The 956,622-nt window shown below is 35.7% G+C and overlaps 2 protein-coding genes and 1 long non-coding RNA gene across 4 annotated transcripts; 1 reads left to right on the top strand and 2 right to left on the bottom strand.

Moving 5' to 3' along the window:
• Positions 1-14,243: 14,243 nt before the first annotated feature.
• Positions 14,244-677,548, bottom strand: LOC145680822 (gamma-aminobutyric acid receptor subunit alpha-6-like). The gene is made up of 8 exons (XM_081751910.1): positions 676,326-677,548; positions 226,377-226,444; positions 119,361-119,584; positions 78,277-78,359; positions 74,683-74,820; positions 63,599-63,751; positions 35,637-35,857; positions 14,244-17,556 (listed from the first exon to the last, which is right to left on the bottom strand). The coding sequence occupies exons 1-8, from the start codon at positions 676,525-676,527 to the stop codon at positions 16,996-16,998; spliced, it is 1,650 nt and encodes a 549-aa protein (XP_081608036.1). The 5' UTR covers positions 676,528-677,548; the 3' UTR covers positions 14,244-16,995.
• Positions 677,549-678,507: 959 nt separating this feature from the next.
• LOC145681538 (uncharacterized) lies at positions 678,508-944,457 on the top strand. Of its 2 annotated transcripts, none has more exons than XR_014130804.1 (2): positions 678,508-678,644; positions 944,331-944,457. XR_014130804.1 is itself a non-coding variant. In XM_081753181.1 (2 exons), exons 1-2 carry the CDS (start codon positions 921,337-921,339, stop codon positions 944,378-944,380), a joined length of 561 nt encoding a protein of 186 aa, XP_081609307.1. In that variant the 5' UTR covers positions 920,800-921,336; the 3' UTR covers positions 944,381-944,457. The 2 variants fall into 2 exon arrangements, 1 of the variants encoding a protein (XP_081609307.1); XM_081753181.1 differs by lacking the exon at positions 678,508-678,644 and adding an exon at positions 920,800-921,847.
• Positions 845,798-851,262, bottom strand: LOC145681537 (uncharacterized). Its single transcript, XR_014130803.1, has 3 exons — positions 851,031-851,262; positions 848,310-848,648; positions 845,798-845,974 (listed from the first exon to the last, which is right to left on the bottom strand). It is a non-coding gene; the product is annotated as an uncharacterized LOC145681537 (long non-coding RNA).
• Positions 944,458-956,622: the final 12,165 nt, after the last annotated feature.

Below are 956,622 nucleotides of genomic sequence, written 5' to 3' on the forward strand. Positions count from 1 at the left end.
ATGTGTTTGAAAATAATTCGCTTGGATTCATCGTCCTCAAGTCAGTATAAACACTGCAATTACGTAATATTTATCCACGTGTGGGTATCTTTATTATTAGCATAAGCGGTACTTCAATGATCCCAACTTTGAGGTCATTTTCCTCGTGGTCCCAGAGATGGATATGATTAAAAATGATCTTATTTGATTTAATATTCTAAACTAATATAAAACAGTGTAATTAAAAGTGAATAGAAGTGTGCATAATGTTTTCTAGTGGAATGATAGTTTGTTTCTTGAGAAACCATTTCTAATCCGTGCACGAGACTTTTTCTTAGAAATGAGACTTCGATTTTTTTATTAATTGGAAGGTAGAAAAGTGCAAAAGTTTGTATAAAGCGGAAGGGTATACAAAATTGTTATTTGTCTTATACACGAAAATGGTTAAATTCCGATTCTGAGAAACGATTGTCTCGAAGCACAGAAAAGAAAATACAGGGTGTAACGGAATACATGTTACGGCGTCTGCAAAATGATTCTACATATGAAAACACAGAAAAAGGTCTATGTAAATCTTGGTTAAATACGACGTTGTAACCGAGTTATGAACTGCAGCAAATGTTGGAAAATGACATGTGACATTGGATTGTGGACAAAGGAGAGATGCGCCTAGAAGCAGTTCTAAACATTTTGGAGGAAGTAATACCTGATTGACAAAAGCAGAATGGTAGAGACGTGAAGCAAGGATTTGTACGAAGAGTGCATAGGGTTCCGATGTTTGTCTGTAGTGACCTGGGCAGACTTAAGGGAACACAAAAGCAGATAACGGGGAATCATGCATGTACCGGATTGATCAGTGACCGGACCAGCGTTGCAACAGAAGGCAAGGAGCATGTACTTCCTCTCGCGGCTGAAACGAATAATGCAATCTGGAACGACGGTTTACTTGAGGAGACTGGAAACTCCAGAAAGGTGTGAACACTCATCAGAATGGAGAATTTTTATCTCAGACAAGCGTCGTTAATATCAATGGACAAAGAGACATTTCGAGCATACTACAGTACAACCAGCATCACATCTAAGGATAATAGAAAGAAAGTTCTTACCTGCAAACAAAATAAATAAAGCACGTGCTAAAATTGGCCTCCATGAACCATAAACCACGGTGGAAAGGCTGCATTTCAAGAGCTCAGATTTACCTCATCTCCTCATACAGTTTATATGTACCCTTTTAACTGGAAGTGATACGCAAACTTTCGGAAATTATCCCATGAAAAGGGGGAGAACACGGATGAATCTTATGGCTGGAGGTCACCACCACTTTCGACAACACAATCATACATTGATGTTTCCAATTCAAATATTTGTGAATATGAAGATGGCCCGTAAGTTTGAGCAGAGTTATTAATTCTGTACTGCTTGTGAGATATTTGATTGTTATACCTAGAAGCACCTGTTTTGACATCAACCATGGTCCACTTGATACAGCTGAACAAACATCTTGAGCTAAAAATTTGGCGATGCAGCTAAAACGATAGATGTAAACTAAATAAGGAGATGAGGTAATGCAGGAGCTATTGGAATGTAGCATTTTAGCCATGGCCGCTTGTCGATGGTGATTAATAACAGCTCGCAGTGACAATAAAGCTGATCCAGTAACCTAAACACAAGTCTTCAACAAATTTATCTTTAGGTATGTTTCTTGCATAAACAATTTCACCTCGGCGACCTGATAAAATAACAAACTGTAGCGTATGTGCTTCAGCAACTTCTCCTTGAATCCAAACATTTTGTATTCCTGATTAATACTGACTGGCTCTTCTTCTTGAATATACATAAGATATTTTTCCCAAATAGAACTTGACACTTCTACATTGTACTCTTTCATTACGTGCGCTGGACATATGCACAAATCTGTATAAAACCTTTCTCGTGTGCCATGTGGGCATTTGTTTGAATGTTTGAATTTTACTAGGTTTGTGTCTAGTCACTTCTTAAATAGTCTTTACTGTACAAGTTGCAGTACCTCATTTCGGCTGTTATGAGATCCACTTGTCGAATTTGTAACAGTAGCGATTCATATTTCTTTCGAATAGCTGCTCCTTTAATGGCACATTCAGCAATTCTACACATATCACCAGAGATTCCCATGAAACATTCTTCCTTTTTTTTCGTGATCCCCACTTTAGCTCTACTGCTGCTCGTTAAACAGGATATCTACCAGATTGTCGTCCAGTAGTACGCTTCAAATATGAATTATCCACTAAGAGTGTACAATTTTCCGCCCCACATGATTCAGCAGACTGACTTAGTAGTCGTGGTAATTTTGTAAAACTTTGGTAGTCCCAGCAATAGGTCGTGTTTGTTTGTGTCGTATCCTGTAGGAATTTGGATGCAAATTGATGTTAGGCGGTGCAGCTTTGCAGTGCCACTCTCTTGCAGTAATTCTTTGACCTGAAAGTTTTTTTTGTGGAAGTCTTTTTCGATGAAATTTCTTCTCATGTCAGCTTTGTTTTATGTGTAGCGTATTACACAGATTTTTCGATTTTTCACAACAGCAATCCCTTTTCTTATTGCAAGTGTCATCTGCCTGATTGGCTTCTTTTTGTTAGCATTCCTCTTCAGAGTAACTGAGAAAACCTGGATCACATTGAGAATATGCTATTATCAACTTACAAACAGACTAGAACACAGAGATTGTTTGATATTATATCAATTAAAAAACTACATATTACATACTATATTAAGTGCGATTATCTGTGTTCATATGGAATAAAAATACATGCACTATGCAATAATTTCGAGGGTTTTGTTTTTTCATAACTTCACATGCCAGCAGACATCTTTTGAAGTTATATTCAATGTAGAATACCAGAACAACAAGTATTTTCAAAATATCATAATGTAACCACACAACACTAAAATTATTGCTTTGAAATATTTTCTATTGTATTTACCTGACCAGCGAACGAGTGCGGGCGGCCGGTTTTGGAACTAAAATGCAAGCAGCAGTGTTTCTAACCGGATTATTTGTAATCAATCTATCACAGTTCTTTTTGTCCTGTTCGTAATAAACCAATTTACGCATATACTCAAGTCAAGGGCAGAAACAGGGCGGGGAGGGGCGATCGGGGCGATTTCCCCCCAGAATAGGATATTTTTTATTTTAAAAATAAAACCTAAGAATTTTCGCCTTTGTATTATAAATGTAAAATAAAACCTAAAAAGATAGGCCTTACTTTTTTTTGTTTTACGTTGCAGAAGTCAAATAATAAGTTGCAAGAAATTACTTACATTGGCGTTCTTGCTAAAAAGAATGGCCACCTTCAAAATCGCAGGGGGCCATTTCTGTTCTAGAAATTGCAGACAATAGCTACTTCTCCTTTTCTAAAGTTATTTTACTTTTTTTTTTTTTGCAATAAACTCTCAACTTGATTTGACTTTGAACGGCCACCCCCCAAACATTAAGCCTGTATCCGCCCTTGGTTCAAGTTAAGACAAACAGTTCCAAAGTTATTGAAGTTATTTGCAGAACATCTTAAGTAACAAGCAAAAAAATATCTACAACAAAAAATATAACTCTATATTAACTTCCGAACAAACTAACGAGAGCAGCGTTTTACAGGTTGCTCCTGTTTTATAATGACATCGAATAAAACGTAATCAGTTTTTATATAATATTTTTAATACACGGTAGAAGCTCACTGAATTGTCAATTGTGCTATGTTGTTCTTAAATTGGTAATTTCCATTCATATATCACTATTCACAATACATCTGCATTACTGCGGGAATGGTTCACTACAATCACGTAACTTACGGCGTTCTTTATTAAGCTGAAAGAGATTAGACTATGCATAACATCTAAACTGCAACTTTTAAAAACCGTTGGATACACTACAGAGTAAAACTCTCCGCTCCCCTGCCTCACCGCGCTTGCCAAGAAACTGATGTAAACACAACAGCAGCGTCATCATTCCAAAACCGCACTGCTATCCTGGTCAGGTAATACCATAGACAAACAAACCAGAAAACCTTCATGGGGAGATTTCTCGGTACTGAGAATCTGTCAAAATACAATAAATAAGAAAATCAACTAGAATAATTTATATAACTTCCCTTCGATAGAAAAATAAAACGGAACATTGACACAAAGTCATACTCGTACTTCTATGAAAATCGATTATTATGAACCCTGTGAAAACTATAAAAACATATTTCCTCTGCTGCTACTTGATGGATCAATAATGAAAATTCTCAGTTTAAGTTGAATGTAAAATAAGACACATAAATAAATTTTATTATTCACCTAGTTTGCAGTTTTGCCACTTAATAACTAAAAGAATCGAGAGAAGGGACATTTTAAGGAAAATTTTCTTAAATATCCCTAAATTATTTTTCCTTTGTTCGCAGAAATGTCCCGTTTATTACGTAAACTGAAAGCCTACACTCTTACAAATCGATCGAGGTATAACTTGTTCTAGTATTGCACTGACGATCTGATCTATGGTCAATTAAAGTGGTTACACCGATGTATGCAAAAATACACGGGGGCTAAGGGGCTTAAGGGCCCCAGGACCCAGATGTTGCACTTATATGTTGACCGGTGTCGTCCCACTTGCGACATTCCTATTAGCGACAGAAACTGTTAACTGTCCTATGAGCGACCGATTCGATCTATTAACTGCTCTATGAGTCACCGATTTGTTCATACTAAGATAATGGAAGAAGACAAGGTTCTCTCTTCTTTAACTTGTTTCATGCTAATGCGATTTAGAACCTAACAAAATGTACTATGAAAAATTTCGCTCTACTTGAATTTAATACGTGAGACTACTCTCATTACACTAACAATATTTTCTACGTTTTTCCTAAATATCTTTGAATTACTTTCTATGAATACATTGACTATATCAAGGGGAAAACTAACTAAATATTTAGAGTAGCTCCGCCTTTGTGTATGATTCTAATATAATATTAAAAATTTCATGTTAAAATGATGCGGAGCATAAGTTTAGATTGAATAGGTTTTTTGCATAAGAAATAAATCAGAAAGAGGTAGGGGCGCCCGAAGAAAATTTTCTAGGGAGGGGCATCGTGATGGTTGCTGTACCATGTCTGGTATATCTGGTATTTAATATACGTGGTTTGCTATATTACGTATACATTTTAGTGAGCCAGGGGGGTGATCCCTGCCTTCCCATCGGGCGCCCATGGAAAGAGGGTGTTCACCACTTGAGGATATCAAAGAAATCTTTAAAAAAATGTATTCGAAGAAATTATTACACAAGTTACAAATCCTTCGCAGGACTTAACAGTTCGTCTAGTTATAAGGGATTACTCGTATTTCAGATTGCTATACGACAAGCTTTTATGTATAAGTCAAAACAAGGAAGGAAGGCAAATTAAGCAATTAGTTTACGTTTTAGTAGCTTACAATAGGGAGGAAGTAGTTTAAAGAGTTTGTTTACCTTTTGGATTGTTTAGAGTGAACTGCATTGTAATTGGTGAGATTGGTTGAGAATAGCCAATCAGATGTAAAGGATCTCAAAAGCTGTCTTTTATCATTGACATTTTTTTTTTCATTTTATTCAGTGTCTTTGGAAGTCTAAAAAGTAGATAGTTAGCGAAACTGTTACACGTTTAAGTTTTTCAAAATAAAATATATTACTGTGCTTAGTGAGTAATTAGATTTGAATCAAATTAAGTACAGAAAACAGAGCTTTTGAAGAAACGGGATATTACAACTGGATTTTCAATAATGACATAAGAATATACTTTTCATGGAAATGACCCTGTTGTCTCGCTAGGTTATTTGATATGTTTTATGTCAAATCTAACTCAAAATTAAAATAAGTTTTATTTGCACTCACTGTAGAGGGAAAATATATTTGATGAACTGTATTACTGGCACGTACATTTTTCGTAGCAAGGTTGTTCGGGCGCTAATAACACCAGAGGCAAACATATTTCACGAGAGGGAAACATATCATCTTCCATCATCTCAATGTAAATGAATCGGTCGCTCGTAGGACAGATAACAGTTCCTGTCGCTAATAGGACTGTCGCTTCTGGGACTAATTCATGTTGACCAACAACTGTTTTTTGAATAATGACCCTAAGGAACACGACTAATATAGTGGCGAAAATTCCCCAAGGGGAGGGAGTTATAACTCTCTTGGCCCACGGTCTATATGTGTCAATTGAAAAATCTCACGTTTTCAACCAAAGTAAGTTCACTGCATCTAAGAGGTTTGAACCGTAAATCCTCAATTATTAAATATTTTTCAAGCGAGCAACGTCGTCGGCAATTCAAAACCTGCTATGTGCATTTTTATAAATTTCTCAGGAGAAACGAAAAACAGTATCCTGGTTAGATTTTTCGCTTTACAAAAGTGATGTTATAAGTAATATTTGATGCTGAACGTATCTTGATACTTTCTCAAGCAATAATAAATTAGAGAGTCTAAAAGAGTCTAAAAGCTGCACCAGATAGTACTTTATCTCGAAATGGCCGAAAATGTCACATAGCAGGTTTTGAATTGCCGACGACGAAGCGTTTAAATTAACCTCTTCATTCTTTACTGAATTCATCCTAAGCAATGTAAGAGAAATTATTTCTCAAAGAAATTATACTCAAAGTTGTATCAAAATCGAATAATGTTTACAAGAGTTATTAAGAGAAATTGTTCTCTCATCATTAATGATGCATGTATACAAACTTTTCATGGGGCCTCGTCATGCGAAGCGATGAGGCTAAAAGGTCTGGGTCTATTTTCATGCTGAGCTCCGTGGCTAAGCGGTTAGGTGTGTGAGGCCCGGCTTCGAATCCTGACTTGAGCTCATGTGGTTCGGATTCCACGTTAATCTGTAGGTCCCTTCTCATGTAGCCTCGCTGCTGAAAGGGACGTTAAACTCAAAATCAACTCAACTTTATTTTCATGTTCTAATCATCCTTTGATCTATATAGGCTTTGTCTACAGTTTCAATCGCGATACAGTTTCCGGACTCGCTGGTGGTCGATGGAAATCTACTATGATCAGTGGACGTCTGCTACATATTCAAGGAAACGTACAACCATCCCTGCTGGTATGTGAATTCAGTGTTTTGTTTCTGTTATGTACAAAAAATTAAAGAAAAACGATAATTAAAAGTACGACCCATCTCACTAAACATTCTGCTTCAATTTCATAAACTAAGTTATGTTGTACTGCAGTTATTAATGAAACACTTTCTTGTGAAATACAAACAAAACTATAAGGCATTTTCGGACAGCTTTAGCGAAAGAAAACTAATCCCCGAAAGTAAAATACCAATTGTAGATTTTTCCATAATAAATAACTCATATCATAGGTAAGGTTACTAACGAAATATTTGTAAAACAATATCAAAATCGCATGTGGTATTTGACAAAATTGTTTAACAATACTCACTCCAATAATAAACTGCCCCTTGTGGATATTTTCGTGGAAGTGATTTAAGCAACGTTATAAGAATAATAATAAAATATGTACAGAATATTTACGAAATATGGCCAAAATAACCCCAGTTGTTTTTGAGAAAATAATCTGAAAACAAACTCATTCTGAAGAGTGAACTACCCTTCGTGATTTCTTTCCGTAAGGAATAATTTAGACAATGTTATGAAGTTATTAATGATTTGTTATTTATGAAATATCAAGAGAATGGCTTCTGTTGATTCTAAAAAAATGTCCGATAAAATCTTGCCTCAAGAACAAACTATCCTCATATATATTTTAAAAGACAAATGAGTTACGGAATATTGCTCAAAATGCTAACGAAGTATGTGTTTAGGAAATATGAACAAAATCTCCTGAGTCACTTTTGAGAAAATCATTTGAAAGGAAACTCACCTCAAGAATATATTATCCTTCTCAGAGAAATTACTTACACTGCATAATGGGGTTGTTTTTGTAAAATTGTTTTATGAAATATAAAGAAAATCGTTAGAGCCGACTTTTGAGAAAATTATTATTTTTAATTTTTTTTCCATTAAGTATACTGCCCTTATTATTAGGTGTAGGAAAAAAATTCAAAAAGGAAGAAACAAACTTGGAGATTTACATATGAACCTTTAAGTTTAAAATGTGGTTGAGATACGTTGAACGGTATGGCCTCTAGGTGAGTGTACGTCAGGACAAATGGGCGAACAGAAGGCCAGATGTCGAAAAATAACTTTCTCTATATTTACGGGCTATTAAATTTGTAAATCCGTTGAAATATCAAATTCGTTTTTTATGACCACCATACTTTCTTCTTGTCTTTCCTCGCTCGAAAGTAAAAATGGAAACGTAGAAAAATAGAAATATTTAAAAAACTATTCCACACACTTGTTTGTAAATTTGAGTAAGGGAACATCGAATTGTTTCTAAAATATACATCTTTTATCGTTTGTTATTTCATCTTTCGAGACCATGTATTTTTATCCACAGGAATGAAATTCTGTTGTACTTGCTTTTCATCTTGACTACATCGGTCCACACTGACTACGATTGAATGCTAGAATAGTATTGGTACTGATTTGAGCTCCCCGGAGCGTTGTTGCGGCGATCGCATAGAATTTTAATTTTTAAAGCATGACTAGCGTCGAATACCCGCTTCACTGGGTTGAAATGAGAAAAATTAGTAATATGTTCCGTTAGTCAGTTATTTTTTTACTGTTACTGAAGCTCTCTCTGAAATCGGTTCGTTTCGATCATTTTATATATCTTCCTCGTCTCCCTCCTCCTAGTTGCGGGGCTGAATTTAGATTTAAACAGCATGGAAAGTGATACTGTTCATGTCAGCGACCTCGAAAACTATGGATTCGGCACTAATATTGGACATTTTCAATCATTTTTAAATATCTCCACCCTCCACCTCTCCTACGTTGCTCCGTCAAAGTCAAATGATAAAAGGCATATCAGGTCCGAACCTTATCTATGTTGAAAATTTGATCGAGATCGGTCGGGTGGTTCAAGAGGTATGACGTCACAAAAATAGTCACTTTCAATTTTATATATTAGATTTAAGCAGCTTATTTTTAAGATAAAAATTCTTAATTTCTAGATGTTAATGAAACCGACCCTCAACCTCCGGCAGAAGTTGTGTAAAGGAGAAGGTTTGCGATTCTTGTAATACAATGGTTTGTAATTAAAGGAAAGGATAACATTATTGTGAATATAGAATTACATTGAGGGCCTGTTCGCTGTTGTAATAAACAAAATTACTACATACCCAGGAGACACGTTAAGGATATCTGAAAACCACAAAGGTGCACTTATTAGCAAGAACAAGTAACAAACAAACAGTGGAACCACCCAAATTAGAGAGTATATTTATTATCACTTCGCATTTTCGCAGAACCTCATAGTTCATTGAATGTTAGTCACATAATAATTTTGTCTATGGAATCTCCTAAATGAAACTAAAAGCATTAAGTTCGAGCTTGTCAAACAACATATCGAAAAGTAGCTTGACCAAAAATAACAAGTTAGAATAATGTTTCTAACTCAGTCAGTGATTCTTTCTTTGTCTTCTAATTCTTCCGGAACTTGTGATGGTTGAATCACAAGTCGCATCTACAAGATCACAGACACTGAACTTACCACACATCTGGATCTTGGGTAAATATTTTCCTTTAACTTACAAATGTTCTGTATCAATACCGCTCATTAACTGTTTACACTAATTCCATGCTAATACTTTGAATTAATACCGTCCAATCTTGCCTATCCCTCTTTTTCTCCCAACGATCTTCTACATCCCTCAAAATATACAGATTCTTCTTAGTCTATGTTCCAAATACTTTCTCTTTCTTTTCAAATCATATTTGAAATTCTTATTTTCTGCTCTGCTATTCCGAACATTTCATATAATTCAGTCGATTCTCTAACTGTTCTCAGCATCTATCTTTTGAACTTTGTTCACTTCTTTTTTGTCGCTTTTTTTGTTCGTACAGTACAATAGTTAACAGGAAGTATTTTATGATTCTTTTCCTTAAATATTTAAGATGTATTCAAAGTTCCGCACAATATAGTTTTCTTATTAATATGGACTAGTTCGCCGTTCCTAACCTTTCTTTATTTCATGTTCGCACTTGGCGTCACACTAATAATCCACATCACTTGTATATACAATATATACTAATCACCTGTGTTTTATACTTTCCTACTCCTTGTATTTTATATCGATTCTTCTATCCATCAATATTGAGGAATAACTCTAAATTTCAAACGTATCGGAAAACATTTCTTTACCTGATTAAACGGGATAATCTGTGATATTCGGGATTGCGAAAGATAGTAAGCATTATCTTCAGTAGACAAAGCGTTAAAAAATACGTTTTAATACGAGAGCAGATCTAAATAAAAGTTCACTGTTGGTCAAAATTTGTACTCTGACATTTGATTGAGTTTTCTTCACACAGATTTTTTTCTTAATTTCACCCGACAATAACATTAATTGCCGGACAGAAGGCTATTACAACTAACAAATATCTTTTACATGTAATACAAGCAACTTAGCAGAATAAACGTCTGCTCTCAGGCATTTACTTTCTAACATCATACTTATTCAAAAGAGGCTGAACAAGGTAAAATATTTTATTCATTTTATCGCTTTCTTTCCATCTTATAACCTAAGTGACTAAAGGTTAAACTGTAATTATAATTATTACAAATCAAATTTCTAATACATTTCTTTGATTAAGTTCTGGTACTCATCTAAATCGGTAAATGAATAAGTTTGTTGTACGAATATATAAGAAATATGAAATTTCTCATCAATAGCTTAAATTGTATGGACGTATGCGATAATTATTCTGAGAATGCTGATTCATATATATTAAATTAACATTTAAAATAACGAATTGATATTTTATCACTTTAGGTAAATTAGAGGACGTTTTAAAATCACATTTTAAAATTAGTGTTTTTATGAATTACAAACTTGTAACAAATAATATACCTATATATTTTTAAATATCAATTCTTATGATTGTTTCTATTTAGGTTTATATATTAGAGAAAAGCTCCTGGGTTAATATACTTTGTCCAGGCAATAAGTTTGATTCCATTTAAGCAATTAAAATAATAGTTGTTGAAAAACTAGCTGTACATGTTTACACGCATATACAGGTCATACGGAAAAGAATGATGCTGTTTCGAAAATAAATATTTCTTACCCTACACAGACACAACATAAACGGGTTAAATTTTTCATGAATTAATCATCTGGTATTCACTCTAGATCACGTGTAGTTCCAGTACGTAATGTAAGATAACCAAGTTCCTGGAAGACATAGCCAATAGTGATAAACAAACTCTTCATTTAATAAATCCCAAATATAGATTTAGCGAACGCGGTGGCCAAGGAAGGCGATTAATGTATCCGTTTCAGCACCTCGACTGAGAGCTGTATAAAAATACAATGAAAAGCATATTCATCTTGAGAAAATAAACACAGTTCAGTTTAGTTCTATAATGGAACCACCATTGGTATTCACCTGGTGTGACATCAGTTCTCCAAAGCGTGTAGCTTTGAGTCGTCAGACAATCCTATGCCAAGTCTACTCCAGCAAAAAGAAATAACCTTTTATCTCTCGTGGAGCACCACACAATAAACGATGACTTACCGAAAGTTACACTAGTATTTAATTGTGAAAATGGACATTGTTTATGGCCACTTTGCCACTAGGGTCATTTGTTCAAAGACGGCCAGTTGTTAAAGACAGCCTACATGCAACGCTGTGTTTCGCAGCGCCGCGAAATTTGGAGCTAACAATTCCTGTTCCAACACAGAGTAAGACTTTCTGAAATTGGATGACATTAGCGACATGTTGCTAAAAGGAAACATCCTGCTGCACAATAATAAATACAAAGGAAAGTGATACTATCCAAATTGCTGATATAACTCTCTACTTAATGAAAAGAAGTGAATCTATAGTTATATAGAAGTCAGGTGTATAGGAGTATTAGAGGAGGTGTCGAGCATCCAGTGCTGCTTCCTGGTTTGAATGCAATAACATACAAGCGTGTCCCTTGTTGGTTTCCCTGCATGATAGTAGTTGGAGTAATGCGGCCCCTTCTGTGCATAAGAATGTGGGGTAAGACGGCCTCATAAATATTGTTATGGTAGTCGTGAATTTAGATTAATAAATATATGTCTTACAATGATATGCAGTACAAGAGTAACAAGGTTCGCCTCTGTGTTCCATTTTCATGAATGCACATAACATAAGCAGGTAATTAGCTGTCAATAGATGGTTTAGTCGGGATCATGCACAGGCGATTACAAACAAAATTATCTCAATTAATGTAAGTCGTACTTTTGTATTGTGGGAACTGTATTTTTGCTGTATTTTGTGTTGCCGAAATGAACAGTCAAGAAAGGAAGACACTCAGGTTCAAAAGAGTTGTGAAAATGGAGGGAAAGGGATATCAAAGAAACGTAGTACAAATCATTGTTATAAGTGTGGCGATTATTATTAGAATGCAATTGATGGGAAGGATTGCTTAAAGAGTAACGACTACAAGGATTGGTTCCATGACGACTGTTTTGGGCGAGATAGAGTCCAGGTTGGAATATGAGCTGTTTATGGTGATTAGGGATGGTTTGTAGTGGGCATACGGAATATGGAATACACATGGCGAAGTTTTATTTTTCACTTATTTATTATTCACTTATTTTTATATTTCACTAATTTTTTACGTATATCGGAGAGTACAATTTAAGGGGATCTTTAGGCAACCAACTTTTTAACGGTAGGCTAACTTTGACACTTGTTTTTAAAAACGGCCTTTTTTCCACTGCCTCTTATTTTGATTTATTGTGCAGACAGGATACCTGGTCAGTGGACAAATCCTGTATTTTCTCATAACCTAAATAACGATAGTGTTAATCATTAAACTACTTTTCTTCGAAATTTATTTTTTCTAGTTATTCAGGAACAAAGCCTTTAGGGATGCTGTCTTTGAACAAATGGCCCTAAGATGAAACGTAGTTTCAACGAAGAAACGTCTTTGTTTGTTTGTTTATTTATTTGCATTTTCAACTAAATGTCCTCGCAAAAATAACGCCATTTCACTTTCTCTGCTCATACAAAGATCTGCACCAAATACACCTCATGCACAGTTTTTAAATAAAGCCGAATCATCGTCTCTTTGCCATGTCTGATTTTTTCCTTACTCCAGCGGCTCAATGACCAGGATTTTTCTGAAACGCCCATTATACTGTTTTAATTTTATCATAAACACGCGACAGAGCAATATTCTTGCGTTTACACAAACACCTTATTTCCATAAACTGCTGATACTGCCTGGTTTGATGCATCTTTATTAAACATTACACGAAACTCACGCTGGAATATAATCACAGACCTCAAAACGAAGTATAAAAAAATTGTCTTGGAAACTGATTCCGTGACCCCGCCGTGAGAACCACAAGCGAACTGCTGGTAGTGCCTGATAAACTTGGAGAGTAGTAACTGCTGGTGGTGTGGACATCGGCTGGTACGATGAGTAATGTGTCATTAACTTTCTACAATTTATTATTGTTTTGTGTACGTGATAAATGTATTCTTAATGTTTGAGGTTATGTCATGAGTGTCTCTCTCTCTGTATATACTGTATAATTATTTGAGTTCGATAATATATTATTTTAGTTCAATGCTACATCAAAGTTCTGTAAGTTTAAAAATAATCAATTATCTACATCTAGAATTAATCTATTGAGTAAAATCTTTTAAAAAAGTACACAGTGCATTCTATCAAGTTTTAGCGATATAAAGTATTAATAATTGTGAAGTCGCTCTCAAAAATCTAACATCCTCTGTTATTATTCCGAGAAGATACTTCTGTTTGCATAGCCTTACCTTAAATTACTAAGCTCGTTATGCCACTTGTTGTAAGCTCATAAATCGAATTATTTTACCTATAGGCTACCCAAGAAGTATTTTCAGTCTTTAGTAAGGGTGAAAATTACAATAATTTTCTTCATAAACACTACGCGTGTAAAACAGTATAACATCGATTGAAAAAGTAATTGTACCTGCTGTAATTATCTTGCTCTATGTTGCAGACTTAATAACGAACTTTGACTATACAATAACAAACAACAACTTTGCACTATGTAAGTGAATATTTAAGCATAATACAACATGCTTTGTGCTTCGATAAAAAATGATTGCATGCTTACAAAGGTAAGAAAATAAGGAAACGCAATACATTAATAAAAAAATAAAAAAATTGTTTAACAATTCATAGAGTTTTATAGTATTTATCTTTCGTCTGAACAGAAACACAAATGAAATAACAAAGCGAACGTAAACAAAGTTTCAACACAAATAATTACAAACATTTTTTTCAGCACTGACATTTTGAAAGTATTTAACAAAATAGAGGCATAAAACAAACTAATATCTTTAAGACCAAAATTGAATGTAGTACCTTTCTTACTGTTCGAGATGAAATTACATGCAAATGAGATTATGTAAATACTTATATTAAACTTAAAAAGAAACGTTTACTGTCCAGGATTTGTACACAAAGCCATGTTGCTATTTACATATATTCTTAGTAAAATATCAAGTAACTGTTACCAGTTTTCTGTGTACAAATCACAGTGCTTACATCTGATTTTATATTTATATATTTTAGTTTTAGTGAAATTAAGGCTCAGGTAATTTCGCAATTTTGTACACCATATACTTATCATATGGTAAAAAAAGGAATTATTCTAATCAAACAAAATCTGTGTTGATGATCCACTTCATGTTAAGTATCTCCACTATGCAGCTCTTAGTAAGACGAAACCGTCTAATATTGAATGGAATCTAATAAAAATATAGTTTCATCTTGATAGTCTCTAAATCATTAAATTCACAGATCGCCCCAGGATCTTGTTCTACAGAGTAACTTCAGAAAACTGCAGCTGGTATTTGAAATATTAATCATTTGATATTATTTGACTTCAATCATTAATAATGCAACAAGCAATATGAATTATATATTTCTTTTATTTCATAGTTTTATTTGCTTACCATAGTTTTCGTGAAGAATTGTTTTATTGTAAATCTTTATTTTTGCAATAGAAGGTGTAAACCAAATTTTCATGTACTCATCTTGAAAATGATAGTACGTCATACGTCATTTTCGCATTTTTGAAACAAAGTTCAAAATAGTACATTTAAACAAATTCCTCTTGAGAAAATCATATAAATACAATTTTGTTCTGATTTACCTTTACTTATACTATTTGTATCTTGTGATTTAAGTTATATCTCCAGTGAAGTATCACACAGGGAATTTACAATACATTACATATTAAGATAAATTTTATTGACTTCTGAGAAAGAATACATTCTTTTTTCGTATATGACTAGTGTCAATGCATTATTAACATGCACTAATTCCTATCCTGTACTTTTTCTGACCATTCTTGTTCACTTCTATAAAAATTATAAGCATTCTACATTTTTGAACAAAGTGCTTGACTCTGGAACTAATATTCTGCCTTCTATTACTTTTATATTTCTTCTCGTTAGAATAGTATTAAGTTTTCGTAGAATAAATTTTAATTTGGAACTTCACTCAACTAAATATTTGTAAATTACGTTCGAATATTGCAGTATCTTAAGTTAAGAGATGCACTTTATAAAATAAATAATAAAGTTGTCATTAAAAACATCGAAAATTGTATGTAAAAGAATAATACGTTCGATATAATTTACTTATAAAATGTCTAGGTACAAGCGCATGCAATGAAGAAGTATGTGTTATAATACGATACGTTTTCATTGTACTTTTTTAGTTATGAGAACGTAGCGATATTCTAAATCTAAAAGGAACCGATATTCGGATTATCTTAATTAGCGTATTTAGTATATTTCCTGTATATTTAATAGAATATCTCATTATATTTTTGTTGCATTACTATAGTTGAATCATTAATAATTCAACCACCACACTGTCTATGCTGAATCTCATTCAAAAATATTACCCTAAAAATCACGTTTAAGAATGTGCGCATACTCTTGATTTCGAATCTCAGTAAAAGTACAAAGATCTACATCCTGTATATAACTCTATCTAGAGAATGATGTTTATATTCTCGCTTAAACTTTATATCCTAGGTTCAATTCTGACACTGTGAAATCATGACCGAGGCTTCCTCCAAGGATTTTTCTTAGTCTCATCAGAAGAATACGTGATGACATATTTACGCATATCATATTTGACCAATTTCTTCCATTGTTAATATTTACGTTGAAATATAGGTTTACCAGATGTTTGTGGAACTTGGTTATTAAATAGGTCTTGTATAAAATTTATTATGAAAAGACGTGATAAAACAACATTCGCATTATGTAATTATGAAGTGAATTCAATATTTCTTATAGACCTGATGTTAAGAGTCGAAGTCATGCATTGTTTTAAAGTATAAAGAAAAACAGGCTACATTACAATATTGGTCTTAAAAAGGTTTGGATTTATGATGTATAAGTAAAAACAAGCACCTTGTTCCTTCACTTACTGGCACATGGTTATCACCATATCTCGGTACAGAGAAGCTTCTAGGTGGATATTCTACAAATGTTTCGAATGTGATGTAAAAACTCATCTTGCATCATCAGTTGTATTGTGATTTTTTTAAATGGGAGATAACACAGTTTTATGTCTTATTCGTGCAAAGCATTTTTTTGTATGCAAAAAAGTGAATATTTTTTCCTTCCTTCAACGGAAATCGTAGATAGTCTTGGAATATAATTTACAGAAGTTCACAATGCTTTTTGCAGCAAGAATGGAAACAAGAAACAAGAAACAGTATGCTTATTTGACCAACACTTCAGCACATTAATATGCCACAAGACACGGATTTCTACTGTTGTTCATTCCAAAGATGTCGTTGGTTAAGCATTGGATTTCGTTACGATATTGGTATTACTACATTCAGTGCCACCAACTGTAGAGTCCTTACCGTTGTTTTCCTTGGTTGTAATGTTCTCTTCATCTTCTCGTCATAACAACACTGACCCTTTCGCAGCATCCAATGCTTTCGCTTTCGCAAGTGCTGAAGGTTCTGGAGGGAATTCGTCCGTAATATAATACAAATAAAGTATCCAGTAAATTGTAAGTAGCATCGAGAACATAATGGGGAAACATCTTCGAGCATAAATGTCGATTTTCGAAAATTTAGGGGAATCCGCATCTTTAATTCGAATTTCACCTGGTTGATTGAGATATTTAACACACTTTTTCGTTTTCTGCCATAGAAGAGCAGGACCTATTAATACTCTTCTCCATGTCTCTTGTAGTTTATTTTCTTCGGCTGTTTTTCTCCTTCCAGTCTCTACGTCGTCGATGTCATCTTCTAAATATGCAGCTACTTCCTCCTCCTCTTCATCGTCCTCTTCTTCCTCATCTTCTTCACCTTCTATAACTTCTTTGGCATCGGTAACTTCTACAGTGATGGCTACGATATCGCTAGTGGCCATTTCTTCCGTTACTCCAGAGACAACGGACGCCGGGGATGTCAGTTCTGATTGGACCTTTTCTGGTTCTTTTATTGGTGGTGGTGGCTGGAAAATAATACAAGAAATATTATCAGTTGAGTTGTCTAATATATCTATGTATACGATTGATTAAACAAATACTTAATACTTGAATCACATGTACACGATACAATCATTTTTTCTTTGATGATTTAATTCATGTATCTTTTTAGTTTATATTTAAGTAAAATTTACAATCAATTACCCATTCCTCTCTAAGAAATAATTACTTTCAATATATTTTTATGTACACTACTTTCGATCATAATAAAGAAGTATTTCATTTCTAATAGTAGCAATGTACGTTAAATGTATCAAAGTTAAAGCTGAGTATTAAACATAATTAAAAGTTCAGAATTTTACTCGCTACGTTAACAATCCATTCTAAATATAACTACCAGTTTAGCTTCAATAGCCATCATGATGTCAAACCAACGAAAATCAATCATGTGAAAATACATACATTAATGACATATAAAAACATTATAGTGGCACATAGTATTCATTCGAAAGCGTACCAACATGTTTAAAAAAATAATGCCCAACAACAACGCTAGACATTACGGTGGAGCGTTTTGCACTTTTGTTGGAAATTCGATGACGGCTAGTGCGGAAAAGGTGCCATTAGTGGCACCGACCTTACTGATTTTTTAATTTTTTTTGACAACGCCTTACCCTGTCCCAACGGACTTAAAGTTTTTAAGTGTTGGTTAGGCAACACGCACAACATCAATGACAGAAAAGCTACATGTGGTTGTTTTTAGCGTTACCTGATGGCTATAATACAATTATTCTATTTAAAGAAACTTGTAGCAATACCAGTAAATAATTTTAAAATGTTTATGAGTCAAAGTGTAGCCATATTAGTTCAGTTATTGGAATTAATGTCCAAATTTTGTTTGGAATGCCACGCTAACGATTATTATAGGCATAGCTCTTGATTTAACACGATTTGTTTTTGGCAACTCTTTGCTTGTTATGTACACCGGCAGCAAATGCCATCTATCGGTAGGCTACACAAATTCGTGGTTGCTTACATTGGCCACACTCTTCGAGCGTCGTCGCAACGTCCGGCTCCGTCCAGAAGATTCGCGCACCTCCCGCTCGCCTCGTTGAATCCAGAACCTACGCCGACGTTTCTAGAATATTCTCGCTCGAAGTTCGGCGGTGGTATAAATATTGCGTACTTCGTCCAACCAATCCAACAGGCCAGTTTATTGCAGCTTAAGCTTAAACGGTTTTAGTTCGCTACTTTTTTTGTTAAGACAGAGAGTTTGTGCACTATACCTAAAGTTACCGTCTTCTTAGTGCGATACGATTCAGAAACATTTTGTATACTTTGGTTTCCAAGTTCGGAAGCAATGGAAAGCAAGATGAAGAAAAAGCCTCACAGCAGACCAACGAGGGAAAGTGTGAAACGAGGCTTATTTGGAACTCCAAGTGAAATGAGTGAAGTGCAGTTACCCACGTACGCTGACGTTATGCAACATGATCATTGGTTTCGAAGTGGTTTAAGTGGTGACGCAAGTGTAACTAAATTACCAGTGACTGACATTTGTGAACTAGTTGGACAAAGAGTTTCAGAGTTTCAGCACGTTCTTCTTTCAAATCTTGTGCAAAATTCTGAACGTCACCTCTTAATTCGGACAGTTAATTAGAATCAAATTTATTTTCTATTTTTAAATTCGGTTTCTTATTACTCGTCATTGACATTTCACTTTCCTCTTCATTCGAATTTCTCGCATTTTGATTTTTTCCCTACTGATATTGTTTATCATCAGCATCACTAATCGAGTCCGTTCTTTTATTCCCTAAAAGTGGCAATATTTTATTCTATAAACTAACCCATTCGGGTTCCCACTAACAATAAGATCCGATGACTCAAGGTTCAAATATAACTTGCTATCTTGCAGAACGCTGATAATTATTAAATTTTCAATTTATTTATCCTATCGACGTCAATTCCTCAGTCTAGGACTCTCCGCATTCTAGAATTGAATTCTTCTTCCTTCATGTATAACCTTACAAACATCTATATCGACTTCAGCAACTAGTTCTCTGCGCCGAATGGAGAATATCCAAGTCTAATCATCAGTACCGTCATCCCCAGTGTTCAGTTACACTTCTTAAAATTATGGTACTAAGTTGATAGTCTTCACGGAAACTATCTGGATTCATCTTCCTTCTTGAAGGCTGGATTCAACTTCATATCCTGGATTTGGGTTGTCAAACTTGATACGCCACTCTCTCGTCGTCACCACTGCCATTTAGTCACGTGATCTTCTTTTGATGCATCTTTTGTCATTATAAGTGGACTTTCTTCAAAGCAACAGAAGACGAAGAGTGAGGTAAGTAGTCAAATCAACGCAACGGAAAAAATAGAACACGTCACACTACGTGAACGCGGAAGCACTCACGAAGGCGACGTGAACGGCCCGAGTAGACAGCTTAGGATGACATCCCAAGCAAGAACATACAAACAAACGCTTCCAGATACGGAAGGGGGGAGTCTGTACCCAAGGAATCGAACATAGAATAATCAGAATATGCCTAGATACAAGTATAATATTACAATGCCCAACAAACAGTTCACAATTCAAGTTATTACTACAACTGTAAGCCTAAAAGAAAACAAATCAGCACAAAACATATTTATACATAATACATATATAAACTAACATGCACATATTTGATCAAGAAACATATTTTCTGCTTTTTACATATTAATCTTATTTCCTTTTCCTTCAGAATGTAGCTGTTTTCCAATGATCCATCCAAATTATAATGTAACTGGACGACGGTCTAATTCAAGTTGATATATTCTTAGATGTTTTATGCATGTATCTCCAGGTATATGTTAATGTTATTAATAATTGGATTTTTAAATACAGTTTATTATCTTAATGTGGAATACTAGGTGTTCCCACTGCTATGCTAAACGCTACTTAAATAGTGTGGCGTTGCCAGATAGTGTCGAGTGTTTACTGATGCCAGATAATAAAGGAAGTATCATGGAATTCTGCTTAGATACTTACTAGAGAAATTAGTTTTCGACCCTTACCGCAATTCCGCTTCTCGAACTGCAACGCTAGAACGCAGGAATTTTCTTATTGTGACTACTACAGTAAACGTACAAATTTGACAACAACGCACTATGGCGTTCTGCGCAAGTTTCGTCTCAAAATCTATTTTCTTAAATGTAAATTAATATTTAAATAAAATATGAAACATAACACGAAAAACGGTCAATACAATATATCTATTTCGTAATAAGATCGTTACTTTAAAATACTTTACCCATACAAATAAACATTTCGTAAAACTGATCACTTCTAGTAAGATTTTACACAAGTGCCAACTTGTATGCTCATTATAAAACGAATCAAATATATTCTTTTATTTGTTACATTTTTGGATATCAGGAAACACAACCAAATGAATCAGTGTCTTGTGCTGTAGCTGAAACATTACTCTATCTTATAATACAATATTTATAATGTGTAACGTTTCATTGCGCAGTAGTTAAGGCAATGAGCTAAAATATGTACTGACTTCCGGGTAGTGATCCACCTTAAGGTATTCCATAGTTAACTTTTTTGTGTGTGTTGACTATCCTGAAAATTATTCCTAATTGCAATAAGAAATATGTGGATAAACAGTACTCTTTTGCACCTTTTAGTTTCTTAGGCGTATTTCGAGCTTTTATAACTTTACTTCTTTATATTTGTATTTAATTAAATATTTTATCTTTCCTAAAATGAAATATACTTTGTACTATTCTATCAATAACAAATGTGCATTTATTTTTCTTATTTCTTCTTTAATTCAATTTCTCGACGTTTCTGTATTCTTCACATGTATAACATACTTGCAATACGCCTAGTTCCACATTTCAATAAACCTTGTAATCAAAATCATTCTACGGATTTTAATTTCTCAAACATGATTATTAATATTAGACTTACATATATCCCATATCCTAGTAAAATATTCATAACTTTCTGTAGCATCAACAGTCCAGATACTCCTAAATCTTGTAAACAGCCATCAGATATCACAAAAGCAGATAACATTGTTTCCACTAGAAATTTTGATTATGCTTCAACAGTTTTAGTACATAAAGATGGTCATCGCAAATTGCGTGTGAGAACCCGGAGTGGGTTCACTAATTAACACTGCATAGTTTTAACCGTCATATTTCTGATAATTATCAATCTAAATAATACCATTTAACTTCCATTCTTTAAGCTTCTCTTTTCACTTAGGAACCATTTGTTTTTTTAGTATATAAGATGACTTCCTTTTCTTTTCACGAAGAAATTTAGAGGTGCAGATATTGTACCATTTAGCCAATATATGCTTTGCGTTGAAATGCAAAATAAAATTAACGACAAATTATTGAATAATTAATTGAATGAATAAGAACAACAAAATCATGAGAATAATGAATAAATAAACGATCAGAATTTGGAATGCCATCACATAACGTGTGGGGCTTACAAAGGAAAAACATATCAGTCGACAAGGACAAGAAGAAACACTTCGTGCAGGTTTTGTTACACACGCGAAAAGTCTCTTTTTGATATTTCGTCTTGCAAATGTAAAACCGCCGAAGATTGCAACTGTGAGAGGACACGCAAGATTCCAAATCGAGAATTCAAGTTTCTGTTGGACCAGAGAACATCACGGAAAATGAGCATTGGTAACATTGACGTCCGAACAAGCAAATCTCTGTCAAAGATGTTTTCCCGTAAAGTGAACAGATTTAAGGGACAGACAACCAAGAAAGACGCTGGAAGTGTTGAAGCGAGTCCATCAACTAGTGGGATTAGGCATAGGCAGGCCAAAGATACTAGCGTTGTCATGGGGAATCCAGCGAAGCTGTTGAATCGGGAAGCACGTCAGGATCTGACTTCGAGGCACGACCAAGAAGGAAACATAGCGTAAAGCGCATCTGTCTTCAAAATACAGCGGAGGCAGCGTTTAGAACTGGAGCTTCAGACAGACACGTTGCTTTGATCTCTTTGCAGGACGCGAGACTCATAACGTCAGAGGACAAAAATCTTGTTGTTGACAGATCTAAGGTACGAAGAGGAAAAGATAAACTGGGTGAGAAGATCCAGAAAGAAAAGGCTCACCTAGGCCGGTCGATTACAAATATCTACTTCGAGGGAAAAATTGCTGCAATTCTTGTGGAAGAAAAAATTAACGGCAAACTACGAAGACGAGAGATTTCAGAAAAGCATATCACAGTTCTGTCGGAGCCCGGTCCAGAATACTTGGGTCATGCTACACTTAAGTCAGGCACTGGCAAGGGTATTGCCGACTTTATATTGGAGCTTTTAGAGAACAACCAGTACGACGTTACATGTCTTGAGCAAGTCGGCTGCAATGGTGAAGCCACGAACACAGGATGGGATAACGGCGTGATAAGTCAGATACAAAGATCATTAGGAAAGGAACTGCAGCATCTCATTTGCCTTCTTCATACCAACGAGTTGCCATTTCGACACCTGGTTACCGAATTGGATAGTGGGACGACAGGACACAACACTTTGTCCGGCCCCATCGGAAAGAAATTAAAGGATTTTGAACGTTCACCGATCGTTTCCTTTACACCAATTCCCGTTGAGTGGGTGTATGAAATGAAAAAAACAGATGATTTAATCAGCGACCAGAATTATCGCTTTGAAATTTGTAAGGCTGTTGCTACAGGAATGTGTACTACCGATCTAGCAAACAGAAAACCAGGACCATTATCATATTCACGATGGCTTACATTGGCCTGTAGGATGCTTCGCCACTACATCAGTACTGATGAACCTAGTTCAAGGTTGTGTCTACTTTCCCAGTACATTGTTAAAGTATACGCTCCCGTCTGGTTTTCAATGCGGGGAAATCCTTCTTGCGAAATGGGCGCCGTGCATCTGTTTAGCATAGTTAAGCTATCACGTTTTCTGCCAGAAAATCTACAACACATAGTTCATTCTGTTCTACAAACAAACGGATACTACGCTCATCATGAAAACCTGCTGATAGCGATGACAGCAGATGAAAATCCGCATATTCGAACGATAGGCTGGAGAAGGATAAAAAAGGGCCCCATCAGAAGACTTCGAGATCAAGCTGCCCACGTGACTTCATTGTTCCGAAGTTAAATTTTACAGCTGAAAATTACTACGACATGATTAATTGTTCTAAATGTCTAACAGAGCCGCCAATCACATGAAACATAACGGATCAGCAGCTTGAAAAAAACATCCGAACTTCAGCTACTCTAACAACAACATTTCCTTGCCATAGTCAAGCTGTGGAACGCACAGTGAAGCTGGTGTCCGAGGCAGCGTCAAGAAAGTGCGGCCAGAACGCAAGAGATATCAACGTTAGAGCCGAACTTTAGTCTAGAACAAGAATGCCTCGCTTCAAGACCAAGAAGAACTACGTGATCTAAGGTCAAATGTCAACGTATGCCTCCTAGGTGGATGGGTGGGTGGGCGGAGTTCGATGTGCAACTACCTCCCCGTGGTGAGTTCTGGGTTATTTTGCGTACAGTGCAAAATAAGCGAAGAGTTGTACAAAGAAAATCGTGTTATATCAAGGCTTATACCTATAATCATCGTTAATGCGGCATTCCAAACAAAATCTGGACATTAATGCCAATAACTGAGCTAATATGGCTGTACTTTGACTCATGGTCATTTTAAAATTATTTACTGGCATTGCTACAAGTTTCTTTTAATTAAATAATTGTATTATAGCCATCAGGTAACTCTAAAAACGACCAGAAGTAGCTTTTCTGTCATTGGTGTTGTGCGTGTTGCCTAACCAAACACATAAAAACTTTAAGTCAATTGGGGCAGGGTAAGGGGTTGTCGAAAAAATAATAATAATAATAAAAAAACAGTAAGGTCGGTGCCACTAATGGCACCTTTTCCGCACTAGTCGTCATCGAATTTCCAACAAAAGTGCAAAATGCTCCACCCTACTAGACATAATGTGAATAATCCAAAATGAATGGGTATCCATGAAAAAGGTTCGCAAATGACTTTCCAATGATTCTTTAAAACTACCCAGATGGCTATAAATCAGTATCTTAAGGTATAACGCTCATCTTTGTTTGGGGAGGAAGAACATAGAAATATGGATGTTTTTAGAAATCATTAATATTACCAGGAGCCAGGGGCGGATCCAGGGGGGCGATCGGGGCGATCGCCCCCCCCCCCAGAAGAGGCAACTTTCTTATTTTACGTATATAAATAAAACCCATCCCAAAGTTTGGAGCCCTTAAAAGTAGCAGTATGACAACCCACCGCCCCCCCTCAGAAGTCGGTCCTGGATCCGCCTCTGCCAGGAGCAATGATTGTTTTCCAGTGTTCTGCGCACTTCAACCAAACAGTATTACAACTTCAAATATAGTTCTTGGCTTTGTCGTAATTACTTCACATGATAACATCTCAGTTTTAGATTTTATTGATTGTGATCATGACCTGATCCAATTAAATTTACACTAACAGGAACAACTAAGGGAAGCCGCACTATTTCTAAAATAAATTATTTATTTATTAACTTGTGGATTGGGAACGTACCGAATCTTCGAGATTAATAATATATTCAGATACTTAAAGTATCTAGAAAATGCAAAAGAAATAAATAAGGCGAGAGATAAAATTATTAAATTTTAAGAACTGTCTCTATTGCAGATAACAGGTTAATTGATGACAGATATCCAACTAATATGCACTTTGCACATTATATTTATTTATTTTTCTGTTTTTTCTCTTTTTTTTAAACTTTTATTTCCAAACTATCCTACGCTAACAGTTGATTTGAATCGGTTAATAGGAATAGTACAAGTTCCATATTTTCCCTTAACTCTCTACTAAAATTAGAAATGTTTGAAATTAACCATTTTCAGTTTTAACGTTGATCAATATAGAGAAAAAGCGGTGATAGATAGCGATAGCTGGCTTTTTGAAACCGTATCAACATCCCAAGAATAGATTCTGTCTCCATTTTTATCTCGCTACTGATATCGGAAGTCCTAAAACACACACTATATTTTCCAGTTTCAATATTAATCAACATACAGCTAAAACGATAAAAGATAGCGAGAAACATTTTCTTTATTTGATTCAGCGTCTCAAGAATGCGTTATGTCTCTTCCCTTAATCCTCTATTCAAACCGAAAATGATAGAACACAATCTTGTCCTGTTTAAACGATAATCGTCATAAGTAATAAACTTTAATATATATCGCTTGAGGAGGTTTCCAGCAAACGATTGTATCTGATCGCGCTTACATTGCTGAAAACTCTTAAACTTAAAAAAATGAACTTTCCACAAGCCATCCCTAAGTCTCATTTATAGTCTTCAAAATAAGCCAAATCAGTTTTTGCTTAAAAAAAATGTATATTCTGATTGTTTATATACATAAATTTCGTGATTGTATCATACACATTTCAAAAGAATTACGAAATATGAACAAAACATTTTTGAATCTCACTACCCACTCTTCCGAAAGGAATTTATCAAATCTTTCTCTTACTATAGTTTAGCATATAAAAGTAACATTTGTAATTAAATTTGTAATTTGTAATTTCCAAAATCTCATGAATAACAAACAAACAAACAAAAAAGGTTTAACTTACTATTCGTTTCTCTTAAATATTGAAAAATAAAGTATTCTGTCTCACTCGCAACCTAGATTCTGAGGAGTTCATATGTTCAAGATGTCAGAGACGTAACAGTTTAAGAAATTTTGTAAATAACATAATTAGAACAGATTTCCTTTATCCCTTAGCACTTCTATTCAACTAAACGCACTCTTATTTACAACCTAGAGTTTAAGGTGAACATGTGTTCAAAGTTTCAAGTTTCTGTGGCTAAAGGTTGCAAAGATCTGGCGATGAGTAGAAAAATGAATAGGTAAGTACAAGGCTATTTACTCTTTTATACAGAAAACATACACGATAAAACTCTATCTGTATCGAAATCAGAAAATAAAAAGATACATTTAAAAACTTCTTGAAACATGAAACGAAATCATTCAGTTTTACGTCCGATGGTTATGCCGGCTACGGTAAAAGAGACAGTGGTGATGAGAAATGAATATAATGATGGAATGAATAAAGTGGGAGGAAACGGGAGAACCTCGAGAAATGCTACGTACACTGTGTTTATCCACCACAGAGTCCCCTTGGCACAAGCTGGGATCGAACCAGGGACTCCAAAAACAGAGGTGAACGCTCTACCACTGAGCCACTGTGGCCTTTTGAAACGTAAAATATCAATCCTTGAAATTACAGCTTCATGCTATGTTAAATTTAAATAATTAGAATTTTTGAAATATATATTCAGCTAATTCTAAGGCCGTATTTCATCAGTTTCAAAAATATACTGTCTTTTTTCTCTATTCTCATATGCGTATTGTAAGACAATCCGACGACTTTATTTGTATTTAAAAAGCTATCACCATTATGTCAATCCTTACTCATCAATAGCTGACTTCCATCTCCAACTCACATCTAGATGATCCTTTCTATTTCACACCATTCCATAACAGCCTGCAAATTTCTACCCTTCTTATCATCAATAGTCTTTATATATCTCTGGTCATAGAGAAGGCATAACCTTCTTCGGCCCGCCCATCTTTGATGGGAATGAAAGACATGTGAAAAAAAAAAGCTATTTTAGAGAAACAGTTATTTCTCTAAACAAAGTATAACATTCGTTCATAATTACCCAGTTATCCGGAATTTTGTATGTTCAAGATTACGTCCACGACTAATTAGTCCGGAAATTGGGGTAACATTGTATTGCATTAAGAAAAGGTAAATCACATATTTTAGGACTGTGCCTGATCGTATAAATTTGATACCAGCCTGGATTCATTTCAAGAGTCTGCATTTCTGAATAATTTAACCTACTAGCCTTCATTAAAAGAACTTAACCTCTCTAATATTACATAGGTAGAGGTCGTTCTTTGGCAAGAAATAAATTAATTCAATTAGGATAATTTACATTATAAATGATAAGAAGTTGAAAATAATTACAACTTATACTACAAAGATTCCATTTTGGGGATTAAAATTAATAACCTTAAAGAAATTTATAGCGAAAAATTCAGATTTCATATCAGAACTTCATTTTTAGGGATCAGTTTTCCAGTAATTTGAACAAATGAATATGTATTTGTAACAAATACAATTGGTTTGAGTAAATAGTGAACAACTTAAGTCTGCATTTGAGGCATTTTGCCATGACTATTCAGACACTGTAGGATGATACACTCAAAGCCACAATGAGAAAGCATTGATTTCTACGATCGTAAATTGCTTTATTTGGATTCTTTGGAGATGGAAATTCAGTGTAAATATATATACAAAGGGTTTATATTAATTTCCTTTTGCGTGTTTATATTCAGTATCTCTGTAAATAAGTGATGTTAGTACAGTAGTTTAAAAATGTGCAGCGGGAAAATCTTATATTTTGTGTACATATACATCTTGCTTCCTTCCCATGAATCTAGGTTTAATTTGTAAAGGCTGTGTGTCCAATAGCCAAAAGGTTTACATGTCCTGTTAACAAATTTGCTCGTCAATCAGATGCTAAAATAAGGTATATATGTTGGTCCTTAGATTCGACAACTTATACAAAATGGAAGTTTGAAGCACACCTAACAGACAAAGGGAAATGAGCATATAGGTATATTGCAATAAAGTAGCAGTAACAAAAAAACTTATTTGGAAGTAGAAGGAATCCTAAATACAAGGAATTAATGAACGAAGTGATGAAAGTGTTTTAAGATTTATGATGCTACATGTCCTTAAGAGTACAGTTCAGGGAATCAAATCTTTGCTTCTTTCCAGAAAGTTGCAGTGATGAACCATATGATCACAAAATTTAACTAATGCATAACTACTATGGAGAAACAGTATGAATGGAAATTGATGCTCACAGTTTTAGCAAATATTGCTGAACTATATTTCGGGACAAGAAGGATACTCATTATCAGAGGACATAAGACACTTTGCTTATATTTTGTTTATTCCTTGTATAAAAGTAACCAAAAAGTTCTGTAGATTTTTCACCCACCACCTTCGAACATCGATATGCTATCTAAGACCTACCAGGAACATTGAAATAGTTCCTATCAGCATCAGCGACCTTCTGCCAACGCTCTGGAAAGTGATGGATTCCATAGCAGTAGAAGTAGGTGTTTCCTTCAGCGAAGAAAATATCAAGTGAATTTTGCACCTCTACGAGAGATTTGAACTGGCGTTCTCTAAGGTAATCTTCCAAGGAAGAAATGGAACAGGTGATAATCAGACGGTGCAATGTCCGACGAGTATGGTGTATGCAATAGCATTTCCTATCCAATCCGTAGAATGGTGTTCCGCGTCATCCTCGCCACTTGGGGCTTAGCGTTGTCCTGTAACAGGAAGACCCCTTTGCGATTCAAAAGTGATGCATCCAGAGTTTTGAGTTTTTCTTGAACATGGCTCAACTGCTGATTTAACGCAGTTGTATTAATGCTCCGACCAGCTAGTAGCAGTTTCCGATGCATGATGCCGCGAGTAGTTCACCAAACATAGTTCTGGTTCTGGTTCAGTGCTGGTTTCGGCTGTTTGAGTCCGGTTCATAGGATGCTAACCAATGATGATGCACCGTGGAGCTTCGTACAGGGCCCACTTCTTATCACATGTCAACACCCTGTCCAGAAATGTCTCCTTCCTAAGTCGAGACAGCAAAGAAACACAAGTGTCTGCTCGTGTTGCCCTCTGGCTCGGAGTCAAATCATGTGGGACCCATCGACCCAACTTATAGTGCTTCCGAAGTTGATGGAGGTGCTGCCAAATAGTTTCTCCACTCACACTGAGTTGTAGTCCTAGTTCATCATATGTCTGGCCATTGTTGGCCTCAATTGCTGCCTGAAGATCTTCATTTTCTACATGTGTTGGTCTTCCGGCACGTGGTGCGTCTTAGAGTGTTTCGTCCCTGTCCTTAAACTTGTCGAACCACCACTGCACTGTCCGCGTAGTCACGACATCCTCACCAAAGGCCTAGCATATCTTTCACCCCGCTGCTGAGGCTTTTGACCCCAGTTTGAACTCGTACACTATACACGCCCTTATGATGCTTTGTGGAGGTCCCATGTTCACTCTGTCCTTACACAAATTCACGGTGAAACTGAACTCCCACAACCAGGTAGTATGTTTGACATACCCACACCAGCAATTTACCGTCGCCTTATCTCCATTCGCATTCAACTCATGGTGTGTGTGTGTCAATTGAACACAGACCTCCACAAAAAGCGACGGAACTTTCTTGGTTACTTTATAGTTCTGAATAATGTTATACCATTCTTATATCTCGAAAAAGATAAAGAAATTTGTGATATCTTTAATGCATCATTCAATCTTCATTATCACTCTATTCATTAACTGATATTGAATTTTAATACTCGCTAGAACAACTACACATTGGAGTGCACAAGAAACTGCGATTCTTACATTTCCATTTCAAACTTACATACTCAAGTTTCTGACAGTTACACATAGTAATCTCTGAACAAAACTTGGAAATATCTTCGAGTGTTTTCAAAATTGGCTTCAGAATTTGGTCCTCCAAGTACCTTTCGGAGTCTTCTGGCCTTGGTGGATCGATCTCATACTTATCAGCGTTTCCCAATTTGCTGTTTGGTAATGGAATCTCATTATATGTTGTTATGAGCATCACTTGTTACAGGTAATCTCACCAGCCTGCATTTTGTTAAAAGTAGGAGCCTAGCGTCATCACAGTTCTTCACAATAATCTTGAGAAGCTTTGTGAAAAACAGTTTTTCAGATTCAAAAGCGTTTGCTGATAATGGAATATGTTCTAGGTAAAATAAAAGGTTACAGCTTTCTGAGTAAGTAGACAGTTCTTGATCTTTGATGTTCCAACTGGATATGACGTTATATCGCATCCAAGTGGAGCGTGATAAGCCATTACCTCTATTCTTATTCTTACATAACTAGTGGAAAAGCTTATGAACTAAAATAAACCTTCTTGTCTTTGAAATCCCGCCATCATGTACAATTCTTTACAAGAAATTTTATAATAATGCTGTATCAACAGAAGGAATACATCGGTGTCTCTACCCATCACAAGAATTCTTTCTAAATTGTGATTCATAGCATGAAGTATCACTCTAGAATTTGCTTCTTCATGCTTTCCTTCAAGATTTTGAACATCTACCTAAAAGTTTGGCTTAACAGTCTTCTGATCTTCAAAACTAAGGAAACAACAACGAAGTGTTCTGAAGGCAATAACTCCAGTAATGAATTATCTACTTATGGTCTACTTACTCAGAAAACTGTGACCTTTCACTTTCCCTAGGACAGATTCCTTTATCAGCAAAAGCTTTAGAATCTGCAGAACTGTTTTTCACAAAGCTCCTCAAGGTTAATGTGAAGACATGTGATGAAGCTAGGCTGCTACTTTTAGGAAAATGCAGCCTGGAGAAATTACCTTCAACTAGTGATGCTTTGAAACAACATATAAAGAGATCCATCTCATAACAAACAGCAAATTGGGAAACACTTGTAAGTGTGAGATCTATCTACCAAGGTCAGAAGACTCCGGACGATACTTGGAGAACCAAATTCTGAAGCCAATTTTGAAAACACTCGAAGATATTTCCAAGTTTTGTTTAGAGATTACCATGTGTAACTGTCAGAAACTTGAGTGTGTAAGTTTGAAGTGGAAATGTAAGAATCGCAGTTTCTTTTGTACTCCAATCTGTAGTTGTCCGAGCAAGTATTAAAATTCAATATCAGTTAATGAACAGAGTGATGAAGAAGACTGAATGATGCATTAAAGATATCACAAATTTCTTTATCTTTTTCGAGATATAAGAGTGGCATAACATTATTGAAAACTAATGCTAGAAATCAAATAGTTTGTTCTCTTATATAGAGATTTCTTAAGCATGTGGTGTCCTTCTATTACGTTTTTTATTATAGATTTATTGTGTTATATAAATCAATAAAATGTTAGAAAAAATGAGAAGGGGCTTTGAAGAATATGGGATGAAAATAAATGTTAGAAAGACAAAAGCCATGGTGATTGGAACAAAGGGGTCTGTGTCAAATATAAAAGTAGGAGGGGAGAAAATAGAACAAGTGAATAGTTTTCGATACCTGGGTAGTGTTCTTAGTAATGACATGAAATTCGAACGTGAAATAAAAGCAAGGATAGGAATGGCGAAAGAAGCCTTTAAAAGAAAGAAAAGTCTGTTTTGTGGGACCTTGAACAAAGAGATGAGAAAAAGACTCATAAAATGCTTCGTGTGGAGTGTTGTGCTGTATGGGGCGGAAACGTGGACATTGCGTAAGGGTGACGAAAATCGACTGGAAGCCTTCGAAATGTGGGTATGGAGAAGAATGGAAAGAGTTAGTTGGGTCGAGCGGAAAACGAATGAGAGAGTGTTAGAAATGGTGGGTGAGAAAAGAACACTTTTAGATATTATTAGGAAGAGGAAGAGAAACTGGATGGGACATTGCCTAAGAAGAGATTGCATCATGAGGGACGTCCTAGAGGGTATGGTGTCGGGAAAGAGAGGGAGGGGGCGAAGGAGACTACAATTAATGGACGATATTAAAACAGAAAGATCATACGCGAAGACGAAAAGGTTAGCGGAGGACCGTGGAGCATGGAAGCTTCACAGCTGCGGCAAGTGACCTGCCAATAAAGGCAGAATACCTATGATGATGTGTTATAGCAACTGTATACAATCTTAATAACAGGCAAGTGCTCCTTCTGTAAATAACATTTAACAGTTTAAAAACAGATTATTTATAAAGTATGTTAGGCATATCTTATTTCATGTTTTTTTCTTACCGTCAGAGTAAGTATTAAGAGGGAAAAGTGTTAATATATAAAAAAGTGGAATGCAAATTGTTCATGATTCTCTGTTGAAGGCAATTTTGAAATCTGGTTCCTGCTCTATTTCGGTCAGTACCATTGTAGTACATAAATCGAAGGACTTGCAGCAAAAACAGACCTTGTGAAAACAAGATTATTTCAGAAAAATTAATAGAAAGCTGCATGCCTGTGCATCTTTTAGAAGATATCAGGGACACGTATAAAGAAACAGATTTGCAGAGTTTCCCTTAGTGTGTACTAGAGGAAACTCTCTTTTTATTCTTCAGAGAAATTTTGTGTTTTGACAAGGGTTATTTTCCGAAAAGCCTCTCAATTGATATTAAAAATGGATATTTTTAATTAGATTATAGACAGACGTAATAATCATAATTATATACGTGTAGGAAGACAAGATTATATATATATATATATATATATATATATATATATATATATATATATATATATATATATATATATATATATATATATATATATATATATATATATATATATATATATATAGTCATCAGCTGCTAATATCTACCGATAACTCTTAGAACGCGCCATGATTAGTTTCGCACACGGCAGAATAAATTTAAAACTGATAAATTTAAAACTGAATGTTTCCAAAGTACAGCAAATCAAAATAAAATTCAAGAAAAAATCAAATCAAATAATTATATTATGTTTATAAATAGTTATTTCACTAACGGTTTTAATGATTAAGAAATAATTCCTCTAGAAAAGACAGCCCATATTTCAATTAAAACCTAGTTGAAAATAAAATAATCATTCCAACAAAGTACTTGCGATTATATTTTTTTAAGTGTATTATTTTATATTATTGGAATGTAGATCCAGTAGACCAACCATGAACGTAACACTGATATGTTCAAAATAGGATTCTAATATGTTTAATCCACCCCTGAGGGTGTGGATTTGGTTAAAAGTGACTTTCCGATTTAAAGTTTAAATATTATTTTTAATTTGTAACTGATATAATTTTTTCCTACCTAAACTTTGAATGACACCCTCTTTGTGTGCTGGTGCAGCTCTGTAAGTGAAATAAGCACTCTCTCAACACTATTTCTGTACCGAGTCCCACATTTCAGTTGAGATACTGACCCCCACATTGAGAACTCTATATCATTGACACATCACTGACCTCAATATCATAGTTATTTGTTTCGCACCTTCTTTCGTATTTAATTTTTCAACGCCTTTGGGAATGTGGTTATAATAGTTTTAAAAATGAAGTTATCTCCTTAAATTGCCTTCCATTGCTTTTAGAACTCCCATTCTCTCGTCTTTGCTACGCTGTCACTAGTTTATTCTAGAAGTCTTTTTCCTTTATTGGACCATCCCAAAGGAGACAAAAAATAAGACTGCTCCATCTACTAGTGAACCATCTGGTCGCTCTATCAAATTAGTTATCTCCACTTCGTCAGTGCAATAGACACAGACGAAGAGTTGAAAAAAAGACTTCCTCGAGAACGATGAGGTATACGAACCTCTTTTCTCTGCTTTCAGTTTCAGAGTCTTTCTTTTGCATTTTATTTCAACTAGTAACAGAAAATTATAGACAATTTCTTCCCCAGAATTTACTTTATGAATAATTAGGTCAAGATATAAAAAAAAACATCCTCCAAATCTTGCACTTTTAACGAAGTTTTAATGACATTAACACAAAGACCAAAGAGTATTCAACTAAAATGCTTTTTAAAGAGAAGAGTTTGGATGAACTCTTTTTGTGGACACTGTTTTTGATGTTAAAATTTATTAAACGTAATATAATTTCTCGTATGAATGTTACGTAACATTTTTCATACAAAACCTTCATGGTCTTTTGTCCGTTTCTTTGCAACGAATGAGACAAATAGATAGAAGATCAATACATAACTTTCGAAATGTAATTTCCATCGTGATCAAACGTTTTATTGCCCATATATTTCTGGTTTGTTGAATAATACTGTATATCTGATTTCCTTCAGTTGCTGACTGAATCGTTTTAATAAACAGTAATTTTACAGACTGAGAAGAATCGTAAAGTAAAAGTAATCACATTACAAGTGTTTTGAAAGTTCGTGATATGTTTAAAAATGTTGAATGATGAGTTCTTTATTGTTTGTTTGCAACAATGAACTTGATCTTGTATTTATATGATAGATAAATCGAAAGTTCAAGAATGTCAGTATTTGATTTGATTTTGAGTTTTACGTCAGCAGTCTATATGAGACGTGGAACTACTGGTTAACGTGGAATTCGAACTATATGGGTTCTCGCCGAGAATTAAACCCGGGTCTTCCACACCAAAGGAGCGTATGCTAACCGCTTATCCACGAGTTTCCAATTTCAGTATTTGTTTTGTTTCCGTTTTAGGTAGATGCTTTTTAAATAGTATTCGTTGAACCAATACACTGTTTGATTTCTCAGATTAGTCTCTGTGACAATTCAATTATCCGTACAATTTATAATCAAATCTTGTCATAGACTATAATTGTTCACAATATAGCTAATCAGTTCGGCAGAGGGAGCCATAGTGTTCACATCATGTTACTGTAGTGCTGTGTGGAGGAAAGGGATCAAGTGGGATTTCTTGATATTTACACTACATACAAGTACACACATCCATATCTTCTTTATACTTTTTCTTTTATTATACATTTCTCACTTTTCTCCAACTTTTCTGTCCCGTCCCTCTAGGAAACTTACCCTCTTTCACTGTTCAACTCCTTTACTGATTTTGACTTTATTCTGATTTTGACATTTTAGTCAATTTTCGATTATGACATTTCTCTTTCCTATTTATGACTTGACTCTACCCCTTACTCTTACATTTCATATCTGTTATTTGTAATCAGTATAATATTTCAGGCAATACGACATTTTGATATGCCAGTGGCTCCCATACTCTAGCCCATAATATGATTAATCTATTTAACATAAAATAATATAGTTCATAACTATTTTTATATTTGGGCTATTTTTAAATAATTTGTTATCCGTCCCCATACTTTTTAATTTTCAATACACTTTTTATACATCAAACTTGTATACTATTGTATAATTACACATTTGTGGCACGTTGGGAATTCATATCAGGTGCACAATGTCATTAATGGCGATAGTAAATAAATGAATATAGTTACCTTATAAACAGCTACTATGATTTGACTATTTTGCTTAAACCCTCTTACCTCCACCTTTTCTGCTTCCTTCTTTTTGGCGTCGATAGCCTTTCTGAGATCGTTGGACATTTTGTCGATGAAATTGATGGCTGCGTACTCCACCATGACGGCGAACACGAAGGAAAAGCACAGGATGACGAACCAATCAAGTGCTGTGGCGTACGAGACTTTGGGCATCTGGGAACGACCACCAAAGCCCATAGTCGTCATTGACAATACGGTTGTCACACCTAGAATAATAAAGACAAAAGAACATTGAAAGTAACCTGGATAATTTTCAAATAACAATAATAATAAGAAATAAACTGTTCTAGTTTCTGCACTTGAGGTGCTCTTGCCACCAGACGGCGCTAGAATGTTGTTCCGTACATTGAGTCATGATGACTTAATTTCTGCTTTTCGTGAGTCAAAATTCTTTGTTTCTTGAATCAATCATTTCACAAATACAATTGACTTATAGCAGATATTAGAAAAAACAGAACATAATTAGCATGCACAGGAAAAACAAGTTCGATAAGTTTTTGTGAGCAAGAGAACATCAACAAATAAAAATACATTATGTTGTTCCAGAAATAATGATGTATATTCAATTAGCCTTTTATGTGTAAAAGATGGGAGATTAATTTAACAAAATATATATGTTCCTGGTATTATTATTAGCACTAACTTGCATTTATAAAGAAACGAAAGTCACAAGAAAAATAATAAAACATTTGAGTTAAGAAGAAAATGCTATCATACAGAAATCTATATATATATACACACACGAGGGATACTGCAATTAGCACTATTAACTTCTCAAACGGATAATAAAATTACAAGTTACGAAGCGGTGGAAATGTCCAGAGTTGTAGTAATTGACGATACAATCCGTATAATGCACCAGAGTCCCGTGACGAAGGAGTTCGGTTCCCGCCGTTTAAAGATCTATGACTTACTATTACGCTTAAATTACTCCGTTATTCATTTTGTGTATATAAGATTTGTACATTATAAAGCATCATATTAGTAGCAAACTTGTGCTTTATTTGCTCCTCCCCTAAGTTATTAAAGTACAAATACGTAATGTTCCAAAAGTACAAATCATTTTTAGGACTAAAATATTTCCTATTGTACAGTCAGCAACAAAAGTTCTTTCTGTTTGATAAAATTAGTTTCATTAATAACTTAAGAATGGAAGGAAAATTTGAGTGCAATTTTCAGTACATTAAAAAGACTGTAATTTTCTGTGCGTTCAAGCCATACCTCTGTTATTCCCAAAATAAACTTTACCAAACGACGTCGCTAGCTGTACAATACGTAATATTTTGGGAGAAGCTAGCTTAAGTTAATTACTTGAATGTTGAATAGCAAACAAGTCCCGGAAACGATGACAAAATCAATCAACAACATTTCATTGTGAACTTCATATGTAATATGCCTTTAAGTCGAAAGATCTAGTAGGTAGACTTGTTTTGTTTTAACGTTATTATCCGTTCATGGTCACCAGAAAAAGAAAGCAAGCAATTATTGTTGCAAGGGACCCCGAGAAGAGAAGTCCCTATAGAATCAACTGGGGAACAATCTGGAGGATGTTAACGAACTATACCGACAAACTGTAAGAGGTGATTCCTCACATCAAAATAAGAGAAAAGTTTCATATGGACTTATGGCTCCATGTTTTCTTGTGTTCAGAATAACGTGTGATACAATGTGTTTCGTCATGGTATAATTCACGTTTTCTCCACTTATACGCGTGAAAGAAAAGATCCCAGGATGCGTTTTCCCGAGTACGAGAGACCGTGCTGCTGACTATCCCTAACACTTCCGACATTGCGCCAAATGATTTCCTGTTCACTGCTATCAAGGCTATCATTTGCCTATTTTGGACCAATCATAACGTTAGAGCATATCTCAAAATTCGGTTGATTGCATGTCTGGAAATTTCACCCTACAGGGAATACTCTGTACACCAATTTAATATTAATGAAATACGTATTTTTGGATTGTGTATGCGTGACTTCCTTTACGCTGATAAAGACCACCATCCACAGTCTCTTGAATTCGAAATAGGGCCTCTTGAAATTTAGCTTTTTCGCGATTTTCGGCAGCCCTATCTCTGAAACTATGCACTTTCCCCACAGGTCTATATGAACCTTATTTTGATGTACGGTACAGTTCATTAACACGTTGCATATAAATCAATTCATGGGGGAGCTATTATGGATTCTGGTAAGGAGATCAAGCTTCAATTCTTACATTTCCAAAATAACTTACTGATTGGAGAACCCAACAAATACCCTTTTGCAAAAGGACCAATCCACGGATTTCGAGCCCTTAGTTCTTTAATTCTTGGTTACCAACAATTTTGTTACTGAATCTTATTGACAAAAGGGAACTCTGATAGAAGAAGACATTTTCCTCGTGAGCGATTTTTTCTTACTCTTAGTTTCTACAAAATCATGCCTCTCTGAAGAATGATGTACAATCCACGGAAGCAAGGCTATTTTCACATCTTTATTGAAGGGATCAAGGATAAATCAGCTACAATAGCTATAATATGATCGATTGTCGTCATTGCAATTACTCTCTAGTTCTTTATATGTATACTTGCTTGCTCGGTCTTTTTGTCTTTTGTTACACGCAAATATGAAGAAATGAAAAACAATTCCTGGGTTACGTTCTACAGATATAGCTTGCAGGTTGCAGGAGATGGGTGATTAAAGAAGTGAATAATTTTGAAAGAATCACTAGAACAATTGCTAGGGTTATCATGATACTATTTTTAAACATTACGTTACATCCAAATTTAAATATACTCAGAAAAATCCGTTATCCGGACAGAGGTATACTGTACAAATATACGGGCTCCATATGTCTACTACGGAATTCTGTACAGAGTATGCTTTATCCATATGCTACATAGTACTATCTTTTTCTCATTTAGATGTTATAACATGTCGCTGCAGGATATCTAACATTTAACAGTCTTCTGTATATTACATACTTCAACTTTATGTTATATACGTCCATCTGTATGTGAGATTTTTCACCGCCTGTATACAGTTATTTCTTTCACATGGAATTAAGTATAGATGGAACATTTATACGGGAAGTATTATAAAGGAAGCATACGTTTATAGTTATTATGCGTTTGCTGCAGGATTCTCCTACGTCAAGTCCAAAAAACTACAGGATTTATGCATGTAACCTGCGTTTTTACGTATGCCACACACGTTTTTTTTTCCTCCGTGTGTACACAGATTATTTTGGCTCACATTGGCCAAATGGTAGAGCTCTCACCTCTAGTGGTAGGTAGAGCACTCACGAAGTACAGCACTCTCATCTACTACAAGCGGTCCATGATTCGATCCCTGGCTACATGAAATTGTAGTCTAAATACCATATTCGTGTGTTGTCTCACGATTCTCTTCCGTTTCCTTCCACATTTTCATTCCATACATCTCCTTTGAACTCAAGGACAAAATCGTTGGAAGTAAAACTAAAAGATTTCATCTCATTTTTATCTGTCTCACTGAATTAATTATAACTGTAGAGTAAAAATTATCAGCTGTGTATCTCTTTAAAATTAAAGTATCCTTCCTCCAAAATAATTAATCTTTCTTGTCTAAAAATACAAGTTCAGAAATTGCAAAATTTCATTTACTTACAATTTCCTTCCCAATGATACAAACAGAAGAGGGTTTTAAAGTATCCCATAGTTGTCAATACTGATGTTATATTTATAGTAACAAAACGAAAGCAAGAAAACAGACGAAGAAAACAGCAAAACCATTAAGAAAAACGTACTCCACAATTGAGTTACATAATTATATTCTTGGATGGAGTCAGTACTTCCCACGCCATTTGAATATGCCATTTATTTTCGGTTTGATGTCTTGTGAAAGAAAAAAAATCTGACGTAAAAATAAAAGTAGATAAATGTGAATTTTGGTGATTCTTTGCCAACTTTTTTGGCTCAAATATCGTTCTGGATGAGGTGCGGGATATTCCCATCATCTTTGCTCAGTGTTGCCTTTAAAGGTGTGTAATTTGTTGATGATTTTCTTTTCACACAGAAAATACACTTAGTTACACCTAGGTACAGTCTTGTTCAAAAGTGAATTAGCACTTATAATATTTCTAATATTCAAAATGTTTGAAGGAAATTATCAAATTTATCAATATACAGTATGTCAGAAAAGTAACGGAACTTTTCATTTACAGATAACCACTAGCTCCATCTATTGAAGCAAACATATCATCCGAAAATTAAATATCTGCTCGACTAAACGAGACCACAATCATGAGAACCGATTAACGGAGTGTCAAGTTATTGCAAGAAAAGTGAATGTATCTGGTGTCCGTTTGTCACAAAAACAAGATGGAGCAAAGAGCCAATATTAAATTTTGTTTGAAGCTAGGTAAAACACTTACATAAACATTGGAAGTGATAAGGCAAGTGTATGGTGATGAGTGCTTATTTCGTACATTTGTGTTGGAGTGGTGGGACGATTGTGAGTCCTTGGAAGACGATCCAAAGCCAGATAGTCCGAAAAACAAAAATAGCGATGAGTTTGTGGAACAAGAGCGTGAAATGATCGCTCACGATGCGAATTCGACTGTGAGATGGATGGCGGAGGAATTAAATACGACGAAAGACCTCATTCACGAAATTATAACAAAGGACTTAAAGAAACGGAAATGTCTGCACTGGATTTGTTCCGCACACCTTAACTGACGATCAAAACCTTTCTCGCGTTGAACGTTGAAAGAACCCGATTAAAACAGCTAGATAGAACAGAACATCTTTGAAATCGATAGTAACTAGTGACGAAGAGAATCGTCCGAGTATCGAGCATCAGGCAGTTGATCGGTATGCTTCCACATTCTTCATATTCTCCTGATTTATCGCCCTGAGATTATTTCCAATTCCAAAAATAAAAAAAAATGCTCCTGAAAGGAACATTTTATGATAATGTTACACACGTCCACTCTACCGTAACGAGGGTCATTGAGGCGATTCCGGAAAAGGACATTAAAAACTGTATTCTAGCATTAGCTAAATGTCCCAGCAGTGTATTGCTGCAGAAGGGGTGTATATTGAACAAAAAAATTACAGTTGGTAAATTACCTAATTAATTTTGTTTAATTTAAAACGTTCCCTTATTCTTCCTACATATATGTATAGTGTGTGTATTAAGATTATATTTATGCAATAAAACTACCTTACTTATCATTCTTAATTTAATATTTCTATTTTAAAACATCAATATCCGAAGAACAATTTAATCGTATTTCTTCTTGTTTATCAAGTCAAAATCGGCATACCTAAGAATCATAATAAAACTTGAATCAAACGTTAGTACCTATGTTAGTGCTAGTTAGTGCTCCTAGTACGGAATATTATTAACAATTTAAATTAAGTCTGGTTTTAAGTCAAGTCAAAATCGACCCTTTTACAAAGATGATTCGGCTAAAATGAAAATGTGGTCATTCGTTGGTGCCATGTAAGTGCTACAACCACAATGTTACTGCTCCTACGTCGAAAAGTTATTAACAAGTTAAAGTGGGATTCTAGTTTGCAGTCAAGGCAAAATCGCCACATTTATAAATAATCTTTGCAGAAAACAAAAAGACTGTCAATGGTTACATTAGTGCTCATTAGTGCTAGAAGCACAACGATAGTAATAACTTGGAACACTAACGTTGAGCTCGTAGCACTAATCAGTACTAACATAACGCTAAAGACTTACAACCTTTTTATTCTTCACAAAATTGTTTTGCAAAAGTAGCGATTTTAGCTTGAAATTAAGCCAGAACACTTACTTTAATTTGGTTATAATTTTTCGTACTTAGAAATATTAACTGGTCCTTGTAAGGGTATCCAGATCTAACGTAGCACTAGTGATTAACATTATTTTCGCTGATCACAAGGTTATGTTGTAGAAATAGTGATTTTAGCATGACGTCAAGCCAGAATCACACTTTAATTTGATAAAATAATATCGTACAAAGATGAAGTATCTTTGTGCTCATACTACTAAATAGCAATGAGAGTATCACTAACGATTGACATTTTTGTTCTCCTCAAAGTTATTTTGTTTAAGTCACATATCTAGATTAACGGTATGGCACATTAATTTATTGATTCATTTAAGTACATAGGAGCACTAACCTGCACCAATTTAGCACTAACGATTGGCACTCATTTTCCCCCCACAAAGTTATTCTGTCAAAGTGGAGGTTCTAGCTTATATCGAGCTCGTATCAAGCTGCAATTGCCACTTTTATTTATTATTAGCTTTCCGTACGTAGGAGAGCTAATGTTGTGCTTGTAGCACTAATCAACAGTAAGATACCACTAATGATTGACACGCTCCTCGTTAGATAAACAATGTTTAGCAAATATGTTAGTGCTCCTAGTACGGAATATTATTAACAATTTAAATTAAGTCTGGTTTTAAGTCAAGTCAAAATCGACCCTTTTACAAAGATGATTCGGCTAAAATGAAAATGTGGTCATTCGTTGGTGCCATGTCAGTGCTACAACCACAATGTTACTGCTCCTACGTCGAAAAGTTATTAACAAGTTAAAGTGGGATTCTATTGTGTTTTTCAGATGTAAAGCATCACGGGCAGTAGCCAATGCTGTGCGATATTCCGCGCGGTGTTGCCGGATTTCGGACTCCCCTTTCCCTTCTCGCTCTTCCTCTAGTTGAGATTATTACACATACATTGGCAACATTATTCACAATGTAAATATACTATTCCAGCAAACTCAAAGATTTTGGCTGTGTATCCTAGAAGTATATATAGCAACTGAATAACCTACCTATTAACTTATTCCAGTGGAACTGCTAAACGTTCGTCTTCAACACTACTTTCACTATCATCTATGTCAATTAATATTTCGCCATTGTCTGAATCTGACTCTTGTAAATTTTTTATTATGAGTTCCAAAAATTGTAAACACAAAAAATAATTCTTCGAGCTTCACTTCGTAGCACTTTTTTTTTTTTTAAAGAAAATTCCGCACTTGTACTCGGTTTCCTTAAAGACATTGTCAACTATGATTTTGGAGAACAAATGAACTACCACGAAAGAAAGCAACATAGACACTGATAAATTCTGTTTATGCTAGAAGAGAAGTTGCGTTCCTACACACACAATCAGCTCCTTTGCTTCCATGTCTGTTCCTATAATAACATACTCTTATACTTGATGTAGGTCTCTCAACAACAATCCATCTGATTCGTAAGCAACACGATATGGTCGAGTTTGTTTTGGGTTACAATAATTTATGACACCACTCAGACGCCTGGTGCTTTTGCATCCCTGCTAGAGGAGTAAAGAAGGAGTACGTAATTGGCCACACATACGTAAGGTATTGAAACGAAGAAAAAAAAATCATACTGCGTTTCTTCTGTCGAATAAGGAAGAATCTTGCATGAAGGCAATTTCAAAACAATATTACGAATGTCCCATACCTTCTGTTCTTCCACATGAGCTCCCGCCGGGAATCGAATATATATATATATATATATATATATATATATATATATATATATATATATATATATATATATACAGTGAAACCTCTCTAAAGCGGACAGCCGTGGGGAATCAAAAATTGTCTGCTACAGAGAGGTGTCCGCCTTAGAGAGGTTTCAATATTTTCTTACGTAAATTAAGAAACAAGGTAATATGCAATTAGAAAAAAATATTTTTGCATGAATCACGTATTTATGAATATTACCAAAATTTTACTGTACCTGCATTATCTTGCGTCATCCAATTCCCTATGTTCGATGCACATGGGAATAAGATGTTATAGTTCTCTGCACTTTACATTTATCGCTACTTACTACGTTTTCGGTGTGTTGCTTTAATTTGTGAGTTAATTGCAGTCCAGTAATGACTTTTTTTAAAGACAATATGCGTACCCGTGGTCAAAAATACCAAACTTGTCTTCTGCTTGGTTAGAGATTCCAGCGGGACAGTAGAATGATGTGTCATTCCAAACAGTGGGCAACTGTCAATCCGTTTTGTTTCTGAAGCAGGTTGGGTGGGAGTGGAATGCAAGCAAAGGATATAAGGGTGTTGTGAAACAGAGACCCTTCCTCTGGGTTGCTGAACAGACAGTTGAGGAGATAAAATGTCACACTCACATGTTCTTCCTTGGTGACATACATATGAATTACTAAAAGTGTATTTTTACTGCACTTTCCAACTTGTTTCTAGAGAAAGTGTCCGTAATACGGAGGTAAATAATACCTATAAAAGACAAGAAAGACTGTCCGTGTCCGTACTAGAGAGTGTTCGCTTTAGAGAGGTTTGCCAATATGTTTTTTTCCTATTACAGTGTTTGGGGATTACAAAATATGTCCGTTATGGGAGGTGTCCGGTTTATAAAGGTGTCCGTTAGTAGAGGTTTCACTGTATATATATATATATATATATATATATATATATATATATATATATATATAATATGAATCAAATTGCAGAGGCTTGTTATTTAATTCGATCGCTTACTATTCTCAAGGGTGTAGAAACGGGGGAAAAGAGGGCCTTGACTTTCCAAACTATTTCCAGCCCCGAAATGAGGTTCATCTAGTATATGTTTAGTAAACTTATTTAATAGTTAATGCAAATTAGGAACGTTTATAATAAAATACGATTTTTAAAAAAAGAAAACATCATCAATACAGTTTCTGTACCTAATTACAAGGACGCTGATTTCTCTGTAAATTGGGGGGGGGTGCATTCAGATGCAGAAAGCATATATGATGATTTTAAGACAAATTGCATTCAAATTAACGCTAATATTGCACATTTACAAATAAAATGAGGGGCCCTCGCTCCCTCAGTCCCCCCAGGATCTCTCACTACTATATTATTGCATAATAATATCTGAGTTGATATTTTTTCGAGTTTTCCCCCTTTAGTATTTTAACCTACATAAACACAAAGTCGGATAAACAGACTGCTAGAAACAGCATTTGTTTTCTTATGAATAGCTTATTGATTTATCTCTTACAATCCGCTTTTCAACTTCAGTACTGTCAAGATCCGTCTTTTGTTAAGGTAGCATCGAGAAAACATAATATGTGTATAGTATACATGGTGAGTTAAAATGCTTTCATATTCTGAAATAGGTCATTTGTTCTGCTTTTAATGTGTGAAAAGCTTTCCTCCCCCTGAAAGTAATGTTCTCCTAGAACAACGTGTTGGTTACACCCCTGATTATCCTTTAATAAAAGTTGAGTTCCATTTCCAAATCGAAGAAAAATCCACTGGAAATTAGACGGGACTCAACGCTCGTTTTACTAATTGTTTTATATGGAAACCTTTCAAAGCGTGTATCATGACAGCCAGTTGTCATAAAAAGATGTAGTTTTCACGTATGTGTTCGTAATTCTTTCCTCTACTTCGTAAAGTGAGCAGTTAATGTGCTAATACAATATTTCTAATAAGCGCCTCTGCTATTGTCAAGATTCGCAGTAGCGCGAGAAGTCAGCGTGCAGAACTGCTTGTCGCGAATTGTCAACACCGCTCAAAGCCAATTGGACGCCGCGTAAAGCCAACTCAAGGCCATGCCGCTTCTCATCTGAAATCTGCTTTAGTTTGCAGTCAAGGCAAAATCGCCACATTTATAAATAATCTTTGCAGAAAACAAAAAGACTGTCAATGGTTACATTAGTGCTCATTAGTGCTAGAAGCACAACGATAGTAATAACTATCTTTACGTTGGAACACTAACGTTGAGCTCGTAGCACTAATCAGTACTAACATAACGCTAAAGACTTACAACCTTTTTATTCTTCACAAAATTGTTTTGCAAAAGTAGCGATTTTAGCTTGAAATTAAGCCAGAACACTTACTTTAATTTGGTTATAATTTTTCGTACTTAGAAATATTAACTGGTCCTTGTAAGGGTATCCAGATCTAACGTAGCACTAGTGATTAACATTATTTTCGCTGATCACAAGGTTATGTTGTAGAAATAGTGATTTTAGCATGACGTCAAGCCAGAATCACACTTTAATTTGATAAAATAATATCGTACAAAGATGAAGTATCTTTGTGCTCATACTACTAAATAGCAATGAGAGTATCACTAACGATTGACATTTTTGTTCTCCTCAAAGTTATTTTGTTTAAGTCACATATCTAGATTAACGGTATGGCACATTAATTTATTGATTCATTTAAGTACATAGGAGCACTAACCTGCACCAATTTAGCACTAACGATTGGCACTCATTTTCCCCCCACAAAGTTATTCTGTCAAAGTGGAGGTTCTAGCTTATATCGAGCTCGTATCAAGCTGCAATTGCCACTTTTATTTATTATTAGCTTTCCGTACGTAGGAGAGCTAATGTTGTGCTTGTAGCACTAATCAACAGTAAGATACCACTAATGATTGACACGCTCCTCGTTAGATAAACAATGTTTAGCAAATATGTTTTAACTTTTACGTGAAACCAGAATCGCCACTTTAATAATTTATTAATAACTTTATGTACAGTCACGAACATTAATAAATGGAGGTTGGAGCCATAGGAAATAATGGTTTCAGCCTCCATTTATTAATGTTCGTGACTGTACGTAGAAGTACTAACGCTTAGCCTGTAGCACTAGCACAGGTGTGGCGATTTTGACTTGATAATCATTACATCTTCAGGCGTACTCTTATCCGATCTACGTTAAATTTAGATTTACCCTAGTGGTAAACCTTGACCCTTTTAGTATTTATGTGATACAATTGCTTGCACAAAACTTTAGTTCCAGAGTTATTTGCCATCAAAGTTATACATTATTGGACTTAGTCAAATATGTGGGAAAAAAAATATTTGCTACGTAAAACCAAAATACGCGGAACAAACCTACTAAATGTTGGTCTGAACTATAAAAATGTAAATAAATGATGAAACAATTCATTACCTGTATAGGAAATGCAGTATTACCTCATAATAAAGTCTTGTTTTAAAACAAATTAATGAAGGGTAGATTTTTTCCTTACAAGTGAAATTTACCAATACTTTAATTTGTTTTGAAGTTTTACACAAATTGTGCTACTCATAAACGAGTAGCACGGGAAAGAATATTTACTTTACAGAATCCAGTTTACAATTTGACTATATTATATTGTGAAATTTAAAATTTCATTTATATTTGTATTGATTTACCAGAGTGCTCTGTTCGAAGGTAGGATCTAATCTATTTATTTAACGTCGTACATGAGACCAACAAGACAGTTGAACAGACCAACAAGATAAGAACTGATTATTTCTCGCTTGATTCCATGTGCGGTCCCACACAAAACGTTTAGTGCCATGTGTAGAATATGGTAGGAAGTTATTGTATCCTAGATAAATCTCGCTTGATTCCATGTGCGGTCCCACACAAAACGTTTAGTGCCATGTGTAGAATATGGTAGGAAGTTATTGTATCCTAGATAAATATGAAACATTTTGGACATTTTCGAAAAGAATGAATGAAATCATACATTTTGGTGTCTGAAACATCAACTCAAGTAATTCGTGAAAACACAATTTCTTATAATTGCCTAAGGAGTAAAAAATACAGCATATCTTCAACTTTGATAACGAAATATGAAAACGGGAAGGCGTGTGTGCTGCACAAGTACTATGTTTCAACACTATATATACAGAAGCTTTTGAATATAAAGTGAGCTTGCTTATGTGAATTTTACCTCAACTGTAGGGGGCATAGTGCGTTCTGAAGATGAAACAAAAAAGAAGGTAGCTATTCACCTTATAAATGTGTTTCTAATTTTAGGTCACAAAGAAAGTGATTTTTGTAGTTTTTCTATGATCAATACTTTTGTCTCGTTTTTGACTTGTTTCTGAGCAAGAGTATGAAATATAATTTCAAGGTGTATGGTGTATGGCTGTCTTTTTTGTCTTACACCCCAGAATCCATTACACTCTAGTTACAGGAGCAACCTCACTGTTTTCTAAACCTTGATTTAGGCAGTATAAAAAATCAGTGCTAATGCAACACACCCAATTTTCCTATTTCTTAAAAGTTTGTTCTCAAAGATGAAGAAATGCTGTATTTTTCACTTATTGTGCAATAGTAAGAAATGGTATCTTTTCACAAACTATATTTTGATTTTCATGATTTAAACGCCTGAATTTGTGATTTTGTTATTATTTTCGAAACTTTCAAATAATGTGTGACAAAAAACGTTTTTAATATTTATTTACGTCCACAATCTCTTTCTACCATAACATACACGTGGTCGTAAATTTTTCCTCTGTAAACATGTAAAGTAACAAAGATAGTCAACTCCTAGATTCAAAAGGCCTTATGCAGAATCGTTTTGACGTATGATTAACGTCAAACTAAAAGCCTGACTACTGCAGGAAACATGTGTTAGTCCAACTCTTTAGTATGGCACTAATCTCGCGTGAGAACAACTCTGCATAAAGCCCAAACACTCTAACTTGGTAGGTATTCTTTAGAAATGAAATCCTTTACAATTGACAATACATACAATTTAGTAAATCGTGCAGCAAAGACTTTTTCTATACTTCGAAATACTCTTTTAGAATTTAGGGTGCTGTTATCTCAGCAAATTCTGTGGGGTATAGTCGAACAGTGTGACGCATTAGGTTGACGATCGTAAGACAAAATTCAATGGAGGTTTGAGCCAGTCTTAAGAGTATGAGTGTTTTTTCTAACTGCCCTCGAATTTTCAGTGTTCGTGTCCTTAATTCTTATAGTATTATAGTAAATCAAAAAGGTCTTATAGTTACGGTACTTAGAAGAAGGAACAAATATCCCAGCTGGTGAATTAATAAAAAGTAGTAGAATACTTACCTCTAGTATTAGAGGTTCCTGGTTCGGTCTCAGGCCATGCAAATTCGTAGTAGACAGCATTGTATCCATGAATCTTCCAATTTCCTCCCACATTGTCATTATACCAATGATTTTATAATCATTAATTTTCATGAACCATTCGTCTCCTTTAGCATACGAGGCACAATCCTGGGGCGTGAAACTGAAGATTTCGTTACTTTCGCTCTTTTACAACTTATATGAAACAAAATGATATATTTAGCTCACAGTTATGACTTTACACTAAAGTTGACGATTATGAAATACTAGACAAGTGTATGGTAAACAGATCCATTAGTGGAATGAAGACAGTAGGAAGAACCGTATGCACCACAAGAAAGCTCACAAATACAATTTTCGCTGTACACTCACGTGGCCTGGTATCGAATCAGGGTTCACTACATCAAAATTAGCGCAAATCACTATAACGACTACTGGGAATTTTTATTCAAATGCGAGAGGCAAAAAGTGAAGATTAAAAGTAAAAGTAAACAATGTACTATATGCTATAAGACACATTATAAAATGTTACGTTAATTTTACTTGAGAATCTGCTAGTTTAGAAGTATACTATCTGTAAAGTAACAGACGGACAAGTAATATTTCTGTGCGTAAGTAGGCTGAACTGGTTTTCACTATCAGCCATCCGCTTTCCTCTTGTGGCTGTCCCTCGGTGCTGCATGGAGGCTCATGCAAATAATACGTGTATATAATGGTTTCACCAATTCAGGATCCCGCCAAATGTTAAGTCCGCTTCGTCGTACGTTTCCTCCAAACAGAAGATGAACGTCCAGCGGATATATACAACGTACTTGTAACCAAGTATAGAAACACTATGAGTCGAAACATCTTGCTTAACATAACTTCTATGACGATAAAGATATCAAGAACGAAGTTGAATTGTGATATCAGTAACAGGCGCTAGAAATGTATGACTGCTGGAAACAGAAACTAATACTATGATTTAAGAAGTGTTCGGAGAATAGCGGCAAATTCGTCGAAAAACAACCAAAAACAACCATTGTACGACACTAAATATGTTGTAGTAGACATTTTGTTAAAGACTAATTTTTTGAATGACTATTAGCCGCTGTAACCTTACTCTCCGGTCCTTCGAAATGATGAAGACGGCATTTCGGTAGGAGGTAGAATGATTAGGTGTATACGATTTAAAGATGATATGGCGCATGTTCCAAAATAGGAAAAGAAAATTAATAAGATGTTAGAAAACTTGAGGAGGGGCTGTGAAAAATATGAGATGCAAATAAATATTAGAAAGACAAAAGTCATGATGATTGTAACGTAGCTGTCAGTGTCAAATATAAAATTAGGAGGGAAGAAAATAGAACAAGTGGATAGTATTCGATCCCTGGGTAGTGTTCTTAGTAATGACATGAAGTGAAAAGTGAAATAAAAGCAAGGATAGGAATGTCGAAAGAAGCTTCAGGAGGAAAGTCTGTTTTGTGCTACCTTGAATAAAGAGTAGAGAAAAAGATTAATAAAATTCTTCGTGTGGAGTGTTGTACTGCATGGGGCGGAAACATGGATATTAATCAAAAGTGATGGAAAACGAATAGAAGCTTTTAAAATGTGGATGTGGAGAAGAATGGAAAGAATTAGTTGGGTCGAGAGAAAAACGAATGAGAGGGTGTTAGAAATGGTGGGGAAGAAAAGGACGCTCTTAGATATAATTGAGAAGAGAGAGAGAGAAACTGGTTGGGACATTGGTAAGAAGAAATTGTATCATGAGGGACGTGCTAGAGGGTACGGTGGCAGGAAAGAGAGAAAAGGGCCGAAGGGAGCTTCAATTAATGAACGATATAAAAGCAGAGAGATCATACGTGAAGACAAAGTGGTTAGCGGAGGACCGTGGAGCATGGAAGCTTCTCAGCTGCGGCAAGTGATCTGCCAATAAGGGCAGAATACGAATGATGATGATGAGGAGGAGAAGAATCACAGATTGATATTCTCTCTTGAGATTCTCTAATTTTTTCTCTGTAATATACATGAAGAAACACAAATGGATGAAGAACAAAAAGCGAACATTTTAAAATCTTTTTACGAAATACACTCAAGTTATAACACCTCCATTTTTCCCAGGACTAATAACATATAGTAGAAACGTACTGTTTGCAATGGTGCCAACCTGGAAAATTATAAAATCCCATCTCTAAAGTCAAAAAGTCCCATTTTGCTTTTGAATTTCCCACGTTATACTTATTACAAAGATAATAATAATAATAATAAAATGTGAAATAAAACTGTTCAATCTTCCACGAATATAAAATAGGTTGTGAATAAGTATTCCTTGATTGAAAACAAGTATTGTTTGTTGTCAAAAATGGAGTATATCCATCATACCTTTGTTCTATCGCCTGACATTAAGCATAATGTTACTAGAAAAACTTCATTTTCTACATATTTTATGAGGAAATTTTTCTAAGTTGATTGTTTCTCGTTTGATAATTTTCTTTCTTTCTTTTATTTGTTTCACGTTTTATATTTTTCTTTCATTCCTTCATTCGTTTGTTCATTATTTTAGTTTACCAAAGCACAATTTTTGTTCCTTTGTGCTCGATTTTCGGCTACCACCCACTCCACAAATCACTTCTTTAGTAGCATCAATTTTTTTTTTTTAGATAAAAACGTCCTGCTTTTCGGATGGAAATCACCTCGGGGTATGGCCATGCGGTCCATTTGTCCATTCGGTGCGGTGCATGCGGTGCGGTCGTCGCACGGTGGCCTGGCAGCAGTCCCATTACGCAGAGGTGTATTGGTGCATGTCAGAGTGCGGTGCGGCGTTTAAATGTGCAGATGTTGTCAGACGTGCTAATGGTGACTGTGTGTTGAAAATGGCTCAAAGAACACATATTGATGGATTTATGAGGGGTAGAATAATAGGGCGACTGGAGGCTGGTCATACACAGCAGGTCGTAGCACGGGCCCTCCGTGTACCACAAAGTGTGATCCCAAGATTATGGCAACGATTCCAGTAGACAGGAAACGTGTCCAGGCGCTACAGTACGGGACGCCCAAAGTGTACAACACCGCAAGAAGACCGATATCTCACCATCAGTGTCCGCAGACGGCCACGGAGTACAGCAGGTAGCCTTGCTCGGGACCTTGCCACAGCCACTGGAACAGTTGTCTCCCAACACACAGTCTACAGACGACTGAACAGACATGGTGTATTCGCCCGGAGACCTGCGAGGTGCATTGCACTGACCTCTGTTCACAGGACAGCCCGTAAAGCCTGGTGTCAAGAACACAGTACATGATCAATGGAACAGTGGTCCCAGGTTATGTTCACGGACGAGTCCAGGTATAGTCTGAACAGTGATTCTCGCCGGGTTACCATCTGGCGTGAACCAGGAACCAGATACCAACCCCATAATATCCTTGAAAGGGACCTGTATGGAGGTAGTGGTTTGATGGTGTGGGGTGGGATTATGATTGGTTCACGTACACCCCTGCATGTCTTTGACAGAGGAACTGCAACGGGTCAGGTGTATCGGGACGTCATTTTGCATCAGTATGTTCGCCTTTTCAGGGGTGCAGTGGGTCCCACCTTCCTCCTGATGGATGATAACGCACTGCCCCAACGAGCTGCCATCGTGGAGGACTACCATGAAACAGAAGATATCAGGCGAATGGAGTGGCCTGCCTGTTTTCCAGACCTAAACTCCATCGAGCATGTCTGGGATGCTCTCGATCGACGTATTGCTGCACGTCTTCAAACCTCTAGGACACTTCAGGAACTCCGACGGCATTTGTGCAAGAATGGGAGGCTATACCCCAGCAGCTCCTCGACCACCTGATCCAGAGTATACCAAGCCGTTGTGCAGCCTGTGTACGTGTGCATGGTGATCATATCCCATATTGATGTCGGGGTACATGCGCAGGGAACAGTGGCGTTTTGTAGCATATGTATTTCTCAACTTATCACCAATTCCGTGGATACCGTGGATATCATCAATACCGTGGTACCGATATGTTTCGTTTGTTCGTATGTTGTGTTCACTATGTGCCTATGCTATTAGCGCCAGTTTTGTTTAGTGCCACGTTGTGCAGTACCGCAATCTGCAATTATCCTTAATTTTTGAGCATGAGTGTATATATATATATATATATCGGGTATTCTAAAAATGACACACGCGGACCGCAGAGCACAATTTTACAAATCAAAATAAACCTATATCAGTGGCAACCAACTAAGGTCAAGGCAGCTGTGGAGACAGTAAAGGCGACCCCGTGAAGAGTGAAGACTAATTGAGGATGTCAATATTTAATACAGTCGTGCTTGAATACAGTCGTGAGTAGAAATTTGGCAGCATAGAGAGAATGTTTTCTTTTTCATATGTGTATGAATGAATGAGAGAGTTGGAGACGTATTTCAGAAAAAGGGCGTTAATTAGGGAGGGGTGAGATTTTAAATGGATTGCAAACCCTCTCATTAGGCAAAGGCATTGTAGGAGAACATACGGGACGAAACCCTTGTCTTTCTTCACTTCCCCTTCCATCTATCACCTACGCCTTTGATTGCTTAAATAGTGGTTAGCACCCGTCTTACTAAAAGGTTTTTGAGGGAGAGTATTTCGATGGTTTCGGCGCAAAATAAATCATCCCGAAAAAAAAATACATCTATTTTGAATCGAACTGGAGTATGTTCACGATCAAATTGTCGAACCTGTTTGTACTTTGTAGTGTTGGGTGTTTGTGTGTGTGTTCAGGTTTTTGTTGTTTATTGGAATATGATTGCTGTAATTGCATAACTAAGTGTCTTTCCCTGATGTACGTGAAGTGACAACGAATTCTGTAACGTTTCTGTTGAGTAAGCCGTTATCAAAAGGAACTTTAGAAGCAAAGCTACTTGTGAAAAAGTAATTATAACACAAGTAATTAGAGGTCTGAAACGAAACTTTACAAGGAAGTTTAATGTCAACTTGTACGAACAGCGTAAGTGGTTATGTAGATGTGAAATTTAAAATACTTTTTTTGTTTTCAGTGTTTGTTGTTCGGGGCGGGGGAAGACGCATGGAGTAAAAAAAAGTGTTGTGGATATCCATCATCTGCACAACAAAATAAAATAAAACATGAAAATTCGTCAGCTCACATAAAACACGTTAATCTCACTGTATTGGGAAATGTGAATATTGCTGCTCAACTAGATGCTGGTTGCAGGCGGTCCATTGAGAATCACAATCAAAAAGTGATGCAAAATAGATACATGCTCAATATAATGATCAATTGCATTCGGTTTTATGGCATCTTCGAACTGGCTTTAAGAAGACATGATGAAACAGACTCTTCTTCAAATCAGGCGTATTTAGTGGATTAATTAATTTTAGTGTTGAACTTGACAGCGTTCTCAAGAGTCATGTAGAAAACCCAACAATATTTAAAGGTACGTCAAAAATCATACAAAATAAGCTTCTTCATTGCATGCTACAAGTATACCATGAAGAAATCGCTATTATGCTTTATATTAACTATTATTATTATTATTATTATTATTATTATTATTATTATTATTATTATTATTATTATTATTATTATTATTATTATTATTATATTTATTACTATTATTAAATTATTATTTATAGTACTATTAGTAACAATGAAAAAACGAGGCCATATATTGTGCACCACCTAAAATTCAAAGCACTAGCCGCCACTGACTTGTATACCTTTCGGGTCTTAGTATGGAGACGAGAATTGAACTATGTGACAACGTCGCAGATAAAAAACCATAGATTAGATCTACCAGTCAGTCAAATAATTACGTCGATTTTTGCCAGATGACAGTTAAAGTCAATAGACATTGACACTACTACTAATTATTAGCACTACATTTGATATAAGTGTTTGATGGATTTGTAGAGCAATGCTAATGGTTCCAAGTTAATATGCGATGTTGCCACATAGTGAAATTTTGATTCCCCATAGCGGCTGAAGAAGGCCTCGGAAGGCATTCCATCATACAACATTTCACTTTATTTTGACCTGTAGAATAGTGTGCTGTGGTCCGTGGGCGCTATTTTTAGAACACCCAACATATACATATATACGAAAAATTCCGTGTCGTCAATTTCGATGAAAATTCCCTTTATCTCTTTAGAAAAAAATAATGTCACAAAATCTTACAAAATGGGATATTTCCCACGGGTTGACATCACTGAGTGTTTTTTTGTTTAGATACGCAAGCACTCGTTATGAATGCTTGACAGAGATAGAAACACTGTACAGCACACAAAACTCTAGCGAAGAGGTGAGAGTGGTGACTGTTTTGATACCTACGATACTCGTAAAATGTTGACGTTTTAATTATAAGAACAGCGTGTAATCATTCGTGTTCTCCATTTGCGTGATGCGACACCGCTTGAAAGTCATTGCCAGTTGAGTGAGACATGTAATGATGGTTTTCATGGATGTCTCTAATGTGCGTTCGTGGATGTGACAGTTCAAAAAAGGCAGAACGTCGTGAGACAACAAACCAAAACAATTTCGTTCTCTCACAAGCCGGTCTGACAACGAACTAGTGAAGAAAGTTGTTTTAGGGGATCGCCGAATTAGTGTATAACACATCGCCTCCAAAGTTGCCATTTCCGTGGGATCTGTGCACACAATCCTGCATAAAGACCTGAAAATGCAATACATGTCGTCCAGGTGGATGTCACGAATGCTTACGGACTACAAGGTTGCGCGCGTGGAATGTTGTTAGGCAATGCTGACCCGCGATGTCGCAATGAATAGGACTTTGTTTTTATAAATTCTGACAATGGATGAGACATGGATGCCATTTTTGATTCTAAAACGGACCGGCAGTCTGCTCAATGGAAGCACACAAATTCAGAACTATTTTTTAAAAAATCAGGTAAGCACCGGTGCTGAGAAAATGATGGTGGCCATATTCTGGGACAGTAATGGAGTAATCCTTAATCATTGCCTTCCAAAGGACACTACGGTGACAGGTGCATCTTACAAAATATTTTGAAGAAAAACTCCTTCCAGCGTTGCGTAGAAAACAGCTGTACGTAAGGCTTCTACCAACACAACACATCAGTGCATCGAGCGAACGTGACGAAGCAGTTTCTTAGTGACAACAAATTCGAAGTTATTTCTCATGCTAGCGACTTTTGGCTATTCGCAATGATGAAAGACAATCTCCGTGGTCCCATATTCACTAGTCGTGCCGCTATTGTATCAGCGATTTTCCAATTGTCTAAACAGATTACTAAAGAAGCTTTTCCTGCAGCAATGAAATCATGGCGTTGACGCTGTGAAAAATGTGCACGATTGCAGTGAGGTTACGTCGAGAAGTGACACAAGTTTTATAGTTTTTGTGTATTAGTTAGTGAAAAAAAATGGAGGTATGAAAAACGGAATTCATCTCGTACTCACTGATAAAATGAAGAAAGTTTTGCACTTTCGCCACAGTGTTTTTGTTGTAAAGATGCGAATTAAAGAGCATTCATGGTTTTCCTGTTTAAATTAAATGGCACTTACTTGACGTAATATTGTAGAAATTCCACACAACAGTACCAATAAAAGTTTTATTCATCTTAAAATAGAATGTTTGAAGATGTTATTCGACATGTAATTTATGCTTTCCTTGTTTTAAATGCCTGATATATATCTTCTAAAAATAAAATACATCAAACTAACAGAAAGCTGGATTTTGTGTAGTTTTTTGAGCCCACAAGCGAAAGTGTTAAAGGAGATGGAAGATCAATGAAACTAAATAATTATGAAATAAATGTTGGAAAGATAATGTGGGAGGAAATGAGAGAACTCCAAGAAAATCCATGGATACGATGTTTTCCACAACACAAAGCAAAGGCCTGTTATCGTAGCAGGGAACCCTAGCACCATTGGTGAGCAATCTATTACTTTATTTTTAAATTGCCCAAACCGTGAAATTAGTCTCAATGGTCTGGTACTGACCCTTGATTGTTTTCTACTTATTCAAGTACGACAGACACGAACACTGAAACTTGGGGACAATTCAAAAAGCCCATCCTCTTTAGAGGGACCTTAATAGGGTCTGTTGAACGCCTTAGAACTCTTGGTTACAAAATATCGATTGTTACTATCCCCCATCCAGTTAATGTATCATTATTAGTTATAGAAAACAAGAATTTTACGAAATCTAAAAATGGATCAAAATATTGCGTTCTTGGTGAATAATTAGTTTTTGAATCAGGGGCCGCAAAATTTTTGGACGGCCACTAAATCGAGTTTTAGCACATTATACTGATAGTGAAAGTTAAGTGACAGTTTGGTTTTGACTACATTGTATGTAGTTCTCCAAATATAAGGCGTACAAGAAAATTTTTGATTAAATGAAATATATTGGATCTTCGATCAGGGACAATAAAATATTTCAACGTCGTATTTTGTACTGAATAAGCATATCATACGAAGTTAATTGATAATTTGGGTTTGGCTACACTGTATATAGTTCTCCAGATATAAGGCGTACAAGAAAATTTATGATTGAAATGTATTCTTTTGATCAATTAATAGAATGATGTCATTGTGTGTACGTAAATACTCGTATACCCTCGTTTTTCATCCCATTTACTTGAAGAGTTCAATACGTATGCTATCTGTGTGAAGAAATCTGATTCTGTTCTTGTAACAGTCTCCTAAGAGAATACATATAACAAGCTGCACACTTTGGATGGTCTTAACTTAATCAAATTAGATCGTGGGAGATCCTCTTATTGTTTTTCTTTTCCAAGAAATACATCTTTGCTGTAATTCCATAGACATTAAATCCTTTCTCTGTTATCTTTCCAAATTAAAGCTCTTTCATATTAACTCCTTCTGTAGTAGCAACAATGACACAACCATCTTTTGAAAGCAAAGTGCTTGTCCATCAAAAGTGGATCTTTATTTCCATATTGAGTGGAGTTCTCAGAAATTCGGAAATTGTTTAAACAAATCTAAACTTAGAAGTGCAGCGAATATCTTGCAGCTTAGATCTCGTAACTTTCAGTAATTATAAAAAGGATTGAAAAAAACACATGTTTAAAAGAATCAAACTGAATATATAACTCCAGAACACGTCATAATGTACTGGTAATTCTACTTAAAACTGTGACTCTGGTTATTTATCTTTTCATACAGTGCAATTACCCTGAATATCATGGGACCAATTATATGAGTCATAGTAAAGGGTTTAATTGAGGTTTTCACAATAAAATAATAAACTCCGATTTAATATCTCTCAAAATAATATTGAAGCCAGATAATTGCACTTTTTACGCGAAAGAAGTCTCTTCCAGCGTAAAGTCTAGCTGTCTCTCTTTCGTAACTTCTCTCCAGAAATACCACCCATAAGTACTCACTAGAAATGAGATATAATATTTGTATGAAACTTTTCTTTAGGGAATGTGATCACCATGTAGACTTGTTTAATGGCTAGTGTGTTTAAAAAAAAGGAAGAATCGTCCACTGTTTGATATAAAATAGTGTATGCATGCTACTTTGTTCTTAATGTTCCTGTTACAACACGCGCGTGTAACGGTATATTGTATATTTCTTTTATTTTAATATATGGACACTCTTTTTTACAATTTTTAATAGAACTTATAAATTGTGTTTAAAAAATTAAATTAAAGGAAGTTAGAATGCAAGTTTTATAACAAAATAAAAGTCATGGAAAGATAGAATATTTTACACCTTGGGGAATCATCAAACAGTGATGACTAATTTCAAATTCATCGCGGAGCAGGACAAAATAAGAATTAACTTGGGGCTATTTTTCATTTCCTCTCTCCATGCTGAGGCCAGGGTCTTCTGAGTGTGCGTAAGTTATATACTTTTTTAAACTTTAGTTCTACTCTTTGTACTTTGTTAATTGTTTCATGTGTCTACGCCAATTAGTGCCTAGAGTACGAACATTTGGAAGTAACTAGATACATGAAATTTGTATTTTTCTAAAACCAAATGGCCTGTACCAATGGCCTTGTCTTTCAGAATAGACTTGGTGACCAAAAGGTTAAGGAAACACTTTAACAGTTAAAAATCAACTCTCGATTCAGGTATATTATTATTATTGCCACGTACACACTTCCTGTTATGCTTGTAATTATAAAGAGAGCAATTCATATATTATTAAGTTTTATTAGCGAGCCGGATGAAACATATTCGCGGGCTGCCATTTGACGAACAATAATCTAAAACAATCATAATGTTCTGGTACCTAAACGTATAACAAAATTACAATTCATACAAGAGAGCTAACCTGATGAAATGCAACAGACCTGAACAGATCCAGGCACCACAAACGCGCGTAGGATAAGTCCGATAGAGATGCCCGCCCTGGGTGAGACGAACCAGGGCTATAATTTGTAAACTATCCACCAGAGTGCAGCGTAAATATTGGTGTAGTGCCATGGCGGATATATGCTAGCCACAGTGCTTCTCTGAAGCAGAAGTTCACACATTTCTTCAGTAAACGAAAGTTCTCATTTCAGGCAAGTCAAAACTATTTTACCACATTTTTATGAAAGCAATATTCAACGTTCTTGATGTAGAATTTTTCGGTTTTGTGTTTTACTAGTGCATTTCATCATAAAAGAATGTATTAATGAAAACAATGAAGTTTCCTGTCTTCAAAAACTACAACAAGTAAACTACATTTCTTACCTTTCCTTCTTGGAATGGATGAACCTTTGCCATTGTAGGAGAGACGGACTATATCAGCTTACAGGGAAACAGGAAGAGAAGGATTATGTGCACAAAATCAATCACAAGAAACAAGAAGATAATTTCGATCATATCTTCATCCAGCGATGATGTACGCTGACGGTGATGATATGCAGGAGTATGATGAAAACGAGTGGTTGGATGCGGTGAAAATTATAATAAAACAAAAAAAGAAGACGACGGGACACAGTGTATTACGTATCAACACTGGTTACATGATGGCTGTTCGAAATATGAGAATGTTTACAATTTGTATGGCAAAGTTTTCAAATGTACAAAATAAGATCAAATGTAGTGTACAATGTAATTACTGGCATTCATTTTTCTTAAAACATGCAACTTATGTATTCTTGTCATTTTCACATATTTCTTTTCTAGAATCCACGGTAGAAAGAAAGTTCATTTTTAGATTTTCTGTAATTAATCAATATTAGATTTCAGTAAGAACTTGGCAGCTATATAATATATATTTTATTAATATAATGTATTTAAAGACAAAACTGTTCCAATTTATTTATTTATTTATTTATTTATTTATTGTTTGGGTTCTGCATATGGTTCAGCACTCCCACAGTGCACGGTCTATATAACCCATAGTACAATGGGATAGATGGATGTCATCCATTTTTTTCAAGCTTAAATTTCGGGTAGAAATATGCCTTTTTTGATTCTAGAAACTTTTAGCTATGGTTACAGAAAGTCCTTTCTTGGATTTCTGTAGAGAAACATGCTCTACATGCATCATTATTCGAGCTATAGGAAGAAGAAAAAAGTGGTCCACCTCTACGTGACTTGCTATACATGTTCGAACGAGTATCTTAGGTGAAGGACAAATGAAAAGAAATTATATTAAGGCGAGAAATTAAGAGTTTAATAAGAAACAACTCCAAGTAGTCAATACTTATTCCTGCAAGAAAATGGAGAAATTGGAGTTTGAGGTAGATGCTGACCATCAACACGGCATGTGATAATTACTGACAGATTCACAAGTCTCGCAATTACAGGTGTAATGATCACAAAGATTATTAATGAGGTCAGCTCAAAGAAGTTTCCACTCGTGTTGAAAGACAATAAGGAGCTCTGGAATAATCCCTGCAGACGGCTGTTTAGCCATAATTCACCTTCTCTAAGCAGCCCATGTATGTTCTATGAACTATAAGTTCGATCACACTCCATGCCCTGAATATATTAACTCTTGTAGGAAATATTTCAGAGCGTTTACTGGATGATATCGTGTGTTATGATCCATGAAAGCTAATGATGTACCCATTGTACCCATTCATTCTTCTTTTTCTTCATTGTAATTTTATTCTAACGATTCACCTTTACGTATTATTTACTTATTACGTTATTCAACTTTCTTATTTTAAAACTTATCTTACTAGTATTAAATTCAAAGTATAGTAGAATCTCGCAAACTAGACCTGATGTGGACTGGAGGGGTACCGAGTCACCGAGAACGTCGAGTTTTGCAGTGTAAGGTATGAGTAATTCACAATTCATAATATTTTACTATATATTACACTAATTAAATTTGAAGCACAATATAGTACACAGAAAAATACTACATACTCCAAAATAATTGTTAGAAGTTATTGAAAAACACATAGAACTGAAAAATGTCTAGTTCTTTGTTGAAGAACTTTCGCTCTCATTTCGTGTGTGTGGTAATTGACAACGGCTACCTGACTTCATTCAGTCATTTCTTTACTGAGAGGTAGGATAAGTTCGATTGGAATTTCCACGAAAGGAACAAAATTCGTTAAATAGTTCCAAAAAATTAGTGTCAAAAGGAAATAGACAAAATTTACAAAAACTCGAAAGCCGTGACGAATTGTTGAATAGAACACAAAACATGCGTATGTTCATAGGCATAAATATGTACTGCAAAAACAATAATACAATAATTAAAATACGCTTATACTGTTTTCACCGTATAGCCGATGGTAAACGTTATTCAATCTAGTTGTTAATACACCACCACATCATTTCAAAGTTAATGTTCTGCTCGATCAGCAGAAATCATACTCATCTTAGATATTCAAGTACTTATCATATACCAATATATGTTTTTCTATACTATTGCTGTACATATTTGCCGCCTAGTTATTCAAATATGCATGCGTGCTTCAATGTTTATAGCGAATATGTTGAAAAATAGATTCAGTACCATAAATCCTCTGTACAAATCATTTTTTGTTTGTGCTTTGTGTTATTAAAATGTTCCTTTTTCGTGGATGCACTCATGACACGGTAACTGACAGCTCATGCAGAATGAAATTTGCTTATAAACAATGCCCTGAAACGTTTGATGAAAGCACATGATCTCGGTTTACTGTTAAGCTATATCTTAAAAGCATATTTGCGTGATAATTCAGTAGAAATTTTTCTACAACTCATTTCCAACTTGGTGCTGTGTAATCCTTCTCACCTCCTTAGTATACCAGGAAAATCAGGCAAATACACAAAACAGCAGGTTGAGGAATTTAACAATTAAATCAGTAATGATAGGGACTACACTCATTTCCAAATAGATATCTCAGACAATACTGATTTCTCAGACAGATACAGAGGTGATTTCATTCTCTGTAAACTATACGGAATAGTATTCCTCACTAGACTAGTACGTTTTCAAGTTCAAGACAAAACGAGATTTATTTAGAGTCTTGTGGGCAACACAAGTTCATCCAAGTATTAACTAACCAACTCTATGGTCTGTGATACCCGGAGATTCAATGCCGCTTTCACAAAAGCTCTCCATTTACCTCTGTCCTCAGCCAAATGAATCAAGTTTCTACATTGTAATCCTATTTCTGTGAGATCCATTTTAATATTGTCTTCGCATCTGCGCATAGGTTTTCCTAATGGTCGTTTTCTGATTGAACTTCCAGTTAAGACTTTGAAAGCTTTCCTATCTTCTTCTATCCTGACTACATGACCTGCCCATCTGAACCTCCTAGACTTGATGATCCTAATAATGTTTGACAAACCGTATAAATTATGTAGTTTCTCGTTATGAAGTTTCCGCCATTCCCCATTCCCGTTCCTCTTGGGGTCCGAATGTTCGCCCCAATATCTCCTTTTCAAATAATTTCAGTCTATGTTCTTCCCTCAAAGTAAGCGAGCATGTTTCGCAACCATACAGAATAACAGGGATGATTATCGTTTTATATATTTTAAGTTTCAAATTCCTTGACAGAATTCGTGACGACAAGAGATTTTGAAAGTAATAACAAGAATTTCCTGCTTTTAGTTGACATTTAATTTCTTCGTGGATATAGCTTTCGTCTGTTAATATTAATCCTACATATTTGAAAGTATTTGCTTTATCAAAAGTATTATTCGATATTTTGACGCATCCATACTTTGCCGTATTACGATCCCTACGAACTTCAATGTGTTTAGTTTTCTCCGCATTTACTTCTAAACCCATCTCCCTGCAAGCGTTTAGTAAGACCTCTGCATTTTTTCTATTGTTCATCCATCATACAGTATTAAATTTTCATCATCAGCATACACCATAACCTGGTGAATACCATTCAACTATAAGCCCTGGTTGTTATCTTTGACTTTCCTTATATCATATACTAGGACAAAGTTGAATAATAATGGCGACAACGCATCTCCTTGTATCATGCAAGTATTACATCTCAAACATCTAAGTTTTTCGTCATTCATAGGTTAAAAATTATAAGATATTTGCATGAACACAATGAAGTTCAAAGATATGCAAGTTATTACACAATATATTACAGTAATAAATATGATTTAAATGTTGTTATATCGCATCCTTCATGAACTTCTCTGGAAGCTGATGGATTCTGATAACTTCTAGGCGAAATGGAGAAAGAAAACATCAAGCATAAATGTACATAAATTTACAAAACCTGACGTTAAAACTTTCGAGACGAGACTAGAAAATCCTTGTATCCTAGGTAACATTAACATTGGGGGTGGGAGAGCACGTGGCGTTGAGGAAAAGCAGTGGTGATAGGCAGGATAACGTAGTCGAAGATTTGTTCTCGCTATACTACCTGTGCAACTTTCTCTACGTGTAAACTGTCCACACTTGCTTATTTCATGTTCTGTAACTAGTACTACTTCTTTCTTTGCTCTGTGAGTTCTCTTTCAATCACTTTCATTCTTCCAATATTCTATTAAGTCATTAGCCAATTGGAAACGACTGTTTTGACATCATCAAATTAATATTCGAAATAGATCCAAATTCAGATCTTAGAATCACATTTATTCATGGTACTCGCACTATTTAAACACAAATCTTTCTAATATAGGAGTCATGTATTTTGAAATGAAAGACGCTTTGAATATATATTGACAGCAACAGATTATAATGATTGTATAGAAAGAAACAAAAAAGACTGCTACAATGCTTCCATACTTACCTAATGAAACTCTAGCTGGCACAGCATCAGGATCTATCCAGAAACTGACCCACGAACAGCTAACAATCAACCCACACGGAATATACACTTGCAACATGAAGTAACCGGTGTGTCTCTTTAGGTGAAATTTCACTGTGATTGTTGAGACAGTTTCTACACGAGGAAGAAGAAGAAAAGAATGAGAGAGCAAATAAATATAATACCTCAAATCTATAACTTCTTAATACAGTATTTCAAAACTATTTTGAGACTTACGTACAAAACATTAGGCATAATTTATTTCATATTTTGTGAGTATGTTCATTCATGGCAGTCCACAAGATGGAAAAAAGGTGGAACAATTTCTCTCGTGTTTCCCTCTGGCACATGGAGTTTCTGGTTTCATTTAAGATCCCATCAAGTAGAGTTTGTGGTGAAGACATACTGTGAACGTTGATTCTCTCGTTTCTTCCCACTCCCCACATTCCACCATTGATCTCATCATTAACGTCTGCTTTAGCCTTGATGCACAATCGTGGGACATTAAATTTAACAAAAAAATCTCCCATTGATTCTCGAGGAGGGACCAGTTTCTTCCAAAAACATTATAGAATAGTTGGTTCACATACACTTACTTTAAATAATATAGCATTATAGTATATTTACTGTAGTTCTTAAACTTATACAATGTACAAAAATAATAATTATTTTACATGAAGTATTATGCGCGCACATGCATCAAGGTGTATGTGACTGTACTTCTGTATCTGTCATTTCCTCATCCTTGTAAAAAAAAAAAAAAAAAAAAAAAAAAAGAAAAGAAAAAAAAATGGTCTTACCTGGTCATATTTAAAGATATAAGAACACTCAAGTTTGCGAAACAGAATAATACTATTTATCATAATTACATTACCAAACACACACAACAGTTTTAATAGTTTTAAGCTGAAGCAGTTGTTCATTCAAACTACAATGTACAAGTAAAAGATTAGCCACAACATATATTCCCTACTCTGTAATGAGAAACTCGCCTATTGAATTTATATATATATATATATATATATATATATATATATATATATATATATATATATATATATATATATATATATATATATATATATATACTATGTGATTAAAAGTATCCGGACCACCTGGCTGAAAATGACTTACAAGTTTGTAGCGCCCCCATCGGTACTGCTGGAACTCAATATGGTGTTGGCCCACCCTTAGCCTTGATGACAGCTTCCACTCTCGCAGGCATACTTTCAATCAGGTGCTGGAAGATTTCTTGGGAAATGGCAGCCCATTCTTCACGGAGTGGTGAACTGAGGAGAGGTATCGATGTAGGTTGGCGGGACCTGGCACGAAGTCAGCATTTCAAAACATCCCAAAGGTGTTCTATAGGATTCAAGTCAGGACTCTGTGCAGGTCAGTCCATTACAGGAATGTTATGGTCGTGTGACCACTCCGCCACAGGCCGTGCAGTATGAACAGGTGGTTGATCGTGTTGAAAGATGCAATCGCCATCCCCGAATTGCTCTTCAACAGTGGCAAGCAAGAAGGTGCTTAAAACATCAATGTAGGCCTGCGCTGTGAGAGTGCCACGCAAAACAATAAGGGGTATAAGCCCCTCCAAGAGAAACACGACCACACCATAACATCACCACCTCCGAATTTTAGAATTGACACTACACACGCTGACAGATGACGTTCACCGGGCATTCGCAATGCCCACACCCTGCCATTGGATCGCCACATTGTATACCGTGATTCGTCACTCCACACAACGTTTTTCCACTGTTCAATCTTCCAATGTTTACGCTCCTTACAGCAAGCGATTTACCTGCGTGATGTGTGGCTTATATGCAGCCGCTCGACTATGAAATCAAAGTTTTCTCACCTCACGCCTAATTGTCATAGTACTTGGAGTAGATCCTGATGCAGTTTGGAATTCCTGTGTGATGGTCTGGATAGATGTCTGCCTATTACACTTTACGACCCTCTTCAACTGTCGGCGGTCTCTGTCAGTCAACAGACGATGTTGGCCTGTATGCTTTTGTGCTGCCCCTTCACGTTCCCACTCCATTATCACATCAGACACAGTGGACCTAGGGATGTTTAGGAGTGGGAAAATTTCGCGTACAGACTTCTGACACAAGTGACATTCAATCATCTGACCACACTCGAAGTCCGTGAGTTCCGCAGAGCGCCCCATTCTGCTTTCTCATGTTGTCTAATGACTACTGAGGTCGCTGATAATGAGTACCTGGCAGTAGGTGGCAGCACAATGCACTCAATATGAAAAACGTGTTTTTGAGGGAGGGTGTCTGGATACTTTTGATCACATAGTATATATATAATACCTCAAGCAGTATATACATATATATCAAGCAGTTGTTTACAGTGTAAACACGATAAACGATACCGTATACCTTAGGCTTGATGCATTATCATGGGTGGTTAACAGTCACAAAAAAAAAGCATAAGTGAAACCCTTACTGAAACAGCTTCGCTGTGGTGCCGATGTATATGTGAATCATAAACTTTATTCACATCCAACGGTGTATCTAACCTTAATAGCGAACAGTGGAAATGCAGAAAATGTGCGCCTGCCTTTCTATTCCTACCTCCGCCACTGCATTAATATTGTTTCAGTTCTATCTTCTCCTACCTACTTTCCGTTAACATGTGTGTAAATTTACTATAGTGAAAAACTTGTATTACTCCTAATATTTCATTCAGTTTACCGTATGTTTTTACAAGGTTCAAACATTTAAAATAGTTTAAGATAGTTCAACATCATTTCACGTTAGAATACGATTATCATATTTTTCATTCACAAGTGTTATTTACAATATTATTTTTATTGCCTTAACTAGTGAAAACTTGTCCTCAAAGGCTTTTACAACTATTTCCCCTCCCAACATTGAATAGAAAAAGTTTGACTAGCCTGTCTTGATTCTTGCTTCCGCTTAAATAAGAAATTATTTGCTTCTGATTTGCTGAATTTACTTTCACAAGCTGACATAATGAACAACTTTATTTTGGGTGGCAATTGGCAGATTCCTAACATTGGGGAATTCACATATCCATACTTCACGATGAACTCGGGATGTTTCTTAGATCTTGAAAACTTTGCAGCACAAATCGAGAGCATCGTACATCTTAAAACGTCGTGGTGGTTGTATTATATTATTATTGAAAGTAGAATTATAAATAGTATATTATAGACTGTTGCTCTTTTTTTGTCGTAAAGGAAAGATAATTAAGTACATGGTGTTAAAAAAAAATCTCATTCTGTTAGGAATTTTAGCCAATAGAACATGCATAAAGAAAATCAGGCACATTTACTACTTGATCCTGGATAAGGACTAAATAAATGCATTGCGGAACCACATTACAGAAAAGCTTAAAAATATTTTTAACTCGGTTGTGCTTTGAAAAGGGAACAGAATGACGTTTTGATATACATAGTTTCTATTCACGATGCAAAAAAAAAAAAAAAAAAAAAAACTAATTCGGTGTATTTCCAGCAAAACCCAAATAAATTTTGAGGACATTATCATTTGCAAACATCTTCAGCTAAAGACCGTTAAGGGGGGATGTCTGTGTTTGGGGTCGATTTTTACAAAGTATCATTTTCAGAATCTACGGTCTATGAAGGTTCATTGCCGGAAGTTTCATGTTCGTATGACATCAGGTTCCCTTCGAGAAATGCTAATTATTGTGTAGTTCCGTTGTATTTTCAGGCTTAAATATATCTATTTTCAGTTTTCAGTTTGTTTGATCATCCCATTCTTCTGTAATGACGTAGTAAATATATTTTTTGTTTGTCGTTCCGAAAAAGAATACACACTTCATTTTGCTTACTGTTATTTCTGCGTTCACAGTTCTTTGTTTTCCTTATTAGTTTGTGTTAGTAAACTTAGCCAATAATAAGTAAATGTATCCTGAGTGCCAAAGAAATTGATAGCTTACAGGTGTATTATGGGAAAGCAATCAGGGAAAACGATGGCAATCTTTAGAAAATGGAGAAAGCAGTGTGGGCAACTTACTGTTATACACTCTGTAAAGAAAAAATAGCGACACCTCAATTCTCAAACTAACTTACACAGAAAACCATAATTGCAGCCCGTTAGAAGAGGAATAGAAGAAAATGAAGAGTGGGATAGTTCATTTGCATTATCTGTGACACCTGTGGTGTACGACATCACTTGCCAATTGTTTGTGTATCTGTAATATTTTCGCTAGATGGCACTGAGTGCGTCTCGTAAATTATTGTAGTGAGACTTCTGCAGTGCATTTCTGATGTGTATGCTGAGGTAAATAGCATTTTATGATTGTTCTTTGCTTTCTCACTGTTTGGAAAGTGTCAAGTGGTAATATTGTTGTTGTGCAGCGTTGTTTTTGTGTGATATTGTTGCTACATGTGGACTGTAAACAAGAAGGATGGGTAAGAAATCTGACTTGTTGCCATGTGAACAAGACATAATTCTTGCTTTGCACAGCTAAGGCAAATCTCTAAGGGAGGTAGATGGAATAGTAAAAATCCATCATTCGGCGCCAGGAAGAATAATTCACAAGCGTCAACAGTATGAAAGAAAAAAGAAAGCATCACCCAGAGCAGATCGCTAAATGAAATCAATAGCACTGCAGATTTAAGGAATGATTTCCCCAAAAATCGCTTCTGTAATTTGACATAATCTTGGAATTGCAGTTACTCGTACAACTTTATTCTCTTGACTGCGTAAAGAGGATATTACGAAGAAGAAAACGCGTAGAAAGTCGAAATTGACAAAAACACAGAGGACTTCAACATTTTGTGAGTCCATATGCAACTTGGACTTATGACAACTGGAAGCACGTCGTTTTCATCGTTGAAAAGAAGTTTAGAATAGAGGGAAACGATGGTGGAGTGAAGTTGTGGATACGAACGAGCAAGGAACTTGACAAGGATTTTGTTTAAGAGATACAAATTCAGTTACTGAGTGATGGTATGGGCTTCGTTCACCGCTAAAGATGTCAGAACGATGGATATATATGTGAAGGATCGTTTAATGCACGAAAATATCTTCAAATTCTGGTACGCAAAGTTTTTACAACAGCTAAAGATGACTTTTCTGAAGAAAATATGCATTACTTCCTTTCCCAGGATGATAATGCTTCATGTCATCGACAGAAAATCGTTAATACATGGTTCAAGAATATGACTATTTAGAACCTTATGTGGCCTCCGAACTCACCTGACATGAATCCAATTGAAAATTTGGGTCGATATGAGAAAAAGATTCAATAGATAACTATCTCGAATAAAATGAAATCCAAGGAACAGATAATCCGGGTGTGATTCCGTGAAATCAAGGTTGCGTTTTACAATAGCCTTGTTACCAAAGGACCCCGATGATTCGTTGCACTGCAGAAAGCCCATGGTGCACATACAAAATATAGTTTGCTGTATTGTACTTCCCGATGTTCGTACACAATATATCTTACCCTTAAGAAGTTCCATTTCTTGTTTTCTGCTATTGTTGTTGATCTTTTTCACTTTTATGTATAACTCTTCCTATAAACGATTTTGCTCAAAACACACATAGCTACTTATATATGCATATAAATTCACTAAATTCATGTCAAAAGCCTGAAAGTGTGGCGCAAGTATTAAGAATGAACTGCTCATTGGGAATATGCAATGTAGTATTATCAGGAAGTCATGTAAAAAATCATATTGGTTAATGTATGTTGCGAAAACCATATCAGAGCAAGTGTCGCTATTTTTTCTTTACAGAGTGTAAATGTTCAACTGACGAGAAAGCAACGCATATGCTTTGTCCCAAAGGAGAGTTTTCCTGGAGTAGGTATAACAGATATCAAGGAACCTAAAAACATTACAAACGTAAGCACTCGTTGCCTGCTGCAGTGATGGATGCTATCAAACCTATCTACAGAGCTCTTGAGGATCCCCCTTTACGGAAAAATGTTTGCATATGAAAACACAGAACCCCAATGAAAGTTGCAATGTAGTGATATAGCAATGATGTCCAAAAACTACATTTGTGAGTTCTAAAATCGTACAAATTACTGTGTATGATGCTGTTTTGTGTTTTAATAGCGGACGTGAATCAAGAAACGCTATTCTGGAAAAGATGGGAATTTCAAGCCGTGAATACAGCTGGAAAGAACTGCGAGACATGGACAGAAAACGTATAACAAAATCTGAGTTAGGAGTCCTGAAGCCTATCAAGGGATCAAGAATGAAGGAAACAACGTATAGAAAGGGTGAAGAAAACACAGCCGAAGACGAAGAATATAGTTCTGAATGTTGTGATGCCTCTTATTGCTGAAAATCCATTGTAAATTTTAAACTTGTAGTTTCTCAAAATTTCATTTTTGGACATACATGTACCATTTTCTCACAAACTGTGAACGATAAAGTAATCAAATTTTGCACAAATTTTACTTATATGTACCTCAATTTACTGAACTAGAAATATTGCGTAGTCCCTTTATTTTTCTCAATTACTCTTTGGTGAAGATAAAAAAAAATAGATCATTAATATTCTTCGAATTTAAAAAAAATAATTATTGGATTTGTAAGTAACCTAGAAAAATAATCCTAGTTCAGTAGCAAAACGAATCCCTTCAGTAGTTTCCAAGAAAAAGGTACAAACACTTTTAGGGCTGTGCTAAAAATTTGAGTTTATGCCATATGCGTAAAACGCAAAATAGAGGTACAAAAATTAACATAGAGATGCTGAACTTCTATACACATCTACCGACCAAAAATTAAACTTCTGCAAACAATAGCAAAGCATGGGTTGGCAAATTTCTCGTAAGCAGCCAAAACACGGACAAAGCTCCAAACAACGTTGAGTCACTGTGAAATGATAACATAAGAGAATCACCCAGAAAGGCTTTGTTGCAAAATCTATTTTTGTTTTCGCTTCGATTTTAATGTAGGTTTCAGTTTCAGTTCCAGAAATAGAACCGATGCTCTCAGACAATCAATTTCTGTTTCGGGAACTAAAATAATATTCTCGAAAATTGATTTTAACACCGACACTGAAACTGTTTATAATTAGAAAATATTTTTTTTTTTTTAAGAAAAGATCTTATTAGAAAATATAATTTCATATTTTTAAATAAAGAATTTTCTGTGAAATACTTTTTTGCTTTATTAATCTTTAAAAAAATGAAGTTTTATATAGCTACACTATATTATTACGGGACAAACCTTCCTCTTTCATAGACCCTCCCATATACGATTACGAATTTTCTTCTCCCAACTCTACATTTCAATAATCTCATTATAACGGAGATAATATTCTCAATTCAAACGTATTAACAGTGAAAATACGTTCTACAACTTGAAAATATATCTTAAATACAGCACAGTGGATAGAAAATCCCATTCGTAAAATCTCTTGGTCATAAATCAATTGCCTGGTGAATAGTGATGTGAGGTGGAAAATTTTCCGCGGAAAAGTTTCCGGAAAATTTTCCGTTATATTTTTCCGGAAAATTTTCCGTTCTAAAAAAATATCAGTAATCAAGTAATAATTCCTCAGTAATCATGAAATTGATTGAATTCATGTATAGAAATGTTAAAAAATGAAAGATCGTTTAAAGAATCTGAAAGTTTTCATGCCTCAGACAATTTTCAGTACTATGTAGGAACAAGTTAAACAATTTTTCATGAATCGAAATATTTTCTGCCTTATATGGAAAAATTGAAGAACTTTTTATGAGTCGGAAAGTTTTCATCATTTTGAAACAAGAAGTAAAACAACTTTTTTGTGAATCGGAAAGTTTTATTGCTCTGTAGAAACAAGTGAGAGGAATTTTCATAGATCGGAAAATTTTCATCACGATGTACAAACAAGTGGAAAACACTTTTCATAGACCTGACAATTTTCGATATTATGTATAGTGATGTTAGGTGGAAAATTTTTCACTATATTTAACTACACATAGAGCTACAAAATTGAATTTCAGTAGAGAAAAGTTAGTCAGTAGCAAATTATAATTTTCCAGTTAGCTTTCGGGAACCGGAAAATTTTCTATTTCAAGTTGGGAAATAAAATTTTAGTGTTTCTCTCTCTCTCTCTCTCTTGCTCTGCGAGCTCCTTCGTTGCTAAGCGTTTAGCATACGCGTATTTGGCATGGAAAACCTGGCTTCGATTTCCAGCGGGAGCTCATGTAGTTCGTATTCCACGTTAATCAGTTGGTACCGTTTAATATAGTCTCGCTGTTGAAAGGGACGTTAAACTCAAAATCAACTCAATTCAACTACTCTCTCTCTCTCTCTCTCTCTCTCTCTCTGTGTGTGTGTGTGTCTGTGTGTATGCAAAGTGCAGAGAACATACGTCGAGTTCGTACAGTACAAATATCCCATTCTATTATTTAAAATTTCAATTTATTAAAAGTCATGAATATTTTCCGATTCATAAAAACATACTCCACTTATTCATTCGATTCATGAAAAATTGTTCCACTTGTTCCTACATAGTACTGAAATTGTCTAAACCATGAACATTTTCAGATTCTTGAACGATCTTTCACTTTTTAACACTTCTATATATGAATTCAATCGATTTTATGAAAACTGACGAATTGTTACTTGATCACTGATATTTGTTAAGAACGAAAAATTTTCCGGAAAAATATAGAAGAAAATTTTCCACTTCACATCTCAACTAAACAACGTTGTAGTAATAAGTGGAGTATGTTTTTATGACTCGGAAAATTTTCCGGAAAATTTTCATTGTACAGGACAGACAATTTTTCGATTCATGAAAAAATGTTCTACTCGTTCCTACATAGTACTGAAAATTGTCTAAGCCATGAAAATTTTCAGATTCTTTAAACGATCTTTCACTTTTTAACATTTCTATACATGAACTCAGTCAGTTTTATGAATATTGATGAATTGTTACTTAATCACTGATATTTGTTAAGAACGGAAAATTTTCAGGAAAAATATACAAGAAAATTTTCCACTTCACATCTCAACTAAACAACGTTGTAGTAATAAGTGGAGTATGCTTTTATGAATCGGAAAATTTTCCGGAAAATTTTCATTGTACAGGACAGACAATTTTTCGATTCATGAAAAATTGTTCCACTAGTTCCTACATCGTACTGAAAATTGACTGAGCCATGAAAATTTTCAGATTCTTAAAACGATCTTTCACTTTTTAACGTTTATATATATGAATTCAATCAATTTTATGAATACTGACGAATTGTTACTTAATCACTGATATTTGTTAACAACGGAAAATTTTCCGGAAAAATATAGAAGAAAATTTTCCACCTCACATCTCGACTAATCAAGGATATAGGAATAAGTGGAGTATGTTTCTATGAATCGGAAAATTTCCGGAAAATTTTCATCACTGCTGGTGAATAATCACCCACAATAATTGTAAGCTCGTTTGATGCAGCATGGAGTTTCGGAACAACAGTTCAATTCTTAGGAAAAAAATTAAAAAATTGCTTTATGAATGGGTTACCTCAAAAGATGAAGAAATTCTGCCAGTGATGAGTCAGTAATTTAACCGAAAGATGAATTGAGGTTGTAGCTAACGACGGACAATATGTTAAATAAACATTTTTCTAATTTAATAAATAAACCAACGTATTTCACCTGTCGAAAGGTCTCACACGTCATATGCATACAGCTAATAAATTACTTTATGATGCAGAATAATAACAAAAACTTGTCAGGATAAGATTAAAGTATTGTGCAGGAAAGCTCAAACACCCCATGTCCTAAGCTACATTATTTCAAACAACCATGCATATTACGACATGTACGGCTACTTTATGTACATGAAAGAAAATACTGTACCCATCATTCTCCTGTCTGCGCATGAAACGTTAAATAAAAGAAAATTGTTAACCTTTGTACTTGTAATTTGTTTCTTTTCTTTACAATAATATTCAAGACATCATTAGCATAGTAAATTCATAAGTATAATAGATATATATATATATATATCACAAGCCAAGAAAAAATTACCCAAACATATGTTACGTGTTAACTAACTATTGCCTGAAGAATCCAAAGATTCATTACTCTTGAAGAAAAAAAATGTTGGCGCCACTAAACAGGTTAATTTAGAAAGTCATACACAATTGAACTTTGCAATGCTTCAAGTTATTAAAAAACCCGATTGTAATACTTGTAGATTGAATTAAAAGGTGTAATACAATATTAATTCAAGTTAAAACACAAATAATAATAATTAAAAAGTGTATAATTTTGCAAATGAGATTTTATTATTATTATTAATATTTTTACTATTTTTTCAACAATCCAATTTGATAGATATTGTTTTTACATATTAATACATACTTGTATATAGGGAGAGAGAGAGAAGAGAAAGAAATTGAAGAATGAAGGGTACGCGAATAGTCGGTGTGTTTGCAATATGTAAGAAGATAAATAATGATATGTTGTCAGGAATTACAGTAATACCCTTGTATACATATGCTTTGGGAATAAGTCCAACTTGATATACATTCTGTTTAGACAAAATATTTTGCTTGGTATACAATTTTTGTTTGGAATACAATTCGCGTATTATAGTTTTAATGGGTCAAAATGAGTCACAACATGAGCCTCTACATTTCCGCATCACTCCAACAAACCCAAACAAGCCATATCATCATTGTATGGAATGGTTACACAATGTCACATTCTCCGAAACATACTGAGGAGAAGGCAGAAGCAAAGTTCTTTGGACATTTTCTTTCAGTAAAATTCAAACCCGGTGAGCCTCAACCAGGTTCAAATAGGGAAAAAGAGACAAAAGAGAATAGAACACAAGAATTTCAGATTTCTGAAGTTTTATTCGAAGCGGATTCTCCTTACAAATAATAGCATCACCTTCTCCTTCCTTCTCAGCACCACCTTAGTAGGCATTCGGCACCTTCTAGTTGCCAATTCGTTCATTATTATTGCCGTTTCATTTACCCTCGGAATATAATCGTGGGACGTTAAATAAAGTTTATTATTTGTCTGCTATTTTTTTCTTAATTTGATCTTGAGTTGAAAAATGTTTAAATAAAAAGTAAAATGCATGTGCATGGATTCTTACCTCGTCTATTTTTCATTTTTTTCTGTTCTTTTGTGGCTATGTTAATCATATCGTACTGTGCTAAACTAACTCCTTCCTCTGTAGCTACTGGTCTATCACCTTTCCACCTGTATATCACATCGTCAGTGTTGTAACCATCTGCAAATAAAGAAATGCATGGAAGTAAATAGAATATTGCAGATGTCAAGGTTGTATTCAGTAAGTCTCTGGAAACGTTTCGCCAGTTACAATAAAGTAATTGTTGTGAACAAACCTTCGTCCCACAGCATGCTGTAGGTTAGTATGAGGGTTTATTGAAAGATCTAATTGTTCTCATTCCACAAAAATATTATTTTGTGTATTTAACTTGCCATACCAACTACCCCAAACTGCATACCATGTTTTATGCAATTGTTCCAGTACTTGGTTATGCACAACAAACTTCACAGGGAACAACATCTATTAGCGCCAGACAGGTAAGTGACGCACTGAGATATTTGTCATTTTTATAAAAGATTCTCATTGTGTCCCTTTTCATTCTACAGCCAACATTACAAATACCTTATACAAGTTTGTATAACATTCCATGATACCATAATGCACGCGTGACTTTCTCCTCTTGATGAAATATCTGAATTGATTAGAATAAGTCAACAGTCACTAAAAGTGAGTGAGAGATTAGATTGGTCCTATCAGTTGAATACGGATGACTAATAAAAATCGGTCTTTTAAAATATCATACGAATGGTACGCTGTAAAAAATCGTTGTGTTATTTGGTTAGATGGTTAGAACAACTCACTCTTCATTTGGAGTTGTGTGTCAAATTCCGGTGGTTGAAATGACACACAACCTGTGTGTTAAATTAACACAAGTGTAGAATCTTCGGTGTTGTTTTCTGCGTGATTGCCAAATATGTTGAGCATCTAATTATAAAGGCTTATGAATTGAAGCTACAGACGAACATAGAAAGAAATACTTAAACAAATCCAGATATACGCAAAATTTCAACATGCAAACCGTGCGATGTGTTTGCAATTGTTTTACATGATGTTTCTGAAGAAATGCGTCAACAGCGAGAAACAACATAGTGTGCAACTTCTACACTGCACTAGAGCTCACCAGTCAAAACCGGGGACTGTGCTTCAAAAATGGTGGAAAACAAGTAGAATCACGATATGGCGGCAAACATATTATAAAGATATAGGTAAGAGTTTCCTATCATTCTTGAACAAGATGTTGGTGAAGGTTGTATTTCGCACCATCAAGAAATAATTCACAATAAATGTTGGGAAGGACGACAAAAATTTTTATGAAGATTTTTCTATATGAAGTGTTCTGTAGTTTACTATTCCTATTTTACAATCTTCGGTAAGCGTAAGCATGCACACCACATGGTTTTCCAACACAGAAAAATGGTTACATCAACACCGCACACGAAGTTATTTCAACACCAAAATACCTGTAGTAGTAACACAGAAGTGGAGTCGAACTAACACCAAAAACAGTGTAAATCGGTTGGTCTGACCTTGAATATTAACACAGGGAGCGTTGAATTAACAGCAAAACGGTGTTACTTACACGGCTTTGACCTTGAATTATGACACAGATTGTGTGTTGAAACAATAATAAAATGATGTTGAAGTAACACAGGGACTGTGTTATATTGACACTTGACATGGTGTAATATTGACACAAAGTAATTAACACACTAAACACTGTGTTACTTTTTTCATGTTGGTGCAACACCGCCACAAGTAACACTCAACACTTTTTTCCCCATTACCGACCCTGACATGATGTCGAATCAACACGGAAAATACTAACACAGATCCAAATTTAACAACGCTCAACACCGGTTGTGTGTTAAAGACGTAACACCCCCTGTGTTAAACACTAACAGCGCGAGGTCTGTGTTAAACTAACACCGCATAGTGGTAGTCACGCTGGAACCACTGCTCTGTGTTAAAATTGAGTTCAATTAACACAACAATTTTTTACTGTGTAGCAATTAACTTATGTGTTTGGATAGAAACGGGATATTTGGAGTCTTAAATAATTCTTGGAGAGATTGAGATTTAAATCCAGGGTAAACTGGGACATCTGACAGACTTACGTATGGGTCGTTGCTATTTGATGCTTGTTTTTCGGTAATATTTTTTTGAATGCAGGATTAAGACGATTAGAAATACGTTATCATCATTTTAGTTGCTTATTTGTTAATATTACTCATTGATTAAAAAAGCAAATCAAAATGATGATTACGTATTCCTAATCGTCTTAATCCTGCATTCAAAAAGATATTACCGAAAAACAAGCAAACAATCATCAAAAAGCAAAGGTAAGGTTGTCAGATGTCCAAATTTACCCTGGATTTAAAACCTCAATCTCTCCAAGAATTATTTAGGACTCCAAATACCCCGGTACCTATTCAAAAACATAAGTTAATTGCTACCATTCGTAGTTATTGATACCTTATCAAATTATAAACAGCTCTCCCAAGGGAGAGAAAAGTTCTAAACTTTCCATGTTGCCAACCAACCTATGGTTGAAGTGAACAAGAAGTTATTGATAGAACAAGAGCAGCTTACTTTATTTCACAATGTAAAACTGTAGACTTCCAAACTAAGCGAATTCTGTTCTGATAATATAAGTAGTACATTTATGACTTTAAATTTCAATTGAGGGATAAGATTAAACATAAAACCCGTTTCTAAGACGATTAATACTAAACCGGAATTTTTAGTTGATGTCTACGACTTCTTGTATCAATAGAGGAATAAAGTTAGACATGACATATTCGTGTCATACGGAATCCATGTAAAGGAAACTCCTTATCTTTGTCAATTCCATATTCCACTATGTTAGTGAGTGCTGAAACACAGAATATGATTACATTTTACCACTTTCGGGTTGAGTATGAGGATTAACGGATAGAGTAGAATTTAGTCTTAGAACACTGAATCAAATACAAAACACGACATGTCGATATATATTATAGATTTCGCTTTTATACCAGTCGATAGATAGATATACTCCGTCACACATACATTGCAGTCTTTAAGACCTCCAATGGTTATACAAAGCATAGTTAGGAGGTACAAAACGAAGGGGGAATACGTTTTAGCACCGATTGTGCCTCAATGATAATCACTTATGACTTTTAAATAAATGTTGTACTACCTAAGTATATAATCATATTAATTAGTTAAATTAAGTTAAAATATTACGTCTTTTTAAAGGAAATCTGACAATATTTACAAAGTATTTGCGTGAGAATCTGTACAACTCTAGTTTTCTCGTTGAGTTGTATTGCATAAAATCAAACGCACCAATTACATTTTAAAAGTTTGAAATTTAGTTCATTTCCGATATTGAGGCAGTTGGATGGATCCTTACATTACTGAATTACATGTAATTCTGAAGGGGAGTTGAAGCCAGTTCTTTGCACCCAAGACAAGAAAACTGATGTTTTGGCTAGCGGCGAATAGCTGAATTACAAAATACAAATTCTACTGTTTACTCGAAAGTATGCTAAACCTGTAAATACTACCTTTATGAATGTTTATGTATTTTACAATAATACACTAAGGAAGAAGATACTACAATATACTTACAGCTACCGATTTCTAGTGGGCACGTCTGAGAGTCCAATGGAAACTTCCTTAGGTGCATGGGACAGCTAGCCTTTATTGTTAACCTGCAGAGAAAATTTTTATCATGAGTTTTTTCTCATAATTACTTCATTATTATATTGTCAAAAAGTACATGTATCTTGGGTATAAAATGAATTCGATCTATCTATCTATCTATCTATCTATCTATCTATCTATCTATCTATCTATATATATATATATATATATATATATATATATATATATATATATATATATATATATATATTCAAGTACTTTTGTTACATAGTTCAAAGCTATTATTCTTAAAATTATAGTATAATTTTCTTGATTTACTCAAATATCAAATTTTACCATTAAATGAAATACCAGTCGCAGCGGAAAACAATTCTTAAAATACATTTTTCTTTTAATTTACTTATACAAACTGGCACAAATACTATTTGGCAAACAACTAAACGTACTCCTCTTTTTGAGTCTGGTATCCTTGCATCGAATCGTACGGAGAATATGAGAATTAAATCAGTCAAATCTGTAGTTTGTTGGAGAGAGACAATGTCAGCCTGTAGTACACGCTTAAGAGAGAGAGAACTTTTAAATATAAATTATGCGTATTAGAGATAAGTAACAACATAAAAGCTATACGAGAAAATCTATGAACTAAAAAAAAAAAAAGTTGCAGAATATTAGAACTAGTGACACATTCGAAATGACGTCGCTTATAATGACGTCTGTAAGAAAACCTTCAGGGGGGAAGTGGTCATGGACTGATGACTAAGGCAAGAGAATCCAAAGAACCGCTGTTCGAATTCTTAAGAGAAACATTCTGTTCTATTATAATTTTTGTTGTGCTTGATAGGCGATGACAAACACTTTAATATTTTACGCTAAAGTCAGATAGGCGTTGCTAGGGTTATCGACGATAGAATTGTGAGATGAAAATTAACTTTGTATGATCACAAATACGGTAAAACGTAAGTTTGTATCCTATCGTGTGGAATTCTCAAAATATTTCGAGTCGGTTGCACCAAACTTTTGCAAGAATGGATGTTTTGTTTTTAATTTTATGTTTGTTTAATCATCGTTTGATTAGGTATGATTAACAATTTCCAACATTTGATCAGCTTTACTAACATACATGTAAACTATATTTAGTATATTTACTACACGCTAACCCCTCTTTACGACTCATTCGAAATTACTCGATGCTAATCGTCTGATCTTTGTTTGATCAACAATTTCCAACTGTCTGATCTTTGTTTGATCAACTATACTAACAGAGCTATAAAGGTTAGAAAAGAGCGGGCCAGCTTCCCCAATACCAACGATTCGACTCTATATCAATTGTTTGATCAGGTGTGATTAACAACTTTTAGCGTTTGATCAGCTTTACTAACATAAATAAAAGCAGGTTTCTAGTAGGAAAGCAAATTACAAGCTAGCCTGCCTTTACGCCAGATTTGAAATGTTTGACCCTTGTTTGATCAGACTTGATCAACAATTTCCAATGTTTGATCAACTTTACTAGCAGAGCTATAAAGGTAAGAAGAATTGGTCTAGCTCCGTACACCTTCGATTTGCCTCTTTATTATGTCAATCGTTTAATCATCATTTGATCAGATATGATCAACAATTTTTAAAGTTTGAACGCTTTTTTAACATAAATATAAACTATGTTTAGTAGGGGGGATAACTACAACCTCAGCGATGTTCCAGGTCGAAGGCATTGATAGATTTAGTATAAGAATTAAGTAAAATCTTTCAGTTTAACGACTCTTATGCCCTTTAGGCTAAGGGAGAGAATGATTAAGGCAAGTGAATGATAATGGAAGAATTGTTGGAATGATAATATGGGGGTACTCCGAGAAAACCCACTGACACGATATTGTTCACCACAAACCTAATTGTCCGGGGATCGAATCAGGGAACACACGCAGCAGAGGTAAGTGCACTACCACTGCGCCAGGGTGCCCCCAGATTTATATATATATATATATATATATATATATATATATATATATATATATATGTGTGTGTGTGTGTGTGTGTGTGTGTGTGTGTGTGTGTATTATACAATAATACATATATATAAATACTTATCGGCAGAAGTTCTCGGCTTCACACGCAAAGAATAATATTTATGCAAAATCTTTAAAAGTAAAGAGATGCTTGAAATATATAAGGCTGACAATGTCTTCTGCATTGTCTTTATATTACAGTGGTGCAAACTGTTATAAATTATATATAGGAAATTGATGCATAAAAATGCTTCGGCTGCTATTCGATGTTGTTGATTCAGTTTTTTCAGTTATTTTATGATCAAGAAATTAACAAAAAAATGATTACATCTTTATCTCATGTTAGTTTTACATACACACGTTGCCTCCCTTTACCTCATTACTGGGAAACAAATATCTATAGAGGAGAGGGTGCAAATGTGGAAACCTAGTTTGTATTTCATTTGTAAAAAAGTAGTGAATCGTTAATTTAACCTGGAAAATTGCCTCAAAATGTCTTAGAATGTTAGAAATATGGGACCATAATTCACAAGTGCAAAAACCATATACGTAAAAAATAAAAAAAATATTTTACACATGTACTAGCATATTTCGATTTTTTTAAAAATTAGGGTAATGTGGAAACACCCTAAAATTACAGTAAATCAATGTGTAGACACATAATGGTTGTTTCCACACCGGCACACTAAGAGTGACTCCAGTCCTCACATAATTGACATTGAATCCATAGTTCACTACGCATATGTTTCGAAAATGGATTCCCATAAAATATGCACAGAATGTCTTTTTCGGTGGGCTCTTCTACTCCAACTGGAAACGAGACTGCAGAGTTTAGTTTGTTTCTTTTTTTTTTAATTGCAGGAGGAACTTTGGGCATTTTTCTAGTTTTGTTACCGCCTGCAAGCGGCTTCTGTTTAGGTCTAGTCGTACTCTTACGGTTAGATAAGGATTCTTCGAGCTGTTTTTTGTACGGAGACGATGTCAAAACAGCGCAAGAACTCGGCTTACGATCTCTATTCGGAGTCTTCCTCTTCAAAAAGGGTATTTTCATTATTTCTTATGGTGACACACAAACTTTTGAAGAGGTGCTCGGTACTCTGGGATCCTCTGAAGAGGTGCTTGGTGCGCTGGGACCCTCTGAAGAGGTACTTGGTACGCTGGGACTTTGTAATAAAAATCGTGGAGAAAATTATTTGCCTTTTTACCGCCTCTTTGTCAGTTTCCACTTTGCTTTACTCCTAAGCCTTACCTCTCCGCCCTTCCCTCACTTAGGCCAAGAATAAAAAGTATCTAACATATACTTGTATGATTCAAATGTGTGTTATATTCAATAAATTATTTACTAATAATAAAACAATGCAATGGACTTTAGGGTGAGGGAAATGTGGAAACGTTTCCACATTTCCCTCATCCACATGTTTCCAAGTTACCCGCACTGTAGTCAAATTGGATTGTACGAGTTAAGTTAAAAACACGTTTGCTTGTGATTGATTGAAAGCCACCAATACCTTCCCAATAACTCCCTTTCACAATACTCTGATATGTATTACACTACATCTATGATACTTTAGACTTAACACTACTACATACTTACCTCCAAAAACTTCACGAAAATGTGTAAACAACAATCGACGCACCACCATTAACTACACTGGCCGACCGCTTCATAGCGTTTTGTCGTGACGAATGGGGACGAGGGTGATTGTTTACGGCAATCGCCGAAAGGGTAAAGCTCTCTGCACTCAACATACTTTACGTTTCCACATTACCCTCACGTTTCCACATTTGCACCCTTTCCTCTATTAATTATTTGAAATAAATGAGAAGAGAATTGGTACTCTCTAACCTTCTGCACAGATTTTCTTTCGGGGAAGAGATTGTTATTTGTCCATCCTCGTAGCATACAGAATTTCGATCTATTTTAGTTTTCTAGAAATATTCAAATCAAATGTTTCTCTTAGGAGGTGGCAATATTGCATTGTTGCTTTGTAAAGCATTGTTTCTTAGAACTTGTTGAACAAAAGCTGATCTTTCGGCTAGGAAAAAATGTTAATATTAAATAGAGGGGAGCTGGTGTAAGTTAACCCGCTTTTTAATAACAAGTGAATTTCGTTTCACAGTGTGAAATTACAGTAGATTTCCAAATTCGCTACCACCTTAATTTGTTTCTTCTAGGATGACAAAAGTTGAGAACGGAAATTGTTATTTGAGCTACTTAAAGTTTGAATAGAGGTTTAAGGAAGGATGACCTACTGGTCGTAAGCTGAATCGATTGCAAAAACCTATTTTGCGATATGTCTCACAGTTTTAGCTCTACAGAAATCAATATTCGAACCCCGAAGTAGTAGTAAATTTCAACCACTTCCGGTGTTGGTGGAATGTTGCGGGTTGTGATTGTATGCTCTCTGGAGACACCAATCGATTGCAGGAAACCTGTTGTGTCAATCTATTACCAGTTTTATGCAATAAATTATGAAGCTGGAAATGGCTAATTTGAACCACTTCCGGTTTGAATAGGTAGTTAATGTTGAACATGGAACCTATTCTTGCGATAATGAATCGATTACAAGAAACCTATCTCTTTTTCAATTTTGCTCTGGGAAAATTAGTATTGAAATTGGAAGTAAAAATAAATTTGAAGCACTTCTGGACTTAGTTAACTTTGTGGATTGTTCCTCTTTGTTTCCTTTAACGCTAAATTGTTTGCAAAAATCTACTTCGTGCTATGTTACCGTTTTTGTTCGACAGCGATAAATGCCGAAACCAGAAAAAGGCTCATTTGAATCACTTCCAGTTTGAATAGAATGTTAACGGAGGAGATAAAACCTATTCTTGGGACGCTAAATCAGTTGAAAAAAAATCTAGATATCTCTTACCGGTTTAGCTCCGATGCAAAAAAGACTACTAACGACATGCGTGGTCAAGTGCTCGCCCGACGGATCTGGGGAGGACTGTGTCCCCCCCCCTACTTCAACGGTTTACAACTGCGCAAGAGGGTTGATGAAATGATGATGTATCGATTGAAAAGGAAAAAAATGATATTAAATTGAGAGTATGGGGCATTGATCAAGCGTCAGAAATACCTGATCAAATCTGATTAAACAAAGAAATAACGATTGTCGTTGTCGAATGTTTAAGCCACTGGATGTAGTAGACTGACACCTACTTTTACTGGCTTATATCTAGGCAAGAGGAGCCAATAAAACATTGAAAAATATTTGATAAAATCTCATGAAACATTGATGTATATGGTAACAAGAAAGAAAAAAAATAACGTTTAATAGAAGAATTGGCGGGATGGCTGGTGTGCATCAGTGACATGAGTTGAGACAGAATTCTCTTTATGAAATACGAGACTAAGTAGATCACTTCCAACAGAAAATGTACTCTTCTAGACAAGACAGATCTCTCACATCATTTCGAGTCGAGACAAAAAAAAAAAAAAAAAAATCTTGGCGGCAAACCTAGATTCAACACTTCACATTCTACGTTTGGCCAGATTTATTCAACAATTTACAGCGTTTGATCGACCTTGCTGACAGAAATATATTCTGGTTTTAGTAACGAGGCTTAAGAACATGTTACCTCTATCAATAATTTGATCAGAGTCATTCGATGAGCACCTAAGCAGGAAATATCAGGGAATATCAGATATTTTTTAGATTTAATCAATGATTTACAGCATTTGATCGATTTAATAGACATAAATGTAGGCTATCTTTAGAAAAGAGCTAAGTACACGCCAGCAGTTATTTCCCCTCTCGTTACGTTAAGTTCATCTATTCTCAATATCAATCGATTGGTGTTCGGTCAATCAGATTGGTCAACGATTTCCGGCGATTCATTGTCTGGTTTGATAAATATAGACTATAGTTAGTCTCCTTACTAAATATACGCGTAGCTAATATTAACATAAGCAAAGTTGATCTAACGTTAAAAATTATTGATCATAGCTGATCAAACGATGAACAAACAATTGTCATAATAAAGATTGAATTGGAGGTGTAGGGAAGCTAGCTCCCCCTTTTCTAGCCTTTATAGCTCTGTTAATAGATGAATATAGTTGTTCTCGGGCAATTAGAACAGTGAATTCTACGTCGTCCAACGTTTCGAGAACCGACATTATTCTCGTCTTCAAAATAAAGTATATTTTTCAGTTCTTCTTTCTGTTGATAGAGTTGATCAAATATTGGAAATTGTTGATCAAAGCTGATCAGACGAACATCAAACGATTAGCATTAAGAAATTTCAAATCTGACTTAAAGGAGAGGTAGCGTGTAGTTAGTCCCCATTACTAAATACAGACAGAGCTTATATTTACGTGATTAAAGCTGATCAAACGTTAGCAATTGTTTACACACGGAGAAATATGCATAATCCAGTCGGCATGTAAATGCTGTTTTTACCAGGTTACGCGTGTCACCCCATTAAGTAATGTTGTTTCATCCGTAGTACGATCTACACCACCGTCCAGCGAAAATTTTGTATTTTGGGACCACCATTTCAAATCTAGAATTAAGGCCATACCCAATCTGACGGTGGTAACTTATGTATATAATGTTGTTACCACCTTCCTACGACTGTCCCCTCTTGCTTCTTTATAAATCTGTGACCCCTTACCTTACGAGAGTAATACTCGTAAGCTGTCATATCATTCTATGAGTAGGAAAGAGAGGAAAGATGTTTTTAACACGAAATCTAGACGCCGAACTCCAGACTTGGCATGGTGTTCCCATCTGCTGTACTTTTATACATGAAATTACATTACTTAAAGAACGCACCCGCGTAAATGCGATGTATTCACACTGAAATCCTAGTCCTTTTTTTCTCAGTGCAATAACTGCTTAAACGATGTTTAAACGGTTGACATAATAAAGACTCGAATCAGAGTCGTAGAGGAGTTAGCCCCCTTTCTTAACCATAATATCTCTGTTAGTGAAATTGTTCAAACTTTGGAAATGGTTGGTAATACTTGATTAAACGATAATCAAATCATTGACAGGAAAATAATTTTAAATTTAGCGGGAGGGGGAAGGCTAATTGCACGCAGGTTAGAATATCCCTTCGCTCGCTTCAGTTATGCTGTACGATTGTATTGTTGTACAAGGAATATACAACTAAATTATAAGGTTTGAGGTTACCTGCAAAATGAAACTGCGAGATAGAATAAAGAAGTTACAACCCTTAAACATATACTGTAAAAGACGGAAGAGTTTTGTATAATATATGACGTATATATCCACATGCAAATCATTAAATGCTCAAATAATGTCCAAAAGAAAGCTCCCTTCACGAACGTACTCCGCAGAATGCCAGATGCTATTCAATTATTACTTTTTCGAAGATAATAGACACTTAATTATTATGCTGCAGACCAGTGGTCGAAAAATAGCTGCACCCGGACCCGATCCAGCCTACGAATAAAAATGTAACAATATATGCTTGGCCACTTTTCTTAAAACATCATGCGTAAGAAGGAAAGGATAGCTGACCATTATGAATGTACCTCGATGACTACCAAGACCATTCTGGAAAGTAAGGCCGTTTGCACCAGGATAATTTTAGAAAATGACAGATTTCATAAAGCTACTTTCAAATGTCTATAGCTCAGGTTATAATAGACCTAAATAACATGCAACAAGAGGCAGGATATACGCAGAATCAAATAACAATTTAGAAGATTTATGAGTTATGCACATTTGGTAAAGCGTTGCTCCAGAGAGGGGGGCAACAGAAATGGAAAATATCTCCCAAGTGTGATTCTAACTTTTCCTTGCACACAATTTAGAATTTGCCAACACTGTTGTGGATACTAGCCTTATAATAGTGCTCTAGAAGAAATTCTCTGTTATATCGGAGGAAAGTGAAGGTCATGAAATCTGGGCAATTCTTCGTAGACGGTACTAGCGCCACCAGTCGCCGGAGCTCAAATTAGCGTAATGTTACCAATCTTTGTCAGTAACTAGTTAGTTTTCTTACAACAGAGAAGATATATGCAATGTTATTTTGATTCTACTGCTTGGTGGAAGTTATACTATACATCATTTGTGGGTATTAGGTATAGTTTTCTTTTAATATTCAGATTTTGAAATAGAAATAGATATTGCAGTACACTGAGGATAGTTATCCCAATATAACACGCCATTGATTTCAACTTATTCATTAACTTAAAGCTACTAAAGTAGCATTATCTATCACAATATGGGGTCTCAGCCTGTAATTAAGTTTCGTGAGCTATCTTTCCGAAACTAAATAGAATAAACCTGCTACAATATATTCTTTAAATACTGATAGAGGTTCCAGTTCTTCAATTGAGTGAGTTTCCGATTTCCTTCCACACTGCATTATACCACTTAGACTGCTTTAAGGAAACAATGACCGTACCTCCTGTTACGAACGAAGATAAAAGCAGTGAAAAGAAACAAAATAAAACAAATTCTAAGGTCACGCAATCGTATGGGTTACACGCTCTGAGCAAGAAGGTACTGCTAATGGATTATGCATTTAGGCTTTTTCTCCACATTATGGCAAATTTGCATATATAGACGCAAAAATATACGCAACTGTGGTAACCCAATAAAAAACAATGACGAAACTGTATCTTGTTCTTTCCAAAGCTTTTACTCACTAACACAAACTTTAATGTTATGCGTGTTCCAGGAAAAGACGTTCGCCGTGAGTAATTTTATCTTTAAGTCACTCCACACAAATAAATAAAAACGCTTGAAATTCAATGTCTATATTACGAGTCTTGTTATGACTTCTTAGAATCACTCATACGTTATTTATTTATTTATTTATTTATTTCGACTTTTTAATGTTCAGGTTAAGTCTGTAAGCATCTAAACATGATAGAAAATTTTAAAACAATAGCTTTACAAAACAGATCAGGAAGTAAAAATATCAAATTTTATATAAATCGTGATGTAATAGATGCTCCAATCTTTACTTACTCTCACAGACAACTATTATAGTGTTTATGATAAATATAGTATAGTATATACGTACATATTATATAATGACTTTTAATATTATAGGCTATAGTTATATGTTGTCCTAACTTAATTGACGAGCTGCTCTATTACCTTTTCTGGCCCTGTGTACATTTAAACTTGCTTCGTTAACAATGTTCTTTGTTGGGGCCGCGGTGGCTCAGTGGTAGAGCGTTCACCTCTGGTGCATGGGGTCCTGGGTTCAAACCCTGCTCCCGCCAAGTGAACTTTGTGGTGGACAAGCACCGTGGTGTGCGTGGGTTTCCTCGGGGTTCTCCCACTTTCTTCATTCCACCATTTCTCATAATCACCGTCTCCTTTAGACTATCCGGCATAACCGTGGGACGTAAAAGTCAAAAATTTCATTTCATTTTTCAATGTTCTTTGTAAATTAGTCTTTTAAAAGATGTTACAAAACTTCAATCCAGTATTTAGGTTCGCGAAGCATTTAAATTGTGACATGTTGAATGAACTTCGAGAAATAAGTAGATCAATGGAGATTAATTGCAAGGTGGTAATTAATACGTGATCTTGGGTTCCTATCATGTAAGCATATATTTTAATCGCGCTAGACCCTAGCCATAAGAACTAAATACACGTTTCTGGTTGGTTAGAGTTATCCGTTTCTCGCCAAGAAGCATATATATAGCAGAAATCAAAAGCCATATGTTGTCGGCCCTCGTGCTATGGAGCGGGTTCGTAATGATAAGTAGTTTTGGCGTGGGTTCAAACCCGGCTCAAAGTTATTTTTTTAAATTTTTTTTCAAAAAATTCATAACATTTTTTCATTAAAAGGAGAAGAAACTAATACTCATTTTCGCTTGTACGTAATATATAATGCATAAATTCTGCAAACACAAAATTATTGATGAAAAATGATTTACTTACGTTACGATACATAGCTTAGCGAGTGCCAGCGAGGGAAGGAAATTAGAAGCCCCGCAGGGCTCGTTTTGTTCGACATTGACCCCGATGATAATACGTCACACTCGGGTGGTCCAACTTCGACGTAAATCTAACCTCACATGCTTCCTTGTAACCAACTTAAAACATGTGGCTAGGGTCAAGCGCGAAAAAATATGTCATTGTAATCTCTTAAAATCAAGGTGTATTTATTAGAAGTTAAGAATATTTCGTAGAAGAAAGTGTTTATAGACCAGTACCAATAAGTGTAACTTATGCTATTTTTACAATTTTCACCCATTGTAACTTTTCGAAGAATGGGATTACATGATCAGAGAATATGTAAATAAAAAAATAAAATGTATGCAAGCATTTTGCACCCTGTGCAAATACTTTTGTAAATGTATATCGGCTTCAGTTAAGGCGGTGTCACAATACTTCAGATATGCAACTATTAGAGTTTGGACGTATAGTTAACAACATTTTTAACTTACCGGGAGAGTGAAGAATTCCAAATGCCTTTTAACACGATATATTGATTTGACCAAACCAAGTTAAATATTTGTTAAATACAAAGCCAAGATTTTCTTACATACAAAAGGATGATAAGTCTATTTTGTATAAAGTTATATTGGGAAGAAGTGAAGCACCTAATAATGTAGCCATGCGTTTGGAAGCAAGATTTCGATTTGGCTGAATTTACATTTAGACAACTATCTAGTGACCATTTAGTCAAATTTTATACGTGTGCCTATTTGCCTTGGTGAAAAAGATAGATACAATTAAACATCTTCCTCATACATGAGATACCTAGAATATTTCAGTGATCGTAGTAAGTCGTTAATATGAAGACAGAAAAGAAGGGGTCCTAAAGCACTATCTTGTTGGACACTGCAAGGAAGATTTCGCTGACCAGAAATTAAGTTGAGAACTACCACATACTGTTAATCAGTCACATAAATACTTTGTATCGATTTAGCAACTGAAAAGAAAGACCTAATTTTTTGTAGAAGTTTGCACAGCAAAATGTCGTACGTCCGCTACTGCACTCGACAATTCCTGAACGACATCGATTTTTTTTTTGGGGGGGGGGGGATAGACAACTCTGCCAAGTTCGTTAATAGAGTGACTTCGCGATTAACGTGATTTTAACGTCGGCTATTATATAATATCCCATTTAAGATATGCAATATAACATTTCTTGACTCCTATGCAACCTGCACAGTAGGAAAGAAATGTTGGTTGCCTATGCTAAGAGGAAAAATACAAAAATGTCTATTTACATCCCCTATCTCACACATGAAATCGTGTGATCCTCATTACTATCCTTAGTAGAGTTTATTTGTCTCGTACCTCAAATTCATACAAATTAATGAGTAAATATCAGAAACACATGTCTCACTAGAACATTTCGAAGTATTTGATTTTCATTATGAATTTGTCATTGCATAATTTTCTCGTGTGAGATTATTTTTTTTTTAAAACAAAAAATCTATTTTACGATAAACTTCGAACAAGTCTATTCAGTAAAGCTTTAGGAAAACAATGTTCAATAAAGACTTAATTTACGAGTTTTGAGTTTAAGTATCTGTGTTTTAAGTTCTTATGCTGCACCGAAGTTTTAAGGGACATAACTTATTACTAAACTTGAATCAGGTGTAGTTGACAGATGCCAACATCAACATTCAGAATCAAGTTTTTCAGTATAGCCATTTCCCACCAGTTTATCTCTCATGTAAGAGAACTGAATTACAGGACCTCGTAAAGGATCTACTTGGAGAAATATAATCTACCATTTTACCTCTGCTATACTCATTACGGCACAAACTGCATTGGCTTTGTGTATTTAGTAAAACTTTCGTTAGTTTGGTAGTTTTTCTGCTATTCAGTAGGTTTCGTCGTTAGAAACCCTATGGAGAAAAGATGTTGTCCACCAGTGTATTGTAATAATCTCTGTGGGCTTGAAAATAACCAAGTAGCAATACAAAAGTCACTAACTTCATTTTGTCAATGAACTAAACTTCACCCTTGTCACCAACGGTGTTTAAGACATTGTTAAATCCATATATTTAAATCCAATTTTGTTTAGTTTAATCTCTATGAAAGGTATGAAAAATTAAAAGAAAATATAGTTTTTATCACACTTTTTCCCGAAGGTCTGAGTCCCTAGCACTTGGCCTTTTTCTTTTACCTGTATTACAAATCCTAATTTTGTGTCAAATTTCAAACTTCCATTTCCATGTCTACATGAAGCTTCAATTGTGGGTCAAGTGACGTAACAAAACGTAATTTGCCGCTTGTCCCATAATTTTTCTCCTTGGAAGATTAAATTTCGGAACTTTTTTTATTCTTAACTCTTTGTCAGATTCTACAATTGTGCCGACTTTCAAATTTCTATGTCTATAGGAAATACCCTATAGGTTTTCGATCAAGTGACTTTCAACTTTCTATGTCTACAAGAAATACCTCACAGGTTTTCGATGAAGTGACGTGGCTATATAAGTTACATGTAATTCTCACCTTTGCCACTTATTATTATTATTATTATTATTTTTACTTGGAGGGGCCAGTTGTTGGAATTTTCCTTTCACTTGTTTTACAAATCCTATAGATCCTAATTGTGCCAAATTTCAAATCACCATTTTCATCTTCATGTCTGCAGATAATACCCCATGTGTTTTGATATTAGTGAGTGAGTATTCATTTTTCATTTTTTTTTTTAACTTTTCAATACACTCTGTCTTGTAAACCGACTCAATCAATTTTCATTGCATTATCTTTATGGAAAACGAAATTATGAATGTCCCCCCAAAAAGTGAAGATTATAAAGTCCGCAGGGGGCCAAATAGGCAAATCTGGGTGTGTTTAAGGACTGTGACTCTCTTCGGCCAAAGAAGGGCCACGGTAGGTCAGTGGTAGAGCGTTCACCTCTGGTGCATGGGGTCCTTCGTTCGATCCCAGCTCGCGCCAAGTGAGCATTGTGGCGGACAAACACCGTGGTGCGTGGGTTTTCTCGGGATTCTCCCACTTTCTTCATTCCACCATTTCATTCGTTTCTCATCATCACCGCCTCCTTTAACCTAGCCGAAATAAGCGTAGGACGTAAAACTTAAAGATTTCATTTCTCTTTGGCCAAAAACTAACCCATAAGAAAAGCGATATGAGCTGGACCCGAGTTACGCTGCAATGTTTTTGTTGCTCCTTCATTGGTTCCAGTGAAGCAGCTTACGTGTGTAGTTCACATTCTCCTTACTTTAGCTGCTCACATGTCTATCGGCACGAGGGTCGTTTTCTAGGGAGTCACGGCCATTCTTAAAGGCGGAAACGATTCTAACACTTTGCTTTGTATAAGACAATCATATCTATACGCATTCTGTGTCATGTTGTACGTTTCAGTAATCGTGGTTTTACAGTATTTAAGACAAAGCTTGATTGCAGTACGTTACTCCATTCTCTCAGCACTGACAACGAATAAAGAAATAGGAGTAAAGAAAATGACGGCAGTTCTGAACAGAATTCTAGTGGACGACTTTCCTCGGGTGTTCCAGAGCCTCTTGGACCTGTCGTGCGAGTGTGTGGTATATATCTAAATATGTAAAGAAAAAATGTTTCTCAAAGAAATGTATGTAAAAAAACTAACCTGGTAATATATATATATATATATATATATATATATATATATATATATATATATATATATATATATATATATATATATATATATATATACATTGTGTAACATAAAGATCGGGACAGTAAAATATCTGGAAAAATACATTTGGGATTCAAAAACCGCGAAACACACATCCAATGTTTCAAAAGATCTATTCAACTAACATAAAATGAAGTTGCCCCCTCCCTAACAGGGGAGGGTGGGAAACTTTATAATTTTAAATAGAAACGCGCTATTTTTATTGCAGATTAGGTTTCTGCGACCAAAAATAAGCAACTTTTGCTGAAAATACTTTTTCGTTATCTTTCTAGATGGCACTCTAATCGCAAAAAAAATGAATATCATCGTACCGACCTCTCGTAACTTTCCGACCTAGAATATTTGCGAAATGACAAAAAATTGGACAACTTTGGTTACGCAAAAACGTACCCATGTCAGAGGCATATACAATTCTGTGAACAACAAATGGCCCCAGGGGCCAACTTGAAAATTTCAAATAGAAACCCCCTATTTTTATTGCAGATTCTGGTTCTGCGACCGAAACTAAGCGACTTTTACTTGAAGCACTTCTTCGTTATTCTACTAGATGGCTCTATAATCGCAGAAAATGAATATCGTACCGACGTCCCCTAACTTTGAGATCTGAAATATTTCCGAAATGACAAAAAAATATAGTAAATCTAGTTACGCAAGAATGTACCCATGTCAGGGGCCGGTAAAATTCTGTGAACAACAACTGGCTCCAAGGGTCCCATCATAGGGCCCCAGGGGCCAACTTGAAAATTTCAAATGGAAACCCGTATTTTTATTGCAGATTCTGATTCTTGTGATTGAAAATAAACAACTTTTACTTGAAGCATTTTTCTTTATTCTACTAGATGGCGCTGTAATAACAAAAAATGAATATCATCGTACGTACGTACGGCAAATCACCTGACTTGTGAGACGGATGATACCTCGAGAAATACTTTTCTACTTTAATACTCGTCCAATAATTTTAAAAGATCTATTCAACTAATATAAAATGAAGTTGCCTTCATCTCCCCAAAATTTCAAATAGAAACCCTCTACCTTAAGGCTGATTTGGATTCTATTACCGAAAATACGCAACTTTTACTTTAAATTTTTTACCGCAATAATAATAATAATAATAATAATAATAATAATAATAATAATAATAATAATAATAATAATAATAATAATAATAATAATAATAATTTAATTATATCATTGTACGTCACCTGAGGTTGTGTAGTATAATATTTTATAAATACCTAATTATCTTTCAATTCTTCTTTAAAAAAAACAACTTTCTTTTCATATGAAGCTACCTAGCCTACTTATCGATTCAGCCCTTTCAGATAATACTCACTGTATATATATATACTACACATAAAATTTAGAATAATCTCTATATATATACGTACTTCATAGTTTAATATCTAGGGTTATTTTTAACTGAAGTGTCTTGTTCCCGAATTCAGGGATTTTTTTTATTTTAAAGAACAAAACACCATTATTTTGATTATCCTTTTATATCTAAGATAGATAAACGGATTAGAAGTTTTCGTAGTAGCAGACGCAGATTTATTCCTTCAGAGTCTTTACTACAAACTCTGAAGTGTTTCTATCAGTATAGGCCCTCACTCTGAGCCAGTACACACACTTAACGTGAATTCTCTAATTATCTAAAATTCCTTAAAATGTTGGTGGGTCCTGTGGCATAAGTTTTTTTGCTGTCCTCACTGTTTTGTGACAGTTCATCTTAGCCTTAAATTTAAAAGCAATTCTCTCATTAGAAGAAAGGCTTGACCTAACTACACAGAATCCTCAAATACAAGAACATTGTGTTTGGGATGCCTAGCTAAAACTCTTTATGAGGATATAGGTGAGGAGAAGTTAAAAAACAGTCTCTCATTATGAAACAAGAAAAATGGCCCTTAACCCTTTCACTGTGGAAGGCGACGGAAAGAAATTTCCCTAACCTGCGAATGTCGAATATAGTCGACGTGTTAAAATTTGTCTGTATCTTGGTTTTGTTTTAGTTAACTATAGTCGCCAAAGATTTTCTGTGTGATTTCTATTGTTTATCGAAAACAATAGAACACAAAAAATTGAACGGAACAACTTCGGCGACTATTCTCGACAAAGCCAAGATACGGACAAACAAATTTTAACCTGTCGACTATAGTCGACATTCGCATGTTAAGGAAATTTTCTTTCTGTCGACAAAAGTCGACTTCCTCTGTGAAAGGGTTAAAGGAAGTCGTTCCCTATTCATCGGTCTCTCACTAATGAGACCCGAAAACTTCACCCTTTTACAAGGGGCAATCCCTATCACACGTTGTCAGGAAAACAAAATTGTACAACATATAAACGATATTCAAGGTCTGAGAAAGAAATTCTCAACCCTAAAAAAAGATCAAACCCGAAACCATTTGAATTTAAGAAAATTTTTACAAATCCTAACCAAAGGTTTAACAAACCATCACCTTAAAAAAATCTCACCTATCTATTTAAACATAATTCCTAGCAGGGGAAGAAACTTATGAAAATCGAAAAATCCTAAAACTTAAACAAAAAGATAACATATTACATTATTTACTATGTGTTCTATCTCCCTGCTTGGCCTTCCGCAAGACCACCTAGCTAGCAAGTTTTCACTGCATAGCCGTGATAAAAAAAAAAAAGAAGTCCCTGTAGCGGACTTGAAACGAAATTTTTTCATCCACGTTAACCCAGGTACGAAGGCCTTATGTAGCCAAGTAATCGAATGGTTTCTGAAAGAACAACCCTGACCAAGAGAACAGGGATCGCTTATATATGAATCGGGAGACACGTTGCAGAATCTGAATACGAAAAGTTCCCTAGTCAAAAGAAAGAAAAGATCGTTAAGTTTGAAAACAAGATAACTACCTCACCTCTTATATTTTCCGTTTCTGTGCAACACAGTGGACTAAAACTACAGCTTCTAATGGACCAGTGTTTCTATCTATATTTAAAACTAAAAGATTCATTTCATCTATATGAGAAATAATGCTTAAAAAATGAATATAGATTTTGCATAAAATATCCATAAATACAAGTATATGTATATATACAGGTATATATGTATATTAATCTGAAGGCTATATATTTGAATATTTCATATATATATATATATATATATATATATATATATATATATATATATATATATCATATAAAATTACACATTATAAAAAATCATTATTAATATAAATCAAGTAAGTGGCGTAAAAATGTCCACTTACAATTGATAAATGAAAAGCTGCTTCAAGAACTGGACATGCAGTGTGATGTTGCTAAGACTTTCAAACAAATAAAGTTATTAACATGTTTGTAATAATATTCTTCAAAAACTGAGATTTTTCTGTGAAATTGTGGACACTATGAAAGTTGATTAACGCCAGCTCTCCGATAAGACATGAAGTTTCAATTAATAATCGGACATAGTGTCAAAAGACAATTGAGTTATTCATTTTGTAATATGCCATTACAGTCTAATGAGATTATGTTTTTAATAGGAGGGTGCCCGAAATTTTTTGCACCGACTGTACTTGACGTTTAACAAAAAATTTCTGGCTGTTCATATAATTCGTAATTTTATTTGTTATTCTATTTCAAATTAACATGGAAAACTGTAAAAAATTCATTAGGAATTATAGTTTTGGGGAATCAATATCTTTATTTATATTTTAAATTAGTTATAAGTTTTGTATATGGATGTGTAAATGGATTATTACAATTCTTACGGTGTCAGTGCTATCTGAAAACATAGGTCCACTATTGGACGGAACTTTCCAGATCAAATAACCAATCTAAAATTCGACAGAATTTTCAGGACCACCCTTCACCTCTCTTTTAGATACCTAGGTCCTTCTAAAATCTAGTTTGATCCAGATTTTACCAAATTTTATTCGCTTCAAAGCCCCACCGCCAAAATGCTTAGTTTTGATTGGCTGACAAACCCACGCTATGATATTAGGGCGCAATTATTCCATTCCACGCCGGAAAGTGCTACTGAAGACACTGGTTTTGTTCGTCTAGCTTAAAAAAGTCGAGAGGAGTGAGAGAAACTACAAATAAAGGTAATATTGTGATGTTATTAACGTCTAGAAAATCACTGGAAGTCTGAGGAGCCATAAACTGTTAAATTTCCTAGTCAAAACTGGACAAAAAAGTAAAGATAGGAAGCATAATTTAGTAACGCCATGTTGAGCAGCTATAGTTAATAGTGGACAGGTTTGTGAAGTGCATCAGTTCGCGAGTTATTCTTAGGGATCCACAAATAGTTTCGGAAAGTGGTGTTTTCCCCTTAATATACTTTATCCTTAAAATTATTCCTTTCTAGTTACGTAAGACCTGCCCCACTACCGTTTGTGTTCGTGTATATAGTGGATGTGATTTCTTTTTGTATTTATTCATTCGTAACATGGCGGTATTTAATTTCTTTGTAGTTAAGATAGGTAGAATAATGCACGTGTAAATTACAGTAAGGGCTCCTATCTGACTCCCAAATTGGGAGTACGGCTTCCAGCGGGATGAGTTGAACATTTAGTTTGTTTCCGGGTTCCTGCCCCTTCAGGGCAGGGGTCCTATTGTTAGCTAATACTTCGATATGTCCCCTCAGGGCATTGATTAAACAGGTTGAGTAAAGAATGTGATTTAGTAAATATAAGGGCCAGTTGGTCCTGTTCCTTTCTTTCCCTTTCGAGCCGATTTAAAATGGTAAAATATGAATGTTTTCTGTGTATATTTATTAGTATAACATGTATTAATGATAGTGATGATTGGTGTGTATTGGCATGATGTGTCTTGTACTTTAAGTAGTATGTGTATATTTGTAATGTAGTATCAGTGGTAGTGGTAGTTAAGTGATGAAAGAGTGTGTGATATAATTAAATATGGATAGTGTAGTATTTACTATGTGATAATTTTCCATTATTCCGTCATTAAGTGAACTCATACGCAATATTTAATAGTGAACGTAATATAGTACAATAATTCCGTGTACAAGGTCACATTCAGTTGTTCAAGGGTTGATTATATCGTCGCTAGCCCTAGTGTCAAAAGTCAGTACTAACCGCCATTCTTCTGTCGAGGTGCTTAGTGATTTAGATTTCATGAAATTGACCTTTCTTTCCGAAATAAAACCTAGAAGGTATAATTCACAGCCCATATGAATGTACAGTTAGGTCAAGTGACCCAAAATTAATATACTCTGAAAAATTTCAACATTCTGCATAGTCTAGAAATCTAAATATTTAAATAAATAAACAATACGTAAATTTTTAACAGAAGTCGGGCGATATGATGCTAGTTCTTCGCTTTGAAATTATATTAAATGTCCATTTTTTCTTCGTGGCTGCAGAAGTTTATTGTTGCTGCAGAATTTCATAAACATTAAACATTATCGCAGATAATTCTATTTTCAGTGAACATACGTAGGATTTTTTTTCTTTCTTCTTAATAAAGCTACCGAGTATTACATAGTATTGTGTGTGTGGTGAAAGAGTCTTGAGTTCGAGTGAGGTTGTCGTGCGGTGATCGGAATGGGAAATGTTTGTAGTGATTATAGGTTTTAAAGTGTTATGATGAAATGTGTATATAGGCTGGGCGTAGATAGAGGAAACAGGGTGTTTGTAGAATATAGCGTCGTAGCAAATGAAAAGAATGATATGAATATAATATGAATATGAATATGAATATGAATATAAAGTATATGAATATTGTAGTAAATGAATATAGAATACAGGACACCCATATAGTTAAATATATATAGTAGCCCAGTGAATACTTCGCCGCGTGTTGATATATAGATATTAAATAGATACGTGTAACTACAAACATCTCAAGTTCTGACCCCTGCACCATGATATCACGCGGACCGGAGGGCGATATATAGTCGGACTATGGTAATGCTTTGTAGTTTTATGTGTTATAATAATAATCAACCATAGTAATACCATCTGATAGAATGGGTAGCATCATATAATCGCTGACTAGACATATTGAATGATAAATTATGAAAAGACAATAGTAGTTATACAACAGGGCTGTAGTGAATTATATTTTCTGGTCGGTTTTAAAAATAGAATGTACCACTCCGTGAGATTTTTTTTTCTTCACGTTACCTACTCATGCTAGCTTACAATGTTCATGTAGGCGACGGTTCTGATAGGGTTACAGAATCAAAACAAAAAATTAATTATTGAAATTTATTCCCGTACCCGGGCCTCGACCCCATTCCCCTTGAATATTTTCGTTTTCTTTTCTTAGTTTTCAAACTAGATAGTGATGGAAATTAATCGATGCCTCAGAATTTAGCGCATTCTGCGAAGGGGAGCTATCGGTGAAATTTGGCAATAGAAATCACCGATCCAAAATTCAGTTTATTTAATATTTTTTATTATTTTGGCAAATCGTTAGTTAGGGATATCTTAGATAATACTTTTACTCTAGTTTCATTACTGTCCTAGAACCTTCTTAGTTCTTCTGAGGGGTCGAGTATATTTTTTTTTACTTAGAGATTTCAAAATTGGGGACGCAGTTACCTGGTCCCTTCCCCCTCTCCTTTTATCCTGCTGGTCTGGGCCGGATACGGGGATCGGATTTCAATCTTACAAGCAAATTCTTGTGGGATTGGAATCTGATGGACACAGAACTTGCATCCTTGGCAGCAGGGCGCCCCTTTGAGTTTACGTATTTAAGTAAACCACCCTCTTTCGGCATATGTGAATATTTTTGGCTATGAGTTGTTATATATTTAAATTCGATCACTCTTCTGTGTAGTGAGTAGTACTTCAATCTTTCTCCTTTCGTTGTCGCCGCTTTCTCTCCCTTGTCTCTTCCTTCTTACTTTGAGATTTTTTTTTAATTTCAACCTTCCCCCCCCCAAGATTTTGAACTTGTTGCTTACGATTTATTTAACGTACAACTTTGATCTGAAATTACCAGCTGAGACGTTGCAAGACACGATTCATGAATGGAGTAGATAATGATTGGGTCCTCCATCACATTTTGACCTATCGCCGAAATGAATAACGACTTCATATTTGACGACACTTCGATTGCGTTCTTTCACCGTCGCCCCTTTAAGTTTTTTTTTTATCCATTGGTCACTTTCTTTTCTGTGTTGGTTTTCGATTACTTTGTAGTTAACTTGGGCCCAAAAATTGTACTTTGGTTTATCTAGTTATATCTTTAGAAATGCTCTGTGTTACGTGCCTGCCTCACAAAGTTTTTTTTCATTATTTAAGCACGAATTGAATATATAAAAGTGAAAAATTTATAGATGCGCGGTATCAGGTAGAAAAGCGATTTTCTTTTTCATATGTAATGTCGGAAGTCATTTGTTTTGGGACAATGTTTGCAACCTTGTAAAAAATTTTATTATTGGGGTGATTAATTTAAATGTGTGCGCATTTATTGAATATAAATATATATATATAGAGAGAGAGAGAAATGAATACGTCGAAATGTATATGTACTTAATATGTGAATATGATTTTAAAGTAAAAGTATGATATTAAATGTATTATGAATATATGTAAGAGCGCTCGTGTCTGTCCCCCTAAACGTGTATTGGTTGCTATAGTTTGCCAGTGAGTTTTCCGACGAATGTGAGAATGTAGATTTTGTCATGAATACCGCCGTGCACTTAAGTAATTTTCCTTTTCTTTTGAATAAATGTAAATGATACCTTATGTAATTCTGTAATGGCATGTATTGGAAAGTAACGGCTGGTCTAAACGTAACCCACATCATAACGAATATTATCCCTGAACTACCAACCAAAAACCATTGTGGAAAGTGCACCTTGAATCCTTCTCACCTTCATATGTATCCTGTGACTTGACCAGTTTTTTTTTTATTTTTATCCTCGATTTAAACTTTCATACTCCGTACACCTGTGGAAGATCATTTTAAATCCGAACCATGTATAAATATATACGAAAGTGATCTTAAGGAAAGGCCTCATGACGTGTCCCAGTGTTGCATAAATAACTTAAAACTATTCAATTAATAAGTTTGGAAATGGACCGTCTAAGAGGAGAAACATCCTCTAGCGATAGTGATTTTTCGAAATCCCTGGATGGGTATAAAGCGTCGCAGTGTGCGATTGCAGATATAAACTGTCAAAAGTTATAAACCAAGTATAGACGACGAATGGTTTTGTAAACAGATAGATATATATATATAGAGAGAGAGATATATATAAACACGAACGAAGTTAAATGGAGCGAAATGTTCTGGACACTACGAGTAGTGCGTGATCTGTGATTGGATCGCTCAAAATTATTAATATTTTATCGCCCAATGTGAGGTAGAGACTCATATAAGTTCTAATACACCAAAAGTTTTTTTTCCTTTACTTTTTGTCCTTATTTTTTTTAAAAAAGTGAAATAAGTGTCTCCTTTGCGTATGTCGCAAATCATAATTTTGCTTTAGCATGCCTAAGATACAATATATGTAATTATTTTTATTTGTCAAGATGATTGGATATATAAAAATTTACTAAAATATAACTCTATGTATTTTATTAATATATAACCAAGAACTTGTGCTTTTAAGATTTTCCTTGTAATTATTTTTCTTTTTTTTCACTATGAATGTAATAAACTATTTGTATCTTTGTAGTTAGTTGGTTTCCTTTAAACATATATACACTGTCCTGAGTGAGTGAGCGTGTGAATGCATGATAGATTTAATTTAAGTAATTTGTGTGATATCATTTGTCATATTAACATCTGTAATATATGTGTCATGTTTTGACATATGTGTTAAGGTAAATAACCTAGGTCATGAAGGACCGTCACTAACGGTTTAAATCGGCTCGAGGAGTGAAGCAAAAATAGCAGGATGAGCCTAAATACGACATCTTTCTTCCAGGAAGTTGGGACTTTTATTGATGCGATACATAAATTTATATTGAGTTGATAAGTTTGATTTTTTTTTCTTGGCTAATTCATATGTGTGGTCGATCCTAGAGAACAGAGTTCAGATGCTGGATGGTTATCAATCACCGGTTAGAATAACAGTACAAAGAATTAAATTTCACTTTTCTCATTTCCAGGTCTAGGTCTGGGCAACCCCATGATTGTGGTGCCTGGAGCTAGGTCTGGGTGGTATGAGGGAACATGTGTCTATTCCGAAGCATTCCAAAATTGATTAGTCGTTAATAACATTTAGAATGATTCATCTTTCAACGACTTTCTCGACTTCTTACTATATTTCCGGAATTATCCAGTAATCTGTTTCTCATTAAAATGCCCTATTTCTTTTCTTTCTTCTTTACCTACCTCCTTCTTTTACCCTTCTACTTTCTTCTCTTTCTTTTCTATTTCTGAATGAAAGAAAACGGAGTCATGACAGAGTAGTCGCTATTTGCACGGTCAATAAGTTGTTTCGATGAGTTTTCTTCGGGAGTCCGATATGGAGTAATTAACGATAACAAGAAAGTTTATTGAAATTTACTGTATTGGAAAATAATCATGACTTCAATTAGTAGATGATGTTTCGTAAATCGTCCTCGTTAAAGAGAATTAATTTTAGCGACTACATTACATTGCGCCTTATTATCTTCGTTTACTATATATATATATATATATTTTTTTTACGTTTTCTTTCAATTTTGGCTAACCGTGACAGGATCTGTTGCCCTAGAAACGGCGGTTTCTATGGCAACGGACAGTAGTTTTCTTTCAATTTTTGTCATGTTTATGCAGATATTATAATGACGATTTGATTTGAATATAGACCATGTGATTTTACCTGATAGGTGAAAGTAAAAATGGAGACGTAATGCTGATCAGTGAATCTATTAAAGTTTAAAATGAAACTATCAGTTTGTTGTTACGGTTATGTAGAAGTGGATAATTACGATTTTATTTGAAACTGCATGCAATTCCATCTGAGAAAATTGAAAGTAAATGTGAACATTTATAGTTGATCAGGGGCCGCGGTGGCTCAGTGGTAGAGCGTTCACCTCTGGTGCTTGGGGTCCCGAGTTCGATCCCAGCCCCGCCAAGTGAACTTTGTGATGGACAAACACCGTGTGCGTGGGTTTCCTCGGGGTTCTCCCGTTTCCTCCCACTTTCTTCATTCCACCATTTAATTCATTAATCATCATCACCGTCTCCTTTAGCCTAACCGGCATAATCGTGGGACGTAAAACTCAAAGATTTCATTTCATTTTTGTATAGTTGATCAATAGATCAATTAGTCATTAGAAAAGAGAGCAAATGTGCTCTTATAAACTTAGTGGAACAAATAACATTTGACCAGGAAACATGGGTATCTGTCATTCTTATTGCATGTTCTGTAAATACTTATCGTTGATCGTAAATTACGGTCCAGTAACGTAAAAGCTATTAGATGTTGGTAGCAGTAATCATTGTTACAGAAAACCCCTGAACACTCAAGATGTATTGCAACTGGTTTGTATTAATGCTCTCAAAGTAAAGTTCTAACGCTCTCGATAATACGAGGATGGGGCAATCGCGAAAGGTTATGTGCAGAAGTAAGGGTAATATTTAACGAAAAAATTTCGCGTTCCACACAATCCCATTTCGAGATCTACTGTGGAGTACATCGTAAGACGCGTCGAGAAAACGGTAACTATAAAAGAGTGTAATACTCCTGGTCGACCGAAATCGGCGACAAACAGCTTGATGTTGCAGTTATTTGTTGAAAATATTCACCTTAGCATTCATTAAGCTGCTGAGCAAGATGAGATTAGTTACATGTCTGCGAAAAGAATGTTGAAAAAATAAAGTTCCACCCATACAAAATTAATGTCATCAGCTGAATGAAAATGTATTTTTTTCTTTCTTTATCGCCGTGTAGAATTTTCTAAAGATATGATGAAACAAATCAATGATGATCATCCTTTTCTTACCACCATTGTATTTTATGATGAAGCTAAGTTCTACCTAACCGGTTATGATTTGACAGCAATCTCATTGGTCCCTTCAAACACACTCTAAATCCTGAAAAGTTAAATATCTGGGAAGAAGTGCTAAATAATACAATAACTGTTTCCTTTTTTTAAATGACAATTTGATTTTTGAAGTGTGTGAGGACATGCTTCGAAATCAAGTAGTTCCATCAATGGGAGACACTGTAGAATACAATTTTCCTCACAGATGGTTCCAGCAAGATGGTGCAGGACTGGACTACAGTGTAAATATGCAGCAATTTCCTAAACAATGGAATGGCAGAAGAGGCAAGGTTGAGTGGCTCGCTCGTTCTCTGTTTACCTGATTTGTCGCCACTAGACTACTTTTCCTGGGTTCATCTAAAAATCCGAGTATACCAAACAATGCCAATTACTTTGGATAATCTTCGTCAAAGGGTTATTGATGAAGTTGCACTTAATGAACTGGACATCATCAGGAATGCAGTATTTGTGTTTTACCAACGAATTGGTCACTGTCAGACCAAGAAAGGTGGGCAGTTTGAGCACATGCTGTGAAACATCAGTTACATTTTGTTCATCTGCAAATTGTATACAACCAAGTCGTGAGAGGGAAGGGGAGTCACGATAATCAAGTTCTCCGCGATAAACGGGAAGACAGTACGTGGCTGGTAAAGCTGATATGTAGTTACTGATATAGCTGATGTAGCTGATATGTATGTTAGGCATTCCCCAGCTAGCCTAACAGTAAATTAAGATAGCAGGAAACGAAGACAGGACAACGTTCTCTACTCTCGAATTTCATGTGAAACGGAATGTAGTTAGTGTTCAACAAAGTTAGGGTTATGTTAAATCCCAATGTATCAGTCACACCTCCCTAACAATTTAACTGAACTAAAAACGCATTTAAAAAGCAAGTGGATCTACTGACTCTAGGATGTAGGAAAGAGTATGCCAAGACTTAGACTATCAGACTGATGTATGTTGAATAACAAATAACACTCATCTTGAGCATCTTTGACAAGGAACATAACACACATAAGTTTATATATATATATATAAAAAACTATTTGAGTTTTCTCTCGTTTAACATAAGCTACATGTCATTGTGAGTAAATAAACGTGAGTTATTAAACCTGTAAAATCGAAAAGATCATTACAATACCCCTGTATATCAATTAGGTTTCCTTGTGCTTTATCCACGTTTTGTAAATTTGTTCTCCTATGAAATCTCCTTCGTCATGTGTGCTTTTTCGTACTGTAGTGTGAAATTGTGATTTTACTTCATTTGTCCGTGTCACGTGATATTTAACGAACATATTGGTCTACTTGACATTTACAATTCAGGCAATATGTGTCTTGTTGTAAAGCACAAACGCTTTCCTTTCCATATCGCAATGGTTTACAATGGTCGCATTGAAATGAAATGAAAGCATTTTGTTTTATACTAAGCCTCTTTAAAATATTGGTAACGTATTCCGTGCTTTTTAATTGCACGTGTATTTCTCGAAATATTTAGGATATTATCAATCCCAGGTAAAGTACATGATATTTCTTTTTTTTTTGTTTTTTTTTTGTTTTTTTTTATTACAGCGCCATCTAGGTGAATAACGAAAAGTACTTCAAATAAAATATCCGTATTTTCGGTCGCAAAATCAGAATATGTGATAAAAATAGGGGGTTTCCATCTGAAATTTTCAAGTTGGCCCCTGGGACCCTATTATGGGGCCCTTGGGGGCACTTGTTCACAAACTTTTATAGGCCTCTGACATGGGTACATTCCTACGTCACTAGATTTGGTACATTTTTTGTCACTTCGGAAATATTTTAGGCCGCAAAGTTAGGGGACGTCGGGTCGGTACACTGTTAAAAATCGTTGTATTATTTCAACGACATGCCTATGTGTTAACACGATTGTGTTAAAATATAACACAAACAAGTGGTTAGAACAACACACTCTTCATTTGGAGTTGTGTGTCAAATGCCGGTAGTTGAAATGACACACAACCTGTTGTGTTAAATTAACACAAGTGTAGAATCTTCGGTGTTATTTTCTGCGTGATTGCCAAATATGTTAGGCATCTAATTATGAAGGCTTATGAGTTGAAGCTACAGACAAACACAGTAGAAAGAAATACTTAAACAAATCCAGGTACACGCAAAATTTCATCTCCCACATTTGATGCATTTATTGCTTCTTTTTCTAAGCGATTGTGTACTAGAAGCAACAAACACATCAACTTTATTAGATGGCAACTGTCGCCGATCATTTGAAAGTGAATATGGAAGAACTATAAAATAAAGTAAATAGACAGTCGTCATTTTGTTATAAAATTAGGTCTACATGGCGAGCAGATTTTATCTTATCCCGAACGGTTATCGTTGAATATACTCGGCTTAAAGGAGCACTCTGATTAGCCAAATTCAAAAGACCTCAACAATTTATCCCTCTACAAGCGACGTTTTATTCATCGCTTCCGTGGCCAAGTCGGAAGAGCACGCGGCTAGTAATCGAAAGGTTGGTTGTTCGTGCCCTCCTCCCGCCACTGAGGTAAATCTTGTTTACTTGTTTAAAGTGTTGTTTTAGACTCAGCATAATGTAAATACATTACACATATAGGCGATTTAGCATATTTTGAGGGAGTAATTTTGTGGTTCATTAACGCTTACGGCACAGCTCAACACCGGTTGTGTTAAAGAGGTAACACACCCCCTGTGTTAAACGCCAACACCGCGGGGTATGTGTTGAACTAACACCGTATAGTGGTAAAAAATGAAATGAAATCTTTAAGTTTAACGTCCCACGGTTATGCCGGTTAGGCTAAAGGGGACGGTGATAATGAGAAATGAGTGAAATGGTGGAATGAAGAAAGTGGGAGGAAACGGGAGGACCCCGAGAAAACCGACGCACACGGTGTTTATCCACCACAAAGTTTACTTGGCGGGGGCTGGGATCGAACCCGCATAGTGGTAGTCACGCTGGAACCACTGTCTTGTGTTAAAATTGAGTTGAATTAACACAACCATTTTTTACTGTGTAGAATGATATTCATTTTTGCGATTACAGCGCCATCTAGTAGAATAACGAAAATGTGCTTTTAGTAAACGTTTCTTAGTTTCGGTCGCAGAATCAGAATCTGCAATAAAATAGTAGGTTTCCATTTGAAATTTTTCAAGTTGGCACCTGAGGCTCTATGATAGGACCCCTGGGGGCACTTGTTCTTCACAGAATTGTATAGGTCTCTGATATGGGTACGTTCTTGCGTAACTAGATTTGTCACATTTTTTGTTATTTATGAAATATTTCAGGTCGCAAAGTTAGGAGACGTCAGTACGATGATATTCATTTTTTGCGATTACAGCACCATCTAGAAAGATAACGGAAAAAATACTTCCAATAAAAGTTGCTTATTTGTGGTCGCAGAACTCGAATCTGCTATAAAAATAGGGGGGTTCTTTTTAAATTTTAAAGCTACCCCTCCTCTCCCCGTTGGGGAGGGGGAGGGCAACTTCATTTTATGTTAGTTGAAAGGTTGTTTTTGAAATATTGGATACGCGTTTTGCGGTTTTTGAATCTCACGTGTATTTCTCAAGATGTTTCGATTATTATCAGCCTCACGTGACGTAGATCATATTAACACTTTTTTGCGATTATACCGCCATCTACAAAGATAATTATAAAGTACTTTCAGTAAAAGTTACATTCTTTTGGTCGCAGAATCCAAATCTGCAATAAAAATAGTGGGTTTCTATTTAAAATTTTAAAGTTGCCCCCTCCTTCTCCCGTTGTGGAGGAGGAGGACAACTTCATTTTATGTTAGTTGAACAGATCTTTTTAAAATATTGGACACTTCTTTCGCGGTTTTTGAATCTCAAGTGTATTTCTCAAGATATCCTACTATCCCGACCTTTTTGTTACACACTATATATATATATATATATATATATATATATATATATATATATATATATATATATATATATACAGTGTGTTAAGTGATTCTTCATATTAAAATAAGAGAAAAAGTCCATATGGTCCTATGACGAAAAGTGGATAGTTTCAGAGCTAGGGCTGTGCAAAGTCGCGAATAAACTAAACTTCAATAGGCCCCATTTCGAATTCCAGAAACTGTGGATGGTGGTTCTTATCAGCGTAAAGCAAGCCACGCACGCACAATCCAAAAGTGCATATTTCATCAATTGTTAATAGGTATAGAGGGTATTCCCTACAGAGTGTTTTAAATAGAGTTTTCAGTATAGAGAGTGTTTTCAGATATGTTTTCAATAGAGTTTTCAGATATACCCTGATTTCAAGAAGGGTCCAAAGTAGGCAGAAGGTAAACCTTGCCAACAATGAACATCCAATGCTTCGGAGGGAATTCGGGTGTGTTAGAAACCGGCAGCTCCATGGTTTATTCTGTTTGAAATAATGTGTTATGCGATGTATTTCGTCACGGTATATTTCACGTTTTCTTCACTTATAATCGTGAAAGAAAACATTCCAGCATGCAGTTTCCCGAGTACGAGAGACCATGATGCTGACGGTCCTTAACACTTCCGACATTGCGCTCAATGATTCCGTGTTCACTGCTATCAAGGCTTATCGTTTGTATAGTTTGGACCAATCATAATAGCAGAACATATCTCAAAATTCGGTTGATGGCATCTCTAGGAATTTCACCCTGCAGGGAATACTCTGTATACCTATTGAATATTAATGAAATGTGCATTTTTTGACAGCGTATGTATGACCTACTTCACGCTGATAAGAACTACCATCCACAGTTTCTCAAATTCGAAATAGGGCCTGTTGAAATTTGGCTTCTTCCCGATTTTAGAGAACCCTAGCTCTCTGAAACTATGCACTTTTTCCCACAGGTCATATGAATTTTTCGAATTTCTCTCTTATTTTGTTGTGAGGTATCACCTCTTACAGTTCGTCGCTATAGTTCATTAACACCCTGTATATATATATATATATATATATATATATATATATATATATATATATATATATATATATATATATATATATATATATATATATATATGTGTGTGTGTGTGTGTGTGTGTGTGTGTGAAATCGTTAGGTGTATGTTTTGAAGATTGACCCAAAACTTATTGAATGAACTGAGTATGTCATCCACGGGGGCCAGCATTGGAAGCAAGGAGTCAACTTTGGAAGGAGTGTTCGTTCTTCGAAATATATTTGATCTTCGTGTATGCAGAAGGAATATTAGGAATATTATGTAATTTAAATAAATGTATTTTCTTTGTTTTTATATGAACATTTACGTCCAAGTGTATATGGCTCAAGGTGTATGTCCATTCGAGACTGTGTTTGTCCCCATTGGAAAAAAATCTAGGAGGGTTTGAATGTACGTATATATATGGAATCGTTAGGTGTATGTTTTAAAGATTGACCCAAAACTTATTGAATGAACTGAGTATGTCATCCACGGGGGCCAGCATTGGAAGCAAGGAGTCAACTTTCGAAGGAGAGTTCGTTCTTCGAAACATATCTGATCTTCGTGTATGCAGAAGGAAGATTATGTAATGTGCATAAATGCATTTTCTTCGTTTGATATGAACATTTACATCCAAGTGTATACGGCTCAAGGTGTATGTACATTGGAGACTGTGCTTGTCCCCATTGTAAAAAGATCTAGGAGTGTTTGAATACATCTATGTACACTCATGTCCAAAATTATTGTCGCATGTCTATAAATATGTTGTTGTAGGAATATATTTTTATAACGAATTCGTTTGGTATTTCTTATAATGTTAGTATGTGTATAATCGGAAAAGACATGTATATGGCAAATTTCAGGTCAAAAGAGCAGTAAATAAGAACAATAAAACGAAAATAAATGTTTCTTGTTCATTTAGCAACATTTTATTTTACTCATTCTAATTTTCGTATTTACAATTCTTTTCCTATGAAATTTACCACAAATATACATTTCCTGATTATACACATAGTAGCAGTATTAAAAGTACCCTGCAAATTCATTATCAAATTATATTCTAACAAGAATACAGTTATAGATATGCGACAATAATTTTGGACTTGAGTGTACGTCTGCCACTTAATAAATAAATAATTTTCCATGTTAATCACATATTTTATCTTACATCTGTAGAAGCATGTATATAACTTGTTCTACAGTATAGAAAGAGTTGCTTAAACATAGAAAAGTAAGAATATGAAATTAAAAGATGGAAAATTTGGTATTGGTTTGTACGAGAAATAAATACTTCTTCCTGATCAATTATCATACCTTCCAATACCCCCAACAGATATATAGACAGGATAACAAAATGAAATCTACTTTAAAAAGATATTCTTTCTTAATAAATTTTCTCGATGTATTTGGCAAAGTAGAAATTTAACTGTTTTTTATCTTTATTTAGCGCTAGTAAGTTACAAATATTCTAATTCTTGTTTCCAGTTTTTTGGGTTGATGATCCATAATCGAAGGAAGTGTTACTTTCAGTAAATCCATATAAGTTATGATGGTTCAGCGATTTAGTTCAAGAGTTCACGACGCAAATGTTATTACTGGTGAGTGTTAAGGTACAGGAAACACTTAAATCAATTTAGAGTAGAATATTTAGGAGTTATGTATGATTGGAAGCTTCAAATGGATCACGTAATCTTATTGAGATTTACCTGGTCTTTTCTTCGCTCATATCTTTATGAGGACACAGTGATTCAATAGTAGAGTACACTTTTGGTATGACTGAGCACATTCCTCATCACAACACAGGGTAGCCATAGCCAGGTCTGTGGTAGCAAGTTGCACCCAAGACATTTGTTGAGGGACACAATTTCTCATTCAAACTGACACAATAGAACTTTAACTGTGCCATAATAGCGTCACAACCAACTGTAGTCTCCTGTACTATTTTTCTTGTGGGAGCCACAAAATGGTTCCCAAACATTGGGGGAAGAACAACACTGTGTTTGAATATGTGAGTTTCTAGAGGACAACGAAAAGTCCGTTTGTTTTCTTGGAGTTCTCCCGCTTTCTTCCACATTGTCATACCACTAATTATTTCATAATGGTTAATTTTGATTATTCATCAAGTCTCCTTTAGCATACGTGTGGGACGTTAAATTAAAAGATTTCATTTTTCTCTAGTACACAACCATGCAAATTGCCCTGTGCTGATATTCATTTTTATGAAACAATCTAAATGTTAGAATGTCATAAGTTTGGCTTTCATATATTTCTTCGACTTATATAATATCTTGACAAAAGAAATAAAGAATAATGTAGAGAATATAAGGACACGTTCCTCTGAACCTGCGTTCCGTCCGATAAAACGAAATTGTCTTAGTAGCAAACCATTTCCCTCAAATAAGTACGTAGAATCTAAATCTATTATAGTGTTGTTCTCATGTGAATATCTTCTCCCACGTATAAACATATTATATAGGTTAATTTCTAAATTTTAGCAGAGAATCATGAGAGGGGAAAAAACTGAAAAAGGAGAAATTTGTGATTTCTATGATTGATTTATTTTTTACTCTGTTTTTAATTACTTTCCGCTGAGCGACCAACAAAATTATGAAAAATGTTCTTGTCTTCCTGTTCTCTTTCTCGGTGGGATATTTCTATTATTAAATAAACCATCCTCTTGTTACACGATGAAACCGTTCCAATTTTTTTTTCTACAAAGGCATTATATTTAATTATGCTCGAAAACCGTAGAAAAAGCACTGGCATAAAGGTTAGTTTACTTGACGTTTCTTTCTTACACAAGGATAAATGAACAAATGACTCAGAAAATCTTAATTTGATTTTGTTTGTTAAGTAAGGTTATGATTTTCTAAAGAACATATTCTCGTTGCTTCTAGTTGTTTGGACTTCCAAAACTATGGGACTGTACATTCAGCGACAAAAGTTTTTTTTCTGTTTGATGAAATTAGTTTCGTAAATAACTGTAGAAAGGAAGGACAATTTGAGTAAAGTTTGCAGTAAATTGAAAAAGAATGTAATTTTTCTGTAAGTTTCAGCCATACTACTGTTGTACACTCATGTCTAAAATGATTGTCGTATATCTATAACTGTCTTCTTGTAAGAATATAATTTGATAAAATGATTTTGCAGGGTACTTTTAATACTAATACTGTGTGTATAATCGGGAAATGTATATTTGTGGTAAATTTCATAGAAAAAGAATTATAAATACGAAAATTAGAATGATCAGTGGCGTATTTAGGGGGGGCTTCCGGGCTTAAGCCCCCCCGAAATCTTACTTACTATAGTAAAGTATATGAAATATCTTGCAGAATTTTCACATTTTCAGGCAAAGTCCCCCCCCCCCGAAAGTTAGCAAAGCCCCTCCCGAAATAAAATCGTAAATACGCCACTGAGAATGAGTAAAACAAAATGTTGCTAAATGGACAAGAAAGTTTTATTTTCATTTTATTGATCTTATTTACTGCTCGTTTGGCATGAAATTTGCCACTTACATATCTTTGCCGATTATACACATACTAACATTATAAGAAATACCGGGCGAATTTGTTATCAAATGATATTCCTGCAACAACATATTTATAGACATTCGACAATAATTTTGGACATGAATGTACATTCCAGCCATACTACCATTATTCCCAAATAAATTATACCAAACGGAAAGAGTTTTAGTCACTGATTGTACACGTATGAGAAGATTTATAGAACGAATTTATCGTCCCTCCGTTTCTCGGCAGATGACAAGAGACATCAAAGAAAGGTTTTCGATATGGATTCAGTGCATCAATCTTTCAGTTGAACGTTCCACTATTATACCCATTAGGCTAAGGAAGACAATGATGAAAGTAAATGAATGATGACGGAAGAATTGGTGAAATGAGAAAGTAGACGGAAACGGGAGTACCCCGAGAAAACCCACGAGCACGATATTGTCCAACACAATTTTTTTGGCTGGAGATCGAACCACGGACCCTTACTCATCAGAGGTTCTACCACTGAGCCACCGTGGTATATTAAGTATATCCAAATATATTCTGTCTTGGTCCTTATATCTCTATTTAGACAGGAAATACTTGAAACATACTGCCACTTGTGGTTCTTATATTGATCCTCGTAGAGAAAAAATAAAATAAAATAAAAACGAAAACGTAGAGGAAGCAGGTCAAAACTCCCACACTCAGAAAATGTCAAAATGTCCACACAAACGGTCATAGCTCCCACACAAATGGATAAATCTCCCAAATTCACGAATGGTCATCTCAGCCAAAACTCCCACACACATAAAATGTCAAAACGCCCACACAATCGGTCATAACTCCCACACAAATGGACAAATCTCCCAAATGCGCGAACGGTCAAAACTCCCACAGCCATAACTCTCAGACAGGTAAGCGGTCATAACCCCCAACGGTCATAACTCCAACACAAATTAACAAAATTCCCACACATAGCGACGGTCACAATCCCCACATAAATGGAAAAATTCCCACACAAATGAACAAAACTCCCACATGCAGAAATTGTCACAACCGCCACACAATTGGACAAAACCCCCACACAATGGGACAAATCCCCCACACTTTGAAATGATCCTCTTTTCACGTCTTGTAAATTTCATACGCTGAAATAATTTAGAAAAGTCAAAAAAAAAAAAAAAAAACGCTTATGATCCAAAGTGGAGAAGATGATAAGTGGACAAATCCCCTTGTACTTCTTTTTATTATTTTCAGCGTGTGAAACTTACGTGCTACCATGATCATTTCAAAGTGTGGGAAGTTTGTCCGATTGTATGGGAGTTTTGTCCATTTGTGTGGCGGTTGTGACAGTTTCTGCGTGTAAGAGTTTTGTCCATTTGTGTGGGAGATTTGTCCATTTATGTGGGGATTATGTGTGGGTGTTATGACCGATTCTGTGGGCATTTTGACATTTCTTCAGTCTCGAAGTTTTGGTTGTGGGAGTTTTGACCTAGGCCCAACGTAGATAGCGAAGAGAAGCAACAAAATCGTAATTCATTGTTTCTCACTTAAAAAAAGAAAAGAAAAAAGAAAAAAAGAATTTTTCGCTCTTTATTTCGTTCTTGGATTGATAACACCTTAATAAAACACTTACATAATCATTTTGCGAGAACAGTGCAAAATTAGGAAATATTACCTACGTAAGAGAAAGGCGGTCTGTTAAAATTTCATTGATAGGGTTCACACTTCATCTATTCACCTTCTATTTGATGGAAAAGTAAGCTTTGAGAGTCACATATGAGTTAGGACAACGTTACAGTTTAAGAGCAGACGCTGACTAAAACATTGTTCTGCAACGAGCTCTCCCCGTTCTCGCAGCACTTAAACTCCTTTAAATCCCTTTAAACTTCAAAACGTGTCAAATGATCTGGACCTGTTTGAAACGAACTTAAAAAGTTCATCACTGAATTCTCTATTCCGATGTCTATGTCTATGTCTATGTCTATGTCTATGTCTATGTCTGTGTGTGTGTGTGTGTGTGTGTGTCTGTGTGTGTGTGTCTGTCTGTTATTTACGAATTTTTCAATTTTGAGCCGTCCATTCGATAAAGCATCAAAAATTATCTCGAAGAAGTGATGGAATTTTTCGCGTCACTTACCATTTCAGAGAAATTGGCCAAAAAAAGTTATGATTTCGGGAGATTTAAGGAGCCATATCTCGGTAACCGTAACTAATAGAGAGATAATATTGGTATTGCTCAGTAAATAAGAGTATGGTGAACATTTTGGTACCACATAATAACCGGTGTCCACTGGTCAACTGGCCACCGTCCCCCAGATATTGGCCAAAAGGTTCCGATTTCGGGAGAATTAAGCAGCCATATCTTGGGAAACGTAAGTCATAAAGACATTATATTGGTGTTGATCAATAACTAACCGAGCCTTCATATTCAGTCACTGCAGGGGCGCAACTCGGTGGTGCAACTGCTTGTGAAGCATTGCTATAAATTGCTGCGTTCGTACGAGGTAACTGCAGTTGCTGTCACTAAAACGGTTGCCGTCACCGACCGCTCTCGCATCCAACTGTCTCAAACAACTCACAGTGTCCGTCACTCGAGGAAAAGCATTGCTTTAAATTGTAGCCTTCGTACGGGAACTCTGCAGTGACGGTCACAGGACAAGGTTGCCAGTGTATCTCGATGCCAATGTATGTATATGTTGTAAAAAAAAAAAAAAAAGGCGCTGATCAGACGAAACATGCACACTTGATCTTTCCGTGCCTGCCCTAGTCGCGGGTTTACTACCCCTCCCCGATGGGGGAAATTTTTAACACAATAGAAAATAATAATGAAAAACTTATTTTATGCATACCTTTATTTTGTTTTAGTATACATTTTAATGAATTTTCATTTTACATATGTTGTGAAGAAAGACTTTAATTACTATAAATTCACGACCTTTTCTTGTTGTTTGAAATAGTTACAGAGAATGATGAGTTTTACAATATGCGTTGGCGCAATAATGAAATAAATTCGTTTTGAATTTTCACCCGTAATAGTTCGAATATTCCAACACTAAAAATTTCATTAAAGGGAATAAAATAATCGGATTGTTGAACTTTATCTAGATTTGTACTTTGACAAGATGTTGAGGAGCACATGCACAGAGGGTTGCGAGGGAAGTGCAGTACACCATAATTACCCGCCTCTTCGCTACTGTCTACTGCAAGTAGAACGTTAAAATTCTATTTAGCTTCGACGACCAATGATTAACGCCAATAGACTTGCTAAATCAATTATTATTTGGAGACTACTTTACTTCTGTTATTATTATTATTATTATTATTATTATTATTATTAATAATAATAATAATAATAATAATAATAATAATAATAATAATAATAATAATAATAATAATAATAATGTAATACTCTTGCACTTTTCTTCGTCTTGCTAATTAAATTTTCATTCAAAGTGCTCCCCTCAAAACGTTTCGCCCCTAGACTCGGGCCAAGTGGTAAATCCAACTCTGCCTAGTCGTCTATTATGTTCTGTTCTTTGGGTATTATTCATTTATATTAATCCCCAGATTAGCAGCCACCCCTTATGCCAAATGAATCATTTCCGGATACGTTTATAACTATTATTATTATCACGTAACGGGACTTATAATATTGTATTCTTAGTCCTTCCGTCCGTTACTCCGACGATAACTCTTGCATAAATGCCAAATGGTTATATTCTGTTTTTGCAATAGATATGTGGAGCGATTATGGTATCTCATCCGAGTTGGTTAATGGAGACGATTAATCAACCGGACGTGGTAAAAATCAACCATTTCCGGTTTTAACGTTGCCATTATAGAGCGAAAGCCATAATAGATAGCGAAAAGGGGTTTTCTCAAATCGATTAAGTGTTCCAAGAATATATTCCATGTCCATCCTTAATACTGTATTAAAACCGGAAGTGGTAGAAATCCAGCACGACTTCCGGTTTCAATATTAATCCATAGAAAGAAAACCGATAAGAGAGCAAGTTCGATTTCCTTGAAATCGACTTAGCGTTCTAAGAATAGTTCGCATTTTCTCTTTTAACACTTTATTCAAATCGGCAGTGGCAGAAATCAACCATTTCCGCTTTCAGTGTTGATCGCCATAGAATAAAAATGATGATAGATAGCGAAAAGTGTTTTGTAATCAATTTAGCATTTCAAATATACGTGCTATCTCCCCTCTTAACCCTCTATTTAAACCAGAAATAGCATAAATCAACTACTTCCGGTTTAAACATTGATTACTATAAGGTAAAAACAGTAATAGGTAGGGAGAAACGGTTTTCTGTAATCAATTGTGTCCCAAGAATAATATTCCATCTCGACTCTAATCTGTTTACTAAAACCAAACCTGGTACACATGTACCATTTTTGGTTTCCAGACTAATTTGAAAAAAAATATTGGCGCGCTCCTCTTTATTGTCTTTACAAAATTACTTATTATTATTATTATTATTATTATTATTATTATTATTATTATTATTATTATTATTATTATTATTATTATTATTATTATTATTATTATTATTAAATCATTAGGGGAAGAAGTAAAGGACGGATATATGTTGTTCACAAAACCAAATATATATTGATGGGATTCTTTGTGGCTAAGTGCTTAGAACTTTGCTGCCCTTGCAGGAGTCGGGTTCGATTTCCGGTGGCAGGTACTGTGGTTTGTAGATCTACGTCCCATAGGTGTTGAAATGAAGTTGAACTCTAAGTAATAAAAATGAAAAATGAAATGAAATCTGTAAGTTTTACGTCCCACGGTTATGCCGGTTAGGCTAAAGAAGACGGTAATGATGAGAAATGAATGAAATGGTGGAATAAAGAAGGTGGGAGGAAACGGGAGAACCCCGAGAAAACCCACGAGCACGCTGTTTGTCCAACACAAAGTCCACACGGCGTGAGCTGGGATCGAACTAGGGACCACAAGCACCGGAGTAAGTAATAAAAATATATAAACAAAAATATTGGTAAGTGGAAGAGTATTACCTGCGCCTAACAAAAAAATACAAATTGAGAAATTAATGATACAGGCCAGTTTGCAATCTCGTTGATAGCATAGGATGCACAGACTTTCTTTTTTTCCCTCTATGTTTCTTCTTTTTGAGTAGCAAAATAAGAAGAAGTGCTAGCTTACTATTAACTGCCATTTCTCAAAGTGGAATATCTTGAGACGGTGGAAATGCTTCTATGAACTATATGAATCGGACAGTCGCCGAATGGACACTGAAATCTCGAACCATGAATGGTTGTATGTGTGTTTCTGCGTATTCCATGTATTTCTGTGTGTCCTGGCAAAACCACTCATAACTTGGGCAATAAAAAGGGGGGGGGGGGACAGAAAATAACAAGAGGCCTTGGTATCTGCTGTCGGTTGCTTGTCTTTTCACAAGCAGTGGCGCAACTCAATGACGCCACTCAGTGACCGCGAACGAAGGGGACCTAAGAGGATGATGAACGTTTTGGTACCAAATAGTAACCGATGGCCACTGATTAACTATCTACTGGCCACCGTTCAACAGATATTGGACAAAAGAGTTCCGATTTCAGGAGATTTAAGCAGCCATACTTCCGGAACCGTAAGTTATAGGGAGATGATATTGTTGTTGCTCAATACCTAATGAGGATGGTGAACATTTTGATACCAAATAGTAGGCGATGACCACTGGTTATGTCTGCATTTTCAGTATATGCAGCGTGTTTCAAAACAACACCGACAAGGTTTGTGAGGTGATTCCTGACGCCAAGATAAAACAAAAAATATAGACCAACCCACGAATGCTTCCTTTGGGAGTTATAGGCTGCCGAAAACATGAAAAAAATGAACTTTATACGTCCATAGCTCCAAAAGTATAGAACCTACAGTAGTCGGGTCAAGACTTCACTTAGGAAATAATATGTGCCCTATCCAAAAATCAATGTTTCAGAATCCTAATTTACTCACGAAGCAATTTTTATAGAGGGAGTTTGGCTACGGTCATATAATTTGAAATACCCTCCAAGTGTCTCTATAAAAAGGATTACGGAAGTACCGCAGGATTCTGAAACATGGATATTTTGATCACCTAAGTGAAGTCTTGGCCCGACTACGGTAGGTCCGATAGTTTTGGAGCTATGGACCTTGAAAGTTCATATTTTTATGTTTTCGGCAGCCTATAACTCCGAAAGGAAGCATTTGTGCACCCAGGATGGTCTATACTTTTTGTCTTATCTTGGTGTCAGGAATCACCTCCCAAAGGTTGTCGGTGTTGTTTAGAAACACCCTGTATATACGGTGATCAAAAGTGGCAGCTCAATATAGCTAATTCAATAGATCCCCTAATACTCAGGTTCCAAATATGTAACTGTACGTGTATTGCGTATCTATTGAATTTAACCACATAAATTTAATATACAATTTCATATAAATTTCGAGAAAAATTAATTCTTTCTAAGTTCGTTCTGAAAATGTTCTTTGAGCATTCTCAGCTAGTTTTATACTGTATATACTAGCAGACGTGACCTGGTTCGCACGGGAAAACTAATATTTATACAAGATATTTTAAAATAAAGAAGTACGTGAAACATACATTGAGAAAAAATTGTAGATGGCATATTTAAAAAGATAGGTTACATGCGTAATTCCTGTAGTTTTGGACTTAACGTACAGCAGACGTATAACTGAAAACGCGTGTTTTATTATACTTTCTATATAAGTGTTCCATCTATACGTACTTTCTGTATGAAACAATGTAGGCGGTTAGGATCTCACATACAAATGGACGTATACAACATATAACTTAGCTGACGAAGGTAACATAAGTATATGCATGTGATATACATAAAACTGTTAGATGTCAGACATTCTGCAACCTCATGATGTAACATCTAAAGGCAGTGCCTATGTAGCATACGGATAACGTATGCTCGGTACTGATTACTATAGTAAGCAAGAGGATACCGTATATTTGTACGATATACCGCTGTCCGGAGAAAGGTTTTTTTCTCTGTGTACGACGACGAGCAATGTTTTCGGCATTTCCCTATCAATTCTCGGACCTGCTGACCTTCCCATTCTTCGCAAGCGAAGAAGAATGTAATGCAAAACAATTTAAAGATCTGAAAAGTATGCAAGTTGGAACAAAAGGAAAAAGTTAGTGTGGATTACTTCACAGGTATTGTGGTTCATTGTGCGTACAGGTACTTTACAATTGTTGCATAAGTTTTGACCTTCAATTCGCCATTGAGCCGAAAATCGGAAAACAGCTTCGAGCTGCTAAAGATTTATCCGTATACAAAAAATTCGTTGTTTAGGTGAATCTATACAAAAATTTAATGACACAGACACGCATTATTATATATTAGCTTTCGGCTATCTGGGAAATCCTGCAGATCTCCTCATTTGCTCGGCCTACGACCTCTTACCTAATATTTCAGGCTCTGTTTCCTTCTTCGTACTGCAAGAATACGTTTATGGCACTAATCCTTTGCGAAAACTTTAAAGGTCTTTCTTCTTTAGAATACACGTTTCAACCAAGATGAAATTATAAATACCCATGTCGGCTCAAGTGCTATGTTCGAGAATTCATTTCAAATGGTTTACCCGTTTTACCCTGATGATGATAGTGACAAATTTGAAGCAATTTTTAATTATATATATATATATATATATATATATATATATATATATATATATATATATATATATATATATTTATAATAAATGCTGACAACTTTGTATCGATAAAAAGACAGAGTTGGTTGAGAAATAGACACATTTTAGTTCCTTTTATTTCCTTGTTCTTGGAAAGTTGAACGAAACGGCACATACTTTTCTTGTTCATTACTTTTTTTTTCAAATTTAAGAATGAGAATGCATAAATACAAATCCACATATTAAAGCTCAATTCTGTGCCACAATGAATTTTGTCGGTAGACCGGGATATAACTTCACGGGACGTATGCGAATACTGGCCCAAACACTGTTTCATTTGATAAAGAAAACATCTACAATTGGCAAAAGTTTTTACGCTAAGCTAAACCTGTCCAGTTACTTACCTCATGGAATATGTGAGTACTCCATCAGTGTTTATCCTGACAAACTTGTTTGGAACGGTGATACTGTGAAGGTAGGATTTCTTCCCGTTAACAAAATAGGTGTCAGGTTTCCACACTTTCTCCAGGAATAACCAGTTCATGGAAAGTTCTTTGAGGCCACTGTCATTAAACTTCAGTCGAGTGTCCACCCACTGCTGGCGAAAGTAGCAATCCATTGCGTAAGTCTGCAACGAAACAATATAAATACGCGTAAAGTTTCTTCAAAAAGAGTGTATACATTGTAATAATTAATATAAGTAAAATCAAATGCATTATGCTAATGGAAATAAGTAGACGGGACAGGCTTTCCATCTGTAATATTTTCCATAAGTAGAAGCTTTGCTTTGTATACACTTAAACAGGAACAAACTACAAGGTCTGTATGATAAGTAATGAGACTCGCCGCGCCGCGGCGCGCGTGTCGCTGGAGCGGGTTTGTCGGTGATGGAGGATGTAGGGGGGGGTCCGAGCAAAGCAACGCACCGCGCGTCAGTTGGCTCCGAGCCTTAGTGGAGCGCGGACAAGCCTTGGACAAAGCCCTTGTGAACATTCTTGTCAGGGCGGAAAATCAACAAACATGGAGGGTTCCATCGAACAGCGTTATGCGATCAAATTTTGCGTTCGCCTGGGGAAAACGGCTACTCAGACGCTTTCTCTCATCACGGAGGCCTACAAAGAGGAAGCCCTATCCAAAGCCCAGGTGTTTCGTTGGCACAGTGCGTTCCGGAACGGCCGGGAAAGCGTTGAGGATCTGGAGAGGGCTGGACGCCCGACAACAGTGACTACGGACGAAACTGTGGCAAAAGTGAGGGATCTCCTGAACTCAGACCGTCGATTATCGTTGAGATTGATTGCTGATGAACTCGATATGAACCACACAACAGTGCACAAGATTGTGACGGAACAATTGGGAATGAGAAAAATCTGTGCGAAACTGGTGCCGCGAGTGTTGACTGACGAACAAAAGCAACGACGTGTTGATTGTTGTCAGGAACTGTTGAACCTCATGAACAGTGACCCTAACTTTGAAGATGACGTCATAACAGGTGACGAGTCGTGGGTGTTCCAGTACGACCCTGAAACGAAACGTCAAAGCGCGGAGTGGCACACTCCTGCGTCCCCGCGCCCCAAGAAGGCCAGAATGTCGAAGTCAAAGGTGAAAACAATGTTGATTGTTTTTTTTGACAATGTGGGGGTGGTCCACAAGGAGTTTGTACCCCAAGGACAAGCCGTCAACGCCGCCTTCTACAAACAAGTCCTTGAGAGACTGCACAGGAGCGTCAAGCGGAAAAGACCGGCGATCGCTAGCCGGTGGAAGTTGCATCACGACAATGCCCCTGCCCACACCGCCTTCTTAGTGACCTCCTTTTTGACCCGGATTGGGGTGGAAGTCCTTCCACAACCACCCTACAGCCCAGATGTGAGCCCGGCCGACTTCTTCCTCTTCCCGAAGCTGAAGCCACGCTTGAAAGGAACCCGTTTTGCAGACGTCACAGCCATCCAAGCAGCCGTGACCACATTTCTAAAGGACATGCCGGCTGCTGACTTCCAGGGGGCGTTTGCAGCGTGGAAACATCGATTGCAGAAGTGCATCGACGCAAGAGGAGAGTACTTCGAAAGCTTTTAAGTCCCTGTACAGATCAGATCAATAAAACAATGTTTCCAGACCTGGTCTCATTACTTATCATACAAACCCTGTATTTGCTGAGCAAAACAATATATTCACATAAAAAACTACATACGTGTTAGTTGGCAAAACTGTAACACGTATGTAGTTTTTTATGTGAATATATTGTTTTGCTCAGCAAATAGTTTGTTTGTGTTTAAGGCTTTCCATAAGACACTGTTGCACTGCTCATAATATCGCTGGACCAGAGGTGAGGTTCTTTCAATTTTCAATAGTATGAAGCCACGCCTCCTCCCCTATTCCAATATACTAGTTACGCCAATGATTACAATATAAGTAAAACAGAGAATAACAAGCATTTTTTCTAGTAGTGCATGCATCACTATTAGAACTCTGTATGACATTGTTAGAAGTACGTATATCATCGTTAGAAGATCCACCCAACAATTGACTCAACCTGGTACTTGACTGTATGAATTTGTTAATATCCAGTAAATAAATAAATAAACAGTATCATCTAGCAAAATAAAACTTATCGACCGCTATTACCAAAGAACAACTTACGTTTTCGCCATACAAATACATATTAAGACTATTAAGACAAGGATATGCTAGATATCCGAAACAGTTACAAATTATAATTTAAAATAAAGTAAAGTTTTAAGCTTTGGTCAGTGTCTCTTTTGTTAAAACAAATACATATATCTCTTTTGTCTCAAAATGAGGAAGACGTCGTTGACTCTCGTCAGCGATCGTGAACTGACGAATATTTCTGGATAAAAGGAACAGGAATACACCGCGGAAGTCATTAATCTCCACAAACTGATAATCACCTCCACAATCTAGAATGCCTGGGCTCTGAGAGCTCCTTTATCCTTACCATTCTCTAGGACACCTGGTCTCTACAAACACCTCACCACTTCTCTAGGACGCCTGGTCTCTGAGAGATACCTACTTACACATTGGCAGCAAAAGTCTTGATTCCTATCGCCCTAATACACTTGGTCATTAGGCTCCAACAAATTCACACCAGCAAACCACCAAGATATCTAGAGGAACTTATACTTTATCTGTAATATTTGTTACTGCTGTAATATACCTAGGTATAAGAAGAAACTGTTATAATAAGACATGATTGGGAATAATCCAAATAACCATATACCATCTTTCAGTTCATAAATTTATAATACGCACGAGATTTACATTCAAAAATGTCAATTTGTTCATCTTGACGTTATCTATCGATGGATCCATCTTTGCTCAAAATGAAATTTATCAAGTTCTTCAAAATGTGGGACTAAAACTTAATTAAATGTGCTAGTACTCTCATGTTGCTAGTTTCTTCATGAAAAGCTTGATGAGAATGTACCTCAAGATCAGTTCCATCTTAATAGATCTATTGTGATTATCATAAAGTATCAAGTTTCAGATTCAAAAAATGTTGTTTCACGATTTTCTCGAGAACTACTCATGAGGATTTAGACTTAATAATATCATTTTGCTCAGCTGAAGTAGATCTCTCGATTTACGACTTTTGTCGTTGACGTACTATTATAGATGTATCGTCTAGTTATTAGTATCTCGTAGTGGGACTTAAATATTGTAATGTTAGTATAATCTTTCATAATAAGAGGTGTATGGTTTTTGCTGTATAATATATTTTCCCTTTTACTATAAACATGAAATCGGTACTAGGGTGGTTCGAAAAAATATTTTTTCTATTTCCGGAATGCTATAGTGCGCAAAAGATGCTGTTGGTATAGACTTTTATTTATATATCTTCCGGTTCCGCATCGCCGTTGAAATTTGAAAAATCCGGTTAAAACAATAAATTTTCAATATTTTTTTTCTAAAAGGACTGAGGAATATAAGATGATGACCCTATATAGCTTAAAGGTTTCTTCAAGTATGTAAAAACAACTTTAAAATAAATAAACTATATTTATATAGTAATCTTCTGGTTGCGCATCGCTGTCAAAAATTTTCAAAATTTGCGAATTTGGCAAAATTTGAGTGTTTAACATTTTTTTTTCATTTTCTTATAACAAGTAAGAGAAGGACGCTACTCACACGAGGGGATGGCTGCACTTGGAATTCCACTACCCAATCAGCCATTCAATGATTAGTTTTTTTCTTTCTACAATTGTACAGAGTATTTACAAATTTATAATTTCACATTCGTCCCTTACAAATTTCCATTTTTCCCTTTATTTTTGTCCATTACTAATGACTTTAAACTCTGATTTATGCGAGGGCAGCGGTGGCATAGTGATAGAGCGTTAATTTCTTGTGTATGAGGTTCTTGGTTGGATCCCAGATCGCACCAAGTGAGTTTTGTGGTGGAGAAGCACCGTGAGCGTGCGTTTTTCGGGATTCTCCCACTTTCTTCATTCTTCCGTTTCATTCATTTCTCATCGTCATCGTTTCCTTTAGTCTACCCGGCATAACCGTGAGACGTAAACCTTAAAACATTCCGTTTTCTCTGATTTATGCGAAAATGTAGGCATGGATGATCTTGACAATAGTGTAGCTCTGATGAAGCCGTCTCTAACACTGTGTCCACACAGTATACCGGAAGCTTCCGTCACAAGCTTAACGCATCTTGCGACAGTATGAGTATGACATGGGAACTTCTTGAAATTCATAATTAACCTAGTGTCTGCTAAGAAACGACCGTATTTCGTTATTAGTCAATAGTCTTAGCAAAGGAGGAGAAGTAAGATTAGTAGTATCCCATTGTATTATTTCGATGTAATCTTTAGCTACAAAGTTCATGTTTGGTGGCAAAAATGTCTAATAGGATTTTTCAAAAGCTGCTTTCTTTGCCTTCAAAAGTCGTCTGTACCTAAGCTCTCGAATGTCGTTTTTGTTATCAATGACCATCGCCAAAAGTAAATTTTCGGGGTGAGCAAAGTAAGCATTCCGTTCTATAACGGGGTCTACAACTTATTTCAGTTCTTCTGGCAATATACTGCGTTTTCTGGATGGTTTCGTAAACATGTTGTAAACTTCGGTCAAATTGTAGCTCAACTTAATGGCATACCACATAGGCATACATAACTTTAAGATGAAGGTGACAATTTGCCTCATCTGAAGGACTTTCCACACCAATGTATAGCCGCAGAACTCTATTAGCTGTAGTGAGCCATCTTAAATGTGACAAAGGGCCAGAGTCACAAACTGAAAAGTCTTCAAAGCAGTGTCCTAACTGGATAACATTTGATATGTCCAGTAAATACAATTGGTCTTTGCTGAGTATCTGCTGTCTACTTTAGGAATCACACAATTGATAGGTCCAAATTCAATAACTAGTAGAGTGTGTGGACACAGTGCTAGAGACGGCTTCATCAGAGCTACACTATTGACAAGATCATCCATGCCTACATTTTCGCAGAAATCAGAAAATATGGAAAATGGAATCTTTAAGATTTACATCCCACGTTTATGCCGGCTAGGCTGAAGAAGGCGGTTATGATGAGAAATGAATGAAATGGTGGAATGAGGAAAGTGGGAGGAAACGGGAAAAAACCGAGAAAACTCACAGGGTTCTCACGTGCACAAAGACAAACGTGGAACATATCTTCTCAATTATAAGTTGATAGGCTTATAATAAGTGAGATTTGCAGTTGCGAAAGAATAATAAAACTTAATTTTTATTTTAAGTAGAATTTTGTTTTGACATTTGCACACAGTAAAAATGGTTGTGTTAATTCAACTCAATTTTAACACAGGGAGTGGTTCCAGCGTGACTACCACTATGCGGTGTTAGTTCAACACATATCCCGCGGTATTGGCGTTTAACAAATGGGGTGTGTTACCTCTTTAACACACAACCAGTGTTGAGCCCTGCCGTAAGCGTTAATGAACCACGAAATTACTCCCCCAAACTATGTGAAATCGCCTATATTCGTAATGCGTTTATATTATGCTGAGTCTAAAAAAACACTTTAAACAAGTAAAGAAAATGTACTCCAGTGGCCGGGGGGGGGGGGGACGAACAACTAACCTTTCAATTACTAGCCACGTGTTCTTCCGACTTGGCCACGGAGGCGATGAAGAAAACATCGCTTGTAAATGGATAAATTGTTGTGGTCTTTTGAATTTGGCTAATCAGAGTGCTCTTTTAAGCCGCGTATATTCGGCGATAACCGTTCCGGATAAGATAAAATCTGCTCACCATGTAGACCTAATTTTATAACAAAATGACTACTGTCTATATACTTTATTTTATAGTTCTTCCATATTCACTTTCAAATGATGGCGCCAGTTGCCATCTAATAAAGTTGATGCGTTTGTTGCTTCTAGTACACAATCGCTTAGAAAAAGAAGCAATAAATGCATCAAATGTGGGAGATGAATTTAGAACACCTAAATGACACATGCCAGCACATCTTGTGCTGTTAGGGTTTCTTCAGAAACATTATGTAAAACAATTGAAAACACATCGCGCGGTTTGCATTTTTAAATTTTGTGTATACCTGGATTTTTTAAAGTATTTCTTTCTACTGTGTTTGTATGTAGCTTCAATTCATAAGCTTTTATAATTAGATGTCCAACATATTTGGCAATCACGCATAAAACAACACCGAAGATTCTACACTTGTGTTAATTTAACACACAGGCTGTGAGTCATTTCAACTACCGGCATTTGACACACAACTCCAAATGGAGTTGTTCTAACCACTTGTTTGTGTTATATTTTAACACAATCGTGTTAACACATAGGCATGTCGTTGAAATAACACAACGTTTTTACAGTGTAGGAATATACTTCCTTACAACTGCTAAAATAGCAACCCTATATTAAATATTCCACTTATATATTTTGTAACAGATTTATTGTTAATATTATCACATGCATAATTTAAGTAAGTTACATTCTTGTCACCCCATTACTATATAAATTTTGGTCGAAGTAAAACGATAAAATCTCATGTTGACTCAAGTATTAACTGCGTTCAAAATTTCATTTTAAACGGTTCAATCGTTTCTTGACTCTAGCATTGTTTCTGACTCTTGGCTTTATGGATATTAAATAGGACATTAAAATATAGAAATTGCCCTCTTTCCCATTTAGAAATGAAATTTTTGAAAACGTTGCCATAGGTGGCAACTTATTTTTAATAACAAGTTTTAACAAGTTTATATAGTGAGTTTTGTCTGCCAAATTTGAGGAGCTAGTGAGATATTGTATTTTCCTCGAAGATTTTGAACATCTTCCACCCTCAGGACATTCTGTTCAATAAAAGTGAATGATAAATAGCCGATCTGAGAATAGTGATGTTTCGAAAAATTAAGTTAAAGTGGTGCAACCGTTTCTCTATGATGTGTGATACGTCAATTTGAATGTGAAGAAACAAGTTATACGAATTACTTCTGCCCCTTTTTAACGCGAAAGTTTTTAGCAAGGATGGGATAAATATTCACTTATTTTAATGATGATCTTATTCGAAGTTCAATTGAGCTAATTCGAAATTCTCCTGCAATATTTAACTTTTGACATTAAATTTTGAAGCCCGTCTCCAACTAAGAATATGGATTTTGCAAAAAAGTAACATGATAAAAATCCGGCCCAAGCTATGTATAAATTTTAAAAAAATGGCACATCTTCCCTTAGGAAACGTATACAAGTAACAAATAAATTATTACACTTTTAACAAAGATTAGTAATTTTAAAGGTTCTTCTCATCGTATTTTTATGTTTATTTTCAATAGTAAATAGAGTAATTTGCTGAAGAACTTTAAAGAAAATAAATTACAGAAGTCTTCATCTACTTCCCGTAAAAGAAAATTATTTCGTGAGTTTAGCTTAAAAAAACAAAATTTTAACTCGGCTTATACGCAACAAAATTTATTTAAATTTTGGTTTAGTTTCTGTTGTAGTATATTCTAACTTAAGATATCTTTGTTGTGCCATGAAAATGTTTACATTGACATTGTAAGTAAAAGCAGAGTCCACGGGAAAAAAGGGGGATGTCCATTTATACTAGTTTTTAAGGAAATGATTTTTTAAAAGTTCAAAACATTTTATTTCTTAAACTAATCGTGGAAAAGGCTTCAGATTTGGTTTACGAGTTGCTTATTATATTAGAAACTAGCTTGCAAAATCTTATGTTCAACGTATATTATTGTACGGAAAATAATACAAAGAAACCGACATGATGTTGGTTTGTAATGCGGAAAAAGGAGTCTATTGCAGGCAAAACAAAGGAAGAAAGAGGCAAAATTATAAATTATAATTTATAATAAATATAAATTATAAACAATATTATTAAAAATAGATTGGTTTCTTACTTTGTCCTTTTAATTCTGCTTTACTCCGCTAATTACTTCTTTGGTAGTTCCATATAGAAGCTTTGAGCATCTGGGCTGCACAAAACATTCAAAGATTGCAGATCCTACCATTTTTCTCCCGAAATAGTCAACTTCAGTTTAAAATAAAGAAAAAGATCTTGTAAATCACACCAATAATTATCGTGTTGATCATAGCATCCTATCCCAACCTGTTCTCAACCGGTTAAACCTAGTACTTTATTGTATATACAACGAACATTTTGGAAATGTACTTTCATCCTCGAATCAGTATCAAGTATGAGAGGGTGGGGCTAAGAGAACAAGTAGGGTACATAGGTTCATTGACTTCGTTGACCTGATAGTCAACGTCGTATAAACGACTATCTGACATTGCTTACGGAAAGGTGCAGTTGCTTAAGCAAGTTTGATGACATTAGAATGTGAAGAATCAGGCTTTGATTCAAGAGGGATATATTTTTAACTTATTTAGTACATAATAATTCATTGAATATACCTGTATTGCGCGCATGTCCGTGACAGAACAAGATAGTATGAAATTCTAAATTTTGCCCAAAGTGGACACCCCCCGCTTCCCCCTGGACTTTTCAAATGTGATTTTGGTTTGATTGTTGAAATCTCCAGCTTTCTTAGAAATAAATACCAGTTTCCTCTGAACCTCCTACGCAAAATATACTGTAGGTCAGATGAATCATATCTTTTATGACAGAAAACATAATATTTTCAGATATTCCTGCTTTTACTCTGCTGATATCGATATATGTATTTTGCATAAATTTCTCCCTATTTTCATTCCACAAAAGATACCCTAACAAAGCAATGTTTCGGGACCACTCAAATTGGCAGCGAAACAATTAACAAATTGCATAAAGCAGATGGTTAACCACTGTAGTCTGTTTGTAGTTATGGTATTTTCCCTACTTCCATCGGTTTTTAAATCGTTCTCTTTACATATACAAGTAAGGTATCAAATTTGAGACTTAAAATTAACGTAATTTCCTGTACTGTAGCTATGTTGTTTATCTACAACAATATTTTCATGTACAGACCGCGATATTATCGTTCAATTACCACCTTTGATTGTCGCAAAAATATAAGGAAACTAATGAAGACCTAATTTGAATTCATAGGAATCTAGGGTCACTTTTTCCGACTTAGTCTCTGTCAGTTTAGGCTTTTGTGAACAGAAGTATACAAAGGACAACTTGAACAGTGATTTGACAGCATACTCTAAGATCAGTCGAAGGTGTCCATGAACTTACAGTACAATTGGACAGAATTTAAAACTTTACCACTCCACCTCCGCTTACGATACTCTGTTGTTTTTTCCTCAGAAAAGTTGAGGCAAATGTGACTTGTAGCAAGTGGCAGCACATCACATACTTATTTTTTTCCAACTAAAGCTGAAGTGCAGGCAATTTGGCACTGCACCTTATTCTTATTCATTCTCTTTCGTTTTCAAGCTCTAGAACTCTCTTTATAATTGACAACACTTGCTCGCTCGTTTTCAACTCGGACAGGAAAAACGAGCTCAATGTGTAACTCTTATATGATCCATGGTACCTGGACCAAAGAACTCCCCCCAAATGCGTTTTGGAACCAGATAGTCAACTTGGTGGCGCCAAATATGGGCGGAGGGTCGTGACATAACATTTTTCTTGAGACAATTTTCAAAATTTTCCCCCCGCCCTTATCTTTCAAGATGTCAGGTTGAAATTTTGCATACACATTGTGGGAACATCCCTGTTTATCATTTTTTGGAATCTCTACGTCAACCCGCGCCCGGACCCGGGCCTGATGGGCTCAAAGTTTTCAAAAAGAGGATTTTTGGGAAAATTTCCCGATTTTCTCCTATTTTCCCGTTTCTGGTATATGACATGGGCATGCGAATGGTATCCTTTGAAAGGTTGATTTATTCTGAAGACATTGGAGTATTAACCACGATCTAGCAACAAATAGTCTTGTTTTAGGAATTTTTTACATCACGTCGTATATATATATATATATATAAAGTCACCTTTAGATTTTAAAAAATCCCGCCCTTAGCTTTGAAGATTTCACATTGAAATTTTGCACACGTATTGGGTATCTAACTAGAAATTTTTCTAATGATTTTCAGATCCGTATGTCAAACCAGACCCTTATTTTCAAACATTTTCGAAAAAGGGATTTTACCGGAACATTTCCCGGATTTTCCCCAATTTCCAGTTTCTGATGTATGATACGGACAAAGGATTCATACAGTCAGAAAGGCTGTTCTATTGTGAAAGAAACGAGGTATGAACAATAATCCTACGATAAATAGCAATGAAGCACCACCTGCTTAACTGAAAGTATAAAATTTACCTAAAAAAGTAAGGATCTTTCAAGGGGTAATATATTTTTCAGAAAGTCTCGTTTCCTGACGTCCTAAGAAGGTTCGGGAGCGTCCTGGGTAGTTCTGGTAGTTATATCTGGGTCTCCAATGGGACAACTTTAGAAAAGATTTTGATGTGAAGAATTCGATTGCTTCTAATATGTTATATTTCTACAGTTGCATAGATAATGTTAAAGTGTTCCTAGGCGTTCCTTTATCTTTCGTATTTTGTGTCTTTCAACTGGTTAGAATTTCACGCCTCTTTATAGTATCGAGGCTATATGAGAGGTGGACCTAGAGTTTAGAGCGGAATCCCAATCAACATAACATATTCAAAGGGCCAGTGACACATCCATAAGGTGTCTGGGCCACAACAACCGATTTTGATAAAACTTGGTAAACTAATAGGACACCTTGCAAAACTAATTAATGTAACTAGCAGAAATTTGTCGAAAAAGATGTAGTTTCTGAGATACAGTCGATTCATTAAAGATTACATTTGTCGTGATATCTCAAGAACGGCTCAACCGAGACCAAGCAAACTTTGCGAGCCATAATAGATATATGATAGCTTTAAAACGTAATTAAAACGAATTGTCTGCAAGTAATTGTGCGCATTCGCATATCTCGAAAACGTGAAGACTGCGATATATTTTTCTCTTGCTTAGTTTGAACTACATGACGAATATAACATAATGCAAGAAAAAAATAGACTCAAAGGTGAGAATTTTCAAGCCACTGAGGTGAGATGTTGGGTGTGGTCTGCCCCCGATATCACCCTCTAGTTACGGCACTCTGTCTGGTTTCTCAGTTATACATTTCAATTACACCTCTGTAAAAGTCATATAGTTAACGTTAATAGTCGCCATATTCGAATCATAGTGATATCAAGTGCTGTAAGTTATCAATGTTGCACAACAGTGACACAGTATTAAGAGAGCGTAAGGATAAACTATCAGGCCTATGGTCGCGGTCAATTGGAACGCATCAGTGGGATGCAGGCATTTATGCTTCAAAGAAACTTGTCAAAATCATAGGCCATATGGCTACATACATATTGTAATGACTTTGGTAGAGTCAATAATGGAGCGAGATTTATCCAATTCACCAATTTATTATAAAATTTGTTAAATACAAAACGTCTTTGATTACAGGGCGGTGTAGGTGAATTTGATCAGTTGGACGACTGATGCTGGGTCCCTTGGTGTCCTCCTTTTATCCATCCTCTTCGGGTTCTTCCGTGAGGTCCGTCTTCTTTCGGCAGTCCTCGGAGTCTGTCGTGTCGGCTTCTTGTCTGCTAGGCTGTTTACAATCAATGGCACGTGTTGTGTTGACATGTGCTCTTGTCGTGATGTGGGGATCCTTATACCCCCACACTGAAAAAAAATAATCTGGAAGATTATTTTGAAGAGAAACACATAAGGTAACTGCACCATAACACTGGCACACTTAAGATATTGTTTAGACACTAGAACACACTATGAACACTATAAAATATTGAAAAAATTACTCTTAGAACACTTGTTGCGAAATATACATATAAATGTAATAACACTTTTAGTTCTGTCCCAGCTAAACAGGATGAAAGCAGTTTATTGTTTCCCTCAAAGTGGACAGAAGTGTCATCACTGTGATGAATAAATATATGCCAGCTCATGAATGGTCGGTGTCTATGTTTATATCACATTCGGTACTGGTAGTCTATATCTGTTAAGTCGCACTTTAGGAGTAGTAGGTGTTGATTGGTTAAGTTTTGTTTTGTATCGGGACGTATGAAAGATGAGGCACGAAGAGATTATTATTAGAACTAATGAAAGGAGAATAAGCGGTTATTGAATTGGGAAACTTTTCTTTTAAAAAAGAAAAAATTGAGAATGTGAATTTTGGTCACTCTGTATAATATTATCAAGAGCCTGATTTTATGAACATCCTGTATAAGGAGAAAAAGTGACGTAATAAACATTCATGTACTTCGTATTAAAGAAACGATGCTAGAAACAAGAAAGCATTGTATTTCAACCTTGCAAGGATTAATGACTTTTGAAACTGAAAAAGAAAGAGAAAAAATGTTGATCTTACAGTTTGCGAGTAGAACGGAAACACTAATGTAGCGAAGTTAAATAACAGAATGAGATAGAGCTTATAATTGAAATAAAGAAGTGCAGATTAATGTCAGTGCATCTTTTTTTCGTTTCTTCTATTGTTGGTTCCTCTTCTGTTCCCGGTGAGTACGTGGAATTTTGTTAAATTCTTCTTCTCAGATTTGTGCCTCTTTCTCCTTAATTTTGTGTTTGGTCTTCATAGAATGGTTTTAAACGTCCATCGCAATTTCCTGAATTCTGTGCTTGAATTTAGATGGTAATTCGTCTCGATATACATTTGAATTAAGCTTCTCCAAGATTCGTGCCGGGCCTTCAGAGTGAACGGTAAAATGTTCAGGTAAACCGATCTTTCTTGTGGGATAAAATACCAAAACAAGGTCCCCTGGATTATAAGTTGTCTGTCTATGGTGCTTATCGTAAAACTGCTTTTCTTTGTCATACACCTGTTCCAGGTTACTCGTACTTTCTTCCTGATGGTCGCTAGTTTACCTCTGTCAATTTGTATTGTTGCCTTGATTCGAGCGTACATTTTGTAGGGATTCTACGTTCGTAACCAAATAGTAAGAAGCTTTCTGAATATTTGGTCCCTCCTTGTACGTACACTGAGAAAAAAATGTATGTGGCGTACTTAAAAATATAGGTTACATATGTAATTCCTGTAGTTTTGGACTTAACATGCAGCAGACATATAACTGAAAACACATGTTTTATAATACTTTCTGTATAAGTGTTTCATCTATACGTACATTCCGTAACAATGTAGGCGGTCAGGAACTCACGTACAAATGGACATATATATATAACATATAGCTGACGAAGGTAACATAAGTATATGCATGTGATATATGTTAAATGTTAAATGTTATACATCCTGCAACGGCATGATGTAACATGTAAGGGCAGTGCCTATGTAGCATACGGATAACGTATGCTCCGTACTGATTTCTATAGTAAGCAAGAGGATATTGTATATTTGTACAATATACCACAAATTTCTCTCTGAGTAAGTATTGATGTAAAAAATAACATGCAGCAACCATCTTTCCCAGACTTTATGGTGTTCTTGTACGAAAAACATAAGACAATTCTGTATAATTTTATTCGTCTTTGTACTACTAGTCCGATGGAAGCATGATTATATGGAGGTGAGTACTTATATACGAAATCGTACTTCTGTGCTAAATTTTGTAAACGAGTCGCTCCATGTACTGCATGTCGGTCCCAATACAGCGTTGTGAATGCTCCAAATTTGAGGATAATATCATATTCCAAAAATGTCTCTATATTTTCCGCGTTTATGGCGTCTACTCTTTTTGCGATCACATATCGTGTGGCTAGTTCCGTGGCTAGTAGTATGTACTTATTTCTTCCTTCTCTACTTGGAAAAGACCCTAGTTCGTCATATATCCATGTTGTTGCTATCTCTCAAACCGGATGATGTAGTAGTACGGCCTGCTTCTTTTGGCATTCCTCGCACGTACGTATTTTGTGAGCAAGATAATTTTTAGATACGACATATAAAATTTCTTGATGGCGGTTTTTAACTATTTTGAAAATCCAAAATGTGGATTGGTCGTCTGGCGATGGAGGTTGTGAACCACAAATTGGCTAACGACTTCGGTATACATAGAAGATATAGTAAGCCATAATCAGGGTGGTTTTGTTTTCTATATAATATGCCGTTTTTGAGACAAAAAATCTTGATTTGACAGTGGAGATCTTGTCCGGTTTCTTCCCTTCTAAAACAGAAATGATGTCTTTGTAATTGTCATCTTTACGCTGTTCTCTTGCGATGTTTGGTAAAAGCTCGTTATCTCCTGCTTCTTTAATATTAACTTGAAGCCTATTTGATTTAAAAGCATGGTAGTCTTCACCCTTTTCTTCGTTATTTTCTTCTTTCTTATCTTCTTTCTTAATATCTTGGGTTTGTTCGAGCCTACTGATTATGTCTGATGGATGCTTGGACCCAGGTAGATACTGTATATCAAAATCATAGTCAGTTAAGAATAGTTTATATCTTGTATATTTTCCGACTTTGTCAGGCTGTGTGTTCATCGTCGCTATACACTTTGCGTCTACGTAGAGATTAAATTTTCTATTTAGTAAAAAGTAGCGAAATTTGAGCAATGTGTATATGAGAGCGTACAACTCTTTTTGCTATATGCTTGCCTTACATTAGCCTCCTAGAACAATAGCCAACCACCTTCTCAATGTCAGCTTTTGAGTCATAGCAAGCAAGTACTCCTCCTTCCTGTTTGACGACTATCGCTATAGACGCGGAATTTCAGCGAGTCGTCAAAATGAGCGAGTGATGGGGCGTTTAATGTCTTCTTTTAATTGTTCAAAGAGAACCTCATGCTTCTCCGTCCATTTAAATTTAGAATTCGAAGTTACTAATTGCTAGAAAGGCTCAATTTTTATCGTAAAGTCTTTGATGTGCGCCCTAAGGTATGAACATAGTCCGATAAAGCTTTTGAGAATCCGCTTAGTAGTCGGTCTCTTTAAATTTCGTGTCTTCTTGGCTATCTTTGGAGATATTTTAATGGATTCCTCACTAACAAGTTGTCTTAATACGTTATGTTCCTGGTAGCCAATGAGTGTCTTCTTGGGTGATGCCCGAAAATTGTGTTTCCTAAGCTTCTGAAATAATAATTCTAAATCCTGCAGGTGCTGAGGAAAATTATATAAACTGGTGACAAGGTCGTCTACAAAACGTGTAATTCTATCGGGTAGTCCTTCCAAAATTATCCTCGTGGCCACATTGAGACTTTGGGAACTTGTTTTATGCCCCATTGTGTATCTCAAAAATTCATGCGATTTTCTGGTATGATTGAGCTTGAAAGTCATGTATTTGCGGCTCTTGGGATGCAACAAAATTTGGAAGTATGAGTTCGAGAGGTCGACAGTTGTTATGAAGGTTTTCCCCTTTATAGAGTTTAGAACGTCCTCTGTTGTTTGAAATAGTACCGATAAATACTTGGTGCCGCTATTACACTTCTGTAGATTGACAACAATCCGAAATTCTTGTTTGTAATCTTTTTGAGCACCAGAAGTGGAGAAGAAAATTCGTTATTGTCTGTAGGCCTGATTATGTTTGCCTTCATAAGGTCTTGTGTCTCTTTATCTACCTGATTTCTAATGTGTAATGGAATAGTTGGGGAACGGTCGTTGACTACGGCAGACTTAGAAATCCTAATTGTATGCTATGTATCCCCTAAAATATATGATGTCATCAGGGGCATACGTAAAAACGTCTCTATATTTAAATAATAAGTCATAAACTGCTTGTTTTTGCTTTCTGTCCAGCTCGGGGTTAACGTCAAAAAGCTCTTTATTAAAGAGTGTTTTTCTGTATTTTAGGCGTTCATCCGTTTCCTCTTTTGTCTTAAACTGATAGGTTTTTTCCAAAAAAATTCGTTCTTCTAAGGCGTTCAAAGGGATTTCATGCCCCTCCTCAAGAACCGCCACTGTTGTATTCCTTTTTAAAGTGACGCTATTACTATTGAGATTTGAAATTAAAATTGTCATTTTGTTTGCTTCTATCTTCTGATCGAGGGCAATTAACCTGTTTCTCGCGTATTCCAGGAAGCAATGATACATACAGGAATTCTTTGTCAGCTATTTTTTTCTTTCCTACCACTTGTATGAATGTATGAGAACGTGGAGGTAAAGGTATTTGCTTAGTCACGTATAAACAATTGTGGTCTTTCTGCGATACTATCTGAGTCGTGAAAGCTGACAGCGTACTTTCTTTGTTCTCAACTGGTAGCTGTTGTTTCCATGGACGTTTAAAGAAGACGATTGCATTCTTGTTTAAATCGATGGTGGAATGCGAACGTTGGAGAAAGCCAATTCCTATAATTGTCGACATTGTATTGTCAATTACTTTAAAGTAATGAGTAAATATTGTTTGACCTATTTTAAATTTTAATAATGCTATTTGGTTCAAACGAATATTATTTCCAAAAATTCCTTTTACTATTGTCTGAAATGGAATTACTGTCCCAGGGGGTACGGCGTCGGCTGGCCAGAGGGACACCGTCCTCCCTGTATCAATTATCGTATTCTGAGGGCCTGATTTAGTTTTAATTGTTAAATGCGACCTGTTATTTTCGTCCTCTAATGCAATGTTTTCCCGTCTTTCTGCCAATTGTCCTGATTGTTCTTTTATTACAGGAATTTGGTAATTTTTGCCAGTTTCTATTTGCTATCCCTGTTCCGAGTGATGATAACTGTCGGCCCCCTTGTCAAGTGGCTGCCTTATGCGTTTTATGACGGTTGTAGCATACAGATGCACCGTGCCCTTGCTTCCGGCATATCGCTCACACCAAAATTTGATCTTCCATGGGTGTAGCCTACTGATTGTTCCCAGCTTGTCCCTGTTTGTTATTATTGTTATTCCTCCTTCTGTTTCTCGGTTTCTATGCTTTGATTAGTTTCTGTAGCTCGTCTGCCATTTTATTGACCAAAGGAGAGAGGTCATTTTGTGGAGGATTTTGATCGGGGCAGGGAACGGTCTTTGGTTCTTGATTTGAGGTTTGAATTTCTTGACGGTTGGGTTGAGAGATCGCTGTCGAAGGATTTATTTGTTGTTGATATGCAGGTGCATAACTGTTCATTGGTTGTGTGACTGGTTGTGTTTGTATAGGATAGGTGTGGTGATATAACTTTGTCCAGGATATATTATCTTTGGTTCGGTTGGTAAGCCATACGATATATTCTGCGGGTTAGGTATATGATTCTGGCCGTATAACATGTGTAATTTTTGTGATAGCACTGCATGCTCTCTTTTTCTTAGAAGGTCATTGGCGGTTTCCAAAGTGTTTAATTTAGTCTGTAGAGCTTCTACCGTTGCAAAACTTTCTAATGCTATCTTATTAAGGAAATCCCTCTGCAATCCCAATGATAAATGATGAATCTTTTGTTCTTCAGGCGCATCCGGTATTAACTGCCTTATTGTTCGAAACTTACGTAAAAAGTATGAGTCTGTGGACTCATCCATTCCCTGTTAAACCTCGAACAATTCCTGTTCTGCTTTATACGATGGGACCTTTGGCCTACATACTACTACTAACTTATATTTTAAATCGGCATAGAACATCTTATCAAATTGATTTTTGTTTTTAAGCTGTAACACGAGATATAGTGCTGTGTCTTGTAAATATATTGGTAGAATTTCCTTCTTCTTGGCCAGTGACCATGAATGCATGGTTGCCATATGCTCGAATAGCATAAAAAATTATGTCCGCGTCTTCATGCACCTCTCCCGCATACTTCATTAAATGTGGCATATTAAGGATATATTAGATACACCCTATGTTATATTTGTGTTATTCTCTTCTGATCTGTATGTTTGTTTACCTGATCTAGTTTCCGACATAAATCACACTTAAGGAAAGTAACAGTAAAAAAGGGACGGAGGGAGTTTACATAAATTTTAGTTGAATTTTGATAGCAAAACTTAGATAAATTTTGATACTGATCTTGTGCCTGTTAAAATGTTAATAAAAAGAGCGTCCCGTACAAACTTCGGTGCCTATCACCATGTAATGACTTTGGTAGAGTCAATTATGGACCAAGATTTATCTTCTTCACCAATTTATTATAAAATTTGTTAAATACAAAATGTCTTTGATTACAAAGAGTCAAATAGTGTTTTTTGTTATATCCAGATGATAGGAAATAGGTGTTTGCACGTTTCCCCTTCTCTCAAGGAAGTCTCCAAGGCACTTGCCGGTTCTGGTGAGTCTTGAAGGATAGCCCCCTCAGCTCAAGGCAGCTTCGCGAGGCTTGGTTGTAGTAAGGATCCCTAGTCAAGTGCAAGCTCGAGTAAGGACAGGTGTACCTCTAGTCCAGTGCAACCTCAGGGCGGTGTAGGTGATTTGATCAGTTAGATGACTGATGCTGGGTCCCTCGGTGGTCCTTCTTTTATCCATCCTCTTCGGGTTCTTCCGTGACGTCCGTCTTCTTTTGACGTTCCTCTGTGTTTGTCGTGTCGGTTTCTTGTCTGCTAGGCAGTTTACAATTAATAGCACGTGTGGTGTTGACATGTGCTCTTGTCGTGAAGTGAGGTTCCTTATAATATAGTTAGTGTAGCCAAGAGACCAGACCTTTCGGGTTGTCTCAACTCGTCGCGTGGAAGTGTCGTTGCAAAAGGTATAGCCTGGTTCCAATTAGGAATGGGCAAAGCCGGTTTTTTATAAAAACCGGAAACCGGCTTCTACAAACAGCGACAGTTTGGTTTCCTCCAAAAACCGGTCTGGCTTGTCACCAAAACCTGTTCGGTTTTCACCGAAACCGGGTCCGTTTTCTCCAAAACCGGTTCATTTTTTCACCGAAACCGGGCTCAGTTTTCTCTAAAATCCGGTTCGGGTTTTCACCGAAACTGGTTTCTGTGAAAACTTTGGAAAACAAAACTATTTCTGTGGAAACGGAATCGACTTTAACACTATTCTGCTCAACACTATTCTGCTAAGAAATAGAACCAATTTTGAGATAAAACCGAGAGAAAGAATTTTCAGAAATAGAACCGGTCTGAAGAAAACCGAAACCGGATCCGGTAAAAAATAGAACCTGCTTTGGAGAAAACGGATAACCGGTTTCGGTGAAAACCAAACCGATTTCTGTTAAAACTTGTTTCGGTGGAAAATCGGTTTTTAGAAACTTTTCAAAACCCGGTTTCAGTTTCCTAAAACCGAAAAACGAGAACCGGTATTTTTGACTACCACTAGTTCTAATACATCGCGACTATAGGCCTGATAGTTTATCCTTACGCTCTCTTAATATTGTGTTACTGTTGTGCAACATTGATGTCTCACAGTACTTGATATCACCACGACTCGAATATGGCGACTATTAACGTTGACTGTATGACTTTTACAGAGATGTAATTGAAATGTATAACTGAGAAGCCAGACAGAGTGCCGTAACTAGAGGGTGATATCCGGGGGCAGACAACCCCCAACATCTCACCTCAGTGGCTTGAAAATGCTCACCTTTGAGTCGTTTTTTCTTGCATTATGTTATACTCGTCATGTAGTTCAAACTAAGCAAGAGAAAAATATATCGCAGTTTTCACGTTTTCGATATATGTGCATGCGCACAATTATTTGCGCATTATGCGCAGTTGTGCGCAAGTACAGACAATTCGTTTTAGTTTCGTTTTAAAGCTAACATGTATTTACTATGGCTCAGAAAGTTTGCTTGATCTCGGTGGAGCCTTTCTCGAAATATGATGACAAATGTAATCTTTAATTAATGGACTGTATCTCAGAAACTACAGCTTTTTCGACAAATTCCTGCTAGTTACATTAGTTTTGCAAGGTGTCGTATGTCTACCAAGTTTCATCAAAATCGGTTGTTGTGGCCCAGACACCTTATGGATGTGTCACAGGCCCTATCAAGCCTGTTCTACTGGGAATCGAATCTAGAAGCCCGTGCACCATAGCTGTGCGTGCTAGCCACTACCGATGAGCTTGTGTGTTCTTCGAATAGGCGTTTCAACATACAGTATAATCCAAACGGTATTAAAATAAATCAACTTCACAATTTATTTATACTTCTTTTCTCTTTCAGTTTATTTATCATAGTTATTTTAAGGGAATTACTTATATGCCTTCTTTTCGTAACGTCTTATTTGTTTGGTGCGTTATTTACAGTACATTAAAATTAAAACAAATATCTTGTCACACTATATCTTTACCTTCACTATTGCTTGCAGAAAATCCCAAATTCAATGGATGCATGTAATATTTCTGTTTTGATTATCTTCGTTCGCTACAACATTTACAGTCAATATTTTCATTAGACATTAACTTGACATATAATCTTAATTTGCTATAAATTTCTAAATTTGATGCTTTGTATAAATAAGGTTCATGGTTCACACATTTCTCTTTAATGTATGCGTTGCTTTTTTTTTTACAATGTGGACATCTTTACTGCACGACCGTTTCTATTTTTCTTTCTTTGGGTTTTCTGCCGTTTTTATCCAACGATTGAAAAATGTGTTTAGTGTTCACTAACCTTATTTTCTCAGTCTATTGTGCTTAGTTATTTGATTGAAGTAAATCCCCAAGAGAGCTTGCTCGTGTGTACATTGTCAACGCAAGTACTTTTAGTCCAGAAAAACCGGGTTCGATTCCCGATATCGGGCTACCACCCATTTCCGATTTAGGAAAAATATCCCACTTCTGGTGTGGCTCAGTTGGAACTTTCAAATGTTCCGATATCCATTATTATAGAGGAGATTGCCCCAGTGCCGGACACTTAAGCTTTTCTATTATTTCTCAAAATTCTCTCAGCAAATGAAAACAAAAGTTACAGTAAACATAAAGAATAAAATGAATAATAATATACTTTAAAATAAAGTTCAAGTCTCCTTTATTTCCTCAGTTATTTATGGGTTTCGAAAGGTGACATTAATGATGATATTAAAAAACTGTTCCCAGTATCGGACAAATAAATCTTTGTGTAACAGCAGTAAGTAGGATAAATTTACCGAGTCCAGTTAGTTGCATTGTAAGTCAAAGAAGGAATACATTCTCAGTCATGGTTTGTAATGTCACATACAAATAAGCCACACTATCGCTTTCAGCACATGCAATGTGAGCCCAACCACGACAGATGCAACATTGGATCCAGCCCTCTTCAAATGTCTCCCCACAGATGAGGCACGTAGTCCCCTTGCATTTCTTTTCTTCATCTTCATATTTGTTTTCTTCATTTTTGTCCTTTCCAATGTCATTTCGGAACTGGATTTTTCTTTTGGGAAATACCTGTGCTATCCGGTATGAATTTTTTTTCCTGTTTTAAGTTGGTCACAAGGAAGCTGGTGAGGTTAGATTTTCATCGAAGTTGAACTACCCGAGTGTGACGTATCATCATGGGGGTCAAGATGGACAAAACGAGCCTTGCAAGTCTTGTAACTATCTTCGCTCGCTAACGCTCGCTCAGCTATGTTTCCTAACCTAAGTAAATCACCTTTTTTACCAATGAAATTGTGTGTGCTAAGCCTTTTCCCTCTTAATGCCTCTGGCACCTACCCCTCTCTATCTCCCAACTACCTCCAACAACCCGTCGCTTGGCTAGGGCCCCACTTCTTGCTCTCCTGTTGGTTTATAACGTCATTGTTTATAAGGGCTGCGTCCGGTACTGGGAACGCTATGCTGTCCGGCATTGGGACCACATCCAACATACGAAACATAATGCACCTCTTAAAACCTAGCAAATTATTCATTTAAATAACATTGCCATTCTGCTGTCTACATATACAAAATCTTTACTAACAACAAGAAACTTGTTTAACTTAACTCAATTAACCACACACAAGAATCCAAAATTAATTTTGCAACACGCTGATAGAGCAACAAACACTTTACAGCGATTAACTATGTACTGATTTGAGCCAGTGTGAACACGCCGTGCCAATTCCGGTGTTTTGTCTTCCTCTTATTGTGGATGACCACCAAATGTTGTCATCTAGCGTGGGAATGCCCTAACCACGTGGGAATGTCCAGTATTGGAGCAATCTCCCAGCGTTAAAGCATTGGATTGCGTTAACTATTTCTGTTTTTTACTTTACTGGTATTTTGGTAATAGCACAACATAGTATATTTAGACGTATACATAGAACACTATATAAATTGACCATGGAATCTCTCGTGATTATATGGTTATCGAGGGAATCTACGTCACGAGAGACCTGGGTTCAATTACCGATGGGAGCTCATGTCAAATTTCAAGTTAAGTTGTAGGCCGACGTCTCGTATAGCCTCGTTGTAGAAAGACGCTAAATTCTAATGCATTCATGTATTAAATTGGAATATTTTTAATCAAATATTATATTATTAGTGTACGAGGTCTATATGATTTGAATTGTATCATTTCGTTTTGGCAATTACATAGATGTGAATCGCTTTTCGTTATAGATACTTATATTTAATTATAAAAAAAAACTGCTCACCCAATTAGCTTTATGAAATATCGCTACATCTTGCTTTGGAAAGGTACCTATTTCATATAGTCTCAGAGCTAAACAGAATATTAAACCCATTAATCAATAAAATTACTAAACGCAACTGCATATTCTAGTTTTCACAAAAGAAAGTAATTGTTTCTTTTTATTTTCGAATAACGACAATAAAGAAAAAAGCATGGTGAAAGTGAAAAAGATCGAATTCGAGATTTCAACAGATTTACATACCGAAAAAGTTGTTTTCTTATGTCTGGCTGTCTGATCGTCCCTTCCGCATCATATACACTCATTCAGAATTCGTATTGTTCAATGTATCAGCATCAAATTTCAGACTTAAGTATTTTATAAAGTACTCCAAGCTTTTTTCTTTCTTTTCTTTTCCTCTCTTTTTTTTTTTTTTTTTTTTTTTTGTATTTTCTTCTACCCTCAAAATATGGGCAGTTTATAGAGATGAAAGTAATAAGAAAGCGATCTTCTCAAAATGGTTGAACGCTTTTGTTTAGTGTTTTCATAAATCAATATTTCATGAATAAGCCTATAATGTAGCTTCTCTTTAAAAAAGAAAAAAACTAGATGATATTTTTAATACAAGAGGTGGGTATTTTACGGACAATTTTACTTAGGTAATTTCACTCATGCTTGAAAATTAAGGGACAGTTCCAAAAATGAGATTTGTAGTTGGGTGTGCTTTTGTCTCAGACGAGGATGTTTCAAAATTTATTTAGTATCACCTGTCTTCAACATTCATTGATGCAATAGTAGTAGTTAAACTTGTTATCGATAATGAAAATATGTATAATCGAAAAGACCTTCAGCTTTCGCTGTATCATGTGCTTATCTGCTTCGACTTATAAAGTCGTTTTATAAGCTTCCAGAGTGTCTTTAATAAACACACCACAATATAAGATAATCTGGAGATACGGGTATGAAATCAGCTACAGCAACAAAACTGTGTCGTCGTTTTTGATGGGTGCCGGGGCACATTGGCATTCGGGGAAATGGACGTTGTGACACAAGGATCAAGAATGCTTCATTGGTAATGTTGCTATGGAGAACTATCTCCTGCTCCATAGCTATTTCGTCCAACGAATTCGTTCTCACGGGTAAATACATTGGAATCAAACAAAAAATGAACTTCACATTGTGAAACTTATTTTGAGCAATAGACATACGTTATCGCTTACTAGTCGCCGAGGAGAAGTAATCTTGGCTCTACTGTGTATCAGACACCCTTATTTTATGCATTCATTTTTAGTGCATGACATTAACTGTACGTATTTTGAAGGCTGTATCATCCAACTGAGCATTCGGAACATATTATTAGAATGTCCAGAATATTCAAACCTCAAAGAATGTTTAGAATTAGGTAATGATATTAGTCAGGTCTTGATAGATTAGCTTAGCTTAAGTGACATTACTCTTTCACTTATTTTAGAAACTGAAATAGTCAACGTTATTTGAGTTTTCAGTTCTAGATTTTAACTCTTATGGTTTATCATTGTTTCCATTTTCGAATCATTTCCTGTCATATATTTTGTCATATATGTTCATCCTTTTGGGCCTCTGTTTTTAATTCTTGGAGATTTATTAGTTGTAATCTCAGCTTGTAGAACATGTATGAGCTATGAACTTGTTTAGATCTTTCATTTGAGACATTAAAATGTATAACACGTGCTGCCCATTAGCCTTATTGTGGCGGAGACAAGTAGAAGTACCATTAAACACAAAACAAATGAAACCAAAATCAGTGAATAACATTGAGATGGTGGTAGATCTTCATATACACAATATACATTTCAAATATGAGAAGAGTGTGTATTGGGCTTTGCTTCTAGAGCTATGGGTCATCATATTTTGAGATTTAGTTTGCTCAAATTTTAGCTAAAAAAAATAATCTCTAATGCTGTTCAGAACAAAAGTACTTAGGAATAAATATGTTCTTAAATTTTAATTGGGGTCATGAGAAAGTAAATTATGTTAGGATTAATTCCTATGTTGGAAATACAGTGAGTGCTTATAAAATAAATATTTTATTTTGTAAAAATTCAGTGAAGGGAAATTTCTTTTCCGCAATTAGAGTAATCTACTGTTTATAAATGTAAGAATAAAGATTGTGATTATTATTAGTATTTCCCCTCAAGGTTTCTCTACCCAATAACCACAATGCACAGAATGATTTCTTGGATATCAAAGACACCTTATTTGGAAATTCAGATTCCCCTTATTTTCCGAAAACAGGGCTTACTATCGGATTACCTACAGAAGTTTACTAGAAGTAACGTGATAAAAATTCAGCCCAAGCTATGTACTTCAAAAATTGGCATAGCTCCCATTAGGAAACGTATAGAAGTAACAAATAAGGTATTTTATATATATATATATATATATATTTACAAAGATTCGTAATTTTAAAGGTTTTCATCGTGTTTGTATGTTTATTTTAAATAGTAATTACAGATAATTTGCTGAAGGAAATAAAGAAAATAAATTACAGAAGCCTGCATGTACTTCATTTCATGAGGCCACAGGCCTGTAGCCAGCCCAAAAATGTAGGGGGGGTGGCTGAAGTTAGGGGGGTGATCCAACCATAGTATAGTTCATCACTGTATTATAGTTCATTAGCAAGCCTGCCGTGAAAATTTTAGGGAGCCAGCGAAAATTTAGGGGGGGCCCAGTCCCCCTAGACCCCCTTGGATACGGGCCTGTGAGGCCAGCTTATGAAACGAAAAAAGTAACTAAGTTTATACGAAGCAAATTTATTCAAATTTTAGTTTTATTTTTTGCTGTAGTTTATTCTAACGTAAGGTAACTTCATTGTGTCATGAAAGTTTTAACACCGACATTAAAAGTAAGGATGATCTCGCTTTGGTTGTTGAAACTTCCAACCCTTTTAGAAAGAAATACCAGTTTCCTCTGAATCTCCTATGCATAAGGCAGGTCAGATAAACTACATGTTTTGTACAGTCCGCGGCATAAAATTTGTTACAAAAATTCTAAGTCCAAATGAATAACAAACTCTCGCCCAGTTTTCTTATGCATTCCCGCAATACATGTATCAATCGATTAGTTGCTTCTTGTATTTATTCCAACAACCTCCCCGTCCTCCACCTCTCCTTGTCTAAAGCAGTGTGTGTGACGTAGTACACTCTTTCCATTCAGCTGAAAAAGAAACAGGAATCAAGTTTACAACGTTATAGCTTTAAAACAGTCTTTTCCATTCGTTTGTTCTGAAATATTTTTAAGAGCCTAAATTAAAGGAAGGTCACACAATCTTCCCAGAGCTTCATAAGTATATTTAGTTTCATTCTTTTCTTTCTTTAAAGAGTGCAAGCTAGTAAGATGCTCCCTAAGAAATCTATGGAAATTGCCAAGAGCTCTAAAATATCTACGGACAGAAACGAGTTTTATTCAATGATTCATTGAATTTCTTTTCAGTAAGTGCAAGCAAATGTTTCAGGGGCGTCATTTGGGCAGGACAGGAGGGTGTAATTCCCTCTCTCTTGAGCTTCATAAATACGTATTTTTTGATCAAATGTATAGTAATACACTAATAAACAGTGAAAATCTTATGTCGCCGGAGAATCTCTTTCTTCCCCCCCCCCCTTCCCGAATAAAGTCTAAAAGGCACTGGTTTTAACAACAAACCTATAGAGTTACGATAGCACATTGCTAAAGAGCTTACATTTGGTTTCAAGAGTCGAAGGTTTGATCTCAAGCCATATGACTTCCTGGGTAACATTGAGAGAGAGAGACAGAGAGGGATGATTTGTATACAGAGATTTAGAATTGGGGAAAATGATCGGACAGCATTCGTATTATGACGAAAATTCTGATTTTGTGAAAGATAAGAAGGGAAGTTTTCGAACTGCGAGGATCACATTAGGCAGTTGTCGAATTAATGTGGAGAACTCTTTTTAGAGCATCAGATGATTACGAAAGGAGAGAAAGATCTTCAGAACTGAGGAATTAAGATTTTAAAAAATCTGGTTTCGGCGACAGGTTTCGAACCATGACTTTATCCATTCTGCTACGGAGGATTCTATTACTCATTCACATATGTTTCCCTTAGCTGCGTTGAAAGCTACCTTAAGGGGATATTTCAAAAGTTGACTCGGTAGATGCGCCGTTCAGATAGGACGTAAACCTCTTGTAACTTAGTTACAATGTGCAAAATGAACTTCCTCTTCTTCAGGACACTTTTTAAAGCTTTAAAATTTGTTACTATTGTTTTAATTAAGTGACATTTGATAGAACCATCTGATAAAGTAGTGCCAAGCCCTGTGCGTCATTGTCTGTTAGGTGAATGGTTAATGTAAGTTACTTTTACGTGGATGGTCCGAGCTTCCAATCAAGACCATTCTTATTGATTATTTGATTTGAGCTACGCTCATACTGTATATTCCACAAGTTCAAGTTTGAAGTAATGTAGTCACAGCTAGTTTAATTCGAAATAATTTTCCAATATTATATTTGTTACTAAATTTACATGGCACTCCTCACTTGTTTGTAGCTCTGCATAAATGCAAAATTGTTTTAAAAGTATATTTTACTTTCAAGTATTATTGATTTTTTAAATTATCCTTCAAATTTATTTTATAATTATTTTCTATTTCTTAATTATAACATATTTTCTATTTATATTGTATTCTATGTTACACGTTTATTATTTACATTTTATGTCTTACCTTTGAAGAAGAGCTTTTGACAATTTAGAGCAGCAGGGACATACACAGGATGCAGGCCTTGGTAATCCAGAGCTTTTGCCCCCACGAAATCACTACTTTTTTGTTTGTATATATATATCTAATTTTATAGATGGTGATAGCAGGGGCGGATCCAGGGGAGTGTGTTTGGGGTGATCGCATCCCCCAGAATTGGGGAACATTTTATACTTTTTATTTAAAAAAAAACATATCCTAAGTGTTTTCCATCTTTGTATTATAAACGTAAATTAAAGCCTAAAGTAGTTTGGGGTGTGTTTGGGGTGTTTGGGGTGATAGCATATCCCAGAATAGGGAACATTTTATACTTTTTATTTTAAAAATAAAATATATCCTAAGTGTTTTCCATCTTTGTATTATAAACGTAAATTAAAACCTAAAGTAGAAAACTAGGCCTTACTTTCTTAAGAAAGTTAATTCTACAGAAGAGCTCTTTCTCATTTTCTATTTTTTCTTTTCTTTCTTTTCTTTTCTTTCTTTTCTTTTCTTTTCTTTCTTTTTCTTTTCTTTTTTTGCAATCCGCTCTTACCTTGATTTGACTTCGAACGACCGCCCCTCCCAAACAATCATCCTGGATCCGCCCCTGGATGATAGACATTTTAGTAAAATATGCCCTCAATCGCTGAAATAAATTTCCTGTCAAGCTTTCGATCGCTGAAATAAATTTCTGTCTACGGCCCTGCAAAACAGTGACGATTTTAGGGAGTGATCAGTTAGTAATGCCTCCCTAGGCAACGACACTTCCCCAGAAGTCATATCTCCGATAATTCAGAATGTGATTTGTGCATTATCACTTTTCACTCTCAGTGTCTTGAAACGCACCAAAAAGGAACTGTTCTGAAGTATTTACTGGTTCTCCCTATGACCCCATTTCAATATGGCCAACCTTGGACATATACACATCTGAAATATCACCTTTTATGTCAGTGATCCCGAAAACTATCCATTCGACACAAATATAGGATATTTTCGATTCTTTATTCCTGTCACCCTCCCATTGTCAACTCAAAGCCAACCAAGGCTTATTTTGGACTTACGCAGCATCCACAGTGTCACTTTTCATCTTTGCACATGAATTCGACACTAATTTCGTTCGTATTTGACTACTTTTACATGTCACCTTCACCTCTTGGTAGGGATTTTTTCAGGATTATAATTACATATTTTTTCTTTAACTTATTACGTATCAATTTTTATATCAAATTTTCCAGTCTTTATTTAATTCATCTTCCGGTGTAATACAATGAACATTTGCATAGCGACGTCAGTCGGACGAAAGTACTATATTCCATTGTTACTCTAATATACATAGGTATTTGTTCATATATTTATAAATTGTTTACTAAGTAAAAATTTATGGCGGTCCACATTATGTGTCATATAATAGACCGTACGAAGGCGGACATAGCAGAAGGCGTATTGCAAATATCCTTGGTGATAAAAAGTAGGGGTCTTCTTCACTAGATTCGAACCACTGTTACAGGCGGTTTTGGTTTACATAGCAAGCATAATACCACTCGGCCACCAAGTCTCGCACGTTAACCTCTTTATTAATGCAGAACATACTGAAACACTTACATTCACTGGTGTCGCGTAATGTACAGGGTGTCCGAGAGTCTTTCCCTGATTACAGAAATTGATAACTCAGGCTAGAAATAAGATAGAAATATGAAACTGGTGTTGAATTGTTTACAAACTATAAAAGTTTTGGTCACATCAGTACACTTCCACATGAGTACCCTTGGTAGCACGTAGCACATCTAGGCGATATTCAATTTCCATCCACACATTAGCCAACATCACTGGAGGGATCGATGCAACGACTGTGGTTATTCGTTGCTGCAGGGTTTCAAGATCTGGTACACGTGTTCGGTAGACCTCATCCTTGACATAACATCCTTGCCATCTGTAATTCACGTGAGGCCCTGCGCACCGATTTCTTAGGACTTCTCAGAAAAGACTGCCGCACAGCCTCCACCGTGTCTGCTGAGGTTCTTGGTCGACCAGACCTCGGAAGGTCATCAACCGACCCTGTGTTCTTTAACTTCTCATACCAGGCTTTAATGCTCTTGACATCAGGTGGAGTCCTCCCAAATGTTGTCTGGAACTGTCTCTGCACCGTGGTTGGTGATCGTGTCTCATGATACCACAGGACACACTGCCTTCTCCTGGTTGGTTGGCATGGCTTCTTGGGCTTCTTACTTACGTACTACAAACCTAAAACAAAAAAATTGAGACTTGGTAAAACAGAACAAACCTAACACAGACAAAAACTTTTATAGTTTGTAAACAATTCAACACCAGTTTCATATTTCTATCTTATTTCTAGCCTGAGTTATCAATTTCTGTAATCAGAGAAGGACTTCTCGGACACCCTGTATTTCATAAAATTTTGTTAATAAGTGGGGCGAATTAGGTAGCCCTCGAGAGGGCTGATGGTGTTGTGGGCGAGCATTTTTTAATAGTGTGTATAGTCCCCTTGCGACTCGATTACAGCTGCCATACGCCGTCTCATTGAATCCACCAGGCGAGAGATATAGCGTTGGGTGCAATAGATCGACCACGCATCTTCAACACGCTCTCAAAGATCATTAGATGTTCGTGGAGGATTGTTCGACCAGGTTTCCCGCAATGTTCTTGCAACAGAGGCCCACATATTTTCAATAGGGTTCAGATCTGCTCCATGAGGAACGCAGTCAACTATTTCGACATCAGGTTGCCTCTGCAACCATGTCTGAAACACATTTGAATTATGTATCGAGCTATTGTCCTGTTGCAAATATAATATGCCGTCACCTACATGAGCTTTTATTTCCGGAAGCGTTTCATCCAGATGTTCCACATACTTGTGGGCGTTTAGGCGACCAGGAATCCTGTAGATTCCTCCGAAATTTGCAGCCTTGCATATCCATGCCCAACAGTGGACAGTTACATATCCCATTCGACCAGAACGGGAAAAGTATTCAGAGGCATACCTTTTTCCAGGGGGGCGGTAAACACGCTTCGGCCCGAAGTTTGCACTGGAAAATATTTTTTCGTCTGTGAAAACGACCTCGTCCCACACTTGCAATATTTAACTGTGCAAACGCCAGACAGTCAACCATGTGGTCTTCTGTTAGTCGCTCCTTAACAGCTGCCCTGTATGATCTCAAACCAAATGATTTGAGTCGACGACGGACAGTCGTAACATCGCCTGGGAAATTGGTTTCCTCTCGTAACTGTCGGGCAGACATGAAAGGGTGCTCACGGCATTGGGCAATTATACTCTGGTCTTCTTCGGCAGAGGAAACTCTTTGTCGCACACTTCCTCTTTTACGTCTTACATCTCCTGTTTCCTCATATCTCCTCCACCACTTCCGTGCTGTAGCACGGTTAACGCCATATCTCGCGCCTGCCTCGCTATAGTTCATGCCCGCATGCTCAATTAAAGCAATCACGCTGCTTTTAACAGAAGCTTCGTAGTGAGCCATTTTCACACCAGAAGCAAAATGATAGCTTTGCTTAGGTGTTTGAACGGAACGTGCTTCATGTGACGTCACGTAACAAGGCAGAGTTTCCTCTCATTGCTGTAGACGATATCGTACGCCCTCTGCTGGGTGTTTCGTGACGGAAAAAGTGCTTTTAAGCAGTTCATGGCGACCGCTTTGAAATCAAATGTAAAGTATGAGAATTAAATGTGTCATATCTGTAGTTTGGTGTAGAGACAAAACAAAATTGGAAACCAAAGGTTTAAGAACAACTCAGATTATTAATATAAAACAAGTCAAAGATTATTAACTTGTACTATCATACAAGAAATGCGAGAATTTTGAAACAAAGAAAAATAACTTAGAAATTTGCAACTGAAGACAAAAAAAAACTAACTTAAACACACTAAAGGGTATGAGTAGGGGGATTAATGGGGACGTCAGCAATGAGGCTATATGTTCCCGTCTCGATTAACACGAGGGATGGATTTTACCATTTCACTTTGACGGAATAACGTAGAGGATGGAGAGGAGGGGGAAGATACATAACAGCTATAAATATAGAAAAAAAAGTGACAATGTTCGGCGATGAATAACTCTTGAACTACCCGATCGTTCTCAATAACATTTTGAACATAGATGAAATTCGAACCTGGGAAGCTTTTTGTTATTTCATTTTGATATTAGAACTTGCGAAAGAGGAGGGGAAGGTAATTATATGAAAATGAATAAAACTTAATAACTCTTGACCAATCCGACTGATCCCAATCAATCAAACATTCAATATAGATAAGATTCGGACCTGGGATGTTTTCATTTTTTGCCTTGACGGCACAATGTAGGGGTGGGGAAGGGGGACTACGTAAAAAAATAAAAATAAAAATGCTATCTTGGTGACTTCATCACGCTTAAACCACCGAACTGATCTTAATCAAATTATCAACATAGATGAGGTTCGGACCTGGGGTGGTTTTTATCATATCCGTTTGATGGTAGAACATAGGATAGGAGGAGGGGAGGGGAGATATCTATAAAAATGAATAAAACTTAACAACTCTTGAACCACCTGACCGATCTCGATCTAATTTTCAACATAGACGACGTTCGGGCCTAGAAACTTTTGTCGTAATATTTTCACTTTGACGGTAGAACATAGGAGAGGATAAGAGAAGGGGCAATTAATATATAAACATAAATAGAGCAACTCTTGAACCATCCAACAGATTTCGATCAAATTTTCAACGTACATGACATTCGGGCCTGGGATAATTTTTGTCATACCGTGCCCCCAACATGGAGAGGGGAGAGGGATACATAAAATCATCGAAAATGACCAATATCAAAGAGTGCTTTAGTAATAGTAAAACCATAACATATTACTATTTTTCTTTAATTTAGCCCAGCGAAATCGGGGTGCGACTTAGATTCGAGGACGTCTTAAGTTCGAGTAGTTATCGAGAAATAATTAAAGATATTAACGTGTTATTGAATTACTTTGCTAATAATAATAATAATAATAATAATAATAATAATAATAATAATAATAATAATAATAATAATAATAATAATAATAATAATAATAATAATAAAAATAATAATAATACTAATTATTATTATTATTATTAGTAGTAGTAGTAGTATTAGTATTAGTATTGGTATTATTATTATTATTATTGAAGATTTGATCATTCAAATATTGAAAGATCAAAATATTCAAATACCTTAAGACAATTAAACGTGTGTCATCGCCGACTAATGATCACCAAAAATTCTAAATTTAAACAAAATATTTACACATTGTTCCGACTTGAGAACCTCCAGATTATTAGCTAGCGCCTTGAGCACAGATACACGCTCTATATGCGCTAAATGGTATGTTTTAGTATGTTTAAATTAGATTTCCTTGCCTCCAGTTACAAAATTCTAAGTTAGTATTTTTCGTTCTTTCAAAATTTCTTTCGATTTTTTTAAATCATATAAGTCAATAATCTTTGGCATAGTTTATATTAATAACGTGATTGTTCTTAAACCTTTCGTTCGCTATTTGGTTTCTTCTCCACACCAAACTACAGATATGATACGTTTAATTCTCATACTTGTCATTTGGTGTCAAAGCAGTCACCATTATCTGGTAAAGCAATTTTGTTCGCCACGATTCATGAGTTTTGTAACAAAACACGTCAAGAAATGAGTTAAATGAAGGCTGCAAGAGTTTATATCAAAGTTGAGTATTGTGAGCTAGTGACACGCATGTAATAACGTCTCGTATTTGAAAATAATGTTAGCTACTTTTAATTCACTAACTGGTATTAGATTTAATTCAAGCTTAAAGAATTGGAATGAACAAACTCAGTGTAGCTTAAAGAAAGAAAACGTAAGAAGAACGGACGAGATTCGAACCCTGGACCACCAGTACAAAAACCCTGTTCACTAACCCCTCACCTAACAAGCCATAAACTTCTATAAGTTTTAAATTTGCAAGCAAATGATACCATTATACGTTTGTGCAATCAATGTTTTGCTGTTTTCCTCTTCAAGAACGTAACATGTTTACGACGATTCGTTTCGTTTTCCATTAGAGCTGCTAGAGAGATGATTTGTGTTTGAGTATAGGATCTTTTGATTCCTTTAACCGACAGTTCTAGCAAATACAACTCAATTGAAACAGCTGAAAAAAAAAGAGTACTGTCTTAGAAAGTATTCCTAAAAGGAAGAAACTCCATCGTGCACCCTGAACAGTGACGGGAGTGCGTTGAGCGAGGCCAACGGCAAAATAGGGTCCATTGAAGATTCGTAACTCCACTTTGAAGGGTTTTAATTAATTTCACACTTTTTCCTCAATGTCTGAAATGTAACTACTTAGCCGTAGATGAAAAGGAAGTTGTGAAGGAGCTATAGACTGTGAAGTCTACCGAAAAAATTTATCACGTCCTTGCACCAACTATTTCCAGCAAAAGGGAATAAGTACATCAGACCTAAGTTTTCAGAAACGCTAAAAAACCTTCCCTAGGCGTATTTGTATTGGTTTCAACACGTGTATAACTGATTAATTGTAGCAAAAGAACTGACAAACTCTAAGACAAGAAGAAGAATCTTGTATTGTAGCACTGCAGTTGGTGAGAAAAGCTTAAAAGTGGAAAAAATATTTTTATGTACTTATTCCCTTTTTCCAATCAGTGGTTCAATTATGAGCCTATATTTTTGAGGTGTTAAAAATAATAATAAGAAGAAGAAAACTTATTAACTGGTAGGTTACGCTGGACTCTTAATTGTGTATATGGAATAATGGAACGTGGGGTTATACAGAGGATTTTGGATTTCTGTTGGCGATCAATTAATCTTTACCCTAGTAGGGAATACTGGTTGGTCCGGATTTCGAACAGTAATGAAGATCGAGATTGATTGAAATTTCAACTTAGAATGAAATAAATAAAAATCTAATCTTATACAACTCTCATTGATAGTAGTGTTCCGTATTTGTTTAGACGCCTATTCTTTTATAACTTTACCTATGGTGCATGGAGTTGTTGGTTAGATCCCAGCTCGCGCTTTATTATGAACAAACTTTATTATGAACAAACTTTATTATGAATGAACTTTATTATGGACAAACACCGTGTGCATGAGTTTTCTCGGGTTTCTCCAGTTTCCTCCCACTTTCTTCATTAAACGATTTCATTCGTTTCTCACCATCACTGTCTCCATTAGCGTAGTCGGCATAACGTGGGTCGTAAAACTTAAATATTTCGTTTCGTTTTTCTTTTATAACTGTATCTCACTTTTCCTGTGACGAGAGCATCATCTAAGCGAGTATTCAGTGAATTATACCACTATATTCATAGCACAATAGTACAGAATGAAGTTTAGCTCTTTGGCAATCTCCAGCATGCAGAGCAAAAAAAGCCAATACATTGATATTGAAACAGTAGTTAACGAATTCCTATGCGAAAAAGATCACCCGATCTGTTGTGTTTCAGATGATAATTTATAATTATACTTAGTTGATTGAAATTTCTCCATAGTTGTGGGGGCGAGATACTGAAAAAATCCCTACCAAGAGGTGAAGGTGACATGTAAAAGTAGTCAAATACGAACGAAATTAGTGTCGAATTCATGTGCAAAGATGAAAAGTGACACTGTGGATGCTGCGTAAGTCCAAAATAAGCCTTGGTTGGCTTCGAGTTGACAATGGGAGGGTGACAGGAATAAAGAATCGAAAATATCCTATATTTGTGTCGAATGGATAGTTTTCGGGATCACTGACATAAAAGGTGATATTTCAGATGTGTATATGTCCAAGGTTGGCCATATTGAAATGGGGTCATAGGGAGAACCAGTGAATACTTCAGAACAATTCCTTTTTGGTGCGTTTCAAGACACTGAGAGTGAAAAGTGATAATGCACAAATCACATTCTGAATTATCGGAGATATGACTTCTGGGGAAGTGTCGTTGCTCCAGGGAGGCATTAATAACTGATCACTCCCTAAAATCGTCACTGTTTTGCAGGGCCGTAGACAGAAATTTATTTCAGCGATCGAAAGCTTGACAGGAAATTTATTTCAGCGATTGAGGGCATATTTTACTAAAATGTCTATCATCCAGGGGCGGATACAGGATGATTGTTTGGGAGGGGCGGTCGTTCGAAGTTAAATCAAGGTAAGAGCGGATTGCAAAAAAAGAAAAGAAAAAGAAAGAAAAGAAAAGAAAAGAAAGAAAAGAAAAAATAGAAAATGAGAAAGAGCTCTTCTGTAGAATTAACTTTCTTAAGAAAGTAAGGCCTATCTACTTTAGGTATTAATTTACGTTTATAATACAAAGATGGAAAACACTTAGGATATGTTTTATTTTTAAAATAAAAAGTATAAAATGTTCCCTATTCTGGGATATACTATCACCCCAAACACCCCAAACACACCCCCAAACTACTTTAGGTTTTAATTTACGTTTATAATACAAAGATGAAAAATACTTATGATGTTTTATTTTTAAAATAAAAAGTATAAAAAGTTCCCTATTCTGGGATATGCGATCACCCTGGATCCGCCCCTGCTATCACCATCTATAAAATTAGATATATATATACAAACAAAAAAGTAGTGATTTCGTGGGGGCAAAAGCTCTGGATTGCCAAGGCCTGCATCCTGTGTATGTCCCTGCTGCTCTGAATTGTCAAAAGCTCCTCTTCAAAGGTAAGACATAAAATGTAAATAATAAACGTGTAACATAGAATACAATATAAATAGAAAATATGTTATAATTAAGAAATAGAAAATAATTATAAAATAAATTTGAAGGACAATTTAAAAAAATCAATTATACTTGAAAGTAAAATATACTTGTAAAACAATTTTGCATTTATGCAGGGCTACAAACAAGTGAGGAGTGCCATGTAAATTTAGTAACAAATATAATATTGGAAAATTATTTCGAATTAAACTAGCTGTGACTACATTACTTCAAACTTGAACTTGTGGAATATACAGTATGAGCGTAGCTCAAATCAAATAATCAATAAGAATGGTCTTGATTGGAAGCTCGGACCATCCACGTAAAAGTAACTTACATTAACCATTCACCTAACAGACAATGACGCACAGGGCTTGGCACTACTTTATCAGATGGTTCTATCAAATGTCACTTAATTAAAACAATAGTAACAAATTTTAAAGCTTTAAAAAGTGTCCTGAAGAAGAGGAAGTTCATTTTGCACATTGTAACTAAGTTACAAGAGGTTTACGTCCTATCTGAACGGCGCATCTACCGAGTCAACTTTTGAAATATCCCCTTAAGGTAGCTTTCAACGCAGCTAAGGGAAACATATGTGAATGAGTAATAGAATCCTCCGTAGCAGAATGGATAAAGTCATGGTTCGAAACCTGTCGCCGAAACCAGATTTTTTAAAATCTTAATTCCTCAGTTCTGAAGATCTTTCTCTCCTTTCGTAATCATCTGATGCTCTAAAAAGAGTTCTCCACATTAATTCGACAACTGCCTAATGTGATCCTCGCAGTTCGAAAACTTCCCTTCTTATCTTTCACAAAATCAGAATTTTCGTCATAATACGAATGCTGTCCGATCATTTTTTCCCCAATTCTAAATCTGTGTATACAAATCATCCCTCTCTGTCTCCATACTTGAATCCCCCCCTCTCTCTCTCTCAATGTCACCCAGGAAGTCATATGGCTTGAGATCAAACCTTCGACTCTTGAAACCAAATGTAAGCTCTTTAGCAATGTGCTATCGTAACTCTATAGGTTTGTTGTTAAAACCAGTGCCTTTTAGACTTTATTCGGGGGGGGGGGGGAGGAAGAGATTCTCCGGCGACATAAGATTTTCACTGTTTATTAGTGTATTACTATACATTTGATCAAAAAATACGTATTTATGAAGCTCAAGAGAGGGGGAATTACACCCTCCTGTCCTGCCCAAATGACGCCCCTGAAACATTTGCTTGCACTTACTGAAAAGAAATGAAATGAATCATTGAATAAAACTCGTTTCTGTCCGTAGATATTTTAGAGCTCTTGGCAATTTCCATAGATTTCTTAGGGAGCATCTTACTAGCTTGCACTCTTTAAAGAAAGAAAAGATTGAAACTAAAGATATTTATGAAGCTCTGGGAAGATTGTGTGACTTTCCTTTAATTTAGGCTCTTAAAAATATTTCAGAACAAACGAATGGAAAAGACTGTTTTAAAGCTATAACGTTGTAAACTTGATTCCTGTTTCTTTTTCAGCTGAATGGAAAGAGTGTACTACGTCACACACACTGCTTTAGACAAGGAGAGGTGGAGGACGGAGAGGAGTTGGAATAAATACTAGAAGCAACTAATCGATTGATACATATATTGCGGGAATGCATAAGAAAACTGGGCGAGAGTTTGTTATTCATTTGGACTTAGAATTTTTGTAACAAATTTTATCCCGCGGACTGTACCAGAAAACAGCAGAATGTTTCCAAATTTTCTTGCTTTTATCCTCTTTATATCGAAGTTTTTCATAGAATTCTCCCTAGTTTTGACTTGAAGAAAGGAAAGGAATGCGTTTCGGGGACTCGCATATTGGCAGTGAAACAATTAATAAACAGTTCTAGTAGTTCCCGTAAAATAAATGATTACTTACAGCACATTATAACACGTGCTAACACAATTTAGTGACAATTTTCATCTTCACGATCGGTTAAGGAATACATCCGAACTTAATTAATGCATGTAATATTTCTGTTTTGATTATCTTTGTTCGGTGCAACATTTGCAGTCAATATGTTCATTAGATATTAACTTTGCACATAATCATAATTTGTTGTAAATTTCTAAATTTTATCGTTTATATAAATTACTTCCGTAGTTTACATATTTCTCTTTAATGTATGCATTGCAAATTTTGTACAAGGTGGACATCTTTCCTACACACCCGTTTCTATTTTTATTTAAACTAGGGATTTGTTCTGGTGCTTTCACCCAACGATTGGAAAATAAGTGTTATTTGCTCCGTTATTTGATTGAAATTAATCGCTAAAACAGCGCTTGATCGTGCATACGTGGTTAGCGCAAGTATTTGCAGTCGAGAAAAACCGGGTTTGAGTCCCGGAGTATTGTTCCCACCCATCCCGATTTTGTCAGGGTATCCTGGTTTCGAAAAAATGTCCCATATCCGACGTGGATCTCTCGGAACGTTCAAATGTTCCGATATCCATTATTGTAGCATTAAAGCATTGGATTGTGTTAACCATTTCTGTTTTTTACTTTGCAGGTAATTTAGTAGTAATACAATATAGTCTATTTAGACTTATACATAGGATGCTATTTACATTGATCATGAGATCCCTTGTTGTTATATGGTTAGAGAGCGAGTCTACGGCAAAAGAAACTCGGGTTCAATTTCCGGCGGCAGCTCATGTGGTTCGGATTCCACGTTAAGTTGTAGTCCACTTCTCATATAACCTTGCTGCTGAAAGATACCGGTATAGCAAACTCTATTGCATTCATTCATTCATTTTTTTTAAAAAAAATTAAACAATACATTATGAATGTATAGGACCTATATAATTTGAATTGTATCAGTTTCCTTTTGTCCATTACATAAATATGAATCATTCTTTACTAGAAATACTACTTGTGTCTAGTTATTATGAAAAAAGGACTGCTCACTTCATTAGCTTCATGAAATGTCGCTACATCTTGTTTTGGAAAGGTCCTAACTTTCTCCCGGTAGGAGCTCATTTGACTCGGACCTTACGTTAAGCTGTAGGCGTCAATCTCATATAGCCTCAGAGCTTGAAAGGCTACTAAGCCAATTTACCAACAACATTACTAAAGGAAACTAACTCAAGTAATTTCTTCTTTTTATTTTCGAATAACGATAATAAAGAAGGCATGATGAAAGTGAAAAAGATCGAATTCGAGATTTCAACAGATTTACATACCGAAAAAGTTGTTTTCTTATATCTGGCCGTCTGATCGTTCGTTCGACATCATATACACTCATTCAGAATCCGTATTGTTCAATGTATCTTGCACCAAATTTTAGACTTAAGTATCTTATAAAGTACTCCAAGCTTTTCTTTTCCTTTCTTTTTCTTTTTGTATTTTCTTCCTACCCTCAAAATATGGGCAGTTTATAGAGAAAAAAGTAATAAGAAAGCGATCTTCTCCAATGGCTGAACGGTTTTATTTATTTTCATAAATCAATACTTCATGAATAAGCCTATAATGTAGTTTCTCTGGAAAAAATCCAGATGACATGTTTACTCTAAGAAGTGGGTAATTTGCGGACAATTTTACTTAGGTAATTTTGCTCATGCTTCATAAATAAGGCATCTTTCACACTACACGCCGCGCCGTGTGTACAAAATTCGTGCCGTGAAACATGGCTTTTATCGTGAACATCACGGCACCTTTTTTGCCAGGCAAAATGATTTGTCGTTTCTACGATAGAGACAGCATGGATGATCAAGATAGGTTATTATATTTGTAGTGGTTCTACTTAAAATCTAAAAGCCGAAGGCACAGAGGAAGAAAATGGGTTCATTTCTTAAATATTCAAAGACATGTAGCTGGTGCATTTATGCTATCATTTAGTGACTTAAGAAGTGATGAAACGAAGTTTTTAAAAACTATTTAAGTATATCGATAGCAAACTTTGATGAGTTTCTAGAGAAAATAAAAGGATAAATTTTAAGGCAAAATACTCACTTAAGACATGGCATTTCACCGACTGAAAGAATTGCCGTGCCTGAGATAAGTAGTTGGAAATTCTACGTTTCAAAAATGTTTGATGTTCATATTTACACATTTGTATCCGATTGTAGCTTGGTTTTGAAAATATATATCCCAAGTAATATTATATCAAATTTAATTTTAAAAAACAGGATTTAAATCACATTCTTCAAAGTATTAATAATATAAGATTCAACTAAATGCTATAATATACTTTTCTTAATTCTTGCTTAATTTGTGCAAAGAATAAATGCAAAACAAAATACGTATTGTACTTCATCAAAAGAAAATTACCAATTCAATCTGAGAACCATACTCAAATAATCAGTATGGCCATCATATGAATGAACATCATTATTTCTGCATACTATAAATTACAAATATTTCTAGTTTATCCTAGGTGAACATCTAGAAACGATTGCTACATCTGTACTACTGGATCCACTGCCCCTTTCACTCTGTTCTCTGAATACCTCCATGGTAAATTATCAATAGCAATTGCAAAAATCTTCATATTTACTTACCGTATTTGTTTATCTCACTCTTGCTCAAATTCTCAAAATTGATTTCAATGTGGTGCAAACCTCCCTTCGTGTAGCTTTTGTTTAGTTCTTGGACTTGTATGAATCCAAAGATTTGTCGCACAGCATGTGCCATTCCTCCACTAAACTAACTAATATTTCTATATCTATATCTTCCATGGAATAATTTCTTAAGATAGCCAAAAACAACTCCTTCTAGCGCCTTTCAATAAACTAGCAGAGTTTTGTCAGGCGCACGCCGTCTAGTCTGCAGAGAACCATAAGCGACAATAGTAATCAACCCGCCGTGTACGGCGCGTCACCGCGTCGCCTCTTAAAGAGCGCCGCGCCATGATGTTTACTTTACAGCGGCCGCCTGTGGCGAACGCTATGGCAGGATAATCTGAAAAGCTTCATATATACTAATGGTAACCAAATAAGCATGGCGCCGTGCCGGAAGCGGCATGCGGCAAACGCTACATAATTTGAAAGGGGGATAGTTCATTAAATATCCCACAATATGACATAGGTCATTTTACATTAGAAAGTTCACAAGGAGAAGTTTGCTCTTTAATGCAGGTAAGAGTTTTTTGGAGTTTTCTTATTAACTGTTCAGTTTATGTGGTCCTTATTTGATAAATAAATCTCTCATTAGCAGAACAATAATATAGCAACAATTATTTTACATGAAGAGAGCCTAAAAGGTGTAGTTTACTCTTCGGAGGGTGAATTCTTTGTGAACGATTTTCTCAGAAATGAGATAGGCAATTGAGTTCATATTTTATACAAATAAATGTTTCATCAACATCCCTACAATACGACATACATAACTTCTCATTTTAAAAAATGCACAAGTATAGTTTACAATTTGGGATGAATATTTGTCGGTCACCTAAAGTAGTGTTTCCAGTGTTATTTTTTCATCGTCAACAGTATTCTGTCACAGATCAATGCTTTTCCATCAGGTTCCCTTCATGTTAACGATCTTATTTATTAAGTTTACAGATACCTTCAGAGTATCACTTCGCAGCTTCAACTTACATTTAATTGTCTTATTCGCTCTAAGAAGACAGGTGTAACCGCTTTCCGTAGTCTGTCCTCCGTTGTTATGCCAACGAGTATTTTCCGGAGACCTGGACTTACCTGGGTAAGACGTTGAAGGACATCTCCTAAAAGGGATTACTAAATCGTTTCCGAATTGCCCACCGGTCTCAATAATAAGATAAGCATTAAGCGCCAAGAGGTTCGGATCTTGCGTCTCGGAAACCTCACGGACGATCAGACGGATTCAGACCACAACGCACACAAACATTATTCATACATACGACAAAAACACAGTGGGTTAAACAACATTATGCTTATTTATTAAAATAATATGAGAAAAAATAACGGAAAGAAACAATCACAACACTCAACACTGAATAGGTATAATTATTTTCATTAATAAAATCACTCTTTGCTTTTTCACTACACTATAGCCCTTTATCACTTTTATATATCGGTACAAAATATTATAATAATGATTCCACTAGATATACTTTTCTCACACCATTAATGCACTTGGGGGATTAGTACTGGGGAAATGTCGCCGGGATATTCCCACAAAGAAATATAGTTGCTGCTCCAAAAAATCCTCAAGAGTCGACATCAGCTTCCGCAAAAATATGTAGTCTGCAAAGTGGAATGATAATGTTGGAGGGAGCGTTTATAACTAGTACGCACAATGTGTGTGAACTTGGGACTTCACTGGTTGGGGTTATCTATAACTAAGTCGTTGACTGGCTAATAACGTATACCCCTTATCACAAAATTATACTAGATGCCCGATGCAACATGCGTGGTTGCTACCTCGAAACGTGGAGTAACACTCCTCGAACTCAGAGGTTCGAGATACAAGTTGTACTGATCAACTGATCAATGTTGGCAGTTCATTCTCAAAAACACTCAGGTTAAATCACTTGTATGTACATGTAAATAGAATATAAAAAAGAATTAATGTTAATTTTAGTCCACTGGTCACGACGCACGATACATTGCGATAACTTGCGCCTGGGAACGTTTAGATAACGAACTGGTAAAGCGATGTGGCTGGCGTCGCTCTGGTGTTTGAACGTCTGGTTTGCTTTAAATCACAGTATTTCCATAAATGATTGGAAGATACACTTAATTCAGTTCCAAATAACCATAGAACATACTCTTCACATATTAATAAGTCAGGGAGAAACACTGAGAAGCTTCGTCGCTCACTAAAATGTTCTCACCACAAAATATCGTTATATATATATGAATAAACGATAAAGACTTCTTTGTCCTGTTGCGTGGGAAGAAAAACCGTTCCCATCGAAGAAAAAACTTATTTGAGTCACAGAATAAAGTATAAATCGAAAAATTCAGATCGTCCACAAAAAATACTTCTATAGCCTGGTGACGGTTATACAGATTCTCTGGCAAAGAAAAAAAACAATATGTACCGTACACTTCTGTCACAAACTTGCCTTGCTGATCCCGACTTTTGTCTCGTTGATATTCATCCCTTATGCGTAGAAAATTACGATTTTGGGGTTGACTTTTAATCGCCGCTTACCGTCGACACCACATAAGTTAGCCTTAGGTGTACAATTGGACAACTTTTATCTTAACGATTATTGATGTGAAGAGCTCGATTGCTTGCAACATATTATATATCTACAGTTGCACCGATAATGAGAAAGTGTTCCTAGATGTCCGTTATCTTTCGCGCTTTCTGTCATTCGATTAGTTGGTTGGAGCTTCACGTCCTTTTTCTGCACCAAGGATATATGAGAGATGAACATACGGTTTAGAGCGGAATCCCAACCACAATAACACGTTCAAATTTCAAGGCTGTTCTACCGGGAATCGAATCTAGAACCCCATGAGTACTAGCCACTAGACCAGCCCGGAACAACTTTTGTAATCTTCGAGTAGGCGTATCAACATATAGTACAATCCAACCCGTATTATAATCAATCGACTTCAGAATTTACTTCTTTCCATATTCCAGCTTATTTATCATAGCTATTTTGAGATAATTATTTGTAACCTTCCGTTTATTATTCTAACAGTTCAAAGTAACGTACGAATGTTCAAAATCGTTACTTACAGCACATCAGAATCCAATACGAATATATGGGCTCTATTTCTTTATTTACACTATTGCTTAAAGAATTACCCGAATCTAATGGATGCCAACATTTACAATCAATATTTCCATTAGAGATTAACTTAACACATAATGTGCTGTAAATATCTAAATTTTATGATTTATATAAATTACTTTCGTGGTTTATATATTTATCTTTCGTGTATACATTGCAAATTTTGCACAGGATAGACATCTTTACTACATATTCGTCTCTATTTTTCTTTATCTGTTGCTTTCATTGAACGATTGAAAAATAAGTGTTAAGTGTAAACTAAGCTTATTTCCTCCCTCTGTTGTGCTTGGTTGTTTGATTGAAGCAAATCCCTAGAAGAGAACTTGCTTATTGAGTTGAGTTGAATTTGAGTTTAACGTCCCGTTCAGCAGCGGTGCTATACGAGATGTGGACCTATTGATTAACGTGGAATCTTATATTGGCCTATATCGTGGAGGAGACAAGCAGTCTCTACTTTGAAGTCCCCATTAAGCGTAAAGACCTTCACGTGCACACTATACATTTGAAAAATGTGATATTATGGTGTGCTGGACTTTGGGTGATCATATTGTTAGATTAAATTTAGTTAAATTGTAGTGCAAAAAATCCCTAATGCTATTTAGAACAAAAAGACTTAGAACAAATCTGTTTCTAAATTTTAATTTGGGCCATGAGAAAGTAAATGATGCTAGGATTGATTAATATGTTGGAAGTACTTATAAAACAGATAGTTCTTTTTCTAAAAAGTCAGTAAAGGACAATTTCTCTTTCGCGATAGAGTAACCTACTATTTATAAATATAATAGTGTGACATTTTCTCAATTAATACTGAAACCGGAAGTGATAGTAGATTTCTTTGACTTCTGGTTTCAGTGGGACAATTAGAGAAGAATTAAAACGTATTCTTGGGATGCTTAATCCTTTGCAGGAAACCACTTCTTCTATCGATTATCGTTTTTGCTCTGAACTGATCAAGGTTAAAACTGGAGATTGTTGATTTCTAGTAGGGATTGCCAAAATTTTGGGAATCAGAAATTTCATTTTCCAGATGTCGGAAAAATTTCGATGTCGGAAAAATTCCGGAATCCAGAAAAATCCAGAATTCGGAAAATTCCGGAATTCAGAAAAAAATCCAAAATTCGGAAAATTTTCGGAATTTTTCCGAAATCGGAATATTTTTAAATCCTGGAACTTTGTGAATTCCGGGCATTTTTCCTACATCGGATTTTTTCCGAAATCTGCAATTGTTGCGAAATCGGAATTTTTCCGATATCGGAAGTATTCCGGAATTTTTTTCCCGATTTTACTTTCCAAAATCCGGAAAGTAAAAATTCCAGAATTGGTCATCCCTATTGTCTACCACTTTTAGAGGATAGTTCATTTCCATTAACAAAGTCAATTCATAACTTTTGATTTTCTGCATCTCGGCCGAAGCTGATGATGATCCACCAAGTACTTCTTTGTATTCCGAACAGACGAACGGATGAATCACAGACACATAGAGTAGTTATATAAAGGAGTTTTGGTAAAACAAGCTATTTTAAAAAAATATCGAAGAAATATGTAAAAAATTGCGATGTTCTGAGATTTTAATAAATTGAGTCTTTAATGAAGAAAAGTGCATTGGTATATTACATAGGTATGGATTCTTATAATTATGATTAACTGTGCTCTAAAAATCCATTTTGGAAAACTTAAAATTTTAAGCCTCACACTAAGAAATAAAACTATGTGGCATACGTAAAAACGTAGGTTACATGCATAAATTATGTAGATTTTGGACTTAAACGTTCGACCCTATGTAACATCGTGCAACAAATGTATAATTGAAACCGTATGTTTTATACCTACTTTCCGTATAAGTGTTCCGAATCAACGTACTTTCCGTAAGAAAGAACTATGTAGGCGGTCAGGATCTCACAAGCTAATGGACGTATGCAACACATAGCTGACGTATGTAACTTAACGTATACGTATGTAATACACGGAAGACTGCTAGATGTCAGCCATTTCGTAGGCATGATGTAACATCTAAGCTGGAAAACGGCGGTACGAATTTGACAATATGTATAAATATATGCTTCTTCCATATTCCCGGAGTAAACTTAAGGATTCTGTATATTTGTACAATATACTGCTGTCCTTATAACGGATTTTCACCAGTAATAACAATTATGTCTTGAAGGCTGTGAGAGATGCATGATTACCGAAAGTGTATGACTATCAAATCAATTGGTGGAGGGAGAAAACGGGAGAACCCACAGAGATGATGTTGTCCACCACAAAACCAGCTGGTCAGAAACCAGAAACCTCATACAACAGGAAAAAGCACTCTACCACTGAGACATTGTTTCAGTAATATTTTTTAAATTTATCTTTCACTCATTCAATATAAACTTTTTTTTTCTCTTTTTAGCGTTTGTGATTCTCAAAATCAAATGCATATCGCTACTAAACACAGTAATAATACATTCGAAGCACGTGAATTTGACTTGACTATGAAGTATAATTATATTCGCAGAAAATGTAAGAACAGGAACACATTTGCTGTAGAAATACTTGTCTTAATATTCCTATAATAATACGTTTTATATTATTCCGAGAATTATGACAAGTCTTGGCTACATTAGGGAAATGGTTTGAACAAGATTATAGAAAGTAGACACGAAGCGAGGGAAAAGAGTAAAGGTTGAAAGGAGATTTGTGAAGTTTAATTAAGCAAGAAGTTGACACACTTAGCTGATCTCCTCAAAATAGCTCATTTGTTCCAACGAACACGACATTATTATTCTAGAAGCGTACTTGATACAGAAGAGATTAAATACTGTGTTAAAGACGATGTTTTCTTTCACAAACGGAGCCACAGAATATAAAGGCAAGGGGTTAACAAAGGTATCACAGACTACTAAACTTAGCACTGTCTAAAACTCTCTTGTTTAGAAGTATTCCTTGGTTATGTGGGCCAGCACAGAGTTGCGTATCCATGTTTATAGTTAACCCAGCCAAAGACACAAAGGAAATTCTCTCTGAAACGACTAATTTGTTTACTTTAATCGTACAAAGTACTTGAATAATCGACCGTTCTATATAAAAAGAAAGTGGTAACGGGCTTTCCGCATTCCGGAATATAAAGTTCTTTGATTTTAGCAAAATTTTGTCGATGTTTATTATCAGTGCTCACTACATTCAGTTAATGCTTAATAGACAAACATACAGCGACGAAGCTAGGGAGTGCCAAAGGAATGGATGCTCTCCTACTGGTATCGTCCGTCTCGTGACTTGTTTCCCCAGAGAGGACACGATGGCGCAGTGGTAGAACGCTTTCTTCTGGTACGTGGGGCCTTTGGTTCGATCCCCAGCCAAGTACGTTTTGTGGAAGACAACATCGTATCCGTGGGTTTTCTAGGGATACTACCTTCCTTCCCACTTTCTGGTTCCACCAATTCTTCCATCTTCGCTTGTTTTAATCATTGTCACCCTTAGCCTAAACTGCATAATCGTGGGACGTTAAACTGAAATATTTCACTTCATTTTCATTTGTTTCCTCAGACATGATGTTTAATGCAGGTCAACTATTATTTTCGTTCTATATACAAAAAATAAGTGTCCTTCTGTCTCTACTCTTCCGCCTGCACCTCAAAAAACTTAAAGCTGGCGTCGTGACTACTAACATCAAATCTCAAATTAATGTTATATAGGTTCCCTTTGTGTATTTTTCCTTTATGTTTGTCCTCAATAACCATTAATGATATTAATACACTGTGTAACATTAGTGTGGTTCTCAGTCCTTCCCTCTAAAATGATTCCATATCAGACAAAAGTAACCCATGAGAAAAAATAGCTCACTTGAGTGAGTCGTTCATATATAAGTATACCTAGGTTAGGGTTTCTCAACCTGAGGATCGCGACTCATAGAGGTGGCGAGAGGGTTTTATAAGGGTCGCGAAGATAAGTGGAAGAGATAAATATAATTAGAATCTAATACCGGAAAATATTTTTAAATATTATTTTGAATTTTGTTCCGATAGGCATATTTTTATTTTCATACGTACTGTTAAGAATAACAAAAAGTAAGTTTAATAAACATTTTCAACAAGTGCAGAGTTGTTTAGAAAGCAATTTAAATGAAAGAGATACGATATGAAACAAATGAAAACTGTATATTGAAATACCAGAAAAATACAAATGCAACAAAATCTGCATAGTAAAATTGAAAAGACTAATCCGCAATAGCTGTATTGCGTTTGTTGATAAATCAACAATGGACAAATTATTCTGTCGGCAATAAAAGAGCAGTGGAGGATCTAGCCGGGGGGGGGCAAGGCCCTCCAGTTTTTTGAGTGACGAAAATAATTTAAGTTATTATTTATATATGTTTTGGAAGTTTATAGTAAACTCATGATATACCTATCATAGTCTGGGGTCTGGTTGCCCCCCTTCCAGTTTTTACCTTCTAGATCCGCCACTGTAAAAGAGATGTTTTTTGTTTAAGATCCTTTGTTTTCTTTACAGAATTGTACAGGTATGTATCTGAACGAATAGTCTTTTTTTCAGCAAGTTGGACACAAAGAAAGTAGATTTTTGGTATGGAATTTTATTTGTTCCCTAAATTTTAAGTGGAAACAAGTTGCTTTCGATAGTTTTTTTAGTGATACTGAATACATACACAATAGTGTACCAAATTCACAACAATATAAGGTAACTTAAAGTGGCAGCCTCTCGAAAATTAAAATACTCAATAACCTTTTTAACAATTGTCCAACCTTTCTAACCAAAATTAGAAATCACTTTATTTCTTTTATCATATGACCCAAAATTAAGGGAGTTACAAAATTTTAAAATTTTCAAACGGGCTCCATTTTGAAACAGTATGACGGATCGGATTCGATATTTGTAATATGAATGAACTGACCAAAGGATCTATCCAGTTTGCGGTAAGCACCAGAGTTTGTCACGTGATCAGGTCAAAAGTCACGTTGCGTGTTAAATCATGTCTGGAGATTCGAAACCAAGATGTAAGATTTTCAAGCATGTAAATTCCGAGTGGGGCGTCCTCGGTAATTCGAAGAATATGTAGATACTTTATCATTATTATTGATTTTACTCAAACAACTTGACTTTTGACAATGTTATATCCATATTTATCTTATGTACTGCACATCGTTTTTTAAGCTCTTCATTATGTCTTTGCAATAAGCTTTCAATTAGGTATCTCACTATATTTCATTTTCTTAACTGATTTTCCATTGACTTCAATGTTCATGATTCGTGATTTTTATGACTCTATGTTCCATCCATTTTAGAACAATTTCTTTTTCGAATGTAAAATCTACATAGTCTGTTCTATGTTTAAGCTGATTTTCATCCATCTCCCTCCTCAGGTGTTTGAGATAGATGGAGGAATTATTTGTTCTTCATTGATTTTCCATTAACATTAATGTTAATGTTTCGTGCTGTTGACTATGTTCCATATATTTTAGGACAATTTGCTTTTGAAGTATTGAATCTACATAATCTCTTCTATAACTAAGCTGAATTTCAGTCACTTTCCTGTTGTTTTTTTATGTAAATGAGGAAATTGTTTTCATTGATTTTAGATTGGCATTAATGTTAATGTTGCGTTTTTTTTTACTATGTTCCATCCATTTTAGGGCAATTTGTTTTCGGAATATAAAATTTAAATAGTCTCCTCTATATTTAAACTGAATTTCAGCCATCTTTTTATTATAGTTTTTGAGATATGTGAACGATTTCATTATTTCACTGATTTTCCATTGACTTTAACTGTGATTTTTTGACTATATTCCGTCCACTTTAGGACAATTTCTTTTTTGAGTGTGGAATCTACATAGTCTGCTCTATATTTAAGCTGATTTTCGGCAATCTCTCTCTTTAGGTTTTCTTACATAAGTGGAGGAATTATTTGAGGACCGTTTTTTCAGAATTCGATAGAGCAAATTTTGAGAAACGGATATATATATATATGGAATAGGTATGCTTTTTATGCTACCGATCGAGCAGTCAAATCAGAATTGGCCAATCTCGAAATGTGTTGTGTGAATAGAATACTAAATCATGAACATTTTGTTAGTACTCGATAGAGGTTATGTACGGTGTAATAACAACAAATGCAATACCTGTAAAAAAAAAAAAATGTTTTGTGCTGTATCGAGTTTTGAAAAAACGCTCCTCATTTGTTTTCATTGCTTTTCCATTGACATTAATGTTAATGTTTCGTGCTTTTTGACTAGAGTGGGTGAGGGTGAGGTGCCTATGCGTTGAAGATGCCTACAAATGGCAGGGGAATGTGTGCAGCTGAGAGAGGATTGTATGTCTGTTACTTTGCCAAAACCATAAGGTGATTGCAGTACTGTGTGAAGGAAGAGGAAAATAAAGTGTTGTAATTACCCTTTACTATAGATAAAATTAGTTGATGAGTGCACATAAGTCGTGCTTAATAAGTGGCTATTAAAGTTATTATTTTGAAACTGGGCAGGAAATATGAAGACAGGTTATGCCATGAACTAATATGAGTCAAGTGCAGTTGGAGGCACATGGCGTGTAGATAAGGGATTAGGCATCCTGAATCGCAGAATGGGATAGATGCCTAAAATAGTGCGATGCAAGATGCCTATAATGTTTGAGTTGCATGCTGTAGTACAAGATGCCCAGGGCAGCAGAAAATGGAAGAGAAATATGTAGATACCTGCAGATTGATAAAAATGTAAAAGCTAAGACATTTGCTTTTCTCGTTCGATATACACGATTGTACTGCTGTCATAGTGACTAAATATGCCCCCTTTTTGTCATTGCAGATAATTCCATGGATATATCAACGAATGTTTCAACGAGCGGAGTGGTCGGAAGAAAGCTTACAATTCGCAGTAGAACAAATACATACAGGAGGGTTGAATGCATTTCAGACATCACAATTCTACCAAATTCCGTCGATGCCGATGAAACAGTCCCCAGATGAACGCACGTGTAGAACACATTGTTGGTGTTAAAGGGTCTCCAAAGAACCAAGTTACGTCTGAAAAAAAGGTGAAACCATATCTGTCTTCATATAGTGCAGAGTAGAAGATGTCTGCACTATACATCCATTTTTACATCCATTTTTAAAGGTAAGAACAAAAAGCAAGAGTAGGCGAACTCTATGCCCAATGGTGCAACCATAATAACGTATCAGAAATCTGCGTACGTCAATTCTGACATTTTCATGACCTGGTTACAGTAGCACTTTATTTCACGTAGACCTGCGCAGACCGGGAAGGTATTACTCATTTTTGACGGCCACGCTTCCCACTGTACAAGCCCAGATATGCTCAAAAAATAAAGAAACTTCCCTTCTACTAGTGCTGAAGTTTAGCCGCAGTCGGGACCTTCTCGCCTTCGTCAGAACGGAAGAAGAACTACAAACATACTTAGGTCTACGAAGATATTGCCTGACCAGTTTTCACGTGAAGATATGCCAACAAACTCTGCTTCTCCTGACCGATCTTCGACCAATGTAGAGTTGACCGCTGCAATTCAAACGTCTCCGCAAGTATCTTTCAATGATATTTGTCCTGTATCAGTTCCCGTGCCAAGAAACGTCCGATGTAAATGATAGGCGTCTGTATCGAATTTGGATGTTCCAAACACGTCTGCGAAGCAATTTTCCAGAAAAACACCAACACCAGGGAAAGAAGGAAAAGTACTTATGCTATACAATCGGATAACTATTGCAGTGTTTGTGAGTTGTATTATTTTGATCCAGATAGTCCTAAAGTGGACTGGATAAGGTGAATTTCCTATCAGAAATGGTTTCATGCTACATGTTCTGAAGACCCTGCTAAGTGCTCAGTTGTTTGTAATCGTACAGGCTAAGGAAATCTTAGATCCTACTTGTTTTTGCTTACAGTTAACCTGTACTCATGTCACACTATGTTCCCAAATAATACACTACATTACGTTTACAAGTGCCTATTTGTACGTTATAGTTTTCTGAACATTTCTAGAACATTTCTAACGGTTTAACATTTCTGACATTGTATTCATTCTCTAAATGTTTATTGTACTTTCTGGTATTGCCTTAATGTTTACTTAATATAATATAACTGTATAAAAATCACTTTGTTTTCGTAGTAAAGGTACGATTTTCTTTATGTTCGATGACTTTTCTTACAGTGTGTTGACTGTTGTATTATTTATACGTATTCCATATAGTTTATTTGTGTACATTGGACTAGCAAGGAAACTGATTCAAGTGTTACACGAAATTGTGGACGAGTTCATGCACAAACGAAGTACTTTTGTGTACAATTAAACCCATTAGAGGAAAAAACCCTCAATCTCAACCGTTCCGGTGATATAGGGGAATAAGGGGAAGGCTGGTACTCCGGTATTTTGCAAATTTTTGAATATGTAGCGTTAGTAGTAGTGTAAAAGAGTCTTTTAAAAATGAATAATTCCCTCCATCCAGGAAACTGTAATAATACGTCGCCTTAGACATGAGGGTTACAAAACCGAAGAGTCTATAAAAAATTCTAGGGGAAGAATGTTTTGGACTGGGAAGGCGAAAATACTGGAGTTACATTGTTGACCGAAATAGGCGTGTCAGGTATCTATTTTCAAGTTTCTTGGTACGCTGAATCGAATATGTGATTTCACATTTAGCAAAGACAAACATTTTTAAGTGGGTGTACTTTAAATAAATTATTTAAACAGATCTTTTTGATAAAGTTTATGATTTAAAATTATTGTTCAAAGCTTTTGTATTTTAATAAGCTTTCTCCAAAATCAATGTAAATGAATCGTACTGTCGCTTTGGGTAAAAAACCTCGCGGACCAAAACCTCGCCTCCCAAAACCTCGCGTCCCAAAACTCTCGCCGGGCCGAAACCTCGACTGGCCAAAACCTCGCCGCCCAGAACCTCGAGGGACAAAATCTCGCCTGGCCAAAACCTCACCACCCAAAACCTCGCGTGCCAAAATCTTGCCGGGCCAAAAGCTCGTCTTCCAAAACCTCGCGCCACAAAATATCGCCATACCCAAAATCTCGCCTGACCAAAACCTCGTTGTAATGATCTCGCGACACAGAATCTCGCCTGGTCTAAATTAAACGAGACGTAGTGTCGCCTGGGAAGAAATGTCGTCAGGATAAAACCTCTTCACGACGATTTCTTCAATGTAGAATGTTCTATATATTACTATATGTAAATATTTAGTAATAACACATAATTGCATATATATATATAAACATTAAATGACTATGTTACATTATACAATTATGACTTCTTGAGTCATCCTACCGATCTTAATCAAATTTTCAACATAGATGAGGTTCGAGCCTAGAAGGTCTTTTATAATTTCACTTTGTCGGCACAACAAAAGGGGAGGGGAGTGGAATATATATATATATATATATATATATATATATATATACAGAGCCGTAGCTAGAGATTTCGGCGCCCGGAGCGAAGTAAAATTCGGCGCCCCTACTCTCACCACACCAAGCTCTTCCTTCCTTTTTTCTTTTACTTATAAGAAAAGCAGCAGATATTGTTATACTACACTGAATTTTTATTAAGCTACAGGCGAGATTTTGGCCCACGAGGTTTTGGAGGCGAGGTTTTGGCCACACGTTGTTTTGGGTGGCGAGGTTTTGGCCCGGCGAGATTTTGTCCCGCGAGGTTTTAGGCGGCGAGGTTTTGGCCACGCGAGATCTTGGGCGGCGAGGTTTTGGCCACGCGAGGTTTTGGCCGGCGAGATTTTGGGCGGCGATGTTTCGGCCGCGAGATTTTGTCCGTATCCCGTGGTGCTGCCATCTTTGAAGTTCTTTTAGACTATATGTTTATGGCCAGTCTTTTCGCCAATGAGATCTCGGAAACTACAGGATCTAGAAAGACGACGTTTTCACTGATCGATTGCAAATTTTGCGTAGATTGTTCAGTTTTAATTGAATATTTTAAAAACATGGCCCTTATTTCTTTATTGCATTTCTACGGGTACTCAGGAAGTGTTGAAATAAAAAAACTAAAGCATCATATCCTACGCATTATACATTCCAACACCATATAATTGTATATTAGGGTTGTATATGTCTCAGGCGTTTGTTTTATGGACAAATAATAATGAAAAAGGAAGGATAACCATTTCTCCAGTCTAAGATGAATCTTTATTTTTTGAGCGTTTTGCGCAACGAACATCACTGACATAATTAATTGTGTGTGTAATGTATTTGTTTATTACATACTGCATGCAAGAAGAAAGAAAACACTGGTCATACATGAATTAGAAACTCCAATTGGAAGTCGGTTCAAATCTTGCAAACGGTGCAAGATATTGAGACAAAATAATCGAAAAAATCTCTCCTTTATGATACCCCTTGCCCACTTTTTTTAAAAATCAAGACGTCTTTCACTTGTGTCTGTAAAGGGACATGTACAGATGTTGCGAGGAATGAGAAGGAGATTTATGTCATATACGAGCGATGTGCTGTGTAGAGAGCGCAGGTTCAGCTAGTTGTTTATTAATATATTAGTACAAAACGTAAGTCTTAACGTCGGTGCTGCTCTTGTCTCCCATCAAGCGAAATCTGAAATGACACCGCTGGTTATAACATACATCTAATATTACCAATGGGGATTTTCCTCATACCCCTTGTAATTCGCACACCGTTCACAGATATAGAAACAAAGCGTCAGGAACATTTTTATTTACACATCGACTGTGGTAACCATAACATAACTCGTGATATCAATATCTTTATGGACATATGGTGAATTAATATTTTATTTGCAGTTACAAATGGCTACTTTATTGGTTAAAGCAAAAACTTGACTCGATCGGGAATCGAACCCGGGATCTTTTGCATGTGAAGTGTAGATACTCCTCACTCTTCCACGCCATCACTTGATAACTTAACGCGTCGTATCATATATGTGGAAGCTAGAAACTTTAAGACGCTTTTTGTCCGTTATTTCTGGCTATCGCGCTCTCCCAGTTTGTAACATTAACACTTTAAATATGCATTACTACCTTGCGAAATATGGCCCTGAAGTTCATTTACCAAAGTCTGCTTTCCTGTTGTTAGAATATCGAGCATATGTTTCCTTTACATAATAAATGCCTTATTAACTGACGTGTGCAAATGAATGGGTACTGAAACTACGATTATTCAATTCTTTTATAGAGACCTACTATATTTATTTTTAATTCTCATTTTATCATCCCACTCCTACTCCCTAAGCTCCATTTGTCATATATTTGGTGCGCGAGACCTTTGGTACAATCCCAGCTCACACCAAGTGAACTTTGTTGTCGACAAACACCTTGTACATCGATTCTCCCGTTTCTTCCACTTTCTTAATCACATTTCATTCACTATCATCATCGTCATTGCCTCTCTTAATCTCGGGGCATAACTACGGAATATTAAACTGAAAAATGACATGTGCAGAGATACCTAGTTTTATTCTTCTTTATGAAGGATGGATGACAAGCAATATCATGCTAACGGTTTATTGCAATGGAAAAGTCCTTGAATGTTGTAAAAATAATATAATTTTAAAATAAGTTTACATGAATAAAAAATTATATTACTGAACGAAACATGAGAGCCAACTCCGGAGGTGTTCTGGTGTTCAAGCACCTCGTAGAATTTTTGTGGGGTTCTCAGCATACTGCAAAAAAGAAAAAAAGGAAAAGAAAATAAAAGAACTAAGAAAGTAAGTTCTAAACCCTGGCATAATTCATAAAGTGACACTCAGTGCACAATGAATTCAAATCAACTTTTGATTATTTTGGTGACATTCTATATTTAAGATCTTTACAATAAGCTCCTTTCAGTGCTTGAGAGATTCATGTCCAGGTATTGTAAATAGCTCTTATTACAATAGAAAACAGTGCTCATTTTTGTACAAGTATATATGCAAACTTTGTCATTTTTTCTGATAGTTTTGATAATTAAACATGAATCCCTTGTGTTCTGAATACCCCAAATGATATAGTAAGGGCCAAGATTTTCATAAGGTGAACAAAAGAATATAAAATTTGAGCTGAGATTTAAGTAGGGATGGAAAAATCTGTAATTGTGATGCTGAAGATAAAAAGACAGAAAAATCATTTTCACTGTATTTTTCCTCAACAAAGTGGCGGTTACTTTAAACGGCATTTTGAACTATAAAAATTTTTTACTCATCTTTTATCACAAACAGCAGGCGTTGAGAATGTCGTGGCGAGAACTAAGGTCGGGGTTAGAATCTTACAATATCCCTAGTTACACAGCCACACTCTCATCCAGGAATACATATTGTATTTTCCACTGCGAAAAAAAGTAACTATAACAAATACGAAAAATTCTATTGATTCAAAAATAACCAAAATTCCAATTTTAAGAGGGCAAATTTCCAGAATTATCTATGGAAGGACCTTCCTATAAGCTGAGTGGTACCGTACCCCGAGGTTCTCGGTCTTGAACAGTTAATTAAATAACCCCTACTGATTTATAAAACACGGATCTTCTGCATCGAAATATTAATGAAGTTTTGCACTTTTTGGTCCTGTTTCCCTGAAAGTAATACTACCGTAAATACGCGCGTAATTTTCGCCCTCGCATAATTTTCGCATCCCAATTTTGAAGGGCATTTTCTGTATATTTTATTTTCCTCGCGTAATTTGCGCACGCGAGGATTTGACAGTGATTTGTAAGAAACCACATGACTTTTTAATCAATTTTTTAATGTTATTTTTCTACAAATTTAGAATTAGTTGTTGTTGTCAATTCTTGGTATAAAGAAAATGTGTACCGGTATTTTCGTGTTATTTTGACTGGGAAAAAATTAGATGATGTTCACTGATGTGGCTATTTTTTTTTCGCATAATTTTCGCACCCTTGTTTGAAAACAACCTTTTTCCTCAAAAAAAGTGCGAAAATTACGCGAGTAAATACGGTATTCTAGAAATATCGTAGAAATAATAAAAAAATGTTTTCTTCAATTGCACTTTTTTCATTTCTACTATTATGCATGACATGATAATTATTTCACTACCGGCACTACAAGTATTACAAATGCATTTCATTGTTATGACGTTAAGTAAGTTAGTAACAGAAGACTTACTTTGTATCAATCCTCTGCGTAAGTTGTTTAACACACATCATATCAATAAATTACTCTAGTTGTGACTTTTCTTAGACCATGATATAACGCTACCTATGCTAAGAGATATCGTTAGTATCAACGTCTATCAGCAACCTATTCTGCAATCTTGAAAGGATTAGGCAATGAAAAACGCCGAAACAGACGATCTGCCAATCAACATGTTCGACATAATCCCCAGAAACCCTCAATATCACTGTTATGAAATATATAATTTCCATTTACTTTGCACCTATCAGCTATAACTTCACCTGGCAATAATCGATGTAATTACTTAATGAATTCCTATAGTAACTGCTAATGTTACAAAGTTAATCTACAGTGTTGTCACATAGTAAATTTTCAGTTCTCTGTAGCGGCTGAAGGAGTCCACGGAGGCTATTTCATCATGTAGCATTTTCGCTTTCTTTTGACCTATAGAATAGTGCTCTGTGGTCCGTGGGGGCCATTTCTAGAACTCGCGATATATATATATATATATATATATATATATATATATATATACAAGTGTCTTAAATTGAAATTTCTTCTTCTGAAACAATAAAGCGGTTTAAATTTTGTTGCTTACATTTATTTTAAAATTCTTACGTTAAGTTCAAAAATACGATAGAATATGGAATTGTTTTTGCACTTTTTTCAGAACAAACGTACATAATTACAATGTTAATTTGATAGTTTCAATGTTAATGTACTAACGATGATGCTAATGGAATAACTAACAACATAATTGTTCAGAGAACAATTATTAATTATAATAAACTCTCAAAAGAAGTATACAACGATATTGTATATCTATGCGATAAATTACTTCCATTTTCTTGTAGTTATCTTGGGCAACGGCGCTTAAAAGTGCACAATTGTTTTTGATAAGAAGAAGAAAAAGATAATAATATAATATGTTGTTGATTTTATATTAATAATCAGATAGTGTGAGTTGTTAAATAGAAGATAGTTATTTTGCTTGGTTGCTATGACATCATAATAATAATTATTAATAAAGAACAGAATAAAAGGTAATAGTGATGCAAGTGACGTGTCTGATTTAATGTAATTTGATCGTGTTGACATATTTTAAAAATTACACGAACTGTGGGCTGAATGTAACATGTAAAAATATAATAAGTAATCGTTACATTTTAGATGGTGGTTTACCGACTGGGATTAGCTTGAAATTAGTTTGAAGTTAAGTAAAGCAGTCTCATCATTGCGTTCAACACGGAGTACACTTTGCTCAGAAGTGGAAAAAGTTTATAGAAACATAAAAATGAGTGTTTCAGGCAATGAAAATATAAATGAGGAAGGTGATGATGTTGAGCTACCAGGTACGAACTCATCAACGAACGTGGCTGATCTTATAAGACAGCTTGGTGAGAAAATATCACAGTAACAACAAAAAATGGATACGAAGCTGGAGCAAATGACACAACAACTAGCACAACAGATTAATGCTAAGTTTGAGCAAATAACTAATCAAACTGACACTAAAATGGATAGTAAGTTGGAGCAAATAAACCAACAAATACATTTGAAATTAGAACAAACAGATTATAAGATGGAACAGATTTTACATCGATTTACTGATGTACAAAGTTCGGCAGAAGTGGTAGAAGCTTTAGTTAATGAGCATACTAATCAGGTCAGGAAATTGCAAGAAGAAGTAAATGCGATCAAAGAGAAGTATAGTACAGCAAATGGTGATCGAGTTCTGGCTGTCAACGTTGAACCTATTTCATATGAATCCAGAGTAGCAGTGGAAGATAGTAATTCATCCGTAGGATATTCAGACAAGGACGATAGTGAAGTTAGTATAGAAAGAAATGGGAGAAGAAATCATTCATCTCACCGCCAGAAAACATTCCCGTAAGTTCCAAACATAGTAAGCATACTAGTAAAACTACTCATTTTCGGTTTAGTGAAATTAGGCTACATCTCTAACAAAATTTAGTGGAAAGACAGATGACATCCCGGCCAGTACATTCTTAGAAAAGTTCGAGGAAAATATGATTTAATAGGAGTAGACAGATTTAAATTTTTGAAACTTCTGTCGCATGTTTTATTACCACCGTGTTCCGTATAGTTCAAAGCAATCAGAAGTAATTTACGTAATTATTTAGATTTTAAAAATGCCTTACTTTCTAATTTTGAAAACGATTTCATGTTGGCCAATCGCCTTAGTTCGAAATAGACATTATAACCCAAAATTGGATAAGAGCCTCACTGATTTTGTATCTGTAATAATGCATTGATGTTAATTAATCATACCAACAAGAATCAAGAGTAATAGCATCAATCCGAATCTTGTTACCTTTTAAGTTGGAACAAATGCTGGTTTCTGCACAATTCGTTAATTTCAATCACCTTATTATGATAGTGCAAAATTTGAAAGTCAATCTATGTTACAGGCTAATAGCAATCGGAATCAAGCCAATACTAATCGTAATCAAGTTAGTTATGTACCTATTAGCAACTTTAGTACCAGGGAAGAAAGTGATTTTAATGCGAGAAATAATGTGAGATTCCATTGTAACGAGACTAGAACTGAACCCAATTTTACCGGTAATAAAACCGATCCAATTTTAGGAGAAACAGGATAAATAATCGCTGTTATTCTTATTATTCGTTTGATTCCTAAATGTATTACGATTATTGTTATACATTTAGGAATCAAGCGTATAATAAGTTTAACTTTCCACAAAATGGATTTCATAATAGATCCATAGGTGGCAGAAATTCTCAAAAAGAAATCAGAATACCGTTGAAGCAAATGATAGGCAGAACTGTATACAAGGTTGTGGCATGCAATGTAACTTAACCGAATTCTTTGGCAATGTAACTTAAGCTAATGTTGTGGCGTCCGAGAAAATATGTTCATTGATTTTTGTTTTATTTCACTTTAAATACCGTAATGATTTCATTTGTTATTCGTACTTTGAATTCTATACAGATAATATAAAAGATGGATGCTAAGTTTCAGCACGTTGTGGTATAAACACGAATATTGCATATCAAAGTTAGGTTAATTATGCCCGAATAAATAAAACATATTATACTGTATTCTAACCCACATAAAATTTGCTAGTTCTTGATATAATAATTTCTTTATTTGTATTATTTTGTTATATTAATGCAGTCTTGTTTTGTTTCACTTTGAATATTGTTATATAATTCCTTTGCAATTCGTATTTTCTCTGAATTCATTGCAATTTACATTTATGCATCGATACAAATATTGTTTATCAAAGCTATGTTAATTATGCTCAAATGGAAGGAATACATTGCGTAATATGTCAATGTACTTTTGTTTAATGATTTAATGAGCTCCGACGATATTGAATTAAAAAATCTATTTTTGCACCAAAATAATTAACAAGTTGGTCGTATTTTTTGAATAAGTCCTCTTCGACGATAATTTATGTAGTTAAAATGTAATTGATTATTAAATAAATGTAAGATTATTATGAAGATAAAACGAAATTAATATATATGTATTATAATTTATATTTGTGAGGGCTATTCGGAAAGTAAGGTAACCATATATGTAACGTTCCAGAATTCTTTCTTAAATTGTAACCAATTAAAGAAGTCTTCGTCGGGCGCCATTTATACAACGATATTGTATATCTATGCGATAAATTACTTCCATTTTCTTGTAGTTATCTTGGGCAATGGCGCTTAAAAGTGCACAATTGTTTTTGTTAAGAAGAAGAAGATAATAATATAATATGTTGTTGATTTTATATTGATAATCAGATAGTGTGAGTTGTTAAATAGAATATAGTTATTTTGCTTGGTTGCTATGACAACATAATAATTATTAATAAAGAACTGAGAATAAAAGGTAATAGTGATACAAGTGACTTGTCTGATTTAATACAATTTGATCGTGTTGACATATGAAAATTACACGAACTGTGGGCTGAATATAACGTGTAAAAATGTGATAAGTTAATAGTTACAAGTAGTTTCACTAAAACAAACTAAGATTTTAAAAGTAAAACACGTACACAAATATATAACTCCTTAATCACTTTGCCACTATCCATTATACAGTGAAATTTGAGAAAACACAACATATCTTCTTTAAGAAATTGTCTATCATTACACATAGAATTAGAAAAAACAAAAGTTCTCATTTCATCTATATATCAGAAGTTTTCATGAATGTGAAAAAAAATCGGTAAATAGTTGGAGTCTTACTATTTTTGAGCCCCACTGTACTTGCTTTTAAGCTACAACATAAGAGAGACATCTGTTGTTAGCATATTTGACCTTCAAGGCTAGTAGCCAACGATGTCTGAATATGTAGCATGCCTTTGCAATTACAATGTGTATTCGCTTTGTTGTTGTTGTTGTTGTTGTTGTTGTTTCTTTCTTTAATTTTTGACTATGATTTGGGCTATATTTAGATGGAACAAAACTAGAATTTTTCACATTTTTAAGAGTCATTCAGGACATTAAAAAGTATACTAGTTTACTATTTGAAGAATATTATCTGATCGAACATGATCGTAATGCATAATAAGGAAATACTTGAGTGAAGTCCAAAATATGTAAAATTAAAAAATTAAATCCTAATTAGAAACTGTTCCTAATTACATATGCCTTGCTTCCCAATGAATTCATTGTCTCTGCAACAAAAGATAAAGGGCAAGTCGCAGAGAATACTATTTATGACAAAGGACAACAATTCACCAGTGCTATACAAGCAAATATATTGCTTGTGATTGCTTGCAATACACATGGTTGCCAAGATTTCAAGATATTTTTGTATTACTGCTCTGACTTTAGTTTTCATTTGAAACACTTTAGTGCACTAATACAGCTAAGAACTAACAAGGCGAAAGAAAATGAAAAAAGCTTTGATCTTTCATCTCTAATTGAGGAATGGTTTTCTCTTGATAGAATAATTAATTTTCAATGTTCAAATGCTGTTCGAATCACATTCAACTGCGCTAATAATTCAATTAATGCCTTCTCTTGTTTCTTTCAATGCTCTTGTTTCTTCAGTAATACCTCATTATGAAAAATCTTATATCTATATCTATCACCATATCTATCACCATCATTTATATCTATCATCATAAGTATTCTGCCATTATTGGCAGGTCATTTGCCGCAACTGAGAATCTTCTATGCTCCGCGGTCTTCTCTCCGTCTTCACGTATGATTATCCTGTTTTGACATTGTCAATCAATTGCAGCCTCCTTCAAGGGCGCCCATCCGGGGGGCAAGGTGGGGCACTTGCCCCCTAGAGGAAATTGTACTTCAGAATATCGAAAATCTAATAGAATTTTCATATTAGTTACAGCAAAATTTCAAACTATTTTTGAAACGTCTTTTAAACTTTCCCCCTCTTGTAAACCACAACATGGGCGCCCTTGACCTCCTTCGCATCTCCCTTTCTTTCCTGCCACGTTTCTCATAATACTGCTCCTTCTTAGCCAATGTCCCAACTAGTCTCTCTTTCTCTTCTTAATAATATCTAACACTGTTCTTTTCTCTATCACCATTTTTAATACCCTCTCATTCGTTCCCCGTTCGACTTAACTAATTCTTTCCATTCTTCTCCACATACACATTTTAAAGCTTCCAAACGTTTTCCATCATTTTTGAGTAGAGTCCATGTTTCTGCCCCATACAATAAAATAAGAAGCATTTTACGAGCGTATTTCTTAGCTCTTTATTCAAGGTTTCACAAAACAGACTTTTTCTTTTTCCTAAAGGCTTCTTTCGGCATACCTATCTTTGGTTTTATTTCACGTTCACACTTCATATTATCACTAATAATACTCACCTGGTATCAAATCTAGTGATCTAGTCTATTTTCTTCCTCACATTTTTATGTCTTATGATAGCAGAAGGTTAGTATATATCTGGTGGCCACCTCAAAAAGGGTTTCCTACATAATAAAAAAAAAATGTCCCCTACAAAACTTATTTGCTTTTTTATGCTATTTTATGATACATGAAAGGGTACTTCCAACTAGAAGTTTTTGAGTGACTTTGCAGTGTCCCATGATAGAAGACCGTGTGTGAAAAATAGTACCCTCGATTCAATGTATTCTGCAACAATGTTATATCTCATGTTTTGTTTCATCTTCTTATATTCAGCTATTTATGATTTATGAACACTAGATGTTTTATCTAACTGTGCATTTTAATGAAAGCTATTCCACAAACTCAGCCCCACATAAAAAAATCCTACAAAAGTTGTTTGTTTCTTCATGACCTTTTCAATGATAAGTCAAATGACACTTTCTGATTCAAAATTTTCGAGTGACTCACCAGTGCCTCATACTAGGAAACCCTGTGAGGAAAATGATATCTTCCACTTAATGTGTCCAGTAACATTTTTCTATTTCACTTTTTGATTCATAGAGAGAGATAAAATACTATAGAAATGTACGAGTTTCTAACAACTTATTATCGACTTAAAAAAAAGTATCTTCAAAATAGCTGAGCAAAATAAGTACCTTCCATGGCTTTTCTCGCCTTATATAATTTAGCACCTTTTCCCTACAATTTGTTGCTGTGACCCCAAATATCATAACCACGTTAACAAATCTCGTTACTAGCAAACTATCCAGACGCGTAATCCGTCAACAGCCTGCATAACATAGTGGTCCGGCGGAATTACATAAACTCAAGGCAAATTGTCCCCTGGAACGAAGTGACAAAACTAATCTTATGGGTTCAAAACGACCCTTAAAAAGTTTAATAGAAAAATAAGGGAAATACTTTTTGGAAATTTGAATGAAAACTGGAAAATCTACAGAAAATTTGAAATCAACCAGCAAAACCGGCAAGATTCTTGAGTTTGTGGTTTCTGAGATCTCGATGTCGAAAGAATTTCTACAAACGTATTATTTTAATATATAAACTAGCTGAACCTGCGCTCTCTACACAGTGCATCTTCACATATGATATGAGTCTCCTTGTCATTCCTCACAAGATCTGTACATATTCCTTTACAGACACAAGTGAATGAAGTCTTGATAAAAATCGGCAAAGGGTTTTTTTTATAAAGGGGATATATTTTCGATTATCTTTTTAATATCTTGCACCGTTTGCAGAATTTGAACCTACTTTCGGTTGGAGTTTCTAATTCATGTATGGTCCATGTTTCCTTTCTTCTTGCATACAGTATGTAATAAGTAAATACATTACACACAAAATTCATTAAAAATTCAGTGATATATGGTGTTCATTTGGTAAAACACTCCTAATAAAGATAAAGACTGTAGAAATGATTATCCTTCGTTTTTCATTATAATTTTTCCATGAAACAAACGTCGGAAAGATATACTAACCCAGTATACAAATGTGTGATGTTGGAGTGTATAACTCGTAGGATATGATGCTTTACTTTTTAAAATTTCAATACTACCCCTAAAAATGTAATAAAGAAATAATGGCCTTTTAAAATATTCAATTAGGAATGCACAATCTATACAAAATTTGCAATCGATAAGTGAAAATGGCATCTTTCTAGAGCTTGTGGTTTCCGAGATATCCTTGTCAAAAGACTTGGCCACATACATATAAACGTCCATAAATATATAAACTTTTTTTGATCACAAACATAATCCTCGCATTTCAATATATAGATAGCCTCACTGCTGACTTGTTTCGGACTTTTTGGTTTGGTTTTGCAACTCTTTCAGCAAAGAGGCTATATACAAAGGCTGTAAATACAAATCAATCACTCATTGACTATCGTGCTCCTGCTTTTTTCTCTCTTTATTCTTAAGTAGATAAATGTCCGATCTTCACACGGAGAGAATACGTTTGTGGAAAGATTTAAGTTCTTTTCCCCCTTCCTAGAATACACGTTTCATCGAAAGTGCAGTGATAGTGACAAAGTGCCCGTTGTAATCTTTAAATTAAGCATGATATATACTATTAGATATTATCAATATCATTAAAATGTTTTTACAGGCTATTTTCATACTGAGCAACGAAACGATATTTGTCACTTTTCTGTTTTTGCAATATTTTCCTCGAGTACAGCGTATCGCGCCTTGTTCAAAGTTTCGGGAGTTCGAGACAAGGTTTGCGGCTGTCTTCTCATGTATTGTAAGCGTGGTACCAGGTCGATTGTCTTTCAATCTGTGGAAAGCCCATTCTGCTCATATTAATGAGCCAGTTTGCTAACCATTCTTCTTCTTTCTGTGTTAGGTATAGTTCTGGACCCATTCTCCACTCTTCGGGACTGCAAGCATGAAGTTTATCCATCAGCGTTACCCGAGAAATTCCATAGATTGTTGATGCCTTTAGTAATGAGCGCTTTTTTTTTTCGACAAGCCTTCAGACCTTTTTGTAGATCGTCGTTTAAATAAGCTGACAGTTTTAGCTTAGGCCTACTCAGACTCATTATCTCTGAAACAAAATAGGACAATTCTTAAGGACATGGAAGGAAAGCAGGCGTATTGCAGACGTAAGCTGATAGTAGCTATTCCGCTAACAATATTTGAATGCAGTTCCACGACGAAGCGAAAATGGCGTAATTCAATATTAAACGAATTAGACCAAATATAATATAATTATTATTCAAATGAAATGTCATAAACTAATAGTGCCGTTAATTTTGCATGAAAATCTTGGGGAACTTCGTTAATATTCAGTTACTTGAATTTGAATTTTTTTATGGCGATTAGGCATCTTAGATTCCGGTTAGGATAGAGTGGGAGAGAGGATGTTGAAAAGTAGACGGCCAGGACATATTTTGTAGGTACCATGCCAGCCTTTGCCTGGTGTGACAGGAAAAGCCCTGAAAAAACTGTAAGGATAGTCATCCAGTGGGATCGAAACTAGGGCCGCCCGAATGCTAAGCCAACGCTCTACCACTTTTTTTTTTAAGTTCGTCTCAACCGAGACATTCAACCTAAAGGCTCTTCGTGCCAATTTGGCGTAATCTAGTCACGACAGGGCCACGAACACTGAAATATCGAGGATAGTTAAAAACGCCCTTGACCTTCAGGGGAATTCAAACACTCAGTGGATTGCCGCGTCATGATCCTAAGCCAAATGCCCGAGACCACTACCGTTGAGCCACGGCCATTCGCTGAATATTTAGTTACTAACAGTAAGATTCACCAGATGCTTATACAAATGTAAATTGATTACTGAATTAATGCTTGAATCAAGGAATTCTGCGAGAAAATACAAACGAAAAGAATGGTCGGATACTTTTAAAAAAAAAGAAAAAAAAACATCTCGACCAGTACAAATGTATTACGAAAAGTAGTGGTCGAACAATAGTAAATGGTTTTGTGCACCATTATAACTTTAAAATTGGTAACTAGGAACTCATTTCATGCAGATGAATCAAAAGTTACTCGTTATTGACGTTTATACAATTTTTCAGTGCTCGACCACCCTGCGCTTGAGCACTAATTAACAAAGAATATATCATAAGTCATTGTCCGACCACTACATTTTATCGATTTATTCTTTAAATCTTACAGTTATCGCTAAAAGTTTTATTACAAAAATGTGCTCTACAGTTCCATGCAACAGAATAATATGTGCATTTTTTTACCTTGTATGATAAAACTACGAAAAAGAACGAAAAATAGAGTACTGTCGTTCCCACTTGCAACAGATTAAAGCTGTCGGAAACTCAGTGCGTCTTCCGTAGGCATACATTTGATTGACTATTACCGAATGCATGTGCAATATATTTGGACAGTATCTTTGCGATTGATTCACAATAAGCTGCAATTCAATTATAAAGGAAAATCATGTTATATATATATTAAAATAAGCCTAATACACGGTTTTAAAATGAAAAGTGATCGGCAACTAGGGGGTGGTCGAAGACTGGCACAACCACCTAGTTTGGAAGTCTTAGTTTCTCATTAACAAATGATGTTACTTGTTACAGGCATTAACGACAGTTTTCAGTGGCCTAAAAAGTTCGTTTCTCTCTATTTCTCTCGTAAACCACGCATACAAATCTACTCTCAAGCACGTCATTTGTTCATCTTGATGTGAACTATGGACTAATATACGTGTTATTTTTGTACAAGGGCGCCCACCAGGGGGGGCAAGGTGGGCGCTCATCCCCACTTTAGAGGAAATCGTGCTTCGGAAGATCGAAAACCCAATAGTTATTTTAGAATAGTTACCTCAAATTTGAGACTACATTTGAAATGTCGCTTATACTTGCCTCCCCCCCTTGGAAGCCACAACATGGATGCCCTTGTTTTTGGGGGAGCAACAGGATTGCGCACACTATAGATCCCGAATTGCGTACAAATCTCTGTTGGTCTTTCTGAACACAGATTTTTGCCCAACGTTGCCACAATGGTAGATTTAAAAGATGTGCGCAAAGAAGATTTTCCTTCAGACTAGGATAGAAACAGAAATTAGAAATAAAATTCATATTATATTGAGGATTAACTAAATATAATTTGGTCAGTAGATACAAGAAGTCATGATACCTCCAAATTTACAATCCAAATGTTAAAATTTTCTTGTCTCTTAATCTGAATCCCTTTGGAGTTCTAGTACCTATTTTTAGGTACTAAAGTAGCGTCTTCATTAGGCCTATTTTTGTTAGTCCTATTTTCATTATTTTTGGACGGGCTTATTTTCGCACCTAGAAGATTGAAATTTTGTACAAATATTCAATCCACCGAGTACTATGTATTGGCTCTCTGCGTTAGCACAAGGTTGATCCAGAAAGGCAAGAAAGTAAATAAAATTGATTTTGTGGTTTAAAAATGCCTTTTTTCGCGATTTTCCCGCCTGAGATACATGATGGAGACATGTAAAGGGTCTGTCTGAAAGGCAGTTTTATTCTCAAGATAATAAAGGGCGAACTATGATTCTAGGGTAAATAGGGATGTCTCAGGAAATGTTCTGCCTGAGATCAGATATTTTTCAGTAATCTGGGGCATTGTGGGGATTATTGATATTTTTCCCGCCCTGACTGTTCAAGATAAAAGCTTGAAATTTTGTACAGGCATTTAGTATACCCCTTAGTGTTTTCCAGTTGAGTTTTAGGTCTGTGCATTAACACAGTGGGGGTCCAGAGGCGCTCAATTTTTTTAAAAAAGAAATATTTTCAAAGAAAAATCCCGATTTCTCTCAAAATTTCCCGCCTCAGGGACATGATAAGGAGATGTGAATGGTGTAGCCGCTTGACTGAAAGTCTCTAATTTACCTTAAAAAGCCGGAATCTATAAGGGTTAAGCATTTCATACTGCTTCAAGAGATCACCTGATAAAAAATCTGGACTAAGTGAATAGAATTATTAATTGTAATGTTTGTGAAATGTTTCCGCCCTATTTTCGTTCTAGTAGCTACTGAGGGTTCTGGATCCCATATTCTAGATGGGAACCTAAATAAAACAAAGCAAACATTTACGATGACATTCTTAATATTATTAATAATAATAATACAGTGGTGCCCACCCCCCTCATGACCATGACGCACTCCCCCTCAATTGCCTATCCGTAGGTGTTCTTCCATGAAAAAAAAATCTTTTCGATTAATTTTTACACCCTCTCAAACATATTTATATAGATTTTTACCCCCCCCACATATTTCAATGACGCAGTTTGCGTCATAGCCCCCCTTGTGGGCACCCCTGAATAATAATAATAGTAATATAGTATACATACTTCCCAGGAGCTCCTCCGTGGCTAAGCGGTTAGCGTACGCGCCTTTGGCGTGGGAGGCCCGGGTTCGATTCTCGGCGGGAGCTCATGTGGTTCGGATTCCACGTTAATCAGTAGGTCCACGTCTCATATAGCCTCGCTGCTGAACGGGACGTAAAACTCAAAATCAACTCAACATACTTCCCACTACTAGCCAAGTTTTATGGAAAAATTGAAAATTGAAAAAGTGAATAATTTTCTCCATTGTCGTAAAGTTTTGCTTTGGTAAATTTAGTGAGGTCTATCGTTAACGTCTGGTCATATAATAGGATACTTGTTACAGTAATATGTGCGATACAATAAACTTAAATTACAATATTATTAGTGTAATACAACGATATGAGTAAACTACTTCCTCATACTAATTACACTGCATTCCAATATAATCCTTGCAAAATTACACGATTTACTTATTAATAATATGGAATCTGTCAATATATATCTTAAATAACCTTCCTAAATATAGTTAGAATATATTATTAGAAACAGTATGATGTAGCTACCTGCTAGTTTTATTACATACACTACGACTATGCCCAGTAAATGCTACCTAATGTTACTCGCACAAGTTAGGACGATAATCTTAGCTTCTTCATTTATAAATAGTAACTTTTCTCCATCATAACTGAACTCAACTTCTCTTTCAATCACTTACTGAAGCAGCCTCTGTAATATTTCTCGGAAAAACTGGTGTGAGATCTTTTTTTTTTTTTTTTTTTCGAATGCAGTATATAGCTACTCTATCCTTATGTGTTAATTCCTCTGTATTTTCTAAATTATTAATAGCTCAATCCTAGCAATTTTATTCGGCCCTTGGTTCGGGTAGTCCGCTGTTGTTTTCTTACAGATTTACATAACAGAAGAGAAAATATTTTCCATCTGACAACATTGCTTAATTTTTCTGTGCGCAATCCTGTACATAATGACAGCTTGTCAATGACTTATCAGATAAAGCTGATAAAACTGGAAAAGTGTGCGCAATCTCATTGCAGCCGTTTTTGGGTAACACTTATTATAAAACTAGTTAAAGAAAACATAGAGTTAAAGAGCTAATCGTCATTTAAGAATATATTGTAAGCCATGCAGTGTATTGACGCTAGTGTCATATTGAAGACCTTGCTGAAAGTATCTCAGTATACTTCCGTGTCTGATACTTTAGTATTAGAGCTTACTTGGTGGCGTGCTTGTTGCACAGCATCAATTTTTAAGATTACAAAAAGACATCTCGGTAACTACATAATATGAGGCTTTTCACCTACTCGTCTCATTTTGATTCGTTCAATGAGATTTTTCGATTGGTATGTGTGTTTCATATTGGGATATTAATTTTTCGTTAAACACTAACTAATATTGTTAAAATTTGACTTGTATATGAAGCAAATATCTACTACTTTACTTTGTAACTGCATCTGAGCAAAAGTAGTAAAATAAAAATTAATGAAAGACTTTTATGAAATGGGTCCTCATTTAGATAGCGAGCAGGTCACCTTTAATATTCTGTCCTGTGATAATAATTTTTATTTGCTTTCCCTTTCGTCAAAGATTTAACTGTAAACCTAATATAATCGTATAATGACCATTAGAAAGACCTATACGCAGATGGAAGGACAATATTAAGGTGGATCTCTGAGAAGTAAAATTTGGATCCAGCTAGCTAAGGACAGAATCCAACGGAGAGCTTTTTTGGACGCAGTTTTGAACCTCCGGGTTCTACAAGCTAAAGAGGTAATTATTTAGTTTCCATTCATCAATTTGAGAAAATAAATACCAAATGTTGTGGTATAGAAATATGTACGTATTGTCTTAATTTAGTCTCTATTGAAAACAAAAAGACGTAATTTTTAGGGTGTGTTTTTATGGTTACCAGTATTTCACAGAGAATGTGTTCTATCTGTGTCATAGAAAACTTCTGATATTAGTTAATGCTACCTATCATTTTTGGCAAATGAACCGCAATTATCTTCCAAGTAATACTTAGATAGAAATTGTGACTTCCTTATATTTTTGCGTGAACTAAAAGGTAACTTTAAATATTTCGTTCAATAGTGGCAAATACGATCTTTAACATTTGTTCTTGGAATTGCTTTAAGACTGTACTTTAGTAGATTGAAGTCGAGAAGATGCTCGGTGCAATCAAATAATTTCTGGCGGTTGGACCAACTCCGTCATCCATTACCCCGAAACGACTTTGCACTAATCAGTTTATTTCAAACCGGCAGCTTTTTCAATTATACACAACGTTAAGCATTTGCATCTGTCAGATGATGACGCAGACAACCTTATGATGACGTAATAGTTGATGCTGTGGGCAAGACTCATCTTGATTTGGTGGGAGAAGACTTTTAAATTCCATACTTTTAAAGGTATTTATAAACTTATTTTGATAAAAAAAATATTATTATTTTACATATTTTTTATTAGAAAACTAAAACAATTTTTATACACAAAATGTTTTGTGCTAATTGCTAATAAACCGATACATGCAAATGCTAGTAATTCTCTTTCTTCTTTAAAATTTCTATTGCATATGTCCATTGAAAAAAAAAGTACGATTCAGTCATACTTTTGAATTAAAGGCTGAGAAATTGGTTTTAAAGTGTAATGTCAGGATTACCTTCTAAAGTCCAGTTTCAAAGAACGTTGATGTCACTCTAAGATGAGGGATTTGTTCTAACGACGTTTTGACTGTTACTTATATTTACGAACTGACAATACATTTACCAATTCAAAGTTTTAATAACTAAATAAAGACTTTAAATAACTTATTCATGTATAGATGAAAATATTGTCGAGATTGAATATATTAAATATATTTGAAGAATGAGAGTACAATGGTTCTGTGGTGTAATTGAGGAGTTTGTGGTGAAACCCCTTGGGAGGTTCGAGTACCCCTGAAGAGATTTTAACTGTTCTCGATGTTCTTTTCCTATGCCTCTGTCTCTGTCGTTTCTAGTAAAAATGAAGACTATAAAGGAAAAGAAAATAAAGGTAGGAAAGAGTATTAAAAAGAATATTGACAAAAAAACTCACTTCTGACGCGTAAGCCCCTGATTCGATCCTAGAAACGAAAAATGAAATTGTTGAGTTTTACGTCGTACGATTATGTCGTGTGGACTAAAGAAGACGGTGATAATGAAAAATGAAGAAAGTAGGGGGAAACGGAAGAACCCAGAGAAAACCCACGCACACGGTGGTTGTCCACCACAAAATCCACTTGGTGCGAGCTTTGATCGAATCACGAACACAACGCACCAGAGGTAAACGCTCTACCACTAAGCCACCACGACCCTGGTTCGATCCTAGAGCATGAGTTTGTAGTCAACACCTTTTGTCCGTGATTTTTCATGTAATTCTTACGTTTCACTCCTACATTCTCATTTTATTAATTCCTTTCGTAATCATTTATTTTCATTGATCATCCGTATTCTCTGGCCTACATCATGGGACGTGAAGTCAAAATATTTCATATTTCACATACAATGAAAGAAATATTTTTACACAATGTTTGTCGTAGTCTCTAGTTATTTTCATCGCATTTTGTCGTGATACAGCCAGCCCTACTGGACGGATTCCCTAGCAGAATGCACGCACTTTATTTTCCTTATACGTACGTTATTTCTGTCTAATCGATATTGACCATTTAATTGGTGCTTCTTATTAATGCCCTAACAATAATGACCACTATGTTTAAACGTCATTAGAGCTCATAGCTGATTATTTCGTGTTTTCTTAAGTGATGTACAGTAGTGTTGACAAAAAGGATAAAAGTTAGAAAAGTAACAGAGTCTACAGGATTTTAATAAGTTAACCTATTTTATATAGATTAAGTAATTTGCATCTTTCTACATAAAAAAAAGCAAAATGAAGCACAAAATTATGTATTAGTGACTATCAGAAACTGCGATATTCAGTAGCTTCAAATATGGACAATATATTTGTTTTATGTGTAGAACGAATGAAAACTAATTTCAATTAAATATCTAAAATTAGGAAGACGTCGGTTGAAATCGGAAAATTAATTACTCATAGAAATAGGCGAGAAGAGATCAAATTGGAATAGCTAAAGTTGTACAAGTAAGATCATGTATTTAAACCTCAAATTAAAAGTAAATAAACAAACATTTGAACGTTATCGAAACTCATTTTCCAAATAAAGAAAACGAAGGGAAATCAATGTATTATAATTTCGAAAAAAATGTATTGTTAATATTAATTTTGATACTCTGGTTCGGTATTAATTTTGTTGTTTATCACTTGAAGAACGTGTTTCGAATTTCAAAGTTTTGGAAGAGAAAACATAGTTTTCCTGTTACAAAGCGTTTGTCTTTATTCCTGGAGCTTTTTATCGAAAACGAAACGTCAAAATTCTTGAGTTTCATATCCCACACTTATGGAATGTAGGCTATGATGATAAATGAATGAATTGGTGGAATGAAGAAAGTAGGAGGGAACGGGAGAACCCCGAGAAAACCCACACACACGGCGTTTGTTCACCAGAAAGTTCCCTTGGCATGAGCTGGGATCGAATCAGGGACCCCGCTCACAAGATTGACCCATTTTTGACTGATTTTGATTAGATGCGGGGGAGGGGTCTAAATGGACATAGAGACAGCTCACTTTCACGACACTTCGCGGTAGAAACTCATGCAATTTGAATCCAGGAGCCATTTCAGATTTTACTTTGGAGGGAATGTGTGCAAAGTCCTAGATTGTCATTTTTTCATTCTTGTATTACTATCTTATGAATTAAAAATATACAAATGTCAAACTCAGAGAGAAATCGCTCCTCCCTGGAGCCCCAAATGACGACCCCCTATGGGATTTCACGTTAACTTGCAGGTCCACGTCTCACATTGCCTTGTTACTGAAAGGGGAAATAGACTCTACTAGAACAGTACATTGTATATTTATAATTTTGGGCCATAAAATATTCTAAATTTGTACTAGGCTGGCTGATTATAATATCTGAAGAAGAGAAGGAAAATAGATATAAAGTTAATGTTAATATATAAAGATATTCAAATGTTTAAAAAATAATGAGACTTTGGAACGTCGTTGTCAGGACAACCAGGTATAAATAAATGGAATCAAAAAAGGACGGAGTGTGTATTATTTAATGGCTCAAATTTATTACAAAAAGAACCTGTGATATATAATCGTTGAATATGGTGCCGGAAACCCGAGGAAAAGTAATTGTATCGTTTTCGAAGCATGATAAAAAGCGATCAAGATTGAGCCATATATTAATTGCACTTTTTAAAGAAGTGGTCGAATTATATATAGGAACATTATGAATGTTACCGATAATGGAACAATGGACAACCAAGTAATAAATTCATCCGACAACATGTTGGAAGCTGTAAAAGAAATATCACGGCAACTCATAGACCAATCACAGCAAATCAAAGAACAGGCTCAGGACAAATTTGAACAGTTTGCTAAGGTGAGCAGCAATTGGAAAGGTTGGATTAAAAGATGAATCAGCAAGCTCAACATTTTGATGAGCGATTAGAGCAATTGCTACATCGTAATGATGACTTACAACAGCAATTGCAACAAATGAACCAACAAATTGCAGTCAAATTCGAACATTATGATGAGGAAATGAGCAAAATAGTTCGAAGATGCACTGAGATTCAAGATTCTGTGGATATTATCGAGACTGTTGTAGAAGAACACGACAACCGAATTAAAAGATTGCAAAATGAATTGAACTTCATTAAAGAAAAGCGTATTCAAGAAGGTGCAGTGCAAGATGGTGGGCACATGAATCCTGTACATCCCACATCTATCGGTTGGGAATCTACACGTCATCCCAGAACAATTCTTGAAGGTAACCAATCCTCGAGTTGTAGTGAAGATGGTACAGAAGGAGAAAGAAGAGTGAGGCGATCATCTCATCAGAAGCGGGCCCGTCACAGGTATTTAAGGGTTAATACAAGTAAATCTTTGCGATTTAGTGAAGTGAAATCATTTACAAAATTTAGTAGTGTACCGGAAGACATAACTGCGAGGGAATTTCTCGAAAAATTCGAGGACGAGTGCGAACTAATGGGCGTAGATGAATCTCAATATTTGAAGTTACTGCCCCATGTATTATTGCCACCATGTCTAACTTGGTTCAAGGCCATTAGGAATAATCTTCGTACGTATTCCGACTTTAAAAACGCATTGCTTTCTAATTACGAAAACGACTTTGTGATAGCAAATAGAGACGCGTTGTTAAGATCGAAACCCTTCAATCCCAAGTTACATAGAAATATTACAGAATTTGTGATTTCTACATTTAACGAGTTAAGAGCGTTAAATCCGGGTCATCCAGAATCACAAATCATCGCTTCTATCCGGATATTATTGCCTTTTAGATTACAACAGCTACTAATGTCTGCGCAATGTGTTAATTTTTACCATCTGATAATGTTCGTCCAGAATTATGAAAGTCAATTTGTAGTACAAAACTGTAATAGAGAACAAGACAGGGGTCAAGGCAATTCTGGTCGTAATCATAAACAACAAGTTCCAATTCGCAACTTAAGTATACAACCAAAAAATACTTTTAAAAGCAGGATAAACTATTACAATGCTACCGGTAATCAGGCGCAGCCGAATCGTGGAAACGTAAACAGGAATTTTAGAAATAATAACCGTAATTTCAGCAGGAACAACAATCGTCGCTCATTTATACAAAATCGAGGTACAGATGGCAAAAATTACATTGATAGGAGATTTACAGATGGCAATAATTACACACATAGGAATCCGAGTGCTGTAACAATCTGTAATCGCCAAGAAAGTACCCAAGAATGTGGAATACAATGTAATCTAATTGAAGCTATGAGACACCGTGACTTGGGATAGATTGCGTTGATGTGAAATGGATTGAATTTGCGTCGAGAAAAATGAAAATATTTTATGGATATGTGAGTCGGTTTATTGTATTTTACTTTATGTTATTTAATCTTGAGTTCATGTCTATGATCGCAGTTACTCAAATTATGTCTACATATGCCTTAATGTTATGTGTTTTCTTTGATATTTGTATTATCAATCTCATTATTCGTGTTCCATGTTATTCAAGTATATTTAAAAGCATCTTTGTAATGCGAGGATATATATTGAAGTTAATAAGTTTTGTTGTCTATAAGGAATTTGTTGGTCATGTAACTTAGATTGGAGTTACGGCGTCTGAGGGGACCGTACTCAATTGATTTTGCTTCAAATATCATTATGATTTCATTCGTTATTCGTATCTTATTTGAGCTCTATGATGTTAAAAAGACGTTAATTATTATGTTATGTCCTGATTATTATCGATATTTCAATCTTAATTTATATTTTGTTTAACTACATCTTATATTCGATCATGTTGTGTTCAAAGAACAACTATATGAATTTAACATTCATCTTTTTCAAAACCTTCTTCATGATGCCCAAGTAAATAATTCTTATCTTGTAACAAGCATTTAATAGACCCGAAAAAGGACTTAAAACCAAATAACTTGCAAATTAAATTTCGTATGTGCCTTATGGTCGTTGAAATGTATAAATAAATGAAAATGATGATAAAGTTTAGAATAAATATGATAATAATATTGTTATAAAATTAAATGTGATATATATGTATATTTATATGAATTGTAATTTTCATGTATACGAGGTGCATTCGAAAACTCAAATGATTAACATGTAAAAGTAAAAGATCCAGAATTCTTTTTCTTTTTTGAAGTTAATGAATAAAAAGAAAAGTCCGTCGGGCGTCATGATATACAACAGTACATTGTATATTTGTAATTTTGGGCCATAAAATATTCTAAATTTGTACTAGGCTGGCTGATTATAATATCAGAAGAAGAGAAGGAAAATAGATATAAAGTTAATGTTAATATATAAAGATATTCAAGTGTTTAAAAAATAATGAGACTTTGGAATGTCGTTGTCAGGACAACCAGGTATAAATAAATGGAATCAAAAGGGGACGGAGTGTGTATTATTTAATGGCTCAAATTTATTACAAAAAGAACCAGTGATTTAATCGTTGTACTACTTAGTGAACAATGTAAAGACGAGATATATTAAACTTTTGTTATGAAGGAAACCCTAACAGAACTGTAACATGCTGCTATTCACTTTTAACTGACTTCCAGAAAACAGGTTTTGAATTCAACATATAGGCCTATATAATTTTTAATACATAAAAGTTTCAATACAATCGTAATTTTCAAAAGGCCATATACCAATCTTGTGTATCGTGGGACATAAAACTTAAAAATTTACAAAATATTATGCTGTAAGTTTCTAGCTAAAGCGGTTTGGCCTGGGCGTTGGTCAATCAGTTACTTTAAGTAATTTTCTCAGTCAACAATCTTTGGCCACTTTTTAACCTTGATATAAAATATTAATATTGCATTTAATACACACTTATAAGGTTATAGAGTATGTACTGGCAATTGCCAAAAGAGTAATCGCAATTATCTCGACAATTATCGCTGGTAGGAATTGTCATATACACTGAACCGTTTCAAATGAGTTTTGGAGTGTAATTAGCATTTGGTTCGAGCCGGGCTTATATCAGGTCACTTTTATAAAAAAATACATATCCTAAGGATGGAAAGGAGGTTCAAAATTTATTTTAATGAGCCTTTTAACAGTTTAAAACAGGGATGCAAATAAGAAACAAAAATTTTACTAGCCCAAGGAAAAATCTACTAGCCCAAATCTCACATCCCAATCGTCATTTTTTATAGTCTTTACTGTTTAAAAACTCACCTACACCGATGAACCATTCGCTCCGGACGAGTGGTTATTTGCATCCCTGGTTTAAAGTCAGTTTTTCTTTTCTTTGCAAATAATTGACTCGGGTAGAGATAGGATGCAATTATTTAATTTATAGTCTCCTTAAATGTGGAAAACGGTTTGAAATATGTTTTTCAAACATTTTCTACAAATATATTCTTCCTGTGAAATACTTCTCGAAGATAAACTCATTTTTATAATTTTAGTGAATGACGTAAAGACAATGAAGAATATAAAAAAAATGTAGAAAGTGTGCCTAGTGTGATGTCTAGAAATCGCTATTACGTGAACTAATTATTGTTGTCAAGCACTGTTGGTAGGTTTCGTTAAGAAAATTTCCCTCAACTGATCCAAAATTTTCCCTTTTCTTATAACATTTTCCCTAGTTCGTTGACTGTGCAATTCCTATGACAGAAATTATGTGGTAAGATTAATTTAGCTATATTAAAGGAAGTGCCAATCACATTTGTTTTATTCATCTGCTTTCTGCTTCTATTTTTCTTACTTTTTCCTTCGCTTTTTTGTACAAGAAATACACACAAATATACCTAGCTACACTGAGAAAACAAATGTAGGTGGCGTACTTAAAAAGATAGGTTACATACGTAATTCCTGTAGTTTTTGGACTTAACGTACAGCAGACGTATAACTGAAAACGAATGTTTTATAATACTTTCTGTATAAGTGTTCCATCTATAGGTACTTTCCGTATGAAACAATGTAAGGCGGTCAGGATCTCACATACAAATGGACGTATATAACATATAGCTGAGGAATGTAACATAAGTATATGCATGTGATATACGGAAAACTGTTAGATGTCAGACATCTTGCAACGGCATGATGTAATATATAAGGACAGTGCCTATGTAGCATACGGATAACGTATGCTCCGCACTGATTTCTATAGTAAGCAAGAAGATACCGTATGTACAATATGACGCTATCCGGAGAACGGATTTTTCTCTGTGTAACAATGACCTCAAATTAGGCTACTTTGGACACGAACACACATACACAAACTATTGCTATTGTGTTTGTTTATTTATGAAGCACAAAGAAGAATTTAAGCATTTATACCGGTCAATCAGTCACCTTGAGAAGTTCTCTGGATTTTCACATTTTATCGAAAAATTACCTTTACCACTCTTTGCTAAATTTACCTACGGAATTTTCCTAGATTAGAGACATTTTCCCCAAATTATGAACACTGTTTTCAAGTCTCTCTGTATAGTATATAAATTTGGATACCTAACCATTATGACGTAATAAGCTCCACACCCAAATATGTGGTCAATATAAGAAAAGATCTGAAAACTGTTAGGTAGTTTAATTAAACGTCATGTATCTGCTTTTTCGTTACAATTTTGTTAGTCTTATAGAGTGCGCTGGTGATGATTTTTTACATGCTGTATTTTGTTTGCGAGAAACTAATAATAAAACAGTTTCATTTATAGAGGGAAATTAAGGACATAAACATGCATATACATACCCGAACAATACGTTAGTTATAATGAAAAACTTTTCTAAAGTTTAAAATAAATTATGTTTTTCTTTATTATTAAGACGTGGAAATTGTTTATCAACCATCCTTACTTTGAAACACTTTTCACTCTGGCCATAGAGACGGCATAACCGTCTGCGGCCCGCCCATCGTGTGATGGGAATGAAAGACTTGTGAAAAAAAAAAATGAAACACTAAGAGTTGTAACGTAATTTTTTTATAAAGTTAATCACGTACGGTGTCGAGTAAGAATATTCACACAAATAATTAAGTATAAGTTCAGCTAATTGATACTGAAATTCGTGGTTTAATATTACGCAAGAATAATCTTTATAGCCACTAAGAATCAATTCATGTGGTTCTCTCAAATAAAATACTAAATTTTAATATTCACTGTGCAACTGTAATAAACTTTTCTAGAAAAGATAATCCTATCAACATTAAATTACATTCAATCTAATTAAGTCCTGAAAGTGGAACTGTGAAAAATTATTCTTCAGATACAAAAAAAAAAAAAAAAAAAAAACGAACTATTACATAGAAGCAATAGAACTCCAATAGTCGTGGTCACTGAATAACAAGAGTTGCTTATTGTATTTCGCTGCCAGAATAAGTTGTATATAATTCAATTAAATATAAAATAATATCTGCTTACTCGATAATCCATAGGGGGAGCGGTGGCTCAGTAAAAGAGCGTTCACCTCCGGTGCTTGGGGTCTCTGGCGCGATCCTAGATCGCGCTTGTGGACTTTGTGGTGGACAAACATTGTGCTCGTGGGTTTTCTCGGGGTTCTCCCGTTTCCTCCCACTTTCTTCATTCCACCATTTCACTCATCTCTCATCATCACCGTCTCCTTTAGGCTACCCGGCATAAGCGTGGGACGTAAAACTTAAAGATTACATTGCATTTCATTTCGATAATCCATAGTGGCCCCGCGCAACGTACTCGCTAAGGCTCTCGCCTTCAGTACGGTTCGATTACCGATGGAGTCACTCGGTCGAAAAAGTGTAAAAAACTTTCTCAGGCCAGCCATTCTGAATGAGGTTTTCCTGGCCTTTCCTCATCACACCAGGCAAATGCCGGCGTGGTACCTAACTTATAGTTTCCAGGCCCGCATCCTTCCCTTACCCCGGACAGTGTGCTCACCGAGGGACGTCATCCCTCAAACGTGACGGGCTAAATGGCCTTAGATGTCGAAAGCCCAAAAATCTAAATCCTCGGATATCCATAGCATTGAGTAATATAAATAATTTAACAGGAACGACTAATGCTTCGCTTGAAAATTTTCACATGAGCTCCAACAAGGTGTTGCTTATACTTCAGGACCAGACTACTATTTTGTCAAACTTTAAGATCAAACTATACCGTTCCAAACACCAGTCTTCTGAAGTTAATACAGATTTAACTGATACTAGTTATTAGTATTTCAAGCGAAGAAACTTATTCAAAATCATTATATGCCTTTGTGGCCATTTTTAATGAACCAACATCTCACACCAGGCACTTGCACAGTTTTCCGACATAGAGAAAGAACATCCCTTCACTTCTGTCATTCAAAGACATCTACCTTTCTGGTCAGGTAACTCAGGAAACGTAAGTTAATAGTTACATAAAATTGCGCTATAAACTCTGGGCGCTAGTAGTAACTTTTTTTAAACAAAGAAAACTACCGGTAATTTCTTTAACATGTTACAGATTCTAACTCTTTTTCGAAATTTAGTGACTAACTGAAAAGACAAAGAAGAATATAAAAAATGTAGAAAATGAACCAGCTAGTGTCTACTAAATGCTATGAAACTAATTTCAAGTTATTCGTATCTTCATTTGTAAGCAAATCAATTTCCTTATTTTTTTTATTCCGTGATATTTTCATAATTAAGGGATACGCTTATTATTAGGTCTGAATTTACCTTATTCCCACTAGATACGGGCCTAGGGGTGCAACGTTCTTAGGAGTGAATATTGAACGAATAAGCAAGATGGACAATTTTACGAAACTTAAATAATAGTAACAATAAAGCATGATTAAAGTTAGAGTAAATGCCCGACAATAGACCTAATAATTCCTGGCTTCGATTGTTATTGATGGTTGAAATTGACATGAATTTTGCAGTAACCAGTTGCGTAGAGGCAGGCGCGTGCTACTCAGCGGAAATAGGACGCACGGTTACGGCATTATCTTCCGAGAGGTTTGCCTCATATCAAACCAGTTTGAGCATCGGAGATGGTACGTCCCCTGCTTTTGACCCGTTTTAATTCCCTATTCCGCAGGGACGAGTGCGTTGAAACTCATAGTGCTTGTAGAGCTCAATGTGTAATTTCACTTCCATAAAACCTCAACGGAGGGTTCCCCCCTCTTTCGGGCGATGTATAAAAAATATGTCAAAAATATGTTTGCCTTATGGGCATTACCGTTGTATTGTTGACCCATTTTTGAACATGTTCCCGCTGAGCTATAGTCACCATTTTTTATATGTGAAGGTCTTAGGACACGACCTCTTTCCACACAAAATTGTATGTGCGCAACACAAACGGGAAAATTGGGCACTTTTGGAACATTTTCTTTGTACACAAATGTTGAAACAAAAGTTATTATTATTATTATTATTATTATTATTATTATTATTATTATTATTATTATTATTATTATTATTATTATTATTATTATTATTATTTACTTTCTATTGAGTTAAAATGTTGTATATCAGAGTCGAAGGCGGCAAAACATTAAATCCGGCCCTGCATACTGTATTATGCTGATATCATAAAGACTAACAATTAAGTTCGCGAACTCGTCACCGTATGTGAATGAGGGCAGCACTATACAAACAGTTTTGTATTTTTCAAAAAGTCTATCATTTCACTGTCTCACAGCAGTTTTTGCGTTGACCCGTGACAATTTCCTGCTGAGTGTCGAGCACACTGTAAAAAATGAGGTGTTGAAACAACACAAAATGACTACCACTTTAGCGTGTTACTTGTGTGTTAATTCAGCACCAAGACATCGCTTTCCGATCATATCATAAATAACTAGTTACTACCTAAGAGAATTTGCATTGGTATTTATTGTTTAATATGAGCAAAGCTTTACAAAATATTTTTGGCACTTATGCCAAGTAACGAATAATGTTTTATGTTTTCTATAATCGGTCACAATAATATTGTTGTAAACCTGTGAATCATCTGACAACAGTTACACAGATAGCTGTGCTTCTATATGAACATAAGATGGCAGAACTGTTGCCTATGTAACTGTTCTGAGACGATTCACAGGTTTACAACAATATTATTGTCACCGATTACAGAAAACATAAAACATTATTCGTTACTTGGCATAAGTGCCAAATATAATTTGCAAAGCTTTGCTCATACTAAACGATAAATACCAATGCAAATCCTCTCAGGTAGTACCTAGTTATTAATGATATGCTCGGAAAGCGATGCGGTGGTGCTGAAATATGAACAACTCTTAGACCAACGACATTAAAATGCAATCAACTTTTCTATCTATGAAGAACTTACCCGAAGAAAGGGCAAAACCCTTTAAACGGGATGACGGACCAAAAAAAAAAAAAGTGCTGCTGAATTAACACACAAGTAAGACGCTAAAGTGGTAGTCATTTTGTGTTGTTTCAACACCTCATTTTTTACAATATATATTTTCCTACAACCTGAAATTCTAACTCTGTAAAAACCTATATTTCAAAAAGGTAGAATGCTAGAAAAACATTGATAATAATCTATACTCTATTCTATTAGATAAAAAAAAAATAAATGGGTGACTCATCGCTGCCCAGTACGAACTACTATAGGTAGAAGCGTGAAATTTGAATAGAGAATTAATTTCATGCCGAAAGTAAGCGATAAGGAAATATTTTTTTGAAAGTACCGTATGTGTCTTATATCAATTTTACCTGTTTGTATGAACACAGAGCACTTTCTTTAATGTATGTGGCAAGAATTTTTAACAAGACTACATCAAAGATCCATTGCAAGCATTCTTTACTGAGATAATGTCTGATTGTAATATTGCATACTCTTATGAACAATTATCATAAGAATAACAAAATATTTTACCTCTTGACAAAATTTGTGAAAGGTCACTGGAAATTTTATTGGCTGGCTTTCCCTTCAGGAGCAATTAATCTTATAAAAGCAGCTTAAAAGGAAAACTTGCAGTTGAGCAGTCACTCAGTCATAACTTTTATAGATAGATTCAAGGGCAAAAGTGGGTCTGAAAAGGTAGGGGGACGGTAAGTAGCGACATGACGTCACACCGTCCCCCTGCATACATTTTCCCATTGTAATTTTTTAGAAACTGGAGGAAAGCCGTACATAATTTTTGGAGGTGGGGGACGATGTCCCCCGTGTTCCCCCTCACTTTCACCATTGGACAGATTGTGTGAGTAATGAAGCAACAGTATCATTTCAAGTTAAAATTTTAAGCATCAAATGACAACGTGCTTGGATTGCTTGGCTTTTGATAATTGTTTGTCAATGAATTCATCCAAAATTATTTGACTCCCGTTGTGTAACTCAAAGTAAAATACAGTATACAACATTGAAACTATATCATAATGCAGTGCATTTCGCGATACGCAGTAATGTTTTCAGATTTTACCCCGGGAAATTTCAAAGATAAGAAGGGTTGAAAAGTACAGCAAAAATTCTGGTATTGACATTGAAAGCACGGTCGGAGATATGACTCCAGGGAAATTTTAAAACTGCAAGAGAGGCCACTCAATGAAACTATCTCTTGCTGATACGTAGATGTATCGACACACCTACAGCTGACACTGAGTGAATGCAACTGCCATCTATTGACTAAAATTGAAATTGAACAAACTCCATGGCTCTGGATAAGTAGCTTAACAAATAAAACACAGTTCTGACCAGAGCAGATGAAATATATTAAAAACTATACTTACAATGTGTTACAGTTTCAAGGACCTAACGTCCTCTTCATCAGACACAAACACTCTGAATTGAAATTGAGAAACTGAATAAAAATTGAAATTATATGGACAAATCTGTTAACGACGACTGAATACATTTGTATATAACGTGAAAATTCACCTGCATTATTATTACCTGACCAGCGAACGAGTGCGGGCGGCCGGTTTTGGAACTAAAATGCAAGCAGCAGTGTTTCTAACCGGATTACTTGTAATAAATCTATCACAGTTCTTTTTGTCCTGTTCGTAATAAACCACTTCACGCATATGCTCAAGTCAGGGGCAGATCCAGGTGTCGGGGCGATAGGGACGATCGGGGCAATTGCCCTTCCCCTTCCCAGAATAGGATATTTTTTTATTTTAAAAATAAAATCTATGAATTTTCACCTTTGTATTATAGATGTAAAATAAAACCTAAAATAGGTAGTCCTTACTTTTTTTGTTTTATGTTGCAGAAGTCAAATAAAGCAATAAATTGCAACAAATTACTTACATTGGCGTTCTTGCTATATATAAAAAAAAACGTCCAACTTCGAAATCGCAGGTGGCCATTTCCGTTCTAGAAATTGCAGACAATAGCTACTTCTCCTTTTCTAAAGTTGTTTTACTTTTTTTTTTCAATACACTCTTACTTTGATTTGACTTCGAACGACCGGTCCCCAAACATTCAGCCTGGATCCGCCCCTGGCTCAAGTTAAGACAAACAGTTTCAAAATTTATTGAAATTATTTGCAGAATATCATAAGTAACAAGAAAAGAAACAACTACAACAAAAATACACCCTCCATATTAACTTGCGAACAAACTAGCGAGCAGCCTTTTACAGGCTGCTTCTGTTTTATAATGACATCGAATAAAACGTAATCAATGTTTGTACAATCTGCTTAATACACGGTAGAAGCTCACTAAATTGTCAATTGTACTATGTTATTCTTAAATTGGTAATTTACATTCATATATTCATTTACATTCATATAATTTACATTCACAATACATTTGCATTACTGCAGAAATGGTTCACTACAACCACGTAACTTACGGTGTTCTTTATTAAGCAGAAAGAGATTAGGCTATGCATAACATCCAAACTGCAACTTTTAAAAACCGTTGGATACATTGCAGAGTGAAACTCTCCGCTCCCCTGCCCTGGAACTGATGTAAACACAACAGCAGCGCCATCCTCCCAAAACCGCACTGCTATTCTGGTCAGGTAATACAAGAATTAATGGTTGTGCTGAATGAATATGTGACTAGATAAATTAAAAATTTCCATAATTAATATTACCACAAACTATGTATAAAATGACAATATGAATATTTTTTGTAGAAGACATTCGAGTCTAATTATAAACTCTAGTAAAGACGGTAAAGGGGATCACACAAAGTTCACATTATCCATGAATGTGATATGGATAGCCATCGTTACCTATGAAGATGGTTATTAACTATTAACGAAGTCAAGTGAGAGAATTGCCCTAGCTACCTATTGCAAAAAAAAAAAAAAAAAAAAAAAAACAGAATTCTAAAATTAGCTTTCGTCGAAGAGTTATGGTGTGGAGTGACGGACGGACGTACAACAATAAAATGTTATAAATTCCAGTGCATAATCTCAATAAACAAGATAGCGAGATAGTACTGCTTCGAAGCATCAGTACTTAAATATAGTTTGGTACTCTAAAGCACATTTTGTAATGTCTCTTCAAGCTATACACCACGGCTATAAGTAAATTGAAATAGCTATCTTTTTTATTTAGTTTCTTTTTGCTTGCTTGTTTTGTGACCTTATGCACAACCAAGATTGTGAAGGATAAGACACTTAGCATTAACGTGGGGTCAGGCACGCACCTAAAAATTTTGGTTTGGAGCAGGATCGTCATTTCAGATTTTGCTTGGGGAGGGGACCAAGACCCCGTGATGTAAGTATAAATAAAATTTCACGTTTTTCGCCGATTTACTACTATACTATTGATAAAATATATATAAACCTCAAACTCAGGGGGGAAATATCCCCCTGCCCACCCATGAATGACGCCCCTGATTGGGAGGGTCCAAGCCTTGGAAGATCCAATACTGCGAGCCGCTACGTCTATGTAGTATTAAACAAGTATTATTCTGCATCCAAAAGAGGATTTAAATAATTGTAAACTACTTTCACATATAATTTCAGGGGAAAAATGATAGAACTAGATTATTTTTATAAGAAAAAGATTACACTTAAAGTGTAAGATTAAATTTTTTTTGTTACATTAATCATTTCCCTGTTAAGCAAGTATAGTTTTATTGAGACAGTGTACAAATCTATGTTCATTTAGAAAGTTTTCAGGGGATTAAGATACAGTGTATCCCATATGGTATCCCCCCTGTTGCCTTCAAATTAGATTTGCTTACTCACATAAATAGAATAATTAATGTATTATTTAAATAAAATGCAAATTTTCGGAACCTCCCGTCTTTCAAGAAAAGAGATTTCATAAAGAGTGTTCAAAATTTCTATCATAGAATACTAACAACTTTTCACGAGAAAGCAAAAAGTGGTATCATACGTTTCAAACAAGGGAATGAGTTTTCATTGTTCACATAACATAGATTTATTATAACGCAGTAAGCACTTATTTCATGATGTAGTGACTGCTATAGAAACATTTTTTCGCTTCCAGAGACCACCTGCAGAATAGAAAGTTCATTAAATACTCTAAGGAGACTAAAAGCTTGCTTTTGGCCAAAGGTGAAAGGAAGAAAGACTCAGGGCTACATCTTATACCAGTTTTCGCAAAATTTTGTGGATTGGAACGCAACACAAAAGCTGTAACAAGTTATTGTAAGTGCAATCCCAATTATAGCAAACTAAAACGCACATTTTGGCTTGCGTTTTAGTTTGCGATAATCGGGATAGCACGTGAGTAGGCAAACCCATACGGAATGGAATTAGTGGACTATTTATGTTAAACACTTGAGCTTTAACTTCAGGATGAGATCCTTACAGCTAGATCTCAAACTTCAATCACTATAGCCCAAGAGAGGATCCAGGATGGACTTTGGCGGGGGCCAGTGGGTTGTAATACTGCTACTTAGAGTTACATGAGTTACATTTAAGAGCTCCAAACGCTGGGATGGGTTTTATTTATATATAAAATAAGAAAGTTTCCTCTTCTAGGGGAGGCGATGGCCCCGATCACCCCCTGGATCCGCCCCTGCCATAACGAATATTTCATCCCAATTCCTACATTCATTTCCAACTAGCAAGGTTGTGTGCGGAGTTTTAAATCATTCCGTACCTTCTTAGAATTAACCATTTACAGATAGTAATTGGACGGACAGGAGTTTCATTTATCTCGTTGTGAGTCTTGTTTAACCTTCTTAAACCAAATATTATTTCTTAAAAGAGAAACAGTAGAGAGGATGGAAAAATGTTTATATCATCATCATCAGACGTCTCTCTTTCCAGATTATGAGTGCTATCATGGTTTGTGACTAGAGACATCAATAATATTCGCTCTTCAATATACGCGTGATGTTTGTATTCCTATTCTTTTTCCATAGTACAGTAATCAAAATCTCGGATTTACTAGAAAAAGTGAAGAATAACACCTCAGATTTCTACGTACTCTCTTTGTAGACGTAAAACTTCCCTCGTTCACACAACAATGAAAAATGCTGTACTAGTCTTTTTCTTGGATGTCCTTCGGTTTCCTTATCACTGCCGCTTTGATGGCCTCCACGTCTTGAGGGGAAGTTTCTACTTGGGTAATATGAAATAGTTATTAGAACTAAATCGGGCGAGTATATTGGGTAATTGATGCCAATAACCTATTTTTGGCCGAAAACACATTGACAATGTTACAGTTGTGTGATAGGGCGCTATCGTTGAGAAATCATTGCCAGAATACGTTAATTATGGCTTGACAAGGATCATTCGTTGGACCAGTCACTTCTTGAACTCTAGAAAGAAGTTAACTTTGATGTCTAACATTCTTGAACAAACTCACAGTAAAGGAGACTTTTAGCATCAAAAAAAGTCAATCAACAAAGACTTGACCCACGACTTCTGCAGGCAAGCATTACCTGATCTTGGCTTCCTTGGACTGACTCACGCCGACACAAAAGTGTTTTGGTAAGAGAATTGAAGCCCTTCGATGTGTAACGAATTGAATATGTCGTTAAAATTGACTTTCACAGGTTTGTCCTTAACATGCCGCCCTGATCGTTTCTAAATATCTGCACTCAGACGAGAACTCACTAAATAATGTGTTACGTAGCATGACTAACATGTAACACGTGCATGAAACGCCAAAATGCAACGTTTCAAAAATGTAACAAAACACCTTTATCCTCTAAGCCTTCAATTGTACTTCAAAAACCCATGTTTCATCTCTGCTGTCATGGCTTGATACTAGTTGCGTATATTCTTCAATATACAGAGCGTGTCTCACAACACAGGCGCATAGTTTTACTTTCAACAACTCTTGATAGCGTTATTATTTCCACTGCTCAACTGTAGGTTTCATTGTGTTGAATTTCGCTTTAGACACTTAACAGACATGTGTGGTCGCAATTCTACTGTACTGTCGTTCATGTAATAAACAAGACGTTAAAAAATAATCCGGTATTTTTTTTAAACATTATGCAAAGTTAATTCTTGTTTTTCTGCAATATTATTTTTAAACAGTTAAAATCCCATAACTCTTCTTGTATATTCCATTGCTGTCAGATTTTAGATTTATCATAAAAAATGGAAATTCTAACAAGTAACGTGTTTATACAAACAATTTGTTTTCAAGAGTACATCTTCTTGAATCTGTAAGAACGTAAAATGACATAAAGTGTTTTCTGTACTATGAAAATATTAAAAAGAGCAACAAAAAAAACTCGTCACTGGTTATAAGTGAAGGTATTTGATAAGTTGATGTAACAGGCAACGCTAAGATATCAATAGAATTAATGAAATGTTATATAATTAAATGCATAGTATATCATCAATACAATGACATCGGAAGTAAAATTTCTTTGGGTATATAGCTATGAGCAAATGTTATATGTAACACGACGTACAAGTAGTTGTTGAAATGAATTGCTATGTATTTTGCATTACTCTTTGTTTAAGAGTGATTGATAAATTGGATGTTACAAAAGTCAACTTAACTTGCGGATACACAACTCGCTTATGTTTTGGAGTTATTACACATATTTCGTTTATATTTTCAAAATAATTACAAAACAATGGAAAATGTCAAAAAATCACAGTACATTAGTTGATAATAAAATTAAAGGTGCGAGCTACCGCACTAAACTCTTTTTCTCTCCAATTTGTTAAACTAAATCACATTATGCTGCCATTATTAATGAAACGTTTATTTGTGAAACAATAACAAAATTAACATTAAGGGCGTTTTCCGGAAACTTAGTCCCGAGAAAACTTACCTTCAAAACTAAAATACTTGTGGATATTTTCATAATAAGTAATTTACACAACATTATACGTTATTAATGACATATGAAGTAAATTTTTCACCTTTCAGTAAACTAACCTTATATTTTTGATCAAAAGATGCAATATATTTCAATCAAAAATTTTCTTGTACACCTTATATCTGGAGAACTACTAATAGTGTAGCCAAACTCAAACTACGGTATCACTTAACTTAGTATGATGTGCTTATTCCGTTAAAAAAAAAAAAAAAAAAAAAAAAAAAAAAACTCGATTTAGGGACAGCACAAAAATTTTGTGATCCTTGATCCAAAAATTAATTATTGGCCAAGATCGCAATCTTTTGAACCTTTCTTTTCTTTCTTTGTTTTTTCTTTTTCTTTTTTTTAGTTTCCTGAAAGTCTTGTTGGGCTAGGAGGAAAATCCGAATTCCTTCCTAAAGCATCTTATAAAAAAGAATCTTAAGTTTAAAATTGGATATGGATACGTTGAACGGTATACTCTCTGAGTGAGTGAACATGTTTACATAGGGTCGAACAGACGAACACATAACCAAAAATTACTTTTTCGCCACGTAGAAGCCATGAAATGTACAAATTCGTTGAAATCTCCAATTCAATTTGTTTTTCAGGATCACCACACGTTCTTCTCTTCTATCGTCGCTTGAAACTAGAAAATGATAAATTTGGAGTTCTAAGATATGGAATAGGAAACAAACACGTGCTTTGAAACAAAGTAGGTTAGCGTAGGCCTATTTCAGGAATTGTTTGAATGCCGGACAATTTGACCTATCTCACTTATTGAAGTACGATGGCTCAGTGGTAGAGAGCTCCCCTCTGGTACGAGGTTTTCTGTTCCAGTCAATGCCGTGTGAGTTTATAGTGGGTAACGCCGTGTTCGTGGGTTTTCTGTTTCTTCCTGCATTCTTATTTCACAATGGTTTTATAATCATTCACTTTCTTTAAACATCTTTGAGGGCCGCAGTGGCTCAATGGTTGCCGATGGGTGTAGCCGAGCGGTCTGAGGCGTTAGGCTAATGATCGTGAGGTGAAGCCCATTGTGGGTTCGAGTCCCTCTGTAGTAGCAAGGGTGGAATTTTAACTGTCCTCGATGTTTCTGTGTTCGTGTCCCTGTCGTGTCTAGTAGTCCTGAAAAAGTGGTTGAAGTAGAAAATAACTCAAGAAGTTTTTTTTTAAAAAAATAGTAGAATGCTCACCTCTGGTGTTTGGGGTCTCGGGTTCGATACCAGTCCCCGTCAAGTGAACTTTGTGGTGGACAAACACCGTGTGCGTGGGTTTCCTCGGGGTTCTCCCACTTTCTTCATTCCACCATTTCATTCATTACTTATCATCACCGTCTCTTTTAGCCTAACCGGCATAAACGTGGGACGTAAAACTCAAAGATTTCATTTTTTAAAACATCTTTCTTCTTTAGTCTAAAGGGAATTATCATGGGTCATTAAATTAAAAGTTTTATTCTTTTCTTTTACATTATTTATGGCTCAATAACAACTGGCCAAATATATATATATATATATATATATATATATATATATATATATAGCGATAATAAATACCTAAAATAGATTAACTATCTAGGTTCATAGGATTTGCCAATGGACAGTACCATCTTAATAAATAAATAACGGAGTTAATGGAATGAATCACGATTTGTTCGAGAATGAATTAAATTCTTCTTCTGGTGACTCATTCCTATGTGGATTGTTTCTTAACATAGCATGAATCACTTTTTTTTTAAAAAAAAAAAAGAAAAGTCACTAATTACCAGTTTGTATCAACGAATTGATTTGTGTTACTTTGTTTTTACACCTGCATAACATGCCGAACGGAATATGATCATGACCGTCCATTCATTCGTTACACATCACTTACACCAACTTTGCAAGTTTGTTTACTGCTCTTCAATATTATCATCGTAAATTTCAACCTTCTCCCTTCCTTCCATTTTGTCCTTTCTGATATAGTATATCTTGTCTAATCAGTCACTTCCTTCTTAAATAAATTTAACCACCTAAGGCCCTGTTTATAACTATGTCCACCCTTGTTCAAAAGTATCTTGATGCCTACATATACAGTTTAATAGAGAAAAGGTATAAGAGTTAAAGCTTGCTCAGTTTTATGGAATCATCATCATCATAGGTATTCTGTCCTTACTGGCAGGTCACTTGCAGCAGCTGAGAAGCTTTCATGCTCCACGGTCCTCCACTAACCTCTTCGTCTTAACGTATGATCTTTCTGTTTTTATATCATCCATTAATTGTAGTCTCCTTCGCCCTCTGTCTCTCTTTCCCGCCACCATACCCTCTATGACGTCCCTCATGATACAATTTCTTCTTAGGCAATGTCCCAACCAGTTTCTCTTCCTCTTCTTAACAATATCTAATGGAAATAGAATCGAATAATAAGCAACTTCCTCAACAGTTTCTTTTAAAGGTAAAGTTTGTTCATTTATCTTCTCTTAAAAAAAGAAAGAACAGCCGAGATTGACTGAACCATGATATCTTCATTAGAGCTGGAAAAAGCATAGAAATTCAACAAACCCACGATACCTGAATTAACAAGAAAGAGTTGCAATAGAAGAAGAAAGGACAGAGAGCAAAGTCTGTGAGCAACTTTGATTCTCCACACTCACATGCAGTCGCTTTCCACCGTTCTTTCTCATAATATACTCATATCTATCCGTTAGTACTGACCTGTTCTTTTCGTAGCATCCTTACCGTTACTTTTATTACAAATTCTACTTTCCTCTCTCTTTAAAAACCTATAGTTCTCGAGGTGCTTTCGTTCAGTCACATTTTTTGGCCTTTTTATCAATCTTTTTTTTTCATCTAATATTCTTAACGATTAGTGCTCAATTTTTAAATAGCCATAATGAAATAAATAAAACTTTTGCTATTCCATGTATGTTTCGTTTTGTTCGTGCTGATGTTTCAAAAGGTAGTGCTTGCCTTTATTGCCCGTGAAAGAGGTGATAAAAACAGTCAAAATCTTTTGAAATGTCAGATCAAATAGAATTAAACACTGATATCATATCAAAAATTTTATTTATCTAATCAGAAATATTGGTCTGAAAATTATATTGAATGCGTATTTCTAATAGTAATTTTACTTTTGTAGTGGATTCTACTATACGAATCACATAATTTTCAAACTATATATAGCGGGAGACCCGGGTTTGATTCCCTGTGGGAGCTCATGTGGTTCGCATTCCACGTTAATCAGTAGGTCCACGTCTCATATAGCCTCGCTGCTGAACGTGACGTTAATCCCAAAATCAACTCAACTCAACTCATCAAACTATATATAATGAAACTTTTATTCTCTTCCCTTCGATAAAAATATCATCTTGACAATAAAGGCTCCTTCGAATGTCAATTTCCTGAGTATGCTTTCTTCTATTATACTAACACTATTCCTTATTCTGCCTGTCTGTCCGACAGTTTAAAGTCCCAAGATTATGTCCGTTAGGCTAAGGGACGCTGATAGTTGAGACAAGTGAATGATGTTACAAGAATTGGTGGAATGAGAATGTCGGAGAAAACAAAAACCCCCGAGAAAATCTATGGAAACGATGTTGTCCACTACAAACACACTTGATCGAGGGTCGAACCAGTATCTCGCCCACCAGAGAAAAGCGCTCTACTACTGACGTACTGTTCGCCCCTCTTCCTTGTTAGTACATACTAGCAGCGTTCACCCCGCTTCGCTGCGGTCACCCCGGAACGCAATAAACTTTGTTACTTAGATAATTTTTACTTTTTCGCTTTCAAGTGATATGATAAAAACCATAGAAGATTGCACTAATGTTAACATTATATCGCCTGTCATTTATGTTAACCCGCCCCGCTTCGCTGCGGTCACCCCAACCCGCCCCGCTTCGCTGCGGTCATCCCGGAACGCAATAAACTTTGTTACTTAGATAATTTTTACTTTTTCGCTTTCAAGTGATTTATAGCGCCTGTCAGTTATGTTAACCCGCCGAGTCACAGGGTCATGCGGGTTGCATATAAATACGTTTATTTTTATACCTATGATGAACTAATAACAAAGGATTTGTACGTATGGACACCTGAATGGTCAATTATCTCAAGACACTGGTAATTGAAAATTAAAGTGATATGATAAAAAACATCTAGGGTCCACATCCTAACAACCCCCCAAAAATGAAAGAAATCGGTTCAGCCGTATTAGCGTGATGAGCGGACAAAGGATTTTTTGTACGTATTGACACCTGATTGGTCAATTATCTCAAGACACTGGTAATTGAAAATTAAAGTGATATGATAAAAACCATCTAGGGTCCAAATCCTAACAACCCCCCAAAAATGAAAGAAATCGGTTCAGCCGTATTAGCGTGATGAGCGGACAAAGGATTTTGTGCGTTCTCTTTTATATATATAGATATTGTATATTTGGTGTGTTTCTCACACTTCCATTCCACCTCAATCTTCTACATGGCTATAATTAAGTTATTCCAGTTAAGTCTATGAAATTCCTTTTTTTTAAAATGACCGAACAATTCTTTACATTTAAACAAAGCTGTCAAAGAACTATTTTGTTGACTGATTTAATTCTCTCCAAAAATTCAGAAATCTCTAGAATATTACGTCTCTTTTCTAGCTATAGGCATCAGGGTATTTTCTGAGAGGATGAGGTATGCTATGCATTCCATTTTTACCAATAAGTTTTAGTAGATTTTCGAAGAATTTCTTTCAGATTTATTTTATTTGCAATAAAGTAAATAAAATAAATGGATGGTCTTTAGAATCTCACACTTTGTGTCTATATAGCAATGTGTATACGAGTATCCCTAAAGTTCTCTCGTAAAATTATTATTATTATTATTATTATTATTATTATTATTATTATTATTATTATTATTATTATTATTATTATTATTATTATTATTATTATTATTATTATTATTGCTTATACGAGTATTCATAGTCCTCCTTCGGGGTTAAACGGTTAGTGTACGCCTTTGTGCTTGGGAGACCCGGATTCGATTTCTGGCGGGAACTCATGTCGTTCGGATTCCACGTTAAGCTATAGGTTCACATCTCATATAGCATCGTTGCTGAAAGGGACATTAAACTAAAAATCAAATCAAGTCAAACAAGTATTAGTAGAAATTCAATATATACATAATCATAGTCAAATGTTCTCTGTTCACTGGTGGATGAAGGTTTTTCCAACTCTTCTAAAGTGCTATCTAATCTATATAGGTTTCTTCTAACTGCTTCTTGGTTTCATCATTGCACCTTTCATGAAGACGTTTCCGAAGTCGCTTTCTATTTCTTAGAATCCAGTAAAGAATTGCTTTTATTCATGATTATTGTTCCTTCTTGCAATGTATCCACCCAATACCACTTAAATACCTTTTTTTTTTAAATGAAAATATCAGTCAGATCTTTCATCTATCCAATCCATGTCATTTGCCGATAATTCCTAAGATACATACTCGTATTTCCATATACTTTGTTGAATAGTTTACAGACAGTGAATGTTTGCTTTTGTTAGCGGCTACGTTTCCAATCGATTTGGTAAAATAGGCAGAATACATTTATTGATAATTTTACGGTTTAACGAATTGACATTTGAATTTTCAATATAAAGATGTTCCTTCCGAATGCACTCCAGCCTAATTTAGTGCGTCTGTTAATTTCTTCTTTAATCTTGCCGCCTATGAATATCTTTCCTCGAGTTGGGTTATTAAGTTACAGTCGACTAATCTAGAGATCAAAGATAATGTAAGAGTTGTTTATTATTATTATTATATATTTATTTTGCATGTGAAGTTCCTCTCTTCCTGTTCAAAGTAAAACTCATTCTGTGGTTTCCAGGTGCTTTCTATATTTCATTTCTTTTTTTGTAAGTCGCACTGACAATGATTGCAATAAACATTTATTTCCCTATCAATCAATAATATGATTTCCGTTTACTTGACCACTTGAAGAACTGTTGTTATCTTGCCCATCTATTTAGATCAATTTGGCATATGGATGAGCTTTCTTTTAGTCCAGAGTTCGCTCTACAATACTTCCTATTACTTGTCATATAAAAGTGCATTCATAAAAGTGGTGACTATAGAGAAGAGAACATTTTGGTTTTAGAAGAATGAGAAAGTAAACAGAAAAGTAGAGATTGTCGAAGGTGCTATTCGTAGAAACTTAATAACGCTTCATAACAAGACTAATAACCAAATTAGGAGTAGCGATACAAGGAATTCATATGGTTAATCCTTTCCACTAGCAGTATAATCATAGTATGTTATCTGCGCAAACAAAAAAACATAGGACTAATATAATTGGTTGACAGGATACTGAAAATATCGAATCATTTACGTGAATGCAAAATGAATCATTTTCCACTAATAAATTACTTCGTTCATCAGAAGGACATAAAGTATTTTAAAACAGTGGTCAGTTGATATAAGGTATTGCTTATTGTTGCTTATTTTGACCACCAAACGCAAATATCAATTGTACACTGACTATACAATCCGTGCTAAATGCTAAAATGAAAATGTTCAGTAAAAAGCCCAGATTTTACTTCAGAACTGATGGCACAAAGGCCCACGCGCATTTTTCTGACGATTATTTGAACTATTTCCACAGTGAATACTAGATAGCCCATTTTTCACTGAGCAGTGTTCGGCACATGGCCCACATTTTGACATTAAACCGAACTTTTTCCATTTTTGGCACTTAGCATGGATTTTACTTTCAGTCTACAATTGTGGCGTTATCAAATGGCTGGTAAATTTTAGGGCGATAAACGATACCTCCGATACATTGACTACTAGTGGCGGCTTTTAAGGGAAGTAAAATCAGTAAAAGGTTAAGATTTATCTCCTCAAATTAAGAAAATAAAAGTTGATGCAGTTCTATTTTGATGGATTTTTTGATCCAGTTTGGTAATTACAAAAAGGATTGGCGTACCTGTATTTAAAGTAATCCATTTTATAGAGTCAAATTAAAAACTGAGGCAGCGGTGGCTCAGTGGTAGAGTGTTCACCTCTGGTGCATGGGATCCTTGGTTAAATTTCAACTCATGCCAGGTGAACTTTGTGGTTCACAAACACCGTGTACGTGAGTTTTCTCGGGGTTCTCCCGTTTCCTCCCACTTTCCTCATTGCATAATTTCCTTCATTTCTCATCATCACCGTCTCCTTTAGCCCAGCCGATATAATCATGGAACGAAAAACTTGAAGATTCAAATTAAAAACTACGTATATGTCCAACCCAGCAATTAATTAATAACCCCTCTTGAAAACGATATTCTACTATTTGATTATAAACCACACCTATCTTCAGACAAACTAAGCTTTAAAAAGATCGTAAAATAGAATAGATAAGTGAAACCACACACACACATACAAGTAGGAGTTTTCCAATTCCTGACGTTCCACCAGAAATTACAATTCTAGCATCAGCGTGACTGATAATCGGAAGCAAGTTTTGTTCAAGTTAACCATAAATTCTATGAAGGAAATCAATAATCTGTGTATGGAATGAGTAAACATCTACTATTCAGACTGGAACTCTTCATTAAAATTTAAAGGAAAAAAAAGTAAGAGGAAAAACTAAAAGCTAGTTAGTGAACATCATTATCTAATGCTAGTAATGTGAATGACATTCCATTGTATACATTCCTGTTCTCTATCTAGCCAACTAACAAAACAAGATCTGATTAACCGCTGTCTCAGCTCATAAAATTTCTATTCGCCTCGCGCTCGCCATTGAAGACTTTATTTTTGGCCATCATCATCGCGAAACGTGAAATCCATTAGTCAAGCGCTGTCATCTATTGTGTAATGGAGAAACTAGCAATATCCACAATGATATAACTTCTTGCATCTTTGATCAACGCTTTTAGGGAAATCAATACAAGGTTAATGCTCGACTCCCAATATACGGCTTCTGCTGGATCGTGTGTTGCGTTAGAGGTTTTAATTGGTTGTACTTCCAGCCAGATGCTTCATGAATTAATTTGATAAAACTGCTGTACACTAATATCACAACCAATTCTAATGAGTGCTACTTTCTACTTTTTTTTTTTTTTTTCATTTGCCATGGGATATTTTTGTCGTCAGGTGGATCTGCTACAAGCGTGAAAAAGCACCTGAAATGTCAGTGGCATAGTGTTAGTTTGGTAATTTCAGCTCATCACTCTTTCACTCTTCAGTTCAGAGGGATAACAGAATAATGAATACGAGAAAATATTGAACTGTAATTGAGTATTTTTTTCAACGGCAAAATACTCACAATAGCTAAAACACACATTTTTAAACAAGAAAATTCCTTTAGTTTTTGGCGTAGAAGCAGAAATGGAAATTTTTGGAATTCAGACACCTATCCCAACATGACATATCCGATACCCATGGGGTGGAATTTGTGCAACTGTGCTCTAAACCATCAACGTACGGCTGTGATGACCTCACCGTCGCTACGGAAGCATTTACCATAAGGAGTTTCTCTTAATACTCTGTCTTGATGAAAGTTGGTGGCGCCAGATCTAGACTACACGCTGGACCCATCAGTATTTTTCAATTCTTAAACTTTGCGACACTGTTACTGATTAAAAGAGGGGCTCCATATCTAAGAAAATTAATGATCTTCTTCAAAGAGTGCGTGGGACGTTTTCGGTGCGAAGTAGCTCGTATGGCATAATATGCAGCATCTAATGAGTAAAACTTTTTCAGCACACAGAATTGTCTTAATAATTGCTTAGGCATGCATGAGTTTGTGTATTTACATACTGAAGTGCAATCAAACATCCACGAGTTATCATCAGTAAGAGTGCAGTCGAGAAATGTGTTTTAACCGTCCTCACACCTAAGGAAATACTCAACATGGCATGCCATCCAATTCCCCATGTGTAGCTATAGGTTAGAGCTGTCTGGGGACCCACCTGACAGTTTGTGATACCCAACAGCTTCATTGATGCTGTATAGCCCTGTACTGCACAATTTACTCGCCAATGTTTGCATTGAAGGCCGTCGGATCTATTTAATCATTTCATCTCTGCGTCAACATTCGCCTGTGTGTGTGAGATATGCGTATCCGTCCGGAACATGTTTCGTCGAACACATGAGCCCTACTTTGAATTTGAAACACCTATCCCATACGTTTGTGAATATCATATACGTTCTACCATACGATGCACAAAACTCAGGATAGATTTCGAAAGGTTTCTATCCTTTTGACCACAGAAACCTGACCAATTTCTGCAGCTCCACCTGTTTGAACATTTCAAGCCGAAGCTACCCGTATTTTAAAACAGCTCTCGTGTATAGTGAGCTAAGTATAAACATATGCCACCTTATGTAGAGATGAAATATATATACGATTTTCCAACGATAACATTCATAAAAAGATATTAGATTTTTTTTGCTATAAGAATATACAATCTTTTAGATTTCTCAATTATCTCGACTACTCTTCGATTTAAAAGTTAGTCAAGAATAAGGGGTATTAATTTTCATTATCTTCAAAATATGCTGCATGACAAATTTCGTAACAATTCTGAGCTTTTCATTCGCATAGGGAAAATTTTCTCTGAGACTTACAAGTAGAACTTTCAGTTCAGGGTTGAGATATCAAAAGGTAATAGATTAGTTTTTTTTTTTTTTTTTTTTTTTTTTAATATTATATGTGTGTAGTCCTCTTGTTATTTAACTTCCAACCTTACTCTGGTGTATTCTAAATTGTTAATTATTCTTTCATTTGTAGCTATGTTTTTTTTTCTACGAAATTCCGACTTGGTTCTAGTCTTTCAAACTAGTGATAAAGTAGCCCCCGATTTTAGTTTTTAATTATAGTTTGGTAACGTTTTAATTATTTTTTGGCACTTTTCACAACGCACTAACTTTAAGCTCTAAAAATGCAACTTTAATTTAAATTTTATGTCTCACTTGCTTTCAACATTTAAGTGATATAGTGAGGATGAACACGTCTACCTTCAAGTTCATCCTTAAGCCATAGATTAGGTTAGTTTATTAACTTTGAGAACACCACATTATCAAACTTTAACCAGTCCTGCATTAACGCGTTAACTTCACGTTTTCCAAAATACGTGACTGACTATTCCATTTCTTTCTTCTTTTATCCTTTTCCTCATTATGTCTGTTGCTTCTTTCTGTATACAAACAACATTTACAAACCCTATTCGTTTCTGTCATAGAGTAACATATAGTACAGCTGTAATGACGAAAAATATTATGTAAAGTTCTAGTCACGTGTGCTGCTTAACATTTAAATGCGGAATATCCGTGAGTAGAAATAAATTAATCTACTCTTCTTAAGGTAGAATATTAACTTTCTTTGGTAATGTAAGAGAAAACACAAAAATTCTGAGAATTACCTTGAGAACTTAGTTTTAAAAAGTTATTTCAAAATATTTGGTCTAGGAATTAATTCGTGCGGGTGGACAAGAGATGGCGCAACGAACGGAGCGTCCCACAGTTCCGTGTATCCACACATGTGTTGCAAACCCCTGTCATCTCGTATCGTTCGTAGTATAGGGCAGTGGATTAAAGCGTCAACAACACCAGTTTGTAGTTAAGTGAACATGGCGCAATTTGTGCCTGATAAAGTGTTTTTGCGGGGTGTCCTGCTGCATTACTTTAACATGCAGAAAAGTGCAACTGAAAGTCATCGTATTTTGGTGGAAGTGTATGGTGACCATGCTCTAGCTGAGCGAACGTGTCAGAAGTGGTTTGCACGGTTTAGAAGTGGTGATTTCGGCTTGGCAGACCAAGAGCGAGCTGGACAGCCAAAAAAATTTCAAGACGAGGAATTGACAGCATTGCTCGAGCAGGATTCGTGTCAAACACAGGAACAACTTGCAGCAGCATTAGGCGTTGATCAAACAACAGTCTCCAAACGCTTGAAAGCCATGGGAATGATTCAAAAGATGTCACATTGGGTTCCACATGAATTGAAAGACAGAGACGTTGAAAGACGAAAAACCATTTGCGAATTGCTGCTTCAACGACAGAGCAGAAAGGGGTTTCTGCATCGAATTATTACGGGTGATGAGAAGTTGATCCATTACGAGAACCCTAAACGAAAAAAGGCCTGGGTGAAACCAGGTGAACCAGGTCCATCACAACCAAAACGAGATATTCACTGTGCAAAGGTTATGCTGTGCATATGGTGGGATATGAAAGGTGTGGTGTACTATGAGCTGCTGCAACCGGGTGAAACTATGAATGGAGAACGTTATCGACGACAATTAATGCGTTTGAAGCAAGCTCTGGCCAGAACACGACCAGAATGGGAGAACAGACATGATAAACTTATTGTTCAACATGATAACGCTCGCCCACATGTCGCAAAACCGGTCAAAACCTATTTAGAAAATGTCGGATGGGAAGTTTTATCCCACCCGCCGTATTCACCAGACGTTGCTCCTTCGGACTACTACTTGTTCGATTGCATGAACAACGATTTGATTGGACAGCGGTTTACTTCTTCAGAAGATATCGAAACATGGGTCTCTGACTGGATCGCTTCCAAGGATGAGGACTTCTTTCGCCACGGAATCCGTACTTTGCCTGACAGATGGGCGAAAGTGGTGGCTAGCGATGGACAATATTTTTCTTAAGGTATTTATGTATTTTGTGTTTGTACTACAGCTTCAATGTGTGCGTACCAACCGCACGAATTAATTCCTAGACCAAATAGCTAAAGAGTTTATCTGATTAAGCACTCAACATAACTCCAGAGGAGATAGATATCCAACATCTACTTTCGGTGATGTGCAAGAGTAATCAAACGTGCAAACTCCGCTACATTTAAGAAATTCAAGATATACGTTATTATTATAAAATTTCCATTACTGTTGCGGCAATAAAGTTAGAACCCAATAGAGCCTTATTTTTACCATGATGGGAATATTATGGGATCCGTATTTAACTTTACTAATTTTGACTAGCCTTAGTGTGTGCTTTCTTTAGTGTTTTGCGGTGGGGTTTCTGCAGTTTATTACAATGTTCGGAACGCGCTTGTATGTTCCTCAAACAGGTGGCGATTGAAGGCCAATTGGACTTCCTGGTTCACTGACACTGGGGAAAGATGCGTATAATACATGGAGACAATACACCTTCTTTCAAGGCAAGTCTGATTCTAGCAGGGCCGTGCCGTCGGGGAGCGAGCGGGGCGACGGCCTCGGGCGCCGAAGTAAGGGGGCGAAAAAATCGGGATAGAAAAGGAAAAAAGATATGAAAAATTATTTGGAATATACGTATGGGGGCGACGTCGTGTAGTCTCGCCCCGGGTGCTGATTTTCCACGGCAGCACATTGTATCCTAGTACCGTAATTTTGTTATGTAGCAGCGACATTTCTAATTTTGCTTAAGGTACCAAGATTAGGCCTATCCGCAAATAAAGTTCATTCATTTTACGCTTTTCATTAGTAGGCCTATATTACTGTACCAATTAATAAAAACTATGTATATTAAATTCAAGACAACAATTTTTACCTTCCCTTTGTGCCTGTCCTTTCCCAAGTGATGAATCTGTGTTACGAGTAAAAGGAAACAATTCCAGAAGTTCGAGGATATGCATAATGTGATTATTCTTTTCAAAAATTGTTGTCCTTCGTCATGAAATATGATAATGTATTTTCAGTAGAACAGTTGTTGCAATATCTGCAGGTTGTCATATCAAAGGACAAAGAGAAAAGTTCAATACGCAAATAAAATAGTGATTTGCTCACTTTTGCTATATCGTGTATTATAAAAATAATATTTATTAATATCACTGTGCGTGCGTTACCCCAAACGATAAATCTTGAACGAAAGATTGTGAATCGAATCAATATCTTAACATGTTTACGGATAAAGATGTCTTTAACGCCAGTTATACTGTACTTATCCTATTTTCTACTATTGAATCAAAGGTGGTGGAAGTTATCCATTGTGCTGTTAGATGGCAGCAAACATCTTCCAAACGAATTTGAAATATCTAGTGCGTGATCTCTTCTACTGCCTCTCATGGTTCACTTTTACTTAACACCCAAAGGTAATGATTTAGATAAACTCACATCTATAGGGTTTCTTTCCATAAATGCATCCATTTTTAATTATTACAAATTTCTCTTATGACAATCTCAGCAAATATACACTATATATATATATTGCTTTACAATGAGAAGTATTACCTGAAAAATGAGAAAAGAATAAATATTATAAACGAAAGTTGTCTTAAATCGTCAATTTCTTTGTGATGACATCTTGACCCCATAAAAAACAATATTTCTACACAGTCTCGAGAATTGCACTACCGAAGAGCACGGGTGATATTCTGCAAAGAAGTAAAAATTAGAAACTATACCCGAAAAGAAGTAGATGCAACATCACCCACGACGGAATACACAGGGTCCGGTCCCCTCCCCCACAAAAAAGCTTCCTAATTCAACATGGTGTCCCGACAAAACGTACCAGCGACAAAACGTACCACTTGAATTTTCGCGACAAAACGTACCACTTTTGATGACCTGTCATAAATGACAACCTGTCATGGATTAATTAAAGCATTTCTGATATTTATTCCACGACAAAACGTACCACTTATATAAATTACAACCTGTCTTGGACTAATTAAAACATTTCGGATATTTAATCCGCGACAAAACGTACCACTTCAAGCATTTTTTTTTCAGCGTGTTCACAGATTATTCTCCAGATCGAACAAATTTCTCTTAAAGGTTCTGTACGTGACAAATGTAACATTAAACACGTTTATCAGCGAGTAAGAGAACACGAGTCTTCCAAGATACATTAGACCAATGTGAATGCTTACATATCTAACAAAAGAGAACATAATGTTAAGAAACTACTTCCTCATGAACAGGTAAAACAACGGCAGTATAAGGTTGAGAACAGACAGGTAATGTATCGAGTTGTCAAAGTGCAGAAACTCATTGGTAAAAGAGGGCTCATTTACAGAGGAAATGTAGCAGCCTATAAACTGAAAGACACAGCTATAGATCATGGAAACCTTTTGGATATTATTCCTTTCTTAAGCAAATTTGATCTTTCGCTTAAAAGTAATTTAGATAAGGCCACCGAGATGAGTCATATACGAGGAAGTAAGCAGGATAGTGGTCGCATAACTTTTACTAAACACGGTGAATTTTGTTTTGAATGCTATCAACACACTTATCAGAGGAGATACTTCGAAAGAAGTCTCTCAAGTTTCAATATTTTCTGTTCTATTAGACACTACTCAAGATATAGTAGTTTCAGGCCAGTGCTCTGTTGTTTTACGGTATGTTGTTAAAATGGTTGTTAAACAAAGTATTGTTGTCATTGTAAAATGCATATCTACCACAGGCCAGTGTCTTTGCGGTTTACTGCTGGAAATTCTGCAGAAGTTGAACCTTGATATTAAGAAGTGTATTGGAAATTCAACCGATGGCTCAAGTAACATGCAAGGACAATATTCGGATTTTTTCAATTCACCTATGATCGGTGACACTGTGATTCAGTTGATTTTAAGTTTAACGGCCCTTTTAGCAGCGAGGCTATATGAGACGGGACATACTGATTTACGGGAAATCAAAAGCACATGAGCTCCCGCCAAGAATCGAACCCAGGTCTCCCACGACAAAGGCGCATACGCTAACCGCTTAACAAGTAAGAGACTCAGTTATACGTGTGGTGTTACGCTCATATACTCAATCATGTCATATGTGATCTGACAAAAAATTGCATTGATTCTGTGTCATTGTTCTGCTGAATGACTGTGCGATATTTATGCGTGAGTCTTATCAGCGAATGGACATTTGGAAGATCATATGTTAACAAAGGCGTCTTATAGTTATTGCGGAAACAAGATGGTAGAAAACAGACTGTTTTTCAGAAAAAGTTTGTTCATTTTTTGAACCCAGAAAGTGCTTTGTATATAGAGTTGACCATAATAATTAAGAAAATTGCTTCTACAGAAAATATCAAACCAAAAGTTTGGTGTAAAGCGAAAGGATATATAAAAGATCTCAAGTTCAAAACAACTCGGACAGCACAAATGTTCCTTAAGATATTTCAAGTGACGACCTCTATGTCAAACTATCTCCAAATAGAGGGTGCTGCTAGTGTAGTCCTATCGGATGGTGCAGACTACTCTGTTCCAAGTGAAAGAGTAGAGAGATGATTTTGAATCCGTTAAGAATGCAGCATTAAGCTTTGCAGAATGGGCCAATAACAAATTTGAAGACTTAGAACGTGATTTCTTTCCTTTTTTTTCTATTGACCTGTCGACAATTCGTCTTCAGAGGTGGACAAAGATTTTCCTGTGAATATGAATATGAAGCTGCTTCTATCCAATGACCAGGTACTGTATCGAAGCATTCAACACAATATTGGACATGGTAGTTTCGAGTATTTCTTCGAGTAGTCTCGAGTAGTCGTGAGTATTTCTAAGATTCAAGAAGCAATGTACTTTGTGGATTATTTGGACCCTCGACACTTCAACCAAGTAACAGAACTTCCAGACGTGCCTTTTGATAAACTTACATATTTTCTGAAAAACTTCAGTAAAGAAGTTTCCAAGGATAATATAAATGTATTCTCTTGGACTTTTGAAGGACGTGGATATCCTTGAAAGTCAGTCTTGATGACGAGCACAACCAAGAAAAAATGACTGTCCTGATGGTGCAAGTGATTCAGAATTAGGAGAAAATACATTTGTTTACAAGGAAAGCGAATGCAAAACGTGTTGCAAAATTGTCCAATGTGTTGCTTTTTAATTTGGCAGAATTGTAAATTTTGCAGTAATACTTATCCAGGCTTCCAGCATACAAATTTTTATTGACTTTGCCCGTAACTCAGGTAACATGTAAAAGAAATTTTTCAAAACTTAAATAAACTGAAATACATTAAAAATAGGCTAACGAGTACCATGTCTCAGGAACATTGAAAACATTTATGTTGATGTCTTTTGAAAAAAGATTTATTAAAAAATATTTCGAATGCAAAAGTGATAGATACAGTAGCATCAAAAACTAGTACCCTAAAACATCTGCTAATTTTGTAATATAGTATACGTTCTCCTTGAACTTCATATAATATTTTGAACAATTCAGAATAATATACTGATGAAAGAATATCATGTTTTAATTGTCAATTGTTAATACTATTGACTTACTGTAGAAAGAAAACTGTGCAACTTGATTTGTGACATTGAGATACTGGTGGTGGTGGGAGAAAGCGCTCGCGACCCTCTAATAATACCTATCCGTCCCTGGTCCAAAGCCTGGATAAAGTGTGATGGAAATCAGCAAATATTAAAATATTGCATATGCATGATTCTTGCTGGTATTGGCCTGGCGAGAATCTTGCAGGTATGGTCTTGGTGTTGCGGGAATCTTGAAGGCATGGTCTTAGTCTTAGCCTTAGTCTTAGTCTTGGTCTTGCATCGGTACTTTTCTCACCACCAATCTGTTCAACTTTTAACCTTATTTTGGCCGATATATATACACTTATATGCTGTCCTATCAAGTGGTACGTTTTGTCGCCTGTCATTATTTGATGGCTGATTGGAAGACTCTTCGCAAGTAGCCCTCCAGGCAAGTGGTACGTTTTGTCGCTTGTCATTATTTAAAGTGTTTTTAGAAAACCCTTCACAAGCATCCCTCAGGGTAAGTGGTACGTTTTGTCGGTGGTACGTTTTGTCGCTAGTACGTTTTGTCGCGTATTCATTCAACATACATTTGAACGAAGGGTAGTATTTCAAAATCTTACCTTTTCAAATATAAAGGAAGGAACAATAATTCTGCAGACAGGAAAGTAGTTTAATATGTGATAACTCGTCACCTATACCAGATAATAATTAGGTTAAATACATGGTAAGTTATTAAATATTTTAACTTTTTTCTCCTTTAAGGAATTGTATTTCTTTTTTCATTTCTGGAAAAGAAAGATTTTGAGATACGACCCTTAATGATTTGTACACTTTCTCAATAAAACTGTACTTGTTTAACAGGGAAATGGTCGACGGAGCATGAAAATTTGATCTGTACTCTTTTTCTTATAACAGTAGCCTAGTTCTATCGTTTCTTTTTTTGAAAATATAGGTGGAAGTATTTTACAGTTATTTATCGTCTTTTCGGGCGCATAATAATACCCCTTAAGTACTACATAGATGTAGTTTTTGTATTGGACCCCTCCCAACAAAAATTTCTGGGTGCGCGTCTGGACATAACTGAATGTTTCCTTTTAACTTTGAATTTAGCTAAAGAGAATTGTACTACTAATCACAAAATAAATTGTACGTAGTAAACATGTTGTCAATATTATAACATAAATTCCTTACTATATATGTTATATTTCTTAGTGAAATAGCTACCCTGTGCTTAGGAATACAGCTCTACAATGTTGTGAAATCCATCGCTAGAGGTTTCCTTTCATGTTCTCACACTTTCATCGAATGCTAAGGAAACACTGCCAGGTAAGGTTCCAATTTGTTTTCCAATACAGAGACGTTATGTATTGAAATGAATTATAAGTGTGATACTTCATCAGTGGCGTATTTATCGGGCACAAGCCTCCTCGAAATAAATTTGTTATATGCACATCTTCATTAAAATTTATCGGCACCCAAAAGGAAAAAAAATATAAGTGCTTATTCACATGTTGTGCACAGCCCCTCCGAAACAAAATCCTAAATACGCCACTGTGCTTCATTATGAATGGACTATTTTTCTCATCTCAGTGACTTTAAGCTTCGTCATAACTTCAATTTCATTTTTATTCTTCACTCTCTTTCAACATTTAAATAATATAGTCGGTATCGATATGATTCTATTGTTGAAATAAGAGTAGCAAGTCGATTAGAAACCATATATGAAGTACTACCTTATTACTTCACAAGTTCTGATCGTATTTATTTTTTTTAATTTACGTATTTCTGACTTATATTGAGGTTTCCTTCCATACCAAGAATGAGCGTACAGTAACAAAAGTTTCTAAAAAAATTGTAAATGTTCCGAAAAATGGATAATCGTAGACTTACCTCGTCTGTTTCAGATATTGGTCCCAAGCTCTTTATGAAAATGTTCACCGTTACAGTAACAGGAGGACCTGAAAGAGAAACAGAAGATGTAAGCAAGGATACATGATACCATGGAATGATCGGAACATTATTTTTCATAAAGAAAAATGTACAGAAACAGATATACATAATCAACTGTAATGTTATGTTTCAGGTCTTCTTTACTTCTCCACTCAATACACACTTCCTGAATTTTAATGAATGCCTTATACAAAATAAATCATAACATCAATACTAGAAAGTAAGTTTATGTATGAGATGCTATTAAATATACTAACAACTATGTCCATAGGTTTTATCATAGATAAAAGAATATTCGAGACCCAGTTTCTGACGTCATAATTGTCAATTTCTTCAATATTTGAAAGGTCTAGAAAATATGCATTAGAATAATTAACAGGGGTGTTTCAAAACAACACCGACAACGTTTGGGAGGTGATTCCTGCCATCAAGATAAGGCAAAAAATTATAGACCAACGTGGGTGCAGAAATCCGTTATTTGGGAGTTATACGCTGAAGAAAACATGAAAAATGAACTTTAAAAGTCCATAGCTCCAATACTATGGGGCCTACCGTATGGGTCAAGACTTCACTTAGGAACTAATATGTGCTCTATACAAAAATACATGTTTCAGAATTATGTGGTACTTACATAACAGTTTTTAAGGAGGGAGTTTGTCTATGAGCATATAATTTGAAGTACTCACAAACTACCTCTATAAAAATTGTTATCGAAGTACGGTACCGCAGGATTCTGAAACATATATATTTGGATAGTTCATACACAAGTTCCTAAGTGAAGTCTTGACCCAACTATGGTAGGTCCCATAGTTTTAGAGCTATGGATTTTTAAAGTTCATTGTTTCATGTTTTCGACAGCCTATAATTCCGAAATAACGGATTTTTGCACCCAGGTTGGTCTATACTTTCTGTCTTACCTTGGTGTCAGGAAGCACCTCCTAAACGTTGTCGGTGTGTTTTGAAACACCCTGTATAAATAAATACGAAAGTAACGATGTTTGAGGGCTAATTCTTGCTAGTTTGATGCACCGATTTTGATGATTTTTTGCTACATGAGTGTACCTTGGCTTATTAACTTACGTTTTTATCACATATTAGGCAAGGAGATAGAACGCGTAATGTAAAAATAAGTAAAAATGACCTATTATAGTATTCAATCCATAGTTTTCTGGATCGCTGGAATGAATAGTGACACTATTGATGCTGTTTAAGTCCGAGTTTGTAGATGAAGGTGAGAAAGGATGAGTGGAGGGGATCGGAAGGAGTGACATTATTTTTTTTTAATCATTACGTGTTCATTAAAATTCGTATCCCAAGTGGGAAGGGGGTTCGTGTACCTTCTCCCCGTGGAAAGAATGGGTATAACGGGATATTATGTTTAATTTAAAGATTATTAGTTCCAATCTTAAGTGATTAGCAAATGAAGGTACACAATAGTAAGATACTTGTGTACAGAATATATCGATTATTAGTGTTTAAAATAAAAGTAAGTTTATGAGGCTCAAACTGACACTGGGAAAGCGGGCAACTGGGTCACTATCTGCACTTTCGTTGAATGCAGGTATAAAGGAGGGTTCAAATACGTTCCATAAATCTATTTCCCCATACAAAGATCGGGGATTTCAGATTGTTATTGTATACAATTTTATTTATTATTATTGTTACTAATTTAAGAAGAAAACGTGATGTAACTAAGATACAATAAACTCGAGGATCGTTATTTTCCTATTTCTTATACAACCAAAACGACAGAGTTGTACGTTATGGCTATATAGCTACAAGGATAAAAAGGATAAATGTTAAATCGAGTAAAACATCTACGGATGCACAATAGTCAAGGGTAGACGCTGTCTCATATCGAAAATGTGTAGTGAAAGTGATGATCGTCTCCAAAAATATATACGTTTCTATTGGAAGAGTTCTGTCTCGTCTCATTTCGTGTGCAACTGTAGATGCATATGCAATTCCTGTGGTTGATCAATGCTACTTAATCACAGCAACTATTGAGTAGCAACGAGTAGTACCTGTTAAGTAGCATCGTGTAACCCCGTGTCGTAAGGTAACTTTTGCAATTAATTCCTCGCAGCTCCAGGACTTGAATATTTATAATATTTACGAATAGCTGGGCTGTGGGCATGAAACTGCAAGTCTTATGACCAAGTCGCTCCTAACAATAGTATTGTAGACATATCGTGTGCGTCCAAATAATCGCTTGAAGTTTTTCTTACCCGAGCATTCCTTTGCTTCCTGTTAAAGCATTCTGCAAAATGATTAATCAGATATCTTTCGAAGTGGATTGGCTGTTCATTATTTCTTTCTCTCACCTCTTATTTTATTTATTTTATTTTATCTTGTGCGAAATCGGGTAGCTTAAATATGAAGCGTTTTAAGACACAAATAGCAAAAATCGAAAGGAACAAACTACATTGAAAGAAAATTGGAATGATTCTGTATCAAGTATATGGCTGGATAGAAACTCAGATTACCTATATGTGACACAATATATTGGTACTTAGCATTCTCATGTGATGGCTCTTTCGACTTTTACTCATAGTATGAGACGCATGTAAAAGAAAAGAAGTGAAAAGTGTTTACGATTGAGCACGCGGAGGAGCATGCCCTAGTACTCTGTGCTTGCAACAGATAGAATCGTCCTAACGGAATTGCGTATGTACGAGTAGCAAGGTGAAATGGCTACCGTAATACAAAATCCTGTCAAATGTAAAGTAAGACCTGTCATACGATTTCTAAACGCCAAAGAACAGAATACAACTGGCATAAATAGGAAACTGTGTGCTATTTACGGTCCGAAGGCAAAGGTGTTCAAATGTTTATGACGATAAGCTAGCGTAAGGCTGGTCGCATTCAAGCAGAACGTCTGGTAGAACGCATTAACCAAAAAGTGCGATCCAATCGCCATCTCACAATAACTGAACTCACTGAAACTTTCCAGAAGTGTCTGTGAAAACAGTGAATCGAATTGTGACGGACAATCTGGATTATCACAAATTGTGTGCAAAGTGGGTAACAAAAAATGCTCACAGACGCTCCAAAATACTAATGGATGACAACTGCACGTGATTTCTTGGTCTGCTGGAAAAAGGATGAGGATTACCCCTTTCCTCACATAGTGGCAGGGGACAAAACCTGGATTTCGACGCCACTGGAGAGTCGAAGCAGCAATCAATTCAACGACAGCACTCTGGCTCTCCTAAAGTGAAGAAATTAAAGCAAACACATAGTTGCTCATACTGTTGAGAAAATTTAAAGAATTCGATAAGAGCTATTCAATCATCCCTCTTACAGCCTCGACCTTGCTCCAACGATTGATTTCTTTTCTTTACCTGAAAACGTAGCTTAGATCAAAGCGTTCCCACGTCAGTGAAATGCTCAAGATATCAGTTCTGGATTGGCTATACTCTCAGGTGGCAGGTTTTTACACAATGATTATACGTAAGCTCCTGCTACGCTACCAGAAATATAGCCAAGCTATGTACTTGGATATCAATTGCAATAAAATTTTTTCTATCAGTCTCTTGTTTTTGTTCAAAAATATAGGTCCTTTTTAGGCATGCGTCTCGTGTGTACAAATTATTACAAATTAAATGTATATGTTTACACAAATTTCTACATTAAAGACAGTAAATTGGAAGGAAATAACCTTACACACAAAATCACTCTTTATTTTATGTAAATATACGTATGTAAAGTAACAGATACTTTTCTATGAGTATTTATTTCTTGATTTTTTGGTTTTCCAAGAATATTTTAATTAAATTTTAACATCAATATACATAATAACCCTGATACTTTTTCCTAATTTTCGAATTTGAATTTAGTTTTTTCTTTTCCCCTCGTCTATTTTCTTCTCTTTTAAGAGTCATTTTCCTCCTCGATGTGGTTTCTTTCTTTTATGTCCTTGATTACATGTACACGTCCTGCAATATAATGTTTTATTTATAAAATGTTGTACTGTCTTTTAACAGTCATGAAGTTACATCGTGTGATATCGCCATCGTTTCTATTTTCTTGCTACTTACCTTACTCATTCAATCACAGCAGATTTGAAATATACAGTATATAATCCAACTTTCTTTAGAACTCCTATCATCAATTCCAAGCTCACTTAACCAACAGCTTTTCTAAATCAAACGTATGCCTCCCTCCTTTTCTTATATATCTTTCACCGTTTACTCTTAGTATACTAAATTTATTTCTGCAGACTTTATCCTTCGTAAATCTGAATTGTTCGAAATCAACTTCTTCATTTGTTCTTCTAATGCGCTCGTTTTTCGAGAGTTTTATTATGAGCTGGCTTACTCTCAGTAAGGTGAGTGTGAGATGAGTTTCATTTCAAATTACCCGAGTTTGAGCGCGAAACCGCGCTCAATTCAGAATTCGATTATTTTAAAGTCAAATGGTAATCTCTACGTGTGAGATTGCCGTTTCCCGACCTCTAGAAAGACGTTAATAGAAATCTGCTTACAATGACGATAAGAAGAAACGTATGAATTTAAAGACTAGTAAATCGAAACGGCAAGAAACTTCTTTTCCATTCACGGTGAATCTTTCTGCCGGAGTTTCTTATGTTAAACTTAGCTGGCCATAGTTTCAAACAATAACGTGGTGGTAAAACCGTACTGATGCTTCCTTATTGTATTCATCATTAAATTAAAATGAATTTAAGTTCTAGAAAAAAAAAACAGTTCAGAATGCTCCAAAAGCATTGCCAGAACGAACATAGAAAGAATGGAGAGATGGAGCGGGAAGGATAACTGTCATTGTTCCTAGATGAAAAGTAAATCTTCTTATCCGTACCTTCTCTTTCTCGCAAAAAATAGCAAAATATCATCTCTCTATGACTTACAGTTCTCGAGATATGGCTGCTTAAATATCTAGATATTCGAACTTTTTGGCCAATATGTGGGGAACGGTGGCTAGTTGGCCTGTAGGCAGTTAGTCAGTGGCCACCGGTTACTATTTGGTACCAAAATGTTCACCATTGTCTTAGATATTGATAAACACCAACATGATCTCTGTGTGACTTAAGGTTCCCGAGATGGCTCCTTAAATCTCCCGAAATCGGTACTATCTTTCGGCCAATATCACGGAAACGGTAAGTCATAGAAAGATCATATTGGTGTTAATCAATCCCTAATGGGATGTGAAACATTTTCGTACTGATATTAATTGATGGTCACTGGCCAACTGACCATTGGACAAGCCAGTGGCCAGTTGGACAGTGGCCACCGGTTACTTTTTGGTACCAAAATATTTACCATCCTCTTAAGTATTGATCAACATCAATATCATTTCTCTACAACTTATGGTTCCTGAGCTATGGCTTCCTAAATATCTAGAAATTGGCCATTTTTTGGCCAATATCTCGGGAACGGTAAGTCATAGAGAGACGATATTGGTGTTAATCAATACCTAAGAGGATGGTAACATTTTGGTACCGATATTAATTATTGACCATTGACTAATTGACCATTAGCCAAACGAGTGGCCAGTTGGACAGTGACCACCGGTTGCTATTTGGTACACTCCGCATCAAAAAAATTGCGACACCTAACGCCTTGCAGTTAGGCCACCCAATATACCCCTTCTTATCCCATAATTGTGTCTGGTAAAAACATCCCCTCTCACTCCTCCTTTCGTCTCTCCCATACTAAAATCAGCAAAAAAGATGAGTGCAATTTTCATTTCAAAATATACATATATTAGTATACACAAAATGAAACAATCAAACCGAGACGAAACAAGATTCATAAGATAATGTAGGGAGAGACTTAAACACACACAGAATGAACAGTTGAAAGCGATGTATGCCTTTTAGACAGACATACAGAACTGAGGTAGAGAGAGAAAAGGGGAGAGAAGAAGAAGAAGAAAAACTGAACACAGATAAAAATAAGGAATTTAAAAGTATTTTAAAAAAGAACCTAACATTATAAAGTTCCGTTTCCAGAAATCCAACAGGAATATATAAGTAAGTTTAGATTATATATTTCTTCAGGACTATTCGAATACATAGAAAATACAGGAAACAATTATTAAGTCACTTTCAAAATGAATACCAAACTTGGAGGTCGAATTAAATACTCAATTTCCTGTGAAATTCTAGAGCTCTGAAACATATAGAATAGTGTCAGTAGTTTAACACACGTGATTTGTTTCACGTGTTTCGGTAGCAAATTTGGTGGTGTTCATTGAACGTACTGATACGAAATACATTATAATAAACCCAGTAATACCTCCATTCCGGACTACTAATACAAACTCAACAAAAATAAAAAAAAAGAAGAAGGAAACAAAGAAAAGGATAAATGAATGAGTGCTATTTTACTGCTAATATCTATTAGAAAGAGTCAATATTAGAAGTCCAAACTGCATCATAATGAAAAGTTATAATACTGCTAATATAAATAAAATCTTCTCTTGAATCAGCAGAAAAGGGACCATTTTCTAGTCATCTCTGAAGATTTATCAGTTCTGAACATCCAGTCTCGATTTCACCTATTGTGAATATAACTTTCTAATTCGAACAGATAGAACGAACGCGCCAGAGCTTAAGTGGACCATTGCATCAGTTGGGTGATGTGGATTGGTTATAGACCGACATTGCGTCGAAGATTCGAACCCGTACTGACCCAGTGATTCGATTGAGACACAGTAACCTGGAGGACAAAGAACAGATTTACGAGAGAGAGAAGCAATAAGAGAGAGAGAGAGAGAGAGAGAGAAGTAATAAATAGGAGACGAAGATAAAGATGACTAGACAGAGAGAAAGACGAATTTATAAATGAACACTACTTATCATTATACTGTATGACAAGGAACGCATACACTCTTTACTCGTATTCTCACAAGTGATGCTTTGTAAGTTCTCCAACGGGAGATCAATCTCTGTTTGTAGCCATTATTTTATGAGGAAAAGAATTTACTTGATGGGGAATCGAACCGAGATCTTCCAGTTGCAAATCCAGCACGCTACCGCTACTCCACAGATTACTGTACCCAAAACATGTTTAACAAATGGTTTAGTGTTTCTTTCTAAGACCAATAATATGAAAAGTGGATACTTGAATGGGTTCGATCGTCCTAGTAATTCCTGTAAATGTTGTTTGCTCATCCCCAACCAACATTCGTAAATTGTTTCCATCGTGATACAGGTGTGTGCATCCTTCTTCTTAACGATTCCTCATTTACTATGAAAAGTCAATCTTCGATTCCTCACGATCGCTTTGTGAAAAAACAGAGGTTGGCCTGAAGAAGGTTTGAACCTATGTTGCCTAGCTACAATACTCATGAGTCCCACACGTTACCCCTACGCTATATTGGCAACTCAAAACATAAGGAAAATATTACTAAGTTCAGCCGTGATGTTTGGAACGAACTAGTTTCTTTCTGTAATGCTATTTACACCACAGTACACGCCGAAATTCATTTATTCGACGACCTGGAGACAAGATAGTGCCCACTAATAAATCAAATAACATACAATCCAGGAAAAATTTCAGAAATAATAACAAGTTACGCATTAATTTCCCAACGCACATTCAAAAGTACGTTCATAATAATAATAATAATAATAATAATAATAATAATAATAATAATAATAATAATAATAATTAATAATAATAATAATAATAATAAAATCATAGCCATACTTTATCAGAATTTCAGGCTTAGTCAATAAACGAATTCAACGTGGTCTCTATTCGAAGCTCTATTTAATCGAATCCGATAGAAAGACAAAGAGAAACTTCGAGAACAGGTAAAAGAAAAATGTTACCTTGGTGGGATTAGAAGTAACTTTTAGGAGTTCTTTACAATTTACAAACAAATGCCTTAGACAGTTTTTTTCTTTTCTTTAACTTTACTGATTCACCGAACGTATTTGAGTAACTTGTCTCTATTTTCTACTCGGCTATATACGTTTTCAATCATTTCCGTTAATCTTGAACGACAGGAACACGAATACTAAAACATCTAAGAAAATTAAAATTCCAAACTCCCCCGCCGGGAATCGAACCCGGGACCCCGTACACCTTAAGTACACGTGCTAGCCACTAGACCAGCGGGGAAAGCAAGTGAAATGCATTTTGTAGTATCTGAAGTTTATACCTATTTCATCGTGCTGTAATAATGTTTACCGTATTCGTTACTTTGAGGAATGATATATGTTATTCATATAGGTTCCATTACATATTCGTCCGTAAATATTATATAAATTATCAGAATTATTCATGATCTTCCATGGAAATTCACTGGCGCATGCACAGTAGACAGTGTAATTGAAAGGTGAGTTTAACAGATATTATATATTTCGCCGACATTATTTAATAGCTATGTAGAAGAGATAGCAAAAATGAGTTTTCATAATGAAGATGGAATTTCGGTAGGAGATAGAATGATGAGGTGGATACGGTTTGGGGTTGATATCATTGTTGTTGCAGAATCTAAAAAGAAAATTAATAAAATGTAGAAAACTTGAGAAAGGCTTCTGAAGAATATGGGATGAAAATAAATGTTAGAAAGACAAAATCCATGGTGATTGAAACGAAGCGATCGGTGTCAAATATAGAAGTAGGAGCGGAAAAAACAAACAGGTGACTAGTTTTTGATGTCTGAGTAGTATTATTATTGATATGACATGCGAACATGAAATAAAAGCAAGGATAGAAATGGCGGAAGAAGCCTTTAGGATGAAGAAAATACTAGTTTGTGGGGCCTTAGAGTTGAAGAAAAGACTCATAAAATGCTTCGTGTACTGTATTTCACTGTATTTATAGGACAGAAACATGGACATTACGCAGAAATGATGAGAAACAATTGGAGGCTTTCGAAATATGTGCGTGGAGAAGAATGGAGAGAAATAGCTGGGTCGAGAGGAAAACGAATGAGAGGGTTGGAAATGAAAGGAGAAAAATATTATTAAGAAGAGGAAGAGAAACTGGTTGGAATATTGGTTAAGAAGGAACTGTATCATGAGGGATGTGCTAGAGGGTATGGTGGCAGGAAAGAGAGGGAGGGGACGAATTAGACTATATAGAAACATAGTTAGGCTATTGGCGATATCAAAACAAAAAAATCGTATGCGAAGATGGAGAGGTTAACAGAAGATTGTGGAACATGGCAGCTTCTCAGCTGCGGTAAGTGACCCGCTGGTAATGTCGGAATACTTCTGATATAATGATGCTGATGATGCACAGTAAAAACAGAAAGATCCACTTTACTGTCATTGCTAACACGAACCACAATGAAAATTTCTACAAGTTGTTAAAATGCCTAGCTCTAAAGGCTGTAGAGAACTATCTGTTAGTCTGCGAGGAGAAATTATAGTCGAGTAAAAGTGGAAAAAACTCTCTTTCAGATCGCTTGGGTTTTGGGCTGTGACGAAAAAGCAGTGAAGAAATTGTTTTAGCGGTATGAGAAATAATAATAATAATAATAATAATAATAATAATAATAATAATAATAATAATAATAATAATAATAATAATAATAATAATAATAATAATAATAATAATAATAATAATGATAATAATAATAATAATTTATTTCACAATTCATTTCTGCCAGCAGCTTTCGTCCCCTTACTCCCACTTCATGCTTACTCAGGAGGAAGCTGCGCGTCCCCAGGTTGGGAACCACTACTTTCCATTAAGGAATTCTGATAGCCTGTTAGAAATTTGCATTCTGACTAATATCAGTAAACTGCATTCTTCTGCTTCTACTGCGCATGCACCAGTGAATTTCCATGGAAGATCATGATTAATTCTGATAATTTATATAATATTTACGAACGAATATGTAATAGAACCTATATGAAAAGCATATATCATTCCTCAAAGTAACGAATACGGTAAACATTATTACAGCAGGATGAAATAGGTGTAAACTTCAGATATTACAAAATGCATTTCACTTGCTTTCCCCGCTGGTCTAGTGGCTAGCACGTGTGCCTAAGGTGTATGGGGTCCCAGGTTCGATTCCCAGTGGGGGTGTTTTTGAATTTTAATTTTCTTAGATGTTTTTATATTCGTGTTCCTGTCGTTCAAGATTAACGGAAATGATTGAAAACGTATATAGCCGAGTAGAAAATAGAGAGAAGTTACTCAGATACGTTCGGTGAAGCAGTAAAGTTAAAGAAAAGAAAAAACTGTCTAAGGCATTTGTTTGTAAATTGTAAAGAACTCCTAAAAGTTACTTCTAATCCCACCAAGGTAACATTTTTCTTTTACCTGTTCTCGAAGTTTCTCTTTGTATTTCTATCGGATTCGATTGAATAAAGCTTCGAATAGAGACCACGTTGAATTCGTTTATTGACTAAGCCTGAAATTCTGATAAAAGTATGGCTATGATTTTATTATTATTATTATTATTATTATTATTATTATTATTATTATTATTATTATTATTATTATTATTATTAATTATTATTAATTATTATTATTATTATTATTATTATTATTATTATTATTATTATTATTATTATTATTATTATTATTATTATTATTATGAACGTACTTTTGAATGTGCGTTGGGAAATTAATGCGTAACTTTTTATTATTTCTGAAATTTTTCCTGGATTGTATGTTATTTAATTTATTAGTGGGCACTATCTTGTCTCCAGGTCGTCGAATAAATGAATTTCGGCGTGTACTGTGGTGTAAATAGCATTACAGAAAGAAACTAGTTCGTTCCAAACATCACGGCTGAACTTAGTAATATTTTCCTTATATTTTGAGCTGCCAAGATAGCGTAGGGGTAACGTGTGGGACTCGTGAGTAGTGCAGCCAGGCAAAATAGGTTCAAACCTTCTTCAGGCCAACCTCTGTTTTTTCACAAAGCGATCGTGAGGAATCGAAGATTGACTTTTCATAGTAAATGAGGAATCGTTAAGAAGGAGGATGCACACACCTGTATCACTATGGAGACAATTTACGAATGTTGGTTGGGGATGAGCAAACAACGTTTACAGGAATTACTAGGACGGATCGAACCCATTCAAGTATCCACTTTTCCTATTATTGGTCTTAGAAAGAAACACTAAACCATTTGTTAAACATGTTTTGGGTACAGTAATCTGTGGAGTAGCGGTAGCGTGCTGGATTTGCAACTGGAAGATCTCGGTTCGATTCCCCATCAAGTAAATTCTTTTCCTCATAAAATAATGGCTACAAACAGAGATTGATCTCCCGTTGGAGAACTTACAAAGCATCACTTGTGAGAATACGAGTAAAGAGTGTATGCGTTCCTTGTCATACAGTATAATGATAAGTAGTGTTCATTTATAAATTCGTCTTTCTCTCTGTGTCTAGTCATCTTTATCTTCTTCTCCTATTTATTACTTCTCTCTCTCTCTTATTGCTTCTCTCTCTCGTAAATCTGTTCTTTGTCCTCCAGGTTACTGTGTCTCGATCGAATCACTGGGTCAGTACGGGTTCGAATCTTCGACGCAGTGTTGGTCCATAATCAATCCACATCACCCAACTGATGCAATGGTCCACTTAAGCTCTGGCGCGTTCATTCTATCTGTTCGAATTAGAAAGTTATATTCACAATAGGTGAAATCGAGACTGGATATTCAGAACTGATAAATTTTCAGAGATGACTAGAAAATGGTCCCTTTTCTGCTGATTCAAGAGAAGATTTTATTTATATTAGTTTGACAAAAAGTTCGTTTCCATCCTATAATTCAATGTATTTTATTCACGTTTTCAATGTGAAACATGCAAGGTCTGTTACGTTTATAAAGAACATCTAATTTTTGTTTTCAAAATTTGTAACTTTTCATTATGATACAGTTTGGACTTCTAATATTGACTCTTTCTAATAGATATTAGCAGTAAAATAGCACTCATTCATTTATCCTTTTCTTTGTTTCCTTCTTCTTTTTTTTTATTTTTGTTGAGTTTGTATTAGTAGTCCGTAATGGAGGTATTACTGGGTTTATTATAATGTATTTCATATGAGTACGTTCAATGAACACTACCGAATTTGCTACCGAAACACGTGAAACAAATCACGTGTGTTAAACTACTGACATTATTCTATATGTTTCAGAGCTCTACAGTTTCACAGGAAATTGAGTATTTAATTTGACCTCCAAGTTTGGTATTCATTTTGAAAGTGACTTAATAATTGTTTCCTGTATTTTCTATGTATTCGAATAGTCCTGAAGAAATATATAATCTAAACTTACTTATATATTCCTGTTGGATTTCTGGAAACGGAACTTTATAATGTTAGGTTCTTTTTTAAAATACTTTTAAATTCCTTATTTTTATCTGTGTTCAGTTTTTCTTCTTCTTCTTCTCTCCCCTTTTCTCTCTCTATCTCAGTTCTGTATGTCTATCTAAAAGGCATACATCGCTTTCAACTGTTCATTCTGTGTGTGTTTAAGTCTCTTCCTACATTATCTTATGAATCTTGTTTCGTCTCGGTTTGATTGTTTCATTTTGTGTATACTAATATATGTATATTTTGAAATAGGAATTGCACTCATCTTTTTTGCTGATTTTAGTATGGGAGAGATGAAAGGAGGAGTGAGAGGGGATGTTTTTACCAGACACAATTATGGGATAAGAAGGAGTATATTGGGTGGCCTAACTGCAAGGCGTTAGGTGTCGCAATTTTTTTGATGCGGAGTGTACCAAAATATTTACCATCCTTCTAGATATTGATCAACACCAATATGATCTCTCTTTGACTTACGGTTCCCGAGATTTGGCTCCTTAAATCTCTAAAAGTCGGCCATTTTTTGGCCAATATCTCGGGAACAGTAAGAGTGGCGCGAAAAATGTAATCACTTTCTCTGATAGTTTTTGATACTCTATCGAATGCAGGGATCAAAATTGAAAAATCGCAAATATCAGACAGACAGACAGACATACAGACATAGAGAATTTAGTAACGAACTTTTTAAGTTCGTTGAATACAAAGAAGTAAGTAGCTTTTCTAAGAGGTCAGAGATATATTGATTAGTAAGAAGAAGCATATACATAAGAACATTTCTAGGAAATTATGCCCAGAACTGCTCAAAATATGACTGATCTAGCCAAAACTTCAAATTAAAAAACTATTGTACTTAGAACAAAGATGATATATTGATTATACATTCTTATCCAAAATACATTAAACGATAAAATTCACTATGATTATTTCTGGATAAAGATCCCCATTTAAACAGTCTTATTCAAAATCACAAGGTACAAACAGTATTGTATTCTGTTACAATAGAGCCATAATCATAACTTAGTGTACGGTTCCTATTCTAGAGTCTGTAATTTTAGATCACCAATTGGTGACATTTACAATAACATTTTGTGGAAATAAAAGGAAATTTTGAAGCAGGCGATGACATTTATTTATATCATCCTTCCTTGTTTAGTGCCTTTGGTATCAAAGTATTGCTTTCGAGTTCGGGTGGTATAGAACACCAAGCGCATTAAAGCGATTCATATTCCACTACTTGAAATTGTGTTTTCCCCCTATATATCTTCGTTGCTCACAAAGGGCATAAATACTGATCAGTTAATAGAAGTTGTAATCAGAGAATGCTGACGTTCTATTATCCTCAATAAAAAAAACGGTAAGAACAATCAGGAGCTTGAAGGTAAAATAATTGAATAATAGTAAAAATGTGGACAGAAAAAAGAAATAAAAGATATTTTAATTGTGGATGTCCACTTCATACTACAAAGTTGAAAAAGAAATAGAAGAAGTTTACGAAGAAAGGAGAAGCTTCAGGTCTGAATCACGTAGCCAGATCAGAGAATTTGGTCGGCAGTTTCCTCCCACAGACCTAATTTGTAAAAACAGAAAACATAAATATAACAGAAGCTTAGTTGTCATATAGACAATTAAGGTAATACATCTAAACAAAGAAATAAATGAAAACAAGTAACTACCGAAAAGTCAAATGCCTATAGCCAAGCTAAAATAGTTCTGGCTTCACTACTACGTTCAAAAATTTTGAAACATATAGAAATACATACATGAGTGGAATGAAATTTGAACAATAGATTCGTTATATAACTACATAGAAATTAATACAATTTTAGAGCTGTACAACACACCTAACGTAAATGTACTAAATTAGTATCTCTTGAAGCCTCTATATACTTCAATCAGAGCTGTATACGCACTCAAATGGCTTTGGGTATGTTCCTAAGGAATCACCTGCTATGCTACTTGAACGTGAATCCACAAAACGTCGACACGGTCTGCTGAAGGCCATGACAAGTGAGGTGCCGACCAACCATCCAAAATACTTTTGAAGGGCGATTCTTTAGGTGACCGTGCAGGCAATTGAAGCATTGGTACCCGATATTCAACGAGAAAGGCTAGTACATTTTTGTATGCATGTGGCTGGGCGTAGTACTGCTGAAACAAAGTGTTCCGAGTAGTTGTCGGAAGGTATGTTCTCAGCCTTTAGAAGTGACCTAGTGTAGTGATTACTGAAGAGGTTATCTTTGATACGTAGCAAACAAGATCACGTGTTGTATCTAATGTCTCCCAGCACTTTCTCACCTGACTTCCACAGCGCATTCTAGCTGACCGTGTTCGCAACAATAACGTCTAACATATACGTATATGACCACTACTACACGAAAATTAAAGCGAGATTCGTCCAGAAACACGAACGTCGCCACTCAGCGTCCATTTTACCCTGAAGCGTTTGTGGTCCTGAATGAATGGAAGCCAATGCAATGTTAGTATATGGCGCTAGTCCAGCGTCCAGCAGATGCCATCGAATCTTCAACGCAAAAAGTCCACATTTCTTACAATGATCCAGTGTCATACTTAATTTGTCAACGACGCTGTTCAGTAGGTCAAACACATACTAATAAGATGCCTGCTTTATCACATGGCGTAGTCACATTGTGCAGTCCACTGTTCGATCCTTGCTTTGTAAGTTCTCTTGCACACACGCATTACAGTTATGGCTCACTCTTGTATGGATGCATATATGGTGGTTACGTTTATACCGTCTATATAATTTCTACCTTATTATTATTATTGCAGATTTGCTGCTTGTATCAATGAGTTTCTCAGACATTATTCTTTCTTTGTTAAGTAACTTCTTAACCTAAAACTTCCATCTGTATGCTTGATTGTTCCCAATCTGTAGTACGTATACATATATATAAAAGAACGTGTATGCTTTGTGTTTATTATCAGCTTTTTGCATAGAGGAATCATCTCAAGCCACTACATTTTGTACACAGATAGAGCTTTACCCGATTTAATCATGTACAAGGCCGCTTTTTCGATTTTCGACTAGAGGTGGAACCGGGCAATCATATATTCTGCAAAAACAAAAAAAAAAAAAAAAAAAGTTTTCAAATTAGAAAACCCAAACTACTCTATTGTGTTGCAGGTAACATTCTGTTCAGTTGCCGCGAAGAAGGAAAACTTCTGCTAGCAGTTAATATATTTAGTTAGTAAATCATTAGATAGTTTCGTTTGTAATTTTCCTGATGTTGAGCGTCAAGTTTAACGTAGCTCAAATAATACAGAATTGAGCATGAGTTGAGTGCGATCGTTTTAAACATCTTAAGTTTGACCGCGAGTTAAATAACTTTTTACACTCTTAGGTTGAGCTGAGCTGAAGTTCGTTTCAAAAGTGAGCGTTTACAACTCTGTTTAGTTCTCACAGCTCTCTGCGTTTTGTTTTCTTAGTCAATGACATCATTATTGCCTTCAGAAAATATTTTGGTCATTCTTTCGTTTGATATATTTCATTGCACAATTGGAACAGTTCTTAGTTCCCTTTGTCCCCGTATATTCGTAAAGATTTTAATTAATATAGTCTATAACTATTCTGTTGTATTCCTCGACTCAGATATTGTATTTTTTAACTCCTCATGAAGTATTTTAAATCATTTATTGTCTTCCACTATTACTTTTTCTACTTCAACATCTGCGCCATGTAGTGTGTCCTTACTGTTATTCTCAACGCGTGTATTAGGCCTACATCAATATAACAGGAAATTGGAACTTATAGTATTAAAATTATTTTTTGACCACTTAATATTCGGGTTGCCAACTTTGAAAATAGAAATACCAGACATCCTCCTGGAATACTATATTCTTAGAATTGTGACATCATCATCACTCGTCAAAAATGTGAACAATCTGAAAGTGGCATAATAAAACATCCTCTGTCACGAGAAATCAATTAATACGATTGTATATAATGCCAGATAGGCTTATTTTTTCAAATTTACACTTTATTTTTAGAAATCATTTAATGGCTAATTAAAAAAACTCCAAAAATGGCAAGAGTTTCATAAAATATATTAATTTAAGGCTATATTTAAGGCTAAAAACATTTCGTATATATGTATGGCTAAATGGCTCTCCAAACATGATAGATTTAGCCAAAAGTAGGCCAAATTGGCATGCCAGCCCATATTCAACTAAATGTACTAGCCATGGAACTAAAAAAATCTGAATAGAACAGAGAATAAGACTAGTGAAAGGAGAAATTACCGGACAAATTAACGTTTGGTTTTGAGCTCGTACCGGACACTGGACAAGGAGGTCAAAAACCGAACTATCCGGTAAAATATCGGACGGTTGGCAACCCTACTTAATATGTTAAAAAAATCTTTAGCAGTCGTACAGAATTTAGAGGTGTGAACAAATCTGTAAACTTTAATAATTGAAGCTTATTTTTAATAAGTCCCTGATTGAGGAAGATGTTAGATTTACACGCTAAAAGTGTGTTTACTTATTTGTTTCTCAATTTTGACACACACACATTCTACACAAAAACTCTTTTTGTCAGAAGTATTGATAGGTATAGGAACAATATAGGAAATGATGGGTATAAAATTAGAATCGAGATGCAGGTAAAATTGAGGCTGATAACGTACGATGAATGGTGAATTCAACTGTCACTATTTGCAAAACTTTTTTTTTTCTAATCTTTATGATGTGAAAACAGTTCATCACGTTGTATTCTAAACTTTGATCTTAGTTGTCCTTGGCTGTAACAATGATAGAGATAAAAAAAAAAAAGGAACAACAGCAGTTGATCGTCAACTGTGCAGAATAACGAATACAAGCAAGTCTTTTGTTTTCTCCTCATCTGTTGAGTTTTGCTGAAACAAAAGAATAAAACGTATTCACCTCCGAAAAAAAAGTATGCCCAAAGGACGCATAAATATCTTTGGACAGAAATTTTCTTACAAAATGACCATAGAACAATTCTTTTTTTTTCTGATAACTGATACAATATGTGACCCTAAAACATGAAAACAACAAAACGCTGTTAGCTTCGGTTGATTCTATGGGAGTGATGAATGACATTTTAGAGTTTGGAGCTCTTTCATAAAAAAAAAAAAAGCCTCCAGCGTTTTATATTATATTTCATGTGCTATATATATGACGAAAACCTCTTGGATATAGTAGGCAATATAAATATATCAATATTAAAAAAATAAATATTAAATTTATGTAAAATAAAATTTATACCTATTAATTTTTCGTCTTCTACACCCAGAGAATATTCTTCATAATATATTGTATTTTGTGAACATGTTTTATTGTGAAAGTAAAATTATACATTTATCGAATTGCTCCTTCCCTCCGGATTTTCTGTTTCGCAGAATGTCATTAATCCAAAGACATGTTTACTACGATCCTTGCCTTACATATACAAAATACGTCCCATATCGACTCATGTGGAAAATTTTTTTTATTTATTTTCCAATTGATTTATTCCCAAAGTCCAAACTCAGGAGAAACGTTATTTTTATTTATACTCGAATAATAACATGGGGAAAAGAATGTTTGAAAGGAAGTCTATAAGGTTTTATATTTTAAATGTACCATTAAGATTTTAACTTGGTGAAAATGAGAAACATTTACCGAAGTCTCAATTAGAAGGCTAAAGGATTCGAACTGGGGACCTATTGATTACTAAGTAACACTCATTTCCCTTCAAAGACCTTCGTCCAAGCAATAAATAGGAAAAATTCTTAAACTAAGAAACCGGATTTTTACTTTCGCTAGGAGAGAAATAAACATAGTGATCGCGAAATAATCGAATTGGAAATTTAAACGAATTTACTCATTTGGTAGTCCTGCATGAGGAAAAAATTATTACTGAATGTCTGCCTGGCAGTTTGTTCCTATGTAAAAATGTTCACTTGCCTAGAAGACATATTTTTAAACGTATCCAAAGCAAATTTTAAATGTAAGACTTTTATGAGGTTTTCTAGGTACGTTTCTCAATTTTCTTCCTATTTTCAAATTAAAGATGGCTTACCGAAGACAGGAAATGATAATTGTATCGAAAACTGCTCTAACAATTTTGTTTACATTTCTACTAACCTCTTTCCACTAACGATACACATTGCTGAATGTCTGAGACATCGCAACATTGTTTTTTTTAAATTTTTATTATAAATAATAATAATAATAATAATAATAATAATAATAATAATAATAATAATAATAATAATAATAATAATATAATAGTGAAACCAATAATGACTCTTATTGACTCTTTATAGCACTGAGCATTATGGCTACCGCTGTAGGTATTGACTGGTGTAGTCTGTCTAGATTTTAAATAAATATTATTAAATTCTTCATGATTCTTAAATTCTAAAATTTCGCGACACACCTTTGGAGACTGCGTGACATTTACCAGTATGTCGCGACACATCAGTTGAGAATCACTGCCTTATACTCTGTTACATGTAGTTCTTTTCTGGGGGAAATCCAGGAGGGGTAGAGCATCCTTCTCTCAGAAACAACCTGGGCGATTTTGTTTATATTTTACAATTAAATATTGCATTACTAACAAAATGATATGGCATACTTGTTTGTCCTGATAATATACTTAAGCGATAATTTGATTTCTTAGGCGGATAATGAGTTTCTTTCTAGGAATTTTCTCAGAAATGTCTAGACCCTTTGGTTCAAATTCCATTAATAAATGATTCATTAATAACTCCACAATGGAGGATAAGTCAATTCTCATGCAACAATGGACAAGGAGTAGTTTGCTTTTGGGCTTCATTATATTTCCAAACGTCTTTTTCTTGAAAATTACTCAGGCAATTTTCTTCAAATTTCATAAAGAAAAGTTTGATTAATAACGTATAATGTTTCGTAAATTACTCCTTATAAAAATATCCATAAGGTGTAGTTTACTTTTCGTGTTTTCTTCGGACGTAGTTTTCAGAAAACGTCTTATTATTTTGTTAGTGTCTTTTAAATATATCTTTCAGTAACAACTGCAACATAACGTGATTTAGTGTAAGAAATTGGAGCGAGGAAATTTAGTGCGATGGCCTGTACCTTATATTTCTCTTGAAGGAAGGGTAGGTTAAGAGTCGTTGGTGGGATAACAGAAGTTCTGTTGTATACTTGTTTCTAGACCAGAGAATTCGTTTTCTTCTGTCGAAATAAATTTTCCTAGTATCCCTTGATTTCATCTCTGCCATGCACATGAGAAAAGAAAAATATATTTAGGTTGAGTTGTTTTCAGAAATCAGATAGTTCTATTGAGAGATACTGATTAATTGCGTTGGAAATACATAAATTTGTTTTCCACTGTAACTCTATAGGAACCGTTATTTTAAATTCCTTCAGGGACGCATAGTTTTAAAACTGAATTATTATTATGTTGCAACACATAGAGTGATTTATTTGACAAATTAAAGTCAAATAATGGTTATAAACTACATTTTCTCTCCGACTAGATTTTGTACTCCTCAATGGAACGATCAGCTGTGTTTATATGCCACTTTCATCTTGAAAGAGTTAATGTGTAGATATGCCTCGTATGTGCCTTATTTGTCTGTGTACGACTGGTAGTACTGGAGTATTAAGCAACAAACATACGAACGAATAAACTAAATATGTCAAATATTACACTAAATCTAAATAAAAGTTAAGCTATTGCAACTGTGACCTTGGTTGCTAAGAACTGTGAACGGCCACAATAACACTAGGGAACAAATTTTAACTTTGTATTTGGTACAAGATAGTTAAAATCTGTTCGTTATTGAATCGCTTCCGTTGATTTCAAATTTGATTTCAGTTTCTTTCCATCGCGTTTAATTTTTGAGCAACACACACGAATTTTAGTTTTCAAACATTAGAAAAAAGTAAATGGGTGTTTGATCTGTTGTTCTCACATAAATTATTAAACGGTAAAATTAGCTGTTCGGAATTGAAGCCCTCATTGCATAACATCTCAAGTCCATTAATTTTCTTCATATTTTGCGTTTTTGGTTTTTTATGTTAGCATCTATGTTTTAAGGGCTATTTACTTACATAATACGTAAATCACAATCAAAAACTTTTTCAAAAGTACAAAATAATTTCAGCTAAACAGAATAGCAGGCCAAGTATAATCTTCTTTTTTGTCTTTCTTCTAAAATCACAAATGTACTCCAGTGGACTTGGGATGTTCTGCAATTCAGGTCTTCAATTAGTTTCAGAAATATTATTACGTATCCCAATAGGCAAGACTAGAAAACACTGGGGCATTCTATTGTAGAAAAGCAAGAACTAACATATTACATAAGTATCCTCTATGGAAAATGTGTGCTTCATATAACGAAATAATTAGATTTTATGTAGTAGATGTATTTAGTATGTCCGAAAACAGGTTTAAAACAATTGACAGTCAATAACTTCTGCATAATTAAACAACGTATATTTGTGTTTGTATAATAGTGTGTGATAGATAATTATTTACACGACACTATAGATAACTGGGCATTAAGCCTTCTGTGTTGTCCTTATGAAATACATGTAAATAAATAAATTTTATTTAGCCGTGCCCTGATCATTATTAAAATATCTGATTTAATATTATTTTTAAATTCCTTTACCAACATAATCTGAATTCTTTGAATTTTGTTGATTTGTCGTCCCGGCGCCCCGTCCACGCGACGGCCCTGAGTGTAATTCCTCGATTAAAATTACATCAAATCACGCGAAATATCTAGGTATTATTGAGAGATAGTTCTAAAATGTAAAAACAACAACAACAACAACAAAAAAAAAAAGAATCCGAAACAAACACAGTTAATATTACAAAAGGATAAATAATGGTTAAACTAATGTTAATCAGTTATAATAGCCAATCTCTAATATAGTAACAAGTATTCCACGAGTTAATATTAGAACTACTGTGCTACTGTTACAAGTATGTGTGTCACAATAAAGTGTCAACAATTGATACAATGTAGTAATACTTAATAGTGTTTTGTTGTTACATATCCAGTCCATAAATAAAATAAATAAATAACCTGCACTAGCAGGAAAAAGTATGTATTACTGGATGCCATCGAATGGTATGCATTTTAGCCGCACAAAAATTCGTATTTCAAATTTCTGGGAAAGCATGCATGAAAATTTATCCTCAAGAATTCTATTTTGTTGAATTCGCTTTGTACAGTGAGCGACAACGATTCTTTCCCTTTCGGAAAATTTATTTCGGAAATAACGGTTGTATGGTTGATATTTTGGGGATAGCAGTGGTGCTAACGTACAGAAAATTAAATTCTTTTTAATTTTCTGAAAACTGTACTCAAACTGTTCTTCTATTCAGAGATTATTTACAAAACTAATTTCACGATTCATGTACAAAGGGTCCCGGGTTCAATTCCCGCCCGAGTCCTTTCTTGTTTAGTTTCTTGCTTCAACCAATAAAATAGCCACTTATAACTACAATTAAAATATTAATTCACCATATGATTATAACAAATGAAACAATAGAAATGTTCAATTCAATTGTAAAATCTTTCAATGTTTCATGTTATCTAGTAACAAAATAAAATCTATTCCGTAAATATATTGATATCACGAGTTATATTATGCTAACCAAAGTCGTTGGTAAAAAATGTTGTTGTTAGTGTGAGAATTACAAGGAGGATGAGGGGAAAATCCCCTTTGATGATACTGAATGTTGCTATAACCAAAGGATTTTTCTCTCTCATTTCCTTGTAATTCGCATACTGTTAACAGATTTGGACACGAAGCGTCAAGATTTTTTTTTTTAACACAATGACTGTGGTAAGCATAATTTAACTCGTGATATCAATATATTTACGGAATAGATTTTCTTTTGTTGCTAGTTAACATGAAACATTGAAAGATTTTACAATTTATTTGAACATTTCTATTATTTTATTTATTATCAACATACGGTGAATTAATATTTTACTTCTAGTCAGGTACGTAGCCTCGATTTCGTAAAGGGGGTATGTGACATGAAATATTATGGTCGTCACACCAGGGGCTCGATCACTCTAAACTATTTTACTGACAACATATATTGGTTCCTTTAGCCAGGACTTCGTAATGGAGGCGTGACATGAAATACTGTGGTTATTACACCAGAAGCTCGAACAATCTAAATTATTTAACCGGCAATATATATTGGTTTTTTAGGACAATAAAATGAGGATATGTTAGTAAGTATTTTAATAACAAACTATGAAGAAATCTCGAATAAAAGAATAAAAAAGTACTGAAAAAGATTTTACAACATTTACGTTCCTTCCTTTGTTCATTCAAATATAACGATTTTCCTTCCATTATGACCTCAACTGTTATAAAAAGTACAAATCCACTATTATAGAAGGTACATATTCAATAATGTCTTGTAAAATATTTTTCAATATCTGCGTTCTTTTCTCTGCTGAATCGAATGTTAACAGAACTTTCTTTCTACATAACATTTTGTTTTTATTATTCCGTCAACTACTGTCTGTTCCAAATAACTGGTAAAAGAAACAGTAGAAAACTTTTTCTGAAATAACATGTTTGAAACTACAGAGAAGCGATGACGAAAAATTATAATAAAAAATGTCCACACTATTACAGAACGGCACCACGCTTTCAAATGCTTGAAATTTCCCTGACTAGTAGCAGTAGTTCTTAGAATTCCATAACTTTTCTAGAAATTTCAAATTCCCTGATTTTTCCAGGATATTCCACTCATTCGCCATCATGTATTGCACGTAATACAAATCTCCTCATAAGAAAAAGCAACCAAAATCTTGCTGTAACTTTTTATTTTTACCACTGATTCTTTTTTCTTGTTTCTTTTGTTTCATCCTTCCTTAATTGTTTTCATTTCTGGTTTCGAAGGGGGGTCCGGACCCCCTGGATCCGATCTTGACTACATGCCTGCTTCTAGTTATAAATGATTATTTTACTTGTTAAGGCAAAATAATAATAATAATAATAATAATAATAATAATAATAATAATAATAATAATAATAATAATAATAATAATAATAATAATAATAAAACAAAATAGCTAACACTTGCTGGTATCAAACCCGGGACCTTTTACACGGGAGATACACATGCTTCTCACTCTGCGATGCCGTCACTTGTTAACTTTACTCGTCGTATGACATATATGGAGGATAGAAAATTTTAAGACGCTTTTTCTCCGCTATTTTTTGGCTATTTCGCTTTCTCAGTTTGGAATCTTAACACTTCAAATGTGCACTACCACCTCGCGAAAATTTGCGCCGAAGTTCATTTACCAAAGTGAGCTTTCTCCTTGTTAGACTATTGACAATTTATTTTAATTTTAAATCAAGTACCCCACTTTTGCTTCTGCATAGAGGTTAAATGATAAAATTTGTATTATAAATAGCTTCTTTTAAATAGTTTTATTGGAGAATCAAAGATGGTGTAATAATTGTAACTTTCAATTCAAATGTACGGGGTGTAAAACTTTTAAAAAAGCGTAATTTTTAATCAATAAATATTACTTACAACAGACTAGTGAATCAGTGTAAAAACTTCTTAACTTGGAACAAATTAATGTAATATAAGAAATAATCCTTTCAAATCCTCAAGATATATAAATTTATGTCGGTGTTCATCTAAAGTGAGCGTCATTACGAGAAAAGAAAATATTGTGAGTTTAAAATACTGGTGTTTCTTGTGCATATCTTTTCAAGCTAGTGTGCATAAGTTTATTACTTGTATTTTCCCGCCGAGAGAACCCAGCGCTCAACCCAACGATCGATAAATGAAGAAATTAAGAAATGTCATCTTGAATTATGTTGATAAATATGTATTCCGTTTACAGTGTTTAATAAATATAGTGTTGATAAATATGTATTCTACAACATTTATAACATAAGGTTTTACCGTGATACGTGCGTGAAGTTAGGTAATGTTTAATGTTGTATTCATTGTTGAATTTATTGTATTTCAACATATATCAAATATGTACTTTTCCCACAAAAAAGAAAAAACAGCAGCAGCAAAAATTAAGGCAAGTTGATTTTTCTTTACCACACAGTAATACGAGTTCTCGTGGGACTTGTAATGAAATTACACTTGTATTCATTTCAAGCTCTCCTGCTATTGTCGAAAAATTCAGCGCCGCCATCTATCGTATACAGTCACTAATTTTAACTGTAAAATTGTTATTTCTATGTCAACAGCTCGTTATTCTGCACCAAAAATAATACACCTTTACATATAATTAATTTGTACTTGAGTCCCTAGTTAGCATGTGTATTTTAAGTTAGCAAGATATATTAACACAATAACGTTTTGTTATTCTCAAGATATTTATTGAATCTTTATAATGACTCTTTCCATTTAGATGCTCACGCTCGTATTTCCTAGAAATGTGGGACTTAAGGAAATTATCTCGTATGCAATAAAGAGAATCAATAATAACGTTGGTGTTATTATAGAAACTTGCCTTAACGTTTGTTTATTTTCGTTTCTATTTTATGTATTTTTCATTATCTGTCAAATTTTTACCACTTTTAACCACTTCAAACTAGTGTTACCACAACACAACAAAATAACAAAATGAGTGTTTCTTATTTACGCCTTATACCACACGATTATTATTATTATTACGAAAATTCCACGAAGACAACGAAGACTTGTATTTTAAGTGTGTTCCTTATTCCTCCTACACCAGACAGTTGAACATTTTCCTTTTTATCACTGTCCACTTTCTCAAGACTTCCTTTCTATCGACGTGGTTTTACTCAAGATTCTCCCGTTTCCTCCATCATTATACCAACTTCTTGATACTTCAAATTCAAGAATTATCAGTCTACTTCAGCCTAACGGCAACAATTTCTGCTGGAGTGTAAAGTCCCACGAATATGCTACGAAGCTCAGAGAGACGTTTTGATGATAATGAGCGAAAATGGTGTAATGAAGGAAGAGATAATTCTGAGAAAACATACATAACAGTGTTTACTCTCACACAACTCTCTTGGTAGAGCTAATCAAACTAGGGAGTCCATGCATCGGAGGCGAGTTCTAGGTGTTCTCCCATTTTTTCCTTACTTTCTTCATTCCACTATCTTATTCATTCTTATCATCATTGTCTCCTTTAGCCTACCCGACACAACTGTGGGGCGCGTTCATCACTGAGTCATTGCGGTCCAATATGTTTACTTATCTGCCATAAACAAGTTACCTACATGAGAGAAACACCGTGTGCATGGGCTTTTCCAGGATTCTCCAGTTTGCTCCCACAAGAGATGTACTCAGGAATTTATTTCATAGGGGGGGTCCAAGTTAAATACCAAGACAATTTGTATTAAAATATATAAAATTGCTTCTAGGGAGAGTGAAGAAACCCAGGACTCACCCTCCCTACCTTCCGCTTTCTTCATTACGACAGGGGCATGCGGCAGTTTCTGCCTCTCATAAATATGCTGAAACTCCACTGTTAAGGACACAATTCTCATAGAAAACAAGGTCAAAAACCCGTATTCATGAAAAAACTGCCAAGCAAAGTCAGTCCACATTTTCATCACTCCATTATTACCCATCTCTATCACTGTCTTCCTCAGCCTTGGAGCACAATTTTGGGATTTTAAATTTAAAATAAAATGAAATATTTGAGTTTTACGTCCTACAATTGTGACGGGTAGGCTAAAGGAGACGATGATAACAAGAATGAATGAGATAGTGGAATAAAGAAAGTGGGAAGAAATGGGAGAAACCCACCCTAGAAAACCCACGCACCCTTTGTTTATCCACCACAAAACCCATTTGCTGCGAGCTTGGAACGAACCAAGAATCTCAAGCACCAGGGGTGAAGGCTCAACCACTGCAGCCCCTACGTTAAATTAAGAACAAATGTGTACAGTACACGCACTGTGCGAATTGACGGGGGATAACAGGAATTTTCCCCTCTGAGAAAAAGTCATGCCCCTGGCAGGGATAATCTTTCAAATTTTCTATATATGGTATATATTTTCAATATGTGATGACTGGATTCTTATATGGGTGAAATTCATTCTTCCTAGAACAAGACATTGGTTTATGTTTTAGAATATTACTATTTTTATTAGTGTTGGTGTGGTAGTACAGTGATAGAGTGTGACCTATGATTTGATTCTAATCCTAGGTAATCATTACACTCCCCCTGAGAAAAATGTTCAATTCGCACACTGACTATATTCCACAAAGGCCGGTGTATGTCATTAAAACGATTACCGCTGAGGAATGCAGGAGGCACCAATCTATGCTAGTGATCAGTTCAAAGTAGCTCTGAATTACAATTCCATAATAATAAATTTTCACACTTTTTAAACGCTGTTCCTAACTACACAGATGACTTATGTGTTCTATGTTTCCGTACATAAGTATTAAACTTTTATTATACTTCTGTGTACCTAAATATTAATTGTTATTATTATTATTATTATTATTATTATTATTATTATTATTATTATTATTATTTAAAATAAATTTACCATATTTTAATATATTTTTAACCCTTACTTGTTTACACAATAAACACCAACAGCCTGAAACTTATTTATCGATCGAATTACACATTTTAATTCCTAACCTCAAATTTCTGGATAAATCTTTACTTCTTCGCCTTCTTCTTCTTTAAAAGAAGGCATGTGCATTAAACTGAAGTAGTCTCTGCGCTATATGGTGGAGAGTTATTGTATCGCTTTAGGCATCGCTGGGCTTGAGGTTTCTTGACATCGTTCAGACGTCTTAAAAGTTAGGACCAAAAAAAAATGCTATAATTGTTATAACCAATAGCCAAAAATGTAAAATGCAACAAAAATGAAAGTGGAGACCAATGAGTAAGGTCATCCAAACCCCTACTAGTGAGCCTTGACTCACTTCTAATATCGAAGCAAAAAAATACCAAAATTAAATATTATGTTATTATCAATGCTAAATTATGGATATCAAACAAGATTTTATTACTACAAATAACAGGTAGATTTCGTTGTGAGTCAGGTCACAGCAAGCATAGCAAAACCTTTCCGGCGAATCGTGATTAACCTTTATCCTCGAAGCGCATTGAGTCCAAAATGAGGCAATTATGTGATACGTAAAGCCAACTAAGAATCCAACATATTATTCTTATTGGAGATCTCTTTGATAAATTTTGTTGTGAGTCAGCCCACAGGAAGACAATCACAAACCCTTTTTAATGAGACACGACTCACCTCTATCTTCGAAGTGCATCGATTAAAAAGTGAGGCATAACATGTAACATATAATTCCCTCATTTTGAAATCGATGCTCTTCAAAGATAGATGTAAGTGATGTCTCGTTAAAAAGTGCCTAAGATGGTCTTCCTATCGGCTGACTCACAACAACATTTACCGGAGAGTTTTCTAGTAATAAAAATATGTTGAAATCCTCGTTGCCTTTACGTAGTACATAATTGCCTCATTTTGGAATCATTGCGTTTCGAAGACAGAGGTGAGTTATGTCTCATTAAAAAGGGTTTGTGATTGTCTTCCTGTGGGTTGAGTCACAAGAAAATTTATCGAAGAAATTTCTAATAATGAAATAACGTTGATTTCACAATTGGCTTTATGTAGCACATAATTGCCTCATTTTGGAATTGATGCGCTTCGAAGATAGAGGCGGGTAATGTCTCTTTAAAAAGTGTTTGAGATGGTCTCTCTGTGGGATGACTCACAACAAAATTTATCAATTGAGATTTTTAGTAATAAAAATATGTTGGACACTATATGACTTTACGTAGCACATAATTGCCCCATTTTGGAATTGATGCGCTTCGAAGATAAAGGTGAGTCACGACTCGCCGGGAAGGTTTTGCTATGTACTTGTGACCAGGCTCACAATGGAATCTACCAAATTTATTTGTAGTAATAAAGGCATTTTTCTCATTTCTGAGCAAGTAAACTCTTCACAGAAGTGTGCCTTCTAGATCAGTGGAAAGAGCTATTTTATTATTATTATTATTATTATTATTATTATTATTATTATTATTATTATTATTATTATTATTATTATTATTATTATTATTATTATTATTATTATTATTATTAATGGTAACTGAAACGAAGGGGTCGGTGTCAAATATAGAAGTAGGAAGGAAGAAAATAGAACAGGCGCCTATCTTTCGATATGTGGGTAGTATTATTAGTGATGATGCGAAGTGTGAAAGGGAAATAAAAGCAAGAATAGGAAGGGGGGGAAACTTTTAAGAGGAAGAAAATACTATTTTTTACGACTCTGAATTTGAGAGAAAAACCTCATAGTGAATAGGTCAGAAACATATACATTACGCAAAAATAAAGAAAAACGACTGGAAACTTTAAAAATGTGTGGTGGGGGAGAATGGAAAGAATTAACTAGGTCGAGCGGAAAACTAATGAGAAAGTCTTACTAGTTACAAATAGTGGTGTAACAAAGAACAATTATAGATATTATTAGGGAGAGGAAGAAAAAACTGGTTGGAACGTTGGCTAAGAAGAAACTGTATCATGAGGGATATGTTAGAGAGTATGGTGACAGGAAAGAGAGGGAGAAGGCGAAGGAGACTACAATTAATGGATGATATCAAAACAAAATGATCGTACGTGAAGACGAAGAGGCTATCGGAAGACCGTGGAGCATGATACTCTTTCATTTGTGGCAAATGACCCGCCAATAATGGCAGAATACTTATTATTATTATTATTATTATTATTATTATTATTATTATTATTATTATTATTATTATTATTATTATTATTATTATTATTATTATTATAGTTAAAAATTATGCTATGCATATATGTCGGGAGGCTTATAGAAGGGCTTTGTCTGTTCGTCTGTTAACAGGTATCAGAGCAGAAACAGTAAGAAATATCGAGAAGCGTTTATTTGCAATCGATTCAGAATTCGAAGAGTAGGTTCTATCTCCTCCATTAACCCGCTTTTCCTAATGGAAGTGGTTCAAAATAGCCATTTCTGGTTTCAACATTTATCGCCATAGAACGAAAACTGTAAGAGATAATAAGAATTTTCTTTTTCGAACGATTTAGAGTTCCAAGACAATATAAAAAATCACTACCAACAACGTTGTACCAAAAGATTTAGTATTACTTCCGTTTTCAAAAGTGATTTCTACAGAACAGAAATGATAAGACATATCTAAATGCGGGTTTCTACATCCGATTTACTGTTCCAAGAATAGGTCCATTTCTCCTCCGTCATCCCTCTATTCAAACCGGAAGTAATTAAAAGGAACCACTGTTAGTATCAACTTTTAACGCCATACGAAACAATAGTATTAGATGATGACAAGCAGTTTTCTGCAAACGATTCAAGGTGTCAAGACAACATAACATCACAACCCAGAACACTCAACTAAAATCGGATGTGGTTGTAATTTACTACTTTTTTCCGGTTCCAAATTGATTTTCATAGAGCTAAAACGGTACGAGATATCCAGATACGTTTTCTTGCAATTGATTCAGCTGATGAAGGATTGATTCCACTTTCTCCTCTAATGATGTATTCAAACCGCAAGTGGGAGCTGCGGTGGCTCAGTAGTAGAGCGTTCACCTCTGGTGCTTGGGGTCCCGGGTTCAATCCCAGCCCCCGGCAAGTGATCTTTGTGGTGGACAAACACCGTGTGCGTGGGTTTTCTCGAGGTTCTCCCGTTTCCTCCCATTTTCTTCATTTTACCATTTCATTCATTACTCATAATCGCCGTCTCCTTTAGCCTAACCGGCATAACCGTGGGACGTAAAACTCAAAGATTTCATTTCATTTCATTTTTCAAACCGCAAGTCCTCAAACTAGCCATTCCCGCTTTCAATATTCATTACCATAAAATATAAAATGGTAACATACGGTGTACATCGGTTATCTGGAATCGATTCACGATATCAAGAACATATTGTAATTTACTATTGCAGGTTTCTTTTAAAATCTATTCAGCTTCTCAAAGCTTTCCAAACGTAGGTTCTATCTCCTCCCTTAATCCTTTGTTGAATCCGAAAGTGGTTAAAATTGATCATTTCTAGTTTCAAAATGTATTACCATACAAGAAGAATAGTAATAGATAGCGACAAGGTATATTTTTCTACAATCGATTCAGGGTGTCAAGAGAACATACCATTACAAACCGTAACAATCTACCAAAATCGGAAGTGTTTGAAATTTACTACTATTTCCGCTTTCAATATTGGTTTCCGTTGAGCTGAAACGTTATAAGATATATCGAGATGTAGATTATTGTAATCGATTCAGGTTTCCAAGAGTGGGTTCTATCTCCTTTAAAGATATATTCAAATCAGAATTGGTTCAAGTTAACAATTTCCGGTTTCAAACTTTATCGCTATTGAACAAAATCAGTAAGTAAACAGTAATGGCTTTTTGATATGGATTCAGCGTTAGCTAGGTATTATGTCCTATCTATAGGGTCACGGTGGCTCAGTGGTAGAGCGTTCACCTCTGGTACTTGGGGTCCCGGGTTCGCTCCCATCTCCCGCCAAGTGAACTTTGTGGTGGACAAACACCGTGTGCGTGGGTTTTCTCGGGGGTTTCCCGTTTCCTCCCACTTTCTTCATTCCACAAGTTCATTCATTACTCATCATCATCGTCTTCTTTAGCCCAACCAGCATAAGCGTGGGACGTAAAACTCAAAGATTTCATTTCAGTTCATTTTATATGTCCTATCTCTGATTTTATTAATCTATTGCAACTAGTAGTTATAGATGTACTACTTCAAGTTTGAGTATTGAATTCTCATAGTTTGGAAGTCTACTGTAGTTTCACACTGTGAAACAAAATTCGCTCATTATTATTATTATTATTATTATTATTATTATTATTATTATTATTATTATTATTATTATTATTATTATTATTATTAGTAGTAGTAGTAGTAGTAGTAGTAGTAGTAGTAGTAGTAGTAGTAATTTTGAAACAAATATTTAATTTTATCCAGTTTATAAGTGTGGTTAAACCACAGTTTTGTCGCTTCACGATTAGACAAGTTTTACTGATTATAGTGCCTCAATTAAATAGTGAACATAAATTTAACCTATACGTATATATTCCCAAATACATATTCCCAGTTTTTTTTATTTTTGTAATTGTACCCTTCAAATATTCTCTTTATACACCATGTAACACAAAGACAATGGTAATAGGAGAAAAGATGATTAATAACCGCTCAGGCGAAAAACAGTTTGTCGGGCCATATCCATTCTGAAACTATAATTTCACGAAGCTTAATTTAACCATATGTCTATCACTGGCTTCAAGATTTACCTTCTGGTAGATGCTACTATACAAGGATAATATTTCAATTGTTCTGTTGAAGTAAACTATACAAGAAAACTGAAATAAATAGGGCGTGAAGACTGAGTCACTTTTCTGGTAACTCTTTTTTTTTAAAAAAAAAAAAAAAAGAATAATACTAATTAAGAAGTGCTGACTACAAAAGAAAGTAACGAAGGAGACAAATCGATATTGGTTTCTAATTCGTTGACAAAGAAGTAGAGACATTTGAAGAATGGACAGTTTCTGCTTCTAGAGGTTACCGTCACGTCGAAGACATAACTTCTGCGCCTCAGAACTTCTGACGGAATAGAAGTAAAAATTGTTTTTGGCTAGAATTAAGTGAAAATAAAAATATACGTAGAAACTAAGTGATTTAAGCAGATGGACAAAAGAAAAAGAAAAAAAACCGTATTTTTTCATAAAACAGAAGTTTCTGTCTTTTTCTGACCTTGTTAGAAGAACGAGAAAGTTAATTTTGTGGTTCATTTATTTTCTTCAATGGACGGCTTTTACTTTTATTTTTGTCAATAAATAACGCTGTCTGAAGATGTCGCATCAAGGTTGCTCAAACTGATTGAATCCATTTCTTTTCTTTATTTAAACTTAGAGTGCCGTTAGAATCTAACATAAGTTTTAAGTGATGAAATACAGTTTCTAAATGTAGAGTATGTATGTTTTAAATACAGAACAAAGAATTATTACATTACTGAAACCAGCTCTTTAAAAATAACTAATATGGGGAAGAACATTTGAGATTTCTCAATTCCATTTCTCGCAAACTGTTACAGTGTGTCAACGGCAAGGGTATCGATCCAGGGGCGCCGGAAGCCTCATGCCATCCAATGTTCATGTGGGCTCCATGTATTTTTATGAATATTTATTGTTATATGTATCTTTTATCAATATACAATATTTGGCATAATTTACTAGGTAAATTCAATTTGTCTTAAAATTCTCATATATGCCTTCTTAGACCCTTGTCTGCAACCAAACACACATCTAAATGCCCCCCCCCAAATTTTCAGAGAAATCGGGGCCCTTTGTCGAAGATAATGAAACAGCTGCAATTGTGGTCTTCATTACCTTTTGAATGATCTATAATGACTTCTATAAATAATTTAAGTGGGAATTAGGAATTAAATTTAGGGATCCTAAGATAATGAGACCTTCACAGATTATAGAGGAAGAGCCGCGACTTTCCGCCAAAATTACTCCATTAAAACTAAACACCATCGATGTCAAATATTTATAAACGTATAAATATATGTATTTCGCACTAATATTTTTAACACCATCACACGATTAAGAGATGTGTTTCTTTCTGTGTTTTGATTGGTTGTTTTTTGTCTCCCTCCTTGTATATATAGTGTCCGTTACATGTCTTTACCTTAGATCGACCTAGATGATTTTAGCTGCCCTGTTGCTTAAATATGTCACAAGATAACATTTCATCCCTCTTCCATCATCAACAACATTAGATAATTCCTTGTGTGAGAAAATCAAATATTTCAGTGTTACGTCTCACGGTCATGCTGACTAGGCTAAAGGAGACGGTGATGGTGAGAAATGAAGGGAAAGGTGGAATGAATAAAGTGAGAGGAAACGGAAGAACCCCAAGAAAACCCACGAAAATCCCTGGTGAGAGTATACTATCACAAACTGACAATATCCTCATACTAAATGGGTGTATTACTATTAAATTACAAAAAACGAGGTAAATTGCAGATAAAAGAAAACAAAAACGTGAGAATGTTGAGGATAATGATGTGCAAAAGACACATACGAATTACATGTGCTATTGGTCAAATTAAATGAATGCAATAAAGAATTAATTACAGGAGGAATAAGTTGTTGTAACTAACTACCTAGGTAATTTTATTGAGTTTGCTTTACCAAAACTTATTTTTATATATACCATACACCCTATCTGTTCGTGTGTCCGTTATTCCAAGAAACATAATAATAATAATAATAATAATAATAATAATAATAATAATAATAATAATAATAATAATAAATATTGACTGTTGACTATCTTAAAATATCGCATTGACGTAATATCACACCAAAGAGAGGCCAAAAGGTGTCCCAGAAAGCAATCCCTGGCTTTCAAAAAATAAGTCTGTATGGTACTGTAAAAAAAAATTGTAATCTGTTTGTAAAAAAATTTTGTTTGTTATAAGATTTAGTATACTGTTATATATAATTTCTAAATAAAAATTTATTTTATCACTTACAGTACGTACTACTTATCTAATAACGGTTGATCTCGTAACTAATAATAGTTATCGTAACTAACTTAACTTACACTACTCTACCCTACCTTACTGATCGCTACCCTAATCTTCCTGGATTCTTCAGTACCCTATTCTACAAATGAGAGGAAGGACCGAAGTTGAGCATAGTTTGTAGACATATATTATGTAAGAAAATGTAGCTGTTCCCCTCAAACTCACTCTTGGTTGAAAATGTCACGTGATTTTTTTTCTTCAATATCTGGATCCCAGATATAATATATTATCCATATTTGAGTCCATTTCATTTTGCGTTCTGCTTCACTTTTCAGCAGCGTGCCGGATCTCGGTTTCATGGAGCCCTAAGCTATTAAAAAGGGCCCTTTATACGTCAAGCTTTCTTTTTCAGCGAAAAAATACTGCCGTTTCTTTAGGTTTGAATACCGGTATATGTTATATAATAATTTATGGACCGAATGGATATCTAAATGGAAACAAGCGCCCATCACAAGCAGGCCTAGAAACGAGTCTTCATTATAAGCGGAACTGGAAAACAGGGGCCTCATTTCAAGTGGGGTTGAGAAATAGAGCCCTATTACTTGCTTTATAAAAGCCTAGTACATAACATACAAAACATCATTGCTGTATATGCGTTTTATCTTATTTGCTTTCTCTTGTTTGGAAATTACATTACAATCAGTTTTTTTTTGTTTTGGGCCCACAAGCGAGTGGGGCCCTAAGCTATAGCTTGTTTAGCTTATACGTAAATCCGGCACTGAGCGAGGTTATATGACACAAAACGTATTAGTAAAACAAAACTGTGCTCCCCTATATGTTCTGTGAAATATAAGAAATGTAGCTTCCTTTTCAGTATTTAATACGGATTTTTGTTTTATTTCCAAGGATATGTCTCTATTTGTCCACCAGCATTAGGACATATTCACCTTCCCGAGGAGTGAAGTTCTTCGCTCGTTTTCTTTCCATATCTAGCAACAAGAGCTACCACATGGGACGCGAATCAGTTTTCGGTTGCTACACGAACGTTTTAGCCAATCAAACGTATGGTATTTAGTGATGTCATGTGGTAAACGTCATAGTTTTGCAACTTTCTATTATTCGTGGATAAGTTAAGGGGGCAGACTGCTAAATATTTTTCAAAAGCTGACAATTTTTCTTTTGCCAATTTTTCGTAAGTGAAAAGAGATAATGAAATGTAACTTGCCTCAATAATAGCTAATGTTATTATACAGCCGAAAATACGAATCGGAACAATTTTCAGCTTTGCCATCCATAGAAATTACAGTGTGACCAGAATTTGAATTACCCAAAAATCTAGGTTATGGTAGCGACTAGAGAAATGGAACTCAACGGCAATTGATGACTTATCATGCTGTCTGTGTTCCTTGTTAATTACTTTTTAAATAATATTATTCCACTGTTTATTAAAAATTATTTATTTCGTACTCTTTATTACAAAATAAATACAAATATTATTTAAATAGTAGTTAACGAGAAACACAGGCCGCATGATAAGTCATCAATTCCCGTTCAGTTCATTTCTCTAGTCGCTACCATAACCTAGATTTTTGGGTAATTCAAATTCTGGTCACACTGTAATTTCTATGGATGGCGAAACTGAAAATTGTTCCGATTCGTATTTTCGGCTGTAGAATAACATTAACTATTATTGAGGTAAGTTACATTTCATTATTTCTTTTCAGTTACGAAAAACTGGCAAAAGAAAAATTGTTAGCTTTTGAAAAATATTTAGTAGTCTGCCTCCTTAATCGTTTCTCACTAACTGTTGGTGCAACGATCTAAGGTTCTTATCAAAAAGTAAAAATAATGAACAGATTATTTTATCCGATCTATAATCCTAGATTGGTGCAACTAAGTAGTAGAGTATTAATCTCTTAAATCTTTAGTTTCATTCTACATAGACAAATATTTCATCACTCGTACGCAAGAAAAGGGCTATAGATGAAAGTGAATGATAGAAAAGAATTTGATGAATGAAAAGAGTAGGAGGAAACTGAAATAGCCTTCAGAAAATACACAGACCAAAGCAGGGATAAAAGTGGATCTGATAAGGTACGGGGACGCATGACGTCACGCCGTCTCCCGTGCCTATCTTTGCCTATTGTATTTTTTAGAAAGTGGGGGGACGCGACATATATTTTCTGGAAGTGGGGGGACGGCGTCCACTGCGTTCCCCCGCACTTTTAGCCCTGAGCCAAAGTTATTCAATAAAAAACTGATAAGCTTGGCATCGAATCAACAACTATTTGCAACAGAGATTAGAATTTTGCAAATGAACCGACTTGGTAGCTTCTGTTACATTTAGACTGTTACGGCAAACAACATTCTTATTCGGCTAAATCACATATACTCTTGTTCGTGTCACAAAATCATTGTACAGCAAAAGAAAAAAATGAGAACGACAGTTGTAGTATTATAATGGCTGAAATCTTCCTTCCGTTCTTAAGAGCATTCGTTCTAAAATTGCACCAATTATGCTTTTAGTAGACAAAAGTATTAATACTTAAGGAAAAGGAATTCAGCAAGAAGTTGAAACTCTGTCGTTGATCTTGACGTTTCCGTGTTATGGTGTCTCTTTCTATTCTACGCCCTTTTCTTTTTCTCCCAGCAGAGGTCTCTGTTGATTAATGGCAGTCTATTGCTTTCGCATCACCCAATAGAGGCTGAGAAACCGCGCTGATGGAGGGGTTCCTTAGAATTGTTGTACGCCAACAAAGCTTTGCACTAGATGTTCAAGCTGTGAGGTCAATTTTAAACCCAGTCATTTTTCACACCCTGAGTCGTGCCACATCGTACAAACAGCCTATTCTCTCTTTCGCTTTTCCCCTTATGCTCCACAACAAGCATCAATTGTGTGTTTGTTTGTGTGTGTGTGTCTTTGAAAGCTGATTCATTAAAGATTAAAACTTTTCATCAGAAATTTCACTAACATTCACTATTATAAACTTTATTAATATCATTCATGGAGCATTGAAATTCAAACAATTCCTGTCATTACAAGGACATTAGAGGAAGTTTTTCTTCTACTTTATTTTCAAGAAAGTCAAAACGTATTTAGTACTTTCATCGCCGTTAGCCATTAAATTAGTTTTTGTGTATCGTATCATGAACCAACTTAGCAGCTTGTTTTTGTTCTGCTTACATGGGTGGTCTTCAGTCGTATAATGTAATTTTGTTCTTAATATTTAGGTAAATTTGTCATTCACTTATTTTTGACTACCATTCTTGATACCTTGTTTCTTTTGAAGAGATATGCTTCTCTTCTCAACACATAATTATGATAGAATATAGTAGGAAGTAATCCTATAAAGTAAGATTCAGTAATCAGGACGACCGTTGGTATTACAAAAGTTCCTAAAGTATAATTACACAATATTATTATTTTTTGTCGTATTCAATTAAGGATTAAGTGGAATTGAGTCTAACATTAACTCATAGGGTCTGGCGTTTTAATACTAATGACTGTACAGGGAAATCGTATTAAAAAATTACAATTTTATCGCGAAAAGCTAAGGGGGAAACCTTACTTAATGTCTCAATTCTTCGTATCTTCGTGCCTACAAGAATTATAGCATTATGTAGTTTTCTTTACTTTTTGGATCTCTCGAGTAGTCGTCAGTTGGTTTACTGGGCACTGGGCAGGTTGCTGGACGGCTTGCAAGCTTCCTTCCACTTGTTCCAATGTCGCAGGAGCTGGTTGTACGGGATGCTCCTGAAATGTTCCTTTCCAATCGTCCGCAAAAGACACAGCTTTCTCTGATGCAGAATACAGAAGTCCTAAGGGCCTCGAATTACATGTGTGCAGAAGGGTCCTTGTGGTTTTGTCGTTGAGCGCAGGAGTCTCCAAAAGTTAGGTAACAATATTTCCAGCTCTTGAATGCTCTAGAGTCCCATTTCCTTCGCACTCATCTCTTCATCAGCACCAGGACAGTGGTGCATATTTCTTCAAGAACTACTGCGTGGTCTGTGGTTTGAGTAGCTCGGTTGGTTGCCAAGTGAAACGCTGAGTTCATGATGGCTGTCAGAGATTGGATTACTGAATGTATTTCTGTTGGCGTTCCGATTGGTAGCCTAGGGTTCACCATCTCGACTAGGAATATCCTGTAGGTATATCTTTCTGTTTCTTTCAGCTGCGGTAGTTATTAAGTTGGTATGTATTACAGGTTGCTATTATGAATAGTACTGTAATATGATGTGGTTATAAGCAACAAAGATATCATTGTTTGTAGTAGCTAGCCGTGAATGGCTAGCACCCTCTTAAAGTGTTAAGCCCTCTCATATGGAAGAGTAGTTGATATATTGATGATATGAGGGATTGAGAGAGAGGCTAAGGGATGATTTTAGTGTACTAGTGGATCATTAGGTGTTCTCCATGCTATGCTAAACGCTGCTTGTATAGCGTGGCGTTGCCAGATACTGTTCAGTGTTTACTTCTGCCAGATAATAAACAAAGTTATTATGGATAATTACTGGACAAATTAATGTTCGACCCTTACCGGAATTCAGGGCTAAGTTTCGCTTCTCGAACTGCAAAGCTTAAATCCAGGAATTTTCTTATTGTGACTATCACAGTAAACGTACAAATTTGGCAACAAACGCATTATGGCGTTCTACGCAAGTTTCTTCTCAAAATTTCTCTCCTTAAATGTAAATTAATATTTAAATAAAATATGAAACATAACACGAGAAACGGTCAAACAATAGATTTATAAATGATTTGTAAATCATCTAAAAACTAATCTACAACAAATATAAAACAAATCGGTAAGAATAGTGAAGTATCAAAATTGAACAAATGATTATAATGTACAAATGAAATTTTGCTTGTGGGCAAAACCATCCTAATCACAATCAGCCAGGTCTGAACCAAAATATCTAGCAAGGAATATTTGAAAGGAAAACTTACGTTATTCCAGGAGGAAAAACCATGGTGGTGGTGACTGTTGATGAGCTCTATGAGGAAGTTAACCAATATCCAAAGGACGAAGGAATAGAGAGAAATAACCCGTGATTTGCAAGCTCAGTATTTATATACGTATATAACAAGACTACGCATTTTCACTTTTCATTTCTATGCATCACTTGTTGTTCACCTTTCTATATTCCTGTCCGCTTTATTTTTACATACTCTAGTTTGTGGCTATGAATTATTTTTTATGAAATTTTAATTTTTTTATTACAAATCATTGTTCAAAATTATCACACAGTGATGTTATACATGACACTAATAATGATAAAGTAGCATGTTCGATATACTAATGAAGGGAAATGTACTGACAAAATCCCATACTTCATCTTCAGTTCGCGCAAACGCCTTAATAGAAAAAATATTATCAGCAATATATTTTAAAGATTAGGATAAGAAGGAACTGTATCATGAGGGACGTGTTAAAGAGTATGATGGTAGCAAAAAAGGGGGAGGAGACGAAAGAAACTACAATTGATGCACAAGTATCAAAACAGAAAAATGTACGTGAAGACTAAGGGGTTAGCTGAAGGCCGTGGAGTCCGTACAGAATTCCTGGAATTATGTTAAGTTAGTATCAAATGATGCCTGTGGTAACCACGTCATACATTTTCTTTTAACCAGAAACCACAGTGATTCTGTACCAACGTGTTTATGGTGTTGTCGGAAAAATGACAAAAGGCCATTGAACAAAAATGGCTAACATGTGGTTTCACAATATTATAAAGGTAACCAAGGAAGTTCCGACGTTTTTTTCAACCACAACATTCGAACATCGATATGTCATCTAAGACGTAACTGGAAGATCAAAAAGAGTACTCATCAGCATCGACTGCCTTCTGCCAACGTTTCGGAAGGCCATGGATTCCATCGCGGTAGAACTTCGTGGGAAGTGAAGCAAAGAAGGGATCAAGTGCATTTTTCACATCTACTAGGGATTTGACCTGGCGTCCTCTAAGGTGATTGTCCAAGAAATGGAACAGGTGAAAATCGGACGGTGCAATGTACACAGAGTATGGAGGATGTAATAGTGTTTCCCATTCAAGGCGTAGAATGATGTCCCTTATCATCATGGCCACATTGGGCTTAGCGTTATCCTGTAACAGAAGGACCTCTTTGCGATTCAGAAGTGCTGGCTCCAGAGTTTTGAGATTGTTTTTTTTTTTTTTTTTTAACATGGCTCAACTGCTGACAGTACACAGTCGTATTTATGCTCTGATCAACTGGTAGCAGTTCCCGAAGCACGATACCGCGAACACTCCAGCAAACACAAGGGAGGACCTTCTTCTGATGCAGTGCTGGTTTTGGCTGTTTTCGAACCGGTTCATGGAATTCTAACCAATGATGACGGCGCCGTCGAGCTTCATACAGGACCCACCTTTAATCACGTGTCAACATTGTGTACAGAAATTACTCCTTCCTCAGACAGCAAACAAACACAGGTGTCTGCTCACTTTGTCTTCTGGCACGGAGTCAAATCATATGAGCCCACTGCCTAACTTGTAGTGACTTAGTGTGTCCCAAGTTGACTGAGGTGCTGGTGAATGATTTGTCCATTCACACTGAATTGTAGTCCCAGTTCCTCACATGTTTGGCCACTGTTCGCCTCAATTGCTGCCTGGAGATTTTCATTTTGTAAATGTGTTGGTCTTCCAGAACGTGTTGTGTCTTCGAGTGTTTCATCACCGTCCTTAAACTTGTTAAATCACAGTTACACTGTCCAGGTAGTCACGACATCCTCACCAAAGGCCTGGTAACCTTCCATCCCGCTGCAGCGGCATTTGACCTCTGTTTGAACTCGTACCCCCGTGTGCAAAGTGCCGCCAACTATCATTAGTCCGCCGTAGCCTTTTGGCGAATAGCAGCTAAAGTGAAGGAAAAATTACTGCCTGCATCGATCCGCTTTCGGTTCAAAGCGGAAGTGAAGTTGCTGTCGTCGTCGTAATGTTAGATGGCAGTTGTTTTTCAGGCGGTTTAGAGAGTTTTCGACTAATGACCGCTAAATGATGATGAGAACTCAATAATGTTCGCTGAGAACTGTTCTGCCACTTGTTGTTCTCTTCTGTTTTTCTACGTGGTAGGACATAAAAGCAACAGGTGGAAGCACAGCAACTCGTATAACTGTTGTCAAACAGTTCATAGACTTACAGAACTATTTTCGTGACCGTTTATAGCAGAACATGTTAAGTTATTCGTTACTTGGCCAAAATGCCAAATATACTGCGTGAAGATTTGCTCGTTGCAAACAATGAAATCCTATTAAAAATTCTCACTGACAACTACTAGTTACTTCTCATATGCTTGGAAGGCCATGTCTTTGGTTTTAAATTAACATAGAATTATCCTAGAGTGGTACCAGAATGTAAATACCAATGCAATATGTTGGCAAAATTGAGAGTAGAGAATTAACGGCGGCAGAGAAGAGTCCATATGGAGGGTTAATGGCGGTACTGGTGGTTTCAATCCGGTATTAGCGGTTTAGACGAGGAGAAACGGCGGATGCCGCCTTATTACCGCCATGGCGATAAAATTGCGGCATTCGTGTAATTTCGTAACGTTACCGCCACGTTAAGCCGCCATCGGCCCGCAAAAAATTCGACGGCAGACTGCCGCGGTTCGCGGTCGGTCCGACTATGTCTTGCACATGGGGACAGCATACATGCCCTTATGACGCTCTGTGGAGGTCCCATGTCCTTACGCAAGTTCGCGGTGTAACTGAACTGCCACAACCAGGTAGTATGTTGGATATACCCACAACAACAACTGGCCTTTGCCTTATCTCCATTCGCATTCAACTCACGGTGTAAGGGTCTATTGAACACAGACCTCCACAAAAGCGACAGAATTTTCTTGGTTACCTTTACAGTTTCAAATCACAACAAATGTTTTCTCAATTTTACCTCCAAAGGTCTTCAACCTGTTCTACGTTTTAGACAATCTGACAGTTTCATATTTTGGTTGTCAATATTTCGCATATTGATTGATTAATTTGTAGTATAATATCCATAAAACCTACCGTAACTAAACTAGGCTCTATCTAATTAAGTAGTTTTATGTATAGGACACGTAAACTGTAAATGTTATGCCTTTGTTTCACAAGTACTTCAAAAACAAAATAAACTCTGATAAAGACAGGAAAGAGCATCACGTAACATATAGGTATACATATGGGATATCGATATCCACTATTAAAGTCGTCGTTACCCGTAAAGACGTTAACGATATATTTCATTAACGAACCCGGTCACCATAATCTCTCTACTAATTATTGGAAAAACGGAATTCAAAAGTTCGTTTACATGTGTGGGATATAGCCTATACATTGCAATCGTTAAAGTTGACGTTATTACGTTAACAGATTGTCACCATTAAAAAAAAAACTCGCCCAAAACAATCGTTCTAACTTTTCTATTGCAAAAACAAAATTCAAAAATTTGGTTACATTTATGGGATGGGTTGACACTTTAAATTTTCCCGTTATCCCTTAATTTGTTAACGGATTCACTCCATTAACAAATTCGATCGAGGTAGTTGCTCTAGCAAAGTTTTACAAGAAAGAGAGTTTATAAAAATTGGTTAGGTGTTTTGGATATGGTTCATACATAGACACCGTTATAGCCACCATCATCCATTAATATGTTAAGAGTTTGATTTCATTAACGAAGGCGATCCAGCGCATTGCGGTTGCAAGAAACAAAATTTTATAAAATCGCTTACATGTTACCCCTTAACACATTAACGAATTGACTCTATTAATGAAATTGATAGAGATAATAGCTTTAACTATATGTTGCCAAAAAAAAAAAAAAAAAAAAAACAGAATTAAAAAATTCGCTCACATGCATTAGATATGAAATATAGATAGTTACCGTCAAATTGGCCGTTACTTAATAAATTGTTAACGGATTGATTTCGTTGACGAACTCGACCGAAGTAAATGCTTTATTTATTACATAAAAAAGAAACGAATTTTTTAAAAAGATTCACATCCGTTCAAGAGTTATCGTGTAGGGTAACGGACGAACAGATGAACTAACAACATAATCTTGTGTCTCACTGCATGATCTCAATAAGTGAGTTGTGCTTTATAATGTAAAGCTACGGTATACTTCCGAACTAATATTTAAGCTAAAAGTGGTAAATCTATCATTTCCAAACTAAGTTTGAAACTAAAGTTTGTTTCAGGCAACCTGATAAGAAACTTCCCTGCCTCTCACCACTTAAAAAAGCAGAAGAGAAAAGTAAGTCGTTGACCTTCACAGCTTTTCTAATAAACATAATCGTCTAAACTCTAAATTCGTACGTCAATTCTCTTGCACCTGATGTTGAGAAAGGACTGATGTTCCATTTAGCTATCAACCCCGAATAACAAACAATTACTTTTTTTAAAAAAAAATTGTCTTGTAGAAAAGTATTACATTTTATTTATGTACTAAAGTTTACCCTACCGTAAGACATTTTATTGTCTTAACCAATATTGAACAATTAAAATCAATAAGAGCTCAATGTACCCAATTTTGTATGAATATGAAAGTTGATCCCTAACACGAATACAAGAACGGGAACTGCGGGGTTTCGAAAATGGAATTTTGATTAAAATACTTGGAGCGAAAGAGACAAATATTCAGGTGAATTAAAATGTTATACCTAAGTACAAGCTTTTATTTCACAACAACTACAGGCCACCAAGTATTATAGAAATAGCAAAGTTAATACGTGTAGGATAAGCACGACACATTGCTATTATGGGAAATATGCACTAAATCACCAAGCCCTATTCAAAAATCCTAGGAAAATGAGACTATTAGCTGAACGAAGTAGAAGGCTTCCGGACAATGTAAGGCAGGATCTTTGAAGGATGGTTGATAACAAATATGAAAAATTGACTTTTCGCACATTGAAATCTAATGGAAATGTTTGCTACGATGGATCTTTGAGCTCTTTAAGCCAAAGCGTTCGTTGTTTTTGTATAATTGAACGAACTCGTATTTATCATCACTCTTTCTGTCTTATACAATAATCAACTCTTGTTACAACATTAGACTATCTGCAAGCCACAACCGTCTCTCTCTTGCAAGTTAATTACTGCAAATGATTATTCCTATTAATTCAGACCGATAATCTTTCTAAGACAATAAGAAGTGATTTTTCCCCTTCTTCTGCAAGACAGGCTCGGTAAACAAACATTGTTGTTGGAACACTATTATCAGTGTATGTGTAGAGTATATAGTTCTTTGGGCGCGCGGTGGCTCAGTGGTAGAGCGTTCACCTCCGGTGCTTGGGGTCCCAGGTTTGATCCCAGCTCGCGCCGTGTGGACTTTGTGGTGGACAAGTACCGTGCTCGTGGGTTTTCTCGGGGTTCTCCCGTTTCCTCCCACTTTCTTCATTCAACCATTTCACTCATTTCTCACCATAGTCTCCTTTAGCCTAACCGGCATAATCGTGGGACGTTAAACTTAAAGATTTCATTTCATTTCTATATAGTTCTTTTTCTTCTTGCTCCTTTTAACGTAAGAACATCTGTTTACAAGAGAAGAAACACGAAGTGTTTTTTTGTTATTTCAGGTTCTATTGTTATCATCTTAATGCTCTAATAATTTACCCATGCATATTGTACTTGGTTTTCGATTTTATATTAAATTATTGTATCAATAAGTAAATACCTATTCAATTACCAACCCTGCTATCCCTTGCCATCCCAACATTATGTCACAACCCCGATTGCCAAAAGAAGGAAAATAAACAATACAACTGTTCAATAAAATTTCCATTGTAATAACACATGTGTTACTTATTACAGTAATATAGGTAAATGTAATTAAGTGTTTTAAAATACGTAGTGTTATTATGAAAGTTGTAATGTGTTAGTTAGACATATTTAGATACACACTTAACTCCGTGTGCGCGGGCTGATAGTAGAAGACGAACACCAACATTCACTGTAGTTAAGCGTGATGGGGGGGAACTTCTTTTTCCTATCGGGTCATGTGAAACAGATTACAGAAATGGTAGATCTATCACTTCCGAACTAATTTTCAATTTATAAATGGTATATCTATCACTTCCGAACTAATTTTCAATTTATAAGTGGTATATCTATCACTTCCGAACTAATTTTAGAACTAGAAGTTTTAGATGTAACACTTTTGTACTAATGTGTCAAACTAGAAGTGTTGATATATCAACTTTGAACTAAGTTTGAAACTAGCAGTGATACATCTATCAGTTGTGCTCGCCATGCAGGGATTAAGTTAGTGATGAACTTGCTTTTGAGATGCTGAACTCATAAATACACTTTTCGCTACTTATTATCATTTCATCAGTTTTGAAACTGGAAATGGTTGATATATATCACTTCCTATTTAAATAGGGAGATAGATTGGAGATAACAACCAGAGGTGGAAATGGAATTCCAGAACTAAGGGAACAGCCACTAGTAGATACAGTCTGATCAAAGAATAAAAGCTCAAGGGGAAGATGTCGTGAGTAAACTTTCGTGGGCGACCGATTAAAGAGTTCAATTAATCATTTCAAAGAAACTATCACCATGCTATTCATACTTTTTTCAATATACCATTAAAATGACGAGTCATTACTGAAATTTTGTATATACAATTATGTCATTTTCAGAGTATTCAAAAACCACCTATTCCTGAATTTAGATTGTTTTATGATCCTAATTTTGTTGAGAATCAGCGTCCTCATGTTCTAAGAGGTAACAAAACAGAGAATAAGACGAGTCCTTGATGTGCCCTTATCTGCGTGTGGTTCTAATTAGTTTTCCTTTCTTCTTTTTCTTACTTTCTTTCTCGGGCTTTTACTAAGGACACGCTGTCCCCCCTTATTTTTATCTCAAAACTGTTCTTGAGTTGCTGAATCTAGATCTACAAACTATTTCACGTTACAATTCTCATTAGATATGCTGATAGACGATAAAACCAGAAATTGTTGATTTCTACAGAACTATAGAAATTCCAATTTCAATACAGGATTAAGAAAAGAGATGTCGCTAATCATTGAGATAGTGAATCTGCATCTTAAGACTACTTCTCCCTTTCTTTCCATGTTTATTTGATACCTGTTAATAGAAAGACAGACATACATAGCCATTCTATGAGGCTTTCCATATTTATGCATGTCATAATTAATTTTCGAGTCTAGTAATCATAATTTAGTAATCAGTGACGTTGCATGACAGACATCTTATTATTTGATAATTATAAATTAATGAAAAGAAATGTCCAGATTCAACAACATACTGATATAAATAACCGTAGACTGAAGTTAAACTGTTATTGGCCAGTAATTTACTATATGCTGAAAATGCAAAATGAAATCTGAGTTTTACGTCCCATGATTATACCGTCTACGCTAAAGAAGACGGTGATGATGAGAAATGAATGAATCATGGAATGAAGAAAGTAGAAGGAAACGGGAGAATCTCGACAAAACCCACGCACACGGTGTTAGTCCACCACAATGTTCACTTGGTGAGAACTGGGATCAAACCAGGGATCCCACGCAACAAAGGTGAACGCTCTACCACTGAGCCACTGCAATACCTTTCAAACTGCAAAGTTACATAGCATTCTATTGTAATGCTTAAGATTCATCTTTCTAATATTATTGAGGATTAATGTAAATTATTATAGACGATAATCTTCATGCTATTATGTATGTTCAAAAATTTACAGTAAATAATGAATAGTTAATATTAAAGTACTTGTGTTGTTCTAAATTGTAAAGTTAACGGGGCGTGTAAGATAATCTCCTGTTCTTCTCTAGACCAGGAAAGGATTAACTAAATGATAATTAATTTATAAAGAAGCACTCTCTCTCACACTTTCTGTCTCTCTCTCTCTCTCTCTCTCTCTTTTGGAGAGATTTAGTAGACCGTTGTCCAGCACAGGTTAGAAAAATTTCATTCACGTAAGCGAAACCAAAACGGACTAGTTGAAACTTTCCTGTTTGGTTCCAGATGCTTAAACAAGATTAATCCTGCTTTCTTGACTATCAAGATCGCCTCAAATATTAATGTTAAAAAAGTAAGACAGATAACGAAAAGGAAGAAAAGAATAACAAACAGAAAGTGTATTGAATATTGTTAATATAATAGCTACAGGTCACAAATTGATTCGTGTTATTTTAAGCATTTATTTCTTGTTTCCGTTACATAAATCGTCTTGTTAGGCTCATCCCTCATTCTTTTTAAAAAAATTTAGTGAATAGTTTATAGACAAAAAAAAGAATGTCATAAATGTAGCAACTGAGCTAGACAATATTTAAAAATGCTATTAAATCAACTGTTTCCAGACCCTAGATTAGCAGTTCATGCCGTAATACTTGCTGGACATTCAAATTTAAAGACTAAATGAAAGAACCTGCAAATAATTATTAGCTTTATTATATCATTTTGTGTTTGCTATCTAGTTCACATTCTAATTTTTTCTATTCTTCAGTGTCTTTGAATTATTCATTCAATTTTAAAAATACAGGAGTGAGTTAACGCAAGAGAATTAATGTTTAATTCTCAATAGTTTTGTAGTAAAAAATTCACAGAATGTAATGTTACGCTTCATTCACCAGCTTAAACTTCTACACATATTTTCAACAGTTAGTTGTGCAGTACTTATAACTTTTCAAGGTTAAAACCGAGGCAGGCAGACAGTCGATAATACGTTTGTAATCTGAATTCTTCGGGTTCCAAACGAACCTAAAAAGACACATAACTGAGTTTTTTCGTGAGATTTTTGATGGTTATATATTTTCTAAATAACATGCCGTTATAGATTTTCACTTACATTCCTATCTTTTAAGTTCTTACTGTTGATAGTTGTTCACAGTGCTGTTTTAATTTATTCAAGAGATATATTAAACTATTAGATTCACTTGAAAAGAATTAACCATTACTACACATCCAGGAACATTTTCACACATATTTTTTTAAACTAGAAAATAAACTTACAACCAGCAGTATTTGATATTTTTCTTTAGTAGTCCTGTGGCATAAGTCTGCCACTGTCCGTATCGTTCGGTTTGATACCAGAGCGTTTAGCTACGTACAAAATGTAAGCATTTAGAGCTACTATATCAAACATGTTTAAGAAATGGCATTGGCTAATACTTTGTCTGTGTTTTAGTTGTGTGCGTTTTCACTAGTTCGTCTATTACTGTATTTTAGGTTGGTGCAAGTGAAATGTCGCTTTGAAGTCTGATAGGAAACTCACCTCAGCAGTACTAAACAAGGGTGGACTAAGGATGAGAGTTTAGCATCACAAACTTTATACATTTACAGCAAACACACTGGATCACCCAGACAATTAAAAGATATTGCCTTGTAGAACAGGTTGTGCACCATGGAGAACACACAATTGTGAGTAATTTTTGTTTCAAAATTAAAACTGAGACATCCTGCACATCAAGTCACCTAAAAACTTTACAGTATATGTGGACCAGAAATAATGAATGAACGCGCCATTTGCAATTAGTTTATCAAATTTAGTTCCAGTAACACAGTCTTTCAAATGAGCTACCCTGGAATCTTGGACGGACCAAAATCATGCTCCGATGGAATCCTCAGGAATATAGTAGTACACCCTGTAGAAAGTGTTCCTGTCATTAGAGACAAGTTATACATGTACTACAACACTTTCGTTGGGTGGCTTCATTCAGTCTGCAATGTGAAAAAGTTGGTCTCATGGGGTCCCACTTCATCGGCGAAGAAGAATAACTGTCTGGAAGTGTGTAATTCTATCAGTACAAGGAATGGCCGGATTTAAATTTTGATGGCAAATGAATCTGCTACAAAAATCGCGTTATTGCTGATATGGTGGTCTATGGTGGTATTGATACATAATGTCTTTCTCTATCGAGACAAAATTACCACTCCAAACCGTTACAGTGCTGAACTTCATGATACGTACCGGAATTGTTCCCAGAAGCAACCAAGAATGTTCAAAAGACATTGTGTCGTCATGTTGCAGGACAATACATTGGCAAATATCACTTATTAAAGGACGTTACACAGCCTGCCTGGAAGCGGAACGTGAGGTTGAGGACTTATTCGCATCGCAGACTCCAGTCTTTTTTCTCCAATCGTTGGATGAGCCAAGTTTCACGCAAAGCTTGATCGCAAATCTTTGATCTAACTAGCACTGCATTTTCCCTTGCACAAGATCAAAAAGCAACCCTCACGGACAGGCCCGTCCACACTCTCCGGATCCTCGGAACACACTGAGCAAACTCGGTTTCCCCACTACCACTTTCAAACCGGTTAGACCGCGTTCCGACATACAGTCACGTCACAATAAATTCACTGACATTACTTTAAGGACAGACCTTGTATGTATGTATATAGTTAGATAGATAAGTTGCGTACACATAAACTGTTTTAAAGCAATCTGCAATTCTGAGTTAGGAAACATAAATGTATGTGTTTTTATTAATTTGTTCACATTATTCACTATATGAGCTTTGTTCTTTCTAGTTCGTAGAGATCAATTCCAAGAAATTAAATTCTACCAGGGTATAAAGTTTCCTTCCAGCAATGTACTGCACACTACACATGCGCTATGATCTGCCACAACAATTTGCTTTACTTCAAATTGCAGATAGTTGATTATCAAAGTGAAATGATAAAAAAAAAACACATCGACACAGGTGCTTACAACTATGGTCACAAATTCATTACAAACGGTTCAATTGTTTTGTCGTGGAAAGACAACATCCAGTACAAGGTTGTAAAAAATAAAATTACAGAAGTGCTGGTTAAGAAAGAGTCTAGAATGCAGTTTTACGCCCGATTCTTATGCAACCAACATCACTCGTTGTTTGTCGAGGTTGCATACCAAACAGGTTTTGAGTAGTTCCATTGCAATTTAAAAACACTTTTATGATGTATAGTAATCTCAACTTCTGAACTAACAAAGTGTAGTAATAAAAACCCAGCTCGGCCCAATTGCTAACTATGTTCAGACATTCTATTGTCATGAAAAACGACTACAATAACTATTTCATTTTTACATACGAGGTTCGTCAGGATGTAAAGCTAAAAATAAGAAATAAAATAGAAATGTTAATTAGTTAGATTTGAACTTATCGTCCTGTTCATCAGCAAGGCTATATAAAACGTGAACCTACAGCTTAACATTGAATCTGAATCACATGAGCTGTGACCGGAATCAAACTCGAGTCTCCCACGGCAAAGGCGCGCATATTGTCCACATAGCCACAAGAAATGTATTGGATACACTGGTATACAGGGTGTTTCTTCATGTAACTCTTACCCCTGTCCAAACATTTGTTCAAACAACTAACAAGTTTCTGTATCCCAAAATCGTAAAATAATAATAATAATAATAATAATAATGTGGCGCCTGCATCTGGAACTATGATGTAATTTGTTCCCGGATCTCGTCGTCATACTCAAATTATTTTCCATCGATATAATTTTTTTTAGCTACACTCATATCCAAAATTATTGTCGTGTGCCTATACATATGTTGTTCTAGGAATATAATTTTCATAACGAATTCGCCCGGTATTTCTTATAAGGTTAGTATGTGTATAATCGACAAAGACATGTATGTGGCAAATTTCATGTCAAAAGAGCAGTAAATAAGAACAATAAAACGAAAATAAAACTTTCTTGTCCATTTAGCAACATTTTGTTTTATTCATTCTAATTTTCGTATTTATAATTCTTTTCCTGTGAAATTTACCACGAATATACATTTCTCGATTATACACATAGTATCAGTATTAAAAGTACCTTGCAAAATCATTTCAAATTATATTCTTACAAGAAGACAGTTGTAGACACGTGACAATCATTTTGGACATGACTGTACATGATGTTCCATAAAGAATGATCGTACTCTTTATTGCTGTTTTGAGGCAAAACGTTTCTAAGTCCAATTTCGGGAATCTTCGCAAAAAAGTAAACCAGGTTCGAACCTCCAAGCCAACCTTTGCAATCGGGAAAAGTTGTGTAGATGTGTTTTTCTTCTTTTAAATATAATAAGGCTTGTTACTAAGTGTAGAAAAAAAGTAACATCGATTGAAATACTTAATGATACAAAATTTCGAAACTGAGTATTAATGTCAGCACGTGATTGTTTTTCATTTAGCTTTCCATACGTAAAAGAACATTTAATTATGTAAATGAACCTTACCAACGAAAACAAAAGCAGAGAACACAGTTCTCGCATCGATAGCAGAGTTAAAAAGAGAAAGGAGAAAGAAAGGCACAGAATTTCCAACGGATAAGAATGGCATTGTTTGGAACTTCAGTTAAGTATATATCGTTAGAAGGAAATTGTCCATAGTGGTCGTGTTAGCTCAGTGGTAAACAGTGAGACTTCAAATCGTAAGGTTGTGAGTTCGTCCCCGTTTGGCTCAAAAGCTTTTGGTATGAAATTCTATTTTCCTAAATGTATGAAAATTATATAAAATAATTACAATAAAATAAATCACTTATATATATATATATATATATATATATATATATATATATATAATCATTCCGGGACATAAGTAATTATTATGTTTAAAATGTAACATCTGAGATGTGGGAGATGTTAACACAATGTCCGTATATTATATGTGAATATTAAATACAAGTTAAGAAAATCGTATAATAGCAATAAATAAGTTGTGCAGTGTATTTATCTGCAGTTATTTGTCATACGGAGGTTCCTTCTCAATATTCTCATTACAGCAAGTGATTTACGTTCTTCAAAGGTAAAGAGAATATCCGGGTATAAACAGAAATTATACAAACTCGAATATTGTTTCCAGACAAAACTCACGAACATCAAAATAAATATAAACAGGAAATCTATTAACAGAAAGTCATGTCTAACAGACTTATTTATACTTCTGAAAGAAAGTTGAAAAGAATTTCTTTCCAAAGAGCTTCAGTTCAATACTCTGCAATGATTTTGTACTGTATATTGAAGTGGTCTCTTTCTCTCCCTCTTATATATATATATATATATATATATATATATATATATATATATATATATATTTGTGTGTGTGTGTGTGTGTGTGTGTGTGTGTATGCATGTATGGTCCATCATAATTCTAGCATGACTAGATAAATTTTAAACAAACTTTCTACATATAGAACTTACAGTCTAAAAAAGTGTACTGTTGGAGTAAGCTAGTGCGGAATTGAAGGGATATATAGGCCTATAGTAAAAGCGATCGATAACAGTGTCGAATCCATAGTTCTTCTTGTCACAGATATTAATAATTACAATCCCGATAGCGTTACAATCCAAATTCAACTCCCATCGTAAAGCTCCTTTGTGGCTAAGGCGTACACGCTTTCGTCGTAGGACACCCAGGTTCGGCTCCCAGCGGGAGCTCATGTGGTTCGGATTCTACGTTAATTAGTAGGTCCACGTCCCATATAGCCTCACTGCTGATAGAGACGTTAAATTCAAAATCAACTCAATCGATTCAAACCCCATCGTTATGGCAGGCAATAAAGGATGAAAAAGAAAATGTCTCAAGTGACTGATATTAGTATCTAATCTATAATTTGCGTTCGTCAAACTATTACAATCGCATTGCATTTAATGCCACGTTTTGGTATGACCAAAAATGTCACCTGGATTTTGAATTTACACGGGCAACATCGAATGCGTTCCTCACACAGCTCTAAATATTTTAATGTATATATAAGTGTATATTCTAGCGAAACTCCGGAACGTTTCCGGCAACCTTTAACAAACGTCGGAGACATATTACTTTCAATCTAAGAAAACAATATAGTGGTAGTCAGATTCCTCCCATTGTGGTCATAAACCCCATTAGCACCCTGAAGGGGTGTGTGAAATTATGACTTTTAAAAGTAATTGAAAATGACCAATGTTAGTGTCGAATCCATAGCTTTCTAATCCATATCTAGTTAATTGGGAAAGTTCTGATGACGTTTAAGTTCAACTTTCAGTAGGGGTAACATCCCCTAGCACATCTAATAAGTAGAGTCGAAGGGACTAACATATACAATGATTCAAAACGCGTGATATTACTGTCGAGTCCATAGTTTCGGGATCACCGTGATAAATAGCAACACTTCTGAGCGAACATATCAGCTGGATTTTGAATTTACAGGGGCAGCATCGCAGGCGTTGCTCGCACAACGCTAAATATTTTGATGTTTCTGTATAAATGTATATTCCAGCGTAACTCCGGAATATCTGGGGACAACCTTTAACAAAAGTCGGAGACATATTACTTTCAATCTAAGAAAATAATATTCTGGTAGTATGATACCCAAGTTAGGGAAATTTTGAGGAGTGACATGAAAAAATAGTGTAAAACGACTGATCGTAGAGTGTTATCCATAGTTTTCTAGGTTGTTGAAATGAATAGTGGTGCACTCAATAGCGTGTACATCCAAATTCATCACCATCTTCACAGGATGAGAGGTTGGGAGATATGACCAATAAAATGTAAGAAAAAAAATACTTAAATATTTGTCGAATTCATAGTTTTTGTGGTCGGGAAAGCGTTTCTAATAACTTTGGAATGTAGTCTGTATCCACTTCAAGATGAGCTTTTTAATCGTATCAATTTCTCACTTTGAGATGAAATGGCCATTTTAACTAGTATATGAATCAAGCCGACCTTAGCAATCGAGAAAAAAATGTGTAGATGTATGTTTCGTCTTTTAAATGTTATAAGATTGTTAAAATCAAATGGAGTTGGTGGATTGGTCAAATGGGTCAAGAATTGTGAGTTAGTCAGTGGATCGCGGTTCAACAAGACGTGACCCATTGCGAAACATCACTCATCGTGAAACACACTGACCCACTGACTAACCGACCCATTCTATTCAGTGCCTTGTAGACAGCATCTTCTGAACACTGATGAGTTTTTCTAAGTTTTACTTTAAAAACCTCCAATTTCCTTCTTTGCATCTAATGAAAAAAGAAGTTCAGACACTTTTGGATTTTAATATTTGTAATTGTAACAATAGCAATAAAACTTGCTACTTAGCTTTTGAGATGCAGCCTGTGAGTTTTCAGAGGTAGTAAGTAGTGGAAAAAATGTTTTATTACAAGTATAACCTGTTTAGTCATTAGAGAGGATGGCGTTTATCATGAGTCAGAGTGGATTTAGTGTGACGAAGTTGGTCGGAGTCGGAGTTAGTCACAATGGTTCAGGTTGGTTTATGATTGGTAGTGGGTCAGACCGGGTCACGGTGGGTCAATGGGTCACATTGAGTGGTGAGTTATTGTGGGTCACGGTGGGTCGTGGGTCAATGTGCCGTGAGTCACGATGTGTGGTGTGCCAGTGTGTTGTGTTTCAAGGTTTCATTGACCCACGCCATCGCTGGTTAATATTATAATAAAGAGGAGAGGCTCTGAAGGTGCACTTCGGCGATTTTGCTCAAATTTGGCACATGGATAGTACCCCACCAGACAGCAATAAATCTGCAACGGTTCACGGTACAACCTTATAGAACTCGAGATAGGGGGATTCGTTTGATTTATTAATAAGACGTCAATAATTTATCCTTCTACAAGCGAGGTTTCCTTCATCGTTTCCGTGGAGAAGTCGGAAGAATACGTGGCTATCCAGTTCGCCTGAGTATTCGTAGAGACAGTATGTCCTGTGTTGTTCTCGGTTTGGTGCTGATTCTTCAAGTGGTGATTGTTTTTTTTTCTTTTCTTGTCAGTTTTTGCTGTGCTTTATATCTTTCAGCAAGTGAGCTTATGATATGATTTAGGTGATTTTTCCCAATTTTTGTTGAGTGCAATGCAAGATTACGACTGAATAAGATAGCCTGTATTAGGCTTAACACAGTTCGCATTAGTTTTCAAAGTGTTTCAAAAGTCCCCAATTCGATTTCGCTCCACGAGTGGATACGAACCATTTTTGAACTTTCACAAGATACAGTTCTCAGTATCGAACTCGATTTTCCACGTAAACTGTTATATATCAAATTAATTACGCAACACCTGTGTGAAAAGATTATTAATAAATTTGACAATAAAGTAACGTGTATAGATAGGGAAGACACTTACAACTTCCCGCTTGACGCGGCTTCTCATACAATTAAATTGGTACATACCTTTGGAAATTACTGATACCCACGTGAAAGAGGTGCTTCAAGTTTATGGTGAAATTCTTAGAATTAGTGACGAACTTTATACTAACGGTCATTACTATAAAGTACGTACTGGCCACAAAGTGGTGAAAATGATTCTTAAAATGAATATTCTTTCCTATGTTACTCTTAATTTTCTTCGCTGTTGGGTGACGTATCCTGGACATACAAAAATTTGTGCGAGAGACAAAAATGTAAGAGACAACATAGTAACATTTCAGCACATTATTTAATTTGAATTATGTAAATTATGATTTAATAAATGTCTTTATATTAGTAAATTATACGTACATCTATTTTTAAATTTCAATTAAAATTACTTTTTTGTCGGTAGTAACATAAATAAAGATTTTTTTAGAATTTTTGTAATCAGTGATCATGAAATTAATAAATGAGAGAAATAAATGGCATAAGAAAAATCGTACTCATAATAAGTTGACGTTTGATGCGTATAGTAGCTCTTCCATCTGAGCTAGTTGCTAGTGGCCGTGGCCTTGGTGCACGTGTTCCTGGATTCGATTTCCAATTGAAAATCATTGAAAATTGATCACATCCCAGTGGATTAGATTTCATTTTGAACTGTAAGGTTGACACCTTATTTAGACCCGATGTGAAAACGAACGCTTAACTTCAATAAATAAAAAAGCGTAAATTAGTAGAATTTGTCGAAATAGCAAGCGTAAATCACTTTTCGTACACTCAAAGTGAATTATAGGCATTGCACCGCAGCGTACAGCTCATTAGAGTTGTTTTTACTGAGAAACAAATGTGACAACAAACAGTTCAGTGAATATGTGTTACCTTAAAATGTTCATACCTAAATAGTAAAGAAGAAAAAAGCATTTCTCCAAGGTTAATATTTTAATACTTATTGCTAAGTTACCTCTTAATAATTCTTACTTTATTCTTACTTTATCAAGATGACTCATAATGAATCGAATGGAATCGAATAGAATCTAACAGCTCCACATGACTGCAAATGGCATGTCTATAGTTGGTATTTATTTTGCAGACAACCATTAAGGGCCGCATCTGACGCACTTGGACAGAACTAACGTAGCCGCAAATAACACTGCACCATCCCTTGTTACTTTACCATTGTCCTAGACTGTTGATAGCAAGAATAAATTAATAAACCTCATTCGTACATTTTGCGTATACATCGAAAAATGTCCACACATTCTCCACTCAAAATTCTCAATAACACATTCAGTCATGGGGACAGTTACAAAGTATACCCTAACAGTACCACGGTATATATTTAATCGAGTCCATTAATAACATTACATTCATCTAAACTTAATTATAATAGGAAATCTTTAACTATTTGTTATTTATTATGATAGATAACAATAGCACTATCCTATTTATAAACGGCAAGCCTCTTAGTGCTTTACGCTAATTCCTAATTCTGAAGAGCCACGCTAATATATATCACTATCTGTGTGATCACTTCCGGGTTAAATGTTAATAGATGTCGCTAACGTGTTGGCAATTTGTCGATTTAAAATTCTTGTAAGGACTTAATTGCAATATATAGCTATTTTATTTCAGTTTAATTATTTAGATGCGAACTATGAAGGATAATTTGAAATATTAAATACGAGGGACATTCAATAAGTAAAGAGACAAATTGCTATAGCTCAATAAAGATTTATTTCAATCTTTCAAAACTAAGGCTATTTTTCAATATAATCCCCTTTTACAGTTATGCATTTGTCCCATCTTTCTTGCAGCTTCCTAATTCCCTTGGCGAAGAAATCTTTCGATTTACCCCGAAGCCACCTTTGCACCGCTGCCTTAACTTCCTCATTGTTAGCAAATCTTTTTCCACGCAGGGCGTCTTTGAGTGGTCCAAACAGGTAAAAATCAGATGGGGCGAGGTCTGGGCTGTAGGCAGGATGAGGTAAGACCTCCCAACCCAATTCTTGAAGCTTATCTCGGGTCAGCTGGGCTGTATGAGGGCGGGCGTTATCGTGCTGAAGAATGACTCCTTTTGACAAGAGTCCACGGCGTTTGCTCCTGATAGCTGGTTTAACTTTGTGTTCTAGCATCTCAGAATAGTATAGGCTATTGATAGTTCGCTGATCTTCAAGGAAATCGCAATAGATTGGACCCTGTGAGTCCCAAAAGATGGTCAGCAGCACTTTACCAGCGGAAGGTTGAACCTTGAATTTTTTGCGAACTGGAGAGCTAGTGTGTTTCCACTCCATACTCTGTCTTTTGGTCTCAGGGTCGTAGTGATGGATCCAGGCCTCGTCGCAAGTCACTATTCTTTCAAAAAAAGCGTCTCCTTCAATCAAACTTCGTTGCGTTAAGGCTTGACAAATGGAAAGCCTTGATTCTTTATGAGCGTCAGTAAACTGTCTGGGAACCCATCTGGCACACGTTTTTCTGTACTTTAAAATGTTCCTAATGACATTGTGAACAGTTCCAACACTTACTTGAACTTCCTCAGCTATCATTTCAACAGTAATTCTTCTGTTATCACGAATAAGTCCGTCAATCCTCGACTCCAACGAAGAACTAGAAACTTCCACTGGACTTCCACATCGGGATTCATCACCTACACTTGTTCGGCCACTTTTAAACCGATCAACCCACTTGTACACATTCGCACGGTTCATACAACTGTCTCAACATTCGAGAAAAAATTTCACTTGGTTTTACACCTCTGCGACTAAAAACCTAATGACTGAGCGCTGTTCTTCTAAGGTGCAATCTTCTAGAGGACTTGCCATGATGAATTGATATTTTTGAAGTTATGTTGACATAAATTTACGAAACAGCAAATCAGAGCATATCCCAAGGTTGCCAGCTAACACCCCAGAAACAAAAAAAATTGATTAGTGTTAAAAATATAGACTTTGTCTCTTTACTTATTGAATGATCCTCGTAGTTGAGATGTTTAACGTATTATGATAAATGAAGTGTTTATTGGTCATTGTGTTTCTTTGTGTTGGAGTCATAATACAAAAATAGACTGTAGTCACTATGGTAGTCCTAAATAACTTAACTGTCTTGTGCAATAGTATCATTTGCCATCCTTCCTTCCCTAGCCACGATTTTAAGTATGTTACTCTATCATAATTTTAGTAATTATTGTCAGTAAAACCATACAATTTAATGAATAGTAATATTAAACTATGAATAAGAAGAATTGTAATATCGGTATATGATTGAACATTGCCCTATTATATATGAAACTAGTATCACTATCTGCAGTTCCTTCACGTACATCTAACAAGGTACATTTGCGAAGTGTTTCCTCGAGTTTCGTGTAAAATTGATTGAAATGCAAAGTTCTCCGCGGCCCAATGTGAATTGTACTGATTTTAGCTTCCCATAACGGCAATTTGCTTATTTATGGGCCTTCATATATCCGGAATTCAATCACACAATACTATAACGTTCAGATATAAAATTGCTTTTAATTTATTTAGACATAACTGTAGTGAATGTGGGCATATGCAAAACAAATTTGGTCAAGTATTGCTTCTCTGACACATGTTACCCATCCTGGCCACCATCTTGGATCCGCCATATTGGATTCAACTTTCGGTTTGGAATAGAGGCAAGTGATACATCAAATTCATGTACAATTTTCTCGGAAATTCACTGGTATAGTGAACTTTACAATAGCTTTTACCGGTTCCGAATAGTTTCTACTTCCGTAACAGTGGAATTTCTCCAATTAACAGAGCTTGACTTGATTTTTTCTTTATTTCTGGTGGACAAGTGACGGAGGATTGAAAAGAAAGAGGAAAAAAGGATCGTTAAAAAAATACAAATACATTTTTCAGAAACAAAGGACTATGAGCGTGGTGGAGATGCAAATGCAATGAAATTAAATCTTTAAGTTTTACGTCCCACAGTTATACTGTCATGATGAGAAATCAATGAAATGGTAGAATGAAGAAAATGGGAGGAGACGGAACAACTCCAACAAAACCCACACACACGGTGTTTTTCCACCACAAAACTCACTTCGGCAAGCTGGGATTGCAGCTAGAACCCCATGCACCAGCTCTAGAGGTGAAAGCTCTACCACTGATCCACCGCGGCCTTGGAGATGCAAATGAATTTGAGTTACTTTCACTAGGGCCAAGGAAATGTTTGCAATATTTTGAGCCTGTTTTTAATTTACCTGGATAAAGTTATGTACCAAGCATTTTGTTATTTTGCTGTAACTGTGCCTGGAGAATATAGCAATGGTTTTGTTTCTAATTTCGTAAATGAAATGTAACATACGCAGTGTTTCTTTCAGAAAAAAAATGTTATGGAAGGGGGGGCACACGTAGTATACGGAGGGGCACATATTATTTTCATGCGGTCTCGGTATAACTTAGCAGCTTCTTTTCTAAAGTTATGTAAAAATGTCAATATTGTTATTTCTTGTCCACGAAAATACTGAAGTGTATGATCCCAATCATCACCATAAAGTTAAAATATTTATTCATGGCCTGTAAAAGTTTCCTTTTTTCAGTTCAAAAAATCTAATTGGCAAATACAGTAGAAATGTATTAATAATATTAAATACAATAGACATTTATAAAAGGTTTACATTATAACTTCGTCCGTATGACAAAAAATCACTTCGTAGTTTGTTTTTAATCATTAAAGAAGACGTATTCTTCTCATCTTTGCTTTGGCGTATGAATTGATTACCTCATTGATAAAATTCGAATTTGGCACTTCTTCACCCTCAATGCTGATCAACATACAGTGCTTCAAGTTTTCTTTTGCCATACGGGATCGCAATTTTGTTAATATCCTGTTCATTGTGCTGAAAGACCTTTCAACACTGGTTGTTGATATAGGTACACACATGACCGATTCACATATTTTACGAGGGCTAGTCAAGAAAGACTTGGACTGATTTTTTTTCTAGGCTATTTATTATTACTCAGCAACAGGCACATGGTCCTTTCCAAAGTAGTCCCCGCCCATTTGAATGCACTTTTTCATTCGAGTCTTCCAGTCCTCAAACACGTGTCGCAGGCCATTCTTTGAGAGGTCCTTCAAAACCGCCTCCGATGCCTTCAGAACCTCGGAATTATCGGAGAAGCGGCGTCCACGCAGTCTGGATTTTAGGGCAGGGGATAGAAAAAAGTCGCACGGTGCGGTAGGCGTCTCCACCATCCTCAAACCTTTGCAACAGCTCCCTGCAAGTCTCCACTTGAACGGCCTTCTGCTCTGGTGTCAGGAGTCGCGGAATCCATCGCGCACACACTCGGGTCATGTGGAGGTGGTCATGCAAAATTTTGAAGGCACTGCCATGAGATATGCGTAGTGCGGCTGCCAGATCGTCGATACTGATGCGGCGATCTTCTCTAACAATGACTGCTGCCGTGTTAATGTTCACCTCAGTAACAGCTGACGTTGATACACCTGGTCCACCAGCTTTCGTGATTGTCATTCGGCCCTCTTTAAACTCTTTGAACCACCAGAACACGGTACTTCGTGGCAGAGCGTCATCTTTGTAGGCTGCTCTCAACATTCCTAGAGTTTCTGTTGCACTTTTCCCCAGGCGATAGCAGAACCGTATAGCTGCAAATTGTTCATCTCGTAATGACTCCATTTCTTCTACAGGCGACTTCTAGAGGCGGCGCAGAACATCACCTGCAATAAAAAGTCGTGGTTACCAAACATGCAATGATTCCTTAACAACATTTTATATATATGCACAGCAAGACCCACCCTACTTGTATGCCAAACTATGAAGCTCCAGCGTTAACAGAACTGCCGGGAAAAAAATCAGTCCAAGTCTTTCTTGACTTGCCCTCGTATGTAGATTTTCATAACCAATTTTCACTTCAAGTACTTTTGGAAGAACGGGGTCTATATCCAAACAAGCACTTTCAGTGCTCTTCATCAGTGACCGAAGGAAAAATTGAAATGACTTTATATCTGTCCATAACGGTTCCATATCAACATCGACGAAATAGTTGCACAGTTTCTTTACATCATCTACACACTTGATACTTAAAAACATGCCTATGTTTTCGAAGTAGGATGCACTTTCCATTAGGCCAAGGACGCGGTCGTTGAATCTATTTGATATCTCTTCGACAACCTGCAACACATAACTCTTCAGGTCCTTAAGCGTTTTCTCAGGATCTTCGTCTTCCACAAAATTCTTCGAAAATTCTTCAGGCTTTTCCATGACCTCCAAAATCATAGTCCTCAAATCGCTATTGGTGCTACAACATTCATCCGCTATCTTCGTAAGATGTTCTTTAGTGGCATCGATCATAGACATCAGAGATGAAAATGACAAGGTTGCATTTTGAAGCTGCTTACTCAAGTGAGACAACGCACTTAGTAATGCATCCATAACACAAAGTGTGATAACAAAGCTTTTGTTGGTTATTTCGCCTAAAATTCCTCCCGCAAGTGACGCAAAATAAACCCCTTCTTTGTGAATATGCTCAAGAGCCAACAAAATTCCCGAGAAGCACCTTTTCACTGCATTCAAAATTCTATAGTGACTTAGCCACCGTACTTCAATGCATTCAGGTACTTTTAATATAGGATCGTTTATGATTGCCTGAATTTCATGCAGAATGTTTTCCCGCTTAGGTGATCTACTAAACAGATTGTATATATCTTTCAATGTATGGAAAAAAATTTAACTTTGGGATTCTTGTTTCTGCACGTAGCAGCAGCAAGTGACAGCACATGAGCTCTGCAGTGAATATACGGTATATCTCTGCCAGCTTTTGTTGACAGAATCCTGCGAACACCAGAACTGTTGCCAGAAAAGTTAGACGCACCATCGAAACTAAACGCTATGAGATTTTCGTATTTCAAATTGTGATTTTTCATTTCAGTGTCTATAGCATTAGCAATGATATCGGCTTTGCAATCAGGTATGGTCACCAGCGCCAAAAATGTTTCAACCGGAGCACTGTCCTCTACATATCGCAAACACATGCTAAGGGCCATTTTATTATTTATTGATGTACTTTCATCAGCCATTATCGAAAACTTTTTATCCCTGATTTTTTGAGTCACTTTAGAACGTAGGACTTCACCAACACAACTCAACAATTCGGAAGCAGTGTTGTCACTGCAGTAGTTAGAGCGTTCACTTTGTTCATTTTTCCACGTTTCTAGTTCTGGACTACACTGTACAAGCAAATTATTCAGTAGTGCCTCATATTTTGTTGTATGTGGCACTTCTTCTTTAACCAAGAAGTACAATCCACGAACAAGCATTCCCAGCGATTGGCGGTTTCGATCTTTTTCGGCTTCACTTTGACGAAGAACTTGAGAGTACACAGGGTTATTTTTTACTTGCATTCGCAGCCTGTCCATCACAAGGCTTGCAATGTGCGCTTTTGAATGATTATGCTTTTCCAGTTTTCCGTCTTTTCCTAATGCATTTTTATATGCTATGAATGGATGAGTCACAAAGACACCTCCCGTTTTCCGCTGCACATTAGGGTCATTCTTCATATATCGTTCACAATATTTACAAAAGGCACCTCCACGTACTTTGTCCTCGTACAGCCACTCACACTGTTGTTCCCACTGTTTATTATACAAACGCTTTTTCTCAACAGAACAAAGGTTTTGCTCATTTATATTTGCCCTATCCGCTGCACACTTTGAAATACATTTTGCCTGCTCAACATCAATACTTACATCCTTCTCTTGTTCTAGCCCGTTTGCATTTCCCTTACACTTACTTTTATCTGGCGTATTATCACTTAGACTTGTACAGTCAGTCGACAAGGAATTCGATGGGCCAGGGTCCACAGAAGCTTCAAGCTTAATGTCCAACTTTTTTTCCTTTATAACAAAATTCAAGATAGATGTTTGACTTTCGTTTTTCCTTTTATTGTTAGAAGACATACTAAACAAATCACTCACCTGTAAACAAGACACACTAATTGAAAGCACAAAACTATAATCGCCAATATTAACCTGAACAGAATAACTTACATGTGTTATTCGTTTCAGATATACGTACAACACGACGTTCAATTGTTACTCTTCCGTTCAAGGTTGGCAGTTACAGACACAAGATACCACCTAATCGCTAAATATGAAAAAGAAAACAACTATCGGCACGAGCTTTAGAACACCTTGGTAAAGTAGCAAGATTAAAACCGTTTATTTATCTGTTTATTGTCTTCTGAAAATATTTGTTTCCCACTGCTGGTACTATTCTATTTATTATATTATAGATGTATTACTTTGATCTCTCCGGGGGGGCATTCTCGGAGCTCCGGGGGGCAGTGCCCCCCAAAAAAACATGTCTGGAAGAAACACTGAACATACGTAATTATTAAAATTTATTTTATGACTAACAGCATAATAAAATACGATTGACGTAGAAGTTTCGCTTAAAACTAGGTTATATAAATGTACGCTCAGCAGTAACTATTCTTTATGTATCCAAATTAGTAATAACTGAGTGTTATAGAAACAATAGCAAAATCCATAATTACGAAAATACAGAAGAATAGATTTCCCCGTTCGTATTTTGCAAATATGGAAGTAACCAGCAGGGAGTGCGTCTGCTTGTGAGCACACGTCTTTAATAATATCATCGACGATGTACCGCTGCTATCATCAATAAATGTTTTTGTAGGACAAAAAAATATGATTCGGAAAGGAAGACGAACTTGGTCGTTGATATTAAAAGTTACTATCAACATCCGACAAACTGACAAAAATCATAAGATATTTTGTATTAAAGATTATTGCAAAGAGAATTCAATTTACCACATCTGTCCCAACATTTAAAGAATGGAGATATTAACTCATGAAAATAAGTTCAGTTCGTATGGGATTAGTCGTATTACAGGAATATTATGCCAGTGCTAGCACATAGGCAGTCATGATAGTATAGGCAATTCCTTTTTTGTTGTTTCTCTTACTACCAAATTCTTCAGATTCTTGAACATTTCTTCGTATCGCCACATTGAGAAAATTAATTAGTTATTCTATGATCAAAGTTAAGTTTCCCGCCTTAAGCAGTTCGGCTGGAACAGAATCAACGTTTCCAGATGTGTGATAGTTTAATATTTAAAAGCTGTGAACAATTGTTTCTCAATCAGGAGCTCTGCAATGTCTGGTTCATGGTTCTTTAGTACGCTTTCCATGTATATATTATTCATGTCATTTAAACATCACCTCCACAGTCACCTTAACGTTTCCGTCAGCTAGGATGACTTTGTTCCCACCTGGTACTCTAATGAATGTCATCGTTTACTCATCTTTCTAAGTGTACGTAAGCCATTGTACCGTCATTATTTACTTTCTTTCCCTTTGCTTTAAATATTTTCCTCTGCTCACACACTTTTTTCACATTATAAAAGATATTTGCAATATAGCTCAGTCAATAAAGATTCTGTGTCGGGATTACCGGTACTTAGTAAAACGCTGAATTTTTGAAGAGCGCGACCACAATAAAAGATGCATTTTCTGAAAATTTTCACCCCTCCCGTCTTGCTTTCCCCTCTGCTTATGTCATATATATGACATTCTCTTCAGAATAAAATATGCTTTCAAATGATATTATGCACATGTTTGCATGATGTACGTAAGAAGAGAAACTTGGAATAAAATAGGAGACTTTCCCTTAAAAAATCCCTTTTTTGAAATTTGGTACCCTTTGGTGCGGCTCCGGCTCCAGCTATCTGAATACAATACACGTTCAAAGATATTATAGCCTATAAGTAATGCGTATGTCAAGTTTTATTGGAATATCTAGAATATTTACGAGGGAAAAATATTTATCAATCGTGTTTGGCAATACAAATGAAATACTTTCTGAGAATCGAATTTAGTAACAGCACTCTTATCCTTGTAATATACCACAAAAATTGAATTAAATTGAATTGAAAATGTCTTTATTCATAAAGCAAGGTTTAGTTGTAATCATGAGTCAAAATATAACAAACAATACGAAATAAATCTTGTAGCTTTAAAATATATACATACATTGTTAATATGCACATAAGTTAATATTTTATTTATAACGGTTGTATGCAATGTTTTATACTACTATATTTTATTAATTTGTTATTTATATTGTTATTGTTCATTAATTTTGCCAGTTTTGATTCGGGTAATTATTCCCAACCCTTAAATCAGGACCGTTCCGTTGTCCACCACACAGAGGTTCACGGTATCCTGCACTGGCAACAATCCTTAGGTACTTAGTCCAAAATAATGTAACTTATACTGCTATAACACCATCATGAACCATCAACCCAAAACACACTGAGCATACATCAAATATTCTATTCTTACAATATTGAAAAATATATACATACTTACATTTTGTACAATTGATATTTACATGTTGACTCATGAGAGTTACTTCACCTCTCAGTCCAATCTGTTTTTTTTTTAAAAAGCTACACTGTTCACACTCATCATCATCAAGGTTGATAACTTCGCCGTAGGCAGGAAAATTTTTGCAGAAAAGTCTATTACAATATCCACATGTGGCGAAACAATGTAGCCGTACTTTTCTACATCTACAATAATTGGTACAAGATTATTTACAGCTGCAAGAGACGAGGGAAGATCATCAGATGGAAAGGGTTCTTCGCACTGGTGTCAAAGCTTTCCTTTCACATATTACATCTTCCATCCCTACACTGTGACATCCATTTTGTTTCCAAGCCATGCCTGTACTTGTAAACAGACTCGACATAAATGCTCATGTGCAGCCTCAGTTGTCGGAGACTGCTTACGAGATCAACATTTGATCTTAGCTTCGATTTTTTGGTCAGCCTTTTAAAATGAAATAGCGACCTTTGTTAAGGTTAGAATGTCGGTACATTCTATGCAGAGTTAGAATACAGTGTTCTCTATTGAATCTCAAGCTTTCAAAACACCATCATGGCTAAACACCAAAGCTTATGATTGGATTTCTTTTGCGACTATATCGTTTCCATGGCTTAATTTTTTTCTTAGACGAAACAAACACAATGCGTCACAATTTGTTATGGCATAATCAAAGAACAAGAGAATCCTTTTATCATCTAGCTTCTGAATCAATTTGAAGATGTAGTAAATTTTAGGAGTGATTTTCCAATTTTCTATTTGCAAAAATAAATAGATTGGTTATCAGATACAAGCACTATAAGAAAATCAGTACATATGCCAATCAGTATTACATTTGATTTTGTTATCAGTTTTTCAATACCCATTTTCACATTGAAAACATCAATATCTTCGACAATTAGTGTTTTAATACTTTAAAGCTCTGAAGAAACAAAAAATGTGAGATTATTCTTGTTCCTTTTGTTCCCTAAAATGTTTTCTTCTGTAGCCTTTCGTTTGGTGTTTTCATCAAAAGTAGTTAAAACGATTTTGCTGATCGAATTTATTCCTATTGCTTGGTCTTCAGGATAACCGTTAGAAACGACAGTGACATTTCTTCGGTATGTATTTACAAGGTAGTTACTATAATTTTGAATAATATTATCTTCAGTACAGTCTTTCAGGCAAGGAACATAATGAATAAAAATATCCTCCATCAACCGCTACAACTGGTTTTGTTTCTGCTTTGATCAGCTGCAAAATTCAATCCTGAGGTGATTGTTGGCCTATAACTAGGGTCAAGATTGATGAATGGTACAGCCATAATAGACGTGGTTGGACACTGTTTCGAATTTCTCAGTATGCTAGTCATAAATTACTTCATTCTGGCTGCGATTTTAATCCAACAAGCCCTGTAAGGTTGAAGGGAAATAGGGATTGTGAAGATTGGGCCTTACGGAATCTTACTTGTTTAGTTCACTTAAGTTTCCAATGACCATTGAAGAAAGACTGGTATTTCTATTTTCTATTGAATATTAGTTTTCCCAAATTGTATCAGTGTTAATAAAGGATTATATTGGAATTCTCTTAACTGCTATCTGAGTAGTGGCACAGGTGTCTAGTAGTTCGCATATTTATACCAACATTATTAAACACATGCTGGAGAAACCCATCTGAATAAATATCTACGGAGCCGGCGTTAATGAGCGATGTTGTAGATTGTAGTTTCATGGTAAGATATCTATTCTCCCACTGATGACAATATATTTATGAGAAGTTTTGAACCGTATAATTGATGTAGGCTTAGAGCAAGGTATGTCTGTGTTTATGACAGAAACGATCTAAATTTTACATCAGATACAAGAGTGTGATTTATAAAAACGCACTCTTTGAATTTTCTCGGATTTACTTGAAGTTTTGTTGTTTTTTTTTTTTTTAAATTTGTGATGTAAAAATGTCAAAACCTAATGGAATAAGACTTTTGTCGTCTGATTTGATTGTATTTAAGTCTGGGCAGTTACTTCAGTCACAGCTCATTTTCTGTATATCTTCCCTTATGATAGAAGCCACAGCTAAATTGATTCTCTTTCCTTCAGAGTCAATGACACTATTTTTATACCATGGTCTGCAATTTTATGAACATTGTCTGACAGTACATTTTTCTCTGAGAAACATTTGTGATAGTGGACTTTAATAATACTCTTGCTTTGTAACTCTTCATTACCACGGGGGCGCGGTGGCTCAGTGGTAGAGCGTTCACCTCCGGTGCTTAAGTCCCTGGTACGATCCCAGCTCGCGCCGTGTGGACTTTGTGGTGGACAAAGACCGTGCTCGTGGGTTTCCTCGGGGTTCTCCCGTTTCCTCCCACATTCTTCATTCTACCATTTCACTAATTTCTCATAATCACTGTCTCTTTTAGCCTCACCGGCATAACCGCGGGACGAAAACTCAAAGATTTCATTTCATTTTTCTTCATTACCATTGCCTTTTGTTTGAATACTAGTTCCACGAATAGAATGTTCATCATTATTTTTACAACTACAGTGTCTTCGTTAAGTAATATTATTCAGGTAGCCTGGAATAATTTGAAAATACTACATTCTTAGCAATTTTATATATTACAAAGCTAAATTTCATTGATCAAAATGATATTGAAATTCAAGATTAAAATTTGGAACATAATAAGATTAAAATAAATTAAACTTTGTTTACTTTATTAACTACGTTAAGTGGTGTAGAAAAGAAATATTAATACGACCAGCTCCAAAATGATTAAATATTGTGTAATTACAAAACGTTATAAAGAGTTTTTTATGTATATAATGAATCACATTTGAGGTTTTTCCTAGGCATATTACATAACATATTTTACACTAAGTATCTTGAAGTTGACTGTGAATAATCATATAGTGATTAAACCTTCGCTACTTTGTTATTGAACCTAACGTAAATTTGTATTTTTTGTAACAATGATAAAAAAAAACTAATTTGATCATGAGCATGCAAATCAAAGTTATATTCTCGGCAAAGGTAAGAAATCAGAATAGAAAAGCCATACTCCATACTAATTTATATCTACATTTCAAACTGTAAACCTTAAATTTTATACTAAAAGATGAAAAAAGGCCTACTAGACACTAATTAAGTACTTCTCACTTCCACTGCACAAAATCCCTAGCACATTCGAAGTTCATAAATCTCCCACTAAAACTGACACATGAAAGTAGACAGTATCAAATCCGTGGTGAAGACAGCTGGATCATAAATATGTACAGTATGTCTGAGTAGCAACACAGCATGGCTTGGCGGTCTGGCAGGATGACTCACCCACGCTTGCAGTTACCGTATTTGCTAAGAACTCTTTGGACATTGTTCCCATTCCTACAAACCTATCAATGAGTACATCACGCCAAAGGCGGATCCAGGACCGACTTCTGGGGGAGGCGATGGGTTGTCATACTGCTACTTAGAGCTACTTTTAAGAGCTTCAAACTCCGGGATGGGTTTTATTTATATATATAAAATAAGAAAGTTTCCACTTCTGGGTTGGCGTTCACCCCAATCGCTCCCCTTGGATCCGCCACTGCATCACGCTAAAGCTAAGAAAGTAGGGTAAAAATTTAACTGAAACATTCTGTTGGAAGATTATCAGGGTTTTAGTAATAATAACAAAAACGTTGAACAAGGAATTTATTACAATGGAGTTATACATACTTACTTTAGCTAAAATCATATACGGACCTAATTTAAAGAGCGTAATATGAGGAACTATTGTAGATGTAAAGAATCATATTGATACGAGTTAGCTTAATCGAGTTATTGACACTTCAATGTACGCACGTAAAGTTTGCATGTTTAGGACCATGATGGTGAGGGAGAAGGCAAGAAGAGAAGGGTTGGGGACTTTTAAGGAAATAGTTCACTTATGATGTAAGAACTGGCAAATTTTAAGCTTTTGACTAATTAGACCCGACACAATCCTTCCTTTTCTCTATTGAGTGAACTATATATCAAGATATGAATATTTTAAGTTCGGAAAGGAGATTTAGATAGAGATCTTGACGATGAACTGCATATGTTAAAAATGACCAAAAATGAACTTAATTTCTTCTGCACTGAACGCATTTCCGGTGAAGAACGCTTTACGTTTGTCCATCTTGACTTATCCTGATCTTTACTCCATGGGTGATCAATTGTTCCAAAATTTCTTGAGAAAACCCCCTCAATTCTACTGCTCCTTCAAACCAATATATCCGAATGACCCTGATTTCCAACAACCATTCCTATCTTGTACTAAAAACTCATTTACAATCTAAATTTTGTATATGTTACATTGAAAATACAAAATTCAGTCATTTGAAAAAATAATGTTTGAAAATAATGTCTTATTGAGAAGTATTTTAGTAAATAGAGTAAAATATATATTTTATTATCACTACTCTTAAGAAATCTATGTGCAAAACTTTCAACTTTCCACAAAAGCAGAAAACGTGCCATCTCGTAATTTTTGTTTCCGTATTACGAACAAAAGTAAGAATTCATATACAGGAACAGAAAGTCAGCTGTAACATGGAGAAATAGGGGGGAGGGTCCGCGACATGAAATACTATGGTTCTTAAACCAGGGGCTCGATCATTCTATTTTATTGGCAACGTATATTAGTTCATTTAGCCAGGATTACATAATGGGTTGGGAACATGATATGAAATATTGTGGTTATCACACCAGGGGCTCGATGAATCTAAAATATTTTACTGGCAACATATAGGTGTATATTGGTTTGTTAGGGCAATGAAATGAGGATATGTGAGTAAGTATTTTAATAACAAACTACGAAGAAATCTTGATTAAAAGAATATAAAAAAAGTACGGTATTGAAAAAGATTTTACAAAGATTCCTTCCTCTGTTCATTGAAATACAGTAGGACGTCGATACACACGATATTACAGAAACACACTATGTTTTCGAAATTTTGAAATTTCCCTGAATATTAGCAGAAATTATGAGAATTCTGAACTTTTCTAGAAATTTCAAATTCCCTGACTTTTCCAGGATATCCTGCTCATTCGCCACCATGTATTGCAAGTAATTCGGCTAATGCGTTCCTCGTAAGGCTGGAGTGGAGCGGAAACAATGAGAAAGGCGTATGTTGACAACGCTGTGTTCAAGTTACGTATCATTGGCTACTAATTATTTAACTTGTCATTTGGAACAGACAGTAAAACACACGTCAATAACTTTCTCATTCTGTCTAACGAACATCCTTTCTCGTTTCCTTTTGTTTCATTCTTCCCTATTTTTTTATTTCTGGTTTCGAAGGGGAGGTCCGGACCCCTTCGGCTACGTGCCTGTACTAATTACAGTTCCATGTTTGTAGAAGTAACTTCTATTATAGCAGTTTAATCTGTAACTTCTATAACAGCAGTTAGCATATTAGGATAATCCCCTCGCCCCTACCAACTTCAGTAATAGAACCTCTCATGGTATCACCGACAGAGACGGGTAAAATATATATTTCTTATTGAATCCGTTTTCATTTTTTGCCTAATTTTCTAGGTACGATGATGACTGTTTCCTTCTATCTGTTGCATTTTTTGTCTTCCAAGAGCATGTAATATTTTAAATCCACGAGCATCATTGTTCTGCTCCGTATCCTCTGTATTGTTTCTATAAAGAGAGCATAAGTACTTTGACCACTGTCCTGATATGTATGAGCACCAGTAGATTCTTTTGAACATTCAAAATATTTGATTTGTTTAGATGACGTTCCTAACGTATGTAGTTCATACCAAATTGTATACGTAATGCTACGAAAAGTACGTATATATATACACACACACAGGACAACCCCGGAAGAAAAAATCATAGAGGTGAGTAGAAGGATCTCGACAACTTCAAATTAGAAAATTTTTTTTAAACGAATTTTTACATACTTTGCATTCTTAGGTTTGGGCATTTTATAAAATATCTAGACACAGTGTCTAATCTTTATGTTTCACACTTTGCCGTGAAATTTCGGTCAAGATAAACAAAACTTTTCTGTATTGTATACAATGTCAAATTTTATATAATGTCTATGCTTTATACAATTTTTACAGAAACATTTAACTGCTAACTAATGTCTCATTGCCTCGCCTCTCCAAAATTTCAAGCATATCTTTTGTTTAATGATTCTCCTTCATGGCTACTAGTGCTTTTCTCTGCCGTTTTTGTCTTACTATTACAAATATTCCTACGTACATATTTCGTTAAATTCCCTGTTAGTCTTACTTTTACCGTCTTTTTCGTCTATAAATCATGTTCATCAAAACTTAAAATCAATAAAAGACTCTACTCTGGTATTTTTCCCATTCTTAAGTCTGCCGACATTAATTTTTTTCATTTCATTTATGAATTTTCTTGTAATTCCCGTTCCACCAGAAAATTGCACAATATATAACTTCTTTCCTCTTCGAGTCCATAGATCGAGACTATACACCGAATTAAATAAAAATAACGGTTATTGTCACAACTTGAAACAGTTGTAAAAGCGAAAGCCAAAATATTCGTTGTTCCCAAAACTTCATTTTTCCATCTATGTTCAAGCTAAGGTATTGAAAAGTAGAAGTATCTAGTTTCACGTCCCGTAGTTATCCCCTTTAACCTAAAGAAGGCTATTGATTTTTTAAATAATTGAATAAAATGAAAAGATTGGTGTAATGTAAATGTGGGAGGAAACGAGAGAACTCGAGCAAACAAACATACACGGCGTTGTTCACTACTAACTCACATCGCCTTGGATTAATCCATAACCCTTCACATCAGAGATTAGCGCTCTACCACTGAGTCATGGTGTCCTTCCTGAAATCCAAGTCTCTGTTTCAGAACATAAATGAATTGCAAAATTTAAGTACGAACGTATACACTTAACCTTTAAAAAAATCTTGACTTATTGAGCGATAGCTGGTCAAATGATGGAGTGAGGACTTCTGATCTGGGTTATAGGAATTCTAATTCCTTTATTGGCTTCCAGCTTGATATTGTCCGTGTCGGTAGCTTAGCGGGTTCCCAAGGTCACTAAGGTCCTGATGCTCATTCATTATATTTTCATCCTGATGATTTTCCGCCTAGGGATGCCATTCCTTCGCCTGATGATAGACATACACAACAATTACCTAACAACCCATGTGTTTATGCCCTGCTCTTTAAATGATCTCTATCCAAAGAAGAGATAGTAGGAAGAGTGAGAAGATTTCGTCCCGGTAAAACAAAAACTGAAGGTGCAGTATACCTTTAAAGTTGAAAATACGGGTGAAATATTTTTATCGCTACTATTTTCTGTATGTTATGAATCTTATTTAGTCAGTAATTAAGTCAATTTCGAGCATATGTTCAGGAAGCTTGTTGACTACCCTTTTGTAGTTGGTGTACGATCAAGTAGGTGCTGCCCACTGGCGAGATATCTGGCAGAAACTTTTATTGCTATGTAGTGGGGTAAGGTGACGCAGTTTAGGGTGGGACAGATAACGCACATTTCTTTAAAAAAAATCGTCGTAACTTGAGTAAACCTTGCCACAATGAGATATTCCCTATTTCAGTTCTAAAACTAAATTCTCTAGCTGCCCTAAGCTTCTATCACCCACAAAATTATGTATTCAAAAATACATTAGGGCTATGTGGATACATGTGAGTAATGTGTGAAAAAAACACAAAAGATAATATAAAAATATGAATTGGCAATAAGGATAACTGTTTTGTTGTTTAACTCTAGAAAGCCTGAGCTATTTTGCAACCAGTGCTCTCAATCGTGTCAGGTCAGTTTGGGTTGAAAGTCGACTCCAACATTGCTATTTTTCAGCAACTGTCTAACATTGGCAATGTTTTAAATTGAACTTCTGGAAACGATTTCGAAAACTTTCTGGTGGTGTTTTTCCTTTATGTGTGTTTATTTTCGTACTTGGTGTACTTTAGGCGATGAATGAAAGACTCGTAGCTACTTTCTTTTGTAAAATGAGGGGAGCACACATGCGTTCAAACGAATAAATAAAAAAAAGTGCATTGAAAATATAGCTACTGAAAGAGATACATTATTACAGTGGCGGATTCAGGGGACGATCGAGGCGCTTGCTCCCCCCCAGAAGAGGAAACTTTCTTATTATATATATATATAAACCACTCCAGAGATTGAAGCTCTTAAAAGTAGCTCTAAGTAGCAGTATGACAACCCCCCACCCCCAGTCGTCGGTCCTGGATCCACCCCTGCATTATTATAGAAACAAAATTTCCTGTCAAAGAGTGTAGTCATATGAGTTCCTTTGAAATGTTGGACTTCGTCATGAACAATGATATTACCATCCTTTGTATTTCATGTCATGCAACCCAGCCTTTGGACCGCTTCCTTTAAGCCTTTGAAGACCTATTTCTACTGTTTCAGGCTTGTCAATCTTGGATATTAAAGATTCCTAACAAAAAAAAAAAAAAAAAAAATACACGTGATCTGTTTGGCGGACTACTTTGTCGTGAATGGGAACCAGCAGAAAGTACAGCCAATTGACTTACCACTTTTAAAGCTACTAGAATATTCCTTTAAATAGATCATCTACTCCCAACCATGCGTTTTCAATTTCCGACATATCACAAGTTGAGACTCAACAGATACAACATCCAAGCCACGCTGCAACATCATATTCTAACGTATCTCCAGTTACTACAGAATCCACAGGACATTTTCCAATACCACAACCGAGCACATCTCGTGATACTACCGAAGCCCTTAATTATCATTCAACAGAACATGGCACTTCCAGCTATACCGCAGGGTAAAACAACATCACTGCAATGACTGCGCACAAGGTGAATGAGTTAATTTCTCCAATTTCTAGTGTTCCCAGACCGAACACATCCAAAAGAAAACAAACTGTTGATATTCTCACCCAAGGAGATTTCATTGTAAAGAAGAAATTGAAGTATGATGCACTGAAGAAGAACCTACAACGTTCCAAGCAGACGACCGGCACAAGACGCCGAATAATCTCCTCCTCCTCTTCTTTTTAAACGTCCACATCTTCGTTTCCCATGTATGGCGGTGACAGTTCTATTGGTGACAACGAAAATGAATGTTTTATGTGCCTAGAACTGTATGTAGAAACAACATCCACCAGACTGGATATAATGTGTTATGTGCGCAAGGTGGCTACAAGAAACATGCTCAGTGTACTCAGATAGCTTGTGGACCAATAGTAAACAAGAAAGTACGAGCTGCCAGGAAGAATATGTAGGGTAATAAACATTTTCTTTCTTTGACATTCTCTCTGCGTCACCTGGATGGGACAGATGACTAAAATCGTCACTTTTATTTGGATGCTTAATATTGTTAAGTGGTTGTCAATAACCTAGTTAATGTGCATTTCTGTTATTCATTAATGATTGAAATTACATTTAATATGTTTCTGAAGTACATAAAAACAAAAATATTTATTTTTTTCCGTTTGTTTTAAAAAGTGCGCCAACTGTCCCACCCTTACCCTATATATAATATATTATAAGGTACTATTTGTAGGGGGTTTCATATTTATTACATATTATAATATAGCATGGTCAGTGGCGTATTTGGGGGGGCTTCCGGGCTTAACCCCCCCGAAATCTTAATTACTATAGTAAAGTATATGAAATATCTTGCAGAATTTTCACATTTCCAGGCAAATCCCCCCCCCCGAAAGTTAGCTAAGCCCTCCCCGAAACAAAATCGTAAATACGCCACTGAGCATGGTAAAACTCATTACAAAGAAACCGTTACTTTATTGCAGATAACTTCATAAACAGTAACGCAATTTACATTCAGAAATACAAATTATCAATTTGCGTTTCTAAGGTGACGATATAGTGATTCTAAAATGATAAGAGTGAAAGCTGGAGCGAATAATAATACCATTAATGTCATTGGTGTTCTTTGTTCCCTTGTTTCCTTGTACCTTTTTTTAAACAATCTTTCTTCACATATTTCATGCTTAGAAATTCACACTGAACGAACTTGTCAAAAAGATAAGTCTTGACAAGACTTTTATTAGCAATGGAAAGAATACGTAGTTGTACTTTTAGTGTAAAAATAGAAGTAACGTTGTTAATAACAGAAATACGACTTCCAAAAAAAAATAAAGGAAACAAAAGTGTTATCGTGACTTACACATTTGATTTTTATAGCTTCTGTGTTGGTACCGAATAGCTTAATTTGTCATATCTCCTTCCCCTACCTAATTCAATTCGTTTGTCCTTTGTAGAGAGACAGCTTTCAAAGAAACTTGCACTGTAAATAATAGGGTAGATGCGTGCATAAGGTGTTTTTGAGAATTTTTTTTTGTATTCTATCTTAAGATCGTCGCCTTACAAATATGACTTCCGTTTCCATTTTTATTTTGTATACATACACAAAAGATGTCAGGTGATCACTAATAGATTGCCATTGCCTATTTCTTCTTTTCTCAGCATTTTGAACAAGGAATCAATCATTTCGTGCTAGAAAAAAGAATTGTGAAACAAAGAGAAACACGTGACGGCCTGGTACCGTGAAATATTATTTGTTTTCAGATAATTAGTATAGTAAACTCGTAGCAATTCTAGAAACAACTGTTAATAATATTTTAATAGTAATACAGTTTTACTCAGAGGCATTGTTTATAATTCTTTATTCGTGTCCCTTTTTTCATGTATAGCAACGTTTCCTAGTATATGAGCTTATGTGTGTAATATATTTTTATTACGATTATTTATGGATTTCCACATTTTGCTATGCGTAAATATTAGAAGTCTCATGCTGAGAATGGTCATGTCTGCCAATTAAGAGGTATCACCCGAAACAAACTATAAGAAATGCTGAGAAGTTGAATTTAGAATCGATTCAACGTCCCAAGAATAGCTTTAATCTATAACCTTAATCTTTTATTTAAACCTGACGTGCTGGAAATGTACCATTTCAATGTTGGTTTAATATGTATCAACGTTGATCGCTACAGATTAAAAGCGGTAATAGATAGCGAAATGCGGTTTTCCGCATGTGATTAACCGAAGTGATGTAATACTAAAATTTTTGTTAGATATACAATCGACCGTTTTGAAATATCTTTCTATCTTTGTATATATATAGGGTGTCTTACCTAACTTTGGGACCTGAAATATTTCCGAAATGATAAAAAAAAAAATGTGACAAATCTAGTTACGCAGCAAATCTGAATGTACCCATGTCAGGGGCCTATAAAATTCTGTGAACAACAAGTGCCACCAAGGATTCCATCATAGGATCCCAGGGGCCAACTTGAAAATTTCATATGGGAATCCAATGTTTTTACCGCAATTCTGATCCTGCGATTAAAAATAAGCAACTTTTACTTGAAACATTTTTCTTCTACTAGATGATTCTGTAATCGCAAATATATATATACCTATATATATATATTGTTACACAGTTGTGCCTCGAAGTCCTAAGCCGGACCCAAATTATGGGGCGAGACGCCCGCGCTTTTCAAATTGTGTGTGTAGTAAGGGAAAGAGAGATAGGGAGAACGGAGTCAGTCGAGGGTCAGATTGAATTAGTGACCTGATGCCTCATTGACACCAATCCACACGCATGTAATAGTGGTATGACCCTGGCTTTGATTTTACTCAGATCACAGAGCTGGGTCCTAGATGCAATATTTAGGGAATACCACGAAAGCAATAAATACATGAAATCTATTATGTAGTTAGAGTTAGGTGTAAAATAAAAATGTAAAAATAAATGTAAAATAGGAATTACAATCCCGGCGTGATAGAGAAAAAAATCATAGAAAAACCTAGAAGTCTTAACCACTATTGAGCATGCGCGTGAAGAAGTCTCTCCCATGCTCGATGAGGCTCGTGACGTCGCCTTCGAGCTACGTCAAAACTGGCAGAAATGCGTGGGACGAAACGCCTTTATAAACGAGGCTTGTTCGCCGCTCCGGTTGATTCTACGGACGACAGTCGACGAGTGTGTGTGCTCCTTAACTACGGCCGCTCGATTTAACACCAGGTATGTGATTATTTTTCTAAGTTCCCCCTCTAACTTGGGAAGAGCACTTAGAGATTTGTAGTCGTACTTTGAAAATGTTTAGTGACGAAAATGAAGTTCTTATAGCTCGAGAGCAAATTCCCTATTCGAGAACTAACACTTTTTCCTTTGGGCCAATGCAAGTTGCGGTGTACGAAGTTCACACTTTACTATTGTCAATAACTCGCGGTTTAGCATAAAAACCTTCTAGCACCCATTGAGTATTATAGGGGTTGTGCTCCCACTTAAGTGATGTAGTAAACTTCCAAGTTGTAATTCCAAGTAACCGATTTATGTTAAATTCATCTGTATTCTTATTTTTTTTTTAATAAAACGAAAAGTGGAATGATCTCTTTAATTTAGTCAAGCTAACCCTGCAACCTAGATTCAGCTCACAGTCTTCATGTGTTACCTGGGTTTCGATTCCTAGTACCAAGCTCTACCACTAATAGTGCGCTTTCTCATCATCTTCGAACCAGTGAGCTAAAGACGTTTTTCGAGACCGAGGCTAAAAGGGAGTTGGACTCCGAACCAACTTTGTAATACTGGGTGGAGAGTGAAGAAGTGATCTCAACTACGATATCACAAAAGAAAGTGTACACAATTGCTACGCCAATCTCAGAACCAAAACATCACATCATAACATTTTATGGTGTTCGGTGTTCGCCGGGTAACCAACTGTGTGTTCTTGAATCACTAAACAAATGTCTGGTGCTCATTCACTTTATAGGGGAACCAACTATCTCAGTTGTCCAAAAACGCGATTTTAGCAAATCGGGAGTGATTTTTTTTTACCGAAGAGCGTTCAATTGATAAAAGTGAAAAGTGTACGCAAAGTTTTCTTTTGACTAGTCAAGTGGGTTATCTGTAATATGTAAAGTCAGTAAAGTTCAGTGGCGTACGTAGCGTAGGCGGTGTTCAGCCTATGACTCTGATATACAAATATAATTTTTTCTGCTTTAAATAGTGCGTTTCACAAGTAGTAAAGTGGCGACGAAAAATTTTTATTCTCAACTTCTCTCGCTTTAAGTTGTTATAAGTCAGCGGAACAGTTGCTAGGTTCCGCAGAACAAGACTCAGTTCACCTCACGACGTTTTTCTTGTGTAGTAATGGAAATGGAAAAACCGGGACGCGAGTGTTAATACAGAATTCAGCTCTTGTCTCATGTACTTGCAAAACTTTAAGTCTGCTTATGCTTCTGCTCGCTTTGGTAAGGTCACAGTCAGTTTTATCTCTGGTCAACAGAACCTCCCGTATTACGGGATGAAAGTTCGACTAGTTTGTCCGGCGATAAGTGGCTAATACCTTTACCACTTATTTGGGGAGGATCACAGGCAGTTTTATCTCTAGACAGCAGAACCGCCCGTGCTACGGGATGAAAGTTCGACTAGTCTGTCCGGCGATAAGTGTCTAAAATCCTTTCCCATGCAAAGCTTGGGGGTCACAGGTATCTTATTCTTTAGGTCCAGCAGGGCCCCTCTGTAATAGGGGTGCAAGCCCGACGGCTGCCTGGGAATAACTGCCTAAAACTCACCTTTATGCAAATGCAATATCAAAAATCAAAATGCAGGTACATGAACCAATGGTTGGATGATCGAAGTCCCCCTTGTGAATTTAAAAACAAAATAGTTTAAAAAAAATTGAAGTTTAAAAAAAAAGAAAAAAGAAAACAAGTCAAAGAATCGAAGTAAAAAGTAAACTCATCCTAAGTGAGCAAATAAGCATTATCTGTTATAAACAGCTGTCTAGTCACTTTCCGTTTCCCGTTCTAAAAAGTAAGGCAAAATTTAAAAAGAAAGGGAAGTTGAGTATTTCAAGTTCAAAGGAAGCTAAATAAAGATACTGAAATAATAATAAGTCGCCTAATACGTAAAACAATTTGACGTAGCATTTCCGAGGGAAGTAGCTATCAGTGATTAAATTTTTACCATATCAGAGGAAATAGGTTGATTACCCACTGCCCTGGTTTAGGAGGCCACTGACTTGAAAGAAAAACAGATTTATTGTCAAAATGAGTTTCGCGCAGAAAATAAAAGAAAAGCTATTAGATTTAGGGCAATCTCATTGTCCTAAGACGCCCACGGGCAAGCACCGTTATATTTTAGATCGGTGGAATAATTACTATTGTATTGAGTGCAATAAAATAAAAGTACACGGGCATTCTCCTCCTGAATTTGGCCGTTGGAAAAATAATCCATTACCGAGATACTTGGATACCTGGAGTCAGCCCAGATATCGTGAACCAACGACCGCTAGTTCGCAAGCTCCAGAAGCTCCGGCGAGTGGCTGCGATCTAACGCCGCTGGCCGCGTCTAGCCCTATCCCGACTAGAAATGATATAGAAATACAAAGTGCTGGTTCAAGTGAAAAACCAATGCCAGCTCCTAGGACGATATATGTAAATTCAGATACGGACGAGACCCCACCGGGGGTAGATCCGAAAACTCTAGTGAATGATGTAAATTTAAAAGATGAACTAGAGATAGCCGAACTAATAACTGCAGGTCAGGAATGGCCTCAAGCAACAATTGAGATAGAAACAACAGCAGGTGTAATACCTGATGTCCCCTCGAACCAAAGTCCCCTAGATAATAATAAGTTAGCTGATAAGGAAAATAGAATAAGTGACTTAGTGTTAAGTGTAGAAAATAAAGATATTGGTGTATCCAAAAGCCCAGATAGCCCAGTAGCGCTATATTTTCCTATAAAATACGAACCGTCAGATCCTAGAACGCCGTTAGAAATGCAAAGACCCACCTTTCAATCTTTTTACGATGGTAGTAGTGATGAAACTGTTTATGCTGAGATCGGTCCTAGAACTATGTATGCTAACTTAGATACTGAATCACGAACCTCAGTGAGTAAAGAGCCAATCTACGAAAATATTGGTCTCGAACCCAAGGCAATCACGAATAAAGAGCCAATTTATACAAATATCGGAACCGAACCAAGGAAAATGAAAATTGAGAACCCTGACGAGAATAATGAAAATGAATCGCGCTCTTTGTCACAATCTAACGATAAAGCGTTAATAGACCAGATTAAGCATTCATTACAAACAGAACTGTCTCCAGCAGTAGGAAACTTAATTCGACCTTTAACTAAACAACTTCGGAACAAGAAAGTACAGGTCACAGTTGTTCGTCGCCAAGGTGACGAAGAAGAGAAATTAGGTATTTTATTTCAAGCGGACCCCTCAGCCCCCTTTGAAGATTTATTACCTGAGGAAAATGTAGTTGGAAATTTTGATATGGAAGTACAGACCGACGTTTTTCAAAAGAAAGATGTTAGTGTTCAGACCGAATATAAGTTTCCTAAAATGATCCGGATTGATACAGACCGTGAACTTAAGGTTCTTCGGACAACAGCTACCCAAACTAACCCTTTCATGTTTGAAGATAGCCTTACCCTCCAAGAGAAACTGCAATATTTGGACAGTATAGATAACATACTCAGTGTAGTTAGTAAAGTTAGGTGGTCAAACGGCGATATTAGTAGTGCAGATTCAGATGGGGGTGAGTCGTTGAAAGACGATTGGTTAGGTTACGAACTACAGAAATTACAAAACGAAGAAATAGCGAAATTACAAAACGACAAACCGGAGTCTCCTCCTGCGTCATCCCTGGAGGATGAGTCAAACCCTTCGTGGAACTCCGACGGAGAACTCCGATACGACCACTGGGATCCTCCCACGGTTTCTACTCCCCGAGCAGCGAACCAAGACCCTCCCACAGAGCACGCTGACCAGAGAAGTGACCTCGTTGCCCCTGCTCCAATTGAGAGTAGGTTAGGCGAAGAGAAGAAAAGTGATGATGCTTTTCCCTCAGTTTGCTCTGACCACCAGAAGCAAATTGAAGAGGAAGAAAAAGAAAATAACGATTCCTGGTCTGAGAGTAGAATAAACGAAAACATTGGTAAAATCTTTGATTACGCGGAATTTGGTGAGTCAGTAATTTGTTTAGATGAAGTAGAAAATAGAGACGATTCCTCAACCTCTCCAACCCAAAGTGAATCCAACAAACAAACTGATAGTGTTAAGAATATTGGTTTACAACCTTCAGCTAGTGCTAGTTCTAAATTTAGTTCCTATAATGACCCTAGTGAATCACCTGCGACTAAAGAAATGAAAAAGTACCAACAAGAGGAAAAGTTAAATCCCTTACAGATAGTGTTTATTTCGCCACCTAGTAGCGTAGTTACACCCATGGCCCCCATGGAGAAATTAGAGTTTAGCGAAGGGGAAAAGACAGAAAAATCAGTATTCAGCGAACAAGATAGATCTTATACCTCAGAATTTAGTTCAGAACAAACCTCCGAGTTAGAAAATAGAAGTGTAACTGATACCGACTATAGGTCCGTTTCTGAAAACTTCAACACCTCGGCTTCTTTAGACAGGTCCTTAGATCTGAAAGATGAGCCCGTTTCACATTCTTCAAGTGACGATAAGACCTCTGACAAGCAAAAATCAAATTTTTCGTCCTTTTTAAAAGTAGATCCTGAGGATAAGCCTCACATAAATTTAAAATCTGAGCAAGAAATTAAAACTAGTCCGGTTACCGAGCCATCAATACCATATAGTTTTGAGAAACCTAAATTTACGGATACAGTAGTAACAGGCAAAGTTAGCAATCCTCCTCCCGAGGGTGACAATCAAAATTCTACTATTAGTGCTAAACCACAAGCCTTTAAGATCTATCCAAATGTTGAAATTCCCTCCTTCTCTGGTAATAGACACGAGTGTGTGGAACTTTTCCTGCAAGAATATGAATTAGTGGCTAGCATATACGAATGGTCAACCCTAGAAATAGTAAATTATCTTCCTTACTGTCTAACAGGGGAAGCTTTCTCCTTCTATTTAGTAGACCTAGCAAACATTTTACCTTTAAACTATAGCGAGATGAAGGAAAAACTTAAAAAGGCTTTCCCTAGTATTGAGTATACTGCAAGATTAGAATATGACGTTGATACAAGAAAACAACAACCCAATGAAAGTACCTTAGCGTTTATTTATAAGTTAATAAAGGATTTGAAATTCTTACGAGGTTGGGTTAATGAAAGTGAATTGATGAGTAAACTTAGAATGAGTTTGTTGCCAGACATCCTAAATAAGCTGATGCTTGAAGTGGATGATTGCGATAATCTCGAACAGTGCCTACAATATCTTAGAAAATTTCACACAGCACAAAGGTTAGTTAGTCAGAGGAATGGTTATGACGTAATATGGGAAAATGATCGCTCGGACTGGTCATGCATTAAAGAACAACACCAACCTGGATTTGTACAGATTAGTTCCTGTTACTCAGACGAAGTAGTAGCAGAACCGGGTTACAAAACGTATAGGAACAATCACCAAAATACCTATGGCCTTGGCCATGGGCAGGCACAGCTTTGTACAGTCAAGATAAAAGTAGGAGACCGCTGGACGCACGCACTTATAGATTCTGGCTCTGAAATTTCGATAGCTTCAAAAACCCTCTTACCCCCAAGATTCCCACTAACTGAAAGACTGAAGGGTTATGTGAAGCTTCGCGGCGTCGGTGCTCAGCCCACAGATTACATTCCTGTGGTGAGAATAGCGTGTTGTTTCAAGGATCACTTGAAAACAACCAAACGAAGATTTCTAGACGTAGCTATAGTTGACCCACAGTTTTGCGCCTATGACGTTATTTTGGGGATAGATTTTTTGCACAAGTATGTCACAACCATTCATTCTAAATATATGGAACTAGCAGATAAAGACGGGAATCATGTCGAAGATCTCTGGTTTACAATCCCAAAAAGTACATATGGGAATCGTCATGGTGTGATTCATACCCTAGACTTAAAACATGTTAAACGGTACCCACCATCAGTAGGAAAAAGATCGCTTAGCGATTCCCAATCAAGACAGAACGATAATGCTAGACAAACGGCTTTCTCTATCCCCCCTCATACAAACAAACCAATAAATAGGAAACGGAACCTCCCACTTAGGAGTAAGGATCCGTCTCCAGAATTGGTCACCGGAAATCACATAAACCCCGTTGTTAGTGTACCTGAGAAGAGACAACAACTCCCTGTTGAAGAAATTACGTCCCGCGTATTCGTGTGTTCCAGGGAAACTACAAAATTTCCCTCGGAGCCTACGAATAAAACGAATAGAATAGTCAATAGACGTAGGAAAGCGAGACGTAACCGAACTAAGAAAAGCAAGGTGTCTTCCAGTGCTCCTGAGCTGGAACTTACCAATTCGCCTGACTTAGAGACAGAGGAAAAGAACCTATCCAACTTTGACCCTCAGCCAGGCCCTAGTGGAACTTTGGCAGTTAGTCCTACAGAAAGTTCGAGTACAGAAATTATTCCGAGAAAGAAAAAGAATGCGCCTTATGCGACAAGATATAACAAAAAGAACCAACAGTCTGTAAAGCCACCCCTGGCCTCACAGGCGCCAGATGAGCCTGTAGAGGACCAATCAAATAGCGGACATTTAAAAACATTAGAAAAACAATTGATAACGCAAGGAAGTGTAAATGATCCCGCAACTCTCCCTGACCTAGAGAGTTCTGCTCAGGATCATAGTCAGAAAAAGGTCGTGCCAAACCCCTTGGGGCTGAGCGACGAACTTTTGGATATCTATCCGGACACTACCTATAAAGTACACCTTCCAGCAAATGTCCGCGTGCCGTCCAAGGCTGCATATGACATAGTAATCACCGCACCAACCGGGAACGTGCATATTTGGGAATTTTTACCGTCCAAAGGAATTCGATATTGGCACTCCTGTTTGATCCCAAGAGGTCCAGTTTTTACAGACAAGGGAAATATCACTCTGACTATTTTTAATAGTTCAGATCGAACCAGATCTTTGTCTAAAAATCTTTATTTAGGGAAACTTGTTCCCCAGGACGAGTCCTTAAATGACAAGACGGATAATAACGTACAGGCCGTTAATCAGATCATACACCTTACTAACAAAGATGAAACAGAGGACGTGGAAGTCCCTGAGCAACCCCAGAAAGTCCCCCAAACTAAGAAAGAATTAGCTCAAGTACTAAATATTGGCCCAAACTTAAACCCCGAAGAAAGAAACCAATTACTGGACTTATTGATGGAATTTAGGGATGTTGTAGCTTGGGACAAGTCTCGTCTGACTGCGGCTACCGATAAATTTATGTGCCCCTTAGAGGTCATTACAGATATACCTGTTTCTCACCCCCCATATAGAGAGACACCAAAACAGAGAGAGATAGTCGCGGCAGAGATCCAAAGAATGCTAGACAGCAATATTATCCGAGAAAGTCAAAGCCCATATTCTGCACCAATTGTGATAGTAGCTAAAAAAGATGGCTCCCCGCGCATATGTACAGATTTCAGGGCTCTAAATAGGATATTAAGGCCCAATTATACGCCAGTGCCGCGTATAGATGATATATTAGCATTTCTGAATGGTACCAAATACATAAATACGCTGGATATGCAAAATGGTTACAACCAATTATTAATCCGTCCGTGTGATATAGAGAAGACTGCATTCATCTGCAGCCGTGGAAAATTCGAATTTTTGAGACTACCATTCGGCCTAAGCACGGCCCCGGCCCTTTTTCAAAATATGATGAATGTTATATTTGGTGACATCATGTGGAAGTATGTAATTTGTTATTTAGACGATTTGGTTTGTCCTAGTCCTTCTTTCCCTGATTTAATAGAAAGAACGAGAATTATTTTATCTCGACTCCGGGAGGCCAACTTAAAACTCAACCCTAAGAAATGTTACTTTGGTTACGAAGAAGCATCGGTGCTTGGTCACATCGTCGGTAGACGAGGAATTTGTGTAGATCCCGCAAAAACGGAAGCTATAGCCAAGGTACCATACCCTACAACAGTTAAAGACATACGTAGTTTTATTGGACTTTGTTCCTTCTACAGAGCTTTTGTTCAAGGGTTTTCTACTATTGCAAAACCACTCATTTCGTTGACTAAAAAGAACGCCAAATTCGAATTCGGAGAAACTGAGAAACAAGCATGGGATACTTTGAAATCTTGTCTTACCTCTGCTCCGGTCCTTGCCCACTTTGATCCGAATCAGGACGCCATAGTTTATTCGGATGCTTGTCGAGACGGAATAGGTGGATATGTCGCACAAATTAAAGAAGATAACCAAGAACACCCAATAGCATATTTTTCGAAATCATTGTCTCCAGCGGAGCTCAACTACTCCACGGTTGAGCTTGAAGCGCTAGGAGTTACTAAGACAATTTTGCATTTCCACTTTCTATTGGCAGACCGTCCCTTTATTGTGCGGACCGATGCTCACGGCATATGTTACCTCAGAAATAATAAAATGCTAAATTCCCGTTTCATGCGTTGGGCAATTCGTTTGCAGCCCTATGAATTTACGATTCAACACGTCAAGGGCCGCAATAACGTGACCGCCGACTTTTTGTCAAGATGTTCGCTAAAGGATGAATTACCCTCCAAATTTGGTCAAGAAGAAGATTGTGCAGAGGTGTGCAACCTAGTGTTATGTCCCAAAATAGATATCAAAACAATGCAAAAAGAGGACGATAAAATTAGAGAACTAATACAGAAGAAGAAAGATAACCCCACTGATCGTGCTCTAAAACCCTATGTTGTAGTTGACGATGTGTTATATCGAGTCATGAACAAAGATAAGAAACTAGTGATACCAGAAAAGGCTATCCCCGACATATTACAAGAGGCTCATTCGTCTCCGCTATGTGGAGGCCATACGGGATTTTCTCGCACTTACTCTAAAGTAAACGAACGTTACTATTTTCCGAACATGGGGAAAATAGTTAAGGAATACGTACGCTCTTGTGACGAATGTCAGAGGGTGAACATCCCCCGAGAAAAGAAACAAGGTTTTCTTCACCCTTTACCTGTAAAAGAGGAATTATTTTCCCGCTGGAGTTTGGATATTATTGGCCCGCTACATAGTAGCGCAGGCTACAGCTATATCCTGGTTATGATAGAATATCTCAGCCATTTCGCAATATTAGTACCGCTACGAAATATTAAAGCCCCGACAGTGGCTAGGGCCATGTTGGACGAGTTAATCACGCGTTTTGGCCCCCCTAAAGAGGTACTGACGGATAGAGGAAGTAATCTTTTATCAACGATAATGGCCGAATTGAATGACTTATTTGACATTAAGCATGTTCGAACCGCAGCATTTAAACCGTCAACGAACGGACTGTGTGAACAATTCAACTCTGTCATTGCAAGTTTCCTTACTAAGTACACGGCTAAACAGCCTACTAAGTGGGCGGAATATGTCCGCTTGTGTGCATATGCTTATAATATATCAACCTCCCCTATTAGGAAATATTCCCCATATGAGATTGTCTTTGGTCAAAAGGCAAGATTTCCCACCCAGTTGGACACCCAGTATCAATTCACGAAAATACAGGAACATCAGAAACAACTAAAGTTAATCCGTAAATTAGCCCAGAAGGCTATGACACATGCACAGCAGCAGACTAAATTACGCGTTGATCGCACTAGACAACCTATTAAATTAAAGGTTGGTGACTTAGTATTGTGTAGAGATTATTTACCTAAGAAGGATATTTCTCCAAAGTTGACACCCAAGTATATGGGACCATATTACTTAAGGAGTATTTCTCCCACAAATGCTTGTAAAATCGAATTAGTAGCAAACCCTAACCACACTCAGATTGTAACTATTGAAAGATTGAAGAAGTATTTCCCCCGAGACAACTCACGCGAGCTGGAAGATTCTAGCGATAGTGAGGACGATGAATGTTAAGCGTAACATATAGGTCGCTCATGAGATTTAGTCGCATGAACTTAGACAAATTTTAAAAAAAAGGAGGAACAAACTTGGCATATATTAATTTGTGAGTATGTCAAATATCTCATACATCGTATAGACCTCTAAAAAGTGGAGTACCCGTAGTTACGCATGACCTCTGGCATACCGGAACATTTGCATACAAGGCTATAAATAGAGCCTGAAAGGAATACATTGTGAAATTGAAAACAAACAAAAAGTTATAATATACTCCTCATCACTCAGAAACAAAAAGTTACTTCCTGGAATCCATTCTCCTCTCCCCTCGACGCTGTAAAAGGCATTAGTGGGCCATGAGTAATAGGCAATCATCTTAGTCAGCGGCGCTAAAAATTGATTTGAGGAGCAAATAAGTCATCTTTAGAATCAGGGAAAAAGTTAGACGCGTCACAGAAAAAGTTATGTCGAATTGATACCGAAATGAATGTTTTGCCAACATATTGGGATAAGTATTTTTTTTTGCTCTTTGTGTGAATGTGGCCGGCCACGAATGAGTTACCCTTCTTCTTCTCCTATAGGACTCCCAATATGCTGCCAAACACAGAGAACCTATAAGGAAAATAAATGTTGACATAACTGGAAAGTAAAATATTATTAGTAGCTACTAACATCAATACGTACAGGTGTAACGCCTTGAATATGTAACTCCAACTTTAGATATACGTCGTTGCAGCTGCAGGTTCCTCATTCCCAGTATAGGATTCCATCCGTTGCCGCCGCCCGATTATTTCATTTCTCTCTTACGAGAAATCCGCCGCTCTCCCTCTTCGTGTCTAGGAAAGCGTTAACCTAGAAAATAAAGCAAAGTCAATATTGCCTGTTCTGGGTTGTTCCGCTACAAACTTATGCCTACTTATGATACACGCGTGCTTACGGATTGCTTTCTTAAAAAAAAAAGAAGAGGAAAGCTGGATTCCCCCCACCAGACATTTACATAGGTTACTCCACACAATGCCTACCCCATTTGTTTTTCCTTGAGCAATTATCATTTTTATTTTATTTTTTTTCCGCGTAGTTCGGGCGGGAAGTATATTGGTTAAATTAAAAATAAAATAAAATAAAATAAAATAAAATAAAATAAAATAAATTAATGTAGAAAACGAACTATGGAGAAATACGCTTTAGTCGCTGACATGTTGTTCTCTGCTGCTGTTATTACTGCTGCTATTCATAGATATGAGTGAAATTTTCCTGCGACCCTTTCTGGGTGAACACAAGTGACCGTTTTGCTGTTGTAAGGATGGCCAATCTATTGGCAAACTACGGCAATGTACTAGCATACTGCGCATATTGTACATAATGCGTGTACAATTATATGTGTATCGATCATTTTACTTATAATGTACATCATTTTAAAAGAATGTAAATAGCTACTTGTGTACTATACTTTGCTACATTTAGTCAGTAAGATTACATTACCTTTTAGTTATGTTCAGTTCATGTTGAATTATGATCAAGTATTAACAGTGATGCTCATTCTAGAATAATGTTTTCAGTTATGTTTATCAAAATACTAGATAGTATCATATTGTATCATTATTTCATTGTGGCAAGATAAGCTTAAGTTAGTGTTAAGGCTACCATATGTATTTCGTAAGAATATTGGGAATAGATTGATCCCCCCCCCATTTTTTGGGTATTGGGCTAGACCCCGCTCATTGTACCTAACTTGATTATATTACTATCACCATGTTATGTAAAGTCACGGTTACAAAATGGACATCATTGTGGGCTATAGTAACATCCTAGATGTTGCTCTACCACTACACCACTATACTCGTGTTTTTCAATCATCCTTGTGTAACTGCCTTCATTCAAGTTAAAATCTTGGCTTGAATTGAATTAAAAGGCACACCACGCTGATAGTACCATGCAGAGTGGTATTAAATCACGTTATCATTGGTACATTAAAATAATAATAATAATAATAATAATAATAATAATAATAATAATAATAATAATAATAATAATAATAATAATAATAATAATAATAAAACATTGGAAGCGAATCAGTACGTGTACATCATTTCATAATTAGGTTCGATACTCGAATAATAGAGATTTCCATAAATTAAAGGACACATATTAAGGATACACGAGCTCTGTCAACTTGTTTTAAATAAATTTGGTATAAACTAACTTAATTCTATTCAGAAGTACACTTATGATTATGCCCGTCAAAAGATTTAAACCTACAATTCAGAAGACTTTCAAAATTCGGTGGCCCCCTCAATAAGCGGCCCTGTTTAATAGGTGGAAAACACTGCTTCACAACAGCGCATGGCGCACACGAACTTTAGGATATAAATATATGAACGTGACAGTATTTAAAATTTTAAGTGAAATAAAATGTCAAAATAAACAAACAAAAGGGTAATCTTTAAAAACTAAAAGTTAATCGAATAGCATTTTGATTTGATGCAAAATTCTTAAAATGTTCACGGATACTTCCTTAACACTTGTATTTCATTCTGCGTTAAAACTAACAGCAAATCTCCTCTTATCGGGTGACGGAAGTGAGTTCAGCTGTTAACAAGGACTCAGGATGTTGTTGCGTGTAGCTTCTATACACACCAACATTTATGACGGGAAAATAGATAAACAAGAAAATAGGGAAATGACGTCACAACGAAATGAATAATAATAATAAGGTTGCCTCATAAATCATCACGATTGGGATAAACCATAGTCTCAGATAAACAATTGATTCCTAGCGATTCCTGGTTCGATCCCCTAATGGATCATTTCTTTTATCCTATATTTAAATTATCGCTCCTCACGAGCGCAAGTTTATATTCGAAGTGATTATGTGAAAGTGAGTGGAATCAAATACTTTCAATAAAAAGTTAGTTTACCACATATCATCACAACCTACACTAGAGGTCCCGAGTTCGAGACCCGGAATAGTCCTGTCAAACTTAATATTGTGGTAAAAATGGTCTCAATTACCGGTGATTATTGGCAGTTACGCAATTGTATCTAACGTTGAAAGGAAACAGATAAGTCGGAGATCGAGCCCCGACTCACGCACTTTATGTAGGAGTGACACCCACTAAACAACGTTTTTGTTTCACCTTAGGGAATCACTTACTAAAATCACAAGTAAAGCAACACGCACTTCTGATAATCACTGTTACATTGTAACTTTGGTCACTCTCTTTCATTATGATTTTTTGTTTTTCTCAAATAATTCAGTAGTAATAAAAATTAGTATGGGATGCTCCCAGGATATGAACTGTGATTTCGTTGCACTCGGGTTAGCACTCAACTAAGTTAACATTCACTAGTAAAATGAATTGATAATTTGACGTGAAGACATTGGAAACACATGCTTCAAAAATAATACACTAACAATTCAGGGAGATAGTACTTACCCCGTACCAAGAAACCTCCCCTATTGTCTCTGGAGACGTGAGTCTTCCCTTCTCCTTCTTTTACGTTCTCCGAGCAACAGATGATACGAATACTCCAACAAGCTGAAAAAATATGAACCACAAAGTTAAGATCTTATTTAAACTCGTTGATTATCATACTTAATAATTAACACAGTGCAATAATTGGCATCATACTTAATAGTTAGAAATTAAACAAAGGAAACTACTAGGTAAATCTAGTCACGCCCTAACTGCCAAGTTCGTTAATTGTCGGCTCATAAGAAGCCGGGACACTACACTCAACTTCAGGTCCCCGCGTCCAATCTATAATGCTGTGTGTGGGTGTGAGAATTTTTTGTTTCAGGTTTTTCCTTTCAGAAGCCTAAAAGCAGAACCTGCCCAGGTAAAAGCAGTAACAGGACCTACGCCTCGGAAATAACTGAGTATTCATTTTCCTTTTTATATTTTTGTTAAAAGATAGTTATTTTTAATCACTTGATTGTCAATTCACTTTGACAAGGGAATTTGACATTTTTCTTTATTATTCTTACTAAGCTACCTACAAAGGGTTGCAAATATAATGAACAAATCACAATGTGCACAAGATAAGACTGCCTCCTCTGAGGGCCTCAATTGTCAATAATTAACGTTATAGAGCTCAAAACCCTACAATATTATTTCAAGAAATCTGTAACAATTGAGACAACACATTATCAAAGATTTAGCGAGACACTATAAAAAAAAATGCCCGTTAACTGAGAATTTCTCAAGTGCTGGATTGCCCTATTGTGAGATACGTCTTATCTTGAACACACAGAGGTAGTAATGTGTAAAAATAGAAATGACTAACGATTAGGAAGTAATACACGATTCAAATTCATATTAGTCTGATTGATATAATTGGAATTTTCAATAAAGTGTAAACAATGTAATAAAGTGTAAAACTAGCCATGAATTTCAAGTATGAAACACTTATAAAAAAAAAAATTATAATCGCTTGCTTGAGTTTGTGTCAAAATTTTAGTTAAAACTGATTGATATAAATTTTGAAGATACTTTGGAACTAATTATTTTAACTGGCATATTTGTAGAAGTATAATTAGATCTAATTAAATCTTGTTGAATCTCAACTCTGTTTAATAGTTCCGTGGTATACGAAGTAACCTAAATTCAAATCTCACAATCTTTGTTATAGTTTAAAAAAAATAAAGAAAAGGTAGATAATACTAACATTTCAAGGTATAAAAGATGGTATACAATAGACTCCTTGTACTCATGCATGAAAATTTGAACGACTGACCACTTCTTAGTCTCTAAATGAGGAAAACAATGCAAAAATACTTATCTGACAATGTCAAGAAGTCCCTGGTCGGAAGCCGGCGTCTGTAACAGTATACTAGCTGTATTCTCTCAGTTGCGATGCAAAACCTTTTTTCCCCTCTCTCTCCGAACATTTGTCAGCTGAGCTGATAATTTACAAGCCACTTATCATTATGCCAAGCTATATAATTAGCTCATTTCCGCCACGCTGGCCAAATCCAAACTTCCTTTAAACACTCTGGTCCTCAACCTGCCTACATCTGAAAACAAAATATACGGCCAATGTATGTCAATATGGCCATTACGTCCTGACGTTTTCATAACAAACCAGGTATTGCCCATCTTGTAAAGTACCTTGGAATTACTCACCATATGATTCATCAACCAATAATCATTACAGTAAGTGGAAAGAATATTTAACAATTCAGTTTCCTCCATCATTATCATTCCACTCACAAAGAAACAAACCGAGTTAGGTACATCAATCAATTTGAGAAGAACTTGTCTTACCGTGATGTTGTTTTTGATCTTCATCCACAGTCACTGCTTGAACACAAGAGGCATCCTAACAATAATGTGTGGTCAGCGCACATACACTTAATTCTAGGCTTCCGGTTTAGTTGTTCAATGGTACAAAATTGATTCTTGTGATATTACTACAATCACATACAATATTAAAACAGGTTTCTATACCTAGATTCTGACGATGTGTGGTCAGCACATTCAGGACATCTGACTGAAAAACATTCTATATTCGACTCTCATTTTCGAATAGCCTCATTTTTGGGTAACCTCTGCAGGTTCCATTGATTACTATATATTGATTATTATATCTTTCTTAGATTTGATGTGTGGTCAGCCCCGTTAAAAAATATATATAATGAACCATTGCAAAAGGGATTCGGTGGACATCTTATATAAACAAGTACTTCGCATAAGCCAAGGTTATTATGTAACGCATTAATGATTATGTAGTCTAATAGCCTCTTTGATTGCAGATATATATCCATTGCCTACCCAGTGTGATGTCTAGAGTAAGGCCCCTCCCTGGTATCTGGAGGTACCCAAGGATCCAGATCGCCGCCTGACGGCCCCATCCAGGGCTGATCCAGAGATACGATATGGAAATTGATTATTATTATTATTATTCAATCCATCACTGTTATTAGAGGACAACAGTGACCAAAAAAACTTCCATCCGGATACAAAACTTTCTCTGTGCCGTAAGAATTATAAACTTCTACTGTGACAAGAAAATCTCTTTTATCTACGGACAGACTCCCATTGACTTACCTCAGTTCATTGTTTACAGGTGAAAAACTCTTCTCGTATCAGCACAAACACAAAATTTGGACAAGTGATAAGACTCAAAACTAAAAGGAATAAAAAAACTCCTTCAAATCAGCGTTGTGAAAAATCATAAGAAGATTGTAAGCCAGGTTCAGAGACTTTAAAACTTTCTCAATATATGAAACAACCAAATTTCATTGTAATAACCACGATCTAACGTACCAAAAAAAAAAAAAAACATGGAAAGTTATTGTTTAAATTTAAAATTAAATTTCTATTGGTGGTCATGTAAAAGCACAGGTTTGTTTTTAGACATTTAAAGAAGCCTATATGTGAGTATAGTAATCGAGTTTGCACATTTTCGTTCCACAATGTTAAAGACCATAAGTTTTGGAACCCTCTGTATAGCTATCTTTTGGCAAACACCGAAGCGAAAAAGACAAGGAAGTAATTTATTAAATTATCCATTGCACGTTGTATTTAACTGTGCTCAACAACAGTTCACCGTGACGTCATCATATAGAGTTATTCTCCGCATAACTAAATCCCTTACACTAGGCATTTAAGATTTAAAAACAGAAAAGTTCACCACAACGGAAACCGAGGCCGGTTACCAGTCAAGGCTAGTAGAATTAAAAGAAAGAACGGAACATACTTCCGGTGTGTTTTAAAAACATAGCAACCGTAGCTTATGTTGTGGTTAACTTTTGCGTTTAAAATCTATCCTATAAATCAACGAGATCCACTAACATGATGAAACATGATGTAACTTGACTTCGTAAAATTTCCTTTGTAACCGCAAAGAAATCCCTTTCGATTTCGGTGTGTATATTAAAAAAAAAAGAAAAGGAGACATAAAATATGTTAATATTATTAATAATAATAAGAATAGGAATACTAACAATACTAACCTATAAACCCCCCCTAACATTCCCCTATTATTATAAAGAAATGTTATGTAGTCCCCTGTAAAAACATGTACTCTGGTATAGCAAATGTAACTGCATCCCTGATTATTAGACTTTGTATCTGTTATTACCATAGGCCATTAGGGCATAAGCTAACACACTAACCATAGGGTCAGTATTTTAACCATTCAGACTCCCCCTCTGCTAACAGAACCACTCATGGAAAAAGAAAGCTAAAGTAATGGCATATAAATCTCTAGGTGCGCTAAATCGCACCAATCATTTGTAATGTCGGTATATTGTCAGTATACGTAAAAGTAATCAATGTGTATAGTGTATTGCATACCACACAGGATGAGAGAAACCAAATCGAGGTCGAAATAGCAATCAAGCTGAGTAGAAGTTTAGAAAAACACATGTACATACTATGATTACCCTGTATAGAACAAACCTATACAGTAAGTTTGTAATATATTACATTTATTGCATTATCAATGTAAAGAGCAATAACTAATAATGTGAGATTCATTCTTCGATAACATTAAAATGAGTTTTAATATATTATGCGTATAGACGCACTTAAAACCTTTATTAAGCATTAAGCCACTGTTTTAATCGCTAGTTGTTAATTACTCAAGTTATTTTACCTATGCGATTTAATCATTTAATATGCAATCGCTTCTATGTTGCAAATAAATATATTACCAGATATGTAATGGAGTACTCAATTACTTTCAATACATTACAGGTTATAAAATCTTCACTTGATTCTGGAAAGTAGAGTATAGCCTATGATTTATGAAGTATCACTGGTATATTGACACAACATAAGAAATGTTGTTCACAAACTGTAAGGCACAACCCCGCAATAATTTAAAATTGGTTTCAGGCAACACAATTGAGTGTCCTAGTCTAGATCATTGCATGTTTTTCCCATTTGGTTTATACTATAAACAATGAGAACTACTCTTGTAATTTTATCGTTCATCACAGTCAAAAGTTAAAGCGCTTCACGCTATTCTTGTTTAAGTGTATTTAATGTTAAATTTCTTTCATTTATAATTGAATAAAATTAGTAGCCTGAGACAATCACATTTGACACGTATATCTATAATTGTACTCAGTACAGCAAAGACAATTGTATTTAAAAAAAAATCAGTAAACTCACAAAATCTAAATTTTCTTTGTAATACTAGAAGTTGTACTCATAATCGGTTCGAAGTCATGCTTAATAATATGGTTAGGACTTGGCTTAAAATATATATATATATATATATATATATATATATATATATATATATATATATATATATATATATATATATATATATATATATATATATACCATTGTGAGTTCATGCAAAACCTGTTGGTAGATATAAGCTAGAAGGAATCCATGATTGTAAGGTTTCATCCTACATAGTTTTAATCTACTAGTTTGTTAATGGAATTGAGCAACATTTATACGTACTATAGTTAGTTAAGACACATGAAATCTTACAATCCCGATCTCTTGCAGTTTAGTCGTGCATAATCTCCCAATCCCTCACGAAAGCTTGTTTGTAGTTTCTTAGCGCCTGACGTAAGGCCAGTTCTATATTAACCCTTTAACTCCCAGCAACTTGCCTTGGACAACCGTTTCTGTACTTGAATATAAATGCCAGAAAGATAACTTTCGACATTTTTTTTTGTTTATTTTTTTTTTACCGAGGTCGGCGGATAACTGTTACACAGTTGTGCCTCGAAGTCCTAAGCCGGACCCAAATTATGGGGCGAGACGCCCGCGCTTTTCAAATTGTGTGTGTAGTAAGGGAAAGAGAGATAGGGAGAACGGAGTCAGTCGAGGGTCAGATTGAATTAGTGACCTGATGCCTCATTGACACCAATCCACACGCATGTAATAGTGGTATGACCCTGGCTTTGATTTTACTCAGATCACAGAGCTGGGTCCTAGATGCAATATTTAGGGAATACCACGAAAGCAATAAATACATGAACTCTATTATGTAGTTAGAGTTAGGTGTAAAATAAAAATGTAAAAATAAATGTAAAATAGGAATTACAATCCCGGCGTGATAGAGAAAAAAATCATAGAAAAACCTAGAAGTCTTAACCACTATTGAGCATGCGCGTGAAGAAGTCTCTCCCATGCTCGATGAGGCTCGTGACGTCGCCTTCGAGCTACGTCAAAACTGGCAGAAATGCGTGGGACGAAACGCCTTTATAAACGAGGCTTGTTCGCCGCTCCGGTTGATTCTACGGACGACAGTCGACGAGTGTGTGTGCTCCTTAACTACGGCCGCTCGATTTAACACCAGGTATGTGATTATTTTTCTAAGTTCCCCCTCTAACTTGGGAAGAGCACTTAGAGATTTGTAGTCGTACTTTGAAAATGTTTAGTGACGAAAATGAAGTTCTTATAGCTCGAGAGCAAATTCCCTATTCGAGAACTAACACTTTTTCCTTTGGGCCAATGCAAGTTGCGGTGTACGAAGTTCACACTTTACTATTGTCAATAACTCGCGGTTTAGCATAAAAACCTTCTAGCACCCATTGAGTATTATAGGGGTTGTGCTCCCACTTAAGTGATGTAGTAAACTTCCAAGTTGTAATTCCAAGTAACCGATTTATGTTAAATTCATCTGTATTCTTATTTTTTTTTTAATAAAACGAAAAGTGGAATGATCTCTTTAATTTAGTCAAGCTAACCCTGCAACCTAGATTCAGCTCACAGTCTTCATGTGTTACCTGGGTTTCGATTCCTATATATATAGACCCAATATATATATATATATATATATATATATATATATATATATATATATATATATATATATATATATATATAATCGTACGCACGTACGTCACGTGAGGTTGGGGATACCTCGAGAAATACCTTGCAATTTTAAAACTTCTCTAATAATTTTAAAAAATCTATTCAACTAACATAAAATGAAGTTGCCTTCATCTCCCCAAAATTTCAAATAGAAACCCTCTATCGTAAGGCTGATTCAGATTCTGCGACCGAAAATACGCAACTTTTTACTTTAAGGATTTTTTTTTCATTATCCTGCTAGATAACATACAAAAAGTAATAATAATAATAATAATAATAATATCATTGTACGTCAACTGAGGTTGATAAATGAAAAGCTGGTTCAAGAACTGGACACATTGTGTGAGGTTCGTGCTAAGAGTTGCAAACAAATAAAGTTATAAACATATTTGTAATAATATTCTTCAAGAACTGAGATTTTTCTGTGAGATTGTGGACACTATGAAAGTTGATTAACGCCAGCTCTCCGTTGGGTCATAAAGTTTCAATTAATAATCTGATATAGTTACTTATTTTTGTCATGTTTATGTAGATATGTATAATTACAATTTGACTTGAATATAGAGCATGTGATTTTTACAGTCGCGTGAAGTTGGCCCAACCACATCGTAGAAATACAATAAAATTTATGTCAAGATTTAGTGCTTAATTAGTGCTAATTAGTGCTCAAGACCGCAGAATTAGTGCTCAATTGGTTTTCGAGATATATTGATTATTAAGATGGTTGGGCCAACTTCACGCTTTCTAAAAGTTGTTTCAAAATTCAAATTAAACGGTATAGGTAATTAGTGCTTAATTAGTGCTCGTCATCCCACATGGTCCCAGAATTAGTGCTCAATAAATAAGGGTATACGGGGCATATGTATTTTTGGGGTAAATGTGAGTTGGCCCAACCACTTCGAAAGAAATCAAAATTTTTCATGTCACGAATTAGTGCTTAATTAGTGCTTTCAATCCCGCATGGTCCCAGAATTAGTGCTCAATTTATTCTCGAGATATATTGATTATTAAGATGGTTGGGCCAACTTCACGCTTTCTAAAAGTTGTTTCAAAATTCAAATTAAACGGTATAGGTAATTAGTGCTTAATTAGTGCTCGTCATCCCACATGGTCCCAGAATTAGTGCTCAATAAATAAGGGTATACGGGGCATATGTATTTTTGGGGTAAATGTGAGTTGGCCCAACCACTTCGAAAGAAATCAAAAATTTTCATGTCACGAATTAGTGCTTAATTAGTGCTTTCAATCCCGCATGGTCCCAGAATTAGTGCTCAATTTATTCTCGAGATATATTGATTATTAAGATGGTTGGGCCAACTTCACGCTTTCTAAAAGTTGTTTCAAAATTCAAATTAAACGGTATAGGTAATTAGTGCTTAATTAGTGCTCGTCATCCCACATGGTCCCAGAATTAGTGCTCAATAAATAAGGGTATACGGGGCATATGTATTTTTGGGGTAAATGTGAGTTGGCCCAACCACTTCGAAAGAAATCAAAAATTTTCATGTCACGAATTAGTGCTTAATTAGTGCTTTCAATCCCGCATGGTCCCAGAATTAGTGCTCAATTGGTTTTCGAGATATATTGATTATTAAGATGGTTGGGCCAACTTCACGCTTTCTAAAAGTTGTTTCAAAATTCAAATTAAACGGTATAGGTAATTAGTGCTTAATTAGTGCTCGTCATCCCACATGGTCCCAGAATTAGTGCTCAATAAATAAGGGTATACGGGGCATATGTATTTTTGGGGTAAATGTGAGTTGGCCCAACCACTTCGAAAGAAATCAAAAATTTTCATGTCACGAATTAGTGCTTAATTAGTGCTTTCAATCCCGCATGGTCCCAGAATTAGTGCTCAATTTATTCTCGAGATATATTGATTATTAAGATGGTTGGGCCAACTTCACGCTTTCTAAAAGTTGTTTCAAAATTCAAATTAAACGGTATAGGTAATTAGTGCTTAATTAGTGCTCGTCATCCCACATGGTCCCAGAATTAGTGCTCAATAAATAAGGGTTTACGGGGCATACGTATTTTTGGGGTAAATGTGAGTTGGCCCAACCACTTCGAAAAAAATCAAAAATTTTCATGTCACGAATTAGTGCTTAATTAGTGCTTTCAATCCCGCATGGTCCCAGAATTAGTGCTCAATTTATTCTCGAGATATATTGATTATTAAGATGGTTGGGCCAACTTCACGCTTTCTAAAAGTTGTTTCAAAATTCAAATTAAACGGTATAGGTAATTAGTGCTTAATTAGTGCTCGTCATCCCACATGGTCCCAGAATTAGTGCTCAATAAATAAGGGTATACGGGGCATATGTATTTTTGGGGTAAAGTTGAGTTGGCCCAACCACTTCGAAAGAAATCAAAAATTTTCTTGTCACGAATTAGTGCTTAATTAGTGCTTTCAATCCCGCATGGTCCCAGAATTAGTGCTCAATTTATTCTCGAGATATATTGATTATTAAGATGGTTGGGCCAACTTCACGCTTTCTAAAAGTTGTTTCAAAATTCAAATTAAACGGTATAGGTAATTAGTGCTTAATTAGTGCTCGTCATCCCACATGGTCCCAGAATTAGTGCTCAATAAATAAGGGTATACGGGGCATATGTATTTTTGGGGTAAATGTGAGTTGGCCCAACCACTTCGAAAGAAATCAAAAATTTTCATGTCACGAATTAGTGCTTAATTAGTGCTTTCAATCCCGCATGGTCCCAGAATTAGTGCTCAATTTATTCTCGAGATATATTGATTATTAAAATGGTTGGGCCAACTTCACGCTTTCTAAAAGTTGTTTCAAAATTCAAATTAAACGGTATAGGTAATTAGTGCTTAATTAGTGCTCGTCATCCCACATGGTCCCAGAATTAGTGCTCAATAAATAAGGGTATACGGGGCATATGTATTTTTGGGGTAAATGTGAGTTGGCCCAACCACTTCGAAAGAAATCAAAATTTTTCATGTCACGAATTAGTGCTTAATTAGTGCTTTCAATCCCGCATGGTCCCAGAATTAGTGCTCAATTGGTTTTCGAGATATATTGATTATTAAGATGGTTGGGCCAACTTCACGCTTTCTAAAAGTTGTTTCAAATTTCAAATTAAACGGTATAGGTAATTAGTGCTTAATTAGTGCTCGTCATCCCACATGGTCCCAGAATTAGTGCTCAATAAATAAGGGTATACGGGGCATATGTATTTTTGGGGTAAATGTGAGTTGGCCCAACCACTTCGAAAGAAATCAAAATTTTTCATGTCACGAATTAGTGCTTAATTAGTGCTTTCAATCCCGCATGGTCCCAGAATTAGTGCTCAATTTATTCTCGAGATATATTGATTATTAAGATGGTTGGGCCAACTTCACGCTTTCTAAAAGTTGTTTCAAAATTCAAATTAAACGGTATAGGTAATTAGTGCTTAATTAGTGCTCGTCATCCCACATGGTCCCAGAATTAGTGCTCAATAAATAAGGGTATACGGGGCATATGTATTTTTGGGGTAAATGTGAGTTGGCCCAACCACTTCGAAAGAAATCAAAAATTTTCATGTCACGAATTAGTGCTTAATTAGTGCTTTCAATCCCGCATGGTCCCAGAATTAGTGCTCAATTCATTCTCGAGATATATTGATTATTAAGATGGTTGGGCCAAATTCACGCTTTCTAAAAGTTGTTTCAAAATTCAAATTAAACGGTATAGGTAATTAGTGCTCGTCATCCCACATGGTCCCAGAATTAGTGCTCAATAAATAAGGGTATACGGGGCATATGTATTTTTGGGGTAAATGTGAGTTGGCCCAACCACTTCGAAAGAAATCAAAAATTTTCATGTCACGAATTAGTGCTTAATTAGTGCTTTCAATCCCGCATGGTCCCAGAATTAGTGCTCAATTTATTCTCGAGATATATTGATTATTAAGATGGTTGGGCCAACTTCACGCTTTCTAAAAGTTGTTTCAAAATTCAAATTAAACGGTATAGGTAATTAGTGCTTAATTAGTGCTCGTCATCCCACATGGTCCCAGAATTAGTGCTCAATAAATAAGGGTATACGGGGCATATGTATTTTTGGGGTAAATGTGAGTTGGCCCAACCACTTCGAAAAAAATCAAAAATTTTCATGTCACGAATTAGTGCTTAATTAGTGCTTTCAATCCCGCATGGTCCCAGAATTAGTGCTCAATTTATTCTCGAGATATATTGATTATTAAGATGGTTGGGCCAACTTCACGCTTTCTAAAAGTTGTTTCAAAATTCAATTTAAACGATATAGGTAATTAGTGCTTAATTGCATACGGAGCATATGTATTTTTGGGGAAAATATGAATTGGCCCAACCACTTCGAAAGAAATCAAAAATTTTCATGTCACGAATTAGTGATTAATTAGTGCTCTTCATGCCACATGGTCTCAGAATTAGTGCTCAATTTATTCTGGAGATATATTGATTATTAAGATGATTGGTCCAACTTCACTCTTTCTAAAGATTGTTTCAAAATTCACAGAATAGGTAGTTGGCTTAATTAGTGCTCTTCATCACACATGGTCGAGAATTAGTGCTCAATAAATAAAGGCATACGGACGATATTTAGAATTGGGTTATAATTGAAGTTTCTTAATTAAGCTATACTTATTCCTATAGAAAATATTCCTAAACATATAGAAAATATTTTTGTAACCTAGAGATTTTTTCATACGTTTCAATTGTAGTATCTCTTTTCTTATAAAAAACATGTACCCATAGATGATGTACTGCGACCTTTCTCCGTCCTCGCAGTGCAGTTGACCCTTTCCCTCGCGGGGAAATTTATTCATTGCCCTCACTCTGTTTGGGGTACGGAAACTTGTCTTCGTCCTTGCGTATTCTCCTCCTCGCAGTGGCCCTCACGCTCGTTCACCCTCCCCCTCGCGAAGGGAGTTGTCTGGGGCCCTTCCTCGCCCATGTCCTTGTGTTGGGAATTTGTCCTCTCGCTTGTGCAATCTCGCCCTCCCTCTCGAAGCTTGTCCTCGCCCTCGTGTACCCCCGCACTCGCGTCATTGTGGGCAAAGAAATTTGAGGGTGAGGATGGTCTCAAGGGGGTCACCCTTGCGAAAATGAACACCTCTGCATGAAGTTACATATTTTTTTATATAAAAATTTGGGTACCAACACTTAAAAATAACTTATTGTCTTTAGGATTTTATAATAACACCGACTCAATGCTAAATATAGTGCCTCGTGTATTTGACCCGAAAACTTTGAACCCCTCCCAACAAAATTTTTGGGTGTGGGCCTGGATTTAGGGCTATGCGTTTGACGCCTGTAAGAAAACGTGTCACTTCTAATAGAAGTGCCTACAATAAGAATCGGATAGTTCGACTTAATACGTGAGGATAGTTAATAACAATGAGCAACAGCCTTTGGTGCGGGATGCTCGGGTTCGATTCCCGGCGGGAACTTATGTGGTTCGGATTCAACGTTAAGCTATATGTCCACGTCTCATATAGTCTTGCTGCTGAAAGTGACGCTAAACTCAAATCAAACTAGAAACAATTATCAACATCGGCACCTTTGCTATCTTAGTCAGCGTTTTTCAGCTCAAGAATGTACTATTGAATCAAAAGCAGTTTAACGACATTTTATCTTCATTTAATTTTTTCTCCCCCTCCCCTGCAAAAACAATTACGTCTGCCAACAGTTCACTTACAATTGCATTAGAAATAGTATTTTATTCTGATTACAGTTGCATTCTGTTATGCATTTGCAGCATAAGAATCATCACCATTTGACATCTAAACGCTAATTAGTTTTTAAGTATGAGGTATTTGGAAAGGAAAAGGACTCCATGACTTACATTAAGTAAAACAATATTGTTCCTACATGCTTCCATTGCTCCAACAATTGGATTTGGTTTTGCTATGTTTCTTTATTTGAAACGCTTAAAACGCTAACAGTATTGAAAAATGAATACAACATTATCAGAATTTTGCTTAATTTTCAGCTTACAGTAAAAAGGATGAAAGGAAAATTACTATAATATGATGTCTGACAGTGGAAGAAAATGAAAAGAAAAATAGACACTAGAGACTAGTAGAAAAAAATAGATTTTTATAACATAATAGGATATATGAACGATCATAACTTATACAGTAAGTGAAATATTAGCAGTGCAATAGCACTAGAAAAAAACTCCCTAATATTGGTTATATTTTATGTTACCAGACATACTTCAGAATGCAAATGTTCCAATTCTTATAATACCGTACAATAAATTTTCATAAAACGAAGTACCGGTAGGTCTTCATTATTCTACATAAAAGCTTACCCAAATTCATGTTATAATTCAGTATCTAATAACGAAAATTAATTATAAAAGTAATAAAAATGATTATTTTTTTTATAATACAGTGTTCTCTTCTTTCTTGCCTCGACCATAGATTGGTGGGTAACATGGAAATTTTAAAACTTTTCTCTCCCTTACGAGAGCTTTTTTAATACTTTGATAAGGTCGTAACTGTATCTAGATTCCTTGCTCTTCCTCGTTTTCCTTTTTCCTTTCGCACTATCCACAGGATGATCCAATCGAATTGCCTAATAAGATGGCCAAGCATATTGTTTCTTCTTTTTCCTATTATCTTCATGATCTGTCGTCCTTCATTAAGTTCCTTTAGTACGTCTTCACACACACAATAATACAGTACCACAAATAAAACAGTCTTAATCATACTTGCATTTTGTTTGTTTACAGATGATTAGACAAAAATTTACATAAAACATTTTACCCCAGAACTAGCCCTCCGTTATAAAGGTAGGTTCGCGCAACGCCACTGAACGATGGGGTGTATTGCACCCCATCACCTCAAATAGCTTTGGCTATATTTTTAGCACATTTCTAATGAGTTGGGATATAATATTGCTATTATATGATTTTACTATTATATTATTGACTGTTTTTGCTTTTTTGCTTTCCTACCCGTGGAGTCATCTAGTAGTTACAACTATAAGTCATACACCCCATCTTTACGACGGAGAGTTAGGAAAATGTTAAATTATCATATTTCATTCTCCAAAGTCACCAATTTAAAACATGTAACTTTAGAAAGACAGACAATACACTCCAAGGGCGCACTTACGGAGGGTCTACCGGGTCCGGACCTCCCCCAAACTTCGGAACTTAATATATACAATATGTAGGAAAGGTAACGGAACTTTTTCTTTACAGATAACCACTAACTCCATCTATTGAAGCAACTTATCTGCTCAACAAAACTGCAATCATGAGAACCGATTAACAGTGTCAAGTTATAGCAAGAAAAGTGAGTGTATCTGGTATCACCTTGTTACAAAAACACGATGGAGCAAAAAGCCAATATTAAATTTTGTTTCAAGCTACGTAAATCATTTACACAAATATTGGAAATGATGAAACAAGTGTATGGCGATCAGTGTTTATCTCGTATACGTGTGTTCGAGAGGTATACGCGATTTTGGGACGGTCGTGAGTCCTTGTAAGACGTCCTAAAATCAGGCAGACCGGAAAACAAATATCTGGTGGAACAAGTGCGAGAAATGATCGTATACGATGCGAATTTGGCTGTGAGATGGATGGCGGAGGAATTAAATACAACAAAAGACATGGTTCACGAAATTTTACCAAAGGGTTTAAAGAAACGAAAAGTCTGTGCTCGATTTGTTCCGCACACCTTAATTGCTCGCGTTGAACATTGCAAGGACCTGATTAAAACAGCCGGATGGAACAGAACATTCCTAAAATCGATTGTAACTGCTGACGATACTTCATGCTTCAAGTACGACTCGCAAATAAAACTTTTAAGTGCTACTTGGAAGTCCCCAAGTCGTCCGAATGTGAAAAAAAAATTGCGTTTTCAAAAGTCACGTGAGAAGACAATGTTGATTTATTTTTTGGACGCATGTCAAGTTAGACCAACCACCAACACTAAAACGACCGGAACATATATCAGAATTATGGGCTATTTATGGGCTAATTAGTTGCTCTAATCCCAATTTTTGGGCTCCTACTGTTTAGCGAGAAATCGAATTCAAAATGGGCAAGTCTAGCTTGATATCAAGCTAGAACCCCCCATATGGTTACAATGGTCCGATCGAAAAAATTAAAACGCTAGAATTATGGGCTAATTATTGCTCTAATTACGAGTTTGGGGGTGTTACCGTTTAGCAGGAATTATTCATTAAGTTGTGGGATTCGGCTTAACTTCTAGCTACAAACTCACTGCTATAATACTCCGATCAAAAAATTAAAATGTCGGAATTATGGGTTATTTGTGTGCTGGTTAGTTACTCTATTGTCGATTTTGGTTCTTCTATCGTTCGCAAGAAATCTCATGCAAGATTGGTATTGATTTCTAGATAATATGGGATGATAATTTCAAAGTTGCAGTGTGGAAACGTCGATGTCTATTAACTGAAAATTGATTTATTTGCATTCTCAGCGAATGCAAATATATATCTCTACTAGTAAATCCATGAATTGTCTTTTCACGTTTTTATGTTCATTATATTCATTATGAATAAAGTAGGAGGAAATGGGAGAGCCCCGATAAAACCTAAACACATGGTGTTTGTCAACCACAAAGATCACTTGGCGCGATCTGGGATCGAACCAGGGATCACACGCACAATCGGTAAACGCTCTATCTCTGTGCTACTGTGCCCCCAGCAACGGCGAAGAAGCATTTCTTTTGCACAAAAAATTTATTTAAAAAATAATGGTATTTCACTAGATAAATTCTATGTATACACACTACTTACTTGCAAACATAATGAAGATAAACACGTGAAAAAAGAATTCATAGATTTACTAGTAGAGATATAGATTTACATTTGCGGAGAGTGCAAATAAATCAATTTTCAGTTAATAAACATCGATGTTTTCTAACTGCAACTTTGAAAGTATCATACCACCTTATTTAAAAATCAATATCAATCTTGCATGAGATTTCTTGCTAACGATAGAAGAAAAAAACTCGACATTAGAGCAACAATTTAGCATGCAAATAACCCATAATTCCGACGTTTTGATTCTTTTCATCGGAGTATTATAGTATAAAGAATTCCTGCTAAAAGGTAGCAGCCCCAAACTCGGAATTGCAGCATCAAATAGCCCATAAATAGCCCATACATCTGGCGTTTGAATTTTTTCGATCGGACCATTGTAACCGTAACAGTATGGGTGGTTCTAGCTTGATGTCGAGCAAGACTCGCTCATTTTGATTCCGATTTCCCACTGAAGAGTAGGAGCCCAAAAATTCGATCTTAGAGCAACTAACTAGCCCATAAATAGCCCATAATTCTGGCGTTTGAATTTTTTCACTCGGACCATTGTAACCATATGGGGGTTCTAGCTTGATATCAACCTAGACTCGTCCATTTTGAATTCGATTTCCCACTAAACAGTAGGAGCCCAAAAATTGGGATTAGAGCAACTAATTAGCCCATAAATAGCCCATAATACTGGCGTTTGAACTTTTTCGATCAGACCATTGTAACCATATGGTGGATTCTAGCTTGATATCAAGCAAGACTCGCCCATTTTGAATCCGATTTCCCACTAAACAGTAGGAGCCCAAAAATTGGGATTAGAGCAATTAATTAGCCCATAATTCTGGCGTTTGATTTTTTCGATCGGACCATTGTAACCATATGGGGGTCCTAGCTTGATATCAAGCTAGACTCGCCCATTTTGAATCCGATTTCCCACTAAACAGTAGGAGCCCAAAAATTGGGATTAGAGCAACTAATTAGCCCATAAATAGCCCATAATTCTGGCGTTTGAATTTTTTCGATCGGACCATTGTAACCATATGGTGGATTCTAGCTTGATATCAAGCTAGACTCGCCCATTTTGAATCCGATTTCCCACTAAACAGTAGGAGCCCAAAAATTGGGATTAGAGCAACTAATTAGCCCATAAATAGCCCATAATTCTGGCGTTTGAATTTTTTCGATCGGACCGTTGTAACCATATGGTGGATTCTAGCTTGATATCAAGCAAGACTCGCCCATTTTGAATCCGATTTCCCACTAAACAGTAGAAGCCCAAAAATTGGAATTAGAGCAATTAATTAGCCCATAATTCTGGCGTTTGATTTTTTCGATCGGACCATTGTAATCATATGGTGGATTCTAGCTTGATATCAAGCAAGACTCGCCCATTTTTAATCCGATTTCCCGCTAAACAGTAGGAGCCCAAAAATTGGGACTAGAGCAACTAATTAGCCCATAATTAGCCCATAATTCTGAGATATGTTCCGGTCGTTTTAGTGTTGGTGGTTGGTCTAACTTGACACGCGTATTTTTTTTTTAGATCTACGGTGGCTCATTGTTAGAATGTTTACCTCTGATGCATGGGGCCTCGGTTCAAACCCTGCTTTCGCCAAGTGAACTTTGTGGTGGACAAACACCATGTGCGTGGGTTTCCTCATTGTTCTCCCGTTTCCTTCCACTTTCTTCATTTCACCGTTTCATACATTTCTCATCATCATCGTCTCCTTTAGTCTAACCGGCATAAACGTGGGACGTAAAACTCAAAAATTTCATTTCATTTTTTCATTTTTATTTATTTTTATGATTCCGAAGGTATTATGCTTCGGAAATTCGTTCCACATTGTCAAACCGTTAATGGTAATATTATCTGGGTGTTATGGAGCGTTTGTGGAAGCAAATCGTTCGCGTAAGGTCCGAGTGTCAAGCGTCAGGCAGTTGGTCTTTATTGTACGACAATGCACCATGTCACAGAACCGTCGCAGTTCGTGACTTTGCTTCTGCATCCTCCGTATTCGCTTGATTTATCACTGTGTGATTATTCCTTATTCCCAAAATTAAAATTGGCCATAAAATGAACCTTTTATGACAATGTTACACACTCCCAGTCTGCCGTGACGACGGTCATTGAGGCGCTTCCAATAAAGGACATTAAAAACTATGCTAGCATTGGTTGAACGTGCTCAGCGGTGTATTGATGCGGAAGGGATGTATTTTGAATTGAAAAAGTACAATTGGTAAAATACTTAATTCATTTTGTTTAATTTAAAAAGTTACGTTATTTTTCCAACATACTGTGTACATTTGCACCCTTTCTTAATAAAATTATACATGCTTAGCAGATAAATCCTTGATATAGGCTAAAGATTTGACCTTACTCATCATCTGTACTATTTCTCTTCTGATAAAAACAATATAATTTTATAATTTTTCATGAAAGTATAGCTGTTAGTATTTAAATATTATTTATATTTTTGTTTTCCGCTGTTGAATAATACCCATTAGATACTAGATATACATAGTGACTTGTATTATCGAAACCTTCCCAACAAAAATTTCCGTGTTATGCTACACAGTTGTGAGCAACACAAATTTTAACAACATTTACTTTTAGAACAACATCATAAGAATAAAAGTGAAACAACCAGACAAATATAAAATGTATCAAGCTGTGATGAACCGAACTCAGAAGCTCCCGACGTGCAGAGCTATGGAATACCTCCTCTCCTTTCGAGCCAAACCTCTGTCTGGCCGTGTTCAGCTATCAAATATACCAAGATTTAAAGAATATTTAGTTGTAGTGGGACATCTTCAAATTTGAATTTTACCTACCTCAGCATTTTGTCTATTATTTGTACATTTTCGTACAACCAAGAAAAAATGTACCATTCAAATAAACAAAGGAGGCTCATTAAAAAATTTGAGCCACTTCGATCAAACGTAGTGCAACATCTTCAAATTCGAATTTTAACTAGCTCAAAACTTTGTCCATTTTTTGGATATTTTTGTACAAGCAAAAAAATGTACTATTCAGATAACAAAGGAAGCTCTCTTAAAAATTTGAACCACTTCGATCAAATGTAGTGCGACATTTTCAAACTCGAATTTTAACTAGCTCAGAATTTTTTCCAACTTTTGTACCTTTTTGTACCACCAAGAAAAAAATGTACCATTCAAATAAACGAAAAGGTGTCTCATTTTAAGATTTTGGGGTTGCATTTAGTTGTAGTGCAACATCTTCAAATTCAAATTTCACTAGTTCATAATTTTGTACAATTTGTGTACAATTAACAAAAAAATTTGTAACATTCAAGTTAACAAAGGAGGCTTATTACAAAATTTGGGCTATTTCGATCACCTATAGTGTGATCTCTTCAAATTCGAATTTTAACTAGCTCAGAAGTTTGTCCAATCTTTGTACCTTTTCGTACCATCAAGAAAAAAAAACTGTACCATTCTAATAAATGAGGGAGGACTATTTCAAAATATTCGCCACTTCGATCACCTTCTTTGCAACGCCTTCAAATTCGAAATTTTACTAGCCCAAAATTTTGCACTATTTTTGTACCTCTTCGTTCCACGAAAAACAAAATGATACCATTCAAGTAAACGAGGAAGGGCCATTTCAAAATTTGTGGGTGAATTTAGTTGTAGTGCGACATTTTCAAATTCTAAATTTAACTAGCTTAGAATTTTGTACTATTCCTGTAGCTTCTTGTACCACCAAGAAAAAAACTGTTCCATTTACATAAACGAAGGGAGGCCAATCCAAAACTTTTTGAGTACATTTAGTTGTAGTATGACATCTGAAACATGAATTTTGACTGGCTCAGAACTTTTTACTATTATTTTGTCTACGGAGCCCCTACAGGAAATGTTAGAAAATTTGATTCTTATCACGGAAAGTAGGATAAAATACTGAAAAGTACCTTAATATCAGGAAATAATTGATAAGTTTTTGATAGGAAATGTAGGCGTTCTCGAAAATTTAGGAAATGTATACATCATTAAAAATTCAAAATTTTGGCCACTTCGATCATTTTCAGTGCGACGTCTTCAAAATCGAACTTTTAGTAGACCAGAATTTTGTACTATTTTTGTAACTTTTCGTTTCACGAAGAAACAAATTCGAATTTGAAGATGTCGCACTAGAACTAAATGCAGTCCAAATTTTGAAATGGCCCTCCCACCTTTCTTTGAATGGCACAATTGTTATGCTTGCTACAAAAAGGTACAAAATCAGTACAAAGATATGAGCTAGTTAAAATTCAAATTTGAAGATGTCGCACTACAACTAAATCGGCCCTAAAAATTTTGAAATGGCTGTCCCTCGTTTATTTGAATGGTATCATTTTGTCTCTTCGTGGAATGAAAAGGCACAAAAATAGTACAAAATTCTAACCAAGTAAAATTTCGAAGTTGAAGACGTTGCACTGAAAGTGATCGAAGTGGCCAATATTTAGAAATAGTCCTCCCTCGTTTATTTGAATGATACAAAATCTTTTCTTTTTGGTACAAAAAGATACAAAAACAACAAAATTCTGAGCTACTTAAATCCAAATTTGAAGATGTCGCATTATTACTAAATGCACACCGAGATTCATCCCCCAGACGATGAACTACTTGCCCTACAAATCATTTAGATTCTGTCAGTAGCCATCAAGAAATAAATCTAGAGTGAAACTATAAATTCTCGTATGTAAAGTGAAGTGTAAATTATTTTGATGCTTCATAAAACATGACAACTTGCATAAACAACTTAAAAATCAATACTTTAAACAAAGCTATTACGATTACCTCATTATTTGAGCAAAGCACCTCGGCCCAAATCAGTACTACATCCTAACAACAGTGGGGTTAATTTTACGTAAATCCAAACCATAAATATGCCAGATAAACTCTTACTTCCTGAGCACTAATTCTAAGGAAGTTAAATGAAGACTTCTAAAAAAAAATACTAAATCCTGAGAAAAACTTACATTATTTTTTCCAAAATTGGCTGGGTAACATACCCATATGTCGAAACTATAAAAATGCCCTCCAAGCCTTTATTTGTTAAGATCTAACTCTCGGTCTATCTGGGACAAAAAGCACTAATTATACATTAACACCTGCCGTGCAAAATTTTAATTTTCTTGTAACTGGTTCAGTCAACTTCAAATTTACCCCAAATATAAATGTGACACTTATGACCTCATTTATAGAACACAAATTATGGTACAATGCGGGATTGAAAGCACAAATTAGGCACTAAAACCTGACGCGAAAATTTTTCACTTTCTTCTAAGCGGATGGCCAAATTTTACATTCACCCCAAACGTACATATAAGCAGTATACCGGTACCCTTCTTCATTGAGCATTCTGGAATAATGTGGGATTCAAAACACTAATCAAACAAATACTCTTAACGTGAAAATTTCCATTTTCTTGTAAGTGCTTAGGACAACGTCATATATACCCCCAAAATAAATATGTCGCATATGTACTTGCTTATTAAACAAAAAGCCTGGGACCTCGCGGGATTGACAGCAAAAATCAGGTACTAATTGCTGACATGAGAAATTTTTATTCTCTTCTAACAGTAAGTAGTTGGGCAAAATTCACATTTACAACAAACGTACATATGCCCCGTGTACACACATTTATTTAGCACTAAATCTGGGACCATGTAGGATGAAGAGCACTAATTACTTAGCAAGTATAATTTTACCTTTGAAACAACTTTTAGAAAGCGTGAAGTTGGCCCAACCATCTTAATAATCAATATATCTCGAGAATAAATTGACAACTAATGCTGAGACCATGCGGGATTGAAAGCACTAATTAAGCACTAATTCGTAACATGAAAATTTTTGATTTCTTTCGAAGTGGTTGGGCCAACTCACATTTACCCCAAAAATACATATGCCCCGTATACCCTTATTTATTGAGCACTAATTCTGGGACCATGTGGGATGACGAGCACTAATTAAGCACTAATTACCTATACCGTTTAATTTGAATTTTGAAACAACTTTTAGAAAGCGTGAAGTTGGCCCAACCATCTTAATAATCAATATATCTCGAGAATAAATTGAGCACTAATTCTGGGACCATGCGGGATTGAAAGCACTAATTAAGCACTAATTCGTGACATGAAAATTTTTGATTTCTTTCGAAGTGGTTGGGCCACTCACATTTACCCCAAAAATACATATGTCCCGTATACCCTTATTTATTGAGCACTAATTCTGGGACCATGTGGGATGACGAGCACTAATTAAGCACTAATTACCTATACCGTTTAATTTGAATTTTGAAACAACTTTTAGAAAGCGTGAAGTTGGCCCAACCATCTTAATAATCAATATATCTCGAGAATAAATTGAGCACTAATTCTGAGACCATGCGGGATTGAAAGCACTAATTAAGCACTAATTCGTGACATGAAAATTTTTGATTTCTTTCGAAGTGGTTGGGCCAACTCACATTTACCCCAAAAATACATATGCCCCGTATACCCTTATTTATTGAGCACTAATTCTGGGACCATGTGGGATGACGAGCACTAATTAAGCACTAATTACCTATACCGTTTAATTTGAATTTTGAAACAACTTTTAGAAAGCGTGAAGTTGGCCCAACCATCTTAATAATCAATATATCTCGAGAATAAATTGAGCACTAATTCTGGGACCATGCGGGATTGAAAGCACTAATTAAGCACTAATTCGTGACATGAAAATTTTTGATTTCTTTCGAAGTGGTTGGGCCACTCACATTTACCCCAAAAATACATATGTCCCGTATACCCTTATTTATTGAGCACTAATTCTGGGACCATGTGGGATGACGAGCACTAATTAAGCACTAATTACCTATACCGTTTAATTTGAATTTTGAAACAACTTTTAGAAAGCGTGAAGTTGGCCCAACCATCTTAATAATCAATATATCTCGAGAATAAATTGAGCACTAATTCTGGGACCATGCGGGATTGAAAGCACTAATTAAGCACTAATTCGTGACATGAAAATTTTTGATTTCTTTCGAAGTGGTTGGGCCAACTCACATTTACCCCAAAAATACATATGCCCCATATACCCTTATTTATTGAGCACTAATTCCGGGACCATGTGGGATGACGAGCACTAATTAAGCACTAATTACCTATACCGTTTAATTTGAATTTTGAAACAACTTTTAGAAAGCGTGAAGTTGGCCCAACCATCTTAATAATCAATATATCTCGAGAATAAATTGAGCACTAATTCTGGGACCATGCGGGATTGAAAGCACTAATTAAGCACTAATTCGTGACATGAAAATTTTTGATTTCTTTCGAAGTGGTTGGGCCACTCACATTTACCCCAAAAATACATATGCCCCGTATACCCTTATTTATTGAGCACTAATTCTGGGACCATGTGGGATGACGAGCACTAATTAAGCACTAATTACCTATACCGTTTAATTTGAATTTTGAAACAACTTTTAGAAAGCGTGAAGTTGGCCCAACCATCTTAATAATCAATATATCTCGAGAATAAATTGAGCACTAATTCTGGGACCATGCGGGATTGAAAGCACTAATTAAGCACTAATTCGCGACATGAAAATTTTTTATTTCTTTCGAAGTGGTTGGGCCAACTCACATTTACCCCAAAAATACATATGCCCCGTATACCCTTATTTATTGAGCACTAATTCTGGGACCATGTGGGATGACGAGCACTAATTAAGCACTAATTACCTATACCGTTTAATTTGAATTTTGAAACAACTTTTAGAAAGCGTGAAGTTGGCCCAACCATCTTAATAATCAATATATCTCGAGAATAAATTGAGCACTAATTCTGGGACCATGCGGGATTGAAAGCACTAATTAAGCACTAATTCGTGACATGAAAATTTTTGATTTCTTTCGAAGTGGTTGGGCCAACTCACATTTACCCCAAAAATACATATGCCCCGTATACCCTTATTTATTGAGCACTAATTCTGGGACCATGTGGGATGACGAGCACTAATTAAGCACTAATTACCTATACCGTTTATTTTGAATTTTGAAACAACTTTTAGAAAGCGTGAAGTTGGCCCAACCATCTTAATAATCAATATATCTCGAGAATGAATTGAGCACTAATTCTGGGACCATGTGGGATTGAAAGCACTAATTAAGCACTAATTCGTGACATGAAAATTTTTGATTTCTTTCGAAGTGGTTGGGCCAACTCACATTTACCCCAAAAATACATATGCCCCGTATACCCTTATTTATTGAGCACTAATTCTGTGACCATGTGGGATGTCGAGCACTAATTAAGCACTAATTATCTATACCGTTTAATTTGAATTTTGAAACAACTTTTAGAAAGCGTGAAGTTGGCCCAACCATCTTAATAATCAATATATTTCGAGAATAAATTGAGCACTAATTCTGGGACCATGCGGGATTGAAAGCACTAATTAAGCACTAATTCGTGACATGAAAATTTTTGATTTCTTTCGAAGTGGTTGGGCCAACTCACATTTACCCCAAAAATACATATGCCCCGTATACCCTTATTTATTGAGCACTAATTCTGGGACCATGTGGGATGACGAGCACTAATCAAGCACTAATTACCTATACCGTTTAACTTGAATTTTGAAACAACTTTTAGAAAGCGTGAAGTTGGCCCAACCATCTTAATAATCAATATATCTCGAGAATAAATTGAGCACTAATTCTGGGACCATGCGGGATTGAAAGCACTAATTAAGCACTAATTCGTGACATGAAAATTTTTGATTTCTTTCGAAGTGGTTGGGCCAACTCACATTTACCCCAAAAATACATATGCCCCGTATACCCTTATTTATTGAGCACTAATTCTGGGACCATGTGGGATGACGAGCACTAATTAAGCACTAATTACCTATACCGTTTAATTTGAATTTTTAACAACTTTTAGAAAGCGTGAAGTTGGCCCAACCATCTTAATAATCAATATATCTCGAGAATAAATTGAGCACTAATTCTGGGACCATGCGGGATTGAAAGCACTAATTAAGCACTAATTCGTGACATGAAAATTTTTGATTTCTTTCGAAGTGGTTGGGCCAACTCACATTTACCCCAAAAATACATATGCCCCGTATACCCTTATTTATTGAGCACTAATTCTGGGACCATGTGGGATGACGAGCACTAATTAAGCACTAATTACCTATACCGTTTAATTTGAATTTTGAAACAACTTTTAGAAAGCGTGAAGTTGGCCCAACCATCTTAATAATCAATATATCTCGAGAATAAATTGAGCACTAATTCTGGGACCATGCGGGATTGAAAGCACTAATTAAGCACTAATTCGTGACATGAAAATTTTTGATTTCTTTCGAAGTGGTTGGGCCAACTCACATTTACCCCAAAAATACATATGCCCCGTATACCCTTATTTATTGAGCACTAATTCTGGGACCATGTGGGATGACGAGCACTAATTAAGCACTAATTACCTATACCGTTTAATTTGAATTTTGAAACAACTTTTAGAAAGCGTGAAGTTGGCCCAACCATCTTAATAATCAATATATCTCGAGAATAAATTGAGCACTAATTCTGGGACCATGCGGGATTGAAAGCACTAATTAAGCACTAATTCGTGACATGAAAATTTTTGATTTCTTTCGAAGTGGTTGGGCCAACTCACATTTACCCCAAAAATACATATTCCCCGTATACCCTTATTTATTGAGCACTAATTCTGGGACCATGTGGGATGACGAGCACTAATTAAGCACTAATTATTTATACCGTTTAATTTGAATTTTGAAACAACTTTTAGAAAGCGTGAAGTTGGCCCAACCATCTTAATAATCAATATATCTCGAGAATAAATTGAGCACTAATTCTGGGACAATGCGGGATTGAAAGCATTAATTAAGCACTAATTCGTGACATGAAAATTTTTGATTTCTTTCGAAGTTGTTGGGCCAACTCACATTTACCCCAAAAATACATATGCCCCGTATACCCTTATTTATTGAGCACTAATTCTGGGACCATGTGGGATGACGAGCACTAATTAAGCACTAATTACCTATACCGTTTAATTTGAATTTTGAAACAACTTTTAGAAAGCGTGAAGTTGGCCCAACCATCTTAATAATCAATATATCTCGAGAATAAATTGAGCACTAATTCTGGGACCATGCGGGATTGAAAGCACTAATTAAGCACTAATTCGTGACATGAAAATTTTTGATTTCTTTCGAAGTGGTTGGGCCAACTCACATTTACCCCAAAAATACATATGCCCCGTATACCCTTATTTATTGAGCACTAATTCTGGGACCATGTGGGATGACGAGCACTAATTAAGCAGTAATTACCTATACCGTTTAATTTGAATTTTTAACAACTTTTAGAAAGCGTGAAGTTGGCCCAACCATCTTAATAATCAATATATCTCGAGAATAAATTGAGCACTAATTCTGGGACCATGCGGGATTGAAAGCACTAATTAAGCACTAATTCGTGACATGAAAATTTTTGATTTCTTTCGAAGTGGTTGGGCCAACTCACATTTACCCCAAAAATACATATGCCCCGTATACCCTTATTTATTGAGCACTAATTCTGGGACCATGTGGGATGACGAGCACTAATTAAGCACTAATTATCTATACCGTTTAATTTGAATTTTGAAACAACTTTTAGAAAGCGTGAAGTTGGCCCAACCATCTTAATAATCAATATATCTCGAGAATAAATTGAGCACTAATTCTGGGACAATGCGGGATTGAAAGCATTAATTAAGCACTAATTCGTGACATGAAAATTTTTGATTTCTTTCGAAGTTGTTGGGCCAACTCACATTTACCCCAAAAATACATATGCCCCGTATACCCTTATTTATTGAGCACTAATTCTGGGACCATGTGGGATGACGAGCACTAATTAAGCACTAATTACCTATACCGTTTAATTTGAATTTTGAAACAACTTTTAGAAAGCGTGAAGTTGGCCCAACCATCTTAATAATCAATATATCTCGAGAATAAATTGAGCACTAATTCTGGGACCATGCGGGATTGAAAGCACTAATTAAGCACTAATTCGTGACATGAAAATTTTTGATTTCTTTCGAAGTGGTTGGGCCAACTCACATTTACCCCAAAAATACATATGCCCCGTATACCCTTATTTATTGAGCACTAATTCTGGGACCATGTGGGATGACGAGCACTAATTAAGCACTAATTACCTATACCGTTTAATTTGAATTTTGAAACAACTTTTAGAAAGCGTGAAGTTGGCCCAACCATCTTAATAATCAATATATCTCGAGAATAAGTTCAGCACTAATTCTGGGACCATGCGGGATTGAAAGCACTAATTAAGCACTAATTCGTGACATGAAAATTTTTGATTTCTTTCGAAGTGGTTGGGCCAACTCACATTTACCCCAAAAATACATATGCCCCGTATACCCTTATTTATTGAGCACTAATTCTGGGACCATGTGAAATGACGAGCACTAATTAAGCACTAATTACCTATACCGTTTATTTTGAATTTTGAAACAACTTTTAGAAAGCGTGAAGTTGGCCCAACCATCTTAATAATCAATATATCTCGAGAATGAATTGAGCACTAATTCTGGGACCATGTGGGATTGAAAGCACTAATTAAGCACTAATTCGTGACATGAAAATTTTTGATTTCTTTCGAAGTGGTTGGGCCAACTCACATTTACCCCAAAAATACATATTCCCCGTATACCCTTATTTATTGAGCACTAATTCTGTGACCATGTGGGATGACGAGCACTAATTAAGCACTAATTATTTATACCGTTTAATTTGAATTTTGAAACAACTTTTAGAAAGCGTGAAGTTGGCCCAACCATCTTAATAATCAATATATCTCGAGAATAAATTGAGCACTAATTCTGGGACAATGCGGGATTGAAAGCATTAATTAAGCACTAATTCGTGACATGAAAATTTTTGATTTCTTTCGAAGTTGTTGGGCCAACTCACATTTACCCCAAAAATACATATGCCCCGTATACCCTTATTTATTGAGCACTAATTCTGGGACCATGTGGGATGACGAGCACTAATTAAGCACTAATTACCTATACCGTTTAATTTGAATTTTGAAACAACTTTTAGAAAGCGTGAAGTTGGCCCAACCATCTTAATAATCAATATATCTCGAGAATAAATTGAGCACTAATTCTGGGACCATGCGGGATTGAAAGCACTAATTAAGCACTAATTCGTGACATGAAAATTTTTGATTTCTTTCGAAGTGGTTGGGCCAACTCACATTTACCCCAAAAATACATATGCCCCGTATACCCTTATTTATTGAGCACTAATTCTGGGACCATGTGGGATGACGAGCACTAATTAAGCACTAATTACCTATACCGTTTAATTTGAATTTTTAACAAATTTTAGAAAGCGTGAAGTTGGCCCAACCATCTTAATAATCAATATATCTCGAGAATAAATTGAGCACTAATTCTGGGACCATGCGGGATTGAAAGCACTAATTAAGCACTAATTCGTGACATGAAAATTTTTGATTTCTTTCGAAGTGGTTGGGCCAACTCACATTTACCCCAAAAATACATATGCCCCGTATACCCTTATTTATTGAGCACTAATTCTGGGACCATGTGGGATGACGAGCACTAATTAAGCACTAATTATCTATACCGTTTAATTTGAATTTTGAAACAACTTTTAGAAAGCGTGAAGTTGGCCCAACCATCTTAATAATCAATATATCTCGAGAATAAATTGAGCACTAATTCTGGGACAATGCGGGATTGAAAGCATTAATTAACCACTAATTCGTGACATGAAAATTTTTGATTTCTTTCGAAGTTGTTGGGCCAACTCACATTTACCCCAAAAATACATATGCCCCGTATACCCTTATTTATTGAGCACTAATTCTGGGACCATGTGGGATGACGAGCACTAATTAAGCACTAATTACCTATACCGTTTAATTTGAATTTTGAAACAACTTTTAGAAAGCGTGAAGTTGGCCCAACCATCTTAATAATCAATATATCTCGAGAATAAATTGAGCACTAATTCTGGGACCATGCGGGATTGAAAGCACTAATTAAGCACTAATTCGTAACATGAAAATTTTTGATTTCTTTCGAAGTGGTTGGGCCAACTCACATTTACCCCAAAAATACATATTCCCCGTATACCCTTATTTATTGAGCACTAATTCTGGGACCATGTGGGATGACGAGCACTAATTAAGCACTAATTACCTATACCGTTTAATTTGAATTTTGAAACAACTTTTAGAAAGCGTGAAGTTGGCCCAACCATCTTAATAATCAATATATCTCGAGAATAAATTGAGCACTAATTCTGGGACCATGCGGGATTGAAAGCACTAATTAAGCACTAATTCGTGACATGAAAATTTTTGATTTCTTTCGAAGTGGTTGGGCCAACTCACATTTACCCCAAAAATACATATGCCCCGTATACCCTTATTTATTGAGCACTAATTCTGTGACCATGTGGGATGACGAGCACTAATTAAGCACTAATTATCTATACCGTTTAATTTGAATTTCGAAACAACTTTTAGAAAGCGTGAAGTTGGCCCAACCATCTTAATAATCAATATATCTCGAGAATAAATTGAGCACTAATTCTGGGACCATGCGGGATTGAAAGCATTAATTAAGCACTAATTCGTGACATGAAAATTTTTGATTTCTTTCGAAGTTGTTGGGCCAACTCACATTTACCCCAAAAATACATATGCCCCGTATACCCTTATTTATTGAGCACTAATTCTGGGACCATGTGGGATGACGAGCACTAATTAAGCACTAATTACCTATACCGTTTAATTTGAATTTTGAAACAACTTTTAGAAAGCGTGAAGTTGGCCCAACCATCTTAATAATCAATATATCTCGAGAATAAATTGAGCACTAATTCTGGGACCATGCGGGATTGAAAGCACTAATTAAGCACTAATTCGTGACATGAAAATTTTTGATTTCTTTCGAAGTGGTTGGGCCAACTCACATTTACCCCAAAAATACATATGCCCCGTATACCCTTATTTTTTGAGCACTAATTCTGGGACCATGTGGGATGACGAGCACTAATTAAGCACTAATTACCTATACCGTTTAATTTGAATTTTGAAACAACTTTTAGAAAGCGTGAAGTTGGCCCAACCATCTTAATAATCAATATATCTCGAGAATAAATTGAGCACTAATTCTGGGACCATGCGGGATTGAAAGCACTAATTAAGCACTAATTCGTGACATGAAAATTTTTGATTTCTTTCGAAGTGGTTGGGCCAACTCACATTTACCCCAAAAATACATATGCCCCGTATACCCTTATTTATTGAGCACTAATTCTGGGACCATGTGAGATGACGAGCACTAATTAAGCACTAATTACCTATACCGTTTATTTTGAATTTTGAAACAACTTTTAGAAAGCGTGAAGTTGGCCCAACCATCTTAATAATCAATATATCTCAAGAATGAATTGAGCACTAATTCTGGGACCATGTGGGATTGAAAGCACTAATTAAGCACTAATTCGTGACATGAAAATTTTTGATTTCTTTCGAAGTGGTTGGGCCAACTCACATTTACCCCAAAAATACATATTCCCCGTATACCCTTATTTATTGAGCACTAATTCTGTGACCATGTGGGATGACGAGCACTAATTAAGCACTAATTATCTATACCGTTTAATTTGAATTTTGAAACAACTTTTAGAAAGCGTGAAGTTGGCCCAACCATCTTAATAATCAATATATCTCGAGAATAAATTGAGCACTAATTCTGGGACAATGCGGGATTGAAAGCATTAATTAAGCACTAATTCGTGACATGAAAATTTTTGATTTCTTTCGAAGTTGTTGGGCCAACTCACATTTACCCCAAAAATACATATGCCCCGTATACCCTTATTTATTGAGCACTAATTCTGGGACCATGTGGGATGACGAGCACTAATTAAGCACTAATTACCTATACCGTTTAATTTGAATTTTGAAACAACTTTTAGAAAGCGTGAAGTTGGCCCAACCATCTTAATAATCAATATATCTCGAGAATAAATTGAGCACTAATTCTGGGACCATGCGGGATTGAAAGCACTAATTCAGCACTAATTCGTGACATGAAAAATTTTGATTTCTTTCGAAGTGGTTGGGCCAACTCACATTTACCCCAAAAATACATATGCCCCGTATACCCTTATTTATTGAGCACTAATTCTGGGACCATGTGGGATGACGAGCACTAATTAAGCACTAATTACCTATACCGTTTAATTTGAATTTTGAAACAACTTTTAGAAAGCGTGAAGTTGGCCCAACCATCTTAATAATCAATATATCTCGAGAATAAATTGAGCACTAATTCTGGGACCATGCGGGATTGAAAGCACTAATTAAGCACTAATTCGTGACATGAAAATTTTTGATTTCTTTCGAAGTGGTTGGGCCAACTCACATTTACCCCAAAAATACATATGCCCCGTATACCCTTATTTATTGAGCACTAATTCTGGGACCATGTGGGATGACGAGCACTAATTAAGCACTAATTACCTATACCGTTTATTTTGAATTTTGAAACAACTTTTAGAAAGCGTGAAGTTGGCCCAACCATCTTAATAATCAATATATCTCGAGAATAAATTGAGCACTAATTCTGGGACCATGCAGGATTGAAAGCACTAATTAAGCACTAATTCGTGACATGAAAATTTTTGATTTCTTTCGAAGTGGTTGGGCCAACTCACATTTACCCCAAAAATACATATGCCCCGTATACCCTTATTTATTGAGCACTAATTCTGGGACCATGTGGGATGACGAGCACTAATTAAGCACTAATTACCTATACCGTTTATTTTGAATTTTGAAACAACTTTTAGAAAGCGTGAAGTTGGCCCAACCATCTTAATAATCAATATATCTCGAGAATAAATTGAGCACTAATTCTGGGACCATGCGGGATTGAAAGCACTAATTAAGCACTAATTCGTGACATGAAAATTTTTGATTTCTTTCGAAGTTGTTGGGCCAACTCACATTTACCCCAAAAATACATATGCCCCATATACCCTTATTTATTGAGCACTAATTCTGGGACCATGTGGGATGACGAGCACTAATTAAGCACTAATTATTTATACCGTTTAATTTGAATTTTGAAACAACTTTTAGAAAGCGTGAAGTTGGCCCAACCATCTTAATAATCAATATATCTCGAGAATAAATTGAGCACTAATTCTGGGACCATGCGGGATTGAAAGCACTAATTAAGCACTAATTCGTGACATGAAAATTTTTGATTTCTTTCGAAGTGGTTGGGCCAACTCACATTTACCCCAAAAATACATATGCCCCGTATACCCTTATTTATTGAGCACTAATTCTGGGACCATGTGGGATGACGAGCACTAATTAAGCACTAATTACCTATACCGTTTAATTTGAATTTTGAAACAACTTTTAGAAAGCGTGAAGTTGGCCCAACCATCTTAATAATCAATATATCTCGAGAATAAATTGAGCACTAATTCTGGGACCATGCGGGATTGAAAGCACTAATTAAGCACTAATTCGTGACATGAAAATTTTTGATTTCTTTCGAAGTGGTTGGGCCAACTCACATTTACCCCAAAAATACATATGCCCCGTATACCCTTATTTATTGAGCACTAATTCTGGGACCATGTGGGATGACGAGCACTAATTAAGCACTAATTACCTATACCGTTTAATTTGAATTTTGAAACAACTTTTAGAAAGCGTGAAGTTGGCCCAACCATCTTAATAATCAATATATCTCGAGAATAAATTGAGCACTAATTCTGGGACCATGCGGGATTGAAAGCACTAATTAAGCACTAATTCGTGACATGAAAATTTTTGATTTCTTTCGAAGTGGTTGGGCCAACTCACATTTACCCCAAAAATACATATGCCCCGTATACCCTTATTTATTGAGCACTAATTCTGGGACCATGTGGGATGACGAGCACTAATTAAGCACTAATTACCTATACCGTTTAATTTGAATTTTGAAACAACTTTTAGAAAGCGTGAAGTTGGCCCAACCATCTTAATAATCAATATATCTCGAAAACCAATTGAGCACTAATTCTGCTGTTTTGAGCACTAATTAGCACTAATTAAGCACTAAATCTTGACATTATATTTTTTATATTTCTACGATGTGGTTGGGCCAACTTCACGCGACTGATTTTTACCTGAGAGGTAAGAATGAAAGTGAACACGTAACGTTAATCGACGGATCTATTCAAGTTAAAAGAAAATTACCATTTTGTTTTTATGGTTATGTAGATGTGCATAATTACGATTTGATTCGAAACTGCATGTAATTCCATCTGGGAAGTGAAAGTAAATGTGAACATGTTAAGTTGATTGGTATATCAATTAGTCATTAGGAAAAAAAGATAACAAATTTGCTCTTATAAAATTAGTGGAATAAATAACATTTGACCAGAAGACATACGTATTCGTCAACCCTATGACATATTCTGTAAATACTTACCATTGATTGTAAATTATCGTAGTAACGTAGAAGCCATTAGATATTGGTAGCAGTAATCACTGTTACAGAAAATCTCTGAACACTCATGGTGTATTTCAACTGTATTTCAGCTGGTTTGCATTAGAGCTCTCAAAGTCAAGTTCTAACGCTCTCGATGATAAGAAGATGGGGCAATCGGGAAAATCATGTGCTGAAGTAAGAGTAATATTTAACGAAAAAAAATGGCGTTCCACAATCCCATTTCGAGATCTACTGTCGAGTGCATCGTAAGACGTGTCGAGAAAACGGTAACTATAAAAGAGTATAAGTTTCCTGCTCGACCGAAATCGGCGACAAACAGCTTGATGTTGCAGTCATTTATTCAAATACTCATCTTAGGGTTCATAAAGCTGCTAAACAACATGAGATTAGTCACATACCTGTGAAAAGAATGTTGAAGAAAATAAAGCTCCACCCATACAAAATTCATCTGATATACCAGCTGAATGAAGATAGTAAGACTTTGATCGCCGTATAGAATCAATGGTGATCCTACTTTTCTTACCAGCATTGTGTTCTCTGATGAAACCACGTTCCACCTAACCGGTCACAGTAAGACATAATTGAAGGTTTTGATTTGACAGTACTCTCATTAGTCTTTTCAAACACACTCTATATCCTGAAAAGTGAATATCTGAGCGGTAGTGCTAAATAATTCAATAACTGTCACCTTTTTTATTAATGACAATTTGATTTCTGAACTGTATGACAAGATGCTTCAAAATCAATTAGTTCCAGTAATGAGAGATACTGTAGAAGACAATTTTGCGCACACATAGTTCCAGAAAGATGGTGCAGGACCGCACTACAATGTAAATACTCTTTGTATGCAGCAATTTCTAATACATCATTTTCTAAATACCGAATTTCAGAAGAGGCGAGATTAAGTGGCCCGCTCGTGTTCTGTTCCCCTGATTTATCGCTACTAGACTACTTTTTCTGGGTTTATCTAAAAATCTGTGTTTACCAAATAATGCGAACCACTTTGGATAATCTTTGTCAAAGACCTATTGATGAAGTTACACTTATTGAATTGGACGTCACAGGAATGCAGTATTTGTCTTTTACCATCGAATTGCTCACTGTCAGACCAAGAAAGGTGTGCAGTTTGAGTACGTGCTGTGAAACATCAGTTATACTTTGTTCATCTGCCAATTTTAGACCGGTAAGACAGTATGTGGCTGGTAAAGCTGATGTGTAGTTACGCATCCCGCAGCTAGGATAATAGTAAATCAAGATAGCAGAAAACGAAGACAGGACAATATTCTTTATTCTTGAATTTCATGTGAAACGGAATGTCGTTAGTGTTCAACGAAGTTTGAGTTATGTTAAATCTAAGTGTATCAGTCACCCTAACCTAACAATTTAACTGAACTTTGAGAACGCATTTAAGAAGCAAGTTGATCTACTGACCCTGTGATGTAGAAAAGAATGTGCCAAGAATTAGACTATCAGACTGATGTAAGTTGAATTCCAAATGGCACTCATCTTGAGCATTTGTGGCAAGAAATATAATACACAAGCGTTTATAAAGAAAAACAATTTTTTTGAGTTTTCTCTCATTTAACATATGCTTCACGTCATTGTAACTAAATAAACGTGAGTTATTAACCTGTGAAATCGAGAAGATTATTTACAATAACCCTGAATACCAATTAAGTTTCTTTGTGCTTTATTCACGTTTTGTAAATTTGTTCTCCTGTGAAATCTCCTTCGTCATTTGTGCTTTTTCATACCAGTGTAAAATAATGGCGGGGACGGTATTATGGCTGGGCAGCAACCGCCCACACCAACAGAACTAGAGTAACGAAGGTAACATCGTATACTTCAAAAGCAATAGATATTACTTTGGATTGTATGTAAAAGGTTCTAGGACTCTGTTTAACTCTTCAATGAACAATGATTTTAAGACAGATACTTGTAGTAATATAATGATGCCAAAACTCGTTATTAACCTTTAAATTACGCGGGCTTTAAATTCCAGCACCTCGTGAACTACGAAGCCATTTAAACCGATTCGTAGGGTTGGAAAAAATGTAAAAATAATCACTCGTAATTGCCCCAGACACATGAAACAAAAAAAATCTTTTGTTACTTAATAACTCTACTTGAATTTCAGTTATTGATATATACGTGATTTTTATTGTTTTATTAGTATTGTTGTTTTTGGAAAGAAAACTAAAATTTCTCCCCCATCCCTCCTCAAATATACTAATAGGAGGAATATGTGCTTATTATTCTTTGAAGTCCATTATTTGACATCACAATCCATGTAAACCTTCCTTTCTAATTCCAATTTTTACTCCAGGAGAAAATAACACGAGAAAAATAAAACTTACATGGTATATCCAGTTTCAAAGGGAAATTTCCCCATCATTCCCAGATAATTCACAAATTGCTGTGGACCAATAAAGTTAGCACGGCTTGAATTGCTAATATTGTTTCCCCTCGCATGGTGTAAACATGATTGGTAGCTTGTTCTATTGGACATGAGTATAGGTGACTTGCTTTTATTCGAGCTCATTTAATTACACATCGTATTTTGTTTCTCCATTAGCAGTAAAGGCTGCTCGCGTTAATCCAAACCCACCGAAATCCGAACCCTGCGCTTGTCCAAATGACATTTAGCTGGCGGGGTTGATATTTTTAGACTGGTTGCTCAAACGGAAACAGTTGTTGTGAATTATTGGATTAGATCAGGTCACTTTTCTTGAATACAAGACTGTTTCAAATGACTTTTGAAAGAAAACACGTTTGTCCGTTGCCATAGAAACCGGCGTTTCCAGGGCAACAGATCCTGTCACGGTTAGCCAATATTGAAAGAAAACCGTTAAAAAAAATATAGTAAACGAAGAAAAGCAAGCGCAATGTAATGAAGAGGAGTCGCTACAAATTAATTTTCTTTAACGAGGACGATTACGAAAGATCACTTACTGATTGAAATCCAGATTATTTTCCAATAGAGTAACTTCCAATAAACCTTTTGTTATTGTTAATTATTCCATATCGGACTCCCGAAGAAAACTCATCGAAACAACTTATTGACCGTGCCAATAGCGACTACTCTCAATCATGACTCCGTTTTCTTTCATTTAGAAATAGGAGAGAAAGAGAAGAAAGTAGAAGGGTGAAAGAAGGAGGTAGGAAAAGAAGAAAGAAAAGAAATAGGGTATTTTAATAAGAAACAGATTACTGGATAATTCCGGAAATATAGTAAAAGGTCGGGAAAGTCGTTGAAAGATGAATCATTCTAAATGTTATTAACGACTAATCAATTTTGGAATGCTTCGGAATAGACACATGTTCCCTCATACCACCCAGACCTAGCTCCAGGCACCACGATCATGGGGTTGCCCAGACCTAGACCTGGAAATGAGAAAAGTGAAATTTAATTCTTTGTAATGTTATTCCAACCGGTGATTGATAACTATCCAGCATCTGAACTCTGTCCTCTAGGATCGACCACACATATGAATTAGCCAAGAAAAAAAAAAAAACAAACAAACTTATAAACTCAATATAAATTTATGTGTCGTATCAATCGAAGTCTCAACTTCCTGGAAGAAAGATGTCGTATTTAGGCTTATCCTGCTAATTTTGCTTCACTCCTCGAGCCGATTTAAACCGTTAGTGACGGTCCTTCATGACCTAGGTTATTTACCTTAACACATATATTAAAACATGACACATATATTACAGATGTTAATATGACAAATGATATCACTAGAATTGCTTATATTAAATCTATCATGCATTCACTCGCTCACTCACTCAGGACAGTGTATATATGGTTAAAGGAAACCAACTAACTACAAGGGTACAAATAGTTTATTACATTCATAGTGAAAAAGGAAAGACAAACATATAATTATGAAGAAAATATTAAAAGCACAAGTTCTTGGTTATATATTAATAGAGTACATAGTATTATATTTTAGTAATTTTTTTATATATTCAATCATATTGACAAATGAAAAAGAAAGAAAAAAAATAATTACACGTATCATATCTTAGGCATGCTAAAGCAAAATGATGATTTGCGACATACGCAAAAAAAAAACTTATTTCACTTAAAAAAAATTGGACAAAGAGGAAAGAAAAAAAAAACTTTTTGGTGTATTAGAACTTATATGAGTCTCTACCTCACGTCGAGATATTAAAATATTAATAATTTCGAGCGTCCAAATCACAACTCACGCACTAGTCGTAGTGTCCAAAACGTTTCGCTCCATTTAACTTAATTTGTGTCTATACATATATATATATCTATATATATATATATCTAGTGGTGTACGAAAAAAAAACATTCATCGACTATATTTGGTTTATAACTCTTAACAGATTGTATCTGCAATCGCACACTGCTACGTTTATATCCATCTAGGGATTTCGAGAAAATCACTTCCACTAGAGGAAGTTTCTCCTCTTAGACGGTCTATTTCCAAATTTATTAATCGAATAATTTCAAGTTATTTATCCAACACTGGGACACTTCACGAGACCTTTCATTAGGATCACTTTCGTATATGTTTATACATGGTTCGGATTTAAAAAAAAAAATGATCTTCCACAGGTGTACGGAGTATGATGGTTCAAATTGAGGATAAAAAAAAAACTGGTCAAGTCACAGGATACGTATGAAGGTGAGACGGATTCAAGGTACACTTTCCACAATGGTTTTAGGTTAATTGCTCAGGGATAATATTTGTTATGATGTGGGTTACGTTTAGACCTGCCGATATTTTTTCAATGCATGCCATTATATAATTACAGAGGTTATCACTTACATTGATTCAGAAGAAAAGGAAAATTACTTAAGTGCACGGCGGTATTCTTAACAAAATCTACATTCTTAAATTCGTCGGAAGACTTCTGGTAAACTATAGCAACCAATACACGTCTAGGGGGACAGACACGAGCGCTCTTACATATATTCATAATACATTTAATATCATACTTTTACTTTAACATCATATTCACATACTAATTACACATACATTTCGAAGTATTTATTTCTCTCTCTATATATATATATTTATAATCAATGCGCACACATTTAAATTAATCATCCCCAACAATAAAATTTTACAAGGTTGCAACATTGTCCAAGAAAACAAATGACTTCCAACATTACATTTGGAAACAAATTAAATTTTATCTGATACCGCGCGTCTATAAATTTTTAACTTTTATATAATCAATTCGTGTTTAAATCATGAAGAAAAAAAAACTTTGTGAGGCAGGCACGTAACACAGAGCATTTCTAGATATAACTAGGTAAATCAAAATACAATTTCTGGGCCCAGGTTAACTACAAGGTAATTGAAAACCAAAACAGAAAGGAAAGTGACCAACGGATTACAAAAAAAAAACTTTTGAGGAACGACGGTGAAAGAACGTAATCGAAGTGTCGTCAAATACTAAGTCTTTGTTCATTTCAGCGATAGGTCAAAATGTGATGGAGGACCCAATCATTATCTACTCCATTCATGAATCGTGTCTTGCAACGTCTCAGCTGGTAATTTCAGATCAGAGTTGTACGTTAAATAAATCGTAAGTAACAAGTTCGAAATCTTGGGGGGGGGGGAAGGTTGAAAAAATTAAAAAAACTTGAAGAAATGAAGACAGAGAGAGAGATAGAGAAGAAGGAAGACTAAGAATAGGGGCGCCAAAGACTTAAGTGAGAAATAACTAACGCTACAAAGTTAGAAGTCGAATTTCGCTCTCAACAAAATCCATAGCCAAAATATTCTTAACATGCCAAAAAGGGTTCGGCTTACCAAATAAATAGCCGATAAAACTGTCTGCGAAGATGAGACAAGTCTGTGTCCACAATGGGATTTTCGGAAAGACAAAGGCTTTAGGGAAATCCCACCACTCACCGTATCCGGTCAACACCCTTGCAGACCCCGAAATCCTCCGGAAGGTTAGAGACGGCGTTAATTTAGGATTTCAAAAGAAAAAAAATCATCCGACCTCTTGGAAACTAGAAGATTCCAGAATAGTAATGAAATTAGAGTAATAGCTAAGATATCCCTAATTAGTGATTTGCCAAAATAAAAAAAAATTAAATAAACTGAATTTTGGATCGGTGATTTCTATTGCCAAACTTCACCGATAGCTACCCTGCGCAGACACGCCACAGTCTGGGATGTCGTTAATTTCCCTCGTCTAATTAAACTAAGAAAAGAAATGAAAATACTTAAAGGGACTAGGGGTCGACATCCGGGTACGCGAAAATAAATTTCAATAACTAATTGTTTTGATTCTGTAACCCTATCAGAGCCGTCGCCTCCATGAACATTGTAAGCTAGCCTGAGTAGGTAACGTGAAGGAAAAAAAAAATCTCACGGAGCAGGATATTCTATTTAAAAAAAAACGACCAGAAAATATAATTCACTACAGCCCTGTTGTATAACTGCTACTGTCTTTTCATAATTTATTATTCAATATGTCTAGTCAGCGATTATATGATGCTACCCATTCTATCAGATGGTATTACTATGGTTGATTATTATTATAACACATTAAACTACAAAGTATTACCATAGTCCGACTATATATCGCCCTCCGGTCCGCGTGATATTATGGTGCAGGGGTCAGAACCTGAGATGTTTGTAGTTACCCGTATCTATTCAATATCTATATATCAACACGCGGCGAAGTATTCACTGGGCTACTATATATTTAACTATATGGGTGTCCTATATTCTATATTCATTTATTACAATATTCATACACTTTATATTCATATTCACATTAATATTCATTTGCCACGACGGTATATTCTACAAACACCCTGTTTCCTCTATCTACGCCCAGCCTATTTACACATTTCATCATAATACTTTAAAATCTATAATCACTACAAACATTTCCCGCTCCGATCACCGCACGACAACCTCACTCGAACCCAAGACTCCTTCACACACACACAATACTATGTAATACCTGGTAGCTTTATTAAGAAGAAAGAAAAAAAATCCTACGTATGTTCACTGAAAATAGAATTATCCGCGATAATATTTAATGTTTACGAAATTTCTGCAGCAACAATTGACTTCTGCAGCCACGAAGAAAAATGAACATCTAATATAATTCCAAAGCGAAGAACTAGCATCATATCGCCCGACTTCTGTTAAAAATTTACGTATTGTTTATTTACTTAAATATCTCGATTTCTAGACTATGCAGAATGTTGAAACTTTCAGAATATATTAAGTTTGGATCACTTGACCTAACTGTACATTCATATGGGCTGTGAATTATACCTTCTAGGTTTTATTTCGGAAAGAAAGGTCAATTTCATGAAATCTAAATCACTAAGAACCTCGACAGAAGAATGGCGGTTAGTACTGACTTTTGACACTAGGGCTAGCGACGATATAATCAACCCTTGAACAACTGAATGTGACCTTGTACACGGAATTATTATACTATATTACGTTCACTTAATGACGGAGTAATAAAAATTTATCGCATAGTAAATACTACACTGTCCGTATTTAATTATCTCACACACTCTTTCATCACTTAACTACCACAATTACTACTACTACATTACAAATATACACATACTACTTAAACTACAAGACACATCATGCCAATACACACCAATCGTCACTATCATTAATACATATTATACTAATAAATATACACAGAAAACATTCATATTTTACCATTTTAAATCGGCTCGAAAGGAAAAGGAAAGAAAGGGACAGGGCCAACTGGCCCTTGTTTCACTGAATCACATTCTTAAGTGTTTAATCAACGCCCCCGAGGGGACGTATCGAAGTATTAGCTAACAATAGGACCCCTGCCCTGAAGGGGCAGGAACCCGGAAACAAACTAAATGTTTAACTCATCCCGCTGGAAGCCGTACTCCCAATTTGGGAGTCAGATAGGAGCCCTTACTGATAATTCACACGTGCATTGTGATCACTATCTTAACTACAAAGAAATTAAATACCGCCATGTTATTACTAAATAAGTACAAAAGAAATCACATTTACTACATACACGAACACAATCGGCAGTGGGGCAGGCCTAACGTAACTCTAAAAGGAGTAATTTTCAGGATGAGAATATTTTAAGGGAGAAACACTACTCTTCCGAAACTGTTTATAGATTTTTTTCTTTCTAAGAACAACTAGCAAACTTATGCACTTCACAGAACCTGTCCACCACTAATTATATCAGCAAAACATGGCGTTACCGAGTTGACTTCCTATTTCTGCTCTACAGTCCGGTTTTTTACTATAAAATTTGGCAAATTTATGGCTCCTTAGCTTCCAGAGATTTTCTATACGTTAATAACGTCACAATATTACCTTTATTTTTAGTTTCTCTCAGTCCTTTCGACTTTTAAGTTAGACGAACAAAAACCAGTGTCTTCAGTAGCACTTTCCGGCGTGGAATGGAATAATTGCGCCCTAATATCATAGCGTGGGTTTATCAGCCAATCAAGACTAAGGATTTTGGCGGTGGGGCTTTGAAACGAATAAAATTTGGTAAAATCTGGATTAAACTAGATTTTAGAAGGATCTAGGTATCTAAAAGAGAGGTGAAGGGTGGTCCTGAAAATTCTGTCGAATTTTAGATTGGTTATTTGATCTGGAAAGTTCCGTCCAATAGTGGATCTATATTTTCGGATAGCACTGACACCGTAAGAATTGTAATAATCCATTTACATATACATATGCAAGACTTATAACTAATTTAAAATATAAATAAAGATATTGATTCCCAAAACTATCATTCCCAATGAATTTTTTAAGTTTTTCCATGTTAATTTGAAATAGAATAACAAATAAAATTACGAATTATATGAACAGCCAGAAATTTTTTGTTAAACGTCAAGTACAGTCGGTGCAAAAAATTTCGGGCACCCTCCTATTAAGAACATAATATCATTAGACTGTAATGGCATATTACACTTTTGAATACTTAACTACATATACGGTACTGTACATTTTCTAGATTAGAACTAAACCTTGACAAATATTCGTTTGTAACTGGATTTGTGGCTTTTGAGCACTCCCTTTTTTCGCCAAACAATTTAATAACCCGAACAGCTCAAGCAAATATTCGGATTAACGCGTGCTCCCTGCTGTAGTTATCAAAGATTACACGGTCTGCAACCAAAAAGCTGTTTGCATAAGTTTAGCTGATTTTTACGCTTCTGGATGCACCGAAGTCGAAAATGACCCCCGTTTCTTCCTCTGACGTCAAGTGTTTGAACAATCGAAATGTAACGTGGTCAAACAGCTAGCTGGAAATCGCTAAACTGCAAATGCATCACACGAAAATAAACATGAACATGGAAGAATAAATGTATTTTTGCTCTCCGAAACATGAAAATACATGTATATTGCTCCGGATGGGGATCATTGACACATGTCGTAATATGTTATGAGTGAGAGTACGAGATTACAAAGAAAAAAAACAATAAATCTGTTCATGAAACGGATTTAATAAGATAACATCTTAGATTTGTAAAACGTTAGGAGGTAGTTCTGATTACACTGTTTGTTGCTCAAATACTACGAGTACGCGAGTACACGGGTTTTTGTTGGCTCTATTAGAAAACTCATATCTGACAAAGACTTCATCAGTTCAATGGTTCCAACTCAAAAAGAGGTTTGGGTTGCCTTTACTATGGTCATCAAAACGTTTTTGGGAAACCGAAAGGACCCACAGTACAAGGAAATGGTGTAAAAATATTGCATGCGTTCCAAAAGCTTGGTTGTTCCATGAGCTCAAAGGTCCATTTTCTCAACTGCCACCTTGACTACTTTCCTGACAATGTGGGAGCAGTGAGTGAAGAGCAGGGGAAGCGTTTCCATCAAGATATCAAAGAAATGGAACAACGGTATCAGGGAAACTTTAGTGTTACGATGATGGCAGATTACTGTTGGATGTTGTTTAGGGATCTTCCGGCAGCCACCTACAAAAGGACAAGCTCCAAATGAAGTTTGACCTTTAAGAAAAGACGATTTCACAAGCAATCTGATTGAGGGTGATATTACTTTTTTGTATTCACGTATTTGTATTCACGAGTGTGCGTATTTCTGTATATTAATTTGTTACGCTGTTAATGGTGTTTCTGTAAATCGCATATTTGTGTTCATTTTTTGTGTTTTGTTTTTGTTCACCCGTTTGTTCGAAATCCAGGCGTCCCAGGACAAAACGGTTTCATTCCTGGATTCAGCGCACACCAACACATACGAATTAGTTAACTAAACCGAAACAGCTTAGCATTGTTTTATTTTTGCAGACCTGTGTTATTACTGGTCCACATTTTGTCCGCACAGTTACCATGAAAATAAAGAAATGCGACATAATGTTACTCCTATTGATCTTCCACTGTTCCGGGTGAGTTCCGGATTCGATTCCCAGTGGGAACACAAGTGATTTGGATCCTACTCTAGGTCCCGTTCTTAGGACGTTATCATCGTTCCATGCAAGGCTATGACAAGCCATCATAGGTTCACTTTGCCCAGGAACTTTCGGGTCAAAGATCGACCTTCGGGTAGGACACTAATCGGTCATCGCGTCCTTTGTATATTGCTGAGGTGTCGTCAGTGATACTATACAGAAAATTACTACTTGTAATGTACTATCTTCGTATGGTATTCAATATATGGTATTATTTATGGCATTTAGTAACTTCTGAACCAATAACGAAATATTTTTTTACCCGTTTATCTTAGGTTGCAGCTTGTGCTAACACTTGCTGAGATGAGTAATGAAAATCGCAGTCGCTATTCTGAAGCAAGACGTCTATTGAGTGAAGTTAATTTTCAGTTTGTGTTCCAACTCTACTTGTTCACACTTTTTGTTGGAAAATTGAAAAGATTGTCAGATTATCTACAAAATAAGGAGAGCACATTGGTTGATCTGTTTTAGTTAAAAAAGGGTGTACTGTATTATTTTACTGAAATCCGAAACACATTCGAGGAGTTCGAAAAAATTTGGAAGGAGTCTTTGAGTCTTGCTGAAAATAACGGTATATCTCTAACGGGTCCAATGTCCAAAACACGATCACTGTCCCATCATTTATGTCAGTATATCATGACTGAGCAAGTATCGTTGAGGAAGAAAATATCCAATCCCAAGAAGACTACAAACTTAGGATATTCCTTCCTGTACTTGACAGAATACTTGCAGAAATAAATAGACGTTTTACAGAAAATACAGATATTCTATGTGGGATAAGCAGTCTTCATCCTAAAAGTAAACACTTCCTCTCATTTGAGAAAATTGAACCACTTACACTTCATTATGGATGTGATGTCGATAGTGTAGAACTGGAACTGAAACTTCTCTCGAAAGATTTGAAACGTTATGAGGAGGAAAAGCAATGCAAAATTACCTACGTTTCTCAGTTTACTGAAGTAATGGATCGTTTCAAAATTGCTCAAAATGAAATTCACAAATTAGCCGTAACTGTTGTCACCACTCCTGTATCTAGTTCACCATATGAGCGTTCTTTTTCGTGTTCTAGACGGGTTAAAATATATCTAAGAAGTCACATGGCAAACGGTCGCCTAAGCGATCTTTATTTCCTTTCAGTATAAAGAAAACTTGTAACAAATATTCCTGTAAAGGATGTGGTAAACGCATTCGATGCTGGACATAAAAATCCAGGCATTGCTCTTCATTAAGGTGCAGGTATAAAAATTTATTGTAAGCTTGGATCATGATGAAGTTTTGTTAATTGCTATTTACTTCTTTATCCAATTTTTTTTCTAACTTGAGTTTCAGTTTCAAAGATATCTGTGTAAGTTATGATCAAACAGTCATGCTGTCGAATTTCCCTATTCTTTTAGTAACATTGGTCTTTCATGTTGCATATAAAGATCACGTCAAAAAATCTTGTTTTCCTTTATCTACTTATTGTGTATTTTATGTTATTAACGAAAAGTAGAATATTACCTGTTAATCTGTGTAATTGAATCTTCTTTTATATCTATGCATTCATGTGCATTCTTGGAGAGAGAGGAGGTAACGCTGTCTTGAACTTCATCGACTATACAGTACACTCCGTTATTATTGTTTTAAAAAACTGGAAATAGAGGTAGTGTGTCCGACACGCGGAATTCGGTAGGTCGAGCATATAGCCACGAACTCCCGCAGCCCATCCTAAGTCCTGTATTTCTTCAGTTCCACCAAGCGAATGCCAGAATTGTACCTTGTGTAAGGTCAAGATAGATGTTTTCCACATCCTCCCCTATTTCGGTCTGAGTTTTAGCTAACTAAAGAGTATAAAAAATGAAACTTAATTATCGTCAAAAACATGTCTACATTGTCCAGTTCTCATTTTCATTGTCCGCCCACGCAGAAACTAGGTCCGCCTCTTTCCGCCCACCCCATTAAGCGTTTCTGACGCCGTCCTTGAATAATGGTTTTACTTAATCTGTGTCACGTGATATTTAAGGAACATATTTGTTCATTTTACGTATACAATTTAAGGGAAGATGTTTCTTGTTGTAAAGAACGAAAACGTTCCTTTCCATATCGTAATGGTTTAACACAGTCGTATTGAAATGTAAATGAAAGCATGTAATATTGCACACATATTTCGTCCTTTTTAATTGCACCTGTATTTCTCGAGATATTTAGTTCATTATCAATCCTAGGTAACGTACATGATATTTCTTTTTGTGTGTGTGTGTGATTTCAGCGCCATCTAGGTAATAACGAAAAGTACTTTAAATAAAATTTGCGTACTTTCGGTCACAGAATCAGAATCTGCAACAAAAATAGGGGGTTTCCATTTGAAATTTTCAAGTTGTCCCTGGGGCCCTATGATGAGACCATTGGGGGCACTTGTTCACAGAATTTTATAGACCTCTGACATGGGTACATTCTTGCGTAACTAGATTTGTCACATTTTTATTATTTCAGAAATATTTCAGATACCAGGTAGCAAAGTTGGGTGAGATACCCTATATATATATATATATATATATATATATATATATATATATATATATATATATATATATATATATATATATATATATATATATATATATATATATATATATATATATATATAGGGTGGCCCATTTTAATTTTTCCACGGAAATATATCGAAAAAGGTGGAACATAAATGAATTGAACAAAAACAAAAATAGGAAATACCATGGAGCAAATTGAATGGTGATGCCGCGGTGCCCCCAGGGCCGCTCTTCAAGGGGGCTCGGGGCCCAACTTTAAAATTTTAAATGAAAACATGGGGCAAGTGACACCTCGTTCGATAGATCTTTAAAAATAAAAGGCGATGTGGCAAAATATTTTTCATATCGGTCACCGAATTCAAAATGGCCGCCAAGATATCTTACCTGTATCAGATTAACGTCAAGTAGCACTAATATAAAAATGGTTGAACATAAATGAACCAATGAAAAGCTCAAATAGGAAAGCCATGAGGGCACATCGAATGATGTCGCGGTTCCCCACAGGGCCCCGTTCAAGGGGCCCAGGACCATACTTTAAAATTTTAAGTGGAAACATGGGGCGAGTGATACCTCGTTTGATAGATCTTCAAACACTAAACAGAGTTGTGACGAAAGATTGTTCATATGGGTCACCGTATTCAAAATGGCCGCTAAGACATGACGCCTATATCAGATTAAGCGTCTAGTGGCACTAATATGAAAGCGGTTAGAGACAAATGAACAGAACAAAATGTGAGACAGAAAAATAACATAAAGCACGTCGAATGATGTTGTGGTGACCCCTGGGTCCCCTTTCATGGGGGCCCAGGGCCCAACTTAAAATTTTCAATGAAAACACATAGGTCAAGTGATATATTGTTCGACAGATCTTTAAAAACTAAAAGGTGTTGTGGCAAAAGATTTTTCATATCGGTCACCGTATTCAAAATGGCTGCCAAGACATAGTGCCTGTATGAGATAAAACGTCCAGCACCACTAATATGAAAACGGTTGGAGATAAATGAACAGGATAAAACTCGTACAGGAAATCACAGATGGTATTTATCATTCCACGCCTCGAGAATAATCCAACGGAGAAAAAGATTATTAAAGTATAAGTGACATATCAAATGAGAACCCCACTTTTACCTGCAATAGGTATGGTTTGTCTGAAACACTTGGGTGTACAAGTGACTGGTACTGTAATGAACCAATATCTTACAGACGACTTTTGAGCAAAACCAACGTTTGTAAACGTTGTTCTAAAATTGCATTGTTCGGCAAATTCGTTTCGGATTTCAGTTGATTCATTTATGCACAAATCATTGCCTGCAATCAAAATGGAAGGTACCATTTAACAAATGGTAGGTACCATTTTAGCCCCCACCGTCATGGGGGTTCAGAGGGAGGAATAATCGAAAACAGACGATATTAGTGTCGAAGGAACAGTTTCCAGGATGACTGAGATGAATAGTGACAGATTCAATGCCGTTTCAAGTTCAAGTTCAGCCGTTATCGACATAGAGTGGCATATAGAAATAATCAAATTAATGTTTAAATGGGAATAATAAGGACCAACACAGTTTGTGTTTCACGCTTTGCAAATCGAGAGCTTCTGAGTTCGGTTCACAGACTGTCCCTCAGCTTCTACTCTTTCCAACTGCCGTATTTTTAAAGTCCGTACGTGTTTCACCCACTCCACTTAATACATTTACAGTATATTGACGATTATCGGAATAGGAGATAGCGAGAACTGGTGTTTTGCAATCAAGCGTTCTAATAATAGGTACCATTTTCAATCTCAGCAATCGTTATTCAACCGGTTAACGTTGATCGCTAAACTGCAAAAACAGTAATACACAGCTGTAGCCCAATCCCCTTTCTTGCTTTCTAGGCTAAATATCAAAAAACGTTAAAACACGATACACTGGTTTAACATTTGAAATGAGAAGTCGAAATAACAACTTTCATATCTCTAACTTTGAGCAAATCCTGAGATATATACATAATTATAATAATTGCAATCCCCATTCCTTTTCTTCCATTCTAGGTCAAACATTAAAAATACTCACATCCGTATATTATTTAGTACAAAAAAAAATATTACCTGCACATTTTTGCACAAACGATGTATAAACGATCGCGACAATTTGTGGTTCAATCGAACATGGTGGGGATACCACTTAGACAGCTCCCATGTGTGTTCGTTCTGTCGACGCCCCTGATAGCGTAGAAACAAAACTTTCGACTTTGCATTACTGTACAAAGGATGAACAAAAAATTGAGATAATTTTCTTTTGAATCGGACGTGGGGAGGGGTTACCAATTAGGCAGCATATACTTTGTTATCGTTTTGGCGGCACCCCTAATTGTGTGCAAAAGAAAATTACGCCTGCACATTTCTGTACAAAGACGTACAAACAAGTGCGACAGTTTGTCATTGAATTCGACATGGTGGAAGGTCTACCATTTAGGCAGCCCCCAGTTTGTTTTCGTTCTGGCGGCGCCCCTAATTGTGAAAAACGAAACTTTTGCCTGCACATTTCTGTACAAACGATGTACAAACGATTGAGACCATTTCCGATTGAATCTGAAAAGGTAGGGGCTACCATTTAGACAGCCCCCCACTTTGTTTTCGTTCTGGTGGCGCCCCTAATTGTTTACAAACAAAAATTTCGCCTGCACATTTCTGTACAAACGATGTACAAACGATTGAGACCATTTCCGATTCAATCTGAAAAGGTGAGGGGCTGCCTAAATGGTAGCCCCCCACTTTGGTTTCGCTCTGGCGGCGCCCCTAATTGTGTACAAACGAAAATTTCGCCTGTACATTTTTATACAAACGATGTACAAACGACTGAGACCATTTCCGATTGAATCTGAAAAGCTGGGGGCTGTCTAAATGGTAGCTCCCCGCTTTGTTTTCGTTCTGGCGGCGCCCCTAATTGTGTACAAACGAAAATTTCGCCTGCACATTTCTGTACAAACGATGTACAAACGATTGAGACCATTTCCGATTGAATCTGAAAAGGTGGGGGGCTACCATTTAGACAGCCCCCCACTTTGTTTTCGTTCTGGCGGCGCCCCTAATTGTGTACAAACGAAAATTTCGCCTGCACATTTCTGTACAAACGATGTACAAACGATTGAGACCATTTCCGATTGAATCTGAAAAGGTGGGGGGCTACCATTTAGACAGCCCCCCACTTTGTTTTCGTTCTGGCGGCGCCCCTAATTGTGTACAAACGAAAATTTCGCCTGCACATTTCTGTACAAACGATGTACAAACGATTGAGACCATTTCCGATTGAATCTGAAAAGGTGGGGGGGCTACCATTTAGAAAGCCCCCCCACTTTGTTTTCGTTCTGGCGGTGCCCCTAATTGTGTACAAACGAAAATTTCGCCTGCACATTTCTGTACAAACGATGTACAAACGATTGAGACCATTTCCGATTAAATCTGAAAAGGTGGGGGGACTGTCTAAATGGACGTGCAACGCAAAGCTTAATATTTTATACGATGTTATGATAAATACAAAGATAAGTTATAATATTTCTACACTTCAAACAGCAAGCACGTGTAAACGCCATGATCGGGTATAGATACAAAGTAAGATTGGAGCAGCAGGTAGTGTGGCAAGCGGATTATTTAAGTTACAAGATACATTCGCGAAGTATTCCCTGGGGATTCGTGTAAAATTGATTCAAATTGACTCCGCGGTCCAATGTCTATTGTGCTAATTTTAGCGGCCCATACCAGTAATTTACATATTTATGAGCCTTCATAAATCCGAAATTTAATCATACACTACTATAACGCTCGGACATAAAATTGGTTTTAATTTATTTAGATGTAATTGAACATGAATTTGTACAGATGCAAAACAAATTGGATCAAGTACTACTTCTCTGACATATGTTACCCACCAAGGCCGCCATCATGGATCCGACGTATTGGATTCAACTTTGTTTTTCAAATGGGAATGGATGCAAGTGATACATCAAATTCATGTATAATTTTCTCGGAAATTCACTGGTGTAGTAAACTCTACTGTAACTTGTACTGTTTGGAAGGTATTGCATGTTAAATGTCAGGCACTTCACGAATATTGAACCAAATAGAATGTTGTGCAGGGCCCGGTGTGTATATGTAATCTTTTATTTTTTCTATCGTTGACGAAGTATTCTCTGAACGTACATAAATACTGACACACAGACGTCAATGCCGAAATGCTATTTCTTCACCCAAATCTGGATTTACATTAGGCAGTGGCGTATTTAGGGGGGAGCTTCCAGGCTAAAGCCCCCCCGAAATCTTACTTACTATAGTAAAGTATATGAAATATCTTGTAGAATTTTCACATTTTCAGGTAAAGACCCCCCGAAACAAAATGGTAAATACGCCACTGACATTAGACATTCTCATCGTAATGCAATACTTCTTTGTTATAGCATAACATGGAAGTACAGGGTGATTTTTTAAAATCTCACGGATTTCATTTGGGTCTAGAATTTCTAACTGAAGTCCGATTTTCGGTTCGGTTTGTGGCAAATGATGAAAGAAGAATGGGAGATTTAAGGGACTGTGTTTCACTGGTTACACCGAGGAATAATAATAAATCCGGGGTAATATCGACCATGCCTCAAGATAAACAGCAAATATTCGCCAGAGTACCTTCCAATTGGAATAAGGTTTTGGATTTTTGAAGCGAAATTGTAGAATACAAATGAAGAGTTAGTTTTTTAACATGTTGGATAGCTATAGACGGTTTCTTGCGACAAACGATGGAGAGATTTCTTGGGCGATGACTGACATCTTCCCTAAAACCCGCCTGCAGGGTCCGATGCTTCCCTGTCACTCAGAAGCGACCACGTTTCTTACAATTTATTCGCTAGCGACCATATTATCTTCCTGTCTGGGGCAGAACGTGAGGCAAATTTATTTCTAAATGCCCTTTGCGTAGCAACAACAAATTCCGTTCTTCAAAAACTTATAACAATAAACTCATGTTCGTCCAAAGAGTACACTATTCTCACCGTGTCCTGATCACACTCACACAGTAGCACTGAACTGTACACTATAATTCCCAATATAACGGTCCAGTTTCCTGTTTCTTATTGACCTTGGCAAGTTTGCCACCCAACGAAGAAAACTCAAATCTTCACACCGCACTGCACCTCATTCCAATTGTAAGGTACACTGGCGAAAATTTGTCGTTTTTCTTTAGGTGCGTCCGATATTACCTCGGATGAATTTTAACCAGTAAACATAGTTCCGTAAATCTCCCAACCTTCCTTGATCATTTGCCACAAACCACATGAAAATTGGACTTTGGTTAGAAATTCTAGACCCAAATGAAATTCGTGAGTTTAAAAAATCACCCTTTAGTAACAACTAGTCATAGAAATGTAATAAGATTATGACACTAATGTTATAAAGAGTTTGTTTATACCTACAGTATTTTTCCAGTCAGAAATTGTTTTGATTTGTCAACACCAAAAACGTAAGCGTTACTGATATTATTCTGCAATGTCTATTCGCCTCGAGGGATTTAACATGAAATACCTTCCGAACAATACAAACTACGATAAAATTAATTTTACATGAATTTAATGTATTACTTGCACCTATTCCCATTTGCAAAACTGAAAGTTGAGTCCGAAATGTCGGATCCAAGATGGCGGCCAGGAGTTGAGTTGATTTTGAGTTTAACGTCCCGTTCCGCAGCGAGGCTATATGAGACGTAGACCTACAGATTAACGTGGAATCCGAACCACATGAGCTCCCGCCGGGAATCGAACCAGGGTTTCCCACGCCAACGGCGCGTGCGCTAATTGCTTAGCACGAAGGAGCTCTAGATGAGGGCCAGAGTGGATAACATGCATCAGAGAGGCAGTATTTGATTCAATTAGGGAACGAGGTGGCTCCGTGGTAGAGCGTTCACCTCCGGTGCTTGGGGTCTCTAGTTCGATCCCAGCTCGCGCCGTGTGGACTTTGTGGTGGACAAACACCGTGCTCGTGGGTTTTCTCGGGGTTCTCCCGTTTCCTCCCACTTTCTTCATTACACCATTTTCACTCATCTCTCATCATCACCGCCTCCTTTAGCCTAACTGGCATAATCGTGGGACGTAAAACTTTAAGATGTCATTTCATTTTTGATTCAATTAGTTTTGTATTTGCCCAGATTCATGTCCAGTTACCTCTAAAGAAACTAAAAGGGATTTTGTGTCCGAGCGTTATAGTAGTGTATGATTGAACTCCGGATATATGAAGGCCCGTAAATATGCAAATTACCGGCATGGGCCGCTAAGATTAGCACGATACACATCGGGCCGCTGAGAACTTTGCGTTTGAATCAATTTTACACGAATCCCGAGGGGACACTTCGCGCAAGTACCTTTACAGAGGTCGCTGTGTGTAGTGGCAGTAAGGAATAGTGTTCAAGAACGTCTGATACCTGAACTGGTACTGTATGAGTTCAAACTTGGACATAATGGTGTTATAGCATCCCGAACATTTGTCATGCGAAAGGGAAAGGTGCAATGAAACACAGTACAGCAACTCTTTGGTTTCAGAAATGTCCTTCAGGTTGTAAAAATGTCAAAGCTCAGCCTAGGTCAGGCCAGTCAAGGGTAATGAATTCTGAGAGCATATGACATGGTATTGAAGAAAATCTATGCATCAGTACACGACGATTGTCAAACAAACCGGACATGTCTCAGTCCACTACAGCATGTCACCTCCACGAAGTCGGGAAAAGCGTTAGGAGCTGCCGTGTTGTGCCACATGAACTATCAGCTCAAGAACTGACAAGGAACCCCTTGAGTGCGAGGTGGCAAGTGCAATCTCTAGTAAGACTCATTTGAGAATGTAGTATGGACAATGATGACATGAAAAATATTAGCTGCTAATAACTCACTATATGCATCAGGAAAGCGACAGAAAATATATGTCCGGGAGATGCAGAGACCAACCTTCTATGGAATATATGTATTAAAATTCACAAAATGGGCATCGTCAATATTCACGAAATGTTCAAACCATTAACTTGCACCATGAACAACGAATGAAAAATGACACATCACAAATGTTCGCACCATCAAGATCAGCTAGTATCCAGTTTTAAAGAGTGCATATAGAATCATATTGGTGTAACGAGCCATCACATGCCATCGGTTCTCATCTCCCCGTTACAACAAATATGATTCTTAGAATGCAATTAAGTAAGCTAATAATTGCTTTCAAGACCTTATAATACAGCTAAGTGAGTATCCGAAACAATCACGAATCCAGAGGGGGCAAAAGGAACGAGTGTCTCCGGTAGTGACGTCTCCTTTCCCGACTGCCCCCTTAAACATGTTATAATGTAGCTGAAACTAATATAGAACTATCATTTTTAGTATATATAAAAATAACTCTCTGTCAAGAAGTCTGTGTTCCTCCGCTTTCGCCCCTCTCCCAAGATATTAAGGCTGGTATCGTCACTGATCTAACAATTGTGCCGTCATAAACTATGCTACCAGATTTTCAGACCATAAGAAAGAATACTGGAAACTTTTTTTTTAAAGTTTGCCTACCTAATAGTTTGCTGATCTAGTAGGTCTGTTTCAGTAGCGTATCTTGGAATGTTTTCAGGGTGCAGCAAGGAAGCCACTAAAAATCTTGAATGGAAATCTTGACACAAATACATACACATACATACATACAAACACACATACTCGCATTAATTGTCAACAGTACAGACCCAAGTCTACAGCTCGTCCCCTTCGAATGTCACCAAACGCGCAGTATTACTTTCCTGGATGTGAGTGTGGACTTTGAAACACGCTGTGGAAATTCTCGCTTCAACCATGATGTTTTACGCACCTTGTTGTCGAAGGGTATCCATTTTCATTACTTGTCATCAAACGCTTTAGAAATGGATCGAGTTCGCTATGTTTTAGTTAAGAATTGCAGATGGAAATTCGAACGAGCAAGTCTTTTTAAGTCAGATCATAAGACACCCAAAGGTCGAACTCATTTTTGTAGCTAACTTTATCCAATGTTTAATATTGTTTGGTTATTGGCGATGTCATGACTGCTTAGATGTCGGTGTTGCCTGATTTTTGCCAGAATATCATGCACTTTTTGTGTGATTAGTCACCACAGTGAGAAGCAATTTTGACATCGAAATTTTCAGAACGAAAGCGTCTGTAAGATTTTTTTCTGTTGCTTTTAGTGACGTATCTTGCCCATAAACATCACAAGTTTCTTCACGGGTCTGCGTAGCGTTTTCGCCTTTATCGAAATAAAATTGTAAAATGTAGTACACGTTTGCAGAAAGTTATGTACCTTATGTATCAATATAAGAATTCCAACACTTTTCGCAAGTCTACTACCTTAACTGTCAGCTGTTAAATTACGTTAGGCGTCAACTGCTGTGATTCATATACCCAGAGAATTAGGGTACTAACTTCATCTCGTGCACAAAAGACACAGTAGCTTTTTAAATGAGCTGCACTCTTGTTACATTAAAACAGCGTTCAAATAATATGTTGTATTTTCACTCTTATTGCTCCAAATTGGAAGTGATAGAAACCTACCATTTGATGTTTGAACACTGCTCGCCATTGAGCAAAACGATACGGTGCTTATGCATTCTAAAAGAGATAAGAAAAAAGGAATACTTTTGAAAGGATCGTTTTCCAATAAGTAGATCGATGTTCTCCACAGCATTGCCCCTATACGAATATAAAGTAGTACATTGCACACTTGATGATTTTAAAGTATGACAACAGAGAAAGTAGCATACTTCAGTTATGCATTTTCTTACAATAGCAAATAATGGATTATGCACAACACAATAATAATGAATTTCATCCTTTTAGCAATGAAAATATTATTTGACAAGCAATTCGTCAGTAACATATTAATAACATTAAAGTTACTAGATGTCTCTATAATCACTTACCAAATTTCTGACACCGTAGCTGTTAAAAATGAACAGAAATAATTATCTTACAGAAGTTTTGTAAACTAAACAATAATGTGATGAAGAAGATGTACAACGACAAATAATTATTGTAGTCTTCACTTAAATAATGAAATAGTTATAGTTGCTCGCAGAGTTTTTTGTTGTTTAGTATATCACTATGGGATTTCATACTAGACTTGCTGTCTTTCTCCTACATTTTCTCTAACGACCTATTGATAAAGCACATATACAGGAAAATAAGAAGAAGGAAGGTTAAAGAAGATTACAAAGTCCTCGAAAACATGAGTTCTCACCACCAACTACAATATACCACCGAAATCAAGAAGAAAACTGAGGCAAACAAGGTAGTTATTCTCTACCTTCCAATTGATACCAGCATTAAAGACATCGCAACAGCACTCAAGGATAAGGATTACCCAATATTCTCCGTTTCACAAATGCGAACCCAGAATCGTAAAGGCAGGAAAGGAAACGTTCCAAACAACTATTCTTGATTACATTGAACAAGACTTTACATGCCATCAGATCTTCAAAGTAGATTTATTACTACACATGGAAGTTCACATAGAACCATTACAAAAGAAACATTACGTTCAATGTTTCAAATACCAAAGATTTGGGCATTTGGTAGCAATTTCAATCGGTGCATTAAATGCGTCTGCTCTTATTGGAAATATCAATGTGAAAAGAAGACCAGAGACACACCAACGAAATGTGTCGACAGGTGCTTCTCTTGCTAATTATTCAGGATGTCCGCGAATACAACAAATTCTACAAGCAAAAAGGAAAAAAAAAAAAAACACTAGCAAGCACAATTCTCATAGGGATATTCAGCATCTCTTCAAGACATCACTGCTACATCCACTTCAAGACCTGAGCCCACGATATCACACACTATCAAAGCTTCAGTACCGAAGATTTTTTCTGATGATAACTCATTCTCTGAAAATATTAAAGTACTTCTTCAGCTTCTGAAGGATTTAAATCTGACCAACATAGTACAGACGCTACACACCCGTACGCCAATCTTGAGAGCCACCCCAGGTCTGCTCACCAAATTCACTATCCTCACGGATTCTTCTCTGAACTATTACCGCAGTCAAGAAGCCTTTCCAGCATTTCAGCACTCCAGCACTTAAGCGCTTGATTGCATGTTGTAGCAAGCATTTTTCTTATTTTATTTGCATTGTTCTGAATTTTTGTAATCTTGTATTGTAAACAGCCAAAATCAATCAAATAAATCCTGTTACCCATCTTCTAGTGAAAACTTCAAACAAGTTAATCAGGGGCGTCATATAGAGGGCAGGGAGGGGCATTTGCCCCCACACCCCCTGAGTTTGAGATTTATATAGATTTTATCAATAGAATAGTAGTAAGTCAGTGAAAAACGCGAAATTTTACATATATCAAGGGGTCTTGCCCTTCCTTCCCAAGCCAAATCTGAAATGACGCTACTAAAGTTAATACTCATAGTTGAAGAGAGGGCGTTACGCTCTGTGGCCCGCGCATCTTCAAATGGGAATGAAATTGTACTTAAGAAAAAGTAAATTTGTTGTGTTTAATATTAAATTATTATTACGTTGGTTTGTATTGTTCGTTTACAATATAATCCAATAAACCTCAATAATATAAAGTATTATTACCAGGACTACCCAGGATTTATTTTCGAAGGGGCCACCACAAAAATACATATAATTTATTTATTTCCATCTAAAAGTGTATTAATTTTCTTTAAAGTTAGAATTGTTCGGACCTCCCCTCTGCGTATACCAGAATTAAATAATTAATAATAATAATAATAAATAATAATAAATAATAATATTTTGTAGCCCTCTTGAGTTCCCACACCATTCTCCCACGGTTGGGATCTCGCTGGAACACCTCTATTCGATTTTGGGCGCAACTGGTCCGAATACTGTCTTCTCAGGACAGATTTCTGGTCCCTTTTTGGTGGAACTTATGCTTATGAAAAAGTCATCAAGCGATAGTGCAATGTTGGAAGAAAAGGGAACCTGATGATGCACAAGCGTGCCGCTTAGCCATGAAAGTTTTTATCAAATGTGAAAAATGAACATCACGAACTTTGTTGATATATAGCTGAAAATGCGTACCGTACCGTATTAAAAAAGTGAGAGATGTTATTTTTGATATGGATTCAGCGATGCAAGGATAAATTCCAATAAACCCTGATCTCTCTATTAAACACTCTAGTAGACTCTATCTCCGCCCTTATTGTATCACACTAGTGAGCTTATTAATCTGTCCGTCCTTCCGTTACTCCAACTGATAACTCCTGAACGAAAGCGTATTTTTGAATTCTGTTTTTTTTTTTTTTTTGCAATAGGTAGCTAGAGCAGTGGTTCTCAACCTTTTTTGACGGATGACACACTTTACTGTACTCCTATGAAATCATGACACACTTGTTTAATTTTTAATTAAAATGATATAAATTATTAAAGTCAGTGGCGTACGCAGAGTTTCATCAAAGGCGAATCAATATATATACAAAAACAATATGAAATTAAGTCGTCTTTAGTAGTCTTTAGTAGTCTTGATATGACCTATTTACTCATCCTTTCGAAGTTCAATATTCGGTGTGGAAGCTTTTTCTGTGTCATCCGTGGCTTTTAAAAGGATCTGATCGGGATTGATTGTTAATATAGGCGCAGGCATCTGTGCTGATTTCAGGTTTCTTGTTCAGTTCGGTGGCTTATTGTAGTTGGATGTAAGAACAAATGTTTTCGAGGACTTTGTAAATCTTCTTTAAGCTTCCTCCTTCTTCCTGTTTTCCTGTATACGTGCGTCGTTAGTAAGCCGTTGAAGAAAATTTAACAGAAAAATCAACAGAAAAAACTAAATATTGGCGACACACCTTATGAGATTACGCGATACACCAATGTGCCGCGACATAGCAGATGAGAACCATTGAGCTAAAGAAATTATCTCTGTCAAGCTTGTTAATGGAATCAATCCGTTAACACCTTTAGGGGTAACGGTGACTTTAACGATGCTATTCATATCCATTTTTTTGGTATTAAAACAAAGGTACTAAAAGTTAGTCTACATATGCTATTAGATAGCAGCAAAAAATTTGCAGCTGTTGAGATCTACCGGATGAAGTTGAAACTTCGCGTAATCCTTTTTACTTTCAATCAGAGTTTATTCTTTCTTTACTACAATCAGAAATGATACAAGCTTTGTTCTGCTTACAGTTTCTATTCTGATTTCAAATGGAGCAAACACTGTACGATAGCGAGGAATGCTTTTGATATGAATTAGGTGTCCAATAAAGAGATAAAGTGGATAAGTGGGTCGTATCTAAAGTGGGTCAAGATTTGTGAGTGCATCAGTGGGTCCTGGGTCATCAGGACGTGATCCATTCTGACCCACTACAACCCAGCGACCCACTCTGCTCAGTGCATTGTAGACACCATTTTCTGAACACTGGTAAATTTGTCTACGTTTTACTTTCAAGGTCTCAATTTGTCTTCCTTTTTCATTTGTTTTTATTTAGTTGTTATTGTATTACTAGTTACTTACTATTATATACTTACCTGAGATGAATATATCTAAATGAAAATACAACTTCAGGCATTTTTGAATATTGACATTTGTACTTCTAATAGTGCCAATAGGATTTACTACTTAGCTTTCGATATACAGTCGAATTTTACACTGTGTTTTCCCTTTACGTTGGTCTACTTTATCTTGATTTGAGACTTTCAAATTTCATCCTATTTTCCACCGAAAAGTATCTCAAATTCAACAGAGAAATAATTATAGACCCCTATTTGATAATTAAATTGAAATTCATTGTAATAAGGACCTGTTAAACACTTTACCATTTTCAGTCGTGAAAGTGAGATCCAACGGTATTGTAACAGAGCGGCGCTTGAGCGATTGAGCGTAGAAATTCAAATTCGTATTAGTAATAAACCCCACAGCCTTGTCTCATTACAAGTATAAACTCTTTAGTCAGTGGAGAGGAGGCGTGGGTCATGGGTAAGAGTTGATTATGATAGATTTTGGTAGGTCAGAGTCTCACGGTGGGTTGTGAGTTATGGTGGGTCATTCGCCCAGTGACTCGTGGATGAAGTTTTCATTGACCCATGACATCTCTGCAATGAACTGGTTTCATCTGCAATATTATCCCCGTACATAGCAATTGAAACTTACAAATCTACAACTTCCGGTTTCACAAAGTCCAGTAAAATCAATTTATTTACTTCACATTGCATACAAATATTTTGAAGTAACTGGAGTTTGCCCTATATTTGATATGTAAATGTCCCTGATAAAAACAGACGTGATGGGCAGCTTCTCTTACGTGTCTTAAAAAATTAAAGTTTTGCAAATATCCGGTATTAATATGAACCTTTCGATTACTACATTTTTGCTTATTTTTAAGTCATTGCTATTGTGATTTACTGTTATGTTGACGTTGCCATGGAAATAAAGATGTTTGACATCTAATTTCTCCTAGATTGTTGTACTTATTTTGATTATTTTTGGAACATGAATGTACCCTTGGCCTAAGTTACGATTTTAACATATTTTAACATATTCTAAGGGAGGAAGAAGGGGCGAGGGGTAACATGTAAAAATAATATAAAAGGACCAATTTATTGTCCAATCTATAGCTTTTGGAATCACTGAGATGAATAGTGATACCCCAGATGTCGCTTATGTCCAAATTCAACCCCTATTGACATAAGAATGAGGGGAAGAATGAGAAAGGAGTAACAAGTTAGTGTTCAATTCGTAGTTTTCGGGGTCGCTAAGATAAATAGTACCTTTCTTCATGCTGTGTATTTCCCATGGCGACTCTAAAGGGAAAAAGGCACTCAAAAATTTTCTATAAGCCTATTTTCCTCGTGCAAACAACAGGCATTTCAAGTAGTTTGACTATAAAATTGGCAATTTGAAAGAATTTGCAGAAAGAAAGAGTACAAAAAAAAAGAGTTAGGTGAGCTAAGTTGGGTAATGTAGATATATACGAAAAATAACAGTCGTTTTAAATTCACATTCAACATCTAGGGACTTGTTTTTTTAAATTTCATTACCTACATCGACCAGATTATCAAGGAATATTCTACTAGTCTTCCAGGTTTTCAGATTGACACTTGAATAAATTTGGGCTAGGCAGCTCCAAAGTGTCTTCCGGAGCCATTCTATTGTAGATAATGTTTAATAATAAATAAAAGAACACGTGTGCGCGTATGTCACCAGATTTTAGCATACAAAGGTATCACCTATACCCACCGAATTTCATATACAGATTAACCAGACTCAATTAAGTAAGAAGACATTTGTTCGATTTTCTATTCAATTAGAATTAGTTACACAATCAAAACTACTCTATTATGATGCATGTTGTATGTAGTTCATGTAAAGAACAGGTATTTTTGCTGGTACTTTATATAATATTGTTGCTCACAATATATAGAATAACAATACCGATAAGTATGTATAATTATTGTAATTAATTATGAGAGACAAATGTTCTATCAACTTTTCTGCTTTTTATACTGTTTTTATATTTATGTAAGAAAATTGCATACATATTAACAATATGGGTCAAATTTGTACACACATTTCTTGATCGAAATTGTGGCCTAGTGCATTCTACACTCCTTTTCTGTAGGCTTGTGCCCACGTACTCCATATGTCATTGGTAAGGTTGAAGGACCCCACCAGAAACATTTCTTCAAAAACTAGAACTAGGTATATAATAATTGCAAATGTGAACCGAAGCGATCGAGCTTTATTGCTTATTCATAGACGTTTTAGTGCATCAATTGTTTTTGTGACGAACACGACATGCAATGGGTTTGAAAACTTGTGTTCGCAGAACAAAAGGGAATGGGCTTAGCTCTGTTTCTAATGCTGAAAATTCTATTTTCCATTGTTTCCAATCCGAATTCGCACGTCAAATGACTTTCCAATGTTAATTCTATAGCACCATTTCGTTTTATGGTGATTATTCCTCAATGGTATGTCCGTTCTCGACTAGTCCTTACGACACTCAGTACGCGCTTTCGAATCATGTCAAATTTGGTTAACAAAGGTTCGAGCATCTAGAAGTAGTATCCAGGCAAACGAACACCTAAGTCGAGTAGGAGCTTCGCTTCAATTATTATAATTATCTCTTAATAAGGGATTTAAATTTCTGGGCTTTCCGCATCTAAGGCCATTTAGTCCTTCACGTTTTGAAGGATGACGTCCCTCGGCGAGCACACAATCCGTTGAAAAGTAAGGAAGAAAGGAAGGAAGCGGTCTGGGATCTATAAGTTGCCTGGTGTGAATGAAGAAAACACAGGAAAACCTCATTCAGGATGGCTGGCCTGAAAAAACGTTTTACACTTTTTCGACCGAGTGCCCCCACCGGGAATCGAACCCGGGACTGCTCGCACCGAAGGCGAGAGCGTTAGCGACTACGCTACGCGCGGGCCCTGTCTCTTAATGTTTTCTACATTAATGCATATACCTATAAAAGACCCACCAATCTGTATTAGGTGTTCACTATAAGCCATCTTTGCATTCCGCTTCGGGATAAGGTATAATTGAAGAGTCTGCACAAGAGCGCGCGAACACCCATTGAAGCAAGCGTGGGTTTATATTTAGATAAAGGGAACCAAATGATTAAATGAGGGTAAGTGCCATTCAAAAATACCAAACCAAACACAATCTAATATAACAAAAATTAGCGAAATTATAACTTTTTTTCTTTTTTTGATTCAAAGAAAGGGAAAGGCCCTCTCAACTAAACATTGACCCAAGCGTGTTCGCAACAGTGGGTATGTCTATTAAAGAAAAGAAGTAAGAAAAGTCATCCACCAATATTTCTTAGATGGTCACTACACGCTAGTTTCACTTTTGCATTATAATTACATAGTAATCAACCAAACTTCACAACGCTGTTTAATGCATATGACTTACACGTTTTCCGCCTGTACAAATAAATTTCTTAAACACTGCGGTTCGTTTGGGAAGTTACATATTTTACTCATAAATTTCCAAAAATGGTTCCGTATACACAATCTGGACTATAGAAGCAATATTAATTGTTTGATGCTTAATTATTAATTATTTTGAAATAAATTGAAAATTCTTAGTTAAAATAAAGAAGTAGAGTTGCCACCTGTCTCGAACTAGTCTCGAACATTCCGAATCTTAAGAAAACATTTAGTTTCCCGAGTTACACCTAAGAGAGATCCCAAATTATCCAAAGACAAAATATGAGACAGAAAATCTTAATAACATGTGTAAATTTTTACCTATAACTATAGGGATATAATTTCCGCCAATGATATTTTTTTGTACCAGTTCAATGGTTCATAACTTGCGTTCAAGAACCCTCTGGTTGACACTATGAGTTTTCCGTGTTGTGTGCTTTTGGTTTAAATTTTCATTGCAATTTTCATAAACAAATATAGATATATTTCTTAGTGTTATTGTTAATAAATTGTTTCGTGTTTAAATTTCGAGATGAGAAACCAGTGTCCTACACATGTTCGATAACTGTGCCCCGGTTTAGGCTTACCAAGAGGTAGCAATTCTGTTAAGAACCAAAGTTCATGTTTAATTAAATTTATTAACCTTGAAAAGTAGAGGTCTCGCAACCAGACTATACATAGTATTCGTGTTTTTGGATAAAAATAACCTGAAACATTCCCCAGTTTCTAAGCAAGTAATATTCAATTTAAATATTTAGGTGGCTAAAATTCAGAATGAAGCGTCCTCTGCATTTGTGAATGCAGATAAATGAAAACAAAAGTAATATACCTAAAGCATTTGTTGTTTGTATAAATTTGTACTAAATTTGAGAAAAGACCAGTTTGAGACATAAAACTATTGGATTGTCGTTCTTGGTATAATATCAAACAAATAAATTCCAAAAGGGGTTCTAAAAGTCTCAGTAGACTAAGGAATTTTTCCGTACTAGCAGTATCAGCTAATATGTTTGCCTCCAACGGATGGGGCGCAAGACTACAATAAAAAAAAAAAAAAAATCATTAATGTATCATTATCGTATTGATTGAAATGTCAAACTCAGGTGAAGCACATATTCTCCTGGAGCCCGAAATGGCGCGCCTGTTTCGTATACTAAGTCAGGAATATTCTAATTATGGGATCGGGAACGTGGTCCAGTATTTCAGCTCTCCGAAGGCAAGATGATGTGTTGGAAAACAGTGGCGGACCTAGAAGGTCAAAACGCTGGGGGGGGGGGGGGGGGGGGGAGAAACAAGAACCCATAGCTACTATGATAAGTATATCGTGAGTTTATGCAAATCGTTTTTAATTTGAAACATGTTTAAGCACTTCGTTAGCAGGAACTAGGCATAAAAAATAAATAATTTCCTTCACCAGTTACAGTTAGGTACGAAGTACGAATGAGTAATTAATAAATTTTAGGTATTTACCGGTATAGAGCTAAACAGATTAGTCACAAAATATTGCGCTTAATATGGCAAAGAATTGTAATTAATATTCAAGTTAGAAATTGACAAAGAAAATACAACTCACCACCACTAATTTTATTCTAGAAGTGTCCTTTGAACCTCTATTGGTAGAACACTATTAATCAGCATTTTAATATTCTTCAAAAATGAAAACCTTTATATGAATACTCATTTTACCGATTACGAACAATATATATTATTCACCAAAACTTTGATAGAAATAACAAGAAATTATAACATAATTTTTGCTTCTCACGTAAAATAAGAGAAAGCACACATCTTTGTTGCTTTTTGTCTCCATTTTCTCATATTTTACTATCAGCGCACAGTGACACAACACACAATCGTGATCCATTCAAGAACTAATTCGTCGATTGCCTGTGTTTGCAAATTTGTTTCATGGGTTTTGCAGATGTTACCAACTTAACTCTTTCCCGATGGATATTATGAGTAGGTTGGATATCGAAATTGTGGACTTCAAGTATTGGGTTACACATTGTATAACATAAAAACTGCAACTGAAACTATATCTAATGCTTCAAAAATTTTACAATAAAGAATAACAGTCAACGCTTACTAGAAACTTGCAAAAATATAGAAATAATAGGTTCAGTTATTTTTGTCACTCAAACACTGGTAAAGGGCTATTCCTCCCCGGTCGCGGGCTATTCCTCCCTGGTATATATGAGGATTTTCAGACAAACTGCATTCAAAATATGCCAAATATTGTGTATTCATAAACACAATAGGGGGCACATGAGCTTTGGGGGGTCCGGGCCCTCCGTCCCCCCAGGATCGGCGCCCTTGGTTGTAAGGGTTGATCTTGCATGATGCTCTGTGCACTATCCAACTGCAGCAGATTCAACCTGCTGTCGTGATACGGAGCCTGCTCTGTTTACAACAACACAAATTCCAGTTTAATGAGAACAAAATGTACCAAGTAAAGGTTTCACGCAATAACATATATATCTTACAATGTTATTTTAATGCATATTTGGATTCCTCTTATGCGCAAATTAATTTGTTTGCTGTTTCCAGCATTCATGCTATATAAGACATGGTCGTAGAGTTTAAAGTAGAATATGACCCTCCGTAATACGTTTAATGCTGGCCCACTGGGAATCAAACCCGATGCCACGTAGCTACACCAAAGATACTTGTGCTACCCACTAGGCAAGCTAGGAAGGCTATTATGTTTGAAGGTTAACCCCTTCAGTGTGGGTGGCGAGTTAACTCGTGTCTTCAAAACGCACCTGCTGTGCGGATGACGTATATATACGCTTTCATTTTGCTTTGGCTATTTTGTATTGCGTATGGCGAATATACTTGCCCATAGTGTGAGTAATGTTATTTGCGACAATATTTAGCGAGTTTGCGCTCACCTAGGAACCCCAAGAGACAACACAGCAAAATTGGGCTTGATCTGTTGAGGCAGTCCCAAATTTTGTGTAACCTAACCATATGATGATGATGATGATGACCATAAATACGACAATGACAAGTTATAGTAGCTAATTAGAAGCAACAAAAATCATAATGCCGAAAATTTCATTGTGATTGCCTGAGAGGTTCAAAAGTTATTAAAAGGAAACAAATTCCAAAGTTCTAAAAAAAAAAAAAAAAAAAAAAAAAAAACTACACTTTTTACAGCGGTTCGCATGTGAAAATTACGCACTGAAGGGGTTAATGTACCGCATTTTGGGTTGACAGAAAATATTCTTTTGGTGATTTTAACATTGCAGATAAAAAGAGCATCACGAAGTGTCCGGTTTTTAAATTATAAAACAAACGATATCTATACATTTGAAAATGAAATGTAAAAATGCTTGACAGTTATCTTCTTCCTACATTCTGAACTAGTCTTGATTATTTTTGGTACATAAGTGAACTCTGTCCTATAATTTAGGTTTTTATCAAGATCAGTGGAGGATCTAGAAAGTAAAAACTGGAAGGGAGAACAGCTAGAACCCACACTATGATAGATATAAGATGAGTTTACTATAAATTTTAAAAAATATATAAAATGGTAGCTTAAATTATTTTTGTCACTAAAAAACTGGGGAGCTTAGGTCTCCCGACCCTGCGTTAAATCCGCTACTGATCATAATAGATTTGCGGAAGGGCTTATCCTAAGGGGATAAAGGAGTTCAACAATTTATGTCAAAAATGCAATATCTAACGAGCTCAAGTTAGAAGGATGAAACTCTGTATATAAACTCTTAATTAAAAATAACAAATCAAGTGTCGCAGATGTTTTCAAACTTGTTTTAAGATACGATTTTTAAACAAATAACCAATTGAAAATCCTCCAAGAACATTGTCTGACCTAAACAATTCTTGTAATATACCTACCCATTTATTATTTCCTTCAGTATTAAATTTTTTCCACATGTTTTCTTTAAGAGTTTTGTTAAAACGTTCTACGATATGTTGTTTTACGAAGACACATACTCAAAACGGAGGGCTCGAAATTGAAACATTTGCAAAATATCATCTCTCCATGACTTAGGTTCCCGAGATATGGTTCCTTAAATCTTCTGAAATCCGAAGTTTTTGGCCAATATATGAGGAATGGTAGCCAGTGGCCACTGGTTTCTATTTGGTGCCAAAATGTTTACCATCCTCGTAAGTATTGATCAACACAAATATGATCTCTGCGACTTACGGTTTCCGAGATATGGCTCCTTAAATCTCCCAAAATCGGACTTTTTTTTACCAATATCTCGGGAGCGGTAAGAGTGACGGGGAAAAATTCCATCACTTTGATGCTCTATCGAATAGGGGGCTCAAAATTGAAAAAAATTACAAATAACAGACACACACTAGAGACCTGCACGGGCCGGGCTTGGACTCTGTTATTTCTTTGGGCCGGGCCGGACCGGGCTTGGGCGGGCCGACACTGATTTCTCTTCAGGTCGGGTCGGGCTGGGGCCGATTAATTGCAATTCTTTAATAATTATTGACTTTCGTTAAACGATAATTGGAATAAAGCCAAACGTTGAAGAAGTTGCTCGTAAAAAATGTTACAAAGAATGCAATAGCTATTTACAGTTTGTGTTGCTTAGCGGCTCCACTTTCACTATAAAGGATTGCAGGCATTGCTCGGTAAATTGAGCTCTGACCTTGTCCTTCACTGAACCCAAAATATGACAAGAAGGGGTGGGAAAGATTTGCCTGTCGCTAAATAATATTGCCATCTTAACTTTATGCTGTCTTTTTGTTACAGAAAATGGAGTTTTCGTTCTCTCGATGACAGGCAAAGTTCTAGGAGGCAATGGTACTGTACCATTCAGGAGGCAAGTGTCAGATTGTAAACCAGAGTTTAGAAAATGTTTCTGAGGGTTAGGTCAAGTTTAATACTAAATTTTGAGAAAGATTGGGGCTCAAGCTAAATTTTTAAAAAAATTATCGGGCCGGGGTCGGGCCAAAAACTTTTAAAATTTATCGGGCCCGGGCCGGGCTGGGCTCGGGCCGAAAATTTCCAAAACGTTTCGGGCTCGGGCTGGATTGGGCTCTGGCCGAACATGCAGATCTCTAACACACACATACAGACATGGAGAATTCAGTAGCGAACTTCTTAAATTCTTTGAAAATGATTGTATCGGCGTTTGGCGGACAGCTCCTTCTAGACCGCTGCACCGAATTTGATGATTTGTTTGATAAATAAGTGGACTGTGCCTTAAGTTAGACTTTTATCTTATTATCGATATGAGGCAAGAGGGAATGATATGTAGAAAATAATCGAAAACGATAAATATTAGTGTCCAATACCATAGTTTTCGGGGTAGCTTAGATGTATAGTGACACTTCTTTTGTCGTATACGTCCAAATTCTTCCTCAATTGGCATGAGGAATTTGGGGTGACTATGGGAAGGGGGCAACATGTAAAAACATAATTGAAAATGACCACTATTTGTATCTATGCCATAGTTTTTGTAGCTCAGATGAATAGTGACAGCCTCATTGTCATTGGTGTCAGAGTTCAACCCCATTGGCATGGGGCGAAAAGATGGGGAGTTGAAAAGAGTTACATTATTGACTTTTATCATTACACTTTTTGTTGAAATGCATATTCTAACAGAAGAGAGGAACCGGATACCTTTCTATCTATTCTCCCCATACGAAAAATTCAAATTTTCTTTGGAATATATGGTATTATGTCACTTGATTATATTTTACAACGGAAAAAGTTACATATGAACGTGTTTAGATTCTCTTGGCGAAATTCTAAATTCGAGTCTAAGTATTCATATATACAGTAGAACTTCAAATTTCTCGCCTATGGAACTTGGCCAACTCCATAAGCTGACTACTTGTATAAGTAGAACTCTTTTATTCGAAATTCACATTTTCCAACTCACACAGGTTTTACTGTATTTGTTTCACTATATTGTTTATTGTTTTCAATATAGTCTCTGAAATATAAGATTAAACAAATAAATACTACAAATATCTACAAATTCAATTGTAACTTTAATTTCAATACAATTTTCTATTTAAATTGTTTTTTCCTATATAATTTAATTTTTAAAAGCGAATATTTCTTTTAAAGAAATAAAGAGTTTTGGTTTTATTATTTTTTTTTAAACTTACTTCTTGATTTTGCGTCTTTTTTGCGTTTTTTTTAAAGAATATATTTCCCATGTGTTGTACTGGTTCACAGTATGAATTGGCTCTGCGCCAATCCCAGCAGCCGTGTTTTTGGGTAGGCTTGCCATTGGTCTTCAGCCAATGGAACAGTTCACCACACGACTACCACCACTACACAACACAGTCAGCTTCAGCTGGTGGGTACATCACACTTATCTACTTCGGAACTTCCGCTGTTTTGCCTCTTTTTCTTTTCTTTCTTTATTTCTTTTGGATTTTCTTTCGCACTCTCCTCACCTTATTTTTTTTTTTTTAATCTTTTCTTTCTTCTGTGAGCGTAGAGTTTAAGGCAAGCAGATCTCAACAAACCATCTGAAGAAACAGCAATTATCACTTAGTTGAAAATGCAAGAAGGTCTCATTAAGAAACTTCAGACAGAAAACATGATAACAGCTGGAAATTTATTTATTGACAGTTGACCAAGAGAAACAAACTACAACAACAACGAACAAACAGTTAGTGTCATGAAGGAGAAGATTTCTTGTTAACCAACTGCTTCTTCTGTAGTGGAGGCAACTTCGGAATTAAGTTTCAATCGCCACACACCACACACATCGGAAATAAAAATACTTTTTTTTTTCTTTCTTTACTGTTAGATGGTCTCTTCTTTCTATAAAGACATTAGCAAAACAAAAGAATGTTTCTCACTAGCATTCTAATCACGGATATTGTGACCAGGAATTAGCTGTTGCGTGCCTGCATCCGTGGAAAATTACTCTGTGAGGTGAATGGAACTGTACCTACTGAAGACAACTTGTTTGCACTTTTATTTAGTTTTAAAATTCTTAACATTGCAACCATGTTCTTATTGCTATCGATTATTTATTGTGTATAACGATTTACCAGAGGAAAATATATTGTTATCTCCCGTTTAGTGGGTTCTTGGTAAAAAATATTTGAAATGAAATTGAATTAAATATTTGGGCTTTACGTTTTAAGATTATGGCTTCTAGGTTAAAGGAGTCGGGTGATTACTGACAGAAAATGATAAGATATTTTCGAGAATGGAAATTGGAAGAAACACGAGAGAAACGCGAAAAACCCATGGATACGGTGTTTTCAACCATAAACTCACCTGGCCTGGGATCGACTCAAGTACCACTAACACCAAAGGTGAGCGCCCTACCACTGAGCTACTTTTCTCCCTGACAAAATTGCACTAGTCCACTTTTTTAGTGTTGTTGATTTAACGTGCATAAGGCAACTTTCTTGTATGTACACTCATGTCCAAAATGATTGTCGTACACCTATAACTGTCTTCTTGAGATAATATAATTCGATAATGATTTGGCAGAGTACTTTTAATACTGATACTATGTTTATAATCGGAAAATGTACATTTGTGGTAAATTTCATAGTAAAATAATTATAAATACAAAAATTAGAATAAGTAAAACAAAATGTTGCTAAATGGACAAGAAAGTTTTATTTTCGTTTTATTATTCTTATTTACTGCTCTATTGACATGAAATTTGAAACATACATACCTTTTCTTTGTTTATACACATACTAACATTATAAGAAATACCGTGCGAATTCGTTATCAAATTATATTCCTACAAAAACATGTTTATAGACATGCGACAATAATTTTGGACATGAGTGTACATTCATATTTGTATTTATAATATCCATTAATGTCCTTTTTTGTGTTTATAGGGGGGCGCGGTGGCTCAGTGGTAGAGCGTTCACCTCTGGTGCTTGGGGTTCCGGGTTCGATGCCAGCCCCCGCCAAGTGAACTTTGTGGTGGACGAACACCTTGCTCGTGGGTTTTCTCGGGGTTCTCCCGTTTCCTCCCACTTTCTTCATTCCACCATTTCACTCATCTCTCATAATCACCGTCTCCTTTAGCCTAACCGGCATAACCGTGGGACGTAAAACTCAAAGATTTCATTTTTGTGTGTGTGTGTGTTTACAACTAAGGAACTTAGTCAGGGGCGTCATTTGTGAAGGGCAGGGGACGATTACCCCCCTGGAATTGAGAAATACATGCTATCTAATAAATTGTTTACTAATATACTAACAAAAAAGCGTGTAACTGTTATGTTGGTGGACGATCTTGTCCCCTCTGATCAAATATGAAATGACGCCAGTTTTTAGCGCCACAAGTGTTCGCTTTTTTTTTTTTTTTTTCAATTTTCATGAAAACTACATATGAGAGTTTACCCTCAAGTATGTTATGTTGTCCAGTTCGATGTGATCTATCAAGTGACGTATGTCTTATATTTGGACAAAATTTTATTTTAAAAGAAGGATTAGGAATTAGATTTCTGGAATTTCGGCATCTATAACCATTTAGCCCGTTACATATGAGGGATGACGTCTCTCGGCGAGCCCACTATCCGATGAAAGGGCAGGAAAGAAGCAGCCTGAGACCTATAAGTTAGGTACCATTCCAGCATTTGCCTGGTGTGAATGAGAAAAACTGAGGAAAACCTTATTCAGGATGGTTGGCCTGAAAAAGCTTTTAATACTTTTTCGAGAGAGAATATCTCCACCGGGAATCGAACATGGCACCGCTCGCACCGAACGCGAGAGCATTAGAGACTACGCTACGCAGGGCCACTTATTTTAAAAGAAATTAAGATGCAAGTGTAATGGACAATTTTATGTTATATTTCATTAGTCATACTATATATTGTCATGTTGCTATAGCATAATAAAGAGCTTAATGATAGTATATTTCTGTATTACTTTTCCACCTCAGCAAGTAGCCTAGTTTTCATACGCGTACAACATCCACTTTTAGTTTTACAAATTATTTTTTCCCTCCCTTTCTCGAAAATTACACGTCAGTATTTAATTGTTATATCATTTTGTTGATTTCAGTAACGACTATCAATTTATATGTCTTATCTTTGAACAATCTTTTTTATTTTCATTGCTAAGATATTGTAGAATTAATTTTTTTTTTTTTTTTTTTTTTAGAAAAGTTATATTGGACATTTTATTAACTTTGCAGATGAATGGGAATAGATTCAGTTCTTTAATTTGTGACTAATTTCAACTCCAAACGATTGGAGTAACTCCTGAGAAAATTCACGTTTGTTTTAAGAAAAGAACCATAATTTTAGCAACATTATTGTTGACTGTATTTTTCTACGTATAATGGATGACTTCTCCCCCTTTAAATCTTGCTGATTTCAATTCCTAATATTAGACACTATTAGTAGGCTAAACATGAAAGAAAGCTCATACGTCATAGTTCGTGAAAATATGGTTATTACCACTGAAGTTGTTATGCATGTTGCCGTTTGCAAGCAAGTTTCTACCACTCGATTCAGTTGTAATTTGTATATCTGTCTGTCTATCCACTTATCTGTATACCTTCTTCAAAATAACTTCTTTACAATTAACCTTAAACTAATACGTGCTTTCCTTCAACCATTGTAAAAATAGTCTCTGCTTCAGCACCGTAACTTAGATTTTTTCGGGAGGGGGGAAAGCAAGCACTATACTAATATTGGGTCCCCTAAAAACTGTTGTTTTCTTAATTCTTGGGCCCCCTCTTTAGATCTTTTTCTTACTCTTTATAGGCCCCCGGACCCTGTGGGCCTCCTACACGGTAAGTTCTGCTGTGTCGTTAGTTATGCTCCTGAGCAAATTCCAGACATAACAAATTAATTAAGGGGACCATATTGACAAATCTCAAAGCCATACGAATAAATATTATTTCTAGGGCCCCTAATACTAGACATTTTTACTGAAATGGGCATACGACTCGTTTTTGTTTATTTACCTTTTGTGTGCCGTTTTGTTTATGTAATGTAGTTAACCTGTTTGATGCTTCATTTATAATTTCATGCTCGTATCGTATATGGAGTAAGAAAATTTTGTCTTAAAATGGATCCCCCTCGAACGGCGGGGAGCTTCCCTGGGGGCAGTTGCCCCTGCCCCCACAAGTTACGGCCCTGGTCTGCTTCAGGTTGAAATGTGTCAAGAATTAGTAGTTACAAGTAGTTAAGTATACCATAGTTTGCAAGTTTGCAAAAGTAGGCTAAACTTTAGCAGATGATGGCTATGGATTAATTCGACATGAACCGGATTTCAACTTTGTATTACTATTTATTTGTTATTTTAATATACCATACCTCTTTCATTTCCTTCGTTCACTCTTAACAATTATGTAATAACAAATATTTCTTCTTTAGTCTTCTTCCCACGCTTTCTTTCCTCTTTACTAGATTTATATTCATCTGTATTGCACAGGGTGTTCAATATACAATGCAACCCGGAGTTGGGGATAGTGAACTTCTGAATCTGAAGTAATACACAAATAACAGTTATACCAAAATGAAGCTTTGTTCATGCTATGTTTTAAACTACGAAGCAACTTTTCAAGTACATTAGGAATCACAGAGTTGTCAGATGTAACCAAAGTTTCTTTTTAAACATGTAAATTGACTCATAACTCATACGTATGAATATTCTGTCGTTAATTTTTAGTTTATTTAGTTGGAGTAGCTTGGAAACTATGGATCAGAAAAAAGAATTTTTCAATTCCACCGATAACTAATTGGATGATACATCTATAAGGGAGAACTAGGAAAATCGTAGTTTCTATAAATTAACACTGAATTGCAACGCTGGTGATGTTTCAGTGCATCAAAAGGTGCGTTAAGGATCTGTCTACATTATGTAATTCCTGAAAACAACGAAAAAGAAACTTTGAAATTATCACGATAAAACTTTTACTTAAATTACATGCGCCCGACAACACTGCTATTCATTTCTAAAGCAAGAGGTATTCAAGAACAATTCTCGAACTATACAAGATCTGGAAACGAACATTCGCAGTGCCATTGAGAACATTAACGCTTCTACTCTTCGTAAAGTTGCTGCCAACATGGTGAAACGCATAAACCAATGTTTGAATCAAAACAGGGGGCACTTCCAGTATCTGCTGTAGAGCTGATAACTCATTTCGTGATAGTAGCAGTGTTACCGGGTGCATGTAAGTAAAAGTTTTATCATGATAATGTCGAACTTCCTTTTTCATTGTTTTTAGGAATTGCATAATGTAGACAGATCCTTAACACACCTTTTGATGCACTGAAACATCAGCAGCTTGCCAATTCAGAGTATTAATTTGTGAAAACTACGATTTCCATAGTTCCCCCTTACAGAGGCCTCATCCGATTAGTTATCGGTGGAATTGAAGAATTCTTTATTCTGCTCCATAGTTTCCAAGCTACTCTAACTAAACAAACTGAAAATTAACGACAGAACATTCATACATATGAATCAATTTACATGTTTTGCAAAATAAATAAATAAATAAATAAAAATAAAAAAATACACCTTCGGTTACATTTAGCAACACTGTGTGGTTCCTAGTGTACTTCAACCATTGTTTCCTAGTTTAAAAATATATGCATGAACAAAGCTTTATTTTGGTATAACCATTACTTCTGCATTTCTTCAGGTTCAAAAGTTCTACTATCCCAAACTCCGGTTGCATCGCATATTGGACACCCTCTATTAGTGCGCAAAATTATTACCTTCTAACTGTTAAGTGTTGCAAACTACGCTCTATTCAGAAATAAGGAAAACAATGAAGCCTTACTTTCTCATGTTTCCAACCAGCCCTATAACAACACCCTATTTCAATAGTATTATGTAAATAAACTATTAGAGGGGGGGGGGGTAGATAAAACCTTTTATCTAATACATGTCCCTGAGAACATATCAAATATTTCTTTCCTATAGTAAGTTGCCACACAATGGGATACATATTATGAAATATAAACTTAATAGGAAATGCATTTACTGTGAAGACTATGTATAACTATGTTTACATTTGTTGGCATAAAACACGAATTAACTTAAAGATGCAAAAAGCACGAATACTATCTAACCGAGTCTGGGCAAGAACGCAGCAGGGAGGCAAGAAGAGCAGTGAAGAAGTGCGTCCGAAGGAAGCAGGCACGTGGCGTGACTGGTAGTGGGTATAGTCCATGTGCCAGTATAGGTAACGTGAGTATAATTTGGAGGTACAAGATTTCCTTCAAACCACAATTGTATTGGTACTTGATGACCACGAAAAACTATGATGGCCGTCTTGGAACGGTAGCTTTATAAGATGGCGTCGAATCAAAGATGGCGCCCAAGGATTTATAAAACTGGCAATATCTCGGCTACTAATTATCGAATTTTAACACTGTTTTTTTAAACGATAGCTCATATTTGATATTATGGATAAACTGGCAATGTTGAACTAATTTTACTTTTGGATTGAATGGGTCATGGTTGAGCTACTCGAAACTACTTGAAATAGACACTTCAATATGTACGCAAAAATTGTAACAGTTCAAGATAATCACATTCCTCTGTCTAGCAGAATTAATCCAAGAGTTCTGACTACCGTTGGCTTTGATAACATCGATAGAAATGAGGAGACACTCGGCGGAGCAGGAACGTTTCACCGAGTTAATTTCATTATAATTCAGAAAGTATCAGACTCGTAATTATCAGACTAAGACCAGTATTTAATGATGATAAGAAGAAAAGAAACAGGGGCCGCGGTGGCTCAGTGGTATAGTGTTCACTTCTGATGCATGGGGTCCCAAGTTCAAACAATACTCTCACCAAGTGAACTTTGTGCTGGACAAACACTGTGTGCGTAGATTTCCTTGGGGTTCGCCCATTTCCTCCTACTTTGTTCATTCCACCATTTCATTCATTTCTCATCACCGTCTCCTTTAGCCTAGCCGGCATAACCGTGGAACGTAAAACTCAAAGATTTCATTTCATTTCAATAAAAGAAACATGGTAGTTCGTCGTTCACCTTTACCAGTATATATTGCATGTAAGAAAATTAAGCCTCCTAAGATTATAATATAGCCAATTCCTGATTGGCAGCTTGGTCTCTGAATATAAGCGGAAAAATTTGGATTCTAAGTCGGCATTGCAACTCTGGAAATCAGACAGTTGAACAGGATTTAATATACCAGTCAGGAACAATGTTGAAGTTAAATTCAATAGCTAATTTACCTTTGATAAATTACCAAGCAACTGACAAGTCAACAGTTTATGAAGTATTGACTAAGGACAATCAAATGAAGTCAAGCCTAAATTTTGAATATGTTGTTGTAGACCAGGCCAATTTTTCATAAGCAACAGAAATTAAATGGACACATCCCAATGAATTTGATAATATTTTCGTAATGATGGGGTGTTTCCACGTCGTTTGGAACCTACTTTCTATTATTGGGAAGTTATTTGGTAATGCTGGACTTAAGGATTTAGCAGTAGAATCAGAAACAACTGCTATTGGCTCCATTTGTCAAGTTTTAGACGGAAAGAAATACAATCGTGTTGTAAGACTCCGCAAATGCGTCTACAAAGCCTTAATGAGAATATTCAAAGTCGAAAGTATTCAGCTACCTTTTACAGTTACAGAATTAAATGAGTTATTTTGTCTATTTGCCGAAAACATATCTCAAAATAGTTTCGAAACATTGTATGGATAGGAAGGCTATAGGAGTCATTTGAGATATGAGAATGGAACACATTCGTTTTTCTTTATGTTTTACATAGATTTAGTGGAGTTACTGTTGGGCTTGATTCGCGCCCATAGGGAAGATAATTGGTTACTCTAAATTTCGTGTTTACAAGAAATGACCCCATGATGTTTTGCTTTAAATAAAATAAACCATGTCAGCTACTTATAAATTGCTGATCTATCCCAATTGGAAAGTACAAATCCTTCCAGTTTTGAGTTTTATTATGTCTGGAGAATCGTCTGTCCAGCTTAAATCAAAGAATCCATTTGCACGAATTCCGGTTGATCAGGCTTTAGAGGAGACAGTAAATAAAGATACATAGACAGCAGATGGGACAAAAGGATTTAGTTTAAAACTTGGAGCAGTCAGTAAATACTATTTAACCGCAGAATATCGAGCTTCAGCACTTGGGAACATACAAGAATTTGTAGAAATCATTCCAGACAAGAACTACCAGCATCCGGATCTTTAGAAAACTCGTATATCTAAAGACGAAGAACAAGTCTCGGCTTTAGTTGATCTTCTGCAGAATGAATAGACCAACACTTTCGACAAAAATTCCTGTAACGTTGTGCATACTTCAACAGGATTAGAAGCGCCGACAGAAGTACAAAATGATTTATTATTAGCAAGGTAAAAAGAGAAAAAAGCTTACGAAGACTTCAAACATGATAGTTTAGAAAAGAATAAATGTTTCTTTGCACCTATTTAAAAGTTCAGTTGTAAACTTCCAAAAAGTAACCAGGAGATTAGGCGTAAAAGAACTAACAAAGAAATAATTTTAAAGACAGATAGAAATATTTTCGGAAATATGATTTTCACAGCAGAAAACCGTAACCTAAACATGGAGGAAGTTTTCAATCATCCTTTGGGTTCTTTACCATAGAATCTAGTAAATCCTGATAGTGCTTTAAGGAAAACTAATAAAACCGCACTAGCGAGCTTTCTTGAGGGTATGACTTCATCTACTGACCATCCACAAGGTAAATTTACAACAGTTACTGACACATTGGAGGTTATTCATACGTTACGTGGAAAAAAATATACTTTTGATGAAATATCTCATTTAATACTGCTCGAAACTTTATAAGTAGGTCATTTCAGTGACCGAATAGACGTAGTTTTTTACTCTTATAAAGAGAAATGAATGATTTCCGCTGAAAGAACTTTGAGATGTGCTGATAAAGGGCTATTATTTCATTTTTTGAAGTGTGCACATAAAGTACAAAACTAGAAGCGATTCTTAAGAAGTAATGACAGCAAGAATAAGCTGAAGAGATTCCTAGCAGAAATTTGGCAATAAAAGGAAAAAAGAATGGATTTGAAAGGAAATATAACGTATAGAAACAAGTGTTTAAAAATTACAGCAAAAGGTATCAATGAAGTGCCAGAATTGTCATCTTCTCAAGAAGAAACTGATACGAGAATGATATTACATATTAAACATGCCTCACATGACTTTACATATGTATGTAAATAAAATGACATGGACACATGACATGTGTTCGTTCTGTGTACATATGCGTCTGTGCACATTGAAAATCAAGGTGATATTTACATTAAAAGTGGAACAAAAAACCGAATTCGTCACATTGATGTAAGGAAACATAACTCGGTTCTTTAGAATCTCTTTTACCTCCCTCCACGCAAAGACTGATTGTGATTCAGTTAGTGCTATGTGAAGGAAAATTAAAGCAAATTAAATTGTTATGAGATGATGATGAATTTATATATTTACTTTCTTCCTTTGGAAGATACTGAATATAAATCGTGAACTTTTCAGCCAACTACAAAAGTTTATTTGCTTCCAGTATTTGAGAAATAAACGTATTTATCAAGTAAATGAATCACGCTATAAACTATTTCTAAGCAAATGAGGTGTAAATGATTCTGTTCAACTTCCTCCCTACGAAGATTGTCTCTATCAGCATGCTCTTAGAGCAAATTACCAATCTGCAATTTGGAAACGATACCTGGAGAACTTTCCTGAAATTCCCGAACCTGAAGACCATGGTTGGACAATAGACGAGAGTGAACATTTATCTGTCCAGTAGATGACCAGATCAACAGATCCAGAAGATGTCTTGAGCTTTTTGAGTTGTTATTGTTCTCGTTCCTGTAAGTTACTTAGCTGTTGATTTTTTACTTAATAACATGAAGTGCACACCTGCTTATAAGCTCGCCGACTGTGACAACCTACTTCAAACAGATCTGAGGAGTATATAATTAACGAAGAGATTAGGTCTGCAGACAGTGAAGAGCAGAACTAAAATTTGCAACGTAAATTTGCATTGTAAAAGGGTACGTAAGATAATACAAAATCTAGCTCATGTTAGGAGCTTTTCACAGAAGAGAAACTTTACTTTAAAAATTAGATTTTAATTAGAGTTTTCTGAGCGCTGCGGACCTTTAAACATTCAAATCTTGATATTTTCGGTTGTAATATTGTTAGCATATTCACAAATACATCAAACGAAAGCTAATTAATTTCTCGTTTCTTTTGCCCGAAGTGTTTTTTCCATAAAATCTTTTGTTCCCACGATTATTATCCGTGCAACAAGAGCTGGCTTCTGACACTTGGATAGAGCACGCCGAGTATTGGTAGCGCTGTTGCCAAAGGCTCCGCAACAGACACAGCAGCTTTGGCAACAAATTAGGACATTTAATAAGTCATAATTTTATAATCGTACAGGAGTTTATGGTTTCCAAATAACAATAATAATAGTACTTGGAATACTGATCTGTCAGAGGCCAGCTCTTGGTGTACAGATAGTAGTATAGATTAAATGAAACTTAAAACGCTTCGAAATTAATTTTTTGTTACTTTCCTTATATATTGTCAAAGGTAAGGTAAAAATGATTTAGAACAATATTTGTTGCAAATATAATGAACTATCGTTTAGAAAAAAAACAGCGTTAAAATTCGATAATTAGCAGCTGAGATATTGCCAGTTTTATAAATCCTCGGGCACCATCTTTGATTCGACGCCATGTTATAAAGCTACCGTCCCCAGACGGCCATGATAGTTTTTCGTGGTCCTCAAGTACCAACACAATTGTGGTTTGAAGGAAATCTGGTACCCCCAAATTATACTCAAATCTTGTCTGCCCCATAGACTAGTATGTGCATAACCGAGGATAGTGGAATAACACTTTATATGATATAAAATACATGCCTTGTGTAGCTCAGCTTTGCGAAAACTCTGTGGGGCACTATGTTGTAAAGAGCACACTTTCCAATTCGTATTCTACCTTATTATACATGTAAAAGGTAAGATACTGATATATTTTGATTACTAACACAATCCTATTGTGAAATAAAGTAACATATTTCTGTCATATCGTACAAAAGTTTGTCCTATCTCACTACATTTCGTTCAGGTGCAACTCCCCGCTTATTAGTTATCGTTCAAATTTTTGTATTTCCCTATATTGCTGTAGAATATATTTCTTAGGTTAGTTAATGTGTTTGAAACACTGCTATATTAAGCTCTATTGTCTGTTTACCTAATATCATATTAATAAGTGAATTAATATAATCCAGAACTTAACGTTGTTTTTCTCCTTAATTAATGACACCCTACATTGATGACTTTTTCAAAACCTTTTTTTTTATTACTCTCATGCTGATTTTTTGACTGATTCCGTTCATTTGTTCGTAAACCTAAGAACAGTTAACCTAAGATAATTATCTCTAATCATTACAAAACTTTCCAGTATTCATTTCACTTTATTTTAACAGAAGCACCAAACCCTGAATATGTTCGACATGTCCATTGAACTTTTATAGTTACGTCGTATACCAATACAACTAAACATAATTTTGCAGGTATTACATAATGTTTTACATAGTACCACACTTTTGGTACATTTTAAAATCTATACATTCATTTTTCTTAATATATGAGAAACTTTGCTCCTTCAACACATTTAAACAATTAATTGGTAAATAAATTTCTCCACATAAAATCATTTTTTTAAAATATTATAACTGCCCTGCCATCTATTATGCAATTTAAGATCCGCACTAAACATGTTCCCATATTATTTATCAGTTACACACTTTTCTCGCTTATATTTTCTTTTAAGTTTCCGGATTATCTCCATTGGTTGAAGTTGAAATCCGACAAGAACAAAACGAGTGTGAACTTGGCAGGACCACTTTTGAAAATTATAAATATTTGCACACCATAAGTTTGTACTGCGCTTGTACCGGTTTGTACCGTAAAAAGTTTCGTTTGTACCGGTCCCAAATTCGAAAAAATCGAAAAATAAACTGGTCAGGACCACTGATAAATTTGTACAAATTTGATTATTTTTCTGTACGAATCGTTTGTACTACGTTTGTACCGGATTGTACCGTAAAAATTTTCGTTTGTACCGGTCTCAAATTCGAAAAAAAAAACGAAAGAAATTGGTTCTGCTAAGTTCACATGAACTTAGCTGGACCACTGATACATTTCTACAAATTTGATTATTTTTTGTACGAATCGTTTGTACTGCGTTTGTACCGGATTGTACCGTAAAAATTTTCCTTTGTACCGGTCTCAAATTTGAAAAAATTGAAAAATAAAGTGGTCCTGCTAAGTTCACTAATAAATTTCTACAAATTTCATGATTTTTCTGTACAAACCGTTTATACTGCGTTTGTACCGGATTGTATCGTAAAAATTTTCGTTTGTACCGGTCTCAAATTCGAAAAATAAAGTGCTCCCGCACATAGCAGAACCAGAATACAAATTTCTCAAATCTTAAGATTTTTCTGTTTGAATCTTTTGTTCTACGTTTGTACCGGATTGTACCGTAAAAAAATTCGTTTGTACCGGTCTCAAATTCGAAAAAATCGAAAAATAAAGTGGTCCTGCTACAACGACTTACTAAGAGTAGTCGTCAACCTGGTTCGGCTAAATAAGATATACAAATTTCGAGTGGTAGTATTTCTTTGCATGTAAAAATTAGCTTCAATAATTATATACTATTAATCTCACCTTTTTAATAAGAATGATAACGTCTATGAACGGTGCTAAAAATGGTTTATTAGTTGATATACTTTATAATATCTTTTCCTTAAAACTGTCAAGCACACAAACTTGCTGACTAGGTATCCATAAACATGTACATAGCAACAACTATCCCATAATAATAATTTACATATCTTAAAAACATTCTTCTTCTGTTATTATTAAATTAACATTCCATGAAGTATAGTGCATATGTATGAGCACTTTCTGCCCAATGTACAGGTAATTATTAACCTATCCAAAGTATTTTGTTATATAAAAATGTCGCCCGACAATCGGACTGAATATAAAAGTCATGAGTAAGCTTGGCTTTTATCTTCAAGAACCACTGGTCCGTTTACAATAGTGTTCTTACATTGCATATGTCCATCACATTTTGATCGCACCTCGTATATCTCTTCATTACATTTCACATATATATATTTTTAACAAATCTTACACTTCATCAATACTTATCTTTTATTACAATAATTATATTTATTTCATTATTATTCACTATATTATTATTATATTTTCTTATTAAAAATGTCGTTGCTCATTTACTTAATCGTTGAAGGGTGCGAATTCAAAAATCGTAAGGGACAAACATGAGTTACAAATAGTCAGGGCGCATTATATAATAAATAAGTTAGATGTTTTAAAATAAACATTGGATTCCTGAGGTATCAAAACATAGAAGAATCTCATTCAAGATAGTCGTTGAATAATTAGTTTTATAGAATGGATCTTATTCTTAACATAATCTTTGACAATTAAGTTTTCAACACAAATCAATCTAATATAAATAATCTTTGCTTTTAATCATTTATGAATTAAATTATAATTCTTACATATATTAAAAACATTTGAGAATTATCATTGATTAATGAGAACTAAAGAGAATTAAATTGAATAAAAATAAAATAAATGTTCATGAAAATCTATAGCTGATATGGGTTTAACCAAATTTCATTAACGGTAATCAGGTTACGTTCGTACTTGCATACGATTCTAATAAAGTACATTGTACTGCGCAATCATGATTAGGTTCTACAATATGTTGTACATGTATTTCATCGTGATTCTGATTTTGATATGAAATGCCATCTCTTGTTCTCCAATTACGTCTATCCACGTAGTTCGTTGTATTCCTGTAATTTCGCTCAGTACTTCGATTGTTTTTATATCTACTTGTGTTGGGTGATCTGACATCATGATTACCATGATTAGTTAGGTTAGGCGGATTCCCTACATAACTTTGCCTATTTTGCGCGTTTTGATTGCTAGAATATACTCGGCTTAGATTAGGTTTCGTATTATTCACACTTCGGATATCTAAATTCCGAACAAGCACAAAATGATCTGAATTATTCTTATTTTTACCCATTCCTGCTTGTTGATTCATAGCATGGTATTGAGTTTCATAGCATTGGACAAGCATTAATAAATGGTTGAAACTCATACACTGTGTGGAAAATAAGATCTGTTGTAACTTAAATGGAAGCAAATTTCGAATCGATGCTATTATTCTCGATTCCGATTGCAATGGATTAACAACCTTTAATTCATTGTATGTATTGACAACAAATTCTACAACAGATTTATGCAATCGAGGATTGAAGTGTTGATTTCGAATGGTGGCATCTCTATTCGCAAGCAAAAAGTCACTTTCATAATTTGCGATTAGTGCCGCTTTGAATTCTTCATAAGTACTGATGTGATCACGTACTGCTTTAAACCATAATGAACAAGGTGGGAGTAATACATGAGGGATTAATTTCATATATTGTGATCTATCTATACACATTATATTGCACTCGTCCTGGAATTTCTCTAAGAAAGAAGTAGCATTCTCGTTACACTTACCACTGAATTTGCTCATAGCTCGTATTTCACTCATCTTAACACTTAATTTTACCTTCCTTTTATCATTCCGTGTACTTGTTGAGTGATGGTTCCTATCCATTACGTGATGTGTCGTTACACCATCTATGTTTCGCCCATCTGTACTCTTCGGATAACTTCCTTCCAATATAATATCCTCATCAGACCCCGGCGAAGGTGAGTTCATCACTGGTGAGTGGGGAAACTCCAAGCGATCACTACCCAAGTTATTACGGTATGAGTTGTCCTTAACCTGTAGCGTTCTAATCTCTTCCTGTATAGTAGCTAACAATTGCGTATTTACACGTATGTTGTTAGAATTGTTGATGACCTGGATCTTTTGCTGTTGTACGGAAGATTCTATTACTTCTAAATCTTTTTTTACAGCACTGATTTCTTGGCTTTGGTGATTGTGCTTCTCCTGACAATCCTCGGATATTCTTTTTAACTTTTCCTCGAACTGTGAGGATATGTCATTCACCACCTGGACAATTGTCTGTCTCGTTTCATCTGACTTCTGTTCTATCCGTCTACTTAATTCTTCATATTGCTTGTTAGATTCGTCAAACTTCTGTTCCATTCGTCTACTTAATTCTTCATATTGCTTGTTAGATTCATCAGACTTCTGTTCTATTCGTCTACTTAATTCTTCAGAGTTATGTTCTATCGTCTGCTTTAATTCTTCGTATTGCTTATTGGATTTTTCGGAGTTCTGTTCTATGGTCTGCTTTATCTCGGTAGACATCTGAATCAATTGTCGCTGTAAAGCTAACAAGATTCGGTCTTCCGATGTCAATCCTGGTGTTACACTAGTTTCACCGTTGTCACTATTATTTGATTCATGCTCCATTGTTTCATTGTCCATTTTTCTTGCAATTATTCTACCACTTCTCAGTATGGTCAAATTTGTATTCATTAACTTAATTATAGAAGTAAATTCACCCTTACTTTTGCTTCGGGACGTGAATTTACAGTATTTCCCGGGTGAGGTAAACCAAAATTTTTACAACGACTTACTAAGAGTAGTCGTCAACCTGGTTCGGCTAAATAAGATATACAAATTTCGAGTGGTAGTATTTCTTTGCATGTAAAAATTAGCTTCAATAATTATATACTATTAATCTCACCTTTTTAATAAGAATGATAACGTCTATGAACGGTGCTAAAAATGGTTTATTAGTTGATATACTTTATAATATCTTTTCCTTAAAACTGTCAAGCACACAAACTTGCTGACTAGGTATCCATAAACATGTACATAGCAACAACTATCCCATAATAATAATTTACATATCTTAAAAACATTCTTCTTCTGTTATTATTAAATTAACATTCCATGAAGTATAGTGCATATGTATGAGCACTTTCTGCCCAAGGTACAGGTAATTATTAACCTATCCAAAGTATTTTGTTATACTGCTAAATTTACGTGAACTTAGCAGGACCAGAATACAAATTTTTACAAATCTGAAGATTTTTCTGTATGAATCGTTTGTGTATGAATCAGTACTGCGAATGCACTGTGCACATTTTGTTCTTATTAATTAATTTCCCAAATGAATAGCCAATTTAGTGCGATTACAAAAGCAGATAAGAGGCAAAAGATACGAACTGGCTCTTACTGGCTTTTCCTTACTTGACTGACTCCCCTATTCTGCAAATTCGATTTTAGTTGATAGTTAAAATTTGAAGAAATTTGCTCTACGCTTTATATGTCAAATATCATTGCTAATCGTTTGGTACTATTTTTAATTTATTCATGCCAGAGGTACGCATACATATAGCAACACATACTTGCTGAACTCGACTAAGGAGCAGTGTTGCCAGCAGATTTCAACTATATGTAGCCCAAACATAAAAATAAATTATTTCGAACTATACAATTTTACTAATCACACAGTTATATACTACATCAGATGTCAGGGTTGACAATGTCATGCGGCGACCATAGTTTTGGACAGTTGGTCACTTCTTCCATTCATTTGCTAATTTTCTGTTATCTGCGACCAATAAATTTAGGAACTTTCTATTGTAACTTCACTTACTCTTTATGTTAATATGGATAATGCAGTAACATAATTAACCTTCCGACTTTCACGTTTACACAGCTCCATACAACTTGTAGATTGGGCATTAACTGAGACAGAAACACGGTCAGTGATACTACTACAGCACAAAGTTAACAAAAGACTGATGTTGTCAGATCTTGAGGTTAAAATCTACTAAAACAAGAATTGAACTAGTATCAAACGTGTTAGTTTCAGTAAAACTATTGTTCATTGTGAGTAGGAAACAAACAAAATTTTTATTGTATAATATAAATTTGTAATTTCAAATATAAAAATAAGAAAGTAGCGTATTCTTAAGAGATAAACTGGCAGATAATTTTCTCGAATTTATTTTTCGATTTTTTCGAATTTGAGACCGGAACAAACGAAAATGTTTACGGTACAATCCGGTACAAACGTAGAACAAACGATTCAAACAGAAAAATCTTAAGATTTGTAGAAATTTGTATTCTTGTCCTGCTATGTTCACGTGAACTTACCAGGACCACTTTATTTTTCGATTTTTTTTTTTTAATTTGAGACCGGTACAAACGAAACTTTTTACGGTACAATCCGGTACAAACGTAGTACAAACAATTCGTACAGAAAAATAATCAAATTTGTGGAAATTTATCAGTGGTCCTGACCAGTTTATTTTTCGATTTTTTTTTAGAATTTGAGACCGGTACAAACGAAAATTTTTACGGTACAAACGCAGTACAAACATATGGTGTGCAAATATTTATAATTTTGAAAAGTGGTCCTGCTAACTTCACACTCGTAAGAACAAAAGAAGTCATAAAAATGGGTAAATTCACTCCTAAATTGGAGGTTTACTCAAAGTAATATGATCAGTGTATCTTTCAGAAAAAAATGTTCCGGAGGGCACACGTACTACAAGGGCTGATCAACAAAGACTGAGAGAGATTATTGTACCCCAGTTTTCTTTGTTGTCGAATGCCGGCACGTTTGATAGTTGAAAGAGTTGTGTTTCATGTATACTCTCACTAGGTGGCAGCATTGTCGTATCGGTAGGTTGGGAGTAATCCGCTGTGTTTTTGACACTGCTTCCATTTCACCTCACAACGTGCTGTGTATAAACATACACAGTGGCGTATTTACGATTTTGTTTCGGAGAGAGGGCTTTGCTAACTTTATTTTTGGAAATGTGAAAATTCTGCAAGATAATTCATTTACTTTAAAATAGTTTATTGAATAATCATGAAATTTCGGGGGGCTTAAGCCCGGAAGCCCCCCTCAGGCACGTAGCCAGGATTTCGTAACAGGGGGGGTCCAAGACATGAAATACTGTGGTTATCACAACAGAGTTTGATTATTCTAAACTATTTTACTGGTAACATATATTGATACGTTTAGTCAGGATTTCGTGATGGGGGGGGGGGTGAGTTTGATATGAAATATTGTGTTTATCACATCAGGGGCTTGATCAATTTAAACTATTTTACTAGCAACATATATTGATTTGTTAAGACTTTAAAATTAGAACGTTAGCAAGGGCGCCGATTTCTCTGTAAATCTGTGGGGTTCATTCAGATGCAGAAGGCATATAGGAGGATTTTAAGACAAATTGCATTCAAATTATGACAATATATTGTATATTCATTAATACAACAATGGTTCCCACATGACCTTTGGGGGGGATTGAGCCCCCTCGGCTTCCCAGGATCGGTGCTCATGCATGTTAGTAAGTATTTTAGTAACAAACTATGAAGAAATCTCGAATAAAAGAATATTTATAAAAATATTTAAAAAAAACAATATCTACGTTAATTCTTTTGTTCATCCGAATATAACAATTTTCCTTTCATTATGACCTCAACTATTAAAAGAAAGTACGAATCCAATAATGTCTTGTAAAATATTTTATATCTGCGTTTCTTTCTCTGATGAATCAAATGTTAAGAGGACTTGCTTTCCATGTAACTTTTTTTTTTTTTTTTTGTTTTATTATTCCGTCAACTACTGTCTGTTCCAAATGACAAGTTAAAGGAGCAGTAGAAAACCGTTTATGAAATAACATGTTTGATACTACAGGGAAGCGATGATAAAAAAATATTTTTATTTTTATCTTTATACTTTATCTTTATTTTTAACGCTGATTCTTCTTATTTCTTGTTTCTTTTTGTTTCGTCCTTCCTTATTTTTTTATTTCTGGTCTCGAAGGGGCGGTCCGGACCCCCCGAACCCACCCCTTGGCTACGTGCCTTCCCCCCTTAAATACGTCACTGTGCATACAACGGAGCAGGGGCGGACCCAGGACTGACTTCTGGGGGGGCGGTGGGTTGTCATACTGCTACTTTTAAGGGCTCCAAACTTTGGGATGGGTTTTATTTATATATATAAAATAAGAAAGTTTCCTCTTCGGGGGGGCGATCACCCCGATCGTCCCCCCTGGATCCGCCCCTGCAATGGAGGTTCCACGAGAAGAATAGTATGGAGCAATAAAGTTTTGTTTTCGCTCGAAACATACAGTTTCTGAAACATACGAAAAACTCAAATGACTATGTTAGCGCGTAATGATTAAGGAATGACGTTCCTCGGCGATCACATTGTCCGTAGGAAGCAAAGGAAGAAAGGATTGATGAAGGAAGGAAGGATGGGACCTGTATTAGATACCTCCCGACATTTCTCTGCTGGGAATAATAAAAAGCCAGGAAAACCACACTCAGGATAGCTGGCCTAAAAAAAAAAAACTTTAACAGTTTGTCGACCATGTGTCCCCACTGGGAATTGAATCCAGGACTGAGTATGAATGATTACCTAAAAATAAAATTATATAACCTATAATATCTTACATTCTTTTCTTTTTGTATGTATTTTAATGGGTCTCAAAATATTTTATAGTTTAAGAATGTACTATATAAGGTACAAAAAGGTACAAAAACATTGAAAATGTGTGGTATATTGGATTCATTTCATGAAGTGTATCTATTTCGTGACTATTGCCTATTTGTAGGTATCTAAAATAAGATATTTTATCCCTAGTTTCTTAACTTCTTTTGTCTTATGTTAATATTTCATTAAAGAATAATAAATTGTTTAGTATTTTTACTTTATGTAATTAATATAAGGCTTCGTAACTAAGATGTACCTCTAGAAATCAATTTTTTTCGTACGTCAATTTGGTTGCTTTGAGAAATTGTCTGATTACCTTGCTAATCATTTGTGGCGAAGCCCAATTCTTGAAAATGCAATTAATGGAATTAGCGTGGCGAGTACCTCTAAATACAGGTAATTAAGCAAACATATGTCGTCTCTCAGTCTAGCTTGTGTAAGTTGAGGGAGTACTGATGTTTGAGAAATCAATTCGAACTCAAGATCTTTAAAGCGGTAATTTACATTACAATTGACTCATATCGCTGATTTAATTCAATACTAGGAGAGTGAAATATACGATTTTGATATATCTCTATATAATACTTTTTTTCGGACCAGTTTGGTATTAATGGAAGTATACAAAATGATATTTACAAATTCTGTCAATTAACAATGTTTCTCTATTTGTTCTGGTTCAACGCTTAACCATTTTATAAATGTAATTTTTAATCAACTTCGTTAATAATGATACTTGGTTTGTTATAGTTAATATATCTTAGATCTTTTAACTAAGAGGACCTCAGAGGTTCAACACAGTGTTCACAGGCCTCTTCATTTGACTTTTATCCTTAGTTAACTGGATCCCGTTTCTACTTTGTATTCCTATTTTCGGCGCGAGATCCATCTTAATATTGTCCTTCCATCTGCACCTAGGTCTTCCTAATGGACGTTTCCTAATTGGACTCCGAGTTAAAACTTTCAAAGCGTTTCTACTTTCTTTCATTCTGACAATATGACCAGGACACCTGAGCCTCTTAGGATTGATAAACCTAACAATGTTGCTGAACTATATGAATTATGTAGTTCCTTGTTATGAAATATCTGCCATTCAGCATTCCCTTTCCACTTGGGTCCGAATATTCGGCTCAGGATCTTGTTCTCAAATAGTTTCAGTCCGTTCTTTACTCAGAGTAAGCGACCATGTTTTGCAACCACACAGAACAACAGGCTACAATCTGAGATCTTTTAGAATCTATAATTGTATTTCAATCAATAATTAGGTAATCTTTCGTGGTACTTTGGCAAAATTATGTCATTTCCTTTCTATACAAATGGTTTTAGTTCGATTGCCTGTATGGTGGTTGACTACCATACAGACCAAATAGTTGGTGGGATCCCACTTTAAACAATAAGTCCTATTTGATAAGTCCTAAACAATAAGCGTCAGGGAAGTTAAACAAGTAAAATTAAATTATTTATTTCGACATGTAAAACAAGTCAAAATAAATAAATTATCGAAATAAACAAATTATGATAACCATACAACCAATTAAAGCAATTAATAATGGCACTTAGTTTCGTAGATATTTCAATTGATTTGATACTCGAAGAGGGCAAAGAAAAAAGGTCATAGTCACGAAACCAAAAGTTCACAGAAAAGAGTTTTTAAAGTTTGAAGAATCACAGCACTTATTCGATGAGTTGTAAAATGTTTGGAACCTCGTGAACATTTATTTGATCTTATTAGGAAATTATAACTACAAGGGGAACTACATTGTATAACTACATTAATACTATGATTCTTACGTTATCACAAGACCTGTTTACATACACTAAAATCATTTTCCACTGTAATATACGAAAAGTACGTAGGACAATACAGAGGAAAGTGTAATAATTGTACATAGATTTATTACTTTGCATACATTGGTTGAATAACTGTTGTATTATTTGTTGACAGTAATATTGAGATGTATTGAGATTGTTATATTAACACAATGTTGTAGTAATACAAGTAAACAAGAAAGTATTGTGGCCAATAATTTAGCAGTTGTTTTCAGAAACCATAATCTTGTTTGTAATATGAAAAGTAATGCAGGTATATTAACTATTTGTGATTATTTAACTCACCGACATAACATCCACCAATGCGATGCGCCCTGTCCGGACTCTGATCGCTCTTTTGTTGAAACTGCGGACTATGATCGTTTTTCTCTTCTATGCACCTTTAGCAGTTTCAACAGAGGACTGTGTCCGGTTTTCATGTGTGCTGTTAACACACTGGCAAATCATTGCACAGTATTCTTCAGGTGAGTTTCGTCATTTTGTCAGTTTCGTGACTGATCGTTTTTCCCCTGTACTTTTCACTTAGTTTGTTCTAGTTCATTCACTGTTTTTTTTTTTTAAATAGGATATTGTAACACTTCAATCAGATTTAGTTTACTTTATTTCTTTAATTAAAAGAAACTTTGTAAACCTGATTTTAAGCTATTTCAATTGAAATTTTCTATCGTACTTACAATATTGCCAACATTGTTCGTATGTGTGGACTTAATGGGTAAGTTTTTCACCAGTTATTGCTAATGATTCGGATGAGGTATACAAGATTTTTCATAATTCCCGCCGGAGCTTCGAAGATTAATATTGAAGCAATCATGATAGGTATAGCAAATTTATTGAAATAAAAGTTTATGGAATCTTTCCAAGATTTTTACGTACTCTACTTCACAAATGTTCGATATGAGCACCCCCCAGTAACTCGGGAGACATGTGCCCTGCATTAGAAGCCTTACCGTATGCATTTCAACATCTCATAGGTCAGTGTCTCGTAACCTTTTTCTACTTGCGGCACATCATGAACTACCATAACTCGACACAGAACAACAAAACCGATATTTCCCTCAATAACGTATTAAACGATATGATTAATATAAATGTGTATTGCAATCAATTTATTAATATTATTAAATAAATAGCATGGTACACTTACATGTATTAACAATTTATGAACTTGAATTAAAATATGTTATGCCACATAAATGCAATGGGTTTAAGCTCCGTGTATAAAGTTATCCTACTGCAGAAAATATAAGAAAATACTCTTTTATGTTATATTAAAAGTATGTAGAATTCTACCAATACCTTTAATTTGACACTTGCGCCTGCTTAACTTACAGGAGGTTGGTCTCTGGAAGATTGACAGTACAAGTCTCATTTCTTAGTTTAAGACTTTCAGATTTTTGTTTTCCTATGTTTCAATTTCAGGTAACGTTCAAACCTAATTCAACTTAGTTGAAAATGGATTTGTTTGGTCAGCAGAAAGAGGAATTTTTGAAATTTCAATAGTAACTGAACTAGGTCAATTTTTATAATCTCCTTACAAGCAGCATTAACACATTTGGTGATATTTTTCGACCTTTGCGGTAAGTTTGACTACTTTATCGCTAGGATCGTGTACTTTTTCAGACTTTCATCTTTTTTTTTAATTGATAATCGACGGCTGTTGAATCAAAATAAAACAAACTATACGGTACATTGTATAGAATGAAATACTGTGCAAGCATATAAAACAGTGTAACTGGGATAAAATAATAAACAAGTACTACTCGATAACTAATTTCTTAAAATGGAGCACACCAGGCTCACCGACTACGTGGGTGCTCCGGGGCTCCAGCACTCACACAAATAATCCTGTGGGTGCAGCGCACCCACAAGATTTTAAGTTTGGACTCGGGTTTGAATCCGTTTCGCTTGCGTTTAAGTCAGCTGTGTTACTGACTGAGCTAGGGCAGCTAATCCTATCTTTGTAATACCGGCATATTTTACTTCATCACAACACAGCCCTTTATGACAGTGTTCGTAAAAGATTGTATCTAAAAATAAATCGATCAAATATCGAGACTTCCCTAAAATCATATAGGCTAACAGGTCCCGCCATTGATATGCACCGACATAAATTTCGGAAAGTCGGCGCCGTTGGGTCGCATCCTTTCGCCTTGCCAAGGAATAGTGGTGCGCGAGTGCACACCAGTTGTGCAACACTAACATAGGCAACCAGTTTCCTATACTTGTTAAACCATGCACGAATTCTTTCGTCTGTAGGTGCTTCAGTGTGACATTTGGCACGGAATAGCAGTTGTACCGTCATAATTGACTCACATTTAGCAAATTCTAAGACGCCGTAAATTGGATTCTTTTCACTAGTAAACACCTCTTTTTATTGTTGTTATTGTTGCCTGCCCTCTAGTAGCTAAATCTATAACTACTGCATGTCGTTCTACGTTGATGCAAACTCGGAGAGATTGTGCAACTTTCTATTTGAACATTTTTTTTTACGCATGTTATGGTTGTTTCAATACTAACGTTTGAAACTTCGGAGGCAATTATAAATAACCCTGAATAAGTACACTGAGTGAGGTATTTTAGTAAGTGTAACAGCTCTATTTACTTGTTTCATATCGTACACAGAACCCTGAAAAGAAAACATGGCATATGGTTACGTTGTATATTCCAAATTAGCGGTACTACTTTATTTTAAAGGATTGGAGGTAACATGTTTAAATGAATTGTTCTACTTGTTTTTTTTTTTTAAAAAAAAAAACCTGATTCGGATTATACGCCACGAAATCAGGGGTATAAACGCGGGGGAACGCGAGGGGACGTCGTCATGCTACCTTCAGAATATATGTACGACGTCCCCTCAGTTCCTAAATAATTACAATGGACCAAGATAGGAAGGGGGACGGCGTAACATCATGCCGATACCTACCGTCCCCTTATCTTTTCAGTTCCACTTTTACCCCCGCACTAAATAGAATATTTTCGTTTCAAACAACATTCTTTTTAATTCTTGCTTTGAACTTAAATGGTACCGGTACTAAATATCCAAATAAAAAATTGCTTTAAAATTGTTTATCGATGATATTGGTTCACCCTTAGGAACTTGAAGAAAAACGACTTTTTAAAAAGAAATTAATATTATAATAACCTAATCCGGAACAATCTATTGAAAGTAAACTTTTAAGCTTCAGAAATAGACCAGAATGTGCTTTCACATATTGAAAGGCGAAACGGTCTTCACACTCTTCATGATGACTAAGTTGTTGTTACTTTCCACACTCTCTCCTGGGTAACTTCCACGGTTCTTAATTTGGTTTCTGAATCTCTCCTTAGCGAGTCGTATCTCTATAAATCTTATGGCATTTTCCACATGTAAATCTTGCGCTTGTGTTTCTTGCTACTACTAGCTTGGTCTTCGTGCAAAATTCAATCAGTTTTTCGTTGTGCTTTCCTAGTCCATATTTTTTATTGTTTTCTTCTCTGCGCCTTCTCCTACAAACACGTTCCAATCTCCTACCAGAATAAGATTTTCTTCTCCTTTTACGCGTTTCATGACAATTTCAGTAGCTTCATGAACTTGCTCTACTTCTTAATAAATGTGTGCTGGAGTTGGCACATATGCATGGATAATAGTTGTATAGGGGTTAGAGTATGTTAGGCCACTGCACATATCTCTTAGGAGCTAGTTCTGGACGATAATATTTTGATCTGTAGAGCTATCCTTACAGTGAAGATCCCGGTGTACAGAAAAGGTCCACGCGCACCTGCCGCAGCAGCGGGCAACAGCTAGAACTAGTAAAGAATAGGCAAAAAACTGCGTGAGTTTCTAACCGGTGAAATTCGACGCGAAACCATCACTGTATCTTTCCCAAGAACATGCAGCATGAGAATGGCGATATTTTAAACTGAACTATCCCAAATGGGTAGAGGTGAAACCTGTTAAGTACTAGATTTCTACCAGTTCAGTTCTTTGTAGAAAGATACATTAGAAGGTTATATCTTTTCTTCACATGCTGAATCAATTGTAAGATATCATTTTCACTATCTATTGTTTCTGTTATATGAAAATAACTGTTGAAACTAGAAAAACGGGTGATTTTTAACACTTGTGTCTTGAATACAGAATTAATGAAGGAGTTCAACTAGACATTTATTTCTGTTGTTCTCTTTGAAAATCAACTTTGAAAGTGCAAGTGCTACTTAATTTAAGGTAGCTGCAGGTAAATACACCATGTTAAGGGTGTTGGATTTTTTATAGCCTTAATTTCCATGAAACACAAAGAACAAAACATGTACATTGCAGAGCAGCCTTTTCCGCGTGTAGAAAAAAATGTAACAATGATGCGACCCACTTCTATTTTGTACTCAAGGTAAAAGAAAAAAGACTGTTACAAAGTGGCATATTTACTAGTACGTGAAGATAATTACGCCAAGTCTAGGATACTACTACAAACCTGTAGTAAATCTTACAACTGCTTACAGCGTCTGTATTGTATGAACTCAAATATTACTACAGAACATAGCTGAAGAAAAAAAAAAAAAATAGATAAGACCCTAACTAAAGTGCATAGGGATGCGCACGAGACAAGATTTGTTGCTGTCTCGTCTCGAAAATGTGCTGTAAAAGTAATATCTCGACTAAAAAATGTATATTTTCCTATTGGAAGACTCCTGTTTCGACTCGAATTTTGTCAGAAAAATAATGTCTTGACTCGTCTCGTGCGCATCCCTAAAAGTGCAAAATGAAGATAAAAAGATAAAATGCAAATACTATAATCTCCGAAGTTAAAATGAAGCTCCAAACGTAAAACTTTTTGTCCATAAGAAGATAAACAAACAGTTTTACTGTACTGTGTCTTTAAAACACTACACCGATATTACATGGAAAATGTGGAACAAATGAAAACATCTTTGTCTTCTGCAATCAGTCCTGCACAAGCCCTGGCGTATTTCGCTGCACCGTGCTTGATATTAATTTAGTAGCCATGGAATAACAAATACTGAAATTACACTTACAAAACAAAATGTTCCTAGACGGACACGAAATAAGGTGTACATTGCCGTAAACAATCGGCAATGTTCTGAGTTAGCACGGTACTAATAACGGATTCCTAACTCTATTGAAATAATGACGTCCTTCCACGGAACCTTTCCGAAGCAAAGAATATTGCATGGTGTGGAGGTCTTAGTGCTGTTTCCTGAAGTATTCGTCAAATCGGACTTGTCCAAGACCGCGGCACACATTGGAAGCGCATTTTAGCGAATTTCATCGGAAACATCCCAGCATTGAACACTTGGCGTATTTAGCTGCACTGGCGTATATACCTGTAGTTACCTTATATTATTTTTGATTTTAATAAAGTGGAATCTTTTCTTCAGATGCCAAGTGGACTTCAAAAAACAGCTGAACACCATCTATCACTGCTTTGTTCTATTATGATCAACACTGCGACCAGAAATAGTTTATTTCTCCCTTTTGTATAGAGGACTAATGGAGGAGTTAGAGACTATTCTTGTGACGCTGAATGGATTGCTATCAACCGTTTCTAGATAAAATTCTGTAGTTTAAATTACTAAACATCAATGTAAAATCATTCACCCTTCATTTTGTAAGTTGATATACATTTCCTTATATTAAATTACAAAATTTGCTGTATTTTTACAAATTTACATTAAATTTATAGGAAAATATGATATTTTTATTGATAGAAATGTAATTTTATACCATTTCATATTAGTAATTTTACTTTATATGGGTAAATTCATTTACATAGAGGAATGGCAAACAGATTGCCATTTTTTTTTTTTTTTTTGGTAAATTTAACTATGAATTTTTTTACAATGTAGTTTCCAACGGCTTTTTCTCTACGAAAATAAATATTCAAACCGGAAATAGTAGTAAATTTCAACAACTTGCCATTCGGAAGATTTGTGATTAATTTGGAATGATATCATGAAACGCTGAATCGATTCAAATAACCGCTGGTAGTTATCTATTACCGTCTTTGTACTATAGCAATCAAAGCTAAAACCGGAAGAACTAGGACATGTTTATCACTATCCGCTTTAGTAGAGTAATATATAGGTTAAGGTGGTACTTTCATAGAGCGTAAATCTATCCCAAAAAATCGCCTAGTCATTTCTGTTGCCGTTTTTGTTCTATGTCGATCAACGTTGAAAGCGAAAACGGTTAATTTCATCCGATTTCAGTTTGAACAGAGAATTTTTCAATCGAGAAAATTGTACCCTATTTTTTGAATGCTGAATCGATTCCGGGAAATCGCTTGTCGATAGCTATGCCTGACTGTTTTTGCTCTGACATCTGTCGGGAAATACAGGGGCAGACAGACAGATGGATGGACATAGCCGTTCCATAACATTTGACCGTTTCATACAATAGTTCGAAAATCTGATAATAATAATAACATTCACAGATTTATACTTATTTCTGAGAAAACTTCTATGTACCAATGTAGCACAGTATTATTTTACCAGCTTTGTTCTCAATGCACCAACAGTTCGAACACAATACTAATGTTTTGCTGGTACGGTATTTAATTTAACGCCTCTTTGTTACAATATTGGTTATATTTGTAAGTTTGAAAATAGTTTAAATCTGTCGGTAGCTTGCGCCATCTTGCCTGCTCTTTATGCCATCCTTTCCCCAAATTGGGAACTATTGATTTACACAGAAGTGCTACGATTTTGCCGTTTCGAAATATATAATAAGAAGCAAATCAAATACTCTATTTGTATAAAACCAGAGCCGTAGATAGAGCGGGCCCAGCGGAGCGCTGGCCCCGGGCGCTGATAGCCAGGGGTCGCCGAACGAGCAAGAAGAAAGGAAAATGGTTGAAAATGAACAAACGACGCGGCGCCCCGTAAAAGTTCTGGCGCCTATTAAATCAATATTGTCGGTTAGCAAAGAAATGGATTTGTTCAAATTGGAAACAATTCATATTCGAACTTGAAGAAATTGTAAAATTGAGGCTTAAGAGGTCAGAGCTTAACCAACGATTTTGTCTTTTCCAAAGACTGATCACTACCAGTGATTTTTTAAAATTCAATTGACATACGAATTGCTTCCAATTTGAATGTTTTTCTTGGAATCATTTCTTCGTGGATACTTTTTCTGCATATGTATCTAGTTGTGTGATATTTTTACTATCTACATATATGCAAAATATACTCACATTATATATCCGTGTGTATTCCGTTACATTTCTTGCAAAATTTCTTGCTCACTCCGCTCGCAACTCAAACGTTTCAATAATAGTCACAAGTTTTTAACTTATTAAAGAAAGTTATTTTATATGATTTATTAATGACGATGTGATGTCAATGTGCCGAGTAATGTCTTATAGATTACGCAGGAGCATTTTCAAAATCAAACGGTCAAAGTCTGAAATGTGTTTGATGGTGATGAATTCGCTTAGTTAATCACGCCTTTCTACCCAAACGGGTTAATAACAATGGTGAGAATGAAGGTATGAAAAGTAGAGGAGTTAAGAGAACATGCAAGCTGCTGTTCGCGCGGGAATATTAAAAATGAAATTAAACAAGAATAATAATATTTTCGAAGTTGAAGAAGTTGTAAAATTGAGGCTTAAGAGGTCACAGCTGAACCAACGATTTTGTCTTTTCCAAAGACTAATCACTACCAGTGACTTTTTAAAATTCAATTGACATATGAATTGCTTCCAATTTGAATGTTTTTCTTGGAATCATTTCTCCATGGATATTTTTTCTGCATATGTATCTAGTTGTGTGATATTTTTACCTATCTACATACATGTAAAATATACACACATTATATATCCGTATGTATTCCGTTGCATTTCACAAAAATATTTTTTACCGTAAGAGATTCTACGGAAATTAAAATACTATTCAAATAGAGAATAAAATTACGAAAGTTTACAATTATTACTGGAAATCAATGCTGTCACCCATTTTGAACATTTTTAAAGAACATAGTTTCTAATGTATTGAAATTTCATTTCTTATGGATAGTTTGAAACGTTGTAAATAGTTGTAAAGAGCCTGGAGAAAATTCTATTAAAATCCTCCTACAATAGGGAAGCCGTGTTAGACATGGAGCTGGTGAATGTAGATGGTGGCGTTGGAAAAGTCCGGGTCTCCTGAGCACAGTGGTGATATCAGAAACCGGGCCCCAGCTATGAGGCTCCATAAATTCGCGGTCCCGAAGTTTTGGGCACAGGTTCTTTTTATACGCTTATTAAACATGGAATTGTACATGGATGATGAAGTTGAAGCCCGGGTCGTCTGAGCACAGTGGTAATGTCAGAAATTGAGCCCTTGTCTCAAAGGACCGAAAATGGTGTCCCGAAATCTTTGGCTTGGCTTCTTTCTATTTTTCTTTTAAGCATGGAGTTATTGGATACAGATTGTGGTGTTGGAAAGCTCCGGGATCTGAGGCCCCAGAAATGAGGTCCCAAAAGTTTGGGTTCGGGTCTCTTATTTTTGCTTATTTGACATGGTGTTGTACTAGGGTGTTGGCGTTTGCAAGGACGAGGTCGATTAACGACAGCGGTAATGTCAGAAATTGGGCTCTGGCCTCGAAACCCCAGAAATGAGGTTCCGAAATGTTGGGCTCGAGTCCACTCTATTTCTCGTTTAAGCATGGAGTTGTTGCATGCAGATGGTGACGTTGGAAAGATCCGGTTCCCCTAAGCACAGTGGTGAGGTCCCAGAAATGGGGTCCCGATGTTTTGGGCATGACCAATTTCTATACGCCTACTAAACATGAATTGTTGTACGAGGGTGATGGCGTTGGAAAGGTTCGGGTCATCTGTCAGAGGAAATGTCAGAAATCGGGCCCTGGATTCAAGGTCCCGGAAATGAGGTCCCAAAATATTGCTTTCGGATCTCTTACATTCGACTATTAAACAATGTGTTTTTAGACGCAGGTGGTTGCGTTGGAAAGGTTTTGGTCCCTTGAGCAGTGCGGTGATGTGAGAAATCAGTTCTGGGTCCCGAAATTTGGTTGTGTTGTAAACCTTTGCAATGGCTCAATCTCCATACTTGATTGCGATAGAAAAACCATCAATTCAATTATTAATATGGTTTTATCTTACACAATCAGGTGTTTGAGAAAATTAGACAAAAGGTTTATCACTCAAATTTAAAAAATGGGGGCTCGGAACCAATTTCTTATGAACGTTGTGTTCAAGGGACAAAGATTTCCAACGCCACCACTTTCATCCTACAACTTCATATTTAATAGGCAAATAAAAGGAACCCGAGCCAAAGACTTACGGACCCCATTTCTGAGGCTCCAGGGCCCGATCCCCGGTTTCTGACATCACCGCAGTGCTCAGAAGACCCAGACCTTTCCTACTTTACCATTCTCGTCCAACAACTCCATGTTTAATAGGCAAATAGAATGGACCAGAATCCAAAATTTCGAAACCTCATTTCTCGGGATTCGCGTTCCATTTCTGACATCACCGATGTGCTAATGAGATCCAGACCTTTCCATCGGCACCACCCGTGTCCAAGAATCCCACGGTTTTTAGTCGATTGGAATGAACGTGAGTCCAAAATTTCAGGACCCTATCTTTATTAATTCGGGGTTCGGATTAGATTTCTGATATCACCACTATGCTCAAGGGACCAAGACCTTTCGAATTCTACTAATTCCGTCCAACAACTTCATGTTTAATAGGTGACCAACGGCAAAAGCTTCAGGACCTCATTTCTGAGGTCTTGAGTGCCTGGTTCCACTTCTGACATAACCGATGTTCTACGGGGACAAAGCTCTTTCCAACGCCATCACCCGCGTCCAAGAACTCCATGTTTAATAGTCGAATAGAAGAAACCAAAGCCCAAAACCTAGCCATTTCTGAGTCCTCCGGGCCTGGGCTCGATTTCTGACATTACTGCTATGCTAAGAGAAACTGGATATTTCAAACGCCACCACCCGCGTCCACCAACTAAATGTCTAACACGGTTTCCCTGGCGTAGGAGAATTGGCTCCATGCACTTTCCATAACTGTTCTTCAAATGGATTTGTATACAACCAAAAGTAGTTTTGTCAAGTTAAACAGAAAGTACAAAATAAACATCTTGAATGCAGCTCTTATTTGTAAAAGGATACATAATGATCGCTTTTGGCTGTTGTAATGCTCTGTTCAAGAAGCTTGATAAAAATTTAGCATAACAACAAAAGCTTCTTATCTTACATGTAAAAAAAGCTTTGTAAGGTGAGTGTAGAGGGGCGCCGAATTCTACTTCGCTACGGGCGCCGAAATCTCTAGCTACGGCTCTGAAAGAAACACCTTGTTACTTATTGCATCGGAGAATAAAGGTGAAATGAGATCATTCAGTTTAACGTTCCATGATTATTATATTTTTGGGGGGGGGGCTAAGGGAGACGATGAATAACGAAGAATTGGTGGAATAAGAATGTGCGAGGAAATGGAACTACCCCGAGAAAACCCACAGACACGATGTTGTCCACCACAAAATTTCTTGGGTCGGGAATCAAACCAGGGACCCCACGCTCAAGAGATAAGTGCTATACCACTGAGCCATCGTGCCCTCTAGATTAAAAATACCTAGGTTGGATTGTGGGCAAACTTAAATATTTTCTTTCTAAGGTTTAACCTTTCACATGTGCAATTCGTATAACATGATTTCTTAAACAACTTTGAAAGGGAAAGATTTGCAAAACGATTACAGGAAGATATATTCTAAATCATTTTGGTTGTTAGGACCACGTAAAGAAGAAATAAGAACTTCCTCTTCTCCAGAGTTTGAACATATGAATGATTCATTGATAAACTACTCACTTAAACTGCGTGACTGTTTCTTAAACTCTATTTAAGGTGCTGTTAACGTTTGAAACTACAGTATATTAGCTGCATACTAGCTTTGGTTTTAATATCAAATGGACTAAGGCTTGGGCTTGGAAAGTATCACTCTTCACACGCATTCATTTTTTTTCTTCGAAAGTACAATTTATTTTACGTTATAACTCAACCCAAACAGATTGAATCATATCAAATGACTGATGTTGGAATTATCTTAAACGTTTTCATAGTTACAAGACTATATGAAAATTATTTCACTCTGGAAATTTACTTGATTGAAATGGTGTGTTCGTTTTAAAGATCTGGATGTACTTGAAAGCACGTTGGAACAAGGATAGAATGACAAAAAGTCCATCTCCAACCAGTGGCGTATTTACGATTTTGTTTCGAGAGGGGCTTTGCTAACTTTCGGGGGGGGGCTTTGCCTGAAAATGTGAAAATTCTGCAAGATATTTCATATACTTTACTATAGTAAGTAAGATTTCGGGGGGGACTTAACCCCGGAAGCCCGCCCCTAAATACGCCACTGTCTCCAACTGTGAACAGAAGTTGAACAGTTCAGTTGACAAGGAAGGATATTTAATATCCTCACGCATGCCATACCAAAGGAGGGTACTTTATGTCCACCACGAAAACTTTTTATTAAATTTTAGATTATTTTCAAGAAATTAAAAGTATTGAATGACAGAAAATAAAATTTATATTCTGTCTTGACATAATACCTGAGTTGTGACATGATACTAAAGTCACATCCATGAAAATTCTTATTCTAATAAAAGTGTGGATAATTTTTAACTCATCTTTCTGTACGTAGGCTTAATAGACTACCGTACGTAAGCAGATGTGTTACAATTTGTACTAACTATTATATATAAATTAATAATGACATTCATAGAGGTAATATACATTTCTACAAATTAAAAAATGAAAACAAAATATATATTTGTTTTCGGACAGGATCTCGGTAACAGATTAAGTAAAAATACGTCTATATATATGTGTTATAGGTTGACATGTGACGAAATTGATGTCAAATGCTCCATGTCAATTTTGACACTTGAAAATACAGCAGTACAGGCTGCCTGTCCGTCATGGATTATTGTGGATACCAAACTGTAATCGCCAAGTACGGTTCATAAGGGATCTGTTGAAATTAGTCTCTACTCACTCATATTTGTTTAAAAAATAACAGGGAGAAAAACAGATCCGTTCGCGTTTACGTTCTCTAGTATAAAAAAAGATTAGAAAGAAACAAACAGAGCAACTGAAAGAGAGAGAGGAAGAATTCCCATGGTGCATTGCACCAATTTCCGACCTCTACATATCGATAATAATGCCACCTTGTCAGTTCCAAACGCGACTCGATATATACTTTCCTAAAAGATTGATGCATTTTTACCATTCGAAGCTCTCAACCCGAATGAAGGGGGAAACGTGAAGCAATGTGGTGTTAGGGACTTCATAAGTACTGAAACTGTATGGGGCATAGGGTATACTCACCGTAAGTTTTACACAATTGTCTTCAACATAAACGCAATTACATTACTATAATCCGATATATTATTCCGAAAATAAGATGTCTTAAAATACTTAATAAAGAAAAAAACCTAAGCAGTTTTTGAAATGAATCGAAACTTTTAGTTAAACATTTCATCCGTATTTTCTGCAAGTAAGAAAGATAGTACTAATAAATGCAAATGAAATGAAATATTTAGTTCAACGTCCCATGATTATGTATCGAGGCTAAGGGAGACGGTGACAATGAGAAATGAATGGAATGGTGCAATGAAGAAAGTGGGAGCAAATGGAAGAACCTCGCAAAAACCCACGTACACGGTGTTTGTCCATAAGAAAGCTTACTTGGCAGAGCTAGGATCGAACCAGGGATCCTACGCATCAGAGGTAAATGCTCTACCACTGAGCCACCGCAGTCTCTAATAAATGTAAATGTATAATTCTACGGTATCATTAGCGTTCAACAAGAAAGAGCCCAAAGATGAAACATTCGATACACCTCATTGGGCTCAACAAAATGATGTGGATAAGCATAAAATCTCATGCGTAATTTCCGAAATATATGTATATTTGTTGTAAATTTCAAAGATGATGTTATCCAATAATCCTGCGATCTATTGAGATGAAATTGATACTGAATATGTACGTTCATCAAGTTATTCATTACTACACTAGCGTGACGATAGTGTAAAACAGAGATGGGCACCCTCACTCAATTTACCCTCAAGAGGGCCACCCTCACCCTCACTCAACCTCATTTTAGTAGATGAGTATGGGGATGAGTGTGAGTGAGGGTAGGGCAACAAAATTTTTTTGAGTGTGAGGGTGAGTGAGTGTGAGTGTGAGGGAGTCGATTGCATGTGAGTGTGAGTGAGGATTAGGAAAAATGTTCATCTCTGGTTACAATTATTAATAAAATTAAGCCCAAGATATTGATCCACCCTTAAATTTTAAGTTTTTATTTAACTAGAATACTACGGTACCGTATCAAAATATATAACATATTAATAGATAATATAGAGCTAAATAAAATTACGTACTTGAGGTTAAATTCTTATCCTTAGGTTTTGAGAAAAACAATTTGTTTATAGCACTAAAAAGTTAAGTTGTTCCTTGCTAAACTGATGCAGTTGATACCTGTTGATCTGTTCGAGTAGAATATTTGTTTATTTATATACTGAATACAAAAATTACACTATTATATAACAGATCAGTGGTGGCTCTTCACTGAAGTAACCTTATGAGCCGCCACACTAGCTAGTTGTATCTAGAATCAGGGGGTAAAAGTGGGGCGGAAAGCGGATGGACGCCATTCCTCCACTTCCAGAAAATATCTATAGCGCCCCTGTACTTCCTAAAAGATTACAATGGGCAAAGATAGGCACGGGGAACAGCGTGATGCCATGCGTCCCCCTTCCTTTTGACCCCTCTCTAAAATCATTTGATTACCAGCAACGCTGACATACATTATATTTGTAATGATAAGAATTTGGTAGTATAAGGCTAATGAAAAAGAATTGGAGGCGATGTAAACATCTACTAGTAATGACCAGTGACAGGAAGTCACATCAGTAAAAAAATTATATTTTATCATACAAGGTAAAAGATAAAGCTTACCTAACCCACGTATACGGTGTTTGTCCACCACAAAGCTCACTTAGCACTAGCTTGGATCGAACCAGGGATCCCACACATCAGAAGTGAACGCTCTAACGTAATAGTTCTTGAATACTGCTTTGAAGCTGCATGAAGCTTTCTTGTATTCACTTCTAGTGATATATTTTTCTTTTTCTTTTTTCTTTTCATTTTTTTTTCTTTGCTTTTTTTTACCGATATGCCTTCCTTCACTTAGGATGACACAAAAGTACTTATAGAACCTAGGCTTAATACTAATATACAATTTCCGTATTTCTACATCACTTTGCATTATTCCTTAATCTTTGTAACATCTCTGACGTAAAGTTTTTGATAAGTCCTTCGGATCATTACATTCTGAATACAATGATTTACTGCCTATCTTCATACATTGCATATACTACATATCTACCAATATATACTAATTTAAGCACTTCATAAACCAGTATATTATGTCTCTTAATGCAATCTGTATATACGAGGGATGATCGAAAAAGAAGGTTACAAAGCATAACACTTTTATGTTATCCACTGTAACTTAACGAAAATTCATTTGAAGATTAATAATTTGTCTGTCTTGGTGCAGGTTTGAAGACTTCGGATTCTGATCATGTACACCCAAGAATCGGACATTAAAAATGATGACTCGACTGAAAATTGGTCAACAGTACAAGTGAGGCTAGTAGTGCGATTCGTGTGGGGAGGGCTAAATTTCAAAGCAACATGTAGTGAAGTGATGCCGTGCCTTCAAAGAAAGACGACCATTAATGATAATGACAACCCTGGACACAGCGGTAAACCCAGTACTCGTACTTCAACCACTGATATTACGCTTGGAACTCCTAGAGTACCCCTTCTACAACCCTAACCTATAACCAGTGATTTTCACCTTCTCCTGTTCTAAAGCAATAAATGACTGGCCACCATTATCTGGCATATGGAGAATTTTGTAGAATTTTCCTTTAGTTTCAACAGATTAAAGGCAAGTACTTTGAAAATAATATATACAGATTGATCTTGAAATAATGGAAACATCTCAAGTTTGCAACAAGTAAGATGCATGAGGTGTAATAATACTGAAGATTCATGCACATTGAATTCCCAATATTAGTGATATCTAAGGTGACCGTGTATAGTAATGAGATCGCTAGAACGTAAGTGTGAGTGAAAGTTGTCAGACTATGGTGACACACAGACCTCTCTGAGTTTCAAAGAAGCCGAAGTGCAGTTAGTTAGCACGAAAGTACTTATACCTGGTCCAGCGAAAGGTTTGAGTCGAAGTACATAAAAATACACGGCTGTGAGTAGACTTCTTTGCATTGAATTCAGACTATTGTTGCTACCTTGATGCGTTATGTCACGCAATTCTTGTAAAGTAAACTAAAAATAGTTGCAATAAAACATGGAACTATCAAGACTAATACACTCTATATATCTAATATGTAATAGATATGTAATAGATATATTCCTATAAGAGTAAAAGTACTTTATCATTTGAAATAACCAACTAACTTTATAACTTTATGCCTACATCACATACACAGAAAGGCTGCATAAGTATCGAAGTTACTAATTACTTTATCTCTAGCTAGATTCAACAGTTGCAATTAAAATAATGACTTAACCCTTTTCCGACTAATTATATTTATCTTACTATAATTTGATATAGTAAATTATAGTAAACTGGGAGTACATTCGACTATATAAAAAAAATTTGCTTATGTTGTTGATCAACAATGGTGAGGGAAAGGGGACTCAGGAGTCCCGTCAGGCAGATAGGCTTCGACATCATAACGCACACAGGAGAAATAATGTAGGAGAAAAGAAAATGGGACTTAAAAGTCCGGACAGTCAGGAAGGGGCTAAAATGCAAATATATAATTGTTTGAAATATTATATAATGCGAATATGCCACTTGCAAATTGCAGTTGTTACGTGCCAGCAGATTGTTGTGATATTTTTTTTTTTTTTTCGTTTCAACGTCCTATTTCTGCTGAAATCAATCCTCTGGAACGAACAGAGGCAAACAGAGTAAAAGTGGAAACCAGCGAGTGTAATAACAGGAGAGGGGCAAAAATTTTTCCGTTCTTTGTCACCAGTACTTCCCAATCTCTCGCTATAGTTCTTAACCATATAGGTTTATCTGTAAATGCAACTTCAGATATGTGTTTTGTCATTTTGTCTCCGAAGAAAAGATAAAAACAGAAATTTAGACGAAATGGAATCTTTAATTTAACACAACACGATTCTGTTATTTAAGATAAAGAAGACGAATAATTAATGAAAGTATATGATTATGAAAGAATTAGTATGATGCAAATGTAGAAGAAAATGTTCCCACTTAATTTCAATTTATTACCTATAGCACTTTTGCCTAGGAGTTGATATGTCAGTCAGTCAGTTAGAACTTATTCTCTAATACAGTAGATTCCGGATTATCCGCGGAATTGGGTGGAACAGCAACCTCAGATAACCCTCAAAATGACCGAAAAAGAGTACAAATCAACATGGAAATGCTTTCGAAGAAATATTATTCTCAGTACCTACATGTACCTAATTTACACGTATAATTATGAGGTACCTATTTTTCTACTTGTGCAAGTGTTTAAGTGTTTTCATTTACTTCTGTCCCAAAAAAAATGGTCAACTGCGTTTTCGTGTTAAAACACCTCTTTAAGATTTTTTAAAAACAATATTTTGTCACAGTTGCATAACTTATTCTATAGATGTAATATTTTTAATGCCGTAGTTTATCGTCGCAAAAACAAAAGAAGACAGTGAACAATCAATTCGGTTAGTAAATAGTTTATTGTATATAAAAATTTAGTTTCTATATTGTAAAATCCGTTTAACAGAGAAAATCTTGTGTAAAGGCTTCGCGATATTTCACAATTTATATGTAAATGCGTATTTGTGTGTGTATCAAAAAGTTATTACAATGATGACACAATGGACAAGTATTTTGACGGATAAAACAGAGACGGGTGATTTCCGCTTTATGAAAGAAAACAAAGAGAAATATTAAAAGTTTGCTGAATTAGGGAAATTGGCAATATTCTCGCAACAGCAGTAGAACATTTTCGTAGAAGAATATAAGATGTCTCTTTTAATTGTAAGTTGTTTATTCCGGCTAAAAGGTAAAAGAGTAAATAAAAGAGTAAAAACAGAAATGAAATAAAATAAAGACTGCGAAATGATCTCAAGCTGTAAGCGTGCTAGATGGATTTGTGCGTTCAACAATTTGCAGTAAATTGTCCGAATTCCTTTTGAAAATTTTTACATAATTCACTTATTAATAACGCTAATTGATTTACTTACTGTGTATAAGTCACTAATAGTTATGGTTTTCTTTACATATACTGTATGTACTTGTAGTTTGTAGAGTGAGTTTGTTTACTTCGATTCTAACCTTTCGCTGGAAAAATACAAGGCGACAGGTGTGGTAGACGTGTCGTTAGGAACATTAGACGAGGTGATGGCGGCTTACGTAACTCATGACAAAACAGGGACGTCACGTGGGCGGAGCGACCGCGACGTTTGCACGGGGCGCCGTGACCAAAGGGAGCACCGGGACGACAAATCAACAAAATTTAAGAAATTCAGATTATATTGGTAAATTAAATTTAAACAGATAATGTTAAATCAGATATTTTGATTTAACAAATAATGTTAAGTCAAATAATTTTAAATCAAATTTTCAGTTATAATCCAGTTGCAGCCGTATGGAAGATTGGCACACAAATACAATCGATCTGATTTTATATTAAAGAAGATGAAGACGAGATAGGCTATGATGTAACGAAACAGTGTGTGCTGTTAAACCCATATGAAATTTCCCAAATTATTGAATGTAAAATGATTTAGTGGATTTGAACTAAATGTTATTAGATAAAATGTACTTACTGCATACTATTATTTTTTTTAATTTACAGTAATTTTTTTTGCTTGATTTTAAGTATTTAAAAATGCATGTTTTTGGATATTTCGAATTTTGGATAATTCGAATATTTTCTTGTGTACCCTTGATACTCAAATTAGAAACACTCCGTTGCGTATATATAAGTACAAGGGTATTATTTTGATTTGTAGAGGAGGTAAAGGAAAATGTATTCCTAATTCTAATTGTTAAATTATACTTCCTAGCTTCAAATCTTTTAATTTTTTTTGTATGTTCTGAAACAGTAGATATATCAATTTTTTTCCGGATGGGGGACTTCAATACACGCGAGGTGAAAAAAAATATTACGAAAATACTTATAATCCACTTGGAGCATGATGATTGATGTACCTTGAAGTGAAATTCACGCTGCGCCACCCACTGAAATCATCTCTACTTTTGAACCCCCAAAGCAAACTCTCCACTTCCAAGCGCGCTGATTTCTCTGTAACCTTTCGGGGGGGGGGGGGGGGGAATTCAGATATGTGTGGTTACAGACAACGATCTGAGTAGGCATATATGACGATTTTAAGACAAATTGAGTTCAAATTATGACAAATATTGTATATTCATAAAAAAAGACGTATAACAATAAAAATACACATAATGATACATATAACAATAACAAATACATATTCATAAAATACTTTCTGTGCCCCACATGAGCATTGAAGGAGCACCCTTCTCCCACTGATCTGCTGACTCAGCCTATTCTGCTATCTAAAAAAAACTACCTTCGAGTAGAGTACCCACATACATATACATACATATTAGCCACATAGTTTTGGTGAAGTTTGAAAATCAAATGCATTAAAGAGTGACGAAACTTGCTCAATGCCAAGTTCATTTTACAACCATAGATTGGTTTACAGATCAAGAATATCTCTGTGCTGAAGTTCCGATTGAAAGTTTATATTGTGACACAAAACAAACAAACAAACAAGACACTACAACTGCACATAAAATTTCAACTACTACTCTCAAATGCAGCTACACAGAGATACAGAAAGAGAGAGAGAAATGGAGATACGGAAGTGATGAGCAGGCGGAAGCGCGTTCATCATCATTTGAACATAGTGTAATGAGGCAGCGAGAATTTGTTGTCCGTATACATTTTATATACGTACATTTTAGAACAACAATTCTTTTTTACTATTACTATTATTATTATTCATTTATTTTTCCCCCCATGTTTGAAAATAACCAGACGAGACAACCAACGTCACTGGAGGAAGTAGGATGATGATATGAAGAGGAGATCATTCACATGAGAACGTGTATTATAAATGATGGACGAGACAAGTTGGAGGAAGGAAGACATTCCTGATGCCAAACAAACCACACCAAAATATAAATAAATATTACCACCAAAGAAAAAAATACAAACTTCTCTCTTGAAACATTTTCATAAAAAGATAATTTCTCCTCGTAGAACTGTGCGTTTAACTTCCAGTATTTAATGTACTCTGTAGGATATTTAGAGTCCAAATAGCATTTTTTTTTTTCAAATTCGACCCTAGCCATAGGAACTAAATACACATCTTTGATTGGTCGCAGCTTGCGATTGTCCAAATCTTCTTGTGTATATATCGCGTATTATAGTAATAGAAGAAAATTTTCTCTTTGTGTGTTGATAAAAAGATAATTATGTTCGGGTTATATTTCGTAAGAACGTGAGGTGTATTTTTTTTTCACGTGCTGCCCTAAAAAAATGCATTTTGATTACAAGGAAGTGGGTGAGGTTCGAAGTTGGACCATCTGAGTGTGACGTAATATCACGTGGTATTTTCATGGGGTAAAGGTGGAACAAAACGAGCCCTGCGGGGCTTCTAACACACTTCGATCGCTGACACTTGCTTAGCTATGTTTCGTAACGTACGTAAATCCCCTTTTATGCATTGGATATTACGTACAAGAACAAATGAGTAATGATAAAAGTGTTATGAAAATTATTTTATTGATATTTTATCTTATTTTAATGATAAAAGTGTTATGAAAATTATTTTAATGATATTTTATCTTATTTTAATGATAAAAGTGTTATGAAAATTATTTTAATGATATTTTATCTTATTTTAATGATAAAAGTGTTATGAAAATTATTTTAATGATATTTTATCTTATTTTAATGATAAAAGTGTTACGAAAATTAGAAAAAAAATAAAAAAATCTTTCCTTGAGCTGGGATTGACCTTACGCCAAAAGTGATTTTCATTACTAGGCCGTTCGCGAGCACGCTCGGCAAAGAGGACCGACAGCAACAAGCGTTTGAGCGTGTGCTATATATATGCTACATGGCGGGAAACGGACAGCTTCAACCAATCAGAACCGTGTATTTAGCTCCTATGGCTAGGGTCGAGCGTGATTAAAATGTATGCGTGCAAGTAATAATGTTCCTATTATCATAATACTAAAGTAAGTTGTTTGCCGGCGTTAGTTTCTTGTTTCTGGCTGTAATTAAGGTATCTTGGACATAAGATAGTGTGGTGGAGTGAGGTTTGATCTTGCATGATAATCTATGCACCTGCCAAATACAATGGATTCGAACCTCGGGTGTGTTTCAAACTCCTCGAGTATAGCAGCTCTTGGTACTTCGCAACATCGGTGTTATATAAGAGCAAAATATATTTTCAAAAGCTCCAAGTAAGTTTGTTTCCTGCTTTCAAGACATTCTAGCTAGAAATTTATTTTGTCTGTTTAATACAAGGTAAGTTCAAAAGAAACTGAACATTTAATATAACATCTTTATTGCTCATTGTACAACATTTTAAGCACTGTCCCCTTCAAAGTAGTTGCATCTACTGGAAATAGATTGTTCCCAACGTTTCTTTCATTTTTGGAAAGCTTCCTGAAACGCACTTTCCAGGATGGTGCGCAGATCTCATAACGCATCGTCCTGAATCTCCTCTATAGTTTGGAAACGATGCCTTTCAAACTGATTTTAAGTTTGAGAAACAGGAAAAGGTCTGTTACGGCTAGGTCCGGAGAATAGGATGGATAAACACAACGGGAGTTTTATGTTTTGTCAGATGACGGCTGATGAGGAGCGAAGCGTGAATAGGTTCATTGACACGGTGCACCATCCAAATCTGGTTTTCCCCCAATTCAGGCCTCTTCCTGCGCACACACTACGCTAAAATGTGCTGGTAAAACTATTTGTTTACCATATGACCATGTGATACAAATTTATGATGGTCAATGCCTTTCCAATCAAAAAATACAAGAAATATCACCTTGGTTTTTGACCGACTGATGTGTACTTTCTTTAAACAAGGAGACTCTGAATGTGAAAAGCAATTGAATTTATTTATTTATTTTTTTTTTTTTAGATGTTTTGCCAAGTTTGTAGCAAAATTTCACACACGTATTATTCTTCAAGCTCTTTCATTGCCACTGTATCATTAATCCGACGAACAGCTTGTGGACATGCTCACTTCAGTGGTTGTAGCTCGACAACTGTCGGTCATAGCGAAATGAAGTAAATAGCAGTTTGTTGTCTAAACCTGCCTCTAGCTGCGATCAGTAGCTGCAGCGCGTTCTCTCTGCCACTTGGCGCGTTATTTCGGGTTGTTAATCGTGGCCTCAATATGACTAATGATTTTCTCTGGAGAACAGTGCATTTTTCATTGCAATATACATAGTTTTCCAGAAAGAATGGTGTGGTTCGGGCTACTCTGCAAGGAAAAATGGCACTTTGGTGGCTCAATGATGCACTGTTCCATTTAGTAACTCAAATAGCTTGTCGTCCTGTCATGAACGGCTTGCAAGGGGGCGGTGCGGTGACTTTCCAAAAGCGAGTGGAACTGGAAGCTTAGACATTCACAAAAGATTAAATGACGAGGCTGAAATGGTTACGAAATTGACCTACTATTGATTCATTATCATCAAGGAATTAAGTATCAACTTCACGTGGTACTGCGTGACTTTAGTGTACCGTAAGTGTATTCGTGAACAAGAGTAATGACAGCCGTGCAGGTAAAAGCCGCGTTCTTCATGGTTGGTGAAACACAAATCAGTGATTATAGTCCAAAGACAGTTTAAACACGAAAAATGAAAAAATGAAATCTTTGAGTTTCACGTCCCACGATTATGACGGTTAGGCTAAAGGAGACGGTGATGATGAGTAATGAATGAAATGGTGGAATGAAGAAAGTGGGAGAAAACGGGAGAACCCGGAGAAAACCCACGCACACGGTGTTTGTCCACCACAAAGTTCACTTGGCGGGGCTGGGATCGAACCCGGGACCCCAAGCACCAGAGGTGAACGCTCTACCATTGAGCCACCGCAGCCCCAGTTTAGACACAAGTATCACAAACAACCACTACATATTATCAACGTAGGAGTGATTATTACAATTCGAGGGAACAGACAACGTGGCGAAACAATATTCTGCCGAACGTATATGAGAAGTGACTTTGGAAACAGTAACATAGTCTGCGTGCGCAGTTCACAAACGTTAATAGCACGTTGCAGTACCCTATTAGGTATTTCACCCACGACAGTCTATAACATGATTTGGAAAATGTTACGGTTGCAGAAAATGAAATATTGCAGTTATACGTCACACGGTTATGAAGTGTAGGCTAAAGGTGACATTGAGAATAAATTAAATAGTGGAATTAAAAAGTGAGAGGAAACAGGAAAACCCAGAAAAGGCCCATGCACCTTGTGTTTTTCACTATAAAATCCACTTTCCACGAGTTAAGATAGAATCATAGACTCCATGCACCATATATAAACGCTTTACCAATGAACTGAGGTTACAGTTAAATGAGTACACATTTCTATCTTGTAGGAAGTGAATCCAAAAAGCCATGACAAGACCTGAATTTACTGAGAACATGTTTTAGGGAGTTGAATCAGGAATGACGTAATCGATTTTTATCTAGTATCTTTATCTCTGATAAAACTACCTTCCTACCTTCCAGTGTGTTAATAGAGAATATTTTCGCATATAGAAGGTGTGAACGACCATATGTCATTCACGAATATACCAGAAACTCGCCCAAGATCAACGTCTGGTGTAGTGTGATCATTGAAGCCTTTTCGTTCGCACAACAAACTTGTCAACTGGAATTAACAAATTTTCAACTGAATAAATGTACGTATCTACTGTGACATAAATACTATAGACTTAAGAGAAGCATATTCTCTTAATTCAAACAGAAGCTGATTCGTTGTCCAGTGCATGTTTAAAACTATTATAAGAACAACAGTATAACATACCGTTATTTAAAAAAAATTCAGAAAAAAATAATTTTATCACATATAAACTTACAGAAATATACAATACTTTGAATTCACTGTATTTAGAAGATAATTAGTCTTAAGTTTTTGTACGCGTATTTGTTTCGTCTCATTACAATACAAATATCTTCTGAATTATACATTATGGAAAATATATGTGATTCCAATCTAAAAATGTTATTATAAGTTAGCTTATTTAAAAGAAATTGCAGTTCGCTCGGGCTAGTCTTAATCCAGTTTCTTCTACTGCCTTTATATAAAAGATATATTTTGTGAATTACTTTAGACGTTAAGACAAATTTTGACCACTATATGTTCTCACATTTCCATTATTTTAGTGTTAATATTTCTGATTGTGTAGATCAAAAACAAAAAGCAAAACATATAAAGAAATTGTAGGTGATTTATCAATGTCTAAGCCTATAGCGATCCTTCCACTTTACGAATGGAATCAGGTTGACGCAGTCCCTGGTGACTAAGGGAAAAGCACAGTAATTTTGGTTCAATATCCTGTAAGAAAAAAAATGTGCATTTTTGACATTGATGTAGTGTCGAAAGGTAAATGAAGAACTATTTAAATTCAAGAAGTAACACATCTGTGTACTAAGAAATCAAAATGTCGGTTACAAACGCAGAATAAATCTATATCTCAACTCTATTAACATGTAACTAGCAAATCGGCACGTTCTGCGCAAGCACAGGACACTATCGTTGTCTGAATGATTGAATATGATACCAAATTAAACATATTTATGGCTAGCAAAGTAGTTTTAATAACACGTTAATAATATCTTTAAGTAACAATTTCTCGACAATTACTCCAATTTAAGACGTCCTCGAATCCAAGACGCACCCCGATTTTGTTGGGTTAAATTAAGGAAAAATAGTAATATGTTCCATTTTTACTATTACTAAAGCACTCTTCGATATTAGCCATTTTCGATGATTTTTATATATCCCTCTCCCCTCTCTATGTTGCGGTGCACGGCATTGGAAGTATCATTGTTCATCTCAGCGATCCCAAAAACAGAAGTGTCACTGTTCACCTCAGCGACCCCAAAACTATAGATTCGACACTAATGTTGGTCATTTTCGATCATTTCCAAATGTCTCTCTCCCTCAAGTTACACGTCAAAGTGATATGACAAAAACCATTTCAGATTCGACCTTCATCTAGGTTTATGAAAATTTGATCGAGATCAGTCAGATAGTTGAAAATTTGATCATCTCCTCCTCCTCCTTCCCTAAGTTGCATCGTCAAAGTTAAATGATAAAAAAACATTCAAGGCCCGAATGTCATGGTATGTTGAAAATTTGATCGAGATCAGTTAAATGATAAAAATTATCCCAATCCCGAATATCATGTATGTTGAAAATTTTATTTATTTATTTTTTTTACATAAACGCCCCCTTTCCCTCCCCTACATTGTGTCGTCAAAGTAAAATGATGAAAACATCCCAGGTTTGAACCTTATCTATGTTGAAAGTTTGATCGAGATCGGTCGGGTGGTTCAAGAGTTATTAAGTTTAATTCATTTTCATATGTTTACTCTCCTCCTCTCCCCCTTAACTTCTACCATCAAAATAAAATAATAAAAAACTTCCTAGGTTCGAACTTCATCTATGTTAAAAACTTGATTAAGATCGATCGAGTGGTTCAAGAGTTATTAACTCACGAACATGGTCACTTTTATTTTTATATTTATTGATTTTTGTATATCTCTCCCTCCTCTTCATCCCCTGCGTTGTTCCGTCAAAGTGAAATGATAAACTCCATCCGAGGCACGGACGTCATTTATGTTTAAAAAAAATTGATCGAGGTTGATCGTCTAGTTCAAGAATTATTAAGTTTTATTTATTTCTTTTACAATTCCCCCTCCTTCCCCTCTCCTAAGCTCTACCGTCAAAGTGAATGGCTAAAAGCACTCCCAGGCTAGAACTGCATCTACGTAAAAAATTTGATAGAGATCGGTAGAGTGGTTGAAGAGATTAAGAGTTACAAACATAGTCACTTTCAATTTAGATCTAATTTTTTTTTGTTCACAGATACCGCTATTAATATATAGATATGTGAAAAATTGTATTTATGAGGATTATCTAGTCACAGTTCTCATTTTATAAGATACTAGTAGAATACTCGTTCTTCGTACAGGGATACGTTTCATTTTGGACATAAAACACTAATGGGACTGAATTTGGATTTAAACAGAATCGGAAGTATTACTGTTCTTCTCAGCAATCCCGAAAACTATGGATTCAACACTAACATCGGTCATTTTCGATCAATTTTTAAATATCTCCCTCTCTCCCTACCGTACGTGAGACCGTCAAAGCAAAATGATAAAAAAATTCCCAAGCCCGAACCTCATCTATGTTGAAAGTTTGATCGAGATCGGTGGGTAGTTCAAGAGATTAAGAGTGTCAAACATAGTTACTTTCAAATTTATAATATCGTAAACTAAACCTCCAAATTTTATTGTTTTCTAAACACACGTTTATGCAACTCTTCAAATAACTACAGCGCTTACAAAGAATATGTCTTCTGCTGTTTGTATATGAATAGTCGTAAATAATGTATTCAAAACTTGATTTTTATTCAATTGCCTTAATTCTTTGTTATATGGAGTCATTTCACAGGAATCAACTAAGTTTAAATTTATTAGTATTGAAGTTCAATATAATTAGGCTGGCTTCAAAACTAAGATCTCGAGATGATTGTAAGATTGATTGAAAGATGATTACAATACCGTATATTTACTTATTCACTAGAGGTGATCAGATAGTAAAGTTACAAAGCCAGGAGATAGTACAGATATTAGGTTATTTTTCTGGCATAGTCCCCATATTGGTCCCATCGTAGGATGAGTTTGCGTGTTCAGCAATGTTGTCACAAAGTGTTTCACCTCCTCGTCTGAAGCAAAGCACCGGCCTCCTAGGTGCTCCTTTAGGTGCGAGAGCAGGTGAAAGTCCCTCGAGCGAGGTCGGGCTGTAGGGAAGATGGTCGATGATGTCCCAAAGTGTTCAAATCTGTTGATGTCGTGCTGGGTTGGCTACCGCACTCTTCGTCAGTGACGTTTTCTCTACCAGCTGCAAACTTTCGACACCATTCTGCGATATCCTGACGAGACATTATAGTCTCTGCTGTAAATCTCTACCAGCTGCGGTGAATTTCAGCCGCGGTTACATGTTTCACCTACAGTAATCAAATAACTGAGCACACTTCTCCGCGAGAGGGACCGCGGTGGCTCAGTGGTAGAGCGTTCACCTCTGGTGCTTGGGGTCCCGGGTTCGATCCAAGGCCCCGCCAAGTGAATTTTGTGGTGGATAAACACCGTGTGCGTGGGTTTACTCGGGCTTCTCCCGTTTCCTCCCACTTTCTTCATTCCACCATTTCATTCATTACTCATCATCACCGTCTCCTTTAGCCTAACCGGCATAACCGCGGGACGTAAAACTTAAAGACTTCATTTCATTTTCACTTCTCCGCAAGACAAGTTTTCCAAACGAGTCGCCATTTGTTTTCACCTACAACTAGCGCCCTAGGTGGCGGTTGGCTGAAACTCTGCACAGTTGACAACTCCATTTATTACAATTACCGCACACTCCTCATTCTCCTATAACAGACGAAACTCCAGAAATATCGGTGTTTTAAGTTTAGTTTCTGATCCTTCCTCGTATTAAGTACACACACGCACTTTCTAAACAAGTGGGTTTTACATACAGTTTTAGAAGTAAGACAGACCTTGCACTTGTGGCTTGAATACAGGAATAATTTTGGAGGGACGCTGAGCCATAGTTATATAGCTAAATACATACGGTATATGTGGTTCAACGTCCATTGTAGAACTCATTTCCAACATTATTCTCATAACGCTTTCAGCTATATTGAAATCGAAACTTGTAAAGTCTACCCCTTTTATTGTTTTAATATGACAGATAAGGGCGGAGAATTACTTTTGGAAAGTTAATGTATACAAAACCCATCTTTGGTCAAGTTTCATTGTTTCCTATACCGAAACCGAAAGTAGTAAACTACAACCAGTTCTGTTTTTAATAGAGAAATAAAGGAAGATTAGGATTAGGAATTTAATTTCTGGGCTTTCGGCATCTATAGCCATGAACCAGTCACACATATGAGGGATGACGTCCCTCGGCAATCACACTGGAGATAAAGAAATGAATGGAAAGGAAGGAAGCAGCCTGGGAATATTATGTTAGGTACCATCCCGGCATTTGCCTAGTGAGAATGAGGAAAAACCTCACTCAGGATCGCTGGCCTGAGAAAGCTGTTACACCTTTTTGACTGAGTGTCCCTGCCGTGAATCGAACCCGGGACCGCTCGGACTAAAGATGAGAGCGTAGGCGACTATGCTACGCGGGACCACAACAATAAAGGAAGATATGACTACTATTTTTCGCTAGTTGAATTCATATCGAAAGATCATTTCTTGCTATTCCTTACCGTGTTTGCCGTCAAAAGAAGGAAGGACAAACACATGGGCAGAATCATCTATGAAACTTTCTAAATATAGCTGGGAAGCCTGCAAGCTAGCAATTCCTAAAACATAATATTATTTTTCACTTAATGTGATTGGTTGTATACATAACGGCATATATTCCGAAGTTGGGCGTCCGCTTTCGCCACTTTTTTTCGCTGTTATCTCCTTTCCACACTTCCAGCAATTTGTTATTAGGTTCATTAATCCGTGCTCTTTACAAACTTTTAAAAGATTTTGATCGTTATCAACGTATTGCTTCACAAATGTTAAAACTGTTACTTCATTTCCCTTGTACATTTGCCATGTTAACAAAAATGCTCGTTTCTTTCCCACAATGCAACTGTTCGGTTACCTTACGCCAAGTAGTTCCCTCCGCTCGCCGTATAGTCCCATGTTTATAACCGCTTAATAACAAATAAACAGATTTTTTGAGACTCTTATATATTATCAAGCACAAAAACGATCAAATTATCCATATCTTGTCCGTAAATTTTAAAAATTTTGCTGGAAACGGACGTCCAACTTTGGAACTTAACCCTACATAACTAGTCATGCTGTGTATAATAAAAGTGAGCGCAAGTTTTTTTTAAACAATCTTTTCATCATTGAACCATGAGTAATTCTTAACTGTGGCTCTATCCCTTACGCATTTGAATCTCAACGATCAAGAGTAATACCGAATCTTGAAAATCGGACTTTTTAAAAAACAAAAGTTACCCTGGATTTAAGTAACTTATGCACCTGGGCCTAAGAAAATTTTGCACCCCTCCTCCTTTACTTGTTTGTATTTACGTGTTAAGAAAAGTAGCACACAGTAAACTGACAAATGACAAAACATTATAATGGTCTCTAGGATAAAAATAATATAAATACTGGCCTACAATGTGTGGATTGATTTTGCATGATGATTCATGCAGCTATTGGTCATGATGATCCGGTCGTGGTAGGAAATCACGTCGATAGTATATCTAGTTCTTCATAACCTCGGTGTTTCGTGAGGTGTAAAATTTAAAAAAGTCAATTATTGAAAAAAAATAATAAAATGCAACTAAACCATAAAACGTACGTTACACTATTGTGAAGTCAACTGAATTTTGTGTCCAGTTTGAGGCTTACTCATTGAATGACATTCAGAGTAAATAAGATATCTATGATTGGACTGAGATTTTAATTCGGGTCTCCGGATTAGGCCTATTACTCTACCGTTCTGTTTCCTGAGCAGCCTAAGATCTTCCATTCTTGACATCGATGTTTGGTCACGACCGCCAGGCAGAGGACGTGCTAGCGTAGTGGTTAACGCATCGACGCATTAAACTGGAGACCCGGTTTCGAATCTGAAACCAACCGTGTTTTTTGTTTCGTTTTGTTTTTGTTTTGGGTATCGTTAAATTCGCATCTGTAGGGAAATTAGTGTGATACGAAATCGGGTATTTTCTGAATTTATCAAAGATTACTCATCGATGTATTTTTATAGCTTTAGAAACATTATATGAAAGATGTATTATGCAGAAAAGAAAATGATAGTTTATAGAGAATATATATATCACTACATTATATTAAATATATATTTGCGGACGACGATATTTATAATGTACAACTTATTTGTTTATGTTGAAATGCTACATTTTTTTTCCTTCTGAACGAAACATACGTAACCACATTAAGAAAAAATGACGTAATTCGTTACGTATATCTGGCAACAATGTCAAACACGAGTAGCGATGAGAGTTCCCTTCTATTTTTTTCTATGTGTCACGGTATAAAGAAAACAGAGAGAGAGAGAGAATGTCGACGGCGGAAGTCGGACAAGTGCTTCTGTCTGTTGTTGGTTCGCAATGTCTCTACCAACCCCGCTCCTCAGCGACCAATCTACGTTTCTCTCTACCACACTCCTCTCCTCGCCTTGATATTCTGCAAACACACCTGTCCACTGAGAATCTCTACATACATCAAGCATGACGCTTCGATAAAAACAGTCATGAAAGAAAACTCAAGAGCTAAATCACTTCATTCCCCAGAAGCAGTCACTTTCCATCGCCCCTTTCCTCTCTCGATCTTATTTTCATCGTTCCATCTACACTCAGTGGTAGAAGAAGCCAACATTAATTTTTTTCATGCTAAAAACTTATATGGGACAAATACTTTCTAGTTAGATGCCCATGTGTAAGATTTCTGATTGTAGTTTAGTCACTTCCACCCAATTTCGTAATCACTTTAAAAATATATCACCAGAACAAAAGGGTTAAGCTCCAAATTTGGGCGTCCGTTTCCAGCAAAATTTTTAAAATGTACAGGAAAGATATGGATAATTTGATCGTTTGTGTGTTTGATAATATATAAGGGTTTCGATAAAATCTGTTTGTTTGTTATATATAAGCGGTTATAAACATGGGACTATACCGCGAGCGGAGGGAACTATTTGGTGCAAGCTAACTAAACAGTTGCATTGTGGGAGTGTAACGAGCATTTGTTATCAACATGGCGAATGTACAAGGGCAATTAAGTAACAGTTTGAACATTTGTGAAGCAATACGTTGATAACGAGCAAAATCTTTTAAAAGTTTGTGAAGAGCACGGATTAATGAACTTAATAACAAATTGCGGAAATTGTGGAAACGAGATGACAGCGAAAAAACGTGGCGAAAGCGGACGCCCAACTTCGGAATAAATGCCGAACAAAATTCGATTTGCACATTACTACTCAAAAATTTGGATGTATACAAGGGTTAAAGTGAGGGAGGATTTGTGAGGACGTCGTTCCCCCACTTCCGAAATATCTATGGCGTTCCCCTGGATATGTAGTTTACTTGATAATCAAAGACAGACTTCATTAAAACTTGAGAATAAAGTAAAAATAATAAGCTATGTCTCAGCTACTCCACGGAAATGGTAGTAAATTTCTATCACTTCTGCAAAGCAAAGAAATGAGAGTTGATATATATATTTTTGGAACATTTAATTGGCTGCAGAAAACAAGTTCTTGCTATATAGTACTATTTTTAAGTAGAGATCAACGTTAAAACCGGGTGGCAGAAATCAACTATGATTTTCTTTCTTCTCACTTAATGTCGCTAAGTACGTTGTTTCTGGTTGAGTAGAATTTTGAGGGACTCACTTCACAAATTTTCAGTTGTGAAATCCACATTTTTTGTACAAATAACTTTTACTCTTCAGCAAAAGACTTTGGAATAAGAAGGAAACAATGTAGGGTCTGTCATCAAGAGGACCCTTATTACTCAGAGTATTTTTATTTGCTAAAACAATTATTTCGAAGACATAGAAGCACACTTTATGTATTATAATATTGCAAATTTTTCGTCCGTAAAGTGAACAGCATATTGGATTTTCCAAACTGAATACACATGAGCAGTCACTTGTCTGAATAGTGGCTCAACAGAAGAGAACGTATATCTTGTGTTTCAACATTAATTTAAAATATGATTCTGTTATCTCTCTGTACTTATTACTACTAAATCAATTAACTAATGGAGCGAAAGTTAGAGCAGAATGGAAACGACTTCTGTTAAGAATATATTAAATTCACTTTGGTAAAGACAGTAAAGAGAATCACGCAAATTATTTCCAGTATGAGATATAGACAGTGTTAGTCACCGTTACTCGTTAAGATGTTAAGGGTTTGACACCATCAATGAACTTAGAAGATATTATCGCTGTAGATATCTGCTGCAGGAAACTGAATTTAATAAGAACTCCGCTTACACGCATTGAATATGGCTTAAGAAAAGTAAATTTTCAAAGCATACAAATATCCTACTTTTTTAAAATAAAAAAAGTCACTATCAATAAATGTAGACGAATATTTTTAAAAATGTATTCAAAATTATATATTTCCATAGCATTTCATTCTTTACTCAGATTACTTCACGACTCAACAATTATATCAGAAAAGAGTTTTAGGTGTTCTGTTCCAAATTAGTTCAAAACAGGAAGAAAGACTGGCGACTAATGTGGCCATACCGTAGTTTGAAGTACATCTTTGATTCTCATATATACATTCTCCTTAATCTTTAATAATTAATATAGAACGCTCGTCCAGTGTTGTTTAAATTTGAAATATAATTTATTCCTTAAGAGAACATCATTCTGCAGATCCATGGGCTACTTGTTGTACTGTTGTTTTGAGTATTAAAGATTTTACTTCGAATCCAGAAATTAGCCTACAGATGTGGCATGCATGTATTATTCAGCTTTCACCATGATCAACCACATACAACGGTGGTTTCCAACCACAGTTCCGTTGGCCACTGTTAGTTTACATTTGCAGGTAGTGAGCTTAGGTTTTGATATGATACTATATCATTCATAAAGTTTGTTTTGATTTAACTCTCAACTTTAGAAGCTATACTAGCTACTAATAAATTTCAGTTATTGTGAGTGAAGAATCTACTAACAATAAGCAGAAAAGTTTTGAAGTTGATAGTGACTTTTCTAACTACAAATTTGTGCGAAACAACTTATTGTTTTGTCTGTGGAATTAAGACAACATACAGGATCTGATTGAACGCTGATGTTCTATGTATTCAGTTTCAACATTGAATCTACGAATCGAGATATTGGCAAGTAAACAGCAGCTAATGTCACATTTTGTCCATATAAATGTTTTCTGAGAGAAAATAGAGCAAACATGGTAGTTGTATGAATGTAAAATTTCTAACTCAAAGGTAAAATACAGTTACCAGAATGGCTTTAAAATTTGAAATTTTTGCATTTATTACTTCAGGCAAAAATAAAAACTCAAAAAGTATGTTAATAATAAATATTTGAATTAAAGATATTAATAGAATGTGATGCTTGCTGCTTTGCGGGTCTCCAGTGCCGATTTTAGATGCATGGAGTTGAAAATACTACTGTGAAATTTCTGGTATCTCAAGTTGATCGTAATTGGATATATGATATAGAGTGAGTTTTGCATTTCATTCCCCGAAATCAGTCCTCAACATTTGTTCCTTTCTTTTGTTATCTCGCGAGTATCGAAAAGCTGATGGACACTGATCTACAGAATTGGTAACATCATTATTAACGTCCACTGGAAGAAGAACTTGCGGATTAATATCATACAGTTAGTGACCAATCTCCGGAAGATGATGCCTTACATCACATGAAAGATAAATGTTCTAAAAAGCAGTGGTCGAAAAATGCCTTTATAAATCCGAAACAACACGCTTTAAAACATCCTGGCTTTGAAACTACGGAACTATGAAACAAATTGTATAAAGAAAGATAGTGTATAGGGGTACACTTTTAAGTACTAGTTGAGCACTCGTTTCGCCGGTATCAGAGAATTGTAAAACATGAATATTTAGAGAAAGCCAATACTAATTTTTGTGTAAATCCTTGAACGCTTGCGACAGATTCCATAGACTTCAAATTTGGACGTTTTCAAATGTAATACTGCATGCCTCACTTTCGGTGGTTTATAACTTAGAAAGGACCCGCTTTTTGTTCTATTTAATATAAGAAATGACCTCTCAGAGTTTGGTAATCAAATTTCCAAACATACTGTTTATGTTTGGAGATGAGTAATAACTTGGACAATTAAAGAACTTTAGTTTTTACTAAAATAAGTGTGCAGAGGTTAATGATTATCCTACCATATGTCAATTTATTCTCTATCACTTTAATGACAACTCAAACATACATATTCAGAATGCTTAACACTTAATTCACATTAAACCCATACTCAATTGAGGCTTGTTTTTCATAAAAACATGATCACTTGTAGAAAGCTGTAAGATGTAAAGAATGAAGGGGTGAATGAGTGTCAAATTCTTCACCCAAGATGACGGAAAAGGTGTCTAGCCGAAATTATTGGCTACTTTACCCATAGTAATTATTGATAGTTTTGCAGAAGTGAAGCAGAAGGCTGATCTGAGAGTGAATATGTAGATTATACTTTTGTAGGATGAGTTGCTTGGTGAAACCGTGGAAAAAATATGTTTCCTCTACTTGTGAGTTCCGAAACACAACCTGACTTTTTATTGACAATCATGATTAATGGGTTGATCTCCGGGGAAAATGGTCCTAGTTTCAAATCAAAGAATTTACTTACAATAAACTAAATGGATTTATTTTGTAATTTTGTATTTTTCGAGTATTTTTTGTAGATTTGTTTATGTTAATGGCGGTTCGAAAGAGAGATGTATATTACCACGTGTGGAAATTAGCATGTGTATTTTTGTTGGAATATTCGTTTGGCGTGTCTCAAAATGGTCCTGTGCAATCGTGAAATTTCAGTTGGAGACGCCATGACTGTTAGAATGGAAGTAGTTCATAGTACAAGATGATGAATTAGATTGCATTGAGCTTCCGTGATGAGTTGTTGAACAGTTTCCATAGGTAGAATTGGCATCGAAGAAGAATCCTTGCAGTGTGCTAGATGTGTCGCTCGTTAACGCATTCAGTGTTAGTGGAGACTGGTGATGACTCTCATAAGGGCTGGACTTGCTGAGATCAGTAATGATCTGAGAAATTCTATTTACCTTGGACTTGTATGGTTGTTTCGGGCATGTGCCTGAGCCTGTCCTATGTCCTTCCTGCTTACATGTCGCACAGTAATTCTCACGTGAGGTATTACGTATGGCCCCATATCTATAACATACTTGTTTGCTTTTGCATAGTTAAGCTGAATGTCCACACAAACAACAAATCAAACAAAGTGAAGATCTGGAAGCACTCTTGGAGAGCTTAACAACGTGGTGTTATTGATGTTCATTTTTGCTAAGTGTGAAGTCTTGAGAGAGCCATTGCTTGATTTGGTTGGTATCACTGGAGAATACTAACATACGCGGTAGGTCCTTTCGCAGTACGCGTAGGTAGGATGAGTACTAGATTGCTAAATTAGAACAGCCTCAGACAGCATCAATTTACTTTTGGTTATCTTTCGCGGTGACGCTTTCAATTACACAAGAATATACCTCTTCTTGCTAGGACGAACTCAACAGTAGTAGGCGAGTATTTTGGTAACTAATAAAGTAAAATCGAAGGACAAATTCTTGAGAGCGATAGCTATTCACAAACTCTCTTCTGATGATGAGAGATATCACCGTTATTATATATGCTCCATTCATGATAAGATATTTTCTTGGCAACATAGGAATTCACAAAATATTTCGTTGTCATAAGCGAGTTCATATTCTGTATGTGTATGGCATGAGCTAGATTGATTCGCTTCACTGGAACAGTAGACGTGGAGGATTCTACTCGTGAAGTTTCAGGAACTTATATCGGAAGTTCAACAACTGAATAAATTACATTGCGTGTTTGTTCAAGTTTCTTCGTAAGTGTTTCCTTAACATATTTGGGGAAATTCTTCTGAGGCTGATGTCATTTCTAGGGTATAGTGTAGAATTTTCTGATATAGGTGGGTCCGTGACCATGAGCTTCATTTCAGACTTTGCTTGAGGGGGGCAAGAGCACCACCGACATAGACTTTCACGTTTTGTATATTAGTAGACAATCTATTAAAGTATATGTATTCCTCAAATTCTTGAGGAAGGCAATTGCCCACTCCTGCTTCCCCTAAATGACGCCCCTGTCAGTGACCCCCGAAAGTTTCTTTGAACATTTAACCATTGTACTGAATGCACAAAGTGTTACACTATATGCTCACTAGAGGATACCTAATGATACATTCAGTATAATGTAAAAAATACCTACATTTAAAAGGTAATTGTGGATTATGTCCTTGTTATAACACTCTTAATTGTAATCTCCAGGATGATTCGAGGTGTTTTTAACGCAAATGATAAATCATGGGTCTAGCTTGGGCATCACGTACGATTCTCCCAGACACCTTCTATAGTTGATTGTTATATGAAAAACGTTTTCGTGGTTGCACGGAAAAGAAAGTTTCGTGCAGAATTATCGATTCTTAAGCTACATTCGACGTAATAGAGCTACTACGGTGAATTCCGATGATGGACTCTGGGCATCAACTTGACAAAAGTGCTCTACTTTTCGAGTTCAAGAGCAAATCATGTAACAATTTGGCATCCGATATTTTTGAATATATACACATCACTGATCACAAAAATGCCGGATGCAAGAAAAAATACCTCACGGGAGAGGAGGGGGAGAAAGCCGAAATTTTAGCCGTTTCTATTATTCACTATAACTCCGTAACCATTGAAGCTAGAGCACTCAAACTGTTTTCAATTTGTTTGTCTAATTCTTTTCTATAATTTAATTCTCGTGCATTTTTGAGATAAATATAATGGTTTTCTTGTTATTTTCATTTTTATTCAGTTTTGGTTGCGCGTGACGTCACTTTTTAGCCATAGGTTCTTTACAAGATGGAATTCGGAAAAATGTTTCCTCTAAAAGTTTTTAGTCATTTTATGCTCTTTCAGAAAATTTATACTTATATTAGTGTAGGACTAATAGTGCCTGAGTTATGAAAGACGTTATTCTGTCGATTCTGTCGTGTGCGAAACTAATCATGGTGCGGCCCAAAAGTTACCTTCCCACAAACGGTAGAGCGACCTGATGATGATTTATACACACACACACACACACAAGGGCTGTTTTTGACACAAGTCCTTCGAATTTTGCACTACAGTGATACTGAGCGAAATAGAGCAAGAAACAGATTTCAAAATTGCCTTTGAGAAAGAATCATGAACAATTTGCCAAACACGTTTTTCAACGTTTAAACTGTTAAATCTTATTTACGGAAGAAGCACTTGCCTATTATTAATATCGTGTACAGTTCCTATAATACAATCAATCTATAATAAGAAACGTAATAGAAGGAAACCGTATGCGTAAGAAATCTCTACACAAGAGAACAAATTATTTTATTTCTAGAATTAACTCTCAATAATCTTATGCTACTCTTATATCCTAAAAAGATAAAGAAATTCGTGATGTTTTTAATGTATCATTCAGTCTTCTTCTTCACTTTATTCATTGACTGATATTGAATTTTTACACTCGTTCGGGCAACTACACATTTGAGTACACAAGAAATGTCGATTCTTACATTTGCATTTCAAACTTACCCACTCAGCTTTCTGACAGTTACACACAGTAATCTCTAAAGGAGCTTTGGGAATATATTCGAGTGTTTTCAGACCTTTTATTTTCCTTAGGACAGATTTCTTTATCAGCAAACGCTTTTAAATCTGCAGAACTGTTTCTTCACAAAGTTCCTCAAAGTTAATGCGAAGATCTTTGATGATGCTAGGCTCCTACGTTTAGGAAAATGCAGCCTGGAGAAATTACCTCCAACTAGTGATGCTCTGAAACAACATATAAACAGATCCCATTACCAAACAGCAATTTGGGAAATGTTGGTAAGTGTGAGATTGATCTACTAAGGCTAGAAGGCTCCTGATGGTACTCAGAGGACCAAATTCTGAAGCCAGTTTTGAAAACACTCGAAGATATTCCCAAGGCTTCTTTAGAGATTACCATGTGTAGCTCTCAGAAACTTGAGCGTGTAAGTTTGAAATGCAAATGTAAGAATCGCGGTTTTTTGTGCACTCCAATGTGCAGTTGTCCGAGCGAGTATAAAAATTCAATCAGTTAATGACAGAGTAATGAAGGAGACTGAATGATGTATTAAAGACATCAAAAATTTGTTTATCTTTTTTAAAGATATAAAGATAACCAAGAAAGTTCTGTCGCTTTTTGTGGAGGTCTGTGTTCAATTGGCCGTCACACCGTAAGTTGAATGCGAATGCAGATAAGGCAAAGGTCAGTTGTTGGTGTGGGTGTATTCATTATACTACCTGCTTATGGCAGTTCAGTTACACCGTGAACTTCGTAAGGACAGAGTGAAAATGGGACCTCCACGGTGCGTCATAAGGGCGTGTATGCTGCACGAGTTCAAACTGGGATCAAATGCCACTGTAGCGGGGCTAAAGATATGCCAGGCCTTCGGTGAGGGTGCCGTCACTACGCGGACAGTGTAGTGGTGGTTGAACAAGTTTAAAGAAGGTGAAAAAACACTCGACGACGCACTACTTGCCGTAAGACTAACACATCTACAAAATGAAAATCCTCAGGCAGTAATTGGGGCGAACAGTGGCCTGACATATGAAAAACTGAGACTACAATTCAGTGTGAGTGGAAAAACCGTTCGACAGCACCTCCATCAACTTGGGAAGCACAACAAATTGAGTCGATGGCCAGAAGGTAAAGCGAGCAGATACCCGTGTTTCTTTGTTGTCTCGTCTGAGGAAGGAGCCATTTCTGGACAGGTTGTTGCCATGTGATAAGAAGTGAAACCTGAACGAAGCTCCGCGGCGGCATCATCATTGGTTAGCATCCCATGGACCAGTTCCAAAACAGCCGAAATCAGCACTGCGCCAAAAGAAGGTCATCCTGTGTGTTTGGTGGACTGCTCGCAGTATCGTGCAGCTGGAACTATTACCAACTTATCAGAGCATCATTGCAACTGCGTACTGTCAGCAGTTGAGCCGTGTTTAAGAAAACTCAATACTCTGGAGTCAGAACTTCTGAATCGCAAAAAGGTCCTTCCGTTACAGGTCAACGCTAAGTCCTACGTGGCTAGGATGACCCGGGACACCATTCTACATGTTGGATGGGAAACACTATGGCATCCACCATATTGCTTGGACATTGCACCGTCCGATTATTAGCTGTTCCATTCCTTGGACAATCACCTTAGAGGGAGCCAGTTCAAATCCCTAGTAGAGGTGCTAAATGCACTGGATACTTTCTTCGCTTCACGGACTACCAAGTTCTACTGCGATGGAATCTATGGCCTTCCATAACGTTTCCAGAAGGTTGTAGATGCTGATGGAGATTTTTTGATCTTTCAAGTACTTCTTAGGAGACATGTCGATGTTCAAAAGTGGTGAGTGAAAAAGCGATAGAACATGCTTGGTTACCTTTACATAACGATGCCATCATATTATTGAGAATTAATTCTAGAAATCAAATAATTTGTTCTCTTGTGTGGAGATTTCTTGAAGTTTACAGTTTCTTTCTATTACGTTTCGTACTATAGATTTGTTGTATTATATCAACTATACACAATCTTAATAATCTTTTGTAAATAAGATTTAACAGTTTAAAAACTGATCATTTATAAAATATGTTAGGTATATCTTATTTTTTCCTTTTTTTCTTACTGTTACAGTAAGTATTAAGAGGGAAAGGTGGTTATAAAAAACGGGGATGGCAAATTGTTCATGGTTCTCTCTTGAAGGCAATTTTGAAACCTGGTTCCTTATCTATTTTGCTCAATATAATTGTAGTACATCGATCGAAGGACTTGAAGCAAAAACAACCCTTGTCGAACCAAGATTTTTTTTTCAGAAAAATGAATAGGAAGCTACATGTTTGTGCATGTTTTAGAAGGTATCAGAGACATATATATATATATATATAAACAGATTTGCAGCGTTTCTCATAGTGTGTACAAGAGAAAGTTCTCTTTTCATTCTTCAGCGAAATTATTGTGTTTTGACAAGGGTTAGTTTCCTAAAAGCTCCTCAACTGATATTAAAAATGGATATTTTTAATTATATTGTACAGAGGCTTAATCATTAGGATTATATACTTGCAGGTAAACAAGATATATCAAGTTTATATATATCAAAAGTATCCGGACACCCCCAAAAACATTCATCATAGGTATTCTGTAGTTAAGAAGAAAACCAATAAATAATGAGAACAAAGAAGAGGCAACAGTTAGTCAGTTCAATAGAAACATTTAATTTATTTAATAAGCACTGTAATTCTTCTCTGGCAAACTAGATAAAGTAAAATCTGGCTTGATGTCATCAGGTTGCACAAACTAAGTAAAAGCTCAACTCAATATTTTTGGATGTGTACAATATTTGTTGTGTGTTATACTTACAAAATCGAATGATAGTATCTTGAACAAGCCATCAATTGATAGTCAAAGAGAATCGTCTAAGAGTTTGCAACAAATTTAAGAGCCACAGCAAGCAATTTACGCAAGGTTATAATATTCACGCTGACTTCAGGAGCACCAAGCATGACATCTATGTATTTCCAGAATTCTAGCGGAAAATTAGAATTCTTGAATATTTTCTACAATAGTGGATAGAAAAGGAATACATTCTAGTGGATAAATGGACCTGCTACCAGTGGAATAATAATGCAATAGAAGGATAAGTGATAAACTGCTCGGTAGATCCCATCCGAAGGCTCAATGCTTGATTTTATGCCTCAAGTCGGAAGCAGAAAACATGAACTTGATGTTTATGATAATGGAACTTACCCTAAGGGGGATCAAAAGAAGTAAACTATGTATACCGACAGTACACGTATATGTATATCAGGCGCACACCCATAATTTTTTGTTGGGAAGTTTCAAGCTCTGCGGGGAAGTTCAGTACTACAAGATACTATGTCTATGTAGTATTGAATGGGTATTATTCTCTACCCGAAAAAACGATAAGTGATTCTGGAATACGTCCACCTATATTTTCAGAAAAAAATGATAAAATTAAACTATTTTTACAAGAGAAAGATTATAGATGAATTGTAAGATCAAAGTTCATGCTACATCAACCATTCCACTACGGTAAACACTACATCAACCATATGGTGAACAAGTATGGTTTTCTTGAGAAAGTGTACAAATTTATGTTGAGATAAGAAGTTTTTGGGGTTTCCGGACCCGGTGAACTGCCATCCCCCATCGATGCGCCCCTGTTATATATGCTTCAGAGAAGGATGAGAGAACTAAGAGAATTATTCAAGAGTACCAAGTTACTAGTAATTTCTGAAATGCCTGTGAGCTTTTAATCAAGCTCAAAATCTGAATTTATGTCCACTCTTTTGTGAAACTGACGGTGCATAATGATACCGATATTACAATTCTGATATACGGTATATAATAATAATAATAATAATAATAATAATAATAATAATAATAATAATAATAATAATAATAATAATAATAATAATAATAATAATAGATAAGCAAGTATCATTAAAAGGGGGGGGGGAAGTACAACGAAGTGAAGTTTTAAATATCGCCTAAATAAGTGTGCATTTGGTCGAGGTTCAAGCTATTTTGCAAGTCTCAGTTATGGAAAAAGGTTCGAGAGAAATCGATATAATAATAACAATATTTTTAATTATGGCATCTCAACATGTTGAGTCCTTCATTAGATAGTCGCAATTGTCACTGGAGTCTCCAGATCATTATAGAACACTTCCTTCGTGATCGTAATCGTCACAATTGAAATATTGCAACGACTCCGGCCAAACAATCCAAAACTTTCTAAATTAAGATGATATGATTCCATAGGTTAGAAATAATTGTAACATAACTAAATTCAATAAAACTGAGATGAATATACATAATAAATAATAAAATAGAAATACTCACGAACATGAAAAGAGTATAATCTTTATTATTAATGATGAAAAACTGAGCGTCTAAGTGGATGAAAACCGCATTGAATGATGAGTACAAACTTACCTGAAATAAAAATAGAAAATACAATTAAAAATAGAAAGAGAATGACAATGTTATTTTATTCAAATACTGTATAATATATACATATTAATTTATTTGATTAAAATTCATAGATAATACAATATAGATAATTTACTCAAATTGACTTTAGATAATGATTATACAATTTTAATCAAATTATTATCAAATTTCGTTAATATTTCAACACTACATTTGGGTAATTACACATAGGCTATACAAACGAAAAACAGTTACATTAAAAAGAAAAGAAAATCTTATGATAATTGTAAATGCACAAATCAGTCCCATTATTTGATTTAAAAACACTTGGCTTAAAAATTATATTCGCTACATATTAATTAAATAACTAGGTAATATAATTGAAAATAATGCGTTACTTAAACTAAATCATAAATGTATACAAAACAAATGTAAGTTTACCAACTGAGAAAGAAGTGGAAATTTAATTTTGAAACATTTGATGGTTCATTCTCGGGAATCAAAAGCTTGCACAGTGTTATGTTTCACAAACCCACATAACAGGTGAAAGTTTACCGCCATGCCAAGTATGCCAGGTTGGATTAGATTGCTTAAGCTTGAACTATATTTAATGTAAGAATCAATGAAAAACTGAAAAAGATGATAAAAAATACAATATGCACATAAAGAACAACAACAACAACCATAATATACTTTCATTGTAAGTTTTGCGTGTATTAATACATAGTAACGATAATGTAAATTGAATACGGCAAGTACAGCATCATATTTTACTTCTGTCTGTTCATTATAGGTATACACTTTTTTCTAGTATAAGTCTATCTTCATTAATTTCATATTCAACGAACTTAAAAAGTTCGTTACTAAATTCTGTATACCTGTGTATGTGTGTGTCTGTTATTTGCGATTTTTTTCAATGTTGAATCCTCCACTCGATAGAGCATCAAAAACTATTTGAGAAAGTGATGGAATTTTTCGCGTCACTCTTATCGTTCCCGAGATATTGGCCAAAAAATAGTTCTGATTTTGGGTGATTTTAGAAGCCATATCTCGGGAACAGTAAGTCATAGAGAGATCATATTGGCGTTGATCAATACCTAAGAGGATGGTGAACATTTTGGTACTAAATAGTAAGTGGCCAAACCAGTGACCAGTTGGCCAGTGCCACCAGTTAATATCGATACCAAAATGTTTACTATCCTCTTAGATATTGATTAACACCAATATCATATCTTCATGACCTACCGTTCCGGAGATATTGGCTAAAAAATAGTTCTGATTTTGGGAGATTTAAGAAGCCATATCTCGGTAACCGTAAGTCATAGAGAGATCATATTGGTGTTGATCAATACCTAAGAGGAAGGTGAACATTTTGGTACCAATTAGTAACCGGCGACCCCTGGCTAACTGATGAATTTCTGAGGTAGGCTTACTTTGTTAGATATCGCCACGATACTTGTAGGATATATTATTGGGGTACGAAGGTTTATTTCCAGATAGTTTTCGTCTGTCTGGTGGCAGTGTTTCCAGGCCAAAACAAGTTAATTCCCGATTTTATGTAAGAAATTTCCCTTTTTCCCCTCTATTATTTCCCTCTTGCTGGCTACAAATGAAACAAACGTACCACTATCTGAAAGCCTTCTCTTTTTCCTACAGAACTCACCATAAAAGGTTTTAATAGGATAATAGGGAAACTGTAGGAATATCTGTTGATTTTTGCTTCTGAGCATAAAAAGTGTCAAAATTTCATGTGTATGATGACAGAGCATTTTTTCTTTCTCTCTTTGTATGGTAGCCACCGACTTCAGGTTTTCACTGTACCTTATCAACAACAACAACAAAAAAAATGTTTTTAGGTGACTTGGACCCATGTGGTAACAGTGGCTCCAGCTATTAAAAAATCTTGAAATTCGGTTAGGGAATTTTTTGTAAATTTTTACCCTTACTTTTCGCTCAATAATTTCCCTCCCATTGGCAGCACTGCAATGTAACACACCCAAAACTAGCCACATCCCTCTTCTAAAAGCAAGGTCTTCACCTTATCAATCGGTTAAATAGTTTTTGAGCAATAAGTCACTAACTGAAAATGTAGGAAAACGCCAAAAATGACCTGGGTTCGAAAGGATTAAAGTCGAACGCCGTTTTCCTTTTCAGAATTTCGCACTGTGCCAGAGGTGGGGATTTAGATGATACTCGGTTTCCTAGGTATTATCAATATTGCCATAACCTTGATATAAAAATATCGCTAAAGGATAGGTAAAGGATAGTCCGTATCCGAAAAGTTTTGAAGATATTCGGCCCGAGCCCGGCCCGGCCCGATAAGTTTATCAAAATTCTTGGCCCAAGCCCGGCCCGGGCTCGATAAATTTTAAAAGTTTTTGGCCCGACCCCGGCCCGATAAATTAAAAAAAATAGCTCGATTCCGAATCTTTCTCAAAATTTAGTACTAAATTTGACCTAACCCTCAGAAACATTTTCTAAACTTTGGTTCACAACCTGACGCTTGCCTTCCGAATGGTACCATTGCCTCCTAGAACTTTGCCTGTCATCGAGAGAACAAAAACTCCATTCCATGTGACAAAAATCTAACTTAATTGATTTTTACCATAAAGTGAAGATGTCAATATTGTTTAGCGATAGGCAAAACATTCCCACCCCTTCTTTTTATATTTTGAGCTCAGTGAAGTCAAGGTCAGTGCTCAATTTACCGCATAATGCCTGCAATACTCTATTGTGAAAGGGAGCCGCTAAGCAACACAAACTGTAAATAGCTATTGCATTCTTTGTAACATTTTTCACGGACACACTTCTTCAACGTTTGGCTTTATTCCAATTATCGTTTAACGAAAGTCAATAATTATATAAGAATTGCAACTGATCTGCCCCAGCCCGGCCCGACCTGAAGAGAAATCAGTGTCGGTCAGCCCAAGCCCGGCCCGGCCCAATGAAATAGCAGAGTCGGCCCGTCCAAGCCAGGCCTGGGGGCCTAGCCCGGCCCGTGCAGGTCTCTAATTTGCTGTCCAACGGGAACTGTAGAAAATAAACAACACTGATATAATTGGTACTGATCTCCGTTAGAGGATGAGGAAAGAGGAAAAAAAGAGGACTGTGTAGGTGTTATCACAGTGTAGTAGAATCAATTCGTCGTCGCTTGCTCTGATTAAAACAAACAAAAAGAAGAAAAAGAAATATCAACACTGCTACGAAATGCTTGATTATGCAGCACAAATCCACTGGAATTACAAGTAGCTAAGTCGTTGTTAGATATAATCAAAAAATCTCGCCAATTCGAAAAAGAAAATGATCTTGTGAACTCAAATCCACTAGACTAAGCAACTTCTTCCTCAAATTGACAATACTGGATGTTGTAGTTAAGTATTAGGGTAATGTTCCCTGTCTATCTAGGAAAGGGATACGTAAGTAGTATTAGTATTACAAACGTACCTCTCTGCAAGCAAATAATGTACAGTCTTGTTAAAAGAAATCTTGCCCACCCACTTTGCTAAAAAGATCATATTTTTGCAATGCTTTGATCCTAAATATCTCAATTGGCCAAAGAAAGCACACATTTGTTTTATTTAATTTGGACTTTGTGTAAGAAATGAAATGAAAGCTTTAAGTTTTACGTCCCACGATTATGCCGGTTAAGCTAAAGGAGACGGTGATGATAAGAAATGATTGAAAAAGTGGAATAAAGAAAGTAGGAGGAAATGGGAAAACCAGAAGAAAACACACGCACACGGTGTTTGTCCACCGCTAAGTTCACTTGGCGCGAGCTGAAATCGAACCTGGGACCCCATGCACCAGAGGTGAACGCTCTACCACTGAGCCACCACGTGCCCGACTTCGTGCAAGAGTACAAGGAGTTTTCAAAGCGAGTTAAGCAGCCATTAAGCAAAAGTGTATCTTACTTTGTAACTTTCCCTATCTGAGTCACTTGTAATATGTAAAACGTTGACATGACATTTTAGCTGTACGCTATCGAAATACTAGAATCTTGCTCATTATATAATTCATGAAAATAGCATATGAAATTTCTTTTCTAAATTTAAATGATTCCTTTTCTGCATGTGTCGTTAGCTTCTGATTTCTTTCCGGCTGTCTTTTCTGCTGTTACGAGTAAACAGCTAGCTATAAAATTATACGTAAAATTAATTTACTAGAGCAACATTGCTTTCTCTACATTTGGGATATACATATGTATATTTCTAAATAATCTGATCTTTTGATCTAGTTTTGCAACATCTACTTCACGTTCTTCTCGGCTTTCTTCACTTAATATATATTACCAACCCGCGTGCGAAACTAGAATTCATATTTCTATCAGTTAAAATAAAATGGCTGAAGTATAATAATTTCCCGTCGTGTCACCAACATATGTTTCGGAATGTCTTTTAAAGGTTTTAGCGATTGATATTCCACAGGGTCGTAGCTTGCTGCTCGTTTCCTAAGCTAGTGCGATGTATTCAAAACAAGTGAAAGTTTGCCAAATTGGAACATAGGAAAAAATACGGAATCAAACAGACAAACAGGAGGAACGAAGCGGTACGAAAAGTCAGAACAGATTAACTTCACAGTACATAGTGTTCTTAATTTGTACACACGAAATAATATCTTAAATTCATCGGAATCTTTTATTACTTGTAGATAATTTTACAGTCTGACTTTGCAGGTGTTGCAACAAGATACAAAGTACCTTATTTACAGCAATTCAAATTCAACTGCAGTCATAGTGGATTTTTGTGTCTCGGCAAACTACGAATTACGAAGATTAAGATTTTTTACACTTTCACATTTGTTGCAGAAATGCAACTGGTTCCTACTTCATCGTAATTTCTGTAATAGTTACTTACGTACTGTTATAAGAAGAAGAACTTTGAAAAGTTCTCTTTGTAATATAGGCAGTGGCGTATTTAGGGGGGTGGCTTCCGGGCTTAAGCCCCCCCCCGAAATCTTACTTGGTATAGTAAAGTAAATGAAATATCTTGCAGAATTTTCACATTTCTTGGAAAAGCCCCCCCAAAAGTTAGCAAAGCCCCTCCCGAAACAAAATCGTAAATACGCCACTGAATATAGGTATGATAATTTAAGGCTTAATGCTATATAGGATAATGCCTTTGCAATAATAATTGAACATACGATCATTTTCAGAACGCACAGTCTATTTTATTTTATTTTGCAATTTTTCTGAGTGTGCAAATAAACTGTAGATGTGCATTAAATAGTTATAAAACACAGACACTGAGTTTTTAAAAGTAAGTTCCGCTAAAATAAATCAATAACAAAGTGAAAATTTGGCAAATAGCAATATTGCATCTATTCTTTAAATTCAGTTACGTTTACAAAAGGAGTGGAAATATTGTTGTTGTTCAGAGTGGTGTTAATAAGGTTAAAAAATAATGAGGACAGTAAAATCAATTTGGAGTTCGGTAAGTTTATAGTATGTTATTGATATTATTAGTAGCATTATACTTGGTTTTACAATTAGCACGTGCATAACGAATTACGATAATTTTAAAGACGAAAATTGATCATTTTGTTCTCTGAGATTGGCAACTGTAGTTCAAGAGGTCTCATTTACAGTAATATGCGTATGGCCAGATGGTTGTACTAACATCACAATATTATAAATTCCAGTTGCTATTCCCTATAACAATATTGTAAACCATGTTTTCCATCACTCCAGTATTTAATTTAGCATTGTTGGGTGTTGGGCAAAAAGTGCTTATAAATATGATACTTGCGGTTAGCAAGTAAATGAGAGTTAACCTGTGCAAATAAGTTACATATATGATATAGATTTATGTCAGTTGGTTGAAGATGTATTATGATCTAAGATTATAAAGATATAAAGAACTATTTGTTAAAGTAATGATATGAAATATAAATGTGAGTTCAAGGAAGATTATAGATGTAAAAGAATTAGAAGAATGATACGGTGAGGATTAAGAATAAAGGGATATATAAGATATTGAGTTCTTTAAAATTGTAGAAGGCTGGCTTGGGAATAGTTACATCCTTTGGGAATAGTTACGATTTCTAGAAGCTAACATTGGAAGGATCATGTAGATGTTAGTATCACCATATTGAAAATACCTAAAAAAAAAATGTCATGTATAAATACTAGATCCCTTGTAATAGTCTCAAGATTATCATATCCTTTTATTTATTTATTTATTTATTTATTTCAATGCCCTTGACAGAGCTATGTGCTCCATTTAACAAGTGGCAAATAAAAGAATACATGAACTAAATTACAATAAAAGAAAGTATGCAAAATTCTAAGAAAAATCTACAAATACAAGATTATAAGATAGATATGTGAATACATGAATATAATACAAAGACCTTTTACTGTTCTACGTAATAAGTAAAAATTTGCAGAAAACACCTCTATAGGGTAACGCCATAGTAATTAATTGTTAGTATTAAATTTAATGAGATAAGAAAATCTTTTTCCTACTCTATTCAACAATTTCATTTTTAAAGTCTTTTTCTTATTTTCTTTCTTTTCAGCCCAAATATTCTTTTGGTAACTTTTCGTAGATTTTCTTTTTCTATTATTTGTCCAATATCTTCCATTTATTATCTGGAGAAAGTTCATTGTTCTGAGTGTCCGCATTGTTTCCAGTGACATCTCTCCCGCTGAAACGTTAGACTGGTTTGATACTCTTACTTTTCCCTCCACTTCTTCCGTGAGACTGTTCTCGACGGGAAGTGAGAAAAGACCACTTTGCCAAGAATGAATTACGACACTCTTGCTACAGCTGCTACAACTGCAGGAAACGACGCTCATAATGCCATCTGGTGAAGATTTACTGAACTATCTCCTGTGTACCCACCCTTTTCAATTCTCACCCAATCTACCTTATAAGCTAAGTAAGTTCATATAGTTTCACAGTCTCAATGAACTGTGTCAGCTGAAAAGTTTCAATTAATTCAACGAAAGCTTTTGCGTGTTGAATTTAGGACTAACTTATGCTCGTGCTGACATCTATTGTGAAAGGGTTTGACCAATAACGTTCTTCATCAAACACCCGGCTCATTTTAGGTTACACAGAACATTAATGTAGCCTGCCAAATAAATTGTCATTGCTTTTAGAAAGTGTTAACGGTAGATCAGCACAAATTTGTGACTGTTATTGTTAGCTTTGTAAGTTCTCCAGAGGAACTTAATTCTTCCTTTAATCATGTAATTGGATACACGCCAGCAAATTTGGAGAATAATGGAAAACTGTGTTAGGGACGATTTGAGAGAATTTACCCTAACCTATGTAAATGTTTATTATTGTAATTGATTGATAATGGCTAGAACAAACTCTGGTTATTTGTCTACGTAAAATAAAACACTTAATCTGATAAAACCATTATACTTTTCAGAAGAACACCAACGAAAATCTGAAACCTTTTTCGAAAAACCCTTAAAAATCTTTCTTAGTATATATCTTCATTACATACAATATCGAATTCATAGTAACTCCCAAAGACTATATATCTCTTGCAAGCTCAGTTGATTTTGCTATACATAGAGCAAAGGGCGCACCCATTGGGGATCAACCGGACACCCACAAAAGTTCCTAATTCAACATACATTTGTACACGTTCTCAATAAAATTATACTTGTTTAACAGGGAAATGATTGATCTAGCTTGAAAATTTGATCTTACTCTTTGTCTTATAAAAACAGTCTAGTTCTAAGTTCATTTTTTTTCTGAAAGTACAAGTGGAAGTATTTAACAATAACTTACATTTTTTGGATCCTGCAGAAAACCCGTCCAATACTACATAGACGTAGTGGCTTATAGTAGTATATTGGAACCTCCCCCCCCCCAAAGAATTCTACATAGAGCTATGTGCCCTCCTTCCAACTAGAGTTCCCTACAAGTGATACAAACATTGCCGTCGTTGTAAGCGTTTAAAGGAACCTCTGTATTTCAAGTACTCTATACGTGGTAGTTAATATAATGCTCACGTGCTAAGTGTTGGAAGTGGGGAAACCGTTCACCTTTTAAAGTTTGAATTTGGGTATTGTATGTTTTCTTTTAATGATGCCGTAGTATAAGCTGAACTGAAACAAACAGATAGGACCGTTATCCTACTTTTGTTGGCTCATTTTGAATAGTACGTGCTGTAAAATTTAGTATCGTATTATTATTATTTTATTTACAGTATATCATGCATAAAGACTACGAACAAAAATGCAGCAAATTATGCCTATTGCTCGCCTGGTTACCGGTTCCACAAAAGTTTTACGATAAACTACACGTCCTGGAATGCCATGTCTTGGGCATTGCTTATGGACGCCAACCCAAGAGGTCTACCGTCGCACCCGAATAACGAAAAATTATTACCTGTTATTCCGTTTTGATGTAAAACTGCTTATTTCGAGCTTATATTCATCATCCAGGAGGCAATTCGCCCCTTCTAGATCTGCCCGTGCATACATAGTATATTACCGTCATGTTCTACGGAGATTGGGTTCAAACTACTAACTCTAATGAACCTTTTCAAATCTCCTTATAAGTATACTGGGTCCCATATTCGATTTAAGGTGAGACAACGTTCACATTTGAATGCTTTGTTATGGTTTGCATTCCATCTTAAACTGCAAGTACCAGTTTCATATACCCTCAGTGCTGAAAACAGATGCCAAACTGCAACCAACCAAATCTCCTTATATCAACTTCTTGCTGGTCGTAAAGAAGGCATAACGTTTTCAAATCAGCTCAAATTTGAAGGGATTGAAAACATTTTACAAGATGAAACAAATCCGCTTACCGAAATTTACCCTGTGTGTCCGTCTGTTCGGGAGACAATAAGAAGTCTCAAGAACTAGTTTATGAATTACCATCAATTTTGGCTAGGATGTAGTGGTTCAAACGTTAGGATTCGAGTTCGTAGATGGGGATGATACTCAAACTAGAAGTGATAAAAATCCGGAATTCCGGTTTTAACTTGCCCACTACAGAGCAAAACCGGTCATAAATAGCGAGAACCTGTTTTCTGCAATTGATTAAGCGTCTCCAAAATAAATTTCATATCTATCCTTAACACTGAAAGCGGAAGAGATAAACATCCACTAAAATTTCTTATTCTAATTTTCACCTACCTAGTTCTCTCCGCCCAAACCCGCACAATCGTGCTGGTAGCTTTTCTATATTACACAAGCGAGAATTTTTTCATTTTTCATGCTCACTACAGCTTCAAAACACGCACAATCGTACGGGTCCACTTTCTAAGAACCTACAAAGGATCCACGCATTGTTTTAATAAAAATGTTCTATACATGTTTCATAGAAAAACCGGTTTCATGAAAATAATCTTTTTCTCTTAATCCTCTATTCAAACCAGAAGTGGCAGGAATCAACCGATACAGGTCTTAGCGTTGATTGTTATAGAGTAAAGCTGGTAACAGCAAGAGGGAATTTCATTTCATCAATTAAAAGCCTTAAGAATATATTCCATTTCTACTCTAATCTCTCTATTGAAACTGTGGTAGGAATATACTCAATTTTTTCTGTTAATATCACACCATACAAACCAAACTCCTTAGCGTGGTTTATACATAACACCAGCCACTCGCAATCCTGACGTTTCTGTAATTTAAGTATAATTTTAGAGTGATTTTACAAATGTTATCATAAGTTATCCTCATATTAAAATTGAAGCCCACCAAAAAGCTTTGTCCACCTCCCGAAAAGAAAATAAGTCCTGCGTTCGTACCTGTATTTGAGTGAATAATACACTTTCCGGGGATGTGATATTTAAATGGATTACACATGTATAAAATATATAAACTCGTTTTAACAAAAAAAAAATCGTTTAGTACCGGAATTGGTCACGTACTGTTACACATTTTCGGTACACAGCACCTAATATACTTCGCATGGTTAAGATACTTCTGGTGCTTGCACAGATACAACCTACATATCAATCAACTTGTCTTCACGTAAGAGAGTGACCGGTACCGAATTGGTCACTGCCGGTACACGGTGCCTAATTTAGTCTCTAGGATGATGCACTTCGTGCAACAACACATGCAATGTATATTTTAGTTAACCCGTCTTCACAAAAGAACGCTGTCGCTACCGGAATTAGGACTAGATAACCGGAAGTGACCAATTCTGGTACCGATTAGTTATTTTTATCAAGGCAAGTTGGTTGATATATAGGTTGTATGTCGCTGGAAATACCCCACCCCCAAAAACTATGTTATTCCCCATGAAATGAACTCATTTCAAATCGACTTTCAAATTCGAACAAGATTTCATATTTTATATTTATTAAAAGTTATACGATGGCATTACCTCCTAATTTCTTCTACTTGTTTTTGGTTTTAGTTTTTATATTTGCAGTCAATTAAACCGAAGAACATTTTCATTGTGAATACCACCACCTTGTTTTCTTTTCTTTTTTTTTAACTTCATGTGGTTATTATGTATTGAGAAGTTTGAAATGACAAGGAAAGCTTTTGAGTTGAGAGTCACTGAGGAATACGTTTCTAAACAAGTTTTCATGAATTATCAGAGTACCTATATTTATAATGTTTATATTTATAACGCTTTAATCACTGCTCATAATTATAATAATACTAGCATATATTACCCGCTACGCTGGGTTGAAACAAATAATTTAAATGTACACTGATATTGCTCATTTTGGATCATTTTAATGTATGTCATCCCTCCTCATTCCCCAAATGTCAGGCTGAAAATTGACTTAAACAGCATCAGAAGTGTCTCATTTTGGCTACCGCAAGAACTATAGATTCAACAGTAGTATCTGTCATTTTTGATCATTTACACATATACATATATATATTTCCCCCACCCCCACGTTGCGGGTCATGGCATCGGAAGTGTCACCGTTCATCTCAGCGACCTCAAAAAATGTGGATTCGACACTAATATTAGTCATTTCCGATCATTTTTAAATGTTTATCCCCTCCCCTACGTTGTACCACCCCCATTGCAACTATCAGGACTGAACTTAGATTCAAAACAGCATCAGAAGTGTCAATGTTTCTCTCATCGATCCAGAAAACTATGGATTAAACACTAATATCGCTCATTTTTGATCATTTTGAAATTTCTCTCCCCCTCCCCCTTCCCTACGTTGCATTGTCAAACTGAATAGCCTAAAGCAATTCCTGCCACTAAACTCATGTATGTTGAAAATTTGATTGAGATCGGTCGGGTGGTTCAAGAGTGATGAAGTCACAAAGGCATTTTCATTTTTTTATTTTTTTTTACATATATCTTCTCCTTCCCCTCCGCTACGTTGGCTCAAAGTGAAACGATAAAAAACTCCTAAGGCCCGACACTCATATATGTTGAAAATTTGATCGAAATTGGTTGGGTATTTCAAAAGTTATTAGGTTTTATTAGTTTTTATTTATACGTCACCCTCCTCTCCCCCTCACCTAGGATCTACCGTTAAAGTGAAATTGCAAATGTGTTTTCAGATCCGAAATTTGATTGAGGTCGGTCGGCTAGTTCAAGAGTTATTAAGTTACAAAAGTAGTCACTTTCAGTCTTATATAAATTGATTTTTATATATCTTCTCCCTCCCTCTCCCCTAGGTTGCACCGTAAAAGTGAAATGACGAAAACATCCCAGGCCCGCACCTTTATCTACGTTGAAAGTTTGATCAAGATCGGTGTGGTGGTTCAAGAGTTATTAATTTATTTTATAGATTACTCCCCTCCCCTCCTCCATCCCTAAGTTCTACCGTTAAAGTGATATGATAGAAACCACCTCAGGTCCGAACCTCATCTATGTTGATCTTATTTAAAGATCGGTCGAGTGGTTTAAGCGTGATGAAGTCACAAATGCAATCACTTTTATTACTACTTGTTTTTTACATATATCTTACCCCTCCCCCTCCCCTTCGTTTCACTGTAAAAGTGAAATGAAGAAAACATCCCACGCCCGAACTTTATCTTTGTTGAAAGTTCAATCAAAATCGGTCGTGTGGTTCAAGAGATATTAAGTTTTATTTATTTTTATATATGTGTCCCCTTCCCTGCTCCCTAAGTTCTACAGTTATCATCATCATCATCATGATAGGTATTCTGCCTTTATTGGCAGGTCACTTGCCGCAGCTGAGAAGCTTCCATGCTCCACGATCCTCCGCTAACCTTTTCGTCTTCGCGTATGATCTTTCTGTTTTAATATCATCCATTAATTGTAGTCTCTTTCGCCCCCTCCCTCTCTTTCCCGCCACCATACCCTTTAGGACGTCCCTCATGATACAATCTCTTCTTAGGCAATGTCCCAACCAGTTTCTCTTCCTCTTCCTAATAATATCTAAAAGTGTTCTTTTCTCACCCACCATTTCTAACACTCTCTCATTCGTTTTCCGCTCGACCCAACTAACTCTTTCCATTCTTCTCCACACCCACATTTCGAAGGCTTCCAGTCGATTTTCATCACCCTTACGCAATGTCCACGTTTCCGCCCCATACAGAACAACACTCCACACGAAGCATTTTATGAGTCTTTTTCTCAACTCTTTGTTCAAGGTCCCACAAAACAGACTTTTCTTTCTTTTAAAGGCTTCTTTCGCCATTCCTATCCTTGCTTTTATTTCACGTTCGCATTTCATGTCATTACTAAGAACACTACCCAGGTATCGAAAACTATTCATTTGTTCTATTTTCTCCCCTCCTACTTTTATATTTGACACAGACCCCTTCGTTCCAATCACCATGGCTTTTGTCTTTCTAACATTTATTTTCATCCCATATTCTTCAAAGCCCCTTCTCATTTTTTCTAACATTTTATTGATTTTCTTTTCAGATTCTGCAACAAGGGCCATATCGTCTGCAAATCTTATGCATCTAATCATTCTACCTCCTACCGAAATGCCATCATCATCATGTAGGCTCTTTTTCACTATCTCTTCTAGATAGACATTAAATAGTGTTGGCGAGAGGCAGCATCCTTGTCGAACTCCCCTTCCAATTGCACTCTCTTCCGTCAGTTCTTCCCCTATCCTAACACTTACTTGTTGGTTCATGTATAAGTTTCTTATGAGTCTTCTATCTTTCCATTCCAACCCTATCTTTGTTAGAACTTCCAACAACAATTCCCAATTCATGCGGTCAAAAGCCTTTTCTAGATCAATAAATACAACATACACCTCTTTCCCTTTTTCTATAAATCTTTCACCGATCACCCTTAATAATCCAATAGCATCTCTTGTGCCCTTGCCTCTTTTGAACCCGAACTGCTCTCCCTCAATATCTTTATTTGTTCTTCCATATAACCTTCTGTTCAGTATAGTTATAGTGAAATGATAAAAACCACCTCATCTATGTTGTTGGTTAAGATCGGTCGGCTTGTTTAAGCGTGATGAAGTCACAAAGACAGTCACCTTTATTTTTAATTTTTGACATATATCTCCCCTCCCCTTCATTCCACTGTAAAAGTGAAATGAAGAAAACATCCAAGGCTCGAACCTTATCTATGTTGAAAGTATGATCGAGATCGGTTGGGTAGTTCAAGAGTTATTAAGTTTTATTCATTTTGACATATTATATTATTAGAGTTATTAAGTTTTATTTTTTTACTGTCAAAATAAAATGAAAAACATCCCAGGTTTGAACTTCATATATGTTGAAAATATAATTGACATCGATCGGGTGGTTCAAGAGTTATTAATTCACAAACATAGTCACTTTTATTTTTATATTTATTGATTTTTGTATATTTCCCCCTCCACTCCATCCCCGACGTTTCTTCGTCAAAGTCAAATGATAAAAATCATCCCAGTCCCAAGCCTCACCTACATGGAAAATTTGATCAAGATTGGTGGGGTGATTCAAGAGTTATTAAGTTTTATTTTAATTTTTTTTATCTCCCTCTCCTCCCCCTCCCCTAAGTTCTAACGTCAAAGTAAATAGCTAAAAGTACTCCCAGGCCAGAACCGCATCTACGTGGAAAACTTGATCGAGATCTGTCGGGCGGTTCAAGAGATTAAGAGTCACAAACATAGTCACTTTCAATTTTATAATATAGATTTATTGTTCCACTGCTTTCGATTATTTCTGCCATATCGTCTGATGGTTAACGCGAATAATTGTGAATCGACTGTATAGTAATCCAGGATGCCCCCACAATTTTTTGTTCCTTACCTAACTTAGCATAAATGTAAAAGTGTGCCAGAAATCGCTAACAGGTAGCTCTCCTTCATATATATATTATTTCAACATCCTTTGCTTTTCTTTACAGATCTGCATCGAAACTTTGGTATTCACAATAATTCAATCTAATTCAGGAGATTTACATTCAGACTTTGAAGAAATATAATTTGAACAAATGCTCAGACAATAAGTTATTAACTTCTAAGTTCTCCGTCTTCATTTAATGTTGAAATACTTCTTTACATTTCTCCAGCAGACATTGGTCACCGATGTAAAATATCTCTTAGAGACAGGTTTTGTCATCTAAACATTTAAAACAACGTGATTTTTTTTTTACAATCATTATTTTCAAAAACTTTGCAAATGGATGCAAAAGAGCAATGTCAACCCATGGGAATGGGATTTTCTAGCATCAATGTTTCGAATAAAGTGAATTTGCGCTAAAATTGTCAATATATATATAGGATTTTTCAGACCATCTCTTGTTGGCCGTGCTATAATAACACGTAAATAAAGATAAAATTAGTGCTGATGGTATTATTTTGTCAATGGAAATTGTATGTTAGTGTGAAAGTGATTTATACAGGAACTTGTGAATCTTTTTTTTTTAAAAAAAAAGAAAGAAAGAAAGAAAAGCATCAAGGAACACACATTGTTGTCTGAGATTTAAAATGAAACATAAACCGAAGAAGGTAAATTACCAAGCTAGAAGCAGCTAATTTCTAAAACCACAAACACAGAATAATTGTAGAATGAAGTTTGTCTAGTTTCATTACGTTCAGTAGAACATTATGCCACAAAAGAGTGATGGAAATACTAAATTATAAAAAACAAAATGTGCTTGTTTTCATTAAAATTTCAATAGTATCTTTTAATTAAGGAAAATACTTATTAGAAATTTAGAAGATAAGAATTCACAAAAAAATTACTAATATTGAAAAAAGTAAGTGACATACAATTCTTTCAGTTTTCATATTTTATAAATTTTGAAAATTTTGTAACTCGTACAGCGCATGGGAAATTTAAGAGCAAAAGGGGAATTTCTGTCTTTCAAGATGAGATTTTATAACGTTCACACTACTGATCCAAACATTTTAAAAAGAAAGGAAAATGTATAGTTTGTTGCACGTAAGGAGTGCACCCAGAATTTTTGTAAAGGGCTCGAAAGTAGGGAGATTGAGGAAGCCTGGACCTGCCCCCCTCCCCATGCAAAGTGAATCTATGTAGACAAAATAGAAGTATATAACTTAATAGTACAGTCGAATTAGGGTTTAACCTTGAAGTAATTTATATAAAGATGAAACTTTGTGTGGTTGTTCATTAGTTTGTCCTCACCTGTGCACGAAAAGGCTTCAACAATCCAGCCACCATATTGAGAATTAGCAGCAACCTTTATTTCTACTCTAGTTACTCTTTATAGAGGGTAAAATGTAAACCATTCGTTGTAAATATGAAAATAAGCTGTCATTTTGTCCGCAAAAATATTATCTCTAAACACTGTAATATTGTGTAGACGAAATCCTAAAAAAAAAGGGTGTGGACATGGGAAAGTTAGTATTACTAATTGGATTCTCAAAATTTGAAGTAGACCACAACAGTTTTGCCATCATTATGCTCTATGTTTCATTCCTCCAGCCTCCCCATACACACACACAGCAAAAACCCACATATGACCCTAACTTGACTGTACTATATTTAAATTAAATATTCAATATATTTTCTCTCTGTGTAGGCGTTAAGAAACTGTAAATAGCCACGCTATGATTTGTTTTTGTTGAGCATACATTTTTGGACTAAGACTATGTGGATCTTAGAAAATTTTTGAGCTGTTTTCTGTTCATAATGCTTTTTCCACAGCTTATGGCGGACAACTTATATCTTATCTACCTGTGTGGCTGCAAGCGAGCACATTAATTGTGACAGAGCAGAAGAGGTTGGTCTTGAAGGAAACATACGGTAACAACTTCTGTGATCTTTTTTTATACTTAACAGGTGAAACAAGATCAGACCTTTATCTTCAATAGATACTGCAATGACAGTTAGAGGAGGTGAAGTGCCAATTAACACACAGCAACTATTCAGTAGAATTTTGTGTATCATAAAGGAAAGGTCAGATTTCTGTAAGTATTTGGAATAGGAATTTGCACCAAAACCAGCTTTTTTATTCAGTGGATCAACGATGCAGAACACAGAAATCAGTGGTCTCTAACATTCTACCTACACTAATACCATGTAATAATGTGGTGCCTCTTTCGTCACTGTTCTTAATAGACGGTGAATTCCTCTTGCATAACATTGTTTGGCCAAGGCCAGCTACATATGAAGATATATTCCAATCATATGTGACATACGCTGTAATTCATTTCTCATTTGAGGCCACTGTAATTTTTGACGGATATTAGCACATTACCACGAAGTCAGAAGAGAGAAAGCGAAGAAGCAAAATCTGAAACGTTCTCCAGACATTCAGTTCCCACCTATGTTGCATACTACTGTCTCCCGGGTACCTTTCCGTAACAACGAGGTCAACAAATGTCGCATAAAGGTTTTCTTTCTGATCGATTATAGAACACAAGAGTAAAGGTAATTCAAGCTGATGATGATGCAGATGAAGTTATTGTGTCTACAGCATTAAGTTCGTATGAAAATGATGTAAACTCAAAAGTGACAGTTGTAGCAAATGACACAGATATACTGAACATGCTTATTGCTAGATCGTGTCGAGGTGCATCCATTACCATGTTAGTACCTGGATGCATCTAACCAAGATCGTATCGCTTGGATGGGATGTAGCAAAATTACGACTGGCTTTGGAAAAGATGGCTGATGGTTGTCTCCAGCGGCTACATCACCTCTGCTATATACAGAAAAGAGAAGAAAACAATTTACAGGGCACAGGGCTAAAAAATAACAACAAATTAGTTCGAGACGCAATGAGTATTTTCAAGCATACATATTTTCAAGCATGGCGGATGAGATTGCTGCTGCAGTAGAGTCATTTTCCTTGGTACTCTATGGAGGAGAAGAATCACAAAACTTGAATAAATTAAGGCATTCTATTTTTACTAAAGTTGGCACGTCAGACTCTTGGTGACAAGTTCGAAATCGCTTCTCTTCCGCAACCAGAGACGCAGCACGCCAGCATGCATCAAAACTTATCAGCAGGTACAACAATGACCTGGTGAAAAGTTAAATCCTAGAGACTGGGGATGAGTGAATGTTGGGAATACTTTATTGCATATGCTACGACTGCACCTCATACTCCAGGGGATTTCCTTACTCTAATCAGTTGTGGTTATGAAAATGGTTGCAGTAGAAGATGTGGATGTAAGCAGGCAGGTCACACATGTTCATTAGTGTGTCTTCATTGCAAGGATACAGTACGAAAATGTGCTATTCATTCCTGATGATGATGAAAACTAAACTGTAAAATACGTAAGTAAATACACAAACAAACTATTTGCTGATCAAAGCAATATATTCACATTAAAAAACTACATACATGTGATAGTTTCGCCAACTAACACGTTGGTTTCATCATGACTAGATAGTGTCTGATGAAGCCAAAGTGTTAGTTGGCGAAAGTGTAACTCGTATGTAGTTTTTTAAAATGTGAATATATTGTTTTGATCAGCAAATAGTTTGTTCGTGTTTAATTATATACCAAGCAAAGTAAATACAGTCTTTCTGTTTATAAACTGCATTACCATGATCGTAATGGTACCAATTTCGTAAAATACTACATTGAAAAACAATACTGTTTTTTTTTATCAAAATCAACCTAATTCGTAACTTACTTGTCGCCTTTTAGGATTACAAATGCATCACTTACTATTTGATTCTACCATGAATTTGGAATATTATCACGCTACTTCAAATATACATAATTTGATATACACAGATTCTCATCCAGAAGAGCCACTGGACGTACAGAAACTAAAAAGCATTACTTAAATCTTTATTATATGTTAAATATATGTCAACATTTCTTCTGCAACTGTATCACATGAAGTACCATTCATGAACGAGAACATTTTCGCGGACAAAGTGGCACCTTATTTTCATATTTACCCGAATGATTTACATTTTACCCCCTATAAAGAGTAGCCAGCGAAGAAATAAAGGTTTCTGCCATTTTTCAATATTGCGACCAAACTTGCCTCCAAATTGTTGAAGATTTATCGTGGACAGGTGATGACAAACCAGTGAACAATCACACAAAGTTTCAACAATTCACATGTGATTTTCCTTTGTGATTTATTAATTTAGCACAACGGAATGGGATTAGTGCTAACATATGAGTGCAATAGCACAATCACATTTTTCACCCAATACCAGTGAGAAGCATACAGTATCTTTTACTTTTTGTGTTTCTCAATTAATTCTTCACATTTTAGTGCAAAGATGAAGAATCTATCTCTATTTATTTGAGAAATTACGCATGTTTAAAGATAACACTGCAACTTTCAGCGGTGGCCATATTAATGACGGCATAACTCCGAAACCCGTCACTGGATTTTTGGGGACTTTTCAGGGAGATGAGAATCTACCAATGAACAACCACACAAAGTTTCAGCTTCATATAAATATTACTTCAAGGTTTTGTCAAAATTTGTGTTAATTTGACTGGACTATAAAAAGAGTTACGAAGCTTGGAGAGTCCGGACTCGGTGGACATTCCATGAGTGCACCTCTGGTGAGATGGTAAGGTTGAGAATGCATGTGCAGCCCCTGCCATTTGTTCTGGTATTCTAGATAATCATATTTAGCAGGTGTTTAGTTTGACAGGAACGCACAGGAATGTCTTTTCGGAAAATATTTGTCTTCAATATTGTTCAAAATTCGTCTTCAAAATGTATCTGTGAACTTGGTCGGAAACGCCTAATTACAGAGATTGGGTCAACTAAAGGTCATTAGTGGAATTGATCGTAGGATGACTACACTAAATAAAACAACCGATAAACTTCGTATGAGTATTCAGGACCTCAATACAAGAAAAAGGGTTTGATTGCGAATTTAGTCGAAAACTCCTAATTACGGAGATGGGCTTAGTTAAAGATAACTACTCTACGACCTATTCCACTAGTTATTTTAAACCATCCATTTTCAATCATTAGTCATTTCCGACTAAAGTAGAAAACAATGTTTATCGTGTTCAAGTCCTGAACACATATGCTAAGTTTCTAGCTAGTTTCATTTGGCGCAGCCCCCCTACGACCAATTGAACTAATTGCCTTAAGTTGACACCATCTTGTTAATCAGACGTTTCCGACCAAATTCACAGATATTATTGTTTTGTAAAATAAGCTACTGGGCACTTATGGGAAGTTTGTCGGTTACTTTATTCAGTATAGCCAACTTGCAATAAATTTCACTAATTATCTTAAATTGGCCACATCTCTGTAACTAGGGGTTTGCGACTAACGTCGCAGATAAACATGTTTTTTTTCTGTGTTTTTGAATTAAGATCCTGAATATGTAAGTAAAGCTTGTCTGTTTATTCCCAGAACACCCTATATAAGGAGACCACATGAATCCATTGGTCCACATATAATTTCTCAAGGTAACACTACAACAATTTTCTCTGCTGGAAGTCTGCAGATGTGGTTTTATGAACATCGGTATAAACTACACAGCAATTCACCATAAGAAAAAGAAAAAAAACAGATTAATAGTTGATGGAAACTAACAAGTAGTGATGAATGTAACTCACTAATAACTGAGAACTATGGCGTACAATTCTATATGAGTATGACAAATCATGCTATTTACCGTACATTTGTACATGCAAACAATTTATAACCTTACGAATAAAAAAATTCCATTTAACAATATATATATATATATATATATATATATATATATATATATATATATATATATATATATAAATATATATATATATAGGACGTTCGGAGCACAAGATAGTTAAATCCAATTACCAAACTTCCAAGAAAAAGAGACAAGATTTATTCGGTACGCTTAAGTATATGGAGGGGCTGCGGTGCGTTAGTGGTAGAGCGCTCATGTTCGATCCCAGCATGCATGGATCCTATGGTGCATGGATCCTTCGTTCGATCCCAGCTCGCGCCAAGTGAGCTCAATATTCTTAAATTAAAATATTGGTGCGTAACGGTGTTCACGTTTGGCTTCTTAGACACTGCACCTGATATCTGATGTCTGATGATTAGTGCCGTATCTTGTAAGATCATTTTTTGGCCTAGGGCTAACTTGAGTTCACTTTATGCTCATTCATGCATACTAACAAATAACTAGAGAGTTTCAGGGAGGTTGAAGATGGACCAAGAGGGCTGAGCTTCCCTTGCCAAACTCCCTAACGTGGAAATGGCATTACATTTGCTACTGTGTCCTTTAATAGAGAGGAACCTTCCTTTTATACAATAAATAGTACAAGCATATGACTGGTTACGAATGCCGTTCGTGTCAGACAAGCCATTTTTTAACAGGTGAAGCTGACACGTTGCTGAACTGATATTTCTTTCCTGAGTTTTGTATTTGATATTACAATATTATATCCAATCATAGAGGTGGAGTGTAGTTCAATTGTATGTGTGATATTCTCTGGAAAGATGAGAGACAGTCTCAGAGGAATTTATTTGAAAGTTTTGAATGAAAGTTTTGTAGCACTCCCGTCCTTCTCCAAGAAAAACGTACACCAGATTTCCTTCAGATCTTTGACGGCAGCATCGCAACGGAAAATTGTTAAATCATTGTATTATTTCTAGGTCGCCACCGCGTGTAGAAAACCACGGAAAATAACGCTGATTCCGGTTCGGTGGAAAGTAAGTGTGATACCGATTAAGTTCCAAAATCACACTGCACGGGACAGGTTTAACACCGTGTCTTCAAATATGTGGATGAGCGATTGGATGAATTTCTTATACTCCAAATGCAGAGAAACAATTATGACACTTAAATTATTTCAGATAATAAATACATGAAAGTAATTATAACGGATAATATCTTTATGGAAGTTCATCTTCAAAGCTAACGCTGAAGTACAATGGATATTACATAATTAATAACAATAGCAATGTATCATTAAATATTGAAACATAATAAGAAATCAACATTTTCAGAAAAGCGACATTACAATTGAACTTCACAGAAGAAATACTACAGAGATAAAAGGTAGACATCTGACTGTCTTCTTTTACGATTCCATATATCAGCAGCCTTCATGGTACAGTTTAAATTTAATCATTGTGGTGCACTTCCGAAATGTAGCAAAATTAGGTTAAGTTCAGAAGTTTTGTAGTAAGCTTTCAAGAGTTTAAATTAGGTTAAGTTGATATAATGTTATTCAGGTTTTGCATGCATTTTCTAATTTAGATTAAATTTTGAATAGTTACTCGTATCCTGTGCAAATAAAGACATGATAATGCTGAGACAAAGATAAAGCTGTTAGTTCGTTAGATTACCGAAGATGTGGCATAAAATACAACTACTTTCAGATAGTAATACGTCATCATGTATCATTTGCTTCAGAAGCCTAGTATAACCCAATCCTTCTTCATACAGTTAGGTCTGGCGTCTTCATAACGGGCGAATGTGCATTCTAAATAAAATTCTTATCTTTATATTAAATAATTATTTAAATTATTTGCCATATGCATTAATTCAAAATATGTATACACCATACATATTCCATTAACTGTATAACTATTAATACAGTATTTAACTTCATTTAACAATTGGCAACATTCTATTCCTGTTATTACACACAGATTCTACGGTAACTGTAATGAAAAGGCTTAAAATACAGGCTTACAAGAGAACTATTTAGAACAGGATCTTCATTAACACAATATTATCGTGAATATTGCTATGCCACAGTAGGTAATTAATGTGTCTTGAAAGTAATTTTATTATATCCTTTCGGTTCGTGCTTCATCGTCATGTATTACAAGCAGAATACGAATAAACATATCAATTTATGTAAAATTCCATCATGAAATCAAACTGATAATTTTGAATTATTGAAGATATTTCGAGTTAGTAGTTACGCATTCTAGAATTTGTTAATGGCATGGCTATGCAGTAGCATAGGAAAAGGGGAAGCAAAGCTTCCCGAAGATTTGCTTAGTTAAACATTTTATCCATCTTCGTAACTCACAAAATAAATATCTTTAGACAATATATAAATTAAATTTAATATTACCTTGAAAAGGTCACTAATTATTATTTTCTTCAGAGATAAATTTACTGAGTAATTAGCACAACTCGAACGTATTCCAACATTAAATTATTCTGTATTTAATTTACAGCATTCATTTCATCTGAAATCAGAAGTATTTTATCTGCAAATCGATTTTATTCTGTTTTTGCTACAATATGATACAGACAAACGACCACGTTCCTCTAGTGTTTTCCATTAGAATTTTTTTTATTGGTGCAGATAAATAATATGTTGGTTACATCATGTGTTTCTTAATATCAAATTTATATTAGTTGATGATTCATGGACAAAAGAACAAATAAATTGATACACGGAATAAATATAGGAAATTAAAGAACATAATGAAAAGAACATTAACAACAGCACAGCTGTAATGCTGGAGCATAACAGTTCTCCCCCTTCTCCAGAAAAAAATCCGTAGGTATTTTTTTTTTACTTTATCAGGGAGTTGTTGTCTTTGTGGAATTTTCACAGGCAGTGTTATATTTCTTTAACAGATTAATTCTTTCTTCAGGAGAGCAGTTGAAGAGCTTTAGATTTCTAAAGTTCTGTGTTCCTGCTGGACGATTATTCAGTGTGTTCAGTACCGCACAATTTCGTAGAATTTTCGTTACTACATATGGCCCAACGTAACAGTTTAAATATTTAGCGCATTCACTTTTAAGGGCAGATGACAGATAATGAGTTCTACGCATTACTAAGTCTCCTGATTTCAGAAGGATGTCTTTAGTTTTGTGCCTTGAACTACTTTCCTTTGGAAGTACAGGGTTATGAAGCGTCAAGATTCGGTCGTGGATATCAAGTGGATATAACTCTTCAGGCCAGAGGTATGATCTCTTGAAACTGTCGACCGCAGAATATCCCAAGAAAATTTCCGAAGGGATCTGACGAGTCGTGGTGTTCACAGAGTTATTTAACAAGTTTTGTACGAACTTTAGCATTTTGCTCCATTCACCTTGTTTTTCCGCACAGTAGGTTCTGATAATTCTATTGAGGTCGCGATGTTTTCTTTCAATGATTCCATTGCCCCTCGGATTGAACGGGGAAGTAGGACAATGTTTGATATTCTTATCCTGACAAAACTTTCTCCATAGAGCAGACATAAATTGTGGACCTTGATCTGTGACGATTGCTGAGGGATAAGGGAACACATGGAAGTAATATCGTTCCAGCGTGCGGATAATCTCAGCCGTATTGGCCTTTCGTAAAGGATGAAAACACACAAATCGAGAGTAAACGTCAACGATAGACAAAATATATTGGTATCCCTGACTCGCAGGTAGTTTTCCCTCTAGATCAATGCAGATCTTATCGTGAACGTAGTGGGCAGTCAAATGATGAGTCTCTTGTTTGATACGATTATTTCTCGGTTTCGATTTAGCACATTCCAGGCAATCCTGTATACACTGAACCATGTCTTTCTTCAAAGTCTTCCAATGGAAGATAGAACGGCAGAAAGCTAAACACTTCTTTTGTCCAAAGTGCCCCTTGCAATGTATCTTCCGCGCTAATTCTTTAGCCATTGATTGGGGTATAACCAAGAGCCAACTACCTCGTTTGACATTTTTAACGAAAATCATAGATCTATACATCTTGATGTACGTCGACTGGCCGATTACTAACTTATTGCGCAGTGTATTACAGTACTCGTCTTCTAATTGTTTCTTTCCCAGGTCATTTGGATTGTATAATTCTGGATCCTCTCGAAATATAAAGTTTCCATATAACTGGAAGATATCCACTTGATGCTTCGGTACGTGAGAAGAATTTATAACAGGATTTTTGTGGTGGACAGGAGTTCTAACCGTATCATCATATCTGTTCGCATCATCTTCAGCTTCCAATTCCGGTGGATATCGACTAAGAACATCAGCAATAAAATTATCCTTACCAGGTACATGTTCGAATTTCAAGTCGAATCTCTGCAACTTGAGTATGATTCGGGTGGTACGGGAATCCAGGTTTTTCAAAGAGAAAGCGTAAGTTGCTGCATGGTTGTCACAATGTACAATCGTTGGTCGACCCAAAATGTAATAAGCAAATCGCTCACAAAGAAAAAGAATTGCAAGTAATTCAATTTGGAAGATTGACATCGACAGTTCATGTAATTTCAAGCGACGACTTGCATATGCGATGACTCTGATGCCATTTCCTTCCTGCAGATGCTGTCCCAAGTAACCCGCAAGATTCTCACTACAACCATCACTATAAATGTGAAATTCCAAGTCAAAATTTGGTTGACTCAATGCTGGAGGACTACTGGCAATTTTCCTTAATTGATGAAATTTGTTTATTAAATCCTCAGTCAGTTTAAATGGTATATCTTTCTTCAGCAAGTTATAAAATGGAGCAGTGAGTTCGGAGTAATCAGGTATATGCCGATGTATCCATCCTATAATCCCTAAAAATGATTTCAAATGTTTGCGATTCTTCGGAATCGGAGAACATCGGATAGCTTCTGTATTCTTCGGGTCTGCTTTTATTTCGGTTCCATTTACTACGTGTCCTAAAAATTTGATTTCTGTTAAAATCCATTTACACTTTTTAAAGTTCAAAGAAAATCGTGCCGTATCAAAAATCTTCATTACCTTCTCCAAGTGTCTAAAATGAGTCTCCAAATCGGGTGAAAAACATAAAACATCATCTAAGTACACAGTTACATATGCTCGGGTAGACATTCCAAAGAAGCTATTCATCATGTTTTGAAAAATAGCCGGAGATGATCGTAGACCCATCGGGAGAGATTTTAGGCAGTACTGACGTCCTAAGTAAACAAAGCTTGTATATTTATATGAGTCAGGATGTAAAGGTAATCCATAATATCCTGAAGCGCAATCGAAGGAGGTGAAATACTTTGCTCCTGATAACCTCGCAAGTATGTCGAAGATAGGTTCTACTTGAACCTTGGGAGATATCACCTTTTTATTTAGACCCCGCAAATCTAATACTGGCCGAACTCCTCCAGAAGATTTACGAACGCAATGCATGGGGTTACGATACGGTGAAGATTTCTCTTCCACAATCCCATGCTTAACCCATTGCTCCAACTCCTTTTCAAACTCGGCTCGCATCGCCTGCGGCACACTATATAATTTTCCGACAACAGGTTCTTCGTCAGTAAGTTGAATACAATACGGTTCGGTTTTGATTCGTCTTGGGTATTCTGTAAACAAATGTCTGTACCGTAGGAGTAGATTTAATAATAACTTTTTCGCTGCCTCGTCCATGTCACTCCTTGCAGAGACCATTTCTGTGAGCTGTTCTACAGTGACATTGGGCTCCGGACCTTCCACATTGTCAATTTCCACCTCTTTCATAGTGTTACTAGTATGTATTACATCTATCATTTCTACATTAGGTAAAGAAAGTTGTACACAGTTTGGTTTGGATATATCGATTCGTACTTGCTGACTATTGTTATCTATCAAAGTTAATTCCTGCTTGTCGCTGTCTATGACACATCTAAACTTTTTCAAAAATGGGCTGCCCAATAGAAGATCTGGCTTTACATTCTTTACCACAAACAGTGGTGTTTCGAATAATCGTCCTTTTAACATAAGATTTACAACTTGAAGGCCTTTAACCTGAAAACTTTCTGATCCAGCAAATGCTCCTAATGTTATCGAATACGGACGTAATTTCACCGATGGAAATTTATCCACTATCTGTTTCCAGATTCTATAACTAAGGATGTTCACTTCTGCGCCAGAATCAATAACGCAAGTTAAACTAATATCACCAATCTTACCTTGAACTATTGGGGACGGATAACAGTAGGATTCCATCGGAGTTTCCTCTTTATCAGTGTCATTGTCGATCACAAATGCCACTTGGTATTGAATACTCTCCTTATTGGATCGGACGGAACAATCATTGGTAGAAGGGTTTCCTACGTCCCCGCAACTTGCATCCCCTTCTAAGTGCAGTTGCGCTGGTCGTTTCCCGGTGTTACTTTACTTTGTGAAGTCGATGCCTTAGTTATTGATTTGGTCGCATCAACTTCCAATTCGTTATTGCATTTATCCTCCAAAGATTCATTACTATCTTTTAATTCCTGCCTTTTAGATGATTTACGTCCAGGCGGATAATATTGCCGTCGATTGTTTCACCATGGTGGAGGATAATAGTAAGGTGGAGGAAACCAACCCTGCATTAATGATCTTCCATCTGACCAGTTTTGGTTCTTTGCTGGTGCATTGGCGGATTTAATTATATTCTTTTTCTGCGACAAATTCGACTTCTTCGACCAATTATTATTTTCATTATCCGTCTGAGATGCGGAATCTGTCTTCATACGCTTAGCATAATTGACACGTGGCACTCTCGAATCAGTCTTACGGATGTCTCTCCAATCTGTCGACTTTCTTGAATTATCACCACGACCATCTTCCATTTCAGTCAGCCTAAGAAGTAGGTCGTCCACGTTAGGACTAGGATTCGCTCTGAAAATCTTCGCGTCTTCGTAAGGAATACTTTCGAGGATAAGTTCTATTAGTTCCTCATCGTCGAAATCCGTTGCTATGGACTGGTATTTGTCAACTAGATCCCAAACGTAATCAGACAAAGACGCATATTTGCATCTATCGTATCTCATTGCTTGAGGTTGACGCTTCTGTGCTCTTTCAATTCTAGATGACATAAATTTCCGTTGGAAGCGGTTAACAAAATCGTGGTACGTACGCAATTCCGGTAGTTGTCTTCGGAACCACGCTCCAGCTCTCTTCACCATGCACTTTTGTACTATAACTAATTTCTCCTCTTCCGTGAAATCGAAGAGTTTTATGGTTTGCGTCAGTTCTTCCAGAAATGTTTTCGCAGATCCGTCCAACTGACCATCAAATTTAGGAAACTCTCTTAAATCGCTCACTTGAATTCGTAGACCATTCTGTGATGCATTCCGCTTGGATATTGAACTTCCCTTATGCGGTGAGCTCTTTCCTTCAGCAATCTGCTGTGCGTCACGCACTGACGAAATGGGTTTCCTTGTGATACTTCTGTCCGTTGAGACTTCCACTCCATTTTCCAAAGATACGTTTCCATAAAATTCGTAACAGTGTTCACAGCATTTGTACATGTACATGCACACTTACTAGATGTGAAACTGGGAATATTACTTGTCACTGTGGTTACAGTAGTGCTGCAAATGGTGTCTGAACTTAGCATCACTGGTACGGCATGATGTTCCTCATTACCAACACATTCTAAATTCGTTTGGTGTGATGTCACATTCCGCTCTCTGAATTGTATCTCATTCTCTACTTTCGTCAATCGACTTCTCATTTCTTTTTCCAATGTGTTAATTCTGCAGACGTTATTTTCAATTCTACATACATTGTCATCTTGGACATTCTGCATTGTCACCAGTCTAGCAACGGTGTCGTCTTGTTTTTCAGCTAAATGCTCGATATTATTTTCAATTACTCCCAACCGTTGTTCTGTTATGTCCTCCCTGTTTCGAATGCTTTCAACTTCCTTTCTCATCTCCGCAACTGCAGTATTCAAATCCTGACGGATTTCATGTTTTAGTTCCTTTCCAAATATATGCATGTTTCAAGCCAACGCAGTCATGCTGTTAGTTACATCAGTACGGAATTGATCGAATCGTTGCATCATCAGTGCAAACATATCTTCAGCTTTGTTAATATTTACAGGGACTGTAGGTTGTTCTTCTGGATCACGCATTTGTATAGACTCCATGAGAATACAGATGTCCTTCTCCTCTTCTGTCTCTGAATGTTCCTCTGGAGGAAGTTTCTTTTCAGTAGTGATTTCATCAGCTTTCATTGTTTGTGCTATTACATTATTCGGGTCAATTCGTTCTATTTTGTCTTCTCCAGTGGTATCTTGGTTTGAAGTTCTACCTTCTTCACTTGCATCGCCATCAGGTTTAGTTTCGTCACAATCGTCATCTTTAGGAAACACTGATGAGTCCGTCTTACACGTGTCACACCACCATTTTACTTCTCGCTTCAAAATTTTGTTAAAACTATCATCGTCCATCTCGATGCAGTTACAATGAAAAATATTGTGACAGTTCTCACATACTATTATTTTCTCACGATTCACAGTTTTCTTTTTGCTACCCTTTCTTGTGGTAACAATCACTTCGTCGCAACACTTATATTGTTCTTTCGCTACTTCCAAAGTAGCCATATCTTTTTCATAGGTTTCGGGAAACCTCGCAATTCCCTTTCCGTTAGCCATGCACTTTATTTAATACCACTAAATTACGTTTGATTTTTCCATACACTTATGGGTTAGGAATAAACTACAAAACCAGATTTTGCGTTATGAAGTTAACTATTTTGCTCAGCACACGCGTATTATAAAGTTGGTTAATCATTACTCAACACTAACTTCCACTAGATAGTTGTTCGAAGTCTCATCCAGTTCCAGCCAACAAATCAGTTTTGACTTAAAAGTTTGGCGAACTCCGTCTTGATGATGCTCCTCCACATCTCGCCGACATAACTTGGATGAAAAATGAAAAAGAACGGAGATCAACTATCCAAATCCTGGCTGTTAGGGAGCCAAACTCACCCTGTAGCACTCCCGTCCTTCTCCAAGAAAAACGTACACCAGATTTCCTTCAGATCTTTGACGGCAGCATCGCAACGGAAAATTGTTAAATCATTGTATTATTTCTAGGTCGCCACCGCGTGTAGAAAACCGCGGAAAATAACGCTGATTCCGGTTCGGTGGAAAGTAAGTGTGGTACCGATTAAGTTCCAAAATCACACTGCACGGGACAGGTTTAACACCGTGTCTTCAAATATGTGGATGAGCGATTGGATGAATTTCTTATACTCCAAATGCAGAGAAACAATTATGACACTTAAATTATTTCAGATAATAAATACATGAAAGTAATTATAACGGATAATATCTTTATGGAAGTTCATCTTCAAAGCTAACGCTGAAGTACAATGGATATTACATAATTAATAACAATAGCAATGTATCATTAAATATTGAAACAAAATAAGAAATCAACATTTTCAGAAAAGCGACATTACAATCGAACTTCACAGAAGAAATACTACAGAGATAAAAGGTAGACATCTGACTGTCTTCTTTTACGATTCCATATATCGGCAGCCTTCATGGTACAGTTTAAATTTAATCATTGTGGTGCACTTCCGAAATGTAGCAAAATTAGGTTAAGTTCAGAAGTTTTGTAGTAAGCTTTCAAGAGTTTAAATTAGGTTAAGTTGATATAATGTTATTCAGGTTTTGCATGCATTTTCTAATTTAGATTAAATTTTGAATAGTTACTCGTATCCTGTGCAAATAAAGACATGATAATGCTGAGACAAAGATAAAGCTGTTAGTTCGTTAGATTACCGAAGATGTGGCATAAAATACAACTACTTTCAGATAGTAATACGTCATCATGTATCATTTGCTTCAGAAGCCTAGTATAACCCAATCCTTCTTCATACAGTTAGGTCTGGCATCTTCATAACGGGCGAATGTGCATTCTAAATAAAATTCTTATCTTTATATTAAATAATTATTTAAATTATTTGCCATATGCATTAATTCAAAATATGTATACACCATACATATTCCATTAACTGTATAACTATTAATACAGTATTTAACTTCATTTAACAATTGGCAACATTCTATTCCTGTTATTACACACAGATTCTACGGTAACTGTAATGAAAAGGCTTAAAATACAGGCTTACAAGAGAACTATTTAGAACAGGATCTTCATTAACACAATATTATCGTGAATATTGCTATGCCACAGTAGGTAATTAATGTGTCTTGAAAGTAATTTTATTATATCCTTTCGGTTCGTGCTTCATCGTCATGTATTACAAGCAGAATACGAATAAACATATCAATTTATGTAAAATTCCATCATGAAATCAAACTGATAATTTTGAATTATTGAAGATATTTCGAGTTAGTAGTTACGCATTCTAGAATTTGTTAATGGCATGGCTATGCAGTAGCATAGGAAAAGGGGAAGCAAAGCTTCCCGAAGATTTGCTTAGTTAAACATTTTATCCATCTTCGTAACTCACAAAATAAATATCTTTAGACAATATATAAATTAAATTTAATATTACCTTGAAAAGGTCACTAATTATTATTTTCTTCAGAGATAAATTTACTGAGTAATTAGCACAACTCAAACGTATTCCAACATTAAATTATTCTGTATTTAATTTACAGCATTCATTTCATCTGAAATCAGAAGTATTTTATCTGCAAATCGATTTTATTCTGTTTTTGCTACAATATGATACAGACAAACGACCACGTTCCTCTAGTGTTTTCCATTAGAATTTTTTTTATTGGTGCAGATAAATAATATGTTGGTTACATCATGTGTTTCTTAATATCAAATTTATATTAGTTGATGATTCATGGACAAAAGAACAAATAAATTGATACACGGAATAAATATAGGAAATTAAAGAACATAATGAAAAGAACATTAACAACAGCACAGCTGTAATGCTGGAGCATAACAGTTTTAATATTTTTATGTTTACCCTCTTCTTAAAAATTGATCCTTTCAAAATTTGTATCTTTTCTCTGTGTGAAACATTATAATTACAAGCAAACATTACTTTATGCTCCTTCACCAAAAGGACCTTAAAACTAATATGAACAGGCAGTAGCTCTATAGCAAGTTCATTAACTTTGTTCATAAACCCCGGTTTAATTTCACTTGTGCACAAAGAACTTTGCACATGTTGATCAACGTGTTTAATTAAACTCTAGTCTGGATTTAAGTCTTAAAACACACACATAAACACGCATACAGAAACTCACACACAAATGTGTCCGAGATTTGAACTAATCTTAATAGATTTAAACTAAATTCTTCGAATTATTGTGTGTATGTATGTATGTTTGTCTTATAAAAATATGTCTTTTTATTCGTATTTCCCTTAGCTTTTCCCTTTGCAAATAAATCATTTTAATTTCACATATCTCTTCTTTTACTATGATGTTTCCCTAACTAATTTTGAAGCACATAGCACAGAGTGATTTACTAGGCTGAAATTATATTTTATTACTTTGCGGACTGTTAACAGATGAAGTGAAAAGAAAAAAAGCAGTGAGCGAGAGCGCATAGTCTGTGAAAAAGGATGTTCCATTGATGATCTCACACGCTATATCAACTCACTGACATAACCCATATTCCACACACACATATTAAAAGCGCGCGTGGAATGACGCGTTTATTGCCACCTTTCTTGACGTTGACAGAGTCTAGGTGTCTGCAAAATAACAAAACTAAGTATAAATTATTTCTTTTGGTGTTCTGTATATTTTTTGTGTTTAATTAGTGCTAACGTTCTACAATTTTCAAAGTGAAATGTACTTTTGTTGTTGATAGTTCATGTGTGATTTTGTTTCCAGTAATGTATAGAACAACATGATACAAAAATTGAAATATCAGAAGATTGAAATACGTGAAGGAACGTCCCCTTTTAGAGTAATAAATAAATAGCCCCACTGTGTAAATACATTCTACGTTTACTAGCTTTGATTATTAGCGTTTAACGGTTGAGTTGAGTTGATTTTGTGTTTAACGTCCCTTTTAGCAGCGAGGCTATATGAGGCGGGACGTATTGATTAACGTGCAGTCCGAACCACATGAATTCTCGCCGGGAATCGAACCCGAGTCTCCGACGAAAAAGACACGAACGCTAACCGATGAGTGACGAAGGAGCTCTAGCGTTTAACGGGAAAATGTACAAAAGTCAGACATACATTAATCGACATAAATATTTCATTCAGTTAAATAAAATGATATGGATGAATATAAATTTTCATGCACAGGTTTCGAGAAAAAAATATATTATTTTAAATCTAGGAATATATGCTGTACAATAAGTTTGTCATCTACTAACAGTACGGATAAACTAATACGAAAATTTTCATCAAAGTTTTCTATTATAAGAGTAACAAGATGACACTTCAAAGCAAGCGCACACCCACAAATTTTTGTTGGAAAACGTCTAATTTTGGGAGCCGGGGCAGTCCAATATTAAATAAGAGTACGCCTACGTAGTATTGAACTGGTGTTATTCTAACCCGAAAAGACTATAAATATAATTGTAAAAGTACTACCAACTTTATTCTCAGAAAAAAGTTATAGATTTTGATTGATTTTATAAGGAAAGAAAGAGTAGAGAGGTGTAGTGTATGATCAATTTTTTTATGCTAAAAGAATCAATTTTATAATAAACAAGTACAGTTTTATTAAGAAAATGTAGGCTACACATTTGTGTCGAGTTATGAAGTTTCTTTTGGAGAGAAGTTTGATTCCCGGTGGTGTCACTCGGTCGAAAAAGTATAACAGCATTTTTCAGCCAAGTCGTCTTGAGTGAGAATTTTCTTGGGTTTCCCTCATTCAAGCCAGACAAATGCCGGGATGGTACCTAACATAATAGGTCCGAGGCCGCTTCCTTCCTTCCCTTTCATCGGATAGTATGCTCGCCGAGAGACGTCATCACTCATATAGGCTACATGATGGCCGAAATAGCCATACATGCCGACAGCCCAGATATTTAATTCGAAATTCTAATCCTTTTCAGGAGGAGGGAGTCGGACAGGGTGGACCTCTGCGTGGGTACGCCCCTGCTTCCAAATATGTGTAATGAGGTATTAGCCTAAAATTTTAATTAACACTTAAATTCTAATTCTGTTTAACTAAAAATATTGTCCAAATGTAAGACATACAAGGTGTAGACACAAAATTACTTTCTTCAATATCTGAAAAAATATTTGTTCAGGAGAAAGATGAACATTAAATTCCAGAATATTAAATTTTTATTTCTTAATATTCCGGAAAATCAAGGAAAAAACGAATTTTTAAAGAAACTAAAAAGTGTGTTGCTAGTTGAAAATAATAATATTAATATATTTAATTGTTTTATATTAGTGGAAAATATTGCTTAATTGTTTATTTTTGTATATTAAAAATTACTCTTAGGTAGCACGTTGTATCTAGTGCATGTTCAGCCTAACAATGACCAACGTACCACTTGGAAAAGAATATGAGCGTAGTGTGCTTTCTTTTCCATACGTTTGAAAGATGGAAGTAAGGATGTAAATTAAAGTACTGTTGTATGATACTGTTGAAACTTTCTTCAACAGTATAGTTCAATAATCTCTAAACAATAAGTGTGGATGACCATATAGCGCCTTTACTGAAATATATATATATATATATATATATATATATATATATATATATATATATATATATATATATATATATATATATATATATATATATATATATATATATATGTGTGTGTGTGTGTGTGTGTGTGTGTGTAAGAATCGCGTAACGTTGTTTGTTTCAGAAGACCTAATTACAAAAAAATGAAATAAAATCTTTAAGTTTAACGTCCCACGATTATGCCGGTTAGGCTAAAGGAGACGGGGATAATGAGGAATGTGTGAAATGGTGGAATGAAGAAAGTGGGATGAACCCACGAGCATGATGTTTGTCCTCCACAAAGTCCACACGGCGCGAGCTGGGATCGAACCAGGGACACCAAGCACCGGAGGTGAACGCTCTACCACTGAGACACCGCGCTCCCGACCTAATTACAAGTAGTAAATGCATAAGGAAGTACGCGTATCGGCGTTAAAAGATAGATTAGATCTGCTGGTTAATAGTGTATTTCGCTAGTCCAGGGAAACAAATAAAACAAAATGTCAATTACCAAAGGCGTGCGACCAAAAGGATACTGAATGGGAGTTTTCACTAACTCATAGATTTTTGCACGTTTAATGCAGGAAAAAGTCTTTAAAAAGTTGCATCACGTAAGAGTTTCTTGCAAAGCTAGGGTGCACAGTTTTGGCATCTCCTATTGAATGAACAAGATTGAAAGCTGTTGTCTATTAGTAAATTTGATAAAGAGTATGCGAATTTTCTACTTCAGGACTTATGGAAATCTCATTAAAAACAGTGGAATTTCAAGACCTTCTTATTTTAAATACCGTCCACTTTCAGGACTGAAGGCGAACGAAAGATGGAACCTGGTTTATTTGCACTTAGCGTACAATAGCGGCTATTAATTTAGAAAAATCAAGTGTGAATAGCATTTTTCTTTCCCCTTAATCCTTTTCATTCTCTGATGAAAGGTTGTATCAATCTAAAAATCCAGGAAAGGTTCTGACATAATTTCTAACAATTTTAATATTTACTTTAAATATTATGGAAATGCAACGATAAGGAATAGTTAGGTACGAGGATAATCTTATGCATCTAAAATTTATTGTAGAAGCAGAGCTTATTTTGGCAACAAGAACAAATTGTGAACATATACAACTTTTCTCTAGCATATTCATTAATTAAAAAGTTGAAGCACTCACTTCATTCGTTGCTCATATTTCAAAATATGTTCATATCTTCAAGCATTTATGTTTAAGTATACATATGCTTGATATGTATTCAAACATAGTATATATAGTCGAGACAAAATTCACAAAATCGTTTCGTTTCATGGAAGTTAAAATGTACATTGCAAACTCTATATATTAATAGCGGTGTCTGTGAACAAAAAACTTCAGATCCAAATTGAAAAGTGACCATGGTATCTCTTGAACCACCTGAGCGATCGCGATCAAATTTTTGACGTAGATGCAGTTCTGGCCTGGGAGTGTTACTAGTATTCACATTGACGATAGAACTTAGGGGAGGAAAAGGAGAGAATTATAAAAAATAAATAAAACTTAATAACTCTTGAACCAAATGATCAATCTCAATCACATTTTCAAATTAGATGAAGTTGGAACCTAGGAAGTGTTTTATTATTTCATTTTGATGGTAGATCTTAGGGGCGGGGAGGGGAAGAGGGTAAATACAGTATATGAAAATGAATAAAACTAAATAACTCTTGAACCAACCTGCCGATCTCGATCAAACTTTTAACATAGATAAATTCGGACCTGAGATGTCTTCATCATTTTATTTTGACGGCACAATGTAGAGGAGGGGAAGTGGGACATATATATATGTTAAAAAAAAACAATAAAAATAAAATAAAAGTGACTATCTTTGTGACTTCATCACGCTTAAACCACTGAACCGCTCTTAATCGAATTATCAACATAGATGAGGTTCGGACCTGGGGTGGTTTTTATCATATTCCTTTGACGGTAGAACTTAGGGTAGAAGAGGGAAAGAGAGAGATATATAAAAATAAATAAACTTACTAACTGTTGAACCACCTGACCGATCTCGATCAAATTTTCAGCATAGATGACGTTCGAGCCTGGGAAGTTTTTTTTTTAAATATTTTTATTTTGACGTAGAACCTAGGGGAGGGGAAATTAATACATAAAAATAAATAGAACTTAACTCTTGAACCACCCAACCGATCTCGATCAAATTTTCAACATACCTGACATTCGAGCCTGGGATAATTTTCATCATGCCGTGCCCCGCAACATGGGAAGGGGAGATGGACATATAAAAATCACCGAAAATGACCAATATCAAAGAGCACTTTAGTAATAGTAAAAATGGAACATCTTACTATTTTTTCTCAATTTAACCCTGCGAAATCTTGGTGCTTCTTAGATTCGAGGACGTCCTTAATTCGGGTAATTATTGAGAAATAATTAAAGATATTATCAACGTGTTATTAAAACTACTTGGCTAGCCATAAATATTTTTCATTTTGTATCATATTCAATCATTCAAACAACAATAGTGTCCTGCGCTTGCGCAGGGCGTGCGGGTTTGATAATTTTTATATAAAAGGTAAAAATAATGAAAATCTTTTAGTTCGGTAGCTATCTGTAAGGCAACATCCTTTCTTATATACTGTAAGATATAACTTTTAATTATTTAAGACATTGAAAGGAAAGTAATTTGAAAATAATTTACATTTCTACTCAAACTGTTCTTAAATTTATTAAAACTTTTTAATTTATTTCTATAACATACAGTTTATAAATTAAAGAACAACAATTGTCATTTTTTATCACTAGTCATTATTAACACAATTAGGACTACAATTTTTTTCAGGAGCTCCTTCGTGGCTAAGCGGTTAGAGTACGCGCCTTTGGAGTGGGAGATCCGTGTTCAATTCCCGGTGTTTTGGATTCCACGTTAATCAGTAGGCCCCGTCTCATATCCCCTCACTGCTGGAATGGACGCTAAACTCAAAATCAACTCAACTCAATTACAATTTCCTCAGGTACTGAACATATACGTATGTTTGAGGTGAGGTTTGTAAGACTTAAAGTGCAGCTAGATGGTTTCAAGTATTTCTGCAGTTTAGGATTTACCCATATTCTCAAGAAATGCCGTCACGTGTTTTAAGATTTGTGGTGTTTAGAATAATAACTGCAGATTAAGTTTGGATTTGTTCTTGTTCCTTCTATTCATTTGCTTTCGATCTCAAGATCCCACAACCACGTACCAGATGTGAGACAATGCACTAAATATCGCAAAGAAATTACGAATGCAGTTAATTTCAATGGTGATATCTATTAATAATGCTATCTTTATTTTTCTGTTCTGCAGTTAAGCATGCAAATAAATCTTTAAGTTTATGTCCCACGGTTATGTCGGCTAGGCTAAAGGAGACGGTGATAATGAGAAATGAATGAAATTGTGGATTAAAGAATATGGGAGGAAACGGGAGAACCCAAAGAAAACCCACGCACACGGTGTTTGTCCACCACAAAGCTCACTTGGCGCAAGCTGGGATCGAATCAAGGACCCCATGTACCAGAGGTGAACGCTCTACCACTGAGCCACCGCGGCCCCAGTTATGAATATATTGTAAAAAAAAAAAAGTGACGTATTTCAATGTAATAAAATCAATTACGACTTCCGTAGAACTTACAGGCTTTTTAAAAATATAATTTTTTCAGTTTCTCAGGTGGTTTCATAAAGAAATATCCAAACACTTACCAAGATGGCATAAACTTTTCGTAAGGTATATTTATCTCTAATAAGCAGTGACATTTTTTACTTTTTCCATACACTTTTTCCATCGCTCATCCAACGATTGGATCCCATGGCGAACGAAATTTGGATCAGTGCAATTCTAGAAGGTAAAAACGTGGGGCTATGAGCCAGAACTCAGACTATGATAGCATGAGTTTACCATAAACTTTTAAAATTTTTAAATAAAAGCTTAAATTGTTTTTGTCAAACAAAAAATGTAAGACCTAGGACCTGACCGGCCCTGACCTAAATATGACACTGTCTACGATGCGAAGAAGTCTTAATAACTCGTTACATCGCTCGATGACCAGAGAAGGTGTGCTCGTCCTAGAACTGACCTAATAGCGTTAAGAGGGAGAGATATCGGCTGAATGTGATGGATGAGGAAGGGCTGTACACTACAACTCTTGCAGAGTTTACACTGTTTTTTTTTTTCGTGGCACGTAGGCAAATTGTGTCTCCCAACATTGGGATGTCTATTGATCATTGAAAGATGCTTTTGGACAAGTTTACGACGAATTTCATGGAGTTGAGCATTATAAAGACCTATATTGAAAGTCTCACTTGAAACAATCATGATGAATCGCCTCATTATGAACCAGCATGCCAACTCCAACTTCTGTGGTCAATGAGTTAGTTTAGCAAACGTTTCATCCCGGTCTAAACACTGTCTTGACCATCTTTTAAAGCAACAATCCGATACAAGAAATTTTCACGATTATTCTTTGTTCTCAGAGAACTAATGACACGCAAAAGGCGATTCTTGTTGTCCAGTGTCAACTCATGTCGCACCGTTGAATTCAACGTTTTCACCGTATCGATCTTTTTGGAAGGTGTCAACTCATGTCGCACCGTTGAATCCAACGTTTTCGATTTATCGATCTTCTTGGCAGGTGTCAACTCATGTCGCACCGTTGAATCCAACGTTTTCGCCTTATTGATCTTCTTGGCAGGTGTCAACTCATGTCGCACCGTTGAATCCAACGTTTCCGCCTTATCGATCTTCTTGGCAGGTGTCAACTCATGTCGCACCGTTGAATCCATCGTTTTCGCCTTATCGATCTTCTTCGCAGGTGTCAACTCATGTCGCACCGTTGAATCCAACGTTTTCGCCTTATCGATCTTCTTGGCAGGTGTCAACTTATGTCACACCGTTGAATCCAACGTTTTCGCCTTATCGATCTTCTTGGCAGGTGTCAACCCATGTCGCACCGTTGAATCCAACGTTTAAGCCTTGTCGATCTTCTTGGCCGGTGGCAACTCATGTCGCACTTTTCAATCCAACGTTTTCACCGTATCGATCTTATTGGCCGGTGTGAATTCATGTCGCACCCCTTGGGTCCAACATTCATGTTACCGATAGCACGGAGCCGCCGAACAACAGTGGGATGTTGAACGGCTAACTCGTCTGCAAAGCACGAACATTTTACCGAGTAATTGCTTTCAAGGTATTCCTTAGGCGCTTATCGAACATCATCATGCCCACTGAATTCTTTTTACAATGATGTATCACCGAAACAAAATTTGATAAACCAACACCGAATGCATGTATTTCTATTTCAAGCAAGTTTTAGTTTTGTCCGGTAGATGTCAACCACTGCAGAATCTTTAGTGCCATCTAATGGTGCATTCTGTAATTTCTAACATTCTAGAATTACACACCATTGCTTCAATAGCAGAAAGTTGGATGTGGATAGTGACTATTGCCCGTGAAAATATTAACAGGCTGACAGTTAACATCAATGTGGCTGCCTGTTGCAAAATACAAAATTTAAAAATTTGTTTTTGTTCAAGACAGTGGCGGATCTAGCCCAGGGCCGGGGGTGCCTAGCCCCACAGTTTTTTGAGTGACAAAAATAATTGAAGCTATTATTTACATATTTTTGAAAATTTATAGGAAACTCATGATACACGTACCATAGTCTGCGTTCTGGTTGCCCTCCTAGCTTTTACCATGTAGATCCACCAGTGATTCAGAAGTAATCGTGTGGAGTGACGGACGGACGTCCTAACATTATAATCGAATATGTGAAATCTTAATAAGAACCGAAATATAATTTTCATTAATTCCAAAATGGGACTGTCCTCCTTCTTGGGATAATTTGCACACTAAACTGAAATAAAAGTATATGGGATATTTATCTTTGCTTATACAAATGAAGGTCGATACAACGAATATAATAAACATATAAGGGAACTGTGGATTGATAATAGAATTTTCCATGATTCGATCACAGATCATTTGAGGATTCGTTTAGTCGTGGTTCTCCGTTTCCTCCCACATTTCATTTTATTTCATTCTATAATAATTCATAATAATCATTCTAGAGACATATACATAAAAATTCATTTCTTTTTCAACGAATGCAGAGCATTATTTATTAAATATTTATTCTGATGCCACCAAAGCCAAACACTTGAAATATTACTAGTAAATTAAAGGAATTGTAGATGTACCCAAGAAAAAAGTCAATCAAGTAGTTAGCAATATTATTCGAGAACAAGGTTCAATTACAACACTAGTCGGTAATGATTATTCTTTCATTTAGCATGATGGTATTCATACTTTCTGCTTCAGTTCAGAATTCAATTAATGTTTCAACGTTGTTTATGCATCAAGAAACAGACAACTTACTTCATGTCAGAAATACTTCAGTAGAGGAAATACAATGCTCCGTGTATTTATGAGTAGTACGGTTATTACAGCAACATTTTGTGTTGTGTGTTTTTAATATAATATTTTAAACACTAAGGTTTAAAACAACCATGATAAATATTTAAGAACAAATTCTTGAGACGAATATTCGGACCCAAGAGGAACTGGAATCGGGAATGCTGAAAAACTTCATAACGAGGAATCTACATAAGTTATACCGTTTACCAAATATTGATAGGGTTATCAAATCTAGAAGTCTCAGGTGAGCAGGTCATGTAGTCAGAATGGAAGAAAGTAGGAACGCTTTCAAAGTTTTAACTGGAAGTCCAATCGGAAGGTAGACCATCAGGAAGACCTAAGCACAGATGAGAGGACAATATTAAGATGGATCTCGCAGTAATAGAAATATAAATAGAAACTGGATCCAGTTGGCTAAGTATAGAAGTCAATGAAGAGCTTTTGTGAACGCGCCACTGAACCTCCTGTTTCCATAGGTCATAAAGTTAGTTAGTTAATTAGTTATGATTACCCCTGCCATAAGTTGAAATGATCTTCAATTTAAACCTGTTCTGAGTGAGTATGAAAGTATTCAATTTATACATTTCCATTTTCATCCATTAGCAATTGTCAATAATAATTGCAATATAAGGCGTAATATAATTAATGGTTTATTGACCCCAAGTACCGTACTCGTTACAAAAGTTGAGAAATAGCTGTACCTTGACGGAGTTTTTTTTTCAGAGCATGGGTTCAAAGTATTAGTTGATAAAAATAAAATAATTTCTAAAAACTGTTACTTTAGAGATATTTAAAACTTTAACAAGTCAAAGTGATTAATCACTTGATACATATTAACAACTAATGTTTCTTTTCACATTTTGAAATTACAGAAGATTTTCGATCTATGCGAAAGTAGAAGTTTAGATCAATAACTTCAGGTTTGCAAAAAGAGAGATAAAGTCAGAGATGGTACCTGTTCTTCGGACTCTAAATTCAACAAAAAAAATCAACTTCTTGCTTTCTCTTATAATCAGGGAGTAAAAGTAAAGGGGAACATGGGGGCACGTTGTCCCCCCATTTCCAAAAGAGATCTATGGTAACTCTCCATTTCCTAAAAGTTACAATGGGCAAAGATAAGCACGGGAGACGACGTGATGTCATACTTCCAGTTACATTTTCAGATCCATTTTTATCTCTGCTTCTGATCATTACAATTTAGGAATCAATACTAAAACCGGAACTTGTGTTGTTCACTACATCGGGTTTCAGCAGGGAAATAAGAGCTGAGATTATAACTATTTTTTTTTAAATCCTGTATCCATAAAAAAGTTTGTCGTTATCTCTTACTGATTTGCTTTATGAAGATCGATGTTGAAACCGGATGATGTGATAGTGAATTTCTACCACTTCCGGTATCTGTAAAGAGTTAAAGGTAAAGTTGCATCTACTCTTGGAACGTTGAATGGATTCCAGGTGACCACTTCTCGCTATCTGTTACCGTTTGTGTTCAATGGTGCTGATCAACGTTGAAGTCGGAAATGGTTTGATTTCTGCTATCAGTCGACAGACGGACGGACAAAGCCGTTTTATGTTTTCCACTACTTAAGCTTTGGAAATCTTATTAAAATCAAAATAAATAATTAAATAAATAACTTGGAAAGATTTTTTTGTAGAAGTTGTAATTAGAATTTACTTAAAAGATGATCAAGATTCAAAGACATCAATGTTCTTCTATACATTGTGTGCTGTAGAGCGCCATGACAAATCAACGAATTACTGAACCAATTTTCTTTTCACGACAACGTAAATAGGAAACACTATTGCCTTAGTATATGGAATTGCAATAATTTATTGGAAAATTGCACCGAGCCTGAAATTACAGGTGCTTGATTACAAAAGGACAATGCTATATAGCATGTACAGGATTGCATACATGATCTTACTAAAATAAATGGCACCATTTTTAGGAATAAAAATTGTTTTCGGTGGCACCTGACTTCTATAGTTCTGTGATATCACTCTAGATGAATTTTGAGACCACGGTGGATCACTGGTAAAGCGATCATCTCTCATGTGTTGAGTCCCTGCTTCGATTCCATCTTTCGCAAAATGGACTTTGTGATAGACAAACACCGTATGCGTGGGTTTTCTTGGGATTCTCGTGTTTCCTCCCATCTTCTGCATTTCACCATTTCATTCAGTATCATCATCACCTTCTCTCTTATCCTCGGAGTATATTTATTTAGAAATTCATTTCATTTCTTTCTTACCCTTAGGCGTAGCCAGAACTTTTCATACGGGCATCACAAAAGCAATTCAAGTCCATTTACCGTCACTACTAAATTCCCACGTGCTCATTTTATTGAGTAAAGAGTATTAAAGTTTAAGATAATATCTTATTTGAATGAATTGAAGAAAAAGTAATCAGACTATTTTTATTAGGATGTGCACAGACACCCAGTAGCTACGTCTGTTTTTACAAGTCTTTTATATGAGGTTCTATTTCATGGGAGGTGTGTATGAGCATCATCTAAAGACACTTGATCAGTTGTAACATGCAATCTGCACCGAAATTCGACACGTCATCCTGGAAACCTTTAACAATGTCTTCAGAAACATATAGTATCTTGTACGTACAATTGATCCTGTCAATAAGTGTTAGAAGTATTACGCACTCATATTTTTTAGATAATATAAGAAAATCTGTCCTATACATAGAAGATAAGTAATAAACTCGTACGTTCAATGAACTGTCCTTAATAAAAACATAAGTCTTTGATCTTTAACTACGAATATTACTATGTACAGGTATCTTACCTTACAAAAATTTCTATATTGGTTATTTTCTTAGTGTACTGCATACTCTACAATTTTTAGTTTAATCTATGAAATCAGTCCTGTCTTCGATACAAATATCTTGAAGATTGTCATTGAGAAAAATCTAACTAAAGAAATTCATGTCCTCTCTTGAATCAGAATGTAAAGTTTGTTCAAATGTTTCGAGAAACAATGTAAAAATATTCCAATAATTGAACATATTTTTTAATACAAACTGATTAGATTACATCTACAATAACTTTTTTTTTAAGAAAACAATTGTCTTCGTATTTTCTAATAGACTCGCACTCAGAGTTGCCAACATTTGAAACTGGAAATACCGGACACCCTCTTGGAGTACGTACATTTTGAAGATTGTGACCTCATCGCTCATCAAAAATCTGAACAACTTGAAAGTGGTTACTTTACTTAGAAGTGAACGATTCGGAGTTCGAATTTAATAACTTTAGTTACTTTTGAAGTATTTATTAAACTTATTTATTCCAGTTTTGGTTGAGTTGGCAACATGTAATTTTTTATAGCCTACAATCAATAATACAGTACAACCCCTCAAATCCGAACTAATTGGGGCTGAAGCCTGTTCGGATTTCGGGGGGTTCGGATTACCCGGGAAATAATATTACGTACTTATTTCGCCACTGAATTGGCGGTAAAACAACGACTGAGGTTAGACAGGGTGGCCTAGTGATCGAAAGGGCAGTGACCTTGAATGGCGGGTGTACATTCAGTAATCGTAATCCGGTTAACCTAAAATGATTTCATTGTTTTGGATTTTTTGAAATACGTAAGTAGACGTAAACTATTTCCTATTTTATCTAAACTTAACTGTATTTTATAACGTTTTGAATAAGCATTAAGTCTAAAAATGATAAAACCTTAAAGAAACTAAATTTGTGTAATTAAATCTATTTTTTTTTTCATTTTCCAGCTGTAGATATTTTTTTTCCTGAGAACGTGTTCCGATTTGCCGGGTTTTCGGATTTCCGGGGTTCGGATTTCAGGGGTTGTACTGTATATCGTATTTAAAACAGAAACACAAATATAATTAGCAATATAATTATGGCATGCACAAAATATAGACCCTACTTGAAAAATAAGTCTTATCAGCTTTGCAGGGGCTAGTAATGTATCATAATGCCTACATACTTTTACTGAATCTGGATGCAGTACCGGCGGAAGGGCCGGGCGAGCCGGGCGACTGCCCGGGGCGCCAAATTTTAGAGGAGTTTGGGGGGCGCCAAAATCCTTGCTAAATTTATATTATTGTAAACGGTGAACTAAAAATTAACTTTTTCCTAAACATTGGTTACTACCTCATGCTATAAGCCTCACTCTTTATAACATCCCCGGTTTCTTCTTGAATCTCCTATAAAGAAAATCCCTTCATCCCTTCACCTTATTTGTCTATATAAAAAAATCTCCGCTGACAAAGCTAAAGGCTATTGTTGAGAGTTGGGAGTTTTGAGCAACAATAACACGCTCTGACATTTACAACCGCCGCGGTGACGACAATTGCACTCCTTGCGACAAAGTTATGTCGGCCGCTCTAACAATACACACAAACAATATTGAGTTATCGGCAACCAAAAAGAAATTAGTCCTGTTTGTACTGTCAAATGTCTCGTGAAAGAAAATTATAAATCAGAAGTCATGTACATGTAGTGCAGGCTTCATGATGTGCGTGTTCTTCTTTTGTCTCCTGAATTTCGACTCTTAGTAGAAGAATCGTTGCGTTAATGTGTTCTTTATCAACATGTCGTTAAAAAAGAAGCCTTCTGGAAATGTATACAGAAAAAGAAGAGCACAATTAGCGGCTGAAAATGAGAAACAGGCAGCAACATTAAAGAAATTCTTTCGTACTCCTAAAACAGACAATAATGCAAATGAAAACGTAGAAGCAGAGAATGAGGAAACCAGCAAGAAATCAACAAATATTCCAGAAGATAACAACACAGTACAGGCAAGTAGGCCTACTACGTTTAATAGAGAAGAGATGTTTACACACGTAGCGTCTTAGCAGGCTGGGGTGGGTAGGGTGGCAGCCTCTCAGATAGCGATAAGACTTACTCGTTAGATGTGTATTAACCAACTTTAGCTGTATTTCAAGCATTCATCTATTAATTAAGTAGAGGGCCTCCATAGTCTAGAGGTTAAAGCGTTGGACTCATGTCTACGTGCTCCTGGATTTAATCCCCAGACTTTCCGGTTTTCAACGGCAGGAAAACTGTGGAGTCACATAAATAAAGATATGAAATATTTGGGTTTTTGTATGACATCCATCCAATAACGGACAAAGAGTATTTACTAAAGTGTTGCAAGGTCTTACAACTACCTTTAACAGACAAAGATCACTGTGATATTGACGGATTTCAGTTATATCAAGAGCTCTTACTTTTACCTTCATTTCTCGATTCTGAAAGTAGGAGCAAACCGTTGCAAGTACATACATATATTTGCAAGAACTCCCTTATTGGGTTATTTCCAAATGCAACTATTGCTCTAAGAATCTCACTAACTATTCCTGTAAGTGTAGCTTCAGCAGAAAGAAGTTTCTCCAAGTTGAAACTTATAAAGAACTACCTACGATCAACGATGACGCAAGAGCGTCTTGTAGGCCTTTCTATGATGTCTATTGAATGTGATGTTCTGTGTGAGCTTGACACTGATACTTTAATTAAAGACTTTGCAGAGAAAAAGGCACGAAAAGTTAACTTCACTTAGCATTATAAACAGTCAAAGGACAATTTGCATTAAAACTGTATAAAGATATAAAATTATATTACTGGTTGTATTATTTGTATTACGAAATCTTTGTACAATGCTGTTACAAAATATATTTGTATGTTCTTTTGTTCATATATGTGTTCTCTTTTGCAGTTAACAAGGTTGTTTATGTATATATGTGTAAATAAATGCTCTATCGCATCATCAATCTTAATTTTATATAAATCGTTGTTTCTTGAATCGTTCTGTAAATTTCTAATCAGTGACGTAGAATATTTTGCATGCTCATGTGTAAATAATTGTTTCGTATATCGTTAACCAAAACTTACTCTGTGCATTTAACTGACAAAAGTTAAGATCTTACTCAGTTTGATAATTGATTCTTATAGTTATAGTTATAGAGTTCAAGGAGTTATTCTTTAAAAGCAGCTACCGGTATCTGTAAGGTAGCATAGCAAATTTAAACTCAGTAATACCAATGGGTTGTAGGGGGCGCCATATGGATTCTTTGCCCGGGTGATATTTTCCCCTTCCGCCGGCCCTGTCTGGATGCATTATTTAATCGAAAGATGTAGCTGAGGATGAAGCAGTGTTAGCTGCGCACTTGAAAATGTACTTTTGTTGAGCTTTAGTAGTTTTATAAGTTCAGTAAATTTTTCTGACTTTAACTTTTAAGCAAATTCCAATCATGGCAGATGGATATCAAAGCGAATTATAAGCTCTGCTTTAAGCATGTTCATCGATAAACGTTTCCTTTCGTCACTCCAAAATAATATGAATAGGACTGGTAAGAGGAAAAATTACCGGACATTTGAAAAGTGTGAGGCCGAAGCATGGTAACCAACAAATTTTCAATTTCTGAGTTATGCAGCACCCGATAGAGGGCAAAGCATGCCGCTTCGTTTAATCTTGTTCAAATTCAAATTGTGCTCTATAGATAGCAGTAATATTTGCTTATGATAAACCTCTTTGTAACTTTTTGGAATGCGTAAGATGGTAACGCACAGTTAAAATGGCGGGCAATGAGGAACCTGTACGACCTTCCCATCTAAAAAGGAAAAGAATTAGCACATTAAATGTTTCTTACAGCCAATTCAATGCAAATGATTTATTGTTGAGTGACTCCAGAAGTAAGTATTGTCCCGAAGATGACACAACGGGTCGTCGTGGGGAAATAATGAGGTACGGTAAGTTACACTTTGTTTTCTGTCATGATATGTATGTTGCTTACTATGTTCCGTTTTCATGATTTTGCAGAATTTCATCTGGGAATTTTCCATTAGCTTTTGCATAATTAATTATTGTTTTCAGATAAAGGTTACCAACTGGTGCAATTGTGTTGAGTGAGTCATGCTTTACTTTCAATTACAAGCGGTTAATGTGGGATATCAAGTTTTGCATTGTAGTCAGGCCGGTAGCCAGCTCAAAAATGTAGAGGGGCCCGATCCAACCATATTATAGTTCATTTTCAAGCCTACCGTGAAAATTTTAGGGAGGTAGCAAAAATTTAGGGGGGCCGGCCCCCTAAACCCTCCTGGCTAGGGCCTGATTGTAGTAGTTGCTGTGGGATATCAATTATTGCGTTTTAGTAGTTTCAATATACCTTACCAAGATTTTTTTTTTTTTGCTTTACCACCAAGAATCCAGTATGTATTTCAGCAAAAAATATGTGTCTTTTAAACATTTACGAGAGTCCGTTGCTAGTCCAATAAAAATCCAGGAAAATAATTTTTCGCACCAGCAAGCTACCATTAGCATAGTATATATTCGCAAATATTCTTCAGGAATCGGCACTGCGTTGCTGGATATCCATACCGGCTTGTGGCTGGTTCAGCAAGATTTTGTAATTTGGGCAAACAAGTGAACCGAAACCGAAAGAACTATTATTATTAGGTCTCTTGACGTATTTTTCTTTTATTAATAGTGCTTTCCTTTTGTGAAGTACAAGGGTCTACAACACACTTTTCGAATCCTAAGTAACTATATTTTTGTTTGATGTAGAAAACAAATCTAATTGTGACAAACACTTAAGGCTGGTGGAGTGGAACAGGACTACCGTTAGGGTTGGGTTAGGTTAAGTTAGAAATGACTCTCCGGGATGAAAAACGGAAATAGTACTAATATTAATTTTCTAATGTGTGAATCAAATTGACATAGGAGAACTTGATGATACAGAGGAGGACCAACATGTCATGTAGTAAAAGCAACATACTCCAAGATTCATCTTTGTGTAAACTTCTGTTTGGATATTGTGCAAACAATTCCTTTCTATATTAGATTTTCTTCTTAATTTAGAATCGATTTCTTTAGATAATATAAGGTTTTCCACAAAGTTTGTAATATTTGCATTAGCTGAATTAAAACTCCACACTAGTTCCAGTTTTCTTAATGTCTTTAGGTACATTTCTATAATACACATGTTTTGCATTAATGAGTCAACAAATATTGTTTCCTGATGTAAAAATCCAATACAAAATGTAAGCCATGACGCAAAGTAAATACACGTGCTTCAGAAACTAATGTTTGTACCAATTATGGCTTAAATGTTAAAACATGGTAACCCGCACAGCAGCGTACAAAATTAGAAATTCGTTATTTTGATTTGATACAATTATTTTAATCCTTCATGTATAGTCTTAAGTGGAAAATCAGCTTTCCAACTTTTAAAATGAATTGTGCAGCAGAAAACCTCTAATTTCTTAAAATAGAAACAACTTTCATTTAACATCTGGTTTTGAGATCGTACTGAAAACCGGACAAGGATGTCAAAAACCGAAATGTCCAGTGAAATACCGGACAGTTGGCAACTCTACTAGCACTCTTTAATTCTTTAATTAGTTTTAACTAGTCATAGGCGGTTAATCCACTCGCAGTTACAATACACCTCTTGCCCAGTGTCGTTTTAAGCAGACGAGATTCATAAATCCATTGGATTTGCAACTCTTACGGAATTATCAGTTTCTCTTCACTCTGCAATTCTACAGTTTGCCTCGGTGGCAGTACCTGGCAACCATCATGAATCTATTCCGGTATACCTCTTTGCATGTTTGGACCTACTTCATAAAACGCCTCGCGCCTTTTTCTGTGTACATGAAACCTCCTGCTTTGTTACAGTCGGAAAAATACACAGGACCCCTCATCGAGTGCAAAGATGTGCCCTCACTTTCGGTTTGTCAGATGATTCTTGTAAAGCTACCCAGTGCTACATTTGCATTCCTTTCAATGGGCATTAGTAAAGGGATCGCCGCTACCCTCGAACACCTTTTAAAAATTCGATCGTTGGCCCACGATTCGATTTAAAGTTCCCACAGAAAAACTTAAAACGCTTCACTATCTGTCTTTGGTCGTGGGATTCTTTTGCACGACAAATTCTTGATTAAAGCTAATATGGTGTCTCACAATTCTTCCTCTTACGTGCTTTTCGATCATTAAAATACTAAACTTTGTGTGATAATGCGCCACAACATAAGTCTCCCAAAATTTACTCAGTTTTCAACCCAGCAAAATAATAATAATAATAATAATATAAGAAGAAAAGCTCTATATATACATATATACGAATTGTACTCTTCTCGAAAATGGCTCTGCTTGGGCAGGATTTTCGATTCAAGGAGAACGAATCGAAAACGCACACACTACACTGTCATACGCGAATGACCGAGGTCGGGGAAGTTCATTCTGCACGCTCGGGGAAGGAATCACTTTCGGTCAAACATATGCGGAACGGTCTTCTGTATACCAAACAACATATCTCGTTGACATGGGCAAAATTAGATAGGTGAGTGTAAATTGTTATTTATGGTTTTCAATAAAGTAAAAATAAAATGAAATATTTCAGTTTTACGCTCCACGATTACGCCGTGTAAGCAAGACTGTGATGAAATAGTGGAATGAAGGAAGTGGGAGGAAACGAAAGAATGTCAAGAAAACTCACGCACATGTATTTGTTCATGACAAAGCTTACTTGAAGCAAGCTGGCATCGAACCGGCGACCATATGTACTAGAGATGAACACTGAACTCGGGCTCCCCAACGAAAAAGTTAAGAAAAATATTTCTGTAGACATAAAAGTTGATGCTCTATGACAGCGTTTCCCTACCTTTTTTAACTTGCGGTACACTACAGGTGAACTTGAATTCTTGCGGCACTACTCATATAGATATTATTATTATTATTATTATTATTATTATTATTATTATTATTATTATTATTATTATTATTATTATTATTATGTGTAAATATAAAATACAGTGGTATTTTTTCTCTGTGATTACTGATCTTCTCACAGAGAAGAAAGCTCGATCACTGGTTTTTCCCCGTGATAAATCATTATGCATATTTTCATTCTAATTTTAAAATTGACAACAATTGCAATGAAATATAAAACTCAGGTTTCTAAAAATACAATTCTTTTTTTCGAAAAACTGTATCCAACCTTTCACAAAGAAGGAAGATCACTAAATAATGAACGAACAAACAAATCTCTTATTTTAAAAACAAATGTAGGTAACTTGTATGCACGTCTGCTTTGTCGAAAGGATTGAATGATATTTTAAAATTTCAAGTTACGAAATTGTCTGCAACAATAAAGAAGCAATAATGGCCATAACAATGATAACAAATACTTTTTTCAACATTAAAAATGTACAGAAAAGTAAGTCAGTATGAAACTTAAAATTTTGTAGATTTATAGTAGAGTTTCATAGTAATGTGAAATACAAATATACATTTTTCCTTATGTCTTGCAATTTGATTGCTATAGAATTAATAATTTTGTTTCAATTTCCTTGCGGCACACAAGCTGCCCACTCATGGCACACCAGTGTGCAGCGGGACACCAGTTGGGAAACGCTGCTCTATGATAAAAATAAAACTGATTCCGAAGTATGCATAAATGAATCTTTTCCTAGCTTCCTAGCTTCCTACGGAGCTTCCTAGTCGTTAAGTGGTTAGTATACGCGCCTTTGGCGTGGGAGACTCGGATTCGATTCCTGATGGGAGCTAATTTGTTTCGGACCCCACTTTAAGCTGTAAGTCCACGTCTTATATAGCCTCGGTGCTGAACGAGACGCTAAACTCTAATCAAATTAGGCCGCGGTGGCTCAGTTGTAGATCGTTCATCTCTGGTGTATGTGGTCCTTGGTTCGATTCAACTGCGCCATGATACTTTGTGGTGGACAAACACCGTGTGAGTGGGTTTTCTCGGGGCTTTCCCGTTTCCTTCCACTTTCTTCATTCCGTCATTTCATTCATTTCTCATCTCCACCATCTTCTTTAGGCTATCGGACATAACCATGGGACGTAAAACTTAAAGATTTTAATTTCATTTCAAATCAAATCAAACTTTTCATTACGTCATTAGCAGGACAACAACGCACCTACGGTTAATAAATTACAGTAAAGAAAACGTTTAACTCTTATAATTTAAACTTTTTCAACTATAAAATTATCCAGGAATGATACACATTGTCAATTGATAGATAACATCGAAGAGAAAGTGATGAATTGCTTGAGAGCATTGGCGGATCCACGAGGAGGTTGGTGGGAGCAGACGCCCACCTCCGTCAAATGTTACCTTTTTATATACAAAATATTGTACTAGTTTATCCTGATTTGATGTAAAACTCCCTGTTTGAATTCTACATTAATCGTTCATAAGGCAATCTGTTCAGTACCCATAATACTCTTCTCGATGTGCTAGTGCTTGAAAGTAAATTGTCATGCGTAGCTTTCGAGAAAATCGAAAAAAAAAATCATGGTGCTAAAAGGTATGTCAGTCTTTGCCAAATTTATATATGTATATTTTTTTCTTCTGAAACATTATTTATTTGCTTAGTTTATATATAAAAACACTGTTAGGTAGCAAATTGTATCTATTGTAACGTTTTCCTAACTGTGACAGGACGTAGTTCTAACAATGACAAACACTCTTATTGGTAATTTCACATACTACTTGTGAAATTACAAAATAATGACGGAACAAACATACTAATATTGTGATATAAAGTAGGGTAAGAACCCCAAATATGAGACCCTGAAAATTAAGATGCTATATACTGGTTAATTATTGCATACAAATCGCTGTTGTTACTTTAATATAGTCTGTGAAATGTCTAATTTACGATACAAACTATTGTAGTACATGAAAATATAACAATAAAAAATTATATTGAAAAATGTGACCAAAGTTACTACACTGTCATTTTTATGAGGGGTACCTAATAAGAGTACTCTTAAAAGAGTTTTTTGTGTACTCTTAAAAGAGTTCTTTTATTAATTCACCATTCAACACTATCTTTAAGTCAAATCCTGTGATGGCACAAAAATATAAAACGTTACACTTTCAATCTAACTCACTTTCTTCAATTTTAGAGTATACGCACTGTTAATTTTTACACTTTTTGTGCGCATAAACAGCAACGATTTTTGATAACTTCTTTTACTGTTCAAATATGTATCAAATGTGAAGAAATGTGTCCAAAATCACTGTACAGTGCCAACGAAATCACTGGCTCTATGTACAGGACTATGTCTAAGACTACTTTGTGAATACAGAAATGTCGATACAAATGAGCTCCTAATATAAGACCCAATATTGCAATATGGGTCACATTATGAGACCGGTCTCATATACTGAACCTGTTAACGGTCTCATAATAAGACATTCGACCGATAAACAGTGATGCCAACCCGTGGAGAAAATTCCATATTGTGGGACCTTTTGACAATAATTTCTTGAAATGGGATAAAGAGAATTTTCATCAAAACTGGCAGGATTTTGGGTTTTTTCATATATCTATCCTATTGACGACAAAATTGTCTATGGGCGAGAAGACAAATGGGTCTTCAATAAACGTGAAAGTAATGCTAATTGTCAAATTTTGTTACTATATAATGAATGTTAGTAACGTTAATTGTACTTTGATATTTTAAAAAATGAATGAAAGGACAGAATTAAGAGAAGAAGGTAAAACGGAAAACGTTCAATTTTCAAAACGTTTCATAGGAAATAATTGAAGAATTAAGTTGATAAAACAAGTTCCCGTTCAATGAAAGATGATAACATGAAAGAGTGATGGAAATAGTGAACTCCTATCAAAATGTACTTATTTCCACCAGCACTTTCAGTTGTCTATTTCGATTAATGAAAATACGTGTATAAACTGTTTGTTAAACGTAGAGAATCAGAGATTTTGCAGAATTGGCCAGTATATTGAATAAAATGACAGATATACACTAATTGTATTGTTCATGTATTCAAAGTTAATAAAAATTTTGATATTACTTTAGTATGGGAAATTCAAGAACAAAATGAGAATTTTTACATCTCGAGATGGGATTTTATAACGTTTCATGTTGGCATCATTGCCGATAAACAAATGACCAACACCATCTTAAATATAAGTGGAAAAAATTCGATAACTCATTATATTTGCAATACGCATATTCAGTGGTATAAAAGAAAGTAAAGATAGAATTAATATCAATTTACCTTCTCCATTTTCAGCGCCTGACGTGTGCATGTTAAGAAAACTTTGTAGGGGTACAATTCCTTCCAGCCTCCACTACACCAACAACTCTCCACATAACAAGCTCAAGTGACTTCCGGTGCTGCGGTGGGCTATTTCCTTTTGTTTTATCTCGCTTCCACTAGATTGCAACTCTTGCTTCAAAAGATAGGTAGGAGTCAATTTAGGTACCTATTCTCATATTATGGGTTCTTACTCTATGTGGATATTGAGTTATATTATTTTTCGTAATACATCATTATAAATCTTCACAGTTCATTACGAAAAGCCTTTCTTTATATTTATTAGCCATTTCTTGCAGTAATAATAATCATTCTTTCATAAACTTAGCAGGTAATTACTTCTTTCTACGTATGAGAAAAATATTTGATATAGTTATCCACAATAAAATTGCCAACGAAAATTTAAAAATTTTTACACACAGCCATTGTCGACATCTACCAACATGCAAATGAGAAATTTCATTTAAATAAATTTATCTTAATTAATAATGGTAAACGATATTAATAAGATAACTTAGATGAAACTCCCTTATGGCATATCTCCTTCCTTAACTCTCTTGCTTTCCCCCCTCCCAAAAATGCGGTGTCCTTCCCACTTTGCTTAATTTCCATTTCGCCTAACATTTTATCAACTGTCATTCACAGATACAAATAACTTCCGTCATTTTAGGCAAAGAACGATTTTGTATTTGGCCTAATTCTCATTTCGCCTAACGATTTTATCAAATACCCCTATATAGAAAATCTAACAGAGGTTCTTTTTGTGAAAGTCCACTGAGGATATGTCTATGGGTAAGTTCTTGATCACCACCTTAAGAAATAGCATTTTGTTTCTTCGTGTCCTTTGTATACTGAAGTTGGCTAGCTTTCTACTTGAAGAAGAAAAAATAATATAAGGAACATTTATCTACTTTCAAAAAAAAAAAAAAAAAACGAGTCTTTCTTGACTACAATCAGAAGAGTCATTTGGGCAGGGAAGAGAGGACAATTACCCTCCTCCTCTGAGTTTCAGATGCCTAATCAAATCGTAATGATAAACATCAAACTGTGTTTACAGAACAAAGAGTCTTTCTCCAAAGTAAAATATGAAATGATGTTGTTAATCACAATGCATGCACTCTGCCATTTATGAAAGCACGAATTGTGAAAATAGATCATTTCTTGGATTTTACTGTCTTCTGTTCCTGGAAAGAGATGTCGTGTGATGCGTTGTGTTAGTTTACAACTTCCTGCAATTTCAGCATCCCAAATACCAAGTCATTGATGTTGAGCTCTCAAACCTGTGATTAAAATTTCCATTCTGGTTTTAAGAGGGAAGCACAAAATGGTATAATTATTATTTTCCAACAATAGTTTTCATATATTTGTGTCAAAGTCAGCAAGGCTATCATAATGTAAGCACAAAATCGATGGATATATTGTACAGTTAGTATTTAATTTATATAGATATGTGTACAGGGATAAAAGTGAGATGGAACGCTGGAGGACCCCGTCCCCCCACCTTAAGAAAATATTTTTGGTGTCTCCCACTTTCTAAACATTATAATGGGCAAAGATAGGCACGGAGGACGGCGTGACGTCATGGGTCCCCCTACTTTTTCAGAACCACATTTACCCTTTCATGTGTATAATATAATACACATCATTTTGTTAATGTTCGTATTTCATATGCCAAATGTTTTTGTGTTTAAATAAATTCTATACTTGACCATTATTAACTTGTCTGTGTAATAATGTTACAATTTATAACTAGTTATTTTATAAACATATAATTTGCAGAAGAGAACCAATCGACCAACAAATACTTGTACGGGAACAGTATATTCTCCAGACTTGGACACATATGGTGGTTTGGGCCACGGTGCTCCCAGTATTTCTATATACACAACATACAGATTAATCCATTCACGTTGACGTGACGAATCGATTGATATCAATGCTGACCACTTTCGGTTTAGAGTAACAATTTGCTTGCATCTGGACCTGTACATTTCTAGTGAGCCTATGTAAACAGTACAAACCTTAAAGTCACTTAGTGTTTAGTGTCACGCTTTACTTTCCAAGACCTGACTATTTTATCCACCCAGGATGACGAAACGAATCGATTGGTACCAATTGTATCCCATTCTGGAAAGTTGTTTCCGGTTTAGCGTCACAGTAGGGACATTTTAACTTAGTTGTATGGATTTCGTCAGAATACTGTTAGCAACATTGACCACACAGCGAATGATCAATGACAGGATGCTGCGCGACATTCCCATTGCCAGCCCAAAACTGTAGGGGGGTCCGGTAGAAGTTAGGATCCAACCATATTATAGTTTATCACTATATTATAGTTCATTTGCAATCCTACCATGAAAATTTTCGGGGTCTCAGCCCCCTCTAGTCCCCCGTGGATACAACCAATGAAAGCCTGCAAACAAGAATGGGGTAACTTTAACTGCAACTAAGTCTGCTGCACTGGAAACTACGATGTCGTACAATGGTCCATACTGGTGGCGACCACATCGACCATGTTTAATGGAGGCGGGGTGAAAAAATTTAGGTAAGCAACAAGTTCAATTTGTTCTGTATAATTGTAATTGTATACCTATATAATTGTAACTGTAATTCTTATAATTGTATACCTACTTTTGCACCCTTGTATTTGAAGTACAAATTAAGTATATTTGTTTATAAATCAGGCTATGACATTTTCCTAGGGTGATCTCAGCACATATCAGAGCATATGCGGTATTTAAACATACCCAAAGACCTATACTGCTCTGAATTTTCTACAATTGTAAAGGTTGCTATACTTAAAAATAAAACAATATTCGATAAAAGAATCTAAAAGCTATATGTTATATAAAAGCTTAATATCTGCACTGTCACACTCTACGTATCCTACATTTCCTTTCTTTGTATTCTCTTTTCTCTCAGTCTGCTGGTTTGTTGATATTTCTTTCTTTGTGTTTCACTTCTTTTCCGGATCAACACCTTCGTATTCGACCTACCGTGACTCTTGAAAATTCCGAAAACTGCAACAAGAGAGAATAAACGAAGCAAAGAAAAGGAAGAAACAAGTAAAAAAAATATAAGAAAGACAAGATCGAATGCTTCGGTTTCATCTCAAGGGACAATGAAAGACAAACCACCATAGACTCAACCTCTTGGACTATCGTAGTGTGATACCAACCAACTCTACTTCGTTTTAATATATCTCGAAAGAGTGATTGGAACCGGAACAGAATCATATCTGGAACAAGTTCCTCTTTTAACATATGCAGATACGCTCGAACTCAGTGCCGTAACTTAGATTGTTTTCTGGGGGGGAGGGGGCAAGCATTAATACATGTATTTGGACCCTTTAGAAAAAGTTGCTTTTCTAATTCTTGGACCCCTGTTTCACTTTTCTCTTACTCTATTTGCTCCCCGGAGCCTGTGGACCCTCCCGCATAGCAAGGTCTGAGGGGCCGTTAGTTACCCTGGGCCCGTTCCATACATAGCAAATTAATTAAGGGGACAATATTGACAAATCTCAAAGCCATACTAATAAGTATTGTTTCTAGGGCCCCTAATATTAGACATTTTTTTTTTTTTTTTTTTTTTTTTACAGAAATGAGCCTACGACTCATTTTTGTTTTATTTATCTTTCGTGTGCTGTTTTGTTTATGTAATGTAGTGAACCTGTTTGATGCTTCATTTATAACTTTATGTTCGTATCGCATATGGAGTAAGAAAATTTTGTCTTAAAGTGAGCCCCTTTCGAACGGCGGGGAGCTTCCATGTGGGCAGTTGCCTCTCCTGCCCCCACAAATTACGGCCCTGCTCGAACTAAAGGAAATAAGCAATAGGGGAATGGAATTTCACTACGGTATCTTCATTGATATTATGTTACTGGTTTTAGATTAGGCGAGATTTATTAAGCAATTGTTTAGCTGAGAGCTCTCCTTCCTACATCAGTGCAAGAGATTCTTAACTGACATGTTAAGAAAAGCAAAACTCAAAACTCTATGGACAGTCAGCAGTGTTGATACATACAAATCTACATTTTTATAAAAGTGTAAACCAACTGATTCACTTATCAACAGATTTCTCAAGCTATTAGAGCAGAATCTTAATTTTTTAAATATATATGTTTTCCTTGCATTCTAAATTGTAAGTAAAATGGAGTTTTCTGAAATATGACCCGGGATATTTCGTAGGGGTTGAATTATTTTTGTTTTTGTTTTTGTCCATACCTCTGCAGCTACTAGACGTAGAATCTTAAAAATTTGTTCAAATCTACTATTCGCAATCTAAGCTGTAAATAATACGCGTTTTGGAAAAAAAATACAACCTGTTAGAAAAAATAAGGAGATTGAATAATTGTTTCCCCCAAATAACTGAAATTGTCAGATATAGAACTTTGAAATTTAAAAAAAATTCTCTTTACATCCAGAGTTCCAGATTAGATCAGATATTGAGGAATGCGACTCATTAGACAGGAAGAGGTATTCTTATTTTTGCATTCATTAGGTCTTCAATATTATGAAATTGTAAATGTGTTGTTCATTTGCAAATATTCATTATCGAAGGCGAAGGGTAATAGAATTGAGGGACAAGGAGCAATGAAAAACATATTTTACACAGTAACACACAGGCACATATGCTACTTAGTGTATATTTGTCGGGTAATTTAGAAAACAAATCTTTCCTATAACGTATTGCGTCACGTACAAGCACATACTATGGAATGGTACAAATTAGTAAATTAGTACCGTAAGTCTACGATGACTTGAGATCTAAGTTAAACTTGATCTAACAGAGATCTTTACGAATACATAAACAAGCACGTAGCCAGGATTTCGCAATAGTAGGGGTCCGTGACGAAATACTGTGGTTATCACACCAAGGGTTCGATCATTCTGAAGTATTTTACTGGTGACATACATTCGTTCGTTTAGCCAGGATTTCGTAATGTAAGGGTGTGCGTGACATGAAATACTGTGGTTACCACACCAGGGGATCAATCAACCTAAACTATTTTACTGACAACATATCCATATTGGTTTGTTAGGACAATAAAATGAGGATATGTTAGTAAGTATTTTAATTTAAAAAAAAACTATGAAGAAATCTTGTGTAAAAGAATAGAAAAAAAGTATTGAAAAGGACATAGTCTTCTGAGGTCATTCGACCTCGGATCTTCTCGTCTTCTTCTTATTTCCCTTATCTTAGTTTAATGCCGTCAAAATAGCAACAAGATCTCTTTCGGGAGTAAAGATATCCTATAAAATGGATTAGTGTTGCCGCGAAATTCAAAGTGGTTCATATTATTGGTAATTCTGGGCATTGCTTAAGTTCTACCTGAGAGGCTATCTGACCGAACCGGTTTACCGATCATCATTTGTAGTCCGTAAAGTCACTGGCGCAAATCCCGGGGGAATGAGGGGGACATGTCCCCTCCAATCTTAAAACTGGGGAGGACTTTTCCCCCTAATAATCCTATTTGAAATGCGTTTTTTGGGGAGAAATGTGATGATTTGTGTCCGATTGCCACAAAGGAAAGTAAAGTGAAATTGATGTCCCCACCCCAGAATAAGCCTCAAATCTTCACGCCTCACAATTTTGAAGACAACTCTGCTCCCCTGATCCTCCACAGCATTGTTTTTCAACTTCATAAATATTTTGAATATCCTTTAAAAAAATTATGAGAACTGTCTTACCCGTCCCTCCCAATGTTGAAGACAGATTTGTGCTGCTGCATAGGGTTAACATGGAGCTAGATGGAATTCGGGATGTTCCGTTACAATAATATTCAATTTCAACTTGTTCACCCCCCACCCCCCACGTTTCCTCCACACAAAGCTCCTCATAAGAATGAGTAACCAAACGCTTATTGTAGCTTTATATTTTTGAGGCTGATTTATCTCTTTCTCGTTTCTTTCTCTTTCATCTTTCCTTAATATTTTTCATTTCAACCCTTGGCTACGTGCCTGACATAAAGAAGGCCTGATAGATCAAATAAATTTCTCCTTTTACTATAGAAAATCTCTTTTGTTTCGATTTTTGTCTCGACTTGCTTCATTTCTAAACCGGTACATAAGAATGTCAGATTAGTGTTAAGACCTTATATTGATTTTGCCCTTCTCTCAAATCAGCAATGAGAAAAATTGCTATTATGACTAAGAGCAACATAACTTTCATCAACATTCTACAAATACTTACGTAGATTCACTCATCTCTATTACGTGATGTTATAATCGCAGAGTTTGTACTACTGCTGAACGAGGTGTTCAATACAACGTTGGGTTGAATCTCGTAACTAGTAGTTTGCTTGCCCTTCGGAAAAGAACGTCCTTCAATTGATTTTATTAAAAAAAATTTTATCACTAACGTAAGACTGGCCTTTAATTGTTTTTTTTTTAACATAAGTAATTGAGTCTTTTATGATGTTCTTTTGTATTAATTTAGAATTTTGATCATAACTTAGAAACCAGAAACCTGCACTAAATAAAATTTCAAACGCTCATATAACATGTAAGGACCCACCACTATATCAAGCTTGATCTCTATCGAATGATTTCCATGCATGACTTTATGTCCATGACTCGGGAACCAAAAGCCTACGCGATATAACGTTTCACATGTTTATGTAGCAGCACAAGGTTTTTCAACACGCCAAGGTTGATCCTGATTGAATGAGTTCAGTATATGAAGTTTTGTTTGCTAAAATGTGACTCAAAATTTGACCTACCAAACAAAATTAGGAAACAAAAACAAAAAATTGCACACTATAAAATTTATCATATTTACACTGTATATAGCAGGTTAATATGACAAGTTTGATTGGATTGGACGAGTTTTAGTTTTCGAAAGTAGGACTCAAACTTTGACCACTCATATACCACTGGAATCTTTATATCTCTGCATTACATCATACTTTACGCACGTATATAGCAGGTCAAGGTTTTCCACCATGGCTAACTTTGATTCCGGTTGGATGAATCCGGTGAATGACTTCAACACAGGGGAATCAAAAGCCTGAATAACATTATATTTCATACGTTTGTATAGTTTGTCTGTCAAAGCCTATCATCGTGCCAAGGTTGATTTCGATCAGATGTCTTCGATGTATGATTCTATTGTTTTCGATAATATAATTCAAAATTTGACCACCCATAACTTGAGAACCGAAAGCTTGCACAGCATAATAGTTCAAACTACTGCCACACCAAGCTTGAACTTGATATCGGAAGAGTACGATTCAATTTACTTTATATATTGTATCCTTTTTGATTTTTCAGGGAAATTCAAATAAAGGATGCAAAAAAATATATAAAAATTTACGCCGTGAAGTATGCAACCACATATCATAACCATGATATGTGGGTTGTCTAACATTTCCGGGGTTATGTGTTTCTCCATCCATCTTATCCAATGAACACGTTAAAATGAAGTTGTGAACAGATGATTATCCAACTGACATGATACAAACAGCTTAACTTACGTGCTAACTATGCTGAGAAATTCATTTCGAACAATTCAGTCGTTCTGTCGGTGTCATTTATATACATAAAATATATGATTTTCTATAACTTGTGGCTGTTGTGATGTTCAATATGTCTTGTAGATTTCAAAATCCGCCCTTGTTCATATCTTTCGGTGGCAATCGTTTCCAAATCATTGTTTACGGAAACCATCAGTCTTTGTTGTTCACCGGCCATCACGGTCAAACTTTGAGATAAGCATACAATATGGCAGGTACGTTAAAATTATGATTTTAAACTGTGTATTCTTACTTAACTTTCAAGTTACCTTCAGTACATAAGGGAAAAGTATAATTATTTAATATTAATCTGTCACTATAATGCCCTTATTTCCGTACATCTTGGACTTGGATTGCATTATAATATAGCATTGCTTTTTTTTTTTTTTAAAAAAAAAAAAAAGGAGACCAAATGAATTGGTGGGCGATACATGCCACAATAATTAATTTTGGAAAATGAGAAACGAAACAATTTACCGGAAATGAAATTTCTTATCCAAAAGTATTTGTATGAGACACTTGTCGTATGTGTAAGACCTTTCATTTTCTATAATATAATAAACGTAATACGATTGGATGTTTAGTTGTACAGAAATTGTTATCATAGATTGTTCTCTTTCATGTTTTTAAAATTTCTCCTTTCCCCACTCATAGATTCAAGTTCAAGAGGTTGTAAGTTTATTAAAGTACTCCAAACTTCCAACCAAATCGCAATATTCAATTGATAATTACATTCTATTTCTCATCCTTTAAGTATTAAATGTGGCCACCATTTGCAGACAGCAACAACGCGAGAGAATTCTCCCAAACAAGTTATCACGATTTACTCAGTTGATCGCTGTTCTATGCGTTCGTTGTCCTTAAATTGTCGAATGTTCTTGGTAGAGGAACCCAGTGTTCCTTAGTCTCCTTCACAAGGTACTCGGTACAATAGAAAGCTAATCGGTATTTGCTAACTCGAAAATGTAGAACATGTTTTGCTGTTATGTTGCCATTCCGAACAAAAACAAACAATTGATCATTGAAGGGGAACGACACATTAGAACACAACAGAACATGCTGGCAATTATTCGAAACTTAGAAACCTATTATTTCAGATGACCAAAGTCTCTTCTCCTCGTCCAAATTTGTAATGAACAACATCGCATCCGTGGGTTTTCTTGGGGTACTCCCGTTTCCTCCTATTTTCTTGGTTCATCAATTCTTCCATCGTCATTCATTTGTCTGAGCCCTTAACCAGCCGCGTCAAATTTTATAACGTAAATAGGTGCGTGGGGATAAAATATAACCCCATTAAATATTTTGTTTCTCTCATTAATGAATGGTAATTTTGATTAGTTCTTTTGCAAGGACTCTCCAATAACCTTTTCTTTATAATGAAGCATTAACAAATCTAAAAATTGTATTAACTTCTCTTCTAAAGGTGAAAATATAAATATGTAACTTCTCTTCTGAAAAACAAAATAAATGGGAATTTATTTTACCCCACGCGCCTGGTTAAGGGTTAATCATTTATCTCCCTTAGTCTAACTGGCCTAATCATGGGATGTTAAACTGAAATATTTTCTGTTAAAATGATTAAGAACTATGAAATACCGCTTCGAAATATTCGAAATCTGTTCATTCTGTTTTGAATAACTCTGTATATCAGATATCAGATGGAGGAAAGGAAAACAAGCTTAGGAAAGAGTTACGAACACAAACGTAGCAGAAATAGATAATCCAGCCAAAGATAAGAAATTCGTCACGTCAAGTGCTGTCCTACAATTTTGAGAGATTTTTAACACTCTCTTTTTGGAGATATATCATCAGGAAGCTTAATTTTATTCTTTATTTTATTTTATTTAAGATCAGCACAGTAAATCATTGTTACCTTGACGGAAGAACGCTGACTGAAAGTATTTGAGAATAAAATCTTAAGATTAATATTCGGATCCAATAGGGACTGAAATGTGGAATGACGAAAACTTCACAACGTGGAACTGCATATTTTATAAGATTTACTTAACATTGTTAAGGTCATCAAGTCAAGAAGGCTGAGGTGTTCAAGGCATCTGGCTCAAATGGAAGAAAGTAGAAACGCTTTTAAAAATTTTAACTGGAAACCCATTTTTTTTAAATTTAAAAAAGCTCTTTGGAAGACCTAGGCGTAGATAGGACAGCATTCAGAGGGATATCGCAGAAATAGGAATAAAAAGGAAAATCTGGATCCAGTTGGCTAAGGATAAATTCAATCGAGATATTTTGTGAATCTGACGTTGAACCTCCAGATTCCATAGGTCATAGGGTTTTTCTTTTTAAGTAAATCATTGACATATATCTAAAATTTAAGTTTTCTGTTAACACTAGTATTACAGTGAACGGGAGCATACAGCTCAATACGAATTACATAAGCCCCTACTGGGAGTTCCCCGCACCAAAGGTGATATTACAAACCCAACTACATAAACTCCTTCACGGAATCCTCTATATCAGAGGCAATAATACTAGAGATGCAAAAAAGCCGGCTTTTTTGAATCGATGGTTTTTTTCACATAAAAAGCCGGCCTTTTTGGGAAAAAAACGAGAATTTTGGAAATTTTGGCTTTTTTCAACTTCATGATTTTTCTATCTAAATAGCTTTCTTATAGTATATTCTATAGTTAGATAAGAATTCCATGACCTGAATGTGATATTTCGCTCTGAAATTCACCATCAAGATGGATGGAGCACGTGTTTTACGAATTAAAGCTAACATGAAGAATGTAGTATTTGAGGGTAATTTTAGAGGCTATTTAACTTTATTTTAACTTTTGAGTTATCGACATCTCTTTTCTTCTCTAGTTTGTCATCCGTGTTTCATTTCTAAGAGCTTTTAGTACTCTAGCTTCTAGCGCAAAAGTTAAACTTGCCCGTTTTTCTATTTATCCGTCAAAGCGTACGTTTTTTCAATATATCCGTCAAACCGTACTTCCACATTTCTGTTATACTGTAGCTGTGAAGTGATTTAGCAATAATTTTCCGGACACAACCTTGAATACCAATTTATACAAATAATCAGTAGCGGATTTAGAAAAGTACTTTAGGAGGGTTTTTTTTCTGATTGTTTCGTTTCCTAAAAAGTACTAATTTTATTTGGGAAGTGCTTGAAGTTTATGAGTACAGGCATAATATTTCGTTTCGTTTATATGTTTAGCAATAATCTTCCGGATATAACTTCAAAAATCCTTTTATACTGAGAATCAGTGGCGGATTTAGAAAAGTATTTTGGGAAGGGCTTCTTACTAATGTTTAGTTTTTTTAAACATTCGTAAGTTTTATTTGACGGGAGCTTAAAGTTTATGAGTAAAGGCATAAATAATAGATATTTCGTTTGTTGCAGACATTCCGTAACTTTGGGGAACGGGCTTCAGTCCGAAAGACTGCCCCCCTAACCTTCGCAAAACTGTCACTGCTGATAATTAGTAATAATAACGATTTAAAAACAATAAAAAAGGAAGTCGCCCAACTCACAGTACACGCACTATTTCTACATTCACAGATGGAATGAAGAAAAGCTTTGTCAGAATGGTCGAATGCTGGTTGAATCCCGGACTTCCCGATAGAAGCGCAAAAGCTAATCACTCAGTCATGTTTGTCGTGGAGTTGTATTTAGCTTAACTTAAATATATTCCGTAGTTTTTTTTTTGGGGGGGGGGAGTTCCGTAATGATATGTTGAATCCCTCTTGTTAAAAATTCAGAAAACTTGAGGATTGGGTAAACTGTGATGGTAGTTCTATAAAACTTAACTATAGAATTTCAAGAATATACAGAACCAAAAGCTCTAGATGTGCAGCCTTTAAGTGTATCATATAAATCTAGTATTTCTCTTATGTTTTATTTTAATTTTATTTTGTTTCAAAAAGAGGGTATGGAATATTTTGAAGTAAAAATACTACATACTATTTTGCTAGTTATTTGTGTATTCTTTAAAAAGAAGTGTTTACTTTTAGGGTTGGCTGGTTTACACCAACTTTTTTTTTTAATAACTGGTTTAAACCACAAAAATAAAAAGAATGAAAAATGCGAATCGTGTGAACTTCATGGTAACGTTTCCAGATATCAAACCACCTGCAATAGTTTTATTTCCCTTTCACCTTTTAATCAAGGTGTCCCATGTTCAATTCTCGGTCGAACCATAAACCTTCTTTCATGCGTAACCCAAGTAGCGGTTCGGATGTCAGTTTAAGCGAAAGTCTTCTCCTTGATAACCTCGGTATTACGTAAGGATGTTAAGCCTAAATATACGAAACAAACCAAATTGTATATTTCTGCATGCCTAAATGCGTGTTGTTTTATAAAGAAGCCAATATTGCTTAAATATATTGATAGAAATTGGCAAAATTTATCGATTGCCTACGTAGCTTCCAACATTAGCTTGGATTGGACTTTCAATGATATCTACGTACCGGTACTAAATTTGTAATTTAATACCTCAGTTTTAGCGTACTGATTATGGTACGTTGACCTTTAAATTTTACATGCAAAGCAATAACAGGATTTTCCCGTTATTGTCTTACATTTCAAGTAATGACGGGATTTTCCCAATGGCTAGGGCGGGAGATTCTCAACTTAAGAAATTTACTGACCGCACTTCTTTAAGCTTATGGGAGTTCTTCCGGCATAACCCCGCTGTTGCATAATAACATCAAGGCGAAACAAACTTATTTCTGTGAATATGTAATATAAATACATAAAGCAAAAAATCTAAGTCAAAAAAGCCTGGTTTAAACCAAAAAAGCCTGGTTTAAACCAAAAAAGCCTGGTTTAAACATCCCCCAAAAAACGGGTTTTTGGCATTTTCAAAAACAACCACGGTTCTTGCCAACTCTGCTTACTTTTGTATATAGGAGGTTAAAAAATTCTTATTATATACATTGGTTAATCCTGTGGAATTCATAATGTAAATATGTTGAAGAAAAATTGTTTGAAATATTTTTTCGAAATTCATAGTTTATTTTCGATGTTTTATATTATTATCAGCATCAACCACTAATTAAATGATTTTTTGTGTTATAGAGAAGCGATACAAAGTCTGTTTTATCAATTTAAAGCAGTATTTTGAAAAAAGCCCAAAATTTCCCAAGCAAAAAAGCAAAGCAGAAAAAACCGAGTTTTTTTCCAAAAAAGCCGGTTTTTTTCCGAGCCCTTGGATCTCTAAATAATACCACCTAAATTACATGAGCTTCTACAACTAATATATCGCATTAAAGACAGTATATACAGAAAACCCACATGAGCTCCTTTACTACAATGTTCAGCATTAAAGACGATATCGCCAACCAAAGCACATGGGCTCCTAACATACACTTACTGTCCGAAAGAAAGATAGTACAGAACTTTACGAGATCTTACTGGGAATACTGTATACCTAAAAGTAGTACTATGTCAAATATTTAAACTTAAAAGAGCATCGTTAATATATTGTACTTCAAATTTTATAAATCTCCATATGTAAAGGAAGAAGTTCTGACTGATTGATCAACTCCAATAACAAATGACTAAGCTAGAAACTTGAAATTAAGACGAGGTATAGTTTGTTTGATGTAATGTCTGACCAAGGCAGGATTTTTGGAAATTTGACCAGATAGAGGGGAAAAGAAGGGTGGCAATTATTATCTTAAAATAGCCATATCTCGGTATCTCTGGAGGTTAGAGATATACAATTTGGTATATGGACTTCTCATTTAAAATAATGTGACACATGTTTAATCGTTTTTTGATATTTGACCTAGAAGAAAAGAAAATGATGTTAAAAAAAGATGTGGGAATTATAATAATATTCATATCTCGGAATCTCTTAAGGTGAGAAAATAAAAATTCGGTATATGGAATTCTCAAATTATTAGATATGAGTTTCAACGTTTTATTTCTTTTTTATACTTGTTCTGGAAGGGAAAAAAAGAGGAAAGATAAAGGATAACGTTACAGTTGTTATAATTGGATGACCATGTCTCGAAATTCGTTAATTTTAGAGACATGAGATTTGGTATTCATACCTACCATTTAAAGTAATTAAAGACGTGTTTAAGGTTTTCTTTAAATATTTCCACTACAATGAAAAAGAAAAAAGAAGTCGAGTTACAATTGTTAAAATAAGATAGCCCTATCTTGAAATTCCTTAAGATTAGGGATATGTTACAGATGTGAGAAGGGGAGGCTGCAGGCTGAGCAAATTTTGGGGGTCTGGGGCAAATTCTCCATATAGCCGAAAGCTAATTTATAAATATATACATATAAGTATAACACATAATTATGTCATATATTTAGTTATTTGTTGGTACACCCTCAACTTACATGTTCGAGGATTAATCATCAAAAAATGGATGCACAAGAAATTCAGTTTAGCTAATAGTAATATACTAATGTGCTTACCTTTATCCTTGTATCAATTCCGAATAGCATAAAATGTTCCAGTGACAGTCACTGGAACAAAAAGAATCATCTAGTGACCAAGGAAGGGTGAACGAAAGTCGAGTAACGACGAAGTTTAAGTGAATTGTTGGTGGAAAAGGAGGAAGAATCTTCAGTGGAACATGTAGGAACAGAGGGAAAGTTAGATACGGATAAAGATAAGACAAAGAGGAGGAGAAAAAAGAAAAGGAATCGGAAAAAACCACGGAGGAATGGAATTGAATTGTACGGGAGAGCGAGAGAGACGGGCTCGATTCCAGCATCCGTTAGATCGTGTCTCAAGGCCTTGACAGAAAGCAAATCTATGTCAGCGACAGCGCCGACCATCAATGAAGAGACCTCTTGTTCTGCCGCCGCGACTCTCGTTTTAAGAACTTGGCGACGAGGACTGGAATTTTAGTATCATAGGTGCTCGCACGCTTTGGCCTCACTCCGGTAAGGAATGCTTCTTCTTTCTTTCTTCCTTCCTTTTTTTACCTGTGTTTTTTTCTCCTACGATTATTGGATGTACTTTCTTGGACTCTGTCCATGCAAAACGCTCTCTGTTCATTGAGGATCAAAGCAGGCAACGAAAGAGAAAATTGAAATAATTCTTCTTTTTCATGTTTGATGGTCTCTCCACTTCATCGATCTAATATTAATCAACCACAATAGAGTTGCGTTCTTTGATAGTTAAACAAAGGAACCGATATTTTTGGCTTGAATACCTACATATATATACACAGCTATGTATGTTTCGTAAGCTATTTCAATCTTACTTTCGTATTTATCAGTAAAGAACAGGCGGTAATATAAAATCAAAGTTTCTGGCTCTATAACCCATGAAGGGCTATGGCTGTTCACCATCTTTTACCTGGGTGATGTATGTTTAGTATCTCTTTTTCCGTTGCTACTATTTCAAAGTTTCCAGCCCAGAATTCACCACTTTCTAGTGCAAGCAACTCCCTAATGCTTTTGATGTTATCTCAACCGAAAATATTATATGTTTTTACTGGGAAACTAACAGGAGATATGGTACTACAACCAGATGCATGACCTATACAGAAGGGTCATTTTATTTTTTGCTTATGTGATGGGGCAAGGTTATCCACTTGCTAAGAGCTTCACATTCTTCAATCGACTCGACTACCCTGGTCCTTATTTTTTGACTTCTGAATTATTTTAATCTCGCTCCTTAAAATGGTTTCATAGCCGACCAAAGAAACCCATGAGAAAAATTAGCTCATTTAAATATATTATGTACATGGTGCTCCAAATAATCTTAAGTCTTGAATGCTTTACAATATACAAGCAGCGCAAATCTGTCTTCAACATTGGGGGAGGGACGGGTAAAACCGTTCCCATAATCCTTTTTTTTTGTGTGTGTGTGTGTCAATCGGACACAAATCATCCCATTTCTCCCCAAAAAGCACAGTTCAAATAGGATTTTTGGAGGGACAGTCCCCTTCAGTTCCAAGACACGTCCTCCTCATCCTCCCGAGATTTGTGCCAGTGCAATATACAATATGAGCTAACTGCACCTTGTGGGTGCAGAACAGCTAGAGGTAGTGACATCACATAGTATATAAAAGTAATGGAGGTAAAACAGCATTTGTTGCTGTATAATATCATCTAGAATTCAGATCCGAAATTTGTAATAAGAAAGGGTCATGTGAGATATCGTTTTGGGATTGTTTTGCATCACAAAATCACACTTGACTTATTTCCAACTTATCTTTAATCATTTAACAGTTGCGAACTTCATAATATTTGTTTATTAACTTACAGTTGCCTTTCAAGGTACTTTTGCCTCATATTCTATATTGTAAATATTCAAAATGTAAGATCGCTTAAGGCACCCTTGAAATTATTCAATTAAGCTGATTTTTCTCATGAGTTACTTTGTTCTGATATGTAACTATTTTAAGGGTTGAGATTCAGAAAAACCAGGAAGTAAAAAAAAAATTAGTACTACCCTAATAGATGTGTTTTCAGGAAACATTCTGCCTTTTCACTTGGAGCGTAAGTATTGCTCACGTGCTATCTGGTTATTGCAAACAACGCGCAGAATAATTTTCTTTTTGTAAGGTTTATCGAGATAATAACAATATTAATTTACTTAAAAATACAAGTAGTGGTAAAATTTAATGAAATAAGGTAGCATTCTAAGTTAGCAAATACGTGTAAAAAAGTAACTAAGTTACTATAAAGTAAATCATTTCGAGCCGTGCAACTACTAAGCCATACTTTGAGAGCAGGGCACATGCTTGGAGTAGAGGCTTATATTACGAAAAATCTAAAAAATTACAATAAGCCTATTTCTTTGATAGATCTTATTTTCAGTGAAGCACGACGATAACTTTGCATTTCCTTTAATTGTGGGTAACCTGTTGCTGTGCTTTAGGAAGTGAATATAGGGTGGAAATTCAATAAAAAGAAATAATTAGAATTTCCAGTATTACACCATGAAAAATCAGTTATCTGGACAGCGGTATATTGTACAAATATACGAAATTCATATGTTTAGTCCCTTCTCTGGAAATCTGTATGGATCATACGTTATTCATATGCTACATATGTACTGCTCGCTCAGGTGTTACAATGCCGTGGCAGAATGTCTGATGTCTAACAGTCTTCGGTACATTACATACGTATACGTATGTTAAATACGTCAGCTATATGTTGTATAGGTTTGAGTCGATCTGTATGTGAGTGTGGTGTCGATTAATTTCGATTACTACATAAGATAGTTTACAACTAAGGAAAATAAAGATATTTGGGAGAGACATCGACACCTTGGTACTTAATAATGCGACTCTACTCTAATAAATCTGCTATATTATTCACTCTCACTCATCCGGTCACCCCTGCGAACAATGATGAACTCGGCTTAGTAAGGTAGTGTGGGGAAAAAAGGTAAGTCACAAAGTACTATCGCAAGTGTAAGGCTGAACGCCTATCCTTAAATAGTACCAATTATGGAAGCAGGTAAACTGCTCTGTAGTTACTTAGAAACTATCCGGAATCATTTGCTACATAAACGCCATTCACTTCGTCAGACCAGGTAAGCAGTAAGGATACACGATTACAATTAAATGTCAAACCACGAAGTGAAAACATAATCAGTCATTTTCACACATCACATTTCCTCACACGAAATTCTAACGTAATGGTCAGTGTTCGAAACATTCATCATTTTATATAAACAATCAATACCTTGTGACAAAGATTACAACTTGACTCATATATTTACAGGTGTTCTATCATTTAATCACCCTTCCTATAATAAATTATTACAATTATTACTCATTATTACTATTACTATTATATATTATTACTATTATTACTCATTTATATTTATTCACATTTTATAACAGATCCATTTCTAGACACCATATTCTTTAATTATAACCAAGATTGTTCAAAACAGTCTCTTAAAACTACAAGCCACTGCAGAAATTGTCGCGCGTTGACTGATACGTGAAAATTGCATGAACCAACGTTCGATTCTTTCAATACAAATCACACCATATTTGCACTTCACAGCTTAAACATCATATATACGCAAGGAAAATCCAATGGTATTGATTGTACTCTTTAATAAATGTATTCATATTCTGAAAACAACATTGAGGTTAATCACTGAAAGCAACGAAAACATTAAATTTGAAATTACGATCTGGCAATGGAATAGCGTCATGTAAGCTAGTTTATGTTTAAAGACAAACGTAAAGTTCGTTTTCGTTAATTATTTAATTACTAGACTACATAACAGATTGTGCTTTTCAGAACAGTTAGTTAGTAATGTAATGTATTGATTTGTCTACTCATATGGGCCAAAACTGCGACATATTTCTAAATAATCGGACAAAAGAGGTGATTCTTGGGTCAACTAATTTCTTAACTCTTGGGACAAAAAAAAGTAACGATGAGTAAGTGTTTACAAGGCATGAGGTGACGCTGTAAAAAATGAAATTTTTTAGTTTCACGTCTCACGGTTATGTCGGTTAGGCTAAAGGAGACTGTGAAGATGAGAAATGAATGAAATGGTGGAATGAAGAAAGTGGTAGGAAATGGGAGAACCCCGAGGAAACCCATGCACACGGTGTTTGTCCAACACAAAGTTCACAGGGCGGGAGCAGGGTTTGAACTAGATACCCCAAGCACCAGAATTGAACGCTCTACCACTGAGCTACCGTGGCCCTAGGTGACGCTGTAGTATAAAATAAACTTTGTACTACTGAACACGCTTTGCACTATATTAAAAGCTAGCTACGCGTTATATTATGCAATAACAGTACAGAATCAATACGAATTTTCTTACGAACCAATTTACTTATTAAAATGGACCAAAAGAGATGAATAGTTACGCATCTACAATACACTGTCCTTAAATAAATTAATGAACTTTCACGCATACATCACACCTACTAACAACATACCAAATTATACATATACACGCTACATCACATATAAACTAAAACTACACACACTAATACATATTACTACACAAATTAACTATTACATGTATAGACCGATCAAATCACTGACATCACCATATTCTGAATTGGCTCTGATACTGAAAAGGGAAGGGAATAGTAAGGGCCAGGTGACCCATCTATCAAACTAAACCCATTTTTTCAATAGTAAGATTATCGTTATTGACCCTGGAGGGACATATCAAAACTATTAAAGAAAAGATTCCTTTCCTGAGAGGAAAATAACCTTTCTGAAATTATTCAACCCACTCTAAGTTGGACGCTGCGGTCAATTTAAGAGTAAATGGAAGCCCCTGTTAGAATTTACATTGACATAACAAAAATTAACTAACTACAAAAAATTGACGTACTTAGCCTAACGAAAATTAACCTAATTAGCATACACATACCGCCATATTAATTTTAAAAAAATCGAATATACTACGTACACAGAACTATACTTGGACGAGCTACCGCACCCTAATTAGCTTTGGAAAGATAAAAGGGATATCTTACACGTTTTAAATCACTGAATCTTAATTTTGAGAATTCACAACACAAGAAACCAATGTATTATTATCACTTCACTCCTGTCCTAGGATGTGGGTATTGTCCAATATGACGATCGTGGCCAGAAATTCAATATTTATATTTTCTGATTCTGCATATTTCTAGATGGAACTCCAATGAATTGAGACTTCCAATAGGTTCCCGAGATGGTTATTTATTCGTTACAACTAATTTACCTGCTTATGGAATGAAAAATCCGGCCTTTAATAAATTTTACTGTACCACTTGATCTAAGATGTTGTTACGACGAATGCTTTCATATAAAAGACGAAGTAGATCGCGCCAGAATACTGAGGTGGAAAATAGTTCTCAAATCAGAGCAAAGGAACTTTCGCGGCGCAAAATATAAAACGAATAAAAATGGTAACAACTGGATTAAGCCGGATTTTAGCAGGATATGGGCATCTCAGAGGGACGAAGGGTGTCTAAATTATTTTACCAAATAGTGGATTGCTGGTCAAATTCAGAAAATTCTACCCAATTACCGACCTATGGTTTATATTGAAATAAAGATGTATAATTTCAATAATCATCCAATTGAGGTGACGATATACGGAAAATTACGATGACATAATATATGAATAAAGAAATTATTTCCGGAAACATCATTTTTCTAGTTATTCTGAAGCTCTTGTGTTAATTTTGATTTAAATAAGAAACGAATGGATTTAATACGTAAACCAAAAAATTATGTGTTGAAATTTATAATATACACTACGTTCAAAAAGTACTGGACCCCACGAAAATTATACTACCTTAACTGTAATAGTATATTACAAAAGTTGCAATAGTTCTCTTTTAGAGAGCAAGGAATATCAGGAAATGAACATGTATTGGAGTGATGGTTGTAAGACGAGTCGTCACTAGCGCGGATTAAAGCAAACATAAATAAAGAAAAGAATCATGTATCAAAACTATTCTAATTGTAGTCAAACTTGCAAACAAGTAGAACCGGATAAAGGAGCACAAGTTGCCCACAGCACAAAAGTCACCCGGTCATAATTTTAAAAAAATAACTAAGAAGTCTGCAGTCAGAAAATAAATATAATTTTTCTCTATAATTAAATTTAGTAATTTCCATCGTAATTTGGCAACATGATAGTCCTAAAGAAGACCGGACTTAAACTGATTGGCCTGATTGATCGCTATTGGGCTCTGTGTTAATTGTGATATTGTAATTGTATATATTGTAATATACCCTTGGGTTGTCAAGTTTGCAAAACAACACATTACTATATAACACATGTAACACGACATGTTATGTTTTACACAGAAGAGTAATGATTATTGTAAGGGTAGAAACATTCCAAAGAGACCTCGCAAATGAGGTCGAGGTATAAGGCGCGGTCGCTACTTCGATACTGGAACAAACACATGGATTCAAATGGGTGCCCAGACAACACGTACGTGTACGACACATGTACCCTATCCATGCATAAGCCGTACATGTGCATATGTGCATTTGTGTGAATGCTGAACACATACATAACCCGTGCTTAAGCCGTACACGTGAATTTGCGTGGATGAAGCGCACATACATAACTCGTGTATGCGACCATGTGCATTTGCGTGAGTTATGCACACGTACATAACCAGTGACTAAGTCGTGCATGTGTACATGTGCATTTGCACGGATAAAGCACACATTTATATAACCCGTGCCTAAGCCGTTAAGTGCACATGTGCATTTGCGTGGATGAAGCACACGTACAGAACCCGTGCTTAAGCCGTTATGTGCACATGTGCATTTGCATGGATGAAGCAAACCCTTATATAACCCGTGCTTAAGCTGTTATGTACACATGTGTATTTGCGTGGATGCAGCGCACGTACATAACCCATGCTTGAGCCGTACATGTACATATGTGCATTTGCGTAGTTGAAGCACATTTAAATTACCGGTGCTTAAGCCGTTGTGTGCACATTACAACGAGATACTTTGTATCGATTGATAATTACCTGTATTTTTGGGCAGAAAGTGCTTCTACATAAGCACTATACCTGATATAATGTTAATTTAAAAATAACAAAAGAAGAATGTTTTTAATATATGTAAGAAATATACATTATTGTATCATTGGTTGCTAGGTAGTTGTTTATAGATACATAATTAACATGTTTGATTGCAAAACAGTTTGTATGAATATACGTTAAAAGAGAATCCACAAATAAATTATTTACTACTCATCATCGACTTGTAATTTCAGTATAAAAGGTGAGAATATTAGTGTATATAATTACGGAAGATATTTTAAGGTGTGAACAATTACGGCCACTAAAGATTTACTTATGTTATTAGCCGAACCAGGGTTGGCGACCACCTTTGGTGAGTCGTTGTAAAATTTTGGTTTACCTCACCCGGGAACTTTATAAATTCATATCCTGAAGTACAAAGTAAGGGGTGAATTTACTTCAGTAATAAGGTTCATGTCTACGAACTTAACTATACTTAGAAGTGGTAAAATAATCACAAGAAAAATTATGCTCGGTGAGGCAATGGAGAAAGAAACTGGTGACAGTGGTAACGACGAACAAAATACAGCTCCTGTTGTACCTGAAGTGTTGACATTTGAAGACAAAATCTTAATGGCTTTACAGCGACAAGAACAAAAGTTAGCCCAGATGTCGGAAGAATTAAAGCATACGGTTCAGCAGAAATCCGAGGAATCCAGTAAACAGTACGAGGAATTAAGTAGACGGTTGGAGCAAATAGACCAAAATTCAGAAGATACGAAACAATCTGTGATCCAGGCGGTGAAAGACCTTACATTACAATTTGATGAAAAGTTAAAAAGAGTATCAGAAGATTGCCAGGATAATTACAACCATGTAATCCAAGAAGTCAATTGTGTAAAAAAGGATTTGGAAGTAATAGAATCTTCTGTACGGCAACGAAAGATTCAGGTTACGGATAATTCTAACCAAATACGTGCAAATACTCAGTTGATATCTACATTACAAGAGGATATTAGGATGTTACAAATTAAGGACAACGCATACCACAACAACATGGTTAATGATCATTTGGAGTTCCCTTGTTCACAAGAGATGACCTCGCATTCACCCGTAACAGATCAACGTGGACCTCATATTATCTCATCTTCAAGTAATCCATCCGATGAGGACATTATTGTGGAAAGGATACATCCAAGAAATACAGTTGGGCGGAAAAGTGATGGTGGAACCACAGATAATGCAGTAGGTAAAAATTGTCACTCAACACGAACACGAAATGGTGAAAGGAAGGTAAAGTCAAGTGTAAAGATGAGTGAAATACGTGCTATGAGTAAGTTTAGTGGTAAATGTAATGAAAATGCTACCTCTTTCTTAGAAAAATTTCAAGATGAGTGCAATATAATGTGTATAGATAAATCGCAATATATGAAACTAATCCCTCATTTATTACTCCCACCATGTTCTTTATGGTTTAAAGCAGTACGAGATCACATCAATACATATGAGGAATTCAAAGCAGCGCTGATTGCAAATTACGAAAACGACTTTTTGCTTGCAAACAGAGATGCCACGATTAGAAACCAACCTTTTAATCCTCGTTTGCACAAATCTGTTGTCGATTTTGTCGTAAATACATATAACGAATTAAAAGTCGCAAATCCGTTGCAATCGGAATCCAGAGTAATTGCATCAATTCGAAATTTGCTACCGTTTAAACTACAACAGATCCTGTTTTCTACCCAGTGTATGAGTCTTAATCACCTATTAACGCTTGTCCAATGTTATGAAACTCAATACCACGCTCAGAATCATCAAGCAGGATTAGGCAAAATTAAAAACAATTCAGATCACCTTGTACCTGTTCGGAATCTAAATATCCGTAATGCAGACAATACGGAATATAACCTAAGTCGAGCAAATTTCAACAATCAGAACGGACAAAATAGGCGAAGATATGTTGGGAATCCACCTAACCTAATTAATCGTGGCAATCCGTATGTTAGACCATATAACCAAAATAGATTTAAAAATAGACGAAATACATGGCGAAATTCCAGGAATACAGTAAACTATATGGATACACGTAATCGTAATTCAAGAGATGGCATTTCGCATCCAAATCAAGATAATGACACAATTCCTGTACAGAACAATAATACGGGACATAATAATGATTGTGCGGTACAGTGTACTTTATTGGAACCATACACGAGTATGAATTTAAACTAACTGCAGCTGATGTGGTAGGGGTTAAACCCATATCAGCTATAGATTCTCATGAACATTTATCTTCAAATTTATGCGATAATGTCAAACTCACATCAGCTATTGATTCTTATGAACATTTATCTTCAAATTTACATGTTCATGTCAATGATGAAAACGACCTTTTACACGACGTACCTGTAAATAATTATTCGGAAATAGCAGTTAATAGATGTCAGTATCAATTTATGCCTGTAGTAAATCGTTGTTGGTCTAAAGATGATAGTGTCAATGATGGTTTTGATGTTGAAGAAAATTTTGTATTTTTAAAATCATACAGTACAGCTAAAATACCTGTCAAAATAAATGGGTTAAGCACGGAAGCTTTATTGGATACAGGCGCAAATGCCTCTCTATTATCATATTCGTCATGGAAAGCAATTACTAGTAATTACTCGAATGCTAAATTACAAAAGGCTGAGAATCTTATTATAGTCGATTTTACTGGCAAACATAAAAAGAGAGTAGCTGGAATTACTCGTGTGACAATAACTATTCAAGATTTTGAAATATCAATCCCTATTCTAGTGATAAAGGAATTGAATGAAAAATTAATTATTGGTTTAGATTTATTATCTCAATTGCGTGTCATGCTCGATTTTAGAAATCAAACGTTAACTATACCCGGTATACCTCAGGAAATCGTTCAGAAACTGCTCCCAAAATCAGATGATATTGCTTGTCAATATAATAATGTTCCTAATGTATTGAATAATGTTTCTGTAAGTTTAGAAAGCGATAAATCAAATGATCAACTAACGCAATACACACCAAATTTGATGGATTCAAAAGATGATGTATTGTTTTCTGAGTGTATTAAGTCACTTGAAAGTAGTCTTGATTTTATAGATAATACAGTAAAAATCCACTTTAAAGATATTCTATATAAACATAAAAATGTCTTTTCAGAACGTCCGGGGTGTTGTAAAGATTTTGTTTCTTCTTTTAAGGTTAAGACAGATAAACCCATTGTGACTAAGCCCTATATAATTCCCTATCGATACAGGGAGAATGTACGTCAGCAAATTACAGAGATGTTAAGAGATGGGATCATTAGGCCTTCACGAAGCATTCACCTTAATCCATTACATATAGTTCCTAAGAAAAGTGGTTCTCTACGTGTGGTTTTGGATTTGAGACGCACGAATTGTCATATTGATCTGGAACAAGTGAGGTATCCTCCAGTGGAAGAAATACTAGCCTCTTTACAAGGGAATGCAGTCTTCGGAAACTTAGATCTCGTAATGGCTTATAATCAGGTCGAATTGCATGAGGATTCGAAACCGTACACGGCATTTAGTTTTGAAGGCCACTTATATGAGTACAACCGTGTAGTTTTTGGGCTTATCAATGGTAGTGCGGCGTTAGCTTCCTGCTTAAATAAAGTCTTAGGTCAAGACTTACGCAGCAACGTGATAACCTACGCTGATGACATCTTGATAATGGGAAAAAATCCGCATGAATACTTGAAGTACTTAGATATAGTTTTAGATAGATTGGAAAGTTCGGGTCTTACTATCAACCTACAGAAATCAAAATTTCTGCAAAATTCTATAGAATTCCTTGGATACCAAATTGATGCCTCTGGTTTACAATTCAGTCCATCTAAAGTACAAGCCATAGAAGATCTGCCTGCCCCATTAAATGTGAAACAGACACGGCAAGTATTAGGGCTCTTCAATTGGTTTCGCAAAGCCATCCCGCGATTTGCTGAGATAGCCCAGCCTTTATTTATGATTGTAAAGAAAGGAGTACCATGGCAATGGGGTCCGATTCAAGAACACAGTTTTAATAAGTTGAAGGAGAGCGTGAAGCGAAACATCCATTTGAATCACCCTCGATATGACGTTCCTTTCTATGTCCAGTGTGACGGTTCTCAACTTGGAATCTCTGCAGTACTCTGGCAACCAAATCCAACCATTAAGGAACCGGCCGTTATCTATTGCGCTAGTCGTACTTTGAAGAAAGCTGAAAAAGGATACACCACGACAGAAATCGAACTTTTGGCTGTACGTTTTGCGATACAAAAATTTGCTCCATATCTCAGCGGATGTCATTTCATAGTACTTACCGACCATAATTCACTACGATACCTTAACAGCATACAGGGATATAATAACAGACTACTTCGTTGGTCGTTAGCGCTTCAATCTTAGGATTTTGAAGTACAGCACATTAAAGGGGTAGATAATGGACCCGTAGATACCTTATCACGTCTGTTTCCTGGAGAAGAACAACATATTTTGTCCATCAACGAATTTAAGGTCTTACAGGATGAAATAGCTACCATTTCAATGGAAGATCTAAGAGAACATCAAATGAATTATCCGGAATACAACCAAATCATGGAACATTTGTCTTCATGCAGTGAGGGATGTAATTGCCCCAAACAATGGAATTCTAGATTTAAATTATCCAACGGAATTCTACTTATTAAAGATTTTAAATTCAAGTCTAGAAACAAAATTTGCATTCCACCTACACTGACAACGCGTATATTAAAAGCCTATCATGACGATTTCGGTCATTTTGGTTATGTAAAGGTATGTGCCTTGATTAATAAATCCTTTTATTGGAGAGGAATGAGAGCTCAAATTAAAAATCACATCAAGGACTGTGTTGAATGTATGCGAATCAAACATAACTACCAGGCTGTACATAAACCTATGCTCTCAATAGCGCCAGAGAGACCACATTCGTTTCTATCTATCGACCTATATGGACCGTTACCAAGAGCAGCTACCGGAGAAACTTATCTACTTACTATCATGGATATCTTTTCGCGTTATGTAGTAGCTTATCCTCTGCGTAGAGCAACTTCCGCTGCTATCATAAATAAAATCTTGAACGTATACATTCCACATTGTGGCCCTATCGAACACATATTATGTGATAATGGTTCACAGTTCAAAAGTGATGTGTTTATCAAAGCTATGAACAAGGCTAACATTAAAATTCATTTCGTAACTCCGTACCACCCTAGCAGCTCTGTTGTAGAAAATGTGCATCGTAATTTTGGTATGTTGTTTCGACACTTTTGTAAAGATAAACATGCCGAATGGATTAAGCATGTCAGTCAAATCACGTATCTTTTGAATCATTCGATATCAGACACTTTAGGCGTGTCTCCTGCTAATGTACATAACGGTTCTGATTTGATTTTTCCTGTGGAACGACATTTTAATGTCAAGTTAGAAGATTCAACAATCGTAGATTCTTCCAATTTAGTGAATATGGTAAAAATCCGAAGACATAACAAATTTTTGAAACGTAATTCTCAATTAGAGTCTTTGCAAGAAGGAAAATATCGAATCAAGATCAATGACAGTTTTTGTTAAACAACATCCACAAAGTAATGCATTGTTGAAGAAGATTTATAAATTTTGTGACATTTTCTCAGGTCCTTATTTATGTTTTAAGGAAATAAACCCTAAAGTTTTTGAATTGTTGAACGCTAAAACGGGTACGTCAATTGGACTTCGTAATATAGACGAGTTGAAGGTTTGGAGGCCTACCCAGTATACAAGAGAAAAATGGATGCGTTTAGTGAAAAGACTAGTTGCACCTGACATTCTTGCTCAAATTAATAAGAATGAAGGAGACTAAAAGAAAAAAATATAAAAGGGTGTTTTCTGTTTGTGTAAAAATAGATTTATTTTCTTCCTTTTGCTCGTTCGAACGTAGGTTACGTTTAATTTATGATTTTTACTCAATTTAATTTTCTTTAATTCTCGTTAACCAATGATAGTTTTCAAATGATTTTTTTAAATTTTGTCCTGTTAATGCGAAGAATTATAATTCGATCCATAATTGATTAATCACAAAGGTTATTTCCATTATATTGATCTGTGTTGAAACTTTGTTGTCAAAGATTATGTTAAATATAAGATTCATTCTATTAAGCTAATTATTCGACGGCTGTCTTTATGAGCTACCTTATATGTTATTCGAATAAGATCCTTTTGTATCATGACGCCTTATTGATATAATGTATATTTTAAAATATCATCTAACATAATTATTATATAATGCGCCCTGGAAAGATCCAAACATCTTTTTCTTAATATGATCGTTTGTAATAATGATTGAAACTATTGATCATTGTGATTTATGTTTTAAAATGTAATTGACTTTTACAATTTTTGACTTCGCACCCTTCAGTGATTAGATTAATAAGCGACGACGTTTCTATAATAAAAGATAAATATTAATGAAATAAAAGATTTATTATAAATGTATTTCTATAAAGGAAGCTTAATAAAGTTATATACGAGGGCCGATCAAAATGTAAAAGGACGTAATTAATAGAATATCATTATTATAAACGGACCAGTGGTTCTTAAATATAAAAGTCAAGCTCGCTTGTAACTTTTATATTCAGTCCCGTCGTCGGGCGACATTTTATACAACGAGATACTTTGTATCGATTGATAATTACCTGTATTTTTGGGCAGAAAGTGCTTCTACATAAGCACTATACCTGATATAATGTTAATTTAAAAATAACAAAAGAAGAATGTTTTTAATATATGTAAGAAATATACATTATTGTATCATTGGTTGCTAGGTAGTTGTTTGTAGATACATAATTAACATGTTTGATTGCAAAACAGTTTGTATGAATATACGTTAAAAGAGAATCCACAAATAAATTATTTACTACTCATCATCGACTTGTAATTTCAGTATAAAAGGTGAGAATATTAGTGTATATAATTACGGAAGATATTTTAAGGTGTGAACAATTACGGCCACTAAAGATTTACTTATGTTATTAGCCGAACCAGGGTTGGCGACCACCTTTGGTGAGTCGTTGTAACATGTGCATTTGCACGGCTAATGCATGTGTGTATGAGACGTCCATAATACCATGCAAGTATATACTTTTACTTTCATTCTTTTAGTCTCATTCTCATCAACAATATAAAGTAACCTCCATTTTTGGTAGGTGTCGTTTTTCCTTCAGGTGGTGTTATAGAGACTTTTCGACGAATAACAGGTGAATGATTGTAAAAACTCCATAACGTCCGCTGAGCTAGGATAAAGATCAACAGGTGGCAGCACTGTACTGTTGTAACTACTGTCAGACAGTTTATAGGTTTACAAAATTATTTTCGTGACCGATTACAGCAGAATATGTTGCGTTATTTGTTACTTGGCAAACATGTCAAAGACACTACTTAAAGCTTTGCTCGTTGCAAATAATAAAGTCCAAAAGTAAAATTCTCACTGACAATTATTAGTTACTTGTGATATACTTTGAAGGTGATGTCTTTGGTGTTATACCGAAATTCATGAAGAACTTCAACATGAGGGACATAACATTCACAAAGTCATCCGCATACGGAACAATCAAGGAGCAACATACATTGTGCGCGTTCTTACAGCTTCACAAGATACGATCGACACATTGCTCACTACTGGCGCATACATTTACAAACGTCGTCACAGGGTTGAAGCTCCTCTTCCTGTGCGATGTGAAAACTGTCAAATATACAATGACTACAACACTGCTAATTGCAAAAATCCGCCAGTATGTGGACATTGCACAGGACCACATCATACGCGCCTTTGCACTAATCTTCAGCAGCCACCTGAATGTCCCACTTGCCACGACCAACATCCGGCCTATAGTTATAAATGCAAAAATAAACCTCAACCTGACCAACAACATCCTGATTTAGTCGTTCCGCTCCGGATGCCAGACGCTTCGCCTCCAACTAATCTCCACACCACAGATCCAGTTACCATACAGCAGCTTCTTCAATTTCTCACGCTCGCCCTACAAAACATTCATCCATTTCAACGCAATCATATTCTACAACAAATTACTAAAGCAGCTAAATCTGTCTTCAACGTCAATTTCTACGCCACCTACACCAACAATTATGTTCATTTCCATACCTCACGTCAAGAAACAACTGTTTAACTTACACATCATCATGGATTTAGTCTTCCTTTTCATGAATATTCGCTCATTACCTACCAACAAACTTCTATTCGAAGCCCTGTTACTCGAAGAGCACGCATCTGTCTTTTTACTAAATGAAACCTATCTCACAAAATCCATTATCTGTAAAATTCCTCGTTACACACTCATTCGTCATGACAATACAGTTCCCGCCCTACGTACAAACGGCGGAGTAGCAATTGGCTTTCGCAATCACATACCACATCGCCATCACATCTGTCCTGTTCCACATCTTCCTGAGCACATCATCATTACCCTATACTTCAAGTCCATCATAATTACTTTTGCTACTATTTATGTTCGCCCAGGCCATCCCATTCCACTTGATTTTTTCAGTCATATTTCTCATACCTATAAACATTACATAATTCTTGCCGATATCAATTTTCATAGTCGCACACCAAATGAACGCACACGCTTTACAAACCACATTACAACTCATACCACAGGCATAATGCATATTCCTCCATCTGCTATCAGGCCCGTGTCAAATACCACGCCTGACATCGCTATCACCTCAACTACACTTACCACTAATAGCACAATCACAGTCCTTGATCTCCTTGGTAGTGATCACGCACCGATCAAACTTTCATATCATCTTGGTGCTCTTCGTCCGCAAAATGCACCTCCACCACTCCGAACGCCTCGCTTTGATAAAGCCAATTGGGATAAATATCGTACATATCTTACAACTGCTGTTGCAGATCTCCACCCTCCTACAACATCTGACGAACTCTATGCACACGTCACTACAATCACTTCTGAGATCACCCGTGCTTCTGAATTATACATTCCAACTACCAGTGCCACTCCATACCAACCTAAATTGCCTCCGCACTACCTCGCTTAGATCAAACGCTCCCGCCAAGCATGTCGTGAGTACGTTCGGGCATGGAATCCTGAAGCTCTACGCCTTCACAATCAGCTACAACGTTCTGTAAAAAACTATCTTGAAGCATACAAAAAGCGCCAATGGATTAAAACTTGTAACACTCTCGCCGAAACAGCACATCCATCACGTTACTGGAAACGTTTCAATGCGCTTTGTGGCAAATTCAGTAAAACCCTTTACCCACTCATCATCGATAATAGTTCAGCTGCTTCTGATCACGACAAGGCCAATGCTTTTGCCGACTACCTCCAGGACATCTTCACTCCTCAACCTTCTGATCATATTTTTTCTCATCCAGTCGATAAAGTCAATCCAGCGAGCCCTCTCTTCCAACCTAGTGCCAGTCATACATTGCCGCCTAATGAACTCACTTCTCCCATCACTGTTGCCGATATCACTTCCATTGTCCAGACTAAACGAAACTCTGCTCCAGGTTTTGATTCAATTACATATCACCATATCAAGGAAAGTCCACCCTCACTCCTCCTTTTATTAGCCTCTATCTTCACTTTCATCCTTCCCACAGGCTTTTTTCCCGCCGAATGGAAGATGTCTAAAACGCTTATGTTCCCAAAACCGAATAAGCCACCCAGCACCGTATCTTCCTACTGCCCTATACAACTCACTTCGACTTTTAGCAAAGTACTGGAACGCATTCTAGTCAATAGGCTTCATCCTTATCTCCTTGCACGCAATCTCATCCCATCTCTCCAAGCCGGTTTCCGCCCGTCATACTCCATCAACGATCAGCTCCAACGACTAAGCACCCTTATCACAAATCATTATAATTCTGTGCGACCATCCTGTCTTGTGCTTTTTGACCTAGAAAAAGCATTTGACAAAGTCTGGCATCTCGCTCTCATCTTTAAACTCATCAAACTTAAATTGCCATCTCCATATATCCGTTTTGTCTATCACTTTTTGGTTTGCCGCATTACCTATGTTCATATTAACAATCATTTATCTCATCCAATATTTTTACATTCTGGCGACCCTCAAGGATCAGCTCTGTCCCCTTGCTGAACTTGCTATTCGTTTCCGACTTTCCGACTCTGCCCGCAGACGTACATACCTTTCAATATGCCGATGATACTGCTTTCCTCGCTCTCGGCAGTACCATCAGACACATCAACTTAATATTACAAGAATCAATTGATCGTTTTTCTCAGTGGTGTCGAAAATGGAAGCTCACTATAAATGCTTCAAACACACAGGCTATCGTATTTCTTCCACCACGCAAACGCTCCAGATTTCACAGAAATCCACCACTTCTCTCTCTCTCCATTCAGAATTCGCCAATTCGTCTCAGCAAAACAGTGACTTATCTCGGCATTATATTTGATCAACACCTTACTTGGACTCCTCATCTAAACTACATTAAAACTAAAGTCTATAACCGCCTCAATCTTCTAAAACGTCTGACTTGCACCACATGGGGACTAACCTCACACATCGTTCTCAACACATATAAGGTTTTTCTTCGTCCTGTACTTACCAATGGATTCACTGCCTGGATATCAGCTCCATCTTCATTCTACTTCAAACTGGCAACCTTCGATCGCCATGCCTTTCGTATCGCTCATCGTATTTCTCTTCCTAGTCCGACTCGCTACTTGTATTCGCTCATAACCTTTCCTACATTGCTTTATCACATTGAATCTCTCCGTCGAAACTTCATCACCATTCGCTTCCAGCAAGAACAACCATTGCTTTTCGAAACCATGCATTACCTCGCTCTCTCATCTGTTCGGCCACGATATTACCATCTCCCTCTTAATTTACCCTTCATACTCTATTGCTATACCTTACCACCTAATCATCCAGACTTCGCACTTGTGCAGGATCACCGCCTTCATGTCCATCTACCGCATATCTACCCGTCACATCAAGCACAGTAACTCCTCTGTCATCTAACAGGGCCTCCTCTGTCTACATTGGCCTAGCGTCGCCCCTAGGCAGAAGATAACCAGCATTTGTCTTTATTAACAGTCCCTATGTCTTGTGGCGTGCATCGCACCTCATTTCATACCTCATATTCATTTATACAGTTTTGAATTATTATCACAAGCCTGTTTGGTATTATTCTAATCATATTTATTGTCCTTGTAACAATATAAATTTTTTGTTGTTAATTACCTCACCTATAAAATGATTGTAGTCGCAAAGACTATAATGACCCAAAATATAAAGTAATAAATAAAGAAATATCTCTTAGCCCAACGATTATAACCTTCAATTCCTTCATTCCGTTCCATCCCTTTCCTAAAAGAGGGTGTAGCCCTCTACAGGGTAGCTAGCCCAAGGGCTAGCATTAAAAAAAATTGGTGTTATAGATGGTGTTACTGCGTAAGGCACCAAGTATATAAACTCTTTTTTCCGTTGCATCTCGAATATGCCTTTACATCACCTCTGCACTACGAAGAAATCACCTGTGTCCTACATGTAAGTCATCTGGATACTGTGTGTAAATCATCTCTGTCTTACATGTAAATCACCTGGGTACTGCGTGTAAATCACCTGTGTGCTACGTGTAAATCACCTCTGTCTTACATGTAAATCATCTGGGTACTGCGTGTAAATCACCTATGTGCTACGTGTAAATCACCTCTGTCCTACATGTAAATCATCTGGGTACTGCGTGTTAATCACCTGTGTGTTATGTGTAAATCATCTTTGTTCTACATGTAAATCACTTGGTTACTGCGTGTAAATCACCTATGTGGTACGTGTACATCACCTGTCCTACATGTAAATCACCTGTGTGCTACGTGTAAATCACTGCTGTTCTACATGTAAATGTAATTCGAATACGTGCTACTTGTAAATCACCTGCGCAGTAGGTGTAAATCACTTTGCAGGACGTGTACTTGTGCATTGCACATGTCCTGTGCACGTAAAGATGTTGAATAGGACTTGTGACGTATATGTGCATCACATGTACAGGCGTGCATTTATACAGATGATGCACATGTTGCATCTGTGCAATTGTACATGTACTATACGGGTACTGTACGTGCATTGTGCTGTCTGGATAAGCGAATGCCGAAGATGTACGCTATATCGCGACCTAGAGGTCGACCGCGCTGGTGAATTAGTGGTTGCGATTATAAACAACCGAGTTTGTTTTTACATCGATGTTCATTGGAAGCATCGCTGTGGCTCGTGTTCTCATTGGTGCTCCCTCAACTGCACGGAATAAAGTCTACATTTGTTCAGAATATCGTCTTCAGAGAATTGTGTGTGTCTATGCTCGAGAGGTTTTGCTGCACTATTAAATTTGATTATGAAAGACATATTAATAGAACTAGTGATCAATGTTCCAGCAATATGGGATAAGAAACACAAACAACATCATAATAGGAACGTTTTAAATAGAGAATGGAAGAAAATAGCAACTGAAATGGGAATGTCAGATAAGTTATTCATATTTATTTGAAAATTTTTCTCTAGCTTATTATTATATAAGGCAGAGGCTGTTACAGGGAGGGGATTTTCGGGCTGAAGTCCGTAAATTGTGGAATTTCTAAAAGAAAAAAGAAACTATTATTAATCATAACTATGCTCAAAAATTCCACGACCCCCGCCTCCCAATTCCGAGATTAATTTTAAAAAAGGATTTCTTCTAAATTCATTACTGATATAATGTAAAGAAATACCTGTAAAGACATACCCGTATCCGTAGGGAGGAAACATCGAATAATAGAATTGCAGTGACGAAATTTCATTTGCTGGGGTTAATACCCAATCTACCTAGAAACTTAAAGACATTCCTTTTTTAAAATTTTACTGGGAAATTATTTCTTGCCTGAGTGTTCGAAAAAGGCATTTCTTTACAGAAAATTGAAAAAAAAGTAAAAGTATTTGATTTATTGATAGAAATGGACAAGAGATGAGACTCAAATATTTTTGCGAAACAAGAAACGAGACTTTGGCATTTCTCATATCTCGTCTCGTATCTATCCGTATTTGTAAACTGTTTAGTCCTTTCAATTTCAAAATGTGATATCGCAGTGATTTTTACACTGACGGAATAATTTCATACGCGCACAGTAATGTTTCTCCTTAAACTGAAAACTTACAGCGATGATGCGACCTCCTCGCTATTTGAACCCTTCATCCTTTGCGACCTAGATATCGAGGTAGCGACCGCGACTTAAATCTCGACCTTGGTTGCGAGGAAACACCCTCGCAACATCTGATTTTCACCTAGTAATGCGACCGTGTTGCTGCAAACGAGGAAGAAATATGACAACGTGTTTCCTCTCGACGTTTCTTCCATTGTGCGCTTGTTTCAATGGAGGCACAACCAACACCTGTTTACATGTGAAAAAATTTGCAGATGACCACCGTTGGAGATATGCACGATACACCATTGATGTCGCTACTATTTTTATTGCATTCTACACATACGATTTGGTAGTTCAATTGTTTGTTTGACGGCTCTATGTGCATTATTAGCTGAGATAAAGGCCTGCTACGGGTAGTCAGATACAAGTCTGCAAAACGCCTCTAGCGGCTAAATGGGAAAGGATATAACAAAGTTTGTCATCTAAAAGTTGCCTTACATTTAATATCATTTCGAACGATTCCAACAGTTATACCACTTTCCATTGCAAATTTTGAAGTTGCCCTCCGTTGGAGGTATTCACGAGACGCTACTAGTCTCCCTACTATTTTCATTGCATTCTACACATGCGACTTGATAGTGCAATTTTTTGTTTGAAGGCTCTACGTGCAGTATTAGCTGCGATATAGGCCTGGTACGTTCTTACTGAATCACCTGGTGTATATATACGTATATATATTATCCAAAATAGTAAAAGTCTTAATAGTGGCGGGAGATTATGATCTTACCGAAAGAATGACAAAAGATCATAGAACAAAACAGTGTATACGGTTTCTTATTGTTATTCACAAATCACAATAAATGTATTCTCAATTTTTACCCAAAAAGACTTAACGCTTCTTAGACAACCTGATAGCATAATTTCGTGCCACAATTAATAAAGTATGCCATGAATTAGTTGGCAAAGCTAATATTAAAGTGCACCTGTCGTCACCTGTTTCCATCTCATGGTGTTGGTATGTTTCCTATCCGTCCAGATATCAACCATGTATATGAAATATAATGTCACTGATTTCCCGAAGATTACTGCAAAGATTAGACGAACATTGGCGTAAGTTATAGGATATTTTGTTGGGATGGGAGACGTGATCCCTTACTTCTGAGAGTTAAAAGAGCCTTTCAACGTTCACAGTTTCTGCCTGTGGTTCAACTACATTCTAGTAAGCTGATCAGATTTTTGGGAAATATTTAAAAGTAAAGTAATACTTTGCGAACTGCTATAATTGAACAATCCACCTAGGTATAGTAATTTAAACATCATTATTCATGCCCCGTGAGAAATAACTTTCTATCTTTTCAAAATAGCCAATTTGTATAGGTTATGTTTAACCTTATTCCAAATTTAATTCTTATATTACCTTTTAACATTCAACAGGAACCAGGAATAGGGGGCATTGATTGCCGCTTGAATTTCATGTGGCCTGCGTAGCTTAGTCACTAATGTTCATCCCTTTGGTGCGAGCGGTCCCTGGTTCGTATCTTGATGAGGACACTCGGTTAAAAAAATATAAAAGCTTTTTCAGACCAGCCATCCTAAATGAGTTTTCCTTAATCACACCAGAGAAATACTGGAATGGTACCTAGCGAAAAGATCCCAGATCCTTCCCCACTCCTTTCTTCCTTAGCTACTTCCTCAGGTACTGTAATCACTGAGAATCATCATACCGCATACCGCATACCGATGAGGTTACGGAAAGCTCCATAGATGCGGGTAATGTTCAGAAGTATAATTTCTAATCCAACAGTCTTAAATGCCATATTCTTATGACTTAATTTCTTGTGTGTCTCCTTCAAATCACTGTAGAACCCGATACAAGCAATTACGTACTAACATTCTACTTAATTACGAGTCAAGAGCGGGACCTAATTTTCTTAAAGGGACATTTTTTGTTCCGTTTGCATTTTTCTTGGGACACAGGACAACTTTCTGAAAATAAGAAAACAATCCTGTTAAATAGGTGAAACAACATTATTCTAGTTGGGACCTCTTTGACCACCTCGATTTATTTCTATGGGTACGAAATTTTCACAGGAGATCTAGTAAATGTTTATCGTATCATCAATGTGTGTGAATGTAAGAACGAAGTTGAATTAATTTTCTCAAACTTTTTCGTTGACGAAGAGGTCATTTAGGAGTTGGAGGCATGCACTTGTCGCATGATGATACACTGGAAGGGCAGGATCAAATGAATATGAAGAGGCTGTTTGACTGAGTTGTCGGAAAATGAAACAGAATTGAGTTGGAATATGGAATTATGATCATGGTTAAGTAGCCTAGACATCCAGATAATTTGTGGTGTATGCCAGGTTTATATTTTGTGACCAATCTTTTCGATAACGAGATCTCGAAAATCACAAGGACGAAAAACGTGCCGTTTTCACTGGTCAATTCCAAATTTTGTATAGTTTTTCCAGTTCTCATTCAAATTTTCAGACAAAAAAAACTTGTCTTTATTTTTCTGTTCCACATTTTAGACGTCGGTTTGACCCTATTGCTTTAATATTGCCACTAGGACGTTAAGCTTGATACCTTTGTGAAAGGCAACCAGTAAAAGAGCAATGTATAGCGGGTTGATAGACATTTCAGGCGCTTTTTTAATCTGAATGACAAAACCTATTGTAAGGTGACAACTTCAAAAGCTTGTGGATCCACAATGAGGCGTATTCGGATATGGAACTACTAGAAAAAATATTTGCATTTGGTATCATCTATTACTTATCTAAGTTTTCCATAAACTCATCCCAACATTCTATACATTAAAATACTATATTTATATGTATGTCTATAGCAATTCACTCCCTTTGAGAATCTTCCTGTCCTTTACTTGTGGCCGTAAAGAGACTTGCAGAGATATAGTGAGAAGTGGGAAGGAGATTCACGCTCATATTAGAACTGTGAGCTGTTAAATAGCGCAGGTTCAGCAAGTATTATTAGTAAAATCATGCTAAAATCTCCTTTCAGAATATGAAAGTATTATGAGCGTACTTTGATACACATTAGACACATAGGTTTGGATATTATTATTTTATATTTTCAGTATGCTAACTTATTAGAAAATGAGTCTGCACAGTGCATCAAGTTAGAATTACAGTAGGAAGACCAGATGTTTTTAACCAGGATGACTCTTTTTGAAGATCATCCTCCAGAGAAAAATACGAGCAGGACACAAAGTGGTCCTTCGTTAAAAGAAACGTGACGTTTTTAGCTTTTAGTTACGCAGTATACTAGTAAATTCTTATATAAACATTTATAGTATTTTGAAGGAAAGACTAACCCTTCTACAAGATATATAAATTGAAATCTTGTAATTTTGAAAAAAGTAGAAACTTCTTCCTCATTGACCAACGACATAAAAGTGCCCATAACTTACCAACATAGAAAGTTAAATTATGCCAGTTGACTAATGTCTCATTTCTTTATTTTTTTAATAAAAAATATATCCTTTGTCTGGTCACCCTAAATCAAAGGTTGTTGGAAGTGTACCAATAAACTATTCCTATATTTACAAACCATTTATGAAGGTGCACTTGTGTGACTTTACGTGTATGTACGTTTGATAGCTACTACCATGTGTAAAACATTTTATACACATTGCGTCTTTCTTGTGGGTCACGCGTAAGCTACTCCACAAATAAATATCCTTATTCTGGGCCATGCGTATAAAACTTCATACACAGTTCAAGCAAAATCACATATATTAATCGTTAAAGAGCCGAGGCGTACAGTTAAAACGTCAACAATTGACGTAGTTCTAATTGTTTTGATATACTGTATTGATATAGTGCATATATTGTATTTACATTTAAGTCACAGTGGCCCAGGTACAGTGGCGTAAAAGAGATAGCAGTCAACGTGTTAAGATGTAAATTACTATTTTATTGGAGCTGTGATTGATTGATGGAAATGTGTACAAGAAACAGACTCCTGTAAGGTTTGTGATCTGATTTAAACAATAATAATAAAGTAACACTCGGCAATCTGGTCTAATTCGGCAATCCATCTACGTTGAGTTATTGTAATGTTGTTACTCATGACAGTGAGTAAGAAGTTTTTAGCTTTTCCAAATAACCAGATTAATACTTTTTAAACTTTATTCCAATTTTAATTTTAACATTACCTTTTAACATTTAACAGGAGTTAGGATTAGGAGCAACGGCGCACTTACGATGGGGTCCACTGAGTACGGCCTCCTTTAGAAAAACTTCCTAACTTGACATACATGCGTACACTTCCTCAATGAAACTATACTTGTTTGAAACGGAAATGTTTGATGTAGTATGAAAATTTGATCTTACATTTCATCCTTCCTCTCGTTGCTCCTCAAAATAATCTAATTCTGTATTTTTTTCTGAAAATGTAGCTGGCAGTACTTAACAATCACTATCGTCGTTTCGGGGAAGGATAAGATTGGTTCAATACTAGATACAAGTAGCATCTTGTAGCATTGGATCTCCCCCAAACTCTGGGCACTTTCTAAAAAATCTAGGTGCACACCTGCTTAGGAGTATCGATTGATCCTTGAACTTCATATTTTTCGATGACAGGATTTCTTCTAGACGAGATAGTCTTTCTTTTAAACCCACTATAGAAGCCCGTATAAGAAATTGATATTATATATACTAATTATTTGCGAGCCAGAAAGAGGACGCTTATTTTTTAAGGGTCATTTTACGTCCTGTTTCCATTTCTCTCGAGACACGGCACGACATCTGGACACTCTACTGTAACATTTCGTGAGATCTCTTGTAAAGTGTTTTAGTCACTCAAAATGTTGTTTGCCTCGAGTACGTAGACTCGCTATTTGATGCTCGAATTAAGAAAGAAACTTTTTAAATACCAAGAAAATATGACAGCAATTAACATATTTTGGATTAACAATATATACTAACCTTTAATTTAATTTTAGTAGCAGTTATTTGTACTTCCCTATGCTTCCATACAGTTGCGAAGTTATGATATTCTTCTAATGTCGCATAGTAGTATTTTATTTATTTTGTTGTAAATCATTTATGCTCACATAAACGTAAAGTCACACAAGTGCACCTTCATAAATGGTTTGTAAATATAGGAATAGTTTATTGGTACACTTCCAACAACCTTTGATTTAGGGTGACCAGACAAAGGATATATTTTTTATTAAAAAAATAAAGAAATGAGACATTAGTCAACTGGCATAATTTAACTTTCTATGTTGGTAAGTTATGGGCACTTTTATGTCGTTGGTCAATGAGGAAGAAGTTTCTACTTTTTTCAAAATTACAAGATTTCAATTTATATATCTTGTAGAAGGGTTAGTCTTTCCTTCAAAATACTATAAATGTTTATATAAGAATTTACTAGTATACTGCGTAACTAAAAGCTAAAAACGTCACGTTTCTTTTAACGAAGGACCACTTTGTGTCCTGCTCGTATTTTTCTCTGGAGGATGATCTTCAAAAAGAGTCATCCTGGTTAAAAACATCTGGTCTTCCTACTGTAATTCTAACTTGATGCACTGTGCAGACTCATTTTCTAATAAGTTAGCATACTGAAAATATAAAATAATAATATCCAAACCTATGTGTCTAATGTGTATCAATGTACGCTGAGTTCTCTTAATACTTTCATATTCTGAAAGGAAATTTTAGCATGATTTTACATCGTAAAACCCCATGAAAGTCTTAGATCCCTCCGTCTAGAAAATATTACTGCTTACATCGTTGGTTCTTGGCAGCCTATATATATATATTGTAAAAATCTCTCCTATATAGGTTGTAGGCAGAGCATTAATAAAAAGAGCGTCCAGAATCGACTCTCACTACCGGCTTTTATTATAAAATTGCATTATAAAAGTATTTTACAAAAATACTACAAAGATAATTTCTCTATACTTGTAAGGTGAGATAGTCTTTGACCGAGATCTCGCAGACAGGATCTCCACAAATCCCCGAAACAGGCTCGGTAGAGTGACGATAGGGATCCCAAAGCTCCGAAGCAAACAGTGGGTTGGTTAGGTGGTCACAGAGCCCCGAAGCAGGCTAAGCGACTGAGGTTGGGATTCCCGACAAAGCCACGAAACAGGCTAGGCCAGGGGAAAGGAAAAGCCAGAAGTCCCGAAGCAGACTAGAGGCTTGGGGTTAGGTTACTCCTAATGATCCGAAGCAAACAATAGGAGAGGCACCAGTGAACTGGTACAAATCCGCTGTCGGCCATCAAATTTATAGGGTCCCCAGACGGCGGTGGCTCTGCTGTTCCGTTGTCGTCGTCTGCTTCGTGGGAGGAGCCAGAAGTCCGTCGTCTGCAGGTTGTAGTGGATCCACGTGGTGTGTAGTATTCTTTCGTAAAATTATGTTGGGGTGTTTATAAACATACGCATAAAGAGTTGCTTGTACACAATACCACGTGGGTACACTATAATACCAGTGTAATATATATACTGTGTATAAATTAAAGCATACCTCTGCCTATAATTATTGCTGTAATTGTTATTGTTAAAAGGTATAGAAGGAGGAAATAAAGGAGGAAATGTTGATTTTTTACACAAAAAAATCGCTCTAATACCTGTTATCTTGAAGATTTTTTTTCACAAAGGAAGGAAATGCTAGTTGAAAACTTTCTTTCTATAATAGTGCTTAGTCATTCATTATTGTTTGCTTGCATGTGCTTTGTGGTTCGGGTATTAGTAGGGAAAATGTGCAAGTTTGCCGGAAAGCTAGAGCCTACCAAAACCCATTTGAGCCCTGCGCCTCCCAAGTGCGGTTCTGAACCACGACTACAAATCGAATTGCGGAAACTACATTAAACGTAGATTGTTTTTGGGGTGTTTTAAGGAGGAACTGAAGCCAATTTAGGTAAGAATTTGATGCTAGGGGCGACTGAAGAAAATTTTCTAGGGGAGGGGGCATCTCCTGGTTGCTATATTACGTCTGGTATTTCTGATAATTAATAAACGTGGTTTGTTATATTACGAATACATTTTCGTGAGCTGTGGGTGGTGGGCCCTACCCTTCGGGCGCCCATGTTTGTTGGGTATCAAGTTTCATATTCATTGTATGGAAATATGTCAAACTGGTTAATTTCCATTTAAATTTGGCTTCGATTTGATAAATGCTATATATTATCTCCTTTTTCTACCATAGTTGCACAGTATCTTTGTGTACAAATATAAAAAATAAGAAGAAACTAAAACTTAAAAAAAAAATAGAATAAAAAGAACAAGCCACCATAACTACTAAACTGATCATCAAGTAGAGAATGATTTTGCGCCTGGCCAAAGGATGACACGAGTAACATTATCTTTAATTATGTAGAATTTCCTGATATTTACGTGAAAAATCATAACGGCGAAATGCACAAATTTTCTATGGAAATAAACTTCTATCTTCACGAAAGGAACTCAGAAATATGAACAAGCCAATGTAGGAATTGTTCATGTAAGAACTTATAAAACTCAGGGTGCTTGTGTGTGCAATAACTATGAATTTGAATACACACAAAGCATTCGTTAATTTAATTGTTTTCTTCTTGTTTCCCAAGACTCAAGCAATGAAGTTACGTGGTGCAAAATGAACAGTAATTTGAAACGGAATATACTTAACCAATAATGTCTCTGAACGGTTGTATAGGGTAAGAGAGCTGACACTGTGCAAGTAGTCTGTGGCTTAATCCAAGGCGACATTCCTTTGTGGTGGTCATTATGCTGTCCGTGATTTCTACCGAAGGTCTCCTGTGTCCTCTAAGATTCTAATTTCATCGATGCTATCACCATTTATCATCAGTCGTCTTTAGATAGACAATAAACGTGGGACGTTAATTTGAAAGCGTTTATAAAGCTTAAAGATACGATTAATTGTAAAGTAAGGAAGGTTTATTTTGTGTACATTTGCTCGCATATTTTTTTAAAAACTTACTAGCAGAATGCCAGTTCTTCGCACGGGGAGAGTCGCCATTCCCCTTTAGGAGTACTAATACGGAATGAATTTGGATTCAAACAGCATCGAACGTGTCACTGTTTATCTCAGCGACACCGAAAATTATGGATTCGATACTAATATCGGTCATGTTCGATCATTTTTATATATCTTAAACCGTCCCCTAAGTTGCACAATCAAAGTGAACTGATAAAAGCCATTCTAGGTCTGAACTTCATCACCAATGTTGAAACTGTGATCAAGATCGGTGGTTGAAGGGTTATTAAGTCACAAGCATAGTCACTTCAATTTATACATCCATATATATATACAGTGGCGGATCCAAGGGGGGCTATGGAGGCTATAACCGCCCCCTTGACACACAGGTATACACTGGATAAAATGGGCTTCAATCCTGCTTTACACTGGATAAAACGGCAAAATATGGTTTAGCCCTTCCCTTGATAAAATCCTGGATCCGCACCTGTACATATATGAAACTTGCAATATATATATATATATATATATATATATATATATATATATATATATATATATATGCAAATTTCATTTTTCGTTCAGACTCTGTCAACACCCAATACATAATTAAAACGTTACAGGAGTAGGGCAACATTGGTCTGTCTAGTCCTTCCCGACAAGGAAAACATACAAGGGAGAATGAAAATTACGAATAAATTGGAAGCTAGACATAAAAGAAAAAAGAAACTACAAACAAGTGAATTGCGTTTCACACATTTGTGAAACTACAATTGACGTAAAATTATGAGAATTGAACCCTGAAACTGAAATAGTAGATCGATGTGTAACTTCCAATTAGAATACAGGGATATGATTAAAGATAGACCTTGTTTTCCGGATGCAGAATCCATATCAAAATAGTTTGTCGCTTTCTCTTACAATTATTACTCTATAGGAATCAACATCCGGAGGAAATGAAATCTTCAAGTTTTACGTCTCACGATTATACTGGCTAGGTTAAAGGTGACGATGATGATGATAAATCAATTAAATGGTGGAATCAAGAAAGTTGGAGGAAACGGGAGAACCCCGAGAAAATCCCCGCACACGGGTTTGCCCACCTCAAAACTCAGTTGGTGCAAGCTGGGATCGAACCAAGGACTCCATGCGCCAAAGTTTAACGCTCTACCACTGAGCCACCGCGGCCCTTTGAATCACGAAGTTGCAGTGGTTTATACTACGACTAGTTAGTTTTACGTGAAGAATGAGAACCGAAATAATTCGATTTTTGATTTTAGTTTAGCTTCCCGTTCAGCAGCGAGACCATACGTGACGGGGAACTAGACCTTACCGTCGAATAAGAAACACATGAGCTCCCAACTGGAATCGAACCCAGGTCTCCCATGCCAAAGGTACGTACGCTAACCGGTCATCTTCGACAAAGGAGCTCCAAAGCTGAGATGAATTCCATTCTATGGATCCTAAATTAATTTTACAATCCATTTCTTTCTCACTTATCAAGTTCGCTCTATAGAGATCGATACTCAAATCACTAGATTTCTTTCTCTTCCGGTTTCAGTAAAGAGATAATGGAAATAGTACTTATTCTTGGAACATTCGAGCGATTCAAGAAAAACAAACTGCTTTTCGGTGCCTATTATTGTTTTCGCACTAAGATGATTACCACTGAAACCAGAAGTAATCAATTTCTACCACTTTCGATTTGAATAAAGACTCAATACAAAAATTTAAACCTCTTTTTGGAACGCTGAATCGATTAAGAAACAAAAACTGAATCAGTTCTCGGCATCGTTTACCCTTTTTCCTCTGATATCTGTCTCGATTCACAGATGGACGGACACTGTCGTTCTAGAAGACTTCCAACACCTGCACATATTATTAGATAATTTTAGAAGTCTTCTTATTTCAAGACTTTGATGTTACATTTTCTATGCTTACCTTCAGTTCTTCAGCTTATCGTTAGTTGGTTATTATGAATTGTATACGCTTTCATATGATGAAATGATTTCGTGAATTGAAGTTCTCAACTTATTGTACCTGTCGAGTTCGCTAAAAACGTTCAGTTTTAGCACGACGAAAGAATGGGCTTAGAAGCAAAAGTCGATAGTCTGATTATCAATATAATTAGAAAAGTAAGAACTTTTCTTTCCCTTTCGTATTAAGAATATTTAGTCCGAATTCTTTCAAACTAAGAGAATATATCCCTCAATCTTTTTTGGTAAATAGGAATTCAGCCGATCAGGGTTTACGTTTCGTTTTGTTAAAAATCAAGGTAAAGATCTCTGAACCCTTCAAAACACAAACAAACAGAATAGAATTCTGAGATCAATCTGCCCAAATGCATGTGACAAAATTGAGTCTCCTACTGATCATGTTAGAAAAGACAAACTTCTTACAACTAAGATATGATGTGAATGAATAGCCACTAAGCTGTAACCAATAGGATTAGCTTCTAACTAAGAGTTGAGTCTATCTCATCTCGACAAGGTATTGTGTGTCCCTATTGGAAGAAACGAAATGAAAGAAAATACAGTATTTTAGTCTTAAGTTCCACGGTTATAATGTGTAGGCTAAAAGAAACTATGATGATGAGAAATGAATGAAGATGATGGAATGAAGAAAATAGAAGGAAACGGGAAAACCTCAAGAAAGCCCAAGTACATGATGTTTCTCCGCCATCTACTTGGTAAGAGCTGGAATCGAACCAGGGAATACACTCACTTTTGATTTTCAATTTTTGTGACTTTATTGCAGTGCCACTCACAGTAGTAAGTCTCATATAAGATCGGGGTTTAGAAGGGACGTGAAATTCAATTGAATGAATACCCATGCTTCCCTTAAGTCTTTAATAATATTGTCTAATGATAGTTAACTAGATACATAAGATAGTGGTTTTAGATGTCAACTAGAAATATTACTAATACAAGGTGTCCAATATACAATGCAACCCAGAGTTTGGGGTAAGCGATACACAGATAATGGTTATTCCAAAATGAAACTTTGTTCATGCATATATTTTTAAACTAGGAAGCAACAATTGAAGTACACTAGGAACCACACAGGATGTAACCAAAGGTGCAACTCAATTTTTTTACAAATCACGTAAACTGACTCATAACTCATACGTATGGATATTGTTTCGTTTATTTTCAGTTTGCTTGGAAACTATGGAGCGGAAAAAAGAATTTTTCACTTACACCGGTAACCAATCGGATGCGGTCTCTGTAATGGGTATCTAGGAAAATAGTAGTTTTTATAAATTAACATTCTGAATTGGCAACACTGCTGGTGTTTCAGTGCTGAAAGTATCCCTGTTTTGAAGTGTTAATATTCTCAGTACCACTGCAAATGTTTGTTTCCAGGTCTTGTATAGTTCGAGGATTGTTCTTGTATAACTCTTGCTTTAAGCAGCACATAGAAATGAATAGCAGCGTTGCCGGGTGCATGTAAGTAAAAGTTTTATCATGATAATTTCAAAATTTCTTTTTCATTGTTTTCAGAAATTGCATAATGTAGACAGATCCTTAACACACCTTTTGATGCACTGAAACATCAGCAGTGTTTCTAATTCAAAATGCTAATTTATGAAAACTACGATTTCCGTAGTTACCCCTTACAGAGGCCTCATCCGATTGATTACCGGTGGAAATGAAAAATTCTTTATTCCGATCCATAGTTTTCAAGCTACTCCAACTATACAAAGTGGAAATTGATGACACAACATCCACACGTATGAGTTATGAGTCAATTTACGTGATTTGTAATAAAATTGATTTACACCTTCTCTTATATCCGGCAACATTGTATGATTCCTAGTGTACTTCAATCGTTGCTTCCTAGTTTAAAAATATATACATTAAAGAGACTTAATTTTGGTATAACTATTATTTGTTTATCACTTCAGGTTCAAAAGTTCTACTGTCCTAAACTCCGGGTTGCATTGTATATTGAACACCCTGTATGTAATTCTCATCTCCTTTACTTTGACTTGTTCAATCTTTCTGTATCCTCAGACTTCTTTCTAATACCACTTGTCTCTCAGAGTGCGTAACACCAGTTTGGGATTATAGGGATCACTACCTGATTCAAATATTGACTGTAAAATGAAGGCGGAGATTCTCAACCGGTGAAACAGGACTCTTAGAGCCGAGTTATAGAAAAAAATATCAGTCACAAATTGAGGTGTAAAAGAAAACTCTAATTAGAATCTAGTACCAGAAAAATATATTTTTAAACATTGTTTTGAATTTCTTATTTTCATAGGCATATTTTCATTTCCATAATCAATATCAAATACATCAAGGAATATTATATTAGTTGTCAAATAAAAGACTCGTTTAAAAATAACTAGAATAAAAGAGAAACGGTACTGGTAAAATACTATATATTGAAATAAATTCAAAATTAAGGGTAGTACTCGGTCAAAAGAGTGTAAAAGCTTTTTCATGCTAGCCATCCTGAGTGAGGTTTTCCTGGGTTTTCCTCATTCACATCAGACAAATGCCGGGTTGGTACCTAACATATAGGTCAAAGGCCTCTTCCTTTCTTTCCCAATCTTTCTTTCCTTCTCTTTCCTCGGATAGTGTGATCGCCGAGGGACTTCATCCCTAATACATGGCGGGCTAACATGACCATAGATGCCAAAAGCCTAGAAATCTAAATGCTAAGTCCTAAATCAAAGTAAAGGCTAGGGTGAAACCTAACTCTCGTGTGATTTCATTGCAATAATCAAAAATACAGGGTGGTCCGAAAGTGGGCGTACCCCTACTTGGTGTTTTCTGATGGTTTTAGGTTTTACGTACATTTGTTTGGTAACATTGCTTGGCATTGTATGGCAACATTGCTATTCATGTTAATTTGTTTTCTGCTTGGTAACAATTATTTGCAGTAAAGTTGGAGTAATCAACAATGAATTGGAAGAGGTTGTGCATCTTTCACCAGCTCCTTTTGCCTGGCCTCCAAGAAGTCTGACGACGCTCTCTGGGGTGTCATAAAGCAACAAGTAAGAAACACTCGATATCACACAACGCAGAATTTACGAGCAGCTGTGGAAACACGCCTTCACCCTCGTGACTCCGAAGTATCTCCGCAAAACATCTACGAGAACTTGACACAGAATTCAGCTGTGTTACGACATGGATGGTGATCATACCGATGTTTATGACTCTTAAGACTTCAAGGTAACAGTGTACAGATATTCTATCATAACTAACACTATACTGTTGAAATTAAAGGGGAGTGGGTATGCCCACTTCCGGACCATAATAACAGGAAACCATTTATGTTGATCACTTACAAAACGATGTGATAAACTTTGGGTCATAATAAGTGATAAGTTCAGATAGCCTACTAATGATACGTAAATTTGGACTTTTTTCTAATAACAATAATAATAATAATAAACTTTGATCTGCCGCTTCGTCAATTTTATGCCTTTAATTTTTCTGTCTTCTCTTCGCTTATTACAGTTGGAATTTCTTAACTTAGCCTTATTTTTCCCTGTTTAGTTACTAATAAATACCGTATATTTGTATAATTTTAAAATTGATTTGTACCGTATATGAAAAACACATTTGAATACTTTCACGTTAATATGCAAAACGTTGTAATGTGAATTTTCCGTTAATTTGAGCGTAAGTAATTATTACTGAAATTGAATTTTAAGTGCAATATTTCTCAATACAACTCATAAAACGTCTTCAAAAGCAATTAATTTATTGTGTTTAGGATTATATCTGCCTTAAATAAAGGACCGTCTTTCTTGTATGTTTGTGTCCGTGTAAACAACGTTATAATTTGAACACTGTTTACATAATATGTAAATGAAACTGGTCATAAATTTAACTGCAAAGAGGGATTAAGGATCGAGGCTTCCTCGGTATCCCATCTGATTAGAGATTTAATGACACTCTGAACTAATATGTGGACGCAATAATCAACACCGCTAATCAAGCCTAAGCAAAAGGGATTTACTTAACCACTCGCAAAGAGAATACGGATTGACGTTATACTGCAGTGATATCAATGTAGTGTTAATGTTACAAATACAACTAGATTTCTCGGTAAACGCAATTTGTGGATGTAATAATATTATTAAATAAAGACTTGTAATCAAATTACAAAACATACATCTAGAAAATACACTTTCTTAACTGAGATTAAGGTTGTTATTAAATAATCTTTAAATAAGCTTTGCAAATTGTTTGTGTTCAACATCTCAAAGTCGGACCGAATTGATGTACTTTTAAGAGGAAATCCCGAGTTTTATTGAGAAGCACCAATTACAAAGGCAATGTTTGCATGTTCTTTGCCTAGTCAAATTTTCCGTAGCATGCAAAGTCATTTTTCTTATACAAATGTCCAATAATACAACTATTCATAAATTAATCATTAGGTCTACCAATGAAACAACAGGAATATATATATAAGAGAACTTTGTTAAGACAGCACATGAACTGGCTTTCATTGGAGAATGTATCTATCTATTTGATACTTGGTTGTAGCTATTTTAAACTTCTGGTATAACTGTAGAAAACGTAAGTGTTTGCTGCGTTGCAGTTAGCAAATAGTCAAAGAGAAGCTTATTTCGACTTTGATTTAATTTATAAGTACATCCTTTGTCAGTAGCGAGGCAATATAGTACCAGATGTATGGTTTAAAGTGATGCTAGAAGTACTTTACTGTGTTCGATAGTTTCCCATCAAGAATCGACTCCGGAACATTGTACAGTAAAGGCACACACTGGAAGATCGCGCGGAACTTACCTCAGACAATTTTTTGGGAATATATGAGGAAATAATTGATTGATATACTTCCCACTTCAACACAGAATCTACGTGGGACGCAATCCACAGCCTGAATTACTATTTGAGTGTCTTGTGTATCTGAGGCTAGTAGGTCTGCCGGAGATCGAATCAGGGATCATGCCCATAAAAAGCATGTGTATTAGCGAATTCGCCACGAATGGACAGTTAAGTCAGTAATGGAACAATGGATTTCGTTTGCTGCACTATTGAGTATGTTTAGTAGGGCCTAGATGATCCTTATCAAAATTGTCAGTTCTTTGCAACAAGAAAGAAAGGCATACCCGGAATCAGATTGTGGATCAATAATCCTCAACACTACATATGAAAAATTCATGGTAAGGTTCTTAATATCCATAAATCTCTCTATCTCATACGCAAGGTGGGCTATAAGTAGTTTGACATTCATCTCTCAATTGTCTAGAGCAGTATTCGTTAAATAGAAACTCTCGAACCGGGTCCAGCGCACCTGTATCTTTCTGTAAAAATGAAATGTATATGATTTGTGTGCCTTTTCAAACTAAGTGCGTAACAAGAATAATGTAGTTAGGCACTATAATGTACTTGAATTTAGACTTGACATTACCTTAACTGTGAAATATTTTCTTCAACCTTACGGTCAGTAAGATAATTGTACAAGGTAAGGCCGTTGGCGCCAAGTCGAGGTTTAGAAAAATAAAGAATTATTGTTCGCGTTACTTCCAAATGTTCGTATCCCAGACCATAATTGTTGAAGACAAAAAGAAAGAAGCTTGATATGCAGAATAGAAAATAGGTACAGAAAATGTATGACATTCACATTCAGTGAGACACTGGTTCAGGGAAGAAGGGGAAAGGAAAATGAAAAAAGTTTACCCCAAGTATGGATTTTATTTGGTTCTGCCTACATTACATTACAAATTGAACATCACTAGATTAGCATATCACTAGCATAATGACGTAAATAGTGCGTTATGGCGTAGTTAGTGGTAGTACATGGTTAGTGAATAACACACTGTACGAAATTATTTTATAAAGGATTTAAACTTTTTTATATTGTAAATAAATAAGTATACCTCAAACGGAAAGTTATCAAAGGATGAATGTGTTGGTACGTTGTAAGCGCTGGTCACATGACAACAATTACCAAGATATGATTGACTTATTTCTGCAGCTTTTTCTGAACACTGAACCTCCATCTTCACAAGCAATCCATTACTTGAATAAAAGGTTTGAACAGGCAAGTTCTGTAGTGAATCTTCTCAGAGTCCTAGATAGAAATCATCATCTATCCAGTAATGGATAGAAATTATCCATTACAGTCATTCTGCTCCTTAAAATGTTATGTCGATAATAAATATATAAATAATGCAATTTATGCACAGAAAATTATGGAAGATACTCCGAAAATTCGATTTAGGTAACCTAATTTCCTAACGTTATTATGATACTATTGATAGTAATTGATATACAATTCATTTCACATGCATTTTGTAGTAATTTCATTTAGTTTTACTTCGAAGTTGATAGATAATTCATTTGACATACATTTTGTAATAATTTCATATAGATCCATAGTTGATAGATAATTCATTTCACATGTATTTTGTAATAATTTCATATAGCTTCATAATTGATAGATAATTCATTTGACATGCATTTTGTAATAATTTCATACAGCTTCGTAGTTGATAGATAATGCATTTCACATGCGTTTTGTAATAATTTCATATAGCTTCGTAGTTGAATTCATTTCACATGCTTTTTGTAATGATTTCGTTAGCTACGTAGTTGATAGATAATTCATTTCACATGCTTTTTATAATAATTATATATATTTTCGTAGTTGATAGGTAATTCATTTCAAATGGTTTTTGTAATAATTTCATATAGTTTGGTAGTTTGAAGGGAGTTCATTTCATATGTAATTTGTAGTAATTTTATAGAGGCTCATAATTGATACATAATTCATTACACATGTATTTTGTAATAATTTCATGTTTTTTCGTAGTTGATAGATAATTCATGACACAAGCATGTTGTAAGAATTTCACATATTTGTAGTTGGTTGATAATAGTTTATTGCACATCCAATGACTTAAGACCCACTCTGCATTTAGCTATAAAACATAAAATTAGGAAGATTTTTTTTTTGCTCAGCTTGTAGTGTTCACTAAGAAAACTAGAGCAAAATAGATTTAGAAACATTGTTACTTGCTATAATTATTTTAATTTCTTTAAAAGAGATCACTCTACCTATCCCATTTTCACCCCTAAATTGACAGCTTCGGAGACTTATCTTCCCTTTAGCATGCGATGCCTGGGTAAATTTTTATAAAAAAGGTTCAAATAGTTAAAATATATCAGAATCCAAGACGAGTTTTTTCATCACAGTTTCCTGCCCAAAAATATGTGGTCGCTTTGCTTTCGCGGTATATGATGTGGAGTTTTCTTTACTGAAGAGAATCATGAGCTTCCATTAAGGTCTAAATTAGTTTAGCGTTTTATGTTCGCATATTCACGGGCTCCTTCCGATGAGGAAGACTAAAGTATGTATTGTAGAAGTATTTACTTTTGTGTTCCTTTGTGACAATAATCTTCCAGGTTATCTTAGAGTCAGACTCCTCTTGGATCCAGAAACATACGATAAGTCGTTTTATAAGCACCATTTGATGCACAATTTGTGCTATGTATAAAGAGTGTCAACCAGGGCCGGATCTTGAATCCTGGGAATTACGCGTTCGCAGGAGGCACCAAGTAAAGTGGCGCCAAACTGGAAAAGGATTTTTTTCTTTTAAATGTGAATATTTTTTAGGAACAATGTTACGGTGAAAAATTTTATAAAAAGGTTCAAATAGAAGTTGTACGAACTGAGATACAATAAAATATATCAAAAGGCCAATAAAGTCAAATCTTTGCCTGGTTGATGTTAAAGACCCCTGAAATGGACTCGTACATCAACTGACGCCAATGCTACACTCACAAGTGATATAAGTTCGAGGAAAACGTCCCGCGAACCAGGGATATTTAGGAGAGATTTTTTAAAGAGAAAGAAAAGCAGATTTTACGAATATAAGATGCAACGTAAAGTAATTTAACTTTGAAACAGATGTTATATTATGTACTACGTCAGTAATACTAAATATAGCGTTATTCTTTCCACAGTCCCACCATATGTACACAATACCAATGTAACAGACTCTTCATTCCTCTCCCAACAGCCCTTCCTCGACTTTGCTAGAGAATATCATGGCCAAATATGTCTTTGAAATGGGAATGGATCATCAAACAAAATTAAGTCAATTGCATGTATTGCTTATTGATTAGGTGGCATTATCACAGTAGAAAGATATGTCTTCAAGGGTGCTCCGCCTTGTCATAGTGTCCTTGCATAGTGCATCGGTTCAATGACCACAGTTAAAAGTTGAGAAACGTCAGTATAAATGAAATACAGATTATCAAAGTTCAAGCAACTTGGCTTTTGTTGCCCATTGGTCCAGGAAGGGGGACAAATCCTAAGAAAAGACGGGCGGTACAAATAGAATATTTGATCAATTCTGAGGGAATTTTTAACTTAAATTCCTAATTTCACGGCTCACAATCGCTGTTCACGGCTTAATACTCACTTTATTAATATGTATTAGCCCATTTGGCATTCGTCAACATTTTCGTTCCTGTCCTAAATCTTTCTCTTCTTTTTTGTTTATAATGATGTATGTTTTCACTTTCCAACAGTACTTTGTTTTTAATGTATTAATGTTTTTAATGGCCGATGATAAAAAGAAAAGAAGTGCAGCATTTTATCGGAAAGAAATCTACAAAACTTGAAACAAGGTGAGAGGCAAACGAAGGCTGTAAGAAAGTTTCTTTCCACTTCTGCACAAAATGTGGAAAATGATAATCAAAAAAATGTTGAGGTGGTGGAGTTGTCAATACAACTTACTGTAAACGAAGTATCTGCAAGTCGATAAACTTTTGAAACTGTAAATTCATTTTAGTTGATTACAGTAATTTATTTGCTAAATTAAAATGGAATTGATACGGCCTCTTCGGTTGCGAGTCTGAGTTAAACTTAACGTATTTCAAAATTTGTTTGAATACAGTTAGTTTTTAAGCAGTTTATGCGTTTATAACTCGAATGGTAATTGAAATCGAAATCGAAACTGTAATTGAAAGGTTAATATAAGTAATTCATTTTTTGAGAGCTCTCATTGTCAATCATAGCAGCGTGTATATAGCCTATGCTTGTTGCATTATAACAGTATAACAATAATTATCTATCTATTCTCTCGTATTAAATTCAGATGAAGTGATATTTTTAAACATTTATTAATAGTTCTAATGCAGAGTAGAGTTTTGATTATTAGTTACTTGTGTTCAGGGATGCGCCGATGGAGGGGGTCCGAGACTCTGGATGTTCCAGAACTTTTAATTTTTTTTTAAAGAAAATTAGCACAATTTTAGGGGGGTAAATACAAAGTTATTTGTTTTAAGCAGGCTACTCCAAAAATCTTCAGATCTAAAAGATAAATCTTGGATGGGCCCATTGCATGATTTCGAATGTCTGAAAGAGACGTGAAAGGACTGAATTGTTTTATATGCCTGAAAAGAATTTTTGCAGTTGCGGGGGATCTGAAATTGAAGGTCCGCCACTGGATCGAATACAAATTAAATATCGATTAACGTATATACTTTTGTCATTTGCTGTGTATTAAACAAGTTCAGCTAAAATAAACAAAATTATTCAGACCAACTATATCTCAAAAATGATTAAATGAGACTAGGTTTGATGGCAATTGAAAATGACATACTCAATGAAATGGATACGGATGCTATAATAAAAGATTTTGCCAAATTGAAAGCCAGAAATATATATTTATAACATGAAGTTTTCAGTAACAAAAAACAAATTGATCTAATTACCATGATCGTATCACTAGAAAATACTACGTAAATAGCCATTTAATGAAGCATAAGAGCACACCTCTTTGTCAAAACCAAACCTGTGTTAAAAGACTTGAATCTCATGAGTTTTATTCTGTTGCTAATTTTATGTTTCAGCTGTATTTGTCAAAATACAACTTAGGCGTATATCTTAGCTGTCTTGTGCTTGTTTAATACAAATTGCTATTATTAAAATTGGAACTTGGTTCAGTATTCATCCACAGTCAGCTAGTTATAATTCCGCTATTTTTTCTTAATATTCACAGGAAGACTACAGATATTGAAGAAATTTGCAATTGTAATAAACATTCTAGTCTTATTATCATTTAGGTGGGGGCGCCTAAGTATTGTTTGCTTACACATAGGAAATGTTTGCAACAGGCTCTGGGTTTAACAGAATTACTTCTGTGTTTTCGCACTTAGCTGATTTTTGCGAAATATTCAAAATATTTACATTTTTGTATCTAACGATTACGAGATTGGGTTCCTTTTGGATCCCTTGCCTCCTAGTTGTATAATTAAAAACATATAAAACAATGTAAAGTATAATGAATTGGCTTTATACAGATTATGTATCCCAAAATTCAGAAGTATTATATTGGTATTCATGAATAAATACTTGTATAGCAGCATTTTAAAAATATTTATAGTTAATGAAGTCAATCCAACTCTAAAGGCGTTCGAATAAAGAATAAAATTGGTAATTATATTTACTTATTGAAATATATACCACCTAGTAGTTTCCACGTATACAAAATACAATCTTTGTTTCACATTTTTATCAGTTAAGAAACCCAAATTATTATTTTTGTATTAACACGTTCGCTGCGGCAGTATAATCTGAGTTTGGATCTCAGTGCTATACGAGTCACCGTGTGTCTCGTTGAAGGTTTGTCCGTCGGTGCGTTACGAGTCACCAGTAACTCGTGCACAGATCTTAGTTCGAGCTTCTCTCCACATATGACGACACAGTATTTCAAATTCACACTTCAGTCATCTGTTGACAGAATCTGAAGCTACATGTCTCCAAACCAAGACGTGTCACCGGTGATTCGTGTAGCATGTGGATGCTAGTAATGTTAAAAATCTGTATAAACGAAAATACATAAACGCACAGAGGTCATACAATGCATAAAACGGCACCGCACAGAAATGATATATCGCACGAGCCACACGGTAACGCAGCCAACGCACGGTAACGTTACTCCATATATTTGCTGGATGTTCCATAAACCTAAAAGCGTTAACTGCTCCGAGCAGCGCCAATACCGTCAAAAAGTTTCTTGTTTCTTATTTGTAAACTTCTATAGTATAAATAAACATGAGTAAGTTATTAAGGTTGATTCATTAACAACGCAAGAAATAGAATGTTTGTTTACTAGAGCCCATGCCTGATCTAATCCATGACCAGTTATATATCACCATTTATATCTACGTTATATGCTCTAACGAACCACTCATCTTTCCATCCAGTAAATTAAAATAATGAATACCTGTTACAAAGTGTAAAAGATATAAGTCAATGTGTAAAAATATATTTAAAGAAATTTTCATTGAATTATTTTGATGGTTGGATATACTAAGCAATTGGTTTTCGTGGAACACATTCATCAACAATGTTGGAAAATCTGAAGACAGTTGGTTTTGCAGACACATCAAATATTTTAAACGCATTTAAAAATAAAACTCCAGTGGGAAAAGAAACAAAATTAAAAAGAACATAAAGCTATTGAAATCTATCCAAATATTCTCAGTTCACTAGGACAAACCCAACTGGACACCTGAAAATTTAAATCATCTGGAGCGCCCTGTGCCAATAAATTTTACAATCTTTTTCTTGTTCTTCATAAATACATTACGCCTTTGTAATTCCTCTATAATTTAGTCAAATATAGTATAGATTTCAGTATTTTAATTAAATTAGATAATAGATCTCATGTTTGTTATTTTTACGAAACATTATTCACCTTGACTTGATTTGATTTTGAGTTTAGCGTCCTTTTCACCAGCGAGGCAATATGATACGTGCACCTACAGATTAACAAGGAACCCGAACCACATGGGGCTCACATTTACCTCGACGAAATGATGTAGAAATAGATTGCATCACTGGGTTTTAATACTATAGTAAGAACTATAGCTATACAACATTTGTAATTTGTCTTTGAAGAACATACTTTGTCATTCAATAGAAATGAAGTGTATATTTCTACCATCTACTCTTGTCCATTAAACTCTGCAGTCTCTGCTATTGTGTTATACAGGTAACATTTGAAGTTGCCACATTTTCGTGTAATTTTCATTATCTTATCTTCACCACTGCTATTCATATTATTTTGCATTTTGCTCGAGTATTCATTTTAATGGATATGTTTTATAAGATTCGAAAATGTTACTAACGGAACTAATTCATACAGTATTTTTTTTCTTCAATATTCATTCTATCCTAACTTACAATTTCTCACAAAATCGTTTACGTTTGTTATGAGTCGCTCGCGAACGAGCCAGATCTTCTGAGCGGCAATTTTCGATGAGTGAGTGAACAGTTGTAATATCTTGAATTAAAAATGTAATTTCAGTTGTATCTCAGTTGTTTCAGTTCAGGGGGGGACACAGGTTTAACATGTTTGGGGTTGAGCCCCTTATAAGACTTTGTGTATTTATCCATTCTTCAACTCGGAATTGTTAGCTTGGAGTTGAATATTAAAAATAAACGTTTACAACAACGATGAATGGTATTCTTTGTATTTCAATGTACTTCGAATATAAATCCTTTATTTTATAACTAAACAGTGGCCCGTGGGAAAATCCTCCAAGCTGTACATTTATTTCAGGAGTCAAATATTTCATATTTAAATATGGATTACCAGTAGATACACAGTACTGTTTCCACCACACCTCCTTTATTGAAAGTTCTCAGTGAAAAGAAAAAAAAAACAACTGAAATGACTATGAGCCCATTAGTTCTAGAGTTGAGGCCCGAAAGACTATCAAAAGACGGTTCTAATCAAAATAAAATAACAGACGAAGAATAATTAATAGGCGTTCTCACTTTTCGATGAGGAAGTCCCGGGCTCGAACGTGTTTACAAGCCTTCCTGATTGAATTTACCAAACTTCTTCTAAAGTTTTCTCAGGTAAATATATCAGAACGTTGTCTTAAAACATAGTTCCTATTTATTATTGTTGTGGTTGTTACTAATTATTACAGTCTACTCTCAAGCAGATTTTAGTATGACCAGGAAGTTTAATAAATTAAGCGTGAATTTATATCAAAACCACAAAAGCGTCTAACATGGGAATGAGGATGCTAGTCGTAATACATAAATAATGCCTCATTTTGTTTAAAAAAGAAATGCAAATTATAATTAATTAAATAGAGGTAATACTACAACTTAATTATAATTTGCATTAATCTAAAAATTGTAATTGTTTGCCTTTTATTTGAATTAATTACTAATGATAATTAATTAGTCTAAATTTGCGTTTATGCCTTTTAAAATATGTTTTATAAAACACATTTAACCTGATAATATGATTTTAATTTTAAAGTTCAGTCCTTTTTTTTCTAATTTTAAACATATCAGTGAGCTGTTGAGCCGTTCAAATGAACCGGTTCTTTTTTACGGAGCGAACCTTTGAGTGGCGCTGTGAAAGGTGAATTGTTTCGCTCATTACGAGTTTACGTTAAACATTTCATTTGTACTCATTGGTTGTCATGTTTTTTTTTCTTTCTTTTAAATGTATACGGGGTGTTTTAGACAAAAATATCCAGTGCTTATAAATCATAGACGGCTGGAGATAAAACAAAAGGTGAGATAAGAAAATGATATAGGACACATGAAATACACTTCTCAGTTTGTCCCACAAGGTCCCCAAATATGAAAATTTTAAATGGCAAGGTATGCAATTTTTACATGCAATTTTTTATATCATTGTAAAGACTATGGAAAAATAAACATTTTTTGTACAAAAAAGTTTTCCTTTGGGACACTGTTCACGAAATGGCCACTTTTAATTATAAGCACTTGAAAATTCAGATAAAACACCCAATTATGATACACTAAATCACTAACAGCTAAAGATAAAAAAAAGATGAAATAAAAATGAGATAGGTAAGGGTCAGAAGAAGCATCGAATGGAGAGCTTTGCTCGTCCAACAGAGCTCTCTATCAAAAGACCTTTGAATGGGGGAAGGGAGGAGGCATACGAGAATTTTAAATGGTAAGTATGTAATTTTATTATCATTGAAAGTATCGTGGAGAAACAAATAACTTTTACATTAGAAAATTATCGTGTGAGACACAGTTTACGAAATGGTCTCCATTTCATTGCGAATTCTTGAGCAGTGAGACAAAACAGTTAAATGGAAACCATATTTCACTATCTGTGATCCAGGTGCTGCTAAAGTTTGTCTATGCTCCTTTCAGTGATATATCAAGTTGTATATTTTACCATATAAAATTTTCGAGTGGTCTCCAGCAGGGCCGTCGCCATGGATTGTAAGTGACCGGAGCGAGAATTCCAAGCCCTCGCCCCACCCCAGTGTGTTATGAGAAACAACCAGAGTATATTCTGTACTTCTAGATTTAAATATAGAATTTAATATTATAATGTAAGAAAAAAAAAAGGTTAATATTATGTCAATATTTTAAAGTGAATGGCTTTTGTAGTTAAAACATAAATGTTATTAAAAACATGATGATTTTGATGGTTTTGAATTATTGAAATCGAGCGCTGTTCTTGTTTATTTTGAACTTGATACACAAGCAAGTAGTAGCATAGAATATACAAATAACGATACAAATATTGAATTTCAAGATTTAAAAAAATCTTCTCAGAGGGCTGGAGAGAGTTTCAGTTGAATAATCTTAGACGATGTTTTACATTACCGGTAATTCTCAAGTTCGGGAGTCTCTCAAGGATCTAATCCAGGTATCCATTTGATTCTTCTTGTTATTAATGATATTCCTCTGTGTATAAAATTTCTCAAGTTCTTTTCGCAGACAGTCTCAAATTATACTCCAAAGTAAGTTCAATTGATGACTGCGGGAAAGTTCAATAGGATCTACAAAGAGTTCAGATATCATGTGATAGGTATAAAGTAGTCCTGAATGTATCTAAATGTAAATCTGTATCTTTCACAAGGAAAGAAATTCCAATTAACTTTACCTACACAATAAGTAGCATTTCTTTCTCTACCCCACATACTACCAAAGAGCTAGTAGTTATATTTGATAGCAAATTAATCTTTGACGCATTGACGGAATTATGAGTAGTGCATATAGAAACCTAGGTTTAATTTAAAAGATAGGACGGGGTTTCTATAAAGAATCAACATCTATAAGGTTATACTTTTCACATGTGAGGTCAACATTAGAATATTGTTGTACTGTTTGTACACCAAATTTCACTAAATACTCTGATTCAATAGATAATATACAGTTTAAATTCTTAAAAATGCTTGCATACAAGAAAACTGGTTTCAACCTGAAGTATGTTTCCTACGAAGACACAGTAACGAATTTTAATTTTCAAACATTTGAAAAATGGAGATGGGTGTTTGATCTGTTGTTCTTACGTAAATTTTTAAACGGTAAAATTGACGGTCCAAAATTAGTTTCAGAAATATTAGTACGTGTCCCAATAGGTAAGACCGGGACATTCTGTTGTAGAAAAGCAAGAACTAACATATTAAATAAGTCTCGTCTGTGGAGAATGTGTGCTTCATATAACGAAATAATTAGATTTCATGCAGTAGATGTATTTAGTACGTTCGAAAATAAGTTCAAAACAATTGTCAGACAATAACGTCTGCATAATTAAACGACGTATATTTCGGTTTGTATAATAGTGTATGATAGGTAATTATCTACACGACACTATAACTGGGCATTAAAACTCTAGGGACACCAAGGTATTTTGGCTTACATTAAAAACTAATGAGTGTGGACCTCAGAGGCCCCTCCTGGTATTCCTAGGGGTTAAGCCTGTTGTGTTGTTCTTATGAAACAAATAAACAAATTTTACTTAGTCGTGGCCTGATCATTAATAAAATATCTGATTTAACATTATTTTTTTAACCCTTAATGGCACTACCCTTTTCTTATCGTAGTTTGCACTTTCCGGGCCTGCGAGGCCCACCTCCACTGTAGTATGAACATGTGAACATAATTTAATGGAGATCGTTCTGAAAGTGTAAAAACTAGATATTTATTTATATAATGTGTTCACTTTTACAAATAGGAATATATATATATATATATATATATATATATATATATATATATATATATATATATATATATATATATATATATATATATATATATATATACATATACAGGGGCGGATCCAGGATATGATTAAGGGAGAGGCTAAACATATTTTGCCGTTTTATCCAGTGTAAAGCAGGGTGAAATCCATTTTATCCAGTGCATACCTGATCGTCAAGGGGAGGCTATAGCCTCTATAGCCCCCCTTGGATCCGCCACTATATATATATATATATATATATATATATATATATATATATATATATATATATATATATATATATATATATAAACAGCACAATGTAAGGTATAATATACTAAACTTATTTCGAACATGAAAGGATGCAAATTTTCACGTTACATGTACGCTTCTTTTAAAACATATGTAGAGTATAAGTTTATTCTAAAAATATATTTGAATTTGGTATTTGTGCTCACTGTTACCTTGAAATATTTCTATACATACTGCATATTACATACATTGCTCACACACAACGAACATATGCTCACTGCATACATTATTCTGACTTTTGCAGCATACCACTTAGGTTTTCCTGTCTCTAGAACTAGGGCACAAGTGGCATCCTTTCCTTTTCTTTTCTTCAGGCCTTGGTCGCTTATCGCTTTCTCTCTTACAGACCTTTTCAAATTAGATGATTCAGCTCTTCTCAACATTAGGGGTGTAATCAAATCATAAGCTAGCTCCTTGATGAAAATTCTTCGCTTATGCTCCTTTTGGATATTCCAATTCGGATTATGATATGTGAAAACAAGATAAGAGTTTAATACTGCTACGTCTAACATATTCATGAAAAAAGCCAAAGGCCATCTTCGCGTCTGTCTTTTGCACGAATATTCTCGCAATTTTTGATCCGTCAAATCGACGCCTCGTTTATTTTTATTATAGTAGTTGATGATTTCCGGCTTCCTTTTTTGGTGATTATCATCGATCATCGAATCATGATGCATGCTGCTGATGAGAATCACACTTTTGTTCTTTTTAGGAAAATGACTGGCCATTGTTACATCATTACAAAAAACACATTCGGAAGAATAAACACTTCTTTTATCATTATGCCTCATGATGGGAGGGATGCTCCTGTTGTTAGTTCTAACTCTTCCAACCATTGTTATGTTTCTTGTGAGAAGGTATTATGCACTTACAATATTCGATGTTCCGTTACTTGCCTCTGCATCAGAGTCGTTTTCATTGGCACTTTCACTTGTATCATTTTCACTGGCACTTTCACTTGTATCTGAGTACTCGCTATTTTCTATATGAGTATCATTACCTACATTCGAATCCTCACCATCACTGTCTTCATCACTGCTCAACCATAGACTGATATCGCTTTCGTCCTCTTCTTCTAACATCCGTCTAATATTTTCACTTTCCGTTACACTAGCCATACTTATAAATCAGAGTAATGAATAACACTTATTGAATAGACCTACACCAACCTTATGCAGTAAAACTACATTTAAAAAGAGGTAACCCTTTTATATTTCGAAAACTAAAAATATTCTAGAAATCTTTGCAGGACCTATTTTCAAACACATAAAGATACAAAATGCTATTTTCTTGCGTAAATAAAAGTAATGTATTTATTTTCTAAATATTAGAGTATTATAATATCAAACAATAACTTTCTTTATCAACAAATTGTGAAAGAAATGTGATCCTATCTAGTAGTTCGAAGTAAAAATATGACTTATTATATTTACTTCAACAATTTGAAGGAAATGACGAAAAAAGGGCAGAGCACGTACACAAAACAATGAATAATTTGAGTTCTGGCCTACAAGGCCCGGATTGTGCAAAAGCGGGGTATATAAGGAAAATACGTTAAAGTTCAAAAAGTTAAAAGTGCAAAACGGAAAGGTTATCACCATAACAGCTTTGAATATTCAACTGATGATGTCAAAAAGACTTAGCCTCATACATATATATTTATGAAGCTTTGAGCCGAAAATAATATCTTCCGGGCCTCTTAGGCCCGGATTGTGCCAATAAGGGTTAAAAAATATCATTCTACCAATAATCTGAATTCCTTGAATTTTGTTGATTTGTCGTCTCGGCGCCCGGGGCAATAATCTCCAGGACATAGTGATACATAACACTATGAGAGGCAAGTAGAATGTCCTATGCAATGCGCCGTTTAACATTTCTCTATCTCATTCTTTTTTGTGTGTGTGTGATTTTATGTCTGGCAATATTCTAACCAGTGTTTCTTCCAGACACGTTTTTGGGGAGCACTGCCACCCGGAGCTCTGAGAGTGACCCCTCTATAATATAATTATAAATAGAATAGTACCAGCGGTGCCCCCTCCGGAATGCTAAGTGTGGCCAACCTCCGCAACACTTTTTCTCAAAAGAACGACTGGTTCTAACGTCTTATCTGAATGTGCAAGAATATACAATTAAAAGGCAGCTATTTCGTAAACGGTGCTCTACGTGAATAGCTTTTTCCTACAGGAGATGTTTGTTTTTTCAATGATCTTGGAAAAGAAACGTCATATCTAGAATAGTGCAAACGAGATTACAAACAAGATACCGGTAACTTGAAGTTTCATTAAGGTGTTAAATTCTAGAGTAAAAGATATAAAGAAGGTTATAATATTTGTTCCAGAAGACGTAAGAATAAGGCAAACTTTAGTGGAGACTATTGTAAGAGAATTGTGATTTCTCAAAATATATCTTTGTTCGGAAGATAGGAAAGAAATGAAGATATCGGAACAGTGAAAGTATTCCTACTGAAGTCCTGACTGTATACTACCTTAGAAAAACTACTAAGAGATAGTTGTGTTTATATTTTAATGTTTTTTTAATTATGTAAAAACAATTAGATACCATACTATTTAAATATTTGGGGTGACCGTTGAGTATCCATGCTTGAAGGCTCTATGAAGTAAGCAGAGCATTCCATTCAATGTGCCTTGTGAATTTTTTCTATCTCATTTTTGTTTCATTATTTTATCTCCAATATTTGTCACTTATCGGGAACACCCAGTATATAACTAAGCTCGTGGCACAATGGACCTTAGGAGGTTAGGACCTGCCTACCGCTTTTAGACTGATGCCTTTGGGGTGTTGTGGGTTTAGGTCATGAGATCGTCAAGCTGTTGATAATGGCCTTCGCTAATTCTTCCCTTCAAGTAGCTCCCCAAATATCCTCACGACGCTGCAATGCAAACATCTGAGGAATACTAGCTGCCATCAATCTTTCCTCTGACCAAACCAGGCACTGTTTGATTGATCTCACGTGATGCAGCATTCCAACGCGTTCGCTTTTCTCAAATATTAACGAAAGTGAAATACTGTCCAATTCAGTGCATACAGTATAGGGTCTATCAATCATACAAAAACAACGCTTTGTATAGTTATTACTGTATGTATACAAAGTTCTTACATTAGGCTTAGTTACCGAGAGAGCTTAGGTTAGAATGTTCTTGCTTCGTGATCAGAAAAGTCTGAGTTTATTTCCTACAACTATCCATCCACTTTCTTCGCGGTATTTCAAGAAAGTGTTGCCCCGTTGGTCTAGTGGCTAGCATGTGCGCCCCTGGTGTATGTGGGAAAGCGTTCGTTTCCCGGCAGAAGAATACAATAATAATAATAATAATAATAATAATAATAATAATAATAATAATAATAATAATAATAATTTCATAAACATCCACTTTCATTTATCATCTGTCCTCTTAGCCTAAAGAGTGTTATGCACAAGCATTGGGTCAATCAGGTACTTTCCAAATTTGTTAACTATAATCTTGTCTAGTTTGTTGTATTTAATAGCTAAATGTGTTTAATTATTTGTTACATTTAATATTTATTTATTTTCTAAACTTAGAATTTTCTTAGTTTAACTAGCTATTTTTTTCTTGATCTGTGATGGATTATTATATTTTATTTCAACTTTCAATTTAAAAAGAAAATTAATTACTTTATTAGAAGAAGAATTTTTAAAAGAGAAGAAAAAATATAAATTTCGAATATATTTAATTTATGTAATTTATAAAGTACAAAATACAAAATAGTTTTTCAGAAAGTAACATTCCTTCCATTTAATATTTTCAGTGATTAAATATCATTATTATATTTTAGTATCAGCTGGGGGAAAGAAAAAGGGCCCGCGAGGTTTTCACTGATTCTTGTAGTACTCGACGAGAGAAATCGATTAGTGAAAGAATTTTCAAAATCGACGCAGGCAAACATGGAGAAAATCGCATTTTCATGTACTGGTTTAAAGAGTGGAATAAAAAAGGGCCCGCGAGATTTTAAATGATTCTTGTAGTACTCGGCGAGAGAAATCGATTATTGAAGGAATTTTCAATGCTATTTTCTTCATGTTTGCCTGTTCCGATTTTGAAAATTCCTTCACTAATCGATTTCTCACGCTGAGCACTACAAGAATCAGTTAAAATCTCGCGGGCCCTTTTTTCTTCCCCATTTTGAACCGGTACATGAAGTGTGATTTTCTCCATGTTTGCCTGCGCCGATTTTGAAAATTCTTTCACTAATCGATTTCTCTAGTCGAGTACTACAAGAATCAGTTAAAATCTTGCGGGCCCTTTTTTTTCCCTCAACCATGGTATCTATATTAATATTTTATAACAATAACAACAATGAAATTTAAACATGATTTCTAAGGAGCAAACGCAATTTGAATAAATATTATGTTACAGGTGGATGGAACAACATTTAAAGTTTAAACCTAAAAGACTGTTAAATTTCTCTGAACGTTGATATATTATTTTTATTATTCTATTAAATATTGTTAGCTTGTTTGTGTTGTACTAGAGAAAAAACACCTCCTCCAGTTTCCTTCCAGGCGGCAACGTACCAAGAACTAACGAAACGTTGCCACATTGGACCGCAATGGATATACGTTAGAATAAGGAGGATGCTGAACGAACGTCTCCAGAAACGATAGATATGCGTCTGCCTACCTCTCTGATAAAATCAAGGCTTCTAGAACCCTATGTTCCACTGGTCTCGATGGCTATTGGAGCAAATAAAACTTATCAAGGAGATTATTGTATTTCCTTTCCTTTTCTGCATCTCTACGTCTAGCAACTTCTCCAGCATTCACAGCAGTCAATGGGAGGCTTGAATGGGCAAATGTGTCCGAACATGTAAAATCCCATACTAGTGATTTGCCTCTCATCCAAGGTATTAATGTCATGCCATCAGGTCGTTTACTATCGCAACGACAACAGCCAGACGGTTTACGAATCGAAGGAATTATTGCCGTCGTGAGGGCTCGCAAAATGATGTCATTAACAGATGAATGTCTGGTGTTTCTGCCTATGCTCTTCATGTATGAGAGGCCATGCAGGCCGCGTTGGGTAACTTAATCCCCGTAAGCTGGACAGCGATGTGGCTCAGAAACGGCTGAACCTAGTCTTAAGGCTACTGCGATTCGAAAGGTTTCATTAGACATGGGAAGACCTAATTGGGGGGAAGGTAACACATTTAACCATGCACCAGCATGGGGGAGGACGCAGCAAGAAGTCTAGCTTTATCCTCTGGAACAGCAACGGATTGTAAAAGACGTTTATGGAAATGTACTGCTATTGGTGTGTACCAAGATGTCTGAGAACCTTTTTTGCTGATTTCTGGAAGGTCCGTATCTGTTATATTTATCCATTTGCTGAAACCTTCTTCAACTATCCCATCTGGGTCCAGGTGGTAGTCTGAAATATCTATTAGTTATGCCTTTACTCATAAACTTTAAGCTCCCGTCAAATAAAAATTACGAATGTTTAGAAAAACTACTTTACTCCCAAAATACTTTTCTAAATTCGCCGCTGATTCTCAGTATAAAATGATCTTCAAGGTTGTATCCGGAAGATTATTGCTAAACATATAAATGAAACGAAATATTAGACATTAGACATTCCGCAACTTTGGGAAACAGACTTCAGTCCGAAAGACCGACCCCCTAACCTTCGCAAAACCGTCACTGCTGGTAATTAGTAATAATAACAATTTAAAAACAATAAGAAAGGAAATCGGCCAACTCCTACACTCCTAGTCGGCCAGTACATGCACTATTTCTACATTCACAGATGGAATGAAGAAAAGCTTTGTCAGAACGGTCGAATGCTGGGTTGAATCCCGGACTTCCCGATAGAAGCGCAAAAGCTAAACACTCAGTCATGTTTGTTGTGCAGTTGTATTTAGTTTAAATATATTTCTTAGTTTAAATATATTAAATATATTTAGTTTAAATAGTTCTTTTTTTAGGTAGGGGGAGAGTTCCGTAATGATATGTAGAATCCCTCTTGTTAGAAATTCAGAAAACTTGAGGATTGGGTAAACCGTGATGGTGGTTATGTAAAACTTAACTGTAGAATTTCAAGAATATACAGAACCAAAAGCTCTAGATGTGCAGCCTTTAAGTGTATCATATAAATCTAAGTATTTCTCTTATGTTTTATTTTAATTTTATTTTGTTTCAAAAAGAGGGTATGGAATATTTTGAAGTAAAAATACTACATACAATTTTGCTAGTTATTTGTATATTTTTTTTAAAAAGAAGTTTTTACTTTTAGGGTTAGCTCGTTTACACTAGCTGTTTTTTTTAATCACTGGTTTAAACCAAAAAATAAAAAGAACAAATGCGAACTTCTTGGTGACGTTTCCACATGTCAAACCATCTGCATTAGTCTTATTTCCTTTTCACCTTTTAATCAAGGTGTCCCATGTTCAATTCTCGGTCGAACCACAACCCTTCTTTCATGTGTAAACCAACTAGTGATTCGGATGTCACTTTAAGCGAAAGTCTTCTTCTTGATAACCTCGGTATTACGTAAGGATGTTAAGCCTAAACATACGAAACGAAACCAAATTATATATTTCTGCATGCCTGTTGTTTTATAAAGAAGCCAAGGTTGCTTAAATATATTGATAGAAATTGGCAAAATTTATCGATTGCCTACGTAGCTTCCAACATTAGCTTGGATTGGACTTTCAATGATATCTACATACAGTAGAGCGTCGATTATCCGAAGTAATTGGGGGACATGGGTGTTCGGAAAACTGGTTTGTTCGGATAATCGAACTGTACATGTTTATTTCCCATGCACGGAGCGGCACGCCTCAACTCTAAGCTGGCACAGCTGTTGCTGTGAACAGCTTTGATACTGCCGCTACTTCTACAGCCAGTGACAAACCGACAGAAGTGTGCTGATTGTTGAAACACAGCGACTGGCGGCTTGGCCGGTCAGCAGCACCTTATGAAGGCCCCATTAGAAGCAATGTTCCGCCAGCGGTGGCTCAGTGCGGCGACTACTGTGGGAAACTTGGTTTGGGAGTGAGGGGGATGATGGACGGTAGGGTGGGAGAGTAACAGGTGCAAGCGAGTACACAGTTCGGTTAAGCGGTCGTTCAGTTGACCAACGTTCGGATAATCGACACTCTACTGTACTAAATTTTTAATTTAATACCTAAGTTTTAGCGTACTGATTATGATACGTTGACCTTTAAATTTTACATGGAAAGCAATAACAGGATTTTCCCGTTATCGTTTTACATTTAAAATAATGACGGGATTTTCCCGATGGCTAGGGCGGGTGTTTCTCAATTTAAGAAATTTACTGTACTGACCGGACTTCTTTAAGCTTATGGGACCCCTTCCAGCATAATCCCGTTGTTACATAATAACACCATGGCGAAATAAACTTATTTCTGTCAATATGTAATATAAATACATAAAGCAAAATATCTAAATCAAAAAACCTGGTTTAAATCCAAAAAACCTGGTTTAAACTCCCACCCCCAAAAAAACGGGTTTTTGGCATTTTCAGAAACAACCATGGTTCTTGCCAACTCTGCTTGCTTTTGTATATAGGAGGTTTTAAAATTTTTTATTATATACATTGGTTAATCCTTTGGAATTCATAATGTAGAAATGTTCAAGTAAAATTGTTTGAAATATCTTTTCAAAATTCATGGTTTATTTTCGAGGTTTTATATTATTATCGGCATCAACCACTAATTAAATGACTTTATCAATTTAAAGCAGAATTTTGAAAAAAGCCCAAAATTTCCCAAGCAAAAAAGCGAAGCAGAAAAAACCTAGTTTTTTCCAAAAAAGCCTGTTTTTCTTCCAAGCCCTTGCATCTCTAGCATCACATCAAAGACGTTTTCACTCCAGTGTTTTCGGAAATTGATATTGTTTCTACTGATCGACTTTCAAGTCATTCTGCTGCTAAGTTGGTCAAAAGTGGTATTTTCGAAAATTAAAGTAATCCCTATGTCAACAATAAAGTCATTCTCAACAATAAAGAATGAATAAGCACTTTGTTAATCAAATCGGGACCCATTCTTTAAAAAACATGATGATGAATTAAATAATCTTTTTATTTGTGATTGTTCTTTTCCTATTCTTGCATAGGTCACTCTGAAGGTGCCTAGCAAGTTGCCATTATACACATGTGAATCACGTGATTGGAGAACGGGGGACAAACAGAGTACAAAATAATTTCGCCTCATGCTTAATTCTCAGTCTTAGTGTTTTCGTTGTTGGATGAGCATAGTGGTTCAGCAAAGGAGGCCTAGCACAGGTAAACGTCTTTTATTACATGCAGTGTTTCATGCAGTGTTACATGCAATGTTTCATGCAATATAACATGCAGAGAGTAAACAGGAATTATACAGTATGGGTAAGTATAAAATATTTTTAAAATATACACAAAACAAGATATTTAGAATAATATGTACGTCATTATATTTTTATCAGAAACAAATTTGAGACAAACCATAATTATCAAATCTACAAAGTATGATTACTATACACGGCCGCCCATAGCGGAGGGCAAGGATACAGTTGCCTCCCTGGATTTACGAAGGGTCTTTAATTCTTGGAAGTACATGTCAAGACATACTAATTTATCTTATTCACATACTATACTACTTAACTTATTTATATTCAAAAGGGGTATGGTGGTTCAGAAGTAGAGTGCTTATCTCTGGTGTATGGGGTCCCTGGTTCTATCCCCGGCTAAATAAGTTTGTAGTGAACAACATCGTAACCGTGGGTTTTCTTGGGGGTATTCCCGTTTCCTTCCACATTCTCATCCTACCAATTCCTCCGTCATCATTCAATTGCTATAATCATCGTCTCCCTTAGGCTAAAGAGCATAATCATGGAACGTTAAACTGAAATAGTTAATAATGTGTGTATATTCGAGACTGTCCATACGTGTAGCTCTTTTGTACCCCGCCCCCCATATCCTTGGAAGAAATCCTGCAGGTGGTCCTGTTATCAAGTTAAATAAAGTATAATATCGGTTGCTTTTATCATTACTTATGGTACTGAAGGTTACTGAATTGAAGATATGTGTCTCCCAGCTAAATATATCTGAGATTGATAGCTGTCAGGCAGCTGAAGTGAGTGTTAAAATTCACACATACACAAGCAAAAAAAAAAAAAAAATCTACTGTATGTTGTACTGTATGTAAAGTTGCATGTTTTTCTTTTTTCGTTTGTAACGTCTTAAAAAGTCATGAAATGACTCACGTAATTGATAGAATTTCGAGCAGCATTCTTGAAGCTCCTGAGAAATTTGGCAACATCTAATGGAACGAAATCAACATGTCGTATTGTCGTGTGTGTCTGTTTTTGTGTTAACATTTTCTCCCCCTTTAACTTGTTTGGTGTCTGCCGTCCTTCTATTGAAGGCCTTGACGAAACCACAAATAAGCTAGGAACAGTAGCAAATGAGAAGTGTTACGAAGCGGGAATTTATTGAGATAAGACCTCTGAAAGCATGCATTCCGCTTTGCTTGCTTACTTTTACTCTGTGGTGTGTACAGAGGCTCGAAGATTCATCGCTTCGGATACAAACCTCCGACATTGATTTTCTTTTGACACATCAGCTACTTGCTGTACCTGTTGACTATGTGTAGCGTATCTTAGCAGGCATTTTGTCCCCTTACCCATTCTTCCTCTGAATCCGGAGTTATTCGATTTAAAGCATACCGTCTGACCATTTTCAGGACTGTGTTAGAATTGGCAACGCAACGCGATGTTACTTACACGTTTAACCTTAATACAGTATTGCCAGATGATTCGCATTAAAATGAAATCAAATTTTAAGATTAATGTTCTATTTTGTACTGTACAATATACTATAATAAAGAAATCGACGTTAAATATCCTGATAAAACAATAAACTAATGTCCGTAGAAAATAGTTATGATCTTTAGTTATGCAATACAAAGTTCGTATAGTTCAGCCAAGTTTTGTAACCATGATTTTTTTAAGATTTAAATGATCCTACGTCTTCAAAAAAAGGGATAATTGTGATACAATTCCCTTTGAAGAACACATCGTGTCTGTGAGTTTTCTCGGGGTACTACCGTTCCTCCCATATTCTCATTCAACCAATACTTATATCATCATTCACTTGCCTTAACCATCTGTCTCCCTTAGCCTAAAAGGAATAATCGTTGGACGTTAAACTGAAAAATATCATTTTATTTTTAATTCTTCTTCATCTTCTTCTAAACCTTCTTCCCAGCTAGCTGGAATCGTTTTTTTTTTTTTTTTTTTTTTTTTTTTTAGATCGCTGTCCTCCACCTGTTACTATTTTGTGCCATTTAACACCACACTTCATCATATCATTCTTTACACCTCCCCACTAATTATTTGGCTGCCTTGCGCTCGTTTTCCATTCAGTTATTACTAGTACTACTCCTACTACTACTACTAATAATAATAATAATGTTAAACAATAATATTAACATTACAGATTTATGCATGGTTGCTTGATTCAAAGTTTACCTCCTCTTTTCAGCAACGAAGCTGTTTAAGACTTGGACCTATAACTTAACCTTGGTTGTAAATCACATGAGCTCCAACTGGGAATCGAATTCTGTTCCCTTGCGATCTCACATGTGTAGTAATAATAGTTTAAATCTCCTAATAGCTGAACCTACGCTCTCTACACAGTGCATCATTCACATATGAGCATGAATCTTATGTGATTCCTCACAACACCTGTACATGCTCCTTTATAGACACAAGTGAAGGACGTCTTGATAAAAATCGGCAAGGGGTATCATAAAGAGGAGATTTCTTTGATTATTTTTTCAGTATTTCGCACTGTTCGCAAGATTTGAACGTATTTCTAGTTGGAGTTTCTAATTCATGTATGATCAGTGTTTTCTTTCTTCTTGCATGCAGTATGTAATAAGCAAATACAGTACACACACAATTAATTATATTGTCAATGATATATGGTGTTCATCCGGCAGAACAATCCAAACAATATTGATTCATCTTAGACTGGAGAAATAGTTATATTTCGTTTTTCATCATTTGACCATGAAAAAAACGACAGAGAAATATACTAAAGCCGTATAAAAATGTGTGGTGTTGAAAAGTATAACTCGTAGGACATGATGCTTCACTTTCTAAAATTTCAATACTTCCAGTGTACCTCTAAAAAATGTAATAAAGAAATAACTATAATTTTTTAAAATATTCAATTACAACTGAATAGTCTACGCAAAATTTGCAATCGATCAGTGAAAATGGCATCTTTCTAGAGTTTGTGGTTTCCGAGATATCATCGTCAAAAGACTTGGCCACAAACATATAAACGTCCATAAACATAAACTTTTCTTGACCACAAACATACTAACCTAGAATTTTAATATAGTGAAGTAAATACAACAATAAATGTGAGAACTCCCGAAGACGATAATGTGAACCTCAACGCACATGAATTGGAATTGGAAAAGATTCTCCTTCGCACCAGAAGTGAGTGATGAAGCCCTATTATTCAACTTCCACATCCGTCAATAAATAATCTGTTAATTTCTGTTAAAATCGTAATATGACACTGAATAATTCTCCTCTTTCATTTTGAAGATAGTATTTACTGAGATGCAAAATGGTTGTCTTCGTGATATTTAAATAGTAATATGGCTGTCAGGGATCTCACCACACATGTTTAACTACAAACATGTTTTTAGTATCTTCAAACTCAAACAAAGTAAAGAGCTCCTCCGTGGCTAAGCGGTTAGCGTACGCGCCTTTGGCGCGGGAGATCGGGTTCAATTCCCGGCGGGAGCTCATGTGGTTCGGATTCCAGTTAATCAGTAGGTCCACGTCTCATATAGCCTCGCTGCTGAACGGGACGTTAAACTCAAAATCAACTCAACTCAAACAAAGTAAATTCATATTTTAGTTTCGATTCGACAATCAAGTGCTATATAGAAAGAAAAAAGGAACAAAAGAAATAAATGGGAAAAGAAGAAAAACTAACTAAAACAAAATCAAAATCTGTTACACACCTTCGATTCCTCTGCTCTGAACTAAATTCGTGAACGAGAAAAATAAAAGAAAAACTGTTCGTACATTGTTTGTTTGTGAACTACATAAATAGAAAAGGAAAAAAAAAAGTATGAAAAACTGCAATGTAGGTCTTCTGTATGTTTTATTAACTGCATCATGCGAAATGGATTCAGCGTTCAATTAGTTCGGCGTTTTTACACTTTTGTTATGAAAACATTTTAGAGGCTCTGTGGATGAAAAGTTTTGTAAAGAAAAACCAACTAATGGCCACAGCACCTACAGCACTTTACAAAATAGCGTAAGATATAAATGTGACATCTCCAACCTTGGTAAGTGCTTTTGGTTGATAACTGTAGCGTCAACATATAAGGAGATCTGGCATACTCGAGGTAATGATAGTAGATACAGATGATTCTAAATTAAGAAAAACAGTACATATATGAACATGGGCCCGATATTGAACGCAAACTAAGATAGGATAGAAAGAGCATACGGATCTACTCACGAGCACAAATAGTAATTACGTAATAAATAATATCGCATTGCTTCAAGAAAACCACATGCTTCATAATGTGAAGTATAAATGTGTATGTTATACTGGTTTGCAATACTGGAGATTAGTGACGAATCTAGAATTTAAAAACCGGAAGGGACCAGACTATGATAGGTATACCGTGAGTTTACTATAACCTTTCAAAAATATATAAATAATAGCTTAAATGTATTTTTGTCACTCAAAAAACTGGGAAAGGTTCTAGATTACTCCGGCACGGGGCTTGCTGGATCCGGATTAGATCCGCCACTGTTGACGCTTGAGATACACAGTTCACAACTGTGGCGACTGATGGACGAATACGTTTGACATCACATGTGCTAGAGGGGCACGACTTCCTTTCACGACTGTTCCTTGTAAACATGTGGTGTAGCAGAATTGATAATCGCCCCTATAATGATGGTAAAGTGCGACAGAAGCAAGAAACTGCTATTTATTCCAAACTGATATACGAGAAACAGCTGCAAGATATTCTCTTGAAAACAAAGTAGTGCAATGTACTTAGAATGAATCTTCACCCTATCACGCAAAGACAGTAATTTAACATCTAAATAACACAGTTCCAAACCATTCAATCGAAAATGGTAACATTATCCACTGGTTGCCGGCTTGACCCCTTGACTCAACACCCTCAGATTTCTACGTATGCAGTGGATGAACGGTGAACTATACTACTCATACAGGATACACAACTAAATTGGAAGCTCGCCGAATTCGAATAATAATACCTAGAATCTCATCCGGGACCGCCGTCATTCTCTACTGCATGCAACACCCAGTGCCCTGCAACGCGTTGACAAGTGCATTGAGAAAGGCCCGTATCGAAGGGGGGGGGGTAAATTTTTACTGCCCCCTAAAAGTTTCACGGTAGGCTTGCAAATGAACTATAATATGATTGGATCGGACCCTCATAACTTCTACCGCCCCCTTACATTTTTGGGCTGGCTACCGGCCTGCATTGAGATTGGTAGCGACCAGTGTTTCTTCCAGATATGTTTTTGGGGGGCACTGCCTCCCCCCCGGAGCTCTGAGAGTGCTCCCCGGAGAAGACCAAAATAATGTCTACAGAAGTATAATATAATAATAAACAGAATAGAACCAGCAGTGCTCCACAGAATACTAATTGTGCCCCCCTCCCCGAGACATTTCTTCTGAAAGAAACATTGTTAGTGACATCCCTGAAAACCTGTTATGGGATATGCCAGGCTTTGACAAGCTGTAGTCCTGTTCATTACGGTACAAGAGGAAGGCAGTGATAAGTACCTGCACTTCCTAATTTTCTTCTTTGTCAGGTAATTTAATGTTACGAGTACACTGAGGAAAAGCCGTTCTCCGGACAGCGGTATATTGTACAAATATACGGAATCGTCTTGCTTACTACAGAAATCAGTATGGAGAATACGTTATCCATATGCTGCATATGCACAGCCCTTCGATGTTACATGCATATACTTATGTTACACTCCTCAGCTATATGTTATATACGTTCATTTGTATGTGAGATCCTGACCGCCTGAATTGTTTCATACGGAGAGTACGTATAGAAGGAACACTTATACGGAATGTATTATGAAACATGAGTTTTGAGTTATACGTCTGCTGTACGTTAAGTCCGAAAACTACAGGAATTACGTATGCAAGCTACCTTGTTAAATACGCCACCTACAATTTTTTTCTCATTGTAGGCCTATGTATTACGTAATTGCCATTCTTTACTCGTGGCTGGGTCAGCACAACCTTTCTACTTCGCGTCGGAAACCGTTCAAATATATACCCGTATGTCCCTTCCTGCTTAGAATCAACCCTTCATGCATTATTTCCCAAATACTCCAAGATCCTATGCAACATCTTAAATAGACATTTGCTCTTCCACTTTGCAAAAGCAACCTCTTGGTTGCTTTCATTTTCATATATATTTAAGTTGTAATTCACTTTGCATAGACAGCTGTTCATTGCACAACTATTTTTACCTTTTTTACGCATGTTACCTTGCACCACATTTCTAACAATTTAGTGGGCATTTACCCTTCAAAGATTTGCGCGTGATTCTTACATCTATATTGTGAATAATGCAGTCACATAGTTGAAAACAAAATAGCAAATTCTAGGCACAAAGGCCATCCCATTCATGTTGTCAATTTAGTCACTTTAGACTAAATCTAGCCATTTACGAGGGTCATTTAAGTCGAAGTGGCAACATAGTTGTGAAATGGAATGTATTGAATCACTCACCTCAAGAAGCTTACAGTCCTTCAATGCAGTCTCTGAAACGTTTGCCCCTGAGAGGTTCTTTCATTTTTATGAAAAGATCAAAATCGCAGAAGCTTATATCCGGGGAGTATGGCGGATGCTCTATTACCTCCCAACCCCCATCGTCTTAATAAAGTCTGTACTGGATTGGCTGTATGGCATCTGGCATTGTCGTGTACAAGAATTGATCCAGACTCCAGGAGGTGTGGACGTTTGCGCCGCAATGCTGGTCGCAAATGGTGACTGAGGTATGAAACAGAGTATGCAGCATTGACGGTAAAGCCCGGTGGAACTTGATGTGACAGGATAATGCCTTCGTGGTCGTATAACATTATCATCACCTTCACGTTTGCTGGCTCTTGCCTAAGCTTTTCCGGTCGTGGAGATTCCGGGTGGCGCCATTCATTCGACTGACGTTTCAATTCAGGCACGTAGGATCTTCCCCACGTTTCGTCCATTGCAACAATGCGGTGCAGGAACTCATCACCTTCTTCATTGTAACGTTAAAGATGTAGGCGTGCACATTGCCACCTATGCCACTTTTGAACCTCGGCCATGGCATGGTACCCATCTGCTGCAATTTTCCGCATGCAAGATGAGTTAGCATGCGTAACCTGATCCGGAAGAAATGTTCAGCTCCTGTGCCAATTCACTATAAGTCCAGCGCCGATCACCGTCAAGCAGTGTCCGTAGTCTTGCTAGATGAATTTCGTTCGTAGCCGTTTGCGTATCCCCTCCACCTTGCATTTTGTCTGTTGATTGTCGTCCCTCCTGAAGTGGTGCAACTTATCTTGCCAGCCCAATACGGTAGAGCAGTTTCACCACAGGCCTCTACTAATCCTCTGTGAATCGCCTCTCATTTCGACTTCGTACCACCTGGAATGTCATAAACAGAGGCTGTTCTGCACGCGAAAACATTGCGTTAGGGAGCTATTTCAGACAACAGTCTTCAGGGCCGGATTTAGGGGCGCGGTGCACCGGAACATATGCACCTCCCTTCACTGTAAATATACACTGTCTAAAATGAGATCCTAGCAGTGAAAACAACACATTCTCCGAAACTTTCTGCTGTCATGTGTCCGTTTCAGGCTTAAAAGAAAGCTAAGTTTTGCACAAAACAATAGTTTATGTCGATTTTCTGAAGGTTGAAGGAAAAGAATTCATTGAACAAAGTAATAATCCTCATTCACACCAAAGATGCCTAAAGGCATTTAAAAACTTAAAAATTTAAATCAAATGTAGTGGTAGTTATTGGTACACTCCCCTTGAAGAAATCCTGGATACGGACCTGTGCCCCCATGACACTCCAATCGTAAAAATGTTGCCAGTTCGAGTTAAATGACCCTCGTATGTACACAGCCTAGCAAATAAAATTGAGGTTCAGCTGCGGCGCAAATCTGTCTTCAACATTGGGGGTGACAAGTAAGACCTTTTCCTTTCTTTTTATGTGAAGTTGAAAAACAATCCTGTGGAGGGTCAGAGAGCAGAGTTGTCATCAACATTGGGAGGTGGGCAGATTTGAGGCTTATTCTGGGGGAACATCAATTTTATCTCACTTTCCTTTGTGGCAATCGGACACAAATCATCACATCTTTTCTCTTCAAAAAACACATTCCAAATCGGATTATTGGGGGGGGACAGTCTCCCAAGTTCCAAGATTGGAGGGGACATGTCTCCTCCATCCCTTCCGCGATTTACACCAGTGCTTTTTACCAATTTCAAATCCGTATTTGCCAATTCCTTCTTAGGAATCTTTTCTTAGCAATAGTTGAATATATTTTCCAATCAAAATCTCGTTTAGAAAAATATAAATTGGAGCGCGCGCGTTATTTACATTTCAAAAAAATATTATGTTATTTTATTTGTATCATTCTCGCCATCATAGTTAAGGAAACTCTTTGTCTTTCCAGAGTTGTACTTAACGAGTTGTTAATTAGCGTATATATGATTTGTTTCCAGTGGTTTTGGCTTGAGCTCTGTACTTTTTAATGCCGTGGTAAATCAATACTGTCAACAAAATAACTGTTATATGAAGTATAACTGCAAGAATTTCAACAAAGAAAATTCAAGAGATTTTAGCAGTTATGATAAGTGATGGAGCAAAACCACTTGAAATATTTGAAGTGTGAATGATAAAAGTGTTCGATTTCAGCATAAAATCTCTGCATAAAAGAAAAAACATAAAAGTTTTGACAAATTTTCTTTCTTGTAAAGTTGTATTAGCAATAAATTTCACTTTAAGCTAGATTGTATGCGTTATTTAGCTATTTTCTGAAGGCACATGGTCGCAACATTGATTTCATTAATAAGAAATGAAAACTTCTTAAAGAATAGTGTCTCCTGTTACGATAATCGATTGAATCTTTCAATTGTTTTTATTACTTTCCCAGCATTGACATTCAAGTATCTATTGTGAAGATGCTTGTCTTATAATACTACAACTTCGTGAAGACAAGGAATGTTACTACAACATATAAAACAACATATGTATAGCGCAAAAGTTGCAACAAGAAGATAATATTGGGAAATTAGGCAAGCCAATAGAAAATACAGAAAAAACTACTGCGAAATAAGAACCAATCGTATAGTCTAAACTTGAACTTCAAGGTAAGGTTACTAAACTTCCAAAAGAAAGATAGAAAGACAACGCATAGGTATATGTTCATGTTAAAATTGACCTATCAAATAATCTAGTCTGTTTGTATTTGGTAATTTTCTAATTGATTAAATATATAGGTCTATATAGAGTAAGATTTGTTAAGAGATGTCCAAACTTCAGTAGGTGATTCTTTAAGGGCAGAGAACGAAATAATTTATATCAGTATGTACGGATATCGCATTGTTCCGAAGAGATAGAGGGTAAAAAAAAAAGACACGGCAACAAAGTATGGAAGTAGAGGTGAAGAGGTTAGTAAGCCTCACAGACATTTTGATAGCCACCAGCCTGCCGAGGGTGTAGGTAATGCGGTAAATGGAATGATTACAATGAGTACTAGGAATAACATTTAATTAATGCAACCCTAAAAAATAATATACGCCTCTCGGGAGGAGGGACAGAACAGCCTCACACTGGATGCAGTCAAGGGCGCCCATGTTGTGGTTTCCAATGGAGGCAAGAAAAAGCGACATTTCAAATATAGTTTCAAATTTTGCTGTAACTAATCTAAAAATTCTATTGGGTTTTCGATATTCCGAAGTACAAATTCCTCTAGGAGGGGCGTGCGCCGCACCTTGCCCCCCCCTGATGGGCGCCCTTGGATGCAGTATTGTTATACCAAGTACCTATTCAAAATGACCATCATCTACGCAAAACGGGTACGAATCTGTTAATTACCTATTTCATTCTTTTTTTCTTTTCCATTTTGTAATTTTCTTATTTTTTCAAACTGTTGTGATTTTTTTTTCTCAACAGAATCTATGATTGCCAGAGTTCTAAGTTTTATTATTAAATACCGTAAACAGAGGAGCACTTCATCGTGTTGTACTCCCTAGCTGGTACTTCCTGGCTGGTACTTCCTAGTGACCATTAAAGTCAACTATCGATTTTGAATAGTCATGCATTTCTATGATATTGTTGAAAGTAATCAGTATATGTGAACAAACTTTAATGTAACTAATCCTATTTCAAATTTAAAAATAAATAAATAAATATATGAAGTTTAGAAAAGAACAATATAATTGCTAGCAGAAGTAAATAGTTCAGTGATGTTTGGCTTCTTCTCAAGCACCATCTGTTAGCGTGATTTGCAACATTTGCTAAGTCTATTTGTTGCATGTCGAATGCTTCATTTCTATCTGTGGCTATTTTTGCAACTGCCTCAATGTTTCTCGTAGTGTCTCGTCTTCACAGAGACATTGGGAAAGAAGTAGATACTGAAAAATACAAAAGGCTTTTGTACTTCTCTAGTCGAGTTTGCCTCTAGAATTTTTGCAAATATGTTGACTTCAATTTGGACTCCTGCAAAACGATGTGTATTGTCTTGTTATAAAGGAAAACAACTTAATGCTGTGCTATGTTTTAAAAACAAAAACGACTTAATATACATCTAGCATTGATTTATTGCTGTCTGTAATTGAGGATGAAGTCCGTAGCCAGAACATTAAGAGTAAGGGGGTCGAGATAATTTTGGGGACTAATTGAGTTCACCTTACATGCATTGTTTGTTACTATGACCTTTTCGGTTTCAAATCATCATGTTTCTACCTAGAATTTAGAGTGACCAAACGTTCCGTTTTTAATGGGACTATGTCTTTTTTTTTTTTTTTTTTCAGAAAGTCGTCCAATGTCCTAAGAATATTACAAACGAGACGCAAAATACTACTTTAAAAATTGATAAGCGTCTCGTTTTTGCTCGTAGTTACATAGAATAAATAAGTGATGGCGTAGTTAAATGTCATTTTAAATATATTCCCTGTTTTGATATTTAAAGTTTTTTTTTAAAAGGAAGAACAATTCTTCTACAGCAAATAAAATTACCATCAAACACGTGTGTCTTTTAACTGGCAATTGATTAAGCTTTTCCTGAATCTTGTTAAACAAAAGATAAAGTAAAAGTTAAAACTGAAATAACGTTACATAAATGAAATTCTCTTATTTTAAAAATCTAAAACCTTTCTTGACTAAATAAAATTTAACAATGACTATATATAGGCGTGTTATCAAATTAAGTTTCAATTTTCTAAATCTGAACAGGTAGCGTTCTGTTATAAATTAAATAGAATACTAGCAGTAGAACGCATTTTTCTAATAGGCAGATGTCCAGAACAGAGTAATTCAGTATTACGTGTACTGTTTCTATCTGTGAATTATAAGCACAGATCTGAGGGAATGCTGCAATGTCTTAACTGATAATAAAGTAAGTTATCACAAGATTAACATATGAGCTCTGATTGTAACCAGCGGGTATTGATTGAAGAGGGTTATCAAAATACGGTGAGCTCTATATACAGGCCTGTATTTATATATTGTGCTCCTCTGTGCGCTAAATAATTTACCGCCCCCGCCCGAGAACGACCAATATTAGAAAAATGGTCAATGTTCCGTTAAGGGGGTCCAGTATCTTTGACACCACTTCTTCTATTGATTTTCGTTTGATTACATAATAGAACGTTATATTAGGTTAGGTTAGGTCAAGTCAGGTTAGGTTAGGTTAGCTTAGCTTAGGTCAGGTTAGGTTAGCTTAGCTTAAGGGGGTCCAGTGTAGTTTTGGACCCCCTTAACGGAACATGGACCAGAAAAATAAACACACTGCCGAACAAGACTGTACTTATTTAATATAAAAACACATTTACACGTGACGTTTCGATCTTCTAGCCAAGATCCTCATCAGACGTACACGTCTGATGTCTGACGTACTGTACGTCTGATGAGGATCTTGGCTAGAAGATCGATACGTCACGTGTAAATGTGTTTCTATATTAAATAAGTACAGTCTTGTTCAGCAGTGTGTTTATTTTTCTGATTTTATTCGCAAGACGTTGACTATGATTGTGTGTCAGACCAATATTGGAGTTGAATTTATAGTTTTTGAGGTTGCTGAGATGAATAGTGATAAGTTTAAAACCAATTCAAGTTCAAGGTCATACTCCACTCCCCGGGGAGGAGGAACGAGATTTTAAAGGTAATCGAAAACAATATATATTAGTGTTGAATTCACACTTTTCGAGGTCGCTGGGTTTAATGGTATCAGTTTTTATGATATTCAAGTTCATCCTCATCCCTTTGGATGGGAGTGGGAGAGGATGACTTTTTAAAATTAATCAGATAAGCTAGCTAATTAGTAAGTTTAACTACGATACTGTTACTAAACGGTACGGTACTAACTTACCGTACTAAACACATTAATATATTTTCTTATGCTTGCGCGGGACTCAGCAGGTTGCTAGTTTTAAATATTACTTTATTGTGAATCTTAAAAAAAAAAAAAAATACAACATTTTGAAGCCCCCTAAATTCTGCCGCCCTGTGCTCGAGCACAGAATAGCAATTTTCTAAATACGGGCCTGTTTATATAACTTGATACATTTATTCCGTCCTTGCGTCCATCTGGGAGATCTTACGAAAAATCTCACGACAGACATAATGAATCACTTTCAAGAAGTGATAGGAATCAAGTTCGTTAACGAAGGTGATATTCAAACCTGAAGTGGAAGACATCAACCATTTTCCACTTTCTCGTTGATCGTTATAGAATATAAACCGTAGTACATTGCGAGAAGCAGTTTCCTGGAATCGATTAAGCGTCCAAAGAAAGCATTTCATCTCGGTCCTTAACTCTCAACTACAACCGTAAATGATATAAATCCACTACAACTTCCTGTATCAATATTGATCTACATAGACCAAGAATGATAAATATTGCTTTGGAATAGATTGAACGTTTTAAGAATAAACACCACCTTCTCTTTTAACTCTATATTGAAACCGAAAGTGGCAGATATCAATCACCACCAGCTTTAACGTTGATCGGTATAAAGTAAAAAAAAAAAAAAAAAAAAAAAAAAAAAAAAAAAAAAAAAAAAAAAAAAAATAGACAGCAAGAAGCGATTTTCTGCCATCAATTAAGCGTCCCAAGAACAAGTCCCACCTCCACTCTAATATCGGTAATAAAACCTGGGGGGCATGGTGGCTCAGTGCTGGAGCGCCTACCTCTGATGCATAGGGTCCTTGTTCGATCCTCGGCCAAATAAGTTTGTGGTGGACAACACAGGGTCCGTGGGTTTTCTCGAGGTAGTTCCGTTTCCTCCCACATTATCACTCCACGAATTGTTCCAACATCATTCATTACCTTAACCATCCGTCTCCCTTAGAGTCACAAGCATAATCATCGATCACTAAGTTGAAAGATTTGATTTGATTTTTCATTTCGCGTACTAAAGCCGAAAGTAGTAATCAACTACTTCTGATTTTAACGTAGAATAAAACTGGTGCGAAAAGCGGTTTTCTGCAATCAGTTAAGGGCCACAAAACATTGCGTCTTCATTGTAATCTCCCTACTAAAATCGGAAGTTGTAGAATATTAGTATGGAACCACTTCCTTTCAATATTAATTCAGGAAATATCACTGCATACAAATCCAATCCCTTCACGTGGAGTACACGTGACTTTATTAGTTGTTACCGTACATAGAGATTATACATATGCACACAATCATTATTTAATCCATTTAAAACAAGAGAACATTTTTACAATTAGCGAGGAAAATTATATTTTATAGCATTTATGTATTATCTATTGAATAGTAGTACAGTTTTATATGATTTTAACAAATCTTAAAACTCCAAGTTGGTTACAAAGTGATGGGGAAGCCTCATTAGCACTATAAATCAAATGTTGTTTCCAACACAATACTTGAATTTCTGTTTTCCATCTTTCTTTTTGTCAACGAAAAAAAAATTAAGAATTTCTTCACTATTTTCATGTTTGAGAGTATTAGTATGGAACCACTTCCTTTCAATATTAATTCAGGAAATATCACTGCAAATGTATGAAAGTTTCATGATGGCTCAAGGTGGTCGCCGGGAGGCTGAGCCTCTTGGGTCACTTTCTAGCTACAGGTCTGATGGTGGATGTGTATAAATGAATGTTTCTGGTGTACGGTTGCCTCGAATTAACCATATAAAAATACTAGATTCATTTTCCGAAATTGACTCTTTTTAATCAATGAAAAAAAAATCATTCCACTTGACCAGATTATTTGATTCTGCAGAGTTAAAAATGTATTCTAAGCTAGTTTGTCAATGTGATTATGATCTTACTTATTCCTGATAACGTGCAGCTTTCGAAAGTATAAATTGGTTATATTCGTTATATTCAAAGTTTTATGAAACAACTTTGTCCGTATCTCCGTTTATCGACAGCTATCGGAGCAAAAATAGTAATATATTTCGAAATGCGCCTTCTTGCAATCGTTTCAGCGTCCAAAGAATAGGTATTATCTCCTTCGTTAACTATCTATTCAAAACGGAAGTGGTTCATATTAGTCATTTCGGTTTCGAAGCTTATCGCTATAGAACAAAAATGGTCACAAATAGAGAGAAACGGATTTTTGTAAATGATTCAGCGTCTCAAGGCATTGTATCATAATTATACCCAATACTCTACCAAAACCAGAACTGGTTAAAATTTAATATTATTTCCGATTTCAAAACTGATTTTTGCACAGTAGAAATGGTCAGAGATATTGAGATGCAGTTTTCCGTAATCGATCCATTTCTATAAATTAGTTCCACTTTCTTAATTAACCCTCTGTTCAAACCAGAAGTAATTCAAATTAGCAATTTTCGGTTTCAACACTTATCGATATATAGCAAAGTAGTTAAAGATAGCGGCAAGCTGTTTTCTGCTATCGATTTAGTACCTCAAGAAATCATATCGTCACAATCCGCAATATTCTACCAATATCGGAACTGGTTTAAATTTACTATTACTGCCGACTTCAGTACTGATTTTCATAGAGCAAACGCGATAAAAGATATTAACATGCGATTTTATGCAATTGATTCAACGTCCCAAGAATACGTTCTATGTCCTTTGATAGCCCTCTATTCAAACCAGAACTGGTTCAAATTAAAGATTTTTGGTTTTAGCATTTATCACCATGTAAAAAAAAAATGTAATAGATAACAACAAGCTGTTTGATGCAATCGATTCAGGGTTACCATCACAACCTGCAACACTCTACTAAAACTAAGTGGTTGAAATTTACTACTACTTCCAGTTTCAATAGTGACTTCCGTATTGTAGAATCTGTACGAGATATCGAGAAGTAGTTTTTGCAATCGATTCAGTTTCTGTCCTTCCTTAACCATCTATTCAATCCGGAATTGGTTCAAAATAACGATTTCTGGTTTCAACCTTTATCGCCATTGAGCAAAACCAGTAAGGTATAGTAAGTAATGGCTTTTTGATATGGATTCAGCGTTCATCAAGGAACCGGTTCGATTTTTTAACTTAATCTATTCTAATCAGTAGTTATAGATGTATTACTTCAAGTTTAAATATTAAATTTTTCATAGTTTGGAACTCTACCGTAGTTTCACACTGTGAAACAAAACTCATTTGTTTGTTTGGAAGATAGATTCAATCAAATGATGAATTCAATCCATTTAGTGATAAAAATATACTGTATATACGAAAGGTATAGCCAACTTGCAGTGAGACGGACGTGTTAAAGCACATCTAAAGTACATTGTTGTCAAATACTATGATCATTATATGTTGCACTTTTAACGAGTAGGAACAAAGTTACAAAGGATTAAAAAAATTCTTCCTTCAAAACGTTTTATGGCATTTCTAAATAATGATTAGATAAGCGTCAAATGTAATCACGTAAATGGTTTCTAATAAACCGAAATACAGTATCATAATAATAATAATTCAGCCACACACAAAAAATAAAAGTTCAGTGCAGCAGGCATGTGCGCCCAAAGGGGAGGACAGGTTGGGGCCCGGGCCCCTGGCTCAGGAAATTGTATACGTAATATAGTAAACCACGTATATTAAATACAAGAAATACGAGACGTAAACATGGAGATGGCCCCCTCCCTAAAAAATTTTCTTCGTGCGCCCCTGACCACAGGGTATGGACTCGATGTATTTTATTACACAGAATCCAAATTTTGAAACCTCAGGACGATCGATAGTGTCAAGTTTTTCTCCCATAAAAAGGAATTAATGTGTATGTTTACCACAAAACCTACTTGGAAGGAGCTGGAGAGCCGAACAAAATATGCTTTGCACCTGAAGTAGGCACTCTACCAGTGAGTTACGTCATCATACCGTCAATAAATAAATCAGTTTGCAATATTTAATAAAAGTTAAGGTTTATTTGTAATCAAATCTTAAATACCCCATCTGGCCTACTCTTTCTTAGGCAGTAGTAAGAAATAAGATGGAAGTCACAAAGGAAAAAAAAATCAATATAATAGACTGATAGCCGTTATTGTATGTATGTTCACAAGTACTTCGTCTAAAACTTTTTGTACTTATGACCAATAGCAAAACAATTAAATATAAAAATCAATTAAAGGTTCATTGTATATTTGGTATTGTATGGATGAGAAAACTAACTACTGTTTTACTGAATATTCTACAACTTGTAAAACAATATTTTGAGATTTGTATTTGCAGAATAGCCTATAGAACAGATAAGAGAGGTAGAAAGGTATACAAAACTTGTGCTTCCACTTGTCTTAACGTTCGTGATGATGAGGTGACGGACTGACGCCTATTCTTTCCATCTACATTGAACATAAATTTGATGTGTGCAAGCTTTTTTTTTTTCTGTTCAATGTTTGTTTTCGTTAATTGCAATAGTTTCACTGGCGTGTCATTCGGTAAATCCTTCTTGAAGATTCCTATGTTTCGATGGTAACTATGGCTGGGTTGGGAGCTGTGCAGACTGCGGATGAGTACTAGAATTTTGCCGTTTTTGTTTGCCGGAGTTCGCTGAGTAGCTGTATGTCCAGACCTTCGTGAAATTGTATGGTAAATGTGTCAAAGGTATGGCCGGTGTTTGCTCTAGAAGCTATGTTCTGTACCATTTGTAGGTGACGGAGATGGCACGTCGATGCGTGTTGCCAGGCAGGATGTGAGTATATTAGGATAGGGCGGATTTACATGTTATAGATATGGTGTTGAGTTTCGTAGCTGAGTTGGGGACTGAGAATGGGGAGAAGGGTTCTGACCCGATGATGGACTTCCTGGTTGACAGCAGTGTCTAGAATGAGCCCAAAATATCTGACTTGTTTTTGCTGTACCAGTGGAGAACCATAAAGTGTGATGTAGGGCTGCTGTGGGACGATGTTCTTTGTGGAGTACACGAATGTCGTCTTCGAGGTGTTGATTTGGATCTTCCATTGGATCGTACATTATTCGAGCAAAGTGATGTGGTGTCTGAGGTAGAAGGTTGGGTATGTCTGATCGCGGTGGTCTGTGTCATCCGCGAATGTAGGTATGAGAGTGATCAGTGTCGTTCGAAGGTCGGCCGTATGCACATTGTACAGCGGGCGACACTTCTAAATGGTACAGCCATATGGAGATTTACGGCTAAGGTGTACCATTTAGAAGTGTCCCCCGCTGTACAACGTCAGCAGCATTGGCGAACCTTGTTGGACTCCAGCTCTGATCAGTCTTAGTCGGAGAGATGATCTGCATGTTTGACCTCGAAGGTGAAAAGAACACCAACAGTACCTGGTGTTCCCAGGGGTTGTCTATCCAAGTAGCCCGATGGTCAGGAGTAGCCGGTGATCAGGAGTAGAATCCGTATATTCAGCATGGTGTATCTATTGGATTCAAGAAGCTTTGGTGCACCATATTCTTCATTTTTTGCAACCTTCTTGTTCAAAACTAAATGCTTATGTACCAGAACAGAACTACCGTAATACACAAAACACATATTTATAACCATAACTGAATAGCAAGATGAACAATGAGATGTATAAGAAATCGAAGCATGTTACTTGCACAGGAAAAACGTGGCAAGAACATGTAACTTAAGTTAGAAAGCCTTTATGTTAGCCAAAAAATAGGAGGCAATAATGTAAATCAAAATTTTCCGTAAGTGGAAAAAGATAATATTTATTGAACTTGCCTTCATGCGAGATCTAATATTTTTTTTTTTTTTTTTTTTTTTTTGCAATATAACTACTTATATTGCATTTCAATACTTTGTTTATTACAAGATAAAATTGAGATTGAAGTAAATTGTAATCACATGACAGTCTAATTTGATTAAATTCGATGTTGTGTAACTTTGGTATTCGTTTTACTTCGACAATGTTCGTCTTTTCATGGCAATTGAAGTCTCTGCTGTGGTGAAATTTGAACAAATGAAAGACTGAAGAAAAAAAAGCAACCTTGAAATTTCTCATGCTACGGTATGGTTACGTTCAGTTTCACGTGCTCAAATAGCTTCTGCCTTCATTCAGAAACCAACGAACTCGCGAATCGTATAGAGGAAAAAGAAAAGACAATTAATTCACATTTCACAATTAAATTATAAAGAAGCTGTATGTCAACGAGATACAATGTGTGCTTAAGGCCAAAATGAATATTTTTAAAAGACGACCGGAAGTAGATTTCATCATCAGGTTGTAATACGTGAAACATTCCTATCTTTCTTCTTTCTCTTCGTGTTAATTTGAAAGACGGGACACTGGCCAGACTTCATTCTTGAGAAAAGTGTGTGCTTAAAATAGGCTATACATATCCCATCCCGTAAAATAAGCGTAGAGATAAAAAATAGTGGCTTGAAATACTTCTTTTTTCTCTCATTTAGTAAATTCAAACATCTTAAATCTTCAGCAATCACATTTATAATGGCTTCAGAAAAGAATTCCACGTCATATACCTTAGTTCAGAGATAGCACGCGTATCATGTCACTACCTTTGTAGCGGAAATTTCTAATTACATTAGATCGCAACCATTATTTAAGTTTGTGCCAGGATGTACACGTGATTATATGTGGGTAGATGGAATGTTACTCTCTGTGATAACAACAATATCTTCTTTTTAAAAAAAAGAAGAAAACGAGAGATTTATATATCAAGTCTGCACTGTAACACTTTTTGATGAAGAGTATTTTGTATCAGTTACTTCAAGGGTTTCATGTTCCTTTCTAACATGACAATAATGTCCATCTACCGTGGTCAGTGGCGTATTTACGATTTTGTTTCGGGGAAGGCTTTGCTAACTTTCGGGGGGGGGGGGGCTTTGCCTGAAAATGTGAAAATTCTGTAAGATATTTAATATACTTTACTATAGTACGTAAGATTTCGGGGGGCTTAAGCCCGGAAGCCCCCCCCCCTAAATACGCCACTGACCGTGGTACATGACAAACCGACCGAAAGATTCTGCTAGAACGTATAGCCCAAAATTAGTACAGTTTTCAAGGAGTTTAGTTTTATCTCTATTTATCTATTTATCCTGTCTCAGGGGCGGATCCACGTGGAGGTCCACCGGGCCTGGATCCCACAAACTTCCTGACTCGGCATGCATTTGTACCCTTTCTTAATAAACTATGCTTAAGAGGCCCTATCACTGCGAAATTAAAATACCGCTAATTTTACAGTAATTGTGTGATATCTTACAATAGATTAAAGATAATCGAAAAGTGGAACAAGACCTCCCTAGACAATATTATGTTACGTGAGATACCGTTATCACGACTCATTTATCTGCTTTCGATTGCCAACCATTTAGAAAACCGGCATTTATTTTCGCGTTTTTAAATAATTACAAACGGAATGCTACTAGGTGACTCGTGATAACGGTAACTCGTGCAAAATAACATTGTCTAGGGAGGTCTGGTTGCACTTTTCAATTATCTTTTATTTATTTGAAGATATCACGTAATTACTGTAAAATTAGCGTTATTTTAATTTCGCAGTGATAAAGCCTCTTAATTAGTAGAGAAATGATTGATTAATCATAAAGATCTACTTCATCTGCACTCTTTCTTTTCTTATAAAAACAATCTGGTTCTATCATTCTTTTTACTGAAAACATGGGTGGTAGTACTTAACAATTACTTCTCGTCTTTCCAAGTGTAGATTAATACTTGTTCATGAGCGGATCCAGGTTGGCGAAGAATCGTTCGTTCTCCCCCCCCCCCCTTCATTCAAGGCACAAGCACCAGTACTGTAAAAGCCCGATGAGGGAGAAAACTTCGAATATTTCACCCTTACAACGCCATCCTGGATTCGCCCTTCCACCGGTTAAGATTACATAGGTGTAGTGTCTTGTAGTATTTGAGTCCTCCATTTTATGGACCTCTCCTGACAAAAACATTATGATTGGGTGCATTGGCGTCTCTGGCACATAAAATTTGGGGGGGACATCGAAGAAAATGATTTAAATGTTATTACCTAGCCCAACCTGTTTATTATCTTCGACTCCATTTGTTACCTTTATGCTTACCTTCACGGACCCCCCAAGGTATATCAAGAACTCTGTTATAATCGTTTCACAGCCTGAATATTATATTCCAAATGAATATAATAATTATTATTTATATGTTATTATGTTATTAGTAAATAAATTAAATTAGAATAAAATATTGAATATTTTGTACTTCAAAATATTGAGGGGACGTGTTCCCCTCGCCCCCCGCCAGAGACGCCCGTGATTGGGTGCCTATCCTATCTATTCGTGAAACAAAAATGTGTGTCGATCCGTGAACAAAAAAATCTGAAGAACTACTTAATAGATCATTGTCAGCTTTGTCCAGAATGCAGATGGTTAAGAGTTAAGAATCTATTTTGTTAATGGGGTGATATTCAAAATGAAAGGGCAGAAATCGCCTATTTTCGTTTTTAACATTTGATAACTATATAGCAAAAACAGTAATAGATAGCAAGAAGCAATTTCTTACAATCGATTAAACGTCCTAATAATACATTTAATGTGCATTCTTGACTCTGCTAAACCCGAAAATAATAGAAATCCACTACAACCTCCTCACATAGCACAAGTACGTCCACGGGATGTCCGAGACTGAGCCCGCAACGGACGACGGGACGTCCCGGGATATCCGAATGTGCTCCCGGGACATCCACAGGATTTCCGCGGGAGATCCAGATGTCCGCTAATATCCCGGGATACGGGATATTCAACGGGACCACGAAGGGGTGTCTATTGGTTTTCCCTCGGACCTCCTGTCCCATCTGGGACGTCCCGTGGACATCCTACAGGGGAATCCTTCAGGACGTCCCATGTAGGAAGTCCATGGGATGTCTTCTGATTGTCCTGATAATCCAGGGAAACGAATGGGATGATTGGGATCAAAATGGGACATCCCAGGGACGTAGTGTGCTATGTGGGTCACGTTCCAATACTGATCTACATAGACGAAAATGATAAGAAGATAGACTGAAGTATGATTTAATAAATCGATTAAACGTTCTAAAATAATACAATTTTCTCTCTTAACCCTCTATTCAATTCGAAAGTGTCAGAAATCTTCCATTTCTGGTTTTAATATTGGTAGTTGTAGAGTAAAAATGGAAATAGATAGCCAGAACCGGTTTTATTCAATCAATTAAGTGCGCTAAGCAATATATTCCATCTCTACTGAATCTAGGAGTGTTGGAAATCTACAATCACTTCTGATTTCAATAGTAATTGCAAAAATATCCCACCATACAAACCAAACTCTTTCAAGGTTTTTACTACTTCACGTCACGCTGGTACTTGTTAAATTTTCTCAATTCTTTAGTCTCCAGTATCCTTCTGCTAGAATATACTATAAGTACGTTGATTCTTTCCGTGTACGACATTAATAATACTTTTTAGCTGTAATTTCATGTGTACTTGATGTATTTCGAACTCCTGCATTCGAGTATGATAATAAAAGCATCGCATTACCCACCATTTCTGCACAAATCTTTTTATGAATACTATATAGTACGTACGACATATTCAGTATGTTAATGCCGCAAAAGTTTCCGCTGTTATACATTTTCGCCTCTAAAAACACACAAACGACAGTTAACCAAAACGTATATGACAAATGCTTGTTCAAGTTCTGTATGTTGTGATACCATTAATAGATCTACCTATAAAAGAAATATAATGACTGACAGTGGTTGTTTCGTAAATTTCCCTAACTCAGTTTGTTATATCTGTGATGACTTTGTAACCATGAAATGGCAAAGAAATTTAACACTTTTCGTAAGAAAGATATTCAGTGCGTATATCGGGGGTGAAGCTAGGAATTAAAATAAATCGTGATCTCTACAGACTACACATTTATATGCTTACGATATATTCTACAGATTTACGAAGAAAAATCCGTTCTCCGGACAGCGATATATTGTACAAATATACGGTATTCTCTTGCTTACTATAGAAATCAGTACGGACTATACGTTATCCGTATGGTACATAGGCGCTGCCCTTAGATGTTACATCATGCCGTTGCAGGATGTCTGACATCTAACAGTTTTCCATATATCACATGCATATACTTATGTTACATTCCTCAGCTATATGTTATATACGTCCATTTGTATGTGAGATCCTGACCGCCTACATTGTTTCATACGGAAAGTACGTATAGATGGAACACTTATACAGAAAGTATTATAAAACATGTGTTTTCAGTTATACGTCTGCTGTACGTTAAGTTTAAAAACTACAGGAATTACGCATGTAACCTCTCTTTTTAAGTACGCCACCTACAATTTTTTTCTCAGTGTGTGCTAAAGAAAATATCTTTAATTTTCTCACTCTTTAATTATCCAATGCCAAGAAGTCACGGCGTTGATCAGCAAAATAAACTTGCAAACTATAGGCGGAACTCGGTATACCCCAATCAGCTTTGCGCAAACACCTGAAACATGACTTAAATTTCAAACGTTATGCTGCGTTTTTTTTTTTCGATGATTTGAAAAACCGTACCATGACGTTTGAAATTTAAGTCATGTTCAGCGTTGCCAACATGTACAATAATTATCGAATCATACGATAATTTTGACCCCTGTACGAACTACGATAGCTGATGTACGGTAATAGGAAAATATACGATAATTTAATAGCTTTAGGTAAAATGCAAAGATAGTTCTGGGGGTATTTGAAATTCGAAATAAATTTCATTCATTGCGTGAAAAAGGTATGAATTTTGCAACAAATGTGACAAAATTACTCAAAACATTGTAAATGTGAACCAATTCACCTGTTTACTCATGTTTATTATTACTATGTAATTGGTTAATTGGATCACTGGGATTTAACATACACTGAACACATACACATGAAACCGGCGTTATCTATTCGATCAATAAGGGAGAGTTACTAGCTACTTGATGTAGATAAGTTTTGACAAGTAAACATATAAAGTGTTGAAGAAAAACCACAGAATTCTTTTCGATAGACTCGTAAAGAATAGAACTTCATTCTTGTTTTCTATGGAGATTCAAGAATATAGTTTTAGCTGTTCGCATTCGCGTTAGTTTCCTCTTAATACTACTATTACTACTACTACTACTACTATTACTACTACTACTACTAATAATAATAATAATACAGCTTGATATTTAGACTTGAAACAAAACATACGATAATTTTACGGCAAATACGATAATTTTAAGTGCTGCATACGATAATATCTTCTGATCGTGTTGGCAACGCTGGTCATGTTTCAGATGTTTGCGCAGAGCTGACTGGGGTATACCAAGTTTCGCGGATAGCTTGCAAGTTTATTTCGCTGATCAACGCCGTGGCTTCTTGGCATTGGATAATTAAAGAGTGAGAAAATTAAAGATTCTTTTGTGTAGAAAATATTGGGAGTTAAAAGAGGAAGCTGAAGATCGAGAAAAATGGAAGAAATATTTCCATGCCCAAATCTATTTTTTAAAAAAATTCATTAGTCCCTGCCGAAAGGCAGAATCACTTAATAATGCTATGGTTGATGAATTGAAAGAAATTGTGAGATCTACTTTCAGACGAGTTATTCCAGCAATGCTGAGAAGAATGATCCACAGAACTTGCCAACGTATTATTTTCTGTCCGAAGTACGAAGGAGCCTATACTGATGTAGTAAACATTTTGACATTAAAGTAACAGTTGTCCATTGTACATAAAACTCAATCAATAATAAGTACATCTATAGTTACAGTTAAAGTTTGTATAGTTTGAATATTTAGTACTTCAAGGAGGAAGGTAGTGACAGGACATTGTGCCCACCCTGTATTGTATACGTAATCTTAAATGCGTTTTAAAGTATGATCTTAACCCTCTTTTTGGCAATGTGCTCTTTGGGATACTTAATGTTTTTGAATATTGTTTTTGTTACTTTGAGACTACCTATTCTTGGCAATGTATCCTATGGGATACATTACATCACAGCCTTGTCTAATTAAAACATGTAACTAAAATGTGCAATTGTGTCTTATTTTACAACTATTTAACATGCAGCATTTTTTCTGAGCATCGCAAGTCTTCTTGCCAAGAATAGGGTTAATTCCTTTAGTCTTAATGTAAAAGTAGTTATGGTATTGCACCTAAAACTTTGGAAAAACAATAATAAAATCAAGATCAAAATCAAAACCAGAACTGCATAGTAGTTTCCATTCTCGTCCAACGATGTCAAAAGATACTTTGTTTATAATTATGTTCAATTTCCGTATTACTCACATGAAAAGCTTTAGCTGAGAAACGCATTAGTCTCATCGTAATTCAGCTTCACTTCTCGTAAGAACTTTGGAACAAGAGCTAAGCAATGTAAGGATTTTATTGTGATGACTTACAAAGCTTACTGTTTTTTTTTTTTTTTTTGAACACACACAAGTAACACTTCATTTGTATCTGTACTAGTGTGCAGAATTTTGAACTCCAATTTAAGACTAATGTTTTTATTCTTTTTGGTGCAGTTTATTATGCAAATGGCAGTAGTAATGGTGCAATGTGAAATAAATGGTTGCAACAGTTGAACACCTGCGAACTAATATGTAAAACTATCCGCTTTGTAATCGAAAACTTCACACCGTCAGCTAACTTGACTTAAACATTTCCCAACTCATTTCCGAGTTAATTATTGTATCGCCGAACCAGTTTTAGGAAATTTACCGGGTCAATTGGAGAATTTATTTGTGAGGAAGAATGAGTGAAAGTCAGGTAAGTTAAATACTGTAGTAAAAGTTAAGAAAGTAGTTGTATTTGCTGATTGTTTTTGATGTTGTAAGCAGCACTGTACGTGGAGGCGGATGGACTATTTCGCAGAGAGGTACAATTCTTTTACTATACGGATTCATAGACTGTAAAATGCACAGAAAAATTTGGGCAAGTCTTTAATTTGCCCATTTCATGTCTAGAACAGAACCCAACCAACCCCTGCGGGCCTTCTAACCCGTTCCTACTACTACTACTTCTACTCGAACTACTACTACTTATTATACTATGGATCCGTATAGTAAAAGTACATGCCTAATAACGTAATCTAACGTAACGTAATGTAATCCAACCAAATATAACCGAATTCAGTACATTTTGGTACTTTTTTTTAAATTTTCGAATTGGACGGGTGATACAGCAGTAATACCTTATTTCCCTTCGTGAACATAAATAAACTTTTTGTAAAACTGTGCTACATTTTACAATTTCATTTTAAAAAAAGACGAGATATTGCCCAGACTTGCAGAAAAAAACTGTGCTGTTTATGGACAAGATACAGTAGCAAGAGCAACAAACAAAAATTCAATCCTTTTCATTCTGGAAATAAATGACGATGTCCAAGATATCTGTCGCAGTGGGCGACCAATCACAACAAAACTGATGACAAAACTCGACCAAGTCATTCATGTAAGCAGTCATGATATCACGAATGATTTAAACATCCATCATCAAACAGTGTTAAACCGTTTGGATAAAGTTAAGTACAAAGAAACAAACTCGACATTTCGGTGTCACATGATCTGACTTAAAAACATTTACTCGATCGAATTTCAATCGGCTAATCTTTACTAAAACGTAACAAACTCAAGCCATTTCTGTAGTGACTGACCACGATTGATGAAAAATGCATGATCTCGACAACAATGTACGAAAAAGATCGTGGTCGAGCTGTCGACAATTAGCGCAAGTTTACCTAGCAATTCAAAAGAAACGACCGGAACTGGTAAAAAAACAAAAATGTCATATACCACGCTGAAAACGCCAGGCCGCATACATTTTTAACAACCCGTCAGAAGTTGAAAGAACTTAGCTAGAGGTTTTTAATACATGACGCTGTATATTCCGGACTTGGCACCGTCAGAGCATAATTTGTTTCATAGTCTACAAATCTTCGTGGTTGCCGTTGTTTTAGAAACCAGTCTGTGAAAACCATATGTCACATTTATATATACCGTATTTACCAGAAACCGAGAAACCACAGAATTTCTATAGTGATGGACTTATGGTGTTACCGGAAAAGTAGCAGGATCAGTGAACAAAATTATGCATGTGTGATCTCGTAATGTTAATTCCAAATCACAATACACACCAGGGTAGTCAAAATTTTCCGAAATGTTATAATTTTGGCATTTGTGATGGAATCACAATGACTCTTATACAGCACAGTCTTAGGTTGTCTACTTATGAATTTGACAAGTGTGAACAGGTCGTAACAAGCAGTATACGAGTAGTATAACTGGACGGAGGAGTGGGTGGTGACAGGAGCGGATCCAGGACGGACTTCTGGGGGGGGCGGTAGCTCGTAATACTGCTATTCGAGCTTCTTTTAAGAGCTCTCGGATGGGCTATATTTATGTATAAAATAAGAAAGTTTCCTCTTCTGGGGGGGGGGGCGATCGCCTTCCCTGGGTACGCCCCTGCGAGGTGATCTGTTAGCGCAATGTCGCAGTTCAAGCAACGCGCAAACATCAAGTTCAAGTGCAGATTGGAGAAATCTGCTTCAGAGGCTTTGACAGTCTTTAGAAAGCTTACGGTGACAATGCTTTAAGGAAAAATTGGCTTCAAAGATGCGCTCGTTTCGCCATCGTAGAAGGCAATCAAAACCAACGTGACGGGTGAACTGCGGAAGATACTAAAAGTGGACTTTCGTCTGTGTTTCCATCAATGATAAGAGCAGTTGAGAAGTGTGTGTGTTCCGGAGAAGCTTACTTTGAAAGCGATTAAATGAATATTTACTTATATTGTGACAGTAAAGAGCTTCAACAAAATTCCAGGAACTTTTTGACTGCCCTGGTATATTTTCAATTTTGAAATATAAAAACTCAATATTTTAAGGCAACCTTATATTAATACATGCACAGTGTAGATTTTTTTTTTTTTTTTACAAAATTTCAATACTTTCTGAAAAGTGTCCCGTTAAAAGAGACGGATTGGATATCTTTATAAAGTAATTTGTAATTACAAAGTGGTAAATATTTTTACATCATCACAACGTATAAATATTGTAATTTAAGAACGAAAGTTGACATCTGCCATATCTCCCACGCCATTTGCTCTGCAGGACTTCACTTTCTCGATTAAATTTATAAATAAAATTTTTAATTTCTTCATTACGTTTTCTCACTGTTCAGGATTTGTTTGTGTTGATTTTGAGATCTTGGAAGTCCTAACAGACAGTATAAACAAGGAATAAGGTCATGTTCTAGCTGGCCAAGGATCTTGGCCCGATAATTACTTACGCAGCAAGATAATCATCTCGCGAAAAATAGTGTCATCATGTTAAAACCATTAGTATTCCATATCAATTCCGCTCAACTGCAGCCACAAAGGAAGAAATTAAAAAAGGAAAAACTGGTAACTACGCTGAGGTACCACTAACTGTCACGACATTTCCATCCTAGTCTTGAAAGGAAATACGATTTTAACATTTCACTAGCCCAAAATCCATATTGCTCTGTTAATTGTGAAGGCAGTGTTACTATTTGAATCACAAGATATGTTGTGAAATGTTTAAGCGTTGTAATGATGTAAAGATATGTGTCAGTCTTCTTCAAAAATAAATTCTATTAAGCATATTAAACCAATCGCTTTTGTTTGGGCACCCGCTATGTAGTTTCTCTAGTATCGTACAAAATTACTTTATACTTATATTCTGACAACCTTGTAAAGTAGTACAGAAAACATGTATCTTTTCTTATCATCTTTAAACCAGTGAAAAAACACGTAAACGCAACAGCAACAGCATCTCTAGAAAACGAATTCAGCAACTAATCAGAGACGCAGTACAAAAACGCACGTCCTTCACATCATAATAACATTTAATTTCTTCATTTACTTGATAGTTACAATAGAACACATAGAAATGAACTCATGACGTACAAGAAAGTGATATGTGATAAAAGTTTCCATAAGCGGTGGTGCCATTCATACGGTTCACCTGAACTGGTTCCTAGAACCAGAGACGCACGCAGGGGTGGGTCCTGGAAAGCTACAATCCCCCACCGAAATTCCGACTTTTCTGAAAATTTGGATGATTTTATCAAATTTATTACAATGTGTGACAATCGCCTAGAAGCAATTATTATGACATATGTAAATTATGTACAATCAACTCGATATTAAAATTTGAGCCACCCAGAACACAATTTCTTTCTTTTTTTCTAAATGAACATCTTTACTTCGCGATTCAACCAGCTTCGATCGCAGCTAACGGAAGGCCAACTTTTCTGGACAATAGATCCCGTTTCTTTCTGTCCTCGTGGCCCACACACAGGCTGAGCAATTAACAGTTAAAATTCTCGGAGGAACTGCTAAAACATCCTTTTTACATTGGAAACATTCAGAAACCCTTTAGTTTTGTAAGCATGTCATAAACTCAACCTGAAACGTTACAACGAACTTTTTTTAAAAGAGAACAACGAAAACCGCCACCACAACAAACCAAGTTGCGAATTTTAAATTTTTTGAAAGAAAAGAAAGATCTTTTTGTTTATAGATAGGTACGCGCCCTAACACCGAAAGAAGCTACGGCAGTTGCAATACATTCGTCGAACATTACACACGGCCGCTCTACGCACACACACACACACTAACAAATATCGATGAACTTATTTTTTTTTAAAGTGATTCTTAGTTAAAAATTATGTGCTAATACATCACCGTCGTGGTGCTTTGTGAAGAGCGAACCAGTTAACATTTCCTATTGATTAATATCGTTCAAACACTGTAGACTACATTGATAAATATTATTCGAATTATTTTACTTTAAGAAAAAGGTGTTATCAAAAGCAGAAGTGGTTTGTTGATACTGGCGGTGATCGAACTTGTTGATAGTGTCGGTGATCGAATGCCTGTGCTTCTAGTAAAAATAGAAAAGGCTGCACATGTTTGAATAGACAACATAGTGGAAAGTGTCAGCCAACTCCATAGGAGAACAAGCAAACATCTACATCCCATGGAAGTCCTAGCATATGCTCTGTGAAGAGGCAAATGAGCGACCAGCCGAGTATCCAGTCCAGGAGATGCACACGTCGGGATCCGAAGTAAGGACTTCAACCATAGAACTGTGACAGAAGCATGGCCCACATGGAAAGGAGCAGGAGAAGCTAAGTGCAAGCGAACATTTTAACAAGTTTAACGCAAAGAAGAAAGTACGTGCCTGGTAAGAAGCAGTCATAAAAAGAAATGGCGACCAGTTGCGGTGAGAAAGTAGGAAATATAGTTAATTTATTTCTTCCCCATTATGACTCAAGGCCGGACTACTTTGGCAGATGTCATCCGTCGATTTCTTTACTTCGTTCCCCAATCGGGTCGAGACTGTTGGTGTTGTTTGATTCTCCGTTCCCATACGGAATGAACAATTAACGTGCCTTAACTTTCATCCAATAACCACAAATCCAGTTGCATGTCAGTGATCCATTATATTTTATCGATTTATTTTATTTTATTTTATTGAAGAAATAATTCATTTTATTGCATAAGATTTTGAGTTCTTAACTCCTCATCATAAACTAAGACTTTCTGTCATATAATTGATGAAGAAAGGTCAGAATAAGAAGCATATTTGTAGTCTATTGAGTGCTAATATTTAGAATAATATTCATCTCTGTGGAAATGCAAATTTGAGAGTTGCACTTTGAATAAAATATAAATTCAATGTTATTAGTTATTCGATGAAAATGGTTTGGATAGGCACTTTGTAAACGGAAACGAATTGTAGTTGCACATCTATAAAGGTTTTTGTAAAAGCAAGAGTTTCGGCCTGTCGGTAAATTAAATAATATATACAAAAGTTAGGATAATTCCTCGATAAGTATTTAATTAAGCGACACGTTACGCAGACGGACTCTGATCACTGAAGACAAAAAGTCAACTAATTCAAAGGAATGTCCAATTGATATCCCAACTAATTTGTATCAGTATTATATGTGTATTTTATGGCTTGTTTATATAGTAATGAACATTGATTTTTCTTTGGTAATTTGTTTAGATAAGAATGAATAATGACTTGAATGTTTATATGTATGAATATTTGGCCATATGATATGTGTATATATATATGAAGATTAAGATCCACAAGTGCACTTCTATCCTATTGTATCTTTTCTATAATTTCACGTTTCCATTCCCATTCGCTAGCAAGTCATGACTTAAAGTAAATCAAAATTATCCAATCATAACTTCTCTACAGTCTTTTCATTTTTTTCTATTCTATTTTTTTTAATTCTTCTTTAATAATAATATTTGGAGGTGATAAATAAACTTGAATTCAAGCAATAACAATCTGTTTGCCACTGTTTAGTCATAAGCAGATTAATTAAAATCTCATTTACTGTTAGAAATTATTCAAAAACCTATATGATAACAATTCAGATTAATTGTATTTTTTTGAGCCTTAATTGGAAATTAATAAAAAAAGGAACTGTTAATCAGAAGTATGAAATGATTCAGGAAATCACATAATTGTATGCTGAGATAAGAAACTAAATTCTCTATTTAACGTTCTCAGGTGGAATCCTTCTGATTCCATAAAAATAATTCAGGTATGGTCATTAACATTTTCAAGAAGCAAACAATGGTATTGATTCCTGTTGAAAAGATTTGTTTTTCTTCTGTTATTTAACTTTTTTTTTATTGTTGACTACTATAAATTGTTATTCCTTCACTGGTAACTACCTTTATTATTAATTAATTAAAATTTTATTGCTGTTACAAAATTTCTGTGTAACTCTTGTTATTTAAGCAGAGTAGATTTAAATTCCTCTAACGTGGGTTCCTGTCACCACTGCATGGCGCGTCCTCAGGTTGCGGATCGAGGAGAAGGCCTCTAGATATAGAGGTTAGCTGCGAATATACTGAATAAGCAGTCGCGGACAGACGACTAGGAGTGGTCCTCCAGCTTGGGGGTTTGGGTAAGGCTAACACCCTCATCCTGTAAAAAAAGGTACTTGTTCAGAAACATTCACAAAAGCCTCGGACAAGGACTGATAACTTGGCACGACATCAGCAAAAGAAAACGGACATGAGATTTGGAACATGGAATATTAGAAGTCTTTATAGGGCAGGCGCGTTAAAATCTGTAACGAGTGAGTTAGAGAAATACAGGATGGACTTAGTAGGAGTTCAGGAAGTTAGGTGGGAAGGAAATGGATCTGAGAATTCCGGAAATTTTACGTTCTTTTACGGGGAAGGAAATAAAAATCACCAGTTAGGAACAGGGTTTTTCGTTCACAAACGAATATTACCAGCAATTAAACGGGTTGAATTTGTTACTGACAGACTTTCTTTTATTACTCTTAAGGGACGGTGGTGTGATATTATTGTTTTAAATGTACATGCTCCAACTGAAGATAAGGGTGACGATATAAAAGATAGTTTTTACGAAGAAGTGGAACGGATATTTGACCAACTCCCGCGATACCATATGAAGATTCTATTAGGGGATTTCAATGCGAAGGTAGGACGAGAGGATATTTTCAAACCGATTATAGGGAACGAAAGTTTGCATAAGGAAAGTAATGACAACGGTGTTAGACTCGTGAACTTTGCAACATCCAAAAACCTAATCGTGAAGAGTACAAAATTCCCACATCGCGACGTTCATAAATACACTTGGACATCACCAGACGGAAAAACACATAATCAAATTGATCACGTTTTAGTAGATAGAAGAAGACAATCTAGCATAATTGACGTCCGGTCGTTTAGAGGGGCTGATTGTGACACTGATCACTACCTGGTAGCAGCGATAATACGTGAGAGATTATCGTTGAATAAAGGTAATACTCAATGTCCGAAAACGGAGAGATTTAATTTAAAGAAATTAGAAGAGAGCCAGGTAAGAGAGGAATACCAGATTGAAGTTTCGAATAGATTCTCGGTTTTAGAAGACTCGGAGTGCACTAGTGTTGAGGATACTTGGATTGAAATTAGAGATAGCATTAAAAGTTCAGCAATAGAAAAACTGGGACACGCGGAAATACGTAGGAACAAACCATGGTTCGACCAAGAATGCATTAAACTAGTAGAGAAGAGAAAACAGGCAAAATTACGGTGGCTACAAAATCCGAATGAAATAACTACACAAAATTTCGCAGATATCAGGCGGGAAACTTCCAAAACTTTTAGAACAAAGAAACGGGATTTTTTAAAAGCTAAAATTAAGGAACTTGAAGATAATAGTAAAAATAAAAATATTCGGGACATGTATAAGGGGATCAGCGAATTTAAGAAAGGATATCATCCTCGTGCTTATATATTAAAGAAATCTGACGGAACAGTTCTCACTGATACGGATAGCCTCTTAAATAGATGGAAAGATTTCTTTGACGATTTGCTGAACACGCAGCCAAAAACTAATGTGCGTGGAGAAAAGGAGATACACACCGCAGAACCGTATATTCCAGAACCCAATCGAATAGAAGTGGAAGCCGCTATAAAGAAATTAAAGAAACACAAATCTCCGGGTGTAGATGAAATTCCGGCTGAGTTAATTTTAGCTGGAGGCGAAAAATTGTGGAACAAGATACACAAACTCATTCTCCTTATCTGGAACAAGGAAGAATTGCCACAAAAGTGGAAAGAGTCAATCATTGTTCCAATTCACAAGAAAGGCGACAAAACTGACTGTAATAATTATCGAGGCATTTCTCTTCTGTCAACATCCTATAAAATCCTTTCAAATATTCTGTTAGCAAGATTGACCCCATACGCAGATGAAATTATTGGAGGTTATCAGTGCGGATTTAGACGAAATCGATCAACTATCGACCAAATATTTACCATTCGCCAAATACTCGAAAAGAAGTGGGAATACAATACCCCGGTACATCAACTATTTATTGATTTTAGAAAGGCTTACGACTCGGTTAGGAGAGAAACATTATACAACGTTCTTACAGAGCTTGGAATACCGAGAAAGCTAATTAGATTAATTAAGATATGTTTAAGTGAATCCCAAAGTAAAGTCCGGGTAGGAAAATTTTTGTCCACGAGCTTCCACGTCGAAAATGGCCTGAAACAAGGAGATGCGTTGTCGCCATTATTATTTAACTTTGTGCTGGAATACGCCATAAGGAAAATCAAAGATAGCAACCAGGGCCTAGAGTTGAACGGCATTCACCAGGTTATGGCATATGCTGATGATGTAAATTTAATAGGGGATGATAGGAGAACAGTAGAAATAAATGCAGAGATATTATTAAACGCTTGCAGGGACATGGGTTTAGAAGTAAATGCAGAGAAAACTAAATACATGGAAGTGCGTCGGGACCGTAATACGGCAAATTGTGGAGGTGTTAAAATATTAAATAATACTTTTGATAAAGTGGATACTTTCAAATATTTAGGATCAATATTAACAGACGAAAATCATATTCACGAAGAAATTAAATGTCGACTAAAAGCAGGGAATTCGTGTTACTATTCGGTTCAAAATCTCTTGTCGTCGCGAATTCTGTCGAGGAATTTGAAGCTTAAAATATATAAAACGATAATCATGCCTGTTGTTCTGTATGGTTGCGAAACCTGGTCGCTTACTCTGAGGGAAGAACATAGACTGAAAGTATTTGAGAACAGGATCCTGAGAAGAATATTCGGACCCAAGAGGAACGAGAATGGGGAATGGCGGAAGCTTCATAACGAGGAACTACATAGTTTATACGGTTTACCCAACATTGTTAGGGTCGTCAAGTCTAGGAGGCTTAGGTGGGCAGGTCATGTAGCTAGAATGGAAGAAAGTAGAAACGCTTTCAAAGTCTTGACTGGTAGACCCATAGGAAAACGACCATTAGGAAGGACTAGGCGCAGATGGGAGGATAATATTAAGATGGATCTCGCAGAGATAGGAATACAAAGTAGAAACTGGATCCAATTAGCTAAGGATAGAAGTCAGTGGAGAGCTTTTGTGAACGCGGCACTGAACCTTCGGGTTCCATAGGCCATAGAGTTAGTTAGTTAGTTAGTTAGTTAGATTTAAATTCCTCACCCCTGCTAGACATGGTAAAAGTATCTTTTGGTTTGTCCTGACATTACCAGTAATTTGGGAGATGCCTGAACTGACCACCACAGTCATAATTAATTTGAGTTATTTTGAATTATTTCGATTTGATCTATTTACATTATATCTTTTATTTCAATAAATCAAAAATCTATTGTAGCATTCAGCAATTGAATTTTTATTCAAAAATTCACTTGCCTCTCCAAGTGGTAGTCAGCACAGTCTGTCCCATAAAAACTGCATTAGCGAGAAAATTTTCTTTCAGCTTTGCAGCGTGTGACCGTTCTGTGGAGGTTGCGTAAAACAGATGTTTATTTTGTTTTATTTAAATTCTAATTAGCTGCGCAACTACTTTTTCCTAGCGCCCTGGATTATACCGCTTTGGGGGAAAAGTAGGACTTCGAGATCTGTATATCATTAGAAGTATTACCTTTTAAATGTCTCTACCTTTCGTGAATCGCTAATTGAACATTAGACTTGGAGACCTGAGGTTCAAGCCCCGCGGCGTTAACTTCAGCTTTCCATGATTTAGTTTACTATCGCACCGGTGCACTTTTCGGAAGCAAACCATCAAAAGCCCAGCCTTGGTAGGCAAATATAAATTTACATATTAATTTATTCAGATCTGGCGAACCCGAGCATAATGCATATCATTATGATAATTATCATGCTCATATTCAGGAATCGAGGTCAAATTTACATATCTAATAAATTTGACCAAAACCAACCTTTACAAAACTTGGCGCAACCGGACTTGGACCAAAGTACCCGTTGCAAATGTATCTTTACATTGAATTTGGACCTCTCAAAAAACCTTTATACCCCTATCAAAATAAATTTCTGCGTACTGCCTGCCCACAACCGGTTTTTATAACTATGTTTCTACCTCTAGATCTAGTTTTCGTGAAAAAAATATCAATAATTCTCTAGTAGTGTTTTTCAGAATCTAGTATTTTTTTCCTTCTACTCTTTCAGGGGAATTAAGACTCACTGCAGTTGAGACGTGATACTTTAATTTTCCACGGCATCTCGTAAATAAAAATACAGACAGATATTCTACCGATTCAGAGAATCAGTTGCTTATTTTGTGCAGAAGTAATCATCAATTGGCCCCTCTGATGTAGCCACTGGTTCCGCCATATTTTTTATGAACAGTAATGTCTCTATAACTATTGTCCATCGTTATGGTCCCTTCTTTAATTTTAGGCTATTTCAACACTTGGTGAGTTCTGCCAACAAAGTGTGAATATAACCTAAGCATGTTTAGGGTTCGTACAAGTCCTGCATTTTACGAGACCCTCCCTCATTAAGCAAATATGCTCTGGCATCCAGACAAAATTCTTCGTAACATAGAATTGTCCAGTAACTTATGGATTTTTTAATGCCCTCATTCTTAAATTTTAACATGTCTTTGTAAAGAAATTGATAGCTCTTGTCATAAAATTACCTTACCAACCGACTTGGAAACAGAGCTGTAGCAATCGGCTGTGCAACACATCGAGGTCTCGTATCTGCTGTTTGAACTTCATTATTCTATTACTGATTATTTAAATAACCTTGTTATTCATTTTGTCTATGTGAGGTTTGTACACTATAAAATTTCAGATTAGACGCAAAATTGTGTTGAATTCATTATCTCACTTTTTAAGTGCAGATTATGTTCGAAAAGTAAATAACATTTAAATACTGAAACTTCTTTTAGTTTAACGTCCCTCAAATATGCCCTTTAGTTTAAGGGAAACGATCCTTAAGTTAAGTGAATGATAATTTAAGAATTGCTGGAATGGTAATGTGGGAAGAAACGGGAAATCCCTGAGAAAACCCACACACATTATGTTGTCCATCATAAACTTACTTGGCCGCGGATCGAAGCAGAGATTCCAGGCATCAGAAGTAAGCGCTCTACCACTGACCCACAGTGGCCCCTAAATACGGAAAAGATTAGAAAACAATTCGCATTGTATAATTAACACAATCTTGTAGTTAGTCAGTTTAGACTGAGTCTTTGAATACCAATCACTGACATATCATTTGACAGTTATCAAAACTGTTTATGCAGTATGTTATTCTTGGAATAGAAAGATCTAGTAGGCTGTTTTGTTTTATACTAATGGTGTTATCTGATTACAGTCCCCAGAAGGAGAGGACCTGCCACTGTTACAATAAGGGATCCGAAGAAAAAGATAGCAGGAGAAAATGGAGACCTTTATTCAGGCCCAGATGTAATAATGTTTTGTTACCCCAGTTGTTTGTCCTACCTTACTCTTACGTACATAATTTTAACATAATAGAAAATAAATAAAATCTTTTCAATATTTATTACACAAATTTTAATGACTTTTGATATGGTGATACAGTATTGTGACGTATATGTGCACTGGAGCCATGCACATCAGCACAATAGTGTTATGTCCCCGCTTCTCCGCAACTGTCTACTACAAGTAAAACATTAAAAGGGTCTAGCGGAATAAGCGTGTGAAAACTGCCCCCAAGCATATCTGCACCAAATTTACAGCATCGATTAACAGTTATGAGAAACTCAGTTTCTAAAATTTTCAGCCCCTCAAGCGCTTTTGGAGGGGTGTTAGGAGGGGGAAGGAAATTTAAAGTTATTCTTTTTCTCCTGAACGGCTCAACCGATTTGCATGAAAAAAATGTTAGTTGTTCTCAACAAGAGAAAGTCGGAAAATATTGTTTTGAAATGTTTGGGGGTTGAAAATTAAAGTCAAAAAATTTTTGAAGTTTTCAACAAAAAAATAGTGGAAGACCCACATTTGTTTTGCTAGTTTTGTCTTAAGAGGGTCCCTAACAGCATATATTGTTTTCATTTTGTTTGCAAGTGTACCTCATAGTGGAAAAAAGGCAAATGTACATAGGTTCTATGTGGTACGGTATCTATGTGGTATACGTATGATACACTCTGTACACCACTAGGATAACCAATACATTTGAATGGGGGGATGAAGTTGTTATAACATTGGAATATTATGATAACAAGTATTTTTTTCTTAATGATAATTGGTCTCTGAGGATGAAGGGGGTTCTCGACCCTGTTCGCACCTCCCTTGGCTACGCCACCGCTGTACATCAACTGAAATTATACATTCCCGCATTTTGTGTTAATTTTGCACATAATCAATATTCTGCGATATATATAGATCTTTGTTTATTAATTGTTCTTGTTTTGTAACAGTTGGTTAATAATATGCCTGTTGTTAATAGGTATTTATGTGTTTAGTTTGTTTCAATGGTATTACTCTATATGTGTATTTGATATGATTAAATAAAGAATGAATTAAAATTTAAAAAAAAAATATATCCTCATCCCTGTTTTCGATCACTACTGGAATTAATTAGTTCATGAACTGTTAGTGAGTGTTTTAGCTGATCGAATGCTTCTCCATAAGTACCTATAGATGCGCATGCGCTACAAGTAGTGGGGGAAGAGTTCCACGGCTATACGGTGTAAGTCGACGTTGAAGACCTGTTATTACTTATTGTCGTGTCTCCAGGACGTTCGTATCACTGCGTAAACTTTCCATTTTTTGCTTTCTTATTCACTGTAAGTATTTAAGTGAATCTCATTAAATAGGTTTGCTATCAAACATGCCTAAGATGCGTGTAGTATGTAATGGATGCAACAGAAAAGATTTAGAGAGAACCCCAGGTAAAAAAAAAAAAAAAAAAAAAAAATCAGGAATGCCACTGAAGCAGAGACTCATGCTACTGTACTTGGTAGGCAAGTGGAGGTCAACGACATTTTACGTAATAAATGTCGACTTGCTATTTACAAAAAAAAAAAAAAAAAAAAAAAAAAAAAAGATTCGGATTCTTCAGAAAGTGAATCTGATCCTTCTCAATCAATATCTGATGGATCCTTATTCGAAGTAAGCCTCAAAGTAAATACAAGTGCGGAGTACGTTGAAATTCCGATGCAAAGAACTGTCGCTACTCATAAATGTTGTTGTTTATATTTTTCTACGATAACTACATCATTTTTAAATAATTCATACGGCTAGAGATTACAATCGGATGTGGAACACATAGATGACATTTTGCAAAGAATGCACAGACAAACAGCATGGAAAATGTTCTAGCTACTGAAGCAGAAGAGAAAGGTTGGATCCGGCGAAATGTCCCTTTCAACACTATCACTTCCAACGAACTTCTTGATTTTCCAGAAATGACCGAAAAGGACTTGCAGATTCTCTTGACTGGGTCATATCAACTTTCCCGAGCCGTATCCTATTTAGCAGAAATGCTAGATAAAGATGAAACGTTGTTTTCGAATACGCGAAAGCTGAACCAAATGTGGCCAAATTCAAAGTACCATCTTGACACATTTCTCGGACATCATATAGATGCTTCATCAGATGCAAACCTAACAGTATCGGAATTTCTGGCATAATACACTATGCATGTGAATGCGCTAATGGCAGAAGAACTGTTGGCTGCTGTTCTCACGTTGCTGCTATTGTGTATTATTTATCACATGCGAGATACTTATCGAAAATCATTCGACCAGCTGAAATACTCAGTAAAATGTTCACGAAAACCGAAATTATTCCAGTAGTGGACGAAAACAGGGATGAGGATTAATTTCTTTTAATTCATCCTTTATTTGATCATGTTAAACACAAATATACAGTAATACCATCGAAACAAACTAAACACATAAATACCTATTAACAACAGGCATATTATTAACCAACTGTTACAAAACAAGAACAATTAATAAACAAAGATCTATATATATCGCAGAACATTGATTATGTGCAAAATTAACACAAAATGCGGGAATGTATAATTTCAGTTGATGTACAGCAGTGGCGTAGCCAAGGATGGTGCGAACAGGGTCGAGAACCCCCATCATCCTCAGAGACCAATTACCATTAAGGCAAAGAAAAAAAATACTTGTTATCATAATATTCCAATGTTATAACAACTTCATCCCCCTATTCAAAGGCATTGGTTATCCTAGTGGTGTACAGTGTGTATCATACGTATACCACATAGATGCTGATTTATGTACATTTGCCTTTTTTCACTATGAGGTACACTTGCAAACAAAATGAAAACAATATATGTTGTTAGGAACCCTCTCAAGACAAAACTGGCAAAAAAAAATGTGGGTGTCCCAGTTAGTCTTCCACTATTTTTTTTTAAATGTCAAATTTTTTTTTACTTCAATTTTCAATTCCAAAAAAATTCAAAACAATATTTTCCGACTTTTCTCTTGTTGAGAACACCTAACATATTTTTTATGCAAATCGGTCGAGCCGTTCACGAGAAAAATAATAATTTCAAATTTCCTTCCCCCCTTCTAACACCCCTCCAAAAGCGCTTGAGGGGCTGAAAATTTTGGAAACTGAGTTTCTCATAAATGTTAATCGATACTTTAAATTTAGTGCAGATATGCTTGGGTACAGTTTTCACTTCCCGTCAACTTCAAACAAAAATGATTGAAGCCAATAGACTTGTTAAAGGAATTATTACTTCAAGGGTGTTTACTCTGACTTTAATCATATGTATTATTATTAATCAAGTTTTGTAATTATTTCGTCTTGGTTATTAAGTTCTCGTCTATACCTAGTGTAAATCTGGCCGTGCCTATATTTATAAATCAGTTCAAGGCTTCGTTGTTATGTCCTCTGAGAGGGAGACAAGCTTCAACCCTTACGTCTTTTAAATAAATTGCTAATAGAGGGTGAAGGTCATAAATACTTTCCTGCACCGGGACCAACTAACTGATTGCCCCCCCCCAAAAACATACCCTTCTTCACTGAGCCCCTGAAGACATTTGGTACGGCACTACTTGGTAATAATGTTATGTTGAGAGAATACAGAAGTCTCACATACGAACATGTTAAGGACTAAGCATAACTTAATTGAAATGATACTTATGAATTATGAAACGAAATTGCTTTTTATTATTTAATGTGCATTCAAATTCCAAAGAGTGGGGGCACTCGATCGAAAAAGTGTAAAACGCTTTTTCAGGTCAGCTACCCTGAATGAGGTTTTCCTGGGTTTTCCTCATTCACACCAGGCAAATGTCCGGGTGGTACCTAACTTATAGGTCCCAGGCCGCTTCCTTCCTTCCCTTTCCACGGATTCTGTGCTCGCCGAGGGACGTCAACACTCAAAACGTGAAGGGCTAAATGGCCTTAGATGCCGAAAGCCCAGAAATCTAAATCCCATCCCATCAAAATCCAAAGAGAAAGTGTGTTCTTACAACCCCCCCCCCCAAAAAGAACGAGGGAGAGAGAAAGAGAGAGAGAGAGAGAGAAGTAAAAATCCTTTTAATATAGCATGTAATCATGATGGAAAAATGTTCCATATGTTTTTTCTTTTCAAAAATACATCAGCACTAAGCGTGTTGCTTGACTTGATCCTAGACGCTGACTTAATCATATGGTGTCACTGGAATGAGTGATGTATACAAAGAAGGAGTTTCTGGGATTTTACCCCTGTTGAACAAGATGTTATGAAAAAATAAACATTTAATATAGATATTAAGATATCACATAAAAATCCTGAAACGATACGAACTTAAGATCTTCATGTTGATGAAATTCTGCGTACACTGTTGAACTACAGGGTGCGGCACGCAAAACCGGCCCGTAAAGTGAACACATAAAACGAAATGTAATGTATTGAATATGATTAACTACAACACATAAATGAAATGTAATGCATTGAATATGACTACTCACCTTCACAGCAGCCTTCACAGCAGGTGCTGAAAGTGTCCTCCGCCCACTTCAACACACATGTGAGCACGATTGAGGAGATTCATATATACCCTTGTCAGTTCTTGTGTTGTAATGCTATTGGTGACATCCTGGATCCTGGTCTTGAGTTCTTCAATTGTGTGTGGATTTGTTTCGTATACTCTTCCCTTTAACAGTCCCCATAAGTAAAAGTCACACGTGGCCAAGTCTGGTGACCGAGGAGGCCACAAGCCTTTGCTCATTGTCCTCTCTGGTGTAAACATCTCATGCACAAGGGACAATGATGCAGCTGATGTGTGGCATGTTGCACCTTCCTGCTGAAAGTAACATAACTGACGCTCCTCTTCGGTCAAGTGTGTATAAAACTCCTCCAGGATTCCCATATACACGTCACTGTTCACTGTCGTCTCAAAGAATATGGGCCCAATAACGCGTGTGGCGGAAATGGCACACCAAACACCAATCTTCTCATCATGCAAGGGTACCTGGTGGATTGCGTGCTTTTTGCTGGCACAGAACGTCCTGGAAATTTCTCCCGAAACAAATTCTTTGTTTTCACAAAAGATCCAGTGAGAATGAACCCTTCAACAACGGCAACACGCTCGGGTATCGAATACGGCATTATCACACAATGACACTCACCCGGCTTAACACAACGAGGCCTTTTTCTCAACTGGTTTCGACAAGTTTCACTGGCTGCGGCTGCACGTGACTGCTGCATGTCACGTAAGTCGACCCGACCTCGACACGCCATCTCTTGGTAGGAAGGTAGATTATTTAAGAGTTGCCAAAAACACAATATACCAGAATATTACGACGGGCCGGTTTTACGTGCCGCACCCTGTAGAATGTAATAACAAAAAGTGGGGACGCTTCGCTAAGATGAGCATACGAGACGTTCGAATTTTGTATGAGACTTCAGTTCAGACGTATTCTATATGAAAGGCGCAAAAGAAAGAACGCAAAATATTGGCCACAGTCACATATGGGGACATTTGCTAGTCTTATATGTACACTCATGTCCAAAATGATTGTCGTATATCTATAACTGTCTTCTTGTAAGAATATAATTTGATAATGACTTTGCAGGGTACTTTTAATACTGATACTACGTGTATAATCGGGAAATGTATATTTGTGGTAAATTTCATGGGAAAAGAATCATAAATACGAAAATTAGAATGAGTAAAACAAAATGTTGTTAAATGGACCAGAAAGTTTTATTTTCATTTTATTGTTCTTATTTATTGCTCTTTTGACATGAAATTTGCCACATTCATATCTTTGCAGATTATACACATACTAACATTATAAGAAATATCTGGTTAATTCATTATCAAATTATATTCGTACAACAACATATTTATAGACATACTACAATAATTTTGGACATGAGTGTACAATTTAAAGTCCCTAATCTCAATTCTTTTTAGCAATATGCGTAATATAGTTATGAGGTTGCAACTAATTGCAGACCTCTAAAAACAGAATAACAAATTCAAGACAGTAATTGGCAAACTAGAAAATCTAAAAAAAAAAAAAAAAAAAAAAAAAAGGAAACAGAACTAGAGATTTGTTTACTTTTCCGTCACGTGATGTCTCTAATAACTTTATTCTTAATTATGTACAATTTTATCGTTATTCACATCACAAATAAATACCAAATACATTATTTTCTGTATAAATGAATATTACTTCTCACAAAAAATAATGAAATGACGAACAGAGCAAAGTAGGGACTGTCATTGTGAGAATTTTTAAGGCTCACTGTCTTGCTATGTGCAAAAGTAACTATTTCTAGTACACGCTTGTGGTGACGATTCCTTTGAAATATCTCTGTCAATACCTAGAGCAAATCTAGGATGTTTTTAAAATCTCCTTAACAATAAAACGTTCCTATTCAAATCTGTTTGGGCTGAGATACTAAAAAAGTCATTCCCTAACAACATCTCTTGGGAAAAATTACTTAACACGCGAAAACCATGATGAAATGTTCTTCCATTAATTTTGAAACATACAAAAGCTATCTTGTTTATAAAAGAGAATTCTGAGTAATTCCTTTTATTCGTTTGTCGATATTCAATATCTTAGTCTTAGGTGAAACTAAATCCTCTCTAATTATTGATATCTGCGAAGCAGAATCTAATACAAAGTCCGCATTCTTTTCTTTATTCGTAACTTCAGTTCCCTTGAAATAGTCGGCTCCAGGGCTCCAAAAGCCTTAATCCGCCCCTGCATCTATGGTCATGTTAACACGTCACACATATGAGGGATAGCGTCCCTTGGCGATAACATTGCCTGGGGGATTGGAGAGGAAGAAAGGAATGTTAAAGAAGGAAGGTACCATCTTAGGCATTTGTCTGTTGTAAATGAGAAAAAACCCAGGAAAACCTCACTCAGGATGGCTTGCCTGAAAAAGCTATTACACCTTTTCGACCGAGTGTCCCCACCGGGAATGGAACCCGCGATCGCTTGTTCCATAGTACCCAATACAATCCAGTATTAACAGTTTTGCTGCTTGAGTTCCGATTTTCTCAAGGAAACCCCCGCCCTGTGTATGATTAAGAATGTATTTGAGATGAAATTGCCAGTAAAACGGTAGACGCTACTGTCGCAGTCTCCATTTCGTACTGGTAATGAGGGTGAAAACAAACTTTTACAAACATTCCATATGGTGAAGGTCTTCTCACTGCAATTAATCTGTCAGGTTCTACAGTTCTTGATTTGAAATGATGCTGGTATCCTATTGACTGAAGTAACCAATCGCAGGTGTGTATGTGGAAGTTGTAAAGTGATGGATCCGTCCGAATGAGGTTCTGAAAGGGAACTGCTTAATTTTTACGGCAGAGCTTCAAATAATATGATCATACTACGTATTACTCCAAATATGAGGAATGGTGAAGTTAACTTCCCGCTGACGCATTCACTTTTCACGGCAGTCACAGTTTACCTTTTGCTTACTTTGGTCCCACCTTTGAGTCAGAACACATCTTAGAATTATGTTCGGAGTATATTTCGGAGTTGTCCTGCTGACCCTTGTGTATATATTGCACATTGCTGATATGTGTATTTTCGGATGGCATATGTTGACTTCCTTTACGGTGATATGGACTGCCAATCCACGGGTTTTTAAGTTCGAAATAACCTGTGTCTTAATGTAACTTTTCTAAACTTATGGACAGCCCTAGCTGTTATAGTAAGCACTTTTCACCATAAGTCCATATGGACATTTTTTTATTATCTTGGTGTTAGAAATCACCTCCGAACGTTATCGGCGTTGTTTTGAAACGTCCTATATATAGTTATTGATAATATGGTATATCTATATCAACAGCTATTTATAAATGGCCTCTCCCTCAAAACTAATTGGCCCACTCAATATCTATGGAGTTAGTTCACCGCAGATCTATACATGTACAAAAAATTCATATTCTCATTTATTCTTATTAAAATCAACATTATTCTTATTAAATCAACACCAGCTCCGCGACCCCAAAAACTATGGATTAGGCACTATTATCGGTCATTTTGGATCATTTTGTTTATCTCCCATTCCCCTCCCCTTCCCTCAAGTTAAGGGACTGAATTTGGATTTAAACGGCATCGAAAGTATCACTATTCATCTCAGTGACCAATTAAAACACACTAATATATATATCTTTTTCTATAATTTTATTTATCTCCCCTTCCCCTCCCCAATTTGCGGGACTGAATTTGGATTTAAACGGCATCGGATATGTTACTGTTCATCTTAGCGACCCCGAAAACTATGGACTCGACACTAATTTCGATCATTTTTAAATATAACCCTCTCCTCTGAGTAGCACCATGACAGTCAAATAATGATAACCACCCAGGCCCAAGCCTCATCTATGTTGAAAATTTGATCGAGATCGGTTTGGTGGTTCAAGAGCTATGAAGTCACATAGTTACTTTCGTTTTTATTTATATAAAAGATAGGTTATAATCTGTATTTTAAGATTGAAAGTGACTATGTTTGTGACTCCTACTCTCTTGAACCACTCGACCGATCTCGATTAAATTTTCAGCATAGATGAGGTTCGGGCCTGGCACGATTTTCGTAATTTTACTTGACTTTACAACGTAGGGGAGAAGGAGAAGACAGATATACGAGTATATGTACAAAAAAATAAAAAAAGTGAATGTCTTTGTGACTTCATCACTTTTGAACCGCAAAATCGATCTCCATAAAATTTTCAACATAGATGAGATTCAAACCTTAGATGGTTTTAAAGGGACGAGATATATAAAAATAAAGAAAACTTAATATCTCTTGAACTACCCAACCGATTTCGATCAAATTTTCAACATAGATGAAGTTCAGGCCTGGGATGATGTTTGTTATTTTACCTTGACGGTGAAACTTAGGGGAGGAGGAGGAGAACGAGAGATATTTGTAAATGATCGAAAATGACTGATAGTGTCGAATCTTAAGTTTTCGGAGTCGCTAAGATGAAAAGTGACACTTCCGATGCTGTTTAAATCCAAATTCAGGACTGCCGTTTGGGGGAGCAGGAGGGAGAGAAATATAAAAATGATCTAAAATGACAAATATTAGGGTCGAATCTATAATTTTCGGGTTCGCTGAGTTGTACAGTAACACTTCTGATCCCGTTTAAGTCCAAATTCAGCCCCTCAGCTTGGATATATAAATGATCGAAATTACTAACATCAGTGTCGAAGTCACAGTTCTCAGTGTCACTGAGATGAACAATGACAATTTCGATGGCTTGCCCCGCAACATGGGGGAGGGGAGGGAGGAAAAATATAAAAATCATCGAAAATTACCGATTTAGTGCCAAATCCATAGTTTACAGGCTCGTTATGATGAACAGTGACACTTCCGATGCCGTTTCAATCTGAATTCGGCCACGTAACAGGGTAGGTGAGGGGAATCAGAAATGAGCAATATCAGAGAGCGCTTTTGTAATAGCAAAAAGTGACTGACTAATGGAACATTTTAATACAGGGTGCGTTCACAAAGTTTCAAGACTGGTCTCAAAATAACAAATGCATTACACATTTTTGTACAACGAACTAAAACTTTTCAAAATATGATCCTTGGGCATCAACACACCGCTGCCGCTGCCAGCGGGTTTTCCATTGTTCATAGACTCCCTGAAAGTGTTCGCGCACTAGGCTGTGAAGGGACAGCGTCGAAGCCGCCTGGACCGCTTGAATCGTGCCAAATCGGTTCTCTTTCAGGTCTTTCTTGTTTTAGGGGACGAAAACAGTCGCTGGGAGCTTGGTCGGGGCTAGGCTGGATGCGGCAGTGTTGTCACGTTGAACTACGCCAAAATTTCACTTTTATCATCTTCAAATCTTCTGTCACTAACTTGAACACAGTAATCGGATCCAATCCCAGTTTATCGGCAATTAATTTAACACTAAGACGATGATCAATGTTTGAGAGTCCACGCACTTTCACCAGATTTTTCTCAGTTAAGCTTGTTGCAGGTCTCCGAGGGCGGTCATAATCTTCAACGTTCTAGTGGTCCTCTTTGAACCTCTTGTACCATATGCAAAACATTGCACGTGACATGGCGTCTTCTTTGTAGGCTTCCTGAATCATACGAAAAATCTCTGTAGCTGTTTCGCTGTCTGCATCAGTTTCGCACAGAACTTGACAGCATAACGCTGCTCCAAATGTTGCTCCATTTTCCACTCACTCAGGTTTCGACAGGGGTCACTGGCACGCACTCACGCCACTAGCGATCTGCTCACTCTCGCGTCTCGGAGGCAACTGACGCTTGTGCGGCGCTTATCTGACACCCCGCTCTACTGTATCCTGTCGGTAGAACGGGTCTGCGCGTGCACCGCTATTCAAATAACACTCAGTCTTGAAACTTTGCGAACGCACCCTGTATTTTCCCTTAATTTAACCCAGCGGAGCGGGTAATTGATGCTAGTACAGTAGCGGATCTAGGTCAGAGCCAGGGGGGCCTCCAGTTTTTTGAGTGACAAAAATAGTAGCTTCATAATATACCTATCATAGTCTTGGTTCTGGCTGCTCCCCCCCCCCCAGTTTTCACTTTCTAGATCCGCCACTGGTAATATACTATTATTATTCCTCAATCATTATTCTATTTTACGAAGTTTGTGTAGCAAGCAATTATCGCATACAAAGTCAAATTACATATACGCATAGCAAGCCACTACTAAGAGAACACGCAATATTTGCGTTTGTAGCAGAAATAGGTCATTCTTCGAAGGCATAACAGTAGGAATCGAAAGTAAAGATATCGTAAGTAAGAAATTACATCAAACAGCAGCGTCATTCCGATATCATTGAACAGTCGACGTACAATTTCTGTAATATGGTATTATTAGCGTTTCATTGAAAAAAAAATACGTCTGACAAGATAGCTCCCCGACTTGAAAAAAAAATTGAAACAATGACTATGTCATTCTTTTGTACTATGTTTGTACCGTCTGTGCCGAAAGTAGGCCTATTTTCGTTTGTACCGTTTTCCTTATAGGGTTATTTGAGAGGTCAACAGGGGGTTATCTTGGCGTCAAGATAGCCCCCCCTATCACAGCACAAAAAAATGAAATACACTATTTGAAAGCAAATTGTTTATATCGTTTGTACCGAAAAAAGTTTTGTTTGTACCTTGATAGTTTTCGAGAAAGAGGGGATGATATTTAGGGGTAGTATCTTGGCGCTACGATAGGGTGACCAACCGTCCCGTAAAAATGGGGTTGTCCCGTTATTTTACTACCATTCCCGATGTCCCGAAAAATTTTCCCGGGACGCCAAAATGTCCCGTATTTACGTACATTGGGTACAAAAAAACTTCCCAATTTAAAATTTTCTAATTTATACTATTATTTCCTAAGCTGTGTAATTATATTGGAATATTGGAATATGTCTAATTACTGAGCAGCGTCATTACGCCGTTTGCAATATTGGATGTGGTGGCTGCACTGTTTTCCCTCCTAGGCCTCCCTACTCCGCAGAGCAGCGTTTCCCAACCTTTTTCAACTTTCGGCACACTACGGGTGTAACTTGAATTCTCGCGGCACACTCATAGATATTATTATTATTTGCAAATATAAAATACCATGGTAATTTTTTCTGTGGTTACTGATCTCCTTCTTACAGAGATGAAAGCTCGATCACTGGTTTTCCCCTATGCTAATTCATTACGCTTATTTTTTATTCTAATTTTAAAATAGAAAACGATTGCAATGAAATATAGGACTCAGATTTTTAAAACTTCTCTTTCTTTTTTGAAAACTGTATCCAACCTTTCACTAAGAACGAACATCACTAAATAACGAACGAACAAACAAATGTCTTGTACTTTTAACTTTTCTGTTTTAACCAAAACCGGTGCATATTATTGAAATCACACAGCTTGCGATGCGTCGAAGTCAAAACACAGCTGTTGAACAGTGTTGTTTTGTCATTCACGTGCAAATGAGTGTTGTACGAACGTTCACTTGACGCGTACCGTACAAGTGCTTGCATTTCTCGGTGTTAGTATGACTCTCAATTGAAGCGTAACATAGCAGCTAACCGTGGAAATGTGTACGAGCCGAAATACTGTCTGCTACACAGTAATAGATGTAGAATAATATATTACAATTACAGTAAATTTTTCATCGTAGAAATTCATAGTACTGTGTAATACAAAAATATACATTTTTTCCTATGTCTTGCAATTTGGTTGCTATAGAGTTAATAATTTTGTTTCGATTTCCTCGCGGCACACCAGCGATCCATTCGCGGCACACCACTGTGCCGCGGCACACCGGTTGGGAAACGCTGCCGCAGAGGATAGTGCAAGGGGCTGAAAGTGTTATGAAGAACAAACGTAACCTGTTTTTACTCTCTGTTTATGGCGGTGGAAGATTGAAGCGCTGTCGTCAGTACAGTACACTGTTTCCGTGATTTGTTTAAGATATAACGTACTTTCATTTACGAAAGTGGAACAAAAGTATAGAACTATAAAACTGAAAGTAAAAAGAAAACTAATTGTAAGTGAAATAATGTTTAAAAGTAAGAAAAAGAAAATAAAGGGAGTTGGAATCAGATGCTGAGAGTAGTTTGTTTAAATTCTGCCGGTGACATATTTTGTTGATTGACAGATATTGATAAATGTTTCATATATTTTTAGTAATGTTTTCAAAATTTCATTTTTTGTTAGTTGCTGATAGTTACTTGTTATTTAATTAATTCCACAACCTTTTCAATAGGTTTTAAAACGAAAAAAATGTAAATTTGTCCTCTTTTTTTGGTGAGAGATACAGAGAGAGAGATAGAGAACGAAGAGGCAAAAATATATATTTAGGGGAGTAACCTATCCAGAAGTAAAATGTCCCGTTTTTTCAAGTTGAAGATTTGGTCACCCTACGCTACGACAACTCTCCCCGTTAGACAGCACTGTAATTGATGAGTACGTTTCGGCTCACATTAATTGACAGAAATAATCTTAAACAAAGAAAAATATATAAAAAAATGAAATGTTTACTCACCTAAACTGTGTCTTTCCACGTTTCAGTTTTACACCAACTGAAGAAATCAACTGTTATATATCTGTGACGAGAAGATCGCCGCTTTCGTAGACGAAAGCCGAAAGCAAGTAGGCCATTGTTGAATAATATGGTATTTACTTACGAAAAAGGACGGAAATAGAGAACATTTAATTGAATCGGTGAGTGCAAAAACATTACTAGTCCACAAAATGTATTTTGAGATTTTTGAAGAAAGAACTTCCGTTTTATTAATGCCACAAATGTACAGTCGACATTATAGCATTCTGCTATAACTTGCGAGGTCTTGAAAATTGTATTTCACTTCATTACAACTTGTAGTTCTACATCTTTAATGTTATTTTCGCCTTTACATCAAAATGGCTTATTTTGTACAAACACTATTTTCCCACTCGCCGATTCAATTTTAACGCTGAGTTATTCCCAAAAAGTTTCTTTTTTATTTGGATATGCACAACCAGAGTTCTAAATACACATAAATTCACATGAATAAGCATCCTACTTATTAATGGGCATGGAAAATGTACACATTACGGGGCCTATCTTGCGTACAAGATATCCCCAAATGTCATCTCCTTTTTCTCGAAAAATATCAGGGTACAAACATTTTTTTTTCGTACAAACGGTACAAACGATTTGCTTTCGAATGGTATATTTCAATTTTTTGTGCTGTGATAGAGGGCTATCTTGGCGCTAAAATTAATTCGCTTTTGAACAATTTTGTAAAAATAGAAACCATTGGGGGAGCATACAGTGAATCAAATTTTGTAATAGACCCTATAGGTAGTTAGAATTCCATAATACTCACCATTTTAATTAGTTCAAAAGTACATAGTTTAAAATGGATTATACATAAAAATATGGCTACACAAATACGTACATTAAATAAGGTGCTCAGTGGCCCCGCGTAGCGTAGTTCTAGTCTTTGATGCGAGCGGTCCCGGGTTCTATTCCCGGTTGGCACATTCGGTCGAAAAAGTGCAAAAGCTTTTTCATACCAGCCATCCTGAGTGAGGTTTTCCTGGGTTTTCTTCATTCAACCAGGGGAATGCTGGATTGGTACCCAACATACAGGTAGCAGGCCGCTTTCTTCCTTCCCCAATCCTTTCTTCCTTCGTTTTCCTCGGATAGTGTGATCGCCGAGGGACGTGATCTCTCACACATGATGGGCTAACATTGCCATAGATACAGAAAGCCCAGAAATCTAAATTCTAATCCTAAATAAGGCAATCAAAGCAATAAATTATTAGAACCATCTGCAGAATAACAGAATTGAACAGAAATAACTGTATAACAAGAAATATATACACTTTAAACGGTACTCACAAGAATTCATACTCACAAGAATAACATTCACTTGGGACGTAGTATCTCAAGAAAAAAACTTCTGTAGCTGAATGACCCAGTACACGTGAAATATCAAGGTTTATTTTTTTTTCAGTTGATAACCGATCACAAAAATGATAACGTTTTGTGTAAAAGTATGAAATTAGGTTCTTTGAAATGCATTTTTCTTCAATTACTGTACTCTATTTTCTGAGTTGTACTGGTAGAAATATTTGATTTTTTAACATTGAGGTTCACGAGATAGGTCTAAGTCAATGAGACTTCTAAGAAAGAAATCTATTTTGTGATTTATAACAAAAATCAATCCTAGTACGTGCACCAGACCATAGAAAAACTTTAATCAAGTGAAACCATTGTACACTAACTCTAAGTACTGGCTATATAATAATATTATTAGCGTTTAACAACAACAATAATAATACTAAAAATTCCAAAACTGAAAGATATAACACTCCATGGATTTTACTGAACTGAACAAAATATCAGTAAGTTTATAGTTTTAGAGAAAGTTTGTAAAAACCAAGCTTTTTCTCTTTAAAGCTAGTAATGTATGCTGCACAAAAGTTGTGCCATCTGTTAAGATAAAACTGATACTAAAATATACACTAATCAAAGTTTTCATCAAGCACTACCAAGATGACACTGTACAATACGGTTTATGAGAAGTAGTCCCAAATTATTACCAATTCTTAAACTTATATTTTTTGTTTAGCGTAACTATAATAGATATTTATGAATGGATGGAACGTATCGATACAAACAAAGTGACATGCTTTTATGCAGTATGGTCCAGACAGTTCCTGTAGCTCAACGTAACAGAAGCACAATCAAGAATTAATTCGTTTAGAACTGACAAACCCATACCAGGATTTCGTAAACTAAAAGTTGAGTACGTGGTTTATGGTTGCTTAACAATTTATAAAATTCAATACTTTTCAATTGGAAATGGGTGATTCTGAAATTAAGGGGAATTTTGGCACTGGAATTTACACACCTAAGGGCCAAACAAATACAATCATTACAGTGGATGAGGTCAAGAAAATATATTTTTTAAAAAAAAAATGGTAATTTATTATTTTGACAAACACAGTGGTTACATTAATATCCACGGAGGTTACAAAACATACTCAGTGAAGATATATTTAAGTTTTACTCACTGGTAAAATGTAAGACAATGTAATATTTTGAATTGAATGCTTAATATAGATTTGTGTACACACCTAAAATTGCAGTAAACGTAAACCGGAATGTTCTATTTTCCAAGAAAAGCTGTTCCAACCCTGCAACAATGTCTTTAGTACCCACATTGGCTCTATTTGCTTTTGAGCATCGTTAGGTTAGAGTAAGAGTACGAAGATCTGAAAACAAGTTGTAGCAGTTCATAAATTCTGTTACATAAAAGAATACACTTTATGGTTGAAACACACTGAGAAAAAAATTGTAGGTGACGTACTTAAAAAGATAGGTTACATGCGTAATTCCTGCAGTCTTTGGACAACGTACAGCAGACGTATAACTGAAAACGCATGTTTTATAATACTTTCTGTATAAGTGTTCCATCTATACGTACTTTCCGTATGAAACAATGTCGGCGATCAGGATCTCACATACAATTGAACGTATATAACATATAGCTGACGAAGATAACATAAGTATATGCATGTGATATACGGAAAAGTGTTATATGTCAGACATCCTGCAACGGCGTGATGTAACACGTAAGGGCAGTGCCTATGTAGCATACGGATAAGGTATGCTCCGTACTCATTTCTATAGTAAGCAAGAGGATACCGTATATTTGTACAATATACCGCTGTTCGGAGAACGGATTTTTCTCTGTGCAGCAGGCACAGAGTTGTATTGTCCCTCATGAAAATGACTGTATTTAGTGTCAGGATTACATTGAAAGCAGCTTAGTCTGCGCATATTAAATGCCAATGTGTTTCTTCCCCATGTCACTTGACGGCACTTCCATCCTCTTTAGTAGCTATAACCAATGGGGATTACCCCCTTCATTTCAGTTGTAATTCGCACACTGTCAACAGATGTAAACACGAAGCGTGAAGAACATTTTGTACACAATAACTGGGGCAACCATAATATAACTCGTGATATCAATATATTTACGGAATAGATTACATTTTGTTGATAGTTAACATGGAACATTGAAGGATTTTACAACTGATTTCAACATATCTATTGTTTTATTCATTATAAACATATGGAGAATTAATAGTTCACTTGTAGCTACAAATGGCTACTTTATTGGTTGAAGCAAAAAAAAAAAAATGTAAAATTGACTCGGGCGGAAACCGAACCCAGCACCCTTTGCTGGTGAGTCGTAGATGTTCCTCAATCTGCCACGCCGTCACTTGATAACTTCATGCGTCGTACGATATATGGGGCGAGTCGAAAACTTCAAGACGCTTTTTCTCCGTTATTTTTGGCTGTTGCGCTCTCCCAATTTGTAATATTAACACTTTAAATATGCAGTACCACTTCGCGAAAAATTACCCCGAATCTCGTTTACCAAAGTCTGCTTTCTCCTTGTTAGTTTTATTTCGTTTTGCAATTTTCTTACCACTTTTCTTTCGGCTGGTTTCTACCAGGTCAAAATTAGGCTCAACAATATCATATCTTACGACATTTCGATTGTTACCACCATTATCACTGTCAGGAGGAGTTGCTTCTTCCAGCATTTTATTTACTGCTTTCTTCTTTTCTTCGTTTCTTCTTTCTTTATGCCTTCTAAAATGTTCACGTATTTTTTCTCTGGGCTCTTTTCTCTCGTTTACTCAGGTCTGCTATTTTTTAAAATCATTCCGCTTGTAGTTCTGGCTTTGTATCTATCTCTCTCTTTTCTTTTGAATTCTTCGTATAATACAGGATCTGCTTTTATTCTTTCTCTTCTTCGTCTTTCTGATTCTCTTTTCATTTTTCTTCTCTTTTCTATTTCTGATACCTTACTTGGCTTTTTCCTCTCTACAATTAACGCTTTTATTTGATTCCATTGTTACTTTTTCATTAGCTTTCTTTTTTTCTTGGTGCCATTCTCTATATAAAATAAAAATGTAAATCAATAATTTTAATAATTCAGGTTTAATCAGCAACAAACCTGTTTTTATTAGCTTGAATTCTACAAAGTGCACATCCTAACACCTAACTTCAAACATTTAGTGCTTTTGTTCAAAGAGATAAGCAACAATAAATGGTACAGATGTTATATTTCGAAATTTTACTCATGTATAACATTAAATTGAATTTTAATTCAATATTCATCAACAAAATCATATATTATTGAAGACAACATGTAATGTATATTATTGTAGCATGTTTAGCAAACATATGATGGAATTTTTGGAATTTTTCCTCTGGGTAGCTCTAATAGGTAGCATTTCAATAAGAAGCTCATAGTAACTCAAATATATAACTATTTTTTAAATAATAATATCATGAACTGCTCATTATGGTAACCTTCATGGATCATGTGTAACCTCCATGCTAGATAGAAACCATGGAGGTTACTTCCATGGAGGTTACAAAAGTGCACTTCAGAGAGCCTGATACTCAAAGCAAGAAGACTATATATGCAATGACTTCGTTTTTAGTAGGAAAACTGCTATTTTAACAATAATCAATTGAAAAAACCTTTTCAACATTTTTAATAATAAAACTAGCAAATACATGGAGGTTACAAGATCAAAGAGTACGCACGTATTTTCCACAAGATGTGAAGATTTTTCACGAACACAATACTGCACACACACTTATCAACATATCACTCACAAAATGGCTGCTCTGAGCTTCACTTTCAGATCCAGAGACTGGATAGTGTTGCTTCCTAGTAGAATTTCTGGTAATTTTAAAAGTACTCCATGGAGGTTACCTCACAACCCAGGGACAATATTTTCGCATTAAATAGGCCATGAAAATGACCTTAAAATGTAATTTCTTGCTAAGTAGTTTCATTATTTATGTCTTACAGTAGTAACTTATGCGGATTTTTCACGAATTTTCTAGTGAAAACATGTTTTCCTCTTCTGTTAATGTTGAAAAATGTTGGTGGGGACACTCCATGGAGGTTACATTTCACATATTTTTCGCTTTTTTAAAAGCAGAAAAATAAAATAAATGTTAAAATAAATTCTGGGAACACAAAGTATTAATTATTTTTATTTAATAATAACTTTGTTACTTTAATATTGTATATCTAGAGGCTGAAAAATCAGAGGGACAGAAAATTCCCCTTAATTTCAGAATCACCCAAATAGATTGTAATGTAAGATGGTAAAGGATAAACTTAGGATAGTTAAAAGTTTACACAGCACTTGCCTGCACTAAGAAAAATCTGTTCTCCGGACAGCGGTATATTGTACAAATATACGGAATCCTCTTGCGTACTACAGAAATCAGTACAGAGCATACGTTATCCCGTATACTACACACTTTTCCCATTTAGATATTACATCGTGCCGTTGCAGGATGTCTGGTATATAACAGTCTTCCTTATATTACATAAATATATGTATGTTACCTTTGTCAGCTATATGTTATATACGTCCATTTGTATGTGATATCCTAACTTCTATATTGTTTCATACGGGAAGTACGTATAGATGGAACACTTGTACGGAAAGTACTATAAAACATGCGTTTTCAGTTATACGTCTGCTGTACAATAAGTCCAAAAACTACAGGATTTACAAATGTAACATACGATTTGACGTACGTCGCATACATTTTTTTCTCGGTGTGAAAATTCGTCGATCCTCTATCGATGATTATCTTGATGTAGTGTCGTCTATCTGCAGGAACATGGAGTCTGGGCTATGGAATACAAGACAACTTCAACAAAAGATTGGCACGGAAACAATACAGTTAGGATAAACTTATAGCGCGCGATAACACGGAGTACGAACGCTTCCTAATAACAATATGATTCCTGCCGTTGATAAAACTATACGCAACTATATGCGTTATCCTTATAAACATGGGGTAAAGTTTAGGTGCCAAAATTACGGTTAAGTGTCGTGGAGAGCTCCAATGTACATCGTCACCGTTGTTCAACTCAATCTTACGACATGTTATTTCTCTGTAGTTTTCTTCCAAGGCGTCGGCCATTGAATTCCTAGTTCAATGAATCGAAGGCAGGCTGATGAAATGCAGAACGTGTAGGTTGATGTCAGATAGGGTGATCTTTAGAACAAAGAAACAATCTGTATGTTTATTCATTGAGAAATACATAAAAGGAAAGAGTAAACACAAAGTAGGATTTATTTTATGTCTGAACATGTAAGTAAATGTAAGTTGTGCTGAAAGAAATGAAAATGAAAATATAATAAAAACATCGATCTGATGATGAAAAGTCATTATCTATGATTTCAAATAAATAATGTTTGTCGTTTTACAAAATTTCAGTCCAATATTTGACATGGATAAAATTATTATTATTATTATTATTATTATTATTATTATTATTATTATTATTATTATTATTATTATTATTAACCAGCTAGTAGCAGATTACATCTACCGTTGTTTGACTCCTCTTAACACTGATGCACATTCTACTTGTAAAATATTTTTAAAAAAACTTTTAATTGGCATAGGTATATTATAAAGCGAACACATTATTTTAAAATTAATGTAAAATTATGTATACAAAGATTAAAAATAAAGAACTAAATCCTAAGCCATGAATTATTACAACCAAGATACTTGAGTACGTTAGATCAGTGGTTCTCAACTTTTTTTGACTGAGGGCAAACTTTACTGAACGTCTGAGACATCCTGACACTTGTTCGATATTAATAATAATAATAATAATAATAATAATAATAATAATAATAATAATAATAATAATAATAATAGTGTAACTTTATAAGTTTTTATAATGTAATAACTCTATGTAGTATTGAGGATAGTGCTCTCAATGGGTCGGGTTGAAGACCGACCCGACCCGACCCGTGACCCGAATTGACTGACCCGACCCGATGACCCTACCCGACCCGAGTGACCCGACCCGTGATCCGATCCGATTGACCTGACCCGACAACCCGACCCGAGCTGACCCGATTGACCCGACCCGACAACCCGACCCGAGCTGACCCGACTGACCCGACCCAAAAACCCGAACCGAGTAGCCTGACCCGAGCTGACCCGACCCGAGCTGACCCGATCCGAATCGGGTCGGGTTAGGTCACGGGTCGGGTCGGGTCAACCCGATCCGTTTGAGAGCACTATGGTGAACACACTGGGTGAACGCCAAGATGCACTCCCATTGCGAATTAAACCCGGACCACGTGTACCGAAGTCTTACACGTTAACCACTAGCTAAATCAAGCGGGGGATTTGTATATGCATCTTAATGAATATTTGGCACTTTTGAGGTTTGGTTATTTCTTTTTATAACTGATACCAGTGTCCGACGTGGGAGAAATTTATTTTGTTCTTGCTTTAGTTCTATGTGACGAAATTTTTATTCAAGGTCAGTGTTCTCACCTGCTCGGACGGCACGGGGTCTTCTCAGAAGGCAGTAGCAAGAGTCCCTTGGCGGAGACAAAAGGAAATCGTTTAACTACAATGATAAGGGTTGAGGAAACAGGAGAACACCTGTGATTTTTTCCAACCCTTCAACTTTCATTCCAAAATAGATTCTTATGATTCCGGGACCCGCGCCACTTTGATTTTTCCTTCTCGGTAATTAAAACGTATTTTACAGTATATATAGTTGCAAGTAAGAAGATACATAATATGAATTTTATAATTTAAAATTTAAAAATACAGTATGATATTTAATTATAAAGTATTAATTTTATTTCATCACTTTCAGCCCAACAAATGAAATTCAAACAATTCGCACCCTGGGTCTTGGACATCAATACTGCGTCTTATTCTTTGCTTGCACAGTCAAGTCTTGGTCCTGCATCTCATAGTCTTGGTGGTCTTTCATGCTATACAAGAGCCAAGAATGCTCGCCTCATCGGTACAAATGAAGACTAAGTGTGATTTTGATTATGGTCTTTCATACTATACGAAAAACAAGAAAATATGCTCATCGCTACTTGGTGATCACCAAAACAAGGCCAAGAGCAAGATTAATATGCACTTCGTCTTGCATATCGAATCTTTATCTTATTCTTGTATCGATGTTCTTGGGGTTGGTGAAATAAAATGAAATATTCAGTTTAAGGTCCCTCGATTCTGCACCGAGGCTAAGGGATATGGTGACCATGAGAAATGAATGAAATGGTGGAATGAAGAAAGTGGGAGGAAACAGGAGAACCTCGAGAAAACCCACTACGCAGCGTTTCTCCACCACAAAGCCCACTTAGCACAAGCTGGGATCGAACCATGGACACCATGCACCAGAGATGAATTCTCTACCACTGAGCTACCGCAGCCCTCCTTGAGCTTGGTGTCCATATCCAATCTTTCTTTTGATCTTGCTTAAACAACTTCTAGTTTTGTTCTAAATCCAGACTCCATATTGGCGTAGATATTAATATTACAGTCGATTGGTAAAATCAATCTTCCAGATTTACAAATTAAAGTACACACAAGTACAAAAATGAGCATTTACCATAAAAACACTAGCTGCAAGTGTTCAAAATAGATTTATGGCTTCTATAAAATCAATTGAAAATTGCTATTTTTAATTAGGCAGCTAGTGAAAAACAGCAGCTTTCGACTCCAGCCGAGTTTAAGCTCAACCTAAACGCAGTTGACCAAAGTGAACTGACCCGACTGACCCGACCCGACAACCCGATCCGAGCTGATCCGATTGACCCGACCCGACAACCCGACCTGATAATCCGACCCGATAACCCGACCCGAGCTGATCCGACTTACCCGACCCGACAACCTGACCCGAGCTGACTCGACTGACCCGACCCGTTTGAGAGCACTAATTGAGTGATATTGCTGCTGCTGGAAGCGTTGACCGGTACAGTCTGTTTCAAAGTTGATTTTAAATAATTATTATTAAATTCTTGATGATTTTTAAATTCTAAAATTTCGCGACACATCCTAGGAGACTATATGACACACCAACGTGTCGCAACACAATGATTGAGAACCGCTGCCTCAGATCGTTGTCAAGTCATTGTGTATTTCATGCAAGTAGTAGCTCACATCTAACGGAAAAGGAGAATCTCAAACTTAACAGGATATGTCAATATCTATCATGCACAAAACTCAACTTTCATTGAATTAATAAAAATTCACAAATTTAGAATCAAAAGTTTTGGTTTACTTTAAAGCAGGCAAAGTTCGTAGTTATTAAAATCCAGTTTGAGTAATCCTGGACATTAAATGTCTAATTATATCCATAATTCAGTTCGAAATCCTTTAGAGTTACTTGCCTAGTTCAAAACAGATGTTTATCCAGAATTGAAGTCAATAACCAAATCGAGTCTGGTAGAAGCAATTTCCAACATAGAGCAATACGTCCAAACACATCAATCGCCGAACCATTATTTTGCTTGAAAATTTAATATTGACTCTTTCTTTCAAGACTTCAATGTACCGTATATTAAGGAAATATGGTTCTTAAATATTTTTTAGTCATAGTAATTAAACTGCAGAAATATTTTCAGGATCTCACCAGGCAGGAGCGTCATTTCAGATTTGGCTTGGGGGGGGCAAGACCCCTTGATATAACTAAAATTTCGTGTTTTTTGCTGATTTACTACTATTCTATTGATAAAATCTATATACATCTCAAACTTAGGAGGGCAATTGCCCCTCCCTGCCCCCCTAAATAACGCCCCTGTCACCAGGGCAAGGAATTAAGATAAATTCGTGTTTCTTCTAAATCTAATTTAAGTCTTCCAAAAGTAGAACACTTTTGTGATTCCCTGCAATTTTATAGCTAGTTACCCAAGTAACAAAGTTCTCTTTGTGAAACAGAAGAAACCTAGTTGCAAACTATTAGTTGGAGAAAATAACATATATTAAATCGCAATTTGTATTAAATCGCAACTTGAACAAATAGTTCTTTAGAAAATGATTAAACGTAGAAAATATTGGAAAATAATAAAACTTCATTTACTTTAACCGTGAACGAACCGTGGTCATACCGGTGAACGGACTCCTAAAAATATGGAACGGGTCCCTGAAAATACGGAGCCGATGAACCGAACACCTAGTGCACACCTAAACTAGACCAACAATGAGAGGTAATTCCTCACTTCAAAATAAAAAAAAATGTTCATGCTGCACTTGGGGAGCAAATGCATAGTTCCGGGGGTAGGTCTATTTAAAAGAATGAAAAAGTGCATCGCAACATACATTATTTGAAACACGAGGAACCGGGGAGTGGCGATATATAACAGCGAATGGAATCATGCATTTAAAAGGAAGTCACACATAGGCCTGCGCAAAATTGCATATTTCAGTAATGACGCTATTTGCAATGGGAACGCAAAAGGAATGAAGGCAGGTCCAAAGCAGGTGAAAGTAAGTCTTAACATCTCGAAATGCTAAGGCAGAATGTCAAAGGTGTTATGGCCCACCAAATCCATGGTTTTTCTTGTTCTAAATCAGTAGTTCTCAATCTGTCCGTGCCTAGCGCACCCTTGGGCGAATGTAATTGTCCCGATTTCCTCGTCTCCCCGTCATCTTAACCCAATATATCCATCACAACACTAAAAGTAATACTTGGACAAAGGAGTCTAAGAACCAGAAAAAGGCTCCAATTCTTAAAAGCCAATTAAATATTGAAGCCTTTTATTGAAAAATTGAATACTTTTATTCTTTAATTTATCCCAGAAAAATGATTTTTTGAAATTTTTAATTAAAACACGCTTGTTCTTACTTTCCAAAAGAAAGGGACCAATGATCATGCCTCTGACTGACATTTTTAAAGCTAAAATAACGAATTTTTAAATATCGGCTTGATATCATTTATCATTACAAATAATAATAATAACTACTATTATTATTTGTAGAAAAAAGGTGTAAACATTTGATAATTTGTAAAATCCAATTTTTTCCAATAACAAAAAAAAAGTATAACAGGTTATGAAATCTCAAATATCCCTAAATATTTGTAATCTATCGCTCCCCAATCGTTCCCTTTGCAAATAGGAACGTCCTCTGGCAGGCGTTAGTGTGAAAATTGAGAACCACTGTCCTAATAACACTTGCTGCGATGGATCTTTCTACACCTGTAACTTCTTTAATAATGTATTAAGTAAACTATAATACAGAATAAAAAATAAAGCAAGAGTTTGTAACATATGAATTCTACGACATAATACAGAGAGCTTGTGAAATTGTATAACAGTTTCTCTTAGAACGTTTATCATGTTAGGACAGCAAGGCAGAATAAAATGGTGTTAAATATCTCAAGTGGATAGCTCAATTAAAGCTGTTAAGAACCCCCACAAAATTAACATTTCAAGATGTTGGAATGACTCTTCAGTATAAAAGTGTTAAATAAGCTAAAAACCTATTTTCTATCCTTTATTTAGTGTGGCTAATCGATTGACTCTCAAAGGGTTTTCTCTTGTGTCCCGTAATCCCAAGATGATCAAACAAAAAGATATATCGCTCTTTCCAGTGGGATGTTCTCTTCTAAATGTTGTTCACCATCTTCCTTCTGTTTTCATTGTTCAATAATATTTAAAACAATATAGTAAAGTGATATACTGAGTCAAATACCTTTAAAAAACACAATAAATTTAATCAGAAAATTTTAAAAATAACATTATTTTTTTCTTTTTTATATCTACCCTAATTTATGCGGATGGTATCACGAATTTAAAAGGAATTTAAAAGTAAATATACCGATACTTTTCATACATTTTTCAAGAGATCACTTTTATTCGTCAGAATATTCTACCCTTGAACACTTCGAAAGCAAATTAGATTATTCTATTATTTTCAGAATATACCAATATACCATGGTACTTCTATTTTTAAAATATTTTCAATTATAATGTCCTTCGTTTTATATTGGTTGGAACTTAGTACATGCACACATTAGTTTTTAATAATTAAAAACATGAGTTTTATTTTATAATACATAAATTTTGCCTTATAAAATTGTATATTTTATTATTTATGCAGGGTGGGTAAAAAGTCTTACGATAGTCGAATAAAATAGAAAATATGAAACAGACAGTAATGAAAGTTCATACATATGTTATAGGCAAAAGGCGAGATGGAAAGTGTTACAGATATACCGTGTTTCCAGCCGCCATGTTGAAATACTCCATCTTAGATTCAACTTCAAAATTTTAAATGAGTGCCAGTTTGTGTGACACATAATCCACAACTAAAAATTTACCCAGGAATTCACATCACATTATGTTAAGTGATAGTTTGGGTTTGGCTACACTATATGTAGTTCTCCAGATATAAGGTGTACAAGAAAATTTTTGATTGAAGTATATTGGAGTTTTTGGATGATGGGCATAAAATTTTCGAATGACCCCTAAATCAAGTTCTCTTATTTTTTACGGAATAAGCACATCATACTTAGTTAAGTGATAGTTTAGGTTTGGCTACACCATATTTAGTTCTCAAGATATAAGGCCTACAAGAAAAATTTTGCCTGACATATATTGATATAATAAAAGCAAATTAGGTGTATTCGACAATTGTGAAAGTGTGGTGGAGTGACAAACCGTACTAAATCAATATTAAAATCTAAAGCAATAGATTCATAACTACCGGTTATAATAGGGAGATAATGTAAGATGTAGAACCTGCTCACCTGACGCTGAAACGTATGACTTTCTTCATATTCGAGCTTACAAGTCCTATCTCCTTAATTTTCACAAACGAATAATATTATAATTTCTTTGTATAATTTTCTAGAGAACACAAAATATTACTTAGTAAAACTAACTAATGTCTTTTGAGATATGTAGTATTCGTTCTCAGTTAGTTTCGTCATCTAAGACAATAAAATCATAATTGAATTGAAGACTTTTTCTTTCAGGATGGCAACATACCAACAACCAGAGTATTCCACTAAGTGGTATTTTCTAAACCATGGATTTGATACAAATATGGATTGGATACTATTAGAAAGCTATGGATTAAATAAAATACTAAATAATTAAGTACAAAAATTTTGGCATTAATTTTTTACTTTTGTAATATTTTGGAAAAAAGGGTAAAAAGGGGCATGATTAATGACTATGCAAACATTAACATTCAGTAAGACATCAATAAAAGAAAAAGTGACCTCAAAGTCGAACAATCCAAAATAACATTAAAATATTGACTCGTCAGGTGTTCTTTCATGATGTTTATCGTGTGTATTTGTTAAATGTCCGGTCTTAACTTGCGAGATTTGCTGCATATTGCGAGATTTGCAGATTGACCTAAACTGAATGTTGTGCATTTCCCACTTCGAAAGAGGTTAATTTACTAGACGCTATGCAACCTGAAAGAGATTTGTGTAGAGGGGGCTGCATAACAACACAGGCATATATTCATTTCCAGGCTTGACTACAACATGTGCTAGCAAAATAAGTGAAATGCCCGTCCTTCGCAGAGGAATATGGTTTATGGAAAACATTGAAACGATTTTCCCCCTTAGGATACGCATGGGATAAATTTTAGACCTAAACTGAATTGAGAGTGCCATAATTCATCTCAGTGACCCCTAAAACTATGGATTGGATACAAATATCGGTCTTGAATATTTTATATGTCATTCCTCTTACCCCTTCACCCTTACATTCATTTTTATTTAAAAAAAGGGGAGAACTGCATAATTCTTCGATACCCATATGGTAATATTCTAACTTGTATATGTTTGATTCGATTTCCAGCGCTGAATTGAAAACTTGCAATAGGAGAAAAATATATAATGATTTTTCCATTGCTTCTTCTACTACACTTAGAAGGAATCTATATTCAAAATAAAACAATGTGAGTTGATTTTCTTTCTACATCTTGTTCATTTTCAACATGTCATTAGTCAATCACATTCTAGAAGCATGTGCCTTACAAGAAATCTGTTTAATACAAACTAAATCAGTAATTCAATTAATATCATAACCTAGTTTTTCCATATGGTGAAGTGGAGTTGAGTAGATATGAATCTTATGATTTTACGTAAAGTACAAATTTAAGATTAAGACGTTTCTCTAGATATCCTTACTTAATAGCTTAAGATAAAACCACTGTATGCATATATCATTCTTTACTTAGACACTGGAGAATACATTAATATCTACTTTGCTAGTGACATATTACACAATTTGATTGTTTTCAGAAAGTAATAGATTAATGCATTGATTTCTTGTAATAAGTTTTCTATACTGTTAAACCAGTCTTCTCCTGATCACCTCCTTTAGTGACAAATAAGGTACTACCAAAGTTACACAAAAGATAAATTACTATTAAAATTTCAGATGAAATAAGAAGTGCTAGAAAAAGAATATACTATCCTACGCGAAACAGAAATTGAAATGATATTGCCTTCCAACTAGTTTCGACACGTTTCCTATCGGTAATCGTGTTCTGACGTGCTTATCAGCTGAAAACATGTTTTCATAGGCCTACTAGCTATAAGCGTGTTCTAACATGTCTATTAATTAAAGTGCATTTTGACATGTTAATCAGTTATGAGAGTTTCGAATTGCCAGCAAGAATTTTGTTTCTCGGTACTTTAATATAAAAATGCTATATAGAGGCAAATTTCGATTTAGTTATTCTTATATAATTGAAGGTGATCAAGAATTAACATTAATCCTTTTTACAGCGTATCACTATAAACATATCTTACAATTGTCTAGGGTTTACGTCTTGTTTACGTTCAGAAAGGACTAAAGTCTCGAATCATCTCAGAGATTGATATGTAAACATGCAAGTTAGAGTTGTAAAGGAAAACTTTTATATTTAACATCCCAGCTTTACATAACGAGAATTAAAAGATAGACTCCCACTGAGAAGTCATTAGCGAAGCAACCTCTCTTGCAACAGTAATTTAAGTTGTCTTTTGAACATCTTAAATACAAAGGAATGGAATGAACCATGAGCATAATTACGGTAAACCAATTTTCACTTCAAAAACTACAGTATTTGTCTATTTTAATGTAAGAAAAAAGATCGTTTTGTAAATAGCGAGATAAAAAAACTCTCAATAACCAACTAAATAAGTAATTTAATAGAATAAACTAGAAACAACAACAACAACATATTTAATTGACTAAGTTACATAAACAGTATACAACTGAATGTAACTCACAGAAGAGAGATAGAAAATGAGAATTTGAATTAGATAGAAAGTGTACTTTATGACGGCCGATTTGTTTTTTAATGATATGTTCTTGTTCAAATTGATGTAGACTCTTCAACATTAAACACGATGATGATGAGGGGGTCATTCTAGCTCATGGAGTACAGGGCTAATTTCTATTGCGAAAATACCTGATTGGACACCATCGTACCCGTGAGTTTCCTTGGGGTTCTCACATTTCCTTCTACATCCCCATTCCATAAACTCTTTCATCATTCAGTTTCATTGATTATCCATTTCTCTTAACCTAAATGTCATAATAGCGTAGCACGTAATTAAAAATTACGTATTATTTCAATTATGAGAGTTTCTATTATTAGTGCAGGATACTTGGCTTTGATTTTCTATGCGAGAATATCAGTCGTGATCATTCGTTGGACTGAAGGGTCATGACTCATATGGTTTTCATTAGGAACAGACTAGCACAGCCTGCTACTCTCTATCCTGTAAAAAGCAGTATATTACTAGAAGTGAAACTGATAGCAAGCAATAGGATCATAGAAGGGAAAATCAGGATAACGAAGAAGAGGAAAATAATGAGAATGAGGTAGATGAATGGAAATTCAAAGCTGGAGAACAGCCTAGTTTGTGCACTCCAGCTTTTCGCGAATTAAATCTATATATGGTCGATTATATTCATAGTTGTATAAATCATATAAATATGTTCCTAATCTTTCATGTAATCATGTATCTGATGAAATAATATTTTCTCATTTATGAAAGTAATGAAACGAATAGTTTGTGTTCTTAGCTTGGACAAGAGCTATTGGAAAATTTTCTTCGTTTATACGTAGAAAGATCATTTACGTACGTTTAATTACAGAGATGTGATTAATGAGCTCCAAAGAATTAAGTAGATATTTAGAAGCTATGAATGACTTGTGTACTGAAAACGAAACTAGTACAAAAGTAATGTTAAGCAAAGCCATGTTCCAATGTTAGTCATATGAAAACATTAATATTAGGATAGATTTTTAGTTGGCATATACGCATGCGACTTAGAAATAAATTTTAATCTATTTAAAACAAGATTTGATTTATGAGGGAATAATAACTTGTAGTGTTTTAAAGTAGATTTAGATTAGGTTTTACTTAGTGAAAGAGTGTACTAATGAGACTAATCTTTGAACTTTTTTAAAAAAATTAAGACTTTTGTTCAAGAAAGGATATTTGAACTCATTACACAAATAACTAAAAGCATCAGTGTTTCAGTGTTATATGTGTTTATAACAAAATATAATAATGCCAATTATGCACTGTAAGAATTTGTATGAAGTTTTATATGAATTTTAAATTGTTTGAAAATGTTTACAAATATATTTTGCTTTTATATTAATATATATGGTAATATTTGCAATTTAGAAGACAAACTAATATTTAATAAAACATATAAACCAAAGACAAATACATTTTATAATATAACTACAGTGGGTCCATATTTTAGTCTAACCGACTGAGCCCTATGGTCCTAGTTTGCCCCTATTTTTGATATTTAAGAAGAACGTCAACATAATAACAAATAATTTACCGATATAGCAACCACGAGGAACATTTTTCGGCTAACCGTGTTCTTAACTACCACAGAGAATAGAACATATTATATAGTTCTCCGGAACTTAAAACGGAATCGTAATCTTGACATTAGAAAGTTCAACTAGTCAGATGTGACTATGCCCGACAATACATATTAATTTATTCAGTCACTTCTTCCTAAATTATGTAATTGCATTTGTCTTATAGGACATAATCGGAACACACCAAACAGAAGATTTGCAATATTTCTTCTCTCCATTTGTTGAAAATACTTATTCACAACCTAACTGTGCCGGTAGTAAAGCTTTCTCAAATATATAAATAATTTATTACTCCCGAAAGTATAAATATATGATTTAGCAATAAATTATAAGATACATATTAAATCATTGCTTTAAATACCAATCCTACAGATAGTGAATACAAACAGCTGTCTAGAATAACAAAAAGAAAAAACTTACAATATCTGACAAAAACAAACTAGCAAAACTATAGTGGCAATTATAATACCTAATTACTAAGGACATCTCTATCAGTGAAAATAGGAAGCTACTCTTCGGAACAATTATATCAATTGTGTAAAATCAGTGGCGTATGCAAATTTCATTAATAGACTTTTCAATTACCAAGCTCATATTATGTCAGGACACATCCGATTTATATATGTATATATGTTAATATAATAAATGTTTATTTTTCCCTTAATATCTTTTGAAGAGGAAACGACTAAAAACTGAATCTTACCCTGAATACGCTGAATGAAACAGTACTTAATGTTTAGAAAGTGGAAAATATTAATGATACATCATTTATATATATATAAATAATTTCCAAAACAATGAGTGAAAACCATGATAAGTACGTAATTTAAATGTTAACTTTCAAGGAAGTTAGTTATTAGTTCGGGAATAAATTATCATATCATTTCATTAAAAAAAAAGTACAATCGTTAACGTCTACAATAATGTATATATGATGAGCTCTCTATAGTACGCTCAAGGCAAAACGTTCTCACTGCTGTTGCTTCTTTTCCGTACTCTCTTCTTCTGATATATCAGTCCTTGTCCTGCCACAGGCATGTTAGAATCTTTGTGAACAAAAATCTTTAGAGAGAAAGAACTTTTAGTCACAACAAGAAACAGTTTCTCAGAAAAAGCTGAAATGCAGAACGTAGCCATAATGTGGTGAGATGGAGAAAAAGCTCTGTATAGAATCTTGAGGGAAAGTATCTGCAGAAACGGTCTTTCAAAGCAGTCTATGTCCACGAACACCCTAGAGGAGTAGTTACGTTTTTTTCTCTTCTACATGGCTATCCTATATAGATTCATGTTATATTAACAGAGAACAACAAGGTGATGATAAAGAATACACAATTGTGAGGAGCTCAGGTGTCGGTTAGATCGTGAAGGCTGTTTATGAATCCCGAGGCAGTCTACGTATTTAAATATTTACCCATAATACAAAGGGGAAGCAGGTGACTGTTACTCGTGCATGATACCATTTGCTATACTTTGACAATGCTGATGATCTTAAATTTTCTTTCTATAGAAAATATGGTCCCAAATGTGAGATCAGGACCAAAAATATTTAACTACTAAATAAGATATTTGTTAATGAAAGTTAAGGATGATTATTCAAATCAAGTAATAGGAAACAAAGGTTATGCTTGAAGAGAGGTCGTGCGATACGTGAACTCTCACATAAATATATTGTAGTTGATAGTGTGATCGTGATTCGACCAGGCAATCCTTCGCCCAAGGAATGTTTGTCTTGGAATACTGTCTTCAGTAGTCATAGCATAATGTTTGACGAAGGATAGTATCCTCGATTGTTGTACCTTAAGATTGATTTGAAATACCGTCCCCAGTTCCCAGATAGAAAATGTTTAACATAGAGTATTGTCCTAAGTTTCCGGTGCATAATATTTGACTTGAAGTAATTTCCTTAGTAGTCAAATCGCATTATACCCGGATGCCATAGTATAATACTTGATTTGAAATATTGAACCTAGTCATCAATACTATGTACTATTATCTATGTCAGTCAATACTATGTACTGACTACAACCTAGTAGCCAGCCGTACTATTTTTGATTTACATGATATAAGAGTTCTGCACTTTTATTTTGGAATTACTGATTGTTCTTGTAATACGCAGCACGCAATTGTTGATCGAAACAAAATAACTCTGCCTGAGAACACAACGATTATACTAAATACTTCTACATAGTACATCTTGCTAGCACAGGTTTGCAAGTTCTTAGAAAATCTTTTATATCTTCAAGGTCACTTGTAGAGTATCGATCTACAAATGCGGATTACCTGTAACCGAAGCGAAAGAAGGCATAATAAATGAAAAAGAAGGAAGATATCAGTCTTAAAAAGTAAGGCTACTAAATAAATAACAGAAGATTTGACTAGAATCTCCACTTGCAGTAATAACAACCTTAAACGTTAGAAATTCCCATCTTGAGAAGCAGAAACTCTTGAATTTACTCTTGAATTTACCACGCTATACTAATAATAAATAAATAAAATAAAATTACGAGGGAACCTATCCAAGTGTAACTCTGACTTCGAGTCGAGACTATGACCGTTGGATACCTTGTTCCAAAAGAACATAACACGAAAATGGATACATGCTCGACGTGTTTTTCTGTCTTGTTATTGTCACAACTTAACGGATTTAGAAGCGTGGCCATAGATTTTCTGATGTAGGTTGCATTGACATTTTGACCAGTTGTCCGTTTGCACAGGATTATCATAGAGTGTTGAGATTTGTTCTATCTTATTTTATTTAACAATAGCTTTCATACAATATGCTACTTGACCCCAAGTTCCATTTGCAAATTTTGAGTTGAACCCCGCCTGGGACCCTGCTAGTGCCACGGGGACACAATTTTTTCATTCGAAAGGTGCTGTGCCCCCCACACTAATTTGGTATGTATTCGCTGAGTTTCCTTACTCGACCGTTTCCGAAAAATCTGACCCGGAATCTAACTTTGTAATGTATAGTATGGAGCTCAATTTCTAACTTTTCAAGCTTATATTTCCGCAACGGTTGCGATCAAGTCTGATGTGCAAGATCAGGGAAGTATGGAAATGGGGAAAGATTTCATACGCACAAAATCTTCTGTCTGGACAACATGGAAGTTATGAGCTGAAGCATTGCCTCGAAGGATTGATCAGCATGTCTTGGTTTTGATAGAATGTCCTAATTTCTGCTACAATTAGGCATAGTATGGCCCTGTAATTGTGATACTCTTCTCCAGGAAATCCACCATTACTACTGCACGATAATCCCAAACAAACTTAGCATGACATTCAACGTTAGGGTTGGACCCCAGGCTTCTTTGGAGTTGTGAGTAAGTAAATTTAAACTGTTTTTACTGGACCTTTGTCTCTGGATGTAGTGATGGACCCAAGTTTTATCCTAAGTTACTATTCTGTTCAAAAAGTCCTTCTAGTTTTCGTAATAGATGATCAAAAGCCCCTGGGAGCAAGTGACCTGTTGCTATCTTTGAAAAGATGTCACGCAAATTCATAGAGCAAATACCTTATGCATCCGCAGCTGCTCATGGATTATTTTTCAAATGAAGTACAAATTTATCTTCACATCTTCAGCTAATTGGCGAATGCTAATGCGGCGATCCTCTAAGATTGTGGCTTCTACTTGTCTAGTGGTGTCTTTATCAATGTCGGACTGGACTCACCCTTTTCTACAGAAATCCGACCACAGTTTACACTTCACAACATTATGTGATGAAATCTAATATCCATAAGTCTCTTTTATTTCCTCAAATATTCCTTCGGTGTGGGGCCTCTCAAATACAGAAACAGTCACCGCTCGGAATTGAAATGGATTCATCTTTACATTCTTTTAATTTAGTGAAAGTAATACCCAAAATTTTGGAAGTTAAAATATGAAATTTTTTCATAGCCTCTAGAGATATGTAGCAATGCACATGTAAAATGTGAGTTTTCTACATTAACTACAACTGGGTAAAGGGAGAACTTTAAATGATCTCTCTTGTATATCCTATACAATCATTATATAGCCTATCTGCAGTAGAGTAACACTTGGCAGGTAACAAACGAAATCATATGACAAATACATACAGAATGTCTACAAACTGACTCCATAAGTTAAAACTAGCCGACAAACCTAAACTTCTAGAAAGTAAACAATTCCTGTTAGCATAAAAGCAAATAAAAGACTATTAACACATGTTGGTAACTTTACAAACAACACGTTACACGTATGATAAATATTATTATTACACTGATTATAATAATAGATATGGAAAAACAAAAGGATACATCTAACAATTAATCACCTTAAGTTTGTAAGCACTCTAAAACATAACAAATTTGATTATTCAATGAATAGATTTTGCAAAGTCAGATTTTCCATTATATATATATATATATATATATATATATATATATATATATATATATATATATATATATATATATTCAGGTGTTTGTTTCATAGTGCTTCTACACACAGTGAGCAGAATGTTTATAGTGAAAACACTAATAATGGAAGTCTAAAAGAAGTTTCTGGCTGGAAGCTGGTCAAATCCCTAATTTTAAAGATACCACACCTGAACGTATCTGATAGGATTACTGGAAACCATGGAATGTTTCAGTAAGAATAACCGGAACACGAGATCCAACAATTGTTAATCGTGTATCTATGATGGATCAATAATACAGTGTAGATATATCTTTGTTTAAAAAAAGACATTAAATAGTTTAATAACTATGAACATTGCTTCTTTATCATAAAATAAATTATGATATCTTTAAATGATTCATTAATAATAAATTCCTATATTTCATTTTTCAGTAACTTTTCGAAGCTCACTTAGACTTTTCATATCATACGTATCATTCAATGAATGGATTTCATATCATACAAGAAACAATAAAATCCTAGTAGTTTTGCTTCTTTTTAAAGTATTTTCATGAAATAAACATAATGCCAATATTTTTGTTAACAGCTTTATCAGTCTGCTTTGCTTATGATGAGAAAATTGGAAAATATATTTACATTGTCATGATTTGTTTACCACAAGTACAAAAACAATTTCTTCCTTTAGAATATTGCTTTATATATATATATATCCTTTTAGTATGTAGTGTTTTGTTCTTTTCTTCATTTTTTAAAAAAACATGTTGTTTACTGAAAGTCGGAGCAAATATACAAGGTAAGATCTTTCTATTCTGCTTCATTTTCCTCTTCTTGAGTATTTACTTGTATTACTTTTGATCAATATGGATTCTTGTTTACTTAGTTTTGTTACTACGACACACAAGATACTCGAATGTAAGTATCTGCTGTGTTTTTCTGGTTTCAATATAAAATAAATTGCTATCTTTTGTTTTGTAGCATTGATTCGATCTCAGATAAAGTGAATATTATAAGTAGCCGACTGTTTATAACTAAATTACAGGCGCGTATCCACACATTTTCAATGGGGTGAGGGGTTGAAAATTATTGGGGCAAAACTGAATACAACATGTTCCTATTTTATATTGAACATGAATCCAGATATGCAAGTATGGCTATTACACACACAAACACACACACACACACACACATATTATATATATATATATATATACAGTGGCGGATCCAAGCGGGGCTATAGGGGCTATAGTCTCCCCCTTGACGCTCAGGTATACACTGGATAAAATGGACTTCAATCCTGCTTTACGCTGGATAAAACGACCAAATATGGTTTAGCCCCTCCCTTGATCATATCCTGGATCCGTCCCTGTATATATATATATATATATATATATATATATATATATATATATATATATATATATAAATGACTATGTTTGTGACTTAATAACTCTTGAACCACCTAACCAATCTCGATCAAATTTTCAACATAAATGAGTTTTGGTCCTGGGATTTTTTAGTCACTTCACTTTGAGAGTGTAACTAAGGAAAGGAAGAGATACATAAACACGATTTAAAATGACAGATATTAGTGTCAAATCCATAGTTTTCGGGGTCGCTGAGATAAACAATGACACTTCCGATGCCGTTCAAACCCAGTCACACACACACACACACACACACACACACACATATATATATATATATATATATATATATATATATATATATATATATATATATATATATATATATATACTGTATTTATACATTAACAAACATGCTCAGGAGAAAAATGCCCAAAGCAGAAAGCAGAATTGGAGGAGGGCTTAAAGCGTTCCGCTGCAATAACATACTCGCTTGTTAAAAGTGTTTGTTGGTGTGTGTGTGTGTGTGTGTGTGTGTGTGTGTGTGTGTGTGTGTGTAGGGGGGAGAGGTGAAGAGGGATGGGTTATTCTGTTGCAGATATGCTGTCTTTTGTTCTGCATTTCGACAAGAGACATTAAGTGACAATTTCGTGAGTTTTTCTCTCATCGCTACAAGTACATTAAAAAAAACCTTTGCACTCAATCGGGAGAACTCGAGCCGGGGGACATCCCTAAATACGCTGCTGTAAATACCTCATTTTACGTACACAAATTTGACCCCTTACAATTTTTAAAATACATTTTATAATAATTATTATTTTAAAAGTATTGCTATTATGTAATTGAAGAAATGTGACAAAAGTTCAAATCTAAATATAGGTTTCTGGAGTATACATACAAGTACACAAGTATCATACTTGAGGGGATGATACTTGTATACATACTTTCCCCTCATGCATACTCACACTTTCCCCTCATACTGAATAGATATGAGGGAAAAGTGTGTATTTGTATGCAAGCCTTTTCCTTATATCTATTCCGTCTATCAATACAAAACTTGGTACACACATTTCTTATCCCCTATAGTATTTTTCGAGATACACTTCGATCGTGTGCGTTTGCCCGGAGCCACTCCAGGGTTGTCCAAACTTGATGGCAGGGATTTCTGGAGGGAATTTTCCGGACATTCTCCCAATTTCCCTGTTCAAGTACGTTATGGGCCCCAATACATAGCACATTTGGAAAGCTTGTTTTATGCTGAAGAGAATGAGCTATAAACCATGACCTTCCAGTGAACAGTGTTGATGCAATAATTATTTCACTGCGAGTCTACGATTTTCTTTATACTAACAGGGTTAATGGACCCCAGGGACTTACTCCTTTGTCCATGGCACTTAATTTTTTTGTGCAAAAACATATCTTTGTTATGTTTATCGAATTAATAGGTTTGAATCGGAGGTCCGGATGACAAGTTCATGTCCTTCCTTGTTAGAGGTATGGGAACGTATAAAAAGGCACCTTTGCGTATGGGAACGTATAAAAACTTCGCAGAGTTGCCGGGCCCTCGCTCGCCTTGTTTACTTCAAATACCGTAGCATAAGATTGCGTGGACCCTCACGCAATATCAAAAAATGGGCCCATTTCATTCCTTTTCTTGCTTTGTTTGTAATCTGAGCCGTTACACTCACGGTCCCTACGTCGAGCCAAGCCATATTTTTCAATTTCACGTATTTTTTTTCTTTTTGTCAGTTTCGATTCAAGAGGGCTTTTGTCTTAAGTCATATGATATAGGGTGGTTCCATTATGGACCAGACTGACAACTGGCAGCTGTGAATAAATTGACAATATTATCTATTAAAAATAATCATTGCCATTCATGAAATAACGGACCTCCCACCAACCGCTAGCTAATATTACAATTTTTGTATGTACATGTTATGTTCATTATTCATTTCTTTACTTTTGTTTACACATCATCTTATCAATAATTCATATATACAATTCCTGTCTATATTGAAGGCATTTAACACTATTTACAATATATACACGCTATTATTCTTAATCAATTTCGTTTTGACCTACATCCATAGTTGCTCCGTTGTAACATGAGAGACCATTACAATCTTTGCACATAGCAGAACAATTCACATCTGACATCACTTACAATAATCCCCTTAATTAGTTTTGTAAGAACACGACACTAAATACAACAGGTTATCTGGTGCAAAAGGCTTTTAAGAGATAACTGGTTTTAGTAGTTTTCTCCCTCCTCCAATTTCTCTTACGGACTCTAGCTTCCATCCCCACTCAGTAGTTGGCAAATTGGTTCCCAACCATCTCTGTACTTGAAATAAACTCTTAGTAAGTGCTGTTGACATGCTTTTGTTGTTGAAGGTAGTTTATCCTAATCGAAATTCGATCTCAAATTTGACTTTCTTCTGAGCATAGTGCATTTGAAGTATCGGGCTTTATTCAAGTTTGAGTACCTGTTCAGTCCATACAAAATGTTCCCCACTTCTTAGCGTCAGAAAAGAATTTCATTTCTATTCCTTTTACCTTTCCTAAACCACAAAAACAAGACGTAGTGTCGCAATCAGTTATTGCATGGGTAAATAAGACTTCCTCCGATTTCTTTGTTTTGTTCAACTTACATTTGAATGTTAGAAAATACTTTGTTTCGATCCTTACCGCCTATTTATTTACAAAAATACATACTATTTTTTTCTTCTTTCTGAAAAGTAAGGGCCACTAAAAGGATCAAAAAATCAGTGTCCAAACCTACAACAACGATCTTGGAACACTGATTTAATTTTCCTGTGGCAACTTCCACTATATGAACATCAGCATCTTCTTCTGCCGTGTAAACTAATATACCACTTTTGAACAATTCTGATGCTACTGCTCCCAACATTTTCCTCTTGTTTTCCTTATTTCCTAAAAAGTTTTCTTTGGCTGTTAAACCTTTTTGTGTTATCCTCAAAGTTTATTTTGCATGAAGTTTTATTTGCAGCTCTTCAATGTTGCTCCTCGTGTTTAGTGGTCGAATGCTCCGGATATCCATCAAAAATTATACTAGCATTTTCTCCATAGTTAGATATTACATAGTCACAATAACTTTTAACTATTACTCCATATGTGGAATCATTCGGACATCTCACATAATGAATCAGAAATTCTCCATCGACTACAAATGTTGCATCACTTACATCAATATCTTTTTGCAAACCGCCTTGGAATATCTTCAGCAATGAGGATTTCGTGCCTACACGGAGTAAAACATCGTCAAAAAGAGAAGGCGGTCTAGATGCTAGCTCATATGATAGCTATTCTTTTAATTTTTATTTGTTTATTTATATCAGACTCCAAGCCCCAACGAGTCTTGGACTCACTTTAAGGTGCAATACAGTTACATTGCTTATACATACTGAAATACAAAATTAAGCTGCTGATACATAATAGATATACATAAACAAGAATAAAAATAAGGCAATATCTGTTGAGTTTATCCTTCCATTTACTTGCTACTTTTTTTTAAAATGCTGTTCCTTATATAATTACACTTCATATTCTTAGTTTCTGCCATAATAGCTCTCTTATCCGTTTTTTGAATCAAGATTTTGATTTCAACTGTTTGTATTCAGTTGGAATTTCATTGAAGGCTTCTATCAGATAGTTCTTAACCTCTCCTTTTCCGTATGTTTTTAAAGAATAAGATTCCACATGTATTTGTTCTTTATGTCTTGTCTCATAATTATGAAAGTGATTATTTTATTTACTATTATATTATGATGTATATTATTATTCATAACATTAAACATATAATACATAGCTGATTCTTTAGCTAAATAATCTATTGGTAATACTTTAGACGTGCTATAGGTATTTACATTTGGGTTTGAGCGTGGCAGATTGCAGAGGGTACGTAATGCCCTATTCTGCAAAATTTGTAGTGGATGCAGTGCACTTTTGTTCGAACGTCCCCATAATATGTTCATGTAAGTTAGATGAGAGTATACATAAGCATAGTAGAAAGTTTTTTAAGGTTCGGCGATAATATATTTCAAAATCTATTAAACACCCCTATTATTGGTAAGATTTTTTACACAAAAATGCTATGTGTGGTCCCCATTCAAGATGCTGATTAATTATTATTCCTAGGTATTTAGTTTCAGTGGCTCTTCTTATTTGTTGACCTTGCAAAAAATATTTATATTATGGTCTACATGGATATCTGTTTTCTTATGGTTACTTATATATACTTTTTTTTACATTTAGTGAAAGTTTATTGCAATTCAACCAATCCTGCAGTAGACTTAGATCCTGCTGTATTATATTTTCTATGGTATTTTTATCTTCCGCTGTGTAGTACATACATATCGTCAGCGAATAATACTAACGTACCATTTAGTTTGATATTTGCTACATTATTTATATATATTAAAAATTTGTTTGGATTGTCACAAATAGACAATATCCTATAGAAAAGCTGTTGAGGATTGACTGTCACTTCCTTTGATCGAACTTTCACTTCCTGGTTTAGCTTGAGTTTTCACCAATCGCTTCTATGAAACTGTAAATCGCTAAAGAAAAAAATGACTTTTATTTTTTCCATCGCCGAGACTCCTATTTCAACCTCATCACAGTTGACAGAATCATCAGACACATATCCAGATGATAAAGAAAGGAGTTCTCCAGATAACTTAGTGAACGGATTGTGTAATGTAAGCCATATAGTGAACTTTTTCCAAATTTGCCTCGTCCCTTTTTTCTTGTATCTCTAATCTCCACATATTGTTTAGAAAGTGTTATAGCAGTTCCCAAAAAATATTCAATGAATTTCAAAACGGACTCAAAAACCGACAGTGAATTTCATCGACGTTTTTTCAGTACCCTGGAACATCCCTCGCGCATACCTTGCAGAGTTTTGAAACCTGCATTTTTAAATAGAGCAGGTATGACTTTCCTTGTGAGTTTTTAAGCTGCACTTTCTACGTTGGATAGTTTTTGAATGCAGGTCTCTAGAATTTACTTTCCCACGATTGAGGTGAGTTGTATCTCCGAAACTAGTGGCATTCCACCAAAGTTGAAGAGAACTTTCTTCTTCTTTTGGTGTCCTCTACACAGTGGTTGAGAGTTTTAACACTTATTTTGCAACACCCGATATATATATTAGAGAACGGCAATAATAGAGGACACAAAATAAGAAACTACACTCCATATCCTTGCTGTTTTTGAGTATTTTTGTTGTTGTTGTTGTTGTTGTTGTTGTTTGTTCTCTTGAAACTTCACTGAAGTAACTCTGGTCGCTTTTAACAATACGAATATACTTGGAAACTCAATCTTAACACTTGACTCCATAAATTTAAACATTAAATTTTCTTCGTATTACTTTTGATAAATTAAAATACTTCAAAGTCTCCATAGTGGCAAGAGCGCTTATTTCTCTGTAAATTTGGGGGGGGGGGTCCATTCAGATGAAGAAGGTATATATATATCTGAGAATTTTAAGAGAAATTAAATTCAAATTATGCCAAATATTGTATATTCATAAATACAATAGGGGTCCACATGAGCTTTGGGGGTGCCCGCCTCCCCTTCCCAGGATCGGCGCCCTTGCATAGTGACAATGCAATTTCATAGCGAAGACACATAATTTAATTGACAAAGTTCAGTTTACAGGTAGATGTAAGAAACTAATTGGTACATTTACTTTTGTGAAATACACAATTTTGACCTTCGTATGTAGCTCTAACAACTGGCCTGTTTTCAAGCTCAGATTTGATATATATATATATATATATATATATATATATATATATATATATATATATATATATATATATATATATATATCACTAGACTTACTAAATAGACTAAATAGACTTCGAAAATTAAATGAATAAGAGATTTTAACTTAAAAGTCACATTTAAGTAAAAGGTAGTCCAAAATCTATACTTACTTACCGAAAATTCTATTTAGGTAAAATATTAATCAACCATGGATTGTCCTAATGAACACAAACTGGATCAAAATAACAGAACACCACCACTTACGATGCAAACCATAAGAAACACTCTACTATTATGTTGGCATGTTAAAGTCGACTAAACAATTGGCAGGGAGCGGCTGTCGGGCACCGGTGTGTGTGGTACTGCAGATTACGCACTTCGCATTCTTAAGGCGCTCTTTTACACGTTCCCATACTTCTAAGTAGGTATATTAATATATACACCGTTTTAAAGCTAAAGAAGTTCTCTACAACTTTTATTTGAAGCGTTTGTACAAATTATTATCGAATACACAAAAGTTAAAATATAAAAACCGGAAAAATACACATAAAAATGTAAAATTTTACGTATTTCCACGAATATCTCTTAAAGTATTAGACCAAGCGAAAATTATTGACAATGACTTTTTTTAGATCGTGGTCCAAGGAAAAACTGTATAAAAAGAGTTTGAAGATCGGATTATTATAATAGAGTGGGGTGGGGGACTCTGAACGGCGGGCGAGTGTATATCTCTTGTGCGTTGGGTCCCTGATTCGATCCCCGAGCAAATAGATTTTCGGTGGACAACATAGTGCCTGTGGGTTTTCTGGGGGGTACTCCGTTTCCTCCCATAATCTCATTCTACCAATTCTTCAATCATCATTGACTTGTTTTAATCATCGTCTCCCTTAGCCTACGATCATAATCGTGGGAAATTAAACTGGAAGATGACATTTAACTTTCCAAACTACGGTACCTACCACCAAGAATCAAATCCAGAATCCTGTATACTTAGTTACGAGGAATTCCATTGACGTATGCTTCGTTTTGTCTAGAGATTTCCTTCCTTTACTTCTTTCTTTAGTGGTTGAATAATAATAATAATAATAATAATAATAATAATAATAATAATAATAATAATAATAATAATAATAATAGAAGATCCGGAAATGTTTCATTTGGCAAATAGCGATGGCTGGTAATCGGATAAGTAATACAAGGTACAAAACATGGGTACTTCCCATGGGTACCTTGCAGGTTACAAAAATATAAGGATTAAAAAAATAATTTGGAAGATGGTAGTTGTATAAAGAAGCAGGCAACAAATATATTCCTGGTATCTTAGCATTCATCAAAGGAATAATACTGCATTTTAACACAAAATATAGGAATAGTTTATACTTTTAAGACAGTCGAGAGCTCCAGTATATGGTCTAAAATAAGGTAAGTTTTAAGCAATAAACAATTGTGCATTTTTCATCTCCAATTAGTAATCCAACTTTTTAAAACAAAAGATATGTGGCGGTGGTGGCCATCGCAGTATCCCATACTAAAGCTTCCACTTAACACAATGCTTCTTCACTAGTGGCGGATCCTGAGAGTTGCTAGATATGGTTGCTTAAAGCAGACGGTAGCAGCGACTGTTTTAGTGGAAGTAACAGTAGTTGCTCCACACGAAAGCTCCAATTTAAAGCAATGCTTCACACGCAGTGGTGCAACTCAATGGTTACGTATGGAAAAGGGCTTAGAGTTTAATAGAAGGCAAGAGCGCCGATCCTGGCGGGTTGAGGGGGCCGGGGCCCCATAGCTCTTGTGAATACCCATATTTTATTTACGAATATACAATATTTGGCATAATTTGAATGCAAATTGTCTTAAAATTCTTATGTATTCTGCATCTGAATTGGCCCGCTCAAATTTACAGAGAAATCAGTGCCCTTGATAGAGAAGGTGCTGATTGTGTTCAGTAAAGACAAACTTGACATTATATCTCGCGAAAAGTAATTTTGTGGCCACGAAATTGCAGTGAAAAGCCCCACTTGGATTCAGAAATATACTTAATATCCATAATTAGGGATTTTGAATGTCCGTTCGAATGTGTGAATTGAAACATAAACATTATAAACGCTTAGTTGTTGACTGTTGAGAGATGTCCTACACGTTTGCTTGAATTAACTTGTTTTTTTACACATTAGGTGACTCCTTATTTAAAACGTTAAGTTATAGTACAGTTTTAATAATTAAAGTTGTATGGAGTTGTAACCTGGCACGAACTATTTAAAGCACGAATTGTGTGGAAAGAAAAAATGTGTTTAAAATTTCACAAACACTAGCACAGCTAGAGTATATTTAATTTTGAAACCATTTAAATTTCAAAATATAACTAATACCGGTAGTCATTTAATTGTTTCAGTTTTGTTTCTTATCTTAACAAGGGAGTCAAAGCAACGCAAGTTATAGTCTGTCATCTCATCACCCTAAAGAGAGAGGGACGTATAATTACTTTTGTATGTTATTTCTTGGTAGGCTGAATGAAGGTTCTGGGAAATAAAACACACATTTATTTTAAATTGCTGCTATGCGTATGACGTCAGGATAAGAGCAGGTGAGTATTCAAAAAAAATAAAAGGGGGGAAAGGACATTGTATGTAGCATTTTCACGAGAAAGTTGTTGAACCAATTCAAATGATTTTTTGAACATACTTAACACGCAACTTGAGCTAAATTTGTACTAACTAACTAACTAACTCTATGGCCTATGGAACCCGGAGGTTCAGTGCCGCGTTCACAAAAGCTCTCCACTGACTTCTATCCTTAGCTAATTGCATCCAATTTTTCCTTTGTATTCCTATCTCTGCGAGATCCATCTTAATATTATCCTCCCATCTGCGCCTAGGTCCTCCTAATGGTCGTTTTCCTATGGGTCTACCAGTCAAGACTTTGAAAGCGTTTCTACTTTCTTCCATTCTAGCTACATGACCTGCCCACCTAAGCCTCCTAGACTTGACGACCCTAACAATGTTGGGTAAACCGTATAAACTATGTAGTTCCTCGTTATGAAGCTTCCGCCATTCCCCATTCTCGTTCCTCTTGGGTCCGAATATTCTTCTCAGGATCCTGTTCTCAAATACTTTCAGTCTATGTTCTTCCCTCAGAGTAAGCGACAATGTTTCGCAACCATACAGAACAACAGGCACGATTATCGTTTTATATATATTTTAAGCTTCAAATTCCTCGACAGAATTCGCGACGACAAGAGATTTTGAACCGAGTAGTAACACGAATTCCCTGCTTTTAGTCGACATTTAATTTCTTCGTGAATATGATTTTCGTCTGTTAATATTGATCCTAAATATTTGAAAGTATCCACTTTATCAAAAGCATTATTTAATATTTTAACGCCTCCACAATTTGCCGTATTACGGTCCCGACACACTTCCATGTATTTAGTTTTCTCTGCATTTACTTCTAAACCCATGTCCCTGCAAGCGTTTAATAAGATCTCTGCATTTATTTCTACTGTTCTCCTATCCTCCCCTATTAAATTTACATCATCAGCATATGCCATAACCTGGTGAATGCCGTTCAACTCTAGGCCCTGGTTGCTATCTTTGATTTTCCTTATGGCGTATTCCAGCACAAAGTTAAATAATAATGGCGACAACGCATCTCCTTGTTTCAGGCCATTTTCAACGTGGAAGCTCGTGGACAAAAATTTTCCTACCCGGACTTTACTTTGGGATTCACTTAAACATATCTTAATTAATCTAATTAGCTTTCTCGGTATTCCAAGTTCTGTAAGAACGTTGTATAATGTTTCTCTCCTAACCGAGTCGTAAGCCTTTCTAAAATCAATAAATAGTTGATGTACCGGGGTATTGTATTCCCACTTCTTTTCGAGTATTTGGCGAATGGTAAATATTTGGTCGATAGTTGATCGATTTCGTCTAAATCCGCACTGATAATCTCCAATAATTTCATCTGCGTATGGAGTCAGTCTTGCTAACAGAATATTTGAAAGGATTTTATAGGATGTTGACAGAAGAGAAATGCCTCGATAATTATTACAGTCAGTTTTGTCGCCTTTCTTGTGAATTGGAACAATGATTGACTCTTTCCACTCTTGTGGCAATTCTTCCTTGTTCCAGATAAGGAGAATGAGTTTGTGTATCTTGTTCCACAATTTTTTGCCTCCAGCTAAAATTAACTCAGTCGGAATTTCATCTACACCCGGAGATTTGTGTTTCTTTAATTTCTTTATAGCGGCTTCCACTTCTATTCGATTGGGTTCTGGAATATACGGTTCTGCGGTGTGTATCTCCTTTTCTCCACGCACATTAGTTTTTGGCTGCGTGTTCAGCAAATCGTCAAAGAAATCTTTCCATCTATTTAAGATGCTATCCGTATCAGTGAGAACTGTTCCGTCAGATTTCTTTAATATATAAGCACGAGGTTGATAGCCTTTCTTAAATTCGCTGATCCCCTTATACATGTCCCGAATATTTTTATTTTTACTATTATCTTCAAGTTCCTTAATTTTAGCTTTCAAAAAATCCCGTTTCTTTGTTCTAAAAGTTTTGGAAGTTTCCCGCCTGATATCTGCGAAATTTTGTGTAGTTATTTCATTCGGATTTTGTAGCCACCGTAATTTTGCCTGTTTTCTCTTCTCTGCTAGTTTAACGCATTCTTGGTCGAACCATGGTTTGTTCCTACGTATTTCCGCGTGTCCCAATTTTTCTATTGCTGAACTTTTAATGCTATCTCTAATTTCAATCCAAGTATCCTCAACACTAGTGCACTCCGAGTCTTCTAAGACCGAGAATCTATTCGAAACTTCAATCTGGTATTCCTCTCTTACCTGGCTCTCTTCTAATTTCTTTAAATTAAATCTCTCCGTTTTCGGACATTGAATATTACCTTTATTCAACGATAATCTCTCCCGTATTATCGCTACTACCAGGTAGTGATCAGTATCACAATCAGCCCCTCTAAACGACCGGACGTCAATTATGCTAGATTGTCTTCTTCTATCGACTAAAACGTGATCAATTTGATTATGTGTTTTTCCGTCTGGTGATGTCCAAGTGTATTTATGAACATCGCGATGTGGGAATTTTGTGCTCTTCACGATTAGGTTTTGGATGTTACAAAGTTCACGAGTCTAACACCGTTGTCATTACTTTCCTTATGCAAACTTTCGTTCCCTATAATCGGTTTGAAAATATCCTCTCGTCCTACCTTCGCATTGAAATCCCCTAATAGAATCTTCATATGGTATCGCGGGAGTTGGTCAAATATCCGTTCCACTTCTTCGTAAAAACTATCTTTTATATCGTCACCCTTATCTTCAGTTGGAGCATGTACATTTAAAACAATAATATCACACCACCGTCCCTTAAGAGTAATAAAAGAAAGTCTATCAGTAACAAATTCAACCCGTTTAATTGCTGGTAATATTCGTTTGTGAACGAAAAACCCTGTTCCTAACTGGTGATTTTTATTTCCTTCCCCGTAAAAGAACGTAAAATTTCCGGAATTCTCAGATCCATTTCCTTCCCACCTAACTTCCTGAACTCCTACTAAGTCCATCCTGTATTTCTCTAACTCACTCGTTACTGATTTTAACGCGCCTGTCCTGTAAAGACTTCTAATATTCCATGTTCCAAATCTCATGTCCATTTTCTTTTGCTGATGTCGTGCCAAGTTATCAGTCCTTGTCCGAGGCTTTTGTGAATGTTTCTGAACAAGTACCTTTTTTTACAGGATGAGGGTGTTAGCCTTACCCAAACCCCCAAGCTGGAGGACCACTCCTAGTCGTCTGTCCGCGACTGCTTATTCAGTATATTCGCAGCTAACCTCTATATCTAGAGGCCTTCTCCTCGATCCGCAACCTGAGGACGCGCCATGCCGTGGTGACAGGAACCCACGTTACACGGTGAGCTAAATTTGTATCATATATTTATTCAAATGCTCAAATTGTATGTCAAAAGTAGAATATCTCACCAGCACTCCAAATTATGGAATTGAAACTCATCCTACAAATTCCTAATTAAAAGTAAATGAAGACGTTTCTCAGCGTTTGCAAAAATACCACTTTCCTAAAGATTTTTTTTAAAAAAAAGTGATTTCTACACAATTTTTCTTTCCGATTTGTAATTTTAAAATGTGAGGAAACCGTTGAACCGTTAGAAATGAAATTTTTGAAAAATATTGAAGTTAGCTATAAGGGTGATTTGCGTATTTATCATTTCTCTTTAATTAAACATATCTAAAGGAGTACAAAAGGGGTTTCAAATATTTTTTATAAACCTTATTCTTCTCGGGCGAAGAACAAGGTGACCAGAACTTTTACTTTCAGAAACGGGACGCATACCAATCGGCGACGGGGGGTGGGGTGACTTCCACATTGCATTTTGGGACTCAGCAGTGTTTTCAATTTACAAAATACACAAGTAAGAATGATAACACACCGTTTCTAACTTAAGTACTACCCAACAATACTTTTGACTACTTCAACACTCAGAATTCCCACTCAATTTCCACTTGAACCACAGAACACTCAATTTTCATTTGAATATTCAGGAGTTCTAGACACGGCTGAACCTTCCCAATGAGTGTTAGTAAGGAAGAGTGTAGAATTAGCATTGACCATTTATATTTTGAATAATAATTACGGGACACCTGGGTCATGTTTGTTTAAAAACGGGACATTTAGGCGACCCGTTTGAGAATAAGAAAAAAACGGGACAACGGTTGAAAATAAGGGACTGTCCCGGCTTAAACGGGACGTATGGTCATCTTGGCGAAGAACGAATGAAATAAAATCTTTTGGTTTAACGTCCCACGATTATACCCTTTAAGCTAAGGGAGACAAATGATTAAGGTTAAGTGAATGGTAATGCGAGAATCGTTGGAACGAGAATGTGGGAGAAAAACGGACACCTTGTTGTCCGCCACAAACTTACTCGGCCGGGGATCGATCCAGGGATCCTACGCATCAGAGGTGAGCGCTCTATCACTGAACCAGTGTTCTCCCTGCGAAGAATTAATGTATTGATAAAAAAAACAAGAGAACTTTTAAGTACGAGCGTAAAAGTTCTCGGATTTTGCAATTTACGCGGGCTATTGAAGTGCTATTTAAAAAAATAATAATAATATAGACTTATTTCGAAAATTTAGTGCTAGTGTCTTAGTATTGTAGTTTTCTGATTGGTGTTCTATTTCATATACTTGTGTATGTGCATGTGTTGTTTCTTATTATATTGTAAGTATACGCTATTGACAAATGACAATGTAAAAAGAATGTCTGGATACGAGATTGCCAAGTGTGCTAAGTACAGCAGAAAATCTAAAGGTGGGAACGTAGTTGTCATTGTTGTAGAAATTTTAGCGTCTCTTTCAGCAGCGAGGCCATATGAGAAGTGAACCTACTACTTAATGTGGAATCCTAACTACATGAGCTCCTGCTGGGAATTGAACCCCGACCTCCCGCTATGAAATTCCGTACGCTACCCATATAGCCATAAGGGAGCTCCGGTGCAAAGGTAGTATATCATTCTGTTACAAAAGACCCATTTTTACAAACAAAAAAATCTTCCATTTCTATGTCCTATAGGCTTAAGGAGACAGATAATTAATGCAGGTGAATGTATTGTGAAAGAATTGTTAGAGTTGGGGATGTGGGAGGAACCGAAAGAAACCTAAGAGAAAACCTACAGACACTATTGTCTACCACAAGCTTATATGGCCTGTTGGTAACAATGTAGGAACCCCTTGCAATAGAAGAAAAAGCTACACCATTGAGTCACTTTATCTCCCATTTTTACAAACCGTGACTTTTCTATTATCGAAGGAATGACCACATCAACGTTTCAACTTTCACTCTGTGTTTCCAATATATCAAATCAGTGTGAAAGTTTCCATTTCTTGGTGGATACATCACTCATTAACCCTTTTAGCATTTTCACTTTTTGAGGTAAATTTTAGACTTTCCCTCAAACAGCTACTGATTCCTTACTATTTATCGTAGGATTACGGTTCATACTTCATTTTTTTTTTTTTTTTGAATAGAGCGTACTTTCCAACGGTACCACTCGCCTGTCCGTATTATACACCAAAAACAGTAAAATTGAAAAAGCTTAGAGATTTTTTTCTTTTAAAAAAATCGAAATTTTTGCGCCCTTCTGGCATGGGCTTGGGTCCACGTATTGATTTTTTTTTTTTTAGGAAATACGGTGTTATGTACGTAATACGTGTGCAAAATTTCAATCTTGTATTTTGAAAACTGACGTCGGGAGAAATTTTTGGAAGTCTGAAGGTGAGCCATTTTTTTCATATATTCATATAAAAATACTTCAAACATGTACAGCATCATTATTATTTAACCAAGAGTCATGGTTTAAACGCCATTGTCTTCATCACAACGACCCCTTTTCAACGGTTCACTCATGTGTCCGTATCGTACACCTAAACTGTAAAAATCAGGAAAACCGGAATTTTTTCTGAAAAAAAAAAACCCGCTCGGAACACTTGCGCCCCTCGAGCCCAGCCACGGTTTCACATAAGGATCTCAAAAACATTTTGGAAATACCCAAAGGTACACACAATTTGTATATAAAGTTTCAATGTGACATCTTGAAAACTAAAGGCGTGAATTTTTGTTTGAAATTTGCTTCAAGAAAGGATAAAAAAGAGTCATGCCCATCCGCCCAAACTTGGCAACGCCAAGTTGACCAATCGGTTCCAAAACGCATCTAGAATGTTCTTTTGTCCATCCTTTACTTGACCAATAAAACAAACCCGGCTTAAATACCTGTTGTAAAACTTAAATAAGCGGTCAAAGGCGATACTACGCCATGGTAACAAAAAATCCTAAAAGGGTTAAGGAAGAAAATTTCACACGTTATTAGGTACTACTTAGAGGTATGTTTCATCCCAAGTAGGAAGTACATCTGAGAGTTCTGCAGAGTTCTGTGTACGCGGTGGATTTCATGGAACCGATTCTGGGGAGCTGTGGGACAAGCCCCGCAAGCGTTTGATTGGACCCCCTAAATTTTGGATATACTGTATCTGCTTGAATCTTTGCTTGCATATATACCTGAAGTCCCTACTCCAAGTTATACAGAAATAGGCGCCGCTGGTGTTCTCCACCATCGATCAGAGAAATTATTAGGATTCTAGCTGATTTTCAATTATGGAAATGGCAGCAAAGATATTGTTCAATAAATAATGTAAAAATAAAATAATCGCAAAAATAGGTGAAAAACATCCTAATGTGTATTAACCATTAATGAAGCTGTTGTGGGAACAAGCTGTTCGTTCACATGAAGTACATGAATAATAACAATCAAAAATCAACTTCAGCCTAAAGACGAAAATCTCAACTAATATGAAGCCCAAAATAAACAGTTAGCCGGAAAGAAAAGATATGTAGCGATTAATATCATTAAAGAAAAGGTATGTAGCGATTAATATCATTATTTCTTCCCCAAATACCAAGCATCGTTTGTCTGTGACTGTGTGCTTCTGTGGCGCTGCTCCTGTGGTGATGTAATATCAGCAGCCAATCAGCGACTTTTTGAAGGTTTGATCCAACCTTCTTCTCTACTAACCTTGGAGAGAATGAGAACAAAAATTGCACCTTTTCGATTCATTAATGACCGACAAATTTGCACATATTCCAGCTCAAAACTGGAAACAATGTAAGATTGTAGAATGTGCGCAGAGAATTACCAACATTAACACTCTCACCAAAATACCATTGATCTTGATCTTAATGACACTCAACCAGGGTATCACAACTTATGTGATATTACTGTACAAGAATTAAGACTGCTCTTCAGAAGAACAAAATACCGCTCCTGGACCTTATAAAATTCAAGCTATCCATTTTAAAAAAATCAGCCCTATTCTTCACCAAACTATCTGATCTCTACACTAAAAGTCTGAAGATTGGATGTGTTCCTAGTGCTTGGAAACATTACTATTTTATCCTCATACCCAGCCCAGAAGAACCTGAAATTATTTCTAGAAATTATAGATCAATCACAATCAACTCTGGTGCCTGTATGATTATTTCGAAGACGATCAGCTCAATAAAAATAAAACTGCTTTTATACCTCAATATATCTCAATAGCGCCTTTGATACGTCTGGATTGATGGCCTATTAACCAGGTTGACTAAGTGGAACCTCCCAAGTATTACCATACGTTAGATCTTTTACTTCCTAAAAACTCGAACTACACAAATCAGAATGAATGACTAATATTTCCTACCAATACATAGCTAGTCACAAAAATCCATGCTTGGGCCTCTTCTTTACACTTTCTACGTTAACGATACTTCCGTACTAAATTCAAATACCATTCATCTTGGGTTATTTGCTGATGATACGACCTATTGAACGTCATTCCAAGGGATTCAAACAATCCTTCAACTTTGTTAGTCGCGCAAGACGTCAAAGCTAAATACCTTGGAATTATATTCGACAGTAGGTTTAATCTCAAAGCACAAATACATGGTCTCAAGAGTAAATCACTTATCGTTATGTATCATATCAAATATCTCATCAAGAATTCTCATATGTCACCTGCAGCCATCAACAGATTCTACAAAACCGTCATTCGATCTAATTTAATCTATGGAGCCCTTCTATTGACTGGTTTAGCAAAACTGAAAGATTTATTTTTTTATTTATTTTATTTATTTGCCATCAACACAACAGGCATAAGCCCAATTATAGTGTTGGTGTATTACATAATACATTTACAATAGTTTTCTTAAACATAGAGTTCATATTGCAGATGTCAATTTCTTTGTGTTTGATACATATTTTGTTATAAGTAGAACACATTCTCCAAATTGGTGAGTTCAATAATACGTTGGTCCTTGCTTTTTTGCAATGGAACAGACCAGAGTTATTAGCACGAGTTTTAAGTGTCGGGACATGAAAATTTAATGTTGATATGAGATCTGTGCAATTAAATTCGTTTTCTACTATTTTATGGAGAAAAATCAAATCTGTCACATTTCGCCTTTGTTCAAGTGTAGGGATACAGAAGTTGTCTATTAATGTTAGATAATTTTCATAATATGGATAGATTCCAGTTGTCTTGTACGTCAAGTATTTGATAAATTTAGATTGGATCTTTTCCAGTTGGTGTATGTATTGCTGTTGTGATGGGTTCCAAATCACAGCAGCATATTCCAGTTTTGATCGCACATAGGCATAATACATTTTTGCTAGTGTAGTACTATTGTTAAATTCCTTTCCAATTCTAATAATGAACCCTAACATCTTGAAAGATTCGTTAACTATGTTCTCTATATGGTTATTAAATGTCAGTTTCGTATCAAATATAACTCCAAGATCTTTGACTGAATTTAATCTATTTAGTGAGATCTGATTCATTGAGTAATCAAACTCTATTTGACTTTTGTTTCTGGTAAACGATAAAATGTTACATTTGTTTATGTTTACATTAAGTTTGTTAAGAGAACACCAATTAGCAATATTTTCCATGTCACGTTATAAATCGAGACAGTCATGGATGGTCTTTATCCTACCGTATATTTTGAGGTCATCAGCAAAAAGCAATTTGTTACTTAACGATATATGATCAGGGAGATCGTTAATGAATAAAAGGAACAATAACGGACCTAGATTAGAGCCCTGGGGAATTCCAGAATATGCAATATAATCAGATGGTTTATATTCCTTGTAGATAACAGTTTGTTTTCGATTATTTAAATATGATGAAAAGAACTTGATCAAGGGAGAAGAGAAATTATATTCGCCTAGCTTATGTAATAGTACCTTGTGATTGACTCTGTCAAATGCCTTTTCAAAATCTATATATATTACATCAACCTGACATCCCACATCTAACGAATTTGTTATAAAGTCTGTGATAAGTGCAAGGTTTCAAGATTCTGGTTTCGAGTTACAGATCACGAATCGATTTACGGCCACCACGATCTACTAACACTATCGCCCCCAAAAGTATCTAATTCCTTGTAATTTGAACAACTGAATCTTAAATTCGCTACTCGCCTCATTAACTATTATTCTATGAAGAGTACTTTATGGATCATGCCCTTACCCAAACTCCTGGAGTTCACCATGATATGAGTGAATGAAGTTACTGTCTTTTACGCTAACATGTCAATGGCCAACCCCTATTTCAAACGTTTCCCCAATCACATTATGTTGTAGGTCCAGGTAAATGGCAACGTTGCATTTTCATTTAACATTGGGCCCATAAAGAGTGTACATCCCAAACGGTTCGTCTGATTTTAAAAAATCCTTCACTTTGGAATGAAAACATCATATTTGGAGGCGATTTTCCCCTCTTACATTTTGTTGTAACTCTGATAATAACAGAGTTTCCCTATGTCAGGAGAATTTTGAGACACTCTATATATACAAAAAGTAATTTTAAAAGATCAACTAGTTTCTCGTGGTAACTGTTGAGATTTTTGGTTTGTATGGGTTCTCTGTGGATTGGCGGGCGACCTGGATCTCTGGAGTAATTTAGAATTGTGTCTTCAGATCCTTCCTTGGCTGTCCCCCATCCCCATGTCCCTTCCTCTCTTATTTCATTCTCACTCATATTTTCACACTCACACGCAAATATCTAAACTCACTGGACAAAGTAGCCTCGGATAGACGTCCATTCCCCATCCTAGATAAATAGAACAGGGAAGTTTTGTTTTACATCTTAAAACTATGGCAGGATTATGCGAATTCGATATGGAAACTAGAACTAGAAACTCTATAATTTCTATATGTAGTAGTGGTATAACTCAGACAAGGAACTTATTCTTGGGACGCAGAGATCATATATCAAGAAAGGCATTTTGAGTTATCTGGTACAATTTTTGCCCTATGAAAATTAATATTGAAGCCAGAAGTGCTATATTTCTTTCTCTTACTGCCTTCGGGAGAGATTAAATGGAGAGTGAATCTGAACGCTTAATCGATTGCAGAAAACAGTTTCTCAAAATACATTGCCACTTTTAATCAACTTAGTTCATCAATATTGAAACCGGAAGGGATAATGGATTTATACCACTTCCGATTTTAGTAGAGGGATAAGCATTCAGATGAATCAACTTCGAAAACCCACTTGTTATTTATTACTGTTTTTGCCTTAATCGATCTACATTGAAACCTGTAATTTTTGATACTACTATTTCAAGTTTCAATAGAGGATCAACGGAGAAGATATAAGCTATTAATCGAACACTGAATCGATTTAAAAAATCGCGATATTTCTTATCGTTTCTCTTCCACAGAGATTTGTATTGCAATCGGGACTGGTAATGAATTTATATCATTTCCGATTTTAGGAGAAAGACAAATATGGGGAAGTAATCTCTAAGTAGATTCTCAAAATTCGTTTGTTTGCTATTTCCATTTTTCTTTGATAGTGATCAACGTTTAAACCCGAAATAGTTGCTTTTCACCACTTACAGTTTCCATAGAGGTATAACGAAGGAGATGGAAACTATTGTCGGCACGCTTGAACCAATTCAAAAAAAGAAAAAAAAAAGAAAAGAGAAAAGAGAAGAAAAACGCGTGTCGACACTTCTTACTTTTTTCTGCTCTGCTACCTGTCGACCTACATACAGATAGACAGACGGACATAGCCGTTCTCTAAGATTTCTAATACTTATGAATACTATAACTATTTAGAAATCTAATATCTTTGTTCTGCTTTTTCCGGAAATCTGTTATTAGCAGAACTGCTCCATTTTTTAATGTCGTTTCCAGCCGTCAGTTTGCCCTTACCACATACTGCAGCACTTCAGCACATGTTCAGGTTTGGAAACTATATGGAAAAGGATTTTATGATTTTCCTTGAGTGTAGTCTTCAAATGGCCTATAACTTCACGTAGTTTTCTTTTCTTAAAAGAATATATATATATATATATATAACAGTCATTCTTTCAATCGAACACCGAGACTTAAACTTACTATTATAAATGACAAATGGACCACATATCTTACAATCAGAATAACGGAAGCAACCAGGAAGAATGTAGTAAATTATTGTATCCAAAAATAACAACGTAATTTAGTTCAAACACTCGTCAGAAACAAATTGCTTCTTTCGTTTTTCTTTCAGATTAAATGAAATATTTGTGTACCAAGACTCGAATTATCGACAGTCTACTCTACTTACATAGGATATCATTTAATTAGTGTTGCCCATGATTAGATTATATTAGATTAAATCACATTAGAGTTCCTTTCATCATTAAGATTACTTATGAGACGTGGAACTGCAGCTTAAAGTGGAATTCCAACCATAGAGGTATCACAGAGAATAGAATCCAGCTTTCCGTGTTGCTAACGAGACAAGACCAGATTAGAAATAAAATTTTCTCGTCTCGTCTCATCCCAATTCTCGAAAAGACTTTCCTTGTTTGTCTTGCTTTCTAAATTTATGTACAAAATTTATGACCTATTGTTTTTCTTAATTTCATGTAGAAGTCATCAGAATCCTTCCGTATCATGACAGGTCTACAAATGACGTACTAGTAATATAGAAATATTTAAGCCACATTTAATATTGCAGTTTATTGTGTAATTACTTGTGTATCTTTAAAAGTTGATAAATCGTCTTTAATTATAGTCTATTTATGCTCACTTTATCAATTTATAGCTTTTACTATGAATCACATTACACTAAAACAGTGTTCCAAATCTACGATTTGGGTGAACTAGTGTTGTCCATCACGAAGCTTAAAATATACAAAATTATAATCATGCCTGTTGTTCTGTATGGTTGCGAAACATGGTCGCTTACTCTGAGGGAAGAACATAGATTGAAAGTATTTGAGAACAAGATCCTGAGAAGAATATTCGGACCCAAGATGAACGGAAATGGGGAATGGCGGAAACTTCATAACGAGGAACTACACAATTTATACGGTTTACCCAACATTGTTAGGGTCGTCAAGTCTAGGAGGCTTAGGTGGTCAGGTCACGTAGCTAGGATGGAAGAAAGTAGAAACGCTTTCAAAGTCTTGACTGGAAGACCAATCGGAAAACAATCATTAGGAAAACCTAGGCGCAGATGGGAGGAGAATATTAAGATGGATCTCGCAGAGATTGGAATACAAAGTAGAAACTGGATGCAGGTAGCTAAGGTTAGAAGTAAGTGGAGAGCTTTTGTGAACGCGGCATTGAACCTCCGGGTTCATAGGCACTAGAGTTAGTTAGTTTTTAGTTAGTGTTGTCCCTGATACCCATAAAAAAAAAAAAAAAAAAACAAGAATTGTCATGTGTCATGCCTCGAATTTAAAAATATATTTCTAATCTCGATTCTCGGCTCATTTTCAAGATCATGAAACAAATTTCTCGTCGTAGCCAATACTCACTTACAATAAAATACCAGTTGAGGAATAAAGGGAAGCCGATGTGAACCCAAAACTGGAACCCGCGTGCAAAGCTGTGGAACATAGAATCTGTTATCGAGATGAGTCTGTCAATATCCAAGGCCTTTCCTCAATCTTACGTTCTTAGGTGATAGGCTATTTGCCCACGGAATTTCGTTCATATGCGACCAGTAGTTACCGAGAAATAAAGTACCATGCATAAGCGAGTCGAATCAAGCAGAAACTGTCCCTGGACGAGACCGGCTACCAAATATTCAATTTTTATACCCTTGATCATGGCTATTTGCCCGTAAAATTTGATTTCGATCTTGTCAGTAGCTACCGAGAAACAAAGTATCACATACAAAATAAGCTGAATGACAGAGCCAGGGACAGGTAAAGCCTGGCCACCAAATATAGTAACATTTATTTTTTTTCACAGTAGGCTACTTGTACATCGAATTTCGTTTAGAAGCGGGCAGTAGTTACCGAGAAATAAAGTATTGCCTAACTACAAAGAAGGCGAGTCGAGGCGTGTCGAGCCTGTATCTGACCAGGCTCTTTCTAGTTTCTTGTGTCTAGATTAGCGATTCTTAAACTTCAAAATCCTTTTATAATGTGCATTTTGCCGTACCCCTAACCATTTTTGTAGTAGAAGCTGTGAAAATGTTTTCATGTGTATCATTATTTCTGATTTTACTCAGGGGTAAATGTTAGGGGGAACGCGTTGGAACGTCGTCCCCAGCTTCCAGAAAATATCTGCTGCGTCCCCCCGCTTTCTAAAAAATTACAATGGACAACAATAGGAACGAGGGAAGGCTTGACGTCATACGTCCCCTACCTTTTCAGATCCACTTTTACCCCTAATTTTACTATATAAATGTTTATAGGCTTAACTTTAGTACTTACACACTAAGATTGTCAATTCCAGGTTCATTTATAATAAAAATAAAGTTATAATATTTTATATTGCACAACATATTATTATATTGGTATTTTTCGTGATGAAGTTAAAATATAATTTATTTTTACTTAAGAATATCAAACTATATGCTAAAAAAAGCGGATCCGTGGCATTTAAGAATCAATGATCTAGAGCAGCGCTATCCAACCTTTTCTCCCGCGTACCCCTACATCGCCATCCAATTATGCACCTCCTGAAGCTGTTTAAAAGAAATTAAATTGAAATTAATTTATTAAACTTATTACACATGCTCTGTTGATTAAAAAGGGGAACAAATAGAAACCCAACAAAAGGACAATGAGTGTGCCAATCAAAAGACTATTTACAGGGGGTAAAGTGCACATTAGAACTTACTACATGTATTTTCTCCAACATTGATCATTAATAAATACGCTTCTTTTAGGATTATGTACCCCCTAGAAACATCTTCGCGTAGCCCCGGTTGAATAGCACTGATCTAGAGCGTTCTCTATAAGTGCACTGGTTTGCTAGGTTCAACTAATGGTATAAAATTAAGAAAATAACATTATGTTCAAATTTCGTTTAATACAGCACTTTCACGGAATTGAGCGAATGAAAATATTTTCAATACAAAGCGTTTATCATCTCAGAATTCGCATATGTGTACGCATTGCTTATTGGCAGTTTGAAATGTTAACATGTTCAGTGTTGCCACAGTCCAATCTCTGAAGTGGGCTGAAAAATAGTACCAAATTGAAACAAAAAGGGCTGAATTTCTTACTTGTGTAATACACCAATACAGTGTAATACAGTGTAATACATGACTCTATAATATGAAACAAACAGAGGTAACGTTCTAGAACACTCCCCCTCCTCTTGCAAGATTCCAAATCAAGAAAGTGCTCTTTTTAAAAACATCCAAATAGGAGGATCCCGAACAACCGTGGAAGTAGATGAAACTTTTACTACGACACATAAAGTATAGACTTACTTAAGCACACGTTGGTCTTTTTCAGAATATTCAAAACTTGATTCAACGCGTATGTGCTTTTTTTTTTCTTTCTTCCTTTCAGATTTCAAACTAAAATTTCCACCATACTGCTTCTTATTTGTATCAAGTGCGGCGCGGATGCGCCCATTTAGCGTCATTTGTTTCCCGGTATAGTTCGAATTACGAATTTTCCACACAAAGTTCGAAGGTTATGAGATGCAACGTCACAGAACGAATGTTCAACAACATTTTTTAAGAGTCCAACACACAATATGAGTAACGTGAGATGTAGGAAAAGTCTTACTGAAACTTTTGAAAAGGACCTCGCACTTTTCTTATGGAAAGTGGCTTTCGGCTAATGTTGTTGAAACTTCGCTGGTTGATAGCTCTTAACATGTGGATCAAAAGTCTCAATGGGCACAAAGACCGAAATCCACTCCTTCCCCCCCAAAAACCGCCTCCAAGTAGCTGGGGGGGGATTGAACTGATTTCAGCATGTAAAACAATTTGTTGTTTTAATCAACTCAACAAGGATCCCAAACAACCACTGTTAGACTATCAAACTACCCCACTTGACACCGCCCTTTGCCCCCCACAAATCCCCCCCGCGAATTACCTTACGGATGTTCCATATTACTGTAGATTATAGTTGCGCGTATGTGTTGAAATACCTACAGTTTTGGTTTCACCGACGATATAATGGGTTTCACGTATCGCTGATTACGAATCTGAGGTGAGAGTTCTAGAATTCAAGATGGAGGATCAATATGGCGGATCAAAAACACGAAACTCCTGAATGTAGCCACAAATAGCTGTTTACTAGGGTATTTTGGGTCGTTGGTTACGAATCTGAGGTCAAAATTCTTGAATTCAAGATTGCAGATCCAATATGGTGGATAAAAACGTCGAAGACACAAATCGTAGTAGACTAGAGTGTTTTTAGATCGCTGTTTAAGTACGCAACATTCCTTGATACTTCAGCCACTATGTAGAATTATTCTGCACCCTTGCCCTTTACCAAAACCCACCACAGATATCTTAATGCTGAACGGTGTTAAAATAATTCATCAATGCTTCCAGACAGCAGGTTCTGGCTCATGTGTTCGACGCCCTTAGCGTTATATGCCTCGGGGCGCTTTTCGTTGTTGGAAGCACCAGTTCTGCCCTGTGCTACCATGTGGTGATAAATGGTACCACAGACCTCCCATTGGCTCTTTGAGGTCTCGATGGTTGAATAGGTGTTTTAGACGTATTTTCTGCACGCTGAATTCGAATCTGTAACTCCATTCTCGAAATCGGGTCAAGTATTAATTGTTTATATAGCTGTAGTTTATTTTTGTTATTTTCTACAAGCAATATTTATGTTGACATCTACAAAACGTTGTTTTTTTTTCACGAAAGTAATATGAAAGCTGTATAACGCTGTTATACTTAACAAACGTGTATATCTATAGCTACAATAGGTATACTCAATGTTAAACTTCGGTGGAGTTTTAAAGCAAACACATTGACTTTTCGAACAAAACCCACAAGAATAGTTTTTTTTTTCGATTTCATTGAAATAAACAACACTTTTACTCAAACCTTTTTGCATAAAACGTCTTTCTACAGTTATCTAAACAATTAATTAATAAACATTTTCCTGCTCTTTCGTAAAACTGAGTTGCAGATTCGACTAACCGCAGATTCGTAATCAGCAATACGCGAAACCCATTATATCGGTGATACTAAAACTGTAGGTATTTCAACACATACGTAAACTATAAAATACAGTAATCTGAAAAATCCGTAGGCTAACTCGTGGGGGGGAGGTGTCAAGTGGAGTAGTTTGATAGTGAAAACTGTTCTTTTTTGGGGTCCTTGTTGGGTTGATTAAAACAATCAATTGTTTTACATGCCGAAATCAGTTCAATCCCCCCAGCTACTTGGAGGCGGTTTTTTGAGGGGAAGGAGTGGATTTCGGTCTTTGTGCCCATTGAGACTTTTCATCCACATGTTAAGAACTATCAACCAGCGAAGTTTCAACAACATTAGCCGAAAGCCACTTTCCATAAGAAAAGTGCGAGGTCCTTTGACAAGTGTTTGTTAAATGGTGCTGAATTTGGTAGAATTGTACCAACTTTTTCACAAAAGAGGCTGAAAATGCCGGCGTGGTACCAAGGGGCCGATAAATGACAAAAGGGCTGAATTTGGTACAATTGTACCAAGTGTGGCAACGGGTCTAGGTCAAAACCCCCACAGCCAAAAGCCCCACACTCAGGAAATGTCAAAACGCCCACACGATCGGTCATAACCCCCACACTAATGGACAAATCTCCCAAACGCACGAACGGTCAAAACCCCCACAACCAAAACCCCCACACTCAAGAAATGTCAAAACGCCCACACAATCGGTCATAACTCCCACACATATGGACAAAACAGTCACACATAGCAACGGTCATAATCCCCACATAAATGGACAAAACTCCCACACTAATGGTCAAAACTCCCACATGCAGAAATTGTCACAACTGCCACACAAATGGACAAAACCCCCAGACAATCGGACAAATCCCCCACACTCTGAAATGATCGTGATTACAGGTTTTTGTTGCGGCTCTTTATGACGCCCACTTTAGTGTTTCTGTCATTAGAAAAGAGTGCAAGAAGAATAGTTGCAACATCAGTTTAAATGGAATAAAAAATGTTATTAAAAAGTACAAGGGCAAGACATGCATCCAGGATCATTTCAGAGTGTAGGAGATTTGTCCGATTGTGTGGGGGTTTTGTCCATTTGTGTGGCAGTTGTGACAATTTCTGCATGTGGGAGTTTTGTCCATTTGTGTGGCGGTTTTGTCCATTTATGTGGGGATTGTGACCGTTGCTATGTGTGGGAGTTTTGTCCATTTGTGTGGGAGTTATGACCGTTGGAGGTTATGACCGATTACCAGTGTGGGGGTTTTGGCTGTGGGAGTTATGACCATTTGTGCATTTGGAAGATTTGTACGTTTCTGTGGGAGTTATGACCGATTGTGTGGGCGTTTTGACATTTCTTGAGTGTGGGAGTTTTGGCTGTGGGGGTTATGACCGTTCGTGTATTTGGGATATTTGTCCATTTGTGTGGCGGTTATGACCGTTTGTGTGGGCGTTTTGACATTTCTTGAGTGTGGGGGTTTTGGCTGTGGGAGTTTTGACCTGTTCCCGCTTGTGAATGGGCAAATGTGTCCGAACATGTAAAATCCCATACTAGTGATTTGCCTCTCATCCAAGGTACTAATGTCATGCCGTCAGATCGTTTACCATCGGAACGACAACAGCCTGACGGTTTACGAATTGATGGAATTCCTGCCGTTGTGAGGGCTCGCAAAATGATGCCATTAACAAATGAATGTCTGGTGTTTCTGACAATGCTGTTCACGCATGAGAGGCCATGCAGACCGCGTTGGGTAACTTGATCCCCGCAAGCTGGACAGCGATCTGACTCACAAACAGCTGATCCTAGTCTTAAGGCTACTGCGATACGAAAGGTTTCATTAGACATGTGAAGATCTGATTGGGGGGAAGGTAATGCATTTAACTATGCCCCAGCATGGGGGGATGACGCAGCAAGAAGTTTGGCCTTATCCTCTGGAACAGCAACGGATTGTAAAAGAAATTCATGGAAATGTGCTGCTATTGGTGAGTACCAAGATACCTGAGAACCTCTTTTGCTGATTTCTGGAAAGTCCGTATCTGTTATATTTATCCATTTGTTAGAGCCTTCTTCAACTATCCCATCTGAGCCCAGGTGGTAACCTTGAGGAAGGAGAGCCTCGATTAAACGAAGAGATCCATGGTAGGGCGCTAAAAAGGTAGGAATCGTTATATCAACGGTTCGTCGAATACCAAGGCCTCCTAATCCAACAGGTAAGGATGCTTGCATTCAAGAGTCGTCACTCAAGGAGCAGTTCAAAATTGACTTCAGACCCATTTTGAGGATATTATCATATTTCTTCAGCAGTGGAGTCTCATTCCAAGATAGAAAGCACCGTAGAAAGTAGTTTAGGCGAGGGATTGACAATGAAGCACATAGAAGAAAAAAAGCTGTGTGTGCTGAAATCGAGTCAAGACGAGACAGAAAATATTGTAATTTGGATATTTTGTTTGATAGCACAGTTGTAAATGCTTCGTTTGTAAGAGCAACACCTAGAAGACAAGCATCCTATTTAGTGAGGAGACGTATTCCTGGGGCAACTTCTCCAAATCTTCTGAATAATTGGTCGGATGTGACTTTATCTGATCCTAAGAAACCAACTTCGCATTTTGAGAAATTCAAATGTAAGCCAAGAGCTGATGCTTTCTCATTTATATGTGTTAACGTTAAAAGGACTATCTCAGGCTTGTCAGCAATAGTCCCATCATCTAAATACCAGATGTTTAATTCAGTATTAATTGAATGTACTAAAGAATGTATTGTTATGGTAAAAAGTGCTGGGCCCAAGGGACCACCTCGTTGTACTCCTCTCTGGGATGAAATAGTGTCTTGGCCTAAGAATAGATTACTGGGTTGAGCGTAACACTGGTGAACATATGGGTATATTGCGGAAAAACAGTTCAACACTGCAGTAAGCATGGAGTCCTGGCGAAGTTCATTAAAATCGTTGTGAAAATCCAGCTTCACGATAGCCTCTGGAGCGTTTTGTGTGGAGGAAAAATATACCCTGGTTGCATGAACGGCTGCTTCTACTCCATTGGGAATACAAACTGGAATTATGAAACAGGATTATGAAATTTCCAATCATTATAAAAGAGGATTATGAGAAATATCAATCGTTGTTCTATTTTTGTTTGTGCAGTTCTGATTTAAGATTTGGCTAGTTTATAATATGTTCTTAAACAAGCATTAGTTCCTTCCTGGGTAAGGGGTTAGCGTACGCGCCCTTGACGTGGGAGACCCGGGTTCGATTCCCGGAATTAATTCATATGGTTCGGATTCATAAACCAGTAGGTGCATGTCTCATATAGCGTCGCTCCTGAAAGGGACACAACTCATCTCAGAACAGAACAGTAAACAACCATTGTCAGAGACATCCCAGTGGCTTGGTCCTGGGGGTCCGGACACCTCCGAAATCCTGACTTTTCTATAACTTTATTTAAAATTTTAGAGGTTTTTACATTTTTTAACATAATTTTATTCTCATATTGAATTTGGAACCCCCCTAAATAAATTTTTGCGTACATCCGTGGCTTTCGTTGTAGGATTATTTTTATTTATCTATTTATTTTTTTTAGTTTGCCTGCTCCTCAATCATAACTTACTTTATTCTGTGTATTATAATTTCACCAATTTAATCAATAATCAAGTATGTAAAAGGATACTGAAATTACTATGCACTACCACTTGACTTGTATTTAAGTTAAATATTCTACATTACTACGCCGAGGCTAAATAAAACGGTGTTGATGATGAAGCAGAGGGTTGATATCGGAGTATGAGGTATGAACTGTTTTGCCTCTTTTAATTGGTATTCTGAATTAAGAGTCGAGAATGACAAGTCCTTATTCTCCTGGTGTATATTCTGAATTATGACCCGACAATGAAGAGCGCTAACATCTAGTAGAAAATAAAATCAAATTTATGAATTAAAACCTAAACTAAGATAAATCTACAGTAGATATGCGTAATAAGATATAGTCTACTTTGTGGTGGACAAACACCGTGTGCGTGGGTTTTCTCGGGGTTCTCCCGTTTCCTCCCACTTTCTTCATTCCACCATTTCATTCATTACTCATCATCACCGTCTCCTTTAGCCTAAGCGGCATAACCGTGGGACGTAAAACTCAAAATTTCATTTTCATTTCAAGATATAGTCAGGCACTAGTCTATAAATGTAGGCGCTACATGTTAAGTACGTGGCATCAAAATGACAAACAAGAAAGTTAAAGCATGAGAGAAGGAAAACTAAGAAAAAAGTCAGGCTCTAGAAGCGCAAACCAATAAGAACCAATGAAGATGCAACTGTAGTAGTAAACAGTGTTGAGCAGAGCAGAGTAAGCAGAGTAGAAACCTCGTGATGATGTTTACATTACTGTAAATATCACTAGCAAATTGGAAAATTCAAGTATATGAAAAATAACAAGGCAAATAGGGATAATACTACATTAATTCAATGAGTGAGAATTCAGTTACATTAGGATTAGGTTAGAAAATATTGATTTCGATTGTCAGGCAAGTAAAAATTAAAGGTTCTTTAAAATATCAACGTTACGTAAGAACATAATAAATCTCGGTAAGCCAACATGTGACATTCTAGTATAACTTGGGTAGTATATAATAATAATAATAATAATAATAATAATAATAATAATAATAATAATAATAATAATAATAATAATAATAGTAATAATAATAATAATAATAATAATAAGAAGAAGAAGAAGAAGAAGAAGAATTTTGATGTTAAATATTTCCTCCGTCCTCTTTAATCCAAAAATAAAAACCTAGAACGCAAAATAAATATATTTAAAATGAGTTATTATTATTATTATTATTATTATTATTATTATTATTATTATTATTATTATTATTATTATTATTATTATTATTATTATTACATTTAACCAATTATTATATATTTTAAATGACACTTTTCAATCAATAATTTTTACATGTAATTACTATAATGTACAAGCAAAGCAAAGTCATCGTAGTTTTGACCATGGGAAGATTGAACGTAGAACAATTTAATGTCTCCCTATATCCGTGCATGGGCGCCCAAAGGGGAGGGCAGGGTGGCTCCTGATCCTCCCCTCCCGGATCACGAAATTGTATTCAATTTCTTAAGATTTTCTAAATACAAATAAAAAATATCAAACGTAATATAGCAACCAGGGATTTTACCCCCCCCCTCATAGAAAATATTCTTCGGGCGACCATAGATTCATGATTTTAAAAAAATAATTCTCTAAGTCACTGTTGGCTTCATATCATTAGTAAGTTCTTAAGTAGTTATATTTTTAATTCATCATTATTATAAGTTGCTTATTGACTCTGTACAAAGTACAAAGTACTCTTTGTATAGAAATATAAAAATAAATAAATAAATAAATAGAGAGGGAGAGAGAGAGAAAGAGAATGTAACTATAATTCTGCAATATTTTTAACATTTAAGGGAGATCAAAGATGAGTGAGTCGTATACCAATCGACAGAACTTATAAGCTGAACAGTGGCTGAGTATTAAAAACTGATGTGTAGTTTTCGAGACAATGGAGAGAAACAAATTTCTTTGTAAACCTAAAAAAGATTAACGATGTACGAGATCCATGACATTTGCTGAGATGAAACTTATGCTGAAATAAACCCCTATTAAGCTCTTCATTATTATTCTAACGTGCATAGCACGATTTATGAGATAGATACCTTAAAAGTATTAACACTTACATTTTAATTTCAGTTTAACTAATATATTGTCCAAAAATTAGGTAGCTATAGTATGTCACCAGGGGTGCCCGCAACTACGATGGAAGGGTCCACCGAGCCCGGATCCCTCCCCAAAAACTCCCTAACTCAACAAACATTTGTACACTTTCACAATAAAACTATATTTGTTTAACAGGGAATTGATTGATGTAACATGAAAATTTGATCTTTCACTTCGTCTGTACTTTTTCTCTTATAAAAAATCTAGTTTTTAAATATTTTTTTTCTGAAAATATAGGTGGAAATACTTTGCAATTGCTTATGCTCTTTTCGGGTGCGCAATAATATTCGTTCAATACCACATAGAAATAATGGTTTGTAGTGTTGGACCCCTCCTCCCAAAGTTTGGACCCATCCCAATAAAAAAAAATCTGGTTGCTCGCCTGAATATCACTCGTTAGACTACATAGAGCTGAACAAATTTGCATACTTGTGATTAAACATTCATGTATAGTTTACAAGAAAATTAAGAAAAAGCAAAGTTTTCTGTGGCGCCATACCTTCGTAATAAGAACTGATACTTTTTGTTTTGGTGAAAGAAACTGTTATTTAAGTCTATGTACTGTTATATGTTGCAAATTACACTGTTAGGTTACATATTGTATCAATTGTGGTTTACCATTTTCTAATAGTGTCACATATACTTCTTTACATTACTTCTAAATGACTCCTTACATTTAACCCTGGATACGTAATTATTTGTAAATTTGGTTGTAGCATAAATAGTGATGATTTACATGTTACTATATATATTTACAAGAATAGAAAGAATTAGCTGGGTCGAGCGGAAAACGTATGAAAGAGTGTTAGAAATGGTGGGAGAGAAAAGAAGAATTTTTAGATAATATTAAGAAGAGGAAGAGAAAATGGTCGGGAAATTGGGTAAGAAGGAACTGTATCATGGGAGACGTGCTAAAAAGTATGGTGGCAGAAAAGATAGGAGAGGGCGAAGGAGACTGCAATTAGTGAATTATATAAAACAGAGAAATCTTACATGAATACGAGAATGTTGCGAAAGACCGTGGAGCATGGAAACTTCTCAGTTGCGGCAAGTGACCTGTCACTAATGGCAGAATACCTATGATGATGATGATAACTATTGACCTACACCGGAATAGTAAAAAAAAACACATATTTACAATTGCAGCATATTTTTTTAAAAGTTTTAAAATGGGATCCAGTTTGCAAATAAGGTTCATGGCATACCCCCGAAAACATTCTTGATGGCCAAGCAAGATGTTCATCCCTCCCTGCTGCAAGATGAATTTCAAGTCTGGGAACATCTGCAGATTTTTTTTAATCGACATCTTCAGCACCAGTCACTTCATACACCCATTCAGAAGGGAGTTCCACAATATAGCACCATTGTTTATCATCTTCATCGTTGAAATCGAAGAAAGTGATCACCATATATACATATATAAATTTGAATCCTAAGACCCCTTCCCGAAATAGAAACGTTTAGAACAACTTTTCTTGGGGTGTTTGTGTATCGTGTATACCTGCGAATTACGTACGTTTTTTTCGCGATTTTACTTCTGGGACATCTATTTTAAATTTTAATTATTATGGAACTAAGCCGAGTACCAAATTTAACTAGATTAATACAGAAAAGGTTAAAAGTAATCTATTACTTTGTAAATAATAATTCTTTAAATTTGTGACTTTAATTTATCTAGAATTGCTTATTGTAAATAAATACCTGTAATAACTTCGATTCCGTTCCTAATAAGTTTTTGTTTTTCCTCTCAGAAAGATGCTCGAAAATTACAATTATAATTTAACGTAAGTTTTCTTTAGGAATAAAAGCTTAAGCAAAGTTTGCCAGAAGTGCCAACAGAAATACATACCGGAACGAATGTAATTCTACTTTCTGTTTATAGACTAATCAACACATATCTTTTGTCGAGCACGTACAGTTAGTTGTCTAAAAATTTAGACAATTTTCTATAAAATTCCGTCTTCCGAAAATACGTTTAAAGGAAATTATAGTACAAGTACAAGAAACATGTTTTCTGATATCAGCAAACACTATGATTTCATAAATACAACAAGAATTTTAGGAATGATCCAAAAAGTGCATCAAAAGATTGCGATCTTGGTCAATAATTAGTTTTTGGATCAGGGGCCACAAAATTTCTGAATGACCCCTAAATCAAGTTTTCGTGTTTTTTCCGGAATAAGCACATCATACTGAGTTAGGTGACTGTTTGGGTTTGGCTACACTATATGTAGTTCTCCAGATATAAGGCGTAAAAGAAAATTTTTGATTGACGTATATTGGATCTTTTGATCCAAAAAGAAAACCATTCTTCCTAAGTTGGCGTGATTCATTCTATAATAGTAATAACCTGGGTATGAATTCCTTGAGGGGAGGTGGCTCGGGAAATCTTACCAGTTAACATTTTTTTAGGACAAAATTTCTAGTATTCCGGGGTGAATACAGTGATACTATTATCAGAAGTTTTTGAAAATTAATTACACTAATGTATATGTGAAATACATTGTTAGCGGCATCCATAATTTCGCATAATTTAACATATTATTAGCTTTTACTGGGAAAACATTTTCCAAAGATAAGGCATCTATCAATAGGTCTTATACCAGGTAGAAGATATCAATCAATAAACCTTATTGAGGTAAACAAAATATTATGTGTAAGTGTAGAGCCTCATTCATAGTTTTCGAAATAATGAGGAATTACGAACTTCTTTGTAAATCTAAAACTCGATTCTCGACGAGAACCATACCATATATTGAGGTGATAGTGATATTGAAATATACCTTCATTAAGGTTTTTGTCAAAACAGTTATAGAACTCTCTCGTAGCTAAGCAGTCAGCGTCCTTTGGCGTAGAAGGCTCTGTTTCGATTCCCGGCGTGACTTCATGTGGTTTGGATCCTACGTTAAGCTATAGGCCCATGTCTCGTATAGCCTTACTGTTGAACGGGACGCTAAATTCGAACCAGGAACCCCAAGCACCGGAGGCGAACGCTCTACCACTGAGCCACCGCGCCCCCTCATGCGGTTTGGATCCTATGTTAAGCTGTAGGCCCATGTCTCATATAACCTCGCTGCTGAAAGGATCGTTAAACTGGAAATCAAATCAAAATCGAAAGTCTTATTTTAAAAAAAAAAAACAAAAAAAAAAAAACATTTGATCATTACCTTCATACTTCACCTTTTAGAAACCTAATTATGATACGCATTTATTTAATGCACACATTTAAGTATTATTTGTTTATAAATGTAAGGTTTGTAATTAAATTATGTGATTGTAAATAGTAACATTTTTTATCTTTTAGAAGATTTCCTTAGCCAAATATTCTTATTGTATTTTAACGTTTTCTCGCTCTTGACTCTTAAATTGATTCCTTGTATAAAATATTATTGATGTAGGTCTGTAAAAATTAAACATGTTTAAAGTAAACTAATGGACGATAAATATTCAAAAAGAATCTTATTCTAACCATTTTTCTATTTCTGTAAGCTCGAACTCTTTTGTTTTTATATTTTCTAACTCGGATAACTTCACATATAGTTTCCGAGAAAGTCGATATATTTATGACGCTAAAAAGGTATGTGATTCGTGGCCAACTAAAACAGGCTAAAAAAATATGCCACCCATTAGGGTGAAACTGATGCTAAAATATAAACTCATGAAGCCTTTCATTATGCCATATGACTGTGTCCATACACTATGATTAATGAGGTATAGTAACCGAAAACTATCATAAATTTTTAAACTGGAATTGAAAATATTTTTTCAGCTACATACAATATTCACAGTTGTATGTACGTATGCCTTGTAATATTTTACTCACTAAGGTTTCAGAAAAAAAGATATTATGCATGTGTAATTCATACATAGAGGTCATGTAATGTTGGTAAAAAGACGTATATATATATAAATATTTCTAACAAGTTCTGAAATTTTTATAAATAGCTTCATAGTTTGGTTTTACTGTTAACACTATATTTTCCAATGTCTTTGGAAAAATTTACTAAGCTTGTGAAAACTTGTTATATATATATATATATATATATATATATATATATATATATATATATATATATATATATATGTGTGTGTGTGTGTGTGTGTGTGTGTACAGCCAATTTTCACAGTATATATATATTGCTATTAACATTGCTGCTAACTTAAATAGATATTTTACACAAATAAATGTTAATATCTCTGTTCTCTATTAAAAATATCTTGTATTTTGAAGAGAAATTTAAACCAGATATATCGAATGAGAACACGTAACCATTGATCATAATTTCCACAAAATAATTGTTCTTCCACAGGTATTGATTTTTTTGTAAGTCCACTCCTGTAAAATTCTGCAGTTGCAACTTTAATAAGGATAGAATTTGTCACGGTTTCGTATTTCATCTGAATTCTTACTAACATTAAGAATTGAAGTTTATCGCAATTCACTAAATCTTGTAATTTCCGTTTTCAGAAAAAAAAAGAAAAGAAAATACGAAGTCAGAATATATTAAAACTATACATTAAATAAAAGAATAAAATATTTCGGTAATTTTAGCAACTGAACATAATGAAATTAAAAAGCGGGTACTTACCACCAAAATCAGGTCTAATCCTTTTATCGTAGCGGTCAGTGGCCAATAACAGATTAAGTAGTGATGTTACGTTTTTCGATAGTTCTCGACTGTCTCTAGTTGAAGCGTAAGCAGGTTGTAATAGCCAATGAAAGCAATAACAAAATAAGACCACAAACATACAACAGACAAGTGGCCTGGATTTGCAACAATGACAAGCCATAAAGAATTTGCAGAGGAGACTTTAAAAAAAAAAGCGTTTCCGGTTCTTCAACAAAATTTACTACTCTTAGAGTACTGCTAACATATACTTATTAAAGTAAGTTTATCGGTTTTCTTCTTGCGAAGTTTTCTAAGTTGAGTTGGATACACTTCCATCATTAAAAGAGGAATATCTTATACAATATGTTAGATATTTTTGAGACGTTGTTGATGTGATGTTGCTATTGAGGTTGTCAACAGCGTGGTCCTAAACCACCGCCTCTCCTCCGCCTCCAAGAATACATTGACCGAATTACCATTAGCGTTATTGCTAACAATTATTCGATGTTGCGTAAAATGACCAATAAAACACTTTCGACTGTGATTCATAAAAAAAACGGGGGGGGGGAACAAGATGAAATTGTATCTACAAAATGTAACAAAAATTACAAAAGATAGTAATAAGATGGGAAAATAAACTAACAATATTCGCCCATAATGTCTTTCGTTTCGCGTTATTGACTACGCACTGTTTGTTTGTTAGCTTTTTGATCGTTAACCCTGGCAATATACTTCCCAAAGTTCGATTACGGAAACATTTTCCGTTATGTTAACAAGTTTCCTCTTTCCGGCCGCCGTCGCGCAGTTTTTTCTCCACTATTACATCACACCAAAAAGCACACTTAACACATAGCCGGAACTGAACCCGACGTCCTGGACGATGTAATTACAGTGTCGTTATCACCAAGGCATAGTTAACATGCAGTCGTAGTGTCGCTTGCTTAACATCAACTGTTCTAATTCTTCGGTAGTGGTCGCTTGGCTGCGGAACGCTTCGTCAGGTAAAAATAAAAAACGACGAAGATGGAAACATCTAGATAAAACGAACAAGTGGAGAAAGAAAGAGATACACAGAGACACACACACATATACACACAAAGTAGGGGAAACGAAGAGAGGATGAAAGAGGTAGACAGAGAAAAAAAAAGAAAATCGGAGTCGTGTTTGCCGTTAGCTGAAATCACTTGCCCGCCCAAGTTTGATACGGAGACGAGCCAAGTAATGTGACTATTTCTGCATCTCGTCCTGAGTCGCGCTTTACCTCTGTGTGTTGTTGGCTACAGGGGCGAAATCTATCGGCTGATTTCTGTATCACACATTTTCCCCCCTCAGTATCTACCGTGCTCAACCCTATCTTTGTTTCTCTCTCACGACACCCGCACACAAGTCTGACGGATTATTACGTTCTCTTTTTTCGATCCGTTTTCTTCGAGAAAAACGAATAAGTTCTGGTGCCGAAATTCGTTCTTTGTTGTAAAAGCCTAGGAACACACTGTAATAGTTAAAACATTTTCTTCTACTTTGTTTGATTTTGACTGTCGAATCTACCCGTTGAAATCGCCGGAAGAAAGAGGACTACTCTTGGCAGGCGTGATGATGGTAACTGGACACGCGCATCGCGGAATACTTTCTAGGATTGTTATTCCTCGTATCGTGTAACGTTAAGTATCGACGTCTAGTTACAAGGTGCAATATGAGTAGGTTAGCGGAGGTAATGTTGCTTTGTAACCATTACTATAAGAAGAACCCGTGCGCGTTTTTGGGTCGAGGCTGCGCGTAGCTGTATTCTAAAGAGTGCTTTTTCAGCGTGTCTCTCTGTGTGTGCGTGTAGTAATATTTCCTCTGTCAATATCGGAAAAGTATAATCTCCCCGACCTCCTTAATAACCCTGTACACTTTACCACACTTTATTACCAATACTACCATCACCTAGTATATTATATTTTAGCGGAAAATTTATTAAACATTTTTTTCCCGCTACAGTGATGTATACTCAGTCTTCAAAGTACTTATAAAGTTTCGACTTTGTTATTATTGTTTGGGGAAACTAAAGCGAATTTGAAGGAAATGGTGATCGCCAAAGCATGACATTGTTTCGACTTTCTTTTGTCTTTTGTACGACTTCCATAGAGGTCATAAAGGTGTGAAAGGAAGTGGATATGCGAAGCCTTAAGACTGCAACTCGTGTGATTCACAGATATTTTTTCTAGCTTCTTGTGTGTACTAACAAAGGGTGTAGAAAAAAAAATCTTCCAAAGTGTTAGTGAGTTTTTATCCTCATTTACACTGCTGCAAAAGGTAAGTTTTTATTGATTATTTTTATTATTATTGAATAGTTTATCCTGTATTAGGCTATGTAGGAAGTCGTGTATATTTAGGAGAAGATTTAATATTTGCTCTATGTCTCAGATAGAAACTAAGCAAAAATATACCAATACAGAGGTAATGATGTATAAACAAGTAGTTAAAATTGAAGTATATATATACTGTAACATATTTAATAATTTTGAAGAAATAATACTGAGACTATCTTCTTAATACTAAAAATATGACAACCTAGCAAGTGCCAGCAAAACTGCCTCAATTCTCCATTAAAATATCAGTATACTGATATGATGCCGGAGTTTTTATTTCAATTTTTCGTAACTGTACTACATGATGCAGATTACTCTTCAATTTCGTTTCGATTTTCCTATTTTTTAAAACAACTTATAAAAATAAAAGAAGAAAATTCTCAATTCGATTCATCGCACAGGTCGAACTGCTTAAGCAAGAAACTTGAAATTTGGATAGTCCATAGGATTTGTGATTTAAGGTACTATTAAGGAAGGAATTTTGGAAATTCTACGTGCAAGATAGGAATGAGAGTTATTATTGTGATAATAAGATGCTCATATATCGGAATCCCGGAAAATAGGGATATGAGATTTGGTATTTAATTTTTGTTTTCATTTAAATTAATAAAACATGTGGTGAAGCGTTTTGTTGATGTTAGACCTGGGTAAGGAGGAAAGAAGAGTTGGGTGGATCACCGAGATGTCCATTACGAGATATTCGAATTTCGGGCATGTTTTCGGATTTAGTCGAGTTTTGCATGAAAGAAACAGAAGGAGAAAAGCAATATTGTACATCCTGAAACTTAAAGGATAATAAAAAACATAGTAACATGTTTCAGTATTTACGAGTATATATATATATATATATATATATATATATATATATATATATATATATATATATATATATATATATATATATATTAGAAACAATACATTGAATAACTGTCAGTGGCGTTATCATATCATGTTGTTACGTATATTAAAACCTGTCTAGAACAAAAAAGTGATTTACATTTCAACACACGACAAATAGCCGTTTTTGTACTTACGGATCATTACTTCAATATCAAGTTATCTGTATTTTACGTCTCATATTAGGTTCAAATTTAACAACTGTATGACTCCAGCACGTTGACGTAATACGTTGCAATTTTACTTAAAGAATAAATTACGTATCTATTACGTGTAATTCTGTACCTGAGAACATGACGTGCGTAAGTCACAAATCCTTGTTTTCCAGAAAACAGCAAAAACACTTACTTAAGCCCTAAATACATATTGGAGATACGACATTATATACTTGGTTAATTACGTCATCAACCCGTATACAGCAAAATACAACCAACCATTCGTTACAAACCTCCGAAAAATATACAAAAAAGGTTTTAACTCATTTTCGCCAAAATTAGACTTACGAACTTCATGCTTTCAGGTACATAATTTATTTCAAAAAATAATTTGTGATAATTTTTGGTAGATTATGTTGCATATAAGGAAATCAATTTAAAATATAGTTAACTAATGAACGTACGTATTATAAATTTAATTTAGTTAGTTTAGTCCAATACAAGTGTTTTTAAAATTTTATTTTAAAATAATTGGATTGAATAGAAATTTAGAATTCCTTCATCATCATGGCTGGATGAAATGTGGGTATACAATTTAAGTTGAAATTCGAACTACCATAGTGTGTTCAAATGAGACACAGGAACCCGTGTACCAAGGAGAGGGTTGTTTTGAAAGGGAACTCTTCGTGGAAATGAAAAAAAACTGTGTCACTTAATGCGCCAAGATAAAAAATATCTTCGTAAAAAATATTATTTGCCGAATTTTCAGTGGATTATAAATTGAATATACAGGGTGAACACAAAAATAGTCCCCCATTTTGAAGGAATATAATTTTAATACCGAAAGAACTACCCTGCCCAAATATTTACATAAACTCGATAAGCTGTTAGTGATTTGATTAAAATCACGAACACCAGATGTGCGGTCCACCTGTTATACAAGAAACACCGAGATGGTGATCGAGCCCGAACTACGCATCCTGAAGCATATCCGAGCGATGCAGTTGACTGTTGCACGAAAGTTTTCTTCAAGATTATTCAGAATTTTGGATAGTGGGGGTACGTTGATTTTGCCCTTTACAAACCTTGAATGGCAAATGTCACTCACTGTTAAATCTGAAGATTGTGGGGGCCATTTACAGAAATCCTGATCATTGTGTCCAACGCGTCCTATCCATCGGCTTGACAAGTTGGATTCAGAAAGCTGCGTACAGATTGATGGCAGTATGGAGATATTGGATCCTGAGAATTTACACATTTCCTTCCGAAGCAAGTTGAAGAATTAACCAGAGACATGGCATCCTTAACTAGGGATCATCTGTGATTGTTTATTTCTCAAAGAAAAACAGACCTTAAGCTCAATGCTCTGACATAGCACAAAAACACAAATGTGGTCTGTCTCAATAAATGTTATGTTCTACTTCACAATGGATTTTGGTGTAGGTGGGTCAACATCAAACTTCTGTTTATATGCATGCGGCACTGTCACAACATTACATGTTTTGGTAAGGTATAACACGCGCCAGCTTGTAGGATAAACTCCATTTTCGACATCATTGCCTTCTAACTGTCTAGGTCCGAACTAGCAATTCTGAAAAGAAAGATATGAAAATATTTTGCATTAACTGAACTTCCGTCAAAATTTCTTCAACGTATTTCTATAACTGTTAATCCTATGATATCTGAAAATCAGAGACTGTTTTAAGCAACCTTGCATATGACCGAGAGGGTGTGTAGCCCAATAACTTGTATGAAATAGATCAGTAATTAGCAAAACAAACTCAATTTCCCAAAAGAAAAAATACGCAGATGATAGAGGTGCATAAATTGTTTTCGAGTTGCTTTTACGAGGGAAGATGGAGTGTTGTTTCAGTTCATACTGCTATTGATGTTTCTTGAATCGTGCTAAAAGTTTTTTTTTTTTTCATGTAAGTGTATGAGTCTATGTATATATATAAAGAAACTGGTTTTCTTGTTAATCACGTAACTGAAATAAAACACAAGCAATTATTAAAATACATTTCAAGCGTTACAGAGTGGCTTCTCAACCTGGGGGTCGGGATCCCTAGGGGAACTGTGAATTGAAAAATATTCATGAAATGATGACCTATAGTAGCGGAGAAATATTTTTAAACGTTATTTTGAATTTCTCACTTAGATAGACATTTTTTACAATACTTGTTGTCAAAACACAAGCAGTGGGCCGGGGACTATCCTTCCCTCAGTTTTCTGAGTAACAAAAATGATTTAAGCTCTACTTATATAATTTTGAAAGTTTACAGTAAACTTGTTGTGTACTCATCATAGTCTGGTTTCTGGCTCTCCCACCCCCAATTGTTACCTTCTAAATCCGCCACTGACAACAGAGAACTTTAAATAAACAAAGAATCATTTTAAAAATGAAATAAAAGAGAGATGAAACTGATGGAAAAATGCGAAAAGTAATTGGATTTCGTTTGAGATCCTTTTTTTCTTGCAGAGTCGTATATATATGTAATGTTTACACATAGAAAGGACTGCAAGCGATAGCCAGGAATAATCAAAAAGCTTATTTCAAATCAGAAATTACTTACTGGAGTCGCTGACAAGAGGATAGGATAAAGCAATGGACGTGATATGAAATATTTAAAAAAAAAAAAACTGTCCAACGGTGTTGTCTAATAGCGATGTAGGTTTTTTGTAAGGTAATAACTGTTAAACTTACACACAACACTAATTGTACAGAAAGTTTGAAGGCGGATAACGTGGTAAATGAACGTTGAGAAAATAATAGTGAATGTAAAGTTGAATTAACAGTTATAAGAGTAGTAGAGGAAGGAACTTTTCTGCTCACATTTTCTAAATATTTAAGCAATGCATACTTGCAGAGAGAGCACCGGTATCTGCACAAATACGGTACCTTTGATGTTGCAACTATTGCTTTTAAGATCATTAGTCACTAGTGATAAAAGGATTTGGATAATTGTTAATGAAGACAGCTACATGTCTATCACTCTAGTAGTTCAATACAATGATGGATGAAGTATAGGGTGGTTCAAATAAAAGATGCAAGGGCTAACCTGATTTTCAAAGTTGCATTGCATTCCAATGTCCTTATTATTTATAGTTCATGTTCGTAAGCCTGTATTTGCCATACTGATACTGTGGTTAGTTTTCACATTTCACTGTAGTTTCACTGTAAATTTTTGTCTATTTTTCCTGTGTCACATTTTTTTTATTATTATTATCTTCGGACAACTTTTATTTGGTCTATCGTCCATATCTTTTACCCCCTCTTATAACGATCCCAGCGAAAATACGTACAAGAAATTGTTACATATTTATTAGTGGGTCATCTATTAAATACAAGGTATTACCTAATAATCAAAATCACAACTTAATAGCTTAAGTGATTTAAGAGGTATCGAAGACAGGCTTGAAATTAGAAAGAAAATAACAACTAACACCGTCACGTGTACACATACGAAGTACTCTGGTTTGTGAGGAATAATATTTTCTTAATTCAAATTGAAACCGAAAGTGGTACTAGATTCATATCTACTTCTGGTTTTAGTAAGGAGATTAGACTGGAGACGGAATGTGTTCTTGAGAGCTTAATTGATTTCAGAAAACCGCTTCTCTCTATCTATTACCGTTTTAACTGTATAGCAATCAACACTAAAACCGGAAGTGGTAGATTTCTACTACTTCCGGTTTTAATAGAGGTCTCAAAGAGAAGATAGTGTTTATTTTTAGAAGGGTAAGTTGATTAACAAAAATCATTTCTCGCTATCTTATCTTTTATTGCTCTGTGTAAATTAATCTTGGAGCTCGAAATTACAGTGAAATGAAAAAAAAAAAAAAGAGAAAAAGAAATTTGAAATGAAATGAAATCTTTCAGTTTAACGTCTACGATTATGTCCTTTTAGTTTAAGGGAGATAATAATTAAGACCAGTCAATGATGATGTAAGAATTGGTGGAATGAGAAAGTTATAGGAGACGGAGGTAGCCCGGGAAAACTTAAGAACACGATATTGTCGACCACTAACGTAGTTTGTCGGGGGATCGAGCCAGGGACCTCACGTACAAGAGATGAGCGTTTTAACATTGAGCTACCGTGCCTCCGCAGTGAAATGGCGACAAAATGTATTTTAGGATGCTTCATCCATTGCGCGATATTGCTTATTCCTATCTATTACCGTTCTTACTATGTAGTGATCATCGTATAAACAGGAAATGGTTTATTTATATCACTTCGGTGAATGGATCATCTCCGTCAACGAACTCCATTAATTTCTTTTAAGCCTCTACATTGTGGCTAAAGTTGATAGTGAGTGATTCATGGACAGAGTACATTACAGCATAAAGGAATTTTGATTAACCAAACTCATATTAAATAATGGAGCTGGTTCTCAGAAAAGTAGTCTATCTCAAGTTGAGTATACAGAAAACACTCGACTGTTCGTGTCATCACCGGACAAAGTGGCGTAAATAAATAATTAAAGAAAAAAAAACAGAAATAAAGGGGAAATGTTTATTAATTAGCCATAATAATGATTTAGCATGAGAAAATGATATAAACATGTATTTGTAAAAAGAGTTGTTTTATAGTGTAAACAAACTACCGAAGACAACTGCTATATGGGGCTATTAAGCGCTCAATCGTTATCATCATCGTCATCATGTTTCTTCAATTCAGTTTACTTTATAAATGAAATTAACATTGAACCCTTAGAATATTTTTTTTTCTTATCATAGTACCTACCTAGAACTAAATTATAATGCCACTTTGGTAAAAATGCGTACCTTTAAGGGCAAAGAGGATACTCAAAATTTTTGTCAAAGGGAAACATCTTAGGATTCCTTGAAGTTAGTAAAATTGATTCGGTACACAAATTCCTCACGAAAAGTAGTTGAACACGTGACTTGGCATTTTAGAAAATCTTGCTTCTGAAGTGGGAAAGTGACCAATTTATAATATCTCATCATCACGAGTAAATGGCTAAACTGTTTGAAATGAATTTTTGAATATATTAGCAGCAGTCTCAAATGTTTTTTATATTCATTTTACTTGCGTTAACCCTTTCGGACCTGGGTTATTTTTGGCGTTTTCCTACATTTTCAGTTAGTGAGTTATTGCTCAAAAACTATTTACCGATTGGTATGATAAGACCTGGTTTATTTAGATGAGGGATGGCTAATTTTGGTGTAAGTTTCTTAGCAGTGTTGACAATGGAAGAGAAATTATTCAGGGAAATGTAGGGGTGAAAATTTACAAAAGATTCCTTAACCGAATTTCAAGATTTTTTGTAGCTAGCACTACTACTGCCACAAAAGTCCAAGTCATCTAAAAATTCTTTGGTGTATTGGAAAGGTACAGTGAAGATCGGAGGTGACTGGCTGCTGTACAAAGAGAGAAAGAAACATTCTCTGTCGTCATACACATGAAAGTTTTACACTTTTTACGCCTCAGAAGCAAAACTCAACAGATATGCCGGGGCTACAGCTTCCCTAATTATCCTATTGAAACTTTTTATAGTAAGTTCTGTAGGTCAAAGAGAAGGATTTCAGATAGTGGTATGTTTGTTTCAATGTAGCCAACAAGAGGGAAATAATAGAGTAAGAAAGTAAAATTTTCCGAATTTTTTCACCTAAAATCGGGAATTAATGTTTTCTGGCTGGAAACACGGCCACTAGACAAACGCAAACTATCTAAAAATAAACCTTGGTAACCCGCTAATATATCTTACAAGTATTATGGCGATATCTAACAAAGTAAGCATGAAACGTTTAAAAATATACCTCATTCTACTTCAAAAATTCACCATTTTCTTACCATTTACAGAACATGGTTTATCATAAACCTCAACTGTCCTTCCCCTAATTATCCTACTGAAAGTTCTTATGGTGCGTTGTGTAGCCTAAGGACGAGGATTTCAGGCAGTGGTACATCTGTTTGAATATAGGCAACAAGAGGGAAATAATAGAGATAAAACGGGGATTTTTTCAAAATTTTCTCTAAAATCGGGAATTTTCTGTAGCTGGCAACACTGCTACTAGAGAGACGCGAACTATCTTAAAATAAACATTGGTACACCACTAATATATCCTATAATTACATAAAACAGATTACGGTAAACAGAAAAGTAGGGATAAACTAGAAAATACAAAGGTTAGAACCTAAATACAAATTTTTCGTGCGCCCCTTAATTACCCCATTGTAACAATCTGTACCCGCTTTTGTTCAGTAAGGACCAATGTTCGAGTGACGTAAGTTGACTTGCGCTCTCACATAAAGGTACGGATTTATAAACAAAAATTTCGAATTTTTTTGTCTAAATTTAGGGAAATTTTAATTTCCTCTGTTGCCAATTTTGCGCGCGGGCTGGTCCAATTGATGTCAACAATTAAATATCTATCCGAGGCATCTACCTGACAAGTCTTAAGGAGATCTCTCTACAACGAAACAAGCTACAGGGGAAAAAGAAAAAAAAATCGAAATTCGAAAATTCTCGTATTGTTGACTTTGGGCTGAAATTTGAGAAGGAAATTCAACACCCAGAAGAAAAACAAACTAATACGATAAACTATGGTCCAATCATATTTGGCCCCAAAAGATTATCCCGATATCTTAATTAATGTCCAGACAGGAGCGGATTGAAAAAGAGATACATCACTGTGTGCCACTTTGGCCACCTGGGTCCGAAAGGATTAAAATTCCCAACCTTAGGGCTGATGGAGGTTCTAATATCTTACGCCAAAAAAGAGGCATGTTTCACCAGCATCTCAAATTTGGGAGATTATATTTGGTATGTGAAACAGAGGTAAAACTGGTTTCTGAAAAGGTAGGGGAACGCATGACGTCATGCCGTCCCCCCGTGTTTATCTTTGACCATTCTATTCTTTTAGGAAGTGGGGGGACGCCATTGATACTTTTTAGGAAGAGGGGTAATGTCCCCCGTGTTCTCCCTCACTTTTATCCCTAACGTGAAGTTCTGATTTAAACTAATTGGGCGCGTTACCCAGTTTTGTGAAAATTCCCTTCTATAGGGGGTATATTGTAATTCCTAAATATTTTAACTTTCCATTTCCTATTCATAAAATGACAAATGTTAGGAAAATGTTTAGCCACGCAAAATGAATTTTTAACAATAGTACTTGCGTCAACCTGCTTTTATCATTACAGTTCGAATGAAGTGCGTATCCTAAGAAGGCAGAACCGGATTAAGGGGCGCTATAGGCCTGGGCCTTCAGGTCAGGCCCGTAACAGGGGCCTAAATTTTCGCTGGCCCTCTAAAAGTTTTACTTGCAAAAGAACTATAATATGCTGATGAATTATCATATGGTTGGATCGGGCCCCCCCTAACTTCAGCCGCCCCCCCTACATTTTTGGGCTGGCTACGGGTCTGCTCCAGGTGGACAGGGGCCTTTACTCTAACCAAAATCTTAACTGGCTATCTAAAGAGAATCATAAAGATGACCAAAAATATGAAACATATTTCCTTAACTTTCCTACTATACTTTCACAGAAATGTATTAGTGAAGTCAGCAAGGGCCACATATTTTATCTAACCCAGGCTTCCAAGTGAGTTAATCCAACTCTGTAAGGAGGTGAAAAATCTAAGTGTTGCATTGTTTGAAATTAATTTTTGAACATAGCACTTCAGCTGGCCGATAGCTATGAGGTATTCAGAGGAATCAGACGCACTGTAAGTAGGCCTACTCTCGGCCCCCCTGGATCTTTTTGTTGTTTGTTTAAATAAATGTATGTTCCCAAAATAAATAGTCAAGAATGTAAATAAACTCAAATTAGCCACCCCCCAAAAATGACTTTAAAGTTCTAGCTACGGATCTGCAATTGGGTCAAGTTGAGATTTTAATGTTTCACTTCGATGCAAATACGTACTATATGTTAAGAAGGAATACGGTAGTTTAAATATTTTACATAAATGTATTATTCTCTTGCGAAGAAATGTGATTTCAGCTACTAAAGTATAAACTATAGACCTAAAAGTATGACTAGTTTAATGAGCATATCATAGTACATACAATATTATGACTTCATATAAGAAAAACTAAAAAGGACATCATGGTAATGTGAAACACTTTAACATAATTTGAAACTAAATTCAAATCAGTAATTTTAAATAATTTTCAGATTGACAGAGGGCCACACTGCATTCCAAATCATGTCTGACTTCATATTTTTTAAGCAGGAAGCTACTTAATTTTTTTTATTTTTGCTTTTATCGTAGAATGAAAGCAGCATTCTGCAGTTTAATAATTGAAGTCACCGTACTGGTAAAATCTCCTGGAACTACTCTATCACTCTATAACTTTCACTCTGTTTTCTGGATGAAAGTAATCAGTCGTATTTCTGTTCCTTTTCGATATATTTCCTAAATGATCCCTTTAAAACATCTTCCAGTAGTGCTCGTTAAGAGAAAGATCAATACAAGGTGTTTGATAAGTTTTATATAATGATTATTAGTTTAAAAATATTTCATCGATCGGTGATAGTTTTCATTATTTCGGCACTGAAATAGAGAAAAGGTCGAAATAGTGGAGGAGTGCGGAGAGGGACCAAAATCTAAGTAAGAAGGACTTTTAACTTAATTTAAATATTATTCAGTGATATTTACAGAAGTCTTGGTTTGACTGACAAAACATTATAGAATAAATTCTATAAAAATGAAAATGAAATGAAATCTTTGAGTTTTACGTTCCACGGTTATGCCGGCTAGGCTAAAAGAGACGGTGATGATGAGTAATGATTGAAATGGTGGAATTAAGAAAGTGGGAGGAAACGGGAGAACCCCGAGGAAACCCACGCACACGGTGTTTGTTCACCACAAAGTTCACTTGGCGGGGGGGGATCGAACCCGGGACCCCAAGGACCAGAGGTGAACGCTCTACCACTGAGCCACCGTGGTCCCTAAATTATATGATGTATTACAGAACAGTGTATATTCTGAATTAAATCATTTTATATTTTTTGCAGCTATCCTTTCTAATCTCACTAGGTTGCATTGAACATGTTTTTGGTGAGAGCAATCATATTCATAAACAAAATATGGCATTTCTCAACTAATCTTTAAAGGACTATATTTGGATTCATGGGTAGACAGACTAGTGACAATTTTTCTTTCATTTCTTTAATTAGTATTTGTTTAATCAGTACTTCACATTTGTTACTGTATAAAAGTAATATGATTAACAATATAAGTAGCTTCTTGGAGAAACTTAGATGGCGAAATTAACTTTAAGTTTGGATTTAAATGTACAGGTATTATAAAACTTAAAAAAAAAATAATATTTTTGAATCAAGAAATATTACGTAAATAGGCTAGTGAAATAATGTAGGAAGTTCTTAATTTGGAACAAAGTAATGTTATCTAAAGAATAATTCTTTTAAATTCTCAAGGAACGTTATGTAACTCGATATATATATATATATTACTCATCTAGCCCAAACCTTTGCCGGACAAACCCGAAACTGTCGTACCACTTCGCATCCACCCAGCAACGAAAGTATCAACCGCCACTCAAACATCTCTTCTACCGCCACCCACCGTTAAAAACATCCTACAGTTCATAACTCTCGTACTTCAAAACACCTTCCCATATCAACGGGAAACAATCCTCAACCATGCCACTAAAGCAGCATATGATATATTTCATCTTCATATGGCTGCTACCTACTCCGGGCTCTCAACATACTTCCATTTTTACTCTGATGCTCAACCATGAGTACTCGCACACAGGGGAAACGGCCATGCACCTTTCTATTTTCAAATATTCACTCCTTGCGTACCAATAGGGTCTTATTAGAAACCATGGCTGCCACACATAAAGTAGACTGCATCCTCCTAAATGAAACATTCCTCAAACCTAACGAGCGGCACTACTTTCCTCACTATACTCTTATCAGAGACGACCTATCACAACGTCCAGCTCGCGGGGGAGCAGCTATTGCGGTCAAACAAACGATACCGCGACGACACGTTATACCGCCAAACTATCAACACTTCTCTGAACATGTTGTTACCACAGTCTACTTTCCATCCATCACGTTAACTATTGCCACAATCTACGTCCGCTCTACGCAGCCTTTGCCTTATCAATTCATCACCTATCTGGATCTCAACTTCCGCACTTATATTCTACTAGCCGATATTAATTAAGCATTTCGCACCATGGAACAACAGCAGCGCTTTACCGACTTTCTGGCCACCGCCCATAGTTCTGTTCTCCCACTACCGCACCACACTCGACCAGATAGTAACACTACCCCCGACATAGCAATAGCCTCCAATAATCTACTCTCTCGGACATCTGTAGAAATTCTAGGGTCTGTTGGAAGCGACCATTTACCAATTCTTCTCACTGTTACCCAGACGCCTCCATCAAATCCTCAAATCAATCCAGCCCCGAAATATAATTTCGCCAAAGCAAACTGGGACCTGTATCAAGAGAATATTACCGCCACCCTCGATGGCCTCAGTCCCCAGCTAGATTCACCCGCCAACCTTGATCAACTTTGCACCACATTAGAAAACGCCATCATTCACGGTACTGTCCGTTCTGTTCCCCAATCTTTTCAACATCAGAGCCGCCTCAATCTTCCTGCCCGCGCAATAGATATTCTAACTCGTTTGCACCAGTACTTAATGAATATCATCGCACCAACGATCGCCACTTTTTACATCTCCATCGCCAATTCCAACGCATGGCGAAACATTACATCATTGCGAGAAAGCGCCTACATTGGAGACTATCCTGCAACCAACTCCGCGAGGAGCGAAACCCGAGCAGGTTCTGGAACCTTTTCAAACTTCTCACGTTCCAGAAACATGTACCCACGTATCCGATCCTGGCTGACGGTATTGCACCTACCACGGACCATGACAAAGCCAAACTTTTCTCACAACATTTTGAAGCAGTTTTTGCTCCTCATTCGGACCCTATCTTCACTCATCCAAAAGATCATACTATAGAAACAACAGGTTCTCCCGCACAAGCACGTTTTTCCCCAGATTTCACCCATCAACCACAGCCCACCGATCCAATGCTGGCACCAATTACATCTCATGAAATCTACGATGTACTGAAATACCGTCGCAATACCGCACCAGGTCACGATACTATCTCCTATCGCCAACTCCTGCATGCCCCACCCGTGTTCTTGGTCTTGCTTGCTCAACTCTACTCCGCAATGCTAATAACAGGCTATTTTCCTCCAGCTTGGAAACTTGCCAAAATCGTCGTCTTTCTGAAACCACAGAAGGACCCAACCTCAGTGGCGTCCTATCGACCCATCAGCCTTACATCTGCTTTCAGCAAGACGTTTGAGCGCATCCTTCAGAAGCGCCTCCACCCCTATATCATGGAACGAGCACTCATACCATCTACTCAAGCTGGATTCCGCCCATCTTTTGGCATCAATGACCAACTTCTCAAACTATCGTCGCTTCTGGTCAATCACTTCAATAAATGCCTTCCATCTGTCCTGGTTTCCATAGATATTGAACGCGCATTTGATACAGTTTGGCATGCTGGTTTAATCTATAAGCTTACATCTCTCTTGCCGTTCCCCTATGTGCAAATCATAGCTCAGTTCCTCCATGGTCGCTCTGCTTATATTCAGATCAATAATGCAAAATCTCCAACTTTTGTACTACGGGCCGGTGTACCGCAGGGCTCAGTTCTATCCCCACTTCTGTATCTCCTATATGTCGCTGATATGCCTCAACCACAGCCTCCTGTTCATATTCTCCAATTTGCAGATGACACCGCTTACCTAGCACTTGACTCTTCTGTAGACCGAATTAACAGCATTCTTCAACCTGCGTTGGACGACCTTATCGGATGGTGCCTCAAATGGAAACTTAAATCCTCTAAAAACGCAAATGACATTGTTTGCCCGTAATAAACACAAATGTTGCCCCACACGAAATTCCGAGCGCCTAAGTATTACACTTCTGGACACACGTCTTCCACTCCACGATACTCTCAAATATCTTGGTGTCACATTTCATAAACTTTTAACATGGAACGCCCATCTTCGTCTCTTGGACGCCAACATCCGCCATCGCCTCAATCTCCTACGACACCTAAAGGGCACAACATAGGGACTTAACGCCAAACTGTTACTATACACATATAAAGTGTTTGTCCGCCCTGCGCTCACCCATGGTCATCTCGCCTGGCTATCAGCGACATCTAAATTTTACGACCGCATCAAACTCCTTGAACGGCGAGCATTACGAATTGCGTATTCTCTCCCTCAACAGACGCCAACAAAGGAGGTATACCGCCGAACCACCATGCCCACTATCTTCCCACATCTTCGCCGCTTACGCACCCGCTATATCTTTACTCGTGTTGCCTATGCACATCCTATTATTGACGAACTGCTGCAACAAACGCCTGCGGTACCCAAATATGCCTATCTACCTGTAGACCATCTGTTAGCCATATATGAACAAGACCGTTCACCTGCGCAATACAACCCGCATCTTCGTATCTACACCCAAAATGTACGTATCCATCGTCCATGATCACCACCTGGCCTCCTACATCGCTTAATATCTCACTCCTTACTGATCAATAGCTGACTTTCAACTTCAACTCACATTTAGATGACCCTTTCTATTTCACACCATTTCATAACAGCCTGCAACTTTCTAACTTTCTCATCATCAACAGTCGTTATATATCTCTGGCCATAGAGAAGGCATAACCTTCTGCGGCCCGCCCATCCCCGGATGGGAATGAAAGACATGTGAAAAAATGTGAATGTAATTATTGGAGAGAAATTGGTTATTGTTTCCAGGATGATCATAATTATTGTTGTCATTTCATCGTACGGATAAGTTTGGTATTCGTTGACCAGGATAACCAAATTTTCAAAATGACATAAGTAGTCGCAGGGGAATAACCGGAAATACTTTTAGTAGGATAATGATATAATTCTGGCTACGGACCTGATCGGGGGGGGGCACTCGGGAGGTGCAGATGATGCCATTAGGGGGTACCCGCTCCTTCTGGCGTCCTCGCTGAAGGTAAGAGCTATTAAATGATTAGAGAATACGTGGAAATAACGTGAGATGTGTATATGTGCTGAAAAGCTACCTTAAAATCACATGTTACGTAGCTTTATTCTTAAAAATGTTAGACCTGAATCCAGGACTTCTACGGCTACCATGATGATACTATACAGTAGACTAATAGATGCGGATCTTTTTCCATTCCAATTATACAAAATACAGTGCCACCCCCTCTAGCCATCAGAGTTGGAATGGGTCAGTGTGTCGTGGGTCAACAAAACGTGACCCACTACGACCCACCGTCTCCCATTCAGAACCACTGACCTGCTCTGACCCACCGACTCAATCTACTCAGTGCATTATAGACAGTGGTGAACATCGGTGAATTTGTCTATGTTTTACTTCCTAGGCCCCCAGTTTTCTTCCTTTCTCATTTGTTTCTATTTACTTACCTGAGATGAGTATATCTAAGTGAAAAAAAGAACTTTAGATACTGATATTTTTAATTGTAATAATAGCAATAGGATACACAGGCTTTCCAGACACAGCATATGAGTTTCTAGAGGACCTAACTACTGGAAAAAATATATGATTTCAATCACTTGTAATATATGAATTATTATATAAAAATTTGATTCTAACTATGTGTGCGTGATTGTCACAGTCAAATTGCAAACTCAAAAGAAATGAATTTTCGTATATAGTTAGGCCCCAATCCCAACTGGTATGTTACCATATCATTTTCATTATAATCCATATCCTAAGGGAAAAGTGGGGGTCCGAATTGTTGCGAAAAATTGAGTACCTCATGACCAGTTCAACTTATGGACCTGAAAATTAATATTTAGCTTTTTATTAAAAATAAGCAGAACGTGTCCTAGCATTTTTTTCATAATTTCTTTTATGGAAGGGAACACTTTCTATATAAGGGAAATTGTTAGCGGATTGATTTGTAAAGTGATGGAAACGATCGATATTAGTTGAAAAACAAATTGAAAACCAATTAAAATTGAGACTCAAAAACTACAGTGCTTCCCACTTTGTATCCACTGCTTTCTATTATAATAATTACTGAAGTTTGTGTCTATTATATGGAGCGTTCAGAGCACAAGGTAATCAAGCGATAAACTTGTGAGGAAAATGGACATAAAATTTGTACTTTAAGCTTAATTTCAAGTGTTTTTTTTTTAGTTTGTACGGTACACTTAATTATATGGAAAATTTTACATCTTTTTTACCTTTACGTTGGTCTTCTTTATCTTCATTTGAGACCTTCAAATTTCATCCTATTTTCCACTGTAAAGTATCTGTAATTCAACAAATAAATAATTATATATGGTAATAAAATAGAAATTCTCCGTAATTTGGCCCATGACAAACACTTTACTATTTTATATCGTAAAGCTCAGATCCACCGGTATTGCAATAGATCTTGAGGGATTGAATGTAGAAATTCAAAATCTGATTACTGATAATGTCATAGCCTTATTTTATTGTAAGTGTAATACCCTTCAGTCAGTGGAGACGAAGGCATGGATTATGGGTCAGAGTTGATGATTATGGATTTTGGTGGGTCACAGTGGGTCAGAGTTGTTCATGATGCGTGTTAGATCATGGGTCAGAGTGGGTCATGGCGGGTCGTGGGTCATGCTTTCTTTGACCCGCCATCTCTGACTACAACAGTAATTTCTTATCTTGAGGATCCAATTCTTCAACGAATTCAAAGCTGCAACCGTTATGTTTGACCTTGAGAATCCAATTCTTCAACAAACTCAAAGCTACAATCTAACTTTGGCATTGATAATCCAACTCTTCAACGAGAGCAAAGTTACAACTCTCAGGTTTGACCTTGAGAATCCAATTCTTCAACAAACTCAAAGCTACAATCTAACTTTGGCATTGATAATCCAACTCTTCAACGAAAGCAAAGTTACAACTCTCAGGTTTGACCTTGAGAATCCAATTCTTCAACAAACTCAAAGCTACAATCTAACTTTGGCATTGATAATCCAACTCTTCAACGAAAGCAAAGTTACAACTCTCAGGTTTGACCTTGAGAATCCAATTCTTCAACAAACTCAAAGCTACAATCTAACTTTGACATTGATAATCCAACTCTTCAACGAAAGCAAAGTTACAACTCTCAGGTTTGACCTTGAGAATCCAATTCTTCAACGAATGCGAAGCTACAACCCCCATGTTTGACCTTGAGAATCCAATTCCTAAACAAATGAAAAGCTACAACCGCAACGTTTGACCTTGAGAATCTAGTTCTCGAACAAATACAAACCTATAACTCTAACGTTTGACTTTGAGAATACAATTCTTCAACAAATGCAAAGCTACAACCGTAACTTTGACCTTGAAAATACAATTCTTCAATGTATGCGAAGCTACTTTGATCTTGAGACACACTAGTAAAGAATTTGCTTTTACCAGAGCTCATAACGACATACTCACTCCTTAGTATTTTTAAATGTTAACTTTGTGTCTGAAAAAATACGTAGGACTAGTGAGGTCAGCATGAGGGATGGAATGGATCAGTGGGTGAAGATTTGTGATTGAGACGTGAGTCAATAGTACTTGACCCACTGCGACCCTCTACCCACCGTGACTCACTCAAATCTACTGACCCAATCTGACCCACCGACCCACTACGACCCATGGATCCACTGTGTTCAGTGCATTGTAGACAGTATCTTCTGTACATTGGTGAATTTCTCTACGTTTTCCCATTTTTCTGTCTTTTTCATTTGTTTCTTATTACTTACTTGAGATGGGTATATCTAAGTGAAAAAAGAACTTCAGGCAATTTTGGATATTTATGTTTGTAACTGTAATAATAGCATAGGACTTACTACTTGGCTTTCGAGACAGCCTGTGATATTTTAGAGGAGATAACTACTATGAAAAGATATTGTTGAATCACCTGTAATTGAATGTAACTATGTGTGTGTGATCATCACGGCCAAAGCGCTAAGTCAAATGAAATGACTTATGGTGTATAGTTAGCCCAATCTCAACTGGTGTGTATCATATCGTTTTCGTTATCATACATATCCTAACGAAGGAAGGGGTCCGAATTTTTTGCGAAAAATTGAGTACCTCAAGAGCCGTTCAACTTAGGATGCTGAAATTCAGTATATCAATTCTTTATTTAAAATAAACAGAATGTGTTCTAGCATTTTTTTTTAATTTTCTTTTATGGGGGTACTTTCTGCATAAAAGAAATTGGTAGTGAGTTAATTTGTAAAAATAATCGAAAACGATCGATATTAGTTGAGAAACAAATTGAGAAAGATTATTAATTGAGAAACGAAAACTACATTGCTTCCCATTTTCTATCCACTGCTTTCTATTATAATAATTGCTAAAGAATGTGTCTATAATATGGAGTGTTCAGAGCACAAGATAATCAAGCGATAAACTTGTGACAAAAATGGACACAAAATTTGTACTGTAAGCTTAATTTCAGGAAATTTTAAGTTTGTACGGTATGCTTAATTATATGGAAGATTTTACATCTTTTTTCCTTTTACGTTGGTCTTCTTTATCCTCATTTGAGACTATCACATTCCATCCTATTTTCCACTGCAAAGTATCTGTAATTCAACAAATAAATAATTATATATGATAATAAAATAGAAATTCTTCGTAATTTGGCCCATAACAAAACACTTTACTATTTTATATTCCAAAGATCAGATCCACCGGTATTGCAATAGATATTGAGGGATTGAACTGGCATTACTGATAATGTCACAGCCTTGTTTTATTATAAGTGTAATATAAATCAGCCAGTGGAGACGAGGACATGGATTATGGGTCAGAGTTGATGATTGCGGGTTTTGGTGGGTCACAGTGGGTCAGAGTGGTTAATTGTGGGTGGAGGTCGGAGTGAATCATGGTGTGAGATTGGATGACGGTGGATGATGGGTCGTGGTTCATAGTGTTTCACGGTGGGCCATGGGTCTCGATGGGTGGTGGGTCAGTGTGTCGTGGGTCAAGTTTTTAATCACCACGCGATCTCTGCTAACCATCTCAACCTTACAAGGTTTCTTTTTCTCTATTGTATACTGTATATATATTCAAAGCTTGAGGGATATTTGGAGCACCATTGAACATTATTCAGTAGAGATAATTTTCCTCATGAGTTGCTTTGGTCTAATATGGAACAATTTTGGAGTGTGAGACTCGAAACAACCCGGAAGTCGACAAGTAAGAACCACTGTAATATATAAACTCTTCATAGTAAATGTAAAATGTGACATATACACTCTTCAGATTTATAGATGTAATGTGCCTTATAAAAATATTTTTTTTATTTCTAAAATGCTACGACACATTTGTTGCATATCGCTGCGTTAGGTAAGTTTCCTTCCCCTAAGATTAAAAGCTTTACAAATGTGCCTTCTCTAAAAGCGTCACAATTTGTCTTGATACTTTATAGCAAATATTTCACCAACTCCGGCACAACATGCTTAGTGTGACTAAACTATAAGAATCGGAGATTGTAACAGGGCAACGATAAATTTGCTATCCTTATCAAATACCAGGGTTAGGATTACGAATTAGATTTCTGGGCTTTGGGCATCTATGGCCTAGTTAGTCCGTCACACGTATGAGGGATGATGTCCCTCGGCGATTACAGTGCCCAGGAAATTGGAAGGAAAGAAAGGAATGGTGTAGGAAAGAAGCGACCTGGGACTATTATATTAGGTACCATCTTGGCATTTACTTGAAGTGAATGAGAAAAACCCGGAAAACACCTCACTCAGGATGGCTGGCTAAGTAGGTAAATGCCTGAAAGAGTTGTTATACCTTTTCGACCGAGTGTCCCTACCAGGAGTCCCTTATCAAATAGGAAGAAGATGGAATAATGATTTAATTACTATATTAATATGATGGTTTCGTTGCCTATGAGATAAGATTTTCCAATGTTAACTGTTACAAAGAAAATAACTATGTTTTCTGTTATGAATACTTTTATAATAAAATATCACTTGAACAGATACGTATAATTTGGTCGTTTTTTTTAAAGTTTAGTACCCAGGTTATATAAGACATGGATCTAAAGTTTAAGATGAAACCCTGGATGACTGCAATACGTTCAATGGTCCCTCATCGGGAATCCAACACGGAACCCTGTGTACCAAAGTGATGTGATCGAGCCACTAGACCAGCGGGAAGAATTATGTATAGGAAGAAATTACTGGAACTATAGACAACGTTGAATTGATTTTTCCCTCTAAGAGTACACGTTAGATACTCCTGCAGGAGTGTAACAAAAGCTAGGGGTTCAGTGTTAAAATTTATGACCTACGGACATGTAAAACTGGCCATTGTACGAAAATATGTTAATAAATCAATTTCTCAGGGCAAAGGAAAGGTGAGACTCCTTTCTCTTCCTCTGAGACCAATATTGAATACTAACTAGATCTTAGGGCTTTGTATTATTATTATTATTATTATTATTATTATTATTATTATTATTATTATTATTATTATTATTATTATTATTATTATTATTACCTAATTGTGTCAAATGAAAATGAAATAAAGTAAGCATTTTGAAAAATAATTGTCACGCTTCAGTTGTGTAAGTTCAAACATCTAAAGCTTAAGGCCAAATTTAAGTTATATGCGATATTCTCTCTACTTTAATTGTATTTTTTTCAATTTATTAGATCTTCAATGAATCGAATTAACATTAAATTTGCAGATATTCTTTTCTTTTTCTTGTCATATACTGTATATTAACATTGATAATAGCCCAAAGGATCAATTAAAGTTTTACTTCCACTTTTAAAACACGGAAAATATATTTTAATTAATAATTCTAACATTTAAAAGCCGGAGGCTCACTTCAATATCAAATACTCTTTGTTTTAAATAACATCTCCGATTGGTTTAAATATTACATTAGGAGTCTTGCAGGAGAAGGAGATCCCACAAAACATTGGAAAAAAACTTAATTTATTACAATGATGACAATCTCTTTTAATCTGCTTGTTGGTCAAGACATTGCACCTATTTCGGATATATGAAAGGCAAATACGAGGGTCATTCAGAAATAAGAAGCATGTCACGTGTACACTACGTGAACAAGTTTCTGTTTGTATGGCGTGATATTTTCTCAATTCAAATTGCAATAGGAAGCAGCAGTAGATTTCTACCACCTCCTGTTTTAGTACAGGGTTAAGTATAGGAATGAAATATATTCTTGGGACACTTAATCGACTGCAGGAAACGTTAACACCGGAAGTGATTGATCTCTGCCACTTCAAGTAGATAGATCACCTCCATAAATGAACGTGGTTTCTCTTTTTTTTTGACACTATAACCTGGGCAAAATTGATTCTCATCAAGCAGTTCGTGAGATTTTTTTTTTTGTCTCCGGGATGGATGAACACACTCATACTTACGGACGGACAAGGTAAATTGGACACACACTCACGGACAGATAGGGTAAATACAGTAGGTAAATCAAACTCCTTGAAAACGGACCGTCTAGTAAAACATAAGTGACAATGATATGTACAAAAGGTTTATGGTACAAAACTACATACTTTACTTTTCAACATATTGGCCATAAACAATGAAGCATTCATCATAGTGTGGCACTACTGTTTTTCTATATCGCCATTGTACTCTGTTGTCGCCAATGTATTCAAAGTACTTTCTGAGCTCAACAGTAGTGAGTAAAGTGCTTAACGGACAGAGGAACTTTCAACTTCCGAATTGAATGAAAATTGAAATTTTATTCCCTCATAGCTGGAAGGATATTCAATTTTGTTTGCACATGTTCTGGGTTAACAGCTCGGTAGCGTTTAATTCAAAGTTTGTATTGTATCAAATTATGGGGTCGTAGGTGGAATGAGTTGCGTTCTACAACCTAATGTCCCTTCTTTCCAGAGAATACTTTTTGTTTTACTGTTGATGAACTCAAAGACGCTTTCATATGTAATAACGACGGTAATCCCAAAACTAAGGTCTCCTATGTTTTCAGAAATACAAGAAACGTTAATTTTCTTTAATGATTACATCATTTTAAAACTTGTTTATTTATCTACTTTTCTACACAATCACCATTTCGGCCGATTTCCATGTCATACAAGCTGGCCGCATGGGTTTGAGAAAACGTTGAAGCTCACTTTCCACCTGAAGCGCTTTCTGGTCAAATATTCTTTCAATTACGAATATAAGTGCTGGCCAGTAGTTTGCCCAGCCTTCTCAACCCTCTTCGGAAATTGACGATCTCCCTCTCCTTTCGCGCTGTAGGAAATTCGTAACACCTGAATATTCCCCAACCGAAGAGAATAGTTTAACAACTAAAGAAGTTCCTCATATATTGTAAGTTGTGATTTAATGTTTACACTTACGTCATCCATTGCAGAACCGAAGTTCGAGTTGACAATAAGCATATTTTACATATATAAATTGAGAATGTGCCTTATATTATGTACTATAAAATACCTACATGTATTAAGTAGAAGAAATAATTACAGTCAGAGTATACTCATACTTATCAATTTAATTGAAATAGCTATAAAATTGCACTAACCAGATTAATATAACATGGAATCACCTTTCGTTCTCAGAACAGTTCTAATGTGACATGGAATGCAATCATAGAGGTCGTGAACAGTAGTATCTGAAATATTACACTATTCTGTGTGCAGTGCATCACTGAGTTCCGTGATAGAGGATGGAGGTGGAAATTGCACCTGATTTCTCTCTCCAAAACGGACCACAGATGTACAATTATGTTCAGGTTCTGTGATTGGGCGGGCCTGAGGAGGTGTTCAACTTCATTCCGATGTTCTTCAAACTATATGAGAGTTCCAGCAGAGAATGGGCGCATTATCATCCCCTTTTATGGCGACATTACTGATAAACAACATCTGGATCGTAAGATGTACATGGGTCCCTAAAATGGTCACATCATAACGGGCAGAGACGCGTCCAATAAATGTCACAAAGGGGCCACTGAAAACCAAGATATTGAGACCCTCTGATGCTATGTTTCATGATTACAGAAAACGCTACGGATCATACTCTTCTTTAGACGTCCGCCACACGTAAACAGGACCTATAGTTTGAAATAAATTAAACGATGACTCATTTGACCGTATCACACTTTTCGAGTCTTCAGCCGTTCACTATTGGCACCATTGGCATCATGCTAAAGCGTTATGGTTCCTTATCAGCAGTTTCGCCTGTGCAACCCGATCTCATATGTCATGTAACTTACAGCAGACTATGATCATTGATATATGCTCTGGGAGGTGCTCTCACTTGGGCTGCAATGACGCAACGGTTGTGAGTGACAACCTGGCTTAATGCTCGGCGGAACCTGTCAATAAAGGTTTTCTTTCGGTCACGGCTCCCATTCGCTAATGATGGGTTTGGCGTGAACTTTGTAGACCTTATTATTACCTTAGACTCTATCACTCGCGACACACTGAACACACTTGCCACTTTTGCCACGCTCGCACCACATAGTCGAGCACCAAAAATTTGCCCTCTGCGAAAACCATATATCGTCCATTTTATTCTATCATCGTCTGCTCAGTTAACTTCATACTGTCATGCTACTGCTTCTCAGTAGCACTGAATTTTTCTTAACAGACTCCCATTAACAGCTCGACTTCTTGTCGTCGCCTGACCGCTGCCAGCAGAGTCACCTGACATATTTTCAACTGCAGATGTTTCCGTTAAACAGATCAGTATATATATTTTGAGCCAGTGGTAATCAGGGTGTTTTTTCCAGCGTGCTTCTAACTATATTTTCCCATCTTAGAGTGTACCCCAGATTTAGGCTGTCGTTAATTCAAATTATAGGGAATTATGTAGTAAACATGTATACAAATATTTCTTATTAGTTAAATAGCACAATCTTACTATATACAGAAGCATTATGTTTAAAATTTAATAGGACTATGTTACAAACAGCACGGAATTAATATAATATTATGAACTCAAATGTCTCTGACCTTTGAATATAGATATTGAGTTTATTTCCTGCACACCTGCTCCTCAATTTTTGGCTTACTTTAAATTTCACATACCCTCTAAGACATCGTCTGGTGATACTGATACTGACACATACTCAATATCACTGTCTTAGACTATTGACTTAACACACATACTAGCGTCAACTATCCGCTTTGATAGTTAAAAATAAGGGAAATTAGTAGTCAGTTTTTACTATTACCGAAGTGCTCTCTGATATCGGTCATTTTCGATCCTATATCTCCCCTTTCCCATCTCCCAAGTTGCGGGGCTGAATTTGGGTTTAAACGGCATCGGAAGTGCCATTGTTCATCTCAGCGACACCAAAAACTATGGATTTGACACTAATATCTGTCATTTTCAATCATGTTTATGTATCTCCCCTTCTCCTTAGTTACACTGTCATGTGAAATGACAAAAATATCTCAGGCATAAACCTCATTTATGTTGAAAATTTGATCGAGATCGGTCAGGTGGTTCAAGAGTTATTAAGTCACAAACATAGTCACTTAAATATATAACATTTCTGTCAGTTTTTGAATATTTCAGACCGTTCTTCGCTTTTATGTATCTTATATCTATATCTCTATCTTATATCTATATCTATATCTATATCTATATCTATATCTATATCTATATCTATCTATCTATCTATCTATATATATATATATATATATATATATATATATCGAACAGCGGCTTGCATGGTAGACTGTGACCAAGGGCGCCGATCCTGGGAAAGGCCAAAGCTCATGTGGGCCCCCTGTATTTTTATGAATATTTATTTTTTCTTGTTGGGCCCCCTCAAAGTTACAGAGAAATAGGCGCCTTTGACTGTAACAGTGCCTTTCAGAAGTTATAACAACATGCGCCGTGAACCTAACTCTGGCCCTCCGTGCTTAGACTATATAATACGATACTAAAGATCCTAATGGAAATGACAGTTTAATATTTAAGGTTTTTGAGATATTGAACTATATATTCGACCATTTTACAAAAATATTTGTTTTGTCCATTATTCACGATAGAGATAATTACAGAATACATATTATACACTTTCCAAGTAAAAAATGTAATTGCAAATATTGAAGATAAAGCAGACTGTTTGACGGTAATGCTTAACATTACACTAATTTTATAAGCCATTACATTCTAGAAACAAGTTGAAACGCCTACCATCTATCGACTTCCTGGCGAATACTTATACATACTGAAATCAAAACTATTACTGTGAAAAATGTATTACTGTAATAGAAGAAATGACGGTATCAATCTCACAGAAACGTCCTCACGAATAGTTTTCAAGGCAGTGGCGGAGGAGAGAGAAGCGAAAGTCAAATATAAAAAATATTCGCACATAATACTTCATATAAAACGTTTATTATTAACGCATATTGCTTAACTATTAACCACAGTAAATACTGGTATATTAAATGTTCTGAGGGTGAGAAAGTAAATGTAATGTATTTTGACTTGTATTAAGAACCGAACCACTTTTGAAACTTCAAGAGGGAGTAGTGGCAATCCCTTGCCTACCGCTATGGATTCCAATGCAATTTGGCTCAAAACACACACAATTTTAATTCTTTAAGTCGGCAATAAAACAAGTATAATTCCATGAAAATTTATCTGAATTCAAGAAATTATATCCACAAAATAAATAAATTTCCTTTCGATTCCACAAAACGTGCTGTAACTTTCATTATTTTAACCAAAGCAGCGAAAGTAACTGTAGTTACATTGGTGCTTAAATACCTTAATCGTTTGTATCTACCTATCTAACCCTGGTTCGTATCCCACTACGAGCATGCATATTAGTGGCTGTCCAGTCATCATTCATCTAATTATCACCATTTTTTTTCATGGTTTCCTTTAGTGTAAAGTGAAGAAACGTGAGATGTAAAAGTCAGTAATAGAAAATAATAGACTGTAGAGCGATCAAAACTCAGTGAAGAATTAAATTGAATGTTCATTTATATTTTTCCATGTTGGTGCAAAGGATGTTGAAAACATTAGAATGGACATTTCCTTTCTGATCGAGGATTGCCATTTAAAGCCACCATCATGTAGAACTAGTTTTCAATATACCACATACCAAAATTCTCAGAAAAAATATTTCTTCGTTGCAGAGATACAATGAAAAAAATGAGCTGCTTACGTCACGGCAATGAAAACAAGCTCTTTGGCGTGACGTCATACCTCGGTATCATTCTTTGAGTCGTATTCAAAGCTTCAGGGAATCTTTTCATATTACAGTTTCTTACTCTAAACTACAAAAAATTTAGGGAAATGTATCAAAATAAGTAATACCTGTTGACCATAACGTGTTAATAAGACCTATTCACCTAGTTTACAATACATTAAAGGTCATTGGTAATGTTCTACCGTATTATTACAAATATTTTAGATCCATATAAGCTAGATTACTTTATTATTGTACTACACCAAAAAGATTGAGTATAAGTGCTATATCAGTTCAAATCAAATCACACGCAAATTGAGGATATCTAAGACATCATATTATATCTTTATTTTGAAAATTTGTCGTGAATCTCCATGCTATTATACTACGGCTACAAATAAGCACTTTCTGCACCAGAAACCTCTTAATACCTTAAAATATTTCTATTCTACTACATCCATACAGAGTTAATACTATTTACTGTACATATTAGCAATTGGTCACCCCCACACCATTTCTACAATTAGTCTTATCTTAATACTGTAAAAATCGTATCATATAGCGCTTTACGTTTTTGCTCTATTTCTAAAGGGTGTTTTTTAAGAGGCAGAGAGCTTTAAACTGGCAACATTGTTTTCTGTGACAGCTGATGTTACAGTTCTCGGTTGTTATGAGGTTAGTTTGGTTTGGCAATTCATCATGAATAGACTCACGCCGGAGCAACGTTTGCAATTTGTACAAATCTATTTTAAAAACCATGGTTCAATTCGATAAATTCATCGGACATTTCATGAATTTTAGGGTGCTCATAATCGTCCATCAGAACGATTAATTCGAGAAACTATGGTTCATTTTCGTAATATGTTTACTCTAAACGGCAATACTCATCCGTGGAATCATTGGGCCGTTGGAATCATTAGTTCATATGTCTCCAAAAATGATGCTGGTCAGAATGTTACAGTCAACGGTGAGCGGTATAGAGACATAATTACTAACTTTTTCGTGCCTCAATTGACGGATATTAATGTTGCAAACATGTGGTTCCAACAGAGTGGCGCCACATGCCACACAGCGCGCGCCACAATTAATTTACTGAAAGAAACATTGGACGAACGATTAATTCCACGAAATGGACGTGTTAACTGCCCACCTCGTTCGTGCGATTGGACCCCATTAGATTATTTTCTCTGGCTATACGTAAAGTCGCATGTCTACCCAAAGAAACCACAAACAATTCAGCACTTGGAAGCTAACATTCGACGTGTTATTCCCGAAATATAGCCTGATTTACTACGAAGAGTGTGTGAAAATTGGACCTCCAGATTACGAAATGTACGCGCCAGCCACAGTGGCTACATGCCCGAAATCATATTCAAACATTTATGCCATAAAACGATTGCGAAATAAAGCCAAATTTATGCATATTAAAAACATCTTTCTGCGTTTTATTTCAAGATATTTTCTTCTTGTAGATCTCGCAAAAACAAAACTTAATATTTTCACGATATAACCCAATAACCAAACATTAATCACCACAGAGCTGACAAGAGAAAGAATATAAATAAACATATGTTCGTATACTTAGAAAACTATTTCGTGTGAGGTTATTGAAAAGAAAAAGTTGAAGTTTCGAAATAACAACACATGTAATGCATAATGAATTTCTTTCAATACTCCTCTTCAGAATCGAAAAATCATGGGCGCCAGAAGTCAAGGCGATTGGAAATATGAGTCTGGCGCCTAAATAGTTTAAATCCAAAATAAAATTATGTAGGTCCATGTATGAAATTGTATTATTATGATGCGTAGTTTTGAGAACAGGTGCCTAGGTCAAAAGGAAAAAAAGGGAGCACACACACACACACACACACACACACACACACACATATATATATATATATATATATATATATATATATATATATATATTCTATTGAGGACACAGTAGATCAATAGAAGAGCACTCACCTCTAGTAAAATGGGTCCCTGGTTCGAACCCAGGCGATCTAAGTTTGTGGTGTACAACGTGTCCATAGGTTTTCTCGCGATTCTGACGTTTCCTCCCACATGACTATTCCACTGATTCTTTTATAATTATTTAAGCTTCCTCGTGACTACGCAATTAGCGTACGTGCTTTTGCCTTGGGAGACCTGGGTTTGATTTCCGGTGGGAGCTCATGTGGTTCGGATCCCACGTTTAGGTGCACCTCTCATATAGCCTCGCTGCTGAAAGGGACACTAATCTAAAAAGAAAGTTAAATCCTTTTATAATCATTCACTCTCGTTAATCATCCTTTTCGTTTTGCCTACATTGCATATTCGTGGAACATAAAAGTAGAAATTTCATCTTATTTTATTTAGTAATAAGCCAATTGTAACGAGCTATTCATTACTGTTACCATATCTGTTTATTTGGTGGTTTGAATGTTAACTCATGTGTTCAAAACAATTCAGTCGATCTGTAAATGCTCACATGAACTAACATAAACAATTTACGAGTATGTTCCGTGGGCTACAGAAAACGATAGTAAGCACGAAAATATTATGATGAAATAATATTGTTAATGTAGGAAGTAGTTCAATAATAGCACTGGTGAATTCTCAGGAAACTCATGGACAAACTTTAAAATCTTAAGTTTGTGCTTCCTTGTGTTGAACTCAGTAAAGAATTTAGGTTATTTTTACTTGAGTAAATGTTTCTTCATTTGTTAATTTCCTCGGATTTCTCCCTGAACGCATAACTAGAGAATCCACGAGGAATTTACATACTAGAAATTAGCACTCTATTATCAAATCGTTGTGATTTTATATTGTTAATTTTTCTTAAGAATGAATAAAATTCGCTTAGTAAGGTCGGTTGGTGATCCAAACATGAAACAATTCATTAATTTATTAACTCAGGCTGCAAACAATATCAATAATATAGCAAATTAATATTAGATATGCAAAGAATAGGAAAGATAGAATAGGGCAAGAAGCAGAAAGCACAGAAAGAAATAATACTTAATAACATTACAGAAGAATTTATACAGTGAAACCTCCCTTAACGGACACCTCTCAATAACGGACACCTCTATAATACGGACAGAGTTTTTTGTCCCGGCAAAATTATATGTTCTCTTACGGAACAAAACCCTCTCTTTAACGGACACTCTCAGATACGGACGCGGACAGTCCTTTTCCCCCCAAACGTTTCAATAACCTCTTCATAACGGACAGGAATTTTTCTCGATTCTGCGATATATTACAGGAGACAGAAAAGTCTTCTCCCCACAAGTGTATCTATCATGAGTCTAGACCTGGTGAACCATCAAACAGAACAGCTTCAAGCTGAACTTGAAATTCTTCTTTGTTTATGCCCGCAATAAACTGTTTTCTGATGGAAATCCTAGAAAAAAACTTCAATTAGTAATAACACTCATGCAGGGTCTGTCGTAAGGCCAAGAATTCCATGCAAAAGATCTTCCCTTCCCTAGCAAATTTAGTCCTTTTTCATCTGGGCCTTGCATCTTTCCCGACAATTTCTTAAGTAACAAAATATTGTTTGTTTTACAATAATATTTTCAACGAGCAATGTTTTCTCTCTTACTTTTTTGGAAAAGCAACATTTTTCTTTTACGTATGATACTGGAACAAGTCTGGGTTTGGGGTTTTCCCGGCTTCCTTTTCACTTTTACTAAGAGGATATTCTTTGTGATTGGGACTGGGCCAATAAACATATGCACTTCCAATAACTTGCATTTTCATCCATTCCGCCAAAGAACGAATATAAGAACACATTCTCCAGTAATAATAATATTTAACAGAAATGAATTTCTCTTTCATTCCTCCCAGTAATTCAAATACGTACTAACTAGAGTATTTTCATATGGAATTTTCCGTATCTACGCTCATACATAATGCATTTATTATATATTACTGCATACAATTACCATTGTGAGAAACTAAATTTCTGTAACCTCTCTGTAACGGACACCTCTCAATAGCGGACAAAAAATCATGTCCCGTTGGTATCCGTTATTCAGAGGTTTCACTGTAATTCTAAGATTGTTTTGATTACACATCATGACAGTTTACTGTTCTATTTTTTTTTATTAATATATGTAATTAAAATATTGAATTGAACAACTTTTGCCGAAGCGTATAACTCAGTAAAGAGCTACACTATCTATGGTTATGTTATTAAGGAGATTGAGAACAATAGTTTTGACATTCTCAAATTTATACCATGTAAAACAGCAATTTAAGCCGGATTTAGGTTTCTCTAGCTTGTTTACTTTTGAGAGCAAATCCTCTCCGATATTGTCTTTTGATTACGGCCTTAACTGTTGCTCGTAAGATATTTAATTTACCTACTAAGTATGTCAGTACATATCACATCATATCTATTTAAATAGTAAAAACTAATAGTGCACATTCTCAGTGGCATAAACGAAAAAGGGTTTCTAGGCTTTACCCCACCTATGAACAAATAAACATTTTTCGTATTAAGATATGTGTACAAAGTCATAAAATGATATGAGCTTGCAAATTTGAATCCATCTCTTGATGGAATTCTGCGCATGCTTTTATACTTACATTTGCATTATTAAATATCAACATATGCATTTGGATAGAATATTATTTTATTGTTAATATGATATATTATACAACTAATTACAGACATGTTCAGGATACAATAGCCTCATTGATGCCACTGGTTAGTTTGATGCTCAGAAAATAAAGCAGATTCATATGTTGGACAATACCAAGTATTGTTGAAATCGAAGAAAAGTTGAAAATCTAACTTAGTAACAGTGGGAGGGGAAAAAATTAAATATTGCTCTTCGAGTTAAGAATAGGTTCATAATACCGACCTTGATATTGTATTTTATTTTATATAATAATGAGACAGAGAAGTTCGGAAGGAAGACCAGAGTAATAAATGTACTTACCTAATTCTGTTTCTAGGTAGGTAGGTACGTTAAGCTAATGCCGAATTACGATATCTAAATCCCGAACGTTCTAAACCATTACTTCTGATAGAGAACGAAACCCTCGCAAGGGATCTAGACTCGCACTGACAAAATAATAATAATAATAATAATAATAATAATAATAATAATAATAATAATAATAATAATAATAATAATAATAATAATAATAATAATAATAATAATAATGGATTTTGTACTGCCTTGCCTTCTTTGGTCGAATCCCCTTTCCTTTATAATATAGTCTTGCATGCTAATTTAGTGGCGAGCACATATACCCTTGATTCGCAAAGTCTCAAGTTCGATCCCTCAGTGGGATAGCATTGGACGCACTACAGTTGTTCCAATTTCAGTTTAAACTGTGCATCTAATTCTACACAGTCTTGCTGGTGATAAAAAGATGTAAATACAAATTATTCTATCAATAATTCCAATACAATACCCATAGTAAATACATGTATGTGGAAGTTAATACATTGCATGAAATACACACAATTTCATTCTGTCTCACTCTCTCGCAGGCAACTCTAGTTTAGGACACTTAAAAAAAAAAAAAAAAAGACAATGCAACGAAGACTTGGTTTACAAAGCCGTTGGTCTAGTGGCTAGTTCGTGTGTTTTTGGTGCAGATGATCCTGGATTTGATTCTCGATAGAGGAGCACAAAAAATTTAATTTCATATCATTCACTTCCATTAATGATCCGTCTTCTTTAGCGTAAAGGGCATAATCGTAGAATGTTAAAAGAAAAATTCATTTCATTTTCACTGAATTTACAAGCTTGGTCAGCTATGCAACTCGTTATCTTTGGTTATGCAACCCAGCAAACAATAAAGTTCAGTGGGATGCATAACAGCTCGGGCGTATACATTAATGTAAATAAGTTCCCATACAAGAATAAAAGTTTAACACTGAAGTAAAAAAAAAAGTCACGGTCAGAATATACGTGTTAAAACCGAAAACTCTCTGTGGACTAGTCTGAGTAATTATGTGGAATTTTAATCTAAATCATGTAAGTATTCTGTATGTTTCCATTTCCATATTCAATTAGCATTTGAAGGAATTCATGTTTGGCCTTAATTGGTACTGAAATGAGATTCTCCTCTCTCCTTTTCGAATTAGAATTAGGGATTAGATTTCTGTGCTTTCGGTACATATGGCCATATTAGCCTGTCACGTATGAGGGATGACGTCCCTAGGTGGTCACACTATCAGAAGAAGTGAAAGGAAGAAAGGATTTAAAAAAGGAAGGAAGCAGCCTGGGACCAGGACCATCCCGGCAGTTGCCCAGTGGGAATGAGAGAAACCTTAGTCAGGATGGCTGGTCTGACTTTTACACTTTTCGACCGAGTGTAGCATTCGTTTTCGAATTGTAGGACTAGGTAAACGATTTCTTTAAGAGCGCAAATCAATCTTGGCAGACCTCTTTTTTTCGTTAAGGATGGAAAGCTAAGCTTTCGCACTCAGTGGGTATATTGCTTTCCTTAACGTTTTTGAAAGTTTCTATTCAATGAATTATGACAAATTTATCTATTCTTACTTTATTAAGTGATTGTAATTAGGAAAGAAAGATAGTTCTTGAATCAAATGCAATACGTAAAGCTGCTGACATCAAACCAAAGAAACGTACTAAAACATCCCATCGCCTTGGTTGCAAGGTACTGCGAGTGTAACCCCTTGAGGTAATCTTTGGATAGGTGATCCTTTCACAGACTCATTTTCTGAAAGAATAATAAAGTTAGCTAGACTTTATTTCTAATAAAACTCAGAAATCGAGATTCAAAATCAAGAAATTTAATATTTTTATTGTCATGACAATAAATAAATAAATAAATATTAATTTATCCTTTGATTACATAAAGTAAGAAAATCTTTTTCCTCTGTCTTTGCAATTAAGATAAACTATAAAATCAGTATTGATGTTGATTTTGCTCTACAAATTTCACTAACTATACAGGAATTGAAAAAAAAACAAAACAAAACACACACACACTGGATGGCACATTGCTCCAATGCGAATAGTGCTGATGAGAAAAATGTATATATTTAATTTCATACCATTCACTTCCATTAATTATATGAAATTAAAAATACGTAAGTCTTCTTTAGCCTAAAGGGCACAGTGATCGTCGGATGATAAATTAAAAGAATTCATTTCGTTTTCACTAGACTTACAAGCTTCATTAGCTAAGCAACATGTTATGTCTGGTTATGCAATCTGGAAAATAATTAAGTTCACTGGGATGAAGTATGCATTAACCTTAAGAATACAAAGGGTGGGATCAATTTTGCCCACGAGTTCAATTTTTTTTATCAATTTATTCTTTTTAGTTTTAATTTATGCTCGAAATCTCATTTTTTTACCTTGTTTGTATCAGTTTTTTTTTCATTTACGTTAAATCTCATTTACAATGTATTTACTGAGAATTCATAGAAAAAATATGTTGTATGGTGCAAGCTGATTTAGCCCGCTTGGTAATAGGTGTAATCCATCTTTATTAATGCGATTTTATGTGATATTTACAAAACTTTCATGTTTTTTCTGAAATAACTACTACTTATATCTTAACAAATCACAGCTTATTTTTTCCAAATCCAACTCAGAATGGAAAAATAAATAAATAATTTCTTCGAACAAAGTTCAGATCTAATAAAACGGTTTAAAAAGTATTGAGAAGTTCAGCATTGGAAGAGTCTTCAATTAAAAAATTGTAAACTGTGTGGTTTTCATTCTGAGGTTTGTTTGAGTGACAAAAGTACGAATATTTGAGGCTAATTTCAGCAAAACCTTCTTAAAAATTGAGTTATATTCCAGCTCAGTTTGAGTCGAAATGATTGGTTGGGTGTATCTTACACAGAATAAAAATTACTAGAATATTTTCCTGTGTTAGTTATATTACTGGTTTCCTTCTGGTTCGTATTATATTCTAGAGTGGAAATTCTAAATCTCTGTACAGAAATGCTTTCACAATCTGATCACACTTGATACCGTTGACTGTGTTAGCGTCTTGTGCTTGCATTGTAATATTTTGTGCTTTTTGTAGTGTGAATAAAAACATGTTTTATATTTTATATGTGCAGCAAATATCTTAGTGAAGAGGAGGTCTAGAGTGTCTTCTTAGACAACGATATTGATTATGTGAGTCACGTAAAGGAAAATGACAGGAACTATTTTATGTCGTGGAAGTGAAGATGAAGATGATGATGATAGTGAAGAAAGTGTCAGTCTTCTATGTAGTGACTCTATTGGTGAAATTCATTGTAAAAGCGGACGTGAATATGTAGCAAAACCGCTAATACAACACCGAGAGTCCATTTTTAACAAAACACGTGCCCGGATGAGCAAGCACTTCTGAAGCTTTCAGAATACTCATGCCGCCTGAAAGAGTGGGAATAATTTCCAAATACACCGAATGCGGAAGCTAGTGCAAGGAACATCGATATTTGTAACGAAATTGGGGTTTATGCACTTCTGAGAATTGTGATACTTATCGGCAAACGCAGTTACAAAATTACCAGCATCTAATTTATTGTCTGAGAAGTTAGAAAGAAACTTGTATATTTCACCAATAAGTCGGAAAAGATTCGCAGAAAAGATTCATTTGTCGGTATGGTTTAATGATAAAAACAATCAGAGTAGACCGGAGTAAAACATACACATTTATTCCTTTGAGGAAAGCTTTTCAAAAAGTGGATAGTTTGCTTTCAAAATACTTTAATTCGAGTCCAAACATTTGATAATCGATGAGGTGCTTATATTGTTTCATGGAAGATGTCCATTTCAAGTTTTTGTAACAAATAAACTAGTGAAGTACGGTATCTTTATTTGTATGTTTGCAAATTCTCGAACTCATTACGCACTGAAAATTGGAGTTTATGCAGGAGAAGATGAGCGATCTTAGTTAGATACAGGTCCAAAGGCAGTGCTGAGAAGACTCACTACTGAACCAATCAAAGGAACTGGTAGAAACGTTATAATGGACCGATATTACACATCTGTTCAATTAGTAGAACACTACACAAAGAGCAAACTAACAGTGATTGGGACTTTGCAATTAAACAGAAAGGATACACCAAATAAATATATATCGAAGTTTGCTTTCACCGATCTTACTTCTGGTCAGGCACCAGTTACTTTGGTAATTCTCCAGTGTCCTACATTCCTCAATATACTGTCTGCATTGTGATGATTGAGTACACCAAAATGAGGGAAACAAACATAAAATAATTCTTTATTATAATGAAAGAAAGGGTGGTGTGGAAGTCGTCAATATTAATCCAAACGACGTACGAGAAGATGATCTCTTTCGCTCTTTTACAGTCTTATTGATGTGACTGTTCTGATTAGCTACAGTCTTTTCAAACTAAACTACCCTGAATGGAACAAAAACAAAAGAGAAAGACGCCGACTCTTCTTGCTCGAGCTTGGGCAGCCTTTCATTAAACCAAACAAGGAAGAAATATATTTGAAAATTGATGTATTGAAATTTGAAAAAAGCCAACAATATCAGCAACGGCAATAATTCTGGGAAAAAGAAATATTCATCCGGAGCCATCGAAGAAAACAGATGTATCAACCGAACCTTGCCCAAGGAACCGATGTGACCCGTGTGTTCGAGAAGTACCATCGAAAAAACAGAAGGACAATCTGTAGAAAGAAAGAACAAGATATACAAAATGTGATAGTTGTATTTGTGAAAATTATTCCACCACAAAAGTCAAATGTTTCAAATGTGATGCATAGTAAAAGATGTTTGTGTTTGAGCATATTTTACTGTTAGTGTTAAAACTTCGTTTCATTATCAGATGACCATATAAAATGTTTCTTATTCATGTAGTGCACAAGAAAATGTATAAACAAATAAACATAAACCCCAATTAATAGTGCAAGCAATGTCTCAATTATAATCACTTGCGAAATATAGAGAAAAGAGATACTTCTACTGTTCTTTTTCATTATTCTGCATAGTTCAAGATTACTCAAAATCACAATATAAGGTCCAAAAATAATCAAAACTATATTCACAAAGAAATTAAATGCGGACTAAAAGCAGGGAATTCGTGTTATTATTCGGTTCAAAATCTTTTGTCGTCGCGAATTCTGTCGAGGAATTTGAATCTTAAAGTATATATATACGACAATCATGCCTGTTGTTCTGTACGGTTGCGAAACATGGTCGCTTACTCTGAGGGAAGAACGTAGACTGAAAGTATTTGAGAATAAGATCCTGAGACGAATATTTGGATCCAAGAGAAACGGGAATGATGAATGGCGGAAACTTCATAACGAGGAACTACATAATTTATACGGTTTACCAAACATGGTTAGGGTCATCAAGTCTAGGAGACTTTGGTGGGCAGGCCGTTTATCCAGAATGGAAGAAAATAGGAACGTTTTCAAAGTTCTAAGTGGAATTCCAATCTGAAAACGACCATTTGGAAGACCTAGGTACAGATGGGAGGACAATAGTAAGATGGGTGTCGCAGAAATAGAAGTACAACGTAGAAACTGGATCCAGTTGCTTAAGGATAGAAGTCAGTGGAGAGCTTTTGTGAATGCAGCATTGAATGTTCGGCTTCCACAGGCCATAGAGTTAGTTAAGGTTCAAACCTAACCTGGTAACAACGCGGCTAAATTTGATTCCCTCTTGGTACTACACGTTTTCCATACGAAAACCATTTTAGAACTTTAACACCAATGTAAAAGAAAGCCACGGTCAGAATATAAGACCAAAAACCTTTTGTGGGCTATTCTAAGGATCCTTTGGAACTTTAATCTTATTCGTGTATATATTCTTTATGTACCCATTTCCACTTTAAACTAACATCTGAAGGAATGAATCTCTCATCAACCATAATAAAGCAGATAGATCGTTAAAGTCTATCCAATCTTCCCCTTATTTACAATTTCAGACTGTAATTCGACGGGGAATGTTAATCCAACGATGAAGTTATATTTCTTACGTCCTTCGCTTAATATATCGTTGTTCTGATTTAGCACTTACTTGACATATTAATAATTAGTTATATAATTTATATTATATTTAGTAAACAACATTTATTCCACTCTTAATTTAATCTTGTGACCAACAGCAGTAGAACGTCGGAGTTTTTTTTTTTTATGGGAAATGAATTGTATTGCAGGGAAATTAATGAAACAAACTAACATATGAGATATAGAGAACAATTGAATGAGCCAGATTTGAGAAAACCATCTGAAATAGAAGCGCCACATTGAATTTCGCCTTCAAGCATGTAGCAAATACTTATTGACGGACGTCAATATCTCGAACAGAAAGTTTTTTTTTTTTTCATGCATGTACTTGCATAAGTACAGAAGGAATGAAAGAATGAACGAATGAATCTAGCGGATAAAATAAAATCAAATAAAATATTCCATTTAACGTCACATGTTTATATTCTGTGGTTAATGAGGAGACAAATGGATAATGAAACTTAATGATTAATGATGAAATGGAATGAGAATGTGTGAGGAAAGGAGAGTATGCCAAAAAGAAATAGACCAACAACATGTTTTGGACTGTACGCTCACTTCGAGTTTTGTCGAATGTGGAACCCCCTAGGAGCAAAAGTAAACGTTTCAGTACTGCGTCGTCGTGCTTCCACACTGTTTCCCCATAAATAGGGTGACCAAATCGTCAATTAGAGAAAACGGGACACCTTTTATTTCTGGATAGATTGCTCCCCTAAATATACTTTTAGCCTCTCCGTTTTCTCTTTCTATGTCTCTTTTTGTATCTCTCACAAAAAGGGCAAATTTTCACTTTTTTGTTTCAAAACCTATTGAAAAGGTTACGGAATTAATTGGATAACAAGTAACTATCAGCAGCTAACTAAACTGAAATATTTGAAAACATTACTAAAAATATATGAGCGCTCAAATTCGTCACCGACAGGATTTATAATTACTCTCAGCATCGGATTCCAACTCCTTTTATTTGCATTTTCTTACTTTTAAACATCATTTCACTTACAACTGATTTTCTTTATACTTTTACTTTTATAGTTCTATACCTTTGTCCCCCTTTCGTAGTGTTACATCTTAGTCAAATCACGGAAACATTGTACTGTGCTGATGACAGCGCCTCAACGTCCAAACAGAGAGTAAAAACTGGTTACATTGTTCTTCATAAAACTTTCAGCTCCTTGCACTGTCGTCTGCGGAGTGAGTAGGCCTAGGAGGGAAAACAGTGCAGCCACTACATCCAATATCACAAACGTCGTAATGACATTGCTCAGTAATTAGACATATTCCAATATAATCACATAGCTTAGAAGAAATAATATAAATTAGGAAATTTTTGCGATTCGAAAGGTTTTTTTTGTACCGAATATACGTAAATGCGGGACATTTTGGCGTCCAGGGAGAATTTTTGGGGACACCGGGGATGGTAGTGAGAAAACGGGACAATCCCGTTTTTACAGGACGGTTGGTCACCCTACCCATAAAGGACAAAAAAGCTTGTTAACAACGCATAAGAGGTGATTATATGTGAAAGCCATAAAACTAGCTTTCTAACTAAAGTTATCTGTGGTAAGGAACTAGATACTTGTTCCCACGTTGTTCCATACGTTGAATAGGATCCACGTGTCCTATCGAAATTACGGGAATCCGTCACTTGTCGATTCTCTTGCACCGTCAGTAAAGGACTGTAGGTAATGCATTTTTCGATAAAGTAGGTTAAAGTACTGAGATTAAAAGACGCCACCTCAGCTCTATGGATAGTAGTAATTTTGAATATATTAATCCTTAAAGCTCATTTCCCCTCACTTTTTGATACCTGTATATCTGAAACAAAGCGATCAACGACATTCTTACTGAAACTTGCTTTCTCTTTCTGTGAGTATATATTTCTTCCTTCCAAGCTTGTAAACGATCTATGCAAATACTCTGGCAAATTTATGGGATCAATTGCTCACCTGCCTCCAGTGACGCCCTAGTCCGAAGAGAACACGCCTAAGAAAAAGCTATCGCTTCTGATTTTTTTTTTCCACGAAAAATTATGTATCCCAAATTTTAGGATAGTTAATTAAACATTTATTTATGAAATATGAATAAAATCGAAAGAATATTTCTATGGAAATCATCAAAAGATAACTCAGAGTAAATAACCACTTGTGATTTTTAAAAATAAAAAAATGACTCATGTCATATTTTAGTACTTTTAATGAAAGACTTCTTTATGGAATATGAACAAAATGTAAGTCGTAGCCAAGGGCGCCCATGTTGTGGTTTCCAAGGGGGGGCAAATATAAGCAAGGTCTCAAATATAGTTTCAAATTTTGCTATAACTAATGTAAAAATTCTATTAGGCTTTCGATATTCCCAAGTACGATTTCCTCTTAGGGGGGCGAGCGCCCCTGCCCCCCTGATGGGCGCCCTTGGTCGTAGCCCTTCCTACTTGAATATAAGACGTAATCCTGGAGCGGATGACGCCAATTTATAACGTAAGGTCCACAGTTCATATATTTATATAAACAAGGTTCAAACCTTTATCAAAATTCATATGAACACAGGATTATGATATCACCTTTTATTATAGTACGTAACAAATTAAACTTTTACACTCCTTAAAATTATACATGTAGTTTCCACGAGATGGATCCTCTATTATAATATTATTTATTTCTAGTTGCTATAACAACTAAACTCACATCGTCGAATCACTATCATAACAAAATATCATCGCATAGCAACGGAAAAGAAATTAGTTGTATTACTCTCTTTTGTATTCTTCTTCTTCTTCCTTTTTTGAACAGCTTGTGCATAATTTAAAAGTAGATTTTACTCACAAATACAAATAAAGATATAATAAAGATGTTAAAATACAAAGTATCGTTGTAGTTGTGGTTGGAACGCGTGACTTTGGTGCACAGGTTTCGGATTCGATTTCCGGTCGGAGAGAATTGAAATATGAATGCATTATGATGATTCGAATTCCACCTTATGGCATAGGCCCTTGTCTCAGTCTAAATTTAGTTCGGATATGTAAAACGATATGGTCTGTAGATGAATGTAGATACACTGGGAAGAACAGTTGAACGAAGAAAGGAGCATAGGAACAGATATCCAAAAAATTCTTTTTCAGCATTATGGGCCAAGAAATGTGTAAATCCTTGAAATTTCAAATTCGATTTTTTTTTCACGATCAATATATTTTCTTCTTTCCTACCGTGTCTCGAAAGTAATAAATTATAATTTGGGTTACAAATAAAAATTATCAAAAAATATACTAAGTTTTTAATCTAAAAATTAAGACATCTCTAAATTTGTATCTTCTGCGTTTGTAATTCTTTATAACTTAATTCATACATTTGAATGACGAGAGTGAACGTATAACTTTAAGTACAGATGTGTGACAATATAAGTACCTGCTCACGTACAGTTCAAATACTGCCATCTCTCTCAAACAATAATAATATTTGGTGCATCTATGTTCTCAAATCTACTTCCCATAGTTCAGAAGTTGGAATTGGGAATAAGTTTACTTTCTCACTGATGAATTATAACACGGTAATTCTTGTAAAAACTCTATTTACAATTTTCTCTTTGAGTCGATTGTCATATGACTGCTTTTATTATGCATTATATCAGAAATATTTTCCCAAAAGTATTTGAATACGAAGAGTCATTAAACGCTAAAATGAATTAAATTGCATCTTTAAGAACAACATAGGAGTTCATTACTCATTTGCACTTTGCTAGAACCGGTACTGATTTAAGATATAAGAATGTATAATTATCTGTTACACGTATAATAAAATATAAGTTATACCCTAGTTAGTTGAATTAGAGTTTAACGTCCCTTAGACTACATATGGTAATATGGAGACATACAGTTTAAAGTGGGATTCCAACCACATTAGGTTCCACGGGAAATCAAACACGAGTCTCCAGTGATGAAATGTATTAGGGTAAGTGTTTAACCTCAAGGAAGCGAATATATATATATATATATATATATATATATATATATATATATATATATATATATATATATATATATATATAAATGAAAGTGCCCAACATTGTTAGGGTCGTGAAGTCTAGGAGGCTTAGGTGGGCGGGTCATGTAGAGAGAATGGAAGAATGTAGAAACGCTTTCAAAGTCTTGACTGGAAGACCAATCGGAAAACGACCATTAGGAAGACCTAGGCGCAGATGGGAGGACAATATTAATTTGGATCTCGCAGAGATTGGAATACAAAGTAGAAACTAGATGCAGTTAGCTAAGGATAGAAGTCAGTGGAGAGCTTTTGTGAACGCGGCATTGAACCTTCGGGTTCCATAGGCCATAGAGTTAGTTATTTAAATGCAATTCACTATATTTATGACTTAATAACTCTTGAACCCACCGATCTCAATCAAATTTTCAACATAGACGAGGTTCGTGCCTAGTGGGAGGGAGAGGGAAAGGGGGAGATATTTAAAAATGATCGAAATGGCCGATATCAGAGCCGAATCCATAGTTTTCGGGATCGCTGATACGAACAGTGACATTTCCGATGTCGTTTAAATCCGAATTCACCCCTTTATGTCCAAGATGAAAAAGTTTTCTTCCCATGCGAAGAGCGGGTATTCTGGTAGTGTAAAATAAACGTGTAATATTTGGAGCACAGTGCTCAATGGTAAAGGTGAGAAGTGTCCCTGGTTCAATCCCAGGCTAATGTAAATTTGTGGTGAATGATATCGTGCATATGGCTTTTCTCTAACTTCTTCCTTTTCACCAGCATTCACAATCCAACAATTAGCTTTCATTTGCTCAGTCACCTTCTTTTAGTTTACAGGAAAAAGCCATGGAGCGTTAGACTAGAAATTTAATTTAATTTAATTTGAAAAGTATGATTTAATATAAAAAATACATAGATAAAAATTGTGTAATATTGAAGTCGTTCCGAACATAAATATGAAATGCTCCCTAGAAGCAAATAACTTAAATTGTAAGCAACAGATAAATACTCTCTTTCGATATCAATAAGAAAGAAACCAATGGATATGGAATATTAAAGTAACAAAATACTAAGCAAATGACTAACCGAATTAATAGAAAAAACAACCTTTCTCTATACAACATTGCTATTTTACTCAAAATTTGTTATCTTAAAAGATATCTTCTTATGTATAAGAATCATAGAAATAACGCACAGAACGTAAATAGATTAAAGGCATTCTTTTCGAAAGCAATGCAGTCCAAGGGTTCATTTCTAAAACTGAACTTCATACTTTCGTCAAAGAATTTCGTGTGTGTGCCTGTGAGCGAGGGTGATTGTGATCAGTTGGCTCAGAGAAGTTTTTGTCAGCCACTCAGAAATTAGAGTAAAAATACTGTGGAATGTAGTAAGAACTGTTCTCCACCTTGGCACGCATTCTTTTGCTAGAAATAAAGGAAAACGCAAGAGAAGAATAGTAAGAATTATACCTTTCGAGCAGTGCACTAGCTATTAGAAACATGCGTAGATGAAATTATTTGGATATAATACAACACATCAGTACTTCATTTATTTATTTATTTGAGTAAGGTCTACAACCTAGAAGGGGAAACATCGTTCTTACAAAATTTAGTATACCAAAAAAATGCTAGTTGAATTAATAAAGATGTTTCTAAATGAAACCTAAAGTAGAGGGTGAGTAGGGAAATACTTATCCTTGAGCTCCCATTCTGAGAATGACCTAAACGAAGGAGATGCGTTGCCGCCATTATTATTCAATTTTGTTATAAAATAGGCTCTAAGGACAATTATAGATAACAATCAAAGGTTAGATGTGACTGGCACTCATTAGGCTATGAATTATGATGACGATGATGTTGATCTGATGATAAATAAGTTTTTTAAAAAAAAACTCTGCAGGGACATGGTTTTAGAAATAAATATAGAAAAACTAAATACAATACATGAAAATTTGCATTGATTTTAATATTGTAAATTATGGACCCATTACAATATTTGTATTAAATAATACTTTGGACATAGTTGGTATTTTCAAATATCTACGTAGGATCAACATAAATAGACCAAACCCTATCTATCAAAACATTAATGTCAATTGGACGGTGTTATGCATCAATTGACCAACCGCCAAAACACGGTTCTGAGATATTGAAGGAAATAAAAAAAAATGTTCCATTACAATCCAGTACTTGGCGCTTGGTCGAATAGCTTTTCCTAAACATTTAAACAACTAGTAGGGTTTCAAACCATTTTTTTACGTTATTTACATTGTTTTCTACTCACTGATGTAAAAATCTCCACAATCGTAAAATGGCACTTGGTCAATTGATACATAATACCGTCCAATTTACGCCAGGCACTTCGTGAAATTATTCAGTATATCTCGGTCCTTATGAGTGCGTTAAAATATCAAGTTGATTTTCGGCCAAGTGGACACTCTCAAATATCTACGATGCTTTAATAGACCAAAACCATATCAACGAAGAAATTAAGTGTCGCCGTAAAGGAAAGACGAATCCTGTAGAGGAATTTAAATGTTTGGAATATATAAAAAGATAATTATGACTGTTGTGCTGTATGGTTGCGAAACATGGTCGTTTACTTTGAGAAATGTAGATTGAAAGTATTTGAAAACAAAATCCTGATGCGAAAATTTTGTACAAGAGGTACTAGAATGAGAAATAGTGGAAACTTTGTAACGAAGAACTGTATAATTTATATCGTTAGGTTAAACCTACATGGTTATGACCATTAAGATTGGGATGATCTGGTGGGCAGGTCATGTAGAAAGAATACAATAAAGTAGAAAAGTTTTCAAAATTAACTGGGCACCTAATTGAAAACATAACTTCTAGGAAGACCTAAACGCAGAAGGAATGGCAATCTTAAGAATGATCTCACAGAAATAGGAATACAAAATAGAAACTAGAACCAGTTTTGGTTAAAGAAACACCTTATTGAAAGCGTTTATGAATGTTGCATTAAACACTCGACTTAGATCATAGAGTTAGTCTATTGCACAACAAATACATTATTCTAGGCATCAAAAATGAATATATATTGTTTTAAAAAATACTTTCAATTGAAACCAATGAAAGTGATAATTCACGTTTACACAATTTGGAGTAATATTAGACCTAAATGATACACACTACTGTATAACACCAATATGCGAACAAAATATGAATATAATTGATTATATATAAATATTCAGGTCTAAATGAACTAAATAGCTGTGAATGCACAAGCCTTTCTTTGCTATGTTGCAAAAAAGGCGAAATAATTACTCGTAGAAATATTTTCATCGTGAAGCTTTTATGTGTCTCCTTCTTTATATATTGTTTATAATGGTGTGTTTACGTTTCAAATTTATATCACGATATCTCCAATTAGCTTGGTGAGGGAAATTTTATGATACTTTTACGCATAATATTGGGAAATTTGGTAAGATTGTTGTCAAAAGTGTTTACCATAGTGTCAGAGGAAATTTCGTGGTATAAGTCTCAGACCTAAACTCATCGTATGACTCATACAGATCCTTATCATTTTAATTTAAAAAAAGAACTCCTGAGAAAAGGTGAACTTACCATATTACTATTGCTCTGGACCGCCTGTCTCCTCAGTACAGCACTGAAGAAACGTGGAATTGAAACTTGGAGGTCGTTCATGGTAGCAAATTGGATATTACACCGTACTGCCTGACCCTATATGTCCACGTCATGTAATTCGTGGTTGGCTGTGATTGTTGACACAATTTGTGGAAGGTGCTACTCGAGTTCCTCCGTCACTTGTATTACATGGAACAACGATTCTGAGTGACAATCCATTTAAATCTCGGATGCACATGTCACTGAATATTTTTCCAACCACTGTTCTTCTTCCCCGAAGTGGTTTTGCCTTGAATTTGTAGGCAGTCATCACCTTAGACACTGTTCCTCGAGACACGCTCGACGCACTAGCACCGCATAACCGAGCACCAACTATTTGTCTTCCTTGGGAATCAGAGAGGTCGCTCCGTTTTACACAATTTCCGGCCCACTTCACATTACTGTTCTACGGCTCGTCATGTAGCACTGAGTTTATCCCCCCACTTCCACTACCACCACCACCACCAACAGCCCAGAATAGTGGTCGTCTCCTGACCGTTGCCAACCCAGACATCTGATGTATTTTCCAACTCCAGGTGTTCCCGTCAAACTGATAATAATCTGTTTGTGCTGTAACATAAATCTGTAGTTAGTCGTGATAGCTAATACATATGTATTCACAAGAAATAGCGTTTTTTATAATCGAATATTGTTTAAATTATTATAAAGCATAGTGACCAGAAAGATTAATGAATAAATATAATAAAAATCAAGCTTAAGAGTTTTATTTTATCCTTTGTAAATTTGAACCTCAAGGCGAAGCATACCTTTTATAGATCCTACATTGCATCTGCGTCTGTATATTGAAATGAAAGCAATTCTCGAAATATTGTTGAGAGAGTAAACTTCTTTAAGTGTAACAATGAAACTTGCTGAAATTTTCACGTGAGTCAGGTTCTCTTTAAGTAGTCACATAGGAGGTACAGTGCTGCTTAGGGCTCTTGATGCACTGAAAAATACAAAGTCCAGATTCAAGGAGAAAACAAGGATAATATGCTTTCTGTTGGAAACACCATGATAAGACGTTGATGTCAATCGTAATACTGGGTGAAACGCCCATATTTCCTGTGGTGACGTACGTCAATAAATGAGAGCGGTGCTTATTGTTTACACAAGAGTAATTGGTGCTCTCATTTACTGATGTACACTCATGTCCAAAATTATTGTCGCATGTCTATAAATATGTTATTGTAGGAATATAATTTGATAACGAATTAGCCTGGTATTTCTTATAATGTTAGTATGAGTATAATCAGGAATTGTATATTTGTGGTAAATTTCATAGGTAAAGAATTACAAACACGAAAATTAGAATGAGTAAAACAAAATGTTGCTAAATGGACAACAAAGTTTTATTTTCGTTTTATTGTTCTTATTTACTGCTCTTTTGACTTGAATTTTTTCCACATATATGTCTTTGCCAATTATACACACACTAACATTATAAGAAATACCGGGCGAATTCGTTGTCAAATTATATTCCTACAACATATTTATAGACATGCGACAATAATTTTGGACATGAGTGTACGTCGCCACAGAAAATATGGGTGTTTCACCTAGTATTATGATTGACACCACGGTCTTGTCATGGTGTTACCACCAGAAAGCATATTATCCTCGTTTTCTCCTTGAATCTGGATTTCGTTTATTTTTTTCAGTGTATGTTGGTATGGGTTGTTTCCATTATAATTTATTTTGATTGCAGATTATGAAGGACTCTTTGATTCCGTTTGTATCTTAGAACATTATCTCCTGCCTCATCTTAATTGATTGAAACTGTTTTTTTAAGAAATAGCGTAACAACAAGCCCTTATGTGTTTATCAACAGAATTCAAACTTGCTGAAAGTAATCCTTATATTACACCAATTAGGCCTAGATATTAACCAGTGTACGGTATAATGCCAAATGGGTATGGATTACATAACACTTAAAAAAGAAAATGTTGAATCAGTGCCAGAAGCATGCAGGAAAATTGAATACCGGAAGTCATACAGTATGATATGTGTTGATACTCGGTATAATCATATTTTCCACGTGGATATGTCTATAATCTGAAAGAGGAAATTAAAATTAAGATAAATTTAGTTTTAAAAGTAGTAACTTTGAAAGTGACAAATTCTTAAAGTTGACAAATAGGTACGCATATACGAAAGGCTCAGCGGATATTTTAACTTCTGTAGTTTGGCAAGCGATTTCTCATTGATGGTTTTATTTTAAATTTATCTTCTTTTATTCTTAAGAGTTGTGTAAGAACCACCATACAGAGCGAACATTATATAAGACTCTTATTTAAATATATGCTTCTCTGGGAACACATGTTTTCTACTACTGGGTGGGTGTTGCAATTATGTTACATATTATTAAACGTCATTTTTCACATTCTCGATGCTAAGATATACATCATTCTTCTATTTCTTAATTTTGCACATACGCCAACACTTCTGAGCCAACAGTGTGTTAATTATAGAAGAAAAAGGTTCACACACGCATCACAAATTTATAATTAGTTAAGAAGTCTCTCGTAAAACATATGTGCGATATTTGTAAAGTCACAAGTATTTCGTAATAATACAATGATAAAAGAGCATTGTATGGAATACAAAGTAGTATTTCAGTCTCATAATATGCTGATGCTTGCTATTATTATTCAGACTGTTGGTTATAGAGTTGAGTGAAAAAAACAATCCAATAAGTACGTTAAACGAAAGTGATTGAAACATCAATCTGCAACAGGGTAAGAGACATATTTTGAGCTTTTGCAATACAATGATTCCGCCTTCAGATCACGAACTTCCGTTCCGCTGTTCGGGAACCGAAATTATTTTGCATATTGAAATTAACCTAAATACGCACAATTAATTCGTTTTAGCCATAGACACATGGTACTACATTCATTGTATTGCTAAGCAATGCCAAGTTTTGCCTTGATTTCCTTTTTCACTTTCACAGTAATGCCTTAGGTTTATTACTACTGCTCACTAACAGTTTTCTTCTTTTTATTTAGAATCATAATGTCTTATATATAGGACATATAAATGTCTTATATACATATAAACGCGCGTGTGTGTGTGTGTATGTTCCAGCACAAATCTGAAATGCCTCGAGCAATTTTAACCAATCTTGGTACACACATTATTTACAATCTGGATAATACTGTGGGTTTAAGATCACCTACTACCTATTGGGAGAAATGATATATAAAAATAATCGAAAACGACCAATATTACTATCGAATTCATAGTTTTTGGGTTCGCTGAGATAAACACTAACACTCCCCGTTTCATTTAGTTCTTTACAGCTCCCGTTAACACTTCTAGGGTAAAGAGGGGTGGCTTCTAAAATGTCGAAAATGATCGATATTAGTGTCGAATAAGTATTTTTCGGGATTGGTGAGGCGAATAGTTGCGCAACCAATACCGTTTAAGTTCAAATTCAGCCTTCATCAGCATATAGGTGAGAATAAACGAAATTGTCAAAATGACCAATATTAATATCGATTCCTAATTTTCGGCTTCGCTGAGATGAATAGTGGCATTCCAGGTGACATTTAATTCCAATTTTATCCTCCATTAACACCTCTAGTGGCGAAGAAGGGTGGCTTGTCAAAATTGTCGAAAACGATCGATATTATTGTCGAATACGTAGTTCTCGAGGTTGGTGATGTGAATAGTGGCTTAACCAATTCCATTTAAGTCCAAGTTCAGCCTCCATCAGCATAATGGTGAGAAGAGATGAAAAATGAAATGTCCAAAATGACCGAGATTAGTATTGAGTTCATAGTTTTCCGGATAACTCAGTTTATTGGTGATAGTTTCGATGACATTTCAGCTTGAATTTAGTCAAGAACGGGCATGTCAACTAGCTCGGGAACTGACAGAGGCAACACTGAAGGCGTTCCTCGTCATTCGCTATTGTACTCGTCTCCTCATTTTCTGACGGAAGTAATACCAAAGGAGTTACTTATCAAATACAGTAAATAACGGGGCGAGAATGAGATCACATGTAAAAATAATCGAAAGCGACCTATAAGGCCTACTTGTATCGAATTAATAATTTTCAGAGTTGTTGAAGTGAATAGTAACACTCAGATGTTATTTAAGTAAAAATTCAACTTCTGTGGAGATTGGGGAAGAAGATTCTTCAATGTTTCCAGAATTTCAGTGTTAATGAGGAGAAGGGAACAATTTCTATAATTGTTCTGGTAACTTTGATATCTAGGTTATATATTGTTTGTGATCACATCATGGAAAAACTACTGATCCATTTGAAGTGAATTTTCTACACATATAGTAGCTACTTCAAGCTAATTGTGTAATCATGTCACTTTAATTTAAGATCGTATCTCAATGGGGGTTAGGGGTTCAAAAGTATGTCAAAAATAGAATATGCTATGTTTTTTCTCATTGCACATACTTTCCACATTCTTTCCCCATGCGAAAAACGGGTAGTTTCTAAATACAGGACTCTGACAAATGATGTTTAAGGAAAATATGAGAAAGCATTATTGACATCCTGGGACTTTGGCTATAGGCAGACGTGTGAGTGTGTTCGTACGCTGAAATATCATTCATGAACAGACCTAAAAATTCGCGGAGGGAGACATGTTTGAACTGTGAGTTTACTGTAAGTCTAGTTTGGCAAATTTATGGAACAAGCCCTTTTTAGATAGCTTTGGGAGTATCTGCGTCTGATGTTACTAATGAATACTGTAAGATGACAAAAATGAGGCCACGATTTTAGGCTCTACTGGATGATCCATAATATAGTAACAGAAAAAAGAGACAAATGAAACACTGTTGAAAATTTTGAGTTTCTGGGGGATGTTACTATGGACTCAAATGCAGTGTTGAACGTGATAATATTTCTCTTTTGAGTGGAATTGTACAACCGCGCCAGTATCACCATTGTCCAGTACAATAACTTTTTTGCAAATGCACTGAACGGCAATTTCAGATCTTCAATGCCACTTTTAATTTAAGTAAGGTCTAAGTGCTGCCCCAGTCATATTTTACAAAACTTGTGTTTATCGTTTCCTGTTTTAAGGATATTACTAGTGTCCTTCAATAATGAATATGTTTTTACAATATCACATTCTTTGCTCTGTTAATTATCAGAAGCTATCAGATGTACGCTAAAAATGCATGATTAGACTAGAAACACCATGTCTCTTAAGTTAAGTGATCCATTTGCCTATTGGGAGGGCAGCATGGTGGATCAGTGGTAGAGTGCTCAACTCTAGTGCATGGAATCCTGGTTCTATCCCCGGCCAAGTAAATTTGTGGTAGACAACATCATGTCGCTGGATTTTCTCGGGGTACTTCTGTTTCTTCTCACTTTCTTATTCCGCCATCATTCACTTCCCTTAATCATCGCTTCCCTTAGCCTAAAGGGCATAATGGTGGGACGTTAAACTGAAATATTTCATTTCCTTTTCGCCTTTCATGACTGTCCTTTCCTATCCTCTTTTACTATATAAAGGATTACAATAATGGCGAGAAAAAAGATGTGGGCACACACGAAACAAAAAAATAAACATGTTTGGACATTTTTAGAAGCGATTGTTTAACATGTTCAAAAAAATGTCATGAAGTGTTTTATCAGTAGTCCAAAATTGCTTTTGGCAGAATGTTCAAAACATACCTGAATTTTTGGAGTGATCAACGAGAAGTTTTGGATTTTTAAATCTGTAAAGTATCTTTAACTATTTAAAAGTTGTTTCTTTGCATGTACACTCATTGGACACATCGGATGTTCAGGTTAATTTAAAACGGTTTTAGTGCATAACTATTAAGCACTATTAGGACGCCATTTTATGCATTTTTGCTCACTGATAGAACTATTCAGGACATTTTGTACATATTAAACAATGACCGCAAGTCGTATCAAAAAAAAAGTCCAAATGATGTTCAAACACTGATTTGTTGTTTGCAGTGCATTTCTAGTTGACAAATCTTTTTAGTACTTCCCGCTGAACACTAAACGATAGGGAATGTACAACTAAACCAGACCTTTTATCTTTCAAAAATATGTTACAAGCAGTTTTACATTATTTCTTTATTTTTACTTATTTATTTATTTGTTTATTGCAAACATCAACGACCAGGTTGTTAGAATTTGCTTGGTGTATGCAAATTTATTGTGATGCCTTCATATTAAGCATTGTCTATACACCACTGACCAATCCCTTCGTGATATTTGCCTAGTCTCGTTATAGCGTTGTGCAAAACTAGTATGTGTGATTATGTCACATGTACATAGAATTTCTTTTATATAGGATAAAGACAATGAAGAATGTACCACAATGGTTGGTGGAAAAGCTAAATACTATATGTATGTAGTTTTTAGGTCTCCTGCTAGGCATACTGGCTCGGCCTATGAAGAAATAATGTTTTATAAAAAGAATTAGCGAGCATTTCCTTTCTGCCACTCACAATACAGTTGCAACTAAACTAATATCTGATTAATATAGTAATTTCAACTTACTTCATTTGTACCTGGAGGTATTATAAAACCAAAACCTTAGAATCACAGAGGTAATTCATAAAATAACATTTTATAAATTAAATTTCTCAATTTTCAAAGTGTAATATCCTTCATCCTACGTGGGTACTGTAGTCTTTCAACTTAATTAGAGGCAAACTCTCTGATATTAAATGTCAGTACCCGATATTTTCCAATAGCATCCACTTTACGTCTACCTTTCTGTTTGCTGTTTGCCAACCCTTCTGCTCTGGTCTTATCTCGGATTAGGTACTACAAGCTTTTTTACTATCAAAATAATCATTATAACACTAATAATGTCATTGTCTTAGGAAAAAACACTCTCGTGCCAATACCTTTTTTCTTGAGGAAAAGAGTGTAGTGTAGTGATCAGAATTACTTGAATATGGCAACTGTTTGTACAATATTAATTTTCATTTCTAAGTGGCAGCCATAACAACAACAGATATGCAGACTAGGGACACTGTTCCAAAGGTAATCCCTCTTCTGACACCAATTGATCGAGAAGGGACGTTTAAATGAGCCGGATTGCATTCTGCACGAATAATATAGGTTTGGAGTCTTACATCAAATCAGAATACAGGAGTGCAATATTTTATATATAGGTCTGGTGGATCTGCTAATGCCTCCCTACAACTTTCTTAGACTCATTACTTTCAACGTCTCAGGTAATTTGCTTCTATAGACTAGCATAATTCTGTTCGTGATGGTTCATTTCACAGATATTCTACCAGTATTAAGCTCTGTATTGATCCTTTGGTAGATTGTCCATCGTACCCAGAAGCATCAAGTCATCATTTTCTATTTAATAGAACGCACTATGTCACCTTTAAAACATAATGTTATCTTGCTCCCGATACTTGGACTACTGTTTGCTTGTAGTATGCTTCCATGTTCGTAAGTTTCTTGGCGATCAAGAATCGCTCAACATCGACTTCAAACAGACCTAGGTATCATTCCCAACATCACTTTGTCCATCTAATGTTTTGGCATCTAATATGCAAAAGCCTTCTTCGCCTACAAAAAGAAATAGTAAATCATTCAGAAATTGCGTTTCTTATATTTACAGTTCATTTTAATCTGTCATAGTTCAAAGATGTATCAGTTATCCCAATGATCTTTTGTGCTTACTCCCCATTTTCTTTTACCACCTTTACTACTTTTTTCTCTGAGAACCTTGCTCGTTCTTTAAAAATTCAGTTATGTACTTTTAACTGGAGCATGTGGAGGAACACTATAAAACAAAAATTTACCATCAACTGCACGTATGCCAAATGTCTATAATCCTTTTATTTATTGTTTAAAAGGTAGATGATTAATTATTTCGCCGTGCGGATATCCATTTTGTAACCGGGGCTTGCTCTGGCTAGCGTGGAATTAGATTTACTATCCTCAACGAGGCACGGGCCCGCTTGGACTCGGGGTCTGAGTCAGTATTCACTGATTGGGCTCAAACAAACAGACCGACTCTCCTTACTGAGCTCGAGTCAGATGGAGCCGAAATCTTGGCTCACAAGTTACTATACCTGTGTTTCTCTGAAGTTATACTGTTTCAGCTTTATGCATAACTCTAGGCCTGTAAGCAGAGTATTCTTTTTAACTATTTCACTTAATAACGGAATTTTGTACAATGTATTAGAACCATATAATAGTTGTCTCGACCGAGTTCATGGATATAGTCAATCCGTTAATATATTCACGCATAACGGTGACTGTAACGATCGCTTCCCATACTCCGTTTAAAACCTATACAATATCCTAGATTCTATGCAACCTGCACAGTAACAAAGAAAACTTGGTTGCCTATAATTAAAGGATATATACCTTTCACACTTCAAAATGCCTCGTCTAATATCCTGTACGTCGAATCGCAAAGTTTCTTTTACTATCTTTTGCAGATTTTATACTAAGATTTTATATATAGTTAGGATATGAACAGTCCATATACAGATTTATTTTCTGATCATTTCACTGATACTGCGTACTACGTAGTTCACGCTCAGGATTTATGCGACAACTCTCATCTTCATAAATATACGGTGTGTCCGTAAGGTTGCGCAACCCAAAGTTTGATTGCTTATATCTTTTCATTCAAGAACGATAAAGACCTGAGACTTGAAACAAATGTAAGTATGTTCTATGTAGATATTTTTGAGATCATGACCAATGCTGGAACTTGTAACGAAAGAAATTACCGTAAGTGTAAAATAAAAATGTGCAAAATGAAGAAAACTAATATTCAGTGGCAGAAAACTTACTTCCTGCGGGTGAAAATTCCTCTGCATATGTGCAGTATGAATCAACATTTATCCATTGGTGCGAAAATGCGACAAAGTTGATGCAATGTTGCCGTAGGCAAAGGCTATTTAATGAATTCCGTGAAATGGGTGTTTTTGACAGAAACGCAGCCCCTGGCAACACTGTTGTAGTAAAATTAGCTGTGATGTAGGTTAATTAATGATAAGCAATGAGAATTTACAATAATTCATAACATGAATTCTTATGCAAAAATTTGCGATATCGAAAAAAAACGAAAATTCGCGCCCCTCTGGCCCGATCCTGGGTACACGCAAGGATCTGAATTAAAAAAGAAACTACGTTGTTATATTCATATTACGTGTGCAAAGTTTCAATCTTGTATCTAGAAAACTAAGGTCGGGAGAAATTTTTGAATATCTGAAGATGAACCTATAAACAGATATATATATATATATACAAAGTGGTAGAATCGGAAGTGGTGTAAACATTATATACACTGAGCTCTATACCACACATCCAAACGACATAATCGGTGTTATTGTAAGTTATATTGCTGTTCATCTTGTCAATTCTCTCCCAAGTAGATTGGATCTAAAGAAAATAAATTGGTAACAATACACTTAAAAAAAAGAACGACCAAGAACATGTGTTACTTGTTAACAACTCATATCGTGGATAAAAGACGCGAAGACGTTTGGGTCTTATTTACAGGGAGAAAGAAAAAAAGAAGAGTAAAAGACAAATCGTAGAAGATAATGTGCGTTTCTTCTCTTAACACTCCACAACATTATTCCCCTTCCCCCGTCAGCCTCACATGTCTCCTTCAGAGATCTCTCCCTGCCTAACCCCCTTCCTCTCAATGTGTACTGCTTTTCTGATGTTAAAAAGTCTTTTTGTGAGACAAGTTTGCTACGTAAATAGCATTCTGTGCCCGGGAAGTGAAGGAAAGAGACTAACCTAAGAAAACACACAACACAACAGAACACAACGCGTGTCTGTTGTAGATAGCTGTTAGGCAAGGCATCTTACTGGCCTTTACCGCTCCTCTTGTCGTCTCCACCTGACTTCTGCAACCTAATTTTACTGTTCAATTGATTACAAAGTGAAATTTCACTTAAGGGAGACACGCGGTGTCGAAAAGAAGAAATATTTCTTAAGACCTTGCCAGTGACATCTAGTGTTAAAATTTGCAACTATCGGAAATAATATTGTCTTTTTTTTTAAATAATATAACGGTATAACGCACATCTTCTTGCCACGAGAAACAATCGTGATTGTTTAACTTGTTTTTTTTTTTCTTTTGTTTTGTTGTCTATTTCCTGTTTCTCTGATACTTGCTCTTAAACTATGCTGCTTAAAAGCCGCAACGTGTTTTATAATTGTTGCCAAGTTACATTAGAAACAATACACACATCCTGTCGGGCGGGCCTAGATATGCGACACAATTGCCAAAACTTTCCACTGTTGCCAATGTTATGGACGGAAACGTATGCTAGTTATTTAGTATGCTATGATTTCTCTAGTAACAGGATAATATACGGTTAAGGAAAATGAATCAATACAGTTTCACATAATGTAGTGTTTACAAGTATTCTGACGTCACTGGCATTAATAGCCACAAGCTAGGATGTTGTCACGTAATACTTTCTCCGCTAATTTCTTAGTCCGCATGCAATACTTATTTTCTCATATAATATTCATTCACTGGTGTAACCCTCTTCTTTGTCTTTTCTTTTCTTTTATCACTTTCGTCATAGATATTGCAGTTTTCTAAAACTGTGGCTCAGAACCTGGAAAGGCTCCCTCTTGAGGGCGTCAGGAGTTAGCATGACAGTCGCAAGATATTGGCAGAAATACAGGGTACTTTAATTGTAATTACAATAATTGCGAAAGTTCTAACAAAGAGGAGTTAAATTAAATATCGTACAAACACAGGTCCGTATCCAAGGGGTTCTAGGGGGCCCAGGCTTCCCCTAAATTTTTCTGCACCCCCCTCCTAAAATTTTCACGGTAGGCTTGCAAATGAACTATAATATGATTGGATCGGGCCTCTCTAACTTCAGCCGCCCACCTACATTTTTGGGCTGGCTACTGGCCTGTACAGATACTAAGCAACTATTGATTAAAAACTATGGTTTTATTAAGAAAAAGCTGTTAAAATTTATTACCGTTGCCGGAAATAAATATAAAAGTGGGAAAACAATATTATTATTATTATTATTATTATTATTATTATTATTATTATTATTATTATTATTATTATTGTTATTATTATTATTATTATTATTACTATTATTAAATATTTCAGAAATCAATGCGGCATCTGAAATCGAAGAAAAGATATGACAAAAAGCACGTACGATTATTGAGTGACAAGGAACGGAGGAAGGGAAGTATGGAGCTTATTAACCGGGGCGCCAGAAAAATAATGTTGCAAACCACTGTTCTAACATAATATGCTAACTATTTTCCCTTCCCTAGATTTTTAATCTTTTTTTTTTTTTTTTTTTTTTTTACAATTTTGTTCTTACTCTCTTATATTTTCCTCACATTTGCCCATTGATTTTCCATCATATTTCATTTATTTAATCTTCTCTATACCCACATTTAATATGTCGAATCATTCTTTTGCCGCTCCTTTTATAATCTTCATATTCCTGAGTACTTGTTAATATGGACGCTGAACTACTACGTGGGCTTGTATTTGAGGCAAAAAAAAAAAAAAAACTCCCATCAATAATCAAACCCAAGAACACACACACACAGAAAACACCCATTCTGTTACAAAGTGGCATTTCGTTTCGATCAAGTTAGGTAACAATGATATCTACTTCAGACTTGTAAACAAGAAGAGCGTAAGGTGTGTTCATAGGTAGGGAAATTTGGTTACGTCATTACAAGCAAACAATAGTAAAATATGTATTATTTTACTTTCAATAAGATATTTCTCTAACAAGATAGTAAATATGAACATAAGAGGTAAAACAATAAATGAATATGTATTAGACAGAAAAAAATGAAATTAAATTACTTGAATAATGTAATGAATGTTAATGGCCGATTTGAATTTATTTTAGCCATTTACGATAATAATTTAATAAGGATAACATACATAATTTGAATGAATTGTCTCAGGAAAAATGAAAATTAATCTTTCAGTTTGAAGCCCAATGATTATGCCCTTTAGGCTAAGAGAGATGAATGATTAAGGCAAATGAATGATGATGGATAAATTGTTTGAGTGAGAATGTGGGAGGAAACGGGAGAACCCCAAGAAAACCCACGGACACCATGTTGTCCACCAAAACTTACTAGACTGGAGATCGAACCAGGAACCGATCCCACCAGAGATAAGGGCTTTACCATTAAGCCACCATGCCCCCTAATTATTCCAGTAAATCGGTAATATACCATAAAATTATAATCATGAAATACATTCTTTATTATCAATACCTGAATACAATTACATTCCACTTATATTATATAGCATAAATGCCCAAGCTTAACTACGAATAATTATTAAGGTACTTCTTCAACTCTAAAGAAAATAATTATATAGTTCAATAACAAAACGATGGAAAATAATTAAAATGCAGGATAACTGTTGAGAAATAAGCCGGTATGGTTCTCAGGAGCTTACAATCGATCGATGTCTCAGAAAGTCTCATCAGAAAGGTCGAACTGTTTTGGCCTATAAACGTAATCGCCGGCAGAAAGTGATTAGATACTTGATATAAATAATTTCAAACTTAACATGAAGCCTATACATCAGTTGTTATTTCAAAATTCTCTTTCGTACGTAATGTTGTAAAAATATGTTTCAGAGGTTGATAAATAATCTGTATTCTATAGATTCTCCTAGAATGTAGGTGAGAGTAGGAGAGAGAAAAGCAAATGAAAATGGAGCCATTTCGCAAAAATAGAAAGAAAAAATTGTACTAGATTTTTTTAAAAAAGTGCTTTCTGCTTCATTTCTTCCGCTCTCTTTTCGCATCATTTCTATAAAACACAGCATTCTCTTTCATACCAAGACCTTTCTATCTCTCTTTCTCTAATTGCCAGAACGTGCCTTAAATCACACGCTTCTGTCTGTTGCACTTGTCCCAAAGAGATGCCACTAGTCTCACTTATTTGCTTTCTATCCCCTTTTCTCTCAGCACGGTCATTTGTAATGATAGTAATTCCTTTGCGGTGCGCGCGTTATTAGTAAAAGCATTAGAGTAGAGCCACTCATTGCGAAAAGACAATAAAGGTCATTTTCACCCTGTGCGTGTTCAACCTTACATGACTGTTAATACTGCTGGTACTAAGCATGCTAAACTTGTTCCTGATGATCCGGCAACCAGCAACACAACAGTGCTTGTTCGGTAATCTAATGAGCTGGTGAATGAGATTTAATGATTTTTTCTTCTTTTTTTTTCATATCTAATAAAGAACGAATGTTTTCTACGTATTCTAACACACAGTCTTATTTCGTTGGGTTTTCTTTGGTTTTCTTCCTTTTTTAAATGGGCTTAGTTTGCGTCGTCTTGGAAAAACTCAGAACCTAGTTCAGAAAAAAGACAACAAATATTCACGATAAATTATCAAAACATTAGGCTCGACAGATATTATATTATTGTAATCAATTATAAACATCCCTTATTGTACAGAAACTTTGTGATATGTAACAATTCCTATAATAATAATAATAATAATAATAATAATAATAATAATAATAATAATAATAATAATAATAATAATAATAATAATAATAATAATAATAATAATAATAATAATAATAAAGATAATGATACTTGAATTTTTTTCTATTTTTAACTCGAGAATTTTTCAACATCCTGTACTGTTTTATAAAAATTGGAGATTTCTCACGAAATTTTCGGGAAACAAAAGCTATATTTTCTTTTTCCGAAAGTTACCGTGGAGAATATTTTTAATATTGGTGGAAGTTCAATTTTCTCTTTCGTTCTTCCAAAACTTTGTCCTTAAGTTGACCCAATCACTCGGAAGCATCAAAAAAATATATATACTCCAAAGTTTTGAAAATTCGAATAATTTTGGTGAATGTTATCAGATATAATTTTCATATTATGTAATACTATATTCGTCTCTCAGTTCTAAGAATTTCAATATAGCCTATTATTAAACAATTTCGGAAGCAATGAACAAAATTTGAAGCAGTCGATTCAATTAAAAGTCCTGATTTTAAACTAAAAATGTTGAATTTACTGTAATTGTAGTGTATATTTACAATATACCAGATAGTTTTCACTATCAGAATTAATAGTGTATTAGACTAAAAGTTTAATACTCTATTATTCCTCTTTCTTTTGTAATGTAATTAGGGATTTTAACTCCTGTATACTTAATGTCGAATCTTACGGAAACTTGACACTATCGAACCTGCCCTTTAAGTTCGTCAAAACAACGCGAGTGTGTTGCACTTCAATAAAACATCAAAGTTTCGAGGAATTTACCTCTTTTTTACCTACTAATCCTTCACCAATTTCAACAGTTCATATCATATACAAAATATGAACTACATGTTATTATCAAAGAATTTTAACCTAGTTTATTTCGAAAAATTATTTGGCACATGGATGTACAAATTTGCAACATGGTTTGGATTTTACCCCTTTTTACTCCGTTAATCTTGGTAAATTACAACATTGAGCAACTGTGTTATTTTGGATGGTTGGACAAAGGAACACACACAAAGTCTCATTAAAATTGGATAAGCTGGACGAGAGTAATCGTGGAACAGATTTGCGGACAAATATATAAGTACGGTTAAGTCGGATAGTAGAAGCTCGCAACTCTCTCTTCCATATTATGATAGCAGTGATAAACAACGTAAGAATAATTCGAAATTTGCTGCCATTACTGACAGTTCGTATCAGGAAATAGAATATTTCTTCTGTCTTGTCTTTGGGTAATCTCTTTACTCTAGTATAATTGTTCGTCTTTAATGATTTTTAAGATACAAATTAAAAATCCCTGTATATACCGAGGAAAACGAACATCAAATACAAAATAATACGAAACAATGACCAGATACATAGCCAGGATTTCGTGAAGGGGGAGGGGTCGTCCGTGACATGACTATGTTCATGACACCTGGGGCTCGATCATTCTAAACTATTTTACTGGAACATATATTGGTTCGTTTAACCAGGATTACTTAACGGGAGGGGGGTGACATGAAATTCTGAAGGCCCAGGAGCTTGATCAATCTAAACTACTTTACTATAAACATATATTGGTTTGTTAGGACAATAAAATGAGGATATGTTGGTAAGTATTTTAATAGCAAACTACGAAGAAATCTCGAGTAAAATAATAAAAAAAAAGTATTGAAAAAAATATAATATTTACATCCTTCTTCTGTTTATTCAAATATAACAGTTTTTGCTCTCATTATGACCTCAACTATTATATAAAGTACATATTCACTATTATAAAATGTGCATACTCAATATTGTCTTGTAAAATATTTTACAATATCTGCGTTCCTTTCTCTGTTGAATCAAATGCTAACAGAACTTTCTTAACACATAAATTTTTGTTTTTATTATTCCGTCAACTACTGTCTGTTCCAAAAGACAGGTTAAAGGATGAGTAGAAATTTGTTTTTGAAATAACATGTTTGATATTGCAAGGATGCAATGAAGAAAAATTACGTTAAAAAATGTCCACGCTGTTATACAACGGCACTATGCTTTCGGAAGCCTGAAATCTCCCCGACAAGAGGCAGAAATTCTGAGAATTCTGTAACTTTTCTAGAAATTTCAAATTCCCTGACTCTTCCAGGATATCTCGCTCACCTCGCCACCATGTATTGTAAGTACAGTAAGAAGTCGAAAATCCGAGCTAATTGGAACCACACGTTGTTTGGATTTTCAAATTGTTCGGATTTTCTAAAATAACCAAGAAAATGCTATTTAGGCTTAAATATACTGTATGGCATGCTCTTTTATCGATACAGTGGTTATACAGTACACACAGTATTTACAATACCGTACGTAAGGCTACTTACTTCTAATGTTTCTGAAGAACCTGCTCGTACACTAAATTACACAGTTCTTGTAACTCACACTTAAAATTTAACCTATTTAGGCCTAAAGGAAAATAAAAATAAAAATTTTCATGACAAACAAATACATATTAATGAGCTTTTGTAAAAACACTGATTTCACACAACGCTGATGGACAACCCTATTGTTTGTTTATCGCTAGCACTAAGACAAAATGTAAAAAGCTTTTAGGGACCACGTCCGGATTATCGACGTCCTACTGTAATACAAACCTCCTCTTAAGAAAGAGTAACCAAAAGCTCTCTGTAGTTTTTTATATTTTTATCGCTGATCCTTCTTTTTCTCATTTCATTTTGTTTAATCCTTCCTTAATTTTCATTTCTGGTCTCGAAGGGGGGGTCCGGACCCCCCGAACCGCCCCTTGGCTACGTGCCTGCAATGACTCATCTATGTGTGCAAAACTAAATGGCTCCATACAATACATGGAAAGTGTCTTCCATCTTGTCACAACAGTAGCCAAAACAAAATATTAAATCCCAGAATATTAAATATAAAATGACCTAGCTTTGAGACACCTGCAACCAGGGCCGGATCCAGGATTGCCTGAGGGGGGTGCACCTATAACTACCAAAACAACCAATCACATTGAAACTTGTCAAACTGACATGTGACAAGTCACCACCAGACAACACTGATATATAGAACGGAGGAAAGTATTTTAAAGAGGGTCACAAGTGTTATGCAGGAAAAGGTTCTCTTATCTCCTCCTGGCTTCTGTTTTCTTTCCTATTTGACAAATACTATATTCAGTGGCGTATTTAGGATTTTTGTTTCGGGGGGCTATGCACATTCTCCTTAGTAGGAGTTGTATATACTGGGTCTATGTAGGTATACAGTTATTATATATATACTATATATAAATTTATATATTTCGAGGGGTCTTGAGCCCGATAGCCATCCCCTAAATACGAAACTGGCTATAAGTTCTTATTGTTTTGTTTCGTGAATCCTTTTCCTTCAACCTTCTCAAAACCCTTTTCCTTAAACTTTTGCAAAGCTCTGTTTTCTATTAAGACCCAAACGGAAACATGATAGCAGAAAGTTTCGGAAAGTGTTGGTATTTTCACTGCTAGCTTCTCATTTTAGATAGTGTATATTTACAATGAAGGGGCTGCACGTGCAACTTTGCATCTCCCCCTAAATCCGGCCCTGCTTGCAATACACACTCACACTAGACAAACAACAGTCTCTTGGCGCGTTCACTTTCCCACATTATGATAAAATAGCGATACGCAATATTACGCTTATTAAAATTTTATGGTGAATTTTACAGAGTAACAAATTAACTGATTATGTAAATTAAAATAATAATATTTACAACTGAATATATATATCTTGGACGATATAGTATTTCTTCTCTTCAACATCCTTCAATCTCAATCTTGTTCTTTTCTTCCATACTTTGCCATCAATATTTAACAAAGTATTATTATGAATCGAAACAATACATTGACGATACAATAATTCAGTCATAAATAGCTCACCTCTGAAGCAAAAGATTTCTGATTCGATTTCATGGCACGTGAGTTTAAGGTAGATCACAACGTGCTTGATTCTTTTTTCTATAACTCTCATTTTCCTTCCACTATTTTTATGCAACAGATTCTTTCATTTTCCTACATTTACCTTGACACAAACAACCAAACTCGTAAAATTAACCAACGATAATTACCTTTATTCAATATTAGTATACATGAATAATGTATTTAGGACTTCAATTTTTCAGGACGGTTCTAGCTGCAACTAATGTTTGGAAATAGATAGGTAACCAAAAGTAAGTTCTTGAAGAATTTGGTCTACCTGTCTGCTCGTGCATTCGGGAGACAACAAATCTCAAATATTATATGATGGATTAACATTAGCATTGACCAGAAGAAAGAGTGTTAAAAATTAAAAATCGAGCTCATTTATTTATGTTATGGTTTAAACTGAAAATGGCAGAAATTAACCATTTTCGGTTCTTACGTTAATTACTATAGAGCAAAAAACGATAATAGATAACGAGAAACGCTTGTCTGTAATATATTAAGCTTTCTACTATCCCATTGTTCTTTTCTGTATCCGTAATTCTCTACTAGAACTACTATACTTTTCGGTTTCAATATTGATTTACAAAAAGCAAAAATGATAGGAGATGGGTAGAAGTGGTTTTCTGTAATCGATTTCGTATTGTAAGAATAGCTAACATCTTCTTTCTTAATGTTCTATTGATACTAGAGGTTACAAAAAATAACCACTTCCAGTTTTAACGTTTATCACTATAGAAAAATGAAATGAAATTTTTGAGTTTTACGTCGCACGTTTATGCCGGTTAGGCTTAAGGAGACGGTGATTATGAGAAATGAATGAAATGGTGGAATGAAGAAAGTAGGAGGAAACGTGAGAACCCCGAGGAAACCCACGCATATGGTGTTTGTCCACCACAAAGTTCAATTGGTGAGAGCAAGGACTGAACCTGGGACCCCATGCACCAGAGGTGAACGCTCTACCACTGAGCCACCGCGGCCCACTTGATCACTATAGAGTGAAAACAGTAATAGATAGGAAGAAGTTGTTTCCTGTTGTCAATTAAGCATTCCATACTTCATCTCCAATCTAAATTAATTTTCTCAAAACGGAAATGGTAGCAATCTACTACTACTTCCGTTTTCAAATTAAATAGATAAAATATAACACCATGCAAACCAAACTGCTTCATATATATGTGTGTGTGTGTGTGTGTGTGTGTGTGTGTGTGTGTGTGTGTGTGTGTGTGCACATGACATCGCTATTTGTTGATCTTAGATATCTTTCAAATTTAACCTCATGGGATTAAGACTAAGCAAGTATGAGCTAAAAGCTTACATTTAGCGTGTGCTGTAAATTTCTGGATGAAATGTTTCTTATCTTCTTCTTCTTTCTTTTTTATTTTTTTAAATGACATGACGATTCAATGTAAGAGACAAATACAGTAGAAACTCGAATAACCGTCACCCTCGGGACCGGGACCATGACGGTTAAGCGGATAGACGGACAACAGAAATATCGTTATAAATCTCTACAGTAAGTAGATTTAAAAGGTTCTGGAAGAAATAAATAACCTTCTACAAGTGAATAATACTTACAATGATTGAACAGGACCAGAGTAAACCGTATTCCTTCCATGTTACACTAATATAGGTTCGTCTTGAAAATAATTCATAATAGTTTGGAATTTAATTTCTGGCATCTTGAGTGTTTCAAGTCCATGCTTTTCTCCATAAGGGTTTCAGTACTGTACCAAGTTTTTTGTGTGGAAACTAGCATGACCGGAAATGACGCATGACTATTTCAGTCCATTTCGCTTACACTTTATTCCCTGCTCTGCACGGCGCACGGCGTCAATTACGGCACATTTAAAGTACAGTACTCTCCGGAGCAATGACGGATAACAGAGAGCGTCGGTTAAAAGAGTGACGATTAATCGAGTTTCTACTGTACGTTAATCCAGACGTACCAATGGAAATTTTATGGGCACATAGTAAAGTTGTAATTGGTTATATTAACAAATAAGTATCGTTTCACAGTTTGAAAGTAAGACTTCCAAACTATGCAAATTCAATACTCAAAATTAAAAAAGCACATCCGTAAGTACTAGTTGCAATAGAGTAATAGAGTAATAGAGTAATAAAATCAAAGATAATATGTTCTTCAGATGCTGAATCCATATCAAAAAGCTATTTACTCGTTATCCCTTAATGCTTTTGTTCTATTGTAATAAAGTTTGAAACCCAAAATCGCTAAATTGAACTACTTCCGGTTTAAAAAGAGAATTAAGGAGGAGATACAACATAGTCTTGTGAAGCTGCATCGCTTGTAAAAACCACTTCTCAATATCTTTCACAGTTCTGCTATGCAGAAATCAATATTAAAGCCAGACGTAGGAGAAAATTTAAACAAGTTCTTGTTTCGGTAGTGTTGTGGATAGTCACGGTGTGTTGTCTTAATACGGTAAATAGTTAAAAAGAGAGCGCTTCTCGCTATTAGTGACTGTTTTTATTCTATTGCGATTAATGTTGAAATTGATATTGAAACTGGAAATATTAGTACATTTGAATGACTTTTGGTTTGGTTAGAGTATTGTGGGATGGTCAAGGCAGAGTTGTCTTTAACGTTGAATCGTTCATGAAAAACCGCTTCTCTCTATCTGTTACCGTTTTCGTTCTATGGTGATACATTTTGAAACCGAAAATGGCTACTTTTTACCACTTCCGGTTTGAATATAGTGTTAACGGAGGAGATATTACCTATTCTTGGAAAGTTAAATCGATTGCATAAAACAGTATCTAGATATTTCTTACCGTTTTTGCTCTGATAAATGTCGACAAAGGGACGGACGGACGGTCGAAAACGTTCTATGAAACCTCCAACCATTCTACATAGCGTAGTTTGAACGTATAATAATCGTTATACTTATGGAGATGTACAGTGAAAAGTATTTATGATCTATTTTAATCAAAATTAATTCTTGTACCAACTTAAGCTACAATTGTTTAAGTATAAGCGTAATGTGGGCTGAGAGCGCTTTTACCTCTGAAAGCTCAGAAACTGAATTCTTGTGAATTTCTCAGAGAGTTCGAATTATAGGTTCAAATTTCAAAAAGATCTTTGAAATTTCAAAAACGTTTTAAAATCTAAAAAAAATATAATTTACAGACCTGTTCTTCACAGGAAAGAAATGCTTATCAGAAACATTTGAAAGGTGTATATGCATTTCCGTTTTCCCCCTTCCCTTAGGATGTGTGTTTCTTTTGAAATGGAATTGTCAGAACCAGTGCCGGATTTACGTATAAGCCCAAACATTTAGAGAAAAAAAAAACTAATTGTAATGTAATTTCCAAATAACAGGAAAAAGCAAATAAGATAAAACGCACATACAACAATAGTGTTTTGTATTGTTGTGTACTAGGCTTTTATGAAGCAAGTAATAGATCTCTATTTCTCAGCCTCACTTGTAATGAGGCCCCTGTTACCCAGCCCTGCTTATAAAGGAGCCCCTCTTTTCCAGCCCAGCTTGTAATGGGCCCTTGTTTCCATTACATAAATTAGCATATAGCATATATTCAAAGCTAAAAAACGGCAACATTTTGTCGCTAAAAAAGAAACCTTAACATATAAAGGGCCCCTTTCAATAGCTTAGGGCCGCATCAATCTAAATCCGGCAATGGTCAGAGCTTTCCTCGATACAAGTACTAAATATGTACACTTGTTTCCGCTATTGTCTAATTACTTCCGCGTGATTTCCTCTTTCCCTCTTGTTCTAAGTCTGTCGTCGAATGCCTGATTTTTCTTCGTAAATTTGTTGGTTTCCTGTGGGTATTGTGTGATTCATGTTGAAAGTCTATGTGATACTAACAATTAATAATTTAAAGTATCTGCCATATGCGTTCGTAGCAGGCGGCACGAGGGTGAATTGCCGCAGTTCCTGGATTATTCGAAAGAACTTGTGTGCTTCGAAATACACTTTTTACTTAGAAGAAGGGCGAAACAAAATGCATTAATGTTATCAGCTAACAAATCTTTATATTCCATTTCTTGTTGCCATAAAATGATAATTCTATCTGTAAATTCATAAACGTAATAATATTATTGCTTTCATGTGTAAACCTAATAAACATAAGACATACTCTATATCTTTTCTGTTCTTATTAATAATCCGACTATGTTACTTTTAATTTCCTTGTGGTAATAATAATAATAATAATAATAATAATAATAATAATAATAATAATAATAATAATAATAATAATAATAATAATAATAATAATAATAATAATAATAATAATAATAGTAAAGGAATAACATAATTACAAAACCAATTACATAAACATTATCTTCCCATTTAGAAAAAATAATAATTACCACGACGGGATTTGAACCCAGGTAGCTGCAAAGGGAGTTTCCTGCTTTCACAACTTTTTTAAAAAACAAATCGCCCCAACCGGAGTATTGTTCGCCACTGGCACCTCATGTTCTTTTGACGTATTCCAAACACTATAGGGACATGAACACAGAAATACTGAGGACAGTTAGAAGTCCCACCTTGCTCTTCAGAGGAATTCGAACCCCTAGCGAATTGCGCCTCATGTTCAGAAGCCGAACGCCCGGCTAGTGCAACTGGCTCAATTTGCCACAAATTCCTCATATGAATATAAGAAAATTAACTAGTAGTTAAGGAACATAAACATAGAACTGTCTATTTCTACACGTGTTGATACAATTTAAAGAATGTGAAAATAATTTCTGTCGTCTTTTCTTTGGAAATTAGAAGTTATGGTAAAGATGTAACTTAAATTGGGATCATCCCTGCAACCGATGACGTACACTCAACTTAAAGAACGTTTCGTGATATTTTCCTCATTGAAAAACGTCTATATAACTTGTTTTTGAGTTAAACAAGGAATCTCGAGTAAGTCATTAAGACACTCATACAAACATTAGTATCTTGTTTATATTTTTCCATGAAACAATGTTAACTAGGTATTAGTTTGGATGTAAGGTTAAGTGGCGCGGTAGGTGCGCAGTTGAGCTCGTGTTCTCGAGCTGTTCACATTGTGAGTAGTGTTGGTCCCTTTAGAGTACCTGATATCGCTGCTCACACGTTCGTTGGGAAGACTTGTGCTTTTTTCCCCTAAATTTAGTATTCATTGTATGCTTTTTGCATAGCACCCTTTGTGTACAGTGTTTTCAGTTAAATCGTTTGTTCTACTATGGAATATTAGAAGGACTTACAATTTTAATTCATATTTTACCGAAGATATAGAAGCGTTAAACCTAATGCTAGCAAAGTCTATCAGTAGTTATACAATAAGTTTTCTCGTATCTTTGACAACATTTGTGCTCTCCAGTTACATGCGAAATCATAAAGGAGATATATTAAGTTTAAAGATTTACAATCCTATGAACATTTTGTTGCAACAGCTCTTTCGTCTGTAGAAATCACGCACGTGTCTGCAGAAACAAGCACAGTCTGATATTGGCCGCTAATGACCCGATTCGTTTAGTTCGTGTATATGAGCATCCTCTTGAATTACCGTTATCATTACTAGAAGAGCATTTTAAAGATTATGGTACAATGCGCAAAGTGAAACCACAACTATGGAGTGCCCCCTTTCCCCCTGGCATAGACAGTGGCGTAGTATTGTTCATATGGAAATACATAAGCATATACCGTCTCGTATCTTTGTGCAAGGTTGTAAATTGAGTGTGACTTATGAAGGGCAGCCTATTACGTCAATCCCATTTTTACACGATAGCCACGTGCCCACTGAAGAACGCAAAACCAGCTACAGCCACCCCTGACCAGACGCCTCTACACATGACGGAGATTGATAAAGTGCACCGCTCTTTTCCCTCTTCAGGATCATTTTCGCTTGCTTTCACTGCCTCCCTGACCCCCGCATAGAACTGATCAGGGTTGCATTTTTTGACTGATAACAGCAAGTTTCCTGTGTTAGTGCGACCCCCCTTCCCAGTGAATTCATTCATAATAGGTAAAGCACACATAATAATGGCCCGTCTCCAGCTGAACATATCGATACTTCAGTGCAATCTGATTTTTTTCCCAGCAAAAAAGACGGAAAGTAACTAGGAATTGTACGAGAGGAACAGTGTGTCCTTGAGGTTACCCGCGGGGCAGAACAAGCTGACACACGCGAACTACGTTCACATCGGGCAATATCTGACTCAGAACTGCCTTGAGGCGTGGAGTGTTTAATCTGCGGTATTGACCTACACACTTGTTTTCAAGGTTTTCATCAACATTGTAGGTTATGTTGTTGTATCTGTCAGTGTTTGTTTATGTGTTCGGAAAGGAAAGATCTCTAATTTGTGTTATATTATTTTACAAATTACGTAAAACTACTTCCGTATTCATGGGAAAAATCCCCCCATTTTTGTATTTTCTTTTTCTTTTTGTTTTCTTTTTGAGCGATTTTAAAATGTTACCAGTAAATTACTTTAAGTTAGTATCGCTCAATATTTACCGGATCAGTTCCGATCATAATAAGGCCCTTCTAAAACAGTTTATCGAAAGCTCCGACCAGACGTTTGTTTTCTACAAGAAATGAGTTCTCTCCTTACAGCTTTGGATTTTCTTACCGATTATCAAGCTATTGTTAACCGCGACCAAGAGACTGGGGTCACGATTTTGGTTCGAAAGGGTCTCAGTTATGATCGTGTTGTGTTAGCACCTGAAGGAATGACTATATGTTGTTATATTCAAACCATTTGTTTTATAGCATTATATAGTCATTTTGGCTTTTCAAGTACTACAAAAGAGAGGAATGAGTTTTATGCAACTACCAATTCTTCCTTACTTCCTCCGGTTCCAGGCGGGAGCTCATGTGGTTCGTATTCGACATTAATCAGTAGGTCCACGTCTCATATAGCATCGCTGCTGAACGGGACGTAAAAACTCAAAATCAATCAATCAATTACTTCCTCCGGGTATTCCTCATTGTATAATTGCCCGCGATTTCAATGCTATTGTAGATCCCCGAGATTCTCTGACACCTACCACGCCTTATCCTACTTTTCCGAAGTTAATACGCATCTTAAGGTTAAAAGACGGTTTATTTGTGTCAAACTCACCGCATGTTTTTACCCACTGCACTTCTATGATTAAGAGTCGAATCGACCTAGCATACATTTCAGAGAGTTTATGCTCTGCGGTGATGCAACAAAATACAATCGAAGTCGCGCTCTCCGATCATGCTGCCATAGAAGTAGCTTTCAAAATGCCTTTTTTGCTATCGCCAGCTCGCGGCCCTTTCTATTGGAAGATTAATACTGAAATCATGTCTCGTACGGAAATTGTGGTGGAATTTTCACGTCGCTTACGTTATTAGTGCATCATGTAGCAGTACTACCCCTATGTGAATTCCTTGTAAATTTTATTTAGTAAACTTAAATTGCGCAGCTTCTTTCAATGACAAGGGCGGGTCGCGAGGGAAGACGCCCACCATTTACATGAATTTTTATATCAAGCTCTCTGAGAGTTTTGGAATGCTCCGCTTTCAGTAGCTAACCTCGCTTGTATTAAGAGTATCAAACACCGATTGAAAACGATTTACTTCCATACTTCGATCAGTGCATATTTGTCGGAAGACCTGTATCATCGCTTTCCGGAGGGGACTATAAATACTTATCATGTTAGTTTGATTTTGCGACAACGGCGTTCTACTGCCATTCACTCTCTCATTCTGGGAGATGACACCACCACTACTAATTCTACGCAGACTTTACAAGAGTTTACGCTCTATTATGCAGAATTTGCGAATGCACGTCCCATAAACTACACATATGCCCCAGAGTTTTGTCCACGTTATCTCACCATCTCACAGCTGATGAGTGTCAGACATTGATCAATCCCATTAGTGCAGAGGAAATTTTCGCAGTCCTCAGGGGGACAAAGGGCCGCAGTGCCCTCGGAGAAGATGGATTAAATATCCAGTTTTATAAACATTATTGGTCTCACCTTAATCCCTATATTACCGCTTTATTCAATGCTTTGTTACGAGGCTAAGCAGTGGGTCGTAATACCGCCATCATAGTCCTCATTCCGAAATCCCGCGCCGCGCATTATGTTCAGGACTATCGACCTATTTCTTTATTGCCCGTCGATCTTAAGTTGTTCGTCAAAGTGCTTACAGCCCGATTTCGACCAATCATCCGACACTATTTTAGTCCTTATCAGGCAGCACTCCATGCTAAGCATAACCTTTCATATACTCTTCGCTCTTTGTGCGAAATCTTTTCTTATTTTCATTTTCAACAGGTGGCCGCGGGTGCTCTAGCTGTGGATTTAGAAAAAGCGTACGACAGTTTAGATCACAGTCTTTTGTTGCAGGTACTTGAAGCCTGGAGATTTCCTTTAGCCTTCGGCACGGTTATTAATAATTTATATACCACGGCCAATTTCACCATCCAGATTAACAGACACCTGTCCCCTCTTATTCCGCTAAAACGTGGATTAAGACAAGGACGTAGTTTGTCGACGACACTTTTTGCACTCGCATTAGATTCTTTACTCAGACAATTGGCCACCCTATACCCCCTTGCCCCTCCCATTTCTTCAGTCAAAATATATTTGGGTATGCGGATGACGCCACGATTACCGGAGTGGATCCTGTCCTTATGGCGCGGGTTTTTGCAGTGTTGCAGCGTTTCGCACTTTGTTCCGGATTACAGTATAATGTACAGAAAACTAACCTATCATAGTTCAATGGTTTTCATTTACTTGCTAATGAACCTGAAATGCCGTGTGTACCTCACGTAACTTCGTTGAAGATCCTAGGTATCCCGTTTACGTCACAACCTACTCCCCTTTTCGAGAAGATTTGGTCCCCGTTGTTGTTCCAATTCGCCAGTTTTTTTAACCCAGAGTTTCCGTCGCCGTTATTTAATTCATCGTATTCACTTTATCAATATTTACATTGCACCCAAACTGTGGTACCGAGCTCGAATTTTCCGAATACCGGAATTGTTTGCGAAGCGGTTTGACTCTTTATTCCTATGGAATATTTGGCGCGGCTTCTATCTTCGCATTCCACGCACAGGACTCTATCTTCTCCGTTCGAAGGGAGGGTTGGGTCTCTTAAATCTCAGATTGAAATGTCAAACTCTGTTTATGGCCGATTTCTATACTGCAGTTGCTATTAACGAATCCTTCATGCAGCAATAGATACGATGTTTTTGGCCTAGTTAGGAATTCCCTGTGAGCTCCCCGTTTATTAACTTTGCTGATGGTTGTCCGGACATATGCCGGTGTGGTTTTCTACCCTACGGGACACACTTCGCGTACTTGGTATACCTTCCTTCTCTCGTTGACTAACATCAAATTAAAAAAAAAACGAGTGTAACTACTATTGATGTAAGTTTATCGTTTAGTTTTTACTTTAGTTTTTAGCGATTATTGTTGTACATTACGTTGTTCCTTTTTCTCGTATGTATGAACTATTGTATTGTATTACACCCGAAGTAAGTCCGTTTCTTGTACACCATTTGTATAAAGACAAGTACATGAAAAATGAAACTAAGTAGGTGAGTGGTTAGCGCATTGAACTTCTATTCGGTAGAGCCGGGTTCTGAATCCCGGCCAGGCTAAAGCTTTTTGAAGTGTTTCTGTTTCAATTTCAATTTAAATGCATACTCAATGTGACAAGCAAGAACTTCTCTTCCCAAGAAAGAAAAAGATGTTGAAATAGGGAGAATTGGAGAACGTCTGTCAATGGAGGCAATCATTTACAAAGTTATTTCCAGCAGTTGTTCTAGATTTGATATTTTCGTCTACTTTCAAGCATTTTCTGATTCATGTGTGATCAGTATTTTTATTTCTTTGAATGCACAGTATATAATGAAATAAGACATTAGATACACAGCAATATTGAGATTAACATACGATGTTCATTGGACAACACGATCTGAACCAGAGAGATTGATCTCAGAATGGAGAAATGTTTCGTGCGTCATCTACTCACAATTTTACTTGCATAAAAACTTGACTCAGTGCTACCAACTGCTGTCAGTTCCGAGTAAAGGTATGTGTAAGTTGGATTGCGTCTGTCTAGGCGTTCTCACAACTGCAAATGACCTGGACCCCATGCAATGGAATTATAACAGTCAGGGGTCAAGATACTTATGTAAGTGGCTGTGCTGCTATATACATTTCTTAATATTTCAGGCAAGAAATAAAATGCAGTATTGAAGACAATAATCATCATGACAATTTCTTGTATCTTGTAAGTTAGTATTTCTTAAAATAGCCTATACAGTATGTGGTTACGGCACAATATTTCTAAGCATCAACTTTGAAGCATAATGTACTTGTAATTCTTAGTTTGGTGTGAATATCCAATGTTCTTTTGCCGTATGCACAACAGATAATGCTTTTCTTGTTGTTATGTTGTTAGAAACATATTTCAATTACGTTAATTGATTTTCACAAGTTTTGTCAAATTAAGACACAGAAAATTATTTTGCTTAACATGTATGTTAGGTAAAGATAATATACTACACAACGAATGAAATTTCGAATACTCTCTTGCAACTCTTGCTTTTCTTCACTTTATCTTTTGCTTTAAATATTTATGCATAGAATTTGTTAATATTGATCAGGAATGACCTGTGAAGTTAACCGTTCTTGACATAAGCAGCTCTATACACAACTATACATGTAAGGATACTTAGAGTATAACGGAAATTAATCAACAACATTAAAATTTATCTTAGTAAGTATTCAGTACTTAAAATATTATTTATTGTAAATATATTGAGTTGTTCGGTCTGAAAAATTTATTCACGAAACTATGATATAGCTTAAAATATGCTTATTGTTAGATGCACCAAATACTATCTCTCATAATATACAAAACATATCATTACATTGAATTACGTACTATCGTTTTCTTAATATACGTATAGTGGGGGCAAAGTGCGTAGATAGAACGTAGAAAATGTCTAGAAATGACATGTTAATCTTGAAACGAGTAGAGGGATTCAGGTCAAATGTTGAATATGAGGGATGCATGCAGAACTCTACTGAATAGACGTAATGTGAATCATTGGGAACATTTGAAAACCGCCATGTTGGATTTAGCGCAAGAAGAATATACGGGAAGGAGTCATGTGACATATGGCTCTTGACGCAAACCGTGTATTGAAATCAATAGAGGACAATACCGTTTGAAACCCGTATAACAGGAGGTGTACCACGCTATGGAAATGTAGCAATACTGTCGTAAAGGTGACGTGAATGGGGAACAACCACAAACATGAATGAGGTCATTTTCCCGCCAAATGTCTCGATCCAGCCAATATTCGTTCACATGCTGGTAAAAGTGCAAATATGACCACGGTCAACCCGAAAGAGTTCATGACTGACGTTTTCTGGCCTTCTATAGAGCAGATATAATTGCCACTCCTCGTTGATTAAGGATGGTACCGAGACCGAGACGTCTCGTCTCGAATTACCGACACCGAGATCGAGACGGACTTTTAAATACCGAGACGAGACCGAAACGGGCTTTTATATATCGAGACGAGACCGAGACAGACCTCTATAAATCTAGACGAGACCGATACGAGACTTATGTCAATCTCCAAAGTCTCGGTCTCGTCTCGAATATTGATATTGGTAGCTATTAAAATTGTTTACTCAAAATTTATTTCGTTCCTGTGTTAGATAATATGGGAACGATTGACTGATGTACAGTGGGGTAATTAAGGGCTGGCTATCGGGCTTAAGTCCTTCCCGAAATAAATTTGGAATATTTTTTTCGCATTGCACGTACAACACAAATGTTTCTTACTCATTTCTCAAGGCTCTCCCGAAATTAATTCCACCGCCGCAGATCCAAGATATGATCAAGGGAGGGGCTAAACCATAGTTTGCCACTTTATCCAGTGTAAAGAAAGTAGGATTGAAGCCCATTTTATCCAGTGTGTATCTAAGCGTCAACGGGGCTATAGCCCCTATAGCCCTCTCTTTGGATCAGTGATATATATATATATATATATATATATATATATATATATATATATATATATATATATATATATACAGTGACGGATCCAGGACATGATCAAGGGGAGCTAAACCATAGTTTGCAGTTTTACCCAGTGTAAAGTAGAATTGAAGCCCATTTTATCCCGTGTATACCTGAACGTCAAGGGGGGCTATATATATATATATATACAGGGCCTTATCCAGGATTCTCTGAGGGAGGTACACCAATAAATACCAATACTTTTGAATTAAATTTGCGTTTTTTAAATGTCTTTAGGAATGAAGACTTCCTTTGGAAATGCTAAGTGGTTACTCTCTATAAAATCTTTTCCTTCAACCTTCAGAAAATTGACCAACTATTGAATTTGCAAAACTCACGTCTAGCTTCTCACTTTAAGTAGTGTATATTTACAACGAAGGGTGGTGCACATGCACCTTTGCACCCCCCTAAATCCTGCCATATATATATATATATATATATATATATATATATATATATATATATATATATATATATATGCAGGGTGTAATGAACTATACAGGCAAACTGTAAGAGGTGATTACTCAAATCAAAATAAGAGAAAAAGTTCATATGCTCCTATGGCGAAAAGAGTATAGTTTTAGAGCTAAGGCTGTCCAAAGTCGCGAAAAAGCAAAATTTCAAGAGGTCCTATTTCAAATTCGAGAGACTGTGGATGGTGGTTCTTATCAGCGTAAAGGAAGCCACGCACGTATAATACAAAAGTGCATATTTCATCAGTTATCAATAGGTGTAGAGGGTTTTCCCTACAGGGTGTAATTCTGAGATATGTTTTCAATAGAGTTTTTAGGTATACCCTGATTTCAAGAAGGGTCCAAAGAAGGCAGGAGGTAAACCTTGTCAACAATGGACATCCAATGCTTCGGAGGGAAGTCGGAAGTGTAAGGAACCGGCAGCTCCGTGTTTCTTTGTTTCGGTATAACATGTGATAATATGCATTTCACGCTTTCTTCACTTCTAAGTAGAGATGCAAGGGCTCGGAAAAAAACCGGCTTTTTTGGAAAAAAACTCGGTTTTTTCTGCTTCGCTTTTTTGCTTGGGAAATTTTGGGCTTTTTTGAAAATTCTGCTTTAAATTGATAAACCAGATTTTGTTTCGCTTCTCTACAACACAAAAAGTCATTTAATTAGTGGTTGATGCCGATAATAATATAAAACCTCGAAAATAAACCATGAATTTCGAAAAGATATTTCAAACAATTTTACTTCTCAACATATTTACATTATGAATTCCAAAGGATTAACCAATGTATATAATAAGATTTTTTTAACCTCCTACATACAAAAGTAAGCAGGGTTGGCAAGAGCCACTTTTTTTTGAAAATGCCAAAAACCCGTTTTTTTGGGGGGAGTTTAAACTAGGCTTTTTTGGTTTAAACCAGGTTTTTTTGGGTTTAGATATTTTGCTTTAAGTATTTATATTACATATTGACAGAAATAAGTTTGTTTCGCCTTGGTGTTATTATGCAACAACGGGATTATGCTGGAAGAGGCCACATAAGCTTAAAGAAGTCCGGTCAGTAAATTTCTTAAATTGAGAAACTCCCGCCCTAGCCATCGGGAAAATCCCGTCATTACTCTAAATGTAAAACAATAACGGAAAAAAATCCTGTTATTGCTTTGCATGTAAAATTTAAAGATCAACGTATCATAATCAGTACGCTAAAACTGAGGTATTAAATTACAAATTTAGTGCGTACATATCATTGAAAGTACAATCCAAGCTAATGTTGGAAGCTACGTAGGCAATCGATAAATTTTGTCAATTTATATCAGTATATTTAAGCAACCTTGGCTTCTTTATAAAACAACAGGCATTCAGGCATGCAGAAATATACAATTTAGTTTCGTTTTGTATGTTCAGGCTTAACATCCTTACGTAATACCGAGGTTATCAAGGAGAAGACTTTCGCTTAAAGTGACATCTGAACCACTACTTTGTTTACGCATGAAAGAAGGGTTGTGGTTCGACCGAGAATTGAACATGGGACACCTTGATTAAAAGGTGAAAAGGAAATAAAACTAATGCAGATGGTTTGATGTATGGAAACGCCACCATGAAGTTCACGCGATTCGCATTTTTCGTACCTTTTATTTTTTTTCGGCTTAAACCAGTTGTTTATTTAAAAGAAAAAGAAGAAAAACAGCTGGTGTAAACCAGCCAACCCTAAAAGTAAATACTTCTTTTAAAAAAATACTCAAATAAGTAGCAAAATTCTATGTAGTATTTTTACTTCAAAATATTTCATACCCTCTTTTTGGAACAAAATAAAATTAAAATAAAACATAAGAAAAGTACTTAGATTTATATGATACACTTAAAGGCTGCACACCTAGAGCTTTTGGTTTTGTATATTCTTGAAATTCTACAGTTTTATATAAGCACCATCACGGTTTATTCAGTCCTCAAGTTTTCTGTATTTTTAACAAGAGGGATTGAACATGAAGGGCGTGAGATAAGAACATGGTAACCCATAATTTTACTATTTTAAGAAATTAGAAATTTTCTGCTGCACAATCCATTTTGAAAGTCGGAAAGCTGATTTTTCACATAAGTCTATACATGAGGGATTAAACGAAGCGGTATGCGTTGCTGCCTATCTGATGCTGCGTAACTCAGCAATTAAAAATTTGTTAGTTACCATGTTCTGGGCTCACACTCTTCATATCATTATGGAACTCTCCCCACCCCACCAACACACACACAAAAAACGGACTACGGAATATATTTAAGTTAAGATAAATACAACTGCACAACAAACATGATTGACTGGAGCTTTTGCGCTTCTATCGAGAAGTCCGGAATTCAACTCAGCATTCGACCATTCTGACAAAACTTTTCTTCATTCCATCTATGAAGTAGAAATAGTGCGTGTACTGTAAGTTGGCTGACTTCATTTCTTATTGTTTTTAAATCGTTATTATTACTAATTACCAGCAGTGACGGTTTTGCGAGGGTTAGGGGGGGGGGGCGGTCTTTCGGACTGAAGCCTGTTCCCCAAAATTACGGAATGTCTAAAACAAACGAAATATCTATTAGTTATGCCTTTACTCATAAACTTTAAGCTGCCGTCAAATAAAAATTACGAATGCTTAGAAAAACTAAACATTAGTAAGGAAAAAACCCTCCCAAAATACTTTTCTAAATCCGCCACAGATTCTCAATATAAAATGATCTTCAAGGTTGTATCCGGAAGATTATCGCTAAATATATAAACGAAACGAAATACAGTATTAGTTATGCCTGTACTCATACACTTCAAGCTCCTCCCAAATAAAATTAGGACATTTTAGAAAACGAAACAATCAGAGAAACCCGTCCCAAAGTACATTTTTAAATCCGCTACTGATTATTTGTATAAATTAGTATTCAAGGTTGTATCCAGAAAATTATTGCTAAATCGTTGCACAGCTACAGTATAACAGGAATGTGGAAGTACGGTTAGACGGATATATTGAAAAAACGTACGCTTTGACGGATATATAGAAAAACGTAAGTTTAACTTCTGCGTTAGAAGCTGGAGTACTAAGCTCTTAGAAATGAAACAGACGACAAACTGAAATGATATCGAGAAGAAAAAATATCGATAACTCAAAAGTTAAAATAAAGTTAAATAGCCTCTAAAACTGCCCTCAAATACTACATTCTTCATGTTAGCTTTAATTCGTAAAACATGTGCTCCATCCATCTTGATGGTGAATTTTAGAGCGAAGTATGGCATTTAGGTCATGGAATTCTTATCTAAGTATAGAATATACTATAAGAAAGTTATTTAGATAGAAAAATCATGAAAATGAAAAAAGCCAAAATTTCCAAAATTCTCGTTTTTTTTTTCAAAAAAGCCGGCTTTTTATGTGAAAAAAACCATCGATTCAAAAAAGCCGGCTTTTTTGCATCTCTACTTCTAAGCATGAAAGATAACATCACACCATACGTTTTCCCGAGTACGAGAAACTGTGATGCTGATGATCCTTAACATTTCTGACATCGCGCCAAAGGATTCCGTGTTCACTGCTATCAAGGCTTATCGTTTACCTACTTTGGACCAATCATAAAGTCAGAGCATATCTCAAAATTCGGTTGATGGCATGCCTGGAAATTTCACCCTGCAAGAAATGGTCTGTATACCCATTGAACATTAATGAAATATGCACTTTTGGATTGCGTATGCGTAACTTCCTTTATGCTGATAAATACCATCATCCACAGTCTCTCGAATTCCAAATAGGGCGTCTTGAAATTTGACTTCTTCGAGATTTTGGACAGCCCTAGCTATGAAACTATACTCTTTTCGCCATAGGTCCATATGAACATTTTCTCTTATTTTGATGTGAGAAATCACCTCTTAAAGTTTGTCAGTATAGTTCATTAACACCCTCTCTCTCTCTCTCTTTATATATATATATATATAAATGCTGAAATTTTGTACCAAGTTGTGTGAAATATTGAAGAGAAAATTCTTCTAGATACTCTGCAATACCACTAGATAAACAAGCAGTTTTGCTAACGCAACATAAAATTGTATTTTCTCAAATTGCACCACATAAGGTATTACATATTTCTCATTTAGATATTAAATGCAACCACAATACCACATACATTATTCAGTGTAACAAAGGAAAATATACTATCACTAACATCAACATTTTGAAGATCTCTAATAACTCAAATGGCATGGGCAGTGCAATGCGCATCAATTGTATTCTAGTGTTAAATACGACGATCATGGTATAATGTATTTTGAATGAATGAAGGAACAAAGTTACAAGAAATTAAACATTTAACCTTTTCTAAAGACTTTACTTCGAGTGTGCTGACATATCATATCTCATCATGTAGGTGCTTCCGAAAGACTTAAATAATCTTATTACCATTTACAATAACTGTTATTTCAAACCGTTTCAGAGATACCAAACATATGAGTAGTGATTGTTATACTGCTTAAAATGATGTATTTGTGTTAATTTTTTATAATAATTGTTGCTTTCTTTTGTTTTTATGGCATTACAACTATAGTTTTTGGTAGTTGGTGGTTTTAATTATAACAAGTCGCAGTTACATTATTTTAAGAAGTGTTCCCAAATTGCTAAGCATTATTCTAAATATAGTGCAAATAACGTAGCTAAACTGTAAAATATTTCAAAATTACTCGTAATTTGTTTTATGGTGCAAGAATGTTTTAAAAAGACGATGTATTTCATAGTCTTTGGGCTACTTATAATGTTAATGCCAAAGGTTTTTTTTTGTTCCAGCAATACATGTAAATGCAAATTGTAACAGATATCAAATGACACTGAAAACTTTTCAGTAGCACTAGTTGTCCCCGTAAACCTTAAGCCTGGTGTACACTTTAGATTAAAACTGTGCTTAATTAAAAATTCTAATTAAACCCTAAATTACATTTCACTTGCTTTAGTTTACCACCGATCACATCAAACTCGATACATACCATAGAGCAATATGCAATTATTCAAGGACTTATGTTAATAACACCCATTGTTGATTTTTGGTTTAGTTTGTTTTAGTTTAACATCCCACGTTTATGCTAGGACAGCTAACGGAGACGTGGAGCTACTGATTGTAGTGGAATCCGAATCACCTCGGTCGTTCAACTGCACCCCCACCAGGAATCGAACTCGAGAACATAAGTCAAGCGTGCTAGCCGCTTAGACCAAATCTGGGTCCTCACATTGTGTTGATTTAAATCATTGAGTCAGTGTTGCCAGGTCCGAAGATTAAAAAGTAGTGGGTCTGTGCTCCAAAGGTAGCGGATTTAAACTATTTGTAGCCCAAATATATAGAAAGAAATTATTTGGCAACTAATAACTGGTTCTAATGAAATAATTTTAACGTGGACTGGAAAATGTGCTGGATATATTGCAAGAATAAATTATGATCGATGGACGAAAAAATTCTAGACTGGATACTGCGAGACAAAAACAACCTAGGAAACGTCCGCACATAAGAAAGTGTGACGTAATAATGAACCACTGGGAAGTAATCTGGAAAAGAATTGCCCAAGATAGGTAGTTGTGGAGAAGACTCGGAAAGACCTTCATCCAGCAGTGGATTGATAATGTTTGATTATGACGATCGTGATGATTTTCTTATATCTGGATCCCAGAGGTAAACTAAACCAAGTCGTAATTTCGTAATTTTACAGGAGAAGCGATAACCGTTTCCTTAAGTGAGACCTATAGTAGTGTTTTCCAAACTATACGAAGTAGTTACAGAGAGAAAAAAAATGACTCTTCAATTCTTCATGTTGGTGCAAAACTACGAAAATTAATACAAAAGAAAACTTGAAAGTTAAGAATCACTTGTTTTCGCGCGTGCGAAAGAAAGTAGATACAGATCTCTCGAATTACCTATATACTTATATGATATGTATGTCCATGTTTCGCAAGTAATTTTCAATCAATATAAAATTTCAACATAATGAACGAACAATTAGTTTTCTCGTATAAAGATCGCATTCACAGCTGAGAGCTCAGGAATAAGGTTAATCTATGTTAACAGTTACAGCACTGGATATATGCTTATGTAACGCATTACGACCTTATTAACTTGTATAAGAAACAGAATGTACTTAAAATGAGACGCGAACTATGGGAAACATTGGACTTTGAATCTAACTTGTTTGATAATCCACACATAGAAAAGATGAGTGCCGTAGCTCCCACCACAAGGTTAAGGAAGTTCGTGTTATAAAGTGTCAATTAAACACGGAAATGTGAAACAGTAATAAAGCACTTGATCAACTTGAAACAAAATATATTGTAGTAATAATTTATCCTATTTGTTAAAATAATGAACTTTACATTCTGTTTCTAAAAGGACAGTCAAAGCAAAATATATTTGATAATAAATAAGAAATTGAAAAAAAATCAATTTTGGTAAGATTAAATACATTCGTGATAGTGTGTTGCGTTATTCGTGAGGAGGTATTGAACAATTCTGATTCAAAGGAAGGAAATAAACTAGTGTATAGTACTGGAGTTAATTTAATAGAGTTTAACTGTATTGGCAGCACTGAAGCTATATGAACCAAAGTCTATTGCTGAAAGTGAAATATGGGTTACTATTAGGGTTTTCTCCCAGGTATGATATACCCATTGATGATTGAACCTGGAACACAAGCATGGAAAGCATTACCGCTAGCAAATTAGCAATGAAGAGGTACACCATACCATAATTCTAAGTCAAGAATGAAGGCAAAAAACAAGAAGCTTAAACGACAGACTGAATAATAATAATACTTTCACAATTTATTTCGAGACTTTCGAGACGAGACCAGACGGCCCTCGAGACCGGGACCGAGATAGAGACAAGCATCTGTTGACCGAGACGAGACCGAGACCGAGATAGCGAATATTGACTCGAGACGAGACCGAGATCGAGACCGCTATTTATCAATCGAGACGAGACTGAGAGTATGCCAAGTCTCGTCTCGTCTCATCTCGATACCATCCCTATCGATGATTCATAAAGAACCAATAAAGATGAAATGTTGGTGCAGAAACGGATAATGTTGAACTTTGCCGACTCCTTATCCGTGATGGTTGCACGTCATTCATACAACCGTTGGATGTGTTCTTCTTCCGTCTGTATAAGAATATCGTAAAATATATAACACATAAGTTACTGTTTTTCAGCCATCTGACTTTAAAATATGACAATATGACAACTTAATTCACTCACCTACTTACAGTTTACAGCACCAAGATTCCAAGTTATGATTAGATGTCTTTTCTACAAGACTGAATATGTGCAAACAGCACCTGGCGCATTCATGACACGTGTCGACCTCTACTTCAATTTCAATACCGGACACAGCTGTTACGAGCCTGATTATCGATCTTTATCGTTTTTCAAATGTGCCCACTGTTGTCTCCGTTTTGTATCAACCACACAATCATTCTTAAGGTCCATAACAGTTGAAATTAAACCGTACTGGCTACTATTGATTTCAATGGATGGTGTGCGTCAAGAGTAATATGTCACATGATCCCTTTTCCGTATATTATTCTTGCTGTATCAGTGGTAGAGCGTTCACCTCTGGTGCTTGGGGTTCCGGGTTCGATCCCAACCCCTGCCAAGTGAATTTTGTGGTGGACAAACACCGTGTGCGTTGGTTTTCTCGGGTCTCTCCCATTTCCTCCCACTTTCTTCATTCCACCATTACATCCAAGTCATCTCACCGTCTCCTTTAGCCTAACCGGCATAACCGTGGGACGTAAAACTCAAAGATTTCATTTTTTTCTTCTTGCGGTAGTTTCAACATGTCGGCTTTTTAGACGTCCCCCCATGATTCACATCACGGCTATTTAATGGAGCTCTACATGCATTCCCCATATCCAACATTTGACCTCAAATCCTTCTACTTGTTTCAAAATTAACATGTCATTTCTAAACATTTTCTACGTTCTATCTACGCATTTTGCCCTCACTTACCTCCCATCCTGTATACGGTCTGAAACTAAACTTCCTGTTTTTCTCTGTTTCTTTTGGTGCTGAATCCAGTGCTAGCAATCATTATCGGCAATTGAATTCACCAAATCGGAATGTTCCATTGTAAAAACTGACGTATTAGTTTCTACTAAGAACAATTATATTAGTTTCTACTAAGAACTGAGTTATATTAGTTTTTACTAAGAACTGAGTTATATTAGTTTCTACTAAGAACTGAGTTGTATAAGTTTCTCATTAATTATCATGAATTATCACTTAAAAGCTGTTTACTGCTTCTTATTATTGGTTCTGCCCAATGGGAACCAATTTTAAAATCGGAAGTGGTATTAAAATTCTACCACATCCAATAGCAATAGAGTAATGAAATTATGCTTGAAACCTGTTCTTAGGGCACTTAATAAAAAAAAAGTACTTCTCGCTATCTATTACGGTTTTTATCCACTATAACGACCAGTGTTGAAACTGGAAATAATAAATTTCCGCCACTTTCGGTTTGAATAGAGACAAAAGGGCAGAGGCGTATCTTAATCTTGCGATATCGAATTCATATCAAAGAACCATTTCTCGCTGCGCCCTACCGTTTTTGCTGTATGAAGGTTCATATAATCTATGGAATCCATTTTTTGGACAATGAATTGATTCCGCAAAATCACTTCTCGGTATCTCTTACCAGTTTTGCTGTGATACTTGTCGCAAAAGACAAACAGACGTGCGGGCTTCTTGCATAGCATAGTTTCAATCTCTAATAATACCGTTATTACGTTTTGTTCTTTTTTTCACTAATTACGGCAAAACAACTCTTAAACTAACATTAATAATCTCATCTAATTTATATTCAATTTAGCGTAACGTTAAATCCTTGTAGAATTAAGTGAAGAAAATTAGATAAACATAAAATATCCACATTTCTGTTTATGAAGTAATCAATATAGATGAGTTTTTAATACTTCCAGATCATTTGCGTGATTAGATGGATTATACTTAATTAATGAAATGTTTTCATTAGCACAGAGATATTTCACACACATTACGGTGTGTAAATTAGGAAATTAAAAAAAAAATCTTATTATTCAGACTCATTCTCATATCTCTTTTAATTTTCACTTGTTTATATTACTACATTTCCAGTACAGAGCAATATAAAGGAAAAGGAAACTACACCTTCAAGTAGTTTTATTTGTTTACTGGGAAGAAAATAACTAAACAATTCGTGTAAATTAACATTTTAAGTAAATATGGTTTTGACAAGTATTTTTTCATGTTTTCCTAATGTGCTTATAAAAATTTCATTTTGTGATTTTGAAGACCATGAGGGCATACGCTGGTTTTGGTACTAAAAATTCCTGATTTATTCCCGTGGCACGTGAACTCCTTGTGATCAATTTTCTCATTAATTTTCTCATTTTGGTTTACTCACGAGTTCACAATTTCAACTCCTTTACAATCTTCCACAATTCTTAGCCCTTCCTGCTGGTCTAGTGGATAAACAACTTGACTTTGCTGAGAATACTTCCGGGTTCGGTTTCCGGTGGCAGAGCATTAAAGATTTCTGAACCCTTTGGATCCCTATTGGAACCTTCAATATAGATCCCTGTCATATAATCTCTGTATTCAAAAGAGATACTAAACCTCAATATATAAACAATCAATCTTTGATAACTTTTATGATTATCCACTCTCTTCCAGCAGAGAGGCTGTAGGCAATCCGTATAGTTAGCACTCTTGCTACGTGATTGTGATATTTCGAATTCAATTTCCAGAAGTTGATCTTTTGTCTCTCGGGAATTTTCAGTTTTACTGTAATTCAGTGCCCTTAACAAATGCTAGGATGGTAGGAAGGAACCGATAAACAAAAATCCTCGTTAAAAGTTTTCCGAGAAAGGTTGGTTAATGCGGCATTCAAATTTTCTCATCAAATTTATATGACCTATCCATGTATTACACTATAGTCTCTCAACTTCTCATGGCTGAACCAGCGGATGTAGAAGGATCTTTTTTTAGGGAGAAGAGCAAACAGTATTCTGTACGATGAATGTAGGCTCGAAACATGTTATTTTAGATCCAAGCAGAATAATCTTTTTCACATACTTCCCAGAAAAAAAAACTAAATTTTCTAACGATAACAGTTGTATTTATTTGTGGAAGTTGTCCAGATTTATCACTTTCATATATAGTTCCCTTCACTATTCAAAATATTGTTCTCAAGTGCTTTTCAGCTTGTACTTTTTGGAATAGCCTGGAGATCTCGTAGTGAATTTTTTAATATATATATATATATATCACATCTATGAATTGGGAACGACAAACTTCCAGGATGGAAGGATGGAATTTAAGCAGCAAAGCTATATGAGACCTGGACCTACAGCGAAACCGCATGAACTCCCACCGGGAATCGAACCCGGATGCTTTGCGCTAACCCCATTCCCACGAAGCAGCTTTTAGGAACGGAAAGAAGAACGAAATCTGTAGGTAGAGCTCCTCCGTGGCTAAGCGGTTAGCGTATGCGCCCTTGGCGCGGGAAACCCGGATTCGATTCCCGCGGGAGCTCATGTGGTTCGGATTCCACGTTAATCAGTAGGTCCACGTCTCACATAGCCTCGCTGCTGAAAGGGACGTTAAACTGAAATTCAACTCAACGAAATCTGTAGGTACCAAATCAAGCGAATAGGATGGTTGGAATTCAGCAGTTTTATTGATTTTCGGCAAAAGCTGTTCATAGGAGCAACAAGGAGTGACGAACGGTGAGGAGAATTGTTATGGTACAATACCTATGTCCATTTTCCAAGCTTTCGGTCTCTTCTTCCTTACAATCCCTTTCAAACGTTTGATCACTTCAAAATAATATTATTTTGTAATAATTTCACCAGATGGGACTTATTTATAATGAACAACACCTCAAAAATCCAAGAAATCAATAAACATCACTATAACATTTGAGCATCTTTGACGTGCTTTATTGAGTCACGGCGAAGATTTCCTCGCCATTGGAGTGACTATGTCTTTGTGTCAACTTCATATCCGAATCCCGAATCTCGTCACTTTTTATGATATTTTTCAAGAAAATGTGTTCGTTTGCACGATTCAACAGATCTTTTCAAATTTCCGTACGTGATTCTTTTATTATTATTATTATTTGTTAGCAACAGTGGAATGAATTTTCCAGCAACACGACGCATGTTCAGTTTTTCAATCGTAACTATTTTCTGATTTCTATTTGGTCTAGGAATTAATTCGTGCGGGTGGACAAGAGATGGCGCAACGAACGGAGCGTCCCACAGTTCCGTGTATCCACACATGTGTTGCAAACCCCTGTCATCGCGTATCGTTCGTAGTATAGGGCAGTGGATTAAAGCGTCAACAACACCAGTTTGTAGTTAAGTGAACATGGCGCAATTTGTGCCTGATAAAGTGTTTTTGCGGGGTGTCCTGCTGCATTACTTTAACATGCAGAAAAGTGCGACTGAAAGTCATCGTATTTTGGTGGAAGTGTATGGTGACCATGCTCTAGCTGAGCGAACGTGTCAGAAGTGGTTTGCACGGTTTAGAAGTGGTGATTTCGGCTTGGCAGACCAAGAGCGAGCTGGACAGCCAAAAAAATTTCAAGACGAAGAATTGACAGCATTGCTCGAGCAGGATTCGTGTCAAACGCAGGAACAACTTGCAGCAGCATTAGGCGTTGATCAAACAACAGTCTCCAAACGCTTGAAAGCCATGGGAATGATTCAAAAGATGTCACATTGGGTTCCACATGAATTGAAAGACAGAGACGTTGAAATACGAAAAAACATTTGCGAATTGCTGCTTCAACGACAGAGCAGAAAGGGGTTTCTGCATCGAATTATTACGGGTGATGAGAAGTGGATCCATTACGAGAACCCTAAACGAAAAAAGGCCTGGGTGAAACCAGGTGAACCAGGTCCATCACAACCAAAACGAGATATTCACTGTGCAAAGGTTATGCTGTGCATATGGTGGGATATGAAAGGTGTGGTGTACTATGAGCTGCTGCAACCGGGTGAAACTATGAATGGAGAACGTTATCGACGACAATTAATGCGTTTGAAGCAAGCTCTGGCCAGAACACAACCAGAATGGGAGAACAGACATGATAAACTTATTGTTCAACATGATAACGCTCGCCCACATGTCGCAAAACCGGTCAAAACCTATTTAGAAAATGTCGGATGGGAAGTTTTACCCCACCCGCCGTATTCACCAGACGTTGCTCCTTCGGACTACTACTTGTTCGATTGCATGAACAACGATTTGATTGGACAGCGGTTTACTTCTTCAGAAGATATCGAAACATGGGTCTCTGACTGGATCGCTTCCAAGGATGAGGACTTCTTTCGCCACGGAATCCGTACATTGCCTGACAGATGGGCGAAAGTGGTGGCTAGCGATGGACAATATTTTTCTTAAGGTATTTATGTATTTTGTGTTTGTACTACAGCTTCAATGTGTGCGTACCAACCGCACGAATTAATTCCTAGACCAAATAGCTCCTCAGGTATTTCACAAACACGCAAACAACGAGTTTCCCGTACAACATTGCACACTTTCTGAATGTGAACATCACATAATGTTGATGGGCGTCCAGATTTTGCCTCCTTGTCGATTGATGTTTTTTTCTGTTTTGAAACACTGAAATCACTTACAACACTATGGATTCGGCTCCATCCATTCCTCCTCGTACACTTCTTGCAACATTTTCTACAAATGTCTTGCCCAACTTGAAACAAAATTTGATGCTCACATGCTTCTCTTTCAAAATTTTCATTCTCGTAATACGCAGAAGCGCCACATGTAAGGAACAGTGCTTGCAGTCTTAACGACAGAAAGCAGGATGATGTAATTACTGATAAAATTATCGAGAAGAATCCCACTATACGTTCTGGCAATTAGAAAGTTAACCCTTTTCTTGGCAAGAAGACTTGCGTTGCTCAGTAAAAACACTGCATGTGATTTCCGTGTCAAATAGTTGTAAAATAAGACATAATTGCACATTTTAGTTTTATGTTTTATTTAGAGAAGGCTGTGACGTAGTGTGTCTCATAGGATAGATTGCCAAGAAAAGGTAGTCACAAAGTTACCCCAAAAAATATTCAAAAGCATTATGTATCCTTTGGGTCAATTGTCAAGAAAAGGGTTAAGGATAATTTTTCGATCATACATTTTTGGAAGTTCTGTTTACTTCTGTACAGACCTCGTATTCTGACAGACCTGCTACGAGATTCAAAGGCGTCATTTGGGGTTCCAGGGGAGACAATTGACTCCCTTAGTTTGATATTTATATACATTTTAACCTCTAAGATAATAATATACCAATGTGAAAACATGAAAATCTACTGACATCTAGGTTTTGTCCGCCGTCCACTCAAAAGCATAATCTGAAATAAGACTGTTGGCTAGATTTGATATTATTGAATGGAAATTAATTGTATTGTGCTAACACACAGTGTTTGAAGTGGGCTTCCGAAAAACGTAACGCAACTTCTGACATATGCCTTTTATTTTTGTTCATACCCAGGTATAATATTGCACAATTGAAAAAAAAGTAAGACAAACTAATTTTAAATCCTACGGGAACATCGTATCTTCATTTCAAGTACTTAGTACAGTGTATATGAGTTATATCAACTGCCATGTGTAACGCGTTTGAATGATAGAAATATATTATCTAGGTATGTACCTCAGTTTAAAGCATTTCAAAAAACATTAACAACTATTAAACAACTAGAGAGCTCTATTAAACCAAAATTAGTTCGAGTGGAAACTTGTGGCTGTGTATTCCGTCAAATTACCTGAGCTTAGAGGGAAAAAAGCCTTTGGGGTAGCGTGATCCTTTCTGCCCTACCTGTGGATCCTTTACTGGTTGGAGGCTCAAAGATTAAATTTGCTTAGACTCTTCTATTGTGAAAATTGGAAATGTCGATACGAGTTCTAACTAATGCTTGTTATTTTATCGAATAACAGATCTTTTTAACGCATGTGTTAAATGTGTTTGATGCGACAACGAGGCCATATAGGAAATTGTCGAATTTTTACTTATTGCTGATAAGGTAAAAATAAGAGTTAGCTGACTGTACCGGGAAGATTACCTTCCTCTGCCTCTTATATGTATACGTACATTGTAATCTTGCATTTCCAGTTATTGTATTTCTTATGTAGAGGACGCAATTGCCGCTGCCCTCGGCGAAATATGATCTTTTTGTGTGTGTAAGAATGATTCTGTAGGTGCTACTTTTACTCTATTGAAGTTCTGTTGTCAGTTCAAAATACCTAATTTTCGGTGTATTTGACAAATGCAATTTGTAGATTGACTTTACAAGATATCTGAGACGTTTGATTTGCCAATTTGATTGCTATGCAGTATGAGTGCAGAATGTCATCATGGATTTCGTAAACCTAAGGTTCACTGCTTGACATTTTCTGCAGTTAGTTGACACAACCCAATACGTCTACAATGATTTTAACAATAATGGACTTTTTGACATATGAGTCTGTAACCATTACTAGCGTGACTTCTCTGAGGCTACATGAGTGCAAATTGCATCTAAATGAAATCGACGTGCCAAACGTTCCGTATTATTAGACGTAAATAAAATATTATGAAGAGCATCGATTTGCACTTTTTGTCGAGGCCCTCACGCTCTCAAATCACATACATAGGTTTGGAGGACAGGGAGCCAATTTCCATAGCTTTCCACACCTACGCAATTAACAGGTTTCCAGACTCCAGCAAGCATTCCGCCAAGTCTACTTGGAAATACCAGTGCCACTGCTACTATACAGATGATGCATGCAGTAACCCAAGGATCATCTTTACCAGGCTTTATGGCTTCAGCCAACTATCTACCGCTGTCTACACAGGAAAGCGCAGTCTTGCAACGTATTGCACCTGTAAACCAGAATACGGTCCTTACGAGGGACAGTAGTCTTCTGCCATTACCAGTGTTTCATCACAAGACAACCACATGAATATTGATATGTCAGATGCTAATGATCAGTGTTTCTTCCAGACATGTTTTTGGAGGGCATTGCCCCCCCCCCCAAAGCTCTGAAAGTGCCCCTCGGAGGAGACCAAAATAATACGTCTATAATATAATAAAAAATAGAATAGTACCATAGTACCATAGTGACCCAAGAATACTAAGTGTGCCCCCCCCCCTGGAACATTTTCCTGAAAGAAACACTGCTAATGATTATTATGACAATGATGGGATACCATGGGAAAATACTTTCGGGGAATATCCAATGCTCCAATCACAACCTAAATAAATTCCAAATTTTACAAGAAAATGAGGACAGCAATAACTCCATGCCTTTCACATCTTGAGACACACCGAAGGTGACTCTTAAGAATGTCCCAACATTATTAGTGTATACGACTGGTTAGAAACGGTAACATGCTTTCTGCCAGTTATTAAAGAACATATGTGCTACTTCATTGAAGTTCACGCGCCAGACTTCATCTATGTACAACCTCAGAGTTGGAATCTTACTAATCCCTTGAGGCATATCTTAAGACGAGTAAAGGCGAATACGCAAGTGAAGCCAAACGAATAAACAATACCATTGAAGTAGTGCTCAAGAAATTATTACTTTAAGTGTAAATATAAGCTATTAAAGAAGCTTTAGGGCAGGAAGGATTTAACGGTATCTGAGTATAAGAAATGAAAGGATTGAACAAAACCAATCCATTAGACACCAGGTTTCTCATACCATTGTTCTTGGTTACAGTTACGAATTCAGCTACGATGGATCAAATTTACAATCTCCAGTACTTACTACAAATTAGAATCGCTATTGTAATATATCGTTCATTTGAAATTTTACAATACTCCCAGTTCAGCAACACCTCGGTATGTTAAATGTGCAAATGCTCATCTTACCAGATTTTGTCCAAAAAAAAGGAACCGGACAGATCCGGCTCATTGTGCAAATTGTAGAGAAGACCACCTGGAGGAGAACTTTAAGGTAAGGCGAATCATTCAAATAGAAGGGAAACAAAGACAACATAAATTAACCCAAATTAATACAAATTCTGTCACTTTCACAGGTCCTTAACTCACCAGTAATCAACCATTGCTAAGAATAGCACTGAAGAAGTTTCTTATCCATTATTTTACGTACATCTTACTGGAATTAGGTTCATTTCTAAACTATCTCTTTCTTTCTTAATTTGTCTTATTCGATCTGTGTTGAGGGTATTATCTTTGAGATATCCTTGCTCTTTTATTTCTGCAGCTTTCCAACGATCTAGAAACATTTGCTATTTTGACGTGCACAAAGTCTATTGCTATCTATTGGTCATAGTTGCAGCTACAGAATTCTGCATAAAATTGATGAAAAATTATAATTCCTATAATGGGTTAAATCTGACTTACCTGGGTATTTCGTTTACATTCTTTTTGACACATTCTTACATAAATTGTTGCGAGGAATTAACTGTTACATGTCCTTATTTCTGGATGAGAATAGATCGTCAAAAACTTTCGATTCCGTTCATAGGTGGATCAGGGAAGGCGAAGGGTCGTGCGCAGGTAGGTAGCCAGCCCAAAAATAGGGGGAGCCGGTAGAAGTTAGGGGAGGCCCGATCCAACCATATTATAGTTCATTTGCAAACTTACCGTGAAAATATTACGGGTGCCAGCAAAAATTTAGGGGCCTGTCCCCCCTAGACCCCCTTGGATACGGGCTTGGTTGTGCACCCCCTCGCAGCGCCACAGGCACCAGTACTGCAAAACCACAGTGAGACAGAAAACTCTGTTCTGTTGGGCACAACAGTATTGAGATTGTAGAGCAAAAATAAGAATTATCGATTTTAGTAGTTTTATATTTAAAATATTGACATAAAGCAGAAGTAAAACTGGATCTGAAAAGGTTGGGGAACTGTAGGTAGCGGCATGACGTCACGCCCAGAGCCGTAACTTCTGGGGGAAGGGGCAACTACCCCCAGGGAAGCTCCCCGCCGTTCGAGGGGGCCCATTTTAAGACAAAATTTCCTTACTCCATAGGCTATACGATACGAACATGAAATTATAAATGACGCTGACGCATCAAACAGGTATAAACAAACGGCACAGAAAAGGTAAATAAAACAGAAATGAATCTTGGGCTCATTTCCGTAAAAAACGTCTATTATTAGGGGCCCTAGAAATAATAGTTATTCGTATGGCTTTGAGATTTGTCAATATTGTTCCCTTAATTAATTTGTCATGTATGTGAATGGTCCCAGGAGCGTAACTAACGTCTCCGCAGACCTTGCCGTGCGGGAGGGCCCATAAAGAGTAAGAGAAAGACGGAAAAAGGAGGCCCAAGAGTTAGAAAAACAACCTTTTTTAAGATCTCAAATACACGTATTAATGCTTGCCCCCCAGAAAAAATCTAAGTTACGGCGCTGGTCACATCGTCTTCCCTGCCTATCTTTCCCCATTTTACTCTTTTAGGAACTGGGGGGACGCCGTACATATTTTTCCGAGGTGGGGAGAGATAGCGTCTTCCAGCGTTTCCCCCACACTTTTACCCCTGACATAAAGATACAACTTATTTGCACCTCATTTCTTAACTTCAATAAGGAAAACTTAAAAGTTACTATCCATTAATAGTGTATGACAGGCCAGTAGCCAGTTCAAAAATGTAAGGGGGCGGTAGAAGTTTGAGGAGCCGACCCAACCACATTATAGTTTATTTGCAATCATACCGTAAAAATTTAGGGGAGTGCACCCTAGCCCTCCCTCGTGGATATGGACTTGATGTATGATATTAATATATTTTTCCTTTCAAAGTATAACAAAAATGGAATCCGATTATGCTACTCGAAAAAAATATCCACGCTTGGATATATTTCTCAATGCGCTTTTTATACTAATTTGAGGATGCTGAAATAAATTAAATTACTTTTAAACATATTCATCCGTGGGGTCAGGAGAAAAATAACCTCATAGTTGAAATATTTATATTTATTCATATTTGACATTTAAGATCACTTTTCTACAAACCGCAACGATGCTTATTTATAAAATGGTTCCGTTGAACTCAGCGCCCTCAAATTAGTTTGAAAAGCGCAATTAGAAATGCATCCAAACGTGAATTCTTTTATAATAATTTATATATTTTAGTAGAAGTTCAATGATTATAGATCCTACGTCTTATAGGTCTTCAAAATTTTAATCAATACATTATCATTTTATAGTAAAATGAAAAAGTGAAGTTGTGAAACAATCGGCGAACCAAATTCAGAAACTCCTGGCGTGTAAAACAGGTCCTTTGAAAATAACCTCTGTTTCCGCTGATCTACTTGTTCAAGAAATTTCGTTCAGATGCGGCTACCAAGAAGTAAAGTACCACACAGACACACACACACATATCTATCTATCTATCTATCTATCTATATCTATCTATCTATATATATATATATATATATATATATATATATATATATATATATATATATATATATATATATATATATATATATACTGCTCCACAAAACTTAAGCAACTCGAAGGAAGTAGTAGAAAATAAAACGACAAGATCACCGCACCGAGTATAATCAACAGAAAGTCGGTATAGACGCACAATGCAACACAAATGAAGGAGGAAGTACAGTTTGGATGTACAGGGTGGCCAGAAAATTCAGAACCACGATATCTCGACATGTAAAACTCGACTATGCGAGGGCATAGGCAGTCAATATGGCGTGTGTCCACCACGAACAGTAACACAGGCACGACACCTGGCATACGCGCAGAAAATTGGAGCGTTTATCAACTCCTGCGGCAGATTGCACCAGTTTTTGAGGAGAGCTGTTCGGAGTTCAGGAAGAATGAGTGATGGTGGATTGCGCCGCGCTATTCGCCGCCCAAGAGCATCTCACACATGCTCGATGGAATTCAACTATGGCCAGTATGCGGACCATGCAATGGGAGTAACTTCTTCGCTCTCCAGATACTCGGACTCCAGATGTGCACGGTGTAGGTGGGCATTGCCATCCACAAACAGGAAGTCCGGACCAAATGCTCCGCTGAAATTGCGCACATGTGTATGGAGAATTTTATCCCGATACCATTGTGCCGTGAAGGTGCAATGTTGCACATTATGGAAGTCCGTTTTCACATCCAGCATGATCGCACCCTCACACCATTATGGAACCACCGCAAAAGGGCGGCAGTTCAGTAATGAAGTTTGGGTGAGGCTTGTTCCTGGCTCTCTCCACACTAATGTTCGACCAGAATCAGAGGACAGCTGTATCAAAACTCTCGGAGAACATATCGCGCGCCCACTGGTGTTACCCCCCAAGCAACATATTCCTGACACCATGGTAACGCGCACGTTTCTGCTCCTGTTTTAATGGCACACACAATACAAGCTTCCTGGCATACAATCCTACTGTATTAGGTCGTCGGGGAATAGTTACACGACTAACACGTTGTCCCGTCGCCTGAAACAAATCATTTGACCGTTGAGAGCAGAGATGGTCATCCTCCCTCATTTTGCCCTCATGAGGGTCGCCCTCACCCTCATTTTAGTAGTTGAGGGTGATGGCGTTGGAGGGTGAGGGCGACAAAGTAATTGAGGGTGAGTGTGAGGGAGGGTGAGTGTGAGGGCGTCAGTGGAGGGTGAGTGTGAGGGCGTCAATAGAGAATAAGTGTGAAGGAGGGTGAGTGTGAGGGAGGGTGAGGGTGTCAGTTGAGGGTGAGTGTGAAGGAGGTGAGGGTGAGGGTAAGTGTTCATAAAATGAATTATCTTGCAATTATTCATTTCTGGAAAATATGTTAGAAAATGTAATGTACTTTTTTTCTTAGAATTAATCGTCGTTCACAGAAAATCGTCATATCAATATTCCATCAGTTTCATACGATTTTCATGCGCGAAGACAAGATGTTTCTCATAGCTTTATTACTTTTCTATATTTATATATTTTCACTTTATAGAAATAATAATTACGAAATATATAAAAATATCTACTGCAAGTTTTTGGCTACCGAAAATTTCAAAGTTTAACGAAAGTAACCCATTAAAAATACTGGAAGTTCTAAGGAAATAATGTTTTTTTTTTCATATATTCGTTCAGAAGAGAAACTAATAAATATTCATTCTGAATTTGTAACTAAGAAAAAGCTTTATTTCTTCTTCTAAGTAAGAGAAAAATATATATAAGAAAAGTACAAAGCTGCAAGCCGCAATAAATAACTTTATATTTAATTATAAAATAAAAAGATATTTCCTGCTTTTGGCTATATACTACTTTTAGACTTCCAAACCAGAGATGGTCATCCTCCCTCATTTTGCCCTCATGAGGGCCGCCCTCACCCTCACCTCACCCTCATTTTAGTAGTTGAGGGTGAGGGCGATAAAGTAATTGAGGGTGAGTGTGAGGGAGGGTGAGTGTGAGGGAAGGTGAATGTGAGGGCGTCAATGGAGCGTGAGTGTGAGGGAAGGTGAATGTGAGGGCGTCAATGGAGCGTGAGTGTGAGGGAAGGTGAGTGTGAGGGCGCCAATGGAGGGTGAGTGTGAGGGAGGGTGAGGGGAGGGCGTCAATGGAGGGTGATGTGTGAGGGAGGGTGAGTGTGAGGCGTCAATGGAGGATGAGTGTGAGGGAGAGGGGAGGGAGTCAGTGGAGGGTGAGTGTGATGGAGGGTGAGGGTGAGGGGCGTCAATTGAGGGTGAGGGTGAGGGGGGTTAGGAAAAATGACCATCTCTGCATGCCACCTACCAGTCTTTAATGGGCTCCACACATCTCTTATCTTAAGTTCTCTCGGGTTGCTTAAGTTTTGTGGAGCACTATATATATATATATAAGCCAAAAGAAACAATTTAAGGATAGGAACGAGTGTCCGGAAATGCGTCGTTTTGGAGATAGGGGCCGCCGACAAGTTGTCGCAACGGTACAAAAATGGCCATAACTCGAGAAGGAAATGTTGGGTTAAGGTCCGGTCGAAAGCAATGTGCATTACATTAAGCTGCGGCTTTCATTAATGTTGGAATGGATTGAAAGCAGAAGCGGCGCAAGGGTAGCCTCCAAAGAAATATAGGATATTTCGAACACCTGCAACAAACATGCGATGAGAAATTGGTAACTGTGTTCATTACAGATGTTTCGGATAGTCATGATGCTACTAGTTTATGAGCTGAACACAGTAGTATGATGTGAAAGAAAGAGGTACGTACGTGATGGTGACTCTGCACGTGGTAAAGATGGAGAGGGAGAGTGGGCAAGCACAAAAGAAGGAATAAGAGATGAGGAACTACTACTAGCACATGCAACAGTACAATAATTACATGGTAGGAGTGTGAAAGAAAGCCGTAGCAGGACGGCCCGCGCAGACGAACACAAATGATTCTCGGAAGCTGGTTTGGTGCAGGGCGTCATATGTGTGCAGGGAACGTAAAATGAGATGACAAACAAAGATAGCTGCAAAATCCCTCGAGTATTGTACAGAGAGAAGGCGAATACGTTTGGCACACAGCACAGAACAATGCCATTAGACACTGGTCGTAAGACAAAGTAAAATGAACTCTACCGTGTAAACATCTTAAATGTACTGTACATAAAACATAGAGACTGTACATACTACTTGCAGTTTCACAGTAAATGTTCAAAATGGCGTCTCCTTCCGTCGATGCATGCATAACAGCGTCGGAGAAAGCTTTGTCTTACAGGCACAAATATCTCTGGAGTGGTTCAGATGATGTCAGTGATTATGCGTGCCAGGAGGTCCTCTTCGCTCTCAAGAGTTTCGTAGACAAGGCTTTTCATGTAGCCCCACAAGAAGAAACCAGGTGGGATGAGGTCCGGCGAAAGAGCGGGCCATGCAACAGGACCCTCTCGCCCGATCCACCTATCTGGAAATGTTTCATCGAGATAAGCACGAGCAACAGCTGTAATATGCCATTACAGTCTAATGTGATGATGTTTTAATAGGAGGGTGCCCGAAATTTTTTGCACCGACTGTACTTGACGTTTAACAAAAAAATTTTCTGGCTGTTCATATAATTCGTAATTTTGTTTGTTATTCTATTTCAAATTAACATGGAAAACTGTAAAAAATTTATTAGGAATTATAGTTTGGGAGTCAATACCTTTATTTATATTTTAAATTAGTTATAAGTCTTGTATATGGATGTGTAAATGGATTATTACAATTCTTACGGTGTCAGTGCTACCTGAAAACATAGGTCCACTATTGGACGGAACTTTTCAGATCAAATAACCAATCTAAAATTCGACAGAATTTTCAGGACCACCCTTCACCTCTCTTTTAGATACCTAGGTCCTTCTAAAATCTAGTTTAATCCAGATTTTACCAAATTTTATTCGTTTCAAAGCCCCACCGCCAAAATGCTTTGTTTTGATTGGAGGATAAACCCACGCTATGATATTAGGGCGCGATTATTCCCATTCCATGCCGGGAAGTTTCACTGAAGACGCCAGATTCGAATCTTCTAGCTCAGAAAGTCGAAAATGAGCTAGAAAAGCTGCAAATAAAGGTAACATTTGGATTTTATTAACATGTAAAATCACTGGAAGTCTCGAGGAGCCATGAACTATTAAATTTCATAGTAAAAAACTGGACTAAAAAGCTGAAATAGTAAGTGCAATATAGTGACGCCATGATTTCATCTACCGATCGCTATGGACAGGATTCAGAAGTAGTGTGATTTCCGTTTTTCTTTTCCTAAAACCGGTTCTGAAGATCAGTGTTTCCCCTGATATTTTCACCTTCCAATTTTCCTGCTAATTGAGGGTTATAAGACCTGTCCATATATAGATTTGTTTATGTAGGTAGCGAGTGATTTTTTTTAACATATATGGCGGTATTTAATTTCTTTATAGTTAGGATAGTAATCATAATGCACGTGTACATTTACAGTAAGGGCTCCTATCTGACTCCCAAATTGGGAGTACGGCTTCCAGCGGGATGAGTTGAACATGTAGTTTGTTCCGGGTTCCTGCCCCTTCAGGGCAGGGGTCCTATTGTTAGTCAACACTTCGATATGTTCCCTCGGGGCATTGATTAAACAGGTTGATTTTAAGAATGTGATTTAGTGAATACAAGGGCCAGTTGGCCCTGTTCCTTTCTTTCCCTTTCCTTTCGTTACCTTTCATAGAGCCGATTTAAAATGGTAAAATCTGAATGTTGTCTGTGTATATTTATTAGTATAACATGTATTAATGATAGTGATGATTGGTGTGTATTGGCATGATGTGTCTTGTAGTTTAAGTAGTATGTGTATATTTGTAATGTAGTATCAGTGGTAGTGGTAGTTAAGTGATGAAAGAGTGTGTGAGATAATTAAATATGGACAGTGTAGTATTTGCTATGCGATAATTTTTTTTATTATTCCGTCATTAAGTGAACTCATACACAATATTTAAAAGTGAACGTAATGTAGTACAATAATTCCGTGTACAAGGTCACATTCAGTTGTTCAAGGGTTGATTATATCGTCGCTAGCCCCTAGTGTCAAAAGTCAGTACTAACCGCCATTCGTATGTCGATGTTCTTAGTGATTTAGTTTCCATGAAATTGACCTTTCTTTTCGAAATAAAACCTAGAAGGTATAATTCACAGCCCATATGGATGTACAGTTAGGTCAAGTGACCCAAAATTAATATTTCCTGAAAATTACAACATTCTGCTTAGTCTAGAAATCGAAATATTTAAGTAAATAAACAATACGTAATTTTTTAACAGAAGTCGGGCGATATGATGCTAGTTCTTCGCTTTGAAATTATATTAAATGTTCATTTGTTTCTTTGTGGCTGCAGAATAATTTCATTGTTGTCAGAATTTCGTAAACATTAAATATTATCGCAGATAATTCTATTTTCAGTGAACATACGTAGGATTTTTTTTTGTTCTTAATAAAGCTACCAGGTATTACATAGTATTGTGTGTGTGGTGAAAGAGTCTTGAGTTCGAGTGAGGTTGTCGTGCGGTGATCGGAATGGGAAATGTTTGTAGTGACTATAGATTTTAAAGTGTTATGATGAAATGTGTATATAGGCTGGGCGTAGATAGAGGAGATAGGGTGTTTGTAAAATATAGCGTCGTAGTAAATGAAAAGAATGATGATATGAATATTATATGAATATTAATATGAATATGAATATGAAAGTATATGAATATTGTAGTAAATGAATATAGAAGATAGGACACCCATATAGTTAAATATATATAGTAGCCCAGTGAATACTTCGCCACGTGTGGATATATATATATATTGAATAGATACGTGTAGCTACAAACATCTCGGGTTCTGACCCCTGCACCATAATATCGCGCGGACCGGAGGGCGATATATAGTCGGACTATGGTAATACTTTGTAGTTTAATGGGTTATAGTAATAATCAACCATAGTAATACCATCTGATAGAATGGGTAGCATCATATAATCGCTGACTAGACATATTGAATAATAAATTATTAAAAGACAGTAGTAGTTATACAACAGGGCTGTAGTGAATTATATTTTCTGGTCGGTTTTAAAAATAGAATATCCTGCTCCGTGAGATTTTTTTTTCTTCACGTCACCTACTCGGGCTAGCTTACAATGTTCATGGAGGCGACAGCTCTGACAGGGTTACAGAATCAAAACAATTAGTTATTAAAATTTATTATACCGTACCCGGGCATCGACCTCTCCCCCCTTGAATATTTTCGTTTTCTTTTCTTAGTTTCCAAACTAGATAGTGATGGAAATTAATCGATGCCTCAGAATTTAGCGCATTCTGCGAAGGGGAGCTATCGGTGAGGTTTGGCCATAGAAATCACCGATCCGAAATTCAGTTTATTTAATTTTTTTTATTTTGGCAAATCACTAATTAGGGATATCTTAGTTATTACTCTAATTTCATTACTATTCTGGAATCTTCTAGTTTCCAAGAGGTCGGATGATTTTTTTTCTTTTGAAATTCTAAATTAACGCCGTCTCTAACCTTCCGGAGGATTCCGGGATCCTGCTGGTTTGGGCCGGATACGGGGCTCGGATTTCAATCTTACAACCAAACTCTTGTGGGATTGGGATCTGATGGACACAGAACTTGCATCCTTGGCAGCAGGGCGCCCCCTTGAGTCTACGTATTTGAGTAGACCACCCTTTTGGCATGTTAAGAATATTTTGGCTATGGATTTGTTGAGAGTGAAATTCGACTTCTATCTTTGTAGCGTTAGTTATTTCTCACTTAAGTCTTCGGCGCCCCTATTCTTCGTCTTCCTTCTTCCCTATCTCTCTCTCTGTCTTCATTTCTTCAAGTTTTTTTTTTAATTTTCAACCTCCCCCCCCCCCGATTTTGAACTTGTTGCTTACGATTTATTTAACGTACAACTCTGATCTGAAATTACCAGCTGAGATGTTGCAATACACAATTCATGGATAGAGTAGATAATGATTGGGTCCTCCATCACATTTTGACCTATCGCCGAAATGAACAAAGACTTCGTATTTGACGACACTTCAATTACGTTCTTTCACCGTCGTCCCTTTAAGTTTTTTTAATCCGTTGGTTACTTTCCTTTCTGTTTTGGTTTTTGTTTACCTTGTAGTTGACCTGGGCCCAGAAATTGTATTTTAGGTTATCTAGTTATATCTTTAGGAATGCTCTGTGTTACGTGCCTGCCTCACAAAGTTTTTTTTCATTATTTAAGCACGAATTGATTATATAAAAGTTAAAATTTATAGATGCGCGGTATCAGGTAAAATTCAATTCTTTTTCATATGTAATGTCGGAAGTCATTTGTTTTCTTGGACAATGTTTGCAACCTTTTCAAAAATTATTGTTGGGGTGATTAATTTAAATGTGTGCGCATTTATAATAAATATATATATATATAGAGAGAGAAATGAATACGTCGAAATGTATATGTACTTAGTATGTGAATATAATTTTAAAGTAAAAGTATGATATTAAATGTATTATATGAATATATGTAAGAGCGCTCGTGTCTGTCCCCCCAAACGTGTATTGGTTGCTATAGTTTACCAGTAAGTTTTCCGACGAATATAAGAATATAGATTTTGTCAAGAATACCGCCGTGCACTCAAGTAATTTTCCTTTTCTTCTGAATAGATGTAAATGATAACCTATGTAATTATTTAATGGCATGTATTAAAAAGTAACGGCAGGTCTAAACGTAACCCACATCATGATGAATATTATCCCTGAACTACCAACCTAAAACCATTGTGGAAAGTGCACCTTGAATCCTTCTCACCTGCATATGTATCCTGTGACTTGACCAGTTTTTTTTATCCTCAATTTAAACCATCACACTCCGTACACCTGTGGAAGATCGTTTTAAATCCGAACCATGTATACATATATACAAAGTGAATAAAGGAAAGGTCTCATGACGTGTCCCAGTGTTGAACAAATAACTTGAAATTATCCAATTAATAAGTTTGGAAATGGACTGTCTAAGAGGAGAAACATCCTCTGGCGAAAGTGATTTTTTCGAAATCCCTAGATGGGTATAAACGTCGCAGTGTGCGAGTGCAGATATAAACTGCTAAGAGTTACAAACTAAATATAGTCGATGAATGGTTTTTGTAAACCAATAGTTATATTATATATATATATATATATATATATATATATATATATATATATATATATATATATATATATATATATATATAAACACAAACTAAGTTAAATGGAGCGAAATGTTTTTGGACACTACGAGTAGTGCGTGATTTGTGATTTGAACGCTCAGAATTATTAATATTTTATTGCTCAATGTGAGGTAGAGACTCATATAAGTTTTAATACACCTAAAAGTTTTTTTTTCTTTTTCTTTCTTTCCTCTTTGTCCAATTTTTTTTAAAGTGAAATAAGTGTCTCCTTTGCGTATGTCGCAAATCATAATTTTGCTTTAGCATGCCTAAGATACAATATATGTAATTATTTTTATTTGTCAAGATGATTGGATATATAAAAATTTACTAGAATATAACACTATGTACTCTATTAATATATAACCAAGAACTTGTGCTTTTAAGATTTTCTTTGTAATTATTTTTCCTTTTCACTATGAATGTAATAAACTATTTGTATCTTTGTAGTTAGTTGGTTTCCTTTAAACATATATACACTGTCCTGAGTGAGTGAGCGTGTGAATGCATGATAGATTTAATATAAGTAATTTTAGTGATATCATTTGTCATATTAACATCTGTAATATATGTGTCATGTTTTAATATGTGTTAAGGTAAATAACCTAGGTCATGAAGGACCGCTACTAATGGTTTAAATCGGCTCTAGGAGTGAAACGGAAATAGCAGGATAAGCCTAAATACGACATCTTTCTTCCAGAAAGTTGAGACTCTTATTGATACGATACATAAATTTATATTGAGTTTATAAGTTTGATTTTTTTTCTTTCTTTCTTGGCTAATTCGTATGTGTGGTCGATCCTAGAGAACAAAGTTCAGATGCTGGATGGTTATCAATCACCGGTTGGAATAACAGTACAAAGAATGATTTCACTTTTCTCGTTTCCAGGTCTAGGTCTGGGCAACCCCACGATCGTGGTGCCTGGAGCTAGGTCTGGGTGGTATGAGGGAACATGTGTCTATTCCGAAGCATTCCAAAATTGATTAGTCGTTAATAACATTTAGAATGATTCATCTTTCAAGGACTTTCTCGAATTCTTACTATATTTCCGGAATTATCCAGTAATCTGTTTCTTATTACAATGCCCTATTTCTTTTTCTTTCTTCTTTTTCTACCTCCTTCTTTTACCCTTCTACTTTCTTCTCTTTCTTTTCTATTTCTGAATGAAAGAAAACGGAGTCATGACTGAGAGTAGTCGCTATTGGCACGGTCAATAAGTTGTTTCGATGAGTTTTCTTCGGGAATCCGATATGGGATAATTAACAATAACAAGAAAGTTTATTGGAATTTACTTTATTGGAGAATAATCTGGATTTCAATTAGTAGGTGATGTTTCGTAATCGCCCTCGTTAAAGAGAATTAATTTTAGCGACTCCTCTACATTACTCTTTTCTTCGTTTACTACTACTATTTTTTTTTTTACGTTTTCTTTCACAGCAAAGTAGGCTGGCGCTCCATCATGCTGAAACCACATCTGCTGTCGAATAATAAGCGGGAGAGTTCTGGAAGCGTATGCTGCAGAAACACCTCATACACTGGTGCAGTTAAGCGTGGAGGAAGAAGATATGGGTCTAGTAAGTAGTCGTCAATGATGACTGCCCACATGCTAACTGCAAATTTCTCTTGATGGCTTCGTACAATTGTTGCGTGAGGCTTTTCGGCGGCCCAAAACTATTACGACTATTAAACACACCGGCTCTGGTGAAAACAGGTTTATCGGTGAACTATACTGAATCATGAAACTGAGGATAGGCCCCAAAGCGCTGCACAAGCCGTTCGCTTAAATACAACACGAGAGTCGAAATCAGCTGCACTCAGTGTTTGCACTCTATCTGGCTAGTAGGGATGCAATTCCTGTTCATGTAGTACCTCCCACATAGTACTGTGTGCCACACCCATGTATGTGCTATGGGCCAAGTGCTTGTTGAAGGTTTCTCCTCACACGCGCAAGTAACCCTTCTCCGAAGGCAGGCGACCTGGTAATTCTGTGTCCCCCGCGAACGTGAAATTGTGGTCGCAAGTGTCTCGTTTCTCGCAAACGCTGGAAAAGGCGTGAGAACATGGGACGCATGGGATGTCTTCTTCGCGGAAATTGTGCACGATATAACGTCTCCGCTTCCAGGCTGTTTCTATTCGCCAATCCATACATAAAACCATATCTGCGAGCTTGTCAAACGCAAACACCATTGCACTGAAAAGGTAATTCACACAAACTACAACCGGACGAACACGATACCAGTCTAAAAACACTAACCAATTCAAACACGTTTTATCAACCGCATTTGACAAAACACCTCACAGGGAACTGACAGCTGCTGCGGCAGACAGGATAATCTTTCGAACTGCTTGGTGCTGACTGGCACGCCGTCTACAGGCACTATACTTACTACCCCTATGTTTGTCTTGCTTCAAACAGAAAATGCGTTCACAGCTATTACGTGTAAGAAGATAACGGCATCACTTGCTTTTGTAGATACACGTGATAAAACGTCGTCTGTAACTTTTGTGATACATTAACATAATTTCAAGTAGACCAACATGCAGCTAACAAGAATCATTTATGTTCGTCTGCGCGGAGAGTTGGAGTGGGACAATGGCCATGGGTCACGTAAGACAAGTTTGATGGTAAATCGGTGGGTTGTAAATCATTCCGATGACGGGGGTCCTTCTATGACCCACGAATCACAATGAACTAACACTACCTAGGGAAATGACGCAACCCACAATGACTCACGACCCACCACGACAACTGACGCACTCGTACAATATTTAATTCATGGGTCGTACTGGATCAGTCGATTTATATAGCATAATGGATTAGAGTGGATCGTGGGTAACGGTGTGTGGTGGGTCAGTGGGTCGTGTGTCACGATTTTGTTGACTCAGTCCATCTCTGCGCTGTACATTTACTACCGTCCTGCTACGACTTTCTTTCACACCCCTACCGTGTCGTTATTGTACTGTCGCATGTGCTAGTTGCAGTTCCTCATCTCGGATTCCTTCTTTTGTACTTGCCCACCGTCCCTCTCCATCTTTACCACGTTCATAGTCATCATCACGTACGTACCTATTTCTTTCACATCACACTACTGTGTTCAGCTCATAAATAAGCTAGTGGCATCATAACTATCCGAAACATCTGTAATGAACACAGTTACCAATTTTTCGTGGCATGTTTGTTGCAGATATTCGAAATATCCTACATTTCTTTGGGGCTACCTTTGCACTGCCCTTGCTTTCAAACCATTCCAACATTAATGAACTCTGTAGGTAAAAAATAATGCACACTGCCTTTGACCGGACCTTAATCCGACATTTCCTTTTCGAGTTATGGCCATTTTTGTACCGTTGCGACAAATTGTCGGCGACCCCTATCTCCAAAAAACGCATTTCCGAACACTCGTTCCTATCGTTAAATTGCTTCTTTTGGTATTATCTTTCATCTCTCTGAGTTTTGCACAACATCGCGGAAACACCCTATATATATATATATATATATATATATATATATATATATATATATATATATATATATATATATTAATATATATATACCGTAAATACGCACGTAATTTTCGCCCTCGCGTAATTTGCGCACGCGAGGATTTGACAGTGATTTGTAAGGTAAGAAACCACTAGACTTCTTAACTTTTTAATGTTATTTTTCTACAAATTTAGAATTAGTTGTTTGTTGTCAATTCTTGCTACAAAGAAAATGTGTACCGGTATTTTCGTGTTATTTTGACTGGGGAAAAAAATTAGATGATATTCACTGATGTGGCTAATTTTTTTTCCCGCATAATTTACGCACCCTTATTTCAAAACCTCTTTTTTCCTCTAAAAAAGTGCGAAAATTACGCGAGTAAATACGGTATATATATATATATATATATATATATATATATATATATATATATATATATATATATATATATATAGATAGATAGATAGATAGATAGATAGATAGATAGATATATAGATATATATATATATATTGTGTTTCCGTGTGTGTGTTTCTGTGTCTGTGTGTGTAAAGAGAAAAGGAAAGGGAAAACAGCTCTTACCAGAAACTTTTTCTCAGATATCGATTTCCGAAATTTTCTACCTAATAAAGCTCCCATTATCTCCCTTTGGATATATATTATGTAGGGTGTTCAATTTAAAATGCAGTCCAGAGTTGGGGATGGTATAACTTTTGAATCGGAAGTGATATAGATATAATGCTTATACCAAAATTAATCCTTATTTATGCAGATATCTTTTTAACCCGGGAAACAATGATTGAACTTCATCAGCATCCACTAAATGTTGCCTGATATAACGGCAGGGGGAAATGAATTTTGTTTACAAAGCATGCAAAATATCACATTACATAGGATGTATGAACGTCCAGTCCTTAATTTTCAGTTTGGTTAGGTGGAGTAGCTCAGCATATATGGCAGTGAAAAAAAAAAAAAAGTTCATTTTTACCGATAACCAATCGAATGAGGTCTTTGCAAAGGCAAACTAGGGAAATCGTTGTCTTTATAAATTAAGGTTATGAATTGGTAACATTGCTGGTGTTTCCGTGCCAGAATAGGTGTATTTCAAACCTGTATATTTACATCATGCAATTACTGATAATCAAAAAGGAAGTTGAAAATTGTCATGAAAATAGTTACTTACATACAGCTGGCAACGCTGCTATGCATCAGGAATCGAGTTGACAGTTTTGCAGTGGATGCTGGAAGTGACCGCCGTTTTGATACAAACACAGGTTCACTTGTTTCACCATGTTGGCAGCAGTTTACGAAGAGTAACAGTGTTCATGTTCTCGATGTCTTCGCGGATTATCCGTATATACCTCTTGCTTTAGGTATCCCCATAGAAAAGAGTCTAGAGATGTTAAGTCAGAGGAACGACTGGGCCACACGTCTTTACTTATTTTCCTCTCACCAAATAAAATCTGTCAACACGTATTTGACATACGTATAACTTATTGTCCCGTCTTGCTGAAACGAAAAACCGTTTTCATCAATATCCAACGAAGAAGCACGAGTCTATCTTTATGAGATGCAACTGTTGATCTTGCTAACATGTGGATTGTCAGTTGACAGTATCTGGAATTCTGACTGTTGACATAACCTTTGAGAGTGAACCAGACTTCATCGCTGAACAACACATTGTGCAATTCATCGATTTCTTGGTCTTGATTGAAAGATTTGAGCGAACAGCAATATTTCCTTCGGGATCCAAGTCTGACATTTTAAGTTTTTGAACAACTTGTATCTTAGTGTAGGTGCACTATTTTTGAAGTTTGCAAGCTTACGTACAGTTTCCCGAGGTGTTTGTAGAATACACTGTTCTGTGATTTCCGGAATTCGTTATCTACCTTTTGTGTGTGTGTGTGTGTGTGTGTGTACGGATCCCGTCTAACGAAATTTTGAAACAAGTTTACATATTATTAGCTTATCTGGAAGCAGGGGCAGATCCAGGACAGACTTCTAAAGGGGGGGGCGGTGGGTTGTAATACTGCTACTTAGAGCTACTTTTAAGAGCTCCAAACTCTGGGATGGGTTTTATTTATATATAAAATAAAAAGTTTCCTCTTCTGGGGGAGGCGTCGCCCCGATCACCAACTGGATCAGCCACTGTCTGGAAGACTAATATTGGAAAACTGTTCTTGAAATTAACCTCTCACTGCGGGATGTGAGTTGAAACAAAAGAAATATTCTACAGTGAAAACTTTCTCTTCTATAGTGTACCTCATTGCACTAACTAAAACAAGGATAACAGACAATTATAAACACACACACATAATACAAACCACAACACAAAATAAACCTTTCAAGGAGACCGAAAACATTCAATAACAAAATACACTGCTGACTGAACATGACTGGCCTTTTCTTTGTTTTCTTTCCGAGCAGGGAATGTAAATCATCGCTAGCAGTGTTGCCTATTACATGTAAGTAACACTATTTTTAAATGCAATTTCCAAGTTTCCTTTTTATTATTTCCAGTAATGACATGATACACAGTTTCCAAATACACCTTTTATGGCACAGAAACCAGTAGTATTGCTACAGTTCTCCCCCACAGAGACCTCATCAGATTGAGTATAGGTAGAAATAATGTTTTTTCCAGACATGTTTTAAGATGGGCACTCTTCCTCAAAGCTCTGAGAGTGTCCCCCGGAGGAGACCAAAATAATACGTCTATAATATATAATAAATAGAATAGTACCAGCAGTGCCACCCCGGAACATTGTTTCTGAAAGAACAATTCTTCTTTTACTACCATAGATGCCGAGCTATTCCACCTAACCGAACAGAACGTTAACGACAAAATGTCCATATATGTATGTAACTAATAAAAAGAAATCATAGTTTTCCAGTTTAAAAATATCTGCATGAACAAGGATTCCTTTTGGTACAAGCATTATATATTCCAGTTCAACAGTTATACCATCCTGAACTCCTGGATACATTGTAAATTTTTATTTATTTTTATTTATTTTATTTAATAACCAGATACAGCTCAGAGGCCATTTTACACTGGATAACAACAACAACAACAATAACAATGGAAAGGATTTGGGAAGGTATCGGCCAGGGCCTGTTTACTAGGTACCATCCCGGCATTTGCCTGGTAGGACTGAGGGAAACCCTGGAAAACCTCAGTCAGGATGGTCGGCAGCGGGATTCGAACCCACGACCTCCCGAATGCGAAGCGAACGCTCTACCACTTGAGCTACTTCGCTCGGTAAACATCGAACATTTTGTACATCTTGAACATCCTGTTCAATTTATCTCTGCTTTAGTATTCAGATAAATAAATGATATAGCATTAGATTGTTCTATTTACACCAAATAATTAAAGGAGAAGAATATGTATGAGGATGGGGAAGATAAAGATATATTATGAGGTCCCATTACAACCCAAACATTAGGAGCTCAGATTTACAGCAATCCCACTAACATACCTTGGAGACTACCAACAGTCACTAATATTTTAATTAAAACAAGAATTTAAGATAGTTCCACATGTTATATCTGGGCCGCCGTGGTTCAGTGGTAGAATGTTCACCTCTGGTTCATGGGGTCCCGGGTTCAAATCCTGCTCCCGCCAGGTGTTCTTTGTGGTGGATAAACACCATGTGAGTGGGTTTCCTCGGGGTTCTCCCGTTTCCTCCCACTTCCTTCATTCCACCCTTTCATTCATTGCTCATCATCACCGTCTGCTTTATCTTAGCCGGCATAATCGTGAGACGTAAAACTCAATTCATTTTTCATTGTTATATCTGTTATTTCCAAGCCACTCTTAGCAAAAACCAAAAGTTATAACCTCTATTATTATTATTATTATTATTATTATTATTATTATTATTATTATTATTATTATTATTATTATTATTATTATTTGTGGTGGTGGTAGTAGTAATAGTAGTAGTAGTAGTAGTAGTAGTAGTAATAGTGATGCTTGTAGTAGCAGCACTACTTTGCTATTCTAATGAGATTAAAAAAATATTTTGTAGTTCCATTTACATCAAGCTACCGTCGCATTGCCCGTAATTTCCCATCAATCATATCTGGATAATTTAACTACTTGTTTCAACATTTTTGAAAGTAGCAATGATGTTTAGATTATCCCGAAAGTAACGCTTCCTTAGCTGTATTAAAGAAAAAGAAAAAAAGCTTGACGAGGAAGAATTCGAAAGTTTATCTGAAGAGTACCTGGAACAGAGTGAAATAGCTGTATTTCCGAACACATCACAATATTTTATTACGTATCTAAATTATTAATATTTTTGCAGAATAAAGATTCGGGATGTCGTGGGTTAGATTCCCGCTGCCAACCATCCTGACTTGGGTTTTCCAGGCTTTCCGTCAGCCCTACCAGGCAAACGCTGAGATGGTACCTACTAAAACAAGCCCTGGCCGATACCTCACAAATAATTTTCATTGTTATTGTTGTTGTTAGATATCCAGTATAAAATAGCCTCTGAGCTGTATCTGGTGATTGTTAAATAAAATAAAAAATAATTTTGTTTTTCAATTCAATGACCCTAAATTAGTAGTATTGACCAAATTCTTCAAACCAGCTTAATTCCGTAGAATAATACTTATGATTGCACTATTATAGTCATAGCAGTTAAATATCAATGGAGCAAGTACAGTTTAATGAATTGTTTAATTTTATTTTAAAATTGTTCTTTGCTGGTGATTACAAAAATAATTCCCATAACTATTTAAATTTGATTCCAGCTCGCGTCAAGTGAACTTTGTGGTGAACAAACACTATGTGCGTGGGCAGCGCCGTATCTTAGTTTTTTCTGGAAGGGGGAAGCGTTAATACACGTGTTTGCGCCTCCTTGAAAAACTTATTTTTCTAATTCTTGGGCCCTCTCTTTCCATCTTTCTCTTACTCTTTATGGGCCCCGGAGCCTGTGGGCCTCCCTTACATTAAGGTCTGCGGGGCCATTAGTTACGCCTCTAGGCCCGTTCCATACATGACAAATTAATTAAAGGGACAATATTGACAATTTCAAAGCCATACGAATAAATATTATTTCTAGTGCCCCTAATAGTAGACATTTTTTACTGAAATGGTCCCACGACTCGTTTTTTTTAAAAAAAAATACCTTTTGTGTGCTGTTTTGTTTATGCAATACAGTGAACCTATTTGATGCTTCATTCGTATCTTATATGGAGTAAGAAAATTTTATCTTAAAAAGGGCCCCCGTCGAACGGCGGGGAGCCTCCCTGGAGGGGCAGTTACCCCCTGCCCCCACAAGTTAGGGCCCTGTGCATGGGTTTTCTCGGGTTTCTTCCACTTTCTTCATTCCACCATTTCATTCATTTCTCATCATCATCGTCTCTTTTAGCCTAACCGGCATAATCGTTGGATGTAAAACTCAAAATTTCATTTCATTTTCCATTTATATATGGGCCAATATTAGGGCAAAATAGCGATGTATGTTATAATGTGTGTAGAAAGCATGCAAAGCTATTACCCATAAAATAAGCGTGTAAACATTTAAGCACAACGGTATGAGAGAATGTGAAACTAGCTTTGTTAAAGATTTGATAACTACATCTATTGAAAACCGATTATAGCGACAACTATTATCAAAATTGTAAATTAATTCATGTCTGTTGTCACTATAAGTTCATTGAAAACTGTTTTCTTTTTCTTTTAAAATGCCTATATAGCTTATAATTTGCCGTGAATAAAGATTAACCTTAATTACTATACAATTTCATTTTCGTATTTAGCTAGATAATTTCCTTGTCTATTGTTTCATAAGATCTCTACAGTGTATTTCAATTACAAGAATTTTCTTTTTTACTAGTAACAGCAATCGAGTTCTCATATATACAAAGACGAACGTGGAAGATACCTTGTGAATTATGTTGTCAGATTTGCAATTGCGAAGGAAGAATAAATATTAATTTTTATTTCGAGTAGTTTTGTTCTTAGTATTTGTAGGGATATATTTCCCAACAGCTGCTAAAATGGGAGCCTTATACTAAATATCCAATTTACATAAATTTTTGCACATTTGCTAATATTATCAACACAGGTACATTTTTGGTATGTAAGTTACACATTATCGTAGTAAAGAACAACATTATTCATTATTCAGCTCGTCGAATAACTTGACTCAAATTTTTCAAAGCCTGCGATTATCGAGTAATGTTCATTACTTCGCCCCTGTGTCCCTATAAATGACACTCTTTCTGTCCCAGAATATCATCATCATCATCATCGTCTGTGTGAATTGCGTGGTCTTGGTACCACTTCGATGTTTATCCGCTTCCGAGGTTACTTCTTCCCGGATATTCTTAATCTGGCTCCTAAGACTTCTAATGTCAATTGCGTCCATTCCTTATGCCACTTCCATGTAATGAATCTCCGGAGTTTGATGATCTCTATTTGCAACAACTTAAACACAGTTATTGGTTTTTCTCTGCTACGCACACTATTAATTTAGATTATTTGAAAACGAAAAAAATAGGCATTAGGTGCATATTTTATTGGATCATGCTGTAACATCATTTTAAAGTTCACCTTTATAAGCATTGGTATTTACAATTTCTCAAATCTTAATTATAGCTTATTTCTCATACATCCTCTAATATTGAAATTTCCTTTTCTTCAAGAAAGGATTTTCTACAACAATCCCTTACGCACGTTCTTACTGAAAGTAAATTTCTTTTTCAGTAAGTCCTTTTTCTTATGCTACCTCATTTTCTTATCTGAAATTCTTTTCTAGAAGGTAATCTTTAAACTTTTTATTTTCAAAATTGTCCAATTAGTTAGTAATTTCTGATATTTTAGCATTATATGACGGTCTCTGTCATCTCTTGAGTATATTTATAACTATAAAATTTAATATAATAGGTTTGTAAAAATATACGATAAAACAATTCTTAGAAAAAGAAAATGAGACAAAAATAGCCTGTACCAACGTCCTGGAACTTATCAAATTCAAAGACTACCAGACAACAAAGCTTTTGGCCAAGACAATATACAAAACATTATCCTCAAAAAGTTGTCAGTCGTGTTATTGCAAGCACAGATTGTTGGAATAATCGCCATCTCCCTCCCCTCCCCCCCCAAAAAAATCTCACCATTTAGAAAATGCGAAAGTAATGGCGCTTCCAAAGCCGGGAAAGGACATATTATTATTTCTAAGTATTCTGCCTGTTGGCAGGTCCTGGGACTATTTTTTTTTTGGGGGGGGGGGAAGGTTTGAACCTGGAAATGTTTCTTCGACGTTTCTCGATCTTCAGTTTCCTCTTTCAAGTCCCAATATTTTCTTCTATTTTTCAAATCATCGATCAATTGTATTCTTCTTCTTCCTATTCCTCGTTTTTCTTTCATCTTTCCTTCTATAGTGATATAAAGAAGACAAATATTTCCTCCCAAATTACAGACCCACAAGTTTACTAAATAGTACGGGAAAATTGGTGGAAAAACTTATACAAAAAGGACTACTCTCCGAAATAGAGAAAAGAACTATTCTTCCAATGGAACAATTCTGTTTGCGGAACAAACATAAAACGACGCAACAAGTAATACGAGTGGTCGAACATGTCACAGAGCACTTTAATATGAACAGGAGCATTCGACAGAGTGTGGCATATAGCATTATTGAATAAATTAATAAGATACAAACTTCCAGATGTAGGATATTTGTCTTATTAATAAATTCGTATCTAAAGAATAGGACATTTACAGTGGCGTACAAGATTGGAGAATCAATCCAGAAAATTTAGAAGCGGGCACCCCATAGGGATTAATTACTGGCCGGTGGCAACATTTGGGAAACTTCACACGAGGAAGAATCAGGGGTCGGCTTAATGTTAGTCATTAGAGTGTATCTTCTGCTTCAAAACGCACAGTACTTGCTACTTGTTTCGTTTATTTATTTATTTAGTCGGGACATGACTCCAATGATAAAGTCACTATATTGTCTTTTTCTTATATTCTTACCAGATATACAAATATGAGTCATGAGAAAATAGCATGAAATGCTTTTAGATTATAAAACAGTAATGTATCCTTTATATTTTAATTGAATTAATTAATACATTCGTTTTACATTGTTCTATAAAAAATGCCTTCTATGTCTTTTATGATAATCATAGATGATCATAAAATAGCGTGTACCTTCTGAAAAGTTTTAGGACTACAGTACTGGGAAGAATCATTGGGAAACTGCAAGTGTGATGAGTGTGGCTAAGGATTTGGTATTATTTATAGAGTTGTTTCACGTATATTAGAAGCATTAAGAACTACAGGCAATGCTGTGCGAAGAAGGTCGACTAGGACCAACTACAGCAGAGGCCTACCTCTACTTTGTGAAACAGATAAGAAGGGATCGACGTCAAGTAACGGATGCATTGGTAAACACATCTAAGAGGACTGCAAGTCACCCAATCTCACGCTTCACCGTGGCATGTCGACTACATGGAGGTGGTCTTCTCGCCCGATGACCATTTCGTTGCATTCCGTTGACATCCCACACATCGACGGCAACATTTGCGGTGGTGCCAAAAACATCAGAACTGGACCAAGGAGCACTCTTTCCTTCCATGAGAGCTGATTTAGTCTGAGTAGTGATTCAGGACATACGCCAATCTGGCGAGAGGTGGAAACACGCAATGAATCCAGGAACATTGTCGAATATGACCATTTTGGTAGTCCGGTTTTTGTATGTGGGTGGAGGAATATTGTTGCATGTGCATACCGAACATTCAATTTGTATTCATAGTACACTTACCAGTCAAAGTTACTGTGATGCTGTACTCCTTCTCCATGTTCGTCCTTTCAGAGTCACAGTCAAATCTTACTTTTACTTTATGGATAATACTGCGAAACTGTAGAACTATAGGTTATTCAGTAATGGAATGAATGACCTACCTGAAATGGAAACGTATATAATTTGAATCGTATATAAAAATAAAGAATGATGAAAAGCATACTATCTCCATTCTTCGTAAATTGATAATATTTACCAGCTTGTGAAATAGGGTTGAGAGAGTATTTTCACAATGCATTGAAATTCGATTCGATATTTTATAAAGTAAATGAGTTATTCGTTCGACCAACCATTTTCACCACCGAGACATAGTCTACAGCTTTATGTGAGATTTGAATCCCACATTTGCTAGCCTTATACCCATGAGGAGGCTCTAAGTTGTGAAAGTATCGCGGAATAATTTACTAATTCCCTTAACCTTCTCCACGAATTTCTTAAACCTATCTTCGAAAACTGACTCAAATTTACGACATTCAGGCTAGTAAAACCAGTTAGAAAATAAAATAAAATTATATTTAATTGTATACTAAAATCTTTCTTTCAAATTTGGAATATCTTCCTTTCCTCTAAATATTGGTGTTTTATAAAATTATACTTTACTATGTAATTATAAGGCTCATTCTTTCATACAAGACTGTAATTTTGCAGACTTTTATTCACATTAACGTTTTGATATAATTCAAGAATGATTAATTAGTTCCCTGAATAAATAAACGAATGAATAATTCTTGCAAAATAATAACAATAAAATACGTAAAATACCTAAGATGTCATCTATAAAATTCTTTCTTTCTGTAGTCGATCTGTGATAGATCTTGGATCTTAAAGTGACGGTGGATCATCGTAGGTAATGAGTCAGAGTACATCAACGTGAGTCGTGGGTTGCAGTGGGTAATAAATTAGTCAGTCGTTAGCTTCTGATAATATTGATTTATCAAGCTATAGTGTTCTATAACTCTGAACTTACGACCAGGTTTAGCTAAGTAACAAACATTTCACTCCACATATGTGTCCTCTTTCACCTTCATATTTTCCAAAATATAAGTTAATACATTTCAATGCAAATGCAATACAGTATAGGGCTAATATTAAGCAGATGGTAGCTCTGGATTAGACTCTCATGAACCTGTTTTCAACGTTGTATTACTATTTATTTGTGGTTATTTTAATATTTTTTTAAAAGAATTACTCCTATTTCATTTCCATCGTTCACTCTTAATTGTTGATCACAAATATTTCCTATTTTCATGCTTTCTTTGCTCTCCACTTGATATATGTATATTCATCTGTATTATATTACTCCGCAAAATTAGTGCCTTCTAACTGTTAAGTGTTGCAAATTACGGACAATTCAGAAATAACAATAAATAAATAAATAAATAAATAAATAAAATAAATAAAATCCTTGCCTTATCATGTTTACAACCAGCTATATAACAACACTCTACTACAGTGATACGTAAATAATGTCTTAGAGGGGAATTGATGGCGGAGTCGCCTATCAAACATGTCCCTGGGACATAAAAAATTCCAAAACGCGTGCGAAAATACTTTTTTTCTTACTAAATGACTACACAAGAAAATACTTATATTCATGAAATATGAACTTCTCTTAGCAGGAAATGCACTCTTACTGCATTAGAAAGTTTTTCTCAAGAGAGGAGTTGCATTAATAGGTGCAAATTGACTTTAGGAAGGACGAGTATAACTACAACGTGTGCATACAACATAAAAACTGCAGTGTATAAAACACGAATTAACTTGAAAATACAAAGCAATTTATTCTAGGTGGCCACTAAAAAGCACGAATACTATCTAACAGTCAGAGCAGAAGAACAGCATGGAGCCCGAGCGGTAGCAAAGGGGTGCGTCCGTAGGGAGCAGGCGCGACAGCCACATTGGGTATACGCATTAACGAGCATACTGGGAAAACACTTTATATGACATAAAAACACGTGCCTTGCGTGTGGGACAGCTTTGCGACACTTATATCGTATACTCACTTTGTACACTATCTTTACATAGCACTTCACTTCAAGTCTTTCTTATGGAGCAATACTGGTAGAGAGAGCACTACCCACTTCTTCGTAAGCCCTATTCTATTTTATTATACATGTAAGAGGTAAGATCCGATACATTTCCATTACTTGTACAATCCTATTGTAAAAGCAAGTAACCAAGTAATATTTCTTCCGTAGATTTTACAAATTTGTGGCACCACAAAATATGACAACACCCAAAATTTGCCCCGTTTCATCACATTTGGCTCAGATGCAACTACTATCATTAGTTTCCGATCTACTTTTCTATTTTCCCTCCATTACTTCAGCACACACGTCTTAGCTTAGTTAATAAGACAGTGTGTTTGAAACACTGCCATGTCATACCTGTTTATCTAATATCGCATCAATACGCGAACTCATAAAGCTCAAAATTTAACTTTCTTGTTCTTCCTATTCTGATCAATATTCCGTTAATTTTGTACTTCGGGACCACCGCCTGTAACAGTAGCATCTAGCATAATTCAACTATACTCTTAACTGCTGTCGAAATATTTTCAACTAACATTCTCAACATCCATTAGTGCAATTTAGAAATTGATCCTACCTACAGGAGCGATTATAGTCTAATCTAAATATTTATTTATTACCAATTAACTACCTTTAATCATTAACATTATAAAATAAAACTCTTTAAACTCTCAGTTGATAAGCGAATATTTATTATTTCGTAGGATTGAAAGTAAAAGTGAGCTCTGGCGAGAGCCTAAAGGGTTATACAATTTTCTGCTTTTTATTCCCATTTGATTCTTTACCTACCTAAAGGTGTCGTTTTCAAACGTTTTTAAAATAAGACACTATGTATACACCATACGTATTTTCCACGTGGAAAACGTCTTCCACCTATCTTACTTGTTAGATGTGCCCTTCCCGCTGCTCTAACAGCTATCTTCAAGGAGTCCCGGGTTCGACTCGCACCGAGAGAACCTTCAAATTTGAACGCATTTCAGTGGTTCACATCTCATATAGCTTCGGTAATAAAGTAGCACGCTAAATCTGACTAACCAACTAGCGTAGAAGTTTCAATAAAATTTTCGAAAACTTTGAGCTTATGTCCTTTTCTAATAGTTATCGACAAATATCGTTCTTGTAGTTTACATATTTTATTTCAAAAGTCCACGAGAACAATGTCTTGCTCCCGCCAGATGCTTACCTTCCCTCCCACCACTTGTAGCATGTAATCTACAAAATGAGATACATTTCAACCAATTTAGCGGCGTCTTGTTTTTGTGTTCGGTTTGCAACGACTTGGATGATGGTATTCTGGGTGGCAAAGGCTTCTCCGCTTCCTCTCAACTTGAATTGGGACGAACGCCAAGTAGAACGGAGCGACAACAGGTGATGACACAGCCTCTCGGACTTTTGGCTGAGACGAACTGAGCCTACTGATCCTTCTTTTCGGAACATAGTAGCCATCTATAACAAAGTTTGATGTGGTACTTGTAACTGTATTTAAAACATACAAGCCAACTTTGAATTATCAAGCACTAGCATATATTACCCGCTTCGCTGGGTTGAAATGAAAATTTAAATGCACAACTCCGTATCTCATGTGCTCAGTACCCGTGAAATATGCTGCTTTCGTTTTTAATGACATCGATTTAAACAGCATCGGAAAGATCATTCTGCGACCCCGAAAACAATGGATTCGACACTAATATTGGTCATTTTCGATCATTTATATATATATATATATATATATATATATATATATATATATATATATATATATATATATATATATATATATATATATATATCCCCCTTCCCAATGTTGCGAGCCAGGCATCGGAACTGTCACCGTTCATCTCAGCAATCCCAAAAATTGTGGATACAGCACTAATATCGGTCATTTTTCGAGCTTTTTAAGTATCTCCTCCTCCCCCAAGTTGCGGGATTGAATTTGAATTTAAACGGAATCGAAAGTATCACTGTTCATCTAAACGACCCAGAAAACAATAAATTCGACACTGATACTGGCCATTTTCGATCATTTATATATATATCTCTTTCTCCCCCACCCCCCATGTGGTGAGGCTAATTTTGGATTAAACCAAATCGGAAATGTCACTGTTCATCTGAATGATCCCGAAACTATGTATTAGACACTAATATTGGTCATTTTCGATTATTATTATATATAACTCCCCCTCCTCCTTGCTGCGACGCACGGCATCAGAATTGTCACTGTTAATCTCAGCCACTCCTAAAACTAAGGATTCGACACTAATATTAGTCATTTTCGATCATTTTTAAATGTTTATCAACCTCCCCTATGCTGTACCCTCCCCCTCCCCAACTATCACGGTTGTACTTCGATTGAAATAGCATCAGAAGTGTCACTGTTTCTCTCGTCGACCACGAAAACTATGGTTTCAATTCAAGACTAATATCGGTCATTTTTGATCATTTTTAAATTTCTCTCCCCCTCCCCGACGTGCATCGTCAAAGTGAATAGCCTAAAGTAATTCCTGCCCCTAAACTCATGTATGTTGAAAATTTGATTGAGATCGTTCGGGTGGTTGAAGAGTCATGAATTCACGAATGCAGTAATTTTAATTTATTTTTTACATATATATCTCTCTTCCGTCTCCCCTAGATTGGCTCGTTGAAGTGAAATGATAAGAAAAACACCCAAGCCCCAACCCTCATATATGTTGAAAATTTGATCGACATTGGTTGGGTGTTTCAAAAGTTATTAGGTTTTATTGTTTTTTATTTAACGTACCCCTTCCCTAGGATCTACCGTTAAAGTGAAATTACAAAAATGTTTCCAGGTCCGGACCTCATGTATTTTGCAAATTTGATTGAGATTGGTCGGATAGTTCAAGAGTTAAGTTACAAAACTAGGCACTTTCATTCTTATATCCTTCTCCTCCTCCACCTTGCTCCGTCAAATTTGAATCGTAAAAACTATCCCAGGCCTGAACCTAATCTATGTTCAAAATTTGATCAAGATCGGTCGAGTGGTTCAAGAGTTATTAAGTATTATTTATTTGTATACCCCTTCCCCTACCCCTACCCTCAGTTCTATCCTCAAAGTGAATAGCCTAAAACCAGCCCAGTCTCGAACCTCATCCATGTTACAAATTTGATTGAGATTGGTCGGGCGGTTGAGGAGATTTAGAGTCACAAACATAGTGATTTTCAATTTTATATATATATAGATTCCTGTGACGTAGTGGAGTGTTCCCTTCCTGTTTTGGTTTTTAATGTCCCTTTCCAGAATAGAGGCTACATTATACGTAGATGTCTGTGATAACATGGAGTCTGGTTAATATGAGTTCTCATTGGAGTTGAATCCAGATCTGCCATACCAAAGAAGGAAACATTAACGATTTAGCCTTCACAAAGTAGTAAATCATTCGTTTTGTTTGAATTTTATACAATCTCTATTTGGACCGTTTAGATGCCAAGTGAACTAGATCCCCCCAAAAATGGAAAAATTCTCCAATACCTTCGTGGCCCCTTGTGGCATAGACGCTAAAACTCCCGCCGTGCGCGCGGTCTCGGGTTCGAGTCCCGGTGGGGTCACACAGTCGAAAAAGTATAACAGCTCTTTCAGGTCAGTCACCTTCAGTGAAGTTTTTCCTGGGTTCCCCTCATTCACGCCAGGCAAATGCTGGGATGGTATCTAACATATTGGTCCCAGGCCGCTTCCTTCTTTCCCAATCCTTTCTTCTTTCCCTTTCATCGGATAATGTGTTCGCCGAGAGACGTCATCCCTCATATACGTGACGGCTAAATGGTCTTAGATGCCGGCATCCCAGAAATCTAATTCCTAACCTTAATTTCTAATACCTTCATTCATTTCTATACATGAATATTTTTTTTTTTAAATCTTTGTAAACTGTAAATTGTAAAACTTATAAACTGGATCATGTTTTGGTTGCCAACAAAACAGAAATATAAATTGTTCATGAGATGTTAAATTTGAAATTTCTCTTCTGCAAAATTTCAATTTTGTATTTAGGCCGCCTGGCACCAAAGCGTCCCATTTAATGTAGAGAGTCTGTATGAGACACGGAGGTAGATCTTAACGAGAGATTTGAAATCACATAGTTTTTATATACTATGTATATAAAACTTATACGTATGTATACAGGGTTATTACAAATGATTGATCCGATTTCATAAATTCCCTGTAGCTTTATTATTGAACACAGAATGCAGTGGCTTGTATTGTCATAAACTTAGCAGACGTATTGAAAAATTAAAGCAGTCGGTGCAGCACATCCCTATCAATCCATTGGAAAGCGCTGTTGATGTGAGCTCTCAATTCTGTTAGGTTTGTTGGTAGAGAAGGCGCAAACACTATATTCTTCACATAATCCCATATGAAAAAAAAATCCATAGTTAGATCCGGATGGCGTGGAGGCCATGACAGGAATTGCTGCACGCGCTCAACCGTTTGTTCAATCATTGTAGACCGATCAGTTAATTTCCCCTTAAAGAGGCATCCTGAAACTGTAAACTGTACATACCATCGCCGAATGAACTTGGCAGTTGGTGGATCTTTGTTGAACTTCGTTCGGAAGTGTCGTGCACTATTAGGACAGAGTGATGTTAAAAAGAAAACTCTCGCACACATAAGCTTTCTCTATCGCCATCTTGAATAAATGCTCACTGCTGCGCTCTCGTGCTAAAAATCAGAAGCGAACCTCCAAGACAAAAAAAAAAGAACTTTTTGAGTTTTTCAATACGTCTGCAAAGTTTTGTGATAATTATGTCCAATAATGAAGCTACAGTGAGTGTATGAAATCGGATCTATCATTGTAATAACCCGGTAGATAGATAGATAAATAGATAAAAATAGATGGAGAGATATACATGTTTAGCTAAGTTGATATGATGTCTCTATATACTTTGGTGGAAGCTAATTCATATATCTGTATGTTCCTGACATCTATTGCGCAAATTAAGAAATTTACTATAGATATACCACATTGACTTGATCTCTAGTCTTCCGTTGCAAGCGCTCCTATCGGCTGAAGGAATTCCACTCACTTTCTCTCGCTTAGCAACAGCTGAACACTTATTGGCACAACGCGTGGGTGTGTGAGGGTGTGAGCGTTAGTTCGCATTTTTGCCACGGCTCAAGACATTTTGGCAGCACATTAACAATCTTTAATGAATGAGTGGAACTCCTATGGAAGTAAGCTCTGCTAAAGAATGTAAAGAGGATAACACGAAACATAAATATGAAGAGGTATTTCGACTATTTCCTCCTGACATCACCTGTGGATTTATTCCTTTGGTGTTCGTTACGATTATTTCAATAAAACTCCTTTTTTGTATGTTGCATCACTTCGCAGCTACATCATCAGTGCAATACATCATTCATATTGGCATACCGTATTCTACATGAGTGAAGTCTGTAACTAGAAGTTGGCAGGGCACTAAACATCCTCTCAAATTTTCAATTATTTCTTTATCTAAATCGATGCAAGAAAACATAAGCAATCAATATTCTGGAGTGAATGAAACCTTTGAGTTTTACGTCCCACGCTTATGCCGGTTAGGCTAAAGGAGACGGTAAGGATGAGAAATGAATGAAATGGTGGAATGAAGAAAGTGGGAGGAAACGGGAGAACCCCTAGAGAACCCACGAGCACGGTGTTTGTGCACCACAAAGTCCACACGGCGCGAGGTGAGATCGAACCAGGGACCCCAAACACCGGAGGTGAACGCTCTACCACTGAGCTTTGGAAATTCCACAAATCCTCTCCTAGTAATCTGTGAGCTACATAGCCATAACTGCACCGATCGAACTCTCGTCCTTACTCTTCATTTGCCAGGTCTTCTTTCATACACAGTTCAAGTGGATCAACCTTGTGAGCATTTGACGCACTATGACGTCACGAGAAACTTGTTTCATCTTATCTTGAATACCTTTCTGTACTTCTGTATCCACTAGCGTAATTCAGGATGTATGGATCCTACGTGAAAATGTCAAATGTTATAACACACATAAAATTTATGGAGCAGTAGAAAACAATTTTCGGCTTCAGATGTTGCATCAAGTCACTCACTGCTTGTTCATATTACACGAATATTGTATTATTATTATTATTATTATTATTATTATTATTATTATTATTATTATTATTATTATTATTATTATTATTATTATTATTATGCTCAGCTTAATTTTGTTCATTATTACCAAGCAAAACAGTAAAATTTAATTCATTCTCAGCTAAAACTATTGGATATTGTGAAAACCAATCCGTAGTCCGCAGTAAATTAAATGGACTTTTAGGCAGTAACCTAAACATATTAGAAGACTGGAAAACAATATTGATCAAAAAGTGGGAAATAATATGAAACCTCAAATGTGAACTATAACATCGTAACATCATAAGGATAATCTTCGAAACTTAAATAAGACCCATTTACTGTAGGTCTTCAATATTGCGGGCTCTGTGGGTCAATTATTCACGTCACTGGCTGTATCCCTCTGAACCTGAACAACTTGAATCAGAAATGAAACATTTGCCTATCTTTAGTGATGAAATGAAATTTGTGAGTTTTACGTCCCACGGTTATGCCGGTTAGGCTAAAGGAGACGGTGATGATGAGAGATGAATGAAAAGGTGGAATGAAGAAAGTGGGAGGAAACGAGAGATCCCCGAGAAAACCCACGCACACGGTGTTTGTCCACCACAAAGTTCACTTGGCGGGAGCAGGGTTTATCTTTAGTGGTTCTTGATTCTATAACATTACAGGGTTCTTGATTCTATAACATGGATACGTCTAACAGATAACCGTTTCGTTTTTGTATACATTAAACTGATGCCATTACTATAGTGCTGCCAAAATGTCTTGAGTCGTGGTACAAATTGCGAACTAAAGCTCAAACCCTCGACACACTCACGCGTTGAGCCAATAAATGTTCAGCTGTTGTTAAGCGAGAGAGCCTTAGCGAAAGGGAGTGGAATTCTTTCAGCCGATATCAGCGCTTGGAACGGAAGACGAAGTGTCAAGTCAATGTGATATATCTATAGAAGTATTCTGTAACGTTCAAGATGATTGTAAGAGAAATTAAAGTGACACATGCAAAGTGTCGTCCTCTACCTAGGCGTATGTAGCATGTTTTGCAATCCAGACCTTTCAAACCCTTTTCAAATCAATCACACGATGATTGAGATTGTTTATAGTGATTAATGACGATTAATGGAGTACTTAATTATATTGTAAGTACCTTTACCGGCACCCGTATTACTCATTAGGATATTTGTAAATTATCCATTGCAGCTTTGGAAAATTCAAAATTGCTAATAAAACTCAACTGACCAAAGTAGTATATATATTTGAAGATTATATATTTGTATTACAGTTTCGGCTATGTAACATAGCTTTCGTCAGACACATTATGAGAGAAATATCCAATTTTGACAGATTATATATAATCTGAATGCAAGACACGCCCACTTTCCCTTTATAAAACGTAAACTTTTAATTGTCTCTGAAAAGTATATTTTTAATTAGTGTAGTCATTTTCTCTTTTTTTGCGCACCTATTATGAAACTCTTAATTAGGTGTTTGTCACTTACACTTTCTATTCGCTATTGCCCATCTGCTGTTCTCCATTGTACACCTGCTCCAACAGCTCCTGTTTATCCTTTTAATTTTTTCTTTCTATTTTGTCTATCATCTTTTCCCATAATTCATGTATTACAAGTCCACTAGACCAATTTATCAACTTCTCCTTCCCATATTTCTTAATTCACTGGGCTTCTTTCCATTTTCTTAATACACTTCTTTTCTCCCTTTCTAATACTTTTATTCCTTCCCAATCTATCTCATGTTCCGTTTCTTTAACGCGTTTATATATTGCGTTGTTCTCTCTTTTTAGTCTGGCATCGTTCTTATGTTGTTTTATCCTTTGTTCTAATCTTTCCTGTTTCCCATATGCACTTCATATCGCACTCCTTACAATTAACCTGGTACAGCACTCCTTCCTCTTCTGATCACATCTCCTTTTCTTTCCTCTTTCTTTTCTCGGTTCTGTAGTGTTTCGTCCCAGTAGCGTTTTGTCCCAAGGCAAAATCGGTAGCATTTGGTCCCGGTGTAGTAGTGTTTCGTCTCAGTAGCGTGTCGTCCGAATGCAAATCCGTGGCAGTTCGTCTCGAGCTATTTTTATTTACTAGTTAATAGGCTAATGAGTAGAGTTTCGTACCAGCGTCACAGAGGTAATGACTCACACGTCGATCAATCGGTAGTTCGTGAAACCTAAACTAGGTGGCAGCACATCCGGATAGGCCTACTAGGTACTAACATTAACCGTTTACTTTTTTGCATATATATTTGTAAATTAAAATAAATCATTATTATCTACTAAATATTACTTACAAACGAGTACTATATTTTTTCTATGTATTTTTTAAAATAAGGCCACTATTTGTATCAGCGTTCTTCAATGAAGTTTTCTGAAAGTAAGAGAGGTCAACCCAGTTTGATATTAATGGATATCGATATCGTACAAAGATGGAGAGGAAGTGTGGTGAAATTGTTTGGCGTTGTGTTGCACGGCCATGTAAAGGAAAATTATTTACCAATAACGGGAATTTGTTAAAGAAGAGAGCCACGAATGTGTTCGAGATGTTGCCAGCATTAATATACATAAGGCTATATTGCTGGTGAAGAAGAGAGCTCGCGAGGAGACCGACACATCGATTTCACAGAAAAATATGTTTCGATGGACAATAGAATTTGTAAGAGTAACTGAATCACTGGAAAAATCAGCAGATATCGGAAAGTTTTTAAGAAATGTCTTACATAATCAACATGCATTAAAGAGAAAGAAAAGCCGTTAGGACTGACATATGAAAATACTGGACGAAGCTATTGATAGTAAGAATATCCTAATATCGTTTAATTTAATAAGTGACAAAACGCTGGCTGCAATTTTATTTTTGGGAAAGGCTTTAGGATTAATAGATGAAAATATTGGACAAAGTTATTGATAGTTCGGAATATTAGAATATTATTTAATAAGAGAATGAGTGTGTGTAACTACTGGACGAAACGCTACTCGATCAGGTGGCGGCCCAAAACCTAAGCTTCATGTTCTTGGAATTGGGACGAAACGCTACTTGGGATGAAACAACACGACACGCTTTTCTCTCTCACTAAGATGGAAGAACAATGCGATGACACGTATGAAGTATTGGGAGATAAAGATGGGAAAGATGATATAAGAATCAAAATAATTCGGGAGGGAGAAAAACAAGGTTTTAAAAAATTAATCAATAAAACAGGAAGAATAGTGAATATGAAAGATTTTCCAAAATACATAAAAAAATACATTAAATTAAGACCGGGGATGGATTGTAGGAACAACATTTTCGAACTATTGGAAGAAGAAATAAAAGAGATTGCAGAAGAGATAAGAGAAGGACAGGAGAGTAGCAAAGTGAAAAATACAGAGGAAATATAACGTTCCCTAGAACGAGTGGAAAACAGAAGAGAGAAAACCATATTGTTCAGTGTTGATGTAAAGGCAATGTTTCCGAGCATCAGTAGGGAATACGTGTTAAAAACAATAGAAGAAGCAATGAAAAATAAGATTATAAGACAATGGAAAAAGGAGAAGGTGTTGAAGTCCCTAAAGCTGATATGGGAGAATAGTGTATGCATAATTGGGGAAAATTAGTGAGAATAAAAGAGGGGCTGAGCATCGGTTCGAGACTGAGTCCGGTACTAGCTGTGATTGTAATGAATAGGTGAGAACAGAAAGTAAAAGAAGGAGAAGGACAAAATCATATTTTGTTTTGTAGATATGTAGATGATTGCCTTGGAATATGGAAAGGAACTAAAAGACAGTTGGAGAAATGTGTTAAAATAATTGAGGACGAAGAAAAAGGGATTAAGCTAGAAATGGAGATAGACGAAGAGGGGAAAATCAACTTCATGGACATGACTATAGAGAAAATAGGAGGAAAATTCGAAACTAGGTCGTACAGAAAAGAATGTAATGCTGGGATATACTGCCACAAGAGGATTACGTAGACAGGGGAACTAAGAAGAATTTTATACAGAAAATGAAAAAGAAAATAGAAATGATAGATAGCAACGAAGAAAAAAGGAAAGAAGACATAGAAATACTGTACCAGTTATTAAAGGGAAACGGATACAGAAGAGAAGGTTTAGAAGAAAGGAAAAGAGGAAGAAGCAGAAAAAGAAGGAAGAAGATGGTTTGGTATTGAAAGTTTAGGAGAGAAAACGGAGATCCTGAAGAACCTGTTTAACAAAGGAAGGGATTAAAACTTGCAGGAAAGGAAGAAAGATTTTAATAGACTTAATGAGAGAGAAAAGAAAGAAAAAAGAAAAGCAGATAAGATCAGAAGAGGAAGGAGTAGTAGTGTACCAGGTTAATTGTAAAGAGTGCAATATGAAGTACATAGAGGAAACTGGAAAGATATATTATAATAAAGGATAAAACAACATAAGAACGATGCTAGACTAAAAAGAGAGAACAACGCAATATATAAACACATTAAAGAAACGGAACATGAGATAGATTGGGAAGGAATAAAAGTATTAGAAAGGGAGAAAAGAAGTGTATTAAGAAAATGGAAAGAAGCCCAGTGGATTAAGAAATATGGGAAGGAGAAGTTGATAAATTGGTCTAGTGGACTTGTAATACATGAATTATGGGAAAAGATGATAGACAAAATAGAAAGAAAAAATTAAAAGGATAAACAAGAGCTGTTGGAGCAGGTGTACAATGGAGAACAGCAGATGGGCAATAGCGAATAGAAAGTGTAAGTGACAAACACCTAATTAAGAGTTTTATAACAGGTGTTCTAAAATAAGAGAAAGTGAATACACTAATTAAAAATTTACCTTTCAGAGCCAATTAAAAGTTTACGTTTTGTAAAAAGAAAGTGGGTGTGTCTTGGATTCAGATTGTATATAAGGTGTCAAAATTTGCTACAGAAATTTTTATTCCTGGTGCGAAAAACTGTTGTATCTTTATATGTATTATACATAGTTAATGAAATTAGGAATTATTAGCGAGATACCCTTTCGTTCAATTACCTGATATGATGTGCGATAGGAACGCGAAAATGAATTTAAAAAAGAAACAATCTGGAAAATTTCTGGTAAATAGCCTCTGTAGATTGATGGATTGCGACACATGTGAGTGATGTCACACAAATACCTCATTTAGCCTAAAGATAATGATGCATGAAGTAAAAATGTTAAGTAATTACAGTCAGTGATGATTCCCGACAATTTCTCCCGGGGGGGGGATTTCAATACGCAATAGGGTTAAAGAAGTGCTATTAAAATACTGGTAAATCTTATTGAGTACAGTCAAATAATTTGACTCTGGGGTTGGAAATTACTCCCGGGCCATCCTCTGAAGTATGTGCAGAAGCTTTCTTAGTGATAATATACAATTTCATTAAATGATTTCAAAATTATAACGAATTTTAATTGGTTTCAGGAGAGAACCTATTTCACTGAATTTATTTCTTGATTTAATTAAAAATTCAACAAGAATAAAGAACGATAGAAATAAAACCCATTTCATTCACCCATAACTGTAATTTAATCATTAGTTTCTTATTACACCATGAGATGCAATGAGATAATAGTTAATAAGTTATACTCTTGAGTTGCAATTATAAGAGAAAGGATTGTATTTTCTCACCAACATCAGAACTTGTATCGTAGACTCTCATTTTCGTTATAGGCATACCGGGAGTTTCACTGGATATGTAATTAAGTTCATTATTCATCATAATTAATTGAAGTTTGATACTGAAATAACTTTTCTCTCTCTCTCTCTCTCGCTTTTTGTCTCTTCTTTCTCATATGCACACAATCACTTCACATTGTTTAAGACAAAGTTTGTGCCATTATGTGAAACAAGCTTAATTTACCATGTAACTTCCAGAATTGTACTGTTCGGCGTTTCTCTTTTTTTCGTTATTTCTTTTTAAATAATTTAGATCGTTGTACTTTCATAACTCACGTTGTTCATATCATATAGCTGCTCAATTTCTAAATCAATATCATGTTCGATATAAATTTTAACATCATGCCATTAAAGCTTATTTACCTGTATGGTTCTCACGTTTTACGTCCTTAAGCACTGTGGATGTCACGAACTTTTGTTTGCAGTTTTTATTAATCTATCTGCATAAATAAAATTGAAAATGACTATATTTGTGACTTAATAACTCTTGAACCACCCGCCCAATCTCGATCAAATTTTAAGCAGAGATGAAGTTCGGGTCTGGGATGGTTTCTGTCGTTTCACTTTGACGATAAAACTTAGGAAATGGGGCGATATAAAAAAAATATTTAAAATTACCGACATAAGTGTCGAATCCATAGTTTTCAGAGTCACTGGGATGAACAATGACACGTCCGATGCCGTTTAAATCCAAATTCAGCTCCGAGTACAAGTAATACTTTTGTCACTAATAGGAGTATGCGTGCCACTATTAGAAGTATGTGCATACATGTTAGAAGAAATCAATAATAGAGGAAGGCGGGGTGGAACGGGGTACTTAACATAAATGGCTATGTAAGGGTAATAAAAATGACAAGGGAATACTAAAAATGGAATCAATATATTATTTGAAATTTTAGGTACAAAAAGCACTTATAATTGGTTAACGTGTGTTCAAACCTAAGGACGCGCACGTGGTTATCGAAAGTAATGTTTTTCGCATGTGCGTGAAAACACGGGCACAATGGGGTACACTGAATTACGGCTGGTAGTACTTATAAACGTAAACGTCTTCTGCGTCGGCACTATCTACAGATTCACACGAATTATGTAACCACACTTTGCACAGCATACACGAAATCAATCCCTCGTAGGATTGGGTATACCACCCAGCAGAATAAAGGCATGCAGCGTCCTCTGCAGTGCTCAATTATTTCTTCCTTGCTGCTGTCAGCTGTCCTGCATACTCAAGTGCGTGATATGTCCTCTTCGAAAGCTTCTCCTTACCCTGCTGCTTTACCTTCTTTCTTCCTTCTTTTGCTTCCACTTCCGTGGCTCTTGTATCCAATGCTGCTTTATACAGCTATGATGTCAATATTGCTGTGTTTCCTAGTCTTCTGATCAATTTCTTGCTACCAGTCTTAACTCCGTGGAAAGTGTCCTTCGGCGACATGTGTAAAAATGTTGTCGTGTCCGGAATGTATGTTCCTGTAGTTGGTGTGGAAGATCCTGGAATCGGTTCGTCAAGATGTCTCTTCCTGAAACCTTGGTCACATCCGGGAGATATGGTTGTGTGGATGACATCGAAGGTTCTGCTGAAAGGAAACAACTTTCTATAATTGTTTGTAGACTTTCCTCGCTGGTCTGGGTTTCTTCTGTCGGTTGCAATGTGAAATCAGTAGGCCATTTCGCCTCTACTCCATTCCACCTCGATACACATATTGGTGCTTTATATTGTGTCAACGGTAACTGCGCGGGAAAGATTACATACTATAGTCACTAAAACATACAACAACTATGATACTTTGAAGCTATAATCACGACTTCAGCATTCTATGCGTTCTTATTTGACTTACCTTAAGGTTTGTTTCTGTTGATGTTGCAACATGAGTCGAAAACCAGAGCGACAACGCTAAAATGATTCGCACGTGCGAGACGCTTTCTCCAATATCGACGCTGCTTGCTCCATGCACGAGTAGGGAGTCCACATTTAGTTTCTTGCTGCTTCCGCAAGGGTGCAGCACCATAGTGGGTAAATAGGAGAGGTACCACATTCCGCTCCGCAACCCTCTTCCGCCCTGCCTTCCCCTACAAGGAATCTAATTTTACTAATATGAAATGAAATGAAATGAAATCTTTCAGTTTAACGTCCCATGGTTATGCCTTTGAGACTAAGGGAGACGGATGATTAAGTCAAGTGAATGATGATGGAAGAATTGGTGGAATGTGGGAAGAAACACGAGTACCCCACAGATACGATGTTTTCCACCACAAATTTATTTGGCCGGGGATCGAACCACGGACCCAACGCACTAGAAATAAGCGCTCTACCACTGAGCCACCGTGGCCTCCTGTTACTTATAGTGTACATTTTTCATATACCGTACATAAATATATGAGTGATGCATAGCATTAGATTAAAAAAAAAAACTATCAACTCCTGCAGATTGGCAGCGAAGGATTCGTTTTTTAACGCCAAAAGATTGTTTTTTCTATTCTCTTAAGGACCACGCATTGGAATTTACACTTAAAACTAAACTGGTGCAACAGTATTAATGGGCTTACCAGGCATCTGATGTCTTTTATGTCTTGTCACCTTATCGTCTCCCCCCGCCGTTTAATAGTGGTTTTCTAGACCGAAGCTCACTACTTCTTTCTTTCAAAGTAGCTCTTCAATTATCCTGACGACACTGGGTGCACGTCACTATGCCAACATTATCTAATGAATACGAACGGTCAACTCATCTTTCCTCTGACCTTACCCAGCACTGATTGACCTCGCTGGTCTTTACGAGAAGCGATATTCTAGAGTTTCTAAGGATTATTAAGACCGACGTGATATATCAATTCATACCTACAACATTGCACAATATTACAGCAGTTGAAGAAATGTTAAAATTTGAAAATCGATCAGTAACCATAGTACGTAACTTTCTGTCACCTTGTCAGTGTATAATAAATAGCTTGATTACTGTGTACTTCAGTATCTGCTTCAAGTTAATAAGTAACGTGGTTATCGTACAATAGGCCTATGAAATTTTGTTTACAAAAAAAAAATCGTATTTCTTGGCTTTCTTGAAAACTACTCATCAGGAGGTGCGTAAACTAACACATATCGTTTTGGTCAGCTTAATAAGATTTATCGATTGCTATATATTATGTATATCTACATTACGCAAAAATGATGAAAAACAAGTGAAAGATTTCAAAATGTGGGTGTGAAGAAGACTGGAGAATTAATTCGGTCGATCGGAATACGAATGAGAGGATGCTAGAAATGGTGGAGAAGTTTAAAAAAAAACAGTTCTAGATATTATTAAGAAGAGGAACAGAAATTGGTTGGCTTATTTGCTATAAAGAAACTATATTACAAGGGACAAATAGAGGGTATGGTGGCAGTAAAGGCAGGGAGCGAGCGAAGGAGACTACTATTGATGGACGATATCAAAACAGAAAAATCGTATGTCAAGACGAATAGGTTAACAGAAGACCGTGGAGCATGGTAGGTTCTCAGTTGCGGTAAATGATCTCCCAATAATGACAGAATACCTATGATGATGATGATGATTATATATCTCATCTTTGGGCAATGTTTTCCTCTTAAACGCTAACGTTTTGGAATCGAAGTATGATGTATTGTTTTGGTTATCCTTTCTTTTACATTCAGTTGATGTTTACCAATAATAACAAATAACAGAAAAATAACATTCCTTTTGGCAAGGGTAGTTAGTCCATGATACATTTGGCAATGTATTACACCAGGTGGAGTAGTTTTGTTTAATGGATGGGACGCAAAGAGGTCTTACTTAGAAGAATTTTTACTTGCTATTTGTAGTCAAACTGGCACGAAATACGTCCCCGTTTCTTACAATCTCAAAACAAATGGCTACATCTGTGACCATAAGTATTGTTTTAAGCACATCCCATACAGTTTTAAAATAGAATATTTTTGCTATTGTACGCTTAGTTGTATTGTAACCTTTTATTTGGTTTAATCGCATTCCGTTCCAAATTGGAGCTGTCACATCGTGAATCATTTGTGCGCAAATCAGTATTTAGATCGATAACAAAATCGTACAAGCAATGGATTTGAGGAAGGAATTACAGCTAGACTACGGAAACTCGAATCTCGATAACTCAAATTGTTACATTCCTTTGAACTGTCCAAAATCACTGAATATATTTAGAAATTACAGTCTCAATAAGTCTAATTTTAATAGTTTCATAATCATGATTGAAAATCTCGGTAACTCGAACTTTCGTTCTGCGAACCTGTAGGCTACTAGTCGAATTTTACCTTTATGAGTCGAATTTCTCTTGATTTGACCCCAATAACTCGAAGCTAAAGTTCTATGATTTTAGGTAATTGTCATTGATGCTAGTCCTAATGTATACCGTAATTGTGTTTTACTCATTTCTAGTATTTTATTTTTACATACATCTTATTTAATTTAAGGAACTTTCACAACTTCGAGTTATAGAAGTTGAATGAATAAAACTTCGAGTTATAGATGTTATGTGTCACTTTTCATGATTAACGCGGAACCACGGTATCTCTTATTTTTGTTGTGGCTACCTTGATAACTCGAACCTTGGTTACTCGTAAAACTCGATAACTCGATTTTTTATCTATTCCCTTCAGGTTCGAGTTATCGCCCTAACAGCACAAGATGTGCTAAGCATGTGCCATTTAGGTGTCCCAGCTACTTTTTAGTTTCCCGACACTTGGCACATATGATATTCATGTACTAAGTATGTACTTTAGCTACCTACTGTTTTAGATACTTGTTACACCTAATTGATATTTGCAACCATGTACCAAAAATATAGCATTTATATACCTGGCTCAGTTTCGCACTCTAACAGTCATTTGTTTTTATGTCGTCACTTGGGACATATCTCTGTCATGTTCTAGGTACGTCCTTTAGGTATATACTGTTTCAGATACCCTAAGAGCACAAGATGTGCTAGGCATACGCCATTTAGGTGTTCTAAATTCATCTCCCACAATTGATGCATTTGTTGCTTCTTTTTCTAAGCGATAGTGTACTAGAAGCAACAAACGCTTCAACTTGATTAGATGGCAACTGTCGCCGATCACTCGAAAGTGAATATGGAAGAACCATGAAATAAAATAAATAGACACTCGTCATTTTGTTATAAAATTACATAACGAGCAGATTTTACGTATCGTATCCCGAACGGTTATCGTCGAATATATGCGGTTAAAGGACCACTCTGATTAACCAAATTCAAAAGACCTTAACAATTTATCCCTCTACAAGCGACGTTCTCTTCATCGCCTCCGTTTCTAAGTCAGAAGAGCATGCGGCTAGTAATCCAATGGTTGGTGGTTCGCGCCGAACCTGGGGTACATTTTTTTTACTTTTTCAAGTGTTTTTAAACTCACCTTAATGTAAACATTACGCATATAGACGATTTAACATATTTTGGGGGGAGTAATTTTGTGGTTCATTGACACTTACGGCATGGGTAACATGCCTAGAACGTACTAGGCACGTTCGTTCCCCAAGTACATGTCAGGCATGTGCCTAGTGGCGGACATAGACTATGACTATCAATTGCCATCCATGTTATTTCTCTCTCGGAGGTACATAAGGCACATACTAGACACATACCCATGTACCTGAGGGAACATGATAGGTATATGCCTACTATGTAATTGTGCTGTTAGGTCGATGTCTTACTGTATTTGGTTAATTGATGTATATGTCCTCTGGTAGCAGTGAGACTATATAGGGAAAAGGCTTCTGATTAAAATGCAATCTGAAATGCTGTAATTCGTTCGCTCTTCCACTGGAAGTCGAACACGGAACCTCATGTACCAAAGGCAATCGTACTAGCCATTAGATCAGTGACAAGGTCTTTAGGAAGGAAATGATAATATTTTTTTACAAAAAATATTATGTCAATATTTACCATGTGTATTATATATCATGTATTAATTTAATATTATCATATATTTATTAAAATTATAATGCGAATATTCAACTAATTCATATATTCTGGAGATGTTCGTTCAGCATCCTTCTTAATCCAACGTGGAAACGTTTCATCAGTTCTTGGTACGTTGCCGCCTAGAAGGGAACTGGTATTTCTTCTCTAGTATAACAGAAACAAGGAACAATATCATAATTACAAGTGTTAAATACACTTTTAATGTAAAAGTGATTTCACAGAATTCTTGTAACATAATCCAAAACAAATATGCTGAATTTTATTTATATTTCTAGAGATTCCATTATGTTATTTGTATTTCGATAGTCTATTTATTGTGCCACTAAGATCATTATTATTATTTTAAAAAGATGTAAACAATCATATATTCAACCGAGTCTTTTCATCCAAAAATGGAAAACTAATTGTTATGGATACATTATATTCAAATTTCTATTTGTCTCTATAATTTCTAAATTTCAAATATAAATTTGTAATTAAAAAATTCATATATTTTTTTAAAAAAAATTACAATGACCATTAATAATTGAGCTCGAAATCCCGCTGATTGTTCGAGTGGTCACATCTAATTTGATGAGCCCCGGTTTCAATTCCACTTCATATGAGTTTATGGTGGTTAGTGTTGCTCATGGAACGAAACGAGACTAGAAATATGGTGTTCTTGTCTCGTCTCGAATCCCGAAGAATTTTTTCTCGTCTCATTTTGTAACTTTATGTAGAAAATTTATGCATTGATTTTTTTCCTTAAATTCATCTAGAAGTTTTCAGAATCCTTGCACGTCACAAGAGATCGACGAAAGGAAGATCCTTTAAGATCCATTGAGATTTACTTATATTTATCATTACAATATATTTTCTAATGACTTGCTTATATTTATACTTTGATAAATGCTCACCATTGTGTTCGTACAACCAATTTATCAAATTATAGTTTTATAATACGAATCATGTAACACTAAGAAAAACTGTTCAAGATTTAGGACTTACTGAAATAGGGTTGCTCACTAAACTCGTAAAAAAAATTCGTATCATCTCGAATTTTTAAAAGGTACAGTATGGTGAAATCAGGTAATCCCTTGATTCAGGTTTATCTCGTGACAATAATTGGAAGATTTACCAGGAGAAGAAACGATCAGGACAAGCTGCCAGTTTTTTTTTTTCCGGAAGATAGAAGGTTGTACGAAGCTGTGAACGAATGGGTCGCCGAGTGGAGCAACACTTGGCATCTGGATGTAGTGTTATCCGAAAGGTTCCGTAAAAAAAAAGCGTTGTTTTTTTTTATAAAGTTTTCTCACATATTGAAAACATTGCCTGCAGAAACCTTAGATACATTACAACGAGTGCAAACCTTCCTAGTTTTGAAGCAAAAACTCAAAGGTAAGTGAAAATGTTTGCCGTTGACGGTTAGCATTCGATTGTAATTGGTGATCCCTTATTTTTGGTGACCAATTTCTTAGCTTCAACCACATGTATTGCCTCTACTCTCGAAACTGGAAACAAAATATCAGCTTCTTGAAATGTTTCGAGGGTAGTAAAACTTGATATACAGATATGATATGTACAGATGATACAAATGTGTATAGTGCGTGAGCATAATTTTCACAGTTGTAGTAAATTGTCATACGAATGTCAGAGTATCATAAGGGGAAGGAGGGCCACGCACCATGCCAAAAAGTAAAACTAATTGCTACGAGAGAGTTGACCATTGATTTATTTGATATCTTCTTCCTTTTAAGATGAAACCACATTAAGGTCAGTTCGTAGTTGAAATAATTGAATTGCCCTCAAAATGTTCATATTGTTATAAAAGAGGAAGGGGCACACTCTTGAGAGTAAAACATGAATTTGTTGCAGGTAGAGAGGCGTCATGTTTATTTGGTAGATTTATTGATTTATTTTTGTTAAAACACTGATGGTCATGGATTTGTGAGACATCCCAAATATTTTAATGCTTATTATTAAGAAATATATGTTACATGTATAAGGCATCGGCACGTATGTTTATATTGATATTATAGTACGGAAGTCTTTTTTCACGCCTGTCCATACTTGGAGGAGACAGTCCACTGTTTTCCAATCTGTGGGGAGCTCATCTGTAAGAAATATTGCACGACAACAAAACAACAATGAACAGCTTCAAGCAACCTATGGAAAAACTAAGAAGAGAGGACAAAAGTCGCAAGAGAACAATGATAAGCTTCCAGGAACCTCTGGAGAACGTAAGAAACCAATGTCAAACTAGTGTCCAAAAAGGTGAAAAGAAGTAAGGCTAGTCGTATGGAGTGGAAGTTACAATAATGATACCAAAAAGAGGCATGGAGAAAAATAAAGCCAGTGTAATTTTTGTGATATCTGGTATCATTGCAAATGTGTAAAAGTGAGTGACAATAAATTTCTGTTTTTGTGTAAGCTACACAACAAGGACAGTGATTCTGAGTTTGAATTTTAATAGGTTTCACTTAAACTCGTGATATCACAGAATTACCAATATACTATCACGAGTTTACCTGACATACTACGAGATTGCCTGAATTTAAGTTAGTTCTGTACAAGATTTGATGTATACTTAACTATCCTTATATGTTTCATTAAATCATGCTTCATGCATTCCATAATGTTCAAACTGTATTTTTCATTCATAAAACACACAATACTTTTCGTCAGTTCCAGTTAATAAACAACTTTGTAAATTTATCACGAATTTACAAGATTTCAGCATATTTCTCGTTTTATGGCCAACATTCTACTCATAGTTTTGTTTTCGGGGTTCTCCCATTCCGATTCTACCAATTCATTCATTTTCGTTGACTTCCATTACTTATACGTTTTCTTTAGCCTGAAAGAGCATGATCATTGAACCTAAAACTCAAAATTTCAGAGAGGGGCGCGGTGGCTCAGTGGTAGAGCGTTCACCTCCGATCCTAAGAGTCCCTGGTTCGATCCCAGCTCGCACCGTGTGGACTTTGTGGTGGACAAACACCGTGCTCGTGGGTTTTCTCGGGGTTCTCCCGTTTCCTCCCACTTTCATCATTCTACCATTTCACTCATCTATCATCATCGCCGTCTTCTTTAGCCTAATCGGCATAACTGTGGGGCGTAAAACTTAAAGATTTCATTTCATTTCAAAATTTCAGATCATTTTTTCAACTCGCCCTCATTTAACTTCACACATTACTCGACCCATGTCGTCCTAATTTGGAATTGGAGCAAGATCACTAGTTTTATGAGATTTACTAAATTTTTCAAGTAATCTGAGATAGTTTCTTAACGTATATTCAAAGGACAGATTAAATTCGATAACAAAGATAATTTTTAGATACAGTCCCATTGGGTTGTCTCACCAGAACATAAGCCCAAAAGGACGGGGGTGTGACCGATTAAACCATTCCACCATTACACATTTGACACAATCGTCTAAGTTATTCAAGCTTTCTTTTAAATATACCACTAACATGTGTTATTATCGAAATTCCTTTCAATTATTTCATTTTTAGTGTATTCAAAAATCATCTTTATCTAGATTTAGACTGTTTTATTGAGAACGGGTGTTATGTTCTAAGAGGGCTTTGAACAGAGAATAAAATGAAAAATTCTTTCTGTTTCCTCATCTTCATGTGATACTAATTACGTTTCTTTCCATTTTTTTTTCTAGAACTTTTATTAAGGGACTCCGTCTTCTCGCGTCCCCCGTCATTTCCATGTCTACCTTACACTATTTTATAGATCTAACCAACTTCAACAATCCTATACTGTTATTGATGCTGTCTTCTACCCTACTGTCAAGGACATATGCAACGGTGGGTCTGGGGAGCAGGGCCTACCGAAATCCCGACTTTTCTTTAAATCAAATATAAGTTTTGCGGTGATCTTACAAATTTTAATACAATCTATTTTCATATTGAATTTGTACCCCCCACGCAAAAATATCTTTTGACTCCTCTCGAAATAAATATTTGCGTACGTGCTTGCCTACGGTACTCCTTAAAAAAAGGGACAATCAATGTTATAACTAATATTTAATTTCTTTGTATTTTGGTTCATAAAGGAAACATTACTGACGGAACTGCAATTGCCTCTCAAATAATAAAAAATATTAATGTTAGTTTCTGATCGTCTTAAAAGTTTTCTTTAAAGCGTGCATTATATTCCATTAGGTCCCTACTTTCTCATGGTATAGCAGCAGTTTTGTCACGAAGCACCATTTGAAACTGGTTGTAACAAGTAGTAGTTAACTTCAGTTCAATGTCGAGGTGCCGTACGCTGATAATTGGAATATTTCTGCAACCACCTGCAGCTAAAACATGATAGCAGATACTGGAAATGTATCTTTTACCTTTTAGATTTCTAAGCCTTGTGATATGCAATTCGGAACATTAGATAAGAGTTATTTCTATTAGAAGTGGCTAAATACTATAGAAGAGATCGAACATGAATAAAGTAGAAATTAAAGCGGGTTGTTATGATAATTAGTGAATTAACAATGTATTACAGTTACATACCACTCACTAGATGCTACAGCTACTACAATATAAAAAAAAATAAGAAATGGGAAACGTTATGAATTATTTTTATATTTCTTATGCTATTACGTATTTACTACTGCCAGTGATAAAAATTTTCCGGAAAATTTTGAAACGGAAAATTTACCGCAAAATTTTCCGATTCAAAAAAATATACTCCACTTATTCCTACATCGTTGTTTAGTCGTGATGTGAGGTGGAAAATTTTATTCTGTATTTTTTCGGAAAATTTTCCGTTCTTAACAAATATCAGTGATCAAGTAACATTCCTCAGTATTCATAAAATTGATTGAATTCATATATAGAAATGTTAAAAATTGAAAGATCGTTTAAAGAATCTGAAAATTTTTATGGCTCAGACAATTTTCAGTACTATGTAGGAACAAGTGAAACAAGTTTTCATGAATCGAAAAATTGTCTATCCTGTACAGACGAAAATTTTCCGGAAAATTTTGAAACGGAAAATTTTCCGACTAAAAAACATACTCCACTTATTCCTACATCGTTGTTTAGTCGTGATGTGAGGTGGAAAATTTTCTTCTATATTTTTCCGGAAAATTTTCCGTTAACAAATAGTGATCAAGTAACAGTTCCTCAGTATTCATAAAATTGATTTAAATTATGTATAGAAATGTTAGAAAGCGAAAGATCGTTTAAAGAATCTGAAAATATTCATGGCTCAGACAATTTTCAGTACCATGTAGGAACAAGTGAAACAATTTTTCATGAATCGAAATATTTTCTGTCTTGTATGGAAAAATTGAAGAACTTTTTATGAGTCGGAAAATTTTCATCATATTGAAGCAAAAAGTAAAACAACTTTTTGTGAATCGGAAAGTTTTATTGCTCTGTAGAAGCAAATGAAAGGAATTTTTATGAATCGGAAAATTTTCATCACAATGTAGAATCTTTTGAATCACAAATGAAAAAACTTTTCATAATCCGGACAATTTTGGATATTATGTATAGTGATGTTTGGTGGAAAATTTTCTACTATATTTAACAGTACATTCAGCTATAAAATTCAATTCCTGAAGAGGAAAGTTAAACAGCAACAAATTATCATTTTCCAATTAGCTTTCGGAAACCAGAAAATTTTCTAATATTTCAAGTTGGGAAGTAAAAATATACTCTCTCTCTCTCTCTCTCTCTCTCTCTGTGTGTGTGTGTGTGTAAAGTGCAGGGAACATACATCGAGTGCAGGGAACATGCTTTTAGAACCTAGTGCTGATTGTGCTGCTTTTTATGTTTCTTTTATTATTTTATTGGAAGAACAACTACACAAATCAGCTTCCTTATTAGTTATATTTCACTTTCTCTTCTGAATGAATATATGAATAAATAAATAAATGTTTATTTCCAGAAAATGGTCAGTATTTGCTGTCATGAGTTACTTAAACTCGAATTTTGGGTAGTCAAAAATTTACAGTAGGCACTTTATATTATTTCTACTTATTTATAAATGTTGCAGTATGTAAATCTATAAAAGTAGTAAAGCTATGAGAAAACCGTCTTATGCGTATTAAACTGACGAAATCTAATATTTTAAGATCAAAAGTGGACTCTGAGGGAAGAACGCATTGAAGTTTTTGAAACATTCTTGAAATGAAGAATCGTTAGATTTTCACTTCATGAAACTTTTTAAGACAATATTTATTACCAATAAATTTTACGGCTAAACAACGATATAGGAATAAGTGGAGTATGTTTTTTTTATGAATCGAAAATATGCATGACTTTTAATAGATTGAAATTTTAAATAATAGAATGGGATATTTGTAGTCTACGAACTCAATGTGTGTTCTCTGCACTTTGCACACACAAACACACACACACACACAGAGAGAGAGAGAGAGAGAGAGAGAAAGAGAGATAGGAGTTGAATTGAGTTGATTTTGAGTTTAACGCCCCTTTCAGCCGCGAGACTATATAAGACGGGACCAACTGATTAACGTGGAATCCGAACTACATGAACTTCCGCTGGGAATCGAAGCTAGGTCTTCCATGCCAAAGGTGCGTATTGCTAAGCGCTTAGCAACGAAGGAGCTCACAGATGAAGAGAGAGAGAGAAACACTGTGTAAAATTTTACTTCCCAACTTGAAATATTAGAAAATTTTCCGGTTCCCGAAAACTAATTGGAAAATTATAATTTGTTGCTGACTAACTTTCCTCTACAGAAATTCAATTTTGTAGCTGAATGAGCAGTTAAATATAGTGGAAAATTTTCCACCAAACATCACTATACATAATATCCAAAATTGTCTGGATTATGAAAAGTTTTCATTTGTTTCTACATCGTGATGAAAATTTTCCGATTCATAAAAATTTCTTTCTTTTGCTTCTACAGAGCAATAAAACTTTCCGATTCACAAAAAGTTGTTTTACTTTTTTCTCCAAAATGATGAAAATTTTCCGATTCACAAAAAGTTCTTCAATTTTTCCATACAAGACAGAAAATATTTCGATTCATGAAAAATTGTTTAACTTCTTCCTAAATAGTACTGAAAATTGTCTGAGCCATGAAAATTTTCAGATTTTTTAAACGATCTTTCACTTTTTAACATTTCTGTACATGAATTCAACCAATTTTATGATTGCTGAGGAATTGTTAGTTGATTACTGATAGTTTTTCAGAACGGAAAATTTTCCGGAAAAATATAGCGGAAAATTTTCCGGAAAATTTTCTGAAATGGAAACTTTTCCGCGGAATATTTTCCACCTCACATCACTAACTACTGCATAGATTCGAAGTACACGGCGCGGCGCTTCTATTAAATGTAAACATTTTCTATTTGCTCTTGATTAGTTTTTTTACTTTTTCACATGAAAAATATTAAAAAGTATTACTTATTTTTAAATTTTGCACCTTTCAAAAATTTTGCACTCTAGGCATGATCCTAGTTGGCCTAATACGAAATGCGACAGTGCTTTTAACTTTAAAGAAAATTGTAACTTCAATATATATTTCCATATGAAAAATAAATAGCTATCATTTAAGTTATCTGTTAATATGTTAACGGAATGATTCAATTAACGAATAGGGTCAAGTAATCGCTGTAGCTATCTATTGAAAAAAATATAAAAAACAAATTCAAAAAATGTTTTCGTTCAAGAGTGTGGAGTAACGGACAGACTATCTTACGTTACATTACAATTACAGCATATTAACGTACTAATATTAGAATCTTGTAAGGGTTAGTAGCGTGACCAGGAGTTTCTCTGTCCGATTAGCTAACGTGCTTCCTCTGTATGCAAGTTATTTCGGGTTCGACTCCCCTTGACAGTACTTTCCTCGGTTATAAACCCGAGTAATGGCTCGGATCCCACTTTAAGAGCAGGTTCCGTCTTACGGTGCTGCATAGCACGTCAACATAATATCAATATCAATAATAATAATAATAATAATAATAATAATAATAATAATAATAATAATAATAATAATAATAATAATAATAATAATAATAATAATAATAATAATAATAATAATAATAATAATAATACATTTGGGTTCACAAGGTCCAAAAACTATAATCCACGATATAGTGACCAATGATTTACACTTGAGGAAACTATGCGCAAAACCTGTCTCAAGAATTTTGACCGACGACTTGGAAATATGTGAAGATGTTTTCGAAATGTGTATAAGTGTTCCTTACATTCCGACAATGTTATCACGGGTGATGAAACGTGAATATTTCAGCACAACCGCGAAACGAAGAGGCAAAGTGTCGAGTGACATACCTAGGCGTACCCTCGCTCCAAGAAGTAACGAGTGAAGAAGTCTAACATCAATAACATGCTAATTGTAGTTTTCGGCATCTAAGGGATCGTCCAGTTTTAAATTTGTATCCCCCCGGGACAACCGTCTACTCTTAATTTTACATAGAAGTTTTCAAGTGACGGAGAGCAAGGAACTGGCACGTCAAACCACATGTCAGCGGCGATTGGAAACTTTATCATGATAACGCGCCAGCCCATACTGCCTTCGTTGTGACCTGATCAAATATAACTTGACAACCCAGCTACCCTACACTGTAAAAAATCGTTATTCTATTTCAACGACATGCCTATGTGTTAACACGATTGTGTTAAAATATAACAAGAATAGGTGGTTAGAACAACTCACTCTCCATTTAGAGTTGTGTGTCAGATGCTGGTAGTTGAAATGACACACAACCTGTGAGTTAAATTAACATAAGTATAGAATCTTCGGTGTTGTTTTCTGCGTGATTGCCAAATATGTTGGGCATTTAATTATAAAGGATTAAGAATTGAAACTACAGACAAACACAGTAGAAAGAAATACTTAAACAAATCTCTATACGCAAAATTTCACCATGCAAACCGCGCGTTGTGTTTTCAATTGTTTCATATAATGTTTCTTATGTTAACAGCGAGAAACAACATCGTATTACTGTCACTTCTACACTCCACTAGAGCTTACTAGTCAACACCGAGGATTGTGCTTCTAAAATGGCGGAAAACAAGTAGAGTCACGATTAAGAGGCAAACATATTATAAGGATATAGGTAAGAGTTTTCTATCATTGTCGAACAAGATGTTGGGGGAGATTGTGTTTCGCACCATCAAGAAATACTTCACAATAAATGTTGGGGAGGACGACAAAAATTTTTACGAAGATTTTCTATATTAATTGTTCTGTAGTTTACTATTCTTATTTTAAAATTAGAATCTTTGGTAAGCGTAAGCATGCACACCACAAGGTTTTCCAACACAGAAAAATGGTTACATCAACACCACACACGGAGTTATCTCAACACCGAAATAGGTGTCGTAGTAACACAGAAGTGGAGTCGAACTAACACCAAAAACGGTGTTAATCTAGTGGTCTGACCTTGAATTTTAACGTAGGAACGGTGTTACTTATACGGCTTTGACCTTGAATTATGACACAGATTGTGTGTTGAAATAATGAAATGATGTTTAATTAACACGGGGGCTGTGTTATATTGATACTGGACATGGTGTAATATTAACACAAATTAATTAACACAATACGCACTGTGTTACTTTCTTTATGTTGGTGCAACACAACTACAAGTAACATTCAACACTTCTCTGTACACTACCGACCCTGGCATGGTGTCGAATCAACACCGAAAATACTAACATAGATTTGAAATTAACACCGGTTGTGTGTAAAAGACGTAACACACCCCCTGTGTTAAACGCCAACACCGCGGGATCTGTGTTGAACTAACACCGCATAGTGGTAGTCACGCTGGAACCACTGCCATGCGTTAAAATTGAGTTGAATTAACACAGCCATTTTTTACTGTGTACAGTCTCGACTTGGCTGTCGCAGACTTTTTTTGTTTCTCTGTTTGAAATTCTCCCTGAAAGGACATCGTTATAGAATAAGATTACGTTAAAGCAGCTTGTGAAATGGCTTTAAACGCACTTCCTGAATAATATTTCCAGGATCCCTTCGCTGAAGAATTTTAGTTTCCAAATATTATTATCAATTTTATTATGTAAATAAATGTTTTGTTTCATACTTGTAGACTTGGTGGCATTTCTTTTAGGACAGACCTTTGTATCATCTAACTTCGAATGTCAACATAAATTATGATAATACACTTATTTTTATTTGCGTGTTTGCTATTCAAAACACCTCAGTAAAATTGAGGATCTGATCTCGAGATCATAATACATCCACTCTAAATTATCCTCACTAACAGTAGGAGGGGGAATAGGGAAGTCACATCAGTAAAAAATGTAAATTTGATTGATACAACTAGGGGAAGAAAGGTGATCTAATATACTAATTCTTGTATATTTGTAGCATTCTGGAGTCGTATAAAGTTTTGTTCCCTTAATTCGTAGCGATAGAATTAATATTTTTATCAATGCAACTTCCCTTAAGAGCCGCCACTTCTTGCGGATATTATCCAAATAAAAATAAAAAAATAAAATGTAAAAGTTTTCATTTTGCAGTTAGCAACACTGCTAAGACAATCTGAATAGTGAATCACGGAAGTAAATGTGACAACACATCTTTTACACTTGGGCTAAAAAGAAATATTTTCTTTTTTTCTTTTTCGTAATCTACTTCCTTCTTGTAGTTCGTAAAGTAGGTTTAAGGTAATTAGAGTTATCTACCAACTGGGCATGTCTCCGTAAAGTAGAGATATAAGATAACTTCGTAACTCGTTTTAACATTGCTCCATTTTCCTTTTGAATGCCTAAACTGGCTTAAGTAAGACTCTTGTGATGATGTCAGTTCTATATTATTGTGACGCTATAAATTTCTTTTGCAAAGTTTACAAGAAACATAAGCGTTGCTGTCATTAGTGATCTTTAGAAGTAAATAAAAATGAAATCTTACGTCCCACAGTTATGGGGACGATGACGATGAGAAATGAATGAAAAGGTTGAATGAAGAAAGTGGGAGAAAACAGGAGAACACAGAGAAAACTCACGCACACGGTGTTTGTACACCACTGGGTTCACTAAGGGGTCAACAAAAGTACATTTTCAAGAGCGCAGCTAGCACTGCTTCATCCGCAGCTACATCTTCCAATTAAATGCATCCAGATCCAATAAAAGTACGTATGTGGGCATTATGAGACATTACCAGCCTCAGCGAAGTTGGTAAGACTTATTTTTCAAGTATATTTTGTGCATTCCACAGTTATATCGCCAATTGTATTTGCTTTTCTGTTTTAAATGCGATGTATTATTGACGCTAGACTACAAAAATTACATGTGCCAACTCAACCAAAACTAGAATAAGTAAGTTTAATAAAATGCTTCAAAAGTAACTAAATTTATTAAGTTCGAACTCCGAATCGCTCATAAGGTTGTGCACATTTTTGACTTGCGATGATTTCACAATCTAGAAGCGTGTAAAAGTCTTTTCAGGTTAGCCATCTTGACTGAAGTTTTTCCGTATGTTTTTTTTTCTCATTCTCGCCAGGCAAAATCAGGAATAGGGACTCACAAGAAAGTCCCAGGACGCTTCCGTTCTTCCCACTTCTCCGGGTAGTTCGATCATCGTGGGAAGTCATCCTTCATTCGTACAGGATTTAAAAGGCCATAGATGCCGATTGGCCAGAAATGTAAATCCTTATTCCTAATTCAACTATTGTTTAATTGGACTGATGTAGTAGTTTTGAATATAAATTATTTTTAGACTTAGTTAAGCAATGATGCTTCGTTACATTTGAAAGTGAATCGTTACACAATATTGATAATAGCAAATTTAAGCTTAAATCAATAAATACGATAATAGAGAAGAATGTATTTCCTTGTCTGTATTTATTAAACAATGAATTTGATTTTGCAAATGCAACTTTAAAGGCTACAACCCCCTACTGCAATTTCATACATCACACGATCATTATACTGTTTAATATTTTCAATTATGAATCAAGATGGCAGTGGCGGACCTAGCAAGGGCCCTCGGGGGCCTGGGCGCCCAGTTTTTTTAATGACAAAAAGATTGAAACTATTATGTATATTTGTTTTGAAGTTTATAAGTAAGTTTTGCCTTTTATTCTTTATTGGAAAAGTTATGTTCAACATGTTCAACCGTTTTCTTATTAGTGTTACTGGACGTTTTGCGTGATACAGGCAACATATCTTAGTGGCTATTTTCTATGCGGTGACCGATATGAAAAATATTTTGCCACAACGCTTTTTTGTTTTTAAATATCTATTGAATGAGGTATCACTCGCCTCTTGTTTCCATTTAAAATTTAAAGTTGGGCCCCGGGCCCCCATGAAGGGCGGCCCTGGATATCACTACGACATCACCATTCGTTTTGCTCTATGGTATTTTCTATTTGAGTTTTTGTTCGGTTCATTTATGTTCAACCGTTTTCGAGATATTTCCGTATAAAGATTAAAGTGGGCCACCCTGTATATATTTTTCACAACGTGAACGCCATGATTCCATGGCAGCAGCGAACGCTTCAAGCGACACGGCTGGTAAATATGCGACCACGAAGAGTGTTTTACATTGTTGGAAAGAGCCAAAAGTCGCTATGATCTAGGTCAGGTATGTAGGGAGCATGAGAAATCGCTTAGAAGTTGTCACGAAGAATCTGCTCCGTCACGTTCGGCCGATGCTCTGGTGCAAGAGCAGCGTTTTCCGGCCATTTTTCACGCAATGCTGGAAGGATCTTATTCTTCAAAACATTTTGGAAGGAGGTGCCTGTCACCGTAGTGTCCTTTGGAACGCAATTAATAAGGATTACTCTATCGCTGTCCCAGAACGTGACCACCATCATTTCTTCATCACTTGTGCTTACTTTTTGTGTGTGTATGTGTGTGTGGCAGTGAATATGTGTGCTTCCATTAAGCAGACTGAAGCTTCGTTTCAGGATCAATAAATGTCACCCATGTCTAACCATTGCCACTATCAATGAAAATAAACTGCCATTCATGTTGTCATCACGCATTGACATTGTCTGACAACATGCCACGCGCGCAGCCTCGTGGCATCCACCTGGAGGACACCTTTTTGCATTTTCAGGTCTTATGCAGGATTGTGGGCACAAATCCTGCGGAAATACCAACTTGGGAGCCAATATGTTCCACATTCATTCGGCGATCCTACAAAACAAGTTTCTCCAATCCTTCGATCATGTCGTCAAACAGGCTTGTGCTAGGCTGAGAATGTCTTGGCTTGTTGTCACACGACGTTGCTGCCTTCTTCGAGCTGTCGTGCCCACGAACGCACATTTGACACATCCATGACATAATAATCACATATCTTACTCAATTGGCGATGGATTTCAAGCGGTGTCACTCGATGCAAATGGGGAAAACGAATAATTACACGTTGTCTTTGGAATGAACACGTCGCTATTTTACCGCTGCCACCAGTGTTACCAACAACCTCTGAAGAAAATAAGCTAGATGGCCTTCAGAAATAAGCTTTTTTACGCAAAAAATGGCTAGATTTTGAACTGCTAACCTATAACCCACATTGTAGATTTGAAATACCCTTTTTTGTTTAGAGTTTAGATTTCTGGGCTTTCGGCATCAACGGCCATTTAGCCCTTCACGTTTTGAGGGATGACGTCCCTCAGCGAGCACAAAATCCGGGGAAAGGGAAGGAAGGAAGGAAGTGGCCTGGGATCTATAAGTTAGGTACCACCCCGGCATTTGCCTGGTGTGAATGAAGAAAACCTCATTCAGGGTAGCTGGCCTGAAAAAGCGTTTTACACTTTTTCGACCGAGTGCCCCCACCGGGAATCGAACCCAAAGGCGAGAGCCTTAGCGACTACGCTACGCGAGGCCACTATCCTTTTTTTATGTTTATGATTATAAGTGAGTTATAGTAAAATTTAAAATGTTGAATTTTATTCGCTGAAGATTAACAAGCAACATACATGACTCTAAATTACAACAAAATCCATCAACAACTCATCTGATTTGTGAAAGTCAACAGCTATATTGAAAAAAGTCATCATCGATCACGTCGCAGCTAGCCGAGGCACTGGAACCCGGAACTGGATACACCATCGTTGGATTATGGATTGGTTGTGTTTGTGTAGACTGCCATTATAACGATTTTCAGTACGTACTACTTCTTTCGGCATGTCTAACCCTTACAAACACTTTTTATTTCTCTGTACATCCACATGAATCATCATGATTCCATTGAGAGTTTAGGAACAATCCTATTTGTTTCCCTTAATAAACAAAAACAGTTTCTGTGACTTGAAGTACCGAACAGTTTCCTAAATTTGTGTTAGAAAACTTTCATTCTGGCAATGAAATGCGAAAAGTTAAATAATTAAAAAGTAGCAAACAGGGCCGTTACGGGAGCGACATTAAAATTCTTTCTGAATCGATAGGTATTATTAAATAGTTGTAAATCTGTAGGTGGCGAGAGAGAAGAAGAATGAAACACAAGTGTTTGTTGCGTAATAAAATACTTTCTGTCTAGAGAAATCAATTAATACTATAATATATAATGGCAAATAGGTTATTTTTGAAAAAATTACATTTTATTTTCAAATAAAAAGTACTTTTAGTATTAATTTAACGGCTAATAAAAAAAGCTAAAAATGGCAAAAGAGTCTCATAAAATAAGCTATATTTAAAGCTATAAGCATTTCGTAGATTTGTATAGCTAAATGCCTCCCCAAATATAGGCCTACTAGATTTAGCCAAAAATAGGCTAAATTGGCATCACTGGCTGCCACTAGAGCTCTGTGTGTCGTACAGTGTTGCCATCCCTGTCACTCATTAATAACGAGTCCTCACGTATTTTAAAACAAAGAGCACGTTCCTATCTGTTACGAGTCCTGAAGAAAAAAATGGAGGTGTTAGGCTATATCTTGAGTGTACCTCGTAGCTGTTGCTTCGTCTCCATTAAGGAATAAATATTTTCCTATAACGGGTTACTAAAGGATACATTTCTATTTCTGTTGTCATATGCTAGTACGATCGTTTCTACTATTTCTAAGACGGCACACAGTTCCATCTTAGGAGCTTTCTATGTGTCCCGTGTTACGAATCTGTCTTGCATTTTACTTATACTTACAAAATACTCCAAGCTCACATGGCGTCACAGTACTTTGTCTACCTTTTCTTGAATCATAACGGATCTACATGCAAGAAATGCTTTCTGTACGCGTCCTTGGACAGTTGTAAACACATTTTGTTAGGTTAGTTTATATTATTTATATTACATTTGCTATATTATAGTAAACTCATGAATACCTACCATAATGGAATGAGGAAACTAGTCGTGTTTATTAACAAATATGCGTTTACAAAAGCTGTCTGAGAATGTACAATCTTGATCAAAGTTTCCTTCCGATGAATTTTCAAAAGTTCATAATTCTGTCGTTGATAATGCAATTTAATAAAATAATACAAATTAGAGAATTAAATTCACAGTTACTTCTAATACACAGTCACTTCACAATAATCAGTTTCTATCTGTAACCCCGCTAGTTTTTACCTTCTGAGTCCGCCACTGTTTGTACCATGCAAATATCGACAAGGAAGAGATTGTTTGGCATTTTTTGTGATACCAAAGATTAACAGTATTTTCAACTCAACACGAAGTTGTATTTTTTTTTCACATGCTTCTACGTAAGGTATAAAAGTAAAGGACGTATCAAGATAATTGGTCCACCCTGTACATATCATAATATCGAAAAATTAAATAAACTTAAAACAAAAATAACTGATTTAATAACGCACGAAAACCAGAAGATAAAAACCACTTTTTTTTTTAAAAAAAAAAACAACTAATCGACTTCAACAAAAGAGATTAAAAGCAGATAATAATAAAAATAATAAAGCGCTTGAAAGTAGTAAGTCATTCATTACTATTATCTATTTTTAAAAAGTGAAGCATGCGCTAAGACATATAAATTAATGCTTCATAAAATTATCATAGAAACTAATTTTGGACAATGTTTAGCAGAAGGGGTCCAGCAATTTTTCTAAACTGTGTTACAATTTCGATAGTTTCTGTTCATATTAGGTTATCTTAGGTTAGTTTAGGTTATTTTCTGTTAGGTTAGGTTAGTTTATATTAGTGTAGGAGTCCAGCATAATTTTCTTAAAAAATGATAGAATTTCACTTGTTTCTATTAATATTAAAATAGGTTAGTTGAGGTTAGTTTAAGTTACTTTAGTTTAGGTTAGATTTGGTTAGGTTAGGGTGACCAACCGTCCAGTAAAAACGGGATTGGCCTATTTTTTCACTACCATTCCCGGTGACCCGATAAACTTTTCCGGGACCTCAAAATGTCCCGTATTTACGTACGTTAGATACAAAAAACTTTCCAATCTAAAATTTCCTAATTTATATTATTATTTTCTAAGCTATATGATTATATTGGAATATGTCTAATTATTGAGCAACGTCATTACGACGTTTGCGATATTAGATGTGGTGGCTGCACCGTTTTCCTCCAAGACTCCCACTCCGCAGACGACAGTGCAAGGGGCTGAAAGTCTTGTGAGAAACAAACTGTTTGTAATCTCTGTTTCGGGCGGTGGAAAACTGAGGCGCTGTCATCAATACAGTACAGTGTTTCCGTGATTTTATAAAAGTGAAAGTAGAAAGAAAACTAGTTGTAAGTGAAATAATGTTTAAAAGTAAGAAAAAGCAAATAAATGGAGTTTGAATCCCATGCTGAGAATAGTTTGTAATAAATTCAGCCGGTGACAGATTTTGTTGATTGATAAATATTGATGAATGTTTCATATATTTTAGTAGTTTCCAAAATTTTACTTTTTGTTAATTGCTGATAGTTACTTGTTATTTAATTAATTCCACAACCTTTTCAATAGGTTTTAAAACGAAAAAGTGTAAATGTGCCCTTTTTGTGAGAGATACAGAGAGACAGACAGACAGAGAGAGAGAGAGAGGGGGGGGGGAGAACGGAGAGGCAAAAATATATATTTAGGGGATTAACTACCCAGAAGTAAAAAGTTGGCCCGTTTTTTATAGTTCACGATTTGGTCACCCTAGGTTAGGTTATATTAGGTGTAAGTACTTGCATCTTCCATTTCTCATGTAAATTTTGCATTTTTTAAAAGTATTTCTTGATCAATTCTGCTAAACATTTACCCTAATTTTATATTAGATCTAGTTATTAATTTATCACAGACTTCATTTCTTGTTATAGATGATAGTAATGACTTTTTGTATCTTTTAAGCGCTTACTTATTATTATTATTATTATTTTCTGCTTTTTAACGCTTTTATTGAAGTCGTAGCAATTATCACTAAAAATTCTGTTAAATACCTATCTTACATTTTCTTTCGCTAGGACGGCCAAACTCTGTTTTCGAGTGATTTTATTGTTTCTTGACTTCCCTTATAACCCTATTGATAATAACATTACTGTTCTGCTCCCTAGGTGGAAATTTAAAAGTAATTTTTTATTTTCTTTTGTTTTTCCAACTTTTGAGAACATTGAAAATCATTATTAGATGAGCAAAATTTCGTTTTAATCACTTGAATTAAGCGAATCTCTAATGTAATATTCAGTGAGTTGTCCAGAACAAGTTACAACATTTACCTGTATCGTGCTCTGACTAATGTTTATACTATAGTTTACATGAAATTGCAGTTTAAAAAAAAATAATAATAAAGAAAATAAATAATTATTGCCATTAAATTTAATATAACTGTATTAGCATATTATAACAACGTATATCATTCATCGTCCCGTTGGTACTACGCTGGCATTTTCAGCCCCTTTTGTGAAAAAGTTGGTACAATTCTACCCAATTCAGCACCATTTAAGAAATACACATGTCACATTTTCAAAAGTGTCAATAAAACTTTTCCCACATTTCACGTTACTCATACTGTGTATTGGACTCTTAAGAAATGCTGTTGAATATTCATTCCGTGACGTTACACCGCATAACACAACGAACTTTTTTGTGGAAAATTCGTAATTCGAACTATACCGGGAAACAAATGACGCTAGATGGGCGCATCCACGCGGCGCATGAAGGAGACGAGAAACAAGCAGTGTGGTGAAAATTTTAGCTTGAAATCTTAAAAAAGAAAGAAGCACACACACGTTGCATCAAGTGTTGCATATTCTGAAGAATACCCGCGTGTGCTCAAGTAAGTTTATAATTTATGTATCCTTGCACAGATGCTACACCAAAACGATAATAGCACCAGTGCCGTGCCGTCGAAAATCAGCGCCTGGGGCGAGAATATATGACGGCGGCCCTGTACATATGAGTGAGGTCGATAGACCAGCCGCGAAGCGTAATAAACTTTTTAAAAATAAACCCTGCTTTTCCTTGATTTGGGGCACTTTTTATTACTTTTTCTTCCCATATATATATATATATATATATATATATATATATATATATATATATATATATATATATATTATATATTCTTTTTCCTTCCGAATTTTGTGCTCCCATAATTCAGCGCCCGTGGCCGTCGCGCCGCTCGCCCCACAACGACACGGTACTCAATAGCACGAAAAAATACATTGACGTAGTTGCTGGCTTACCCGGCTAAGTTGTTTACTAGTGACGCGATATTGACGAATATAAAGATACTTGAACATTTCTGCGTTTTATAGATCTATATCGACGCGTTGTAACAAATTTTATATGTAAGCCTAAAGTTAGATCAGGGACGATCATAAGTGGGTATAAATACTTTACTTTTTGACAAAAAATGAATTCAGCCCTTTTTGTTTCAATTTGGTACTATTTTTCAGCCCACTCCAGAGCTAGGACTGTGGCAACACTGTTATATGTATAATCGTAGTAACTAAGCCAGAGAGCAGAATCTGGTATGTGGCCGCGCATAGCGTCGCCGCTAACGCTCTTGGCTTTGGTACGATTCGTCCCAGATTTGATTCCCGGTGGGAACGCTCGGTCGAAAAATATAAAAGCTGTTTCAGACCAGCTTTCCTTAGTGAGACTTTCCTCTGTCACACTAGGCAAATGTTGGGATGGCACCTGACATACAGGTCCCAGGCCGTTTTTACCTTCCCTTTCATCGGATAGTGTGATCGGCGTTTGACGTCATCACTCATACATGACGGGCTAACATTAGAATTCTAAATCGTAATCCCAAGGATGTTTATTGCCGGCAACTACAAATAGTTTACTACCAGGAAAGAATGTGTCCTTTGCGACCAACTCATTTAACCCACAATTAAATAATTGTTAGTATTGTAATCTTAACAAAATACACAATTTACAAAAAAAGGAACATTACAATTATATTAAACCAAAATTATAAATCACTTTATTTTAACATATGACCCCAAATTAAGGGAGTTATGAACTTTTAAAAATTTTCAAACAACCTCCATTTTGAACCAGTATGAGGGGTCGGATAAGAAATTTGTAATATGAATAAAGTGATCAAATTTGGTTTTAATCCATTCGCTTTTAAGGAAGTTACTGTATCCACTATATACAAGAAATGGGCTCTACAATTATAGAAATAGATGGATATCGTGAGATCTCGGTAATAGTTATATTAGAAATCCCACACAAGTTTATTACAAACCAGAAATTATAAGGAAATTGCTGGCAAGAGGATGTGATAAAATGGGGGTTGTAATAGGAATTAGGTTGAGAACCACTAGTCTAGGACAATTATGGCCTGAGAAAATAACTCTATGAAACTTGCATTTTTCTAGAAATCTTTTCGGAACCAACACCCTTATCTTGCAGAATGGGTTTGGTAACCAAAAGGTTAAAGAAAATATTTTCACAGTTAAAAATGAAGTCTCGATTCAGCCATATCATAATGGTCGCTTCTTACTACGCGTGGAATAGAAAGTAATGGAACAAATCATACACATTTTATTTTTATTCAGGATGAGGCCCGAGGGCCACCATTTAACCGTCACTGGTTTAGATGAATTAATTACAAGAAACAATGTCGTGAGTGATGTACGCTCCCTGAAATAATCACTAATTACAACACGTAAAAGAAAAGAAGCCAATTCGCGGCGAGAAGTTCATATGGTTAGGGTCCAACGTTAAGCTTCCTCAAACGTCTCGTCTAAGCTCATAATCTTCAGTGCTAAACGAATCGTTAAACTCAAATCCAACCAACCAGGTATATTACACCTTTCAATTTTGTTGTTTTTCAATTTAATTTTAATAAACACTTTGCATCTCTAATCAGCCCCACATCCTTCTATATACGTTCAAAAAAGATCCTTGTACCATATATCGAAATTCAAACTACCTAAAATTCCGCTTGCTCTATTCCAAGCCTCACAACAAAAGTTACTTTGGGCGTCTCTCTCGATGATTAGAGGGCAAACCAGTTATGCTTCCAGTTGACAATACAGTGTATCCTAAAAATAAGTCCTAATCCATCCTTTCGGCAAAAGCCCGGTCTTATTTTCAATTAAATACGTTAATAATAATTTGCACTATCATTTCCTTTATTTGATCTCCTTTGTTAACATGACATACCACTAGATGTACGTAATACGTGATTTAAAAAAGAAAAATAATGATAAATGAAAATGAAGTGACATGAAGCCAGTAAAATCTCCGATTCTGTAGAACAGTGTTTCTCAACTTTTTTCCATTAGGGCACGCCAAAGTAGGTACCGGGTATCAAACTTTTGCCACACTCCTGCATGTGATTTCTCTCCTAGATGCAGAAAAGCACACATACAAAAATACATACATCTTTTCATTATTGGAATGACTATGAGATACAAATTTTACAAGCAAATTACGTAAGACTCTTGAATAGAAATATATTAACATAAAAGAAACTTATGACTCTTAAGCAGGAATATGAGAAAGAAATATTACCATCAGAAATATAAAAAGACATCAAACTTAAAACTAGTGAGATCCTGGCGATTTTTGCAAAGCATATCCATCTGTGAACGAACTCTTCACAGACATACTCTCATATTCTGAGTTTCTTTCCAAAGAAACATGAACAGCGTTAAAATTAAACTTTTCAGTTTTAAACTTGGAAGACAAGGTGAAATCAAGTCGATTGACGATAAGATTTTTATTGCTTTCTAAAGCTAATTTCTTTGCGGAAGATCTTAGAAGACATTTAAATCTCGCGCCTCACCTGACATATATTCGCGACACACCAATGAGTGGCGACACAGCGGTTGAGAAACACTGCTCTAGGGCATTGGTACCTAAACTTGGGAGGACAAGAAGAGCGAGTAAGGACGGCGGCAGCTACTGACAGAAATAAACTACATTCATAATTACAAATATTACAATGTTGTTACAAAGAGACGTTAAATTAAATATCGTGAGTAAGAACTGTTTCTATTAAGAGTGAGACACGAGTTCTAGTTATGTAATAAATTGGAAAGACATAGTGACATGTTAAACTATGCTTTCTGTTTTGTTTAGAACTAAATATGAATATCTTATTTCTAAAGAAAACATATTTTAGTTATATTTGGTTCTAGAAATAAAGATAATGGAAGCCAATGTGCTATCCACACACAAAATAACTGAAATCCATCTCATTTACCACAGCTGTTTATAGTGTATAATTTGTAGAGAACTCAATTTAGTTTTCAGTTAAAAATCTGTACATAGTTTTTATTAATACAAAAATCTAGAACGGTCTTTACGCTTGTAAACACCTAATTCACCCTCTTCACTTGACATACACAAATACACACACACACACACATACACACACACACACACGCAAAAAAAAAACAAAAAAAAACTGCAGAATGCCGGATCACACCTAAAATTGTAACCATATTTTTCTTTTTACTATTGTCCTATTTGATCAATGAACAAAGAAATGTACGAATCTAATGAGCCACGGAACAACATGTAGGAAAACTCGTGTACTCTGTAAGTATACGGCTAATAGAGGTAAGTTTCAAGCTGTAAACGAACGTATTCTTATTTTCTTCTTTTTATTAAGTTTTATGATATTCTATAGTGTCTTGTGTGAATTGCAAAGATAAAAATAATATCGATTTATCGATTTTGTTAGGGATTGGAACTTTAAAACCTTTAAAACGTTTATTTAAATGGCGAGGTGGTAGAAAGGGAGCGTAACTACTTCATTCTCATACTAAGGGGCAGAATATACTAAAACATACATCTTCTATTGTGACAGATAATACATATACTGTGAGTCAATGACACTGATACATCTATGAGAGTTACTTATTGGTCTATTTTAATGATAGTAATTTTGTATTTATTTTGTAAAAAAGAGTACAAAATAAATAATTTTAACAAACAGTAGAATTAAAATACAAATATTATTTAAACAGTAATTAACAATGAACACAGACAGTATGATAAGTCACCAATTGCCATTGAGTTCATTTTTCCAGTCGCTGCCATAACCTAGATTTTGGGGTAATTCAAATTCTGGTCACACTGTAATTTCTATGGATGGCAACACTGAAAATTCTTCCGACTCATATTTTTGGGTATAGAATAACATTATCTATTACTGAAGTAATTTACATTTCATGATCTCTTTTCACTTACGAAAAACTGGCAAAAGAAAAATTGTTAGTTTTTGAAAAATATTTAGTAGTCTACCCCCTTAAAGACTACTGTTCCGGAAGATTATATGATAGTTTCCTTGAGCCAGCCATTTCATTGCAGTTTTTTCTGTATCAGGGTCTTCTAGGTAATTCTTAAAGACTCCATGGATTTCTTTTGATCTCAATTTGCTGTTATTATTATTATTATTATTATTATTATTATTATTATTATTATTATTATTATTATTATTATTATTATTATTATTGAAGATTTGAGAATTCGATACTGTATCTCAGACCAGCGAGAGGCAAGATGTAAAGCATTGAGGTTTCACGAATGGTAGCGCCAGATGAACAAGTTTAGGATAAACTACTCTAACGAATCAATTATTGGACTTCTAAACTATGCTATGCGTAAGTATCTTAAGTATTATACGAATAGAACAGATATGTCCGTCTGAGTTTCAGAAGATATCAGAGAAATATCGAAGAGAATTATTGAAAAGCCTTTTTTTTTTTTTTTTTTTAACCGATACAGCATGCTAAGAATAAATTCTATGACATCTATTAACCCTATACTCAAACCGAAAGTAGCAGAATACTTCCGGTGGTTGAGTATAGCCCGCTCCCCCCAGTGATTTTTAACGAATCGTACTTATTCTAACGATTCATATTAGTTCATAATGAATCGGAGTCGCATGTTATATAGATTTAAAATTAAATCTTGTTGTAAGGAAGCTTTAGTATAAGCAGTGGTAGTAGTAGTAGCGTAGCGGTAGTAGTAGTAGTAGTAGTAGTAGTAGTAGTAGGAACGGGTTAGAAGCCTCGCAGGGGTTGATTGGGTTCTGTTCTCGATATAAGTAGTAGTAGCAGCAGTAGGAGTAGTAGTAGTAGTAATAGCGATAGTAGTAGTAGTAGTAGCAGCAGCAGTAGTAGTAGTAGTAGCAGTAGTAGCAGTAACAGTAGTAGTGACTCTTCCAGTTCTGGTGACAAAGAACTGGGGGGAGCGGGCTATACGCAAGCTCTTCCGGTTTCAACGTTGATTGCCACAGAACAAAAGCGGTAACAGGTAGCGACAGGTGACCCACATTTGAAAATGTTTAGCGCAAACAGAAATTATGATTATTATTCATGAATGTATTAAGGGCTTTGAGTATCTATCTACGCTGTTTTTGCTGTTTTCGGAGGTGAGACCGTTGGAACTGAATTTACATGGAGTCTCGATCATGAATGTGGTAAAATTAATTCACATGAGGGATGCATCCCGTAACGTTATTTAAGATTCCCTTTTTGTTACATATATTTGCTCACAGTTCGAGTAAGTCAACACGATTCGGTACTTTAATTTTGACACTTAATTGTAAAAACTAACAATTGCATACCTTGGAAATTAGGTTCGTCAAATACGTATATAGAACAACTAACTTTTATTCTCAAAACTTTATGAATAATAATCTTTTTTGTTGAACTATCTCTAGCTATAATAACTACCATTACATGAACATCAATCTATCTCAACATATTTTTTACATTTTTTCTTCTTCTTCATAACATATTCTACACTTTTAAGCACCGTTGCCCAAAATAGCTACAATTAAAAATGGAAGTAATTTATAGATCAGATATACAATATCCTTGTAATCCATGGAAGGGGGAGAGCACCATGTTTGGACCCCAAGTTTCACTATTCCTTATTATACATGTGTTTTGTCTGCACCTGAGTGGGGGATCCGGATCCTGTCGAACTACAATACCTCAATACACACTTATACATTTTCTTATTTAAACTATACTTGCTTGAACAGAAAAATGATTGATATAGACTAAATATTTGATCTTACACTGCATCTGTACTGTTCCTTCCCTCATAAAACAACTTATTTCCATCATTTTTCCCTAAGAATATAAATGTAAGTACTTGGTAATTGAAAATTACTTTCGGATTCGTTTTCTCGGATTTAGAATAACACAGCTCAATTTTATACATATACGTAGTGTCTTGTAGCATTGGATCCGCCGGCCTCAGAGCCCCTGCAAGAACATTTTTCTCTGGATTCGCACCTGATTTATAAATAAATTTGAAATGTGGTCTGTGATATATTCGACGTTCTGGGTTATAGTCATCTGAATTGCTTTCTCTTTTATACATTGCAAGGAAATGGTCCAGAGGAGGATAACCATAATGATTCATTTAATGTTAGAAGAGGCATTGATGTATGATGATATACTTCTGCGTTTGGGGTTCGTAGATGTAGTGAATAGGTAAAACGTAACGCATGGGGCTCTAAGATTTGGAGGCGATCATAGAACTGGATGTGCTGAAAAAGAAGCTAGATAGGATATGCCCATAGCTGGATGGACAAGGGCTTATTTTTGCACGTAGAAGATTGAAATTTTGCACTAACATTCAGTCCACCGAGTAGTATTTACCAGATTTTTTTTTCAGATTTCTGAGTTAAAACAGGGGGGATCCAGAGGGGCAAAGCGTAGAAAAAGGGATAGTTTTACCCCAAAAATCCCTTTTTCGGGATTTCCCGCCTGAGATACATGATGGAGACAAGTGAGTCATACCGTCTGAAACGCAGTTTTATTCTGAAGAGAATGATGGGCAAAACATGACCCTAGGGTAATCAGGGATGTCTCAGGAAATTTTTTACCTGAGATCATGGTGTTTTGCGGTAATTTGGGGCATTGTGGGAATTTTTAAAAAAATTTTCCCGCCCTTAGTATTCAAGATAGAAACTTAAAATTTGGTACACACATTTAGTATACCAAGTACTATTTATCAGATTTTCTTTAGATCTCTATGTTCACACAGGGCCGTTCCGGAGGGGCCCAAAGTGTGAAAAAATTTCTTTCCAAAATTTTCCCTTTGACATCATTTTTCCCTCTCCTGGTATATGGTATGAGCATGGAAGTGGTACCATTTGAAAGCCGGTTCCATTCTGAAGAGAATGATGTATGAACCATGATCCTAGGATAAATAGTGACAATGCAGTAGCTGCTTCACTGAAAGTCTAAAAAAAAACCCGAAAAGCCGGGATCCCCTTAAAATGTTTTACTGAAGACTGTAGTTAGGCTAATGAGTCTATAGGCGGTAAGTAATGTTGGATCTTCCTGTGGTTTTAAGAAGACGCTGAGTTTAGCAAGCAAGTATCCTGTTGTGAGGATGTTGATACAGAGAAAGGCAAGCAGCGTATGAAATATAGGTGGCGCCTGTGAAAATTGAGGATAGCAGATGGAGTCTGCGGCGGGTGAGGTATTGTGTCTGTTACATAGAGTCTATCCTCAGGTTTAATTGGTACTGTGAGTTCTTCGAGTAGAGCCCCAAACTATGGTTATAGTAACTGCTGATTTTCCTCTACTTCGATATGTTGACGAGGATGTGCAAAAGTTAGAGGTAAAAACCTCTTCAAAAAACGATGCAAATTCTGTTGTTTTCACTTTATCAGTGATGAGAGTCATGTCATTCACTTAACAAGAAATGGATACTGAAATTAATGTTTCTGAAATTTAAAACTTTCAAATTCGTATCAACATTACCTTCGTTTATGCAAGAAACCGATTTCACTACGTGTATTAATGTTAAAAGAAAAAATTAATCAACGAGTGTTTACATAATTTGAACTTACATGAATGTAAACGGAAAACACCGCTTACAATGTTGAAATACTATGCTTAAAAGCGTTTAGCACATACAGAACTTATACCCAGTATTTTGGAAAGCTCAGACTGGGAAACATATGTACATTAACGGCATTGAGCTTTGACCTGCGCCATCTTTGTTGCTTTAGAACATTGATTAATATACGAAATCCTTTTCCTTTTTTCCTGAAAATAAACAGGAATTTTAGTGGATGTAATTCTATGCCGATTTCTTCTTCGTGCGAGTTAAATGTCCCTTGTTTTTTAAAACTTAATTTGCTTATATGTAAATTCAATAGTCCTTAAATTAAAAATACTTTTTAAATATTCAATAATATAATTTTCACGAAGTAATGGGTATTTAGGTATAGACGTATATGATAACAAAATCAAAATATTAAGATTACAATCCATTTGTAGGAAATCCAAGGGTGTTATTTTGGGAGGACAGAGGAAGACAGTTGCCTCCCTCCGTGTTTGAGAAACATGCTTTTTAATAAGTTGAATGCTAATATGCTACTAAAAAACGCGAAACTTTTATGTCGGTGGATAGCCTTTCCTCTGCTGGTAAAATCTGAAATTATGATACACAGAAAAATTGCTCATATAAATCATTGAGCTAAGGCCTGGCCAATACAGGAACTTTAAATTTGGGTTAGTAACGCGGTAAAGTTGGCGTTATTTTATCTGATTACAAGAACGCCAAATACACAGCAGTGGTAACACGAAACTAGCTCCGTAACTAGACAATAAGGCATGTTTTACGGACATTTGGATTAATTTTTTGGGGCAGTAAAATATTTTTTTCTTTACCCGTCATGAATTTGCACATAGTGCAAATGAAATGTACAGGCGGCGCTCTTGTCCTAGTAACCGAGTGCTTAGAATGGAAAACTCATCCTTCCTTGCCAAATCGGCTCTCAACTGGCCAGTTTCATTTAATGTTCACGGAGCACCGGAAGTACGGATATAAATTCTTCCAATACTATTGCATGTCAGTGAAATCCTTTGATGAATTGTTGTAATCAGTTGATGGAAGGCTCGTTAAGAACACTGAAATAAATGAGTTATCCGGATACTCTTATATTTAAGAAAAATACGGAATACCTATGTTTACTTCGTAAATCTGAATGGAGTAGCCTATATTTTATGTGTATGCTATATACGTACTGCCTTTTCCCACTTAGATATTAAATCATAAACCTGCAGGAAGACTGTCATCTAACAATCTTCCATAAGTCAGCTGTAAGTTACATACGTTCATCTGCTGTATGTGGAGATCTGAACGCCTATATATAATAACTAATTTCTTTCGCCATGTACGACGTCATCTAAATAAATGGCAGCCGAGGAGGCGTCATTTAGGGGCACGGGAGACAATTGCCCCTCCTTGAGTTTCACACACACACATCCGTCTCTCTCTCTCTCTCTCTATATATATATATATATATATATATATATATATATATATATATATATATATATATAATATGACAGTGACATAAGATTTGCTGGGGAGAAAGAATAGCTATAATGGTCAACTTGGAATTCAAGAAAATTCTTGAGATTTGAGGCAAGTATTGTCCACATTTTGTGTTAGTCTTCTCAATATTTGCGTATCGCAGCGAAAAAAAAAAATTGGAAAACAATCATGACTGCTATGACGATTACCGCAAACTAGAATGCTAATTTTGTGTTGTGTTGACGCAAACTGCAAGGGAATGAGAGGCAATATCAGCTGCACCTTGTTTTCATACTGGAATTAGTTTTATATGACAATGTTGCTTACAAGCAATTTCTTTTCTGTACATCTCATTTATACCAAGCATAAAACATTTTAAAGTTAATTAAGTAATCTAGAAAAGTTAGACACTTCATTCCGAACTGGTCTTGGTAAATATGCGTTACTGAACGCGACATGAAAAATGTGGAAACCCATTATAATTACTATGCCGATTCCCACAAACTAAAATAAAAATTTTGAGTGTTGGCCAAAATCAGAAATTGATTTGCAAACCCTTTGTGAAAAAAAAAGGAGTTATCATCGGTAATATTATTAGAGATGTGGATCTTTATGTGAGTAGAGATGGATCTCTATGTTAATTTATGTGTTGTTTAAATGACTGGTTTTAAGATATTGCAGAAAAATGATCAATGTGTCAGTAATGTAAGACTACTCGTGAAGTATTTGGTAATATAGGCATACACTTATGTGCTTTTCCATTTGTGCTCCATAATATTTCTTTATTTATTTATTTAGTCTTATTTTACATGGCGAAGTTAAGGCTCCTGCCTTGTCTCCCACTTGACCATGCAATACAATAGTATCATGATTCGTGATACAATAATAATTAGAAAATATGTATAAAATATATAAAACACTCCCAATCATACGTACAAACACACGCGCACATCACATCACATGCACTCATAGATTACTTAGATTACTACAAATAATCACATAATATAGTCACATTCATTTAGTGAACAAAAGAAATAAAAGGTAGGAAGTATAAAAACTAGCATTTTTTTATATAGATATTAGTAAGCCTCTGCTTAGTAGACTTATGGAGGATCTGCTCAACCGACTTCTTAAATAGGTTGATTGACTGAGATTGTCTTGTGTAAGATGGACGGTCATTCCACGCACGGATAGTGGATGCAAAGAACGCATTCGAGTAGAATTTTGATGAATGTGGGGGAAGAGAAAGTAGTTTATTTACACCTGAACTTGTATTGTGATCGTGGTGAGCATTTAGTGGTTGCAAACGTTGAAATAAGTAGGAAGGTTGTTGAAAGCGCAAAGTCTTAAAGAGAAGTGTGAGTCGATGCAAATCACATCTATCGGCAAGTTTAAAAAGGCCCAGCTTTCTGTAGTATGGAGTTGGTCGTTTGAGATTATAAGCAAATCGTATACAGTCAATATGACCATATAGGTTATATAATATGCTTTAAAAAGCATATAGCTAACACACAGATACATCTTTAAAATGCTTTGAAAATGTCCAGACCAAAAGATCAGAGTGCAGATGCCTTTCTTTATCATATTTCAGGAAATACGTTTTTAAAAAGGAAGTTTACAGTCACATGAATGGTGCAAATGTTTTCTTTAAATATTTATTGTATCTAAGCATTAGATTAGATAATGCCCAAAGTACATATAAAAGCTATAGGCACAAACGATCTAACCATTGTAGTACGTTCAATGTTCCCCTATTGGGGATCTAACCGGAACCTTGTGCATGCGCGCTAAGGTACACACTAGACTAGTGGAGATGTATATACTTTGAAGTTACTCTTACGAAATGAAGCTTTTTTTCACATTGAGCAACTACGCTACACTTCCGAACTATAGTGGTTCAATTTTCCAACTGGAAGTGACAGACTTATGAGTTCCGGTTTTATTGGAGAGATAAGGGGGGAGGAGATAAAACCACTTTCTTCCACATCCACTCGTTTTTCCTTATTTTTGCGTATTGTTCGTATTTCTGTCCCATGCAGTACAATACACTGAAAAAAAAGTTTTGTCAAATTGACCAAAAAATAGGTGCTGGTTACCAAATCGTTTGGTCAATATAGCGCCAACCAAACGCTTGGTCACCAGCACGAAATCATTTGGTCACGATTTGTTTGGTTGCAGGAACCTATTATTTGGTTATCAGTACCAAATATTCATTTGGTAATTTTGACCAAATAATGACCAAACAAGTAGAATTTGGTTGGGAATACCAAAAATTTGGTTAAAATGAACGAAATTTGGTTCTCGGAACCAAATAATTTGGTTGCAAATACTAAACCCGTATTTAGTGAATTTGACCAAACCATTTGGAACCAATTACCAAATACTGTTGCTATAGGTACTAAACTGAAAATAATACGAGGGTTATCACAAAATTCATGGGAAATTTTTCTAACAAAAATGGTAACGAAGCAAGAAATTCTTAAACATGCAAATGGAAAGTTAATACATATGTAAATATTACGTATAGATTGGATATAAATACACATCCCATAATACGAACAATTATTTTTTTTTCTCTCGTGCTATATTCTGATGGAGATGTGTATGTTTACACAATTCCTTACATGTAACGTTTACGTATATGCTAACCTTTCATTTGGATATTTCAGAAGTTTTTGATGCGTGACCATTATCATAAGAAAGGAAAAAAAAAATTGCCATGACTTTTGCGGTAACCCACATATAAAGTTAGAAGTTATTGATTCTAGTTACTAAGAACTTCTTCAAAAATAAGATTTACATATACACTTTGAAGCAACATACGAAATATGTATACGAATACATGTAAATTTAGAACTCTATGTATATGTACACAAAGTTTCAAATCAATTTTTTGAGGAAAATAGAACTATTTAATATATAAAGAATTTACACACAACATTTTTCTACAAAATCATTTAACTGTAAATAATAATAGTAAAAAAAACAGCAACTGAGTCATACAGGCTTCAAAATTAAACAATGATATTAACATCTGTTAAAGTACTGAAAGTAAGATTTTTAGATCAAATGCAAAACTTTAAGAAAAAACGTAAAGAACTTAAAGAAAACTTATTCTGTAATTTTACTCCCAGTAAACAACATTGAAGATTTTTCAAATAAATTAGAAACTAGTTGCTGAAAAACTTCGCATACGTATTTAAAATGTTAATGCAAGAAAAAAGTTTATCTACGACTTTGGTCGGAAATACATATTTACGTAACTGGGGCCAATTTAAGATAATCAGTAGAAATGTTCGCAGGAGTGGCTACAATGAATAAAACAACCGAGAAACATCGCACACGTGTTCAGAACCTCACTATAAGTAAAGAGTTTATTTGCGACTTCGGTTGGAAAAGCCTAATTACAGAAATGAGGCCAATTTAAGGTAAGTAGAACATACTTACTTTTCCGTAATCAAACGTTTAGGATCAAATTAAAACAACCCTCTCGTATCGAGGTACTCAACCGTATGCAAAGTTCCTCGATTGTTTTATTCAATGTAGTATCCTACGATCAATTTAAATAATTACATTAATATATTGATAAATTGAGAAAACAACCAATTTTGTCACACCAGACCCTTTGTAGGCACGAAATCAAAGATATACAAAGACTGAAAAACATATAACTGAACCGGAATTCCAACCCGGAACCTCCCGCTTACCATGCAGATGCGCTACCACTGCGCCATTCAGTCCGCTCCCAGAACAGCCATACATTCTTCCACCTTGTGGAACAGCATCGTTATAAAGAGTGAAAGAATGTATTGTTGTTACTGAGAGCGGACTGGGTAGCACATCTGCATGGTAAGACGAAGATCCCGGGTTCGAGTCACGGCTCAGACGCATTTTTTCACTCTTGTATGTCTTTAATTATCTTAAATTGGTTCCATCTGCATAATTAGGCGCTTCCGACCAAAGTTGCAAATAAACTTTGTTTTCTTATACTGAGGTCCTGAACACATATTCGAGGCTTGTCGGTTTATTCCTAGAATAGCATGCATGTACATGAATACATGTACATTTTCATGAAGTTCTAATACATGTACACACATATATGAACAAAGTTATAAATCAACTTTTGGAGAAAAATAGAACGAATTTAGGATATAAAGCATGTACATACAATACTTTTCTACACAAGAATTTTATTATAAATGAGTATAGCAACTGAGTCATACAGACTTCAAAATTAAACAAAAATATTAAATTCAAAATTAAACAATGATATTAACATTTACCAACTGCTGACTGAAAATAAAATAGCATTTTAGGCCAAATATAAATCTTTACAAAATTACATAACGATATTAACTGTTTACTGAAGATAAAGTAACATTTTTAGGCCAAATATAAATCTATTCAAAATTAAACAATGATATTAACATGTATCAACTGGTTAGTGAAAATAAAATAACATTTGTAGGCCAAATATAAATCTTTATAACAAAAAAGGTAAAAAACTGTGAGAAAAGTTATAATTTTACTCCCAGCAAACAGCATTGAAGATCTTTCAAATAAATTATAAACTATTCTTAACTGAGCTAGACAACGTACTCAAAGGTGTGGACATATGTTTTAAAACTTTTTTGTGTTTAACGCAGAATACCCTAAGGAAGGGGAACATCTTTGGCTTCTTCTGGAAAAAGCGGTATATGACATAAGTACTTCTCACGATAAACAGACGATACACTATTGTTGGATATGATTTTTTTTTTTTAACATGTGAAATATCTGTAAACAATAGTGGTCGAAACAGATACAACTACTGATATTTTATGCTTGCTTGAATCACGTTTCTCTAAACAAATGTTATTTCAGTACCATGCGTTATACGTAATTGAATGAATTATATGTAATTGTTTGTAACAATGCCTGCTTGTTCAATTTGCAAATCAAATTTTATGCTAGTAGCAACACTTATCCTTCATTTAAAGCTCAAACACAGAATATCCTCCAATGGAGTCTTTAGATGTATTGATGAAGGTTGCTTTCGCGAATTTCAAGGGGCCAAATCACTTAGAGATCATTTTCGGAAGAAACACAAAAATCTATATGGCAGACGAAAGTTATTTAACGTAGCTGTATGTAAAGCAGCTCCTTATTCCGTAATTGCCAACAACGAACACTCAACGAATGTTGCAGGTCTCTCGTTTCCATGAAAGGTTGAACATCACCCATTACCTGTTGGAATGAGAGAGAGGTTAACTGATCATGTTACATACTTAAATAATTTTTCTTACATATAAGAACAAAGACACTTCTGCTTCCTCAATAGTCTGAAAGCATTATTTATTGTACATTTACAATGACATATGCATTTTGTGCCTATAAATATATGTTATTTTGAAGCTAAAAAATTGGTAAGTAATACTAATACTGCAAATGTTTTAAAAGCTATTAAATGCTTTAAAAGCTGCAAAGGTTTTCAAAAGCTATTTATATCTGACTGCAAAAAACAAGGACAGAAGCTACTAAATTACGAAAACTCGACAACTTGTCCTCAAATAGACATAAGAACTTCCTGACTAGCATTTACCAACAGAGAATATAGAACAGATCACATTTATCCTCAGTAAGTGATTTTGGTTATTAAATGAAATGAAATTTTTGAGTTTTATGCCCCACGGTTATGCCGGCTAGGCTTAAGGAGACTGTGATGAGAAATGAATGAAATGATGTAATGAAGAAAGTGGGAGGAAACTGGAGAGCCCAGAGGAAACCCACTCACACGGTGTTTGTTCACCACAAAGTTCACTTGGTGGAAGCAAGGTTTGAATCCGGGACCTCATGCACCAGAGGTGAACGGTCTATCACTGAGCCACTGAGGCCACTATTTTGGTTATTATTAAATAAATGTATCGAGTTCGTATTTGTTCATACGTAATGAAACGTCGAAGCTCAGCTTCACACTCCGAAAACAGGGTTCTTGGCGTAACCTTAATTTTCTTTCCAACGTGTGTCTTTGAAGAGTGTGTTGGGGGGGGGGGAGGATTATTGGCGGGAACAGTTTTATACTACTTTGAAAGGCACAAGTGACTTTAGTTTACGCTACAATCCTCCGAACTTAATGATCGGAGATAAGGGAAGAAGACCAACTCTATTAATGGACACGTTGTTGAACTACCTTTCTTTCCATTGCAAGGTAAACTCAATGCACGTGTTCGTAATGTATGGCCACGTAATCATATGCGTCTTAAAAATGGAAACAATAATTTTAGGTTTAGAGTATTTGTTTTCAGACTTGCAATTGAGCATTTCATCTAGTCGTTCAAAGCAAGATCGAGTTGCTAATAAACTGAACTTAATACTTTCCCACTTTGTGTTCCATGCGTGGAGATGAATATGTTACAAAGAACCAGCAAGAAAAATATTTCCAGCTAAAAAGACATGTTTTAGTTCTTTAAACATGCAATCTGAATACAATGCAAAATATTCACTTTTTGAAAAGGAAACTGCAAAAACTTTTAAGATTCATTGATTGTCTCTATCCTCTTTCATCACCGGAGCTACACAGGAGGGAATCTATAATTTGTAGTTGAATCTGAATTACTTTTATACAATTATACACCTACTGGGCATCGAACCGATAACCACCAACTCACAGGCAATTCAGACCTGCTTCAAGATATCTCAACATTCATGAACCGATATTACATAAGAGGACAAGGAAGTAATTCATTTGTCCATCATTTATATATATTTTTATTATGGTTTTATGACAACTAAGGTCTATTAGCTCGAACATACAAATACCTAAACTAGTATGTGTCATTTTAATATTTAGTATGACTTTATCCTGAAGGTTTTTACTATTTTCTGTACAAACGCGACACAATTTTAAAGGAAACTTCTGTTCTAAAATGTACGTTATGAAAAAATCAACTTCTGGACGTAACCAAAAGAATTTATATGAATGTTTTCAGCCCAAAAGAATAATTCAATGCTTGTAAATTATGGCCTATTCAGCAACAACACAGTCCTTAGTAGTAAACCGGAATCCAGGTTAATTAAATGAAACTTACCAATGTGTAGCCCAAAGGCTGCTTCAATGCTAGCCAAGTTGAAATTATTTCATGAACAGTTTTGCCCTCTTGCTTGCATCGAACTTTCAACGTTTTCTTCCAGTGATCAAGTACTTCCTGCCAGGGCTCGACACTATGCTTTAACCACGCTAAGCTGTTTTCAATATCTATGTCACATTCTGAAAGAGAAGAATAAACTTACCAAACAGATCTGTATTACATTAAAAGCTTAGTAATAAATTCCTATATTTTTCAAATATCAGTTAAAATGATTCTATATTTTCATAAGTCCTCTGTACAAGTATTTATATCCATATGTAATATATAATAAAGAAAAGAAAGAAAGAAAGATATTTACAAAAAAACTGTTCCGGAACTGTTCCTGTGAAACTGAACTTGAAAATTGCCTTCAAATGCTAATCTATATTTCCGGCAGAAATATCGAATGCCTTTCATCAGAATGGTTTAATTCTTCAAATATGTAGAACTTATGTAAATTACATGTTCTAGCTTAGTACTTCAATGATATAACGTAATAGTGGTACTATATAAGTATAATGACTATCTACGACAAAGAAAGTCGCAAAATATTTAGTAATAAATGCTACTTATCATTTCTTATGAACAGAGTAACTCTTGTAATGAAGGATTTGAAGATTAAGCATACAAAATTTAGACTTGCTGAGTCTTATAAATAGAAACACACAGAATCTAAGTATTGATTAATATAGTGCACTGTTTAATCCTTAATAGATTAGTTGGTTGCTTAACTGAAGAGCAGGTGAAAAATTTTTCGACTGTAGTTTTATGTTGTAAACAGCAACAATATCTACACAGTCCCATTATTACCTTATACTATTGAAATACTCAGCTTGAACGTATATACACTTTAAGTTTTGAGCCATCCTGATGAAAGGCACTCGATATTTTTGCCAGAAATACATATGAACATTGAAGAACCACGTTTTAATCTTACAGGAATACTTTCAGGTTAGTATCGACTTATATTAATGTGTGTTCCATACGCTCAATTAGCAGAGAAAAAAGAATTAAACGAAACTAAACCATTTTTTAAAACATGGTTCTTGCAAACCCTGGCACAAAATAGGTAAATCATTGGCACTTTTTAAAGTATGATCGGGGCCTCGGTGGTTCAGTGGTAGAGCGTTCACCTCTGACGTGTGAGATACCTTGTTTGATCCCAAATCGCGCTAAGTGACATTGTTTGCTTGAATTTTTCGGGGTTCTCCCGTTCCTTCCCACTTTATTCATTTCTTATCATCATCATCATCATCTCCTTTAGTCTACCTGGCATAACTATGGGACATAAAACTCAAAGATTTACTTTCATTTTTAAACGTATGATCAGAGATGAATAAATCATTTACTAGATTACATTTTAAACATTACCATCTAGCGTAGAAGTTCCAGTGTCACGCTTTTCTGTTGAAGGACCTGACTTTGCAACAATGCCAAACTTTCTTAACGACTTGCGCGTATTTCTATATTTGTCAACGTGTTTTCCTCTTGAAATCTTCTGATTTGGACCTTGTGACTTCGGTGGAATATAATACTAACTCCAAGGAAATATAAATTTTATAGATAAACGCACTAAAAAAAAAAAAAAATAATCGAGAAGATTTTTTCATTCAAATCTTTTCGTCAAAAGTACTCAAATGTTTCCCGACCATATATCAACAGTTACTTTAGCTTCATAGGCTAAAGGAGACGGAATAAATACAAACGAATTATTATTAGGAACTTAAACTGGGAGCAGAGATGCTGTTTACCTAGATCAAATTTTTATATGAGATCGAATCCGGGTATTTTCACTTGTAGTTAATAAATACTGAGGTAGTACCTTTAAGGTTTGCACCTTTCCCTCCTGTTCTTTTACAATTTTAAAGATCCTGCATATCGTGATATCATTTCGCTTAAATTGAAGTAACCGAAAATATAACTGAATATCAATCTCCTCGCCCTCCCAGCTACTCTAGTAGATAACGCGTGTATCCTTGATGTATGTGGTCCTGGATTCAATTCCCGGTGAGAGCACAAAAAAATTTGCGATCGTTCACTTTCATTAATTATCTGTTTACCTTAGTCTAAACGGTATAACCGTGGGACGTTCCAAAAACTCTTTCAATGTATCTGATGCTTTCCTGCTATCGTGATGCAAATAAATTTTCTCGGGATATCAGCCAGGTGATGTGTTCGTTGTGCAAAGTCTCTGGAACAAACATTGTTCTCATGATTCTGACCCTGATGATGAGAACAACGTCTGTTCTCGAAACTTTGGACAACGAGCACATCATGTGATTGATATCCCGAGAAAAGTTACTTGCACTAACAAAGATGGAATAAATATAAAGCAGGCTGTCACCAGATTAAAAGGTGAACGCCAACATCTTTTACATTTCGACTGGTAATGAATCATATCTGCACAGTTCATATTTGCAGCATAAGTATCACTGTATCAATTGATATTCAAGTAACTAAAGGCAGAACACTTACAAAATCTGTCAGCTTGAAGAGCTTCGGACTCCGAGACTCTGTAGAGAAATTTGTTTCTCGTTTCAGCATCGTATCAGTTTCTCTTTTAGTAGGTGCTGGCATGGAACAACTGCTTTCTGTAGTTTCAGATCGAACTGACACTGAGTCATCTGGCGTTGACACTGATGGTGAAGCAAATGAGAGAGAACCGTCATCTAGCACATCATAAATTTCAACTGTGTGTTTCTACAAATTCCTTAAATTTTGCTCATAATTTTGCACATGTCCTTATTTTGGGAATTAACTGAGTAATTAGTTCATCAGTTAATGAATTAAATGCTGCTTCGTCTATTTCCTGTTCTGAAATATAGATTGAAAGTTTATAATTAACCAGATATTTACTGAATATCAAAAAATAATTATACAATGGTGAAAGCATTTAAGTTTTATTACACTACCAAGCGAAATTTGGTATGTTACGCGATCATGTGCCACACAAAGAGTATAGGAAGTTGCTCACCCCAGTTTTTTTTTCTTGGGCTTTACAGAAATGGGTGTATTTGGGCAAAGCTAAAGAGAAAAATGTTCATGGTAACTTCATACTTCAGCTTCATACTGTAAAAGTTACAATGGTATAGAAGCAACAACAAGAATTTAAGAGCATTTTTAACTCATGCAAATAATTTTGTAATTTGGTGCATAACGAGTACCTATGGATAACAATAAGCCTAATGCTAACAGATTGTTTTCAAAGACTAATGTACTTCTAACAAACAATGAAAGGTTCTATGCAGAAATCATAGCCTGTCTCCTCTCTCTCTCTCTCTCTCCTCTTTGCAATTTCTGACATTGGTCGTTTTGCTCCAAACCACAGAATTATCTTTTGGAGATAATACACTATTCTCTGAATGCTTTGAAGAATGTAATATTTTCCGAATACATAATAGAAGTTACCTAATAAGAAGTATACACTCGAATATATATAGGAAGGTGGTAGTGGTTCATGTTACGGAAGCACAATTTTGTAAAATTTACAGAAGAAATATGATATAGTGTACACAAGCTGAATTTTACAAGTGGAGCGTTACTAGTGTCAAAGCAAGACAAGTGCTATTGAAACTCGTATCTATGCAATATCCCACTTCTTTTCATATCTTTACTTACGCGTATACCCACCATCACTGACGTGCCTGCTCCCTGCGCTGCCGCTTCGGCTCATCATCTTTGCTTTGCCCTGACTGTTAGATAGCATTAGCGCTTTTTAGTGTCCACCTAGCACAGGTTACGTTTATTCACTGTATATTTATGGCAATCAGAAAATTTTATTTATATGCAAATCGTAAAAGAACTGTGATTTTTTCACAATTACTTCTGGTGTACCCATCGATATTTACCTGTAATAAGTGAGATATTTTCATGTCGCCCAGCGTAAGTCTTTTAGGGGTCAGTAAGAAGTAAATTAGTGAAAATTATATTTTTTTTTCAACAATTATTTCGAGTGGTGTACCGAAAGTAAAAATACACGCTTTTATCAGCGTATTTCACGAGAAATATCGATTTCAAAGGTAAGGATTCTATATTTGCGTTCCATGAAATGTTCTTTCAAAATTATGCTTTATATTTCGGATGACATTTAGTATCTCTCCCAAATCCATCAACGGCTCAGGACCCAGTACTGTGACTTAGAGTAAGCTGTTGTTAACTACCTCGTTTATGCGAATATCCACCGTCGCTGACGCATTTGCTCCCTACGGACGCACATCGTTTCTAACTGTCGGGGCCCCACTGCAACGCTTCTGTTCTGACTCTGTTCGATAGCATAAATGGTTTTCAGTGTCCATATAGCACAAGTTGGTTAGTGTTTTATGCGTAGTTTTTATGCTATACGTTCGCACTGTACTTATACTCATGACTACTTTGCATTTACAAATAACGAATGGTAACCCCTACCAAGTAAGTCAGAGTCAATACCAAGTGATCTGGAGGAGAAACTAAATAATACCCCATATTTCTTCCGTAAATTTTAGATTTGTGTTCATCTGTAAACTATAAATGCACCAATTTATTCTGCAAACTAGTAGCGTTAGTGTTACTTTATTTACCCCTTTCCGGAAGTATCTAGTGGTAATAGAAATTACCCCAACTCTTGCCCCTGCAATTTTGTACCCTGGGTTATAGTTAAGGAGCCGTACTTCCCATTTAGGGAAGGACGAGAAACGCCATACTTTCAGGCATTATTCATTGACTATCTAGGATATTAAAAAGTAGGTAATAGACTGAGTTCTTGCCCTTGTACTTAGAGTGTTTAGGTAGTGCAACAGTAAGATGTATCCTCGTGCACGGGAGATGAGAAGTAGCTGTTCTTAACTATTATCGTACCCTGCTCTAGTGTCGTCAATGCCCCCTTTATTTATATGTACGGGCCTATGTTTAAGTTAATAATGCCCGCTCCGGGTGGTATACTCACTTTGAAACCAGAAATTACTCTTGTTAATTCTATGAAAATGGATCAAAATTTCCCTAACCTTAAGCGAACCCGTTCCTACAACTACCTTACTCTACTGTACCCTACCCTACTTTAATCTACTACACCTTTGAAAGCAGTTCTACATATCGATGCGCAGTTGGGGCGAGCATTGTAAAGTTTACCCAAGGCGTATTTGTTACGCCAAATTTATAGCCAATAGAATAAGTACATGTGAACTAACAGCAAAAGTAATATATACGAAAAAGTACACTTACCTTGAAACACGTCGATTAGCTGCGGTAAATTCCAGCTTCTTAATAAATTTATAACATGGATCAATTACGTCGTTGAAAAGTAACAATTACTTCCCACTTCACATCAGTGTGACTTCGTTGAGAAAGTTGTATAGTTCACACTAAACTCATTTACACACAGTTCTTTTACTTCCAAGTGGTGTCCTTTATGATTGTTCTTGTACGTGTATTTTTATTTTTGCGATCCACACTTTCGTAATCGAAATGTTTATCCAGAGTGCAAATAAACACATGTGACCTTGTAAATACATATTTTGGTCCGGAAAACCAAATACTTACCAAATCAGTTACAATTTTGTTCGCATAACCAAATTAATCAACCAAATGTTCTGACCAAAAAATATAGTGTTCATGACCAAACACGTTTGGTCAAAATGACCAAATTTTGGTTAAATTAACCAAAAAAATTGACCAAATGCTCTGACCAAACAAATTTGGTATTCCTGACCAAGCCCTTTTTTTCAGTGTACTCCACAATATACTATATGCAGTACTATACTATATACTATATGCAATACCACAATATACTGCAGTACTATAAGTCTTTTTCACAACTCTTCATTCAAGGTCCCACAAAATAGTATTTTCCTCCTCCTAAAGGCTTCTTTCATCATTCCTATCCTCGCTTTTGTTTCACGTTCTCACTTCATATCACCATTGATAATAATAATACTCAGGTATCGGAAACTAGTCACCTGTTCTAATTTATTCTCTCCTACTTCTATATTTGACACCACAAATTAGTGCTGACGATACCACACAGAAATAAAATTAGTGCTTTTAACGAGAAAGCCAGCATTCCATATTGTTTGTTGTTTGGAAAGTAGTTATGTGAAACATTCGCATTGACGATACCGAATCCAAAGAAAATTAGCACGCTCATCAGAAACCTAGCATTCTACACACTTTGTTGGTGGGACTTTTCACGCAAAGACAGTGCTATCTACTGATAATAATGAGGCACTAATTTTGCAAACTAACATAAAGAGTAGTGTTACATTAGTGCTGACGATAACACATAGAAAGAAAATTAGTGTTGTTTATATGATCATGAAAATGATGGATTAATTGTTTTCTTTGATGATACCGGTAATAGACATTTTTGTCATATCTTTTGATTTCTTTCTAAGAAAACCTTAATTTTGTTTCTATGTAGTATTATCAGCATTAATTTCTGGTATACTTTCTAAAGCACAAGCAAAGTATATTCATGTCCAGCCATAATTAGTTTTCACTCTCACATAAAGACAGTAAGGCGAATGTAATAATTCAAGCGCACGTTCGTTTGGAAGATTTGGAAGATTGTCCTGCGAACAGGTCATTGTAACTTCCTAAACTTTGAAAAGCTCCGTTAGACTGTCTACTGTTAAAAAAGTTGTTAGCTCGGTGGGTAGAGCGCTGGCTTTCAAATTCAGAGGTAGCGAGTTCGAGTCTATAGACGTTGGTAGAGAGGTTTTTCTTCTGATTTAATTCTTGAAATTGAAATTTTTCTCTCTTCCCTTTAATTCGTAATCCTACATAGAGATGTTTGGATGCTGAAATACATAAACACTAGAATATAAGAAAAGAAATGTAAATTAGGTGATTCGTTTTGCAATTTTTACCTATATTTTCACCTCTCTAGGACGTTTCTAAAAGTTGAAATTTCTAGATCTTCCTTTCGCTCTCGTACGTGTTTTCTAACTCGGATATTATAATTCCAATAGTCCGTTGGTAAATCATAAATCTTACACATGTTGTATCTCTTTCTTTCTCTTCTCTCTACGTTATATCCGGAGATGGATATTCTGACAAATAGATTACAGCGACAATTTCAAAAAGTAAGACGATATACGCTATCAAGTGCTACATGTTATGGTGTTTAACTTAACATACGACACTAAATCGGAAAACTGAAAATACGAATCTTTTCAGCGATGACAGTGCACTGATGCTTCAAATCTGTGCCTTTACTCCCTATAACTACGTTAGTTCCCTAGTCAAAATAAAACCTCTTCAAAATTAATCACAAATTCTTATGCAACCTTCCCTTCCTTGCAGTACTTCGAGGTCACATACCCGTCACGGCGATGTAAAGGCACTTTTGGCGAAGCAAGACCTGAAATGACGCCCCTGTATAGCCATTGTCAGATTGAGAGCCATAGGTACTAATTTAGTTTGTCTCCCTAAATTTGTTTTATTCAAGTGTGTATGAGGTGACAGGAAATTAATAAAACAATAAGTATCATGTAAAGCTTTGATCATAACAAAAAGAAATATTACTTACTAACCTGTAATGTCCCGTTTACAGGCTCCGTATAGGCCAGGCCTTAAACGGATTTTAAAAAAATGATTGGACCCCCTGAGAGACTTGTTGTTAGCGTTCCTCAATGTATTCAGTACCCTCAATGGTAGGTTAGGTCGTTCTCACTTTGCGTTTAAAACGTTTATATAGTTCAGGCCTAAAGCGTCAAAGATGGCTCAGGCAGTCAACTTGTAAAATTAAAAAAAAAAAAAAAAAAAACTATGTATAATTTTAAGGCGATCAGGGTTCTACAAAATTCAGTATGTACTTTCAAGATAATTGAAAATGTCTTCAAATTTCACTGTCTGGATACGTTCTCTAAACGTTAAAAAGAAACAAGTTCTCAGCACGTAACGATAAACGTTAAAAAGAAACAAAAGATTTCAGCATAACGATAAGCCTCATATATCAAAATGGTGACAGTGTGTGTTTGAAAGTAGATCATCCATGTTAACACAAATTAGCATGATTGTCATCTGCAACGTTACTCCATCTATCCGAGAAAAGAGTTGATTGACAGATAGAGTTTGTCTTGCACATAACACATCATCACTTGAAAGACGAGCGCATTTCTCTTTAACGACTTAAAGAGAACGGTGAGCCGCATGACAGTTGTGAAGTCTGATGCTTTTTTTTTTTCTTTACTTTTCTTCCTTTGAAATCTGTCCAGTTGGACAGGCGGTTCTTGTGAAGAAAGTCATTCTGTAAGAAGAAAGATGTTAGAAATAAACAAATGTTCTATATGGTAAAAGTCATCACTCATCGGTATGTTTACTTTGAAATAGAATTTCTTCTTCGCGTTATTTTGGCTTGTTACTTCCTACACGGTTCATAAAAGTTTTATTGTCATCTTGATAGATTGAAGCTCTTCTGGTGTAACAACTTTAAAAAGGTAGAAAAAGAAGTTATTTCAAATGTCGCTATGATGAAATGTCTCTTGTTTGGTATTGCATGAAGGAAAAAAATGATTCACAGACAAATTAAGAGTAATTGAAACTCTCTCACACGAGAAAAGCAATAAAAAAGATTTTAAAAATCCGAGTAAAGCAAATTTTTATTCATTTACAGTGGTTCTCAAAGTAAGGTCCGCGTACCCCTAGGGGTCCGTGGGATCTAGCCAGGGGGTCAGCGACGCCTAAAAATTAAAAGTGTTGTAATAAAGCAGAACTCGCAGCTGTTATGCAAGAAGTATTTTTAAGATTAAGAAACTGCAGCTGTGGGTAGTACGAGTACAGAACAATAACTATTCATCATTTCCAGTGGGCAGGGATTTAATTGATTCTTCATGTGAAAAACTCTGCTGAAATGCACAAAACACTTGTAGGACACTTGAAAGCATTAGTTGCAAGTTTTCAAAAATATTTCATTGTCCCACAGTCTGGTAACGGTTGGATTGAAAATACTTTCACTTATGTAGAAATCCATGACATACAAGGTATGAATCTCTCTAACAAAGAACAAGAACAGCTATTGGAATTATTCTGCGATACTTCATGGAAAAAAGTTTTTAAAGAAAATGAACTTTATAGCTTTTGGTTGCATTTAAACAGTATAAAGAGTTATCTAAAACGGCATCGCAATATTTGATGCCTTTCCCTACCACTTACTTATGTGAGCAAACCTTTTCTGCTCTTTGCAGTATCAGTATGAAACCCTTACAGCGAAATCATCTTAAGGTGGAATCGGACCTAAGATTGGTGGTGACAAAACTTATTCTAAATTTCAATACAATTATGGTAAAATACAAAGAATTTCATTCTTCAAATTAGTTACTGCACATTTGAGAACATTGTTTATCAAGTGGATTTATAATAATAATAATAATAATAATAATAATAATAATAATAATAATAATAATAATAATAATAATAATAATAATAATAATAATAATAAGGATGACTTTTTTGTCTTGAAAGTTAACTGCATTTTCAACTGAAATTTCGTTCACTAGGAAACAATCATGTATCTTTAGAATAAATTAGTTATTGCTTATTTTTCTTGTCAGTGGTAATTCTAATTAGTATATTTTTTTAATAGCATGTGAAGTTTCAGATAGCATTGTAAGGGGGTCCGCAGATCACTTTCCGACAGAACAGGGGATCCGCGTTATTGGAAAGTTTGAGAACCATTGATTTAGAAGGAAAGATATACTACTTCCATTTTCTGACTTTTTCTCTCAGTGTCACAATCTTATATACGTATAAAACTGAATATATAGTCTTAGTATCTCAATGGAAGATACTGTAGGCTATTTAGAATTATAATTAGAATCCACACTGTTACCTTTTTATACTTTCAGTAACTCTAGGAAGAGACTGTAAGCTAAAAATTGGAAACCCTCCTGTTGACTTCTCATACCTTTAGATAACTGTACAAAAAATACCATAGGGTATTTTGAGTTAAAATTAGAATCCACCGCTGGCTAGTCATACTATTTGGTTACTGTAGGGAAAAGACCATAGTCTATTTGGAATTACAATTAGAATCCACACAATTGGATTGTCATAGTGTAGACGTAATGAAAAGACCATACCCTACTTAGAAATCGAATTACAATTAGAATCCACACCGTCAAGTTGATATACCTTTCGGTAGCTGTTGGGAAGAGACCTAGCCCAGAAATAAAACTCATATAGTTGGCTTGGCATGCTTTTAGGATCTACATGGAAGAAACCTAGGGTATTTAAAATTAGAATTGCATATCATTGACTTAGCATATATATACGTTTAGATAACCGTAAAGAAGAGACGGTAGGCTTTTTATATTTAGAATTAAAATCAACACCATTGGATTGTCATACTTTAGATAACTATAGGGAAAATCATAAGCTATTCGGAATTAGAATCTACATCGTTAGTTTGGCAAACTTTAAGGTATTTGTATGGAAGAGACAGTAGGCTGTTTAGAATTAGAATTATAATCCACTTGTTCACTTGACGTACTTTTAGGTGACTGTAAGGTGAATGTGAACACAAACACCAGAGGTGCAAAAAGTGCAACCAAGTTCGTCAGCCTCAAAAAGTGTTGAGATGAGGATGGATGAGCCAAGTTCCTTGGCCACTGCATCTCAAAGGAACACTGGAACTTGGCGCGAGGTGTCTAACATATTCGAATACATTAAGAAGTCTGTTCCTAGTTTCACGGCCGAGACATTTCAGTCCTAAGGCTAGTGGTGACCCCCAAATCCACCACGCTCACAAACACCACACCTAAGACTCGTTAACATCATTTACTTTGACACTTCGTGGAGGAATGTAAGTTTTCCTTGTCTGGGTTTCGAACCACCAATCTTACTGCAGTATTCTGTATATGTGCTTTAGCTCATTAGCAAAGTTGATATTCCTAAGGTTGATGGTGGTCCCAAACCCACCACGCCCACCACCACTATCCCTAAGGTTCCTTAACATCATTTTCCTTGACACCTCGCGCCAAGTTCTAGTGTCCCTTTCAGATGCAGTGGCCAAGGAACTTTGCTCATCCATCCTCATCTCAACACTTTTTGAGGCTGACGAACTTGGCTGCACTTTTTGCACCTCTGGTGTTTTTGTTCACATTTCACTTCTTTTTGTAGTTCACCATGTCAATATCGTATATTTTTCTATTGGAATTCTCAATTGTGGCATATTGCTGGATTTATATTTAAAATTGTGCATTTTTAAAGGAGTCAAAATGTGTCACATACAACATTAGTTCTCAAGGGCTCTCCCACCGGGAATCGATCCCAAGACCTGTACAAGAAAGGCGCACATGCTAGCCACTAGAACAGCAGGGAGGATTTATTCTATCAAATATCTGTCAGAGCGTTATGTCCAAACGAGATTCCAATTCATTTACCCGAACTACAAAATCACGATCGCTAACATCTCATTTTTCATTGCCTAAATACGAAGAGTATCAACAGGGCCCAAAACCCTTGATGCTGAATCCTCGCTGCTACATCACTAGACATAGCTGGTGTTTCAATATACCTAGTTGTTCTCTACCTTTTCACATTGCGAAATTACGGAGTTCATTACATGACGCACATGTTGCGCAGTTTCATACTGCCTCGGGTTTTCCTTCCAATGATATACACCTTTCAAATAGCTTGTAAACTTAATAATATTTGCCACCAACATATCCTAACTGTATATAAAGCTACATGAACTGGCATAAATTAAAGGGGTGCTTCCGGTTGATGTGGAAAGTTGAAATGATGAAGGGGGATGAAGAATTTTCACATGTTATTTAAATGGGCCTTTTTTTTCGACATATAATCTCATGTTTTAGGAACTTGGAATTGGAATAAAAAATTGAAATTCGGTATGCTTGTACGTTTTCATTAGTATTACCTAAGTAAATCAGTAAAAATAAACAATCTCAACTTTAGAGTGGTTTTCCGGGGAACTGAAAAACCCTTCCCCATGGTACGTATTTATATGGGACACCTTTTACACCCCAAAATAATACGGCACTTCCTGTAGGGCTACAATTATTTAATTTGACGTGATTGTAGTTTTTCGGAACTAACCGACAGAAAAATTGCCAGAAGTGAATATTTTTAATTTTTAGAGAGTCTAAAGGGGAGATGAAGAAATTTCCCATGCTATTTAAATAGGCCTTTTTTTGAACAAATAATCTCATATTTTAGGTACTTGAAATTGGAATACAAACGTGAAATTCGGTATGCTTCAACGTTTTCGTTAGTATTACCTAAGCAAGTTAGTAAAAATGAAAATGTCCAAATTTAGAGTGGTTTTATGGGGAACAGAAAAACCTTTTCCATGTTATTTATATTGGACGTCTTCTAAACCCCAAAATGTTTAGGCACTTCCGGCAGGGTTAGAATGATGAAATTTGGCACGATTGTATCGTCCCAGGACTAACCAACAGGAAAATTACTAAAATTGAATATTTTTAATGTTTAAGGAGTCTAAAGGAAGATGAAGAAATCACCATGTTATTTAAATAAGCGTATTCCTGCAATACAAAATCTTATCTTTTAGATAGTTGAAATAGGAAAAGAAACTTGAAATTCGGGAATTGTAAGCTTAAGAGGTGTGAGGAAGTAGAACGAGCAAAGGCGAGAGTGTGGGGGCGAACCCCCGAAGGGCAAATTCAGGAAATATGAAGAGCAAAAGGCACGAAATTCACTGTTGATGAAAAGGCTGATACGTAAGAGATTCTCACACTGTTCACAGATAGAGACACGAAGTATCAAGAACATTTTTACATAACGACTGTGGTAACTATAATATAACTCTGGTACCAATATATTTACGAAATCGGTTACATTTTGTTGCTAGTCTCACATAAATTCGAACACTTGGATTTCTCATTTCTTCGAAAACTTCATTAATTTTAAACATTCTCACCTCTACATTATCTTACTTATCAAATTAATTTCAATATCTATTTAATACCAATAACTGCAATAAAGGAAAAATATTCACCGGAAAAAGACAAAATATTGGCTTTCCTTGTCTGGGTTTCCAACCACGAAATTTACGGCAGTATGTACGTGTCTTAGCCCACGGTTTTAAAAGTTAACTGATTCACAGAACGTGCCTCATTAACTTGCTTAACTACTTATTATTAGCTTTCATTTATTTTACTCGCACACAGAGAAAAACTGTATGTGGCGTACGTAAAAACGTTTGTTACATGTCTAAATTCTGTAGTTGTTGGACTTAACGTACACTAAACGTATAACTGAAAAAGTATATTTAAACTACTTTCCGTATAAGTGTTCCGAATAAACGTACTTTCCACACGAACGAAAAGACTGTATGTAGGCGGTCAGGATCTCACATACAGGTGGCCGTATGTAACTTATAGCTGACGTACGTAATGTACGGAAGACTGTTAGATGTCACACATCCTGCAACGACATTGTGTAACATCTAAGCGGGAAAGAGGGCAGTGCGTATGTAACATATGGATAACGTATGTTAAGTATAGCCAATACACCAGCGAGGAGGGCGAGGAGGGATTGACAACATTATCACTATGCACATGATGTGTTCAATAACGGAATCGTTCCCGATTTCTGATTGTAAGGACAGTTTTTTTTTGCTAATGAAAAATTTCCGTAGCAAATTCCTCAAATTTCATTTTCAATCCGTTATAGTGTACCTTTATGGAGAGTTTCGCATCTTTATCTCATTAAGAAGTAAATAATGGCTATGGACAGTTTTTCGCCCATAAAAATTCCCATAGTACATTCCTTAAATTTGGAACCTTTATTTACACAGGTCATTACATAAGATAGGTACCATTATGCAGAGTTTCAATTCTCTATCTCATTTGGAAGCACCTGATCAATGATGAGTGAGTAAATAAATCAATCTCTGTTTGAGTAAGGACAATTTTTCGCCCATAGAAAATTCCATAGCACATTCCTTAAATTTCGGATATTTTTCATATTCAAGCCATTATAAGCTACCTTCGTGTAGACATTCACATCTTCATCTCATTGGGAAGTACCTAATGGCTACGGACAATTTTTCGTCTATAAAAAATTTCCCATAGCACATTCGTCACATTTCGGACTTTTTCCATACTCAGGTCATTATAAGATACCTTTATGCAGTTTCACGACCTATCTCATTGGAAATACAAAATCAATGTGATGAGCGAGTGAGTGAACCGATTTCTGCTTGACTAAGGACAGTTTTCACCCATAAAATTTTTCCATAGCACTTCCTTAAATTTCGGACATTTTCCATACTCAAATCATTATAAGGTACCTTTATGCAGAGATTCATCCTTCTATCTCATTGGGAAGTACCTAATTAATGCTATGAATGAGTCAATCATTGAGTGAACCGATTTCTGCTTGGCTACGGACAGTTTTCACCCATAAAAATTTCCTTTAGTACATTTCTTAAATTTCAAACCTTTTCCATACTCAAGTCATTATAAGGTACCAATATATAGACTTTTACGTCAATATTTCATAAACAAGTACTTAATCAATGTGACGAGTGAATGAATGAACCGATATCTGCTTGGTTAAAAATAGTTTTCACCCATAAAAAAATTTCTATTGCACATTCCTCACATTTAAGACTTTTTTCACAGTCAAGTCATTATAAGGTACCTTTATGCACAGCTTCATTGGACACTAACAAATCAATGTGATGAGTGACTGAATGAACCGTGCTTTGCTAAGGACAGTTTTTCGCCCATGAAAAATTTCCAATAGGACATTTTTAATATTTCGGAATTTTTTCATTATAAGGTACAGTACCTTTATGGAGAGTTTCACGTCTCTATCTCATTGGAAAGTACCTAATCAGTTTGATGAGTGAGAAGACGAACATATTTATGTTTAGCTAAGGACACTTTCTCGCCCATTAAAAAAAATCCCATAGCACATTAATCACATTTCGGACTTTTTCTGTACTCTAGTCATTATAGGGTGTTTCTATGCAAAGTTTCACGTCTATACCTCATTGGGAATTACCTTATTAATTTGATGATTGAAAAAATAAAACGATTTCTACTCGGCTAAGAACAATTTTTCGCCAATAAAAAATTTGTTATAACACATGCCACACATTTCGGAACTTTTCTATCCTCAAGTGATTATAGGGTAATTCTATGCAAAGTTTCACGTTTCTATCTCATTGGGAAGTATCTAATCAATTTGATGACGGAGAGAATGAAGCGATTTGTGTTTGACTAAGGACAGTTTTTCGCCCATAAATAATTCCCATAGCACATTCCTCACATTTCGGACTTTTTCCATATTCAAGTCATTATAATGTACCTTTATGCAGAGTTTCACGTCTATTTCCCATTGGGAAGTACCTAATTAACTTGATAAGTGAGTGAGTGAAACTATTTCTTGCTTGGCTAAGGAAAGTTTTTTGTCTATAAAAACTTTCCCATTATACATTCCTTAAATTTCGGACATTTTCCATACTCAGGTTATTATAATGTACCATTGTGCAGTTTCACGTCTCTGTCTCATTAGGAAGTACCTAATCAATTTGATGAGTGTGTCAGTGAAACAATTTTTTTCCTGACTAAGGACATTTTTTGTCCCAAAAAATTTCCCATAGGACATTCCACACATTTCGGACTTTTTACATACTCAAGTAGTTATAGGCTACCTTTATGCAAAGTTTCACGTCTCTATCCCATTGGAAAGTACCTAATCATTTTGATGAGTAAGTGAGTGAATCGATTTCTTGCTTGGCTAAGGACAGTTTGTTGCCTATAAAAACTTTCCCGTAGAATATTCCTCAAATTTCGGACTTTTTTCATACTCAAGTCATTACAAGGTACCTTTGTGCAGAGTTTCACGTCTCTGTCTCATTAAAAAGTACCTAATCAATTTGATGAGTGAGTGAGTGAAACGATTTTTTTTCATGGCTAAGGACAATTTTATGCCCATAAAAGATTTCCCATAGGACATTCCTCAGATTTAAGACTTTTTCCATACTCAAGTTATTGTAGGGTACATTTATGCAAAGTTTCAAGTTTCTATCTCATTGGGAAGTACCTAATCTATTTGATGAGTGAGTGAGTGAAACGATTTCTTTCCTGGCTAAGGACAGTTTCTTGCCCATAAAAGATTTCCCATAGGACATTCCTCAGATTTCGGACTTTTTCCATACTTAGGTCGTTATAGGTACCTTTATGCAAAGTTTCAGGTTTCTAACTCATTGGGAAGTACCTAATCAATTTGATGAGTGAGTGAGTGAAACGATTTTTTTCCTGGCTAAGGACATTTTCTTGCCCATAAAAAAAATCTCATAGGACATTCCTCAGATTTTGGACTTTTTCCATACTCAAATTGTTATTGCGTACCTTTATGCAAAGTTTCACGTTTTTATCTAATTGAGAAGTACCTAATCAATTTGATGAGTGAGTCAGTGAGTCAGTGAGCCAGAAAACTGCATATTTTGGGGGTCCAGTACTCGAATATGGTTGAAGGTAGGAATGTGAGATTTGGTATATGAGTACATCTGTGGGATATCTCCTTACACTCTAAATTTCATGTTTCTACCCTTAATAGAATTGTTTTTACAAAGCCTCGAAATCGGCGATTTTACCCAAAACTCTTGTTCGTGTATAATATGCTTACGGCAGTGCAGGCCAGTTTTAATTTGCTTCGCGGAACTTGGCTTGCCGTGCATGTTGATTAGAATTAGTATCCACACCGTTGGCTTATCATGTTTTTTGGGAACTGTAGAGAAAAGACCATAGACTATTTAAAATTTGAATTAGTATCCACACAGTTTCCTTGGTATAGTGTTAGGTATCTGTAGTGTAGATACCGTAGCCTGTTTAGAATTTGAATTAAAATCCAAACGTAAGCTCTGCATAATTTTAATTAACTGTAGGGAAGAAGCCAAGACTACTTACATTCGAGATAGAATTGGAATCCAAACTGTTGGCTTGTCATATTTTTTAGGTAACTGTAAAGAAAAGAACAAATACAATTTAGAATTAGAATTAGAATCCACATCGTTGGCTTGACATACTTTTAAGTAAATGTAGTAAAGAGATTTAGACTATCTTGAATTAAAATTGGAGTTATGCCGGTAAAGGGCCGTAGAGTGTTTAGAATTAGAATCACAACGCTGGCTTGATATACACGTACGTGACTTTAGGAAAGAGACCGTAGAATATTTAGAATTAGAACTATTACTATCATTGCCCTTTCATATTTCTAGGTTGGCTAGTTGGTTGGAGTTTAGTGTCTCTTTTCAGCACCGAAGCTATACTAGACGTGAACCCCTAGTTTAAGGTTGAATCCGAACCACCGATATGTGTTCAATTCTCAAGACTCACCCATAGGAAATCAAACTCGTTAACATGTGCACCAAGGGCACTAGCGCTAGTCACTAGAACTGCAGAGAGGGCGCATACTTCTAGATAACGTTTTTGGAGAGAGACTTGTAGGCTGTTTAGAAATTAGAATTATATAAAACTGAAGTTAAATCATTGACATTTCATTCTTGTAGATAGTAGTGGGGAAAATACTGTAGACTATTTTGATTATTTTTAATGTGAAACCTGTTTATTACCGCGCAACATAGATACTTTGTCTAATAGCATATCTAATAATTTTAAAGTTCACGTTGTGTTGAATGAAGTTGCTTTTATATTTAACTTGTTCAGAAGTTTCGGAATTACAAGATAGACCCTTTTTGTTTACTGCATTCTTTTACATCTCATAATTATGTCATGTGATTCTAATTGACATTTTGTATGTAACATCGAAAAATAAAGTGAAATGTTTGTTATTTTATTAATTTTAACTACTCGTTGCCACAGAAACGTTGGTTATGAATTGATTGAAGTCACATTCTAGAATTATAAGGGAACACATCTCAACTGAAGTCTGGTCCGGGCAACCTGATAGGAAACTCCCTTACCTCCCACCACTTACCACTGCAGAAGGGGAAAGCTAGCCGTTGACCTTCACAGGGAGGGAAGCTTTTCTAATAAACAGAATCCTGTAAACTCTAAATTCGTAAGTCAATTCGCTCGCACCTAATGTTGAGAAAGCACTGCTGTTCCTTTTAGTTATCAATCCCGAGTAACAATTACTGTTTTTAATTTATGTCTTGTAGAAAAGTACTGCATATTATTTGTATGTTAAAGTTTACCCTGCTGTAAAACACTTTATTGTCTTAACAAATATCGAAAACATTAAAATCAATAAGAGCTCAATCTGCCCAATTTTGTATGAATGTGGAAATTGATCCCTAAAACGAATACAAGAGTGGTAACTGTGGGATTTCGAAAATAAAATATTGATAAAAAATATTTGGAGCAAAAACAATAATATATTCAGGTAAATTAAAACGGTATACAAGCTTTTATTTCGCAACAACACAGGTCACCGAGTATTATAGAAATAGTAAAGTTATTACGTATAAGATAAGTATGGTACGTTGCTTGTATGGGAAATACGCTCCAGATCACCAAGTTCTGTTCAAAAAGCCTAGGAAGACCTGGGCGAAAGAGAAGGCTTCCGGACACTGTAAAGCAGGAACTTTGAAGGATGGTTGATAACAAGCACGGTACATTGACTTTTCTCAGGTTAAAATCTAATGGAAATGTTTGTTTTGCTACGATGAGCCTTTGAGCTCTTTAAGACAAAGATTTCGTTATTTATGTATAATTGAACGAACTCGTATTTATCGTTACTCTTTCTTTCTTATACAGTAATTAACTCTTGTTACAACATTGGACTATTCTGCATGCCTGGGACCACGGCAGCTCAATGGTAGAGGTTTCACCTGTGATACATGGGGTCCCTGGTTCGATCTCAGCTCGCGCCAAGTGAACTTTGTGGTGGACAAACACCCGTGCCTGGCTTTCCTCGGGGATCTCCCGTTTCCCCCACTTTATTCATTCCACCATTTCTTTCATTTCTCATCATCGCCGTCTCCTTTAGCCTAACCGGCAAAACCGTGGGACGTAAAACTTATAAAGATTTGATTTTCTGTTTACGATTTCATATTATTATGAAATGATTGTATCAATAAAAAATACAAATTCAATTACCAACCCTGCCATCCTTTGCCATTCCAACATTATGTCACAAGCACGACTGCCAAAAAGAAGGAAAATAAGCAATACAACTGTTCAGTTAAATTTCCATTATAATAACACGTGTTACCTTACTAATGCAGGCAAATGTAATTGTTTTAAAATACGTAGTGTTATTCTGAAAGTTATAATTTATTATTTAGATATATTTAGATACACTGTATACCTCTGTGTCGGGGGTGTGCGTGGGTTTCCTCGGGGTTCTCCCGTTTCCTCCCACTTTCTTCATTCCACCATTTCACTCATTTCTCATTATCACCGTCTCCTTTAGCCTAACCGGCATAAACGTGGGACGTAAAACTCAAAGATTTCATTTCATTTCATTTCTGTGTCGGGGGCTGATGGTGAAAGACGGAACACCAAAATTCACATGTACTTGAGCGTGGTAGGGGAAAAAACTTCTTCTTTTTCCTATCAGCATATGTGGAACAGATTATAGTAATGCGTATTCTAAACTTTGATGTTCCAATATAGGAGCATAAGTAAGGAACGGTACTTTTGTTTCTTCTTATTATGCTGAAAGTTCATTTTTGTCTTAAAACGTTTACTCCTTACTATGTAAAGGGTGTTCCCCAAGAAAGCGCAAATTTTGAAATGCCTGCCGTTTCTATTCTAGTAAATTGGCATCACTGGATAAGCGACTATTATTTGTTTTTGTGGTTAGTAGTCACGGAGTCCCGAATGGCACATAATCATCATCTGTACGGATAGAAATAGAACTCTTCACAATAAATGTAATAAGTGTTCAATATGACAACACGCTGTTCCGTCGTGTAAGAATTATATGCGTCACTGTTTAGAATATGTGTGTCAGTGTATATGTATATATTAAAAATGAAATGAAATGAAATAGTTGAGTTTTACGTCCCACGGTTATGCCAGTTACGCTAAAGGAGACGGTGATGATGAATAATGAATGAAATGGTGGAATGAAGAAAGTGGGAGGAAACGGGAGAACCCCGAGAAAACCCACGCACACGGTGTTTGTCCATCACAAAGTTTACTTGAAAGGGGCTGGGATCGAACCTGGGACCCCAAGCACCAGAGGTGAACGCTCTACCACTGAGCCACCGCGGCCCCTATGTATAAGTTAAGAATATATATCCATAGTACTAAAATAAGGAATCAACTTTAACAAAATAAAAGTATAATTTGTTATTGGCCACGTACTACATATATTTTATTAAGATGTGGTTTTCTCTAATCGATTAAGCGTCCCAAGAATACATCTAATCTCCTCCCTTATCTCTCTACTAAAAACGAAAATGGTCGAAATCAACCATTTCCTGTTTTTTATCGTTGGTCATTGTAAAGCAAAAATGGCAATAGATAGCAAGATGTGGTTTTCTCCAACCGATTAAGCGTCCGTCTATTTTCTTATAACCCTTTATTCAAACCACAAGTGGTAGCAGTGTTGGGCAAATTTCAATTGAATTAACAATTAACAATTAATCTGTAAATTTAATTGTTAATTGCAATTAACAATTGAAGTAAGTAATGGTTAATTGTTAATTGCAGTTGGCCATTAATAATATAGAATCAATTGCAATTAATCAATTGATTGAAAGTAATTGCAGTGGAAAGTAATTGCAATTGAATTCAGTCATTCAATTGCAATTGAAATCAATTGGCAATTAATTCAATTGCAATTGATTTCCACAGCAATTACTTTCAATTGATTGATCAATTGCAATTGATTTTCACTGATTAATTTTCAACACTGTAGCTCAGAGAGGACGTGGGACAGTGAAAACTTTAGCCACGACCAATTGACTCACCACCCATCGTGACCCACGACCCACCGTGACCCACTCTGACCCACCACCCACCATGAACCACTCTCACCCACTGTGACCCACAGACCCACCAAAACCTATTGTCATCAACTCTGACCCATGATTCACGCCCTCTTCTCTACTGACTAAAGAGTTTAAACTTGTAATAAAACAAGCCTATGAAATTATCACTCATCAGAGTTTGAATTTCTACGATCAATCGCTCAAGCACCGCCCTATTACAATAACGGCGGATCTGGCCTTTCAAATATAAATAAAATAAAGAGTTTGTTTGCGTCTGTCTGTCAATCTTTGTGCGGCCTGTAGACCAGATGAGTGGACCGAATCTTTTCAAAATTTGGCCACGGGTAGCTTGGTCTAGGCCCCAGATGAAGACGGAGAGTTTTTTTTTTAAATTTTGAACTAAGGGGGTCTCAGGGGGACGTTTTCCGGAACCGGCCTAGGGACCAGACAAGTTGACCGAGAGTAACCAAAATTTGGTCACGGGTACCTTGGTCCAGGTCCCACACCAAGGAAAAGCGTTTTTGACAAAATTCGAACAAGGGGGTCTCAGGGAGCGTTTACCGAGACATGTAAATGTAGTAGAAAATGACCGATATTAGTGTCGATTTCATAGTTTTCGCGGTCGCTGAGATCAATGGTGAAACTCCGATCGCATTAACTTCCAAATTCACCCTATTCGGCTGTAGGCCGGGGGTCAACGGGGAGGGGGGAGGGATACCGAAACGTAAAAGTAATTCAAAATGATCGATATTAGTGTCGAATCCATAGTTTTCACGGTCGCTGAGATCAATGGTGACACTACCATTAGCGATGACTTTCAAATTCTTCCACCGTTGTATGCGGGCCTTAGGTGACCAGAGGGGGGAATTCCGAGACATCTAAAAATAATCGAAAATGACCGATATTAATGTCAAATTCATAGTTTTCGGAGTCGCTGAGCTCAATGGTGAAACTCAAGACCGCGTTTACTTTCACATTTAGCTCCCATTAGCTAAGGAACGGAGGCATTATAAAGGGGATCAAGAGACATGTAAAAATAATCCTTAATGACTGATATTAGTGTCAAATCCGTAGTTTTCGCGGTCGCTGAGATCAATGGTGATACTTTCATTAGCGATGATTTTCAAATTTAGCCACCATTGTATGCTGGCCGGGAGTCACCGGGGGTGGAGAATTGCGAGACATGTAAAAATAATGGAAAGTGACCGATATTAGTGTCAAATCCATAGTTTTCGCTGTCACTGAGATGAGTGGTGATACTTCCACAGGCGTTGACTTCTAAATGCAGCCCCCATCGGCTGCGGGCCAAAGGCGTTGTTTTTTGAAAATTGGAACCAGAGGATCATAGGGGCTTTTACCGGGATATGTAAAAAGTAGTAGAAAATGGCAGATGTTACTGTCACATTCATAGTTTTCGCGAAAACTCGGCTGGGGGCCAGAGGAGATTTTTTCACAATTTGAGCCAAGAGGGTCTGAGGGGGCACTCACCGGAACATGTAAAAGTAGTAGAAAATGACCAATATTTGTGTCGAATCCATATTTATCGGGGTTGCTCAGATGTATACTGACACCCCCAATAGTGTTTACTTTCAAATTCAGGCCCCATTGGCCTTCCCAATGAAAAAACATGTACGTTGTTGGATATATATATTCACACAAAATATATCCAATTTTAGAAATGTTTCTTAGTTGTTCTCCCGTTGTTCAGTTTGTTTACATTGATATTTTATCAAATCCGTGCGAAGAACGGGCATAACAGCTAGTACGAAGTGGTAAAGTGTTTGTCATGGACCAAATTACAATGAATTTAATTGTATAGGTAATTATTATAATTATCATTGATAATTATTTCCTTGCTACCGTTTTCTAAGCCTATTTCCACGTTTTGTGAATCAATGGTAGTGGGTCAAAATGGGCATTCAATGTGGGAAGAAAAATGACCCACTACCCCACCAGTATCCCACAGTCGCTTTTTTCGCATTGTTTAGTGCACGTTTTGTACCGTTTCTGCGCATATTTTCACGTTTTGTACGCCACCGAAAGTGGGTCAAAGAGGACTTACAAATATGGTAGAAAAAGACATATTCATCCCACATTCAAGGATCATTTTGACCCACTTCCACTGATGCACAAAGCAACACAAATCATGCATAAAAAATGTGAAGGAAACGACATCGACATTCGATGGTGACGGAACAGCATTAAGTCATTCCGCTATACTTGTAGACCATTTTGGCCCATTTTTCTTGTCGCACTAAAGTGGAAATAGAAGCACAAAACGGTACAAAACAGGCACTGTACGATGCGAAAGAAACGACCTCCAAATTCGATAGTGACGGAACAAAGACTCCTTTTCCTCACACCTTGATGGACCATTTTGACGCATTTCTGGTGATGCTCAAAACGTGGAAGTAGGCGAACAGAACGGTACAAAATACACACTAAACGGTGTGAAGAAATCGTCCTCCAAATTCGTTGGTGGTGGAACATCATTAACTTGTTTCGTTATATTCATAGGTCCATTTTGAACCACTTCCGGTGACGCACAAAACGTACAAAACAGGCACTAAACGATGCGAAAGAAACGCCCCGAAATTTGATAGTGGCGGAAAAGTGAGCCATTCAACTCCCACTTTAAAGGCCCGTTTAACTCAACTCGGGTAATGCAGAAGACGAGAAATAGATGCAGAAACTTCTTTTTTTTAAAAAAAAAAAAAAAACAAAAAAAGGTACTAAGCGATGGGAAAGAAACGATCTAGAAATTCGATAGTGTCGGAACAGTAGGTCATTTTTGTCACACCTTGGAAGCTAATCTTGACAAACATCTGGTGACGCACAAAACCTGGAAATGGGGCACAAAACAGGAATTAGTCAATGCGAAAGAAGGACCTCGAAATTCGGTAGTGGTGGAGCAGTGAGTCATTTAACTCCCACCTTGAAGGCCCGTTTAACTCACTTCCGGTGACTCACAAGACGAGGAAGTAGGCACAGAAAACTTTTTAAAAAATAGTCACTAAACGATGCGAAAGAAACGACCTAGAAATTCGATAGTGGCGGAACAGTGAGTCGTTTTCGTCACACTTTGGAGGCCAATTTTGACACACTTCTGGTGACGCACAAAACGTGGAAACAGAGGCACGAAACGGCACGAAACATTCACTAGTCGATGCGAAAAGAAGGACCTCGAAATGCGGTAGTGGCGGAGCAGTGGGACATTTTCGTCCCACCTTCGAGGCCCATTTTGACCCTCTTCCAGTGAAGCACAAAACGTCGAAATAGGCACACAAAAAGGTACGCGATGTGAAAATAACGACCTCGAAATTCGATAGTGGCGGGACTCTTGATCATTTTCGTCCCATCTTGGAAGCCGATTTTGACTCACTTCCTGTGACGCACAAAACGTGAATATACGCGCTCAAAACGGCAAGAAACTGGTACTAAACGATGCGAAAGAAGCAACCTCGAAATTCGTTAGTGACGGAACAGTGATTCATTTTCGTCCCACCTTGGGGACTCATTATAACCCACTTCCCATGACGCACAAAACGTGGAAGTAGACACACAAAACGGCACAAAACGATGTGAAGGTAACGACCTCGAAATTCATTGGTGGCGGAACAGCAATAACTTGTTCCGCCATATTGGTAGGCCCATTTTGACCCACTTCCGGTGACGCAAAAAAATGTAGGAATAGGCTCACAAAGCGACACAAAACACGCACAAAAGATGCAAAACAAAGTACCGGTACCTCGAAATTCGTTGGTGGCGGAACAAGTTAATGACGCCGTGAGCACCAATATAAGTATACCATCAAGGCTGAGAACTGCACGGTCTAATTTTTTTGGCCAAAGTAGAAGCTCAACCGGAATAGTGATGTCCGGCTCGACTCGGTTCAACTGAGCGAACAGCTTGAGCTGTCTTGGTTGAGATGACCCATCGACTGGGCTCTATTGAGCCAATGGCTTGAGCCGGCTCGGTAGGGACGAGTCATCGACTCTGCTCGATTGGTGCCAATGCAATGGCTCGAACCAGCTCCGTTGAAACGAGTCCATACACTGGGTTCGAATCAGCTCAACTGAGCGGATGACTCGAACCGACTCGGTTGGGGTAAGCAATCAGGTCGGTTCGGTTCAGCTCGTGTGAGTCACCGGCTCGAGCTGGCTCGGTTGGAGGAGCTGTTGGCTCGGCTCACTTCTCTGTTCGACTCGATAAGTTAATGAGCTGTGAGAGAACCGCTTGAGTCGTTAACAACCCTAAACCCGGGTCGAGCAGTTTTGAACATGTTTGGCTGGAGTCCTATAACTTTTAACAATTTTTGGCTCGAGCCCGAGTACTTGCTCCTTCTCAACTCAAACCTAGAACCTCGTGACCGATGTCTTTGCCTCCTGAAGATTTCTTGACGACCGAGATCGACAGTCAACTAATTTTTATATTCAGATACAAACCGCCTATATTCCATGTTTATACACAATGTTATAATAATAATTAGTTATAGTAGTAGTAGTAGTATCATGGATAATTATATTGTCTATGTAGGATACTTGAAGAGAGCAGTACATGGAACTACACAAAGGATTTAGCTCGAATTGGCTCGTTTTCGCTCGGCTCGACTGGAAACTCGATCCGAATTGAGTCGAGTTGGATGAAATTTTTCGAGGCGAGTTCTCAAGTCGAGCTCAAAGATGTTTGCTTCGAGTCCAGTCGAGTTTTAAAGAAAACTCGCTCGAACTCGCTTGTGCCCATCCCTATTGTATACATGACGGGCATATAGAGTTCTTTCGAGGGGGATAGAATCATAAACATAATATATTTAAAAAATGCTTAGTTTCACGGCTTTCTTTCCAGGGGCTGGCGAAGGGATGGTAGTGATCCATTTCTTATAAGTACCTTTTTGAAATATGTAAAACAGTAACAAGTGGACAACACAATATACACATATCTTCTTATCTTCAGTTTTAATTGCTGATTTCAATTGCAATTAACAATTACAATTAACAATTACAAGTTTCAATTGTCAATTGCAATTAACAATTAAGTGTTTCAATTGCACTCTTTGCGATTGACAATTAACAATTAAAAGTTTCAATTGCCTGGTTACCAATTAACAATTAACAATTGACGAAAAATTAATTGCAAATTTTATGATTGAATTAAATTGCAATTGAAATTAATTGTCAATTACAAATTGAAATCAATTGCAAATGAAATCAATTGCAATTGATTTTCAGAGCAATTACTTTCAATTGATTGATCAATTGCAATTGATTTCAATTGATTTTGCCCAACACTGAGTGCTAGTAATCAAGCACCTCCGGGTTTTGACTTCGATAGTTTTAGAGTGTAAGCGATAACAAGTAGCTATAACCAGTTTTTTTAAAAGTCAATTAAGCATTCGAAGAATGTATATAAAAATTCTAATCTAAGTATGAACTGCCTGATGTAATTCGATTTCTTGAGGTGACTGATGAGTTCTCTGAAATCCCAAGATCATACAGTTCAGAAGCCATATTCTACTTCTTTTACAGGGAGCGCGGTGGGTCAGTGGTAGAGCGTTCACCTCTGGGGCTTGGGGTCCCTGGTTCGATCCCAGCTCGCGCTGTGTGGACTTTGTGGTGGACAAACACCGTGCTCGTGTGTTTTCTCGGGGTTCTCCCGTTTCCTCCCACTTTCTTCATTCCACCATTTCACTCATCTTCCATCATCACCGCCTCCTTTAGCCTAACCGGCATAAGCGTTGGACGTAAAACTTAAAGATTTCATTTCATTTCTACTTCTTTTACGAACCATATAATTTAACCGTTCGTCAAGGTCTTCTTTCCCTACAGATTTTCAACCTTGGCTATTCTTATCGTGTACGTCGGTACAGGCCCGTATGCACGGGGAGTCTAGGGAGGCTGGTCCCCTGAATTTTTACTGCTCCCCCTAAAAGTTTCACGATAGGCTTGCAAATGAACTATAATATGGTTGGATCGGATTCCCCTAACTTCTACCGCCCCCCCTACATTGTTGGACCGGCCACCGGCCTGCATCGGTAAGTCTTTCTTTAAACTTTCTCTAGCACTTGAACAGACAGAAATCATTTATAATATTCCTACGGAAATCCTTAATCATTAGATTATGAATTGTGGCCATATTATGTCCATGCACCTAAAGAAATTGAATTACATGATGCAGTTCTTACTTGGCGGGTGCTGTGATCGCATCTCATACATTTTCACACTTTCTCTCCACAATGATTGAATGGTAGGAGTCTGATTTTTGGTATGGAGGATGTACGACCTCTAATGAGCAGATTTACCTTATTCGCGGTTCTCAATTTTACGTGGTTCTCGTTTCCTCTATACTTTAACGGAGATTGAAAAATAAACCGTCCTCATACTTAGGGCACATGCAGCACCAACAGAGGGTTGTACAGTGTCACAACTATCTTAATTACAAAATAAACCTATATCTAACTGATTACGCCGACTACTTTGTTATTCTCATTATTCTTGGTGATGTTCAGCACTTAGCAATTAATACAATATAAAGGCATTTAGATACCTACGACTGTCTATGTCTGAAAAGTTTGAATTTTTGACTAAAGGTTGACATATATATAAAATGGCCTAATTCGTTTCACGAATAAATATTATTAAATTTACTTTAAAAAGATAGAAGGATGTATTTGAAATAATTCAACATTTTTTCAAATATCATTAATAATGTAGATGCCATCTATGAAGTAAGTTCATACTTCTGATACAGATAATAAAATCAAATTGTGGTAGTTAGGAACGTGTTATAGGAATTGTTTACCCACTAAAAGTTGTCCCCCCTTGTAGGTTTTCAGTTACTTGAAAGAAAAAATTTAAATATTTAAATATTGCGTAATACAAGGTAATTTTATTTCTAACCTTTGAATGCTGTAAACTTATTTATCTTATACCGTAGCACAAACTCTTACAACAATAGCTTCCAAGTAAATTATTCCTGTTTGGTTGAATAGGGAAAGTAAATCACGTATTCTTAAAATGAACAAGGTGGGTCAAATATGAGCCAGTAGAAATTTGATTATATATTTTTCTATATTATTTGTATTTTCCGTGACATTTTCTATTGAGTTTAGCATTTAAATATTAACATATGCCAACATATTGGACCGAAATCCGGACGTTGACATACACGATTTTATCCATACATAACTCAATGTATTAATAACCATATTAGCATGGGGGCAATTTGAAGAGTTTTCTCATAACAAACTTAACCATTTAATTTTAGGTAGAGCAAATAATTAGTTAAGATGGATGGTTTTGATTGTAGAAATGAAAGTAGAGATATCAGATCAGATAATTACCCAAAACTGGTGCTGTGGCCTTACGTTAAAATTTATAATAACTATCATAATGAATTTTGAAGATAGGATATGAATTAAACGAATTTTGTGACATGGTCGAATAATAAAGTGTGATATCAAATAGTAACCAGCATGTATTCACCCAGATTTTGACGAGTGAAGATTTTTGAGAGGTAGATCCTTCTTGTATGATACTCACTTCAAAACTCTCTCGAGTACCCTACTCTTTTTGTCCACCTACCTTTTCTTCCTAGTTTTGGTAGCGTCATTTCTTCCGCTTACAATTACATTTTTAGAATTACCTCATAACGTGAAGTAGGAAGTGTTTATTATTGCCTTGACACATTGCTACATAACATAAGTTATATTTCCTATTAAAAGAATGTTTTATCTGGACATAGTTTTGAATTGTTACGAGACTTCATTAATTTCTTTACACGTGTGAATGACCTAACAGCACCAGACTGGGAATTGAGTTTTATTTGCATTTAATATATAAAGGTTTACAAAACGTTGATGCCAAAATTAATAAAATATTAATTGCCCTTTACCAAAATGCTTTAGTCATATTACAATATGATAAATTTAGAATTTACTGCTTGTACCGATTTCGCGCAATTTAATGTTTGTATATTGTAAAGTTCTGCTTTATGCAGGACAAAGGTAGAGCAAATTATACTCGGCAAAAGTTTTATTACAACTCTCCCACTACCAAGTTTTATTACAAAATATTCCTGTTATAATAGTGTGTATGATACAAAGTCATTATAATTCCTCTGATAACTGGGTAAGAAAGGTGTCCTAAAGCTCAAGCAGCCTAAGGAAGGATCCGCACAGAGTTCCGAGCAAACTAAGTGGGGTGGATATAGGATCCTCAATGTTCCACGCTAGTAGACAGGGATTAGAAAACCACAAATTTCCAGGCAAGCTGGGTGTCTGAGGTTAGGAGTCTCACAGAGTTTCGAGCAAACTAAATGGACAGGACTCCGAGCAAGCTAAATGTTTTGGGTTAGGTTTCTCTTAAAACTCCAAGCAAGCTAAGAGAGTGGGTTTCACCAATCAAAGACTGATACCAGATATGGAGGTCCTCCTGTTGTTCCAGTGTGGCGGTGGCACTGGTGGACCTTCGTCACATGGCTAGTGATATCGCTGGCGTTCTTGTCATCTGTCACTGTAGCACTTTGTACTAGGACTACGTAGTATTGTTGATAATTACAAGCATGTGTTAGTTGTTTGTAAATAGGTCCATGTTACGAATGTTACAATATACATGGTATATCAAAAATCCGATGGGGATGGACATGCTCCGTTAGAAGTAAACATACGAAAGAGAATAAGATTCTTGGAAGTTGGTGCTTTTCAATCTAAAATGATGTTCTTTTTTTTAATCCATCAGCCATTTGGGTTCCTCACTGGCAATGTAACCTATGTTAAATGAGAAAGGTAATGTTCCGAGTTCAGCAGACTTGTCCATTGGACACTCACCATAGAAACAATCCAGCATTGTTAGGAAACGGAAACGATGTGTTCTAGGTTCCCTCACATAAAAATATGTAGTTTTCCGTACTGTTTTTGAGTGCAATTAAGTTCCGTTGGCCTGCTAAGATGGAAACTGCCTTTTTCTATTTAACATAGGGCGCCTTATCCGTGCGAAGTACAAACGACTAGCGCCATTGGAAGAATTCCATCATTAGGGATAGATTGAGGTGAAATATGTATATTACATATATTTGCAACATTTTTCTCTTTCCGGGGGCGCGGTGGCTCAGTGGTAGAGCATTCACCTCCGGTGCTTAGGGTCCCTGGTTCGATCCCAGCTCGCGTCGTGTGGACTTTGTGGTGGACAAACACCGTGCTCGTGGGTTTTCTCGGGGTTCTCCCGTTTCCTCCCACTTTCTTCAATCCACCATTTCATTCATCTCTCATTATCACCGTCTCCTTTAGCCTAACCGGCATAACCGTGGGACGTAAAACTTAAAGATTTCATTTCATTTTCATTTTTCTCTTTCCATTTTCTCCGTATCTTTACTTACTGTATAAGGGAATTAGCTCCTGGCTCCGAACTTTTTATACGCTTGGTATATCGACGGTACTTTGCAGCTACCTCGTATCTCAAAAACAAAACACTACTTTACAGAAGAAAGAAAAGTTTGAGTAAGTTGGAGATTAGTTGAAAGTCAGCGATTTGTTTTGATGTAGATACCAATTACGATAACAAACCGACCTCTCCATAAAAAAAGTAGCCGACTTTTAACTAATTTCCAACTTTTTCAAACGTTTTAGTTCTTCTTTTGTCAAGTTGTGTATTTTTGAGATTACGAGGTAGCTGCATTGTACCGTCGATATGTACTTTAAGCATCATTAGTTATTTGATATTTTAATAACAATAACTATTCATCTACAAAAATCGATAAATTGTTTTAATGATATTAATTTGAATCAGAAACGAACGCTTTTGTTAAAAAAAAATGAACCCTCATCGAATTTCTAGTTGGCAAACAGATTGCTCTCAATTTGTAAGTTTGTCTAGTAATTTTTATAAATTTTCTTTTAAAAAAACACTCATGTATGAAAAATTAGTTAGGGTTCTCACCGACCTTCAAAACCTGGAAAAGTTAGAGATTTCATTTTACGAGTAAGAAGTTCTGGAAAAGTCAGAGAATATCATGAGAAGCTAACGGGACAAGTTTCAGCGGGAAAACTTCCTAACTATGCCACATTTTGATTTTATTGTCTGTATCAGAAGTATAATCATGTTTCATAGAGGGTACCAACGTTATTGATTATATTTAAAAAGAACTGTTGGATTATACGGCTACACACCCTTCCATTCTTTTTAAAAGTAAATTTAATAATTATTATTTATAGTAACAATTAGACAATTTTATAAAATAACAAGCTTTGATTAAAAAATTCAAGCTTTCTGTCATAGACTATCATAGGTATTAAAATTACTTCATAGTATATTAATCGCATTGGTAAGTTTTCAAAACCATCAGCAATGAGATGGATATTCACATTGTGATTAACAATGTATTCTACTTTGTGAAATACATGTAGGTATATTTGGTTCGTTCAATATTGATTGGTACTCCACTGTAACTATTATAAAGTAGGAGTTTGAAATGTGTGTCGGTGTATGTGAGAAGATAGACTATATACTAGTCTACCACCACCAGGAAATGTGATGTAATTTTAAGTACGGAATTTTACTTGTCAGAACTCATTTTTCTTTTTGCCTTACCCAGCTATTTGATAGGACATATTTTATGAAATAAATTTGTTTTGCAAAACTTCTGTGTTTGCACACAGGTGAGAATCCCCTGATCGGGAAGAATACAATTGCTTTGAAACTGAAGCGAAGCTCACTAGTTATTTATAGAGATACCGAGCAGGCACATACAGAATGGCTAAGGCACCTCGGATTCCCTGCAACCACTGTCAGTAGCTACCGCTGAAACTTTCAGTTACTTGTTGGGGTCAATGGATGTACTAATATTAAACAGTCAAGAATGTGAAGTAAGCTCAAATTAGCCTCCTGAGAAATGATTAGTCTCCAGCCTTAGTGTTCTGGGTACAGTCTGATTCTAACGACGAAAGGGCGTGATGTCACTCAGAGATAATTGCACCAAATTTTACGTAGGAATAGGTGATGGGTAGGATTTAGTATCCTATTAAATACTCCTATACCAAGTTTGGTGCAATTATGTCCGAGTGACATCACGCCCTTCCCTCGTAAGATCTAGATGTGGAGCAGGAGATATATATTTCTGGTATAAAGTATACAGTTTCATGCATTAAAATATAGCAACTGCTTAAATGTTTCCATTAGTTTTGTTCTCTACTTCCTAAAATTTTGGTCTACGACTCTACTTATCAGCATCTCCACCGGAGATAATATTTTATGCTTCTTTCTTTCCCTTCGACCGCAGTGTTGCCACAGTCGCAGCTCTGGAGTGGGCTGAAAAATAGTACCAAATTGAAACAAAAAGGGCTGAATTCATTTTTTGTCCAAAAGTAAAATATTTTTGTCCACGTATGATCATCCCTGATCTAGCTTTAGGCCTATACATAAAGTTTAAAGTTTGTTACAACGCATCGATATAGATCTCTAAAACGCAGAAATGTTCGGGTATTTTTATATTCGTCAATATGGCGTCACTAGTAAACAACTTAGCCCGGTAAGCCGGGAACTACGTCAATGTATTTTTTCGTTCTATATTGTGCTGTTCGGGGGGGGGGGGCGGAGTAGACGGTCCCAGACGGCGAAGTAAGGGGGTACAAAATTCGCAAGGAAAAAGAATATATATAAAGTGGTCAACATCAAGGAAAACAATGGTTTATTTTTAAAAATTTTATTACGCTTCGCGCCAACCATAGTGACGTTTTGCGGCTGGTCTATTGACCTCAGTCATATGTACGGAGGCGCTGTCGTATATTCTCGCCCAGGCACTGATTTTCCACGGTACGGCACTGGTGCTATTATTGCTTTGATATAGAATCTTTGCAACGACACATAAATTATTGACTTACTTCAGCACCCGCTTGTCTTCTTCAGAATATGCAACACTTGATTCAACGTGTGTGTACTTAAAAAAAAAAAAAAAAAAAAAAAAATTCAGGCTAAAATTTCCACCACACTGGTTCTTTCTCGTCTCCTTCATGCGCGGCGCGGATGTGCCCAGTTATCGTCATTTGTTTCCCGTATTGTTCGAATTACGAATTTTCCACACAAAGTTCGTCGCTTTATGCGCTGCAACGTTACAGAATGGATGTTCATTTATTGAGTCCAACACACAGTATGAGTAACGTGAGATGTAGGAAATGTATTACTGACACTTTTGAAGATGTGACAAGTATTTGTTAAATTGTGCTGAATTGGGTAGAATTGTACCAACTTTTTCACAAAAGGGGCTGAAAATGCCAGCGTGGTACCAACGGGCCAATGAATGACAAAAAGGGCTGAATTTGGTACAATTGTACCAAGTGTGGCAACACTGCTTCGACGTCTCTTTACTTTGTACCCTTCTTATTGAATTCATGTAAGCATATAATAGACTTTAGTTCTTTGAATCAACAAACTCACACATACAATTGTTTGCCACTTTCATATACGAAAAATCACCAGTAACATAGGGTCTAATAATAATGGAAAAGAAAATTTGGAGTAAGACTTCCAAACCTTGTGCTAATAACATGCCAGAATAATATACAATATTCCCAAGTATAACATTTTATGAGGCTTGTACTGAGTTTATGTAAAGTTTATATACGTCACATTTGTCTCCATCTTCAGTGACTTTAATTTGAACTTTTTAAATTTAATCTCTTAATGGACTGAAACAAGCTTCGTGATTCATTGATTTATATCTAAAATCTTTGTCAATAACTAGAAATTTCATTTAAGAAGAGTTTGGCTATTGTTACTTCTAAATTCGAAATTCTATTTTGTAGTGAAGTCGCAATTACGGAGATCCTTTGGCTGCGTCCCTACCTACAGTTCAAAGTGGAAGCTGAATCCCTGTGAAACATTGCATGCTTGCGACACTGGAAACGAAACAGGGTCCTAGTGACCAAATGTGTGCTCGGAAATCACTAGATCAGCGAGAAAAGCTAAAACTATTTACTTTTATATATGCGAGTGATGTAAGCTTGATACATCAGTTGAGTAGGTTTATTTGTAACTTCCGTGAGCCCAAAGTTATGTAAGATATGTCCTACTATTAACATGGACTTCGCACTGTAACCGAGGTTTAAATACGGAGTCATTTGTAGGTGCACAAACCATCATATAAGAATAAACTTTCGCAATTTAGGTCATTCCGTTCATCACTATGCAATTTAAAATACAGAGGTGGATTACTCAATCGCTACTAGTCCCGGTGTAAACTTCAAAGAAACCAGGAAAGAATCAGTGGTAGGTAATGAAATCATCTTTACGACTATTTGCATGGGTATAGGTCTTAAAAGTGAAAGAAGATATGGACGAATTAAAGTTACAGCGGAATAGGTCACTTTTTATATATAAAGTAAAAACTTTGGCATAGAACCAAATGTAGATGTCAATAAAAAATACACCTAAGTTAGAACTTCATTCAACTGCCAACAGATGAAAGTCGAAGTTCAAGTAATAAAAGAAACATCTGTTTTGTCCTTGGATTGTTTTTACAGTACTTGTGTTTTGCATTAATTTCGGGAAAACAAAGAAACTGTGACTTACACCACTATAAATTTAACTAGTCTCATCCACATAGAGACTACTTAATAGGAATCCTAGACCACACAGACGAGTACTTAGTAATCTATAATAAATAACACTTTAAAATATGTAAATGCATCATGCATCTAAATCTCAGCAGTAGTAGTAGTAAATAATAAGAACAAAGTGAAAGATGTTAGGTTTGTATCACATTATGTAAACTATGGTGGATTTTTAAAATATATGAGTTTATTATTTAATCTGGAAGTTATGCATAACAAGTAAGTTTCATTTCACATAGTGTAACTATGGGAAACTTCCCAGACTGGAAATTTGCTGAAGCCGAACATTGAAGATCTATAATTTCCAGTTGCAATACAAGGATAGAGTTTGGAGATGAAACTAAGCGTTTAATCTATATGAGAAAACAGTTTCGCTATCTATTTCCGATCTTACTCTATAAGGAGATCAGAACTGAAACCAAGACTTGTAGTTAGTGTTGTCTATGAGACGAGACGAGAAAAGAAATATGGTTTCCTCGTCTCGATATCGTAAATTTTTGTAAAAATCTCGCCTCGTCTCAGTTTTTAGGGAAAAATTCTTGTATCCTCTCGTATTCAAAATACATGTAGAAAATATATGATCTAGTTATCTTTGATTTTTTTCATCTAGAAGTTAGCAAAATCTATCTCAATCACGGGAGGTCCAAGAAGAGTGTGGTATAACAACATTTAAAGCATATTTATTATTGGAGTATATTGAGTAATCACTTACATATCTTTAAACGTTGATACTTTCATGTTATTAATCATGTAACACTAAAACTGTGTTTTGAGTGCTAATATTTTAGCGAACTAGTTGCTCACAAGAGTCGAGGGAACTTACGCAGAGTCGTTTTAAAGTATGATTAGCGTCATACTAAAGGCCTGACTACTGCAGGAAACATGTTAGTCGAACAATTTAGTATGGCACTAATCACGCATCAGAACTAGTCCGCACAAGGCTAGAAGAATTTATAGTCTCGTCTCAAATTTAAACAAAGTACTTCTCTTCCCGACTTTTATTTCGTTTCCCAGGCGAGACTAAACTTCTCTCGTCTCCTGGGTAACACTATTTGTAGAAGATTTTTCTCGATAGTGATTAACGTTAAAACTAAAAATGGTTGATTTCTATCATTTTCAGTGGCGGATCTAGCCCGGGGCCGGGGAAACCTAGGTCCTCCCAGTTTTTCCAGTGACAAAAATAATTGAACCTATTATTTATATATTTTTGAAAGTTTATGGTAAACTAATGATATACCTTCATAGTCAGGGCTATGGCTGCCCCCCCTGATTTTTACCTTCTAGATCCGCCACTGATCATTTCCGGTTTAACTATCACTTCCATAAAGGAAACAAATTCGTAACCTTTATCCCTACTAATTCGTGACCAAAATTGATTGTGATGCATCAAGTAGTTCTTCACATTTTTTGTCTTCCGGAAAGAAAAGGTAAATATAAAAAAGAGTGTTGGTCGGCAAAGCAAAGTCCTTAAAAATCCAAATACGAGGCGTTGTGATTTATTATTATCAAAATGTGAGTCTATTTTTTAAAAAATGATTATAATATGCTGTATTTAAAGTATGATCATTTGTTCTAACTAACAACCGTCCATGAGAGCTATCTTGTGGTTAGGTATGGTTAGCGTACGCGACTTCGGTGGGAAATCTGTGTTCGATTTCTAGTGGAGCTCCTAGTTCTGATGGCACGTTAATCTATAGTTCTATGTTTCATATAGTCTCGGTGCCGAAATACATTCTGCTATCATTTTACATATACATGTAACGTGTTTTTCTCCTATAAATTGGACACTTTTTTTTTACTAGTTCAAACGTTTCAACTCTTTCCTTCTACTTTTTCTACAAAATTCATAACCATAATTCCTAGTATTGTAAATATTACTCTTATAGACAAGAATACACTGTCCCTCCGGGCAACCGGGCGAATCCCCGGTGCTCCGTCCCAAAACTCTTTTTAATAACAAAAATAAAATGAATAAATTTCAATAAAATATTTACAGTTCTTTCTGCAATAATACATTGAATAATTCGCATATCTTGTAATACTTTGTTATTAATAGCTTCCCAAGCAAGCCCAGATTTTTTTTGAAAGAGTCCAAGATTGGGGGTTGGGGGGTGCAATAATATAAAACATTACGTTTATGTAGTATAAAACGTAAGTTTTTAACGATAAGTAATTTTTAATTATTGACACATATATTCTCACGAAAAATGATAAATTAGATTGTTTCTATCCAGTACAGAGAAAAGAAATAACACAGATGATGAGTAAGTTTAAATCTTTAGTCTATATCAGGCATTTCAATGTCAAACAAGTATAATTTGATTAAGAATTTTTGGGAAGGGAGAGTCCAGACCCGGTGGAATTCGTGGATGTGCCCCTGTTTCCTAGGTATCTGTAAGGTTGGTTGAATTAAATTTACGGTTGTATTGACGGGACGCCAGTCTTCTGAAATTCAACTTCAAACGAAAAAAGGCACTTTTATTTGAAATATCTTCATTTCAAAATTATGTTTTACACTTGTAATTAAAATCATATGTGGTTATAGATATAATATGAAATGTTTACAATAGATACTCCCCATTCTCTCCGGTAAATGGTTTATTTATTTATTTTAAGCATAACGTCCCACGATTGTTATGCACTGAGGCTAAGAGAGACGGTGATGATGAGATGAGTGATATGGCGGATTGACGAAAGTAGGAAGAAACGGGAGAACCCCGAGAAAACCTACGCACACGGTGTTTGTGCACCTAAAAGCACATTTGGTGGGAGATGGGATCGAACCATTGACCCCACGCGCCAGAGGTGACTGCCCTACAACTGATCCACCGCAACTACCGCCGATAAATTGGTATGTCGCTATTCTAATATATGTACTGAAAGTTTCTATATAGGTATTTTACACCTCTGGATCCAAGAAAATTTTGCGCACCTCATTCTCTGATTTGTTCATATTCAATTATGTGTAAGCAACAACTGTATGTCTCTAGGATACAAAATAAAGGCAGAAATCAACCAACGTTGTTGTACCATCATTGTTTTCAGTATAGAATGGACACGTTCTTTCTGAAAAACGTACTTCATTCTCGACATTTTTTAGAGTTGCAAATTCTGCTGTGCATAGGTGTTGGAAGTCTTATAGGACGACTTTGTCCGTACGTCGACAGGTATCGGAACAAAAACGGTAACACATGTCGAAATTCAGTTTATTGTAATCGATTCAGCATCCCAAGAATAAATTGTATCTTCTTTGTTAACCCTCTACTCCAGGGATGCAAATAACCATTCGTCCGGGCCGAGTGGTTCATCGGTGCGGGAGAGCATTTAGTTATACTAAAGAATAGTAAATGATTTCTATTAAGGGATGTGGGTTAGTAGCTTTTTCTTGGGCGAGTAAAATTTTGTTGTATATTTGCATCCCTGCTCTATTCAAATCGTAAGTGGTTCAGAGTTATGATCTGCGGTTTCAACATGTATCGCCAGAGAACAAACATGGTATTAGATAGCTAAAAGTGGTTTTCTGCAAACGATTCAGGGTAGCAAGAGAACATACCATTACAACACGCAACATTATCAAAACTGGAAGTGGTTGAGATTTATCACACCAATACTTCCGAATTCAGTAATGATTTCCGCGTAGAAAAACGGTAAGAGATATCGACTGTATTTTTTATTTTATTTTTTTTTTTTAAATTTTGTAATCGATTCAGCTTCTCAAGAGTAGGTACTGTCTCCTCCCGTAACCATCTATTCAATCCGAAAGTGGTTTAAATTAACGATTTCCGGGTGCAATCTTTATCGCCATAGAACAAAAACAATAAGACATATGGAGTAATAACTTTTTGATGTGGAGTCAGTGTTCGAGGAACATGTCCTATCAATTTATTGCAAGCAGTAGTTATACTACTTCAAGTTTGAGTATTGAATTCTCATAGTTTGGAAGTCTACTGTAGTTTTACACTGTAAAACTAAACTCACTTGTTTTAATATGCCGCTCTGGCCAGAGCTCCTGTGGCCCCTGAGTAAATACTGGTCTGTCTGTACCATCACCCGTTTTCGTGGAGCCAGTCCACCTGTCTTGTATTCTGTAGCATAGGTACTTTGTGTGGGCTTACCTTTGGTGCTCGCTGTTGAAAAATGTTTCAGTGTTCAATAGAATAAAAAAAGAACCTGTCAAAGAATAAATAAAGTAATCCTGTACTATGAAACAAAATAAGCAAATATATGAGATTGTTCTGACCTTGGACTACATTTTAAAGGGAAAAAGAGGAGTAAGAAAGGTAAGCTTTAAAGAAACGGCAGAGGTTTGCGACACAAAGCGCTAAGTGTTTGCATTCCGTCCGTTACATGTATGTATGTTTCGCACAGTTTGCAAAGAAGCATAGTCTGTCAAAACGCCTCTCCATTTACCTTACATCATCGTTACGCATTTGATGCAGATGCCAGATTTGTACACAGTTCACTGGCCCGTGAAAGCAAAAGAAAAGAAAATGATTTTTCACCTTTTTTTTTTCAAAAGAAAGAATATAAGGCGTCTTATACCCACTCGCCATCTGCGCATCATTTTTCTAACTAGGAGATACTCACTAGCAACTTGATACATTCACTAACATCGCAAAGTATCTCGCACAGTTGCTAACCTTGTTCATTAGTCATTTTGGAAGAGAATTTCGATGTTTTATTATCCCAAGGAACAAATACAGGACAATGTATACTTCTAATATGAAAATAATATATTGCAAAACTAGTCAGTGGCGTAGACAGAAATAATGTCGTTTATAGTTTTCTCAACTTCCAAACTATGTGTTATGCATAAGGGTCAGAAGTCTTATTAAACGGCTATGTCCTGTCCGTCCAGAGCAATCGAAAAACATTCTTTTGGATTCGATTCAATGTTTCCATAATAGGTTTCATCTTCTAAATTAAACCTTCATTCAACCGGAAGTAGTAGAAACCAACCATAGAACAAAAGTGTTCTATGATTTCAAGTTGACCACCATAGAACACAAATAGTAACAAAATGTGACAATTATACATACAGCCTTCTTTTTAAAATAAAGATGCCGGTACGCTGGACCTCAGATTCATAATGGTTAAAAAGTTGCATAGCTTTCAGGGTAATAATACTAATAATGTCCAGTTGTATATCATTGCAGTCTTGTAACTAAAACCTTTAACGTACATAATGAAAAAAGGGAGGCACGAGGACTTGCCAGTAACAGAGAGACAGAAGGATCCAAACAACAGAGCCATCTTCCTAGAATTTATGTGGGTGCACTGTTGTGCCGTGGGGAGGGCAAGCCGGGCGACGGCCCCGGGGACCGAAGTAAGGGGGCGCAAAATTCGGGAGGAAAGACAAAAGAAAAGAAGGAAAGAAAAGTATTACTTGGAACTTGGAATATGTTGGAATATTTCCTATAATATTACTCATGTTAGGAAAATGCATGTACATATACATATATAAAATGGAAGGAAAAAGTAATAAAAAGTGCTCAAAGTGATCAAGGAAAAGAAGGGGTTATTTTTGAAAATATTATACTGCATTGTGCCAACCGTGGTGGCGCTTCACGGCTGGTCTGTTGACCTTATTTTTATATACGGGGGCATCATCGTATACTCTAGAACCGATCGCTGATTTTCCACGGCACGGTACTATGATGGTGCATATAAATGGCAGGACGTATTATATGTTTTCAGGGGAATCTGGATATTTTTTGATTGATTTCCTTTTAGCTAAAATCTTTTATGAACATTATCATAAAGGGCTGTGCCGTGATAAAGTAAAATATACTGGTAGTATATGGATAAGTCGTATTGTAATGTGTCACTTGTAAGGAAACATAAAAGCAAGCCGAAAATATGAGATTCTATTCACAATATACTACCATTTTTTATTGTAGTGACTGCCTTTGATTAGGCCATAGATAGGCAAGGAACGGCGGAGTGTGTTGCTTGGTTGCCTTTGTACAAACATATTTGAAACAAACAATTATGTTTTAGAAGTTAGAAATTTTAACTTCCATCTTAATCTTTTAATTGTTTAGTGTATTTTTATAATGGGAACTGAGAAATATTTATTTTATTTTATTTTATTTTGTTTTTGTTTTTGTTTCTATCAAACTGAAAATCTTGCGTGGGTGCTGGAGTCCCGTAGCACCCACGTAGTCGGCGCGCATGGATCCAAATATTTTTAGTCTCTGAACACAATTAACTGACTTCAAGAAGGAACAAAGATTTGCAACTCTTTTTATAGAAAGAATTCTCTTTAAGTTTTACGTCCCACGGCTATGCCGGTTAGGCTAAAGGAGACGGTGATGATAGAGATGAGTGAAATGGTGGAATGAAGAAAGTGGGAGGAAACGGGAGAACCCCGAGAAAACCCACGAGCACGGTGTTTGTCCACCACAAAGTTCACTTGGCGGGGGCTGGGATCGAACCCGGGACCCCAAGCACCAGAGGTGAACGCTCTACCGCTGAGCCACCGCGCCCCCTTTTTGTAGAAAGAAAAAGGAAAGCAACAAAAACTATGATTTTCAATAAAACTATTATTTACTATTTGGTATTTTCAGTTTCTCGTCAACCCCATTTTACGACAGAAGAGGAATTATTCCGTTTTTTTCTTATTTAAAACGTGCCGGTACGTCGTACTGTTCCGTACCACTAGAAAATCACTATATATACCCAGATGTATATATATATATATATATATATATATATATATATATATATATATATATATATATATATATATATATATAATTGTGTGCCACAATGTCACAATGTGTAATCAAACAAAATATTTAACTGAAGTGGAGGCAGTTTGAATACTCTTTAGGATTCATATTCTAATGGAAAATTTAGAGTGCCTTAACTTCTACAATGCAAATGACCGGCTATGACTTCTAGGAAGACTCAGAAAGAATGTGCAAGAATGTTGACATGACGGAAAATCATATAAATACTACTGGATTCTCTTCCGAGTATTGGAAGTTCTATTTTGACGTCGAGACTCTGTGAGTCAGAGCATCCATCATTAGTTTTTTCTACTCCGTCATTCTGCCCATTAGAGATTCTGCTTATCACCGTTACCAAAAGTAAGTGATTATGCATTGCCTTCTCTAGTCTAGTGGTCTGTGATTATTCAATTATTCGACATCAGATCATTAAATTCTTATTTTAAATTATTTTCTGTGTTATCGAATTTTATCTTTGTATTTCTATTCCCATGTTTATAATCAATTTTGAGCTGTTTTCTACGCCCCCAAGACGTGCATTAATTTAAATTTCTTCTTGGAGGAACTGAATAGATGTGAAGGTCATTCAGTAATTTCATATATGAGAATGGTCTGGGGTTCGCAACCCAGACAAAAAATATCCGTTTGACATGCCTCCGGGAGTTTCTAACTGCCTTTTACGTCACAAAATAGGTCACGTTCAAGGTAGATTGCGAACCTATTTTAAGGTTTTAGCAATATATAAATTCAGTATCCCAAGAAAATATTGTATATTTCTACTAAAACCAGAAGTGGTAGAAATCCACTGCTATTCCAGGTTTTAATTTTGATATCTATAGACCGATAACCATAAAAAATAGCGACAAATGTTTCTTTTTTTCTTATATGAATGCAGCGTTTCCAAGAATAAGTTTCGTTTCGATCTTTTACCTTCCTATTCAAGCCAGAAGTTGTGAAAACCTGATTTCCAGTTACAACATTGGTCACAAGAGTGAAAAAGCGATAACAAATAGCGAGAAGGAGTTCTTGATACGAATTTACTAGTACCACAAGAATAAGTTATAATTCTAATTTAATTCCTCTATTGAAAACGGAAGTCAGTGAAGAGGCTAAGTGACGTACCTTGATTTTTTTTTAATTTTACAGTAGAGCAATCCAAAATGTCTGTTTAAAGTTATTCCATACTACACATTTCAAAATACGCCATTTGCAGTAAGTTTATGTCCCCTTTACCTAAGGAATTCAGCTAAGAAATTTTTACGGTTGATAGAACAGTTTTAAATAAGGATGAATGATGGTCATAGCTCAAAGTTGCGTTTTCCCTTTAAGCGATGAAATATGCTATAATTTTCGGTTTTAATACTGATCTCCATAGAGCAAAAATGGTAAAAGACTGCTAGATCTAATATTTCCGGTTTCAGCACTGCATTCGTATACTGCAAATTCACTGTATGAAACGAAATTCCCTTGATTACGTCTCCAAATTATGCTATGCATATCTATGAGAAATTTCATAGGACAATTCTGTCAGTCTGTTCATCTGTCTGTAGACAGATATTAAAGGAAAGAAGATATAGAAAAAAATTGTTTTTTTTTTCTTTAATATGGATTCAGTTTTCCAAGATAGATTCTATCTACATTCATTCAAATCTCTTTTGACAAAAAAAAAAAAAAAAAAAAAAAAAAAAAAAAAAGAATTGATCACAATGAAACAAAAACTGTATCAGACAGCATTCAAACATTTTTCTTCTTTCAATATGGATTCAATATTTGAAGAGTAAGTTTCGTCATCTCCTTTCTTCTACTGTTGAAACCGAAAGTGTTTGAAATCGATCCTATCCTGTTTCATTACAGCAAAATGGTAACAGATCGTGGGAGTATTTTTGTCATTGGTTCAACATGCCAAGAATAGTTGCCATTTCCATTTTTACCTCAATTCAAAGCGTTAAAATGTTGTGTTTATTACTTCAGTTTTCAATATAATGCAATCTTATAATTTGGAAGTCTATCATACCTTCACAATGTAAAACAAAATTTACTTCCTTTTTTCTTTCTACTTCTTCTTTTTCTAGATGCGAAAAATTAATTTGTTAATGATTCGAGGATATTTTGCCATCTACAATATTATTATTATTATTATTATTATTATTATTATTATTATTATTATTATTATTATTATTATTATTATTATTATTATTATTATTATTATTATTATTATTATTATTATTATTATATGAGCTTGTTGTGGTGCAACGGTGCTAGTCTGTTTTGGATTTTTCATTGTTGAATGGTTATAGTAGTTCTCGCTCTTTTTGGGAGGAGACCCAAGGTTCAACCCTTAAAGAGGCCATGTGGTTGAGATTAAATCTTTCTCTATAAAATTTTTAAACTGCGAGGGAGGTATTTAGTTCTGAAAGTTTAACCGTAATGGTGACCAAAGCCAAGTGGAAGACATTAGTAAGGCCGTCAAAGTTTCAGTTTTGGGGACTTGATAATAATAATTAAAAAACAGAACAGTAGAAAGTACATTCCTTCTTATTTTAGTGGTGAAAGTCAGTGGCACCGATTTCTTTATAACTTTTGATGGGGTGGGAGCATTCAGGTTTTTTCTAAGATTCAATCTAACAAGATATTGATGAGGGTTTTAGTACACATACGTTTGCCCAAGGAAACTTCAGGAGGTCCAAAGGATTCCTCCAGGATCGGCACCTATAGTAAAAGTGATCAAGGCGCTAAAATAAATATATATACATATAGTTTCTTACGTAGTTACTTATTTGACCTGAAAATCACCCCGCGCAAGAAGGCTTATGGCGTTGGAAAGGGCCATATTGCATGAATTCTGCTAAATTACTACACTACCTACTGGCTCTTTTTTTTTGGTAATTGATGGGAATTTAGAAAGAGATGGACTCCCCATGAACGATCAAAGATAGGCATTAGAGCAAAGCACAGCAACTAATGTAAGATACAAATTTAAGTAACTGTTTGAAACTCCTCTTATTTATAAGTCCTCTCCCCTTTGGTCTAGTAGCTAGCACACGCTCCTTTGGTGCATGGGGATCCCCAGTTGATTTCGTGGGATCCTCAGTTTCGAAATTTAAACACTCTGCTTCATAGAAGGCGAAACCTTCTAAAACATAGCAAACATTGGTTCGGATCCATGTCACATATAGCCTTGGTGCTGAAAATAGACGCTAAGTTCCAACTCACCAACTAATAACACTTCTCTTATGACCTCACTCTTACTTAAGTATGTAGAGAAAGCAGAACGCACAAAAATAATTTAATATTGAAGATGTTATGCTTTTTAAGCCATGTTAAATAAGTTATGAAACATAGTAGGTTGGTTCTCTTTGATCAAAGTTCAATCCTAGAACTTTGAATTAAGATTAAAAGAAAAAAAAAAAATATATATATATATATATATATATATATATATATATATATATATATATATATATATATATATATATATATATATATATATATATATATATATTTAATGGGAGGACAACCACGAAGTGAGTAAATAAAAGCTAATTTATTTAATGTAATGTTGAAAACAAGTAGACCACACAATTTATAGAGTCGGTTGGCACAAACTCTTTTACACGAATACACTTTGATATTTATCATCGCCTGGTCAGAGCACACGAAGCAAAGACAATTAATTTATGTGCTTGTATGTTTCTCATTATTAATACACCATTTATACGCGCTGAATACTGTTTGATATTAAACAGCTACAAAATATACACGAACTCTGCTAATGAGGAAATAGGGCAAGTACGAAGATAGATTTAACCGTTGTTTACAGATGAAGTTTCAATAGGTATTGTGTAACTAAGATAAATTGTTAATGGTTCTCATGTTGGCAGATTGTGCAATCATTAAAAGTTAGTTAACACAAAGATTTCTTGCTAAATGACGCCAAGCCAAATAGAACATCCATGGTTATTATTCTGACTGCTTACACAGTTTTTAAACAACTTATATTATAGAGGAATTTCTCCTTAGATATGATAGAAATTTTACATAAAAATAATGCTATATAAATTTTTAAAAAATAAGTATTTGATCGAATTCTTTCGCTTAAATAGCATATAAATGAATTGCGCTATTCGGACCGCTTTAATGGGGGCATGGTGGAATAGTGGTAAAGCTCCTGCCTCTAGTGCGTGGGGTCTCTGGTTTGATCTCCGACCAAGAAAGTTTGTGGTGAACAACATCGTGTCCGTAGGTTTTCTCTGGATACTCCAATTCTCTCCCACATCCTCATTCCACCAATTCTTCTATCATCATTAACTTGCCGTAATCATCGTCTCCCATAGTCTAAAGGATATAATCATCGGATGTTAAACTGAAATACTTCATTTCATTTCAAACTGCTTTAAAGACAAAATACCTTTCCAATGATCCTCATAAAGTGTGATGACAGCTAAATATCACTGATTTACAAAACACGTAATCTTCTAGTCATCTCCGCTGGTCTACTCGTTAGTACATGCCACATTAGTGTACGTGGTCCGGGGTTTGATTTCCCCGGAGAAGTGTGAACGCATTACAGTCATTCAGATATTATGTTAAACTGTAGGTTCACGTCTCATGTAGCCTCAGGACTAAAAAGGGACGATAAACTTCGACGAACAAACTTCGAAACCTGTGTATTTGTTTCAGTTTTGTATTGTTGTGTATATGTATTGTTTTCACCAGAGGTGTTATTAAGGGGGTTGGGAGAATTAACTCCTGAGTTAGATATACCTATATATATATATATATAAAATAATGTATTAATGAACAACCTGAAACTATAAATATCTCTATAGAATTTGTCCCTTACCCCCCCCCCCCTTCGAACACAACTCCAAATTATACTACTAGCTCTCGTCTCCCCTTAAAATACTTTTACTCCATGCATCTCTTGTGGACGTCTCTGGAATATGTTTGGTGCTATCTATACTCTCTCACTTTAAGAAAGAAAAACAGATCAAGCTCCAGATAAATCATAAATTGCTACAAAGGTTGTCCTGGGCCGATGATGTATGAGACCCACCAGTTCAGACCCACCAGATTCCATATAAAACTGAAAGTCCACGTGTCATATAGTCTCGGTGCTGAAAGGGAAGCTTCAACAATTCGCCTGGCACATGAAGCGAAAACTTACAATCAATACGTCCACCACTCATTGTACATTTTCAGTGTTGTTCCATTATTTACATGTTCTCTCCATTTTCTTAACCAAAAATATAACGTCTTTCCCCAAATGACTATATATAATTAATCAAAATTCGTCATGCTGTGTATAAAAATGTAGGGTAAATAATATCTACAAAATCTCTGTAACAAATTGTAAGGAAAAGAGCCATTTTTCTCTATGGTCTGGCGTTACTAATAGGAAATAATGTAGTATCATGTACTGAACTTTTTTGAAAGTGTTCTACATAATAACATTAAGAGAGATTTATATTAAATTCAATAGCAAAAGAGCAGAGCAGTATTTGATAAGAACAGTAATTAAAACCCTCTTTGAAACGTTTTCGATTAACTAGAATCTTCTTAATTCTCAGACCATGTTCTTGTTATTATGTATGCGATTATGTGTTGGGAAGCAGTCACTATTGTTAATGGATAATTATATTGCCAACAGTTATGTAGTGAATTAGCCGAGAGATAATTAAGGATTATTACATGCATCCAGCATGAAGATAGAATGTATCCTCTGCGACCTATCGCCAGCTAAACTACGTAATCATTAAGTCATCTCATTTGCCTGTCTGTGTTTCTAAGTAATATCTCTTCCTGTGCCAATATGTGAGTATGGATGAATTAATAATAAAGTAAAAACTTCTATTTAACGAGTTATTTGGTGAAGTTATTACTTATTTATGTATTTATTCATTCATCTTCATTAAATTGTTTTTTTCTACTAAGTAAGGATTTGATGTATGTGCATAACAAGAAATAATTTCACTAAGATGTATAAAATATGAGATGTTAGTATTTTAATGCATTTTGTGCTTTAAAAACAGTAAATACATTTTTATTTGCACCATCAAGAATTCTTCTTCTAAAAAGATAACGAAATTAACGTATTTATTTAGGTAAGATAGGAAACACATTACTTCAAATATGTTATTGAAGCACACGGCACTAAATCTAACGTTCTGCTTTTAAAAATCGTACACCGGTATGCTATCAGCGTTTATACCTCTATAAAAAATACTATACGGCAAAAATGATCAAACATATCAAAGTATGTAACAAAAACTAAAAAAAAATGTTAATATTAACATTTTTAGCTCAAAATAAAAATAAAAATATGCTTAGACATCTTGTTATGCAGTGGTGGGTGAAAGGATCTCTGCCCATAAATTTCACGAGATCGCAAAGTGCCTAGATTCGCCACTGAACAAAACATTACAACAGTTTCTGAAAGAAAAATCTTCACAAATAAAGTTTCTTCCGCATTTTTCTTTTCCTTAAGTGTGGGACTCTCAATTATGACTAATTTGTACTTTAAAATATTTATAGAGAAGCTAAATTTGTTATTCTGGTTGTTATGAAATTCGAAATAGATTAAAATTACTACGATTGCCAAATACAACCTTGTATAGTGTCTGTCTACATACACAAGAAATTAGATTAGGAATTAGATTTATGGGCTTTCGGCATCTATAGTTATGTTAGCCCATCACATAGGCCTATATGAGGGATGACATCCCTCGGTGATCACACTGTCCAGGGAATTTGGGAGAAAGAAAGGATAGGGGAAAGAAGGAAGCAACCTAACCATTATATTAAGTACCAGCTACGCATTTGCCTGGTATGAATGAGGAAAAATCCTGGAAAGAACCTAAGTCAGGATGGCGTGCCTGACAAAGCTCTTACACGTTTCCGACCGAATATCCCCACCAGGAATCTAACCTGAGATCCCTCACAACAAAAGGCGAGAGGGTTAGCGACTCTAATCACGCAGAGCCACCACAAGAAATCGGAGTAGAGGTAGCAGAAAGTCTTGTGTTTTTCAACTGTTTTGTATATAGGTAGTAAATAAGTGAATTATTTATCGTTTCTCTTTTTTTTTTTTTTTTTTTTTTTTTTTTGTAGAGAACAAGTAGCACGGATGAACCCGGAGAATCTTATACACTTCATATGGACGTCTTAGAAACTACACTTTTACTTTAATTCTAGATAAATATTTAAACAAAATGCTAAAACGCGTGCATAATTATTATAAATGAGAAGTGGAAATACCCATTTCAAGTTACTAAACTTAACGATACCGAGATATGGACATGTTATAATAATTATAACCTTCATTTCCCCACCTTCAAATATGAATTTCAAACAAGGACTTTAGGAATGATTTTTTTAAAAAGGTTCAAAATATTGCGATCTTGGCCAATAATTAGTTTTTCGATCAGAGGCCACAAAATTTTTGAACGGCCCCGAAATCGTATTTTCTACTGAAAAAGCACATCATACTGAGTTACGTGATAGTTTGGGTTTGGCTACACTATATGTAGTTCTCCAGATAGAAGGCCTACAAGAAAATTTTTGATTCAAATACATTGGATATTTTGATCCAAAAAAAAGGGGGGGGGGGATCTTAGTGGTACTCTACGTTTATTCCCTATGTATTGCCAACATTTCAAATTTTTAGTGTCAGTAGTTTGGTGTGGTAGTTAATCAGTCAGAAAGGACTTTTTCTTTTACATCTATTAATAGAATGAACAAAGAATAGTGATATTGATATTTCGGTATAAAAGAAAGAAGAATTCTCGCTTTGGAGATGAAATTGTTCTTAATGCAATATCCGTATTGAAAATTTATATGATTTTAGAAAATGTGTAAAATAGCTGTAAATAGCTACAGGGTAAAAGTAAATACTACCAAGATCAAATGAACAGTGATTCGAACATAAGAGAATACACTAGTTCTAAATGATAAAAAGTGAGAAAATACGGTATAGTAAATAGGTGACAGGTTTTCTGTATCTAGATAGATAGTGTTGTTAGTAAAGTCATGAAATCTAAACGAATACTACTACTACTACTACTACTACTACTACTACTAATAATAATAATAATAATAATAATAATAATAATAATAATAATAATAATAATAATAATAATAATAATAATAAAGAATAGAAATCATACCCTTCAGAGTAAGACTATCGTAGCTCTAAAATGTCGATCTTACAGTTAAGCAAAAATAAATAAATAAAATTTAAATAGAAGAAATATTTTTTTTTATCTAAGGCAGTTCTCAATCTGGGGGCCGGGAACCCATAAGAATGCACGGGGTTCGCAAGAATAATGCACAAGGATCGCGAAGGTAAATGAAAGTGATAAATGTTATAAACATCTAGTAGTGAATTAAAAAAAATATATTTGAATTTCATATTATTGGTAAACACTTTTATTTCTATATTTGCTGTCAAATACAGGAAAGAATATTAAACAAAATTTCGAAAAAAAAAAATGACAACTAGCATAGAAGCTGAATGAAACTATTTAATAAAAAAAACTTCATATTGAAATACAAGAAAAATACAAATATAACAAAAACTGCATAGAATATGAGAAAATAATTAAAAATGAAGGCTAGTGTGAGACCTGAGCCTGATGTGATTTCGCTAAGCTTCAGAAGCGATAATAAGCAATAAAATTGAAGAGCTTATTACAAACCGGAAATTACTTATGGAGATCGCTAGCAAGAGGATGTTATAAGAGAAGAGTTGTGATATATATATATATAATAGGTTGATACAGCGGAATCTAAAGAAATTTGATTTCATTTCCAGTTTTTGGGAATTGTAAATTTGAAGAATTTTTGGGAATACGTTATTTCAACACACATACACACACACACACACACACACACACATATATATATATATATATATATCGGGTGTTGCAAAATAAGTGTTACAACTCTTGGGAGGTGACTCCTACCACTGAGACAAGAAAAAAAGTTCTCTTGAACTTTTGGCTATCGGACATAGTTTCAGTTCTACAACGTGCCGAAAGCGTGGGAAAATGACTTTCGGACGCCAATAGTTCGGAAACTATCCAACCTAAAGAAGGCGAGAGTGAAAATTTCATTGAAGAACTCATACCTGCTGTGTTGAATTTTGCATGTTTCACAATCCTACAATGCACGCGCAAGGAATTCCCCAAAGGAACGTACGGAGTCCCGGATAATCTGCCAAATGAAAATTGGTCTAAATGGATATGAATTGATAGGCTTTCTACCAGGTAACAATAATTCCTTTGTATTAAGTCGATATCTGGAACACATACAAAATGGCGGACACCTTCATGCCCGTTGTGTGTGGTTGCATAATCGCCAGGTACGGATGCTAACCAACAGTGACGTTCTGAGTATTTAGTGTAGCGAATTTGTACTCAAAGGCTCTAGAAAGACATCTGGAGTGTCGGTAGAGCACAACAGATGAAGCAGGGTGATTCACATGTGTGGAAACACTTAACGAAAAATGCCCAGAAATGCACTCATACTCAGTAAACGTGAGTCCAAAGCGTCGGAAATGTAAGGATTAGCATCAAGAACATGAAAGCCATTGCCAATTCACCAATAATATTTTATCAATCCGATGCAATATGATGTGCACGGTTGCACACCAATAAGGATGCAACAACTGAGGCCAAGTTGAAATTGTGCAAGGGAACTTACTAAGAAACTGGGTAAACTAAATGAATGTCACTAGTGGGATCGCATGATCGATATTGAAATGTGGCCAATGTGTGTGTTGATATTAACGTGTAGCTAATGGACAAATGTCAACATGTCCCACCACTGCTGGGACACCGTCCCACGTGCGAAACCTAGGAAATTAACATTGTACATTCTGCTATTACATCTGGTACACTTTTTGGTAGAACGTAACTAGAACACGATTGTATCAATGTCCCTCTTTGTTTGGGACATTGTCCCACAGTCAACTCATATGAAAAGAAATCTCTTAGTCCATGGTTCAAATTCTGATAGAGCGTGAAAATAATAAACTTGTATCATGTCTCACATTTTCTGGGACATACGACGTACTCGAAATATAGGAAAATACCTCCAGAAATTCCTATCTTACACACAGTGCACATGCCAAGACAAAGACGAAAATGAACCAATTTGATACATGTAACACTACAGCTGGAACACCATACATATGGAAAATAAAACGACATGAGAAATAGGAAGAAACGACTTAAAGCTCTGATTGTTTGCAACTGTGCAGTAGGAGTAACAAAATGAAACACACATGCATGACGGGAGGCTGTTCAAGAGCGCTTGTCAAACGAAGTGGGTACTCCTCAAAGAAATGAATACAGAGAAAGTGAGGCGCCCTCGAAGCCTCGGGGCTAGAGCACTCGCTTTCGCTCGCGTGGTCGCAGTTTCCAATCCTACTGGGAGTCACGGCCTCAGATTCAAAACCCGAATAGTTATTTTCCTATTTTTCGCACGTGGGACGGTGTCCCAGCAGTAGTGGGACATGTTGACATTTGTCCACTAGCTACACGTTAATATCAACATACATATTGACCACATTTCAATATCGATCATGCGATCCCACCAGTGACATTCATTTAGTTTACCCAGTTTCTTATTGAGTCCACTTGCACAATTTCAACTTGGCCTCAGTTGTTGCATCCTTATTGGTGTGCAACCGTGCACATCATATTGCATCGGATTGATAAAATATTATTGGTGAATTGGCAATGGCTTTCATGTTCTTGATGCTAATCCTTACATTTCCGACGCTTTGGACTCACGTTTACTGAGTATGAGTGCATTTCTGGGCATTTTCGTTAAGTGTTTCCACACATGTGAATCACCCTGCTTCATCTGTTGTGCTCTACCGACACTCCAGAAGTTTTTCTAGAGCCTTTGAGTACAAATTCGTTACACTAAGTACTCAGAACGTCACTGTTAGTTAGCATCCGTACCTGGCGATTATGCAACCACACACAACGGGCATGAAGGTGTCCGCCATTTTGTATGTGTTCCAGATATCGACTTAATACAAAGGAATTATTGTTACCTGGTAGAAACCCTATCAATTCATATCCATTTAGACCAATTTTCATTTGGCAGATTATCCGGGACTCCGTACGTTCCTTTGGGGAATTCCTTGCGCGTGCATTGTAGGATTGTGAAACATGCAAAATTCAACACAGCAGGTATGAGTTCTTCAATGAAATTTTCACTCGCCTTCTTTAGGTTGGATAGTTTCCGAACTATTGGCGTCCGAAAGTCATTTTCCCACGCTTTCGGCACGTTGTAGAACTGAAACTATGTCCGATAGCCAAAAGTTCAAGAGAACGTTTTCTTCTTTTCTCAGTGGTAGGAGTCACCTCCCAAGAGTTGTAACACTTATTTTGCAACACCCGATATATATATATATATATATATATATATATATATATATATATATATATATATATATATATATAGTACAAAATTATTGTAGAAAAGACTTTCTTAAATACATACAAATAAATTATAATTATTGCACATTAAAAACCGATAACAGTTAAAACCTATTTTGAGTTACGACAGCCTTATTCTTGGGATACAAAATGGTGAATAAAAATTATTTTGAAATGAAGTTTCTAGGTTCACTTCGTATGTTGGCTAAAGAAGAGAGAGAGAGAGAGAGATGATTAAAGAATTAAATATTGTGAAATAATTGATGGAATGTGAACGTGGAAGGAAATGGGAGAAGCCCGGAAAAATCTATGGACACAATATTGTCCACTTCAAACTCATGAGGCTGGAGTTCGAAACAGGTATCGCTTCCACCAAAGGTTAGAACTCTACCACTCGCAAATACTTATTTTCTGTTTCTGAAAAAAATATGATCAAATTTTTCTATGGCTGTTATAACTGCAACAGAAAACATGGACATTAGAAGAAAGTTACGAAAGGCAATAGTTTATGTATGGATATCGAGAAGAATGAATAAAATTAAATGATTCAATGAAGAAACTCTTGAGCATGTAATAAATTGACAGGGAGAAGGAAAAGTAGGAAGGGCAAACAAAGCAATTGATGGATGGTATATAAAAAGACATCTACATCAGCATAAAAATGTTAGCTGAGATTCGTACTGCATGGAAGTTAATATCACTAACTCCCTAGTATTTCCCTTGCGCGTAGACAATACAATACATAGACTACAAAGTCAAGATATAAGACTATAAGTTTAATGTAAGGGTATATAGCATAATATTATCTTCTATTCGCTTATGATGAGTAGTGAATTATATTTATTCGCCTTCATTACGGTTTTGAAAAAAAGTACCAAGATATAAACTAGACAATAGCTGAAACCTTCTTCTTCTTCTTCTTTTTTCGTTCTTTCTTCTTTCTTGAGTTTTACCGGCTAGGATAGACGTAGATGATGAGAAACCAAATGGGAGAACCCCGAGAAAACACACGCACATGATGTTTGCCTACCACAAGGCCCACTTGGCAGAAGTTGGGATCGGATTAGGGACTCCACGCACTAGAGGTGAGCGTTCAATAACTGAGCCAAAGAGGCCTCCTTCTTGTTGTTGTTTATTGAAGTTTTGCATCCCATTTCATCAAGGCTATATGAGACATTAACTTACAGTTTAAGGTGGAATTTGAACTACCACAATATGTTCAAAATTTTTTAACCCTCTCCCACTAAGAACACAATCCAGGACCATGTGCACAAAAGAGTCGCACGCTAATAATTTTTTTTCTTAAAATAAGTTAATTTATTAGTTTCACATTTCATAGTTGTCTTATTTTTCTAATTACCACACTTTTTCCTGATTTCACTTTTTACCATTGACCTTGACGACAGGGATACGACATCATAAACACCAGGACAGTTAAATCCGACCATGCTTTTCAGAGAGAGACTTGAACCACCAACGGATCAAATGAATTGCGCCTTATGATCCGAAGCCACTGCGAAGTCCGAGACAACTACTAGACTAGCAGAGATGGCTGAAACCTTGTTGTATAACTTACTATATAAAATACTCTTTTACATAATAAAACGTCCGTATATTTTAAAAGAAAAATATATTCGAAAATAGGAACAAAAAGAAAGCAATTACGTAATTATTCTAGCGGAAAGATTTTCGTGTTTTCCGCACTTCTCTCTCCTTTTGGAATGTTTGTCTCTTGGTAATAACTCCACACAACCGCTAGATGTCAGGAGTGTGCAAATCTTGCATATGTAAATCTTCACTCTCCCTCACGGAGTCAACTTCGTTCTTCGATCACAATTAATGTAGTTATAGAATGTTAATAGTATACTTAGCATCAAAGGTTTATTTTTTGAATTCATACTTTTTTCCTCTTTTCTGTGTCATAGCCACCGATGTTTAGGAGTAAAACGAGACTATTTTAGCAGGGAACCGACATAACTTTGTATATCCACCAAAATAGTATGAAATCACATCATATGGAAGCATTTTTCATTTTCTCTGACGAGTATAATTAATTCAAACTGATTAGTTTTATCAAAAAGACTTTAAAAATTGTAGCATGTAAAATGTCTACAATATACAGTAGTTTTCATATAACATACAATACAGATATACAGTATCAGTCTGTAGATAGATATCTGAGCAAAAATGATAACATATATAAAAAACTGGCTTTTCTAAAGTATCGATTCATCATTCCAGGAACTAATTTAAATTCGGCCTTTGTATCAAATCGGAACTGATGAAAATCTATGATTTCTGGTTTCAATACTGATCGTTGTAGTGGAAAATGGAAATGATGGAAATCTATGATTTCTGGTTTCAATACTGATCGTTGTAGTGGAAAATGGAAATGATGGAAATATATGATTTCTGGTTTTAATACTGATTGCTACAGTGGAAAATGTAAACGATGAAAATCTACGGTTTCTGGTTTCAATACTGATCGCTGTAGTGGAAAATGGAAATGATTGAAATCTATGATTTCTGGTTTCAATACCGATCGCTGTAGTGGAAAGTGGAAATAATAAAAATATACGATTTCTGGTTTCAATTCTGATCCCTGTAGTGGAAAACGCAAATGATTAAACTATAATTTCCGGTTTCAATACTGACCGCTGTAGCGGGAAACGGTAACAGAAAGCGAGAAGTAGTTTTACTAATAGGCCTATGGATTCAGCTTCCGAAAACCACGTTCTATATGTGACCTTAGTCATCGCGCTGATCTACTAGTAGTGTTAGCGCACGTGCCTTCGATGCATGGCTTCCCTTTTCGATTCCTGACAAGAGCATTGAGTGTATTATGATTTTTCGAATTTCACCTTAAACTGTAGGTTGACATCTCATATAGCCTTGTTGCTGAAATGGGACGCTAAACTTCAGTGAACGAAGTAAAAACTTCTGTTAACCCTCTATTGCAAACTGAAATGTATAAATCATTTACGGTATTAATACTGAATGAGAAATGAAACTTGCTTACGTTGAAGTAAAAACAAGTTAATTTTATACAATTTTGTAACTTGATAAGTTTGAAAGAGGAGTTGCTTCTTCGGTACTCATAATTGAATGAAAAAACAAGGCATGCCGTAAAATTAATTGTACGGAATGATAGAATACTCATACAATACTAATTCACTACTATCCAGGGAAACTGAAGTTTCTGATAAGCGAATCCGAAACCTTAAAACAAAATTATAAAATTTAATGTAAAATTGATGAGGCTTCCCAGTGAATTTAAAATAAATATTATACTAGCATTGTAATGGTTCATTTTGATGTATTTTTTAAATGCATATTTAAAGAAAGTAATATTCAAATTTGCAATTGATAACTTTTATCTAACTGAAGTGGAAAAATAGGAGAATTGAACAGATACTCACCTACCTGACCTCTACATATTAAATGAGTAGCTGCTAATATACGATTGCTTGTATGTGAAGGCAGTTTTGAAACCTTATTGAAACCTTATCTTCAAATTGACAAGACATGCCATTTCTGGTTTCAATATATTAATTTCCGGTTTCGGAAAAGTGATAAGTACGGAAATGAAACCTACTCGTGAAACGATTAACGTATATTTGAAAAAAAAAACTCGCTACTTTTATTTCCTTTCTACTTTGATACTGTTAGTAGACGGTTATCAGACAACAATAATGGTCCCAAAACTTTTCCGCCTAATTAAAATTAAAAACCATGTTACGTATACATAATCATGCATGTTACGTGATTCTATTCTTACAGCTCCATATCTAGCCTCAGAAGTTCAGGGGAGAGCGAATGTGTAGGCCTATGTTACGGGGTGCACAACAACCTAAAGATTCTAAACCGTTCTTCAATAATTACTCAGATCTCTTTTGCGTAGTAACAGTAATTCTCATTTTATTGTTTCACTCGAGTCCCCTTGCGTAGTAGTACAATACTACTACTACTATTAGTACTAGTACTAGTACTACTACTACTACTGCAATAATAATAATAATAATAATAATAATAATAATAATAATATGATGATGATGATGATGATGATGAATGGGTATTTGAAGAATGTTTATAGAACATTATATGCATTTCATGTACAAATAGTAACACTCTTATTGGATGCTTGAGAGGCTTCCTATAATGAGCTGAGTTTTGAGTTTAACTTTCCGTTCAGCAGCGAGGCTATATGAGACGTGGACATACTGATTAACGTGGAATCCAAAAAACATGAGCTTCCACCGGGAATCAAACCCGGGTCTCCCATGCCAAAGGTGCGTACGCTAACCACATAGCCAAGGAGGAGCTTTTCCTATAATGAAATACTATTCAAGTAAGGAGTTCAGTGTTTTATTAGCTCAAAGGAACTTAATTTTCTTTTTTTAACTTGTCAAGTTTTTCTTCTGCCACGATTCCTTTCACCACACCATTATTCAATTAGTTTTTTTTTATACGTTGGCAAAGTAAGAGTTGAGCTCTTAATACTACTCTTTCTAATCTAGTAAGATTAAATAGAGATGATTTAGATTAAATTAGATAAAGTATATCGAATACTCACTACTATTTAAAACTACATAAGTTGTAATATCCAAGAAATCAGTTGCAAATGCATATTTAAAAGGAAATAAAATTTTACGAAGTACAGACCGCCCGTCGCACTAAACTCCTTCATCCCTACTAATTAAATTAAAACAAGTCTTTTGTAGTTAATTCTACTTACTTATAATGTAAACAAAATTATAATAAACGTTGTCGGAAACTTTGAAGAAAACTTATCCTCAATAGTAAACTTCTCCTGGTTGATTTTTCACTTGAAATGACATATGGTGTAATTTAGGGTTTTTATGTGTTTATTTATGAAATACCTAAACCAAATCGCTTCACTACTTTTTAAAAACAGTCCGAGAACTTTCTAGAAAATTAACTACACCTTGTGAACATTTTCAGAACAAACGACTTGTGCTTAGACCCCTATTATAGGTTGATAATGAAATATTGTTTTATGAAATATGAACAAAATTCGCTGTGCAGATTTCGAGAAAACCGAAACAAATACCAACAAGAATAAACTATTCCTTGTGGATATCTTCAGGCTAAATAGCTTACGTCATACTATTGGGTTATTAATGAAATATTTATTCATCAAAGGTGAAGAAAATGGCCTGAACAGTTTTTGACAAAACCGTCTGAAAAAAAAAAAACACTACAAGAGTAAACTACCCTTAGTTGAGTTTCACTTGAGTCACATATATGCCATATTATACGGTCGTTAATATCTTATACAGGGTGTTTCAAAACAACATTGAAAACGTTTGGAAGATGATTCCCGACACCAACATAAGACAAAAAGTATAGACCAACTTGGGTGCACAAATGCTTCCTTTCGGAGTTATAGGCTGCCGAAAACATGAAAAAATGAACTTTAAAGATCCATAGCTTCAATCCTATTGGACCTACCGTAGTCGGGTCAAGATTTCACTTACGAACTAATATGTGTGCTATCCAAATGTCCATGTTTCAGAATCGTGCAGTACTTCAGCAACAATTTTTATAGAGGTAGTTTGTGAGTACTTCAAACATTGTTGAATTCAGACATTTTCACCCGGGGAGAATGCCAACTCCTCGGGGGGGGGCTGTTTTTATGTAATTTTGCAAGAAAGCAGCATATTTAACAATTCCATTCACATGCACATCTTACCTAATATTGAGACTAATTGCTGATAAATTTTGAATGTGAGATTATAATTAAATAAAAAACAATCGTATAATTTTATCTAAAACATTAAATAAAGACTGGCAAAAATATTTTAGACTAAATTTTAACTGCTATTTACAGTAGCTATTTTTGTTATTATTTCCTATATTCAGTAGTTACTGTTTGTTACTAATGTAGAAGTTTTTAAAAAGATTTAAATTAACTCAAATATTTTTTGTCCTAAAACAAACATACATAGGAATATCTTAACAAAAAGTTATCATTCTTTCTCACACTTCTGATTCTAAATCAAGCATATTAGCCTTGGTTTCTTCACTACATACACATCAATAGTTTAGTTTACGAAATCTTCAGTAGTATTAGTGCCGTGTCGTGGAAAATCAGCGCTTGGCGCGAGAGTATACGACGGCACCCCCGTATATATGAGTGAGGTCGACAGATCAGCCGCGAAAGGTGAGAGAATTTTAAAAAGTAAACCCTGCTTTTCCTTGATTTTGAGCACTTTTTTATGAATTTTTTCCTTTCATTTTATAGGCTATATGTGCACATGCCCACATGTGCACATGTGTTTCATTCCTCTTTATACTTTCCTTCTTTTGTTTTCTTTTTCCCTCTTGAATTTTGCGCCCCTTACCTCGGCGCCCGGGGCCGTCGCCCCGCTTGCCCCTCCCCATGGTACGGCACGGCTTTTCATTACCTTCAATACCAATCTTTCACTTATATACTACTATTATATTGATAAATTCTATATAAATCTCTAACCCAGGAGTGATAACTGTTCCTCCCTGATCCCTCTAAATGACACCCTGTGAATCTCACCTTTTAACTGACTTATTTTTAATTAAAGAAAGGTGTGTTTACTTTAACAATCGTAAAACACATTTACGTCTGTTACTTCCGATGCGAGAAATGGGATTTAGGCGCTCTATTTTAAATAATGCAAGAACTGTACATTTTCAAGAACTGAAGTCTGCTGACATCAGAGATCATATGGAATGATCGAAAGATCTTCCCTATCTTTCCTTTCCTATCTCAATCTGTGCTAGTGCTACCTACTAATATATAATATAGGGCGAGAGTATAGTACCTACTAAAATGCAAACCTTTCTTCAACAATTAACAATTTCTTGTCCTGCCAAACTCTGTCATATCGTTAAGAAATACAAGTATTATTGACTATTTGGCATTCTATAAGAAATACAAGTATTATTGACTATTTGGCATTCTATAAGAAATACAAGTATTATTGACTATTTGGTATTCTATCTTAGATGTTACATTTTTAATATTTATATAGAATGAATCTGTGTCATTTATATGTATATTGAGAGATCGGATTTCGTCTGCACGTGCACGGAAAGAAAAGCAAATAATTGGGTGAAATAATTATACATTTTGTGACTGAAATTTTTTGAGTTTCTCCGGGGGGGGGGGATGAATTCTCTTCGGTGGGAGATTCCCCCCGGGCTACCCCCTGAAATCATCCCTGATTTCAAATTGTATCCCTGTAGCCAAACTCCCTCTCAGGGCCGGATTTAGGTGGGGTGCACCGGAGCACATGCACGACCTTCACTGAAAATATGCACTATCTAAAATGAGAACCTAGCACTAAAAAGGCAACATTTTCCGAAACTTTCTGCTGTCATGTGTCCGTTTGAGGCTTAAAAGAAAGCTTCGTTTTGTCAAAGCAATAGTCGATTCTCTGAAGGTTGAAGGAAACGGATTCACTGAACAAAGTAATATTCCTCCTTCACACCACAGATGTCTAAAGGCATTTAAAAACTTAAAGATTTAAATCAAAGTAGTGGTAGTTATTGGTGCACCGCCTTCAAGAAATCATGGATCCGGCTCTGCCCCCTCCAATGAAAATTCTTGCGTGAATACCTTAGGATTCTTAAACATGGATTTTTGGATAGCGCCCATATTAGTTCCTAGGTGAAGTCTTGACCCGACTACAATAGGTCCCATAGTTTCAGAGCTATGGACCATTAAAGTTCATTTTCTCATGTTTTCGGCAGCCTATAACTCCGAAAAAGAAACATTTGTGCACCCAAGTTGGTCTATACTTTTTGTCTTATGTTGGTGACAGGAATCACCTACCAAATGTTGTCGGTGTTGTGTTGAAACACCGTGTATGTAGGAATATTTGTTTGTTTCTTCGGTGTACAAATCCACACCATTGACTTTGCGCACTTCAAAGTAATTTTATCAAAGGGGCGGGGGTGTAGGTTGTATACAACTTTTTGGTTCGTATCCTAAAGGGGAAGGAGAGGACTTTAAAACTTGAAGAAGTACTTTAGAACTTATGTAAAAACAATATAGAGTATCTCTGAAATTCTTCATGTTAGAAAGACGAAACTCAGTACGTAAACAGATTTCTAAACGCAATTTGACATGCACATATGACTTACAGAATGAAAAAAAATAATGCTGTGAGATAAGACACTTCTAGGGGATGTGAAAATGGGTGACACATAAAAATATCGAAAACGACCGATATTAATGTCGAATCCATAATTTTCAGGTTCGCTAAAGTGAATAGTGACACTCTAGTCATTCATGTCGCTGAGGTGAATACATCTAATTCCAAGTTCAGACCCCATCGACATGGAGTGGGAGAAGGGTGGGAAGGAAGTGAAAAATAGAATGTGCAAATTGACCGAGATTAGTAACGAATCCTTAATTTTCAGGGTCGCTAAACTGATTGGTCACAGTCCCAGTAATACGTAGACCCATGTTTAGGCGCGAATGTGCATGTCAGCTGACTCTGGAATTGACAGTGGCAACGCCGAACGGAATATTAAATATTTGATAATATTTAAAATATTGTGTGTAAATATTATTATGGCGGGCATTTGCAACAGAAACCGCTTGTACCACATAATACAATTTGTTAGCGATATGAACAAATACATTTGAGAAGGTTATGAAAAAAAATCACACTCAACAAAAAACTACCTCTTTTCGAATTTTACAGAAGAAATAGCTTATGTCACATTATAGTAGGATAATTAATAAAATATTTATTTATAAACTTTTCGGACGTACAAAGAATGCGTAAAAACTCTACCACTAATTATTTTACAAAAAGGAAGCAGGGTAGTATTATATAACGATCCAGAAGTCATGCATTTTAAGCCATATCAACCTGTTCCTTCTCATTGAGTTATCAATCTTATTTTCACTTCTAAAGCTCCGAAATATCTTCTCAGACACAGAAAGAACGTTCCAATTTGAGTCAGACTTCACGAGTTTTGGCACTTGTTTCGTATCTTCCTCATTTCGGTCTTTTCTAAATCCATATTTGTGTTGCGTCATTCCGATTATAACGATTACCTTCATTTAATTCTACTCGGTACATTTTACCTATAATATGGGCTGCGGTGGCTCAGTGGTAGGTTATTGACGTAATAAAGCATGATAATCGAACGATCACATCCCTCCCCGAGATACAGCAGGTATTTTTCGATCACTATAGGAACTTGTACGCCAAACATGACGCACCTCAAGATGGATACCAGCAATACCTGAATCTCCCCCTTCCCGTCCTGTCGGACAGGGAGCGACAGTGCTTAATGTCGCCCATCACAGAAGAGGAAATAAGTAGGACGCTGGCTCAGTGTAATCGTGATTCCAGTCCTGGGGCAGATGGATTATCGTATGCATTCTATCAAAAGTATTGGGATATAGTCGGGAAGGACATGCTTGCCCTCTATAATGAACTATTACGATCTCCGAACTTTCTACAAAATGAGGGTCACGTGATATTTCTTTCCAAAATCTGCAGACGTCACAGATGAAACACACTATCGGCCTATAACTTTGTTAAATACTGACTTAAAATTGTTCACCAAACTTTTAGTGCAGCGCCTGCGCAATCTCTTTGCTGATAAAATTAGTCCGTTTCAAGCAGCGCTCAATAAAGAAAAGAATGTGTATTATGCACTTACGAAGATCCGAGATGTAGTAGGATACTTTCTTTTTGCTAGGAAACCGGCCTGTCTTGTATCATTGGACTTTCAAAATGCCTTTGATCGCTTATCACATGATTATCTTTTTGCAGTGCTCAGTGCATATAAATTTCCGCTTAGCTTCCTTAACATCATACAGCAACTGTATAGCACGGCGACAGCTCGACTACAGATAAATGGTTTTCTCAGTCAGTCCATTTCACTTAACAGCGGCGTTCGTCAAGGATGTCCAATGTCCATGTTTCTTTTTGGGCTTGCTCTTGAACCTCTCTTATATAAGTTGGCTGCGTATATACAACCTCCGCTTCACGACCTGCAAAATCTCTCCGTCACGGCCTATGCTGATGATGTGAATATTAGTTGCACGACATTACAACAGTTAGTAGTACTCCCCGGCGTATATTGCGCCGAGTCAGCAAAAATTTTTGTGACGTCATAGGTCAAAGGTCAATGACCTTGGCCCGGGGTCAATGACCTAGGGGTACCTAGGACCACCCCCTCTAAATTTTGGCAGGGGTACCTTGGCCCACCCCCTAAATTTTGGCAGGGGTACATAGGACCACCCCCCTTAAATTTCGGAAATTGCCAAATCTAAAAATTGGGTGTAGTAGCCTAGGACCAGGGTATGTACCTCTATTAGTATTGGGTGTCTATGTCGTTCCCTTTTATGGGTAAAAAATTGCCAAAAATTGAAATTTCGGGGGTTTTTGACCTAATTTATCCCCTTTGATGAGGTGTTATTACCTTATATAGTTATATGGGCGTATACAGGGGTTCATTCCCTTTCATAAGACATGGGTATATTAATGCACCCATTGAGAAATTTGGGAGGGGTACCTTGGCCCACCCCTTAAATTTTGGAAATTGCCCAATTTAAACATTTGGTATTATAGTACCGGACCCTAATATGTATTATGATAAATTTGGATGGTCCACCTCGTTCCCTTTTAGGGGTACCAAATTGCCAAAATATAAACGTAAGCAATACGTTGTACCACGTGTTTGGTTTTTGGCTCAATTTATCCCCTTTGATGAGATGTTATTACCTTATATGGTTATATGGTCATGTATAGGGGTCCATTACCTTTCATAAGACATGGGTATATTAATGCACCCCTTGAAAAATTTGGGAAGGGTACCATGGCCCACCCCTTAAATTTTGGAAATTGCCCAATTTCAACATTGGGTATTATAGTATTGGACCCTAACATGTATTATGATAAATTTGGGTGGTCCACCTCGTTCCCTTTTAGGGGTACAAAATTGCCAAATTTTAGTACAACCACATGTTTGGTTTTTTGGCTCATTTTATTCCCTTGGATGAGGTCCTATTACCTTATATGATTATATGGTCATGTATAGGGGTCCATTATCTATTATAAGACATGGGTACATTGGTGCAACCCGGGAGGGGTACCTTGGTCCACCCCTTAAATTTTGGAAATTGACCAATTTCAACATTTGGTATTATAGTACAGGACCTCAATATGTATCATGATAAATTTGGATGGTCCACCTCGTTCCCTTTTAGGGGTACAAAAATTGCCAAAATATAAACGTTGTACCACGTGTTTGTTTTTTTGGTCCATTTTATCCCCTTGGATGAGATTCTATGATTACAGGGGTTCATTTCTTATCATAAGACATGGGCACCCTTCTTAAATTTTGGCAATGGGGGTCCACTGAAATTGTCCAATTGAAGCATAGTACAGGACCTCAATATGTTTCGGTGGTCCTATTACCAAATTTGTTTAGTACAACCACGTGTTCGGTTACTGACTCAATTAAGGTTATAAGGTATGGATGGGTATCCCCTTTCAATTTGGTAGGACCCTTCGGGTGTAGTACAGTCACGTGATCGATGATTTGGTTTTAATGCGCGACGAGGTCCCTGGTCAATGTTCTCTAGGAATTAGGTGGAAACTTTGAACAAGATTCTTGGCATTTAAAACTTTTTTTTCAACTTTTCAAACTAAAAAAAATGAAAACAAAAAATTGAAAACGAAAACTTTTCAAACTAAAAAAAAATCAAAACAAAAAATTGAAAACGAAAACTTTTAAACAAAAATCTTGAAACTAAAAAAATTTTCAAAACAAAAATTTGAAACGAAAAAATTTTTGAAACGAAAACATTTGAAACAAAATTTTGAAACGAAAAATTTTCAACAAAAAATTTGAAACGAAAAATTTTCAAACAAAAAATTTTGAAACAAATTTACAAACAAAAAAATTTCAAACGAAAAAATTTGAAACAAAAAATTTTCAAACAAAAATTTTTGAAATAATTTTCAAAACAAATTTCAAACGAAAAATTTTCAATTAGAATTTAAATCAAACAGTGATCAGCTTTCACGGTTAACCGTTAAACTTTATCCGGTTTTTAACTATTCGATTAACAAATAAACGGTTTTCAATTATTCGATTAACAAATAAACGGTTTTCAACTATTCGATAAACAGATGAACTGTTTCTTTCCTTTTCGCACCAGTGAGTGCAAGAATTGTTGTACTCGCTTTAAATACGCATCATTTTTGAAACAAGGTGTTAGTGTTCATCATGGATACACAGTGGAAACATCCATTTACCTGTATTCTCGCAGGGCCTAGTGGGTGTGGAAAAACGTATTTTGTGAAGCGATTACTGTCACATCTCCCAACCATGATCAATGCAAAATTTCGTAAGATATACTGGTATTATGCAGAATGGCAAGACGTGTATGCAACAATGCCGGTTCCAGTAGAATTTCACGAAGGACTTCCACGAATGAAAGATTTTCAGCCTCAAGATGGACCACATTTGATTATTATTGATGACCATATGCGAGAAGTGAATAGTGATATTGTTGATATGTTCACAAAAGGATCACATCATCGAAATATTAGTGTGATTTTTATAACACAAAATGTATTTCATCAAAGTAAAGCAAATAGAAATATGAGTTTAAATTGTTCGTATTTGGTGTTGTTTAAAAATCCACGTGACAAGTCACAAATCAAGCATATGAGTTATCAAATCATGCCTGAGCATCCACTGTTTCTACAAGAAAGTTATGCAGACGCAACAAGAAATCCACATGGCTATTTACTGCTGGATCTTAAACAAGATACACCCGATGAAATGCGATTTCGTACAAATATTTTTCCCGACGATTTGCATCATTATGTTTACGTACCAACAAAACATGTTTAAATTATTGTGCATGTGAAAAGAATGACTTAGTCTGTCACGATGTCTCCTACAGTGAAACACGCTGATCTGCTACGTGCTCTGCACAAAGCTAAACCAAGATTGCGTAAAGCTATTATTGCCAATGCAGACGCTTCATTAATTCATAGTATTTGTGAATGTTGTTATAATGTCTTAAAAGGCAATGTTCCACTGACAAGTGCGCAGAAGTCAAGATTAAAGCGTTACAAGAACACGCTCCGCTATCTCGTAGACAATACAAAATCATTGGATAAAAAGAAGAAACATTTAGCCGTACAACAAGGAGGATTCTTACCTGCATTACTTGCACCTATTGTAGGAAGTGTGTTATCCAGTATTTTGTTTAAACAATAAACATCATGGAACATAGCAAGAAGATGGTTTTAGTCCCACCAGAAATGCTTCAACGAATGCATGCATCATCATCCCGTGTGAGTGAAAATCGAGAATCTAATCTCGATCGTGAAATGCAATCCATATTGAATACATCGTATCCAAGTGATGAAGAAAAATGGAATCAGTACAATAGAATATTACAGAAATATCTTTATGTGATACGTAAACAAGAAGAACCAATACCACTTACAATTACATCAATGAAACCTGATGGTGACGTCCCGAATGTTGACGATAGCACGAAACAAGAAATTTTAGCCGCAATACCACAAATGTATCGTAAGAAAGCCGAACTACTATTCCGTCGTTTAAAACAAGATGACGCAATTACGTGGGATCATAAAGGAACAGTGTACATCAACGATAATAAACTACATGGATCCAATATTGTAGATTTAATGTGCGATGTGACTCGACCGAGGAAACATTCTAATCCTCAAGGCTGGGAATTGTTTTGCAACTACCTTGCATCGTCAAACACACCTCAAGAATTGATTGGTAATCCACGAAGATTAAACTATATTGTCAAGCATAATAGTACAACAGCATCTGAAGGATCTGCACCACCAAAACCGGCACCTGAATTATTTTCTTCCGGAGAAGAAGAAGAAGAAGAAGACGATGATGATGTTTTAGAAGTCCGACCAAAAAGAAAACGTATCATTCCACAATGGTCAACGTACAAACCATGAACAAAAAGTTGAAATCCATTTATTACAATCCAGCACACCCTGCATCATTTTCTACTGCAAAGAAATTATGGCAAGCCACAGGAAAATCTATACCTCTAACCAAAATAAAACTTTGGTTAAACAAACAACCTACCTACACGTTACACCGTCCTGTACGTCGTCGTTTCCGTAGAGATTTTTATCTTGTCAACAATATTGATGATCAATGGGAATGTGATTTAAATGATTTACAATCACTTCAAAACTATAATGACAATTACCGCTATATTCTTACAGTGATTGATGTGTTTAGTCGGTACGGGTGGGCTGTACCACTAAAATCAAAAAGTGCCGAGGATATAGTGAATGCATTTGAAATGATTTTCCAGGAGAGGAAACCAATTGTACTACGTAGTGATCAAGGAACTGAATTTACCAACAAGACAGTACAAAAGTTTCTCAGAAAACACAACGTGCAACATGTTACAACAAAGGATCCAGATATTAAAGCCAGCATCGCAGAAAGATTTAATCAGACATTGAAACATCGTATGTGGAAATACTTTACCAAATATCAAACATACAATTACATCAAAGTATTGCCTTTACTTGTAAAAGCATACAATGAAAGTCGGCATTCCAGTATTAAAATGGCACCTGCAAACGTTTCTCAGGACAATTTACTGGAGGTGTGGCATAACTTATACTACAAAAAGCTACAACGTTCAAAACAAGATACGGATTTATCTGTTGGTGATACTGTTCGTATAAGTAAAACAAAACGTATCTTTGACAAGGGTTACCTCGAGAACTGGACTTGGGAAATATTCAGAGTAAAAGCCGTTGTACCAAGAAACCCACCAGTGTATCGACTAGAGGATTTAAATCATCAACTTATCGATGGCGTTTTCTACAGAGAAGAATTACAACCAGTACCGCTCCCTTCGACGTTCCTCATCGATAAAATATTACGTACAAGAACAAAAGGTCGCAGAAAGGAGTATCTCGTCCAGTGGAAAGGATATCCTTCCTCATTCAATTCGTGGATCCCTGCAACTTCATTGAAGAAGAAGAAGAAGAATGGAACCTGATCAAGATTTTTACGTTACACTTCCCAGTAATAGTTCCATGGATTATTTTCCAGAAAATACATTGACTTCATATATTACGAAATTACAACGACGTGTAGAGTTTCGCCAGAAATGGGATGTGGCAATTGTAGAGATTCATTATCCACATTCTTTGCTGAACATTAACAGTAAAAACAATAAAATATATTACAAATCATCAAGTAGTAATGATCAGGAACCGTGGAAGGTTGTAACGATCCCTGTACGCTATTATAACAATATACGGGATCTTATTCATGCAATTAATATACATCATAAAGAAACCAATTTATTTATATCTCATGACGCAACTAATAATATATGCCTCATAAGACATCCCAAAAAGGAAATCCATACTTCTGTACAATTGTCACCAAGTGTTAGTTTAATGCTTGGATTTGACCCGAAAAGTGATTTAAAAGATATGGAAAAGGGACAATATACACCGGATGTACGATTAGGCTTACCATCACAAATGTACGTCTATTGTGACATTATTGAATCTGTCATTGTTGGAGATACAATGGTACCCTTGCTACGAATTGTCAACATGGATCCTGTGAATCATACTTTTGGAAGTCATGCAGTACAAATCTTTAATCCTGCACATTATGTTCCGGTGGAAAAAATGAATTTTGAGCAAATACAAATCGATATAAGGGATAGCACAGGTCATCGGATGCCATTCACCTTTGGAACGGTGTGTACAAAACTACATTTCCGTCGTCGTCGTCATGACTGATCCGTATTTGCAATACTACCAAAAACAAGCGTTATCCGGTATCGGCAACGTCTATGTGGGAAGTCCCTATCAAGCAGGACATGGCATTGGAAGTTTCCTTGGTGGCTTATTTCGTTCAGTGTTACCACTTGTGAAGCAAGGCGCTAAAACTGTGGGAAAAGAATTATTAAAATCAGGTGCCAATATGATTAATGATGTTGTGATCTCGAATCAACCGCTGGAAGAATCGTTTCATCAACGTATGCAAGAGGCAAAATCGAATTTACAAGAAAAAGCTAAAAACAAGTTGAAAACTATGCTGGGAAGTGGATATCATAAACGAAAATGGGATGACTGCTCTCAGTTTGAGGTTGACCTTCCAACGATCAACAACACCATCAATCCTACAAAGAGACGTAAATTATCACATAAGAAGAAGAAGAGATCATTGGCATCGTCACCAGATATTTTTGATTAATTCAACGATGGCTTTCTTACATCATCAATCCTGTGAATGTGTAAAAAGTGAATTGGACATTTTTTCAACGTTGCCCACGCAAACCAGTGTTCTGGACAATCGTATTATAGGCTACAAACCAATTAGTTCAATAGCTGAAAATTCACCAATAGAATTTGTAGTGAGTGGTAGCAGTGATGAATATATTGATTTACCACAAACCTTATTATACATCCAAGCACAAATTGTGAAACCAGATGGTTCCTCCTTCATCAATACGGATAAAGCAATTGCACCTGTCAATGATTTTCTAAATGCTATGTTTAGTGAAGTACAAATCTACTTGAACAATAAACTGATTTCATTTCCGTCACATAATCATCCATATCGTTCGTACATGGAAAAACTACTCAATTATAGTGATGGAGCTAAAAATACACATTTACAAACAGCAATGTGGTTTCAAGATACGGCTGGTCATATGAACGCAACCACAAGTGAGAACAAAGGATTTCAACAACGCTATGAACTGACAAAACAAAGTATGAAATTCGATATGATTGGACATCTTCATTGTGACATTTTTAATCAAGATAAATTTTTAATTCATGGAGTGGAATTACGTGTGAAACTTATTCCTGCAAAGCCAAACTTTTGTCTCATGGCCGGTGAAAGTGGTGTCAATGCAAAAATCAATATTCTAGATGCATCGTTACAGGTGAAAAAAGTCAGCATCAGCCCTAGTGTCAAATTGGCACACAATAAAATTTTACAATCTACACCGGCAAAGTATCCTCTGACAAGGGTTCAAATGAAATCATTTACCATCCCGAAGGATATACAATCCAAAACTATTGATAACCTGTTTATGGGAACATTGCCAAATCGTATTATTGTAGGATTTACATCGAATGAAGCATCCAGTGGAACTATTACCACCAATCCATTTGAATTTCAACATCTAAACATTAATTTCTTTACATTGTACGTGGATGGAAAAGCTGTACCTTCAAAACCATTGCAACCCAACTTTGAAGAAAATCTCTACATTTCATCGTACCACACATTGTTCTCAGGCTCTGGCATACATTTTACCAATACTGGAAATACAATTTCAAGAGCCGACTACAAGAATGGATATACACTGTTTGTATTTGACCTAACTCCCGATTCTTCTGCTGGAGATTGTCACTATTGGAATTTACAACGACATGGAGCCATCCGATTGGAAGTTCATTTCCAAGAGAAATTAGCAGCACCTGCAAACTGTATTGTGTATGGAGAGTTTTCCTCACTCCTAGAGATCGACCACCAGCGCAACATTATCCTGGACTTTTAAATTACAAGGTACGTATACGTTATGTATCATTTCCATTCACGATGTTGAATACATTACAATTAGCTAGTGCTTTACACGGTAGTCCATTATTCAGAAATCATTTTACCGGGGTATTTGCAAGCGATGAGTTGCCCTCACGGATTTCTCTTCCTCTGGCAATCATTGTAAATACAGATCCATCCACAAAACTAGGAAGTCATTGGATTGCAATTTATATTGATCATCGCGGTGTTGGAGAATATTTTGACAGCTATGGCCTTCCTCCTTATGTATCACAACATGTTGCATTCTTAAAACTTCATTGTATATACTATAAATATAATAATAGCCAAATGCAAAGTCTTGGTTCTTCCGTATGTGGCTATTATGCTTATTTTTATTTGTGCTGTAAAGCCCAAGGAAAATCTCTGCGTGAAATTCAATATTTGTTCACAACAGTACCCACGGTTAATGATCGTAGACTGTTGCAATATACCTTCCAGGTAATTTTATCATATTTATTATTGCAAATGTATTTGTTTAATCATCATCTATTTCTATACTAATCATCTTTTTCCTCGTTCTTTTTTACAGAATTCACAATACGAAGCTTTGCAAACGGGTGCTATGCTGCAAAACATGGAAACAAATCATTACAATCAAGAAGAGGAGGCAGTCTAATGAAGAAACCCAGCTCAATATACAAACATTGTCAATAAGAAAGAAAAAGAAGAAACCAGAAAATGAATAAAATACAATTTATGCTTATTTATGTGTTTTTATTGTCCATTCCATATACAACGTTATCAGATTCTCCTAAAGAACTGTGCGATATAAGACGAGAACCCTGTGCAAAGTTTCCACCTAATTCCTAGAGAACATTGACCAGGGACCTCGTCGCGCATTAAAACCAAATCATCGATCACGTGACTGTACTACACCCGAAGGGTCCTACCAAATTGAAAGGGGATACCCATCCATACCTTATAACCTTAATTGAGTCAGTAACCGAACACGTGGTTGTACTAAACAAATTTGGTAATAGGACCACCGAAACATATTGAGGTCCTGTACTATGCTTCAATTGGACAATTTCAGTGGACCCCCATTGCCAAAATTTAAGAAGGGTGCCCATGTCTTATGATAAGAAATGAACCCCTGTAATCATAGAATCTCATCCAAGGGGATAAAATGGACCAAAAAAACAAACACGTGGTACAACGTTTATATTTTGGCAATTTTTGTACCCCTAAAAGGGAACGAGGTGGACCATCCAAATTTATCATGATACATATTGAGGTCCTGTACTATAATACCAAATGTTGAAATTGGTCAATTTCCAAAATTTAAGGGGTGGACCAAGGTACCCCTCCCGGGTTGCACCAATGTACCCATGTCTTATAATAGATAATGGACCCCTATACATGACCATATAATCATATAAGGTAATAGGACCTCATCCAAGGGAATAAAATGAGCCAAAAAACCAAACATGTGGTTGTACTAAAATTTGGCAATTTTGTACCCCTAAAAGGGAACGAGGTGGACCACCCAAATTTATCATAATACATGTTAGGGTCCAATACTATAATACCCAATGTTGAAATTGGGCAATTTCCAAAATTTAAGGGGTGGGCCATGGTACCCTTCCCAAATTTTTCAAGGGGTGCATTAATATACCCATGTCTTATGAAAGGTAATGGACCCCTATACATGACCATATAACCATATAAGGTAATAACATCTCATCAAAGGGGATAAATTGAGCCAAAAACCAAACACGTGGTACAACGTATTGCTTACGTTTATATTTTGGCAATTTGGTACCCCTAAAAGGGAACGAGGTGGACCATCCAAATTTATCATAATACATATTAGGGTCCGGTACTATAATACCAAATGTTTAAATTGGGCAATTTCCAAAATTTAAGGGGTGGGCCAAGGTACCCCTCCCAAATTTCTCAATGGGTGCATTAATATACCCATGTCTTATGAAAGGAAATGAACCCCTGTATACGCCCATATAACTATATAAGGTAATAACACCTCATCAAAGGGGATAAATTAGGTCAAAAACCCCCGAAATTTCAATTTTTGGCAATTTTTTACCCATAAAAGGGAACGACATAGACACCCAATACTAATAGAGGTACATACCCTGGTCCTAGGCTACTACACCCAATTTTTAGATTTGGCAATTTCCGAAATTTAAGGGGGGTGGTCCTATGTACCCCTGCCAAAATTTAGGGGGTGGGCCAAGGTACCCCTGCCAAAATTTAGAGGGGGTGGTCCTAGGTACCCCTAGGTCATTGACCCCGGACCAAGGTCATTGACCTTTGACCTATGACGTCACAAAAATTTTTGCTGACTCGGCGCAATATACGCCGGGGAGTACTACTACACAGTTTCACTATATTATTGCCCAATTACGACAATTCAGTGATATTAGTGGTGAACGTATCAATTTCTGTAAAACAATAGTGTTGACATTTCATAACTGGAAAATGGATGGCATTCCAGAGCCCTTTTCAACTATTGAAGTGGTAGATCAAGTTAAAATATTGGGTGTTACATTTTCGAATAGTGACAGTATCCATTATGAAAGAATTTGGGATCCATTACTGAATACTGTGCGCGGGCTGTGTCTCCAACAAAAATTACGCAAATTAGACCTTATCCAACGTATTTGGTATGTAAATAGTTATTTGTGTGCAAAATTATGGTATTACGCTCACATATATCCGATATCGGACCTATATCTTCGAAAACTTCATTCTGTTATTGGTTGGTTTATTTGGGCAGGACTTTATTTTCGTGTCACACGTAATACCCTTATTCTACCTTGGAAACAAGGGGGCTTAGAGCTGATTTCGATACGTGAGAAATGTAAGGCGTTTTTCTTAACCAATAATTATAAGCAATATCAATTTCCTGACAGTATTACACATCAGTGGCTTTCGTGCTGGATGGTCTCATTTCCAGCACCCAACCCCCCTGATATAGAATCCCTCAAAGACGCCCCTATGTATATTAAAGAATGCGTACAAGGTTGGTCGTATCTACCTCTCTTGGATCCCACCAATTATTTCAATGTCAAAATTCTGGGTCAGTACTTACTTGCACCTCTGTACAACGAAATGGTTCCGCACGTTCAGCAAAAGTTTCCCACAAAAAACTGGAAGATGATATGGCATAATGTGCACAATGTCACTCTGTCAACGCAGGTAAGGAGTACCTGGTATATGATTGTGAATGAGCTTGTTCCTACTAATGTTAAATTAAAACGTATTGGAGTACTACAAACGGATATATGTCAACAGTGTGCTCAACCTGATACGATTGAACACAGACTGCAATTCTGTGCTCAATCCCCTGATATCTGGAGAACGTTAACACGAATGTTAAGTGTCATATGCCGTTTACATGCGACTGTGTTTGAACCTCAGTATATACTGTTTCCAGAATATCGTTTCTTTCCGATCACAAAACACAATACTGTCACCTGGCTAATTGGACAATCACTTTTCTATATCATGGATACGTATCCGTGTGGCAATATCTTTGATTACATTATTTTTCTGAAAAATGCTTGTAAAAGATTTTCTGTACAGTGCGAAAACAAATATTTTGCTCACTACTTACGAATCTTGTATAATGAATATATGCACTGAGATGTTATAAGTTCCTGTAGTGTAACCAAATGAAAATAAAAAAAAAGTGGTAGAGCGTTCATCTCTGGTGCTCCGGGTCTCGGGTTCGATCCTAGCTCGCGCCAAGTGAGCTTTGTGGTGGACAAACACCGTGTGCGTGGGTTTCCTCGGGCGTTTCCTCTTACTTTCTTTTCTTCCACCACTTCATTTATTTCTCATCATCATCGTCTCCTTTAGCCTATCCGTCATAACTGTGGGACGCAAAATTTAAAGATTCCATTTTATTTTCATTTTATCTATAATGCCATTGAGGACTTAGAGTATACTAACAAACTTGTGTAAAAATTTCGCTGAAAAATTGTATATTGTCCTAGCTATCATTCGTTGCTAATTACTTTTACATTTCTTCGTCTCGTATTATCTTAAAAGGATTAACATTAATTTAAAATGAACTTATATCTTACAAATATCTAGTGGCGGATCTAGAAAGTAAAAACTGGGGAGCTAGCCAGAACCCATTCTATGATAGCTATATCATGAGTTTACAATAAACTTTCAAAAATATATAAGTTATTAAATAATTTTTGTCACTCAAAAAACTGAGTAGGCCACGACCCGGGCTAGATTCGCCACTGCAAATATCTAAATTGTATTTTTTGTATTAATATAACACATACTAACACATACTGGTCTTCGGGAGCAGGCCTTCTCGTCACCCTTAGCTGCGAGCCTGTATTATTATATTGCAAATATAGTGGAGAAATTTAAGAAAAAGCCCTACTCATAGTAGTCAATAAACAACCACCTTCTGATACCGACAAATATTTCTCAATGTTTTTTAATGTATGCCATTTCTGATGAAAAAAATATTAAGTCTTCTGTAATTTAGATCAGAAAATGTTTATGTAAAAAGAAAAATACTTATATTAAACAGACTTAGGAATTATAAAACAATGATTGGAAAGGGGGAGTTAGTTGAATGTATTATTATTATTATTATTATTATTATTATTATTATTATTATTATTATTATTATTATTCAAGATGGCGCCGACTGAAGAAACATGTGGTCTATGCCTCAGACCATTTTTCGGTAAACAACTAATATTAGCATGTTGTTTGTGTAAAATTAGATTTCATGTAAAGAACTGTCTAAAATTTGGACGTATTGAATATGACATGTATTTCTTCAATGGTAAATCTACGTATAAGTGTCAGAATTGCATTAGGAATAGAGATGAGAATGTGACCATTACTCCGACCACAACGAAGCAGTTTGGACCTCGAAAAGAAGATCAAAATCTGAATTCCGATGCTGAGATAAGTGAAGCTGAAGATATAGAAGAGAAATCAGATTCGATTTTAAGCCATAAAGAACATAATTGCTCTACTTGTTGTGTCGAAGTGAAAAATAAGCTATATGAGGTTTTAGTTATGTTAAGTGATATTAGTGAAAAATATGATTCCTTGAAGGCTGAACTGATATCGATGAAACAAGAAAATATAAAATTAAATGAGTTGCTATCAGCTAATAATAAAGCTCGTACATTTGCTGAAGTGATAAATAGTTCAATACCCTCTGATCAAAAAAAAGGTGCAAGGTGATTCTATGAATGTCATGGTCAAGGACAATGAAGCACCCTCTAACAGTTTACAACAGGAAACAAGTGTTGGTGAATGGAAGCTGGTAACCAAACGCCTAAGGCGAAACAACCAAGAACTTCCGAGTGGAACAAAAACTACAACCTTATCTGACTCTGACAACAGGAATCGTAATACTTTAATGCAAGGAAAGAATGCCCCGGGCAAACTGAAAGTAAACAAAAAAGGTCCTCGTACGTCTGCACTGTTTGTGACGAGACTCGATCCTAGTGTTTCGTGTAAAGATCTCTCTGCATTTGTGAAGGAAAGTGCTAATGTTAATGTTACTAAATGTGTACAGTTAAAAACAAAACACAGTAGTTATTCTTCGTTTTATGTAGCTGTAGAAGAAAATGATTTTGATTGTGTCTATAATCCAAATGTCTGGCCAGATGGTGTCTTATTTACTAAATTTATGGGTCGACTAAAGGAAGAAATTGTATGCCATGAAGTAAGAGCTGAGAAGGTGGATAGTAAAGGTAAATAAATAGCATAAACTAATATAAAATAAGTATGACGCACTTGCGATTATATTATCAAAATGCTAATGGAATTAATACGAAAGAGAAGGTATTTATAGATGAAGTAAATTGTAATGACTTTGATATTTATTGTATCACTGAAACTTGGTTAAAAGAAAGGAATCAACACTTTGTACAATTATCAAATAATTACAATACTATACGTAAAGATAGAAACTTGGCACTAGTAAACAAGACTAAGGGTGGGGGCTGTATAGTTATCATAAAAAAGGAATATGCATATGAAATTATAACTCCCCCAGATGATATTCTTGATATTATTATAGTTAAAGTTTTAATCCCTGACAACAAGCCATTATTATTGTGCTTGCATTATATTCCCCCTGACTTACCATTAAAGAATTTTATTAACTATTGTGAATGGTTAACCATTTTTCTAATAACAAGAAATTGTAACCTCATAGTTTTAGGTGATTTTAACGTAGGTGGAATAGATTGGGCTACTGGAACTATAACCACATATAACTACTACACTATGAAAAAAGCTGACAAAGTAATTGAACTAAGTAATATACTTAATCTAAAACAATTGAATAGGTCGTATGATCCTAATAGGAAAGATAAAGTTCTAGACCTGTTGCTAACCAACATGGATAATAGTTCCATTGTGTATGATGTCCCACCTTTAATAAAAATTGACCGCTTCCATCCACCTTTTGTTTTTGAATGGGAAATAATTAAAAGTAATAATAACAATCAAGACAATATCTCTAACCAAACAAAAGTTTTTGATTTTAAGAATGCTGACTTCTTAGGTGTATATCAGGGTATCAAGGCAATTAATGAATTGAATATAGATACAATTGATATTAATACTATGACCAACAGTTTTTATGATAGTATATATAATGTTCTAGATACTTGTGTACCTAAGAAAGTAGTCATTAATAAACCTAAGTTTAAAGACCCCTGGATGAATAGGGAACTGAAAACTTTAATAAATAAGAAAACTAAATGTTTCGTCAAAGCAAGACAAACCAATGACAGTATGTGGTACCAAAGGTATTCTGCATTACGTAAAATTGTAAAAAAGAAATATCTAGAAGCGAGAAAGGCCTATTATCTTAGTTTAGAAAACAGCATTGTTAGTGACAATAAGGTATTCTGGAAAGTATTTAAAAACTCAGATGACAAAAAATTACCTAATGAAATGAAATATAATGAAACAGTAGCTACTGCACAGACTGATGTTGTGGAGCTGTTTAAAGACATGTTCAGAGAAAATTTTAATTTGGGACTAAGTCATGTAAATGGCCATAACATGTATTCTACATTACCTATTTGTAGCGGAGATATAATTAATATACCTAATATTTCTGAATCGGATGTCCTTAGTGCAATTAAACAGATCAATGGAAGTACCTCTCCTGGTCCAGATAACATACCGTACTATATAATAAAAGCATGTGGTACTGAGTTGTCATCCATTCTAGCAAATATATTCAATGAATCACTCAGATGTGGAGAGTTTCCATCGACATGGAAACAAGTATATATTGTACCTGTACATAAAACAGAAGATAAAAATAATATGAAAAATTATAGGCCAATCACATTAGTTAATGCATTTAGTAAGATATTTGAAATAATAATACACAACTATATATACTTTAATGTAAAAAATAAACTGACTGAATTTCAGCATGGGTTTTATAAAGGCAGATCAATTGTTACGAATCTTGTACACTTTACAGATTTTACGTACTTAGCTCTTAAAAATAGACTACAGGTTGACACTATATATATTGATATGTCAAAGGCTTTTGACTCTATAGAACATGGACTTCTAGTTCGTAAATTATCCAATGTTGGTCTATCTTCTCAGTATATTCGATGGTTCCAAAGTTATTTATCAAACAGAACATATAGAGTGAAAGTTGGTCATGTAACTTCCAGTATTGGCTGTATAAAGAATGGTATACCTCAGGGATCTCCTTTAGGACCACTTCTTTTTTCATTATTTATTAATGACCTGACGGAAAAGGTTAAATTCTCAAATATATTATTATATGCTGATGATTTGAAATTATTTAGAATAGTGAATAGCGAATACGATAACTACTTACTCCAAAAAGACTTGGATAGTATTAGTATATGGTGTAAAAATAATCTACTGAAAATAAACTGTAATAAAACTAAGTTTATTTCATATACCAATAAGACGCAATACTATGTTAGCAAATATGTCATAGATGGAATATCCCTGCAGAAAGTTGAAAAGATTAAAGATTTAGGCATAATATTTGACATGAATATGAAATTCAATTATCATATTAATGACATAGTAAATAAAACACGAAAGACTATAGGGTTTGTTTTTAGACAGTGGCCTGAGTTTAAAAATGCAAATACATATGTCTACCTATTTAAGGTACTTGTAAGACCCAGATTAGAATTTGGTGCAATTATATGGAATAATATATCCACAACATTATGTAGCAAAATTGAATCGGTTCAAAAATGTTTCATTAGGCTATTGTGTAGAAATAAGAAAAAAGATTACTACTTTCATAGTTATGATTACTGGAACAAATACTGGGGGTTGCAAGAATTACATGTAAGAAGAAAAATGATAGAGAAAAACTTTATTCAGAAAATTTTAGATAATAGATATAGTAGTGAATACTGCCTACATAATATAGGTATAAGGGTACCAACATATAATCTTAGAAGAGCATCGGAAGTGGTTCCCATGAATAAAAATTCTATAATCTTAAGAAAACTGACAAGTTCTTTTAATATATTATCGGGATAATTGTATTTATTGAACAGACGTATAGATTTTAATAGGTATGTATATTTTTTATAGTATATTTGTATGTTTGACGGTATCCTTATTTTAAGGACAATTTTAAGATAATTGACTAACTATTTTAATGAAGAATGAAATAATTATGTTTGTCCAGACAGATAAAAATTCTATAATCTTAAGAAAACTGACAAGTTCTTTTAATATATTATCGGGATAATTGTATTTATTGAACAGACGTATAGATTTTAATAGGTATGCATATTTTTTATAGTATATTTGTATGTTTGACGGTATCCTTGTTTTAAGGACAATTTTAAGATAATTGACTAGCTATTTTAATGAAGAATGAAGTAATTATGTTTGTTCAGACAAGACACAAGTCATAAAATTATGTGTACATTATAGGATAAACAATGACCTCCTATCGTCGAAACAAATGTATTATTAATATTAAAAGGAATATAAGATGTGTGTTATAACCCTTAGTTCTATGACTAAGTGCTGTATTTTTGCTATCTGGCTGTTCATGGCACTAAAAAATAAATATATTATTATTATTATTATTATTATTATTATTATTATTATTATTATTATTATTATTATTATTATTATTACCAGTAACAGCTGTTATGAACATAAGCTATTTTCTTTACACTCGCTAATACAAGAATTGGAATTAATAGCAGAAATGTCGTTCGAGTGATGAACCCTCGGCATTTTCTCTCGTAGAAGAGACAAGACCGTAACAGCTTTAGACGAGATTGCCTGGAAACACTGAAACAAAGTACTGAAAGTCAAGTCTATATTTCAACAATGTTTATAGAACTCCGCTGAAATTTGGTATTATAACGGCCATACAATGGCTGTTTTATTCTCTGATGTGAATAGGTTTTTTTGGAGGGGGGCTGTTTTCAGACTCGACTCGAGAACTACCTCTTGATGAAACTATTAAATTCGAATTGATAGTTAAAAAACGTAATTTATCAGAATACGAATCTTACTCTCAGTTCAACATTCATCTCAAATACCACTACTTGCTTATAAGAAGTAAATAGTTGCACTAAATTTGTTTGAACAATTACTTCAAAGATGCAAATGTTTTCCATGAACTTGTTTGAGCCATTACTTCAAAAGAGTAAATGTTTCCAATGAATTTTCTAGGACAATTACTTTTAAAAATGTCTAAATACTTTCATGAATTTATTAGGACAACAGGTGATATTTAGGTCTGTTTCCGAAGGCAAAGGAGAAGGAAAGTTATGTGTGCGTGGATACGAATTGAAGAAATTAGCTGAATGGAAATAAAAGACAAGTAAGTGTAGGGGAGAAACAGAAAACAATTTTAGATGAAATTAAGAACGAGAAAGAGAAATTGGTTGGAACTTGCGAAGAGGGATTATATCATGGATGGCGTGCAAAAATGAACAATGTAAAGAGAAGAGAGAGAGAAAGAGAGAGAGAGGGGGGCAGAGCGTAAAAGATTATAATTGATGTGCAGTTAATAAAACCGAACAGAAAGAACATTGCAATGTGAAGACAAAGTTAGCTTTAAGACGATAACGCATAAAAGCTTCGTAGTTTTCACCAAGTGACCAACCAGTAGTAACAGTATATCTACAGTGATTATTAATATACTTAGTTTCGCCCATAAAACGAGACAAGACAAGAAATAAGAATGTTTCGTCTCGTCTTATAAATTCTCTAGAAATCTCGAATCATTTTGTAAATTTATGTACAAAATTTATGCCGTGATTTTTTTCTGAATATCTTAATATTCATAGAAGTTATCAGAATTCTTCCATTATATCACGAAAAGTCCATAAAGGGTTGTTACAAAAACGTTCAAGACATATTTATTTCTGCAGTACACCTTATTGTGTAATGACTTGTGTAACATAAAACATTGATAAATGGTCTTCATTGCGTGTATACAATCACTTCAACATTTTATAGTTGTTTTTTATACTTTAAATCATGCAAACAGTGTTTTAGATCTAAAACTTGAGTGAAACGTACTAGACTGGTTAAACTTGACTGAAGAAATTTCTCGAATATTGAGTATGCTGTATGAAGATGAGACAAGAATTGTCATGTTTATAGTCTCGAATCAAATTGAAAATGCACATCTCGTGTCGACTCTCGTCTCGTTTTCGAGAAAATAATTAAGACGAAAAGAGAAATTTTGCGTTTCGTGGGTAACGTTAATCCTACTATATTCCATAAGACATACTTTTAAACGATCACACGTTTTCTTGCATATTCCGTAATTCTCATTGCAGATAGAAAAGAACTTAAAACCTCTATTTATTTAGCTATATTAACGAAAGTGAAATATGAAAAGAAGAAAATAAGGGACTGAATATAGTAAATTAGTACCAAGTCTCCCGTTTAGATGCACTTCAAAGCGATAAAGTATAGGACAATGGAAATGCCGAGGTTGAAATAGCGAGTAGAAATTCTTGAAATTCTGAATGTTCTCAACAGGTGTCTCTCGGGTGTTCTAAATCCTGCAATCGTCCTTGTCGCCTGCATGCTTCATTCTGTCGCGACCTTCCGAGTTCTGCACACAGAGGGCAGTTCCTTGCCAGCTTTTTTCAAAATCCCAGTCATTCTATTTTGTTTCGTCTCGACTGGATTCGTTCATTGTCTTGTTGTTTCTTCTCTTGAGGTGGGTTTCATTCTGTAATTGTGGCCCTATAATTACTCAGAATCCACTATATCACAATAAGAAATACGGCTAGCTTTATTATATAGGTTTTCCTTAACCTATTACTACGTTATTACTTATCTGTGAATGACTTCCTAAATTATTTACGGTTTTCGAATTTAGGTTTTTGACTTTTAGACTTCCAAAAAATGTTTCGTTCAAGTTGGGAAGCAGTGATGACGCCAGGGGCAAGTCCTTTGAGGGGCAAGTTGAGGATCAGACATTTTTGCGAGGCAGCTATTTATTGTATACTGAAAATAATAGTTTTATACTACTTGAACTACATTACAATACAATATGCCTGAGGGGGCAGTGGCGGATCTAGCCCGGGGCAGGGGAGCCTAGCCCCCCAGTTTTTGGAGTGGTGAACATGGTTTAAGCTATTATTTACATATTTTTGAAAGTTTATAGTAAACTTACGATATACATATCATATGACCAATAGTTTTTACCTTCTAAATGCACCACTGTGAAGGGGGAATTCGGAAGAACGTACAAGGCCTTTGAGGGGTTAGCCCATTCCCATTCCCCCTTTAGCGTCATCGCTGTCGGGAAGTGTAATAGAAACACTGTTTGTCCGTCAATCTGAAAACAGAAACCAGATCACTAGCAGAAAAATTAGAAGTTACTTTTTGATGTGCATTCCAGTAGCGGTACGTGGTCTGCAGAAGCAACGGTAGCAATATTAAAGGTATATGAGGAAACACGAGTTATTCAAATAATATTCAAAAAATATGAAGAGGAAAGTCTCTTCAAGTTATATTTATATAATTATTGCAAATTTTTCTATTACCTTCTGATTGAAATCTGGGATGCTCTCACCAAGTCTCTCAGAATAGAATACATCACTGCCGGAGATATTTCCTGCTTTATTTTCTTTAGTGTACACTGAGAAAAATCCGTTCTCCGGACAGCGGTATATTGTACAAATATACGGTATCCTCTTGCTTACTATAGAAATCAATACGGAGCATACGTTATCCGTATGATACATAGGCACTGCCGTTTGATGTTACATCATGCCGTTGCAGGATGTATGACATCTAACAGTTTTCCGTATATCACATGTATATACTTATGTTACCTTCGTCAGCTATATGCTATATACGTCCATTTGTATGTGAGATCCTGACCGCCTACATTGTTTCATACAGAAAGTACGTATAGATGGAACACTTATACAGAAAGTATTATAAAACATGCGTTTTCAGTTATACGTCTGGTGTACGTTAAGTCCAAAAACTACAGGAATTACGCATGTAACCTATCTTTTTAAGTATGCCACCTACAATTTTTTTTCTCAGTGTAGAGTAACACTTCTGTCCTCCTTCAACAGGCATTTTGTTAGCATTTCTTTATATGAACATAAGAGACAGAAATCTAATTTTCAGTGGCCACGCATTTTATTCTGCTGATCTACTGTAAAGAACTGAAATCTATTACTTTTTCTTCGAAATTGAGAAGAATGAATTTTTTAGTTTAGCATCCCACGCTTATGCCCTTTAGGTTAAATGAAACATGATTATTGAAAATGAATAATTGTGTTATTAATTTTTGTACTCTTCCGCCGGAAATCGAACACGGGACCATGTGCTCCTAAAGCACACGAGCTAGGCATTAGACCAAGTGTTCTTCTACTTCGAGATAATATTTATTAAATTTAATATTTTCAATGATTTATCGGTTTTTAATCAACGGGAATTACCGCGAAATGGAAAACTATAGAATTTGTTGCTGAAAATACCCTAAATATAGGAATTTCTCTTTTGTGAGTGGTAGGAATATATTTCAAAAGTAGGAAGAAAGAATGAACAGCGATTGCAAGTACTAGATATTTCTGCTATTATCAATGTTGATTTGATTTGATATATTATTCATTCTGTACATCATGTGACACGTTGTTTGGCTATTGAGAGTCTTCCTTATTTCAGTTCTTAACTGTAACAATATTTTAAATCGGATAATTTGTGGAAACAAAATTAAGAAACTGATTAAGCATAAAAAAATATGTATACTTTTGTACATAGTAAGATTATTATTCTTTCAGTATCACAAATTATTTCCTTGATTGTAAGTTACTTGGAGCTCCCTAGTTCGATCCCACCTCGCAACAAGTGAGCTTTGTGGTTGACGTATACTGTGTACGTGAGTTTTCTCGGGGTTATCTGTATCCTCCCACTTTCTACTTTCCACCACTTCATTCATTCTCACTATCTTCTTTAGCTTACAGGGTATAACTATGGGATGTAAAACTGAAAGATTTAATTTCATAAAAACTACTTATACGCCAATGAACAATATTGATGAGAGATTAATTTCAAATTACTTAACTAGGTGGAATGAGAAGAAATATCATAAATATTAAGTCTATTACAGTTTTGTGCACCGTTGGCTATTCAGTGTATCATTAGATATGCTTCCTGGTATTCCATGCTGGAATCTACTGATTTCATGGCTGCTAATATGACAATACCATAAAAAAGTTAACCACCTACCTTCAGAGAGAGTCAAAGTTAGACAGTTTTGAGGCAGTGAGCATTCTAAAAAAAATGCACTGACATGAGCACAATATTAAAATATGAATTACTTTATATTTTGATAATTCCTGTGTTTTAACCATAATGAATATTTTAGACCAGAACGCCCACAGGATGTTTCCCTACCCACAAGGGGGATGAGGGAAGATAGATACACAAGCGAAGTCACGAATGTACACACCTTAATGCAAGCAATATTCTTCATGTAATACAATAATTATTGACGTATTTTGCATAACTTTATTAATTGCAATATATATATATTAAAACTGTAGTAGATCAGTAAGTAAATGTAAAACGTCTGGGAATGCATTTCGAAGAACCGAACCCTTTTCGGAAATCCAGCAGGGAAAATTATCCCCTTTTACTCTCGCTGCGGACGTCTAATATTATTAGCGCTATATTATAAAACCACCGTAATACATAATCTCGCGTCTCTCAATCAGAAAAAAAAGTTTGCGCGCCATTACAGCATGATGAGCCCGCCTGCATTGCTGGCCCTAAAGTTACGCCGCTACTAAAATTATTATTATTATTATTATTATTATTATTATTATTATTATTATTATTATTATTATTATTATTATTATTATTATTATTATTATTATTATTAATATTTTGCACAACCGCCAAGCTTCCTTCCAGAATATTTTCTATAGGGCCCGGATGAAAATATGAAAAGGTTGGACTGAAGAGAAATTCATTTTTTCTTAGCTCCGGAGTAATGATTGTCCAACTCCGGGAGGGCCAAGCCCCCAACATTATGCCTGGAGAAATGCTACTACCACCAGACGTGTATTTGTTCTTTGCGAGTCTGCTTTCTGAACCAGTCTTCTCTTCCTCCAAGCTTCTGAGACTCACGTAAAATACAAATTGAGTTAAACGCTGCCAAGTGAAGGAATTCGTAACTAATACAAAAAAAAAAAAAAAAAAAAGAACTAGGAATTTGCCAATTGCCAAGGTGGTTGCAATTGGAAGCGGACAATACGAAAAGATCGCAGCGATGGAGGTAGAAAAAAATATGGTCTCAAATGTAAGGTTTGATATAATTTTACGTTATTGTATTCTGTTTTGATGCAAAATCTCGCATTTCCAACCTTCATTCATGGTCCAGGAGGCAAGTCAAGCCGTTTCCTCGAAACACTTCTATGAATCCGCTAGTATTTCCATAGTATTGTTTTATGGAACCACTAAAGTATTCCGAAGAGTCGTTTCGAGGGAATGGATTGCCTCCTAGACCATGAAACTATATTTTTCGAACACACACACACACACACACACACACACACACATATATATATATATATATATATATATATATATATATATATATATATATATATATATATATATAGCGAGAGAGAGAGAGAGAGAGACAGAGACAGAGAGAGAGTTTTTTGGAACGGACTTAATGAATTGAAAATATAAAATGATGATATGTATATGGTCAAATTATGTAAAATACTGAGAGTCAGATTAGGTACTTTTATTAGTTTGTTTAAATCATATTAAATTCAGGACTAAAATTCACTTCAATAAACCGAATATATTACACTTAAAAATTCTACATCGTGAAAGTTCTTGGCCAAATTAAAAATTAGACTCCTTCATATACAGGACGTCAGAGCGAATTATCTCGGATAAATGAGTTCCTTCGTAGGTAAACGGTTAGCATGCGTGCCTTTGGCGCGGGAGACCCGAGTTCGATTCCCAGCGGGAACTCATGTGGTTCGGATTCCACGTTAATCAGTAGGTCCACATCTCATATAGCCTCGCTGCTGAACGGGACATTAAACTAAAAATCAATCAATAACTCAATATCTCGGACAAATGTTAGCGGAGTTTGGGAGTATGTGTAATTACTGCATTGTTACTATTTGCATTTCTCAAAGTTTCTGCTTATCTTCAAATTGTCTCCAATTTAACTAAATCTAAGATGTCAGGAAGGAGGCAGCACAACTCGACTCAATTATTAGCCTTACTATGTACTATTAGGGATTAGTGTGACTGGCACAGCGAAGCGTTTTGCTTTTATAATAAAGATAGAATATGTAAATACTTTCTTTGAGATGCTTATGCAATCTGTAGCTCCTAAATATTTTGAGCTAATATAGCTCAGTGGTAGAGCGCTAATTTCTAATGTGTTCGGTCCTGATTCGATACCAAGTAAGCTTTGTGGTAGACAAACTCTGTGTGCGTGGATTTTCCAGAGGTTCTTACGTTTCCTCCCACTGTCATCATTTCACCATTTTATTTCGCATCATCATCATCGTCTTCATTAGACATAATACATATACGTAGGGCGTCCGCTTACTTCCGTTTCTTATGAATGATCAATGTCTCCACTTTTATAACTGACTTAAAAAAGGAGAAGGCTCTCAGTTTGACTTGAATGTATGTTTGTATGTTTATGGCTATATGCGATTATCTCGAGAACTGCTGAGTATATTTCGATGCAGTTTTCCCTAATCGGATAAGGTAGTCCTAAGTAAGGTTTGTACATATAAGAAATTCGGAAGGTAATAACTAATTAATTTTCAAAAATCAAATAATAATTCTTGCAACACATAATTGCTGCACATATCCTAAAATATGCCGCAACCAGAAATTTAACAGAGCGAGGTGGGTTGCATGCAATCCAAGGGGTAAGAACTCATCAATACGCTTTCTGTTATTACCGTATGATGTAACACTGGAGATAGATGTTTAGGTGATGACGATGTCATGACTGTTTACTTGCCGGTCTTACTCGACTTTTGACAGAATATCATGTACTTTTCTTGTGACTGGTCACCCATTCGGGAAGCATCGTGGAAAACGAAATTTCCACAACAAAAGCGACTGTTTTACTGACTTTTGTCTCTGTTTCTTGTTTGAAATGTCTAAATATGTGCAGCATATTAAAAACAAACCTATAGGAAGTCAGGATGGCCATTGGTAGGGGTTTACATCCGGTTTCAAGAGTCGAACGTTTGATCCCAAGTCATGTGAGTTCGTGATATACTACTTAGAGGGGGAGAGAGAGAGAGAGGACAGAGAGAGGACGAAGAGAGATTTCAATTTGAGGACAGAGAGACATACATTCACGTATGCAAATTTAGAGTTGGAGAAATAAATGATCGGACAGCATCCATATTCTGAGCAAAATTGTGATTTTTTGAATCATAATAAGAATCATAGGTTCTTAGTGGCTCAAAACCTGTGCGTATCACACCCGAAGTTGTCGAATTAATTTGGAGAACTCTTTTTTTTTCTTTTTTCTTTTTGAAGCATCAGGTGATTGTGCAGTGACAGAGAAAGATCTTAACATGTGGAGAATAAAGAATTAAACAATTCACAGCTTTCGGAGATGGGTTGCGAACCAAGAACTTCTCGGTTATGAAGTCATGACTATAACTTCCTACCCACTGCTACTAAAACTTACCAAAACAAGAACTAAAAATAGGCGAATAAAATAACCAAAATAGGCACAACGTACATCAAAAGAGAAAGGAAATTAATCATTAAAGAATACTCGTTTCTTTGAGTAGTTTGTAAGTTAATAAGTCAAGGCAAATTTATCTCCGAATAAAACGAGTATATTACGTTATAGCAGCAATGAATTGAACAATGGCTGCTTTTTACAATTTGCAGCTTTACCGAAATAAAATTGTAAAATGTAGCGCAGTTCTGTGGAAAGTTCACTTATCTTCATACCAAAATATCTTACGTCTAATTATAGACGTTCCAATACATTGCACATCTACTAGCTCAACTATCAGTTGTTAAATAGTGTTAGGTCGGATCCATTGCGACTGATATGCCTTGCGATTTGGGACACTAACTCCATCTGATGCACAAAAGGATAACTACATTTTAGACTATACGATATTTTGTTGCAGTTTTCACTAAAGTAATGAGTTATTCTGAATAAAGGCTGTTACTTACTATAAAAAAATAAATATTCCAATAATTTGATACATTTCTTCACACATGTTTCGTAAGAAGGCCTATTTTATAGGACTTTTGTGTTATCTTTAATTTAGGTATCTCCTTAACCTACTGGATAACGAAAAAATGAAAAAATGTAGAAGAAATATGAGCAACTTCAAAACAAGATTAACAAACAGAAAATAAAAACCTTATAAGGTTAACGACTTCAAAAAAGATACTAAAAGGCAAAAAATAATAAAAGCCCTGTAAAGCAGACAATAATAATAATAATAATAATAATAATAATAATAATAATAATAATAATAATAATAATAATAATAATAATAATAATAATAATAATAAAGCGCTTGAAAGCAGAAAATAATTTAATATTCTTATCCATAAAAAGTTTAAGTCGTGCCAAGGCAAACATATTAATGACAAAATTACAATCGAAATAATTTTATGTTTGGCAATAATTTGTTGGACTTGGCACGACTTTAAAAATGTTTTACAGATAATAATAAAACATTATTTTTCTGCTTGAAACGCATTATTATTATTACCGTCAGCTTGTAAGTGCTTTATTATTTTTTTCTTGCTTTTTAGTGCTTTTTTAAAGTCGATTCATATTTTTTTTAACAAAAACGGTTTTATTATATTACTTTCCCTAAATCGTACAAAAAATAAAAGATAATACTACCTAGATAAACGTTAATTCCTTAATTCTGTAGAAAGAACAATATTCTGTCCAGCAATTGTTCACCATTGTTAATTACATATATAATGGAATATATTATAGCTAAATTTGCCTCAAAACTCTTTGACACCATAATTGACCTGAAGGGGTATATTGTTGACATTGGGTGAACATATCAGCAAAATGATCAATTTCACCAAATAGTATTTAATAAGTACTAAATGACTATGAGAAGGAATTTGTTATTACTCTTCGATGCTCATAATATTAAAAATAAGTAAATAAATAAATAAATATATATGAGCGGTGGGTCTGACTAGCAAATTCATATTTTCTAAATATACTATCCAGAGGTTCAGAGAAAAGAACAGCTTGCATCCAACTCCTGCATTATTAGGTCACTAGCTCTACTTGCATCTTAGAAAATCAACCTAGAGCTTTTCTTCTTGAGAAACACATTTGTTGTATATGTTTTGTTATAATATATTCATAAGAAGTGCTTGTGGCTATTGAATATTTTCAGATAAATATATACACAATATCAGAAACACAGTTGCAAAATAGTGGGTGATTCCTTAGGTTCTTGTTGGCCCAAGTTTCTTTATTAGATTCAGTTCTTGGGACTCACGGTCGAAAAAGTGTAACAGCTTTTTCAGGCCAGCTATTCTGAGTGAGGTTTTTCCTGAGTTTGCTTCATTCACACCAGGCAAATGTCGGAATGGTTTCTAACACATAAGCCTCAGGTCACTTTCTTCCTTTCCCTTTACTTGTGCTCTCCGAGGGACGTCATCCTTTATATATGACAGGCTTAGGGTGATAGATGCCAGTAATGACCAGAAATATGTAATAAAAAAATAAAATCGGTTCCGTTCTTCGGTTCTTGCTAATACCTTGGCAAGTTATAGACATACAATTATGAATTTTGAGTTAATGAAACGTGGAGTATTAGTAAAGGAAGTATTACAATTATGGTGTCGCCTGAAATGGCGTCTGGTGCCATATCGAGTGCTGCCGTACACTTCTTTGTTATGAGTTTGTTTTATCTAGCCAAACTTCCACCAGTTCACTTGGTTGGCCTTTAAAGTATTTTCTGCTACCACTCACGTGAACGTTTTAATCCTATACACGTCTTAATAGTTTTGTCGTGTAGGGGACGTTAGTTGTCAGCCAGCTCATCAAATGAAATTATTGTTGTTTGGCAGATAGTTGAAGATGCATAGATGTCATACGTGAATAAGCGTGTTACAGTGAATTGTGAGTGGTGTGGTGCTTTGCAGTATTTCTAATATGTGTTGTAGTTGTTTATTGTTGCAAAATGGAAGTTATATTTCAATATGTATACTTTGGTTTTTAAGTAGTCCCATCTGTTATATTAAATGAAACACTGAAACAAGATAAACCGTTGCATGATGATGCGTTTGAAATAATTGTCAATGTGTATACAATATCTTCTTTAAGGAGGAGTTTAATACTGCTCGAAATAATAAGCAATTTTTGTAGATAAGTCGTATCATGGATAGATCGGTTAAAGTTACGAATGTTTTGAAAAGGATAGTACATAAGGCTCTCGCGAAGAAAGACAAAACTGAAGAACATATATTTGCCGGGCAAACTTTAGAGTAAAGATGGATGAATTGAAAAACTATAAAATCTATTATAGATGATTTTGATAAAAGTATCATTACGCGAACAGTTTCCCTAAGGTAACCAAGAAAGTTCTGTCGCTTTTTGTGGAGGTCTGTGTTCTATTGGCCCTCACACCGTAAGTTGAATGCTAATGGAGATAAGGCGATGGTCAGATGTTGGTGTTAGTATATCCAACATACTACCTGGTTCTGGCAGTTCAGTTTCACCGTGAACCTGCGTAAGGACAGAGTGAACATGGGCCTCCACAGAGCGTCATAAGGGCATGTATTCTGTACGCGTTCAAACTAGGGTCAAACGCCGCTGCAGCAGGGCGAAATATATGCCAGGCCTTTGGTGAGGGTGTCGTGACTACGCGGACAGTGCAACGGTGGCTTAAGAAGTTTAAGGACGTGGCGAAACACTCGAAAACGCACCACGTGCCGAAAGATCAACACATGTACAAAATGAAGATCTTTAGGCAGCAATTGAGGGGAACATTGGCCAAACGTATGAGAAACTGGGACTACAATTCAGTGTGACTGGAGAACCATTCGCAGCACCTCCATCAACTTGGGAAGCACTACAATTTGGGTCGATGGGTCCCACATGATTTGACTTCGGATCAGAGGGCGAACAGACATCTATGTTTCTTTGCTGTCTCATCTGAGGTAGGGGCCATTTCTGGACAGGATGTTGACATGTGATGAGAAGTGGGTCCTGAACGAAGCTCTACCGTACCGTCATCATTGGTTAGTATCCCATGAACCAGTTCTAAAACATCCGAAACCAGCACTGAACCAAAAGGAGGTCCTCCTATATGTTTGGTGAACTGTTCGCGGCATCGTGCATCTGGAACTACTACCAGCTAGTCAGAGCATCTGTGTATTGTCAGCTGTTGAATCGTGCACAAGAAAAACTCAAAACTCTGGAGCCAGCACTTCTGAATCGCAAAGGGTTCCTCTTGTTACTGGACAAAGCTAAGCCCCACATGGCTAGAATGACCGAGGACACCATTCTACGCCTTGGATGGAAAAAACTATTGGATCCGCCATACTCCCCGAACATTGCACTGTGCGATTATCACCTGTTCCATTCCTTGGACAATCACGTTAAAGAACGCAGTTCAAATCTCTAGTAGAGGTGAAAAATACACTTGATATGTACTTCTCTTCACAGCCCACCAAGTTCTACCACAATGGAATCCATGGCCTTCCAGAACGTTGGCAGAAAGTCGTCGATGCTGATGGTGACTACTTTTGATCTTCCAGGTACGTCTTAAGTGACATATCGATGTTCGGAGGTGGTGTGTGATAAAGCGACAGAACTTTCTTCGTTACATTTATATATGAAGGGAGCTATTCCAAGCATGCCAGATATTTTTGAATATGTTAAGCCTCTAATTGCATTCTCTAATTCGCTATGGAACTTCAGGCAGGAAATGAAGACGATCCAATTTGTATACAGGAAAAATGATTCTAGAGGAAAACACATAGTATAGAAACGGGATATTATGGTTAATAGCAATGAGTTTCTAGGAATCATGAAAAGCGAAAGAACAAGTGGCTTAAATATTGTTTACCTGGATGAAACTTAGATTAATGCGCGCCATACAAAAAATAAAGTCTGAGCGCCCAAAGGGGAGTCAGTTCCTTTGAAACTTCCTTCAGGTAGAGGTGAAAGAATAATTGTCGTCCACGCAGGAATGTCAACAAGATTTGTCAAAAATGCTCTTTTAGTACTCCGATCAAGATCGAGGCAACATTATCATGAAGAAATGAACCAAATATTCCGAAACATTCGGTCATAGTAATGGATAATGCGTCTATTCATTCACGTCAAATAAACAAAGCATCAAGCACCGAATTCGAAAAGTAAGACATCTGAGACACAAACGTGATTACAAGAGAGCAATGTTAATTTCGATAATACGGTGCTCAGATAAACACTTTATGAATTGATTATTGAATACTAGGAGCGCAGTGGGGAATACGAAACATATATTTTAGCTAACGCTTTAATGGACGCACTGCTATTGACTTACCACATTACCATTGTAATTTTAATCCAATGGAGCTGATATGAGCTCAATTTAAGAGTTATGTGTGAAAATGTAACACAGCATTTAAAAATTCTGCTGTTGAAACGCTTCTGTCCGAGGGTGTAAGTTCAGTAATCCCTGAAGACTGGAACAAGGCTATAGAACGTATGAAACGCGAAGAAAAATTTTACTGGAAAAGAACACACTACTGGATAAAGTAGCTGATCGTTTAGTGATTAACTTGTAATCTGATTGAGAAAATAGTCAATTCGACGACGAAGTGAAAGCATGCTTTTTAGGCGATGACCTTGGAATTTGACCTTTGCTTCCCTAAAGATAAGTGAAAACACACACTCTGCAACTGTAATTTTATGTCCTTCCGAACAAATTTCCAGTACCGGTATTCTCTCAAATTTTTATATGTGGAGTTGATTGTATACCTTATAATGAAAATCTTGCATGTGGTTTCATTAAAAAGAAAAAAAATATTTCGGCAATAGTACGGTTTTTCCGCACTTATTTATTGTCTTACATCTAACATTTAGATTCGTTTGTTGGTACAATAAACTATGATGATGCGATTCGTGGTATGAGAATGTGACATTCGAACAATAACTTCCCAGAAAATTTTGTTTACATTTCATATTACAATTCGGACTTGAGAATTGAGCGTATTGTAACTTTTAACATACCTGTGGCGTGGCAACACCGCGTAGCAGACAGATCCATCCTTTAGACAGGAAACGTGTCAAGATAAAACAAATGTACTCCAATAAAATAGAAAGATGTATAAAAGAGGGTAGTATGTACAATGCTACTGGGTGACAGATTCCTCTAAACGGTGTCAAACCATATTTTGGAGACATATTGGTAATAATAAAGAAAATATTTGGTCAGTAGCGTGCGATGGCTCTAACAGCTATTAAAGTAGTCGAATATTTTGTAGGAAAGCGGAGGAGGCTAGAAGTCACAGCATTTATATGTAAACAAATACGTTTGTACATTGAACGATTTCCGCTTTCAATTTAATAAGTTTAACACTAACCTGTCCTTTTAATAAATTTGGTTGTAGATTTTATCAATAGCAGGAGAGAATATTATTAGCAAACAAGTTGCTTCTTTCACTGTAACAGTTTTCCCCGGGAGATAGTTCTAAACCTGCAACTTGTCATGCCAGTACTAGAACTATTTTCTTCTAGGGTTATGGAAACAGAAAACATTTTTGATGTTTGCTCGCTCTGTAGCAAAATTCGAACCGTAAAATCAAACTTGCTTGAGTTCTCATTCAATCAAAACCTACAAACATTAACTAATGGTTGAAGGAATCATAAAACCTTCTATCAAGTTAGGTAAGTTATGTCATGTCTCCAACTTATGGTATACGCACAAAGGAAGTGGGTTTCCTTTTTTTCAGACTGTCTGCGTCGACCGCGACCTTAAAACTTGGAGAATAATTGCACATTTATAAATGAAACAGAATACAGAGAAAGAAGGTTCAGACTTGCCGGCGTAGCGCTTCGAATCGACGCCGACAAATTTGCCGAAATGAGTTTTAAATTCTTGTTTGCTGGTTGTTGATGCTGATTGTGTGTGCGCTCTGATATAGAATGCACTATGAGGCCCTAATTAAAGATATTGTTAATATGTATGCCGTGTGGGACAAGAGAAGCCATTACCATCACAACAAATCGTCGACAGCGTCACAAACTGTCGTATCTCAGTTTTCTTAACTTTTCAGGAGAGCGATTTTTAGGCTTTTACACAACTTTGAACAGCCATAACGCAAAATCTATTTTACCGAAAGGAGTGAAAATTTATCAAGTTATAACGTAGATCATAAGAAATCATTGTAGAAAGTTTTATGAAATTTGTCTGTAAAACCTAGTGGAAAATGTGGCTGGAAAAAGATACTACAGTTTGTGACGATGATAATCCTCTCTTGTATGAAAGATACGAAGCATATTTTTTATGCTCAGAACTACATTAATTGATGAACAATCGGAATATATTGCTCTTTTATTGAAAAACTTCGTGTTTATTACACAAAATAATTTAACAAACGCTTCCTGAGATTCTTGAGGATAAAACGAAATTCCTGAGAACACACAAGGAATACAAAATTAAGAGCGTACTAACCATATAATAAAATAACGCTATCAAGTTATTGTCATAATATAAATTATTGCAAAATAATTGCAAATTACATGCTTTCATATCGCACTTGACAAGGATGACTAATGTGGTAAGTTTCTGTAAAATTGAACATGTTCAGGGTTTCGAATGATTGGAGTTGGGCCCAGACACAATTATAACAAATCCTCGTACTTCTCTGGAGATAATTTTTCGGAAGTCTGCAAAGTAGGAACTTCTATCTTGGTGGATTCAATCTGCGTTCTTTTCAGGGGAATAGTTCTGTAAGTGTCCTCCAAGTGACTTGTCTTAAACTGAATACAGTTTGGAGAGTCTTTGTGCACTTTCACTTCGCACATTTCCGCCCAATTGATTGGATATCCATTTTCGTCACGTATAACCGACAGAATACGAAGACATTGGGACAGAGATCTAAAGTCTCGTAAATAGCTTCTGTCAACACATTGAACGGTATATGGGTTATTTTTCATTGCCAGTTTAACAATCGGTCCAAGTTGCGAAGGTACATAAATACTGCCACAGTGCTTAATAAATGTGCTTATAGCACTGTGGACTGAATCTCCCTAATCTTGTCCATGCCGAGATTCAAAGAATCGGAGAGAGATTTCTCTGATCTTACGTGTTTGCACCGCATACCGCTTCATAGCAACCAACCTGAACTCCTACTAGGTCCATCCTGTATTTCTCTAACTCATTCGTTATGGATTTTAACGCGCCTGCCCTATAAAGACTTCTAATATTCCATGTTCCAAATCTCATGTCCATTTTCTTTTGCTGAGTTCGTGCCAAGTTATCAGTCCTGGTCCGAGGCTTCTGTGAATGTTTCTCAACAAGTGTCTTTTTCTTACAGGATGAGGTTGTTAGCCTCACCCAAACCCCCAAGCTGGAGGGCCACTCTTTGTCTGTCCGCGACTGCTTATTCAGTATCTTCGCAGCTAACCTCTATATCTTCTCCTCGATCCGCAACCTGAGGACGCCGCATGCCGTGTAAATATATACACATGGTGGACAAAAAATAGATATACACCCCTGCATTGATCAAGTATAACATTCTAGCTTATAAGTTTATTTGCTTCGGCTGTTTCGAGCTTCAGATATAAGTAAAAATACATTAAGAACAAGTAATAAAGAAACTAAGTCTACCTGATGGATAATAATAAGAAATGATATAAAAAGCAATGAGTTGATCAGTAAGGGACCGTATACCTACTTTTGGACCACCTTGTATACATAAACAAATTGCTTTGAATATAGACGTATCTGTCCAGTTGCGAAAGATTTGTTGCTCACAAACTGTCGTAACTAAAGATACGACTGCTTGTGAAAATGGTTTATATGCTTAATCTTGAGATACAACACAGTGACGTCATCACTACCATCAAAATAACGCATATTACAGATGTGTCGTTTTGTGAAATTGTAGAAGTCAGTGTATGCAACTACATAGCAAAATAACTCAAATTTCGATTATTTTTTTTTAAGATACGGCACTTTGTGAGTCTGTCGACGAAATATGTGACTGTTGCAATACTAGAAAGAGATAAGTGAGGAATTAAAGGGAGAAATTGAATAAATGTTCATTGCAATTTACTGTTATTATTATGTTTATAATTCTTGTTGTTATAGTTTTCCTTCTACTCCATTATAATTCAGAGGGTTGTTTGAAAATATATTACATAAATATCTCTCTAATTTTAGATGCATTATAGGACATAATTGATACAAAAACCAGTTGCTTTTTTCTGAATTTAATTCGGCACTATCAAGAAGGGAAACCCCTCGTCTAACGACCAAGTCATCTTTCGTATAACTAACAGGTTTTAGCCTACCATGGGAAACGCGTTCTTTAGTTTAATAAACACACAAACCCGAGCGGATAGTTGGTTCCAATAATCAGAAGCAGGTTTTCTGTTGTTGTTTTTTTAATGTACGTACTCTTAGATGTGACAATTTGCACCCTCATAGTACTGCATAAGAAGCATTGTAATTAATCCTTATAAAACGAAAATCCTAAGTGAATTACTAACATTTATGGAGCTTTCTATTTTAGGGATATATCAATATAATCATGATTCTATTATTACCTAACATATTAAAACAAATAATTCAAAATTATCGAAAATTACTTTCCTTCTGTAAAATAAACTTTGACTTCTATATCACAGACGAAATAGTACATCTCTGCAACAAGTTCATGCTCAACGAACATTATGTGTATGGCTGGAAGTACGAATTCAGGGAGTCGCGTGGGTCCCGCAGAGGGGTTTGAGACAACTAGTATAGCCACCCTCTCACCTGCACATAATAAACGTAGATCATCTATACAAGGTTTACAAATAGAAATGCATAATAATAGTACATTTTTGATTTATAAGTTCTATATTATGTTGCACTGTCTAGGTATCCCCTGCTAAATATACGATTTACTAAAATAAATATTAAAATATTAAAATTGCAAAATACTCACTTTAGCCAAACAGGGACTTCATACACAGCCGTATCCATCGCTGTATAACCCTTCCAAATTAACTATTCTACTCAAGCTCTCCACGGAAAGTAGTAGAGATCGAAATTGATTGTGACAAAACCAAGATAACTTGTTTTGTAGACTTTGAAGATTAAATTTTGTTCAATATCGGGATTTTGAAAACCATCATTACGGTGTTATTGAAGTTAGACTGTCTCGATTTCAATGAAAAATTTCATGGGCGCAACTTGTACCGAAAACATGTCTGTAGGCATCCTTGTCGTTACGTCTTCTTGAGATAAACACTGATATCATTTTGTCGCGAGCTGCGAGGTAAAACGGGATTCACTCTCTTATTTTAAACACGCATATTTACATCCTACTCCCGATAGACCGTTCACCCTATATCATACAGCTCTACAGCAACTTCCTCATTCTTACAGTTAGAGTACTGATCGAACATTCGCTTCACTACGAAGCCTATTCTGCCACATTGCTTGTACTCCTTTCCATTACTGACCATTCAAGCAATAAAGGGGTTCGCGTAGCGAAAAAGAGGAGGAATCGTGCTTCATCTAAAAAAAATTCTTGAAAAAAGAAATTGCTACGCACAACTATTATCTGTCCAGCCTTACCTCTAAATGAAGATAAACAACAATATCGGTGTTCTTCCGCTGTTCAACAATATGATTGGCTAGTGACGCATCGCTCTCACTTTCACATGGGAAAGAGCAAATTAAACACGTCGATATTAATAATCTTTGTCGTGCGGATTACTTGTAACAGAAGAAATAGAATATCTACGCAGTTGAATTGGAGCCATAATAGCTACACATGCTTAAATCTAATATTTATGTTGTTTCATTAAGCATACTCGATTGTAAAATTATCAGATAATCTGTATTATAGTTTTACCATTTATAATAATATCACAGTTTTGTATGGTTGTTTCATAGTAAAAGTAATAATTAAAAGCGGAGAACTACGAGTATTTTGCAGATAGTTGTTTCATAAGAAAATTAATAATTAATAGTGGTGAACTATTTTGCGGAAGAATACAAGCGTTGATAGGCCAATAGGAAATCATCGTGCTTTAGTTATACGTGGTTTCCTTTATCGTAGTTTGGAGGTAACGCGGAAGAGATAATACACCACGTCTGAGAAAACAAAATGCTTATTAAATCACTGCTTCAATTGTTTGGATTGATTTAATGCCATTACATTTGACGTAAAATAACCGTAATTAGTATTAAAAAAAAGAGCGTCTTGCAGGCTACTTTCGGAATTACGAAGCGTTGTATTCAGCTGTGCATTTCCAACGATGCCAAAGATTTCTAGCATCACCTCTAGTATCGACATGTTTCTCACAAAAGAAATGTGCATGTTCAAATTCTAGTCTTCGCGATTTTTATATTTTCTTGTCTAGTACCGAAAAAATCACCGTCTGTGTAGATGGCTCACAACTCACAGTTTCTGAAAGATTCATGAGACTTTAGTAGTTATTTTGTATTTTATTTTGTGTCATTCCAGATACAAAGAAGTCTTCCACCAACATACTTGGTTCACAACTAGAACAATAGATGAAGAAGATAAAGGTTTTACTACTTCCAACATAACAATGGAACCAGTAAGCAAAGAGGACACCTGAGGAAACAGGTTAGATATTTAGAGTGTATACTGTAATCAAAGTGTAGTAAAATAATATTTTATTTGAATAATTGTAAATAGTACTAAACTTTAAATTTACACAAGAAATGCAGAATTTTGTCGTATTAATTGATAAATAGCTTTCTGCATGCGTTATAGATTGTAGGGTTTATTTGTATTTGTTCCATAATAAATGTATTTTAAGTAGTGTGTCTTAGTATTTGACTGTTGAACCATTTGAAGGAAGATACACAGTGCATCTGTATCTTCTCTACTCTTAAACTACATTTTGCTTTATTTCCATGTTATACAAACTAGTATGCCACCAAGTTTAAATGCATATACCATTACGAGTACAACGTATGAGTCCTAAACGATATTAGGTTAATCCTTTTCCTAGGTAATACAGTTTTGTAGATTTTGATATATACGAGGATAAGTCTAGTGCAGTTGTTACCAATCTTGTTTACTTTAGTTACATGGACGCCTGCAGGGTTTTTCTCCAAGTAGAGGGCAAAATATCGATTCCAAGATAGCTATATATCGATTACAAGGGAGCAAAACCTTGACAAGCAAGTACATTCCGAACACAAACACACGCACACACACACACCTTGATGCAAGCGTGCAAACAATACATCATACACATATAAACAGTTATTTACGTACGTACAATTTGGAACTCAACCATCAACTTGGAGTGCGGAATAATTATATCGAAGATTTAAGTAGACAAAAATAATGTAGGAATTTTATACACTTTTGTACACTTTTTTAAAAAATGTTTACATACACCTGTATTTCGAGAAAATTGTACGAACTTACAGATTCTACCATAAGCAATCCATTAAGTTGGAGTGCCAATTAGCAATATATATAACATACAATTAGCGTATATGATTGTATATGTGCCGTAAAATTTTGTACACCTTCCGTAGAGTTTTGTACACCATTCAAATAATTTTGTGCACCTCTGTGTTTCCAGAAAATTAGCTGCAATATTTCGAACTCAGCCATAAAGTTGGAGTGCAGAACCTTCATATTGAAGTTCTAAGTAGACAAAATTAATCTACGAATTTTGTACACTTTTATACACCTTTTAAATAATTTTGTACACAAATGTGTTTCGAGAAAACTAGCCTTAAACTTACGGATTCAACCATAAGCAAACCATTAATTTGGAGCGCTGATTAGCAATATCAGACAAATAATTAGCGGATATGAATAAACATGTGGCGTAGAATTTTGTAGACCATTCAAATGATTTTGTACAGTCTTGTGTTTCGAGAATATTAACTCCAAAATTTCGAACTCAACCATCAACTTGGAGTGCGGAATCATCATATCGAAGACTTAAGTAGACAAATGTAATATATGAATTTAGTAGCCTACTGTTTTGCACAACTTTTAAAATAAATTGTACATCCCTATATTTCGAGAAAATTTGCCTTAAACTTACGCAGTCTACCATGAACAAACCATCAACTTACGTGTCTGATATTGGCCCTCCATCTCTCCTAAATTACACCAAACGTTGCCCATCGGAAGTGCATTGTTAGTGCACATTAGTGCACTAAGAACTAATGTTAATTCTATCAAAGTTTACGAGTTATTGAAGATTGTTGGTGGTGGTCTAATTTCATATGAAGTTTGCTCGCCACCCGTCTTTATGCAGAGAGATTTTCACCAAACTTATCACATCATTAGTGCATTCTTAGTGCACCAAAAAAGAGCACTAAGCACTAACGTTAGTAGGGGAGACCATATTGGCTACTTAAGCGAAATTTTCAGTTTAAACTTTTGTCAACAAGATAGCTTTTAGAATAACTGAATTATATGTACCTTTTTAGAAACGTTGTTTATTTCTTAATAAAAATGTATACAATCATTTTAAGATGCTACAAAAGAAAGACATAAAAAACAGTTTTGAATGAAAACGTACAAAAATTACAGATATTAGCCACCTTTTACAGTAACTGGCCTTGCCAAATTCAGTTATTAGCCATGTGGTCTATTGCATTTTTCCATGCAACATTTGCATAAGTTACATTTTTGTAGACCACAGTTGCACACATTATATTCTTATATGCCGTATTACGATAATACACGTTATTATAAGCATGGAAGTAACCAATTTGCAACTAATTATACCATAACTTAAAGTATTTTCTTTCCACAGAAGGTTTATATTAAACTAAATTAACAAAACGTGGCAAATGTTTATGTTATTGATTATTATTATTAATAGATTTATAATTACATATAGTGAAAATAAGGTTAGCTTTCGAACAAATGCAAATTGGCAATTCTTTTAGGGAAATAATTATTACTCAGATATTCTATGACCTAGGCGTAGACTACATGTTTTTATTTGAAGTGGAGACAAGATCTGGAAGGTCTTTCACATCATCTGAGTCTTCCTCCATATTATCTGAACTATTTGTTTTTCTGCTAATAATTCTGGCATAGAAATGCATCACCATCACTTGGATCAGGAATATGAATACGATGAGCTTTGGGAATGCACACTATGTGGTAATCCCTTAGATACTAATCATAGTTAGTCGTGTCGTCAGTGTCATTTACATTAAATTTACATTTATAATATTATGTTATAACGTTATGAACAGTTTGTCTACTTAAAAATAAGCTGCTTTTAGGAGTCGTTTGAGTTTTCCTGTCATTTTCACTTTTTCTCAACCGGACCCTTTATATTTCTTCCTTCCTTCTCCGATTGTTTTTTTTTTTTTTCTTTTTAGTAAATCGTTTCTTCTCAAGCAATAGTTGATATTGTTTAGATGTAACAGCATAAGGAAGTCTTTCAAGGTCTTTGTTTCCTTTTCTTTTGCGAGTCTCAGGCCACTGAAGGATATATCTGAAGTAGAAGTTGGCATCTATTAGTTGAACACGATGATGTAGAACTTTGAACTGATTTACCACTTGTAGAAGCCATATTTACTTTGTTAATATTTTGCTGTACCGAGTTATTACAACTCTCATCTACATCTGAATTATTTCCTACTTCCTCAGTTTCATTACATATGTTTCGCCGCTCATCCATGCCTGAAGTATCACTTAAAGAGCACGGGGTATAACGATCTGTAGAATAACTACGAGAAGCAAATGAATATGTTGTAAGTACTTCCATAGTGTGTTTAGTTTGTCACTTTTGTACTGCTGTATACCAATATATTTTGATGGGTCGAAACACCTCTACTTCAGTAGGCTGCAGAAGTCTGGTTGCTTTTGGATAGAACGCTAAAATCTCTATTAGCAACGGTGTATATAAAATACTTAGCTGAAAAATCAAGTGCGGTTTATGTCCATCAAGGAACAAAATTACGGGAAATTTTACATTATGTTGTACTAAAAAGCGTATTCGTTCTCTGCGTATTCGTAAAAAAAGCTTGAGCCCTCCTCCACTCATTGCCGCTTCGTGCTAAGTTCCAAGAAAGCGGAACTAATTCGGTCATCTCTTCTTGGATTCGTTTGTAGGGAGACACTATAAGAGGTGGACCTGAAGACCCACTATCAGAAAAAAAAGGTGAACAAGGTCGTGATTTTATTTTACTTGAGTATCCTTGTTCGTTAGAGTATACATTTTATCTCCTTTTTCAGGAAGAATATTGCCAGATGCTGGGTATACCTGAAAACTGTTTCAACACCGTTCCAGGTTCTGCACATATTGATATATGTATTTGAACCATTTTCATATGTTATCCTCACTTACACTCGCGCTCGCTGATGTGACGCCGTCACTTGTTCATTCTTTTATTTTTTGGGTGGAAACTCTGTAAAACATTAAATTTAACGATAATTATGTGATAGATACACTCATGTCCAAAATGATTCTCGCATATCTATAACAGGCTTGTTGTGCGAATATAATTGTATAATGATATCGCAGAGTACTTTTAACACTGTTACTATGTGTATAATCGGCAGAGACATGTATGTGGTAAATTTTATATCGAAAGAGCTGTAAATAACAACAATATAACGAAAAAAACTTTTCTTGTCCATTTAGCAACATTTTCATGTACTCATTCTAATTTTCGCATATATAGTTTTTTTCTATGAAATTTAGCACAAATATACATTTGCCGATTATACACATAGTAACAGTATTAGAAATCCCTTGCGATATCATTATCCAATTATATTCACATAACAAGACCGTTATAGATATGCGACAATCATTTTGGACATGAGTCTACCTATGTTACAAATAAACATAATATTACCTTCGAAATCATGTGGCGAAAACATAGGACATTATTAAATGATAAATATATTTTCGTCTATGAAAATAATAATTAGGAAAACAATATAGATCTTTTATTTATCTATTTTTCAAACAAAAATATAGTATTATACAACATTTTAAACTTCATGGCGAAATGTTAGAATCTGTAGCTTACTTATACTCACGAAATCAACTGCTGGCCTTATTTACAGTATATCATTGTGACTGAAGAACTTTGAGACAGAAGCACTACAATCCAAAATCACGATGCACTAATGATTGCACTAGAATAGATCGTTTGTGCTTTTAATGTTGTCGAAAATTTGAGGCAACGAATAATCTCTTATGAATTTTTTATGGGAGTTTTGTGACGTAATTGGCCATAACTATACTAATAATGAAGCATTGACGAAACTATGAGTATTTCTAGAAGCACTAATGATACACTAACGAACGGCACTATCTTTTTATTTAGCGCTTGAAGTGGGGGCATGCTCACGCTGATCCCCAAAGATTTCTTACTTGTAGCACCTACACTAATGATGCACTAACTTTAGGACTTAGTCCACTAAGAAGCACTACCGAAGCACTAAGGAATAGCAGTATTTTTTGTTAGTGCTTGAAGTGGGGGCTCCTAGTTTACGCTGGCCCCCAAAGAGTTCTTGATTGTAGCAACTACACTTATAAAGCACTAACGTTAGTTGTTGGTGCACTAAGAAACAGTATCGATTCACTAATTTTTTCGTTAGTGCTTGAAGTGACTGCTGCGGCGTGAATTTGGCCCCCAAAAGGTTTTCACTTGTATCACCTACACTAACTAAACGCTAACGGCATCCATGAACTTGACCGTACACATGAAGCACTAACGATAAATTTAGTGTCAATCGTTAGTGCATCACTAGTGATTCTTAGTGCATCAACGAATAACGTTAGTGCTCCATTAGTGTAGGTGCAACAAATAAAAAACTTTCGGGAGGCCAAGTTCACGCTTCCCCAAAAACGTCAAGTACTAATGAAAATATAGTGCCATTCGTAAGTTCATTGTTAGTGCTTCTTAGTGCACCGACACCTAACCTTAGTTAGATTAATGTAGGTATTACAAATAAAAAAAAAACCTTTTGGGGCCAGCGTGAACTTGCTCCCCCACTTCAAGTACTAACGAAAAATTGGCGCCATTCGTTAGTGCTTCTACAAAACACTAAGAGTTTCGTTAGTGCTTCATTATTAGTGCAGTTATGGGCAATTACATGTCAGGAAACTCTCATAAGAAAATGTATGGTTACATTTTCATTGCGTCATATTTCCGCAAAATTCAAAAGCACTAATGGTCTCTTCTAGTGCAATCGTTACTGCATCGCCAGTGCTTCTTAGTGCAGCAAACCCTAACTTTAGTGCTTTATTATTTTAGTTGCAACAACTAAAATATCTTTGGGGATCAGAGTGAACTTGCCTCTCCACTTCAAGCAATAACGAAAAATTAGTGCCATTTGTTAGTGCATAACTAGCGCTTCTAGAAAACAGTAACAGTTTGTATGGAATTTGATATTTCTGAAATCGGCCCCCACCAAAAATCTTGAATAAACCCCAAATTATATCACTATCGTTAGTGTTTAGTACATTTAAGTACACTAACGACGCACTAACAACTCAAGCTAATCTCATGTTTCTACGTCAATTTGTATGTAATTTGATATTTCTTAAGTTGGACCCCCACCAATAATCGTGAATAAATCTCAAAATATGGTAACACTAACGTTAGTGCTTCTTGCGTTTTAGTTCACTAATAATGTACTAACGATGTGATAAATTTGATGAGAATTTGTCTGCACAAAGATGGGTGGGAGCTAACTTCAAATGAAGTTTTCTCCTACTTAAAATCTTCAATAACTCGTAAACTCTCATAGCACTAACTTTACTTCTTAGTGCACTAACGTGAAATTACGATGCACTAACGATGTGCGACGTTTGGTGTAATTTGGAAGAGGAAGGTGCCAACTGCACACATGTAAATTCATGGTTTGTTTATGGTACGTTGCGTAAATTTAAGGTCAATTTTCTCGAAACAACATTTTTTTTAAAGTTGTACAAAAATTGTACAAAAAATGTAGATTATTTTTGTCTACTTAAATCTTCGACATGAACACTTCGCACTAAAATTTGATGGTTGAGTTCGAAATTTTGGAGTTAATTTTTTAGAAACACGGGGGTGAAAAAAATATATTTGAATGGTGTACAAAATTCTACAGGACATGTGAAATCATATCCACTAATTATATGTCTGATATTAAAGTAAGTTCAAGTCCAATTCTCTCGAAATACAGGGGTGTACAAAACTTTTTAAAAGGTGTACAAAAGTGTACAAAATTCGTAGACTATTTTTGGATACTTAAATCTTCGATATAATGATTTCGCACTCCAAATTGATGGTTGAATTCGAAACTTTAGACCTACGTTTCTGGAAGCACAAGGATGTAGAAAATTATTTGAATGGTGCACAAAATTTTACTGAAAGTGTACAAAATTTTATGACGGCATACCCGCTAATTATATGACATATGTTGTTAATCGGCATCCGACTTGATGGTTTACTTGGGGTAGAATCTGTAAGTTTAAGAGCAATTTTCTGAAAATACAGGGGTGTACAATTTTTTCAAAAGAGGTTTACAAAAGTGTACAAAATTCGTAGATTATTTTTGGCTACTTAAATCTTCGATTTGATGATTCCGCACTCCATGTTGATGGTTGACTTCGAAACTTTGAACCTATTTTTCTGGAAGCAGAGGGGTATACAAAATTATTTGAATGGTGTACAAAATCTTACGGGAGGTGTACATAATTTTACGGGACATATATTATCATATCCTCTAATTATATGTCTGATATTGGCAATCGTCACTACAAGTTGATGCTTTGCTTGTTCTAGAATCCGTAAGTTTAAAGATATTTTGTTTCGAAATAAAGGGAGTACAAATTATTTAAAAGGTGTACAAGAGTGTACAAAATTCGTAGATTATTTTTGGCTACTTAAATCTTCGATATGAAGATTCGGCACTCCAACTTGATCGTTGAGTTCGAAACTTTGACGGTAATTTTCTCGAAACGCAGGGGTGTAGAAAATTATTTTAAAGGTGTACAAAATTGTACAAAATCCGTAGATTATTTTTAGTTACCTAAATCTCGGGTCTGGTGATTCCGCACTCAAACGCCAACTTGGAGTGCGGAATTTTGATCCCAATTTTCTTGAATCGCAGGGGTGTACAAAATTTTTTAAAAGGTACAAAATGTGTGCAAAATTATGAACATGTTTAATATGTGATTTGCCGATAACGCACTCCAGTTTGACGTACCTGTGGTAATACCTCAAAAAGTTGAGAATTGGGGAGACTGAAAAGAAGTAAAAAAAAAAGAAAAAGAAAAGAGATTCAATCAGTTTATATCTTCTAGTCGTATAATCACATTTTTACGATATTTTTTATGTTACTTAACTTGTCTATTTTTAAATGCGATAGAACTAATCGAATTTTACTCAAACCGATAATGATTCAGGTAAAAGAATTGTCCAAATCGTTCAAGGTATTTCGCTCGCGCAATGACTGTCAATTCTAAGAAATTCAGGCGCTCCTTGTAACTCACTCGGAGCTAAGTCTAGGATGGTTTTATCAGAACAACTCTGCTGTCATGGTCAACCATACCTTACTTCACCCATAAATCAAATTTCAATTACATTCAGCTAAGAACGAGTGAAAACCAAGATGTTTAAATTGTCCAACATGAATTTCTTGAACTTTCGTCTCTTCATTTAAAAACTTAGTTTTGTCAAAAAATATTTGTTTATAAATATTACTAATAGTCTAAAATAATTTGTTTTCTAAATATTTAAACTTGTATTCAATAAAGGAAGCTAAAAACATGTAAGTTGTTAGTATTTTGTTTCCTTTAGATGATATCTACCATTATTTGCAAATTTGTCTTTAAAATTTCATTAACTTGGAAGGCAATGTGCGTCCGGAAGATGTTGAATTTTCATAACATTTAAACTTATTTTCTGTAGTTCCAATGCATATTAATTTGAACTAAAACATTTGAGAAGACGCTAATTTACAAATGTTAAAAATATATTAAAAATTCGACTTGAAAAAACAATTTAGGATTGTTTTTCGGCTCACTTTAATGTGTGCCTTCTGCATCATAAAATACATACTGGTAACCTCAGTGGTAAACACAGTGACGTAACTTGTGGGGATAAAGTGGAGAACTATCCTCCCATTTAAGCTCCCCGACACTCGAGGGGGGCCACGATAAGATGGAACTTCCTTTCACCATATGATATAATCTGGATTCATTTTATCAAAGTATCTACTATTAGGACCCCAGGAATCTATATGTATAAAAATGAAAGTTACTATTTTTGTGACTTTATACCTCTTGAACCACCCGACCGATCTCGATCAATTTTCAACATAGATGAGGTTTGGGAATGGTCAAGGGCGCCAATCAGGGGGGCAAGGTGGGGCGCTTGTCCCCCTAAGAGGAAATTGTACTTGGGGATATCAAAAACCCAATAGAATTTTTACATTAGTTATAGCAAAATTTGAAACTATTTTTGAAACGTCGCTTATGCTTGCCCCTCCTTGAAAACCACAATATGGGCGCCCTTGGGCCTGGTATATCTTTTATCATTCCATTTTGACAGTGCAACTTGCGGGAGAGGGAGATATTTAAAAATGTTCAAAAACGAACTATATTAGTGTCAAATCCATAGTTTTCGGAATCGCTGAGACGAACAATGACACTTCCGATGCAGTTTAAATCCAAATTCAGCTATTTGTGCTCAAGATGAAACATTTTCTCCCCGTGCCAAGAACGCATGTTCTGCTAGTATATATTTCTTCATGTTTTGTCTCAAATATTGTCCCCTCAATACGATTTCTAAAAGAACTGAAAAAAAAATATAGAAATAAGTGCATTGAAGTAAGTTACCCGACACTGGGAGATATACATGACTTCTGGAAGTCCGAAGTCCTCTCATCTCTGAATACCGCGTACGTTAAACTCTACTAATAAAGGAAATCTAGGAAGTCCGATTTCCTTTAGAAAAGTAATAGCACTTATAAGTAGAAAATTTACTTGTTAAGTTCTGTAGCAGTTATTTTTCTTATTCTTTTATTTTATTCCATTAATATTTTGTATATTGTTATTTTATAATTTAATATGTTTATGTATTTTTAATGTATATTCTTTAATATATTGGATACATCCAATATATTAATTTTCTTTAAATAAATAAATAAAATAAAAAAAATGTAAGTTGCTGCTGGTGCCCCATCAATTTACCAAAATATATGTTTAGAATGAAGGATAAATATAATCTGGGCCTCACTTCAGTAAGAAAAAACGCCAACTCAAGCTTCTTTAAGCAATGATAATGTTTATTAAGATTTTAAATTCTAGGGGACCCAAATTTCATATTTCACATTTTTCTAGGAGCCCAACTTCATACTTTTCTAGAGAGATCCAAACATTAATGCTTGCTTCTTCAGAAAATGTCCCGAGTTACGGCTCTGACTGGTGACATATTAACAATTGGCTATATTTTCATTAGATTGCTCAATACTGAACGCAGAGAAGACTGAAAATATAAACCAAGTGATTTCGGTCATCAAAATAAGATAACAACATTCAATGTTATCAGTGTCAGATACCGAAGACTATTGATTCATAGTACAGTATTCCACCAATTAACACAACACATTACAACACATTGCTTGTACAGATCAAGGATTATAACTTTTTACGTTACAGATTAATATCTAAAGTTGTGAACTTGGTTTACGTTACAGTTATTCTTCTTGTTTATATGGATATATATTAGAATTTTGAAATTTTACAGAAAAGGAAACTGAAAATGACATCAGACTCTTAAAATCTTCCATGTTCAATTTCTGTCTAGAACTATTATAGCATGAGAAAACATGATTATATTTCAGCTCAGAAGTCACAAAATAATAATTACAGATGGTATAAATGTGAAAGAAGTGTACAAGAAAACAAGTTTAGTATCGATACAATTTAATTAAGTTAATGCAGATATAGTATTATGATTCTTCGAGTAAGAGTCTCGTTAAATTACATTTAGATGAGAAAATTTGATAACAAAATTAAGAAAATATGTAATAATGGTATCATCAAATCATACCAATTACAGAAAAGAAATAGTTGTAACAATACTACATCTCTTATACACAAACCTTAATAATGGAACTTGTGTTCAAAGAGTTTGAATACATTCGAGTAACTATCAGAAGGTCGATTTTCTTATTGTATTTAAATACCAATACAGTAATAACCATTTGTGATAGTCAGAATTCCTTAATAATCTTAGGTTAACTTGCTCATGAAATGTCGTTTGTAAAATATTATTTCAAGAACTCTATATGTTTTCACTTCTTTGTTTTCGGTTTGCCTCCAAAGGAAGGAAAAACTTATAGTTCACACTTTCTTTAAATCTGTGCTTAGAATAACGACACCTATAATTCTATTTCCGTTATATATTGTAAGAAGAAATAAGTAAGAATATGTTGAAAGTAAATGCACGTAACTCCTTCTATGGTTATAGATATTCGAGACGATTCTCTATGGAGAGAGTCCACACATTAACAAGGTACATGTGTGCTGTCTAGTCCAGTGGTTCTTAACAGGTATGTCGCGACACATTGATATCTCACTCAGTCCCATAAGGTGTGTCGCAGGATTTTAAAATTTAAAAATCAGTACGTATTAATTAATTGGTTAAAATCAATTTTGAGATAGACTGTACCAGTCATCTCCTCCAGCGACAGCAATAATGCTTAGTAATACATAGTCACTACTTGGTAGAAATTTATAGAGCAATACTCGGGCAGACGGTTCTACCAAATTTCGACATATTTCTTATATTTTTAGGTTAGGTCAGAACTCTGTATTTCTTTTAACAGATCATGCACTAAATGAGGAGCTCCATTACTACTTACAGATTGAATTCAGAAGGGTTTAGTATAAATAAAGTGTGGACGTATGACATAAAAACTAAGGTGCATAAAACACGAACCAATTTGTGCTAAGTAGCCACTAAAAGCACGAATGCTATCTAACTGAGTCAGTCGAGAGCGTAGCAAGAGGGCCCGAGCGGACCGAGGAGGTGCATTGGTAGGGAGCAGACGCGTTAGCGACGGGAGTATACGCATAAACGAGGATAGTGGAAGAGCACACTTACAAATACAATACTTTCACTATTACTCAAAATTCATTTCAATATATTGTACGCAGCTGGTAATTACTTATATTCACACTCTCATTTCTTCACGAAAAATGTTTCACAAGGTATTTTACATATAAATTTTCTATTTGGTAGATCCGTCTGCTCGAGTGAATCCATTTATAGTTTTACACTACTATAATTTGTGTTATTAATAAGGAATCAAGTAAGTTTGTCGTGGTCTCATAGGCGTTCAGTAAAGAGTCGTCCGTCAAAAAAGGTTAAGAACCACTGGTCTAGTAGTAGCAGTAGGTGGCTCAGCACCCATCTTTGCGTATGCTTTCATCAACTGCCTATTGTAACAGAAAGAATTATTGTGCTGTATGTAATAAAAATTAGCAGCTTTATATATTTATCTGACTATGTACTTGTTTCTTTATTTTTGCAGCATAATCTTCATATTTTATTTAGTGTTATCTAGGGTTACCAAATTTCAGCATTTATGTGGACATATCCGCATATTTGCTAGCAAAATTTTCGTCCGCATTCATTTTCCGAAACTCGTAGATTTGTCTGTGTCATGCGTATTGTCAATTCAATTAAAGATATTTTATATATAATAATATGTATATTTGGCTATTTTTATTTAAAGGAAACATATCCAAAAAGTATCAGATCTACTGAAAAATATGAGT

The sequence above is a fragment of the Thermobia domestica genome, chromosome 3 (assembly GCF_964235325.1).
Source record: "Thermobia domestica chromosome 3, izTheDome1.hap1.1, whole genome shotgun sequence".
Lineage (NCBI taxonomy): Eukaryota > Metazoa > Arthropoda > Insecta > Zygentoma > Lepismatidae > Thermobia > Thermobia domestica.

Excerpts from the sequence above, each read along its gene's own strand:
- LOC145680822 (XM_081751910.1), bottom strand. The coding sequence starts at position 676,527 with ATGGCTTGTCATTGTTGCAAATCCAGGCCACTTGTCTGTTGTATGTTT. Across the intron at positions 226,445-676,325 it reads GATTAGACCTGATTTTGGTG|GTCCTCCTGTTACTGTAACG; the intron begins GTAAGTACCCGC and ends TTTCTCTTTCAG. Across the intron at positions 17,557-35,636 it reads AGGAAGCAGAAAAGGTGGAG|CCACCACCACCAATAAAAGA; the intron begins GTAAGAGGGTTT and ends ATTATTTTCCAG.
- LOC145681538 (XM_081753181.1), top strand. The coding sequence starts at position 921,337 with ATGAATGTCATGGTCAAGGACAATGAAGCACCCTCTAACAGTTTACAA. Across the intron at positions 921,848-944,330 it reads TGAGAAGGTGGATAGTAAAG|ATACAAAGAAGTCTTCCACC; the intron begins GTAAATAAATAG and ends GTGTCATTCCAG.